General features: G+C 34.4%; 46 protein-coding genes, 2 long non-coding RNA genes and 4 other non-coding genes across 88 annotated transcripts; 22 read left to right on the forward strand and 30 right to left on the reverse strand.

Moving 5' to 3' along the window:
- Positions 1 to 8,187: 8,187 nt before the first annotated feature.
- LOC136419187 (uncharacterized) lies at positions 8,188 to 13,855 on the reverse strand. Its single transcript, XM_066405385.1, has 5 exons — positions 13,643 to 13,855; positions 9,812 to 9,906; positions 9,535 to 9,756; positions 9,242 to 9,277; positions 8,188 to 9,185 (listed from the first exon to the last, which is right to left on the reverse strand). The coding sequence occupies exons 1-5, from the start codon at positions 13,725 to 13,727 to the stop codon at positions 8,823 to 8,825; spliced, it is 801 nt and encodes a 266-aa protein (XP_066261482.1). The 5' UTR covers positions 13,728 to 13,855; the 3' UTR covers positions 8,188 to 8,822.
- A 134-nt stretch (positions 13,856 to 13,989) lies between these two features.
- Positions 13,990 to 15,325, reverse strand: LOC136419188 (uncharacterized). Of its 2 annotated transcripts, none has more exons than XM_066405388.1 (5): positions 15,219 to 15,325; positions 15,065 to 15,162; positions 14,789 to 14,992; positions 14,694 to 14,729; positions 13,990 to 14,641 (listed from the first exon to the last, which is right to left on the reverse strand). In XM_066405388.1, the coding sequence occupies exons 1-5, from the start codon at positions 15,301 to 15,303 to the stop codon at positions 14,354 to 14,356; spliced, it is 711 nt and encodes a 236-aa protein (XP_066261485.1). In that variant the 5' UTR covers positions 15,304 to 15,325; the 3' UTR covers positions 13,990 to 14,353. The 2 variants fall into 2 exon arrangements, with proteins under 2 accessions (XP_066261485.1, XP_066261484.1); XM_066405387.1 differs by having other exon boundaries at positions 14,789 to 15,004.
- Positions 15,326 to 17,437: 2,112 nt separating this feature from the next.
- LOC136419463 (glutamate receptor ionotropic, kainate 2-like) lies at positions 17,438 to 22,139 on the reverse strand. The gene is made up of 16 exons (XM_066405799.1): positions 21,778 to 22,139; positions 21,592 to 21,729; positions 21,354 to 21,541; positions 21,134 to 21,303; positions 20,940 to 21,084; positions 20,750 to 20,887; positions 20,526 to 20,687; positions 19,500 to 19,720; positions 19,199 to 19,376; positions 19,053 to 19,137; positions 18,863 to 19,004; positions 18,674 to 18,811; positions 18,191 to 18,624; positions 18,019 to 18,137; positions 17,820 to 17,963; positions 17,438 to 17,758 (listed from the first exon to the last, which is right to left on the reverse strand). The coding sequence occupies exons 1-16, from the start codon at positions 21,866 to 21,868 to the stop codon at positions 17,477 to 17,479; spliced, it is 2,775 nt and encodes a 924-aa protein (XP_066261896.1). The 5' UTR covers positions 21,869 to 22,139; the 3' UTR covers positions 17,438 to 17,476.
- A 494-nt stretch (positions 22,140 to 22,633) lies between these two features.
- LOC136419465 (glutamate receptor ionotropic, kainate 2-like) lies at positions 22,634 to 27,037 on the reverse strand. The gene is made up of 17 exons (XM_066405805.1): positions 26,837 to 27,037; positions 26,639 to 26,776; positions 26,396 to 26,589; positions 26,174 to 26,343; positions 25,978 to 26,122; positions 25,788 to 25,925; positions 25,579 to 25,737; positions 25,317 to 25,531; positions 25,087 to 25,264; positions 24,949 to 25,033; positions 24,747 to 24,888; positions 24,560 to 24,697; positions 24,345 to 24,505; positions 24,015 to 24,287; positions 23,836 to 23,954; positions 23,010 to 23,153; positions 22,634 to 22,955 (listed from the first exon to the last, which is right to left on the reverse strand). Exons 1-17 carry the CDS (start codon positions 26,919 to 26,921, stop codon positions 22,689 to 22,691), a joined length of 2,751 nt encoding a protein of 916 aa, XP_066261902.1. The 5' UTR covers positions 26,922 to 27,037; the 3' UTR covers positions 22,634 to 22,688.
- A 1,374-nt stretch (positions 27,038 to 28,411) lies between these two features.
- Positions 28,412 to 29,442, reverse strand: LOC136419375 (uncharacterized). The gene is made up of 4 exons (XM_066405658.1): positions 29,330 to 29,442; positions 29,000 to 29,261; positions 28,824 to 28,952; positions 28,412 to 28,705 (listed from the first exon to the last, which is right to left on the reverse strand). The coding sequence occupies exons 1-4, from the start codon at positions 29,440 to 29,442 to the stop codon at positions 28,412 to 28,414; spliced, it is 798 nt and encodes a 265-aa protein (XP_066261755.1).
- An 881-nt stretch (positions 29,443 to 30,323) lies between these two features.
- Positions 30,324 to 37,730, reverse strand: LOC136419464 (glutamate receptor ionotropic, kainate 3-like). 6 transcript variants are annotated; one of them, XM_066405801.1, is made up of 18 exons: positions 37,714 to 37,730; positions 33,893 to 34,038; positions 33,692 to 33,838; positions 33,444 to 33,640; positions 33,221 to 33,390; positions 33,022 to 33,166; positions 32,836 to 32,973; positions 32,631 to 32,786; positions 32,358 to 32,575; positions 32,141 to 32,306; positions 32,006 to 32,090; positions 31,814 to 31,955; positions 31,622 to 31,759; positions 31,410 to 31,570; positions 31,083 to 31,355; positions 30,912 to 31,030; positions 30,719 to 30,862; positions 30,324 to 30,660 (listed from the first exon to the last, which is right to left on the reverse strand). In XM_066405801.1, the coding sequence occupies exons 2-18, from the start codon at positions 33,972 to 33,974 to the stop codon at positions 30,376 to 30,378; spliced, it is 2,766 nt and encodes a 921-aa protein (XP_066261898.1). In that variant the 5' UTR covers positions 33,975 to 34,038; positions 37,714 to 37,730; the 3' UTR covers positions 30,324 to 30,375. The 6 variants fall into 6 exon arrangements, 4 of the variants coding, with proteins under 4 accessions (XP_066261898.1, XP_066261897.1, XP_066261899.1 ...); XM_066405800.1 differs by lacking the exon at positions 37,714 to 37,730 and adding an exon at positions 35,130 to 35,145; XR_010753113.1 differs by lacking the exons at positions 30,324 to 30,660; positions 37,714 to 37,730 and having other exon boundaries at positions 30,721 to 30,862; positions 30,912 to 31,040; positions 33,893 to 34,520.
- On the forward strand, positions 37,314 to 38,192 carry LOC136419466 (general odorant-binding protein 72-like). The gene is made up of 7 exons (XM_066405806.1): positions 37,314 to 37,449; positions 37,496 to 37,571; positions 37,625 to 37,677; positions 37,729 to 37,764; positions 37,819 to 37,933; positions 37,987 to 38,057; positions 38,113 to 38,192. Exons 1-7 carry the CDS (start codon positions 37,366 to 37,368, stop codon positions 38,128 to 38,130), a joined length of 453 nt encoding a protein of 150 aa, XP_066261903.1. The 5' UTR covers positions 37,314 to 37,365; the 3' UTR covers positions 38,131 to 38,192.
- A 7,298-nt stretch (positions 38,193 to 45,490) lies between these two features.
- On the reverse strand, positions 45,491 to 45,563 carry TRNAR-UCG (transfer RNA arginine (anticodon UCG)). The gene has a single exon. It is a non-coding gene; the product is annotated as a tRNA-Arg (tRNA).
- A 7,579-nt stretch (positions 45,564 to 53,142) lies between these two features.
- Positions 53,143 to 55,416, forward strand: LOC136418467 (uncharacterized). Of its 2 annotated transcripts, none has more exons than XM_066404536.1 (5): positions 53,143 to 53,238; positions 53,415 to 53,569; positions 53,622 to 53,813; positions 53,870 to 54,027; positions 54,080 to 55,416. In XM_066404536.1, exons 1-5 carry the CDS (start codon positions 53,198 to 53,200, stop codon positions 54,272 to 54,274), a joined length of 741 nt encoding a protein of 246 aa, XP_066260633.1. In that variant the 5' UTR covers positions 53,143 to 53,197; the 3' UTR covers positions 54,275 to 55,416. The 2 variants fall into 2 exon arrangements, with proteins under 2 accessions (XP_066260633.1, XP_066260641.1); XM_066404544.1 differs by having other exon boundaries at positions 53,873 to 54,027.
- A 13,031-nt stretch (positions 55,417 to 68,447) lies between these two features.
- On the forward strand, positions 68,448 to 68,520 carry TRNAR-UCG (transfer RNA arginine (anticodon UCG)). Its single transcript has one exon. It is a non-coding gene; the product is annotated as a tRNA-Arg (tRNA).
- A 5,898-nt stretch (positions 68,521 to 74,418) lies between these two features.
- LOC136416954 (SOX domain-containing protein dichaete-like) lies at positions 74,419 to 75,756 on the forward strand. Its single transcript, XM_066402399.1, has one exon. It carries the CDS (start codon positions 74,514 to 74,516, stop codon positions 75,228 to 75,230), a length of 717 nt encoding a protein of 238 aa, XP_066258496.1. The 5' UTR covers positions 74,419 to 74,513; the 3' UTR covers positions 75,231 to 75,756.
- A 10,387-nt stretch (positions 75,757 to 86,143) lies between these two features.
- On the forward strand, positions 86,144 to 86,821 carry LOC136419344 (uncharacterized). Its single transcript, XM_066405607.1, has 4 exons — positions 86,144 to 86,252; positions 86,304 to 86,383; positions 86,441 to 86,600; positions 86,656 to 86,821. Exons 1-4 carry the CDS (start codon positions 86,180 to 86,182, stop codon positions 86,751 to 86,753), a joined length of 411 nt encoding a protein of 136 aa, XP_066261704.1. The 5' UTR covers positions 86,144 to 86,179; the 3' UTR covers positions 86,754 to 86,821.
- A 4,570-nt stretch (positions 86,822 to 91,391) lies between these two features.
- On the forward strand, positions 91,392 to 91,463 carry TRNAE-UUC (transfer RNA glutamic acid (anticodon UUC)). The gene has a single exon. It is a non-coding gene; the product is annotated as a tRNA-Glu (tRNA).
- A 29,903-nt stretch (positions 91,464 to 121,366) lies between these two features.
- Positions 121,367 to 152,840, forward strand: LOC136419162 (transcription factor Sox-19a-like). The gene is made up of 5 exons (XM_066405341.1): positions 121,367 to 121,599; positions 128,240 to 128,481; positions 137,442 to 137,636; positions 147,119 to 147,270; positions 151,069 to 152,840. Exons 2-5 carry the CDS (start codon positions 128,253 to 128,255, stop codon positions 151,663 to 151,665), a joined length of 1,173 nt encoding a protein of 390 aa, XP_066261438.1. The 5' UTR covers positions 121,367 to 121,599; positions 128,240 to 128,252; the 3' UTR covers positions 151,666 to 152,840.
- Positions 152,841 to 177,245: 24,405 nt separating this feature from the next.
- On the reverse strand, positions 177,246 to 187,662 carry LOC136415511 (uncharacterized). The gene is made up of 2 exons (XM_066400104.1): positions 186,983 to 187,662; positions 177,246 to 178,422 (listed from the first exon to the last, which is right to left on the reverse strand). The coding sequence occupies exons 1-2, from the start codon at positions 187,204 to 187,206 to the stop codon at positions 177,900 to 177,902; spliced, it is 747 nt and encodes a 248-aa protein (XP_066256201.1). The 5' UTR covers positions 187,207 to 187,662; the 3' UTR covers positions 177,246 to 177,899.
- Positions 187,663 to 192,169: 4,507 nt separating this feature from the next.
- LOC136415521 (uncharacterized) lies at positions 192,170 to 197,281 on the forward strand. The gene is made up of 6 exons (XM_066400118.1): positions 192,170 to 192,298; positions 192,929 to 193,089; positions 193,369 to 193,508; positions 196,214 to 196,286; positions 196,397 to 196,558; positions 196,952 to 197,281. The coding sequence occupies exons 1-6, from the start codon at positions 192,278 to 192,280 to the stop codon at positions 197,004 to 197,006; spliced, it is 612 nt and encodes a 203-aa protein (XP_066256215.1). The 5' UTR covers positions 192,170 to 192,277; the 3' UTR covers positions 197,007 to 197,281.
- Positions 197,282 to 208,246: 10,965 nt separating this feature from the next.
- Positions 208,247 to 215,984, forward strand: LOC136419537 (uncharacterized). Its single transcript, XR_010753120.1, has 3 exons — positions 208,247 to 208,380; positions 208,631 to 208,795; positions 210,025 to 215,984. It is a non-coding gene; the product is annotated as an uncharacterized lncRNA (long non-coding RNA).
- A 19,816-nt stretch (positions 215,985 to 235,800) lies between these two features.
- LOC136419538 (uncharacterized) lies at positions 235,801 to 247,886 on the reverse strand. Its single transcript, XR_010753121.1, has 3 exons — positions 247,817 to 247,886; positions 239,217 to 239,347; positions 235,801 to 236,776 (listed from the first exon to the last, which is right to left on the reverse strand). It is a non-coding gene; the product is annotated as an uncharacterized lncRNA (long non-coding RNA).
- Positions 247,887 to 253,907: 6,021 nt separating this feature from the next.
- Positions 253,908 to 260,166, reverse strand: Pex1 (peroxin 1). Of its 2 annotated transcripts, XM_066405942.1 has the most exons (15): positions 259,976 to 260,163; positions 259,694 to 259,915; positions 259,103 to 259,217; positions 258,813 to 258,911; positions 257,735 to 258,574; positions 257,427 to 257,685; positions 257,206 to 257,368; positions 257,001 to 257,151; positions 256,739 to 256,926; positions 256,438 to 256,637; positions 256,321 to 256,380; positions 256,062 to 256,248; positions 255,336 to 255,500; positions 254,129 to 254,238; positions 253,908 to 254,075 (listed from the first exon to the last, which is right to left on the reverse strand). In XM_066405942.1, the coding sequence occupies exons 1-15, from the start codon at positions 260,063 to 260,065 to the stop codon at positions 254,009 to 254,011; spliced, it is 2,916 nt and encodes a 971-aa protein (XP_066262039.1). In that variant the 5' UTR covers positions 260,066 to 260,163; the 3' UTR covers positions 253,908 to 254,008. The 2 variants fall into 2 exon arrangements, with proteins under 2 accessions (XP_066262039.1, XP_066262040.1); XM_066405943.1 differs by lacking the exons at positions 253,908 to 254,075; positions 254,129 to 254,238; positions 255,336 to 255,500 and having other exon boundaries at positions 256,093 to 256,261; positions 259,976 to 260,166.
- Positions 260,167 to 260,489: 323 nt separating this feature from the next.
- On the forward strand, positions 260,490 to 266,589 carry CycB3 (cyclin B3). Of its 4 annotated transcripts, none has more exons than XM_066405342.1 (8): positions 260,490 to 260,607; positions 263,352 to 263,604; positions 263,859 to 264,160; positions 264,241 to 264,505; positions 264,561 to 264,698; positions 264,748 to 264,996; positions 265,371 to 265,545; positions 265,600 to 266,589. In XM_066405342.1, the coding sequence occupies exons 2-8, from the start codon at positions 263,395 to 263,397 to the stop codon at positions 265,758 to 265,760; spliced, it is 1,500 nt and encodes a 499-aa protein (XP_066261439.1). In that variant the 5' UTR covers positions 260,490 to 260,607; positions 263,352 to 263,394; the 3' UTR covers positions 265,761 to 266,589. The 4 variants fall into 4 exon arrangements, with proteins under 4 accessions (XP_066261439.1, XP_066261441.1, XP_066261440.1 ...); XM_066405344.1 differs by having other exon boundaries at positions 264,265 to 264,505; XM_066405343.1 differs by having other exon boundaries at positions 263,859 to 264,154.
- A 3,877-nt stretch (positions 266,590 to 270,466) lies between these two features.
- On the reverse strand, positions 270,467 to 274,716 carry Rubicon (run domain Beclin-1-interacting and cysteine-rich domain-containing protein rubicon). 3 transcript variants are annotated; one of them, XM_066405945.1, is made up of 11 exons: positions 274,585 to 274,716; positions 274,250 to 274,459; positions 273,280 to 274,201; positions 272,567 to 272,977; positions 272,347 to 272,463; positions 272,124 to 272,298; positions 271,682 to 271,861; positions 271,380 to 271,562; positions 271,127 to 271,309; positions 270,911 to 271,067; positions 270,467 to 270,857 (listed from the first exon to the last, which is right to left on the reverse strand). In XM_066405945.1, exons 2-11 carry the CDS (start codon positions 274,442 to 274,444, stop codon positions 270,648 to 270,650), a joined length of 2,733 nt encoding a protein of 910 aa, XP_066262042.1. In that variant the 5' UTR covers positions 274,445 to 274,459; positions 274,585 to 274,716; the 3' UTR covers positions 270,467 to 270,647. The 3 variants fall into 3 exon arrangements, with proteins under 3 accessions (XP_066262042.1, XP_066262041.1, XP_066262044.1); XM_066405944.1 differs by lacking the exon at positions 274,585 to 274,716 and having other exon boundaries at positions 274,250 to 274,490; XM_066405947.1 differs by lacking the exon at positions 274,585 to 274,716 and having other exon boundaries at positions 270,697 to 270,857; positions 270,916 to 271,067; positions 274,250 to 274,490.
- A 772-nt stretch (positions 274,717 to 275,488) lies between these two features.
- LOC136419535 (proteasome subunit alpha type-7-1-like) lies at positions 275,489 to 276,755 on the forward strand. Its single transcript, XM_066405955.1, has 4 exons — positions 275,489 to 275,691; positions 275,902 to 276,131; positions 276,185 to 276,414; positions 276,481 to 276,755. The coding sequence occupies exons 1-4, from the start codon at positions 275,590 to 275,592 to the stop codon at positions 276,666 to 276,668; spliced, it is 750 nt and encodes a 249-aa protein (XP_066262052.1). The 5' UTR covers positions 275,489 to 275,589; the 3' UTR covers positions 276,669 to 276,755.
- Positions 276,756 to 277,435: 680 nt separating this feature from the next.
- obst-B (obstructor-B) lies at positions 277,436 to 283,050 on the reverse strand. The gene is made up of 5 exons (XM_066405953.1): positions 282,763 to 283,050; positions 278,187 to 278,438; positions 277,934 to 278,134; positions 277,682 to 277,877; positions 277,436 to 277,628 (listed from the first exon to the last, which is right to left on the reverse strand). The coding sequence occupies exons 1-5, from the start codon at positions 282,803 to 282,805 to the stop codon at positions 277,496 to 277,498; spliced, it is 825 nt and encodes a 274-aa protein (XP_066262050.1). The 5' UTR covers positions 282,806 to 283,050; the 3' UTR covers positions 277,436 to 277,495.
- Positions 283,051 to 283,905: 855 nt separating this feature from the next.
- Positions 283,906 to 570,544, reverse strand: CadN (Cadherin-N). 5 transcript variants are annotated; one of them, XM_066405928.1, is made up of 37 exons: positions 570,296 to 570,544; positions 560,065 to 561,161; positions 559,730 to 560,011; positions 532,557 to 532,776; positions 530,969 to 531,187; positions 530,227 to 530,443; positions 528,752 to 528,845; positions 528,453 to 528,664; positions 528,183 to 528,339; positions 527,817 to 528,100; positions 527,495 to 527,767; positions 525,021 to 525,212; positions 518,124 to 518,314; positions 516,138 to 516,327; positions 515,895 to 516,077; positions 513,261 to 513,450; positions 353,243 to 353,386; positions 339,004 to 339,119; positions 336,939 to 337,103; positions 329,168 to 329,305; positions 319,931 to 320,168; positions 311,612 to 312,570; positions 311,263 to 311,389; positions 310,991 to 311,200; positions 310,624 to 310,808; positions 310,171 to 310,326; positions 309,792 to 310,028; positions 305,068 to 305,154; positions 304,599 to 304,768; positions 303,700 to 304,073; positions 303,328 to 303,640; positions 298,767 to 299,323; positions 295,234 to 295,423; positions 289,880 to 290,133; positions 288,330 to 288,533; positions 288,106 to 288,270; positions 283,906 to 286,650 (listed from the first exon to the last, which is right to left on the reverse strand). In XM_066405928.1, the coding sequence occupies exons 2-37, from the start codon at positions 561,095 to 561,097 to the stop codon at positions 286,538 to 286,540; spliced, it is 9,039 nt and encodes a 3,012-aa protein (XP_066262025.1). In that variant the 5' UTR covers positions 561,098 to 561,161; positions 570,296 to 570,544; the 3' UTR covers positions 283,906 to 286,537. The 5 variants fall into 5 exon arrangements, with proteins under 5 accessions (XP_066262025.1, XP_066262028.1, XP_066262026.1 ...); XM_066405931.1 differs by lacking the exon at positions 289,880 to 290,133 and adding an exon at positions 293,761 to 294,002; XM_066405929.1 differs by lacking the exon at positions 518,124 to 518,314 and adding an exon at positions 518,632 to 518,822.
- LOC136419531 (piggyBac transposable element-derived protein 4-like) lies at positions 550,719 to 552,786 on the reverse strand. The gene is made up of 2 exons (XM_066405949.1): positions 552,659 to 552,786; positions 550,719 to 552,605 (listed from the first exon to the last, which is right to left on the reverse strand). The coding sequence occupies exon 2, from the start codon at positions 552,600 to 552,602 to the stop codon at positions 550,719 to 550,721; it is 1,884 nt and encodes a 627-aa protein (XP_066262046.1). The 5' UTR covers positions 552,603 to 552,605; positions 552,659 to 552,786.
- Positions 570,545 to 574,950: 4,406 nt separating the features above from the next.
- Positions 574,951 to 576,364, forward strand: olf186-M (Ki-ras-induced actin-interacting protein-IP3R-interacting domain olf186-M). 2 transcript variants are annotated; one of them, XM_066405956.1, is made up of 5 exons: positions 574,951 to 575,116; positions 575,368 to 575,532; positions 575,600 to 575,765; positions 576,029 to 576,096; positions 576,174 to 576,364. In XM_066405956.1, the coding sequence occupies exons 1-5, from the start codon at positions 575,094 to 575,096 to the stop codon at positions 576,214 to 576,216; spliced, it is 465 nt and encodes a 154-aa protein (XP_066262053.1). In that variant the 5' UTR covers positions 574,951 to 575,093; the 3' UTR covers positions 576,217 to 576,364. The 2 variants fall into 2 exon arrangements, with proteins under 2 accessions (XP_066262053.1, XP_066262054.1); XM_066405957.1 differs by having other exon boundaries at positions 574,951 to 575,112.
- A 3,565-nt stretch (positions 576,365 to 579,929) lies between these two features.
- tud (tudor domain containing protein) lies at positions 579,930 to 594,390 on the forward strand. Of its 4 annotated transcripts, XM_066405934.1 has the most exons (33): positions 579,976 to 580,090; positions 580,156 to 580,495; positions 582,041 to 582,222; positions 582,285 to 582,820; positions 583,243 to 583,523; positions 583,659 to 583,852; positions 583,921 to 584,078; positions 584,533 to 584,679; positions 585,072 to 585,247; positions 585,305 to 585,391; positions 585,471 to 585,497; positions 585,552 to 585,626; positions 585,903 to 586,045; positions 586,097 to 586,253; positions 586,485 to 586,670; positions 586,896 to 586,919; positions 587,816 to 587,920; positions 587,972 to 588,149; positions 588,250 to 588,460; positions 588,515 to 588,668; positions 588,722 to 588,980; positions 589,032 to 589,195; positions 590,287 to 590,438; positions 590,509 to 590,687; positions 590,747 to 590,999; positions 591,259 to 591,469; positions 591,532 to 591,859; positions 591,975 to 592,100; positions 592,314 to 592,434; positions 592,669 to 592,848; positions 592,899 to 593,153; positions 593,206 to 593,382; positions 593,440 to 594,390. In XM_066405934.1, the coding sequence occupies exons 2-33, from the start codon at positions 580,269 to 580,271 to the stop codon at positions 594,138 to 594,140; spliced, it is 6,354 nt and encodes a 2,117-aa protein (XP_066262031.1). In that variant the 5' UTR covers positions 579,976 to 580,090; positions 580,156 to 580,268; the 3' UTR covers positions 594,141 to 594,390. The 4 variants fall into 4 exon arrangements, with proteins under 4 accessions (XP_066262030.1, XP_066262032.1, XP_066262033.1 ...); XM_066405933.1 differs by having other exon boundaries at positions 579,930 to 580,495; XM_066405935.1 differs by lacking the exon at positions 586,896 to 586,919 and having other exon boundaries at positions 579,931 to 580,495.
- A 121-nt stretch (positions 594,391 to 594,511) lies between these two features.
- On the reverse strand, positions 594,512 to 599,928 carry LOC136419530 (coilin-like). Its single transcript, XM_066405948.1, has 4 exons — positions 599,342 to 599,928; positions 596,998 to 598,693; positions 596,796 to 596,895; positions 594,512 to 594,761 (listed from the first exon to the last, which is right to left on the reverse strand). Exons 1-4 carry the CDS (start codon positions 599,578 to 599,580, stop codon positions 594,628 to 594,630), a joined length of 2,169 nt encoding a protein of 722 aa, XP_066262045.1. The 5' UTR covers positions 599,581 to 599,928; the 3' UTR covers positions 594,512 to 594,627.
- Positions 599,929 to 600,848: 920 nt separating this feature from the next.
- Positions 600,849 to 604,393, forward strand: LOC136419533 (all trans-polyprenyl-diphosphate synthase PDSS2-like). The gene is made up of 6 exons (XM_066405952.1): positions 600,849 to 601,332; positions 602,532 to 602,644; positions 603,362 to 603,511; positions 603,572 to 603,835; positions 603,884 to 604,060; positions 604,112 to 604,393. The coding sequence occupies exons 1-6, from the start codon at positions 601,055 to 601,057 to the stop codon at positions 604,348 to 604,350; spliced, it is 1,221 nt and encodes a 406-aa protein (XP_066262049.1). The 5' UTR covers positions 600,849 to 601,054; the 3' UTR covers positions 604,351 to 604,393.
- A 374-nt stretch (positions 604,394 to 604,767) lies between these two features.
- Pdss2 (Decaprenyl diphosphate synthase subunit 2) lies at positions 604,768 to 608,116 on the reverse strand. 2 transcript variants are annotated; one of them, XM_066405951.1, is made up of 7 exons: positions 607,417 to 608,116; positions 607,215 to 607,333; positions 606,513 to 606,681; positions 605,842 to 606,095; positions 605,260 to 605,400; positions 605,077 to 605,210; positions 604,768 to 605,002 (listed from the first exon to the last, which is right to left on the reverse strand). In XM_066405951.1, the coding sequence occupies exons 1-7, from the start codon at positions 607,701 to 607,703 to the stop codon at positions 604,859 to 604,861; spliced, it is 1,248 nt and encodes a 415-aa protein (XP_066262048.1). In that variant the 5' UTR covers positions 607,704 to 608,116; the 3' UTR covers positions 604,768 to 604,858. The 2 variants fall into 2 exon arrangements, with proteins under 2 accessions (XP_066262048.1, XP_066262047.1); XM_066405950.1 differs by having other exon boundaries at positions 605,842 to 606,089; positions 606,507 to 606,681.
- Positions 608,117 to 608,834: 718 nt separating this feature from the next.
- cno (adherens junction formation factor afadin) lies at positions 608,835 to 667,879 on the reverse strand. Of its 3 annotated transcripts, XM_066405940.1 has the most exons (30): positions 667,598 to 667,879; positions 659,992 to 660,117; positions 656,791 to 657,090; positions 656,573 to 656,729; positions 656,384 to 656,509; positions 656,158 to 656,286; positions 654,000 to 654,119; positions 628,928 to 629,124; positions 624,784 to 624,989; positions 624,391 to 624,468; positions 623,652 to 623,810; positions 623,376 to 623,546; positions 622,605 to 622,860; positions 621,995 to 622,150; positions 621,249 to 621,546; positions 620,900 to 621,091; positions 620,705 to 620,841; positions 620,334 to 620,655; positions 618,168 to 619,852; positions 617,807 to 617,861; positions 616,677 to 616,839; positions 616,310 to 616,441; positions 615,996 to 616,251; positions 615,587 to 615,938; positions 615,179 to 615,335; positions 614,045 to 614,724; positions 613,568 to 613,740; positions 612,957 to 613,219; positions 612,410 to 612,560; positions 608,835 to 612,245 (listed from the first exon to the last, which is right to left on the reverse strand). In XM_066405940.1, exons 2-30 carry the CDS (start codon positions 660,106 to 660,108, stop codon positions 611,922 to 611,924), a joined length of 7,512 nt encoding a protein of 2,503 aa, XP_066262037.1. In that variant the 5' UTR covers positions 660,109 to 660,117; positions 667,598 to 667,879; the 3' UTR covers positions 608,835 to 611,921. The 3 variants fall into 3 exon arrangements, with proteins under 3 accessions (XP_066262037.1, XP_066262036.1, XP_066262035.1); XM_066405939.1 differs by lacking the exons at positions 617,807 to 617,861; positions 618,168 to 619,852 and having other exon boundaries at positions 615,587 to 615,935; positions 616,677 to 616,836; positions 667,598 to 667,874; XM_066405938.1 differs by lacking the exons at positions 617,807 to 617,861; positions 618,168 to 619,852 and having other exon boundaries at positions 616,677 to 616,836; positions 667,598 to 667,874.
- On the reverse strand, positions 644,734 to 644,807 carry TRNAT-AGU (transfer RNA threonine (anticodon AGU)). The gene has a single exon. It is a non-coding gene; the product is annotated as a tRNA-Thr (tRNA).
- Positions 664,708 to 677,554, forward strand: LOC136419527 (putative leucine-rich repeat-containing protein DDB_G0290503). Its single transcript, XM_066405941.1, has 10 exons — positions 664,708 to 664,722; positions 668,246 to 668,440; positions 669,705 to 669,975; positions 670,033 to 671,293; positions 671,516 to 671,602; positions 671,665 to 672,861; positions 673,274 to 673,444; positions 673,578 to 673,751; positions 675,583 to 675,852; positions 675,939 to 677,554. Exons 2-10 carry the CDS (start codon positions 668,309 to 668,311, stop codon positions 677,257 to 677,259), a joined length of 4,884 nt encoding a protein of 1,627 aa, XP_066262038.1. The 5' UTR covers positions 664,708 to 664,722; positions 668,246 to 668,308; the 3' UTR covers positions 677,260 to 677,554.
- Positions 677,555 to 677,826: 272 nt separating this feature from the next.
- Stat92E (Signal transducer and transcription activator Stat92E) lies at positions 677,827 to 699,120 on the reverse strand. Its single transcript, XM_066402976.1, has 16 exons — positions 698,793 to 699,120; positions 696,834 to 696,975; positions 696,606 to 696,782; positions 690,754 to 690,922; positions 689,936 to 690,017; positions 689,578 to 689,694; positions 689,315 to 689,489; positions 689,046 to 689,255; positions 688,795 to 688,958; positions 687,157 to 687,329; positions 686,968 to 687,096; positions 685,346 to 685,602; positions 685,056 to 685,180; positions 684,596 to 684,751; positions 683,527 to 683,680; positions 677,827 to 681,399 (listed from the first exon to the last, which is right to left on the reverse strand). The coding sequence occupies exons 2-16, from the start codon at positions 696,965 to 696,967 to the stop codon at positions 681,258 to 681,260; spliced, it is 2,364 nt and encodes a 787-aa protein (XP_066259073.1). The 5' UTR covers positions 696,968 to 696,975; positions 698,793 to 699,120; the 3' UTR covers positions 677,827 to 681,257.
- Positions 699,121 to 700,203: 1,083 nt separating this feature from the next.
- LOC136417380 (solute carrier family 25 member 44) lies at positions 700,204 to 703,458 on the reverse strand. The gene is made up of 6 exons (XM_066403052.1): positions 703,294 to 703,458; positions 702,905 to 703,230; positions 702,126 to 702,218; positions 701,735 to 701,916; positions 701,466 to 701,652; positions 700,204 to 701,272 (listed from the first exon to the last, which is right to left on the reverse strand). Exons 2-6 carry the CDS (start codon positions 703,122 to 703,124, stop codon positions 700,953 to 700,955), a joined length of 1,002 nt encoding a protein of 333 aa, XP_066259149.1. The 5' UTR covers positions 703,125 to 703,230; positions 703,294 to 703,458; the 3' UTR covers positions 700,204 to 700,952.
- Positions 703,459 to 703,709: 251 nt separating this feature from the next.
- Rgl (Ral guanine nucleotide dissociation stimulator-like) lies at positions 703,710 to 722,326 on the forward strand. Of its 5 annotated transcripts, none has more exons than XM_066403015.1 (15): positions 703,710 to 703,896; positions 704,011 to 704,086; positions 713,303 to 713,416; positions 713,480 to 713,739; positions 713,793 to 713,948; positions 716,556 to 716,703; positions 717,561 to 717,688; positions 717,946 to 718,104; positions 718,160 to 718,296; positions 718,354 to 718,574; positions 718,634 to 718,776; positions 719,229 to 719,443; positions 719,520 to 719,620; positions 719,679 to 719,847; positions 720,343 to 722,326. In XM_066403015.1, exons 2-15 carry the CDS (start codon positions 704,066 to 704,068, stop codon positions 720,474 to 720,476), a joined length of 2,106 nt encoding a protein of 701 aa, XP_066259112.1. In that variant the 5' UTR covers positions 703,710 to 703,896; positions 704,011 to 704,065; the 3' UTR covers positions 720,477 to 722,326. The 5 variants fall into 5 exon arrangements, with proteins under 5 accessions (XP_066259112.1, XP_066259118.1, XP_066259095.1 ...); XM_066403021.1 differs by having other exon boundaries at positions 713,306 to 713,416; XM_066402998.1 differs by lacking the exons at positions 703,710 to 703,896; positions 704,011 to 704,086 and adding an exon at positions 706,087 to 706,858 and having other exon boundaries at positions 713,306 to 713,416.
- On the reverse strand, positions 721,845 to 759,424 carry trbl (tribbles). Its single transcript, XM_066403041.1, has 5 exons — positions 759,129 to 759,424; positions 757,747 to 758,240; positions 751,857 to 752,146; positions 730,181 to 730,369; positions 721,845 to 723,693 (listed from the first exon to the last, which is right to left on the reverse strand). The coding sequence occupies exons 2-5, from the start codon at positions 758,125 to 758,127 to the stop codon at positions 723,438 to 723,440; spliced, it is 1,116 nt and encodes a 371-aa protein (XP_066259138.1). The 5' UTR covers positions 758,128 to 758,240; positions 759,129 to 759,424; the 3' UTR covers positions 721,845 to 723,437.
- Positions 759,425 to 760,816: 1,392 nt separating this feature from the next.
- Positions 760,817 to 763,171, reverse strand: Spag1 (Spag1 axonemal dynein assembly factor). Its single transcript, XM_066403036.1, is given in 4 exon segments — positions 760,817 to 761,175; positions 761,234 to 761,516; positions 762,169 to 762,706; positions 762,788 to 763,171. Coding segments are annotated over 4 exon segments (1,191 nt in total). The 5' UTR covers positions 763,003 to 763,171; the 3' UTR covers positions 760,817 to 761,020.
- Positions 763,172 to 765,004: 1,833 nt separating this feature from the next.
- LOC136417308 (adenylate cyclase type 6) lies at positions 765,005 to 933,881 on the reverse strand. Of its 2 annotated transcripts, XM_066402955.1 has the most exons (27): positions 933,654 to 933,881; positions 867,411 to 867,497; positions 852,706 to 852,807; positions 838,376 to 838,466; positions 837,697 to 837,878; positions 823,779 to 823,973; positions 816,192 to 816,417; positions 808,372 to 808,463; positions 804,730 to 804,918; positions 804,050 to 804,199; positions 801,581 to 801,702; positions 795,853 to 795,945; positions 793,057 to 793,203; positions 786,454 to 786,612; positions 780,487 to 780,628; positions 778,808 to 778,902; positions 778,589 to 778,748; positions 777,758 to 777,855; positions 777,610 to 777,700; positions 777,094 to 777,210; positions 776,908 to 777,039; positions 776,273 to 776,448; positions 774,253 to 774,386; positions 774,036 to 774,145; positions 771,653 to 771,872; positions 770,358 to 770,614; positions 765,005 to 770,211 (listed from the first exon to the last, which is right to left on the reverse strand). In XM_066402955.1, the coding sequence occupies exons 2-27, from the start codon at positions 867,411 to 867,413 to the stop codon at positions 769,993 to 769,995; spliced, it is 3,702 nt and encodes a 1,233-aa protein (XP_066259052.1). In that variant the 5' UTR covers positions 867,414 to 867,497; positions 933,654 to 933,881; the 3' UTR covers positions 765,005 to 769,992. The 2 variants fall into 2 exon arrangements, with proteins under 2 accessions (XP_066259052.1, XP_066259061.1); XM_066402964.1 differs by lacking the exon at positions 867,411 to 867,497.
- On the forward strand, positions 856,991 to 860,132 carry LOC136417411 (uncharacterized). Its single transcript, XM_066403089.1, has 3 exons — positions 856,991 to 857,199; positions 858,821 to 859,050; positions 859,901 to 860,132. Exons 1-3 carry the CDS (start codon positions 857,075 to 857,077, stop codon positions 860,047 to 860,049), a joined length of 504 nt encoding a protein of 167 aa, XP_066259186.1. The 5' UTR covers positions 856,991 to 857,074; the 3' UTR covers positions 860,050 to 860,132.
- Positions 933,882 to 939,841: 5,960 nt separating the features above from the next.
- On the reverse strand, positions 939,842 to 941,258 carry LOC136419376 (uncharacterized). Its single transcript, XM_066405659.1, has 6 exons — positions 941,090 to 941,258; positions 940,929 to 941,037; positions 940,681 to 940,804; positions 940,353 to 940,601; positions 940,110 to 940,122; positions 939,842 to 940,065 (listed from the first exon to the last, which is right to left on the reverse strand). Exons 1-6 carry the CDS (start codon positions 941,256 to 941,258, stop codon positions 939,842 to 939,844), a joined length of 888 nt encoding a protein of 295 aa, XP_066261756.1.
- Positions 941,259 to 944,853: 3,595 nt separating this feature from the next.
- LOC136417389 (aquaporin AQPAn.G-like) lies at positions 944,854 to 954,355 on the reverse strand. 3 transcript variants are annotated; one of them, XM_066403063.1, is made up of 6 exons: positions 954,120 to 954,355; positions 948,888 to 949,054; positions 948,424 to 948,567; positions 946,863 to 947,075; positions 946,644 to 946,724; positions 944,854 to 946,513 (listed from the first exon to the last, which is right to left on the reverse strand). In XM_066403063.1, the coding sequence occupies exons 1-6, from the start codon at positions 954,340 to 954,342 to the stop codon at positions 946,373 to 946,375; spliced, it is 969 nt and encodes a 322-aa protein (XP_066259160.1). In that variant the 5' UTR covers positions 954,343 to 954,355; the 3' UTR covers positions 944,854 to 946,372. The 3 variants fall into 3 exon arrangements, with proteins under 3 accessions (XP_066259160.1, XP_066259169.1, XP_066259177.1); XM_066403072.1 differs by lacking the exon at positions 954,120 to 954,355 and adding an exon at positions 951,092 to 951,225 and having other exon boundaries at positions 944,855 to 946,513; XM_066403080.1 differs by lacking the exon at positions 954,120 to 954,355 and adding an exon at positions 950,812 to 951,053 and having other exon boundaries at positions 944,856 to 946,513.
- An 11,243-nt stretch (positions 954,356 to 965,598) lies between these two features.
- LOC136415881 (folliculin-interacting protein 1) lies at positions 965,599 to 976,671 on the reverse strand. 2 transcript variants are annotated; one of them, XM_066400755.1, is made up of 11 exons: positions 976,374 to 976,671; positions 973,140 to 973,314; positions 972,951 to 973,079; positions 972,715 to 972,895; positions 971,329 to 971,493; positions 969,865 to 970,048; positions 968,861 to 969,388; positions 966,948 to 968,366; positions 966,415 to 966,639; positions 966,099 to 966,237; positions 965,599 to 966,037 (listed from the first exon to the last, which is right to left on the reverse strand). In XM_066400755.1, exons 1-11 carry the CDS (start codon positions 976,442 to 976,444, stop codon positions 965,831 to 965,833), a joined length of 3,423 nt encoding a protein of 1,140 aa, XP_066256852.1. In that variant the 5' UTR covers positions 976,445 to 976,671; the 3' UTR covers positions 965,599 to 965,830. The 2 variants fall into 2 exon arrangements, with proteins under 2 accessions (XP_066256852.1, XP_066256859.1); XM_066400762.1 differs by having other exon boundaries at positions 969,865 to 970,036; positions 976,374 to 976,670.
- Positions 976,672 to 977,735: 1,064 nt separating this feature from the next.
- On the forward strand, positions 977,736 to 997,526 carry LOC136417354 (uncharacterized). 2 transcript variants are annotated; one of them, XM_066403032.1, is made up of 12 exons: positions 977,736 to 977,986; positions 978,944 to 979,071; positions 982,392 to 982,499; positions 984,789 to 985,034; positions 985,088 to 985,467; positions 985,709 to 985,771; positions 986,196 to 986,339; positions 986,501 to 986,644; positions 990,680 to 990,835; positions 992,459 to 992,665; positions 992,741 to 993,091; positions 996,780 to 997,526. In XM_066403032.1, the coding sequence occupies exons 1-12, from the start codon at positions 977,976 to 977,978 to the stop codon at positions 996,930 to 996,932; spliced, it is 2,091 nt and encodes a 696-aa protein (XP_066259129.1). In that variant the 5' UTR covers positions 977,736 to 977,975; the 3' UTR covers positions 996,933 to 997,526. The 2 variants fall into 2 exon arrangements, with proteins under 2 accessions (XP_066259129.1, XP_066259124.1); XM_066403027.1 differs by having other exon boundaries at positions 990,680 to 990,844; positions 996,780 to 997,523.
- Positions 997,527 to 997,846: 320 nt separating this feature from the next.
- On the reverse strand, positions 997,847 to 1,002,279 carry LOC136419377 (glucose dehydrogenase [FAD, quinone]-like). The gene is given in 9 exon segments (XM_066405660.1): positions 997,847 to 998,114; positions 998,268 to 998,598; positions 998,653 to 998,850; positions 998,921 to 999,089; positions 999,172 to 999,469; positions 999,744 to 999,896; positions 1,000,614 to 1,000,723; positions 1,001,793 to 1,002,008; positions 1,002,087 to 1,002,279. Coding segments are annotated over 9 exon segments (1,881 nt in total). The 3' UTR covers positions 997,847 to 997,901.
- A 2,179-nt stretch (positions 1,002,280 to 1,004,458) lies between these two features.
- LOC136419452 (2,5-diketo-D-gluconic acid reductase A-like) lies at positions 1,004,459 to 1,005,895 on the forward strand. Its single transcript, XM_066405765.1, has 6 exons — positions 1,004,459 to 1,004,619; positions 1,004,717 to 1,004,797; positions 1,004,853 to 1,004,960; positions 1,005,042 to 1,005,316; positions 1,005,368 to 1,005,532; positions 1,005,580 to 1,005,895. The coding sequence occupies exons 1-6, from the start codon at positions 1,004,574 to 1,004,576 to the stop codon at positions 1,005,754 to 1,005,756; spliced, it is 852 nt and encodes a 283-aa protein (XP_066261862.1). The 5' UTR covers positions 1,004,459 to 1,004,573; the 3' UTR covers positions 1,005,757 to 1,005,895.
- Positions 1,005,896 to 1,006,463: 568 nt separating this feature from the next.
- Positions 1,006,464 to 1,025,654, reverse strand: Efa6 (Exchange factor for Arf 6). 4 transcript variants are annotated; one of them, XM_066405762.1, is made up of 17 exons: positions 1,025,427 to 1,025,654; positions 1,017,234 to 1,017,300; positions 1,016,902 to 1,016,955; positions 1,015,680 to 1,016,011; positions 1,014,085 to 1,014,267; positions 1,013,841 to 1,014,031; positions 1,013,504 to 1,013,754; positions 1,012,584 to 1,012,843; positions 1,012,324 to 1,012,526; positions 1,012,077 to 1,012,270; positions 1,011,834 to 1,012,026; positions 1,011,616 to 1,011,776; positions 1,009,892 to 1,010,144; positions 1,009,550 to 1,009,694; positions 1,009,352 to 1,009,495; positions 1,009,057 to 1,009,289; positions 1,006,464 to 1,006,759 (listed from the first exon to the last, which is right to left on the reverse strand). In XM_066405762.1, exons 1-17 carry the CDS (start codon positions 1,025,559 to 1,025,561, stop codon positions 1,006,705 to 1,006,707), a joined length of 3,054 nt encoding a protein of 1,017 aa, XP_066261859.1. In that variant the 5' UTR covers positions 1,025,562 to 1,025,654; the 3' UTR covers positions 1,006,464 to 1,006,704. The 4 variants fall into 4 exon arrangements, with proteins under 4 accessions (XP_066261859.1, XP_066261858.1, XP_066261857.1 ...); XM_066405761.1 differs by lacking the exon at positions 1,006,464 to 1,006,759 and adding an exon at positions 1,006,781 to 1,007,261 and having other exon boundaries at positions 1,009,892 to 1,010,123; XM_066405760.1 differs by lacking the exon at positions 1,006,464 to 1,006,759 and adding an exon at positions 1,006,781 to 1,007,261.
- Positions 1,019,394 to 1,019,905, forward strand: LOC136417899 (kunitz-type serine protease inhibitor BmKTT-2-like). Its single transcript, XM_066403763.1, has 2 exons — positions 1,019,394 to 1,019,566; positions 1,019,624 to 1,019,905. The coding sequence occupies exons 1-2, from the start codon at positions 1,019,431 to 1,019,433 to the stop codon at positions 1,019,809 to 1,019,811; spliced, it is 324 nt and encodes a 107-aa protein (XP_066259860.1). The 5' UTR covers positions 1,019,394 to 1,019,430; the 3' UTR covers positions 1,019,812 to 1,019,905.
- Positions 1,025,655 to 1,026,102: 448 nt separating the features above from the next.
- On the reverse strand, positions 1,026,103 to 1,026,993 carry Cisd2 (CDGSH iron sulfur domain 2). The gene is made up of 3 exons (XM_066403170.1): positions 1,026,795 to 1,026,993; positions 1,026,344 to 1,026,555; positions 1,026,103 to 1,026,286 (listed from the first exon to the last, which is right to left on the reverse strand). The coding sequence occupies exons 1-3, from the start codon at positions 1,026,883 to 1,026,885 to the stop codon at positions 1,026,200 to 1,026,202; spliced, it is 390 nt and encodes a 129-aa protein (XP_066259267.1). The 5' UTR covers positions 1,026,886 to 1,026,993; the 3' UTR covers positions 1,026,103 to 1,026,199.
- A 1,246-nt stretch (positions 1,026,994 to 1,028,239) lies between these two features.
- LOC136419183 (FUN14 domain-containing protein 1-like) lies at positions 1,028,240 to 1,030,881 on the forward strand. The gene is made up of 2 exons (XM_066405380.1): positions 1,028,240 to 1,028,415; positions 1,030,340 to 1,030,881. The coding sequence occupies exon 2, from the start codon at positions 1,030,356 to 1,030,358 to the stop codon at positions 1,030,737 to 1,030,739; it is 384 nt and encodes a 127-aa protein (XP_066261477.1). The 5' UTR covers positions 1,028,240 to 1,028,415; positions 1,030,340 to 1,030,355; the 3' UTR covers positions 1,030,740 to 1,030,881.
- Positions 1,029,601 to 1,030,023, forward strand: LOC136419378 (FUN14 domain-containing protein 2-like). Its single transcript, XM_066405661.1, has one exon. It carries the CDS (start codon positions 1,029,601 to 1,029,603, stop codon positions 1,030,021 to 1,030,023), a length of 423 nt encoding a protein of 140 aa, XP_066261758.1.
- On the reverse strand, positions 1,030,845 to 1,047,992 carry Root (ciliary rootlet coiled-coil, rootletin). Its single transcript, XM_066405382.1, has 28 exons — positions 1,047,717 to 1,047,992; positions 1,045,439 to 1,045,516; positions 1,044,559 to 1,044,765; positions 1,043,992 to 1,044,212; positions 1,043,747 to 1,043,932; positions 1,043,503 to 1,043,692; positions 1,043,045 to 1,043,197; positions 1,042,801 to 1,042,988; positions 1,042,610 to 1,042,724; positions 1,042,067 to 1,042,322; positions 1,041,593 to 1,042,002; positions 1,041,371 to 1,041,538; positions 1,040,570 to 1,041,317; positions 1,036,903 to 1,037,066; positions 1,036,535 to 1,036,730; positions 1,036,297 to 1,036,482; positions 1,035,268 to 1,035,512; positions 1,035,007 to 1,035,222; positions 1,034,641 to 1,034,949; positions 1,034,301 to 1,034,585; positions 1,034,068 to 1,034,247; positions 1,033,804 to 1,034,016; positions 1,033,568 to 1,033,752; positions 1,033,393 to 1,033,519; positions 1,033,042 to 1,033,339; positions 1,032,805 to 1,032,980; positions 1,032,571 to 1,032,754; positions 1,030,845 to 1,032,520 (listed from the first exon to the last, which is right to left on the reverse strand). Exons 1-28 carry the CDS (start codon positions 1,047,885 to 1,047,887, stop codon positions 1,032,426 to 1,032,428), a joined length of 6,150 nt encoding a protein of 2,049 aa, XP_066261479.1. The 5' UTR covers positions 1,047,888 to 1,047,992; the 3' UTR covers positions 1,030,845 to 1,032,425.
- Between the last annotated feature and the right edge of the window lie 8,216 nt (positions 1,047,993 to 1,056,208).

Consider the following 1,056,208-nt stretch of genomic DNA (forward strand, 5'->3'; position numbering starts at 1 on the left):
CAGCCTTGTGACGTGATTTTTAATCCTATAGAAATGTTTATTAATCAGGACACCGGTCATTGTGACTGTAGTGCTCGAGATTTACGATCTCTGACCATTGGTCCATATTCCTTACTTAAGTCCTGAAATGGTATAACGCTACTCTATTCATACGTATTATAATATCTGCAAGTTGTTGTGAGCTTCAGAATATATTTTCCATTTAATTTTCCATATTAGAGGAGTATTCTAGATTTTCTAATAAATTATAGCATCACATATACTTGGAGGATTTTCCACATGTTCAGATTATTTTAGAGAGTATTAGAGATTAATTGGTTTAAGGTTTCTGGTTCAGGATGAAAGGTTCGTAGAAACACCAACAGAAAGATGAGTTGTATTTTTAATATTCCGAAGAAACATGCGGAAGGGACAAATTAAATATACAAATAATAATTAGGCTTTATTTTCATAAAGAGATTAAGCATAAAATCCAAAACAAGTATGCACTTGGTCAGTTACAACATCTAGTTTGGCAGGCATACCAATTTGTGTGAGAGCACGCATAATCGTTCCATCCTTTTATACCATTGATATATGCTACCGTAAGGCAGTTCTCACCTTCTTTAATACCACTAGCATTGTCTGGATTAGGTGAAAATATACGTGCTATAAACTATAGGCTTTCCTGTGGTAATCCAGAAGAATTTGCTTAAGTAACTTATACCTGAACATGTGACTCTTATCCATATCGCGTCGACGTAAGTCACTTTAAAGATAAAAGAGATGCTATCATTACCTTTGCTTCATTTTCCAATATTTAAATGTAAAATTAGGCTTTATATTCTGCGAAACCGGTTTTAGTGTTTATTAGTCAGAATTTTCTTTGAGCCAAAATCTTACTTCCGGGATTTGCTTTGTCAAAAGTACGTTCAAGTGCTGCTTGCTGTTCAGGTGTTTTAGGAGTGGCAATTTCCATTCCAGATTAATAGCACAAAGTTATAGCAGTTTGGAAGAGCTTCTTCTCCTGTGCTATAAAATATGTCCTTTGGCAATTATTGCTGTAATCATGGGGAGCTTTCGTTGCTAGAATAAGAACGATAAAAAATAAATACTTTATGTTACAGCTGAATAGAATTGAAAAATGAAATATGTCATTAAATATCATAGGTACTCGCTTACGGCATCTTCCTGTAAGGAGTCGTGGATGTCTTTTAAAACACTCTGATTATTATCATAAACGAGCAAATTTACAAATCATTGTTGATTTGCTTTTTCAGCGGTTTTGATTACAATAAGATACCTATATTTTGAATTGTTATCAATAACTTCACCTTTTTCGTCAATATATGGTGAAGTACTCATGATAAACTTAAAAGCTACACAAACTAGTATGAAGAAATGCAAAATTTTCAATCTGAGTTGTGAGTTGACGCACTCTTCCGGCTCTGAAAACCTGCGTTCAGTCGTTTTAAATTCTAATTAAGAATTGCCAACCAATATAATAACATGAAAAATTTCTTATAGGCCTTGTTGACTATTTTCTTTTTAGTTACTCTTCTCATTTTCTTCAAACGCACTTGCAAATCCATGCATATACATATGTATATTTTGGTTAGCGGAGGAAAAATTGCAAATTTAAAATCGTTATTCTTCAAACTTATTTCTAAGGAAGTGGCTCCACTCTTCTATGCAGGTATCAGTCCTTTCACAGAAGTATCGCAAACTCAATAATTTCTCCCTAAGTTAAATTAATTAAAATGGCATTTAGCGGCAACATCGACTACACTATAAGCAGCACAAGACCATAAACTTTCAAGTCATGCAATATAAATAGCCCTGTTTCAGAATCTTTATATTAGAATAATCTGCATTTTTAGTTAATAATAAGCAAAGTTTATTTGAACGGCCATTCAACCTTGGAAGATCGCTGCAACATCAAAGAGTCGTTCAACTGAGGGGTACCAAATGGGTTTATAATTAAAGAAATTATATTATATGTATTATTACACTTGAAGCAACATTGAACGCTATACTAGTATAATCAATATAGATTATACAGGATGTAACACGTCATCATGGAGATACGCTAGAGAGCGATAGTACTCTGAAAAATAATAAAATAATATTAATAGACCTATAACACATCATTTTCGAAATACAGGGTGGTACATTTTCAGAAGTTTTTATAATTTTGTTTTCCTTTAGAGCTATTTTTATTGCAAGAAATTTAATTAAAAGTTAAGAATTGCTTCTGATAATTGATAACTGAGTCGGATGATTTTTTTCCTTACTTTCTTTTCATTCTTAATTTGCATCGATAGATATTTTTACAAATTCTACGAAAACGATGAAAGATCTGAAAATACTAGAAAAATTCAAAAAGCTAAAGAATTGACAAAGGAATTTAAATTTGATATCAGAATTCATACAGAGTGTTCCAAAAAAATATATAAAGCATAAAACAGTACATGACCCAAAAACATAACGCCCTGTATATGGATACTGACGATTTTAACATTTTGTTGTGGAGGGTCTTGAAAAAATAGATGTATGAAACTTCAAAAATTAAACTCAAAGCATACGTATATATTGTACTCAAGGTGAAAACCCTATGAGAAAACATGTTAATCTTGCCACCTTGTTAATTATTTTGTTTAGTAATATCGCCCCCTGAAATATGTCCATGATGATATGTTACACCTTATATAGGCAGCTCGACTGAAAGACATTTCAGTAATTTTCAAGAATTATAGTTAATGACTATTAGTAAAGATAAATTAACTGACTATGCCTCCTCTCAAAGAATTTTGATATGTCAAAGTAGCTTTGAACAGAAGGGGGAAATACATTATTTATTAAAAAAGAAATAATGAGCAATTTAGCATGCTTTTCATCTCTTAGTTTACCAAATTTGTTATGCATTGGATATTATCATGGTAAAAAGGTTGGGGTAAATAAATGTAATCTGAGAGAAATTTTAGGGAGAATTCTTATAAGAGTGATCATATCATCCTCTAAAAATGTGCCATCAAAATGTTATGGGTCTAGTAATTATAAGACCTACATACTAAATCTCTGTTTTTCTTCATATACTCGTAGTTCTGAGGCGAGTTTTGACGGTGTACGGTTAGCAGAAGATACAGTATTTTGCATTTTACTAAAGTAATTTTTGATCCTCCAAAAGTTGTAAAATTGAATACACTCTAATGAATTTTAAACTGCCTCACAGATATAAAACTCGCATATATTATACAGCCTTATTCGCAACCATAGCGTCGTAGATCATGATTCTGTCAACAGGCAAGTAGTAAAGAGGGTCGTTAAGACCCGTTAATAAATCACCAACAATACCACAGGTGCTCTCGCTTAAGATAAGTTTCCTTTAATGAGTTTTAAGTGTTTTCATTTTGGAAAGAACATTTTCCACAACAGAAAAAGGTTCCGGTGTTTCTTAATATATTAAAAATTCAATAAAACCGCTCTGATAGACCGCATAAATCCCTTCAAGCAACCCTTATTTATTGGGTCAAAATAATTCAGATATTCGCGTGAAAAACGCCATATGAATAAAACATAATGTAGTGTTTGAAATAACGCTAAACTCTTTGTCTTTGAAATGAAAAGAAAAGCTGTTAACCAAGTCTGACTATTTGCCTGTTTGATCCCCAAAGCACGTCTTCAATGCTTCACGCTATCGCACACAGCAACACTCAGGAATCATCGAAATCCTCGCGTGAAGTAGCCGAGTTAGAGTGCAAAGTACACAACAATAAAAAGCGGCAACTCAATTAGATTTTCATCAGGCGATCAGTAATTACTTTTTCCGTAAACATTGGAATTGGAAAGCAATAAAATTAGAAAACAACGGAAACCCTTCAACAGTACTAACAGTTATTTAAAAGCTTAATCACGAGAGCTAATTTGTTTTAGAAAATGGCTTTTTTCCCTGCAAAGGAGATTTTTGCGCATATACGCTCCAGTTAATCGTCTCTATCTAAAATCTGGAAGAGTTCATCAAGCGACAGCGGTGGCATTATGGCGCCAAAGCTAACTGCTTGAAGACAAATATAATATGGAGCGACGATGCGCTAGTGTAATGGTTTCAGCCATTAAGGCAGCTATATAGAAGCCGAAATGCGGAAATAACAGCAAATTACTGCTGGTCGACTGGCTCAGAAAAGCCACCCGTAAAAAGATGCCTTAAATTGTTTGTTAATGGATTAGAACTGTTGTTTTCTGAGGAGAAACGCTGCAAAAAGGGAGGGTCGGTATCGATGTTGCTGATCTTATAGAAATTGTTCCAATTAAAGAAATTCGGAAATCTTTTAAAGAGGTATTCTCGAAGCTGGATAAGTAAAGTGAACCGTGCTACGAGAATAACCGATTTTAAGCGGATGACCGGAAATGACGTGGTTTTTATCGCTCTTGACGTTTTAGCGACAGCGAATAAATGTATTTGTGACGTTACAAATAAGCACTTAGTAAATCAGCAAGTCAGCTGTCAAGTGTCAGAGCTATCTCCAAGATTGCAAACGACCATTTTGGAGAAAAACCCTTCCAAGTGGGTACCTATCCATCTTCCAGGAAATCTGTGTGATAGACATTCCTGTGCAACTCTAGCATTACGAGCGGATACGCCATCGTCTTGGAATAGTTATGTATTAAAGCCAACGGGAAATTATCCGAAGCTTTCTCTAAGGTATCATTTTGAGTTTTACGTAACTACATAAACTCAAAACAATGAATTTTACAGTTACGACTTTGATCACTGACCCAGAGTAGCGAAGGTAGTCTTAATCCTTACTTCAGTTGAACGTTCAAGATGTGGGTAAAGTGACATATTGTAACAGAGAAGGTGGTAAAGAAATGCAAACGAGAACAACTGGATAAGGGGAAGTGGAAAGTGTGTGAGTGTCAAAATGAAGAAATATGTGGAGCAAAAACTCAGATTGGAAAAGTGTGTTTAAGGCTGAAAAATCTTTTGATTGATTTCTCCCCAAATTGATCAAATCCCACCATGGTTGAAACGTAAAGCAATTCAATGGCCGATCCGATAATAATAATTGACGTAATGCAGATTTGGGGCGAGATCCATTTATCACTCGAATGTCAGGGCTAGCGCCGTCGGACAAAACAGACTTTGGTAATAAATATCTCACAACATCGACTATGAGGCCTCTGGATAGAGCGACTCTGCTTTTGGACATTAGTGAATAATAGAGTTGAAACTACTAATTAAGATGCTAAAGGGACGAATTTGGGACACCACTGCAATGCAGTTAATATTGTCCCTTATTCTTGGCCCTTTCAACCTTAATGTTCATCAGGTTGGATATAAATGTCCTGGGTGTATGGAAATCTCTATCATCCATGGAGTTTCTTTTGAATCTCCTAAAGATATGCACCATTATAAACACCGCTTTTCCATTTACTTAAATATGAAAACTTTAACAACAGTGGAAATTTATTACCCTTGAAAGTTCCTGTTCGCCGGAAACTCATCCAGCTTTATGTCTGTATTATAGAGAATGTTTACGATTAAATCTGAAATTATATCTGACTCTTTTCTGGTTTCCGCAGGGTGAAATATGATTTTTTAAAGCAGTAAACTAAAAGATTTTCATCTCAAGTTACGAAAAGTTTTCTCATAGAAATGCTCCATGTCTGACGAGTTTTAGCCGATGCAGCTCATTTGATGGTTCCGGCCGGGGTATTCCTTTCTAGCTTCAAAGGCAATTTAAGCTGGATTTATACCTAAAGCCATCGATAATGCAACGCTGGTTTATAATTATTAAGTGCCTATTTTGACGCTCCTAAATAATAAATGTCGGGTTTGGTAAATAAAGGTATTATCTTTTCCATTGATTATTTGGGCTTTTTAGTTATGATCCGGATATATCGGACTAATTTATATCAACGGAGGTGGTTTATTAACAGAGGAACAAGTCAAAATTTACACCCTGCATTTTTAAGCAACAAGTTCCACTTCACCACATGTTCTTTTCAAGGACTTGTCCTTTAATCTTCAAGGACGTGTCCTATTTCATGACAATCTGTCTTGCCGGAGCTTACATTGTGCATTTCGAAGAAATTCCAAGGAACAAAGGACAATAGAAGACACCCTCCGGTCCAGAATCGAATCCGGACCGGTTTGATTAAAAACTTCGTCCGTAGTTTGAAACTTTATTGCGGGGTTGCGATTTAATTACATAGCAATGGATTTAATTTCGGGAGATTTGGTGGAGGGAGAGGATTTCTGCTGAGAAATAACTCGATCAAACATTATTCCTTTGCATGCGAAAAAATATTTAATAAGTCGTATGAACGGGCTGACAATCAAGTCATTAATGTATGTATATCTATCCGCCTAAATCAATTCTGTAGTTTTGGCTTTGACTTTTCATTATGCATCCCAATTGTTTCCCTTTGTAAGCCACAATCAGACTGAAAATTTCGAATCCGCAATTAGATTTTCGTTGGATAAAGGGGCTATTTATTGCGTTTATTAGTCGACGTTTGACGACTATTTCATTACCAGCGGTGCAATATTTTACCGTTTTATCGTTTGTGTTTGTACGTACGCTTAATTTTAATAATAAATGGAGTCATGCTTCATTATTACGCGATCATAATTTACTACCGCTTGTCCTAGGCAAAGTTCGAATGATTAATGCCGAATGCGATTGTGTAATAGTTCCAAATTAATAACGTGGATTTTCATTCGATTTTGTCGCACCAGAATTTTGGGAGGCGAACGTTTTCCTGTGTGCTCCATCAGCAAATGGAACTAGACCGAGTAGACGTTAAGTTTATTTCATACCGGCCCTAGAGCATTTTTCAACTGAAATTTCCTTTACAGATACGAAAAACTTCTCCAGAAAAGAAAATTGCTTCTTGAGTTTCCATCTTTCAAGCAACATTTGTTTCTTTTATAAAATAATAGTCCTAGATGTTTGCTGATTATTGAAAAGTTAATGACTTAATTGCTCAATCTAGCTCAAAACTAGGACAGATGAAAGATTTTTAAGAAACGATTTGTGAGGTAAAGCGTGCACCGCCACTGGTTATCACAGGAAAGAACAGGTGACAGATATGAACCGAATTCAGTTAAATTAACATCTCGCCTGAATAATAACCAAAAACGTACCAGATAACATTAATAAAACATTATAAGCGCATTTCAACTCTTAAAATTAATCATATTTCAAAAATATTTTTAAGGTTGTTCCAGAAAAACATGTCCCGCCACTGCTCCTTATATGAAGTGAAAGACACAAATATCAAATAACTTCTGGAAATTTTACATCTCAATTCTCCGAAATCCAGGGGCGTATCAAAAAGATTTAACAAGCTATTACATATCAATTTGGTACTTTGCAAAAGTAGAGTTTAAGAACGTTAAAAAAAGAGTACTCCACCACTGACTATGAAAATGATTCCAAGAAGAGTCCCTGAAAATACTATATTATTTAATTTAAATCTCTCAATATTTCTTACCCACAGAGCCTCCATGTAATATTTTCGATCTATAGACATGGAGGGTCCCAATCTTATTCTGTTCTTTTCTATGCCTCACGGGCGTAACTCAATAACATAATTTTTTTAAGAACCAGACTTACAGCAGGTCTGTAAGATATCCACACCTTCTTCTAATCGGACTATGTTTCTTGATATCAGTAAGGAGTCTGATCAATATTTATCTAGCTAAAATTGAACAATTAAGGAAAGATTTTGAAGAGGAAAAGCGCCAGAAAATGGAATAAATTCTCCCTTTTTTAACGTTTCCTGCTGATATCTCATGAAATGGATGTCGAGATTAAGAAAATTCTTTAATGAAAAGAAGTTCCCCCTGATATTGCATTAGATTACCTACAAATGGTTTATTGTCGTAGATTTTTTGAATAAAACTCCCTGTAATAGGTGTTGAGACATCACAGATCATTCAAGAATCAAATGAACCCTAATCTAATCTAGTTGGACTGTGAGCTGAGTATGAATAAACATTTGTGCATGTGTTTAAGTGGCCTTAAACGCTTGATTTAAATTTAAGTAAAATTTCTTATAGAACGCACAGACCATTTTGCATTTCAAATGCCCCTTCGAAAGCAAATTGCCTCGAACAAAAACTTGCCTATCCTGTAGCCCATAATTTTCTCTAAGTGCTCCTTCTAAAATATCGTGCAGTTTTATTGATAATAAGAGCTCTTTTTAAATTTCCATGCATATATTCTGGTGAAACTTTTGACGTATTACCCCAAAACCCCAACGGCATATTTGATATTGGGGGAAACTTTTTAACGGGTAATTTTTATTTTCATGCAAATGTTGACAAAGCAGTTACACTGTAACCTATTTCCCGTCTAAACCAGGAAAATTATACGGCCACGACTTCGGCTTAAATAAAGGAAACAACCTCTTGAAAAACGAATTATCAGTTCCCTTCCATTGTAATCGAAATTCGAACCAAAAGGAAGAATTTCGGTTTGCATTATCTAAAAATCTGGAGATTGACTTTTTCGTCGGTCGGTAAACTCAGTTCCGATTCGCAATTATCGTTTATTTGAACTTTTCGCTTCAGGAGTGGAAAAGAATTAACATGCAAATAAAGGCAAATGAAGCGTCGATCAGGATTGGAATATTTCCGAAGCAATTTCCGAAACATTTGCCTATCGAGAGGGTCGATAATGATTTGCAGTGACGCTCCACTTGTCATGGAAAAAAATTATTCCATCAATCGGATTTTTAATTATCATTTAACCAAATTTTATTATCACTTCACCTCAGAAAAAACAAAAATTTACCCTGTTGAAGAACTACAATAAGACTCACTTAACTAATAGTTACTGATCCTCGGCAGAAGCATCTGCTACATCAAATCCCGGCCCTTCTTTATCAAAAAATTCCATTCCCTTCTTAATCCTCTCTTGGAACTTATCACAGGAAACTTTGTCTTTAATTTGATCAGCAGGGCAACTCAACTGCAGTTCTCTGAAGATACAGTGCTTCAGCGCAATTCCAGAAGGGTTGCAGGATTTTAGTCCTCCCGTGTAAAATTTAGCAGGATTTTCTGTGGCATTTTTAGCTGCTGCGACGCAAGTTAAAACAATCTTGTCAACTGCCTGATCGAACCAGGATTCATTAGCGAAGGATTGCTTGAGAGATTCGGTTAATTTCTCGGGGATTAGAGAGCCGTCCTCAGTAAGCTAGAATTGTGGAATTTTAGTTTGTTGGGTTTTGTTTACTAACTGAGAAGACTTACCACTCCCTTCTTTTGTCCGATACATTGGTGGATGCACTGGAAAAAATATCAAGGGATTAGTGCGTGATTGTAATATTAGTAGTTTTATTTCTGCAGGGAAGCAAAAAGGAAAAAATCAAAGAAATCAAATGAATTTCATGCTAGAATCAGACAATATTTTGAAAAATTCGAAAGCAGCAAGAAAAGAAGAAATTCGAACTTTGACAGTTCACTGTCGCCATTTTTTGGTAGATTTTTAAATAAGAAATTAAAATATGAACGAAAACATACACCAATAATCAAACCCAACTTACGATTATGTCGCTCTTCCTCTTCTCTACTTGTTCACAGCTGAAAAGGTCGAATTTCTTATAATGATGCCCAGAATCGTGTCTATCAGGCTTCTCCATTCCAGTCACCTCCTTGTAGCAAGCTCTACATAGCTCCTTTCCCTTGTCATGGAGGGCGTCGAGAGTTAATTCTGCGCAGCACAATTTGGGACGACGATGGCGTTTCTTGCATTTCTCCTCACTTGCCTTATGAAACCTCAAAATAACTGAATCAACCCATGAAAAAATCTCAAAAACTTACTGCTGCGGCCTCTTCATCGCGTCTGATACGTGGATGTGTGGGAATCTCATCAAGTGAATCATAAACCTCTTCTAATTCGACAGAAAGAAGCTGATCTAAGATTAAAACGAAGTTACAGTTATTTGCACACGAACATCGTTACGTATTCAATGAATAATAAGCACGATTAATTAACACACACGAAATCTATTTGAGTGTTAAGAGCAGTAACCCGAAGTGCCCCTGAAAAAGCTTCTTGACATTGATGGATATTTCGTTAAGAGATGCGAATGCTGATAAAAACTCCCCGAAACGATAACGTAACCATTGTGTAAGGTGATTTGCGAGATTAGAACCAGTTTCTACTCTTTAAATATTGACAGATGATTTAATAATGGCCTTAAGTCTCTCAATTCTTTTTTAAATTACTAATTTTTTTCTCACAGAGGTATGTGGCTGACATCGAATTGTTATCTGGTGGAAGATGGATGGTATGGAGTTGAACGTCTCAACACGACCGTGAATTTGGACGCGATTTGAGAGTGGCAATACAATAGTAATTTGCATCTTGCGAAGTCGTTAATTATGTATTTGAAATAAGCTTTGATTAAGTAATATTTCTGAGAATAATGATTTAAGGAAATCGGCTACTTAAAAAGCATGAAAGTGTTTCAGTCAATTCAATTCATCAATCAATGAGTTTGTACTTTTCAGGTTCGGTGAATTAAAATTCACTGGCGAGACGACATGAAACGACTACCACAATGGCTTAACAATTTTTTTCAAATGTTCTTCGAATAATGAGAAATAAACCAATAAATATTAAGGAAGCAAGAGAAGGAAAGTTTGTGGTAATTTCTAACAGCTTTTTTAATTTGGGCAAACTAGAGTTTATGATGATATAAGCTGAATAATATAAGATAAAAAGCCAAATTCCCACGTTGAAATGAACACCAAAATGACTCCATCAATTTATATCGAGTTATTCTTTCAATAATAAAACGTACATAAAATTACTCGTAAGACGGTGCTGGATTTAAATACGATTACAATTTTAAGCATTCTTTTCATTTTTGGAACAATGGAGTTTATGTTAGTCAAAGACTAGATATACATATAAGGAATAGGCAATTAAGGTTAATATGGCTTTGCCAATTAATCGATATCGAATTGATTTTTGAATAGTCATTTAGACAAGATATTCATCACGTCTGTAAGGTAGTTTTAAGCATAGTAAGTAGTTTAAGCATAGTTAAGCATATAGTTTTAAGCAACATGTTTAATTAAATAATTTTTGGGTTTAGATTCATCAAAGTACAAAGGTGTACAGGGTATAGACTGAGCATCTGTATAACTACAAATTTGTATTCATTTCTTATAATAATAATTATATTAAAAATTAGTGTTACACCAATAAGTTTCTCTAAGGAAGTAGTTTTAAGCATCTTGAATTAAGTATTAGGTCGTATAGTATGAAATGAGTAGATTCTCGAAATGCCACATTCAACTACGAATAACTTCACTCTAAATCTATATTTGGACTTGACTTTTTTATGTGGAAAAGGCACATTCTTCCTTTTTCGATTAGAGTTTAAAGTGTTAAAAATTATTGAAAACTTTTATTTTTATAAAAATTTTTGTGCAGCCATGCAAAATAGTGAAATTCGTGTGTTACTGAAATGTGAGTTCCACCGTGGAACCACAACAGCTCAGACGGCTCGCAATATTAATGATGTGTTTGGTACTGAAGTCACTTCACAGCGAACAGTATCTCCTTGGTTCATGAAATTTCGTTCTGGCAATTTTGACCTAACAAATGAACCACGTGGACGACCTGAAACTCAAGTGGATAACGATTATCTGAAAGCCGTGGTGGAAGCGAATCCACGTCAAAGTGCAAGTGAATTATCGTTAATATTCAGTGTAACCAAAAAAACAATATTGACTCATTTAGCTGAAATTGGTAAGGTGAAAAAGCTGGACAAGTGGGTACCGCATGAGTTGAGCGACATACAGAAAGAACGACGTCTCGAAGCTTGTGTTTCTTTGTTGTGCCGGTATAATAACGATCCATTTTTGAATCGGATTGTTACTTGTGATGAGAAATGGATCCTATATGACAATACCAGACGTTCATCGCAGTGGTTGGATCAAGATGAACCACCAAAACATTGTGCGAAAAAAAATCTTCATCAAAAGAAGCTTATGGTGTCCGTTTGGTGGTCCAACGCAGGGGTCATCCATCGCAGCTTCATGAAACCTGGTGAATCGATTACGGCTGATGTCTACTGCCGACAACTGACCGAAATGATGAGGCAACTGACGGTTAAGCAGCCAAGATTAGTCAATCGAAGCACACCGCTATTGTTGCATGACAATGCTCGGCCACACACCGCACAAGTCACCTTGGCCAAGCTACAAGAGTTGGAACTGGAAACTCTTCGTCATCCACCGTATTCACCCGACTTAGCACCCACTGATTATCACTTATTTTAAAATTTGGATAACTTCTTGGTAGGGAAAACATTCAACTCTGACGAGGCTGTCAAAGCTGCCTTCCAAGAGTTTATCGACTCCCGGCCTGCAGGCTTTTACAGCAGGGGAATCAATGAACTTCCCGTTAAATAGCAGAAGTGTATTGATAATGGTGGTGCATATTTCGATTGACAATAAAAACATTTCATATGAAAAAAAAAATTATTAAAATTTCAATTCAATTCTACTCATTTCATACTAGACGACCTAATATTTTGAAGTTTAAGATAATCAAAATCCAATAATAAGTGTGAAAATTATACAAAAACGACTTAACAATGTTTTTCTTCAAAATAATAAAAATCATAGAACAATGAATTTCTAAAATTCCCAATGTCAAAACTATTTGACATGAGTTGATGAAATAAATTTTAATTTGCTGAAAAATTAACACATTTTTATTAACAATTAAAATATTAAGAAAAATACTTCAAAAAGTCTTTGAAAAGGAACATTGAAATGTAAAATAGATACATCATCCCACTTGTCATTTTTATCTTTGGGATCGAATTAAAAATATTGTTTATGATACACCATTAACGACCAAGGAAGATTGTATTGCAAGGGTGCAAATTCGTGTACAGGTGCAATGATGTATCTATTATCTACACAAAATAAAGTAGTTTATAGTTTTTTTTTCAATTTACTCAAAAAGTATTAATTTTTTATACTTGTGATGTATATCGTATTTCTTCTTTTTTTGCCAATCTAATGGTGCAAAAATAATTACAGGGTGCTATTTGAAAAAAATGAGTTTTTTGAATTTAGACATTTTAAATTTCAAAGTTCTTTTTCAAAGATATGTTGAAGTATTTTTCTTAATATTTTAATTGTTAATAAAAATGTGTTAATTCTTCAACAAATTAAAATTTACTTCATCAACTTATGTCAAATAGTTTTGTAGATAACTGGATTTTAGAAAACCTCTACAAGTGTCGAAAAAGTCATAAAAGTGAAAATAAATCAAAAACAGTCGAGAATCGGTACTTTGTTGTATTATGAAACTTATGTTTATTTTCGACAACAAACCCATTTTCATTGAAGAAATAGCCACGTTCCATTAAAAAAAATTAAGTAAGGGTCAGTTTCTGGTGTAAGGGGAGCTCGTATCAGGTTGAAAATATTTTTAACATGTCGGGTTTTCTCCATAAAACAAAAGTAGAAACTTCAAAAATACATTAAACTTGTAATTTTCCATATACAGATGGTGTCAGCTCCCAAAGGCGGACCCTGTATTAGCCATTTCCTACATCTACAGTATCTCTCAACATTTTCAAATAAAAGAAACTTATTCACAATAAAAAAAATTTAACTTACTGAAATCGTCATCTTGAAAATCGTAAGCCACAGAGCAAACGACTCCCAGCAAAAATGCAACACATATACCCACTAACTTATTCATTTCGCTGACGATGTATTATGAAGATCGAAATTAATACTGAATATAACTGAGCTTCAGTAGTGCCGTTTATATATACAGTGAAGCCATCTTCTGCAAATTACTATACTTCCTACCTACGAACCTGATGGGCAGTCTCAAACGTGCTCGGTCAAGGATAAACTTGTTTTGCTGGCTATTAGATAATAATAGAACAAGTAGATTTAGTATGAAAGACCTTAGAGATAATCGAAAACGATTTATCTTTGTTTCAAACTTTGCATCATGCCTTTAAGACCTATTTTTTCAATAAATTCGTAGAAGTTCAGTGCTAACAGCAAATTAGGTATTTCCCTCGTTTGTTTTTAATTAATGTGCAAAGAAAGGAGCTTCCCAGTAATGTTTGTTTAGCATATCTGAACAGAGACTTAACGGTATTTTATAGAAGGTAAATATTGAGATCTTGTCTCTCTGTGTTTGGTTGAATCATATTTGCAAACGAGTCGACCAAACCTAAAGAAACATAAAGGAATATTATTTTGGTCACTTTTGATCAAATTGTTATTATTCAAATACACTGAGAAACAACATTAATTATCTTCTTGGGTGTTTCGGACAGATTTCTTTCTCTATGACTCATGATGGTTTCCTCAACTCTTCAATATCTCCGCCCGCAATTTCTGGCAAGACTCTTTGTCTTTTATTTGATCTTCAGGACAGTTGAACTGGATTTGCTGAAAGAGACAATGCATGAAAAACATAGCGAAGGGATTGCACTTTTTCAATCCTTCGGTATGGAATTTCATTGGGTACTCTGAGAAGCTATTAGCTTTGGCCATACATTTTTCCACCATATTTTCCGAGATTAAAGAATTCGCAGAATACTCTTTGAAGTATGTGGTCAAGTTCTCTTTAATAGGAGTACCATCTTCATTGAGCTGAAATGTTTGCTATTTAGCTGAAAGACAGTAAACGAAAAATTATAGTTACCAGCCCTAATTGTTGCCCTTTGCATTGCTCAATACACTAAAATAAAATGTTGTTAAATTTCTGTGAATAATAATGTTTTGATCATAAAGCCATACAATCATATCGCTCTTTCTCTTCTCCACTGCTTCACAGCTAAAGAGATCAAAATATTTTGTGCCTTTGGCAGAAAATTCATGTCCTGTTACGTCTTTGTAGCATTTCTTTGATATATCTTGAACACTCTCTTTTAATGACCGCAAAAAATCTTCACCACAGCACAGCTTAGGGCCTTGATGGTGATGCTCGGGGTGGCATTTTTCCTGCTCAGATGACTTTAATAGAATTTTGGATTGTGCGGTATGTGTAGTTAAATCTCCGAATGAATTGTATACCTTAACTGCTTCTTCATCTCGTCTTGAACGACCATGATCCTTCTGAGCAATTTCTAAAGTGTCGTCGATTTCATTCCAATAGGAAGACAATAAGTTATCTAAGAGAAAGTGAATGAATAATAAAAATATGAAAAAAACATCAAAGTTCACTTACTGAATAGAGAATCGTGAAAATCATATGAATTCACTGTATATCTGGTCACCACCATCACAAAAAGGCCAGAGAGCACTAATTTCATTTTGTAGCACTTTGAATTATACTCAATGACACGTTTGGTTTAGAATTGATTTATATATGTGCAGCTATATTCAAAAATACGGGAAACAGAGAATTATTCGCTAATGGTGAACATATTTAGTTTGATGAGCACAAATTTGGTAAATCCACAAAGTACGTTACGGTCCAGCACCTGATTTGATTGCTGGCTGATTTGAACGAGTTGAAATGCTTTCAGGAATTTTAATAATTTTGCTAAGGTCATTTATTTATTAAGACAGTTTTTAACGGACCCTGAAGTCCAATTTTGTTTAAATATTTTTAAATGCCCTTGTGAATTCAAAAAATTTCATAAAAATGCATTCATTTCTTTAGAGCCTGGTAGCCCTTTTCTCCTATTTTCAATATTTTTTTTATTTTTCATGAAATTTAAATTGTTTCTGGGAGTGACTAAGGCAAATTGACCGAATTCAGCGAAGTTCCTCTACTGAAAAACGGCTCAATGCCGTTATCAATTCAAAAATATTATGATAGTTTTCAGAGTTCTATCAATTTCAGTTCTTCTTCTTATTAAAGAATTTTTGTGGGACATTTCCTAAAGGAACTTTAATCTATTTTGGGAATATGTGAAATATCTGTTTTTTCATTAAATTTATTAATATTTGACGAAATTTCAATACATCTTCCAAGTCCATAAGTGAGAATTCTGGCGTGGAATTTAATAGAAAATCCTTTCTTCTTCGATTTTTCATTTCTTTGACTGAACTGAGGTCTCTGATTTCCAGGGAAATTTTAATATTTCTATGCAGTTTATTGACTCGCCCAGATCGATTGTCATAAGGTGGGACAAGGTGGAACACCATCAAAGTCAGTAAATTCAAGTTTTATAATTAGAAACTTGTGACCGTACCCAGCAAACAAATAATTACGTAAAATAGATAGTACTCATTAGTGAAAAATAACAAGTTCCCTACTGCTAATTTTTTATTTAATTTCACCATCTCTATATTATCACAAATCCTCTCTGAAGCATACATCAAGACTTTTGGCAAACTATTTAATTAAAACATATTTTTATGGCTCTCCAGGGCTATAAAAATCTGCGAGGCGAAGAATAAAGAATATCCGGAGTGAATGATTTAATATATCCAAGTTACGGAATATGGTCTTCATAAATTGCTTTTGTTATTAAAAATTTACGAGCAGCTTTCACGACAATGGAAAACGGTCGTGAAATAGTGCCTCAAGTATGTCTGTATTCAGTATGATGCTCGTGTGTAACAAAATTAACGCTCTAGTGACCCTATTTCTCCCCAACAACCCTCGATTTAGATTATAAACAGGAGTTGGCACAAAGCCCTGTTAATAGGGAGTATTGTTTAATATTCAGTAAATATGTGGAATTATTATGGCTCAATTGTAGCTCTATACTCGGAGCATTCCACCTCATGCATATTGATACGAGGTTGCAATTTCTCATTTCGCTGCTCTACTGTAATTCCAGGCCAGGTTGGTGCACAAACCTTATCTCTATGTATATTCTTAGTGTCTGACCCAATTAGTTTTCTGAGATTATTGCTCCTGTTGTCGCTCAGGGAGCTTGCGGTAATGCCAAAGCAATCAGTGCAATCCGTTTTAGAGAAAATATAAATTTGCTTCATTCCATCGGTCCACGACCACATGAAAAAGTTTAATTTGCGGCGACTGAGAGAATCCAAAAGTAGTGTAGGTATCTATTTACTTTGACACGACTCCATGTTCGTTTGAAACTTTAAACTTTCCTAATGATTACCCTAATACTACAAACAGTATTCCTCATTTAAGTACATTTATCTCACGGATAATTCCCGGGAAAGCTAGTAAAACTGAAACCCAAGTCCCTCTCTTGAGGTCACTGCAGCATTTTCTTAATGACTTGGAGGAAGTTTGTTAATTTCCAACTCGCTCCGTCAACAAAAACTCCTCAACTTCCACGGGGATTTGCATTTTACCTAAAGAAATTCCCGCTCTATGTTAATTACTTCCTTAAATGTTTTATGACTCTGCAATCTATCGCATATAAATCGGGGTCACAGAGTGCGGCGAGGCGAGTCAGCTTTGCAACTTAAAGGAAACTTTCCAGATTTAGTTCAGATGACTTAAGTGAAACTAGGGTGTTAACTAATTTTATACTTTATTTAATCATATTTTATAAATTATCTACTGTGTTTTGATTTAGATGATCCAGATTGCGACTTTACTTGTTTCATGGACGCATCTTCTGGGCCCAAAGTAGATCCCATCCTATTCAGAATGGAAGCACTGATGTTTAAAACCGAACCAGCCCCCAATAGAATCCCTTTGTTTGACTTTGCATCATCAGGGATGACTGATTTTGAAGATGAGGACTCTGAGAGTAGTGGTTTAGCTCGTTTTTTAGTTACAGTGATATTGCAGGCGAATTTCAGCTCCACTCTAAGAGCCTCAAAATACGAAATCTTGTGTTACAAAAATCCAAAATTATCTAGTTATATATTTAAGAGATGATTGACCTCTTACATGTTCCTCTACAGAGACATTGTGGACGTTCCATAGAAATTCCAGTATAGCAATCAAAAAAGCTATTCCAATTCCTGCTATTAGTACTATAAACACCCCTCCTACATTCTCTAGAGCCAAGGCATCTGAGTTACCTGGAACAATCTGTAAAATTACCACTAAAATATTTGTTCTTTGCTTAACTATAACATAATATTACAGTTGGACAAGGATCTCCTTCTCTCTCTTCCTTCCACCACTTCTCTTTCAATTTACCTAATTCTCCTTTTTCCTGTAGTTGCAAAAGTACCCTATTAATATCGTTTCTATATCCTGAATCTGCAAATACAAAATCATCTTGATCAGCCCTAACATTAGCTATTATAGCTCACTTAAAGGCATTCCAATCCCATACGACTTGGAGTCGAGCAAATCCCCAATCCTTCGCAAGTCACACTTCCTCTCCAACTCATAATCGATCCCGGTAGACTCAATGAAAAAGGCATAAAGCTCATTTTTAGTCGACATAACTCTTTCTACTCCCTTAACATTACTGTCTTCAAACACTGATGGTTTCTCATTGATCATTGTGTTCCACATTCGCTGGTATAGAGAGTTGTTGGAGTGCTCAAAGAAACTTGCAGTGGCACCATTCCTCAGGCAACCATATTTTACTTTGGACTGAGCTGCCAATTCTTCCACAGATTTTATAGAGTCATCCTTCTTGGACATAGTCAAGAAGGCTGCTAAATTGGCAGTGTATGTTGCTGTTATGATAAGAGAGAAGAACCACCAGCTGGCTGTGGCAATTCTTGAGCACACGCCCCTATAAAAAAATTGAAACACCTGGAATTGAAAGATTATATATTACGTACTTGGGCAGAATATCACATCCTTGAGTGGTGATTGAGCCCAGAGTAAGCCATAAACAGTTCTTGAAGTCCCATATATTCTCAAGTTCTGAAGGGTTCTCATCACATGGATGAGGGTTTTCCCAGTCTTCTCCAGACATCCTATTTATAAAAACATCAAATAGGTGTAAAAGGTCTTCGTTTATTAAATACCTAACGATGATTACTAGAATGAGGGACATGAAAAGGTACAATGCACCTATGTACATCCACACAGTTGCGGATAGTGGGCCCAAGAAACCATAGAGATTGGCCTCTTGCTCTACTTGCTCTGCCTTGTGTAGTATACCAATACCTAAAGTATATTTTACACCATTAAGAAAATCATTCTTGTGCATTTTACCTAAACTCATGAAGGGAAGACTAAAGTCAATTGCTTCTTGCCTCTGAGGTGTAATTGTGTAGTCGCATATGGCCAAATCAGCTTTCTAAATACATATCGCAAAGGAAAAATTGAGTTTTAAAGACAGAAATTATTAAAAGACTTACACGCGACATGAGATCTTTCTGAAGATTTGGATACAAGTTATCTTCGGTTATTTGAAATTCATAAGTTATTCCCAGTTCTTTTGCAATTGTATCAATAAGGTCCATAGAGAAACCTTCATATCTGGCATTGCCCTCAGCATCTGGATTTTTACTGAGACGTAAGTAGGGTTCACCGATTCTAAATTTGAGGTATTTATAGGTGCGAATAAAGATTTATGAAATACTTGAATGCTTTTCGAAAAGGTCCAAGTCTTGTCAGGAAATCTTGGGAATGTATACCTTGAGCCAGTACCAAGCTTACCTTGAGGTCACGATGAACTTTTTCATTGACAATCTATCTCTCCATTCTCTTTCTCTTTCCGTGGCACTTCGGGTTCTCTCCACTTGGTTTGGTTCACTGGCATACCACAATCCTATTATGACGGGCTCTTGTATCATGGATAGCTCAACAATTTGCAGGTCAAAGTTCTCTCTTTTTCCAGCTCTTAAAGTGACCTCTCCAGTTATTCCTGTTAGGGTAACCTTGAATCAAAGATCTTCCTTACTTTTATCCTTATTTTATGTTATTGAAACTTCGAAAAAGTGTCTTTCCAAGGCTCCGCAATCTCAAGTGAGGTATCCACGGGTAACATAAGACCTATATGAGTCCATTGGATCGATAAACAGCTCATCAAAAATTTCGAATGTTTTTCGAAAAATGTCAAAGAGGGATGTTATTGAAACTGGTAATAATAAAAGAAAAGAAAAGTGATATGGGAAATATGAGAGTATGACTGTATCTGAACAGTGAAAAGGGTAGCGAAGCCCACATGATCAAGCTTATAGAGCTCGTCGAGACAAATCGAAGGTCAAAATTTAAAAAACAGTAAAAAATTGGTATCTCCCCCTCCCCTATTTTTAAGTATTTCGAAAAATTTAAATTTTTTTGAATTGTGATTTTTCATTGCAACGAATGATTTGGCCTCTCTATTAGCCCTAAAAACTTCAATTGAAAAGTAAAAATAATAAAAATTATTTTTCTAGTATTTAGAATGGCTCGCTATCTCGGGAACTGGAAGAGATAACAACATCACAGAAAATCATCTGACTGGTCGTTGTAGCAGCATGGTCTTTTGGTTCCGGTTCGATTTCGTCTTTGATATATCGAGGTTATTTAAGGTCAAGAAGCAAAAGTTTACTTAATTACGTTAGCAATCAAAATTAGGATTTAATCTTTTCAAGACTAAAAAGAACCCAAATTGTTTCCTGTGATTGCTCTACTTGCAAAACAGCATAGACAAACTACGGTGCCATTTTAAGCAGCGGTAATGAATTATTAAAAGCTTACCTCCTGCATGGCTGACACTAAGCCATATTTATCGCTATATTTTTCAGAAGCGTTACAAAATAATGGCTCGTAAACAATTTCGCCGTCAGCATGTGCTGATTTAATGGCATTAAGCGATTCTGCCAACAGAAGCATTGCGTCGTGCACAAGAGCCATTTTCACCTGAAAAACATTTCCAAAATTAACATCTTTCAGTTGCTATTTGCAGGTAGTAAGTTACTTACGGTAAGTTGGTTTGCGCTATTATCTGGATATGTCTTGCTGACGTAATCTTCCACTATTCGGGAGGAGGGGTCGAACAAACGAACTGTAGTAATATTGGTGAGGGTGTCGAGTATTGTGTAATCCAACGTATGAGCATCCTTGAGGATATTTTTCCATCAAATTTAGAAAGAAACATTTTAAAGAACTTACGAAGGAAGTTAGGAAGATGTTAGTATTGAGATCGTCCAACAACATCACGTCTTTGGCCTGCAAGAGCACATCTATAATCTTGTCAGTGCTGCAATCCAGCACGATACTGAACACTGGGGTGCTTCGAATTTCTTTAAAAATGCGCCTAAAAAGGTCTTTATTAAATTACTCAAATTGACAATAAAACTACTTACCTACTATCACCACTCTCGTCCAGTTTCTTCAAAATGATTGAATTCTTCTTGGAATCAGCTTGAAATTCCTGAAGCTTAAGCACGTCCTGCATTTTCACCAACGATTCTTCATTCTCGTAAACAACAGCAAAAGTTTTCAAATCCAAACTTTCCACTATAGCTCCGTAGGCCTGGAAATGTCTTCATGTTGATCTGGTCTGAAAGACTTGTTGAAATTTACCTGAGATAGGAGAGACGCTTCTGGATAGATGCTAAAGGAAGTTTCAAATTGTTTACTACCCCTTGGGGACCAAACGGTTTCTATGTAGGGAACTCCTAAGAAATCTGAAACTGATTTAAGGGTATCATCGGAAGTTTCAGTCCCTAAAATGGCGGTTAATCCGTTGTCTTGGCTGGCAGCTTTACATACTAAAAATGTGCCTTTAATATGAATTTGAGAGTAATTAATGGATCCTTACAAGCATTTGCTGAGGTGAAGCAATCATTTTCTGGCATTTTTAAAGTCTGGATTGTGACGTCTGATTTGGTAGAGATATGGTTGTTTAGAATTTCCAAATTTAGTTCAGCCACCTCTTCCTCATTAGATGTAACAATTCCTAATTTTTATATAATATAAATAGTTGTTTATCGTGTTTTTGACTTACCAATGTTTATCTTCGCCTCATCTTCAGCACAGAGTAACCAAGAGAGCAATAGCCAACACAAAACATGCAGGAAGATACGGCTGCAGGTCATTATAAATAGATTCTACTTGAGGTTGCTGTTTCAATGGATCATGGTGCGCACTTAATGTAATGCACTAAATCCAGACCAAATACTTGTGTTGTTTTTGTAAAGTCTCGGTTATTAAAAATGCGGCATATTTTTAAGTTTCTGACCCTGGTGCCCGGCCAATCGTTTTCTAAAGGATACGAAAATAGCCCTAGACATCCTCACTAATGAGTGCGGCCTTAATTATAGCGAGACGCACCTGAGATCCTGAATATTTGGCTTGGGAAATATGGGTTTTATTGATAGAAATTATTATGAAATATTATGCAGTTTGAAAGCACCAAATGTCTAATAGAGAAATTTGCAATTTGAGAGGTTTGCTTTTGCTTATGGATGAGAGTTGGGTAATCTTTAAGGAATTCTACGACTATTTATTATTAAAGATAATTATGTTTTTTTGATGTTTGTTCTATTATATTTATTTATTCAGGAATCGCGTCTCGTTACGGCCTACATTCTTCCTAAAAATAATTGATTTCGAGCGTCATGCTATAGTCGAACGTGGCCGTCAAAACAACGCTTTTGGAACGTCTTTCCTTATTTATGTCATTGGTCGTTACACTGAATTATATTTCACCTCGCAAATAAATAAGCCTGTATGTGGGAGATGTATCGATTATTATATCAGCTGTAATTTGCTACACCCCAATTATTTATGAGAACAAAAACAGCAGATTTCCTTCAATTACGACTTTATTATCGTGCAAACAAGTTTTCGCCCTACAGCGAAACATCTAATCACGTCTAAGTATCGCAAACTACCCCAGAACCAGCAAGCCGCTATCTACAAAGCACTATTTTTAGATCTTGTCGTGCTCTTCGATTTTGATTGCTGTTCGTCCAGATTAACTGCTGATCCAATTCTATTCAGAATTGCAGCATTAACATTCAAAACTGCACCAGCTCCTGCAACAATTCCCTTGCCGGACAAATGCTCTTCATCAAATTTGGAAGAAGACGACTCTGAGATAACTGGTTTTGGTCGTTTCCTGGTTACAAAAATATTGCACGCGAATTTAAATTCAGCTTTCAGAGCTTGAAAATATGAAATCTGAAATTTTCCATGCAATTTCTATGGAGTTCAGGGAATGTTTATATTTCATACATGTTCTTCGATGGTAATGTTGTACACGTTCCATAGAAATTGTACAATGGCAACCACGAAGGACAATCCGATACCTGCGATAAGGACTATGAAGACTCCTCCTACGTTTTCTAAGGCCAGGGCAAGGCTGTTTACGGGAATTTTCTGAAAAATAGTGGTTAATAAGTTAAAGGGGATCTGGAGATTATTTGCTCCAGGTGTCAATGTCTGAAGATACAGGATTATGAAGAATTTCAGGATTCTTAATAAAGGTATATGGAAAGGCAAAATTGGCTAAGAACCAGAAGATCAATGATGGACATACGAAAAGCATGTGAGAAATTAATGAGCAACATTGTAAATTATCTAAATATACAGGAAAAGCGCACAAAGAATAATAGTTTATAGAATTGGGAATACAGTTATATCAAAAATCTCTCTGGATTATTAGTAAATTGATGATTGGAAGTCGAGGAAAAACATTCTCCTGAGGATTGTTCAATACTATAATGATTATTTAATATTATAAGTATATTCATTTACTGAATCTGAAATCTAACCTGAACTAAAAAGGAATTTAGTACAAAGTAAATTTATAATTTTTTTAAGCAGAATATCAAAGAATATACTAAGAGACTCTGAGGATGCCTGATGATAATTACCTATAAGAAGACAATGAGGAATTGATATAGAAGAAAATTGAACCAAAACTGGAGAAAAACTATAAAGGATTCTAATCCAGATGTCTAGAAGATAATAAAGTGTTTTTATGTGAAAGTGCAATGTATACTTTTTGCAAAATATACATAACTGAATGAATTATTTCCTTCATTAGATATTTACTCACAGTTGGGCATGGCGGTCCATCTCGTTCTCGCACCCACCATTTCTCTCTTAATTCTGCCAATTTTCCTGTCTCACTAAGTCGCAGAATAGCTGAGTTTACTGAACCACGATAATCCGCATCTTAAGCACAATATTTTCTCGCCAGGTCTCAGACGACTCGAACACACTTGCTTAACTTACTTAAAGGCATTCCAATCGCATAAGTCTTGGAATCCAGTAAATCCCCAATCCGCCTCAAGTCACACTTCCTCTTCATCTCATAATCAATTCCAGTTGACTCCATAAAAAATGCATATAGGCCATTTTTAGTGGAAAGGACTCTTTCTACGCCATTCATATTGCTGTCTTCAAATAAAGAAGGCTTTTCATTTATCATTGTATTCCACATTCTTTGGTACAGAGTGTCATTGGAGTACTGAAAGAAGCTTGCTGTTGCTCCATTTTTCAGGCAACCTAATAACAGAAATTTTGTTTAATAAATTAAATTAAATTTTAGATATTCTGATTTACCATATTTCACTTTAGATTGTTGAGCCAGCTCTTCCACAGTATCAATAGTGGTCACCTTCTTACTGCTAGTGAGGAAAGCTGCCAAATTTGCAATATAGGAATTTGTTATTATAAGTGAGAAGATCCACCAGCTGGCTGTTGCAATTCTAGTATATTTCCCTCTGGAAACAGAATATAAGTCAGCGGCTATACGTAAGTTGGCAGAATCTTCTGACTTAGGTAGAATGTCGCAACCCTGAGCTGTGATAGACCCTAAAGTTAGCCAACAGCAGTTATTGAAGTCCCATATATTTTCCAGTTCGTCTGGGTTTTGATTACAGGGATGAGGATTCTCCCAATCTTCCTTGGAAAGCCTGGAAATGAATCCTAAAAAACATATCACCATTAATTTTAAAATTTTACCTGGCAATAACCACCAAAATGAAAGACATAAACAGACAAAAAGCTCCTATATAAAACCAGACAACCTTTGAAAATGGGTCCATGAAAGCGTATAAATGACTATCATCTTCCACTTCCTCTGTCTTATGAACAATTCCAATTCCTTAAAAAAGTTTTAGAGTTCAATATTGATTAATATCACTATGATTCTGTGTCATCTCACCTAAAGTCATAAACGGAAGACTGAAATCTATGACCTCCTGTCTTTGAGGGGTGACTGTGAAGTCACATATTGCTAGATCAGCCCTCTGGAACAAAAAATAATTTCGCCTACATAAATGACATTCGATAAGATTTATACTCGTTCAATTAAGTCCTTCTGCAAATTTGGATAAGCATTGTCTTGCGTTATCTGGAATTTGAAAGATATATTCAGGAGCTTTGCAATCTCCCCAATGAGATCCATAGAATATCCGTAATATCTGGCATTACCTATCAGGTCTGGATCGTCGTTTTTGTACAGATATGGAGCACCAATTCTATAGATAAACATGTAAATACGTTTAATTAAAAATTGGTAAAGCCTTAAACCTTGAGGTCACAATAAAATTGTGCTGACTCAATCTCTGCAACAACTCTGTCTCTCTTTCAGTGGCGTTTCTAGTTCGAACAACTTTGCCTGGATCGTTTGAGTTCCAGAGACCAATAGGTTTATCCCGCTTATTAATCTCAATTACATTTAGTTCAAAATAGTTTCTATGTCCATTTCGAAGGTTTATTTCTCCTGTTATCCCTGATATTGAAACCTAAAATCCAATTATCACGAGATCTTTGATTAAAACACGATTATTACCTCCTGCATGGCTGAGATTATTGCTTCTTTGCTTTGATACTTTTCTGAAGCATTGCAATATAGGGGATTGAAAGTTGTCTCATCATGGAAGTCTGATATAATGCTGTTCAGGGATTCTGCCAAGAGAAGCATGGCATCATACATAAGGGCCATTTTAATCTGCAACAATCGAAGTAGATTTAATTTTTTAAAATTCTTTTAATACTCACAGTGACTTTCTCAGGAGTAACATCTGGGTAGGCTTTCTTTATATTCTCTGTTGCTAAGGCTGAGTTAGGGTCGAATAAGCGAATTGTGGTGATGTTTGAGCGGGTCTCTAGAGAACTGTAATCAAGGATATGAGCATCCTGAAATATGTTTTGTAAAAAGCTATTTAGTACAATTTTTCAAAATACATACAAGGGAGGTTATAAAAATGTGAGTATTAACATCATCCAAAAGTTTTACTTCTTTGGCCTGCTGGAGAATTTCCAGGATTTTATCTGTGCCGCAATCTAGGACTATGTGACTAAACCCTGTTGCTCTGACTTCCTTCAGAATGTGCCTAAAAACAAGTTTAGAGTTCCAATTTCATAGTAAAAATAGAACCGGTTACCTGTTATCATTATTATCATCAATCTTCTTCAATATCAATAAATTCTTAGTCGCCTCAACATTATGTTGCTGAATTTTCAATACGTCCTGCATTTTTATAATCGATTCTTCATTTTCGTATAAAACAGCAAAAGAGTCCCAATTGAGACTCTGGATTATAACTCCAAAAGCCTGGAAAGCTAATTCCTATGAGTCATTTCTTTTGTAGTGTAGAAGTTCCAACCTGTGACAATAACGAGGCCTCAGGATAGACACTAAAAGAAGTGTCCAAACGCTCCTTTTCTCTTGCAGTCCATTCAGTGTTGATATAGGGTATTCCTAAATAATTGGAGAGAGATTTGATGGTGCCTGCAAGATCGTTTCGCTGAAGCCCAACTACAGCAATAAGACCATGGTCTTGGCTTGTGAAGTTGCAATCTACTAGAGGTTGTTAAAGTTGTTATAAGTGGCATATAAGAGTGCTTACAAATATTTGTAGAAGCTAGAAGTTCTTTTTCTTGGAGAATAATTCTGTGCAGGGAAACATTGAATGTTTCATCTAAGTTTTGGGATAAGATGTTGGTGTCGATGTAATCGATTTCTTCGCTGCTTGTTGTTATTAATCCTTTCAATTATAATTTTAGATTATTATGAATAAAACAAAGTTGTGAGAGTCTGTGCTTACCAACATTTATTGTCACTTTCGATAATCCTACACCCATTCTAAATGCAAAACTTAGTATCCATAAAAGAACTAGTTCAAAATCCATAGCGATAGAAAAACAGATTTCAAAAGTTTCTTTGCAAAACTACTTTCGGTTCATTGCAAAAACTTCTAACGAAATACTTGTAACCCTGTTCCATTAAACTTAATATATAAATCATTGCATTTCCTGGTCCTGGGCCAATAGTATTCAATGTGTGGTATATTTAAATATTTTTAAAACGTCAAGCTGTTAATGAGTATCAATCTTAATTATAACTAAATGCATGTTGGTTGGATGTTTTTAGAAAGATACGAGGGGATTTTGGTAGGTAGGATCAGAACTGAGGCAATTTTCATTAACCTAGTTAAGTATTGTATATTCAATGCTGCTGCTACTGTGCATCAGATGTACTGGCGTTCTGCTCCACTTACCTCCGTATCAGTATTAAAATCTGCAGATGTGATTGATTGATGAAATTATTTTATTAACGCTTAATTTTATTTGATTCGTATTCTTGTGTTTAATGGGGGTTTGGAACAATCGGAAGTTAATTGATTTTTGTAGTCAATTCTCCATCATAATTTCTAGATATTTTAGATCTCAGGTACTGAATCCAACATTCTTTATAGTTTGATAGTGCCCTGTAAAACTAATGTTATGTCTATTCACCATCTTCCTCCTACTGCACATCTAAATATACTTTGTCTCCAATATATTACAATTTTATGTGAAATGGAGCAATTTATTTATGCTTTCAAAATATCAAGTCCTGAGTTTATTTCTGGTATTTAAGTGGTACATATACTTTTTTGAGATGACGCTAATTACAATTTTCCATTTCGATGTGTGCAACTCTGTAGGGATACAAGTTATCTGTATCTAACCTAAAGAACGATCTAATCAAAAAAACGATACAGCTGAAGTAATAGTAAGTCGATCAAAACTCAATGACTTTACTGGTGATCCTGCAACCTCTTCAAGTTAGACTCTAAAATAGTATTAAAGCACATAAAAATATACTACGAATACGTGAAAAATAATTTGGAGCCACGTAAAAAATACTGGCTTCATGTTCAGTCCTTAACTGCAGAAATTTTTAATTGAATTGCCTTTTTCTCCGTACCTGAAGCAAATTCCAGTGCCGTCTTCTTCAGTGTAATACTTGGGGACTTATCCATTATCATACTTTATAAAATCTGTCCTTTTCTTAGCATCTCACCATATTCAGATTCTTACTATGTTCCCTTTTTTTGTAGAGGAGGAAAACTTTTATAGGTACCCGACCTGTAACCGGGCGTTCGGTTTATGTAGGATTCATCCCCCACGAGGGGCGCCACCCCTTCTAAAACCCTCCCCTCTTCACTATAATCCCCTCCCCTCCCCCCCGATTCACTGACCAGCGTTACTTTAGGGGGGGGGAGTAGCTTTAGCATCTCCCACGCCACTCTTCTTCCTCACTTGTTTTTTTTATTCTCTTTGGATACCTTACTTGTCTTGGTCTTCGTAGTATTATTATTTTTTTAAATTTAATCATCCTCCCCACCATACATTCCTCACTTTCTATCTCTTTCCTTGCAACTCTTCTCTTTTTCCACCTTATATTCCTCCACATGCGTCATCACTCTCCAAGACTTAGCATCTCTCATTATTAGCTCTACCACGCTCTCCTTCGTCACACTCATCCCTTCCAGCTTCCCCTCAGCCACTCTCCTCTCCTCGCTATGTTCCACACAGTTAAAGACCGTATGTTCCGGTGAGTCCTTGCGCCCGAAAAACCAGTATTCATTCTTTTCCTGTTTTCCTATCCTTCTCAGGTAGGTTCCAAACACTCCATGACCCGTTATCGGCTGCAACCCCCAAACTTCCTATTCATCCATCCTTCCACATCTCTAACAAATACCTTCATCCACCTTTCATACTCATTCTCCTTTTCTGCCACTTCCTAAACAACTTTTTCCTCATCACCTTTCTATATCCCCCACCTCTCTCATATACACTGTTCCTCTCCTCCAGAGCTAAGTCCATCGGTACCATTCTCGCAATGGTCAAGATTGACACCGTCCTGTAGGCATCACTATCTCGACCGACACTCGTCTATTCAGTCTCTCCAGCTTCTCTAGATGTATTCTCCTCTTACATACTTCCTCCCACACCGGCGCCACGTACAGCACTATGGAGCTGGCCACCATCGCTAATAGTCTCCTTTTACTTATTGAACATCCTTCCTTTTTGGGCATTAGTCTCATCAATACATTCAACGCCTCGTTCACCCTTAGACACACTCTCTCTACATGCTCTCCGTACCTAAGATTCCTTCCCAGTTTCACTCCCAAATATCTCACCGACTTCTTGGACATCATCCTTACCTCCTCCACATCTATTCCCACACTCATGAACTTTCTTCTTCGTTCCGAATTATCATCTCCGTTTTCCCTGCTGCTATCTTTAGACCAATTTTTTTCAACTCGTACCTCACTCTCCCCACCGTGTATTCCGTCTTTTCGTTCAGCTTCCTCCCAGTTCTTGCTCTCACAATCACTGCCCGATCATTCGTGTACGCGATCAGCTCCACGCCCTTCTCCATCTGCAGCCTAAGAATCCGGTCGTAGAATATGGTTCATAGGATGGGACCCAGCACTAGGGACACTCCGTACATAATTTGTTTTTCCTCCCCCCTTCCATCAGTAACTTCCTCTCCATCAAATGCGCCTTCGTCACGTCCATTAGGTACTCGCTTACTCTTTTCGCTTCGAGCGTGCCAACGACCCCGCCCCACGGGGCACGATGGTTCCTACCTATGATGATTGTTTTGGCTTGGGTATTTTTAGCATTAGGTCTCATTTTGCTTATGTTGAGTGCTCTTCACTTCCTCCAATTTTAGCTTCAATTATATTTCTTGTTTCCTCTTTTTTTTTGATAGTGACAAACTTAAATTAATCTGAACTTTCTCCAGTCTATCCAACCCTACGATGAATACTTTCGAAGATTTGTCAGATATATCTTAGCTTAAGAGAATGGCAACATTTTTCTTAATGCCTCATAAAATAACAAGACTATACCTAAAGTTGGTTTAAGAGTAGATAGCAGTATTGCATAGGTAAAACCATTAGAAATCTGCGAACTTAATTTGAAAGCAGAACTAGACTGAATAGACGTTGTAACGTTTCAGCGTCACGTTCGGGAATCAGAGATCCTCAATTCTAATTTCAAGTTTATGATATATCGTTACAAACACCAAACAGTTGTTGACGAGACGAATGTAAAATTGGAGAATTTTAGCGTTTTTTAACGAGGCAAACTTGACTGCAGCTATAGAAGAATTAAAGCTTTGCTATTCTGTTCCTACATAAAAATACCTATTAAAGTTAGGCTTTAAATTCTGGAAACGATAAGATACCACGAAAGTTATTTATTACTTGGCTTATTTGATTCCCAATTTTCCTTAAATAACAATAAATATTAACCCTTCCTTCGATAAGCATTTATTGGAATTCGCAAAAACACAACATAATCACAACTAATCGCTGCTATGAACTCTGAATCTGGTACCATTTGAGCTTTCAGTCCTCGTAGGACTTTTGTGACCCCCAAACCTTTCGTTTCCAGAGCCACTGTTGTAGTTTAAAAGTACTGCAGATTTAGTAAACAGATCTCTAGCTACGCTCAATTTATCCAGATTCCTATCCGACCTGGATTTCGAGAACGACGCCGATTCCGACGCCAGTGGCTTAGCTCTTTTCTTCCTCGTGTATATTTTACAAGCGAATTTCAGTTCGCATTTCAATGTTTCAAAATAGGACATCTAAAAAACTCCTGCTAAAATCCGGGTAACTTCGGCTAATAACCTTTGAGGTACTTACGTGCTCTTCTATTGAGAATTGTCTGACGTTCCACAAAAATTCAATTATGGCTATTACATAGGCCAGTCCTATGCCCACGGCCAGTACTATAAAGATTCCTCCAACGTTTGAAAGGGCTAAAGCATCCGACTGTTCCTCTTGGTTCTGTTAAGATACCAGTTAGAAGTTTGCTTTTGAGTTATTCAATTTGTACCCTATTGCAAGGAGGCCCATCTGTTTGGTTCTTCCACCAAAGTTCCTTCAACTCCATCAACTTGCCACTCTCTTGAAGCTTCAATATTGCATTATTTATCGCGAGGCGATATTCTGCATCTGCAAACACCTATTCCTCATTAAATTTCCTAGTTAAATATAACTTGCCTACTCAAGGGCATCCCAATTCCGTACGATTTAGAATCTAACAGACCCCCGATCTTCCTCAAGTTGCATTCTCTCTCCATCTGATACTCAATCCCAGTTGATTCCATGAAATAGGCATAGAGGCCATTTTTAGTGGACAAAACCCTTTCAACCCCTGAAGGGTTGTCTTTTTCAAACACCGAAGGTTTTTCATTGATTATTGTGTTCCACATCTTTTGATACAGGGAATTATTGGAAGTGGAAAAAAATAGTTCTGTAGAGCCTTTTGACATTAGACCTGAAATATATTGGAACTTTCTCGGAATATCCAGAAATTTATGGAAAAAGTTACCATATTTTACTTTGGATTGGGCAGCAAGTTCCTCTACCGAATCAATTGTAACATCCCTTTTTTGCATTGTGAGGAAGGCTGCCAGGTTCGCAGTGTAGGAGCTCATGATAATCAAAGAGAAGAACCACCATGAGGCCGATATTACTCGAGTTGGAACGCCCCTTAAAGAAAATTACATTAGATTTTGTACTTCAATGAAAATGTTATAATACTTGGGCAGAATATCGCATCCTTGAGCGGTAATCGAGCCCAAACTGAGCCAAAGGAAGTTTTTGACGTTCCAGATATTTTCTCTTTCTTTCGATTGTGGGTCCCAAGGTTTAGGATCTTCCCATTCCTGAGGTGATAACCTAAGGCAAAACAACACAGCTGAGAAGTCAGTTAGGAAAAGAGGTGAAAATCACCTTGCAACGAAGAACATTGTGATTGAACTGACTAAGCTTAAAGTCCACATGTAGTACCACACAGTCCAAGAAATTGGTCTCATGAAGGCGTACATATTGTCCACTTCTTCTTGGGTAGCTTCTTTGTGCAGGATTCCTATACCTAGAAAATTTCCTTCAAGCAGCCGTCTAAATAAGGACATTTCTGTTTACCTAAATTCATAAATGGCATGCTAAAATCTATTTTCTCCTGTCTCTGTGGGGTTATCGTAAAATCGCATATTCCCAAATCTGCTCTCTAAAACCAGCGACAATAAATCCTCTTCCATTTGCATATTTTAAACTTACCCTCTCCTGTAAATCAGTCACTAAATTAGTATAAGAGTTATCCTTCGTAATAACAAACTGAAAAGTTATTTTTGCTTCTCTGGCTACTTCCTTTATCAAATCCACAGAGTATCCCTTGTACATACCTGGAATTTTCTCGTCTTCCATTAAATAAGGAGGACCAATTCTGTAAGAAACAACTAAAATGACCAATTCCTGGATTTTTTGATGGGTTTACCTGGAAGTAACTATAAAATTGCGACTGATCATCCTGCGCTGCAGTTCAGCCTCTCTTTCGCTGATGCTTAAGGTCAAATGAATCTGGTCCGGATTTTCTGAATTCCAATTAGCTATTGAATTATGTGGAGTATCAATGTCAATGACTTGTAAGGTAAATCTATCCCTTTTGCGATTTTGGAACGAAATTGGACCTGTTAAAGTGTTACTAATTAATGCCTAAAAAATACATATTATATAGAATTGCTGAGGCTGGACCAGCAATGCTATGTACTTTTTCAAGTGAATTAATTAAACCTATACCATCCTCATATGGTTCTTGTGAATCACAACTCAACTCTTGGGCAACAAACTCAACATTTTCTTCTTTCAGTTGATTGATCGTCTCGAAAATCAGAGTCAAAGCATCAAACACAAGAGCTGTTTCCACCTAAATTACCATTTTGTACACACTCCTTCTATCCACCAAAATATCTTACTTTAATTTTCTCCGGAAGAATATCAGGAAAATATTCCGTGGCAATTTTTTGGAACGTTGGAGAATAAGGGTCTAGAAGTCTGACTGCGGTTATATTGGCCTGTGTTTTAATCTTGCTGAAATCCAGAGTATGGGCATCCTGCAAATTTCCAAGTTATTTTGGAGCTACTATTAACCTTATTCTTACCAGGGAAGTAAGAAAAATGCCAGTAGAAAAATCTGAAAGCAATCCCACACTTTCGGCTTGATCCAGAATATCCATAATCCGATCCACGTGACAATCCAAGACAATTTTGTTAGTGCTTGACACTCGAATCGCCTTTAAAATCTGCCTGAAATGCAGAAAGAATATATTTTTGGACACCTTTCAGATTGAATAATATTACCTGTTATCACCTCCGTTCAATCTCTTTATGCTGATATCATTCCTTGTAGTCCCTTCCGTGTATTCTTGCAGTTTCAGAGCTTCTTGGAGACGCAGCAATCCATCTTCATCTTCATACAGAATCATGAATCCAGAAGTCCAGTCCAAGGATTCGATGATTTTCGAGTAACCCTGAAAAAAAATGGCTTCAAAATTTCCTCTTAAAAGAGCTTTCTACTGGTTACCGTGGACAGCAGTTCTGCATCTGGATAGACATTAAATACGTTAGGAGGATATTCAGTTTTGGGTCTCCATGCAGTTATTATGTATGGAAACGCTAGATAGGAACTTACAGATTCTAATATAGGGGAGACAAATTGCGATTTTGGGGCCAAAGCTGCAACAAGTCTTTCATCTTTGATCGAATCAAAGAAATTGCAGGCTATAATATACGAAAAATGTTATTTGTAATTTCATTTGTCTCTTCATTTACCTTTGTTTTTTGTTTCAATTATGTCATGTTCAGATACTCGCTGAACAGCACCTTCAGCTTCTATCACTAATTCCACATTTTCGTGAAGATTTAACTTCAGTGTTTCCCAAAAGGTTATTTCGTCCTGATCTTCATTGAAAAATGCTCCTGCAGAAATACCAATTAGGTAACCAGACTTTATGTTTTGTTCGTTTTACTTGCCAATTCGGATATTGTCCTTTGCGAAGCTGAACTGACAATAAAATAGCCAAATGACCAAGATCGAAACGTTCCGGAAAGCCATCTCCCTTCACGACATATGCACCGTTATTTTATAGACTTCCGAAGTAATAAAAGCAACACTAAACCTACGACATAGACGTAAACCTAATAAACTGATCTAGTTATATCTCTTCGGTCTTTTTCACTATACGAAGTGTTGGTAGAGCGCCAAACTAAATGCTTAACCGTCTGTTTAAAAATAAATGTGTAGGCTGACGCGTCTCTGATTAGGTTCGACTTAGTTCAAAAATATTGAGTTTTGCCGGAAAATTTTCATAATTGGGGCTTAATTTTTGAATGGTTCAAGGTAGCAATATGTTTGAAAAAAATTTGGGCTCAAATTATTTAGACGGTTCATTACGATATCCCTCTATGATGATATTAAAACACATCTTTAACAAGCTTGTTATAGATAAACTTACCAGGAATTATGTATAATGTACCAGAAATATGACTTTTAATTTAATATGAATATTCCATTAATATGTACCTATTTAGGGTACTTACTATTATCACCTACTCCAATGAAATCAAAATTATTAAACTGGTATGTCGCCTAACTAATCTGAACTACATTAATAATAATAGATAATTGCACTAGCACAAATTACCGCTGTGCAACTAACCTGAATTAACCTAAACTACAGAGATAATTACACTAGTGCAAATTACCGTTATAGTGCTCAATTAAGTGGTTCAGCGTAGCAACTAGAAACCCGCATCGCATTGTTAAAATATCAATTTTGATAAATGAATGAAACTCTAAAAAAAGCGATTCTTTCTTAGATGCTCGTAAATACACTGATTTAGATATCATATCGACCATGGAAATGAAAGTTTTCTACTTCTAAACTTACAATTCGGTATTCCTATGAGCGAGTGATAAAATTATTTTTATTACGAGTGTGCGGTAAAGTGGCTTTACCGCATACATTTGTGAACCAAAAGTAGCACTTTACAGCATTTTATTACAATGTTTCATTGATTTATCATAGTGATCACAAAGTGTCTAATTTGTCCAGAGAAACCTTGTGACTCCGGCGATATTTCCTTGTTTAATTGACAAAATGTTCCTTATGTTAGTTTCAGCCTTTCTTTTATCGAGAGGAAAAAGTAGTACATTCAAAAGTAAAATAAGCCTGTCACCCATTATGCAGTTGAATAATATTTAGCTCACCATCAGCATACTTGCAAAAATTACAATAAAACCATGGGTGGTTCATTGTGATTTGACAACCATGGTTTATTGGTGGATGCCGGTTTACTTCTGGCACGCCTCACTGATGCCGTACTGGCGTTTCACAGCACGGCAATTTAACGACCGCCTGAAGGGCATGTTGGAAACGACCCTTTTCAAGCTTAGTGCAGCTGTACCTTTAATACATAGAATCAACTTATTTATGTTTGCTGGGTAATATGAAAGTTACCTATCTCAGAAACTAAATGAAATATTACAACTGGCTAGCTGGTAAAAGATAAGTTTGATTTTAGGTATTTTCTAGGGTGGTTGGCCCATAAATTTCTTTAAATCAAAAAATTTAAGCCCTATGTTGGTCTGGAACGCTTCACTTTTGGTCGTCTAGGTGTCTTGAGAATGCAGTTTCAGACCAGTTCATTTGAAGCCAGACCTGTGTCTATTTTGGGCCTTAAAGGAATACGAGGACTGTCTTAGGGCCTCAGGGAAATATTACCAAATTATATACGAGTTAAAAACTGGCATACTGTCTGTAAAATACTATACAGGGTGTTTCTTAATTGATGGTAAAAAATGAAATGGGTGAATCGTAAGCTTATACTTCATATAAAAGCATGCCTTAAATTGTTTCCATTTTTATTTACAGGGTGTTGAAGTTTCATTTTTTTTAATTTTCATTAATTTCTCTATTAGTTGTAAAGATAATTAACTCAAAACTGGTAATAACAGTAAATTTAGCATTAAGAATAAACTGAAATAACAATTATTTAAAATACTCAACAGGGCGTTACTTTTCTCGTGACCGCACTCAATATTTTACATCAGAATTTTTTTATGGCATTTTTAGATTTTATTTATTATGTTTTATATTTTTATTATGTTTTTGTAGGAATTTATGATTACATGTAAAAATTCCGCAGCTTACTATATTTAATTACAGCATTCTCTACCTTGCCGTTTTATCATATTCTTAGGTCAGTCAGGGCGAATATGGTTAGATATTTTTGCAAATATCTCTTAAACTATTGTTCCTAATAAAAAAAACTGAAGAGGTAAAAAAGTTAACAAAATACATAAGGGATTAAATTAATTTAATGAATAAAATCTAAAAATGCCATAAAAAAATTCTGATGGAAAATATTGAGTGCGGTCACGAGAAAAGTAACGCCCTGTGGAGTATTTTAAATAATTGTTATTCCAGTTTGTTCGTAATGCTAAATTTACTGTTATTACCAGTTTTGAGTTAATTACTTTTACAGCTAATAGAGAAAATAATGAAAAAAGAAAAAAAATGAAAGCTATTTAGGGCATGCCTTTATATGAAGTTTTTATCTTAAAATAAGCTCATGATTAACCCATTTCATTTTTTACCATCAATTAAGAAATACTCTGTATATTAAAAATAGTTAAAACTGGTTAAACAAGGATTTTATAGAACTTACAGTATAATTGCGTAACAACTTTGCTAATTCGGTACTTGATCCTATCATTGTCATATTTCATTTTTTCCCTTGCTCCTTTCAAAGAGAATCGTCGCTTTCGTATTGCTTTCACGTTTGGGTCGCAGACTGTCATGAATCAAATATATCACCACCAAAAATAATTATCATGATCGGATTATTAAAAGCACAATCAAACCGGATGAAGCTTTGATTAAGATAATAGCATTACGCGGTATATATCCATCTAGTAATCAGTTTGTAGTCTTTGTCGACCGCAAATCCATTAATTGTGTGTCACATTTCGCGTGATGGGGTTGTTTCTGTTTATAAGGAACGATTTTGTCGTTTCATGGACGTCCATTGGGAAAATCGCGTGCAGTACCCCAAATATGATTAAATAACTCATACGCGAGAAATTTTTGTTCGTTTCTTGCTTAAATTGCATGTTTGACTATTTCCTACTTTAAGTAACGTCCCACTTCCTTTTCAGGCAAATCCACTATCGAATTGTAATCACACGTCAAGGAGGTATCCCCTAATCGTTAATATGTGCTTTTAAATACCAAACAAACTCCGTTCTGTTGTGTAAATATAGCTCTGCTGCTACAATTTAGTCGAATTTTGATTAGCAAGGATTCAACAGTTCATGCAGGAAATTCTTAATTGATGATTAGCGATTAGATGGACGGCAATTAAATGCATATATCAGTTGTTTTTTTTTTAGTTACATCTTACTTTAGCCCGATTTTAATTACTTGAAGCTGTGGCTTTTGACGATGACTATCGCGTTATCGAGCATGATGAAACCTATCCTATTTTGCATATGTGCATTTTTAATGTTTGAGCCTACAGCACCAAGGGTGAGAAGTAAATTATCAATTGGATTTTTTTAATCCCTTATTGCAGATGACGGAAAAGCAGCTGGTGGCTGCAGTTAAGTTGGTAAGGAACATGTGCACTGCAAAGGAAAAGCCTAATATAGGTAAGCAATGGTGAAGTGAGAGCATTAAATTCTCCATTTTCTGCATCATTTAGCTGATATTGATAAGATGCATCAAGGAGACTGGGATGTAGGCTACAAGGCTCAGGTAAATGAAATCAAATTTTGCAAACAATTTCCTTACCGCCTTCCTTCATAGTGCTACATGTCGTGCGCCCTGAACTCCTACAAATTGGTAAAATTTCCAAAGCATAATTTGATATTGAAATTAAATTTTGTACATTTTAAGATAAATAAAGATAACCGGCTTGACCGAGAAGCAATTAACGTGCAAATAGAAACTTTGTTGCCAGAAAACTTGCGCGATTATGTGGTTGGATGCATGGACCAATGCGAAAATACAGGCAAGAAGTTAGGAATGTACACATTTTTATTTTTAGCATTTTTTGCTTTGCAGCAACAAATCTGACCGACAGATGCGTGGCAGCCTACCAATATTCCAAATGTGTCTATTTTTGCGATCCAGAGGTAAGAAACACGGTCCTCAAATACCAACTTCCTTATATAAATATTTATTTTTCAGAAATACTTCCTGCCTTAGATAATCAACTTATCAGCCCTTCAATAGAATACAAATATTCGTGAAATAAACGCAATGTGAAGTAGTTTTGTATTTCAAATATTGACCCACGTCTCGATAAGCGAATTAGCAATCCCTCGCCCTTGGAGGGACCACTGATTGTGTCACTTCTTCGCATTAAGGCAGCACGAATCAGCAGAATTCCCTTCATATTTCCAACTTGAAAACTGGCCGACGTTGGCATATTTTCGCAGAAAAACTATTTTCTAAGAATTTTTAATCAAAACAACAATCAATTTCCCCATCTAGAGTTCTGGATTTGATTTCGGTTGCGTGCAAAACCTTCCTCGCCCTTAATTCTTAAAACGAGCTTCCTTTTGCGTGTTGTTAAATAGAAAGGAGAAATTTATTATTCTTGTTTGATTGCCCAGAAAGGCGTGAAACTTTTAATTTAGCAAATTGCAGAAATCCCTCCTCAACCCCTTACTGAACTAGATTATTTGCAATTGTATCGAATTTCATTAATTCCAAAATTAGCCCCTCAAAAGAATAAATGTTTAAACCCCAATTAGATAAATGAAAAGTTTGTTGGAAGTATCGGAAAGGAGAATTGGAGTTTCAAAGTTTCAAATACCTAAGCCATTTTGTAATTTCAGTTGCAGGCAAGGGCACTTTGCATAAGTACTACAATGAATATTAAGTGGATTACTTTTATAAGTCTATCGAGCAAAATTGGAAAATCCGTGTCCCTTTTTAATGCTACTTTGCAACAGAGAAAGATTGGAAATTCCTGGTATTCGCAGACTCTCGTTTACTCTCAGTGTGTAGTTATGTTGATCAACACAGGCAGTTTCATACTATAGTGATACTGACGCTTCACACAAAAAAGCTCACAATTTAATACATTGAAAGAGTAACTGCAAACTAAAGTGACCGCCATGCTGGTATGCATTTGAGTGCGAGCGCGACCATCACTGGACTCACTCTACGAAACCGGCTCTTTCCAGGTCAGATTGAGAAAATGAGATTTTAGAAGAAAAATTATTAAATAACCTAGAAACTTAATGAGGATTATTTCTAACATTTGAATAATTTTGGAAACTGCAGTGACACCCTTAAATTCGAATTTGCTGCCGGGAAAACTAACGCCTGTGTTGGAAATGTTACTATGGCGCCTCACTTACTGAAGGTGGGTGGCGGTCAATCATTCTCCTCTCTTAAGTGCAAAATGGAAAAATGATATTTTAGGAAAATAATTGAAGAAACAACCTACGATTGATGAACATCACTTTCAGAATATGGAGAAACTGGGACGCAATTGTGACAATCTTAGATTATACTTTGCTCTAGACAAAAGTAACACCTGATTTTTAAAAGCATCGTTCCTAGAAACTCACTTCTAAGTACTGATGATGTTGATTAATTAGACTGCCTGCTAGTCCAGAACGAAAAACTGAAAGAAGATACATTGTGCGCTGAATAGACATTAAGAGACAAAATATAACACGCGATTAAGGGCTGTTTGGAGTTGTAGGTTTTTCTCTAATAGCTACAACACGCACTAATGTGCAGCCGCACATTTATTCCTCAAGGCAAAAAGCCTAGCAGCAAAACTTCCATGAAAAAAAATCAGTCGTCCATTCACTATCATGAAGACAAATACGAAACCATAAAAAGCAAACAATCCGCGTCGTGTAACATCACGTAGGCCATAAAATAACTGCAAATCCCTTCATTTGTCTTTATGAGAGAACAAAGGACTTAACTAACCTCCAAAAAAGGGCCCACACTGACCCCTACATTTGTCCCTACACTGGACGTGATCGCTGATTGGAAGCCTCTTAGAGATACGTCGTCATTTTTCGTCAACAATTTGGTGTGGATTTGTTGACTTTGCCTTCTAATGTATCAAGAGTAAAGGCACACGATGAATTTTTTAATTGATTTGTGTGGTTCTAAGATTGGGAAAATGGAAATTGCGACATTCAACTTAAAAAGGTTTATGAGATTTTTCTACTAAAGCTGGTGTTAAAGAAGAAACTCTCTTATCTGCCCTAGTCAGTTGGGGATTAATGCCATAAGGGAAGCAGTAAACTTAAGTGGTTGACTTAGAGATAATATGGGACCATATCAGTGAAGTACAGCAATCCTTATTTCTGTAAACAATAATTGATAAGGTTTTCCACATTTTCACTAGATCATTAAAATTCGTCCATTGGTGTCTTGCTATCTGCCTATGCTGCGGAATTGCTGATTGAAGACAACTGTTGGAGCTGAAATTTCTCTCCTGTTCGTTTCTAGCTTTCTTAAGGGTTTTCCCGAATTTCTCCAAAACAAGCTTCAATATTCTCTTGTGAGTTTCATTAGCTGTTGGTTAGCTGCTCAAGTTCTTTTCTATTAAAAGAGATCTTTAAAAAGTTAATTGTGTCTCGTATTTTGCGACTGATGCTGAACAGCGATTGATCTTTTTCAGATTCAGAGAGAGATATTGCTATGAATCCGAAACATCGCCGATAAAGTTAAAAAAATTACCAAGAATTTCTCTCTCTCTCTCGCTCTCGCGCTCACTCTCTCTCTCTCTCTCTATTACTACTACTAGTTTCGGCCTTAAACAAAATTATTATATTAAGGCTCAAAAGTTATCAAAATTGTTCAAGTTAGTTCAGGTATTTTCCCAAAAATTCCTATACTCTAAGAAACTTAACTACCCCTGTTTACCAATGCATTTTTAATCCACACAACTTCAAACACCGAAATATCGCTGCAGACTAATCGACTCCACTTTAAACTTTTTATATGAATAGAGGAGCATATTATCAAAATTTCCTTCCCATCTTTCTTCATCACAAAAACCTTGCATCCATATATTTTCGCAAAAACTACTATTATTTTCTACACTCCCCTAAAACGTGAAAACGTCCCTCAAGCTGTGCATGTGTATATAAAAGACCATATATTTCCAACAGCAATTCCACACATTAACCCAGTTTTGCAACGGTCACGTCCGGTGAACGCGCTCCCGAACATGTTGGGCTCAAGGGGGTAAAGAAGTATAAAATATTAGGGGCTGGCTCGTTTAAGACCAGACATAAAAGACGTACGAATAGCAAAGCTACCTAACGAAAGAAATTATTTTCGGTTCCCGAAATGCAGGCGGTAAAAGCTTGGAAAACATCCCTTAATTTCCTTAACTATGCATTTAACCCTTAGTAGCTGCAGAGTAATTATCAATAACGTGCAGGTATCAGGTGTGTAAGCAAGGCCATTATTATCCATTAGCTTTTTTATGAGGGCATAAAGTCTCCTTGACTTTTATGTACGTTACTACACAATAATTAATTTATCTAATGACTTAAAGCAGGAATTTGCAATTTATTACTTATTCCTTAAATTAATCTATAAATGAGGCATTTATATTCAACGGTGAATTATGCACAACATAAAATTATTAGTCCCTTACGAATCGACCCTTATAATCCGGGAATTAGGGCGGAATCCTTGATTTGAGTTTCGTCAACATTGGAAGGATTTGAGCTATGATTACCCTCATTTCCTAATCAGATTGCGCTTTACTTACTAGAGAATTCTTACCAGATAATTTTTAAACCCATAGGGTCTATTAAATGTTCTCTACTTTCTGGATGTTGATATTATAAATTTCGCATATTCTGCGTTTTCATCAATAATAACTTCCGAACGGTTTGTGGTACATTGAAATTCACATCTTTAGACCATCTTTTAAAGTTTGGTCTAAAAATGCCTGTTGGTGCAAATCAAAATTTCATTTAGTTTTGAAAAAATTATCAGAAAACTATTTGGACCTAACTAAAATAGTTCGGAAGTTACGATGAGTGTCACATCCTTTAGAAATCCAGCAATTTTCTAAGTTTGATTTTATTGGAAATTGTGTTCTGTGTGTCCCTGTTATTATTAGTTTCAAGTACTCATTTTGTAAACTGCAGAGAGCCCTAATGGCGCTCAATAAGCAATTTGTCAAAAAAAACACAGTGACGCATTCGGTTTCTCCAGGTTTCCAAAAAATTTCAAAATTTAGAGTGATAAACAACAACTCCCCTTTTGACTTTTTCACAATTTTTAAGTCTGTATAGGCACGGCTTAGAACTAATAATACTACTGTTTATCCTTTATATTAACGAAACTATAAATCCATTTTACATATATTCAAAGTTTTGCAGCCTCCAATTGATTGTAGTCTTTCATTACTTACTACACTCAAAAGTACACAAAATGCAAAATTTCATTATCTCGAAAAGAGTGGAAAATCAGAATATGGTATGTTACACAAAAATGTGCTTAGAAGTTCAAAGCGATTTCAAAAATGTTTAAATTCACCGACTGACTCATTTGAACTTTAGATTGCCATTGAGTCCATTTACGACTGATAGCTCTACACTCATGAAAGTTTTCATAAAACACATAAAAAATATATATAATTTTTGATATGAGTTTTTTATTTCATTATATTGAATGTTGTTTGATTAAACCACAATTCGTTTATCCTCAACACTGCTGAGCCTTTCACCGGAGAAATTTTTAATTAAATTATTTCCCGAACGCAAAATACTTCATCCTAACCTCTCTCCTGTATATGCTTAATTACTTAACGTTTTAATTGGCCACTAAATTAGCTTTCATGTCGGAAACTGCGCCTCGGGCTACACATCAAAGTTTCTTTTGGAATTTTCAAAACGAGCTGGGTTACACGTCAGGAACAGCGTGTTTTTAATGTTCATCAAGCCTTTAGTTTCTGCTAAACTGTGTTCAATGAAGAATTTAAAGAACGCAGTAATAGTGTAAAAATACCAACTAAAGAGTTGCTCTTCCAGGCTCTCAAGACAACTTACCCATTAGAATTCCTCCTTCAACTAACCACTCTGCAAGCAGTATATAAAAGAATATCTTTACACGGAAAACCTCAAAAGACACGTTAGAGCCAGATTTTACAGCTAGGAACATTGTAAAATAAATGGCCTCTGGTAAGTACAGTTAAGTCGTAACAATAATTTGACCTCTGATGCCCGGTTCTAAAGTTCCATCAGAGACGCCCAATTTTCTCGCTCTAAAGAAGCTTAGAGGCGCATCCTTGGAGAATGCTCTTTGGACATTTTTGATGGAATTTAGTCATTAATCAATGTGACGCCAAGTTGTATACGTATGACTTTCATCAATCAAGATTCATGCAGCTCTAAAGCAGGTTAACTGATTACATGAGCGTTGGACATCCATGACATGCCCAACGCTTTATCAAGATTCCAATTTATCACTGAATTTTAGAGGACTCAGTTTATGTTGTGTTGGTCTGTAAATTATGTTTTCGTTCCAAAAAGTCAGTCAGAGATTGTTGGACAAAGAATAATCCCGCAAAAAAATCGTCACTAGACCAACTTTGACCAGTACCACTTCGACAGATAATGGATTGAGCTAAAGTTTCTCATAGGGTTTGAGCACACGTAGATTTTTCTACATAAAGTGATTGATCTAGTTACAAACTTTGTTATCTTAAGGCAGTTAATTGAGTTTCTTGACAGATAGAGCCAAACTTTGAGTTTACCAGAATAGTTAATTAAGACCCTAGGGATAATATTTTTTCCCAAAATTAAAGTGTACATGGAAGCTTGATTTAGCTCAAAGTAATTTGTTTTGGCCAGTTATTCCCTTAATATACTGCAGTTTTTCAATTCGTATGAAATTTCTATCAGGTTTGAAAAGATCTTGACAGTCACTGATACATGGAATCAGTAAATATCATACTTACGTGATTGTATCAAAAATGTGGTAGAAGTTAAGGAAGGCAAGTATTTCAATCATGCAGATTAAAATCAATGCAGATTTCAATCATGTATCTCATCTTGTTTGGTCATTAAACATTAGTATGTAGCCATAGTAAATCGTGGTCTATATTTTGCAAACATACGTTACACGAGGATAGAGTTCCAGCTGAAACCTATATGGAATGAAATTGAAACTATTTTCAAAAATATCAAAATGTTTCGAAATTTTCTTTTGAAATTATCACGTAGATATTGGCCCCGATCAAAACTGGCAATTCTGCTGACTTTAGTAAATATTTATGAAATATAGACAATACATCATCTACTATGGCTTTTAGCCAAGCAGCTCCGTTAAATCTGTGTATTTGATTGAGATACTGCACAGTTTGATGTAACTCATCAATCGCAATAGAAATTTTAACGAAACAAAAAAAGTGCAACTATAATTATTACTATAGCAATGAACAAAATTAACAAATGCATGGAAAATTTATCTTAATTATTTTTTAAATTAATATTAACCTGAACTAACCAGTAACCATAATTATTGTGTAAATTACAGTTTTCTAAAGTTTGAAATTTTTGGCGTTTAAGCAAGAGTAGATACAATGAATATGAGGAAAATAATAAACTTACAAAATGGAAATTTGTAAGGAAATTTGCTTTGCGACCATTCCTCTAATTGCAGTTAATTATTACAGGTAAATACAAATTGAAATTGAATTTGGTTATAAAAAAAATTCTCCTGAAATACGCATACTTATGTACCTCCACAAAGTGACCGTGACTCTGTCCATGTTTGAATGAAACTCATTAGGAAATGCTGTCTTGTATAACTCGTGTCGCATTATCCCGCCGAAGCCCACTGTTGCATAAAGCTATGCATTATGCATTTTCTAAGTGATTACATAAATAGCTATTTACTGAGTAGTTATTTTAATAATTTATGAAGATATTCTTAATATAGAACTGTTTGTGACATCTAAACGCCTCACCATTAAGTAATCCATAGGTAGAGTAACGCATTGATAACCATATGATACAATGCCATCGTCTTTATCGATATTTACTAGTTCCTCGACACTAGATGGAGTCACAATTGAAAACTGTAGCTGCGCATTAATTAGTTCGTTGAACTTTCCCACTCAGAGATGGCGCTAGATGCAAATAATAACAAACAGTTTTTTAAGGTTTAGCATGCATTCTAGTTACTGTAAACGTGTAACGAATTTACTTCAATACGCACTTAGTGCTTTGAATATTTCGAATATGAAATCCACCTTTAGTTTGAAGTTTTGAACTAAAATAACATCCATAATGGGCACCATTTTAGAATAAGCAGAGGCACCTTTCGTAACTTTTAAGTTGTGAAAATCATTTGAGCTTAACAAAACTTGTCCTTAATAAGAAAAGTAATTAATTTTTAATTGAAAAGTGAGAATAGAAATTATTACATAACTCAAACGCGTAATGAATTTGTTAAAATAGGCTTAAAAATTCTTAAACTGTTTGGATCTAAGGAACCAAAAATTAAACAAAATTATTAATTTTAAAAAATAAAAATATAACAATATGAAAAAAAAATCTCACGACCGTGACAGGACTCGAACCTGCAATCTTCGGATCCGAAGTCCGACGCCTTATCCATTAGGCCACACGGTCTTGAAGATAAGGGTCAGCTATTGTCTAGAAACTCTACGTAACTATAAAAGAAAATTTTTAATTTTTTCTAACTATAGTTATATTTCTATAAAGATCATTTCCACATAAAACCAAAAACTCATAATATAAATTAACTGACGATTAACTGTATAGTCCATCAATTCGCAAGAAACTTTGATCATCTCATCTGGCACCATCTACATCTAGCACTGCCAACTATTTCAATTCTTTGACACATTCACATCTAAATCAATACTTTTCTTTTCATAAATGAGTAGAATTAAAAAGGTGTGGTAATGTCACTTAAAACTCTTATGACGAAATATAGTAAGGAGTGTGACAAATAATAGGGTTGTTTGCCTTTAAAATAAGCTGAAACGATTGCAGAGTATAATTTATATGGTTGTAGCTGTTGGTTTGCTGGTTGTGAGAAATTTAAAGTTTAGTATTTTGTCGAAAGATGGCGCTAGATATGTTGATGTGAGGCTACGAGAATACCTGGTATTGGAATTTTTGATTAACTGCTCAAATTACCAGAAAAATATAATAAAAACGTAGCTTCTGTAATCTCATGTCGGAGAACGCACTTTCCATTCATTTAGGTACAGAGAGTTGTATTTTCTTGTACTAGTGCTAGTAGCAAAACTACGCTCTAGTATTGAAGGGGTGCTATTTTCCCACAAAATGTTAACAGTTACTTTTCCACACTGATTAACTAGAGCCTGATTCAATAGTGTGAGGTCAACATGTGAGGTAAGAATGATATTTTTAGCGAAATTAATTGGTCAAAACATCTTATTCTCACTCCTACATATTTCTACAAATTCAAGGCCCTGAAACTGAGCTTTACATCTGTTCATCAAAGGGTTTAAGATCACAAGCTGGTAGCAAAAAAATTACCTAATTTCTTGCCGAGTGTCTTTCAGCGCTTGTTAGGAAAATAATTACACAAATTTGCTTTAATAAGTGCTGAAAAATTAAAGTTTAGGTAACTTTGTCAAGAAAATAATTTTCATAGAAACAATGGAATAAAGACCCATCATTGATTAATTTCTTTATGTCCATGGAAATTATCTTTTAGATAAAATTGACAGACAGTACATCAATAATCTGCTATTACAATACATATTTCATTGTTTCGGTAGATGTTATCCTCCTGATAAAATAAGTGCAGGCATTGATATTTCGGCACCTGATGCCACTAATTTTCTGGCAAATGTTGCATAGTAGATCCTAGTTTTTATCAAGGTTCTGCTAGTACGTGAAAATTTCATTATAATGAAATAATTATGTCCATAATTATAATAAATATTGTATTGTGATACCTCAGCAACAATCAAAATGGTGTTACCACAGAACGTGTCAATAGAACTAAACAAACCGTCACAATTCAAATACAACAATAAATTATCTTATAATTTTTAAATCTGACAATAAAAGCTTTTGATTGCTTTCTACATCCGGGATTAATAAGGCAGTTTGACAACAAAAATATGTATTCTATTTTTCAGGTAAATCACAATGTTTTTTATTTATTACCACAGAAGCTTCCTTTTCTAATATAATATTAGAGATTACATATACAGTGGTATATTTAGCTAAGGAAAATGCATGTTCAAAACATTATGTAAATTACTATGATGTAGTACATCAATTGTGTGGTACATCAATCAATTTGTAATAAAAAGTTGCTTAAATTCGACAAAAACTTATCAGAACCGGACAAAGGTTCCGTAATAAGGTTCGTTCTATTTGATAATGTGACCATTTTCAAAGGCCTTCTGACACATACCGTGCGTTAAAAAAAATCCAGTCAAGTAGGCTTTAAAGTTATTCCACGCCGAGCCCGTATGTCGTTGATACGTTTTTTTACGTAATCTCGAACATAGTCAAATAAACCTAACCTCACTTAAATGACTCCGTTTACCTTTATTATTTATTAAATTTTATTAATAATAGTTTTTTTTAAGACTCTACGGACTTCTGTGTTGATTAGTTCAAATTTTCTGAGTGTTAAAAGTGGTGCGTACATTCGAACAAATAGTCTTTATGATTATGAAATCATTCAGAATTCTATAAATGTTAATTAACTTAATTAGTTTTCGTTCATTTAATAGAATGTAATTCATTTTAATCTTTACTTTTACTAGCGGTCAAAAGAAAATAAAACAAATTAATCTAATTATTATTTATTTATTTACTCCATTTACAACAAATGCTGAAAAAATAGTTCATTATTTTCTAAACACAAATTAACTTTACGTTTCATATTATCTAAGACTCTAATGAGAGCTTGTGGAGAAACACTTTCACATTCTTGTCGAATTCTGTTTTTAAAATCACCAATTGTGTGTACCAGAGTTTTAAAAGTTGTATTTTTTAGCGTCAGGAACGGAAAAAGTGAAATGGGGTTAAATCTGGAGATCGTTGCGAATATGAACCAATTGAAATATTTTAATCTCTTTTGATAACCCGCGGACTGCAGTTCCTAAAACACTTATACCTCGAACGGATACAACTCCAGATTTCTTTTGATTAATTATTTAAATAAAATAAAAATTTAATTACTTTAAATAAAATTAAAATAATTTAATTAATGTCGTTGAATCTCAGAATTAAACGACAAGTACTAGGCGATACATCCATTTGTTGAAAAAGTGTTCTTGAAGATGTGCTGGGATTGTCATCCATTACTCGCCTTGCATTTTCAACAAGTTTTAGGGTTCATTTAGTTGATCTACCACATCTCGGTTTCTTTCAAACACTGCCCGTTTAACGAAACAATTTCACAACATAATTCAAAGTGTCGCGAAATTATGATTTCAGCACTGCAATGTAGGGAAATTTTTCACGAAACTTTTGAAGATAGGGTTGAATTTCAAAGGCCCATTCTCCGTTTATGAACTGTCTATTCTGAAAATAAGACTCACTCATAAAGCCTTTTTGTCTGAATATAAACACCATTTTTAGCACTCAGAAAACTTTAACTAACCAACATACAAGTCCGTGAAGCCTTGAAGAAGATTAGTTTTAATAAAATTCAACAAGTACTAAAGGTAAACGGTGTAGTATTTAAATAATGTTAGGTTTATTTGTTTTTGTTCGAGATAATACAGAAGAACATATCAACGACATACGGGGTCGGTATCGAATAATTCCAAAGCCTACTTGATCAACATTTTTTTAAAACACACGGTGTTTTATTTACAAAATTCTCTGTTTTTAGCGCAGTTTTGACATGTTTTTATTCTGAGTTTCAAGGAGGTAGTTTAATGTAACAACACAAAAAAATTGATTTTTTTTGTATTTTTGCGTTTTTTGAATTGTATTTTTCGATAGTTTATTGTCTTAAAATTAATACTCCACAGTTGGTTTAAGGAATTCCTTTCTTTTTGACTAATAATAATGCTTTAAAGCAAGGGCACTAAAAGCGTGCACTAGGGGTTGAAATAGGTAAATAAAGTATACGTTGAGGTTTTTCGTGCACATGTCTATTTAGATGTTCTCCTACAGTGTGATCATATAGAAAATTATTTTTCAATTTTTCGATCAAAATTATTATCAATCAGTTATCAAGTTTCTGTCGTGCATGCCATGTATGGAATGGCAAAGAAGGTGCAGAAGAGTATGATGCTTGATACGACACTCACGAGGAAAATGGTCAAGCAAATCAACATAGTAGTGCTGGAAAATGGAAGAAAATGACATTACTGAAATGTTTTAGCGATCACTGCAAAATCATAATGTAAAATATGTCTTTTACATCGATGATGGAGACGCAAAAACTTTCAAAAATCTACTCAAAATTGCTCTTCGCGGTGATGACTTTGTTGGGAAAAAAGAAAATGTGTGTTATATGTAAAAAAAGATGTATAGGAAAGAAAAAGTAGTTAAAGAATAGCTTTTGCTACTGGCAAAGACACAGAGACAGTCTGAAAATAATGATCAGAAAGCAAAGCAAACGAAAAAGGTCCAATCGAAATCTAAACTAAAAACTGCGAATTTAACCAATAAAGTAATGCAAGATTTGTCGTTGTATTACGGACTAGTGATTCGACGACATCCTGATTTAGTGGAGGACATGCGCAAAGCAATATGGGCTACTTATTATCACAACATTTCTACGGTTAAAAAGCCTCTACATCACTTTTATTCTGAAGATGAAAACTCGTGGCATAAGTGACAACAGCATAAAGCCAAGGGAACTGCGTATTCTCATCCACCTGCTTTCGATGAAGAAACTCAACAGGTTTTAATGCCAATATATCAAGATTTAAGCCAATACGATTTTTTCGAGAAATGCTTAGGTTCCAACACGGAAAAGAGTAACGAGAGCTTTAACTCTTGCGTTTGATGTTTAGCACTTAAATATATATTTTGCGGCAAGAAAATCTTAGAAATTGCCACTCGTACTGCTGCCTGTGGTACGAAAATTATGCATCTATTTTGAATATTTTTGATACAATAAGATGCGTACTTGATTTCAAAAGCTTACGTTATGTTCGGGAATTTGATGATGAGTGCGTTTACCGAACAAACCAACTAAGCTCCGATGCCTCGAAGAGTTCGCATCGCCAGAAAAGAGGCCGGAGCAGCTGAAGATGCAGAGGAGGGACTTGTACATGATTCTGGCATTGCTGATTAATAGTAAAAGTTACATTTTTTGTGAATTTTTCATTTGAAAACGTTTTTCTCAAAATGACATTTTTACACCTGGCGCAGGTGATTACTCAAAAACGGCTGAATATATTGGCTTCAAAACTTAACAAAATATTCAGCACATTTATGGCTATCGTTCATACCTCAATCATGTTAAAATTTTAATTTTAGCACATAATTTTACTTCATATAGAGCGCAAGAAAATGTACCTTTCTTTTGACTTTTGCAAAAAACACCGCCATTTTGTTAATTTACAGTGAAATTTAAAATTTTTGGTACGGACGATTGCGACAGTCAATCAGTTTAAACATCTCTTTCGATTTTCTATTTCAAATATTTAGGACCGGAATTACTTGCGCCAGCAGAACTAATATTCTTTTGATCGATGTAAAAGCAGCTTATAAATAAATAAATACATATTTTTCAATTTAAAAAAAATTTCTGTCCTAACTAATACCTTTCCAACAAAAAAAAAATTGCCAAATTATATGCAATACTTTTTGAAAAAAAATGTTGAAAACGTACTTATTTTTAGACGTGTACTCTAGAATACCGCCCTAAAAGTCTAAAGATTTATTTTGATTTTGCCTCGTTTTAAGTTATTCGAATATTGTGAAAAGGTTTGTATATAAAATTAGTACGACGATTGTGTAAATATCGATTTCCAACGGATTAGAAGAGAAATTCGAAGACCCTTGTTCTCGTTATTTCACGTCGTTTAGTAAAATATTCAATATTCAATCCTGTTTTAATATGACTCAAAGACACCTCAGAAAATGAACTGTATCCGCTCTTCAGGAAAATTTATCGTTTGTGATTGTGCGAGAACCGTGGCCAATCCGTATAGCGAAGCTGCTTTCCGCCACAGTAATTGTTTTATGCGCAACACAATAGGAACAGCTTCCATCTTTCAGCCCTCCTCCTTCATCCACCCCGCTAACCCCAAACATCTGACCAACCCTCTAGCATTCGGCAGGTGCAACAATGTGGGAAAAAGATCGTTTTCAATTACTGATGATGGGTGATTTTCTTCCCCCTTTATATTACTAGTAATTAAAGAGATATTTCCAAAGCCTTAGAAATAACACTTGAAAACTCCGGACTGAAAAGTCCTCTCGAGTCATAAGCAATTTGTCAACCCCCGGCTCATACAAACTGAAAACCACTTTGGGGACGACAAATCAAGTCATATCCACTAATTGATTGCCGGAAATAAATTAAATCTCGAGATCTCTTTTAACAAGTTTCAATTTCAGCCTGATGCGAATCTGAAGCCTTTCAGGTAATCGTGGAAAATTCGAGATCAAACAAGGTGGATTAAGGCTGTCCATACAGTGCTGAACTCGCCCTTTATTTTTTTAATTGCATGGCAGCCAATTGCAGGAATGGGAATCTTAAAAAGCTTTTTAATTAAACTGTATGATCGATATTTCACCTTTCCAGTTAAGGAGCATGTGGCTTAAAATTAGTTCTTCAAAAGCATTCCATATTGGGGCTTTAAGCGATTAATGCGCTTGCTGGTTTCCTATTAATCCTTTGGAAAAATGGGGAATTCGAAAATTAGCGGAACAATATATCCTTAGGAAACCCGTCGACCTAAACAATTGCATAGAAATGAGGGTTAATTAAGATATCTCGATAATTGAAGAGTCATCTGCAGGGCCAGGTTAGCGGTTTCATTGGCGGAGTTTTTAAGCTCAGCAAAGGCAATAAGCTGATTGGCCAGTGAGTATCACAAAAACAGGAAAAAATTGTGACAGTGTTTAACATCAAACAAACAAATCTTAAGTACGCGAATTTAACACTAACGGATATACAGGGTGTTCCAGAATTATAAGACGCTCTCTATAACGATGCAATGAAGGCGGAAAGCTCATTTGCCGTCTTGGAATTTTAAGTTTATTATTTATACATGAATTTATGTGAAAGATTCTTTCAGAAAGTGAGAAATGAACTTATTAAATCAGGTCGATTTCTGCCAAGTCTAAAGTTAAAAGGGATTCCAACAAAACAATTCTTGGAATCAGTGTCTTCAGTACCCCCTTGTCTTCCGTCTGCCGTAATTCGTCTATAGTTTTTGAATAAATGTATGATAAGAAAAATAACTAACAGAGAAGAGATTTGGAAAATTAAGTCTAACAAGGAACAATAAAGAGATATGAGAACCTTCTTTGACGTTTAAGAAACTGGTAACACAAAACCAACAAAGTCTTGATGATCACTATTGAAGCTAAACTAGATGAAGAATTAAATTAGGAAAATATGAATGAACAAAATGCAAATAGATGAGAAGCACTGGATATATCACATACGTGTGACACTATTTCAATATACAGAAAAAAGTTACGAATTGATAGTTGAAATACGTCTACCTAAGATAGAATTTTGTGAGGAATCTTTAATGAAATTTGGTATGGAGGCCCTCAACTTTTTCTCAAAATCTCAATTTTGAGAAAAACCCTTCAACTCGAATCAAACCCGAGCAATTTTAAGTTTTTTTGTTGCAGGGAAATCAACATGGAAGAACTTGATCAGTTTCCAATTTCCATTTAACTTTATATATACATTTTAACGTGGAGGTCCAGTCATCCAAAGGTCAGCGGATTTTGGACAGAACATTAAAAATTCAGAAAAAGACCAACAAATTTACCAATTCAGTTACACATTGTCCTTTAAAACTCATTGTCAATCCCGGGCAATTTTTTACATAACATCGACAATGCACCTGACATAACAATGCAAACAGGGCGCAAACGTATTTATCCCATCGAATAATACCCATTTACTGGCGCAATTATTTTGATTGTGAACAAATAATTTTTTCCTCTAAATAAAGTTAGTTGACAATGCAGACATTGTCGATAAACTACAATGCAATGTGTACTGAGCGTTAAACACAAGCGGTGCGCCTTTTATTGTGGTCAGTCTTTTTGTAGGCCTCTGTCATTCAGTATAAAGAGGTGAACATTGTGTAATGTCTTGTGGTGATTGTGATGTTAGTGTTACTTTTATGAGGTTACTATATTTTTATAACTAGTAATTTTAGAATCAGATTCTTAAACTGCATCAAGGAGACTCACGCTATTACTGTCGTCCTCGGAGAAGGTTCAAGAATTGAGTTCCTAAGTAAAACACCAACAATGTAGTATGCCCTCTTCCTTACCATCTATCACCAATCTGTAATTTTTTAGCGACGTTACTCAGAAACCAGACCACGTGAAACGCCCCATGAACGCCTTCATGGTCTGGTCCAGGCTCCGGAGAAAACAACTTGCCAGCGGAAACCCTGGATTACACAACTCGGAAATCTCGAAAAGGCTAGGAACTGAATGGAAACTTCTACCTGGTAGGTTCATACGTCTTCTCTGTGACTTTTTCATTTTATGAACTGCTTCTAGAAAACGAGAAAACACCTTTCATTGATGAAGCCAAACGACTTAGAGCTCAGCACATGCGAGATCATCCTAACTACAAATACAAGCCTAGAAGGAAGCCGAATCAGGGCAAACAAGGAGATGAACCCCACAAAAGGAAGAAAGGTTATTGCGGTCCTCTGCAAATGGCCATTAATCGCACGTTTTTTGCCACATGTATGATATTGATTCGGATAATTGTAATAATTATAATTGAGTTGATTATAATTTAGCAGCCAAACTCCCTTCAGTAATGAAATTTGGATCCATGAACATGGATATAGGGCAGCAATATGGGGCAGACGTAAATCCAGCTCCTGGCTACTCCATGGCTTATAGTCCTACAGCCCTAAATCCACCCTGTCAGTCTCAACAGCAATATATCAAATACGTAAGTAAAGTACCTATTTACCAATAAATTTCCCATATTTTATAATATGCAGGATTACTCAAATCAACTCGCCCCAGTATATAAGGAAAACGAAGGGCTCCTAACGGATTTCGGCACGAATCAACACCCTTTGCCTCCATGCGACTCGTTGCCAGGGAGTCTCCACCACAGAGCCCTTTTAAGGGCAGCCTCGTTTTATACTTACCATGATTTGGCTTCTAATGCTATACCCACTTACATGCCCTAAAACTGAATATTTCCGTTGGACTTTATGTAAAAGTTTAGTAACCAATTTATTTGTTAAGAACCTCCATAATCCATTATACATGATCGGAGAATACGTATTAACGTCACGAGCAAATAATTCGTAATTCTGCTTGAGCTTTGCCAATTCATCAAAACACCATTATACCGAGCACAATCTCGCAGAACGGGTAATGAGTTCCATCAGGGGCCGGATTTGTACGCATCAGACTCCTCAAGAAAATCTTAATATGTGCATTAATATGTCACCAGAAACGCGAAATCAATTTATTTTCACCTTTCACCGAGCAAATCGTATTATCACTCCGAGTCTTAGTGGAAATTTATCATGTAAATGAAACGTGGAATGACGTCTTGTGTGATTTACCGCACAGTGGGCTGGGAGCATGTTTTCATGGGGGTGAAATCAATTTAAGGGTTAAAACTAGAGTTGAAAAGCTGGGACTGTACGGAGAAGATATTAGTGAAAGTCTATAATTAAACGATATGTTTCATTAGTCCTGAAGGGATTGTGTCCCCAAATTCTCAATTGCCAGTGCAAAATGGATTGATCAAGAATCCTCCTCCTTCGTACAATTTTCAACTTGAAGCAATCAGGGAGATACAGGCTCTTTCAGTTTTAACCCGTATAACTTTAATAATTTAATAATAATTGAACGTCAAAAAATAATGTCGATTTCTTATATAAACCAACGTCCAATAAGGTTTCGTTTAACAGATACAGAGAGTTCACATTTAATTTAAAAAATGGAAAATATTAAATATCTTCAAAAAGAATTATATTCTTTAACGAAATTTTGGAGGTGTTAAAGACTATAATCATATGCATATGTTTTACCGGAAAAAATATTTTTTAGCTTTTCTAGTGGCGTACCTACCTCCATGTTAAAGGATATTTTTTCAGAAAAAGTGGTAAATTACTGGCTTTCCTTCATAATTATTCTTGAATTCCTCGTTTAATTGTAGAGAAATAGTCCCTCTTGAAATTTTTTCATTCGACCCACCATTTCCAAGTAAAAAAATTAAAATAATTTTAAAGCACGTCCTAAATTAATAATTATAACGTAATGGTACCAACACTTTACTGGAAATTTTAAAAGAAAAGGAAAACAATTGACCACTTTTTTTTAAAGATAAGTCTTGAATATTTTTACATCAAAAGTTATAATATTATTTCGTATGTATCAATTTATGTAGGTATCAAATTAATATTAATATACAGGATGTATCAAATTTATTCTGCCAACTGTTTACTGTAGGTTCCTTCGGTCGAAATAAGAAATAAAATTTATATAAACAAACGTTTAATTGTCCTATAGTTTCGAGATACAGGGTGTTAAAGTTTAAGAAAAAAAGTTTTTATCTTCTAACTTCTAAACGGCTTAAATTTTTTAAATCAAATATGGTACATGAATTTAGCATATCGGTAGACATGATTCAAAAAATTATCAACTTTAACCATTCATGTGTCCTTTTTAGTTATAAAAAATTGGAACGCTCGGTATATTTCGTTTAAAGTAGTTCATGATATGTGCCAATGTGTTCAGCAAATCTTTTGCCTCTTCATAATTTATGGTATTTCAAGCTGTTTAGTCATAATTTTTTTTTTTTTTTGATTAAGTACATTTTAAAAACTCAAGTAAAAAAAAGGAGTTTTTAATTTTTTCATTTCATAAGCTCTTGAGATATTTGAAACACAATTTGAATGCATGTTCAGTATATCGACTGGCGTAAAACCAAAAACTCCTAGCGTTTATAAATCAGTCAGTGGCGGAGGTTTTTTTTTCTTAAATTTTAACGCCCTGTATCTTGAAACTAAAGGGCAAACATTTGTTTATAAAAGTTTTATTTCTTATTTTATAGAACCACCACACAAGAACCTACAGTAAACAGTTGGCAGAACAATTCTGATACACCCTGTATAAGCAAATTAAATCTTAAATTAAGTTTTCAAAATATCTGCCATCCACTTCAATGCACTTTCGACTTCTTTTTATCAATAAGTTAATGGCAGCCCCTATTTGGTTGGGTTGTCTTTTCAGTGCATCACACCCTTACACAATTCGATGTCGTAATTCATCCAATTTATAAAAAATTAAAAAGTAAGTAAGAATTTCATAATGAGATATTAATTATAATTAAGATGTCCCTAAAAATTAACAATCTAACGGATTGAGGTCGGGAGAACGAGCTAGCCAAGCTCCTGGCCCTAACAGAGGAACCAACTTTTGATTTTGGTCCCTTCGATATCTACCAATCGACATAATTGATATCTAACCATTTTGACACATCACGACTAGAATAACAGAAACATCGACCATCTGTATCCAACTTTCGATCTATTGATTAAAGGGATGTCTTCCAAAAGTTCATGCAGATCTTCATTCAAAAAGTTTCGAAATAAAATAAAATAAATAAATAATAGAATTAAATCGGTGTGGTGAAAAATGTGATCTACAGATGATGCGTCCTATTAGTCCTAGTCACACATTCGAACCAAACTCATTTTGAAATGTGGATGGCCTAATCGTGTGGGGATTTTCATGTACCCAGACATGTAAATTATGATAATTTACCACAACTTTTCTGTTGAAACATGCTTCACCAGTCCACAAAACTTTCCGGAGTAATTTAAGATTTAAAGCAGTTGAGTCCAGGAACCATTCGCAGAATTGAACCCGTTTATTGTAGTCACCTGGGAGCAAGCCTTGTAAGGGTTGTAAGTGAAATTGCTTTCTGTGATAATTTTTAAGTGATGTCTAAACTTTTACGTATGATCCAAGATTTAATGTGCAGATGCTTTTCTAGTGCTCAAAACTGAGTCAGTATCGAACAGCTCTAACACTTGAGGATTTATCCTCGATTGTCTTTCAATTACAGGCCTGTCAAGTCACAGTTCTTGAAATTTTCGATGGGTTTCAATAAAAATTTCTTTGTCGAAAATTACTCATCTTGGATACCTCCTCCGATATTTTCTTATCACTGCACTACTATTTCCATTACAAAATCCATAAATTAAATGGATATCTGCATATTCCACGTTGGGAAAAACGTTTAGGCATGATTAAGAGTAGAATATTAAATTATTACTAATCAAGTGTTAATTAAAAATTTCCACTTGATGCTTAATTAGCAGCCTAACATCTTTTTTTTGACACACTCCAAATCCACTGCCATTAACTCATTGGTAAAAAGAAGTCGAAAGTACATTGAACTAGACTTTTTTTTACTTTTAAAAAAATTTGGTGAATTGTTTTTCTTTTCTTTTAAAATTTCCAGTAAAGTTTTAAAGCACATTCTAATTATTAATTTCAGACGTGCTTTAAAATTATTTTAATTTTTTTACTTGGAAATGGTGATTCGAATGAAAAAATTTCAAGGGGGACTATTTCTCTACAATTGAACAAGGAATCCAAAAATAATTATGAAGGAAAGCCAGTAGCGTACCATTTTTTCTGAAAAAATATCCTCTATCATGGAGATAGGCACGCCAGTGGAAAAGCTAACAAATATTTTTTCCCAATTAAACATATTCATCGTTTATAGCCGTCAACACCTCCAAAATTTCATTAAAGAATCTCTACCCCTTTTTGAACAAATTTAATATTTTCCATTTGTTAAATTCAATTTGAAACCCCTGTATCTGCTGAAGAAAGTCTTATTGACAGTTGGTGTATATAGCAAACTGACATTATTTTCAATACACTATTAAAGTTATACGTGTTAAGACTGAAACACGCTGTATATTTGAGGATTAAGTTGTTACTGATATGATGATCTGTTAACGATTAATTTAGTGCTGCCAAATCTTTTTCGCCCTTTCTTTTGGCACCACATGCATGATGATATATTGAGTATTGTATTAGCAATAGTAAAAAAGTGCGATGAAAATTTGTCAAATTCCTGTATTTTTGAATCCACATGTTGGTTCGAGGTTCCTACATGATGTTGTTATACTATGCATATGCAGAAAAAAATTCTGAAAGGTGGTGTCAGGTTGCTCAGTCTTTATGAATTTAAAGTATCTAAACATGTCCCAGATGAATTGCAAATCGGGGTCGTGAGAGTGTATGCAATGAAACGAAAGCAAGAAGGGGAAGTCGGAATGATTCGATTCATAAAATATTTTTGATTTCATTTGAAGAACTAAAACTTTGATAAAGACCGCACCTTCAATGGTCACTAATGATCGGCCATCAATACCTGTACCAGCAGCAAGGTGATCTGATCCAGAAAAAACATAGCTTTGAGTAACAATCAATGTGTTTGTTAACTTTTTCATCTATTCTTTTTCATCTGCAGCTCGGAGTATTTTCTTCTTAACCTATGATCCTTCTCCATGAATTTTAGTCCTCTCGATTTATGCGAACAACAGAGAATCCATCAAATTTCTTTTTCTTAGGAGCGTGCGCAAAAGTAGCTAAAAGCATTTTACTGCACGTGTACGACAAAAAAAAGTATTGTATTGTGTTTGTGCAACTTGGGTTAGAGCTGGTAGATCTCGTTGGTAGATCTCGATCTACCAGCTCTCAGATCTACCCAGAGCGTCGAAGATCTTGCATTGATTTTGATTGAGAATCTTTCACGCTTGAGTTTATATTTCAAAAGCTGAATAAGTTAATAAATGACCTGAATCTCGACAACAATAACAAATTTATCACGAAAATCGCTTTGTACTGAAAATCTCTCCCTTTATGTGATTATGCCAACACTGTGGTCTAATTTGTAAATTTTACCGAAACAAAACCGACGTTCTCCATTAGCGACATAGAAAAAAGGTTTGTTTCACAAGAATAATGACATAAATAACTTTGCGTGCTGTTAGGGCGACTTTACGGCCCAAAACTCTTCAGTTTGTTTTAATTAATTGGAAGGCTGCGTGTTGAAGGCCCATTTAATCTCATATGCAAATCGCGATGCTCAGCACGGCGAAAGGCACCTACTTTGGATGTCAATGTTTAGTATTGATTAACAGCCTGCGTCTGTTTTATGAAAATATCTCCATAATAATGATTTATAATTTTTGGAAATTTTTGAGGATTAACACACTGAGAAGTGCCAAGGGAGAGCTTGCCTTCTATGTCACGCAAATACGCCATTAAAACCCTTATCTTCAAAGTACATATTTGTCCTTTGATTAAGTACAAACATGAATTTATGGCTCGCCTTTTATGGCTTTTAATGCCTGAGCTGTAATTAACAGTTCAAACTCTATAGGATCCAATAACGTCCATTGAGGCAATAAAATAGGGCATATTTAGAGGATATTTTCTGTTCATGTTATGCACGACTTTCAGTTCAGTTAAATCTCAATTGTGGGATCAGTCACAATGTTATTGGTTAGTTTGCACTCACAATGCAGACAAAGCTATTGTATACACTGGTAAACTATGCTGTGTGTCAGCTATAATGCTGTGAAATGTCCATTTGAGACGCACACAAAACGGAGCCACTGAAACTCAAATATCAGATGCATACACTGCGGTTAAACTAGGAAACTATTAGCTATGTGCATTATATGTTGGGATACCTATGGGGCTACTGATTCAGCTGGTCAATAGCTTCCCTGAGAGTATCAATTTCGAGCAAATTGGTAACCACATACAAAGACTGGTCCTTGTACACTGACTAGAACGCTGAGTTCAATAAGAATTTATTTAAATGTATAGGGTGGATCAAAAGTGTATTTTTTAACACGAACTTAATTTTTTTAGCGAAACACACTGTATTTTGGTCGACATTTGGATTCATTCTCAATCACTAATGGTCAGACTTTTCTTCTCATTTCAGCAGGATATGCAGGATGTTAAACTTCAAATTGTTTCCTCATAGCTCCTAGAGTTTTTGAAATATTTAGTTGGAATTTGGAGAATATACGACTCATTAGAGCCTTCGTAGATGCACTTCTCAATTTGTGACTAAATATATACGGAATATTTTTAAATTTATTCAGATCCTGGTTTTCCATATCAACTTTTTGCTTGAAACTGAGGATGTGCTAGGCTGAAACCTGGGATATCCTGTATACAGAGTAGCTCTGCCCAATTTTTAAGTGCGGGTTAGTATAGTTTCTAAGATATTGCAGATATTTGTTTAGAATAAAAACGATGTAATGTAAGAAGATCTTAGACTACATATTAACAACAATGACTATTATACAAAATGTTTCTCAATGAAATTATCATTCCAATCTCATTCACGGTCCCAAGTTGTAACACTAAAATTTGCAAATTCTTTATCATATTTATTATAGTACAACATCTCCATGCTTTATTAAAATACCACCTTTTTTAAATGTTATTGAAATATCGTTTTTCTAATGAATGTACCAATGACCCAAACTAGCCTGAACTAATTTGAGAGTATCAATTTCCAGCAAATTGGGAATTGCACACAAAGACTGGTCCTTATACATCAACGGTGCAATGAAATGAAATGGGTCAGAAACAAGCCCTTTATTGTTTCTCTTTTCATTACTTTTATCGGGTAAAAAGGGACTGAAAAGCAATTCGGAGACAGCGCTGAATTTCCAATAGTAGGAGGAAACAATCCGTACTAAAAGGAAAAATAAAACGTCATTGTCGACAGTACATCGAAACTGAATAAAGTAAAAGCTTCTAGAATAAGCTTTGTTCTTTATACATCCCGTTGAATGCGACGTAAAAGTCATACAACGGCGAGCTTTTCGGTAGAAAAGCTCTATTGTAGAGCAGCGAGCTCTCTTAGGGATTCAGCGCAAGAAAGAAATGTGGCTGCTATTTTGTGAAAAGAACGTTGGCGCATTCCGATTCGAGCTTTGTCTCCTTTCTAATGGAAAATTATTTTCGACTGGTATACGTTTTGTGTGCTAGAAAGGTTGATTTTAATCACTCTCTATTCCTTGTTTCCACTTTTTGTCTCTAGGGAGGATTTTAATTAAAACTGTTTCTTTTTTTGGTAAGAAAAAATGCGATTTTCGTACCTACAACACAGCCTACATGTAAAATCATAACTGTGTATTAAACCAAACGATTTTTTTTCCTCGGCAATTGCTCTACAGTTTTCCGAGATATCGGCATACAGAGATTGAAAATACAAACATTGTATAGAAAAAAATGTATGCAATTTCCCGCTTGAGTAATTTTCAGGAAAATATTAAAATTTACGAGGAGTTATTTCTCGATCTAATGGACTGATAATGACTTTACGATCAACATAGTAGGTACCTCAATTGAAGTTCAAAAATACTGAAAATACAGTTTGAGACATTCATTTGGTAGCTCTTTTTAAATCGAAAAAGACCGCTTATTTCAGAAACTACAAACGATATTACATCCCGATCTGAGCAAATTTACAGAGGTCATAAGGAAAATTAATTTGAAATCTTCCAGGTAGAAATACCAGTGTATTGATCTAGTGCCCTGAGTATGATTAGATCAAAGTCCTGGCAACTAAGCCATGGAAACGATGAAATAAAGAAATGGTATTGAGCATTTTCGTGGTTCCAATGAAATTATGTTTCAATAGAAATATCAGTTTATTTAAGTATGAATTCAGGATTCGGGGGTGCCAATCTGACGAAAAAATATCATAGCGAGCTCCGCAACCATTGATAAATGGTATCAACTATCGTGTTTACTAATCAACATGCTTTTTGAAGATAAGTACTTACCTCTATCTCTTATGTAAGAAGAAAAGGAGACGATACGTCTGCAGAAGGAATTGAACGTTCAAGTAGAAATGGAAAGAGGGTGTTGGGCACCTCCACAACACGTGTTGCTGTGTATACATATATATAAAACGTATGTGCATTAAAGTAGATACACACACATTAAGTTGCGCCTGTCCGAAAGCATACAGAGAGGTAACGCAGGCATCCACGGGCAGAACTACCAGGAGGTATCAATTCTGCCTCTTCTGATTCCTTTCTAGGTTACACTCGCATGTGCGTGTGCGTCTTCGGATATGCACAGTTTGAAAATACTTTATACATACATATGTCTAATGAAGCTAATAAATAAAAACACACATCTCTGCGCTACCTAACATTTTGTTTCTTTTTCAATTTTTACTGGGACGTTCGATTCCTTTGCGGAGATGCGAGGAACTTTTCCTTACACTTACATTCATTCACACGAAACTTTTCATGACATCTATTATTGTAAATACTTCTTACCGTGGAATCGATTAAATCTCTACAAAGCGATTCCATATCTCAGAAACTTAAAGAGATATTACAACTCTCAATGTGTAGGTTTATATAAAGAGCCGATCTTTATCAGAGACGTATAATTTTAGCTAATTTTTTCAAGCAATCGCTCCATGGTTTTCAGTTATACGAGGATAGTCCCAGAAGTACCCGACTTAACAATTAAAGAAATTGGAAAATGTTATCTTATTTCTTAAAATAGTCTCCTTTGAGATTGACACACTTTTCCTAGCGATGTTTTACGTCTTCTATACCCTGTTTATATGATAGTGAGAAGTTTCGAATGTTTCAAAATGGCCATTAACCTCGGACTCCATCTCTTTATTGTTAGCCAATCTATTTCCACTGAGGTATTTTTTCAAGTTTCGAAATAGAAAATAATCTGAGGGAGCGAAATCTGGCGAATAGAATAGATGAGGAAAAAGATCGAAACCGTGGTGATTCATTTTGGCCATCGCAATAACGGAAATGTGGACTGATGCGTAGTCTTAATAAAACAAGACTTTCTTTTTCACCAAATGCGGTCGATTTTTTATAATTTCTTTGTTCAAACGCTGCAATAAATTTGTATAATATTCTTCGTTTAGGGAGATATTCAATAAAAAGTATCCCATGTGTATCTCAAAAACTGACGTCATCACCTTCCCTGATAATGGAACGGTTTTCGCCTTCTTTGGAACCGATCCTCCCCTTTGAGTGCATTGTTTTGACTACTCTTTCGTTTCAAGTGTGAAATGATGAATCCATGTTTCATTCATGGTTATGAATTAACGCAAAGATTCGGCTTTATTACTGTGAAACTTCGCCAAACACTCTCTTGAAATATCCTCACGGAGGTGTTTTTGTTCAATTGTGAGTAATCATGGCTTTCATCGTAGGCACAGCTTTCTCATATACAATTGTTTGGTCAAAATGTGATGTACGTTACTTTTTGAAATGCCTATCATGTCTGTTAACTCGTTCAATTTTATCCGACGGTCTTCCAGTACAGTTTTGTGAATTTTCATCATAATTTTTAGAGTGGTCACCTCATTGTGTCGACCACTATGGAGTTCGTCTTGATACCTCGTACGACCGTGTTTAAACTCTGCAACTCCAATATCTTAAAGTTGTTATGAAGGACTAGATTCGCCAAGAGTAGAATCTAACTTTTTTTTTATATTGAATGGACTAAAACCTTTCAAATGAAAGTGTTGAATCACGTATCTATGACCAATTTTTTCCATCTTCACAAAATCTCTAAAAGCGTTAATTAAAAACGACTCTAAAACAAACATAAATAAACGTAACACCGTCAAACTCTGTAATATAGGCAAATTTTTAACGAAAAAATCGCTATTTGTGTCAGGTCGAGTATTTTTGACACTGTCCTCGTATCAAGTTTTGAAGTGATGAGTTTGGAACTCGATTTTGCTTGATAAGTACGTCTCGTTCTGCTAGCAAATTCACTTCTTGCCAAATTCACATTACAAATGAAGGATTTCAATTATTATTAACGATCAATTAACATCTACGATTTCACTTCCAAGCCCGTCGTAAATTATGAAATAGGTACACAATGCAGCATTTTGCCTCATTCTTTTTATTTTCCTACAACAATAGGACCTATTCATCTCCATCCCCTGCACAAGGGTTAAGTCTTCGATTAAACTGGAGCGAGGCGTCAAATATCGGAAGGAGTGAGTCCTCCCTCTTCTATTGTTGAACCAGATCGCGCGAAGCCTTCATTTGCTCAAATTCCCATTCAGACGTTATTTTGCATGTGTTTGTTTTCTTGAGATCGTTTTGCTGCTGGTGCTTGCCGTACAGATGGTTTTAATTAACAATTTGGAAATGTGGGGCTAAACATTCAGAATTGGGATGTATGCTTTGGCGTATGAGGGGGAGATAATTATTGTTATCTGGTGTAAGCCCTAAAGTCTGCCTTATCTCGGTATTTTTAATATAACAGACGTACGCCTCTGGGATGCCAGAATTTTCAATCAATTTAAAGCGTCAAAAGAAGCTTATGCCAGACACAAGGGCAGTGGACAAAATCGGCAAATGACATTCTTGCGGCTGAATAGATATTAAAACAAGAATGAAAAGAAAATCCGGCGGGTTTAAATCGAGTGTCAATCAGGTACGGTGCGATACATAACATTGTGTCGTTTTGAAAAGGAAATTGTGCGGGACGCTTTGTGGGGACATTTTTAAATGGGGTTTATTGAGTGGAAAAGTGGTGGGGAGGACCCTTGTTCAAAAATTCAAAACGGTGTACATGTACCTAAAAAAAAACTTTCAGCCTGATGAAGGACACTCCCCTAATATATTCAGAACTCATCATACGTCTCTTCATTTTTCAGCAGTTTTCTTCTCATCGGTACTTAAAAATCGAAATAAAACCCGTCAAGTGCATCACTTAAGTGAAAGGGTGTGCCGAGAATAAAAAATATGAAAAGTACACAATTCAATCTGCATACATTTTATTAATAGAAGTGCAGAAAGTGATAAACAAACAGTTGAGGGTTGCGCCTCGAGAGACGTTCTCAGCGCTAATCCGGATGAAAGCCCTTTTGTGCCCTTCTAATGGATGCAGTGCCATCTCTGATTACGTCGTAAAATAGGGAACAATTCCCGTAAAGAAGATTGGAGGAGGATGGTTCGTTTTTACGTGAAAGTCAATGTATTTGGCTGAGATATCAATATTATTTCATTTTCCATGTGTTAAATTCCATGTGTTCAATCTTCCACAGCGAGGCCTGGAAACCCCAGTGAAACAGCAGGCTCTTTCTGCCCCCTGAAACCCACAGGAAGGCTGCCAGCTGAAACCCAGCAATGATTAGATTTCATACTTTTTCTTAATTAATTCAGCCTGCTTAAACTAATACGAACTGCACCAACATGATCCCGTCATGTCGTCATGCTCTACATACTTTTTAAAGCTTACTTGCGACGCAAGCGCAGTTATTGGGTGGTAACATGCCAGCTATGTACAAAACAAAACACACTGTTGTCCTCAATAGTTTCATTGAGCTGCATTTGAAGGAATCTCCATCAAAACCAAGACCACTTGGAACTGAAAATTTTTCCATTACGCGACTCGACAATGGAACAATCAATACACAACGGGGCTGCCGTTGTCAAATTGAAAAAGCTATTGCATTTAAAATCACAAAACTCGAAAGCGACGAAATCCATTACCAATATCTGCATTATTTTGTCAAGCTTCTTCAGCGCTTCAACTTTTAGATAATGAAGGCTCGAATAGGCGATCACAATGACGCTGGCGAGACGCCTGACAAAGCCGCATTGCTTCTGACAGTTTTCAAAAAGAATGCGATCAATGATACCGGTTCTCGCCTCTAGTTTTTTTGATGGAATATTTGATTTTTCCTGTTATCTGCAATGGGGAATTTATTGGAATGAGAGGGATTTGTAAAGCAGGTTTATAGAGCAAAGGGGCAAATATTGGTCAAGCAGCGTATACTCCATCCGGGAAATTTTGAAATTTAAGGTACTATCCACATGTCGCTTCATTTCAGAATTGATCCCAGTGTTGATAGACGAAAGTATTACCCAATCCCAATGTTCAGGAGGCTATTTGCTTTGCAGTGGATACTGTGAATTTCAGTATGTTTTACGTTAGAAGAAACTTTCCTTGATATGGAACAATTTTCCTGGAATTGTATTATACTTTTCCAGAAAATACTTTTTTGTCAAATAACACTCAGACACAACATTAAAACTAACGTGAAATTATAAAGAAAGCTGTAACTGTATATTGGGGAGTTTTCCGTTTTTTTAAAGCTTCACAACGCTTAAAACTAAACAGGGTGTTTCAGTAACAAATGTTGAGCTTTGTTACTTTTTCCTCACTAGATATGCGATTCTCACTTTTGAACAGTAAGGGGCCGAGCAGCTATGAGATTTTCGGATGCCATACTTTTCTTTCTTGAACGGCTATATTTGGAATTAATAAAGTCGAGTCATCTCTGCCGTTCTTTGTGACTTATCAACGGCATTCGACTGCGTTAGCCACGATACTCCGATACAAAAGATGGAGCAGCTGATAAGAGATTGGTTTCGAAGTTATCTTGTTGATAGGGTTCAAATAGTACAGTTCAATGGATGTCCGCCTGCGTCATTAAAGCCGAGAACTGATGTCCCGAGGGTTCCGAGTTCGGTTCTTTATTGTTCTTTTTGTAGTTCTTTCCTAGGCTTCAAATACCTGGTATATTTACTCTTTTTGCCAATGATGCGCCTATCATGTGGTTCTGACGACGATGCCACATGTTACTCGCATCGTCATTTTTCAGCTTTAAAATATAACTAATGAGGATCTCTTTGAGATTAATGAGAAGTACAGCACTAATTGCTGATATCTCAATGTCTCGAAGGCAAATGTTTTAAATTTTAAATGCATTCTTAATGTTCAAATTGGTATCAATGTGCTTTCAAATTTTCAGGAATCAAAGTTCTTGATACCATATAGATGGTTTTCATGTGAACAGGTCCTGCTAAGACCCAAGGATGGAGATACTGATATGACATTTGAAATTGAATTCGATTAATTCAAGTCAAACTAAAAAAAGATATGGGTATCTAGAAGCTATAGAATAACTCTCCATAGCTGAATGAAATTTGCTTAATTGGGGTCATCAAGTGAGATGAAAAATATAATAAACGAAGTAAATGAAAACAAAAAATACCATTGATAATGTTTATAAAGTGAAACTATTTATTAAATGTTTTCCTTTATTAAGCTTGAAATATCAAGAAGCTTCCTATAACAGCTTTCCCAATAACTCGAATGCCCCGCCCTTTTCTAATAGCTCTAATGCCCACCGGAATAGGGTGGCTCTGTATACGGCTTTTTCTTGGTGGCTATTTAGAGAGCTTCCTTAATATCCGGAAACATTAGCTGCATGATCTTTTGAGGTTGTTCTTTCCCATTAATCATAGCAAGTTTGGATATATGCTACTTTCCAGTGGCGTCGCAGCGTACACATATATTTTACTAGTAAGCCTCTCTAAATTGATAAAGAACCCCCAATATAGGCCCCTAGTGTTGCGGATACCTTGATGGTCAGTATCAGCCCGACTCTGTCTCAACTCATATGCTTACCGGTATTCAAATAATATTTTATGTTACTACACCACTGTAAGTTATAGCGACCAAGAGGAAAATTTTCCCCATTGTCAACGTCATTATTGATACTCTTGTTTGGCGTTTTCAGTATTTTCTCCTCTTTTCCTTATAATAAATGATATTTGTTGGCACGATACAGAGGGACATGTTTCTTTTAAGGGTTTTGTGTATTCTTCTTCGGCTAAACTTTTACCATAATGTGTCCTTTTGTCGTCCCGAATTGCGTTATTTATGAGATTCTATGTCTGCGCTGGAGGGCTTTTGTATATAGACGTCATATTATACCGCTCTATTGTGGCTTTGCATGAAATAATCATTTGTAATCCTGATAGCGGTATTTTTAATCTAGGAAATTACTATATGAGCCGCATTAAGGGAGTGATGAAATATAAAATTGCCAAGCTCTTGGGCATGTAAAATGGTCTAGCAGTAGTGCTCCAAAAGGACAATAACCCTCCAGGGGACCCATAGCGCCAACAAAGGAATCTTTGACACCAGTTTTGAAAGGGCCGTCGAACGGTGCCTTTAATTGATTAAAAAAGGATTACGAAACTTAAAAAAATAATTAATCATTAACCCTTAACAAAACCGGGAAAGATTTCGCCTCGACGGGACTGACAATGGGCTCTAATGACTCGAACAGGCCGCAATGATATTAGAGGATGTAAACTAACGATCCGTTTCATCGCTTATCTTATAGCAGATTGTTATCAGTAGGTACACAGTGACGGATCACAAAGGAAGAAAACAGGTATAGGATATAAAATTTATCTAGTTTAAATTGTAGCTAGGTGTTTGGTCCAGCGCAAAAGGGCGTATTTAAAGGGACGGAGATGTGACCGTGTGGCCTAATGGATAAGGCGTCGGACTTCGGATCCGAAGATTGCAGGTTCGAGTCCTGTCACGGTCGTTGGTTTTTTTCTTTTTAAATAGAACAAACTTTTTTATATTAAAGATTTTAACGCTTATGTTAAAATTGTCAGGCAGATATCATCCATTAGATATTCTCTACAAGAATTAATATTTTTATATTTGCAAATATAAATTTTCAGGTGAGACGAACCTGAATTTACTTCTGAAGAACTAAAAAAAAAATATATATATATATATATATGTATATAAATAACCTAAATCCTGCGGATTTGACTTCTACGGCAACGCCTCCAAAAATCAGAAAAAAGCACCAATTTGCTCCAATTTAGCTTCACTTATATAACCCCATTCATTCATTATCACTAAAAATTCGATTGCTCCTCCCTAAGACACGCCATCTTGTATACCTGCACGAAACGCATTAATCTAGTTGATAAGAATCATTATTCATTTAAGACATCTGTTGTCCGCCGATTCTCTTCAATAGTCAATCAAATATTTGGTATAATGGCGGCTCATTCTGGTTCCATTTATTAAAAATTATTACGAAGCTTTTTTACCACCGTCCTGATTATCGATGCCTGAGCAATGAGATGTGTTTTCTTTCATTCAGTAGAAAGGAAGCGATCGTCTTATCAAGTGTATATCTCGCTGTGGTAAATAGCTGACTACCTAATTGGATTAATTAATTAGATGAGGATGAATGTAATTTGCGAGATATGTATGAAATTTTGTGACGACATCATTGAATTAAATTTTGCAAAAATCCGAATTTTACTCTTAGACCACGACACTTCCGGAAGAGTATACTGCTTTCTTCTAATCTTCTGATTCAAACCTTGAATTTGGGACTTGAACCTGATCTTCAGGCTTAATTAACAATTGGAATCAAAATTCATTTTTCTACAAGAACACACAATTTCTTTCGAAGAATGATGTGAAAGGAAACCCAAATAGACCATTTTTATTTCCAATACTTTTATGTTTAGGCATTCTAATTGATATTTTATTCCCACGAGCCCAAATAAAACGTTTGTCGAGATCGATAAATTTGACACCTAAATTATACAGGGTGTCAAAGACAAGGGCGGTGCTGTGGGTGTCTGTTTGGTGGCCGCAGGGGGCACAATTAGTTCGATGGGAGTGCCCCCGAAAGTGGGACCGCATGTGTCCGCTTTTATCGTTGCCAACGTATCTTATAACGCCCCCTAAATTAATGGCCACGGTTTTCACACCCTTGTCAATGAGTTTGCTGTTTCAGGTTTAAAACCACTAATCATTATTATTATGTGTCAATATGTGGGTATTTTCTTGAGGCCATCCAGTTTAGTTTTGGTGGGTAGAAGTGAAAAGTTTTACAAGACAAGATGGAAATCCGCCTAACAATCGATATCCTAAAGGAATAAGGGAAGAGGAGTGAACTATTTAAATTGGTATTCAAGTATGAGGAAAATATGAAAATTTCTATAAAAAAACATAATGAGAATAGAGAAGAAGTGAAATGGGCAAAGAAATTTTTGCATTGTGCAGGCTTTCACTGGGCTCGGATGTTCGATGAATATCTTCAAGTTAAGGGAAAACCAAAGTGGTGGTACTACAATTTGATGCACCACTCTGTGCACAATCTTCGGGGGTCTGACATACATATTACCACAAACGTCTCCCAATTAGTACTTCGGAACGAGGAAATAACCAGAGACGGAACGAGGGAAACTAGAAAAAAAAACCGATAAACTATAATAGCGTTAACAATAAGTTTCTAGTCCATAAACTAATGTGTTTCAAGAGGGTCACGAAGGTAGTTTATAGTGGGTGTTTCCTTATAGTTCTTGAGTCTAGCCCAAAATATTTGTCGTGAGTTTTACCTGGTATCGTGAATAACCTCTGGTTAGTGGTTAACCTACTCCTCTATAAAAAAAAACAGTGCATTCGAGTTAGCAGTAATATGTCCAAGTTACTAACTGATTATACTGGTTGTAGAAATTTAAGATGAATGGAGTATGGGCAAAGTTATTTCATGTTACATAGCCACAGGATACTAATGTGATTATAGGTGTTCTTGAATACCCTAATCATTCAGAGCAATTTTAACCAAATTAGTATAGCTAAAGCACTAGTATTTTCTTTGCCTTAATTGAAAAGTCTGAAGTATCATGAATGATTGTTTAACCATTAATCAACTTTCAGTTCGCCCACGGTTACCAAGCATTTTTCCTTTGTTTATTTTCGGTTGTTCAGCAAGAAAATTCTCTAATTGATTATCTTTGGTTACAACTGAACAAAATTGCCTGCTATAAAACCGTAATTAACTTTTCAAATCTTAGGTTTCTTCCTCAAAACTGAACCTTTGTCCTTCAATGGCTCTGAAAGCTAGAGCCCCCCATGTATACTGTTTGTCTATGTCACAATGAGAAACTATAGCCAGTGCCCAAACAATTGTCTCTTTTACGACCGTTGTACCAACACAAACGGTTTATAAGGGACAAAAATAACCACCCTTAAGCTAATTCGCAACACTTGGTCGTTTTAGTACGTCATGGTTTAAAACTAAATATAATGGCACAGATTTTAGTGTTGAAAGCAAATAATACCTTTTCAGAGGGCCTGTGGCACTGCTTTTGGAGGAAAACCAGCCTGAATCTGACATAATAAATCAGTAGATGGCCGACCATATATTACAATTTTTTTAAATAAGCGAAAGAAGGTCTTTCCTTTTTGGAGAGGTGGCTTTTCAGCATCCAGACCGCCAAAAACGAATTAAATTCAGTTTGCGAGGCAGAAAGGAAAAGTTCCGACTTAACACAACATTTCCAACAGAAGCATGTGCCTTGGAGTGCACAAGTGTAAATTTTCATCACAATGGCGAATCGGGGAGCCTTTCAATCGAATTCTGTACACACAAATATCTGCAACATACAGCGCTTACACCGATATTGAAATCTTTTCAATTGCTTTGTAAATTCAGACCACATAAAGCGCCATTTGTGTATTTTATTTGTAGCGGTCCACGATTCTTGCCAGAGAAGGAAATGGGTTACGTTTTTGGCGGATTAGGGATTTTTGAACAGAGAAAATCCTTCTCTTATTTGATTTCAAATGGAGTCTATACAACATTCGCATTCATCTGTGAAACTGGAAATCTCAAAATTAATAAAAGAAATATGGGACACACACTCGACAAAATTGTCATACAACAAAACCGATTTCTGCTTGCTTGAACACAAGGCCTTTCTTCGTACTTTGCTAGCGAATAATAAGCTTTTCACTGCGACAAAATCCAGTGTATGTAATGAAAGCTAATAAGATAAATTACTTAAAGGACATTTTGAACCGACGCTGCTTCACCATTATGTTATGATGCCCATTATCAGATGGGGCAAAAAACCATTAGGGCACATTGTGCGGAACACAGCCGAAACGGTTGTTGTTGAGCCAACGTTTTTTGTTGCATCAGGGATTATGAGCGCTATTATCAGCTAGATTGTCTGAAAAGCTGACTGGGTTTGTAATGGGTTGTTTACGTGTGTAATTAGCGGAAATACCATAGATCTTAAGTGCCTCATGTGTCATAAGCCACTTTTAGTCTGTTTCCTGACGAGACAAATGTTTATGTTCCTATAAGAACGTATGGAAAAATTGCTTTAGTGATGTGGAGAGGATATAACTTTGCACGTATGGTAAAGTCATCTGCATGTTGAAGCAAATCACGAGATAACAGAAAAAAGGTTGTCGGTGACCGATGAAATAGAATTGTAACCGACCTCGAGAGAAAGTACTAAGGAGGCATTATCAGCCAAAATACTTTGTTCCAACCAAAAGACGCCGAGTAATATGGTTATTGTTGCTTCTTGTGTTACCCCTCTGCATAAAATCTATGATTCTATAACAATAAATTTTACGACATTCATAAAACAATAAAATAGTGAACAGTTTTTGTCATTCTACCGTTAAGGACTCGAACCTTCCTAGAAAAAAAGAAAGTTAAAGACAGGGTTTGTTGCTTTTCAAAGACTTTTAGATAACAAATAGCTGAAATGCATGAGTGAGTTGATAAATCCTATTTCAAGGTTCAAAGCAAAATTTTTTTAATTATCCTGAAATAGTAACATTTTGTGGTGGACTAAGGTACCCACGTCATGACTTAAAATAAATCAACCCCTATTTTATTTATCCAGAGATAATCGTTAGTGAGGGGGCTTTGCCAAAACCGCCTTAGCCTGCTTTATTAATACCTATATATAGGTTATTAAGGGGCTATTAGGGAGCATATTACTGAATTGGAATAAGTGGCCAGACGTCAAAGAAAGCTGGATCTCGAGTGTAGGCCGGGGGCCCTCGAGAGAAGTGGACGGTGGTTTGTCTCTGTGGGAACCCCGGGGACTTGGCTGGTTTTGTGTGAAAGCTAACTCTCTGTTAGTCGGCACTTAAGATGAGGTGTTTTTGATTTGCCATGAGTGCATGGCTCGATTTGTCGGTCTAACTTATTATGTGGACTGGATTAATATATTTGTGCTAAGAAGAATTCAAATTCCAGAAAGAAAAGTGAATTTTAGAACATTGTGTTATGATTAAGGTAGACAACTGATTTAATAATTATTATTTTATATCAACTAAATATAAAAAGCATAAGAAGAAACTTATTCCTTTAACAATCTAAAACGAACGAACACCCTTGTTCACGTCTCAGTGACAAATTTGCCGTGGTAATCAGAAGCTAGGAAAAAAAGTAGAAAAACGAAAATAAAGGGTAAACTGAAATATATGAGAGCTGAGTATTTAAAATGTGTGAATTAGTCAGAAATTCCTCCTCTCAATTGTTAAAGAATAAGAGTTTTTTTACATGACTCATATCATTATTCCAAAAGGTTGATTTGAGTTAAGTGAATGGTGTTTGATCTTTGTGGCTAATTAAATATATCTTTAATTTTTATTTTCATTCTCTGTGTTTTGCTGTAATTGTAAGTGGTATTAATTAGTGTTTAGTTTCGTTTTATATGTCCAAGGTTAACTTCTTCCTAGAGCATAGATAATCAACTGTTATTTACGCCTACTTAACAAGAAGCCACAGATCGATTTTTATTAAGTAAAATATATCCACTTTTTTTTATTTTCCATTTTTTTGATAATGCTTTCTTAGTAATTAGGCAAAAAGTTTCATAAAATTCTGTGATTTTTATTAAAAACATGTTAACACACATTAAGCTATGACATCTATTTTTAATGTAGTTTTAGTGTTTTTTAAGGTTCATCCCTCGATCTGGACACATTGAACAACATTGGGACTAGTTTCATGGTTTCGCAAAGCTTTATCCTGACGCCAAATCCCCAAAAATGTATTAATATTGAACGTGTTACCATAGTCAAGACCATGTGGAAAACCTAATATTTGAGAACGTGGCCTACAAATGCTTATTTATTTTTACAAAATATCCCAAGTAATCTTTACTATTATTTCTTTTATTTATAAATTAAATTTTTTGTTCCCCTATGGCGGAGCCCAAACAAATACACTTTAAACCTAATTGCTCCTAACAGCTTAACAATTCAGACATAGCCTGAAATGGAACTAAAAAATCGTAACAACAAAACTACAAAGAATTTATTACAGGCTCTATATTACAAAATGAACCCGAATAATGTAACATTCACAAACACATTAATTCAGAGATTATAAGAGCCACAATGGCCATATTTCATGTTTGGGTGCAAGAAAACATGAACAGGTACACGTTCTGTAAGAATATTATTACGCGTACGGCTATAACAAAACGATAAAGAGAGTGGTTAAATAATGTGCGGTTAACGGAGAGAGTCGGAGTGATTGAAAAGTGGGGAAGAATCGACCAATGGTGAAAAAAATAGGCGGGGCACGCCATTCCGTCATTCTCTTACATTTCTCTTACCGTTACGCCCCGCCTATTTGTGTACAAAATACCTTTTGCTCTACGTTAAGAGCACAGTTGTTAGTTCGATTTAGTATTAGTCGGTTCATTTCGTTACTCACGTCGAACGTTGTCAAGTGTATCTGGAATGATGTACGGTTTCCCATCGGCAAATCCCATCATGGAAGAATATGCGGCGGCGGCTCATCAACTACCACCACCTCCAACCCAGCCCAACGAACCTGTGAGTCCTGGAGGTGAGAGCCACATTAAGCGTCCAATGAACGCCTTCATGGTTTGGTCTCGCATCCAGAGAAGAAAAATATCCTTGGAGAATCCCAAAATGCACAATTCCGAGATATCAAAGCGGCTAGGAGCCGAGTGGAAGTTGCTCAGTGAAAGTGAAAAACGGCCCTTTATTGATGAGGCCAAGAGGCTAAGGGCTTTGCACATGAAGGAACATCCAGACTACAAGTACAGACCAAGGAGGAAACCTAAGACTCCAATGACCTCAGGGTTTAAACATGGAATGGGCTTTCCAAGTCTGCAACTCCCATACTTTAACCCTTTAGACAGTTTAAGTGCGCCCTATCCATATTTCAACCCATCAGCGTTTGATATCTCCAGAATGCCCCATCAACCAGAGAAAATGCCTCAACCGGCACCCTCTCTGCACTCATCACTGTACAGTTCGCTGTACCAGCAGCCTACAGCCAAGTCTTTCGCACCCATGCACGGGATGTTTTCTTCGATGGCCACGTCATTGCCTACGACATCATTGATGTACTCTGCATCATCGAGTCCAGCGTCTAGTACTGGGAGTACAGATTTGGAAATCAGAAGGCCTGTGCCTGTTATGTATTAGTGACTGTTAATAGTGCTTTAAGAGTGAATTAGTGATATGCTTTTGAATGGGGTAAGGCATATATCCATGTCTTGTTTCCTGGGGAATTGTTTTATATTTCTCGGCTATGACAATTAAATTTGGTCTCAGTGATGATGAATCTCTTATCAATTCAAAAGTGTATTATAGACTATATATTTAATTATTATTGTTATTTTTATCTATGCAATTATTGTAAATATTTTTCTTGGAGCACCTATATGAATTTCAGAATTCCTATGCCCGGTTTGGAGGTCGAAATCAATCCTTTCAAATCTAAAGTAATGTTTTGAGGTCTGGATAGTACTGAATATGTTTTTATTACGTTAGTATGTAGGTTTTTGTTCTGTGATCATTTCGACTGAACTCTTAATGTGAAAATGTAAATATAAGGTATTTGTATTTAATTTCTTGTATAGCTGACGTAGATAAAGCTGTATCGATTGTTGATATTTTGTTAAACCGAAATATTTATATTGAAAAAATGAATAAAAATTACATAATGGGAGTGTATAGCCTGCTTTACCCATCAATTGTGTATCATAACCGTCAGTATTAGAAATCACTTTTGGCAGCATTGAATATGGATAGATATGAACATGGCAAGGATATGAAGGTGACGCAGACGTGAATATGGCATGCACGTGATTAAATAATGAAATTTCAAATTCAGTTTCTGCATAAATTCACTGTAAAATTAAGTTCAGATTAATTCACATGACAAACCCCAAGGAAATAGTCGCATTTTGGGTAATTTTGGTGAATTTTACACACAGCTCGACACAGTCGGTTTATACCTGCCATGGTGAAACGAGTTCTTTGTATTGGTACGCTTTAAACTTCTATTACGAAAATGAAGCGATTTCGGCCATATACATTTATAGGAACTATTTTTCTTATTTTGACCTAAGGAGTATCCCCTTGCGCCGAATATTTTGGAGACATCCTGTATACATACGTACATTATTTCTACACGCACGTTTGAGATCTATTAATTTTTACAGAAATAAAACGGTTCTTGACTTAGAGATTTTCGTAATCGTGGTTCATCATTCGGTTGAAAAATGTATGTTCTTTTCCCCAATATTGGAAAAATATCATGTAAAGTTTCTATAAGTCTGCAATCTTATTTCCACAGAAATAAAAACTTCCACATGACTGGTTCTCTATATTATAGTTTTCGATCCAAATTTTATTTCCTCTCTGATGCTGCGATGGGAGTTTTCGTGTGTTCAAAATAATGGAAAAACTTGCAGAAATATGAAAAGCTGTTTCCTCGGAAATGATAACTAAATTAGACAAACATTTGAGTTTTACGAATTACAAAATATTTGTATAGAAACCAGTTTGGTACTTCATTTTTGTCTTGTCGTCTCTGTCATTTCTCTGGATATTTCGATGAACGGCTCTGGTAAAAAACAAAGATAATAAGATGATCCTAGATCTTGGAAAGTGGAAAAGATTTAACTTCACCTAATGCAGGCTTATAGAAGGGTCATCAAGCAGAACCTTTTGAACACATACTTACATATCGACCGATAGCTAGATTGCTCATTAAAGTCTCGTGATATTGGTAGTCAATGTTTCAGTATATTAACCGTTGCTTAACAGTAACACTAGTGGTACTTACTGTATATAATTTTTTTAATGATTTTAATTGAGAGATTTGAATTCTATTTTAATACTATAAGCTCCAAATGGGAACTAGCGGTTTTTAATATGTACAGAATGTCCCATTTTCATCTCCTCCCCAGGAGTTTCACTGATTAATGAATATACATAGGAAGAAACGTTTTCACTAACGTTGATGCTTACTTTTTTATAAAACCAACTAAGGTATAAAGGATTTGTCATGGTTGTTCTGATTTTGATCATACGATAATGTGATTTCGACAAATTGGCGGTTTTTGAAACCTTCTCCTAAGTGGATTGTCTTTTCAGGTTTCGGTATAAACAGTATCTCACAGATTCTATGAGGCAAAAAACGGATCATGTCACTTCGGTAGCGTGGTTCGTTTTTGCTGCAACATATGGTAAAATCGCAATTAACGTTAATTGAAATAACGATTAGTTTGAGGAGCTTTAAAAATTTGGATTAAACTGAATTCAACGACGGAACTGAATAGTATTTTAGAAGTTTAAAGAATGATCCATGTTTATATTCAGTTTTAACTTCAAAAGTGAACACGTTATTTCAAAAACTACTAAAAAGACTATTGTCTTGCAAGTATCAATTTCTTATTAATGTGCGTCGTTAACGTAACAAACACCTAAAGTCCATTTATGACGACTTAATGGGTAATGAACCCTGATGATGATTTGACGAAGTATTTAATGATTAAAGAGAACAAAACTTATCTACTGCTTGAAATAGCGGTACCGAGGGGGGAATTTCCATTCCCTGAACATGAAAGGTTTCCAAGAGAACTCTTTCCTCTCCTATGCAGTTGGCATTTAAAATTCACAGCTTCGGTGTTAATTGCCGATGGCAATTACATAATTAGAGGTTTATCAACATCAAAGGGGCCCATTAATTAACGTGAATTAAAGCGAGACGTGGAAAAGCGGTGGTTTGCGAGTTCCTCTGCTTTCAAACAGAACTTTGGACAGGTTTCCTTCTTTGAGGCTCGTATCACTATCATTTACCTAAAACTAATTAATTTTAGAAAAAAACTGAATAAAATTCCGCTTTTTCTAACTGTATTACAGATAAATTTCTCTGGATTATAAAAGGAGCTTATCCAATTTAAAGGTCGAACCAGGAAGTCTAGACACGGGGAACTATGCAGCTACGTCGTCGAGTTTCCCGGGAAATTGATCACATACGGAGGGAAGTATATTCTAAAGGCAACGTTATCAAGTAATGAACTCATGTTTATCGGACATTGAATCAATTGTTGTCCATTGTTGCCGTCCCAATCCCAAAGATTCGGCCCTTTGTCCGGACGGGGCACTGTAAGGGAAATGAAAATAGCTTGTTTTCCTGCTTACGATATCGGATTTTGGATCAGGAAATCACCTATATCGGCTATAGGTTACCCTTTTGAATAGGCACACAACTTCGTTAAATATTCAAACAGATTGGAAAAATTCCAGAACAAAAACCTGTTCAGGATGTTTATTGTAAATCCGGTTCTCAAATATCTGTTTATTTTTTTTAGCGATTCTCTACTAACATGCTAACAAAACTATATTCTATAAGGTCAGGCACAATAATGATTGTTAAGCCTATGTTGTTTGCGCTCGGCGATGCCGTTATTCAACCATCTAACACGTTTCGAAAACAAGATGTTAAAACAAAGGTCAAATTACATTCACAATCATAATGATCTGTTGTAGATATATTCGTACAACGTGTAGGTGTATGTACTCAGCATCAAGTCTCTAATGACGTTCATTTTATATTTGTGCCACCAATTATCAAGCCAGTGTCAAAAGGAATACCTTGTTCACGGGGTACAAGTTGTTTAGATTGAGCTTATGGATATATTAATTTTTTTCTTTTAGACCAGTCATTTATTGATTTTTTAATAAATAAATATAAAATACCATGAAGCAACATAGCAAAACTACCAAAAAAATGTGTACAATAAGTGTTTATTCTTGAGGAGAATGGATATTTCCAATTCAATTTGCCTATTATAGCTTTCAAGGGGTTAAAACCTGAAGTGCCCGAAGAAGATTAATTTGTTTGCAGTCTACTTAACTTAAGGCGCCAAGAAGGGCGGATGATGAGACTAGTAATCTTGAGTGTGAACCTGTGATTAACACATCTGTCGTAATATAATATACATGTAACAGTGAACCGACTTAAATCAATACCCTCTATTAAATCTGAACCACACGGAGCTTCCTGTGGACATTTACATTCATTTTCAGGATTATGAAAAACTGAATAAAAACATCATTGATTATCTGTATCAGACGTGAAATCATGTCACGATTGTTAAAATTGCCTAGTAAAAAAATTTCAGAGAGGCAAAAATCTTCAAATTTGTGGTGTTTCAGTTGGTACTGAAAATCTATAGTGTTTCACCACATATTTTTCAAATTTATGAAAAATTAGCAAAATAAAATATTGAGAGCTATTTTGAAACTTGAGCCTCCTGTATCTCGGTAACGAAGCATTTGCGCATCTATATTTATGTAGTTTGCTTCATGTTTTTGAATATCGAATGTGCTATAGAATTAGCCAAACATCAGTTGCATTATCCTGTGTTATTATATGAGAGATAGAAATTCAGAGAGGTATAAGATTACTGCGAGAAAATAATTGAGAACAAGTGTCCTCGATTTACTTCCCTCTGAGAATTGTCCTCAGCGATAAACCAATAATAAGACGAGAATTAAGAATTGAGAGAAAATTGTTGAAGTTAGTCAAATTTTTCAATAGACGTATTCGAAAAATGAGGCGAGCTCTTAATTTTTTTATTTAGCATTGAATAACTTGAGGTATATATTTTGAAAATTTGGTTTGAATGCAAATACTTTCGAAAAAGAGTTGCAAATTCTCAAACTTCGAGGCTGTAGTGTTGCTTCTAAATTGGGTGGCAACGACGGCAGAAAGACAAAGGTGAAAGTTTCTCTTAAGATTTTTTTCTGAGTTGAAAGTGAGTAAGCGGGAGATGACTGGGTCAAAGGAGGTATGAAGCGACATAAGAGAATGGCATAACAGTAACGTAAGAGTTTGATGCAAAAAAACTCGCAAAGACTGAGCTTGAAAGACTACGAGTCAGACGTCATGCGCCCAAAAAATTACACTTCTTCAGCACTTTTGTTAACGACATATAGACGTTATTTTTAGTGATGCATCAGGAAATATAATAGTTAAAATTTTTATTAACGTTTTAATCAGTGTCAGACATTACAGATTTTTCAAGAACCCACGCACGCTATAGAAATTTTCAAGATTTGTTTCTCATATTCCTTAGTTACGTGGAAAGCTAATTTAAATAATGGAACCAGGTGTAATTGATATATCAACATAGAATAATGATTGTAGCTTTAATTACCTGTAGATCACAAGTCATGAAAAAATTTAATTAAAGTGCTAACTGTATAATTTGATGCAATGCGGTTTAAAAATAATTTGATGCAATGCGGCTTAAAAGTAGGGGGAAGACATAAAATATGATATTTTTAAATAAGCCTTGTAGGAATATCGAATATCACAGTTAGCATAAGTTGTGTCAACGTCAATCGTATTAAAAATGGAATAATTTCCCACTTTCTTTGACGAGGGCTCATAATCGAATGTGAGGCTACATTCATATGAACATATGACGCGGTGAGTTTGCGACTTTTCGCCACTTGTACGTGAGTTAATATCACATTACTACCTGCGATCTCCAGCAATGCAGACAGCCTGACGAAAACTTCCTTGTAAATGAATTTCCAAGTAAATGAACATGATTTGCATTCCAATAATACCGGAGCACTAAACTCCACACCAGACAAAATCCCTTTGTCCGGTAAACATTTTCCTCTCGCGTTTTCACATACAATTAAAACCTGGAGTGCGCACCCTCTTATTTCAGCTTAATATGATTAAAACGTGAATGTGAATTGATTAAACTCGACGGACCGGCTCAAGTGGGGTTCAATCACCGGCTTTGTCGCTTTAATTGCTGCGCCCAAGATTCGTGGTCGATCCAGATTTATGGCCCTGGCACAGCCTCAACGACGAATTAAACGACACTTTATGTGGGTGCCCCTTAATAAAATGGAAGTTTTATGACGCCTTGTTAAAATGGTTGGTGCAGAGTACAGGCTGGATGTCTCTTACTCAATTGTTCTGATGGAAACCCATGCCCGATTCTTTTGGCGGTGACCGAAAAAGCAATGAAAGGCGTGAACAGACTTGTTCGAAACATAAATGTCATCTTATTAATTGAAACTCGAAAGCGGGATAATTAGTAGCGAGATGGTATCTAGTTCGAAGAACGATAGACAAAAGAAGCCCCATGCGGTGATGGTGATTGCTACCGTGTGTTATGGCTACCATGGGGCGCTTCATCTGAAATTGCCGGCATGATTAGGCGTTAAACCTAACACTGTGGGCGATTGTCGATTGTTACTTTTGTCCATCTGGGCAAATTAGTAACGAATTACTAAACGTTTTGTTTAGCATCGGGATGCGAGATGAAATTCTCCTCGGCAGGAGCGGAGTCATATCTAGTGGCTTTTAAAGAAACAAAAGAGCACAATAATACATCACTGATTAGCTTAGGTGCTTCTCATTACGATTTTGCACAAGAATAGGTAAAGTGATGGAATTTTTGGTTTATCATTTCAATGGCTCAAGAAGTTTTCAGAAGAGCAAAGAAAAATGGGAATAAATCTGGAGTAGTCCCATGCTGTGGAATCCTGCAAGACACGCACCCCTAAACATGACTCTCCCACTAACCTTGATTCAATCAAGTCCTAATTCACATTCCACGCTTATGAGGGTATATCCAAAAGAGAAAATTATACAATAGCATATTACTTAATGCGTGCTAATAGCCTTGAATGTAAATCAAAGTTCCAGTATTGAAATCCTTTACTTACGCTTCATTAGCCATTATTTTCACACAAACAACACAATAGCTTACCCCTTGTCTGTTGAATGGTTCAATCAGCTGTTTACAGAGCTCCCTACCAGCTACCAGGAGCAGGATGTACCCCTCGATACCCAATCTATAAATTATGTTTGGCAAACTACCAAAATAATACAGAATTTTAGATATAATTCTTATTGTGCTTTATAATCGGAAGTGTCCATTATCCGAAAGTGTGTGAAAAAAGCCCGATTCAATGGAAAATGTTATAGGGTCCATTGTCCGGGGGAATAATACAGCCACTTATATTTTGGGTGTAGTATTGTTAGGAGAAAAATGGCGTCCCTATTCGTTTATGGTAATGTAGGTAATAACGTCTTACGCCTGATTTGTTTTTAGTTCTGAGCCAAAGGAAGTATGCTTCACTGTAAACATATGTATGTAATTTTCTAAACTTGTGTAAAGAAATAACGTGCTTCAGCATAACAAATAGCGTATGAGTAATTAGCGTCTTCTGCTAATATCCATAAATTTCATCTCTATTGCTCCCATGTTAAGTATTATGTAAACGTGGGAGTTAAGCCTGATTAGCATTTATTACATGCTCATTCAATCATAAGAATTTGTTTGATGAAGTTTCGTTTAAAAACTGAATATACTTAAAATGCAAACTGTTCGCTCAACGTGTGAAATGTCGCCAGATCTGCTAAAGATGTAAGCAACGATGACGTCTTAAGATGAGACAATAAGTAACATATTTGTCCCACACTTCCATGATTTGCAGACATGTGATCAATTACGGAACGTTGATTTGCATTTTTTTAAATATTGGCACTCCTTTTTAGCGGGATATTAGATACACTTGCGAACTCACATAGCCAAAATCCAATTCACACGTCTGTTCGCGACGATGGAAGAAAGTTTAGTGGTTGCAGAAATAATGGCAGATCTACAAGATTCGTCAGCTCAGCTGCTCCAATTTTACGTTCACACACATGATGGGGAAACCCTCAATAATCCGCAATCGGAAAATCTCAACAAGCCACTCATCCGAACTAAGCTCATTACATGTCGTAATTGTTGTAAAGGATTGAAAATAAACAATCCAGCCACAGCTCGAACCTTATCACCTCCATCCATCAGTTCTGCTGTATAGAACAAATACAGGGCCCTCACAAATTATTTCGGTGTCAATACAATCGTTGCCTAATCTACGGCCGTACATTTAACTTTCATTGTTGGAGGTACACAATGAGTGTTTGGCAACGCAGCAGCACATCTGGTGTGTACCAACATTTTTCTATTAGGTCCGGACTGGGATTAGGTTGTATTGTTGGTATTTAGTTGGTTGTGTAGAAGGGACAATGCCCAGAACTTTCAATGAGGGGTATCAAATCTAATCTAGCGTCAAAACTTTTCCGTACCAGTTAGACAAAAGGAATCTTCCCCTGACGATGTTGCAATTTCATGTTGTAAACTAGGCATGTTTACAAGCTTAATGCGGTTCTGATATATTCAATTAAAAATTCACCCTTCTTTAACGGGTCAATAAATCGGCGTATTACTTAAATAGCGTATGTCCCATAGGCACTAAATCGATCTGAAAGCCGATAATGTTTCACACACTCTCGATTTAATAGAGTGAATTGCTTGTGTTTTGCCTTGGCAATTATACAATGCGTCCAAGGTGTGTGGGGATCTCGCAAACCGTAGGCGATATGCAGTCGGTTAAATTAGGATACAGTTGGACGGAAATACACAGGGCGTTTTCAAAAGTCCATTTTTTTTCCAAAGACTTCCCAGAGGAATACATCAAAAAGTGTAATTCTACCAGTGTAATACCAAATACCGTGGGTATTATGGTTGGAATGGAAGGTAGCTGATTATTTTATACGATAATTACTCATACGCCCTATGGAAGAATAATATCAAGGTACATGAGATGGACAGATGATTACTCCTGAAGTTATGCCAAGACACCTTCTTCATGAAACCAATGCAATCTTACTAAGCTGAAGGAATTTGCACAAGCACTTTCTGGCCTAAAGCGGGGTTACAATAAGAACGAAAGATTTGCATTTTGAACAAAACACGGTTTTCTTTAGCAAAATACTGAAATCTTTATCAATTTAGAATATAGACATTTGGGAATTAAGCATGAAATAACACATCCGATAAATGGCCGTCGCGATTTTGGTGGCACAAATGCACCCTTTTGACGAAATTTTGAACAATTGTTTTGTATAAATGTGACGGTATTCGTTCGATACAGCGTTCAATTTCGGATTTTAATGCTTGGATGGTCTTAATTTCGCTGGCATAAACATGAGATTTCAAAAAAGCTCAAAGAAAAAAGTCAAGAGGTGTTAGATCACATAATCGTGGAGGCCTATTCTCGTCATTATGACGGGAGATGACACGCCCAGGAAAATTAACGTGCAAGATCGTCAATGTTTAACGGACGGTATGACAAGTGGCACCGTCCTGCTGAAACCGCATATCCCTAATCTTGCAACTGAGGCACAAATCACTGGGTTATCATGTCGCGATAACGTTCGATATTTATCGTTATTACATTATCTGACTCGTTTTTAAATAACCATGATCGAACGATTTCTTCAGACCAAAATGTACATCAAACAGTGACATGACTAAGATGCATATGTTTCTCATGAATCATACCTGGACTTTTTGAGCCTCAAAGCGGCAATTTTATTTATTCACGAAGCCATCGAAGTGAAAATGAGCCTCGTCACTAAAGATTATTTTGTCCACAAAATGGACATTCATTTCTTGTTGTTCCATGATCTCATAGGTGAACTCATTTCCCTGTGTATGGTCTGTCGGCAAAAGTTGTTGACTTAGTTGGATTTTGTAAAGATGGAGATTTAAAGAGAATATGATGAAGAGGCTGTTGGAATATTCAATTTTTGTGCACGTCGATGAATCGAGATTCCTGGATTTTCGCCTATACTCCGGCGAACTGCTGTGATACTTCTTCTGAACGACCGCTACGAGATCGTTTTGTGTCACTCACATCAATAACTGAACCAGTACTTTCAAATTTATCGTTGATTCTTTTTATAGTTGATGAAGTCAGAACACTATTCCTATCAAAATTTAAACGCACTTTACGAATCCTAACAACCAAGCTTTCACCATTTTGATAGTAAGATTTAACAATAAGGACGCGTCGCTGCTCTGTATATAGGGTGTTACTTAATGATAGATCGTAATTCCAAGGGCGAATTCCTAAACTAAATTCAAATAGAAAAGTTCATATAAAGTCAGTCCTATAAAGTCTGGTTTTCAAGATACAGAGTGTCAAAAGTAAAAAAAATTTTTTTTATTAATATCTCAAAGATCCTTTTGCCGGTTTTGTTGAAATTTGGCTCTTTTGTTCATTGTAATAAGACGTTAAGATAGCACTAACTAGATGATAATTGTGAGTTCCAATGGCATTCCAGGGAGTAGTCTTACGAATAATATTCACAAAAAAAGGGTACGCCACTGATTTTTTAAAAGGTTTTGTATTTTTTCCGGACTAAGCAGCTAAAAATGCAATTTTTTTGTCACTAGTTATTATTTCGTATCTTCCTTCGTTTTCGAGGAAAAAAATAAAAACCACTTTATTGCATATTGAAAAACTATAAAAATAAAATCAAGTTAACTTTACTCGTTGCTAGGATATGTTTTGTTGTTATGAACATGATGTTTTTAACTTTTCGTGACTTTATTATTATTTTTTCCCTGGTTAAAACGTAGAGGATCTTTGAAATATTAATAAAAAACCCTTTTTTTACCTTTGACACCCTGTATCTTTAAAACCAGACTTTCTAATACACATGTTTATATGAACTTTTCTCTTTGAATTTAGTTCAGGAATGCGCCCTTACAATTACGGCCTATCATTAAGTAACACCCTGTATAGCTTCATGTTTACCAACTTTCATGTGTCTTCTTTCAACTTGGCAAGCATATTCCCTTATTAAAAAATTATAGCCAAAATGGCGCGTAATTCAAATTTTGCATTCTTATTGTAACACCCTTTAGTATTGGTTAAAAAATTTGTCTTCTTGCGAAGGAAATAAATTTGGAGAAGGAAAAAAAGAAATCATTTTCCCTGTTCAATTTTACTGTTAATTCCATGTTACATAAACTAGCTTAAGTTGAAGTACCTGCCTTAAACAAGACCAATACCGGTACTATTACCCGCGACACTCTCACGACAGTTAACGTCAAAATTAAAGAAAAATACATGTGAATTACCAAAACAACTCCAAATTCGAAATGAATTCAGAAACCCTGGGTGTGGAAGAAATCCCCTCAATAGACCAAACAAGTCAAAAAGGGGTGGGTGCGAAATTTATAGAACCCAAATCTTCCATTGTGATGATCGCATCTCTTTGGTTATTCCAGTCAATTTTTTCCGCATGCAAGATAGAATTCACGGGAAATCTCCAAGGTAGAACTTTTTAACTTCTTTGAATAAAGAAATAATAAATTATTTACGAAGGTGCCTCTATATCCTTCAACATACAAGACGTCCTGCTTATAATGTCCACAGCGTGGATGATGCACAAAGGTCTCTGCATGGTAGATGTTTCTGGAAATTCTCCAGAAAAAGATAATGTTTAAAATGTTAAATTCCAGAGAAATACTACATTAATTTTGCCATGGGTTGTAGTCACCTTGTATGGGCTATACTTCAACCATTACAAAAGTTTACTGAAGATGGTGGCTGTTTTAAGGGCTGTGAGACATTCGTCCGGTTTACCTTGGGTGGCGCTGTTCCTTACGTCCATTAGTCTAGGTATCTATCCAAAGTATTCTGGTAAACCGAGAAAGAGTAATGCTGTGTTTTTAAGGGCTGAGAGTGATTTTCATTCTGAGGACTTTGCTATTATCCGCCAATCTCTGGTACCGAAGAAAGTTGGAGAAGAAGCTTTGCAAGACCCTTACATGAGGAGGAGTTCTAGTAATTACATGTTTTAAATGGACGATTTGATTATCAATGTCAATCAATCAAATGAATAGTTTATTGGATTAAATTATAGAAAATTACATGTTATTGACTTATAACTTATTGATAGAGACCTAACCAAACCAATCTAACATAGTCTTTGAGAAATAAATAAATAAGTTCTTGAATTTGATTTTTTTTAATTTTTGAAGATGAGCAGATGCGGAAGAGCTTTCAAGTCACGACTTAATATACAGGGTGCATCATTAAAAACGCTGCATTTTAAACCGCGATCAGAATATTGCAAATTACCACGACATATCGATTTTGTTTTCGAAGAGTTAGTTGTTATTACTACAGAAGACAACTATACAACACCATATAGTTGTTATTGTTTGACCTATGACTTGTACCTTTACAAAAGGCAAATTATTAAGTTTTTTGTATGTTTTCTACCGATATCGATTCTTAGATTATTCAGGCGAGTGGTAGCATGATAAACAAGATATTTGTAATACGGAATAAATTAATAATAGGGTGTTCTTTTGTTTGAAAAACTCATTGTATAGGTTATTAACTTTTTCCTTTTTTTTCGCGTTGCTCCCTCCAGGTAAAACAATAATCACAATTGGAACCCAAATTATTAAAGAAAAACTTGGTTTGAGTCAATTTTTAAAGATAAATACCAAATGTGCAAAGGTGAGGAGACTCTTCCCGATTATTTTCCTTTGCGGAAGAGCCGCTCGTTTTAAAGCGAGCAATAAATCAGCTCATTTTTTATGAAATTCGAGTTCATTAATGAGGATGTATAGATGTATGGCTTGGAAAAAATGTAACAAAAAGTTAATTATTTTGAGCAGTTCCTTGATAGGTACAAATATTTTACCTTATACGTTATCGAAGGCACGTATTATGAAATTAGTGAGTTTTAGGTGCCCATTACATCACTCCTGTTGGTACGGTTCTTTAACTCTTAGTCAAATAGGATAGGAATAGGAAATAGGATAAGGAAACAATTTTATCCCATGTACTTTGTTCTATTTCTAAGTGATTAGTAACGAAAGAAAGTGTTGCAAATGTCGATAATCTGTATAAGAAAAAATCGATCTGGGTATCCAAATTAATTAAGAAGAATCCAAATTAGATTCAAATACTACCAGAAACGTGACTCCACTACTTATTCTAAAAACCTTTTTTAAATAAATCAATAAAGCTACCCGTTCAATAAAGTACAGCTTTGATATAAAGAAAATTCTCAGTGGTTGCTGAGATATTCGAAAAATTTTGATTTAAATCATAATAACAAGTTTAAAATTTTTATGTCAATTAAAAAAAGTTACTTTACAGAATATCGTAGTTTCACTTTTTGAAAATCGCATGTGTCGATTACTTTAAATCAAAATATCTCGAAAACAGGTGTTCATAGCGACGTTTCACCTTTTTTACGTAAAAATGATACAGTCATTGATTTTTTTGCTAAAGAATGTGATATGAGCATGCATGACAAAGTTATGACTCTTCAAAAGAGAAAAAGACACGTAGGTAGCGCCCTCTACAAATAAAAGTGAAATTAAGATAAAATTTAAGTTTCTCATGTTACAAAATCCCTAAGTACCAAGTTTCGTCCAAATTCGACACTATTTCCAAAATTATTTAGAAAAAACAAAAATTAAAATAAATTTTTAACACCCTGTAGCTTGATAAGTAAGACCTTGCAGACCCAGGCTTATATGGACTTTTTATCTTAAAAATAGTCGAGGAATCGCACTGTGAAACATTTTAAGATAAAACGTCCATATATATAACAAATTCAGTTATAAATGAACTAATTAGTTAATTAATAACTGAATTTGATATCCGACGTTTTGACTTAACACCTTTATCATCAGCTTTTTGCAACGAACCAATACGAATTTATTTTCCAAATTTGTTTTCCGTTGTTCCAAAACATCTAACCATAAGAGTTTGGTAGATTTTAAGAATTTAATGGGGCAGTTTATCTCCCAAAAGGAAGATTTGTACCCATCATTTTAGGGAAAGAATCCTTGAATTTTCCTGCAAAAATGAATGTACCTTAGCTAAAAAATTCCTGTTACCCTTTCTGAACGAACTGCCACCATTAATCCAGAGCCTGCTGTATTGTTCTCAGAGGCGAAGCCTACTTGCAGCAACTACTTAGATGTTGAATAACATTTTCCCTTTCGACCAAAGGCCCTTAATACAGTTTAGACAATGCCGAGAAGTCGAGAGCCACAGTTTCATTCAATTATTATTTCAATTACCATCGCTTTTTATACAGGGTTGGTCTAGAATCATTTTACACCAATCCTGAGAAGAATATCTTCAAGTGCATTGGTGGTGTTAGTGTATGTATCAATATCAGAAATGTTAGATGAATAGACTTGTTCTTTGAATTTTTCAATTTCAACGTACGTATAGTTCATTATAACGAGTGATCGTTTAAACGAAACCTCACAGCGAATGATGACCCATGAACGTAGCGCGTTGACTAAGCAATTAACTACTCACCATCAAGTATCTGACTAACACATGAATTGATCTCAGACATGCCTTTGATATTTCAGCTCCCACTTGAGGTCCTTTTTTTTTAATCAACACCTTTTATTCTGATGTGGAGCTCATGGAGAGAGAAATTTATGTATGTATGTGACTTGACTGTCTTTTGACTATATATATTTGAGCTTTAGTCCTGTCCTGTGCATGTCGAAAGAGGGGAGCAGAACTCATTTAAACAAAAGACCAAAGGCAACTAAAATGAAAGGGTTGTAGTTTTCTGTTCTGAAACTTTAACTTCTTTGAAAACATTGTTTTTAAACTGGGAAACAAAGCCAGTGTTTTCGCCATTGAATTTCAACTTTTATTTCGCCCCGGTGACTGACGGCTTCGAGTTTCTTATTCGATTCTTGGCGAACGTTTTTGTTTTACTTGTATAATAGCGTTAAATTGTGACTTCCATTTTCTCCGCGATCCATTATGAGATTAAATTCGAAATTCTTAGAGCTGGTATTTTTCAAATGGAACGAGTCTATTGTGGCGCAAAATATGAGCTTTCTTGCTTTATATACTAGTTTTATGGCTCTCATTTGTTTGATGATATGAACGGCCTTCGTTTGTATTTTTGGTTCTTCTCGGCAAAACTTCATTTATATAAGATGTGGACCCATGTATTTTCTTTTCCAAATAACTAAATAACGTGATTGGTTTTTAATAGAAATCATGGCAATTAATTAATATTTGCCCCTCACTCAATCCACCCCGTTAACACGCACTCTAATGCCTCTTTCAGCCAAACGACATACTCCAGAGACAATTAATATAAAGATCGTTATACAGCATGTTTGCAGCACATATCACAGTAATTATAAAATTCCGATTCAATGATTTTGTTAACGATTTATATTTCTCGAATCACTGAACGTGGAATGAGGGATTATCAAGGGGGTACTCGGATTACGTTCTTAGCCTCCCCCATCATGCTTAATGAAATTGTATTTAAATATTAGGGTGTAATTTGGGGAGAGATTTGGTTGGGGATCGTTTTACACTCCTGTGACATATGCTTTGGCGGGAGAAGTCCAAAAACTGAAGAGTCACCATTGCTTCTGAGAACTGAGTTTGAGACCACCTGGTCTTCGCAGTGGTCCATACCAACACCCCATATTTAACACGCGTTGAAAACAACCTTTTGTTTGTACCGTTGACCAGTTTTCTTTTAAACACCTTGCAACAATATATCACACAATGGCCGAAATTCAATTCCTGTCACGATGGACAATGGGCCATTTCTCGGGATAATCTATTGACAACCGAAGAAATGGAATTGCGACGTGCCGAGTGTAAGTTTTGCTCAAAGGTGCCTGGTTTAAGGTAATAGACAGTTGAAAAGTTTCTATACATATAAAATGTGCAATTGATATAAAAATGTATAACATAGGAAGCACGTTTTATTAAAAATATACGTGACAAAGAAAAATGAGCTTTTGTGCAAATACAGAGCTCCGCCAGTGCTTAAAGCTTCCGTGTTATATTAAAACGTTTGACAAAATGCAAGCTCTTGTAGGGGGAGGAGATTTCATTCATTTTCGTTCATTGTCGACGGGCACAATAAGACCAGTAGCTTGACAACGCAGCTTTTATATTAAATATTATTATCTTGAAAGCCCTTTTTGGAGAATAATTGAATTTTCAATAATGGGCTGATCTTGGTATGAGTCCAGAGAGTTCAGACTTCTATCATTTCAGCAAAGATGCTTCAAAATTGCTTTCCAAATGAACACACCAAGTAAATTTCGGTGTGAAATCATAACCTCCAAAATGGTTTATACTGTTGATACTTATACTATAAGATATTACACAATACACTCGAAACGGTTTATTCAAATGGCAAAATATTCTATAATATTTTGCTATTTTTTAAATTCTAATATATTTATAATAAAACAGCTTTCACTATTTCTGTTGCACAAGAGCATCCTTCGACACCTTTCCTGAATCAAGTAGTTTGAAGGGGGCGTCAGCCGAGTTCTATACCGAATATCAAATACTTGAAATTTAATGGACATTAAAATGTATTTTTGGGGCTACGTGTTTATATTGTGTCTTCGCAACGTTTTCGTTATATCCGATATGGTCTAGTGGCTAGGATACCTGGCTTTCACCCAGGAGGCTCGGGTTCGATTCCCGGTATCGGAAAAACTTTTTTTCTATTTCTTCGTTTTACCAAGTTTAAACAATTTCCTTCCATTTCTTAACTTTTTTAAACTTAATTATAAATATTTATATTAACGATTCTCAGTATGCTATTATTTTTTCCAGATAAAATAAGTACTTTTATCAAACCCAAAATACCGGAAACGGGGTAATTGGACTATCCGCTCTGTATCTGGCTACACAATTCCTCCTGACCACCAAAAACAGTGGGTCCATTTTGGTCCTAAAAGCACCCAACAATAAGGCGTAAAATCACGCTCGGAAGGTACAATGCCACACAGGAACCCATTGTGAAACTCGAAACAGCATGTGACAATATATTATATCAGCTATTGAAGAATTCACTATGTACAGTTTTATTCCGTTCATAGGGTACAAAAGGTTCGCTTAGATATACACGCGTTAGAGACGCCGAAAGGTTTTGTCCCTTTTGTCAGATAGTGTCGGACCCATTCTTCGGGAGGAAATACGAAAATAAAATGTCCCGATAGGTTCGGGTGCTTTTCCTAAAAATTTGCCATTGAAAAAAGTGGGCAGGTAAAAGTTGAAAACGTTTTGTTTGTGCAGTATTTAGGTAATTATATGGGCAAATATCGGACAATGGATCTGTTTCATGCAGCTGACAATTGGGCACAATGGCAACAAACGCTTTTTCTGTATTGTTGCTGACATGCGTATGGTGATTAAACCACAAGCCAATTCTCCTCGTTTTATTGAAAGTTTACGTACCCTAGTACATAAAATTTATTAGAAATCTAGTCATTAACAGCTCTCATCACCCGGACAAATAAATTAAGAACAATACCTTACACCAACACGCACATGACAAATAGCTTTTGATTTCGCTATTTCTGAATGGCATGAATACTTCAGCAATAGTCACAAGCGAGCACAATTTCTAGGCTTCGAGTTTGTAATAATTCTATGAGCTCTTTCAATCCAACACAAGCAGCCTGTCAACTTTGTGCCGTAATTGTGCCTCAGAGGAGATAAATTCGGTAACAAGACAGGCAAAGCCTTAAGACGTCGCTAGAATTATTATATGACTCGAAGAAGCCTAGAATACCGCTAAAACTTGTCTTATTTTGAATAGGAAGCTCAGACTTTACAATTATTATGTTTCATAGTTTGTGTTCTATTGTGTCACGTGTTTGAGCAAATCTTATAATTATGGCAGTTTGAATGTGACGCTTTCGGGAAATGATTGCTTTGTAAGACGTTAATTATTTCAGAGAGATAATTCTAGTGGGCATGGTTGAAGAATCGTTGTCATGTTAATAAAATGCCAATTAAGCTACTTGATAAGCATATATTTGTATAATTAAAACTGGATCATTTTAATTGAAATACCTATCACAATGTGGTTGCCTCCACCTGGATGATCGACTGAACCCCACGCATCGTTCACTTTAAACGATTCGTTCATAAAGATTTGACCAAGCCCGTCATGATATCTATTACTTTCTTCGTAATAATTGCCACACAGAAATATTGCGGCGTGCTTGGACCTGTATTATAATATCAACGAGTTTGCTTGTTGGGGGTACTACCTTTGTGCGATGAGAAAAGAAATTCCTTATGCATGTGACTTTCTTCGCAGACATTCGAGTCTTCTTTTTTTGAAATAGATTACTATCCCTCATGGTATCTGTATCTTCATGCTTTAGTTAAGCTTTTGTATAGTATTAATAGTATACAGTGTGTCCAGGATAAGGACATACTGCATGGGAATATTGGAAACTGTAAAAGATAGGAAGTGAGTTAAATTAATATACGAAGCGAATATTGCGAAACCCGAAAAATAATCAAAATTCTATCTACTGGGCGTTACTATTTTTGTACAAAATTCCCACAGACCTACCCTGTGAGCAAAGCCCTGAAATTTCTGGACGAACGCTGATACATCTAAAAGACACATCACAATAATATCATAAAATGACGAAAATTATATCTAAATTGGCTAAAGTGCTTATTAAAAATAACAAGAACCTTTTTTTAACTTTAACACCCTGTATTTCAGAAATTAACCATTTTTGGATATGTGTTTATAGAGCTTTTTTTCTTATTTTGGCCCAAAGAATATAGAAGTTCCGGTTTCCCCTTAAACCTCGAACAAACCTTCAATACTTTTTAACATATTTATGGTTCTTTTCCACATTATGAAATTGTGATAGGTAGCTCGATCGCCACCGGTTCCCCGGTGTCTATTAATACATTTTACCCCAAGTCATTGTTAATGGTATCACATTCATTATTATAATCGTCACTTGCACTCAGGCAGTAATCGGAATTCACCACATGAATAACTGGTAATATTAGAATTTTATATCAAATTAAATGGATATATGACTGGTGCTAGAAAACATTAATTGAATCATTAATAAAACATTAAAGTAAAGTTTGACTTAACAGATAAGTAACAAAACATTCGCTAATATTTCGTACAAAAATTGATAACGATATGTCAGAGGTGAAATTTCGATTTTTAAAATCAAATCCACTATCCAGAGCATTAAAAAAAATCTGTAAGTATCTCTTACACTTTCGTAGATACCCATGTAGTCCATTCTTATCTTTGACACCCTGAATAATATAAAAATTATACCGAAAAAAGCCTTCCCACATGCAAAGATTTTTCTCCTTGATCCTATTGTCCGGTTCAGATTTTGTTATGAATATGAAAAAAATGCACTTTTTTCATCCTCACTGTTGTACAAGCGTAAATGTATATTCCTACTTTTGGTCGAGACTTGCAGTTATGCTTCTATCAGCGTAAAACATACTAAAGTTGTTCCTCATCCTCATGATTTGATAAAACCCCATTCGATGACTTCTCTGGTGGTGAATCTGATTCACTTTCCTACAAACTTGAAGATCCATCAGACAGAGATGCATCCATATCCAATCATTAGACCATATTTATGATATTTTGTGATAATACGTTTTTTTAATAACTCTTCCTCTACACTTAATTCTTTGTAAATATCATGTAATTATCAACAATGTCTATCCCGCCCAAAGGATTATGCGACCTTCTTCATTGGCATCAAAAGCAATAAATAAATTTAAAACAAGTCAACCTTTAAAAAAACATCATGACAATAAAACGCAACTACGGCTGAAACACCCATAAAAATAAGACACAGTAATAAATATATTAAAAAAAAGACCCTAAAATCAGTACTAATAGAAGGGGCCGAGCAGTCTAGCCGTACAAGTTTCTCACAGAAACACCTCAGCCTGCCTGACGACCGAACCTAAACCATATCGACTACTAAGGTAAGGTCAGAATTAGCGTGACAGGGACACCGATCTATCATAACTAATGTGACATGGCAGTAAGCACGGTACTTTGTCTATTGTAATCTGCCCATTGTTGTTAGCCTGTTTTAAAATAAAAATTGGGTTTTCTCCTTCAAATGTGCCGTGTAGGTATGAATGGCGTCCATTAAAAGTTGTTCAAACGGGGTGGCTGCTAATTGTGCATTGTTGCAAAGGGAGATTTTTTACTGAGTTTTTTAATTTATATTAAAAGGGTGTCTGAATGGTCTGAATTGGAGGGCAGCGAAGTAACATTTAGTCATTTCAAGAAAGCGTTAGATGGCGGTTTCTTAGCAACTTCCGATAATTCCGATTGTATCTGATAATTTCGACTGAAAATTGAAGGTGTATTTCACCTTATACAATGCTTTAGTTAGTGAGAGAACTAGGAATCTGTCATTATGGTAAAGTTGAAAGGAAATTCGTTTGAAATTAAGATGTATACCCCCACAGTGCACCGACTGAAAGGAAACTCGAACTGAAATTGGGTCATGTAACTTTCTCCTTTGATGGTAAGACTAAGCGAAAACCTTAAACTCGAGTGGAAACTGAGAAATATATTCCACTCCTTACTATCCTAAGTTTAACAGAAAAGTCGAGTTGCTTCTGGTACAGATGATCCTTACGATTGTAAGAAAACCGGGATTATAGTTGAACCCTGTGAGACGAATCAGTCATATGGTTGAGAAGATCAGGTACAATGAGATTTATTATGTTGTATGTTCTAATTGATTGAAACTAAGATGTTTTTTCCTAAATTTTTATTTTCGACTTTTCATAGACATGGATCTTTCTCTTCTTCTGATTTAAAACAAGCTGAAGATTTATATCCTAGGATGCTCCTAAAGGCTGAATTAACACCCTTTGTACTGCATAGCTAATACATTACAACCAGCTCTGACAGACCCTAAAAAATGGCCCTAAAAGTTAAATGATTGACATCTTTCGGACCTTCTTCAACCAGAAGCAACCCATCTCCGTATATGTTTGGCGCCCATACCAAATAAGATATTCCTCCCTTTGCAATCGGAGAAATAGAAACACCGTTCACACAGACAGATAAAAGAATAAATTAATACGAGCACAAAGAATCGAAAATGTCACAAAGCATTGGCCATCCCCCATTCAAGAATTAAAGTCAAAGCAATAAATGTAGCAAAAAATAGCTCAGCTTGTCTTCCTGGAGTCGTACAGTGACTTGTCAGGACCGTCTCTCAGTCTGTCTTTTTTACTACATATATGAGGTATTTGATGGATTCCAGTCCGTCTCTGTGAACTGCCCTTTCAACTCAATAACACACAGGGTGAGATATTGTCCCAGAACACCTTCGTTAACCTTATTTATAGTGATTTTTGCCACCGAACCAGCGTGATCTCTTTCACAACAGCTGTGGGAAATGGACCACTTTTTTTTATTCTCGCTGATTGCCCAAAAAGGGGATGATCCAATAATTCGCCATTGTGCAGTGCAGGTAAACCGTATAAGGGTTAGATCTTTTCTGCTGTTATTCTGTAATTAAAAGGTTTTGAGTCGAGAGGTATACGGAAGTGGTTTGAAGAGGGGTGATGCGAATGGTCTAAGAAACGGCCATTACATTATAACAACTTTAATTAGAATTTCTATCGGAGCATAAAGGCATTCCAAACACTTCATTCATCAACCGAAAATGAATCAAACTGAGTGTGGCTTTCGAATTTTAATATTAAAAGCAACTTCAGACCTATACGAGTGGGTATCCCATACCTCAACTTATACCCGGTCAAGTGCAATCATCCACGCCAGACGTGGCGGCTCCAAGATGAACCTTATGTACTTGCAGTGTTGCCAAAGTTCCTGAGAACCATTTTCAATCTAAAGAGAATCTCATGATACCAAATTTTCCGGCTAAATTTGCGATTTTTCAGACTCACAAACAAAATGATTGAATTAAGAGTTTCCAGGTTCGATTGTGGTTTTTCAATGTTATACTCAGATTAATCAATTTGGCAATGATGTGGTGAACATGAAGGTCTTTCAAGAAGACATGGTGGAACACCTGAGAATGTCCGGGACTACCCGCTGAGGACGTTCTTTGGCTCTTGACAGGCGGAGGTAGAAATGCCTTTAAAATATCATGAATCATACGAAAGGTGACGGCTGGCATCTGAAAATAAAACAATATTTAATTTTCAGCAAAACATAATATATTTTTTAATCGTCCTTCAATCCATATTCCCTCTAATAGTGATCACTGCTCTGCCTCCATCATCAATAAAACATGACCGTTAAAAATGCAAATCAATTTAGCATGCGGTCATACCCCTTCAATTGACAAATAGCGTCTCCCATTAGACATTAAGGGGTGCAATGAAACAGGATTGTTATTGTTGTCGAAGAAATTATTCCTGTTGTCCAACAGTAGCGAAACCCCTGCATACGTTTCCAGCCTGCCTTATTTTATACTGGGAGATTAAATTAAAACTGCCCTTTGTGATGCAAACCGTGTTTTGCACCATTGTGGCAATTGTGTTTCTATTCTTTAACAATTCTTCACATTCAACCCTTTAGTCTCAAAAAACCCTAAAACTAAAATTATTTCCATATTCATATGCCAGTTCCGTCGAATTCGTGTTTTCTATTTTGGGGATAATAATGTACCAACAAGAATCCCCTTTGAAAGTTGAATATTGTGGGTCTTTGTGAGTGCAGCTTTTGGTCTAAAATGGCATTATAAATGTGGAAGTGGGCTTGAAAAATACGATTTCCTGCCTACAAAACCGCTCTCGCAAGAATGAGCAGTTGTGTAAGTATTGCCATTGTCGATTTTTCTTTTTAAATTGCGGATATAATTCTCTAAGGTTTCTTGTTATGACGCCGCCTAATCCTAGATTTGGGGGAAAAGCCACGTACATGATTCAGTTTTTGAATGGCAGACAAGTTCGAAAAGGGAAAAGAATTTAGGTAAGAATTTTTTTTTGTGTGTGTTTGTGTTTTTTTGCTGTTTTATCCTGATTATTAACGAACAATTACATTAAATTATTATATTACCTCAGCTACGGCATTCAGACTATGTTTTTCTACTAAATCCTCCAGGTTCTCAATTATTTCGTTTTCTTGCTTCTCTTATCAACGGTTTCCCTCATCCTCCCCTCAACGCTCTGACTTTGCCCAGAGGTAATAAAGATGCCAAAGTTCATCTTTCGAAATCCACCTGTACTAGGAATTCACTCTTTGACTTCATTTTTAATCTTGACATATCAAGAATAGTTAAGGAGTTTTATAGTCAAGTAGTTAAACAATCAAGTATAATGGCTTTTACATTTTTAGTTTAAAACTTACTTAACTTTCCAGAGATGTTCACTCATTAAAAAAAAATTAAGTTTATAATTAAAACTGGTTAATTTGTTAATTAAAATTTGAAAAAAAACCTATGTGGAATGAAGTTAAAGTCAGTTTACTTTAGATCTTCCAAAGCTTGCAAGATAGTATCTACCATTCCGAGTTCAAAAAGCTTCAGCTTTGTAGAACTGCATTGCTAGAAACGAGAAGTTCTTTAAATTTCGGTTATTTCAGGGGTTCAATTTAGTTCTTTGCAAAATTAATTTTTAACAAGGAAATTAAGACAGCAATATCTGGGGAAAAGCAATCAGAGAGAGATAAAGCAACCAAGACTAAATGGGCGGAATAAAATATCTGAAGATGTATTATAAATGTAAATTATGAAATTGTTTTCTGAAAAAGAAAAAGGGAACCTCAAATACTTACCGAATCTACCAACAGAGAATATCAGTCCAATAAATCAGAAAGAGCTGCTTCCGGCCCTGGCAGAGCAACCCTAAAGAAGTTCCGGGGATAGACGTAATCCCTATTTTTGCCATTTCTGGAACTAGTACGAAGGATGCTTGCGGGATTATATAATTCCAACTACCTAATATCTTTCGTTAATGGTCTCATTAGTTGCTATATGGCAACCTGCACAGCAAACTTACCTGTCGAACCGACTGACTATGTATGAAGATGGACGAAAAATTTTAATCTGTTCTCGGCCCGACCCTGTGTATTTCATTCCATATACATGAGAGTCTTGAAAATGGAAACGGAGGGTAGGGTGGGCCTAATAGCCTGCACGGACGACCTCGCTGTTGTGGTTGGACCACAACAGAGCAGCGAATTTGAAAACAAGGCCTCATAGGCCGTGTGCTGAATAGTAGAGGTACTGACAATTATGGATCTAAAAATGTTAATGAAAAAAACTGAGATGATTGTCCACTGTGGTGGAATACTAAACCTCTGAATTATAATCAAGAACAAAATGATCGAAGGTCAAGAAGGAATCAAGTGCCTTCGAATATACTTAGATAAAAATTTAAACGTGACCACGCAGGTATCCAAAATTTTAATCAAAACGAATTCGATAATGAAAAGGTTTCTCTCGATATATCTAAAAATAGGTGGTCTCATGTCCAATAAGAGGAGGCTATTAGCATGGCGGTCAAAGTACCGCCATGTTAATAATTTGACCCTAAGGGCCAAACATATTGCTAATGTTGAACATCAGGATAGTTTTCATAGCATCCAAGAATTTGAGCAATATCAAGGCCCCATTTCAACGCTTGAAAATGAGCTTACAGTTAAAGTCAGCGCATTCATAATTTAACCCTAAAGGAGTGTTAAAAATATCTCGACGTATTGGTCAGAAATTTAAGGTTTTTTTCTGCAAATTTATATTCTTCAATCTACTTTCTCGATTTAAGTTGATATATCTAATTAGTGCTGTAATGCATCTGATATATAAATGATTTTGGATTAGTTCACGTATTGTCAGATTATGTTGATAGATTACATATGACAGTAAATTGACTTTCAAAGCCACATTATCAAAAAATCGAAACTGGTTTGCTGAAGAACCGTGCATTCTACGCGTCTCCTCAAGCCGTAATCTTTCGTACCCGAAACCGTGGTCCATAAATTTATCCATTTGACTTCCTCAAGAACCATATAGTCGAGGATTAGCTCTCCGTAAATAGCGTTTCCATTGAGAAAATTAAAAGGGCCCCCATAATACAAATCATAATGTGTCCGTGTGTATATCCTTTTCTTTCTTCCAATTCAGTATTTCCACATTCATCTTGTAAAACCGTATCCAATTCAAAAAAGCGGCAGCTCACAAAGACGCTTAATGTATGTGCATAAATAATATGAATAAAATTTAAAATAGTGTCATATAGGAGAACCTGTTCTTTAGTTAAACCGACTGCTTTATGTTATACTTCATTTTTTCTGGTTTTGATGTCGATGCAGTGGCGCAGCAATGGCTTACCTTAAGAGTGTCCGAGTTAACTCCTCAAGCCTTTAAATTTCGGTACGACACTGGTAATTTCGATCTTCAAATCAACATAAGATATTAGACAGAGTATAACAGTCGCCCGACTCAAATCAGATTTGTCTTTTATGTTAAAAAATATTGTATAATGAGATTTTATTCGTCGAGCCATTGAATGAGTAATGTGGTAGTCTTGGCTTGTTTATAATACAGTAGTTGTTCAAAGAGAAGGCGTTACAGTTGACATATTATGAGGTCTAATTTAAATGTGTTGGCAACAGATTGATATTATGAGCTACTGAGTTGTTCGCATTGTTCAGTTTAATAAGTTTAACAATCGGTTTTTGGAGTGACGGTAAAATGGTTTGAAATTGTATCTGCATTTCATGAGAATACAAAGAACTTCCGAAATCCAGGAAATCGTGGCTAGAAAGTGTGTAATTGAGGTATTCCCACCTCGTTTACGTGGCTTTAATTTACCTTATTACTATTATTTCAAAAATATCAGCGCACGAGATTTGAAAAAATTCAAAAAGGACATATGTAGGTACTTTCACCTCTTTATTTTTTCTTTATAACTTTTTATAATCTTTGTGAGATAGTTGATGCACAAATTTCAGAGACATCAATACTGACAACTTGAAGAATGTGGTATTTTTAAATTTTCAACCGTCATAATTTCAAGGCACTAAATCGAAATCCCAAGTTACCTCAGTGTCAAGGTCACTAGAATCACCTTTCACTTCATAAAACACTGATGAATAAGCTAATTTGAGCCCCTTCAACTATCAATTTCAAAGATTCAAAATAATTACTTTTTCGAGATCTCATATTAATTTTACGTTTGCTCACATTTTATTTATGAGAAAAATAAAAATTGTAAGGAAACATCAAATAATCAACATTATCACTGAAGAACGCCGTTGGTCCAGCTCCATCCGACCATGTGTTCATAAGTGGGCTTGAAGAATGTAAAATGTCCACTTCGTGAAACCATTGTGACTTCTTTAGAATGTAAATTGAACGAGTCTTATCTTCAGGCAGCCACTCTCCACTAATAAACCATTGTTATGCGGTAACGAAAGTCATTGTTGCACCTTCTGTCGATGACGCAACAATCGGATTTAATTATTGTTTTATTCGCGCTACCATATTAAACTTTTTAATAGAGCTATTATATCGAATGAAAAATGGAATGCTGCTTTGTTACTGCATCCAATGCAATCCGTGCTGACCAAGACGACCACATCTGGCATTAAACTCCTCATCTTGAGAAACTTGAAAACGTTAAATTAATAATTACATGCCTATCCAGCTTAATTGACCAATTTTCGGCAAGCTAAATCTAGGTTCGGATGCTGAGTCACGTTTCATCAAGGCACAAAAAGGAGAGCATAATGTCGAGCATCCAACATTTATTATGTGGCTAAACAATTCAGAGCCTAACAATGTTGCCAGAAAAGAATGGCCAACAAAACACCGGAAACCCTTAAAATGTGTGAGAGGAGCTCGAAAAGGTGTGGTCACTTTCATACGAAACAAAATGCTACTCCGATTTATATCCTATGTATTTCTACCTGCTTTGGTAACATTCTTTTGAGACTTGCCATTGATACATGATAGAATGTTCTTTTCGAATCAGATCGTTTCTTTTTAGACGTATTTACTCCTATAACAAAATAGCCCATTCACCATTTGTCACTTCGTTGTAAGGGAAACCCATTCAAAGCTTGGATAATTTTCATTCTTTCATTGTGGGGCTCGTGATTTTCTTGGTTAAAGCAGAATAGAACGTCGTTTCTGTAATTCTGTAATAGTGTCATGCCTTTTAGAATAGAATTCTGAACTGGTGTATCGCTTTACGTAGATTGTAGTAGTCTCAGATTACAGAGGACGTAGTAGCTTCCGGCTACAGAAGCTGTATCATCTCCTGGTGTCACCGTCAGGAGATCATACGGATTACTTGTCCCAACTCAAAAGTGAGTTTGGATACATCTCGAAGTAGTTGTGGTTTGGATCTTGGCTTGCATGGAGAAAGATTTTTAGTATCTTAGGTAGAAAGAACTGGGAGCAACGTAGGAATACGACCTGTTCATTTCAAGAACATCGAAAACCGTGACGTTTCCTTTTCAGGAATCTCTTATATCCATTTATTTTATAGTAATCTGCTTGAATTTGGTTTTCTGTTATGGAGTACCACTGGTAAAAGTCACTTAAATCTCAAGGAATTCTCCAATATCTTCACTGCATTCTCTTTTATTTGTCAAGTAGTAGTATCAGAAAAGCAGCTGGCCGAAGCCCTGCCCTCAAGTCCCTTCTCGCTCTTCAATTCACACCTTTTCACCTAATATGGGATATTTCAAATTCCAGCCATTCCTCTCCCTTAATTCAAAATTTTCAATGTACCATTTTTTGATTAACTCTACTTATTTATGTTCAGTTTCCATCCTAAATATCAAATTTTGTAGCGCACCAAAACTGTAGTTTGAGGATGCTTCATTTAGTGAAAAATCGCGAACAGATATCTCCGCTACTAACCTCGTTTACGCAGATTTATAGCCCTCTCCTGACCACCTCACTTGATATACCCCCAAGCGAGTCATTTGATGTTCGTTGGTATTCTTAGCGCACCCTCTTGACCTTCCTACTCTACCATTTCGTAAATCCTACTGAAGGAGGTAATTGTATAACCGTATAATAAGCCAAATTATATTCAACTCGCTTCGTTCCAATGCCTTTCTTGCTCACCAACGGGACTAAAAAGGAAACGAAAAAATCAATAGGAAAGCTACTTTCACGCTACTCTACTTAAATCCCAGTCCTTTATGGTCCCATAATGGAGCGGCATTACCATAAATATTGAAAGGGCATTTTGCATCCCGTGGCCAAATATAAATTATTTGAATAGACAGCTTATGACCCAAACGTGCCTACAATCTATAGATCACAATAAGGAAATGTAACTAGCCTTATTTATTTGAGAATTTTTTTTATTCTTAGAGATTTATTGTTGTAGATTCTGCGGCTTAGTTAAGGTTGAAAGCTTGGGGATTTCCTTGATGTTTCAAACCATTGGTCTATCCAGCAATTAATCAACTGCATTGAGTTGATACCAGGGGATGCCATTCTAACTACCTTTTATTAAGTCGAAAACAAATCGTTTTATATTCACATTGATTGTATAATTTATAAAGATATTTACCCCATGAAGGTTGTCATAAACGCCTTTTTGATGTTTGAAAGGCAACATTAACCCCCCGCGGTCAATTTAAAACTTCAGCATTCACCCTGCTGCGCGGAATCCTTTATGATTGTTTCTGTATCCCAAATAAAAATACTCTTGATATGTGGTATTGTTTGTCAGATCTTTGCGGGAATTTATTGGGTATTAAATTATGTTTTCACACCTGCAAAAAAGAATTCGCGCAGAGGTCAGTTTAAAAGCATAAATTGGGCTCTTCGTGTACAAATCCGAATCTAAAGAGTTCTATTTAGCTTTCACTCATGCTTTATAGGAAGACAACGTTGGTACTCTGCCCAGTAAATTAAACTGAAATTTGCCAATTTACTTTTTATTTTATAGCACAAAGGACGGCTAAATAACGAGTTTCGAACACCTACATAATGTGCCACCCAAGAAGTCAATTTCCATTCCATAAAATCGTGTTGTGTTTCTCAAAAGGAATCTGCATTCATGGCTGACGTGGGCGAACAAAAAGGGTGGAGAATTGGATTCTAATCCGAAATTGTGGAAGCGTTACTAAAGTTACTAACAAGGCTTTTAAAAGGGAACTTGCGGTAGCTAATGCAAACAAGTTAGATTTTATAATCACCCTAAATACAGTCCTGTAGAGCCGGCCTCTTCGGCGACAAGCAGTCTAGAGTGGTCAACCCAAAAGCCCTTTTCTGAAGAATTTTTACCTAAGTCACAGGTGGCCGCGCACAAAATTTCCTCCCAAGAAATCCCGTAGTTTCTATATGATGCATGTAAGTTTCTATGGTTCATTCATGTTTAAGGTGTCTCATTTATTATTTCGAAACACGTTTAAGATATTGCCGACTTGATAGATTAGGCCCGGAGTGGCCGTATAATTCTGACAGAGAATGGATGTAATCGAGTGCGGTAAAAAGGACCACGTTGGAGGATTTGAATGAATTATTGTTATGTTGATAGTTCAATTGACTGTTTTTAATGAAATGCTGATGTGGATGGAAATTTGATTTAAGGTTATAGTTTTAATAAAGAAATTATAACTACATAATCTGTTTGAGGCATATCTTTGTAAAATCGTACAATTGCGCATTGCAGAATCCCTCGGTCGCGAGACGAAGTCAATTTTTGAAAATTTTTATTTACAATAGCAAAATTCCCATGAATCCTTCTAATATTTAATACTAATATATAGAATAGTTTTGTAAGGTTTGTGTAGCAATGCAAAGAAGAGTCAATATTTCAAAATCATCGAGGTAAAACAGTTTCGAAACATGGCACAAACCAATATTCCATATAAGAACATCGACCCATATTAGAGATAATGCAGGAACATGATGAGGATTCATAAAGAGGATCTTTTTCTAACTAAAACATTCATGCCTCTTCATCTTCAAAGAGAAACATTTTTTTCCTTCCTCCTTAACAAAATCTGATTAGATTAATTTAGATAAATATATACAGAGCGGTCCCCATCTAATAAGTCACACTTCACAGACACATTTTTCTACAGAAATATAACGATACAACTGCAACAACTAAAATGGTGTTGTAAATACAAAAGGGTGGTTGGCCCTTTGGAAACCACCATGCAATATGTTTGAATAATCACTTGATCAGCCTACAAACTGCCGTAGCTAGAGGATAGTTTTGAAAACTATCGAAGATTTGACACCATACTACTATTGCTGACTGGGGACCACCCATTATTTATATATTATATTGGGCAAGTATAACATAAAATATGATGACATTTTTTACAATAAAGCGCCATGAAGACTTCTATCAAAGGCCCATCATCATGTTTCAGAGACATCGGACTGAATCCATTCAGAAGAATCATGCAAGCACTGTCATGTACCCTGTTGCTCCCAAGACGCCCCAGGAAGTCCATTCTTCACTTCTGACGGTTTATAATCTTTCCTTCATTTTATTACTTTGCTCTAGGTCAGGAATATCAACACCTTCACTTTCCCTTGGATTAATTTATTTTCACGTTTGGATTTTACTTGCCATTGTGAAACGTTAGGTGCATTACCAATTATTAATGTCGACTGGTCATAGTTACAGTATAACCATTTCATCTCGTTGCAAGTTCCATCTTTGTTTTCATTTATTCAGAATATATTACATTGCCGGTAATAGCGAGTCGAAGAATGCATGACTGACTTCCAATACCCTCTCCTGACTGATGTGCCCATTAAAGTCCACAGATCAAATAGAATCTAGCACCCTCTTGGCATGGCGTCCAAAAGGAAAAATTGGATGGAATGATCTGACAAAAGTTGGCCAACTGCTGAAAATGTAATGCGGTTGATAAGTTGCTGATATTTTTCCAACTACCAATTGATTAGGTGTCGTTCCTCAAAAAGTTCAGGTACCTTAAAATAACCATTAATAATTTCATTCACATGAATTTGATGAATGAAGACCCCGAGAGCCATTAAAGGCTGCATAGATACTCCACTAAATATCAGGCAATCGCAATTCACTTCTTGTCCAATTAATTTCGCTAATCCTGCTTGACATGAATTCTGGCATTTCTTCTCTAGGAAGGAGTCAAATCAAAATTTAAGATCCTAAGAAAAACACACATACCAAAGTCAAGTAATAAAGTTCGAACCCAATAAAACGACTGGTTCTACAAGAACCACCCACTTATAAGTAATAAAAATAAAATATAACTTCCAGATGCGATACCTGCATGGCTGGTATTACGCATGAAAACTAAAGGTTATGCCCACGTAAATAGATTCTTTTCCCAGAACCCGAAAGGTTTGGTGCCAAGCTGTCTGCCCAGGTAGTTTATACGCTTATATGTCCAGCCCATTGTGCTCTTTCAATATTTAAAAAGAAACCGAGCTAGAACTAAGCCTCTGAAACATTTGGCCAAGGTATTCTGCTCTGACATAATCTGGGACTCGTTAAACATACAAAAGAATCAAAGTAGGTACGTGATTAGCTTCAATTAAGACAGTTCTTACCATCTACACTTAAGTGGATTCATTTAATAACCGTCTTTGAGTAAAGCTCTCATTAACAGATAAAAGCAAATGAATCACTGAAATCAATTCAACATTAATGCTTTAGAATAAAGAAGAGAGATATCATTGAAAATCGCGACCATATCTATGTTAAAGAATCGTTTTAGTAGCGCCTTAAAAGGCCTAATATAAAGAAAAGTCAATATCTCAGCAACGAAAGAGGAACCTGTCTATCATATTTCTCACTTTAACATGACTTCAAATTATCTGATGGGTATTTTTATTGGTTGTCCATGCAGGAAGCCGCTTCGCGAGTGGTTTTCTCTCCTCCATGCAGTTTGTTTGCCGCAAGGATGATCAATAGCTTGTTATATTTATTATCCCGACTTCAAGAGGCACGCACTGCCTTCATATTTATGCCCAATCGTAATTTTCGGATTTCCATTTGTTTATATGTTTTCAGACAGCATCTACAATGCCTTCACATGGTGTTATAAATTCTCTTCCTGTAGATTTCGCATGAGAGGCGGTACCAATTTAAGAAAACTTTCTTTAGTCCTGTAAGTGCAAGGATAGGTGAAAAAGCTTTTAAAAAGAGGTTATAATAAGACTTTGTTGGCCACCCATCTCGCCCAGAGTACTGTCAATTAAGTACTAAAAATTGTAAAGACCGTGAAATTGTACATCAAAAAACCTGTACCAACAATCTCATTCTTTTATCTTAGATAAAAACCCATGCATAAAGCCTAAATAAAGCAATTTGGTAAGGGAGAACGAACAAGACCTCTCTTGTTGTTATTAATGACAAGCACAGGAACAATTTAGATAGGAATTTTTCGTTTTAAAAGCGCTAGATAGCGATCCAATAGATGCCGCCCTGGCCAGGTGGCATCTCGAATGAAGATAGTTGACATCCGAGGCGTTTCCATCTCAAATAAAAAGCGGACAATTACATAACAATAGATCATCTACGCCTACTAACAGGGCATACTGATGTCCCTAACACGTTGAACGTGATATCGTCAATCTATCTGGCGGCCGGATCTCTCTTTAAATGCCCTCACTGAACACCTCAAGGACTTTGATGAGTTCGGAAGACAGTGGTGGAGAAATGATTGAGAAATGGGAAGATTCTGCAAGCCGTGTTTCTTAGAATTTGTTTCTTTTTATTTATCTTAAGATTATTTGTTTCAAAATTCCAGAATTGGGGAAAGTAACAACAGCAACAGTGATAACCCAATGGGAGCTTCAGCTCCTGTTTCTTATTCGTCCCAGAAAACAATCCGCCAAGATGATTCCGCCATCATGCCTCTGTAAATGTCTTTCAACTGAATTTTCAAATTTCAATTAAAGTTCCAAGAAAGCCCCTTTTTTTTAAATCCATTATACCCTACTCAAAAATTTTTATCAAGAACTATTGCTCAGCGTCTAAAACAGGGCCTACCAACGTTTTACTGCAGAGTTCAAAGGGAAGTCCTGGACGAAACGCCAAATAATTAAACTTTTCGACACATATCACCATTATTGCAAACCACCGACAAAATAGGCATGGGGCTCAATGCCTCAAAAATGATCATCTGTGTCATATTTGAGACTACCACACATTCCAGTAACTAACTAACTTCGGCATCTCTCACTCTCACTAACGAGTGTCATCTGCGAGAACACTAGCTTCTCACCTTATCTCTCACGTAGTGCTTCACCTTTATTCAAAAACATCTTCGCCCCTTTAATCTGCAATCTTCGCTTATTTCTCTCTCTCTCTCTCTCTCTCTCTCTCTCTCTTTCTCTCTCTCTCTTTCTCTCTCCATCTTTCTCATTATACAACCTTCGTTCTCACTGGGAATGGGATTTAAGGCAGGGCCTACCAACGATTCACCGGAGAGTCTGAAAGTAGGCCAGGGACATAATGTTAGCCTAACTTTTTCGGCCCACATATCATTCCAGGTACTTGGTAAAAGTTCCAATAACCAACATCGGGACCCCTTAGAGACTGCTGGGGTACTCTAGTGGAGCAATTGGGTAATTTTTCCGTCATTAGTAGAGATAACCTTTGTATCTGCTATGTACCTTTTCGATTTGTACGTTCCAGACCCTTGTTAAGATCTTATAGTTCAGGATTTGACTCCCTCAATATTCAGAATTACATGTCACCAGTCTTCTTTGTTCTTTTTGGTTCTGAGTCTCTGATTGCCTCGTGGTCTTTATCTGAATTTGTATCAGATGGGCTGGTTATGGTTATTTATGGTACATTATGGTTTTTAGCATTTTGTTAGTCAGATACGTTGAAGTTATGAGTCCCATGAGAATAAGAGTTTGGCTTCTACACTCCCTTAGAAGCAATTTCATAATTGTGACATTGTTATGATAATAATATAAGAGAGAACGGAGTATTTTAATCCAACTTACAAATGGAGGTGAATTATGTTACCATAAGTACTAGCTTATAATCGAAGGACTATTGTGAAGGAGTTCTTTTCAGCTCAAATGTATGAATTGTTGAAATTTCGTAAATGAACAAGCTCAGATGCATTTTCATCGTGGATTGTTACTAATAGTTCATATTCTCAAAATAAAAACTACGTTTTCTCTGTATTGCTTTGGAGTTTACATTCCCCTCAACTTATTCCTGTGTGGGTCCCACCTTAGTGATGGGTATCAACCAGACTAACAAAAGCATCACATTCACTTATTTCCAACATATTATCAACGTCCACACGAATTAAGCTTTTTGTTGTAACTGGTTACAAATCCAAATTATTTCGGCCCATTGACGACCAATGCACCACACCCTTACTATCACAGGCCCTAAAGGCGAATTTCCCTCATTTTCGAAGTGTTGGATGTTTGTTGGTCGGCTTAATAGTGTCTATTGAGCGTGTTTTACTTCATTGTTAACAGTTTATTGTCTACTTTTGTTCGCTTTGCAATGTGCAAGTAGTTCCTATTGTCCCCTATTTATTTTAGGTAGATTTTCAGCGCATTCATGGGCTTTTTTTGGGCAAGGATTAATGTCGATTTTAATCCGCCTTTTGTGGAACACGATGCTGGTTGGCCTCTTTGAATTTATGATTGTCGCCGATACGGACTCGACTTTGTTCGTTTTTTAGGTGCAATTTCAATGAGAGATAATTTACACTCACGTTCACAGTATATATTCCTTCGGAGGAATAATTGGATTAGCTGCATTTTTTATGACTAAAAAATGGAAATTTACTATGACCACAAGAGGATACTTCTGAAGCAACAGAGCGTGCTTTCTCTCTCCAGAGAAACAGAACTGTACTTATCCCTTTCCACCATAAAGAATTTCATTCTCCGCCCCTGTTCAGTCGTATTATACAGGGTCGTCGCGTATCACGAACTAGCGGCAGATGATGTTCGCATAGTGCTTGGCCGACTATGGAATTAATGTGCCATCACTAATTTGGGGTGCCCTCTAGCCACGACGCGGCTCGCAATATGCTGAGGAAGATTAATTGTGTTTACCCAGAAAAATCGTTATGGGTATCAATTGGTAATTTTTCAAGGGCTCTCCAGACCGGCTGGATACGTTTGTCTGCTAAATGAGTTTACTTATGGTGTTTAAGCGGTTTAATCCGGGACAGTTTAATGGTACTCGTGTAAAAAACGAAACCCTTTGGACGGTTCGGGTTTTCTAACCATAGCTTATAGACGTTCTTGATCCTTTATGGAACTGAGAAGAATATATTTGAATCCTCATTACATAACTAATTCAGTCTGCTTCACTGGGTCCAGCTTCATCACACTCTGTTTTTAATTCGACAAATTGATTATCGGCGAACTACTCAAATGACTGACACATTCCAATTTATTTCGAATGCAAGCAAATTTATCAGCAGCAGGAACAAAATCTTGATGGCAAATAAAATTTCGGAAATACAACTTGGGTATTAATGGATTAATTGAAGTGTCTAATGCATTAAGCGATCCGCCGGTCCACAATGGTCCTCCGAGTCTCGAAATAAATCATTTTCGACAAGAAAAGCGAAAGGTAAAAAATATTCCGGACAGATATCAATAGTGATTTATTGTGATAAGCAGTCGTATTTTCCAAGTTGATATATTTCAATCAATCCGACGGTTGCGGGGCCGGTCGCAAACAATGATCGGCAGAAAAAAACCACTCTCCGGTGGTCAATAATGGCTTCATTGGCCGGCATTCAGCCACTAATGCACTTCGATCTCGAGGCCGATGATGCACCTGCCAAAAAGAACCCTTTTCAATAGCGGAAAACTCGCACGTCAGGCCCTCGTCCGATGCGTTTTCGAGTGACGGATTTATTTCGGATTGTCAGATGCAAGAATTTAATTTTCTGAAAGGGCCGAGCCCAATAATGGTCACCGATCTATATTTTAGATCCCATCCAGCTATCTCGTTATTGATTCATCTTTCGGGCGTCTCAATGCACACTTGAAATTTGCGAGTTATCAGGGACATTATAACGATGCATCCGTAAAATCAATCACGGAACTTCCTCGCTCTTCATTCTGATGAAGGGCGAGGCAAATAGAATGACAATTAGAATTTCCCTTTCAGTCTTGGTTCAGGGAGTTTGCGCAGTGGCAGGCATTTAAGTCATGATAAGCAGAGTCCCAGGTAGTTTAAAATTTTAAAAGTATGTGCTTAAGTTACATTTTAAAGCTTGCAACAATTGAGTACCGTTCATTAAGTTTTATACCCCCCCCCCCCCCCCCCACAATGTATTTTTCTTCTTGTTCTGAAAATACTCTCTATGTCCATCATCTGGATTAGGGAAGATCAAATTCGGAGAATTATATACAACAATTCTGTGCGAATCATCCCTTCATAATTTATTTTCATTTCTCTTTTACTCTCCTTGTCGACAGGTAGGAGTAAGATAATAAGGCAGCTCCAAGAACTTTAAATCCGGATATTGCCAGATTAAGATACCTGCAAAACCGCTTCTCTTCTACGTTTGCATTTTCCCTAAAATCTGTACATATGTATTTCCAAATTATTTGTTTTCATGTACTATATACATGATTAGTATAAACAAACTTATCTTAACCTAAGCAAACAAATACTATTGATTTTTCAGCAATACATTCCAATAATTTTCAAATTAAAAGTAGCTTAGGGATAACGTAATAGATAAATTTGAAAGCATTCTTTAATATTGACAGGCATTTATGGAGTATAAGGCGGTTTTGGTTACATATCATTAAGCAAGTAATGTTAGGAATTCGCAGATAAACCTGCCTGTCTGATAAATTTTCCTAAAAATTACCTATATAAAGGACAAGTATGCATAACAGTCAAACATATCTGTTTAGTCGAGCATATCTTGCTGCAAAATTTTTACAATGACACCACTACCATCACCACACCAGCAGGGTCCTCGACATGACCCTCATCACCATGGACCAACGGAACTACAACCTCGTCGACAACTGCCCCATGATGGTAACATAATTTGCTCATATTTTAATGTGGAATGAACATGCGGGATTGGAAATAATATACTGAAACATTCTACGCAAAGTTATGTATATATACAGGATGGCCCACCCAGCAGATGGTATTGTAACTTTTTGGAGAACTGGAACAGATAGTAGGTGCAACAAAATTTAAAATACTATAAGTTTTTTAGTCTATCAAAGAGAATTTAATTGCTTTATTGTTAGTTATATACAGGGTGTTTAATTTTTATGTAATAACAATAATAATTTTTTTTATATTAGACATGGCATGAGTTATTTGAGGCCGGGATTATCCAGTTTCGTATCACTAATTTACAGTCGTTATTTATTGTTGCGTTTTCATCTATACACTTCTAAAAAAATTATATTTATGTGAGTATGAATGAGTAACATGAAGCTTACTACTCTCAGTAAACTCATACAAATTCAAACATACAAATCAAAACTCGTACAATATTTAAATTAGCCTTGATATTAATTACTTAGTTAAACCATAAAGCTTTTGTATTTAGATAATATTTTTTCTTGAATTTTTCTAGAAAAGGTATAAGGACTATTTTTGTGGGAACACTGTTAATTCTAACAAATTCTCACCCGCATTAAAGGCGACTTAAAAATTCTTTTCTAATCGAACACCATAATACTTCTCAAGATTGAGTTCTCAAAACCAGTATTACTAATCCCAGGCAGGATTCCTAAAATCATGGATTGTGAGGAAATTTATTGAGTGTTCTGTGAGGAAAAAATTATCATTTAGCGGTTAAGCCAGCAAACCTTCAATTTTGCAACAGTTAAATACTAAACCTCTACCATTTTTCCAGGTCCAGGGTGGCACCAACCACCTCAACCTTACTACTCACCTCATCATTAAAAAATTAGTCTTACGCATAAATTAATGGGTCATACCTACATTTTATCAGTTTTGTAGTACTTATTTTAAGTATTTTTTTAAGAATAATAAAACTATTCACTTCTTCCTAGTACCTTATGTTCTTGGTCAGTGGAAATGTGCTGGTATTCGCAATAAACAGAAACAGCCTCCAGGTGGAAACTAATTAGACTATATTAGGTCTTCAAGGGCATAGAGAAGAAATTTAAATTAGGTTGAAAATTCTCCTTGGTCCCAATCGACTAGGACTCCTGATGACATCTCTTTCACTATTTTTTTCAATGAAGGATCATTTATTATTGGTATCTTCCTGCTGAACAGACGCAAAATCGGAAATTGTGGTGATGGACGTGAGCAATTCAAAATAAATTTTAGATATTTTCCTGAAGAGAAATAGGGACCCCTTAGGCATATTGAGACAAGAGAGCTTCCTTTAATTTTTTATAAAAAATGTAGTTCTGAACAATGAATTTTACATCATTAATCTAATTTATTATTTTTCCCTTCGACATTTTTGCAACTATGGTCAGATGAATTCATCTCAATGCAGAGCATGATTGATCACGCTCTATAACTACGCATGTTGATTGTGTAAATACGTATACAGGGCATTTCAAATTCGACCTTCACCATTGGGATCTGGGATACTAAACGAGATACGAAGAAGTTTAAGTTAAGTTTGTGGTTTTGGGGTTCCATGTCAAATAACACAAAAGAAATAAAAACGAAAGCTTCAATTTTTAGTTTTTTTCGGATGTCTTTGGAAATACTCGGAAAATCAAATTTTGAAAGCAGCATTTTGTTAAGCGCTAAATTACACAATTTTGCCCTTACTTAAACTTCTTCGTAGCTCTTTTAATTTCCGACATCCCAACAATGTAAATGGAATTTGAAATGCCCTTTATATTAATATTTATACAGTGGATCAAAAAAGTATCGGCACACCCCTGATTTTGCAAATTTAACAAAAATTCTAACATTTTTTTTAAAACTAGTTTAACTATTTTCAATTACTTATTTTACAATAAAAATCAATAAGGTTTCCTTGTTGTATGACTGCAACAATTAAAAAAATATATATTCACAATTTTTATTAGGTCAAAAAAGTATTTGCACGCTTGCATAAGGTAATTGTAAAGTTGATTTACTGCAATTAATATCTTTAAATATAGGTAAAATGGATCTAAATGGCTATGATGTATTCTGAGATGACATTTTATTTAGTTTTTGTTTTATTTTGTTTTGTTTTGTTGTTACTGTTTGATTAGTTGGCCAATATGCCGAAAATTGCACAGTTATCGAATCAAATTCGTTATCAAATAATTAATGTACATTTACAGGATTGAAGTTATAGAAAAATCGGGTCTCAATTATCACTCAAGCTTACTAGTGTCAAAAAAGTGGTAAAAAAATGTCAAGAAACGAGTATGATTCTAAACGAGCTACGTTCAAGGAGACCAAAGGTAGTCAACCGCCGAGAAAAACAGCAAATCCTTCGAACGGTCCAAAAAATGCTTACTGTTTTTGCTTCCGCCATTGCCCAAGACATTGCTTCAATTTCCAGCAAAACTATTTCTGCACAAACTGTTAAAAATACGATCCACTGTTTAAATGTTTATGGCAGAACGCAAAGAAAGAAGCCTTTCATTTCTGAGGTTAACCGGTAAAAAAGATTAAACGTTGCGAAGGAGCATGTGAACAAACTGTTAGAATTTTGAAAAAATTAAATTTTTTCTGACGAAAGTAACTTCAACATTTTTGGATCAGATGGGCGAAAATTTGTGTGGAGGAAACCAAATACGGCATTCAATATCGAGAATCTTAGAGCTACAGTGATGCATGGTGGTGGGATTGTTCTTGTTTAAGGCTGTATGTCTTGCAGCGCTGTTGGGAATTTGGTTTTAATTGATGGCATTACGGATGCCCTCAAATATATTGTTATATTGCTGCCGCAATTATGCCATAATTTGCGGGCTGAAAAATAGGGTTACAAGAGTCATTTATATTCTAAGACATACATATTTATAAGACTGCGAACCCAAACATACAGCTTCCAAGACGAAGGAGTGGTTACTGTACAATGTTCGGCATCAATTAAGAACACCACCACAATCTCTGGATATGAATCCGATAGAGAATCTGTGACATTGCCTTGACCTGAAAGTTCTCAAGGACAAAATATCATCTCAAAATTATTTGAAAATAGTGCTACATGAGGAGTGGGCTAAAACTGATGTAAATGTACTCCACAATTTGGTAGAGTCTATGCTCAGGCGTCTATAAGTTGTGGTAGATGCGAAAGGACTAAATATTGATTAAATATGACGAAATATTAAAAGATATTATTATAATTCCTAAACTCCAAAAATTTTTTTCTTGCCTGTGCCAATACTTTTTTGACCTAATAAAAATTGTTAATATATATTTTTTTATTGTTGCAGTCCTACAACAAGAAAACCTTATTAATTTTTATTGTAAAATAAGTAATTGAAAATAGTTAAACTAGTTTTTTGAAAAAATAAAATATGTTAAAATTTTTGTTATATTTGAAAAATCGGGGGTGTGCAAATATTTTTTTAATCCACTGTATGTTAGGTATGTATTAATGCTAATTAAGCCCTCCGGGGAAATAGGACAAAAATAGCATCTATATAACTGAACAGTATTCTTCTAGCTTGCCTATAAAGTGATGCGCTTTGCAACCAACATTTGAAAACGTGTTATTGCAACTGCAACATTTTGACGTACTTGTAAGTATTGTAAACTTCAAATAAGCAAGTAACAACACGTCATGCACGTCATCATGTCAAAAGGACGTGTCATCGCAACGCGGTCTTGGCCCAGCGGGATTTCCCAGTGCTAATGACTATCGAAGGGCATGCACGGGAGGCGCGTCACTACCATGCTCCTCTATTTTCGTCGTTATTTACATTTACAAAGGACCTGCAACGACATAATAGGGATTTTTACAATCGGCGAAGTGTCTGCAAGTGGATTTATTTGAATAGAGCTCCGAGTTGGGGTGGACTAAATAAAAGATCGGATTCGCAATAGCCGCGAGAAATGTTTGTTGTCTTGATGATGATGTGTCGGTAAAGAGATTAGGGATGAGGACCCCTGTTTTTGATTATCCAAAGTGCTCCCTTCAAGTGTTTACGTATTAAATTTTGCAGAATATTGATTAGATGGGATTTAGGAGGAGCAAACCGAATCCGTCTGCAAGGAAGGTGAGTCCGTCTCTGAAGTTCTATAGAAGTTCAATAAAAGAGCAACTGAAATTGAAGAAGGCAAGATGGAAATCTTTTCCAGTGGAAGAATTAAGGCTACAATCCGCGACCAGTTCAAGGACATTATTTCCTACCACCAGTTTAAAATTGATGTTCCATTAAGGCCCTTTAACAATTCCTCCCTTTTCAACGTGTCTTTAATTTCATTACAGTTCATGTTGGTATAGACACTGAAAGAGCTCGTTTAAAATAATAACGAACCAAACTCTTTAAAGAAGACTGAAGCAGAACAGCTGGCAGTTCATTAGCGAAAATGGTGATATGGGCAAGTTTTTAAAGAAAAACCGGTGCTACATAGAGGATTAACTGACGTCAGAGGCGAAACTTTCTTTGGAAAATTCTATTAAATTTATAAAAAAAATCAGAATTATTTTATGTTTTTCCTGGAACTTTCCCCCTTTCTTAGGCTCTGTGCGGCAAGAGGCTGCATGTTTCAAATCTCTTCAAAATGTTAAACCATCTAAAATCAGAGGCGTAATTGCTTAAAATATGCAAATATATTTTTGCAAAGAGCAATTGGACAGGAGATCTTGGATGAGATGTTGAAGGATGAATTCACTACCACGAGTTGCAATTAGCATAAAGCTTCCCCTCCACGTTCCTTACAATGGTCCTTCATTTCTCCCGTGATAATTTCATTTAGGTAAATTTGTCTGCTAAATGTAAGACAATCGCCATTCACTGTTATCATTCACTCAAGAAAATTGGGAGAAATGTAAGTAAATTTTTGAGCGCCCCGAGAATTTTCCATTAGAATGCAAAATAGGAAAATATACACGTTAATGGGAGAAAACGTTTCTCTAACGGAACTAGGCACTTGGGAACAGGAATTTTTACTGTTACCCGCCTTATATTACTAGGTAATTTTACACCTTATTCAAGCGAAAAAATCATATTTTACATCACAAATAAGAATTTGTCATAAATAACTAACTCTCCTGTATATCTACATTTAGGGGCTCAAAACTATATTGGATATTTGCATATCCAAGCTTTATAAGGCTTTGTCGTATCAAAAAAATCATTTTCTGTAATTGATACCCCATTCTCTCCTCCTTTTGCGCTCAAACGCCCGTTTTAAATCGAAGGCATATGCTCTAGAAAGTGCATAAATGCATATAAACTAATCCTAAAGTCACATTTTCAATTGATATGTAATGCGATTCAAATGAGAGTAGAAATACATGTATATATGCGCACGCCCCTAAACTGATTCCCAAACCGGAGCGAAACGGTCCGATACACATTTCAATCGTAAATAAATCGATCAACTGTTATGGTAATTCAGATTTGTTATAGTACAAGACCGTTTATGGGAAATCGGCGTTTATAAATCATAAAAAAAACGGATGGGGTTTACACACCATGGCCCAAATGAATATAAAATTGGTCTAGGACCTTTTTTCGCACAATAGAATTTTGTTTCTCCACCCCTTAAGGGTTATGTCTTTATATCGACGTTTTCTCTTGTGCATGTGCTATTGTGCCATTCATTTTACCGAATTTATTTCATTTGTGATGTGAAAGGGGTCGTGATTTTATTTACGGCGTACGCACGATGGAACATACTTTCAGATGTGGTGCTAATGGTGGAATCGCTGTTCTTCAACGATAGAAATTGGGTGAGAATGGGATGGGCCCGTTTTGAAATTTATTACTTTCCTAATAATGATATCAATTTTTGCATAGTGTAACGGTCGAACTGTGCGTTTCTAAAGGCTTTGTTCGGAAAAAAGGCGCATATTTCATAGGCGACCATTAGATGCTTTTGTATGTTAAAATCATTCGCTCCCTACAGAACCGATTTTAAAAACTGCCCTTATAAGGGAATTAAATATTTCCCAGTTCAGCTGCAAACGAGATTAAGGAACAAATTCCGTTTGTGGATTTCTTCTTTGGCAAAACAACATTGCCCAATATGCGTGAAATCCCATTAAGCCTCCTTTTAAAAACCCTACAATAAAAATACAAATATCTGCGTATATCGATGATCGATTCAAGATATACGTCCGATATGGCACATCAAAGGCCTCTCAAGGTTTTCGGGATTAGGTCGCCATTATTGTTCAATCTGATAAGCGAATTTAAAGATCAAGGGTCCTTTTCATTGTGCGGTGGAGATTCGTAAAAAATGTCACATGTTGATTCTGCTGTTACGTTTAGTATTTCCTGATTTGGAAATGGATTAGAGAGTGACCCATGTCTCGATTGGATCTGCAGATATGTGATGGGGAACAATTGGACGCTTTGATTTCCATTCTGCCAGTTTATCGATGAAGTAGAGATACCGACGGTATGCGGCCTTTTTAAAACGACCGTTAATGTTTTTGGTTTTATGTTTGTAGGAATGTTATGTCAGGTTACAGCAGAATTCATGAAAGACCGCGAGAAAATTCTTTTGCAACATAATTTCCTTCTAACCATTCCAAGTTACTTAAAAATTGAGGAATATTCCTTCCGAGTTCCAAACCAAGAGTTATGTCCTTCAGTTCCAGGAAATTACATTTATATCTTCGTATATTATTCAGGAATATCATCAAAGCCCCTTTAGTCTCCTCGTACCTACTAACAAATTCAACTCTAATTTTTTAGAACTGAAACTGAAATTCCGACAAAATACAGGGTGTCCGATTTGTTACTGTACATACTGAAATGGGTGATAGATCCCATCATCTTAAGCAAAAAAGTTTATATGAACATAGGCCCGATTTCGATCGGTAGCGGAGTTACAGGGTTTTCTAATTTAAAAATTTCAAGTTTCTAGGCTTGCAACTCTTAAATTAGATCGACAACTCTCAATTTTTTTCTTGTTAAGTCTTGAAAATGATGGAGGTTTCGTTGAGAATTTAATAAATTAATCTTGTAAATAGTTTTTTGTTAACAAATGAATTAATTTTTTTATTATTGAGCCAAAGTTTGTACTTTTTCAGTAAATGCAAAAACAGTTGGACAAATTTAGTATCATTTATTTTGAAATATTCATATTCAAATAACACATTTCAACTTAACAAGAAAAAAAATTGAGGGTTGTCAATCTAATTTAAAAGTTGCAAGCCTAGAAACTTGGAATTTTTTATTTTAAAATTTTTAAATTTGAACACCCTGTAACTCCCTTAATGATCGAAATTGGACGTATGTTCCTATAAACTTTTTTGCTTAAAATGATGAGATCTATCACCCATTTCAGTATGTGCAGTAATGAATCAGACACCCTGTAGATATTCTGGTTTCTAGATTATTGCACATATCCTCATGAAGTTATTACTAATCTCCGTCCTCGTCTCGGGGTTACTGAGGCATCGCAACAATGTTGGCTCACTAAGACTTTCAGGTCACTAGTTACACTTATTTCCTTCTTCCTCTTCGGGTTGCCCACGTCCCAACAATTTCTTTCAGTTTCCTTACTCTTTCTTATGTACCTTCGAGAGTAACGCACTCACAGAAAAAGATTGAAATTAGAATGTCAGTGACCTTAAAAATTCTAAAAAATTGTGTTCATATCTTTCGAAGTTACTCATAACTATTTGTGATTTTTTTCTCAGTTTTTAGGATCAGCCAGAAATCTCACATGCTTCAAATGCCGGCAGATTATATTGCGTTTTTCGGAGTTATTCAAGAATTCCAATCATCCAACACCTTGCTTTTTCATTACTTTATATCTAGCTTTTTTAGACCTTGACACGCTTAATTCCCAAATGATTAATGGTTTTTCCTATTAGTTTCAACCCAATACCCTTGAACATGCGTAAAACTCTAGATTTATTCAGAGCATGGCTTTCCATAGAAAAAACGACACCAACCACCATTTACGTCTATCTATAATATGCAATATTATATTTCACTTTCATTACTATCAAATTCAAGCCATGTAATGTTAGCATTATACCATTATACCAGCAGAATTACCATCACAAAGCCCATTATGTGGGGTAATTATAAAATATGTTCCATAATATGCTAATATACGAAAGCAGCACCCTCTCATTCATTTGACGGGGATTATCGAGGTTTTATTGCTTGATTTCTTTATTCGTTTTTTAAGAGTTATATTCCTGTGGCCTATTTGGTAGGTGATTTATTTCGACCGCCGTTGTATGAATAATATGAATACATTAACCGGTATTAATGGTGAAGACGATGGGGTGTGTTGAGGATCATCCGGTCCGAAGATAATAGACGCACAATGCAGTGATAATGTTGACAAATTGATGCTAGATATGAAAAAGGAATGAAATTTATTGGCGGCACAAGATCGGGATTAAATATGCATCATTGAGTCGAGTTCAGATTAATTCCTCATTACATGGTGGGATGAAATTGATGGACGATTCAATATGTAGTAGGGTGATAATAAATGTGATGACATAATATGGAATATGACGAAGAGCGATGCATTGAATGGCAATGTGTAACTGAAATCTCAAAGAAAAGGATACTTTTACAGTGGATCTTCATGACAGTGATGAAACTGAAAGCAAGTTTTCATGGGCTACAAAACTTATCCAGACCGATCAAATTTTCTCACCAATGGAGTGGCATTGCTCTTGTCAATTTTACGCTCACGACGATGCGCCAACATTTATTTTTGTACTCCAACCTTCATTTCCTACCTAAGTCAGTTATTTGCAGAATTGTCAATTTTTAGGCACGCTTAGATTTTAGGCTCAAAGTGTGAACATATGGAAATAGAGGCAATAATGCGCATATGTGTAATTAAAATTGATGAAATGTTTAACAAACTGGTAAACTATAAAGTGGCCTTAACTCATGCGGAAAGTGGTACTTTCCTGCATTCTCGACAGCCGTTGCCCGAACAATGCGACTTAACTATTGAATTCGATATCTGCAATTGCTAGTCTCTATAGATTCCATTGTTTATCTATGGTTTGAGCCATTTTTAGGCGCGCTTACATGGTAGTGTATTTTATCGGAGATGATTCAATTTTGTGATTGTCTTTGTATAGATGAACGCTAAGATATTCCAACAGAAGATGAAGGATACTTGAAAACAGCAAATACTGCAATAAATCCACAACTCCATCTTGACGAATTCATCTCATTTATTAACTCGCATGAAAGGCATTTGTGCCACCTTCAGCACTGGCTGCTTTTTCAAATAAATAAGTGGCAATTATAATTCCCTGCTAATTCAGAAACTGCGACAAAGCCTCGAAAGCTGGCATCCTGCGAAACACAATCGATACAAGAAAAAAACCTTCAAAAGCAAATACAATACAAAAACACCTGTACAAAAGGACAAGAGACAAAAAATTAACATGACAATCGCTAGGCGGATCCGTTCTGTTCTCGGAGCATAACGTCCGGAGATAATGCATGGAGCTCCGCCCGCTGTCCTCATTGGTGCTACATGTCCGTTCTTCTAGGCGCATGCCCTCTGTGAACTCACCTTTAGCAGTAGGACAATTTACACACAGAGTGCCGCAAGTTGATGAGATTTGCACGTATTTTCGAGCCTGTTGTGCCATTGTATTCCATTTTATTGGCAATTATACTGGAAAGGGACAATTGCGGACAGTTTTGGTGGACTGTGCACGTGGCGCGTGAATTTCCGTTCGGTTTAGTGCGAAGAGTGTGCAAAAAGGCCTCAAAATTGATCTGGATCTACAGCGACAGGCCTCGGGCGGCCACTTCATTAGGTATGACAGTAAATATTGACTAGATGTAAATAAATGATGCGCTGCTGTCAATTAAGCGACGATGGGAGGAGGTTTCCCTATACTTACGCCTCTATTTGCCTTGAAATTACATACGATTTTCACTTAAGGTGGAGACGCTTCCCCCGATACTTTTAAGATATGACCGTGGTAGTTCTAGAAGTTTTATGCAATGTCAGGGAACAAATTTTGAAGTTGAGCAAAACTGCGCTTCTCATTTTTATTTATACATTTGGAACGCTTTTTCGAAAAATTGTTCCATTTGATACAGTTGTGTAGTATAGATGATGGCACAATCAAAACGTTGGGAACTGAACGAATTTTCTGAAGTTTTCCAAAAATTTCTTTCCTAGTTTTTCAATCTTCAAATCTCTTCAGTTGTTGTGCATTGCCACTGAAATCTGCTAATAGTGTTGCAAATGTCCTTCTAACCCAATGCCGCGTATAGATATTGGCACGTGAAAAGAGATTCTTCCTACGCCTTTATTAAGACATTCACAGTTAGTGTATGTCTGAAAAAATCGTTGATCACTTAGTTTCCCAATTCAATCTACTGCAACAGTATATTACCATATTATTTTCTATAGTATAATTTTGAACTACAAATGACCAATCCATATAATTCATTGCTGGTCCTTAACTGACAGCTCACCATCCGCCAAGTGACTGCTATTCCGTAATCTGAACAACCTTCAATAGTATAAAAATATGGCAATATTTCCCATATTATTACCATTTATCTTCATGAATAGATAGCAATCATCAGGAGCATCTGGTAAGATTTTACTTAGTTGATTTGCATTTAGTACTTTAAACTTTTCTGGCTTGTAACTCTCATTTTTAGAAATATAAAAAGTTTTCGTATTTTGATGTGTCCAAATTATCCTTAGAGATAAAGAATACCTTTAGCATAGAGTACTTTTTCTATAAGATTAGTGAATTGGTTGGACTGTTTAAAATAAAAATGTAGCAGGGACACAGTTTCTGAGTAATTTTAGCGTACTTCCTTCTCTTCATATAACATTTCTCCTATATCAATTTTGACTCTTTCGATAAAACTGCCCTGATGGTTCCTTCTGCAGCATCTTCAGTAGGCACCTTCAACCTTCAGTCAGCGCTTATTTAATCAATTTAATGGTGTATATTTGACATTTATTATTGATATTCTTTGAGAACCGATACTACTCATTATTTCTTTTATTCTGCCTGTGTTTAACGCTTCACACTTAAGTAGAGGTTGTGGGAGCGACGGAACTGCCTGTTATTTTCAGCTAAAACTAACTGAGAATAATATTGACCCTTTATTAGAGGCTCGGTCAAAAACTCTTGTTGGCACTTCGGTGACAAATCTGTCAACTTCTTTAAAACCTAAGCAAAAAATTATTAGAATGAAAATGAACCTGAACTAAAATGTATGTGAGGTGAATGCGTAAAATGTATAAAATACTCTAAGAATTGCTCTTATCAATCAATAAGGAATGACAATTTTTTCACACGAGCCATGTCATCGGTCCAAATGGTTAATTTAAGATAATTAATGATTTGTTAACTATCTTTTTCTATTTCGTTTCTTGCGCAGGTCATTACTCAAAATGATATTTGCTAGCGTTTAGTTCCTTTTTATGTATGCAACACTGACCTCTTGGTCAAGCATAGGTAATCAAGTGTTATAAATGTTTAATGAACAAGAACCCACACGTCGATTTAATGAAGTGAAATGATAACGTGGTTCATATCAAAAAACTGTCTTTCCTTAGCAATTAAGGCAAAGAATTTTCAAAGTGTTATTCCCCTTATGGGTCAATGTTATTCTCAGTTAGAACTGAGAATAGTGTGCAATTCTACTACACCGACTATTATTTTATATTAAAATAATAAGAATACCTACATTTTGAAGGGCAAAAAATAAAGCATCTTTTAATCCCTTACCGATTTGCTACCCTCCATGCGATTGAGTAGCAAACTCTTCATATATAGTAAACTTTTTTTAATTCACGAAAATCATTACACTATTATAACACTAATATAACAATAACTTTCTATGCTCGTGTCTTGTCTTCATGACTTTCTGGCGCTACTACAAAACAATTTGCCAGCAAGAGATTTTAAGCACGGGCTCCAGCTCGACAAGGGAGACTAACTAACCCCCTGATTACAGTTAGGTTACAGGGCCTGTAGATATACCTTTTTGATTCGTTCCGCTAGTCCCACAGGGCGCATACCCAAATATCGGCCTTGGAGGAATTACTCCAATTTAAAGGGGCTGGGTACTTTCCGGCCAATTCCGTGTAGCTGGACCCTTTTGATTGACCCTGAATTTACAATCACGCTTTTAACAGGTGCCTCCAAAATGGCCGCATTCGGACAGCTGATTCCATTTTTTTCTTCTTTCTGATTCTGTTTCACTACATTTGTTCCAAGTGCGTTCCATTTACCTCCCTTTATATAAATATATAAGTACTAGATGAATGGTAATTTGTTTTTTAACTACTTTGCCTTTTGACTACGGCTTATACAGGGTATTTCTTAATGAATTGTAAAAAATTAAATAGGTGAATCATGAGTTTATTTCAAGATAAAAATTTCTTATACAGGTATGTCCTAAATTGCTTCCATTTTGATGTACAGGTTACATTTTTTAAAAAATTTATTAATTTCTTTATTATTTTTAAAGATAATTAACTTAAAATTGATAGTAACAATCATTTTAGCATTAGGAACAAACTGAAAAAAAATTATATAATAAAACAAATGCAAATTCAACAGCTAACTATGCCTAGGTGTCCTACCTTGCCATCAGGTCCTTAGGTCAATCAGGGTGAACATAGTTAGATATTTTTGCAAATATCTCTTAAACTATTGTTTTTAGTAAAAAAAACTGAAGAGGCAAAAAAGTCAATAAGGGACCTAAGAGATTAAATGAAGTTAATGAATAAAATCTAAAAATGTCATAAAAAAGTTCTTATATAAAATATAAAGAGCGTTTACGAAAAAAGTAACGCCCTGTAGAGTATTTTAAATAATTGTTATTTCAGTTTATTCTTAACGCTAAAATGATTGTTACTATCAATTTGGAGTTAACTATCTTTACAAATAACAGAGAAATTAATGAAAATTAAAGAAAATTAAATTTTAACACTCTGTAAATCAAAATGGAAGCAATTTAAAACAGGACTTTATATGAATTTTTATCTTAAAATAAGCTCATGATTTGCCTATTTCATTTTTTACCATCCATTAAGAAACACCCTGTGTAATGACCATTCTCAATACATAGGTGGATGAAAGCTTATATACAATTATATACATTTTTTTAGCAAGATTCTAAATTCTGGTATTATGCGAATTTTAATAGCACTTGACAGATCACAATAATACATAATTTGGTATATTAATATTCGCACATATATTGTTACATACATACAGGGTGTCCGGTAAAAAACTCACCACCTCTACCCACCTTATTGACTATGAAACATTTCAGGACAATCCTTAAACTCATGATTGATATATTCAACGGAGACGAATATCGGCAATTGACTTAACTCCCTGAAAGCAAAGCTCTACACCCAAGAGCCATATTAATGGCAGGTATGTTTCCGGATACGATATTACCAAAGGTCTCCTGTAACTGACATTTCATAGCAATTATCTCTTAAATTCAATTATCAGCGAGCAAACTATGCACATTCGAATGATATTTAAAAAATATCTACAACTCATCTGAGATCATGAGAAAAGTCAGCAATGAAAATGTGTAGGTACGAAAAAAATTTTACATTCTTCGTAAAAAACAATAAAATAGTATGCCTCCTCTGACCTTCGAAATATCAGTTTATGGCTGAAATTCCACTTTTTGAATTGTCTCCTTGAAATTCCAAATTCCCAGTTTACAATCTATTTTCTAGCCAAAACCATAATTGAAAATAAAGAACATCTTATCCACAAAACGACTCAAAAAATTTGGGTGTGGAACATGAGATAAAATATTTTATGTTTGGAATTTTTAGCAACTTATGCAGAGTGAATATGATGGAAACAAAAATTATAAAAATGGAAATTTTCAAGCAAATTTGCTTTGTGGTCATTCCGTTGGCTGCAATTGATTGTTGCAGGTAGATAGAGAATGAAATTGAGCGGAAAAAATCGTAAAATAAAGCAGGTAATTGAAGAAATTAAGCAAAAAATTAGATGAGTGAGTTACCACTGTGTCAGGTCTCTTGTAGGGAAAACATGCATGGCCAAGCACTGCCGTAGAGTATGGTCGTGAACCAGGTTTCACTGAGAAACTTTCCGTGTGGACAGTACATTCCATGAAAAATGTGGAAATGTTAAGAATTCAGGGATATGAACTAGTCAAAAAATCTAAAGCTACTGTTTTATCACAGGAATGCACACCTTTTCTACTACCCTTCTCTCTACAAAAACAAAATGGATGAGTGTTTAACCTAACTACAGGAAATGAATATGGTTGGAAAAATTTATATCGAAGATAGAATTAAAAGAGCCTGAGGATTGACTGCCGAACCTGGATTACTGATATTTTCCTGATGCGGCTGGCAAATCATATGCGGCCCTATTATCCAGCTGTAAGAATTTGGATATGAATATTATTCGAGGAACTTTCGAAATGATTTACTATATTTCTTATTGTGGCCCAATCTGAACTTTTCCCGATCCCCTCTTGGACTCCTGGGCATTTTTTCTACATTTTTCCACTGGGAATTCTGGACTGATTTTCTGAACATTTCCTCCTAGCCTCATAACTTAACATAGTTCAACATGTAGCCGATTTATTTGAGAACCAAAATTTAAAGGCTTCACTGTTCACAGACCTAAACAGGGCAATACCCAGGTAAAATTGTAAGAAAAAATCGTAAGAAAATTTGCATTTAGCACCGACCTTAAAACCCACTATTCCACTGATAACGACTCGTACCTATGATTTTCAGATATTACAGTTCTAGTTGCGAACCATTGTATTATGAACAAATCTCTTTCGTAAAATTTCATGTTAAATTATCGGAACTTATAAATAAAGCTAATTCCAACAGGTATTTTTACAACATGTCTATTGTACGGTCTTGTTGAAAACATTGTCTATCTAATAAGAGCCTTTTCTAGCCACTTTCTATCTCTGGCGATTGTTTGCCCCTCATTTAAGGGCTCCTTTGGACCTTAACCTCCTACTGCGGTCGGACGTTTACAAGACCGTTGTAATTTAATGTCTCGTGTTAATTGGTTGTGGCTCTTCGAGATTGGGATTTGTGATTCTTCTGTCACCAGGGCCGTAAACGATAAAAAATTTGATTGATTTGTTTAATGCTTTTCTACTGTGGTATAGCTAGCAAAATTTGAATTTAAAATGAAGACATCTTCAGTGGACAAGTCAAGTGCGGACGTCATCATGCATCTTATAAGTGGGCACACTCTCGAAATCTCACTATAGCGTATTGATTACTCATTCGAAAAACCACTTGACTACTGCCTAATTTAAATAAGAAAAAATGTCGACAGGTAAGTAAACAAAGCTCAGAGATTTTAAACAATAGTAAAATGGTAATAGAACTCGGTGCAGAATAACCTACACGTATTAAAACGTACGAAAATAAACATAAAACGCCCGTGCAAGTGACAGGGGCTGTGTAAATACGGCTTTATGAAAAGCAAACATAAAGTCTGTCTTATTCCCGGTTGAGGCTTAAGGCCTTTGTGGTTTTGCTTATGAATATGAAAAGGCGCGAACGTATAAAGAAAACCCATCAAATTTAATTCCGGATTTGTGCCTGCCAGAATAACAACTCGCCAAAGGATACAGAAAGAATGGACGAATTAATGCTCTAATCAATGATATTCAGGGTTACCATAGAGGCATTTTATCGGTCACATAACTTCAACCATTTGTTTTTGATTCATTTAATTCACCCCCCGTCCTAGGGGGTTTTAATATTGTGGACATAGTAAGCCCCGGTTGTATATCTTAAGTTTAAATTCCACTCGGCTAAACATAAGGTTGTGACAGATTTAGTAATGTGAATGGATAATATTCTCAATAGCGTATTTCCCAGAATGGCAACATTCTTTAAAATATTCTTAGGTAAAAAGTTTATGGAAAGTTATTCTAATTAAGGTCAGGCATTCCGTGATATTTATGGATTAAAGGAGGCTTGCCGATGTCTCACTAATAAATTTAGATTAACCAGCTATTTTTTTGTTACTATTTCTTGTAAAAATGCGACATAAACATAGAGGAATTTCAATAGAGAGCACAGATAACACCTCAGGTATTCATATTTTGGTTCCTCCATGTAATTTGACTGATTCTGGAAGTGAGACTACACACGAAGCTCTAGAGATTCAAACTCAATTTGCTACTTTGGCGCAATCAACTCAATACCCCAGATCATTATCACACAAAATTTATTGTGGAAATATATACCACAAACACCCTAGCTTACAGCAGATAATTCCCACGACCGGAAATTTAATGCATCCATCCAGTTTTTACCACTTGTGAGCCACTTTTTCTTCGAACTCAGAACTTAAAATCTGAAATTCAAACTTCAGATCAGACTTAGTCTTCGGCCATAGAATTGGACCTAATTTTTTTTTTATATTTCAGGTCCGTGAGCCAGATGTGTGATGGAAGCTTCAATTCCGCCGAGGGATTCTCTAGAATGGCTTCCTTGGGTGGCACCCCCATTGGCATGCCTCAGAGCCTACAGAGCTCTCAGGGGGTCAAGAAGCCAGAAGACCATATCAAGAGGCCGATGAATGCGTTTATGGTCTGGTCCAGATTGCAGAGAAGAAAAATTGCGCAGGAAAATCCCAAGATGCACAACTCAGAGATATCTAAAAGATTGGGTAAGAATTGGAGTTGGTTTACGAATGGGTTTGGTTCAAATTGTATATGTAGTTTTGCTGATTTGTAATTACCTGATTTTGACCCCACTAAGCTTAAATTAAGGAATATACTGGAATTTGAAATGCAGTCAATGCACATTTTTAGTGGCATTTTCAAAATCGTCAGGACAACGTTAATCCAAGGGATCCGTATATATCCGTAAGATCCTTTAAGAATTCTATTTTGGCGGCTTATAGAGCTCGTCGAAAGAAATATTGTTCTGAGTATTGTTACACTGCGATATTGCCGAATTAAATATTACCGAATATTTAACTTAAAAAATATCTTGGAGAGTCACCTCTCACTTCTCTGAAAGTGAAAAGAATTTCTTTTATTCATTTGTGGTCATTAGCCTAAAAGTTATTTATTTGCAAAATAATTAACAATTAAGCTAATGTTAACACTGAGAATTTACCATGTTTCAAACAACTTTGATAAGCTGTCTGGGTTTTTTACTAGAGTTTTCTTCGATCCTTAAAAACGCGGTCACAGTAAAGTGTGAATATTTATTATGTTTTAATGTTATATTGTGGTTGTAGTGGGTGACAATGAATATCGTTGAACATATTTTCTGAATTTAGTAGGCAAAACTGCAAGAATTTACAATGTAAAAAGTACTGCTTTTGTGCTGGATTTTTGTGGTTTGTAAACAAACATATTCCATTCAACGTTTATTTATACATTCAAATGGTGCCATAAAGCAAAAACATCAGGTTCCGACAAAAGAATACATCTTTGTGGTTCCTCAGAAACGAGATACAAAAGAAAACATTCATTTAGGAACAAATAGGAGAAAGGAATAAAGAAGTGTGATTGACTACGGTATTTAATCACTAGTAGTTAATTAAAAAAACTAATATAGAGGCGCAATAAGAGATTGAATGGCTCAATATTTATGACATTTACAGTAAAAATAAATATTCAAAAACAAACTATACAAACCAAGATAGAGCCGAGTAAACAACATTATTTTTTTGTACTTTCGGTTGTGCATAGGCGTGTAACAAGTAGCTGGTCACAGCTTACATATTTCCTAACATTGTCACCAAATTATCGTAAGGGTGTTAACTACCGTACAAGAAGTACCCTGGTTTTGAGACATTATTAATGTTTAGTAAAATGTTTGACCTTTTATCCAGGTAATGAGAAGTCAAATATTTTTGTTTGCCCAAGGGCGCCACACGATAACCCTTTGTTTGTTCTTCGCCTCTTTCAGACTAGAATATGATCTATGTAGGTTACAATATCTATTCAAAGTGTTGATTCTAGCCAATTAGCAAGCCTGGGAAATAGTTCTTCACTTAAAAAAGGAATTTGTCCTTAAATCGGGGAAGAACTTGGTTAATCCGCGATAGCGTCCTATTCAGCAATATGTTTGCAGTTCAAACTGTTCTTTTGTCGAAGGACAAACAGATTCAATTTGAACAATGGCCTAAGAGATGTCTCTTTAGGAGGCTTTGTTCACTTCGCATTGTCCTCTCTGTTCGCAGAATAGACGCTTCAAGTTACATAATTTCGAAGAGATTGTCTTTTCTGATTGCTTTATCTTACTTCGGCACACAATCACTATTGTGCGGTTGTGAGGCTTCGTTAAGTACGTCGAGTAACGGGCCTTTATATTTTTGAAACATCTATCTATTTTGAGCCGTTTTGAGGCTGATTGTTACTACGAGATTGTTAAAAGTTGACGTAAATAATAAAGGACAATTTGTTGTCGAGGAGTCCATTGGCATTTAACGGGAATTTTATTGGATTTTGATCATTAAGTTTGCCAGTATACCAAGGGCCTATACAAAAAGCTCCCATCGACTTCAAACTCGATTTCTCACGATTATTGCCAATAATTAATATAAAGTTATATGAATATCACTCAAGAAATTTTACAGCAGAATAGCAAACTGAAACACTGCAATTTGATTTCCAAAAATTTGGAAAATACGAAAAATGTGATGCTTGCCAGGTTAATTCAGGTTAGGTGGACTAACCTGAACTAAACTGAAACTAAAATGAAGGTGAGTATGATTTATTTTTTACAGTGGAGTGAAAATGTATTGTCATAATGCATATTATAGTGATTTCATTAATATTACATACAGGGTGTTATTTAAGTACGTGGCCAAACTTCAAGATGCTATTCTTTGACTAATTCTAAGACGAAAAGGTTATATAAACATAGATCCGGTAATGCTTCGTTTTCAAGATACAGGATGTCAAACTTTTTTTTTATCGTTACATATTATAAAAAAAACTCCTAAATAACAAGAAAACGCAAAAAAATATAACGTTAAAACTTGGTGACTGTTTTTAATGTAGCACAAAAGAATCTTTTAAGCTAGAAATTGTTTGTATCCTTTTGTTAATGGCGTGCACAAGAGTAACACCGAAAATTAAAAAAAAATTAAAGAAGAAAAATACTTTGTTAAAATTATGTTTAAAGAAATAAATAATACATTAACATAAATAAAGCAGCCAAATTTCAATAAAATTGGCTAAAAGATTATTAACATTTTTATGAAAAGATGATTTTTTAAAGTTTGACACTCTGTATTTTGAAAACGAAGCATTTCCGGATTTATTTTTATATACTTTCCTTATAAATTTTTGTCGTAATATCACTCAAAGAATTACCCCTTGAAATTTGGCCACATACTTAAATAACATCCTATACATTCCAAGTATTTCTAGGATGAAAATATTCTCATATGTAATATATTCTAACACAATGCCATTTTGAAAATTATTTCTTTCTCCATAGTTCACATTTTTAAACATTTTTTCATCTTTTCCTTCACTTTCGATACCATTTCCTGCATTTTCATATTCACTCATTTTGCATGAAATTTCTTCATTTTTGCTTACTAAGTTTTCTAAGTTAAGTTAAGCACTATTGGTAACTTTTTTTTATTATAGATACAAAATCGATTAAATTATCAAACTTCTAGCATTTCTCTCGCTGATTAAGAGGGTGAAAACAGAAAAACAACTGAATATGGCTTTTAAGAAAAAATGAGATATAAATATATTTTTTTAATCGAACACCCTGTATATTTTTTACTCTAACATTCGCTAATCACTAACAGAACAAAAAAAGTAATCTTCAGTATTAACCTAAAATTGAAAATAACTGAATTATCAGTATATTTTTCTTTTAGTTGGCTAAACTAACCTGAACTAACCTGTGAAATAAGATTCAAGTTCTCTTTTTTTATTTTATTTAAGCAACAGGAATAATAAAACAATTTATATTAAATGTGCAAACACATCACCGTTTTGTTTAATGCATTTTAGGACATCCTTTATTACAAGGTTTGTATCTGTTAGAATTATCTGCCATCCATGGATATAATGCCTGTAATGCTATTTTGAAGCTCGGTCAAGTTCGCATATCTTATTTTATAAACATTGTCCTTGACATAACCTCAAAGTAAAAGTCTAATGGAGTCATCTCAGAAGATCTTGGGGGCCAATGTATCGGATCATTTGTTGCAATCCATCTATTTCGGAAAAATCTTTCTAATAATACTCTGACCTCGTAAAACCGATAGGGAGGAACTTCATCTTGTTGGAAATCTATTCAGTTACGCGCCTGTAAGTTGACGTAATCTGAATATGCGTCTAGCAATTCTGACTTCATATCAATGTATCTTCTTCCTGTTAAAGTGCCTTCATAGAAAATTGCCTCTTAAACCTCACCGCACATTGATAGTAAATTGTATTTGAGGATTTCTGGGATGATCAATAAATAAATTTTTCTTAGAGCAATGGTACATGTTTTTAAAATTAAATATTTCTCTATTTGAAAAATTAGCTTTATCGCTCCACAAAATGCACATTAAAAAGTTCAAATTTCGCCTACACATATCTACCATCAGGTACTTATGTTTGTACCGGTTGGTATTTAAAGGACATAAGTTAATTTTTTTTAAATTTTCCAAATTGTACATAACTTTAAACCACTGTATTTTACTAAATCTTTGATTGAATTATTTTTGTACACTTCGAAATTTGCCAAAACATTTACTTATACTTCTTCATTTATAATAAAATTGTTTTTGCATTCTAGTTACTCCTAAATTTTCTGAGCAATTTTAGGAAATACCTTCTCTCTGGTTGATTTCGTTCAAGATACATTAAGTTATGTTGTTCCAGTGGTCGGAGATCATTTTTTCAGAATACAAGATACATTTCTAATATGTCGCATTTTTTTAAATGAGTGAACGCCATTCTGTAATATTAATAACTTGACTAAAATGTAATTCTTTTAAATAATAATAATACTTTCTTTAAATCAAATTTAATGCTTTAATTTATTAGTTCGTTTTTTGACATCACATTAACTTACAATGACAAAATGACTTATAATGATGAAATGAAGTTTTTATTTTATTGTTAGACATACACAGCCAACCAGTCTAAAACAAATATCTACTGAGAATTTGATTATTTTCAATTTTAGGCGAATATTGCATATGATTTTTTTGTTGTGTTGATGATTTGCGAACGTGAGAGTGAAAAATATTCAGGGTGTTCTATTAAAAAAAAATACATTTTTCTAATTTTTTCTTAAACGCCACATTCGATTATTTTTCTGTTTTCCCCCTCTTAATCAGCGGAAAAAATACTACTAGTTTGCTAATTTAACCGACCTATAATAATAAAGAATTTACCAATGGTGCACACTTAACTTAGAACAGAAGTATACATCTGCACAACTTTTTCATGTTTTCTGAGTCTTATCCATTTCCACGCATTTTTCTTTTTTGACTAAGACTAAGACTCCTCGATAAAACCTTATACCTGTGACATTAACATGATGAGATTCATTTGAATCACAGTTCATTTTTATTTGCAGAACCGAACATGGATTTGGAAACTTGCTACTAGTGATGAGCAAAGGAATTGGTTTTGAAGTCTTGGTCTTGGTTTTGCACCAAATGGAAGACCAAGGCCCAGACTCATAATGCAAGGACGAGACTAAGGCCATCAAGACCAATCTTTCAAGATGCAAAAATTACGAGACTGATTGGAAGAACTTTTTGGATTGCAGTTTTTAGCTATTATTGCATACTTCTAACTTTAGAATTTAATAAATGAATTAAATGCTATATTAAAAGTGAACCATATATAATTTTTATTAAGTTGCGTGAGCAAATCCATCGTGTATAGATAGCATTTCTGGAAAGAAGGTAACCAAAAACAAATATGTTTTAACATATTGGAAAACAATACAATTCAATGCCACTATTGAATTATACTATTTTTTCGGAATATTTCTTGATTCCTTTATTTAACTTAGATATCTGGGGAATGCCAACTGGCATGAAACCATCAGTAACGGCTTGGCCTACCATGTAATTCTGTGTTCATTGCATTGTGGAACGTTTCTTAATACTGGAGGACAATGTCTTGTCACAATCATTGGAATTAGTTGACCAGAAGGACTGATGGAAAAATTCTGAGAAAGTCATTCGATTTGCTTGTCAATAATAGAAATATTCAAACTTCCTAGAATTTACTCCAACGGTTTAACTATAATTTATGATCGACGAAAATGCGAATAGTAAAGTACTTATCTGACAATGATATTGGCAGATAAGTACTGGAGGCACAGTAGAGTTTTAGAAAAGGACCACACCACAGGTGCACCCAGCCGAGGACATCTTCAGGGCCACCGAAAAGGGTATGCTAATCGCCTTAGTTCTGCTTCTTATTATTCTCAGGCATTCGATACGTTTAATCATGACATTCTACTGTTGGTCTCAGAAAATATTGAACTCGGGCATGATACTGTTACTTTTTTCGTCAATTATTTAAGTGGTGATAATCAAATTGTATTATATAAGCAAACTATTTCAAATCCGTTGCCAATGAAGGAGTTCCCCAGAGTTCTATTTTGGGCCTCGTCTTATTTTCTGTACAGTTATCTTCTGTATATCTCAACCCACTTTTTTTACCAATCAGTCCCTTATGGTACTGGGTATGGCTGGAGATACCCAGATATTTATCTCATTTGCACCTAGCTAATCTAAACCAACCTTCAAAGAATGCATATATTACATTTCAGTACAGGCTTCAGAACTACTCTGGAAAGTGTTGTGCTAAAGTGTTTGAGTAATTTCAATATTAGAATTAATGGAATTTCGGCGCCTTTCCTACCAAGGGAAAATACTTTGATCTCTTGGTATATTCGTTTATCTCTCCGGTTTAATAAATATGTGCTAGATTGTATTAACAGATGCTAAACTTAAGCTTTTGCATGAGACGTCGTTTTCGCTTTGAGTTGTTCCCGCAAGAAATGCAATTTAGACGATTAAATTAAAGAAAAACACATAGGAAATAAAGAGATGCCAATTTACCGTACTCCTACTGTAAAATTAGGTCGTCGCATCGTAATCGTATATGTACAGTAAAGTAACTTTTTCTATTTCCCGAAATAAAACCCAATCGCTTACACTTTTTGAACATTCCAGGAGACCGTGATATTCTACAGAACGCAACATTTTAGTGTTTCTTTTAATTAAAAAAAAATCGCAACTTGAGACATTTGAAATCAGAGGGGTACTGGACGTCTACTAAATTATAAATAATTAGCAACAACACAATAGAGTTTGGTGATTAGTTGCTTTTTTAGTTAGATTGCGACGATCTTGGTTTTCTTCTGTGTGCACACTATTAGTGGTTTCTCTAACTGAAATAATTATGAACGTGAAGAAAGTAGAAACAGAACTGGAATCTGCTGATATGTATATCATCTAAATAAATCCAAAACACTACATTTTTGGAAAATTCCTGGATACCAAAAAAATAATGTACGTTTGTAGATTTTTTACAGGGTATAGGTACTCTCTGCCTCCTGTAGTTAAATAAATTTACAATTTAAGGAAATCAAAGGCTGGATATCTGCTTGGATTTGGCTCTTCACAGAAGGAGCCAAGAGAGATAGGTCATGACTATAACTGCCCTCATCACTGGCCACCATTATCACCAGATTTAAATAAATGTCACTTTTACTCTGGAGAACTTTAAAATAATTTGTATATTTGACACCCGTTAAAACTTAAGAAGATTTAGAAAATCGCATTAATAATCATTGCAAAATTGTGAAAACGGTATTGAAATATTGAAAAGTGTAGATTTTCACTTTCAGCAAATAGTGCATTATATATAAAAGATGTTCTCTTAGTTTTCCCAACTAAAGATATCAATAAAAGAAAAATATTTTCAAAATTTGATTGTTCTATGTTAAGATGTTGCGAAAATAGAGCTTTTTGGATTTTTTTAAAAATTCAAAATGTCAGCTACCGCAGGCTTAATAAAAAATATCATATATAAACTCGACTTGTTTTGATAGCATCTACACGTGTCTGTTCATCGTGTTCTTCCTAATAAGTCCGATTATCACCCAATTCCATATGCATTGTCAAAACGAAATTAACCCGAAACAATGGAAAGAACAATATTACGAAACCATAATCCCATGATGTACATATTAGCATAGGAAGACACAATGGCGAAAACGCGCCCGTCTAAAGCACAATGCCCCTAAAAACTCCTTCTCCAAATGAAGTTGCAGACCTAATAAAATAACAATATAAATTTTAAAACGGTACAAAGGACCCCTTTAACATATCAATGGCCGCCACACATATGTATCCTGTAAACGTCATTTTTAAATAGATTTCCACCCCTAAAACGGCATTAAAGGCATATCATAACACATTGTGCTACCACTGTTTATGTAGTGGGGAGCCTCATGTTTTATTCAAAACCATATTCAGATCATCTACGGCCCCGTATATGATGGACAAGTGACAGTCTACAGCTGCCGTTTCACGCTTATATGGAATTTCGAGTGTTTTTGTATGCACTCGGTGTTTTCTTCTACGTTCAGTTGGGTTGAAATGTATTTTTTAATTTTTTTTTCCACCGTGGACGCCTGGTTGGAATAACAGAGACAGACGGTTATTTCGGAGTGTTTGTTTGGGCCCTAATGAACCATTGTGCGGCAAATTAGTTTTATCTCGGATTGTCCAGCTGATGGTGAGTAAACGGAATTCAATTTGTCTTGATTACTATTAATGGAATCGGGTTGAATTTTCTAGTTTGTTTTCGTTGAGGTTTAACTCAATTTGATTTTTATTTAATGTGAATCAGATGCATAAAAATTTCTTCCAACAAAAAATGTTCGCTGGTTCTTGACTGATTTGTTGTATGGAAAAGACGTTGCTGTAGATATAGGAAACCTAAGCGCCTATTAATCTACAGGGTGTTGCGTTTAAGAAACTTTAGTAGGGGCTTGTCCATTGAAAATCTTCAAATGTTTCAATGCGCATACCTCCAACAGATCCTTGAAAATAGCGCAAAAATCCCTAGAATAACATCTATATAAAAACTCTTTAATATCATGGGAGAAAGAGAGGGAAAGAGGTTTAGCAGGTCCTCCAGCAAATATTCGAACGTTAAATCGCTTGTATTTGCTAAGAAATCTCTCGGGAAACTCCCTGAAAATTGAACGAAATCAATTTCCAGGGGTTTTGAACTCATCAAGGGTAAACTCATCAAAATCAGTCCTCTAAAGCAAAAATTCATAATCAAAATCATGCTAATATTTTTCCCTTACTTCAAACCAAATACTAACATAATAGGGTCGTTAAGGAAAACATGGAGCACCGGCATTTCCCGGATCGATCCATTATAACTTGATATTTGCCAGTGTTTTCCCATTGGCGAGACAATGAAGCAAGCGATTGGCTGTTCCTTGGAGACGCCTTGCTGCAATTCCTATATTTCACGCCACTTTTTTGTCTCTTGCCCTTTTGTATCGCAGATACAATCTGCCCTTTATTGGAACAAACAATGATAACCATTTCACTGAGGAATTTCAATATACCGTATTAGAAAGTCGGTTTTTGATTTTCAGGTGCCGAATGGAAACTCCTGACCGAAGACGAGAAACGGCCCTTTATTGATGAAGCCAAGCGTCTTAGGGCGATGCACATGAAAGAGCATCCAGACTACAAATATCGCCCCCGTAGGAAGCCGAAAACTCTAAGAAAGGAAGGTTACCCTTATTCCATACCATATCCGTCAGTGCCAATGGACGCCCTTAGGGCAGGTAAGCCCTTATCGATCTAAGCTAGTGAAAATTTGATCACTTACGGGGCATTTCATTGGGTGGAAGTTTTATTACAATTGTTTCCTGCATGCAGTAGCCCGCCCTTTATTTGAGGGTGTAGGGTTTTTGGTGGCTCTTAAGTTTTATGCCTCGGTAGATAAAAACGCTGATAAGAGCATTGAAAGAGAGGCGGAATTTTTATGCGCTTTAATTATCTTGAGTGAAAGATGGGCGGACTTTGACACGGCAGAACATAAAACAGTGTTTTTGTTTGGAAAGCAATTTCCCATATTAAGTTTTTGTGGTTTCACCTAATTAATTATCTAAATGGGTAATAAAAATAATTATTCGCGAATAGGATTGTAATGGTTCGTTAACAGTTGTGTGAAGCACTTTGACGTATTAATTAGAGACGGACAAATGAGAACTGTTATTAGTATGTTTATGGTGTGGTCAATGTGGGTTAAAATTAAGGATTAACGTTGGCTTAGGGACTGAATCTTCTACCAATCTGGTCTTTACAAGAATACTGTGATACTCTAATAATTACTTATACGAACTTCACAGGCGACTAAAATGAATTTTATAATTGCGATAATCGAAATTTATATTTGAAGTAGATAATAATTTCCATTAAATTTCCAATTCGAAAACACTGCTCCAAAACTAATTCCAGATATAAAGCGACACAAAAACCCTTTTTATATGAGGGTCTGTTTTTAATTCAGTCCCAAAATAGGATTTTAATATTATACGTACCCGCCTTTTGAGGCATTGTTGCCTCAGTTTTCACAATGCTTATATGATATGCTGCCATATGTGTAAAAGCTATGGAAATAAAATTGAAATAATCGGTTTTAAAAGCGAAATTTATTGAAAGCCGGATTCTATTATAACGGAAATTCTCTACGAGTTTTTTGATGGATTTTCGTTATTAATTTTGAAATTTAATAATTAAAGTCCATCAAAATTTTAAATGTGTATATCAACCCTCTTGAAACGATTTCAATGAGTTCGAAATCACGTAAATGCCGAAGGGAGTTTTGAGAATTTTCAAAAAAATATTTGACATAAACTAATATCAAGATCAAGCTAATTACACTCAGTTTCACATGAAATGCACCACCCAGTAATAATAATAATTAAGTCTTGTAATTTTGGCAAAATAATGCTTCATAATAGAGTATCAAATAATCAAACTTTCAGTTAAAAGATACAACATTTGATAATGAAAAAATTAATAATAAGTGACATCGCCTCGTACGGCAATGCAAGCACGTACTCTTCGCGGTATGCTTTGCAACAAATGATCAATATCTTCCTGGGGTATTTCATTCCATGCTACCTCAAGATGATGCCGTAGGTCATCCACATTGTTTGGAGACCTCGGTAAATTTCGAAGACGACGACTCATCATATCCTAAAGATGTTCGATGGGCGATAGGTCCGGTCACCGTGCAGGCCAAGGCAGTATTTCCAATTGCGTTTCTTCCAGGTATCGTCGAGTAATGTTCGCACTATGTGGTCTTGCATTATTCTGTTGGAAAATGCCATTTGGTAAAGTTTGCATGAAAGGTACTAATACTGGCCTCAGAACATTGTCAATGTAGCGACGTGCGTTTAGGGTGCCTGGAACGAACACAAGAGAAGATCTTCGGCCAACACATATCGCACCCCAGACCATAACACTAGGTGTTAAAGCTGTGTGGCGCCTTTCAGAAAATTGCAAATTTCTTCTTTCACCTCGGTATCGTCTGACTCTTCTACGACCATCATTGATTCATAAACAAAATCGCGACTCGTCACTGAAGACGATATTGTTCCACTCATAATTCCAATCAATTCGTTCTTGACACCAGGCCAATCTGGAAGCTTGGTGTTGGACGGTTAGTGGCAGTCGTAGATTTGGGCGGTATGAATGCAGGCCAAAAGACGAAATTCTTCTGTAAACTGTTGCTATCGACACCCGACGATTTAGAGCTCCCATCCAATCTACTTCAACAGACATTGTTGTTTGAAATCGATCGCCAATGGCCATCCATCTAAGAAGTCGATCTTCACGTGCGTTGCTGCTACGGGGAGGACGTCCAGCTGGACGATGTCGCTGAACCCTCTCTTCAGACCACGAAGACCATATTCTCGCAATCGTGGTGTGGTTCCGATTCATTCTTGGGCAATCTTACGAAAAGAAAGTGCACCCTCCTTCATGCCGATAATTCGCCCTCTATCAAAATCCGAAACGTGGGAAAAATTTCGACGCTGTCTCACTGGGGGCATTTTGAGATGTCTTGTTCACAGTTCAACAACAAAATAAACTGATATTTCCATGTAAATATTATTTTATTTATTTACAATTGAATAAAAAATCTAATAGGTCGATGACACAAAAACCACCAGCATTCTTTCTTTTTTACTGAAAGTCTGATCATTTGATACTCTATTAGGAAGCATTATTTTGCCAAAATTACAAGACTTAATTATTATTATTACTGGGTGGTGCATTTCATGTGAAACTGAGTGTATTATTACGAGTGTAAACTTCTTTCATCAATCTTAATTTTGGAACTTTATAGGAATTTCTTCTAATATTGTTTCAAGTGTCACTAGGAGCAGTTATTTTGTATATTTTGCAGAGCATTTTGAAGATTCGAAATGTGAGATTGAGATTTAAATGAGGGAAAGAAATCTAAGAATTACACAGGGTTGTTCACGTTATGCTACACGGAATATTGGGACTAAAGTATTCAATATTTTGAATTTTGCGTTGTATAAAACTCAAATAGAGGTACATTCCAAAATTATTTCCTTTTTAAACGGAGGATTATAAATAAGGGAAAAATATCAAAGTTATGTTTTTTTTTAAATGAACCACCCAATATATTAGTACCGTTTTAGATTCCTTGAAAAAAATAAATGTAAGATTGATTAAGGTTTACCTATCCTAAACATTAAAGATTTTGAAATAACTGAGATGTTGTAAAAGTGTAGTGCAAATTTAAAAACGTCGCTTAAAAAGAGCTTAAATTAGAGTAAGGCGAAATTTACACCAAACCTCAGGCATGAGGCATATTTCACGCTATAATCATGAAAATTTAGATACCTTATACAGTGTGTTTCAAAAATAAGTTGAAATATGTATTTATTTTGAAAAGTATTAACTTGCTTAATTTAAATGGAACACCCTATATTTGATTATTGGAGTAACAAATAGAGATATTACTAATCGAAAACTATTATATTTTCCTATACCTAAATGTACAAGTTTTCTTCGAAAATTAAAATTTTAAAAAGTGGAAATTCATGGAAAGTGGTGGAAAGTTACATCTATGCGTTCTTGTTTCAGATAATTTTTTATTTATGATATTTTCAATACTATTTGCGTAACAAAGGATGGTATTTATGTTTTCAAAGTATTCTTACACTCGACTGAGTTTGTTGGTATATTGAGAAATCTGGGTTTGGCTAACATGAAGATTTTCGATAACAGCACCAAGTACATCAAATTCATTTGTTTAATCATTATGCTAGCCAAACCCAGATTTATCAAAATACCAACATAAACCAGTCCAGTGTATCAATAATATTTCAAAAACATAAATACCATCCTTTGTTGCGCAAATGGTATTGAAAATATCATAAATAAAAAATTATCCAAAATAAGAACGCATAGATATGACTTTTCATATTGGCACTATAGATGTAACCATGGCAACTGATACAAAAAGTAATAGGAATTTCCACTTTTTTAAAATTTTAATTTTCGAAGAAAACTTATACATTTAGGTATAGGAAAGTATAATAGATTTCGATTAGTAATATTTCTATTTGTTGCTTCAAATAATCAAATATAGGGTGTTCTTTTTAAATTAAGCAATTTAATACTCTTCAAAATAAATACATTTTTCAACTTATTTTTTAACTGTATAAGATATCTAAATTTTCATGACTATAGCATGAAATATGTCTTATGTCTGAGGTTTGACGTGAATTTCAATTTGTTTCAGTTTAAACTTTCTTTAAAACAGAATTTTTAAATTTGCACTGCATTTTTACAAAACCTCAATTATTTCAAAATCCTTAAGGTTTAGGGTATGTAAACCTTAATCAAACTTATATTTATTTTTCTCAAGGATTCTAAAGCGGTACTAATATATTGGGTGGTCCATTTAAAAAAAACGAAACTTCGATATTTCTCACTTATTTACAATATATAAAAATGTAATGTGTTATATATAAATATGTCGTGTTCGAAAACCGAGGTATGGAAGCGGAAGGCGTTCCCCTGTTCCTCTAATCAGATCCTGTATCAAAATCCTAGGGAATTTTTCCAGCCAAAGATATATTAACGTTGCTCTCCAAATTCCCTCACACTTTCATAAGATTTGCATTCTTTTGTGATTAGCTCAGCAATTTACAAGCATGACACGTCTCAACTAGGCATTTGCCTGCATTAAACCCTATCGATCTGACACCTCAATAATACCTCATTAATACAACTCGTTCATTAAAAGATCTCTCTTTTAAAAATCCATTAATATTCCCTCACAATTTTACAATTGTGGGTCCGATAAAGAGCCGGCCACATTTAACCGTCAATCAAGCATCATTTAATATTCATATTTGACATGTAAGATTGGTTACTTTAGTGATTTATAGCCCGAAAGGCAGCACAGTGAGGACAGAACATACGTGTAAACGTCGACGTAGAATGCTGAACATGTTCGGTTTTGAAATTTATGAATTATAGCCGCATTGTTTCACAGTTAATTGATGTCCGTTGGGTGCGAATGTATATAACGATTTGTCTTTGTCGTTGGTGCTTGTGCAAGCTATTACCAGGTAATAACTGCTCTCAAAACCAAGGAATTTGAAATTCAAATCCGGATGTGAACTACCAAAGCATAGGTCAGATAATTGTTTCAGACGTGCACCAGGTGTTATTATTTCAAACGTGTTCAACGCAGCTTCCTCTTTTCGCACAAGAATACGAGAGGAGGATTTCGAATGAAAAGAGGGAATACAATCCCCGTATTGTTGGTTTTCAATCAATCTGCCATTCTAGCTTGATTTTTGTCTATTTTCTTATATCTGGTTCAGGTAGTCGAATGGATTCGATCCCATTGTTTGCAATGGGAAAAGGAAGGATAAAACTGACTCGGTAGTCGGCAAATATTGTTAATTCCTCTTTTGACTTCTTTCGGAAGTTTTATTCTCTCAGCTGCGCCAATTTGAAATTCGAACTAATTTATAATGAAACGGTCGACAGAGAATATGAACAACTGTGGTTTCCTAGTGGCATAAGCGACCTTTTAAGACAGGTGAGAATGCTTGTCGCATATTTATATTTCATGCAATTTTATTGTTACCGCATTAACGATGACAGATACATAATGAAGTATTGTATGAAAATAAGGTTGTGTCACTCGTGGTGATCTCCAACAAACCATATTACCGCGTTAAGATGTCATTGGTTTTGATTATTTACGGCGACCGGAGTCATACAATTTTGTAAACTTGTTATTACGTTCTAATTAGGTAAATTAACGAAAGATGGACCATTTTTAAAAAATTTCCTCAGGCTATCAACCTTGGACATGTTATAAATTTCAGCCTTCACCTTAAGCAAACTTCTGCAGATTTCCAACATTCATTCATCACTAAACTCATTCAACTTACGAATTTGTGGAGCTCTTAAACACCATATCAATATCTGAAACTGCTTTTTTCCCAAATTTTTTCGGCCCCTCTTTTCTCTTTGTTTCCTCGGCTCAACTTTCGCTTTTGATTGCTCTCTATTTTGTTTCGATCCTCTCTTTTGACATATCTTTTTTTTTCTTTTTGTTTCAATTTGTCAGATTAAATGAGTTCAATTGAAATTCCATTATAGTTCACTTAGGAATCACTTCTGGTCATACTGATGATTGGTTATTCGGGATTTCTTTAAAAATAGTTCAGATCATATGAGGTTAGTTTGGTTCGATAGCGAAGGTGACGATAAAAATGTGAAGATATTCATGATAGTTTGGATCTGTTTGAATTACTTCAGTTCAGTTTCGGTTACTTCGGATTACCGTCGAAATTTTTATTTACTTAATTGAAAAACTTACTTGAAAACCAATTAAAACTCAGCATGGAAATCTACACAAATTTCGTTAGTGGAATCGGTTTTAGAACTTGCCCAATTATCATCGAAACGTAGTAGTAACTGTAATGTAGAAAATTCCAACGAATTCTATCCTTAATTCAAGAAAATATATCATCTTGTGGATATACGAACCTAAGTATAATCAATATGACACATCAATATTTCATTCAGGGTATCTATTTTTACTAGAGTATGACATTACCCTGTTAGAAAAGTAAAGCAAAAACAGTTGACCAAGACGAACGAGTCATATTGAATTTGTCAGGGTATTTTTTAATTTGACCGTCAACTTCAATAATGACAGAATGAGAGATATATTTGACGTAAACGATAGTGACAGTTGGCACTTTTGACATGTAAAATGAAATTAGCCGATAATTTATTGGTCAAACATTTGAACAAGTAAAATATAATTTACTGGCCGGATATTTTACAACCCTAGTTTTTCATACTTATCTACATCCATATTTACGTCTACACTCCCCATTGTCCCCCATGGTCTTCCTAGTATCGTCATAATCTTTTTGCTCCAATCCAAGTTTCTACAGACTATCTATGTCCTTTGAACTCATGATACACTTCAACACAAAAGTAATTTTTCTCGAACCTCATACGATCTAGTCTAAAGTCACGGAACCGTTAAAAAAATCACACATCCATAGAATTATTGAATGCTCCATCATCAAAATCACATGTAACTCATTTTTCCTACAGAGATGCAATACAGTTTACAGTATAGTAAGAGACACAGTCATACTTATAAGTGTTAAGGTGGGTTATAGAACAACTCAAGGAATACAAGTTGGAATATAGTACAATTAATTTTGCAAAACTACCAAATTTTTACGTAAAACTTGGCAGAGTTTTAGAAGTTTTAACGTACACAATTACATGTGTGTAGGTATGTATATTAAAAGTTAGAAATTGCCACTTTTCAGTCCATGATTGTGAAGTTGTTCAAGGAATTGAGTAAGAATTTCATTTCGATCGTGTTTTGTAGTTCATGTTCTCGAAAATAAATAATGTTACCACTTTAAAGAATAATTGCGTGAAATCAGGTCAACCGGGTACCTAAAAAAATTTGGATCAACAATTCATCGTTTGCTCGTTCTTGCCCAAACTTTCCCTGGATGTAGACTTCATCAGCGGAAAACATTATTTCGGCAACTGCACCGTTGTTGCCACTATGATACAGCTATTGTGAGCTGGTAGTAGCATTCTTGAACATATTGGACACGATAAGCTTAAAGTTGCATGTCATCCCGCAGAACTTTATGACATGTTGTAAATGAAATCTGAATTTGTTGACATAGGTGCGTAATAGACGTCGTGGGATATTTATAAATTATCTCGTGTGCAGCTTGAATGACCTCCTCAGGACGTCCACCCTCACTCTGTTACGTAAAATGCTTTCTATTTCGCGAAACAAGTTTACACTCATGATGTTATAGAGCAACTCAAAGAGTACATATACCCATACTTCAAATACAATATAGTCCTGTAGAAGTACAGGTAGCTCGGACGTACCTATATTCTAAGTTTATGAATTTATATCTCGAAAACGGCTAGAGGCGCATTCGTAACATTTAACGTTGGTTATTTAACCGCTCAAAGAGCATCCAAATCCAAAATTAGAACAGGGAACTGTTAGTCCTGGAAAAATACCAAATAATTAAATAAACCTTGATGTAAACTGCTTACACAATCAGTTGAAATAAAACATTTTTCGCCCGGTTCTGAGCGCATTTGGGCCGTTCGCAGGTACCGACAGCGCAACAGAAGTGTCACGCTCAAAAAATGAATGACTGCAAAAAATAGAAATTTGAAAATTTACCGATTACTGGTATTTTCAAATTTCTATGAAATTATGGACGTTTATTTTTATTATTGCTACTGTTACGGCCTGAAACGGAGATCGCTGTAAAAAAATCATTATGAAAGTAAATGCGCAATTGTTGAGTAAAAAAAGAAGCTTGGCTCTTGCAGGTAGCCATACACACATAAGTCTATAGGACACATAATTGCACTTATCCTAGCCCACTTTCCAGTTAATTATTATCGCAGTACTTAGATACTCTACAAAGCTGAAAATTACTATCTAAAGATATTTTTGTGGCAGTACTAATGAAAGACACTATTTTTTGAAGTACGTACCGAGATTAAAAACAAACAGAACTTGGTTCTCATATAACGATGCCGGTGTGATGTAGTTGACACGCCGAAAGGCAGTACTTGTTAATAAAATGGATATTAATATTCATCAAAAATGACATTAATTAAACACCACGACAATTGATTGATTGTTTCTTGAAGGCGGCAGGATGATTTTTCAAATATTTGCCGAACAATTCTACGTATTGAATCGCCCGTTACGTAAAGATTTTAATAACGATAAGTTCATAACCTTGTAACAGAAGCGTTTTAGAAAAATCTTTCCTTCAGCTGTTTCTATGAGAAGATCTTAGCACATGTCTTCGATATCTTTATGGTTATGTGGGATTACGTCACTGGGGCTATTAAACGACCACTAAGGCTCATTAGCGTTTCGTCAAATTAGGCAGTAAAAAACATTAGCGCCTTAGTGACACATTCTTTGTGCCTATTGACACCTAGGGCATGTATGTAACTATCCGAGGAATTTTTAAAAATGTAAAGCAACATTTTCACAATGGCCAACATATCATTTTGGCTCAGCAAGCCATAAACATAATCAGACAGGTACGTCGCAAAGCGTAAATCCTAACAAATCGCTCCGGTGTAAATCAGCCGCAAATGCGATCGACCAGATCGACACAAAAAAGAAACCGCTCCGGAATGATTCATATCAGAACCGGAGTGGTTCTTTCTCTCCTCGTAAATATCTTCAGTGTCACGGAGCGAAGAGAAGATTCGGACACACCTGGACTGGCCTCTAAGTGAAGAAGTGTGAGTTCCTGCTGGTCAGCTTTCTGGGGGATCGGACCCTGGTAACCGCAGGAATGTTGTGGCGGTTGCAGATAAACACGGTGATTAATTATTATCGATCGCGATGCCAAAGACTCTTGGTTCTTCAATCCTTAAGTTTAGATTATAAGGTTAAAAAAGAGGGGCAGGTTCCTACCATTTTCGAAGTCATCAAGAGGCAAAAGTTCCTTTCTTTACTTAAAAATCATGTATTTACTCTTAGGCGATATATTTTTGCGACGTTTGCAAAAGTGGAATTCAAATTCGGAAGCATAATACTTCTGATCCACTGTCTGAGGACATTATTTTGAATGCAATTCGAACGTCGGAATATTGATTCAGTACAAACTGTTAATTTTTGTTCCACTTTTCATATTGTTATTTTTCTTTCCAGGAATGGCATCAAGTATGGGTCAATCAATGGCGTCATACTACAACCCATCGGCAGCTTACGGATCCCTGAGTGCAGCTTCTATGGCAGCTGCAGCTGCAGCTGCCCAGCAATCGGCAGCGGCAATGACCGCTAGTCTGACATCGCCTGGACAAGTAGGAAATTTATCTATTATGAAAACTTTACAGTACAATAATTTCACTAATAGCAGTAAGACTGCTACCGATGTCTGAAGATTAGTTTCAGAACTATGTACAGGATGTTTTTCGAAGAATGTGCATTCTTTAAAAGTAGTTTTATGTATAATCTTTTATATTCAAAATTTAAAAAAACAGAATTTCAAAGCACTTTTTTATATAGATTTCAATGACGTAAGTTTATTTTTTGGGAAATTATTACTTATTAAATGCCCTGTATACCATAAGTTCATTCGATAGCTCTCTCTTTTTTCTCTTTACCTGCAATAGTTCTTGAAATATCAATAAAAAAATATTTTTGCGTTTAGAAGACGCTTTAGTAGAAATTCAAAATTTTGAACAAGAAAAGCTTTAGACACAAAAAATGCACTTTTTTTCTAAACACCCTATAGCTTTTAAACGGTGACAAATATAAAAATGTGGTTTTTGCCATTAAGTCTATTACAAAAACTGAGCCTCAGACACCGATATCAGTTTCTTCCGGTATTGCTAGAAATAGGACTTTCCTGATCTAGGCCCACCCTATACAAGTATATACTTGCAAGGTTGACGAGCGGCAATTTAAACCTTCGCATATTTATTACATAATGTTCCCTAACAAAGCCCTTGGCGGAATTAGTACATTACCACCTCTCCTGTGTGTGTTTCTTTGACTAAACTTCGAGTTTTTGAATGGAGCTTCCTCAATTCATTGTCCATTACATTTCGTTTCTCCAATGATACTCACATTTCGTGAGCATCAGTAGTGACCGCTCTATCATGAATAATACATCCATTCGAAAAACCTTTTAATAGTACATTTAATGGACACCTTAACACCTGGCCGTTTTTAATTTCGTTTTCCTTAATGACCAGCCATGACCAGTCACCGTCGTGACTCGGCATTTTGCCTAAACTAAAAACCGAAGGCAGCGTGTGCCAATTCTCACACTCGATTAGGCACAGTAAAGATTGCAAAACACCACCCTCGAAATGAGTGTGTTTTTTTGGTGAATCCCTGCGAATAGATCTTTTTGAGGCGAAAGGGTGGAGGGACATCAATTTTGGTGGCAGCCAGGCTTAAAACCGGCGGAAGGACAGGGTTAATTCTGCCCAGTCATCTTACGAAATTGCTTTAAAACTAGGGATCATGATAATGGGATCTTTTCATACTGTCTAGAAGTTTAAATCTCGTTGTCCTCCTTAATATTCATGGTTACATCTGAATAATGTTGGTAGGCTCCCTTTGTTTGGTGCTTTGTATACATGTTAAGTATGTTTCAGTCAAAACTATGAATGAAGTTATTAGATTTTGTCATTATTTGGTTATAGAAATAGAAAAGGAGCCATCAAAACTAATATTCGCTAAAAAAAGTGAAGCGCGGTTCTTCACATTTGCAAAGAAAAATGAATAGTTTTTTTTAACAGGAATTAAACGATCATGCAACGGCATAAATAGTTTTTCAGTAATTTTCACCAACGGTATCATAGGTAAAAATCAGCCTGAACGGAATTGATAGTGGTTTTAGTGAGACAATAGGAACGTTGATAATCGCACTAACGTCTTATCGGCTCCTCATGAGGGAGAAAGCACTCCGAATTCTTATAAGCGATTGGTCTGGAAGAAGCTAAGACTTGCATCAGATTGAAGTTCGCGTTCTTCAATAAGTTCGTTCTATCTGACGACAATTCGCTGAAGTCAAAATTTGCCGATATTGCTGGGTTATTCACACAACCAGACTCAGTTAACTATCTATTGCTACTTTCTGAATGAGTGAATAATAATTGAGTGGCTCTAGTGTTGTTCAAATCCGAAACACGCATCTCTAACGAAAAATAAAAAGCACAATACTGGACGAAAACAAGCAGTCCAACAAGTGGACACAATTAGCACTTCAAGCTAAAATATGCTTAAATTATTAGCCGCAAATGACATTTTTTGTTGGGCAGTTGTTTCCTTGTTTGCTCTATGCGTATGGAAAAAGTGCTAACAAGCAAATCACAATAGTGACTGTTTGTAAGATCTTTATCCTCGATTTTTAGCACCGGTGTACCTGTAACATAAAAAATGGTTTGTTTGCTAAATAACCGGCAGCAAACCTCAACGAAGTGTAAGAAACTGTATTTCTTCAACGGCAGTGATATTCTTATAGTTTTTCCTTTGGTAAGTCAATTATAATATATCAAAGGATTTAAAAAGGCAGGCACTTGAAGCCCAATAATCCCGATTGTCCACTTCACATCCGGTAAAAGTCACATTGTCGAATCGAGAATAGCAATAACCGCGCTGCCAGACACCTTTTGTCGTTAACGACATCAACCCAAACAACTTTTGAAAAATAATGCATGCAACAGGGCCATTTTTTACGGTATTAACACCCAATTTATAGGCCTTCCTATTATAACTTAGCGGTAATAAGTGAGTTGTCAAATGCACGCTGGGCATCGTTTCATATTTATATTCAAATGTTGGCTCCCCGTAATCCGACCGATAATAAATTTATTGTCACCGATCTAATTAATTTGTAATGTTGATAAATAAAGTGGATATTTTATTGTGCGCAAAACGGTTAAGAGCAGTCTGGGGAATTTGGACGCTTAATTAAAATTTTAGTTGCTTTTGGAGCAGGAACGAATTTGATTTGAACAACTCTGGAAGGAAAGGGAAAAAAGCTTTCTTTTCACCGAGAAAAATCCACCTATGAAATATAGTATATAGAGATTGCTGTGGTCAAGATTTAAGAATTCACTTGAAGTTGTGAGCACAATCACCTCTAAAACTAAAAATATATCTCAATTCGGTCTGTGCAAATATTTAAGATTCATCTAGATTGGTTATTTGAGTTATTTTTAAAACAACCATTCTGCTAGTTCCCGAGAGTTCAAATTTTTAAAATCGGCAAAAGCTAGACACCGCCGCCCTTTAGGACATTTTTAGTGTACCTGATTGATAGGAATCCTATAATCAAACCAAATATTCTAATTTAGAGAATTACCTTCATTTTAGACCATTTTAAAAATCACGAAAAGAGGAACTTTTTTCGAATCGACTCACTTTTTTTAGGCAATTTCTCCATAGGTTTCCGAGATATCGGCGCTCAAAATTTCAAGTGTGGGATAGGCTTGCTACTCCACCAATTTTAATATGGTGTAACAAGATTAAGGAGCAACGATCGTTCAATAAGCCCAAAAATTAATCTTTGAACTAGTAGAAAATCAGTGCACATTCAATGGAGTTTCTGGGACTGTCAAAATAATTTTAAAAAACGCAGAGATTGCTCTTCAGATCCTGCAAATTGAATGCCAGTTAATTAAAAGGCAGGATCAAGACGACATTCCGTGCAAGAATGCTTCTCAAAAGTGCCCAAACCAACTCTTTATTTCTTCACCCCAACGTAAACAATATCTCAGTAAGCGTCTTTAACACCCTCCATCCTAAACACACAGAAGACACATAACGTTACGCGTAACGCATGGCATTTATCTCGTCCATTAAGGCCCATTGTACAGAATGATATATCGTCAGCAAGGTGCTGCTCCTAACCCGACTACAAAGCCGTGTAACATATAACACCGGTTCTTTGTGCCGTAATGGTGGACGATGCGTGGAATTTTCTGTCACGCAGTTTCTTTTCAGCTTTCTGGCCTCGCCGGGATTTCGTGTGTCTTTCTCATAAATCAACCCTTTTTCGGAAGAAATTCCTGCTTTAGCTTATTATTATTACTGCTCGAATAATTCTGCTTGCTGTACTTAAAAATGTCTTTCAATTGTTGCAGGTGGTAAGCTCGATGGATGCCATGAAGTACTCCATGGAGGCAGACAAATATAGATCTCCTTACATGCCTCCCTCTACCTTAGCTATGTCCATGTATTCTGACCCAAAGTACATGGACAGTAACTCCAAGGCCTATCTAGAAAGAGGTTACTTAGACTCTACATCTGTCTTTACCAAAGCGTACTTCGAAACCTCAAAAATGTACATGGATGGAAAGTACAGCAGCGACAGTTCTAGAACGTATCCCGGTTTGGATATAGGCAAAATGTATGATACTGGAATGGGGGCCAATGGAGGGCTAAATCAGCAGCAGCAGCATCTTCCCAACAATAGCATTGGCTCACCCAGGAGTGAATCTCCTCCAGAGAGTAAAGTGAATAATCAGGAAAGATTAGATGCGGCCAGTTCTTCTAGTTCCACCACGACATCATCAGCAGGAGCATCCCCGGGGGCGATCCCCAGCTACTATCCAGGAAGTGCCATGCAACAAGGCAATTCAGTACCTCCAGGAATATTGCCTATGACACAGTACGCCAGTCAGTACCCATCGCAGACTCCTGGTAGTGAATTTAGAAGGCCGCTGACCGTGATCTTTTGACCAGAAAATATGTGAATGTGATTAGTGATATCGTTTAGGTGCATACTAGTGATAGGGATGGAGAGTAGACCTGTGGAGATTGTTTTTAGGGGTATGACTCTGGCATCAATGCATCAATGATGATTTTTTCTGGATTTGGTTATTTTGTTCAACGTAGAATCAAATATTAATTTCTTCGATATTTTTTTGGTTTGTAAATTTATTCCAGTGGGTATTCCGGCATGGATGTCTTACCCTATAATGATAGTAAGTACCTGGTAGATGCATAATAACGCAATTTCCTATAACCCTGAAAAATCATATGGGATTTCGCTTATTTTCGTCTATTTTTTCTTGTCGTTTCGTTCAAATTGATGGGATTTGATAATGTGATTGTTTTATTGTTGCGAGTATAAACAATGTGCCCAGTGTGTATAATTATTACCACTCCGATTTTAAAAACTTGTTAAATTTTTTTTTCATTTACCTATTGGGTTTTCTAGGCTTAAGCTATATGCTTCCTCTCCGTTTATTTCAGCGATATCATATAGACTGTGTAGATATCACTATTTAAAGTGTGTACAAAATATTATTTAATATATCCCGTACGTGACAAGTGTATCAAATAGTCTCTAAAAATAAGACTTTTGATTTGTTATTGAAGAAGAAATATATTTTTTTTGTTAAAAGCTCAAGGGTCAGCTACAACAGAATCAGTTTTTTTTTAACTTTTTTTGTGGACACAGGCTGTCGATAAAAAATTCGAAATCTGTATTGTGGTGTTTGTCCTGGTCGCAATATATAGATGACAAATTAGTCTCGTTTTTCCGACACTCTGTATAGAATCTCAACGTGTAATCTAAAGTCCCCTTTCTATTCTTAAGATTATAAAAAGTGTTAGAAACTCTATTTATTTGTAGTTATTCTGACCGGTCACTTGACTAGATTTTACTATTGTTTCTATATCCAGAGATTATAATTTTTGTTCCTATTTTTGCTAGATAGTAATGTAACATAAACAGAAAGTAATGTGAAATAAGTATACCTACCTACTTAAATCTCTTGTAAATCTTGTTATTATCATTCATTACTTAATAGTAGCCGTAGGCATATTAATGTAAACATACACATTACGTTATTGTATAGAGAAACAAAATGGTTATTAATAACAGTAATAGAGCCTCTTGTGAACTAAAGTTTCCAGATTTATTTCAGTTTTACCATTTAGCCTTTAGAAAGTCACAGGGTTATTTTTCTTTCTGTGATTACGAGTGAAATTCAAGTATGTTGGTCGTGTCTCTTTTCCAAGTAATGATGGGATTATCCGATACAATCTTTATTAATTCTATAAATCAATCTTTAATCCCCCGAAAAGTTATTCCTCTTCTGGAACACTGTGTCTATTAACACCTCCTTCATATTACTGAAATAAACACGAATCTTCTACAGCTTTAATCTTGTCTAAAGTGTCCTCAATATTCTCATTAATACCTTAAACATTAGTATCTGTAGGATCCTGGTGTTTTAGTATTTAACAAATGCATTGGTACAAATCTTAAGACTCTCAAAGTAACAATTTAAATCCCATTCAGTCATATTTATTTCGCGAAGGAAATAGATCCTTATACGAAAATTAATTTTATTATGGATTTACTACAAACCAATTGTACTTCAAAAGCAATAAGATTTATTACGAAGTTTTATAATACACCTTAGAACTGCACTATAAAACTCTTGACTTTGATTAGATCTGGAAATTTCTCTATAAGCACTGTTTCATCTAATTTTTATCGGTTTGCCATTATTAGATAGATTTCAAAGGGTAATTCCGACCTGGAATTTTTCCACGTTTAGATTATACTTTTTGTTTGGTGGGTCTCTGATGGTATTTTAAACAAACAGAAAATACAGAAAAAGCATCAAATGTGGGCAAGATGACATATCTCCCATCTGTAAAATTCTATTTTTCAATCCAGGTCTGACTGCGTTAAAGGTCTATCACAATGGTCTAGGATGGAAAATTCCGAAGTTTTTAAGTTGCTGTTTATCGCTCTAATCGAAAGATTCGAATCCTATATTTACTACCGAGTAAAGTGGTCGGAGAATCAATAAAAACATGTTTTTATCGCTATATAAAATCTGATTTTAGTCAGTGTTTTCAAGGTAATATGATCAATTTTGTTGTTTTCCCACATCAACTTTTTTCATCAACATTAAAAATAAATTCTAAAATTGCACACTTCAAGCCTTCAGTCAATCAAAAACTGGACTGATGTTTGATTTTCACGGCAATAAAAAATTTCCGATTTTTTTTAACTTTTGGTGAAATTAAAAAACGAAAATTTTTTCTGCTCTCTCAAATACTAAGTCTTATTTACATGGGAGCGAGTTTCGCAAAATTTTGGCTTATGTAACAAGTGTTATAGCATATTTGTTAACTACGTTTGTCTTATCGTTCCAGTACACAATTTTCATATTGTCGATAATCTTTCTAATGAACTAATGTCTTTCTTCTTCGCTTTTTTGTCTGTCTTCTAAATTCTAATATTCAACGAACAAATATGTTAACAAAACAAAACGTTTTCATCTGCTCCAATTTAAGCGAATGCATCAAATGTTAATAATGCTCATAAAATTTATTTAAAAATTAAAATACGACTTATTTTTAAGGGATTTATGTTAGCTTTAAGTAACTAAAGTTGCAAAATGGCTTTTCATTTCAATAGCAAAATTTGTATTTTAATAAACCCTGAATCATTAAGATGCTTGTCTTGATATTAAAATTTAATGATTTGCCTCAACTTTAGTTGATTAAAAAGGCGAAAATATAAGACATGTTTAAATTATTTATGGTGGACTTATCTAATTAAAGTTTTTCTGTATAAATTTAACATGTAATTTCTGAGGCAAATACATTCTTCCACATCACTGAAAGCCTTCTTGATCGAGTGATATTTTAATTTCAGGAAACTAGAATGTCTCTTTCAGCACCAGAAAGCTGCTCTATCGGACTGCTTGCTATATGAAGGTAATCGTCCATTTCCAAATTAGATCTTTGTTCCAAAATTTCTGCCTTAATCCGATCGAGATACAACTTGAAGAAACCATTGGCTTTTCCTCTTCTACATGTACATCTCGCTTTTTCGTAACGGATGCAAATATAATTAAAAATCATCCTCGACAAAGTCGAAAAAAACATCCTTCGTTCCATGAACTGAAAGTAGATACTCAGTGGATGTCTCTCAAGGTTCACAGTTTAGCCCGCATTTATCAGCTCTTCCATGGATTACCTTTTGCCCGTAATACCATTTTCTTCTTGTTTTCTTTGTGAATATGCATTAGGCTTTGAAAGGCGCATATTCGTCCAAAGTACTTAACGCATGAATTCAGAGTGAAGTTGTTTCCTCTTCTCTGATTCACCTAAGAGGTTTACTGCTGCTTTCTTTCCCATTCTTACTTTTAGCTTAGCTTCGAGCTGACTTCTTTTCTGAGTTCTCCTTCAAATCTGATCGAAAAGAGAATGATAAATCCACATTGTATTTACATTTCTGCTTATAAGTCATTTTAATTATAATTACAGTTCTTTCTTTTTCAACACTTACTTCATTCATTCACAAGTCCAAACTAAATCTTCTGTTTTTAATCAGATAATAGTTGGTTTCGGGTAATTACAGTGTTTGGAATAATCAGGTGTCAGAAAGGATAATGGTTGGGTGTTTTAAAGCTGCTTAGCTCTTTGAGGAATTTCTTAATGAAGATGACTTGGTCCGATTACTGGTGTGATTATCTTGTTAATGGTGATGGGCTCCCGATCTTAAAGCTACATTGTACCACCTTTTAGATCATTTTAAACACGATTTTAAAATCAACCATTCATAGTGGTTAAATAGAAACGAATTCCTCCTTCACATGACAAGTGATAACCTAATAACCCAATTATCTTGTCATCTTATCGATTTTCGAGACGACAATAGGCATCCTCCCGCCTAGTCTATTGGCAAACAGAAACTCAACGTTGTTTAGACAACCAGAAAACGACATAAGGGGCGATAATTCCATAAGAAGTTGGCTGTTGAAAAGAATCTGAGGGTGAAATCGAACGCTGATCGAAATAACGAGGAAAATTACATGGGGCAGGCTTCAAATTTCGATGTTATTGTGCAATTAAAATGCCGAAAAAAGGAGATTTTTCGACGTAGTAATGATGACTTTAAAAATATTATCACCCTTTATATTTCCGCCTCGGACAAAACAGTGTCTTAGTTTTTCGTTGTAATATGCGCCCTTGAAAAACTCTTTAGGTTTGAAAACAAGAAATTTTAGAGTATAGGTAGGACCAAACACAAGGACCTTCTATAAAATTATTTATGATCACCTATAATTCTAAGAAGAAAGCTACCCTTGGCACTAAAATTTACTGCCAAATTGAGGTTGTAAAATTTTTATTTGTCCCACAATAAAAACGTCCATTGGTGATTTTAGAGTAGTAAAATACTTCGCTGATTATGACGTTACTATGTTGGAATTGTATGGTTATAAAGCCCACGTGCTTTACGGTAATAGCCCTCAGTGCATAATAGATACTTGAAACCTGCTATTAAAAAAAAAAAACAGGAGCATTGTGGGTTCCAACTGATGCATTATTTTCTTAAGGATTTTACTAAACGATGTTAATTTTTATACTATCTGTGAAGCAAGTTCTTCATGACGCAAACATGGAACGTTTTATGAACGTAAAGAATGGATCCTGCGGTCTTATTTGGCGTATAAGGCGTTGTAAGTTGCAAATGTTAATCGGGGCGAGTTCGAGGACAGATTCTACATTTTAAAGTAACTTTCATATGAACATAGGCAGGCAAATGTTTACTTACCGAGAAGAAGGGTATGGAAGCTTGAAAATAGCTCTCAATATTTTTTATACAATTTCTGTAGAGTACATAAACGACATGCTGTGTCAGCTGGTGCCGAAAATCTTCAGGGTTGTAGTTGTTATGGAGCATAAAAATTTGAAAATATAACTAGGTACCTGATTCCAAAATTAATATCACCCTGTAGATTTTTGCCACCAATCGCGACTGCATATCGTTTATACCTTTAACTGTATTATAATCACCCCAAATTTTCAATAATCATCTGATTGACTTTACGAACCGGAGGAAAATATTGAGAGCCATTTTCAAACTTTGACACCTTATGTGTCTCTATATGTCCAAATTTGCAAATTTGGGTATCGAAAAATCAGCGGCGTTCATGATCATTTTACGCAAAAAAGTTAAGTGAAAATTGAGTGGTTCCGATTTCAGTGGTATGTAGTATATCGCTCCGCAGTGCACGTACGATACAGTGTTAGCATGAGAATAGCAAAAGTCGAATCAAACAATTCCGATTTTTTGGTACGAAAAATACCATGCACCATATATACATTATGCAATTTTTTGACTAAAAAATCGAAATGGTCCGGTTCGAGTTTTGATCTTTTCATCCTAATGCTGTATCGTACATACACTGCGGAGCCAAATATCGCTGAAATCAGAGCAAATTTGACATGTTTTCCCTGATTTTACGAAGATAAAATTGTAAGTACACATTATGAACATTTTTCCGTGACAAAAAATTTTTATATACAAATTTAGTCTTCAAGAAAACAGTAGCGTGCATGACAATTTTGCACAAAAACACTGAATAAAAACAGGCGATTCAATGACGTTTGACTGTCCGAGCAACATTTAGCCATGCCCTAGATAACCCATATTTTTTATTATTTGTCAAGCGATAGGTCATGAAAAATTAACTTGAACATAGTTTTTGTTCCATCTTCCTGTCATGTGCTTTGGTAAATAAGAGAACAGCTTACCATGTATTAAAAAAAATTAAAAGCAAATCGAATGTAGGCTGTACGAATAACAGGCATATAACGCAAGTCTTGAACGCATCCAATATCTCGGGAATTGTTTATTCGAACTTTATGAGGTTTTGCAGTTGCGCACTTGAGCATAAAGTCATGTCAGATCGAATGATATTTGTTCCACATCGAATGGCGTATCGGATCGAATCGAATGACGATTTACACTTACTGTAATTCCTGATTCTTATTTTAAATGGATTACCAGATATATAATTATATTTTCCGCATTTCTGTTGCACGTTGCAAGTATCGTGCACTCATGCATGGGCTTGGTCTTACAAAATCGAGCATTATCATATTGCTCAAGTTATGTCAAGCTGGTGAGGTTTTCGATTATGTTGATTCGACATGGTATAAGATGAAGAACTGGAGAGCATTACAAGAACTTGTAGCTTTACCTATCACTATTACTTAACTTCAATGTCGATTTTATCGAAAAATAATATTAGGGCGGAGCAATGTGCCTTTTACCCCCCGGGGGCTCTTCGAACTACTCCAGAGGCTACAATTGAACCAGACAATAGCCGAATGTGATTGGCGGTGGTCGGCGTTTAATTCAGTACGAACTGGACCCAGTGTGGGGTACATTGTCCGAAAACTTTGTCGCTACCGAACCCTCGAATTGTTTTCTCGAATCAAATAGAATCTCGACGTTAATAGACTATTAATGCGCTGCTGTGATGATTGACTGATTTTTGGGCTTTTGTTTGCGGCGATTATAAAGCTTAATCATTTCCAACAATTACTTGCAAGTTTTTTCGGTGTTGTTCACTGGTCTGATTGTTATTTTCTGCTCTGGACAATTCATTGTATAAGGCAAAATAAAATAACGAAGGAATAATGGTGTTAGAGCTTTGAAACGAACACGCTTAAGGATTATTAAATTGGAATCACTTCCCCAAATCAAATTTTGTTGATTTTGTTATGACTAATAGAAGATTATCGTACAAAAGGACTAATGCTGACGCGATAGACTTCAATACGTCTGCAGCACGATTACAGACACCATCAGTATTGTCGGCTAATAAATAGTTTTCCATAATTCCCTTCTTTTTACTAATAAATCAGTCAAGCCCATAGGGGCTAATTCCGTTTCCTTTAACCATGTCCAATTAGGGACCCACTTTTCCATCAATAAACGCTAAAACACACAAGCTATTTTAAGTCATGACGAACAAGGGACAAGGGTTTTAGCAAATACGTCTATAGATAATTACATTTCCTTATAAAAGAGGCCACGTTGTTCCTGGACAAAAACGAATGTTTATTTTCGAATTATACTAAACTGACACTTCTCGGCCACACAAAGGAAAATAAACCATTAAATATTCGATAAATCATTATCGGGTGACAGCGAAACGAATCTAAGCGAAAAGCGTTTTGAATATTAAGCGTGTGTATGTACTGGACGCGTCCCGAACATATTTTCCCATAATGATCCACCTGAGTGATAGCATTTATGACTTTATAAATGCTCAATCAATTTAGTGATGTTTTCTGTTGGCTCATTCGTTCGAGTGTTTTGTCTATAAAGCCATTTATTCCCAGCCAGCTTCATCAGAGTTAGATATTTAGGATATCGATCGTCATTCCAAGTGTCCAGCGATAGCTCCTTCCGTCGTTCCAAGTGCCCACGTACATATGCAGCAAAAGTTTAGATTAAATAAGAATAACTGAAAATATTCTCTCCAGAACAATTAAATAAACACTTCCAGCTTCGAATGGGCTGTAATAATGGGAACTACTGGGGGATTTCCATGATTAAGCCATTTTTCCTTAACATTCCCCATCGTTGCTTGACGGTAATAAATTGCCAAATTACGTGATCAAATAATTAAGCAGTAGAGCTAGATTCGAAAAACTCCGGTCGCAAGGCAAAGATTCTTCTCTTGTTACGAAGGATCGCCCAATATCACAAACTTGAGATAAGTGAGTAGTTGGCTTAAACCCTTCGATATTCAACAAAAAAACAGGTGAAATTTCATAGGAGTCACTTACCGTCACAAGGCACAACAAAGAATTCCTGACCTAACAAATATCCAATGAGAAACTTTGAAATCGGGGCTAGCACAAGTCACCGGGTTCCTACATCAGCAATTTAAACGGCTCAGAAAACCACAGGCGCAGGACAAGTAATTTTCTGAATTCGCGAAAAAATGGAGTCCAAGACTGAAGAGGCTGATGAGGGTACTAAAGAAGTAATCTTTGAATTCCATGAGATCACGAAATCACACGAGGGATTTCCTTCATCGTAAGGGTACAATTTCCAATGAAAAGTGCTGACGAAAATTTCCTGAGTCAAAGATATTGTACATCATCAATTAAATGAAACCCAGAAATCCTATAACAAAAAATCGCCCGACTTCGAGAGGAAGATGGTGATTCTCCTGGGAGAACAAAATCACACCAGGACTCTTCTGCATCAGAATGCATTAGATTTGTTTTCTTTAAATCCTAGAAAAAGCAGGACGTCTTACATATTTTCAGTGTCCCTTAATCTGTTATTATTTACTGCTTTAATCCACAGTGCACACGCCACTCGCAACTCTTTCAACCTTTTCTGACTCCCTCACCTCCTTCCTAAACACCCCCCCCTCCCCCTCCCCCTCCCCTCCCCTCGATCGACCTTTATAGCTTGAGCTTTGTTAATTTTAAAACATCAATTCATCAAATTCTTCAATATTGCATTTCGATTCCGTGCAAAGTCTACGTATTCCCCCCAAATGAGGACAAGACCTGAGGAGGACTTGAAATTTCCCCTATTAGAAACACTTTAAATAAACTTATCGCTCAATATGTTCGTTTGTTTCGGTCGTACTCATATTCTTTAAGCAAATATTTCAACAATACCGTTGTGCGACTACAAACACAGCATTGTGCCTATAAATAATGAAAGAGAATAGATAATTACTTGCCGATGAAAACCAAGAATGATTTAAGTGAACAGGAAACTTTAATTTTCCATTCGTAATTACAAGAAGTATGATTTGCAAATGCGGTCCTTATTGTTCGTCGCTAATTACACTCAAACAACAATTACACGTCAATCAGAAGAAACTGGCGTTTTGTGTTACTTCTATTCACTATAGTGAAATCGTGCATGTGTTTATGGTAAATTGCAGTTTTCAGCGTGTTGGATAATTAATTTTTAATTAGAAATGCGTATTACTTTGTTCGTAGTTGTACATTTTTAGGAAGGCGTTAAGACTCTTTGTGTGTTTAACTTTATTGGCCTCAATGCCATTACTCAAAGCGAGTAACTCGAGTTATGACAGGAAGGAAGATATTATGACATAAATATTAATAAAATGCGTATATCCACCCTATCTCGAGAGAAGTGGCGCGTGTGCCATGCATCACTCAACCCAATTATAGCACAGACGCATAGTTACGAACATATTGTTTAATTCCACACCGAAAGAGCAGAGGCGCAGGAAGAGAATTTTACACTCGAAGTCCTCTTTAACCATAATCCCCTTAGGAACCTTCTACGTGTATAGAGAGATAACCACGGTGCGGCAATCCACAAATTTCATTTTATGTAGTTTTTATATGTACTGCAGTGCACTTTATAGTGGAGAATTCGAGGTGGCGCCACTGCATCAAATTGCCACTCTCGCCGAATAACGAACAAGAGGAGACCCTAAGTACCCGCTAATAGCCCTTATCCCCATGGCTGTCTTGATTTATTGCCAACTACTTTGGAAAACAATGTTCACGGTCCCGTGACGGCCAAATAAAGAAGTAAACTGCCATTATGTAAATGGGAATAATGCCGTTAAATCTGTTATGATTTTATTTAGAATATGCTCAAAAATTATAGTATAGAGCTCCATTATTTAGGGAAAAATTGGGCGGAAAAAATGGCACTTATCCTGTTTATGCTATTTATACGGTAACGTACAATATTTGATACAGATTTGATGTTAGAAACAATCTTGTTTATATACATATTAACGTTTTTGTCAGCAACTGGCGATAAGGTTTTACTTTTAATTACTAAACTTTGTTCAGATTGCTCCACTATTTCCCGAGATAATCACGAAGCGTTTCTAATTTTTTTGACCAGGAAGATTTCTAAATGTTTGAAGGAACATTAAAAAACCATAGTTTAATAATTAAAACAAATTTCTATAAAAATCTGTAGTTTCAACATGGCCTTACGTTACATAGGTTGTTGTAAATTGTACAACGTACTATGTGCTGGAACTTTGGATGTTGGATGTTGGACGTGATTCAACAATAAGATAATGGCCTACAAACGAAAGAATAATCCACCTTACGCCAATTTTTTACTGATTTTGATCAAAAATAAGTATATGTGAAGATATTTATGTTACGCTAATAAATTTTAATGAGAGTGCACCTTAAACTGTGGCCCCCAATTTCGCAAAATTTAAATGATTCGATAAGATGGCAATGGCATATGAGGAACCAATGAATAAACGAAACCTTTTATAATTTTTTACTGATTCGTATTAAAAATAAAAACATCTAAAAATATTTGTGGCATTCCACTGATTTTGTATGAACAGATAGCTTAAACTGTGTTCTCGAATTTTTTTAAAATTGAGTAATAACGCAGTGGTGTAGTGTATTAAATTGAATAGTAACGCAGGAAGAAATAGATTAAACCACAATTTTGCCTTTTTTTCATAAGTTCTATAAAAATTAAAATATTTGTGTTCTTAAATTTTTTTGAGACAGTAGTTTAAACTGTTCCTTTGAATTTTGGAAAATCTCAGTATGATTTGTCATAAGACTTTTAACAAGAGATTCAGTGTGCACAAGACAGAAATAGATTAAACCACAATATGGACGATTTGTTCTAATTTTTAATTTTTTGAAAGAGGTAATATAAAGCGAGATTATAATTATTGCCTCAAATAGAAGTATTTTATATGCAGTTTGGTGACGCTGCAATCTGTTACTCGCAACCAGCAAGTTACATGTTTTGCTAAATATTGATTCACTATACGAGTATGTTATGTGCTTAGAATGCTGTAAATTTAATTTTTATATTTGCTCATTAAAAAAAATATCTGGTAATGATAAAGTTTATGACAAAAAGGTGAAGAATTTTAAGAAAATGGCTCCTCTATCTCCCCTACAATTCTCAATAATTTTGATCTTTTAACATCCTAGAATAAATATGCGCAATCTCATTTTGTTGGTACCGTTTCGGCAAATGACTATAGCATGCATTACTGGCAAGTGGTCATTAAAAAAACTCGCGGTAGGCGGTACACCGTAAACGTAGGGCGTTAATTAAGTACTTTTCTATTTGTCATCACACATCTGACTAACAGAAGAACTGATCCCAGATATGCCTCTGACATTTCAACGCCTACTTGAGGTTTTTTCAATGGTCACTCTTTGTTTCTCCAATAAGGACTTTTCCTAAACTGTTCTTCAAAGCTCTAAAAGTCTCCAAAGAGCTTTACACAATATTATCCCCAAGAAGGTATAATTTGTGTGAATTTAAAAAAATATTGTACGTGGATATGTTATATTTTTGATCTTGATATGCCACTGCAAAAACTGTTAAATGTATCAAAAATATGAACAAGATCTGGAACTTTAATATTATAGCTTGATGTACTGCGATGCTGATCACTTAATTAAAGCTTTGCTGGAAGTTTACAAACGTACACACATCAAAAAAAGTTTTGCACCAACAGTAATTTGTAGGAATAGAGCATTCGTAGTGGCTTTAACACTAGGGGCAGTAAATATAAGTTCGAGTACAAATTGCGTAATGAAAAGAGACGGAATTTATTAAAATACAAAAGCCATCTTTAATTTTTTTGCATTAATTTTATTCATACGGTCAATAAAGGTTTATACTCGTATTACCTCTTGTAAGTCGACAAGCTCTTAGCGGACGGGGCATACTGTCGACTAAGTCATTGAAGCGTTGCTGTTCAATATTTTCCCATTCCTCAATTGCAGCCTGTTGAAGCTTCTCAAAGTTTTGCAGCTGATGTCTATGACGTCGCACAGCCTCCTTCAGTCGATTCCAAGCATGTTCAATCGGATTAATGTCGGGCGATAATGCTGACCACTCCAATCGTTCAATCCCAACTTCTTGGATGTATTCATTGACGATTCGAGCAATATGAGGCCGAGCGTTATCGTTTTGCAAGACAAACTCGTTACCAAAATTTTGATAGAAGGGCTCAATAGTAGGTCTCAGAATAGTGTCCAGTTATAGTGCAGCCGTCATTATGTGCTGAAATGGAACGAGCTACGTGCTGTTTCCGTAGATGTTACTAGCCCAAAACATTACGGAGCCGCCCCCTTGGTGCACATGAAGAATGGTGTGTCGAAGACGTTTCAGGTTCTCTCCACAAAATTGCCGATGGTTATCAAGCATTAAACAGATTCGTACTTCGTTCGTAAAAAGTACACAGTGCCAGCGTTCCAGATCTCACATCTCAAGTGCTCTTGCCCAGGTGTATTGTGCTGTACGGTAACGTGCCGTTAAAGCCGGTCCTCGTCACAAACATCTTGCACCTAAGTGGCTATTGTGAAAGCACTTACGAATAGTCTGAGTCGATGTAACCGTTCCGGTGACCTCAAGGAAAGATTTGCGAAGAAATTGCGTTACGTTTTGGAATCGGTTTTTGAGCGCCTAAACAAAGAGGTATCGGTCTTCAACGGCTGATGTGGGACGAGAACGACCTGTGCAATGACAATCTCTCACTTCTCCAGTTAACTGATAACGGTTCCAGGTTCTTACAACACCACCGTAATTTTTGTTCACTTCACGTGCAACTTCTCTTACGGAGAGTCCTAGCTGACGTAACGTAACGATACGAGTGCGGTCGAAAGTTGAAATTGGATTCCGAGGCATTTTTACCAAATTTTCTGTTCACTGGAGGTGTGTATAACAGTGCAGGTGTGCAGGGTCAAAATGAACATTTAACCAAATTTGTTATCAACACTTTAAAATGTTTTTATTGGATGCTCATTTTTTCCAAATTAAAATTTTTTTTGCTTTTATAGACATTGTATTTGTAATCTTCAACGCAATTTTAATTTGGACATTTTCTATTACTGAAAATTGCGGTGAGGTCAAACTTTCTTTGACGTGTGCATGTCCCGAAAAGTTATTTCATAATCTTTACAAAAATATGACAAAAACGCCCTATCCAATTTATTTCTTTTCACGTTATTCCTAGGCAATTTGAATGGTATGACTTCCCCTATTTAATTACTGGACTTACCAACATTTTCAAGGATTTCATCTCGGAAAAACTTGTGCTAAGTGAGGAGTAATTTCGGAATTTACTTCCTAGATTTTATTTTTCTTTACAACCACCTTTCGGAATAATAAATTTTGTCTTTCTTCGTGGATTACGATGCCAGAGTTTTCCAGTTTTACACAACAGAACTGACTTTTTAAACCTGAAAAGTTCCACAACTGACTAATTCAAATAACTTTATCGAGGAAATATCACACTGCATGGATACAGTAGTGTATTGATCGCGTTCCATGCTCTAACAAGTTATTATTTAGTGCAGAATACATCGTTAAAACTTTTCAGACTCTGCCTTAATTGTATTGATACCAATGTTATATACCTGACTGCCTTTGTTAGGATCCGTATTGTGCAGCTCAAAACAATGTATTATTGAGCAAGGGTGGTGTGTGCCACACAATCATAATTACTAATATACAGTTAGCGACGCCAGAGTCTAATTAAAAAATTCGCTTGAAGGTCTCAATAGAGATTTCAATAGAGATTCAGAATGAAAAGTTTTAAATTCAAAATTCTCCTAAAATATATTCCAGACTCAATATTTTCCACTTCCAGCTAATCCCCCGACAGATGTAACTTTCCGAATGAATCGGGGAAAATCCCTCCTTATAAAAAGACGACGAAATCCATTTCTTGTAGCAGATCGCTTTCAGATGAGATTGACCAGTGCATAAAAGGTCCATTTGTAATGAACTCAAGCTTACAATTCGCACAAAGCCTCGATATATGGGGGCAAAAGTGACTGTGATAGGACCTTTTTGCTACCGGCTTTGTATTTTATTTTCAATTTGTCCTTTTTGTGCTTTCTTCTCTAATTAACTGTATCTACCTTTTGGGACGTCTGCCTCTGCCCAATTGGGGTTTATTGAGGTTTCAATCGATTATAGATGAGACGCAACAAAACAAATGGTTCGTGAAATTAATGGTTTATTTATTCTGGCAAATAAAATAAAACTAGAAAAACCGGACATCCTGAGTCGTTAGCATACAGTGGCTAAAGCCAAATACCCATTCTGCTGCATAGAGTCGGAATGGCGCTTTCTATGCCAAAAAGCTTTCAGCTAAAATCCTTTGTTGCCGTCTTATATTTTATCGACGTTCGACAAAAGGGAACAGAAAAGCCATTTCCATACGAATGGCCCTTTTCTGCTATGTAAATTCTTTTTTTACAAATATACAACTGTAAATATTTCCACCTTTTATAATGGTGGATACGTATTGTTCGAGGGAAAATTGTGGCCTACGTTTGCAAATGCGAAATGCTAATGTTTTGTTATTTTGAGAAGTTTTCCTTTTGAATTTAAATAGAGAAGCTGTCGTGAATGAGGAAGTTGAGTTAGCTGAAATATTCATGACACTTTATTTAAATGAATTTAACTGGATGAGTAAATAGAACTGTGGAGTTTCATGCTTCATCGAACATTCTTATTGTTAATATATAAATGCCGGATGCAGCCGGCCAAGTGTGACGTAGATTGTGGTACCTTCTGGTGAATGATCCTTTCAAGAAGCCTCAGACCGAGAGATTCAGCGTACAGACATACGCTAACGATAAGATGAATACCTGGCTGGGGTTGCCGGAGTGCTCAATCTGGATCACCAGGGAGGCCGTGGCCTTCCATAGGAGGATTGACGCCTGCAATCCGAGGAAGAAAACACTAGGCAAAACCAGTCATCGCAAGATTATTGGGCTCGTTTGACGAGACATTCCAATAGTACTCCAGAGAAGAAGAGCCCGAACTAAACCGGGAACATTCTAATAAAGGAAGAATTTACGATGGAACTTTTTCAATCGCAATTAAATAACCATTAAGTTCGGTAAATCTACTGACGGATTCCGATTGGCTACCACAGTCATCTGAAACCGAGATGTGCAGGGCTTGCTCCAAGACAGGGCGAGTTCTTTCTCTTGCGAGACTGTACAACGGTGTTTCGGGCCAAGGTTTCGTACACTAGTGATGCTCATACAAGAGGAAGTCAGTCAAACGACTCTGTGACTTACCCACGGAAAAAAGTTGAATTCAAAGCTGGTCCAGGAATACAGAGATACCCTTCAGGAAGTAGCAGATGCAAAGAGAGTCACTATAGGTTGAGTCCCGGGTCACAGGAGAGAAAGTGGAGACCAACAAGTCGATGAATTGACCACGCGGGATTCCCAACCTTGCTTGAACTGACCTGAATTATATCTAAAAGTTAACAAAAGGTAGGTCTCCCACGCGTTTAATGGGCACATGGGCATGGAAGAAAACAAAAACAAATTAGATGCAGGCAGCGGGATGTAGACAAGCAAATAATGTCTTGTCCGACTTGGACACATTAAATACAAAATGCATTAGTGATTTAGTGAGAGTCCTTACAGGTCATTATGGTCTAAACACATATTGTGCATCTTCCAGAGCCTTATTCTGTAGGGATTAGTAAAAAACTCACTGTAAGATTGAAGAATTGTGGGTTACGGCCGCCATTTTTATTCTTTTTGTCTAACGGCAACTTCAAAGCTTCTCGATTGAGTCGGAAGCTCGTGCGGTAAAGGCGAGTTGCCGAACGTTTATAGGAAATAATTTTTACCGCACAATTTTTCATTTGTTTATCAAGTGTTCCAAGTACACTGCTTCTGAGATTCGCTCAGGGTTAAATGAATTTATAGCTGCATTATTCTTAATGAACAATGCAATTTAGCTATAAAAAAATAAAGTGGTTCATTTGAAAAATGTTACTTTTGCATGCAAGATATCATGAGACCCTCGAAACGTTGCTCAAAATGCACACTTTCATTACTCTAGACATAAACCACAGAGTTTAGGCACTTTGCAACTAAAATCCTCTCAGTGAACCGTAAAATTTAAGTTTTATTTAAAAATCTGAATTTAGAATAATAAAAAAGAGGGTTCGAAAATTACGCATAACACGATCAGTTGAAATTTTTGACTGAATCGATGTGATTGAATTTGATTCAGTTTCATTGATCGGTCGAAATCATTACGAAATTACTCAAAATGCAAACTTGCACTAATTAATTGAATAATCGGCACTGCATTATATGTTTTATAACTTCAGGTGGTTAAACTGCGCATATAAATCTTCTGGGGAAACTTCTACTAAGTAGTCCTTAATTTTCCTTTCAAAGTCCTCACAACATTTGGTTGCCGTCATCTTTCCTCAGTTTGAAGATTTCAAGCAGAGTTTCAAGATCACGGAGCGTGATGCTCCTCATGATCTGTGAAATATTCGTGAATCAGCGAAGCGCGATGCTTCACAGTTCTGACCGAAACTAAACAATTTTCCGGACACTTCTAATAGAACTGCTGACTTCTCCACCAGATGGTTCTCTCATCAGATTGCAGCTGATAAATACTCGCATGCTCCTCCCAATCGCACATGCTTAAGGCGGACTTGCGGCCCACGACCGACTTAAGAAACCCGCCCGTTGGCGGCCATGGCGGAACCACGAGCGAGCGGTGGTACCCGATCATTTACCATCGTCTTTACCATTGAAGACCGCCCGCCGTTACGTTAAATCACGTGGAATCTGATTGGGGATTACCGAGGCCAACCAGCTTGAGAGTTGCGGATGCTCTTTTTATTATTATGTAGAGTCGTGACACGCAAAAACAACACTTTTTTTTCCCTCAGTTTTACAGTATTTTCCCTAAAGAGTGGAAAGCGCAATATCCGAAAGCTACTCAGCAAAATTGCCAACCAACGATGTCCCTGGGGCTCTCGTTGCGTCGCAATCGCTGCAACCCTGCAACAGAGAGAATGAAAACTCCCGCGGAAGCTCAATGTAGTCGCTGTTTTAATTTCCAGCACAATAAAAACACATGGGAAAACAGTAGACGCCATTTTAGTGATTAACTAGGGATCCTGGTCAGCTCTGAATATTGCTTTTTGTTCGGATTGTGCCCTTTGTTTCGACTGCGATTGTTTTTTGTTTTGTCGGCGAAATGCTCCCAGAATGGGGCGGCGTAGGTAGTTTAATTGGGTTTCTGGAGTTTCTAGTTTCCAGTTTCATGGTTCCATTATTGAATTACTGTATGAGAGATGTGCCCTGAAAGAAAATACCTACGTAAAAGGTAGTTAAATAAAACGTCAAAAACGTCATTAAAAGCAACGCTTTAAGGCAATATAAAGATGGAAACTGAAAAGGCACACGGCAAATGAAAACCTCACTTTGACATAAAAGCTAATTGCTACTTGAAGCAGTAAATGGGAGACGCCGGAGAGCTCTGAGTGGCCGCACTTTGTCGCAAACGTCGTCAGAGGGTTTTGAGGTCTCCTTAGTATATTTTTATACATGGATGAGTTGTTGAGAAATGCGTCTTTCGGGATCTTTGCTTCCAAACAAACCAATCGTAAAAACATCCTGAAAATCGAAACAATTCGAAGACAGCGAATGAAGGCACTACTGTAAGCCCACATGTAACGTTGTCTTCTGTAACGTAAAAAAATCTTTCTAGCGTGCCGTAAAGTAGCTTACTCAAGATTTAAATAAAAGGTAAAGACAGTAACCGTGTTACATTAATAAACTATTGACCATAGGATCCTTACAGGTACAAACCTAGAATTTTGAGAAAAAGTTACTTTTCAGACTAGACTGTTTTCCAGGCACTTCTGCAAGTTCGGTTCAGATTTATTAATTTTGTCGCTTTCAGTGCGAATGAAATGAGTGAAAAAAATTTAATGAAATAATTGCTAACCTTTCAGGACCAAGTTTGGACCAAGTTGTCGCTCTGAGCGCTTTAGAAAAAAACTAAAATAAAAAAAATATCTGATCTGGTTCCAAAAAAGTCTTGAATGAGTTCAGGATCAAAGGATTACGTTTAGTGGTAAATGTTGATATTTTTTAAACTGAATCAGCAACTTCTGAAATTGTATCAAAGCATTTTCAATCTTCAGCCAAAATTTAAAAAATTGTACAAACGCAATTTCTAACATGTTATACAATCATTGACTCCTGTAAAGCTTTTAGTATTGGAAATATTGGCAATTAGCAGTAGACATTATGTTTGTTTCCCTCGTTTACATTATACGTATATTCCAAATTGAAGAGCAAACTTTAAGAATTTTCAAAAATCATTTAAATCTCAAGAAGGTCTCCCACATCTTGACTGCATTCTCTTTAAATCATTAAATAGTAGGAGTAAAGCTAACCTGAACTAATCTTTTTTTAGAGAAGTAGAGAATCTCTTTCCAGATATACATATGGACTGAGCACTAAAAGCAGTTTTATTTGCCTATACAGTGTCAAGTTGATAACCCCTGGTGGCACCAACCCGGCATTGTACGGGCGTTACTTCAGGGAGGGGAGAGGGAGTATGGTACGCAAGTCCCCTATTCCTGTGCTTCCGTTTACCTCCGCTCCTGCTTCAATTCAAATCCGAACTTTCCTTCATAATCTTCATCTCAATTTCACTATTACGTTGAACACGCCGTCCACTCCTCTGCCAATCTAAGGATGAGATCAGCCACTTTCTTCACTATTATTTCCTCACCATATCTTTTCGATGCGAAGTTTTCACAACAGAAGGCGGTATGACGGGCATCGTCTCTTTCCTTACAGAATCAGTACTTGTCAGTCGTTTTCTTTTTTATTCTGTGCAGATATGTGTCAAAGGTACCATGGCCCGTCATTGCTTGAGGGAGGAAGTAATTGGTCTTTCCCCACCCTTGGTTACACCATGGCGTCCTTAATAAACACCCTCGTCCATCCCTCATTTCTGCTCCGTTTTTCCTGCTACTTTCCCATCGTTTCCCTTCTATGGCTTGTCCTTTCCGCTATCATCCTATCATGACACTTATCCTGCTCTATTATTTCTAGGTCTGTAGACGAACCTGAACTAACCTGTATTAATCGCAGAAATTCAACTCTTAAGAGCACGTTTCGCTCCCAATTCTTATCTCTATTCTATTCAGAATTTGAAAATTTCTCCCGAAGAAGAAAGGCAGCTGAGTTGTGTGATATTTGTGGATGTGAGAGAGGAAGAGAAATGATATGAGAAAACTTTGATTGGGACACCGCAATGAAACACTTTTAGGATATTCAAAGCCAAAAAATGTAAATACAAAATATGTTAAAAAAAAAATGGAATTGGAATAGAGGCATTACAGTATAGAAATCTTGATGAATTGCCCCTTAAATTTAAAGTGATGAATGTAATCATCTGCTGGCAAAGGTCTACCAGGAGACTTTCATGTTTCTTAACTAGACTTGAGTTGGCTTGGAAGGAAGTCAAACTTAATATTTTATAAAAATGTCTAAATTCTTGATTTGATTTTCGACTTGAGGAATCCCTATGTTTTTCACAAAAAAGGGGAAAATTCAACGCCTTCAGTGTCTGAAATTAGACACGCAGTTTTCTTTCAGAGCCATTCGATGAAGGATGCACATGTAGTGGGGAGATGGATGGATTTTTGGCCTTAATTTTATTCTCTAGAATAACTAGCATGAAATTCAATTCACTCCCTTGCCGAATAAGATTTTCGTTGCTTCTAAAACCCTCGTGGGAGCAATTCGAACTCTCCAATTAACAAAGTCTTCTCTTGTCAAATAAAGAAAACCAAATCATACCGGCTTATTATTAACCGGATTCTCATTAGAAGCGTAACGAATCAACGCGTATATCTGAAAACATACGCCCGAACCAAAAAACGAAAGTCACACTCTTCATTTGGAAACTTTAATTAAAATTCTCATAACGAAGTGGATGTACGAGGGTGCGTTCGCTTTAATTACATTGTTAAAATGACAAAAGACGCCTTAATGACACCTGAACAAATAAGTTTCGATTTATTTATTATCAGCCACAATGCAGCTTCTGACGCATTGCTATGATAATGGCCCTTACGGCCCTTTGACTGTGAAAAGAAAACATAACTTAAAAAACATTTTTTTAGCTTCCAGGTTTATATAATTTAAAAATTTATTTATATTTCTCATTTCTCAATTCACTGAATTTAAAAACCCATGAAAAAGTTAGATTTTCAGGTACTCTTAGAAAATGATTAAAATTTATTTACATCCACACCGGCCATCGCTCCTCCTATTCAGTGTTTGCTCTTCCTCCTTTGCCTTGTATAGCATTATTTTGTCTAGAGCCTCCATTTTTTCGTTCTTTATGTTTCGCCCCTATGCTAAGGTATTATAAATGTGGCTTCCATAATGATTTGATTTTAAATCTTATATTGTAAAGGCGATCAAGGAGGCTTTCTTGTAGGTGCTGGGTGCCTTTTCGTTTCACATAAGAGGATTTAAAAAAACAATTATCATACAAATTGTCTGGGAAGTATGTCTGATTTGTTTATCACATTTTTTTGTCAAAAAAGCAGTATTTGGTGAGATATATATTAATATGTTTCGACTTTTACAAAAACAAATTGTAATAAAATAGGCTACTAAAGACTATTTGCGCCATCTAGTGAATTGAATCGATGGATTTAAACCCTAACAGATTTTTTTCACTTATAAAAAACCATTATTTGAATATTAATTTAGCTTCATTCCCAAATTTAGTACTTTAACAAATAACTCGCTAAATCTAGCTGAAATATCATATTTTAAATATTGAATGTTGCGCTATCACCATCTAACAATAAAGGCTGGAACTACATTGAGTAATATTATAGATGTAATGAAACCATCTGGTGGCGCTACCTATTACTCGTCTCTGTAATGTCAAAGCTGCAGCTTTCTATTTCAGTTATTGATAAGCCAGAGCTTGGTAAAAATTTAAGGTATTAGAATACTACTGATAGATGTCGCTAGTAACATTTTAAATTGTTTTGAATGCCGAGTTTTTATAAATTTGCGCGTAACGTAACGTAACGTAAGAACCTACTCGCTGTGCAACTTTCTTACAAAATGCTTATGTAACTTGCTTAGATGTAGGTTGGGATTGAGGCGTTTCCTCAGAACTAGTTCAATGTGAACTTGCCAATTCCGAAGTGGTGTTTGTTATCTTTAATGCGATTCACAAACTTATGAACGAGTCTAAGTCTTGGCTCTATCTGAACAGATTCAGTTTCCAAGGTTGGTCCAGTTTGTCATGTGAATAATATCACACATGCGAAATTTTTTTCTGTAACCTAACTCACGTCACATGTTGATTTTTGCAAATTGTTTCAAGTTAAATAATCATATGAAATGTTCAGGCGAAAAATGTAAACAATGTATATATTATCACTATATCCGAATTTTGTTTAATATTTGTTATAAACGTTTGTATAACCAATGTAGTTAGTTTGATATTTTAAATTCAGATTTCTTTGGAGACCTATTTGCTCAACTATTGAGTTATGATTACCAGCTTATATGAGCTATTAATAGAAATTTTTCGTGTAAACAGTAATGTTGTTTGCACAAACTAAATGAAATTATCACTATTTAATTACAATATACCAAAAAACATCTACACAATGTAAGAAATTCAGAATCTCATTACACTTTGAATATAATTCAAATTCGACTCTCATTAAAAACATCCGTGTAAACAATATCAACAATTCAGTCCAGATTTTTAAGATTTTCTTACAAAGTTATAATCTGCTTTCCTTGCTTATTACATTATAGAAGCATTACTTTCAGTTGATGTAAACAATGTTGAAAATTGATAATGTCGCTTCTTGCAAACTGACTCATGACGCATATGAATGAGTAGATGTTTATATAGACAATGAAATAAAAATGCCTAATTTTACAAATATCTTTAGAAATTTGCGTGTTGCAGTAGTCTATTACGGATCGAAAATGAAGTAGTTAATGACAAATATGTGTAGATACAAACAAAGTAGGAATTTTCATATTTTTTGCAAACAATGCAGAAATTTTGTTTTTGGAAAATATTTGAAGTTTTTAGATATTTATTCCAGATAAACAATTTTGACAATAAGAAAATTGCATTATGAAAAGCATTTAGATCCAATCATTAAGATTTCTTTATAAATTTGCATGTTCTAAATACGATTATCAATTACTATTTGAATTTTATGTAAACAATGTCGAAAATTCGTGGTGGAAGCAGTTAAATCCAATCTATCTTTTATATTCTTGCTGCCTCTTATATAATCTTAGCATTTTAGTATTTTAGGTTTTCGTATGTTTCTGGACCACCCCATATCATAGGAATTTGATACTGTTAATAGCTCAGTGTTACCCGAAAATCCAGTGACACTAGATAGTTCATAAGCTGAAGCAAACCAAATTGAAAATTTCAACCATAGTAACACATAGTAATACCTAAATCAGTTTTTAATTGCGACTACCGTTCCGTTGATTTAACCCAGCAATGCTACCTTTATTAAATCCGAAACTAAGCATTCAAATTATCTTTTAATAAACCGGCAGGGTTCATAATTCCCGAGGGTACTCAATTCTTAACGTTTTTAAATTTTCGCTCGTGCACCCCTCATATTCGATCGTAGGGTTTGAAGGGTCCTCTATACGCTATATAGGCAGAAAATAGAAACAAAAGTGTTGCCACCACTTGATTTCGATTGAAAATATTTTATGCCGTTTCAATTTTGTAATTAAATGATATTCTCGTGCTTGATGCAATTTTATTGCTACTTTGCCGCAAATAATTCTGCCTGGATCTATACGTATAAGAAATTCAGGATAGACCTTAGATGAGATCACCCCTCCGGAAATTGGATTCTCTGAGAGGACTTGTGGGTACTTCTGGAAACCATCTACACCCTCCTAATCGCCTGCATTATTCTGAAAATGCCACTAAAGCGCAATGACATAAAATTCATCGCTGATCGTCACTGAAAAGGCTTATACTTAAGTCGCTTTTGTCTTAGAACGTGCAATGCTACAAATCTTGGTGAGTACCCTGTTGATACCGGCATACTCGAATTTTGTTATTTATGACGTTATTTCTTTTGAACATGCAACAAATAATGTCGGATGTTGTTATCGTTCAGCAGCTGAAAAGTTTCGCGAAAAACCACTTCACTTGCAACAAAGAAGGGCTTTCTGTTTGGACAAATAATAAAAACAAATTGAGGTGTATTTGAACGTATTGACAGAAACCGTGGGTACTGAAGTATGTCCTTTATTTCTTATTGAAACTATACAGTCAAAATCGACATGTGTAAAAATAATCCAATTTCGTGTGAAGGGAATCAGTGAATTGGCATAAAGGACGTATTCATTGCGGGATCTATCGTCGAACGCTGGTGAGGAGCTTCCATTATATCCCGAAGTGCAAACAGGGTATTTGTTTGGAAAAAATAATCGTATCATTGTATATAGGGAATAGAGGACGTTGATGAATTCGCTATTGAATATTAAACAGCTTTGAGTATAAAAATATTGATCATTGTCTCCAAACTCCGCCGAAATATAATGGAAACGTATCGACGAATCCTGAAAACAAATATTGGTCGACCTCTTATTGAGTTCAAAGAATGAATCAACAGGACCCATCCGGTCCAATAATGCCCGAGCTTGTGTCCAGAGTCAACAAGATGGTGTCTATGTCAAATACCCGCGAGTTGTTCATTTGTTCTTTCAAAATAAAGACTGTTTTCGTTGGAAATGTGTTTTGTGAGAGTTGAGGGCTTATTCTTGATGACTCTCTTTCGACTTTTCCACTTAAGACCGAGCCAAAGCCACTCGATTCGATACGCTTTGTTTCGGTAAATATCGCGCCTACACCAGCATTTTCAATCAGCAAGAAAACAAAGGCGTTCCGAGGAGTAGTTAACTCGTTTTCACACTTCTTTGAGGTCCTCACTATCGCATAGTAACTCACTAACTTACACTCAATGCTCGTAGCATCCATCTCAAGATTTACGCTGGTGCCTTACGATCGATACTCGTTTTAGTGTTTGTGTAATCTTACTGCAGATACTTGAACCTGTTTCAAGGTTGTTTAATAAATTCACTAATAATTATGTCCTCGCATACACATATTTCACTTCGTTGATATGATCATTATTGCATGGGACTCTCTATCACCGATCGTATTGTGCTTGCTCCAACCCGTAAGGAGGCTGTCTAGGAACAATTCAAGAACCATTCAGGCCTATGGGCGTTTTTAGGTCAAATCTGTAACATAAGTGTCCCAGGGTTCTGGAACTGTCCTGGCATGATTTCCTGACCGCGTGAAAAAATCGTATTTTAATCAATATCGCGGAAAGTGAATTGGCTAAACGCCTGAATGCATTTTTGATACCTCATCTACTAAACTACTAAACTAAACTCTTGTCTCACGAGCTCACTGTAACCAGCAAAAGCAGCAACTTTATATACATTGGAACCCTATGGTATGTCAAGGTTAAGTCAAAATAAGCCATGAAATTCTGGCTTTTTCGGGTTCTATGGACGTTGCTTGATCTGACTAGGTCAAGATGCCGCGGCGGAGCGAACTTTCTATGGTAAACGTATGTGTTGTGGCATTATCATATTTGGAGCCGATTCACAGGTTTCTCCAACATTAATCAGCATTGAGGCTATGTGACTCAACATTCGACCACTCAAGGATTACCTCAATGTGAGTGTCCCCTTCTCGCCCCCCAGAATACCTCTCCTGGATTCGCTACTGCTAATCTGAATTGATCAGAACAAAAATTTCAGCATATTTTGGAATCCCCGTTATAGCTGGAAAGAATAATTCGAAGATTTCTTCTGTTAAAATTTCAGTGGCAGATCAAGAATAATTTCAGTTATTTCTGAGGTTATTTGACTGGAAATAAATTTAATCCAGATTCAATCCGGTTTCAGTCGATTCTCAGTCCATTCAAGAAAACTAACAATTTAATCCTCGTTTCTGTATCTAGATTGAAAGCTTTGCATTTAAGGAACCCAAACTTGTTTCCACTATGTGGAAAGGGCAAATGGAAAGAAGGGAGTGGGGGAGGTAACTTAAAGGAATATCTTGATACGATTCGTGAAAGCCTTTGAAATAGATGATCGCATCTTGGAATTGCCCCAGTAGCATATAAGTGTGGTGGATCTGAGGTATTTTTAAGAAACTGTCTGGATAGTGTGGATTCTGGATAAGTTTAAAAGGAGCTTTTGTCGCCTTCTCTTAGAAATACTATTTCATACTTCAGACGGAATGTTTCGACTTTGAAATGCCCTTAAAACGTGAGAAAGAAAGGGGTGTGCAAAAGTCATTTCGTTAGTTAAAGTGGACTCGCCAGCCCAAGTTAATGCTCCCCGAAAATGTACAATAAGGAATGCTGATTTGAAGATTCAGAATTTGTCCGAATGGAATTGTTCAGAGGTGGCTAAAGGAACAGGATATTTCATTGGAGAATTTTTTAATTGAGACATATTCTGGCGTAGTATAGGAAAGTTTCCGGCCTGGAAGTCGTACTTCGACCTGCATATCCTTCTGTGAAATCGACATAGGAACTCTTGAGATCAGTATGATTTAATTGATCTTGGAACTGAAAAAAAAGGAATGCCAAACACGAGTTTTTAATTTTGTGGAACTTAATTTTATTAACAACGTTGCGGTACTAAAGGAAACAAGAACGTTTGTACATTACCATTTCTAAAACGAAACAAACTAACAGCTGATAATATAATAATAATTGCACTACAATTTCAACGTAATAACAATTAATTTAATGTAAATTAAAAACTGGCATATGTATATTCAAAGATTAGACCTCTAGGAATAATTAATATTTACATGTCTTTCGTACACTGACTTCATAAATACCAACTGTGAACCCTTATGAATTTTTTTTGTCACTGTTAGAGGGAAATTGTTTGTTAATTAATGGCATATTTTCCTTGAAATTTACAAACTAAAATTAAAAGTTCTTCTTTTGACAAAGGAAACCCACCTACATTGAAATACTCCCAAAAAAATCTTCTAGTTATTAAGTGGCACACGTCCTTAATCTTCAAATATGAACAAATCATCATTGTCAGTAGTTTCCTTCAAACTTTCCCATATTATCACAACTACCCCCTACTCCTAATTGCAAGGACTAGTGCTATCCCTCCCAGAATCCCCATTATATTCCACCACAGGAACTCCAGCTGCTCTGCTACTGGAACTGGTGGCCAAATTGGCAATATCACCAAACCAATGGTTCAACCGATCCGGTAGAACCGGAAGCGGTTTTCATATAACCGGCGCCGGAATTGCTTCATTCCTGAACTCCTCGTTTTTCATAATCATGCAAACCGGAGGCCTCTTCATCGATTCCGGACTCGGAGACCTTCTGGCGAAGCTCGGAGGGCACATATTACACGCCGGATTCGACCCGTTGAGATTTGGCGACGGGATATTGTTAATTGGCCAATTAATATTAGGCGGGTATAAAGGGCTATTGCTGTATAAAAGGGCCAGTTCCGCGGCGAATTTGGATTCGTCCGGATGCCGGAAGGGATGGTACAGATAGGGCAACGGCGGGAACAAAGTACGGGATAATTTTAAGTGATCAGAGTCTGGATTTAAGAGTGATGGAATGCCCGAGGCGGTGGAGATAGGGGGCATAAGGGCGCGTTGAAGGTTGTGGTTATCCAAAGTGGGAGGGAGAAGGGGGGACATGGAGAAGCCGAATTTTGTTTCCTTCTTGATGAGCGGTTTGGGTTTTCGTCGTGGGCGGTATTTGTAGTCCGGGTGTTCTTTCATGTGGAGAGCCCTGTAACAACAAAAACATTTATGTAGGTACTTAAAGATAGCTGTGATTTGAAAAGTGGCTGTATAAGAGATCCCCTATCCACCTTTCTCCACATTGTCAAATTCTACCATACATTATCGACCATTTTCTTGTAAATTGGAGGCAATTGCAGCAAATACATCAAGCATATGAGTTAGGAAGTGATTGATTTGATTGACTGGAAATGAATATTCTACAAAAATGAGCTTGTTATCTGCATATATTCCTCGAAATGTATCCTAATAAAAATTATAGGTACCGCATGGGTCTCGTTTGAATATTAAATAAATAAATTTTCACAGGCAGGTAGAAAAATTAAGGAGAATGGCTCGAACAAACAAAATTGAAGTCCTATTTGCTTTCAGAAATTTGCAGATATTTTTTGCTTCTTTTTTTCCACAATAACGATAAACCGTGTGTTCAAATATACAAAGTTTAATGTCAACAAACCTGACTTGATTTAACTTCAGGTAAATAATATAAACTATTGGACAAAAGACAAGTATCAAGCGCGAATTTTAGTATTAAATTTGATACTTTTAAGGCTGGTTTTTCAAAGTCGCGTTAAAAAACGAGTTCTGCCAATTATCAACAAACTAGCAGATGAGGTGTTTTTCAAACTAATGTTAAAGTTTAACCACCAGTGGAAGTGGGAACAGCTGTTCCACGAATCGTCTCTGCAGCTCAAGAATACTTAAACTGATAGTTATCCTTGACTGTAAACTACTTCACATGCGGTTTTTGCGGAATATTAGAAAACCGACCCTTAGAGTTCCAAACTTGACCCCAAAATGGAGAAATATTTGGTGATTTCCCAAGTGTTTTTGACTCTCCTTTGAGAATTGTTTTGCACTATGCTGTGCCCAGGAAAATTCTTGTAAAAGTCTAAATTTGAAAACTGAATTTTCAGTTTTGTTAAACTCTTTATTTCCAGAGGCGCAATTAATTTTAAGAATTGTATGAAAATTCTTTAAAATATTGAAATATTTGGTGATTTTCTGAGAGTTTTAATTAATTTTGCAACTGTGTGATGACCTTGACTTTCGCAAAGTCTCCGGTGAACGCAAAATTTGAAGCTGTATTTTCAGGTTCTTCAACTCTTTAAAGTCAGAGGCGTGCTTCCTTTGGGGAATTGTGTCAAATTGATTAAAATAAAAATATATCTTACAATTTTCCTACAATTTTTTATGTCTTTTTTAAATTTCTCTGGCACGACCCTGATTTCTGAAAATTCTATTATAAATACCAAAGTTTAAAACTACCGCAAATTTTTGGATTCTTAAACCCTTTAAAATCAGAGGCGATACAGCTTTGGACAATTCTTCAAAATTTTTCAAAAATAAAGAGTTTTTCACCCCTATTTAAGAATAGCTTGTGATGTCTCGAAACTCTCTAAAATCAAAATCTTGGACTTGAACATTCAGTGTTAAAAAATGTCGCTTAAAAATGATAGGCACAACATCCCTTTGAATTTTGTACCTAAATATTTTTAAGAATAAAAAAATATTCGATGAGTTTCTTGAAGTTTTTTTAATCACTTTTTAAGCCTTGTTTAGCACGACCCTGATATCTGAAAACTCTCCTCCCTCTAAATAGCAAATTTTGAAGCTGAATGTTCAGATTGTTAAACCGGCTCTCTTCTCAGATCTTATTCTTCTATTCATTAAGAATTATTTCGCTAACTAAACGAGGGAAAAATAAAAAGTTTTTCCAAAATATCAGTTTTTTTCGAATACTTCCGAAAATCATCTGACTTCTTCAAATTTTGGAGCGGCGCCTTCTTTAACTCGGAATGGCGCAACTTTGCCTCAATTAAACAGGCCTTTTTACGGTTATCCAGATTCTCATCGTCACGCTCCATAAACAGACACCCTGTATTTCTCGAGTCACAAAACACCACTCCCTGAAGCCCAAAATTCATCACTCTTTTAAATAGAAACCCTCCATCTCTCTCCTCAATTCGAGTGCTACGTTTCCCACAAGTATTTGGGAGAGATGCGCGTCGCAGCCATGCGATTCTCATCTCAATAAACAGAGATTTAAAATGATTCACTACAAAGCAGGTCGTCTGTTTTACAAAAGATAACAGCTCGCGCTTCAGAATGGGGCTCCGTGCATCCCATTATGGGGACTTAGGGATTAGACGGGGCATATTAATAAAGTCATAACGCTCTGTTATGGGGACGATCTAAATACTTTATGTGTGCCCCGGGGATTAGGACTGTAAACAATGCCTCTGATTTATAGTTGTGCATAATATTTTCTTTCGGTAAATAGTGGATGATTCCAGAAATTCTTTTTGGGTACCACGGATTTTTAATGCAATGAATCTCTATTAGTCGAAAGTGCAAACAGCGAAGCGAAAAGTTATTTAACAGGGAATAGCGGCGAGAAAACACAATGGTCTATCTAAGCCGACATATTCAGCTGGCGACAAAAGATAATGCTGGCATTGTAAGGACACAGTGAGCACCTCCTGTGATCCTATTCACAGTGAGAGATTGTCTAACTGGAGCTCTATCCTTTCGGTTATAATGCTCCTTTCACGCGCCACTTCCTTTTGTTTCTGCTCGCAATTCCGCACACTCTATTTACATTCAGACATTAGAAGGGAAATCGTCTCGAGTTGGTTTCCTGGATGAGCACAATAGTTGATACTGAATTGATTTTAACTTGGGTAAAAATCCGTAAATTCAGAATTATTGTCTTCTTAACTTCCATATTTGAATAAAATTCATTGACTAAAGATTTTTTCCATTTTTCTAAAACTATTATTTCCAAAAAAACTTCTGCTTCACGCTCCATTGGTGCCCAGGATTGCCACATTTTCATACTTGCCAGGAAGAATCTCAGCCACATTAAGAAGATGGATTTCTGTGCATCATCATCATTATCTTATCGGTAACTCTCAATTCACACTTCTTCGTTTTTCTCTATTTCTCTTCTCATTCTTTTATGGAAAAAAGTCCTACTTATTATTCGTCATTTAACTTCACTTTTGTGATCCTGAACGTCCACGCTCAAGCGGAAAAAATGTTTGCCTTGAATTTTCTGTGACATCAATTTCCTCTTTTAACAATCTTTGCATAATTTTTCTTCGTTTATGTGAACTTCGATCATTCTCAAGACGAACTCACAGACAAGAAAAGAGTACTGCCTACAAATAAAGAAATGGTTGTTGTAATTGACCTTATGTTTCGAAATTCTTCTGGTTAGAATTTCCTTATAGCGGGAAGTTCACTTCTTCATTAAACTGCTGTCTTCATTTTAAACCTCCAGACGAGAAAAACGACCACATCGCATAATAATTGCTGCAAGTCAATTTCTCTACTTAATCTTGTCTGATTTTCCTTTCTACTCCCTACTTCTTCACTAACAGATTCTCGTCATTCTGAAGGAACATCTCCAGATGTTTCTATTTTGAATTTGGTTTGACTTCAATTTTCTCGTATTAACAATTTTAGTCAGTACGTCTTCGATTGTCTTCTTTCATTATCCTGGATAAGTGAATAAGATCGGTTAGAAGAACTTTCTCTATGAATCTAAATTATCTTCTCCATTCTTCTCTTTATTACCATCATCCTAGTAGGTACTCTACCGTGCGTATGTGAGTATGTACAGTACTCTTCTAGGATCTTTAATACATTCTAGCTAAAAGCTAAACTAAATAAATTGGATTGCATGGAGTTATCTAGATTTCTTACATTTGACGTGGTCGTGACTGATATTTACGTGATAACAATCACCAGAAGTATTATATACAAATCCATGATCTCTTAGAGGCTAATGGAATATTTATACAGTCTTCCTGAAACCTTATAACCTGGAAACCAGGATTTTTTTATTCCTTCTCTTGGAACTTCCTAAACCGTCGATATCAATGCTCGTGTTAGGAGATTTTTAAATTAAAAAGACTGCATTCTATTTCAGCTCCTAAATCCAGAAGGATCTAATCATGTCACCTTTTCCTGTCAGGGACATCAATAGCTCGCTAGTAGAAAGAGTTTTTACTCTGGAGGGAAAAAGTATCCGGGAATCAGTTCGAAATGACTTGTACACAGAACTTATTTGAAACCTACTTGAATGTGTTCCAGACATCTTAGAATCTTCCTGAAACACATTCTTCAGTTAATTTGAATCTCATCCATGTTACTCTTCCCTGACCCGCCACGTTCAATTTTCTTCTTAAGCGGCAGGTGAGAACATCGAAAGTATACCCTCTTAGGATTAGAAATACCTGAGTCTTAGCGAACTTTATGTTTAAGTGGTTATCAAACATACTTGGCAATAAATATGGAGCAAAAAAAATTAATATTTTAAATTCTGATCTCATTTAAACCAATGTTCGCATATCCAGGCAGGAAACAATAAATATCTAACATGAAAATCTTAATAGATAAGATGAGAAAATCACGATCAAAAGGACGCAAAACCATAGGAAAAGATTGTGATATTATATAAAGAGGGAAATAATCACGTGCACATTTGAATATCGTACATTTGACTCTGAATCATCAGCCTCAAATTTCTGCGAAATCATTTTGATTCCTCTTTCATTTTTCTTACGATTAATTTTGATATTCCTCTTCGCCGTTATGTTTTGTCTTTCCTTAACATTATACTTTTTTATACATTTTCTAACTGCACCTTCTTGATGACTTATATTCAGAACCTGAATATCCAGATGATTTCGGAAGTGGCAAGGAAAACAAATTTAAAAGTAACATTTCTGCATTGTTTAGTTTTTTTTTTGCCTATTAAGTCTTCGCAGACCCGATTAAGATTGAAATTTGCTATGAATTTGAGAACTTCCACAAATGCACATCACTTTTTCGCATGATGTTCGCACACATGTTTCGCTTACTCGACCTGAAAATACCCTTATCTTCGCACTTAAAGAAACTAATCTAAATTGATACCTATTTAAGTCAAATGTTTTGTTTTCGTGAAGTACCACATATTGTTAATGCAAACCTACAACTTACAATTAATTATTCTCACTCATTACATCGAAATACCCATTGTCGTTGTCAAGTGTTTCCCATTGAAATTGATTCTTTGCCTATCTAATATGTTTAATGTGTTGTTTCTGTTTTTATTTGTGATAAAGTGTTTTTTACAATATTTTATTATATTGCATCATTTTTTAATTGAATGCCTGCCTGAGGCCTATCAAAAAGATTCATGCTACGCCAAAAATTAAGCTATCGGTTTATGATAGTTGTTATTGGAACTATTGAAATTTTCACCTAAAATACTCCATCACATTGATATGGTTATTCCATCGCATTTGTTCCCATAAGAACACTATTTGAAGAGTGATAAACCGGAGAATTAGTATATTATATCAACATAAAGAGCATATTATCTTGGGTCAATAAAAGGTGTACATAATCTGAAAACAGCGAGAAATGAGGCACATCAACGACGATTTTGTTAATAAACAAATAAGGAAACACTTTATCAGTAGTATAAATTTTTGAATTCGTATTTACCCAGGTTTCCTCGAGTAAACAAACAAACAAAGATGTATCACCTTTACAGCATGGGGCATTATTTTACTTGGAGTCTATACAATTGTAAGTTGTTTCTCAGATAAATGAAGGTACAATATGAGAGAATCTCTTCTTTGCCTGAAAACAGTAAGGGATCCGAGTTTATGGGCTGGGACACTTATATTTAAAAGTTTTGTATAAATATTAGTTAATAATTTCTTGTTTAAACTATGCTCGTATAACGACTACCTTTTTTTGGTTCAGATGCCTTTGTTCCGAATGAGAGAAAAGGGCTGTGAGTGAATCTCTCATGTGTTTGGTAGCCCATGTGAGAAATCTGTAAATCTAAAGATATTTATAAAATGATACAGCACATGAAAAAATTAGATGTGTATACGGAATGTCGTTTGAAGGTTGGAAAAATGTGAAAAATTAAGTTCAAATGATTGACGTCTATATTTTAGTTTTGGGCGTAAAAATCTGCCAAGTTTGTACATACTTATGAGTACTTGTTTGAGATAATTTCATGTATCTTCATATTTGAGAGATACATCTTTCTTTTTTATTTTATATTTTTCGGCCACGTAATTTAAATGCTCGATTTACTAGTTTAGCAAAATAATATAATTTTGACTCCCAACACAAATCATATAAGCCCGAGTCCATACCTTTTACTAATATATCTATCTATCCAGTATTTTCTGCATCTAACGAACTTTCGATTTCTTTAGGTTTATAAACACTTTTCCTGTGTCAAATTTTTGGCGCCTTCAGATGAAATTTTGATTTCTACAAAATTTTGAAGATTTCACGAACGCTTTTGGTGTTTTTGGCAAGCAATATATAATTGCTCTGTTTCATAGCTTTATAAGAAATTTTAATAATACTTATGATTGTATCTGCGTTTTTTTGTTTTGAGAGAACTTGCCAGAACTTGGACATTTTTTAATATTAAAATTTTTTCTTTTTCACCATGAGAATCTGGCTTACCTTATGGATATTTAAATAGAGATTTAAGGACTTTTGAAGATTTTAACATCTTTGATGCTTTTTACGAGCCCTATAGAATTATTTGTAAATAGAGGTTCCTGAGGAAATGTGAAATTTCCTAACCATGAGATTAAAAAGGTTGACTCCTCCAATACAATACATTTACTTGCATATTTTTAGGCATTAAATTTGAGGTATGAATATCATTGTAGTAAGTGGTATTTTCATCCACTAGCAGATCTTTAAACAGAAACTATACAACATTTTTTAAGAACTTCTGCTTAGGACAACCCAGAATAAAAAATTTTACACTACCACTGGAACATCACTAAATAACAATAAACTGAAAGCAAGTGAATGTTCTCTGTTTTTGCCTTATCATGTGCAAGAATTAGACCTACCTGAGGGTTTTTTGTGTAATTTTAATATAGAAATACCACTAAATAGCTGGACAATTCGATTTTTTTTGCACTTTTATGTCCAAAAACCAACTTTAGGATTTCTGTATAATTTTCTAGGATGTATTGAAAATTATCCATAACATTTAAATTTTTGAATGTAATCTAGAATTGGAATTAAATGCGTAATAAGGAAACTTAACATGGATATTTTTGAAACTATTCATTTTTTTAAATTATTTTAGCTACAAATTTAATTTTTCTGAAATTTTTTTTTATAGTTTAGAATTTTTTTATTTTAAGATTTTTTCCAATATTTCTAAGAATTCCTACAGGTTCTTGGCAAGGGGTTTTTGAAGCACAAATGTGTTCTAGACAATTTTTGCGTTTCACTTTTTTTGTTTGGTTTGTGTTTTTATGGTAAATAAAGTTGTGAATAATTGTGGCTTTGATATTTTTCTGATGTTTCGGAATATATTTTTTCACTGTACGACTTGTGATACATGATGCCTAAATCATCTTGGGAACTTCGGGTGTCACGTGTAGCCATCATAAAATGACTAACGAAAAAAAACAAGTTCTCTTCCCGTACCAGACTCGTCTACTCACTGTGGACAGAACTTCATCAGAAGATAATAAATTCCGCTCGTCAAATCTTCTTAATCTAAACGATCTTTTTAGCAATTTTTTACTTAATTTTGAAAATATGACAACTATTTGGAGACCTCTCAAATCTATCTTAAACTGACTTCCTAATTAATAAGTATTCTAAAAAACTATTTTAAACATCTCAAATTTCTCACTCCCAAAATCTAAGACGTTCTGAGAGATTCTGAGAGGTCTATAGGATTGAATCTGCATTATTTTGTATCCGGAACATCGATTGGCTGATATAGAATCCAAAAAATTATAGAGCTCCATAATATTTGCAATTAATTTTTGGAGCTCCTTTTGAATTCATATTTAGACGTTCTTGATGGAATTTACCTCTAATCTTGTTAGAACATCTTTTTTGTTTTTGAAATTTTTCGATTTTTTCGTACGATTCTTCTTTTCGAAAATTGAACTAACTTAATTTTTATATTTTATATATATATTTATTTACAATAAAACAACAATATCTGTGTATGAATCAACTTCCTGCATCCCAGTGGAACTCCGACGATATTCCATAAATTTTTCTGAAATCTCTTAGAATCCTCTAGGAATCATAATGCTTGATAGAAACAAAACTGAGTAATTTCCAAAGGTCTAAATATCATGAATATGGATGGGAAATAGGAGGCCCCAAGATATTACTCCTGTCATCGTACAACAACAATGGTGGTAGGAGAAACGTATAAACTATTACTAATAAATAGAAATGACTTGAGGGAATTAAATCAACAGTACATTGGCAAACCATGTTCAATATGAGGATGTTAAATGCTAAAGCACCGGTACGTTCATACTCAAAATATAACAAACATACATATAAAAGAGTTCTTCCTACATCAAATAAGAGGGAAAATATTTTTTCCTGGATCTCTTACAGATATTAATATCCGAGAATTTATACTAATCGTGCACACAAACGATTAATCATTTAATGACCGACATTCCACGATTTATTAAATTATTATCGTAATAAATTTTAAGCTAATTCAAATATAAGTCTACCTTAGCCTTTTCGCTTCATCAATAAAAGGCCGCTTTTCTCCTTCGCTGAGTAACTTCCACTCAGCACCCAACCTCTTGGATATCTCCGAGTTGTGCATCTTGGGATTCTCCTGAGCCATCTTCCGTCGCTGACCTCGTGACCACACCATAAAAGCATTCATCGGCCTCTTGATATGCTCTTGCCCACTTTGATGCAGATTATTCGGTTTCGGGGATGATGACATGTTTGTTGACTACCACTAAATGTTTTATGGCTGGATTTTATCACAATCACTTGAGATTAGCATTGAAATGCTCGGAGAAGACCCATCATCTACTAACGAAAGACATGAATTGCACCAATTTTTATCACTTAGAACGTTATCTTGGGTAGTTGATAATGCAAACTGAAGTTGTCGCACGCCGACTTTCGAAATTATTTTCCCCTCGTCGTTGTTTCGAAGGGTGGTGGGGACGGGGTGCCCCTTTGGGGCGGAGTAAACGTGCGCCGCTGAAATTATTCCCGATTTATTAGGTCCTAAAGTGGCGGTTTTACATAATGTTGTGTTTTGTACTTGAACACGATTTGATGGTGAATTACTGCGGTTGACCTTTGTCGGGGATTCTTACTTTGCGTATTGGCGCAGGCGGGGGAGTGATGACAAAGATGTTAGAATTTAATGTAGAGTAATTTTTTGTGTTCCCCCGTTTAGAAATAAACTGCCGATGGGCCAAACGAACGGGACAAACATGTTTTCGGATGATGCCTCGGGAAATAGTTTAAAAATATGAAGAGATAAAAGGTCGGTTGCCATTCAAGTTTTCAGAGAAGCGGAAATGTTCTTAGGATGATTCTGTAACGTGAAAGGCGCTTGCGATTTTTTACTCTACAGTGTGGCTTAGCTACAATAAAATAATTTTAAGAAGTAATAAAAAATTTCTTTTCCTTTTCGAAAGCTCAATCCATGAAAATTTCAATGTAATAGTTTTGAAAAATTCCTAGAGACTTTAAAGTGCGAATAACGCCTCTTATCTCCATGATAGAATTCCAATGAAAGTTCTCCTAGAAGGATTCAAAGTGCGAATTAAGTACACTATAAATGAGGGTCTGAAAACTTGAAAGGCAGATCGAATCTACTAAAAATTTTAGTGTTTGTAATTCCTGTAGAGAATAAAATGCGAGACACGCCACCAATTTCTGTATGTGTAAAATTCCAATGAAATAGGAAAAGTCAGTAGCAAGTCCCCAAAATTAATGAACGTTCAAGTAGAAATGGAAAAAGGATCGTCGCGACTCGAGGACTCGTGTTTCTACTCACTGGCTTCATCGGGGATGCGTGCATATAGAATAGATCATGCTGCGCATGTTGGAAGACGTCCGCATATGCGAGAGTAACCTGGGTAGAATGGAAGGTAAAATATCACAAGCAGGTATCAGCTCAGCCTATTGCGGAAATAGCCAAGGTATCACCAATTTCCGAAATGAGTTCTCGACATGCACGACAGTTTTTCCATAGATATCTGCTATGATTTATCTAACCAGGAATGTTCTAAAATGGAAAAGTGTATGCAGATGAACATACAAGTCAAAGTAGCAATGCGAGAACAGCTGATCTGTAAAGAAGAACTAGTGAATATCTAGAGGAAAAAACTATAGCAACTATAATATCCAGCCGTTTCTAAACATTCAGTCAAATTAGCCAATTATTACTCCCCCTAGATACTTAATTCAGCAGATTTATTATGACTGACTATGGATGTCCCACTGCATTAACATGGGCAATAACGATGGCATGATGGGCAACCTGGAGCAAGCTCTTATCGAAAAGGGTTCATCCCCTCACACTGTCGCCCCTAAACAGTCATCTGCTCAGACAATGGGCCGTGATTGGTGAGACAATTGCTGGTTTTTGCGATGTCAATTTGTTTTTGTACCCCCGACAATGCAGTAGGCCTGACAAACAGTGCCGCACGGCCGCCGACAATTTATCGCCATTCAGGTCAAACTTACGGGGGAGGAATTTTGATTCGCCCTTAAATGGCATTGACTGTTTTTGAGACTCTTTTTCCGTTTTAGTTCTGTTTTGTTTAAATCTATGAAAGGAGAATTTATTTTGATTTATTTTTTCCTGCCACCCCTGTATGATCATAAACATTTAACCGGCATTAAATTGTAAACAAATCACGCACGCTAAAGCCGCAAAACATTTAGCCACAACGATGATTATTAACAAAGAAAAAAATTCGATTGAAGACCAAATAATAGTCGATTTACAATACTCCCTTGATTGTATATGCATAATTCGATCATTACGTTTTCAGTTAACATTTTGCAGACTATTGTAAAAGTGGTATTTGTTATTTCGAGGACAAAGGGCCAACGTTGGTGAATTAACTATGGAGGTATTTTGTGTTATTTGCGCATTTTTGGTTTGCGGCCAGTGTCGTCATTTTGTGCAATACCGAACAACAATATGAGGAATTTATGGTTCTTTTATATGTATGAAATTGTAAAAATATGAGAAAACTAACATTTTAATGTTCACCTACTAGTAGCATTTGTTAAAGAGATCAGTATAGAACAACCTTTCGAATTAGCCTAATAGGCATAGACATACTGACTCTTTACCTTAGATACGCATAAACCTACATTTATTGGTTTAGCTCGATGTTTTCCCATTTGGGTCTTTTAGTTTTCCTTCATTTTCATTTTGTAGGCTCTTTCAAATTTATAAAAATAAGGATCAATATAATCCCGTATAAAATGGGCTCGAAACTGCAAGTCATCTAGATGGGTGCGGAGGAATTGAGAAATCTCTACCAAACTAACAACAAAGGAAAAAACGTTCTAAAAGATCTCCTAAAAAAGTACCACACGACCATAAATTTTAAAAGTACTCCAGACTCGTACTTTACATTCTAGGAAATCCTCTAGGTTCTTCAAATCTAATAAAATTGAAAATTGCAAGTTTCTAAAAATTCCTCAGCCTTCTAAATCGACTCAGTATTTTCCAAAAATTTTTCCCACTCAAGAAATGTCTTTTATAGAATCGAGTCCCGTCAAGGGCATAACTGTTCCTAAGACCTACAAACATTCGGAACCCGTAGAATCAGGACAAAAAATTCAAGTTCTTTTTCTAGATCTGCTCAAAACGTTTCAAAAATTAATGTAAAAATGTTCTTAAGTGTCCTAAAGAAATGCTAAAAACCCATAGAGTTTGTACGATCGCTTAGAAAGTTTTAAATACCTGAATAAATGTATAAGATAGAGTAAATTCGTTTTAAATCACCTCTAAACTGTATGTTTACTCACTAGCTAATTTATTAAGCTTTAGGAGAAAGTATGTATGCAGTATGTCTACAGATTACGTACGTCATTTCTTCATGAGGATTTCTCCTTATTTCTATTCTGTGATTGGCGTCGTGAGCAAATCCTCGAGGGAGGAATCTGAATTACCGTTGATTTATTTTTAATTTTTTAAAATTTCGTAGGGCCTGTATTTTTATAAATCGAAGCATATACATATGAATGATAAAAAAAAAACGGCATTGAGATCGTATACAAGATCATTTCTTAATGCTTCTTATTAACCCAAAATTGCACATATTTCTCCAAAGTCTCCTCTTCCAAAGTTAACCCAGGATTAGCGGTCTTCCCACGTTATAACCATCTCCGGTGGTGCAACTTGTTGCTGCACCCCTCCACCCTCATCGATTGTTTAAACCCCGCCTTGTTTGTGCCATTGGCTCAGATATCTTGTGTTCATGTCGGGATATTTGGCCAGATCTTATAAGGGTTGTTGAGTCTTAAGCGATGCTTAGCCAGGTCGTTGTTTAGGCTCTGTAGATAGAAACAGAAAAAAGTTGTCTCAGAGAAAGAGATATGATAACATACTAAGAAGAAAAGATAATTGTTTGGAGGAGAAAATTTAAAAAATATATTAAAAAGATTGCACAATTTTCTCTGCTTTAAATTTCGATAAAACTCAAGCTATGCAATTACTTATGACTATCTCAAAATAATCTCATATACTTGATATTAAACATTTTTTTCTCTGTTTTTAATTAATAAATGAAAATTTCTTAAATAGATATTGAGTGTTTTAGATATACACAAGACAGTCGAAATGATAAAATTGTCTGTCTTTAATTATTGGGAGGAGAAACATGCAATTTATGTTAAGGGTACGTCTACAAATTTATTTTAAAAAGTGACACTAACTATTAGAGAGTAAAAAAATTCGGCCATAGTAAGTTGGAATCACCTCGTAAAATTAAATATTTTATAATATTTAATTAATAAGTCTTAAAAGATTTTTTTGGCCAACATAGAAAGGGAAAAATATATTGACCTCCTTACATTCCTTAAGTCAAAGTGTAAGTAAATAAGAAAAATTGTCCTGTCACGTTACATCTTTCCTTTTCCTCCCATATAATTGAGTTTTGATTGAGCAAAAATAGAGATGGAAACGAGTCCTTCCTCTTTTGTTAATTTATCCGCTCTTTCTCTCCCTTTTCTGGATATCTCAAGTCAGAATAGACAAGGAAACAGCCCCCTTCTCCAATGTTAATTCGTCTGTACTATCTCTCCGGTTTTCTGCAAATTTTGGGTCAAAATATAGATGAAAATCCCATCTTCCAAGATATTTCAGCTTTCAGTTTTCCCTTATTTTTATCTCCTTCATTCAAGTTAGTTAATTTTTGTTTTCTTTAGCTTTTTGTGCAAATTTTAAATTAGATTATAGCGGGATAACTAACACAATATTTTCGTGGAATGCAAAATGTTGTTAAAGTTAAAGTTAGATTTCTTCTCTTCTTCATTTAGTTGAAATATACTCCCGTGGGTAGAAATAGCCATTGGGAGAAAGGGAACAGTCTTCTTCTGTGCGTTGTTTTTTTTTCATCTAATTTTTAAGTTAAAAACCGACAAAGAGAAGAAAAATATTCATCAAAATTATTTTATACTCCTTAACTTCCTTCTAAATAAAAATCGCATAAAATTTTTACCAGTACCAATAAAATAACGTTCTCCGAACGCGCCGGTTTAGCAGTATGAATTCTATGAAAAGCTTTTCGGAATTTCCATACAAAAAGTATACAAAGCCAAGTTTTCTATTGAACCTTCTCAAGGTCACAGCACAAATCTGTACATTTACTTATATCTTTTAAAAAAAGAGGGGGAGGGGATTTAGAAGAATTTATCGCATGTTTCGAAGAAGAGGTTCTCTTTCTCAGCAGCGACTGACCAGATCGGACGTTTATTGTTACCCATTTCCTAGAGTATGGTCAAATATCTTCAGAAAAAGAATCGCGAAAATGTGTTTTAAGTGTTTGATGGTAAGAAAAATTATACTGAAGTATTATGGAATTTAACGAATTTACTTAATTCCCATTTTTTCAATATTTCTTTAAACGTTAATTATATGACTGTCAAGGTGTGAATATCTGTGGCAAAAATCATAAAAAAAGTTTTTTTACGGATATTTGAGTAAAAAGGTTCTAAGTGGATATTTTTCAATTTAAGGTAAAAATTGGTTTGGGTAAGGCGTATGGCCAAAGAAATTTAAATATTCAAATATTAATCTGTTGTAGTGCTTCTTGCTAAAAGGTGCATAGATATGTGTATATGCCCATAATTTCGGTTTAAATTAATGAAAAAATTCTTCAAATTCATAGCATACTCTAAACTAATTTAATCATAAAGTTATTTTTAGAATTAAAAGCAGCAAATACCCACCTTCAACATACAAATCGCTAATATGTATAGTAACGGTCCTCTTTACAAACAACCTGAATTAGATTTATCTTGACCAATGATAGACATATAAGCACAACCTTGAAATTCCTCATTTCCGAAGCGAAGAATGAATAAGTTTTTTTTGCAATATTTGCATCTGGCTTTGCAAATAATTTTATTGTTCGCAGACGTGCACAAATAGCCGTTATGTAAATAAAAATCGTTCGTAGGTGATTTGGGTTTGGGGACACTTGATGGTTAACACTCTGTCTCAAAGCGATCCCAACGAAAGGGCACACCACAGGGCCATTGCGGCCCCAAGAGGGAAAGTGCCGCCCTGTGTTTCACAGCGTGGGCAAACGTTCTGTGAGAATGTTGCAGGTTATCCTTAGTAAGTTCAGGATTAAAAAAAATTGCTGTCTAATTATGATAGGTGAAAACTTAAAAAACATATTAAAAGAACGCAATTAAAAATTATAGTTTTTATCTCTTGTTCATTAACTGGCTAAATCATTAGTGAACGATTTGGAAAACACAGAAACTAAACAATAGCTTATACAACACCTTTCTCATCATCTCAGTTATGTAATTAAAGCATGAGGTAATTAATACTATTTTGTTGCAATTAATGCATGACTATTTCATTGATTCATTGATGATTCTGTTTCAGTGACTTAATACTGAACGCACTAGGAAGATCTAAATTTGACATCACCAAGCTCCTTGTTGACGAATCTACAGATGATGCTCCTAATTTTTTGTCCATTATTACACCCTCAACCTCTCAATCAGGAGACAGGAAAATTTCTGGTAAGTTCGAAAAAGTTGAATCAATTTTTCTTCAAAGAAATTAAAAAAAAAATCGTTAATATCTATATTTTATGTATACATAATTATTTATTTTTTGTCTTTGTTTCAATGCTTTTTTCGTTACTTAATTTTCACAATTGCTTCTTGGTTTGTTCTCTGGTTTCTCACTGACTATATTGGGCTTTTGACTAAGGTTTGGGGGACTGCTGCTCGATTCGTTTAAAACTGTCGTACTTCTTGTATGTGCTTGTGCTTCCCTCTGAGGCTTCATCCATATATGACTGATTCGAATAACGTTGCCTGAAATTTATTCTACTATATGCATTTTGCTACTCTGATCTCGTCTTCACTACATTAAAATCGCTGGATTTTTGTCGTATAGCAAATACATGCACCATGTTGAAAATACTCATCGTCCAAAATTCAACTCAATTTATCGGAATTTAGGATTAAAAATTTCTACGTTGTAACTAACAACGTACGCTCCTGAGTTCTTATAGTACGTTTTAAATTATATTTTACAGACTTTCAATTCTATCCTCAAAAATTAGTGGCGTTCCGAGCATGGAAACCATCGCATTATTTTACACATATTATTTTTTAAAGAAATCGGCATTTGAAAAATCGCACGTTAAAATTTGTAATGATACAATAATGAGGTGATAGTATGTGATTTGAATATTTTTCCTAAATCAGTGCACAAACTTTCAGTTTTGTGCTTTTAGGATCAATAACGTGATGAGCATGTAAAACCATTATAAAAAAAATAAAATCTTCAAAAATACGAATTCATTTCAAGGAACCTCAAGTAACAACCTTGATATTTTTAATTTCAGAAAATATCATAGGAATCTCACAGGACCTTAAATATCATTGAATATTTTAAACATTACAACAATACTTAAAATTTCATTTAGTAGCAAGAAAGATCAAAATATCTTTAAAAAAATCTTTGTCATACCAATAAAACGCTCATTGAAACTCTTTTTATGTTTCATAAAAACGTAAATAACTGGAAATCTTAAACAAATTTTCAAAAATGTCTCAAAACTCCCTTAAAAAATGGATAGCAATCTGTTAAAATATTTATCACAGTACTTGAAAACTCCAGGTCTTTAGAAAATTCTTCAAAAATAAAAAGACGTATCTAGAAAATTGTGTTTAAATTGAGTGAAAAAAATTCATTTGAAGTGGTTATTAAATGGATGGTACAAAATACGTAAAAAAAGTACCAAAACTCATTTTCATACCTTTTCAGGTTTCCTTTTTCAAAATTAAAAGCAGGTAAGTATTTTGGCATTTTTATTTACGTTCTAACACTTTCTGCTTGCACTAATAAATCATTTGTGATGGAATGTTCACTTTCATATCTAAATATAAATTTATTCTCTTCCTTAATATTATATTAAAACAAATACTTATTGGATTTTAGGTTCACCATAATAAACATGTAATGTACCATATGGAGATGAGTTTACAAAAAAAAAAGAAAATTTAGGATATATATACATTTTAGTACTTTTTAATTATCAATAATGTTTAAATAAGTAATAAATGTATTATAATTATTATGAAATTAATGATTTTTTATTAACACCAATCACCTCCTGGTTTTCAATTGGGGTTTGAGTGTGTTTCGACTAAAAAATTTGTAATGAATGTACTGAATTTTATGAAAAACATAATTAAACACATATGATTTGGTCGTCTATTTTTAAACAAATTGGTTGGCATTATTTATTGTTATGTGGAACGTAACTATTGAGAATGGATGATCCAGTTAGTAAAGGCACACTTCTTTTATGAGACGTCCCCCGCCTTGGAGTCGAGTGTAAGTAACAATTTTTAGAGAAAAAATGCTGTTTTTCGCGAAATGATTCGAATTCAGCGAGGATATACTGACAAACCTAACCTGTCGTACAAATATTTTTTGTCAATATATATTATCTACAAGATGGGGCATCAGGAGCACCTCGGAATATTACGTCCTTATTAATCTTTTTGATCGAAAATTGTTTTTAGAGGTCTATGTAGGAACTTATAAGGTCCAACATACCCTGACGATAATTCGTTTTCTTTAATCTTATTGAAAATTAAATAAATTCTCATATTAAGGGGAAAGCAAAAGATAAGTATAGGACACCATAGTATCAATTAAAAGGGCATTAATTAGTGTTTCTAATTAATAGATAAAAATATTTACATTCTATTTGAAATAAGAAAATTATACTAAATTTTAAGTGAGTAAAATTTGACCAACCTTTTTGCTCATTCTTTATATCAGTTTAGTAAAGAATTCATTCTAGTTTGAAGAATAGTTTGTAGTTAAGAAGTAATAGTAAAAAAATAGTAGTTAATAACTTATTTCACTTAGAAAAAAAGTGTTTTCTTGGCCTTTGCATTTTTATATTTTTTCAAATTTCTCGTGAAGTGTTCGTTTTAGACCTAATGTGTGTTATACAAACTTCTACTATTTTCTGCTTCTAATTCCAAATATGTAATAAAATATGGGGTATTCAATTAAAAAAAAAACATGTGTTTGAAGTGCATCTTTTTTGCATATCCTGTATAAATGAGAATATTTTTAAAATGTATAATACCTTTTACATACATCTTTAAAAACAATTTTCGATCAAAATGATTAATAAGGACCTAATTCTCCAAGGTGCTTTTGGTGCCAGACCCTGTATATGTTATTATTTCAGAAGACAAATTATTGGACGATGATGTTATTCCATTACATGTCCTTAGCCGACCATTGGGAGTATCCCACGAAAGGTAAATTATTTAACATTTGCAAAATTCCTATTTAATTAAATTTCATTAAAAAAATTAAGTTTTTATTAACCTCTCATGCAATATTTACTTGAAAATAAACATTTCAACAGATCTACCAGGCATTTCATCACCGACAACAGCACTTTGACCATGAACTTGAAAGTTTTCTCTTCTTCACACCCGCAAATATCTCAAATTAAACGATATAGAAGACTAGACCAATTTTCAGCAACTTTGAGAGCATTTTTATGCAACTTTAACTCTGGATACGGGTAAGTGTGGCAATCCAGTAAATACAAATCCTGGAAAACGTACATCTATTATTTTCTTATTTATTACATTTGCAGTGAATTGAAAAATTTTTATGCCTAGGGAGTAAAAATTACATTATGCAGCCCGTTTTGTGTCATTAAAAGGTCACTTTTTTGCCAATTGAAAACAGAACAATGTAAAATATCCTTGCATATGCAATTACGTTGTAACTCATATTTTTATGGTGAAATTCAATGGCTGCTGTGACGATATGCTCTACCCATTATTCAAAATCGCGCTATTTGATATTATTATTACTTCTTAGACTTTAGTAGTATCTTCCTTCTGTGTCTTCTAACTAATTCTTTTCCAGATGTTATAATACTTATCTTTGATTCCTTTTCCACCTGTAGGTATTTTCATCAATATTTTGGCTGCCAACAGAGACCACCAACCATCAGAAACTAGGCCCACCATCAAGTAATATTTTCACATTCAGGACCACCACATGTGAGTTTTAAATAGTGATATTAGTGTAAGTTCAACAGTGCAGCCATTTTTTAAAGCTTTTTGTAATAATTTTCTAGGTTGACTTAACTAGAAGAATATTGTACACTATAATCTACCTATATAATCTACCTCAAGGGAAAGTGGCTGCACCCTTAATTATCCTATTTGTGATACTAGTTCATAGGCGGTTCGTGATTTAACTGCCCAGTTGCTGCTGAGAAGGTAGCAATGTTGTGTTTGTATGGGTTCGTTAATGTATATAGGTTTTAGTATAAAAAGTGATACCAAAAAATTAAAAATAACAAAACAGGTTTGATGGTGACAAATTCAAATTGAAATCGAACTTGTTTAAAAGGTTCGCTATGGTGATAAAGGCTTGGACTTTTATGGTCTTAAAAGCCTTTTTTCTCTGAGCGACCGTGGACAAGTATCGAAATTTTCACCCTTTAAAAACGAATAATTAGGCACATTTTCATCTAAAGTTCATTCTGATAAGTTAGTATCCACAGTTAGTGGTTTGTTTGAAGTGCTGCCAATTAAGGCCTAACACCACTCTCCAACATCATCTTGACTCATAAATGGAACTTTACAACCGAAAGCGGCTAGCTTTATAAACGTCCACTGCCAAAGCAAAAAATTTAGTAGTAGCAGTGTAAAGCACAATTTTTGATGGTGAGCTATGGCTTAATTTGAAGATCTTCTATGATGCTGTTTCGTGGCTAACGGGATTAATAGTAATACATATAGAATAAGAATTCTCCTCTAGACTTGTTTCCGGTACTTTTAGTATCATTTTGGTTATTTCATTCATTTTTACATCTAGTTGTCTCATAGACCTATGCAGTATCGATTGGGGAAATCTTCCTATTTCCACCATTGGTCATTCACTTTTCTGCCAAGCTTTGCCTTTAACTAACAGCAAAAATTCCGAAAATATTTGGTTTCACTTTATCAGAGCTACGAAAAATTTGTGGTGTAAATGATCAAAGACGAAAAACGTGTAAACCATCATAGACAATTATTCATCCGTGTCAATTTAATATTAAGGGCAGAAACAATGCGCCTTCCATAGCGGGATGAAAAAGAGTGTAGTTCATTGCTAGTAGGGGTCTTAGCTTTCGGAGTAGTTCTTTCTGTTTTTCTCCTTATCATGGAGGTGCTGCGTTCTAGTGCTTCAATTTTTCTCTATTCCTAAGCACCTTCTTCATACATTTCAATAGAATTAAATCCAGAAAAAGGGTAGAAAGGCAGGTGAAAACTCAATATGCAAAAAAACAAGCTAGCCCTTTATCGTTCTTCGATAGTTTCGGATTTTACATGCGCCTGGACAATCAGCTACAGAAGGGGATTAATGTAATTTAAAGAGCGATGTAGAGAGTGGTATTGCCTATTTCGTTTCGAAGGTTGCGAACTGTTTGAGTTCTTTGATGAGGTTGTTGAGAGGTTCAAGCCTTGGCAAATCTTTAAGGGAGAATCTCTTCGTCAACGCGCATAATACAACGATGAAAACGTTTCATATTGTTCTAATAGGAAAAGTTGAACTAATTAGAGTACATGCACCTGTATGAGATATTTCGTTGTAATAGCAACTAAAATACTGCTTAATCAGCATTTTCTACCACTCTGGATTTTTTCAAGTTAAAGGAGTAAAAAATTCCTGGGTATACAAGACCTAAACCTTTCAAAATTTAATTTTCCATACATATCCTCAACTGAACTTTATTCTGATGAATTAGTATCTTTATCTGGTATTTTTGACTGAACTGTCTTTCATTGTAGACTCATTATCGCTCTGGATCGTCCAGTCTTGTATACATAGGATTTTTAGCAATGGAGCCAATTACCTTTTTAAACATCAACAATCATAGTTAAATAGTCTAGTGAAAATTTACCTGTTAAATCACTTATATAGTTCGTAATAGCTTCAGATACGTGATGATTTCGTTTTTAAATCTAATTTATGCGCACAAAATATCCTCATGAAAACCTATCAACAGTAGGTGCTCTCGCATGCTGGTTCCCTCGTCACATCAATTATTTTTACATCATTTACCATTCAAAAAATATCTTAAAAACCTCTTAGCATTAATCCTTTGCTTTGCTAAACCGCATCAATAAGAATGTATTTTTCATTTAAACCCACATTTCCCAACACAAACCTCCATAGTCTCACTTCGAAGACAATTCTTTATCTTTGGATAGCTTTGCAAAAGACATCAGCATAAAAACGAACACCATCATCTTTATTCCTTCGTTCTCGTTCATAATAGCCATTTTACTCTATAGGTCAGTATTTGGTTCTTTTTCGAACACCATCCCAACAAAGAAAGTTTCTGCCAGAAAATTTTGCTTCTTCTAGTTTCAACAATCTAAGACTTTACGAGCATGTAGATGCCAACCTTATCAAGAGCTACATTAGCGGGAAGTTGTCAGTAAAAGCGGCCTAGTGTTTCTTTCCAAAAAATACATATGTATGAAAGCAAAGATCCTTTTTGCTAGCACCCCTCTAGAGAGGATTGGCAATTGCATGTCGTTAGAGCCTGAAAAAATGTTATTGCTACCAAATTCAGACTCAACTTGCTAATTTTTCAAATTCTTGATCTTTAAGACGGACCTGGCTGTATGCTGTGTCTAGTCATAACCATAGACGTCTTAACCTCGAAAAGTAATCTATAAGACCGAAATACTATGTAGGCCATAGTGCATCATGTCAATTCAAAATGGACGGGATATTTTGTAGAATCATTTAGGTCTAAACTTTCTCCAAATACGGAAACTCTGACAAACGAGACTTAGAATCTCGCTGGGGCGTTTCTAGAGTTTCTCTGTGGCTACAAGATTGGGGCCCTTTAAACTCAAATATCGGGGCATCTAATCATAGTCGGATGTGAATGCGTCAATATTTGAGTAGTTGGTTCCCATTCTTATGGAAAAGACACCCCGGATAAGCTGTATTCACGTACCAATTCTCACGGCCCTTCTTCTATACACTTTGAAATGCACTCACACACTTCAATCGTGATCTTCGAATTACCGATTTCAATAGAATACATTCAGGACTAAGATAAACGAATATACTGTCCTAATTAATAACAAGGTTAAACCTCCTTCGTCTTCCAGCAGTTTTAATTTTTTGTGCATTGAAAATGCGCTTCTAACAAGCAAAGAGCTGTTAAAGGGGACTTTAATAGTTAAGAAATGGTCGATAGGTTTCGGTTCTTTGATTATAAGATGTTTTGCTTTCGGGACAGACCTGGAGGAGCTAAAATCAAGAAAGTTCTGTTTAACGCGAAATTGTAGTTAATTTGAGTAATCAATCCTCATAATTTTGAAATAGTGAGCCTCTCTTTGGAACCATCAATCAACTAAAGTTAATGTACGAACGGTTTCTGGGCAGTATTGTTATTGCCAAGGTATCAAGCCCTTTGAGGTAGTTTTTGTAGAGTGTAATATCTTCTGCTAGGTTCCATGATTCGATTTTTATCACCGGAAAGTTTCTTGTGATTTTATGATGAAATATCAACTTTCCTAATGATTAAATCCATGATCAATACATTTAACGCCTGAGAATCACAACATAGCAGAACTGTCTCGGTAAACCTGTTCGTTCCAATTGAGCCTCTACTGTTTGGTATATACATAAAATGGATGATTTTTGTTTTTCAGCTGCTCTTAAAAATTATAAAGTTGTGAGTTTGCTTTCCCAGGCTAAAGAGGCATCTTGGCATCTTCTGGTCAGGTTCAAGATTCGGTTTTTATTACTGGAAGGGTTCTTGGGATTTATGGTCAAGTCTAGTGAAAACTTATGAAGTCTCCTGCAATTGAAGGCATAATGGTTATTGTTGCTTGATGAACACAACATGCACCATTGGCAAATTTTCAATTTTTCTTCATACTTATTTGCCTCATTAACAACCATATTACATCTAACGCAAGCCCATTTTTAAAGAGAGTTTTTCTAAATCCACAATCAAAGACCTTCCAATTCAAACCCATATTATAAAACATCTAAAATATCCTTCTTCTATACAGGATCGGAAACTAATGATTGAACCATTCGATACTGAAGACATTTCTATCATGATTAGTAATATCATTTTGAACAGTTAGAATCTCGGTCTTAATGTTACTGCTTTAAAGATTGATATGTTTCAGCATCAATGGCGAATTATTGATGTCCCAAGTAGCCCAGCATTTCGTACCATCATGGTACTTTACTTCTGAAGGTTGGTTTCAAGTACTATCCCCGGTGCTAGATATTGTTGATCGCTAGGATGACCATTCCTTATATATTCTATAGATATTAAATTCCTTATTTTTGTAAACTTTTTTATTTTAATTTTACTTTTTTCCGTGTAAACTACGGTTTCACTGGGCTCAACGTCAAACAATGCTGCGATTATAACTTAGATAGATTTAGAGGCTCGTTCCTTGTTACTAAATAATTACATAGTAAGATAGTTTTAAGTAACAGATGTTGCAATAGAACCATTCCATCCATCTATTCATCCATACATTCATTTACATGTTTTCTCATTTGTTCACTGCGGCTGCCCACACCTGTCTGCCAAAACGAGACGAAAGCCCGCTACCAAACCAATGGGTTGCTGGGAGGGTTAATGGGTTAGGAACATGCGGGATTTAACCATGTGAGGGGCTGTACCGGTTCTAGATCTAAGGATATAGAGCACTTACATCTCTCTGCATGATTGAAACCCGCAAAACCACAGAACATCTAGTGCTTAGGATCTACTTGTATGTGGTTGTACTGGATGGCAACAACATCTCTTTCGTCTGATGCAACTGCGTAAAGGTAGATTATGTCCTGGTTTGGTGGCAGGGGTTGACATCTGTTGATCGTTTGTGTTCGCATCATTGTCCTCATTTCACTCACAACTTTCATCAACTTCATATCACTCAACTTCCTTTTGCAATATCTGTACCAACTGGGGGCCCAAAAAAATTTTAAAAAACGCTAAAAAATCCCCTTTTGTGTTACTGTTTCAGTTGCAGTTGTTTTACAGCTTTTCAACTGACAACCCTTAACAATGACTCCCTCCATTAATTATGTTGCTTATTTGCTGGACTGATTTTCCGTGGTGTACAGAGGATCATCGGCAAGATTTACTTTTCCGTGTGTTTTCTTATTGGGATAACGGCATCCAGTAAGACACTCAAGCTCATTTACATGCATCCAGAAAACGAGATACTGATTATTCACTGCATTGGATATGAAGTGTTATGCGGACTGAAATGCTCTAAATGAGGTTTGTTTGATGGCGATTCTTGGTGGCTTTATTGTTCACGATATGAGGATTGCAAGCCGTTGCGAACATCCTCACATGTGGGATGAAAATCTTGCATGTTTTCCGAGCATGGAGAACTTCCTTTTTTAACCGCTTATTTGCTTCTTTAAGGCCTAAGACAGTAACGCCGAACAGGCAATTAGTCCCTAAGTAACATCATCAATAAGATCTGAGGTTTGGGATGCAATTTTAAGGGTTTTGGCACAATGGAGGCGGGTTCTGCTTGTTCGCGACGGCCGCCGACTTCTGCCTGCCAAAACGGGGCGCCGAGCCGCTCCCAAGTCACGGGGGTGTGTGTGCGGTATGGGGTGGGAACAGGGGGAGTTTAAGCATGTGTAAGGATGTGACAGTCATAGATCTAAGCCTTGATCAATATGGTACCACTCAGGTGGTACTTTATCGCCGCTCGGGGATTGTTCCACAATGGATTTTTCCACGAGCGGTATGCCGTGGCAGCATTAACATCTGCATTTAAGATCTATTTGGTGAAACTTTTTTCGCGCAGCATCGCGAGTTAAAATATCGCTTGAGCGGTGGAACGTGAACGAGGTTCACATCTTTCTACATGTTGAAATTCAACCAAAACACAGAACATCTGGTTGCTTAGGATCTGCTTTTACACGGTTCTACTTTGATGCGATTTAACATCATTTGCGTCTTGGAAGAACTGAGCAAAAACAGGTTCGGTCCTGGATTGCTGGCAGCAGTTGGCGACTGGTGCACTGGCGAGCAGAGCCAACAGCCATTGTGACTTACAATTAGATTTGAGTACCAAACCGAACATGCATGAAAACTGCTTAAATTTATTTAAGTATGTTTTGCATAAGGGCACTGTACTTAATAGCCTAAGACCATCTGATGCTGAGGGCGATCATTTTTATAGAGACCGCTACTTTTTGTACACCTAACATATCTAACAACAGTATTTTTGCACTTTCTAACCACAACTTTAACATATCAATAGGCTTAACAAAATTTTCTAGCTGTCTTCATACACACCAAAAGTTCTCCACTTTTACATCTATGATGAGGGAACATTTTGACATCAAATTTGGTTCGGCACCGGGTTTGACCTCTCGTACACAATACCGAACATCAAACCTATTGTACCTTCACGTCCGCTGACGTCTTTGTTGGTTGGACTATTTTATTGGAAAAATGCTGAAATTTTTAGACCATTGTAGGTTTGTTAAACAGGTTTTTGAGACTTTCTTTTCCAAAAATAACAATAATGTTCGCAACTTTTCTATAAAGGTTTTTTAAGCATTGGAAATAATTAGCCTAATTCCCAGAAAAACGTCCTTCCTGTGAGTAGGTCTCAGAATTCACCTTTACAGAGACAACAGTAGTTTGAGGATTTGCCTCATAGTTCTATAACACTTTTCCATTGCCACTTTTTCCGGTTCGAATGCATGTTTAAACATTCAAAGTGACAAATTTTAGGACTTTCCAGTAATGAAACCCAGCACCATCAGCCACCAACTTGATAGACCTTTACCAGTATTTCGTAACAGCGGATTTTTCTGTACCAATATTTACATTTCTATAGGTACCAATGGATTTGCCTCATATTCAAAATTATGATAAATTGAATTAAATGACTTGTCGGCTGAGTGCAACTAAGATTTTGAACAAAACTTACTAACACAACTCAACAATCTTGGGCTGATGAACACGAAGTGGAGGGATTTTGGGGTTTTTATCCATCAAAAGTGTTGACTTTAAACGTGTTCTGAATGATGATATTTGAAAGTAATGTCTCCTGCTGATTTGGCATGATGATGGAGATAAGGACTGAAGAACACGGCATGGCAATTCTTTAGTTACTACATTCTTTGGGATTCGGGACATACACCACACAGAATTTGTGAATGATCCAAATTTGACTTCATTGATTAATGGAGAGCTTCTACTGATTGAACAGGACAGAATCGATAACACTTTCCTTGTAAGTTAATCCCCTCTGATTGATTTGCCAAGGGTTTTTATTTAGATCAACGAACTACAATGTGCTGATCAACCTAATCAACCTCGTTACCAACTCATTTTCAATAACTACAAGATAAATTAATTTTTGCTGTGCCATAACTCATGGTAGGACACAAACAGTTCCTATAGCTTGATCATTTACGGCCTATTTGACCTGTAAACATCTGTATTTTTCTATCCTACAGAAGTTTAAGGCGCTGTTAAACCAAAGATTTTGTAATTTTGTATTATATGGGTCATTATGCTTATTATGTAAATATACCTAACGGTATATACAGGGGTATTATCTAGCTGTAATGCTTATGCATAGCTGTGTATGTGTATGGAATTGTGCAATAAAAATAATGTATTTACCATCTTTAGCACAATGCATAAAGATGGTAACACACTGCCATTTTGTAATTTAACCGAACAAAATATATAAATGTGTATATACTTCCATTAAGCTTAACTATTTATATCACATCACGTTGAATTTAAATATTTAAAATGAGCAACAAAATGGCGGATTTTATTCTGAATCCATTGTGAATTCTAGTCATTGTTGTACTACTGTTGTAAAAAAATAAAAAACTCAGAAATAAAGACTAACCATTTATGCAGCTTTTAATTTGCTTTTATTTGTAACTTATAGTGAGCATGAGAAGAAAACATTGGCTTAAAAGAACTGTGGTTCTACTTTGGAGCTTTGCAAAGACACAGTAAATCCACTACAAAATTAAATAAAAATTAAGTTTCTAACATTCAAACGACGATATCTAGAGGCCTTATTTTGCTGATATCTATTTGTGCACGCTTTAACCTATATCGAATACGCTCTGAAAAAGTTGGTTTGTTTGAAAGAACTGTAGTCTTGTTTGAACTTTCTACAAAAAGGCCATATATCTATAGAAAAATTGAAAAAAAAATTTAATCCAAAAATTCTTAACTTCAAAAAGTAAGTATCTAGAAGCCTCATATTTGGTGATAAAATCCATTTACACCCGTTTTTCATCCATAATTTGATATCGCTCATTAAAAGTTATTTATGTTTAATATATTTTAGTTATTGTTATACCGTTCTTGCAAAGAAATAAAGATGGTATAAATCCTATTTTAACAGATTTTTATTCTACCTTAAGTATACCTATCTCCGCATCCAGATAATTACCATTATCCAGTTGTTTCTCTCCGTTGACGCTTATCACTATAGCTTAGTTTTTTCGTCCTCCATTCTTGAAGAAATTAAGCTAAAATTAGATTGAGTGTCGAACGGAGAATATGTTCGTTTTACAAATGAAGTAACTGGATAAAAAGATCGGATAAAAGAACTTTGGACTAAATGACTGTAGAATCACGTTCTGCAGGAACGTAACAGCGCCTGCTTCATCAGTGTCTTTCCTTTAACTATATCTGAATAACAAAATATGAATTTTTATGCACCTACAGAAATTTACTTTACAGTCACTGTATCCAAAAACATCTTTTTACCCCTACACTTGATACGCTGATATTGACTCACAATTCAGAATCAAAGGTAATTTTTTCTTAACTTCATTATTATCTGCTTTCTTTTGGGACTATTCATACTTAATTTCATTCTCTCATTACCTATGATAATTAATAGCAATCAATGTTCTAAGCACAAACCAGATGTACTCGCATATTTCCATTTTATTGTATGCATTACATTCATTATTGGCTATTTCATATTCATGGTACCTATTTCTGCGTAGATGCTTAACATTCTAAATTTTAAATTATTCCTGGTAAGAAATAAATCTTTTTCCTTCAAACAGATAGGCAAACAGCTTTCTTTCTAGAGGGAATTCATTTTTTTATCTATTTTCTGGAGACTTTAAGTTAAAACTTCAAGGGAAACAATAATCTTTTTCCAAATTATTTTATATATTCTTTTTCCCTTGCTTTGTTCTTTCTGCATTCTGAGCAAAAATGGAAAGGAGAATTGTCTCCTATTTTAATGTTAATTAACTTTTGTTTTCTCTTTAGTTTTCTGTAAATTTTGAGGTAAAATTTGGAGGGGAGAGTGCATTTTTCAATTTTTGTTAGATTTTCTTCCTCCCTTATTGTCTAGACTTTCTGACAAATTAATTAATTTTTCCGTTTTATCTTATTCTCTGAATATTTCAAGTTAAAATATAAATAAAAACTTTTAACTTGCTTTCAGCATTTCATTATTCCTGATTTTTGTTGCCTTTTTGAGTCAAAAATGTTAGAGAAACAAACTAATTCACTTAAATTAGTTCACTTTTATTTTCTTCATCTTATTATAAGTATTTTAAATATATTTTTTTTTAGTTTAAATTTTCACTCTGAATTTTTGACCCAAAAAATAAGGGAACACAGTGCTATTCTAACAAGCATCCTACTTTATCCTAAAATCATATTGATATTATTGTACAGATTTTAAGTTCTAAATACAGTAAAAAGAAGTACTAATTTTCTACGATACTTTTGCACAAGCTAATGTAAGGGATTTATTCTTCAACTCTCAAAGGATTAAAATTTTTCTTCATTCCGTTATGTTCCTCAAGAGGGAGAAAAAAAACAGTCGTCCTGTATTAACTTAATATTTTTTAACTTTTTCTTAATTCATTAACGTTTTATGTCAGAAATAGGGAGAGCAAAATAAACATTCTGCGTAATTTATATAGGGTGTCCCAAAAATAATGAGACAAAGAGCATCGGCAGATTCCTACTATCAAAATATTAAGATCCAGTGCAATTGTTGTATTCCGAAAGTTAATATTAATAAAGATGTAGGGTATTAAAATTTAAATTTTATTTTAGATTTTATTTTATACCTTTACAGTCTTTTGATCAATGGTACTGAAACTTGGTATATGAGGGTTTCGGACGTGACAAATAAGGTAGTGCTATCGGTTTTATTGTAGCTAATAGGGGGTGTCACTTGAAGCTGTCTTTGCTAATTAAAAAGGCTCTAATTTTTTTCCACGTAGCTGCTGTAGCCTTATTAATAAAAATATTATTCTGTTTAACATTTTAAATAAAAAGGTATATAAGGTTAGTAGCCTCAAAATTTGATTGTTTTTGAGATATTTGCTAGTTTAATGCCTCATAAATGTTCGTAAGTATGTATTTTTGAATGGAACCGAGAGTTGGCGAAGTAATTATCTATAATACAAAACTGGTTTTTAAATTATTTAGGTATACTGACTTATTTGTATTGCACAAACTACTAAATTTGGTTTTAGGCAATTTTTTTTTAAATTCTAATTTACAGAAAGTCATAGCGCACGTACCGTTATTACATTATGAACATATCAGCGTTATAAATACGACAAATATCGTGAAAACTGCCAAGTTTTGAGGCTACTAACAGGTATAGCTGTTTTATCTAAAATATTAAACAGAATAATATTTTTTATTAATGGGATTCCTGGAGATGCATAGAAAAAAATTAGAGCTCTTTTAACTAGCAAAGGCTGCTTCAAGTTGTGCCTCTTATTAGTTACAATAAAACCGACAATAATACCTTATTTGCCACGTCCGAAAACCTTCATATACCAAGTTTCAGTACCAAAGGTAAAAAAACTGTGAAGGTATGAAATAAAATCAAAACTAAAATTTAAACTTTAACACCCTACATCTCTATTAATATTAACTTTCGAAATACAACAATTGCACTGGATCTTAATACTTTTATGGCAGGAATCTGCCGATGCTCTTTGTCTCATTACTTTTGGGACTCCCTATATATTTAACTCTCTTGTAAATAAAGCCATATAAAATAAAATGTTTAGGAATTTTGATACAAAAACTTCACAAAACCAATTTTGCTGTTAAATCCTGTCAAGGTCACGACACAAATCTGTACATTTACATTTTTCTTTGAAATAAAATATGAGAACAGGGGTAGAACAGGGGAGGGGATTTAGAAGACTTTATCGCATGTTTCTTCGAAGAGGTTCTCTTTCTTAGCAGCAACTGACCAGATCGGACGTCTCGTTGCTATCCAGTCCTTATTCAGTACCATCTGGAAAGCAATCGCGAAGATGTGTTTTGAGTTTTTGATGGTAAGAAAAATTATATTGATCAATTATATCTGAAATATTTCAAATTAACCAAGTGAATTAGGTTTATCTTGAACGATAGTGAGCCTATTAATGCAACCATTTCTATTCCTCATACCTCGAAAAAAACTCCTTATTCCTGACTCGAAAAGTGAATAGGTGTTTTTTCTAGTATTTTCATCTTTCATTGCAAATAATTTCATTATTCACACACGTGCTCAAAGATCGTTGTGTAAATAAAAGTTACTTGCAGGTAATCTGGGTTTGGGGACAATTGATGGTTAATACTTTATCCATTGCTCCATCACAAAGTAACCTCAAAGAAAAGGTACACCACCAGACCATCGTGGCTCCCCAAAGAGAAGGTGCCGCTCTGAGTTTCATAGCTTGAGTAGACGTTGTATAAAAATGTTCCTTAGTAAGTTCAGGATTAGAAAAAACTGCTTCTTAAATGAAATAAGTGCAAACACATAATAGGTGTTAAAAACAGGCTTAATTGCTGATAATTAGAAATTATAATTTTTATTTGTTGTTCATTAACCACTAAATCATTAATAATCGATTTGGAAAACACTAAAACTAAACAATGGCAATTAACGCACGAGGCAATTAATTCTATTTTGCTGCAATTGATGCATGATTATTTCATTGATTCATGTTTTTGTTTCAATAACATGGTACTGAACACCGTTTGAAAATCTAAATTAAAAAAAAAATCCTGAAATTAGCGCCATTATGTGCATAGAATACATTATATTTTTTCTGTATGTTTCAACCGTGCGCCCATGTGCTAAATAGCCATGTTGGATTTAATTTCGATATATTCCATAAACCAGTATACAAATTTTCAATTTCATCTTTCAAAAGTAAATGACGTTCTCAACATATAAATCGTAACAGATTCAATGCTCATTATTCTCATAAAAAAGTAGATTGATCAAATGTAATGTTGGAGCTAATAGTCGCCCATGAGTTTGAAATAGTTATTCCATCAATTCCGTAAATCACTGCAAAAAAATCATATAGACCCTGTAAAACCAACAGCATTCAACACACCTATACATTTATACTTATTTCCAAGGAAACAAAAAGTTGTAAAAGAATTTCTGACTGAGACGCCCATGATGTAGCATGGGCGTACCAGTATCTGTTTAATTTTTAAATTCCTTATTAAGGAAATGTAAAAAGCATAATTTGATGATAGTTATTTGATATATTCGTCGATTTTTCTCAAAACTAAACGCAGGTGACAACTTTATCATTTTTATTTATTTTCTAGCATTTATCACGGAACGTTTACTTTAAAATCACATAAATCTCTTTTCTTCGTTAATTTTAAATCAAAACATTTATTGAATCAAACGCTTATGGTATTTTATGTTCAGCATCACATGCAAGCATTAATAATGTATCCTATAAAGGTGAATTTAGATAGGTGGGTTACATGAAAATGCACCTACCATTAATTGGCACCTCAAGGTCTCATGGCGAAATTCAATAGCTACTATTATAATGTGTTCCACCCATGGGTAAAAACCATGAAATTTAATTAGTAATTTAGTCTATATATCTTTTTTTTTGCATTCTCTCATCAATATTTTCCTAGATTTTATGGAAATTTGTCTCTAATTCATCCTTCACTCTTAGATATGCGCATCAATGTTTTGGCTACCAACCGCCTGTGTCTACAAGATACGTAAAACCCAAAATCCAACCATCAGAAACTCATGCCACCATCAAGGAATACCTTCGCGTCTGAGACCACCAAATGTGAGTTTTATACGATAATATCGATGTAATATTTACGAGTTCGTTAAAATTATTAATAATAAGTTTGTTGACCAACTTAACTGCAGAAATTAAAACATTTCTCAATTGGAGGTGACTACACCTACAATGATAACCATATCTGTGATACTAGTTCATAGGCGACTCATATTTTAACTGCTTAGTTACTGCTTGGAGAGCATCAAAGTGTTTGTGAATGTATGTGTGTAGTATGTGTGCATGTAGTGTTTTAATACCAAATTAGTCTCAAGAAATAAAAACTGACAACAAAGGCTTGATGGTGACCAATTCAATTTGGCAATCGGACTTGTTTAAAGGGTTGGCACTGATGATAAATGTTTTGACTTTTATAGTCTTCAAAGCGTTTTTCACTCTGAGCTGACCGCAAACAAGCAGTACAATTTTAACTCTTTCTTTTTTAATTAACTTTTTTATTCAGATCTAACACCACTCTCTATCATCTTGCCCCAGAAATGGGAATTTAGCATTGCAGACAACTAGATTTATATACTGCCCAAACATAGTAGTTCAGTATGAAGCACAACTTGTGCCCCAACTTGAAGTTAAATTGATTCTGAGTTATGGCTTAGTTTCTCTTTCCACATTTCCACCAACACTTCACATAAGGCAACGGAACTTCGTCTTGGAGATTCTATGATTCTGTTTCGTGACCAACGATATGAACAATAATACAGAGTAAAAACTCTCCTGTAGACTTGCTTTCGGTATCTTCAATGCTTTCATTCATTTTTGCACCCAATTACTGCAGCATTTTCCTGACTGCTATGTATTTGCAGTCAGGAAAATGCTTTTATTTTCCCCGTTGGTCAGTTGCATTTACTATCTCCCTTTGCTTTCCCTAACAGGAAAATTCTTGGAATAATTTGTTCAATTTTTTAATTTTTATGCATGTAAACGTGTAGAGTCTTCCTTGATCATAGCTTTAATTTTCTTAGTTCTTCCTCCTAGTTGATACTCCCATAATTGGCTTTTCGCTTTCTCTGGTAAATCCATTCACCTTTTGGTGTTTGGATGAAACAGACGTTTTATGAGAATATCGCACTAGTTACAGCGATATGGAGACGCTTAGTTTTCATATCAAAGTGAGGCTTCTCCAGAGGTGCGTGATCCATTGAGAGATACTTCCTTCAGGATTTATCATAGGAAATTCCCTAGCAAACTGGAAGGAAGCATCCCCAACCGGACTGGAGATTATTAGTACTAATGTGGTTGCAGAACTCGAGGGAATGCTGTGGCCAGCGGATTTTTCAACAACTTGCGGATTTCCTAAGTTTTTCCTTGCGACTAGTATAAAAATAAGGCATCTTCCATCGTGATAGAGATATCCTGCTTCCCCCAGAAAGTCATCGAAAAAACACTATAGTTCAATGTCAGTAGGATTATTAGCCCACTGAGCAGTTGTTTCAGTTTTTCTTTTGATCGGCAGGTGCTGCGTTCTGTAGTACCTCATCTCTTCTCTACCCCTAAAGCACCTTTTTGTGCACTTTTATAGAATTAAGACCAGAATAGAGTTAATAGCAGGACGAAACGACCTTCAGTTTTTCATCGTCATTCAATGGGTTCCATGGAGTGATACAGAGAGTGATGTTTTCTAATTGCTTGGGTTGGGAAGAATTGTTTGAGTTGTTGAGTGATTCAGGCCTTGGGCAAATCTTTGTGGTAGCGCTTCCTCATTAAAGTGCATAGTAGCGTGATGATATTATCTTATGTTTTGATAGCAAAAGATGGACTAAACTGACTAAATGTACTTGTATGAAAAACCGCTTTATAATTCATTTCCTTTCGCTATTTAAATAAATTTAACAAATCATCTCAGGTATACAGAAACTAATTCTCCAGACAAATCTTCAATCAAAATACATTCTGATGAGTTAGTATCTTCATCTAGTGTTTTTGCTTGAACTGCCTCTCATTTAAGGACCACTGCCTCATTCTATCATCCAGTTCCATGTACATGGAACTTCAGCATTGGAGGCAACAGACCTTGTAAACGTCCACAATCATAGCTCAATAGTGCAGTAACAACTCCGCTTGAACCTACTTATACATATAATGAGCAATAGTTTCTGTTTCATTATGATTTTGTTTCTAAGTCTGAGTTACAAGCTCATGCTCAAGATAGCCTTATAAAAACGCAACATAGTAGCTGCTTTTGCATGCTTAATTACCAAATCAAATTGATTATTTTCACATCTTTGCTTAGCACCCTATCCATCGCAGCGCAGTAATAGTCAGAGATTAGCGGGGGACCCAAAAAAAAAAAAAAAAAAAAAGTTAAAAACCTCGCGGCTTTTCTCCCATTGATCCTTTGCATTGCTGCTGCCACTAACCATGGTAATTCATCAATAACAATAACACGGCGATTTAATCTTTTTCTTTTTCCATCCCACTTTTCTCAACGCAAACCTCCATAGTTTTTATTTTGGACACAATTTCGAACCTCGTCCGGGCAGCTTTGCAAGAGATATCAACATAGAAGCGAACACCCCTATATACATCCTTCCGTGCTCTTTTGTTGCCATCCAATCCTTTAACTTAGTATTTGGTTGAGTTTCAAGGAGTGTCACTACGAAAGAATTTGGCGGTAAGATCTTACTTCTACTAGTTTTAGCGTTCTAAAGCTCTGTGTGCATATAGATGCCAAACCTATTTAGAGTTGCGTTAGCGGAGTGTTGCCAGCAATAGCGGCCTAGTATCTCTTTCAGAAAGCGCGAATGAAAGCAAACACTTTGCCTTTGTTGCTAGCAAAACTGCGCCAGCGCCTCTCTAGAGAGGGTTGGCAATTGCATGTTCGCAGAGCCTGAGCGAATGTTATTGCCAGTAAATTCAGGAACAACTTGCTCATTTTCCGAGTTCTTCGTCCTTGAAGTACACCTGAATATTTGCTTTGTTTAGCCATAGCCACAGAGGTATCTAGCTACCAAAAGCAATGTATAAGACTGCAACGCGTTAGGCCAAAACCTACGTTTGCCTTAAGACGCTTTCTTCTAGGTATCTCCCAGTATGCACAAAACTTAATAGACTTGAACTCACTTATCACTTAGCATATCTTAAATCCGTTTATCATCCACAGAGCGACGAAGAGGAGGGATTTCTCTTCTATTACGACTTAATACTGTTTCGCTTCCGCCAGTTAACAATAACCCGGTAGGATAGATATTGACAATCTACAATCTTGGATGCCTTAACAAGGACCAACTTCATACTTTTGGGTCCAATTTCGACTTTATAAAGTGCATCATTTTTGATACTGTTGAATGGGACATTTTGTAGAGCCGTTTAGCTGTAACTATTCTCCAAAGAGGGAAGTACTGAAGGATGGGGCTTGCATTCGGGGTGAATTTCTTCTCGAGTTGCTTCCTTATGACTGGTTCTATGGTTGAGCCCCGTGTCCCTCACAGGGTGGACACTAGATAAGGGGTGATCCCAGTACCAGGTCTCCCAGGCTTCTTTCTATTCATCTTCAAACGCACTCGCGAGTTTCAATACTTCTTAGGACCATTTCACTTCTTCTTACTAGATTTTAATAGAATACACTCAGGACTATGATTGGACGAATATACTTGGCCATTGAACAACAAAGTGAGACCTCTATCGTCTTCCAGCAGCTTGAGCTTTTTGTGCTTCGAAAATGCACCTCTGACAAGCAAGGGGCTGTTATAGGAGACTTTACTAGTTTATGGAATGATAGAGAGAGCCTTTGGTCCTTTGGTTATGAGAGGTTTTGTTTCCAGATCTTTGGCAGGTCTGGAGAAGCTAAAATCAAATAAGTGAAATTACAAAGCCGAATAAAGTCTGCGACTGATTGCAAAATGTTCAATGTTGCTTTGAACTGAACGCAAAGTAGATAATTGTTCTGTTGCAACATCTGTGCCTTTTTTCTAAAGTCATTTGCCTTGTTAACACTCATATTACATCTAAACCAAAACGGTTCTTCGTAAGACTTTTTCCAAACCTAAAAATCCCATTTCTTTACAGAATCAGAGCATAACATATCATATATTATTGAAGATATTTTCACCAGAATTAATAATACTTTCAATGTTATTGCCATACAGCTTGACATATCTCAGCAACAGAAGTCAGTTGCTAATGACTCGAACAGTCCAGTATTTTCTCATAATGTTTCTTTATTTCTAAAAGGTGCTTTTTAGTACTACTTCCGGTACTATATGCTGCTGGCTAAAATGATGAATGTGAGAACTTTCTAGCCTTGCATAATTATTAGGTGATGACATAACCCTTCCGCTGATTATTTTTTAGTCTTCACTATTCCACAACCAACCATAATCTGAGAATGATGCAATGTCCTTTGAAGTGCCAACCTGTTCAAAATGATGAATTTTAGAGCTTTCCAATAATTAAACCCGAAATTATAAATACGATACGGGATAAGTGCATCTGTGAATACAAAATTCATCAATTTGTTATCTACCGTTGCAGTGAAATGTAGAATATCAATCTTCGTTTTTGAGTTGAGTATCTTTTCGTTCCAAAAATCAGAATAAAATTTCATTTTTATCACTGGAAAGTTCTTATTAACTATTTAATTTATTATTTAATTGTTACTTTGAGCTTCTACCGAGTTATGGCAAACATGACGCAATTATCGGTAGAAATTTACCACCAAACTCGTTCGTTTCGATTGATTTGCAACTTCCATTAAAAGACTATAATGGCTGTCCATCAAGATTTATTAGGTGATAATATAGGTTGAAATTTGTCCAGAATTACGAACCTTTAAGACACCGAATACAACTGATGAACGTAAAGTGGAAGGATATTGGGATTTCTATCTATCAAAAGTCGCTTTTAAACGTGTTCCGAATGATGATACCTTGAAAAACTCTCATGTCTCGTGCTGATTTTGCATAATGATGAAAGTTACGGCTGAGGAACACGATAGGGTAATTCTTTACTCAATATATTCTTTGAGGTTGGGAAAATATACTGCACAGAATTTGTTACTTACAATTTTAACCCTGCTCGCTTTACTTTTTGATCGCTCACGAAGCGCTTCTGTTAATCGAGCATGATACAAATTTGTAGAATCTACGAAAGCTTCGAATGATTGAATGTGACATAAATCGACAGAATTTTCTCTGTAAACTAATTTATTCTGATTGATTTGCCGATGTTTGTTACTTCAATCAACGAACTACAATATACTGATAAACCGAATCTACCTCATTACCACTTAAACTAATGTAAAATAAGTAAAACTTAAATTCATTTCTATAACTTACTATAATTCACTGAATAACTCAAACAGTTCCTATATAACCCAAAAGCTTATTATTTATGGTTTATTTGACCTCGGTGCCTCAAATTATTTTTTTGGGGGAATTTACGCTTATTTACTTAGAAAGCGCCTCCATTCTTCTCTTCCTCAGAAGTTTCAGGCGCTATTAAGCCAAAAAATTTTTAAATTCACAATGCCTTGGTCACCATCATGCTTATTGTATAAATATACCTAATAACATTTACATGGATATAATGTACCTGCAATGCCTATTTATGTATAACTGTGTATGTGTATGGAATTGTGCAATAAAAATTATATATTTACGATCTTTAGGGCGTAAAGTCCCGTACGTAAACATGATAGAACAATGCTAAAAAAAAACACTTTCATTTTAACTTTTATTATTTACATACACCATATCGATGCATGAATTTAAATGTTTAAATTGAACAAATAGCAGATTCTGAATTTCTGAAATTCGTACTGAATCCACTGTAAGTTTCAATTATTGTTATAATATTATTGTAAAGAAATAAAACTGACGTTAACTCTATCTTAACAGATTTTTATTCTACCTTATATTTACCTACCTCCAGATCCATTTTCATTATTATCCATTTGTTTCTATATATTTGAATTTTCATTATCCAATTTCTCTATCCATCTGCTTTTACCGTAATAGCCTAGTTTTTTCTTCCTTCGTTCTGTTTTTTCGTGGCTGCTGACCTCCATGCAAGAGAAGCCAACTTCAGTGACTATAATATAGCTTTTCATAAATGCTTTACTTTCATATGGGAAAAACTTACAATCTGAATTATTACAGCACCGTCAAGAATAATTTGGCAAGTTTTAAGGATCAAAATTAGTTTTTCATTGATTGCGGAATATTCTCAGAATCATTGAAATTATTAGAGCTTATATTCCTGTTTGCAAAAGAGATTTTAATAAGTATTGATATCCACAATTTTATGTTTAAAGACTTCCACTAAGTTATTTGTGAAAGCAATATTTACAATTTATAAAATAGTTATATTGGAAAAACGAACTTGTCAGAGGCGTGTCAAGAACTCAAGACATTTTTAAAGAGTTTTTAAACCAAAGCTGCGGTCTAAATATCCTCTCTGATGGACTCCCTTATACGGGGGGCCCCGTATACCCTTATATAACCTTATACAGGGGGCCTTATACAGGACCCTTATACATTTCACCTCCCTTCTCCTATAGCAGGAAACGTGGAATTTTAATATTGTGCATACGTTACTATATCTTAGGACGTACTTTAGGAAAATATTTCTAATTATACAAGGTGCCTCAAAAAAGCGTGACGATATCGAACTAATTTTTTTTTATGGAACACTATATTTTTTAAAATATTTAAGTGATTTCTATGATTGTTTACATATTCCTAAAATTTTGTTGAAATCAGTTTAATAAAACTGGCGAAAAAAATAGCAATTGCCCCTCTGGTTTGAAAAATTAATAAAAAATAAAAATAATATCTATTTCAAGGAATTATATAAAGCTCTTATTAAGCATGGTTTAATAGTTTTATTTAAAAAGTTTCGATGATCGTTATTGTACAGGGCATCCAAAATGTAGAGTAAAATTTTTCAAATCTTAAAGTATTTTATTTTCCTTATTTTAAATAGAGCCCCCATATGTTTTAATTTAGTTCCTTGTAGAATTCAAAAATAAGCATTTTTTTAATTACATGTTTGTCCCAATTCCTAACAGGTCAAAAGTTATCTGTCGAAAACCAATCCAAGAGTAATTAAACTGAATAAAAAGTTAAGATCGCCATGAGAAAAGAATTATTCATAGAACTTATTTTACAATTATAATTATCTTAAAACTATTGCAAATCTAAAGTATGTGTTCGAAATGTCTTCCGTTCTCTTGAAGACACAAATTAAGACGATTATGGAAATATCTTGTAACTCTTCCCAATATATCTGATATAATACGTTGAAATGTATTTATAATTCTTTTCCGCATGTTTTCTAGTGTGGTTGGAGATTCCTCAGAAACCATCTCTTTAACAAAGCCCCATAAAAAAATCCATTTTGGCTAAGTTTGGTGAACGTGGCAGCCATTTAATTGAACCTCCTCTTTCAATCCAGCGATTTCGGTAGGTCGTGTGAAGATGGTCCCTGACTCGTAATGCATAATGTGCTGGGGCTCCATCGTGTTGCAGCCACATTGCATTCCCTACAGTTAATGGTAAATTTTCACATAAATTTGGCAATTGATTTTTCAAAAAATCCAAATATAAAGGTCTATTTAAGTTGCCATTAAAAAAGAAGGTCCAATAACACGTTCCCCAATATTTCCCTCCCATACGTTAATTGACCATCTATGTTGTCTATCAAATTGCCGAAAAATTCCCGGATTATGGTGGCAATAGTAATGGAAATGATGACGATTTACAAATCCATTTTTATGAAAGACGGTGTTATCAGAAAACAAAACTTTGTTACAGAACTCAACATTTGCTCTAATTTTACCGCACGCCCAGTTGCAGAATTCCATATATGCAACTGGACATGATAAGCATGAAAACGGTTTTCCTTTAAAATCTGCTGAACAGGTCTTCTACCTACATCTAAATTATTAGCGATTGCTCGTTGACTAACAAAGAGATTTTCCGTAATAGCAGTAGTACGCCCAATGCATTTTCTTCTCTTTTAACCGGTTTCTTTCTAATTGGTGGCGTATAGCTAACATTTCCTGTTTCCACAAACCTTTGTAATAAATTTTGTAGACTCTTTTTGTATGAACGTCTTCATTCCGGGTAACATTCAGCGTAAACTCGACTTACCAAATAACGGTTCTTTTCACATTCTCCTAATACGAAGATCATATCCACGAGTTCTTCTCGGTTGTGCTCCATAACAAGAAAAATTAGATTTATAATATTTAGAACTGAATTAATTAATAATATGATGCTAACAATGTTTGAAAATGTAATAAAAATAATAATAATTTGAAATTTATTCAAAGCTACCTTTGACTTATGTCATGATGTTTTACAAAGGATTACAAAGCCTTTCCATAATCATGTTAATTTGTGTTTTTAAGAGAATGGAAGATATTTCAAACACATATTTTAAATTTTTAATAGTTTTAAGATAATTGAAATTATAAAATAAGTTTTATGAATAATTTTTTTGTTATACCCACCTTAATTTTTTTATTCATTTTAATTACTATTGGATTTTAATTACTATGGTTTTTGGCGAATAATTTTTGAGGTGTAAGGATTTGCGATAGAAGTGTAACTAAAAACATGTTTGTTTTTGAATTTTACCATGAACTGGATTAAAATATATGAGAACCCCAACTTAACATTAATAAAATAAAACACTTTAAAGTTTGAAAAATTTGACGCCAACTTTTAGACACCCTATACAATATCATTGATCAAAACTTTTTTAATAAAACTACTAAACTATGCTTAATAAGCACCTTGTATAGTTTCTTTAAATAGACATTATTTCTATTTTTTATTAATTTTTCAAACCAGAGGTGCAATTGCTATTTTTTTTTGGGTTTTAAATTTTTTTCGCTGATATTATCCAACCAATTTCAACAAAATTTTAGGAATATGTAGACAATCATAGAAAACGCTTAAATGTTCAAAAAATATAGAGTGCTCCATAAAGAAAATTACTTAGGTATCATCACACTTTTTTCGGGCACCGTGTATAATTAGAAATATTTTCCGCAAGTATGTCCTATGACACAGATAAAGTATATACAGTATCAAAATTCTACTTTCAATGATAACCGGACTATAGAAAACGGGAGGTGAAATGCACCACAGAGACGAACTGAATTTTTAGTAACTAAACCAAATTTTATTTCCTCATATTTTGAAGTACATTTTTAGAAAAGTTTTTAATCAAAATCAAACGTCCCCATAATACCACATGAAAATGTGACTCTGTAGCAATCTAGAAGTAAACCCAATTTACGATGTAAACTTAGTTAAACTTGATAATTGAGTTCGTATATACGGTTGGTTTTATTATCGACTCACACGTGATAAACATTTATTTGATTAATATAATACACATCTAAAAAGTTGAAAAAGCAGATTATTAGAAGACAAAATTGGTTTCTTGATATTAATTTGGTATTTTTTTTAATTAAGTTCCTTTTGTCTAGCAAGGAGTGATAACTGAATATGATAACTTTCGCAATAGCAGATGAATTGCATTGCGTTAGTAGCATAATTCACTGTCAAATAAGATAGATTTTCTTATTAAAAAAACGCATGGAAGTGCTTAAGAAAATTCTTTCAAATTTTAAGTGAATACAAAGTTAAAAATAAAAACCCGTAAAAATGTAAAAGAAATTCATCCATAGTTTGAGTAAACTGAACAAAAATTGCATTAAGGCAAAGGAGATTGCATTTAATATGCCCTGAAAAAAGTGAGCAAGATTTAATGAAAAACGCTCTTCGCTTCTCAAAAATTGCAGCTCTTTCTTTCTCTTATTTTGTTGACTTTTGAGTTAAAGTAAACAGGTAAATAGGCTCTTTCCTTGGCTAGCGCTTTTTTAGCTTTTCGAGCGCAGCTGAAATTTGTTAAAAAAACAATTACGTTTTCTTCGAAGTATTGAATCAAATAGAAAAAAGAGAAGAAAAAATTAAACTAATTCGGGTTCCTACAGAAATTTATTTTGCAGGCTAATTTAATATTCTCCTGCAAATTTGTAATTGTTATAAATTGATATAAATATTCTTTATTTTCCTCAATAGATAGAAAGAAAACTGCCCTTTTCTGTCAAGTTATTTACCTTTATTTTTTCTCTTTTAATTGAGGTCTAAAGTGAAAAATAGAAGATAAAGATTAGCATTTACCATAATTTACCACAATTCCTCTACTTTTGTTAAAATAAAATCGTATAAAATTTCACCAAATACCAAGCAAACATTATTCATATTAGGACTGCCACCTTAAAAAAATTTTTAGAATATTCACATAAAAAGTACACAAGGCCAAGGTTGCCGTTGAACCTTATCAAGGCCACGACAGAAATCTGTACATTTACTTATTTTCTTTTAATAAAAGTAGGGGGAGAAGGTAGGATAGAGGGGATTTGGAAGAATTTATCGCATGTTTCCAAGAAAAGGTTCTCTTTCTTAGCAGCGACTGACCAGATCGGACGTTTCGTTCCCACCCATTTTTTAGAACATAGTACAGTACCATCGGAAAAATAATCGCGGAAATGTATCTGAAGTTCGTGAGGGTAAGAAAAATTGTATTAAGAGAATACCGAGCGTTAAATTTTACAAAGTTAATTCATTTTTTAATAGATATTTTAAAAATATTAGTTACATTTAAATTCTAATTATATTATTAGCATTATATACATACGTATTTGTCGTGGAAATCCTAAAAAAGCTGTTTCGGTTTTTTCCTTAAAATCGATTTTTTTGCGAAAAAAATATTAATATGCTCATTTTAACTAATGGTATCGTCAGTACCTGAAATTCTATTATTGTTTTTTGTAAAAAAAAAACAGATGCATAAGCACAGGATTTTGATTTAAATTAGTGATTATATTCTTAAGATTCCAAGTATAATTTAATGATTTTAAACGCATCTAATTACGAAAAAGTTATTGTTTTTGAAACTGAAAGCAGCAAATATTCTCCTTAAACATACAAATCGCTACCATATATAGTAATCTTACTCATTACAAACCACTTGAATTAGATTTATTTTGACACAACTTTTGATATTAGCACAACCTTCAAACTTCTCAATACCAAAGCGAAGAATGAATAAGTGTCTTTTTTAACATTTGCATCTTGTTACGCAAACGATTTTATTAATCCCAGACATTCACAAAGATCCATTGTGTAAATAAAAATTATTTGCAGATAATCTAGGTATGGGAACAATTGGTGATCAACTCTCCTTATTCCATCTCAAAGTGACTCCAATGAACGGGTGCACCACAGGGCAATTGAGGCCCCAAAAAGGAAAATGCCACGCTGTGAAAGTACCATCTTATCTTTCGCAACGAGAGCAGACGTTCTGTAAGAATATTCCAGACTATCCTTAGTAAGTTAGAGAAAATCTTGAAAGATCAGAAAAAACTAATACTTAATTATGAAAGGTGACAACTTATTATGATTAAGTAAATAACAAATTTACTTGTTCGTAATTAGAAATTTTTGGTTTAATATGTTGTTCATTAACTGATTAAATCATCAATACTCGCGTTAGAAAACACTGACAATGGCTTACATTATCCATTCCCTTGCCTTAACTGAGTAATTAATGCAGTTAATACTAATATTTTCTTGTATTGATGCCTGATTATTTCATTGATTTATGTTTCTGTATCAGCGACTTGGTACTGAACGCTATCAGGAGATCTCAATTTGACACCATCAAGCTCCTTATTGACGAATCTACAGATGATGCCCCTGACGTTATGTCCATTCTAACACTTTAGGGTGCCAGTCAATCAAAAGACCGAATAAGTTTTGGTAAGTTCGACATTTAATTGTTCTTTTTTCTGTTTAAATGAAATTACAAAAACTAATGTCAATGTCTTTAACATCTTTCCTCCTGCATTCTCTAACTAATTCTTTCCTAGATTTTATGCAGAATTTTTCCCAAATCGGTTTTTTACTTTTAGGTAATCTCATCAAAGTTTTAGCTATCAACCGCCTTCACCTGCAAAACGTAGAAAACATCAAATGAGATCATCATGAAATCCACACACCATCAGCGAATACCTTCTTTTGAAACCACAAAATGTGAGTTTTATACAGTAATATTAATATAATATAATATTCAGGAGTGCAGGCATTTGAAAAGAAATTGACTACACCCCTGATAATCATATCTGTGATATTAGTTAATAGGCGGCTCATAATTTAAGTGTGCATTTGCTGCTAAGAAAGTAGCAATGTGTTTGTGAATGTAAGTGTTTTGTTAAGATTGAAAATTTAAAAGTAGCAAAAGAGAGGCTTGATGGTACCAATTCAAGTTTAAATAGCATTTGTTCAAAAGGTTCGCTATAATGATAAATGTTTTAACTCTTATAGGTTTCAAAACCTTTATCTCGTACTACAGACAAAAATTGAAATTTTGACCCCTTAGAAACGAGTAATTAGGTACATCATCTATAGTTCATTCTAATGTGTTGATATCCATACCTGGTGATTTTACTTGAAGTGCTATCTTTCTATACCATATATTGAATGCCTATTATCATCTTGTCCCATATATGAGCCTTTAACACGGTGGACTACGCCATTCCATTGTCAAACAACAATAACGAGTAATAGTAGTAGTAGTAGTAGTAGTAGTAGTAGTAGTAGTAGTATGAAGCATAACTTTTAACTCATCTGGATTTCAAATTGATTCTGAGTTGTGGCGTAGTTTCTCTTTCTCCATTTCATCTAACACATTACATAGGGTAACTGCACTTCACTTTGGAGGCCTTTGATTTTATTGTTTTGTACCAAACGACCAAAAAATGAAAAAGAACAAAAAAGGTTTGATAATGACCAATTAAAGTTAGAAATTGACCTTAGTTATAAGATTCGCAGTGATGATAAATGTTTTGACTTTTTATAGTTTTGCAAACGTTTTTCACTCTGAACTTACTACGAGCAAGAAGTGTGATTTTACCTCTTTCTTTTTTAATTCAGGCCTAACACCAGTCTTCGTCATCATCTTGTTCCACACACTATACTTATTTCCGGTGCCTTCAAAGTCATTTTGGTAATATCATTTATTTTTACACCCAGTTCCTTGTCGGGCAGGAAAATACTTTTATTTCCCTTATTGGTCATTTCCATTGCTGCCCCGCTTGATTTTCACTAACAGAAAAAATCTGGAAATATTTTGTTTATTTTTTCAATATTTCATCAGGAAAATATCCAGACTTTTACTTTATCAAAACTTTAATTTTTTGCTGCTTCCTCACGACTGCAAGGGCGGGGCCCTTAAAACTCAAATATTAAAGAATCTAATAATGGCCTGATCTGAATGCCTCAAGATCTGAGCAATTAATTCTCACGCCTTATGAAGAGAACGCCACAAAAGGCTGTATTCAAGTCTCTTAGCCCTTCTTCTGTACATCTTCCCATTCCAATATACTCGTGCACTTTAATGCTTTATGGGATTTTCCGCTAGTACGGACGAATCTACTCGAACAATGGAGAAGAAAATTAGACCTCTATTATCTCTTGGCTTTATTGAACATTTTATGCATTGGAAACGTACCTCTTACAGATAAAGGGCTGTTATAGGAGACTTTATTAGTTTAAGACATGGTGGAGGTTCTGGTTATTTGGTTAGGAGAGGTTTTGTTGCAAGGTCTTTCGCAGGTCTAAAGGAACTGAATTCAAGAAGGCTTTGGTTAATATGAAATTGTGAACAGTTTTAGTAGTCAATTCGCATAATTTTCAAACTCTGAGCCACTAGTTGGAAATTCCAGTAGATTCAAGTTAAATATTAAGTCAATTGAAGCAGTTCTGGTACAATACGATATCTTCTAATAAGTAGGTTCCAAGATTCCATTTTTATTACTGGAAAGATCCTTGTGGTTTATGGTTTGATATGATGAAAACTAAACATTCGAATGAACGGCGTAATGATCCGTATATTCAAGGTAATCTGACAATCACAAATCCGTAGAGCTTTCCCAATAAAATCTTAGTCCAATTTTGTATTTATTACCTCAACTGAAAACTCTAAAATTAAAAACTGATGACTATGCACCATTAAATTATCAATTTTTTTCATACTTATTTGCGTCATCAACACCCGCATTACATCTATCTCTGATTTTTAATGCGACTTTTCTAAACCCGAACCAACACCTCAAAATTTTCATCCATTTCACACAATAACAGAAGAATTCTCTTTCAACAAAGGATCGAAGATCATCGTTTGAACCATTTAATACTGAAGACATTTCGATAATAATTGGTAATACCATTCTGAACAGTTAGAATCTTGGTCTCAATGTTACTACTTTAAAGATTGATATGCCACAGTATTAATGGTCAATTACTGATGTCTTAAAGAACCCAGCATTGTGTACCATCATGGTACTTTACTTCTGAAGGCTGGTTTCAAGTACTACTCCCAGAGCTAGAGGTAGTTGATGGCTAAGAGAGCCGCTTATTTTACCACATCTCAATGTAATTAGTTCTGTAGAGTTTAGTTTCCCCTTTTGTTGCTGCGTGTGATTGCGCACAACACGTCAAAACCTGTGATTGGAAATTAGGATTACATTTACTGTTGGTGTATCATAATTGCGATGTTTTACCGGTAATAGATGTGACAATAGAACTAACCATTATTTCATCTCATTTTCATAATTTATTTTACACATAACTTTTTCTTAACTTTCTTGTGACGGCCGCCAATTCCTGCCTGCCAAAACGGGGCGAAGAGCCGTCCCCAATCAAATGGGTGTGCGTGTGTGGGGTTAATGGGGTGGGCACATGGGGGATTTAAGCACGTGAGGGGCTGTGACGGTTCTAGATCTACGGATTTAGAGCATTTACATTCCTCTACATGATTAAAGCCCGCAAAAGCACAAAACATCTTGTTGCTTAGGATCTACTTTTACATGGTTCTATTGGTTTGCGATTAAACATCATTTTCGCCTGGTGCAACTATGTAATGGCAGATTCTGCCCTGGTTTGGTGGCAGGAGCTGGCGACTGTTGCAAGCCCGTTTTTATTTATTTTTCCTCATTTCATGTTCCTTCATTCTAATCACTGTCGTGCTTACATCTCACCGCCTGCACAACCTCCAACCAAATGTAGTTCCGCTTTTAACAGTATTGTCTGTGTCACTCTTCCGAGGAACAAAAATTTACAAAAAATACAAAAAAAATCCTCGTCGGCACTGTTTCAATTACAACTCTGCTCTTTGAGTAGTTTAGTGATTGAAAACTTTAAAAATGATTATTCTCATAGCTTTTCCGCTGGAGCGATTTTCCATGCTGTATAGAGGATCATTGGCAAGATTTACTTTTCCGTGTGTTTTCTTACTGGAATAACGGCATCTGGTAAGACGCTCAAATTCATTTACACGCATCCAGAAAACGAGATACTGATTATTCACTACGTTGGATATGATGTGTTATGCGGACTGAAATGCTCTAAATGCGGTTTGTTTGATGGCGATTCTTAGTGGCTTTATTGCTCACGATATAAGGATTGCAAGCCGTTACGAACATCCACACATGTGGAACGTGAGTCTTGCATGTTTTCCGATCATGAAAAACATCCTACATTGCGGGTTTGTTTTTTCGACGCACTTAGGCGGTTACGCTGAGTGAGCAGTTAGTCACTAGATCCGGTGGTTACAAGAACAATAAAATCACAAGTTTGGGATGCAATTTTAAGGGTTTTGGCACAATGGAGGCGGGTTCTGCTTGTTCGCGACGGCCGCCGATTTCTGCCTGCCAAAACGGGGCGCCGAGCCGCTCCCAAGTCACGGGGGTGTGTGTGCGGTATGGGGTGGGAACAGGGGGAGTTTAAGCATGTGTAAGGATGTGACAGTCATAGATCTAAGCCTTGATCAATATGGTACCACTCAGGTGGTACTTTATCGCCGCTCGGGGATTGTTCCACAATGGATTTTTCCACGAGCGGTATGCCGTGGCAGCATTAACATCTGCATTTAAGATCTATTTGGTGAAACTTTTTTCGCGCAGCATCGCGAGTTAAAATATCGCTTGAGCGGTGGAACGTGAACGAGGTTCACATCTTTCTACATGTTGAAATTCAACCAAAACACAGAACATCTGGTTGCTTAGGATCTGCTTTTACACGGTTCTACTTTGATGCGATTTAACATCATTTGCGTCTTGGAAGAACTGAGCAAAAACAGGTTCGGTCCTGGTTTGGTGGCAGCAGTTGGCGACTGGTGCATTGGCGAGCAGAGCCAACAGCCATTGTGACTTACAATTAGATTTGAGTACCAAACTAAATACTTCTACTAGCTGCTTAATTAGTTTAAGTATGTTGTTGTGAAGTTGTGTCTGTGCTATCGTTAAGCTCGCTTAATGTTGGGAATAATCGTTTTATTGAGACTGATACTGTTTGTGTGTCCCATATTGCACCTTTGCACAAGCACTTGAATTTGGCCGTACACGCTTTGTAAATATTCTTAGTCGTCCTCCTAGAAACCAAAAGTTTCCGGTTCTTCCATCTTTGCGTGGGAACGATTTTACCATCAGGTAGTTGGTTCAGTAGCTCGGTTGAGCTCTCGTACGTTATTTTGAACAACAAACCCATAAGACCTTCATGTTCGCTGATATTATTGTCGGTTGAACTATTTTATTGAAAAAATGCTGAGGAAATTATATTTCAAAATTTTCTAACGTTTAGGGTTTGTTAAAGTCGCTTACACAATTGACTTTTCCACAAGTACCAAATTAATTTCCAGAAAAACAGCCCTTTGTCTTAGCTTTCAACTTCGCCTTTGGCAGAAGTAATAATAGTTTGGGAATTATTCTATTCTATACTGCAGTTTGAGGTGCCGTGTGTTAAAAATGATGGATTTTAAATCGACTAACACATTATTATCTTATAAGTGTGTGGAGTTTAATTATATTTCTAACGAACACAAAATTTATCAATTGTCCTTCTGGAACCATATCGAGTTGAGGAAATAGACACAGAATTGTAATGAATCAAAGTAGAGAAATTAGACTTCAAAAAAGGAGCAAATATAGTAATAAACAGCGGCTTAACCATACGGTCGAAATGGACGATCGACAAGGGTAAAAGTTAAAAAGGACAGAACGCAACAATGTATACTAAATACTAAGAAAATGTTTGCAACATTCATTTGAACATGAATCATATGACGGATTCTTCGAATAAATAATAAAATGACGATGAAAAGTACTAGGAGGGTAAAGGTATTTTCCCTAACATGTGAAAATAGTAAGTGGCCTCATTGAGCCTATCAACCTGTCGCATGCCTTGAACAGAGACTTGTTGCGGAGATCGCTGGTGTCGATATCCAACTGATGGCTGCGTAAAATCCATTAAATTGTTCGCATTCAAGGCGTAGACATTGCCTACCATCATTCAAGTGAAGATCTTTAAAAATTCCATTTCTCCCGCCTTCTCGTCTATCGCGAATCAGTGAAACTTCTCTTTCTTCTCAGTTGAACACTTTTTGACAATTTTTCGTTTCATTCATGCTTATTGCTTGCAACAAACAGCAAACAATTAATAACTGAAAACTCTACTTACTACTCTACTCAATACTATTCAAAGCCATTACCTTGATGTTCTTATAAAGCTTGACGTTGGTCCGGCCTTCATCTCACAATTTCCTATTGAGGTCTCTTGATAAATATCGTGGAAGGGTTCTTGCAAACCACCAGCTTGTCGCTGAACAAGAACGACAAAAAACTGTTCCCTTTGCTTACTAAACCCTCAGAAGATAACAACTGCACCATCTCCGCCCTGGTGATGCTGTGGTAGGCCGAAATCATGTAACAAGGACAGTTCTCTATGGTTTATCGACACAGAGAACTGTCCACATATTAAATAACATGACTTGACCCTCGGTCTTGCGTTTGCCGTCATTGATGTAAATCATCAGTCATCACCTCTCGTAGAGCAGTCAATGCTTCAGAACTGAATGCTTTATTGGTTATTTTTACTACGTATACGTTACTCACAAACCCCTGTAGGCTAAAGAATTATGGTCCATTGCTCATAGAAATCTACAGGAAAAAACATGGCTAACAAAACACTAAAAACGTCATCGAGTTATATACAAATATTATCCTACTCAAACGACCAAATTCTAGATAGGCCTGCTCGTAGATCAGCCCGTCCCAGTGTTTGGACAGTGGATTAGCTCATTCTACATAATATAAGGAAAAGCAGGAAATCGCGTTTTTTTGTTGGCTATTACCCGAACTGCTTCAACTCGCCCCTGAATTATTTTACATGCACAAACTCGAATATCGAAACTGCCGCACGTGCAAGAATAGTTGACAACACAGACACAAACTTCGGCATTTAATCTTTTCAGTAATTGCACTTCATTGATCTATGAGTCTTCAATTGAGGCTCCATTTTTATCATTAGAAAGTTTTTCTAATTTACGATCAAACATGATCATATTAATGGATACTCACGATTGAATTCTTACAGTCACAAATAGTTGGAGCTTTATGTGTATATCTAGTCGATTTGTGACGCTAAGCTTCTACTGATTTATTGCGAACATGATGAATTTAGACGATAGGTAGAGCACTGATCAAACCGTAGTCGACTTGAAATGATTTGAGTCTTATCTGAGTATCATAAATTAGTAGAAATTTTTCAATGAATGCGCTAAAAATTAATGCAATCAAAATATCCGGATTGTCCCACAGATTTATGATCAAGTCAATGATTCTTTTGTCAGTCCATGCTTCAGTTATGTGCCTCCTAATATTTTGATGTCCAACATTATTAGAGGCCGCTTTGAGATCTATAAACCCCTGTTATCTCATTCTGAGCAAAGGTCAGCAAAGAAATGTATTTGTATAGTTGTCTTGGGAATTTCGGAAATTTTGGGATCTGCATTCATGCCCTATTTTAAGTTGCTTATATTGGGGATGCGAGAAAAAGCTAAGGGATTATTATGTCGACAAAAAGTGGACCGGGTTAAAGATATGTTCATAAATTTACCGGTCTCTTTTAGTATAGACACTAACAATTTGAACTTTTTTTTCTTAGATATTAAGTAGATTTAATAAATTCTCAAGGGAATCAAAACTTCACTGTCTGGTGCCAAAAAGAAAACTACTAAAGATTTAGCATTTATGGTCAATTTGACATCGGTGCATCAGATTCTAGTTTATAATTATGTTTTTTTTTATAATTTGTGCTTATTAAATATTTTTTTATTTTGCTTTATTACGGTCACCATCAAGTTTATTATAAGTTTTAATGGTATGTACATGATTATAATTTAGCTGTAATACATATAATAAATATATAAGTAATTTGTTGAACACTTGTTGTTTTTTGAGATAAATGTTCTACCTATACAGTATATTTCACGACACTAGCGATATAAAGGAGTGTATGCTTCCGTGCTTGTCTATTTATAGTATACAAAAAACTAAGAAAACTTAGTAGAGATCAGCCTGGGTACTGCATGGATCTTGCAATGTTGCTGACTTACTTTCTTAGGAAAAAATTAACACATATCATTGTCGATATTGCATTTGCATTTTTTTTAACTCCGAATTATATTTTCTTCACTTGCCATCGAAACTTTGGAGTTATTTTATCTTCCACGTATTGTTAGAATAACGAATAAAGATACACTCACAAACAAAAATATTACATATTTTATTTTAAGTTATTTTTTTTGTTTTCTTTAGCATTTTTAGTGTTTTTCATTGCTAGATGCTTTCCCTTCAAAGATTTTACATATAATTTAGTTTATTTTGGACAAAATAATGTTTAGAGATAGCCTTTATAGCTGAATAAGCAATGATGTCAGAAATTACAAGTATAGCGCAAAATCATCATAATGTGTTCTCTTGTTTGTTGTTATCAGATTGATATTTGCAGTGATTCATTTCCTGTTTCTGTAGTTTCGATGAGTGAGATGCAACATTTAAACAAGTTAGTTTCTGTTTAAATTGTTACTTTAGTCAATGAGGGTTGCAGACAAAAAGATATTGCCCTGAGGTTGCATATCAATCAATCGACTGTCTCGTATAGTAAAACGATACAATGAGACTGGAGAGTACAAAAGGCAGCTTGGTCAAGAACATAAAAGATGAAAGACACCAAGAAATGACTAATATTAAAGATTACAATCCTTCCGAAATCGCTCACTTTCCGCTCCGTATCTGAAAAATGAATTACTTATTAACAGACAAATCAACATAAGCGTTAAAACAATAATAAGAAAACTAAAGGAGGTTGGTTTAAATCCGAAATATCCTTTCAGAGTCCCTAGATTTATGCCACGTCACAAGATCAGACGGTCACAATTTGTAAGGGCTCATGCTAATTGGAATGAACATCGATGGGGAAAAATCCTTTTTACAAATAAAACAAAAATATAATTATGGAAATCAGATGAACGTGCTCGAATATACAAAAGGTTTGGAGAACGGTTCGAAGAATATAATTTTATACAAAACATTAACTTTGGCGGCGGTTCTATTATGCTTTGAGGAGACATTAGTTGGGATAGTCGCACGGAGCTTATTGAGGTACATTTTAAAATTAATGCTAACTGGTACATACATAACATCTTTGAAAAGCATGTTTTACCTTATGCCGGCTTTATTGGGTACGATGACTTTATACTAATGCATGACACTGTCCGCGTCCATGCCACAAGAACAGTGACCCAATACCTTGAGGATGTCGGGATTGAGATATTAGAGTGGCCACCAATAAGTCCTGATGCTAATCTCATAAAACATCTATGGAACATCCTGAAGTGACATATACAAGGACGAAATACAGCTTCTAATTGAATTGCAGAATTAAGAAGTGCTGCACAGGGGGAATGAAATCGAATTCCACTAGAAACCATCAAGGATCTTCTGCGGAGCGTGCTTAGGAGGATGCGAACTATTACTACAGCTACAGGAGGAAATACTAACTACTAAATTATTATTTTCTTGTTTTAAAATATTGTTATATTGTTGTTATTGGTATTATTTCTAATTAAATATTACAACCAAAATCAGGCTGTTTTATAAATTTTTCTACGAGTCTATTGTAAACCTTCAACATGTAATTTTTTTGACTATAATTTACACAAAACACTCCAATGTAAAGCAATTAGCAATAAAAAATACAAAAGATGCTAAAGGAAACAACAAAAAATAACAATGATGACTTAAACTAAAATATGCAATATTTTTGTCTGTGGATATATAACAAAATGAAAATGTTTACATTTATTGAGGAAAAGTCTTCATGCTCAAACAATTTTATTTAGGACAATGCTTAGAAGGGGTTGACATTTGTTTTTTATGAAATTTTGATAATTGGCCCGTTCCTATTATTGATACGGTATATCGTGTCATTCAAAATTTCAAAATGATTCGATATGTTTGTCCCTGCATCGTAAACGCCCCCCACAAGATAACCATGAAAGGAAAGAGCAAGAAATTACGATTTGTGCTAGTGTTTAGGAGAATCCTGATCAGTCCCTTAAGGAAATAGCGAACCAATTAGATGTGTGACGTACCATCACCCACAGAGTTTTGAGAAAAAACGAGTATAATTCATACAAGGTGCAAAGAATGAACGAAATTTTTCCTAAGACCTAGAAAGACGGCTGGTTTTTTTGTGGAACAATAATAGAAAGGGCGAATAACGATTAAAATTCCGTCAAAAACATCCTTTTTATAGATGAATCCGCCTTTGCATTATTAGGTCACGTTAATCCAGCCGTTACTAGTTACTGGCCAAAAGAGAATTTGCACAGAACGTACAATGCATGCACCCAATATTCTCAAAAACTTAATGTCTGGGCAAATATTTTAGGTGACCATGTAATTGGTCCAATTTTCATTAAAGATACTTTGAACAGATTGAGATACCTCGACCTACTCCATACACAAATTATCCGGGAATCCAACAATTAGGAGTTGAATTAGGAGATGTATGGTTTCAGCAAGATGGTTATCCTGCCCAAAATGTCACTCTTGTTAGAGAATGTCTTGAGGGACATTTTCGAAATAAAGTGATAAATAGATGGGGCAATATTTTGTGGCCAGCAAGATCCGCTGATTTAACTCTTGCAGATTTTTTTTATGAAGTTACGCTGAATTTACCATTTACAGATTTGAAGGTGATATGGTTAATCATTTAAATTAGTTGCGAATTGAAATTCGAAATTGCATACAAACTATTAACGCTGAAACATTTACAAACGTGCGGCGGAATTTTTATCACCGGCTAGGTTACTGTTCCGCACAAGAACGAGGCTAATTTGAGCATTTAATTTAGTTTTAGTTTTTATTTTAATTTCCATTGATTAAATTTTTATTGATTTTTTGTAAATTTTTAGAACTTTATTTTGTTCATATTTAAGAGTTGTATTTATTTCTTATTTAATTATGAAAAGAAAAATTATTTGAAATAATTTTTATAGCAAACTTTAAATAACAATCAAGCAACCAGGCAGTTTAAAAGCAAACCGATAACATTCAGAGCTAATGCAGTACGACAGTTGATCTCCATTAAGTTTACTTCGTTTTTTGTATACTATAAATGGACATAGCGAAAGCATACACCCCTTCGTATCATTAGTGTCATGAAATATACTGTATATGTATGTATGTATGTATATGAAATTATGCAATAACAATGATATATGCATACTTAGGTACCGTTTTTACGTCTCTATGTAAAGATGATATCACACCGTCATTTTATATTTTAACATTAAAAAAACTTCTATGAACTTAACGGAATAAGGAGAATATAGTCCTAATTTAAAAGATTTTTATTCCATTTGATAGTTACCCGCTCTCACTACTTATTTCAGTTATTCTTGTAGCGTAAAAAAAGCCTGAAATGTCTTCCCCTCTAAAATATATCATTATATTTCATACTTAAGTGAATCTTCGTTGTAAACGTGGTCAAACTTGACAGAATTTTAGGTATTGATAATGTGCTGTTATTGAGCGCATATTCCTGGATGCATAAGAAAGCTGAGTTGGTTCACACGTTTGATTTTTAAGGAACTTACTTGATTAATTTTGGAAAAATATTTGCATATTTTAAAAATTCATTGTCAACTGAAGTGGGTTATGAAAATTGGTATCTCTTTATTTTGCTGAAAAGTAGTATTCGAGAAGAAAAACAATTAAATGTCTGAAGAAGCATTCGATTTTAGAATAGGGAATCATAACAGACTTTCAGTTACTTTGGCTCATAACCTAATAAGATTTTATTTGAATTAATAAACCATTTGACTTGGATATTGGAAAGCTTGATTTGCGCCAATAGTTTGATGTCGAAGACTAAGACGACCATAATATCTTAAAGAGACACTTTTCGATGTCGGGTCAACTCCCGGCGACTGGGAATATCGTTTTCCGACACCTGTATATTAAATTAAAACAAATATCATTTAAGTTAAATCATTCACTCATCAGAGCCTTGTTTCCTGGTTGCTTGCATTTCATCAAAATTGAAATAAGAATGTTTCTGGAAAACAGACTTGAGTTTGAATAGAAACGATCACACGGCACACTGTCGTATATCTATAGAAAATCCAATATACCATTCGAAAGGATTTGCTTAGAAAATGCGGCCATATCTTTACACGCTTTCTCAAATCCCAAAAATACGGCCATTTGACGAAGAATCCGACATACGTGGAAATACTATGTGGATGCTCTTTTTATTCGGCAAAGACGAATTGAATAAAACCCCTTTATCGACTAAATTCCTCGGGGTTGTTCTGGAAATTGACTGCTCTAAAAATTAATTCGTTTCATTCCTAAAGGCAAATAAGTAAAGATATTGGATTTATAAGGTTAAACGAATATACTATAAATCCTCTTGGCAATATAATTCCCGTTCATCTTTCTTTTCTCGGGTTTAGCGCTATGCGGCGCTTTCAATTTCGCCAATTCTTTTTGAATGGTTTCTTTTGAAAGGAGCAAACTTGGAGGAATCTTGATAAAGAGCTTCTATAAGTGAGAATAGCACAAGAATAATATCGTAAAGTTTACAAATCCCGTTCGGAATTGTGACTTTTATGTTCACCGCAAGCCGATTTCGGAGCTTTCGCTTTTAGTCCAAGAGTTTTTTTTTTAATTTCTGCTGTTGATTGCAATGTTATTTTATTGACTTAGAGCCGGGAAGAAAGCTTGAATAGAGCGCCATTATATTTTTATTCATCAAATACAATACCGACATCGAAAGGGTTGCGAGAGCAGCGGAAATCACAGAAAAAGGTGACAAAGACGGGAGCGCTTGCAGTTCACAGAATAGAGCCATATCTGAGTGGTCTTTAAGGCCCATTCACTGGCCTCTATAGCCAGTTGCTCGTTCTTGCTATTCGGGCACAATTCATAAAATCGGACTTATTATTCGACAGTAAACGGATTGGGATCCGGTGACGACGACACAGAAGCAATCAATAACTAATCCGCAATTTCCATCACAGCAGGAAAGTAGGAGAGGTATCCGTTTACCTTCAGCCACGTTTATTAAACATAATGCGATCAACATAAACATAAAACTAAATTACAGTTCTGTATAGCCGCAATCGCGAACTCAAATATTTGAACCAGGCCGATGTAGCCTCAACAATAAACAAACAAATTAAAAACCTCATTTAGGCACGCAATACTGGTTTAAATTAAAACTTAAAATTACTTTAGCCGCGATTAAAACTGTCGATTGTGGGTGGAAAAATTGGATTAAAATCTGATTGGTCGGTGTAGTGTTCGACGAGTTTAATTTCTATTGACATAACGTTGTGGGTCTGTGAAGAGGGATTTATTGTCAGACCAGAAGGTAGAAGCCTGAAAAATAGATTGATTTAATTACGGAGGAAAATTGCAGGAGAATGAATGCAGGTTTCCTTTCCATTGATTCAATTGTTGCTGCATGAGAAATTGTTTCTAGTTAGAATAGATAGAAAAGAAGTCACGAACTTGATGTATATTTTCCCTCACTAAGCCTGGAAGTGTTCTATGTATTCCTGAAATTCCATCCTCCAATTGAAAAACTTTTTTTATTAGTTACTTGTAAAAATCCATGTCTATTACTGAGTAGAAATTCACAAGTCTTCTGTAAGAATTATTTCAATTGCATGTTATTTTCATTTTAAAAATTCCTCTGGAATTTATCCAGATTATGAAAATTTGTGTACCCTGCCTTTAGATTTTCCAGGCATATTCAATGGAATTTTCTTCGCTTATTGTCCATCTTCACTACTTTTTGAAAATTTTCTACTTAAAGTTAGTTCAGGTTATTCAATTTTTGAAAAACTATTTTTTCATTCGGGGCGAAATCAACAAACTGATCCTTGGGCAAAAGGATTGATTATTTAACTTGATGAGCTCCTTCTGATATTTTTTCTCTAATGGCATTCCAAAGTGTCCTGGAGAAAGACGACCGATAGCATATGTATATGACCTCTTTAGGAAATTTCAAATTCCGTCGGAAAGCTACCAGAATCTCCAACATATTTTAACATTTCAAAGTAAATGGAAATTTTAAGAGTCGAAAATCTCTTAAAAATAAAAGACCGATACAATTAAAAATCGATGCAATACTGCATTTATTCACTCATTCAGAGTCTATCTACTAATTGACTACAATCGTGAAAATCACGTAACAGGTGTGTGTGGTTTCATTAAACTTTCCAAATTGCACAGGTTTTCATTAATTGTAATTATTTCTAAGAAGACAAAACAATTTGATCACTATTCTTTTTTTTGGATGTTTCTTCCTCAGCCAGAATTCCTGGTACGTACGGAATTATGCGTCTTAACAAATTTCATTGAGATGACTTGTGTATTGAAAATAATTACATTTCATTGTCTAAAGGTGAAGAACTCGTCTTGGAGATTATTGACTTAAATACTGTCCAATATAATTAGAGGTCTTTGGTCATCAAGATCACTACTTAAATTTGATAATTTTACCCCTATTTCAGTAATTTTGGGTTAAGCTCTTCGGTACATCCACAGATGCTCCTACAACATTCATGTAGATATCTAATTCATACTTCATACTAAAATAACATGTGTATTTCTCCATTGCTTTGTCGCAAAATAAACGTAATGTTCAGGACTATGCAAACCAATAACTATTATCCCAGTTAATCCTGAACTTCAGGCACGGCTGCTACAACAATTACTCCTTCCATTGATTACGATTGGATATTGTTGACATGCTGTTAGAATATAATTTTCCTGGTGAATGGCTGCCTTGATGGCCGTTATAGGTAATAATTACCATTGCATGAAGTCTGTGGACTTATCTTTTTTCGTTATGGAAAATTATGCTAAAATTTCCGGCTAGTCTGGTAATAGAATAGTGTTTACAGAAAATGAGAAAGGCGTCTGTATTTTCTGCCAATTTTCACTAATTTTGATGGCGTTGTGGCACGTTTTCTATTTTTCGTCCATGATTGTAATTTCATACAGACGAGCGCTCCCGACGCTCGGCCTCAATATTGCATTATCATTATTTCCACTCGACATTTATCCAATTTCATCCTGTTGCTGAAATTCGTTTCAAACCTTGTTTACCTTCAGCCGAGTTAATGGGTTTTTCTTGTCTTTTTTGCCAGTTGCTTTAAAAACCTTCAACCACAAAAAACATGCCTTAAAATAAACAAAATTGAAAATTTAATAATTATCATCAAAAAGGTCGATATCAAAATTTAACTGACACACAATAAGAAGGAACAGAGTTGACTTTAAAAGGATTGTTTTATCGAGCAAGGCTCTTGTTTTACATACAGTTCGAGATAAAAACTCAAGAAACTGTTCCTCCAATTGGGTCTCCATCAGAAGCCTTAAAATTCCATTTTTCAGCCCTTTAGAATGGCATAAGGGTGCTTGCGTAGCCCCAACCCTAGTAGTTATCAGATAAATGCAAATCCTTACAAATGTCCCTAGTAATCATAGCACAAACACACAGCATCCGCTTCTTTGTATGCATTTTGTTCATGGTTTAATTGAAAGTACCCACACATAAGAATCAATTTCGATAAACAGATGATAGTGCACCCTTATTGTGGATATATTATATATTTGCATTGCAAGGGGGGGTGATTCTATAAAAAGGCTGCGCCCTTAATGCAAACACATTATCTGAGAAAAAAAACACATCAAATGCTGGCAAAAATAATTGTTTGGGCGGTTGCCTATTTTTAGAGAATCACCTCTGAATATGCTCAAATAGTGATTGTTTTGGAGATAAAGGCAGTAGGGGCGAAAAGATACACTTCATTTATCGGCCAAGTAGCGTGAAGTTAACAATGGAATGAGTCTTTTAAAAGGGGGCGCCGTAAAAGTGTCAAGCTAACGCAAATATTACTTGACTTTGATCAGTTTCGTAGATCTATACAGATTTATTCTGAGTTAAGCTATTGAAAAAATGTTGATATATTAAAACTACCTGACGAATCAATAACTTGGATTCTATTTCGACTTTGGAAATTAATAACAGATTCTTATGAATTGTTGTGTTAGAGATTCATTTCAAAGGCACTTTTCAAATTATTATTTGAATCCTATTCAACGAAATTGTGCCGCGAATTCCCGAGATATCGGCACTCAAACTTTGCACCGTACTTTCTCTCCGATCTATATTGATTGTAACTTACATATTATTTCTTTTAGAGCGACTTAAAAAGTCGCTAAAATACATATCAAAGTGTGTATCTCAGAAAGAGATTAAAGATTTTAAAATTTCGAAGCAAATGAAAATTCCAAGAGTCGAAAATCTGCTAAAAATAGAAATCGACACAACACTGCATTCATTCATATATTCATTCATTTAGACTGTCTGTGCACATTCAATTAAACGGGCTTTCAAAATCATTAAAATAATTACCAAAGTCAAAAGATTAACAAGACATTTGCACCTACATACATATATGCAATAAACCCTTTCTTAAAACGATATATATACTTCGTCCCTACACATGTCTTGCATAGAATCTACCCTTATATCCTTACTGATACTAAGTACGGAAAATCCCATAAGTTACAATACTAACTTTGCCTATCTAAAAACCATATATTTTCAAATTCAGTTCGGTCTCAGTCATTTAGATAACCACTCTCTAGACGCACATATGGCCACCCTTTGGTCATCTCCCGGAAATACAAGATTTGTATCTACTGTCAATACAACCATTCACCCCTCCTTATTTATTTATGCTTTCAACCAATAAGCGTATCATCTACATTTCCCTTTTTACTAGACACAAAAGGAAATTTTCATGAGACGTGATATATGGTGTAATACATTTTTTCCTATATAGGCCCTGAAAGTTTCATTAGTGTAAGAAATGATTATGAATATTCACATCTTCAATGAAAATTAATAAAGCCTTAGTATGTTATTTACAAGCGAATTGGTCCGAGGCAAATACTCCCTTTCATACACCACCCTTTCTAATAAGTCTATTCGGTACGCATGGGCGATCCGCAAAAGTGCAAATATGATTTCAATAAATCTCTTTAAAAGAGCCTTTTATGTAGCCAGTTTGTACGATTTGAGATCAAATCCGCTTTCGACTAAATTGAAATACATCGTGAACAAATTCTTTCAGAACTATTTAGATGAGATTTTGTAGAGGCTGAATGGAACCGAAATTAGGCAGAAACTAGAAACTTATTCCAAATATTTCTGTTGTAGTAGCACTACTGCCATATCATTTGTATACTCCGTAACCCGTTCGGATCAGGGAGAAAATTCGCGCCTTTGTGCCCTGATTGGGCTGGCACGTGACCTGAATTACGACTTTGTCCTCCCAGTCAATCTATGGCTTTATTCACGAAGTGCCCCATAACACTCCCCCTTTGATATCATATCTCTCATGTAAATACGATCTATTCGGGACGAATTGCCGGCATAAAGATGCCTTTGTGCCTGCTATTTTAAGGCGAAGGCTGTATGGAATTTGTTTAGCAAATTAGGTTAAGGTTCTATATCTTGTAAGGATCATTGACAGTATTGCATATTGAAACATACCATCATGGGTGGTGTAAATTGGTAAAAAAAGGTGTAATTATGGATTAAAAAACTTACTCAATTAATCGATTACGATATCAATACTCTGCGTCGCATTCTTTTCCAAGAGAATCTGATGGTTGTGAGGCACCTCTAAGCTTCTATCCTGACAAAATGGTAAGTGCAACTGTATCTTTTCCCAACAATTACTGAAAATATGATAAAAGAATATTAGTTATAAAATGTAATTAAAGATTCTCCAAAGCACTTAGATGCATACGGTATAAAGGAACCCACAAAACCAATAATAATAACTAAGCGTAATTACAAACTGAAAATCCCCATGCAACTCCACTCAATCTCGTCATTTTTGAGGGCAGGAAGCATAACAGAATTAAACGCCTCCTTCGTTTATCTAAGAGGAAATTACGTTGAAACTCGAGGTTGGGAGTTAATTACGTCTCAGTGTAACTTGAGCAATTTGTAACAATTAAAAAGTTTGTTTAGGCCAACTTTACACATGTTAATTATAAGTTGTCTTTTTGGCAGCGACGGCTCTTAATTACCGTCTAAACTCCCTATTAATCGTGATATATTTTGGAAGTTTACCGGATGAGCTTTGGGAAATTTCCTTGAAGTTAACGGTAATTTTGTGAGAGGTTGGCTCTTGATACGATGAGGGGCTTTTTAGAGCTCCAGGTTAATTCTTGTATGGTGCAAACCGAAAAAAATTATGTTTATCATGGTAGTTTATTTCCCAGGAATGTACCCAAAAATGTGTCATCTGAACTAACCTGATGGTTAAAAATTAGTTGTTTTAAAAATAAAAAAAATAAAACATTTCAAAGAAAATATTTCAAAAGGTTTAATTGATCTTTTATTTTAATTAAATTTTCGCATATTTATATAAACATTTCAATTCTGCTACATCCAACCACTTTCGATGCTTAAAAACATCAGTTAATTATAATATTGCTGCATTTGAAATAGAAAGTATTGTATTATATTTGTGTATAAGGGCCTTTAAAGCTTTGGCGCCTGACAAAACACCCCTCTGCGCGTCGGTTTTGCAATGTCGCCTGTACTTTAAAGGCCTTCTTATGCCCTTATATAATATCCTATTGCCATTTCATGAATTCTGGGCATTTTCTTTGATATATATTTAACGTACTTATTTTTAACTGTTATAACCTGAAATCTTTTAGATATCTGTCCACCCAAATTGATCTGTAATAACGAAAATTTTCTGGAAACACTGAAAAATCGAGTTTGATCAGAATTAGCTAAGAATTTAACTTGTAACGTTCAAACAATCCTATATCTTAGAGTTTCAAAACATCTTACGATCTAACACCTTAGGACCAAAAAAGCAGACCTATCCTTAGCCCAGTACCGGCCTTATGGGGGGGATTGAAGTTAGGCGACGGCCCAGGGTAGTGGACTTTCCAGGTCACTAGTTTTTCTTGAAAATAGGGGACGGTGATTAAAAATATCGCCCTGGGTCCTAAACTTGCTAAGGTCGGCCCTGTTTAAGCCTGAACGAAAATGCTTTGAAACGTCATTCGTTGTCATCTTAGCAAAGTCTTTTGTCTTTAATAAAAATTTTATAAATTCTTCAATACCTTTAAAATGTAAATCAAACAGAATTAAACTGAATATGAAGTTTTTTCATCCACAACATATTCAAAAGGAATCAGAAGTCTTGAAAAGCCTTAAGGATTACAACTAATCTTATAAAAACTTTAAAAAACTATATTATTTTATTAATGTCTTCCAAGACGTCTATAACACACTTCGACGTCGTAACAACTTTTATAAAACTGTAATATATTTATTAAACAAATTGAATTTTAGGAATATGTTGTTAATGTTTTAAAAGTTGGTTTTTGCAGAAGACTTAAAGACTTGTATAAAAAACATTGTAAGAAACAGAAATATGTTATATGAAGGTGATAATTTTGCGTTTATGATATCCGAGTATTTTTTTAAATAAAATTTGCAAATCATAAAAAGCAAGACTTGCAAGTTTCATATGCGAAAAGCACTGCAAAATGCTCCATGGTCCATTCATACATCCAAAACTTGCAAAGGATTGGATTTCTAGCAAATTGGCAAAAGCCCCATCTGTGCAGGAACAAAAGACAGCGTCGGCGTCGTTAGTGAATTTGACAGTTTAGCGACATCCTCAAAACTCAATTAACAATCAGGTCCGATTGTGTGAGACAAAAAGGAGCTCGGTCTAAAAACACAAAAGGCGTAAAAACCCTCCCCTGATAACATTATATTCGCGTATTGTGGAGCGACTGTGTCGTCACTTTATCGGCCAGATTCGTTCATTTCCGGGTGCCGAGGCGCTGCGCCACCGCTGATAACCAGATATCGCGCGTATTTCGCCACTTTATCTCGAGAAAGAATAAGAAAACGCCACAGAATGGTCCATTATGTAACGTATAGTAAATCCTATTATGCCAGAGGGCGTTATCTCGCGGGGCAAGGCCGTATACTTCATCACTATCTTGCGCACGTGCGCCGGAGACATAAATCCGAGCGCCCGCCAGAAACATGAAAGAAATTAGTACTGGCGCTTCGGGTAAGGGAAAATGTTTCATTTAGTTTTGGAGTATTACCCCAATGTATACACAGCGTGTCCCAAATTCGACTTCAACGTGGGAATCTCGAAAGCCACAGTGAAACAACATCGGTCAAATGGCTGTAAAGTTGCGCCTTTATCAGGGAACTATTTTACTATTTGAACGTTAATAAAAATCCCATTATTTACTGAAACATAAAAACAGGGAGAACATTCTTAATTCTTTAAGACCCTTGTTACGGTATAGAACATGAAAGTAGTTTTCCCAAGATACGACGTTACGATTTTTCAATGGCATCATCAATTTTTTTCTAATACGGATATGCCAATTTTTGTTGTGCGACAACGTTGCAACGTCTTGTCGCAACGTTGTATTTTTTTCTAATTTTTGAAATGATCAAAATAACAATGATACAAAGTGCCACAAAAGTCTGAATCGCTACTTCAGAAGTGTATTCTAGATTTTAATTTTAAATAAAATATCTGTCCATAGTAAAAGGAAAGACTAAGTGGTCTCTCAACTGAACAAATGCACACGCTGTACAAACCGTCAGTTGAGTCAGGATTCACAACATTTATAAAACATTCCGTTTCCTGTGGTAGGCGGAGCACTTTTATAATCATCGCACCAATCGGAAGCGTTACCCGTGCGGATTGCACAAATATCATTGTTTTGACGGCCGATTGCTTGGATCTGCTTGGACTATATGTACCAATTATCTAACTAGATCTTACCTAGTTTCAGTTAGATAACTCGTACATAGTCAGATCACAGTTAGCATCATAGACACAGTCAGTATTACTAACTTGAGCTAACCTAAACTAACAATCTAAATATGTTCAATACATTTGAGGAGGAATGTTAATTTTTTTTGTAATGTTTTTTAAGAATAACGTCTCCTTCTCAAGTGGTAGGTATTGGGTTGGTGAAATTGCACGCCCTTCACTAAGGGTTTGGACGAAAACCGTTTGTAGTTTTGCCGTTCTAAGTTTTGAACGTAGTGTGTTCCTTTCCCAAATACTGTTCTAACATTGAATATATTTTTTTTTATAAAATAAAGACACTGGCAGGTTAGCCATGAAACACCGCGAAAATAAAAAGAAGGAACGTTTATTATGAAAAGAAATAATGTAACAGACCCGAAATGGGCTTTCTTACTTTATATTTAAAATTTACGACTACAGCATTTTCCTTTTCTTTTCACCCGTCTTCCATGTCGGGTCATTGCTGGAAAGGCGTAAAAGAAAATGGCAATTTATGAAAAGTCGTTTCGCTCCTTGCGATAGCTTTGTTCGGCGATGTTTAAGACAGTGGCTAAAAGTGGAAAACTCTTTGTGCTAATTTGACTGGAGTTTGCTAAGATTCAAGTCAAAATATCCATATTTAACACGTATAGTTATCTATTTTTAATAGAATGATAAGGTGAGACTACGAAAATATGCTTAGACAAATCATTCATGAACAAAGCAAAAATTCTCCAAATTCCTACAAAATTCATAGACTCAACGATCTTCCAATCTTTACCAAAGTTAGTTGCAATTAGCGTTTAATAGCGGTTGGGAAATAAATTATGGGGGAAACCGACGAGCTATGAACCTACATTATTAACCCCGCATCTCGATTATTTTGGAAAATAATTACAGTGCCCTGAACCATCACATGAGATGGTCGTTAAGTTTTAGAAATTTGAATAAGATGTGTGCAACTGATACATGAAATGAAAGGAAATTGATTGCCTAAATTATATGAAAAATATCGATTAGTCTACAAGAATTAGATGAAATATCTTTAGAATCGTAGAGAGCTACGGAAGGGCGAGGAAGGGAGTTAATGATTGCGAAGTTTCATGAATCCTCTTTACGAAATTGGCCGATGATTTCTGTATGGGGCTAACTCGTATCAGACTTCTCTCTCACGTTATACCTGTAATGCGGGATATTAGAGTAGATAACAATGCTTGCTGTAGTCTGCAGAACATTGATATAATTGATCCCATTTATTAACTGACGACTGTTTCTTTTTTACAGTTATTTCAGTTACGAAAACTCTTACTTTATTTGCCCAAATTAAAAAATATATATATGTTATTTTCACTCTCGCTAATAGAAACAAAGAACAAATGATTAATTTTTGCCTAACTTGCCTAGTAAACACTAGTTAATCGATCAGTGAACGACATTTTTGTAAACTCTATGAATTACTGTTTTATTATTATCCTGAAAACTGCCTGAGACATCCAGCCTGGAGCTTAAAGCGCATTCAGAAATTTCCATCAGCAATGACAAATTTGTCGGTAACAATGTTACCTCACGGATCGACGCCCTTTAATCGCAGGGCGAAAACAATTTCGCCCTTCTCGTCTTGTTTCACGCCGTCTAGGTTTTGGAAATTTATGATAAAGTTGGCATGTTTTACAAGTCAATATTAAAAGGTTTTATAAGTTGTTTTTTTAGATAGATATTGATCATGAGAATGTTTGAATCAAGGGCAAGGGCAAGAATAATTAGTGAGTAGCAGCTCAGCAGTGGTCCTATCAGTACTAAATGCTTTCTTTTCCTTGAATTTGGTACGTGCTACATCTGACTCTTTCGTCTTGAATTGCAGAAAAGCTTCTTTCCTAGAATCACCAATTGTTCTAAGAAGAAAAAGCTTCTTTACCTGCTCCTCCTCTATTTTCTCCTTAATTTCAGTTAAAAGCCTCATTAAGGCTATTTCTTGTGCCATTCTCGTTCGGGGCATAGTAGTTTTTCCGTCTATTTCCCTAGTTTTCCTTACTACTTTTATACCTTAAGACTGACTTGTATTAACTTGACACTGACCTTGCAAATTTCCATTAGCTACAAAACTGTTTAAAATTTATGGAAATAAATAAAATATCGATCAGTTTTTACCTGAACTAAATAATTACCAAACGGCTCGCTTGGATTTGGTTACCAATGTTGACACAAAACATGTTTTGTACTTAAATTTAAACAAAAGAAACGTAATTTACTTCTTAAAATTCACTAAACTTTGAGGCACAAATCTAATTATACCAGAAAGCGCTAGCAAGAAAATTAGAAGAATGTATTTACAAAAAAGTTTCAAATTAGACGAAAAATACGTCACTCTGGGAATTTTTAACGAGACATTTCAGGGACTACCAAAAGTTTGTTTTACACCGTAAAAGAATAAACTCTTTCTAACAGGTATTCAATTGCCTTAATGTCAAAGTTTGAAAAAACAATTAAACTAAGTTAATTCTTAAATAATTCAACAGTTTTGTTCTAATATATTTCCGAGGCCTGAAACCGAATTCTTTCAACTGCATTAATATTTCACTTTTAGGAGAATCAGTACTATATTCTTCTAAGAATCTATATTTTTTAGGGACTAAGTTGCTTTAATTGAAAGTCGTCAGTGGCTGTTTCAACGTTTGGATAAAAACGAATAGAAGAATACCTTTAACTGGATATGTAATGGGATTTTACAAAATCGCTCCTCGACTGCTCATTTTCGAAATCATTATAGTGAAGTGTGCTTTATTGGCTCATACCGTTTGAGATTCACTGCCAGCCAAGCCTCCGTCAATTAAGTTAAAAATATTTCTTAAGAAAAACGATAAGCGTCGCGTTTTTATCCAGAGTCGTCAAAACCGCTTTGTATGTCAATGCCGGCTAATTCAAACGTTGGAAATTTAAAAGCCCTTATTCATTCCGACGGAAAATATCTCCCTTTATGAGATAAGATTTTAAAAACTTTAAAAACAAGATGAATGAGCCCTAACTAAGCCAATGAATATTAATGAATTCAATTTCGGACGATTCACTTTTGCTGGATGGGAATTCGGTAAATAGTCTTAATGAGGAATGTGTGTGTATCTAGTCCGCATTAAGGAAACTGAAATTTTTCATATACATAAAAGTGATTTTAATTGCATCACATAACTATTGAAGTCAAAGTGGCGGTTTGTTGATAGAGGGAAAATAATTAAGGTGAGACAATGCAATAATAATTATAACCGAAAGCCCCTGCCTCAAAAGCAAGTGAAGTATACTGAAATCCTTATAAATTGTTTCATTTTATGTAATGTAAATTGAGTTGTGTGTTCTTAGCAAAAAGGGAAAGGAAATTGTTTTGCTCATAGTTAGTCACATTTCTAAGGCAATATTAATTACCTGCATAATATAGAAGACTTAAATAAATATACATACGTTCAAAGAGAAGGTATCAAACTAATTTAAAATCAGGAATAAAAGTACATATCAAAGAATGCCTTGTAATTTTCCAAAATGGCATTATTTAAAGTTAAATCAAAGTTTTTATTGACTTTCTTCTCTACAGTTACTTTCCCTATAATGTGGGCTTTACAAAGGAATATTACAATTTTTTCCCTCAGCTTTTGGTATTTTTTTCGCTAAAAAGGGCTTGTTCTTACGTACCACCACCTCAACTAAGGTGCTTCTTTTCTATCGGTGCTGGTCGATGCTATTAATGCAGATAAATAATAGTGAAATGTGAATTCTTACATCACATGTATACCATTATTTTTTATCAGGGTCTCTTTACTAAAAAAGGTTGCACTCATCGAGAAAGAAATGTAATAAACATTTGTGTCTTATGATGGAGACTGAGGATAATTTGTATGTAAGTGATAAGTAAGTGCTCATTCTTGTTCAGTCTAAATATGGAAATATGATCCCACTAAAACCAGATATTGAACTAAACTGACAGCCTAATTACCACTAAAGATATATACGTGCTTAATCAAATTCATTATTTCAGAACTTCTATTATGTTTTATATCTTTTTTACTGCACCTTCTGCTTGTTGTTAAATATGATTACTTGATTCTTTCATTTGAAAATATATCGCTATTACATTTAAGTATTATTATACGTAAGAGCATGTTTATACACGTAAAAATTCCTTCTGGATAAAAGGAATGTTTATGCTTTTAAACAATTAACACATACAAGTACGGAAATCATGCTTATCATCAAGAGTTACTCTATTTCGTATGTATAAATAGAAGGCATTGAGATTCAAAACTGATCTACCTTATTAAAGTAGGTATAGTTGAATGGACTCTTGGAAACACGTGTGTCATGAGATTTCTCTACATCTCTCAATTGTTCTTTCATCTTAATGTGTATCATTAATTGACAGATCGGAAAACTCTAGCTCTACCTACATATCTTGGAAGAAAATTGATACTTATTCATTAATTTTCTTGAAAAAAAAACTAGATATCTTTCGCCATCCTGCAACAGTTTTTAAAATTAGTCACTTACAAATTGCGACATGTGAATAAACAAACTTGAGTAATTACAGAAAGGCATAATCAGATTTCTTGACATTGGTGACTTCAATGATAGTGCATTTATTTTCTAGGCCACTTTCACTTAAGGGTATAATGGGACCACTTGAATTGATTATGAAATGAGCACAGTAAATCAAACAATGTGTACTTAATTCTCGAAAATCTTGTGAATACTTAAACGTAACATGCAAATTCTAAGTACTTCAAATGTATACACGTAAATACCATACGAAAAACCGTATCATTGAATAGTTTAAATTACTTTTACTGTTCATCCACAATTGTTTTAAACTTATCTAAAGTGAGAAATGTAAATAGATAGCGATGATTGAAAAGTTGTAATGGTTGAAAGTTATTTTTCAATACATGTATTAGCGTGTTTAGATAGTAGAAACCTATGTATACTATCACCTCAACTTGTTAGCATTGTTGAAACATGGAAAAACATGATACGGAATTGGCATATCCTTCCTTAGCCTTGGTGGTATTGAATCTACTATCAAATTTAAGTTCATCAATTTGTTTTTACAATAAATAAATTCCAGTTTGAATTGTAAATTAATTAACTTGGACACTAAAACTTATCACCAGATACCAAGACCTTTAAAGTCATTTTGACTATCAGATTCTGTAAGAAATAACGGCTAAAATTGTAGTTAAGTATCTCTCAACTGATCAGTAAAACATCAAATGATGCTGTTAATAAACCTCGCATAAAAATTCAGATATCTCAAAAACTACAAGAGTTGTGAACTGAAAAAGAGAAAAATCGAAATTTACTTTACCTTTCTCTATATCGCAAGAACTAAACTTTTAGATTTAATGGGCGCGAACACAAATGAAATTTACTACGAGTTGCTACCAAATCCTTACATTGTTACAAATCTTGAATCATTGTTGATAATATTCCTATATTTATTTGTTCATTGCTCTTACCTATGTTTATCTAAATAATATAATACATCATCTATTAAATTAAACATTTTAATTACATAATAATGTAAAAGTAAACACTTCAGGTTCTCAGATCGCAGAGATTACCGTTTATTCTCCATGATATTAAAAAACCCTTTTTTCGAAGATTCAGAAAATGATTTCTAATTTATAAACAGTTACTCACCAAATTTGCCCTATTTAAAGCAAAAATTAATAAATTGGTTGCAAACAAATATTTTTACGCTTTTTTATTTTAAAGAAGATTTATTATTTATTTATTCCACATAAGCATAGAATATATGCTACAAAAAATGTACAAAAATAGTTTAAATCCAATAATAATAAATAACAAACAATAATAAACGAAAAACATAGGCCCAAAATGAACCGTACAAACGCAAATGTGTATATCATATAATCATTTATTTGAACAAATTTGAAGAAAATAATTGAAAATTAGGAATTAATACGTGGTGACACACCCCTTTGCCTCAATTACGGCCTTCAAGCGACGCGGAAAGAGCTCCACCAACTCTCTAGTCATAACCGAAGAAATGTTTTTCCATGCGTTAAAGATTATTTCTCTAAATTCTTTTAAATTGCTGCAGTTGCTGCAATTTTACACTTAATTTTTTTTTATTTACCACACATTCTCAATTGGGTTGAGATTTGACGATTGAGGTGGAGAATTTAATAACTTTGGAACATTATACATATACTAACTAAAGCTTTACGATGCCAGCAGTATGTTTGGGGTCGTTATCTTGCTGGAAATAAAAAAACTCTGAGCATGTTCAATTTGTCTGCGGATGGTCGCAAATTGGCTTTTAAAATATTGAAGTAAACGTTTTTGCCCATTGTTCCATTAATTTGATGTAGGCTACCGGTACCATTCGCTCCCGTAGCATCCCATAACATTAACGATCCAGCTTTGTGTTTCACCGTTTTCACAATATTTTACAATATCCTGCAGTTGCTTATTTGGTTTCCTGCATACGATTTGTCTTCCATCCGATCCAAATAAGTTTATTTTCATTTCGTCTGTAAAAATTATAGTATTTCAAAACTCGACAGGCTTTTTTAAATATTTTTTTGCAAAATCGAGCCGTTTCTATCTATTAATTTTTGATATAAAAGAATTCTTCCTCGCTATTCTGCCTTTAAAACCGCTTTTTCTGAGAATTCTTCTTATTGTTTCAGTTGACAAAAGTTTACTAATTTTCTGGGATACTTATTTTGTTAATTTAGGTACACTTTTCTTCGGGTTAATTTTTAGTTCTCGTACAATAAATCGTTCATTCTTTTCAGAGAGTATATTTTTTCGTCCTCTTCCAAGCTTGCCAACCATTGATAACGATATTTGTTTATTATCCATTATACTTTAGAATGTGTTCTTCCTATTAATTTACCATTTTTTCGCACAGTTTTTCCAGCAGAATAGAGCTTTAATATTAATTTGCGCGTCGCGATATCGGTTTGCACTCTTTTATTTGCTATTTCTAACACATTACTGTAATAACTCAGTCAATTGAATGATATTAGAATAAACTTATCAGTCTTGAAAGAATTTGAAAAAAAAGCTGTTTTGATAAATTTTTACATCCAAAATAAAAGTGAATACCATGTTATGTACGATTAATTTTGTGCCTACATTTTTAGTTTATTATTGTTTGTTATTTATTATTTTTGGATTGAACCTATTTTTGTACATTTTTTGTAACATATTATATGCTATACTTATTTGCAATAAATATAGGTTTTTAAAAAACAAAAAAACATGGGTAGAAGTATTTATTTATTACAAATTTATGAATTTTCACATTATGTACGGTCAATTTTGTGAGTAACTGTAGTATTGTAGCGTAAATTTTAATCCTTTTTTAAACCGGCAAGGGTTTAATAAAAGAAAACAGAGCAGATGAACGATAGTATTGAAGAATTAAAGAAATATTGGCCTGAATTTTGGGTCTCTCCAGCCACTAATTCCCATAGTCAGTAAAATATTATAACTGCGTAAATAACTGAAATGAGAAACATTACTCTGGAGGCAGATTTTCCAGAGAGAAGTTTTGCAAGAAAAATTAATTGTTTCAGAATCACCCCCACTTAATCGTCAATCTCGTCAGTTAAAATGGTAATGTAAGACCTTGAACGTCGATTGAAAATTGCAAATAATTGCCTTAGATTTGTTGGCAGAAAAATCATCCCAAATCGCTAAATTGCCACATCTACCCATATCTCAAAAAACCAAACCTGAAAAATAGAAATTTAAAAAGAAGCAGCTTCTTGCGGTGGAAATTGAGGCTTTTAAATCAATTAAAGAGTAAGTTACTTTGATGGAGTATGAAGGTCCCTCAAAACCCGAAGAGATTGATTTCAAAAAAACTAAAGTTGAAGGAAGTTGCTAGCCACTAGATGAATTGAGACACTCAGGGGATCTAAAGGTCAATATTCTGGATTTCATTACTGAATAACATGTTGCCTTAATGGATCCTGAAAGGGAGAAGAAAACTGAGCAAAGAAAGTTTCCAGACGAAGAGTCAATGAATTTGTTCAAGTTAGTGCAGCAAACGATTCACTACACATATAACTATTTGAATTGAATCCCCTAATATTATAAAATATGTGTCTTAAACTGAATTGAAACTGTTTTGTCTACAGACCAATATAGGTATTCAAAACTTTTACACAATTCTCTAGTCTAATCACGGCACGTTATAAAACGTAAACATAAAGCAAAAAATTTATGTTTTAGCAAACATACATCTGGTAAGCTTATTAACATGTCCAAATTAGGCATTTAGATTACTATTTTGGTACTTGTGCTGTAAATCAGTGGTGGTGTTAATTTGAATAATGCTTATATCCGCTATGTATTTCAAAATATCGTCGAAAAGTACAAGAAGTTGTTGAACATTGAAAATGCTACTTGTATAGACCAAATTAAGCTGTTTTTATACAATTTGGTCAATTCGACTGGATATGATATAAGTTATTAAAAAATAAATTAACATAATAATAGGAACTAACTGTTATGCCTGCAAATTGATAACTCCCATTTTAGTGACAGATGCGAGCTTTAAAATTTCAGCTGAGAATATGGAGATTAATATAGCTTAGGTGGGGAGTTTCCGAGAATGTCTGAATATTAGCAGCTCCCTAACTGAAGTTAAAGAAAAGTACTGCTTAAAATATCCCTCACAATTATTCGAGTCTTCTAGGAGAAAGTATTGCAAGCTCAAACACGAAGGTAAATATAAAGTTTCTGGAATTTCTCGCCGTTCAACAACATCTAGTTTTAGGCAGTCTATAAACTAATTATGCTACCTTTTGGATTTTGGCCTTTGAAATACCAATTTTGGGGCTGAAGAAGTATTTTACTAGTAGTAAAAAGCCAAAAACTGTTGCTGTCAAAAACGCAAGCAAATTAAACATGATGTTGTGGTTGTGATATGATTTTTTTAACAACAATTTAAAACGACAATTTTAGAGAGCTGCAGCTGTAAATGTTGATATAATCCCGCCAAAAGCATGACCAATCTAAAACTTAGTGATATACATACATGCATATACAGGGTGTCCCTAAACTACTTAGCCAAACTTCATGATACATATCACATCATATATATCAAATGCTACCAAAAATGCAAGGTAGAACATTTCGGAAAACTCAGCCCACTTTGAGGAAATGTCATTTTTTTTCATTTTTGAGACCTTGTGGTGTTTTGTAATCTAAATACTCCCGTATCTTTCTTTGCATTGCTGCTACAAAAATTTCAATAGTACAGTTGAAAAACCACCTAAATTTCCTATTTTAAACATCCGTTGTGAGTTCACCTTATTTGCACTTTGTTGACTTTTCAGAGGGCTGATCATAAACATTTTTTATTTTTATTTTTGTTAAATTTTCTACTATCCATTACTCCAAAAAATTCCCCATCTTGTACCATTTCATACTTCCTGAAAAACATCTGCAACCATGTATCTTTCTACCGTGGTACCGTTTGTTGAGTTTACCTTAACTTTAAAAGAGTGAAGGGGGTGTTAATTATTAAAAACCATTTATACAGAGAAAAACTGTATTTGCAAAAATTGAAAAATATTTTAAAGAAAACACTGTAGGTTATAAAAATTGTTCAAAATGCCCTCCTTGTTGGTGCAAACACAACCTACACCTCCGAAAAATGATCCGGATAGCGCGACCATAATGTGGATACATTTAAAGAACTTGAACAAAGGATACGTGCAGGTTGTGTCTAAATAGGTGAGAAGAAAGATCGATTGCGCCATCTGGACCATTCTGCGAAGGTGTAGGTTGTGTTTGCACCAATAAAAAGGTCATTTTGAACAATATTTATAACTTACAGTGATTTCTTTAAAATAATTTTCAATTTTTGCAAATACAGTTTTTCTTTGTGCAAATGGTTTTCAATAATTAACACCCCTCTCACTCTTTTAAAATTAATGCAAACTCAAAAAACGGTACCACGGTAGAAAGGTACATGGTTGTAAATGTTTTTCATGAAGTATGAAATGGTACAAGATGGGAAATTTTTTGGAGCAATGGATAGTAGAAAATTTAACAAAAAGAGAAATAAAAAAGGTTTACGATCAGCTCTCTGAAAAGTCAACAAAGTGCAAATAAAATGAAATCACAACGGTTGTTTAAAATATGAAATATAAGTGGCTTTTCAACTGTACTATTGAAATTTCTGTAGCGGCAATGCAAAGAAAGATACGGGAGTATTTGGATTACAAAATATCTCAAAAATTTTAAAAAAATGAAATTTCCTCAAAATGGGCTGAGTTTTCTGTAATTTTTTACCTTGCATCTTTGGTAGTATTTGATATGTATGATATGATATATATCCTGAAGTTTTGCTAAGTAGTTCAGGAATACCCTGTATAGTATATTGCTCTGCAATAGCTTTAAAAGGTTAATAAGAGGTATGTATTTTTTTAAAATTAAGAATTGTAATTTGAGTGACTCCCTAATTTTTCTTTGAAACCTCAAACAAAATTGTTTGATTTGATGTTAAGACTATTTCAGATCAAAATTTTTTTTCTATTCAGGTTGATATACAGGGTGATTCATTGGGAATGGGACATGGCGAAACCCGAGATAGGGGACACCAAAATATGACGATTGGACGCAACATGCCTTATATCAATGTTGCGCGTTTCAGAGTTACAGGGTGTTAAAAGTTAAAATTTTATTTTAAAATTCCTTAATAACTTTTTGTGTTTTCATAGCATCAACACCAAAATCGGTGTACTTAGGTTTTGTAAGATTCCAAATAAGGATTTTGATCTAATTTTTACGAAATTTCTAGAGGGCACTAGTTATAATCCACCGCTTCGGTATATTTGGTCATATTTTTTTATGAGTGCAACTAAGGTCAAATTTTATTCAATATATTGAAAGAGCGGTTATTTTTACGAAAAAAAGGTATTCTTGTTCGATATCTCTCTTCGTTTACGAGATTTTTACCTATAAGCTAATTATATTTTAGCTTTACGAAGCTGAATGAAATGAAATAAGTACAACAGAATATAATTAGGTAAAACAAAAATATATATATATATATTATATCTCTTACCTTCCTAATAAGTGTTATTACTACTAACATTTGAATGCCACTGAGGAATACCATGAGCATCTAAAATATCGTTTTCAGCGATGTAACACAATAAAGATCTAAGACGTGTTATTTATTCAATAACATAAATAGTGCATTTATTTTCTCGAAAAATGAAAACCCACTTTCGAACACTACAACTTTCAAACCGACGAGGTAAAGCCAAAATAGGCATTGTTACGATAATATTTCGTAAGCAAAGTATGTCCTTATTAAAAATCTAATTTTTAATATGAATTATTAATTACATGTAGATCAAAGAAACAAAATTTTGGTGTTAAACATATAATGGCCAACAAAAACAATAAAAAAAATTATAGTTTCACACTCACACCTATAGGTAGGTACGTAAAAAATGGAGAAATATAAAATTCATAAATTTCTTCACGCTGTTTTTAAAAACTATGCTAAGGTTACCTTGGAGCCTGCCTTAAAATCTTCTAGTTTCCCCCCTCGGAATTTTTCGTATCTACAAAACTACCATTATAAATTATCATAAAAATTATACAAAACAGCTTTTACATAATATTGTATTTCCCTCTTTCAAGTTTTGTTAAAGATGGGCGAGTTTGTTCCAGGGATTCTAGTAGTATAGACTGATTAATGTGGAATTGTTCTATGTCAGTGCTCTCCTACATAAAAAAAAATTATACATACATATTTTACATGCAATAAATGTAATAGAGATTAACATGACACTAACTTTAGATTAAATTTAACTTTAACTAATGTAATGCTTCATTACAGAGATAAACTCGCTATGAAATTAAAATACAGTAATCAATAAACTTCAAAATTCTATCTCAAAAAGCAACTACAGAAAAATGAAAGATAATTACTTACCTTACATCCCTCAAATTTCGTCATTCATTGTGTGATTACGAAAATAATTAACGAAATTTTGCTAGAATCCGACAGGTCAAGGGAATTTATATTGGGCTAGAAAACCATCATTGGCTAGTACTAAGATGGTATCATTTATTAATATTGCAAAGACATCCTTTATATTAGGAATTATAGGATCTGAATTTCTAGATTGCAAGAAAAATTAAAAACTGGCCTTTATTACAGCAAAAATTTGGTACCGCCATGGGAACCATCTTAGGAAACTTCAGATTTAACATAAATGGGTATTAAAATGGCACATTAGTTAAAATTGCAAAGATTGTCTCAAAATGAATAAAAATAATGAATATTTCATAACGTTCTGGTAATTTGATGTATCTATTTTAACATACGTACAAAAAAGTTAGGGCCGGTTAAAATGTGATAGAACCCTGTATGTAACGCCCTGTATTAGTAATAAAAAAATTAAGATAATATTTGGATTTTGGGTCATAAAAAACTCCTGAGTTCCAAATTTTGTCCGATTTTTAGATCTTTATCCAAAATTATTCAAGAAAAACCAAATAAAAAATTTAATTTCAACACCCTGTATCTCTTAAACGAAGGTGTCGCGGACCTATGTTCATAGGAACTTTTTTTACCGTTTGGTTTCATAGATTACGCTGGTGAAGTTTAGCCAAGACATTCAGTTATACCCTGTATAGTTTTTCCTCTAATTACCTTAAAACCGAGTTCAAATCCAAAAAATTGTAAAATTTTGTGAATGTAACTATATCCTCTAACAGTTAACGCACCTTCATTTTTCAGCAAAACACCAAACAAATGTAATTTTATACAAGCAGTCTAATTTTCATAGGTTTCAAATTTAATAAAATTGACTCACCTCGTCAAAAATACCCTTCATTGCAGCAACCTGAGCTGTGTAAAGGAGAGACTGCAAATCGGCACCGGAATATCCATCAGTTTTCCCAGCCACCACGTCTAAATTTATATCTTCATCAAACTTCAATTTAGCGGAGAGAATTTTCAAAATTTCTAAACGATCGTCCTAGGAAAGTATAGGAGAAAATAGTTAATTTAAGGTTGAAAACTCTATTGGGAGTACTGAAGAAATTTAAAGGAGTATAAACAAAGTCGAATTTTGTATAAAGAGAAAATCGTCTAAAAAATTTAAATATTTTGCTTCCGGCGTCTAAAAGCTCTTCTAATTAGCTTCTCTGGAACGAAAACAAACTTACACAGGTACTCAAAAATTCGTAAAATTCTTGAGACTGGATTCCATAATTGAAAACTTATGAAAAAAGAAATGTAAATTCTAGGCAAAGTTCCTCTATCCCTTGGTAGAAATTAAAAGAATCCCTTATGTAAAGCTACGAAGAATTCTTGAGAAAATTGAAAATCGACTTGAAAGTACTCATCATCTCTAAAAGTGAATAAAAAGGCCGACTTGTACGAATATTCTAAAAGTCTAAAAAATTACTCTGTAGTTGGAAGTAACAAATGATATTTCTCAAACTCCACAAAGTATCAAAATATCCCTTGGGAACTTCAAAAACTCCTAAGTAAAACCTCAATCTTACCAAAAACGGGTTTAATCTAACTAGATTACCTGCTTCGGCATAGGACATAAAAGCTGTTTATCCAATCTTCCTGGCCTTAACAGAGCCGGATCTAGGAGATCCGGTCTAGAAGTAGCGGCCAAAACACAAACACCCGTCAAAGTTTCAACACCATCTAACTGAGTTAAGAGCTGATTGACAACTCGATCAGTAACACCCGTATCGTCATGACCACGCCTGAAAAGAACTCCTGTTCCTCAATTGTTGTTAATAAGTGCACAGAGGAAAATTTTATGATGAGGCACTCACCTGGGGGCTAAGCTATCAAACTCATCGAAAAACAATATACAAGGCTTTGCTCTTTGGGCCCTAAAAAGGTATTAATGAGTCGTCTGGGAGTCAAAATAAGGTGAAAAAATTGAATACTTCTCAAAAACATCTCTGACCGCCTGTTCACTGGAACCAATGTATTTGCCAAGTAGTTCAGGTCCTTTCACGGATATCAGCCTTAAACTGCAGTGGTTAGCAGCCGCTCCTGCAAGGAGGGTTTTTCCAGAACCTGGAGGTCCATACAAAAGAATGCCCGATTGGAGTCTTAGTGGGGAGTTTCCAAAAATATTAGAATACTAAACGTAGTAAAAAGAACATATTTAGGTGTTAATCATGTAGAGAAATATAAAAAATAATTTAGATCATGTAAAAAATCACTTTACATTCGTATTGGTACCTTTACTGGCCATAGCAAACTTTCAACCAAAGTGTTTTTGACGTCATGCAATCCTCCTACATCATCAAAAGACTTGCTTCCGGCCGAATGAAACTCGACATTTTGAAGAGCCAAAGAACACAATTTTTTCAAAGCTTCCTCACAGTGTCGCTTGAACACGATTACCTTTCCATTTTTCTTGGAAGAATCTATATAATAAGAGTATCGCTGTGTATAAGATATGTATAAGCCGTAAAGTGAGGTTTTCTCTAATTATAGGTACCTTTATGAGCTTCGAAAAAAACTTTATTACAAAAATCCTTAATATCTTGCGCCACAAAACCATCAGTTTTAATGGCTAAATCATCAATGTCTAAATCATCACTAATATCTGTAGATTTAAAAAAGTGCTTTATCAACTGAATTCTGTCCTCCTAAAAACCCCAATGTAACGAAAAATCTATATCCCAATTCAAAGAATTTAACACCTTATTTAAATCCTTCAAGGAAACCACGTTTTTGAACAAATGATTTCCTCTGGATGTGTACAGGTTTTTGCTAAGACTTGAAAGCGACTTGACGCTTGCCACAATCCCAATGAAATAATTCTTCTGAATCATTGTAAATAAGGTATAAAGTGATTCACTTACTCTAGAAAAATACAATAATATACCTCTGAAAATTGATGTTATTTCAAATATCAAAATACCTGTGCATATACAACTCATTTCCAATTTCTCCCCCTTCTCTATTTTCACAAAGGATATTAAGATCATCCAGTAACAGGAAAGAAGGCTGACAGAGAACTAGATTATTAATGATATCGCCGAGGAACTTATGTAGTGACTCTAATGATTTTCCTTTCAGTGTTTTGCAACTTACTACCTTCATATTGATAAAATACGGATAAGATCTCAATTTTTTAGCAATATACCGTAGAACTGTTGTTTTTCCAGCACCAAGAGGGCCTAGAAGAACAAGTTACCAAACCATAAAATCTCCATTTTGAACATCTACCAGTAATGATAATATTTTCCTTCAGCACCATTTCATCTCTAAGTAAAACTGACAATACATATGACCAGGCATCTCTACTAATGTGTATATCCTCACAAATATTTTCAGCTTCTTCATGCTTAATTACGAAACTCTTAAATGAGAATGTGTATCCTTCACAAACACTGTATGAACAATTTCTTAAAAAATCCTGATCAATAATACAAAATGGACTAGTAGAGAGTCTGAATCGAAAATCCAGAGAGCATTTCAAGTGCTCATTTAATGTTATTGGAAAGCGAGAGTTAAGGACGAGCTTTTCACTGCAATATTTTGCAAAGTATTTCTTTAGCTCATCCACAATATTAGTTGTATCCGTCTGCCCGCTGTTCACCATAATTTTCTCCACTGGAGGTCTTGACAAGACCCTTTGCAGAACCACATGAGTTCCAATATCACATTGCAGGATATTTAGAATTTCCTCATTGACAAACATGTTGTTTTTATTAGATTTAAAAAATGTTTGATCCTTTGCCTCTGGGCAGTTTTCCAAGAGTTTAACTTTGACATAAATTGTCTTCCCTTCTTCATGTCTGTTCAGCGATTGCATACTATAAAAGTTATGATCTTCATCATTTTCTACACAATAATTTTTACAAACAAAGACGTTGAAGGGATATAAATTCGTATTTTTAAAACTGGGAAGTTCCTGTAAATGTACTAGACGATAGTAGAATATGCCTGGCTTTGAAAAATTTTTGTATGGATCAGACAAATTCTTGATAGAGGGCTTTTTGGTAAAAAATTTGTCCAAAATCCATGTTTGTTGTTGAAGGGATTTGTTGGCTAGTGCAGTATTGGCTAAAAATCAAGTATAACGTAAAAATGAAGAATAATGAATCACATATAATAAAAAAAAATGAAATAAAAGCTTGTGATTAAAGGAAATAAAAATTATAAAAAAAGTTGATAGAATAAAAAAGAATTTAAAATGTGGCTTAATATATGTAGGTAGTCTAATTTCATAAACCAATAGTTATTATCTTCTAACATATGAGTAGGATGGCAAGGTTTATAAAGAAATATTATACTCACTCACCTTCCACCATTTTATTATCTTGGCTACACTGATTTGAACGTTTAATTATAACTTCAGACAAAAAATCCAACATTCCCGGAGAAATGGGCTTTATAGTCTCTAAAAAAAGAGTTTTATCACAAATAAGGTACAAATAGAAATATACTTTTTTATATTTTACCATTTTTAAGTTTACTTTTTAATACACCAAATAAAAAAACATTACATTCAATGTACCTAAATGTTCAATTTAGAGACCATGGATAAAATTGCAAGAAAATTACTCATAAGATCAGGTAGTAGGTACATACCCACATTTACAGTGACAAACAAATTATTTCCAATCCAAATAATCAATTTCTGATCCACATTAACAACTCTTACTTGATCTAGAAGGTTAGACTGAACACTTTGGGACAATAATTCCTACAAAATAATTGTAGTTAATAGAGACTTGCCCGGAAAAAAAAGAAATAGAGATTATTAGTTGGATAAACTTGTTAACAAAATATAGATTTTCTATTCAGAAACGGAGATTTACTGTTCAGAGGTCATGGTTAATAAAACACCATTTAAAGATGGGAAATCACATCACAAATGGTATTGGTCTTTTATGAGAAGACACCCAAGGCAAAAAATTCAATTATAATTAAACTACAATTATCAGATATAATGTGATAATTAAACTCAAATTCAACTTAGATCAGAGTTTGCATACACTTGAAGGGAAACAGTTGACAAGGGTTCTACTATACTATGCGCATTACTCATTTATAAGATACCCTCAAAGGTACATTTACTGAATTAATTTATAGGCTCAAATTTAAGTAAGTATTAAATAATTGAATAGCAAATTTATTTTCTGTGATCTTTAGATATCTGTAGGTATTAAATATACCCACCAACACTTCATAGTCTGACTGAGATAGTGGCTGAATGCTTATAGAATCAACAATTGGCAGCTGCTGAATTTGAGACACATTAACATATTCTTTCTCTTTAATACCTAAGGTTTTGGCATATCTCAAGTTAATACCAATGGATTCATCATCCACCACATTCTTAACAAATGAAGCTGAGAAATAAGCTACAGAATCACCGTTATAAGCGACTTTAATTGACACCTGCAAATTGAAAAAAGTTTTAAGAAAATGAGGTGCTGGGTCAAGGGTTAAACATCTTACCCCTGTATTCAAATATTTATGACTGGGAGATAAATATATGAAACAATCTTTAAATGATACATATTTCACACACAACACTCTATCAAACATTATTTAAAACTTGAAATCACAATAGTGAGGCATTAATGACAAATAATAAAAAGTGTAAAGTACATTTTACAATTTAAAAAAAGTTTAAAAACAAATAATTTGCAATTTGAGGTTAAGTTAGGTTAGAAATTTGGAAGAAGCCAAATTCTAAATTGTATTAGTGTTAGTTACTGTCAAAGACTAAGCTAACATCTTACTGTCCTTATTCGATACATTTCATGTGAAGGAAAAGTAAATGGCCTAAGTTAAAAACTGAATGATAGAATCAAAGGCGTTACATGTCAGATGCTAGATATCACATCATGTGTTGACAGATTCCACGATATTCGACCAATCAAAAAATCGCTTCTCTTACTTTGAATCGACCAATGAAATTCTTATTTTAAATAATCAAGCAACCGTTTTCTTTATTGACGTCAGTAAACGTCAAACGACTAAGCAGATGGGCTTGACGTTTTTTGTAACGTCTTTTGATATTTTTTTATGTGAATTTTAAACTTTATACGAGAAATATTGTAATTTTGTGATTTTCTGGCCCTGTGGTAAGCATAAATTCTTTTGACAAAGCATTTCTTTCAAAAAACCTCTTTTACATTGAAATTTTCATTCATAAAACGGCTTGTTTATTAGCTAACGCCGGAGCACTGGCGCTACTTCCTGTACCGTTCGTATTCGGTTGTGTTGTTGTGTTGTATTTTTCTTGGTTTTCTGCATTAGTAGCCTTGATTAATCAACAGAGGAATTATAAGGTATGATAACTACGAACTAAATTTAATTTGTAATTAGAAATTATTTTGGGTGGCCAAAAAAACGCGGTAAAGCAAGGGTGTGTGACGTGTGACCCCGTGTCACCTAATGCCTCCATACTATGTTTTTCAGGGATTCGTATATTAATTATTGCTATTAGTTTCTTAAAGCTCAAAATACATTTGTATGAAATATCCAAATAGTTAGGGCTAATTTAAGGAATATTTCTTTCCCTTTGTCCATGTGTTTTTACAATGAATTTTTGCTATTCAATAACTACTGGATTTGCTTATTAATTTTTATTATTAGGGAAGTTCAAAGTACATTAGATTATATTTTATTAAATATTGATTCCCATTTTCCCACATAGAATATTTTAGAAAATAGTTGAAATAAGAAAGAAAGTTTCTATGAATATGAACCCAGAAATAAGTTCTAAGAGAGCTAGAGCCATTTGAAGATGACACCCCATAAATGGTTTTTCTAAATATCTTGGATACTATTTAAACTGTTTGAAAAAATCTTGGTACTGGGAAGTTCGTTTTATTATAATCGACTGTTGATACTTCAATTTTATTTTTATTTTGAGGAGTACTGCACAAAGTGGGTAAATTTTGATGTTTATGTAGAAGAGCATGATAACTCTGAAAAATGACTAAAGATTTTCAATGGTCTTTTCTTCTAAAGCTAGAAGCAAAAATTTTACTCTATCTATTTTTGGTAAATTTACATTTTTTAATTGTTATGTATGTTAGTTAGATAAATATAATTGTTACATTATTAAAACCCTATTTTGAGTAAATAAGGATGATGATAAAGGGGAAAAAGATTTTTTTAATTTCATAATTTTTTCAGTAATCACATAGTTATATTTTTTTAAAATAAATCTTAGTTGATTCAAGCATCATCGGAAAGAGGATATGTTGGAAATAGTATGCATCAAATTTACTTTTTTTACAAAAATCCTTTTTATCATAAGTATAGTTTACTAATACATTACGTGTTTTGCTGGTTATTTAATTAACAAGTTGACAAAAATTCGATGCTGATTATGCTGTCTTAAAATATCTTATGGAAACTAAGAAAAATATCTGTTGAAATGTCTTATTAAAAGTAACGTGACTACTACGTTGCGTCTAAAACATATTTCAAGCGGTATCCTGAAAAAAGATAATCTGATAATTCCATCCTTGTAAATTAAAATACACCAAGCCAAGGCTGAAAACTTACAATATTGAAGATTTTATTGTAATAGTCAACATTGTAAGTTTTTGGTCTTGGCTTATTTTAAATATTACTGACTAAAATATTTTCCTGAGGCAACGCTGGAATGATTATTACTTTGTATAAACCCTTTCAACATAATATAATTTTCTTAGTTTTTATAAGACCTTTTGAGGATAAATGAGACTAAATGATCAGCATATCAGGAACAGAAGTTTGAGATTTCCTTCTAGCAGATAATATATATACACACGTCGAAGCTCTGGTGGATGAAGCTGTATAAGATCTTAAACGAATAAATGTTGTTCCCTTTGACATATAAATAGCGTAAAAATCTCTACATTTTTTTCAATTTTATTGCTGTTGGAATAATCTTTAGGTGACCAAACATTTGATGCGTATTTGAGATGCGGTTTTACTGAAGAAATGAATAATTTTATAATGTGATATTATATTTATTTTCACATTCATGTCTTTACTGTTATGAATAGCCAAGCCTAACATTTTAAAACTATTGTTTGTAATATAGTTAAATTAATCCTTAAATTCAAAGTTGCACTGAAATCTCACACCTAAGCCCTTGACCCCAATGCACAATACCTTCTCAATTAACAATGTAATAATCTCCAGTAATAATAATTCATTTCCTCGAATAAAACAATATTTTTCAATATTTACTAACATGGTGTTGTTCTTAAACCACACTCTTGAGGATACTGTATAATTCAACCGCTCCAATAGTCCCTATTTGTTTATGAGATATTATTTCCAAATTTAAAATTATAGTGCTATGTATAGGTTGTCCAATGCCAAAGCCAATGCATGTCATAACGCTGAAATTCAGCAGTGTTGTCGGTTGCATGATTTACTGAATATTTCTTATACGAATGATAAAATAAAAAATGTTAAAACGAACAAATATACGACACATTTGACGACACCATCACATCGCGTTATCAAATAATTGTCGTTCACCTAGAGACGAATTCCTCGTTGAAAATCTTTCGTATTTTGAACTTAAGAGGGTTGGCAAAGAAATCACATGGCTTATGACGTGCATTGGTTTTAGTACTGGACAACGTATATGTAGTGTTTAAGAACACTTTTTACCCGCTAAAACCCAAAAGAATATTTTCTTAATTTCCTAACTTTGAAACCCTTTCAAACCAAATTTCTATGATATCTATGGGCAAGATAACAAGACGCATACGGAAAAATATCAAGAGGTACTTTTGGTAATTTATCCGAATACCAACTTATTCAATTCAAGATTCCAGTCAACTCATGTTAAATTCATTTTCTAATTTAATTACAGACAAAGCAGTCGAAGTAAGATAAGCTATAAATATTTCTGAATAATGGCACCGGCAAAAGCGTTAAGCAAGATAACTACTAACATTACCACAAGGAGTAAAACACAGTGCGAGAATACCAATCCTAACAAAGTAGTAGATAAACATGTGCGAGGCAAGAGAAAAGCCGATTGCTCACCTTCGAAAGATAAAGCAGTGAAAAGGTCTGCTTTAATAAATTTAACTAACAATTACAAGAAGATAATCGAGACTAGGGTGAGTAATTACTTAAGTTTCCCTTATTTATCATATACCGTGATAAAGAAATATAAATCTTATTGCATCTCGTTACTTGGGTTAACTTTGTTACCATATAAACACCTGAATTAGTACTACACATTTAAAATGTATTAACTGAATAAAAAGTTAGTTAGGCCTTGAACTGTGGTCAGAACTGTCGTGTAAATATTTACTACACCCTGTTCAATTACATTATCATTCAATAATTTATCAACTTCTTTTCTACCTAGGTAACGAAACCCTCAAAACCTATCACAGTCCAGGCCAAAATACTTCCCACAGTGAAAACGGTGCAAAAACCGAAACAAAACGAAAATCTGGCGCCTCCGCCTGCCCCAGTGGTTAACAAAATCGTGACCAGAGCAACTGTGAAAAATATCGTGCATTGTGCCACTCACACAGCTGTCAAACCTAAAGAGGCGAATAAGGAAAACACAGCACTAGTAGCAGTCACTACTAAAAAACGTCTCAGTAATGAATTCGAAAAGAGCGATGGGTCACTATATAGTACCGCATTGGAAGAGAGGTATGTGTGAGTATTCTTTTGGGGATTTCCCAAGTAGACGAGTATGACTTGCGTCGTTACTCCCTGATCCCACACATGGCTTTTAGTAACAACGATTCTACATACTTCAGTGCCAAAAGGCCCACGACTAGAGCGTTAAAGCTGCGGGCCAGTTCGTCATCAGCTATCGATGATGGCGCCAAATCCATAAGTAACTTGTCGTTTGTGGCTCTTCAGCTGCAGACCAAACTAAACTTAGGCAATCACGAAGTGCCCGAAGGAGTGATTGATTATGATAAGGAGAACTGGGATGATATCTATCAGGTGTCGCACTACGCCATGGACATTTTCAACTATTACAAGGAAAAGGAGGTAGAATATTTCAATTGATTAAATTTCTATAATTGATTTTTTTGAAACAATGCAGAAAGAATTTCCCGTTGGAGATTACATAGATAAACAAATATGCCTTTCCAAGTGGATGAGGTCACTTTTAGTCGACTGGATGGTTGAGATTCAAGAAAGTTTTGAACTTAACCATGAAACTCTGTACTTAGGAGTTAAGGTAACAGGCATTTCTTGCATGGGTCAAGTTTCTATGCTGTATTTTTCAGCTGGTCGATATGTATTTAGACCGGGTGACGGTTTCGAAAGAAACCCTACAATTGGTAGGGGCAGCTGCCATGTTCGTGGCTAGCAAATTTGACGAAAGGATTCCCCCCATGATTGACGACTTTTTATATATTTGTGACGGAGCATACACCAGCCGGGAAATGATCAAGATGGAAGCAAATCTGTTGAAAGTCGTCGGTTTCAACTTGGGAATACCTATTAGCTATAGATTTTTAAGGAGATATGCAAGGGTGAGTCTTTATTTTTACATTTTTAGTGAATTTGGTGGCGGTAGAAACGAGATAGTTTTGGTGGATTTTTGTACTTTATGAAATTTGTTTGTACACTAAGTACCACTTAATTCCTCAGAATTTTGTTTGGAAGAATATTCATATCTATACTGTGAAGACGTAAAGGTAGGAACTCGATAAAATATGTATGGAGCGAAGGAAAAGAGTTTTCCAAAGCGTCAGTCAATCTTAAGAGCATAGTCTTTTTATTTAAATTCGCATGGAATTGCATGATCTACTGATCATACTTTTAATTTTTAATTTAAAATTGAAATTATACTTGTGCATTACATTTATCCCATTTATATTTCTCAATATAAACCTATAAATTCCAGTGTTCGAAAATCACTATGAATGTCCTGACCTTAGCAAGATACATCTTAGAATTTAGCCTGATGGAGTATGAAACAGTTACAATCAGAGACTCACTGTTAGCATCTGCTTCTTTGTATTTATCCTTAAGGATGAAAGAGATCAGTGGCTGGACACCCACCTTACAGTTCTATACTGGTATGTTCTTTTCTAGAATTTCTTCGAGTCGAAGGATATTTACTTTTATTTCAGGCTATGAACTAAATGATCTGAGGAACACAGTGCTCCTCCTAAACAGAGCTATCAGCAAGCCTCCGAAATCGCAATTAATGACAGTACGAAATAAATATTCTCACAAAATATTCTTTGAAGTAGCCAAAACGCCTTTACTCAGCGATGCAAATCTCTTTTAGATTAGCTGTTGCATTCCAACCCCTTATCACCCAATCTGACTACTGAACATTTTATGTTTTTCTCTACATTTTATTTTACATCCATTATTATAATGTTGTGTAATATATGGATTTTTAAGTTTTATTAAAAAGATTAATTAACAAGTTTTGATGTCTGAAATAATGTTTTTTTGTGCTTTTCCCCCGAAACTTCATAAGGTATTCGGGGAAAATTTCGTATTTTGAAAGGAAATCACAGACATTATTTTATTGTGTATATAGTGCGTCCCAAATTAGTTCTACGTATGTGCATGGAGGTAACCATAAGAGATACAGGGCCAGTTAGATGAAAAAAGTTTTAGAGAATTTTACGAGAAAAACATATCTGGTTTAGAAATTGCTTAAAAAACTGCAGGGCAAAGTTTGACATAGTGCCTCACTCTTTTCTATTATTCTAGAAAACGATAAAACCTAAACGGATTTTTAAAACAAGTACGAGTTTCTTATAAAATTCTTCTTTAAAATATTTCCTATTTAACCGACTTTGTATTTTTATAGGGCAGATATCCCCATACTTGTAGAACCAATTTGGGACACACACATTACAATTTCTGTCTTTGGTAAGTGTGAATGACATGTATTCTTTAGGAATACGAATAAGAATCCAAAATTTTTGCAATTGAAAACCTGCAAAGAAGTGAATTGTAAGGTGTTTCCCATATGCTGGAACACCCGGAGATTACTAATGTGTCGGTTTTTTATTAGGTAATTTTTGAGCTATTTGAGGATATGATAATTAGCCCATTTATTGGTGTACTTTGTTACGTTTTAATTAATAAATAATTCTTATCCTGGATATAACAAGTTCTTATTTATTATTTATATATTCCTTACACAGGATGTCCTTGAATTTACTGTACAATACTTGACCAAAAATTCCTGAACCAAAAATAAGGTGTTCTAGGCAAACTTACCTATAGTCAGTCCCAAAAGCTTACGTACACCTTAGAAAATTAGGATTTTTGAGTATTTAAAAAAGACAGTTTAATTACCAATTTCTAACATAAAACTGTTTTATAATGATAGATAAAATATGTAAATTCAAATTTGTTTTAGTTTCATATTTGTTCATTTGTAACTTTTAAAACATAATTAGGCATAACATAATTAATCTCAAACGTCTATGTACAGTTTCGACTTTCTGCTAATAGATTACTAAAACCACGGAAAAACAAAATTTGTTTAAAAACTCAAGTATGGGAATTGTTTCCTTTGTTATTGTACAATACAATATAGCGCTATATTCGACAATATTGGTGATAAGTGTTTAAAATGCCGCGAAAAGAAATTGCTTTGTTAATTCCTAACTTAATAGTGAAACTAAGAAATTCTGGAAGATCATATATTGAGATTGCGAAAACTTTATATTTAAAACGCAGCACAGTTCAAACAATTTTTAAAAATTTTATTATAAACAGCTAATTTGCTGATAAACCTTCTTCTGGTCGCTCCAAAAAATTAAGTGATCGATATTGTAGGAAAATTTTAAAAATGTCATAAATTAAGAAGAAAAAATTATAGTGCCATCTCAATTGATTTGTAGAACACCTATGGAAGTAGAAAGTACCAAAGAAACCCATTCTTAATCAAGTTCCCAAAAAATAAACGGTAAGAAAACCTTCTGGAGGTCAATTGAGAGGTAGATTTATGTTTATATATTTATTGCAAATATTGAAAAAGTTGTCTTCATAAATCAGATATGTGCTATTAATGAAAATTACAAGTTCTGGACAATTTGGTGAAGGAAAAGTTTTGCCTGCAGCATCGCCACTTAATACTTATGATTATTGTTTATTAAATTATAATTATTATGCAACTCTCGCGAACCTAACAAATAATAAACAAAGAATATTAAAAAAAGATGTTTTATTAAAATTAAAAAAAAACTATAATAAATCGAATCTTTTATTTACCTTATTTGCGAACCATCCTATTAAAGAACAAACAGAAAAAAAATTATAATCATAAATATTAATAATAAGATTTATCTCTAATTTACAAGAGAAGAGGCATAATTTTTGTCTCTTTTGAAACTTGAAATGCCAATATATCGGGATCGCTTGGGACAATTGCCTTGAAAAATATCTCAAATCTATCCTTTCGATGCTCTCCACAATCCTATGCAATTGCTTTACAAAATGTTTTTTGATTATACAATTTAATTAGTTTCCTACAAAGGTCATATATTTAAAAAAAAACGAATTCTGAACACTTTCATGAAAGAAGAGATGTCACTATAGGATCGCAATATGATGCTTATAGCTATTGTTCATAAGAGGATAAAATTTATAAGCTCACACATATTATTCAGTCCCCGAAGTTATTGTTTTTATTAGACTAAGACAAAATGTTAAGGTTGATAGACGTTTTATCTATATTATATTAAACACAGTATGTATATTAATTATTAACATGATATATTTAATATTGTATGAAATTCTAAATTAATATTGTTCTCGAAAATGCTCAGACTCCTTTGTCAACCAAATTCTCTTTGCAATAAAAAATGTATTTTTTATTCCATCGGGGTATGTTTGCATAATGAAACTGCTACCTTGAATTTGCAACTTTTTCTTCATTTTACTAAATTTGAAAATATCTCATGTTACTCCTATCGCGTATCGTTTCCAAGACCTATCAGCTGTACCTTAACAAAAAACAGGTAATAAGTTTTTTTGTAAGTTTTCGTACCATCACTTCGTAGATGATTCACACGAAAGTTAGTGTGGCGATGAACGAGATGTTCGTAATACACGCTGCTTTAATAATAATCGGGATAATCGGGTTTTCTTTTCTTTTAAAGATTCATGAAACAGTCCCTTAGTATATCTATGACTTAGTGAAAGAAAAAAATGGATAATGTTTAACTGTCACTTATTGAATTAAAGCGAATGTTGCTGAAGTGATTCTGGTGCACGCATTTAGCGCTTAGGGGTGAGTTCTGATTGTTGTTTTTTGTGGCTTACGGTTAAGTTTTGTCAGATCAATGAGAACGACATAATTAGAATTTTAATTAAAAGTCGAAATTAATTGCAATTTAGGACCATCTTTGGACGTAGCCGAATAATAATACAGCATCTTGAGGTGCTTCAAAGATTTTAAAAAAATTTTCCAGGAATTAATCCTATTTTTTTAAGGTTGAAATCTCAAGTGTGTATGCCTTTGCTTCAAGTCGAAATTAATTCGCAACTCTGTTTTTAAGATTTTTTCCAGGAATTAATATTGGATTATTTTAAGGAATTAATGCATGAATGAATTGCAAGATATCGTAAATAATTTTTTTTGTAAAGAACCTGTATGACTGGTGCAAAAAGTTCACAAGGGATAAAAAAATTTCAAAATACAATTGGGTTGTGGCAGAAAAAAAATTAGTCATTCGCACAAGGGTAACAAAAATACAAATTTCTAATTATGATTCACTCACCATTTTTAACATTTCCACGCATAAAAAAAAATTATGTAATAATTCTTAGTTCCATAATTATATAATGAAAATCGATAAAAGCGCCTAGCAAGTATTTCGAAGAATAATATTAATTTGAAAAATTTTACGTTCTGTGCTGCAAAACGAAGCAACATTGGATATAGGTAAATTTGCGTAGAATGCCTTATTTTTGGTTAAATGTTGTATAGTTATTTCAGGGACACTCTGTATGTCGTCATTTTGTTAATATGGGTCAAACTTTCTAAATCATAAATTTGATATACAGAATGCTATCATGAAGTATCACCTGAACGTTTCAGTGAATAATAATTATGTCATAAAGCCCATTTAAAAACTGTTGAAAACGTGTCTATTATTATCTCTTTCCTGCGTTGCCTTCTTATTCTATTCTATCCTATTGCTAACACACCTAATTCAAAATTGTGTCTTGTTAAACCAAAGTCAACGTGGCACCCGTGCCATTTGCCGCGGAACGTTATATTTATTGTTTTTTGCTTATGTATCTGCGGTCATACATAAACGCCCTTTTTTGGGCACTTAAGCTGGCACCACATTTTTACTCAGATTTGTAGATGTTGTCCAGCTCACATAATAGTTTACCAATACACCACATTAGTTATATTGTACTTAGGAAGGTTGTTGGTTATACGCAAAACAATGTTTCTGAGACTGCGACTTCAGGGTGATCTCAACATGTTTATCCAGTCTACAACCACATATGTATGTATATATATTGGTGACCGCCTTGCAGAAGCACCTTAATTTGGCTTACGAGAAGGATCAAACATACTTCTGATCCTTTACGCTGGACTAACCATCAACAGTAATTTTATTTATATATTAACTATGGAATAAGCTGTATGAACCCAATTCTTTTTTAAAAGACGATAATGTCCCTTATGTTATGTCTATGAACATTCACCATTTTTTGGTAATATACTTGGAGAAATTGTAGTACCAATTATCCTCAAAAAATGGTTGCCCTGTATAGTATAACTTTCACTTCTTTTCTTTGCAAGAGCTAAAGTTCTATTCAGGGTTGGTCTTAGCAAGTCTGGAGTTCTAGGCGAAATTTTGAAATACTTCGAATTATTTTCAAAATATTAGCGAAAGTTCCTCCGATAGCTTCTTCAGGAAATCTTGATGAAAATTGAAAGGGTTACAAATGACGAGACATGTTGATAAATATTTTTTCTATTATCAAAACGTTATATTTCATTCAATAAAAATAATTAGAGGAATAAAGAACAAAGCGGCGATTAAAATTTTATATAAAATAACCTATATTTAATATAAAACCGTGAAAATAAAAAATAATATCACTTTGGTCGAACAAATATTCCTTTACCGCTTGAAGTAAACATTTTCAGAAATTATGCAAGTCCCCCGGAATTCAATTGTCGCTAGGATGTGCTTGGATCACTATTACTAACTTCATCCCTCCGCAACTTCCGTTGGCACTTTGGACATTTCATATTTTCTTCACGTTTCCAGCACTTCAAGTGGTAGCACGCAGCACAAGTCGTGCACCGAGTGACAAATTTCATTTGCCATGGAAATATAATTTCGCTTGTTTTGCACAGTTCGCAAATGTAACCTCTAGCAAAACAAAGCTGAAACATAAACTCCATGAACATTTTAGTTGTAACTACAGGGATATATTTACTTTACACTCTGAAGTATGGCGAAGACAAATATCCACCAAAAACTTAAGTTTTGTCTTTAGCTCCCCATTTTTTATATTAACTAGATCATCTATAGAGTACTCGTCGGGTTTTGAGAGAAAGTACGCCGGCAAATCTCTGTCCAGTCTTTCTTGTGCTCTAAAATTTACAATATTTGTAGGGAAACATCTAAATAAAATCTTATATTATTAGCTTACACTTCCGCAAATCGACACGTATAAATGTATTCTTTGATATAGCACAGCCCTAGGCGATATTTCCGGATAAATTCTATATTTTTAGAAAACTTTTTAATGTCTTTGTTAAGGTCGAAAATTCGGAACAAAGGATCACCGTACATTTGTTCGAGAAGTTTGAAAGAAAATGTTGAGACTGGATATCTAAAATGCAAAGTCTATTTGTGTAGTTGCACACAGTGAAGTAAATTTTCAAAACATTGTAAATACTCACCGTCCAAAGTCCCATTTATATAAAATTCGAGACGGTATCAAAGCCACTTGATTCTTATGGCACCCAGTGCAAAAATATTTTCCTAAATAATTGCAATATCGATATCTAGAGGCATATTGAGCGGCCACTGTCATCCCACACCCTGCGCATTTATAGTTCTGTTTCTCTATTAACTCCTTGCGCCTGAAATTTGTCTTCTAACCAAAAATACCATGCTTTGCGAAATAAAAAGTGAAAAATATAAGCCAATAATTAATGGTGTAACACCATTAGAAATTGTTTTAAGTTTAACATTTACTTACGATGGTGGAGGTAATAAAGTAAGAACAATTTGCGGACGTGGTGGGGCCCAATCTCTAGTGCCGCGCAAAGGAGTGGAAATGCCTTCATGGCTGTCAGGATCTACCGGAAAGCTCTTTGGGAGTGGCAGCAGAGCCTGAGGAGCTTCCTCCTCGGACACTAACCATTCCAAATCTGAAGCTCTAAAATGAGTAAACATATTTTGTCTATTAATAAAAACTTTTTTAGGAATATCTAGTACTGTTTGTAGGTGAATTATCTATTAATTACCGAATAGGGGGGTTATTCTGGAATTGAGAAGTGATAAATATGAATATCATCACGCATTGACTCAAATTTTTGATAAACACCCAGCATTTGAAAGAGAACTTTACGAGGGTTTAGATATGAGAGAATAATGGTCTAAAACAATCCCACTATACAGTAACCGATACCATCACTAACTTTGGTAGATGTTTCTCATTAAATTTGCTAATCAAAGACAAAGCCACTCCCTCGGCACTTAACACATCCGAAGGCGTAACCGCTGCTACAATTTCGGAAGAGCCATCCGGTGCGCCTCTCGGTTTCTTTAGAATGTCAGCATCGGAATAAAGAGACGCCATCGACATTGAAAGGCCTATAATAGGATCTTTAGCCATATTCTTGTGTTTGAAAAACTCAAAACCTTGATTCTCTTTAAGACTATTCGCTTCGTCAATTTCCAAATCGTCTACCTCTTCAGAGCTACTGCAATATGAGGGCGAATCTCCAGGAGTTGAATTAGGACTCACGGTTGTTGTAGCTGAAATAATGCCATGTTATTATTGAAATTACATTATTTCGAAAAGAACAGTACAAAATTTGTTTAGTTTATTTTATAATTTGTGTGCTTTTCAAGAACTTACTATCAGTCCTTCCATCACCCAACAATCCTCCATGCCAACATTTCCATCGGGTCTGCATCATCCTTCCTCTCCTCAATCGAATTCTCTGCTTTAGATCTATTGACAAATCGTGTTCTCTGTCTTCACTATCATCGCTATCCGTCATTAATTTGTCAAAATAACCCATGTCTCGGTATTGACACTTCAATTTCTCCATCGCTGATATAATAGCTTCAGACACACTGAAATGCGCGTTTTCCCTATCCAATTCAGCGTTACTACGTGCTAATTTACTGGAAGTGAGGTAAGAAACGATGCTTTGGCCTTTTATTGGTCTGGGAAAGTAGTCTTGGCCTGTGGACATTGGCTGGATACTCATGCCTCCATCTTCGATAAAACTTTTTGGTTGGTGACGGCTGTAATCCTTTTCTCCTAGATGTAATAAGTAAGTACATGCAATAATACTGTGCAGCAGCATATCTTGGATAAATTTATCTGTTTTCACATGTAATATTTGGATCTACATCTTTAGGAAATGCATGATTTGCGTTTTTAGGAACCACCTTTCCAAAACCTCATAAAAATAAATTGTTTTAACTGATTTATTTTCCTCATTATTTTTATATTATTCTCATCAAAATCAATAGTTTTGTCTGAAATGTATGTCTGGGCACCTTTTTATATTTAAATAATTTGCAATAGCATCTATGTGGGTAACTTTACTTTAAACTTACCTTGCCTGGGTAAAAAACTATATTCCACCATAGACAATGGACTTTGTGAAAAAAATCTCTTTTTCTTCTCACATTTTTTATCATATGAGGAACTTGGAGATCCATATTCATCCCTTGCTGTAACACCACTGCTCTGGCTGCTACTCAAAGGAGGAGTATATTCAATGATATTACTATTATTTATTATGATGGTTTTAATATCTATTGGCTTAGGTTTCAACTTTCCAGAAGATTTTTTGAGACTAGTCTTAGGAATTGTTTGCTTCAGCACTTTATAGTCCACTTTAAGCTGACTTGGAGAGATTTTTCTGCTGTGAATTGGGGTGTTTGGCATAGTTTTGCTCTCAAAATGAACCCTTTTTGCTGTTTTAATTGAACTGTCAATCTGCAGTGCTGGGAGACTTGACCAAGGCTTCAATTTCCCTATTACTGTATTTTTTATTTTCTGCTTTGACTTAGAACTATTATCAACAACTTCTCGTAAGGCACCAGTCATAATCTTATTAACAGAATATTTAAAGTGACTATCAGGGAGTGAAGAACTCCTACGATGTGTCTTGACAAATTCTTCAGAATTTGTATTTTTTAAAAACAAACAAGGATTTATTTCAGACAGGTAAGCTGCACGATTTTTCTCTACAGCTCTCAAACAAATTAATGTGGCTTCAGCATATTCTTTTTGGCATAAAAACGCCCATGGGTGGTAGCAGGAGTGTAAATGAGATTCATCCATTAGCAGCCATGAGAGCTTAACAAAGAGGGAATAAGATTCCAAGCTTCGAAAGAGCCAAATGTGCGATTTATCATTTTTTAAAATGGCTGGCACATGAGAACGATATTCACAGTCAAGGGCAAAATATGCATTTGAGGTATCTGGTTGTAGCCACTCGAGCCCTTTGATGAAGTTATAGAAGGTGCCCTCCTATTGAAATATTAATTAATGATTATTAAACCATTAATGAAACCTTACTTGAGATGTATGCTTGCTTCCATGTTGAAAAATTTTTTCCAGGCACAAATAAAGTCGATTTAAACCTCCATAAATAGACCACACATTCGCCACTTGAGCTACCAATAGGCCTTCAACAGTGCTTTTTAAGCCATGCAAGTATTGTTGATAAATTGCAGGATCATTGGTACTCGTAGAAGAGGAGGATTGACTCATGGTAAAACTACAAATCTATTCAACAGTTTTGCTGCAATACTTTTATTTATTTAAAGGTTTTGGTGTCAACAAAAATGCCATTAGAGTTTGTAAACGTAAACACAATATTAAAGATAAGTATGTTAAGTATTTAAATGTACCTTTGGTTTTAGTATTTTGGCTCTGAATTTTTTTCAAATTAGTACAGTGTGTGGCTTCCATATATGTAACATTGATGAGATTTTTTAGCTTCCTACTTATCCTAATAAATGTTCGAAAAAAACCAAAACATTTTTAATTTTTTATAAAATACATTTTAATTTATGGATGACATTGACAGAAAATTCTTGTGAACTTGTCAATTTGACGTACATTTAATATACCTCAATCGTTTCTATAAGAGCTCTCTTGGGGTATTTGACAGGACCTGTCAAATTGTTATAATCATAAGAGTGAAATCAATTTTAAGGATTTTTGGTCATTTTTTTTACATTATTGAAAAGTGAAAATAATGTTTTTGAACATTTCCTTGTTTTTGTGAGCTCAAGTTTTTCAGAACATAATTTTTTCTTATTCGAGATTCTTCTTTTTTTTGCTAAGAACTTAAAATACACATTAATACCTTTCCACATGTTTCCGTTTTTTAGCAGACTTTTAAACAAACTTCCGTATAGTTGACTAAAGAACACAACTTCCAATTAATTGATCCGTCAAAACATTTAAACTTAATATTGGAAACTGGAAGCTCACAAAAAAGTTTCCACTGTTACATTTTTCTCCTTCGAACTGAACTAAGGACATATTCATGAGTACGGTTTCGATATTTGAGAAAAGTACAGAAAAAGAAGTACAGGCAAAGGAATATGAATTTGTTGATTTTTAATTTCATTAGTGCTTAATAATTTGAATTAACAGGCATGGAAAATTATAGAACTCTTTATATTTCTTAAATTCTGGATTAAATCTAAAGATTTTTGCTTTTATTTACATTCTTGACGGTAGGACTGTGTGAATGTAAATTTTGGTTAGCTGTCAATAATGTTGATATTCTTCAAATGTCTATTTCCTGCAAGTCGCCCTTACGAGCAAAATAATTTTTGAGGTTAGAATTCGGCTTTTCAATTTTATCTTCGAAAAGTGTAAAGAAATTTTGTATTTTTGAAAAGATGTCTGCAAGATACGATCGTGCAATTACTGTGTTCTCTCCCGATGGACATTTACTTCAAGTGGAATACGCCCAAGAAGCCGTCCGTAAAGGATCTACCGCGGTAAGTCCCATTCTTCCGCTTACTGCTTTGCCTTAATCTATCAATTCTCCCTACATCTATATTTTCCTTTATTTCTACTTATTTTCTGTCCCCAGCAGCGGAGTTATTTCTGAATATTACATTATTTTATATCCCTTCAACCTTATTAACCATCATTTCATTTAATTTTCCAATTCCTAGATGCATTTATCAAGTGGTTAATACTTACAGGTTGGAGTTCGAGGAGCCAACACAGTTGTTCTTGGAGTAGAAAAGAAATCAGTAGCAAAGCTTCAAGAGGAGCGCACAGTTCGAAAAATATGCCTCTTAGATGACCATGTTGTAATGGCATTTGCAGGCCTGACTGCAGATGCCCGAATTCTAATTAACCGTGCTCAGATTGAGTGCCAGAGTCATAAATTGACTGTTGAAGACCCAGTAACATTAGAATATATTACAAGGTTGAACTATTTATATTTCTCATAAATAAAAAATTTAACCAAATTATGTATAGATACATAGCAAGTTTGAAACAGAAGTACACTCAAAGTAATGGCAGACGACCTTTTGGGATTTCTTGTCTTATTGGCGGCTTTGATTTTGATGGTAGTCCCCACTTGTATCAGACTGAACCTTCAGGTATTTATTATGAATGGAAAGCAAATGCTACTGGGAGATCAGCAAAAACAGTAAGGGAATTCTTGGAGAAATATTATACGGCTGATGAAGTGTCTACAGAAAGAGGTAGGAAATTTAGTAAATTATAAGCATATGACTACAAATTTTACATTTGTTTTCTTTACCTTGAAGGGACTATTAAGTTAGCTATTCGAGCCTTACTGGAAGTTGTTCAATCAGGACAAAAGAATTTAGAAATTGCAGTAATGCGTCACGGAGAGCCAATGGAGATGTTGGATGGTAACACCATTGAGCAGTATGTGACAGAGATTGAGAAGGAAAAAGAGGAAGAAGCTGAGAAGAAGAAAGCAAAGAAATGAGGGGCAGGAATTTTATGAACTTCTTATCTTACACTTGGGCTAAGTTATATATCTTTTGCATTAAAATAACTAATTTTTAACCTGATAGAGTTTGATTGAATTTAATTATTAAGTAATATAAAGTTAATTTATTCCACATAAGATGAGAGATATGCATATAAGATGAAGTTCAGTTTTTATATATCAAATTGATAGGGGTATCAAATTGAGAAATCAAAATTCCAAGTTACTTAACAATGTTTAATTTGTAGGTACTTGAAAGAAAAGTTTATTTCAAGTGAATTACATGCACAAAGTGTCCAGATTTCTTTCCTTCATGGAATGTCTCAGTTAACACAAAAAATGAATAAGAATTTTTTTACAACCCTGTGCCTAATGTGTAAGTTGCTTTATTTCCAAGCCATAGACTGAAATTAAAAAGCTGTTTGAAAAGATGATTGCTTGTACCTCAGTTGTCTTGGCATGGGAGTTGGTTCAGGTTTGGGATATGTTATATGAATATTCAATAGAACATTAAACATTCTTACATTGGTGGTTCACTTGCCTTAGTTGACTATTAGTGTCTTCTAAATCATTCAGAATAGAAGGTTACAATTAATTTATGTGTATTTCTTTAATTTGCTTTTAGAAGGTGATGAACAACCTACTAAATAGAACAAAATCTTCACTTAGCAAAAGAAAAAATGTCTGTGTCCAGGCTGGTTCAGGTTAGTACATGGAAGTATTTGTTAATTTTAAGCGATTTTTTCCCGTTTTCTTATTTTATTCAACATCTCTTTTTAACATTACATTTAAGCACCTATTAATTTAAGTACATTTATTCTTCACTATTCTTCAGCTTCCGAAGGCCTTGGCCTATTCCTCCTTTTTGAGACCTTGGTAGCTTTCGGTTTTGGTGTTGTGGGATTCTCCAACTCTTTTATTTGCTCCTCGGTAAGCCGACCTTTGTACCAGTCAGCGCTAAATCACAGTAAACTATTAAATTACGAAACCAATGAAATCAAAGAACTTACCATTCAGGTACATTTCTGGCCCAGTCACATCTCTTCACATCATCATCGAATACTTGACCTAGTTTGCATCCATTCCTTCGAGGAGTGTTACCATTAATGCAGACATAGAAGAATTGACAGTCTTCAGGATCTGCGTATCTTGGATGAGTAGCTCCGACTGACTCGTTTACTTTGGGGCATTCAAATTGAAATACCTCTGAAAAAGTAGGGTCTTACAGTACTTATTATGTCTGTACAGGTGGTAATTAATACCTTCAGAAGTGCATCCTTTCCTCTTAGCCTCGTCAGGCCATGAGCAAATTCCAGCGTTTTCATTGTATACAAGTCCATTGGGGCAAATGATCATGTTAAATTTGCCATCGACACAATAATAGAATTTATCGCAAATGTTTCTTTCTTCATGGGCAAAATAGCCATTCTTCCTGGGACAATGTTCTGTTGGTTGGGGTTGTTCTGCAGAAGGGACATTTTAAATATGGAATTATGAATTTCAAAGATCACTTACGAAGTTTAGGTCTCTGACTGCAGTCAATATTAAAAGGCAAGTCACATTTTTCATATTCGGAGCTGTAGTCATTGAAGACCATACCATCAGGACACAATTTTTCGGTAATGACACCATCTAAGCATTGATAGTACTTGTCGCATTGTTCTGCATCCGCAAAATATCCGTTGGCTTCGGGGCATTCGTCCGAAGTTAGAGAGTCATCTTCTTGTTTGGTGGGTTGTTTTCGGGAGGAAGCAGTAGTTGTTCCTCCTAGGGAAAGAATAATTGTGATTATTAAAGTTTGTTAATACCGACTGGATGGAAGCAGTTGAAAGAAGTGATTGTGACATTGTGGCAAGTAAAGTGAATCTGTAATTCAAGATACTGTAAATGCAAATTGTCCCTACTTCTCATACGATCATTTCAATATTTAAAGACTTTTTCACTTTTGCTTTTACGCGTTTATATCGTAATTTAAAATAAAATTAACTTTAACACTATACCAAACATTGAGAGTTCTCTTAAGGGATCGCTTAACAAAGTGACTGATAGACATCGGTGTTTGTTGTAGCTCTAAGGTAGAATTTTCAACCAGACCACCAGAACAGACACGTTTTGCAGATGAAAGTAATGGATTAAAAGAACCATGGCAAACATCATAAACAGGCACTTTCAGTTTAACAGACATGAATTTGCGCGAAGGGACACGACACATTTGAACTTTCTATAACTTTTTCACCATTTTTTTGTGATATGTATAAGAGTAGTAGTCATTGCAGAACCGCCACCCTAAGAATAGAGCTCTGCGACAATTTTTTGCTTAATCCAAGTATAGAAAAATTTATCACTAGTCACCATAATGAATTTCACATTTACAATTTGAGTTTGTTCGGCTTGAAACAACAAAATATTATCAAATCCCGGTGTCGGTCATGACGAATGCGTCACAGTAGATATTTGATGATTAAGTTTGGTGCTGCTGGTAAATTAACCTGCCCATTTCTGGGAACGGTAAAACGATTTTCAAATTCTGCTCAACTTAATTCTTTTTTTTCTTTTCTTTAGTGTTTATTTGTGATTTTGTACTCTGAAGTGGAGCTGAGAACGCTTGATTAGTATTGACCGATTTACACACTGTAAATACCCCTCTTCTCTACCCTTACTAAAGTCTATTTAATTTCGAGATAGACATTATCCAAAGAAATCCACGTTCACAGTCGCAGCAAAACTATAGAACATGATCGCACTTAGGCTCTCGTAAAATGTAATAAAGGATGATATGTGAGCTTATTGCTAAAATAATTTAACAAATTAAAAGTTGAAATATATGAGGAGGGCCAACAAAAAGTTACAAAAAGCAATAAATAACAATTAATTTATATGTGTGTGTAGGTACGTACGTAAGCAATGGAAATGATACTGATTGCAACTCTGCAAAACGGTTCGTGACTTGCAGGTACAGACCAATAAACGGCTGGCTACGTGGTGTATGAGCTTATTATTGTTTTGATCGTGTCTGTCTTTTAGACTATAGATGTGGGGTTCAGAACTACGTTTCCAGATTTTATAAATCTGTAAAATTTCTTATTTGAGCTGTTTACCCTCCCTTAGTTTATTTTAAAGTTTATATAGTTTAAAAGATTTCGTATATATGGGCCTTTACATAGTGCTACAAATTGGGATGCAGTATTAAATTGCTATCTTAAATATATATACAGAGTGTTTCATAAACATAGCGACAAACTTTCAGGGGATGTAGAGCTTATACGAACAAATATCTAGATCGAATAAAGTTAGGTCCGAAATCACTTCGTTTCCAAGATACAGTGTTTAATTTATTTTTTTAATATTTCAAAAATGGTTAGGTTACGAACGTGAAACTAAGGATGGTGGAATAGGTGTGCATATTCTGGAGTAGGGAGAATATTTTTACCTACATCAGTGGCGACTGTACAGCCATTCAATCGGATGTTTTTAATGAAAAAACGGTAAGTCACTGACTTTTTTAATACGAATATATTTCTTTAATATTCCATCAATTCTTAATAAAAAAAGGCGTGTTAGTGTTTTGTTGCTCAAGTAGCCGTTTTCAAGATAAAAAATAATTTCTCATTTCTGTGCCTACCAAAAAACCGAAATAAGTTTCCAAGTGCAATTTTTTCTTAATTTTTTAGGAGGAATCAATTTAATTTTCTTTTAGTAGAGGTAGAGGACATGACCACAAACATTTTTTATCTAATAAAATATGTCTGCAATTTAACGATAAAAAAATTAACAATTATTTATGGACAAACTATATTTAAACTGTCAAGAACTGGTTTCTTCATTTAAAACAAAATTAATTGGATTTCCATGACAAGGACAAAACAAAGACAAACACAGACTATGGTGCAGCATGATGAATAGATAGCATTATGATTAATAGAAATGTATCTACGTGTGTAAACGGCTCAGAATTTAACGGAACCATGCTTTGGAAGGGGAGTATTATTTTGCGATGAGGCATGTTTCACACATATTTGTTTTCATGTTCTCTACTTTTACTAAAAGAAAATTAACTTAATTTCTCTTAAAGAATTTTAAAAAATCGCACTTGGAAACCTATACTGGTTTTTTGGTAGGCACAGGAATGATAAATCATTTTTTATCTTAAAAACGGCTACTTAAGCAACAACACTAAGAGGTCTTTTTTATTAAGAATTGATGAAATATTAAAATGTATATATATATTCGTATTACAAAAGTCAGTGATGTACCATTTTTTTCATTAAAAACATCCAATTGAATAGCCGTATGGACGTCACTGCGGTAGGTGAAAATATTCTGCCTACTTTAGAACATGCAGAATTATCCCGTCATAGCGTGTCCCTAGTTTCATGTTCATATCCCAAACCGTTTTGGAAATATTAAAAAAATATAAAAAAATAGAAATTAAACACTGTATCTTGAAAACGAAGTGATTTTGGATCTAACTTTATTTGGTCTAAATATTTGTTTTTATGAGCTCTACATCCCCTGAAAGTTTATCGGTATGTTTATAAAACACCCTGTATAGTCTGTCTCAGAATAGTTATTATGAAATTGATAACCGTTCCAGGACAGATTACTTGAAAAGTAGTGTATTTTTGTTGAAGATAAGAGTTTTAATTATACAAAAATATATATATTTTTTTCCGTTCAAGCCCATCTGGTTACTTCAAAGTTACTTAGTTTTTCAGAGCCAGATTAGTTCAAGCTTTTCCTAAATTATTGGAAATATGGTGTCTCTAGAAAGACAGATTTTGGAGCCTGCAAATTCTTTACCAATATAACTTCAAGATTTCTAGGCACTACAAAAATGCTAAATTTTTGGGCCATGCAAGTGAAAGACACCAAATCTAATGTTCTGTTTGGTTCAGGCCAATTCTGGTTTCTCCAAAATTGAAGATGCTTTCTCTAAGATATTACTACTAAGACTAGGTTTATTACAGTAAAATTATACCAAAAATACCCGAATTATAACTGATGATTGAAAATTAATGATTTTATAATGGGTACCTGTTTTGGTTAAAAGTGAGAGCGGTAGCACCGAAGAAATGACCAAGGTCAAAGCCAGAGTCATAAACATTTCCTACTACGATATATGCAGCTACTAATGAACTAGAATGACTTAAGGAATTTTTTCATGTAAATTCTTTCATCAAGAATGGATCTGACACCAGTTAATGCACAGTTTGGGTTTTTAACAATCGAAGTTTACGCAAGCGAATAAGCGACTTTCTACAATCTCAACTTTCGCTAATAAACTGACAAAAAAAATACGAAAATCAATTAAATGTATTGTGTATTGTTGCTAAAAAGGCTTGAAAACTGCGAAACAGGCCTGTGAAATAAGGAAGGATATATTTCAGCATAACTTGGCATATCGGGCGAGAGGTTACGTGTTACAAACTTGCAGAATTCTATTAAGAATTACTAATTATTTATGTATATGATGAAAGTGCTAAAGGTTTACGCCTACGAAGACTCGAAACCGCGACACAGACAACGGTGGAAGAGCATTGAAAATTAGATTTTGCCAATGCATTTTGCATCCTCTGGTTCCAGGCGATTCTAGACCAAAAAGAAAATTCTGAAAATTTTGTGTGCGACGACTTGCAGCATTTGTCATGGCCATTCGGTTGGTTTGTGGGATGTTAGATAAAAAAATATGCCAACGGTGGTTCGTTTCGACGAGTAGATAAACGATTACTCCCTTTTAATCGATTAACGGTCTATTTCCGCATAAAAAGCGCACAAAGGCAGCTTAATTAACTTAGCGCTGATTAGTGATTCATCATCGCCACTCGGCAAAACGCACCAAGGTGGCATTTAAATTTTAAAAGCATTTACAAATCAATAAAAAAAATGATCTAATTACTAAACTATAATACTTGGTAATGGACCGCACTGTTCACATTAAGAAATATTCAACAATGCCTTGATAGAAAGGTGTGTAAGTATCTGAAGGTAAAGCAAAGAACTCATAAGCTGACTTGCAAGCTTTCCTTCTTGCACCTTTACCACGTAATAGCACATGCATTTTTTTAAATTACAAAAACTGTTAAAAACTCACCAACAAGAAGACAAATCCAAACAATACATCGTAACTTGTTCATGATTAAGTTGTAACTGGTGGGCAAACTAAAGTGGCGAGCTGCTATAAAGAACTTGCCATTCAAGTATGCGGTCTGACCTTCGCTGACATATGCACGAAGAAATGAAGAGTCAAAGCGATTCCTCGATTTCTGAAGCAATTTACATTCCTTTCTGGGATTTACGTAAGTGTATCTTCTTAGGAAAGTAATTGATCGTTAAGTCTTTCTATTACTGAGACTTGGCATGAAGTGTTCGCTCTGATAGTTTTCTTCAATATGGATTGTTGTATAATTAGGTGTGTAGTTTCAATGCAGACAGATCACGGTTAACATGGTATTTAACACATCATGGTCTCTTTTGTGGTAGAAGCAACTTCCGGTTTTCGAAGGCTTTCGGGTTTGGCTTTTAATGTAGGTATGAGTTTTTTGTTAAAAATTGACAAAATACCAAAGCTACCTTAAGTATGTTTATTAAAATTTAAGTAGCTTTGCCATAGTTAATGATCCATTAAAGTGATTGAATTTTGAAGCTCAAAAACGAGAATAATTCGAATTCTTGAAAATTATATAGTCAAACTGTTTAGAACATGCACTAAGAAATTGTTGATAGTCAATAAGGAAATTTAATTTTTTTTTTACCTTTTTGTGGAACATCTTAAACTGGGCCATTTAGTATTGCGCTAAAATTCACCAGCAACATTTTTCCAGATAGTCGTTATCTCCACATTGTTCTTCTTTGCTGGAGTGTCTTATAGACATATCCGAGTTGAGTCAAAAATTTCAGGAGCATACCTATGGGGTGGGTTTGTCGACATTACTACAACTTTAATTTTTCTCTTTCTTAATATTTCTTCGTGTATCACTTCCTTTTTGAGTTAAAAAAATTGCGATAAGACTTCTGCTTGATTAATAAAACAAATACTTTTTATAAAATTCATACAAAATTCTTTGACAAACGCTGCTTATCGAAAATAAGAAGAATCATCTTCTGAAATTATGGTTATCATTTTCGAACCGTTTTATATGTTCGACTTTTAGATCTTCAAATGATTTGATTGATTTTAGGGAACAAAACAAAGGATTCTTCATAATAAATAATAAAGAATAAAATACTCCCGAAATTAATTTCTATGTAATTTTATTTAAATAAAAAATTCGAAATAATTTTACATACCACAGATACGTAATATTAATTCACCTAAAGCGAATCCTTAAGAAAATTAAGAATTCGCAAACTAGATTACCACTCAAATTTTACATAATACAACCGGAATAAAATCAAGATTTTAGCGTGATTTCTATTACGCTTTAGCAAAAATTTTCACACAACCGAAAAGTTTGTTGCCTATAAAAACTCTTGATAAAAGTTTTCTACATAAGTGGCGTTAATGAATAAAATTCAAATGGGTACTTATACGAATCATAAGACGAACATTGGAATAAATACATACATAATTTGGTAAATGACAGGATGAATAAAGTGAGTGCAAACATGTATTCATTATTTTAATATTTTTAGTTTCAGCATTCAGTTTTTGTTACAATTACAAGGTAGTATTGGCACGACGCATCCATCCCTCTCGTTCTTTTTGCTCTATATACATACCTACAAAAATTAATATAATTAGTACGAAAAAATGAACAATCTTTAAAGAGATCCTTCTGAATAAGATCAGAACTTGATGCCCTTCCAATGCGATCTCTCTAAAAATTGAGGACATGCATAGCTTTTACAGATATACCAGTGTCTTTGGAGAAAAGTACATATTAGTTAACTATTCTAGAGCTTTCTCTATGGTAATAATATATTCACTTTAAACTTACGTCAAATTTATAACAATATCGCGGTAAAATTGACGTCAGTCTTTCACAAAAATGGACAGAGCAGAGTACAACAATTGGAAGTGTGAAAATAACCCGCACAATATTATTTATATAGAAACAGGTAACACTAATTAAGATTTCTCCTATTTTACTTACTATTATCTTAACTGATCGCGAATCGCTTCGTTCGTTCACACCCCCAATTAAACACGCGCGTGTGAAAAAGTTCAAAATCAATGCCCAATTTCTTCAAAGGTTACTAAGAACTAAGTTACGTACTAAACAATGAGTATTCGACTTAAGCTTAACCTAAGAACAATTTGGCAATATTTTCCAGGAACCTAATTAGTGTTCCATAGGAAGTGTTTTTTGATTTTTCGTCCACAAGTGCGGTGCACCTCATCACAGGTAGACAAGACCTTGTTTCAGATTAATTTTCATTCTTAGTAAGTTTTCATATTTTCAAACGAATTTGCCAGGTTAAACTTGAACCAAGGTATCTCGAAATTTACCAATACATACTTGAATTTTTTTAGAATTATCAAGCTATCATTATTATGGTTTTTCCGTAAAATGTATCAAGCTATTCTTTGACAGTCATTGTTTTTCAACAATTGCATTTGATGTCAAAGATAGCTTGATACTTTTGACAATGTATCAAGCGATCTTTAAGGTTTCCATGAAATGACAAATTTTTTCAAGTTAGCTTGAAGTTTCCTTCGTTATTATTAAGGCTTTTATTACGATAAATTTATCCTCGGGCTACTGTCGGATCTATCACTGTGAGGTTCTTAAGAAATTTGTCAAATTATCCTCAAGTTTCCTTTGCCATTTATGGGGGAGGTTTTTATGATTTTGAGAGATTTATATTAATGACTATCTTCTGATCTCTTTTATCTGATCGTTACCTCATCGCCTTTCATAAGATCCAGCGCCGTCGTGGACGTCATGAAGAAATTCCACTGGATTGCTGCTTAGAGGGCTAGAAAATATTCCCAATTGCATTTTCACCGGCCGTGAAAGCCTTTACAGTCTGATTAACCTAAGTATGTAATAAGTTAGATTAACACATTATTATGGCAACATACAGTGCTTATTTAAATATAAAAGTTGTGATTTCTGTTTAGATGCTTTTCTAGTCATATATACATTATTTTCGCATGCGTGTAACATACAGGGCTGATTGAAACTAAGCGCGTTCAAGTCAACAAACATTCACGGTGATTTCTCTATTAGTACTAGGATAACCTGCATTATACTATTTCCCTAGAAATTAGTGACTTTATCTAAGTGAATGAAATACTGGCTTATTGAGAGAACGATTATGTTATGGTATTTCAATGAGCTGGGAGGGTCCAAACTCTTCATATTGATCAGAATATTTGTGCCTCTGGAGGGTAGATACCTACCTGAAGGGCCTCTTGCAGTGTCAAGTCCAGAATGTCTAGTTTGAAACCATCCTAACGTCGAAATTAATAAGCTTGAAAATGCCTTAACTTGTCGGTATAAAACTAAAAAAATGGCAGTGAGAGATTGTTCAAATTAGCACTGTAAACAAGGCTTTAACAGCTGAAGAAAGTCCGGTATAAGTCCATGGACTGCAGTGCAAAAATGAGCATTACATTTTGACCACAGTAAAGAATTTAACATTATTTTGAGCATGATGTGTTTACCAAAGTATTGTCAAGGAAGATTTCCAAACAAAACAAAAATATTCGTTGTCATAAAATTCTAAACAATCGTTAAATTCTTTATGCACTCAAAATGAAGTACTCAATGATAATGAGCTAACGTAATCGGAGATTTTGTTGTCAGGAAAATACCATATTTGTGAGCGACGCTCCTATATAAAATTAAACCTAAAGTAAGTTTTCCTTAAAGGTAAGTCTTTGGTATGAATGAGGATTCTGTTTTAAGTTAAATAACTGCCTATTCTTCAAGCTCAGTCTCTTCTCCTGGTGCGGCGTACATGTCAGCCAATTTATCAAAACGAGGTCCCCACGCATCCAAATACCCGTAGTCCTGTTGTTCGTCATCTGTGCCTGGAAAGGAGGAAGAATTCGAAAATAAATTCAAAAGTATGGTTGGTCTCCCTCTAACTAAGTTGACATCATTTCTTTGAAGGTCTTCACATACCGATTATCTTATATAGCCTTAACACCAGTTATCTATACATTATCTATACATTATCAATTGGTGTCATTTAAAATAACGGACAGTGACAGCAGCTGAACTTGATATATGAACGAGGTTAGAAATCTAATAAATGTCAAATATTAATAGGTAATATGCTGAATTCTTGTGTCAATGTTGACACCTATAACATTTGTTAGATTTCTCGTCTCATTCATATCTAAATTTTAACTGCTGCCTCTTTCCATTATTTATACAGGAACAAAACAATTGATTGATGAGGAAAACATTCTATAATATGACGAGTAGTTTCCGTTTTAAGCAAGAATATCTGGGAATATCCCAATCAGAAATTACATCCACATCAGTCTGAAATTGATTTTTTAGGAAATGTTTAGGCTAATGTCCGAAAATCCTTCGGAGAAGTAGCGTCAATTATACATATCTATAAAATAAAGTTTGCGAGAATAAGAATTGTTCGCAATGTTCAAATAAGTTAATCTGATTTGAAAGAAGTTTGTGGAAATCTTGAAGAGATCTGTCCTTGAACGGACTAATTACGAACTTTCGAGAATTTTCGAGACACTTTCATCGACTTAAAATTAACTTTTCCAGGAATCTAAGGACTCTCAATAGTAATTTTCCAAAAATTGAGACGAGCATTTTTCCTGTGGTACTAGAAACATGTCGCGATATTTATCAGTTTTCTCTTTTTTGAAGATAGGAAAGTTCAGGATGGTCATGCAGTAGATATACTTGTAATTTTAGGTTTCTATTTAAAAATTATTACAAATAAATTGCAATAATGTGCCTGTTTGGATCGTTGTCATGGTCTTAGCAAGATTGCCGTTGGTAAGGATATAACTACACCTTCCTAAAAAATCCTTAAAAATATATTTCATAACTCCTCTTACACAGATATACACAACTTGTGCACTAAAACTATGTCCACCATGATATAGGAATTATTGTTAACATTGTTTCATGTGTTCATATATTAAATTCGAATTGTAATAATGAAATCAAAGTGGACACAGCCACTAAGACGTCTGCAAGTGAAGGCACATAACTGCATTCCAAATCAAAATCAACCAAAAACGATACAAAGCTGAAGCCATTGTATCTAACCACATACTTGGATTTATGCCACGTAACCGCCATCTGCCAACATTTGATAAAACGATAAATTTAAGAAACTGCTTATCACGACAATCAAAAAACTTATATGAGAAACATTGCAATTAACCACAATTCAACACAATTGTAGATAATAAAATGAAAAGGGAAAAATAACAAAACTACTACAAAATCGTACAGAAAAGAACGAGAGCAAAATTAACTTTTTAATAATGTGTCTAACTTACCAGAAGCCAAAGAGCTGAGAGATCCCGCAGTACTGCCACCACCCTCATAGGCGTAGTTCCTTAAATCATCGAAGGGTGGTGCATTGGGGTCGCAATCTGCTCGTTTCTTGTGCTCGTCAATAAAACCACCCACGTTGGGTTCCTGGCCGGGAACCATCATGGTAACTGTACAAAACCAAATGCAATTTTAAATCTGAATCCTCCCCAACGCAGACATCACTTACATCCGAGCTTATTGGGATCGAACTCTGGATGCGGTCCATTAATCGGAATTTGCAGAGGAGTGATGTCGAAGGCCGTCATGTCATCCTCGCCTCCTCCTTCGTCGTCATAGTTGATGATGTTTTCTCTGACATCGTCATCTGGACCTGGATATTTTATGTGTGCCTCTCTTCGCCGGTTATAGACCACGAAGACCAGCACCAGGACTATGGTAAGTCAATTAGTTTCGATTAAGAAAGTAATTATGACAGTAAGAAGTTTATAGTAGATTTTAGCATGCTGGTGCAAAAATGGGAAGTCGACAAGCTCTTTCGGGCCAAATTATCGAAGTTGAGTTGAGTTTAACAGCGCCGTAAAGTTCTTAATAGTAATCGCTCGTCATATCGAAGGAAGCTACGTTCTTGGTAATGTTGCCAGTACCTCGGTAATAGGACCTTCGTGCTAAAAAGTCAAAGTCCAGGTAACTTTATCAGGAGGTTAATTTAGTATTCTCTTAAATAATTTGCATAGTAACGATATGATAAGTGTGTGTACAGCATTATTGGATTTCATGCGAATTGTTTGTGCTATTGCCAGCAATAAGATCTATTGGCCTTAAAGACTTTGAGGATTTAAACTTTTACTTTAACCAACTCTAATACTTTTCAGCTGGTTGAGCTCTTCTTTTGTTACGTTTAGAAGTTGGAAACTTGAAAAAACTTCCACATTTCGATGTTATAACTAAATATATGAAGTTGTAGCTTAGCTTCAACAATGTCATGTTTCGTGGGAAAAAAACTTGATTATACAGCTTTGCTTGCATTGGTTATCCAATACATAGCGAAGATGCACGTTCTCAGTAAAACGAATTAAAGCCACTGTTTTGCTTCTTTTCAGCCACGGAAGTAAACTCATCAATCCACAACATCCGGGAACTTCCAAGTTTTAATTAGATCAACACTAAAGGCTGTCATAAGTTGATGCAAGTTTGAGTACTTTATAATTAAATTTTTAAGAAATTTGGTTCAACAGGGATAATTGCTTCAGCCTTTTTATTACGTAAACTGCTGGCCCAAGGTATCAAGCAAGTTTTAGGCCCATATTTGAAATTCTAAAAAAGGTTCACCGGATTTTCTTAAGCCAAACGATCTCAGATAGGCACTTTCCTTTAGCAATTTAACAGAGCATACGCAGGGCCTGCCTCAGCAAGTCTGGCGCTCTGGAAGAAATTCGTAATCACTGCCTGAGAGACCGCGGACCAGGAACGTCCACTGTCCTGGGCGGTCGGTCAACCTCTCCCTCCCGTGAGGCCGGTACCGTATATACGCAGCAAAATCAATACTTTCCTTAATAATTGAACAATAGAGAAATTTGAGTAAAAACATCTTCTTGCGAGTTCTACATAAAAAAATCCGGTGAATCGTTTGCAAATTTTGAAATCTAATTTTTTGGCAGGTAAATAGGTTCAACACGCTTTTTTTAAAATTTCCTAATTATTCATCTAACATGCAAAATTAAGACAATTATTAAAGTGAGGGTGAATGATCATCCAGAGACATTGTGGGGTACCTACCCATAAGCAGCAACAAACAGCCAATCACAGTCAAAATGAAATCCTTTGAGGGCATAATGGCGCCCGCCGAGGCCAGCTCGAGTTCGCAATTAAGGCCTGTGTGTTCTCGAGGACAAATGCACTCGTACCTCAAAGGAGGATCGAGGTCCACGCATATGCCTCCATTGGTGCAAGGCAACCAATGGCATTCATTAACGTTAACGCACTCGAGTTCCGAGGACCCTCGGATATGTGCTTTGTACCCTGCTCGACAACTAAAAAGGGGTAATTTCTCGGTCACTTACCTTTTTGGAGGAGGATATGGGCCTTGGGTTTAAGTTGCGATGGCACTGAGTACGCCCTTGGGTAATTTTGCAGGTATGTGTCTTATGACCGTTAAATTGACTTTTATATTTAGGAGTATTTTGTCAAAAAAAGTTTGTTTTCCTCTTATCGCTTATTGGAATTAAAAACCATCATAATTTTGTGCAGCTATTGGGATTTCTTTTGAATGACATGCTGCCATATAAATACGTTTAAATGGTAGCTGACGTTATTTTTGCTCTGAATTTCAAAGAGTTGTACAATAGTTGCACAACTGTTACCTCTATTGAATGAGGACACTACTCCATAAACTTTTTTTCAGATATTCTATAGTTTTAAAACGTTTTCCGCTAAAAATGATTTTTTAATTTTTTTTCGAGTTACGACGGATTTTTTCAGATATGCGAAATGTTACAGGGCTGTTCTATAGTGCCTTTGCTCCTAACTTTCAAACAGCTAGTCGCACCAAAATTGACCAAAAACACATTGACGTAGGACGTTCGCTATGAAAAATTTAAACTTTCGACAACCATCTTTTCTGAAACGAATTTTCTATTACTGCCATATACATATATAACTTTGAGGTATTAGCCTGTAATCCAGTGGTAGTTGATAAATAAAATTGAACATTTTAACTCGTTTTTCGAAGAAGTTGCACCAAAAATAACTAAACTTATTTTGGTATCTTGTTATTTGAGATTAAAATGTTCGAAAATACAATTTTTTTAAACGAATCTTCCCGTATACATATGATATACAGGGTGAGTCTTTTAAGTGCGTCACGTAAATATATCTGAAAATATCAGTTTTAGAAAAAAGTTTCAAATAAAGAAAGGGTTGCATGAAAAAGGAAAACTTTTGAGATTGTCACTGTTTCGATTTAAGGTCACTTTCAGGCTCTTATCAAAGTCAACTTTGGTTTTTTAAATGGAAACCACACATTTTTTTATTCAATAGATACCTTTGGAACAAATTGACGTTTTTGAAGAATTTCTCTTTCAGCGAAAAATGCGTGTATCAATAGATTCAACAGAAAAAAATAAACATAATAAATAAATATTTTATTAATTTTTTTTTGATTCACAGTCTCACTCCCTTACAGTTTCAAGTCAATATTAAAATAATAAACAGTTTAAAATGGCTGTGCGTTTTTCAAAAAACGAAAAAATTGAAATTATTTTTGCTTATGGCGAATCAAGTACAAGCTCCACTGCAACCGTGCAGCTTTATGCCGAGCGTTTCCCACAAAACGTAGTTCCATCACCGACTTTTATCAATAAAATTGTGACTCCATTTAAATCAACAGGGAGAGTTGAAAGAAAAAAGACTACGCTCAGACTTTCGTGGAAATGAAGGCAATCAAATTGGTATTTTAGCCGCCGTTGCACTTCATCCTCATGTACGTACTCCCCAGCTGGCTGAAAAGTCTGGAGTATCACAAAGCAACGTTTGCAAAATTTTGAAAAATCATAAGTTCCATCCTTATCACTTCTTTCTTCATCAAAAACTACACGGTGATGATTTAAAAAACCGAGTAACATTTTGCACTTGGGCTCAAAGAAAAATCTGAAAAAATGATGATTTTTCTCGAATGTATTGTTTTCGAACGAGTCTAGACTCACAAACCATTGATAAGTTAACAGACACAATATACATTACTGGGCTGTTGAAAATCTCTATTGGTTATGAGAGGTGGAAGCGTCCATGAACTGTAAATGTTTGGTGTGGCATTGTGGGTGAACATTTAATTGGTCCTTTTTTTATCAATGGAAATTTTAATGCTGCAAAGTATTTCGATTTTTTAACAAATGATTTGCCAATACTTTTGGAAGAAATAAATCTAAATCGACAAATAACCATGTGGTATCAACATGACTGGCGCCCAGCCCATTACACAACGGTTGTTTGGGAAAAATTGGATGAAATGTTTTCTCAAAAATAGATTGGTCGTGGCGATAATATTCACTGGCCAGCACGTTCACCAGATTAAACATCTCCTGATTTCTTTCTTTGGAAATACTTAAAAGAAATTGTTTACGCTGAAGTGCTAAGAACTGCTGAAAACATGAAAGAAAGGATAAGAGTAACTTGCCGAAATATTCTACCAGAAACGTTTTTCAATATCCAACAGCCATTTAAAATGAAAATCGCAAAATGTATTAAAGTAGAAGGACATCATTTTGAAGATTTATTTCATTGAATTGTTCAAACATTCTGTTTTTTAAAATTCTTTCTATTGAATGTATTGTTACACGCATTTTTTGTTGAAAGAGAAATTTTTCAAAAATGTCAATTGGTTCCAAAACTATCAATGGAATAAAAAACTGTTTAAAGTAAAAACATGTTAGTTTTCAACAATAAATCAGAATTTGTCAAAAAAATGTGTGATTTCCATTTGAAAAAACAAAGTTGACTTTGATTAGAGCCTGAAGGTGACTTTAAATCGAAACAGTGACAATGTCAAAAGTTTTCCTTTTTCATGCAACCCTTTCTTTATTTGAAACTTTTTTCTAAAACTGATATTTTCAGATATATTTACGTGACGCACTTAAAAAACTCACCCTGTATAATTACTGTTAAGATTGTATCACTTCGGAACATATATCTTTTCCTGTCAAATCAAGCTGAAAATTACTACTCATGTTAGGAGTCATACGCTCGAACGATCAGACCATTCAAAACTCAAATTATAGCGTTTTCCAGCAAAGAGTTTGAATTCTCAAACCTTCATGGATTCCGTGAATCAAAACCAGTGCAGGTAACACAATCAGAGACTTGGGGTCTCATAAAACGCACATGATATGCCAAGCAAAAGTAATCAAAATTTTAAACATTTGAAACCCACTGTGATGATGGATGACGCAAATTGATGCAGCAAATAATTTTGTAGCGGCGTAAATTTAGGCCCAATTTTCGCGATAGAACCACAGTTGAAGCACATCGATGGCAGATGAACTGAATATTTGATGATCGATCGAACATTTCCGAACTTAACGAGATCGTAAATTACCCGTAGGTAACTTTATAACAACGATTGGTAATGAATTTTAGACATTGAGACTTCTCGGATGCGCACTTATCTCCACGAATTCCATATTTACTTCCTGGACGACCTATTTATTTTACTGCAGCTTCTATAAACTTGTTTCTAAGTCGCGGTGGCGTTCATTCAGATTTTAATTATCTGTATTGTGTTTTCGTAAATTCTGTTTCTTACTTGGCGCAAAGTTACGGATAAACCGATTTTCGAGCAAATTCGCAAGTTACCCCACTTTGTTCAGGAATAATTACTTCTAGTTTGTAAACTTACGAGGGGGCCAACCAGCGATTAGCAACTATGGCGAAGTCTAGGCAACTACATATTCAGTTTAGGAAGTTAATAGCGACTTACCGAATACTGAGATTACGAATCAGTCATCTAGTAGTACCTATCTACCATTTATACATCCATGCATCGCGTGCAGCACACTCATGCCTTACAACAAATAATATTGCAATTTCTTCTTTAAAGTGCTAAATTATGAAGAATTCTCCATAACGTGGTCTAAATCTAGCCTAAAACATAGATTCCTGCTCACTTAAGATAATCAACAGGCACACGAGAATGGCGGCCAGAGCGCCCATTGAAAGTTTCAACGTCTGGCCTTCCTGGATAAGTTCGCAATTTTCACCCCAGAAACCATCTGGACAGTTGCACCTGTAACGCAGGTTCGGTTCCAGATTGATGCAGGTTCCCCCGTTTAGACAAGGGAGGTCTAGACACTCGTCTTTGTCGTTGCAATCTTTCGAGTCCGAAGACATGATGCGACCTTCACCACAGCTATGTCAAAGGAACATTGAGATGGTGAATTTATTGGATACAAAATCGATTCGTTTCAAGACTTATGAATCAGAGAAGGAGGTGGTCTTCAGATAATTCATTTAGTTATGACATTAGGCACTCACACCTCATCCAATTGCTATTTAGAATTACTTCTGGAATAACTTCTATAATAACCGTCGACTTAATTAGGATGTGGCTACAGTTGGTAGTTTTCCTAACCGAGTCTTAATATACATACATTGTGTAACAAATTCATGGAACGGTTATCCATATTTGGTCAAGAAACTTTCTCCGACAGAATGACGACTCGCATTATTACTAATGAACACCCTATATTATACCAGATTTTTAAATTACACACAAACCTGAAAAGTATTGAACTCTATACTCCTTCCCCCTCCCCCTCCTTTCATTGTGCTTAGAAAAAAGTGGTAAAAAATATCGGACAATATCGAAAACAACATTAATTCCTAAATATCTTTACCAATCTCAAAAATTTTCCTGAGTTTTTATTTCTGTTATCAAAATACACTCACAAATCGCCTCATATAGCAATGCGGAACTCGTCATTTCATCGGTTACAGTTTCATATCTGAAGGCATCACATTTCATAAAATATTGCCACAGTTTTGCGAGATGTTGAGGATGTATCATACGTTTGTTAGCAACAATTTGTGAGTTAACAATCACATGCAGAGTACTCTGTAATAGTATATTTTGGGCAAGTAAGTCTGTATTCTTCAAACAAAAGTGCTCCCAACTAAAAAAAATCAAGACAAATGCGCTTAAACCACAAAATAAAATGCACTAAAAATACATTTCATTAAAAATGACAACGATAAAGCTCACCAAAAATCAAACTGAACAAAAAATAATACATTCATCATGATATAGAAAATGAAATCATTCATCTGCAATATTTCAAATAAATGCAGTTGCTTGAAACCAAATCAAAAGTGCTATTTTTAAGTCCCCCACCAATTGGAAATATACGCCTGACTAATAATAATTATTTAAACCGATTTAATAATGATGAAGATTTGTCGAAATAAACTCCAAATAATAATAATAATAATAAAATACACAAACGTGTAATCATGTACATATAGAAAATAAATAAAATACTCAGTGCCCCTGCAACTAAACCAAAGGTGATCACGTATCATTGAACAGTGTGTTATTTTTGCAGGTGTATATTATGTAAAATATGAACAATGAGGGTACGTACGTGCATTCATAATCATTCCATAGATCCACACATTCAAACGGTTCTGGGCAAATGACGTTTGCGCATGGCTTGTTGGATGCGCAGCCACGGTCCAAGTTCCTTGCCATGGTGGCCTGACCCCACTGAGTACCGTTCATCGCGGGTGGAAGTGGTAGGTGTTTGCCTTCAAGTCGGATGTCATCCAAACAACCTGAAAAGAAAATTCCAGGTATGACAAACATATCTTATGGGTGTAAAAATAGAGTAGGGGTACGTGGGAATATGACCAATCCATTTGGATGACCGGCATTAATTTATACTGAAAAATAACAGCCCAAATTTTTTTCTAAATCTTTACCTCTGGGTCTGGTCGTTGTATTCTTGTTTGATTATCTTTTGCACTTCAGGGGATTGGGTATACATTTTGTCACAAGTATATTGCGTGACATGCTACTCATATCATTTTTAACTTATATGCATGCACCTTGTGTGTTGTTTAATCTAATGTCAAATAATCATGTGTAAATCACATAAAATAATGTTATAAAGGCCGGAACAGTTGAATGGAGGTACATGGTATCCGTATGATTATTGGCATCAAATTTGTACTGGCGAATAATGATAGCCAATAGATGTATCAATCCTTGATATGTCAACGAACTTTCGCTTCCATTGAAATGGGAAACAGAAAGTCACGTTGTAGAGTTACACAATGGTGTAAATGGTGCCATCTGGATGGTGCCTGCTAGAACAAGGGGTACGTGGAAACATGACTCTCTTATTTTGTTGTGTATTGAGGTCAGTTCTTTTTTCATTGAAAACTAGCGACATTTTGGAAATAAAGGAAACAGACATGTATGTAGGTAAATGTTCAGTTGCTAAAATGAAATCTGTAGGAATACAGCTTGAATTTAATGAAAACATATTTCTAAATTTCAATAGCAATAGCAATATTCTATTATCCTAATTGTTTCGTTATATTGGCCATAAAATACAAAACAGCTTAATAAACAACAAAGTTTTTTCTAGACGTAAATAATTTAATTGAAAATGCCATTCGTTAATTAACTATTGCATAAATAAACGCTAGTAAATTATTATTTACAAGATACAATATTTGATTGTGAATAATTAAAATGTTGCTCCCCAAAAAGATATTGAATTATCACTTTGGTCATGGGTTCTAGCATAGTTTATAAAGGTAGATAGAGATAAATTAGGGGTTGAATAGTAATAGTATACGTATGTAGTGTGAACTGCATCATTATAACCCGAACGTTACGTTTAAACCACGAGGCGAGCACCGCCGAGGGATTTAAGACGTGAGGGTCATAAGCATTTCACAATCGCGGCGTTTTCACCCTCATTCCACCTTCATTAATTAGTTCGTTAGGTAAGTAATGCACCATTGGCGTGGCGTTATTGATCTGGTTTAGAAGCAAGGCGAGAAAACAGCTCGCTTTAGCTATTTAATACACCCAATAATGGTGTCTTTTAAAGTGAATGGTGGAAAAAATACAATTATCATCCTTCTTGTTCAAATTCAAGAGCAACCCTGAAAAATGTAACATCCAAATCTAGTAAATCTTATACACATTTCTTAGGATTTGTAAAATGGCATCTCCAGACCACCCCGGAAGTTATCGTTGTTCTTTTGATGTAAAAACCTGTTTCATAGATATTTAATACAAAAGAACAACACGATCCGATTTAACGGCTTTTAAACATTCGGAACGTTTCAGTTAACTGGCAATTTTCCTCGCGCTCAGTCCGCCCTTTTGTGTCGCCGATACGTCCCTTGTCCTTGTCCTATTGTATTATAATCATTCGTTATGTGAATTGGGATATACCTCAAATTGCCCGGGGGCCAAATTAAATTTATACTAATTGAGCGAGTTAGAGAAGCTATTAAGTTGGATTTATAAGCTCTGCTGTTCTCCTTCGTCATTCGCTGCTGATTGCGGTTGATGAGAAAAGAGTCTCGCTTATCTCAATGAGAAGCATGTTAATAGTGGTGTACAACCACATTCAGGATAAACAACTTATGCTTGGACAATATATCTGAAACTGCCAGATGCCTGGCGAAGCTTTGTGCCTAATAAGCGCAAGTAGACGACAGTGAACTATCGGCACTAAGTGATCCAAAACGATTCCACTTAAATCCTTAATCCGGTCAGAGTTAATATGTAAACTTTAAGATAACTCGTTCCAGAGCAGATCATTAACTCTGTAGTTTAAAAAATGCAGAAAGGACTGCAATAGCATTTCGACTGTTATTCACTGACTCTGTTATCCAGGGTTTTCCACTTTCTAACTCTGCTACTTATTGTCCTTGCCCAGATCAGGGGACAAAACTTTCAACACGGCAAACTAACCCTAAGCTTTTTCTCCAAGAAATAATGCAGTTTCCTTGTTAGCTTCTTGTATGCTTATTGCGCTAAGCAAAATCCTAAAACTTTCCGCATTAACCCAAAGAACATTCATATTACTGGTTGGTAACAAGGTATGTATATTACAAATTCCCTGAGGTGAGTGACAGCCACGAATTCCATCATGCATAATGTATGAAATCCCATAGGTCATAAAAAGCGAAATTACTACGCGCATCATCCTCTAATAACTAGTCCTAAGTTTGATAAGGGTCGCATAACACTGAAAGCAATACTTCAACGCATTAATGGAACTTTTGCCCCCTGGTATGATATATTGCACAAAACGTTACGTAAGGGATACCCTTGCTCCTTAAGGTAAGGAAAAACCCTTTCGCAAAGAATGGGGCTACTAATGCTGGCGACAAATTTCCGGTTTGGCGAGGAGGAAATTTAATTTTCAGACGATTTTGTCACGACGCTTAAGGGTGAAAGGTAGAATGAGATATGTTTTTTTAAGGGGATCGTTTTTTGGATGTCGCAGAAACAGGATATCTCATTTTTGCTGGTCAACAAAAAGTTCTAAAAATAAAATGTTGTGTGACTGGAGACAGCAAAACTACGTATCAACTTGGGAAGAGGGGAATAACGCAAACAGCTGGCTGCATATTCCAAACCTATTGCGTAACATATGAGAGTTAGGGATATTGATCTAAATACGTGCTTTACTTTACGAACAATACAATTTTCAGGGCAATTTTAGCATTAATACGTAAGAAAAACACTGAGGGAATAGCCTTATTGACTATGCAGTTCTCGATGCAAAACATCCGTGGTTGTGGCATCCTGACGGAAAAATATCTCCCATGTGAAATGTCCGGTATGTTCCAACTTCCGACAGACGGGAAAACGCATTCCGGTCCATCAGAAATATGCGCAATATACTAATCGGGCTTTCTTGCCCTTATTTCCGATGATCCGGAATTGGTGTTCCTTTTTATTGGAACAGAGCTATGAGACAGATGTGCAAAACCTTTCACACCCTGAATTGCAAAATAGTCAAGTTGTACATGAGTCTTAGTGCACTTCAAGCCAGTATAGATGTGTGCAGAGCACCACATCACGGTAAATAGAAAAACATGTTCAATGAAAGCACTTGTAATACAAGCGAAACGGACCACTTACCCTTCTGATAATCGGCATACACTTCGAAGGTTCTCACCCCCGTATACTCAGCCTTTCCTCCAGCATACACCCCTTCCTGCTTGTCAACCAGCAACCATTGGTGTCCCAAATAATTAAATGTTTCGTTGTATCTCCTCCCCTCGCCACCATCAAGCTCCAAAGTTGCTGCGCTGCCGTACCGGGACACTCGCGCCACGTGCCACTGTCCATCGTCCACCGGTACCGCACTCAACCAAATGTCCTTCTCTTCTGTCCTCAGCGAGTTCAGGTTGTACCGGAAATAGAGACGAGAGTCTTTGATTTCCAGAATGGCGTACTCGCGATTGTGTTGGTCGGATACGCGGAAAAGTTCGCCGTGTACCTCGCGGGTTCTGAACCGAAGCTGGATCTGGGTGGAGAAACGGTCCGGTTCGAAGCTGAGGGCGTATTTGACGTATGATTGAGGCCGGAAGCTCGTGGGGATAGTGGAAATGGAACAAGCGGGCCCTGTCCAACCGGGGTGGCATTGGCATTTGGCTTCGTTCATGCTGCCTACGCAGGTTCCGTGTTCCCAACATCTGCAAAAAAATCCCATGCATCAAGAAAAAGACACAAGTAATGAAGGCTTGAGTCACAGAATTGTGAGAGAAATTTATGTTTCCAAAAAAATGTTATAACCTTCAAGTTACATCTATCGGGTGGGTTTAAGTTGAATGTTTTAGAAACACCCAGTATATCCACTTATAGAATATCATAAATTTTGTTTTAAAGTTTATAACGTGTGGGTTTCAGTATATATTTTCAGATGCACAGTAAACGGCAGCATTAATAACCATCTACTAAGTTCTTTTACATGTAAAAAGGTTCCAAATGCTGGTTTTTGATAACAGAATTTAATTAAAATTCTGAAAACGCAGTCACGCTCCAATAGAAGTACATAGATTTCAGTTACCATTAAAACCAATACAAAATCTGTAAACTATTTTAATATAAAGTAATTCGAAACAGGTTTTACTTCATGTTTTTAGTAAAAAAGATGAAAAGAAAATTAAATGTCAATTACAAGTTTTCGAAGTAGATACGCAAATAGGAGATTTCCCATTTGGTTAGAATTTTCTTATTAAATTCTCAAAAGGTAAATCAAATATTCATACCGAGTTGGCGTATGACTTTAATGTAAATTATTTGAAGAAATGTACAGGGAAATCTTGACTTGATGAACAAGAAGTTTGCGTTGAAAATGTCACATTTAAATGTAATTATGAGGATAAAATTATCTAAAAACGGCTAAATCTGACTAAATAAATTATCAACATTAGGTAGGATTTTATGATTTAAAAATATTAGTTAGCAAGAAATTTCAGTTAATTGTATCAAATTAGAAATGCTTAAATTTGTTGTAACTTTGCAAAAATTTTAAAATTTATAAGAGGATAAAATGTTCAAATGCTTATTGATAAAATTTAGAAAAATAGAACACATTTTGTAGTTTACAACATTTTTAAAAACGTAAAAAAATTTTCAACAACTCATGATATCTTTAAAATTTGCCAAAACATCCAGAAATCGAGAAAACCATCCAATATTAATACATTTTTTTAATTGACACAATTTTCAAAAACAGAATTAACATGCTCTATCGGTTTATTAAGCTCATTAGATTTTCACTGGTAAACTTTAATAAAAGTTATGATATTTTTACAAAGTGTCAAAATCGTCGGTAGCCATATACAAGGTGTTATGGTTTTTTTGGGTCATATACTATTTTATGCTTTGTATCTTTTTTGGAACAACCTGTATGAATTCTGAAACCAAATATAACTTCCTTCTTCAATTCTTTAGCTTTTTGGTTTCTTGCAGTATTTTGGTATTTCTCACTATTTTCGAAAAATTTGTAGAAATATCTATCGACCCGAATTAAGAAAGTGAAGGAAGAAAGGAAGAAAATCGTTCGACTTAGTTACAACTATCTGAAGTGGCTTGTAACATTTGACAAATTTCTTAAAATAAAAATAGCTCTAAGGGAAAACACAATTATAAAAAATTTTGAATATGTGCCATCCTGTATATCGAAAATGGTATTTTTGACCATAGGCCTATTAGGCTTTTTTTATTATTTATTATATATACTATTCCCCCTGAAATATCTCTATGGTGATACGTTTCACCCTGTATAATGAAATAGGGTGAGGTGGAAAATATGGAAAATAACTGCGAGTAGGTGCATATTATATGACAAAGGATACTAATTAAAATACTGTTTTAAACTGTATGGCTCAATATCAATCAAGAGATTATATACAGCATTAATAATTTAACTGATATTTCACATTGCCTTTATGCATATTGGCAGCCTATTACGTAGTTTAATGCAGCTATAGGAATCAAGCATGTTCCTATATTGATAGTCTATGTAATGGAATGGTGTCTTTTTTAACTGTAATTAGTAACTGGTGCGAATTCACTAAATACTGCTTTATTTTAAAAAAAAGGACAATAAACATTCCTGAATGTATATACACAGCTGGTGCTGTTAGTTATCAGAGTTAAAAAAGAACCCTACAGCTATTTTTCATAGACATTCAATTGATTTCTTTCTAACCGCACGTTTCTGTACTGGAAATATTTTACAAAAATGTACGATTTGACGGTAAAGAATTATTCTGTACCTAATAGGACAGTCAAAGTTTGGAGGAGAAATTTTATAAACATGATTAATGGGTGCATTTAAGTCTCCTGCAAATAATAAAAATTGCCATTTGAAAACGTCTACCGCATATGGCCGCCCCTAATTTCGGTCGTTCGTGTGCAATGCATACATCCCACAATAGGACACAGCAGCTGTTTAGTTCTACAGTGAACATTTTTAATTTTTTTTTAGCCCGTAAAATGTTTTCGATATTGGTTCTGCAGGCAATGGGTTCTCTAGGATTTCATAGAACATTTTTTATCCATTTTTATATTGCTAGAAACTTCTAGAAAGTTCCAGCAGAGAAGGTACGTCTCCTGATGTAGGCAGTTCCAGATATAACATCATCGACGTCTGATTCGCTTTAGCACAATCCAGAACCGTATAATTTGCCTCAAGCGACAATAAAACTACACTTCTTCAGATGTCTTTGTGGGTTAGTCAAACAAAGACTAGAAAACGCGACGATTTAACGTAATAATATATACTTATCCTTTCAGTTAACAAAATAGCAGTTCCATTTAATAATAATGAATGTTCCTTATCGCACGAAGTCACGTTAACATCCAAGTTAATCCCCTTCATTTCCTTGAGAGTGCTAAGAAAACAGCAAAGTTCATGGTTTGGAGAAGACGTTCGTGTTACTAACAATTCGATTTTCATTATCTTTAGAACATGAAATTTTGATTAAACGTTTTTGTAGGCGCATTTAATTCTACAACCTAATTTGTTACAGAAACACAATATTACATAAATGTATCATTTATTACCGATACCATCATCGTAAAAAATAGGGATACTAAGCGATTTGCAATGAAAAATTCAAGAACGGCGGGTTATCCTGTTTTAACTTCGGGAAGGAAAACAACGTTTGCGAGGTTTACGAGCAAGGAATGCGAAATGGGGCTTTGAAAGATAGATGGAAGACATATTTCCATATCACATAAAAACTGGATATTTTCCCGTAACAACAAATGTATCTGTCCTTACCGGATTGCAACTAATTAATATACAGAGTATCCGGAAACGCAATAGTGAAATTTTTATTATGCATTCTACGGTAAGCTTTGTACACATCTGAAGATTTCACCGAACAATGAGCGATGCGACAAACTGAATAATAAACGGAACGTGTTTGTGGTATACCTTCAAATGTATATTTAGTGAGCATTAATATTAATTTTCGGGAAAACTGATAAGTGATGGGAACACCGCAAGCCCTTTGACGAAGAAAGATAATTTGCGAACCTGTTTGCAAACGCGTTTGTGGTCCCATCCAAATTGGTGTTTCATTTGCCGTGTGGGTCGCTGTATTTTTCATTGTCCGGGGAAATGTTCAGATTTATATGTTGTCAAAATTTTGAACATGATTAGAGACCTTAACACGAACTAGGGCATTTGTTACGATCTCTTTCCCCTTAAAAGTTTATTGTCGTCTCAATGTAAGTACAAATTTTTAGTCTTTGAAACTTTTCTTCCAGGGAAATTTAGCACCAATTTGAAAATTTAAAAAGAAATTGAGACGTTCTCGGGAACTTCTGGAAATCTTCACTCAACAACAATAAGTTATTCCAAATATCGGATATTTAGAGCAACTAAAAAAATCGAGCTGGGTTGGGCATGAATCCTCAGAATTTTAAACTACCTTGAAGTAGTCAATATTAGCATTTATGAAAAGCTTTTGGTGGATAGTTGCAAAGATAATGGCGATTTTTGCAAAAGCCGGTGATATTTCTGGGGATGAGTCAATTCCGGATTTTTTTCAAAGGCAACAATCGGGTATAGAAATTTTCAATAATCATTTTGAACACCATTTGCGATTTACTGAAATGATTCATGCTAGACGTAATTGATTTACAGTCAAAAAATACGTAAAAATATAACTTTTCTTACCGAGCTGTGATGTCCGTTCGCTGACACAAATCATCAGTCTGAGGACACCCGGCTTGACTGTGCCTGGATAGCCCTGGATGCGCCAAATCGTACAACTTGGAATTGTGGAACAAATTCCTGATGCACCCGTCGAAACTTTTTCCAACAGGCATGTATTGCCAATGGTAGTGCGTAGGGTCGAATTGTTCGACGTATAATCCGCCCAATTGAAGGGGAGCATTCACATTTAGGTACTCGTTGAATGGAGGAATAGAGCCTTGAGCCTGGCAGCTACTATCGTCGAATTCTGGCGCAGTGCCATCTTCTAGTTCAGCTAAAAAGGAGGGTTTGAAATAGTTTTGAAAATAAAATTGAAGGCCTCTAATTTGCTACCTATATCTGCAGATTTACAAAAGTCAACCACCATCCTCACGTTCTCGGTATCCCAGAAGATGTCCAATCTATGCCACTCCCCGTCATCCAATGTTTTCTTGGTTTTAACTCTAAGCTCCAAGGTTCCAGACCCGAAATCTAAGAGCAACCTGGGATAGCCCCTTTCGAGTTCCAGGGCAATGTAGTCGGACACCATGACTTCGTCTTTTTCTGGTGGGACAATGGGGCCGTTGTAGAGGAGCAAACCATCACCTTTTCTGGTGGAGAATTCAAAGTGCAGATGACTTTTATCACACATATCCAGGGCTGGATACCAGGCCCAGCCATTGCCGTGGAAACTTCTTGCGGTTTGCTGACATCGAGGACCGTTGTACCTGTTTGGGATACAGATGGGTAAAGAAAAAACCGCAGGTAGATATTTGATGATAAGTAGGAAGTGGATGAATCAGCGCCCTAGGGTTACGGTTCACCACCTACTTTTTCAATGATCGCCGGATATGATTTATATTAAGTTGAATTCTCGTTTAATGTTATCCATCAGAAAAAAACCAGTCAGATATAAGTGTTTACTGAAATTTCAAAAATTTAAAGCCATGACCTGGAAGTTTGTAAAATCGGAAATATCTGGGTCTGTTCTGTCTTTTTTACCTTGCACCATTGCCCTCTTTTATGTTACTGCCTGTTAAAATTTAATTCATTCCGGAACAATCAGATTTACTACCTACTTAGTTCATAAAGCGCATTAATATGCAAACAACTTAGGAAGGAAATACGCAGTTCGCTGTATTTCCGCTCACTGTTTAACGCAAACACAAGAAATGGATAAAAGAAAATTTATGTTCAGTTAAAAAAAATTAATGTTTTTTTCTCAGTTTATCAAAATAATATTTTTTTCTTACCCTGCAGGACAAGAACAAGCCAAAGAAAACCTGGTTTCGCTACATCGTCCCCCATTATAGCAGGGTGTATTCCTGCAATTTTCTTCTTTGGAGAAATTTCTTGCCCCGCATGTGCACTCTGCCATCACGTCTACTCTCACCCCCACCAGAGCAGTCTTATTGGCATTGACCTGGAAAAACCCGTGAGGCAATTTTAGACTTTGCCAAAAAATCTTATCGAAATATCTAAGCTCCACCGAAAAAAATCCAATAACACATTTTCGTCTAACTAATCGTTTCCAACACTTTTTTGCGTTAATCTTTAATATATCAAAATTCGTCACATCCGTGACATATTAAACGGTTACCATTATCGCGATTTCGTTCACGACATATATCCAGGAGATAGCTCACAATCCATCCGGAATTGACGGGCCATTATTTAAAAAAGAACCATTACTTGATGACGACGATATGGGCGGGTACTTACCATGTAGGGCAAGGCACTTATGTCCAACGTGTTTGTGCAGGATCCCTCGCACATTTGGTTTTCGTACAGGCACTCATCGATGCCCACCTGGAAATAGAAGAAGGAAAACATCTTAAAACGGTTCCCATCACGTTAAGAATTTTCAAACATAATTATTTAGGTTTGCAAATATATATTTATAGTTGACGCGATTGTGTGTGTGTGGAACCTATTTTAATCCATCACGAAGGGAAACAAATGGAAAATAATCGAGGTGAGGAAGGATGGAAAGACCGAAGAAACATAATATGACGTTATCGTTCTAAATATATAAAGTCGATTCATCACATTATTATCAAAAATGTCACTGCGTGTTATAACGGAAGGACGATGCCAACATGTCCCGTTCTCGCAAGCAATATAAAAAGTGATTTATCACGTCGGGGCGTATTAGTTATTGTCCCTATTTTGCTACAGGGCTCGATTGAAATATGCTACTTTAAAAGTTGTTTAATAATCGTTTCTTTGAATGCTTTGTAGTGCCAAAGTAGGAGACTATTGGGGAAAATTTGTTACATGAGAAAAGAGCAACGGATCTTGGTTAAGGCTACAATAGAAGCGAAATGGGCAAAGCTGCTGATATTTTTGTTCCTTTTATTGTTTCTTTTTTAAATATCTTTTTAAGATAGAAGTGGGGTGCCATGGAAAATTCCAATAATCTCTTCGTAATAGTTATTTACGTGTAAAAGCCTGAAAGGAGGAAACTACGCCTGCGGCCGAAGTTTGAGACTCAACGCGAAGCAGAGAGCCTTTATGCGGTCAAAGGCGTAATTCTTTCTTCTCGTGCTACACACTACCTTCTACGCATAAATAATACTTTTTTATACCTTTTACGTGCAAGTAGAATAAAATTAGTATATTTACTTTTTGATTAAAAGCGGTTAAAAAATGAACAAGCGTTATTTCTACTTTACGGCTCGTTGCCAAAAGCGAAAGACATTATTACAACTTTACGGCCCGTTGCCGTCAGCGATGGGCTGTAAAAATAAAACAAAGCCCGCTTGTCGAAAACTCATGGTTTCCGCCATAGAAACTATGCTGTGAACAAACAGTATCGGTTCATTTGTGCGTAAAGTTACTATTACAGCACAGCAGCAATTTAAAGCTAACTTAATGCAGTGGTCTTTTTCAAATAGCCGTAAATGAAAAGTTTTTTTATTTAGGTATTATATTTCTTCATAAGTTATAAGATTAAAAAATATATACACCGGGAGATAGGTCGTAAGTATACGTTGTAATACCTGATTAATTTTGAATTTTACTTTTTGTCTGTTTTTCAATAATTTTGAAATTCCTCTTGATGTTCTTTTAGGATGGTACATAGTTTGTCTGATCTTCAGAAACGCCAGTTAACTCTGGGGGCACTAAACTTTTTTCAAACTGCAATAATTTACTACCACATAAAGATATTTGCATCGGGTTTTGACTATATTAAGCAGAATTTAACGCTCTTTCGAATTGTGCAAGAAAGATATACCCTTCCATTTAAGTTTTCTGAAATAACTTGAAAAATTACCATATTTTTCAAATTGCGCCCTCTAACGGTATTTGTGTCACATTAACATGAAGTGAGATAATTGTCACGTCATAGCTTGCAAAAAGACCTTTCTAACGAGGTATTACAATGTAGTTTTATGTTTAGCTAATGTCGATAAAACTGAATTTTTTGAGCTGACTTAGAAGCTTCTCTCACCCTTCAGTTTCAAAAAATTTAAAAAAACTCTTCCTGCAAAAGTTGTGACATATTGTCTCAAAAATTGATATTTAATTTTTAAAATATACATTTTCCAGATAAATTTTACTAAAAATAGTCTTTTATTGATTTGTCATGCAAAAAACGCCCCCTAACGGTATGGTTAGGAACTTGAAAATATTTTCCAGCGATTTCTCATGGCCTATTTAGCTATAATATTTTTTTCTCCAGATCCGATAATGAGTAGTTTCCCAGATAAAGCCGACGTCCTCCGTTATTTGAACACCCTGTACATATTCCGGTCTATAATCTAGGATGCCATGGCTGAGTTTGGGCCATTTTAATAATTTTGTTTTGATTTTTCAGTGATTTAACTCAAAGCATTTGTGAGAAAAGCGTAAAATACGAGAAAAGATGTGAAACTGCCATCTGTATCTGGAAATTGATGTCTTTTGGACCATGGCGCTAAAGCATTTTTTAATTACTTTGCACAGTGCTAACGCCTCTTGAAATATCTCCATGATGATATGTTACACCCTGTATATCCGGAGAAACATTATTCAAGTAGCGATTACTTGATTTTACCTGTTTGTTGTTGACTTCCTATGCTTTTTCTATAGTTCTTTTTAGATTTTAACGAAATATGTGGAATTTTGTCATTTAGTATCGTTGGTTCCAGACTTCTGGACATAGATTCTGTAGAAATTTGAGCCAAGCCTCTAAAGACTCATATTACGTTATTAATCTGCTGACTTGTCCAGAAGTCCTTCCGAAACTCCCCCGTCGAACCAGATTCAAGAGTGTTTTGCCCTGGATATAAATTGGGTGCATTACAGAATTACTTCAAACACGATATCAATTCCCGTTGCATTATACATATCCAGTGAAGTAAATCGCCCTTGAAAGCTTCACGACAACATCCCTCTGTAACATTAAAGCTCAAACGAATAAAAATATGTAGCAGCTCTCCAGGCGGCAAAAAGTATCGTCGTCGTTAAAATGCTGGCAACTTCTTTCGATTTAACTTTGTCAGCGTCGAGATGTTATGAACTGACGCAAAGAAAGCTCTTCTCTTCGTTCTTCTTTTTGGCTCCGGAGCGTAACTTTTTCGACGCTCGTCCGCTCCTTGTCGCGAATTAATGGGCGTGACAAATGACGTCATTATGTCACATTTCAGGATTCTTACATTTAAATTCTTCACTCTTGATTGTATACCGGATGTTTGTTTACAGCCTCAATTCTTTCAATTTCAATGATGCTCCAAAAACCTCTTTTTTAAGATCAGGAAGTTTTTCGGTAATAACACCTCCGCAAGGGTACTGAGACGTCGACGAAAATTTGTCCGTGGTTAATGGGTCAGAGTGAATTAGTAATGTAAGCAGTATATAGTGTTATGAAAATTTTCACATGTACAAGACATCCTGTATATCTTAGTGCATTTGCAATGCTGTGTTGTCACATCATTTGTTGAAGTTTTTCACTACTTTACATGACGTGAAATTTGCATCCACACATCCGAACTACCTTGAACTGATCCAAAGAAAGCTCTCCGTTTCGCTCCGCAGCGTAATTTTTTCTACGCTCGTTCGCTGCTTGTCACGAATTAATGGGCGTGACAAATGATGTCATTACGTCACATTTCGGGGTCGTTACATTTAAATGCTTCACTCTTTGTTGTGTACCGGATTTTTGTTTACGGACTTAACTCTTTTAATTTCGGGGAAGCTCTAAAAGCCTCTTTTTTACGATTAGAAAATTTTTCACTTCTTCAGGCATTCTGCTGGGGTTAAATGCAGTGTTGTCATATCTGCTGTAGTTTTCTTTCACTTTATATGATGTGAAATTTACACCGACATGAGCTCACCTTAGTTTATGAACATTTCATGATTAGATACTAAAAAAATTAATTTTAAGCGACATAAGCAAAACGTGAATAGCTAGCTATCACAGATGGAATGTTACAGGAGTAGGTTTTTGATTTTTTATACTTTTCGACATAATTACCAAGGACATTAACACATTTGTCGTAACAGGGAACAAGTTTTTCTATATCCTCTTCATAACAAGTTGCTGCCTGTGAACTAAGCCAATTTTGCACATCCCATTTCAATATTTTGTTTGTGTTGAATCGTTGTTTTCCCAACTACACTTTCATTCTAGCGAACAAATGAAAATCACTTGGTGCCAAGTTAGGACTGTACGGTGGATGGGCAGATACTTCCCATCCGAAATTTATAAGCAGCTCTTTAATCTGTACGCATGGGGGCATGCATTGTTATGAAGTAAAACTACTCTTCATAACACCATGCCTCTTTTTTTCTTTTGAATAACTCTTTTTAGGCATTTAAGAGTTTCACAATACAATGTTGCAGTAATTGTGGTGTAAACGAATTACTGAACGAATCGCACATCTGGCGAGAGTTTGGATTGCAGTTGCCATAATCAAAATGCCCTTAGATAAAAACTGCGATATCAAATAGTTTACTCGCTTGGGATAATTTAACAAAGAGATGAATAAATGATATCAAACAAAAACCACATTTATATGGCGACTGAGTATTCATCGCCAACTATACGGAACTTGAAAAAAAATTGCTCTTATATAAACCGAACATCAACATTTTATCTCTGATGGAAGGTAACAGTTTTGCTTACTGTTTTGTCAGACTTTGCTATCTCTGTGGGTGGTGCCTAGTTCTGACTTGGAATGTGAACACTCGATGTTGAGCAAGAAAGTTGAGATTACTTAGGTGGCAATAACAATAAGAGGTATAGACGTAAGACAGTTAGGCAAACGGATATGTTTGCCAGATAACGAAAAAACAGAAGTGACTCTGTAAGATCTCAACACATACTTAATTTATCAGAATCGAAATTAGGTGTATTAGAAATTATTTACTCTTTACCCATTGAAGCAAAAAATGAAAACTTGAAGCGAGAATTTTCTACCTTTTACAAGAGTCGTAACGAAAAATGAACGGATTTCACTTACCATAGTTATATTGATTCCCACAGCTCTTTCTATTTCCTCTCGATGCATCAGTACCATTCCATTGAGCCTCACTGGCTTGTAATAGGGAGTACCACCATGTGCCGAAAAACGAACGTCCGTCACTGGAGGGTGTTTTCTGCGCAATTGCACACTGAACACGTCTACATTTTCCCGATCAATGTTAAGTAAGTCCGCGATTTTGTCCCGGAATTTCTCTGCCATTGATTTGGGCAAATCCTGGAACAAACCCTAAGATGACGCTTGAGCCATATAGTTCAGGTAATTGGCTCAAAGTCAAAAATCTTTGGCTAGAAACAAAACGAACAACCATTGTCCGTTCAGGTTGAAATGAGAGATTTTTAAGACGGTTTGTACTTACATGTAGCTTGTAGTCCCACACTCTAATGAATTGTTCATCAGTAATACCGGCTATCCTCACCGATCCTGAATTGATGACCGCTTCGTGTGGAATTTCTTTTACGGTTACGGTTACGTTGGCAGGAACATCTGTTTGGGTATGTTTCCTATCGTAGACCTTAAAATAGGGAAAATACATGTGTAGAACGACAATTTAAGTAAAGAAAAATTAAAAATATTTCAAGCACCTGAGGTCATAACGTATGAAAACGAAATTTTTGACTTTTCAGGTTTTCCAAATTAATTTTTTTATTGCGAACTAAAAATCGAAAGAGATAAATTTGTATTCATTACTGCTTAAAACCACAAAAGTTTACGTTGTAATCTACTTGCACAAAGCTCAATTTTCCCAATATTTTCTTGGCAAAATTGAGGGATAATAAAGCAATATTACGTAAATCCAGAGGTGTCTTACTTTAAACCTCAAGTGATAAACCCCGTCTCTGGTGCCGTGCTTCATTGATATCATTCCTGTGTCCTCGTTCAACTTGAACCTGGGATGTTCCGAGTTATTCTCCCAATAGAATTTCTTATCTGGCAGGTCCCAGTCGTCCAGATCATAGACATACACCCGCCCTATTTCGGTTTCCGGGGCTTGACCTAGGACAAGGATTTATGCTTGTTTCATGATGCTGGTTTGGCCCGGATTGACTTTACGTCGAGAGATTTCACGAACGATATGATATATCGAACTGTATTTGGGTCAGATTTGAGCAAATAAGATAGTCAGGACTGTGACTGTAGAGATGAGCAGGAATTTGAATTTAAAGTTCTAGCTTTACCTTGATAATTGTAGACGAAAATGTTCTTTGAACCTGGCTGCATTTTATTGTCGTTCACATCTCCCACTACCACTGTGAGGGTACTGGTGCCGGTCATAGCAGGATTTCCATGGTCTTTAATTACAATGGGAATGTGGAATTCTTTTTGCACTTCCCGATCGAATGAGCGAAGCGAAGTTACAATGGCCATTCCGTCACCATTTGCGCCCTCTGAAAATATCACAGTAGCAACAATTTTAAATTTAGGAACTTTGGAAAGTGGAAAAACTCACTTTGATCTTGTTCAACCTTGAAACTGGCTCTGACTAGATCGCTGGCACTGGGATCAAGTCGGAACTGGAAAGGTGGTCCGTTACTTTTTGACCTGTCGTCGTCATCTGTGGCCAGAATCTCCACAACCTGACAAGCAACAAAACGACACTATTTGAATCATCCTATCTCTCGTAAATCTAAAGAGAAATACAGAGTGTCCCCATTGTTAAATTAATACCATTTTATCCAAAACCTTCGAAATCAGCATTTAAGCAAATTTTTGGTTTCTGGTCGGTTCTCAGATCATCAAACAAATTATTCTTATGTAAGACACCCAGTATTCCAAACTTTTTCGAAAGATGAATCTACCTTCTTGGGGGCAACGTGCTCCGTAATAACAGGCCTATAATCCTTTAGGAACGTGGGTGCATTATCGTTGATATCCTGGACGATTACTGTTAAAGTCGCAGTGGCTGTTTTTGGAGGAATTCCATCGTCAATAGCCAGAATTTTCACTTGATGCCTAGGGGTGTCTTCCCTATCCAGAGACCTCTGGATACTCACAGTGCCTTCTTGGTTAATAGCAAACTGCCTCTTTCTGTCCGAAGTCCTGTCAATGGTAAATGATACCTTGCTTTTTCCTCCTTGGTCCGGATCTGTAGCCTTGAAGGTCTCCAAGCTCTTTCCCACTTCAGCGTTTTCCGCCACACTGACCTCGATGTTAGGTCTTTCGAAGACTGGTTTATTGTCATTGATATCTCTTAGCTTAACAACAACCCATGAATAAGCCACGTGGTATTTGTCGTTGTCATTGTCTTCGCCCTTGTCGTTCACTTGGATGCGGAATCGGAAGCCGTTGCTTTGCAGAAGGTCTTCAAAGTCCAGAGGCTGGACGATTTTCAAGGATCCAGTTCCGTCGTTGTTTCTCACCATTGTGAATTTATCCGCCCCATAGCCGCTGTTTTCGATTACCTTATACTGGAACTTGTTAGTCTCATCTTCGTCATGTACCGTCACCGTTAAGATGGGCATTTCTGGTAACGCACTTCCATCAGTTTCGTCCACTTCCGTGAACCACTCGTCTTTGGTAAACGCGGGTGGCATGTCGTTTATGTCCTTCACTCGTATGCTAGCTGTCCCAGTTCCCTTTAACCCCCCACCATCCATCGCCACAACCTGTATAGAATAATCTGGAGTGCGTTCGCGATCTAAACAACACACAGCGGTTTTGATCACTCCCGTTTCGCTTTCGATTTCGAAGATCGGAGATCCAGTCTCTTCCTCAATCACGTTCTTCTCGATGGAATAGGTTAGCTTCGCATTTGTACCTGAAATAATATTTCAATCTTATTTCAAAACCTGACCATCCATTGAAATTACCTACTGCACGAAATCAGATAATTCGAAAAATGTATAATAAATTTGCAATTCAATATGACGGAGAAGAGGTTTCAGTTGGTCTAACAGGATATTGGAAATCGTTTTATTAGGAATTCTAAACCAATTTATCGGCGGAGTTGCATGAAAGACCGGAAAACGTATTTACACGCGGAACCCCCGAAAGAAATTAAGACCAAACGAAACTGCTGATTGAACGAATGCTGCCTTTGGGGGTTCGTTTCAATTTACTGCCCTTATCTGCCTTTTTTCGTATAGACGTTGAATGTGGAATAATAGAAAATTGAGACACCTTTGTGTAGAGGGCCATGTTGATTTTGATTACTGCATTTCAGTTTTCGTTACAAAAGAGATGGAAGGCCTCTGGCGATACTGAACAAACCAAGTATTAATTAAGCAGCGAGTTCCGGATCATCAATGAAATTTTGCATTATAACAAACAGCCGACATTTCGATCTCATATTTGGCATTCCTCAATGCCAAGCACATATACGGGAACAAATCGAACGGTTTGACCAAAAACATACAAAGAAGAGAAGAGGAAAGAGAGAGGACCAACATAACAGCGCCAATTTATACAAATGAATCACTTGTTCAAAATCAACTAAAGTGATTATATTCTCTTATTACTGAGTAAGGTCCATTGGATTTTGCAATATCTTATTTTCTTGCTGTAAATTTCTTATTTATCAAACATTTAAAAATTTCTTCACAAGTATGTTTTAGGCTTCGTCTTTCATTAAATTCTCCTTCGATATTTATATGTTCTCGTAGGTGGTAGTTTCCTTCCATGTTTGCCCCTGCACGATTAACGTCAGCATTTCATTACGTGGTCAAAATCCTGCAATTTACCCTGTTTAATAACAAAACGAATGTTGTTAAAAATTCATGATTTTGCGTCCGATTCATTATGGTAATGCTTGTTACATGAATCAACCCTGGAAATATAAAGCTTGCCACATTTCAAATGCTTTCAATCGTTTACATGAAATTTCATTTATAAATCCATCGGGCTCATTTAAAAGAACAAAGAGAATGTAGCACATGAAAACCTGCTGTTTAGGTCAAACTTTGATTAAGAGAAAAATTTATGCAGTCCGCCCTTTAGGTGTAGAGAGTTCTGACATGGTAGCAGAATGTTCTGCGGTTGGTTAGAAAGTTAAATGATATCGAATCTGGTTAAAGAAAAAACTTTGATTATTTTTCTACTACTGTGAAATCTAATAGAATTTTCGAGCACTATCAGAAGCTTTTGATTTGATTCTAGGAAGATTGAAAATCATCGCAAATTCTTCAAAAAACTGGAATAAAAACTATAGACTAGAAAACTTTTCAAATTAGAAAAATCGAAAACTACTTCTTACTCGAGAATTTAATGGAACGTTTGAGAAGCATGAAAAATTTTGATTTAGTTTTAAAAAATTTTAAAACATGACAACCATGACAAAAGCTGGCATGTAGTCTAAAATGGGAGAAAACTATCCAAAGTAGAAAGTTCAGTCGACCTGAGAGCTTAGGTTGACCGATAGAGTTCACAGAAACTCCCAGACTGTTCTAGAAAGGCGTGCAAAAACTTGAAAACCGTGAAATTGTGTTTTGTGCAATTATTTAATATTACTCTATAAATAAATGTTCTAGATTATATGACAACTGATTTGGATAATTCTAGATGATGTGAGCAAGTATACGGAATATCTAGAAATTTCAGGGTACCTATTGCCTGCTACCCCTCTATACGATTTGTTCTAGGTAGGGATGGGGATGTATGGGCATATAGGAAACAATATCAAACAAAATACAATGAGAAACGCGAAGTAGTTAAGTTACAAACAAGTTGAAAGTCCAGTTTAGAGGTCAACAAAATGATGCTTCGAAATTTATACAGTTCAGGCTAGTTTCACACATGTCCAAGAAAAGCATGCAAAACACGAAAGATACAGTGAGGAACATTTTTATGGGCGCCATATTCAATTTTCAGAGTTTTCAGTGAATTTATCTTTTCAAACTAACAGCAGTTAGTTACGTAGTTCAAATTCTTATTGATTTTGTTTGTTTAAAAAAGAAAGTTTCTGGGAAGTCTGCTGTTAAGACAATGTAAAAAAACCAGGAATGTTAAAACGACGTAAGCGTGTCTAGCTTTATATATCCTTATCTTCGGCTTACTCTACATTGCAACTCCAATTTTCTAAAGACCTCAGTAAAATCAGTGCCAAACCACATAGAAATTTCAGTGTTTCACCTCATAGAGATTTTGTTGATTCCCATTGTGGGCTCCTTTGTATTATATTTAGTTAAATTTCCAGTCTCATCAGGTAATTCACAAGTTTAGAAGTAAATTATTGAAAACGAAAAGCGCCACTTTGATACTTGAACTCATTGAAAATCGTGCTGGGGGTATAACTTATTGCATAACTGTGAGCCATGCTTTAAAGATCAAAGGACGTCAGCCCTTTAACGTCAATACTTCCAGGCTTTAGTTTAAAGCGCCACTCAAATTGGTATAAAGTTATTTTGAGGTCAGATAACCCTAAAAGACATTCTTTTGGTCCTCAATAAAACAGATAACAAAAGTAGGAGAAAAGAGGGCTTGAATATCCCAATTTCACCAAGTAAGAATTTAAATAAATTAACAGCACGAAAATCAGTAAGTGGGCGAGATATAACATCTTTGTATCACCAAATTGTGGAAGAAAAATATTGCCATTTCTGTTTTCATGCTGGATGCAGATAAGGTGATTCATAATAAAAGAAATAAAACTAATGGTCCTAGGACTAATTGGCGAGAGTTGGAAACAATGTCAACTCCTCAAATATTTCTCTATATGTCCACGAATATACAATGCGGCTCTAAATTGTCGTGGACGAGGTTGTCCAATTGAATGGCCTCCAAGATCTCCTGATTTGACACAGTGGGAAGGAGCACGGTTTGTAAGCGCTGTATGTGACGGTAATAATTGAAGGTTTCTGTTTTTTCCTTCACATGCAGGATTTTTGTTCTTGACACCTATGATAACGTTTAAATCAGAACCATCTTAGAATCCCTCGGACTCTGAAGATCATCAATTATTGTCTTTCAAACGTGACTTATCTCACGGATACTCCCTCAAACAGTAAAGCAAACCTATGCAGATTTTATCTAAAGCGCGCTTACTTTATCGAGCATCTAGTCTACATTCTCTTTTCATTCTTCGATTGAGCTTCTCTATAAATCGTAACGACCGAGTAAATTTAATCCACACATTTCCAATTCACTTTGCAAGCATCTGAAATGTTCGGAGGATTTTCAAAGCTTCTCTATTACAGCATGTTTCAATTCCATTTGCTGTAGCCGTATTACTCGTGTATAAAAACAGGAATCTACAAGTGTTTTAGAGCTGACTCGGATGAGAGTTTCATTTGCAGCTTTTTGAGTATGTTTTTAGTAGTAATCTCTTTTGCCACACGAACGTAATTGAAGAGAGAATAATATATTTTGTACTGATACAAATATGGTTCCAATTTTCATTCCTCATGAAGGGCATGCAATCTGCGTTTCCGAAATTCGGAATTTCTTATCGAATAACTCTCCCATATGTTATGATGAGACATGGCTACGTGTTTGCTGAGGATGCTATATTTGGTGCACGAGCATTAGAGACAAATTTATATTTGCACTAATCGCGGCGGAGCTAGAGGCTAGAATGAAACATGTTTCAAATAGGAACTTTTGGAACAAAGACGATGCTGAGTTTAATGCATGTTATTATTTGTTGATACAATAAACATCGAGATTGTGCCCGAAAACTAAATCAGGAGATTCCTAATAGAACCTAATTTAAATTCCGAATAGGAGCAAAGTTGGAAACTCGTGCAACTATTCGTGCCGTTCTATTTGACTAAAGGATATTAGCCATTATCTAGCTATTTGCCTGCAATAACTCATTTTAACGTCTTCCTCAGAAGGTTCCTAAACAATGGACGACGATCTGCAATGAAACCGCTCATTTTTACTGAAATAACTACGCGCTGTTTTACGCAATTTATCTCCAACATTTGCAAGCTACAAATTCTTAGTGAATTACACTTTAGCTCCAGCCACAATCTCTCCACAAATTAAAGGTAATAACTCAGAGAATAGCAGAGTGAAAACCGCTGTGAGATCTACAACCTTGGCGGGAAGATATATGGATTGTTAGGCTGGAATTGAGCGGTTTAGAATGTGGATAATGAGTCTTGACTTTGACGCCTTTTTTCAGTAAAACGTGAAGCCGGCTTTGGGAAATTTATTACGGATCGTATTTTCACTTTTTGCAAATTTAGATTTTATCTTTTCGAGGATGAAAAAACAAAGCTGCCTCGGGCAATTTTTTTCTGGTAGTAAGCCCTTTGAAAATAATGTAATAAGACGCGGAGCGACAGCAAACACCATTGTAGAGGATGTTAAGAGAGAAATAAAATACGCAATAATACTATACAAGGTGTAACATATCATCATGGAGATATTTCAGGGAGCGATAACGCTCTGCAAAATAATAAAAAATGCTAATAGACCCAAGGTCAAAAACGCACCATTTTTGATATGTAGGGTGACAAAGTTTCACATTCCTACACTTCCAATTACGGTTTAGCCTGATAGTCTCAGAACTACCTGACTTGATATACAGGGTGTAATTTAAGTGATGTCATTAATTTTAAGGGGTGATTTCTTGGTATATTTTATGAAAAAATGTTGATATAAACATGTATCCTAACTTGCATCATTTTCGAAATACAGGGTGTCAAAGTTTTATTAAAAAATCGATTTTTTTATTAATTATTCAAAAAGCTTTGCGCCGATACCCGGAAAACCTATCATAAAAATATTACTTCGATATTTTTATTTTTTCCCAAAAATTAAGCGAGTCTCAAAAAAAGTCAAAGGTCAAAAAAGTTGAATTTTCAATTGTTTAATCTGATACAAATATCAAATTCAGAAAAAACGGTGGCAAACAATAATCACACCATAAATATCAATCAGGTAACCATTTGCGACGCCATTGGAATTATTGTTTAAAATGTAATAACATCAAACATAGTCCCTTATTAATGCTAACAAACATGCCAAGTTTTATCAAAATTGGCGTAAAGCTTTTTGAATAATTAATAAAAAATCAATTTTTTAATAAAATTTTGACACCTTGTATCTCGAAAATGATGCAAGTTAGGATACATGTTTATTTGAACATTTTTTCATAAAATATACCAAGAAATCACCTCTTAAAATTAACGACATCACTTAAGTTGCACTCTGTATAAATTGCGGTTTAAAAGTTAAAAATTTGCCTATATTACAGAGACCCAACCTTAAAACGCTTATGTGTAAAGTTTGAGGGCACTCCGATGATTTGTGTTTGTTTTGGGGCCGTTTTTAGTGAACGCTTTTAGGGATTTTGTAAACATGGCAAAAATTGATCATCGATACGTGATGTAATATTTTCATTTGAAAGGTGTTAGTTCATCCAACATCAAAAGAGAGTTAGATTCTGCTTGGGTGCAATCTCATCCTTCATTAACAGCTTTAAAATATTCGGTGGCAGAGTTTAACCGCGATCGTGGGAACTGTCAAGACGGACTCCGCAATGGTCGACTCAATAAAGTGACCACTCTAGAAATGATGGAGGAAATCCACAAAACTGTACAGGAAGACCGTTGGCTAAATTTGAGCGAGTTAACAGACATGATAAGCATTTCAAAAAGTGCTGCATATCGCATTTTACCTGAACAATTGGATATGAGAAAACTGGGCGCCAGATGGGTGTCGCGATTACTCACAATTGAACAAAAACCCCACGGTAAGAATGTTTGAAGAGAGTATTTGCCAAAGTTTCTCAGCAATAAGGCCGAGTTTTTGCGTCGATTCATAATCATGGATGGAAGATGGGTCCATCATTTCACACCTGAGACGAGAATCAGTCAAAACAATGGACTCAAAAGGGAGAATCGGTTCTAAAGAAAGCGAAAACCGTTCCATTTGCAGGAAAGTGATGGCGTCAGTTTTTTTGGGATGCACGTGGGATAATTTTTATTGGCTATGTCCCTAAAGGAAAAACAACAAACGGAGAATATTATACAAACTTATTGCAGTGTTTGAGTAAAAAAATTAGGAAAAAGCGACCGTATTTGGAGAAAAATAAAGTATTGCTTCATAAAGCAATGCACCAGTCCACACTTCCGTCATCGCAATGGCTAAAATAAATCAACTATGTTTCGAACTTTTCCCTCATCCATTCTATTCAGATTTAGCTCCTTCAGATTATTACCTATTTCCAAATTTGAAAAAATGGTTTGATGGAAAGAGATTTGCCACACAAGTGAACAGATGAAGTCCGAAATTGGTGTTTATTATAAAACATTCGAAGCTTCTTATAATTATATAAACAGGAGGATAGAAGCTATAGAGCATTGCTGGGAAAAATGTGTCAATCTCAAAGGAGACTATGTTGAGAAATAATATACTTTTTTTTTCTTTAAGTGTTAGGTCGCGTTTTGAATGCTCGTTTAAAGGATGATAGTCATTACTAACTAAGACTCAGATTACCGTAACTTAACGCTATTCGGCAACAGCCTTCACATAAACCATCCTTTCCTAAAGATGTATCAATAAATGCTATTTTATAGCAATAAATTTCTGAAATCTGTTGCAGGTATCTTACTTCATAGTAATTTTCTTTGGTAGTATCTGCGATCCGCCATTAAAATTCCGAAAAATTACTCATTTCTTCAATATCCAAGATATCATGATCATCCTTATTTTTGGTCTAGGATTTTGCAAATTTATTAAGCTGATCTGCGTGAAATTTCAATTCGTTCATACAGTTTACACGTAGACCTTGTAAAGCCCATTTACACGTCGCAATTCGTGCTCAAATCGAATTAAAATCTCGCATAACTATGCATGAAAATCGAATACTTCTAAATTAATGGCCGCATTCTCATTTATTTTGATTCTATATGATTACATTCAATTGCACCTTTAGATGAAATTTATTCTGATCTGGTTAAATTTATAGCATAATTAATTCTGGTTCGTTCAAACGATTGTTATATTTAGAGGAAATATAGAACAATTCCAATCAATCAGATTTGGAGGCAATAAAGTTATCCTGATATAAATTGGTATTTTTAGACGTCTTTGAGCAAATAATATACTAATGTTTTTGCCGTGATTCGATTTGGCTCGGTCTAGACCGCTTATTTGGCACCCTAATAAAAATTCAGTAATCGCCTCGACAAATACCACAACAAATATGAGCATTTTTATTTTTACACTACCTTCTGATGGATCGTCATAGTCTACAGCAGTCATGGTCATGACCACCATTCCTGCAGTGCCGTTTTCAGTGACATTTCCAAAGTAAACGCCCTGCGGGAAGATAGGGGCGTTATCATTTATGTCTTTTAAGTTGACCTGCACATCAGCGTATCCCACTAATCCTTCTCCTCCCTCATCTTGGGCGAAGACTGTGAAGCGCCACTGGGGTCTGCCATTTGGTTGATCACGATCCAGTGGCTGAAACAAAAAAAATATTTTCGAAGACTTTTGAGAGAGTTTTCCATTAGGGAAATTTGACTTATAAAAGCTTCGTTCACAATTGACAATAACCAGAGTTCAATCGGACAGAAATGGCTTTTGATCGCCGATGTACAGTTCGGTTTTCTAATCGATTTTCGAGAGGAAGCCTCGTTTGGAGATTTATTGCTGAATAAATGCCGGACAATAGTGCTGGTACTATAAATCAAATTGCAGTGAGATTTTCAGCTTTCGGCTCAACACTTAATTTGATGTGAAATATTGGCCGAGGTTAAATTCGATTTAAACCCTTCGATGATATAACGTTGTAGTGGGACTGGGATTCGCTTACAAGAGCCCTTCACATGTTTGCTTCAGGCAGCGAATGCTTCTGTGCGCAATTCAACAATGAAAGTTTGAACTACAAGTATATTTAATTATTATATTAATAATTCATCTGTATCGTAATAAACTGTTGAAACTTGAAAATGCATAATGGAAAATTTCTAGTTCATATTTGAAATTAAACATCTTCAAAAAAAAAGAAATATCTCTGGAAAACATATTCAGATGTGTCCTGAGACTAGGGTTCGAGGGTATCTGAAAACGCATATGTTGCGTAAGAAAACTGCTACAGGGTCAAGGAAACCGTCTTTGATACCATCGTTATGGTGAAATTTCTTTGATGTTATATCATATTCTTCGGCATACTCCTGTACGAAGTATGGCCCGAGCATTTTGTAGGGAGAGTTGTCCATCCAAGAAATTTCATCGAGAAAAGTCTATTTTCTGACTTTATAACAGTTTTCTTACATAATGTATGGAACGTCAAATCCTCTTATACGATCGTCTAAATATCTTTCTTATTTTCGCAGATATTTAACTTGAAATATGAGCTACGAATTTTCATTATGTGTTCCGAAGCTTCAGAGGTTTAGTTTAACTTTACATCAATGAAGCGAAAATGTAAATGAAAGTATCTATCTTAATATCAGTAAGGTGGCTTAAAGACTTTTTGTTTGCTTTTCGCCTTCTTTATACACCAGAGGATAATATCTTATTTAGCGTTGACTTCGAATATTAGATTAGACAAAATATCAAATTCAGAGCTGGTTTTCTGGGTCGTCCTTAACTTTGCCTGAGCTTAAAAAGAGTGCTATTCTGGTGGGTCCTCTGGGTGAACGGCTTATAATTTTGATGCTACTTCTATCGTAAAAATCTCAAATTTCTCTTAAAATTTGCTGATATTTATTTTAATGCCTGTCTGGATCTTTTACGCACCTCTGGACTGTTCAGCTTACAGTCATAAAATTTAAAATAAATCTCGGTTCAAGTTCGCTTAGTTTTTGCATGTAAATACATGAAATTTTCTCCAGATAGAGAAGGATTCATAGAGACATCATAAAAATTATCTACATCAGGTTAGATCAAAAAGCAGTACGGTTCTCAGTTTTGCTATATTGATTTAAACAGGCATATACTCCTCGTCTGATTCCGCCTTTATTAGTCATAATTTTCGTTCGATACAAATATATCTTTCCATACTTTACAAAAATTTTTAATTATACATAACTCTGAAATAGATTCCACTCTATAGGTGATGGCCATGGTCAGAAACGTACCATTTTTGATATGCAGAATTAAAAAGTTTCACATTTTTTAAAGGACATTTTCAACAGTTTTTTAAATTTCGTTTTCGTTTAGATTTATTTTTATTTTAGGAAATTTGATTAAATATTATGAATTGCTACAGATAGTTAATAACTGAGTCGGACGATTTTTTTTTCGTTACTTTCTTCACATTCTCAATTCGCATCGATAAATATTTTTGCAAATTCTACGAAAACGGTGAAGTGAGGCCTGCAAGAGACCGAAAAACTAAAGAATTGAAGAAGAAATTTATATTTAATATCAGAATGCATACAGAGTGTTCTGAAGAAAAGATGCAAAGCATAAAAGAATTCGTGAAATAAGAAAACATAACACCCTGTATATAACTACCGCTGTCTTTGACACTTTGTTGTAGACGGTCTTAAACAAAATAGGTGTACTAAATTTCAAAAATTTAACTCAAGGCATACGTAAGAAAAACGGAAAATAAGAGAACAAATATGAACCTGTTTTACCACCCTGTATATCGAAAGTGGTACGTTTTTGGTTATCGGACTTTATTAAAATTATTTTTCAGAGCACTATGGCCCCCTCCAATATCTCCATGATGATATATTACACCCTGTATATCCTCAATTTGCCAGTTAAAAAATGAAATTTCGATTAAAACCAGTAAGATTATTTAAAATTTAAACTTAAAGGAAAATCTCTGTCGGGAATGTAGCTTTTAGAAGTTCAGATTTTGGTCTTAAAATTTCAGAAATCTCTAAGCTTTTTATGTAAATTAATTAAATTCTGAAGATATAGACTTTGAGTAAAGAACCGCTTATAGGGGCGCCGTACAAATTATTTACACCGGAATCCATCACAATACAGGGGGTTTCTTAATTTCTGCATATTAGTTTTAATATAGAACTTATGATTAATTTTTCAGCAATAATAATTTCTTCCACGTAGACAAAGATATCAGGGCAACACCCCAATCAGCATCTAAATATTTTAATATCAGGGGGATGTTTCAAAAGTTTTCTGTTTGCCTAACGTCTTTTTTATATATCAGAGGAAAATCTCTTATTTAGCGTTGGATATTAAATAAAACTATCTCTGCCGTGGATATCCTGAATGCATCCTCGAAATCAGGGAAATTTTGAGTATTTCCAGAAAGTGCGAAGCTAAGCTGATGTTTGCTTGTAGTCGCCCTTTTTTTCTTTGTATCTATTCCTGGCAATAACCGCATAGGTGTGTTTTTAGGCACGTGCTGCACGAGGTGTGTGCACGAGGTGTACCTGTTTTGTATGCGTGCATACCTGAGACCGCCAATAAGCAGAAACACGTGTTGCCGGGTTGCCCAACATCCTCTTTTTATTTCCCCTAGAAAGCTGGATTTATTTTGAGAGCATGCCATGAACATTCCCTTGAATGAGACACAATATTAAATGATTCAAGTCCCCTTTATGGTTTATTCTTAATTGATTTTACTAAGGGGATTACAATTTTGCTGGTCCCGCTAACTTAACAAGCCTTTTATTTAAATTTCCTGAACTTTTTTAAGTGAAATGCCACATTTAATAATTAATAATACGTCCCACGACGATAATGAATATTATATTAAACCCTTTTCAAAAGTTTCAAATTTTTCTTATTCATTTCAAAAGCTTTCAGTAGAAACTCATCAAGAACGTCTCTCTAGGGCATCTTTATTCTGCGGAGTTACCACAATGTCACCAAATTATTCAGCGAGGTAGCTAATGAAAAAGACATTAGTCGTTATTTTATGGTTTTCTTAATGAGCCAAATTTGCTCATTAATTCAAACTTTGACCCTTTTCTTCGTTCCAGTATAATTAAGATTTTTGCCGGATTATGGATTTATATACCGAAACGAAAACGCACAACAACTTTTTCATATTTCCGAGCAGCTGGAGTAAAACTAGGAAAAATCCAGAGCTTCCAAAGCAATTTTCTCATCGATTTCCTGGTTGATGTAAACAATCTGTGCCGTGAATTTTCAAATATCGCTTATTCGATATTTAGAGCAAGTACTTTCCATTCGAATGGATATTTCCATTATTTTAATGCTTGAAATTCAGCCTGAGTTTCGTTGAAACTGTACAATGTTGGGTTTAAAAAAGGGGAAAAAACTGATGCCCAATGATTTTTGGCCAATTTGAAATCCGGCCTTTAAGCTGTGCATCGGCAATCTTCCGCGATTTTTACGAAAGTATTTTTATTTCGTTCCTCTTAATTGGAATTTCAAACTGCTTAATATTCAATTAACATGGAAATTCCAGGATAACCAGGAAATACACCTTATCCAACCCAATTTCAGTAGTAATTAAGTGATAGGATATATTTGCGAATGTGTCCAATTTAAAACAGCCCCCGACAAGCGAGATTTCGTTTCCAATGATTAATCGGCGTCCTTCATTTCCCTTATCTCACGGCGGTGTGTTAAAAATGCTGATTTTATTCTGGGAAAGATTAATTGCTTTCTAAAAGTTTTCCATTTTTTGGTCTGGGACCCAAATTTGCGGCGTGAATAATGATTAGGTTAGTGATATTCGACAATTGGAGGGTTGATACGTATTATCCCTTATTTTATGGCTTGAATGTATAATCTTGTATTAGCACATCATAAAGTCTCAGCAACAGCATAAGAAAAGACTGCATTTCTTTTCGATTATTTTGTTTACTGTTCTCCTCGACATCGTAACTCATAACGGCATCGGACAAGTGATTTCCATGAAAATGTAATATATCAAGAAGGTCGCTGGTTAATGCTTAGTTTTGCTATAAACGGCAACACTTGAGTTGCTAGTTTTCTGGTTGACAGGAAGAAATATTAATAATAAAGGGACTGCAGTTTAGAGTTGCAGTTAAGAATAGTGAAAAGATAGGACTGGATCTTTTTTCTATTTCCATTTGGACGCTCCTGAGGGAAGGCCATGCTAACATCATATAATTTACTTAGGTCCCTTCGTGTTCTCCAATTTCGGTCTGGATGAAGAAAATAAAAAAGCATATACATTTGATGCTGAGAGTACAGAGAAAAGCCTTATTGAGGGTCATATGCGCATATCGCACTGCCGTGCCCCATCATGCAGTCAAAGTTCTAGGGGGCATCCCTGCATTGACTTCCTCTTGGAGGAACACTCAATCCTCCGCGCTCTTCCACAGGTAATGGAGGCGGAGAGGAGAGCGGCCAGAAGCACGATCATCCGGAAATGGCAGGATCGTTTGTAAAGCCTCGAGGACAAAGGTTAATGGACTAAAAGACTTATCCCTGACCTAAACTTATGGATCTCGTGTAAACATAGGCTCTTGAATTACTATCTAAGTTAGGGGCTCAGTGGATACGGAAGTTTCAGGAGCTACATATACCGTATAGATAAAACGGGTCCGGACTGCAGGAACTGCGGAGTCGACAACATCGAAGAGCACTGTATTTATCAATGCCCGTTATTCGAAGAATAAAGAAAAGCGCTAAAGTGTGTGAGTACGTAAACAATCTTCAACATTTCTCATGAATGATATTTTAAAAAGAAAAACGAATTGTGACCATTGCAGTAGTGTCACTTTTGCGATGGGCAAAGAAAAAGAACGAATAGAGTGTGACGCTAATCAAGAAAGACAATAAGATAACGCAATAACTTAATAAAGAAAATTGCGCGGAATACGCTACATAATAGGGGTGCAATAAACCCTTGTCCCTTGAAATACGGTGATAATTTGGATTTGAAGAATTATAAACAGCAGAATTTTAAAACTTCCAGGGACAGTTCTGGGTCGTCGAAGATCGGTTCCTTAGGTACCCCGAGGTTTTTAGTGGAAAAGCGCCTGGAGGAATCCCACAGTACTCCGTTGGCAGAACAACAGGTCGAATGTCTTTTGAACATTTTTCTCGTGAAAAAAGGGTTCCTCGAAAAATAATCGAATTCCCTTTATTCCAAGCATCCAAGTACTGAGATTCTTATGTTTCATATCCAAACGAGTGGAAATGGTCAGAATTCTTTAGAGGATTACTCAGAATTTTCCAGTTTCATGCACAAAATTTAGACTTGTAAGAAAGCTAGATGTTCTATCATTTGTATATCTTCTGAAGATAAATGAGGTTCACAAAAGAATGGCATGGCTAGAAAAAAAATCCCTCTTTCTTGAATTTAATCTTGCAATTATGGGCATGAATAATTGCTAACTCTGCATTATTGTAGAGAAACTTCACAATTGTAAAAGAAAACGTACAGCCAAAAGGCTTAATTAACAGACTTGAGATATCTAAGACAGTTTTAGTAATTGGGATTGCGAACTCCCAAAAGGATATTATAGACATTAATTAAAGAAATCTGAAAAATTCTAATTTATTAAATCTCACTTCTGTCAAATCACTAGCAGCGAACGAAAAACACCGAAATCGTTTGGTCTGCACTAGACAGTGTATCACGAACACGTCGTCCATTTTTTCCTGTTTTCATGGTTAGTTGCCTTTGTTTCATGGAGATTTATGGGTCGTTCCATGCAATGGATAAAAAGGACATTCCAAGTGGAGCTCACGATTCAACTTACGTAATTTTATGATGTTTACAAACCATGTTTCACAGCGATGCTACTGATTTATGGCTCCATTTCGAATGTTTTTGCGCTTTGTTTTTATGCAAATCTTAAGCTCGCATCCGGAGTAGTTTACCAAAAGAATTAATTGTTTGAGTAATTAAGTTGAGGTTTGTTGTGCACTCGGCTCAATCATAATTAATTTCGAATCCACAGCTAGATCAAATAATAACAAATTGTGTGAGCTTTTTGAGTGCAAAAGGGCTCTTATTTGAGCGAAACACATATTTAATTTTCTCTCTCTGTTCTTTGTCAATAGAGTGTTCGGACCAAATAAATTTCAGGGGCTCGATGTTGTCCTGAGAAATTGAAACCCGAAAGCACGTTTAACGAATTGGAACAGGGTTAGTGACAGGGTTTAAACCCCCAAAAAATAAGGGATGGGATTAGTGTTTGGTTAAATGATAAAGGATTTTTCGGGTTAGAGAATATTTTTCCATCGAATCCATAGCTGCAGAGCGAAAATAAGTATCTTAAATAGAAAATTTTATTTAACCGAAGGAATGTTTGGATGGTTCTTGAATTTTAGTCTACAGGCCTCTAATACCTCCTATAGCGTTCTTAACAATGGTGGTGGTCAGCTAAACTGCGAATTCCATTCTCCAATCGATTTTACAATCATTGTGAGACATCTGTATCGATTAGGGTTTCTTCCATCAAGGTTTTTCAGCAATCCTCGTTTTACGCATTTATTTAAATCTATCACAGAAGCTTTTTCTATCTCCAAATCCTCAGGGTAAGGCTCAAACAATATTATTTCAATGCTTGAAGCGACAGAATATGAGATCAGATCATGAATAGAACCAGACTGCTTTGTGATCTACTTTGATGTAAATGCTGCTGTCGTGAGTTATTCGGCTTAGAAGCTTTATGAATTCCAGAAATTTACATCTAAAAACTTCCAGTTTTTTTAAACGGTAGCAGGGAATTCTGAGTTGCTTTCTCTATAACTCTCTCTACATTTAAGCTCTTAAAAAATCCTACTTGTGTTAGTCGAAACTGGAGTGAGATCGTTGAAAAAGATTTAACAGAAGAGGTTTTTTAAATCAAATTAAAATAATTTATATGGTGCCACTATAAGCTTTTTCCTTCTCTCAATAAATCCAACTAAAGTGATAAAACTGGTTTTCCACTTTAAACGACGACCAAATCGTTTTCTCCTCAATTTTACGAGACACATTAAAACTTTCAATTTGGCTTTAAGTTGTTATACCTGTTCCTACTTCACTTTTCCACTTTGGCTTTTGAGGGGCACAAAGTGCTTACTCGCGAACGTGACATGGCAACAAAATAAACATCCGATGGATGACCGAAGCTGCAGCATTGAAAACCAACAAGGACAATGCTTTATGTACCATTTTTAAGTAAATAACATCGAGAGAGCTATGTATATGGAATAACAATAAATACCTAAGAAGGTTGAACGTAAAATTCATCACGTTCAGTCAACATCCGTGATACCCAATTTCGTTATTTGATGTAATAACTGTAGGAAGGAATGGAGGTAACGAGGTACCCAGGAATGTAATATCTACCCCTAAGAAGGAATGGGATTTTAAACATTCCTATTAAAAGAGTAAACACAAAGTCTATTAGAGGGTTGTTGTAGGTTCATGAGTAATGAAATATTGCTTCAATTCGCCTACTCGGAAACAAATTCCAATTAAGAGGTTGGGATCCAGACATTGGATTCGGACCAGCTTATTGCTTTTCGAAAATTAACGATCTTTCTGCCTTATAAAAAATTAAAGAGATTGCTCTTGCAGCCTTTAGGGTCACGACGATTGATCACGTTCCTAAATTTAGTGAGTTGTTATTTACAATGAAGTTTTTGAGCATTGCGTGAATTTACCCCAATCAAGGACTTCACCTTCGTCCTTTGAAGCTAGCTAGTAAACACACCTTTAAGCTTCCACGTATTATTATATAATAATGTTGTGGAAACAAATCTAGTAATGATAACTTAGATTTCCTAGAAATAGTGAGTTTGCACTTTCCTCGGGTTTTCCCAATTTCCCTTGGAAAACCACACACCTGCGCGTACTAAATAACTGGGTATAAGTGGCCAACATACTCCTCTAAAATAAATAACCTCTTTTCAGTAAAGGAGCCAGAAACAGTGTTATTTCCTCAGATTCACCTAACGGTAATTTGAAACTAGTTAGTTAGATATACATATATTTTCGCGTTTCGTCGAAAGTTTCCACGTAGTATCCTAAACTGGCCCGTCCAGTGCCAAGAGCACCGTAAGCTGCTTGAAAGTTTTAGAGCGGAAAACTCAGCTATTCTTTTGAAACTTTGCCAAACTCGCTGTTAAGCAAATAAAAGAGCCAGCTGGGAGACTTGGACTATCCTAATGTATATGTGCCTAGTGTGGCAGGTGAAAAATAAATGCACCTTGAAGATTACTTGCCTCAGTTATCGTTGGCACATTTCGGTTCATCTTTTCACTTAAAGTGCTTTAGAAAGTCGAATATCTCTTTATTTACGTCTAATAAACATTCTCTATCACGTAGAAGGAATGTTCACACCGGGAAATAAACATATACATTTTCAATCATCAGTATTTGCTAAGAAATCAAAAAGGGAAACTTTCAACAATATCACAGACTTAAAGCGATACTGACACTTATCGCTTTTATGTTATTAAGGGACTTTCAAAAAGTTCTGAAAAGTATGGAACTTTCATACCCTCAATGCAATATAATATTCTCATGCCGAAAACATACAATATGGTATTTGGGTTAACTTCTTGACCTTTACTTCTGAAAACTAACTTACCTTTAAAACAAAAATTTCACCAGTTGTCCTGTTGATGTCGAATTTGCTGTTGGCCGGATTATCTGGATCAATTCCTTGTCCAGTGAGGAAATAAACGATATTCTGTGGCCTGTCTTTATCTCCATCTGTGGCAGTAACCTGCACAATTAAGCGTATGTTATTAGGTGCGATTTTCCGCCAAATTGGAAAGAAACACAGCAGACTCTATTGTTACTTCAACCAGGAAATATGTGCAAGCTGAAAGTTGGAATTTGAGTAGGCAAAAACACACATGCAGATTGTAAAGGTTCATAAGGTTAATCATTTAATTCAAACTTATTCAGTATAATATTTACAACCGTTTCCTTTCTGTGGTTGTCTCGAAAACAAACATTGCCAGCGTAAGTTGAAAATCACAAGCTGAAAATTTATGCGGATACATACGAGTGTGCAAAGTACAATTTTCAGAAATAAATCATTGAAGAAGCGCGTTTTGCTGTCTTTTTGCAATTGCAGAAATAGCTACTTATCTAAGTAGTTAGGAAATGCAAAGTTTTACGTAACGAGTAGAGGAGATGAGTGAAATGAGGTCCTGCAATATACCACGAGTTACATAAAATAGTATTTCCTACAGAGTTTTATACACAATTTTTTCTAATTTTATCGTATGATCAATAAATCAGAAGAAATTGGGCTAAATTTGAACATATTCAATTTTTCCTTGTATATCTAGATCATTGCTGCTGCTAGTCTCATTTATTTACGGAGCTACCACCTCCCAGTAAGGTATTTGCTTTCATTACGTAACTAGTTAGAAAATTAAACCTGTCTAGTAAACAGTTTCTACTAAAAAAAACTATCTCTTTATTTATCAAAATTAGAAAAAAAACTTATATATTACGTGTAAAGTTGTCCAACTCGTTTCAAAAGTGACATTTTCAACACTAGTTGAACATTGGCCCTTTAATCCTATTTAGAAATATCGTTTTCGTCGGAATGCAAATTACTGGTTTGTAAGGAAATGTCAGCAAATAAATTAGTACTGCGTGCTTAAAAGCTAATTTCGGTGAAATACGATTTCGTAAGGAAAGATTACATTTCTCACTTTAATCGAATTGAAAGGGGTATCTGAACAATTCGATTTTCCGGAAAAGCAGCTGTATTTTAATCTTGATTTTCCAGAAATCTCAACTGAGGAGAAATTTTTTAACTCCCATTATGCCCGTGGATTATATTTGTATTTCGTTCATTTTTCAGCAACCTGAGCCTGCCCTTAATGTAATTAAAAGTTTCCAACAAAGTTGCTGAATTTTTTCACAAATTTGTAAAGCAGTTGTAGTATTTTTATCATTATTTTTGAAGAAACTTGATTGATAGAACTTGTTTCAAAATATTCTAACACAAAAACTAAATTATGCTCATGATTTCCCTGGAATTTTTACTAACATGAATTTGGTTTATATCATACAAAAAATATTTAAATTGAGATCATTTTCAATCGTGTTAACGATATTCCGGGAGTCTGATAAAAATGTATTCCCAATTTCGACTTCGCGATTTTCCAACATCCTGAGCTGATGCAAATTTAAAAAAAAATCAGCAAAGCTTTTCAATCCTTTTATAAATATACAGCAAAGTTTTAGAATTTTGATCACCATTTTTCATGAAATATAACTTGACTAACCTGAAATTGTTTAACAATTTCTCAGAAGAAAAATAGATTGTTTCTATTCATCATGTTCGGATAAACTGAAATTTTAAATTAAGGCATCTCAATTAATCTAAATTTGTACACAGACCAATTTCTGAAATGTGACAAAATTGACCTTACATTTTTTCTAAATTTTCCAGGAAACAAAATTAAACTTTTTTACAATATTCTTGGAACCCTAGCTGAATCTTTGTCACGATGTGAGAGCATTGGATAATTTTCTGAAGCCACATTTTCAGGGCCGGGTGTAAAAGAACGTCAAATTGATTCTATATTTCAGAACTATTAGCGAAAGGCAGCTCCCCACGGGGTGGGGCGCAGCGCGTGAAGAAATATTGGATTGGTGGGTTTTAACAACAAAACCCCAATATGTAAGAATCCCATGATATAATGTATAGGCCTGCGCGGATGCAGGTCTATACATCCAGTTTATTCACTCAATATCCAAATAAAGCCTTATTATTCCAATTTCATAACATTTCAGTGAAAAAAGACCAATTATTACCAATTAAATGCACAACAATGTTGAATGTGATATTTTTTAACTACATCTGTATGCGAATTGAAAACAAGCTAGTTTGTTTGAGCATAGAACAAATACTAGGTAATCTTTCCAGAGCAGTCACAATTTGATGCACACACACACACACACACAGGCATACATAACAGTGAAATTACCAGTCAAACCGAAATTCTAAAACCCGTTTAATCACGATCAGACTCAGATGCATTTTGCGTGTATGCAGCTCTACGCTGCATTTAGCTAATCTGCTATGCCATTTGTACTTTTCAGCCGACATCCACTTTAGAGTCCAGACAAATAGGTAAACGATTTAAGCCATTGTTTCCGAGTTAAATAAGTTTTCAGTTGGCATTTCGACTTTGAAATTTAACTCAACAATTATTGGGGAAGTTTTCGAACAATTGCTTTCGTCGATTACAGAAACTGGAAAAAATTACTGCCATTTTGTAGGAAGCAAAATGCCACAAAAATGTGAAGGGAAAAGCTCTTGCGAAAAGATCCGTATGGTACGTATAAAAGTTTAATGGACAACTAATTGGAAAATCTGCACTTGCTGTCGGACGTTATTAATGTTCCAACGAGGCGAAACTCGAAGTGACTAACTTTGAAAGATCCGGAATAATCCATTAATTGCCTTAAGTAGAATTTAACTTTGGAGCTAATCTGGGAGCTTTTAAATAAATTGGCTTAAAAATCCCTAATGCCTACGTTTGTGAAGTCCAATTCTCGGGAGAAATCTTCTCAGGACAATGGAAGGAAAAATTGATGCCGACTAGAGGTAGGAGTTGAAATTATTAAAATAATCATTTTTCGAGAGACAGCCAAATTAAAATATAGTAATTGCGAAGTTTCCAACCCTGAATGAAAATTAAATGGCAAGGGAAATTGGAAAGACACCCTAGGGTGCGTTTCACGAAATAATATGCATCGTTGAACTCGCTGTTAGGGTCTAGCGTGGATAAGTGTCTAACAGAGATATGAATGGTTTTGACAATGCAGCATGTCAAAGGGAAGTGAGGAGAATTTATTTTTAAAATTCATCGCCCTTTTTAGTCCTTATTTCATCCAATTAAACGAATTAAATGAAGGTCTTCCTGGAAAAAATCACCTAATTTTAAAAGATTGTATTTAATGCTTAAACTTTTTAATGCCATGCCATTAATTTTCATCTTCATTAAGTTCAATATTTCTCAGATTTTAACGTCTGAAAAGAGGGCTTACACAGAAAGAAACAGTACGAGAAAGCGAGAGAGAGAAAGAGGGAGAGAGACGGAGGGAGGGGGGCCGTGTGAAAACCCGCCATTAAACCTAATGCGGTGCCACTTTTACAATTTTAACTTGAAAATATTGTTCCAAACCCTTCAGGGTTTGGACAAATTTAATCTGCATTCATTACATAAAGTTCATCCTCCTCATGCGTCGGATGAGGCAGGAGACCTCATAATCTCTAATAATAAAAGTGGCTTCGACGACAAGATCCGACTAATAAGTTTAAAAGACCTGCTCATGAAAGTTTCATCGGCCTTCGATTCGCTGTCGAGAATTCATATTAGGGTTGTCATTTAGTTTATTGTCCCTTAAGATGTGACTGACTCGAGGCAAAGCCGAGAATGAGGAATTGGCTTGTGATTTATTCAGTATTTCTTGCCTCCAAAAAATCGGACTTGATTAATTTTTTCTTGTTTGTCGGAAGGTTTGACATATTGCTGGTTATTAGATAACGGAAGTTATCTGTTCCGAGAGGACATTTTTATGAGAGGAAACGTATGGGGTATTCAAGAATGGTGAAGATGAGAAACGGTATAAAGGTCATTAAAATTCCTAGGAAACCCCGTCAATTTGTCGGTCTTATTATTTCACTTCAAGTCGGGTTATGAATGGCAATAAGTTTTGTTGATAAGGTTTGGCGAGGGTTACTAAGAACTGAGGGGGACTTATCTAATCCAGTCATCTCAAGTCCCCCGATAAAACCTGGTTACACAAGAATTATTCAGGGATACGTGAAATTTTAGTTAAAGAATATAACTCATGTTAAAGACATTTTTGAAACTTAATATCCTAAAAAGCGGTACTATTATTCCGAGTTATGTCAAAAAACTTCTGTTGCTTGCAAAAGATTCATAAATAGAGAAATCGCAGAAATCATAGGATGATTCTCTCCATGTGCATTAATGTTTAATGAAATTGGCCCAAATTCACATTCATTAATTTAGGGTAAAAACATATTAATCGTCACTGTCGTACAGTGGAGAGAAGTAAATTAGAGAGTAAGAATTAAATGGAACACATTGTATGTCACGTTTATGGACAAAACGTACAGCATGATGCAAAGGTATGGAATAAATTCATTTAAAATTCAGCGATGTGGTTTTTGGAAAAACGCTGGTTCACGTGATTTTTTATTTTTTCTTGCGGTTTTTCTGACGGTAAAGTCATGTATACAGGGTGGCCCAAAAATGAGTTGACCATTAACTTAATTTTTTTCAAACGGAAACCCCTATTTTTTATTTAATTTTTGGATTCTACCTTGAATTCTAAGTATGTTTCATGTATCATGTCCTATACCTAAACCCAACAGTTATCGAGAATTTTCCGTCTGAACATATCAGTAACTAAGACAGCTCTCGGACCAGTTGCACTTTGAATGCATGGCATTTTTCCTTTTTTAGCGTTTTAAGGATCGTCGACTGATATAAATTATTATCGAGTACGACTTACCTGGTGCTAGTATGCGGCTAACGCTAAAAAAGGCAAAATGTCATGCATACAAAGTGCATCTGGTCCAAGAGCTGTCTTAGTTATTGATATGTTTAGACGTAAATTTCTCGATAACTGTTGGGTTTAGGTATAGAACATGGTACTATCGGCCACAAAAGTGGTCGACCATGCTAAGGTTCAAAATTGCTTGACGCGTATTCCGAGCGAAGGCGCCTTATCAGTTCACAAAAAATGATGCACAATAAAAACGATGTATCACGACAGAATTTTTTATATGCTATTTTTGCTGACGAAAAATCTTTTTTGTCAAGCGAAAACGGCAGGCTACATTTGTGGCGACCTCATAATACTCGGTACGATGAACGCTATATTGTATCGAACAGAAGGTCCGGCCGAATATGGGTTAACTTCTATGGGTGGATATCTACTGATGGTTCCGGCGAACTGGCAAGTTTTGAAACAAGGGCGAATTCTATTGAGTACGTTCGGATGCTCGACAAAGTTATGCTTCCTTCTGTTCGTACTTTGTATCCTGTGGCAGAAATGCCTGTCATCAATTATGTTGATGACAACTGTAGGATACATCACGTAAACATCGTGAAGGACTGGTATCACGAGCATCCAGACATAAATAATCTTCCCTGGCCTGCATATTCACCAGACCTAAACCCCATAGAAAATTTATGGGGCTTAATGGTTCAAAGGTGGCACAATAATAATGAACGTACTACCGAAGATTTGATGGCACATTGCAACCAAATCTGGAATGCGGTTAGAGGTTCACCCTTGTGTCAAAACCCTGTGGGTTTAATGGGCCGGAGGCTACAAGATGTCATCGACGCCAATGGGTGAGTAATCCGCTATTAGAATTGTTTATTTTTTATTTTGTCATTTATTTATATAAATTTTAAGTTTATTTTCTCTGGATCGTACTGTATTTCCGAAAAAAATGTGTCTTGAAATTTTTCCTTTTAACGTACGCATTACAAAAAACGCCGTTTATGTCATCTTTTGTCTAAAGAACTTGCGACATAGAAATCACTTGATTGTTAAGTGAGAGGTAGGAAACAGTCGGACTAGTTAATTTCTAATTCCCAGCAAAATATTATTGTTAATAAAAGTCTTGAAGTTTAGTAAGTTGTTCTACAGTGTTTTGTAAATTGTTGGTCTTGTTTATAATTGAATTTAACATGTATTTTTTTAGTTTTCATCTTAAACAATTATATAGCCATATCAACTTTTGCAATTTACAAAATTCAATGTTAATATAGTGATGTTTTCATACAATTACTAACCGAATTGATTTATTTGAAATTAGCAGCCTGAAAATATCCTTGCAAACTTGATATTAGATGTAAAATTCTAAATTTATTCGCTCGACACAACGTTTTTGTTGTGGATCATTTTTTGTGAACTGATAAGGCGCCTTCGCTCGGAATACGCGTCAAGCGATTTTGAACCTTAGCATGATCGACCACTTTTGTGGCCGATAGTACATAAAACATACTTAGAATTCGATGTAGGATCCAAAAATTAAATAAAAAATAGAGGTTTCCGTTTGAAAAAAATTAAGTTGATGGTCATAACTCATTTTTGGGCCACCCTTTATACTTGACTTTACCATCAGAAAAACCGAAAAAAAAAAAAAAGTGCACGTGTCCGAGTGTTTTTCCAACAACCACATCGCTAAATTTTAAATGAATTTATTCCATACATTTGCATCATACTGTATAAAAAGGGTACATTTGAAAACGGTGATATTGTTATCTAAGTTTGCTCTCAAGGATCTGCTCGTAAGATGTGCAGGTTAATAAGGACATATTTTAAACGTGAATATTTTGAAAACGAAATTAATTGAAACGAGAGATGCTACGTGAGACATTCATAAAATTCTATGATTAATCTAAAAATGCAATAATATACAGGGTTTTCCATTAAAAAAAAGTTAACTACGTTTGCGTTCTTCCCTGTATAAAATGTTTAACAACTTTTTTTCACATATATTATTTTTTAATTTATATATTATGATACTCATGATATTCACTTATGACAATCCCAAAATTAGATTTAATTGTGTCAAACAGTTTTTGAAATATTAAGGAACTCTCAGGCTTATTTTCCATCCTGTATATTAGCAATCGCACTTTCTAGTATATATTCAATTTCATTGCTGGTTAATGGAATTTGCTGCAGCTTCGATTTCAGTAATATTTTTTGTATAATTCTTCAAATCACTGACTATTCCTAATACCATTTCCTCGTCAACCTTTAACTTTGTCAACCCGGTTTTATAATATAAAAGATCCTGATTTGGTTTCGTTTTCAATCACCCCCAGATATATAATTTCAAAGAGCTTTAATTTTACCAATTTCTATATTGCCCCCAAAAAAGAGGTACCTTTATAAAAGCCAAAATTCGATATAACATTTCCCTGTAATGAGGAAACTTTGCTCTGCAGAGTCACCGACATTTCTTTTCGTGTAATTTAATAGCCCTAGAAAGTTCGGAGTCCGCGTTCAATACCGCTCGAGGAAAAGTCTAAGAGTTTCAGTTTAAAAATTGCCGTCAAACAATAAAATTTGGATGAGAACAAACAGGGAATGCCCCGCTTAAGAATGTCGTAAAATATAAGAGGTTGCTGGATATATTGCCGACATAAATTCTTCAAGAAATGCATGTGTCGACAGATGTCTTCAGCCACCTACCTCTTAAATTGAGCACTTCCAGGCTGTGGAGAGATATTGTATTAAAACCTTTCCTAAGGCAACAGCTGTTTTATATATCCCCGATATTAGTAAGTAGCTGAGAATAAGAGAACACATTAAATCTAAAGTCTAACCTGCATTAGTAACATGGGATACTCTCCAGGGTATTCCTCTTGAACCTCCCTATCGTAAGCACTACAGTTGAACTTAGGGGGTAGGTCGTTCACGTCCTTAATATGTATGACTACCGTGGTGTAATTTTCGTTTAGGCTATCTGAGGCTACCAGGGTTAGCTCGTACTAGGCATGCCAAAACCAAAAACAAAACAGAAAACAAAACTGGAGGACCGAGAGACAAATGAGAGGACTAATACGATCTCCCGACGTTTCGTATTCCCGGTCTCTATTGTCTAAAGGGCCACCAATAATAGATTTATAACAAAACAAATAAATATGGCGTGGGATGCGCAATAAATCCGAAATAAAATCGTAAATAATACGATACGGTTGGGAAGTTCGGCCCTGATAAAGTTTGGAAGCGACCGGCTGGAAAATATGTGATTTATGATTTGTGACCTTTGAGTTTTGAATAGATTTGAATCTGTACCTGCTCATTTGTATGCCGTTTTAACACGCGCGTATCAATAATTTAAAAGTCTTCTGGCAATAGAATGAAAAATTTATGGACATGGTTTGAATTTTTAAAAGAGCGGTAGCTTTGGGGGATTCGAGGGCAGGAAATATAACACCTTTCCACCAATTGCCTCGGTTATTTGGGAGTTATGTAGACCTAACCCAGGCAGTTATGTTAATATCAACAATTCGACTTGAATATTTATTTAGGACATTCGTTTTTGTAATTTCAGATTTTGCTGTGAAAATCCAATATCAAATTTGTCGTTACGAGAATATTAATGAACGCAGAAATAGGAATTTCTCAGGTATTTCTCCACAAGCAATCTAAATCCGAGATGTCGCAAACCTCCTTTAGTCGGTAACGAAAATTCAATTCTGAACAAAACACTCGGGAAAATTCTACTTATGCCCAACAAAGTGAACAGACATGGAAATTCGACACAAAAGATTGAAATATTTCTCTCCCTATGCAAAAATCTTACAATTGATATTCCTGTTTACTGCAAAGTTTAAAGTGTCGATTTGTGTGGGGAGAAAAATAACCCAGAACGTCCACGTCTTCCAAACTTTATCAATCGTAACTTACAACCGTCATGCAGAACATGATTTTCGTGTCGAAAAGTGGGTCACAACGGGGTGATGCCTCTGCAAAACAACGGGAAACTAGCTAAATTATGTAAATTATATTACTTCAGAGAAATTGCGTTAAATGTCCCTTTTTTCCAAATAAAAAGTACATTGCTCTGGGATATCTAACACAATAGCTTGGTTCAACATTTCAGGGAAACACGCTGCAGGAAAATTAAAATAAAAAAAAGTTCGCATGCGAGTATGGATACAAAAACGTATAAGGGAGCTATAACACAAATCATCCCTATACGATTTATTTAAAATTTCGGTCCTAAGACACTCGCCCTTAAAACAGATTTCGGCAAGTTTCGGTCATCTTCTTCAGTGATTTGGGTCCTGTAAGTAGGTCTTTCGAAGACCGGTGGATTGTCATTCACATCTTTAACGTGTATCACCACAGTGGTGTAGTTCTCCTTCAGGTTATCAGATGCTGCTAGTCTCAGCTCGTACTGTTTGCAAATGTGGAAAGTGGGTTAGTAGATTCGGTACTTGGAAGAATATTTATTTACATGTTGAATTTTATTTGAAAGTGAAATGTTTTTTACATTTTTCCAAGCATTTAATTAACTATAAACAAGTTCTGAGAACGGCAGTGACAGAAGGAACTTCGCACATTGTATGATCTCTTCAAATGAAATAGCTTAACCTCAATTCCCGTTTTCAGAATAAAGTTGCAATAATAGGACGATGTAGATGCATGCCAAGGCTTTATATCAACTCGTCTTGTACACCGTACTTTACGTTTTATTTTTCACCGAGTGCATAAATCTCATTTTACGACGTCTCTTCAGGACAAGCCTGGCATATACATACTTCTACTTTAGAGTTACCCTGCTATTTTCGTGGAAACTCTTTGTTTCCATTTACCATCCGTTTCTCTCAGAATTTGTTTAAGGTAAGAGGCGTTAGTGTTATAGTGAAAATTTCCAGTTACCCTCTTCCTGGTCTCATAATCCAATGCCCCAGCAACGTAGATCGCTCCAGTCATGTTCTTAACGGCAAAAGCTCCTCCTATGTTACCGCTTGTGATCTCGTATCGAATACGGGAAGCTGGAACAAAGACATAGTCCATTAAATAATCATTTGTTATAACGTTATCAAAATGTCTATTTTCGCATATTCATGAATCAAATTTAGTTTAAAAAGAGCATCAGTTCCTTTCAGTTACTCGATTGCAGCTCTGATTTGAAGCGAATTTCAAACAATCAGGCTGTGATAAGTAGTGACCTATCCTCCAGTTAGTTACTTAAGTAAATTAAATGTAATTCTAGAGTACATTCTCTGCTGCCGCTGTGCTCTACCACTGCATAGTTGAGCCGAGCCTTAGCACTGCATTAATTTAAAGTTTTTGTGTGGACATAAATTTTTGTTTGCTTCCTCTTTACGTCCGAAGCTTCTACGTTTTTATTCGTTGAAATGCGTCGGTCACGGCAATTAAAAGAGCGTCAGGTCCAAGTGCGGAATTACCTAAGCCAACTGTATTTTGTAACTAAAATTTTCAGGCAAAAACATAGTTCGGTTGCATTATATTTTGTTGTGGAAAAAGATCAAATAAACGTTAAGCCACTGAGACTTGGACATAGAGAAATTTAATAGTTCAATTATGCTTCAGAGCCGGTTCTGGAATTGTTGGTTTTATGTTCTAAATGCATAGAAAAATGAATTTTTTTATGTAGTACCAGGCCCGCAGAAGTTATAACTACCAAGAGATAATATTACTTAAGCTTTAAGTTAGTATGCAAATGGCATTTTTAACCCTAAATGTGCTTGCTACGCAAGATAATCTAGAGTTTATCTAAAGAGAAAATAAACCCTAATGAAATAGTAGATCTGCTAATATTATAATATTTCAGGACTATATATATTCATATAGACTTTCAGAAAACACAATATTTTATTTAACAATACAATTAGGGTGACCAATATGTTGTTAAGTTTTGTCCCAACACCAAAATTGTATATTTAGTATAGATAAATTATAATGACTCAGTAGTTCTGATATAGTTCGGTAATGTTCAATTTTATGTTGGAAAAATGTCACATAATTTACCAACGTTTCGTATTTTATTTAATTAATGTCTAAAGGTCTTGATCCTGCACTCGCCCTTTTTATGGTATTTTTCTAAATTTATGGAAATACTGGTATTATACTGGTATATTTTATGACGTAGGTCCAGTAGTCTGCAGAAGTTATGGCTAAGCCGATAAATTTTTTATGTTTCGCACTAACCCTGAACCCAAAATGTTGCCTGCAACGCGAGAAAATTCTTATTGTAGATAAACCGTAATGAACTTATTACGTCGATGTCTGGTTAAGTAATTTAATGACGTTAAAAATTGTTCCAGCAGCTGCGTTTTGCGGCAGTTTCTGACTAGTTATTTAATTACTATACAGGGTGTCCTCGAATTGCGTGGCTAAGATGATACCGCAGATTATTTAAGTAAAAATAAGTCGATTTAACTAAATTTGCCTCAGTCCAAAAGTTGATAATCACAGAGTTACAGGGTGTTAAAGTTGAAAAAATAAATCGCATTTTCTTTAATATCTTTCGATTCCTTTGCGCTAATTTCACGAAATTTCGTATCTGACGGTGTTTTAGAATGCGAAATTCAAATTTATAAACAATTTAGTTGTATTTTTTAGAGGGCACCACAAGCGACCATAGGGGACATTTAAACCTCTGCAACTTTTTTGAACCATAGTCTATGTCATTTTGGCATTCAAAAATCTTTTTTCCTTTTATACTTAGAAAAGGTATACTTTATTGAAGTCGCTAGAAGCAACGGTTTCTGAGAAAAACGCATATAAAGCTGATGATGCATGTAAATTAACTTAAAATTATTCCCGTTCAAAAAAAAAGGGTTCAAGTTTTTCGAAAACAATTATTACTAAAGATAATAATAATAGTTTTCCGATTTGGAATTCTACGAAAAGGATATTTTTCCTTGTAAACTCGTACACTTTTTGGACCGTTGCAACGGCAAAGTCCATAGATTAACAGCATATCCACCATTTCAGAATACGTGAAATTATTAGCCATAGTTATGGCTATTAATCAACAGGAAGTGAAAGAAAAAAACTGATATTTGAGGAATAAATTCAAGTGTCAAAATGTCAACTAAAAAACATAGCCAACTAAGTTATTTACTTAAAAGCTATAACGCAAATGTGCGGCGCATTAGAATTATGCGTTTTTCTCAAAAACCGTTGCTTCTAGCGACTTCAATAAAGTATACCTTTTCTAAGTATAAAAGGTAGGAAAAAAGATTTTTGAATGCCAAAATGACATACACTATGACTCAAAAAAGTTGCAGAGGTTTAAATGTGTCCTAATGGTCGCTTATGGTGCCCTTTAGAAAATACAACTAAGTGGTTAATAAATTTGAATTTCGCATTCTAAAACACCCTCAGATACGAAATTTCGTGAAATTAGCGCAAAGGAATCGAAAGATATTAAAGAAAATGCGATTTATTTCTTCAACTTTAACACCCTGTAACTCTGTGATTATCAACTTTTGGACTGAGGCAAATTTAGTTAAATCGACTTATTTTTACTTAAATAATCTGCGGCATCATTTTGGCCACGCAATTCGAGGACACCCTGTATAATGCTAGTGATATATCATTATGAACCACATTTATAAATCTCGTAACATGAAGTTGACTCATTGTACTTGTTCAGTTACATATTTGTTGGGAACGAAACAATATTTTTCGGTTAACAAATATGAATCATTCAGATAGCATGATATTAGTAATGAGCAGTTACAGTAGTGACTCATGGTTATTATCATGAAAATTGGAATCAATTTCGTATCTCAGAAACCTCAAGACATATCAAAACTGTATTTGTATAGGCTTACAGAAGGTAATGAGTTTATTAATTTGATGTATTTTTTGACACATGTTCAATAATATAGTAAAAATATAAGGTTTATTTTTAACTGGCTTAGAATCAATGACGTAGGCGAGTAGTATTCGATAAGACCACAAATTTTGAATGTGGTTCCCTAAGTCATTTAACTTGGTTTAAATCTCTCTTCATTTTGATCCCTCAAAATACGTTTCACAATTTTTACGTTAGTGTGTTCGATTTGAGCAGGTTTGTTCAGGTGCTTACCAACGGTGCCTGTAATAAATCAATGTGGATACCACCGATATTTTGATAACAATTTGGCCTTAAATGTATAAAATTTATTATTTCGCACGCTCGCAAAGTAATACTGCAAAGTAGAAACCATTTCTTATTTCTTGAAAGTACCAGATTATAAGCCTAAGCTCTTCTGAAAATACCTGCTATTATCGATGATTGCCGAATTCCCAAATAATGTTCTAAGAGGTATTAGGAAATTTAAGACGATTTAGTTTAGTCGCCGTTCTTGCCTATTACATGTATGTTTACGCCAGATTGTAACCTTAGAAGGAAATATGTAAGACAAAATAGAAACTTTTTCACTTGGTGTATTATATTGTTTTATTATAATACGTTTTAACTGTTTTTATTTCTTCGAAGCTGAAGGTAAACAAGTTCATTATCAATCTAAGATTGGAAAAATAGAATGTTTCGAGTAAAAATTAACGTCGCTTTGTCCAAACTTTCATATAAAAAACTTTCTACTTAGTTCAAATCATATTGAACTACTAACTATCCAAACGAAGTTCGAAGAACTTTTTACAATTATTGTTCATCCAATTCTTGTATTACGAAACTACTACACGACGTAATTTTTATTGGGCCATTTATTTCCTAGCTAGAACAGTAGAATGCTGAAATTTAAATCAGATTTAGAGGGTTAAACAAACTTGATTTTGAAAGTTCAAACCCCAAATTATTTGGGCTCTATTACTATGTAATTTTCCAACATGGTTCTCTAAAGTCTACATTATGGTCCAAATGTAAACAAACGTTACATAACTCTCCTCCAGCTAAATATTTGTCGAGAGCAGTTAAACTGCATGTAAAATGTAATATGGTTAGTTTCAGGCTCACAAAACTGATATCAGGGATATTGTCAAACAAAATCTCCCCCGCGTGCTTCTAAACTAGGTCGAGCTTTTACTACTGTCATATAAGAATAGTTGCGCGAACTTAGTAATAAACTATTCCGCAAATACGTCCACAATATCCTCAAAGTTTTTGGGGAATGTTTCAGATTTTCCATGTTGAAAAGTGGATTTGGAAGTAGACTATTGCATTAAACACTTAAACATGTACGGTGTTTCAGGAAATTTGATGTCGTTGTTGGATGTCTTTTATTAATCTTGAAGTTAAAGTTTTCCCATAAAATTCCTCTCCTATCGCATTTCAGACAAGTAGCTCTTCAATACCGAAAACATATTTACGAAGTAAGTTTTCCATAGATTAGGAAAAGGAAATCAACTATTTTATTGACTCATAAACGATTTATAGTGGCTGGGATGGAAGTGGTAGATATAACATAAAACTTTTATAAGCTTTTTCTGCACACTTAAGCTGAGTTTAGTAGGATTATCATCGAACTTATTGACCCAATTCGCCACTTAATAAAAATCCAATTTTGCTAAAAGCAGTAAATTATTTACGTCACTGCCAAGAAGTCCGGCTTAACTTTCAATTGCGTATAAAGAAAGAGTTTCTTCTTGGTTCAAAAATAATACCAGGAAAACAATTCTCATTGGGACCATTCATTATATTCCACGACGATCCAGGATGAATTCTGCTACCTCGGACGCCCTCGTAAATTCGGTAGCCTCAAATAAAGAATATATATTATCTTGTTCCATCTTAGAGAAATCCCAGCGCTTAGTTTTAAAATTATGAGCAGTACGTCAGCAAAGTTTTACCTCGAAGTGATCTATAGAAATTACGCTGCACTTTCAGCTGGATCAAGTTATTACTTGGCGAACTGCCACTGAGTGTCTCAAGCCTGCAACGGAATCTTTTTTATCAAATTAAACTGAAGTTAATTTGGCTGAATTTCGGACATTCAATGCCACTAATCTTCTCTTTCAGAATTACTACCCTGCAATTCCCTTTCCATGTATTGTACAGTTTTGTATTTGCAGTGATGAATTTTTCAATTCAAAGGAATTCCTATTAATTCATTTTTTAAAACCGTTTCTATAGGAAAAAATTCAATGAAGGCCACCAATAACATGCCATTGCTCTAAATTAAAAAGCGGCTCAACATGCTACCTGAAAATTAAAAATCTCGCCCGACAGAAAAACCGAACAAAAGCGACATCGAACTTTTATTACGTTTCAGTAAACCGACAATAAATTTACGTCTCGCCGTTATTAACCGAGTTTTAGATCTTAGAGATTAAGGCATAAATTTCGAAATTATGGTTAGACGGGAATAAAAAGTGGTTCTGGCAAGGGAGTGGGGGGAGGTCTCGGAGTTAATTTCTGTTTTGCCTCCGGGAAGCAATTTGGATTCGGTACACACCAATGATTAGAAAACCGGGGAAGCGAAAATAAAAACAAGATCGTTTGTTGGTTGAAAATAGATCTTGCACAAGAGAATGGGGATTATCTGTGATACTTTTCCCAAAAACAAATTTAGTCCAACAACGTTTTGGACTAATCACTAGGGAAACTTAACGTAATGACATGGGCAAAGTGATGTGCGAATAAAAGCAAATAACGATAATTATTGACTCTGTGCACTCTCATTAAAATTCAGCATGCGACGTAAATGCCCAGTAAATGGAATTTGCTCACATTACAATAAAAGGGAATTAATAAAAATGTTCGAGTTTTAGTCAGATTCGTTATATGTGCGTATTAATGTGAGCTTTTATACGAACGAACGCCATCGCGTTCAATCCAACCTTCGGCGAATTTAAAGGGATGTTGGTGAACTGATGGTTTCGAGCTTTTGTGTCTTCTTTTGTTTGAAACTCAATGAAAAGGGTCCATCTACAACATGGGGCTGACCGACGTTCGCGAATAATTTATTAGAGCCGCTCTAATGTCCCGATGTGGAGAGTAGGTTAATAGCGATTAACGACCAAACAGAATTAGATCCCATTTTTACTGCTAGCTGAGACAATTAATACGGTTTTATTGAGGATTCAGCAAGCTGTCTAGAGAATAAATTCCCTTATTTAGTAACTCATGAGAGGTCTTTTAAGCAAGGGCGGATTAAGACTTTTTATGCTCTTGGGCAATCAATACCATCTCGCCCCCTTCGGGTTTCTTCCATCAATCTTTTTTTAATTGGAAGATGCGGTCGTTAAAATAAGTCTCACACACATCCCACACATGGATAATTATTTTTGTTTACTCTTACTGAAAAGAAAAGACAAAGTTTTTTCTATTTTTTAACAATATTGGAAATGTTTCAATTTAACACGAAATATATTCGATTACCTTGGAAATTCATGAAAACTCAGGGAGATCCAGAGATCGAGACGCCCGACATCATATAAAATGGGAGACTGTACACATTTCAACGGTAAGTTATAGTCTCTCTTAATTCTAATTAAAAGCTCTGGCAAATAATTCCGCCCAAGTAATTCTGATATTTGAAGGAATTCCAACATTTCTTTGCAGTCTTTTGAGGTTCTTTTTACAGTAAAATTCAGTAGCGAACTTCATTTTCTTTTAGCACACACCGTTTAACCGTTAAAAATATTTTCGACTATTTACGATGTAAATTATTGTTTTTAATTAACAAAAATCCATATTTTTAGCAATTTCCGGTGATATACGATCATAGTAAAAACATCTCGAAAGTCGATTGACAAAGTTCATAGTTCCTTATCTGCGTTTTTACGTTCCAATTGTAATAAAAACACGTAATTTGTCGAGCAATTTACCACACCAATCTTCAGCAATTTCCACCGTTCTTCGGAGTTCCAATTTTTCCAGGAGTCCTCCCGTCTAAACTCCGTCGATTAAACTAAACTCGTCAGCAAATGAAATAAATGACCCATTTTTATAAACGATCGTTTCGAGGACAGCTCCTGCATAATTTTCCAGGCTTTATTCGATTTTTCCATCCAGGAGACGTAGCTAAGTCTTGCAGGAACATAGCGTCAAAGAGATATCTGGTTTTTATAGTGTTTGATAACGTATTACTGGCAGGAAATGGCGATTTCGAGTAGGATAGTGAAACCCACGGGCAGATCCTTTTTCTAATAATGATTCGAAAATTGGTGGGATTGTATTGAATGTGTTGGAATTACTGCAATTTAAAGTACGACTGTGATCTTTTCCCATTGCGGAAGTAGCTCTCAAAAGAAGGAAAAGTTAAGCAAAGTGATTATAGAATAATCAATTTAACTGTTTTTTGAAACTTTCTGTGCCTATCAGATAACACACTTATCTCCAAAAGATTGAATTCTCATTAAGCTTTTTAACCTATTTCCTTAATGACTCGGTCCTCTATCTGGAACATAAATTAGTATGCTACCAATTTCCTCTAAAACAACAACGATAACTGTTATGGACAGCTTGCCATTCAGCATTTATTGTGCTATCTCCCTTCATGTGGGTCAAACCTCAAATCGATTGATATAACAAACGTAATGTTATTCCTAGTATCCAGCATGTGCAGTGTCAAGGACTAGAGTTTTCAATCCTTTTAAATCCAATAACATAACTCCAGATTGCCCTAGAGGAAACTAAACTTCTTATAAACTGCGACCTCCTGCAACTCCGAATTTATACTCCGAGGTTATAAATTCTTATTAAACTGCTTTACCTATATGGGTCAACTCATAAATTTGGCTGCGTTAGTGAGTTAGGAGAGTTAAAACTCCCTGTTTCTACCACAACGAGCGTTTTACGATTTCAAATCTGAAATTTGGCCTTTAAGAACTTGATTCAGATTCATTTATCAAGATCTGGGGGATAATGTCTCAATTTGTCTAGTCTCCATCATAGATTTCCATTGCCATATTTCATTTTCCAAATTAAAGTTCACATTGAGAGTTGGTATCAATCAATCCTCGAGAGCTGTAAGGGACTTTCGAAAAAGAATTGCGGTTAATTTGAAATTGCCTGGTATTTGTCCGCACTCAAACGCCTGGAATACAAATTCTAAACGAATTTTAAAAATACCTCGCAAGAATTATTGGACGCAATTTCAGCCGAAATGCTGTTATGGAGAGAGGTTTTAAAATTGGGTCAATAAGTTTGGTCGTAACGCGAGCCTTCTTAAGAATCATTGGACGTTCTTAAGAGGCTATTTATACGATCTCTGGAATTTTCAATTTATCGAGCATAAACCTGTTATTGCATGCTTTAGGGTAGGAGTCATTAGTATTGGTTATTACTCCTAGCACTAATACACAGATACACATGATACTAATTATTAGCCCTCCTGCAACAGGAGTAATAATTGATGATATTGGTGCAAGCACACGGTTCACTAAGCTAATTAAACCGTGGATACAATACTGAAAGAACCTTTTTCCGTTTTTCCGCTTTGATTTTTGCAATTTTCCAGCTGTAACTAATGGTTTAAACGGCTAGGGAAATTTAGTTTTATTTGAACAGTAAACCTATTATTGGAGTGTTGGTTAGATTAGTTTCACTGTTTTTCGGGACCGAATTTATTGCTTTTAAAATGTTGATTGAAAGGTTTAATTCAGAGTTAATTTTAGCATCACAGTTTCCCCCGAGTGTAGGAATGAAAAGGCAGTGTTTAGTAGTTGGAATGTAATAAGCCTTAAATTCCTTATTTTTTTTATCTAACAACCTCGAGTTTTGAAGTGTCTGAGGAACAAAATTTCATGGGGCAACCGAAAGTGCTCTATATAAAAAACAGAGTGGGGTAACAAATATTTTTCTAACGCACAATGTAATGTAAATTTTGGTCCAATGCCTTCGTTTTTTCAAATCAATTTTATCTATAAATTCACATGCAGAGTGTAACAAATTCGAGTTTATGCAAGGGAATCTCGAAAACGGTAAGAGATACAAAGTCGGTTAAATGGAAGCAAAGTTGCGCATTTTAACGTTTAACAATAACCCATTTGCGACTTTTTAAAAGTCCGAATACTTTCGGAAATATCCGATAAAAACTGAAAATTTGAATTTTCGTTCTGGTTAAAAAACTCAAAAACTATTAGTCGGGAGGAGCTGATAATGAAACACAATTAGAGCAATTGTTGTTTGGATTTCTACTGAATAAAAGTTAAAAAAAAAAACACTTCCATCTAAGGAGCTTTGAATTGCGTTGCCATGTCAAGTTAACAAACTGTTTTTGATTTTATTCATATAAGTAAGTAGTTCATGATATCTCAAAAACGAATCGTCGAGTAGAAGTACCGATCACACCAGTAGAAAGCCAGACAAAAAGTGCTCTAATAATGTTTCATTGTCAGCTTTCTCAAAATAATGGTTTTCGAGTTTTTTGACAAAAACGAAAATCTAAATTTTCGGTTTTTATCAGATATTCCCGAAAGTATTTGAATTTTTTGAAAAGTCACAAATGAATTGTTGTTGAGCGTCAAAATACGTAATTTTACCTTCATTTAACCGACTTGATATCTCTTATCGTTTCCGAGATCCCCATAAATAGACTCGAATTTGTTACACCCTGTATATTGGGGTTGTTTCCTAACAATTTTTTGTGTCACCTAGCATGCCTACGACATTTTTATCCCTCAAAATTCCGTCACTTCAATCTACTCCTGTTCATATCTCTTTCGTCTAAACCTGTTTCCTAAAATGTGATTTTCCAAATCCCGCTTAGCCGCAAAATTACTGTGGCAATCCGATTTGGTCAATAAACCATATCATAACCATTCGCACAGTTCTTCCCAACATCGGTAGGCACGTAACTTCCTAATTCACTTTTACATAATCCATTTTAATTAACGTTAGTTAACGTAAACGTTTTCTTAAAACCACTTCAGCGCAATTAAGTTCACCTCGAACAAGGACTTATGCAAAGTGATGATGACGGGCGAGTTATAAGAGGCTTTATACGAATTTTAATATTTACCATAAATTACGTAATAATATATGCGGATTTGGGGATTGAGGGGAGGATTTCTGGATACGTTTCGAAATACTTGTTACCAATTTACTACAGAAATTGTTAAAGACTAATAGTCTTCGTATACAGACCATTAAGAACACTCACTTCAAGCCTTTTAAGAGAGTTATTTATTAGTTTTGGGTCAAGCAATTTAGAGAAACCACATCTTAAAAATGATTCGCGCCTTTCCGAGAACGACTCGACAACTAAAGTGCTTCACAAATAAAATAGGGAGCCCCTTCCTTTATTCCGCGTATAAAAGAAGAAAACTGGTTATTTCTTGTAGGTTAAAACTCTCTCAAAAAGCTCTTAGAAATTCTTTTTTAGCTCGCCGCTTTTCACGATCATTTGTCAAGAATGGGAAAGTGCAAAACGAATGTGGTGTAATAATAATGGCACTAATGGAAAAATCTGTGAAGCAGTTCCATTGTTGATTCATAAATTGACCCTTCGTTCTTATTCAACTCGCCTGGATGAATCAGTTAATTCAAACGTTACATCCCCGGTAAAGCTGCTAATTAACAAACTACATTCGTAATCTCCCAGTGAAAGTGACTTTGAGTCAACTTTAATACAATATTTATCCTTAATGATCTCTACGATTTCATCGATTCGACTTTGATAAAACTTCGCAATACTTCTTAGTGCGGTTTGTTAAATCGCTCGTAATAAATCATTTCGACGTGAAGATCCGCTAGCTTTAATCTTTCGAATTACTAGAGGCGGAGGTCTTTTTCAAATTACTTAAGAACGTTTTCCAAGAGAAAAGCGTAGATAAATATTAATTTAAGGCATTAGTGAAGTCAGGAAATTTCAATCAGGAACTGCCCGGGTTATGGAGAGCAAAAATGCTATTGATCAGAAAATTCTAAAGTCAAATTTAAATTGTGCAAAATAAGATAAAGCGAACTTCATGGGTGCTTTAAAATATAAGTTGCGGATTCTGAATAAGGAAATAGATGGTTTCGTAATTTTCATTTTAAAGTTTCACCGGGACCAAGTGTTTTTAATGGGGATATTAACCGGTAAAGTGTTTAAAAATCGATAGAAAGATATCGAAGAACTCAATGTTATTTGTAGATGTAAGAAAGTTACTAGATATTTGATTTTTTTAGAAAACGAAGTAAAATGCCTCAATACTAGAACGTTCCAAAAAGATTATGAATTCGAGGAATTCTAGTTTGGCAATTTCCATAATTCATTATTTGCGAGAATTCATTAATGGTCTATTCACAATGCCGGGATTCACAATTCATAAGATCTTTAAACAGAACACATCATTATTCTTTTCTAAGGGCTGCCAGAATGCAAAATTCACAAAAAAATTAAGTAGGAAGTTCATTATTCTACTCTGAGAGTTGTCATAATTCATCATTCGCGGGAAAATTACGGAGGAAGCGTGTTATTCTGTCTTGAGACATGCTGGGATTATTTAGTTGTAAGAAAATCAAAAAGAGCACTTATCTGAGAAGTTCAAAATCCAAAAGTTGCGATTTTTTCTGTAGAAATAATTAAAGTTCAGAAATTCTCGTTTTTTTTTTAGAAAATTAAGAGAAATTCCAAGGGGTCAAAGTATAAATTCTTGTAGATAGATTTTTTCCTGGGTGCGCAAGGACTACAAGAGAATTCTGCTGAAATCTGATAATGATTATTAATGAAATTTTAAAGTTTTCTTCGGAAAATGACATAAAATTTGTCTAAAATTCTTGGTTACTGAAAACTTTCAGCCCCTAAAATTCCGATTTCACGCTATTCATAGATCATAGCATCTCCCCTAGTGCTGATTTATTTTTTATCGACTCTGGTCCTAGATAAGGGCCCTTGAACAAAACTTTTCCCATAAATCTACTAAGCCGTGAATGGCACAGCAAATCAGAGAAAAGAAAACGAAACTATCGATGAGTTAAGAACATAAATAAGTCTTCTTTTGAGTCACAATTGCACACAATTCTCCCATACCATTTCCTGACTTATAAATGAAGGGGTATAAAGGTCTATCAAGGATTTTCCGGCTTTGTAAATGTTTTAGAGGAATTGCTGAAATATTGCTTACTTTTCTGAGCTGGATCTTACCCATTTCGAACCACAATAGTATCTCGGCATAGCCAGTTTATGCTTGTATTTATGCAAACAATAGGATCAAGGCGGAATCATTAGGCTCGCAATATTACAGCGAAAATCCTTGTTTTTGTGTATTTATTTCCTGAATAAGCTCAGTCAATACTAATGTGATCAATAAAAGAACGACGGCAGGGCTGTATCGAAACGTCTTCCGTTCAGCCTTCGTTTTATTTACTGCCTTGATTATCAGTCAACTAAAAGTACATGAACTTAGCTTCAAAGGAACTGCCAAGAAGTTTCCTAACAAACCTTAAATTTGAGCTTTTCCAGGCTTCACTAACATAATTCCAAATTTATCTGTAACGAACTACACGATACACTCTGTTTAAGCTGAGGTCATCTCACAAATTCGCCTTCACCTCAAAGAAATAAAAGCTCGTTTGAGCTTTTAAGCAGGCCACAGCTTTCTCGTGGATCGGTAATCTGACTCTTACCCAACTCGACGAGGCTGTCAAAAAGATTTGTAAACTGTTGAATAATGTATTCGGATCTATCGCACGCCCGAAGCCTAGGAATTTCAGTTGTCATTGTGAAAGAAATATGCTTGACTACATCGAAATATTTAGTGGACGAGATTCGGGGTAATGCAAGATGAATATTGCATAACAAGTAGACATGATTGCAATGGAGACGCTAAGAGGCCAAGTTAGCTGACTTTGCATGATCACCTGACATTGCCAGAGTTCATGCTTATGCGGTTAGAGCGGGTTAAAGTTTAAGAGCGGCTTAGGGAAAGTTTGTGTTACGATCGACTTGACGTATGCATCAGCTGTGTTGAAATTCGTTTTAGAGTTCGCAGAGTGAGGCAACAATTCAACCTCTTCAAATTCAAGTCGAGGATCTTGAGAAATGTCAGAAGTTCATTCATAAGGAAAATCGACATTTTCTTCATCATACTAAGGAAGGCTTAAAAAATTTAACTGTGAAACGGGAACAAACTCACGTCAGATACTTAATAGAGACAAAAAGTTGATTGAACTTAAAGTTTTACTATTATGGAAAAGGTTCTTACCATTATGGAGGAGCAGGGTAAATCTAAACTATAACAGTAATAAATTTTAATAGGATACTCGGTTTATTTTTGAGAATTAAACTGTTATATTGAAGGGTAAAAATTTTCCTTTTCATGGTTCCGCAGCGATCTCTATGGTTTTTTCAGATATTGATTTTCTTTTAAGAGAAAAGGCATTCGTTTTTGCTCAAACCTGTTTTCTATTGTTCACAGATGTAAAACTTCAGTTTCTTTGAATAATGAAATACGCTGTATACTTTTGGGACACGGAACCCCTCTCTTTAAGATGCCGTTTACACAGAACACTGTACATCGCACAATTTTTGTCAAATTACATATTTAAAGAAGCAAATAAGCATCTCTGCTGCCGAACAGATCAAAATAAAGTTGAGACTAAAAGTGTAGTATCACGACCTGTTGCCAAGCAGTTCATCATCTTCGCAAGGATTATACGTTAGCGCTAGAACCTCGAGTAGCCAAAGACATTCCACCATGAACAACAGGACTAAATACTCAGGAGGCTTGTGAAATGTGAGCTAAATCGATTAGTTTCTCTATCTACATTCCTCTAGCTTTTGTATGCACTACATATATTAAATATATGTGATTCCATACATTATCAGCTCATGTCAAAGATGTAATGTTCCATAACGATGCCGATTTTTGAAAACTCCATTTTTCCTGACTCCAAAATAGATTTTTAAACGATGAATTTGGCAAAACACTTTAACACTCGTATTTTATTTTCCTTGAGGTCTCACAAAAACATAAAAGCTTTCCACGTTAAATTGATTTCCTAGATTTGAGGAACATTTAGATAGAAATAATAATATTTTTATATGTTGCACCAATTATCGTTCGTAAAGGGGCACTTGATACACTGAATTATATTGAGCTTTATGGCACAATACCTGAAGGATAAAGCAATTTCCAGGGATTCTCTTTGCACCCAAGGAAACAAAGGGTGCTCGTTAATGGTCTTGAAATAGATTCGCTTGAGGGTTAAAGTTGTGGCTAAGCAAGTCATCGAATACTCTATCGCAAATATATCAAAGATACTTACACTCATCGTGATCTTTGGCGGTGACAGTAAGTACCGTGTGTTGAATATCTTCATTCTCGTCGACTTCCGCTTCATATAGGGCCTTGTCGAAATAAGGTGGATTGTCATTCTTATCTGCGATGCCAATGCGGATGAACTTGGTGACTGGAATGAAAAAAGAAAAATCACCTTTTTATACCTGCAAAAAGAATTAACGTTTTCTCGCACTTAGCGCCATAAAAATTCAACGACATTTTTTACAACTCAATAAAAACCGGTTTCTCGCGGAATTATGAAGGAAAAGCCACGAAGATAATAAATCAAAAGTGTATGTATGTGACAGGAAGAATGCGTGACGAGAATGATATATCTAAAAAACATTCCCAGTCATTTGTTATTGTTTATTCGGGGTTGAAAAATGTCGGGGAAAGATTCTCAAATTGATGGAGAGACAAGAAAAATTATGGACGCTATTATATAACGTGTTGTTCGATCCGATGTGAACTAACTGTTAAACGCTCGTGATTTGATGAATTGTGCTTAGATGGGGTAAACATTAATCGGATTGAGGTGATAATGGAAATTGGAGTGACCATTTTGATATTTTTTAACTTGAGTTGAGCAGTGTGTTAAAAGGGTCAAAAGCGTCGGGAGAGAAGGAAAGAAAGGAGGATATCAATGGAATTTGTTGAGATAAAAAAGGAGAAGAACCAAGACGAGTAAACATCAAAATATGTATAGATACGAGCATGGAATACTAAATATTCAGTAATAGGACATAGTTTTTAATAGCTACAATAACACTTTCCAAAGACATATATCCGACTCTAGACTCTCGCTGCTTCATACTGAGACAACTATTCGTTATAAACTTAACCAAATATTTGCTTGAAATTTTGAATATTTTCTAAGACGTAGCTTGTAACAGTTCAATAACAGTCACCAGTAGCAACCATAAAGCTGCAGAATTCCATATTTCAGGGTGCCTTCCGTATCTGCTGCCTCTAAGTGACTTTTCAACCACTATTTTAACATTATTGTGCCAATGGTACTGTAACCAAAAAATTTTCATTTTTTAATAGCTATTCATTAGTTGATTGTAAACTGAAACCCTTTATATCTATGTACACAATAAGACTTGATTTATGTAGCTGTAAAAATACCCTTCAAAGGAAGTGGTGAGACTTAGAAATCCCATGCATCTTAACTTTAAACTCTTAAAAAATATTCTGTGATGATTCAATGAATTTGTAAAAGCTGTAATGGAAGGCTCTAGATATAGAAACTCAAAAATCCCTTGTCATCCAATTCCAAATTCGACTTTGTCTTTTTAAATTCACACAGTGGTTCATTGTAAATATAAACCCTATATAAGTATAAAATTTTGAATATTCTATAATAAGCTGTGACTTGTAACAGCTATAGTGACATATAGCTACGATGGCAGTCTTCAAAAATCATGATGAGACTTGAAATCCCCTATATTTACAGCCATCATTTATTTGAAACTTCCTGTACCATAATAAATTTTTTAATGTTCGGTAGAGTGAATTTGTAAGAGACACAAAGGCAGACTCAAGAGACAATTATGAAATTCAAAAATCCATGTAACCCCATGTTAAACTCTTGTTATTTTATGTCTAAGTAATTGTTGTTCATTGTAAGCTTAAACCCTGTACCGGCACGAAATATTGAATATTCATGTAATAAGGCTTAACTTGTAGTAGAAACAATAACAGCTCCCAAGGCAGTAGTGAAACTCTGGAATCCTATAAGATATCTGGACTAAAACTATTATTATTACATGTCTACAGCAATATATATTTAAATCCCGAATCGACATGAAATTTTGAATATTCTGTGTATGACGCAGCATGTAATAACTAGACAAGGTCGGCAAGGACAACCGTTTAATTCAAAAATTCCCTGTATTCATGTTTCAAACTATTCGTGCTTCAGGTCCAGTATGCCTCTGTATTTTTAAACTCAAACTCTTTGTCGGCATGAAATATTGAATATTCCGTAAGATGGCCTAACTTGCAATAGCTACAATAAAGGCTTCAGAGAAAGTAGGAAAACTCAAAAATCTCATGTACCAAGACTTCAAACCCTTGATGTTTTATGTCAAATGGAACCGTTGTTTTCGCAAACTCTAAAACTGCAGGAAATTTCGAATATTCGGTAATATGACGTTACCTGAAATAGCTACAATAACAGTTTTCCGAGACAGCCGTAAAACTCTAATATCACCACTTTAAACTCCTGGAATTTCTAGTCGACCATGTAATAATTGAGCGTTTTAAATTTGAATCTTCTTTATTTTTACATCCTGTGATTCTAAATAAAACGATTACGACGCAAAGCAAGGGCTGCATAAATAGTCCATTGATATAAACGGAAAAAAATGTTTTAATTTTTCAGGGAAATCTGGTCCTGTGAATAAAGCTTCCTAAGTAAAATTTATTGCTTGAATAACTAACTGACGGTATCTATGATTATATAATACATTGAAACTTCCATAAATCCACAGGGTATACAAAGTTACTGTGGATTCTCGAGATTAAAATATGACGATTTAACCATATGTAGGGTGTTTCAAAACGTGTCGGAAAATAAAGGGTGTGATTCTTTGGCTCATTTTAAGAAAAAATATTTCTATTAACATGGGCCCGCAAACGCACCGTTTTCGAGATACAGGGTGTCAAAAAACAGGTTTTTTTTTCAGTTTTTTGACGATATTTCAGGAATCGTATAAGATACAGAAGTCACATTTTGTACATCTATTATCATTAATATTAGTTACGTTTTGAGCGCTACTTCAATTCTTTCCCCATATGTCAGAGGCGGAGATTTAAGATTGCATGAGATTTTTTTGCTCCTAATTTTTACGCTACTGGGGAAATTAGCATTTTGAGAAGTACGTTTTGTACCATCAATATTTTCTACACAAAAAAAGAACTCATGGTCAAAAGCTCTAATGCGAACCATTGTCGAAAAAAATTACATTTTGTGATGAAAAACATGTAAAAAATTAGTAACATGATCAAGAAAATTTATTTGTAATAGCGACAGATATCAAATATTTTAACTTTTCATTAACAAGTGTGTGTTTACACTTCTATAGCCAATTGGATCATGGAATACACATTTAGTGAGCAAACTGGTATGATGTTAATGTTTGATATTTGTAATGGCAATGGCCGTGAAAGTGCATGGGTATAACAGTAAGTCATTATTGAATATTCACTAGTTCAAATGCATTTTTCTCGAAAACAGTTGCTCATAGCGACATGACTAAGGTATACCTTTTTTTAAGTACAAACAATAAGCCAATACGCTATTCTATAAAAAATGAATCATCGTAACTCAGAAAAACGTAGCAAGCAATCAAATGAGTAACACAAACCGTATGCTGCGCCCTCTATGAATAATCCTAAAATCGTTATCAAATATGGATTCTCCATCTCGAAAAACCCCCGAGTAGTAAATTTCAAGACATTTTCCCGTTCGGTTTAGTAATTGTGGATAAAAATTGATTTTCAAAATTCAACTTTGACACTCCGTAGTTCTGTAACTATCAACTTTTGGATTAAGGTATATATCGTCATATTTTTTGACCATTTTAATCTCGGGAATCTACGGCAACTCTGTGTACACGGAATATTGGGACACCCTGTATTAAATCCGTTCACTTCTAATCTAGACACTAATCGATTAAACATTCATTCAATTAAATCCTCGAAAATACCTCAGAAACTACCGCAGAATCCTTAACGATGAAAAGAAATCGTTATCACACAGAACATCGGCATAGCCCGAATTTAATATCCCGATAACAGTTTACAATCCGTTTGAAAGTCCTAATGAGAAGTGACATATTGAAAACGAATTTAATTAACAAATTTCTGAAAGCAGCGTTTTGTAAGTTTAGTTATTACTGGGGTTATAAACAAATAATTAAATCTGGAAGTTTGACTGAATGTGAATGTGTGACATTGAGAGTTTGTTTGAAAGGTTTGAAAGGAATAATATGGATAAAGTAGCATATGAGCTAAAAGCTACAATGGATTAACTCTATTAAAGTTTCCATTTTCATGGAGGGTATAAAAAGAATGTGGAGTGCGGTACAGGTGAGTAGTGGCCACAATGGGGTTAATATATCAAATGTAGGTGACGTGGAGTCTATAGGGTCAAAAATAATTTTCCCAAAAGTGACACAGAAATTGTGTGTTTTTTCGTTGATTTAGTGTTGGAATAAATCCGGTATGATGATCAGTTGAAGTTAAATTGAGAGAATTGATCTGTGAAGAATGGCATAATTTTGTGAGTCGATAAATTCCGCTTCTAATGCGAAAAAAGAGAAGTATTTTTAATGCTCATTCAATATTTATTAAAACCACGTTCAGAAAAATTTCTCTTTAAAATAAAGTATTGTATCCTACCTCAAGGCCCGCTCCCTTATGTCCCACAATAAGTGTCTCAATAAAGGTCTTTTTTAGATTTCACGTAATTTCCTATGCTTGTGTGTGTATTTTTAAATAATATAGACAAATTTGCATTATTTGAGACATTTATTCTTTTTCATCATCACATGCTGCCATGATAGAGTAAGAAAAGAAAGTGATTAATTCTATAGAAATTGTATATCGCTTATCACCAAAGCCACTAATCCTATCCGAAAGCAATCACTTAGGCAAACAAACCTGGTAGCAAGTGTTCAAATAAACCCGGAATAAGCCCTAAACAATTAGGTAGAAGCTCGAAAAAATCCTCCGCTTGGTTTTTTTATTTTCAGGGAAATTACCCACGTCAAACCTGAAGTCAAAAACAGGGCCCGTGAAATACCTAAACCTACCCGCCCTTATCACATTTTTCATTCCTCCCTGCATTCTCTCTTTCTCTTATTCACTTCATATAATTTCACTCGGGCGAGGTTGAAATCAATTCGAAACTTCGTCCGGGTTTATTTATCGATCAGTGTCATTGTGATTTTGTTCCTGGATTAGGATATTTATTTTGAGAAAAATGGGTCCCCTCCGGCCGGATATTCCAGGAAGGGTGTTTTTAGAATTATACATTTAGGGCGAATTTAAGGAGAAATATTACATTCTGGAAATGAGGATGTTTCGTATCAATATCAAATATATTACGAGACTTTTCGAACTCTTTGGCATTATAAGCGGAACCACAAAATGAAATATTGGTATTTAGCCTTAGCCCCGATATGCCTGTAACTTCAATGCAGAATAAGTGTTGTTTGTAGCGTTGGGATATTATATAATTAGGCCAGCTATTGAAACCATCAGTATTATCTATCACTTTTAAGTGGTAAGATACGTCTTGCTTGACCGAAGCTGCCCCCTGGGGGAAGCCCATCTCTCCGGAAATCCCAAGTTAAATTTTGATAAATAACTCCTATTTTTTGGGAATAAATCCCTAGAAATTTTCGTTCGAGGTTATGTTTGTGGCTTTAAGAAACCAAGTGTATCCAACGAATTAATTAATCTTTAACTTCACCTCAGAAGTTACCTTAATTACATTTATGCAATATGCAATATCGCATTGCATTATTACTGATACCAGACATATCACTACAGGAATTTAATATTTAGGTCTATTATGTACCGCAGCAAATATACTCGGAGAACTAAATGCTTACACGTAATAGTTCAATATGCAATTATGTATTCGAATGCAGCTCCTGGAGGCAAGTTCCCTTTCAGGAAATTCTCATTTATCTGCATTATTCAAATAAATGTGCTCCTACTCATACATAGGTAACAAATTACTGAAATTTGTTATGAGAACTTATTACCTGCTTGAATATTTCAGCAAAGCCAAGCGAGCGATTAATTTTAGATCACATCAACAGAAAATTTCCTTGAAAACCTGCGGAGCTCCAAGCTAGAGAGGATTACTTATTTATAAAGGAGCCTTCTGATGCACCTAAGCTAACACACACAATAAGGGCCTTGGAGAGATGTGTATATAGGTAATAATGTGAGGGAATTTTTGTCTGAAAGCATGGGAAATTGTTGCTCGCAGGCAACCTTCGCGACGAGAAATATTAAAGGAATAATTGCTTTTAGAGGAGAGGAGAGAGAAGACGGTTTCGATTTAGTTTAATTGCTGCCTTTGACAAACTCATCACAATAGAAGGTACTAGAAAATAAGAGATTTAAATTTTGGTTATTAAATTACATATTTTTAGTGTTTTTGAGTTGATGTAAGTACAAAACCCTCCCTTCGAAAGCTTCCACTAAGCGCTACATGTGTAGCGAATTTCATTGGCATATCACAAAGTATTCCAAAGGTTAAACATTTTTAAATATGCCTTTCTTTTAAAAAGGATGTTTTATGAGTCTAATTTAGAATCCATTAACTCTCCGCTCGCCACTGTTTGAAATTTATTAAAGTCTCAATTTGCATTCTTACACAAGACACTAAACCCCCACCTGTAGCGATTTTCATTGGCGTGTTATAGCGTATTCAGCAAACACAATTATTTTCCAAATACTCTTTTGTACAAAAAAAAAATGATAAACTTAATTTAAAAGCTGTATACGCCACTAATCAAAAATGTAATGAAATTTCCAATGTTCGTGTTTGAGAATGCCACTGCAGTCCGCATTTGTAGGGAATTTAGGTGGTGCATCACAGTTTTTATTGCTTACACATGTTTAAAAATGGTTTTAGGGAAATACGCTTCATCAACCTACTTCGGAACCTACAAATAGACCACCCACAGCACTGTTTTATATTCGATGAATTCTCTAATGTTTATGCTTAATTAAAAAATATAAGATTTGCATTTGCAGCGGGTTTCACTGGCGTATCAGAAAATGTTTAGAAGGAACAATTTTTTTCTAATGGAATTAAATACTGTCCCGTTTGACCGATTTGTAATTTGTGTATGTGAACACGTTAGGCAATGTTTATGATAATTAAAGTATTTAATCACTTAATTACGGTTTGTAACTTGCATAGTCGTAGAAAAGGCATAGTGTCTTAGTCATCGAAAATCATTTTCTGTAAACATTCTGAGAGACCAAATTGTTCTGTCGAAGACAAAAAATGCTATTTTCGTCGCTTTTTAAATAACATAGTATTTACCTGTTGCTTTCTAATTTCAATTGATTTAAAAACAATATTTTTTCAAATTTTCAAGCCATGTAAAAATGTAAAAATATTTAAATAAATTTTCAGTTTTTCCCGAAGTTGTTTGGACCCGGTAGACATTTATTAAAGTACACTGTTCTTTCTTATATGAAACTTTCTACACACATTCAGAGATGAAACGTAGGTACTGGCAAAGTTTAATAGAAATGTGAAACTGTAGCGTGGAGGCTTCTAAATTAAATGTAAAAAACGCAAGCGCTGATTTCTCAGTAATAAATAATATAAAACATATAATGTATTGTACCTAGGGCGAAGGGGGTAAAACAGAATAAACAGCTTTAAATCCCAGTTTAAAACACTGTCGAATGCAATTATTGCCTCTATTTAGAGAATTTATTATTCAGAGTAAAATGCATTGCTTCATTTTATATGGAAAAGGTTTTTGATTAAAAACATAGAAATATTTGCAATGTCCAAACAAAGCTGGATAATTAACCATATATAACATACGTAGGGTTAATTACGAGTCAATGCCAAAAATATTTATTTCGGAACCGCGGAAGTCAATGAAATTTATAAGTTTACAATACTTTCTGAAACATGTCTCAATTAGTGCAATGATGACGCAACATTTTTTGAGCCCTGTACGTAATCGTGAAAATGTATAAAACACCCTTTTACTGTTCCAATAAAGTTAGTCCTTAGGACATTCAGAAGTCTGTAAATGGAAATACAAACCTAGCAGTGACCGCCCATATTTCACAACCAGCATCTTATTAACTTGTTTTTTATGTCTTTAACGCAATAAAAGAAACATAAAAATGTCCACGATCCTCTTACTTCGGCAGTAAAACGACCGTCGAGAGAGAATAGGGGGATGAAATCGAGATCGTCCAGATTTGGGTGTACCATATAATATAAAAAGAATATGAAAAACTACAATAAATATTCGTCACGTACGTACTTAATTTCAGTTGCTTTATTTAGGCCTTGTAGCAATGATTTATCGTTATAGGGTTCTCGCAGGAAACGACCTAGCTTTGTTTTAAGTGCCTTTAGTTCGTTATTAAGGCCGGAAGCAGCGTCTTATTAACACTTTTTGCTGATGAAATAACGCTTCAAGGGAGTCCAAACTAAGCACAGTAATTCAAGAAATTTCCTCTAAAGCAATAATCGCAGAATAGGGAGCACAAGTTCGCTTCGCAATTCCATTTCGAGTCCATTCAATGCGCCTCGCTAACTTCTCTAAATTACGATTGTGCATTTTTGTTATGCTAACACTGCGGAGGCCAAAGGGGCAAAATTCTTTGCAGTTGTTCATGATCCACCTGCTTTTGAAACGTCCAAAATGCTCAAATTGTTGGCAAATTTATTTCAATGCACGAAATAAAGTTAAGAAGCGGAAAGTTGCTTCGGAATGTACTGTTTCGAATAGAGTTTAGCCAGTTTCAGAGTTTCTAAATTGGTGACAAGCCGAAACGACGTGAAGTTTTCTGCAGCGATTTAGGTTAGGAATTAGTACAATTTAGTTGAAATATCGGTTTACGAAGTTCTGCCAGATAACAGTGAATCGTTAAAATTAGACTGAAATGCAAGGTAAACGAAATTTTAAAAATTTAATCTGTGTTATTATATGCACCTAATAAAAACAAATACAAATGAAAAAATTATCAATATTAGCTAGACTAGAATAAAAATTTGGTGGCGAATCAACAAAACATAATGCGAGTTTTTATCCCAAATTTGAAACAGCACAATTTAAATATATTCTATGAATTTAAAGTGGATTGTTTTTTTTACCAACCAAATGTTAGCCATGCTTGCGGAACAAAAGACCATCCATTGGTATCTATTAAGTAATATACAGGATGTAACATACCATTAAAGAAATTTTAGGGGGCGATAATGCTAGACAAAATAACTAAAATAATGCTAATAATCCCACGGTCAACAATGCACCATTTTCTATATACAGGGTGGGACATTTTCAACAGTTTTTATAGATTCGTTGTCGTTTAGATTTGTTTTTATTTAGAAATTCAATCAAATGTTGAGAATTGCTTCGGTTACTGGATAATGAGTTATTTTCTTCCTTACTTCCTTTACATTCTTAATTTGCATCGATGGATATTTTTACAAATTCTACGAAAACGGGGAAAGATGCAAAAATACTACAAGAGGAAAAGACTAAAGAAGAAATTTAAATTTGGTATCAGATTTCATACAGGGTGTCTCAAAAAAAAGATACAAAGTATAAAATAGTACATGATTCAATAAAACATAACATCCTGTGCCATATATGGATACCGACGATTCTGACATTTCGTTGCAGAGGATCCTAAAGAAAATAGGTGTACGAAGTTAAAAAAATTTAATTCAAGGTATGCGTGAAAAAAACGGAAAATATGAAACTTTGCCACCCTCTATGCACATCGAAAATGGCGAGCTTTTACCATGGATTTTACCAAACATTTTTCAATTATATTGCAGTGCTATCATTCCTTGAAATATCTTCATGATGTATTATCAGTTTTTGATACTGGTGTGGATATAGGATGGTGTTTATATCTATGAAAGAAATCACAGATCAGGAGAAAGAATCAGAAATGCGAGTTTATTAATACAAAAAAAAATTAAATAAAGCGAAAAACGAAGTCTATTTCAGGGAATCACAATGCTAACAAAGTATAACATGGAAAATTTCCTGGTACCAACTAATGCCTTCCAGGAGTGTATCTTAGAGGTACATCAATCCCTGGGGCCCCTCATTCATAAAATTTAAAAGAAGTACCTACAACCTATATACATACAAGAATACACAAATAGTCAACTGTAACTGCAGCTTAGTTACACAACTCTACAACAATGATATGTAAAATCCTGTATATCCACGTTCTTGGATTTTACGGTTCTTTGACAATAGATATACGATAGAAGCATCGTTCCATTTAATGCTGTGACCATTATTAAAGACAAGCTGGCATACATTCGCTCTCCTAAATTCTCGTTTTTAACGTAATTTCGATGTTTTTTAATTTTCCTTTTTAAGAGTCGAGAGGTTTCGCCAGTATAACATTTCTCACATTTGCAAGATGTTTTATATACACATAAAAAGAGGAATTTCAGGATGTTTCAGGCATTTGACATATTTATTTTTCCTGCATTTCACTTAATGGTTAAGTTTCGTTTTTCTAATAATTTTTCCTAGGTTCCAGACGCTGGCAGATTTGTCGCCGCAACGTTAACAAGGGTTTTCGTTCGAGCCCTTAATAAAGGGTGAATGTTATTTTCAGTTAGTTTTAACTGAAAATAGTGGGCAATTCCACCGCTCGTACTACTCCTACTTTTGTGTAAGCCATTATTCTTGAACAGAATGAAAGAAAAAAAGTGTAATTTATTAGAAAACGCAATATTCATGCTCAAACGCGGAATATGGGCGGCAAACTTTCTCTCGCTTCTCTCACTTTTTAACAAATGCACTAAAGAAACGTTCGCGTAATGGGAGTGTCAATTTACAGTAAAGTGAACGGGTACTTTTTGTATTCATCCTCATACTTCCATGAAATCCATCACTCATAAGAGTCATCGAAGTGATGTTATCTAGCAAATGGAAGATTGAAAAAACCATTGACCTGAACCTTTGACAGCTATGACAACTTAAGCTTGATGCCAAACCGTCCATCGGTCACTCATCAATACTGCGCGATGGATGCAAATTGTATAATAAATTGAACTATCAGTAATTGGGGTCGTTTTTCCTCGATAAATGCAAAATTATCAAAGTTACTTTGTAACGTTACCGATAATTCTTGATACATTTTTGAATCAGGTTGTTCCGAAAAATTTCAGCTTGCAATTCAAGTGTCTTAGTAAGTTCGCTTTGACTAATGTCCTGCATTTCCATAGTTATCACAAGTTTCGTGACTAAAGGAACGCTATATCTTCTTGTACTTTGTTATCTGCTTGGCGTATTACTGCAACTTGTGGTTCCCGCTCAAGAACTTATTCACCTCCTCCTCGGCCTTACCATTGATAAGTGGCATATAATGTCGTCCATATCCATCTCCAGCACATGGACCATGAAAAATAACCAGCTTCACGTTTTCACACCACATTTGAGCTGCTACGTCATTACTACATTACGCGAAAGTGTCGACTTTTGAACACGAAATATTGAGTTTGAGCTATTTTGTTCCTATTTGGTTCAAGCACATGTCTTAGATGCTTTTAAATACGTATTTTAAAAAATTGATAAAAAAGACCTGCATGATCTCAACAGTGAATGTAAAAGTGCAAAGTTCGTAAAAAATTCGAAGAGCACTCTTTAATTCCTGAGATTTGCAAGATTTGTCAGTCGTTCGAGCAAAGCTTCAAGAATGTACTCTATAAAGAGACTGATTTTAAGTGCGAATTTGCTACCGATCTGAACATTTTTATGAAGTTTTTCTTACAAATCCCCGAAATTTTGTGTTCATTAGTGTTAAGAGATTCACTGACCCATCCGTTCTAGTCACTCTAATCTGGATTTCAAATTTTGCATGCAACTAAACCTACGGAGCCCTAGCTTGAAGACGGTTTTGACTTTCTAACTTTGTTATGTCAAAAAGGTTGGATTACACTAATGTTTTCTATGTGAAAAATCGAACATAAGCCAGTGGTCAATGATAAAGAGTTCTCCAAATTTCTAACGGCTGGGGCTTCATGAAGTCCCGGAGAGGGCGCGCGTAATAAAGTGAGTTCAGTTAACCCTTAACTTAACCTTGTCCATTTAAAAACTCTAACTCTGCTTTCTGAAACCCCTCATTTACAACCCTCGTATTTGTCACCAAGCATCCACTTCTCTTATCTCAGTCTGCGATGGAGTTTTTGTGCACCTTTTAGGCATTTCGGGCGAATTTGTCCCGTGTCCAGAGTGTTCTCTCAATTTTGTCTAATCCACCTTTGTATATTTTGGAATTTACATGTCCCCACAATATGTTTCATGCGGCCATACCTCTTGCATTACGTGCCAGTAGTTTGCCGACCTGCCTGTATGTGTTTGTGGATTTGCTTTCAGCGATGCTAACCGGTCGACACACTGCACGTATAGGATTTTCGTTCATATTTTACAGCTGAACTTACAAAGTTGGTTAAGACCCAGTTTGGCAGTAGTTAAATAATCAAGAGGGAAACAGAGGTGGTCACGGTCCAAATACCTCATATCACGAGTTGTAGAATGGCGAATGTGATTCTGAATGAGAGTCCCGATGCTTTCATCCTTACGGCAGGCAAAAGGGATTTAAATAAAAGTGTTTTGCAGTTTTTTTTTTTGGGAGGAGGGGAGGCTGGAATTGAGGGACACTTTCAGTCAATCATCTTACTAAAAAATTCTATGATTCTTCCCAGTTCTCCCACAATAGAAATACTCGATCTTGATCCAATAAAGAAATGACTTTCTCAAATCCCATTTCTTACCACCATCTTGACTAATAGAGGCCAAATTATGCGCTCGCTGTACTATGGCTAACTAAACTACTTAGCAAAATCGACCGATTACTGTCGGCCAGTTTGAAGTTTACTTCGATGATTTATTTAGCAGACGGCCCCAGTTAATTTGCATGTCGACTAATTGCATCCGATCTAAAACTGATTTCACAAATAAGCAAAACTAAACACTGGCTCAATTTAAATTTCGGTTTGCAAATCTGCCTAATTACCGTTGTATCGATTAGGTAGGCCATGGATAACCAAACGTACGTGCTGTTGTGTTTTACTGCCTAATTGTAATTCAGAGTTAGAGTAAATTGTTTAATGTTCGCAAACGATGGTCCCTTATAGTCTGTAAGTACAACTTTAAAATCCTTTAACTATTGAGTCATAGACGGACAATTTTTTTGCACAAATCTCATAGCTTCAAAAGGTAATTAGATTTTTGCATTTGCCACAAGCGGCTTAAGCCTTACGAAGACCAGTCTCAACCGCAAAGCTTTGTGCTCCTTCGTAATAAAAACTAAAAACCTGACGTTTTAATGAAGTCAGAAATTAGTAGTTAGTGTACTTTGGTAAAAAGTTATTAAAGCCAACTCGTCTGACTTGCTATAAAGAGCTTAGTGCCCCTCTAAATTGGGTATATTTTACGTTGTTATAATCTAGAATGGTATCTTTTGTAAGAGAGTAATTGGGTCATATCTATCGTCCCATAAAATGAATTTGTTAAAAAATATAAAAAGACTGTCAGGGTAATGAATCATGCAATTTTGAGCAGCAATCTTCGACAATGATCTACAATAGTTGGCAAAACCAAAAATAGGACGAGTAAATGAAATCTTGATAGTGGAAAGGCATGACGATCTTCGATTTTTCAATTATTATTCCAATCTTTCCATATGCGGATCAGTAATTGAACACATCGGTTTTTCGGCCAGTTTTTGTATTTTCTTCATTTATTAAAAAGTGCCTCATTTCGTCCGTGTCTCGGTTCGAGTCTGTTTTATTGGCCAGTAAAGTTAAGACCAATATAGATAGAAATACCGGATGAGGCATGGTTGTTTTTACGTCATGTATACTGGGTACTTCAGTGTTTACGAAATTACTAGTTAGTCAATCTTGTGAACAAAGAAAGTGGATAGTGTGACTGAAATGTATTTTATCTGAACATAGCTCGAGTACATAAATTTTATGAACCAAGTGCTAGTGTTGAAGCGACATGATGGGTGGACATTTGATATTGAGCTTCAACTAGACTCTTTCTTCGCACGGTCAATAAGTTTCTCTTGGGCTTTCTGCAAAAGGACTTTTAGATTAATAACATTGACCTGCTTGAAGAAATTTAAAATGAAATAAATTTAATACATAAAATTACTGGACTGTATGGTATGACTATATATCTCTTCCCATTTCGCTTTCACATTTATTGAGGGTACGAATTAGGCTTTTGTCATGTCTCTGCAACATTCTTCATTAATGGGAACACAAAAGCTCACTTAACTATTCAAGTGTTCTGATCTTAAAGCACGGTGACAGATTTAGAGCGATGAATGAAATCGCCACATTACCAAAATTATTAATGATAAAGCATCAATGTATTCGAATACTCCTGGCCTTAATCGATCTAATTATGGAAGCTAATTTCGGAATTGTTGCTTTATTGAGCAGCCAAATTCTATAAACAAAGAAAATCACTATTTAAACTACTGAAAAGCACCACATGTAAACTTATACATATTTCAATTATAAAGTTTCACACAAAGCTAAATATTTAATTATAAAAGGGGCCTATAGCACAACACAGGCAAGTCTTTGAAACATCTCTTTAAATAAATTTTCAACCACCGAAAATCCTGCGGAATAAGATCCTCACGGGGGGATTTGAGAGAAAGAAGATTTATTATTAAGGTTAAAAACTGATACTGAAATATTAGAAACCTTTCACAAAACTGATTTTTCTTTTTACTTATTTATGTAGACTCGTTATCTTTAACTTATCCTTAACGTTACCCTAAAGTTCAAACCTTATGGAGAACCTTGAATGAATAAGCGTTGGGTTGTTGAGGATCAATGAGCTGAATGATTTAGGGTCTAAGAATCAATTGGCAGTGAAATTTGACTGAAAGTGGCTGAGCTTCATATGCACATGAAGTAAAACTTGCTTTAAACTAACAAAAAAGGCTTTCTCAATGATAAACCTTTTAATTAGCAAATGTGGCAGCCTCATTATTAATTACATGAAACCAGTGCCCTCGAGCTCTTTAACCGAGACATTAAGAGTATTGTAACGGCTCAGGACCCCTTTATACTTAAGCATTAAATTACGACGTTAATCCTGGCTCCTTGATAAAGCAGTTCTCAAACAATTAATTAACCAAAGTTTAACGATACGGAGACAATCCAAATATGTCCCATCCAAAGCAAGAACTTTGAAACCCGGTTTCCTGCAATTACAAGGCAAGATGTACACATTCGCCTTAATGAAACTAAACTTGGAAGAGTCAAATAGGGCCTCGAACTAGAAAGGGATGACAGTAAATACCTTTAATGTGAAACCCTTCGGTTTTTGTATCAATAAAATTGCGTATCAGCTCTAGGAACACATTTTCCGGCCTTCGACCTGTATCGTCGTGGGCCGAAAGGGATAATAGCTAAGGTGTTTAGGTTTTTTGCGTGGCTGAAGTTCTATGGAGTATAAGGATTGAAGGTCAACAATGAGAAGATATACAGGGTGATCCATTTTTTTGTAGCAGGACTTTAATAGTCGATATAAAAAACTTATTTTAAGAAGAAAATTTCACATCAACATAGGCCAATAAATGCTTCGTTTTAAAAATACCAGGCGTTGAAAACTTTTAAAAAATCGATTATTTTTTTATAATACTCCAACCTCTGGAGATATTCAAGTTAAATTTGGTGTACAGCGTCACATAGTATGCTGCCATATTCAATAATAATATCTCAGCCCACAAGCAACCAGTACTGGAGTTGTGGAATTTTACTGCTATAAAATTCAATAAGTTACTAATACGGTCCTGTCTAAAATCAAATTTTATTATTTATTATTGTTAGTGATTCGTATTGCATAATTAAAAGTGAAAAACAGCTACAAAAATTCGCTTAATTTAAAGTAGATGTTCAAAATATGAACAATTTTGTTGCACATATAATTCACATAGACGTCTAATGAATCGGAGAACACTAATTAAATTATGATTTCTAAATTCAGTGCACGCATCTCTAATTCGGCCAATAAGTTCTTCCCTTGTTTCCATAGGAGTTGCATATACTTGTTTTTTAAAAAATCAAAAAAAAAAGTCCAACGGTGTTAAGTTGGGAGAATTTGTTAATTTAATTTTTTTTTAATTGAATTTGTTACGCAACTGAGTCAGATACGAAAAAACGTCAAGAGACATTTTTTGTAGAGAATGAAAATTACTCATTTAGTAAAAAATTGAAATTTGATTTTAGACAGGAACGTATTAGTCATTTATTGAATTTTATGATAGTAAAACCCCACAACTGCGGCGCTAGTTGCTCGTGGGCCGTAATATTATTACTGAATATGGCAACATACAATGTAATGCTGTACACCAAAGTTGGTATAAATATGTCCAGAAGTTAGAGTATTATTATATAAAAAATAATTCAAATTTTTTTAAAAGTTTTCAATGCCCGCTATTTTTAAAATGAAGCGTTTATGGGCATATATTGATATGAAATTTTCTTCTTAAAATAAGTTTTTCTATCGATTGTTAAAGTCTTGTTACAAAAAAGTGGACCACCCTGTATAGTAGGAGAATCGATCATGAATAATTTGAATTTAGGAAGAATAACTGGCAGGAATAACTGGAGGCAAGGTGCTTTTATATCCAAAAGTTCTTCATTTTATGTTGGAAATTTTAGTAAATATAAAGACAAAAGAAAACGGTATTTCTTACAATGCTTCTTACATCAAGATAAATAAAGCAGGGAAAGGGAATATCTTTACTCTCTTATGATATCGTTTTTGAAGTTTTCTTTCCGAAAGTTTTGCGTTGATGTGAACTTCTACATTATTTAGCGAGTGGTTTCCAGACTTGCGATGTGTCATATTATTTGCTCTCTCCAGTCATTAAATATTTAAGTAAAGTTTAATCGTGGACAAAGGGACAATAGCTGTATTTGCTTAAAATTATATTTGAAGAAAACTCCTAAAACCTGGATGTTGTCACTTTTATAATATACAAAAACCAGGTTTTCTCCTGTGTCTTTTTGTTAATTTGCTATAGCTTCCTCTCAATATTACCCACAATTGCGTGACGTGTATGTGCCGTAAATCGATGTAACGCTGTCAGATCGTTTTAGGCGTAATTTATGGACTTAAAACGGGGGCAATTTTTATCACAGCCTCTTCTCTTTTGTCAGTAATGGTAAATGACAGAAATAAACGCAATAGCAATAACGTAAAGTATATTTTTATGTATGTATTCCACTTACAATTCAAGGTGACACATTTCAAAAATGGTCTTACACGTATCTTTCGTTCTACATTAATAAAGTTATTGCAAAGACCAGATTCAAGAAAGGATCTTTGTTTTTTGGTCTCAGAAAAAGCAGCTGCATACACTGCTCAAAATAATCTAGCGAACAAGGACAATTATTGGAAAATCTTCATGTTTGATACACTTGTGATAAAAAAAAATGCCAATACTTCATGTGTCTCGATCGGCCACTAGTCGATTGTGGGCATGATACCAAAGAATAGGAGGCGTGGCAGAAACACCTATTTGCCGTACACGTACTACCAGAACAGCACAAAATCATTTTCTGGTCTTTCAAGCTAGGCATATAAGAACAGTTACAGCTGGGAGCTGATTGGAAATCTACACGAGATATACGGGGTGTTGATTACGAACCAAACTACTAGAAATCGATTTCATGAATCTGGTCTACACTCTCATCGCCCAATACGGGTCCCTGTACTGCATCGAGGAAATTGCGCTGTACGTGTAGTTTGAGCTAACTAATACCAACAATGCCGTCTAGAAAAAGTGGCCTATGTGTTATTCCCAGATGAGTCTCAGTTTGGATTTCAATCTATTTGAGGTAAGTATCGAAGAATTTTTATATGAATTTATTGTGAATTGAAAAAAGTATGCTGATTTCTTAGATTCTTTCGAGCAGCGTATTTGCTACTACATCAGTGTCCAGTATCTGTCCAAATATCAAGAAATTACGGGAATAATGTTTTTTTCAAAAACGGAAGTTTCCTTCCTCTATCTGTAGCCAAATAGCTTTTGTTACAAATGCTTCTCTCCTGACATATTGCTATAAATTCCTCTCTAAATCTATCGAAACCTCTAAATTCTGAAACATCATCGGACATATTATTCCCTTGTGAGTGACTGGACGCAGGTGTGCTGTCACACAATTAAAATTAGTGCCCGTTAAACTGGCTCTAAATTGCAGCTGTACCTCCTCTCAACAAGGGAACATTTTTAAATGCGACTGTGTTAATACCGCAATAGGTGGTGAGTTTTCGAGCTCTAACTATCAACTCGTTTACCCTTGAAACTTCCCTGATGAGGACAATAAGTCAAAGTTAAAGCCGAAGTTAAACACAAACATATTTATTACTTTCAGATCTGTATCAAAGTTCTTATTTAGTTGCTGAGCAAAGACTTCTAAAAGACGAATTTATTAGATTCCCAAGTCTGGAAGAGTCAATATTAACAATTTGTTGTTTGACATGACTTTATATTTGAATTTCTCTCCTCTAATTTGTACTACAAATACGCCAACATCAAGACACGAGATGAATAACTTGAAAGTTTCCTTTCCTTCAATAATTCTTCTAATTAAATGTAAATTTAATTTGACTTTTCAAAATTGACCCTAATTACAAAGTGCTGAAGGACAGGTCGCAAGGGTCGGAAATTAATTGGAGAGTCGAAATAAATAATCATTTTAAAAGGGGCCAGGCAACTTTCATATTTGATTACAGATGGATCAACTAAAACAAGATAATTGACAGGCGAATGCAACTAATTTTTATTTGTCCCACTTAATTGAAATCAAAAGTTTCACAGAGAAATTACGTCTAAGGACCACTCACAGCAAACTTGCAAGAACCGACAATTACAGACATGCAAGGCACTCGTTTTCAGAGTAGACAGCTTCAATTACTTTTAGGGTGTTTTTAATTCTTGCTGTTTCTTTGTGAGAGATACTCTAAAGCCAGAATTGCTGCGAAACAGTTAAATGGAAGTTTTATATCTCTCCTTTGCCTCGGGACGTATAAAGTTTCATTCTTTTATTAAGGAGGGGATTCTTTGTGTTACTTTTAATAGTGGTGCCGTGCCCCAGTAATTTGATCACCAAACTAATCTCAAAAATTGAAACAAGGTTAAAATATTTTTGAGTTCGAAATACGACAATTTTGGACCCTTTGAGTCCATTGTTGGATAAATTATTCACACGTTTTTTCTTCCCAGATTTCAATCGTGTGATATTTTCATCTTAAAAGAAGCTTAGCATTCAAAGCTAGCTATGATCTCGAGCATTGAAGCGAACCCATTATTTCTTAACGACAATCAAAAAAAGAAGACAACAGTATTAAACCTGGGAAAACCTCTAAAACCGTTTTTATGAAGGACAAAATTTCAAAACTCCGTACTGCACAAAAGAATTTCTATTCAGGCCAAGTTATTATCGAGCCAGTGAATTAAGAAAACGTAGAAAGTTTCCCTGGCAGGGCGTATTAAAAGACATCTTTTTAAAAGAAAGTCACGCTTTTTAAAATGTTATTTACCAAGGCAAAACCTTAAAAGGATACAATTTATCTGATGAGATAGGGCTTACATGTCTATTAAAGAAACTTTTTCTCGGTTAAAGTAAAACACTTGAAAAGGGCGGTACTGCGGGGAATTTTACGAAATAAGTGCCTAAAAGATTTTTCTGGTCAGTTCAATGAGGGTTTGTTGTGGTGAATTAATGTATTCCTTAAAGAGGTTGGTGAATAATGACTTGACACTTCTAGACACGCAATGGAAAAGGACTCCGTCCCGAATTGATTAAAACCTCTTTCGGGACCAAATTATGTGTGTCCCTTTAATTTTGACAAAAGATCCTTGGAAATCCATAATAGGGAACAAGATCGGTGCTTCTTGCTAAAAAAAACTTACACTTTATTACATTAATAATCTGATGATAAAATTGTTTCGCTATTGAATATTTTCATTTTGGTAATTTGTGGTCAGTTTTCTTATTTCGTTTATTCTCTCGTTTCTGATATAAAAATCAAGTTATTTAGTGAATTCGTAATTTAGCCATAATTAGACAACTGGGTTTTCGAAAGCGAAAAATAAAGTTATTTCTCTAAAACGTCCCCAAAAATATCCAAACAGGTGAGGATTTTAAAGAGAAATTTCGAGTAATCACTGTTTTTTTCTAAATACATGATTAAGGGTCCTGGTTTTTGTCGAGGGTAATAATCAAGTAAGTATGAGAGGATATCAGATTTCTTCACGTCCCGATATCAGGGCTAACCACCAATCGCTAATAATTCCTTTTAGGCTACTTGGTCTACGAGATGAACCTCAGGGAGAGCCTGAATGTAATGTTCCTATGAAAAATATTGATAGTAAACATTTAGCCCTGATTTAACTGTTAGAGTATAAATTAACTTTATCTATATTTTTCAAGTTCAAAACAACATTTCCTCAAACTAGAAAAACAGTCCGGAAGTAATTTTTCGCCTCTCAGTTTAACCTAGAGTAAATACCTGTTATATTGGGGCTTAGCAAGTAATAAGGAACCATCTAAATGAAGAACACGGATACTCCTAAGCAATGTGAGCTAACAAAAAACACAATGTCACAATAACTAATATCCTTCAAGTGATAACTATGCTGATTCTCAATAAAGCAACATAATACAAGGTATATGAAGAGCTACTGTTCTATGATGATCTGGATACCTTAAAAAATGCTTAGAAGGAGATGAAAGTGTATTAGGAGTGTACTGGAATACCCTTTTGAGAACTCTCTATTCTGAAATGTTCAAATACTCAGGATTATCTGCTAAGTCATTTAGAAGGCAAGTCAAAGACTGTTCTGAATAGCACAAAAATTCAGAACTCCACTCTACTTATTTAGATGAAGATATTCATTTTGATCCGATTCGTATATTACGGTTCTTCAAAAAACTAATTCTTCTTTTCATCCAGGATCGTCATCTCCCCTCCGATACATTTCTTAAAGAAGAAAAAAACAGTAAAATTCCATTTGAAATACACGACACATAAATTTACGTCTCATCCTTTAACAGCCAAATGTGCCATGAAACGATGTAGTACTGTCAGATCGTTTTAGTGGGAATTTATTGCCTTAAAGGGGAGACGAAATCCTGATCACGATCGTCTTATATCCGTCAAGAACATGAAAAGATGGATCGGGCAATTCGTTATGCACGTCTTGTACGCGGTATTGTATCCAACATTCACGGTGACTGATGGCTAACGGTATAATTTCACGTTTTTGAAAACTAATAAATGCCTAATAAGACATTGGATCTATTGAACTTGCCAGAACTGTGGTAATATTTAATATGCAATATTCCTTCAAAAGATAGAATATTAGATTACATAAGGAGAACAGACGTAACTCTATACTTTTGCTCTTGGAGGATATCAAATAGAATGGTAATTTTAATTGTCTTCCTAGTGCGACAATGCTAATGAATGTAACTAGAGGAGACGGTATTCGAATTAAACTTACCTTGCGTGAATACCGCAGTATTTCTGACGGTACATTTGTGTGAGATATGTGAGCTCGATAATAAAGGTGGATGAAATTCGTGTGTGGTAGCAGTTTGGATATTTATTTCGAATAATGGAAAATTATTTCGCAACGTAGGGTGTCTCAAAATTAATCAAATAAACAGGTTACCACAATTACTGTTTGAGCTCAATTTACCTGTGTGCGAAGTGCCTTCGTTTTCACGTTGGCCGGTTTGAAAGGTTATTTAAAAAATGTGTTGTTCTCAAAAAATTTTGAAACATCTTGTACCATTGTGATCAAATTCGCTACACTAGTCTACAGGGTGCTACAAATTCGCAAGAATCTATACGACTTTTCTAAACCGTAAGAGATACGGGATCGGTTAAATGAAGGCAGATATGTGTAATTTAAGGGGGTAATCTAGTGTGAAGGATCGAAAAAATTATTTTTTTTTTAGTTTTTCGATAGTTTCATAGAAATTAGTCATAAAATTAATATTCCGTAGTCGGTTTAGGCGATTCCTTCCTTTCTGACTGATAATAACGCTTCAAAGCAGGGGCACTAAGAGCGCATGCTAGGGATTGGAGTTGGTAAATGGGGTATATATTGAGGTTTTTTCTGCTCATGTCTATTTGAATATTCGTCTACAGTGTGATCGTATAGAAAATCATATTTTTCAATCAATGACCAAGTTTCTGTCGTACATGCCATGTATGGCAGGACAGACAAGATACAGAAGGATATGAGAGTTGATACGAAACTCGCGAGGACAATTGTCAAACAAATCATCATGTTAGGTAGTGTTGGTAAAATGAAAGTAGATGGCATTATTAAAATTTTTCAGCGATCACAGCAAAATCACAACGCAAAGTACGCGTTTTACATCGATGATGGAGACATAAAAACTTTCAAAAATCTACACGAAACTGCTACTTATGGTGATTACTTTGCCGTGAAAAAGAGAATGCGTGTTACATGTAAAAAAGGATGCATAGGAGGGAAAAAGAAGCTAAAAAACAGCTTTCACTACTAACAAAGACAGGGTCAGAAAGCAAAGCAAACAAAAAAACTCCAATTAAAATATAAACCGAAAACTGCGACTTTAACCAATAAAGTAATGCAAGATTTGTCGTTGTATTACGGACTAGTGATTCGACGACATCCTGATTTAGTGGAGGACATGCGCAGAACAATATGGGCTACTTATTATCACAAAACTTCTACGAAAGAATACCTCCAGCATCGCCTTTATCTTGAAGGTGAAGACTCGTGGTGTAAGTGGTAACAGCATAAGACAAAAAAGCACCATATTCTCATCCACCTGCTTTCGATGAAGAAATTCAACAGGTTTTAATGCGAATATTTGAAAATTTAAGCCAACACGATCTTCGCGACAGATGCTTAGGTTCCAACATACAAAACAATAACAAGAGTTCAACTCTTGGGTTTGGCGTTTGGCTCTTAAACACGTATTTTGAGGCAAGAAAATCTTGGAAATTGCCACTCGCATTACTGTCTGTGTATTTAACGAAGGTCGCGCACCCATTTTGAATATTTTTGAAACAATGGGATGCCTAATTGATCCAGAAAGTACGACGACAAGCGGATTCACAGAGCAGACCAGCGCAGCTCCGACGCCTCGAAAAAAGCTCACATTGCCAAAAAAGAGGCCAGAGCAGCTAAAGATGACTTTTATGATGCAGAGGAGGGACTTATGCATGGTCCTGGTATTGCTAATTAGTCGTAAAAGTTAAGTTTTTTATGAGCCTTTCATTTGAAAACTTTGAACGCGTTTTTCTCAAAACGACATTTTTACACCTGGCGCAGGTGATTACTCAAAAACGGCTGAATATATCGACTTTGAAATTTAACACAATATTCACAATATTTATGGTTATCTTCCATACCTCAATCATATTAAAATTTTGATTCTAATGCATGCATAATTTTACATCATATATAGCGCAAGAAAACGTATCTTTCTTTTGACTTTTGGAAAAAATGTCGTCATTTTGTTAATTTACAATGAAATTTAAAAGTTTTGATACGGATGGTAGTGACAGTGATACAGATCAAAACTCCTTTTCGATTTTCTAATTCAAATATCTAGGAAGGCCAGAATTAACTACGCCAGCAGAACAAATATTCTTTCGATCCATGTAAAAGCAGCTTTATAAATAAATAAATACATATTTTTGAATTATAAAAACATTTTACTGTCCTAACTCATACCTTTCCATGAAAAATGTTTGTCCAATTACATGTAATACTTTTTGCAAAAAAAAAATGTTGAAAACGTGCTTATTTTTAGACGTTACCACTAAACCATCTCCTTAATGCTTTTTTCAGTGAAAAATTCAGGTGAAAGTTCAGTAAAAGTTCAAGTGAAAACTTTTGCTTTAGATTTGAAATTAACATGACTTAATTTATAAATTCAACTACCAAACTACGGGAAATCTTTAAGGAGACAAAATCAATCTATAACTCCCGTTCCTCGTACTATTCTGCTGCATTCTATTTCAGAAAACTTGTGAACAAAAAGTACAAATTTCAAAACTAAAGAAAAGGTATTTTTCAGCCTGACATGATTCAATAATAAGTCAAGCACTAAATTTATAAATTAGAACAAAAATAGTGTTCGTCGAAATCCTTTTTGATCTTAAAACCTTTCCAGAATTTGAAAGGATGAACCTGGCAGAAGTTTCTGAAGAGAATCATCGAAATTTAATACTCATTTTTGAGAAGGGTGGACTCTTGCATGACTGACTTAAAATAAAAGAAAATATTTCCCGGGAAAAATGAACTAGACAGAGGGAAAATACGTTGTATTGTTTCATAAAATAGACTCTCAAGCTTTAAGACATAAACAACTCTTGGCAAATCACATACTGTCTTATAAACATGCCTGCATTATGACTTTAAAGGGGAAAAATATGTGGTTTTCCCCGAATTTTAGGAGCATTTGGGAATAGTAAAATCAAACAGCAAACGGTAGTGAAGAAACTGCTATTGAGGGCCTCTTATACGTATAGTATATTTATGTATATAGTAAAATGTCACGCTATCTTAATGTGCTTTTGGTTACAGACACCTTCGCATACATGCATTTTCTACGACATATAAATTCTTTGTAAAGCACAAATATAGAATGATATTCGAATTTATTCCCTAGTATGTTCAGTAGATGTGGTTTTTGTGACTTTAATTATTTAAATTTGACTTGACTTGGACAAAATGAAATCCATTCAAAAAATCTAAATTTGGGAGCCATAACAGACACGTACACAATCTTTCGAATTTAACTTACATAACTGAACCTAAAAGTGGATTATTCCGGTAACGTGGATCGCATTTCATAACTGGGTTTCCGGTCCGCAATATATCAATGACCCACCAATTCTCTTTAAACTGGATACCCCCATATAAGCCTCCTCAAATTAAATATCAATTTGGATTTGTATGTAAATGAGGCATCAATTTTAGTAGCCGAACGATGCTGAGTAGATGCCACCTGAGAGCTTTTAAACCTGGAATTTCCTCATGAATAAATGACACCTTAATGAAGTTATCTAAACACCCGCGTCTATAAATAATAATTTTTGCATTCGATTTGTATTTAACTCAGCAGCCCTTCGGAGCAAATTTAGGCCCGAGCTAGTCGAGTAGACAACTTCTTAATGCCCAATTTAAGTAGCTTTGCATAAATTAGTTCTTAATCTGCTTAGCGACATAATAAGCGGAAAATCTCGTCTGAGAATTTGAAGAGGGCACCTTGCAGTTTGAGGGTGATTGATCGTCCAACTTTGACGTAATTTCAGATTGAAAAATAACAGTAATAAAAATAAAAAAGGTGGCTGTTAAAGTTTATTATATAAAACATTTGCAGCTGCAGCGGAAATTATTAAGGTCGTTATTTCCTTTAATGGAAGGTTCCTTAGATAAATAACCCAATTACTTACCTCCAGCTGAAAGTTAGCGAATTTTCTAGGGAAGTTTTAATTTTGTCCCAGCTCTAAAACTAAAAAGTTTTTAAAGGGAAAACTGCATTTGCTGGTTTTAATTATACAATCCTGTCATCACAATTAGTCATGCCAACAACGCGATTTTAAAGCTCTCTTAGGATATTCTATTTTTTTCCGTTTGTAATAATTGATGCGAAAGCAAGGATACAGGAAATGGAACAAACATTATTCATTTCCTTTGTTCCATACATCTCACGACCATCGAATTTTTCAGATATACACAAATATAAGGATTTATATTTTGTTTTTTCAAGATGTTTTATCATGAAAACTCCGAAACATGTATAGCGTTTTATGTCTGTTTTACTGGTTAATACATTCAAGATTCAGTTTAGACAGAAATGCGAGGTGAAATACGATCTCGTTTCTTTTTTATGACTACATTCAACATGGAAAATAAAAGTAGCCATGTTTTCGAAAGAATATGGGAAACGCGTGTATACTCTAACAGTAGATGTGGGGACTTTAAAATGGAGGGACTGAGAGTGAAGAATCCGGACACCATGCAGTTCTGACGTTAGACAGAAAAGGTATAAGGCAGAAGAAATTTTGACGAAACCTAGTTTAAAATAGAGCTGAAGGTGTCCCAGCAAAAGTGCTTGGAAATACTCCAAGATTGAGTCATCATCTAAGCCTAAAGATCAGTGTCTTATGGAGAGAAGATTTTAGCTAAAGGAGAAAGAGATTGGTTTGGATTCTAAGGTGTCATACCGATGTAGAATACCTCGTGATGAGGTTCTAAACTATATTGGTTTTATTCAGAATGCTCACGGACACTTCAAAATATCTTTCAACTGGAATTTATTATACTATGAATTGGACCATAACTGCGATATTTTGCAACATTTTAGCAACAAATTAAATTCCCTATTGAATTGTATAACGTTTATCGCTCACGCTCTCACAAATTTATGAACAGTAAATTATCATAATATGTCATAACAACAAAATTAACAAAACAGCGCGTTTATTCCAACATATTTCTATACAAGCACACCATTTATATTTCATACAAATTCATGCTCGTTTGTTTTATAGTCGGTTTTATGGTAGAAAATAAAATCCCCAATGAGCGTTAGCATAAATTTATTTTTGCGGTGACGGCAGTTTACTTGTTTCACTGGCTCTTTGTGATGATTATAAAACGTGATGCCGTTCTTTTTCGCTATTTATTTTTGGCTTTGTTGTGTTACATGTAAAGAAGTCTGTGTTTATAGGGCAAGAATACATTGTTGTTCCTCTAAAAATAGTATAAAATGAAGAGAGGAAATAGAGACAAAAAGAACTGGGGAAGTGAAGTTGTACATTGCTGCACAATCAATAGGTGCCACAAGGTACAAGGCAAAAGTTTCGAAATTTCTTGGATTTGTTTCTACATTGATTGCTGTAGTTTCTTTTTAAAACATATAAACTCTTGAAAAATTAGTTAGAAGGCAACTCCAAGTTTCGCTTTTATCAAAACTGTTGCTGCGGATAGAAATAAGGGAAGTTCACCGGCGAAAGGGCCAATTCAAACACTTAACATAATTTACCGAATTCTAGAAAAACCCCGACGATAAATTAGAATTATTCCTGATAATTACGGGATGCCCAACTTTGCTCTAGTATATTCGCTTAATTAACCTCGGAATTAACCTCACCTTCAATATGTGGCAACGGCATTAATTTCATATTGGGGTAAGCGGCGCAATTATTAATGGTCATTTTAACTCGAAGTTCCGGTGAGCAGACCTCACTTATTGGGGGTTAAATTTAGCAGGACTTTTTGGAAAATGAATATCATGTCGTATCCATTGTAATTAGAAAATATGGAATAAATTATGAAATAAAATTCGGCGCACAAAGAATGATGTGGCACACGTTCAGCAATGATTTGAAACAAACATGTTAACTTTTTTAATTTTTATTTTATTAACTGTGCTGATTTTCGGCTTATTGAACATGCATAATTCCCCTAATGAAGCCGGAAACATCAATTGAAATCCTTGACTCATCTAAATATAGTTTGAGGCACCTTTATTTAAGGTTTCTAAATCGTCAAAATCAAAGGCATCAAAGGGTCTCCGTATCTCAGTAACTAAAAGAGACATTACAACTCAATCTATGCAAACTTATGCAGCTCGAAACCATCAATATGCGTAATTTTCATAGACAATTTCCCCGTGAGTAGCCGAAATAAATGCATTCATCTTTTGCAAATTGGCAAAAAATGTGTTGAGAGGCCCTCGCAACAAGGAACGATTTCACGCCACCCCCGAACCGCCCCAAAGTAGGTAGCTGCCGGATACACAGAGATAAATCTTTGTAGATCTTTTTCCTATTATACAGAGTGTCCTTGAAACAATGATAAAAATGAGTATTGGGTGCCAGAGCTCAAAAATAGAAGGCGATTCAGCTAAATTTGCCTTCAAGGCAAAGTATGCACTTTTTGTAATATCTTGGCAATTCAACTCTTTCGATAAATCTCGCTTGGCGAATCAACTCCGGTAGCGATCTTCATTTCCGACGCTTTACTGTAAGTCGTGAACTTGAGCTAGCATGACGACAAATTCAAAAAATCGTGTTCTCAATCACACCACTCACAGGGCCACCATTCAGACACCTCGTTAATCTTACAGTCAAAGCACATCACATAGGCCTCATTGATGTGAAGCACAAAACTCCCTCTTTTAGGATTCAACCTTCCCAAACATAAAACTAGTGTTTTTTTTTGGAATAAGTAGGATCGAAACGAGTCTTATATTTAATCCCGGGTAAAAACTCATCATCGGGTGCTTAATGCCAATCGAGATCAGTGAATTGAGATATCGAATGAAATTTGTCAACAAATACGATAAGGATCTTATTCACTGAATTCATGATAGCGAAAATTCGTTCTGGTCGAAATCGGATTAGTTTTTATGAAAACTTTTCCAAGTATTGTTGTGCAAATATGACAGTTATTTCTCATTATATGAAGACAGTCGAATGTTAATGAAGATAAGGATCGATGACTTAGAAAGCAGACGATTCTGGATCTCATCAATACGACTAAATCAAGTAGCGGCATATTGGAAAACAGATTTAGAAAAGATAACTTTTATAAATAGAAAAAAATGCCACTAAATTTTGAACGCATCAAAACATAAATATTGCAAGAAATTCAACTAAGATCTCATTTCCGAGTTGAAAATTCCTAAAATTGGCACTCTGGAGAAATACCTCAGGGAGGAAAGTTATAACTTTGCGGAACAATGCAGATTTTCAGAGGTAAGATTTTTTATTTCACAGATTAAAGGTATCACAAAAACACATACAATTTTAATATCAGTAATGGCGTATAAATGCGTGTTATTTTATACCACGGAAAAACAGTTTACCGTAATAGAAAATTACTTTTGATTAAAATTTCGTAACAATGCACAACTGATAATTAGTTCATATATAATTAGAGAATTTCTATTCATTCGAATAGAACGAGGTTAATTTCAGGAAAATGCCGTTAAAATAAACTTTGTGTAGACAAAATACGAATTTGCTTTATTTGGAAATTGTTATCACTTTGTATGCATTATCACAAGATAAAGTTTTTGATTATTTAGATTTCTTTTATAATCAATTTCCCGGAAAGACTTTTCAACAAAACAATCAACAAACACAATTAAGAATCGTTAAAATAACGCGACTAATTCCACTTAAAAATAAAAATTGGCTGAAAATGTGGATATCGATCCATGGCAAAAAAGCGTCTGCTGTATCTTTTTCATTTTGAGTGATATGAAAAACCTGATTGAAACTAAGAAAACAGATTTTTATTTTTCATAAAAAGATGTCCTGTTTTTACCTTTCGGCAATGAGAGTTAAAATTAATCAGAAAAAACGAAAATCGGACTATTCGGTTTATCATGGATACTTGCTAATAGCCGGAACTAAATAAATTTCAGAACTATACAACATTTGCTTTGGGTTAACTTTCTTCTAATTTAATCCACCCCGCATCTTTTTTGCGAGATGTTAATACTGAACCTTACTCTCTTGGACACACTGTATTTGATACAAATATAATTAGAATTGAAATATGTGTTCGTGGTTGATAAGCACAAGATCGTAAATAGCTCAATTCACCTCATACTAAAAGACTAAAGCTTCTTATACTATTGTTTAACAGTAGGGAAGTTCTCTGCTTCGCAACAGTTTGTTTTATAAAATGGCGACGGTCCAATGAATACTCGCTTTGTTTTATCAGCGCTCAGTAAATCATCTGTGTAAACTTTGGTCCTCTCTGACATTTAACGCCATTATATCGGTGGTTGATATACACCAGGCAGTTGCATTATAAGACAACATTGTCGACGCTGAATGCTTTTATTACTATCTGCCCATTACTGCTCTCAGTCGGTACTGAGAGTCTTAAACATAAAAGAATCCTGTGTTAGTTTTGACTTTTGCAAAAACAGCTCCAGACGCCTCCTCGAAAATACCTTCGCTTGAATAAGTAATACGAGATAAGCGCTTTCCCAGATTTCCAGGACAGACGGAAATCTGGATATCTCGTATTCAGTTGGCAAGAGCTTGTTTTCCTTCAGGGAGTTGCTGATGTTCAACCTTGTTTAAGATTTGTTTCCGGACGTGTGAAATACGAACGGTCATATCAAGATTCAGGAAACATTAACAAAAATTAAAACCCACACAAAGAGAAACGATATTTCACATTAGCCAGAAAGTTTGTTTATTGCCCAAAGCCTCCATTCAACATTTACACATTTATCCGAAAGGTAATCCTAAAATCTCACATTCTAACTCTAAACAAACAATTACCCCCTTTTGGAAATTATAAAACGACTTCCATTAATATTAAATAACGCGACGAATTTAGAGGGACTTGATGGTAATCTTAAACGCAGGGTTATATTTCATATGGTTTAATATAATGCCTCACCGGGATTGTTTCAATGTATGGAAAGAAATATGAGGGCGATTATTTCTCAAACTATAACAGGGTTTCATGTGCGTGATGGTGGCATTGCGAGAACAGTTTTATTTTCCGAATTACTGAACGAAATAAAAGTGATAACAAGGGTTTGTTGGTAGGGGGTGATTAAAAAGCAGCCCTGGAAAGTGAAAGTTCTGAAACAACTTAATTGTTCTCTATTCTCGAAACAATACACAGTTGTCTCAGTTCTGAAGCATATACGCGAAAACCTTCGGCTGGCTCAACTTTAGTTTCAGAAGGGACCATATTGTTTTATAATTGCTACTTCGCATATTACAAACCGTGAGCAGGGCTATTGTCAATTTAAACATCTGGTGCCAAACGCAAGTTTAAATAGCGTTCGCTTGGTCATGTAAATCGTCTCTATGTTTCGATTTTTAAAAGCAGGTGAACAAATCGGTGGTAAACAGTGAGAAAATCTTTCTTTCCAGACGCTGCAGATTCCGTTATTGCTGGTTTCCAATCTCAGAATTCTTGTAAATTCAATTAAGAGTCGACATGCAGACAGTTCCAGATTAGATATACGATGTTCCTAGCCCTACCAACAAAATTTCTACGGAGGTATTCGAATGTTGTTGGATCGCGACTGAATTTAGCGTTAATATAGAAAATTGAACAAAGAGGATAGAACGCTCTGAGATCGTAGGGGATGAAAGAGGTTTTACTTTGTAATTAAGGAAAATTGTGAAGGGTGTTCACTAAGACAAAGACGAGGATAAAAAGAAGAAAAAAAATTTCCGATTGAGTAGAATTTGCACACATCTCTCCGTTTTAAAATTAAACTGGCGTAGTCCTAATTTCTCATACGAGTATAAGGACCGTAACATGAAAAAAAACTGAAAAAAAAACTACTGTGAGAAAAGTTTGAGGTTCACCTCGGCTTGTCTTTAAATGCTGAAATATCGTTATCCCAATAACTTTGGAAAGAATTTAATTCTCATAGAAATGATGAAATAAGAGAATATCGTCTCCTTATTTGTTACCTTTCATGGAAGTTATCTGACAGTTAAAAATTCGAATAAATCAATCTGTTAGCCCTAAGGGAGATTGGTGCAAACGATCCTCAATTTACTTAACGCTAGAAATTTCTGAAAATAGTTTCAGTGAACATCCGATTCAGTTCTGAAATAAAAATCAAACATGAATCATTAATGTCTTTCATGTTTACTTTTCTCAGTCCTGAAACCGCACTTTAAGGATCGCCGTAGATTACAGACTTTTGGTCAGCCAGGACAGTTTAGTCGGTTGCTTAATTCGTCTAAAGATGTAGGTGTATGGAGCCGAGAGTTGTTAACCAAAAATTGAAAAACACAATCATGCAAAAATCTTCTGAAGATGGTCTTTAGCTCGGCTGGACCAAAAAAGTTTTGATACTGCTTTATATAAAATTTAAAAGTCACAGATAAACATGGGCAAAAGCTAGTCTTCTGGTGGTCTTTTCAACAAGGAATAAAAAAAGATATAAAGGATTTAAGATTTTTCGAGAAATTCTTAGTTTCTTATAAATATATTCTATAGTTCGCTCTGTTACTCTTGAAGCTTCACTTGACTCCACCGCACTAGGGGAGCGTTCTGTTAGTGAAGCTTAAGAGCTAGAAGATGGAAAACACATTAACTTGTTTATTAGACCTTGCAGAATTTTTCATATTTTTTTTGGGGCACATTACCTTCTATGTTTGTTTATCATTTATTCAGTTCATCTTTCTCAATATTACTTTTTTGGGCTATAAGTAAAAGAGCCTTTAATTTCCTATTGTTTTTTTTTTAATAAAATTTGTCTAAGAAGCCATGAAGAAGTTAGAAAATAAAAAGAACAATAACTTAACTATTGGACTTCCATAGAAATGTCAATTTCATTATCTCGAGAGCCTAGATTTTATGATAAAAGTTCAATTAAAATTTTTATGATCGGAATTTAGTCAATTTGAGAATTTAGGAAGTTACTAAAGGCCGTTTACGTGGCCCTCATTAAAGGCGCCTCTATTTTCTTTGTCCTTTGTGTTTATTCCATTAATTTTACCATTTTCAGGCATCATAACAAAAAGGGTAAATTTAATCCTAAATTATCCTTTTTAAAACAACGAAATAATAAAAATTTTGATCCCTTAACAAAGACATATTATTCTAGTATAATGAAAATAATAAACTACCTTTTAGGAAAGAAGTTGGCTGTCCCTTATGATTCATTAGATTTTTTATTGTTCACGTTAGTCTTAAATTGTCTCATAAAACTTATGCAAAAAATGAGATTAAAATAAACCCGATTGAATTCTTCCAGAAGCTGATGAATAAAGAAAATTTAAGCTACTGAATATTTACCTATATATGAGCTGTTAGTCAATACCCAGAATACTTTGAAAGGGTCAACCATCACCCAAAACAATTCCAAGAAGGTATCACATTGCATATCACACGTATCACTGTGGTCCTCACTACCACCTCTATGTCACGGACTTAATTACCATAAATTAGGAATATTCTGAATATATTTATCGAATATAATAACAAAAAAATAACAGGTCTGTAACAGAACTTTTATTATATTATATTTTTATTTAAAATTTGATTATTTGAAATAAATATTTTGATGTCTAATAGTAATAATAGTGGCGATAGGGCAATACTCAACCAAATTCTAATAATTTCCTCCCTACTTTAAACTTTAAGCTTTTTGAAAACACAACGATGTTTTCGCGAAATGTGTTTAAGCGGCTCTTCGTCACGAAGGTTAGAGCTGAGCAAACGTGTTAGGTACACTGACAAATTAGAGCCCTGTCGGCCAGAACTAGAGCGCAGGATGGCGTTGCCACGTTAGGCGCAATATCTTCGAACGTTTTTTTTTTCATAGATCAAAATAGAAAAAATAACGGACGCCGTCTATTTTTAATATATAAAAAGTCCTATATATTTTCTGAACATTATAAATTAAATGTTTGTCCTTCGAAGTAATGTTTCCCTCAAAAAAATAAATCGTTCTCGGCTCGGTGCTTTAGCATGCAAATTCTGAAGCGATGATAGTTTATTTAATAGTGTTTTAAAAATTCATTTTTTTAAGTATGAACTTGAATTATATGTTTTCACTGTAAGCGAAAAGCCCTAATTCTAAATTATACCCTTTTTTTAACGTTTATAACTCTGACTGAAATTTCAATTGAATTCAAGTCCTGTTTTCAAACCGATGGAATATTGTACACTGTAGGTTACACAGCCTGAAAGAAGATGAATGAATGGGGAGAACATACTTGATACAGCGGCAATACAAAAACAGGAGACATCCATTAACTTGATAGATCGATGACACAAACTGCTTTTGGGTATGGTTAAGCCTGAAAGAATTGCTACTTAAATTGTCAAAGCTACTTATAAAATATTTGTTGTTTTTGTGGGAATTGTTTAGTACATTTAATATAAAAAAAATTCTGTTCTTCCTATCAATATTATCAATGATCACTTAGTTAGAGAACTAACAGACATTCACACAAGTGTTACAAATTAGACCTGAGGGTCTTTAATGTACTGTTCTGTGGATATTGGATCTATTTTAGTTCAACATCAACTGACATATCTAACAGAAATGGTGTTATTTTCGGCTTAAGGATTGTTACTCTGAATGAGAATGGAATATTGTATATAAGTATCTATGAAGATAATGGCTTTTATACGTACCAATAAGTAGGATTACTAAGAGCAACAGCATCATCAGCGAACATCGGTCTTACCTGAAAGAAAATGAGAAAAAGATTAAATTTAACTGGCACAGAGGCTATTAATTTTGTATTTATAATGGTCGACAATTTAAGAAAGTATTAAACATTACAATACTTTCTTCCATTATGTCTTGTAATTGATTGTGTCGATTTGCACACCCCTCTTAGGCATAATGTTTCGAAATAAAATTAAAGGGTTGTCGTTTTAATATAGAAATTTCCTGTTGATGGTTTCGGCCCTAAATTGTTTTTATGAATGAAATTCAATCTTGATGATGGCTGCAGCACTGAAATCACCAAAAAAGCCATGACAACTTTCTGGGCAGTTTACATTTTAAGGCCGCAATAGTACTTTGCATATCTAGTGGAAAAAGTAACATTCTCAGGCGGCGATGTAGTGGCTGGAGACCGAGAATATGATTTTTTGTTTAATCTTCGGAATAGTGACAACGGAATGGAATATGATCTTTCTGAAATCACTGAAAAACTGACTGAATTTTCTGTAATTCCAGTCATGAAACCGGGCGACAATGTCTCTTTTATATCAATTACGTTGTGTCCTGAAATGCTCCATACTCTACGAAAAACGGCAATGCCGGCAAAAAATAATATCAATATGACCCCATTTAAATATTAAAGGTATACTCATAAATTTTTAGAACGACGCCATTTATAACAACCATAATATTGAGAATACAGAACAAACACTGAAACGACCCTTGATTTATTTGCCAACGTTTTTATTTATTGATTTTAATAACAATTTACCAAACGTTTATTTTTGAATTTAAATATAGCGCCGAATATTAAATTCCACAATTTATAGGAATTTTTAAATATTTTTCCCGCTACATTACCCCCTATGTTTGCTCATCTGACATTCACTTCAACCCCTAGTTGAAATGTTATTCTTCCGGGTGGAGTGTCGCGTTGAATCCTTGAATTTGCATGTCCTTTTTTTTTATCAGAAAAAGAGAATTAAAATACGATAATTTTCTGATGAATCAGGAATTGCATGAGTCACCATATGCCATTAAGACATCACAGAATTACTCAGGTAAATGTGACCGTGAACGTGACCGTGAACGAAAATCGACAACCTTGTGATGTGTTTTTATACATTTTTTTCAAAATATTCGTTACAAATCTGTTTTAAAGGTTTCAGAATTAATTCATCCCTACAGCTTATAAGCCATACTTTACTGAAACTTTCCAGTCCATGCATCTCTCAACTTTATCCACTTCGCAAAGTATACGGAGACCGAAATGTGGCCTACATATGAGGTTAAACTTTCAAGCTGGATGGAGATGTTGAGGCTTGAACAGATCCCTTCATATATTTAATTTTGTTACTCAGTTGAGTTTAGTACCCACGTAAATTGCAGTAATGTTTCCGCCATAATGGAATGAAATTTGACAAACGTACAAACGCCGACACTTACATGGATAACATAATTTGCTATGGCATTCCACTGGTGCGATAATTTTATTGAAATGGAGGCATTAGCGACACGAATTTCCGTCCATAATAATAGCGAGCGAAGATAGTTAGTTCAGTTGGTAATTGCGTAAATTAGGAAATATTGGTTTCAATATAGGAACTGTGCAATCTAGAATGGCTGTTTTCATAATAAGGCGAAAACGGAGAAAATTCGTAGCACTAGTGGAAGTCGTTGAGTGATTCCTCGCTTCCTAAAACATCGGAGGGAAATGTATTACACAAATTTACCCCACACTGTCGTAATATAGAATCATAAAGGCGATAACATCGGATACTTGCTACCTACGCAAAAAGCGCCCCGATAAACCTAAAAATTGTGACACCCCCTTGATTTAAGTAACGGCGGACGAGAATAATGTTCTTTCAGTTTAATAAAGCGCGAGCGGCAGCTTTTTTTATTAGAACATTTTTGAGAAAAGTTATGACATCATTTGAAGTTATTGCCTCATAAAAGAATTAATTGACCTTCGCGGAACTCTACAAAAATGAAAAAACATGGTTGACAGCCACGTGATTCTTTTACGAGGAGGTTTTTCATTCTTTATCGCACACTGTAGGGGTTAGCTATTCATAACATGTTTGAATATTCTCCTCAAGGCTCTGAACGTGAGTGAACTAGTAATTATCAGAATAATTAACCCAGTAGAACTAATTAGCGTAATCATACTGTTTACAATATATTGCTCCAGTTATTAATGGATCAATATGGAGGGCGTGATCATCATTTTGCAAACCTATAAATTAATTTTTAGTATAGTGGTCAATGGCCTTCTTCAGCAGACTTAACAGTTGTGCAACTGAATAGCACGTTTCCCGTCACATACAAATAATTGGGAGCGAACGTTAGTTTTGCTTTGTCTTTTTAGCTTCCTAAAAAAGGCTGAATTTTTTGCAATTTGTTGCTCCACTTCAAGAATAATAGGGAAGTTCCCCATTGTGATTCCATAAAAAACCAGTGGAGTGGTTATCATTTAACGAAAGTTGCAATTTTTTATAAAGCTCGATTATTGGTGGATATCTCTGCATTTTCGAGGCATTGGGAATTGCATTAGTGCGCCTCTAGTTTTTACGAAATTTAATCCAAATCGAAGATTTTGGTGTAGGTGCATGTTCAGGTCAACAAATCTCTTATTCTGTGTCCAGTCCCGTGATTTTTAAACTGCATCTGTATTGCTCAGGTTTTCTGAAAACTTCAAATTTAGTAATCACTTAAGCAAAATCAAGGAGAATAGGAAATTCTCATACGTTAATTCGTCAGTGAAATAGTCTGTATATAAATATTGTTATAATGTTTTTAATGTCCGACTTCTGTTGATTTATGCACGTTGTCGTAGAGGTACCTCATGGTTTGATTCTATGAAGAAATCAGTGGCATAGTTTGCCTCTAAGCTTCGTTAAAAATTTTTCCAAATAAAACTGTTTTTGATATCTAACTTTGTGATCTTGAAACTTCGCCAGTACAACTATTTTTTTGGAAATTTAGTTGTCCGTATCAGACAGTAGCAGAATCTTTGAAATTTGTATTCAAATGTAAAGGACTCTGAAGACACCTTTTTGAAGATCATAATATTAATAAGTATTTACAGTTGTGTGATTCGAATGTGTACTTTACCGTTCCCTTAGTACGTCTCTGACTGTTCAAAGATGTCTTGAGTATTTAGGGCGATGAACCGAAATAACGAAAAAAGTTAACTGTTTAAGTTTTATATCAATATTTCTTGATTTAACGATCGTAATGGCAGATCTACCACATTGGAAAAACTTTAGGAATAATTGAAGAATTTTATAGCATTGACATTAATCAATATGAAGCCAAAGAACTTTGTCCATGTTTCATTGAACAGCATTTCTCTCAAAACATTTTCAGAAGATGAAAGTTTCTGAAAAATTCTTAAAATTCCCGGAATAAGGCCAACCTCCATACCGTTAGCGTCTAACGCGATCTTGGGACGTACTAATACCTTTGGAATAGCTATAAAAACCGCTGCACATAAGTAAAATGGTAACTTGGTAAAATCTTATAAAGAACCATTGCAGCTTTTACGGTACATTCTTTCTACTATTCTCATATTATTCTATCTCAATTACTGGCATTTGGGGCAAGTTCTAGCATGACATATACCCATGAAGAGAGGAATCAATACGAATTTGGATTTCGTTAAAATGAAAACAAGTTGTAAAATAATGTTAAATTTAAATTAGCTGGTCGCAAATACGAGGGATTGTATTTATCTATAATTATAATCTCCCACCATCTATTTATCAGCCTAACACTTCGCAATCAGATAGTGTCGTGCCAACATATCCTAAAGCAAATAAATTTACTAATTCATATATGTAGTTAAAAATTAATCTCATAATAAGAATGTCTCGATATAAAAGTCTCGACATTATTTAATATAAAGTCATAGAAATATACGTTTCTTGACTTAGAATAGTGCATCATATATGAAACTAAAACCAGACTGTAATAACGAGAATTTATTTCCGACACATCTGTAGAATTTGATAATTTAGATCCCAAGCTCGAATCCACCAGAGATTGGCTAACCATTTAAAGAAAATTCTAGTTCACATTATGGAGAATTTAACAAAGCCGTTGGCTTATTTTTTTTTCTGCAACAATATCACTGAAAAATAGGATTTAGAAGAAAGAGTTACTGAAAAATAGAAAGTTGCTTTTATGCCTTTGAAGAAACTTAACTGGCAGCACAAATTCCGCAGAAAACATAAACAAGAACTCATCTAAAGTTCTTTCGGAGCATTTCCTGAATTTCCGAACTTACTACAAACGTCAATGTAAAAAGTATAAATAATTCAAATAGGTCTAATTTCGACTCGGACAAAGTTTGTATCGTCCCTGAAATGAAATTCGCGTTTTTCCGCTTAAATCGCGAAATTAAACTTGAGAACGAGGATCATTTTTTATTATTTTCTTCGTTTATGTCGCCTACGGTATTATTCCCTTTTCGAGTTTAAAAAGACTAATCTGGATAATTTTTAAATTATTATTCTCGAGGTTGAAAGTTTTCCTTTGTAAATCGAATTTAACCCTTTTAGAATTGAAAGAATCTTTTTCTTATCAGTAAGAAACACTCTTATCAACGGTCAGGCAAAACAATAAAATGGCTAATATGCCTTGAGGCTTTGAGGGATAAGCCCAATGCAGGCAAAAAATTCAGAATTGAACCATGAGAGTTTTGCAAAAGAGTAGATGAAATATTCTGGAGCTGAATTTATTTGAAGGGAATACACAAAGGATGGAATATGAATAAACACCAATAATTACACACTTTGAATTTAGGCATATTCATGAACCAACGAGTCAGGAAATGGTAAAAAAAGTTTACCCTCCATTATCTTGTTCGGAGTTAGAGTTGGGATAACGTTTCAGTAAATTTCCAATCATTGAAACTCATAGAGATCCTTCTTTTTGTCACCTCAAATCCTGGATCAACCTCTAAAACTAAAGCTAATTAATAGCTGACCCATTATCAAGAGAATATAATCTAGAACCCAATTACGTCCTCACAATACTGCCTATCTAATGAATGTTATCGCTTGTACTGGGTGTTAAATTTTCCGCTGTCATCCGGCGACTAGTAAATTCAATTAAACGTGTCTTAACAATGGCTTTCTTGTTTGGCACGGAGTAATAAAGATGATCGAACTGAAGCCTAAGATATTGATTACAATGACTTTTTCTTTATTCCTCACTGATGAAGTGTTTAATATACCCAACTGTAATTCATATAGCAGATAAAAACACGGTAATATCCGCATTTATTAAAACGGTTTGTAGGACGACATATTCAACTATAAAAAGCTTGATTTGTTCCATACTGAATATTTAATAAACAAATAAAATAACATGCAAATTTAAATCCATCAGTGATAAATGAATATGACAATTGCATATCCGAGGTGCGTTTGCAATAAATTAACTTTCATCTCTTCTATATTGATATTTTACACTAATTAATGTTGATAATAACATGTTGAAATAACAAAAGATTAATTTAATTAGTTTCGGTTTTTAATGCAATATATTATTGTGTCAATACCTGGATGAGTCCATAAGCTACAGATTTTGAGCAAAATGTTCATAATTCGTTTACTTGATGGAAAGACTTCCTCCTTTCTCAAAATTGATCATGAGAATTGTATGGTAAAAAGGTGGATTGTATCACAATATGATCCAAAACAGTTCGTAATCTCACCATTTAATACCCATATTCGGATGCTCAAGAGTATGACTTGGACCCTGGAACTTCCTCAGTAAGACCAATATATATATATATATATATACTGCACCAAGAAAGCTGTCACAAGGAATTTGCGTAATTGCAGCAAGAAAACACATGGGAACACTATTACTCACACTATTACAGGAAATGTCGAGTTTAGCTAGGAGTTTTGAATTTATCCATCAAGAGGAACGTGGGATCATGACTTATATGTAGGTTTCAAGGGCAGTTAAAATTACATGAATTAAGCGTAGATCCCCAGTTAAGACAGAACTTGAACAATGATAATTCAACTATCACGACGGGGATTCTAGAATTATTGCATTGACTAAAAATATATGCGAATACAATTTATCCACATTAAAAAGAAAGTCGAGTCGAATGTGGATTCTCAGTTACCCAGGGATTCCAATTTTATAGTAGGAACATGAGGAGAATGTACTCCTAAATAGGATTGGAATTCAAGATTCTTTTATTTATCAGTTAGAAATTACGCGGAAACAGGAGTTGTATGTGCCTGTGTTCAGATATTAAAAAGAATAACAAGTGGCGCACTGGGCTCTCTGAAGGCACGTACGAATACGAGTAATCCAAATCAATTTAGTCATCAACCAATTCTAAGCTCATCACACCCAATTCATCGAGCAAAAATATAAGTCTTAAACCGAATTCCAGTTATAATGAACGTTAATGCTATGGCTCGTGGAAACACGACATATCTACACTAAAAAGAGAATCGACTTTAGCGGTGAAAGTTCAAAATCAACTATTACAGGTATGGGATATCCTGTGATCCTTTTCTCTACTCCGATCATGAGAATTTAAAACTAGATCGCGAATTTGATTGGTACATAAGAACGTAAAAAATGACTCAGACCAATCAATCAACAATTGGGTTTATGCCTCCATAAACAATTTATGGAGTTAAAATGTAAGGAAACACCGAATATCTATTATAATGGATGCCTAATTTATGAAGTAAAGGAAGGATTAAAGATACTCAGCGAGAGTTTCTTAACTATCTGTTAGAATTTAAAAAAATACACAAAACATATACATATTAAACAGTTACTTAAACATTTACATTGCAAATATGTCAATATGGTCGTTTGTGCGCACAAAGCTGTAGTAAATAAACTATTTACATATTGATCAACGGATGTTATTTAACTTTCAATATAAACTCATGACACTATTTGAGCTTGGTCGGTTTATTTTCCATTAAATTTTAATGTTGGTTTAAAAAATGCTTCTATTACTGTACAATAGTAAATAGTGTCGCCTGGCATTTATGCCATAAAACATACATCTTCATAAACACAGGCAGAAAGCGCTAAGTGTCAATATATCCCCGAAGGGTAGAAATAGTTCCTTGGACCCTTCAATCCTATGGTCCACAACGATGTAAGTGAAATATATCAAATAAAGTGAGAACGACATATATCTAACAGCCTCGAAATAACCGTGTGGAATTTTGAAAATATTCATCTCTTCGGGACGATATTCAAAACCCTCACAACAGGAAATGCCAAATTTGTTTTCCCACCAAATTGGAATCTCCAAGCTTCCACAGTGCACCTGCACACAAGGTGTATTGTCCTTCCGAAGTTTTCCACGCATTTATCCGAAAATGCAAACTAAAACCATCCGCACGGATAAGCCAATAGTAACATTGTTTCAGATGAAAGGGATAAACCTCCCCTGCGGGCATTATAGTCTCAACATAAGTACAATAGCGAATTGGCTCTTAGGCGGTAACGTAACTTCAAAGGGTCCACTTTGTTTACGAGGCCCTGCTTATCGATAGGGTTTAATATTAAACGACGCATCAGCCGCAGGACCTGTAATTTGGAGACGGGTTAAGTCCATCCAAAGCAGGAAACTCAAATCTAATCTCGATGCTGAGGAAGTTTCGAAATGACGCAGGAAGCATCGGAAATGTTGTAATCATTAAATAAATGAGAGTAATGGGAGTTTTATGTTCAAATTGCCAGGAATTTTGCTTGTTCAATGGCACTCGAGGTGTATCTCGTGGAATGTTTTCTTCAAGATTGCTTTGCAATCCACTTGACTTAATTAATTTCAGTACAACTCGGTTGCAAAGAGACTTTGAAAAATTGAACAAGTCCGTAATAAAATTTCAGACATCAAATACCGAGATTGCAGTAAGTATGATCACGAGCGCATCCTCAATGGACATATACGACGATTGGTTAAACTATTTTATTGCACAATATTTCTGGCAATATTATCTCCAACATTTTTGATAAGATACATTATAGTGGTTCTCGTTCTAGTTTCACGTATTCGCCACATGAATTAATCAAATAAATTAATGCAAATTGCCTTCGAGCTAACAATATATGCGGACTGTTAAATTGAGCATAAGCAAAAGCTTATAGATATGCAAAAGCATATCTGTTGTTGACGGGTAGCTTTATTTTCACAAGGATTCAAAATAGAGAAACAATTTGGGGTGGACAATTTAATTTAATACATGTCATCTCGTGAGGTCATCTCTCCGAAGGCACAGATACTTGGGACGGACTTGGGTTTTTAAAAGAAAAGGAAAGCAAACTAGTTGTAAATACATAATTAAGACAAGAGATATATTTTTCAACGATGATAAAAGAAACATTTCTAGAATTCTCGGGAAATATGCCGGAACCCGACATACCCGCGTTCAGTAGATATTCGAGTCTAATATAAAGTTTGAGTTAAACTTTCAAAATGGTACCAAGGTTACCGATATTGTAATAGGACATAGTTTTTATGAGAGTGAGCGTAGATTCTTCTCATTGTCCTTAAAAAGGTAGAAAATTACGTGGAAACGGGAATTCACCGCGTTTAAAAAGAATGTTCTCTGGTGGTTCAAAGCAGCGAATTGGACTGTCAAGAACATGAGAACCTGTCTGGTCTAGATAAATAAATCCATAGAATTGAGCGCTCAAATGATGCATCGTATTGCGACATCTGTATCAATAAATTCAAAAATGTAACAATGAAATTGAGGCCATCTTCTCTCCGAGGATACATCACGATATGTCATGAGCTAGTTGGGTATTAAATAAGAAGAGAACATCCACATCTAAAGGCCTATTTTCAAATTTATTTAGGATAGCCGATCTTTAACGCAAAAATGACAAGAAAAAATGTTCTAGAATTGCCGGAAAACAAACATGTGAGAATACGTCATTCTCACATTAAAATGAAATCCGAAGCCAGCGTGAGGTTCAAAACAAATTTCCTACATGAATCAGAGGTCTCGTGGCTTATAGTAAAAATGTGCCTAATATCTGAATATATTCCTAATAAGGCAAAAATTCAAAATTTTTAAAAGCAATAAAGAGCAAACAAAATAGGTTGCGTGACACCACTACTTGTCTATAATTAAAATAATTAAAAATAATTTTTTAAAGAGGTTTAAAATCGCAAATTTGACTATTGAAATGTACGTGGGAACATAAGTACGAGGGTCTTAAAATTATCGCCGAGAAATCCGAAAACTGGAAAAATGAAATTCAGATCTAGATCTCTATAGCCACCACATACCTGGGATCATGTCTTATTTACGTTTTAAGGCTTTAAGAGGAAAACGTTTCCCGTTTAAATAAATTTCCCAACCCCATTTAATTTCAATTTTAATAATCAGTAGAAAATCGATGTCTCTTGTTGTTTCCTTCGGCGAATTTCCATGAATTCCTCGCTTTGATGTCATTAAATATTCAATGATTTCCCAATAGTACCTTCACGCCACGTGGCTATTAGCTGTGGTCGCAATATGAGCAATGTCCTGATTGGCACAACTGTAACCAACGTAAATGTAATTTATGACTCCAGGGCCAGAGAGAATGCGTAATTTTCCAATTAGGACAACCTCAACCTTTGATGTAAACTACGCAGACGGATGAAATGATTCTCTGACTAAGCAATTTCCAGGGAAATTTCCCGATTTAGTGTGAATTCAGCAGAGATATACGAAGAATTAATTTTTGTGGTTCTGAGATGCATAAAACGGATTAATAGAAATATTTAATCTAATGTGACATAATAAAGGAAAAGCTGCATTAAGAACATAACGGGAAAGAGATGTGGCACTCCAACTTTAAGTCAAATTGGGGGCGAACAGATAAAAGCAATTATTTCCTGACATTTCCGTGGGAACTGCAAGTTTAATTTCAAGTCAAAATGTGAGATAACGAACCATTAGGGCAATTATTTTAACACAATTCCTGTCTTGACGATGTAGAAACTTGAGATGGAGAAATTCAAATGAGACATTGAGGTACAGTTTCTTACTCTAGTAACATGATTAGGACAATTTAAAATCAGTTTTGAAAATATTTATGAAGTAAACGTCTATCGAAATCAGGAAGACCTGTGGTTGGATTGAGATGTAGAATTTTATTACATGACAATGCGAAATTTGCACATTAATGAGCATAATTATCTTGTAGAATTAATGAAAATGGCACGATTAAGATTGAATTATCAACGTTGAACTCAAAGTTTCTCTTTTAACGATAAGATATAATTGTTGTGCCTTTAGAACAAACCGATTTAAGTTGAAACTTTTCAATTAATGCATTTGGACATTTACTTTTTTTGCAGGACAATTCGTGAAAGTAAAAATAAAATAAATATAAATTAAACAAATATATTATATATAATGTTTATAATTATTATACCAGATGTCCTATTTAAAGCTGTTATTGAAGATTACTCAAAAATGGTACGTTGTATGAAAAAAAGTTTCAAATAAAAGTTGTCTAGTAAAGGGGGGAGACATATCATAAAGATAGTGACTTTTAGCCAAAACGTCATTTTAAGGCCATTTCAAGGGCAACCTTTTTTTTCAAATAGCAACCCTGTATTTTTTTACAAATCCTATTATATTATTAGAAGTTTTGCTACAGAGTTATCCTTGATTTTTGTCCAATTTTCGAAATAGTCGAAATTATTGCATTTTTTTTTCTAGAAAACTTTTGCAATGCATATTTTGTTTAAAACTCTACTATTCTGCTATCTAATAAAAAATATATATGTCGGAATAACTCGAGAAGTATTCTCCATTTTTTGTATTTTGTATATTGCTTCTTTTTATTAACAGAAAAAGAAAGGTAGAAGAGACAGACAAACCAGTTCACTATTCCACGACCGCTCTTCTTCCCATCAATCTATTAACTGCCCGTTCTTTGTCCCTGTTGTCTTAACTTTCCCAGTTCTGGTGAGTCCTTCAGAACCGTGGGAAAAGTACCTGCTAGTCCCTATTACAAAGGAACCAATAGTTTAGTGTCACCCAAATAATTAGCACACATGGCCACTTAAGAGCGCCGTGGCAATAGTGACCTCGTTCGACAGTGCTTTGTCTTCAGATGGCCCTGTCAGCCTGCTCTTCATCTTATTGTCTATCCTATTGTTACTTTTACACATCTTAAAAACTAATAAATCTCCGACATATATATTCATGACCAAATATTTTCTTAAATTTCCTCTTGTTAAAGTCTACCTTGTAACAAAGTCGACAAGAAATCGATATTCTTTTTTCGACAATTAATCTAATTGTTTTCTGTGAAATTATTCAAAAATTATGCTTATTTATTTGCTTCCATAAGTTTCTCAAATCAGGATAAATTTTGTTTTCAATTTAATTTTTTTCATAGAAACATTTTTTTTTTTATTAGATAGAAGAAATGTTATGAGTTTTAAACAAAATATGCGTTGCAAAATTTTTCTAGCAAAAAAAATGAAAAAATTTCAACTATCTCAAAAATTGACAAAAATCAAGGATAAATCTGTAGCAAAACGTCTAATAAAAAAATTGTTTAAATAAAAGATATTCATTTTTTGAAGGTCTACAAGGATTTGTAAAAAAAAACGAGATTGCCATTTGAAAAAAAATTACACTTGAAATTACTTTAAAATGACGGTTTGGCTGAAAGTCACTATCTTTATAACATGTCCCCCTCTTTACTGGACAACTATTATTTGAAACTTTTTTCATACAAGGTACGCTTTTGAGTAATCTTCAATCACAGCTTTAAATGGGACACCTTATATAAATAATTTTTGTAAGTTAAATCTTTCTGATTAAATGCTTATAGAGGATGCTAACTTAAGATTTGTGAAATGTAGGGAAATGAAGTTCCAAAAAGCAACGCTCTCACCATATGCATTAGGACCAACTGCAGAGAAATTGACCAAACTTTAGGGATTCCATGCAGAACAGCAGGCTACAATTTTTATTCAGATTAGTACAGGACAAAGACCGCTTTTCGTTTTAGATCGATGAGGAAAAGTAATTTTTGAATTCTGAGCTTCCGGTTTGTAGAACATCTTCCGTTGAACTAATCAATGACTGATAGCCGCAGGATTACGTTCTTCAAATGTACATATAGACGTATCTGCATCTCATGTCGAATTTCCCAGGAGAAATGCAATTCTACACAAGTTTCGTTACTAATTTGGGACAGAACAACCGCATTTTCCGAGCACAGTCCGCTGAAATATGCTACAAGATAGTGACCAGAGGCATTTGTGGTTGCGGTCGGATTATTTTGATAGATTACCCGGGAGATGTCCGGGAATAATGAAGGCAATTTACTGCGGATTTGGCTCAGCCTTGCATGTGTGCAGCATTAAATTTCAATTACATGTACAACTTGATACTGGTAAACTGGTTCTTAAAGAAAACACGCTACTAAAAAAAAATAAATTCGGTGTATTTCGCTTGAACCGTGGAATTTCCATAATATGATATTCGTGAAGGCTGGATACGGCTTTAGTAAATAGCAAAATTTTCCAGGCGCTGCATACAGTCAAAACTCCTGATAAGGTGCAAATAAAGAGGTATTGAAGCGTTCGAGACGGGGAATCGAGAACGGTGAGGATTTCTCCTTGAATACTTTATGGATAACGAAGGAAATAGCTTTGATATAAAAAGAAATAAAAATGAAAATTGATTCTTTTTGTTAAATGCATGTAAGTTGAATAAAATCTGTAGGGAAAGTGCAGTAGAGAATATCGCATATCGAACAGAATGCGCCCTCTAAACAATTATTGAGCAACTTCACTCTAGTTTAGCCACTTGGTGCAGTTTGCTGCTTCAGGAAAATCGATTTCCCAGCAGAGGTTGCTCTTTTGGGCACAAGACAGCGCCTTTTTCCAAGCGAACTTGACACTGTCCAATAGGGAATTTATCGATTTCCAGCTGGAGCGCCCTCTCGAGTAGGGAAAGCCATTTAACGGAAATTTAAAATAATGTGTAGATCGGCCTGTAGAGGTCTCCGCGGGACCTTTTTTTGGTTTTATTTTTCAATTCAAATTTGATTGGCAGCACCGCTGGCAATTTGAACTTCAAGTGATTGCGATGCAATTGAGTCGCATTTGAGTAAGTGGAAACACACGTATTTAAACATTAGCGCCGTCTCACGTTGCGGTCGCATTGCAGTTGCGTTGGGTTACCACTTACTGTTGGTTTGCTCGGATTAGACCAGCTTAGAACACGGTCGACTCCACAGAGGAACTGCTGAAATCTCATTACTTGCCATCAAGAACGAGAGGCAGAAGAAAGACAAGATACAAGTTTTGTGGTCCGGGAACTTTAAGATGCATTTGTATAGCTATAGTTATTTTCTATAGCGATCAAGGAAAACAATTAATAATTTTGAAAATGTATACAAGCTGTGCTTTCAGAAAATGCCTTAACCTTTTCAGACCCGAAGTGTCATGGGTGTTACGTGTGGTTAAAATTTATTTATACGCAGTGGAACGTGTTTTGGACTGCTTGTGCCCCTTCAGATACGGCAGAACTTACTGCTGTAATTTTTACCCATGCTTGCTCAGAGCTCCGAAGTTAGATTCATTAGGTGTTTTGTTTCTCTTTACGTAGCGTGCGGCAAGAGCCTCAAGTCACGTACAGCCTCGTAAAGGGCTTTAAAATCAAAAAGTAGCAAATAATCAACTTTTTATTATCGTTTTACGTAATGAGTGTTGACCTGGCACTGGAAAAGGCATAGCACCTTCTGGTTTTGTCGAAAAAAATTAAATTTTGTCTGATTACAACGTTCATGAAACAGAAAAAAATCCTCTTCTTCAGAACTTTTGATGCCTTGAAGGAACTCCAAGGTATCGTCGGTAATACGGATCTTGACAATTCAGATATCGACCAACTTTCTGGAGTTAGTGACGCAGACGATGATATTTTTTAATCAAAATAACGAGGGTGAGCTCCAGATAAGAGCAAAGATTCTTCATCCGATGATAATTAGTGCATTTTACAAATTCAAAATGTATGAAACCAAAAAAGAAATAAACCAAATGATCAAAGATGCTACATGTATCATTGTCAAAGAGCTGGCTGTAATAGCAACGTACAATGCTAACATGGATGAAGTAGACCTCTTAAATAGGGTGATTGGGAAATATCCAATGCTTGCAAGAATCAACAAGTGGACCATTCGTTTATTTTTTGTTTTTTATATTGTAGCTGATGTTAACTGGCTGGAATATCCCGAACAAGCTATCTCGAGAGATATTGCCAAACAAGATATTATGGGCTATCTACATTTCAAATTATAGCTGGCTAAATCGCTGGTTTTTCTGGGAAAAATCGGTTTATCCCTAAATCATCAATATATCTAAATCAGATAACTTGGCAGATGTTACTGCTAAAGTTCCGGAATAGAAAAATCGGCAAATATTGAGTTAACGACATTTTCGATTCAACAGAAGGTCAACTTCAGACACGTAGAGTATTGTATTCATGTGTCAAGAGTTATGTGGGAGCACGACCTATCAAACTAGACTAGGATCAATTAGAAAAAATAGGTGAAAAATAGCTCTGCTCTGGGATAAGTGAGTCACAAAGAGATAATCAATTGTTACTGACAAGATCGACTCATGAGATTCCACTATCACCCGTTAAAGTTGAGAGACCGAGGAAGAGCACGATACAGATTTCGTGATTCGGAAACATTGGTTTCTTGGTCCGAGAAAGGAATTTTTTACATGAACCAGGGTCATAAATTGAATGGTAGACGTGTGTGTGGGATCACGTTAAGTCAGTAAAAGAAATGTAGATACCTAAGCTGCCTAATTGATTTGAATAGTTTTCAGGTACGTAAGAGCACCACTTATTGCCTCGAAGAATATCAAAATTCAAAATAGTTTGATATGCACTTATCTGTGCGTGAAACAAAAAAGAAAATCAGCTTTTGTGTGAACTTATTGAAATACAAGAAAGTTAGATACTGGAGAGGTAGCAATTCTTAAAGAAATCTTACAAAATATTTTTCTTTTCATTTCAAACTCTGCTATATTATAGTTGAATGAAAAAGTAGATATAGAAATGCTAACCGGCATTATTAAACATTATTCAAGGGGATTCATAAATTACATATCTAGCGTTCTGAAGTTAGACCAATACGGTTTTAATGGTTATTACTATAACAAGCTATTTTTTTTATCGTATTCACTCAATTCTGCCTGAACGATTCGAAATGACTGAAGTCAGTGGCTGAAAATCGGAAATTCCAGTATAGAAAAATGAGGAAGTTGGTGAAAACACATTTCTGTTCTAAACGACGATGAAGTACGAGTTTTTCAGAGTCAGGACGGACATCTCAAAAACTGGACCAGTGACGTACAGTTTATTGCCTCTACTTTAACCGTAGGCCAAGGAACTTCCTTCTTTTCACATATTTTTTCCGCTTTAAGCAAAAAGATTATATCGCCTAATTTCAAAAATTGCCCTGTTCTACGACAACGCAAATAAACACCATCTTAAATCATAAAGATAAGGCTCATTAACAAAACACTCTAAACAGTTGTATCTTATATCAGCTCTCTTGTTCATTTTTCCTTGTCTTCAATATTAATTCCAGGGCTGGCGCGCTGATGATTCATTCTTTATGGACGAAATTAATTTCGTTGAGACTAGATTAGATATAAACTGTTAGATCTTGTTTGCGCATCAATAATGGCTCATGGCCCATGTTCATGGTTAGGGTTGGATTGGTAGATATACATATGTCGCAATTGTGTTATGTTGGTCATGTATCTGGAATGATGCAGTCTCGTTTATCCATGGAATAAAATTAAAACGGGGTAAACTGCTTAATTTTTTTTATCTGACGGGCCGTAGGTTACGTCTCAAAACATTTATTCAGAAGATATGAAATTTCCGGGCTTTTTTTGTTACATGCAGTGACATTATCTGTGAGAGTGATCGAGGCTGCACAGCTTCACGTATTAGCATTCAGTGAGGAATTCGTTCTAATCTGAATGCAAAAAATTCCCATCACGTACACAACTTTCCCGAATAACCTATTCTCCACTTGTTCGTTTGCGTTTGACACGTGGAATTTTTTATTGCACTTTGATGATTACGCTGGATTGTCGGAGGTTGAAAATATGGAAGAGATGATTGCAATTTAAAGTTGGACTTAAGCCAAGAACGTATGGACAATTACGTGTAATAACAAATGTGTGACAATGATAGGCCTCAGAAGGCCGGTGAGCTCGAAAGATCTGGATCGCAAAAAACCTTTTTGGTGTAGCGCCCGAAAGACTAAAAGGCCTGTATGTCTCTCGGACTCTATTAAGCTCCGCTTTATATCCAGTCATAGTGCAGCTAAATTGATAAGACCATTCCACTTTCAAGTACATTAACCGGAGAATGGTCTTTCACTTACTCGGAGACAGGTTCAAAATCAGATTTATGTCAGGCTCGTATTTTAAAACAAACTTGGGAATGGGTGCGAAGACGTTGATTAGTAGACTTGACAATTCCGTTCATATTGAGAAACATCTTTTAGAGTTCCTCTTCTCACTCGCAGGAAGAACATGATGCAGTTTTGCCGAGGTCAGGAATAGTTTTTCATCTCCAAAATAATCAGGGAAAGGAATTTTACAATTAACACATTTTGGAAACATTTCAGTTCTTAAAAGCAAATAGAAGAGAATTTGTCAGAAACCTCGTAATGTTCTCGTATTATGATGGGAAATTAGGAGCCAACGCAAACTAACCTGAAATATGGCAATTGGCCGCTCCTAACATTTAAATAAGATTTATGTCAGACTCGTATTTAGAAGCATACTTTAACATGGATGGGTACAGAACATTGAGTATATAAGAAGAGAATTTCATGAATTAAATCTATGAAGTATGCAGCTGCGAGATAGAGAAATACAGTATTCCACAAATGAAATGTAAGCGATGGAATTTTAGTTCGAATTCAAAATGAAATATCCCTTGTATTACAGATTTTTATTTCCGCGCTTGGTGGAAATTTTGATTAGGCATATTCCTAATAATACCGGGTATTGAATAAAATTTTACCAATTTTTCAAAATTACCACATTTTTCTTAGAAAAAATTTGTCTTCACGTTTCGCAAATGTTCGTGTGTTCGACACCTTTAGGCAATTTTTCGTGATTTTTTTATTTTAATAAATAGAATATATTCACGGATATACTTTTTCTACAGTCGATATAGAACCTCTGTAGACCCAAATTTTTCCTGCACAAGAATTGCTGGAAACGATCGCGAATGGGGTGAATTGGAACATTTTAATAAATAAATCTTTTACTCTTTTATCAGAGGTGCACCACACAAGCGGGTGTTGATCAATTAATTGACCACCTGCGGTGTTGATTTGATAGGCACCGAAACAATTTGGTTCATGCTGGAATTATTGTTAAACATTTTCTATTCGTTAGAGTTGGAGTATTTTAAATTCTTCGACAGTTCCTGTCATGTCATGTTAAATGGTTCAGTTCAAACCATGAAAACATTTTCCTTAAGTTTGATCTTCTTCTCTCTAATATTCGCTGCTCCACCTGACATAGAGCTAAATTATTAAACCCTGCCAAATGTAGCAGAAGCATAACTTTTTGGTAAATTTAATTATAGTTTATAGAGTCTTGTCATTAAGCTCTAATTCCCTGAAAAATATGGTCCCTGTACATGTATTAGTACTTCAATAATTTTATTCTTAGTTTTGTTTGTCATGTAGGCAAAGAATTGGCGATCAAAGTTCGAGTTACCCTCAGATTTGTTGTCAACCCTGTGTAACTAACACGGGTAATTGATTTGTGTTGTGAATAAAAATTAGTTGTTTCACAGAACGAAGTTTCCATTCACCCAAGCATGCTCCTAACATGTGAAAACATATTCGGAATTGCTGATACTTTCCATGTCAAATGTTTCATCTTTGAAGAATTCGTATCAATTCGCACATCGACCTACAAGATATTACAAAATATTGCGCAAAGAATTCTAGGGAATTCCATTCTTATATATCAAAAAATATTCAAGAAATTTTCTATACTTATACTGGCGAAAATGATTCGTTGTTGCATTACAGGGTGTTAAAATTTATATTATGTTCATAGGAATTTTTTTCGTATTTTTGAAATCTAACACATGATAATACACGTAAATATGTCTTTGTCGAACTCATTATGTTTGGAAAAAAATTTCAGGACTTAATTTTTAGCATTAGAATAGTTACTTCTCTCCAATTCGAATTCTAATTCACCAATACAACGAAAAATTCAGTTTTAGTAATCACCCTTTATGAATTATTTAGTGTTTGAAGAATTTTTCTCGCTTCAGCCGCCAGGCGACACACATATCATGTTTTTCTTGTTACCAATGGTTTCTATAAATTTTTCGGCATCGAATAAAAAACCTTAATTTCAGGATTATACGAGAACCCATTTACCATGATGAAATTACCAAAATAAATTCATTTTTTATTATTTTGTGCTGCGTCGTGAGTCTAGCACAAACTGATTATATCAAAATCTGGAAGATCAAAAAATTATCCTATTATCCCATTGGTCTATCTTAATTCATTCACATAAGATTTTACAAATATAAAGACTACACGTCTTGATTTTATATGGTCTAACTTTCGAATTCTTATTCCAGAGAGACAATTTTAATGTCTTTTATTAGCTCATAATAACGCAGGACGTTAAACTTTGGTTTGTTCTTGAGATATTCAAGCAGAATGAAAAAACATGCTAAAATATATGAGAAAATCTCATTTCTAAATACTAATTTTGTGGAATTTATGGAAATGTTTCCACGTGTGAAAAAAATTCTTTGCTGTTGGAGACATTTACAATAATCCAAAAATCGATTGTAATTTTGCAATATTTGTGTGGAATTTTTAATTTGCCATAAAATTTAGCAACAGTTTATAAAATACTAATGGCAATTTGACCCTCCTGCATGCGATATCGAAAATCAACCAAACATATTTCAAGATATGCAGTAGTGCAATTGACTTCAAATTTCATTATAGAATCCGAATCCCGATGAAACAACTTCAACAAATTTTACACACATTTTGCTAGGCCCTGGATTAGTTCACCTTCAATTTGAAACTTTGAGATTAGCTTTGTCCTAAAATTTCACGGTTTCCATTTCAATTGAGGAATATTGCATTTCAGTTTGTTACAGCATTGCTACATTTGTGACCGGATAAATTATCCGATACTTGTGCTACAACTACTACTATTGAACAGTTGAAATATCAAGTTAGAAACATTAATGCAACTCACTTACATACTTGGTTGGTTCTCACCAAACTTTTGATGATTTTCTTGAATTTTCTATTCATACTGAGAACCAGCTTAGAGTTCCTTACCTGAAACAAAATAAAATGCATTAAGACCTGATTAATGATCTTTTTACGTATACTTGAAAAACCTTCAGCATTTTTCCTTAACATCAAACATTTTTTTGGCATACAATAGTTCAATAACACCCGAAAAAAGAAGCAACATCATCCTCGAAAATTACCCCTTGTCCATGCATAAGTAAAAACCACTTTCCAAAGATCAAGTTGGGAGGTCCAGGCGACCGCAAATAATGACTCAGATCTATTATCCCGAGCTCGTGTCCCATTCAGCTTAGGTAAGAAGCCACTTACTTTGGCCGAATCCTGAATAAGGGAAATTAGGAAAAAGACCTTTTAAGTGGACGTACTCCCAGAGTCCAGGGAATAACGAAAGCGTAGAAAGATGTATAGAGTAGGATTTTTTCTTAATAACAAAAATTAGGTGTAATAAATGGAGATGCCCTAAATAATTTAGGAATTAATTTATCAATCTCTTATCAGGTTTAAATTGAAATACTATGTGCAAGGAGGAAACTTAATTAATATCTTACGGAAATTACAATATCCCCCCTTATGTACAAACTTTCTGACGTTTTGATAGTTACTTGCATAGAAGTTCTCGAACAACAAAGGGTCTTTTCATAATACAAATTAAGTGAAGAAGGGGCACAAACTTTAAATAACTGGATTTTCGTCGTAACAAGCTGGAGACGTTCCAACTTATTTACAGGTCAACTTATTAAATACACTAAAAAGTTTTCTTGTAAAAAGGTCAAACTTTATTGCATTAAGATGGTAACCAAGTAACAGGTATCCATGCAAATAAGCCGCATTTTTTTTTTTTTTTAAACTTTCACCGTAAACTTGGAAATAGCATGAATTAAGGTCTTCTAGCAACTAGAAGTATAGAAAATCAAACTTACATTTCTCCAAGAAATACAAGCTGAATAGGGAGCCAAATTGCGTAATAAATTACTAAATGGCAACATTTAAAGTTTATCTCGTGGAAAACTGAAATCATGTTAGTCGACGACATTTTTCAATTTTATATGAACTTCGTCTGTTAAAGAAAAAGCAATCACGTACCTACAAGGCAGGAGCGAGGAAATAAGGAAATGTCGTTTTTCTTCAGTAGGTAGGTTAGATGGCAAACGACGTAACTGCCCTCGAGATAAAATATTTATCTCCCAGGTAAGCCGGGAGTAAGGTATACAAAGTTTTTATTTGAAGTTTAAAATGAGGGCGGAGCAAACCCACGCCAGATGTGCCTCGTTTCCACGTTGAAGAATTTCCGCAATGAAAGTTCCAATTTAATTAAACTGTCAATTATTCCACGTACTTCGGATGCATGTATTTTGTCCCCGGAAGTTTGCAGTGCAAGGCAGAATAACGGATGCAAAGGCACTATACTAACATAAGCCGCGTTCGAAGGATGTGTACATTGGAAAGCGACATGACAATTTAAATTTTGCCACTGATTTTAATTAGAATATTGGTTGCAATAATACAGCATAAAGCTCTTTTAAACGAGATTTTGAGCTGTCCAAATCTTTTCCTGGTTGGCTGCTTGTAATTTTTGCCCTAAAGCACGCTTAAGGATTCTCGCACAGTTAATAAAGATAAAAAAAGCTAACAAAGATGTAAAATTTTCGCCTGAAAGCGAGGCCTGGAAAGTTGAATTTATTGGTAAATTCAAACCACTTTTAAAAGTGCACAACTCTCTAATAAACTCATAATTCTTTCGAATTTGAAGAGAGAAAAAGTGCTAATTTATCAAGTAACTCAAGTAGCATACAGAAAAAACCTCGAATATGCTTGGGGAGTATAAACCAAGGCGCAAATGAAGTGCAAATACCTAGATCAAGGACTGCAAGCATAGTTTTTCTCACTGTCATTGGATAAATGTCCACTCCACTAATAGAATGGGATTAGTCATGAAATATCATGAATTCAAACTGCCATAAATATGTAGACTTATGTTTCTATTGGGATATTTCTTGATTTAAGCAGATCGTTTAATTCAGGAAGGCTCTGACCGCATGAATTCGACTTGCTAAGTATTATACTTAGCTCGAAAGATTCTCATTCGCATGATATATCTAAAAAACCATAACTCTGGTATAAGTATCTTTACATTGACCACCACTGGACTCAGTAAGCTAAAAAGATCGAAGATCAGATCAAGCTGCTGTTTCTGGCAGAACAATTCGTTGGGAAATATTATAAGGAGAAAAAAAATGGATGACTTAGACTGATCCGAACCGATTTAATCTCAAGACAGCGGGTTTATTGATCCTCCGGTTTTTTTTTATTGATCCTTGCAGTTTCCAAAATATAATTGACCTATTTTGTTAAGGTTACACCAAGCTCGGCTAGGCCGCGAGTTTTTCCTGCGGCGCAATTTCGTTAGCGCCATAAAGTCAGCAAACTTCAAAGAAAATATTACGGCTTTCGAGTATTTTGTCAATTACTTTTAATTCACAAAGGAAAAAGGATGTTTTTACAACTGAAGAAATTATATAATGGACGATAATAACTCCTAGGGCGATAATGTTAATTAATTAATAGGGTTAATATTCCCTTCGGGTTCTTATATGTATATGTTTCTGTTTGAACTAAGGGCGTACCCAAAATATACGCTGATTTGTTTATTTTCCTTTAAAAATTATTTTTAATGCGATAAAAACATTTCGGACAGAATTTTAAAATTTACTAAGACGCCGCACCCACACAATTTAACGACATAGTGACCGACTGATGACTTGTTAGATGCAAACAACATTTTTATTCAGGCTCAAGTTCTGCTAGTTTATGCAAATACACTTTCATTCAATTACCTGGGTGAAAAGTGAGTTTGTGGAGAAATTTGAAAATAATGTTAAAACCTTAAATAAGTGGCCAGACAAAACTCGCTAACTAAAATGGGGAATTTGGAAAGTTCAGGGAAAACACTAGAAGAGGCATTGTGGAACTAACTTGCATGTATACCTTAATGGAAATTAAATATAGTTAAGCACGAAATCATCTGATAAATATGCACATACGCGTAGTTGTTTTTACGTTAATGATCCTAACGGTCGCCGTTGGTTAATAAGGATTTATCTTGTCAATATCGAGGTATGTTAAATAGAATTTGGATTTTGAGGGAGCATTGAGAAGTTTATTGTAAAGATGGTTGAGCAACCACAAGTATCTGAAAGAGAAACTCAAAACATCACTTTTGATATGATGTAGAACCTCGAAAACAAAAAGGTACAAAACCGAAAGCCACAAACAAGAATCGATCGCTTTCTAAGATAAAGGTTATACCGATAATTCGATGATAAACAGAGATGCCAGGAATTACAACATATATGCATGAGTTAAACCACCACTCAAATATTGGAAAGTTGAAAGTCTAGAATATTCAAAAAAACCGTGAAAAAAGGTTTGTTGAAATGTAATTTCTCTCGAACCCTTTGACAGCTGGATGAAACAGAGCATACTCTTATTAAACGTTACAAACAATTTTATGGACGTTTTTTGCTAAAATTATATAAAAAATCTGAATGTCATCTGTTCAGTGTAACCTAAACTCCTCGTATGGGGAGCATGCTCGAGCATGTGTATGCACAATAAAATTTAATTTTCAAACACAAATATTGCTAAATCTTCTAATTAAAATATTGGAATTTTGCAAATAACATTTAGGTACCTCTATTTTCAGCTTATGTCAACATGTGATATGTATAGAATTTGTATTGCATTTTAAACTAGAATTAATTGAATTACTTGAAGCGGAAAAAACGCTGTTTTTAAGTATTTACTGAAATATTCCAGATCGTAGAAATTGAAGAATAAAATAGATATTAGTGGTTATTAAAAAAGTTAGAATAAAATGCAAAATCGTACAGATGTTAAATGAAACTATTAATATAAAATTTCTGAAGAGGCATAAATGTTCTCATCTATTCGAGATTAGCAAAAAACAATTATTAATAGAAACTGAGTGCCTTCACTGAGTTTCTATTCCCTTGGAAATGAAGTGAACACCCTTTGAAGTGAAGTGAACACGTTGAGAGCGAAAAGTTCTAATCTTATCTTGTTTTTATTTATTTTAAATTCGTAAATAGCGTTTTTGACTAGATGAGTTATAGTCAATGCTAGAAGCCAAAATTTATCGGAAACCATGTAAATCCTAATATTCCCATTCGACGTGATCCTAAAGAATGAAGTGTTACGCTGTCACATAAATCGAAAGTAACTACTCTTCCCGTTTCGTTTCCCATATCAGACTAACGATCCCTAAACAAACCTCCATTGCCACACTGCGTTATATTGGAGAAAAGTTCTGAGAAGAACCTGAATATGCAAATGTTTATATCTTACAAGAGACACTATTAAAATGTAAATATCATTACCATGCAAAGCGTAGTCTTGTACGACCGGAATCGTAAATTACACGGCAAATTTTCACCTTTCGTGACTTCTTTAAAACAGAACTAAATCTAAGAGGAGCTTTTACGTTACCGGAAGAGAAAATGTTTTTCTTTTACTTTTAATAGGTTTTCTTCCTTTTGGACACGGGTAGCTCTTAAAGTCTTGGAATAGAAGCAGCTCTGCCCGAGCTAAATGTAATGCATAGTCCACATCGAGTTTTCTCGAAAATATCAGGAAGGGCATTAAAAGGGTGTTTTACGTTGCTATTGACACTGCCATTTCTATTTAAGGTAAAAGAAGTTCGTTTTGTTAAGAAAAAAAAATTAAACAATCTCATTTTCAAGCATAATTCTTTAACATGACAATGGGGTAACATACGTACCCTAAAACTTCGTTTCATCATCTAATTAATGCCGAAGTGTAGCTCGGCTTCGGTTTAATCTCTGTGTAAACCCATTCTCCAGAGTATGCTGGTTCTAAGACTTAGCACAAAACTGTTAGATTACTCAAAGTAAATTATTTAAGGAAAACAATAATTAACTGAGCAGATGGTAGTTTACTCCTGGAATTCGATTGCTTGATTAGAGGCTCTGTGTACCTACATGTACTAAGTTAATTGCTTCTACGAAACTCTATCTAAAATAATATATTACATTCGCAAACTAAATGTCGGATGTTGTCCCGTATAGAAATTTCGGATATAACTCCGGAATTGGTCATTATTAAACTATTTCTCATAAGAAAATTCTGACATATTTCGTTATATTTTTAACAACTATTATTATACTTTGTCATATGTATCATGACTCCATTTGTATAGAACATGAATATGAATATTCTAGAACATCCGTTTTATGATTACCCATACAACTGCGTCTGGTTTAGATTACACTAAGCAAAAGAATAATAAGATTGAAATGATGAAAAGCTTTAATCGGGGCCGCAAGAAAAACTTCTTGAAAGAAAGAAAGTTCCCCTACAGGTAAAATTCCCTATAGAAATTCTAATGGAATAACTAATTTGAACGGAGAACAAAATGTACTGTTTAATTTGTAGTTTGGGACATTCTACGGTTAAAAGATATTAGAAACACGATATTTTTATACGTTAAGGTTTATAATAAACCTCTGAAAGTTCCAGTTTTACCTATAAAATTTCAGAACTCTAGGGAAAAAGATGTAAATAAGATCTAAGATTAGAAAAACTACTTGACGAAATTTTGAGAGAATTTTGTCATAGTCGATATCCCAAGTTTCGTCAATGGATCGTCGAGTCTAGTGGAAATTTATAAATTAAAGGATCTATATTCTGGAGGGCAGAAAGGATGAAAGCGGTTGAAATGTTACCGGAATTATTTTATTTTAATATATTTATACATATACTCTATATATTATTTTATATACATTTAAATGCAAATTATTGGAAAATGTGCGTGCTAAATTAACCATTAAAAGTTTTTGGCATAGGATTATGTATTTAGTAAAAAGAACCATGAAAATGCGACGCGTTGTGAAGGGACTTTAAAAGTAAATAACGCGATTTAAATCGAAACAAAGCGATTCCCCACTATACACCAATGAGTTTTGCATAGTATGTTAACAATGATACAATGTGGAAATTTTGGATGGAACAGTCCATATAATTAAGATACAGAACATATGCGACCGAAATCCTCAGACATATTGATTTTTATTTTTTCTTACAGTTTTTTTTCATGGTAAATTCATGTATACAGGATCGTCCAAAAATCACGTAAGACCACCAACTTTGCTTTTCAAATGGAAGTACCTATTTTTTATTTCATTTTTGAATTCTACGCAAAATTCTAAATGTGTTTCATGTACCACGTCCTATACCTAAATGCAACAGGTATCGAGAAATTTACGATTGAACATTGTTGACGTTGTTTATTTACCGTGTGTTCTAAAAAATGTCTGATCAAGTGGGCCATGGAATTATTTGAGCGCTAATTCGCATGTCTTTTTTTTATTGTTTATTTTTGTTCAGTTTTTGTTTATGCCAAGTTTGATTTATTGCAAAATTTGCAGCATTTTGATTATTTCATTTGACAGGAAAACAGAGAATCGAAATTCTGATTATGAAAAGATGTGGAGATAGACAACGTACACATTAAGAAATATGTGTTTTATTTAACAATAAATATCCAGATGATGGTCCTTTAGTGCACTCCACAGTTTCTAAATTTTAAATAAGTTTTCTGAACTGGGATATGTTAGAGACAATTTACAGCATCGGTCTAAAGTACTCGAAGAAGTGCAATTAAATGTTTTATTGCAGCTACAAGAAAATCCGCACAATACCTCGCGAGCAGTGGCTGTTAATAATGACATCGGCCACACTTCTCTTCTGAAATATTTGAAAACTTATGAATGACATCAATACAAATTACCACGAGTTGGTTGGTCCACGAGTTAAATGCAGATAATCCTGATCGTAGAGTTGAATTTTGTGTTAATATGATGAAGAGACGCAATACTGATGCTACTTTTGTAAACCCTATTATATTTTCTGATGAAGCAACCTTTACACTTAACGGTACAATCAATATACAAAATTGTCCCTATTGGGCGCCCCAGAATCTTCATTGGATGATGGACGCCCACACTCAATTTCTAAAAAAGGTAAATGTTTGGCCGGAATAGTTGGCAACAGAATTTTAGGACCCTATTTCATTGACGGAACATTAACGGGTGAAAAGTATTCAGAACTGCTCATAGATCTTGTTGCTGCTCTTGTTGAGCTATATCCAAATAGGAATCATCCTGACGTTCCCAGTGATACTTTATGGTTTCAACATGATGGAACACTCCCTCTTTACCACGTTGATGTTAGGGCTTATTTAAGTAGCATTTTTCCTGAACGCTGGATTAGGAGATGAAGGGTAATTGAATGACTGGCACGATCACCTGACTTCACGCCTTTAAATTATTTTCCATGGGGTTACCTTAAGAGTAAGGTATACTTTAACCAACCGGTAACTATCGGAGCTTTAAAAGAAAGAATTCGTAATGAAATAAGAACAATTACCCAGCAATGCTTTAAAATCTCAAACATCCAATTTAAACATTTCATTTAATTGTTGCTTGTTGTTTTATTTTATATTAAATCGGTCCTTTTCAGAACCAAAGAAATTTAAAAAAAAACAAAAGTTTTTAGTTTTTGATATGTTCAATCGTAAATTTTTCGAGACCTGTTACATGTAGGTATAGGACATGGTACATGAAACACATTTAGAATTTCGCGTAGAATTCAAAAATGAAATAAAAAATAGGTGTTTCCATTCGAAAAAACAAAGTTGGTGGTCGTACCTGATTTTTGGACTACCCTGTATACATTAATTGATCATAAAAAAAAACGCAAGGAAAAATAAAAATCGACGTGTCCGAGGATTTCGGCCGCATATGTTTGGCATCTTAGTTATATGAACTGTTCCATCCAAAACTTCCACACTGTATAAAATGCATATGAAGATTTAAAATATAAATATATGAAGGTTGGAAGCGTAATGTCGGAAATTCAAATGAGCTCAGATATAAACCAAAAACGAGCTATTGTAGTTTTGATGAATTTTATCATTGCTAAAACACTCAAGATTTTTTTATAGATCTCTGGACATATGGAAATTCAGTAAAATAGTCATGCGAATTTGAAAGTCACATCTAGATTAAGGGCTCAGATATACTATATGTAGTATCTGGTTTGATACTACTGTATATGTTTAGGCCAAGGCCTCTTAGAGTCTGCCTAACAGTAGTGACTACCTCAATAGATACCCACGGAGTAATCCACTTATGCTGGTTGGGTTTTTCGAAGGACCAGACGGTCTACCATCATTTAGAGGAAGTAGGTTTTATGGGTTTTCCAGTTCACAAAAAACACTGTTGCACAATTAATCATTTAATACACCACTATTTTGTATAAATTCACAATCGCGGATACAATCGAAGGCACCGTGTACGCGATATCTGAGGATTAGGTTGAGGATACGCGAAATTGTTAGAGCTGTTTTGCTTTAGTGTACGCGTATAGAGTTTGGAGTGATTGAGCAGCGACCAATAGACCCTGAGTTATGAGAGTAACTACTAAGTAACGAGAGAGAGAAAGAGAGATAGAGAGATTGAGAAACTTTTCTCAATCGGGAGTCCAATTGCACTCTTAGAGGTCTTTTTTCGTACTACTGATCTCGCCCTGGAGGAGTCTGCCAACTTCCCCACTTCTTAGGGCTGCAAGAACTGGTGGGAGAGATGCTACTTTTAACCTATTCTGAATTATATCAATGCCGCCACCCTCTAATTTGGGTGTCGCATCGTGCAATATTTACGCCGGGGAATTCCTGATGGTTTATTGGAGGTCGGTGTGGTTTCAATTCTGGACTACAACCCCGAGCCGCAAAGAACCAGATGGGCGGAACGCATAGCTCCCATCTTAATTCGGCACGTAACGGTGGCTCGAGGATGTCTATTTTATTGGGGCGCAACAACGATTGGAGGCCCAACGGTTTTCAACCGTTTTATGTTGGGAAATTCCAACAGTATATATAGGATGATGTTTATATCTTTTAATGTAATCACAGGTCAGAAAAAGGATTATAAATGTACGTTTATTAATACAAAGTGAACAAAGCGGAAGACAGAGTAACTTACGAATTTGCGAGCGCGGGTGCGAGTCTTGAGTTGCCAACGACCAACCGAACCCAGAAGAAAAGAGAGCTTATACATGCCCTGCAAATCCTTAAATATTAAAACCCATGATGATAAATCATGGGCGTACCCTGATTAGGATACCATCGGCACTACCCGCCGCATTAAACCGTGGCGTCTTAGCAGGGAATTGGAACTGCAACTATAAGACCGACAAAGTCTATTACAGGAATTCCAATGCCGACCAAGTTTATTGTGGGGATTTCCAATGTCGACCCGGCATAGTATAGGAAATTTCCTTGCTCCAACTAATGCCTACCAGAGTCGTACCTCAGGGGTATATCAATCTTAAAAATATAATCTACTATCTAACATCTATCAAACTTAAAAGTAACACATATCTATAAGAATAAACCAACACTCAACTGTAATCCTACATATATTTATTTTCAAAAACTCTCTTGGTCAATCTATAGAATCCGAACAATTTCATAAACTTCATATTTAGGTCTATTTTTTTCCTCCATATCACTCACGTTTCTAGAGAATTCTACAAAATTAGTATTTAGAAATTAAGTTTCCTCATAAATTCCAGCATGTTTTTTTCATTCTCCTTGAAAGTATGAAGAACAAGCCAAAGTTTCACGTCCTACGTTATTATAAGCTAATAAAAAATCGATAATATTGTCTCTCTGAAATGAGAATTCGAAGGTTAAAGAACAGATAAAAGTAGGATGTATAGTTTTATATATTTTTAAAATCTTTAGTGAATGAATTAAGATAGACCAATGGGATGGTATGGTAATTTTTTTAACTTCCAGATTTTTATACAAATATAAGCAATTTGTGCATATGAAACGTCCGAAGCGTAGAGACGAATATATAAATAAGGCAAATTAAAGAGAAAAACAAGAAGTTCGGTTTCCATATTTCGAAAATATTTTTTTCAGAAAAAGAATGAAAATTAGAAGATTTGAAATCAACCAAGTTAAAGAGGAAAACAAATTTATAGATTTTAAATCGATTTCATCGAGAAAAAGGAATCCTCACGTATAAAATCACTTGGGGGAGACTGGCAAAACTTTTGAATGAATTCCTGGAAAACTTCCATCGAAGCATGTAATCAAAGAAATTACTCCTACACTGTGCATACGATATAGAATTAAAACCTACTTTTTATATAGGACAAAGTATGGACATAAATTTTCCCTCCTTTCAGAAGTTCCAAAATTCTTATTGCCGAAATCCACGGCGAATTAATTTCCAGTATCTTGAAAAGTTTGTATTTTTACGACTCGCATTACCCAGAAACTCGGACAAAAGAAAAATTTATTACTAGTGTGGGAATTGCTTCGGTGAGTATAAAAGCATTCTTTGGTATTGTGTGTCTCTGATGGTGAAGCACTTACTGTTGGGTAAAGTTTATTTATTAGAAAAAAAATAGAAAACTTTACTTGACCACACAATTCACTTTTGACTAAAATCAGCTCCGATAAGAAAAACAACAAGACTGCAGAGTAATCCCGGCAAGCAAAGAACAAGCAAACACAAGTGTTCATTCTTTCCTTAAAACTCCCATCACCGTTTTCCGAAAGAATAAAAGTAAAGTATGTTGAATTTACGTCTGTTACCAGATAAGAGTGTTTTGCTCCCAGTTTACATTTCGCTGAGATTCAACCGCAAAGTTAAACTATTTAAAACCCACAAAGAAAACATTTTCCTTTGCTACTCTACAAAGCAAAGCTCAGTTGTGTAAACTCAAACTTAGAAAGTCACGTAACATAAAAATTTGCAGACGCAATTAGCGAAGTTTTTTCCTCCAAACGCCCAGGGTAACAATGCGTCTCGAGCTGCATTTCATATTAATGTTTGTTCAGTTCCTTGGGACACTTTGTTGGCCCATTTCAAAAGAATTTGTTTCCAAACTGCCGGCAAAAGCTGCTCCCGCATATTTTGTTGCTTTAATTAAGCCAAGCCAGAATGAAATGGATTAGAAATAACCAAACTTTGGTGAGTGTAAATGGATATTATGTCGTATAAAACTCTGGTAAACTTCCTGGAAAATTAAAACAGATGGGGCTCACAAAAAATGCTGTTTGAAAGGGCACTGACATGGCAATGACTCTGGCAAATAACATCCACATTTCGAACGAATGCCAATACCCGACAATGTAAGACTTTTGCATTGAAAACCAGCTGTTATTCTCAATTTCTTTGACAGCTTGAATCCGTGTTCTTTCCGATTTCGACGTATAACAAATATTACTATTCGTTCGTTCTAGCTACTGCTTGTGTTTGCTTTAATAGAATGCGATCTCTAAGCTTGCTTATGTTTGAGCCTGCAAGGTGAAGTGAAGAATTGAAATAAGGAATCCTCAAATATCTCCCCTACTGAAATCAGGAGCTGCCTTTTACTTCAGTGAACATGACAAAGGCAGTAAAAAATTTTCCCTGCATGTTTTTATGAAATATGAGCTGTCTTGTAAATTGCCTCGTAAAGTGAAAAAAATATTATAATAACGGGTGATCATTAAAAAAAACGTCGCAGCAGGCGGTGAACCGTAGATGTAGGATGGAGCTATTTTTTATTTAGCATGACACATCTGCTTCACGACACATGATAAGTAAATTTATCCAGGACGTACCTCTGATATTTCAACCCCAATTTCGAATTTTTTAATGATCGCCATTTATAAGTGTGTAAGAAGGCCCTTCGAGCATGCGTATCTTAGAAAATGTGACACATTGCAAAGTGTTTGTAAGGGGGGGCTTTACAGGCTCCTATGCACGAATTTAATTCAACATTTTTTGTTACAAGTGTGGCAATATTATTACGTTACAACTTCTAGGCTTTAAGGCTTTAAGAAGTGTTATGAATTTGTCAAAGTATTTAGATATCCCGGAATTGATATATAGGGTGTCCATTTAACAGCCCCTTGGATTTCTATGAGTTTATTTGTGATTTCATAAAAAAAACAATTACGGCGATATATATGAGGCTAATGAAGGTATGTTTTAAAATACACAACAAGCATACAAGGTGCCTCAAAAAAGCGGGGCGTCATAAAGTGTCATTTTTTTAAATTGGACCACCCGCATGTTTTTCACGTATTAGACTCCTCTTTTAAACCTATGTTAGTTTCTAGATTTTTTTACCCTCGGATGCAGTGACTCGAAACTATGACGTTTTAAAGGAAACTTTAGACATTTGCAGTGCCTCATAAAAAAATTAATTTCGCAGTTACATTAAGTTAGATTTCAATAATTTCAAGATGGATTCTCACGTAAGATCCCTTTAGCAGGTACTAATACTCATTTAGCCAAAAACGTATAGGTGATGTCCACAATAACAACTTAAATTTTCACCTTTTGGACTTCAATTTTCTTGATATTTTCAAATAGGATGGTGTGTTTTTTATGACGTAATACGAAACATACTACATAAATCATACTAATAAGTTCTTGCTGCGTATACCTCATCTCGATGGCCAGTTTAAAAATAAACAGATTTCGAAGAAGCAAAAAGACCGTAAATGAGCTGTCAAAACTTAAAACAAAAGACATCGAAACAATGGCAACGCATGCTAAACACTCAGACACTTAACCATGAATGCAGGTTTTCCTGGAATAATTAATAATTCCATTAACACTTAAGATAAATATGACGTTATTTTATATCAAAATAAATGTTCTTTCGTACTAGGTCATAAAAAACACACCACCCTATTTAAAAAAATCAAGAAAATTGAAGCCGATAAGGTGAAAATTAAAGTTGTTATTGTGGACATCCTCTATACGTTTTTGGCTAAATGAGTATTAGTACCTGCTAAAGGGATCTTACATGAGAATCCATCTTGAAATGATCAAAATCTAACTTAATGTAACTACGATATTAATTTTTTTATGAGGCACTGGAAATGTCTAAAGTTTCTTTTAAAACATCATAGCTCTGAGTCACTGTATCCGAGGGTAAAAAAAATCTAGAAACTAACACAGGTTTAAGAAAGGAGTTATCACATGAAAAAAATGCGGGTGGTCCCATTTTTAAAAATGATACTTTATGACGCCCCGCTTTTTTAGGACACCCTGTGTTAAATACTTGGGGTATTTAAGAATTGAAACAACATAGCTGCCTTCAGTACCAGCCACAACTTATCGGTTCAAAAACTCAAAGTATATTGATTTTCATAATCATATTTCACGAGGCTTATAAATAATGAAATTGATGTGAATCCCAACGTAACTGCTGATGCAGCATCGGGATACACTAACATACTTAATTATAAAAAAAAGAAAAATACTAAACACCCTGTATACTTGTCGTTAATTTTAAAATATATCTTCATTAGCTTCATATATATCGCAATAATTGATTTTTTATGAAATCACAAATAAAGTCATAGGAGTCAAGGACCTATTAAATAGACACCCTGTATATGTATATAGCGTATTCCCGGATAGATAAAATGACTCTTGCAAAAGGAAACAAAATTTTTATTTTATTTTTTGCTTAGTTAAACACTAATTTCTTACATAATTTTACTTTTAGAAGATTAAATTTGTCGTGGAAATTTTCAAAAAATCTATCCTCTTGTAAAGTGTCTTTTCTGTGTCAAAGACGATGTAATGTTGTTAAGAAAAGTTGTTTAAAATCGGGATCTAAGTCCATACACAAAATTTGAAAGTCCTCGGCCAACTTTGATTTCTCACATTTGGTTGCATTTCTCAAATCAAAGAATTTTATTTTTACCAATTATTTATTGACGAACTTCCTTTAAATATACGACAGTCGCATTTTTTGGAAAATGACGGTTGTCCTGCAAATTCTACACAAATGATCACTGATTGGCTAAATAATCAATTTGGTGGAAGACGATTTAGGAGAATGAGCCAGACATCTAGGTCACCCAGATCCCCAGATCTTACGATAATGAATTTTTTCGTTTAGATAAGAATGGAACAAATAGTTTATGAAGAACACATTCCAAATGATACAAAAATATTAAAAAACAGGATAACACAGATAGTTCGACTAATTTCTAGAGAACGAGTACAGGCAGCTTTTAAAGAATTCCGACACCGGATTGAAAAACGTGCAAATTTAGGAATAGATTTAGTGGAGCTTTAAGTTTAATATGAGATTATATATTTTTTAATTTATCTAATGATAATAGTTTATCGTTTTAATAAAACAAAAATTGGTATAAACAAAATTCGTTAATTTGGGAAATACCACAAAATGTGAGAAATCAAAGCTGGCCGAAGACTTTCAAATTTGGTGTATGGGCTTAGGTCCCGATTCTAAACAACTTTTCTTAATAACATTATGTCGTATTTGACACAGAAAAGACACTTTACTCTACAGGAAAATAGATTTTTTTTAATTTCCAAAATATATTTGATTTTCTAAAAGTATAATTATGTTAGAAATAAGTTTTTAACCAAACAGGGTTGAACCTCAAAAAATGAAAATTTAAATCGAATATTTTTTACCTTTTACAAGAGTGGGTTCACCTATCCGAGGACATACGATATAACATTGCGTTCCTAGCAACCATACAGGTATATTTTATACTTGCTACAGCGTCGGTTATGATGCATTCGTAAATACAAATTATAATAAGAATTAAAGTAAAATTACACCAAAAACGTCATATTTAAAGTGAAAAATTGAATTTTGAACAGATTTCAGTTCTTATAAATCTTTTTTAACGATAAATTTTTCTCAGTTTCAGTTCATATATATATATCTCTTCTGGTTCACTCCAATTCAGTCAAGAAGGCAGAACGCTGTGCACACGTAGTGCAAGAAATTTCTGAGGGGAAATAGACCGCGCAAAGCCTAATATGTGTTGACAACTACATTGAAAGTTTCTTCTAGCATTAGCGTCGGTGCAAAGTCACTTAAATCCCGTGATATATTTTATAAAATGGAAGGCCGGTTTTTCCAGTCGAAGTAAAGAAAAATCTATCAGTAATGGAAACTACACGCGAACAGGGGCTTTTAAGTGAATACAGACCAACAAAGCTGGTAAGACTACAAAAGAGAAATCGCAAGAATAAAATCGTATGTAGGTAATGCATGCACTTCTATCTAAACTGGTTATTTGCTTATGTAAAATGCAGCGTCTTGAATGCATTCGTAGGCAAGTCATAGAGACAATTTGCGCAAATGGAGGACGAGCCCCGACAATATCCTTTGCAAATTCAATTTTGCATCCCCGTTTTTATCTGAATCTGCTTTTTTCACCGGGACGTGAAACTTACACCAAGTACATGGCCATGCCTGAAACTGTAAAAATGGGCATGTTGTATAATCAAAAAGCTCAAACCATGAACACAGTGGGATGAAAATAATAGAAAATGACCACATGTACGCGGATGAACAATCATCTAGTATTACACTTCTATGTAACAAATATAGTCCCATTTGAACGCAAATTTAAACAAAAAGGCACAAATAACGAATCCGGTTTTCTATCATTTTGTCTATTAATGTTTGTCTAAACTAGATTTACGCATGCATGTTTATTAGTTCCAGTACCAGTGTAATCATTGATGTCAAAGAGTCCAACTGCTTTAAACATATTTATTGGTACGGATTATTGGCATCAGTTCACTAGAACTATATGTATATGTAAACCACGTTTAGACAGGATTTGCACATGTATGAATCTCTAGACAGGCTGGCAGGTTTAAGCATACATGATGCAGCCAATGCCAGTGCAATTACCGGAGTCAAAAACTTGAAGCAATTCAAACAACAATTCAGAACTTTAAAACACTTCTTCGAATTTTCAAATTTCGGATTAGAGGGAAATGATGTTCCAAGATCCTGGTTGCTAGCCTTTGCTTCAATCACTTGCTTTTGAGTTTCATCCTCAATCTCTGGGAAAGTCTTCTATTTTATGATGGGTTAAAAATTCACTAGTAAACTATGACCATTTTATTAAAAACTTGTGATCATGAACGCGAATCTGGTGTACTCTCATATTTTCTATTAATAAATTTGAATATCATTGTAAATACCGTAAATCTTCCTGACATAATGATTCATCTTGATCATTCACCTTGAGTGAATAATAGTTCTACTGATGTAAATTTCATGTCCAGTAACAGAAGATATCCAATTACTCTTAAATAATGTTCTCAAACCCCGAACCGACTCATCCCAATGATTTTCAGTTTATTACTTAACCCCAAAAGTTATATTGTAACCCTAAATACTGTAATCATTTAGGAACCTGCATTCATAAGCGTTTTATTATCTAGTCGAGGACGCATCTGTTTGTTATTACCTCCACCCTAATCCAACATTCAAGTTGTCCACGGGACGGGGCGTTTATTCCCCGAAAATTAATGTAAAGTAAGACCCTTGAAGCGTAGTTTTATGACTAATAACCTCCCTGAATAATAGTTATGTAAATTCGGTAATTTAGGGAAAACGTTTGCTGCTTGGTGCAACTCACCGATCCTGGCAGCATTCCAAACAGACCCTTGCGAAAGTACCTGGCCGATGTAAAAACGTGGTTTAACTTGTCAAAAAGTTGTGACACGGTCCCCGCCATAAAGCGGAGGTTTTTTTTTATTTTCGGTAATATGGGAAATTCGCCTTTTGGGAAGAATTATGTTGATTTATGCTTTTTGCTAGATACGGTTTAACCACGGAAATGGTAGTGCCTTTTAACACAGGGACATCGGTATCCAAGCAATAGAACAGCGATAAAAATAATACACGTGGATTTTAAATTGGCTTTATAGCCTCTCACAAAGCCAAGCTAAATGTTTAAAAACATCAGGGATGACACTATAGGAAAATAATAATTTCACTTCAAGCGACTCGGATGAAACTATGCTATTATACAGGGTGGAACATTTAACTGGAATAAATTCAATATTTCGTTTCACATTGGTTTTCTAAAGAAATTAAAAAATACGGGTCTCATTTTTTAGGTTTGACACTTCCTTAGAACATCGAATTGCAATTTACACCTTATTACCCCTAACTTTTTTTTCTAAACGTAAAGATATGTATTGTGATAGCTCATTAAAAACGGCATAAAAAAGGAATTAAATCTACTTTTGGCAATTTTGTTTAAATTTTTATATTTCGCGATTTTAGAAGTATTAACAATAATTGTTGCTATCATTTAGTTATGTGTTTACGCAGAAACTATCAAAGTGGTAAAAAAATGTTTTTATCGATAAGGCTGTTTACTTATTTGCTTATATATTCTAATGGTCAGTTCATCTCAAACTTGATCGGAATTGTAACCTACTGTTGTGTTTTCAAGTATTTAAAATCATTTCTATAGATTATTTAACTGAATCACTCAAAATAAAAATTTTAATAATGATAGAGTATGCCGATAGACCACGTAGTCAAACATAATTAGTAGTTTTGTTTAAAAAAAATCCACCCTGATTTTTCAAGGTGCTGAATTTCGTAAGGCACCATAAACAAAATCGAAAAACGTTTGTGAATTGGGCTACGTAAGGGAAATACCTAGACAAAGACAACCTAAAGTAATAGATGAAGGCAAACAACCAAAGTTTATTCAACAAAACCTGAAAATTAAGAGGAACTGAGGCAAAGACAAATTTATGAAATCCGACAAATAATTCCAAAAGTACTACGTAATATAAAAAATGATTTTTTTTTAAGTTGGGGGTAGTTTCTATCCTTAAATAGGGGGTAAAATTCAATTCGATGCCATAAGAAAATATCAAACCTAAAAAAGTAGGATCGTTATTTTCTTATTTTTTTTTTAGAAAACCAATGCAAAACAAGATATCGAATTTATTTCAGTTAAATGTGCCACCCTGTATAAAGGCTTCTTTTATGCATCCGTCCGATTGGATTTCTCGTCACACCATCGTATCGTCAGATGACAAATGCACGAGAAAGAGGCTTTTAACTTCATATGCAAGCGTCATTCGACGATGCCAAGATTTGACGGGCAGTCTAATTGGTTACAGACGGCATGACGCCGAATCTTTGCTTTTTAACTTATGCCCCTTGACGTATATTTGTAAGATAAATCTTTGTCTAATATACAGGGTGAATCTTAAGGAGAGGTTTTCCTTTTAATCCGAGACAGATCTCAAAAGCGAAATCTTTATGTAACATTTTTTCGAGAACTAAAAAACAACCGAAATACGTGCGTATGAAAATTTTAACAACTTACAAAACCTTTAATTATTATTCGCGCCTTGGACTGGCTACAAAAGGTTTTCGAAATTATCGCCATTGGTTTCATTTACACAAATTCTCACTCGTCTTATTCACGACTTTGTAGATCTTATTAGAAGAGATCTTTTTCCTCGAATTATTTCTGCGGCGTTTTCTATCCGTTCACGCAACTCTGCCACTGTGTTAATTTCAGTCGTAAACATCAACCTTTTTATATAACTTTACAGATAAATGTCATATGGATTTAGGTCTAGTGATCTCCCGGGCCATTTTATTGGTTCATTGCGACCTATCCACCTGTTAAAAAATTCGTTATTTAAAAAGTTCCGTATTTCTTTTTACTATTTTTCACACGCGCCTATTTCGGTTGTTTTATATGTTAAAAAAAATTTTCCATAAATATTTTGCTTAGTTTTTTGAGGTCCATGTCGTATTAAAACGAAAACCCCTTCTTAAGATGCACCCTGTATAGCTTGTTATATTTTTACAGATTATTTCCTGCTATTGAAATTCGGAACATCGTATCGTTGGATGATGGATGCATGGGAATGAACCTCTAGGCAGCTTAAGCCCTCGTCCAATTCAGGTCACGCCCTAAAAACTAAATCCCTTTTCACAAACATCAAACACCTCCAGGAGTAACTAATGACTTTAAAGAATAAAAACAACGACAAGGTCGATTGATTAGTTCAGGTTACTTTATCAGACCTACTTCTCTAGAACTTTCTAGATGTCTCTATCTATAGATTACTCAATTATTCTATCCCATTCCCTTTATAATCTCTCTCTCTCTCTCTCTCTCTAACATTCTCTTTTTCAATTCTTCGGGAAATCTCTTCCTTGAGTCTGTGTCCATTGTTATACTCTTTTTGCTATGTTTGTCATGAAAGTTATAAGGGAAGTTGTTCACTCAAAAGATCCTAGAAGCTGAAAGTTTGCCTCAATTATCACTGCAGCAGGGAAATTCTTTGATTCACGAAGTGGAAGAGCCAAAAATACTCATGACTTAGAGCAAAGTGGAATCCATTCAGCAGCACTAAGCTGGATTTATAGCACAGTTAACGTAAGCAGGAAGACATAACGTTAAGATATAAGAAAAATAAACACATCGATTTTTTTTTAGTATTTACACTTCACAGTAAAGCTAAATCTACACTTGCTGAATTCGATGAATTCTAACTATTCGCTATAGGAGACCTCCCGAAGAGTGGATCCGGCTTCAGACAAGGCATCTGCTAGTTCTGATATAAATATAATATTCAATGTAGAATTTTAACGATACATATAACGGTCCGTAAATTTAAAATCCAGCTTAGGGTCCTCAACATCTTTGGTTACTGTAGTAAACTTGTAGAATATCCGACATAAACATGCCTTAGGGAATTATTATATTATCTCCCTAGTAGTAAGATGATGCTGTTTGAATAGCTAGTTTTTTGGATGCCTTCTAGGAAGACTATACATTGTATATATATCAATATACAAAACTCAAATCCGCCGACTTTTATTTTTAGATACACGTTCTTTAAAGTAAACACCTATTTTTTTATTATTTTTTCGAACATCATTATATTTACATAAAATTTAGTGAATTATCATAAAGGCGACAGGTCAGAGTACTTACCCCGAAAAAACACCACATGAATTTTAAGCGAGTTTATTCCAACCTTATTAAACTCTCTATATCTATTTAACGTTAATCTCGGGTTATTTTTACTCACTTAATTCCTCTATCCCGAATGTTGATTAATGAATTCTTAATTAAAACTATAATGTCATATTGTTCCTGTTTCGGAAAATCTGAATAGTGAAGCAGATGCTAAGAGGCTTAGAATTCCGAATGCTTTCTAAGGCTGATTAATCCACCCGTTTATACAACTCACTTTCCCAAATAAGACTACGAAGTTAGTTGCAAAGACGGAGACTTGTAGTTCCGGAATTCCTTTGCATTGAATGAATGCCTTAGTAATTTGTTTTAGTATGAATTTGTCCGGAGAATTTTAAAATGCTGAAGTGATTTTCTGTTTCAGTAGTTGCGCCAACTCTTTTGTTTTTCTTTGGTCTGAATTTCGAGGTGAAACCTTCGTAATTAAGTACTCGTCAGAATGGAGGGGTATCCGACAACGGTGATCTGAAATCACGTTAAAGAGTGGGACACTAATGTCGGGACAAAAGGACGCAACTTTCCCACATTCGGCCAGCAAAGTCTTTCAACTCTATTATCCCCATTCTGTTCAATCTCTATCCATTGGTAATTCATCACCCGGCCTGTCCGGTGAGATTAAATTTGTAATTTATCACCCCTGTGCGGATCATTTTAGGCCGGGTTTTTCTAACACCTGCGTGTATGTTCTATAGTTGATCATATATCAGATTTCCTCGCCGAGGAAATAAATGAATCTGGGGCTTATGTTTTAAAAATAAAAGACTCCTTGACATAGTTATTGTCCCTCTTTTGATTTATGATTTATATTTTATTCCATTAAAACGCTTGTTGAGAGCGAATTAATTTTCTTAGGCGTAATGTTTTCATTTTATTGTAATTTGTCACGGCAAAAGATAGATCCAACTAAGTTACGTCCAGACACAATTTCTACGTCTCCGGAAGAGAATTAACCCTTGTCACTGGGTAATGATAGGGCCTAATTATCGGATGCTTCTAGGATGTCACCTTTTAGGAAGCCAAAATTTACTCAGAAATGACAAGGCACCCGCCTTGTGGGAAATTACTGGCAATTTTAGACACTTTTGGGAAGTTAAAGGGACACTAAAGCCGTTCTTTTTTGCTAATGCGGTTTGAAATGGTTTAAAAACGTCGTATTTTTACGTTAACTACTGACATCTCATACGACTGTTCTAAACCATTTCTAGAAGTCAAGAGATGTGTTTGACCCAGTAGAAAACTATCAACTTAATACGTCGTTTTCAGAACTCCACATTTTCGCAGAATGAAATAATGACGTTGCCGTTCAAATACAGTTCGAAAACTGAGATCAATACGGTTGTCAACAAAAAACAGCTTAAATCTTGTATATTTTCTGTTCGTATTAGTATGATAGATGAGGGATATAGGGTTCAAAATCATTATCTATATAGGACACAGTTTAAGGCCTTACTCTTCTGCTCTTGATAGATGGACACATGATATAGGTAATATTTTTCAACCTTTCAATAAACTATGGAAATGTCTAAGAATAGTATTTAGAGATTATGCTAGATATGCGATTACCTTTCTTAGGATTAATGAGATAACAACAATAATCAGTCTGCATTATACTATATTATGATCCTCATAGAAACCGTCTACCTGCTAAATTTGTCTTTCGTATCCCAATTTGGTTCACAAGAAGGCGAATAATTCTGGGTATAGAAACGGTATCAGATTCCCTGCAATTAGGGAAGGAGTATTATCGCAGGTTATATCCTCAGACCTTCAAGTTATATCGGATTAAATTTGCATAGAAGCAATGCCAAAACGATAACTGAGTCTAAATAATCTGACTTGATTGCGTCTTTAAATTGATGAAACTTACTGATGTATTCTATAGAATTCTAGGCTTAGTTACTGATGTTTTGAAAGTTCTCAAAGCTCTTCAAGACTTCACGGGTTATGTTAAGTCATGTGTTGATGAACGCATGAAACTCCAGTCTACGTGTACCATATGTCGTAGAGGGTTCCTTTTTCATTATGTTATGGTTTATGGCTAGGCAGAGAATTCCAAAACTTAGATCAATATCTGATTAACTTTAGATACGCCGATTCTAAATTAAAGATATCTTATACATTTTTAAAGATCTCCAAAACTTGATAGAGAATACAGAATTTCTCCTGAACTTTCATGAATTCTTCTACGTTTAGAGAACCACAAAAACCTCCTGAAATCGTTGATATGCAATATTTAAAATCTTTATAACCGCAAGCATCGACTTTCTAAATGTTTTAATTTAATAAACACCCATACTCTTAACCCTTTTCAATTACTTCTCTTTTCAATGGATGGCTTTGCTGGTTCCAACTTTATCAGCTATTTCCTTGTTAAACTTCCACAGCAATTATCGTTCCCATAACGGCTTAATATAGTAAAACCATTAGAAGAACATTTTTAATCAGGTCCAAAGAAGGAACAAAAACCTTAATTTCGTTTTCCCATTAAGGATAGGGGCGGCTCCGCCCAATCAGTATTAAATAATTTTTTGCCCCTATACTGCTGAATTTAAAAGCGTGTGCTGCGGCGTTCGAAATAATAAATTCATGGAGAGTAAAAGAGCGTAAAAGAAAATTGAGATTAATAACAGCGGAGTCCCGGGATAGTTGGGTAATTAGTGCATGGGATGCATCCAGCGTGAATTCAGCCTAAATACCTACTCGGGCTGCGTTTTACTTTAATAACACCAGACAAGGCAGAACAGAGTGTAAAATTTGCGACGCGATAAAATATTCACGACGTGCGCCAAGATTATCACCCTAAGTACCTCTTAAATGCTCTAGCATGAATTACACAATTCTATTGTAACTAGATTTATGCATTTGCAGCCAGGGCCTGGACGGAGTGGCATTTCAGGTCTCCAGAAGCGTGGAACTCCGTCTCTTAACGTGAATGAAGATTACGAACCGTGACGAGCCACCATCCTCAAAAGTAAAACATTTTAGGAGGCGTTCCACTTAGGATTCTAGCCCTTTTTGAGGAGATCAAAAACATTTCCAGTTCACCTTTCCTGTGTCCATCGGAATAATCTCAATTTCCCCTGGATTGCATTTCCACTTGAAAATTTTTGGGAAATAAACGGATGTTGTCACTCAATAGCTTCAAATTGAAAAACCTTTCTATTTAGGAATTATAAGCCACAATAAGCCGAAAACAGTTTTTCACGTGTTAACGCGACCATTCCGAAAAATTGTTTAGTTCGCCGAACACGAAATGGGTCCCTTAAATTCGATCTGACAGTCGCAATCAGTAGTTATCGTTCGGATTCGAGCCATTTTGGCGATGTGCCGCTGTTTCGGTCCTTCCAATTAACACTCCAAAACGAGAGGGACGAGCATTAGTTTCGGATTTGGTGTGACACTAAAATTGAATTTGTCAGGAAAAAAGACCGCGTCTTCAATCAGGGATTAACGTGGTACACCTTTGACTTTCAGAACTAAGTACGTCATGCAATCCAAACACACTGAACGCAGCTACCTCTTCTACTATGAAACTGAATGGATATCACGATTTGGAAGATTGTGCATGTTTTTTTTTTAAACACGATAACGTGCCATATATATATATTGTGAAAGTTTGATGTGGTGCGGCAAGAGGTAATTTACCGTACCGGGTAATTCTGGAAAGTGCTTGTCCGCAAATTTGTTTATAATTTTTCGATTACAAATGCTTTTCGTTGCGAAATTTTCAATTCTTGAACAAATATCCATCAAATTCACTGCATTAAATTTCCATTACAACCATGTATAATAAGTTAATATTAGTATTCAAAATTGCGGCAACTATCAACGTTAAACCATAATTTCAAACTTATCTCCTTCAATCTGCAAACATTTTGAGCAATAACATTTTGGTTGTTTTGCTATTAGCATTTTTGTAGTTTCTTGGAAAATTTACTAGGTTCTAGAAATGATGTATTAACAGATCTTCTTGTCCTTGTATATTTCAGTAAGGTTTAACTAGAATAAAACTAGCGTAAAATTAGGATCATTAAGACATGTTTGTATGTTATATTTTGATAAAAAAGTGTATACAAGAAGGTATACTCATTAAAAATGTAACAGTACAAAACAGCTTCTTTTATAATGTATTTAGTTGCTGCTAACTTGCACAGTCAGGACATGTGTACCTGGCAACAAACTTTTTTTTTGTTAAGCAACAACTATTCTTTACGTTATAACCTGAACTTATTTTAATCGCTCAAATAATAAAAAAACGTATTTATACAATTGATATATGTATACAGGACGTCCGGCAAGTTACTACAATAATTTTAAGGGATGATAGATTCAGTGATTTCGAGTCGATTTTAACCAAATATATCCACATACCAAGTGTTATAGTTTTTGTGATAATTGAGTTTTTAATATTTTTTAATTTAACTGTGCTTTCTTACGATTATTGAAAAGTAGAAGAATAAGAAACCTTTTAATCACAAAATTGTAGTAAACTTTTTTTATTATGTATGGATGGATTGTTTAAGTTATTTAAGTGAAAAAATCTAAAATGGCTTTGTTACTTACTTAGAATTTCATAAACATGATCTTCATAAACATGAACATAATAAAAAAAGTTGAATGTAGAGAATAGAATAATAAATTATCTTTTATTTTGAAAATGAATTCCTCATCTAAAATCTCCCTTATGACAACTCGAAAACCAAACTAAGGTGGTTATGACTAAAGAATTAGCCATAGAACTTATTTTATAATTTAAATTATCATACGACTATTACAAATCTAAAATATGTATTCGAAATATCTTCCGTTCTCTTAAAGGCACAAATTAAGATGATTATGGAAAGTCCATATAACTCTTCACAACATATCGGGTGTGATGCGTTGAAATGCATTTATAATCTTTTCCTGAATATTTTTTGACGTAATTGGAAGTTCCTCATAAACCATTTCGTTAACAAAGCCCAATTAAGAAAAAAATCAATTTAATTTTAGTTAAATCTAGTAAATGTGGCGGCCATTTAATTGGACCTCCTCTTCCAATCCATCGATTTCGGTAGGTCATCTGAGGAGATGGTTCCTGACTTGTAATGCATAATGTAGTGGGGCTCCATTGTGTTGCAGCCACATTGCATTCCTCACAGTTAATGGTTAATTTTCACATAAACTTGGCAATTGACTTTCCGAAAAACCCAAATAAAAAGGTCCATTTAAGTTTCCATTAAAAAAGTGTGATCCAATAACCTATTCCCCAATAATTCTCCTCCTCAGACGTTAATTGACCATCTATGCTGTCTATCAATTTGCCGAAAAATTCTCGGATTATAGTCACAATAGTAATGGAAATTATGCCGACTCACGAATCCATTTTTATGAAAGACGGCTTCATCACAAAACAAAATTTTATCGAAGAAATTAACATTTGCTCTAATTTTACCGCACGCCAAGTTGCAGAATTCGATACGTCGTTCAAATCCTCTCCACAGAGTTTTTGAGGCAATTGGACATGATAAGCATGAAAACGGTTTTCCTTTAAAATCCGCTGAACAGAGCTTCTGCCTACATCTAAATCATTAGCAATTGCTCATTGACTAACACAGGGATTTTCCGTAACGGCTAATAATACGGTCAATGCATTTTCTTCTGTTTTAACCGGTTTGTTTATAATTGGCGGCGTGTAGCTAACATTTCCTGTTTCCACAAAATTTTGTAATAAATTTTGCAGCCTCCTTTTGTTTGGATGTCTTCGTTCTGGATGACGCTGAGCATAAACTCGACATGTCAAAAAACAGTTCCTTTCGCATTCTCCTAATACGAAGATCATGTCCACGAGCTCTTCTCGGTTAGAGTTCATGACAAAAAAATTAGATTTATAATATTTCGAACTTAACTAATTAACAATATGATGCTAACAATGGTTGACAATGTGATAAAAACAAAAATAATCTGAAATTTGTTCAAAGCCACCTTCGACTTTTCTATGTCTTGTACAAGGTTACAAGGCCTTTCCATAATGATCTTAATTTGTGTCTTTAAGAGAACGGACGACACTTCGAACACACACTTTACATTTGTAATACTTGTAAGATAATTGTAATTATAAAATAAATTCTATTAATAATTCTTTTGTCATAGCCACCTTAATTTTTTATTCAGTTTAATTACTATTTGAATGTTTTTCGATGATTAACTGTCGACGTGTTAGGTACTGCAATAGACATGTAATTAAAAAAATGTTTCTTTTTGAATTCTGCATTGAACTATATTAAAACATACGGGGGTCCCAATTTAAAATAAAAAAAACGAAACATCTTAAAGTTTGAAAAATTTGACGCTAAGTTTTTAGACATCCTGTATAATATCGATCATCGAAACTTTTTTAATAAAGCTATTAAACCATGCTTAATAAACATCTTGAGTAGTTTCATTAAATAGACATATCTATTTTTTATTAATTTTTCAAACTAGAGGAGCAAATGCAATTTTTTTTGGTTTTTAATTTTTTTCGCCGGTATTATCTAACCGATTTCAACAAAATTTTAGAAATATGTAAATAATCATAGAAAGCATTTATATGTGAAAAAAATATAGGGTGTTCCATTAAAAAAATAGTTCGGTATCGTCATACTTTTTTGGGACACTCTGTATAATTAGGAATATTTTCCTGGAACATGTCCTAAGACACAGGTAAAGTAAAAAAAATACTAAAATCCTATTTTCAATGATAACCGAACTATGGAAAACGGGATGTGAAATGCGCTACCCTGTATATACACACACATACATACATAGAATTTCAAATAGCACATTAAGTTTTTCCTAAACTGAATAGTACTTAATACTTCCCTTAAAATGAAGTATTGATGAAAAACACAATTATAGTGAAATTAATGATGTTAAGAAAATATCAGTGTGTAAAAAACGGTTAAATTTCTTGATAGAAGCAGTAAATTTGTCGTCGTTCACGGAAGTTTGCGAAGATAAACCGCAGCCTGTCTGTAAGAAAAGTTTGACGTACGGGTATTATTTTAGCGCTGCCCATTGTTGGGTAAAGCTTTGGTAACTATTATAAAGTAGATCACTCTGTATTGAAAATACTGAGGCTGAAGTTATTTCTAGTTAAACCGGAAATAATATGGGACTGGGATAAATGTCAGGCAATTACAAATTACGCAGATATTACATCCAAACAAACCTAATTGTCATTTTAAAATTTTTGAAAAATTTTAGGGGGTGAATCACTTTCCAGAAACACTTCCAGGACCGTCTCTACCGGACAGACGCCTGAAGAAAAAAGATTGTCAAAATTATATTCGGCAGAAAGTTCCGGGGTTAAATCAAAATAATTCACAGTAAAACGACATTGAAAAACTGGCAATTATTTTCAATGGGTATTCTTGTGTATTTTGTCTTGCTGTTTTTCTTAAACATTGTATACATCACAATATGTTATTTGAGTAATCTTTTAAACATTACGTCCACCAACAATGACAGCATTGCATAGCTGATAGTGGAGTAAGTAATTATGAAAAAAAATTGTAATTTTTCCGAAGCTACCAGCGAGCATTTGCAAAACGATGTACCACAGGCCCATTAAATCCTATGTCAACGAGCTCTTTTGCCACGACATGAAAATAAACTCATGCAAATTTTAGACCATAAGCTTTAATGTAAAATTATCGGTTATTTGGACGCACCTCCGACTATAAGATATGCCTCGGAATTTCATGCAGTGGAATTAACTTTTTCGTGCCAGAGAATTTATAGCTCCATCAGACCCTTTTAAACCTCTCGTACATTCCTGGAAATCCGTGGAAAAGCTATAATTCTCCAGTCATTACAGCGTGACATATAAATTTGCAAAAGGCAATTTGAAAATTTTCTTAAATTATGGGCTCCGTATCATTTGACGATATGATCATATTATTGTCATCATCAGTCTCCGAAAAAACATATTGCAATGTCCAGAATCGACTTCCATCTCACATTGCGGAGAAGTCATTGTGGAAAAAACATAACATAACTAACATTAATAATGATCTCGAATTTCTCACTATCCGTTTGGAGTTTTGAACAGGGTTGTAAAGGATTTGGATGTGATATTCTCTCGGACGAGACGCGGGCCACAACAGTAATTAATTACTAGCTCAAGCCTGCTATTGTATTAAAGGATCAAAATTCTGGTCACAATTCCCTGAAATACAACACTGCAATCAAGCAGCAGTTTACTGACCTTATAACAACACTAGAAGATAATACGCAGTAAAATAATTGTTCGATTCCCTTACCAATTTATTTACAAATAATTAACAACCATTGTTTAAAGTGCTTCTAAGCTGACTCATTGTTCAAATTTTATAATACATAAACACCTCGTTAACAACGTTCAATTAATATTTTATTTTTGTAATTACGAAATAGAAAATGCTCATTTGTTTATTTTATTTTAATAGAATAGCTCTCAACATATCAGCCGAGTGTTTTGAATTAATGATTCCAATTGGATACTGTTAGTAAAATTAAACTTTCGAAGAAGATAAATAGGACACAGTTAGAATGCGTTAAAGCAATAGTAAATAATTCTTTGTAAACAAGTAAAGTCCATTAGACTTATGCTGTTCATACATTACAAGTGTAGTATCACTTATTGCTGAGTAAACCTTACATATCCAGATTTACGCAAATTATGTAATTATAAAATGCTATAGAATATTGAAAACTATTTTAAACATTTACTGAACAACTAACTTACAAGGTTTCTCATAAAATATAAAGACAGGACAAATATCAACCGCGATTAGCCATAATACGTAGCGTTTCTTTCGCTTGATATCAACTTCAACACAAGAGCCAATAACCCTCATCAAAAAAAAAAAAAACCTCTGGAGTGCCACTCAGCTGCAAAATTGTCTTTAAAAATCGGATTATTCAGACATGAAGTCGTCATTAGTTCTACTCCATTAATTCATAATAACACACCTCCTCGCATGGGGGATGCTTTAGAGAAATGAAGCCGATGTCGTTCAACGAACTTTGAAATTTTCCTTTAGATATAAGGAGACGTTATTAAGAAATGGGTGAGTCTAAGACTACTACAGGTATGAGAGTTGAGCGACTATAATAAGCGATATTAAATTGTTTAATAGTCTAATAGTGACACACTAATGGATCATTCGTTGTCGGGTTGTAATTGTGTTTATTTATTGAGTCAATAAATGTTATTTACGTTGAGAGCAAGTATTATACTGAATTATTCAAATTTCGAAAACGCAACAATTGATTTCAGTACCCCAGTGAAAGATTTGAGGGCTTACTTGCATTTACCTCTAAGTGAATGTTTATTTACCGAATGTTGCGTGTTTTACTCTGGTGATTAACAACCAGCATAAAGCACTGGAGGATGCAAAAGACATTTTTTGAAGGTCCATATCGACGGTGGTAACAGTTCGGTAGAGAATTTTAGGACATCCCACGCTGACATCGCTTAACCTAATTACGATGAGACTACGGCCAAGGAAATATGCAAAATTCGATTTGAAGCAGCTGCGAATGCCCATTACTCTTCCGTGTAGTGGAAATCAACATAATTAGTGACAGCATTCCGTGGAGAAGCTGCAGAATTCTTCCAATCATTGGTAGAAGCGAAACAAAATAAGAATGCCTCCCTGGTATACGCTTTGCAGCCGTACAGAACGAGATATCTGCGATTAATTATTGGTCAGTTCGTCTAGGTACACATGAAAAAAATTTTTGGAACTATATACAAATCTACTTCAGGAAATTTATAGAGAGGTTTGCCCATATCGTAGAATCACTGCAGAAACTAATGAATGGGTCAGACATTCACAAAGCTTAAGACAGTCCCCTGTTTCAGCTTAATCCTGGCTTACTTTACAGGGAAGGAGCTCTTCATCTTGGATTCAAATTACTATGGTCTAGGTGCAGTACTCTCTCAAAGGCAGAATGAGGATCAGAAAGTCATCCAATACCAAAGTAAGGTATTGAATAAAGGAAAAAGCTTACTAGTTAGAACTGTCCATAGATGACTGAAATGTCTATTACAAATATAAAACTCCAGAGGCTAAATAGGTACATGGATAAAACACCTACAGCAGAATAATTTCAAAATTTGGCACAAACCAGGAAAATGTCACAGAGATGCTGAAGATTGGTATAGTAGACCGTATTTAGAAGAGTACCGAAAGAATATAACAACGTGAAGGATTTTTTTGTATCAAGAGAACTTTTATGATACATAAGAAATTCAAAACTAACAAACCAAACACCTAACAATCGGACCCATACTTATTGCGAAAATTAAAGACAAGAGGCCCGTGGCAAGAGAGTGCTGATTCCTCCAACCTGTAGGTTGTTCTGAATTGAACGGTCCCAACTTAAAGGCGTTCTGGGCTTTATGAAATTTTCTTAAAGTGGAAACGGGATTACTGAAGAGAACAAAGAAAATAGGAGAGCCCAAATAACAGTTAGTCAATTGATTGTCCCTGAGAGAAAGAAATCAGATAGATATAAAAATTTATCTCATAGACAGCAGTATATATGCCTTTTATATCAATAGGGAGAAATGGAGATTGTTACACGGAATGATGGGTTATGGCACATGTTTGGCATGAAAAGAGGGAAGTTAAATACCAAATGATCAACAAATATCTACCTCAGGGTAACATTTGAGAGAGTTAATTAAAAAGTCAGGAATAGTAAACCCACATCGAGCACGCTCTATTTACTGAAAACCAAAAGCCCTTACTCCCTTAACCCTTTAATACCGAGAACTCATTTACATACAAAAGAATTACGCAATGAACGCACACGTTACCTGACATAGCAGATTAATTACATCACGCAACTTGTACATTGGCTCAGGCTAAAAGACATTTTCACGTATTAATCAAGGATCCTGTAATCAACGCATTATCGTCGACGGTGTACGATTGAAGGGATCAAAACTCTGCTGTGGATTACGGAGGTTTATTCGAAGTAGATATGTGGGGATTTAAAACTTGTTTGAAGGTTTACAAGAGAACTAGAAGGGGTAAACTCGATACCAAATATACACTACACAAAACAATTCTCTGTGATCCTGGAAATTTCACCAGCAAATTCACCTATAGAAACAACTGTCTCACAATTTAATACACTCACTTTCACATGAAATGCACCACCCAGTAATAATAATAATTAAGTCTTGTAATTTTGGCACAATAATGCTTCATAATAGAGTATCAAATGATCAGACTTTCAGTTAAAAGACACAACATTTGATAATGAAAAAATTAATAATAAGTGACATCGCCTCGTACGGCAATGCAAGCACGTACTCTTCGCGGTATGCTTTGCAACAAATGATCAATATCTTCCTGGGGTATTTCATTCCATGCTACCTCAAGATGATGTCGTAGGTCATCCACATTGTTTGGAGGCCTCGGTAAATTTCGAAGACGGCGACTCATCATATCCCAAAGATGTTCGATGGGCGATAGATCCGGTGACCGTGCAGGCCAAGGCAGTATTTCCAATTGTGCTTCTTCCAGGTATTGTCGAGTAATGTTCGCACTATGTGGTCTTGCATTATCCTGTTGGAAAATGCCATTTGGTAAAGTTTGCATAAAAGGTACTAATACTGGCTTCAGAACATTGTCAATGTAGCGACGTGCGTTTAGGGTGCCTGGAACGAACACAAGAGAAGATCTTCGGCCAACACATATCGCACCCCAGACCATAACACTAGGTGTTAAAGCTGTGTGGCGCCTTTCAGAAAATTGCAAATTTCTTCTTTCACCTCGGTATCGTCTGACTCTTCTACGACCATCATTGATCCATAAACAAAATCGCGACTCGTCACTGAAGACGATATTGTTCCACTCATGATTCCAATCAATTCGTTCTTGACACCAGGCCAATCTGGAAGCTTGGTGTTGGGCGGTTAGTGGCAGTCGTAGATTTGGGCGGTATGAATGCAGGCCAAAAGACGAAATTCTTCTGTAAACTGTTGCCATCGACACCCGACGATTTAGAGCTCCCATCCAATCTACTGCTACAGACGTTGTTTGAAATCGATCACCAATGGCCATCCGTCTAAGAAGTCGATCTTCACGTGCGTTGCTGCTACGGGGAGGACGTCCAGCTGGACGATGTCGCTGAACCCTCTCTTCAGACCACGAAGACCATATTCTCGCAATCGTGGTGTGGTTCCGATTCATTCTTGGGCAATCTTACGAAAAGAAAGTGCACCCTCCTTCATGCCGATAATTCGCCCTCTATCAAAATCCGAAACGTGGGAAAAATTTCGACGCTGTCTCACTGGGGACATTTTGAGATGTCTTGTTCACAGTTCAACAACAAAATAAACTGATATTTCCATGTAAATATTATTTTATTTATTTACAATTGAATAAAAAATCTAATAGGTCGATGACACAAAAACCACCAGCATTCTTTCTTTTTTACTGAAAGTCTGATCATTTGATACTCTATTATAAAGCATTATTTTGCCAAAATTACAAGACTTAATTATTATTATTACTGGGTGGTGCATTTCATGTGAAAGTGAGTGTATTTAATTTCCAAAGTATTTGCTCCCAATGTGGAGTTGAAACCACTGAAATTCTCTCTTGTCTTTGTACCGTTCCTAGACTAATATTCTTGAATAGTATGAAGTCTCATGAGATACACCAAAAACCTTTACAATTATATTATAGGGATTAATTAATGTTGTGCAACACTCAGTTGAGCACATTATTTATTAATTCAGTTTGCGGTGGATACATAATTAATTAGTCCCTTATTAATCCTGCCCCAAAAGTTAATGAAATACATTTAATAACATTAGTTGTTTGACCATTGTCAACTCAATATGATACCATTCAATTTACATAATATTACAGGTCATACGGGATTACACAAATATTTCATTAAAATAATAATTAATTCGTTGATAATGGTCGATATCCAACGAAATGGGCCCCTATCATAATTAATAACTGTTAGACACTTGGGACAAAGAGTTTTAACCAAATATCAGATGTTGCAATGCACACTGTCAATATAACTAAATGCGAGTGGTAGCGAAAACTCATTGAAAGTTCAAAATGGAAACTAATTATTAAACAAATTATACAATATGTATGAATGCAGATTCATCATATCTTTCATAATAATCAGCATTTCAATGTTACCCTAACAATGTGTTGGTTTAAATCATGTCACATTCTGGCTTATTTAGAGGAGTGATATAGCAGAGTACATTTTAGATCGCAAAATTAATAACAGCAACGAGTGCGCCAAAATTCCTGTGTAAGATAAAATCAGATGTGTGAGACCATTTTCAACAAAAAATTTAATCATATGGAGGTGCAAGAAGACGTCGTTAAGGCAGGTAATAAGAGTTGCTGGGAAATTGCACGTTATTTGCAGCACAATATCGAGTAACATCCAGCCAGTGATGCATTAACAACAAGACACATTTAATAAGGTCGTTGATAGTGGTTCAGGTTAAGCTTTCAATATTTTTCAGTTGTAATTTAGTAAATGAGGAATCGTAATTAATTCATACCTCCAGCCATATATTGCAAATAGAAAAGAGCACTAATAGGCTTTACAGTGCTCCATAATCCGCTAATCTATAAACCCACAGGTCCAGTATTTTCAAAATGAGCACATTTATTCCTGTTCAGAGTGGCTTAGCGCGTCGATACCTTTGAAGCTTTTTGACCATTTACCAACCATAAATTAGCACATATCGCAATAGCTGAAATTCTGAAAGTTCACCGGTATTAAGCCTCATTAGTTGGAATAAAGTTTAACATAAATTTTCCAGCGAGTCCAGTTTTCAACATTGTTTACTTATATTTGCATCCGGTTTTATTACTCCAATAACTAACATTTTATTTCTAGAATGAATTTAAATTCCCCCCATCTCTAATGGGTGTTTTAAATATTTGTATGAAATATGCGTTTTATGTGGCCCCGTAAAACATTTCGCAAAACGGTGATAAACTGTGTCATCTGGCAGAGTAATTAGACATAACTTTCCCGGACGAAATTGCAAATTTGCTAGTTGCGTATGTGTATTATGAGCCTGCACTGGGAATAGTTTTGAAATTGTCTATTACATAAAAGGCTAAAATTAAGCAATAAACACCATTTTGAATAGAAATAAAATTAAAAGACAAATGTGAGTATTTATTAGAAGCATTTTCAGCCCGTAGATAGCAATAAATCACAGAAATTACAAAAGTTGCTGATTACTTTTACCAACTGTGGTTGGCTTAGCTTTCGGGCAATGTATGACCGTATTTTATAGGTTCTGGTATTGTCATCGGCACTGCGTTATAAAACAAATTCCGGTATTTTGATATGTTGATATATTAGAGTTTTGGGTTTAATTACCAGTCAGTTATACGTATATTCAGATATTAATTTCACGGAAAAAAATTATCGCCTTTGGGGAAGGTTGGATTTTTCGACGTGATTTACATAGCATAATACACATTCTCGTTAAAATTGGAAACGGCGCTTTTTACAAAGCAATGCCAATGAAACTGATGCGTAAAAGCAACAAAAACAATTGTTTTCCAAATCATTAGAGCCCCCGGTACTAGCAAATATACGGCCTTGTTAAAAAACACATAAATACAAACTGAGTTTGAGCCATGAAGCGATGAATTTTTTATTTGGAAAAGCGAAAAGTTTAAAAGGCATTTGTTCGTTTAATGCGTTCGATTGTTTAGTTCTCTCATACATTATGAAAAAATTGTGGAATATGTGTTTTTGGGGAATAAAGGACCAACGCAAGTACATTAATTTCAATACTTATGAAGTTTTTTGAGTTAGCCATTGTTTTATGCAAAATGAAAAATAATAAACGAAGATAATAGCCGAGAACAAAAAAACTCCAACATGCACAAGTGTTGGAATATCCTAACACACCTACACACGTTACAAAAAACGCAGCCCAATGACTCCTCTGGGCAAAAGGATTATTGCTATAATACACTATTGTCTTTGTCATTTAGAAAAAATATGTCCTTATTGCTAACTTAGCGTTTTTTATTTTCCACACTAAAGCGGTATGAAGAGGTGTATGTTTATTCTCTGAATTTCATTAGCACGCCTCTCCACTATTTTCGAACTTAACAATTATTTCTTAAATTTTTGGGATTAATAGTTATATTAAGGATCCTGGTGAATGATTAATTTCCTTCATTTGGCCAATAATGAAGACCAGAACATGTCATAATGGAAAATTTTTTAATTCTTTTATGGTTAGAATACAGATTTTGCCTTGATTTCAATGTTCCATATTCAAGGTTTGAAGGATCTGTCCAAAATGGTTTGGACGTTGTATTTGTATTTAAGAATGCAATGAAATTGAATAATTAATTTTCAGTGATAACTAAAAAATAATACTATCAATAAACATGAATGGTGGTTTGCTCTACTATGGTGATAACACCCTGCGTTACATTATACATACAAACAAGCTATCCGTCGACAGTTAAAACAAAAATACAAGTAACTTGTACTGAAATACAACCTGATGAGTACAACATCTGATTTACACTAAACCCACCACAGATCCTTAGAAAATGTTTTTCAATAATGTCAGCAAAAAGCACTGCTAATAAATAATTTGGTTTTTATCAAAATAAATAAATATTTGCAATCTTTTTTCAAGTATCGCTGCTAAAAGCTTTAATTAAAGTGCATTTTATAAGCCAAGCGCCAAACTAGAAAGAAGCCCTCCATAAATGACTAAACGCCCTCAAGTGTTCTAGTTAAATAGCATAATATAATTTCTATTTCCAAGCCCTATAAGTTTCCATTCGAGGGAATTCCGGTGATCTTTTCACCTACATACATATAGGGTTGGACGTAAAAAACCCATTTAGGTGGGATTTTTCAAAGCTTTTCACAAAGATAAAAGAGGCTGGCTTTTCAGATAACACCGGGGGGTGTGTTAAAGGTCCTTTTTCGGCCGAGGGAATTAGAATTTGATACCGGATAGTTCAATGGTCACTTTGAGCCTCGATATACGAGCGTAGTATATCAAAAACAGCTGCAAGCAAAGTTTTGCCTTTATAGCGAAACGTGTAAATAACAGTATTTCCCGTAAATGAAGTTCAGTGATTCTTAAAGAAAACAGACGAGGAAAATCTATGGGTGTATGCAACGTAAACACTGAATATTTATGAATATTCTATAATCTAATCATATTTTAGTTTGCATCAGCGCCCGCGCATACTACGGTATATTCTAATAATATGATATGTCTTCGGAGCTGTGTGTGGAACACGTATGGAAAGTGCAGCGGATATGTGAGCTTAGTTTTATCTATTCGTGGAAAATATTCTTTAAAGGAAAAGGTTTTTAAAATAGAACCGTAGATAATGGAGTTATCGGAACGAGGCTGTTGGTATTTTCTCAGTTTTACTGGGATTTTAAAAGCCATGTTTTAAGGGCTTACAGCTATTGAAACAAATTTTATCTTACGATAATTATGTATAGCCTGAGAGTTATGTAGAAGTATAGCCCTAAGCACATATATGAGAACAATGGAAGGGCAAAAAATTGGGAAAATTAGAATATCCTGGGAATTCTGCTGGGGTTTCTCGAAAATGTCCAAGGCAAAGCCACAAGAATCGACAGTAAAGGAAGAGCGAAACTGGATATGTAAGACTCCAAAGGCATTGGTGTTTTAGGAAAATATTACACTGACGACAAAATAGACTTCTACCTGGCGTAATATCCTTTTCTGATGTTGGGCATTGATAAAGTGATGACTACGTAATCTGCCGTTTTACCTCATGACTAGGACAAAGGATTTGAACCCAACTAACATGAACTAATCCTCAATGTTTGCCATCCTCCATACACGTAATTCAAACAACATATTTACGACAAACACCAAATCAGCGTACAATATGCATAAGCGACCAGGCGAACGAATTAACTTATTCCTGATTAGGATATTGATTTTCAATATGAAGTCCTATTATAGTGTGAATAGAATGTTTTCTTTCATAAAGGTTTTTGTTTTGAAAACTAGGCCAAATTGTACATTCAAACAAAACAAAAATATAATAACTAGAACTTAGCTGCTTAGACTTCTGCAATTTCAGTTTCCAATAGTAATCCAAAACTTCTCTTCTGGACTTAATTGTTATCGAAAAATAGGGACCATTAACAGATGGACCCATAAATCATAGGAGAACCATCCTATTCATTGTTTGGTGCATATGCTACCTCCATATTGATTTATCGCTAGTTTCAAATTCCGTACTCGGCCAACTAAATTACGCTTGGAATATAGCAAATATTGCTTCTATATTTAACTTACCTACATGATTTCACACGTGTGCTTACTCTTGGTTTTCGTTTCATATTACAATGATAATTAACCATAACGCATACGTTACATTAAACTGTGTTTAATTGGAAAATTATATTCTCAGCACTTTCCGCAAAAGTGAAATTTAATAACAAACCTTACCCTTTTCAAATCTTTGGAAGAAACAGTTCAGTGGCAATGGTTGCTTACCTGAAAACAAAATAGAAATTATTAGTTCAGAATATCAGGAACAGGACTCTAAATCAATGAAATTACCCCTCGGTTCAGAATTACGACTCAACATTGGTTATCAACCATTTCCAAAACAAATTTGTAAACACCCATAACATTTACTAGCCCGTTGCAACTATTCCTATCTCCCAATACACCAATACTGGCAGAGTGTAAGTAAACTAATTAAAATCTGACAGGCAATTTATCTAAACGAAATTTACTGGAAGTTTGCACCGCTGAAACTTTGGTGGACGAATGTTGTACGGTCAAAATAAGAAAATTCGGCTGGCTTATCTAACTTGAAATAATTTGAAACTTAAATTACAAGGGCAGAATCCCAAATAGGTAGAATTGGAAATGTAAATTTGGATTGGTTGAGTCTGGAAGAAGCTGGGCTTAAGTTCGGTTTGTCTTTTTGGTGAAAAGGGTTTTGTTAATTTTCTGATTCTACATCAAGTCCAGTTAAAGTTCGAGTTCTCTCCTAATGCAAGAATTACCACTTGTGCATGTGGAAGTTAATTTATCATTAGGGTAATATATTAGCTTTCGACAATGAATTTAAATAAAAGCAAATTTTATTCCAGCTTGCCGAGGTAATAGTGGAAAGATATATTGAAAGTAAATGTGTTTAAGGGGTTTATAAGAAAGTACTTTTATTTTCAATAAAAGAAGCAAATAATTTCAATACTTTGCCAAGGTTTCGAGAAAAAAAACGGCTTGTGTGGCCAGGTTTCCAGTTAGCATGAAAAAATGGGAAATGGCAAATATCCAAGTATTTTTATTACTCCCTGAAGCATGATAAAAAAAAACCTTATTTCCAGATTTTCCATTATTCGATTATGTAAATACAAAATAAGTTTAAGAAGACAGCTTGACATTGTAAGTATTATTTTTCTGATTTTTCTTATTAGAATCAAATCATATCGTGTAGAATTTCACTCCACAAAATCGATTCGTCATTCTTAACTAAACGCGAAACATCCTCCGACAATTTCACGGCTCGAAACAATACAGTGGAATTCATCCAAGTAAAGACTCTAAATGAAGTTTTTTATACTGCTCTTATCAATCGTCGACATACACAAAAAGACCGCCATACATCACTTTTATTTTTTTTCTCATTCCATCTCTTTCATAAGAAAACAGTTTACAGTTCAGCGAATGGAGAACCCATTTATTACGGATACACGAAAAAATATTTATATTCCTATGTCGAGGCACAATATATTAAAAGTTAGCTCCAAAAAAAGAGACAGTGAAGACACAAATGAAACATAGCGGATGGTAAGTAAATAAAATTGTAAATAGAGGAAATCCAACGAGAACTTGGACAGGAGGGGACTGGACAATTATCCTTTTTCAAGAATTGCCAAGAAATTGGAATATTGAAAAGGGAAAATATTTAATGAACAACGGAAAAATTAGGATAAACTGAACTGAAAATAATTTGTTAAAGGATTATTCTAATAAACCGCTAATTTGTCTAACTTAGCCCATAAGGAAGATCGACACAGAATACTATAGACCAAATTGTGAGATAGTGGACCTCAGATAATGTTTTCACTTCACATCTACCATAGTGAAAATGGAAATGATAAAAATAACTCCTAATTTAGAGAATTCTTATAGACTCTTGGTTATCCTGTAAAAGAATCAGAGCTCATAGACGTTAATCGGTAGATCGTTATAGAAGAAAAATCTGTTTTCTTTCAAGGTTCCCCGAATTCATATAAGACTTGCCATAAAACATAACAAAAGAAAAACTAAATAAAACTAAGCCCCTGTTAAGGGACTACAAATGCCTATAAATTTGAAAACTTATTTCTTGATCATTCTAAATAATAAACCAATAAACCTCCTTTTGTAAGCCAAATTAATTAATTCTTCAAAATGGGAATTTCATTTCAACATGGAAAATTTTATTATTGAAAACTAGAATGGTGATTGAAATGATGTTTTGACCTAATGGTAATTTCTAGGGATCGAAAATGTAGCTCTAGCACCATTCCACGAGATTGAACTGTTATGAGTTTTTTAAAGTTTGAAATATTCGAAAATTGCCGTTCTTCGCAAGAGATAGTCTCCGAATGTAACTTTCAAAATAGAAAAATAGAACTTACTAGTTTGCTTTCGATACCTGCTGGCGGACACCTTTGCAGACCGTTAATTATGATATTTTTGAGAGCTAGTTTCAATGATTCTAGACATGCTGATATTCCCACTGGACGTAGAAAACTTCGTTATTCCATCTGAATACCAAACAGTTCTTATTCTCGAGATGCTTAGAAGTGTATTCATTTATTACTGAACCAAGGCAAAATATTATACCTTAGAGAGTTGGACTAACGAGAATGTCCCGCTGCTGGGAATAGATTTTCAACTCTGGCAAGCAGAAGCTTCAGCTGCAATACCACAATGATTGAATCAACGTTGTTCAATTGTTATGTGTTCAACGCTGTTCAATATTGTATCCGTCTGATATGTGCTATCAGTAGAAATATGGGAACTATCACCAAATTTAAACGTTTCTCTAAATAACTTTAGCGGAAATTTATTGAAATGGGTCTATTACGTTTAGAAGACTCCCATCCCTTATCGCCCTGAAGAGCAGTGCAGTTCTTATTATCGCAATCCAATCCCCTAGGGTTATTTCCGTTGTTCACTAAACCTGTCTCTCAAATTAATGATTCACAATTAGTTCAATAGTTCTAGTTACATCACACCTGACAACTTACGTCAGTCTGCGCGCTAGCAAAATGAAGAATGACTGGAATAACTCAATTAGTCCAGAGAACCAAATATCATTCCTTCAAATTCAAAACTAAAGATCTAATATGAATGGAATGTGTTGCCTATTTTGCGAATTTCTATAATATTCTTTGATATAGAGTATACAATTAGTTAGTTACAAACACATACAATAGCACTTGCAAATCCTTCTTTAAAGAGCTTATAAAAAACTGTCAGTTCTTCGTATAAAACACAATGAATACTCACCGACAAGAAGCCTGAGTAGGGATGCGACAAGTTGCACATTATAGTCAGAAAAAGCCATAGGAATCGCCATTACTGCCAAATGATCACCGATTGATATATGCGGATCGATTGTCGTCCGGTGCAAAGTTTTCGGTTAACGATGGAACCATTTTAAAGTTTTTGAAGAATGCTTAAACTGAAAAACTGTTCATCATTACTGATTCTAGTTCTTTGTCTCTAAGAAGGAACTAGCTGGGTCTATGGAATTTGCAAAGCGATGGAGTAATCCAAACCCACATTGACTAATAATACAGTAGTATAGAGATGTGTAGGATTAAATTCCAATTATTTGCCTGTAGGCAGATACATCTAGATGCATTAAATGAAGGCTGTTATATTAGGTTAATTATTTTATATTTGTAGTCATATTATGTTCCTTGCTTTACTCTAGGTATTACATTAGAAAATAAAAAAATACTTGTTCTGGATTATACATATAAGGTAATTGAGAAAAGGAGGATCAAACATATAGAATACATCAAATTATGCTAGAAACCTTATTAAAAGTTTTTTCTAGAAATCATTTTTTTATCCTCTTCAATATATAGGGTATTAGCTAAAATTTTACTTTTTCGACTTGGATACTTTGGTCGCATGTGTTAACCATAAACCAATAATCCATCATACTATGATCGATGTTTTTACATTTTTTAAGCCATCATGAGACTTTTTTATTTTAAAAAATCCGTCAGACTCTATAAAAGTTACACCATATTCTGAAATACCCGAGAAAATAAAGAGGAAACAAAATTATATTAACAGCGTTACGTATTAGCTTCAAAAATCTAATAATCCTGTACTAAAATTAAATCTAGCAGCTTTTGTCTTATTTAACCAATTGAGGATTTCATTGGACTCTAGTGTGGAATCGTCCGCACAGTATACTTTCTTAATGAAAAACTTCATTTAATGTTTATTTTTTTTATCTAACCGATATGGCGTGCAAAAAGGATTTCTCTAATTTGACATCTTAATCGTACAAAAATACAAATTCAAAAACCTAAAACAAATGATTGATAAAGGTCCATTGTCTTTGTTGGCAATTTAGTTCTAACTTGTCTCGTAAGACTTTGTATCCAGGTTATTTCAATTTCATCGGTTTTTTGATAAATCCTACAACTCAGTTGTTCTTTAGTGTGAACTTGTCAGTCTTGGCCATATACTTTGCGACTCAGTAAAGCCCGCAAATTCTCGATGGGTACTGCCAAAAGTACGTTTGTTGATTTGATGTTTTGGATACCTTTATAGTACTTTGTACTGTTCTAACCAATTCCTTGCGATTTTAGTGCAATGACAATACTTTATTTGTCGCTAACTAGTAGACTTCAGCAATCAGCATTAGCTGGTCATAAAATTGTCTTTCGGCCGAATTTGACTTCTTGTCACACCAAAGAACAACTGCATCATAAGGTCTTCCAAAACAATAATAAAATTGAAATTTTCTTCGTCCAAATTCTAATGACAATTTAGAACTATCCTGCGAGCCATTGAAACCAATTAACTCATATCATTATTTAATATTGACTTTGAAATCAGTTTTAAAATCAACTTACTCTCAAGATATGTAGCGTGCGTTGAACTTTATCTCAAAACGTTTGTTGCAGACGTTATGTATTTTTTTAACATTTTATAAAAAAATGTATTATTTATTTTTATATGCTTTTTCACAGCATGACAGTTTTATTCAGGTTCATTTTCACTTAATCAAGTTAATCGACGAGGGTAGTTGTTATTATTTCTATACTGAGTTCCGTTAAATATACCGTATTTTAAGGGAGAATTTTTTATATTCTGAATGTACTTAAATGGTTTAATTAAAACCTCAGTTTATGGAATTGAAGATATAAAACTTTATTGAAGGCAATTTTTAATGCATGGTTTTTACTCTAGGTTTTAGTTGATATTTCTGAATTATTCTTTACGATGAGGAACACAAGTTGCAGAAAATAAATAAAACATAAAAGTTCGGTCAGTATACTATGTTAGATTAAGCGTGTCCGATGACAAAGCTGTATCCATTAACATGATCGCTGTGGGGTAGAAAATTATAAGTTATGTGTCCGCTCTGCCGTGGCGTGACTGAAAATCTATGTTTAAGCGAATTCGCAAGAACCGACAAAGGTGTTCTTTTGAGCCTTGAATAAGAAAGCTCTAATAGGGAATATCTTATAGATCTTCGCACCACGACTACAATAAAAGTACTATAGAAGTTATTGTGGTTCTGGTATTACTATCCCCGGCACTGATTCATACGTTTAATCTAAATTGCAAGAGAGACAAATTACTGTGGTTTAAAATTCAAAAGTATTCAATCAATATCAAAAAAGTATTCATAAAATTTAGTCGCAGATCAATGCGCAAGTTTCGCTTTACACCGCTTCAATTTCGAATTATATTTCGGTTATCTACTGACAAATGTAGAAGTTAAAACAGACGCGAATTTTACGGTTTAAATTTTCACTGGAAATTTTTCATTTTGGGTTCGTGGCGAATATTTAGCGTCAATTTCCTGTGGGAATCTTTAATTGGGTTTCTTTTCAACTGTGTCTAATGATATGCCAGCAAATAAAATCAGGTACAAAAACTCTTAAATCTCATGCATATCTATCTACGCAACACCTTAACCTTTAAACTCAACCCCAGCGCATAGAAAACCGACCCTAATGCGCCCACAGTGGTGGAGAATTTTAAGAGAAGAATTAGGTCGCCCAAAGCCATTATTCTCCGAGGAGCAAAGACAGTGTCCCACTTTTGCGCCGTTAATTAAAAGACGTCTTGGCGCCTGGACGTAAAAAAGCAGATAGAAGCCCGAAACTAGTTTGCATAAATATTTGAACGGGACACGAGACTGTCAAGAATGCCTCTTCCGTATAACGAATTAGGTTAAAGATAAGTAGCCACCAAAGTTTGGCTGGATTAAATCGCGGCGCTTCCTGCGAATTGAGCTGTTTCTATTTATTTTAAAGCCCTCTAAATCTTGGATAATGGCCGAGAGGTTTTTCAACAAAGGCTCGATAAATTTTTTCTGAATATAGCCGCACAATAGGGGCTTTGTCGATATGCAGATCTCGGCTTCCCCTTGATTATGGAGGTGCAGCTCTCAGGATTAAGGCACATCACAATAGATAATTCGTCAGCGTTTAGTAAGCAGAATTACAGTCGCATTACCAGTGTCACTATTGCTTATGATGCAAGCAAGTTATATTAATGGTTGAACAGCAGTTAGGTCTGAGTTTGGCGAGAGAGAATGGATGGGGAAATGGCGTATTGTGGTCTTTAGAGTGGCACATATAATTTTCCCTTGTGCTTCGCATATTCTATAGTTAAATATCGAACGTAGGGAGTATTGGCATACGAACAAAAGAACAAAGCCTGAGTCGTGTGGACTCGAGTTAAACGACCATAAACTTCTTACGAAACACGACAGGCACGAAGGCTTCAAACTTGAAACTAATATCTAAATTGCTGTAAACAAGGCCTCTTCCAATATTCGATAATGTAATACCGCCACAGGTCATTGCAGGTTACTATAATAACTCCTGTGCAATCAACAAATTTATCGAAAAATTTAGTTTTTACTAAGTGATTAATAGCATGAAATTTTTTTAATTTACCGACTTCCCATTAATCACAAACATGTATTAGGTGTACAACTTTGCTTCCGCCGTTTTTTTTCCGAATTTCGCGATTTTATTGTAAAAAACTAATTATACCTTTAGGATCCAAAGTATTGTCCATCGCTGGCCACTACTTTCTCCCATCTTTCGGGCAGCATACGAATCCCGTGTTGAAAAAATTGGACATCTTTTGAAGCGATCCACGATTCTATCCAATTTCTTACTTCTTCATAAGACCGGAAGTGTTGGTCAGCTAGCCCATGTGCCATGGATCGAAACAAGTGATAATCAGAAGGAGCTAGGTCAGGAGAATATGGCGGGTGGGGTAGGACTTCCCATTTCAATGTTTCCAAGTATTTCTTGACCACTTGCGCAACATGGGGTCGAGCATTATCGTGCTGCAAAATCACTTTATCATGTCTCTCGTTGTATTGCAGCCGTTTCTTTTTCAATGCTCGGCTCAAACGCATTAATTGGGTTCGATAAAGAGCACCTGTGATTGTTTCAGTTGGTTGTAACAGCTCATAATATATTACGCCGAGTTGATCCCACCAAATACAGAGCATGATTTTGGAACCATGAATAGACGGTTTGGCCGTCGACGTGGAAGCATGGCCGGGATATCCCCAAGTCTTTTTGCGTTTGGGATTATCGTAATGAACCCATTTCTCGTCCCCAGTCACAATACGATGCAGAAATCCCTTCCGTCTTTGCCTTGCAAGCAACTGTTCACAAGCGAACAGACGCCTGTCAATATCTCTTGGTTTCAACTCGTACGGCACCCAATATCCTTGCTTCTGAATCATTCCCATGTCTTTGAGGCGTTTTGAGATTGTTTGTTGAGTCACTCCCAATGATTGTGCCAATTCTTGTTGACTTTGACACGAGTCTTCGTCAAGTAATGCTTCCAAGTTCGCATCTTGGAAAACCTTCTTTCTTCCACCGCTATGTTGGTCTTCGACGTGAAAATCACCGTTCTTGAAGCGCTGAAACCACTCACGACATGTCCTTTCACTAATAGTGGCTTCCCCATAAGTATCTGAGAGCATTCGATGAGCCTCAGCAGCAGATTTCTTCATATTGAAGCAGAAAAGTAAAACCTCCCGCAAATGACGAGAATTTGGCTCGTACACTGACATTTTCAATTGCGAATAACTTTATGATGAAGACACAAATAGACTAATATTTTTATGAGGTTATGTTAACAGGTGCCCAAGGCTCCTGCATGCCCACATGGGGTTATTTATTTCGATCATTACTTACCGCTACATACATCTATTCAAAAACGGCGGAAGCAAAGTTGTACACCTAATATTTTAAAGGATTAAACCCAGCAGCAATGAAATGAAATAAATTTCGTAAATTCAAAGCCAAATTATTATTACTATTTGTTATTCTAAATTAATATTGATTGTAAAATATTGTAATAATATGTGAAATTGAGGCTAGTATTAACGGGCAGGTTACTGAAATATATTTCATTAAATATAAGTTAAGGGAAATCACAATCTGATTGAATTTAACTTTTGATATGAAGCCTACCAAGGGCTCACTGGCTTGTGCAATTTTTTACAGAAGAACAATCTATGATGCTCTATTTCTTAGCTTCTGAAAGGATTAAAATATCGATTTTCTAGAAGGAATTAAGTACCTAATTATCTTAAACAACACAAAGCCCAGCATTTTCCTCAAAAGATTAAACAAACTTTGAAGTTTTTATCTCGCATTTAAATAATAAGACTACCTTAATTCTCAAGGAAAATCTTTCTACCAGCGCCGGTTCAAAGACTCGCTAAAATAACAAACTTTTCCATCCTTAACATTTCTCTTATCCGAGAGGCCGGAGTTTAAAACTTATTAACATACATGAATAAGAAACAAATATCAGCATTAAATATATTCCTAATTCTGCTTATTTACCTACGTTTCCTAGAAAACTAAAGTAATTCAAGTTTCCTGTCAGTATCTGTTTACTATCTGTAAATTTACTGCGTGAAGTTTTTGTTGGATAAAGAAAGGAGCGAAAGCTGGGTCTTCTTTATCTTTCCCTGTTGGGCAAATTTTTTCTCACTCCCCTTTGGTGGATTTAAGATAAATTTCTTTTTAGTGTTTGGGGTTCTTGATGTTTTACACTCTATGTATATGTTCAAATGTTATATAACTTTTATTTACACCAAGTCATTCGACTTAAATGAAAAACTTCATCTAAAAAATTTAGAAAGTTTCCGGAAACATTTAAAAAATAGCTCTATAAAAGATAGATATTAAAACGTAGCTGTAAGTCACATCTTCTTTAGTTTGATAAATAACTAACTTATTGGAACATTAATACCTTTTTCGGCAATTTCGAAATGGTCTAGATACCCCAAATAGCATAGGGGCCTACACAACAATCATGCAATTTAACGAAAAGAAACATTTTGAAAATTTAAAAAAAAGTGGGGAAGAACTACTTATTGCCATTTTTGAAACTCTATAACCTACGCATGGAGGTTACAATTATATGCAAAAGATTTTAATTGTTTTCAACTTCACTGTGTATAAAAATGATTTAAAACCACTTAACTATGATATCTCTGAATAGTCAGGCGTTCCGATGATGTTAAACTATTGCATCAGGCATAAAACCCGCAAGCAAAGTTCATTTCCCTAGACTGTAATTGATAATTGGTCTGAATGATTATGACTACTTTAGTTGAGTTCGGGTTCAATCACGAAATTAATTGCATCTAGGGATGTGTATATATATCGTGACTGATATGGATCATCGAGCTGGAAATTTCAAGCGTCCCATGGCACTCGAATCTCGCATTATTTGGCCTGTGTCACATGACAAATCTGAATATAGTTGAAGCAATCTATATCGCAATTGTTTTGTTTCAATACAGTGACAATTTAAAGTCAGTCGCATCATCTGAGGGGAGCCCACAATTGTTCGAGGTAATGGAGATTGAGAACTGAAAGGGAAAAGTTGCTGAAATATTTAATTCGTTGGTTTTATCTAAGAAATTTTAAGGAACCTGATTTCCAAGCGGAGAGATGGGAACAGGTGCAGATATAAGTATTCGCAATGAAAGCTGAAGCGATACACATTCTGGAAGTTGTCCGATCCGAGAAATGTAATATAGAAGTAGAGCCAATATAGTCAATTATGAATGAGTCAGAGTTAATTCCACATTCCTTGAAACTAAATTTCTAATGACTATGAGCCTATCCCTAAATCTGAAGGTTTGAAGAAGTAGTATTAACAAATTTCTTAATTTTTATTATTATTTTGAATTTTCCCTCTTATCCTACTACTTCGGCAAGATTTGATGCAGCTGTTTGGCTTAGTAAACGGACATAAAAGCGGCCATTTCACTTTTTATTCACAGTTTGCTATAGCTGATATCATGCCTTAAAAGCCAGAAACCGGTAAGCGATTATTTGACCCAGATGCAGTGCACCCTCTCTGTCGAACACTTCCTTTTATTACTGCAATTCGATCCAGATCCCTCGACAGAACCGCAACACGTTCTACATATTACATAAACCTATTTATGCCTACCCCAAAGATTACACAAAACTTTCGCGTAGAGGCCTAATTAACAACCAACTTTCTCTTTCGGCTTACTTCCGCAAATTCCTCAATATCTTTGAAAACTAATTAACGACCGATTTTTAACCCGGATTGGAATCTTACAATTTCCCTCGCCAGTGACACAAATAACTTCGAAATTTGCACCTTGAAAACGAAATATCCGTCCACGAAGTCCTTATCGTGCCGGAGCAGAATAACAGGACACACCGTCTATTCACTTAAGCAGATCAAGTCAATGGCGGTGCCTCGGTCTGCCGGTATTTAATATCGGATTGAATCCCTAGATTGGACCGATTCATACATAATTCAACGGACCCGTTTCAGTTTTCATCTTATTTGCCTAGTGCTGAAGCGCAATTTCCCAGTAATTATTGCCAGGGTCGGTTTTTTGGGTTTGAATAATGAACCCAGATTCGATTCGGGTAGCACCCTACGTTTCATTACACCAGAAAATAGTTCCTGTGACTGCATGTCTGTCCTAACTTAATCTGGTTTCCGGTAAGTTCAATTAAATATTAAAGAGATAAAACGTTTTATCGTAGGTATGCTAATGCCTACGGCTCCGTTATTACTCAGAAGATTTTTGACACTAACACATGTCACTACATTTGGCGTGCGAAAAAATTATTCTGCTATGAATAAGCAGTAATGTAGCTTTCAAAATTTTTGCGCACAATTTTTACGTGCGCAAAACAAAATGGCTTATGTCGCTATCAAAAATCTTTAGGGACATTGTCAAGCCGTAGCCACTGACAAGTGTTTGGTAAAAGTTTTTATCTCACGTGTGTAAAATGCTTTACCGCACGGTTATTATTCAATCAAAATTTGTAATGCAACTTACAAATCACAACAAAGTTAATACACATGCACGTGTAGGAATAACATTACACCTAAAACGTGTGAAAGTGTCTTTACCGCTCTCTATTCCTCACCGACGGCTTGCGAGAAAGTATTTCTTTCCGCACTTTTTAGGTAGATAACTCTTACTACAGCACGCGAAAAAGTAAATACTACGACCACGCACGCTCCTAGAAAATAGTGCATTAAATTACGAGAAGAGTAAGAAACATATTACGCGCCAGCCAAAAGGTTGCCATCGAGTCGCAAGCAAGGTCAGTAACATGCCTTGCTTTTAAGTAGTGTATAATGATTTTTCTACGGTGTACAAAGCTCGATAACATCAACAAAACTCTATAGACTCTTTGATCGTAAACTTATGTAATAATTATACCAATCGCCAAAGATGAAGTTTGTTTTGTTTGCCTTACGAAATCTTGATGAAATCTTATGCCAATATATGAGCTTTTTGCTACTCAGTACTGTGAATTAATATTATTAAACACGCTTTACAGCTTCATTATACATATTTACTAATATTAATGGCTGATTTTCCGGAATAGGTTATCTTTGCGTTATTTGCAATTTACTAGCAAAGAAATAACAAGAAATTATTTGCTCAACGTATGTCATGTCATGCGATCAGTTAAGTATTTCAAGTCTTAAGATATGTCATTACTGGATTGATAATTTTAGTTGAAATCTGTTACTAGAGATAGAGAGATAACGTCATAAACAGCTGCTAACTAGATGGATTAACACGGTTCGTTTAATTGCCTACGGAGTGCAACGATGTTTAAAATCTGATTTGTCCCCAATTTGGAAACAGTTTCCAGGAGTTCACGATGTTTATTCGAGTTTAATAAATACTTAGAAGAGATGTAAATATACTCCAAAAACAGAGTTTTTTTCGCTTAAATTAAGTTGGTGTACCCGTTCTTGAAGTACGACAAACAAATGGCCACATCATCTCCCCTATTCCCGACTACTAATCCAGGAAAACGTCTTACTCTTGTCGAGGGGTAAAAACGCTCAGCCTCCGGCGCTTGAAATATTTTATTTCCTGCCGCAGAACTCAAAGAGGAAACTCTTAAACTCACATGGGGCATTAAAGACCGTTTAAAATGAAATGCAGACTTTTTTTCGTTAACCTCGACAAAGTTCAGATTAAATGTAAATATACTGAAAATGGAATTGAGATTTAACAGATAAGGATTTTTGCATTTTTGGGTGACGCCGCATGGTAAACATGTTGAAGTGGGTTTTCATGCAAACAACTTATGGATGAGCTTAAGAATGGGAAATTCACTATATTTGCAGTACGACATGGTGCGAGGCATGCACTTAACATGAAGGTAAAATTATTAAGTACATTTATATCACGTAGTGTATACTAATTGGAAAACTCGTGACCTCCATCGCTCTGATGGCGATTGCTTATTTGACAAATATTAAATCTAGGCTTTGCAAATACAGAAAACTATTTTAATATTGTGCCCTAAAAAGATTAAAACTTGCTTAAAAAGGCTGAAAATAATTTTCTACATTGCAACAATTCCAGCGGCGAAAATGATACTTCTCTTTCCCTTGAAGGATTCTTCTTCCTAATTGAAAAATGATTTGATTCTAAGGGGTTGTTATATTAAAATTTACCCTTATTTGCCTCTTTACTCAGCTCAGCGATATGCTAAACAGTAATATCTATACCACTGAAACAAGCAACGATATACAATAATTTAAACAGTCAACGCTTGGAATTTATTCAAAATAAATGAGTTTATGTTACAAAGGCTTTTCACATCGATGCCGCTGTTTGACAATGCTCGATTCAGACTAAATAAATGGTTTTATTAAAACTTTATATGGCGGGATATCGGATAAAAAATTGTCGTCCCAATGTGCTCGATACGAATGAATCTAACGAAGCTCGAGAATTTGGTTTAATAAAGTACATTAATGGAAGCCAAATCAATATTTGAGAAATTTACGCATACAACGAGAATGTTTCATGAAGATTCTGTATTTAACAAAGTCAAATACAATAACAAACTGCGAAATTCAGAAGTCGAAATACCATAAGTGACGAACTATTAAAGCCACGGGCAAGGCCTATTTACATATTTGCTAAGCTACAGCAAAGTCCACATTATCTCTCTGTGACAAGTAACAAGTAACAGAGAATTTTATAGTAAAAAAAAGGTTTTCGTACTTAAACAATAACTTTCGTGAAAGATTCAAATAGACCAAAATATTTTCAACTTGACAGCAGAATTTTTACAAAAGCAGTTCTAACAGAATCACCTATCTGTTAATTATAGATCTATGGATAATTGTGCCTAAAGATGTTTTCAATAGAATTTATCTTACTGCAATCAAAATTATTGATCGAAAAAATTTCATTCTATATATTTTAGCAATACCCTTCCCCACCAGCCAATTTCCATTTGCGCTCACATAGATTTTATTCAATATAGAACATATTATAAAAAATATAAGATTTAATATTTGACGATTATGATTAAATATCCGGCATTTGACTCTGGATAACTCAAAGAGTTTTACAAGATACTGTTAGTGTTGTCAGGGAATTAAAGTTTTTTAAATCGCTAGTGATAAAATGTTATTTAGAGAGTTGCTATACATTGAACTACTAATACAGGGTGAGTCAGAAAGAATGGACTAACACCAAGCTGGAGATACTAGTGACCAAAATATTATGATTGAACTCAACATGGCTTATACCAATGTCGCTGATTTAAGACATATAGTGTGTTCCAAGTTTAAATTTTATTCTGAAATTTCTCAATAATTAAGAATGTTTTTATAGTATAAATCTGAAAATTGGTAATTTTATGTTTCTTAGTGTGAGAATTACGAATTTTAAGATTATTTTGACGTTGCTCCTAGACGGCACTAGTTTTACCGTATTATTTAAATAATTTAAGACATATTTTTTTATCTGTTGAGCCATGCTTAAAACAAGTTGAGAATTTAAAAGAACGCTGAATTCTACAAAGAAAATGCACTTCTGTTTAGGTTGTCTAAATTTATCCATTTTTAAGTTATTTGCATTTAAAAGGTTCAACGTATTTTGCTATGATTTTTTGATTCTTAAAAAACGAAAAGGTATTTAGAAGCAATTAAAGCAACAATAAATAACAATAAGAATTATTGGTAATAGTGATAATGACAAGCTTCAAATCAAATGTTGGAAGTGCCTACCACCTATCTCAATATATTTTAAAATACACTTTCTTAAATGTGTCTAAATGTTAACCAAAATTTCCCTATTATTTTTAAATATATTCGTGGTTTCTTGTATTCTCTGTTACAGTTCCTGAAGGAAATCTCAAAAAGGAATAAAAATGAAAAAAAATCATAGCAAAATACATTGAACCTTTTAAATGCAAAAAAACTTAAAAACCGATAGATTTAAATAACCTAAACAAGAGTATATTTTCTCTGTAGAATTGAGCGTTCTTTCAAATTCTCTAATTGTTTTAAGCATGGCTCAACAGATAAAAAAATATGTCTTAAATTATTTAAATAATACGGTAAAACTATTGCCGTCTAGGAGCAACGTAAAAATAACCTTAAAATTTGTAATGCTCACTTCGAAAACATAAAACTACTAGTTTTCAGATTTATACTATAAAAACTTTCTTAATTATTGATAAATTTCAAAATAAAATTTAAATTTTGAACACACTATCTTTTAAACCAGCGACTCTGGTGAAAGTCATTGTATTATATTATATAGAGCCAAAATATTGAACTCAATCACAATATTCGGGTGATTAGTATATCCAGTTTAGTGTTGGCCTAACCTTTCTGACTCCCCCTATATATTAAATTTTAACAAAATTTAGATTATTTACAGAATAGAGCCTTATATCTGCCAAGCCCTCAAGAATGCCTTGGAAAACCTTCAAGATGATGTAAACATCATCACTGAATCTCAATAACGCAGAAAATATTTCATGTTTTACATTTCCATGAATTAATTAATATTACTAGGAATATCCATTTTCTATTCATTTCCATTAAATCATTAAAGGCAACTTGATGAGTTATCCTCTGGAATTCCATTAAAATGAAAGCTCAAACAAATGTTATGCCTAATCAATTTGCATTACATAGGGAAAAACCTGCAAACTAGCTTCTGCTATAGAATCACATGGCTTATAGAAGTCATTATGATGAATTTATATAATTTCCATTTTTTTTCATATTTCTACTTTCGAAACACTTCTTCTTACACATGAAAAATTATTTAGTTAAATTAATTATTTATCATACGGGAAAGACATGAATATATATAAAATTACTAGAAGCCATGATCAGTTACCGTATAATATTTTTCGATTATCGTGCAGAATTTTCCATATCAAACATCGCTAATTTAACATTGTTTTTATGGGCCTACACTATTGAAAAAAATAATAAATAATGCAAAATTTTAGGAAGTACTATTTTGTCAATTTCCAAGCAGTCTTGCCAGAAACTGAGAAATATAAATCGTCACATAACACTCATGAAAAAAATGCGCTTATAAGAAATTAAAAGTCCCAACCCGTCAATAATACCTACAATTACCATTTCTTAGGACGCAAAAGGCAATAAGGAACTATTTACTTCTATTTGAAATCCTAACACCCTTTTCCTACCTTGCAAACAAATTAAGTCTCATTTCGGCGTTAGGTTAATCAATTCAGCAATAAAACCTCATCCGCTCTGAATTTCCCGTATGGTTCAACAACCTGTAAGATTTAACCAAAAAAATTTGCAGAAAGACTGCGTAAAAGCCTTAAGGACGACACAAAGGAGTTTCATTTAGCATTTTATTACCCCGAAAATCTGGGGGTTAGCAAGATATTCCTAAAATTCTCTTATATAGTACGCTTTTCTCATTACGGGGCTTAAAACCTCGTCAAGCCCGGCTGAGGAGATGACATTGTCGTTAGAAATTGAGTTTAGCCCCAAAATATAAGTTTTAATTTCTGCGGCGGGAAAAAAATGGCAACCGGAAGGTCGCGGTCCGCAATTTAATTTAAAGCCTGTTGTATCAGGTAAAAGTTGGGACTCAATCTCTCTTACAAACCGTCAACTTATTTATTTTGAAAATTAGGTTTTATGAAGGAAGAAGTCATTAATAATGAGTTAATTCACCCAAGACAACACTATCTCACCAATAAATAACCCTCCTTATCGTCCCGCTGTCAAATTTGAATCACTTAAATTGGGTCCTAAATTTGACCAAACCCCACATTAAACCTCTGCAGAGATATCTAATATGACCGATGACGACAATTCATCCTAGAGTGATGTTGATAGGACCAACCTCCCAATTTCAATAAGTGATTAGCGTTGATTTGCAGCCGGTGTACAGAATTCTGGCTTTTGCCCTTAAGGCATATTTCCTGCTAGAGTTATTGCGCGTGTAAAATTCGTAAATTTTTAATAACACGTTCCCGTGCACATGACAAATTTGGGTGTTTAAATAAACAGAAGTCCCGAATGGTTTGCCTCGTTTAGCTGTTAAAATTACTTATTCATTCTTGTAAAAAGATTCGTGCCGTCGTCTCAAGACTCTCAAGAGGTGTGCAATTTTTATAACAAGAATATGTCACACGACAGAAGGGCGGTTTTAATCAAGCAGAATCTCTTCTTCGCTGTCGCTTTTCTGCATGATTACGCATTCAACATTTCCTATATGAATTCCTGCAGTTTTCTTTATTCTGTTTTATGAAGGAAACATTAATTATCATTAAAGTTTGTATTTTATAGCCAACTTGCCGAAACTTTGCCCAAACTCGCTGATATGAAAAACAGCCGCGTTATCGATGGGACCAGAAAACTCCTTCAAAAACTTGGAGATAATCGGATAAGAATAGTTCCAGGAAGTTGATTTATTCGGGCCATTTGGCAAGTTTCTGCAGACGAATATTGGCGCAGTTTTCAACAGATTTGTTACCCGGCGTTTATAGCTCCCAAGATCTATGAGTTTTATGGTGATTGCGATCTCCCTTTTCTTTGTGTAAACAACCATCCTATTGTTTCAGTCATAGGGAAGATTTGTGGGCTTCGGGTTTAACCCAGAGTACAGCTTTGGTTTAAAATCGCTATTTGTTTTGTGTATTGTTCTGATATTATACGACCATTATATCTGAAGGATGCAATATTTTCTGAGACCAATCATAGATAGTGGAGTTGCAACAAATAGTTCGATCGGATCGTAATTTTACTTCCGAGCATTAACATTATCATGTATCCACATCCAGGGATTTCCTAAGAAATAAGCTATATTGGAAGAGCCAATTCAACGAACCATTATAAAAAGATTACCTGGTCTAAATAAGCTTTCCTAAAATACCTTACTCTTCAGCAGTATCGAAAAATACATTTTGGGCAGGGCCCTAAATCTCTTTTATGGATGGCAAGGTCACGAACCTCATTACGAAGATCATTCGGCCATATTTCATAATTTCGCTGCATTACACTTTAAGTTTATTGTTTTCCTGCCTGCAGAATATAAATAAGGGGATTTGGGATAAGGTTTTTCTCGACGCTTCGTTGCGGGTAAAATGTCTATTAAGAAATTATGAGGTCGGAGAAGGTTATCGTAGGGTTCAGGCACGGAAACGAAATCTTTTAAATTTAAGTCCCCATAGAATTTTGGTATTTCTGATACCATAAAAAAACTAATTATGCCGGCACAAACCTTTATATATTTTGTATGGCAGAATGAAGATAGTTATTTCGCCTTATAAACAATAGCGAAGCCCATAAATGAATGACTAGAGACAAAGAAGTAAAACAGCTCTGCCATGTCAGGCATATTCTTGCTTTTGCTTGCTTCAAAAGCTACTTAAAATTATTTTCTTAGTTGAAAACTTTGAACTAAAACATTTTCCCAATGGTGCTCAAGTAGGAAGGAAACTTGGGCTGGAACAGAAACATGTTCATCCACCGACGCTCAGATTGAAAGAGGATTCGAGTGGAAACTAAAACACATTTTTCGCTTCACGCTCAAGATGAAGTGAAGTTCGGATTGAAAATGAGACGTACTTTCTTCCAGACGTTCAGGTTAAAAACAAACTCATGCGGAAACTGAGATGTGTTCCTCCACGAGAGCCAGATTGTAAGACCTCAGGTTGCAGCAAAACTCGGGTTGGAACATGCATTGTTGAAAGGAAAGGCGGTATAAAAACAGACGAATTTTATTCACTTACGATGTTATGTGTCAAAGTAACTCCCAACTTATTGACCAGAAAAAGTTAAGAAGTATTTCGCCAATATGTTAAGCATTCAAGTTACATTGAAATAAAACTGAGAAGAAAAAGAAAGAAAAGAAAATGTTAAGGTTGAAAACAAAGTGAGGTTGAACTTAGGCCTTTTCTCCACGATCGCTAGGTTGAATGAAAACTCACGTTAAAAGGAAACTCTTGTTGAAACTGAGATGCATTTACACGTTAATCGTATTAACAGTTTGCACATTCTACCTACTTCTGCGTGAACTACTTCTATTTAAATATATTGATTCACATAAACGAACATGCTGAAAGGAAGTTCGAGATTAAAACTGAGTTATAATGACCGCAAATTGAAAGAAATCTCAGATTGAAACTGAGACGTATTTGCTATAACATTTTCTAGTTGGAAATAAACTACTCAAATTGAAACTGAAACGTGTTTTCCACGTGATGTTATTGAAATTGAAACATATTCTCACGATGATCCCTTTAACGAATTTCAGTTGATTCTCCGGCATCCTTTCCGCGAATTTCTTAACTTCAAAGCAAACTCGGGTCGAAAGGAAACTCGGGTTAAAATGAAACTTGTGTTCAAACAAACATCATATGAACTCAAGAACTTTACACATTAAAAAAATAAATGCTTTAACTAAATATTAATGTATCGTATTGAGAATTCATAAGTTCTTATGTCTGCAACATGATATATTGCATTAAACCGAGAGAGTGAACTTTTTCATTCTAGATTTTGTTCACATTTCGATTTAGCAAATATGGTACCAAAATAAAGCTTCTTCAAGTTGGATCAAATTTAGTTTTATTTCATGCCGTTTTTAGTCTACTTGAAGTTGCTAAATTCTAATATTGAGTAAATACTCGTACAGTACATTTAAACTTATAAGAAATTTGAAAAAATACTACTTGACCTTGAACTGAGCTAACTTGAACTTCAAACTCGGAAGTATTCACAAATGGTACTACAGTTCAATGTTATTCAATGGATTGAAACAAAGACGTAATCCCCTCGAATGTTCAACATGAAAGGACACGTTTCTCCGTATTTGATTTATCTATGATGCCCAAGTTCAAAGGAATTTTGTGTTCAAGCTTAAAAATTTTTGATCTACCATGTTAAGGTTGAAAGCTTACTCGAATTGAAACTGAGTCGGATCTTCCGCTCAATTAGATCAGAAACTAGCTTTCTTACCCATCCATCAAGAGTTGCAGAAAATACTGTTATGCCTCTCCTTTATAGTAACTCCTTAAAAATCTTTATTATAAAGCATAAGTATGTTAAGTAACAACGTTTTGATTGGAGATCAAAAGCATTTTTTTTAAAGCGATTTAATACTAAATCCATAACATAACTAAAAGCTCATACAAAAAATTACTTTGCTATTCATAACAGTGCCTACGTGCATTACCATAATGAAGCGGAAAATAAACAAAAACCTCTGAATTTAACGTCACAACATAGTATGTACCTCTGGTATGGCAATATGTAAGCAAAATCTTTATTGTTTCAAAGTCTTTTAGAATTCGCCCTCCCAGGTGTGAAAAATACTAAAAAGCTAAGAAAAAAATAATTATAAATTCAACATGACCGACGGACGTAATCTCATACAGAAGTAGGAAGATCCCTGCGTTAAATTCTCTTTTCCAAGTTTCCGCACCGGAACTCTTATGTTTTAGCCGTAAAACAAAACGCTTATCCCGTTTAAAAGTTATCAATCAACATTACACGTCGACAGGGCCAAACTTTAAGGGAAAAATAAAAATAAAAAAAGCGCGCAACAAAAACGAATTAATAATTACGTAAAGAAGATAAAGCATCCCTCAACATTCCGTGATTAATAGAGGCTGACCATTTTTCATTGGTCGAAAACAATTTAAAAGGCTTCTTGGGTATTAATTACCTTTTTACTTAGCGGTTTTGTATTCTGCAAATTTCGAGCGATCCCCTGTTAATTAGCCATGGAAAAAATCCAGAATTGCCAATTTGCGAGGTTGACAACCTTCACTGTATTGATTCAGTCTCACATAGACCTATCGAAATAGTTTCCAAATGCCTGTCCAAAATTTGTTTACATATTAAGCCTATGTATAAGGTTAACCAGTGTTCGCGAGACGTTTCCTGCTACAACGACGCCACTGGTTTTATCCGAGGGTTTAGAAAGTTTTAGTGCTTTATTTATCGCGCTTGAGAGGATCAAAATCACTAACATCACAGCAATTTCATCAGGCCTCGTTCTATGTCTGATAATCCAACTTTATTTTCAGTGAAATGGATGTTTCACATTATGAAATATTCGAAAAGTCGTTGTCAGGCTTGTATAGGTTAATAAAAATACAGACCAATATATGATTTGGAAAAGTAAAAACTACGGGAGCACTAACAAATTTGCAATTTCGCTTTCTGATGAAAAGTTTCCTAATGCCCTAAAAATCGATTTACGCCAACGACTTTAAAGCAATTTTGAATTCAACAATCTTTTCTCTACCTCTGTAAATTGAATCTTCCGAGTTTAAAATGAGGCCCTCTGTTCAAACTAGAAAGAAATTCTATCTATAACATTTTTTTTTAATTTCTTTCCTCAGTTTGTCCATATAATCAACCCATTAAAGGTCAATTTCCTGTCACTCTGCTCATAACGACCACTTTTGGCAAAAAACCATCGCAATATTATACAGCAAGCCCATATAAAATATATGCCCGGACCCGCATAAAATTTATTACGACCCCTATAGATTTAAATGGAAAGAGGTAGAACGGGGCTATTTTTTATATCAGTTACCCACTTTTGTCCGGATCAAGATATATATTTTAATCTGCGAGCAAACTGCTCGGGCCGAGAGGTATCTCTCAATTGGTCCTCGGCCTATCCATCAGAAAGTTTTCCGGGAGTAACAGATTTCATTTTGTCCAGAACTGACTATTAGCGAAACCGCCTCATAAACCCATACGAAATTCCTTGGACATCGAGATTCCTCTGTGTAATAATTTACCTTATATTATCTGATAAGAAAATAAGATACTTGAATCAAGTCCAACGACTATCTGGGGAATTTTTCAGTCCATTTGGTATCGTTCTTTGCCAAGGCAAAACGGGAAACTTGCAAGGGGGCTTTTACAGGTAAATTTATGAAAGCCGACTCGGATAACGAAATACGATCGTTTTCAGTTTAATTATTTAGAGTGGAACATCCTGAAGGTTTACTGATTTCATTTCTGAGTCGTTACGTTGAAATCGGGAACGGTTTTTACAGCATCACGAGAAGTTTTTATGGGGCATAAATTCTTAATGGTATTAACGATAGACCCTTTTGTCTCATAATTGTTCTCTGTCTTATTAAAGTAATTGATGTATTGGCTTAAAAGCGCGTTTTTGCAGCTAGGAAGGAGATAAATTTGTCTAAGCAATTGATAAGTGTCCTACATCCTTCCAATTTTGATTTTATTTTCTAGCAGAAGAAACTCACGCTAAACCACTGCAAAAATAATGGTATTCAGGAGATCCAAGCTGTAAAAGTCAAAATTTAACAGATTTTATATGAGATTTTAAGCAAATATAAAATTTTTTTTTATATTTATATTTCATGGTTCCTTTATTTTATGAGATAATATATGTTGAATTGTCTGAAAAATCCAATTTTAAAACATTTTTAAACAACTAAAAAGCTCCCTTGAAGCAAACAAAGAATTAATTCTAACGAACAAAACATCTCTGCTACACCAATGAATTTCACTGTGACTCATCTTTTAAATACGACGTAATTGATTAAATTTATGATTTAATATGTGATAAAATAGTAGCATATGAGAGTCTCATATGAAGACAATCCAGCCCTAAAATACCATTCAAGAAAGATATAATAGCACTACTACGCCAATGAACTTCAGTGTGGAAAATCCTTGAAATATGATCTGTAATTGATTAAATTTTTTAACGCAACATGTAAACAAAGAGTGTTGGGAGTATGAAGGTTTCATTTGAAGGCAACTCAAAGAACCTTTAAAAGATTATCCAAGAAAAACCTTTTGTTTTCTAACGAGCAAAATATCCCTGTCCCTGAATTTCAGTGTGGATTATCTCTTAAATATTACAAGCACATAATTGATTAACAATCACAAAATTTGAATTTGGAATTGATCACGAAGGATTTTTTAGATTATAATTTATGTAACAAACTAACATTATTTTTGAATAAAGATCTTAGTATTTATCTTTGACCATCTAATTTAGGGACATCCGGTATAATATTTAACTCTTTATATGGAATATTTCAAGTTTAAATTGCAAAGCGAGATGTTCTCATCGTTTGATCAAACTACAAGTCTTCTACATTTCTCCGGGCAATTCTAAAGTATCACCATATGAAGTAGAAATGTTACGTTTCTCCAGTTTTAAATTAATTCTTCGTCATTTCGAAACTCGTACTAAACTATCATAAAACTGCATGAAAAAGCCAACATAAAGTTCCAATTTTAACCCTCGTCATTTAATATTGGAAAAGTCAATGAGTTTTCAAGGGCTAGCGCTTTCATTAGATAGAAAATAAACATTGAAAAAAAAATTACCTATTTTCTCGATGTTGGCAACAAGGGCTTTCATTCACTATTTACTGTTGCTTGCAATGGAACATTTTTCTCAAATATTACTTAAATATATCAAGATCCGTTATCACATGACTCCTTTAAGTTCGAATGTAGAATTAATTTCAATGCACGCCTATGAAAATGCACATTTTCCAATTAGTTTGAAGGGTAATGCAGTAAAGCACGAAAAAACAGCATTGAAGATCGTTTCCGGTGAGCTATTTTTCCCCTGGCGTAATATATAACCATTGATTGGAAAAAAATGTACTACTCACATTAAGATAAACTGTGAACATCTAAATGAAATATTTTTTTAGCAAGTAATAATAACACCGTATTTTCCCAGTCTAATAGTCTCGCTCTTTACACGTCGCGAAATGAATTTTCCCGTACTTGCTTGACTTTCCGGGATGAGAAAATGCTATTTTCCGGACTCCTAATGAAATATACTATTTCCATCCTTGGCAAATTTCACGATCCTCTCATGCAATGTAGATTACGAGGAAAATACGAGAAGAAGGAGATTTTCATGTCCAATACCTAAAAATCTGTGCTTATACAATATCATCATACAGCCTTTTGTCGTATTCTACTTGATGATACTACTGAAAAAAAAAATTGTCTATTTTCTGTTTAACATTAGGAACCTTATTCAATAAAATCCCACTCATGTTCGTACCATTGCGGTCGTGTAAACAACGAAACATGCAGCTGTTAGCATGAATTATATTTCATGTTTGATGACGCTATTGTCTTGGAATATCCATATTTGAATTTCATTAATTCGAATATTCAGTTGAAATTGCCTGCGAATTCACTGATAAATGTGACCACAGACGCCAGGTTTGTATTCTAACAAAATCCAAGTAAAAACCTGCATACAGAAGTGCACCAAGAGAGTTTGAAACTGAATACATGTAAAGTGACATACAAACTAAAACTTTATAAATAGACATGTGCATGGAATAAATGGTGGTGCAAGTCATATAAAGGTAGAAGAAATAAAGAAAATTCTTAAATCAAAAACAAGTAAATTAAATGTGAAAATTCACATAATGGCCTAAATGTGTGAAAATTGGTTCAGCTGAATCACAACTGGTACTTAAACCGTACCATAAATAAAGGGTAGCTGTTAGTTTAGTACCAGTTTTTCAACATCGAATTAGCGAACGAACTAGTTGTTAACTGGCAGATATTGGCAATGAAGTGTTTTTCAAACAGAAAGAGAAATTTAGCCAACAGTTGACCTGAGGACAGCTATCTGTAACGCCTCCTCAATTGACACAGACACTTTAACTGATGGTTTTTCTCTGCGGTAAGTCACTTCAGTTCCAGTTCCAACAGGATATTAAAGAACTGAATTTAATACATATTATTGTGTTTAACCGAGTTCGTTTGCCTTAATCGTTCTCAAAATCAACATTTTCCTGTGTACAACTCCGCAATCAACTGATCTGTAAACTATTTTTTGTTGAGCTTAAAAACAAACTATAGCATTTTGCGATCATCCTGCACGTGCACTAATATCCGAATAATCCAATGCTCGTATTGCAAACTGAAACCCACATTCCTCTCAAATCTAACAATATCCAGTGAATTTTCCTATTTTTCGCATTCGTGATAGATAAACGGAAATGTTCGGACATAAAACATGCCCAGAAGAACAAACTCACATGCGCCACGCATTTTTAACGCGTTTCGAATTTTTAAAATTTGGATCGTTAATTTGAGTAACTACAAGAATTTCTCAAATAAAGATTTATACCTGCTGGGTAGAAAGCTGCATCCAATATACTTGGTTTATTGTCCTGATTAAAAATCCAGCCACGGAAAGGAACAAAACCGGTAGAAAGTTTCCGTGGAAATATGTTGCTGATTTTCTGTTATTTTCTAGCTTATATTGTGCGAAGCTGTTTCGATTTTCCTCTTTCCTATTGTTGGCCGCACCGGAACAAATGCTACAAAGCCCAGAAAATTAATCAAATTAGCCGAATAGGCGAGATTTATTCGTTTGCGTACTTTCAGGAGGATTCTTTTTTAACAATAAATCTTCTGGAATATGTCTTTTGTTACTTTGTATGACGTTTATCCATCGTCGATGCTGAATATAAACGAGCGGAAAGGAAAATATTGAATGAATGCCAAAAGCTTTGTTGAGCAGAGAATTCTACTGCGAGCACGGGCGAATTGTGTTAAACATTTAAAGTTTACCTTCCATTATAAAATTTGTCCATAAAATATTAAATTTCTCTTAACCGTTAAAGCATTACACCGTAAAACAATAATTGAATTAAAACACATTGAGAGCTCTGCGGCGGTGCGCAGCTCAATTCAATTTTTATGCATAAATAATAAAATTTAACATTTTTGTTGTTTTAATTCAATTTCGAACGAATATTACCGTATAAAGAAACAAAGGAACAGGATACAATAGAGAAATAAAAGATCGAATATTTACGCGCTTCGCCAAATTTAATTTCGTCGTCCAAGAAATAGGAACGATGTATAGAATTGGAAACATTTGAACATTGTTAAACCGTGTTCTTGAGAAATTGGAAAGTGTTTTATTCAATATTTGGACGGGGAATTTAATTTGAGGGTACGCAATATTTAGATATCATTTAAACCCGCAATTTCGAAGATTTTTGGTGTAAGCAGAGTTCCTGCAAGTCGAAATTACACTAAAATTTTCTAAAGCATTCCTCTGCGCTGGTCGATAAAAACAAATTTTCTTTTAAAGATTTGATACCGTTGCGAAAATAAGCCTTTAAACATCATGAGGTTTGAAAACTAATGCACTTAAATTCTGTACTCATACCTACTCAATATAAGTTTAATCCTAACCGTTCTTGGCGTGAACCAAGTACGGAAAATATGTTTTAAACCACGAATCAAACACGAATACTTCTGACAATTCTTTTTCAAGTTTCATCACGAAATGGTCTTTTGATTCTTATACCCTTTTTTTCATCCTACTACTGAGGTTCTCTGCCTCTCTTAATGGTCCTCGAAAGCACGGTTGTCAGGTACTCAAAGTCAACTTTCAAACCAGAATTGCCAATCCTAAAAGCGTCGCATGTGCTATATTAGCTTAAAGTCCAGTTCACACGGTAGGTACCAAGTTCAGTAAGTTCGATTTGGTAAACAATGGTTTAACAAACTTTAGGAACGCTGTTATTTTCTTATAGAGTTATTAAATTACGAAGAACAATTGCAACATATTTCACTTAGAAATATATGTAGCCACATACATCAATCTACACAAATTATATAAAAAACAAAATAAGCAAAATTGAGGCAACGCTGCGCAATTAAGTATGATAGACTCACGGAAAAAATCAATACAATTGTATCTCCTTCATGCATAATATTATCATCATAAGCTTTTCTTTGTCTTACTCAATGGTGTTTTCATGAAATGAGCTAATATGCAAATATAATTTAGTGTATCTTGCGTTTCAGTAATTTGATAGTGTTTTTTCTAGTACCAACTTTCCAAGAAATGGTCCTTCTCTAACATGGTAATTATTTTGACGTGTAAGCACCCGTATATTCTTCTATTGCAAGAAAAACACTTCAGTTATATCAGGGCTCATAAACTCCATTATCAATCCCAATATTAACTGCTCATTTAACAACGTTTACTTTATTTCATGGCCGTCGCTTAATCTCGTCCATTCATCATTTCTGGAATTAAACTCATGCATTGTATTATATTGTTTGAATCTGAGCAATTAGCTGGAGTCCCGCTGATTTCAATTGGTATTCCGCCAATATTCGTCAAATTTTAACCAGCAATCGGAATCTAAATTGAGAATAGGAATAACCCAAAATTTGTTTTTTTTTAATGGTAATTTGCTCATTATCAAATACATGTGGTATCCAATTTAATAACCTATCGAAACATCCCCACAGGGACATTGGTAGATTTGAACCGAAAGCCATACAAAACCAAATGTAAATTTTAATTACTTCGGAAGTTGGTTTATTGTCAAAACCGATTTGTTTCGGAGAGTTAAGGAGTCAAAATTTCGCTGACCGAACTAAAATGAACAGCTGGAAAGGGATTTTACTATTAAATTTAATTAAAAGTTGGGACTGGCAGCTTTTCCCAAATTTCTATGCAAATTAATTATGCCCTATCACCCACACCTGAAGATCCATAAATTTTGGTACGGTTTTGGGGACGATTTGTTGTGAGAACGTCTATTAGCTGATGAGAAGTAACTTTTAATTACGCGAACTTAATTTACAAAAAGCGATTGTTTTCAATGAAATTTGATATATCTGAAATGATAACCTTAGTTAATTTCCATACCGTACAAGTGCGTTAAATCCAAAGAATAACAAACTTATCTAGTTACTTGCCTGAGGATGATGTTTGCGTTTCAGTAAGGCCAAAACCAAAGTTTCGCGGCTGTTTACTTGCGCTTGTCAAGAATTTCGAATGTTAGACAAGTAACCTATATTTAACGTTATTGTAAAGGGTTTACGGGATAAATTAAATTTATTTCGGCACGCTGCTGCGAAGAATTCCTTCCAAGAAATATTTCCCAATTTAAATAAGCCAAATTTGAAAGAAAGAATGGAGAGCCTAAATTAAATATCAAGACGCATATTGTTTTAATGTTTTATGATTTTTCTCCGGCAGCTGAGACTAGAAATTTGCCCCAATTTTTATAATAAATTGAACAATTATGATGTCTGCCATGAAGGGTCTTATTTCGTTATTATAGAAATATTATATTACACAGTTGTTCCAAACCAGGAACCGCTAATTGAATCGAAAGTAAGGAAACATAAATCGCGTTTAACATGGCAGTTGAAAGCGACATAGAGCTCTAGCACGATATAAAATGAAAATTTCCTGTCTCTACTCGTGAAAAATTGTATATTTTTCTGTTCGGTTCGTTGCATGCAGAAAACCCTCAGCTATACACAACTGCCATATGTTAGACGTTTCGTATTATTTATAGGTCTTCAGTTTCGAAATGATGACCCATTTTTACACCAATACACTAATCTATCTAGGAAGTAATTGAAAGAAAAAATCTAGAAAATCCTAGAATTCCTTTGTCCCAATAACCACATTCTTAAGTGGATCTTCTGCTTTCTGTGGCTTATACTATCGCCTCATAGACGGAATTAATTGGATTAGGGGTTGCGGGCAATCTAATGAAACTTAAACTGAAATAATCTTAATTGGTTTTGTTGCTTAGAAAAACACATTCCCCATAATAGCAATCTCTGAGATTAGAAAATGATCAACAGCTCGGACATAAATCTCCCAACGTCAATCGGTTTGATTATTTTCCTTTAGGCTCTAGTTTTCGGTTAACCACAACAAATAATAGAACAAGTGATTGAGTCGGTAGACAAAGGCCTTTTGATACTCAACGAAATATATCAGAGTTGAAACGTTTTCTATAAATTAGACTTTGTAGGAGATGAAGTTTGGGTTGCAACAGTTATTTTGCGATTTATATAGCTTAGTTCTAACTCAAGTTATTACTTTTAAAGAGCCCCCTCAGAAGTATATTTTGAAGGATTTGTCAGACAATTTTCCGTACAATTAATTTTATTTTGCGGGAAAATTTCTTATATCATCGTCAGCAGGTAGCTTGTTTTTATGTATGTAAATCTATTTTAGTCGTAGTGCTGAATTTCCGATAGAAAAAATACATTCCTTATAAGGAAAAAGTAAAAAAAACCTTAGGAATTTGGAATTATTAAAAATACCAAATATCTTCAAACTTAGCCGCCGGTCAATGCAATGAAAACAAAGTTTTCGACGTTTTAATAGTTAGTTATCTAATTGCGGAAAGTGTTACTTTACTGCTTGCTGATTGCAGTTGGTTAATTTCACACAAATAATAAGGCACTTTCTCACGTGTTAGGTACAATATTTTTTCTACAAACGCATGCATATTAGCGTTATTTTCTTCTGCAATTTCAATTAAGTATTAGCATGCGATAAAATCTTTATATGAACACGTGCAGTAGAAAATTTAACCGCATACATATCAATATCAAATACCCACAAAAAAATTTGACACTGAGACATGATACTTTGGTTTGCGTGAGATAAACATTTTAACAGCATACACGTGGTAAAATCCTACTTGTGACCCAGAAATGTGTATCTTAAAACTACTTTTCCGTATTATAGTTTTACTCTTTTCAGATCATCGACAAAGCTAAAAATTACTCTAACTTTCTTAGTTTCAGAGGACTCAATTTTGTCGAAGTTTTCACAATGTAATCTTGTTCAGAAGGTTGACTTAGTGTTTGTAGCGGTTACTTCATAGCTGCTTATGGCCTGGGATGTTGATTTTTTCTCATGTACAACACACTTACATTTATTAAATAGAACAAACAAATACTTCTAAAATTTTTGAAGTCAGAAATATAAACTGTTTAATTTTTCGCCGTTTTAACCATGGTTCTTTTCCTGAAGCGGTAACCTGATACTTGTAAATGTTACTTGAGGGAAGATCAGTAACCGAAACAAATAATTTTCCCTCATATAAAACACATTTAAATCTATTAAATGGAACACGCAGATGTCTCAAATTTTCTCGGTTTCAGATATATCAATTGTTAAATTCTATTGCGGTTAATTGACAGGAATTGAAACTCTATTGCTGCATCCTTAAGCAATTAAATCGGTAAGTCTCGATGAGATATATACAAAAGCACCTCCTACGAACTCTGCAGATGTGGAAAGCTAGAAGCCATTAAACCTTAAGATCAAAATTAACAAAATAAAAATAAAAACAATCATAATATTAATGTTTTTTAACAAATTTTTTCTCCTAATTTACAATATTGCTCTAACCGATGTTGTTACAGAAATCAACATGCAAGGCAACTTCAATAGAGATGTTTCTTAAATTAAGAAACATCTCTATAGGTGTAAGATAAATTCGTCACCTTCGAGTGATGTTTCTGTGTACTGTTATATAATGCATGACAATAAGATGGAAATGATAATATAATTGGAGAAAAGAAAATGATTCACATATTTTTTCAGACCTCATATTGTGACTGTGCGTCTTTTCAATACGCATATTTTAATCTTAAGGTTTAATGGTGGCTAATCGAAGATCTGACGTAGGATGTCCATTGTTGTATGGGTTTCAACGAGACTTGCTGCTTTAGTGCTCTGATGATGAAATAATAACATTGCGAAACGTCGGCAGTAACTGAAAAACAACATAATAATAAATATTTTTTAAATATTTGAATGTGAAATTTGCCATATTTCAAAAATTGTTCAATATCTTGTACAAGAAATTGTACAATCTAAAACTAACTTAACGAGTTTTCTAAATTTGCCGATTTTAAAGATATCAGATTGTCCATGCTTGACCACTATTCACTATACAGATTACAACCACTTCAAAATTTAATTAAGTTCCAAGGACTCGTAAACTGTACTAATTTTTGAGTGGTTTTTAAGTGACCTATTTGTTCTTCAAATTAAAAAAAATATGAAAATGCTAATAAAAAATCCTCTTCTTCCAAATTCACTGAGTATCTCATTCTTCTCAATACAGTGATTGTAAAACCGGAAGTAATTCCAGGGACTAAAACAGCCATCATCAAGTTAAAATTTTGATTCATAAAAACTGTAAAAAAAATCCTCGAATTTCTTTTATAATAGAATTTACAGACATGTGACGTAATCACCCGTACTCTTGCAAATACCACCCACCCTGACCCAAAACCCCCTTCAAAGCTAATCCATACAGATCACCAGAACTATAGTCACAAAACCACAAAACTCAGTACCAAATGAGCAATCTTTGCCGCGAAAACGAGACGCGTAAAGCCGCGTTTACATCGGAGAACCACGCAAACGTCGAGATATCCAACGCAAACTGCCAGACAACGTTTGGATTCTGTTTAGAAGACTGAATCGGAGTGTTTCCCGACCGGCCCCGAATGCAGGAGGAGGACCGATTTGAGTGAATAGGACGAAGGAATGTTGAGGACCTCACACTCGTCTGAATAGGAAGGTCTCGAAACGTGATTTGACCCCTTTTAGGGGTTTCTTTTGATGCTTTGGGGAAAGATAAATATCTTGTTTTCGCTTTTTTGGGGCTATTGTTGCAGTTCTTTCTGGTGTCTCTGGCGAGTTTTTTCCATTCAATGGAATTTGTAGCAATTAATGCATCATTACCTTGACTGATGAAGGTTGGGAATTTTTAAACAATTTTATCAAAATAATAAGAAGCCACTTCATAACGCCTCAGGCTCTTAAAATGCTCTCTGAAGATTTTTCCGCGCTTAACACTATTTCTTAGTCTTGAGAGCGAATGTCCCGAGTGTACGTTTTTAAAGGTTAGAAGTTCGCTTTCCAACTTCGTTCAGTTCACATTAGTGAGTTTAATAAAAGAATTATGAGACTTACGGATAAATTGAAGCGGCTCGAAGTCAGCACTTACCTGGAAATAAAAATATTGTTAATGTAAATTCATGCCATCAAAAATAATAAAATTTCAATGTGCCTTAGATTTAAAAAGGGACTTTTCGCTACCACGTTGAGTACATATTGTAGGATAAACAGATAAAATTGGAATTTGCCGGATTACAGGAAAAGCAAATAAATGAAGTTAATTTTAATGGAAAGAAAAACGTTTTTTTACAGTTTGTGATACGGTACATTTGATATGGAAAATTTTAAATAAAAAATCAAATCTTCATTTTGTAAATCATGAAATTTATTTATGTACAGTGACGGAAGTCTTTTTTCGAATGTTGGTCTACGCGTTATCAGGTTTTGTTTGACAATTCCATAAGTAATGTATTGTGCTATAAAATCTTATAGAATATCCCCAATTAAGTTGTTTTCCAATTCCATCTCGTATCGACATTGCAATGAAACTTCAAAAACGAGCGAAACCTTTGCAACAGTAAACCGAAGTGCCTTTGTTATTCTGGCAAAACTAACCCAAAACTCGGTTAGGAACTGGAATTATAGTTTTAAAGTGATTGGGGATCGAAAGTGTGTCTTTTGAACAACTTAAGCCGATTAGAGCCGTTCGAAATTTCGGCCATTTCACTGCGAATGTGCCCGGTTTGTGCGATTAGTTTTCGGATTGGGTCAATTTGAATAAACGGAATTTGATAGCGATTAGTTGTGATGTTGTTTGAAGGGTTGCCTTTCGCCATCAAGATAAAGTTGTTTTTGGTTTGACGTTTCATGAACGAAATTGAATATAAGAATTGTATATTGTGTAGATGACTAGTTCCAGGTAAATCGAATATAATTTAGGGTAGCTGTGTTTATTTGTACGCAATCTGTTAGCCTCGGAGTTGAACTTGTTAATAGCAGGAAATAGCCTTGAAGTCATCCACAATCAATTCAATTAAACGATCAACCTGAAACTGAAATGCGTTGATTTCAAATGGAACGCTCGAAATGACAAGAACAGAAACATTCAATCACCAGAAATACAGTGAAAATTTTCCAAGTAAAAATAGAAGATTAAGAAAAAGTTAAAGCTATCATTTATGTTGACAAAGGCTTTAAAGAATTCTGTTTTCGTCCTCCATACAAATTTAATCGAGGTAAGTCCATTCTTATTTCCAAATTCATTTAAATGACAAATTTTATCTTCTAATCTTCCTCTCTGATTTGGTTTTCACGGAAGATGTTGATTCTCGTGAGAGAATGACATGTAGAATCGCAGTTGACTGTTGGTGTGCTCTAGTAGATAGGTGTTACATTTAAGTTTGATAGAGGTTAGATAGTGGGTATTATCTTTAAGACTGATATATCTCTGAGGTACGACCCTAGTAGGCATTAGCTGGAGCATGGGAATTTCCCATACTATGCCTGGTCGACATTGGAAATCCCCGCAATAAACTTGGTCGGCATTGGAATGCCTGTAATAGATTTCGTTGGCCCTATAGTTGCAGTTCCAATTCCCAGCTAAGACGCCACGGTTTAATGCGGTGGGTAGTGCAGATGGCACCCTAATCAGGGTACGCCCATGATTTATCATCATGGATTTTAATATTTAAGGATTTGCAGAGCATGTATAAGCTCTCTTTTCTTCTTAGTTCGGTTGGTCGTTGGCAACTCAGGAGTCGCATCCGCGCTCGCAAATTCGTAAGTTACTCTGTCTTCCGCTTTGTTCACTTTGTATTAATAAACTGTCAAATCAAACTGGATGCTACAGATGTGAGATTTTTTTATCAACAAATTATTTTTTTAAGGATTTTTAGTAGCTTTCTACAACAAATCCGAAACATTCTTAAATTTTTTCAATTCCAGGAAGCCTTTTTTAAGTTTGTACAACATTTTAATCCATAAAAAACGATAGTTTTTTATTAATGTCTTCAAAGATCTGTAAGACACTTCAATTTTATAGTAGCTTCTATAAAACTGTGACCCTAGGTTATTCAAATTCGTTGTTCCCCATTGGGATTTCGAAAACCGTAATAGATACGACGTCGGTTGAATTGGCGCAAACTTGCAGATTTTTATGCTTTTAAAGCTTAGAAAATTCCTACTGGTTCTGGAAATATTCGGAAAACCTGATATTTGCTTGAAGAGTTTTTATTTAGTCCTGAGCAGATTTCAAGGTGTTTCCTAAAATAAATGTCACTTTTTCATGAGAAGATTTCCTCACTAGATGATGCCATCAGATTTTTAATGTGACTTTTCAAATTTTCAGGACCATCATGAGCTTCATATTTCTCTAAACGAATCTTATATTTTTATTAGTTTCTCAAAGCTCTTGATGATTTCAATTTCACCTTGTATGGCACTAGAATTTTAATAGAAAGTGCCATTTTTTAAATTAAACTTGCTTTAGAAATAAAATCAAATAATATCGCCAAAAAATATATACACATATATCAATATAGAAAATTCAGCCCGACACGTAACTTTAATCTAATCAGATAAAAGCAACATCGAGAGAACCCGAAGATGCCGAGATTCAGCCGTTCGCTATGCTGCTTTTGGTCAAAAATACGAAGGCGATTTATGCGCATAATTCGTCAATAGGGCAAGAGCCGCGTTAAGAGGACTTGACACTATAATATATTGAGGAGCCCTCGTAAAGCCACATACATTAGGCAAACGCAAGCGAACAAACAGAATTGAACTTATGCATTTAGTCGTACTATTAAAAGCACGTTAAGCAACGCATACGCTTGGTTTCGACCGTGTTCGGCCGCATAGCGATATATCGAGAAAATTCGTTCGATTGGGGTTCACATGCGGTTAGCAATGTATATGTATCTTACGAGGGGCGTTTATTGCCTGTGAAACTCGAATTTGACATCTCAATTACTTCTATAAAGGTCATGAATATCTTTCAAATCGCGGATATAACCATTATAAAAACGTTATAAATGAAAAAATCTGTTGGTTTTACCACTGTATGCATAAATAGTGTAGAAAGGCATGCAAAAGAATACGTTCGATTTTATTCGTTCGCCTAGTCTGTATGCGGCTGGCTAATTTTGCTGGTTTCAGACAGTTCTGGCGGTTAAGCGTAGTTAATTTAAGAAACACAAAAGTTGCAGAAAAGAAGCCCATTTCTCGCAATTTCTTCAAAAACGATCACCGTAGATAACGATAGAAAAAGAATTATAAACTCCCTTAATCCCAGATTTACGAACTTCTTTAAATGAACCCGACGACCGTAGTGTAAAAACACCCTCGTCCTGAAACTCGATTGATTTCTAAAAAGGCTCGTTATAAATAACACATCAATCCAAAACCAATTAGAGGGAAGTCCTTAAGCTTTTAGTAATGTGGCTAATAAAGACAGAATTTTTCGGCGCTGTAATAATTATTCCTTACGATTCTTCCAATCCATTTACTTACAAAAAAAGAAATCCGCGACCGAAATGGATTTTATTTTAGAAACCTCGTCTTAAATTAGAAAAGGGCCCTCTTACTTCCGAATTGAATTATAATCCGATTTCTCAGAGTGCAACTTAAATTTATTCATTAGAAAAGTTTAGGGTACCTCCGAATTGCTCTTGTTTTGCTCATCTCTGACCAAGACCGTCACTATCAGATTAAATTCCTGTTTAGAGCCATTTTTTCTGCGAAACCATCGTCCAAAGTTCAAGTTTTAATGACCGATCGTCGTTCAATCCCCTCAGAAATTCTTCACGCTATATTAGCCCATGTTTACACTTAGTACACCGAATGAGTCCGCCCTCGAGCTGTACTGTTTAATAATCTATCAAGTTTGAAGCGTGGACGTGAAGAGCATGAGGACTTATGTATTAAAAAGCCATCAATATGTTCTCTGACGTTAAAGCTATGGGAGAGATCGTGTGTGCGAGAGAAGTAGCTAATATAAAGCTAGCGAAGCCAGTTTTTTCCGAATCATTTCAGCGCAGCAAGCTGATCGAAGAACGCTTTTAAGTTTATACTGGCAAATAAGCGGCACTGCTATCAAACCTAAACATATGGAAAGTTATGGATTGGGGATCTAAAAAGACGTGCCTGTTTTTGTATTATATGAAATTTACTTTTCTTTACTCTTAGTTCTTAGACAGATCCAGGACGCGAATTTTTAAATTAAACCTTTAATTTTAAACATAAACGTTTCTTCGATAAACTATTCAAAAGTTAATAATGGAAAAATATTCTCTAGCTCTACCTTCTCCAATCTGAATTTAACTTACACTAGACTGGTGCTGTTTGTTTAAGAATTAAGAAGGCAAATTTAGGCCGTGACCATAAATTTTAATTTAGCAGTTATCGTCCGTAATTTAAATTCCCAAAGGCGCTACTTGAATGTTTTACTTTCAAATTGGTGGCTCGGATTAAAGATTTAATCTACGGATCTTTATAAAGAAATGTGGGATCATAAACAAAATAATTACTATCTCTGATTGACATAAAATATTTGTTCGCTTTTTAACGCCCGCGCATCAATATTAATTGACAACAAATTTACAAATGTCCATATAAATTTAAAAAGTAATTTGGCGTATTAAATTGATAAATAAACATAAATATATCAGCAGCTAAACTAGATTCATTCATTTTATTAATATTTAACCTATGATATGGTGGTGATATTTTTAATATTGAACAAATTATGCGCATAAATTGGGTAGCGGTAATTTAATTTCCAAATTGAAATTTACCTTTGTTTAGTGGTCATTATTAATTGTGATTGAATTATTTTAATGAAAAGTCATTAAAAACTCAAATTTTAAAGTTGAAAAGGAAATTTAGAATTACATTTTTCTAGCATTATGCAAGTTTACATAAAGCCTTACGTAATGACTTTAAATTCTAAACGTCTAAACACTGAAAACTATTTTTTTATGCCTCTTAAAGTCAACCCCTGAGGAGAATCAACGGAAGATTGTTGGCTTGAGGAACTTGACCGACAAAAACTGTATGCAGATAAACTGTGTATGCTGGGTAAGGGAGGAACCTTTATGGCGCTGTGATGTACAGGGTGGTCCTTAATTAATGGGACACAGAGCATAGGCGGATTCCTTGTGTACAAATAATTTGCTTTAGATAAATTTATGTTATAACAAAAGTTAATAATAATCAAGGTACAGGGTGTAAAATTTGAAAAAATAAATCACATTTTCTTCAATAACTTTCGACTACATCAAGCTAATATTATGAAATTTTGTATTCGGGGGTTTCTTAAGACGAGAAATTCAAATGTATGAACGATTTAGTTGTATCTTCCAAAGAACGCCATCAGCGACTATTAAGACACCTTTAAACAGCTGCAACTTTTTTGCATCACGCTATATGTCACTTTCGAGTAGAAATATCTATTTCTCTACCTTTTCTACTGAGAAAAGGAATATCTTATACAAATCGCTAGAAGTAACGGTTTCCGAGAAAAACGAATTTAAATCTGACCATGCATACAAACTATTAAAACAAAAAGCCGGAGTCATTAAATAAAGCATCAATAAAAAATACAAAAGTTAAATTGTATTATATATTAAATTTATAAATGGTGGACACTTTGAACAATTTTTATATTTTCATTTCTTTGCATTCATGTTTCTTTTAATTAAGTTTTCTTGTAAGACTACTGCGAATTATTAAAAGTCTTATCAAAAGTACCTTTTTTGTGGTAAATAAGTTGTTTAATCTAAAATCTTACACCTAGATTACTCAAATGCATTTATCTCATAAACGGCTCCTCCTAGCAACATCAACAAGATATACCTTTTTTACTTAGAAACGATGACCAAATACATTACTGCGTTCGAAAATTATTTATACCAGGAGGCAAAAAAATGTCAATCAATTAAATACATACTGTGGGCCGTAAGTGGTGCCCTCTACCAGATAAGTGAAATTTGTCAGCAGATATGAATTTGGCGTGTTGAAAAATTCCCCTACACTAACTTTCACGTTTTTATGTTATACAGTATGGAAAATATGATCAAAAAATAATTTGTAATTTTCAACTTTGATGCCCTCTAACACTGTTATTATCAACTTTTAGATTAAAGTAAATATGACTAAATCACCTTGTTTTGATCTGAAGAATCTGTAGTAGAGCGTTGTAAAGACCATTTACAGAGACCCTGTATATTAATACATAACTAAAACTTTTAAAAAATATATGCAACAGAGAAATCCAGCAGGAAAATCGGGAGAAAATCGAGACTGAACAATATGGACAATAACGTGATTTTTTCAAAATTTTAAAAAGGACAATAATGTCATCATTACATATGTAGTTCAAGATAAAATTTGTTTCGAAATGACACACCAAAAATTGTCAAGTAAAACAATTTCAAATTATGTACTCTGTCCAAAATTTGAAATCGCCTCGGGTCATGTTACAACTTTGAACCTTTTTTCACTACATTTCTATTATATTTCTGTTCAAGTGGGTACGAGCTGATTAAATTGCCAAAAATTTTTACTCAGAACCGACCAAGTTTGTTGAAAACAATTAACGAAGTTATCCATTCAGATTGACCCGGGTTGCTTCCCGAAAATTCCTGATGAAGTTATCCGGGACTTGGATAGAACTACCTCTAACTAACCCTTTAAGCGTTCCAAAATTTACTCTGTTTCTGCTTTGAATGAAAGAATGAACTTCGTCTTTTTCAACTTAAAGGACTTACAATGCCTTCTGTATTACGATGCCTATTATTACTCCAATAGAAAACGGTAAAATTAGCTTCTGTAATGAGTCACAAAGACCGCAACCCCATGTCATAAAAACCGAAATTTCTCCACGTTACCCCAAACAAAAGTCAAACAATCTATGGGCAAAACTAACAGGGGTACACACCAAAACCTTTCGCTGTCGAAAGTTGTGCGACCCAAACATAACGTTTGCTTGCATAAACATGAGAATGGGGCGGCAAATAATTGTGGGGTTGCACAGAGCGATGAAATTTTGCTTGAAAGGGACAGATTTATGGCGTGAAAGGAAACGTGTCAGCTGCAATATAGTTCCGAGACTAAATAGTGGGAGGAATTGGAGCTTGTTAGACGCTCGTTATCGATTCAGAGGGTCGAAGAACCAACATAGTTCTTCATGTATACAGTTATTCTTCAAAACTTCTAAAACAACTAAAATAGAACCCCCCTTTAATTTCCCTTCCTTTTGTAAGTTCTGAAAACATCTGGTCGTCAACAAAAACCCGGAAACAACTTTATAAAATCATTCCCGAAATGTCGATGCCATCCCTCCGCTGTTTTGTTTTTCAAAAGATTTATGAGTGGAGGCCGCCAGGGTCTTTGAGCACATATAAATTTGTTTTAGACACAACAAGGTGTGGACGGGCCCCAAAGTGCCAGAATTTTTCATAAAAATAAGATGTAAGATGCAAAAGCCCGCTAGGGATGATAGACGGACTTGGGTTGATGTGTTTTGTTCACGGTGTTTCTCGAAAAAAAAAACGTCCTGTTTTCTTTCAAATGTACGAAAAGGTACAAGGGGAAGCAAAATGCCCTATCAAACAAAGGCATTTTTAGAGGTGTATCCTAACCTAAACAAAGCCTAAATGGCTAAGGGACTACGAGTAGATCCTTGCTTAAAACTCGAAAGGGCAAAAACTGCTCCCTGAAGAGTCATTTTCGAGTAACAGCGTTGATTTAATCGAACTTCGGGGTTTTCTATATAAAGAGATAAAGATCGGACGCCGAGATTTATTGACAATTATCTGCCAGAGTCTGGGTTAGTAGTATTGTGTGCGGCTGACAATTGTGTTTAATAGCCGGGACCCGTTTACTTAAGGCTCTTAGTCGGTTTGTTTAGGATAATGTCCTTGTTTTATGCGAATTTTTGATCGTAAACGAGGGGTGCCTAATGGTTTTAAAACAAAGGACTAATTTGCTACCGGAATCGCGAACCCTCCAAGTTTCGTTAAATAAACAGCTTAGAAGGCGTGCTGGAAAGTTAAAGGCCTGTATTTTTCCATGTTACTCTATTCTTCGAATAAGGAGCTAACAACGCATGTATTCCAATATGATGATGTTAAGGAATAATGGAAAATTGTTAGGCAGCAGTCTTCAAATATCTGACTTATCAATAAACTTGCAGATTCCATTATTATATAATTAACCCTCTCTTCTTCACTTCGCCTTCGTAGATATTTGTTGAGTAAGTCCTTATTCGGCTTGTTCAGTATCAGGCCTGGAAGTAAATATTCGTTCCCATTTTTGTATTACTTATTTAACATCTTCAGTACTTGCAATTATTTTGAATTCCATCGTAGGGCCCTTGTTTCCTCAATTTCCTTTAACTAGCTTTGTTTACATTCGATTAGATAGTTATCATGTAATTTTCTCCATTTCCTCCGTTTCTAGTATTGCCATGCACCGATACTCCTCGTATTAAGTTGTGATATGTTATCCTTTTATTTACGACCACATGGGATTTTTACCGCTTTATTAATTGATTTAAATAAATTTGTTTCTTTATTATGTTTTCCTGTTATTGGTACTCTATTATTGGTCATATTGTAACATGTCAATTTTAGCGGTTCTGCGCTAATCTTCCTCTTTATTTTGTTCTTCTTCATCAAGTCACTCAAGATTCATCTGCTCTATATTTAGTGGCATTATCAGATAGAAGAAAATATTTTAGTTGGGTCCGATCATGTTAGCTGAATCGAGTTAGCGTACTAGTCGTTTCGTTGTTAAATTTTATCCCAGACATGCAAACCTTAACCTTCCGGATTCTTCACGGATCCTCAAGTTTTTCATGTTCTATCGGTTCAACTTTATAAGCTGAACGGACCTTTTCTTTAATTTTAAACCGGATCCTTAAAATTTTGGTACGCCCTTTTCTTTACCTTACCTCATCTTTGGCCATGCCTTGATTATCCCTTTTGTGTGATTCGAAACCAGCTCAATAAATCCCCTTTTTTGGGTAAGCTTCCTTATATTTCTTGCCACCATTTTTGATTTGGAAACATGTCACGTTCTCCAATCTATAGTTGGCATTTTCAGAAAAAAAAACACCGAGAGGTCAGTAAGGATCAGCCTGTAAGTTTCCAGATCAACAAGAAAAAAACTCTAAAAAGATGTGATATGGTTTTTGACGATAATTAAATTTGATGATTTTAGATTTTGAAGTTGCATAACAAAATTATATACGGATTTGATTACTCACTGAAACTTTGACAACATTCTTAATATTTAATACGCTTTCTCAGTTGCCTCAGTCACGGTAGAATAAATATTTTTTCAATTATTTTCCCGAGATCAGGTGGATTAATACAAAAAGACAAAAATGCATATATACACAGAGCAAAATACAGTTCATTCAACAGCGCTTCCGACAAATTTTAACTTAACTAAAGCTGTATTTATAAACTCTATTAGTCGTGCTTCTCGTAATTTGTTGTTCGAAAAAAAAAATTACTACTGTTCGAAAAATATGAAACTTTAATTTTCCAATTTGTTGTCAGTTTCGCTCACATAAGGAACATGCCACTTTCCCAACCAGGGGCGTATTCACAGTTACATTCGGGCGAATGTCAGGCATATGCCGAAAACATCTCCCGAAACAATTTGAACACCTCAACCTATTCGCCGAATGCACTCATCATACGCCCGACAACGACTGTTAACACCACCTTAAGAGCTTAAATATTTTTAGTAACCTCTTTTAAAGTGAATTTTAGAACATTCTAAATTGATACTTACCTATTTTTTTCAATATGTATACATACTAGTATCAATTGCTCAATTACTAACCGAACTTGAACTAATCTAATCTATCCTAAGTTCTATATCATCATATATTCATCAAAGCATTCACTCATTTTTTGGTCCTTCAAATAGTGTGCAGCGTTGTTTAGGAATGAAAGAAGTTTGAAAGGCCCAATTGTTAGGGAACTTCGGGTTTCTAAATGTTATTTATACAGACATTTCACGAAGATCTTAATCATTTCACACGAACATGTGTGAAGGATTTTTCTAACCTTCAGACCATGATTTGAAATATAACAAAATCGAAAAGTTACTGTGAGATTTGCAAACAAGTTACTTATGAGAATCATTAAGTGTGTTTGCTCTGGTATAAATGTGCATAATTGCACTAAAAGTAACAGAGCTAAGTATTTAGAACAATAGGCGGCATTTTACGGAATTCTACTAAGGCAATAATGCATTTGAATAGATACTGCAATTTTCGATTATTGGAAGTACTAGAAATACTCTGCATAAAAGTGAGAAAATATGAAATTACTGGAGGTAAATTTGAAGGTGGAAAGCTCGCGGATTCTGTTTTTTCTTTCCGGTCTTCTCGTGCTTGCCAAATTTGACAGATTGGTAAAATTTCCTCCATAATCACAACATACTTCCTAATGACTAGTTGATACCCACATTACACTAACAGCCAAATAATTATTTTGCCCTAGCATAGTTGTGTAATTACGAACACCACTCGAGCAAAACTCAATAAATTCCATGGATTCAGCAGCCAAACTCCACCATTCGACCCCATATATATGTAATTTGCTTGACGAATTTATGGGCTAATTTGTGTTTGTTCCAAAACGCTCTCAAACTCAACTTAATTAGCTACAATTACATTGTATTAATGGAAAGCGATAAAACGCAAATGATTTTGGCGAGCCAAAATGGAAAAAAAGTGTTTTATCATTTTAAAGACTACTGCGCGGATGGTTGACGCAGATGCTTCGAATTACTCTGGAGGATAAAAGTTCCGTCTTAATTAGGAAAAAGTTCCAAATCTTCGAGGCAAAACATATTTAGGTTACAAAGCTTTAAAAGTTTGCTTATTAGAGTTAAGCTCAAAGCGCCGGAACAAGATGGAATTATGCAATTGCTGCACTGAGAGGCGGCTTAAGCTTAGCGCTTGCAGAAAAACGCATTTCTGTTTCTTTCTGAAATTACTTTAAGCAAGGATTAGACCATCGGTGCCGATTCTCCACAGATAGCACCAATTTTAACGGGATATCACAAAAAGCCGCCCTCCATTCAATGTTAAAATTTATCGGAAATCCGACAACAATACCTGCCCGGACGGGCATTGCTGAAAGCAATGAACAAAGACGAAATATAGCCACCATCATGCAAGTTAAAATTGTAAGCCGCAAAGGAGATTATAGATGAATTATGACTACATATGAAACTCAAATATCGCACTAACAATTAGGGTTTAATGTCAGACGTTTACGGCACAACTGCGGTGAGCCAAAGCCGGATAAACTCGAGGACAACTGGTTTGAGGGCCGAAAGATATAACTTTTATTGAGAAGTTTGGTCAGTGTAGAATTGTCAGGTGTCCTGTGATGAATGTTAATTTATGCGCCTTTAAAGGGTGAAGCTGGGCTGGAAAACGAAACCCGGTAGGAGAGCTGTAGCCCATGAAGATTCGCATTTAAAGCGTTAGCAGGTCGAAACAGTCTGGTAAACGAAAGAAATCTCAACACAACCTGCCTCCGGAAAGTTTGACATGTGAAACTTCGAGCGGAGTAACTGTAAAACAACTGCGGAGTTGAAAGTTATTAAAAAGTTTCAGCAAACGTCGAACGAAATTCCCGAACTCCCGAAACAAATTCGGTCCGTGAAGTTATTAGGAAGGCGACGGCTCGGCAGGAATCCTACGGTGTCAACGATGGTATTTGGGAATTGCGCGAAATATTCTCCGAATATATTTGAGGGTTGATTTTATTGAGGAACGGGATGTTTGCGGCGGACGTGAAGAGAGATAAAGAAGGAACACGGATTGCTTATGCAGATTGAGGAACACGAACGCAGAAGGGTAGCAAAGATTGTATTCTAAGCATCAATTAATTAAAAGGCAAAACACCTAATCTACAGATCCGGCTAGGGGTTATAGCTTAAAGTTATCCCTGGATACATCATGACTTAACTCTGATAGAAAATTCAGAGCTTAATGGATGAAAAATTATCGTGTTATTCTTTATGCTCTCAGTCTCCTATACAGGGATTCCCCGAGCTTTGAATTATTAAATGAAAAACATCGTATCATTCATTCATTTAACAATAGAAATACATTATTCTTAATGTCTCAACTGCCTCTCAACTATTCAATAACTGTATAAATACGTAGGTCAAAAATACGTACGTATACTTTAAACCCTTGTCTTTCATATCAGTTGAAGAAGTAAGGGACAGTTGTACACAAGAGTGCTTGTTATTCACTTCGATCGATTAACCCGGATCTTCTACAAACTTGAAACACCTCGTTTGGGAACCAACTCCTGAAATTGAAGTTTTAGGAACCTCCATTTAACGGCGATATCAAAATTTTCAAACGAGATAGCAAAGTGTCCTTGTATGTCAAAAACTAAATTAAATAGCCCAATTGCGTTTATTACGTAAACGCTTGTTGATGCAATAAATTTCAGATTTTAAAAGTAATTACACTTTGAAACTTCGAGATATCGACTATCAAAAATTTAAATTAAATAGGTTAATTTGGCTTAGTCAAAGTTTCCCATTTAAGCTCAAATAGACTAAACCAGCGATCCGTTAAGACAACATTTTCAAGAACTAATTCGCGCCGCTCCTCGACCGCGTGTGTAAAACGGTCTTTATAATATTTACTAGGAAACTTTCAATTTTGGTATGCCTAAATACATGATACTGAAACAGGTAAATTCATTCTATTCAATTCGACTCTTCTTAAGGCCCAGTAGTGTCGATTAGTTGTAATATTGATGCACTTGTAATAGAAAATATCATACAATATTCGGGTATAAGGGTCTTTAAAGCCCTTGTGCCTTACGAAACACTCCGCTGCGGGTCATGTTGTGCAATGTGTCGCGCGTGCTATAAAGGCTTTCTTATGCACTTATATTATATATTATTATTATTTGCCCTGAGCAGCACACGCGACCAATTTCGTTATAAAATTATGTACGGTCTTGTAGCTTGGGATTAAATTATTTCTGTTCGTTCTGAATGCTTTTCAAATAGTTAAGCTCGGCATCTCAAACATCATTAGCATGGCAGGATAATAAAAATGTCTCATCATCTGCAACTGATTTCGAAAATATATTAGCTATAGCTGAAAATATCCTGTCTAAAAGGGAAACAGATCATGAAGTTGAAGTTGCTGAAAACTAAATTAGAAAACTATTATAATAATGATTGATTCGCAAGTTACCATATATTTCTATATTAGGTTTTTGCTCTGAAATAAAATATTAATCCAAGAGACTAGTGGTGTAAGTATTCAGCACACGACCACTGAAGAGTTAAGAGAGATGGAGGATATGGGGTTGAACATTCGTCCGTGCGTCACAAAACCCTACAGGGACGTAGTCAGGAAAAGAGCCCTAGAGAGCGAGCATGCTAACGATGTGGTATGCGACATCCAAATGCCCATCCAACGGACACAAATGTAAAGAATGCGGTAAATTTAATCATTTTACAACATTACGCAGATTTACGAGTAGAATTATAAGTCATCAGAGGAGGGATCAGGTCAGTCAGTCGGAAAGGAAGATAAATTTTTAAGCCTTTTACAAATAGGTGAGTTAGAAATAAATTATGGTAAAAAAATATATCTTATTGTAATTTTTTACCCAATGATTCAACATATTTTTAATTTAAATTAGATACAGGCGCACAACTAAGTATTTCAACTGCATGATGTTTAAAGAATCTGAACATCCCATGCAGTCAATTTACAAATAACAAGTGTGATATGAATAATAATATTATTGAACAATATAAATATATCTTTAGTGATATAGGTTTCATTTCAGGCAAACATATTATCAAAATAGAAAAATCATTAAGTCCAAAAATATACTCATCTAGAAAAATTTCGTTTGCATTACATCATAAGATAAGAGATAAATTAACAGAAATTGAAAGAAACATATAGTTGAAAAAACAAACCAACCAACAAACAAGATGAACACTTTTGTTGTCGTAAAAAAACAAAAATGACATTAGAATACTGTGTATTGGTCCAAAACAACTCAATTAGCGATCAAGGGGTAGAATGTTCATATCCTAACATTAAGCAAAATTATATTGAAGTTGTCAGGGATTAAATATTTCCGCATATTGGATTGTATTGGATTCTAGATGACACAGTTGGATAACGAAAGTAGTGGATTAAAAACATTTAGAACAATATTTTTTAAACATTGTTTAGGCGCCTTGGACTCTAAATACTTAATACATTTCTGGATAAAAAATACACAATAATTAAATCTGATCATAAGCCACTCATATCAATATTTAAGCAACCTTAGGCTAATCCACCACATAGGTTTCAAAGTATGCATTTGAAAATCCAGTCGTATTCTATTAACCTCGTCTTTAAGACTGAAAAAGGCCTAAAATAACTGTCAAGGGCACGTACTAAGGAGAGGTCATATAGTTTTCCAGAAGTTGATTATTAAATTTGTTTAGTGCCTCCTTAGCGCATCTTCAATTTCAAAGATAACTTAAAAAATATGAAAACTTGAAAATATATTTTCGCCTTTAATAGGAATAATCAATTCGAATATGAGCTGCAATATAAGAGATTCTTAATTGGGATCGCCAAGCAATCAGAGACTTCATATTTACAACATGCACACCTTCATACATATTTGATTTGCAGGAGAACCGATTCTGTACATGTAACATTTGACGAATTTATATGATTAAATTACGTTTGCTGCTCGCGGGTTTATTTCACCTCCAACTTTATCAATGACTTTAATCTCACGTGAGCACCACCATACGTATTATGCATAGTTAAAACGGAAATTTGTTCAGTGAGCGGTAAATGGAGCATGGAATGGTGCAGAATTTGGCTAATGGCTTCATACGAGTAGGTATTGATACGTTGCACTAATTGTTCGCTATAGTTCGATATATTTAGAGTTCAGGCAGGAATTAATCCCTCAAAGTTACCCCGACTTCAGCGGGAGAATATTTAATGCAAGTTTTCAAATCTATCTAGCCCTGAGCAAATTCTGTCAAAAGCAGAAATTTGAAAACTTTGTTTTACTCCCAGCCACTCCAATACAAGACTCAGTTTTTAGGTGACACAGTTAAAACTTTCGGAAGTTGGGAACTAAAATTGGAGTTTCGGAAGGCTAACAGTTCAGTTCACCTCATGCTAAATACAATGTAATAAATGGATCGCCTTCGAGAGTTTTAGAGCGAATCCCGTAGAGAATTATCCTCCTTCGTGGGTTAACAAAAGGACTTTGTCGAGTTCCAAAAGAGCAGGGAAGTTTTCTTCAAAAAGCCATCCTTAAGTATTGACATATTTATGATACAGGAAACACGCATCATGTTGCAGAACTTTTGAACACACAATTTCCGATATGGATGACAAAATGATTACTAGCATGCAGGGAAGTTATAAACTCTAGAGCTCCTTTAAAACTTGCCAGGTGTATTTGCAATTTTTGTTAACTTTGTTCAGCTTTTTGAATCTCCGTGCTCACCCGGATCAACTTTGATGGGAAAGATTTTGACAGGGAATCTAATTTAAGCTTTTGCTTTATATCGCTCTCTTCAGCATTAAAACAAAAATCCCATTTCTATTCCGCGGTGTATGCAACTTGTAAATCAAGTTTTAAAAACGCAGAGGAAAAATAGTGCGCAGTTACATACGTCCCAAGTCCCGATGGCAACATATTTTTATTATATTTTATTACCAACTCCTGGCGCACTCACCCTGTTTTAATTTTCTTCCTGGCATTTCCGCAATTTACTGCTGTCAAGCTGCAAAACGTTGCAAAGGAAAGGAAATTATTATTGCAAAGTGATGGGAAGCAGCATTGGCGTCAGCCGATTATCACGGCGCTTTAGTCCCTTATCAACTAGAGACACTCTATTAATACTTACTTAATTGTGTTAATGCAAACAAGTCTGATTTAGGTCAATGACCAATCAACTCGATTCAGATAAGGCTTCATTAATTAGTTTGAAACTAGAGGCAAATTTTTCGACCTGTATTCACGACAGTTAGCAAATTTTTAATGAGGGCTGGTTTACAGGAAATGACAAGAGATTGAAAAAGTTGTAACTAAGACGCTCCTATTAAAGTTTTAATTTTCATCTCGAGGGCAGGCACTTTACCGGAGTTTACTCAAGCTGCTCTCAAGGGGAAGAAGTTGCATTTAAATTGATAGCCAAAATAGACTCTTCCATGCCACAAAGGTACAGCTCGGGTAATGTTAGGATATTAACCCTTTTCTTCTTTAAGCTTTTGGTGGCGATTTCGAAAATTCTTAACTTTGGCCATAATCTGCCAGTATATGACTCACAAGTATCTTCAATCCTTTCTGTCCTAGTAAATTAACGTTGAAATAAAGTTTTAATTTCAATTTTGAGACTTTGCATAAACTTATTTAAACTTACTTCAAGTAGCTGCCCGAAATAATAAATAACTTTCCGGGCAACGAAGTTATTAAGTACCAAAATTTTAAGAATTAAGCCTACCTACTTTCATAGTAATCACAAGCACTCGTCAGGCATATTCACTTTTTCTTAGGAAACACCTCTCCTCCTCCTCCAAAGGGCGTAAAATTCCCCTTAAATTTCCCTAATGACGTACAAAATAGACAATTTAGAGGAAACGCGGCATGATACAAGCAGTTCGTGTTCTCGTTTTAACCTGGCTCGTCTTATATCTTTATTAACAACTACTGGGAATGAGGCAGGTAAGGAAGAAATTGAAATAATTAACGGTGGAAACCCGGTTTGGTTGCTTGTGAAAGTTGAACTTCGGATTTTATATTAAGGGGCTTGTGAGAGATGAGATTCTAATATCCTTCATATTAAATACGAGATTGCATATAAACTTTAAGAAGACTACTTGATTTTCTTTTATAAGAGCAAATGAGACTCATAAGAATATAACCACGTAATTCAGGATACTAGAGACTAAATCGTTGTAAATATAATCTGGGAAATCGAACAGCTGGTAACTAATAGAAAAAGAAAAATTATCCCGTACAGGTATTTCAAAAAGATCTGAAAGAAAAAAAAATCAACTTCGTGCTATTGGTAAAACCCAGGCGTCTGGATGCAAATTCAATTAATTGTTACCTTCACATCGATACCTCGATTTAAATTTATGAATTATCTCCCTTTAGAGGGCTCAAAAATGTTCCTGATTCCTGATTTAATAATAGATATTCCGATAACTATTTTAAATTTCCTGAGAGTTTCTGATATAAACTTTAAATGAGTATTCGTGAAATGTAACACAAAGAGAAGTATTCAATACGTCTCACTGATAAAGCCCTGAAGGATGGTATGAGTTGGCTTAGAAGATAAAAAGCGAGAAAATAAAATCTGAACGCGACAGAGAAATTGGCTCACAATATCAAAAACTGGAAAATATAACGGAAAACTATCATTTTACACAAAACAGAAAGAAGTCAATTCGAAACTTATTGGTAACGAATGAAATCAGGCCTAGAGGAGGTGGAATGATGATAGAGTATATAATTTTAAAAAATGTCGATTTTGGTAACCGATGATCGATGAGAACTAACTGATTTTTAAAGTTGTTATGAAACATTTCAGTAATTATCTCGGATGAGCTCAGGGCTGGCTCCAAGTTTTAGTTAGAAACATAAGTCGTCCATTTACTTTACAAAACACATTTCCAAGATGATTTGAGAGTTCATGGGACCACAATTAAAAATAATACATATAATTTATAATGTTTTAGGAATTGAACAAAAGATAAGATTTCAGAATGCTCTCAGAGAGATAATTCGGAAAATTTACCTCAGTTTTTTCAATTTAACACACAGAGAAAACCGAAATTTCCAGGTTATCGACCCAATTTCGAAGAAATCTTCAAATGACGGTATGTCGAAAATACTTGTGTTTGGAACTATCCTGAAAAAATGATGTGATAAGACAATGAGTTTCCAGAAGATTTAAGCCCTTTAAACTATTTTCAAATATAAATATACTCAATTTACTCATTGTACCTCCGTACCTGTTACTCCGTAGTTTATTTGATAAATATCTTACAACTATAAGAAGGTACAGAGGCAAATTTGGGACTTAAGCCCATAGTGAAAAAGAATTTGTCAACCCCACATGCACAGTTCAGTCTCCTATGCTCGGAAATAATATATTCAAGACAAACCATAATGGAAATTCGATTCCTGTCAACAACAATGACAATCCAAGAGCAGTTGAACCAATAAAGAAGGAGATTTTCCCATCTCGTGTTAAAAGAAAATTTTCTGTTTCAGAGGAAGCACGACAAGATTTTGCCTGTCTTATAAATTCATATTAGAAGTTTTTGAGATCCAAGAAACTGAAGTTTTGAATACTTAAATAGATAGTATCGGACTTGCAGCTTTTCCACTCACTGAATTTAAAAGCAGTTTTAATAATTTAAAATGACCTAAATTTCACCTTTCCGGCCTTCACCTACCAACCTGAAGCTCGTATTTCTTATAAATTGCAGAATCATAATTTAATTTGCTCCTTAAAGTTATTAAACAATTTGACGTACCGTAAGATGCAGGAGCTTTTAATTTATTAGAGTTGGAGAACTTAGCTCGCCTTATAAATTTTGGCACCGCATTGTTCCTGTCTAGGTCGCTTGACGATGAAATAATGTCCCTATTACGGCATTACACGGTTCATTCGTGCTGTTAATCCCTGTCTTCAAAGGCTTAGTTTTATTTTCGTAAATCTTACCACAAACGTGAACTACATATATCCTCTGAACAATACCCTATCAATACAGTCAGGAAGATTGATAAATCGCGGAAGTCATTGAACTATAAGATACTAAATGGCAAGCTCGAAGTAGAAGAGACCTTTCACACTAATGCTTATCCTATGCCTTTTGTTCGTGGTTTTTGCCAGCCTTTGTGGACTCAGTCTATTATGATAGAATCGCATTTTCTTCGGGAAAGTTATTTCGGCAATGGGAAAATCGTACAATCGTTTAGTTGTCGAATAATCGAGGGCAGTTTTACTATCAGAGTGTGTGTGTGTGTGTGTGTGTGTGTGTGTGTGGTTCATCTTACTATGTTGGCCAGTTTACGGGATAGGCTAACTCTGGCCAAAGCTTAAACTGATACAACAAATTAAAACAAATCGGTAGCATTTAGCGAAATTAGTTTTGTTGTTATGACCGAAGTTTGTCTGATACGAATTAAATTTAACAAGCCGGAAACTATTTCTAATAGACGTGATTTGGGACAAATCCGAAAGTTTTTGCTGGAAAGTTGTCCCATGTTCAACTTTTCGAAAATCGCATTGTTTAAGGTTCTAAATGGAATTAAATTTTATTAGGAACATTTTACATATGTAACTGAAACATTCTCTCCCTTTTATTCAGCAGGCATTTAAAATGCAAATGTCATGATTTTCAGCAAGCAAAGGTCTAATTTCGTATTTTGCGTTGTCCCTATAGCATTACTCAGGGAGAAATGCTTGTTGCTTTTTTAAGAGTGCTTGTTATTTTTAGCTCCGTTAGCCATGTAATTCTGACTAAATGTTATTATTATCGTATCTAGGAGGGTATTAACAAAGTTCTAAGGAACTTCGCAGAGGGGGAAGAGGTTATAAATTCGAGCTCTCGCTACAAATTGCAGCACAAGGCTCATAAGAATCTGCAATTACAGAATAGAATAGCGTTTTGAGAATTTCCAGCAAGCACTTTGGTCTATAAAATAAACGTTTTTGATTGAGACTGTATACTGTATCCCTAATTCGTCATACCGTGTTCTCTGAGAAATCTTCTCGTCTTTGTGTAAATTCAGCTGGTAAAAATCAACTCAACAGATTAAAACTGCTGTTTGAATTCGAACCTCAAAGCTTCTCAAACATAAAACATCCAATATTAATCGAAAATTCGTCAGGAATGTTGGAAATTTAATTTCGGTTCAACTGGTTTTTGCTTTCCGGAAGTAATGAGCTCAACGTTGCTCATTTACGTTCTAATTTCACTAATTCCCGTTTTAATTATATTCCGCCCGCCAATCAAGTCGGTTTCAATTCGTTCCCTATTTGTCTTTGAAATCAGATATTTTGTTTCCATAATACCGTCTTAGATCCTCCGAAGAGTATCCTAAATAAAGCTCGGAAATCTGCAGACTTCGAAACCAATGAAATAGGTAAAATGTTCCGCTCATTTCGAACTTTTCCGATAAAAATTCCACTTAACTTTTCAATAAGAGGTTAAATAATATGAGTCGGGAAATTTAATAACGACTCTTCCTCGAAAGTTTTCACATAAATATAAGTTCTAGTTCGGGCGAACTTAAAGAATGAATTCTGCCGGTTTCGAGTGTACAAATTTATCTTTGTTACCACCAAACGGTGAATCAATTACTCCAGATAAAGAAAAATTGGTTCCCGAAAGACGCGGACGTGTGGAATTGAACACGCTTATTTGTGTTTTGACGTAATAAATGAACAGACGCATTATGACTCGAATGCCTGTATTTATTGCAAACTCCAGGGAATTTATCAACCTGGAAAATATTACAACATTCTGGTTTACCCGATTATTTGCCATTTAAAGCTACATTCACGCTTTATACAGAGTCACTTAAACTTGAGTGAGGAATGGAAGAACTGTCTGAACTAAATATAAATTCTGGCATGATATTAACAGGTATTAACAGAATTAACCTCGTCATAACTTCGAAAACTGTTAATCCGTCTATAATGAAAATCATCACAATAATGCCAATTGATGAGAAATAATGCTGAAAGATGTGGGTACTGAACTAAAATGAAGAGGAACGCGAGAAGGGTAGAACGAGAGATATGGAAGCTGATACTAAAATTCTTTCAAAATAAGCAACAAATTTTCACATCATTCTGACTACTACTCATGTTGTTACTACCAATACGGTCGATCGTCTACCAACCATTCGCAGTCTAATGCCAGGTTCCCACGACCAGTCATACCATAGTTCATAGTAGTTGTCTGGCCCTACTATGAACATAAGTTAAACGTTAGACGATTCAAGTTCGGAAAAATCTTATAACACATTTAACTCAACCTAACCTAAATTTAAAAAACCAATTGAATAAAAATTCGAATTCACGGGATCAGGCAGTTTAATTTTTTCCTTTGATGAATAAAATAAGACTCTGAAAGTGGCGGCTGATTGTCCACTAAAGGTTCTATTGAGTTTAATGAAATTTAAAAAAGCATTAATCAGCACTGTAAAGATGTGGTGATGGATTTGCCACCGAAATATTGATAAGGGTTTTCATTCGACCTCTTACGATGAACGTTATTCTCAGTTCGTTTTAACTGAGAACACGGGGTAATTCCACCGCCCCAACAACTCCTACTTGTGCGTGAGGCGTTATTCGGAAATGAAATGAAAGAAAAAATGAACTATCCGCCTCAAACATATAGAATATACAGATTGCGGCGACGATTAGTGTCTATATCTATATGTATATATTGTGACGTTTAATGTTTATGAACGCGCATCCGGTACAATCTGTGGTGCAACTGCGACGAGAACTCAATTTAGACGTCTGTCATTGATGTCATTGAGTTATTATACATCTAAATTTTAGTTGGGAAATTAGTATTTTTGTTTATTTTCGATATAAAAATAAACGATCTTGTCTACCCGCAAATTTTTAATAGCGCAACTCAAAATTTATTGCATTATTTGGCGAGCAATAACACACCTTCAAAATTTTTGGATTTACTAAATTCAGTTCCCGTCGCCGCTACATCACAGATCGTACCGGATGCGCGAAATGGATGCGCGTTCACAGACATTAAACGTCACAATATATATATAGATATAGACACTAACCGTCGCCGCAATCTGTATGTACAACCGATATCTTGTTGAAATTTGAACCATTTGGATACAGTTTTCGTGATTTGACACATTTTGCAAAATTCTCATTTACAGGAAAAAAGGACTCTTACACATAAGGTAAGTGAGAAAAAATCAGCGATCTCTGACGCTTTCTATTTATAATGAAAATTCCCCTTTCGATAGCAAGTGAGAAAAAATGAAAATATATGACGAGTAGCTGAAGCGAACACAGGACCCATTAAAGCAGTATCATTTAACATCTCGCTCGTTCGATTCAATTCGACGATGGTTTTGCTGTAGCATGTTAATATAAATTGTAAGTCTTAACATAAATTTAATTTCGATCGAATTCCTACAGATGTCCCCATTGGAATAAAAGTGTCAATAAAAATCCCGGACAAAATGGTATCACAAGCCTCCGCATGACTGGAGAGCTCCATTATTCCAGGCACAAAACCGAGAATACACATCGAGGACTTTATGCAGTGTAATTACACATTTTATAGAACGTTCGAATTGAGTATTCGCAAAACGTAAAATCGTTCCTTGCGCCATCTGTCTGACGGGGCGCATTCGGAGATCAATCGACGGTGAATTTCGCCTGCGGGAAGTAATTTTTCTTAATGTCCTCTTTGGGAAAACCTGACGCTGACTGGTGCCGCCGTTGTTATTGGACGGGTTACGAAAGGTGCGGTTAACGGCGATGTTCAATCTTGCGTGGCTTTGCTTTTGTTGTGTGATCAACAGCCATTCGTGGATAAAGAGAGAACTATTATTCACGGCTTTTATTCAGTGGTTTAAATAAAACGCCCCAATATCTACATTTGAGCAAGAAGACTCGTTTATCCTAGAAATGGAAACCAGAGAAACAAACAGACCAATGTGGCTAAACTTTCGAAATTCATCGCAAAATCGTAGAGGAGAATCCTGTTTGACATGTAATGATAAAGGACCATGATTGATTTGAACACCCACCTGGCAACTATGGCATCCAACTGTGGTAAAACTGCTGATTTTCTTGGTACCAAAGAAGGTACTCTAGTTAGACCGGTTACTGGTACCTATAATATGCTCAACATTGAGATGCCCTCCAACTAAACCATTTGCCACTCTTGTGGAACGTAATGATACGGTCAAATATGTTATATACGTTTGTGGTGGATTGTTCATTATTTCTTTTATTATTGAGAATAGCGCGTCACACACCCGTAGAGATTGGTGAAGCAGTGGAATTGCACATTGTTCGCAATTAAAACTAACCGGGAATAACATTTACCCTTTACTAAAAAATCGGACGAACACCCTTGTGCAGGTTTCGGTGACGAATCTGTCGTCATCATCAAGTGAGTATCTAAAATGTGTGAAACACTATGAAATTCCTTTTCTCAATCGTTGAGAAATGACAGTTTTTTCACACGAATCACATAATATCATCATTCCAAAAGGTTGATTTGATGTAAACTATTGAAAAATATCTAATTTAATAAATCGAGCGATCCGAACCTCCAAAAGCTGTCTACTTCTCGCCAATCCGTAAGTTATAAGTTTCTATCATCAACATCATTGGTAAAGTTTCCAAAGATAAAACACTGAAAAAGACTAGGCTGCTCTGTCTTCAAACTCCTAGAGTATTGATATTAATGGGTCGGCAATATAAAATTCAAAACCCATTTGCCTTTCAAGTTTTTATAACATTTAGATTTATACGTCTTTTTACTTTGTATTATAAAAAAAGCTGTAAAAGTGCCATGAGTTTTAGGAAGCCACATGTTTTACGGCCAGTGGATAATGGTTTAAGTTTTTAAACACTATTCCTAGGTAACGTAGAAAACCGAAATTAAAATGATATTATAAAGTTCCAGGCAATTTTTATTTTGTATTAGACCTGACCTGGTAGCTGCGATATAGCAAAATGGTTGCAATGAAATTTGGGGGAAATAATCGTTAACTTTAAAGTATAATGGAGTAAACTTTTAATTACTGCACCTGCCATGTGATGATGTTTCAACTTTCAGAAGTGAAGCTCGCTCATGTAGATTACCTTCATATGGGCAGAAATATAATAATTATTGGTTCATATGGGAAGTTTATTTTCAATATATAATGCAAAACTTTTTGACATTTTCCTCAAAGTTAGAAACCAAAACGTAATATGCCCAAGTTTCACAATATGTCCCCAGGAAGTGTGGTGTCATAATATAAACTATACACCAAAGCCCTGGGTCATTTAGTTTTACGAGGGGGCTCGCTTGTTTTCAAAACAATAAAACGTTTTACCTGTAGTTTACAATGAAATTTTCATTGTTATAGTTTCGTGTTATTTCAAATTACCAGGTTTTCCGCTGGAGGAAAGATGTTCGTGAATTATGATTATGTAAGCGAATGCTGTTCTACATAATATTTGTAAAGACTTCTATAACAATGGAACATTAGTAATTTCTATCTCTGATTTTCCAGTATTCAAGAAACACCTAAAACACTGCAACAGAAAAAAAATCGTAGAAAAGGTGTATATGTACATGAACTGAAATCACATTGCATCAAAATGTCTAAAGTCGAATATTTTGGAAAAACCTTGCATCCAGTATCACATACAATGGTAAATACACACATGGATATACTAGTTTTAGATTTATGTGACAATTTATTCTAAAAATAGTTTTAGTTATTAGGAAAGTTGGCTCAGTTAATTTCAAAAACGGCAAATAAATTATCTAAAAATTAACTATCTAGAATCTTTCTCTATTACATAAAGGCAGTCGAGTTTACTCGCCTCATTAATTACCACTATCGTTATTAATAGTACGTACTCTCAAACGGCAAATCGAATTGTTTTATTGGTTTACGAACCAACAGCCACGAAAGGCGAAACAAATTTCCTCCGTATATCACGACTGGAAGCAAAAAAGGAATTCCTCTCCATTCCAGCCATATCCGAAGGAATTCCGTTATAGACAAAATGAAATTTGGAATAGAGGATATTAGAGGAACGGGAGGCGCTATAGTATTGTGAAAACTAGCTAGATTTCAGGTTTAATCTCGCAGCTTTCCAGAATCGAGGGCAATAAGATCCGGGATTTAATAAAAGATATTTGAATAATATGTTTGATTCGATTCAGTTGTGCCTCAGTTTCAGGGAAAGTTATCCGAGAATATTTTTCAGTGGGACCAGCAATGTGTGGACCACACAAACCATTTGAAATTCCAGCTTTGCCTTCTGGAAAACGTAACAAAAACCGAGACGAACGCACATGTGTCTTTAATAATAGAAACACTGCATATGCATGAAGCCGACCCCTGTTTACCAATCTCCATATTCATATTTTTCGAAGCTTTCTGTTATCAGTGATGCAATCTGTCCATCTCGTCCATATAAACAAAGGAGAAATTCGAAATTACCGCTGTCACAGCACAGAAAAATTGATGGTTTTGTTTCAGTTGCAATGTTAGTAGAGGAGTTCCTGCTCTAGATAGTGTTAACTAGCCAAATCGAGTTTCCGTTTGTTTGCCACCGCAAGATGTAAATAGATTTAGGGGTCTCCGAAAGTAAATTAATTAAGTCCTTATTTGCTGGTTATGTTACACATATCCTACATGATTCAAACTACAAACGTAATACAAAATGAACATATGACATGTGTACATTCTTCTACATGAAGAATTCTGGTAAACTAATTATCTCAGTAGCGAGAATGAACTTTTCATGGAAAGATTCAAATCTATATTCAGTGTTAAGCAAACAACATATAGCAGTGATTTTCAGAGTATCAAAAGAGTCAGAATCTTCTGATAACTTTGCCAGCAAGATAAAGTTTTGCTCTAATGTCGTCATTTCTATGGAAATTATCTTGTTAGCAAAGTTACTAGGAGTTTGAAAAACAAGGCCTTAAAGATTTTAAACCTTTTTGAGTCAACAACTTCATACAGGCCAGAACAGTTTGCAACGAAGAACACAACGAACTTGACACCGAATGAAACACTAATTTCGACGGAGTAACAACCCGTAGGATTTGCAAATGTGCATCTCACCCCTTTCAAATGAATGTATTATTCGGCGTTCAGTTCGTTGCATTGTTCGTTGTGCGGCCAAATGTTGAGGCCTGTGCAAAACTTAAGAGGATGTCTTTTGGTCTTAATCATGCTCCAGCCATTTGAAATCGTCTGGTTGGCCAGGTGGGTAGGGTTGACCTAGAGTAGTTGTCTTCATTATACCTAAGTACGTTACGTTTCGAGAAATATGTCTAGGTTCTACGAAAAGTATTAGAAAGAATTAAATCAGTAAGATGAAGAACAGTACAAGTTCACGTTTATTTTTAAGAAAAAATTGAAAAGTACATGACATATCAAAACATATTTTTAGTTCAAAAGAGGTAAAAAATAAACTATATAATAATTTATGTGAAAAACCTCAGACAACAAAAAGCATAAAAAATAAGATAAACATTATTTTTTATTTCCCCAAAAATCATGATTTTTGACTTGTACTGTTCTTAATCTCACCGATTAAATTCAACGATCAGGTTTGATACTAAACCGTCACAAGTGAGATGGTTTGCAAACTAAAGCTCAAATATTTGGATTGTTGGTAATGAGACCACAATCAGAATACTACCACCCAAGAATGTTCCAGAGGGTGTCGTGGTATAGACGTTTATTTCCGAACCTTTCCACTATTGTTGCTCTACTAGTTAATCTCATCTGTAAAAATGTCAAGCGTTTCTGCAGTTTAGAATGTGAGTCTACTTTTTCTAGCTTCAAGGAACATTTTAAAGCGCCACTGTTGTCGTGTCGCGACTGTTCTGTCGCAGGTGCAAAATGACGAGAAATAGGTCATATTTTACCTAAGCCGAACGAAAGAAAATTAACAACAGAGAAGGAGAGTTTGACAGTTTAAGTGCTAAAATACAATTAAAGTTTTCCTCTTTTTCTAACGATACGAGTTGCGGTCTCCTTTTCTGCTTACACTTTTGGACTTTTTAAAATTTTCATAAAGAAAAATATTTAAGTTTCCTGGTCTCCTCAGATTTGCGATTTTCAAGTCACGCCCTTTTGGCATATAAATATCGGAATGCTTCGAGTTGTTCCATTTTTCGAAAAGAAAAATATTCTAATGTCCAATTTTATTTAAGGTTGGCGATTTTCAATTACATTACATATTTTGGATGTGAATTTTAGGCGTGATCATAATCATAATCAATCATTCACATGCCTACATAATTTGGCTAAACAATGATATTGAAAATTTACATTTTTTCTAAATTTTTACAAAGAAAGTTATTGAAGTTTCCTACTTGTTCCATAATTACAGTTCTCAAAGATATATGGCTCTTCTTGCATAGAAATTTCAGACGTTTTAAAAAAGCACATATATTTGATCAGTCACATTCGTGCACAATTTGGTACAATAAGATTACCCATTTTCACTTTTTTCAATATTTACACAGAAATATATTCAACTTTGCCCAGATTTGCGTTTTACGAATCACACTGCCTTTCTTGCATACAAATCTCAGGTATGATTCTAAAGCACAGTCAATAAGTCACGTGCCCCTACAATTTTGGTAAAGAATGGTATTGAAAACATTCACTGTTTCAAACATTTATTTCACAAAGAAAAATAATTAATATTTTGGGTGCGATTCTAAAGTATAGCTCATTAGTCGCAGACGGGCATGATTTTACTGAAAAAAGATATTCGAATTTATCTGTATTTCTAAATCTGCTGCGTTCGCATCACACTTTCGGACATAATTTTAAAGCACATTCAATCAGTCTTGTGCCTCCTGCCAAAGAAAAATATTCAAGTTTTCCACTTTTTGCAAAAGAACTTTCATCAAATATATTGAATATTTTTACTTTTTCCAATATTCGCAAAGAAAGATATTCAAATCACATCGCCCTATAATGAGTTTTTCTTCCCCAGCAGCTTCTGATATATGTATATCTACTCGTATATACTTTGAAGTACCCTCGTTAACTCTTCGGGATAGCAACATTAGAAACCTTTTCCTTAGGTTCAAATTATGAGTACTGAGTCTCTGTCAGAGACGGTTAAGTGTGGTGAGAGTTTATTTATCGTTTTCAAGTAAATTTGTCAAGATAAAATTTTTGATTACGTTCTCAACCTCGCTTATTTTCATCCAAGGAATCTGGCTATATTAATTCTCAAACATCAGCTAGTAGATCCTCGTTGCATTTCCCTAGGCAACAAGAAAAGTCAGATAAGGCTTACGTATCCACCGGAAAATTTAATTAAATATTTAAATGCAAGATCTCGAAATGTGCATGAAAATTTAAATTAAAATATTTAACGTAAAATAAACCGTCCGCAAGTCGACATCGTCTTCAGGAAACGATGCTTCGCTTTCCTCTTTAATAAAACTCTGAACCCAAGTCGGGTCACAAAATGTCGGGGGCGGCTTCTTGGACCCGCTTAAAAGCTGTTTGCCATTTGGGGGGCGGCTTTCACTAAGAAGGTGTGCAATAACGCCATTCAAGATTTTATGCGATGGACGTTTTCAACTTGCATCAGCTCAAATTTCCGTTACTGCAAAAATGGATCGGAGATTCTATTTGCATTTTTTTGACTTCATTTACCACAATGGGAAATACCTTTGCACCAACCAGGAATACAAATCGGTGATCCACTGCAAGCGAAGCGATACATGTACCACCGGACATTGAAATCACAAAATCCATTCCTACCTCTACCTGAATGCTTATAAATCAGCTAAAATGGTTTAGAATGTGACCATTGCAGGGCAATGAATAAAACGGTTCAGAATTGCTTGGATATAAATCAGAAAATTGATTTACAGCCTGCATGCAAACCGGACCTCACATTTTTGGGAATTACGCTGGAGGAATCTCCATTTATACATAGTAATAGATGGACAGACATATCGGAGAATGAAATAATAATAATATGAGAGGGCATTTGCGTTTTCTCATAGATTCCAAGATTAAAATTCATCATTCGTTAGATTATCCAGGAGGTTGTGATATACGAGGGCTTATGAAATTAGATCTCCTAGAGCAGCAGTGGAAATACACAAATACACAAATCAGACGAGTTCATTAAACTACAAGGTAGGTTAATTAAACTGCATATGTTAACCACTATTAAAGGGAGGTATTTATGACACCCTACTAGTGAAGAAAAAACTATATTTTAATTTCCCACAACATTCCAAGTCGTATTACTTCCAGAGCCAAAAATTAATCAAAATACCAATTCATCAATGAAAACTATGCTATTCCACTCACATCAACAATTATTTTTAATAAAACCTTACTCAGAAAGTCCCATATGTGGTGTTTTTGTAAAGGAATTGAATATGCATGAGCCAGTTTCCATTTAAAAACTTCGCATATCTGTTTAAAAAAAGAATTGGTGTTATCAGCAATCCGATAATCCCTGAGCTTTAAGCTCTTCCTATTCAAACTTACGACATTTTTCTATCCACAAAAAGCACTTGACGAAATTAAAATTGCAAAAGGCACTCCCGATCTGACCCAATTTAATTACGAAATAGAACTAATTATCTCAGACTTGATAGTCAGCTGAAAACCGATTTTATTTCAAGTGAATGCAATTACTTTTAAATTTCCCTGCGTTTTTACGACACTGGAATTACATTGACTGAATGGAAATAGTTTCCGACTTTCCATAGAAGTTCAATCCGATTTCCGTGCTGATTTATTGCAAAATTGTTTCCAAGTATTTTATGGTTGTTTGGATATGGCCACAATATAAACAGGTGGCCATCAGTTATGGCTTTGCGAGTTCCGATCAGGCTGTGCCTGATGTTTCGATTTACTGTTCCGGTTTAAGAGCACGTAAGTTGGATTGCTAAAATTTTATGTTCGGTAATCATACATCCAAAGCAGAATAATCCAGTTTTATATATTTTGTGCTTACAATGTGGGCCTCAAAGATGACAAAGCATTTGACTGCAAATCAGTCCGTAAAAATAAGAACAAACTAAAGATGGTTAAATTTCTAGATAAATAAACAACAAAGATAGCATACAAAAGTGTAGAAGAAGAAAGTGATATTACAGTCACTTCTTCTGAAAACGGATACATCTTTTATCCGTTTATTCCGTATATTCGGTTTGACCCACATTTCCCAACCAAATCTAATTTTTTACCTCATTTCTTCAATTATCTGCTTTATGTTGTGGCTGTTGATGCGTAGTTTCACTCTCTATCATTCTAAGATAATAAATTGAAACTAGCGAAATAGCCGAAAAGCAGATTTATAATTATTCACAATGTTGAATTTACACTTTACATTTCAATTTACAATTTTCTCAATTTGATGAAATTCGTAAGATTTCATTTTTGCAATCTTTTTTTTATTTTCTACAAAATTATTTTCAATTTTTTAAGCGTTTATGTTCTTCACTTTGGGAGTAATTTTTCGATTCTCGTCAAAGGCTTTTTCTAGAATGACCAGTTCCATTTGAATTTACTACAAGGTTTAATGTGATTCCTGACAGTGTATACGAATATCCAAAGAATACAAATTTCGGGAGAAGTATTCTAACAATTCAAAATATTTCAACATTTGGAATGTAATAAAATATTTTAACTCTTTTTATAGCGAGCTGTTTTTAAGGTTTTTCAAGTTTAATTTTTGAGACACTTCGTTTCAATTTTTGAAAGTCTTGCTACCATAGATACTCTCCTATCTTGCTCAGATATTCGAAAATACTTGCCTATCGATTTAAAAATACATTTAGATTTTCGGATTTTCTAAGAACTCTGATAAAGGTCTCAGTTGCTTAGCTGTCTGTTAAAGAAATTTATTCCATTTACGAAGGAAGCTAAGTACATGGAAATAACTCGGGACACAACAAATATCTAGAACGCATGCATTTAAAGAACAATCCTTTTGGGCTTTGGCAAACAATACTCAGCTCAATAATGGGATAAAACCCAAAATGCTGCACTCATGTGGTACTTAGCAGTTTTCTTTCAGCTTGTCACAGTGGCAGTGAATTAAGATTTCCACATGAATAAATATTTCCACCTGGCATCCATAAACCGCATATAGAGAAGAATAGAATATTTCGAAACTCCAAAAGAAAGTATAAATCAATCGTCGTAAATCGCCGGAAGCTGTAGCGGTTTAAGAACGACTTCCACAAGCGCGAACTTCCACTCCACAAGCTGAATTTCTTGTCAAGCCTAAAAGCTGCTCTGTATTTGGCAAAGCTGTGTCGAAAATGGCGATATATGTCATAAAGTTTGAGGGTTAAGTGGGTCGCATTTTGAAATCTGCGGTTCGACTGCTCAAGTAGTTTGGAAGTACCCCCGATAACCAGAGAAATAAAATGACAAGGAAGGAACTAATGAATAAAATACCTTCGTAACGATTCCGTGAGCTGCAACTTTATGGTAATATCAGAATCTTGAGAATGGCCTACCTATTTTAAATTTTAATTGGATTCTCGGAAAGATGGATCCTATCAGGGTAAATAAAAGATCTCTTACACGGCAACTTATTACTACTGAAATCTGAGCAGAAATTGCATGATTACTTTACTTAGCAAAAGAATCGGTTCGGATTTAAAATGCAAGAATTGCTCTTTGTTATTCCTGCACGAAAATCTTGCTTTATTATGTATTGAGTAGGTAGTTCTTAGAAATGTATTTTAGTATAAGACGAAGGTAGCACTTTTCAATGTTATTACGCTCCTTTTTCCATTCAACCTAAAATTGAGTTTAGCTTTATGGAACAAAGCATACACTACAAATCCCATTTATCCGGGATCTTTCCCTCGGACCCTAAGGCTGTTACAGATAGACTCCCGTAAGAATGTACTTTGCTTTATTGGGAAATAAATAGCGGATACTTTTTCTGCGTAGTTCTAGTATTATAAATAATTAATTTCATAACCAAAAAACTGCTCCAATTAACTTACCCACTCCGCGGTATTGGTTTCTAGACGGCGTTCCCTCGTCAAAGAAAATTATGAATAAATTTAAACGAAATAACCGGAGCCTTCAAAGGGGCTTTTTAATGAATAATATTTATTTTGCAATGGAAATGCTAATGGTTTCTTCATCGGAATTTATTTTTATTTACGGATTTATATGAGTGTTAGCAGTTAAAAAATGTTTATTCCTTATTTATCACTAGCACGACCACATTTGCCTTTAGCTATCGAAACCCACAGAGGATTAAATATGCCGGAAGCTACTGTCGTTATTTTTCTCGGCACCAAATTCATCAAAATGTATAACGCAACGTTGACGAGCATTTCCCAGCTTTGCCAATTTTTCCGAGAATAAAAACATATCTTGCTAATGAATTTTTACAGCGAAAAATCATTAGCCGCTATGGTGACAGATTATTGGAACAAGTTTTCCTTTGAACTTTCCGATGATATGAACATTCCCCCTTTTTCGGCGGTTTTAGTATTCCCCAATAATTATAAGCTTTAGTAGTTTCGTTATAACAACCAAGGACTTTATAGAGCTTTGAAATTACTGTATGCATGTGACTAAATTATAGTGATGTCGAATTAAATGAGTGGTTTTTAATTGGGACGCTAAAACTATTACTGTCTTAAAGGAAATCACTAAAAGCATGTGTGGATTAGTTACTGCACCTTCAATAGATCACTGATCAAACACTAAATGATCCAGAAGGTCAAGTCTCAATATCAATATTTAAGACTTGCGACCTGGATAATTGATGGCAATTCAGTTGCAAAGTTGAATTAAATCCTACAACAAAACCTTCCCCAACTAGTGATTTATTTGAGGAAGGATTGCATGGAAAGAACTATTGTTGCGTTGTCGTTCAAAGCTTTGCAAGTAAGGTGGTTAAATGCCCCCGGAAATAACATTCAACTTATTCAATTGGACGCGACGCCACTTAATTCAAGTATAGGTCGTAGGTACGAAAATAGTCCTAGAAGTACCCAACTTGACATATAGACGGTCATTTAAAAGTTAAAAATTTGCCTACATTACAAAGATCTAACTTTAAAAAGCTTATGTCTAATGTTTGAGACTGCTCCGTTGATTCGTGTTTATTTTGAGGCCGTTTTTAGTGAACGCTTTTAGTGATTTTGTAAACGTGGAAAAAATTGGTCATCGATACGTGATTTAATACTTTCATTTAAAAGGTCTTAATCCGTTCAATATCAAAGCAGAGTTAGATTGTAAAATAGTGAGTGACAAAATGTCAACGTGATCTTATGAGTTGCCAAGATGAACCCCGCAGTGGTCGACCCAATGAGGTGACCACTCCAAAAATTGCAATAAAAATTCACAAAACTGTATTGGAATATCATCGGCTAAAATTGCATGAGTTAGCAAACATGAAAAGCATTTCAAAAAATACTGTACATCACATTTTGACCGAACAATTGGATATGAGAAAGATGTACGCAAGATAGATGTCGCGATTACTTACAGTTGAACAAAAACACCGCCGTGAGGATATTTCAAGAGAGTATTTGCCAAAGTTTCTAAACAATAAAGCCAAGTTTTTACATCGATTCATAACCATGAATGAAACATGGGTCCATCATATCATATCTGAGACAAAAAAGCAGTCAAAACAACGGACTCAAAGGAGAGAATCGGTTTCAAAGAAGGAGATAACTGTTCCACTGCAGGAAAGGTGATGACGTCAGTTTTTTGGGATATCATGGGATAATTTTTATTGACTATCTCCTCAAACGAAAAACAAAAAAAAAGAATATAATACAAATCTGTTGCAGCGTTTTAAAGCAAAAATTAAGAAAAAGAGACCGCATTTTGCGAAAAAGAAAGTCTTCTTTCCTCACCAGTCCACAGTTGTCATCATAATGGTCAAAATCAATCAACTTAGTTTCGAATTTTTTCCTCATTTACCCCATTCGCCAGATTTAGTCCCCTGAGATTATTTTCTATTTCCGAACTTGAAAAAACGGTTCGATGGAAAGAAATTTGCCAGCAATGAAGAGGTTGAGCACGAGGTTGATACCTATTTTGAAACATTCGAATCTTCTTACTGTAAACAGGGTATAGAAGCCATAGGACATCGTGGTAAAAGTGTGTCAATCTGAAAGGAGACTATGTAGAGAAATAATGTAATGTTTTCAATTTTTTTTTTAGTGTTAGGTCGGGTACTTCTAGGGCTATCTTTGTATGTATATGGATGTGCTTTAAGAAACTCTTTAAAGGATTCAGTCGTTCGCGATAACTATCTTGCGACGATTCTACACCTCCCCCCCCCCCCCTTCCATTCCTATTTTTTAAGCAATAAAACTGAATAGAATATGAATCTGACGTACTGCACGGTTGTGATGTAGGTTGTAGAAATGTATAATAGATGTGCTCTTAGAAGCTCTCTTAGGGATTCATTCGAAATTACTGTGTAAGGGAGTGAACCTACCCCCATTGTGAAAGGCAATAAAACTGAATAGAACATGAATCTGACGTATCACTTTGTTGTTACTTGACATATAGGAATGCCAGGACATCCCCTAAGACACCCTATCAGTACCGTACTTGGAAAAATTTCGAGAGGGCTAATTTATGCCCTTATGGGGAGTTAAAACATTAAATATTGCATCAACCGGACGTTGTGCACTACCTTGGTGCGACTAAATTTGTGCTAGGACACATCCTGAGGCTCCCAGTATACTAAGTGCCATACCTGAAATAACTTCGTAGCGGTATGAATCTATAGTCCCATTTGAAAAAATGAAACGTAGAATATTAGATGAATCCAACATTGCAAGCTACCTCTAGTGCTTAAGTTCGTGCCAGGACACGTCCTATTACTGTTAGACCTGAAATAACTTGTTGAGAGGAATGAAAGCTACCTCTATATCAGGAAAATAAAACGTGAAATTTCTCATGAATGTCACGCTATGCATTACTCTGGTAAGTGTTAAATTTGTTCCAGAAAATGTCCTATCTAAAACGCACATCATACCTGAAATGACTTAGTTCGAAAATGAAAATACCCCCATATCCAAAAACAAATCGTAAAATGACGCATGAACGATGACAAAGTGCCTTAGGGGAATCCTGACATAAATTTAAGCTTTGCTAGAAGACTGCTCAACATGGGATTCATACGATACTCCATCTTTTTTCTCCATATGGAAAAGGAGGGGTAGATTCATCCCTTCGACGAAGTTATCTCATGGCTCTAACAGGGTGTGGAGGAGCACTGGCACAAACTGGTGCCCTATTAGCAAAATGCACAACGTCGGACTCGTCTGATATTCAACCCTTTATTTTTCCTCAGGGGCGTAGATTCGCCCCTTAAGAAGTTGTTTCGCATGAATACCTAGGAAGATTTTTTAAGGCGCATGAATGAATTCCTACAGTCTAAAACTCTTCTTTCTGGTTGTCTTCAGTTCTATTGATTTATATGTCGAGGGTGCATTTACCATCTTAGTACAAAAACAACTTGGTAGTTATATGATATGGAAAGAAACACCTTTTTTGGCCCTACTTATTTCTGCATTGTGCTACCTTGGTTCCCTCTACGCCCACAGCTTTAACTTTTAGGTAACAGAAAGACTTTGATCGATTTATGAAAGGTGATGGATGTTCCGATAAAAAAAAGTTGAAATTTGATAAGACGATGTAGGAGCGTTTTGGGCCACAAGTCAAGTCAAGCATTAAACCTGCTGTTATTACCACACAAAGGCTGGGCACAATGAGTCTTTATAGAGGCATTTCTCATTTTCAGAATATTCTTAATCATATTGTCAACAAGACATTGAAAATAATAAAGAAATCCGGTAGCTTTAGGTTCTTTTCTCACAGAAGGCACAAAATAAAAAATGTACGAGGTCTGACAATAAAATTCCCGGAATGAACTCGTAAACACTTTATTTGCATCTATACAAACTAATTTCTATGATCGCCTTCAAAGTACTCCCCTTGGGCAGCGATACACTTTGTTAAACGTTGCTGCCACTGTTCAAAACATTTTTGGTACTCGTCTTCCGGAATGCTCTTCAGTATTCTGGCCACATGCCTTTGGATGTCAGACACATCAGAAAATCGGCGTCCTTTTATTGCGTTTTTCATTTTTGGGAAAAGCCAGAAGTCGGAAGGCGCCAAATCTGGCGAATAAGGCGGATGGTCCAACTTTGTGATTTGTTTCTTAGTCAAAAAGGAGCGAATGGTTAGGGCACCATGTGCTGGAGCGTTGTCATGATGAAGAAGCCAATTGTTTGGCCAAAGTTCGGGGCGTTTTTTACGAATAGCATTGCGTAATCTTGTCAGCACCTCTAAGTAACAATTTTGATTTACTGTTTGCCCTTGTTTAATAAACTGAAAGTAAACAATACCCTTGTGATAAAAAAAAAACAAATCAGCATGGTTTTGATTCGTGATCGTGACATTCGCGCTTTTTTCGGTCCTGGAGATCTTTTTGTTTTCCATTGCATGCTCTGTCGTTTTGTTTCTGGGTCGTACTGGAAGCACCAAGTTTCATCTCCAGTGATCACTTTGTTAAAAACTTCCAAATGGGAAAAAAGTTCGGATGAAATGTCAAATCGCCGCTGCTTTTGTTCGTCAGACAAAATTCTTGGAATCATCTTCGCTGACACTTTTCTCATTTCTAAATCTTCGGTCAAAATCTTTCTTACTGTTTCCCTGTCTAAATTTAATTCCTCTGCAATAACCCGTGTACTCAGTCGTCTATCAGATCTCACTAGTTGTTGTACCTTTTCCATATTTTCACACGTTCGATGAGATTTCGGACGCCCGTACCTTCCATCATCTTTCACTTTTTCCCGTCCTTCTTTGAATCTCTTATGCCATTCAAACACTGCAGACTTCTTCATAGCAGCTTTGCCATATGCTACTCTTAGCATTTCTAAAGTCTCAGTTGCACTTTTGCCTAATTTAACACAGAATTTGATATTAACGCATTGTTCGAACATTTTTGCGACCGACAGAAAAAATGGTTTTGTGCAACTAATGCTATAGTTTGACAGCTAATAACTTGATTTTGTTTTCATTAATCAGACCAATAGTAGAGACATATAAGTTCATGGCAAGTGCGATAGTTCGACTTAAATTAGTTTATGTAAGAGGCGATGATGCTTTTCCGGGAATTTTATTGTCAGACCTCGTATACCAAAGGACATCAGATTGAAAAGAAAATATCTTTCCATCGAAGGTAGTTTTCATTATAGTAAGTGACTTGGCATACCACAAGTTAAGTGGATATCCCTTAAAATTTCACATTGAATTATTATCCAAATGTTAATGGAATACACTTCCATATCAATTGGATCGACATTTTCATAATTATTATTGAAACTTTGGGCATGGACAGAAGCTTTGATTGTGCATAATTTCCAAGTCAGAGTTAACTATATACCCTTTTAGTAAATTTCACTTTGAATTATTGTCGGAATCTTAGTGGACAAAACACTTTCACACCCAATAGATCAACGTTTTCATAGCTATTATTAAAATTTTAGGCACAGTTAGAAGCTTTGATTGTTAATAATTTCTGTTCACAACCAGCGTCTAATGAAATGGGAGCTCCTAATCGCGATTATCATTCAAAGATTTGTGACGTGCTTCAAATATTATTATTAATCTCTGTAACAGTTGGAAGTTTCCTCACGTTATTCTGTTACGAAATGGCCAAAAAGACCTAATTCCCTTATGCCAGCTAAAATTATACATGACAGTAAACAAGCTAAACAAGCTACATATAAAATATGCATAGTTTCGTGATTTTTCACGCGAGATGGTTTTCACAATTCGCTTTATCTTGGGACGTATACGAGCATTTCCAGGCGAGCGTTTTCATGAAATATATGTATATTCCCTACACCGGCTCACAGATCTATCGCACCCGTTTTCAGCTACATTTACTTATTCAATTGAAGAAATTGACGTTACTCAGTTTCACTTCAGATTGAATAACACACGGGACTTACCTGAATTGGGTTCGTTGTCACTATTCGGTCTGGCAGAGGGTGCTCCATCCCTGGCTTCCACCTCCAAGGCATACGCCCCTTGCTTCTCACGATCAAAGACTACTTTAGTGAAAACTTCTCCGGTTTCTTTGTTAATTTCGAAGAAATCCTTCCCTTCGTTCCTTGGCGAATCCACAATGTAGTAGTAAACCTAAGAGAAATATGAAGATTTTTAGTTTAGCTAAAAGCAGCAAAACATACCTCAATTTGGGTTCAAGGAGCAGCTAAATCTAATTTCAAACTTATTAACCCAAAGCACTACTTCATCCTATAAAATTTTAATTTCAAAACTTATTCTGCAGGTAAGAGCATTAAAGTGTTATTATCTCCTGCTATACAAGCCTGCTGAAATTTTAAAATAATTATCTCCATCCAAGACTGAGATCTTAAACATGTAGAACACATTAAAATTTATTAATACTTAGTGTTTTCGGTGTACTTAAGGTGGAGTAGTTTCTCGAATATTTTAGGAAGTATTACAAGGGATGTGTGTAAGTGGAATTTTAAATTGTATATACAGCCACCTTGCAAAATCTCCAGTGGAAAATAGTGATAATACTAGGTGAAACGTAGGTGTGCCCTTATTTCTATTTTACAGGCTTTAAAAAGTACATTTTTGTTGTCCAAGAAGTTCAGATCTAATAAAGTTCTTTCCGGCGAAGAAGTGCAGGCTCTGAAATTAAATTTAACCCGGAGAAATTAACACGGATTTCCCTCTAAGACGAAAAACACGGGAAACTACTTAATTTTCAATCAGCTCGTGGTAAATTCCCGGGCAAGAAATATTGATTTTGACAAATGATGTTCCTGGTTTTAAAAAAGGAGCAGCTACGAGTATATTTTCAGTTTCGAGCAGCGATCAATCTCCACATTTTTTAAATCCTTCTAAGTAATAGAATCTAGGAAAAACTATTAAGTGCCCATCAGGTTGTTAATTTTTTTATTTAAAAATTTGAATTTGGTTCAGATGAATCAGTGCGTAGTACCCCTGAAGTTCAATATTGACTTAAATTTAAAGTTTCCATTTAATGCCAAAACAAATTGCCATAAATTATTTAAATTCGATAAATTAGGCTATTTAGGCACAAAATGCAACAATTTATATACCAATAAGTAAATTTAAATTACAATTTGAAATGAAGTAATGGCATACCCCTTCGCCACATCCTTAAAATAAAATTGCCCCAATCTTAAAATAAATCTCTACGTACAAAAACCTATAAATTAAAATCTCCAAATGAGCATTATTATTGCTCAAAGAATAAAATAATCAGTGTTTCTCTCTAAATTTCGTTAAAGTTTCTCCTCTCATCACATTTCAGACGATCTACGATTTTCAAGCTCCTAAATATCATTCGGCTAAGTTTCATGTCATGTCCCCAAACAAAAAAATGTTTTCAACAGATTCGAGTATTATTTCGCAAGCTACGAAGCCACTTACGGCGACCTACGCCAATCCCTTACGGTATTGAAAGAGGGATTTAGAGAAAAACTGTGCCGAAAAAGAAAAAAAATTATTGTTAGTGGAATTTAGTATCAGACATGATAAATTATATTTCTACAAATATAGGTATTGAAATCTTCTTTGTTTACATAATAAAATCTTTTAACCCCAACAGTGCTAATGGGTGTGATAGAATGTGTATTTTCTCACTCTTCCTTCTAAGGATTACCATCCAAGGAGTATATCTCTGACCTATTTGCCATCAATTAGAAAAGCAATTTATAGTTGTTTCTTCCACATTTAGCGCTTTATATATAACTGCCCCGGACAGTTTTTATGTCCTCTTTTCAACATATATACGTGTATTAGGTGATTATATCTTGCAAGGTTTTGGATAGACCCAGATTCTATTCACATTCTAGATCCTATTTTTCACATGCGGTCCTAATAAGTTGAATCAGGAATGGTACCCGGACGTTTAATATACACGCCCCATAGAATGTTTTCCCTGTAGGGATGGATAACGATAATAATAATAACCTAAAATATATTGTTATTTCTCGCATATTTAGTGATTTAAAACTATTCTGGACTCTTCACTACCATTAGACCCTATGAACACATATCCATGAAAGACTATCAAGAATTACATTAAAACGAATAAATTTAAATAACTTGGCTCTAAATAATACCCTCATAATTCTGTATTAAATTTATTCCATACGCAAAACTTCTGAGCTTCTTGATTGGTAGCCATACCTTTGGGTCGTTAATCAATTTCTGAAGCAAAACATGAAATTTCACTTAAATTTACGGACAAAACAAAATTCGGCAATTTTTTGCCCTCGGCCAAACATCATTGAATCTCGATTTAAAACATCCCCCCCCCCCCCATTCCCTTTATATTGCGTTTCAGCTATTTAGTGCCTTACGCTTCCAAGGCGCCCTGTCATGAATTTTAAAGAATACAAAACCCACGGGAGTTTATTTAAATGAAAACTCGATTAATAAGATCTCTCCTGTGCCAGAGGCGCAAATCAAATTTTTAATGCGGTACACGTGTTTTATTAATATAAATATTACGATTGCTGAATAAAGTTTTGCGGCAATAAGCTTCGGGAATACTAATGATTTTTTCTTTAACGATTTACCTGGTTGTTAGGGAAGGTTCCATCCCGGTCTATCGCGTTGACCTGGGTTACTTTCGTGCCAATTGGCTCTCCCTCTAGTACAGTTTCTTGTTCCCTTTCAGTGAATAGAGGAATTTCATCATTAACATCTTCAAGTTGAATGTACACTATTGCTTCGGAGGCAAGTTGTTGAACACCATTGTTCTGCAAATAACACGAAAATATGCATGAGGTTTTTATTCTGCAATCCTCTACGTAACATACCTCAACTCGGATTGTCAAATTGTACTCCTTAATTTGCTCATAATCTAATGGATGGTTGACTTTGATATCTGCCCAAGTGAAACCATTGTCAGGTCTTTGCTGAAGGTAGAACGTGTGCAATTTGTTGGTCTGCGCAGTAGAACCGGGCATCAAACGATAAAACACAGTGGGGTTATTCTCTATCCCAGAACTAGAGGGAAATAACATCTTTATAGGATGAGACTCTTGATACAGGAGCAGTAGTACTTTTGCAAAAATTCAAAAATGTTAGAGTAACAAAAGTAAAACTGCCTATGAAAAAAACAGCGCCCTCAAAAATGTCGCTCTGTTAACGATCAAAATATAGCGCCTCAAAAATCATGGCCGACAAAAATCTATAGCCACATGCAAAAATTTCTGTTACAGTAAAAACGCCGATAAATATTTACTTTTCTAAAACAAAATTGGGGCATTTTTACTGTAAAAATACATGCAAAAATGTATAAATCTAACTAAGGACACTGGCATTCCCTTTGTTACGAGATTTTCGAAATAAAAGTATTTGCACTGAACTGTAATCACTCTAACATGGCTACTTTTAAGGATAAGAACATGCACGAAGGTCTGGTCTTTCGTTAATTTCGGAATGCCAATTACCTCATTTGAAAAATCAGATGCACCCTCAACGGGTACCTAGTTTAATATTTTCAAAAACCGATCCATTTTGTATGTTTTTAAAAATGTAGTTGTTTGAAAAATCAGGATAGGGATAGAGAGTAAGAGTTTGGCTCAGGAAAAGTGAATCATCATTTAACTCTGAATGCTGCCATTTGAGTGCCTCTTTCAACCATCTTTTAGAAAGCACAGGTGAGTTAATATTGCGGTGAAGTGCATTTAGAGCGGCATCCATTTTTTCGCACTGATACATTTCGCACAGATTCCAGATTTTCAATTAGAACTACAACGGAAATCCATACTTTAAAAATTTAAAGAATGCATATGGACTTCCATTCTAAATAAAAAATAAAATACACGACAAAAATAACTGAGAATCTTCAGTCTATTGATTTTCGGAACTCGTGCTCGATCCGAATTTCTGTTTTTTGGAATTTTAACTTAAAATTTTCTGTAAATAAAGCGTGCAAATTACGACTCCATCCACAACGCGGCGCTGCGTGCTGCCGCGGTGGTTAACACTGACACCATTTTATTGATCTCTTGTAGGTGGGGAGAGCTGAACAAAATGAAAACTGCAGTTTGACTTTTAATTGATTTCGAAGGCAGATAAACTGACGAGATAAAACTGCAGTTTGCATTTTGAAACGGAAAGGAAAACTTTTGCTTTAAGGCTGGAAAATCATCATAAAAGATCGAAAAATGATTTATAACTATTATAATTTATTGAAATGGAAAAATTTTGTTTTTGAAAGGAACATGTTTCTCGACTTTGTCGCAATAAATTTAAAGGAGTCTCAGTTTTCAGTAAAAGAGTTGAGTTATGCACAAAGTCATATACCAACAAGGCAATCAATGGGCGAATTCGAGCCCTCGAACCTCCTCGAAGTAGTAACTTTCAGTTGTATATGTATAGATCCACATATCCACAAAGTAATCATTGCGCGTATTCAGGACCTCGAAACGGCTACCCGGCGCAAATAGTGAACCTGACAATAGAGGAACCTGTGAGAGTGAGGCATAAGCATTGTCGCTTCGAGGGCCTGATTCCCCCAATGAAAAAAGGCTTTTCGTCGATTATATTAAAGTTTTCGTTACGGAATCCATAATCTTGAAATACTTAATATCGACTCGGTTTAAAGTAAACTATCTGGCTACATCAGTTCAATTCTGTTTCTACCTCAAAACACCAATGAAAGACAACCCTCAACTAAGCAATGTCTTAGGATTGCACTTTATTATTGACAATTATACTTGGGTTGAATTCCCCTATGCAGCAAAAGTTTTCCTTCATCTACCACATGTCCATCTGGCTCTCCATTAAGGACAGACCTGGCTTTAACGGACACCACCTTGGCGCCGACCGGGAAGTTTTCCCGGATGTAGATGGGCCCGTAGACCACGTGATCCCAAACGGGTGGATTGTTGGCCCGATCGACCACGTCGATCTGAACCTCCACAGATCGGGAGAGGGGCGGGAACCCTTTGTCCTTCGCAGTGGCCTCGAGACGGTACGACTCGCGCTGATGAGTAATGAAAGAGAGCAGAGCCGGACTTGGCGTTAGTTGCGAGGAATTAAGGGCGACAGGTGGTAAAATTAAAATATATTTTTGAGAGCGATCTTCTATCACCCATTGGCGACTACTTAAAAAGAAAATGGATCGTTTGTTCTATGAATGCCAGGTTAATTGATGGTAACCCAATATTCAATCACGCTACCTGGCTGCTCGGCCATTTTGGCATTAGAACGCACTTTATAAAGTGAGTACACTCACCCCATAAAGCACGTTCTAAGCTCGAGGAGGAACAACCCCGACACCCGGCTGGACGTCATACAAACCTGGCCTTGACTGACGTGACCACAGTACCCACTGTGACATTTTCTTTAATGTGGATGGGGCTTAAGGTGTCTCTGTCCCAGAGTGGCGGCTTGTTGTTGCGGTCGACCACGTCAAGCTCGATGTCGACGTCGGCGTAAGTGGGTGGTTTTCCCCGATCGTATGCGCGCACGCGCAATCTGTACCTGTCTCTCTGCGAGAGTGAAATAGACAAACGGCACGGTCATGATCAGGTGAGGGATACAACCAAATATAATTACGTTGTTTTTGGTAATAACGTAAATTGAAATGACATTAATATGTCCCGACCTTTGGGATTGCTGATTTATGACAAATTTATACATCGAAAAAGTGCCCACCAACTGCGCCAAAACGGCTCTCTGCGTCAATCTGATACCTTAAACTTTCGCAATAAAATAAAAACATTGAAAAAATCGGTCATTCTGCCGCACCCGGTGCTCATTTTTTGAACGTCTAAATTCGTAATTGAGTCCTCATAAACGTAAAAGTTTCCACATAACTCCATTGGTGAAAGGTTTCGATATTTATAACGTTTAAAAAAAAATAACAGTTACATAGTAATTTTTACACTTATGAATGTCGTAGTCGACATTTACTACCAATGAAATTGCATCACAACTGTCATTTTAACGCTGACCAATGAAGACCTACCATCATTGGACATTACTACTCTCAAAGGTAGAGACACATTAAAGATGAAATGAATATAAATAATAGAAATAAATTCGGTAATAATTAGTTAACAAATTAGTAATCTAAACTCAATCACACAACTAAACTTAAACATAAATGGATATGATGAGGCCGACATACTTTTCATCTTGGTGAATTGACTGTGTTTTGGTTTAAACCGTTAAATAAAACATATGAGTTATTCAATAATAATTTACATTTCTTCATATAACAACTAGTTGGGGAAATATACATGTAAAGAGTCCATTTCAAAATTTATAACCCCTACCTTCTTATTGTACAAAATTTCAGGGAAATTCTGAAATAAGTACGTCAATAATAATTCCAAGGGGTAAAAAAAATTACATTAAATTTAACACTCCGGTGACAACAAACAGCTCACATTTCGCTGTTCTAAAATTTAGGTTTTAAATAAATTGATTGCAGATAATCTATAAGTAAGAATTATCTTTTATGAAACAACATAATATTGTACGTATATAACTATGTTTGCAAGACGAAATATTTAAATCCCTGATGAATGCTCATTTCATTTAAATTAGAAAATCAACAAGGAAAAATATAGATACACAAAACCCTTATAATTTTTTCCTGAATGACATACCCAAATTCTATCAAAAGCAATCGTTTGGACAAGTATATTAGAAAATATTTTTGTAGAACCAATATTTCTATATGAAAATTGAAATGGAGGAGATGTTTAAGTGGTCAATTTAAGTTATTTAAACATTCTAGAAGAAGCAGTGGGTCCTCTGGTCACAGTTTGTGTGATCACAGTTGTTGAATGTAGGAATAACTGTTTGCACCCCCTAGCCTCCATAGGCCACTACGCGATTGACTAAAGGAAAAAGAAGGCCCATAGAGTTTCCAATGGGATTCCTAACTTTTAATTCAATAATTTTTTTGTCTTGAAAAGTATCGAAACTCGGCCAACTATAAAATACTTACTTTAATACTTTAAATATTTTAATCAATTAGGTAGTTCAAGTTATTACATGTTGTACGTACAAACTTCAAGATACCTCTAACATTACATGACTCAACCAGATTTTCACTAATAACTGCATAAAACACATTTATTTTTTATCAACTCTCGATATCAGAGAGAACAGAAAAAGAGAAAACTGTGAAATGATTGCTAGGAAAAATTCAAATAGCTTTATCAAATATTATATGAGGAAATTATACCATTTTTATAAATATGGTTCTGCACCTAGGACTTTTCCCCCCGGATAGATAAATCTAATATAATTATTTTTTGCCCTTGAAAATATTATTTAAATGTTTCAGGATTATCCTGCAATGTTTTACAATAAAGAAATATTAAGGATTTGAAATGAATGCTCTGCTGAAGAATTTTATAGCAGCACAATATTCTTGTACATACTCCATAAGTTAGCTGCCTGACATTGTTTAAGTTGTGTAAATTTGGATTTCCATGGTTTCAAAATTATACACGAAATACTTGAATAACAATGCCTTTAGAATGCTGTTATAGCGTCATTCTGCAAGAGTGCGTTAATTCATCTAAATAATTGTCTTGAAACTATGAATGTTTACAAATGTTTGCGTAATAAATACAGCCCCAAAACATTAGAGGTCCCCTTAGAGTAAAATTTGATTTTACTTATTGGAATGAAGCAGCTCCTATTGATTAAGTCAGAGAAATGAAAACTCTGTGTGACAAAATTATCACAAATTGCGTCACATTATCATGAGCACTTTACCTGCTGGGATGATCAACAAAACTTCAATTATTATTATGTCTCATATCCACTTGAGCTTTCTGCATGTTGATTGGCTTGCTAACTAACCTTATCCGAAGTGAAGCACCCTGAGAGTCATCTACAACATACTCAAATCTGCATCAAATTTCTTAAACTAATGTAGTTTTACAAATAAACCAAAACATAAAGTGCAATATTTTTTCATTTTAAATAACTCATTTTAACTAAGCTCAGATGAAACAAAATAAATAAATCAAACCCGATAATATGAGAGATTAGGTAGATCGTTATTCACCGATTCACCAAAACACAGTCTTTATTGAACATTGATGATTCTTTCACCATAACTAAGCATGATACCAATACGTATCTAGCCCTCTTGGTTCTTACAAGAATTACTTACTGGGTAACATCCCTGTATTCCATTGGTCGGTGGTATATTTTAAGTGAACAACGAAAAATGTGCAGTTAAATCAAGAAATAAAGAAATAATATAATATTGTAAGGCTATGTCCTCAACGCCGGTCACTAGAATTCATTCGAAACAGGCAACTATATAGATAGATTGAGATATGAATTTCCTTGTCGCCTCCCGGTTTATCAGGATAAAATAATGTTCCAGAAATTAAGAATGCACAGACTTAACATCCTCAATTGCTTTCAAAGATATTTGGATTGACTTTACACCACAAGACTTAAAAATACATGTATTTCTTAACAAATGGTATTCCAAAGAAATTCAATATATTTGCGTGTGGTAATTTTTTTAAAGTGAAATAAGACATTTCAGTTCATACAACTTAAAACACTTATTTGAGCCAAATCGGTGGTTTTTTCATTAAAATTTTTATCGCCATTACTTCACCCCAAATAGAAGGGTGGTCCCTTTGAAAATTTTGATGAATTGGGATGCTTTTTTCCTGGCGATTCAATCCTACTTGTCTACAGAAAAAATAAACACATTTTTTCATTTATTATTTTTAGTATATGTAAAATATAGTCCCATTTTTTCCTCTATTATTTTTTCTTAATTTAATTTCAATTTTAAGAACAGCCGCAATAAAAGATAGAAATCTAAAAAAATTGGATACCTACATATCATTCTAGAGGTAGGCTACCTCCAATATTAACCTCCACAATTCTTGCAAACATAATAGAAGAAATGAAGCAAAGAATGAGATTTAGTTGTGAAATGTGGGTCAATGCCAACATAATGCTCAAATTCACTCTTTATCTATCTGTTATGATCAATTGCAACCAATAAAATGGACACAAAATAGATTCTCTTCCAAGTATTTTTGTTTCATTGAACATGGTGTACGTAAAATCGTACTAAATAAATCAAGAGTTTGGAGGGAAAAGGGTTAATTCTCAACTAACTTGCCTGTGACGTTGATCTTTTGAATATTATTTCTAATGTTTATTACTTTCTGATCATAATAATTTTCTTCACAGAACCTATGACAATTTCATGTTTAATTTAAGGATAATTTTCTTGGTGACAAAATCTGTATTAATTCACTATTTGCTATTTTTTTCTCGGAGAGATCAAGCAGTTTTCATAAACTCCAGATTGAAGAATTCACTTTTTCCACCTCAAGAAAACCATCCACAAAGGATTTTTAATGTGTTCAGAAGTTAATGTTGTATAATACATAAAAAGTTTATGTGTTTGTCTTACAGAGTAAAGTCTGGAATTGAGAATTGATATGATTTAGAATTTTTGGAGGGAAATATTGGCTGCTGCCAGTATTGTTATGTGAATTAGGATGCCTGTTTATGTCTGAAAGTAAATAAAAAGTATACGACTTTGAACTGAATTGATGGCAATTTAAATGCATATCAAAAACTCCCAACAATGCATCAAAAATTACAAAACGATGGGTGGCAAAATTATGAAAATTATGGGAAGAAAAGTGGCGGTTATAATTAAAAATCGTAGATTTCTCAAACGTCTGAAATATGCTATTTTAATATACCTAGAGATGTTGTTCTGTTTCGATGATCCATTGAGGACTGTTTCTGAATCTAAGGACACGGCGTAAATGTACATAGAATAATATAACCAAAACAACCAAATTAGTAAGCAGGCAAACCGCATGCAAAGACAGGAGAAACAAAAACTTGAGGGTAAGTCGGGAGCAAGGACGTGCATCAAAAAGTTTTCCACGTTAAACGACTATCAAAAACCGGTTAGACGTTTAATTTTCGTTCTTTCTCGATTCAATGCAGTTTTAATCGCCGCCCCATACACAATTCAAAAATGTCACAATGTTAAAGGAAGCACCGTGGACAGAGAAATAACTCTCTAATTTGAAGTCCAATGACAAAAAACAAAGTTATTTCAAGTACAAGTGACAGCTCCCTTTAAGACAGAAGGAGTACACCAATGCGAGGTGTTCAAAAATCGTTCCTCCCACTGTCCAAGCTTGTCTTAAATATAAAAATACAAGTCCAGTCGTAGCACCTGTAAAAATCTCTCTCAAAAATCACAAAAATCACACAGTCAAAAACGGGGTACCTGGGCCATTCATATGATTTTAATCTTACAGCTCAAAGTCAAAAAATTTGCTACTTAATTGAAAAATAGTAATTATTTTGAAAATGCCTGAGTTGCAAGATTAAAAGCTCGTTTCATATTGGCCAGGCGAATTTCAAAAAATCACAGTGGCGGCCAAAAATTGTAGGTAGTACCTGGCAATACAAAACAAAAATGGACAGCGCTCCTTGCTACGCCAAAAAAATATAGAATGGGGTAAGTTAGTTGGATTTTGGAAGGAAATGGCTCAAATAAAATAAAATTTTTTTAAAAACATCAAATATTTTTGGATACTTTTCCTCCTTCCAATATCCCACCCGACGAAAAATCAAAAAACAAAAGAGGTATAGAGAAAAAATCCATCAGAAAGTCTCTAATACGTTGTAACTGTATGCAAGGTGTGCCGTACAAACGAACTGATTGAATAAAAGTTCAAAAAGAGAACGGTGCAATTGGCCAGAAACCCCCGATGGGGATGATCTGGGTAATTTGGCAACTTAAAGATAAGGTGCGCTGTAAAATTATTAACTAAAAAGCTTCTAAAGAACATTCCATGTTGGACCATATTCATAGTTCCAATTTGTTTCATATTTCAAAAGTCAAACAACATTTCAGTACACCGCCAACCACCTAAAATGATTGGACAAACTTCTAAATTTTCCTCATTTGAAATTTCTTTTCTAGATGAAAGGTAACCAAGACAGTTTACGAATTTTTTGCGGAGGTGTGTTGTTGCTTAAACTTTTCTGTACCAATCATGAAACAAAACTCTGAAATGGAATGAACTTTAAATTGGTATGTCCACTCGTACCTATCAGTTTCCGGACATTGTCATGTATTTTAGGCCCCCTACAGATTTTTTCCTGAAACTCGCACTCACACACCCACTCACTCTGTAATATAATTAACTTCTCGTTAGTTATTTTAGGACATAAGAACGTTAATAACGTTACTACAAAGCTAGGACTGACCACAGCAGATGTCAATGCTAAAACTGCAAAAAACTGTTAGTTATCATAATATTATTATAAACAATTATTCAAATTTTTAATGACAAAACTGCTGAAAATGTATTATAGAAATGTAGTAGGAATAGTTTTGCGTCGATTGCAACAGTTTATGGAGAGAATTTTGAAATATTTCTACTAGAAAAATATTTTTTCCGCCTTTAAATCATCAAAAAGGAACATGAGTCTCTCTGGTTTAAATACAAAATAATGGGATATAGCTGAATTGCCGTTTCCTAAAATTTTTCTTTACTTCATATTCAGCTACATTTAAAAGCTTAATATCTTTAAATTATTAAATGCCTAAACAGATTTATCAATTTTAATGCATTCAATAATTTAGAACCTTTTAAGCTTTGTAATAATTATAAATGGGATCATTGTAGGATGCTCATAATACTTACGTCCAAAGGCTTCCTGAGGACAATCCAGCCGCTCTCCGGCTGGATTTCAAAGTAATCCAAGTCGGCTGGATTCGAGCCAGCATTCAGAGTATAGACAATAGCTCCATTGTTGTCAGCGTCTTCGTCTGATGCTGAGACTCGGAGGATGTTGGTTCCTATGCTGGCGTCTTGTTTCACATTTTCGACATATTTCTAAAAAACATGAAATGGGTGCATATTTTGTCCTACACATTTAGGGAGTAACATATCTAAGGAGCGAATAAGAACTTTTAACTTAGATAATAATTTGGAACTATGCATTAATCGTTGAAATTTAAAAAAATCTTAAACATTTAGAAAAATCGGTCTACGTCTGTGGTTTTCTTGGTACTTCTTCCCGGAATACAACTATTTTTTTAAATATTTTATCCAGATTACATACAGGAAGTCGAAAGTGTCATCCTCTATATTATAATAATCGTCATTGATTAGTCATAATGGAGTAAATCTAAATGAGTCTTCTGGAGTCAAAATTCGGAAGGTATATCTCAACTGCCGGAGTTCTAGGCAAAATTTGAAAACATAAGAGAAGCTTTGAATCTTTTGTAAATTTAACTAAACAGTAATATTTGTATATAAAACATATGTTGGTAAAATTTAATCGACTAGGTTGAGAGTAGAATAGAGGATCGCCCTGTATTAACAGGAGTCAGTAGTTGGATGTGAATACCATGATGATTTTTTATTAAAAAATATCAATTTTAACAGGCAACTAGTACCTATGCACTGTACAAAACTGTTCGTAATTTGAACGATGGCTTCTAAATTTTACAGAATTATACCACGCATGAATTTGGCGATTTTCACAATCATAAGACTTGGCTACGTAAAAACAAAAGAGTTGATGTTAATCTAGAATCTCATTCCAAAATTTTATTAATATTGGATGGTCTATTACAAGGATATAACGTTCCTGAATAAACAGTGAACTCTCCTGCTAGGCACCTTTTTCAATGGATTATTATTAACTCTATAAAGGGACATGGAATCGATGCCCGCTGGGGCTGCTTCCAAATTCGAACGAGAATGTTAAGTATGCGCGTGGTATCAAAATGAGCGTTATTGCAGCATCAATACTGGTAAATTACATTTTTTAATTCCACGTTATCCAAATACAAAATCCATTTCAAATTACAGAATTAAGCTCCTGCTGACCAAAATTCCATTAATCTTTTAATTAATATTTTTTAATTATTTCGATGCTTGCTCAGGAACCTTAATCAATCTAACATTAAGTAATATAGTATTGCTAAGTAACCTGAATTAACCCAAATTCGGATGTGTTAGCCAATTCTACATTAACATAAGTCGAACTCCAATTTAAAATATTTTAGCCATTATCGGATAACTTCGCATTATTTTGGATTAATTTTGCATTAACCCGAATGCGCATTGATTTGGCGATATTGCATCAACTTGAATCGACTCGATTGCCATTTAGTTTTTTACGAACCTAGCAATGTTGATATTGGCAAGTTTAATGATATCGACTTTTCCGTATTTTGACATCATACAAACACGGAATTAATTCCCATTCGATGGAATGGATTAGACTCTTGATTGACACATATCGACTGAGATATTTATGAGAAATGGATCTGAATGCTGCAATTTTTATTGGATGGAAAGCATTTTTCCTGATATTCGGAAAAAAACATTTACGTATAAAACGTCTTACTCATACGGTTTAAAGAAGTTCAAGAATGAAGGAGGTGGAGCATCCAGTATATTAGCTCACATCAATTTCGTTCACCACCAGGTGGTTAAAAAAGATATCTGATGTTGAATTGCAGGAAAGACCTGTAACAGGCACCGTCCCTTAAAGCACAAAGAACGCAAAAAATAGGAACTTAAACCTGCAGAAGGCATCAACTAAAACTCAAAGGATCTTGTAAGAGTAAGACTAACAACAGATTTGTGTCACCACTTCTAGATAAACTTTTATCTGTCGACTATAAGCACCAAATTATCCTCACTGGAATAGTATATTTTTCATCATTTAATATATATTTAAAACAAAACAAATGCAGACATAAACCATTATTTCCAATACTAAACAAATTTCTGCTAGAAGAAAATCTCTGATTTCAGAAACCGAATATAAAAGCACTTTGTGTCTGCACTCTCAAGACGGTTTTTCATGGGATATTCAATTACTGTTCAAACCGAAGAAATACACAGTCTAAAGGTATAAAACAATAAGCACTTTCGCATTTACATAGAGACCGTATATTTCATGCTAAATGGCGTAGATATAAGAGATATTTAATGCCAGTTAGTAATATTACGCTTTTATACGTGCTAGCAACGCGCCAGAGAAATAAAAAGATCTTTATTCACGATAAGCTGCAGTAGTTTCAGACACATTTAGCAGTCATGGCCCAAGTTTAGAATTTTTTTTTGTAGCTTTTGCAATGAATTTTAGCCTTATTCACCTGTCTGTCAAATAAGGGCGGATTGTCATTCACATCGGTGATTTCCACAGTGAAGGAGCACACGCCCTCCAGACTCGGCTCCCCTTGATCTGTAGCCTTGACAGTAACCGATACAAATTTGCCATCATCTCCTTCTCTATCGAAAACTTTGTTTGTTGAAACTTCTCCAGTTTCCTCGTTTACGGTGAACTTGGTGCCCTTCTGGTTAGGCTGCTGCACTATGGAGTACTTTACTTGACCATTTACGCCTTTATCCTCGTCAGTTGCGTGAACCTAAATATTCAATGAAATACAATTTTGAATACAATTTTACCACACTAACCTTAATTACGGGAGAACCATTCGGAGCCCCTTCTTCAACTTTAGGATAGTAAGTTCCGCAATCCTTGAAGATGGGTTTGTTGTCGTTTACGTCCGTGATAAAGACAACAACAACCGCAGTGCTGGTGTGAATGGTTAAGTCGCCATTAGCGCAACAAGCTCCGTCATCCATCGCTGTTACATTTAACTCATACTTATCACGGTCTAAGGAAATGGGCTTAGAGTGCAGACGTATAACTCCTGTTATTTCTTCGATGACGAATTGGCCTGAAGTTGTTCCACCACCTAAGAGAAAATTTATTGGAATTCTCTTATAAAAATCACTTTAAATTTAAGCAAGATTTCTCATAAATATATAAAAGCTTACCCACAAAACCAAATCGAACATTATCACCGTCCTTGTCAGAAGCCACCACAGTGGTTACCAGAGTATTCGGACCTGCGTTTTCATCTACGTTGGGAGTGTAGACTTGTTGAGAAAACTTCGGTTCTTCATCGTTCTTGTTTTTCGTATAAACTCGGACCTGTGATCCATACATTAAAAATTAATTTTAAGAAACGGGAAAGATGGAAATTGGGTATTAAAGAGTTTTGTCTTCATGCATCCAGTTTAATTTTTCTTCAATTATGGTCTTACCGTAGCAGTTCCAGTTTTCGGTGGTTCTCCTTTATCCTTAGCAGTCACAACAAACTCGTAGTAAGCATTATTGTTGTCAGCGTCAAGTTGCTTATTATTGCTGATAATACCGCTTGGATCGACGCTGAAATGATCATCTGACACCAAGTACTCGATTTCCGCATTGGTGCCTGAGTCGGAGTCCATGGCTTTTACTTTCAGGATAGATGTGCCTAAACAAAGCAGAAAAGAAAATTCAACGATTAACATATAGCTAAGAAGAAATTTTAAGGTTTGATAATAAAGAAGTTAAGGCTTACCAGGAGGAATATCTTCGTCAACGTTATGAGCTTGATAGTCAGGGAGTTCAAATTTCGGGGCATTGTCGTTCACGTCAGTCACCCTAATGGTGAGCTGCAAATGATGATTTAATGTAAGAATTTCCTCAATAGTTTCAAACATTAAAATTAAGATACAAAATATGTATTTATCCTATCAAAATGTCAAGTAAATGTTAATCGATTAAAAAATTTAAAGAATTAATACACTTTAACTGTACTTATCTATGTCGAATTCCTAGCTACTCATTCGTCCTATCCTTAGTTACTTATCGAACTGAAAGGAATTATCATGAATTTAGGTGGAGACATAATTTTAAAAATATCTACCATATCCCTTGTTTAAGTCAGTATTACTTTTGTTTTTAGACGAATTAATACTTCTTAGACCTATTTATCGACCAAGCCAGAGTCGTCACTAATACGGAATCCTTAATTACCTATCGATTCGAAAGGAGTTGCCCTCAATTTTGATAGAGATATTGTTAGAAGAGCCATATCTATAAGTTGATATTTAGCTTTCAATAGAATCTAATACTCTGCTTATCGATTCCGAAAGAGTTGTCCCCAATGTCTAAATTCAAACTAATTAATATTGCCAAAACCATGAGAGAGAGTTGAGAATGACAATGAAAATTTACTTACAGGAAATTATTAGAAGAAGAAACAACGATATTAATAGACATCATAGGAAGGTGTAAGGATTGAGGAGATAAATGAAGCGCTCGAGGGAACAAGGTATACAGTCGACATTTTGGCAAAAAAAAGCGGTAAATGTTTTTTTAATACGTAAATACTGAGTTTATTACAGAATAGAGAATTTTATACAAGGTACTTAAAAAAAGACGCGGCAATATTTAAGGAGAGGATTTCTCAAGTCATTTTATGAAAAAAAGTTCCTATAAACATAGTTCCGGAAATGTATTGTTTCCAAGATACAGGATGATAAATTTTTCTTTAAATAACGATTTTTAAAAACTAATTAAAATATCTTTTTATCAATTTTTTTGAAATTTAGTAACGGTGTTATATCTTTAAATGATGACTAACCATTTTTTAATATGTGTATCATTCAGTTTGTGTACCTCGTTTAATTAAGACCTCTTACAAATTTTAGCCACCACCATGTATTAAGAATTCTTATATTTCAAGAAGGTAAACAATAAAACGTGAGAAATGGGGGCTATAAATATAGATCTATCATACTCAACACTTTGTTAGCGTAGTTTTACGGGGGTGAATACAGATAGAAACAGCGATGTGTCGCTTCTGAAATATACTTCAGATTTATCGCTGAAAACAAGAAAATAACAAGCTCGCGAAAAACTTATACATCTTATAAACTTCTTTAGAAAGCATACATACTTTCTTCCAATTTATCTGTTCAATTTAAAATATAATCGAATATAGAGATAAAGTTAAGATGCTGAAAGCGCCTGTTTCATGTGTAGCCTTACCTCAACTGTGGTTGAAAATCCTCCAGAATCCTCTGTAGCAGTAACTATCAATGAATAAACGTGAGGTTGTCTGAGGTCTTCAAAATCCAGTTCTTTGGCCAGCTTAACAATCCCTGACGTAGGACCAATGTTGAAGGTACCAGCACCTTGTCCTGCAGCCTTTAACGTATACCGAATTTCACGATCCGCGAACGATTTTGCTTTTACTGAAATAATACTGAAAAAAACACATATGAATTTTTTATCACATTTTTAGCTATTTATTAAGCTCAATTGCTTTAATGCAGCCTTGATTATGAACTCTAGTTAAAGGTTTCCCAAACAATTAGGCTCTACAGCACTGCAACTCCCATTAAGCTGTGCCGAAAGGGGTTGTTAATGATTTTAGTTGCTGAATGCAAAAAATGGTTCAAAGTTCTAAATATAGGCCCAGATGCTCAAAAGCATAACTTAAAATGCACGAACGGACAGGTGTGTTCTTGACGTTTTAATTATCCGCTCAAGCTAAATGGATTCATTAGTTGTGAAAACGTTCAGATTTTTTTTGAATCAGAAATACACAAGGAAAGTTGATGAAACGTAGTTAGTCGTAAATTCTGTTTGAAAAAGGCAAAATAAAGTTATTAGTCAACAGAAGTACAAGCAATTTGTTGGTTCTAACAACATATTATGAGCCAACAAAACTAATACTCCGGACACCAAAAGAAGAGTAACACTCTTTTAGAACTCTCAATAGACTCACTCTGAATCTTTCTTCTGATTTTCAGGAATTTCAGCCTCATAACTTTGCATGTAGAACTGCGGAGCTCTTTTACCACCAACTATGGACAGACGTTCCTCAGGAGTACTTTGGTAGCGTCGGTCGTCCAATCTGCCATTTTGATCTTCGGCTTTTACATACAAGACATACTCCATATCCAATTGAAACAAGTCCGTGCCTCGGGTGCGGACAACTCCAGATCTAAAAGACATTTGGTTAAGTATCTTCAAAGAATGTAGAACTTTTCTGAGTTGCGTGCATTAACAAACACATATTACTATGGATATGACTGATTACTGATCCTGAAAATATCCACACCTGAAGACGATAGCCAAAAACATTCTCAAATGAAGATTTGAAATATTCGTAAAAATCATGAAAATTTATCATTATGGTGTTGTGCGAGGTTACCAAATTCTGGAGGGTTCCTGAAAATTTCTTACGATTCGTTCAAGTGTTCTTGAAACATCATCAATCAAAATTTGAAAAATAGCCATGAAGAAGGTAGGGTTCCCCCCGCCATCTCTCTTTGGTGATTTTTTGAAATTTTTGAAACCCTTGAAAAACTGCATTAGGATACCTAAATTGAGGTTCTTGGAAATGTAGCTTAAGGTGGCTTCTCGCGAAAATAGGTATATCAAAATAAAAATTGATACATGTACATATTATCTCTGAAACATGACAACCAAGTCTGGACAGGCCTGCAAAGCAAAATAAAGTAAAAGCTTATAGTAAATATTGAAAATATTTTCTTACGAGCGTGCGGTAGAGTGACTTTACCGTACGCATTTGCGAGCTGAAAAAAGTGTCATGTGTCAATATCAGAGTATTTTCTGGTTCTATGACATTGACAAACGTAAAAAAAAACTTTTTACCGCACGTGTACATGTAAAGATTTTACCGCATGTTAATATTATTAATTATATAATAGTTATATGTATAATAAGAAGGCAACAAAGTTAACACATGTGTCCTCGTAGGAGCAAATATTCTACCTAAAACGTGCGGAAATATCTTTGCCGCTCTTAACTATTACAGTAAAAAAATAATTTTCACTCGCCGTTGGTATATGTAAACAAAGTCTTAGACCTTTTAAACAGCTTTATTGTAAATCATGGCTTTGCTTGCTTTGGCGGAAGCCCATCCCTTTACTGCAGTTTCACCCTTTTGAGATCAGCAGCAGGGCTTTAGTTTCCGTCAAAGCAATCAAATATATGGCAATCACACACAGAGTTTGAATGCCATGTGAATAAACTGAATAATCACGTCTCATATCTCCAAAACTAAAAGAAATATCAAAACCTCGTTTGAATTGCCTTACAGAGTTTATGAAGAATTCTTGATTCTCTTTTCCTTCAAATATTCACTGCTACATTTTCAGTAGAATAAACACATATTTGATAAGACTCAACCATCCCCTATGTTTATCTTTAAAAAGCCAAATCGAAAGTTCAAGATGTACCTCCTTCCAGTTTATCCAGCTTCTATATAGCAAATCGTAGGAAATTAATTTTCAGCTCTCGTGGTGTAACACAAATACTTTAACACGAGACCGATAAATCTCTCTTACCTTTCGTCGACCTCAAATCGTCCTCCCGTTCGGTCTCTGACAATAAAATAGTGGATATTGTGATCCGTGTCCGGATCTCTGGCCTGCAGGGTGAACACGGGAGTGTTAGGGGGCGCATTCAATTGTACCACCGCCTGCATAGGCAGGGGCCTGTTGATAAAGTAGGGCGGCTCATCGTTAACATCCCGGACGTGGATTATAACCCTCTGATTGTCAGTATCTGGAAATTGATCATTGTTGCAAAAAAACCTGCTAAAGTGGATTTCTGGTTTAAAAGCAAAAGTCTCAACAAATTCTGATTGGCGCTGGAACTTATTTAAAACCCTAAAACAGACAACTGGGATTTCCGGGCCTTTATACCAGAGCTTTATTTTGTAAGGGTCAAAAGGTGGGCTCGAATTAGTTAAATAGGGACTGAAATCGTAACAAAGGCTATAGGGAATAAAAAGGTTTTAAAAATACACCACGTGGCAAGATCCAAATTATGAGGTGCTTTATTTTGATTGGGGGGTGCCAGGTAGGAAGGGCTTTTATTTAGGGGTAAAGTTATATATCGATATTTGACATCAAATTTGCAAAAGGTTAGCCATTAGGAACATTTTATTTTATTTTATTTTGGCGGTTCAACGAAGCAAGACAAGAACGTAAATAACGTATTTTGCTATAAAACCATAAAATACTTACATTTTAGTCCTGCAAGAAACAGCAGCAATAAAAAATAAGAAAAATCCACATTAGTTTCAATATATTTTCTTCTTTAGAGTATTGAAATCTCAAAAAAATAAAGCGAAAATAAATTTACTTTTAGAACATAAGCTTAGAAAAACATTTTTCTTTAAAAAAGTTTGTTTCCGCATAACACTCACATACCCCATTGATCGCAAATTTTCCCCCAATTGTTGGCATATCAAACTTTAAAAAGCAAAGGAAGAAAGCCTCATCCCTTCATCAAACTCTAATAAATTCCCCAAACTTGGCCTAAAGTTCCGATATCTGGCTCCACAGAGCTGATGAAACGAAAACATACGTACAATTCTGTTTACCAAGTCCTTCCACGTAAAATTTGTCTGAAAACTTTAGAAGTTAATTTCGGCAGGTCTCTTCGGTTTATAAGTTTTTCAGGGACTTCTGCGAGGAACGATTTTCTTTTATTTGTCATGAGATTAAAGTTCTGGGTAGCACCACTGCGCTTTTCCTTCGGAATATGGGAAAGTTTATATCTCAAACGGCTTACATGCTACACAAGCCCGCATTTTTATTATGGAGTGGACGAAGATAAGGGTGGAATTTCCATTATGGGTCAATATAGCTAAGGCAGGATTTTTTAGTTGTTTCGTTTCGTTTCGTGTGCAGAGTTATTGATTACAAATTCATAAAGGGTCAAGTGGAATAAACGAAAAAATAGTCATCGCAAACAACATAACTCATCCAGATATAATATTTCTGAAAGAATGTCTATGATACATATTGTACATAACATCTACAGGGTAATATAATTTTTCTGAGGTCGTAACCCCCCCTTATCGACACAAGTTTTATGTAGTAAGTCGTTGAACCTGAAATCGAAGAAATTCCATTAGCCTCAATAATTCACACAGATTCACTCTCAAGTACAGAAACACATTATATCAAGAATAGTATGCTAAAGAGAATATAGACCATTACCAGTTTCGTGCTTTTTGGTGCTCATTAGACAGCCGTAGGCAAACAGCCTCATGTAAGACATCTTTGGAAGGAAAAAACTAAAATAACTACCGTAAAAGCTAATACCTTCTACCAGTATTGAATTACACTATGTTTCTCCATAACTTATTGAAAATATTATCATTTAATCATAACCCCCAGTCTGTACCCTAGTGACGAAGCCTTTTCGGACATTATAATAAGAACATTTAAGACTGTTTAACTGAATATGCACTAATTTCAGAATATCCTGTATAGCAATATTACGTCACGTTGGTTGTTAAATTTAAGGAGAACTGGTGCAAACGGCGATAAATGACAAATTTCTTTAAAAGCAGTGTATTGCATATGAGAAGCATTAAGGTCCGTTCACACACATCTCAAACTTATCTTTAGAGTGAAGATATGCAAACCAGTATAAGATACACAATCAAGTTTAAAGTTCAAATTTAATTTAAAATTGTATTACTGAGAAACTGCAAATATTGACAACAATTGGTTAAAAAGTTTATCAACATTTAAATCTAATTAATACCAAAAAAATTTAAAAAGAATAATGCGATAAAGGGAAAAAATAATGACACATATCAAAGACAAATTAAGTGGATAAAGTATCATTATTACGCGTTCCCCAAATCAAGAAATTAATGCGCCTTTCCTCAATTGCTTTTTAGTAGCGAAATAATGCCGAAAATGTAAATGAGACAGACCGACGACAATAGAGGGCTGACAGAGTTATCTGGATGACAAATGATATAAACTCCGTTAATTTGGTGAATACATAAGTGTGAAACCCGTTTTAGGCCGAAATTTACCCCTCAAGATGCAAATGAAATCGAACCATTAGCATATTATTTTAGGGTAGATAGAGCATTTTACCCTACTTATCATTTTCACTCCTTAGGAATCCTTGTCTGGCACTGGAACCAAACTGGCAAAAATTGATAAATTAAAAGTAGGTACGAAGATGATGGGCAAAGAAACTTTCGCGGAATTTTTAAAAGCTCTCCGTGTATAAGCTGCAGATAAGTGTCATTTTCTACTTTCTTAGCTATAAAAGTTTTGTCGTTTAAAGTAATATTCTGAACACAGGCGTTAGGAATTACCATCATTTGTTAAACCTGAAAATGGAGGACATTATCGACATTTCCTATTTATTTTGAGTGCACTCATTAAATATAATCGACCTTCTGTTTTCTTGTTTGTTGAATTAAGCGATAAGGCAGTAAATCTTGGAGAAAACTGCAAATGACAGAGCGGAGGGTTCAAATTGCAAACCTGACACTACTCAATCTTAGAGTAAAGAGCTTTAACCGATTTCTAGTTAATCCAGTTAAATAAAGACGACGTTAAAGTAACAACCTTGCATCTTTGTATGATCAATGCCCGTTTTCTGTCCCAATAGCCTGTAAATATACATACCTACTGAAATATATGCATATACGGATCTTAAAACCCACCATCTTGTACATTTGAAGATTAACTTCCCGACATCTACATGAAATTATGTTAAATGTCTGACAGTTCTGAAGAGAAGTTTGGAGAACTTAATGGAGTTTTCCATGCTTACTTGGAACGTAAATTATGAGTTTTCTAAATTTAATCTACTAAGTAAGTTCTTCGATACTTTTAAGTGATATGTACAAATGGATAGATGATGGAATAAGTGTTTTTATGGGCAGAAAATAAAAAGACTTATTAGTGATAACTAGTAATTTAAGAGTATGATAGGTGATGGTCCCTTCCAGAGGTGTTTCCTTTGAATGAACTTGAAATGCAATAAAATTCAAATTACTTAAACTATGTTTAGCGTTTTGCAATGAAATGAAGTATATAGGCATCAAAAACCTATTTTTTGTATAATGTTAAATAGATCTCATTAACTTACTGAATTAGTTCAATTATTGTATCAGAATATTCATTTACTAGGCGCCTTTCAATAATTTATAGTAAATTTACGAGCTTGTAAAGGCCTAGTGGAGTAAATAACGAGCAGGCATATTGAACCTATAAATTTTAAAATATTCTAGAAAGAGCACTATAATGGCTTTACAGAAATAAGCTACGTAAATGCCTCGTTTTTCCTCGGATACTCCATTAAAGCCGGACTCTCCTTGTTTCGTTATTGCGCTGTCACGCCGCATTACCAAAGGAAAGACTGGAAAAATAATGGTGTAAAACCCTTTACTTAGCCAATCTATGTACGTGTCAATTTTCATTCTCGTTATATCAGACCAATTTAATAACTAAACTTGGGAACAGTACTTGTCATGATTATATAAGAACTCACATCCAACCGACAACTCTGTAGGAAGGATCCAGTCCAACTAGCTAAGACAGGCTAATGTAATTTTTTTTTCTTCACATAAAATTTAATACAAAATGCTGATTTTTTTAGAACTAGAAAGTTATTTCACGTTATCGTTCAACCGAGCTCTCTAGCTAATGTTTAAGACCAACCGGTGTTCATACATAACGACTTGCGACCAACCGGCAACTCGGTAAACAGCGGCCTAGTCCAAGGTATCACGCTATATGATGTCAGTTTTCATTCTCTTCATATACTACCCCGTCATGTACAATGTCAATGTAAAGCTTTTAACTGGCTACAGCTGAAATACCAGGATATATCAACACTAAAACATTAGCTCTACAGTTTGGCGTCCAGTTGCCATTTCTCTCCAATCTCAAAAAACATTAGAGCTTCTCTTTAAGAATCATTTCCTGGGTAGCTTTTTCCTACCCATAGAGGAATCCAAAGTGGTCTTATGATGGAAAAACAACCAAAAAATAGAAGTTGAATCTGCCAGGTGAGCTATAATGGATATTGAAGCACGATAGATCTGCTAAGTCGCGGTGCAAACAATTTCAGGCCCGCTCACGATAAATCATATCTAGTCTACGCTTCCAATTACACTAAATCACCTTCAAACATTGAAAATGGAAATCCGGAACACTTCCTATGACAGAAAGATAAAGAATTTCATTATCAAACTCAGAAATTGAAAAAATTATTTCTTAATTTTTCAAGTCTCCCTTATCTGAAGTTTTAAAAGTTAAAGAAGGGAATTTGATTGTCTCAGCAGGTCGGGCGCGCTAAGCAAACGTAATTGGAAAATTAAAGTTGGAGGACGAAGGAATTATTGATTCCCTTCGGACAGACGTTGAAAAAGGGCGATAAAATCGGCTTGAAAAGGTTTCGCTGACATTTCATTCTTTTGTGCTTTTTCTCAATCACGATTGCAGTAGAAATTAGGGTGAGAAGGTCTTTTGTCCGGAAAATTTTATTTCAATTAATATTCCAATAAAAGAAAGTTTTAAATTAGCGCGATTTGAAAACTTGTGTAGGTACTCTAAAATTCCCTGATTCAACAAATCGCATCGAATTTATTCATGAAACGAACGAGGGGGCAAATTTTTAGCTAAAAGAGTCCCCATGTTAAAAAAAAGAAATTTGAACAGCCAAACAAGTTCGACGCGCATTTAAATTGAATCTGATGTTCGACAAGCATTTGGTCTATTTTCCAGTGATTTGGAAAAGTGGTGTTTGTACGTTCAAACTGATGGAACTTTTGTATAGACGACATTTGCGTAAGTGGTTTTCTTTTGGAGGCTTACATGCGGAATGGCAAAAGGAAACGTTAAAAGCTAATGTAATTTTCCCTTATATTACACGAAAGTTAAGCAGAGGAAATTTAATGCCCTAATTAATCAGATATCAAAGCTTGAAGGCAACATTTGTGGACGGTCAGCTTATTGGGTTATTTTAGTCCCAATTTTGGTCAGTTTGATGGAAACCTCCCGTTTATGTGTAGCAATAGAGTTAGTGACGGCAGTTAAACAGGATTATTTATTGGATACCTGTTAGAATAAGAAAGACATTCAATTAGTAAGGAGCTTATAACCACGCAAAGGTGATCAAAAATTCCGTGCATTGTCGGCACTTTTAAAGGAAAACTGAACAGAAAAAGATATCTATCAAGATTGTAGGGCAAAGATAATAGGCTCTCCATGCAGATGGTTTGCAAATCGGACTTCCTTCTTGAGTTAGCATATTTCTTTGAAACTTCAACAGGCTGCTTCCTTCATAAGGCAATCTCTATCTGGAATCTGCGCAATTTCGTTTTCTAACTACACATGAGACAAGCACGATCGATAAATAAAAGAGAAGAAAAGATGGTAAAGGCATCAAAATACAGATCTAAAGAGTTCTAAATTTGATCTATCTGAATCCACTTGTTTACCTTGACCCACACTTCTACGCCCCTGGACTGGAAACTCTGAAGTTTACGAAAATATCCTGGATCGATCAATAAATAAATAAAACCTCAAAATCCCGCAGAGTTTGAGTTTAATAGCCCTGCAGGCAGTCGACCGTTCGAACCAACAAAAGATTCGGACACGCTGTTCCAGGAAAATTGTTCTCCAACTGAATAACATTCCGCTTGCTGAAAATTTCTCTAACGCAATTTCGAAAGGGATTAGGGCGGCTGAAGGATTTCTCAAGTTTATTCGTGTATATAGGGCAGATTTGGAATTTTTCCAGGAACGGGATGCAGTGAAAAGCACTAGATTTGACCCGAAATCTGTCGACGAAACCAGCACATTTATCTAGCTTCCAAAGAAATGCATCTCTCTCCAGAGTTAACCCTAATTAATTTTTATTTGTCTGGGATCCGGCTGCCAGTTTATTCCCCTTTTAACACTTATTAGGAGTAATTAAAGAAGTAATGAAAAATTGAGAATGGCTGGAGATTAGCTCCTATAGTGTATTGACAAAGCCTCTCGTTTAAATAGTGATGAAAAATGCCCTAGTGCTGGAAAGTACATAAACGAATTTAAAAAACTCCTAGCAAAGGGCTTTGCAACGTTCCAGAATAATCTAATATCTACCTGACCTGGATAAATTGCGCCACGGGGCAACTGCAATAATTCAAGGCGTGGTCGGATAATAAATTATTATTAAACGGCATTAATTATCAGTTAGTGTGTTCCGTAAAATTCAGGGTACACTCGGACATTAATTACCTTCCTAACAAAGGCAGAGCTGGTAAAATGGAGGGAAAGTTTTGGTTTGCGTCCAATTTGTAAAACATAGTGAAACTGTTATCAATTGTAACCCTGCAAATGTTCATTTGTATTTTAATTAGTGTGACATAGTACAAAGCAGGATTATGTAGTGATCAATTTCTGAACCAATTTAATGTATTTTTGCAGTAATACTAAAACATATATTTTCCACAAGTCGGGAAACACAAGAAACTAGATTATTGTTAAAGGTGCTTGCCACGACATGCCATATTTATAAGTAAATGTATAAATTCCAATTCAAAAAACTTTTAATCCGATTTCATGGACTTAGGCTGAATAAACAAGAGCGACTGAAAACAGATAAAAATCCAGTGCCAACTATTCGAAAGCTTAATTTCACCGGTAAATTTCCACAAATCAGGAACAACAAGGAACTTCAGTTGAATTTTTGTGAGAGTTTGCGTTGAATAGCCGGTACGTGGACACACGCTTGATTTGTATGAATGAAGACAAAAATCATAGGGGGAATCATCATTTCTTTCACTGTCACAAGTTACTGTAAAGTGCAGATTAGAAGTCGGGAAAGTTCGATTAAAAAATTGCGAGCTTGAATTAAATGGCTGGGGGGTACCTGGTAACACGCCTCACTTGTTTGAACGATGACAAAAATCACAAGCAAAATCGGAAGAACCCAATGAAAAGTCCTGTTTTCATCTATTTCTTATCTTGGAGTTAATTTCATTTTGAAAGTGGCACTAGTGACGACATTTCTGCAATATATACATACTGATTAATATCAAACAGTTTTGATTCTCTGTGTCTCGTTTGTGTAGAGATTTAAATCTGCTTTTCTTTCTGCCTTATTTTGCTAGCGTATCATTTTACAGCCTTTTCTTCTTCTGCACTGTCATCTCCTATACAATTTCAAAGTCTAAACTAACTATGTCACTTCTCAAAAGATCCCCTAAAATGACAGAAAAATAGTACATTTATATGACAATTATTTTTCCTTGTAAGTTCACCGACCTCCTCATTTATTGACGTTAATATCTTATACGTCCATTGCAAGAGAATACTGGCATGAGTTGACCAGTATTACTGACACACATAATAATCAATTATCCACCCTCCAGTTATTAAATTTACCACTAAAGAGGTCTATGTAGGAACATATTAAAATTTATGATTCTGCAGAAACACGGTGTAGCAGCTGCATAATCGCTTTCTGGAAACAGGCAAAAAAAATAAAACATCCCCTAAATATGAAAAATACCGAACCGTAAGGGACTGAAAATCCTTCCAATGTATTTGAAAAATGTTTTGTCGTAGACGGGCAAAAACCTCGCCGTTCGTGTAGACGAAAATTTCCATCAACTCAAACATAGCTTTAAACTTCCCCTTTTACTACAATAGTCGTGATAAAGGGAAGTAAATGTGTGGACTTTTCTTTTCAATAGATAAGCAAAGCGTGATGTTGTGTTACCCCTACAGCCTAGAAATGTACTTTCTTAAAATGTAAATTAAAGGGGATGACAAAGGTTATTCGAGATCAACAAATGTTCAGTGAAATTGACTCTAATCAGAAACGCAACCCCAACTTGATTCCTTAACACAGGCTTGGTTAAACGCTTCCTCTGCTAAGCAGATAATTAAAATTTATGACGTTAATTTATTAAAGTGCACAGGTTCAACTGGGACCGGTCCTAATTGCATTTGCCGGTAGCAGCCATTTTCCCAGGGACAATAGGAATTAACACGGCATGCACTCGGTGTCTGATGATGCGTTTTCTGCCCTCACTTTACAAACTTAGACATAAAATAACAAATAGTTGTAATATTTGAACTGTCAAAGGATGTATATTGTACAACCAGGATATATACAGGGTGTAACATATTAGCATGGAAATATTTGAAAGAATGATAGTAATCTGCAAAATAATTTTAAAAATGCTAATAGAACCATGATCAAAAACGCACCATTTTCGATATACAGGGTGGCAAAGTTTTACATTTTTTTTCTTATTTTGCGGTTTTTCCATGTATAAATTGAGTTCAATTTTTGAAATTTGAAATTTTAAAAATCAAATTTTGTACAACTATTCTCCTTAAGATCTTTATATTACTTCAGATCGTTGATAATTGATGATTTTTTATTCCTTAGTACCTTTATATCCTTAATTTGCATCGATAGACATTTTTGCAAATTCTACGAAAATAATGAAAGATGCGAAAATAGTACAAAAAACCAAAAAGCTAAAAAATTGAAGAAGGAATTTAAATTTGGTATCAGCATTCGTACAAGGTGTTCCAAAAAAAAATACAAAGCACAAAATAGTAAATGTCCAAAAATAAGTAATATCGTGTATATGCATACCGACGATTCTGACATTTTGTTGCAGAGAATCTTAAAAAAAATAAGTGTAAGCAATTTTAAAAATTTAACTCAAGGCATACGTGAGAAAAACGCAAAATATGAGAAAAAATGTATAACTTTCCTACCCTGTATGTCAAAAATGGTATGTTTTGTTACAATAGCTTCATTAGCACTTTTTTATTGTTTTTCAAAACACCATCGCTCTCTCAAATATCTCCATGATAATATGTTACACCGGTTATAATAAAAGCGGATCCAAATTATAATGTACTGTGACGGGGGTAAAAGTAACTTTTTACTTTTTAACTTAACGGGTTTCTTGATTTCATTCAATATCCGGAGATTACACTCAATTGAGATCAGATAGTACGTAAAAATCTGTTTTTTCATATCATGGCTCTACAAAGAACGTTTTTACTTTTTTTAAGCTACATTTCTCTATACATAGGTGTTCTCTATATTTCAGTGCTTATCATTCTAACCCAGACACCTAACTCAAGGAATTATTCACTTTCTAAATTAATCAAGATCCGGTTATAAACCTTCACAGAAACTCTCAGCTCTCTCCAAATATATTTCCCCCATACAGACAAAATTTCTGAGGTTCCACCCATGCAGCTGACTCAAGAAATAAATGAAAGTAATTTTCTATAAAAGGGGGAATATAAGACGGAGTGTTGTTGTTCTCATCCAAGCAGGAAATGTCTGAGATAGAGCAATTCTCTAGAAACACAATTTCGTTAAATGTAGATATAACTAAGATGTGAAAAGAGTTGGATACCTTAAATTTCATTCATTATAAAATTAATTTCCTCAAGTATCAGCAAAATCAATAAATCTTCACTTGCTGGGAGTTTAGCCATGTTATCGCATGTCCAAGAACTTCCCTCTCCCTCGACAGATAATTTATGATTCATCCTTATTGCAATATCAATCAATACAACTAGTAAAAGGGCAATATTCCCGGCAATATATTAGCAATATTCCCCAGAGGAAATGGGCCGGGGTGTATGTTTCGAATCTTCGGAGAGCCAACTTAAAGCTATAGCTTCTATCAAGTTTTGCAATATTGATGAGCTTTGAGACGTGCCAAGAAAAACTAGCAGTTTTATGGAATGCATTTATAAGAAAAATTGATCAGATAGCAAAATATTTGGTTTACTCATATACAGTATATAAATGAGCAGACAAGTCCGAATTTGGAAGCTGCGATCGATTTCCAATATCTCACCGTTTGTCACGTTGTAAGCACCTGGTTAGAAGAATTGTCCCATTGTATGCATAGCGCACAATGCATATGGCATTGTGTACTTTCGTACTTTATGTTGCAAGTCATGGTATGTGACATTGATGAGTCCCAATCTGATGGGAAACTCTAAGGGCTATATAAGAATAGTGCATGTTCAAAAGCTGCTTCACTATAGATAATGAGATAAATTAATATTTCCTGTGTTACTCAATATTTTTTTAATTGCCAATAATATACAATAATTATAAAGAACTTGTATGACATGGCAGTTAATAACGAGTGAAGGTCGTGAGAAAATTAACAAATTTAGTAAAAAATAATAATTAGGTAAATACGTCGGAAGGAAGTCATAGTTTGGTGCCTTTAAAGGAAAATAACACTTTCTTTTAGAAGCAGAGCCGCAATATATATGATGCAAAGCGTATCAGCCATAAAGTAATAACTTCAATCTTCCACGCCTTTTCTTTCCTCATTTTGTGCCGAAACTAAAACGATATCCAATAAAACGGGGATTTAATATGCCGAAGATGTTGTTTTATTCATCGAAGCGATTCCTCTGCCACCACGCAAATACCAAATTTATTTCCCAAAAAATTGCAGTGCTGTTTGGAAGATGATACAGGCATATTAATTTTAAACTATTCTTTGAAACTGATTCACTGTGATGGTATTCCGGAACCAATGAGAAGCATTCTTCAGTGCCATGTAATATCATACATCAGCCCATAATAAGACTATAAGCACGTGTTATACAATATTACTACAAGGCAAAAAGATAATAACACGTTAAGTAGAGGTACCCAAGTATTCATGGCTCTAGTTTTAAAGAGATACTTGGTTTTGGATTACCCTTCTGCCGTAATGCATGCTATTAGACTTATTCGCCAGAGGGAAATCGATATGGTGAGATACGTGTAAATTACAATCCATCTAGGAAGCCAAACGGGAAATTTTAAAGTTGGAAACCGTTGTTAGTGTTCCTTCACGGTTATATATCAATTTACATTTAGACGATGTGTTTTAGCTACTGCTATGTATGTGAACTATCAATAGGTTGGCGAGTAGTATGCGGTTGGTATCCTCAATTGGTACGCCTTGTCTTAATTTTACCCAATAAATGGAACGAGGACAAAACTTACCAATTTCAAGTACCCGATGCCTGCCAATCTCTAGTCTAAATCACATGAGAATGCTCCTTCAAAACCATAAATTTACAAGATAATTTGGCAAGTAGAAAAACTGTAATGAGTAGTACTTGCAAAAGAGCGAAGAAAGGCTACATTTTACATTGAATGCTCTATGGAATTTTCCATTAACTATGCCTTTCCAGATAATTCGGTCATCTAGCTCTGAAGTCAAGTTTGGCATCCCTATACCTCCTCAAAATATGGAATTTTACAGATATCACTTAAACAGAACTACAATCATTTTACACTATCTTATTGAAGGGATTTAGGTTTGTTACAGTGCAATTACATATTTTGATTCGGAGAATATCCATAGTCAACAGATCAGTTGCAAACTGAAAATCTCAAATTAGCAACTCTTTGGTAATATTTATTTCCTCGATAATATAACCAATTCATTTTTCCATTTTTAAATAACCGTGCATGAATGCTGGAGAAAGTCTTCATCTGCTCACTGCAGAATACCACCAATTCCACTGTCATCAGAAAAAATTCTACCTCAGAGAATACATTTATGAGCCCTTACGTCAAAAACCAAAAACCCAAGACCCTTAAAAATACTTGGAGGACACTATCAGCGACCCTAATGGATCGACACCCTAACGGACCATAACCCAAATTAACTTCACTAAAGAAGCTTCAACTTCGAATGATCATGTTGCGGATGAGATTTTTGTGAATCCAGTAAAAAATTCAGAGATAATTTTTGATAAAAAGAGGAAAGTGAATAATGCTAGAGAATCCTCAAAGGAAAAGTATATGAGATAGTTGTAAATTGAATTAAATTGCCTCTTTAAAAATTCTTAATCTGCAAATCAAGTTGAAAAACAACTCGGGGTATTACATACTACAGAGTTTGAAAAATGCCTAAAAAGAATGTCATCCCTCATGTTCATCGTTTAATTCATGCTAAATTGATTACTAAGAGTACACCCTTACTCCCTAATTACAAACATTTTCACACCATTCACACAAAATTCTAAAACGAAAGTAAATTTGCTCGTTGAAAATTATTATTAAGTGCTTCTACCAGATATGTGTTTATTCCATGAGATGCATCTACTATCAAACCTATCCTGATCTACCCTCATCTGGCCAAGAATAATTTAATTGCATTCTAGGCTTTATGGTAGATTGTTTGTAAACTAATTTCATACATATTTGGTTGTTTGTTGGATAAATAATGAACCCTAATGGGCAAAAGCCCCATTAGTATGATTTTGTACAGTCAGCCATATCTGGAGGGAATTTAACTTCAGGTTTAGTGCAATGCGATAAGGTAAATAAAATTGTGTGAGTTTAACAATTAGCGTTTCATTATATTAGACGCATGCTAAAAAAATACAGCCCAAGAGATTTAAAGCTAAGGAAATTGATGTACGATCAGATCCTTTTTTAGGGAGATCCTGCAGAAAATTGTTTTTCTTCGAAGGGTATAAAAAAAAATTGCTTCCCATGGGATTGGATCAATAAGTTTTACCTCGTTTCCCTCTGTTTAAAACGTAGAAAAAAATATATGAACATGAAAATTTGTTGATTTTGGATTTACAAGGCACCTTACACCACTCTAATAAACATAGGTTCATAAATATGTTTTATCGGGTTGAGGCTGATTATTATTTTTCTTTTTTAGTTTGGGAATAACACCACACATAAGTAAAGGTTTCTGTAACACTGAAATTATACCCTACTGTCAATTAAAACGAACTGAGAAAAAAACGGAAAATTCGCCAAAAAATGGAACGATGAATCCCTACTAAGGTGCCACTATTAAAGAAGCGTCAAGTCGAAGAAGGTCCATATATTTTATTTAGTTACCTATGTTTAAACAAGGGGTCAACTTCGAACATAAAAAGAAAATACACGCTAGCAAATACAACTCCGACTAATCACCAATACAGATAATAAAGTTTTAAACAAAATAAGTTAAATTAAATACAATAATTAAACACTTATCTCAAATAAAATGATAACATGACTCATATTAAAAAACCTTTATTAAAAGGTGAATGACATTTTCAGTCAGTTTTAACTGAGAACAGTGTGCAATTCCACCGTTCTAACAACCCCAACTTGTTTCTAAGACATTACACCCACTCAACATAAAAGAAAAAAAGATCCATAAAAATCTTTGGCATGACGAGAATAATGCTGTGCTAGTGTAAAATTACATGACACTCTAACTCGTTTATGTAAAGCCTTTTGTGCTGAGGCCACGTCTGTAAAACACACTCACACTTCCCATATTATTCATACTATGCCCAAGCTTTAAACTTATTTTAAAATACGAACATTCAGCTCCTGTTCCTTCTCAAGAAGTCATTGAGATGACGGATCGTCCAGAGAATGTTATTGTACATGTTTCGAATTATCGCCTGGCTTACATAATGTAATTGAGTATGAAGTCATAAATTTCCTCAGTACTAAGTTGAAACACCAGAAAACTATATCCATTATTCATTTCTCGAGAAGCAACATCCAGATAACCCAGATTGACAAATGGCTTATGAAGAAAATTAAACGGCCTATCAAAAAACAAGGCAAGTGATAAATGTTCCTCATTTCTGTCGCTTTCGAAGCATTTTGAGTGTATGTTTCTAGGCAAATCACAGACGTCTCCTGATAGAGATCATAAAATAATGACTGAAATCAAATAACGGTCATCACGAAATGAACGTGAATACCCCATAGGGCCCACTAAAACTAATACGGACATTGCATGTCCATTTTCAAATCAGGAAACCAATCTTCCTCGCTTCACATTATATTATACAAAACGGGAATAGAAACAAATACCGGCTATGCACGAGTGCATTTTAAACACAGTGAAAGAGTCAGACATAGATTTGTGCTACTTGGGCACAACAGATCAATGGGTCCCCTCATCTCGAAATGTTCACCTCATTTTATCTCCTGAATATGCACCACTGACTGCATTGTCATTAAACCACTTGGCCTTAAGCCGTTAAGCTACTGTTCGGGTTTGATTTGAACTAAATTTACGATACGAATTTCTATATAAAATTATTCCAGCTAGAAACCGAGACTTTTTAAGGTCATAAATCGAAGCCAAACGGCATTGGTCCTGGTCCCTTTAATTTCGGTAACAATAGCGACGTGCACGAGACTGTGGGGTGAGTGCACCCCATTTACACCCCTATACAGCAAAAAGGGCTTTCTACTCGTGCGATGATTAAGGGAGTTTTGCCAGAGAAAAATCGCCGATAGAATCAAATAAAGACTCTGGATTATTAGTTTTTCAGTGGTGTAATAAAATTCCGGCTTTTGTTAAATTAACATCGAATTGAGTTAAAAAAAGGGAAAAAGACCAAAAAGTATTTCCAGCAATATAAATACAATTTCCACAATTGTTAGGGAAAGTTCCTTCAGATCAAAGCCACCAGATAATTTCACCCACAAGAGTGAAAATATGGGTAACATGTCGGTATTTGTATTACAAAAGAAACGTCGACAGTGACTAGTCAAAATTACCTCGACAAGGCGCAAAAAGATAAGACAAAATGTCTCGATTCATCAAGAAAAGTTTGTTTGAGAAAGACCTCACAGCAACAAAATGCGACTTACAAATTACTCACTTCGTATCAGCAGCACGTCAGTGCTGCACCAATGCAGCTTCATATCTTAACACATCTCGCAAATTGACCTTTTAATCTGGATTGATTTATCTTTGTAATGATGGGCCTGCCGACGCATTAATGGAAGTGCTCAACCTTAGCTTTAAGCCGACTTAAATACCAAATACTGAGTTTGCAAAATACCCCATGAACAGTGAGGAGACACAATGGGCCTGCAACTAGCTTTGATTTTGAAGACCTTTAACGAACTTTGCCTTGTAACATTTGGCGTTAACTGTTTGGTAACTAATTGCTATCGATTTTCCGCTTGAGAGATTGGTGTAAATCAAAACATAAACAAAGCGTAAATCTCAAATAATGCTTTAGCTGAAACTGATTTTATCGTCCGGTGATTTGCAGTTTGCGTACCTAAATTAACCCGAAATATCCCGTTTTTTGAGGTCAAAGAACTGTGGTGTGTGGTTAAATTAAAACTCAAATCCCAATATAATCAAATTCTGCCCCAGTGGCGGATGTAGAGGTAAATGGGACTCAATGTAAAGTAAATTTATTTGGCGCATTATCTTCCTGTTGAACTAGGTGTCCGCCACTGCTGACAGTGCGAATCCAATAAGTCTGTACCAAAAGAGAGGAATACCAATGCTGGACCGCCAGAAAGAGTAACAAACCTGGCGCATTACACCGGAACTTTTCACTTATTTTGGTTGAGCTTATACAGAGCTAAGGAACAGTTGCGCAACTATTATACAACAGTTTTAAAATGTGCAATTCGGAGCAGAAATGACGTCAGCTCTTATTTGAAAGGTGTCATGTTATTCAGCATAACTCTCAACCCTTGCATAACTGTTGACTCTGCCAAAGAAAGCTAATAATGGCAACATCATTACGGTATCACATTCTCTTAAGATCCCGCAAAAAAGCATCCTTAATTTTATCCCTGAAAATTAAAATATCGGCTTTGGCTGGCAACCCTGCTTCCTCCGAAGTCATAATAAAATGATGACGTGCGTCGATTTTTGCATTTTCATAAAAATAAGTAACATATTTAGAGCGTTTTTTTTATTTATTGATCATATGGGAATTTTGATATTCCTTACGATCTGGTTTGACCCTAAACTGCCTGGAAATATCCACTTTTTGAAAACCACTGGCGTAGTGGGTTTCTCAAAACTTTCACAATTTTATGTGATAAAAAACTCGAATTTATTAGTAAATTTGTTGTGTAGTTGTTTGTTGTGTGCACTTCCTTAGCACGACCCAATTTGTCCATATCAATGGCACTAAATTAGGATCAACGAGTTATTAGTTGTCAATGAAAATCAGTGGTTTCCTGCGTTCTCCAGCGCTTCTATGGTTTTGAATGTTAAATGAGTTTTCCCAGGTGTTACCTTCTTCTATATCACCCGAATTATGAACTTTCAATATTCATGGATATCAACGGCGTATTTCATTCTCTCGTTCTCAACGTATGTATCTACGAATTTCCAAAAAAGTAAGTAACAAACGACGTTTTCCTTTTCGAATTGTTTAATCGTTTCACTGGTATCCAATGACTGGGTCAACAAAGTCAGCAGTTATGCAGCAATTACTTGAGAGTTTTACTAAATTAAAACGTATGTTCTGGAAATTATATAGAATTTTATATGTATAGTCAGTAGAGGATGTGCGGAAACTGCCTGCAAACTATAATGGCCGCCACTGTTCTTTGTCTATTTCTACATTTTGTGATGGAATTAATATGTTAGCAATGAAATTCCTTCTAAATATGTAATTCTGGGACGTAACGTGTGCCGGAACATTTAAGGTAAATAGCTTATGTTAATATAACCATTGGCACCTTAAAACTAATGCAACTAATAAAATAAATAAATCATTTGCCTTAATATCAACTTATCTTTATAGGCGATAGTCCGTATATCGCAAAAAAACGGCACATCTCGGCAACGTTGCCCTACTACGACACTCTACGCTCGAAAATCAAAGAACGTCCAGACTTCGTGAGTAAGCCCCGCGTCTTCCCGGCTTTATTGATTTTTCCGGCGAATTGTAACCAACCACGCCTGTGTCCGCCACCCCCTCTACCCCACCACCTCGACAACGTCACGGGCACAAGGGCCTCGTCAAAAGGAGACTAAGTTAGAGCGAGAGGGATTGTTAAGTGGGGGTGGACGATGTTGTCGGCTTGTCCTGAATTTCTCTAAATCTCACTACCAATTTGCTTCGCTCCCTCAATTATTTAAGAACGACTGACGTTTAATAACCCGATGGTTCATGCTCTGATTAAATGTTTTTTCACGATAATTTTTTCGATAAATCATAAACTGCATTTGCATATTGATGTATCGTGTTTCTCAATGCGCTTTATTCCCACGGTTACACAATCATCATTAAAACGTTAGCAGGGTCGATCGCAAAAAGGCCCATAAACTTATCATCATAACGATCTCTTTGTGGTTAGTGCCATTAGTGTTCGCATTCTCCGCATTACGGTTCCATCGATCTTCGTTTTCGACTTTTGTGCTGTTGCTTCCTTCGCTCGGTTGGATAGTTTAATATGGAAAAAACGGATATTTGGCTAGGAAACTAGCCGTTTTTGTTGTTTTGTTTTAGGACAAACCTTCTAAAATGGAAAAGTTTGTTTTCTGTTTTGAAATTTACCCTCCAAAACATGTTTTGGAAAGTGTTTTAAAATCCATGTCAATTTATAAGTTTGAAGTTCCGTTCCCAAGCAATTTTAGGGATATGTTTCTCACTATGTTCTTGACGTGACCCAGTTAAGTGCGTCCATTTCCCAATTATGTTTTTTTATTTGCGAAACTTGTATTTTCTTTTCGAGCATGAATTTCTTTGGGAATTTTCCCTTAACCCTAGAATACTAATGTGATTTTATCACACGTTAATACTAATGTGTCGTAAATTTTACGACTTTTCCTAGAAATACGAAAAACTCATAAAAAAAAATTTTTTTTAATTGAAACAAAAGTTAACCTATACTCTTTGGTCCCTAAGGAATATAATTTCATGTTTGGTGTTTAATCACTTTTAATCCTGTAAGCATTCCGTGCAAGATTTCCCGCGGTGTTCGCCGCACATAGCATGTTTGCAATGAGTGCAGTAAATGGTCGTCATTCGCCTTAACCTGCTGGGACAATAGTAACATAAGGTACGTTTGCCTTCTACTTGAGTGGCGTTGTCAAATCTTTTTTCGATTTTGAGGATTTCTTGAATAGTTTGTCGAAGTTTGCGGCGTAAAGTTGTACCACTTAGTCGATGTTCCATCCAAGGCCTGGCAAGCTGGTGAGCTAGGTGAATCATAAATTGATATCGACGAAGGGGTTTTTCACCATTTTTCAAATTGTTACAACAATATAATACATACGAATTGACACAGGTTGTGTTTACCATTCCGTAAAAAATGCATAGTGGCCACCGTCTAGTTTTCCTGCTACAAGACATGTTTGAACACATTTGATCAAATGTGTCCACACCGGACTTTGTCTCATTATAATTCAAGATTATTATTGGTTTATTATTTATTTCCGAAATTTCTGCCCCTTCGTGCATAGTGGAAAGCAGTAATACTAGCTTATTTTTTTTAGGCATATACGACAATAAAGTTTTACTTTTGTCAAAACAAAACATTGAGGATTGAGGCTTTCTTTTTGCAAGTTCAAGCATTTCGGGTGGGATTTCTTTTTTATTTTTTCTAATTGTTCCAATGATGGTAAGTTTATATGGATCACTCAATAGTTCATCTGCTATCCCAACGGAGGTAAACCAATTGTCCATTGTGATATTTCGGTTTGTTCCATGTACAGATTTAGTCAACTCTTTTATGTAATAGTTAGATAATGGTAACCCTCCTGTGTGCGTGGATTTTCCCAAATAAGGACTGGCATCGATCATATATTTCGAGGAAGAGTCGCAGAGCATAACAATTTTAATTCCATATTTTGAAGGTTTATTTGGAATATACATCCTAAACGGACATCTGCCTCGAAACCTCAAGAGTTGTTCGTCAATCGTCAAATATGATGAAGGAGTATATGATGTTCGGCACGTTTCGATGAATGTATTCCAGATTTCACGAATATGAGCAAATGCGTCGTTCTTTAACCTTTCCGTTCTTGTCTTCTTGCTGTCAAATCGTAGGCAATTTACCAGGAAAATAAACCTCTCACAACTCATGCATCCTTTATAAAAAGAGCCAGAGATTGTGCTATCAAACATTTGTTTGGCATTCAAATGGTTATCCTTCTTGACGGCAGTCATTACTAGAATACCAAACAATGCCAATAGTTCCATTTTAGATAGTATAGATATGGTAGGCGTATTAGAAGTATACTTTTCTGCCTGTTTGGCAATTTCTTCGTTGGTGTGAACAACAATTCTATTCAAAATATCCTCCGAAAAAAAAAGCAGGAAATAATCAACAATTTCTGAACACACTTCACCACCAACTTTACTTCCTGATATGAAATGGACTATATTTCTTCTTGCTGTCCTTTTTGATAGTTGCGGCAATTTTGTGGACCATTTGTGTCCATTTTTTCCTTTTAGTCTTATTGATTTTGGTTTTATTATATTCCTTTTTCGTTTTAACGAAGCCGCTATAATAGATAACGGAATATTTTCTTCAGATGATGTACTACTCTCTCCGTATATTGGATTGTCCAAAGGTTGATTAGCAATAACTAAATTAGTCCCGTTTACATTATCTCTCTCATTGTTTACTTCTTCCCCAAAGTCACTAATGTTACTGTCAGTTGATTTACTTTCAACCTCCAAACGATCTTCTTCTTCCCACTCATTATCAATTTCATCACCAGACTCTAAATATGAATCATTTTGGAAATCGCCATTCATAATTCTTTGAATTTCATTTTGCAGTTCTTTGTCACTCAAAGGCCTATTGTTGGATGCCATTTTCTATAAAAAAACTGCGTTAGTGCAAAAAAGAGACATGAAAAACCAAGCTTTACCGATTATACTAATTTTTGTCTTTTCGTAAATATTTTACGCAAATACTAATCACTCGTAAATTTTACGACGATCACACTATTAGACGCATGAAACAATTAGCCAGCAAGATACCGTTTCATCGACGTTTAGCTTCGCAATAATCAGGAAGGTACTGATAAGTAGGCGGCACAGGATCAAACGGAACCTTACGAATTCGGACTAAGAAACCCGAGCGTCGTAAAATTTACGATACATTAGTATTCTAGGGTTAACCTTGAAAGTACTATATGGAAAGGACAAAAAGGAGCCTTTCTAGTAAATGACGACATAGACACACTTAATCTCCAAATCTCGCATATTTCCTAAGCTTCATAAAATATGTACAATTACTCCATTTCTAAATTATATAATTTGCTAAATTAAGATTCAGGCTTAATTCTGGTTACGAAAATCTGTTCTCCACAAGATATTATTAATAATTTAGCTCAAACTCTTTTCAGAAGTTTCGTTTTCCTTCAACTTATCACATAATCTTCTTCACTCCTCATTTTCATTAATGCACAAAACACCATTACAAATTATTAAGTACCTATCCGTGTTTCCATAACTACCAAAAGGGGCTTAGTCATTATTATCCTTTAATAAAGCCCAACCATTAATAAACAACTACACCCTTTTCCTCGTGCCTGTTCCTAAAAATTTCGATAAACAAAAGGACTTGCCTCTTAACAATGAGAAAAACTCCGACCGAAAGCGATGAAAGATATTTGTCGCCGGGATAATCTCTTGAAAGCATTTCAAGAGTGCATGTTCTAATGAGAGCACCGTTGTCTGTTTTTCAGTTTCAAATTTTTTTTTCTTGGAATTTATTTTCAGCTCTGAATTAGTAATTCATTAGGTAATAATTGCATTAAGAATTGAGGGGACTTGAAAGCTTACACAAGAATCATAAACAAAAAGCTGCCGCAGACGCACAGAACGCAGCTGTATAGCCTCTCCTTCTCCGGATACAACGGACCGTAACTTTAATTGTGGGCTTTATAAATAGAAAAATAAACTGGAATGCAATGCACCCACTAGACGACACAAGCTGGGTCTTTAATTGCCTTCAATGAAGAATGAGAACAGTGGGCTTTCATAATCTTTAACATGGAAGGTGATCTGATCGGATATTCAAAAAAATATCTGTTTTTTCCCACTCAAATCGTGAAACTTTTCTTTGGGCTAGACGACCCCTAATCAGCCTTCCAGAACGATTGAAAATTGCCATGGCAACTGACACCTAAGGGCCCTTGTCAAGTTAAATGCAGTTACTGGCGGCGAGAAAGTTCCTTTTCATCCGGTTTTTGCCTGACAAACTCGAGAAAATGGGGTTCGAATGTCGAAGGTTTAGTGTCGATATACAAAAAACTTTTAGAGGATATAAAATATTGAGCTCTTTTCTTTGTGCCACACCTAGAGAAAATAATCCACATATACCTAAACAAACAAGAATGCGAGATGCAGGAGAAGCAGACACTATTCCACGCTTGGGCGATTTTCTTCAAGCCCGATAATTGGGCTTTTCTCCCACTCAATTTGCATATTTTGCCGCAGGCTGGCCCAGGAAATTGCCGAGGAAATTCTCCGATATTTTCCTGAAATTTATTCGAGGAGCTTGTGTCACGGATGTGTTTTCCACTTGATTAGATAAGAGTTTGCTTTTAAGCTACAGTTAATAGATTTTTAGTCACAAATAACTGATTTGCCGACCCTGAGTCTGCATATTCATTCAGTGTTTATTTGTGTAGGCAGAGACTAATTTAATTGAGTCAGAAGCACTTCAAAAGATAGTTTCAATTCAATAAAATAAACCGATTTAACGTTTGAATGCGACATAGAAATATTTTGATAGTGATTTATAGTTTTGCCTGTGAGTACTGGAGGAAATAGAATTTCTTCAAAAAATTACTTCAAATTCCGGTGTAATTTTTCCTACATAAATAAGCACCTGTAACAGTCCTGCCTAGACGTGATGGTCGTGAGATTGTCGGTTTTTCAATTGGGGCTATTATAGTTAATCAGTTTGATACGCTTGAACGTTTGCGGCCAGCAGATACGAACCATAAAACAATGATGACAGAAAATGAAGAACGATGTGCAATGAAACAGGTTTGAATAATAACAGAGGAAAAAATTCTTCACATCTTTTATATTAATTTATTAATATTTTTCTTAAGTAATATGATATTAAGCCAAAGAAGCACAACATTGCAGGCCAGTTTAGGTTTGGTTCATACACTGGAGCAAGAACTGTGGAGGCTGCTTTAATTTACAAAAATTACATTACAACTTAATTTTTACGGTAACTTTCAAAGCTGTAATTGCACTTCTAATATCCGACAACGAGAAGTGTTGAATCATCTGAGTAAATGAGGAGTTTTATACGTATAAAACGACGCGAGAATCATAATAACCATAATTATACTACGATACCCTAATGAAGACCACCATAATAATTACCGAAGATTAAAAGCAAACTGAACAATTCTCTTATATAAATCATGCAAATTGTAGGTATAACAGACCAGAGACAGGATAGAGAAAAGAAATATATCTATAAAATTAATGGTTAAATTCCAATATGAAACAATTCCTTTAGAAGAATATAATAGTCAAGGTTTTCACCTTAGTCTCTTTAAATGGAGGAGGATGTCTATGAAGATCATACACAATGGAGGTGTCAATTTATCAATCCACTTTTCCAATATTCAAAAAAAGAAAACATCAGACATGATAACTTTCACATCCCTATACGGAAAATTTCTGGTATGTTCAATTAGTTAAAAAAATCTGTGAGATCAAGTGTTAAAAAAGATATAACGGAAAAATTAGATTAGTTTAAACTACTTAAAAATATGCGAAAAAGGACAAGTCTTTCTGAATTCTGAGAAACAAAAAAATTGAGAGTTTAAGAAGTAATTTTGCAATAACTTAACTGACTTAATTGACTTGAACCATTTCCTGACATTTTCAATGCCTTTGATCTGAAGAGACTTTTTTCACACATTTCAAAGTAACTTGAAACGACCTGGTTTTCTGGTGATACTAAGTTCCCTAAATTAAACAGCTTTTTTCTTTTTTTTAGCATTAAGCTCAACCAACCTAATCTGTTTTCATAGATATTTTACACATCTGTTCTGACCATATTTTAGATCACATGTTTTGAAGTGACATGAGATAACATGATTTCTCTCCGCAGATTTTGAGGCAATCAATATCTACCTGACTTATTAGACTTTTACCCTAGATATCTTTACGTAACGAAACAGACCCGACATTCTTCAATTTGTGAAGACAAAAAAATCAAATGCTATCTTCCCAGAAAATTGGGTTAAGAATTAATGTTATTTACAATTCCTAAGATTCTTTAATAGTCCCAATTGTCCCGAATGAGAAATCTTTACTAATTAGAATTACCCAAAATGACAAACTATCAGACTTCTGACTAACCCAAACTGACCTAATTCAGTTTAGCGATTTTAAGCCAACTTAGAGCTGCCGTTAACGAAAAGTTTTCAGGGATTTACTCGAGGAATTTACTGTTTCTCGATTAAAACGAATTAAATCGAATTAGATTTTCTCAAGATTGACCTGAATTTTCAGGATTTTTGGCTAACCGTAACTGACTTCAACGAGAAGTTTGAAATCTTTGTTCTACAATGAGAAGCCAGATTAGGAAACCATACCATGGATGATAGCGTAGATTAGTAATGTAGCTTCGAAATTAGCCATGAGGCTACAACTAAAAGTAAAGAATCATCTGGAAGTGATCTGTAAGGAAATTTATTCCTTAAATCTTTAAATCTTCCAAAATTAAGTAAGTAATTTATTTCTAAACATTCTTATAAGGACAAGCTTGTAAGTTATAAGTTTAGTAAAAACTATGTGCCAGTAGAATGTTATATAGCTTACACCCAACGGGATCACTGAACCTGTCTAAAACACAATGTAGGTTTATGGAAAGAAAACAAAACATGCATATTATGCAAACATGTAATTAACCACTTTCTTGGCCTCCATGGTCATTACATCCCTTACAAAATTACCAATACATTAATGTACAATTTACCCCTTAGGATAAATTTTTAACGGGGTCCTAGCCTTGAATTGTAATTTTTTTCTTTACAAAATACTGTACGATAATCCATCAAATCTGCTATTTACATTTATTCAGATTTGAAAAATGCTCAACGATGTATCTTCGTGTCATTCAAAGATAAATGATCCGAAATCTCTGCGTAAAATGAACCGACAAGTCTTATATTCAAACATTAATGTTACTTAATTGCACGCCTGTGTTTTTCAATAATTGTGATGACTGAATGAATGGAATTGCGCAACACTTGTAACGAATTTCCGTTTAGATTTTGTAAACAATAAATGATTGGAGGTTTCAATACTACAAGCATAGAGAGAAGAATGCAATTAAAAACTGCTCATTCTGGAATAACATGAAAGAAACGAATTTTGGAGAAACATAACTGTGCTTGGAAAACCTCAAATAACAAAATCAATGTTATATTACATATCTGTTATAAACAAGAGATCACATCAGTGCAATAAAACTACTCAGTAAATCTATGTAGCTTTCCTCTCGATATTGGATTTTCGAATAGTTTTCAATTTATTTCTGGGTTAGAAATCGAATAAAAAAGTTTGCTATTGAACTTAACTCCGATCTATATCTTCCTATAATTTGAAACTTCCGATTCGAAACGGAAAATTCCAACTAAGTATTTTTTAATTTGAAAACTTGAACGATAAAAATTAACTAGCAAATGATGAAATAATTGGATCAGTAGCGGGACTTCTTTTAGATTTCAACAATGACAGGGGATTTTTCCAAGTCAAGAATTTTGCCAGATTAAATCTGAATATATAAATAATACATCAAATCCATTCCAAAAGGTTTATGTCCCGGGACAAATTATTAAGTAGCCCCATATTTTAAAAAGGGTCTTTCGCATGTTGACAAAACGAAAGAGGTCACGCACTTACCTAATCCATCTTCCCAGGTATAAATAGAGCGACTCTATTTTATCGCTCTGCTTTCAACCAGGTTCAGTTTATATTTGCTTGTTCATTTTGTGGCTGACGGTTAGGGGATGTTAAATGGTTCAAGGAGGTCAATGAGTTGTCACATTTTTTGAATAATTCGAGGTTGTGGGCGTTTTTTGGGAACATAGTTTTAACCCTAAGGTCTAATGCAAAAAAGACAAATGTTGCTATGTCACCAGAAGAATATTTGCATGAAGAGGTTAGAACAACGGCATGTGCCAAATACTTGGTTTCCATCGTAATTATCTGCATGTGAAATTTAAAAGTACACTGATCGATCTACTAGCCCTTAAGAAGGAGGAACGAGTAAGGCATCATGTGTCTGTGAAAATTAACAAACTGGTCTCATATTGTGTGTACTCTTAAATAATATAAACTCCAACAATATTAAATTGGTACAACTAAAACCGTGACGCTATATAAAATGTCAACCAATACATATCCTTTTAACGTCATTTCCCGAAAATATATTACTCTCTAGATTCAAAAATCTGCTCCCTACCAGGATCGAATTCCTCAAAAAAATTTGCCGAAAATAAGAAAGTTGAAAATGCACAGCAGCGGATTTCTGATGGCCAACACGACCCCAGAGAGCTTTTTGGAACTCGACCATTGTGAAGAGCTGTGGGTCCGTAGTGAATCCTAAAAATGTTAATTCAGATGTAAGGACATTATCCATGTCACACGTTTTAAAAATCATCCTTTTCCATTTAACAAAAGCGGACTAAAGCACATTGTAAACTTTTTTGTGAAATAATTCAACAATACGAAAGGTCAAGTCTCGACAATTGAAAACCAAACTACGAACTAGTAAACACATCAATTTCTGCGAACGAGGCACAGCGTCTGTAAAGCCATATATTTTAAAAAGATCTTAGAGATTATGGGGATAAGGTTGTAGATCTGTAATCCCCAAGTTTGTCCGGATCACCACTCTTAAAAATAGAGAGAATGATAGCTTTGTTGCACTTTGAAGACTAAAATAAAATTTACTCCCAGGGGAGTAAGAAAATTACTGCCTGTAACGTAATCCTTCATTCATGTAACCAAATAACAGGTCAATAACACGAAAACTTTTGCATATTTCTTTCCATAAACTATTTCTATGTTCATTTAGACGAATTACAAGTGATACTATGAATATTACTGTTGATGTTTGAATAATTTTTAAAGGAAAATAAATATTCATTTGATCTGATACAATTTTAACTACTGATTCGCATGTCATAGAAGAAATCGAAAAAAGTGAATAGTTGGAAACTGAACAAGTTTCCGGAAGTTCTCCATAAATTTGTTTAGCTGTGCTCTTTCACACATATGTACCTCTCATATTCAAATATCATGCCATTTTCCCACATAGAACAAATGACAAAAACTGAATTAGTGAGCATACTAATTTCATTTCGTAGTTGAATAATGAACTCAATTAATCAATCATCTCTTGGAAAGCATTCTAGGGCTCTCTCCATTTAAATTTACGACACATAAATTTTCCACATTGCAATGGACACCGAATCCCCATTCTATTTGTTTGCATCCCAGTCAGGAAGATATTTCAGTCTACCTGTAGATTAAGTTTTTATCAAACATAATACGCACAGAAATTTTGTCCTAAAGAATCAGTGCCAAATTGCGCAAGTTTGGAATACACGAGCTTCATATTAAAGCATCAAACACAACGCAATAATGTTGGAAAATTTCATTTCTGCCCTAAAATTTAAATAATAATTTAATCAAAAAGCTGTTAAAAGTTACGACAGATAACTTCGTTTTATGTGTATTTAAACTAACAAACATGAACTGATGGATTTTCAAACAATTCGTTTGTGTTAAATTTTATATTCATCTATCGTCAAATAAACCGCGATTATAAATATTTATTAGTTGCTACTAATGGTTAAATCTCTTTTTTCGAACAAACTTTATGTAAAACCCCTATTCTTTGCGAATGTTATGCGACAAACACCAATGTAGTGAAAATTACAACTTACCCCCTTTCTCTGCATTAGTGATGGTGACCCAAAAATCGATAGTCTTCTCGGGTCCCAACTCTTCATAGTCCCATTTCTTCCTCACTTTCACAGACCCATTGGGCTCCACCACCACCCAGCTATTATCGTCCCTTATTTTGAAGGTCTCCTTTTCAGTCTCTTTTTCTAATTGAAACACCACTTTCCCTTCAGTGTCACCATCGGTTTCAGTAAATTCAATTCTCTTTGTTGGTCTTACTGCTCTGGTCACCCTTCGTTTCTCTCGATGAAGTATGTGTTCACCTAGAGAAAATAACGATGACAAAACCTTAATATGTGTTAAAGCAAACCCATACCTTCGCCGAGACTCTGCAAGTCTAAACCAGAAGACTCCTCCAAAGGCTTAAAGTGAAAGATCACTTGAGCAGGTCTGGGGGAAGTCCTACTGGGCATCCGTATATCATGAGCCTCAACCACTAACTCTAATTCCATCTCCTCTATTGGTTCCAATGCGAGCAGAAGATCTCCTGTTTGAGGCACAATCACCAGAAAGCTGGTTGGAGTTACTAGTCTGTAGGCAACTTTATCACCATCTGCATCTGTCGCTTCAACTTTTCCTATAGGGGAAAACCTCTTCCAATTCATAGTGACGTTATCTCCTTCCAACGAGCTATCACCAACAATAAATCTATAGACTTTCTGAGTAAATACTGGGCTATTGTCATTTTCATCTAGAACCTCAACCACAATATTTGTGACTGCCTTATTTATGCCACTAGTATCACTAGCTTGTATAGTCAGCACGTATCTAGGTACTTCCTCTCTATCCAGAACTTGAGCTGTCACAAGATACACACCCCCTGAGTTGTCTATAGTTACATTCGGCATATTCTCCCCAGTGATGCTGTTCCTGAGCATAAAAGCCTGGTCAAGGTTGCCAGCAATAACACTATATGTCACTGGAAAGTTGTGGCTAGCCAAAGCTTGAATCAGTGATAGCCCAGCCACTCTAGTCCCTGTAGGTTGATTTTCAGCAACTCTCCCCACAATCTCTTCACTATCATCTTTAAATTGAAGCATATTCCTCCTGTCTAGAACACATAGCTGGACCAAATGCTTCTTGGTGGTGTTTCCATCATTCTCCAGCACTAGTAAATCGACTGGCCGATCTACCAGAGGACTAACATCGCTGACGGTCATTATAGATCCATCTTGGAGCATGGTAAAGAATTCGCTAAAGCTAGAATTGACTAGAGTGTAGTGTTCGTTGAACTTTTTAACACTGTAGCCCGGATGGGCATCGTGTGGAATGACTGACACTGTATCGGGTTTCGCTAACGTTAAGATGGCAAAGGCTATTGCAATAGCCAATGCTTCGGTGGCCTTCATCCTGGCCTTTGAGTTTTTGTAATGTTTCAGCTGGTTGTGGGATGGAACATTTGGATGTAGTGACCTGAAAAAAAACATTAATCTATTTTAGGCAAAGAGCAAACTAGATCAAAGCGAATAGTTCTTGACACTCACACACGTTATTTTCCATGTCGACAATTAAATCGCATTCTCCAACAAGTTATTTTAGTAAAATTAAAACGTTTGGTAATAAAAATAGGACTCGAAGAATCTACGTGGGTTAAAATTGAAGGTATTTTTATTGTAGGTAACAACACACAGATCTTGAATGGCCATTCTTGTCCACGATAATTTACGTCTTAAGCACTTAACGTGTTTTATTTATCGGTTATCCGAGGTTACGAGGCAAGAGCTGTTGTTTATATTATGTATGTTTTATTAGGAAGTTTAGCTCGTGAAATTGAATGATATTAGTTGATTATGCTGGTAACTGTTTTATACATTTTTGTTTGTTACAAATCCATCCTTTTTTAGTACCTTACGGATGTCATTGGGTGTATGTTACAGTTACAACACTACTCTCACGCTAATTTGAAACTTATGTGATTTTTTAAATAACAAATTTTCTAACAAGAGAATAACTCGCAATGAACTAATAAGATGGCCCACGACATCACCAGACCTAAATCCATATAACTTTTATTCATGTGGTTATATGAAAAGTTTGGTGTTTACGACTGAAATTAATACAGTAGCAGAATTACATGAATGGATAGAAAATGCCGCAAAAATAATTCGAGAAAAAAGATCTCTTCTAACGGTATTTACAGAATCGAGGATAAAGTAACCGACAATTTATGTAAATGAGACCAATGACAACAATTTCAAACACCTTTTGTAGCTAGTTCTGGAGTGAATAATAATAATTAAAGGTTTTGTTTATTAAAAGTTTCATACCCGCATATTTCAGTTGTTTTTGAGATTTCAAAAAATAATGTTATATGAAGATTTTGCTTAGTTTTTTGAAGTCTATGATATGTTAAAAGGAAAACTCCTACTTAAGATTAACTCTGTATAATCCGTGAACCCAGTTATATTAAGAGAGTCTTTGGAACTTAAGAATTGGCGAAAATGTATAATAATCGTAGAAACTTCACGAAAAAAGGAATCGACCATATATTTCAAAAAATAAAAAGGATATTACAACCCAACCAGTACAGACTAATAAAGCTCGTTGAGACAATTAATATGATTTACTTTTTAAGGCAATTGCTCTGCGGCTTCTCAAGAAATTGGCAATCATAAATTTGAAAAGTGGTACAAAGTACGTACTCTCCATCAAAATTTTCTGGAAAGTTTTTAAATATTTCAGGTGTAATTTTCGATATAGTCGACTGAGATGTGGATCTTATATTGAATTAATATGTTATACTTTAATTAAATTCTTAGAAACTTGAAAATGCAGTTAGAGGCATCTTAATTTCAAAGCACTTTGAAAATCACTAAAATGGGTATTACCATTGCCCCTGTCTCAGAAGCTTTGATATTAAAATTCGGTATATGCAGGCCTATTATATAGATAATCGGTACGATTAATTTGTGGTACATTTTTAAGGCAGTTTCTCTTCGGATTCCCGAGATGTCGACGCTCAACGCTAGAAAAGTGGCAAAATTTCGTCGCCTCGAATACTTGTGTGTTGTTTACGATCGAATATACGATATATCCTACTTCGATAGTTGACGGACCCCACTTAAAGGCGATTTTGGCATCTTAGAATTTGAATTTAAAAGAATTTCATTTTCAACTTGATTTTGCGGGTGTGTACCAAAATTCAAAATAGCAAAAATAGGTACATACTAAGATGAAGCCCTAAATATTACATTAAATCCCTCAAAACATTTAACATCCTGTTTCCTCAGTTCCCGGGATGTTTCAAATTCACCTGCTGAATATCAAACTAAATCGTTGGATGAACTCATAGATCCAAAGACTACTATTAAATAACTAAACACTCCATGTGCAAACAAATGGCTAAAACCTTTAAAAAAAGGAAAATTTACATATACAAAAGTTTAGTGAGTGAAAATTTAAGAATTGACTAAGTAACTACTTTTTAAGACTCCAAGGTAGTTCACAGGTATGTAATATTTATTTTCCACCTAAAGTTGTCAGGAATTTAATCTAATTACCCTAATGTGAACTAGAATTTACTATAAAATCCTAGGGAAAATCTTACTTTCATTGGTTTATATGTAATAGTAGAACTTGTATCCAATTATTGTACCGCTAAAAGCGACATTTCAGAACAGTTTTTCCCGAGAAAATTTCAAGAGTCAATGGAGAGGAAAAATAAGGATCAAGTTTAACGTTGACCGGAAACAGAAACCCACAAATCGTTACCATCTCTAAAATAATTCATTTTCAGGCAAGAAAAAGGCTAATAAACTAGAACATAAGGCCGGAAAGTTAGGGACTAAGAATAGCTGACGTCTCACATGTTTTCTGCACGTGCAGTACACAGTTAATGCATCAATTCACGAAAGGCCATTTTAAAACACTTAAAAAGAAGTCAACGTATAGTGTAACAACTTTTTAATCTCTCTTTTATCTTATGGCCAAATGGACTTCAGACATCATTCACTGAGAGACCAAAAAAGAAGAGATATTTTCGTATAGATAAAGATAGATTAGGTTTTAGGATGAAGAGATTAAGTAAACGAAAAATTTATTTTGTGTAACAAATAGTTTAAGTTAGTAGCGTTTTCACAAAAGCAGGTACAATAAATATGAAGTAAGTTATGGCATTACACAATGGAAATTTGAAAGGAAATCTTACTTATGGCCATTTCGCTGATTGCAATTGGGTATTATAGGTAGATAGAGAACAGAAATGACTATAAATAATCACAAAATAAGACAGACAATTGAAAGACTTAAACATAAAAATTTATTTGAGTTTGAAATATAAGTCTAAGTCAACATATAGGAAGAGATACTTCAGTTTGTGACATGTGTTTAACAATGCGGTGCATAATAGCACAATTTCATTACTATTGTTAAAAAATCATAAACCAGGTACACATTTTATAACCAAGACATTAAGCCAATGTTTCCCAATTGTTGTAATACAAGATATATTGTTCTTCATTTTCCTTAAAGACAATATGAGACACTCTTCCAAACGAAAATACCAAAGTTGACAAATAAAAGAAACAATTTCGAATACTTCCAGCTGCTACATTAGCATATTCGGCGCTACTCGTTTGATTTGTAGCTCTCTTTGGCCTTTCGCCTTCTTACTACGTCCCATAAATCAATCCATAGTAGCTGCAGAGCTAAGATTCTATTTGTGCTGCTTTGCATGGCCTGAATAACAATACATTCGGAAAACTTCGCAATCAAACACATCATGGAAACCTTCTTCTTCTTCCACGTCTTCTTCAAGAAGAACACTGAAGCCTTAAACGAAACTCTAAATCTTAAATTCAATTCAAATACATCGTGCAGGATATGCATTAGGGGTTATAAACTGTGTCCTTCTACACATTCTGGGAATTGCCTGATTTGCTTTTATTATCCAGCGGTTAAATTTAGATGCAACTAAACCCACTGCCTGGATCTTATTAGAGCTAATAACGTCTAGGGAGCATAGTTAAGAAACCCGTTTACATGCCTCAACGGTTCTATATCTCATGGATTGCAGCTGTAGATAAGTAAAAATTGTTAGTGTAACGTGACATTGGTACAGCCTTAAAAACGTATAAAGTTATTCGTAGCTTGCCAAAAGCTATTAGGTAAAAATGTCTTAAATTTAATTTCTTTTTGGAGATTTTTAGGTATCATTTTACCGTCAAACTCACAAGATGAAATGTCATGCACGAGCCGCAAGCGAGGGCGGCAAATACTCGAGTGTGTTACGAAACTTTTTACTTATTAACCATTGTATCTTACGCTTTGCTCCCACAACTTATGCTTGAAACAGCACCCAAACTTTTACTTAACTTATTACATCAAACTGAGCATCTTACTATCACATCCATTAGTTCTCTTATCAATAAAAGTATTACATATACAGGATGTTTCAGAATAGTATGTCATAAATTTAAGGGGTGATTCTATGAGTGATTTTGAGAAAAAAAGTTTATATGAACCTAGGTCCGTTTTCGCTTTCTGTCTGAAATACAGGATCTTAAAGTTTGCTATATTTTTTGTTTTTTTTTTAATAAGGCCGAACCTGCATTAAATATTTTTATCAAACTTGGTGGGCGTAAGTTAGGTGTAGAAACACTTCTTTTAAGAGACAAACAAATTTTTAAATTTCAACAGTGGCGTTCCCAAGGCCATGGCCCTGATTATTTTTTGTGAAAAATCTGTTACGCCGCTGCTTTTTCAAAAAACAAAAATCGTTTTCTTAATTCTAGTTCGTTTTGTTAAAAAAAATGGTCTCTTGAATTTTTTTATAACATCGAGCGTTTTCAAACAACTAACAGATTAGTTAACATTGTATGTTATAATAACGATCAAATTAGTTATGATAATACTTAATTTGTAGCAATTTATAACGACTATTCAGACAAAAAAAAATTAAATAAATTGCTGAAAATGTCCTCCGACTGCAATGACCCATGTCTCAGTCCTTTTCTCATATTATCGCGCACTCTTTGAAAAATTCCCGGAGTATTTCTAATAGTGTTACAAGAAGCTATTATGCGATTTTTTCCATGGCTTTGGGAGCGCCACTGTTTAAATTTAAAAATTCCTTTTTCTCTCAAAAGATATGTTTCTACACCTAACTTACGCCCACAAAGTTTGATAAAAATATTAAATGTAGGTCCGGACTTGGAAAAAAATAAAATAAAAAATATAACAAAGTTTAACACCCTGTATTTCAGACAGAAAGCGAAAACGGACCTAGGTTCATATAAACTTTTTTTCTCAAAATCACTCATAGAATCACCCCTTAAATTTATGACATACTATTCTGAAACACCCTGTATATCAAGAGGCTATTTTTTTCTTAGCTCTTTTCCTTAACTCAAGTCATCAAATACTAGAATACATAACTCGTACCATTTTCAAGATATTGTTAGTAGTGCTGAGGGTATTCGAGTAAACGTGTCCAATTTATTGTATACAGGGCTACCTTCATAAAGAAGAATCGGAACTAAATATATTATCTCCATTTGTGGTACATTTGAGTTTGATGAGTATTTATATTCTAAGAATTTTGCGTGGGTCAAATGATTGTTCTCATTTCGGCAGTCCACTAACTATTCAAATTCAAAATTACGTCCCTTACATTCAGAGATCAACAACTTGAGATATTCAAAAAAAGAGTAGGTATAATAATATACAGGGTAGAAAGACTATATTTTTATACCTCCTTTTTAGGCCAAAAAGCCGTTCATATTATTATGGGGTCTTTTGGTCTTGTATATTATCAAGTATATCCCCAGTATATATCCAATCAATCTCTGATAACAATATCTCTGTAATCTAATAAACCTTCAAAAATTCTCGAAAACCACAAAAAAAACTAGATAAACATCACTCACGAAAATTGCTTCATTATTCTAAAAATGGCGGGAAACGCAAAGAAAATCATCAAAAATTTCCACAAATATCAAACTAAAATCCTATTATGTCACTCAAAAATCTCTCTAAAATTCTTTTAAAAAATCAAAAGTTTATTAGAACTTGAGCACACTTATAGGCTATAAGAACACAATACCTTATTGAACCCCACCTTTAGGAACCACTCAACCTTCTCATTAACATAATTTCATGTGAAAGGGATCACGCCGGTACCGGCACCCTACCATCCTTCGGAATTTTATACGCCCATTAACGTTTTATTCAAGACAAGACCGTGTGTTGACAGATTTGTGTTTTTCTTTATACCTGTCGTTCCAAATGCCTTTGAAGAACCACATTATGAGGCTTTATCTTGTTAAACATCGAGATACAAAATGATTTATTGTGGCCAGTAGGCAAAGGGAAGTGATGAAGTCTGACGGTCAGTATTGGTTCTGATGGCGATCTTTTGATTATGAAGAATGGTTCCATTATAGATTGTGATCTAAGAGATGATATGCCCATAGTGGAGGTTAGTTTATCAGCTCCGCTTGAATAAATCTCCATTTAATTATATTAATAGGTTTTTTATTCGACCTATTTGGTCTAGATTAATTTCATGATGTAATATGCTAGAGATATACGTTTAGGAAATATTCTGAAAACATGTCTTTCTTCTACGTATTGATTTTTAATAGGGTGCACGTATGCGTCGCAGCAGCACCCTGACAACGTGTTCCGGCATTCGATAGACGCGTGTCAAGGGGTGATACCCACCTTTTTTTGTTCAGCATTATTAACATTCCAATTTATATTAATTAAAAAGATAAATTAATATGTTGAAATTCAACAAAATTTTTAAAAAATTCAAATTTATAATTGAAAGATAAGTATTAGAAACTCCTAGATATTGAAACACCCATCAGACCATCCAGTTCGGAATGAATTGGACAAAAAGCATAAATTCCTAAGGCTGAAGACTCATCAATTTAAAGCAGAGATCTGGAGGGATCCAAAAAACTTACTAAATGCCTATTCATATACCCTACGGCCACTAAACATTTGTTTATCTTAATATAGATATTTATCATAAAAAGGTCACAGCTAAACGCTCGAATAAGTTCTGGATAACACGACTATCCCTACCTCTTATCTCACACACCCACTGGAAATGGTCCATTATTAATAGGTTTATCCGTCAGTATATTCCAATTGCAATTTTTAAAAACCAATAGGTCCATTTCAAACTTCCTGAACAATAAACCAAGAGATTTCTGAAAGAATAAAAATGTAAGATAGAAATTTGTGTTTTAATTGTGAAAGAAACCAGTAACGAATTATAGAAAATTTATTATGAAATTTCAATACTGAAGATGGAGAAAATACATCTTGAAGCCAAGAGGTCAAACCTGGGATTCCCAATTTTGCCGATCATGTGTATTATGTTTTACATCATGAAGCCACGAATTAGAACTACAGGTGCTCTTTTAAAAGCAGAGTCTTATCAAATTTTAGTGTTCTTTAAGCACTATAAGACGACATAACCAATATCTTAGAAAATAGTTCACTGACCCTTTTAATTAAACCACGTTCCAACATGTTGGATAGTATGATCTGAGTATCTTCATAGTTTGAACAAATAAAGATTAATAAATAGATAAACAACTCCCATGAATAATATGAAATCTAAGTTAAAGACAATTCTTGGCGCACATGTGCTCACATAGGCTGCCAGCTCTTTCTGCTCTCCAAAATCTCTGCTTTTCTCCTAATGTCACAAGATCTCTTTAGTACCCAAAGGAGGATTTTTCAAAATCTTTTTACCTTTTGAGCTTATTCATGAGCTTATTTAATTCTTTTTGTTTCTAAAACTGCGCTTTAGAGCCATTTGCCTTTTACATCTTTCTCAAACTCTCTTTTCATTATCTCCTTGCACAGGTGTTTATTAGAATGGTAGTTGTCGTTTATAACCCGCATTTATAGTGTGGTGGTTAGTGTCAACTTGCCTCTTATTGAATATTTCCATTTTCCTCCTTTCTTAGGTGGCATAATTTTTTTTGTTTTTCAAGTTCCTTGCCTCTACTCATTTTCTTTTTTTTCTCAACCTCGGCTGTTTTCTGTGTAGAGCAATGGATTTGCTTTGCATAGAAACCAATCATATCCCTAGATCAGCCACTAGACCTGTTTTAAATATATTTAGAACAACGTTAGTTCCATGGAACATCTGTGCCTTAAAAGCCTATAAACGAAAACTGCTGCGACAATAATTGTTGACAGTTTCAACCAGAACATCTTGAACATTCTCTAATACAAGATTTTTGTCAACTCCATGTCAGTTTCTGTTGACACCTTTTTCATAGTGTTGATTGAGTATATGTTAACATATCTCACAAAATGCTGTAACAGTAGATTTTACATCTAGGTGGAAACTGTTTCTTTTCTGTCGAAATCGTAAATTAAGACGCTTTCGCACGTGTTAGATACAATATTTTTGCTAAGTGCGTGTATTTTATTAACTTAATATATTCTTCTGTAAGGTTAAGTTTTAGCGCTTCTTTATTGCTCATAAGGAAAAACTTACCGCACGCTCGTATATTAGTTAATGATACTTTACTGCACACTATTTGCAATTGTCCAGGAATGGATGAAAGAAAAAACATACACCAATTTAAGGTAAAAGAGGCCTATCCATTGCTATCTAAAACCGCTTCAGATGTATTCCAATGAATAAATGAAGCAATCATCACATATACCATATCCCTATGCTCTTACATTATTTGTATTTTTGTCTAATAACAAAATAGCACAATTACTTATCCAAAAACAAAATCCCTCTGCGAATTTGCATGTCTTTCATCCCTCTTCAGGAATTATCGGCTGAGTTATGGACATCTCGGACAGAAGATTTATCATGATCTATCAACGATCTCCATTAAAAAGATAACTTAGGAACAACCATTTAATCAATGACTGATGAGTTAACGACACAATTCCATGTTCAGATTATCATAATTTAATGTAGGTCTCATTAAGGATCTTCTGCTGCAGCATAATGTAATTATTTGAATAGGTGAAATGGTACAATAATACACATAGGTAATAAATATGACGGGTCATTACACTATATTGTAAACAATAATAAGAAGCGAACGTTAAATTTAGATTTTGTTTTGAAAGGACTTACCGTGAAGGGATCAAAAGGTCCATTAATTGCGAGTTTTTTTCCTCATTTGAGAGCAAATCACCCTCTGCAAAGCGAAAAATGAAAAAATTAAACGTAAAAATGTAACAAGCCCGAGCCGAAGCACCCTTATAATATTCGATAGGATGTCAAGCATGAAGTTTCCCCTAGAAACGCGCAATCGCAAAATCCGACTTCCTGGCCATTACTTCATTTGACAGCAGGAAACGTTTGGGGCACTACAACCACAAATCTTTACAAAACCAGTTGAAAACTCCAGTCATCTTCAGAAAAAAAACTTATCTTTCGAAAAAATTCAAAAATTCTCTCCTTTCATTGGACACTATTGAGCGCGAATCTCTAGTTGATATAGCATCATTTAAATCATTCGTATCAATCCGCATAACATAATAAAACTCCCAACACTTTCCATAGAAAGCTAGTCAAAAACCGCATTTCTACCTCTTTAACTGCCAATTACCTCTAAAATCCGACACAAAAAGGTGCGCGAGGCGCTCCTGGCTCCAATGGAAGAACTCTCACTTAAACCCACTACCAACACCAATTACATCCCTAACTGCTACTAAACAAATCCACACAGGTTCACTTGCCGTCCATCTTGAGCCCGGAAATAATCCAAAAACCCCCGGAAACGCGTATATCGCCGCAATTCACCCGCTTTAGCTGTCAGACCAATCAGAGAAGTTGGCAACACGCCCGACCTGCTTTAGGACCGCGTCACATCGATACTACACCAGACGGAGTCGGAATGGGAATCTCGCGCAATCGGGATGGACGATATGCGACGTTGCCCGATTTCTGGGAGGAATTTCGGGAGCGACCGGGATCGACCTGCGAAGCAGTCAACCTGAGGAGGTGGGTGATCCTTGATTAAGATTTGTGATGTCGCGTGGACTTCAGGGGGAAACGCTATAGATAAATTTGTCGGGTTTTATTGAATGGGACTTCGAGGTTGGGCTCGAGTTGATCTTGGTGTGACTAAAGTGAAAAAAAAATTAGTTTGGTATACGAATTGTAGAACTCATCGTTAATCTTGAAGCACCTAAAAACTTTTTTACTCGTAGAACTTCACGTGCTTAAACTAGCGCCCCACCTCTGATATCTTCGTTTGATATACAGTAGGTCAAAAAAGTATTCGTACCCTTATTAAGTTACTTTACTTATCTATGTATCTTTAATGGTTTTGCGAAATTGAAAAAATACGAAAAGGAGGTATAAAGTAGATTTAATAAAGAACTGTTTAAAGCAAAATAAAAGTTAACAAAACATCGAGACGTATTAATTTACTAAAGTCTAGTAAAATGTGCTAGAGCAATTCAATATCAAAATTAATCAATGGGTCAAAGAACCAAAAAATTAAATATGGAAATCAAGAAACTTATTATGCGTCATTATCAACAAAGTAAATTGGCAAGAAAATAACTAAAACGATTAATAAACCGACAAGTACTGCGTCATACATATTAAACAAATTTAAAAGTACAGGCCTAATTGAAAACACGTTCACGGCGCCCTGTTAAAATAACAAAGCGAGATAAAAATTTCATTATCAAACAATTTTTTTTTTAATTGATGTGAGTGTACCCTCCTTCGCTACTGAATTGGAATCTGCTACTGAAATCATCCAGAAATTATTAGAGTTCATCTAAGAAAAAGTAATATCCATGATAGAAAACTGAGCCCTTAGAATTTTTGTAAAAAGTAATTTTTTCAGATGAAAATAAATTCAACCTTTTTTGCTCTGACGGAGCAAATTTTGTGTGGAGAAAACTAGTGGAAAACATGAATCCACGAAATTTGCAACCAACAGTAAAACTTGGAGGTGGAAACGTCTTAGCATGGGGTTGTATGATTACAAATGGAGTGGGTAATCTTCGTTTTACCAAAGGAACCATGGTTTATGTATAGAAACATATTAACACAAAATTTACATTAAAATGTTACAAAACTTGGATTGACTGAAGATTATTACTTCCCACATGACTCCAAACTAATGCGCAAATGGTTGTTGTAGAATGTTTCTCTCCAATTAAAAACACCTCCACAACCTCCGGATCTGAATCCTATTAAACACTTTTGGGAATATCTTGATAGACAAGTTCGGATTCATAAATTTTAAAACAACATTCAGCTACAAGTGGTGTTAAAGGAAGAATGGAAAAAAAATTCTCCAGAAATTACCAATAACTTAATCAACTTCATGGCTTGTCGTTTATAAACAGTTATCAGGTCTAAAGGATACCCTACAAAAAATATCGAAATCCTATTTTTCTATTTTATTAATTAAAAACAATTAAAGTCAACTATATGTACGAATACTTTTTTGGTTGAAATGTAATATTTTAAATTATTATTTATTCTTGAATTGCAATAAATATTATTGAATTTCATGTTGCTTAAAGAATTCTTAATTAAACCTAGTTTATACTGCTTTTTTTAAGTTTTCGATTTCGCAAAATTATTAAAGATACATTGATAAGTACAGCAACCTAACAGGTGTACGAACACTTTTTTGACTTACTGTATTTCCGTCTTGTAATATTACGATCCAGTCTCAAAATCTGCTAATTTGTTCGCTATTGTTTTGGTCTGGACTACCATTTGCACCATCAATGCGATTGCAGTTAAAATAGTTGTTGACAATATCCCTCTTATTTATGCAGCTGTTTTAAAGCGTATGAGAGCTTAATCTTCCTCTCTTTGAGCCTCAGTAGACTCTGTAAAGGAACTCTTCTAAGGATTGGTTACATCGAATGTTATGAAGCATAATTTGTTTTCAGGGAAGTTAACGTGTCAGTAGCTATGTTGTTTTGTAAACCTTTTTTCCAACTTGACTATAAGTTCTAATAGGTACCATCCCGTTAAATTTAGAATTTTTCAGGGACTTCTACCCACTAATGACGAAGGGTGAAATACATCCAAAGTCAAAGGACGGTGTAGAAAGTGAATTATCCCCAATAGCCAGAGGGTTCTTGTGGCATGGTCTGGAATGGTTGACGCTCCAGATCTGAACATGTTGCCTCAATTTACTCACTCCCACCTGAAAATATAACTAGGCTGAAGGTATGCGCACGATGCATTATGACAATTCTTAGGTATTCTACTGAAGTATATAATTAGGTACTAAGAAATAATTTTTCTAAACTTTCAAGGACTGGTCTCTGATAGTCAGGTACCATGTCATTAAGCATTTTTTTCACTTTGTTTTCTGGTGGGTGGGATCTCTTGACGATCGAAAATCGAGTTCGTTCAGTTGTATAATTATATGTATAAAACATCAACCTCACCCCCAAAATTGCCTAGTAATTGGCTTCGGAGTTATTTAAAAGGTATTATTAGTAATTGATTTTATGGGTGTTTACATTGTCTTGTAACTTGTAGCTTGCCCAACACTTAAAGAGCATGGATAATTACAGGGGTTATCATCAACACATTTCACGGCATTATTGTTTTACCAAGAAAAGCCCAAGCATCAGATTGTTTCACATGAGAGTCATTTTTTAATCAATACTGTTCATACGGACATATCGACCAAACTAAATTCTCCTGAGCCTCCCTGTTATGTGTCTATACGCGAAGCGCCTCATTCCCCTTGCCGATGTAATATTCTTAATGAAGTTTTGTTATAAGTTTTTCCCATTTTTGTCATAAAACTTTAAAGTAAATTTATTCCTACAAATCCATCGCTTGATTTAGAAGTTGCTTTGTCCCGAGTTAATCCTCATTAAAATGTCAAATAAGGAAGACTGTCCTAAGAAAAGACAAACTCAGCAAGGAAGATCCTCAGTAGCATGCTCGCTTAAAAATAAGGTGAATTGTCGTTACCACCATAAGTAAGTTTACTATTACTCCAAAGCTCCTATCTCTAGGTACATGACTTGGTAAAACATACATCTAGTACTATAGATTCAGTATCAGATAATCTTGAGGAATTCATCAAATTTAAAAAGCTAGAAATGGGAGACGAATTCAAGAATGAGCAGGCAAAGGGTACAGTAAGTGAAATGACCCAAACTTGCGGTCTTGAAAAAAACATTGAAGAGGCTACTAAGCATTACGAGAGGACGGCTAGTGACACTCATGATTCTATGCATCTAAAATTGCCTTAGTAAGTGAGATAGAAATTGATCTGAGTTAATTTAATTTGTAGTTCCATAGTGTGTCGCCAAAGACTGCTTAAAACTGGTAAGCAGCAAAGGGCCCAGTTCATTAAAGAACTTAAAGCACATGAGCTTTTAAGAGCAAGAGCACTGGATGGGGTACGAATTCACAGGTAAACACCCGAAAACGATAAGAAAACTGTTCATTGATAGAAAATATTCCAAAATTGTAGGGAATTTTGCGATCCTATTTTCAGCCCAGTGAACCCAAAGGAGTTGATAGTTTTAACCAAAAAGCAAAAAGAGAAAATAGAACAGTTCTTACTGAGAACGTAAACGACCGATTTTCTTCTAACTTTAAAAAAGCAATAGAATCTTAAGAATTAAACTGCTTTTATTGCAGCTACATATATTATCAGTTTAATCGAACCTTATATGTGTGTGCATTAGCATACACAATTTATTCAATTTTGAGACTTAACTCTCATTCATACCCAAAGTGGCTTGTGCCTTCAGACGAAATAGATTTTAATGTAAATAGATCTCTAAAAGCCTCTGTGAAATGATATAACATATATTTATTATAGAATTAAAATTATGATACACAATGAAATGATTACGATTATTCAAAATTTCTGTTGATTTATTTAATCCGCGGTAAATCTGATCAAGTAATAAATCGGCTTAAGTACAAGTTTTAAAATTATTTAGAAGAATAAATACTAGTAGGGGTTATTGGAGCGGTAGAGTTGCATGTTAATTATTGCTTAAATTGAACATTAATTAAAACATAAATTTAAATTATAAATTGAAAAGCATAAATGGAACCAAGGATTCAATTATAAGAATATCATAGAAATTGTGAGGGAAGATCCAGTTAAAAATAATAAGTGTGGAAGGGATAAATGTGTCGTACGCACCTAGAACGTATTGTGTAGTTTGTGAACGTGACCGCTATCAAATCAAACACAACGTTGTCAAGCGCCATGTGATTGTCACTGTCACATACATAATTATGAGATTTGTTTCCCTTTTTTGTTATTATTGTTTTTATCAAATTATTCTAAATTAAAAATGTCCTATTTTTGATATTTACCTTTTCCTACGAGCTATTGTAATCTTATAAAATAGCTGAACACAGTAAATTACAAAAGCGACATGGAAAAATCACCTAAAAGTTGGTAAGTATGAAAATATAGTACAATTTATGTTAACGCAATGAACAAAAAATTTTGGCTAAGTGTAAGTGTTTTAAGCCTCAGGTTCAAATGTTGGAGAAAAAGTAGAAAAAAGATTTACCTATTTAAAAGTAAATTAGACACCTATTGTCATCTTGGTTGAAAACAAAAATATTAAGTCGCTGAATCTATCATTGTATCAATGTTGTCCAAGTAGACATTTGTGTGTTATAAGCCAACTTTGCATTTTCTAGTACTATGGCGGAACTTAAAAAAAAAAACTCGACGATCACTCAACAATGGCTAGAGAACTTGCAAAACCTTCAAAACCACCAAATGAATCATCTGCAGAATACTTCCTACTCAAACATGTATGCTCCACAACAATCATTAATGAGCAGACAAAGGCAACTATTAAGGTAGAATAACATATCTTTGAAACACATTAGAATTGCCATACTAAGAATATCTTCATATGTTATGCAGAGATAGTTCTGTCCAATCAGATGACAGCCACTGCAGTAGTGTTGAGTCAGTGTTAGAACTCAGGAAGCCAGATCCTGAGGAAGTATTGCTAAGTTTAGGGTTTGGGCCTAGGCGAAATTCACATAACATAGGGAGAATTCCTGCTAGATTTTTACAGCCATCCAGAGTAAGTAATACACTTAGTTTTATTCTAGTTAGAATATTTATGATATCTTAGATGAATAAGGAATTGTCCCACAGATTTTTTCAAATAAATTTGTAATCTACTGAGTAATTATTTGATGAATTTGCAATATAATTGATAATGATGTTGTTTTACAAATGAATCAATTTAGGTCATGGTATAATAATAGTAATTTGTAGCAAGGTTATCCAAATAAATTAAAACCTGGAATAAAATACAAAAAAATAACTTATTTTATATTTCAGTTAATACCCCAAATTGACATTAATGAGTTCCTTGAGAGATATGCTCAGAATTCTGCTGATTTACCACAGTAAGTATACCTAATTTTCAGCAAAGAGAAAATTATTTTTGTAATGAATTCTTTAAATGATTTGTTGTAAATTTCAGATCCATTCCGAATTCTCCAGTCCATCTAAAACAAAAGAATTAAATAATACTTATTTTAGATAATGTTTTAGTAATTAATTTGCATGGGTTTTTTCCTTTCTAAGGCAAATTTTTTTTATGGACTTTTAATATTGGATATCCTATTTGAGTCGAAAGTTCCTAATGCATTTGGTGCATTCTTGCCAACTTTATACTTATAGTAAAAAGTGATTAGACCTTCCTACTGAAATGCTCCAGAATAATAATTAATGATAATTTTTTATTATATTAACATATGTTATATACATTCCACCATTCCGACAAGAAATAATATCGAAACATTTCAGTTTATCTTATAAATCCATTTAATTATAGAAAGAAATACTACATACGCATGTGTTTCAGGATCACACTTCTACATTCCTTTAGACAATTAAACAATTTATAAATTTTATCAAGTTAATTAAAAATTATCAGGGTGCTTATATATGGTGTCTCAAAATTATTGAGTGCTGAAATTCTAGTTGAGTTAAATAACTGGTAAATGATGAATGACCATTCCAAATCACTAATTTTGGGACACCTTGTATTAAACTGTAGTGGACCAAAGATATACATTGAAGTTTCAAATTTTAAACAACATATCTATATTTACATTATGTCAATTATTACTATTATTATAAGTGCTGTTTTGTAGAATGTCTATAATCGACATTTTAAAAATAAGAAATTTTGATCTTGTAACTAATACATTAAATAATATAACTTATGTAAAATATTTTAAATTGGTAGTGTAGCTGCAGAAGGTGCTTGATTATATGTAGATCATTTTAATAGGCAGCTGAGTACACTACATAATTTCCCCAGATTTCGATACTGTGTAACCGCTAGCGCGTATCTTCATAACAATTGTTAGCAAGAAACAAACATTTCAGCACCTATTACTCAAAGTCAAAGTTCTGTGATACAATGGAAAACTGTTAAGCCTAATTGGTAGCCACGTGTCGAAATCTCTATACACCTCTATTTCTAACTAAAATTTCTCTATTGGTGTCTCTACCTTTAAACAAGATTCGTAGGAAATTTTAAACAAAAAGTGATTCTGCTATTTCATTAGATATATCTCTATTGATATTAAGCTTTTTGGTTGAGCATTAAATTTAATTAAGGTATTTTCAGTGAGTAATCAATATGAGACTTCAGACAATCATGTAATAAGTAGATAAAAACAAAAGATAAAGCATGACATTCCAGTTTTTTAATATTAATTCGTAGTAAATCGTATACTCCAAAGAAGTGAGACTAGAACATTCGTTCCAACAAAGAAGTGAGACTATTTTGGACCATCAAATAATTTAAATTTCCAATTTTATGTAAATGTACACCTATTTATTCATATTCCTATGTACTTTTTTATATGTGTTATTTATTGAATTTATGTAAGTTCGAGATTTAGTAATATCTGTTAAATGATTTATTTAAAAATATATATATACAGTAGTGGAAAAATGTAGAGCAACTTTTGAAAAATTAATATAATTAGAGTTGTAATAGTTATAAATATTTAGGTATAAGTTCAATATGAAGCCAGTGTATGTCGAAATACTGCTACAAAAAAAATCTTTATTTTAATTTATTTGTGGAATTTTATATTAACAATAGTATTTTTTGGTGGAAAAAAGTAGAGCAACTTATCAACTCTAGCAAATATTTGCCTTAAAATTTATTTCATCTGTGGTATATCGTTGGTCAAAATGCCTCGAGGCAAACATTTATCAGTGGAAATAAAAGAACGTGTTGTTAATTTGTATAAAAGTGGCCAAAAGCAAGCAAATATTGCAAAAAGATTTAATTGAAACAAATCCATTGTTTGTCGAATTATCTGACAATATCGAGTGTCCGGGAATATTGATGTAAAAAAGAAGTGTGGCAGACTCAGAAAAACCAATCGTTATCAAGATAAACAACTTTTAAAAATTGCGAAGAATGAACCATTTCTGGGATCGAACAAAATTAAGGGCCGTATTTCTGATGAGCTCGGTGTTGAAGTAACATCTAGAACAGTAAGAAACAGGTTACTTGAAAGTAATTTATTTGGAAGAAGACCAGCCAAAAAACCTCTTTTATCCAAAAGATATAGACGCGCTCGACTTAATTTTGCGCGACAACATTATCATTAGACAGAACAGGACTGGAAAAAAGTAATCTGAAGTGACGAATCAAAGTCTTGCTTATTTAATAGTGATGGTATCACCTACGTGAGGCATCCTAAAAATGAAAGACTCAATTCAAAATACACCTGTCCCACAGTGAAGCACGGAGGTGGGTCGGTAATGGTATGGGGTTGTTTTTCCGGCTATGGTGTTGGCCCCCTTTATAAAATAGATGGTCATATGAATAGATTTGAATATAAGGAAATCTTAGAGAATCAAATGGTGCCATATGCGGACGATGTTATGCCCTTAAGACACATTTTCCAACAGGATAACGATCCAAAACACACGTCCAAATATGTGAAAGAATGGTTCAGGAGAAAAGGAATACGCGTTTTAGAATGGCCTTCCCAATCTCCTGATCTAAATCCTATTGAGAACCTTTGGAAAATCTTAGATCGGAAAATTAGAGATAGGACCTATAGGAATCAAGACGAACCGTTCACTGCTTTAAAACACACATGGACAAGTATGGATCCAGTCGTCCTAACCAAATTAGTAAGGTCTATGGCAAAAAGATGCGATACTGTAATTAAAAATAGTGGATATTTTCTAAAATATTAACATTTTTTAATGTAAATTGTTGTTTTGATAAATTTTAAGGCAAATATTTGCTATAAGTTGATAAGTTGCTCTACTTTTTTCCACCAAAAAATACTATTGTTAATATAAAATTCCACAAAAAAATAAAAATAAAGATTTTTTTTGTAGAAGTATTTGGACATACACTGGCTTCATATTGAACCTATACCTAAATATTTATAACTATTACAACTCCAATTATATTAATTTTTCAAAAGTTACTCTACATTTTTCCACTACTGTATATATACACGTTAACATCTATTTAAATGAAAAATAAACTATTAAGTATATACATATAATATATAATAGTGATTCAATCAAATACTGATATGCCTTTTATTATGAACACCAAACAATGTTCCATTTCCTTATATGTACAAATTGTTAATGCGTCTGTTTCTAGCCAAGTAAAGTTGACCATAAATGTTGTAAAATAAGTTCCCCCACTGACCAAGTTGGAAGCAAGTAACCTTTTGTAATGTTAATATAGGTCAACTGACTAAGTTTATTTGGAAATTTTTGGATATAAGATCATATACAGGATATCCTCAAATTTGTATCAATTATAATTTTAGTTCTATACAAGATATAATATATTATCATGAAGATATTTCAGAGAACATTAGTGCTCTGCAAAATCTTTTTAAAAAATGCTAATAAACCCATCGTCAAAAAAACACGATTTTTAATATACAGGCAAATTTTTACATTATTTCATATTTTGCGTTTTTCAAAACGCACAAAAAAATTAAACTTCTACCTTGTAGATCAAATATGCTATATTTTTGACCATGGATCTATAATCGTTTTTTATTACTTTACAGAGTACTACAGCCCTTTGAAGTATCTCCATAATGACCTGTTACACCTCATATATTATATAAAAGTAATTTTTTAATTTGGCGCAGCTCCATTCAAAGGGCATCAAATCTGGTGTACAGAGAGTCAGTCGAGTTGCTTGGCGTATGAGATCCAATTGAAATACCTTTAAAAAACAACTGCGATGCACATGCGCGGTTAGTGTGATCTCTCTTTTAATTTTAATTTCAATTTAGAAGTGAAACAAAGACATGATATGGTCTGAAAGATTGTAATTGTATAGATCACAAATCACGGGATATTTATTATTTATTTATTCATGTATGTATGGGAATTTGCCTATCGGAAGATAAAGAAAATGCTAAATTTTTATTACCATATTTTAGATAAATACCTACCTGCCATTTATCTCCTTATCAATGGCCTGTTGAGTAAATGTTCATGCCGGTAAATGAACTGCAAAATTTGCTAATTTAATCTGTTACGTTGTAATTGTATCATGAATCCAACTGCTCAGTCCGTGAGTCTCTTCATAACTTACGTGGATAAGGAGGGTCCTTTCTTGAAAGTGTGGGGGCAAGCAGAAAAAAATAATTCAATTTATGTGGAACAGTTTCTGCTCGGTGCCTCTTCGCAATTCGATCAAGGCATCGGTAAAGTACCGTTCGAATCTTTACAAGTTGGTGCTCTAGTTTGTGCCAAGTATAAAGATAAGAAATATTACAGGTATGGAGTTAGATTTGTACTATTGCAGGAACTAGATTATATGGGCAATTCTGTGTATATTGTATAGTTTGGGACACAGCAGCCAAATTGTCATGAGGCTACATCACCTTGAATTTTATACATAGACGGATTTAACAACTGTATTTTGTTACATTTACTATTATGCTATACTACATCACCTTATTTTCCACCTTTCATCAACTTGGTCAAACTAATTGCTAAACTATACTATTCTTGGTCTAATAGGCTTGGTCACTGATATGTGATCTTATATGACTGATTCGATAATTGATTAATATCGTAAAAGCAAGCCAAATTGAATGTCAGTGATCAAGGTTGTAAATGTGAAATTATTGAACTCTTTGAGAAGTTACCTCAAGTTAGAAGTGAAATTTAAATTTTTGTTAAAAGCATCATGTTCTTTTATTTCTATTAAGATTTCTATTGAGGCTATTTTTGCTAAACTTAAAGTGGCACTCACAGAGAAGCAACATTTATAGCTTTTACTATTAGGAAACCTAGTGCCAGCTAATGCAAAGTTTTGACTCTGTTGGGTTTTCATTGAAAATAGACCAATTTTACCTTTTTGATATTAGCACTCATAATGATACTATTGCATGGTGTCATTGTTCAATAAGATCAGTCTTAAATAACATAGAATCATGTTTGAGTTTTAAAGAGATTTCAAACATGAAATGAAGGGTTATTTATATTTTGGTATTAGGCAGGCAGCAAATTGTTAAATCTAATCACAAGCATATAAATTGGCCTGTGTTGGAGGTCTTAGTGTAGGATGAATTTTATTCTCAATTAGTTCAAACCAAGAATAATATGCAATTACTCCTCTCCACCAACCTCTACTTGTGTGTGAGGTATTACTCTCAAATAGAGTAAAAGAAAATATTAACAATCCTCTTCAAACATATAGAACATATTTACAATTTAAGTGAACTTTGAAAAATAAACAGATTCTTCATCTTCTTTACCATTAGCTTTAATTAATTGAAGCTACATTCTAAAATACTTTCTAGAAGAAATCAAACATGAAGTATTTTCATTGCACATTTAACTGGAATCACATCATGAAGTGGTGTGAAATAATTCATCACAGATACTTAAGATGAAATAGTCACTGGTGATAACTGCCAATCTTTAATTGAATCCATTGCCATGCAATTGTAAATCAGTCTTTTCCATAAAAATATGTTAAACCTTCAGTCAATATAAAGTATCTACTACTTGTAACTTTAATAAATGTTGCCCAATATGTTCATAGATCTCATTTTCCTAGTTCTCTTAAATGAACTAAACTGAACTAGAATAAAGGTAACAATTAAACATAATTTTAAGTTTATTTGTGGCATACAACAAACAACAAACAGGTTATTGCAATTTACCTGCTCTACAAGGATTTCTTATTTTTTATGTTTAAATTTTTTCTGATATTCTAAATAATAGAAACAGTTTCCCACAAATTAAAAGAAATATTCTTGTAAGCTAAAATAAGACATTGGGAATAATTATGCTTATCATTTTTCCTTCAAGGTCAAAAATAACCAGCATAGACTACCTGAACCAAGTTTTTGTGGAAGTAAGCTTTATAGATTATGGAAACCGAGATGTAGTCCCAGCTGAAACCATTAGAAGCTTGCAAAACTTTCCTACAGCCTTTGTTTCTATACCACCATTGGCCACCTCTTTTATTTTAGCAGAAGCTCATTGTCCAGGTATGTATATACCTTATTTTACTTTTTATAATAATAATTGAATTAATTCCTTTCTGATTTAGGCGGTGGAGAATGGAAGGAGCAGATATTTGATGTTATAGCAAAAGAACTTCGATATAGAGAAGCTCAATGCCATTTAATAACCCAGGCCACTCACTACTATTTAATAAGCCTATATATTGATGGCACAGATGTGGGTTCCCTCTTGATCAATCGGGGATTATTGCAACCAATACATCTGAATGCTCAACAAGCCGTATTGCTCAGTATGAGTTTAGAAAGGCGACCTCAACCGACTCCCGCTCAGATGGTGGTCTCTCCGACTCCGGAAATCCACACATTTAAAGCTTGCACTTTAGAACCCATGCAGCAATATGCTGTTTACGTTTCATTTGTCAATGAAGGCCCTACACATTTTTCTGTGCAGCTTCAGCAGTCGGAGGACATGTTAGCTAAATTGATGAAAGATATCAATGAAATCAATTTGAAATTGCTGGACGATGTGCCGCTGCCGGGCACAATTTGTTTGGCAAGATGTCAAGAAGATCAAAATGTGTGTCGTGCTGTAGTAACAAATGAAGTAGACAATCTATTTAAGGTATAATATTTATTATTTTTTGACTGATGGTGAATTAGAGTCAAATTATGTGTGCTGATAAGTTTTTTGGGATCATATAGTTCTCGGGGAAACAAAGGAACAAACCAAGTCTTTATTTCCACCTCAAAAGCAGCTTTATTCTGCCAATTAAACTTGCTAACTTTTCAATAAATTGGTCATTGAACGGTTTTTCTGACAACTCTCAAGATAGAAATAATTAATTTTTCGATTTATTTGTTACGTTCGAGCCTATATTTTATTTTCTTTTTAGGGAAACTGCTTTTTTGCTGAAATTTGGGAATTTATTTTAATTCAGTGCTCATCTTTATAATGTATTGTGTTCTATCTCATGTTTTATAACCCACAAGATGCACTTAGTGTTTGGATTTTCTGTTCCTTCAATATTTCCTTCTTTCTTCTAGATTTTTTACGTAGACTTTGGAAACTATGAAACCTTACCCCTAGAGTGTTTGTATCAAATTCCTTTTAAATACGTACTCCCTAAAGTAATGGCCATCAGAGTAGCCTTGAACGGCGTAGAAAAATCTACGGTTACCATGGAGATGCTCCTTGCTTTTAAAAAGTTTGTTGATAATAGGCTTCTGTATATGAAAGTGTTGTCTTCAGCAAAGAAAATTACCATACCAAAATGTGAACTGTGGGATCCTGCAACAAAGACCAATGCTTTGGACGTGATTAATAGGTGAGTGTGAGTGAGTGTTTTGATGTTATTTTAGAGTATTGCTGAAGATAAATCAAAAGTTTTTTTTTGGAAAATTGAAAGTTTGAATTTACTTAACAATTTCATTTTTTTAATTAATTTTGTTGATATATTTAGAGCCGCCCAGTACGCATATCCAGAACCACTAATCCTAAATAGAGGACTCACATTGCCAGTCAAAATAAGCTATGTATTTAGCTGTAACCGATTTTACGTTCAACTGTTAAGTAAAGAGGCAGAACTTGAAAAGTTAATGGCGGAGCTTCAAGTATCTTGCCAATCTAGCGATCCTGTTTATGAAATCAAGCTTGGTATGAATTGATGATTGAAGTTTTCTGAGATATTTTTGATTATTTAAATATTTGTGTTCTGGTTGCAGGCCTTCCATGTTGCGCTCTTTTTGAAGAAGATCAATTCTGGTATCGAAGCGAAATTGTGGAAGTAGTAGATAAGAATAATGTTAGAGTTCGGTATATAGATTATGGAAATGAGGAAGTAGTTCCGGTGACAAATTTAAAAACGGTAGAGGGAGAATTGGTACGTGAATTAGCTGTTGATTTATGCTGAAAATTTTATTAAATATTTACAATAATATGTTTTCACTAAATTATTAACTGATTGAACAAATCTGTGTAACTTTTTATACTCTGTGGGTCAAGTTATACAGTGTAAGGCCCATTTGTACAGTTATGGTTCAAAAGTCAGTTTGGCTAAACCAAAACTGGTACTTGAATCATTCATATGAATATCATTGCTGTTCTTATGGAGTGATTTAAGTATCAGTTCTGATCCATTTAAATGTAATTTTATACCATGGTTGTAGAAGTAGATCTAATAATTAATAAACTTTAGTTATTAGTATCCTTGGAGACCTGCATTAACATTGGTCAAGATGTTTGTGTTACTAACTAGTTTTCTTTTAATCATAAAGTATTTAAATATTTCGTCAACAGTCTTTTTCAAAGTCATCAAAAGTTAAAACGTATTTTAGCTCACCGTTCTTCGACCCCAAGCCATTGAATGTTGTCTAAATGGTTATCAAAATATGGGTGCAGACGAAACTAGAGACGCTCTGTTGGAAGAGCTGATTTTGGAGCAAAATTTTACCATGAGGGTCAACGAAATGATCGGGAAGAAAGTGAGAAATGTTTCGTTAACCAAATGAGATTTATGAACTCTACTAACTTTGTGATTTCCATTATTGCCATGTTACTGTTATTTTTGCTGTTCCCACATTGATGATTTATAATGATATGTTGTGCCTGTTAGTGATTGTTGGTCTTTAATTGTTGATATGTTCGTTTGTGAAATGCGTAACAGACCGACCAATAATGGCAACAGCGAATAATGCAATGGCGGCAGTTAGTAAATTGACGCAAGCGATTCCGTATATTTATTTTCCGAACGGGAATCACGAACAACGAATTACGAGCAATACGAATAACAGAGTTTATAAATCTAGCTAGAAAATTTTAGTAGAAGTATATGAGGATTCAGAATTGGATTCTTATCTTAAACGTAATTTCTCAGGCTCTCGTTGAATTGATTGACTGCAGTAACTACAATATTGCTTCAGTATTGCTGGATAAAGTAGCTGCATCCAAGAGCCAGGTGAGTCCGATGTTGGTGCAGGCAGGTAATACATTGGAGCACCGAAAGAGCAGCGATTCGAGTGATAATTATCGAGGGCAAAAGAAACCGGCAAGGTTAGAAATACAATTATTTGTGTTTGAGCGCATCAGTTGATTATTTTATCTATGTAGAGACTGGGGTAGGAACGAAAGAAGTGATAACCGAAATAACGATAAGGCAAATGATGCACCACGGCGAAATGAAAACCGAGATGCGAGGTAAGAAATTCTCCGAATGCCTTAAATTTTTGATAAGCATGTAAACAAGCCTAAATATTAATATTATTGTTTTCTTAAGCGGGTCAAACATATCTTGGCGTATAAGGTATTATTCTTTACTCCTTTCAAATGTTAAAAAATAATTTATACTTTTTTTAAGGCAAAACGATCCTAATCAGAACGAGGGATCAGCCAATGATGGTGCATCATGGAGACAAAATAACAAAGGATTTAAGTAAGCTTTAAAAAATTGTCCCGCAATGTTGCATAAATATTCCTTTCATCAAAATAAGAGAAAAAGTTGATTAATCATGTACATATCTGATAAATTACTCCAAGAGTTGTAGACAACAGATTGAGATCCATTCTCAAATTTTAATCTGCGTCTTAGAAACGAGATATTTGTGTACTATTGTTTATATTAATTTTTCGTTTTTTTTTGGAGCAAGGAATTTCTGCCCTTGAATTTTTTCACATAATTTTTAAGATTCGCATTCGTTTAAATTTGCAGTCGACAAGACCGAAACAGTAGGGACTGGGGCGATCGAAACCAGCAAGGCGATAAGTCGAATATAATTGAAAGATTTAATAAAAATAGGGATAGAGGTGAACGGGGAGGAGACAATAGAAACAGTAACCGGAACAATCAAGATAGTACGTCAATTGCAGACCTCATTGATTAGTTTTGTTGATTTCTCTTTTAAGATGAATTTCAGAAGTCGTCAATTTGGAATAACAGTCCGGTAAATGAAAGTGCCTCGCCCGCGTCCGACGAGGGATGGGCAGATTCTGCTTCTCCGGGACAGAACAGTTTTGATGGTGGGCGCAAGTCCAGGGATGATAAGTTCGGAGGGTGGAAAAAGTGAGTGTTTTATTCATACTTTGGCCATTACAATAATTCACTTTTAATATATATTTCCCAATGATTACGAAGTAAAAGGTTCGAGATATTTGTTGAGTTCCGCCTTTTAGAAGACGTGAATTCCGAATGTCATATGAGAACAACTGACGATGAGGGTTAATTTTTCACTTTATGTATTTACGTTTATACAGTTTCAATGATATTTACATTAAATATTTTTTTCTTGCTCAGGTATGACAATCGTAGCGATAGACAAGATCGGGGTGAGCGAGGTGGTTGGAAAAGTCGAGACGGTGACAAGACCGGATGGTCCAACAAAGACAACAATAGAGGAGGATGGGACAAGAAAGACGACGCCAAAGGCGGGTGGAACAAAGACGGGTTTAACCGAGACGGTTTTAGAAAGGATTTCAGAAAGTAAGTAGTGCAAATATTTAAATATAAAAGATTTGATCCAACAGGATAGGAAAATAATTTCGGGTCGTTAAAAACAGTGAAAAATATATGGAAACCAATCGGTATTCTACGTATATTTCTGACTATTTCTGAAGACCCGGAATTGATTTACTTCTCTGTCGGAGCAGGCCTTTAGCTGAAATAATTTCCTTAAAATTTTATGTCAACAGTAATAACCCTTTTCAGACCGTGCCCACCTAGGCATAACAGGTAAATAAATGGTAAAACTTTCAACGCGGTGTAAGTAATTTAAAAACAAACACGTTCGTTGATGATGCATTTGTGACTACTATTTATGTTTCGTTGTTGTAATTATACAAAAATGCTCTTTGCACACATTTTTGAGAAAAGGTCTTATGGGAGCTTGTATTTTCGTGTTTCTAAGACATATTTGATATCTAATCTTTTATTGCAGTACCTAGTTGATTTATCGATGAGACTTGGCATTAAATTTGCTTTATGTTGGGAAGCTTTTATTTATTGGAAATGGAGGTGATCCTCAGTGAGCTTTAAAACTTTATTTTGCATCTGTATTTCGACTTTCGTTTTTCCTAAATGCACCACGCAAGTTCCGAAACAATTTCTCCACTACATAAATCACCTAAATGTCCTCTCTGTATAAAATACATTCACAGAATATAATGAATTTTATATGGGAATGCTTAGGCCACGATACGAGAATGTTTGTTATGAAATTATGGTGATAAGTGAATTGGTAGTGCCAATTTTTAATTTTTGTTGCTTATAAGCAAGTATTGTAGGACAATTCAATTCAGAAAGAAGGGGTTCAGTATGAATTCATTTATATGTATATCTGTCTGACTTAGTTCTCATTAGTTTCTTCATAGTATATATTTGAATTGTAGATTATATGAAGTAAATATTCTCTAAAATTCAGGCTGCTGATATCGGAAACTGGCTCAGTTCCGAGATGGAAAAAGTGAGAAAATAATTAATTTCACACTTTCTCTTTCGATACAGAGCTAATTATAAGATTGATTATATTCACTTGTAGTTCATTGTATAATTCGGTGTGCTTTATGTGCGCTTCGTAATTAAACCCATCCAGTATATTAATACGCCACCGTAGATTTATGTGTTTTTAGAGACGGAAGTGAATTGAGTTCAAGTGGTTCAGAAAAAAGCTTCCGCAAAGGTCCCAGAACTAGTTCTAGAAATGATCATGGTGCCGGAAGGGGTTTTCAAAATAAGTAAATATTACCAAATAATTTATAGTAGATCCTGTAATATTTTTTCTATAGGGGAGGTAATTCATTTGATACTAACTCGTGGAATGTAAGTAGTGTTAGTGTGCCCCTCGATGCAGCTTCAAACTCTGCCTCTTTCACGAAACAAAATATAGTAGGTACCGATGCTGCTGTAGTGATTAGTTGGTTCCATAATCCGGCACATTTTTATTGTCAGCTGCAAAGTGTTCAGGTAAGATTCCATTGAAAAAGTAATATTTTTGGATCGTGCTTTAGCGTTTGTTTATCAACAAATTTTCTATTTTAAGTCATTATTTTACTCTGACTTTTAGCCGGAGTTTAAAACATTAATGGAAGAAATACAGCAATTTTACAAGGATAGAATACCGGAATCCTGTGCTGTAGGGGCACCAGTAGTAGGCCTTTTCCCCGAGGATAACGTTTTATATAGGGCGCAAATTTTAGAAGCTGTGGGCGATCAATACAAAGTATTTTACGTGGACTTCGGAAATGTTTCTACTATTACCAAAGTCTGGCCGATTGGTATAAAATAAATTTTGTGATGACGTTAAAAAGTAAAACAAAAAATAATTGCAGACAAGAAATTTATGCAAATGCCCGCTCAAGGTTTAAGCTGTGGATTGGCCGGAGTGGCTCCTAGCGGTGAAAGTTGGCCCGATCCATCAACTTTTTCCCAATATTTTGGAAAAGAGTTTTACATGGCTCGATTTTTAGATAGAGACGAAAATCGGTCAGTTCATCATACCTTATATTTTCTTTAGTAAATAATTAGTGGTTTTTCAGAACTTATATTCAATTATGGGACAATCAGGACGAGGTTTTGCAACTTCTCAAACAAGCCAACCTTATAAAAGTTCCAGCTAATGCTCAACCAGAATTAGGTGTCCAAGTTCCTCTGCTACTTAATCAACAGTTCCGCGTGGTACTTAAAAGCGTAAACAACTTAAATGATATCATAGTTGCTCTGGAATGTGGCTTGGCGCTGAGTTGTAAAGCACATAACATTGAGAGGGCTAGCGAATCATTTGAGGACCTCTTGAAGGTTCTTATTGGTCATTTTTTTGTTTTTTAATTCTAATGGTTTCATTTGAAGGCTTATGTGGAACAAATTTTGATCGTGTACGTCGATAACGTAATAGATGATACCGTGTTAGACGTAACTTTCTACGATAATGAAGGCAATAAAGTTGTGATATTGACACCTGATGAGGGAGCGTTGGATAATGTGGATCCTCTTTGCCCTCCGTTAGTGATCAGGTGAGCAAAAATTTCATTTTCAAATGCTGGTCTTAATTTTAGAAAAAGTTCAATTATAGCTATTGTAACGTATAGGGTGTTTACCATCCCAACCTTTTTGTCGTGCGGTTCCAAAGTTTGCAATGTAAATCATACGCATTTGTTCCTCAAGTACATACACAAGTAGAGGTAAAATATAGATTCCGGCATTTTCAAAAAGAAGTCGTTTAAATCGCAGTGAGGGCTCTAAAAATCTCAGAAAAGTTCTGGAAATGCTAAGAAGTTGCTGAAACCCTGCCAAAATCTATGGGAGGGTATTTTCATTTCTAGTTTTCGACGAACGGAATGAAGTTCAAACTGAAATAGAACGAATCCTTACTGCTAAATTAGCATTAAAAACATGCTTTCGAAAAGTAATAGTGAAGTGACTAACGGTGTTGCGCAATTACGGGTTCCGGAACAGGTTACCCGAGATAAAAATTATATCATATGATGAATAAATTAAATATTTATGTGGATTGTGAATGGGAACGTCACCGAGCAAAATCTTATTTATATATATTATATATATTATATATATTATATATATATTATAAACAACGAGCAAATGTTTTAGAGATGCTGGAGCATAATTTTGATAGATATGAGAAAAAGATCAGAACAACCCAAGTTTATGTTGATGAAACTCAAGTCGGGGTCTGAGTTCTTTAAGACTGTAGAACAGGGTTGTACTTAATTAGGAAATAATTTTGTAAGCGGTATAATTTACTGTTGAAGCTTGATAAACTTCTCGTTTCGGGTATCAATAACAAACGGTTCTATGCGAATGGGAAATGCAAACTTTGCTTGCTTTCATTTGAAAAATATTATTGATTTCAATTATCTCGATATGCAATCGATCAGATTACAAGCTGGTTAACTGGAAAGGTTATAGTTCACATGGTTTTAAGTAACCATCATATCTTCTTATTTATCAAGTTCTATTAATCGATGTTAACATATCATTGATATGAAATATTGGTTTAAGAAAAACAATTTTTTCGCTATAGTTACTTATAGAAATTACAGTCGCTAACATCTAGATTAAACTTGACTTACTTTACCTATTTCAGTTCTGTGCTTTTTGGTTACGTTTCTCATGCAACTGAGACGTCTGTTTTTATCCAGCCGGACGCTCAAGCAGACCCAATCACTGATTTATTACATAAGCTATTTGAGGCTTATGAAAACGTTACTGAGGAAAGTAACATAATTCCGGAAGAAGGTTTGTGCATCAAAGAGAAGTGGGTTAAAATTTAGTATTACATCAAGGGTTTTTTTTTTAAATAAAATAGACTTTGTGTATGCCGTCCACGGATCCGATGGTAATTGGTACCGAGGGAGGGTCGACAGTTTCAATGATGATAATGCTACAGTTTTTTACGTTGATTATGGAAACTACGAGAGCGTGCCTTTTAGCTCCCTGAGAGAACTAAAAAGCGAGTTCAACATCCCTAGCATAATGTGTGTGCAGGTATGTTTTAGTTTAAATTTGATTGAAAGATATTTTCTGGATGTAAATACCATAAACAGGTCACTGTAACTTCGGGAGCAGCTTCCTCATTCTTAGATAAATATGTAGTCGCTTCTATCTGTTATGGAGATAGCAGTTGGGAAGGCGCATTGGAGGAATGGGTTCAACCAGAGAAAATTAAGGAACAGGTTCCATTGACTGAAGAAACCACACAAGAACAGGTCGTTGAAGTGGAAGTTACCCACGAGCCTTCGACTGTAATTAGGCAACAAATTGCAGAGGAGCAACCACCGGCCCCAAGAGAAACTTTAGGTAAACGAATTTAATTAATTTTAGTTCGAGTTCAGAAAGACTCGGATAACAAGGCAAGTTAAAAAATAATAGGAACAATGTTTTGTTGCAAAATTTATAACCGGTCTTAGAATTGGAATGCCCCACTAAACTTATATGATTGTGAAACCTCAGAGTTTTCTAAGAAATTAAAATATATACTATATTGTAAAAATTTGAGTTGTATCAAGGAGGGTTCGAAATCTTTTTTCGTTTTGGTTATAATTTGTGCCTCTTTCAGTTGCAGAAATAGCTCAACCCGGTATTCCCATCTTTGTCAGCCATATTGATAGCCCGACGGAATTTTATATACAATTTACTGAGGCCAAAGCAGCGTTAGAAGAATTGCAACAGCAACTGCAGGATATGGCAGGAAAAATGCCTATAGTGGAGAATATTTCAGTCGGAGTTTTATGTGCTGCACCTTACAGCCTTGATCACTTGTGGTACCGGTCGGTGCTTATTTTTCAAACCTAATTTCCATGAAAACAAAGTATTTTTTCTTCCTTTTTAGAGCTGAAGTATTGGATGCCGACGAAGACATAACCACAGTCCGCTTCATCGATTACGGCAACACCGATGTGATTAGCAACAAGACGACAGAAGTTAAGACATTGCCCGCAAATTTATTAAGTCTCGCGGTGTATGCCTCCAGGTGCAGCTTGAAACTCAAAGCGATAGATGAAGATTGGAGTGAACAGGCTCTGGAAGTATTCGAGGAATTTACGAAATGTGATAATGTTACCGCACAATTTATCACTCAAGATGAAAAAACCAATATCGTAGAGGTATACGCGAATGGTGCTAATGTAAAGGATATGTTGATAGCTCAAAATCTGGCGGTAAGTTATGATCAAGAACGCATTTTTTTAAGCATCAGGCTAGTTTGCGTTGTATTCAACTAAACTAACCTAAAGTAGTAATCAGAAACTCGACTTATTTAAATCATTTTTTCAGACTCCGTGCGAAATTGGTGCCGAGAGTAGCGTCGCGAAATGTTTCGTCAGCCACTTAAATTCCCCTTCAGAGTTTTGGGTTCAAATGGAGAACTGCGTGAATGAGTTGGAATTTATCGCAGAGCAGGTGAATACAAAATTTAGCATAATTAGTCACATAACATAAATTTATGGGTAAAAAAGCGTATAAAACAAAGGTCTTTAAATGGTAAGAGGATGAAAAACTACAAAGGACAAACTATTAAGTAATTTGTGAACAATCTTTTGTTAGATATTTAATTTTACTAGTCTTAGATTTGATTTTAATAGTTTCACTTCCTAATACGAGTTTCTTCTATAGCTGTCCGGTGCAGAACAATTTCCTGAATTGGAAGATTTAACACCTGGTACACTATGCGCAGCATTATTTCCAGACGATGACATGTGGTATCGTGCCCGGATTCTATCGAATACAGTTGCAGGTAAAAGTCATTTGAGTAAAAATACTATAAGTTTTAAGACACTTTTACCTTGCAATTCACTTGACAAGACTTATTGTGAGTAGACAAAGCAACCTCATTAATATAATTAAAAAAATACATTAATATCTCGTCCTCCGTGCGTATCCCTCTCGTTGCAATCTTGAATAGCTGACTGCGGATAATTTGCATCTTAATCATCAAATTATTTATACCAACGTCCATTGTTTCAAATAGGCATTGAACTTCTTTTCATCGATTATGGCAACCCAAGCGTCAGTAGCAGTCTTCGACAGCTACCAGAAAACTTAGTAGTGACCCCTCCTTTGGCCCAGAAATGTAGTCTTCAAAGGCCAGAAACGATACCGTACTGGACCAAACAGGCTCAAGATAAATTTGCAGAAATTGCTGCAGACGGTACATTTTCTCCAAGTTCAAATATGACGATTTTTGAGATACATTTTTAGGTGCAACTACATTCGAATTAAATAAAGTTACTGCAGGAGAAACGGCTATGGTAGAGTTATTGCTCAACGGCGAAAACATAGTTCCAAAAATTTTACCTGTAACCGAGGACGGGTTCATTAGGAATTTCGAATCTCTATCAAAATTCTGCGTTGAAAAGGGACGAGAAATGTTACCGGAATTACACTTGGAACCCATGCCTAACATGGTTTGGGATGACGAGTCTAGCAAGACCTTCCTAGAATTGTATCCTAATAGTAAGACAAAATAATTGAAAATCTCTATTCTTATTAATATTGTTTATTACAGATACTTTATTCCAAGTAGAATTTATAAGTGATAATGGTGTTCGCCTTTATAAGCAGGGCGTGGATATCCGCATAAATTTAGGAGGCGTTAAAACCGTACGTAACTTATCGAATACTGAATCTGAAAAGACTGATGACCTGTTCGTGAGTGAGGATCAAGTAATTGACTACAAAACCAGTAAGTGGCTATTTAATGTCACTAAACACTACTGATAATTATAATATTCTCTTTCAGGTGGTGATAGTTTTGAAAACCAACATTCCAAGCAGACAGATAAAGAAATAATTGAATCAACATCAAGGCAAGAAATTTATGCAGCCCCAGATACTGAAGAGCAAGATTCCGGACGTTCTTCCGAGGTTCAGAAGGTTGCGGATAATACTAATAGTTTAGATGAAGATTCGGGTGTTAATTCAGAACAGGAGGTAATTAAGACAAGTAATGTAGAAAAAACAGGCTCTCAGCAAAGTGAAGAATGTGAAGACACCAATTGTAACGCTGAGAAAGAGGAAGGTAGTGTCAAAGAATTAAATGGACTACAAACGGAGGATTTGAAAGTGGAAGTTATAAAAAGTGAGAGTGAAACCAAAATTCAGGCGGTTTCGTCTGAACATCAAGAAATAAAAACGTTAAAGAAGGAAGTTGTTAAGCAGAATAAAGAAACATCTGGTGACTCAATGTCAATTAAAGTTGTGCAAAAGGCAATAAAAAGTAGATCGTCCAGTATAGAGAGACCTCGCAGCCGTCACGATGAACAAATCATCCCCGGTTACATATCACGTCCTCAAAGCCCTCTAACAGAAAACATGACTGAAGAAAACAAACCCGCAAGCAGACCTTCCAGTTCTCAAGGTCGTCGTATAAGCCACGATGACAAAATTTTGCCTGCAGTTTTATCTCGGCCACAGACTCCTGTACCAGAACAGGAGGGTTAAATGCGTTATTACCATGATTCACTTTCTTTTTTTTTTTAATTAAAGCTCGTTTTTACTAATCATGTTGATTCGTACCGACACTTAAGTGTTTGTGGATTAAGTGTGTGTTCTAGCACGTTTATTTTCCGAGAATCTCGTATTTTTCTTTAACAGTTTTCTTGTTTACGTGAGTTATAACTATGTATCGATGCATTATGTGTTATTTTTTTCTTGAATATATTAAGTTTATAAAAGTAATAGTGTTTCAATTTAGTGTGACGCTATTAAGGGGGTGCTTATTGAATCTCCTGCTTTATGTAATGTTTCCAAGTTTTTTCTTTAAATGGTTCTATGCCTATTTTAAAGGCAATATAACACACAATATTGCAACGTTCAATTTTAAGACTCAACATTATTTTCCTTTAATTGCTAATAATGGTAAATATAACGAAATCACAAAAGTAAATAAGAAATTAATAGAGGACAATAAATGATAGTAACGAATACTTTATGGAAATAACAACTTCGGTTCAACAACATTCTCCCACCGCAACTCTTTACACCCTGGTTCTACATCCATTGCTTTTACGTCGAGATCTATGAAGAATTTTCCAGTGGGATTAGCAAATTCCTGCATACCACCTGAAAACACGAAAATTATAAATCCGTTTTTATTTAAAAAAATAACATAATTCGATTCATGTGACATGACTGTAAAGATACATCAGATGTTCAGGAATTTAAATAAATGTACATACAGAGTGATATTTTAAAAACTTGTAATGGCTATATCTTAGAAATGAAAAGATTTGAAAAATGTCTCGAAATTTCTATAATAAAGAGAGAGAACCAAAATTATATATGCATGTACGTGCTAACCTACCCACGTATGCCCTCTAACTACCAGCCACCTCAACTTTGTAATTTTAAATGGCAACACCCAATTGTAATACCTCATTTTAAAACTTTAAAAATGATTTACGATCGTATTAACTAACATTACATTTGTTCAAGGAGTTATCGAATCATAAAATAAAAAAGGAATAGAATGTTTGCATTTACCTTTTAGTTAATTAAGTGTTCAAAACGATTTCCGTTATTTTCCAGACAATAACAGACCGTTTTCAAATTTCTGACGAATGTTAACTAAAGTTTCCCTTGATATAAACCGGCATGCTTGAAAAATTATTTCTCGTTGTTCCTTAATTAAGTCAAGCTAAGTTTTAAAGACCCCAGATTTTAGATGTCCCCATAAAAAAAAACCAAGTGACGTTAGGTCTGGAAACCGTGGTGGCCACTCGATTGCGCCTCTTCTACCAATTCATCTATTTAAATAATGGTCATCTAACCATTGCCTAACTGAAGCCAAATAGTGAGGAAGTACACTGTTGTGGTGAAAATGTAGCAAATCTTCATCTAAAGACATTTCCTTGTATGTCAATCTGGTTTTCTAATATTCATGAATATTCACGAATAATCAAAGGTTCAATGGCATTTTCAAGCATATCAGCATAAACCACACCATTTAAGTTTCTCTCTAAATAACGGACCAATAATAACATCCCCCAATATGCCAATCCAAACATTAGGCTTTTCAGGGTACTGGGTATGACCTCTAAATACGTGTGGGTTCTGCTCAGTCCAATAACGACAATTTTGCTTATTAACATACCCATTTAAATAAAAAGAAGATTCATCACTAAAACAAATGTTTTTCATAAGTCAGGGTTCAGTAAAAATTCTCTGAGTCATTAATTCACAAAATTCAATTCTCCTGTCCGGGTGATTGTTACAAAGTTCTTGAACGATTTGGATTTTATAAGGATGAAATATGTTCAATTTTAATGTCCTCCTAATTGTTTTGCGTTAAAGTCCCGCTGCTCTCGAGCCATAAATAAGTATTATTTCTATACGTTCAGCAATATTGTTCACCATTGTGGAAGAAATAAAATGAAATGAACACCTTAATGACACTGATGCTCAGTTTTAAAGATTATTAAACGATATTAGTCAAAATCTTCTTCATTGATTTCAGTATTAAAATGAAATGAAATTAATGGACGTCTAAAAGCATAATTCCGGATAAAAAAAAGTTTACTAATTTTGCTGACCACTATGACTATAATATAAAAAATGTAAACAGTTCTAAATTGTTCAAAACCTCTGAATAAACGATAATTATTTGAAATATTAGTCTGCGCTTCAATACGATTCTGAAAATCTATATTCTATTCCTTTTTTTATTTAATAATTCGATAACTGCTTGAACAAATGTGATGTTAGTTAATAGGATCGTAAAGCATGTTAAAAGAGCTTTAAAATGAGCCCTTACGAATAGGGGATTGCCATTTAAAATTACAAAGTGGGGGGTGGTTGGGGGTTAGAGAGTAGACGTGGGTAGGTTAGTAAGTACATAATTTTGGTTCCCCCTACTTATTATAGGAACGGTTTCGGGGAATTATTCAAATATTTTTTCATTTCTAAGATATAGCTATTGCAAGTTTTTAAAATGTCACCCTGTATATGTATGTTACCTGCTTTATTCTACTAAGATTACAAATTCACCAGCTTTATTGTACAAGGATTATAATGAGTCAGTTTATGGCTACAAAACAATATCATAATGAGCTCTTTATAATCGAATCGGATATGAAATATTTAGTAAACTTGACTTACTTAGTATCTTAAAAGACACAACTTCGGACGCGTAGTTTGCTACTTTCCCAATAATAAGGCTGGACAATTGAGGGGTATAGTTCTCTGAGATTTTGAGAATCTGTAAACAGCTAGTTATGAATTATCGAAACTTTACGCAACATAATAAAATATTGCAATATGTAATTTTGCTTGCATCAAAACTGAAGTATTAAAATATTACCTTAAAAGCTATTATATCCCCAACCTTAGGTTCCAATCTGTCTTTCATAGATGGAGAATTCTCGATATTTTCCACAGTAAATATCGGTTTATCTTCCATTAAAACGTCTTTTTCATTAGCAATTGGCATTGCTTCAACTTGGGGGGCAATAGAAGATTTCTCATTCTCAGTAGGAACATTATATTTCTCACTCTCAGTAGAAACACTACTTTTCTCATCAATCTTCAATGCTTCAACACTTCCCTCTTCATCCTGATTTATTGCTCGCCCTTGGTCATCAAACCTTATATGAACCCTATGAGTATTCGGTGTAATTTCAGGTATAGAAATTTCATGTTTAGTAGGTATAAATAAGGGCTCGACTTTGCTTTTAGATTTCCTAACGCGTTTCCTCAATCGCTTTCTTTTCTTCACATGTTCTATTGATGAAACATCGCTTTCCTGAGACAAAACTGAAGATATATCCCTTAATTCCTCTAGGAAAGAACCTATACCAAATCCTGTGCTTGGTTTTCTAATTTTACTATCTTTTGCAGGTTTTAGGATGTCATTAGTGGGGTTTGATTCTTGTGAAGCAGTGCTGATGTTGTGAGTGACTGAATCATATGAACAATCCAGACATATTTCAGAAATACGAGTCCCATTTAAATTATTCAAATCGTTCAAATTATTTTCTTCAGTTCCGTCCAATACGCCACTTATCGGTTCTGGATTTTTAAAGCTACATGTCTCATTCTGTTTTACAGATCCTATCACCACAGGCATATTAAAACTACCACTTGATGGTAATGAGATCACATCATCTTCTACGAAGGTCCCTTGTGACAGGTCAGTTGCTGATAACTGTGGATTGGCATCATGTTTGAGCATTTGTAAAACTTTGTCTAATCGCTTCTTTGGCTCAGAAGAATTTAAATTCGTCTTCTCACCACTAAAGGCTGGATTAGTACATGAAGTATTTGCAGCTTTTTGATTTAAATAAATTTGGGTGTAATTTGATGCTTCTTCTTTGTGATTCTCAGGAGATACTTCTACCTTTCCTGACGGAATGACTTTTTCAAATTCAGAGATCATAATCTTAACATAGTTTTCTTTTGGAAAATCCTCCGAGCACTCTGACAGCCGTTTAGACGAATGATCACTTGGCACAACTTTGTCATTTCCTGCAACACCTGGTTTGGTAAGATATTCAACTTTAACAATATTCACTCGTTTCTTTGATATATGTTCATCAGTTATTCTTTGTGGAGGGATATATTTGGTATATTGTTGGACTGCATTGTCTGCCTGTCTTGAAAGTCTCACCGCTGTCTCTGGTAATGTTGAACCAACTTCACTAATGTGAGTTTTATTAGGTTTCAGGGGAGTCAATGCTTCCTGGTTTACAATCTCCTGACCTTCTTGATTTTGTTTGTTTTCTAAAACTGAATCTACAACAGTTTTCGGAGTAGACACTGGTACAGAAATTTCTGTTTTTGATAGGTCTTCTTTTGAAGGAGTGTTATTATTAGAAAGATTGGTACCAAGGGCTTGGCCATCAGTTTTGTGTTTTTTGTAATCTATGTTTTCTTTGTCTGTTGAATTAGGTGGTTCTTCTAATTGTCTTTTTGTTGGCGTGTTTGGAACGATATTCTCTGGTGTAGAGATATTATTAAAGAGCTCATATGCAGCCTCAATTTGATTCAGAGGATGAACACTGAAGATAGAAAGTAAATATTAGTTAACAAAGATGAAATGTTTAATAATATTTTGCAACACTATACACTGAAAATCCGACAGTATTGTGGTACTCCTTAAAGCAATTGTAATTCTAAGTAGTAGTTGTAGTATTGCAATTGTTTAGTATTTCAGGTCTGATTAGGCCAGTACAAACTACCTATATATTTTCTATATATTCTATATATTTTCAAAATAGACATGATCAGAACAATAATAAAGCGACCAACTGCTGAAATCGTTTTACAGAGTTGCAATCAGTTTCATTTTGCTTTCTTTCATATGTACCTACATACATATTATCAGATATTACCTTTTGGAAAGGCACAATATTAACTTATTTAAATACAGCTTTATGTGATCATGCCAGCTTATCAACATAGGTTAATGGTATGTCAATAATTTGCTGACATTCTTACCTTCAATTTTGATTAAATGTCTTTTCTCTATATACAAAGAATATGCCTTCATTCTCTAAAAAATCATAATTAAACCTAACTTAAACATTAACCCATAAAAGGCATACTGCATAGATCAACTGAAAATCTGTCCCAAGGTGCCAAAATTATGTAGATCAATCAAATTCATTTATTGGGACATGAAATGACAAGAGTATTTACTTACGTACCACACGATCTTCTGGCTATGAAGAATCCTCACATCCTCTGCAGCAGGTAAATAGTGTTGTGCAATAGTTAAATAAAAATCCTTTATTTTAAAGAGATTTTCAATGTGCTGTTTTACATCGTGTATTGTTTTAAAAGTGTCTTTAATCAAAATTATTGTAAATTTACGGTAATCTTTGTAATATTTACTTAGATCTAAAGTTACAGTGAAAATATTAGCAAAATTTGAATTTGAAGACATTGCTCCGAATGTTGTCCCCACGTGTGATAATAAGCACTTATATTTTTTTATCAACCAGCGATCATTACTTTAGGAATTTAATACCAAAACATTTATTATGTTACCTATATGCACAACACGAGAAAAAAAACAGGATAAAAAAGGCAGAGCGTAGTAGAAACTACAGCATTAATAACATTATGAAGGGCTCTGAGACTTAACTCTGGGGCGACCAATGTCATAGGACGGAGGACGCAAGGAGGGTAGAAATTTATAGGTTAGCTAAGGCCCCTATAAATTTCTTTTTGATTACTGCGCATCGAATGGGACGTATCCATTATGACATGCCGCACGTCTTTTGTTTACATTCTCTTAACCTTAATTCGTTTTCGAATCCTTTTGAAAAAAAACTCGGTTTTCGGAAAGAGAATAATAAAGTAATTTGAAGAATATTGCAGGAAATGGCTTTGACCCATAGCTTTGTCGTTTCTGGCGTCCGAGTGTAGAAACAGCAACTAACCAATTCGGCTGTTTAGTTCTGGAACCTGTGGACGCGATATCGAAGATAGAAAAGACAAACACACGTAAACTATTTTAAATCTAATGATTCAAACGAAACATGAATATCGCAAATATTAACTAAAAGCCATCCTCAGAAATTAAGTTTCATACCTTATGTAGAAAATAGAGCGTTTTCGATACATGTTTATATGAAATATTTGATGAATTTTAGAGCTTAGAATGATATGTGAGTAAAGTTGGGTCTCTGAGAATATTTATTTACATTTATTTTAATCTGTGGCAACGTTAAAGAACAAGATCTGACAAACCAAGTCTAATGATCTTGGTACTGTGTTTTGGATTGGCGATAATATCCACCTATTAGTTTTTAACTTATCTATTCTACCCTAAATAAAAATAATAAATATCCTTTGAATCACTGTATTTATTTCTAAAGTAAAAAATAATCACTTTTCATAGTTGGAATAAATCAATAATTTGTTTTTATTGATTTTGAACCTGAGGCTTGTCGCTCCCTACTTCGATTTACATTTAACTAACCATCTCAAGGAACCAGCCTAGGTCACGTGCACGTGACATCCTCAGGAAAACTAGTTTAATATCGATTATTTCTTACTTTGCTCATCTCTCAGCAAACAACAAGGACAGACCTATTTTTTCAATGATTTTGGCATTGTGTCAAATAGTTATATCCCGTATCTGACATCTTTTTGTTTACTTTTTTTGTGTCACTTTTCTTATATAATATTATTTAATATTGAATTGTTTCCTTAACACTTTATTTTAATTACAATATAGGGTATACTAAAAAATTAAGAATTGCCAGCCAAACGAACGCTTATTGATATCCTGTTATTTTGAATATTTTATTAGAAAAAAATTGCCCTCTTCTCGTCAGGATTCAAAATATTCAAATAGTTCAAAATATAACCAAAACAACTCAATATATTAATACCAATATACATATGTAAGTATGTGTACACAGTTATTCAGTCAATTCAATAAGACCCTTCCTAAAACTTTCCAAAATTCTGTGACTTCTTTCCTATATCCTGTATCAAAAAAGTATGTTGCCACACAATCCAAAGAAGAAATAATCTGCAGAAAAGCTGTAAGTGAGGCTGAAAAAATAGTGGGATATCCAACTTCATTTTTAAGTCTGCGCTGGTTGCTAAATGATGAAGTCGCAAGTATCGCACATCACATTAAAAGTCTCATTGGAACAAACCATCCATTTTTAGCCACAGCTCGGTAAGTGATATATGTAAGGTTCAGTGTTAAAAGAAAGTGCTCATTGTCAAAATAAAAGGAAATTAATTGATAAAGTAAAATAGTATAATGAATAGAATAATGAAGTATCAAAAAATTTCTGGTCGAATGTTGTGAAAAGATATGTAATAATGATTTGTGTATTGTAACTTGATTCATACATTGAATGTGAAATGTACAAGTATATGTATATAATTGATCTGTCAGCAAGCCTAGTCTCTTACGCCCTCTTTGCCAGTGAAATGGTCATCTTCACAACTGATGATTTATTGAAAAGAACAGTGGTGGATCTGTGGTTGCATAAGATGAAACAGAACATTAGTTTGCTTCAAGTCAGCTATTACTAAACATATCAAGATCTTTAATATAAATTTTGATATAATGTAATAATAATGATATAATAATGTAATCTTAATATAATATAAATCAAGGTTCATGAGAGACCTCTTAGGCGTAAAGCTGTTGTTGGTTCCTCAGATTGTCTATCCTACCAGACACTATCTAGCAGTGTATTTGCTATTCAAATTACTATCAGATACCTGCCAGTATATGTCTTTGCTACTAGTTTCTAAGTCCAAGTTTTTCAAACTCCTGGTAACTTAGGTAATAAGATAATTTCTATAGAAATGTCAAAATTAAAGCAGATGAAATTTCCTTGGAAACCATTCATTTCCGATTTCAGAGCAAAAGTTCTGGATAAATTTCTACATTTCTATTGAAATTGTCTTACTGACAAAGTTATCAGAATAATGAAAAAGTGGATGAGGCTTAATTTTGGCAACTGCCAATAGTTTAAACTACCTCAATCATTTATTATATATTTTGTTAGTTGCCTATATATCTTCAAACTGAGTTTTGAACATTTTGCTCTTATTTTTATCAAGTAATGGAGCAAGTTTAACTTGGGATTTGTATGAAATTTGTTGTCTTATGGATGTTATATATTTATGCCTCTGGGGTCTTACAGGAAGGTACCTATTAAAAGAAACTAATCTAATACGCTCTTGCGGAACATCTTGATTCCATATTAATATTTTAAAATGTGTAACACAATTAGGTTGTTCCAGAAATACCTAATTTCACCTTGTTACATTGAAAAAATAACTGATAAAAACACATTAATTACAATTTAATGCTCACGGTCCACATTGAATTTAGTTACTTTAAAACTTCAATTACAGAGATTTAATTCTTGGTGACCGCACACCCACATGGGGCTTAATAGTCTTATTAATCTCTAAAGCTGGTGAAATTGGAAAAGGATTCACAGATGTAGATAAAGATATTACAGCAGGTATTAAATTGTGGATCAATCAATAAGTCATCACATTCTATCTCACTTTAATATCAGATTATTAAACCTAGAGTGTAAAACTTTCCTAGTGAACGACACCAAAATGATATGATTCTATAAACTGAAAAGTGATGTGAAAGGTGAAATGTGTGATGAATTAATTTGTTTGTTTCAAGAAATTAAATGAAATTATACAGGGTATCCCTGTATAATTTATAATTTTCTTATTTACCGAGATACATATATGAAACTACATATTTTCAGGAAGTTAAAAAAATCTTTAATTAATGGAGTCATAGCCAACTATAGTTACTATTAAAAAAATGCAATTTTGGTCTGTAACTCGAGAAGAAATTAAGCTAGAAAAAAATCGAGTACGCCACCGGATTGCACATAAAAAAACGCACTAAAGATGTTTTTACCAAAATTTTAAATATTCACAAACAAAAACGTTATGGGATTTTAAAGAAAACGGCATAAAACGAAAAACACCCTGTATCTCCCAAACGAGTCGAGATATCAAAATGCTGTTTAGACCATTGAATTTGTCTCAAAAATCGGGCTATTCGGGAAGTACCTGAAACCCTCCAATTACATCGAAAATAGGACACTCTGTACAGTCATTTTAGGGACACCGTGTATAATTTCATAATCATATACTCTTATTGTGTCTGAGTGAGTTTGGCTTCTTTTACACCATTAAGTCAATCCTTCTAGGTATTTTACACACGCAGAGAGTATTAGCTGAAGTATCAGAAATGGTTAGAACAAGCAATATTCTTCACAATAGTGTTTTAAATATTTACACTAAAGACCTTCAACAATATTCAAATTTGAATTTCGGAAACACCCTTAGTTTATTGACAGGCAAGTTTTCCATTTATAGTTATTAAGCATTTTTCCATCAATTTCACTATCCCGCTTCAGGAGACTACCTGTTGAGCAGTAGTTTTCGTGAAATGTCCATGCTCAGAAATCAAGAGGTAAACGAGCTGATCTCGATGTCTTTGAGAGATATAGTTGAAGCCGAGTTTATTGAACCCAGAGATAAACAGAATAGACCAATGCCTGCTAAGCCTTTAGTAGAATTCGGAGAAATTGAAATCCCAATTAACTTTGACACTGGACCTTTTAGAGTGAACGAAGTTTTAGGAAATGCTAAAGCAGAGTGGACTTTAAGACATTTTTTAGGTAAGAGAAGGATGGCTGGTTTATCACCATTATATTAAGATCTTATAGGTAACGCAAGTCTGTTGGCAAAATCTTGTCAAGCGACGTTAAAATTAGCCAATCATGATGAGGAGTATCAAAAATATGGCAATTTATTTGGAAGAAATATGGCATTGGCATTGCAAGCACATTATGATATAAGAATATTTGAAGAAGACCAAAAAGGGCCGTTCAGTTTGATATCAGGTTAGTTCAGGAGCGTATATTATAAGATTACATTTCGTTACATCATTTTAGCTCCTTTAATGTTTCATCTACAACATGATCCAGATTTTTACTCGGAAATCCTGAAAGGAGCGGAAGACATTTATGAATGCGACTTTGATATGATACACCAAACTGTGAGACACGGACCGGGAATTGCCAAAACGGTGCAATTAAAAGAAGAATATGTAAGTAAAAGTTTTCAAGCCCTTCAGGGGTTCAAGGATAGTGACGCTAGAAAAGCACTAGAAAATATAGTTAAAGTTTTATAGTTCCTTTTCCCAAGTGATATGATAATGTTTATGTGAGTACCTGATTCGGATAATGTTAATTTATAAATATAATACCAAAGAGATTTTGTCGTTATTTCTATTTCCTTTATTTTTTCCTTGAATTGTTATTTGAAATTTCTTGATGCAAAACACGCGTATCATAATAGACAGAATCAAAAAAAGGGTGAGTATCTGAAATATTCAACTTTTGGATATAATTTATCAAAATCTATTAATTGTAGTGCAATAATTCCTAGGAGTTTTTTAGAGAGAAAAAGAGAATATATTTATCCAACACCTACAAATATATGACATAAAAATATATATAAATCTTAAAATATATGCTTAAAAGTGGAAAAATGCAAGTATACAAACATGATGTATTTTTAAAATACATAACAAACATATGCATTAGTGGTATACACTGAGTGCACCTATGTCTGGAATACCCAAGAAATACTTGTTTTTATCACAGTAAATAAGAGCAGATTTTTTGTTGCAAATTTTTTTATGATTCCTGAACGGCAGCAATTATGTTGGCTAATGCAGTTCTTGCATCAGAGGCGGGCAGTTCATTGAGTACTTTAAGAGCTGCTTGGGAATGTTCTTTTTGCAAGTGTTTAGTTAATTCCAACCCAGGACCTTCCAAAACCTAAAATAGTTTAAGTATTAAAATACTTTAAGGACTAATAAATTTAATAATAGAATGTGATAGTGCGAATTTACCTCATTTCGCAGCAAATCATAGTCCACGTCGTCAACAGTTTCTAACCCTTTCTCTATATGTTTATACAGTTCAGGTTTGTGTTGAAGTGTGAACATAAGAGGGGCGCACACCAGACTAAATGGACCTCCCGACCCTAAAGATGTATATAGTACACATAATGTTAAGTAAGTACAAGCACTAACCTGGCTGGAAAGGTTCCCGATCTAAACAAGCTTGCCAGGCAAGAGCTAAATGCTTGCCGAAAAGATATCCTTTTTCTTGAAGTTCTTCAGAATGGCCTGCAAGTTTCAAGGTCCCTTGACATGATTTTCCAAGAAGGGAACCTAACAAGATATATAGTAAACTAAAAGGTACAAGGTATACAGTAGTATGAAGTAAGTATACATTATAATAGTATATTTTGTACAGTCTATAGTTTATCTTCAAAACAGAGGCACTCAAAACAATAATAAACGCCTCATCCACCACGTGGCTAACCACTGATTGACCTACACCTGCACGTGACAATCGTTTTACAGAGTTGCAATAAATTTTATTTTCGTTGCTTTTGTACGTACTTACATACATGTTGTTAATTGTTATTTATTGTTGTTTGTGATTTGCTGATATTCTCATATATTTTAACTTTCAATTTATTAAACAAAGCGTAAGTGTAATCCAGTCCAATAATTTTTTGGTCACGGTACGACCGCGTTTGTTTTGATCGTGTCTATCTTTAAAATAAATAAGATTTTACATAAATATATCACATATTCAAAACTTACCAGCATTCAAGACGTGTCTCAGAGTCCACTCCGCTTGTGCATTTCCTAAGGCTTCACTAACAACCAAAGGTTCCAAGTTGTTCTCTGTAAACTGTTTGTACTCTATTTGATTCGATTTTGGCTTAGCAGGTAATGGATTGTTCTGTTTGTCTCTGGGGCCGACAAACTCTGCTTCTGCTAAATCTCTCACTGCGGAACTCATCAATTCTACCAAATCTTGATTTCTGAGATTGGCCAGCTCAATACAACTATTGAGAGAGTATAAGGAAACATTTTTTAAAATACGAAAGTTGTGCCAATTTGAACAATTTGAAGGTAAAAGAAATTATGTATAACTAAGAGCTAAATTATTGAATTGCCAATTTCTTTATCAAGGGCAGAAATTTCATGGAAATGGAGCAACAACCTAATGGTTGTAGTTTCTATTTGCCAATTAACAAGAAATTTAACTCTCCGCTGAACTTAATAGAGCTGAATGAATTCCTTAAAAATCATAATCCTAATAATACTTTATAGGATGATAACTTCCAAGGAAACCATGCCAATTCACGGCATATTTTGCACTCTTTCCATGTAACTCAGCAGCCAGATAAGTTTAGCATTACTTTCAACATTCAATCGCAGTTTGAGGCTTGTAAGCTCCGTCTCTTTTCATTACATCATACCTGTTACTCAACAAATAGTCGCCACTCAATAGAGCAATTTTGTTCCCAAAAATCATATCGCCGCTGGCATCAACATCATTAGGTGGTTGTAAATTCACCAGTCCTTTATGAACCAGATGGCTTGTTCGTATCATTTCAGTTACTTCAGCCAGGGCCCTCTGGTTGTGTAGAACCCCTTAACATCAGATAATCATAGAAGACTCTTTATTATTTTATCTACAAGGTGGCCCAAATTGGGTACGGTTTAAGGTTTTCTCAAAATCTATAGAAGGTTCAAGATAACTAATATTTCTACTTTCCCTTTTCCTATGACTTCAAGTGTCTTAAAAGTGTGAGGAGGAAAATTAATAATTGCAGGTGCAGACACATCTTCATGATGTTCACAAAAGCACTATATATATATATACTATAACAACCCTCTAAGTGGTCAGCGATGGTACTGAGATTGCTTAGATGTTCTTAGAAATACACCATTTTTTAGAAGTATGTATTGAGAAAACCTCTGCAACCCTGAATCATATTGAATTTGGACTACTCTGTACACGAATTTTCTCAACAAAGATTGTCCCAATCCTGTACATTTTTCCACTTATTCAATTGTGGCTTAACTTCAGCTGGTATTACGTCTAAATATATTTTTAGAGGCATCAAATGCCTATGTGGCTCAATCTTAAAATATGATTAACTTCAATTATTTGAATTTCTCACCTGCAGCCTTATCTTGTTCCATATCTGGAATATCAGCGGAGTGACCTGCAGCTTTAGATATCAACAAGACAATGAGACCCCATGCTTGCATGTTGTTTTTACCATTGTATAAAAGGCCCCTGCAATGGTATAACATTTATGATGATCATCAATGAATAGTGTAACAAGTTTAACTACCTTAACACCTAGAAGTATAACTTACTTTGTTGTTTTCAGCAATGGATGATTTGAACCCACCAACTTTCTCAGATGCAGGGCAACATTGGCAATTTCATCACTCAGTAACCATCGTAGACTTAAAAAAGATGTTGGATACCCAACAATTTTTTCTGCTTCACTCACAGCTCTATTCCAGTCAGGTTTCTTCTCCTGGGTAAGTTTGGTACGCTGGATTTCTGAAGACATGCATTTTGACCCATACAAAATTTTAATGGGTGGGCCCCTTAGGTGTCTAATCAAGTTGCTCACAAATAATTTTGATAAAGACATTGAGAATTAGTGTAACACCAAAAAGTTTGATAAAATTCTACTGAGGACGGCCATAGGACTAATGGAAAGCAGTTACTGGTGAAGGTGAAAGTTGACCTCATTATTTGCATTTTAATTTGTATTGCTTAAATATGTATGTTTGGTTTAAAATTGGGAGGTAGTACCTAGTACCAAATTTACAGTTCCCGAATTAGGAAATGTTTGTTTTTGACCTTCAAGAAGCGGGTTGAGGATTGAATTAATAATCTTCATTCTATCCCATGTGTTAATACTAACGCAAGATACATAACACTCTACTGGAGAAAGGTTTTTTAATAGAGGTAGTTAATAGATGTATGTGAAAGATGGTAATTACAATTAATTTGATAACATGGGTTTACAACTGCTTTAAAATTTTAAAAGAAATTGTTTTGTTTACATCTGAACCTTTTAAAAGTCCAGTTCAAATTTCATTGATATTAAAATAGTACACAACTCAACTCCGACTGCTTCTCTCTTTGTCATAGAAAAGGAAATATTCTTTTTTCACGGAGACGGAGAATGACGCATATGTCAATTATTTTATTTTATAAATTTGGTGTGCCATCTATTGTTGAGTAGCCGAAGGGGAGGGAAAGTTGCAGCAGTCTTCTCCTCTTGAGTAAACCTACTTTTTGAGCTCTCACCTAGATAAGACTAACACCTGTTTCTTCTTGTTCATTCATGCATATCTTGGAAATTTTGGGCCAAAAAATTGAAGTTGCCCGATTCAAGTTTTGACTGCAGCATATTAAAGTTGTATCGTACAGCTATTGTAGAACTCAATCTGACTGAAATCAGAACACACAATTTTCCCTATTTTTTTTTACAAAATTGTCACGTTCGTGCATATCGAAAACCGAATTTGGCGATCAAAATTTTCACGTGTAAAATTTTTTGAGAAAAATTGCACACATGAAAAAAATTGTAAAGATGCTGCACAAATATCCTTTCTTTTTCTATCAAACTTTTGGTTTAGCTTGTAACGGACATTTATTTAAAGTAAACCTATGTTAGTTTCCTTGTTAATGCATAATTCCATAATTAAAACTTTTAACAATCAATTTTTCACTTATTATTAAATAATATTTTCAACTAAAATAAATCAAACAGTTTTAAATTCTTAAACTTTAATTGAAAGAAATAGACATTACATAATTTAACAGATCATAATTTTGTTTTATATTGGTAGCAATTCTCCTAAAAGATAAACATAGATTCAGTACTTCACTATACCCTTAGCATTAATATACATTCTTCATATGTTTATGTACAGAAATCTACTAAATATTGACATAAATACAGAGAGATGTATTGCTTATATTAAAAGAAAAATGTGAAAATTAATATTTAATTTAATTAATATGAACTTTATATATTTTTACAAAGAAAAAATACACGGACATCAGTATATAGAATTCGATAAAAGATCACTAAACTCGATTCATTTTAAAGTAAACAGAAAAATTTAACTTGAAATTTGATAACCACAATTATTGGGGAGGAGGCAATCCAAACACTGCATATCATCAATCAGTTTAAACTAAGTGCAACCATGGAAATTGATCATTTATTAGTTTTCAAACAGATCAGACGAATTACAAGCAGTTTTACGATCCCCAAAATTAAATAAGTTTCACCAAAAACTCTTATTAATTGTGTGTGTGTGTGTGTATGTGTGTGTGCGCCCTATAAGCTCTTACAAGCTATAAACAATTGGTCCTTAAGTGCAAACAGTATTGCTTATCAATAGATTAAAAATGGAGTATTTAAAGGTCAAATTCTCCTTATTTTTACGTTTGAATTAACTTATGTGATATTTTTTATGAAATCGCAAAAATGCATCTTCTGAAACAATCTGTTATCATAATTTTATGTATAATATAGTATATTTTTAAATATATTATCAAGCCTTTGAACATCTACAATTTACACTTTTAATAAAGTAGTTTGAATCACTATCTAAGCCACTACGTTCGGTATTAAAGCGGCGACAAATTGTATTGATTTTAATCGTCAAAATAGTCTCTAGGCACCTAGTAAAGAATGATGTACTAGTAGAGTTATATCAATTATTCAGTCAGCAGAAAAGTCGAAAAAAGAAACCTACACGAAGTAATGTATGCTTAAGACCAATTCAATTAGACCGCTTGAAATTACCCCTACATATTGTTAAGAGGTGAATTCATTAAGATAGAGAATCCTCGATATACCATTGCAACCATATATCTATTCTCTCTAAGTTCTAGTAAATATTTCGGTTCGCCTTGGCGTTAGTTTCTTCTTTACTGCCAGTGAGCAATACATTAAATAGTATCCTTTCTGGATTCGAAGAAAGTAAACTGCTCACCAAAATAGTCGGAACGATAAATTTTTTCGACCTCTTTGGGAGCTCGTATTTTGAATATTTTTGTCGAGAATGTGTTTTGAAGAAGTATCCGAAACACGATCTCTCAAAACTGACGGAGAAATGTGTTGTTTTGACTTTTTGATTAAGAAGTTTTCATTTTTCGTCAATATTGAAAGAACAAACAAATGCACAAGGAAAACCAATCGCTAGATATCAAAATATGGTCACAAGTATGGACGGGTAGGGTAAGAAGATATGATCAAAATCGTGTAACTCTATGACTAATTTTTGGTCCGACTACAGCGCTTTTTTTGAATTATATTTATACCCTTACACTTAAAACTACTTTAAATGTGCATCAGCTGCTCAAAAACCTTTAGGTCCCTCGAAGATAAAACATCACAAGAAGTCATTTGTTACGCACAATATCATTTGTTTAAGAAAAATAATGGCACATGCCCATACGCGTGTTTGAAGTCAAACACCCATATCAGAAAGGGATTAGCATGTAGGCCCCATTTATCTGAAAACATGGTTGTTTCACTTTAAGAAGAAAATATTGGTGTTTTCATCTGTTGCATTATAAAACTATTTGAGACCTTATTTATTATTAATCAAAGCACATGGATATTATTATGTCTTTTAGTTACATGGTGAACGTTTGGTATTTGTATGGGATTAAATATCACATGTTTATAGAAAGCTGTCTCGATCCAGTTTAGTAGGAATGTTGAGTCTACGCAGGCACATAACTTACAATAGAACTATTTTTATTCAGAAAAATATGTGAACACGCATTTCTTGGAAGATGGTTGTTCTCTAAAAGTGATGCGGGCGTTCGCCCTTTGTTAACACATGAAAGAATTGAGTGTTGGTGAGCATTGCTAATAACGACTAAATCACAATAAAAATCAATGAGAAGCGGCATTAACGTTCAAGTTACACTGTTTGTTGCCAGCTCACAAGAGAAGCTCTATTTTTGTCATAAGGCTCCGCTTGTGGACTATCGACATGGAAAACATGCAGTGTGTTTCCAGTGAGTGACTTAGGAACTGGAAAAAATTGTTTGAAAGCTACCAAAGCTATGACGACACGCAGTCAATGGAAATTCTTTCGATGAAATATCAGAAAAAGCTTAATGCGAAAATACTTCTCTAAGTACGAAAACAACTCTCTTAAGATCAGAGTAGATACTGCCGTATGCTTTATGTACTTTTGGGTACATTTTGTCCTACATTATACGAAACCTAGACCAATAAGTGATCTGCTTTCGTCTTAGATTTACTTAGAACATCTGGAATGTTGCTTGCCCGATTGGCAATGGTTTTCTTGTCAAAACGCGACGTCAATTTTTGGAAAAAAAGAAACAAATGCTAAGTGCGACGTTATTCTTTAGCAAATTCATGTAAAAAAATCCAAATTTTTGACGTTGGTGGATCAGGAATTGTCCAGCGTACTCCAGATAGTCAACCCCCTCCAGAAAAAGATACAAAATAATTTCTCAACTCTCTTTCACAAGTACTTTAGTGCCTGCTCTTTTTTTCTTTTTTGGTGATGGATAAATCCAAGATCACTCAATAACTTGGTTAATCTCAGGGAATACGCTTAGTTCAAAAGCTCTTCTACATTATTTGATTGACCTTGACACCCGGTAAGAAGATATTAGCTACCAAAAACCCGCAAATCTCCTGCTTCACAACACCTCCCCTATGTATAAATCATGCTTCTCGCATTATTATAAAAAACGTCAATAAATACTAAAAATAACACAAAAAATATATGTCTCTGCTTACAACTTGGTCCCAAGTGAAACAAAATGCGCGATTTCTCGCAGACTATTTCTCAAAATCCTAATGCACCATTCCCGAACTCGGCGAGCCGAGATTGTCAATGTCGCGCTGCGCCCGGCTGATTTTGCTCTTGTCTTTGGGTGTCTCCTGCTCCCCTGAATCCATTGCAAACATTTTCATTTTCTCCTTGAAACTGAGCTTTTCGGGAACGGGCGTGGCCTCGTTTTGGGTCTTTTTTTGTTGTTCGGCAAGGCGCCGCGCTCTGGGGTCTCGATATACCTCTTGGGCGCCTATGACTCCCGGGGTGGCTGTCGCCATGCTTTGACTAACCTCGGTGGGTGAGGTGGGGGATGCCAACATAGATTCGGCTTGGCGAATAAAACTCTGAAAAAGATTAAATACTTTAGGATCAAATGCAAATAAAACACTGGATGGAGGGCATACTTTTGATAAAGTTTTAATTTTAAATGGGATATTATAACACTGTATAGGCGTTATTTACATGCAATGATATCTAAAACTTGACGTAACTAATTCAGACTACATACATTCGGATCCTCCCTGACGGTTTCTTTCACTGGTAAAGAGTTGGGAATTTGAGGTGGCGATTGGATGTTGTTATGGTTCGACACAGGCTCGAATGAGACGCGTTTTCCAGCGTCTTTAGCTCTCATGGACATGACAGCAAAACTAGATCCCCTGTTGACAGATATTACATATATTTTTTCTTTTATTAAATTATTATCTCTAGATTTAGCAAAAAGAAGTTTAGTTTGAATAACGAGTGCTAGTAGGTTTAAGTAGTAGAGAAAATTGTCGTCAAAAATATTAAGTATTACATTAACCAAAAGCATATATTGTTTACGTGAAGTCTTCAATTTATTCTTAAAACAAGATATTACTTATTTCGATTTCGTACATACTCTATTTTAGAAAATTCCGTTGATTACAATGCTTTAGTTAAAGAGAAGAAAGGTTTACAACGCGATGGATTACAAATTCATAAGAAATGACTTTTTTATTATTATGAAAATAACTAAATATTAACTTTTCTCGCCGAATTCACAGAATGCTATCTATAGCTTTTTTTTGTACCTTTCTGGTGGTGGTGGGGCCGAATATTCCACAGGCGACAGTGGCCTCTGTGTTGGCAAATGTACCTCTCGGGACTCCCGGGAAACGTTAGTAATAGAGGGCGGGGGAAGTTGACATGTCCCGATAACTCCCGACTTTAAAATAGATGTAGGTGGCTGTTGCGTTGGCTCCTGTCTACTGGAGACTGTAGTAGACGGCACTGTACTTACCACAGTTTGACTGGAAACTGGTTGGGGTTGTGGCATGTGTGGGATGGGAGACTCCTTAAAAAGAGTTATGGCGTTACAGACTTTACGCATTCTTAATTACATTAGTAAGCATCAATTTATAGATCTCCTCACCACAAAAGAGATTGATTGACATTTCAATATCTCAATAAAATGACTATTTGTTGACTATAGGTAGCAGACAATATATCTGCCTGCCGCGAAAATGAATAAATATTATATGAACATTATTAAATCAATGTTTGCTATTGGATAGAGCAGGGGGAAGGAGGAGGAAATGTAAATGGGCAAGAGAGTCGAATAAATTTTGGCGATACAGTCCCTGTAGTAGGTCCCAATAAATAACATATACGTAACTCATTCAGAACTTACAAATAATCTTACTTTTTCTGTCTCGTCATCGTCCTCCCCGGCTGCTTCCTGCGCTCTTCTCTGAAACTCCCGCTCCAACTGCAATACCCTGAGTTGTTCTTCTTGTTGAGGAGATCTGTACGAGAGCGTCATCAATTCCCGTATTTGCTGTTCTTGCCATTGTCTCGCGGCTTCCCTTCTAGCTTCTGTGGAAATATAAATTAATATTGGAGAGGTTTTGGGACATTCTCTCAAAATGTCCCCTTCAAAATAAATCAATGAATGCTTAAGTTATACTTAACATTCCCGAAATTCATATTCCTCACCCAGTAATAGACATTTTTTGCTTAAGTTTAATTCATTTGCGAATCAAAATTACGTTCATTTAAAGAATATTTAGAAGTCTGACAATGTCACATTGTTATACTGCTAATAAGACATTACTCTAATTTTAGACACACATCAACTAAAAATTCATCAGAAACCAGCAAAACAACAAAAATTATTCACCTTGTTGTCTCTCCTGTTCCTCTCTTGCCCACGGATCCCTAGGCGGTTTACTGGTGGAAGGGGGACTAGTCGGATACAAAGCCATTTTTGGGGGATCTTGATTAGACGCTGTATAAGTAGCCATGGGATCTGTCGTCGGAGGAGGTTGTCCATACAAGGGATGCGTACTAGTAGGAGGAGGCGCTGGAGGAGATTCCTCTTTCTTCACCGGTTTCTGAAGATTGTTTTGAGACCTGTAAGTAGGCGATGTCGGGCCTTGACTCTGATAATAGTTATTTCCCGGATAATTCTGATTGTAGCCACTGTTTTGGTAAGTTGGATTAATCGACAAGTTCTGCATGGACTGGGCCATTTGGGTATTATAGTAGTGTTGCTGCTGTTGTTGTTGCGCTTGGTAATATGAATTAGGCGGGATCTGACTTAGTAGGCGGTTTTGGGATTGTTGTTGCTGTTGAAGCTGCTGTCGTCTTCTAACCTCCTCGCCCATTTCAGCCAACTTTGCCTGACCGCGGAGTAGTCTCTCTTCATTGGTTAATCTATGCTGATGGTCTTGAATCGACCTTAGCGGTTGATTGATGTCGTGGCTTCGAATGTTACCGCTACTCGCGTAACGTAACATTTCTCCTTGATGGTGATGTTTCAGCATGTCATCACTCTTTGAGTTTCTCATTTCTTGATGCCTGTGAATTTTTACGTTGGTTGAAATAATGAAACACTTATTTGAGAATAGAAATAGATTTGATATTTACACTGGATGGCCGTTTTTCGATTTAAAAATAGAGGTTGATTATTTGAATAATTATATGGTTGATTAATTTTGAATGTAATACAATAAAATTATAATTTGATATTGGAAAATTGAACCAGTTCCCAAAAGTATTCGGAAAAAATCGAGTTTTTATAAAATCACTTTTTTCCTGTTTTTCTTTGATGAGATATTTATTCTATTACAGATTTCATAATAGTGGTCAAATTTAAACTCGAAAATTGGTCCTCTGTTGGATTTCAGGTGCTTGCGCCGCGAAACATGAACAATTCAGTAAACTGCTAATTGGTAAAGTTGTATAATATAGAATATAACTAAACAAAGCAATGAACGTTTCAAATCCCACTTGAAATTATAAATCTCTTCACCTGTTCAGATCATCGCTTCCTCTATTGTTCTGTATTTGAGCTTCAGATATTCTGATATTGTTGGTGCTTGGGTACCTCAACATTTCCTCTGGTCGAGCACTGTGAGATTGTCTTAAAACATCTTCACGTAACATTCCAGTGTTTGGAGTGGCATATCCTGAAATCAAATAATGATTAAAAATAAGTTTTAAATATCAAAAATAGTCAAAATTTGGTGGTTTATTTTGCCTAACCTTGTATAGAATTAATTATAGATTTAAACATTATTACAATACATAATTATCTATTAAAATTAAATATTATATCAAGTTTTGTTATAAATAACAAAATTTCTTGTCTCTCTAGCTAAACTACAATACAATATCAGTCACAACACAGGCAATTGTAGAACATTGGCGCCTTACATACCTCTTTGCTCAATTCTAGATTCCATCCTCTCATCATACTTTTGTCCATTGCTTAAATTTCCATTATTCAATGACGGGTTATAAGCCATATTATGCGAAGTTCCAATCGGAGAATAATTATTTTGTGGGTTATTCATTGCAGGATAATTGTTGGACTGACTGTAATTCGGGGTGCTACTGAGCGTTGGAGAAGGATAGGGCTGATTTGAATTATCAGTACAATAATTCTTCTTATGGGAACAATTTAAATCAGTAGTCCGACTGAGCTGCTCATCGGGAGATCCTGGATAGTTTTGCTGTGCAGCAAGTTGTCTAGCGTAAATTTGAGGTTGCTGTTGTTGGGCCGTTGGCTGCTTTAACACAAAAAACACCATAAACTACAATGTTTTAGATTTTTAAAGTGTTTTTACCCCATAATACTGTTGCTGCATAAGCTCTCCTCCAACATTCGGATAACTACCGGAAATACGATTATTATCCTCCTGATGGAGCCGCTGCATCGATGGCGGACTTTTCAAGTTTGGGATAGATTGGTGCAAATTAGGCCGAGCGAAGTTGGGTTGTGGTTGGTTGGTGGGGTAATAGGCCGATGAGGGCCGTTGAGAGTTTGGAGGAGAAGCGATTGAAGATTGCAGGGAGTTTTGAGATGAGCGAAGGGCGGAAGTCCTGAAATGACGCAGATTTAATTAATAATCGATTAATTGGGGACAGCGTCTAAATTTACCTGTCACCCAACTGTTGGGGGCTAGGCACTTTATTTCGATACACACTAAGGTTCTGATAAAATCCACCATCTTGTTGATTCAAATTGTGGGTGGATCGACTCTTAAGGCCTGAAGGACCGTTTTGGTTTCCACTACAAAACAAAAAAGTGCTGGAAATAAGTATCATATCGCGTGGTATATCTTTAAAAAATAATCAAATTAAGGAAAAAACGGGAACCAACTACATTTGAAGATAACTATGAAACAAAGACTTTAGTGTTTGTCCACAGTTATTCATCTTTTTGCCTTTAGAAAAAAACGTGACATATAACACAGCAGCAAAAGAATACATATTTTCCTACTATAACTTCAGGTAGAAGTACTTACCCATCATTTAGGAAATTATTTGGTTGACTTCCGACAGCTCTAGGCGGATCTTGAGATGAGGAATGAATTTGATGCAGAGCAGGAACGGATTTGGAAGAGGGAATGGTGCGTTCTGAGTCGACTCGAGAAGGCAGATCTCGTTCAGACATCCGTCTGGGACCTGCTTATAAAAAAAGAGTCATTATTTACGGTCAACAGGTATTTTAGATTTGAGCAAATTCTATGGCGAGACTTTTTTTGTTGGGTACTGTTTTCTTGACTTGCCAGTGTAAAGTTTAATATTCTTTAATCAAAAAAGAAAATTGAAAATGAAAGTTTTCTTTTCATAGCGGACTTTCAAAAACTCAAACTTTTAAAATACATTGACTGGCAAATTGCCCAACAGAAAGCACCATCAGCAAACATAACAATAAGGTAAAGTAACGTCAAAATTATGATGGCTTCAAAAATGCTCAAATCTTTTATTTCAAGTAAGCTAAGGTCCAAATAAGACAGAGGATGTGCTTGGAAATATATTAAGGCAACAAAGAATATATTTGAGGGTTTTATAATGATTTCAATGTCATGTATTTTAAAATACTCTCTAATAAATTATTTATAGCCTTTAGCAAAATATATAAAACATTGGTCTTTTTTGAATAAAATGCAATAATAATAACTTTAAAAGAAGCTGCTTGAAATATAGCAAAATTGAATGCTACACGAAAACAAAACGAAGATAATCAGTCTCTAATAATATTCCTGTTCAAGTTTGGTAATAAGTAGTATCGGATTGAATTTGTTTATTTACTTAAAAATTTCAGAATAAAATTTTGTACTGGAAAACTGATAAATGTACATGTATTCAACGAATTGTTCAGGCTACCCCTCTTGATCAGGAATCATTAAAAACCCTTAAAAAGGTTTGTTTCCCCAAGTGTCAACACTTTTTACATAAGGCATTCATTGTAAATGGTATTTAAACCAATTTTAAAAACACACTACACAATTACGACGACAAACTGATACCCAACATTGAGCAAAATAACTCTTGAGGAACAGTAAACCACCAATTGAAACTTTTTATATATAAAAAAATCGGTAACATAAAAGTGCGGAAGACAGTATCGTAAGCTTACGATGAACAATACAAGCAGAGCCAGGTATGAGGGAAAAACCAGCTGCTAACCTAGCAGAAGCTTTCTGCTGTTGGCCACCAATACAAATGCCTTCGCGATGTCTTATCTGGAACGGATCTTCGACATTTTGCGTAACAGTTTGGCACGTTACGCAATAAACTGAAGTTTCCGGCACAGTGTTCTGTCTAAAGAGAGATTTCAGAGGTATTTTTTGGTGGGGTCGAACTCCGAACGAGTGCTGTTTGGCAAGTTTTTGTGGGGACATATTGCAAAAATTGTCCTGAAACTTCTCATCTTCATCTGCGAAACATACCTTCACTTCTCTGATTGGTTTAGTATTTGAATCAGGAAATTGAGGCTCCTGATCGCAAACCGATTCCACGATATTTTCTTCGCTAATGCAGGCGCAACTCTTGGTTTTTCTGGCCCTTTTTGGGGAGTCCGAAGAATTTTTTAAAATTGGACAATTTTTCTTGGCGTTCTTGCAGCATTTCTTTACTTGTTTTCTAGGTTTTATATCCGAGCAGCTTTTCCAAGTTTTAGGAACGCATTTCTTCCTTAGCACTATGATTTTTGGGCTTTTAGGTCTTTGGCCGTTCTCGTTATTCTTCAGTCTTTGTCCAGTTCTCAAGCTAGGCTTTCTGGTGACTACGTAGGATTCAGGAAATTTTTTTGGTTTACGCATTTGCGTTAATCTCTCTAAACTGTCGCACCGAATTAAATCACTATTCATCGTCTTATTGGTTTCTATGATCTCACTATAGCGCCTAGAGTCGAATTGGTTTTTAGGTCTTTCTTCATTCATTTTTAAATTCACAATATTGTTGAGATTATCAGTGTCGACGTTTTCCTTCAGCGATTCGCTGGATGCGGTATCTTTTTTGTCCAGCCTCTCAAGGCTGTTTTTCAAAATTCCTTTGAGTTTTGCAGAGTTATTTTTTACTGATATATCTTGGATCGACGAAAAATTGGTCCCGTTTACTGGAGTAAAATCTACGTTGAATATGCAGTTTCTATATTGACATTTGTGTAAGAAATCGTCGTTTAATATTGTAGAAGATATTTTCGATTCTGAACTGAATTTTCCTAAAACTATTTGTGGTTCTTTTATTTGGTCCTGATAACGTGTTTTTGGGGACAAATTTGGCTCTGACCAAAATCTCCCTGCAAGTTTCTTCAACACCCCGATATCAACCTCTTCATTGCCGATACTATCAATATTTTCAGTGCTTCTTGCCCTGTGTAGATTAATATTAAATTCGCTTTTCGACTCCGAACCGTTCAAACTCCAATCATGCAACAGCTTCAAAATCTCCAGTCTCTCGTATTCTGTCAGCTTATTATTCAAATTTTCTTCACTCACGCTCTTGCTCCGGCTACTAATAAAGTGCTTGGTTTTATTGAGAGCCGGTTCGCTGGTGGCTTTATTATCCCTTTCCAGATCTTTCGCATGTCGGATTTCAAAAGGACTTTTCCAATGTTTAAGTGGGGTGTCCGGGTCGATTTGGCTAAGATCTAAATTCGACTCGTAAATGCAACTGTTTATCGATGAAGTAGAGCTTGAAAGATCTATTAAAGATGTAGATGTGGCTTTTTGCCGGGAAAGCTTTTTGGCCCCAATACTAAGAAACTTATCGGTATCTTTAACACTCCTAATATCTACGAAACTATCGTTGATTTCTATAGAAAAGCTCTTGTTTTGAGCAAACTCTTGCGCTTTGCTTTTTGGCTTTACATAATCCTCGACCTTTTGCAGCTTCATGTTACAACCAGTTTCGTCGTACGTGAGAGTTACGTTTTTTGGAGATGGGTCACTAAAATCAGTTACTTGAAGGTTGAATACAGGCTCGTCGGTTTGAATTTCAATTCTGGGAATTATGAATTTACGCTTTTCAGTTTTGAATAGGCTATCGTCTGAGTTGAAAAATACGTTGTTTTTAGGTTTGTCAACTGGTGGTGTATAAAGATTGCCCGGATTCGAATATAAGGACTCGTTTGAGCCCATAGGGCTTCTGTGGTTGTAATAGTAATATTGATCATAAAAATTGGAATCCAAGGCTGCATGAAAAGAAAAGAATTCTAGCGTTAGCGTTAAATACATGAAATTTTGGAAATTAAAGAGTTAGAATAAAAGTCAAAGCATGAAACTTTTAAACATTTTTGTTAGAAAGGTGTCGCCCTTTGTCGATTTAATGTTTTCACATCGTTTTTCAGAAATATGGAAAAAATTAAAATAATGATTTTTTTTAAAAACTACTCCAACTTTTTTATTTCCAAATATTTTATGAATATGTATACCCATTAATAAAGCAATTTTAATATCGAATCTTTCCATATGTTTAGATGTTGCATTCTCTAAATAAACGATTAATGCTCATCGTGGCCATTACTACAGAACTAGCAGTACTTAATGTAATTTTAAAGTATACTTTCCCCATAACTTGAGCACCCAATAGTACTTAATCCAGGTGCACACTTTTACTATATTTAACATAACCATGAGTCTGTCATTTTATATCAATAAAATTGAAACACTCACCTCTCTGAGGTGTCGGACTAGGTTGTTGAAGCAATGTTGCTAAACCATGATATACAGCCCCACCTTTGGCTACTTCCAGAGTGACAACACTACCAGTTCTAACCAAAAATTCCGCGGCTTTTTCCTGAGTTATCCCCAGCAGAGACTGACCATCCACGGAAAGAAGCTGATCTCCAGCGGCTAGTCGACCGTCTCTATCAGCTGCGCCACCTGGCACTACGGATTTAATGTAGATTCCCAAACGCTCCTGTCCTGCGCCTTTAGCTGCCACTATGGAAAGACCCATGCCACCGCCTGCTTTGTGCAAACGTATTACCTGAACCTAAAAAAAATACTATGAACTTATGTTGGCTCCAAATTATGATATCAACCTCTGGTTGGGTTGAACTCAAAGCACTAGGTGGCCTTGGTACATTCATATATACCGTCCAAAAGCCAGAACTCGTTGGTTGGGCTGCCAATCTGCACAATCCTGCCGCTTGTAGAGGATGTAGGAAGTCTGCAAGACCTTGAAGAGAAGATAGTTTGTTTAATTAAGGCCATATACCGATTCAGCAAGAACTCACCTGGAGGGACTCCTTGGACAACATCACAGCTAAATCCGTCGTCCGGCAAAAGAAGTTGCAATGGAGGAGCGGGATCTTCGTATAAAGTCACTTCTCTGCCTTCTGCACGAGCTAGTTCATCAGCTACACTTTCAGCCGCTTTGGCCGCCTGCTCAAGAAGAGACGGAGAAGCGATTTTTTCGCCAGGTTCAGCTAAAGAACAACGTATTATAGTCTCGATTGTATCTGGCTAATAGCCGATTTTAAGCACTAATATAACACTCACTTTTGTTTATGATTGGAATTTTTAGCGCTTTTTTAAATTTTACGCTATTTCTCGCAGAAAATAAAATCTTGCAGTCAATCTTACCTTTGTATTGCATAAGCAAAGCTCCCAACTGCATTGAGTTGAGCTTGAAGCAGGCGGAACTCAAATTGGCCAAATCTTCGGGAGTGTGTTTAATGGCTTGTAATAGATGAGCGCATTGGACGATTTTGGCCAGATGACATTCAGCTGCCAGTTCCAGACCTTGTGACTCCGCCCACGCTTGGAGGTTACGCAGTCGATTGGCCAATTTGTTGCCAAAATTTCGAGTGCAAAGGTTGCTATTTGAGATCGCGTTTGTTAGCGCTTTTGCAGATATCCAATGGAAGAGTTGAGAGAAAAGCTGAAAAAATGATACATACATACGTTCCGCATAAAAAAGATCAATGAATCGAAATAGCTGAGAATTAAATATTATTGAATAATATCTACGTTAATTATTGTTGTCATTAATGGAATTGGAGATTTAAGCAAAGAGTGATATTTTAATATTAAATTTAATTTTTACATCTAATAAAAACAATATCCCTATTATTTTCAATGGTTACCATAAATAATTCAATATGTTCCCCGTTTATTACAGATTTTTGGGAGGAATAATGGGGGCCACTTTATACTTAATTTCTCCTTATTTTTGATTTATTTAATAAAGCAACATATAATAATTTTCTAGCCGCCATCACCACGGCTTATACTACAGATAAATATTCTTGAAAGACATCTGACATGGATCTGTTAATGTACAGCAAAAACAACAAAACGGGCAAGGAATGTAACTAATTTCTTCTTACCTGTATAGTCAATGCGGCATTTACCCTACATTTTCGCAGCAGGTTCATCGCCCCACTCAAAATATTTATGACCTCTCTTGGATGATCGTCTCCGGTTACCGACATTAAATAGGCCATGCCCGCGTTGAGTTCGTCTGTCAGGCAAGCGACCAAGTTCTATGAAAAAATAACAATTTTTATTGCTTTATTATTAAAAGTCTCTAGGGAAATAGATATAAAAGGATGGATAGTTTTGTTAAATAAAAACTTTAGGGAAAGAAAGAAAGAATCCCCAAAAACGGAATGAATGTCACTTTATTCTTTCTTTCCTGAAGATGGCTACCATTGTCTCCTTGTTTAAGGAGGGTAAAAGAGATTTCGAATCTCTAGAGCGTTGATAATTGATACCTACCTAATATGTAACAAAATTCACTTTTCCGTTATTATTTCTTTCCTTTGCATACTGTAATATAAAGGGTAGTCTGATACCAATGATTAGAATGATACCAATAATGCAATGATTTTGGTCGATCTTGACTAAATAGGTTATTCGCATTTAAGGTTTTTCCAATTCAATCCAACAAAATTAACTATAATAGTCTTCCTTTTTATCTTTATGAGATTACCTTACCTTGAAAGCTAGCTGAACAGCGTCGGCCAGCGTATCCTGTGCTTGCAAAGAAAATGCGCTAATGTGCCTGTCATTTTTTAGAAAATGAAGCAATTCGCTGGCATTGGCCAACCAAAAGGCTTGCGACGTGCTCTCCGTGCTTCTATCCTGCACTGTGTGCCGGATTAACATGGCGGCATGCTGAAGCAGTAAAGTCAATTTGTGGGCACGTTCCGTTGGGGTCAGTTCCGGCCTGTAATGGGTCGACGCTCGATACCTGAAACAATAAGAAAAATTGCACCTACGTTTACACATAGTCAACACACAATTTAGTCTAGGAAAAATCTAGAAAATATGTATATAAGTGTGACCAAAGAAATGGAGAAATTATTTATAAAAACTACCTTTCGCCAAATGAGAAAGAATATATGTATATATAAATGGACATTTGATAAATCAAAAGGTAGATAATGCCTCGATTCCCCAATTCATTCGATTCACTCTTGATAATGATGGAATGGAATAGAATGAAATTGGATAATGAAGGATTTTTTTCATTGTTGACCTTTAATGTCCAATATCATGTTTTAAAAGCAAATTAATGGATCTTCATTTTGATTAAAAACAACTTCCTCTATTTAAATCCCTGGCGAAAATATTGAAAGATAAAGTTTGAATATGTTGAAAAATGTCACAATTCATCAGCTAACTTAGCAATAAGTATTATTCTGAGGTGCAGTAGTCAATTAAAACCATCACCGAAATTAAGAAATAATAGTAATAACAAATTACCTGGCACATAAGTAGAGCGTATATGCTGGGGCCAGCCTAAATGTAGGTGTTGTAACATCCAAATGCGTAATAACTCTAGCCAAAAACTGCTCTTGAGGATCTTCGGGAAATTCCAGAACAGCCGGTAAAATCGGGTCTTGGCCTCGTGGATATCTGTCCATACCGCTTAACCTAAGAAAAATTTGCTATAAAGAATTCTTCCAATCCAAATTTCCTTGAAAACACTTTAATCCATTAAAAAAAAACCTCAACCATTTTTTAAAACTAAAACAGTACCTATTTTCCGACCTGCTATCAGACCCTAAAGACCTATTATCCTCTCGAGCTCCGCTATGTGTGGACACAGTCTCGACATTTCCGTCAATATCGAAAGTGGTTTCTATATTTTCTCTAGAACCTGACGCTTGTGTCGGACTTAGAGCTCTAGGTGATCGGCTAAATGAAAGTAAAAGTAAAATAAAACGAACAAATAAAAACAAAGAAAAACGGTGCTACAAAAAACATACCTAAAATTCAACTTAAATTAAAACAAAGGCCAAGAATAAATTAAAATAATGACTTTGAGTGGCTGATGTAAAAGTGTTGTTCAGTCTTTTTTGCAATCGTTCAATTTCTGGAGAAAACACTAAACTCGAGGGAGAAACTTGAAGCTCATGTTATTGCTGAAACTTTTGTCGATACTCTCCGAGTACCCATCCAGAGAAGCTTTTAACGTCAGTGCTTGGATTTGATTTAAATACTTAATAGAAATCACTGCGGGTTCCCAAGTTAAATTATATTGATTTTCTCGCAGCAACAACAATTCTGATATGCGACAACATAACATTACCATAAAAAATGCGTTTCTGAGTACACTAAATTCGCTCCTCCATGCATTTTGCACAACTCTCTCTACACAGTTTAATTAAACTCCCTGCAACTTCTGAATAATTCACAAACAAATTTTACACTCTCCCAAATTAGTAAAAAGAAATTTTAACATTCATGATATTAATTAATGAAATTGTTTCCTTACCTTTCATATATGCGAGCCTGGTTGTCTAGGTTTCCAAGCGGATGCCGCGTTCTATCCTCCTGAGTAGGATCGACAAATCTACAAATTGGAACCTAAGTGTTATTAATCGTTTTAATAACTAAAATTTTAATTAGTTTTTTTGTATATTACGGGCAATCTTCGGCAATTTATCAGGTATCTTTTAATAAATACCAGAAACTATTTTATGATGATACAATAAACATAACATTAAAAGGTAAAAGAAGATTTAACACATATAAATAAATTCAGTATGACCAAAATAAGATAACAGACACTTTTTCATTTTATTAATATTCTTGTAATTATGCAACTTTTTTGCGGCTCTTTACATCTGTCTCTTTGACCAAACATCAATGGTATCTTGACACCTACTTGTACGTATTGCTGTTTCCGAACTTAACCAGACACCCATTAGTCAAAATGGTCGTTTGATGGATTCTTTGACCGTTGACATAAGTGTGAGCATCGGCGTGACAAGACGTCAGAGAGGTGATTCCGTCAGAGTTGGTGATGACGCAGTGACGTGGTTGAATGTGCGGACCGTAGAGCTGGAGGGCTATACCGTTGGCAGATCCAACCTGAAAGAAACTTCTAGTATTAACAATTTTTGTTGAATATTAGGAATTTATGGATTGTGATTTCATCAAATTTTATATGTGATTGTAGCTATTTCGATTTAGCCAAACAATTAAAATTTCTTTAAGAGCAAATTGTGAATCTCCTGGTAACTTTCAGCAGTAACATAATTTTCATAGAAATGCAAAAAAAACACAAGAAGCCCATTCCTACATAAACTCTTCAGTGCCCAAATCTGTATGTAATAACAAAAAACAGATTTACATCGTTTGTTTGATTTATTATATATTATTGTAAAGAAACGCGAAAAGCACATTATACATATTTTTGTTGTTTTTGGGCAATTTGGAAAAAAAAGGATGATTACAAGTCCCGCCAGGAATTAAAAAAGTTTATTCTGAAAATTTAAACCAAATAAAATACGTCTTTCACTAAAAATGAAATAACGCGAAATAAAACTGTTATAACGAAAAAATATTGTCATATAAAATATAAATAAATAAAAGTTTACAAGACATTCAACTAAACCAAATTTCACAGGTGTGATATAATGCACACAGCATAACTTTTGATCTAATAATAATGATAGATGGAAATATGAGTTCACGCATGCACACCAATCCCAACAATATATGTTCCCCACAAGTATTGACATGCAAGAGCGGTTGAAATATGCTCAAATTACAGAACAGTGGTTGAAACAACAGCAAGACTTGTCGGGCATTAAAGGGTTAAATCTACCCGTATTACTTCAGGTCAAAGTTCAACTTTGAACCTTTAAAACACGTTCATCTCGAAAGGTATTGTTTTACAGTTCATTGCAAGGGTTATCTAACAATTAACGGCCTATTAGCGCTCGTTAATTATTAATAAGCGGCTTCATGAAATCCATTAAGTATACAAGATTAACAATTTCTGATAAACTGTTACTAAGTGTACGGTTTCTTTTCACGCAATTTCTCTTTTCATTACCACTTGACAACCAGTAAAGTTTATGTCGACTTGTCGCCGCGAACTGCCATTTTATGGGCATGAAGTTTCAGCATACTGTGACGATATTATCAGAATTTTTAACACTACCCAAAGAAGTGGTAAAATAAATGGGATTTGAAACACAGTTCGCGAAAATTTTAAATTGAACTATGTAAAATTTAATCTTGATTTATTGCAAATATGTCGATATCAATGTCGTGGTAACTCTATCAAGAAGATAATTTTCACTGAAATGGAGGAGATATCGGGAATTAGAGGTAAATTATTAAATTCCCGTTAGATTCAACATAAGGTTAGTTTCCATAGGAGTTACGAACCTGACCGATACTAATTCTCTCTCCTGTTTCCATGGTAATTGTCTTGTAGTTAAAGTTGACAGCATATTATTCACACCGTAATTTTACAATTAATGGTCTTTTTTGAAGCAGTATTATCAATACCCTTTCATAAAGTGATCCCCAGAAAAACTTGATAAAAGTAACAACAAAAGGGCATAATCCACTCCTTTGAGGCATTCACTAATATAACTGTCACAAAAGTACGAAATTAATTATAACTCCGAGGATGGTGCGGATGTTTACCAGTAGTAGCACTGCAAATGCAGATAAATTTGTTTCGGTGTTGAAAGCGAGGCTCGGTGTTATTTGTCCTGTTTCTTGTATTTGATGTGAAGCACCGTTGTTAGATCTCCCGGGATTGCATTCGTGTGAAATGCATACCGCGTTTTATTCTTCTCCGAAAGTAAATACATATGATGGTCTGAACAACATGGAATAAATTCCGCAAAACTCCAGGTATGTGCTGGATTTGTGAGGCGTGTTTAAAAGGATTTTGCATTCTAGTTCTACCAATTATTTCAGTTTTCTTCTCATTTCATGCAGGAAAAGTTTAATTTCCTTCCTTCTTTAATTGGGACGAAACACGTGCGGCCGTTACTCAGCTTTTTCTTTCACCTTTCTGATCTTTTAAGGAAATTTCTTAAAAACGTAGACGCACTCAGCATTAAATTCCTAGTTAATTAATTTATTTTGCATACTTCTTTGGATTGTATACTAATTTAATTAATGTATCTGGTAATTACTATTCTAAAACTGAGGTACAACATACCTGATCATTTTTAGTAAATACAACTAATTACCTTAGTAACTGTTTTTTTTTAAATTAAAATCTGCTACTTAGTGATTGTTCAAATTATACTTTTAACAATAAAATGCACAATATCGATTACAGAGCGGAGTAAAACAGACTCGACTGTTGCCGGCACTATTAACTGAATGATTCCTTTCAAATTTAATTATAAAAATCAATTTAGATAAAACGCAGAGCTAAAAGCACCAAGGGCAATCTAACAGTGGCATATTGTTTTTAACATCAACTCCCTAGGGAAAGCAATGAGTGTTCTGCTTCAACACGTCACTCAAACCTGCTGATAAGAACTCCATAACGCTTGAAACTGAAACTGCACATCGAGTCCAATAAGATGGAAACCACGGTCTTTTGTTCTGAATAACTGGAAATCATTATCGTGATAATCTACATACTTGCCGTAAACCATTTTCGCCCTGCAGTCACGCAGAACGCTAATTGTGACCTATTGTTTCCGCAAATAATGGGAAACAATGTGTTAGACGAACAATATCTCAAATACAGAAAGCTGGCAGCGTCTAATCTACTGTAATCTGTTACAAAATTAACGTCCAAATGAACAGTATGGAAAAGCGTTAAATTCTCGTTGGGATTATTCCTGTATGGGGGAAATGTGAATGATGCAGAGCGGCATGAGGGGTGGGAATTGCATTATTAAAATGGTGGTTACTAGGCGAAGGACATTACTTTTCGCTTTAGACATTATTACGGTAAAGTAATTAAATAACTTTTTTGAGTGACTAAAGGATTTTAGAAATTGTCTCTAGCTTTTTGGCCTTCGATACGACATTACTGCTGATCTTTTATTGGAAAAATGTTCTACTCATTTTTGTATTTTAGTTGCAGGAATGTTAAAGAAAGAGTCACCCATTACATTATCTAACATTTTTGTTACGATTAGATATGACATTGGCTATAGGATACATAAGAAGGAAGCTTGAGATAAATTTTTATATTAAATTCTCAGTGTACACTTCAGTACAAGTGGTACCACAAAAAAGTTTCAGATGGTAAAACAAGAATTGATGATAGATAGATTTATTCGGGACAGATATATGTCGCCAATATTTAACAACATTAAGGAAAATTCTCCTTTAGTTAGTATATGTTCACTAATTACCTTAAAATGTTGGACAATGCAGTATTCTAAATAATAATGCAAGTGAATGACTTTAAAAAAGCGTTTTCGTGTATTTCAATTTGGCAACAGCAAAGTAGAAATAAGTGGGGCGGGTCACGCTTGTCTTATATTTTCCGCATTTCTCCTGAAGTTTTCATTCAGGCTAAATTACCGCAGCAGCAAATTACCACGAATTGCACGAAAAGAATGTTCAAGGTAAATATTTCCGACGCATTTACCCTTATATTACTACCTACATTGAAACCCAACTAAAGACGAAGGAAATATATCCTTGAGATAGGAAAAATTAAAAAAATAAAGTTCATACATTACGCTAATTAGGTTTATGGAAAACCACATTTGAATCGAAATATCGATTAGATTTTTAGTACCTAACAATGAAAACAAGATCCTTCATATTTATCGCAATAATATCGAAAATAATGGTAATATCCGGGCAATGAATATTTCACTGCCACAGGTGATGGTCTGTAATATAAAAGATAATAGCAGCCCGTTCGATACTATTAAAACCCAATACACAATAATATTTTAACGCCAAACTGTAAAAGGTTTCAAAAAGCTCCTGCAATTTTTTTGTACTGCTTAATGCCCTTTTCCTTTGTTCGTTAAATATGATCAGAGAGGGTGAAAAGGGCTTTTATGAGTGCTTAAACTCACCTCCATAACGTCATTCACCAGCCTGACTGTCTTGTTAGTGTCCGCTGGATGAGGCGCTTGTCCATCTGGACCCAGTTCCAAGAGGAAGGGGGCCGCATCCGCCCTTTGGTCTCCCCTTACACCTCCAAGCGGTTTTTTCTTGCGTTTGCGTGGAGCACAGTCCGCAGGGCGCCGTCGTACATGGAACATTATGGAGCCTAAAACAAAACTTAATTATATTTTTTTTTTCAATAAAATCAATGGCATTATTGATGGGAAAATCTGACCTATTTTCCTTGTGAATTTTTTCATTTTTTTAAGCAGCGCGCTTTACAAGGTACAACTACTCGGCGAAAAACATTTTGGCAACTGGAAATGTGAGAAAACGCGGCAGGGTTCAAGTTTATTAACATATTTCACTAAAAATAGACCACATTGCGATGTTTCTCCGAAGTGAGGAATGAGCGGTTCTTTGTATGTAACCTGTTTAGGCTGAAAGGTTTAAAAATGAAACGCCAGGAGTGCTCTATGTGAAAAGGAGTGTGAATCTTAAACGGAGAAATTTGGCTTAGAAATATAGGTATGAACGACAGGAAGAGCTACAAAAATATAAAACAAAATTATGAATAATATTAAGCCAAAATCGACCTATCGCCTCTTACATTATAAGTAGTTTTTCTTAATTATAATAGAATATTTTTGTTTTAAAATACTGACCCAACTTTGGTTATGTGTCCTTTAGATTAAACCTTTTCGATTCGCCATTTATGTACTACGCAGATCAATTCGCTTAAATGAAGAAAAAAACAAACAGTTCCATCAGTACGTTAAAGCTATTCGATAAAAAAGACATTTGTAATATTAGTGGGCGTAACACTAAGAGGTCGAGCTGCATTTGAGGTCTTTACATAGACAGCAACTATATTTATAGTTTATGTGTCCTCGCTTTAATTTAACTAATTACATAGATGAAAAATATTGCACTACCCAAACATCAAATTAATCCTGGAAAATACACAGAAACCGAAACGTTCTTCCTAATATTGCAATGCAAATTTTACTTCATAAATATGTAAATTCTATGCCAAATTCGATCATTCCGACGATATGAAGCGTCGCGTTTGCCAAACGCGTAATGCATGTAGAATTTTCCTCGTAATACTGAGGAAAACAGCTCTTTTGTTTTCCTTTCAGGGTATAATTTAAGACTAATTCGCAGGTACCACTAAAATGTTCATCTTTCTATGTAGTATATGCTTTAACAAAGGTTGATTCGCACTAAAAACATAAAGAAAAACCATTTCAGGAACGATACATGAAAAAAATTCTGTGAATAGAACCTCATGCCGTGTGTGCAGTTGACACATCCATGATTGTCAATTGATTTATGGACTAGCAGGTCCGTTCGGCTCCCTCTTTGCATAGAATACATGGAACAGTAGGAAATGCAGATTTTCCGGTATGGTTTCATTAACGACCGCGGTGCATTTCACAAAAGGCCTGATGACAGTATTAGCGAATACGAAATTAAAAAGACAAAGACGAATTCTTCTATTTTCATATGGATGCACTTTGCTAGATCGAGTAAACAATTTAAATTTTGATGAATGAATGCGAGCATGTAAATATATGGACATGACGTGATGTCTCTTTCAAATTGAAATGGATAGATGGTTTTTCTGTATTTTTATTTGATCTGCAATTTGATTCCATTAATAGGCCCAATTTTTAAAATTTCGGCCTTATTGCATAGATTATTGTCCATAACCTATTGTTTTGGAGGTTTTTTGTGAAATAAGGCTAAACATTCTAAAACAATATAATGTCTCCACATAACTGCTTCTGGGACAAGAATTTTCGTGAAAGATTTTTCCGATAATGAGTCTAAACATTTTGCCTAAATCAGGGTAAGAAATCCATTCACAAAATTATTACACACACACGAACACAAATAATTTATAAATATCCAGAGAGAATTCTCCCTAAAGCTATTTCCATTGCAAAAAAATCGTTTTATAGCTATACCTCCTATATTCACTTGCACGACTTCAAGCCCAGTTTATTAATAGAATTTGTTGACTTGTGCCAAGTTTACATTGGTGCAACGAATCTGGTTCTCGGAAGAAAGCGTGGGTTCGAAACCCACGCCTAACACCAACCGGTTCCTAAGGGAATAGAGCATTAGACTCTCATATCTTAACGGGTTATGCCGTCCTTTGATTTTCGAAAGTCTTGTGTCCTTCATCTACACTGGTTTGATCGGAATTCTATTCTGCGTACCCCGCACCTTTCCTCAATCGGGTTTCCGAGGCTTGTACCACTTAGTCATAAATTCCGTGAATCCTTGCTATATATGTATAAACTGGATGAAAATACACAGAATTATTTTTGCTTATTAAAATCTCCCAGAAATATCTCAAGGCGTTTTCCTTTCGGAAATATCACCCAAAGAGCGAGCAACCATGCTTAGTCATAAATTCCAATAATTTTACAGTTTTATCAGTGCATATAAAAAAATCGAGAACGTTTTCCTTAGATTACATTTTCTGGTTGCTCATCAGAAAGTTACCGTTGATTTTTCCAAGACAGTCGTTTAAAAAGTAAACAAAAAAAGTGAATGAGAGAAAAAAAATTGGAGCAATAAAGAGATGGGATTATTACGTATTAAAGTGGTCACAAACACTCTTATTATAAGGATTGTCGGAGAGTCATCACAAGAAATATGGAAGGAGAGGAATATCCCTAAAAATAAACTAAGTTCTCGTCATCCCAAGTAGATGAAACTGAAGTCGCTTGGACAAACATTCAATAAGATTAGAACAGTCACGCTCGAATTCACACAAATCAGCTAAATAGGAACAGTACTATTTTACCCTCCAATTTGCTTTAAACTGGAAGAGAAACCCGCATTAAATCAACACGCCTAGCACATAATTAGCTCGTTTTTACCAAACATGATTGCACTTCTGGTAGAAGTTTCCCCGCTCTTTTTACATCTTATTTCATTCCTAACATTGTATGCAAATGGTGGATATCCAGGTCAGACATCTAATTGCGGTTTCATTGTTTCAAATTGCAAGTTTAATTTCGGACGTCTCTCGCGCTTAGTTTAATTGCCAGGTTAATTCTGTTATAATGGGGCGATTACCATTGCAATGATATATCGAATCCGGTGCTTATTTTCGAGTTCAAAAAACTGATCAAATAAAAAGTACATCTTTTTTTCATTTTTGAACATGCTGAATGAATTTTCGATTCGATTAAAACCTTAACTCAACTGTACACCGCATAACAATTTTCTATTAAGCCGCCTCTACACCGAGCTATGTTGAATATAAATTTTTAATCAAACCAGTGAGGTTCATCCAATCCTGTTCTGAAGTAGGTACATATTGGATCATGCATAGTTTCCAATTTTCTTTACCCCGCCATTTAATGTTGGTATAACGATCAGAATAGCTTTTACGAGTTTACGGAAAATTGGATCGAGAATTTATTAGGCACTGATAAAGATTTTATTATCAGGATTGTGGATTGAAAACAATGGGTCTGAAAACGCCGAAAGATCATTTCCCGACTTTTTGAGGAATTTATCGCATATAATTTGATAGTATTAAAATCTTTTCAAGAAGTGCAAATTCCCTAAAGGCTCCCATTAACAGCTGCTTGTCAAATCAAATTGTCGGACGAAATCTTTAAGTGCTACAGCACTCAGCCATTGCAAATTTATGACTATACATCAGGAATGTTTTCAATACCCAATTTTCGCAATTTCAAAAAAAAACTTCAATACATTTCTATCTCAAAAACAAATTCAATTTTCCTTTGTGACGTTGCTTTCCTCACAAGATATACTTGCAAGTCCCATAAGATCGAAGGATATTTAATTTATTTATACCAAAAGCTGGTAAACACCGCAATTTGTCAATATGATTTAGGCAGCATTCTTAATTTATTCATGATGAGAACGTGGCACGTTCCCCCAATTGGACCCCTGTGGATCGAATTTACCAAAAAAAGCTAATTCCCATCGCTCAAGCTGTCCACGAGATGGATTTGCTCTTCGAAAAGGTATTCAAATTCATTTTTATTTATTAGACTCGTTCTCGAAACGGGTATACTTTCAGAAGTCGAGGTTGATAGGACGCATCAGGGTGTAAAGTGATTTTGATAGAAAGTGAGCAAACGAAAAGGATTAGTACATTTAAAGAGGGCGTTATGCCAGAATGGCTTCAGATTCAGACACAATGGGATAAAATGCGTAAAAATACACACAAACGGGATTTTTTTTACATCTTCACAAAGGAGTTTTAAATGATATGTTAACTTACCAATGGTATAACATTGTTTTTGAACGTGATAATGTTGACACTTCCAATCCTGACAAATAACCATTTTACTAATCAAACAAAACTATAACACAATGGTTGAAACCGAACTTCACTCCCCTGTGGTAAACGACAAACTAAATAATGAAGACACTTGATCCTTTCGGTACTCGAACCGATTCTTTTAAGGATAGATTTATATGTTTCAAGATAAGTTACAGCAACTTATAGATAAGTGCACTTTTAAGAGTCTAAAGAACATAGAACAGATCTCTCCCAATGTCAAGAATGTTAAGCAATAAAAACAATGTTTTTTTCTACGCCCACAGTTAATTGTTATAAATATGAAAACTCTTGACAGAAATATAATAGAGATAATAGCTAATAATGGCTGGCATTAAAATGCCTCAGAAGCTTAAATTAGAAAGGGTCGAAATCCTAACAGGGTTTTGGTTGGAATGTTTCTGGTGTAGACAGAACACTTACGATCCCAGTGAATTATCTACTTCCGGTAGTTAAGATTATGGACAGTCAAAGGTATTTATAAAGCATAGAAAAATGAACAACCACAAAACTCCATTTAGATCTCAATTTATCGCCTGTTCAAGAAAAGAATATTTGCAACAAAAGATAGATTCGGAAAAGATATTTCGACATTTGTAGGCATCATTTCAAAGAATTTAATTTTCTGAAGTCAGAATGCGATTCATGCTACGACCGAGGGATAACAATGAATATGCAAAATGCGAGTTTCTCGCTTTGCGAAAGTCGATCTTCCGGGCGATCACATTTTCCCCCTTTCGTGCATTTCATAATCAAATATTTACGTAAATTTGTAATTTTCCGGGAAAAGAAATTGTTTATTTTGGTTAATTGAGAATTAATATTGGGAATTACTTTTAGGTATTTTTAGTGAGATTTACAATGTATTTCAATTTAATAAGCCATTGCAATGAAAGCCAATTATTAGAAACGCACGTGCAAGACCTCAACCCTATACTAAACAAAGAGTACTGTGATTAAAATTCTAATTTTGAAATGTAAATAGAGCAATACATTTCCGGTGTACAAATATAGCAAACCGCTATTCAGCATCCTACATTTGTATACAAAATGTTATTCGTTTAATTTTACTGTGGTTGATGATTATTTTGGTAATGGCAGACTTCACATACTGGAGAATTCCAGAAAAAAAAATCTTTTTTTGTGTAACTTTCAGAAAGGAAACGGAGCACTTCAAGGAGGGATCTTCAGATTAGGTGTTCATTCATCTTTAAAATTTTAAATATTCCATGTAAGTGTTGTGTTAGCACTTCATCGCTCGTTTACCTAAAATATATCGCAATAGCGCATTTTTATTTCGAGATATATGAAGAATAATTAAGTATATAATGCAGCTAAATACATAGAATATATAAAAAATTACACATATCATCCCGGCATCAATATCTAGAACATTTCATTAAATTGTCGTGATAAATAAATAAATACAGAAAAGTGAAAAAATAGTGTTAAATTAAATATTTAATTACGGCAGATTTTAGCTATCACGAAAGTTTGAATTGTCTCACTGTAAATGCCAGAGGGTGTTTCAATTTACAACGCAAATACTCTCACGGAGAATCCTCGTAATCGCAAAAATAATAAGGCGTAACGCAATTCCATTGGTAAAAAATGTCTATTTTACAGTGGTGACATTTTCAACATTAATGGAATAGCGTGATTCCACTTAAGGTTCAGCTGTATTGTCATTTTTTGACTTTAATTTACATTTAAACTATTTTCTCGACGACATCCACGTGCGTCTTCCTGACAAACAATAGGACAAACCCAAAAACACAAAGTTAAATCACCGTAAGACAATGACGCCCACGACTACTGAACACGACATGACTTCAATCTTTTTCTGAGCCATCAATTAGGTGGAGTAATGGGTTCGTGTTTTAAATAGACTTCGTCTTTAAATGCACATTATTGTACAAGAAAGTAGCTAATAATTTGGTTAATACATGTATGTCGTAAAATGTTTAACCTAAACTAGGAAATAAATGATTTAAAACATCGCAGACGTCGTTAGTAGTATTAAAAGAAACATAAGTAATGTTTTGTTATGAAGTTTTAAATGTGTTTACACATTTCATGGGTTTGATGAGAGTCGCATTAGGTACCACATATGGCACTGTTTTTAAGCAGTAATACTAGGTGATTTATGGTAGACAGAATAGTTGATATAGGAATGGTTTATGCAGGAACATGAGAACACAATAGTATGATTAAATTAATTCTCTTAAACAATTTATTATTTTTCAAGGAATAAAGGAAATGAAGGGTAGGAGGGAGAGACTATATATATATAATAAAATATATAAAAAATCAAAAGACTTGCAAACTCTCTAACAAAAATGCGAAATTTTATGAAAACTTGGCATTCTCTTAGAATTTGTAAATGTGACGTGTTATCTACGCAGTATATTCTATGACAAATTTTCGTAAGTGTTTACTTAGTTTACCTACTTAATGTTGATTTTACTTAGTTCCAGTCGAAAACGTCTTTAATTTCATTATTTGTCTTGTGACGCCGTCTAAAATGTCCAAGTAAATGTAATTTGACTCGCTTGTCTCGGTAAATTACCGGAGAGATACCTTTATTATCGCATCTCCCTTTATTAGTATTTTTGTTGTGTATGTTAAGACAGGATAAGAGCACACATTTAGAGCTTTTCCTCTCATTACATAAGCGCCAAGCTTCACGCTTTAACACGCTTAACATGAGAAAATCTTAAAGGCCGTCACTATCTGCCGACACATCTAAAAGTTATAAAGTAAGAAAAATAACATTGCATGAAATTTCACTTCAAACTGAAATTAAGATGATTTGTAATAATGTGAAAGATGGTATGCAGTATAAGTTTTTATGGTTAGTTTAGGAATCCCGGAAGTTACAAAGTACTTTAAACGGAAAAAAATTGCAAGTTTCGTTTCTTAAAAGTTTTTTTTCATTAATGGATAAAAAAACCTTATATCCAAATTGCTTATAAAAAAAACTGGATGCACACGGGTAACAGCTTAAGTCAAGCCCTTCATTTGTCTTTAACTATCAGCACAAACACAAAAAATTTGACGATATCTGATCAGCAGAGTCTCTTAAATTGGACTTTCCAAACTTCAAGTCTTTCCTCACTTAAATGACAGTGAACTTTTGTTCGTTTCCGAGGTCCCTTCATCAATCATAAAAAAAATCAGAAACAAGAAAGATATAGAAATATAATTAGCGATATAGAAATATAAAATTATATCACAACGCAGTGCTAAATACATATTTTTTATTTCTCTCTTTCAGAAATGTATTCAATAATATATATATTACGCAAAGATTAAAGTTATAAGTAAATGGAAACTAATCCAATTAAAATACCTACCTAACACCACCTCATAATCGCCATTCCTCACTCTCTTCAGCGATCTAAAGCTCATCATCTTGATATTCCGACCAGTTCCCGACAAAACTGGAATTTCTTCTATATTTTCATCTTTCTATTATTTAGATTATCCCCGTTTTCCGAAAGCAGAATGATTGCTGCGATTTAAAATCTCCGTATAAGCACTTCGATCAGGAACGTTGTGTTGTACAATATTAACACTGCGAGTAATGTCTCTGCGTAAAAGCCTATGAAATGTTTCAGTTTGGCTTTTAGTGCCGCTTTGTCAGGGCGATATTTACCAGATGAAGGTGGCATGATGATGGTATTGTTCACTGTATGCAAAGAAAATAGTAATTATGAATGGAAAAACATGTATCGACTGGGAAGGGGCTTAATTACTGTGCGCTTGGAAGCAACAATATTGTCACGATATGGAAAGGAGTGCCTATTAGGGATCAATGTGCGAGTCACTTAGTTAATGACGGGCTCAGATTATGGATTTTGTAGAACTAAATTGAAATCAAGCTATAATAACCAGAAAAGCAACTCTTGGATACCCAGTGGACAAAAGTACAATGTTCCTGGATTTGAGAATCTTTCATGCTCAATGTATGCTTTTTTTTAAAGAAGTGTAGCACATTTTTCCTTTAGGCAACAATAAAACTCTTACAACTCTAAATACTTCGATCCAAAAATTCCAAGAAACTCATTAAATTTGGATATTGGATTTGGAGTGCGCTATTCTGGTCTCACACTGAACATGTTTCGATCTGAAATATTTATTTGTTTGGATCTGGGACTATGTCAGCTTTCCATTGCGTGTTACAATACTTGAACTAAAAAAGGTATACATTACGCATTTGTATTTATTTAATTCATTTCCAAAATATACCAATTTGAGGAATGTTTCTCGCAAATATTTAGCACACAATAATAACATAAATATAAGTGGGGCCTATTTGACGGGAAGATTAAGAAAGTGAACTAGCATGTGACTTTCAAGTTTTCAAATTTTTCGTTAGAACGAAATTACCGTTAAAAACTTAAATCGACGTTACTGTGCATAATTCGCGGAAGTACGACTCACAAATTTAAAACGCGTTACTCTCGCGCCGAATTCCGAGTACGGGCCCATTCCGGATCGGCTCCGGTTTCCGCTCAATTGACGACAGATTATCCGGCAATCGCGCCAAACGCCGCCGCGTGGAACTAACGACTGCAACCCATCAACTTGATAACAACCCTTAATGTTACATTTTGAAAACAGGCGCCACCGGCACACTTTCTACATGGAGGGGGATGGCGAACACTGCCAATGGCGCTCTTGTAACAAACCATTAATGACTATGTGTGGAACATGTACGGCCACTAGATGGGGCTACAGACATTGTGTGAAACAGGGGGAAATATAAGTGTTGTTACCCTGTATGATCCTTACGCACCCCATGGGGGGCTACTTTCAGGCATAGACATGGTCGGAACCAAAATTGTTAAGTTTCGAAAAAATGTACAAAAAGTTGAAAATGGAGTACAATTTAAAGCTCGATCAATTTCAGCGGTTTCCGGGAAAAAGCTAAAAACTTAAATTAAAACCTATAATCCACAATTAGTAAAAGTGACTTTAGATCATTAAATACCTTTAATTTCTTAACGAAAGTTGGGCGCTAAGTCCAAAGAAGATAGAAGACATTTTCCATTACTCCATTTAGTTTTCGCGGGACTGAACTGTCTGCGGTATTGGTTTCGATCCCGTATGTACAATTACACCTAGGCCTCGACCTCTGTGTTTTATATTAAGATCGAGACATATAATCGATCATGAAAAAAGTGAAATTCAAACTATGAATTTGTTATCATCAAAAAAAGTGAAGAATAGTTTCTGCTATTTAAAATTGTATAAATAAATTATATAATATGTGGTAGTGAGGTGGGACAATACAACAAAAAGGGCTTATGCAACAGTATCGAAACCAATAAAATATCGAAGTTGTTTCGAAGTAGAAATTGTAGTGTTCGTATCAAACGCTGCGATTTTCTAACTTAACAAGGATAATTCATAATTATAAACGTAATTTATTTTACCGCATTGTTATGAACAAAAATTAATCTTTACTGCCAGAAATTATAATAATAATATTAATGTGGATAATCCAGCTCTCAATTAAAACTGGCCTAAAATTGGCTCTATGCAAAGCAACATTGGCACAATTTGGCATATTTCACTTTAATAAAATCTTAAAAACTTTTCGTATCTATACCAATTTCCGCGTCCACCCTAGACGTAAAACTTTAAAGAAGATAAATTCTGAATACCTTTAACACAGAGATATAAAAATTGCAACCCAACAATAGTATTATCCAAGGAAACTTGCAAGTAAAAACTTATTTCAAGCTTGATATAATCACTCATCCGAACGAGACTTTGAACATTAAACAGATTTCAGCTTTTCAGCCAATTTTAGGAATTTATTTTGTTTGGCTGGGCTACTTAAGAGGTTGTGTACGCATCTTACTTACAGCACATCAGTTTTGTATGTATTGTTTCACAATTTCATACAACTAAAATTACTGTCAGCGCATATTTCAAACAGTATTAATAATGTTGCGATAAACAGTTTCAAGAATCTAATTTCCCCTGTGCCTAACTAGAACAAATTGAAATGTGCTGAAATAAACGATATCTACTTCAATTTAAAATTTACATCGTACGCTCCGAGTGATCCTTAGAGTCTGGAAAATCATAAATTTGACCATCGCGTCAGTTCTTTCGTTCTAACAATATTGGAAGAAAAGACGAATGATTTAGAAAAGACGTATATTCTTAGTGGTGTTTACATGACACTTAGGTTTCTAGGATGTTTGTTTGCCTTAATAAAGGCCTAATATTGCCTTTCCCCACCCTGAAATGTTTTCTAGCATTTCAATATTTTGTTGACATTACACTCGTGACTCTTGACGAAATGGCGAATAAAATCTTATATAAACGAATAAAATCAACATTTCCCCGAAAAGTGGTGATAAAACCGAATAAAATCCAGTCAAACACGACGATTCATATCTCTACAACAATGACAGTTTAAAAACTTTTATGTTTTATAACCTCTTAACCATTCCTAAGCGAAGTGTATCTTCGCTGTCAAATAAAGTAGCTCTGAAAATGGCACGTTTTATGGTGAAAACGAAATGGAGCCTCTAAACTATATTACCGGAAAAATCCGCCTTCAAGCACAACGTGTCTCTTCCCCGTGAAATATTGCGCGAACGGGTCCATAAATACCCCGTCAGAAAGCTTGCCGTGTATTGAGCTTGGCTCTAAATTCTAAGAGGGTTTAATAAACAATTTTCTTGCGCCGATACATTTGGTATTTTATCCATGTTTGCGCTGCGGGAGCTAGTAAATCTTACGACCACATTTTCTGGATCCAGTGGGATCAAACTGGAAATGTATACGCGAAACCCAGCATAATCGAGTTTTACGGATATGGGCCTGCAAAGGGAAAACAGTTTACTGGACCGAGTTTTCGTTTGCGGCCTGGGATTTTCATAGAGAAAGGGAATGGGGCTAGATGGAATATAAAACAAATTGAGAGGAAAGATATCAAAAAGATATTTTTTTGAAGAGGACGATAAAGGAGGAACGACATAAAAATTTATTGTTATAGACGACTACAAGGATCTTAACACTATTTTCAATGCTTTTAAGGGTATTAAAATCGTAAAAGGTCAAGAAAAAGGCTGAATTTTATTAAAATGGACTGTTAGATACTTGAAAATGACTATCCACTAACAGCATTGAATGGACTAAAAAGTAGGAATCCTCGAGAAATTTGTTGTAAGGTTTTAAATATGTATGACGTAGCCTAATTCAATAAAACCACCTATATATAACGTATTTGAAAAATAAACATATTGTGGCTTTTGGCCAACTAATTTCTCAGCCGCCTATTATGTCATCACGTAATCTTAAAATCAGCCAAGTCCTCAAAATTAAACTATTCTTCCTTCAAATTTTTGTCTTTCCTGAAAATAAATTTGTTCCACAAACTCTAAACTCGGCAAACATGGCAATTTCCCCTCAATTTTCCATTAAAAGCCGTCGGCTCAGAAATGAATAGTCCCTTAAGGCATATTAATTACAATCGTCCACCTGTATACTAAAAGGAAATATGCTCTTTTAATTTGGGTGATTACTCTCAGTTATTACGCATAAAACAGGAGACAATCTGGATTAAATCTGGACCAAAAGCGATATAATCTCATTTAATGATAGGGACCGCGATTTACAATCTGCAGGCATTAAAATGTTAGAGTTTATCGGATCGAATGGCACTTCGGGTAAAGTTTACGGATCAAACGGAATTGATTTTTGAGCCAATTCGTCCGGCTTTTGACGTCAATTGGGACCAATTAGTCGACGAACGATTGTTTGTATTGAAGTGGTCGGATATTGAGTTTTCACCCTTCTCTCCTCATTTCAGTATTATTTTTGCTACCGAATTGCATTAGTATTTATAGCTGTTATGTTTTTAACGAGATGAAAGAGCTTAACGACCGATGCAATGAGGAAACTAAAAAAAAAATGTAATTAACAGCATCCAGGCAGTAAGCGAGCTGTTAATCGACAGATCGTTTTTCACAGATTAGTAATGAAATCACACTTGGGTAAACACAGATGTTGGACATGTTCGCGTGCAGCCATGCATTGACACCGTTTACACGGCATATTTTGTTGCAGACCACTTTTTCTCCACATTCTTCGGAGTAATATTTCATTAAAATTACACTAATTCACTGAATAAAAAAATCTATCTTTTCCTTAACCTCTCACCAGCTTATACGAGCGACATTTATACATTTCACGATCATTAATAAATTTCTTTAATAAACGTCGCTAAAGGACTCTCGCTAAACCATCTCTGATTACTTCCTAGAGATATTTTTAATTTTCCACTACAATAAAACCGGATATAAAATACACTCGAATCCGTTAAAAGATTGTGAATTGAACAGAGCTATTGTGTACAATACATCAGAAATAACGAGAACTGGAGTTCAAGCTCTTATGCATACATACATTTTGTGAACTTTCACATTTTCTTCGTATGTAGAAATAAACCGTCGCAGATATATTTTAGGTTGTTTATATCTCGTTAGCCTACATTTCCCCACGTAAAACAGTCTGCCAAGGGCTTATTATATTTGATCCCTAATAAGGCACTTCAAGAGACACACGCGCCGGAGGAAAACATCCGCGAATAGGGAAGTGAGGAAATTCGCTTCGGAAATTTCCCACGACCTCTGGCATTTTATTTTTACAGTTACCGAGAGAGATATATCTTGTCTCTGTAAACTTGTTAAGCACAAACCGACTTCTTTTACTTTTTATTGTTCTAACGAAAGAAATTCGAAATTCAGAAGAAAATTGGATTAAAATACCGAACAAAATTGGCAGAGAAACAAAAAGTGGAAATTAATTCCCTAAGCAAAAGCATAACTAATAAATAACCGGTTAATTCTATAATAATTTCATTATTAGGGTTTTTATTACTAGCCAAGGGCCAAGACATGTAGGTATAATAGAATGTCAGAAGAAGAAAAGTAGAGTGCATACACGCAACTAGAAGGAAAGGAAAGGACTCTAAATAGGACAAAAAAAAGGTCGACAATGAGGGAAACACACGTGATTTTTTGCCTAATGGAGGTTTAATGTCACACGCGGCAATACGCATACATTATTACTTTATACGTAATAACCGAGCTTCAACGCAGATGCTCCTATAACTGTATTTACTTACATGGGTTCATATTAAATCTAAAACTGCTTTTAAAAAATCACTAGAAGTTTACTCAGAACACCTTGGATTTCTATGCTAAAAATAAGTAATCTGACCTGTACAAACAAGAGGTTTTAGCTCAGAATATTCGTAACCTCAAATGGAGAAAACTGAATTAAATTTACTGCATTTGTTTTGATTCGGACGGTTGAATCTCTAGAATTCTGCACGAAAACTTCAACTTTAGAGAAAACTTCAGTAATGGATAAGTTTTAAAGCTTAAGCTCTGCTTCAGTGGTATCAAATCTCTATAATTATGCAAACATTCTTCAACTTTACTGCCAAAAGCAAGAACGTACGATAGGTCGTATAAATTAGTACGATTTACTCATAACAATCTTAACCGACACGGAGAAATATTTTTTTAATCAATTGAATTTTTCCATTTTTCTTTGAAATGTACAAGCAAGACAGTTTTAGCTCAGAACATCTTCAAACTTAAGCGGAGAAAGCTCAATTTTATTTCCGGAATTATTTTGGCAGCTTATAGTCTTGCTTCTTCACCTTTAAATTTATTTTAAATTGTGCAAAACGCAAGTTTTAGCTGAAAGTGTCTTTAAACTCAAGCGAAGAAAAAGTACATTGCCTTTACTGGAGTTGCTTCGAAATTAAGCTGTTAAGTTTTAACTAAAATTAGAATTCTACACAGATACTACTAGATTTTTTGCTAAAAATCTTCAAAACTGTATAAAGATGCAAGAGCCTAATTTAGAATATTGTTAACTTAAAAAGCAGAAATTTAAACCTTTTGCACGGCTTCAACTTGCTTCTGAAACCGTAACTTCGCTGCTTTTGAAATGCCAAAATTTTAATGAGAAAACCGTTCAAGTCGCTACTAAAAACAAGTACTCCAAGTTGAGTAAGTAGTCAACTTTTGGTGGAGAATATTGGTAACTTAAGCAGATTCAAATAAATTTAGGGGATGAGTTTGGAGCTGCGAAATCGCCATAATTCTGTTCCGAAAACCTTTAATATCTATACTGATAGCAAGTATTCAACCTGAACTAACTTGATATCTCTAAAAAACACATCCTAATTACATTAATCACTCTTTCCTAGACCATCATACATTGAAATCAAATCCAGAATGACCTAAAAATTACCCCGATCCTGTTAAACAATTCTAACATAAGCTGACTAAACTATTACATCAGGTGATGGAAACAATTCCAGAGTTAAAAGCTTTGGACGATTTCACTGAAACAATTTTCGTCTAAAGCTCGGGATGGTATAAAAATTTGATGCAAATTAGCGAAGAATACAAATTAAATATAAACTATAAAGATGCGAACTTTGTAAAGTTATAAATATATTTAACATCGAGTTGGCGAGAGGCGTCATCGCGTATTTTTCACCTTGGAAGGTTTTCTCATTAAATCTTGCTTATCGAAAATTCTCGCAGCTATAGAACCAAAGTAGGTCGTTGACATTTACAGAACATCCCGCAACCATTTCCACAATTAACGTGAAATTTCAGCACCTGATAACCTAATTGTTCCAAAAAGTGCTCTCACTGGAAATTCGGTTTAATTAATTTCGACCCGCAGTAATTAAATACTTCCCAAATCTTTTTCAACGACCGTTGCGCTCTGCGAGTAATGTTAACTCAGTTCCTCATATTTACATACAACAGTTAACTGACGCTATTGAAACAGTTTTCGGAATAAATTTAATACAGCACCTTCGCCATTCTGCCAAGAAGTATTTTTTGCGCTAGCAATTTAAACATAATTTCTGAATTTTTAATGGCACTTCCTTGAAAAAAAATTAGTGAAAAACTAATATGGATTTATCAGTTTTCCAGAAAGATATTAACAAAGGTTGATGGCCTAGCAACGGTAAAGTGGCACTACTTCGAACCAAGTTAACTGAGCTTGGTTTTCATGTCTGAAAACACGCTGCTGTAACAGCTCTAATTAAAGTTGTCTTAAGAGTTACAGCGCATGATAATGGGATTACGAGTGACGGGCGGCATTTTAACAAACTTTGGTTTTGGGAGCGTAATTCAATTAGGGCTCCGGTTTACTTAGCGGCGATAAAAGTTTCCAATGGATGATGGCACAATTGGGGTTTAAAGGATGTTGGAGCGGATGAGTTTAATATAGAGAGATAGAGACTCGTTACGACTTGGCCGTTGCGAGTCGTTGCTTTTTTAATGGCGTGGAAGTGGGTTAAGAGAGTCGTTGACATAGTTGCAGGGATATTCATGGAGAAGCTGGAAAGGTGGACAAAAAAAACATCCAAGGCCCCGGCGAGATTCGAACTCACGATCTCCTGTTTACTAGACAGGCGCTTTAACCAACTAAGCCACGGCGCCGATGTTTTCAAACTCACACAGCTCAAGCTGGTTCAAAATGCTGAAGTATTAGATAACTTTATCAGAATAAGTAGAGATTTATGAAACATTATTTTGAAGGCAATATGATTAATGTGGTAATAATAGCATGTATTTTAGAAGTACTCTATTTTTGATATTTAATTCCACGTAGAAAATGACATTCTAAGGACCAATAACATATAACGTTAACTGAACGCACACCTATCAAAATTACATAAATAACTAAATCGATACCAAAACAAACCTGCGCTAACTTCCAGAACACCTTTCTAATAAATTATATCCAACAGCTAAAACACGCTCTCTTTTGATTGGCAGATTTATAGACAGTGCTAAATATACGAGTTATCTCTATTACGGGGTTAATAATTAACGACTGATTCGGTCAGGGTGAAATGGGCCAAAAAGGTAATGTGATATCGATTGTGTACATGGCTTTTTAAAGGTCTGCTTAATTGTCTGCTAAAGTTTCTGCTCTCAAGTAAAACTTGAGTTCGTAACAACTGCAATTATTTAAGTCTCGCTTTTCTGGCAAAATTTCTAGAAAAACTTCTTTCATGTCTTAAATATAAAATAGGGCTATTCCAGATGATGGGTATCAAAGATTATCAAAGTTTCAATCGAACTTATAAAGTAATCGATATATGAGTTACCACCTGAACGTTAAATTTCATGTAATTTCTGTTTAGTAGATGAGCATCACACTAGACTCAAGGGCGCTATGTCAGACATTTCAGTAAATTAAGAGAATTGGGGGAAGTTCTCTAAATCCCAACTCACTTAAGATTTCAACAAATAAATCAGATCGGTAGGTAAACTTGAAATAGAATTTATAATTATTATTTAACATGATAACTCCTAAAGAATATAATGCGGTTTTGAGTACTTTATTCCATTCTGCCCTAAGGGGCGTTTTTAAAATTATATAAATTCTATTTTCCAATTAATTGATTTTCTAAAGGTTTCCAAAACTGTCGCGGCTTAAAGGAAATTTGGTCATGAAAAACTGTTTCAGATTAATCCCGAATAGATGTTTTTTGCCAACATAACAAATCGAATTTTAGCTTTGATATTAAAATCAAATTACTGTCTCAAACAAAACAATTTCAGCAAAAAATTCTCTAACATCTAATAAAATTGATCAATCACGATATAGTTCAGAGGTTTGATCTGACAATTTTCTTGGTTCAGTTGAGATATCGAAAATCTGAGCCTAAAAAGAAGTTGCCTACAATCGAAATTGTCGAATAAAATCGGTCAAACCTCTAAAGGACAGTCACTGATGCCTTTATTACAAAGTCAAGAGCCATTAAATTTGTTGGAGTGCAGATACTGGGACTCTTGAAATGTTAGAAAACTACACAAGATATAGAAGGGTTAAATCATTTGAAATGCTGATAAGCCTTAAAAATATTGTCTTAATGAGCTACTTATCCTTTTTTACGATTACTGATTCTAAGAATATGAACTCTAATTGTATACCTGGAGGAGACCTGTGTATTTTAGAAAGATACTTTGCCTAATCAATGTTCCGGTATAAGCTCGAAGGATTAAAACTGATCAATAAATACATTTTTTAGGTCCTATATAAATACATTCAATTATTTGCAAAATTATTGTCAGTTGGACCATGAAACTAGGTAGAAAGCACTCAAGGCAACTATTTGGACGTTGGCAGACTCCATGGCAGACAAGATAGGTTTTACTTTTGTGATCATTTTCAAGACCGCGGTTCAAACTTAGTGAAAATAAACAAATAAAAACTATTAACTAGACACCCTATATAGAAAGAAAACATATTTAACCATCTAAATTTGACCTAAATATTTAAAAAGTAAGTAACCCATATGAATTTCAAGCAATCTTTCAAAATGGAGACAAAACCTTTTGACAGTCGTACTCTATTGAACCCTACAATGTGTCAACACTTACAATTGGTTAGTCTTTCAAATAAACCTCACACTTTTTCACCCGTAAACTTTCTCAGGCAACCGCATACTTTCACTAAAAATCGATAATCTATTACAACTACATAAAACCGATAAATCTCCCTCAGGCAGCAAAACAAAACTCATCCTTCGTCGCTCCATACACATTCAATTAATCCGTTCTTAAGCGATAAGCAAAATGAAATCCTCCCTCGCGCTTACCCAAATCACATTCTAGAACACATGATCCGCCACAATGGATATGAAGCCACTTCCTGTCGCATTAGGACAAAAACGGGAACATCGACTAAATGATTTTGTGCCAGAAACTTCGGGGAGTCTCCTATCTGGGGATTAAGTGATCGCGAGGGTGACTCAAGCTGATGTCAGCCTATGCTCTAAGACTTAAAAAAGACTATTGCGGGAATTAGTTTCGGGTATTACAGACTGAAATGAAAGGCAAATTAGTGAAGTAGTATACTGATCCAGGTTTGGATTAAGTAGAACATTTTTTGATGTGTCAAAGAGCCTTTTTGTGGAACATATTTTCCTAATTGGGGAGAATCGGAGAGAACAGTGGCACATTTAAAATGTTTGAAACTACCAGGTATAGTAATATAGAGAATTTGAGTTTAACCCTGAGTACTATTCAAGTCCAAAAATTTTAACAACTATTTTAAAAACAGCACACAATAAAACTAAACATCATGGCTGACGAATGAAATTACTTCCTTGAAGAGGATAAAAAAGTATCCCAAGAAAGTGCTAATGGTTTTTGAAAATATTATGTAGTAAAGCCGTAAAAAATAAATAAGAACGGATTTTTAAATTTGTTTGAAAATGTGCAATTTTGCTCACATTTAACCAATTTATTATTTCTTATGGTGACAAAGGTATCAATGCTAAAATCATAAAATTTGTACCACACGAATTGATAAACAGAAATTGATATATTAGTCTTCTCTCGATTATTTTCTTAACATTAGTTAATAAGCCTCCACTGATAGGATAGCTGTTCACTTATTTTGGAGAATAGAAAAGATGTGTCAAAGATATACAAAATATAAATTTCAGACGAACTACACGGATTTTAATATAACCATACTACGACTGAAAAAGTAATACTCTCTGACCTCTACCGTTACTGCCTTGTCCTTCAAAGAGTGAAAGATAAGCAAAAATCTAGGCGAAGGACGGGGACAGACTAGAAGCACCATTTATTTTGATGAAACGCACATCTTGGGATGCACTTAAAAAAGTATTTGGGTTTTATTGAAAGTTGCAGTAAAACTCCTTCGATCGCATTATTTCAATAGACGCGAAATTGAATTTTCATGTCTCGAGTGGTAGCGTTTCTAGGCGAAATGTCAAGCGTGGGTGTTAAATGTTAGAAGGTATTAAATTAGAGACGTTTGCACACAATAAACGTCAATTTTATGTCAGTGCTGTTAATTTTACTAATGGGCTATAGCACCGTTTATTCTAAGGGAGACTTAAGGAGGACGTCATGTGATTGAACCAAAAACCATTAAATCCTATGGGTCCAATCACTATTTACTTATTCAAGTAGCATCCTCGTGCTGCTTCAATGAATTCTGCCAATAACTTTCTCGATATAAAAACGTATTAACACATGCTCGTTTACCGAAACTATTTTTAAAACTTCTCAAAAGCACCTTCTTTACCGTTTCCAAAAGGTTATCTAAAAGTTTCCATCATCTTTCTTCACGTTCCAATTCCGGGACATCATTAGCTGGAAGAAAACTTTAAAGGAGCGACGTAAAGCTTACTTCCGTTTATATGTTCCGAGTATCAAACGGCAGCATTTTGCCCTTCCTTCCATTGAAATCGATAATCAATTATGCGACAGATGCCAAATAATTGGCGACATTTTAAGTTTATTACATTTGATCTATTACGAAACCTCGATGGACTCGGCTATTATCAATAATTCAAACTCATTATTATTTGATCGATCAGACCTTACATTCTTCCATATATAAAACCTGGCAATCTCGCTCTTCGAGAGGGTTAGAAAAACCTTTATCGTCGTTTTCTCGACATATAGATGTTTTTTTTTACTCTTAAACTTAAAATATGAAAATGAAAAATAAAAAAAAAACAATTTCAAATTCTCCTAGAAACAATGAGAATTTCTAAGGAATTCTGCAGTTCCCATGCTAATGCATCTATTGTTTTGACTAATCAAGAGTTTATTTACTCAGTTGACATTGCAATTGAAGAGACAAAGGAACATGCATTGAATGAGGATTGAATATGGATTAGCGGAAACGAAATAATAGGTGCGTTTATGCTGGTTCGACGGGATTATAGGGCAAGGACATTAAGTACCCTAAGATACGACACATGTATAATTGAAATCGATCGATGGGTTAAACATCAGGCATTCCATTGTGGTTAGGGCTTAACACATAAAAAGTCAAACTTAGGTAATTTGTATTTCATGTCACCCGGCTTCAGAAAACATTTGCTTTACTCAATGGAAATACGGAAACGAGGTACAACGGCGATCAATTCAATCCTTGGCCCTACTTGCAGCCTTTACTGCATTATTTATTCATGACAAAGGTATGTTTAATTTTTAAGTTGCTTTCTAATAATAGAAGATCTACAGTTATATAATAAAAAAAATGCCGTTTCAGTAATGGCAGACCGCGTGTCGCAGTTCTCACGCGATTTACTGATAGGTTTAATGGTTGATTATTAAATAGTCCCTAAGTAATTAATTTCGTATTAAAATGAAATTTTTGACGCAACAAAAGTGTTAAAAATAAACAGAAATATAAACAGACACTTTCCTTGGTAATGGAGACAATAGAGGACATTAAGAGAGTGTGGTACGTACGAACTGCATAATCATTTGTTGGTACCACACAGCTGTGAGTCTCTCGTGACTGGTTTGAAAAAAGCAACAGCATAAATCAGCATGTCGGTCGTTTTAAAGGTCTCTAGAAAACCCGTTTTGGTTTTATCTTTTAGATCCGATTGGGTGTCCGTGGTACCATTTTGTGTAATATGTTTTCAGTTTCTGAGAGCTGAAAGTTAGTTACAACGTCCATTTACAACTCGAATATTAGATGAACTATGTGAGACATTGCTAAGACTAGTTAAGTGTGATCAAAGTCGTATGAGAGAATTATCAAATCTAACCGAAACTTTTGTGCATTAACTGATGCTATAGCAATACAAAGCAAAATTTGACATTACATCTCCATCGGATTAGGTCAGGTTAAGAGTGAAATCATTTATATTTTAACCCTTGTTAGTTAACAATCTTAAGCTTAATGTCCAATCTGAAATCGAACGTTGAATCTGCTTTTAATTTTAAAAAACTTGTCTTTTCAGGCTGTAGAAAGAAAACGAAAATTCCGGTGCTACCAAAAATTATTCTGATCATTAAGAGGCAGTTTTACATCTCACCCATTCAATTTCTCCAGTCTTGCCATATATTTTTCTATTATTAGTAAATCAAGGTTGACGGAGGTGACTGAAAAATAACTGAAATGTATACGTACGTCTGATGCCCCAGTCCATCATTTTAACTTTCACATACTCCTCACTCTCTCGTTAATTCAGGTCATCGCGCCAACCCCTATACCAACTAAATTAGTCTTTAAGGCCCATAATGACAAAACCGCCTTCCTTTCTGCCCGGCATTTCTTTCGTGGGCTTCAAACAAAGAACTCGCCCGAAATAATTTGCGTGGCAAACTTTACATTTTCGAAACTGGTTTAAAAGACCTAACTTTGCGCGGCGGGTTTCGAGATGATGTTTGATTCCTGCTGTACGTAACGGCCACAGCAGGAACTGATGATGATACCGCGATTCTTCGTCGTGCGACGTGAACTCGGAAACTTGCATGCGGTGAAGCATGCGCTGCCCGCCCCGTTGGCCGCCGGTTTCTTCTCTAATCGCCGATGAGGAAAGACAAAGAAGAAGGAGGATGGCTTAGGTCAGTCATCTTTGTAGTGAGAGTAATAATTCGGAAGATAGCTGCACTCACCGCTTTAATTACTATAACAATAACCCAGTTAAAGCGAATATCCTCCACTTCTTCAAAACGGGACAACTTCGTAACTTGAACGTTGATTAATGACAATTAGAAAGTGACAATTGTTGTCTAAAAAGATGTAACGTGTAATGAAGAAAAGTAGCTTTTCCGAAAGAAAAAATACATACATTTCGCGCTTGACTCCAAAGCATATTCCATTGGACACAATTCTTTTTTTTTTCTTCAAAAAAAGATATATACAAAATTCTTACTTTTCCCTAATATACTTCATCTTAAATTACAATTTATCCACATTCTTTCAATATATAGTTGGCTTTCCATCGCATTATCTTTATGCAGAAGCCAGCATAATTCCATGTTACATTCCATTGGATGCATTTCGGCTCAATTCTTTTGAACATAGATATTAAATTTTTCCATATTTTTTCAATACTGTTTACATTTCGGATCGCAGTTTTTCTAAATATTTTGTGCCCTCATTAGTGTTGCCCTTTTGTAAAATCATTTGAAGTATGATTTCAAAGCATTTATGGCACAATTTTTATTACATATGTAAACATATTTGTTTCCCTTTCCCAAAGATGGAAAAACGTTAAGAACTTCAAGCCTAAAATCGTTTTTCACAAATTTCAAATCTATATGTTAAAATGACCCCAATTTTTCGTTATAATCAGGACGAGAAATGATCAACGAAACGTAAAAATCGACTTTATCCCAAAACGTAATTGAGCAAACGATGCTCTTTTGCCCCTAAAAACTCCAATTTAATGAGGGCTAATTCGAACGGTTCAACAAAATCAGAACCCCGTTTGATACCGTAGACAGAGAATATTTCGTCTGACTTGCCTTATTAACCAAGCCAAATGAAATTTGCTTTTGAACTCTGAACGGGCGAATGGATTGAATTAATTTCTGCAAAAAGCTCAAATATAAATTTCCTTTAATGCTGAGACATAATGAAAATCTAAGAAATAGGCCTTCGATGAAAGTACGATAAATGTGTAACTGAATAAGGGCAAGTTTATATTTCATTAATTCAACTTTCATCTCTGCCTCAACCAATAAATTCATGTCCACGCATTCATCTCTCAATACCTATACTACTAATTAACCCTCCACTCAATAAATAATAATAATTGGTTTTTATGAATTGGTCTGGAACAAATTCACGTACTATAGCTACAATATTAAACTTTAATGAAAAGGCATACCAGGAGTAAATATAGACATAAAATACCTCACGCGTATTAATTATTACCAATTAATAATAATCATGTTCAATATTCAAAAACATCCTACAACATGTTACTGAAACTCGTTAACATTTAGGTTTCAGCCATCATAATGATAAATGATTTACGTAAAATTAGTTTTAAAGAGTAGAACAAAGTCAAGGTGCGAGGAGTGCTATACGGGGTTAGAAGGTGGTATATTTTTGCGAAAAACGAGCGATTCCAGAAGAATCAAATATCAGTGGATATCGAGGCACTGACGTGGAATAATTAATAGAATTATTTGAAGGGATTTTCATTAATTTACTGAACTGGAAATGTAATCAATATAAATTGCATTAATTAATTAATAATTAGAGATAGATTTACAGGGATTATTATACGAATTTTATTATACAATGAATATTTGGTACCTATTATTTGGTTCATTCTGAAATTTATGGAATAGCTCTGAAATAATCTGGAAATATGCCAAAAAATATACAGATAAAAATTAAAGTATACATAATTTAATCCAATCTAGCTCTATTGTATGCTCATTTATCATTCGTTTTAATGAAGTAAAAAAATAGAGAGTACAATACCTTTACTAACCTATTCTCTATTTCTATTTTTCCAATAAAGATCGGGTTATTCAACGGAAATATAATCGCCCTTCTTAAATGAATTCCCTACATACATGTATTAGATTGTCAGTTGAAAGAACCTATTAAAATACCACATCTACCTTGCTTGAGAATTTGCAAAACTTTAAATCTAAAAGTAGTTTTACAATGTTTTTGAAACATTTCTCAAATATTTTGAGTACTGAACCTTCCAAATCTTATACTTCAATAGCAATTCATAAAAAAAGTTGCAAATTCTAGCACTTCCTATTGTTGTCTCCCCATATACTTCTTGCCCTATGGCGCCCTGCAATATTGTAAGCAATAATTGAAATCAATGCTACTTCTTTATAATATTTTCTAATACCAAAAGCTTTGTTTGAATTTTGGAACGTACTCGCTTGCTTTCCACATTAATCAGATTTATATTTATCTAATTTAGTTCTATGCAACATCCACAGAGGGTAGAAATGTAAAAAAAACGTTATAGACTACTTAGTAATATAGTGGTTTATTTTGACTTACGCCCTCTGCATTTGTGTGGAACGAATTTAAACGTGAATAACATAATCAATACTAGACAGGGATCTACTTTAGATGGAAATCAATTATTAATTAATTTGAGTATTAAAATATCCCATCACTCGGTTATTATTTATCTTAGTATTTATGTTACAGGCATTACGATTCTAAAAAAATTATGCCCATTTTGAGTTAGAAAATATTTTTTGTATAGTCTAATAGTAGAGTGATACTACCATCTTAGTTAAAATTCAATTATATTTATGATGGTTAAAATCATGTACATGTAGAACAGAGGTGAAACTTTAGTATCCTTAGGTGGGTACATAACCCACCTAAGGATACTGATCATTTTTTCTTTATTTTTCTCATATACATATTTTACGCATCTATACGTATAATATATTTTCTACAATGATGAGTTTGTAATCAGTTATTTTGAGAATATTGGCACCCGGATAACTTTTTAAAGGTAAATATACGAAAATAAAATTAAAATAATAATTAAAATCTAGCAATCATAAAGATGTACGATCAGAATTTTTTAACGCCCGTTTTTAATTCTTTCCATTCAAGATGTCATACCGATAAAAATGTAAGACTTGCATCCACCAAATCATTACAATAGGTGATGAAGAATAACTTCACGGAAACATGTCCCCAATTGAATTCAAAATATGGTGATAAAGATACAAATATCTTATAATTTTCATAGAACTGAGCCAGACGATGACAATAAAGTAAGATGAAAGAATTCTGGCCTGTGCTTTCTGGTCACCGCTAGCAAACAATGCCATCACAATATCTATTCCCAATTTTTACTTTAGCAAAAATATCCAGAGATAACTAACCTGTGTTTGGCGCTGTCATGAGTATACTGAGTGGACACTCGTCATCGTCAAGTACGTATTCTGTATCCGGAATTCCTGGTTGCTGCGTCACTTGCACTAGACAAAACTGCGATGGATCTCCTACAAGCAAAAATGATGATGTGGGACATTTCAAAATAATAACAATATATAATATATATTTAATATATTCAAAACGGCGCGTTTAATTGGAAATTTCACAACTTATTATGGTAACTATTAAAACGATTAAAACAACATATAACTGAGATGAACGGATTACTAAAAAAGTTTTTAATGGTTAGAATGATCTTTACAAGTTTTTCATATTTTTAATATACAAGGTGAAGTTGGTAAACGCAAAATCGAAATAGTTTTTTATTCTTAAACCACCCTCGATTTCCATGCAAATGGAGGAATGGTACAAGTCTTCCGATTTAGTAGGAGCTTTAAGTCCCTACTAACTGAACTTGTCAGAATTTCAATATTTTTAGGGTTAATGTGGCAAACACTTAATTCTGCTACCAAAATATTTATTTATTTTTGTAAGACTCGAAGGATTTCATGGCATAACGAGACCGAAGGTTAAATCATGCGTTGATAGAGAAGTCTGAAACCAAATAGTACGGAGTATATGCATTTCGGTACTCACCATCGTTTAATATGATGGGATGACGTCTCCAGATTCAGACAAACAATTAAGATAGGAGGGCGGCAATATTAAGTGAAACACACACTACAATCCGCAAAATAAGAAGAGACAAATAGATATCAATGTATAGCAAAAAAACTATATAATCATAAACTATTAAAATCACTCTAGAAAATTCGATTATAAATGGCCTTTCCGCTGCATTCCACTTAAAGAGGGCATTAATGAAACTCAGAGACTTAAATAATCGAATTCCTACTTTGTGTGTGTTGTGTACAATTCCTTCGAATTAGTAAAGCTAAACATGCAGATTCCGCGTGCGAATGAACGAATATTGGGCAATGGACAATAATGGCAAGAAACAAAAAGGAACTCGTACCAGAGGACACTTTCTGCAGTTACGGATTAAACAGACGTTATGCTGATATTCGTTGATACTTAAAAATGTAAGATGACAATTAATTATCTCATTATATGGGGACCTTTTTTATTGATACATATACAAATGGACGAAGTTGGGCAGAATTTATTGCCATTTCTAGATCCAATTAATATATTATCAAAGTACTATAATCAATATGATTATTTTCCAACGTCAAGTCTAACCTGGCAATCGTTTATTTATTATGTTCAATCAAATGGACGTCAAGTGAGATGCAATGTATCACATCATGATCAATCCTTATTTCCTAGACTATATATACATATTATACTTAAAATATAAAGTAATGCTAAGTATCTACCACAATATTTAATAAGTAATTCCCAAATTATTCCAATTTTTTATTTCATGAAAATCTCGAAAAATTAGATCTTTGTCTCATCACTGCTATTTGTCAAGAACTAAAAAACTTGTAGTTTGGCCGTTTCATTTCTCATGTCAACCTATAGTCGAATCGAAATCCACATTTTTACATCATTCCAATGCGGGATCGCTGGATTCGCATCTCAAGATTCGACCATCTGGATACGATTCTTATCGAGCGTTCGTAATTTACCTGCAAGATGTTTTTCCGGGCAACGAGAACATTGATAATCTGACATTGCGGTTATTGTTGAATCATAGCTAAATGAACTTGAAAAATTTGAGGGTATCTCCAAAATTACGGCGACCTTAGAAATGTAAACAATAGTTGAACGAACATTTGGCATCGGAATTACCAAAAGGACAGCGATTGCAAGGAATGTTAACAGCCCTATGAAACATTTAAATATGGCTTCGAGCGAACGCCCTGCATGCAATTAATGTCCAATTATGAATCTTCCACACCATACTGTATATTGCAGAACAACAATAGCTGCAACATAAAAATAAATTTTAGTATTTGTGATACGAAAAAACAAAGAACAAAAAGATCTGGGAAATATTGTACATAGAAAATGATCTACTGGACATGAAGAGCCGTTGTACATTAGAACTATTTTTCTTAAAACTATGGCAGCAATCACCTTTCCAAAAACTTGTCAAAGTACTTTTAAATCAGTTTGTACATTGCAGTCTTTACGTACCTCTTGTTAAACCATATTTATCCAACATCTCCCGCACTACCGCACCCGCACAATCTCTTATAGATAACAATAACGTCTTATAAGGTACATCTTTGCACAGAGCCTCTCCGTAAATTTTCAGTGTGCCACCTAAAACAGAATGCCCAATAAAACAAGAGAAAACCAAAAAATATAATCAATTTTAGTTTTAAGTTTATTTAAACCAATATTGTGTAGCAATACGTACCAGTATCTGGGCCTCCATCTTTTGATCTGAACTGTTGGAGTTTCTTCTCTAACTTTTGTTGGCGCCTCCGCCTCATCACAGCCTCAGGGTTTGATATTGACCGAGTGAATGACGTCTCCGGAAGTTCTATTTAAAACACATTTATATGACAATAATCTAGCAAAAACAAATAATAAATTTTTTACTCACCATGATATAATTTTTCCGTTACATTATCACCATTAACATCTAGATTCTCACTCTTCATGCGCGACAGTTTCTCCTGTTTCTTCAGTTGCTTTTTTTCCCTTTTCGATAATTTCCTTCGAAAACTCGCGTTTGAATCTAAAGAACCCATTGAACTAACCTAAAACGAACGAGAGATCTTGTTATTCTAGTATTATATATAACGAAAACTAAAAACCTACCGTTTTATCATCAACGTTCTTCAATAAAAACCTCCCTTCTCGGTCATCTATATGCCAATTCAGCTGTACCAGCAATGGTTTTTCATCTCCAGACATTTTTCTTTCAGCACACCCTTCATGTAACTCGAAAAGAGCGTAGCTGGGCACGCTGAGCATTCGCATATCGGGCCGGAACTTCTCCACCAGAGTACCGATAACATCTTCCACGGTGGCATCGCTGGCTACTCGGATACACTTTGTAGCTACTTTTTGTCCAGAATCTTGGAAATAGAATCGCATCACACCATGAAATTCCAAGTCCTAGAAAAAATTGTTGTTAGTTAAATCATAATTTCATCATTTTGACTGAATGGTTGGAGAGTATATGGGAATATGAATCATAAGTATCAAAAGGGTTTAATTTTGACATTTACAATAAATTTTCACCTATGGGGATCAAAAATGACTAACATCACTGACAGTCATCGAAAAGGGATGTACATACTTTGCAGACCAATAGAAAGACAATAGAAATCGCTATTAAGCTACAATTAATCAGTAACGCATTAACTACATATTACGGTATGAATCTTAAACTATGTTTACCGTCATTTTGCATAATTGTAAATCAATCTTTTAATCTAAACAACGGTTTGTAATAAGCGGATACTGCAATCTGTACGATATGGTGAATGCTAAAGAGATGGAACGTACAATCTGCTATAAAGAAAAACAGGAAATTCAGCTCTGGCTTAGAAATTCAATATTGTTACAGCGATTTGATTACAATTTGATTAAAAGTTTCAGTTTTTTTAAAAATTATTTTGTCATTCAAAATCTAAATTTTACATTTTATTCCATGTACTTCGTTTATTCATATCATATAAATCACTTACGCCTACAGATTTTGAACTCGTTCTTATTATGTAATTATTATTTAAAACTTCAAATATTGCAGATACTTAAGTACTGGTTCCTATAATTTTTCCTTCCAATTACATCAACAGAAAAATTCTGAGAAGCATATTGCCTCTGAGATCAACATAAAAAGTAAAATGTATTCAGTGATAAATACATACATTTAAGTACCATCGCGGAAAAAATAATAAAATCATATAAGGAGATACTTACTAATTAATTGAGTATGTTCACAATATAGTAACAATAGTAAGTTTCTAATTTGGGATACCTACCGCTTTTACTTTATGAATAATGACTAGGCCAATGTCGGATATTAATTATGTTTACAAGACAATATAACTGTAAATTAGTGTATGGTTCTGACATTTAAATTAAATCGCATTATGTATAACTCTGTTGGTTTTAAGATATACTTTTTTATTCTCAATAAAGCAAACTTCGCAGTTGTTAAATTTTCATTTTGCGCTTTGGTGGAGGTAAAATTAAATTATACACACTTGGTCCCACCACAATTACTTCTCGGATAGTTCAACTTAAATAATTTTAATACTTCTTAAAACTGGCCTATAATAAGAATTATTAGGCCAACACCTATAAGTCCTTAATGACAACATAATTCTCTTGGCATTGGTCCGCTGGCATGGATGCAACAATAAAATTAATTAACAGAGTTATAATCATTGTTCCTCATGGCCTGAATCCAGCTTATTCTCAACTTCAGGACCCAGCAATTACTCGATGGTTAATTTTAAAGTTCAACCATCTTGTCATCAAGTCGGCTTCTCTTTTCTATGTTAGAATAAGACGATTGAAATTGAAAAAGAGCCGGCCATTATACCTCACACACACGTTTCGCCGGTCGTTGCTCTTTACCTTGTAAGTCTGCGCTAATGCCCCGGCTTTAGCCAGGTTGAACAATTCGGTCTTTCGCTAACCTACTGACTAACCTACTTCTGTGACATCTCACTCAAATATTATATATAGCAAGCCTTTATAAGGCCTTAAAATGTTTTCCTGTTTGTATACGTTTCAAATACAAAAAGAAAATCGATCCGCGGGAAACCTTAAATGGGGTATCAAGGTTATCTTGTAAACTGTGTGTTTTAAACTAGATTAATGCGTTTATTTATTAGCACCTATGAGTCTGTGACGAACATACATTTTTTCTGACTGATATTTGCATTCTTTTAAAATAATTGTTCTTCCATTAGAGTGGTAACGATAGCCATAAAAATCACGTATATCAAAAAGTAGCTTTGCTAAAGAATTCAATGAGCCTTGACAAGCTATACATTTTCTAATAAAAAAACTTTCCCTAATAATAAGTAAACACTAATAATTTCAAATGCCATAAAGCAATGGAGATCTAAATTTCCTTTTCACCTGAATACAGTATAAACATGAAACAGTTTCTAATCAACTAAGCATGTACATCGATGTCCGTACATCAATTTATACATTCAATGTTTATTGTCGGTTTGGGATATACCAAAATAAAATACCGTTTAACGTAACTTTTAAGTTTTTAGAGGAAAGCAATAGCACTTTCTTCTCGTTTTTCTCCGAGGGCGACACTTTCTCGCAAAGTGTATTTAAATAATAAAACTTTCGGAAGATGTTTACATTTTATCAATTTCAACAGACAACACGAATCTTGTAACTTATTAAAGAACTCACTGACATCTAGATGTTTCTGATCTAGAATCAAATGACTCTAAGTTACGTCTATAAACAGGCCAAATGGCGAACAACAACTATTATGGTATTCTTATTATGTTATCGTCAATAATTAACTCTTCAATCATAATGAATAAATTTCATCATGGAAATCATAATTGAATTTGTATGTAGTTTAATCTGCTTAAAAGCAAAAGTACGCCAAAAGCAATAAAATAAGTTGAAAAATAGACTTTTACATTATTTCTTTGTATACCCAAAATCAAGCATTGTCCGCAAGTTCGGGTCTGCATGTTACGCTTTAGAACCTGATTCTATAAATGGGAATATAGACGCCATAGATTGGTAATAAGGCGTTTTTATTCCTAAATTTCAAACTTGTTCATGATTTACGATCTGCACCAAAAACGCATTTTATGATTTTGTCTTTCTCTTATTACGGTTCAGTTCACCTGCATAATGCCATGGGGCTAAACTTGCAAAGGGTCAGTGGTGCGTATTTCCACCTGACTGAAATGACGGTTTACAAATGATATTAGGAACTCAAACACTCCCAACTTTTAAAATGAAAAAAAAGGAATGTCATATACTTATACTAATATTCATCAGCATTGAAAAATTTACCTCATTTGGTTCTGAGAGCTCAAAAAGATCAAGACGATTAGCATTCCATTGGTTGATGACATTTCGCAGGGCCTCTCTCTCGAGGGCCCTGCGATCATTCGATGTGCCGCCGATCATCTAGAGACCCTGTAACAAAAGTGCCCAATTAAAATTGCAACTAACATGATAAGGAAAATTATTTAAATAATCCAGGGACGGTTGATAAAGAACAATGAAACCTGTTACTAGTTTTAAAATAGACCAAATATACCAAATGTCGATGATTGACCGTGGGAAACTTATTCTAGTGTGACGAGGGCAGACATTTTTTCTTTCTTCGTAATACTTCATACGTTATAATAGAAACATTTGTTGTATAAGTAACTAAATGATCTCAGGCACATTTTTTGCATTTTACTCTATTAACCAATAATCTTTTGACATGTGGCTGACCACCAATGGTGACCCAATTCAACTATAATCCTTAATAATCTAACTGTCACTTCAGAGTGTTAGTCTAAGAGTATTCAGTTCTCCATTCATTGTTATAGTTTACAGGCTACAAACGGTACTTTCCTATTTAATCATTGGAACCAATGGTGCTGTCACACTACAATGCATGAGAAAAAAATCGGGGAATTTACGAATTTGCAAGACAACTACAGAACTAACAATAATTATTTGTTTGCCATCGAATCAGTTAATACTTGGGTTCAAGGCAACTTTTAAAGGAATTAAAATTTAAAAGAAAAGAATTTATTACTTTTGTTACCCTTAATAGCAGGGCAATGTAATTAACTTTTTCATTTTCAATTAATTAATTTTTTTATATCGGTACATACGCTTAAAGTCCAGTAGATAAAATACCACCAACACTGAACCACACTAATTAAAAACATTATATATTCTGGGCCTATTACTAATTTCTTCATCACAGCGAACAAATTTGGCTAATAGGTAGTTAGGAAAAAATACTATCCGGCGGTACCTGTAATTAGTGAAAGTTCCGCTCCACCGTTCCGGTGTTTCCGTACCATTTTTTCCGGTTCGATGGCAGAATTGTGAGGTATCAATCAAAAGGCAACACCTACACATTAGCAATCGTGAACGTAGTAAAATTCGCATTTTCACGCTAAACGATCACCAATTACTTAAGTTCAATAGTTGGCGTTTTACCCAGTATTTGAACTGTTGTTTGGAGGCGTATTTTGCAGTATATTTGCATGTTAAACAAGTCAAATTAGAGGGTGATTATTATGTGAAAGTTTATTTTGTGCATATACCAGCTTATATGATATGACACCAGGAAATAGTTTTGCACTACAGAATGTTTACTTATGAAGTTTAAGTAAGTATCTAATAACTGTGGTTTTGTTACCTAAGAAGTGCGGAGGAAATCGATGCTGAGAATTTATATACAAATCACCACTTCTTTAAAATACCAGGTCATCATATGTAATTCTAAGACTTATATAATAAATGTTACAATAATGTATACTTCCCCACAGGATGAGGATGAGGAACAGGAATCCAAAATTACAAAATCAATTAAAAAAGTACCCCTGGATATCGGAAACTCGAAGATCTATTACAACCTGGGTTCCGTAAACTTATGAATGTCGTCACGATGAATAACTTTAAATATTCTTTAAGTTCTTGATAGCCCAAGGTTTGCAGAAGGATTGAGAGCCAAAAAATGGAAAAGATTAAAAAGCAAAAAAACTAAAAAAATATTAGTATGTAAATATTTCATGCATGTTAACGTAGAGATTCTCAATTCATAGGGAATTCTATCTTTTGACGAAAGCAATAAACTGCTCAAAAAGCATATTATCTAAAAGTTTTATCTAAGAAAATTAACAGAAACGATAGTTCCAAGACTAAAAGCTACAGTCAAACCACAAAAAAAGCAATATAATAATAATAAATAATAATAATAAAATATGTATAATAACGAATCAACATTTTTTGGAGTGGATAAAAAACTCTAGAGATAACATTCAAATTGTCGATTTTACTATTCGATTTCTTCTCAAAACACTGGATTTCAACGAAGATAGAAGAGAAACAGGTAAGAATTTAAAAAAATACACCTCGAATTCCGGCGATTTCTTAGAATAATTAGTTAAAGCTTCGAACAAATTCATTCTCGGTACCTGTCTCATTGTATCTTTGGTCAGTCAAAGAAGTACAACACCCTATTGAAGTCCTAGTCTAAGGAACCTCCCTAATGTTATTAAGATATTTATCGAAATTTACTAAGCATCGTCTAAAATCAACATCTATTTATTATTTCTGATTTAAACACGAAGCAAAACAGGGCTTTGAGCACTACAAATCTTTTTACGTTTCGACTTTTGACATTGAAACAGAAATAGCTAAAGCTCTAACACCTCACTCGTCGTTTAAGTACACCTAACAACCTAAAACTTAAGTCCTTCAAGAACCGCAAAATGGCCTCCCAAATGGCTGCGCAGATAATTAACTTCAACACTAATTGTGGGTATAAATGGCTTTTTTGGCCAATTAACACCAGCTGTCGCGTTGAGTAATTTTACCTATTTTAAATGGTTTTTAACTAAAAGTAAACATTTCGTATACAACCAGCTTTCAACTTAGATGAAGTGCAAAATACATTACACTTTCATTCTAGTTATTTTGACTTAAGTGTTATGTTAACAAAGATAACATCGAGCTTAACATGTTCTTTGGTTCTTACTTGGGTAAATAAATCAAAACACTCCGGAAATTCTTTTACACACTCTTGATGGCTTTAATGGAATAACAGGAACTGTTGAAATACTGCTTTAAGAACTACAAAATAAACACATAATTTTTTAAACATCCATTATCGAGGTCACTTCTCTAGATCTATTTATTAATCACTACTTTAATCTCGGCTGTAATAGTTACCTACCGGTTTGTTCAAGAGTACCCACCATGATGGTTTAATACTTAATATTTAACTGCGATACTATAATACCAGTGTTTTTAATATTCCCCTACAATCCAATGCGTACAACTTATCTATGCACATTCCTCCATAGCTAAACACCTGTTCAAGGTATGTGCTGAGGAGGTCAGCCAGTGAGCCAACGACTACAATAACAATTAATGCAGTGATCTTCTATAAATAACGAACAGATAAATGTTAATAACCCTACTGATGTCGAAACTAGAAGATGAAAATTTCTGAAGGGAATTCTTCATAGGTAATAAATAATGTGGGTGAGGTCTCATTTCTGTTTTAAGTTAAATATTTGTTTTGGTACAATATTTGCTTTTAAGAATTACACTTCAACGTTGAAGTTAAATGAAGTGCTTGTTTGTGCATAAATCTAGGATATGTTGGGTGTTGATGCTATTCAATCCAATTTTCCTCTATTATTGGCTGGTTGTACACACAGCCGAATACATCGATCAAACTTTTCATTGTATCCAGTGCACCGCATCGACATTAAAAATCTCTGAAACCTGAGCTTTGCTGCTGAAGGAAGAATTCAAACAATGAACGAATTGATCAGGGTCTCTGAAACGAGAAACCGTCGCGTCGGCAGTCACTAACATGAGATACGCAATCCGCAGTAATCGAAATAGTATTTGGACAGACTATAACCAAATGGTGTCACATATCGGACAAGAAAAGGCAACAGAAATAAAATACACTTCTACTGTTGGGACTCAAAAATCCCTGTGCAATTTACCTTGAACTGGGTTGAAACCACTTAAAAAGCTGTCTAAGTTCAAGTGGATAGGAATTTCAAAAGTGTCATAAACTACCTTTTTAACACACGACTTTTCAAGGAATTTAAAGAGGGAGGTGAAAACACGCCCATGTATGGGCATTAACCCACACTGCAAATTGATGCAGAGGAATGTAAAAGATGTTTCCTCTTAAAAAAATTGCTTCACATTATGGCCCATTTTTAGGTCATTCATCAAGGCGTATGTAGACCCCTAATTTTGAACTACATGAAATTTCTACAACAAATATGACATCCCATATCAAACCTGCATTAACCAGAATGCACGAACGTAAACGCAAGTGACGACACATGAATGATAACAATTGCTCGAGTTCATTAACTTAATTATTAACGATGAACTTAATTTTAAATATTATACCTAAGTGATTTTCTGAATTTTCCGCAGAAGTACTGGTATGTATCATTAATACCAATTAAGCTCAAACGAAAAAAAAATGTACGAAATACGCATTGCTTCGAAATGAAGAAACTTCCTGCAGTTGACACAGATACGACTGCGAAATGTACCTGGCAGTCACGAGAGAGTAGTTCTCCTAATAATTAATTCCCATTCCAAATGAGAGAAGGGCTATGATGTGTTCAGAGATTATTATAGCTTTAATATGGGCTTTAATAAATAAAGAATAAACGAACGTAAACTAGATTATTAATGGTGAGATGTGGTTGAAATTGAGAAGTTGCCCTTGAATAATAATAATGAAAATTATTTAAATTTAATCAGAAAATTACATAAGAACAAATGAATGTACAGTTTTATTACATATTCTAATCAATTAGCGTTTTAATTACATTACATTCAGGCGTGCACCTTAAATCATTTCTTTGGCTGTTCCAAAAGTTCTTTATTCAAATTAGGAACTCTATATTGAAAACTCAAAGTTCCACTAGGCTACGTGGCAAGTTAGCACCAACTGGCACAAGCCATTGGATTTTCAGTATAGGGATTTGATGGAGGATTAGATATTCTACTGTGAACGTTGAATAGGTAATTATTTCTCTACATTGAAGCGCGATTTAGCCCAAATTCGAACTGCATGTTGTGCATGACTGTGCATTACATGCATTTTGTTTCATTTATTTGGAATTTTCGGGGGTAAAAATTAAAGTGTAATTAAGAATATCAGAATATCCTCAAACCCGAGAATGGAGCATAATTTATTTGCAAATTCAAAATAGTATACCTAATTGAATATTTCTCTTTTAACCGAGCTTTTAACATACATTAAAATGGGAAATGATAATCCATCAAGCACGTTAGATCACGAAAGTCGACTTAGATATAATCAACGATTATCTCTCACTTCTAACCGAGCTTCTAGCTACGTCCAACCAAAGAATAATCAACCACCATGCAATTATTGATTTCTTAACTTCCTTTCGTGCTCCAAGTATGTTATCTAGTAATTTTTGTATATTTAACCTCCTACTTAGAACATTCAGAAATAAATATTCAGCGACATATCACGCAAATACTTACCATTTATCTAGTATTGTAATCTGGTTTTCTAAATAAAGCAAAATTAAAACCTCTTTTACGTAATTTTCTGTTTGGACAATCGGAAGAATTTCAAAAAGGTACTGAAAACCCAAATTATTGCATCAATGTTCAAAAAAGACCTTCGAAGTATAACGCATCCTTTACTTATCAGCTTGGTATGGGAGTGTCTTTGGCTCCCATCGAAGAATTGGAATGTACTCGAGCTTAAACGCTGTTGCGGTGGACTTTATATGACTCAACAAATGAGTAATGGAACGCAAATGTCATAAAAACTCCGTTAACTGCTTAAGTAAGTCCATTGGCAAAGATGCCAGTGAAATTGAAATTAATAAGCTAATAAATAGGGTCGTTCAACATGCAGATTACCCAATTTATTAAATTAATTACACATAAAATTCTAAGAAGTCAGATGCATTATTATTGGTTCTACTTTTCTGACCCTACCAAATATCAAAGGTTTTATGTTAATCGAAACCCTGGTGAAAATTTGTTTGTAAAGGATTATTTGCTAAAGATGTCTTAAAAATATGCAATAAGCAATACCCTGTATAAAAATATACAAAGGGATTTATAATTAGATCCTCCAGTACTTAAATAGATAAATTGTAAAGTAAGAACAGAAGTAATTATCAAATACTTAAAATGTGCTTTATTATTTATTGTTCATATTAACTAATTAATAAAACTATCATTTAGTGAGTGGAAGTGGGTGTCCCCAAAAACTTTTTTCTCTTTTTGTGGTAAAAGTGGAAGTTGTGGTGCTCAAGCTATTTGCACTTGGAATTGCATTCTTTCCTCGAGGCAAAGTAGAGTAAGGTGTCTATTTGTGGTCTCTTATGTTAAACCTCCACGTTAAACAACAGTTTAACATAGGAAATTCTTAGTCAGTAGTTTTTGAAAAACCTCGAAGGCACACAATATTCTTTTTGTTTTATTTGATCAATTATGGCTCATATGAAAAAATCGGTGTTTTTTCAGAAATGGACATTGTCTCAAAAAAATGACAAGAATAAAACTGTAAAATTGAATAATAACCTTAACCATAAATTAAATTTCAATTCAAGAAATTCATAAAATATTAAGGATGTCAATAAAATAAATACAATGTCAAAATTTGGTTTTTCTATGTTAAGGCATTGTTGAAATACAGTTTTTGAAAATTTTGAAGGCATTTTCTTAGAACAATATATCAGCACACATAGAAATAAGAAAAATTTTTTTTTTAAATCGACTTGATTTAAGGTCTTCTACACATATCAGTTCTATGCCTATTCCATTGTGAATCACCCTTTTTTTATTATTTTTTATTATTTATCTTATTTTAGAACCCTGGTCATGATCAATGTTATTTTAATGTTAAGTTACCTTATTATGTCATCCTAAATAAAACTAGTACTTAATGAAAGGCTTTCAATTCTGAATACACCTGTAAAATTTCATTAATTTGAAAAAGAATTTGAAAAATTTATGTGAATTTATTGGAGTTTAGGTAAAAAGATTGCTATTATATAGTGAAATATAAGAAATTTATGGAATTTTTAGCAAAAGCTTAAGAATTAGGTGAATTTTTCTTAAAAATGCAATTTCGGTGTACACATATTTGTAGGTGATTTTCCTCTCAGGTAGATCCCTGATGAAAATTTCTTGAATTATTTATAATTCCTCGAGATATCTTGAAATATCTTGAGTGTGTACTCCAGAATGCTTCACAGCAAAGTCAGTGAAAGTGAAGATTCCATCTTTACTGCTTTGCAAACAAGAAACAACACTCTACTCGACAGAATAGAATCCAGAATAGAATATAATTGAATTATTCCTCAGTGTAGTCAGCAGGTTGACAAGCACTTAAATACTTAATCAATTTAAACCACAAAGATGACCCAAGAGATGACTAACCCCTGAAAACTTTAATTTGGAAACAAGTTTAATCTGATGCTAGTGGGTACAATCCCAATAAAACCATTAATAATAGCAATAGCCATTCAATCCAGGTACTCCTTTTATGCTCACAGTGCCAACAAGCAAAATATAAAACGACAAAACCGTGTTTTGAAGTGCGTGAATGAATTTTAAATTAAAACCAATCAATGCTTCTTGACCTGTACGTGTATGGTCATTTAAAAGCCCGCGTGTACCCAAGAGGTACCAGCGGTACCATACCACAAGGCATTTTGTGTGCTGTGTGAACATGGCTTTTACCTGTAATCGGGTTCTGTCATAGGATAGTTAGTTCTAAAGTCATATAAAGTACCGTTTTTTAAACAATTTACGGCATATTTCTTAATAAAACGCATCACTTTATAACACACTGACTTTACCGAGAAAACGTGAAAAAAGAAAAGATGGAAGTTGTAAAATTTACCTGTTGTTTTTCCACGGATGAAGCGATGTTTTTGCTCTTAATCCATTTATTTACCAACAAATCTCACTTATAACGACTTAAAATGAGAAATTTCGGATCACTTATGACATTGTTCATACTCCGAGTAACATTTCTGAAAGTTTAGTACACTTTATAAAAGTTTTTCCGGTATTTTCGCGTGGAAATGCGCGTAAATATTCGAATTTCCCAAGGTGTGACTTGCACGACTCCACTATTCGCGTCCTCGAAACAGTTGAAACAGTCGAAGCACGAACGAAACACGAAAAATTAAAGGTACGGAATGGAAATTTGACAGCTGCGCTGGATTTTGCGCATTGGTCAATGGCGTAACCCATTTAATTCAATGTAGTTTTTATTTCGACTTTCTACTTGAACGTTATTTACAGGTATGTTATGTTTAATTTCTACTCGATTTAATTGCGTCATTTTCTCAATGTATTTTACGAGTTATATGGTTACTTTAAACTTGCATACTAACAAATAGCTGCAATCGGAAAAATATTAATATTTAAGTGAAAAAATTTTTGCACGTCTATGTTCACTGCTTCCCTCCACAAGCTGTTGCCACAGATTTTTGAGGTTATGATGTCAGTTCATTTTCGTTTTATTTGTATGTGTTTCTTTTAGTTTGAGTAGTTTTTGAGGCTTCCTCAAAAGTAAACTTACTCCAATTAGTTCTATAAAAATAAGATGGATGAGACCCCTTGCAATAATCTATACGACGATAAATTAATGGCTTATATTTACGACGATTTAGACGATAGCGATATTTTTGCCTTCAAACCTTCATTTCAAGGCTCTGACGGATCTAAAAATGCACAGGTAAGCCTCAAAATGTTTTATTTCTATATAGATTTTTATCGTTAGTTTAATAGTACATGAGTATACAAGCCCCACTGGTTAAATATGATATCCTCCAAAAGTTGTTTTTTAAGAGACATATTTAGTACCATTGTGTTTATTAATCTGTAGTTACTAGCACTGTCAAGTTATTTATTCTGCAATTAGACTGGATTTAATCTGATATAAATGTGTCTGGAAGGAAGTTCAGATGTAGGAGTTAGGTTGTGGTTATGCTTCTGTGCATAACCATATTATCATTTGCTTCAGTCTCTTATGTGAAGTCTCTAAAACTGGTTGTATATCTACAAGTCATATAACTTGTGGTCTTACTTGTGGTACTTAGGTTTTTAAAGCTATTCTATACTGCAAAAACTCACATTCCGCTCAAGCAAAGCTCAAAAGCTAATACATTGAGAACTAAGTCTACACTGAGGTCATACTATAGTCCTGTGCATTCAAGTGGGCATTGCACTCATTTGACTGTGAGGGTGAGTGGTGCTTGGCTCTTAATATGAAATGGATATAATATCCCTAATAACAAACAGACAATGCACATATACTACTTTTGAAGGTCCTGCCATTTGAAAAAAAGCCACCTCCATTATTTTGTTTTCCTAATAAGAGAGTGCTTAAGACAGATGTTATACAGGAGTCAGTCTTGGGTACTGGGAAAACTGTTTTCTTTAATATATATTAATGATTATACCTTTGGTCATTAAAAAGTAAAGATGGATGTCCTGTGCGAATGGCTATAATGAGAGTGAACAAGGAGCAAGAGACACTGGCAAGGTCCTAAATGAATTAATATGATTATGTGCTGCAATTTTTCTCCTCTTTAATATCTGTAAATGTATTTTCAGAAAAACTAATGCAGTTCTTTTAATAATTTATCTTATTTTACATGTAAGTTCCATATATCTCTGTATGGGTTAGTTGTCAACATTCAATAGACTGTATCTATGATCTGAGTCAGATATTTTAGTTGAAATTTACCCATTTTAATTCATGGCCCTTCAGTCAAAAGATGTTTGAAAAGTGTAATAATAGGTATAAAATTATCACAAGTCTTCTACTACTACCCTTCATCTTTTCATTTTAGATTACCTATCTACTAACTTGAAAAGAAGTAATTATACCAATTGTTCACCAATATGGTGGGTAATTAGATTAATCACTCCTTTTCGAACCTATATGTATACATATATCTAGAAATTTCAGATTTACTAGGTTTTATCAATTCTAGGATAATATTATACTTAACACTGCACCCCCTTCAACAACTAGTGACTCCTCATCAATAATAGCAGAAAATGAGGCATTGAAACTAAAAGTTCAACAGTTGGAAAGTGAAAAAGGTCTTTTGGAGTTAAGGATATCTGAAGTATACCGAACTGCTAAAGCCGAGCTGGAAAGAAAGGATAAACGATTACTTGAATTAAATGATGAGATTAATAATATGGTACTCAGAAGAAAACGTGTTAATAGTCAGCCTTACAAGCAGCCAAATGATAATAGTGAGTGCAAATACTAGCATTTTTGTTGTATTAAAATTTTGAACAATTTCATTATAGCCAGAAATAATCTGTTTCAACAAAGCCTGCCAAAAGATAATTGTCAAGAGAACCAAAGAGATGTAAAACAAAAGTTTGAAGCTTCAGAACCATTCACCCATCATGACAGTAATGTACAAATGGAAAATAATGACGTTTTACTTATCTCAGATGAGGATATAGCTTTTGTTCAAACTGTTCATGAGTTAAAAACTAGTTTTTCTAATAAACCAGAAACATCAAAAATGAAATCAAAGTCTGAATTGCGCCGTTCTCCAAGAAAATCTGCAGGGACTCCGAAAACTACTAAAAATGAGTTAAAATTATGTGTAAACCAGGAGCATGAGGAGAAGAATTTGAGAGATTCTAATGACTTAAGACTCAAACTTAATAAAAAAATTAACGAAGATTGTTTTATCAAAAGTGAGGATGTCTTCGCAGAAGAAAATGATCAATATGTACATACAGAAAACAATAAAAGTAATCTAAAATTTAAAGGACAAAAAATATCGCCTTCTATAAGCAATTCTGAACAAGATAAAAACCATAGATGTTCAGAAAGAATAAAGAATATTGACAAAAGCAAAAGTAAGTTTTTAAATCCTCATCAAGAGCATAAGGAAAGTTGTATAAAATCAGAATCAGTGTCTAAAAGTTCAGACAGTCAGAACTTAATTTCCGATATAAATAATTTCGTCAGCAGCAGGGATGTTAAATCTAAAGAAAATATTTCTGGGTCTGGACGATCTAGAAGCAAAGTACATGAGCGAAATGGCCCACGAACTCCATCCAGTTCACCCCCATTGTCCTTGTCTAGAAATAAAACTAGTAAAAGAACAAATCGTAGATCTCTATCAAAGAGCCCCGAAAGACACCGTAGAACCTGTAAAACATTTAGATCAATATCACCTTTAAGAACCCGCAGAGATGGAAAAAGTGTAAATGAACAGCTAACAAGAGATGAGGGAAGATTTGAATTAAGGTCGCGTTCTAGAGGTGATATTGGCTTTCGGACCAAGGATAGAGATAGAAGGAGAAGTCCTAGTTTGTTACATTTTTGGAAAAGCGTAGAGGATACAAAACGTTCAGAAAAAATATTAGATCAAAGGGATAGGTATGGAAATATTATTGCTCCAACTTACGGAGAGTGGAAGAAACTGAGTAAGTCGCAGAAAGAGATCGAAGTCAGTAAAGAAGAAAAGAGAGAGTCAAGGAAAAAGGATAAAACATCACTGAGGAGAGGCCAAATAGATTATGGCGATGTTGATATGGAAATTAGAAGGTAAGTTTGTAGAGGGATTCAATAAAATTCAACAAAGGTTTATGCAAGATACTCAAACAAACTATACAGTAAAAATGTAAAATAAAATACAGGGGACTTATTTGAATAAATTAAGTTTCTGAGACTTGAACTCAAGTTAGATTGTATGCTGGTCCAAATTAAGATTTTCTTATTCATTAGTGATTTATAATACACTTTTATATTGCTACTGTCTTATTTTAGAGATGTACCAAACAGAAAAGAATGTGACATTAAATCCATTCAATCTTTCAAAGGCATAAATAAATTATACAAAACAGAATTGAAAAGGTGAGATAAGCATTTTTCTAGTAATTAGATAATTAAAATGCATTGAAAACTATTATTTTTAGAATCTCAAACGACAAGCAAGAAATATTACAATCTATCGAGTCGTCTCCAACTTCCGATAATTCTGTGGGGGCTGACACTACATTCAGCGATTTTGAAAGTTATATGTCAGATATTGAATCTAATTTAGATGTAAAATCAAAGCCTAGTGACCCGGATAAGATAAAAGAGAGTAATTTAGATCAATGTAAGACTATATTTGAATTTGAACAAAGGAAGACTGCAAGTCAGAAGGACGCAATTGTAACAAACCAGTCAGTTACAATAAAATGTAGAACAGAAATAATTGATAATGCTGCAAAACCAAATATTGAACAACTTTTAGATCAAAAATTTTCAAAAAATTTCAACACAAAAGAAGAAGTTAAACAACCTGTTGATGACATCAAACCACTAGAAGATAAAATTAAAAACAAAATAGATATTGACCGTTACAAACAGCAATGTAGTACAAGAAATATTACTAAAAGCATTAAAGTGTCAGATGAGACGAGAGAAAAGGATGCTGAAACTCAACTATTGAATAAAAGAAGTGATAAAACCCAAAACGAAAACTTTGTAGAAATACATATGAATCAAAACAGTATAGTTGTCAATAACGAACTAAGCACTGTTTTAAATGAAAATAAGAAAACATCGAATGATAATTCTGAAGGAGAAAAGAAGGGTCAGAAGACTACAGTTGTAAATCAAGAATTAAACAAGATTTCAAATAATGACGAAATACATAATGATAATTATGAAGGAGAAAACAAGAACCAAAATACTACTGCTATAAGTGACGAACCAAACAAAATTTCAAATAATGACAAAACACAGAATGATAATTCTGAAAGAATAAATAGGGATCCAGAAACTACAGTTATAGATGACGAAATAAACAAGATTGCTCTAAATAATAGTAAAACACAAAATTATGATTCTGAATTAGTAACCAAGGTCCAAATGGCTAAAGTTGCAAAAAAAGATGAAGTAAATATTATTTCAAATAATGGCGAAACACAGGATGATGATGATTCTGAATTAGTAAAAAACAATAAGAATAATGCAGTACTTATAAATGACAATAGTTTTCTTCATGACCTAAGCATGTCTGATGATGAAGATGAAAACACTTTTGAAAAAATGGAGCCGATAAAAGATGATAAAGTTGAGATGAAAATTAGTATCCTTGATGTTGTGGTTATTCCAGCAGATAAGTAAGTGTCAATAATAAATTTGGGTTTTGGTTATTTTGCTTTTATATTGGGTTAACGTGTCCAGATTTCTTTTGATTTTAAGATATACAGAGTGTATAAATGCTAATTATACTTTAAATATAATCGTCCCTGAACATAAAGTTTATGTTAGTATAATTTTTTTTAAATAAATGGTCGACAGCTTGTCTTTGATAAGCATTTATTTGTATAGACAGGGTAAGTGAAAATTTCACTTTTTGGCGAACTATTCTGATTCGTTATTTTATAATCTTATTTCAGGCAACTTACTCGAAGTGCAACTTTAGGTCTATTTTTTTTCAATACCATTAATATGTACAGAGTTGGTGATATTTGATGTTTAAGTGGAATTATGACTTTGAATTCTTGTATGTTCCTCACCTCTTTTTTATAGTTCATTGTCACGGGCTCCTAATACTAGAAGAGATACTATATCCAACGTTTTAGAAGCTGGTACAGAAAGTCGCTCTAGAAAAAACTCGAGCAATTTTGAATGTATAGAACAAATTCAAGAAGCAATACAAACTAATATACTACGAACTGAGCATTCTACATCAATGGTTAGGTATGGATTTATTGTAGAGTTTTTACTTTTGTAATTTAAATAACGGATATACTTAGAATTACTTCATAATTAAAAATTTCCTATTTTTTATAAATTTTGTGGATCTAATGACCTAAAGTCTAAATTTTTCCAGTTTAAGTGGACTAGACACGGAAGAGTTGCAGAAATGTCTGGAGGACGGTATTCCCGAGTCTCCAGTTTTTCCCCAAATTAGTCGTGACAACGTCATAGATTCAAAGCCACTGAAAAGACCATTTCACGAAAAGATTATTCGTTTATTCGGGAATGATTCTTCAACGAATTTAGAGTAAGTTTTTGCAACTTTTGTTTATCTTTTTAGGCGATAAAGGATTATTTTAGCGGTTTTGGTTAAACATTGGGTAATATGTGTTAAGAATTTTGAAAACGAGAAACAGATGAAAACTTTCTTATTTAGATTTGTTTTTAGTATCCATAAGGTGACCTGAATTCGAGGCTCAACATAGGACTCGTGAAACTGGGAAGAATTAGCTTAATTTTTGTATAAAAAGCAAATTTACTAGATTTAAATGAAACCATGGGTTTAGATTTACTTGAAATTTTACATGGGTTAAATAGTATTATTTACAAGAAAATGTATTGTCAGTGGCGAGGGAGTGCCACATCTCAGATATTATAGGTATGAAAAGGATAAGATCCAGCAAGTAACAATTCCTAGGTGGCACGGTGTCCTGCTTCCTTTACTACAAATTATTGCACCGTTTGCTCTTGTTAAGAGCATCGCCCTGTGCATAGACTTTAATAGATTTTCTATGTCGATTGTTGTTTGGTATGGCTAGGTCAGGGCGACATGTCTAAGTGTCTTATTTACAAGTATTATATATGGCCTATTGTAAACTATCGTATGGTTTGTGAGAATTGTACGATCCCAGTACAGCCTATGGCTTTAGCTCTCCAAAATAGGCTCCGGTACTTACTCACAGTAGGGAATGTTGCCCGCTTGAAGGAGTTCCAGCTTATCAGCAAGTTCCCGATGCAATATCTTGGCTTTGGAGTCGTGTCGCTCCTTATACTCCGTCCCCGCAAACGCCTGACAGTCGTCTGGTAATGTTTTTAATGGTTTTAAATGCATTTATCGTTCGTCACCGTGGCGCCCCTAATGACATGCTTACGGGTTGGCACAACCTTGTCTTGTTTTGCCATCAACTGTCCCTCGGTTTCAGGGAAGAGTCGTCCCGAGATCTGCCAATAATTTGATGCTTTAGTGTCCACTTGTTCTCGACTAACCTCATTTGAACGTCTTTTATTCAAAGGCTTTCCTTTCCAGATCTGAACCTTCTCAGCACTGTTGGGATGTCTGGGCCGAGTGTTCCGTTCCCCCAATATAAGTAGTGACTCGTCGTTCGCCTGACACACCTGTTGATTATTTGTTGGTCTAAAAGTTTTTTGAGATCTGTCAGTTCCTTTCCTCCCATTGATCGAGGCAGAGTAAGTCTCTCAATTGTACTTTTCGAATGGTGTTTTCGTGCTCTCGTCACAGAGATTCTCATTTTCTGCTCCAAATTTGTTGATGTCAGTAATTGAGCACTGTTCTAACCTAAACGAGTAGGTAAGCGTTAAATATGCATAGGTGTTAAGTGCATGAAACAAATTTTTGCTGATGAGGCTAAATTGTAACAACACCCTCTTGAGGAATTTTGAAGTTAACTCGCTCCTGATAGTTTTGTGATCAATATGCTGAGACTATTTCATCCCTAGATACCTGTATGTATCTCCCTTGCGGTATTATCTCTATATTATGTTCATCACGAGTGGCGTGGTTCGAGTCTTCTTTGATCTTTTCCCGTACTATTCCAATGGTGCGACATTTGTTCAAGCCGAATTGCAGCCTGATATTTTCCAAGAACCTCTCGACGATGTTAAGCATCTGACCGAGTTGTTTCGTGACAGCCATAAACTTTAAATCATCCATATACAATAGGTGACTCACTATTATAGCCTCCATATTATTATTTTTTACAGCAAACCCGTATCCAATAGAGTTTAGTCCAGAGGACCGGAGGTTCATTGATCTTTTATTTCATTTTTATTAATTATTATTATTATTATTGTTGTTATTAAACGTCGTATATGCGTAGATTTCTATCATCTGTCAACAGGAACATAGAAAAATTCCACGAAATGCAAGCTGGAAAATTGGAAACAAATCCAGCTGAATTGCCAACGATTCGGAAAACTGGGGCAACTCAAGAAACAAAAAAAGTGGGGCCGAACAAACCGAAGATAAGAAAAAGTGGATGCCAAACAGCCGATACAGTCTTGCCCGAAATTTTAAACAAAAGTTATTTGGAAACATCTATGGAAGAGGATTCAAAAAGTTTTGATCGAGAAGATATGAATTATTCAATTATCCGCAATAATCTGCATTAGTGAGTATTCTTATGTTGATGAAAAGTTAAGATTTTTTTCTATCAGTTTTGAAAGAGACTTTCACTTTTTTTTTTCATTTTTTCAGCACTCCTGTTTTCTCGAGTCCAACTGCTTGTATAAAATTAGAACACGAAGTGCCGACTAAGAAAGAACAATCTGTCAATAAATGCGTAGAAACTACAATCCCTGAAACAAAGATTAAGCGTAAGAGAATCTGCAAACAGCCGAAAGCGAAAATTAAAGTGAAAATGCCATTTAACGAACAGAATAAAAAGGATAAACGCATTGAAAAATGTAAAACTAAAAGAGCGAAATGCATTGGAGATAGTGAAAAAACTACTCCATCAAAGAGCAGGCCTAAAGTTTCTAAGAAGAAACAACAAACTAAAGTTAAAGAAATATCCCAGGTTAACACCGATACTAATTTTGGAGGTATTACACACAGATACGACCAAGTGATTCATGAAGAAGTGCAAAAAATGATCTCGAAAAAACACCAAGAACAAAAAGTAACTTCCGAGTTTGAAACACCTCCGACACCATCTGTTAAAGTTAAACGAAAAAATAAAAACATTACTAAAACAGTGGAACATAATCTCAAAGAAGAGCAAAAACCTGATGCTGCTGAAGAAAGAAAAACGCAAACAAGGCGAATAACTCCAGTGAAAATTGGTGAAGTTGACACTTCTATAACTGGTAACCTTATGGAAGGAGGGACAAAGAAAAGAAAAATAAACACCTCATTTAAAGACGAACGACCAGGGAAGGTGCAGAAAATGTCTGTTGAATTTGGGATATCGAGCCAATCACCTTTGCCGCATATCGAAGGGATGTTGAAACTGTTTGAAAGGAAAACTTCAGCAACCCACGTCTACACTGACTGTCATTTAGGAAGTACCAAGACGACGTCATTCCAAAGAAAATTATCAGATTTAGCTGAAACAAATGCCGTGGACGCATCTAATGACAATACAGTAAATCAAATTAATTTGGACTCCAAAGATGTATCGTTGCTGGGGACACTGGAGAAAGTAATATTGGACAATATGACTGAATACTTAGGCGACAAGAGTCTGCATTCGTTTGGCAGTGAGGACAAAACTCGAGGCATCAAGACCACTCATAACGAACCACAAAATGATAATGAATACGTCGACAAGCTGGATTTTTCTAATATGCTGGAAAAGAACCTGAATACGTCCACACCGATGAAAAGTCTAAAACAAAATAATGAAGTAGACATCCCTCATGTGTCGACGAATCATCAAGGGAAACAAATCGAGTCTGGCAGTACTTCAATTGCTATAAACGATGTGTCGATCCAGACAAACGGTTATAAAAGCTATTTGGCCACACCAATGAAAAGAGATCGCCGAAAACGAGTGAGAGTTGTACAATTAATATAGAAAACGTAGGAAGATTTTCTGTACTCGCAGCTATAAAATATTTTATTTTATCTGGAGAATCTGTGATAATAAGATTTAAGTTTGTTAGTGACGAATTTAATTGGTATGTTTTTCATTTAATACCAACAGTGTTTTAAGGTAAACAAGTGTTCATACATATATTGATTTTGATATATTGAGTTTTTCTTAATTTAATTAGTATTCAAGTTAGTTTTTTAGTTTTATGTTGTTTTAAATAAAGTGTAAGGTGTTCTTTTATAGTTTCTGGTAATTTGGTCATTATTTTGCGAAATCTCGCAAATCATAAGAAGTAAGGTCGCTTAAATGCAGCAGAATTACGTTTTTTTAGTTTAGGTTAATATCTAGTTTTTACATATTATAAATACGAATTAGATACTTGTAAAAATATACGATAAAATGTAAATTTGTCAATTTTTATGCTAAAAGGTTTTAATTCTGATCGTGGGGACGTACATATAGAACATATCCGTGCACTGATATTCTATTAGTTGAGCTTCTCATAACGCTCTATACACAAGCGTTAATAACTAAGTAAAACTAACTCAATAACTGTGAACATTAAACTTTATTTACTTCCAAAATGGTGTGCAAATCTAACAATAGGTATACGTACAACATGCCGGCAGAAGCCTAAACAGGATTGTCTAAGATGATAGTGTAAAAGGATGGTACTTTACCTTAAAAATGAAATCTTAATAATTATAATAAAATTGAGTATGTCGTTAGATAGACTTAGCGGTCATCTAAACAAGATACGACTGAAAGCGATATCAACATTGACCACTGCACATGCAAACCACTTTATATAATAAAAATATTGCGTTAACATTGTAAATGCTTAAAATATTTCTATTTTTATAAAGATTAGACTACACGAAACTGAGCATAAATTAGTCTTACTCCCATTTGTACCAATTTTGTCATCCCAATTTTCTTTGGGTCTTTAATTTCATTATAACACGTATAAATCACAAAAGCATCCGCAGGTGAATGTATTAAAGTGTTTTCGTCCCGCTTGCATCGTTCGTTAAAAAAAGCTGTATGCATTTTTAAAAGTAAAAATAATTGGGTAGTTTAAATTAAATGCACAGTTGGTTTCACAAAGAAGTGATACAAATAGGCGTCAAACTCGATCGTGATAATATTTTATAAAATTGGGTGAGAATAGAGCAATTTCATTTAAATTATCAGTGTTTTGTGTCGGGTTGTAAGAGAAAAGTCTCACTATACTACGTTTTATGGCTCTACTCAGTTTGATGTAATTCTCCCTTTATAATAAGCACCATTTATAAGTAAACACAACAAATAAACAAAAGCTACTATTATTTACAAAAGAGGTTAAAACATTGCACTAACTTATGAATTATACTAAAAATGACTTTAAAGGTCTAATCTTACCAAATAATATATTTGTACTTAATGTTTTTGCAGTAAAATCTTTCGATACAATTGACAAAAATTAGGTGCAACATTTTGCTTGAACAAACATCCAATTCATTAAATTTAGATTTTAATGCAAAAAACGACACCTAAGAGTGCCCCACGGAAATAATAATGTGACAAATCGTAACTTGTAAAAAGAAATAATTGCAAACGTTTAAAAATAATATGGCCACATTTCAACATTAACATTTATTGCGTTAGAGGTGTAAGAAATATCCAAAAGTTAAGCTCCTTAAGTAGGTATACTACTAATTAAATTTTTAATATGGTAAATATCTTAAAAATATGTTTCTTTAATTTTAAGAAAACGATTCTTCTCACTCAACACACCAGCCTTATTTTTAATAACACCTCAGATGATTTTCATCGTAAGTTGTAATATAAAATTACAATGAAAACTTAAAAAGGGCCTTTAACGCTACTGCGTGCAATAGCATCACTTTTATTATCAAGCAAATATCACTGTCCACGCTCGACAGGACTAATTTGAGAGGCACAAAAACAGCCATCATTATCGCAATTATTTTCACTAGCACGTTACCCAATAAAATTCTTATGTATCTTTACATTTGAAAATACGTATCTCATTTAATAACTCTATCTCTAGGAATAATAGTTATTTAACGAACAAGTATATTAATCACGGCGATTAATAATAGAGGCAATTTAGTAGTAAAGATTGGTTTAGTAATATACGTGTTCGTTAAAAAATTTTCCGTCGACTGCATTGCGAAAAAAAACAATCAAATTATAAACATTCAGCTTTAAGAATTAAAAAATCACTAAACCAAGAATAATAAAAAATTTAATTACGCCAATAAGGGCAATACCATCTATAACTGTAACCCGCACTCAGAAGCTTCACTCCAACTCGAGTCTGATTTTGTAAGTAAAATTATGGAGTAAACAGGAGTTTTTTCGACATCTTCATCAATTTTGTTTTTATATATGTCAACTGCTATGAACAGGTATCTTTGTACCAAATTATGGGAAAAAAAATAGTATATCCTTTCAACAAAAAATGTTCTCAATATGGAGAATTTCATTATCTTTACAAAGACTTAGGAAAATATACAAACCATTCGTCATCGTTATTTACGCTTGCGTCGGTTCATGGTCAATTCTTACTTCCCAGACTATATTTATATAACCGTCTTTGTATATTGATGTCAGGGATTATACTTTTCCATTTGGATTCAGCCAAGTCACATCAGTTGAAATTTATTAGTTATATGAGTTTTAAGCGTGCGATTCAATTTGTATTTGAGAATAGGCGAGTGTAAGCCCTCTCGGGTAAAGGTCACTAAGATTTTGAATATATTCAAAGAACGTGTTAATGCGCAGTCGACCGAAAAATATTTTTCGACATTTCTTACACCGTGAACACTAAAAATCTAAACAGAAACAGAACACATTGAGAACATTATATTCACTCGTTTACAAGTGACAATAACGAAACGCAATTTTATACATCCTTATTAAACCAACTTAAACACCTGTAAATTATTTTTTAGTTTTTAATTGAAACCAAAAAATTCATTCTTCGAATTAAAAATTTTTGTTATTTCAACATTCATGGCACTCAAAGAGAAGTACTTTATCTTTCTCTGAAATAGTGAAAGAGTATGTGATTTAACTATTGCAATATTTCAAAATAATTTACGGGTGAGACCGATTGCATGAGAATTTGTTGATTGAACGGTTTTTGTTACTACAGAAACCATTCAATCAAGAAACAATTTGACCAATTGGAAAACGTAGTACCTTCTTCACCACTACTTTGAAGCAATATCAACATTTGAGGCAAAAAGTAAAATAAAATCTTAAAAGCGCAGCCATATGGAGCTTGTATCGACAATATCTCTAAGGTTTTTAGTAAAAATCAAAGTTCTCTTCACCACATTCTGTAAGATACCTTCATAATATGGTGAAAAGAATCAGAACTCATAATATTTAAAATCAGTTTCCAATTTTGTAAAATATGTACAGGGGGACCATAAGTGTATAATCCCAAGACAGCAAAAACGAAATTCTTTCCTTAGTAACGTCAAGAAGTCACTTAAGAAAAAAATAGTTTAGCATTGATTAGTAGATTATTAACTTCAAATCAAACAGAAACATATTTTTGAGCTTATTTTGTTTCAATCAAATTAGAAATCCCAATTTCGATGCGATTTAAATTAAATCAGGAAAAGGCAACATCGTACTTAGCATTTATTTCAAGGATGGATGGCTGACTTTGATAGGTATTTTGTAACAGCTAGATTAGGCAATGTCGCCGAGTTGTTCAAAAAACTATGAACCTGCAAAAAAATGTGGTTCTCGGTAGGAAAGGTTCTAGGTTTTCGCTTGTTTTTTTCCTTGTAAATTATCCTCTCAAAAACTACAATAGAGTGTGCCCCTCTCAATACAGCAATCTACAGTATGTTTAATAACAAATTTGTGATAAAAAATATTGAGATTGTTGTGTGATTTCGTGACATTTGAGTATGAACCGCGAAAAGGTGGCCTCAAATATCTACCTTAAAGTCGAATTATTTGTTGTTGTAACTGAGTGCCACAATTTCATTGAGGTCGATGCCTGCGTAACTCGATTCGTCTAAGTTATCAAAGCAGTCCATATTCATAGAAAGTCCCCCGGGACCGGTGGTCATGGTGGCGGTTGAGCCCGCGTAGCTGCAAACAGAACATAACCAGACTTAAATTGACAGATTTGAATGCGGTCATGACTGCAAAACAGATTATAACCATGAAAAGTGGGGTGAAAAATTACAATACATTTGCCAAGTGCTAAATGCACCTGATCTTTCAAAGCCAACCTACACTATTCTGGACAGTTACAGTTAAATCAATCACATATTCATTAAATTTTAAAAAACTATATTGACACTGGTGATAGGGGGCAATATTATGTCTCAAGGTAAAAATATTAGATTGTTCTGCAGTTTTATGTGCCTTCAGTCCGGTACACCCTTAGCCCAAGAAACTCTTATTACATGTAGAGGTTACTTTACCTCTAAAGATGAAACATAAGTGTTAATAAAAGTATTCCGAATTCACCAAGTTGACAGTAAATTAAAAAATAACTAAAGAAAAAAAAATAAAGACAGGTCCGGCAAATGTGTCTGGTTATGTCTGTGTTGCAGCATGCTCGTTTTCATTATGAAAAATTATGTATGTATTTTTAAAGGCACGAAGATAGTAAACTTTAAATGCAATTGTTTATTTGAGGGATTGGTCTTTAAAAAATAGGCACATATCATCAGCGTTTCTTAAACGATCAATTCAATTAAGTACGGATAATCAAACTCGCCTCTGGTAAAAAAAAAATCGCACCATAATGAGAGCACTCCCGCTCCTACAGTAAGCACAAATATTAATCAAAAGAACGAATACTAATTAAATGGATTATTCTACAACACTAAATCAAATCTAAAACACCTATACTATAACTTCTAAAACTTCAAAAATTCATAAACAGTATAAAAATATAAAACGATCACTAGTAAGTTTTTTTATAAAGTCGATTCTGAATTGAAAATTGGTAGTGACAAATTTCACTTTTCAATTAACAATAATATGAAGAATTTTAATGTAAACTTGAAATACATTTTAATAATACATTGTATCACTAACATCATAAGGCATACGTGTTTTTGAAGAAGACAGGATGTGCTTGTTCTTAAAGATCAAGAACACTCTGAAAACTAAACAGATAGACCACAATTAATTTAATAATAAATGAAAATTGCATAAAATGAATTAAATTAAAAACATTATGAGTGAAATTAGGTATACGATGCGATGATTAGTAGGACTAACCTCATTTTTCAGCCACACAAACAATAAAAAATCTTATTTAAAAAAGGGCAATCATTCAATTTAAACATTAATTTATAGAATTACACATTTATACATAATTATCAGTTATTTTTGGAGAAAAATGTCTAGCTTTATTTAACTTATTTTTTAAATTACCCAGTTAGATCTGGTTTTGAATTGAATGAATGAATATTTCAATAGCTAATACTATTTAACAACTTTATGCAACATTTTTGATGTCTATGACTGGATATATCGACTTAATTATAATTAGTCTTGTCAAATACAAAATAGTCCTAACTAGAACAAGCTGTTATATGTAAGTCATGCGACGTGTAGTTCGATCTAGTTATATTTGCATGTGTTACTTCTACAAATTCTAGAAAATTTAAGTTCTCACCAGATATTTAAAGTTCCCAGTGACCAACCAAATAAGTAGAAGCGCTTTATACACATAACTTTCAAGTACCCAAATCATGTAATACGTGAATTTTGATATATACAGGAAGAAAATCAACACATACATACACAGACATCATACAACTTTTTTGGAGTTATGGAAGCGAAAGGCTGAGGATATAGTCTACGTACTTTGCAACTCATAAATCACATTTATGGATTGTTCTTAATTTCACTTTGTAACCTATTGTATTAAAATGTAAATTATTGGAATAACGACTTTTTGCAAGAAATCTTAGTTTAGCTAACGAAAAATTAACTGAATTAAGATGATTGTGCAAGCAATTGGTTCGGAATTTCACTCTACCCTGGAAAAATAGACAAAACTAAACCTAACCTACTAAACCTAGAGCATAGAAGCAAAAGCAAAAAAGCAGTTGTTTTCGGCGTAATACTACTACACACATAGACGGAATAATTCCAGTTCAAATTTAAAAAGGATAATATCCCAACTTTTTATTACTTGTTGGAAAAAAAATGAAAAAATGCTTATATTCGTAAAGTGGTCAAGAACGAACATACCTGCTGGCTACTGACGGTGTATCTCTCAACGGGTCGGGACTCATGTAGGAGCTGTGATTAGGTGTTGCATTATAGTTGGTCGTCGTGTTGTTGAAACCGGGCACGAAATTTACCAATAGAGGTCTCACGTAACCGTTGATAGGTTGTTGTTGATCTAAAATAGATATGTAGATACATATAGAATATTAGATACTCATCTGTTTCCTTATTTTGTTAATAAAACTGCGTATAAAGTAGTCCTTTTTCATTGGGTTTACAGAGAAAATGGTGATAGACAGAAAAAAATAAGACAGATGTTAAATGCTTGATATTTGAGTTTACTCTATTGGACATACTTCTTAGATAGTACTGCCCAATAATACCTCATTTCAACTAATGCATTTGCCTTGGAAATAATCCTATAGCAGGAGTTTCACGTTTTAGAAATGCATATGCCGCAATATGTCGACGACCAATTATTGAAAGTTAAATTTGTTTTGATTCTGACATTTCAAACGTTTTCCGTATGTATGTATTTGTCTTACGGAGTAAATAGATTAAATTTTTATATTTATAAGACGCTATTCAGTCGAAGCAAGACTACTTCGAATAAGATATGATATGGGTCACATGAGTACAAATTTTCATAAATGACGTTCAAAAGTAGGACAGAACAAAAGCAAAGTGGATACAGTCAATGTAGTATTCAAAAAAGCCAAGAATATTTTGCCCCACCCGGACACATCCAAAAGATCATGACGGCTAAGAAGACGCCGGCAATACATCAAGAATCTAGTGAGTTCTCCTAAGTCATAGAGGGTTAAATATACTATGTTTGCATTTGCAAAGAATTAAGGATCGACAACTTTCTAAATGTTACAGTAGTGGAGAAAAATCTTTATACCACTTTCTAAGACTGTGACTGTTCTTAAGATTAGTACTTGATATGCGCTAAAATTTACCTGCAGAACTTTGCTACAAATCGAAATATTGACAAAAAAGTAGTTTTTCTCCCACTTAAAGTATTGTATTGTGTTTTAATTATTCAGACATCTTTATCGAGCGCAAACTGTATCATTACGGTACTTACCTTGATAAGGCGTATAATATTTATTGAAAACGGCATCCTTCGGTGTGTCCGGATACAAAGTAATCAGATGATTCAAATCAGAAATTCTGTCGGCCAGAGATCTCACTGTAAAATCCTTGGCGGTAAATGGTTGTAGGCTGAACACTTCTTGAGAATCTAAATAATGGACAGAAATAATAATTTACCTAACAAGTGCGAAAAGTAATAATTTACAGTACGTTGATTGCAATTTAACAACACAATTCTTTTTACGTAAAATATGTTTATTACCAGGGTCGATGTGTCAATTTTATTATCTTCAATAAATTTTGTCAAGCACTAACGTGGTGGCGTTTTACCCCATGCATGTAAAAAAAACTGCTTTTAGATGGCAAGTGTGTGAGATAAAGCTATTTTACAGCACGTTCGTACAAAAAATTAATTGTGAGACTAAAAAAAAGAAAATGATGCCATTTAGTACCTGAAATCCAGGCGATGGTGATTCCTCCGAGTTCACTGTCCGAAAATCTTAAAAGAAAAGTACCAGCTGGACATGTTGAAAGCATCTCTTCTGCTTGTTTCTTCTTCACAAATCCCATAATAGTACTGCACAAGATAGTTTTGGAATTTTAAAACGCTTGAAGAACAAATATCAAACCGAGTCCATATATTAAAGAAACTTTAGGTAATGGAACTTTCTATACTATTTTATTCTATTCAATATTTTGAGGATGGTTAAGAGAATAAAATACCTAATAATAATTAACTTACGCATCAAACCAAGGTCCTCTGAGATGCTCTCTGGTTAGCTTCATTATAGCAAAGAACCATTCCCAAAAAGTGAAGTTACGTTCTGAAAGTGGTTCCTTACAGAATTGAGCCCAACTAAGCATCGAATTTGTAGCCTCATTGTAATTTCCTCGAAAAGCTTTTTCAGCCAGGAAGCGTAAATTGTCTTCAGTAAGTCCCCTTCCGGTGGCGTGTTTCATTTTCAAAGATAAAGTTTCTTTCATTTTTGACCATGGCACCTTGTTAAATGTAAAAATACTGGTTAACCCCAAATTGATTACATTTTAAATGGGAAACCCCAAATAAGTGAATTTGAGAAAACTACAAGAGCCGTTTGATAAGTCAGTGATTTTTTGAATGAAAGATATTTTTTTCGGCTAAAAACATTTTATTTCTCAACATAGCCTCCTTTTAACTCGATACATTTAGTCCAGCGTTTTTCCAATTTTTTTATCTCTTCCGAATAATAGGTTTTATCAAGGTCCTCAAAATAGGTGCTTATTGCAGTGACCTTTTCATTCGACTCAAATCTCTTACCGCCCAGCCATTTTTCCAGATTTGAAAACAGGAAATAGTCGCAGAAGGCCAAATCTGGAGAATATGTTGGGTGGAGTAGCAGTTTGTAGCCTAATTTATGGATTTTTGCCATGGCGACTATACACGTGTGCACCCGTGCATTGTCTTGATGGAATAGCACTTTTTTTACCAAATGCGGTCGTTTTTGATTCAATTCGATATCGAATCAGTGCAAAAGCTTCGAATAATATTCACCAGTGATTGTTTTACTTTTTTTAAACGATGTGAGTGATACCGCGTACATCCCAAAAACCGTGGCCATCACCTTCTTGATCGATAGACCTATCTTGGCCTTCTTTGGTTCAACTGGAAAAACCCACGGTTTCAATTGTTCCTTGGTCTTTAGTGTGTTATGATGGATCCACGTTTCGTCAACGGTTACAAAGCGGTGCAAAAACTCGGTCGAATTGCAGTTGAACGTCGCTAAACACTCTTTTGAAATGGTCACACGGGAGTGCTTATGGTCGAGTGTGAGCAATCTCGGTACCCATCGCGAGAATAGCTTTTTCATATTTAAATATTCATGTAAAATGTGATGTACCCGCTCAGTTGAAATGCCTACAGCCTCAGCCACCTCACGTACTTTCATTTTCCAATCATCCAATATCGTTCCATGGATTTTATCGACAATTCCTGGCATGAGGACCTCTTTTGGACGACCTGAACGTTCTGCATCACTTATGCTAGTACGGCCACAACGAAACTCAGTAAACCACTTCTCAACCATTGAAATTGATAGTGCGAAGTCTCCATAGTATTTATCAAGCCTTTCCTTAATTTCGGTGATGGTTTTTTTACGTAAAAAATAATGCTTGATCAGCACACGAAATTCATTTTTTTCCATTTTTGTCGAAATTTACGAGATCGTCTGCTATTAATGGCTGTTAAACATAAACTAAATGACGTAGCTTGCTCAAAACTTAATAATAGTCTACTAACAGATGACAGTTGACGAGAGTAGTATTGCATTTTAAAGTTATTACGCGAGAAATTCAAAAAGTCACTGACTTATCAAATGGCCCTCATACCTTATCTGGAACTTGGAACGGGCATCGGCCAGGCTCACTGAAAGCATTATCCCAAGTTACTGTAGCCCAAGCATGGGGTTCTTGATTTCCATGCACGATTACAACAACTGGCAGACTCAAAGTCCAAACCTTAAATATTATTAATTAAAAATATAAATAAATAAATAAACCCAATGAAATTTTAAGTACCTGAAACATGAGTTCGCCGCCGCCAACACTGAACTGCGACTGGAAAAAAAGTGAAAACTTCTCGTCCATGACGCTTTCGGTGCCCTTTTTCTCAGCCCTTTTGATTTTTTTCAATTGCATGTTTCGAAAACTAACAGACAACTGCCTGGTTGTCTGTTGATACTCCATTGTACCTAAAAATTCCAAACGTACGGACATAATAATGATTATTTTGTGAGAAAATATTAGTGCACCATTAATATTTCTACCATTACCATTAAAGTATTCAAAAAAACCAACTCAAAAATAAGAAAATATACTAGGTTGTTCGGAAAGTAATTTCGTTTTTTTATGTGAAAATGAATGACAGTTTTCGTATAATAAACAAATGCTTTATTAAATTATATATTGGCCGTTCTGGTCCAACACCTTTTGCCATCTTTCTGGTAGTAGCATAATTCCACGCTCATAAAATTTTTTGTCTTTGCTGGCAAAAAACTGATCGAGGTGGTTTTTGACCTCATCATTTGAGATGAAAGTTTTACCGTCTAAAAAATTTTGGAGTGACCGGAACAAATAATAATCCGATGGTGCCAGGTCTGGAGAATATGGTGGGTGTGGCATTGTGTCCCATTCAAGCTGTAAAAGCTTTTGGCGAGTGACCAAACTTGTGTGAGGTCTCGCGTTGTCTTGGTGAAACACTACACCTTTTCTGTTGATTAGTTCGGGTCTTTTCTGTTGAAGTGCATCCTTCAGTTTGTCCAGCTGCTGGCAGTAGACTTCCGAATTAATCGTTGTGTTATCCGGTAAAAGCTAAAAAAAAACGATTCCTTTAAAATCCCACCAAACAGACAGCATCACCTTTTTTTGGTGAATATCGGCTTTGGAAATGGTTTGAGTCGATTCATCTTTTTTGCTCCATGACCTCTTGCGTTTGACGTTGTTGTATACAACCCATTTTTCGTCCCCAGTAATGATGCGCTTCAAAAACGGATCATTTTTGTCACGTTTGAGAAGCGAATCGCAGACGTCAATGCGGCGACACAGATTTCTCTCTGTGAGAACATGGGGAACCCATATATCGAGCTTCGAGGATAATCCCAGACCTTTCAAGTGGTCATAAACTGTTGAATTCGATAAATTTAACTTCAATCCGATCTCACGTGTTGTTATTCGACGGTTCGCATCAACTAATGCCTTTATGGCGTCTTTATCAGCTTCAACCGGCCTTCCCGAACGTGGTGCATCTTCGACATCAAAATTGCCAGATCGAAATTTAGAGAACCAGTTCTGACACTGGCGTACTGTCAACACACCTTCTCCATACACATCGGTCAATTTCTTTCTGGCTTGAACAGCATTTTTACCCTTTCTGTAGTAAAACAGTAGGATATGTCGAAAATGCTGCTTATCGCTCTCCATATTTAAAAGGGCACCAACCAAAAACTACTGCGTAGAATTAATTGAAATGTTTCACACACAAGCCTTGTTATATGAGCTCTCAAAGCATATAAAAATTATATGGCTTAAGTGTGAGGTTAAGTGCAAAAAAATACCATTAAATCCTCTGTCGGGAAAAAACGAAATTACTTTCCGAACAACCTAATAGTTCTACTTTAATTCGTATTTTATTATTTATTCAGTAAAATCTTTACTCACCCGTATTGTTGAGAATCTCGCCAGAACTTTCGCCTTTCAGCAATTTATCGTTTTTAAGTAGCATATTTGCCTGGGATTCAGATATTATTGTGACTTTGACTTGAGGAGGAGTCATGTGAACATTAAGTTTGCCTCCTACTAATAGTCGAATCGTAGCTGTAAATCTGGAAAGAAAATTATAAATAACACATTCAAGAGAAGCATATTTGCAATAGAAAGGTAGAATAAATCTATTATTAATTTTACTTTACCTGGTGTTAGTTTTCATTACTTGCGGCGGTTGTTTTTCTATTATAAATGTTGAAGTGACCAAAGATGAAAGCAATTGGGTGATGTCAGTTAAAATACTTGAAAGAGCATCAACGACTCCTGGAGGATCTAACGCCAACTTCTGCTTCAGCCGTTCCACTTCTTTGATCTGCTGTCGATTGTGCCAAATGATTTCAGCCAAACTTTCGCACCTTTTAAAACATGAAATTATTAAATAAATAAAGCATAGTGAAGAAAAAATATTCCATACCAATCCTGAATTTGGTCTAAGTTGCTGGTAAATGGAACTCCATTTCCGGACAATTGTTGGTCGCGTTTCCACCTAATCAACTCATCATCAATGATTTGGCTCTGCAATTGAGCCAAATGCTGGTACGTCTGTCGTAATTTTTCCATTATTCTAATTCGCAATTCCATCAGTTGGGCTACCTGTTATTTTATTTTAACGTTAACGATTGAAGACTTTGGATTCTTTGTGAGATTTAACACAAAAATAATACACCAATATATAACTCACCCTGCGATTTAAGTCTTGTTCCAACAATTCCTTTTTGCTAATCATTTGCAGCGTCTGTTGGTCTGGTCCAGTGCACGCTGGACCTCCTTGATTTTTCAGTTGTTGCAAGTGTGCTAAACACCCATAAATCATTATATTTGTAACACCATAAATTTTAAATAAACATTTTTTTCGAAATTTGACAAAGCAACTATATTGCTGGCCAAAAACCAACTTGCATGGAATTAAAGTAGCAAATTTAGGATATATTCTTTAGAAAGAGTAAATATTATTTATTGTGCAGTATTCTAGAATTTGGTCACCGAAACTCTTATCTTCCTATATCTGAACTGACCTAAATATTGCAGTACTTACCGTTAACTTTTGTGCATTCATGGTACTGCAAAGCAAACGCCTCTTGTTCCTGTTCCAATTTCCTCGTGTCTTCCGCTGTTGACTGAAAAAATCAAACAATGTGAAAATTTTAAAAATAGTATTTATTTATAATCCATCTTACAAAATACTTTTTAATTTCAATATTTGATAATAAAACACATACAGGGTTCGACTTTCAGGCTTGATACGCAACTAAAACATATTCACAGATATTAAGAAAAAAAAGGAAAAATCTCAAAGAATTTAACCATCCAATAATTACTATAAAAATGTTTATTTGACAAATGCAGAAGCAGTTTTCTTGACCAAAAACCACATAATGAAAGCATTTATTTCTTAACACAGTTAGCAAATAAATGGGACTAGTAGCTTTGATTGCGGTAGTTCTAGTTAGATGACAGCTTTAATATGTTCAAATGTATGCCATTTTTTAACGATTTCTTTGTCATACAGCAGAATTAGAAAGAACCATGCCTGAAACTCATTAAGAAATGGTATTTTGTGTAACTAGTGTCATGTTGTGTTTTTAGTAACAAATATTAATAATAAATTATAATTATTAATGTCAGAAAATACCGACAGTGTTTACGATTACAGAGTAATTGCTTATTAAACGTTTCTGCAATCAGATGAAGTGATTTTGCCGCACAGTCCAAGGAAAATGTTATTTGTTTATTAAAGGCGTGAAACTAGTGATATCGCTTCAAATTTACCAACTTATTACTCATCAAAGCGAAACTGATAAAAATATCAAATATTTCAATACAAACATTTCCGAAAATACAAAATAAACTTACGGTGGTTCTACGCCTGAGGTCTTCCAGTTTATGCAACACCTCCGCGGCCGAGTCCGAAATCGTGAGGGCGGGGCCCATTCCCATGAAGTCCGCACCGGCATCTTGAAGATATTTCATTTCGGCCGCTAAACACTGTCGAATGAAATTGAATAGTTGCATGGGGTTTTGGCTGGAAGCAAAAAAAGTTGTTTAGAGATAAGATTTGATGTTTATACAGGGAAAGTTTGCACGGTTCGGTTTGATTAAAAAATAATGAGTAATTTTTGCGTAATTGTTGCAATTGAATGGAAGTTCTCAGTAAGAAGGCGACATATGAGAGAGGCCAAAATTAATTTCCCTTACTTCGTTCATTTTATACAGGGTGTCCCACGAATATGGACCTCTATCAGTATCTTGAAAACTATAACCAGGAAAAAGTTTAAATTTGGATATCTTACTAAAGTGACGGTGATTTATTGATTAAAAATATTTTCATGAAAATACCATTTCCGGTTATACCGAAAGTGAATATCAACTCGCTTATTTTAAATGGAACATCTTGCATATTATATCAAATTTCGATTCTACGAAACATTATGAACGTTTTTCATGTATAACGTTTTGTATCTAAATTTTATTGTTTTCGAGATATTTAGAATTTTCCAAAAAAATTACATTTGCAGCCATTAATGCATTTTCTACTAATTGCCAAATGGTTAAGTATTTTGCAATGAAATTTTGCGCTGTTGTACAAAATTTTTTACTGCCCTTAAACCAATGAATTAAATCATGCTTTTTTATACAGCGTGTTCAAAAAGATAGCCCAAAGTTGTCATTCAAAAATTGTACAAAACCCTCATTTTTTAAATAGGAGCCCCCTATTTTTTCAACGAATACATATTTAACACCAAAAATAAGTACTTCTTTCAATTCAATTGTTTATACCTAAACCTAACCATTTTCATTTTATTCCATGGATTATTGATTATTGATCCCTTATTGATAAGAGATCTAAATTTTCAAATGCAGTTCTAACTCTTTTCATGTAGTCTTCCATAGTTGTTAATGGAGTATTATAAATGCTATTTTTAATTGCTCCCCAAATGAAATAATCGAGAACTGAGAGGTCGGGTGAAAAATATTTAAATATTTTGATAAATTTTGAACAAACTTACATTGAAAATTTGTCATTAGTAGAACATCAATGATTATTTTACTAACATGATGCAGCATCGCCTCATACTGGTTATTTGGTTAGTAACTTTTTATAAGAGGTGTTTTATGATGAATAATGGATCTCACTTGTGGCCACCCTGATCACCGGACCTCTCATTTCTCGATTATTTCATTTGGGGAGCAATTAAAAATAGTATTTATAATACTCCATTAACAAGTGTGGAATACTACATGGAAAAAGTTAGAACTGCATTTGATAAGATCAATCCATGGAAAATTAATCCTAAGATATAAAGAGTGTTTAGCAATTCAAGGACGCAACTTTGAACATTTATTGAAGTAACTGTTCTCTAATATTGATAGTTAATACTTTGTTTTAATATTATTCCTTAAAATTATCTGGTATTAAACTTTTTAAACTCTTATTTTCATCATCAACAATAGGCTTGTCTCTTTTGTAAGATGTTTTGACAGATACGCTAGTTTTAAAATGATCTATTATGTGTTTGAGAACTTTTTGTATTGACTTCATTTTTTCTGTATATCGAATACCAAATGTACATGTTCTTATGGTGAATGTTGTTACATTCACCATAAGTAATAAATATATCGAGATAATCTTCGTTTGTATAATTTACGGGTGCCATCATATTTACATTTTGGCGAGCGGGGCGAACTTGGTAATTCTTGATAGCATTTAAAACAAACCAGTTGACTACTGAACATTGAATTGAAAGAAGTACTTATTTTTGGTGTTGAACATGTATTCGTTGAAAAAATAGGGGGTTTCTATTTAAAAAATGAGAGTCTTATACAATTTTTGAATGACAACTTTGGGCTATCTTTTTGAACACCCTGTATAAAAAAGCATGATTTAACTCACTGGTCCAAGGGCAGTAAAGCATTTTGTACAACAGCGCAAAATTTCATTGCAAAATACTTAGCCATTTGGCAATTAGTAGAAAATGTATTAATGGCTGCAACTGTCATTTTTTGGAAAATTCTAAATATCTCGAAAACCGTAAAATTTAGATATAGAACGTTATACATGAAAAACGTTCATAATATTCCGCAGAATCGAAATTTGATATAATGTGCAACATGTTCTACTTAAAATAAGCGAGTTGATATTCACTTTCGGTATAACCGGAAGTAATATTTTCAAGAAAATATTTTTAATCAATAGATCACCGTCACTTTAGTAAGATATCCAAATTTAAACTTTTTCCTAATCATAGTTTTCAAGATACTGATAGAGGTCCATATTCGTAGAATATCCTGTATAAAAAAATATATTTCATACCTACTAACTCTTAACACGTTAACCGCCCACTGTACATTTGAATTTTTAGTCGATGGGGCCCAAAACGAAACTTTGTCTTAAAATCATTTTTTGATTACATTACTGTCATATTGTATATTTGACTTTTATTATAAAAATGCCAAAAATCAGTAAAAACACACTTTGAAAATGAAACCCAACGTTTGGGATCCGGAGGCGATTTGACAGAAAAAGTGAAACTCATGGTTTGGGCTTCGTGGCGGTTAACATGTTAAAGAATTTATCCAATCCTTAAATTTGGCAGAAATAAAATTAAACTTTCTTGTGATTTTAAACTCAAATCAGAAACTATATTTTATACTCCTATTTTTTTTTATATAAGTCTTCTACACCCTCTATTTATATAAGTATTCTACACCCTCTTATAAACCTAAAAAGCGTCGTAGTGCGAAAAAATAATATTCTATAACAATAAACAGATATTTTATGAATCATAGATTGATAGGAGGTACTATACATATGTATGTAAACATGTAAATAAACACGAATAATAATATAAAGAAATTGCACATTTGCGATATTAAAATAAACAAATTGTTAGACTTATGTCTGAAGATGAACTAGTTGTGTCATTATTATTAGAATTGATAACCAAATCAAAACATAAACATTAATCAAACTTATAGTGTAGATAAAATTTTAAAAATGGTATTAGGTGTACAACTTTGCTTCCGCCGTTTTTTTTCCGAATTTCGCGATTTTATTGTAAAAAACTAATTATACCTTTAGGATCCAAAGTATTGTCCATCGCTGGCCACTACTTTCTCCCATCTTTCGGGCAGCATACGAATCCCGTGTTGAAAAAATTGGACATCTTTTGAAGCGATCCACGATTCTATCCAATTTCTTACTTCTTCATAAGACCGGAAGTGTTGGTCAGCTAGCCCATGTGCCATGGATCGAAACAAGTGATAATCAGAAGGAGCTAGGTCAGGAGAATATGGCGGGTGGGGTAGGACTTCCCATTTCAATGTTTCCAAGTATTTCTTGACCACTTGCGCAACATGGGGTCGAGCATTATCGTGCTGCAAAATCACTTTATCATGTCTCTCGTTGTATTGCAGCCGTTTCTTTTTCAATGCTCGGCTCAAACGCATTAATTGGGTTCGATAAAGAGCACCTGTGATTGTTTCAGTTGGTTGTAACAGCTCATAATATATTACGCCGAGTTGATCCCACCAAATACAGAGCATGATTTTGGAACCATGAATAGACGGTTTGGCCGTCGACGTGGAAGCATGGCCGGGATATCCCCAAGTCTTTTTGCGTTTGGGATTATCGTAATGAACCCATTTCTCGTCCCCAGTCACAATACGATGCAGAAATCCCTTCCGTCTTTGCCTTGCAAGCAACTGTTCACAAGCGAACAGACGCCTGTCAATATCTCTTGGTTTCAACTCGTACGGCACCCAATATCCTTGCTTCTGAATCATTCCCATGTCTTTGAGGCGTTTTGAGATTGTTTGTTGAGTCACTCCCAATGATTGTGCCAATTCTTGTTGACTTTGACACGAGTCTTCGTCAAGTAATGCTTCCAAGTTCGCATCTTGGAAAACCTTCTTTCTTCCACCGCTATGTTGGTCTTCGACGTGAAAATCACCGTTCTTGAAGCGCTGAAACCACTCACGACATGTCCTTTCACTAATAGTGGCTTCCCCATAAGTATCTGAGAGCATTCGATGAGCCTCAGCAGCAGATTTCTTCATATTGAAGCAGAAAAGTAAAACCTCCCGCAAATGACGAGAATTTGGCTCGTACACTGACATTTTCAATTGCGAATAACTTTATGATGAAGACACAAATAGACTAATATTTTTATGAGGTTATGTTAACAGGTGCCCAAGGCTCCTGCATGCCCACATGGGGTTATTTATTTCGATCATTACTTACCGCTACATACATCTATTCAAAAACGGCGGAAGCAAAGTTGTACTAATACACCTGCATTACCACTTTACTGTTAAATATAACTATTTCACTAATACATTAAAGAATTACTGAAAGAAAAAAATACTACTACCTACTAATCCAACCTGAACTAATTTTTAAGGATCTAAAGGAATTTTAAAAATTAGTTAAATACGAAACGATTTACACAAAATCTTTAATGTATTATAATAGTCTACTGATTAAACGAATAGTACCACAGAATATGCATTAAAATATATTTTACATCCCTTCAACAAATGCAATTGTTCAACCTGCAAAGAGATCATAAATAACTTGAAAACCCATATTGATTCGCAGAAGATAGGAACTAATCTAGTTATGTGTATTTTAGTACGTTAACTTTACAATACACCTAGTCATAATGTTATTTATTTAATGATTAGATATAGATATCCAAATTTTATATATGAATTTAAACAGGAAACTTATCTCGCATTTATGGGATTATTAAATTCCATGCTTCGATAGTTAAAAATTGATAAAGGATGAAAAATTATTATTGACAGTTTTACCTTCATGAGAACACAGTTTCATCAACTTATTATTTACTCAAAATGAACAGAAATGAATTAATTTCCTAAACAATCATTGACAAACCACTTTCTGCATCTGTCTAATGAGTACTATAACTTCTTTGTGGACATAAAAAACAATACTGATGGAAATAACCATACTGAAGCTTAAAAAAACAAACTAAGGAAACTCCACAATGTGCTCCTGCAAGCAAATTTCCTTTTGTCGAGTCCTTTTCTACAACTTACCTACTAATTGATACCACTCAACACTGGGTAATTTCTTGCTTTTCATACCCGTCTTAAATCGAACCACTTAGCTAAAATTTAACATCCTGTTACCTAATATTTTTAAACTTTATAATTTGTAAACAATGTGGTATACGGCCTAACTGTTTTTGCTGCTCTTTGAAAAGCGTAACCGCAACAAAATTATAAACAATTTTTTATGGACATAACATCTTTGAGTAATAACAAGTCTTCGCAGAATTGGGGTCAAAGAACACAAGTTTTTTTCTATGAATTTGAGAAAATCTGCAACTGTGTATTTACTAAGTGATTTGGGAAATACTTTTTATTTTGAAATATAAAATTATTATTTCTTAACTTTGCTCTATTTAAAATCTGAATTGTTTGAAACAACATTCCAATATTCAGTCTCAGTTTTTCCAATTAGTCATTGGAATTTTAAGGTCGAGAGATAATATAGTTAATGTATTTTTAGCATACCGGCGGATTTACGGAAGCACTATTCTAAGGTAGGTATTTGTGAAAAATATGCCAAAGATTTATCCAGAACTATGATCAATAAACAATGTTTAGGTCAGAGAAATACTTGAACAGTTTCAGAAGCAGCAAACTAATTAGAAATTTAGCTTTGCAGAAAATCTTACCTATAACGTTGCCTGAACATCTTAGCGGCCTCGGCTAATTTCAGTTTAGTGAGGAAGTACTCAGACACCTCACTGGAACCTTCCGCTTTGTTCTCAATTTCCTGGATTAATTGATTGACCAAGTTCCCCACGTAAGTCTCGTAGGTTGCATTTTCAGGCATAAGTTCGATGTCCGACCTAGTTAATTAGTATTTATAAAACAATTAGAAAAAAAAAAATGTTTCGTACCAAAATTTCTCTTCGATGAATTGTGCCAGATAGTGCCTGACTTCAATTGGAAAATGATCGCCATAAATGCCTCGAATTTGTTGGAGATGGATGCTGTCCGCTGGCAGCTGCTGCGCTTTTGCCCACAAAGACATTGTAAAACCTGATTATTAAAAAGAAAAATTATAACTTTGAAAATAATACTTTACCATTTTCCTTTTACACTCATTTTCACATGAAATGCACCACCCAGTAATAATAATAATTAAGTCTTGTAATTTTGACAAAATAATGCTAAGTGTGAGAAGATGTGCAAAGACAAACGAAACACATTGAACATGTTAAAATGTATGCAAATTTCTCGAGACTCGTTCCTCGCGCAACAAAATTAGAAACAAATCATGTGAGGCTCGTATCATATTGCGGGGCCTTCTTTTTTCTCGTCCCGTAAAATCTCACACGTTACACAAAAAAATGCAATTTTTAACTGGTTGCATAAATACTTATTGTTTACAATAAAATAAATATGCTGTTTCCGCTTTTGTTATTAAGAATTATAGAAGCCGGTACATAACTCTTGCAACAGACAAATATTCAACAAGATTCGCATTTAAAAACTCACAAGAGATACTTTACCTAAATAAAAAACATGCCAAATATTGCTTTCCTAATTTGCAGTTTTTGGCAATTTTCTTCTAAAAATTCGCATAATCGCTGTAAAAACATTAGTGCGATGCAATGGAACTCTCGAAATCTCTGTGACCATTCGGAAATTGAACATCCAAAATGCCATAAATTTAGGTGTCTGGGAGTGACCAACATTATACATTAAATAACTGCACAACGTTCAAGAAATTATATAACACTGACAATAAGGAGCTAAAATGAGATATAAAATTAGCTCTTTCTTGAGGTTTAAAATATAGGTATAGAATTTAAAGAAGAACCTAAAATTTCAAAGTTCTAGACTTTTGCAAAAATTGAGGAACCTAATGAAAAATTATACACAACTGCTACTAAAACGATAATAATTCAATTTAAAAATTGCCAAAAATTGTGAGTTCAATTGAAAACTATTCAGGTTATCAAACTGTATAATGAAATAGTCAGAAACTTCTTTATACAAAATGACTAAGATAAGGAACAGATGCTTAGGAATCTCTGAAACCATAACTTACATGGTAGTTCCAGAAATTTTAAAAAAATGTGTGTTCCAATCTTATTTTTATTTATTTTGAAGTCATTTTGAAGAAAATCACAAAATAGAATGCTTTTTAGGACTTTATAGGAAGTAAATAAACTTCTCATTACAAAGATTGATACAGTAAAGCTTTTTATCATCTTTGAGGGTTTAAATCTCAAAACTATCTTAGCCAAAATTCATAAATTAAAAACATTTTGAACAGCCAGTTCTCATATCGTCACAGTTGAAGATTGACATTTTAATGTGAGGTTAGAACTGAAGAAAAACGCTGTGAAATTGCTTAGACCCAAAATGTAAATCTTTGAATAAGCAAGTATGATAAAGATGTAAACAGAAAAGTTCCGAATCACTAACAAAGCACCTTGCAATACCCTAGGTACACAAATAAATTAGAATGGCTTCGACAAATGGCACTCCATCTAAGCAGCTATAGTACCTTTTGAGGGCCCAATTACGTCCAAAGAGACACTTTTACTACTCATAACTTTGACCTAATAAATGAGAGATATGCCCCTTGGACCACTTAGGTTCGGATTAAGCAAATTCTCATTTGCCTTCATAAAAGTGGGAACCAATGACATCCACCTCATATTGAGTGGTTTAAAGAGGACCTACTTTACATGGTGGAAAATATCAAGTACCTATATTGCAATAAGGTTTTTCCGAAACTCCTAAACGCCGCTTTGTATAGCAATGATTGTTTAAGCTGTTTCAGCGGGGAACCAACTCATGTTTGGGGTTAAATTATTAAGTCTAAGTAGTACATTTTCACTTACCCAATAAGGGGGTTGCGGCAATTTCAAGATAGGGAGGAAGCAAATTCAACAGATTAGCTGAACATCAGTCAAGGTCGCCGCAGCTCGTTGCCGAGGACGAGTGAAATATTTGTTTGCGATTCTAGTTCGTAGATAGACAATACGATGTTTAAAGGAAAAAAAGCATAGTGGATTTCCTAAAAACTAATGTAAACGACTTCTTCCCGGTCTTGTCGGACAACGACACAAGTTTGTATAAATAACAGAAATTTTAAATCACATTTTACTAGCGGCGCACAATTCTTGCTGTCCGACAGCCATGTTGTTTTTGAATGTTTTTTCTTCTACTACGTTATTGAATGGCGGTCTATCATTTATGTCACTAATGACATTGAAAGTTACGTCGGAGTCGTAGCTTGACAATCACGTAATTGCGATAGGGCTGTGGTATGTATCGATTATTTCAGAGAAGTAACCAACATAGACATAATGGTACCACAACGCAAAGGAAAGCATCTCAGGAGAGAATATGTATATGAAAAATGGGCAGGAATAATTTCCATTTCCAAAGAAAAAACCACGATTGGTAACACAATACGAAACCAAAATGGTCTATACAAAATTAATGGAAGGAGGGAGAGTAGCGTTCACCGTAACTTGAAAGTGTGTCCTCACAAATTGAATGTAGAAAGGCACGAAGCTATCATAAAGGCTCTCTCGATTATATGAAAGGTGAAAAGAAATACAAAACCAAATAACCCAAAGAGACAGTAGATATTCTAAAAATACAACAGATGTGGAAAGCACTGGATCAACTAGCAAAAGACGAAGGGAGTAGATAGTAATTACTTGCAGTCCTCTTCGATTCTGACAATATATCTCTCAGGGTCAGTTTCAGAGTTGAAGTTTTAATTGGATAGGCACTTTGGGGAATTTCACAGTACCTGACCGCCAGAACACCAGACCGGGTGTCTTCAAGATTTTTCGCGTAACAAAAAGAGCCCCTAAGAATCGTAAACAAGGATAAGAATATACCAGACTAGCATTAGCTCCGTCGGCCAGCCTATAATACCACTCTGGTGTCAACGCTTTTGGTTGGCACCTCAAATTAATATGGTCTTTCGTCGTTTTATTCATAACGATAAAATGTACAAATTTGGGCTACCAAATGCATATCACTTACCGTTAGAAATGGCCTCAGGAATTGTGATTCTTTTGAAACATGTGCGAGAGGGAATTTCGTCTAATGAAATTCTCACATATTCTTATTGAATTAGGTCCCTGATAGACTATCACAGCTAAAATAACGTAGTGGTGTTATTTCTAGTAGTCAGTAATAAAGAATTAATTGCAGAGCAAGGATAAAATATGTTTATTACTGTAGAATGCCTGAGGCGATGAGGTGCACTTCTGACGCCTGAATAAAATAGCATTTTTCTTGATGCCACTCAATTTTATTCATCTAAGCGTATTGTCACTAACACAATAATGTGTCACAAAATCATATAAATTATGAACATTTTCTCAAAATAACAAGTCAACATTGGCTTAAATTGATTTAAAAGATCAACAACTATAGCTAAAGAACATAACACATATTATATTAGATTTGTTGTGCACTTCTCTAGAACTAATAGCTTCCGAAGTGTTAAATTAATATAAATAATACAAGTAAATATATATAAAAAGTACATAAAAATATTATTCAATTATTGATTGATACAAAATGTGTGATTAGATGTACTTAGAAGCACATTTAATTCAAAAACCAAGAGTTTTTCCCACAATAGTAACACTCACTTTTTAGGTAGTATTATTAAGATAATTCAATGAGAAATAAACTGAATTATCAGTAAATCATTTAAAGGGTTTCAGGTACATACAGAACAATTGTATTTAACTTATTAAATTAGTGGTACTTTCTCTAAATTGATGTGAACTTAAACGTGAAATGATTTATCTAACTTGGCCTATTATATATCATGATAAAAGGCTTTTCTTTGATTAAATAATTTTATGTATATTCCCCATATTGCTCGAAACTATCACACAATATCTCTCTATCAAATACAAATTTCTTTGGGTTACTTCAAGATCCATCAGACACTCTCCTAAATCGCACATATACTTCACTAGCCAACAATTATTTTTCTGTGAAACTAAACATGAAATAAATCTATATCACCACCGAACATACTCTCTGTATTCCTCATTGACTGACACCCGTTTAATTGTCTCATATCCTAGAATTATGCTAAAGCTAAAAGTGGCAGACTGCACTAATCTGGCGCTCAGCCCTTTGGAGAACATACGCAGCCCTTCTTCCCGCCACAGGTCCCGGAATACAAGCCTCATGGACTCTACTCTTTGGACCTGTAATCTAGCCCTTACAATATCTAAGGGATTTGTAATAACGGTAGTGGTAAAGCCTCCTAGAGTTCCAGCTAAAGTTTGTATCAGCAAATGAGATACGTACGAAGGAATTATTTTCAAAAGTTCATCTGAAATATTAAATGACTATTGGGAATATTTCTTTACAGAAACTGCTTGAAACGTATAAAAGATGATAAAAAATTTAATTCTTTTCGATACATCATGATTTGAACTGAATGTCATTGTGCGATAATATCATGTATCAATGAGTATGTTAATTATATTTTGTTGTATAATCGGCAAAGACCTTACTCTGCATACCTTGGTAAAAATGGTAGAAACCCCACCACAGAGCGGAATTAGGTACATACGCCGCTAAACTCGCCCAATACCCTCGATAAAACCCGCGAATTCCATCCATTTGAAATATCCTTCTCGTTAACTCTGCCGTCATGGCTAATTTACTCCTATCCGGGCTATTATTTATTCCTAAAGGATTAAATGCTATCTGAAAAAGGGGTATAAATTCGTTGGAATTTTTGAGAAATGGGAATATATCAATTGATAACAAAATATCTTGTGATACTAACATTTTCTTTACCCACAGTTCCTATCATCATAAGATGTTGACTTAAAACGTCAAATGGTACAATAATTGTCTGTCCCACCAATGATGCACAACCGCCTGCTACTAGAGCTCTAAGTCGGGAGTCTACATTTTTTTGAGCTAACAGGTGTCTTACGCCTTCGTACGTAGATATATAAAATACACCTGCAAATAATGTTATTTTTTGGTTACCTATATTATATATTATTTAGAATTACTTGCTTTAAATGTTGACCTTAACATCTGAGTATAATATAAATAGGTATTTAACTTTGGAAAATCTAACTGGCATAATTCAAATAGTAAGAATAACCTTTTAAAACACTGCTATGTTGTGCAATACACCCACTTCATTATATAATTAAAATACCTACCGCTGACAATTTGTACTGATGAAATCCAAAAACCTTTATAAAGGCCAGAAACCCCTTCATATTTGTAGATTTTTCCATAAGCATCAAACATTCCTGGAAGACAACATTGATTAAACAATTTGAGCTCTTAAATTGTAATTTGAAAAAATATAAAAATATACTTATATGTACTGTATCTATTATTCATTTTAGGATCATATCATTAATGTGATGTCAACTGTAGTTGCAAGCAAATTTCCATAGAACCATTGAAACAGAGCCCGGATGTTATTGAGGTTTTTCAATAACAATAGAACTTTAACTGAAGTTAACCTACCTATAAGAATTTGATTTATGAAATATAATGTTAAAAATTTCATTCATCACCAGCTCTACAGTAAAAAACAAATATCTCATTATCGGGTAACAATTATAACTAGAGTAATAGGTACACACATATTTTAAAAAAACAGGGTTCAGAAAAAAATTACTTTTAAATATGAAACCTGCCAGTTTTTTAAGTTTTCTTCATTGTAACTGCAAGTAACCACAAGCATCTGAAGAAAAACAGTGCCTAAAACCTGAACATCAAAACAAACATAGGGTGAAGGTGAGGTTATTGCCGCCAAAATGGGGGGGTAGTTACAAGTTACAAGTAAAGGTTTCTAGAGGAATCTATCATTGATCTCTAAGTAGAATTATCTACTGTAATGGTGCCATTTTGTATAAGGTGTAGCTAGATACATTAATAAGATAAATTATACTTTATTATAAGAATATGAAAATAAATCTGAATTTACCTGAATATATATCATTGTGTTTCTGTACTTGTAAACGGGTTTTAATTAATGTTAGGGGGTACAAGGCGCATCGAACACTGAAGGAACTCAACATGGATAATGGAAAAAATTTGTTTTTATCCATCATATGCCATTCGATAGTCTTTATGTAGTCTTTGTGCTCTTCAACATCTACAGGTATGAAATCCATGTCCACTTTTGGAATTTGATACAGAAACATTTAAAATTTGATTTTGCGGGTCACCTTATCATCATAAAATATGATGGTTATGTTTGAAGAATTAGAAGGATCAACATTTTAGATATGTATGAATAACCTAATAGTCCTAAAATAGAAAATTATTAATAAAGAAGTTGGTTGATTCTTTTTATACATTATTTTAATATACCCTTTCTCACGGATTATGTCCATTGCACTATGAACTTGTAAATTTTTCTTTTGAGAGTCAGATGATTTTGAACAATTCTTGGATTGTGAATTTTGACCCTGAACGTGAATGACGAAGAAGTGTGAAGAGTGGCTTGTGACGGTGACAGTGACAGTTACAAGCGATGTGCGGTGTTGTGAAACTTTAGTACTTTTAACTTAACTGCCTTGAAGAAACTCGGTCTATTAACAAGGTAGAATACAAGCAGCCGCAAGTTCAAGCCAAAACTCCCTCTTAAATCCTCAAAACCAATCGTAAAGGATAATTTTCAAGTTTCTCCGCTCTGTTCATTGCTGGACAGTATATTTACTGACGTTAATGACGGGTCACCTATATTAAGAAGACAGAAGAGAAGTGGCAACATAGCAACAGCAACAGGTGAAAAGTGAAAGCTGGAGATGGAGATGGGATGAAATTAAATTTTGTGTAATTTTTTTATAATTTGTAAATTTTCTATGAATTTAATGTTGAATCCCATTCCCGGATCTTATTGTGCCGTCGTAGTTTAGAAGCGTTGTTGTACTCGTTTTGCTTATGTGATTGTCTCCAACCTAATTCAGCAAAGTAATGGCTTTTCTTCATTCCCATAAGTGTTGTAAATAATTATTTTGCTAAAACTATAGACGTATATTTCAATGTATCTTTGTGATTTAGAAAGCAAAATTTTCTCATTTTAAGCCGAACTTAGCAGCAGACCTATGGGACCATTCTAAACCAAAATGCCGAGAAAAAAATGAATGATGCGGATAGCTTGGTCAGTACAAGATTTGTCTTCTTGGTGGGCGGATTACTGGTGGTGGGTTAATGGGGTTCTGGTAAAGGGTATGCTAGCTTTTGTGAGATTCACAAGAGATACTTGTAATACTTGTAGGAGATTGTTAAAACAATAGTATAGAACAGATTAAAGGAAAAATATCGAATCACTTTTAGGGTACAAAATAACAATTAAAAGGTATAACAATTTAACATAGAAGTTTATGTGAAAACTCTTCAAATCTGACAGTGATTTTGATAGCGTTGGTAAACCTATCAAGGGGATGATGCTATAAGAAGACGTGAGAGTGATAAAAACAGTCAATGTCCCTAATAGAAATTTTTGATAAATTAGTATTGCAATGTTTTTTTTTAATTTTTTTAAATCATTTCAACAAAGAAATTATTGGATCCTTTAATTTTTCAGAAGAAAATTAGCAAATATGGATATCATAATACATTTACTCATATTAGTTTAAGTCATATGAGAGAATTTGAACACACCTTTCTTGCTTATTGCAAGTTTATCATCTAAATAAATGATATGTACTTAGTAAATTATTATATTAAAGTTTTAAGCAAGGATCAAACAAGGAACTTACCATAGTGTATCAAATTGCTCCTGTTACAAACTTCATATCTACTACTTCCTTATATGAAGTACAACTTATTAATGTGCTTTTAATTTTAAGTGTAAGCTGATTGCCATAGAAATGTTGAAATGGAACCTGAGTATAAGTCAGATTCTCAGTTTCTATGGAAATTAGCTTAATAGGAAAGTTAATAACACATTCATAATTTGGCCCTAATAGTACAAGTGTCCATAAGCCAAATTATTAATGTGTTGTTATAGGCTTTGTTTCAATATTTATATGATAATTAGCTTGCAGGTAAAATTCACAGCACATTAATGTTTTGTCACTAATGCAGTATAGTACATTGACTGGCACTAAAAATGGAGCATCATAAGTGGCAACAACGTTTACATTTTTTGTCTCATTTTTAAATTTCTTTTTATAGATGACACCAAAATTTGTTTAGATTAATAACATTCACCCAAACACAATGGTGTTCTATTAATCTAATTTTTTTATATATTATTATATTCTTAGAATCGTTTTTTAAGCGATTAATAAACAACAATTTTTATTAGACTACAAGACTTATTTCCTGTGAGAAGTAGTTTAAGTTTGGAATTTTTAGCATTTGTGCAGACGCAGGTGCAATGTAATAAAATAGAGATTTGCAGGCAAATCTGTTGTGCGGCTATTCCATTGATTGCAATTGATTATTAAAGATAAATAAAGAACAAATTTGAGCGCAAATAGTCACAAAATGAAGCAGATAATTGAAGAAACGAAGTCAAAAATCAGATTTGGCCAATGCGGTCAATTCCAATATATGGAATAAAAGGATAAAAAACTACCTGTTTTTGGACAGAATGACGGTAAAATCAAGATGCTATAGAAAAATAAGTATAGAAAAGATGGACAAAAATAAATAAAAAGGAAGTAAAATTTACAAAATGAAAATTTGCAAGCAAATTTACTTTGCGACTATTCCAACGATTGGGATAAAAGAGAGAACAGAAAAGAATTTGAGGACTAACATAAAACTATGCAGCTTGCCTCAATGAGAAAAGAGTTTACAAACATTTTTTATCAGGCGCTATACACAGACAGTGAAGTGATAAAAAAAACTAGGAACCAAACTACTACCAAATCTTTTTTGTTTAATTTTTTCAATTGTCTAGTTTATTTTGTGACTGTTTACGTTCAATTTCGTTTTCTATTTGTAATAATCACTTGCAATCAACGGAATAACTACTTACTTGTACCTGCTCCTATGTAAATACTAAAAATTCCAAACTTAAATAGTAACAATAATTATTATATATGGATATGAAGAAGTTGCATACATATTGATTTCTGACTTTGGAGGGACGACAAAGCACAATAGATAAAAACGTGATCATCATGTAATTTAACCGCGAAAGGAAATGAGTGGTACCAGTCGCCAGAAAAATTTATCTATTTAAACATTTATCCAATTGTTTTGTATTCGAAGAATACAATGCAATATTCCATTCCGTAGGCGTCGTCAGCGTTTGTCAACAATAATTCTAGATTAGTTAGATAGTATAATGTTGATATGACCAAAAATTACATTCAAAATTTGAAAATGACTTTCTGTCGTTGGCTGACCATCTCCTAAACCGCAATTTGACCAGTACCACGGCAGTAGGCGGCAATAGTCTTGTGCATATCGTACATACACGGGCGAGTATCTCGTCTGATTTATTCCGGTTTAGACCTCGAAGCAGGCACCGTCAGCGAAGTTTTAGTCTTAAAATATACTATCACAACGTGTAGCCCATGTAAAGGGATCAATCGATAACTATGTGGATGACCCTAAGGGAAGGTTTTCCGTGAGTCAGTTTTCCGCGTCGCTTACAACCCCTGTGTCGGTTTCCGAGAGAGAGTATAGAGCGCTTGTCTGGGATGTGTTTAATTTTTTTGTGAATAACTGTGTGTGAAAATTTGATATGCTTTTGCCGACAACAAATTCGAACTGTCCTATAGGGTTCCAAAGTGAAATCTATCATGAGGTAGTAGAAAAAACTAAGTTTTTGACTCTGAAATGCGGTAGGAAGCAGAATAAGGGTGCCTTGAATAGTCATAGTAGAAGTAAAAGTGCTGATAGGAATAAATTTAAGTTTTGTGCCTGCACCGGTCCCCGGAAAAATAAGAAATCGGCCAAGTGGTATGTAAAGGTATGTGTGAATATTTGAATTTATTAAAAACTGGTATGAATACTGTTTAAGAAAGATTTTTACCTTAATTTTAATTACGCTAGTATTAATTAATTATGTGCATCATTTCTATTTTGAGTGAGAGTCGGACGGATAATTTCATACATACATGTAGGATCGCGTCCCTTGTAGATACGTGTTACTGTTAACTTGGATACATGATAGATAGTAGGAATTGACTTTAAGATTGTCATACCCCTGGGGTACGACCCTGGTGGGCATTAGTTGGGGCATGGGAATTTCCCATGCCATGTCTTGTCGGTGTTGGAAATCCCCGCAGTAAACCAGGTCGGCAATGGAACCGCCTGTAATATACTTTGTTGGCATTTGAATTGCCCTTGATAGATTTCGTTGGCCCTATAGTGGCAGTTCCAATTCCCAGCTGAGACGTAACGGTTTGATGCGGCGAATGGTGCAGATGGCACCCTAGCCATGGTTTATCACGATGGGTTTTAGTATTTAAGATTTTGCAGGGCATGTACAAGCCCTCGTTTCTTCTGGGTTCGGTTGTCGTTAGTAACTCAGAAGTCGCGTCCGCGCTCGCTAAACTCACAAGTTACTTTATATTCTTTTTTGTTCACTTTACATTAATAAACGCATACTTATAGTCCTTTCCTATCTGTGATTTCATTATAAGATATAAACACCATCCTATATCTACAGTAGTATCAAAATCCGATACTACATACATTATCGATGCCATTGATATTAAACCTTGCACATTACCCTATTTAATGTAGACTAGTAATTTCCTCTAATGTGCGCAATCATATTGATTCATTTATTAATAAAAGATATATGTTATCAAGGATGAAACCATTAGGCCATGGTTACGGCTACTAATTATTTGCTGAGGACCTTATTTTCTATAAACAAATAAATTGAAATTAGTGCTCCAAGTTCCAAAACTGTTCAAAACAGAGTATAGGTTCTTAGACAATTTTACCTGTAGGAAAAATATTCAACACCCTTATAGGCGACCCTTTATTGTCGTTTCTTTTATATTTGAAGGGAGGGACTCCTAGTACTATGAATAGACATTGTTTAGACGTTGATAATCTACGCAACTCTCTGGATTTTCTATAGCAAGTCTATAGAAAATCGAGAGAATACAACGTTAATTGGGGGAGGCTATAACAGCGTACCTACAGCTGGCTTAATGTTAGGAAAAACTGTCACACAGCATCAGTTTCTAGCAAACATCAATTCTATATTTATAAACTTTTGTGTGGGTTGGAAACACTAAATAATCCACGACCTATCTTAATATTTACATAACAGTTCCATCCTGTCGGTGTTCGTAAAGATTCCAACCTGTACTTGAGTATATGATTGGCCCAAATCCAAAAATTTTGGTCCGGAATATTTTAACTCTGAGGATAAGACAACATGTGCAAACTCTTACAATCAATGTTTTCCTTCCTTTGAATATTTTTCTTCGTTCTATGCGATTATGAGGTATGAATAGATTCTTTGTTTCTCGTTCTCTCGAGGTTGCAACCGTTGGGAGTTTAAAGAAAAATACACAGGAGCTGCAATAAACTGGAAGTTAATGCAAACATTCGGATTTCGTTTAGTGTTACAAGTAATAAAAACGTTTTACAGTTTTAAGAACACAGATGTTTTAACTCAACCACGAGGCGTTTGTGGGAGTTTTGCCACTTTGTAATGCGGATTAAATCAACTTTTACATTCCTGTGCTTTAGTAAAAATTATTATCACTAAACGTCCATTTCTAGGCATGTCACAGACACACGTGTGTTCTTAAACCTGATTGATACTCTCGAGCCATAAACATAATGTACCTACATCAAGTTTAAAATGTTTTTAATTTCTCCTTGAGCCTGCTGGCCATGACAAGATTGGCGTTGAAGATGAGTGAAACATTCTAAATCTAATTACACTACTTTTCTTTTTTTTTGTTGTTTTTTTATGAGTCTGATGAACTAATTCCTTTCCGTGGTTTTCCTAGTGCGCATTCGAAATTTTGGAGATATTTGACTCTGTTTTAGACCATAGAAAATATTTTTAAGTGATTCGTCCGCAGCGTTAGCATTAAGTTTACCAAGTCGCAGTAACTGGTAGATAATTTTAAACTTTAGAGAACCAGTATGAAAACCACATATTTTGCTGGAGGATGGATAAGTTGGGTTTTTGGTGAATAATTCTTACATTATTTGTTGCCCGAACTCAAAAGGACGCAAAATATCACTTTTTGGTGCGAGGTGGACAAGTGCCCTTTGGGGTATTTGTCTCCTCGCATGTTCATCTGGACTTTTTGTAATGTTTTTTTACCTAGAATACCTGGTTGAAACCTTTTAAACCTGCTAATTTGGGAACATTCTGTATTAAGATTGCTGCCTGCAGGACTACCCAGCTTCTTCGTCTATTTTTTCTATGTTAAAACAAAGCTGTAAGACTACCTAGGTGCATACTTTTCGTTGCACCACTATTGTATATCTGCCTTATGCGAAAGCAATATGATGCGTATTTTCTGATTCATTAACTACAATTTCCCATTGCGATGATCAACTATATGTGAAATTCGAGTACAAAACGCCCATTTCCGCCTCTAGGAAATCGGTGGCAGCATCGTAAGTTTTAACCTTGGCAATACAAATTATGCGTTTTCCTGTTAAAACAATTATTTCACGTGTTTGTTGTGCATTTTTATGTAACATTGCAATTAACCATGTTATAGAAATTTCTCCTTCCACTACATTAAGCTCCGTCTGTTCTGAAAATTATTAGCTGCTAGAAAATTGCCCAAAAGGGTTTTCCCTCAAATTCCTCTGTAACTTTAATTGAATCGTTTGGACTGTGGTAATAAATTTCAAATGGCCCTGTGGCTTTGGGCAGAGAGGATCTGGCTAAGACCATGTCTGGCTGTTCGTTATACGAGTATAGAGCTAGAAATTCCCAAAAAAGTTCGTGTAAAATCTACGAGTTTTTGGTATACGTAACGGGGTTGCATGTTTTTTTTTTAATCCATTAAGGGCAGTAGGTTTTATTACAAGAAATACAAAATTATCAGAAAATTCAACCGAAAAATCATCGATATGCACTTAATCATCCTCACTATGAGCCATTCGACTCCTTCACAAATCTACGTGACCGTTAATGAAACTACATTTTGGAAATTTACCCACGTTAATTTATAAATATGCAACGTTAATCGCTGAATGTTTCATTATTTTTTAAAAGTGGAAGAAACTTACTATTTATTGGGTTTTATCTGCAAGCACAAAATACCCAAGAGATAAGGAACTTTTTTTTTTAACACTTCTTATCTTCCTACTTTTCAAAGTCAAAATTACCTTTACAAAAAATTACAATAGATTTTATGGTTATCAGGAATTAACGTTCTCGCTACAATTCTACACTCCATTACAGAATTTTATCTTTCCTACCTGTTAGGTAGTCTATTAGTGTTTTTGGATTTTCCTCTTGTTACGTAGTTTTATAGTGTGTACTCTTATTTTTCTGTTCCTTTTTTCTTTCGAATTTCTTACACCTGAATTGTAAACTAACATAACATTATTAATGTTCAACCTACGAATTTAGGTCGATATTTGAAAAAGCACTTTTATGTTCATATAGTCCATGCTCCATAATTAGTATCGGTTGACCCAGATGTGTCACCTTGTTTGGTCGTTCCAACTAATCGTATTGTGCTAAAGTTTATGTGAATTTCCGTTGTCTGGCATACAGGGTGTTTCATAAACATACCGACAAATTTTCAGGGGATGTAGAGTTCATAAGAACAAATATTTACATCGAATAAAGTTAGGTTCGAAATCGCTTTGTTTCCAAGATACAGGGTGTTTAATTAAATTTTTTTAAATGTTTGTTTAATATTTCAAAGACGATTTGGGATACAGACATGAATTTTGGGACGCGCTATGGTAGGGTAAATGTGCATGTTCTGAAGTAGGTAGAATATTTCCATCTACACCAGTGGCATCCGTGTGGCCATTTACTGGGATGTTTTTAATGAAAAAATAGTACGCCACTGACTTTTTTAATGCCAATATATTTTCTTTAATATTCCATCAATTCTTAATACAAAATGACTTCTTAGTGTTTTGTTGCCCAAGTAGCCTTTTTTAAGATAAAAAATAATTTCTCACTCCTTTGCCTACCAAAAAACCAGTATAGGTTTCCAAATGTGATTTTAATAAAATCTTTAGGAGAAATTAATTTAATTTTCTTTTAGTAGAGGTGCAAGACATGAAGATAAATACGAGTGAAACATGCGTCGTCGCAAAATAATACTCTTCTTTCAACGTGTGGTTCCGTTAAATTCTGAGCCATTTACACATGTAGAAACGTTTCTATGCATCATAATGCTGCACCATAGTCAAGTCACTTGTTTTTTCATTGTTATGGAAATCCAATGTAATTTTGTTATAAATAAATAAAGCAGCTCTTGACAGTTTAAATATCAGTTTGTCCATAAATAACCGTTGATTTTTGTATCGTTAATTTGCAGACGTATGTATTTTATTAGACAGAAAATGTTTGTCTTCATCCACTCTACCTTTATCAAAAGAAAATTAAATTAATTTCTTCTAAATAATTTTAAAAAAAGTGGCGCTTGTAAACCAATACCGCTTTTTTTGGTAGGTACATGAATGAGACTTTTTTTTATTAAGAACTAATGGAATATTTAAAAAAAGCCAGTGGCGTACCATTTAAAAAAATTAAAAATATCTCATTGAATGACCATACGGACGCTACTGATGTAGGTAGAAATATTCAGCCAGTTACACATGCATATTTATTCCGCCATAGCGTGTCTCTAGTTTCATGTACGTATCTCAAACCGTTTTTGAAGTATATTAAAAAATATTAAAAAAAAGGAATTAAACACTGTATCTTGGAAATGAAGAGATTTCGGATCTAGCTTTTTTCGATCTAAATATTTGTTTTTATGAGCCCTATATCTCCTAAAAGTTTGTTGGTATGCTTATGAAACATCTTGTATATTGGAAAAGTGCTAAACAATACATAATTTGTTCTGATTTAGTTCCCACCTGGGCATTACTCATTTTCAAGAAAATTAATAAAATTCCATTGTGAGTCTCGAATTGAACCTATTAGTCACTACAGGTAGCTTACGCTATATTGTTTGTCCATTGATTATTTTTGCAGTAACGTGCAGAAAAGTTTAATAATATTTGTCAATATCAGCTATCACCTTCTATAAATAATTTTGAATAACTATCGTTGAAATAGGTGCTAAACCATTGTGAATACCAATACGGCGTAAGTGAATGCAATGCCATAAAGACCTTAAAATGCGTGAAACTGATTCGATTCTATTTATGTTATTCTTAGAACTGGATTGTAATCAATATTATTTTCACTCCTGTTATATTTCTTTGAACTTTTGAGTTTATGTTCCATCGAATACTGTTTCGTTGGACATCAAGACAACAAATGCTAATTTAATTATTCGGATATATGACGGTTTTAAATGATAATGATAAAAGAGATTCTGTTGTCACGCTTAACAAAGTTTAAACAATAGTTCCTCGACATGACTATATTGTCAAAGACGGTCATTTTCAGTAATGTCGGTCTTTACCTCCTGGGAGTTGGAGGAAGTGTATGAGTCATAGGTACCATCTATCTATGCTTTATAATTACATCTTGCAACTTTTTTGTTTAAATTAAAGATCCATGCGGCTTTCAGGGGCTTTTTGATGTCTGTTTTACATCGTGTAAAACGGGGTTTATTAATAAATGCAAAAGTGGAGATATAAGCAGGCTTTATTTTATTTATTTATTATAATAAATATTTTTGCTTTGTCTTCTTCAAGATACATATTCAATACGGTCACACTGCAAAATACTCGATCTTCCCAAGTCAATTATTGTTATTTTCTTTTATTCTCAATTAACCATTGTGTTCAATTGAGGTAATTATTACAAGTTCTAAATAAAATAATTGCTTAATAGTAGGTTTCCTGGGTCAACCATAAGCAAGGAGAGTCCTATACTCCAAAGAAGAAATTTTAATTTGTTCCATCACTTTTCTCTGGACGATCATCATTTAATTCATTGTCAATATCCCCTCTTCCAGGCACTACTTGTTATCTATTGATAAGGATAAACATGTAGGTGCCTGATAAGACAATTACGAATTGGTAGTAATTAGAGTGATAGGTTGTGGGAAGGAATGTTGACAAAATGATTCATTGCGGTACGGTGTTTAATAGATCAGTTAAATATGACTTGAAAACAATGAGCAGTGCTGTTGAGCCTATTAGGGTCTCCTTTGTCTGCTTTTGCGATGAAATTGTAAGTTCCCAATGGACTTTACTATGTGCTTGCTGCTATTTGCATAAGTCTTTCTGGGTTTCTTCAGTAAGCTCTCTTCTATCTTTTTCTATCTTTCAGCAGCCTACATGGCGGCTTTGGGGAGAAGAAAAGGCAGACGGCGCTCTCTATACGGTTTACCTCAAGAAGGTGCGATATCATCGGCCTACACGCAGCCTTTCTTCGTCGCATTCGGTAAATATTCTCGCATATTAATTATTATAATTGCTGTAAATATTCAACGTCCTTATATTACAGGACTCAGATGACGAAATATCTCACCTAGAGTGGGAAACAGTCAGAGTCAGGTTTGTGAAAGCAGGTACGCTGAAGAAGTTGGTCGAAGCGCTGTCCACCGACGATGGAGAACTGGAAACCACCTACATCAACGTGTTCTTAGCAACTTATAGAAGTTTTTCTACCCCTAAAGAAGTGCTTACGCTATTGCTGCGTAGATACGAGGAATTGAGCGAATCTCATCACAATGACAGACCTGAACAACATGAACAACACAAGAAGTACGGTTTTGTGTTCTCACAGTGATAAGTGATATAATGATGGTTGGGTTTAGGACTCTTATCTCTGCGTTGCACGTATGGCTTGATAGTTACCCTGAAGATTTCAAGGAACCTCCGGATTTTATTGCCCTTCGGCTGCTGCTCAATTTTTCTGAAGACTTTTTGCCAAATACTGAATTGGATGCTAAAGTTCGACATAGGCTGGACAGGTAAGGAAAACTTTACGTTGATGTACAGTCTTGGTCGCATAAATAGCACATTTTGTATTTTTTTTTCTTTAGTTAAATTTATTTCATTTTATAACGTTATGTTAAAATTATGAAATAAATTTTCATTTTTTCAATGATAATAAGATTAAGTTACATAAACACAAATAATGAGATAACATTTATTTTATTTTTTCTTAAGATAATCACTTCATCCCAATTAAATAAAGTGTGCTATTTACGGGACCAGAACTGTACGTCTTCCCATTATCCATGAATGGAAAGTTTCGAGGGATGGTCGGCAATATCCCGATTTTGAATGTCTGTGGAAGTGTTTTTCGTAGTTTCAACTATAAGATGGACCCCTTTAGGAAAAATAATTTTTAGCCCTCTTATGAAGGAACTTAAGAAAAAACTGAATTGTTCAATTTTATTTCTTAAAATCCTAGAATTGAAAATTGTTTCCTTTTATTACAGTAGGTAGAATTTTAGCAATGACCTAGCATTGCCTCACGTTACAGTTAATTAGAGTTTTATATCATTTTTCTGGAATGTGTGGGCTTCCAAGAAATACTGGTTATAAAAACTAGCTCAGCAAATTTAATAATAAATATAGATTTATTGTTGAGTCTCTTTCTATCCTTTAACTTGCTTTTCAAAGCTTTTTTAGATTTTTAACACTTAAAGAGAACATAAATATAATCATACGGTTATAAAAATAATGCGATATCTACATTAAACTTATAAAAAAGTATTATAAATGTCCACATACAATGACTTTTTAATGCTTTACAGATGCGAGTTTGATTAAATTGTCATTCATATAAATATATTTTTTTTGAGTCTTTATAAGTTACAAATCTGGATTAATAAAGATTAAAAAACCAAAATCCGTGATGATTATGTATGGTTAAAATTTCATTGATAAGGTTCCATTGTGCAAGATCCACCTAACGATGATTACCCCATTAACAAAATTTTAAATTTTAACAACATTATTAACACATTTGAATTTTAAATGTCGCTGCTTCATTGAGAAATTTGGCGTTTTTTAAAGGCTTGTAGTAGTGGAAATTCGTATTTCTTAGTAAAATCTAATGAGAATATATACTTGTAGTTCGTAAATAATTCTCTCCACCATGCAGTTTTGATGAACTCTCGTATCGTTAAGCTATTTGTGGCTTTTCGTACTTCTTGGGAGTTGTTGCATTGGCATCTGCAGAGGGAGATTTTGAGCATTGATGTGCTAAAATGATTATATTCACTGATGTCTACTTTTGATGATGGGAACGAATATCATTCCCGTACGTCGGTGCGTTCTTTCCTTAATCCTGCGTCTCTTCATATCTCATATAGGGTGGCCCAACAAACACTTTGCACATCAATGATTTTCAGTACTTAAAATGAAAATATGTAAAATGATGTAAAATGTTCGGACCTGTTGATTTTTGATTCGATGGGGACTTTTTTTTTATCGTATTTTCAACCCTTCAACTTTAACCCCCGAAGAGGGATGACAGTTATCCCCAAAATTTTTAATACTAAGAGGAATCAAATGATACCTCATTTTAAAGGTAGTTGTATCTCGATTATAATCTCCAAGTTTGAAGCTACTACCATTATCCTCGTTGATGTGACAGCTTGTCAAAGTCTATGGGGAAAAACGCTTTTAGTGAATAAATGAATTTGTCACAATGAGAGCTATAGACTTCAGAATGAGGGTAGGAAGACCTTTAAAAGTGAGTTATTACTGAATCGTTTTGACGGAAGTGAGTTTTACCTCTCAAATTAAAAAGAGTATGTCTTTATTTGTATTTTTTTCTTAAAAAGGGTGAGTAAATTAAAAAATTCACATTACTTTTCTGATCAATTTATTTATTGCTAGAAATGACCTCCCTACAATAAAATAAATTTTGTTCAAAGCGTGGTCTTACGTTACCTAACATTTCGGGTATAATTTAGTGGCATTCATGAATAATACAATTAGGGGTAAAACTCATCTCCATCAGTCTCACTTTTAAAGGTCTTCCTATCCTCATTCTGAAGTCTGCAGTTTTTATTGTGACAAATTCCTCGTAGACTTTGACAAGCTGTCATATCAACGGGGATAATGGGTAAGTTACACTACTTTTTAAATACGGTAAGTTACAACTACTTTTACATTAGGTATCACTTGACACCCCTTCCTATTAAAAATTTTGGGGGTAACTGTTATCCCTGTTCAGCGATTGAAGCTAAAGTTGAAAGTACAATAAAAAAATTATCTCCCCCAATCAAAAATTGACAGGTTCCAACATGTCTACACATTTTCATTTTAACGACTGAAAAACGAGATGTAAAACTGGGCTATCCTGTACACGTATTGGTTTTTTTCATTTTTAATGTCGTTTTTCGATCCCTATAAGGTAATTAAACTGACAGAAAAAAGCTGTAGGGTTAAAACTACGTATATGCCAGATTAAATTCACGATTTTGTAGCGGAATTATTGCGAATTTACACAAAAAGGGTTTTAGGTTATTTTTGGGTTATACATAATAAGTAGCCTTTCTAGTATGTAGTGTGAAAATGTACGTATTTCTTGATTTGATCTAAAAAAGGGATTATTGTAGGTATTCAAGAGAGGCACACGTGGATCCACTCCTAGCTCCTCCTCCAGCGTTTGCCATGCGGTCCATTACATCGTCGGGATGGAGGAATTACAAGTTACCAGACGTTCCAGTCAGGCATTTCGCCGAACAACTCACCAGAATGGATGTGGTACGTATCAGGTTTGGATTATTGCATATTATTCTTAAATATATCCAAAAAACGAGCTTTATCAGCGAAACGATTGGAAGGATTTTCAGCCGTCTCAATTAAGAAACAATAGATAATTTAACGAGAAAAATGCACTGACTCTAATTGTTAATCCGTAAATTTGCTCATCAGTGAAAAGAATCCTTGACAAACTTAGTTCAAGCACAATAGAAAATTGTTTTACTTTATCTTCGAAATGCATACAAATCAATTAATCGCATTGTATCTCATGCTGATTTTGTTTTATGTCTGTTTTATGCTATTAATAATTTGTGAAGTAATTATTGTAGAACCAATCCAGCAATTAACCATTTAACCTGTCAGCGATCCACCTGATGTTTCTGTTCATCTGACTAGTAATTTTAAGTTTAAAGGCAGGTCACAGGGGTAATACTCAATTGTTTGGCAATGACATAATTTTTATCAATCAATTTGTTTATAAACTTGAACTCTACTAAACTATCTCAAGTCTAGTGTGACCGATGATTTATTATGTGAATTTACACGTATTCTAATCTTATCTGCAAGCTTGAATTCACTAGAAAGCCTACTAAATCGTTTCGTATGTAACAGAAGTATTATATTATCCGACCTAAATTCGATAAAACCACATTTTGTTGACACAATGCGCTACAAGGAGACTGTAATCTGATAAAATTCCTTAAAATATTTAATTTGGATAACATTTCAATAACAACCCAATTGTTCATGTTTACTTTTGCATTTTCTTTAACAATAAACTTGCAAAGAAACATTAGAGACTATGCATTTAATTTTGTCATGGTCATGTTTGATATTTACGTACTATGTCTTTCCAGGATTTATTTAAAAAACTAGTCCCACATCAATGTTTGGGCGCAGTATGGTCTCGAAGAGATCGAAGTCGTTCGCATGAAGCTGCCACAGTTTTAGCTACAGTTAACCAATTTAATGCGGTGTCATTTAGGTAAGGTTTATCGTATTGAATTGCTATATAGCGAATATAGCTAAGAAACTATGATATTATAACGTCGCATCATCGATGTGAAGACAGAATTTAACAGAGTTCCTAATCGAATTTATTTAAGTAGAGAAATCTTGAATAATGCACTTAAAAGAGTTAATTAAGGATCTGGTCGAAATTTTTGTATAGCTGCATGACCCATTGTGTATATTAAACATAATTAAAAATTCATCCTTTTACGTAGATTTTCTTATTTTCAGGGTAATTTCTTCGATATTAGTTGAACCAACTCTCAGAGCGCAGGATAGAGCGGCTTTGGTTAGCTGCTGGATCGACATAGCGCAGGAACTGAGACTTATCAAGAATTTTAGTAGTTTAAAAGCCATTATTAGTGGTCTGCAAAGTAATCCCATCTATAGGTAAATCAAGTTTTATATCATCAGCTCATCGCGTTTTTCATATTCAAACTTGTAGGCTTCAGAAAACATGGCAAACAATATCCAAAGAGAAAATTGAGCTGTTCGACGAGTTGGCTCGAATTTTTAGCGAAGATAATAATCAGTGGACTCAGAGAGAATTGTTAATGAAAGAGGGCACTGCAAAATTTGCGGGTATGTTTCCTACATAAGACATTTAAGTTTTTATATAAAAATTATATTTTTCCTTAGACACAGTAGGGGAAAACGACAAACAACTACAAAAGATCTTCCAAAGGCAAAACCATCACACTGCGAATATTTCCTTTGGAACTATACCATATTTGGGAACCTTTTTAACTGATCTCACCATGATAGATACGGCGATACAGGACACCATTGGAGACGGTTTGATTAATTTTGATAAGAGGCGGAAGGAGTTTGAGGTGTTGGCGCAGATTAAGCTTTTGCAAGTGAGATTGTTCAATCGTACTTAAGCTTCTCTTTGGTAATCGATTATTTGTGTGCATAGGGTGCCGCAAACGCGTATCATTTCGTCGAAGATCCAGCGTTCGATCGGTGGTTTGACTCCATTTTGGTATTGGATGATCGCGAAGCCTATCAACTTAGTTGTCAGATAGAACCCGCAACCAATGGACAGAACAGGAGAGATCGGTAGGTGTTAGTTCTTTTCTCATCTTCCAGATCTGAACTCCATTTCGATGAGTTCAAAGGATCTTTAAAAAAACTTGATAAAAAGTAAGCGTTTATAAGTAAAATTGTCCTGATTAATCTTAAAACGTTTGACTGACATGGCAAAAAATAAAAACGTGTTTAAATAATTTCCGAAGATACACTTTACAGGAAGTTTTTAGAGAGCGTGCAGTAAACAAATCTGGTTTACTACATAAATAATCTTTCTATGCACTTTTGATTCGATTTTAGAACACCAACCATCTATCTTAATTATGACGTTTAACATTTTTCAGTGCATTATTGTCTTGGCTAAACTGAATAATAACACTGGATTATGGTTTTTGCTGGTATCAAATATTCAATACTAGAGTGTCTGCAAATCTCACCTGTGCACCAGGCTTAACAGCTGAATAAATCTTTTGATTTTCTAGGACTAACAAGAAATCAACACCTGGACACCAAAAGAACGATTCCATTACAAGCACGAGCAGTAGTAACAGTTCTCAATTTTACTGTGACATGGAGAGCGTTTCAGGGTCGCCTCACAATAGTATAGATCGAAAAATGAGTCCTAGTCAGATGTCGAATTCTAGCAGCAATTCATCTTTACGGAGTTTGGATGTTAGTTTGAACAGTTCTCATTCAGGTAATCTATTTTTATATCAGGAAAATGCTCATGATTTTAGTTTATTGTGTGCAAATTTAAGTAACCAATGTTATAGGTAGTGCAACAAATCGCGCGCTTCAAGTGCCTTTGTCCAATAATTCGGGAACTCTAAGCAATACTTCTCAGAAAAGTAGTCCTGATTTTTATATAATAAAAGTAAGTAGTCAAAGGCTTAAATCGAGGATTTTGATATTTTGAATGAATATTTCTTTAGGTAACTTACGAAACCGATAACCCGGAAACGGAGGGAATAGTTTTGTACAAGAGCATCATGTTGAGCAATAACGAAAGGACACCTCAGGTCATCCGCAACGCCATGTACAAATTAGGTTTAGAAGGGAGTCCTGACCAATATACACTTGCACAAGTGCTTCCCGAAAAAGGTAGGTCGCGATTTGTTTATTGTTTGTTTGGGTCAAACACAATCGAAACATAACTATTGAACTATATCGAGTGTAGCAGGTAGTAACCTTTTTACGATATACATATAATCATGAAAATTTCAAGGGATATAAATACAATACTGGTGATAAATTTGCTAATTTATGTGGAAATCCGTATATATTTCTGGTTTATTTAATGCTTCTTTTTATCATTTTTTAAATTTAGCCTCCCCTATACTTTGGGAGTTGTCGAACAATTTAATAAACGATGTTGGGATTATGTAGAAATATAGAATTGCAATAAAATATGCATGCTCTTGCCTAGTTTAACATTCGTCTAGTCTGATTCTTATGTTTAGTCTAGTTATTAGCGCGTTCGTTACTTACTAAACGTTTACTAGTGTCTGTCAATAGGTTGCGTTTTTATACACTTAATTAGGTAAATATGCTTGAAAACTTTTGCTGCTTAAATAAAAAACTGGATTTTTGTTTCAGATATGATCCTTCCTCCCAACGCTAACGTGTATTACGCAGTCAATACCGCACACAACCTCAATTTTATACTTCGTCCAAAGAAAATCGACATAAATTCTATTAATAAAGGACTAAAGGCAAAGTCCAAGTCATAACAGTTACTGAAATGGGACACTTTTGTATAAAAGTTTTAATTTCAAGTATTGTAATTCAAAAAAAAAAGGTAAGGAAAACGTTTCAAATTCATTTAGAAAATTTTTCACGTTTTAATATTTAATATTTATTTTTCTGCTAAGAATTTTTTTAATAGGCATAATGCCTTTCCTAATTTTCTCATAGAATAATTTTTGTGACAAAATCCTGCCTTAAACTGGATCCATAGATTTTGGCTATCGCTTCCCATCGCTCCTGTAACGGATATTAATTCTTTAACAACATTCTCAAATGTGTCCCATTATATTAAAATGCATTGTTTAAAAGAAACATTAACTGTGATAAATCAAGCTCTACTCGGTTATCATCACATACTATAAGTAAATTTTAATTTATTGTATATCTTTGATATTTTTGTAATTTTTTGTAACGTATTAGGATTTTTTGTATTTAAAAGGAAATTTTTATTTATTAGTGGAATTACTGCTTTAATTAACATACAATAGGTTTTTACGAAAGCCATGCCAAAAATATAGAATTAAAAAAATTTATTTTATATTGAAAACTTAAGGATTTAAATAAAATTCAATCAATTTTAGTTAAATAATTGCTGTATCTAATTATAAAATACTCAGTATGTCTCTCACCCACTTACTTTTATTATCACTTGTCACCATCGACCATCAAGTTTGTCTTAATAACATGAATTTATGTAAATAGTTCCATAGATCTGATTAACTTAATATTATTTCTTTGATAGCTATTGTACTTAAGTTCTTATAATGCCACTATATTCTGTAATATCGACCATCAAACTTTTATGCTTTACATACTCAATACAAAAACAATTTCATATTAGCGATGAAATAATGTGTTGCTAGGAGTTTTGTAAAATTACTGTTTAATTCACATTTTATGTTCTAACTGGATCAATGGTTACCGAGACAAACTGTCTAAAAACACTACTGAATTATTAGAGAATGCCAAGAAGCAATACCAAAAAGTGAACTAGATAAACATTAATAATTTAACAGTCACAGTACTGGTTCATTGATGAACTCGGATCAGTGTTACGTGCCATACGATTGCAGCTAAAGCATTTTTTGTATTCCCGCTCAAATTGAATACTATCAATCGTATGAACTACATATTGCAATTGAACATTTAAGCTCCTCTAACCTAATTCTAATACGCTTCAAGAAGATAAGATTCATTAACGTTTTTGAGTATAAAGCATCAAAGTTTGACTAATATCCTTATGTCCATACCACCAACCATGTGTATTATTTTTCTAATAAAATAGATTTTCACTCATATAAGCCGTTTCTTACAAATTGCATTCCGAGACTGAAATGAAACAAACCAATAAATATTTTTAAATAAATAGTGTTTATTGCAAACAGTTTAGGCAAATTTTACCAACGAATTCTAACAATCATTACCATTAAGCTTTATGTACAATTTTATAGTAAACATGTTACACTTATTTATTATTGTATTATGTAATAATAATGTTCTTAACGAGTTTTATATACATCAGTTCAAAGAATTTAATGTAATAATTATGAATTATAGTAATTTGATAATTTTTTATACACAAGGAGTGTCGCTGTGGCCTAATATAGTTCAATAATAATACAAAGTAGGATAGAGATCACTTAACGAATAGTAAATATTATTGAGATTTTTTACAGTAAATAAAACTAGTTTTTGGCACATAGTGGTGGAAGAATTCATTTTTTAGATATAATAACGTTAGTTTCAGAAGCAAATTAATTAGCGACACTATATGATTAAGAAAGGTCTGGATTTTAACATAAAAAGACAATAAATAAAGACAATTTACATCAGTCTTTTCCACAGTGATGCTTCCTTGTTGTAACGGAATTTTTTCTGATAAAAACGCAACAATAAAAAGTCGTATTAATTTACAATGACCCTCAAAACAAAATTAAATAAGATAAGTACAATTTTTTTTATCAAACTGAAGCAGTCATAGTGCTCTCCATTCAATAAAGGAAATGAAAAAAGTTTACACACAAATTACTGTAGTAGAAACAAAGTAGTTTTTGAATTTTCATTTCTTAATAATTCAAAATAACAATTTTTCAAGAGAAAATAGATTAATCTGTATTTTGATAAACTACTTTGGCTACTTGGTACTTGATAGAAGTTCAAGACGAGTCAACGGCCTGCCGTTGGCCCATTGCAAACCAATGTCCAAGTCTATAGTCCGAGTTTACATAATCTGTAACCAAACAGTTATAAAGGAAAACTACTACTACCTGGTATAAACCCTTTTAAGACGACCTAATATGGCTTAGAAATAAATTTAGATACTAACGCTTAAAACCTACAACACAGCACAAGACTTTGCACGTACATTCCTAGAGAAGTTGCCGATTCTCTGTCAAAAATATGTGACAAATTGCACTGAATTTTTCGAGAAGATGCACACCACTACCATGCCTGAATTGCTTTTTTTGACAAAGCAGGGGCAACGAAAATGGGAATTTCACTTGTGAAAATGGGAACTTCACTTGTGCCAAACCTTTTTGCTAACAATGAGACAGCATGCTGCATTTTGCATAGAAAATAAAACTAAAATTGAGACGGACCATACCAAAATTAGTTCATGGCTGCGTTTTATGTATTACAACATAGAGAAAAGATAATTCGAAGCGAGCAAAAAGATGAGGCAATATTCACAAAAATGAGGAACCTTTCCTTTATGGACCAGCAAGAAGTTTTTAAAAATGAATGTTGTAAATATAATGGTGAAGGAATGCCTAGAAATCAGAGTGCCATGCATAAAGTCCAAAGAATGAGGGAAAATACTTAAAACATCCGTTTGAAAACTTCCTACTGCTTATAAAAAAAATCTTCCCAAACAAATAAATAATAAATAAAACTGACTCGAACCACTCCAAAATTCCCAACCACTCAGTTCATTTGAAGATAATCTAGTTGTCATACATGCTGCACTCTGGAACCATCTGATCACATGACCTGGATACCCACTCCCTCTCTTCTTTCGCTAACCAAGGATGATACAGGATGTCTTCTGAAGAAATTCGTTCCGATGGTTCTTTTCGGAGTAGAGATCTGATCAAGCACCGAGCTTTTGGGGAGACACATTCCGGTATTATGTAGCAACAACTGGAAATTCGAGCGAAGAGGCTCGCGTGAACCGTGGTTCCGGCATCGTTGAAAGGGTATCTGAAACAATGTAAAAATATATTAATTCAAAGTTATAATTTCTCGTAAGTTATCGAACAGCAATGTCACTTCTATTTGTTTTCAATTCGACTCTCCATTTAGTAGCGCACAAAATACAGAAGGCTCATTTAGAGACAGGTGATGCCAGCACTCTTCTTTAACATGGAAGTAGTATTCAATGGGATAAAGACCGACAACCTTTGCGATGCTCTTACTGCGCGGATGCCCCACCCCAGCTCGTGGGATGGTTCAAATCGACGCTTCCGGACTATAAAGTCACGACATATCTGAGAAATAACAAGAAGGAAACCAGGGTCAAGAGAGGCTGTCCACAGGATAGCTACTTCAGCTACTTATCATCGCCACTGTAGCGTTTCCGTGCTGACGATAGGCTGATGATCGTACCGCGCAAGTTCGTCGGCAGTACCTGCGACCGAATGCTAATTGCTTATAGGACAATGAACCAATGGTGTTCTGAGACGAGATTGTCTGTCAATCTTGACAACACCGAGATCGTCGTTCACAGCAGAAGAACGACGAACACATTCATGAACTCGTATTACTGAAGCTAGAGGTTAAATACTTAGAAGTGGCCATCCACAGTAAACTAACCGGGAAAAGCCACGTAGAAAAAAAGGGCGATAAGACAATAGCACTAACATGGTAACTACACAGGGCAGTGGGAAAGACATGAGTCCTAAGACCTCAAGTGCTACACTGGGTTTTCATTACGATAATTAGATCGACGGTCTCCTACGGATCAGTGGTTTAGAGGCCAGAGATGATGAATAAGATCTGCTATACGGTAATGTTGGCAAGCCTGCAAAGAGTGGTCTGTCTGGTAATCATTAGTGCACTCAGGACCACACAGGGAGCGGCTGTTAATGTTTTGGTGAGGTTGCCGGAGCTTCTAATCTGGAGGTTATGACTTCTCATAGGAAGACTGAGGTCTCGAATCAGTCGAGGCCGTCAAGAGATGAAACCGGTCATTCAAATCAAAAAAAAAACGGAGCTTGGGATTTACATTTATTCCGACAGTCAAACGGCATTACGAGCTGACTGCAGAAGAAGGATGAGTTCAAAACTCATCCAGGAATGTATTTTTTTAATCAATCAATGATCTGAGCGATGAATATCTGTTAAGACATGTGAGTGAACTGCAATTTTGAAATGAACCTACTATCAAAACAGCTGTTCCACCCTCAATGAAAACAAGATTTTCTAAACCCATCTGAGCCTACTCTACCATGAAACCCCAATATGATATTTTCACACAAACATACCAAGTTTAAAGGGAAACTAAAATAACAGACCATTGCGGCCGACAGGAAACATATGGTAGACGATGGGACCTTTAAAGGTATAGGTACCGCAATGCACCAAGAAAAACCCTCACCCTTTTGTATCCTCTAATAGGATATAAGAACATGTGCATGCTTGGGGCGACTTATTTCTTGGTTCACCTGTGTTGGTATTTAATTATCAGAATTTTAATGGGCAGTCATATGGTAAGACCGTTACGCATCGGAGAGCTTTCAGATATTCTAGGTGGTTTTTGATTTGAAAGATTTTGTTTGATAAAAATCGTTTCTCCCAAAGAAAAAAATGTTGGTTGTTCTGCAGTATAAAAATGATATTTAATTATAATCATCATAATATGTTTCCTTTTGTGAATTTAGTGGAATCTCAAATTACACACTCAGCTTTACAGAATTTCGACAATGAGTGGGTTAGAAACCACCTACTCGGTAATAATTTGAAAATATTTTTAAATAACGCTGATGCAGCAAAATTACCTGGGCTTTGTTAGTTTGAACGAGAAATTCCACTTTTTTTATCAAGTGGCACTTAATCCTATTTTTGATTGCTGTGGAAACAATGGTGAATGATTATATTCGCAATGAGAACAGTTTTGAGCCACGTAGCAAAATAATTACCATTAGGTTCTGTAGTATCAGTTTCTTCACTGTTGCTTTAGCTGGAGATAAGTGATATATGAATAATTAGTCTTCACGAGTTTTAACTGATCAACCGGACCGACCATTAATTTTCTGAATTTCGAACTGCAGAATTTCTGGTTAACTCAAATTGACTTTAAGTTATAGTAATGTTACTAACTGGGAATGCCAAGGAGAAAACGTTCAATAAGTTTCTTTTAAACCGAATTTACTATATAAATGCTAGTTTCCATTTTTGATTAACTGAAAGGTGGCCAATTAAAAAATGATCATTTGTAGAATATTTCATCAATTATAACTGACCTTAAATCGGAGTTTCTACACTTTTTTGCTGTGTTGAAAGGACTTAAACGAGAGCTAATTGCAGAGTTAAGTATTTTTATCCAACCGGAATCGACCTTAAACGATTTGTCTTTTCTGAAAGGAAACAAGTCAATCTACACCATAACTGATATATTGAATTTTGGTAACTGATAATGACTACCACGCATATGGGTAGTCATAGGTTTTAAGGCATTTTACCGTAACTAATGAATCAATTAACCTTCACGGTAAGGCTACAGCTGGGAAAATTACAATACCATAAAGCGGAGATCACAGTGAATGGGTTCCTGTAAAAGTACACCTCAGATGCAAGAGTTTAACACAATAGACCGAAATTGCCCTTGAGAAAATCCTGCTGAAATTACTCGTAAAGAACGTGGTGTTGTTATTCATGTTTGTATGTTTATGCACTAAAGATTCTAGCAAAACCCGGTTATTCCACATCATAGTATGGAGATTCACAGGAACGCTCCTACCAAGTTCTGTGAATCTTTTCGCCATTCGTTGTTGTTAGACCTCGGTTTATAGACATGGCACACGTATGTCTCATAGTAATAACATATGAATATATTAGCTTATAGTGTCCTTTCAAGATTTATATCCTGTTGATTGATTCATTAAAAACCACTTTGAAATGCGTGTGCGACCGATTATGGGTAGTCATAAATGTAAATGAAAAAAAATCGCTTTATAAACTAAACCTCCTTGAATGCACCTTGTTGTTATTTACAACCCCCTATAAATACTGTATTGTCAAAGATCAACCCTGAAAAAAGTGCACCCCTTCTAAACAATAATTCGAAAGAGCTCAAGTGCACCTGTTCCTTTATATGCGAAGAGATGGCCACTGTCCGATTAGGAACAGTAAAAAAAAGACCCTCTTGAAATTTCGATAAACCCTTGAAAAGTCAACCACCTGCTTACCCCTAGCATCAAGCCTTAAGTACCTGCTTTTAGGAGTTGTGGGCTATTGTATCAATGTTTTCACGTTTACGTGGAATTAACTGAAGGGTTGATTAGACTCTAAAGTTACTATTTGAGGATAAGATAAACAAGACAACCTGTAATAGAGTTTTCTAGATGGATAAAAGGTGAAGAAATATACTCTAACAAGATGGCAACAATCCCTATTTTCTTCATGTTTTTCTTTTACACTAAGGTTAGTATATCCTACAGATACATTTACGGAAGTTTTTACTGATTCCCCTGAAGTATTGCTGAGTATTTCTGGCGACTAACAGAGATTTTCGATATTTTAGGACAGTCATATCTGCTATTTTTGAGAGCTCTTGGGGATTTCTAATGTAATTTTATATTTCCATTTCTTCCACAAGTGGTTTCTCCTCAAAAATGCCTTTAAACTGCTACTAAGCATTTCTAGTGGTCAAGTGAGGTTCTCGACATTTTAAGGCAGTAAATAGTTTTGGGAATTTCAGGAACTCATATTGATATATGTCTGGACATAATTTCCCGATGATTTTTTCAACGCTAAGAATACGAGGTTTCACAGTCCAAGGTATGAATTCATTTTACAGCAATGAAATAACATGGTAAGCCTGTCATGGATATACAATGCTTTTTCAATCTAGAAAGGTCTAGGAGTGATAGACTCAGAGTTTGAACAGAATTTCAGATATTGTGATACACCAGAGAATATCTTCGGAATGTGCAAATCATCTTTTAAGTCGTTAAGCAGCAAATACTTTGTTGATCTATTTATGGTAAGAGGAGGTGACTCTATTTAAGGTTCTCTTGTCAATTGTGCCCAAAGATGGTAAACACATTGAGCAGTGTATTATACAGAATACCAAGACGTAAACCCCGTCCAATCAAGATTATTGCACGGCACACATTAATTTCGTTTCGGGACCACCTGCCCCTCATACATGACGGTAGCCGGTGGCGTAGCATGAGGGCTGTATTAAATAGTTTTCTTCTTTTTTCTTTTTTTAGTTTTTGGCTTTCTTTATCTTGACGTCGGCAGGTGCTCCTAAATATCTACTTGATGCCTGCCTGCATCAGGTTTCGCTTCTTTTTTTTTTTGTTTTTGGTCTTCAATCACGCATTTGTAAGTCAAACGATTACGTGCGGATAAAAGCTCCCCAAGAAGTTCCTAAAAGCGCTACTCGCGAAAAGAAAAGTGTTATTGAGGCAAATACTCGTGTTAGGTAATTAGGACTTCGAAAAATATCCTATCCCAACAATATTTACGTTTCATGTAAACATGTTTTTTAAAGCTCGAGTTCCTGTTGTAATGATGTAAGTTCAAGGCTGCCAGTGATGCTAATCGTCTGTGATTGTTTACATTATAAATATACCTGTCGTCTAGTGCTAAGAAATGATAAGGTATTCTTGGAAATGCAAATTGGTGAATTGAAATAATGACGGAGGATTATTTGAGTGTAAACACATCTAATACGTATTAGGAAAAATGGAACCCAGCAATCTGTGGAATTTTCATTTCTGAAAATTGCTGCATTGTACCGGATGCAGGAAGTAAGCTCTCTAATGAGCAGATTATTTTGCGGTGACGTATATAGTAGATAAGTGACTCGCCCAACTAGCCTAACATTTTAAAAACAAAAAATATAAAATGATATTCTAAATCAGCATTTAGTCACTCGTTCTGTTGGCGCCGTTTGAAGAAATTCTGCGTCTCAACAGTTTCCGAGATACCCATAATAAGATAAGTATTTCTGGTACTGTGTATTACTATTCATCTCCAACCATTTCGGAATTACTAATTAAATTGTCGACTTCAGGTTGATTTGAAAAAGTACGTTTGTACAACAGTTTTTTTTTGTCCAATTTTAGTTCAATTTGTGACCAATTCATTTAGTACCTAACATAAATGACCTAAGTTACGTCAACTCTAAACCGGCCTGATTGAAGTTTTTTCAGTAACAGCAACCCGAATTGGTCCAAGTAGCCTCGACTGACCTGTGCAATCTCAACTAAAATAAATTAATCGCAACACAAAAACTAGCGGCCATTTAACGCGAATTTTCACTGTGGTAAATTGGAGTTATAATAACATATTTGCGAAGCTCTTCTGACTGGATTTCTGACCATGATGATTCGGCAAAAGATATAAGACTTTGATGTTCATAGGTCAAAATACGACGAATCACCTATCGTATTTCTACTCACATCTTGCACTGTCATAACGTTGTATGTTCATTAATTTTAATGATTTTGTCAGGCATGTGCCAGGTTTTGAGAGCGTGCAAAGGGGTGTCCTAAATACAGCTAAGCGGTTTTAATAAATCACCTCGTATGTTTAATGGTGCAACTTAGTAATTTTCGTCAAATGCCATCACTAGCAAAATCCAAGACCTAAGACATTACCGAGCTAATTTCTTATAATAATTACCTATGTACAGGGTTCGCGTTTGGGAGCTGATACAATCCGTATAAGGAAAGTTACAAGTTTAATATATTTTTGTTTTGTAGAAAAACCTGACATTGTAAAAATATTTTCAACCTGATATGACTTCCGGTTAAATCGGAAACTGACTCTTACTTCATTTTTTAAAATGGAACATAGAATTTTTTTTAATGAAAATAGGGTTTATGTTCAAAAAAACAGGAGTTTTATAATATAACGTAGTATCGATTCTCAACTTTTTTTTATTTATCTTCATTTTTACGACTTTTTCGACACTTGTATAGCTTCATTAATAAATAATAAAACATAATTACCTACAAAATTATTTAACATAAATTGATGAAACAAATTTTAGATTACTGAAAAATTAACACATTTTTATAAACAATTAAAGAATTAGGAAAAATATTTGAAAAAGTTTTTGAAACAAATTATTGAAATTTAAAATTTTTAAATTCAAAAAAGACATTTTTTTCAAATAGAGTTTTCAATTATTTTTGCGGTATTATTAGAGCGGTAGAAAGAATGAACGAAGACGATATACAACATAAGAATCAAAAATTTATATTTTTTAAGTAAATCGAAAAAACTATAAACTACTTTATACTGCGTAGGTAATGGATACATTAGCGTACTTTTATACGACCAAGTTGCTAAATATTTATTTTGATTGCTTGTTTTGTTTTTTTATAATGTCAGATTTTTTCCACAGGACAAAAGACAAAGTGCAAAAATACATTAAACTTGTAATCTTCTATATATGGATTGTGTCAGCTCCCAAAGGCGAACCCTGTATATTACTTAAGGTGACACTCACCTTCCAACTAGCATCGTATACAAAATCACCCCCAATGACCACATATCGGCTGCTTTACCCGAATACTGTCCGGCTTTCAGGATTTCAGGACTAACGTAAGCAGGACAACCCCTTTTGTCCTGCAGCCAATCGGACTCTGGTTGCTCTAACATCACCGCGTCTTCGAAAGACTCGAGTTTAAGGTTAGTTCTGAAAAGAAAAAAAGACTTGTTAGAAGTGTTTTTGCTGTTATTTAGAAATTCGACTAAAATATGCCGTAAAAGCGTCACATCACACACTCGTCTGCGGTGCACAAACATCGTAGCCACAACAACAAATTGTGGTTTGATATTTACATAAACAGACATTGCATAGCTTGTAAGGACAAAACATAACTAGACATCATTTGCTTATCAATTAACCATCTTTTATTGTGTCATTAGGTAATGCTGCAGCATTGACGAAACGAAATTTCGTAGTCCAATTATCGAATATAATAGCACTGTTGTTGCGACAAAATGATCTCCACATCCTCAATTGCTCAATGCTGATTTTGGATTCAATCGCATACACGAGCAATATTCGGATAAATCATGAGGATATTCATTGTTTGAACAGTTCTGGTTTTATGAGGTGCGTCAGCTAACTACTTAAAATGCATGCTAAACGGATGGCCTGATGTAAAATCCGAAAAAGGACCGTGCGGTAAAGTTTCACTTTCCGCATTTCTTACAAACACGCGAGTGAGTAATGTTGAAACGCAGTAGTGTTATAATACTACAGGAATTGATTTTGTTAGCAGGTTCATTGTACTTGGGTGCAGATACGTTGCGTCATGCCGAATGAATAATAATATGAAATAACTATTTAGAAGCACTTCATGTATTTACATCGTATTCAAAACGAAGCTTCTAAACTGGTGGCTTCCCCAAGTGAGTCGATTAGTGAACGCTTTGTAATCGTAAACAAAGCGTACGTGTCTGGAGTCAAACAGCCACCGCAATGCTTCTAAAATTGCGCAATTTTTCTCAACGCTTAAAATTATTTATCATGGGGTTGAGAATAAAGAATGTGCTCACTCAGCATTTGCAATTGTAACTATTGTAAGATCACAATTATCGAGTCAGAAAAAATTCTGCTGACAAGTCATTACTAATTTATCTTTTCCTGTATTCATTGGAAATAGACTGTATTGAAAATTTGCCTAAAATGACTAATAATTCTTGGTGGGGAAGTATGACAGACGTGAGTAAGTGTTATCGTATCCTAGTTACGGAGCTTAGTACACAGTGTTAATAAGGAGCTTTCAAGAGCTTGCACAACATTAGATGACATGGTATGTAATTCAACTCATTTAGGCAGACAGGTACCAAGTTCTGATAAGAGAAATTACAATTCTGTTGTTTCTAGCAAAGATTAACGTGTCACTTTAACCAATAAATAAAAGCCAGTCATACGCTCGTATGTTCAGATTGATTGAATTGTTCCGACAGGAATACCTACAGTAATAACTAATTTGTTGTATTATGGTTTCCATTGATTTAGGTTTCATAATTTACTACCGTCTGAGCGTATGCAACAAGTGTTTTTCCTTATTCATATTTTCAAGGCCGCACTTTATATAAAATTCATTTGTGAAACTACGTAAATTTACATGAGCCATGCTCCAGCTCTGGTCATGATGCAAAATTTTAAATTAAAGTAATATAAAAAGCGGATGACTGGCCCTCAGATCTGGTGGCCTTGGTGGCCCTTTCAATCATGAAAGAGCGTTACAAAATTTGTTTCTTGGGAAATTATTAACGACCAATTGTGGAGAAGTATAGAATTTGCGGAAGGCTAATTGGATCAGCTATTTCGCTACGACGTAGGAAATCGACAATATTATGGGCAAAAATTATTTGAAATTGTCGACTTCAAAATGTATTTTTGCAAATACCAACACAAATAAACGTGGCCACTTTTGGTTTCAAAACCGCACACAACCTTAAATTAATGATTACATAAAAATAACATAAATTTCGTGAAGTATATTAAGAAAGTAGTAAAAAAAACTGGAAGAACTGGTTACATCGCTGCACGTCTGTGTGTATAACAAAGACTTTTTGGTTACCGTTTCAACTTGAAATATATTGACCCCGAAAGTGATGAGTAATATAAATCTCGGGGGCTGAGACTAGTGGTGAACATGGAATCACCAGATTTTGATGAATGAATGAGTTGCCTTTAGGTGGTTCCCATGAAAATGCTTTTTGAGATCTCTCGAATAATTCTGTTATCTTTTTTCTTGCGATTTACTTTTAGTGTTCTTTGAAACAATATGACTCGTTTAACAAAGACTAATCACTTTATCTGTCTATAATAGTTATTATGATTACGGCGAAAATACCAAATATAGTAAGGGCATAGAAAACATAAGGATTTATTCTACATTATTAAATTCTACTGCTTTGAACAATTGTAAAATCGTTGCAGTAAGTGGAAAGATTCAAGTAGAATACTCAATACCAGCATATTTTCAACTCACGATACTTCTAGAGCCTTGTATACCTATAAATCACCATACTTCTCCTGGTTTCTGGTCTAGGATGGGCGCAGAATGTAAGCCTGAACAGCTATGTGCCTGTTGCTAACAGACCGGTCAATGATTTTGCGACCGATTAGGTCTTTCAACCATGAACTGGCTTAAACACGTTAAATTGATTACTTGTAATTCTTAAAAACAAATTCGTAAACTGTTATTTCCTGTGATATCATGTTTGTTTCTAATGCATTTCCACAAAACTACAATTAAAAGCTGTTCTAGGAATGACTCTTGGACTGAATAATAATTTATCCAGAAATGAGACAAACAGCGCACAACAAAAGAGATAAGTTTGGATCTCGCTCTTCTTAAATGTATTGCACTGAAATGAATTAGGATTGAAGGCGATTTTGTAATATTTAGGTGCCTACGTAGTGAGATAACAATGTTTCTCAACACACATTTTCATTCCAGTGGCGCGATTGCAAAACCCTAATACTCTTGACATGTGGATTCTTCTTATCACTCTCCTGTTTCGCAACAATTTCGAAAGCTTCGACCTTGGAACGATAGCATTTACACCTCGTTAAACAGCTCTCACAGCTTTATCTCAGCCTATTTATGATGTGAGCAAATGATTCTGGTTACATCAGAGAAGAAAAATCGAAGAAGAGCGAAGCTGAAAAGCGATGGCTTCATGAAGGTTTACAAAGCAGGCCGACATTCCACTTAAATTGGCCTAATTTTTTTCAACGGAAGGCTGACATGTATTAGTGCCCCTGTCACGTGATTTTGTTATCAGAAATGCGTCATACGCAGGCGCAATATAAGACATAAAAGGTCATTTGTTCCGATTTGACCGTCCTGAATTAGTGTCTTATTTACCAAAAAAGCGGAACAGAACTGTAAAAAAACGATACTATCTATACCAATCATTTTAGACTATTGGGCCTATCTACGTAATTCCAATTTAACCTGAGTTAATCTTAACCCTCAAAAATCAATCCCCTGGGGCATGTTTAGGATGTCTAAAATAGACCCCACAGTGCACCGTATTCGAGATAATTTTGGTAGACGTTCAGTAAAGTTTTGAAAGTGGTAACACCCTAAGGTCAGTTCGGATTAGTTGGGACTAACAGAAGCGTAATTTTGTTGAGTGTATCGAATGATGAACGATAATCTTGAAGATCCTAAGGTGAGTTCGCGTTGATTTCGATTAAAAAAACAGCACCGCACAACAGCAGACTTTAATAAATAAAAAAAAAAACTGATTTCACTAGAACACATGAGACTCTGTAGTGGTTATTCCCCATTTCAAAGTGCAATGCTTGAGATTAATTTATCTACGTCCCAATGTATACCGAACCGAACAAATAATTTGACGAAACTGGGTAATTACAAAAGAAGAAAGGAAATTTGGTCGCCAAGTAACCCCCTCGATTAAATTGCGTTGAGGTAGCCAGAACGTTCCCACATAAGCAAAAAAAGTTCCCAATCATTCCCAAATTAAAGGTACCGTGAGAAATAAATTATTGCGAAAATTTCCCTTTTCGCTTTTATGAGTTTTAGGTGTCATAATGATTGTCTATCGATAAATTCCTAATATTTACAAATAGTAAATATTTAAACCTACTAGAATTCTTCCAGAAACTGAGAAGATTCCCTTCAATATTCGTTGTAAAAATCAGTACTTTAAGTGATTGCAGCTAATATGAATAATACTATACGTGTAACTGCAACTTATTTCTGGTCTCTGAGAGAACGCGGCACTTGCAACACCCAACAAGATTTGCCAATCTCAAGTAGGTGCCAGATTTTAATGATATTTTCAATGACCGGGTCGTATTTAGAATTCAGTTTTGAAACACGACCATTATGTTTGTTAAAGGTACTCGACGTAAACGCTTTGCAATAGCAACCAAATTGGTATGTTGCTGATTATAAACGCAATATCTCGCTCATTATTATTGTAAAAAGTTGCAGTTTCAAACGATACGAGTTACACAAAGGGAATAAATTAAAGGTAGTTTATATAAATATTTTTTATTAGGGAAATTTCTAGAAATTTAATTACTTACTCACTAATTAGGCAGCAAAGTATCTCATACCCCAGAAGACCGATTTTTCAAAATTTCCAATGAATAAAATATTTATTGGCTTGTTGTAAACAAGAATTAATAAGTTACTGTTTGAAGTAGCTTACATGTTACCACATAAAATAAATACATGGCGCAATAAACGCTGCTAGTAAGGTTTCAGTGAAATCCACTAAAATTGGGTGTAAAAATTACTCACGTTAAATATGTGCTTAAAGGTTTGACATAAACAATTACATAAAAGCTCGCCTGTGGATAAATCTTTGTACTTCATGTCGAAATGTGCCTGCGCCTAAGTTGTAGATGCGCTTCAAATCCGAGAAGTATTGATTTCAATTCTGACCTTCTATAAGTAGTTTACTAAGCGGCTAGATAACTGCGTATTAAGCGCTCTCCATCACGCCAATTAAACATTCAATAACAGTCAGTCACATCTATTCAAAGCCGCCAGAAGCCAACCAGTAAATATTCCACTGACTACCTCTGCGTCTGCCGCGTGTGCAAAATTCGCTGTCATCTTCTTCTCAAGGTCTATGAGGTGTCCTGGGGCACACCGCTCGGTAAGCACCAATCGCGGAAGTCTTCGGCGAAAACCTTGGCCGCCGCACAGACCAGGTCTAGCCCCAGTCGATGACTTCGCTGGTATGGTATGGCATGATCTGGGGCACTTCCGCGTATCTATGCGCCATTATAATACTCGTGCTACGACCTAGACGGTTTCGGTCTTCAATAGATGTTGAAGATTTTGACGATTTTCGTCAAAATAAGAGGAGTTAGGAAGGAAGGTTTGAAGAGTAAAGGAATACCTCTCGAAGAAAAATGAGCTAATGAGAGATGCTTTGATTATTTGTTATATTCTTTTTACTTATGACGATCCCTCATTAAGTCTATTTTTTTGTAGAAGGGTCTACACAAACCTGTGTGCTGGTGCAATCCCAGTAGTCACGATCCATTCACGCAAAGAAAAGCAACATAAACATTGATTGAATGCCATTAAGACAAGATCACTTGAGATGATTAAGACTACAGATAACAACATGTGAATGAACAGGCAATCATCACTGCGGTAGGAATCCATAACGAAATCGATTCTTTTTATATTTTTGGTCTGAAGACCCGAGATCAAGAGAAAGCTGTTAATAATCTTATTGTATAACTTGGGAAATTTTCTTTGACGATGAAAACTAGGTTGTTGAAAAGTTGCAAAGGCCCTGAAGGGATTTTTTTACCTGAAAGATCAAAACAAAAACATGTACCTCCTCCGCCACTAACATGCAACCTCTGCGATGCTTATCACGCTTCAAACCAAAACAGGCCAATGGCCAAAACAGAAAAAGAACCAAATTGCTGGTCTTTCGGCTGCATTACAGTCGAGTGAGTATCATGTGACCAGGTCGCGTGGCAGATGGTCCGAACACTTGGCCAATCCGAGCAAAAAAACAAAACCCAAAGGCAGAAAAAAGGTCTCGCATTGTTGGTACCTTTACACGAAGAATGAGAAGGTATATAAAGGTGGCAGATGTGCAGGTAATGGTTGCGTGTAGGAGAGAAACAGGTATATCAAAGGAAACTTATTTTTCGTATTTTGTTAGTTTTTGGAAGAAATTGTGAAACCTTCGCCAAAAAGCGGTTTTAAATAGTTTTTCGTAGGCGCTACACTGCAGACCAGGTAAACAATAAAAAAAGAGCCCGAGGCCAAATCGGACAAAGACACCTAAATATGTGAAGTTGGTGCAGGGAATAGAATGCGTTTAGGCAGGTAAAAATATGTCTCATACACTCTGCAAGCAGATGGTAAGCCAAACTTTACAGACATTGGCACACCAGAGGAACATTTCATCCAGCATGATTACAACAAAAAAGCTATTTCAAAACTATAACTGTGCTTTCCGATTAACAGTATGCAAGAACCGGGCTTGGCCAAGACGTTCGTTTGTTTAAAGTTGCACCATATCGTTTTTGAATAATCGTCATTGACGCAAGAATACGGCTTTCTTCGGCCTGGACGATGACCGAGGACTGATGGTGATAGTATTGCTGAATTTAGTGCGCCAACCAGCACACCGATGGACGATTAGATGCCAGCAATTTGTCGAAAATTCTTTGATGGTTAATGTGCTTCTTAAATTTCGTAAATGTACGAAAATCGAGGTCGGATGGTGACAATATTACTCATTCTAGTTCGCTAGAGCACCCCAATAAGTGATTTGTCGAAAATTCTTTGATGGTTTAATGTGCTAAGGGCTGCGAAACTCGCAATGTTGACCTTGTGTGATGTCTTTTTATTTTTTTGGGTTATGCACATTAATACGTACCAACAGTTATCTTCAATTTCATAAATGTACGATGATCGAGGTCTGATGCTGATAATATTGCTGAATCTAATTCGCTAAACAGCACACTAGCGACCGATTTGCTAAGAATTCTTAGATGGTTCAACGTGTGATGCCCTTTTCTCTTTTTGGGTTATGCACATTAATACGTACCAACAGTTATCTTGAATTTCGTAAGTGTTTCCGTTAGTAGATATTAACCGCGCTTGACCCCCGTGCGAATTCAAAATTTCTTCATGACACCTCATTAAAGGAGGTCACATAGTTTGTTCGTGTTTATATGCAAAGATCCTGCTTTTGATTTAGTGGCTGTCTAGTGCTTATCGGCTTTTGCCACTAATAATTTTATTTATTTAAGAATTTTTATTTGCTCAGTACGAAATTACTAAAATCAATTAACATATTGCATTAAGTTTCTAGATAGCAATTTACACATACCAATTAATTAGTGTGTCCCGATGAACTGTTCGCATTACTTTCAAGCTTTGTGTCGAAATTCAAAGAAATAGAGCAACACTAAATTTTTGCTCTCTGTGACATTTACGTTAGAGATATCGCTGGAATGAATTTGGTATTTACAAATAATAGCATTTCTTCATTATTATCACATAAATATACAAATGGGTCTATAAATTTTACGTTTTTTATGTGATAATAACAGCGTTTAAAAGTTTGAGAGATGACAGTGAAAAGTAGTGAGAATTATAGTTCATTTAAATTTTAAAGGAGGGGAAACAGCTTTTTGTGAGAATAGGGAAACTCTACATTCACGATGGTTTGGTATGGAAAAAACATTAAATGATAAGGCAACGGGAAATAATATGAGTCTTTATAAAAGTGAGTGAATGTGTAGGAAGAAAACGTTAAACTTCTACCAAATTTTTTATCAATTTATTTACTCTGGTATTAGCTGCAGGAGGAAGAATTTGAAAAGTATATGTTTAAAGCGAAGTTCTATAATTTTCAAGGAATTATCTTTTCAGTAAAGTTACCTAGACTTTGATGTTCAGCACTTAGCGCCAAATTGGTATTATGCTGTTTCTTAACTTTAACAAGAAGTTAATTTGCCTCGAAAGAAAGAATCTGGCTGATAATCAGACTCTATTTCGACATTCTTTGTGGTAATTCGCTTGCAACTAAAGTTGACGGTAAATTAATAATTTGGCCCTTAGCAAGTTAATTAGCACGACTTTTTCTTCGAAAATGCACCTACTTAATATCAAATTTTGACTTCCAATTGAACTATAAATTTCCATTCTAATCAGTGATGTAAAAACAAACTTTACTATCAATATTAGCGAAATTAACAAGTGAAAAAATCAGTTATATTATAGTAAACTACATTTTATGATACATGCAATCAAAACCCATATGTAGTTCGAGGATATTTTAATTAAGTTAATATTAGTTTAAAGTAAATGACAATAACGTTAAGATAATCTAAATATGTTGATTTTAATAGTAGACTTTTTAACCCGTTAGTAACATAAATTGGTAGAAGTGCATAGTTTTGAATTCGAGAGAAGAAAAATGCACAATTAGTAGAATAAACAATAATTGTTATTCTATAATCTGCATGTCTTTACAAGGTCATGAAGAAACTTTAAATTTATTCTCAACTTCTTCAGATAGTCTGCGACAGATCCTGACAAGTTCAGATAAAGGTGAAACTCCTCTGAACTGGTCTGCTCAAAACTACATATCAACTAGGCGACATACTTCTAAACACCCATCATTCTCTTGATAATGACGCTAATTAAAATTAAAATACTTCCTAAATCTCCCCTAATGTATTCCGAGTATTTACATAAAATATTCTGCCATCTTCAAGGATTATAGTGCTGGTCAAGTGTCGAGTGACCAGGCTTTGTCTTGCAAGAACTGCTGCTGATGACCAGACTTTGTACTGCTGTTCTCATAGGGAATGACATAAATACTTAATGTTTTCATTAGATATGTGGTTAAATGCCTTTGTTTTATTATCTAGAAGACAAAGGCCATATCTCCATGGGGTTAAGCGGGTATTTCCGGTTGAAGCTGTTTGATTTTTCAAGTTCACATAATTACACATTGACGTAACCACGTGAATCTTCACAAAAACTATACGTGAGGTCACGTATGAATTTTTATCACAACAAGGTTCGTTGTAACCTAGATAAACCGCATCGCGAATTTACCATCGCTCTTGTAGAGTCAACGAACTTTCACATTTCTTGATGGTTGGTACCCTGACACCGAGTTCACTATCACTGGATATGGATCTTTAAACATGTGTATTTTTGTAAAATTCCAGCAAAAGTTAACATTTTGATGCCTTTTACTGATTCTTTTCCCGGAATGCAACTTGATAGTTACCTCTCTGAAGCGTGGCTCATAAGCTCGACTTCCCGTTTTGCATAAACAGAAACATTCTGTTGGTTTTGGTTTCGATCCAATGAAAATACCACATGAACAGAAAGAAAGACATTATTTTACGTAGAAAGACAAAATAACAGAAATAAATCAAGCGAGTCCGTGACCGTGAGATCGTTTCGCAATGTCGAGATTCTTGGGGGCCGATTAATTTAGACGACTCGTTCTCGAATCAGGAAGTGTTTTTATCGTTTCCATTGTTCAGGGCTGTTGAATAATAGGCTCGGCTACTTTAGGGATTTTGGAGATGCTCACTGATTCAAAATGATTCAAATACCCATACTGCTCCAGTTTATCGAATCTAGAGAACGGGGAATGAGGAAATTAGTCATTAGATCTCATAATTGGAGCATACTAAATCCTAAATTGCTTTTTAATTCGAGGACTGGATTTTCTAATCTAAAGATCGATTCAAGTTAATTTGTGGGTAAGCCTACCAAGGGAATTTTTATAAGAATTAAGGTTTGTTTTTTACTTAGATGGTCGGGGACCCCACATGAAAACTCCCTGAAGCTTTAAAATGGCGAAAGGTTTACACTTTTTATGACGACAAGCAGGATTTACTCCAAGTCTGGAAAGTTCACGTTCTAAATATTTTAGGAAGAGGCTTAACATTGAAGCAATAAAAGTAAGGATTTTGAAAATGATGTGCCAAACTGAATTTTTCATTTTCGATTTTGATGGGATTTCTCGAAAGTTGCTCTAATTTTGAAAAAAATCATGAAATATTTAACATCCAGAACCTTTTGATATCTGAAAAATAGAGAAGAAAATAGTACACGAGGTTCTAAAATCCATCAGAAAAGTCTAAATATTTAAAGTACCTACTTTCAATAAGTTTCTATTCCAGAATTGGCTTCTCAAAAGACCTCCATCATTTTGAACGAAAGGCACTTTCACGAGATGAATTATCGAATGCACTAAGACTCAATGTTAACTTACAAATTATAGCACTCCAAGTGGGTGAAATTAAGATTTAGGGAAAGCTGAAATTGTTTTCCACTTTTTACAAAAGGGCCACAACCAAATTCCCTGATTTTTGGCCACTCACAAAATTCATAGCTGTATAGTGCAATTGCAGGATTTTCATTTCTGAACAAATGATATTCAACTATGATGGTCAAACTATTAAAAGCAAAATAACCGAAAAGAGGGCTATACTCATTTGAAAGATCATCATAATCCTTAGAAACATACGTTACTCATTAACCTGGCGGCAACATATCTCTATTTCAAGCATCCTCTTAATCGATTACACCTGCAGAGATTTTTGCAAAATCCAGGCCTCTAAAATTACGAAACACATTCGAGTCTGGAAAGGCAGTTAATACTTATTTCAAAATCGGACGTATTAATAAATATGAAATACTAGAACGCACTGATCCACCGTTATCAAAATATAAAGCAACCTACACTAAGTTCGTTAATTAAGCAGCCCAACGTGTGACACATGAATAACTACTGAATAGGGCGGATATGCGTGGCGAAACCTATGTTATAAAGCAGCCCAAATATCCCATAAACCAATTCTCTATTGTTGATATTGAATCATTGGCTGGCCTATCTGGTTCTATGTACATCTGCTATAAATCGCTGATTTCTGTAACAGAGTTGGGTGACATTTTTGGGTCTAGGCACCAGGTAAAATGGTGACCTTTTATACTAACATGCTGATCGGCCAGATTTGGCAGATCGTTTCCACATAATCTAAGAACTTCTTCACCGCCTATGTTTAGTATTATAAAACAGTATTGTATAATTTTTGATGGGTTATCTCTTTCTTCACCGGCTTTGCAATGCGTAATTTGCGCCATTGCATTCTGCAGTGAACGTGCAATTCCTAGGAAATTCTCTTGCTGATTTTACAACAATATTTTTGCAAAACGGCCGATTGCAATTTTCTTATGAGGTATTATTAAAGCAATATGTTGCATTAGGTTATTTTAATGAGTCAGTGATTTCTGATAATATTTGTTGTAAAACCAAACTTGTTTTGTTTCAGGAAAAAAATTATTAACATTACAGCAAGTGTCGTGGAATATGGAATTTTTGGAGCGAAGTGAAATGTATTGTAGAATAGTGGTTAGTTCAGTAACCCACAAAGGGTCCTATGTAAAGTTGGCACCATTAATAAACACATAACAAAACGTTTTCCTTCGAGCGTTTAGGGTGGTTTACGTTGGTTGCCCAGCCTACTCTAGAATGTTATCCTAAGCTTCACGGTAATAACGTTTTTGATTAAACAGCAAAAGAATGTGAATTTAACCCAACGCAATGACCGCAATTAGTCAAAAATAAACGTTTTTTCAGAATTACTTCTTTTCTACAACAATTAAATTTACTTTGAAATCTGAAGGGGGACAACAATCAGCCATTTCAAACACTTCAAACATGTACATTTTGATACTTTCACGTTTAGTGGCATTTCACTAGTTGCTTTTTGCACAAACCGCTTAATCTTATTACCAAATTGGCTCGATATTTTTTTAATCCTAATTGCATAAGCATTACACTAATATTTTTGTCTCTGTGGTGTTAAATAATGGCAAAAATTTGCTAATAGTTTGAAATTCATATTACTTCCGCCATCGCCATTTAAAACAGTCTTTTTCTCAAAAGCCGAGGCTTATTGTAGATCTAATTTGTAGCAGGGGCACCTAGCCTAATCCTCGCCTAATGGACTAATTGAATAAAACCGCAATTGTGAAAATAACGGTTTGAGAAAGTGATAGGTGAACGTTAGATCGTTGCGGACAAAAATGGTGAGGTGCAATGAACGATGGCGGAAAGAAAGTGCAAAAAATGCATTTGCAGAATATTACGGAAAAGTGGAGAAATTTTACCATAATTATTGCCTGCACCATTATGTGGCGCAAACGCGGAGATATTATTTAATACCTTGCGGAATAAGCGAGAAATAAAAGACCGTTGATGTTATAGAAGGGAATATTATGAAGATCTTAGCATAAAAGGAATTTACAAGATAAAAGCTCTCCCTCTAAAGGTTTTTTTTGTTAAAGCCAACTCTCTACTCTATTTCTACGCCTATGGGTTTCTTTGAAAAAAAAATGCAAAACTTGCAGCAATCAGCGGCCGCAAAATATAGAATAATTTGACCGATATTTCAATAGCATTATGCACCGCTCTTCCGTAATAGTGCAATGTACTTGGCGCGTGTTCCGTCTTTCTCCAACGTGCAACATTCACGCTGGCTGCTGCAATAATAATTATAATTACTGCATTAGAGAGAGAGTCTGCGTGAATCTCATAATTCTACACATAACCCTGAAGTAGGAAGTCCAATGAATCCTAATAGCAAAGGTCTGAGGAATTATGGAAAACTTTAAAATTTTATTTGAGTTCTCAGTTTGTCTCTCAATTATTCCAAATTAGAGATTCAAAAGAAAACATCGTTAGGAATTGCGGTATGTGCAAAAAGCAAAGTAATGTGACAACCCTGGAACATTCATTTGCCAATACATCACTCAGTAATTACCATAGGGATAGCTCAATAACATACATAAGCTGAGTTGCCAAGCTTCATCTAATAGTTGAGTTATGGGGATTTTATAGCATATTTTTTATTTGATTTATTGCTTCATGTGTATTAGAACTAATGAGGTATTCGAAAAAGTCACTATGTCAAACGGCAGGATATTTCTGAAGTATTTGAAAAAAATATTAAGCTATGTCCTTAGGTTACATAAGATATTCCATAATCTACATAATCTTATGCATAAGCACAAGCTATAATTCCAAACCATCTTAAATAGCTTTACCTAGGGCCAAATTATTAATGAGCTTGTAACTCTATCAAGAGGAAAAGCTTACGTGCAAAATATGACACTAATGCGACACGATTTCCGCATGTCTCAGGGGTGCTCCACTAACGTTTATCATATTTGTTACAAAACAATTTGATACTGACTAATCTGAAACTGTGAAAATTTGCATTTCAGTCCTGGTTCATCTGGCTGCATTATTGCACCAGACTCTCCAAGGCGATTCAAACTTGAATTAATGAAAACCACACGTCCCTTCATCAAAGTCACCTGAATTTCATGGCTTAAAAGAGGACAATGTCAGTTTCCTTGAAATAAATCGTCCTTAGACGAAAAAATCGCCAATACCGTACCGAAATTTGCTTCCTTTCGGAACTACACATCGGCGCCAGTTCTCTCCTTCTCGCACCGCCGCTATCGCCCATGCTTGCGTCTCCGTTTAAAGCGCAGAAGCATGTGAATGAGTAATTGCTTTCATAGAACCTTGCGGGAACCTTAACCCACTTGCGGACTTAAGTTGCATTTTGTTACTCTTGGCCTTGTTTTTTTTATACGAGCCTACGTCTTTATTAAGGTTATGAGGCGGTTGATTTTTTAAATACAAAGAGTGGCTCAAGAGATGATATTTAATCCTTGCTTTAACATGCTCTAGATGTCGTAAACAATCGGAATTGGGTTTACTAGTTGGATAAAAATGTCGTGTATTTGATTTGGCTCATACCATTGCAACACAACTAGTAATATCTGTTACAAAACCGTAAATACATAATTCAATCAAAAAATGCAATAAAGACGTGTAGTTAATACACCACACCTGCATGCCCTAGTTAAACTGAGATTAATTAACTGTACCTTAACTATTTTAACATCAAAACACTGAAAAGTCATATTTCAACCTGTAGTAGTCGAACAAACAATCCTTTGAGCAATGCCACCGTTCTGCTATATGTGCATACATCTATCAAGCTTTAAAAATAATTTTCTGCAATGTAAGATTACAGTAATGTGCTTTATTTAAAGGTGTAGAATGGTGTCATAGACATTATTAGCAATTTTAATAAAACGATTAGAATCGGCTCAAGGAGAAGGCTTGAGACGTGGAGGTCTTAAATGGATCTGAACTTTAAAAGTATCGCATACACTGGCATTATCGTAGGCATCGAAGATTACTACCATAGGTTAAATGGATGGAAAAACAATATTAAAAAAAGAAACAAGTTGAACATGATAAATTCAATGGTAGAAAAGGTTCTTCTTAGTAGAGGAGGAAAATGAAAATATCGCTAGTTTTAAAATGGAAAAAATTAAAGATTTGATCACATTGGCAACTGAAGCAGACCTTGCAACATTTTCCCATTAAGAGTGAAGCCATTAATTTGTCAAAAAATCCCGATAAGCAATCCTCTTTGTCCTAAATGTATTCAGAACAAATTTCGCCTATGTGAAAATGTAGGTTCGGTCGCCGAAGGCAACAGTGGCGTTTGTGCAACGGCCTAAAACAACGAGCGACGAGATTTAAACAATTTGTGCAACACTTGATGCAACAACGTCTCTTTCGACACTTACACCGTTCGTTCGACGGAACAGCTATTTCTAGTGGGTTGACGTGTGTGTGCATGTTTGCTTTATAATCGGTTTCGAAAATTTATTGCCTACAGGGAGTAACACCGGTTCGAAATTGCGAATATCTTTCTCATGGTTGGACGGGCCGGCCTAAAAATGTTTGCAAATTGATGCGGAAATTGACCTATTGCCAAGCGCCATCAACGTACCTTTGGAGTCTCTGAAGAAACCGGGGAAATTTGAGGATGACACCGTTATTTCTTAAGATTTTTCAAATATCAACCAATAGCAACCGTTTGAGCATTGATAACTGAGAAGGGGTGAAAAAAAATGTTGAACTTTTTAGGTAGAAGCCTCAATGTTTTGAAAGAAAACTTATAGGAATCGATTATAATCAAATCGTGACTAAATATGACTTCGTTTAAAACATATATGTGGTAGGAAATTAAAACCTCCAAAGAAAGAAAAATTGCAAGGAGATAAATCGGGAGGGCACGAAGGACAAGAAACTATTCACCACTGGCGGTCCATTTATAATGATAACGAGTCCAAATTTAGTAAAACAACTCAAGAACCTGGTATTCTAGATTGTTAATTTGTCTCCATAAAACTCTCATTCCCATATGCCATTTTAACATGGTATAATAAGACCTTTCATGTATTCCAATCACTGGTGGCTTTAGTTGGATTTTTCTACAATTAGCTTTTTACTTTAATTCTTGATTTTTCACTACTAATGATCCAGTTCAGGTATTTTCACCTTTTTTAGTTGATTTTGATCCAAAACATATCTTTTTATTTTTAAATTTGTTATTATACAATTGTTATGTAAGATATTCACAATTTGGCTCTCTACATTGACGTTTTTGTCTAATTGTAAGACTTCTTCGATCTCACGGCATTATTTCCTGGATCAGGCGTCGCGTTGCTTTTACAATATATTTCATGGTCATCGAGATTTCATGTTGGAAGTTAAATGAGACCTTACATAATAATCGACGATTTCTTCAGATATCTGCAACTTTAAATACATAGCTCAACGTTCCAGATACTGGACCTTTTCGAGCAGTAACTTTTTTGCGAGTTAAAATTTTGATTATAGAGTTATCATGACCCACACTAGAGAACCCTACATCTTAATTACTCGAACTCATCATTTATAATCAAAGAAGTTTCACAACTTGAACGTTGAAACGCATGAAGCAATAACATGTCACTCCTTGCAGGACACCGAATTCATCACAGGAAATTGTGTGTACAATATTTATAAACAACCATTTAAATTATTGTTGTTACTTATAAAAATATACCAGATACGACGTTGATTCTCCCACGTATCTCTAGTACACATGCACTTTTTCCACGGCATTGACAAAGTCCTAACAATCCCCCCGGATGATAAAATTACTCTTATCATTTCAAAAAATCCAAAATGCCGCAATAACTTAATACTCCTCTGCCGCTTGTTTCATGTATATAATATTCGTTTCGAAATATCACGTGCCGTTTAATAAACAGAGATATGTTCGTATATATAAATTACGAGTGTGTGTGTGTGTAAGACGATCCGTATCATGACACTATCTGGTTGTCTCTGTCATACTCACTTTAATTGAGAAAGTTTACCAATAGGTTTGAGTTGAGCGATGGTGAATTTTTCGATTATAATTAATCGTTTAAATTTAGATTTTTATGTGGGATTTGTGCCGCCAATAATGTGTCTGTGGAGCTTCCGTCTGTTAAAGTATACCCTCAATAGTCAACTCAAAAGAACAATTCGAACAATGAGGGCGCGTGCCTGCTAAAACAGGATCCGATGAATAGTCGATTTGGTTCAAGGGGGATATCTTATTTCTGTAAGTGGATGGCCTAAAAAAAACTTTTGTTCTTAAGATGGGAAGTCGGGAAGGTATCCTGTGTTTTGTAATGCCAGTCAAGTTTTTATAATTGATTCATGATGAGATCCCGTGCTATTGGTTTGTGTACATTTTAATTTTTGACCCTAACAAACCAGGATATATTTTGCATAGAGGAAGCCATATTCAGACCGCACTTCTGGCACGAACCTCGAATGCGAATGGCATATTACGCACATCCGCTCCCCAGTGTTTTATCGTACACTTAACAGAAATTTGTAATCCAGCGCCGTGTTTTCTACATAGGTTTATTTATCTTTCCTAACAGTTTAACAGGTACCTGCGTCAGCGTTGGATTTTATGTACATCCGTGAATTTTTGGCAACCTTTGTCTGCTAAAAATATTACAAATGAGTAGAGAGTGAAATAAGGGAAAGTGACCAGTATGATGACGGTCAACATTTCGAATTCTAAAATTTTGCTTATAGGTCATTTTCTAACTTATTTTCTTCGTCGTTTTTATATTTTAAACTTTATCAAATGTCATCAGTCTTCAGATTGAGTTGCGATTTTATAAGGGTGAATTTATACTGGTCAATTTGATACACTTTCCTACTCACGCTTTTACCGAAACGAATTAATAACGAGATCTGTAATTTACACGCAACTATACTGAAATATAATTTTCATTTAACCGGAAAGCTATTTTGGCTATAACATCCCGTTTTTTATACTATCCTAATAAGGTAGCAGTCACGGAGGAGTATAAACAAAATGGAGGAACTCACTGGGAAAGATATGGTACATGTGAAATGAGATGAAAGAAGTTGTATTTAAACGACAGTGGAAAAGTTCCAGATTTCCACTTCTAAGGTTTCGATTGAAAAACTTGGATCTTGAGGCTTATGTACATAATATCGTCCAGTTTTATTTGTAACTGGACTTTCTTGGACAAATGACGTAGGTCGTTCGAAGTAAACGTTTTTTTCCATTACTAACGTTAAACCATTATTGGGCGTGTTGAATGACTGTGAAGTACGTTTTCTAGCCTTTTTTCTAAAAAACAGTTGAACAACGGGATAATAATGACACGCTTATGTATCATTATTTATCTAGCAAGCTAATCGACCACAATGGCTCACCTTGTTGTTTTATTTATGGTTGCCATGGAAATGAATGTTAAGTGAAATGTTACCGTTGATGTCCATAATTTAAGACGTGTTGTCATCAGACAATACAATCAATAATCACACCTATAATCAATAAATATCAAAGATTAGATAGTACTTTACCTATTCAAAAGCTTGGAAAGTTTAAATTTAAGACAGAGTTATTTGGCCTCTCATCGAAATTTTACATAGCGAGACTATAAATTACATAGGCACACATATAGATAGGAGCAAACATTGAACGATCATTTACATCCACATCAAAACTCTTCCTTATTTAGATACTTCACTGTATAGACCTTCAAACGGCAATCCTCTCTCAGGATAAAGAAGGCATTGAATCATGACCAGAAGACTATTTGAACTGTGAAGAGCATGAATAATACCGGTAAAGTAACCAAAGACAAATTTCCTTGTCAAATAGCTCTTGAGCTTGCACAAGCTTAAATAAATACTTCTAGATAAGATTAAAGACGTAAATATTTTGTTCCGCACAGGTATTTTAATGTGCTAAATCCAGACCAAAGTCCAATCAAATTCCTCTATATTCTCAATTATCTCTATTTATTTATGTTTTCATTGATCGAGACTGCAGTTTCGAGTCTGATGGGATCAAGTACCAGAATACTTTGTCACTGAATGGGTGGTGGAAACGCGAAAGCCAGGAACGGAATCTAGGACTTATCAACAAGGAGAAAAAACATAAGTGTATATCTTTTCAATGTAGAGAAATAAGAAATGAAGAGCCTAAAGTTGTAAGAGTAGATGTAGGTGAAAGTGTAGGCGAACTTAAAGAGGAGCCGTTAACTGCAAACTCTTCCTCTTGAAAGGTTATTGTTGGGACGTACAGCTGTATTTTAAAGATGATATCGAGATAGCACAATTTGGGTTCAAATGTTTAGACTACAGAATTTATGTAGCAGCTGCAAGAGATAAAGATCCTGTGATACTGAAAAGGAAATTAACAAATTGATTTTTGAGCTTTTTGAGCGTTTATTGTTTTTTTTTGGAGCCAATGATCTGTTGGTCTGAAGAAATCATAAAAATTAAATTTTACATGTTTTGGATTGAAATTATTTTCTAGTCATGATAATCATATGATAGTTTAACGTTTAGCTTTTAGGAAAATTGTAAAACTCACTAGCTCTTGGTGTCTTCCTGTTTTACATTGACATTACATCAGTTAAGTTAATCAAATTTAAGAAGTTTATTCACCTCTAGATTTATTTTATCATGACCAAGAGGAAGAAAAAGGTAAAAAAATATGATTATTTTCAATCATTTTTTTCATCTTGCACTCCATTCCTCTTGATCTGAAATTTGGGCGTCATGATTTGGCTTTACACTTTCCAGAATTTGCCCCACAAAGGGGGAAAAATGCTCTTTTCGCAATGTTTGTGCAATGTTCCACTACTTTCGATAAAAGTGTTTCAACCTTCTATTGTGGTTTTCAACTATCATTTGAGGCGGTAAAAATTTTATTAAGTCCCACTTCATACATTGAAACATCATCAGAAATATATTCCGATTCAATTAATAATAAAAATAAAGTGGACAGATGATTTTTAGGTTGAGAAAGGTTCGAACAAAGGTCGAATTGCCTGTTAAACAAAGTTCTTATCGTTTTCGTGGTCAAAAGATAACCAAGTTCACAAGCTCAGCACACAGTCTTGGATTATCCTTTTATAAAGAAATGTTTTTACTAGGAGTGTCTATATAAACCAAGACAGCTATTTAAAATTCAAATATATTGCCCGGGTTTCGTTATTGAAGTAAAACCCTACCCACACGTTTCATGATTGGGAAGTAACGAAAAATTGAGCAACGAAATATCTCGGTATATGTAAGTGAGTGTTTATTTGGCTTCAGCATGGCGGTTCACTTGAAACCTATTGCCTCATAGTTTCACCTCTAGAACTTATAAGATGAACATATTATTAGACCTCTTAGTGAACGGTAAACTCCATGGAATGTGCTTAATTACTCCTTGCTGTAAACACATAATATGACGGCTCAAAGTATTACAAAATAATATTGACGCATAAACCCAACAAATTGGTTCACGGTAAGAATACATAGATTGGAAACAAAGGGCAAATTACACCAATTAATGAGCGGTGAATATATAATTGTGTTACATATATCGGAAAGGTCTAGAGGTCAATGTAAAATAATACAAGCTTGCAAATTGCTGATTGATTTAGTTGCTTCGAGAAACACATAACAATATCTCATTGTCTACTACCTTTTAGTAGTTTAGATTTAATTTATGCTGCAATAACTCTCTACGTCTATAGATCACTTGATGAAGAGCTCGATTTTTAATGCTTAATTAATGGTAATTTTTCACAGCATTAACAACTTCATTTGACCTTGCCACTAGCCAATGATAAGCAAATATCCTTAGATTTAGCTGATTATGTCGATGGTCACACTGAAGCACGTGTTCACCATGATCAGACACCACATAAATCTATAATTGGCTCAAATCAATATTTTACCACATAAGTACGAACTACAATGACAACGGTGGGTTGCCAAATCCTATTTGGTAACTTTAAATAACAATTACGGTGTTCCTTTCAGGTGGATTGGCAACCAAGTTGGTAATGTTAAGAGGATTGTGTTGTTGGAAATGTAGAAACGTGGTGTAAGATGTATTTTGTAAAGATCTTAATGAGTCTTATGGATTTTATTGCAAAGGCAGGAAAGCCTCATACGATTTGTTCACAGAGCGTTGGTCAAACAAATTAAAGTACGTTTTATTGGAGCTCGAAGCTATTTATTTACCCTTGCCAATATTGACATACGCAATTACTCAAGATGAAATAGTGCAACGAAATTGAAATGCTGAATTAATAATAAAATGCTGACCTTTCGACCGGTCGCGCAATCGAGAAAATCAATGGGACCTACAAGAAACGAGCCTCGTTGCTCAATCGAGTAATGAGCGAAAAGAAAAGGGGTCCCTGTAACATTGAAAACCGCGCCCTTTTTCGTGCCTTTCAATGGCATTCAAGCTAAATGTATCGTTTACTTGGTGGATAATTGAAAAATTCTTTCAAAATTACCGTAAACTTCAGATTTAGATAACTATAGAGCATAAAATCGTTTTGCAATGAAAATGTGACCGGATCTATTCAATAAATTTGGTCAGGTCCGCTACTAAGGTAGGTGACAGAGATTGGCAGCTTCCGCTCCAAACTTTAAAATTCCTTTTGCACAGCTGGGATTTCGATTTTGTTTTGGCCACTTCCGGTTAAAGTTAAGCTTTAAAGTTCACAGTACCTTCCTGGGCACATAAAAGAGATTGCATGTCAAGAATAAATCGTAACACTGTGCAAAGTTTTCATGTCGATCTTCCTTTTAAGTTAATTCATAAATGCGGACAGGTTCGGTAGATACATAAAAAAGAGAAGGACCGTAATTGAAGAAAATAGTAAATGCCAATTATGATTATTATTTGTTTAGTACTTTTCCAAGTAACGTAAAGAATTTGTAAATAAAAAATTACTTCGGTACTGATTTTTTAAAGTTTTGTGACAACTGAATGTGTTCAATTCTCCAATACGTTATGCACTGTTCATTCCACTGTTAATTCTTACACGTTCATTCATAAAATCAGATATTGGCAAATGTGCTTATAAAAAGTTATTGGTATAGTGAGAAAAATATAGAACTGACTGTACTGAAAAATTGCTGAGTGTGAGTTGTGAAAAATAAGGCAAAAAAACGACTTTTAGATTTGATGTTTAAAATTTTCCATGATAAGCCAATGTGTTTTAGGTAACTTGACCCTTGTTAAAATTTCTTTACAATTCCAGAGAATGGAAAAATAGCGAAAATTAACTTCCACCGCCTCATTATCTTCTGAGTAATTCTTTTGGAATTACTACTTCTTAAGAAATACTTACAACTGAATTTACTCTCATCTCAAAACCCTCAGTATAAAAAATACTTACTGCTCAGGATTCGCAAAAACGAACTTTCTCAGCTTCAAATCTCTCAGTACGATTCCGTTCTGATGACAAAGCTGTACCGTCTCAACGATCTGCTTAAAGAGCCTGCGCGCTTCAGTTTCGCGCAGGCGCTTTCGCTGCCGCACGTACGAATGGAGATCGCCGTGCGAGTTCGGAAATACGAGGTAGAGATAGCGCTGTCCGACGACCACTTCGTGCAGCGATTGGACGAGCGGATGAGAGTCCAACCGATAATGCGCGGAGATTAACGAATGATTATCCCTTGACACAATCTGAAAAAATAAAATAAAAAAAGCTATGTTAGTATTCAAAATTGTTCTAGAACAGTAGATAATTTGGATTTGAGATAATAGATTTTTACCTATAGATAGTAACACTGAAATATTTTTAGACATACGAATCTTCAAAAACTGAAGGAAATATGTCAATTAGTTAAGAGGTTTATTTATTCGAGGCTTACTGACTTGCAATGAATTCATATTTGTTGTGCTATAACGTTTCAGTACAGATCTAAGAAAATTAATTACAACTTCTGATATAGTACGACGATCAAAAAAACTTAATCTTGGTCTGAACGACTTACGGAAAGGTCTCTTAGGGCCAACTTCGCTAAATTATGAATGTGCTGGTAATTTTAACATCGAGTTAGTTTTCGTTGAAACCAAGAACCTGACGAAGTGCCAGCTCATATTTGAATATTTCTATGGTAATTCAATTGTAAATCAAATTTACAGCACATTAATAATTTGGCCTCTTTAGGTCAGATTTTTCAAACTCTTGATAACTTTGGTAGTAAGAATATTTCCGTGTAATTGAGAAATTTACCAATATTCTGGCTTTGATTTTGTTGTTTCTATAACCTGAACCAACGGCAATTTGCTAAGAAATGGTCTATTCGAAATTTCAACTAATCAAAGTTAACTTTATTAGTTTTTACCGAAGCCATTTCATTATTTTTTTAGCTGAGGATCGTCAAGGGCTTGTTATGAAGAGACAGGAAGAGAACAGAAGAAAGGTCATTGTTTATTACTAAGTTTTTTTTCATTGTATCAATAAGTATTTATAATTTAGACCTGTTGATTTTTCATATTCTGACATGCACCACACATCCATACTTGTACTCGTTCAAATACCTATAAAATGACCTCGAGGTCGCTTAAACCCTTTACACAAGACATTTCAACTTTTCTCCATTTAGCAGTTGACAACCTGCAAATCTAGTAGCAAGGCAATATTATTAATATCAGCACTGTCACTGATACCTACATAATAATTAGATACCAATTTTAAAACACTATATGCTGAGCTGGTCATTAGGAAATCGATTCGTATGTTGTATTTTTTGCAACCTGTTTGTGAAAGACTTATTTCGAAACCAAAAAGGATTGGTCTTATAGCTCTCGTTATAATCATTTTGTAATCACTATTGAGCGTACCATTTAAGGTGAATTAATAAATGGCGATTGTTAGCTAAGTTTCGATGCGTACATGATAGGAGATGATGTCATGAATTCTTACTTGGAGCATGTCTAACTTTACCCCTACAAGTCAATAACACATTTTCATTGGCATTTAATCTGAAATAAAACACATACATAATTACATACTGGGTATACCTACCCACCAATTACAATATAACTGTTTAACAAATAATTCTTTTGTATTTAACTCTGCAAAAACGCCATTACCTTGACAATTGCACGTTGTTACATCACACTTAAACGTTGGGCAACTTCGTTTTAATAGAAATAAAATATCAATTTATAATATTTCTATGTCAGGGGCTAAGTAATACCTGCGCTGCGCTGACTACTAATGGTTCGTAATCTTCCCGAGATGAAAAGCACCAAAGCAGCTGGTGGGACTTTTTCGCAACTGAGGAAGTATTCAAGGTGACAATGTGGTGGTTCAGGAATATATGCAGTTGCCCTTCTACGAATTATCGTAGAATGTATGCTGAATAATTGAGAATTATCAAGGTAGAATGATCGTGTCTTTGAATTGATTTTGTAATCTTGCATCGCATTTATACGCCCACAATTATGCCAATAAATCGAAGAAGAACGTAGCGGATTGGATTTACTGTTAACTAATTGCTGTATTGATGACGACTTTCCTTGTTCTGCCAGACTTTTTTAATTTCAAGACTACTTATATCGGATAAAACGCTTGGTGCAACAGATTAACCTTGGTATTTTTAGATCGACCAGAGCGAGTAAATAAATTTGGCCAACCCACAAAAAATATATTTCGCAATCGCTACACATTGAAATTAATCTTAACCTTGGGCCAAGGTTCCAATGTTCAATGTTTCAGCTTCATTATAATGAGTGCTTATGCGAGTCGCACCTAATGAGACTGCAAAATGGGGTGACAGTTTTAGTACTATACTTGGCTGATAAAATAATACGAAAAATTGAGAAACTAAAACAATATATGCTCCATTCTAAGTATATTATATTATTTATTATAAATTTGGCACTAAGGAGGAATCCAAACTATAAGCCAAATACCGATGCAGGACCAGACTATTCCATCAACCCCCCTGCAAAAAATAGTTATACGTATCTATTTCTCAATTATTATTGTTTTTATAATTTATATACCTTGATATTATTAGGGTGGTTCCAGTTGTATTAGCCCTATTGAGACACGTACCTCAGCGCCTACATCTTATCATTTGATCACAAAAAAATAGGGAGAAAACCGAGGGAGAAACTAAGGTGAAATAAGAGAGAAAAGTATAAAACTAGAAACAGGCACAGAGAAGGTTTTATAAAAGATTATTTAAGTATATAGGAGAATAGGGGGAAAATCTCAACTTTCTCTACTCGTTGATCAAGCTAGTCTTAAGTGAGAATTCAGAAACGTCACACAATGTTCGCTCTTGCTAACTGGAAACTAAATTCCCTCTCACTTGTTAAAAGACATTTATGAGCTTCGCTGAATAATACGTTTTTGAATTAGACTTATGATTCAGATTAGGATGCGCCAAGAGATGAGTGAATATTCAGGGATGCTTCCTGAATTCGCATCTAGAATAGAATATTGTCATGTATTTACCTTGCAAAAATAGACTCCCATCGACCAGTTTTTAGTCCATTCTTCTGTCGACTCACTGTCTAACTTGATCTCGAAATTGAGGGTTACATGAAGGGCAACTAAGAACCAATATTAATGGAACAGGTTAGGTAAGGTGTAAGGTGGCAAAAGCGAGGGTAAATGCTAAAATATGAGTTAAAACCTGTGATCACAATAAAAGCTGGAGGGTGGTTAGATTGAGAACCAGACACAAGTATGCAAATTGGATAGGAAACTGGAGACGGCTTTAGGGAGAAAAATCCTATGATAAATAGGGTCAATGCTTATGTCGTGAGAAAAAATTGTAAGTCGTAAAAAATTGTAAATGTAAGTTTATGAAAAGTGCTGGACTGAGCATTTAGCAAGTTAGTGTATTAATTTAGACATCAGAGAGACGGTTTATAGGGCTCATTGAAATTTCAATAATTAAAAATTAAGATAATGCTGAAGTAAGAATCATAAAAAACAAACATTTCATTCCTTTGCCAATATTTGAACAAGTACCTTTTGAGAATATTTTCTATCTATTTCCTACTATCACTACCAAGGGTTGTCCAAAAGTCCCAGTATAAGCATTCTAAATTCGTAATTCCAAAAGAAACCGATTTTAATTAGAACGTCATGTAATTCATCATGTGAAATAACTATTACACACACAAGTCTAGAATCTGAAGGTTTCCAGAAAAAAAAAGAAGAATGGGATTTTTACTATCAAGATTTTGGAAGTATTGAACATTTCACAGAAACTTATTTGTTAGAATGCTCTATAGGAACGAGTGTAAAACGGACTTTTAAGTGAATCCCATAACTTAAATTTAGATTAATCATTGACTGAAATGTATGGTCAGTCAACTTTGACATTTGAGATTTTTCAAAATAAAAAAGAAAATGAAATTTTATCAGACTGTGAAGGTTTTCGTCGACTGGCCAACATATAATTGAAAGTATTTTCCGGGCATAGCGAAATAAAACGTGTTCCGATAGAATTGTTTCATGTTGACGTTTCGCCTACAACTCCAGTAGATATTAGAGATTTGTTGAAAAAAGAATATTCCTGATAAATTCGTTATGAAGGCAATCTAAAAATTCAGAACCCAAGTAAGAACTTTAAGAAACATATATGGACTGCTTTAGGTACATTGAAAGATTCCAGAAGGGAAAAGGGGTTTTTGAACCTGACGGTGTGGAAAGCTCGAAAGATCTTAAAGCAGACGACGACTTGAACTATAAGTGGTTTGAAATTGTAGCTACATAAAGTTTAATTGAATCTCTGGAAGTGTCCATAAGACTTAAGCAAGGACTTACTCACAAAAGCTAAATGATATTCTGAAGAAAGATTTTAATTTTCTAAATTTGGAGATTCAAAGAGCTCAAATCAAATTAAATTGTGAGAATGTTTGGTAATATGGATTTATATGATTCTCACTACACACTAAAATTAGTATCCGTAGTTCTTTGTAGCATCTTTTTCCGAAATTAACTAAAACTTGAGATTGAAAGTTGCTGCTTGGGTTTCCAGAAAAGAGAATTAAATTTTTATATTCAATGTTATATATTGTAGTAACGATATATTAATTGAGTTATCATATATTAATTTGTTGTTGATTTGCATGTTTCTATTTAATAGAATTAAATAAGAATATAAAAAATATTGTTGCACTGTCTGTCTAGCAGTTTTCCAATTAAAATTTTCTACGTGCTTCGACATTAAATTGAATATTTATTCATCACTTAGATATTTCTCCTTAAAGAATATGGAATGCATTATTTACTTAAGTGAAAAAGTTGACCCAATCCTTCAAATTTTCCAAAAGATGATCCAATTTTTTAACCCCAAAGTTTTTGGACCTTAATCCATTGGAATGGAATTCGAGATAGAATCTCAATGTGGTCAATTATGAAATACCGCAAAAATGCCATTGCATCAACTAATCGTTGAACTTAGAGTTCAAACATGTGGATGCGATATCTTCGATGAGCATGTATCACAGTAGCTCAATGAGTAAACGTAGTCATCACCATTTATGAAATATTGTGAAATCGTATGTGAAATATCCAGGGATATATCCCTAATAAAATTAAACAAAAATACTTATAAGGATCTAACAACCAATAGTAACAATAGGAAATGACGTTGGTGCTGACGAAATCGCATGATGTTTTATAGAATGATATATCAGCCAGAAAATTGTGGTGAGCGTGTCACAATAATTGACCTTGGACAGTATTGGAGGATAACGTAAGTATGCAAATTCCTCGGCAAATTCTCAATGGAAAATTGCTGAGAAGGTTAATCGTTTTGGCGATTAACGCAAATCGCATTGAAAAGAATGAAACCCTTGTTGGAGTAAAGAGACCTAAGACATTACACAGTTAATTGCTAATAATTGATAGCTTTAAGATAAAATATGGTATCCACTTATCGGAAGTTTGAACAAATTTAACCCAGAATTTAGGGCAAAACTATCGCAAATCCTCATAAATTTCAAATTATGCTCGCTATCATGTATCACATTAGAAAATTGACAAATCAACTGAGAGAAAACATTCCAGCGACAAATGTCGCTGTCACAATAATTATCTCCATTGGACCATCTGTTCTGAGCGGATCTGTCGAGGAGTGTTTGTCCTGCTCTAAAGCAGGAAAAACGTTTTTCACCTCCAGGACAAAAACTTCTGTATATATTAAGTAAATGCAAGGCTGAAAGTGTAAGAAAACGAGAAAAAACATGATGTAATGTCCATCTGAATGTTACTATCCTAAAAAATAACACCTCCACAAAAATCTTACCTTGCAAACTAACTCCTGTTTATTCTTCACGTCAACACACCTATACAACGAACTCCCAATCACTTGTTCGAACAACTGATATTTGTCAGTGAATAAAGCATTATCCAGGTCATTATCACAGTTTTGCCCAGGTATCACAATTTCATGTTGTTGAGTTCCCTTGCTGATGGCCTTAACTCGTGGATCACAGCTGTTAGCTAGTCGAATTTTGCGTATCACAGCATCGGCTATGGACGAAGACACAATATCCCGACTCGTAACCGGGATACGGTTATCACGAGGGTTATCACTATGCCTCAGTTTGTCAGTATCATGCATCATGGCTGATATCAGGGCTGATACTGCGCCGTTTTGGATAGTAGACATTTTGTTGCCTCGCATGGGTGACAAGATTATTGTCTTGCTTGATTTGGGTCTTGAAGACTTGCTTCAAGAGGTGTGTGTTTGAGGTCGATGTTGTTGCTTGATAAGAAGATTGAAGTGTCAGGAATGATCTGTTAAAAACATTAGATGTAAGTGTAAAAAGTAAGGTGAAATGCGCTTATAAAGAAAACATGATACGATGTAAGAAGGAAATTTGAAAATTTTAAAAAGTGAAATTTGCCAACATATTTTTTACTAAGGAATAACTAACTAACAAATTAATAAGATAAATGCATTTTTTGTGTCCCTTGAATTTCAAATTTAGTCATTATCCGTAGTAGGATATCACTTTCATATGGTATCTAAGGTACATGTCATACTTTATTTACATTTTTATGAAAAAATTTATAAATGCATTTTTTGAATGGACATTAAACATTCGCAAAATATTTGCAAAGTCGCATTTATGAGTACTTTCAATTTTCTTCAAAACAAATAATATATTAAATTAGTTATTTAGATTTCTCGTTTCTTCACGAATTATTTCGTGTGTCGCAATCACGCTATTCTATGCGAAACGTCGAATTCATCCGAGATTCGAGGGCGCAGTCCTGCGACTATATGAGAAATCCTGAATTCGTCCGGGATTCGAGGGGGCAAAGCATTTTCCCCATCATTTTGTAATAGAGTTTGCGTTAAAATTTTTAACTTAGGACGCCAAATTTGAAGGTTCTGTCTAATCGTATGTAACCATGACAACTGGATGATTGTTTACTTGTTATTGAAATAATGACTATTTTTTGATGAAACTAAATAATTTTGGAACAAAACCCACAATATATTAAAAAAAAATTAAAAATTCTCTTTAAAGAAGCCTGAGCGAAAATTTGCCTTGAACAATGGAACACCCAAAAAAACTAAACGAAAAAACCTTGCGTAAAAATTGCGACACGTATATGTTATTGGAAAAGGTCAAAAAGAACCATTATTGTGACATTGCGTATGGTATACACACTCACCTTGAATTTGATTTTGACTGGTCAGGCAGAGAACTGTGGAATTAATCCGAAATATGGCTCGCAGAGGAAGGGCAATTATAACTGGAACCACTAGAACCGAGTGAAAAGCCCGAAAACGTCATTCAAAGTCCCGATTTTTAAGTCTTCAACACGAAACAAACGAATAACAAAGCACAGCCATGAATTCAACGATGAGAACGAGCGAACGTGCACACTCTACCGCCGGCATGGTCCGTCTGAAAAATCGACGAAAATCCAAACGTCGCGTCGTGGCGCCATTACTCGGAATGCTCGGCACTGTTGCCGCCTTGTCAGGTAAGTCGATTAAAAACGTAAAAGAAATGGGCGGGCCTCGTGCGATGTTGTCGCACTTCGAGAATGTTCGGAAATCATAAGTCCTTAACCGATACTAAAACCAAATTTTACTGCTGTCAATCCAGGTTACTCAGGGCAGTGTTAACAGCTCCAATTATATTGCGACTGCTAAATAGGTAAATCCTGACTAATCATATTTTTTGGGCTACGGAAAAAAATCATGCAAACAAAATCGTTATAATCCATTCTAGTCAAAAAAGTGGCGTATGGTTGAAATGTAGCTTCCCGACTCTGCAACTGTTATTAGTTGTTTAATGGACATTTGCAATTTTGCTATTAGCCAATGGTCACGTGCCTTTGTTTACATAATGCGCATCTCGAATCTGAAAGCACTATAGCTACTTTACATCGAGCAAGATACTTCAAGTTCCTCCATTTTGTTCTTTTACAGTTACGGTTACGTTACCTCTTAAAAAATTTGAAATTTTACTTATAGTTTATATGTAAAATTGGCACTATTTTTAGCTGTAGAATACGTGATTAAGGCCCCCTTAACCACATACACCATGTAATATAAAATAGATGTGCAGCAGATCTCTTACTGGCGTATCTGGCCTCCTGGAATAGGTAAGTATTAAACGTTAGTAATATCTAGGAATAGGGCGGGATACCAATATTTAATAACATCATTCGAAGACGGAACCCATCTTAAACATTTTTACTGTAAACCCTATATAATTTCATAGATACAAGTTAAAAACCTAGTAACTTTTCCTGATTCTGATGACTTCTTTGAAAATGTTGCGCTAGGTCAACAAGTAGGCAATTTCTTCCTCGGTGATTGAACTTTGGAGAAAGCAGATAACATGTTTGCCTATACTAAAACCGCACACCATTCTCCGGTGTTCTCTGCAAATCAACTTATTAGCAGTTCTGCACATTGCAAAATTGGAACGGTATGACCATTAGAAATTTACCGGTTTACATATTTTATCTCTACTTCTGATTATATTGCCTTTGTGTACAGCTACTACACAAGGCACTTTAAGTAGCTATACCTATTCCTTTAGGATCAAATCACCGTTGGGAATATTTTCTCTTCCGATTAGCTGAAGTTGTGAAATTTTCTCGAATAATCATTATGCAGTACTTTGATACCATATGCGTGTATAGTTGAACCAGGTAACATAATACAAAGGTACGCTGCATCTGTCTTTCGGGATGCCAGTGCAGCTTGGCCCTTCAGCCACCCACCTTCATCCCTCAACATACCATCAGAAAACAAGTTCGAACCACGCACAAAGAAACTTATACAGGGACAGATGTGTGCCCTATTTTTTATCTGGTTGGGTTTTTGTTGCCGGTGCATGAAAAGGGCAGATTGTCGTTGCAGATGCTGAGGATTAAAGTTCTTTTTCATATATCAATATTTTGACTTATTCATGTTTGCTTGATGCATCAAGTTATCAACTTGTAAATAATATTATTTTGTTAATATATAATTGATTACGTTTATTTTGCAAACTGATTATCGAACATTAAGTCTATGGGAAATTACAGTAAACTCCAAAATACAACTACTGAATTTCAACAATCTTCATCCTTGTGTTTTTCATTAGGTTTCGGCAATACTTTCGTACACGTTCCGCTAGTTCTTGTGCCACATTATTATTGGGATCTTTCTCTATGACCAAATCTACGCAATCCAATGCTTCCTCATATTTCTTTAAACCTGCAATGAAGAAAATTACTTATCCAGTTGACCTAACAGTATCTTTGAGTTTATATACCTTCTAGAGCTTGAGCTTTCCGTAACAAGGCGTTCAAATCTTTATTGTCAATTATCAATACACAATCGCAATCGCCGATAGCCTCCTCAAATTTATTTAATTTTAGAAATGTTAAAGCTCTGTTGCTTAGATTGACAACTGAAGGTTTACATAAAATGCTTTGAGTGAAGCATTTGAGTGCGAACTCGTAGTCTCCGGTCGTGAAAAACTCTCTGCCTTTTTCCAATTCCCTGTTTGAAGTGTATGATGCTTCTACTTCAGTGGAATATTGATTAAAAAATACCTAGAAAGCATTTTTTTAATGGTACCAATCTAAGAATTTATAGTACATAACTAAATAAGTCTATACACAACTTCATTCCTATCTGTGATTTGGTTTCTTAAGTTAAGAGAAAGCAGATAGGGAGAGATGAAGGAGTAACTCCTCCCCAATAAGAATAGGTTCTTTTGGCTTGGATATTCTCTGAAAAGAAGCCTAATAAGGTTTATGAAGGAAAGAAGTGATGTAGGAATTCGTCAAATATAATTTAAAGGAAGCCACGTCCTAATTATGGCCAAAAAGAAAGAAGGATAGTATTTGATGCTTTTTCTTTCGCTTTTAAGAGGATTCGTCTTTTTATAACTAACGTGATTAGTTGCTATTCAAAATTAATATTTGAGGCATTGTCTCAAGAAAGGTTTTACTTATTCTATACAGGGCGTCCCAAAGTCTAATACTTCTCCTTCTTGAATTCAAGGGGAGGAATATAAAGTGTGTTGTATTATAAACTAAGAACTCCTTTAGTTTCGTCCTTTTGCAACTAACTTGATTAAGTACCAGACAAAAAAATTATATGAATTTATCGGGACGCGGGACAAATAGTCTAAATGAAATTCTGAAGAAATTAATGAAAAAGACTGGAAGAATTTGGAACCATAAAGTGGACTTTCCTTACCGATTTTTTTAGTTTCTTCATGTTAGTATTATTTAGATCTCTTAAGGTAGCGTGTAATTGCTTGCTCGTTCCTGCATAAACGAAATTTTCAGCTTCTAGTTTCAGTTTCTCTGCAGCCTTCTGAGCTTCCTTCGCCTCTCGCTTCATCCTCTCCTCGCCCAACTCCTGCTTCAATAATTCTGTATCAGGATCATATTGATCCCAAGCTCGATAATCCGTAGACGAAATTCGTTTTTCGTTTTTGACGAGGTTTAAGTGTTCCGGTTGAGGATCGTATTGACGAATGTTTACCTCACATCTAAGTAGATAATTAATTAAAATAAAATTTAAAAAAAAAATCGTTTATTACCGAATTTTTTCTGCTTTTTTTTGATCTAGCTCCTTACTGTCTCTGGAAACATCTGAAACCCACTTTTGTAGATCGTCGGAAATTTGCTGGATTTCATCTTCTTTCAATTCTTTTTTATTCAGAAATCTAGAAGTTTGCCTCAAAAATCTGCTGTTTGGTTTTAGTCTTCGAAGTTTGTCTTCAGTAGCCCTGAAATGCCAAATAAGTATTAAACAGCCACAAAAACATTAATGTTCCTGTTGTTTGAGACATAGAAAACGGTTTACATACCTAAGCAAATCAGGGTAAAACCCTTCCTGTCCCGAAATTAAAACTTCTATAATCTTTTCTAGCTCATTCGGGTTCTTTGCCCGGGACACATACTTGAAATCGAAATGTTGGATTGGAATTTTATATTTGTTTAATAAAGACTCTCCACCTCCAAAGTTTCTAATCCCGCAGGAGCCGTTTTCGTAACTTTGCGATAAATCATCTAAATTTGACATGCTGAGGAGTGGTTTTAAGGATATCGAGAGAATGGCAAGAAAGGAATGAAAAACGACATTGATTTAATAACAGGATTGATGCTATGGAAACGTACCTACTCGTTTGTTTCTGGCATCACTTGGCATGCGATGGATCTATTGTTATTAAAAAGGTTTAAATTTTTGATATTATGAAACTCGGCTTTATGAAATTATCGTAGTTAAAGATTTCTGAAATTGCGGTCGCATACATCACATATTTGAAGTCATTTCCTTCCATCTTTGCTACGAGTACTACGAAACTCGCTACAACTCTAATTTCTCTCATAGACCAATTAATTTGGACATACCTATTTTTTTCTGATAACTTGTTTTGAATATTTAATGCTGGAGCTCAGCAACCAAAGGTATTTGTAATTCGAATTTAATCTCTAAAAATTTCCATGAATAACATTTTCTCTTAATTGCTTTAAGAGTTAATGTAAACAATAAATAGGCAGCAAATAATTTGCAATGGCGTTACTAATGGTGGTACAGACAAACAAACAAGAGACAAACATATTTGTCAATATTTTATCTTACAATATTTGCGTTAATGTGAATTCTCTTATGTAATAAAAATCAAAAATACTATATTAGAGGGTCTAATTATTATATATTTGCTGTCTAATTGCAGCTCAAACACGATCAAAGTTTTATTACTTTGGTATTTTCTGTATTTACATAGGTAAAAAAATTCATAAATGGCTAGATGCCTGGGTATCAACACTATTTCTGGGTAGTAAATGTATTTTAGCGAATTCATGTAGATACATGATACTGAAGCATGAAGTAGTAAAAGGGCGCCTAAGCGTAAAGTACCTGAATGGAGAAATTGATCAAAGAATAATGAGCGAGATTATGACATAATAAGTTTATCATATAAAAGTTGTGATATTTGCTTTTATTAACGATGGAACAGCTTTGGTTAATTATATGCAAATTATGAAATAATTGTTAATTATAAGAAAAATCTGAGGCAATATCCAATACAGTTGCAAAATTCACTCCAAAAGTGTAGTCTGCACACGCTCCTATACCATTCATTCATCGAAATGGCTAATTAGCATGGCAGATAGAGTTCATCTTTAGGTCTTTTTCATCGTATTTCTCAATACGCACATAGTAACCAAATACTCGTAAAATAACACAATTATTTATAGAAGTGTAACAGAATTTAACACTGCTAATGGTTTACTTTATCACCTACATGAAGGCTGAAGCGGTTGCTACAAAGTCCGAAAAGGAGTTACTCATATTACAAAAAAAAAACTTTCAAATACCAAGTTAGTTCAAGTTAGCAAACATTAATCCGGTAATTAACTAAGAAAATCCTCAATTTTGAGAAGTTTAGGAACCAACCATTCAGAATTGAAGATTTCCTTTCTTAAGTTGCCCCTAAGATTTATTTTGACTCCCATTTACTAACAGACATCCTACTGGTCATTGCTAGTAGGAATCTTTGGAGGAAGGGCGAATAGTTAGGAATAGCGACCAGCACTATGTAGTCTGTCCTTTTTTCTGAGTGATTACTAGACTTCTTCAATAACTGCTTTAAAGTTTTTTAAGTGGTTTGGTTAAATTGAAAGTATTGTTAAGTTCAAATCAAGGAGCTGAGGATTGAATAAAAAATTCCTCAATTATGATTAGTAATTATAGTTTAATCTTCAGATATCGTATATTCGAATTTATTATTAAGAGTTATCTACTCGGCTTGCGTTTCGCCGTAAAGCGTCTTAGGAGTAGAGGAATATTTGGGGGTTGTGATCAATACTATACAGAGAGTGTTTTTTCGTTGCATCATAGTCATTTAATTAATTCTTTATGCAAACAATAAAATTGCATATTATACTTGATAGAATTTCCTGTCTATTACTTCTTGAAGTTTTGGTGAGTGCACATATTCTAATGATAACATCTGGTGATAGCAATATTCTCTCTCTCTCATAGGTTAGGTCAAAATCCCCGAAATTATAAACGAGTAAACCCAAATTATTTGTAACTTTTATTATAAAACTGTCTATAAATAAAAATAAACTGTAAGAACACTGATGGATGATGAAGTATCTATATTTACAAGAGTATTACCAAATGACAAGTGAACAACGGCTCGTACAAACCTTTGCTTCTAAATTTGTCCCTTTACTTTTTTTTATATCTATAATAAAAAAATAACATCAATTTATTTTTGATTATTATAACTATTAGTTAAAGGGAGGAATTCTGGACAGAACTTTTGCCATTAACTTGTGAAAATAAGAAGTATATAAATTTAAACTAAAACTGTACATTTTTTACAATAATTTATAAATAAAATTTCTTAACAAAACATGCATTTCTAGATAAATTAAAACATTACATAATACAAAACAAAGAGAAGAATAACAAAATAAAGTTGTATTATTTACACAAAAATGTATACAGGGTGGTCCTCCGGGAAGTCCCTTGATCGATTGCGGGAAAACTATAATTTCGAAAAATCTGAAAACCGGGGGATATACCTAAGTCGTGGAGGGGCATACGTTAAAAATATTTTCAAGATGGCGACACTTCCGGTTATACTGGAAGTAGATGTGGACTCGCTTATTTTAAATGGAACGTTCTATATTTTATTGCATTTTTAGATTCTATGATGAATTCTAAGCATCTTTTATATGAAACATTTTACGCTTATTCTTAATTGTTCTGGAAATATTTACATTTAAAGATGAAATTTGACAGTTGTAGTCATTTATTCATTTGATGATATTATGAAAAAAGAAAGTCGTATCGTTGCAATTTTTTGAGGTATTGCTAATAAGGCACTATTTTAGCCTTGTATACAGTAAAACTTACGAAATAATATACAGGATGTTCATAAATTATTCTTAAAACTGATAATTAGAAATTATTAAAAACTCATGTTTTTTTTAACAGGAACCCCCATTTTTCTTAACGCCATCGTGTTAAGCTCGAAAAATAACTGTCACTTTGTGTTTTAATGCGTGGACCTAAAATCAATCGTTTCAGTTGTATTAAAAAAAAACTTACTTCATACTCTAATACTTGGATAGATTTCATACCAGAAGCGTTGTAGGTCATGGAAAATCAATGGTTGATGGTAAAGTTTCTATGGAAACATTTATTAACTTTTGACAGTTTTGTTGATTAAATTATTAATCATGGAAAGGCTGAATTTGTCATACGAAAATGATTTAAATCTATTTATTATTTATGGAGAAAGTGATAAAGCAATTTCGCGAAAGTGTAACGCACTTGGGACTTGCTATCCACAAAAACCAAATCTGCATTGTAAAACCGTTCAACGAATAATGGAAAATTTTAAAATTTGCGCGCCTGTTAAGAAGAAAGTGCAAAGAGTTAAACCCGTTATTGACAATGAACATATTAAGATAGCAATTTTGGGATACTTTGCAGCATACCCAACTACACTCACTTTCACATGAAATGCACCACCCAGTAATAATAATAATTAAGTCTTGTAATTTTGGCAAAATAATGCTTCATAATAGAGTATCAAATGATCAGACTTTCAGTAAAAAAGAAAGAATGCTAGTGGTTTTTTTGTCATCGACCTATTGGATTTTTTATTCAATTGTAAATAAATAAAATAATATTTACATGGAAATATCAGTTTATTTTGTTGTTGAACTGTGAACAAGACATCTCAAAATGCCCCCAGTGAGACAGCGTCGAAATTTTTCCCACGTTTCGGATTTTGATAGAGGGCGAATTATCGGCATGAAGGAGGGTGGACTTTCTTTTCGTGAAATTGCCCGAAGAATGAATCGGAACCACATCACGATTGCGAGAATATGGTCTTCGTGGTCTGAAGAAAGGGTTCAGCGACATCGTCCAGCTAGACGTCCTCCCCGTAGCAGCAACGCACATGAAGATCGACTTCTTAGACGTATGGCCATTGGTGATCGATTTCAAACAATAATGTCTGTTGCAGTAGATTGGATTGGAGCTCTAAATCTTCGGTTGTCGATGGCAACAGTTTACAGAAGAATTTCGTCTTTTGGCCTGCATTCATACCGCCCAAATCTACGACTGCCACTAACCGCCCAACACCAAGCTTCCAGATTGGCCTGGTGTCAAGAACGAATTGATTGGAATCATGAGTGGAACAATATCGTCTTCAGTGACGAGTCGCGATTTTGTTTATGAATCAATGATGGTCTTAGAAGAGTCAGGCGATACCGAGGTGAAAGAAGAAATTTGCAATTTTCTGAAAGGCGCCACACAGCTTTAACACCTAGTGTTATGGTCTGGGGTGCGATATGTGTTGGCCGAAGATCTTTTCTTGTGTTCGTTCCAGGCACCCTAAACGCACGTCGCTACATTGACAATGTTCTGAGGCCAGTACCTTTCATGCAAACTTTACCTAATGGTATTTTCCAACAGGATAATGCAAGACCACATAGTGCGAACATTGCTCGAAGATACCTGGAAGAAGCACAATTGGAAATACTGCCTTGGCCTGCACGGTCACCGGACCTATCGCCCATCGAACATCTTTGGGATATGATGAGTCGCCGTCTTCGAAATTTACCGAGGCCTCCAAACAATGTGGATGACCTACGACATCATCTTGAGGTAGCATGGAATGAAATACCCCAGGAAGATATTCATCATTTGTTGCAAAGCATACCGCGAAGAGTACGTGCTTGCATAGCTGTACGAGGCGATGTCACTCATTATTAATTTTTTCATTATCAAATGTTGTATCTTTTAACTAAAAGTCTGATCATTTGATACTCTATTATGAAGCATTATTTTGCCAAAATTACAAGACTTAATTATTATTATTACTGGGTGGTGCATTTCATGTGAAAGTGAGTGTATTTCGACAAGACAAGTAGCTCTAGAATTAGAACTGTCCAAAACCTTTGTTTTGCGAATTTTACGAAAACATGAATTCTACCTTTATGCATATTCAGTTGCACAATATCTGAAAGAAGCCAATTTTTCAAAAAAGAGATTTCTGTGAATTTATTTTAATTATATCACATGAAAACGAGTCATTTTTGGATAACATTATTTGGATGGATGAAGCAAAATTTTCACAAAATTGACTATTTAATTGCTATAATTCCATTATTGGAACGACACCAATGATCATCCTTTTAGAGAAGAACGTTTTTAAGAAAGATGGAAGGTTCAACATTTATTGTGTCATGAGGAATAACGGTGTTGTTGTACTAGATATATATGAAGAAAATTGAAATGGTGATAATTAAATCAAAACTCAAGTTATACTTTATTCATCGACAGTATTTATTTATTTATAGGTGATTGTTATTTGAAAATTTTGCAGAATTTCGAAATAAATTATTTAGACAATCTTTCACTAAACGATCACAGACAAATATTTTATCAGCATGATGGAGCTCCCCCTCATAATAGTCATCTGGTTAACGATTTTCTGCAAAACCTTTTTGCTGACCGTTGGATTGCCACCAATGGACCACATCTTTGGCTACCACGACTGCCTGATCTATTTGTGCTAGGTTTTTTTTTATATGGGATACTATAAAAAAATTGAGTCTATGGCACTGCAGTGACTACCAAAGAAGACTGCAAGTAGCGAGGTAGAAAATCGTTTGCTATATTGAATTTACTTTCAATGAAAAGAGCAACACATGAAGGATTGTTAGGAAGATGCAAAAAATTTCTTGAGGTAGGAGTTCGCTAATTCGAATATTTAAGAAATTAATTTTATGAATAGATGATATTAGTTATTTTAGTTTTAATAAAACGCATTCCTTACTAACTTTAGAGCGTGAAGTAAGTTTTATTTTAATAAAACCGAAATGATTGTTTTTAGGTATAGGCATTAGAACACAAAGTGAAAGTTATTTTTCAAGCTTAACACGATGGTATTAAGAAAAATAGGAGTTCATATTAAAAAAATATGAATTTATTGATTTTTTATTGTTAATTTTAAGAATGATTTATGAACACTGTATATTATTTCGCAAGTTTTACTGCATACGTGGCTAAACTAGTCATGGATAAAACTAATACTTTATTAGCAATGCTTCAAAAAATTGTAGCGATACGACTTTCTCTTTTCATAATATCACCAAACAAATCAATGACTGCAATTGTTAAATTTCATCTTTAAATGTAAATATCTCTAGAGCAGTTAAGAATAAGTCTAAAACGTTTGATATAAAATATGTTTAGAATTCATCGTAGAATCCAAAAATGCAATAAAATATAGAACGTTCTATTTAAAATAAGCTAGTCGATATCTACTTCAAGTATAGCCGGAAGTGTCACCATCTTAAAAATATTTTTAACGTGTGCCCTCAACTTCTTAGGTATATCCACCGATTTTCAGATTTTTCCAAATTGTGGTTTTCCTGCAACCGATCGAGGGACTTCCCGAAGGATCACCATGTATAATACAAAAATAGTAGGTACTGTAATAATACAATTAACTTTGTACTACCATCACAAATCACAACCTTACAGAAACATGGGTCTTCGGGACTTTATTAGGCTACATAAAAATAGTGATATATTGTTAAGCCGTTGTTTCTTGTTACATGAACATGGAGGTATGACATATGAAATTATGTCTGTTACGTTTTAGTTCGTCATAATGTTAACCTTCTTTAACTATCTCTTAGCAGTCTGAAGTTAGCGAAACGACCTTTATTGAACGCTCTGAAATAACTTTGACCATATGGAATGACCTGGGCAGAAAATGTCAATGTGCATCTGGTCATGCCCCAGTATACATACCATGTTTAGTAATTAGTGTCTTTAGATATTCAAAATTAAAAAAAAAAAGTACATTTAGACTATCATACCTCCATATAAGTTTTTAAAAGTTGATTTAATGGATTTGATTGGTTTTTTCCTTTAAAACTATGCACATAATTTAGTTTCTCTTGACACTTAGGTGCTTAGAGAAACCAATCAAACCTGGGAGAAGTTATAATGACCAACAAAAAGCTTTTAAATTCTCTCTGAAATTGTGTCTAACATCGAACTATTGTTAGATTGGGAGACAGCCAAAGGGTTTACAGTTATGTTAGTAGGGGGTTGAGATAGTTGTTTACATTTGCCCTCTAGAAAGTATGTTTCCATGGAACCTTTGCCTTTCACGTCGATGGTACCTCGACATGTAAGCGTGTAGCCTTTTGTGCTTAAAATCTGATATACTTCTTTGGTAACCTGAAAATGACCACAAATAGCCGTAAATTATTACCAATACATTTTACCTCTTGGAAGATAATTTTCACGGAAACCAATTATTTTATCGTTTTTATGGAATCTTTTGATAAAGTGAGGTGGATATTTCGGTTCTTAGGGCACCTTACCTGTATTTTATCAAATATTCCAGTGCTGTCCATTCGTGACGCGACATTTACAGCGTTGCCCCAAATATCATACTGTGGTTTTCTGGCTCCAATCACTCCCGCCACCACTGGTCCCACATTGATTCCGATCCGAATTCGAAAATTGTTGAAAGAATGCTCGTTCACCTCTTGGAGTTGCTCTTTCAACCGAAGGGCATAATCCGCCATTGCTGTCACGTGTCGAAAACCTTGCATATCGCAAGTATTTTGTGTGAGACCTAAAATTCAGTTATAGAATCCGTAAAAGATATCAATTATCATTATTACCCTATTAAGTAGTTAATTTCAGTTCAGACAAATAACGAGAACAAAAAATAAGAGACGCAACAAAAATCATTAATACACTTTAAAATATGCAATATAGATTAAGAAAAATAGCACAATACAGAAATATCTAATATCAGAATAAATAATTCATAAAACGTGAGTCGATAAATCAAATACCGTTCTTTTCACTGGTGGCGGCTTAATTTTGAATCCAGTGTAAGCTAATTATATACGGTATTAAAGCTCTTAGCATAGCATAGCATATTAGCATAACAGATCAACACGTAGTTGAAAGAACTATTTTCACATTTAGCTGCACATTCCTCAGTTCAGGGGAACAAATGAAGTTGTCATTATGCACTTTGCATTAATCTTATTATCATTAAGGAACTAAAAAACCACCACAACTTATGTAGCAGGTTTGTGTGTTATTATCACCTTCACTAGTACAAGAAAATAATTGAGGTCTTTTCCATCAAGCACTTATCATTCTCCATTTGACTCATCAGTATGATTCTGAAGTTTTAAAAAATCTCGGAAGATGTAAATCCACACACTGTCAAAAGTTTTGGACCCTCTGTATAAACAAGGTTTATAGTTTATTTATTTGGTTATATTTTATAATGGACAAAAATTTGTTATTTTGCAAACAAAAAATAATAATAAACATGAAGATAAAGATGTTGTTGGGCATTAGAATTTTTGTTTGCAAATATGGTCAATACGTAGTTGTTTAATAATTAGGGGGTCTAAGACTTTTGACGGTGTGTATATATTTATTAAGGCCATCAAAATTCGTGCAGCAAATTTGGGTTTTCTCTAATTTCTGAGAAAACTTGACATATTCCATCGTGCCCTTTAAATTAATCTCCCTTCTGATTTAAAAATGCTTGATGTAAATCTTACTTTTAATAAAAACCGTATCTGCTTCAAAACTTGCAGCAAGTTTGTGAAAAGTGATTTTTTCTTCTGTTTTAACTAGAACTCACCTGATGCCGCCATATACGTCGCTCCAGTGCTTTTAATTTTCTCAATGTATTTGAATTGATCTTCAGAGAGCATTTCATCGAAATCAGCAATTATTTCGTTGAGCAGTCTTAAACATTCAACGCCTTCGTTGTTTCCCTCCAGTTCCACGTAAAACTCGGAGAAATTTGGAATTGAAGCAAACATGATGCAAACGAAATCGCATTGCTCATGATAGAGTTCCTAAAATGGTTCATTTTAGCTGGACTAATTATGAGAGAAAGATTCGAAATCTTAATAAATGTTTGCATTGGTAAATTGAAAATAAATAAACAAAAGATATTTTTTCTACGAGAAATAATTTAAGTTTGGAATTTTTAGGATTTACACATACATAAATAGGTACAATAAATATGAAGTAAATCATTTCACTGGTTATAATTAATAATGACAGATCGATAGAGAATGAACATTAAGCATAAAATTAAATTTGGTTCTGAAATATAAGTCAAAGTCAACATGTAGAATAACTTGATAAAGAACTTATCCATTCAGTGGAACGATTGCAAGGCGGATTTGCTTACCAATTTTTTCAAGATTTTATTTCTTAATCTTCGTTGCAGCTAATTCTGTGTAAACGCTAAAAGAAACTTCTAATCTAAAACTGCTGTTACACATGAAATTCTAACATTTGTTTCCTTATATGAAACCTGACAAAAAGGGCTAATTGTTCAGTGTAAAATTGAAATCTGGGATTATTACACCTTTTTGGAGGCTCTAAGCTCTTTCTCTCTCATAATGGGTTTATTACATTTATTCATTGGAAGAATACGAAAGCTCAGCTTATAAAAAGCTATTTTATTGCTTTCATCAGGGGAAACGATAGAACAATAAGACGCCTCGTACAGATAATTTAGCGATTATACCAGACAAAAAGTGTAAATTATAGACGCATTTGTGACAGGCGTAATACAATAAAACATGTATCGAAATGCCTAAAGCGGTGTTTTGAACGAAAAAAGGGAGAAGTGAAATTAGTTTTAATAAAACATTATTTTATAGGCCTCTGGGTATTCTTTTTTCATCTCATTTCGTATCGTCTATGCAGATTTCAGATCCCACGTTACGAGATTTTAAATTAGGGAAAAAAATGTATACCTACCAATCAATTTTTTTAATTTCTGGGCATTAGTGTTTGAATGGGCAATCATACTACATTTGGACGGGGATAAAGGAATTATGTTAGAACTACTGCTGGAGGCACTGAACAGTACAAACATTTTAATTTTGGCGCATTTAGTACCAAAACAGAACCATGAGATTATTGTAATCAAAAATTTAAGATATTATAATTGGGTATGCATAGATTAATGACAGAAAAAAGATGACTTAAGGTGAGACCACATGTTTTTAAGATTTTGATAAGATATTTTAAACCGCTGAAAGTAACCGAAAGGGATAATGTGTATTAAATCTTTTCTTCGTCAAAAACTCATCAAATACTCAAAAACATATTTGCAGAACAAATTAACTTTGCCGGTTGTTTCAGACACCAAATGGAAACTTATGAGAGAATAAATAAATACATTACGGTATTTAGCAGGAAATTATGATTTTACCAGTATAGTTTAAATGAACGCTTGCGTGATCAAATGACTTTTAGATTCAATAATCACGAATGGGAGGAACAAAATATCCAAAAATATTCGACAAACTCAAACATTCTTGAAGACTTTAACGATTCAGCGTGTCTTTTGGACAATAGAGCGGAAGTAAATAATCCGGGGGTGGACAGTAATGGTGTATATTGCGTAGGTGAAAAGAACGATGGTGATTAGCATCACGAACAAAAGGAGAAAGTGCGTGACGAGCCCCAACACCAACTGCTTGTATAGCGAAAATATCAAAGACAGAAAAAAAACGCACAGCCTTGAAATATAAGTGTAGTGATTGCGGCCGAAGTAAAACATTAGATGGCTCCTTTCTGAGAAAATCTTACTCAAAAAAGCCAAACCATCTCTCTTTAACATAGTTACAGGTCTCATATTTCCGATTATTGAGTTCAATTAGTTGATTGGCAACTCATATTTTATTGCGACCAACAAATTAATTATCCCAACTCTTGAGCATGTAAAAGCATTGTTAATGTACTTTGCTTTATTATCGCTTTTAACGAATTTATTAATTTAAATTCAATGTAATGACAACACTATTTTAGAATTTAGTTGAGTTGATAGTTGAATAATTTTAGTAATTAATGGAAAATTGCGTTTAGGAGCATAAAATTTGAATATATGCAAAAACCCATCCATATGTAATACGAGTAAACTGAAATTTATCATGGAAAAATCTTCTGGGGACATTAATTACTGCTGGATGGAAAGGAAATCATAACAAATTACTTACATCATTATTTTTGTCCGTATTCAGGAAATGTTCAGCCACATGGACTGGTAAAATATTGGCTAATAATTTTCGGTTGTATGCCTCCAGGTGTTCCATATCTTCTTTCTCCTCTGTAACGAGTTGTAGTATATCAACGTAAAAGGTTATATTAAATGCCTTTTACTGAGGCATGGTGGTTATGATAATTTTTACAAAAATGTTTACAATTTGCTATTACCTGTTGCTTGCAACTTCCAAACGAAATCCAACCTGTAAGTCGCCTCTGTCTGTTGCCCATGGAGAATTAGGGCTATAACAAATCCAGCCAGAATTACAATGTTCATGTAGTGTTGAGTGAGCGTGTCATCCGCACTGAAATATTAAAATAAGTTTTAATGGAGTTTAATTTATAAATTGTTTTCAATAAAATTGATTAGCAATCAATTATGTCATAATATTGAGTATTAAAATTTAATGAAACTTTAAATAATGTTTAGTATGTAATATTTCTGAATATCTTATTAACTGCTGGGTACATTAAATTTTTCCGTTATAGAGGCCAAAGAAGATTTAAAGTAACATTCTAGTTCTTTTCTTTTTCCAAAAAAATTTAAAGAGTCTGGCTGGAGATTGAATGGTGATCAAGAATATTGCTGAGTTTTCTTAGGCACCACTAGCTATAATGTCAAGTCGTAGTAATATACTTATAAAGAGACGGATTTATTATTTATTTGGACTAGAGCTTACTGAAACTGGAAATCTAAATTTTGCTTCTATAATGGTCAAACATTGCAGATAAATGGATCTAATCTTAAATCCCAGGATGCCATCGATAATGGATATACCTTTAGGACGATGGCAAAAAAAGGGGAGAAAAGGACACCCTACCCCATCTTATTTTGGCAATGATTTAAGAATACATTCATTTTACATGCCCTATTTCCCTTAAAAGTGTTACTAGATTTCAAGATTTCAGCCTAAAATCGAGTTTGATGCCGACGTAAAATATTTATTTCAAGTTGAGTGTTTCACGAAAACAGGTAATAAAATAAAGTGCGAGTTTGAAGCCTGCTTAAAAGCATTAGTAATAGAAATATATCATATAAAACAATTGGTTATATTTAGCTCTGAAGCGTAAGAGGGGACACACAATCTGACATTGAAGGTATGGCTTGGTGTTTTACTTATTGGCTTCATCAGTCATCTGTGGGTACAGGTGCAGATACAACATGTTGCGCATTTCAAAAGACATACGTACAAATGGATACGGCCTGAATACGAAGGAAGGAAAAAAAGAGAGGATCACAAGCAGGCATCGTTTTAGCCTATTCTGGACGCTACTAAAGTTTCCTCAATTTCTAGAATAAGTTCAAGGCATTCACGGCAGCTTCGTCACGGATACTTACTGGAATGCAACCAGCCAGAAATGTTCAACAATAGAAAAAATTGTGCGAATGAACATGAAACAGTAAAAGTTACTGGTAAGTCCGCAAAAGCACTAGAGCGTTCCGGTGGAAATGGAGACAGAATGTTCGGCAACTCTGCGACAGCTGTTTCCATTTATTAGGTCCATCAGGCATGTAATTAAAAGATATATTACAGCCTTGCTGATAGCCTTCGTCGAGACAATCAATTTGAACAAGCAATTGCTGAAAGGATTTCCGAGATAGACACGCACAAATTAATACTTGCCCGACCTTTTCCCAACAGTATTGTTTCATTTGTAGATTAATTTCCGCATCGTATTATAAACCATCTGGACACTAACTACTAGTTCAATATTGATTTCAAATCAGCCATCCAGTGGAATAAATCCGATATATCATCCCGGAACTGCATATAACACAATACTTGATTAGGCATTCCTCGAGCGGAACTAACCGTCAGATCGTCTGCCAATGGCTCAATCCTCGAATGGCAAATACAAAAAGAAAACAATCTTTGCTTTAGTTAACCCTTTCTGTCCTGGGAATAGCGAAGGGAAATATAATTTAGTTGCGTCACGTACACTTCCTATATCAAACACAAGACAGGAATATATTGTTTGAGTTAGAAACAAAGGAACCGAGACATTTGAAAACTTCTGGGTAGCTCAGAAATGCGGCGTGAAATATCATAAAACACAATGAAGGATTTAAAATGTGACATTGTACTTGCTAATTTATCATGTCTTCGTGATACAGTAGCAATAACAAATTTCGGGAAAGTTTTAGTATAAGTGCCCTATTTCGGTAAACTTCTAAATAATTATAACTTACTTGTATTTGTATGTACAGGACGTCTTATAAATTAGATCCACTTCTTTTGTATACTGCATATAGACAGCCAAAAACCCAGCCATTGCACCCAGCAAAATGATTGTCTTCACAAGGGAAATCATTATCTGGTAGACTGCGCATGCTATCATTGAAATTAGGACTAAGAGGAGAAGATTCTGAAATATGCAGTAAGCGTACAAATTAGAATTAAAATTAAAACAAAAACTATATATGTCCTTAAAATTAATACTCCGGAGAGAGTCACCCTTGATAAGCGGCACTGAAGATCATAAAAAGATTCGTTTATAGGAGTATAAAACTGCAAAATATATTCCCAAATGCGGGTTCTTCATTTAAATGTAAAATACGCCGCTGATTGGGAAAGGGACTAAAAAGTGGGAAAATTAATTCAAGCATTCCTGGAAGAAAAAAAGTCAATTGCGGAGAACATTTTTGCTTTGAGATAACTTTCGCTTTGAAAGGCAAACAAGGGTTGATGCTAAATTATTTAACGGGGAAACCGAAAGGAAAAACACTGAAATTTAACGGCGTTTCCACGATTTAGCCAAGTAATGATAGCTATCATTATCTGAATAATACCGGAAATTAGTTTTAGTTAAATGACAAATACTTACGTCAACCAGAGTATAAGGTTTGCAGTCTTTATTGTAGTCCTCAGTCAAAATTCCTGGATCCCCTAAAAAGTTTGTACAGTTTTTTTCAAATAAGGTTGTGTTCAGACACTGGATATCATCTGGCAAAACTAGCTGAAAAGTAATAACATTACTGTCTGGAATCTTAGCTTTAGGGAGCTGGCTTACGCTTCGTAACATTACAAGGAAGTAAATGCAGACGCACATGAAAACGCAAAAAATTTGAGCGATGTTTCGGTTTTTGTGGATTTGTCTGGAGACTGCGAAAACTTTCTTCTGGAAATGCTAAAAAAGAATATTTGATATTTTACAATTTTAATAAACTTTAAAATTAAAGAATAGGGCAATAGAGAAAAGTTTACCAACGAAGTCTTTAAATATTTTATGTTGTCAACACAAAGTTCCTCCTCCAACTCTCAACGGATGTTTATTTTTTCAAATGAAACCACAGAATCAAAAAATACGCAAGGAAGTCCATTTTAAAATGAAAGTTCTGTATGTTACTTTTTATGTTAATTGTGCGAGTTTCTTTCAAGATTAATTTTTTATAAACTAAATGATACACCTTCTATGCAATGAAAAAGTTGTCAGAAAATTATAATATGGCTCTAAAGGCTGTCTGTTAATATATTCGGATAATGAATATCTATAGTAAACTAGAAATACGTTGATAAAAAAACTTACCCTAATATTAACGTTGTCCATATAAACAACAACAGGAAGAAGGATAAGTAATAATACTACAGGAACTGAACACAGCAGAGCAGTCTCGTTGCTGAAACGATGTACAAAGATAAATGACTGTTTAATATACCATAAAATGCAGACTCACCTTTTAAATATTGCTATCTGCACTAGAACTATAGCAGCAAAACAGAAAGTAGAGCAAACGAAATAGAGGGTTAACATTCGATCCCGTTCTAAAGCATACTGGAAAAAAGTAATTTTTTATCGTACTGCAAACTTTTTCTTGGTTAGTTTTATGGATTTGGCTAAAATTACTTTTGAAGTGAGGCAAAGAACCAATGATGACATTTTATTCCCAACTTAAGAGAAACTTTATGTTTTGGCAGTTGACCATATCACAATTTTTAGATTTAATCATGACCTATAAAACTGGCCTTCGTTAAGTCTTAATCTTAATAAATGATTAAAATATACCTGCAGGAACGCATAATGTAGATTGATGTAAAATATTTTCTGTTTGTGATCTGAATGTTTCAATGTTTAGAGTGATTAACCTGTAATATAAGTCTGAAATAAACAGTTAAATACTTGAAAATATAAAATTATTAAGATATTCACATACATATAAAAACAGATTTATTCGGTATATTAGACTGCACATCTGGCAGTAAATGGTTGTTCCAATCGAAGAAAAATCGTTTCAAAAAGAGCCTTAAGTTCATTTAACTTTTTATATAAGTGGAAGTTTCAGAGCTCTACTTCAATAATCTATTCAAAACTTTTCGAAATTGTTATAGAAAAGTTGCTCGATTTTATTATTAGAATAACTTTGTGAAAGTTACCGCCATAAGCGTTTAAGAATTATTTATTTACTTGAGTTTCTCGTTTTCTGGAGATTTTAAAACAACAGATCTTTTAATTAAACGAGAAAATTTCAATTTTGCATTGTGTACGGTTAGTTGCAATAGTCGCTCACCTTTCTTTCCTTATTGGGATCCCTAAAATTAAGCAATAAAGTCCTGCAATGTTCAGTCCTAAGCCTGTCAATGCTTCTGGCGTCTATAGCTTTCATCAGATACTCATTTACTTCGTCTTCCGGATTCTTATCTCTGGATTCTCCAGGTTCGCTAAAGGGTCTAAAATAAGCAACAAATAAGTTCAAATATTTGTATAACTTGGTTTTGTAAATGATTACTTAGTGGAATGTCCAGGTTGAGTACCGTGACCCATTATTCTCATTTCTTTGGCAACGTTACCATTCATGGAATGACTTTGATATGGAGTACTACCCTATAAAGAAAGTTTGAGAAACTAATAAAACTTATTTTGTTACAGATACAGTTATTATGTACTTGCGAAAGGGGGTAAATCTTTGACTTTTTTCATGTCTCAAACTTTATATAAACATAGGTCAGAAAACATTTCGTTATCGGTCTATGGGGTGTCCAAATCTCAAACATTTTTCAGCTTTTTTGTTATAGACCCTGTAGTTTTTGAGATATTTAGCTAAAGTTTATGTTGTAGGATTTACATCATTGGGCATGTACAATGGTTTGGATGATCTATAAGGTGATATTTTTTCAGGGGTCATACCCCCGTTTCTTCCTCTAATTATTTTTTACGATGCACCGCTGATCGTTTCTAAAATACAACAGGACTTTTTTATTTTGTTTAGATACTTTTTGGCATCATACAGCTTTTTCGTATCTGCATCAGTCACAAAAAAAAAACGATTTTCTGTAATTCGCCAGATGGAATTAAAAATTTATTATGGGTAAGCAATTATTTATTATAGGTAATCTTCTTATTTTCAAAAATTTAGAGAGTTTATTTGGAACTCCCTGTTAAAAATTAAAACTGAGATAATCCCAAATAATAATCTAAATAATAATAATAATAATGTTAACAAGGAAACTACGTTACAGCATCTATTGAAAGGGACTTCCTCAAACCCTTACACAAACGCCCGCCCTGTTTCTCATTGATGCCCGTATTCTTTCGAACACTCTTGGAGCATTTCTTACGATTTCAAATGTATCTAATATTCGATTTCGTAACTCATCAAGAGTAACCACTTTTTACTTTTTTAACTTGAACATCCTGCAGATAGGTAACGAGACGTTTGCAGACTTATGTTTGTATGAACTTTTAGTCATGAAATAAGCTAAAGAATTACCCCCTTCGATATGTACATGACATTTAAGAACACCCTGTATATCATATCTATCATCATACACCACTTAGTCTTTCTGTCGTTGTGACAAAAACATTTACCTTTACACGTAAATAATAATTTATAAAATGCAAAAAGAAAAAAATACATTTAGAAATATTTTAAGAGTAGTTAAAGAGGAGTTGTCGGTTTGGTAAGCTAAGGAGGTTTTAGAATGCTCCGGTTGTGATGATTTCTGGTGTGCCTTAATTCTTACTGAGTATTTTTAAAATTTTGTGCTTAGCGTGGGCATTAAGTGACTACAATCTATAATCCTCAGAGTTATCATGCAACTTCAGCTACAGTACTAATGAAATCCTTATCTCCTTATCTCACCAAATTATAAAGTTACTCAGATAAATCCTCGTACCTCATTTGCCCAAAGTAAGTAAATATGGGAACGAACTCTGTAGTTATTTGCATACAATTTGTCCGGAATATTTTAGTTTGGAGTTAATTTAATTACTGAGATGAATGGGTCTGGAAACTTTGACGTATATATCCAATAAGATTAAGTTTAGAAATAGAAGCAGATTTTTTGACGGGAAAAATGAGAGAAGACAATTCCTGGATAATGGCTTTTAGAACCATAATCCAGCAAAGAGCATGTGATAATTACGTTATCTCGACGTTTATTTCCGGAATAATGATGCTATAATTACCCCTCGATAGGTTGGTGCTACAATCAGGAACGTGTCGATGTTGTGGTCTTTAAGGTAAGCGTTTCGCTCGTCTCCGTGTCCCGGTTCCACCTCATAATCGTTCCCCAAACACTTGAGAGTCTCTTCGGTGATGTGAACACGCCTGTAACAATATTATGCGGTTATGCTATTATAGGATTAGGTGAGAAGGGCGAAAATAAATAAAATTTTATAGTCTTTCAATATGTTAAATAAATGGGCTAATTAATGAAAAAATGGGAGAGAAGGAGTTTGCAAAGGGACCTTCTTTCATTAGCTTCAGTGAGTATGGCAGGAGAAACTTTTTTAAACTGAATGAAACTTTGAACAAGTTTTGTTCAAACTGCGATTGAGGTATCACTGCAACGTCTCTACAGATATCTAACTCTATATTTTCTAAAAGGTCACAGCGAACCTGCTAGACGAATAAATTATGTAATTTCAATCTCTTCGGAATTATTTTGTCCAGAAATTAGCTGATCTAAATAGAGGTTCACTTTGTGTTTTTGGATATTATCAATAAACAACAATTTCGTAGAATTTTCCAATGAACAGAGTCTTAAAGGGAATTTCTACTTGAAAATCTGCCAAGTCATTATCCTTGTCTTTCTTTGATACAGAACTGAAGGATCTAATCTAAATACAACATTCTATATTTCTGAATTTTGTATCACTATAAAAAAATACCGTAAGATAATTCCAGTATATACAGTATGTACATAATGTAGAGAATAAATTCATTTTTTCGGTTTGGAATTAAAATATTGAAAAATCCTTGGATACGTCCACTTTAGTTTAAAGTTCCACATATTTTAGTTGAATAATATTAGCTGTGATGTCATTACTATTTCAGATATGACTTCAGTGTTCATTTTTTTAATGATTTTTTAATAATTTTATATAAAAGAATACAATTTTTACGCACAGAACATACATTTTTTTACTATATTACATAAATTTTTTTGATAATTCCTAAAAAACATATTTTTCTTTAGGGTAATTATCGATAGAAGACAGATATCTATGAAACGCATCTGAGTAGTCATTTATTGATTTATTTACTAATTTTCATGGGAAAGGTATTTTTAGTCATTGAATACATTCCAATAATGTGTAAGTTTTAATATTTGTTAGTTATGGTTTAACTTCTCCAAGGTTTAATTTTGAATAATTTTTTTATTAAAATGCATTTATCTATACCACAAAGAATTGAAATTCTTATAATGATTAGCTATAATGATGGAGTGTGGATATAACAGGACATACATATGTATCTTATTTAACCAGAAATATCCGTATAGGCTAGACCCGGATAAAACATACATACATATGTATATTTTTAAGAATTGATCAAAAAATTTGTTATATAACATAGTAAAAAAGTTTATGTCCTATATGTAAAAAAGTGCGGCTTTTTACACAAAATTATCAAAAAAAATTAACACCGACTTTATATCTGGAATTATGATAACGTCACATTATCCAACCAAAATATGTGGAGTTTTAAATTAAAATCGACGTGTCCAAGCATTTTTCATTATTTAAATTCCAAACCGAAAAAATGAATTTATTCCATATTTTATGTACATACTGTATAATAATATATCTATATATGTATACGTGTGGAGACAATTTGGACGTTTCAGAGACTTAAGGAGGACTTCGTATATGAAAATCTGCAATTCTCTTCATCTTTCTCGCATCTAAAATTGGAGAAGAATTCTGAAGGTTAATTCTTTAGCAACGACTGTATTAATTCGTAGGTAACTGTTTTAGGGTTAAGGGTTTAGGGTTCCAGAACACTGCAATATTGGATAATATTTCTTACATCACAGTCCTATCGTTTTGCTACTCCAGAAGTTCATAGAGGATTTTCTGTAGGAAAATTTAGTAGATATGTAGGTAGGTAGGTATCTAACCAAAAGGAGAATTGGTTAAAATTTTAAATTTCAGTCCTGCCTGATATAAAGCGATTTGGTATAGTCTTAAATTGAAATTCCTAACTCGTAACTCGTTATTATTAGATGGAGAATGGTAATAGGCAATTTCAAAAGCATTTTCAAAATACCTCATGCCTTTTTAGTTGCATTTATGAGCAAGAATATATCAATGGGTAACACATTTCCTTGAAGCATCACGGTTCTTGACCATTGAAATTTGTATAGTCAAAGCTGTGCATAGGAAATGTGGTGAGGATAAATTCCTGAGGGAGACACAAATATGCTAATTTCATCACTTAGGCAAATCGCAGCTTCATCAAAGCTGATTGCTTTAAGTTAGCAACAGCAGCTTATGTTATAGCATATTTATGTAGGCCGGTTACTTTGGCTATTAGGGCAAATTGCTTCATTTGCTATGCATGCATAGAAGAGCCACTCGATTAATTGCGGCTTATACACTCTTTTACACAGTTAAAAATAATGTCGATGAATTACTCGGTATTGCAATGGACAAACTGAACTCACTTTCTAACTAAAACGAAAATACGAAATTGGTATTGCATGTTTAATGTAAAACATTTAATCGCTCACCACGTGAAGTAAAGGAAAAAGCAGTAGAAAAGTGGATGCATGCAAGTCCAGTATTAAGTATCAAGATTCAGAAAACGTTAAGTTTAAGCGACCCTTAATGCTAAGTTGGGGTAGTTTTAATGTTAAGGTTGATTTATGCATAAAATACGACCTACATATTTTCTTTTAACTTAAGGCCCAACCTGTGATTTAAATAAAAAATTTGGTTTCTCTTTCGACAAACCAAATATACCTCTTGTAATTTTATTGCTGTACTTTCACCTATATACGTTTTCATTCTGTATATTTACGTCCAAACCTTTCCAAGACATAAAACATCATTCCTCAAGGGCCTATTGTTCCCTGTCAGGCTAGGCTAGGAAGCAGAGTAAGAACAGAGCTGTTTTACCTACTTATGTCAGGAAAAGGCTTTCAAAGACGTAACATATGAACCACTTGTGGAACATATTCAACGATCCATGTTTTCTTTGTTGTAGAGGACAAAATCCATTTGCACTCTGTGACACGTCAGATGGTTTTAGCTTTTCTCAAGGGTCCCTGTAAATTTTAGGCAGCTAAATGTTTAATAAAAAAATGGTAATGGTCGAATATTTTAGTTTTTCTCTGAAGTTTGTTCCTGTATTGCAAAATATGCATGTATTGTCGAGATTCTTCATTTGATCTGTTAGTTAACAGGGCTAGGAATAACTAATTCATGCCTTCAACTTTGGATTGTTCCTATCCGTCACTGGAGTCTCCCTCTGTTCCTGCAATAGTTTCACTATAACCTACAAACAATTCTTCAGATCTTGGTGCACGACTTTCTACTGTGAAATTATACTGGGGTATAGGCTACAATATTTTAAGTAAAATCTTTGATTTTTAGTAAAAACTTTTATAGATTTCAATCCCATATAGACCGTATCTCCGATTGGAAGTAGGGAGTCTTGGAGTTCTGAAACTTGTTTTTCTATCTAACTTGGCCATAAGCAAAATTACTGTTTGGATACACAGAGCGGTGGATTAGATGTACTATTGTCACCATTCGCTGTGGGTTTCATAAGTTACCACTATTTTCATGCCAAATTTCCATTTTAGATGTTTTCAGATATGTTTTTAAGAATTTAGGGTTCTCTGGTACGCATTACAGAGGACTCTGGATCACATTCATTCATAGTTCTACTAGAAGATATTCTTTTTATGAAAATCATTATTTTATAGATAAATTTCGTTTAAATCTCTACGTAGAAGGTGCGCCCAAAAAGTATTGGACCACCCTTATTTTTTTTAAATGAATAAAATGAATTTTTAAGAAACATACACACAACAATAATTCATAGAATTTTGGTCATTAACGTTTTTATAGCGGTAGAATGAAAAATTCCTGTCCAAATATACATATAAGACTACATAAATTTTTGGTCAAAATATCTTCACAATTTTATAGTTTTTCGTTTTCTTTGTATGATGTTAAATATTTGATCTTTCAAATTTTCCATTAGTCCTTGGAAAATTTTGGAGGGAATGCCATACCACTTTTCAACAATTTTTTTCTTCAAGTTCTCAATATTGGTAAACTGGCGCTGTTCTTGATCGTAGATTTTCTAAGCTAAATATTCCCATAAATTTTTCATTGGGTTTAAATCTGGACTCTTTGCTGGTCACTCTATAATATCCATGTTATGGTCGGAAAGCTATTGTTTTGTTACCTGAGCTCTGCGAATTGGAACATTATCATGCTGAAAAACGTCATTAAGCCTTGCCAAAGTCGCCAACGGACAGAAGATTATCTTTGAAGAGAAATACATAATTGTGGACGTTCATATTACTCGATAGAAAAACAGTATTGGTCGAATCATTGAAAGAAAATCTTGGCCAGGACATAACCGAGTCTCCACCGTGTTGGCGCTGAAATAAGTTTTTCTCTTCTTAAATCGTGCCAGTAGTAAGCCCAACCATCTGGTTTATCAACATTAAACTTTTTTTTATTTGAAAAAAAGACATCTTTCCTTAAAAACCTTCTTTCATATCTCTTAGGCAGTTTCTTTGGGTGCCAGGTTTTTTTTACTTTTGGTAGTTTTACAACCTCTGTTAATAAAATTGTAAACCAATGTTTTTAAGCGGCCTACTTTTACAGCAATTTTCCTTTTTGACCATTTAAAGTCGTGTAAAATTTTTATTTGTCTATTTTCTTCAGGAGTTAACAAATTTCCACTCGCAAAATTATGAAATTGAACTTATGAAATTGAAAACGGTACGGAATTAGAAAAACAAGGACTAAACAAGTATTCACAAAGGAAATGATTAAAGAGAAAAACAAGTCGTTTTATATTATTGGACGAACATATAAACGATTAATTTTTTGTTTATTTTCTTCTGTATCCATAAGCAAAATTGAATAAATAAACAGTATGGGATATAATTTCAACAAATTTATGTTGTAAGCAAAAGAGTATTTAATTTATATCCTTGTTTCAATTTAAAGTATTTAAAATTTTATGGGTGGTTCTATAATTTCTGGGCGCACTTTACGATAAATTATGCATGTTATGTTTCAGTTTCAAATTTGAATTAGATACATTATACATATAGAATTTTCAAGATAGAATAGGCAGCAAATATCCATCTCCTTTTCCTGGAAATAACCAAAATATTTCATCTCTCTCGGCCCAACATTGCAACTACTTCCAGATAAACTTAAAAGACAAAAGTGGAATTTTATGTTTTTGCTGTTGGTGCATGTCTGGCAAGTTTTCGAATACAGTTTATATTTGCTTTTATTTCACGTAGAACTAGGTCGGATTCCTTTGTATTTTTCCAAGTCCCTTTAAAGACGCGCGATGAAGTCTTGAAATTCAAATACGGATTCGTTATTTAAGTTTCTGATATATGTATGTATGAAGAGGCGCCGAATGGAAGACGTTTTCGTAATTTACATTGTTGTTTTGTCAGTCCTCAGTCGAAAATATTTCTAAAGGAATATTGATTTGATACCAGGAATCATGATGTGTGTCTTTGTGTTGGGAAACATTTCCCTAACGAGTGACACAAACTGAATTTGTAAATCAAGAGGTTATTTAATGAGATCCTTGAAACATTCACGGTTAAAGTACCGTCAGTATAATAATTATCTCAACTAGAAAATTCTCGGCTAGATTACGGTTTTGAAGGGAACGGATGTGACTAATTACTTTAAGGGCTTTTACTTACGGTATTATTAAAGGGAGTGAAAATTGATTAAAAGGATTTCTGCATTTGATGTTATTAGAACATGTGAAACCTTCGTAGATGCAAGACTAAATTTAATGAGATTCCTTTTGGAAAACCGAGGGATTTTCTAGGTAATCAGTATTCCTTTCACGTTAAAATTGAGTTTTAAATTAAAACTAGTTACGTGTGAAATGATTACTCGTGCAGTTTTATATACAGGAAAACTTACCCAGGAATTCCTCCGCTCTCCATGTAATTCGCCAATGTGACGTCATTAGACCACACATCAAATTGCCACTTTCGCAACCCCAGTACTCCACAATGGACTCTTCCAGTGTGTATTCCAACCCTCATATTGACGTTTACGTTCATCACACCACGAACTAATCTGGAAAATAAAAAAAGGACATATGATAAGGTATATTATTTATACGAGAGAGAGTCAAATGAAAACCTTAAAAACTATGTTAAAGTTAAGTTATTGGAACAACGTCAAAAACGAATATGTAATTTTTCAATGTAGTCCTCATTGCGTTCAATATATCTCCTTCATCGTTTTGGAAATGTTTCAATACCTGCAGTAAAAAATCTTTTGATAGTGTGCACAACCACTCATGCACCGTCTGAATTACTTCATCGTTAGTTTGAAATTTCTTCTCACTTCAAAGCCTTCTTAAAGTGATCAAATACATGATAATCGCTGAGAACGAGGTCAGGCGAATATGGAGGGTGTGGCAGACATTCATACTTCAAATCTTGGACGATTGCAACCATTGTCTGGACAGTATGTAGTCGTGCATTACCATGTTGCAAAGGACGCCATTACTCAGAGATCCTCGCCTTTTGGTTCTGATAGAAGGGTGACACGGTTCTTCAGAAGTTCTGAGGATGTAGCACTAGTAACTGTACCTCTATAAGGCATGTAGTTTTCTAAAATTACCCCCTTTAGTATCTTAAAACAGAGCCAACATAAGTTTTCCTGCTGAGAGCTGGGTGCGAAAAATTTTCAGCTTTGATGGAGAAGCATGACGCCATTCTTCACGTGCTTGTTTGATTTCAGGTTGATGATAGTGCACCCAAGACTCATCTCCACTAGAAATCCTTGTCAGAAAGGTACTTCCTTCTGTTTTATACCGACGCAAGAGTTGTTCACAAGCATTAACATGTCGTTGTTTCAATTCTGGGGTCAATTTAACACTTTGCTGATACTTTATGGAATTGTAGAATGTTGTTCACAATGTGTTGTACGGAACCGTGGCGCATGTTTAAAATTTCACTGATTTCGTTAAAAATAATACGACGATTTTCTTTCACACTTCAAGTGCTAAAATTGACTCAGGCGTGGCACCATGATTTGCTGGATCAAGTTGGGGAGAATCAGCTACGGAAATAACCCCGTTTTTGAATTTGTTACTCTATTCATATCACACTTGCTGGAGCGACTGAGATGAATTTCCATACTGCAATTTCATTCTATGGTGAATATCAATGGGTTTCACTCCTTCACTTCGCAAAAAATGAATAACAGAATGCTGTTTCTCTCTACTGCAAGCTCCAGTGAAGTTGCCATTTTTGAACTGTCACTTTGTAAACAACTTCATTTGTTTCTACGTCACGATTTTTGCTAAGCCTTCTACGTCTCAAAAATAACATTTCTACCAATTTATAGAATTCTGGGCGTGATTTTTTCTTGGGCGCTTTTACGGTTTTCATTCGATACTGTCTCGTATTATGAATAGTAATTTTTGTAGCGGTTCAACGAGCTTAGTAGTTTAATATTTCTATGCAACATATATTAGATTTGACCAATAATTAATGGTACAGCTTTACTTAATATCAAACTTATTTGAACGTTTGGATGCTCGAAAATCCTCAATAGCGTAAGTTCAGATATGTTTCATCAACTTCCTCAATCCAGAATTTCTCCCAAAGATTTGAAAGAATGACTTGACTATTTTGGTTCAGAATCTTCAGGTTAGCTCAAGTTCAGTAGAGTCCGTCAAGCCATGTCAAACCTCCTTTACTCTTTTTACTCCATCTTATTTCAGCTTTTGATTTACCTAGTAATTCCAAGGATATCTCACAAACCAACAAGGTACAATCCAAGAAATATCAACAGCCATCATGATAAACACTATGATGGACAATACGGGAACATAGTGCATTCTTCTTTTCTGTCGTCCCGGCACATTGTACGTATCCTTATAACAATTTCTAGTGGACTTTATATTATAAAGTCTTAAATTAGACGTTCAAATGGAAAACTTCTTAAAAACTGAATTATAGTTGTTATGATATTCTTTCATTTAAAACTCGATTTTTTCAAACGTAACAACCTGTTTACAAACGGCAGATCATGCGGTGTTCTCATCAACGTATTTATTCTTATGCTTAATTGGAGTTACAGAGCCTCAAAGGAGACATTTTTTGCTATGCATCTTTGAAATCTTGAAGCCTCCTCAAATCTAAACCGTGCTTCTGAAACCTTGGGGTAAACTGATGTAACCCCAAGTTATTTATCCTGCGGTTTTGGAGCAGCAGTTTCGCAAACCGCAGGGAACTTGAAGCAACCCGAATTTGGAATTAAACATTCTTTCAAATTATATAACTCAAACTCGAGTTAACCTGGTTTAATTTGAGTTAAAATCGCCTTATTTCAAACTGATCAGTTTTAGAGACATGGAATACATAAATTGAGTTCGAAATTAGAGTAATTAATTCTTTGTTCAAAATATAAAACTTTGACACTCTCAAAGAACCTGAAGCGATCTAACTTAAAAATGCATTTTTTAAAACTTCAGCTTAGTTTAGTTTTTATTGAATAATTTCTTCATTTCTGAGTTTGAGCTCGAAGTTTCTGCAAGAAGATTTCTATTAAATTGACATTGCTAATTTATTAGAGTTAGCTAAAAGTTCGTGCTTCTTTTTATTAATATTTTTAAAGTAAATTTTATTAAAACAAGACATTATTAAATTTCAAAGTAAAAGCTATTTGATTCTATTGTCTATAGGCATTTATAGGCGAGTTACTTGATTTCATGTTGGTATTATTCCTTATAACTAAAATTTAAAAACTCACAATTGCTTCGACTTGGTCTAAATTATCGAAGCTGCGATTGCGCAAGAAGTGTGCCATTGAGCGAAAAAGATAATAGTCTGAATAATAGATGGTGCAAGGTCGGGAATTTATGCTGGGTGTGGTAGAAGTTCAATCACGTCAAGTTGTTTGATCTTTTTCTTGGTTTGTTTGGCTGTGTGTGGTTTGACGTTGTTTCCCTGCAGAATTACTCGCTTTCAATTTGTCAATGCTAGATATTTCCGACTCAACTCTGCGTACATTCGGCAGAGTTGAGCACTATAAAGGTCTGCGTCAATGGTACGATTGTTTGGAATAAGCCCAAAGTGGATTACATCTTCAAAATTTCACCAGACGCATAATAAAAATTTTCTGGAGAAACGGTCTCGTTTAGGTACCAGTTCCGCCATTTGTCCAGGATTCATTCACCAATTTTGCTTGTCTACGTAATTGAACTAAATCCACTTCTCATCGCAAGTCATAATTCGGCACATAAAACAGTCATCACACGTATTTTCCAGCAATTTTCGGAATGTGTCTACACGATTTTGAACTTGATCTTCCATCATGCGTAACTTCTTAACAGCGCCTGTTGACCTTTCCAATAGCGTTAAGACGACAAACAACTGATGTTCGTGGAATATTGAGTTCAGCCAACAACTTGCGAGTACTTGTAGATGGATTGATTTCAACGGCTTTACGGATGGCTTCAGTATTCATTGTCATAAAACGACTCGAACGTGGCACACCTCTGAGATCTGTGTGTTCTTCATTGAATTTTTTTAACTAGTTTTGTGCTGTTCGAACTGAGAACACCTCTTTTCCTTCCATTTGGCATATTTTCTTTATCGCTTCACTAGCTTTAAAGTCCTGTTTAAGTAGTGGCGCAAAAGTGCTCGAATTTCAAATTTTTTCACGATTTTACTATAATAAACCAAATTAAATGATTAATAAATTAATTATAACTAATAAGTAAATATAAAAGAGCTTTTCAAAAGCTACAAAATAATATATAACACTTGCGCATAAAATAGTTTTGCTGACTTCAAGAAACTGAAATAACGCAAAAAATGCATGAAGTTTTGGTTCACCCCGATAGAAAATTCACGTTTATTTCAAAAATTTTCACTCTATGCTCCATTCCATAAAGTGCAAGTAGTTTGTAGTCAAGTTTCAGTACATCGCCATAAAACTACTTGCCTTGATTTCAATACGTCAGTCATGCCTTGATTTCACATCAGGTAAAGTCAAGCAACTTGAAAATGAAGTCAAGTCTTGAATTTCTAGTTTTGAATATCAGCTCCCCTGTCTACATATGTATAATGATGTTACGGTCCCTTCAACAATAACATCCAAACTTACATTAGGTTTACATTAGGTTTAAAGTTAACTTAAATCGGCTTAATTTGCCATCATATACCATCAGCTACCAGGAAAAGTAAGCTAACATAATTATAACTTTACATAAACTTCAGTCGCCCTAAACTCGAAATTGGCGTTTAAAGTTGAAAACTTCGCTTTAAGCTTTTGTGAGAGGAGGCACAGATTCTCTCCAACGTTCGGTTTGTTCAGTTTCGAAATGAAATAACATCATATCAATCTTTCTTTAATTAAGGTTATAAAGCTCTCGAGTTGCTTCCATTTCCTATTATTTCCTTTACGAAACAGGCAACAAAGCAGAAAATTCCCCGTTTCGAATGCTCAACTCTCTGGAGACGACGACAAGGATTCATTTCGGTTTAGGCATAAAATTGGAAAGGTTTAAATGAATATTAACTATAGAGTAGCTGTAACTAGGACTTTGTCTTTATGATTTTGAGCGTTGAACACTATAGAGCCACAAGCAAGAGAACGTTTGCCTTAACTCATTAAACAAAAGCAATTAAGGTTCCAGGCAAAATTTTCATACTCGTTCTTGGGACGAAGATCAATTATTAAGCAAATATGCAATCTCCTTCATAATGCTCCTTCACACTAAATCTTCGTTCGAGCCGAACGAAGCAAACTTCCCAAAATCAATCTTCGCCATAATTAATTTTTAATATCCTCAAGCGTTTTAGGGCCTCTTCCCCTTTTCAGAAGGTTATTTTCGTTCGAATAACAAAACTCTGGATTCTATTTGAAGAAGTTTTATTCCCCAGAAAGAACGCTTAGTTATCTCCTAACCCTCAGATTCTTGTCCCTCAGGTAATCCGTTACGGTCATATATGGGCCAGAAATAATATTGATGGGGACATAACTTTTCTTTCCGGCAGACCATTCTAGCGCTGATAGATGTAACTTTCTATTGAGGTTTAGTGAATGCGCAACTTCGGTTATAGATTACAGATTAGATGGGATAAGACTAAAAGGTTTCTAATGTTTTAATTTTCCAGAAGGTTCCTTTGGGTTTAAAAAACCATTAGGGCATTTTCCCTGTCTTTTGTTAGTTAAAACGTTACACTTTTTATGTATCCGCCTTTCAAGTTTTACCTTCATCTCGTTCAATTAATTGGAGGCTTGAAATAATTCTCTCATAATTCATCCCCGAGGTAATACTTATATAAACGAAGGAAAAATGAGTTGTCAAGACTGTTAATGATATTAAGAAATTCTGCTACTTAAGTCTCCATAATCCTTTCTGACATGTTGAGAATTTATTAATTTCTTTCAAACTTACCGGCATTAAATTTCTGACGTTTTGTTTGCTTCTAATTTTGAATTATGTGAGCTGCTAATTATAAACGAACCTTCACAAATTTGTTCGAAAATGCGGCAAATGCAGCTTCGATTGATTTGGTTCGTTACGCAGCGCTGATTTATAGGCGATGAGCTGCAATTGAGTTATATTTCCTCATAATTTTGAAAAATTGGTAACAAGTTTTTGGAGCTTTTTGAAGAGCTAGGCAATAGTACATTCGATGTTAAGTAGGAAAAATACATTCTTTTCACTTCTGCATGAAATTTTTTTACGTTATTTTGAGGTTTTTTTAAGACTTGAAATTTTTTTAAGACTACTTTCGACGCGAAATATAAACGATACTTTTTCGACGTCTTCGTTACTATCTAGTAAAAAAATATTATTCCTTTCGCTTAATAGCCTTCCGATTTGGTTACCGAAGCTTCTATGACTATCAGCTCTAAATTTAAGAACAATTATCGATTCGTTACCTTTTGCGAGTACTGGACTCGGTATTTTCTTAAATATTGATAGATTGAGTTAAGATCTTTTTCTAGCATAGAGTACATAGAGCACTTGCTGCAGCTCAAGACTAGCCTTCCAGATTGATTGCCCACTGAATTAAAATTTTCGAATCGAATCGAAATACCGGAGTACACCAGTATTGCTTAAATAGCCAGTGCTTCCTTAAATTTGTTCAAATTTAGTGCACATATAGAATTTTATGTAACTAAAAATGTAAGTATGTTGCACATTGTCTCCCTCCAAGTTAAAGTGTGGGCGGTCACCAAAAATCACGAGAAAATAAGATGTGTATGACAGAGCCGTCAGAGGCTAAACATTTCCAAGAAATTTAGTTCAAGAGATCGAACTACATCTTCATAACATGCAATCTTATGCAATTTCAATCTAGTTAAATAGACGCGGTTCTTTAAGTAAAAAATGTTGCGTGCAGTTAACCGTACGTGGTTCCTAGGATTACTTTAGTCGTGTTCAGTACATTAGACATAGAAGTCAATGTGTTAGATGCACGTTGGATCCTTTTCTTGAATCTCTTAATGGTTTCATATTTTATGAGAAACCATTTCCATACTTACGCGATTGCATCGATCATGTCCAGACCCATCTCAACTGTGCACTGAGCGTGATCAGGTCTCGGTTCCGGCAATCCTGACACGCAGTAATAGCAGTCCCCCAAGAGCTTAATTCGCAGACAGTGATGTTCAGCTGCTAGTTTATCAAATCTAAAATTATGAAAAAACGCTCTATAAAACACGAAATGGATAGCCTTCATTATGCAAAATTATGTAACTAATACACCTCACACTGCAAAACAAGCAAGAAAATAAAAACTTTTATATAGTATATATACATATGTGGTAAATTTAAACCAATCATATTGTGACATTAGTATACGAAACTACATGAGCTTAAAAAAGAATAAATAGCCATGTAAACCGCTTTAAGTTTTTTTTAATGAAATCCATATTAAAATTCAAGTTAATTGACGAATAATTTTACATGTTAATGGAGGAAACTCGTAAAATGGAAATTATGTAAACGAAAATTGAAGAAGAAAGTATCCTCTTTGAATGTTAGAATAGCTGAAACTGTCATAGGAATTACCATAGCTAATTTCACAATATTTTCTGAATTTGATAATTTTATTTTTGTGCCGGTATTAATTCTGTAATGTTATCTTCAAAGACTCCTCAATTTAAAATTTTGTATGTACCTATAAAACAATATGATCTTCTTTCTTCTTAAGTATGTTAATTAGCTGAATTTTCTCTCGTCAATTAAGTTTCCAGAAAATGTTACTCAGAACAAAAGTACATGTTATAACTTATTACGGTTTAGCTATACAGGGTGTTAGTGAAATAACTTTCGTAAATTTAACCAGTGATTAAGAACATTGTTTTGAACAAAAAAGTTCCTTACAACAGGGGTCGTAAATACAACCATTTCCCTGGAAAATCAAAAAAACATTTTCTGAGAATTGACAACGTCGCCTCGTATTTATTTCATTTTCACACCCACCTAAGTAGCCGCATGAAGTGGGTTTGCTTTTTACACGTTTTTTTTGGGTCTGATAGATTTTACAGTACATAATTAATAAAATGCACTAAATTCATGGAATTTAAAAATTGTATGATTCTTATTTTATTATTTTGAAAAGACATTTACCTTGAAATTATTGTTATCATCTTTAATTAGCTTAACATAACACGTTACACATTTTACACCACTCACATCACATTCAAAAACACAAATTTATGATTGTTTTTGGTACATTAAATGTTCGAAATGTTGACCATTTGAGTCCATGCATGCTCTACTCCGGGTACTCCTTGTTGAACTCTTTTGAACAAGGTTTAAAATATGTTCTTCAGCTTCAGAACCAACTTCTCTCTGTCGACCTCGTGTTCTTGATATAAAGAAACAACACTCCCTGTATTCAGAATATTTTGGGAAACTCGCACAAATGTTTGTCGAGCTGAAAGTTTTCTTTTATGGATAAGTGTAATGGAACTCGCGAAACAAAACTCGGGAATACTTTGGTAGATTTTTTATTCCACTAGTTATGATACACACAACCCTTAATCATTTACAAAACTAAAGATCTTGGGAAACATCTCGGGAAGTAGTGAAAATTCATAGGCGTAGCCTAAGGGTACATTACATAAGGATTACCGTAAATGCGCCTAACTTCTTCAGAATTTTGTAACGCCTCTACATAGATTAAAAGCATATCATGATACTCGCGTACAGAATACATTGTCACTTAGGTACTGTTAATAAGTCGGAATAAAATCACTTAAAGCTCGCCCAAATTAACTTTACGGATAATCTGTTACGTGTACCGACAGAAGATGCATTCAACGAGACCGAAATCACACTAAAATATTAAAAGTATGGAAGGACATACAGTTCATGACACATTTGAAAAATAAGGGTGGTTTTTGTCTTGTCCCTTCTTGATGGTCACTAATGACCTCCACATGTCCATGGCGCAAGGCATCTTTGCCCAGGATCATATATCACATAAAATGGGATAAAGTGCAGATGGTTACATAACTCATGTACTATTGAGGTACTAAGTAAATCTGTTTACTGCGCATTCCAATGCCTTATCACTTTACCCGCAACGTGGGTGAGCGACCCTCATAAGGGCCATAAAAAACAACCATAACGAAAATAAACTTCTCTTCCTGGGTAACGTTCAGTGCGGCGTTGCCACTTACGTTTTTTTTTACCGCTTAAGTTATTAATTAAGTTTTCAATTGCTTTTAGCAATGTTATTGTTGAATAATTTAAATTTTTTTTGTTACATGTCAAACAACCAAAATGTGTCAAGTACATTTTTCCACATTTTATTCAAATTTTAAACCTTATCATAGCTTTTCGGTTACTAACTTTGACATTTTTTTTTTTTTAAACTATTAGGTTTTCGACCCCTCTTCTTGTAAGGAACTTTTTTGTTCAAAATGATGTTCTTAATCACTGGTTAAATTTACGAAAGTTATTTCACTAACACCCTGTATATTGAAATGAAAAATGTGTCGGTAGCAGAGTCTAAAGTATTTCTGACATTATTTTTTCTAGCCAAAACGTTATTCAAAAAGCAAATAGTTAACCAAGTTTCTTAGAGGACATCGCATTCACTCAGAAAAAGAAATATTTCTAGCAACATGTATGATTGCAGCTCTTCGTCTGCCCTCAAAGTTTCAAGCACGCCTCAAGAGCCTATTACTTAAAGCTCTCATTTCCTGAGAATCCAATAATCTAATTGCATCTTAGTACCTTGAAATCAGAATGAAACGGAATAATAATAGAAAGACGAGCAACTTTAACCTTTTTTAAAAATAAAAATCCCATAAAATGAAACTTACCGGGCAAACAGTTCGTTGAGAATCCGAACGAGTTCTTCCGCAGTGCACTGATCAGACAGGGTCGTGAACCCGCATATATCGGCGAACAGGATGCTGCAACAGGAAGGAAAATTTAATGGGACATATGATTTACGGTTGCCTTATAAATGCTGAACAAATTGGGATTATTTCATTTCAGTAATGGAAATTATTGCTAAAGGAAAAATAAAGGTTTAGGACATGATTTATTGCAGTCAGGTAAATATAAAGTCTGTGTTTGAGATCTGGATAAAAAGCAGATTTAACACACCGTGAATGGAAAAATTACATGGATGGAAACGTTTGTAGAGTGTCCTCATTCGTTCAGGGCGTTGAAGCCATTAATAACTTGAAGGAAGCGTTAATAATTGCAGTTTTAGATAGAAATTTTGAGTATTTTTAAACTCACTCTTGTACTCATATTGTATCAAATAATCTAAAGTACGATAAACAATTTTTGTTTATCTGACTGGGCAAAAATATTGACTTATGAGAATAAAATTTAAAAACTCGCAACCTTCATCAGCTTATATAAGGATGCCATCCAATGGTTGTTTTATGCACATACATACAATGTGTCAATTTGTAGTTTCCGGTACTAATTAAGGCATAATTTACTAACAAGTCTTGAATTACTTATATTATTTAGGTACAAGTAATGGAAAAGTATTTAGGTGGCAAACACTTTTCTAAAAATATACAGGGAATTGCAAATTCGATCCTCACCATTAGGATCTCGGAAACTAGAAAAGATGCGAAGAAGTTTTAATGGCAAAATTGTCTAATTTATGGCTTGGCCAAATACCGTTTTCAAAATTTGAATTTTTGGAGTACTTCCGATGGTGATTGTGAAAATTAAAAATTAAGGATTTCGTTTTTATTTTTTTAGCGTTGTTTAACGGGGAAGCCCAAAACCACAACACATTTTAATTCCCACTTTTTCCCAGTTATACGATGACCTTTTCAGATTTGTCATCCAACGTTTCGTCTTTCGACTACCATCATTAATTTTGTTTTTTCTTATGGGCGCCACAATGGATTTTTCGACACAAAAATAGTGAGATGACAAATTTAAAAACGTCATCGTGTAGCTGAGAAAAAGTGGCAATAAAAATGTGCTTGTGATTTTGGGCTTCTTTGTCAAATAACGCTAAAAAAACTAAAAAGAAATCACTGATTTTTAGTTTTTTTTTCGGATATCTTGGGAAATACTCGGAAAATTCAAATTTTGAAAATGGCATTTGGTTAAGTGTTAAATTGCATAATTCTCTCCTCATTTAAACTTTTTCGTATCTTTTTTAGTTTCAGAGATCTTAATGGTGAGGTTCGAATTTGAAATGTATAATGTATATGGGTAATTACAAAAATCAGAGACAAACATGTAATACTAACAATTTCAACTGGGCAGAGCATTGGTCCCACAATTTTCAGATAAATTTTGGTATACGACGAACTAAAACACTATAGTTATCTTTAAGGAATTTGTGTATCCTTACGATTCAGACAATTCAAATACCTCATGTCTCAATCAATAAACTCAAGAAAAATCACTTTGCACGTAAAATTGTAGCTGAGACATTTGTTGTAAACTTTCTCATATTTGATGACAAAAGTAATAATTTTCCCAAATGTCATATTTCCATCTATTTTAACAATATGGAAAATGAACGAGGTCAAGAACCTTTGCATATCAGCTAACACAGCGTTGGAGCAGGGAAGCTGATTTAATGGGACACTTGATTTATGACTTCTCTGTTAGTACTAACCAGATACTATTTATCTTACCATAAAGTTTTTTCATTAAAAAATATAAAGTATAGGAAAAAAGCTTTTACCTTGACGTTGAAAAATATATTTGGGATGAAGGGTTCAATTGAAATTTGCCGAAAGACGACAGTCCTGGATAACGCCGAGTGAAGAATGTGATCGGAATTAATTTTTTTTAGGATTTTAGGATTAAGAGGAATTTTAAATGGAATCAAACAATGAATGGATGGTAATTAAATTATTAATGGTTCAGACTTTGGACACTCTGGAAACATATTTGAGAAAAGTTACGCAACTCAAAACTTTCAATAATTGGTCTTAGATATTTTCGCTTCAGATTTGGGTATGATACCTCATTTGACTTCATGTTGCCATTATTATAATAGGATGTATTCTATGAAAGGGCAATAAAAGCTAGTGCTTCATGTATTTGGGATATACCAGTACGGAAATTGTTTGGACAAACGCCTAGAATAAACAACACCACTAAAATTTAATAAGTAAACATACTGAGGGTTCTCAAAGCCTTTAAGTCTTGTCTTCTAATACACGAGTAGCAGTGGGTACACATTTTTTATTTTATGATATGTTCGTTACTAAAGGTTCATACATATAGTGTGTTCATTTAAAAAGTTACCATTCCAATAAGTGCAGAACGAAAAGAGACACTGAAATGCGGTTTGTGGGAATCTCAAAAGCTGCAAGTGGATATATTTTTGGCAGCAGCAGTGTTAATATTACGCACACCCCTTCATCTCTAGTTACTCCATCTTCAGTATCTTAAATGGCACCCCAACTTGATATGTACCTCATATTAAAGGGCATTTAAAATACATTAATTTGAGGTAAATAATTTTAAAATTAATATAGGTATTTTCGAGAAATTACAAAAAAAAACAATTTTTTAACAGAATAAACAAATTTATTATTAAATTTATTAAATAAACAAAAAGAGTTAGATTTGAATATTACTGTTTAGTTACTGACGAATTATTTACTACTATTATTAAAGTTTTAGTTTATTAAAAATGGGTTATTCCAGAGAAGAAAGAGTCAAAATTGTATTAATTTATGATGCGAATAATAACTCTCCTAGGCAAAGTGGGGCGGTATTCAGTGAGAAACATCCTAACAAGTATGTTTCGCATGTTTATGTCATTCAACTATTGGAAAAACTTGGAACGACTGGATTTGTAATGAACGTAAAATGAAGTAGTTACAGGGTGTTAGTGAAACTGCTTTGACCGAAGGACTAGGACAATTTGCAACCGAGCCTACTACATCACTGAAGAAAGTGTCCCATGAAACCGGGATTTCATTACATTCAATGTATAAAATAACAAAAAATCATAAACTGGTGGTTGATTGGCAGGGGAGGTGCAATAGAATGGCCGACAAGATCTCCTGACTCAACGCCGCTTAATTTTTTCCATTAGAGGTGCCTTAAATTTGTAGTTTACAAAACGATTTCTTGGGATATTAATGATTAAAAAAAACTGAATAACTGCAGGATGTTGAAAAATTACAAGAGAAACTTTCAGAAAAGTTTGAAAACAGGTCGAATGTATCCTGTATATCTTTGTTTAGAAAATAATGGGAAAGTATTTGAATGTTTAATACATTAATTTTTAAGTTGGTAATTTTTTTAAGAATATTTACGATTTTTGCCTAAAAGACATTAAGTTTGATATTAAAAAATTGAATTAGAAAGATGCAATTAGTTATTCACAAATTTATCGAAAACCACTATATCAATTTTAGAATTATTTATATCAAAATATTGCATTTTAAATGCCCTTTAACATGAAGTATATATTGAGGTAGGGTGCCATTTAAAATTTTGAAGTTGGAGTGGCTGGGGGTAAAGGGGTGCACGTAACATTAACACTACTGCTGCCAAAAATGTTGCCCCTTGAAATATTTGAGATCCCCACAAACTACGTTTCAGTATTTTTTTCATTTTGTACTTATTGGGGTGGTAAGTTTTTAATAAATACATTGTACCGAGTGATCATTTAAATTTCATATTTACCTAGCTGTGGAATTTTACACAAGAGAAATAAAAGATAAAAAGTAGGTTGTAGCTTGATTATATGCCGCAAAATGACGTTAAAATTAATTTTTGATAAAGGGGCCGAGTGAAGTTATGCTGCTTTATTTACTTTTAATTTTGAAGATTTCAATTAAACATTCAGGCTATTTTTTAACAATACAAGTTTAATTGTTTGAAAAATTGACAATAATTGCTGAAAATGTTGTCCATTCACAAATTTAGGTCCTTTTTGAGAATTCTGTGACAGGTACCATAAGATAAGTCGATCTGCTGTGACAATCTTCTCAAGGAAGTATTTGAGTTTTCATGCATTATCTATCTTACATTTTCTACAGTGTCTGGAATGCGTTTTTTTGGTCTTCTGCTGCTTGATTTTTTTTTGAATGCTGCCAGTTTTACGAAATAAATTTCCAACATACTTGAGTGTATTTACGAAGTTCAGTTCATCTGTTACAATTTCAGAGAATTTTTCACGAAAATCTCGAAAACAGAGTTGCATTTCATAAATCGATTCTCCATTAATTTGATGTCCATTACAAAAATAGGCTTCAAACATAAATGTTTTCTATTCGTCCGTGAACACCATTTTGCGGTAGGTACAGGAAACCGAATTTAAACAAACGACACTGTGATCTTAAAAAAGACCAATTTTTTATAAAACGAATAAAACTAACAAAATAACAGAGAAAAGAAAACGAAAAAATGCAAAGGCCGAATGGTAAATAATGAAAATGATAAATAATGTCTGGCTAAATATCTCCGAAAGAAGCGTTTCGGCATGAAAAATTAGCAAATGATGTAGGTTATTTAAATAACGAAATATACCCAAACGATAATCGACATACATTCTTTTCTTCAACAAATTCACTCTGTATAAGCATTGAAATAGTCCTTCTAGGTAGGATTAACTTTGAAGGTCATTGTTCTGGGGGAAGAAGGGAAAAATTTTCTTCATGAAAAGTAATATTGAATGCATGGAATACCAAGAATTCATCGGCATAGCTGGTTTTATTAACGTGTAGGAAATTTGCCATTGTTTAGCATATTTTGGTATAGTCCTGATAATTTATTACAATTTATAGAAAGAAACAGTTAAGCCATGAAGTATCTAGAATTAATTGGCGTAGTTGCATTAAGCTACGTTTGGCAAAGAATGAAGCATGGTGTCTGCTATTAGCATGTAAACATGTTTGAAGTTTTTAAATATGGAAGCTATTTTTTCGTGAAAATTGCTGTTGTTTCGTTATTTGCATACATATTTTTTAGATTTTGGTATGAAGCCAATTTTTAGTCGAAATTGCTGTTGACTGTCCTGAAAATGTAAAAATGGAGTTAAAGAAGTTTTTACTTTAGAAAAAATATTGAACATTTAAAATGTCCAGAATTCATTGGCATAGGGTAGGTACCAAGTTGCATGGATTGTGAGGAGGAGAGTACATTGTCCCAATTTCTAAAGAGACAAGCTCTATTACATTTTTCCAATTGAGGTTTCCATTTAAAAACCTTATTCTTCCCCGAACTATCCATTTATAGAATGAAACTGAAGATGATATTATCACGAAAACTCCCAAAAAGAAAACCTATTACTCACTGAAAAACTATAACGCGCCTGGAAACGTTCACCTCTCAACGAAAAAGACCCCGAGCTTAAATCCTAAACTTTGCTATTTCAGTTATTTACACGGACGGAGATAAAATTAAGCTGAAGGCGGAGTTGTACTTCCATTTATCTTTGTCTTAATAAACATTTTATTCCATTATTTGTTGACCGTTGGTCTGCTGGGGATTTTGTCGAGGATTTAGAACATAATTTAGACTCTGAGGCAGCCAGAAACGCTTAAGAGTCCAGGACCGCTTTATTAACATACTTTGCAGGTTTTAGAAACTCACCTAACATTTTCATGCCTTTGAATGTATATTTTATGGAACTGCTCCTCTTTTGGCTGACCCGCAATGTCCGCCTTCATTTCCATTGCAACGTGTCGAGGAAGGACTGAGAGCAGCAATCTTTCCTGGAATTAATGAAGTATTTCAGTGATTTCACAGTGATGAAACTCAGTGTGATTTCAGCAGATAATCCTGAATATACGGTCCAGCTTTTGCCCAAAACAATAGACTCGAAGCTAACAAGAGTTTGCGGTTTTTGCAGTTGTACCAATATGAATACGTATTCATCGACTTAACCACACGATAGTCCTATTGGTTTTAGTTTGATTTGCGCTTTATCTATTGAACCTGAAATCGCTGCTAACTTTCCTAATATGAAATGAAACCGCGGTTTGGGCAACTGGCTATTTGCATCCTGAAAAGTTTGCACAGAAAATCACGCGTAAAAATTTTAGTGTTTAGTTATTTGCAGCTTTCGGATTAAGCCATAGGTTTCTGGGCCAGTAAACACAAAAGCTATTGAGACAGCCTTGGAATGAAACGATAAGCCTAATCCAGTATTGACTTAATCCCAAAATAACATGCCGTTATGTGATCGGACATAATCAAATCGGGACGTTTTGCTCCACAAAGTTCTATTATTAGCCTTGCAAAGTTGTAGTTTATTTACTAGCGAAACCCAGCTTAGACTGAATATGTAGATTGAATCTTTCAGATGAACGGAGCTGCGGCAAAGCTTTGTTTTGCAGTTCCCATTCTGGCCGCCTCATAGATGGATAATCAACGGCTGATTGGAAAATTGTAATTGTTACATGCGAGTGGTAGATGGCCGAATTGTACTGTTTGAAACGAATATCTGCTAAATTGAATCTCACGGTGAGCTCAGTTGCCGGGGGTTTAACATTGAAAAACAGCGAAAAGAAAGCAATGTTCTCAATTTTGCCATATTTGTTTTAATTTGAATTTCCTATAGTTGTTTTAGTTAGGCGATTTCGATCCTGTCTTCGCGAAGCGTGGCGCATAGAGAATACCAGTTAAACAAGAATAGCTTTGCCTGCTACACAGCAAAATGTTGACAGTGAAAATATTCTTCAATAAGTTCGCAATTTAGGAAGTCCTAGGAGTAGGAGTGGGAAAGAATCTGGATCAATAACTAAATTGCGGTCAAAATTGCGGGTAGAGAATACCCCAAAGATGATAAGAAAGATAGTAAGTTGATACTTCAGAACTTTCAAGAACAGGAAATGGGAGAGCAAGGAATTTGTATGAGATTCCGAGTAAGATAACATATAAAAGTGCCAAAAATGTATGAAAGACCTGAATGTGGTGAAGCCAATTGATTCACTTGATCCTTGTGGGATTACAAATTTATTTCCATCGAATTATCGTTTATGAGTTTTAGGAGAGTTTTGAGGACACTTAAACAAATATATTCATTACGAAATTTCTCAGGTCGTTACTTCCAATTTTGCCCTTCGAAACTATCTATTTAGTTTTGCAAATTTATGTCCGAAAGTGGTTGACAATTTTTAGAATATCAATCGAGCTGTGAGAATATATTTTCTCTAAAATTGGTATTTAAAGGCTTTTGACCCTCGAAAATTCATGTGCCCCATTCATGTCCGGGAGAGCATTGGTCAGTGAAGAAAAGCTTTGATTTTGAGCTAAGTTGGAATAACTTACATTTAATTTAGGTTTTCCTCTTCAACCAATTTTTTAAACTACTCATGTATATACTCGTGTGGTTAAAGACTTAGATAGAAAATATGAACTCGTTTGTTCTCTTTGCATGTCTCAAATTTAGGCTCATCACCAAACACGTAATATGCCAATTTTCCTCAATCGCTGTGCGTTTCGAAAGCACTGAGCTCATTGAAAAATTTTTCACATGTGCTTTAAAACTGCTCTCATATTTCCTTCTTCCCGAAGAGTCAAATCCCCAATTCAAACTTCATGGGAATAATAATATGCGCGCTTTTTTAAACTTCCTGAGGGAGATTTGCTTATAATAGAAAAACTTTTAAAATTGTTTGCTTACCGTAAAGCTATTTTCGTGCTAATTCATTCGAGAAAAATGGCATACCAAACACCTGCACCTTGAATAATAAGATGTCGAGTGGCTGCGTAAAATTCGCGGATAAACCCCATTATGGAAAATTGAATTTTTTGGATTAGAAAACCTTGTTTATCTTCAGCTTTTAATATTGTGTACTTTGCTTATTGTGTGAGATTGAGCTCTGGAGTGATGTTAAAATATGATAGTTTTGTTACACAGTGTAGAGCACAATTAGCAACTTTTCAATTAATATTTTAAACTGGAAAATGAACTTTCCTAATTAGCTAAAAACTCTAGGCTGGACTGTGGTTGTTTTACGAGCCCTACTGTTTTATAATGAACTACTCAAGCATAACGCCCCGAAACAAAAAGAAATTATGGAAATGTTTTAATGCGGAAAATAATATAAAACCAACCTGTTGTTGGTTCTCCCTTTGTATTTTTAATCGGGCTTCGATGCATTGTCTCGTTTCTAAAAAAGCTTTTCTTTGGGCCACTTCCCTCGGATAATGGGTACACACTCCTGCCAGGTTGGAGCAGAGAAGAATTATGAAATTGCTGATTATCTGAAAGAAAAAAAAAATTAACGTCTCTGGGGCTTTGAATTGTAAGCACTGTTTACGAGCATAATTGTTTACGGTAAAGAAATCTCTGGAAATTCTACTGCTGAAAAGTATCTGTTTATTATTTGAAGAAGTAGAGCTATACTGAAACTCAACATGGAAAAGAAGAATAGTGTTTACAGAAAAAGGTTCTTCGCCACCAAAATTGACTTACACCACTGAACTTTTTCGTGATACTGGTTATTTATTGTATTAACAAAAATTAGAAATTTGATTAGAGATCAAAAATATGAAGAAAAATTCAATTTATTCCCATGTACACGGAAGCAGAACTTTCGATGGCACACGAAGCCACGAGAAGACCAATCCAGTTTGCATCGAGAGAGTTTCCACTTTTCTTGCTATTTCCATTGGTATCCTGAGAAGTCCCTCTTCTTTGATATCAACGACTAGTCACCCATTGGCCACTATAGCCATTGGTAGAGACCAAAGCTTCCACATTGTGTTGTCAGATGTAACGTCTTTTTACTTACATGTGAAAAATCTCTGAAATTTGCCACATAAACTAGCAGTATCAGCTCTATAACTGCCAGTATTGTTCCTGATAAAACTGCATCTTTCAGTCGATTTGGCATCAGCGCATAAGTCAGATATGTAGAGATAACTGCAAAGGCTGTACCGATCAATGGTCTGCCTGTCCCAAAGAAAAATGATATACAGATCTGAAAATGAAAAGAAGTAACAGCAAAGCTTTACCAAGACATTCTTGCTCATTAAATTTGAACTAAGAAAGTATAAAAACTCTAAATACAGGGTCCGGCAACAGGATTGAACGGTTTTCAAAAGCTGGCCATGGGAAAACAAATGAAGTCACGTTTGTCAAAGTGCGATTTCTTGGTTCTGTCAATTTGACAGTTAAGTGTGTTATGGTTAATTGGGAAATAAACCAACGCGTTTTTGCCGTAAAGTGTTTTATTACTACACGATCTGTAGTACAATCACAAAGGTGCATCCGCAATTAATTTTATGTGCCACGCCGCCGACGCATTCCAACAAAAAACTCAATTTTAAGGTAGGTAAGACGTTTTGAAGAAATAAGCAACGCCATATCAAAGTTTCTTGGTGGTATTCGTAAAATTCGTATTTCAGAAAATATAAAGGACCAGGCAATCAGTTCAGCGAAGTCCATTTTGTTCTGCCGCTAGGCACGCGATTGCGTTGAATATTTCGGATCGAAGTTTAAGAAGCATTTTTCATGAAGACTTATATTATCACCAAATTTCAAATATAGATTGTTCATAAGTTGATTGATAAAGAAGCTCGTTTACGTTTCAGCAGACAAATGTTAGAAATGTTAAGTAACGATCGAAATGTCCTTAATGGGCTTATTATGTCGGACGAAGCTCGTTTTCATCTAACTGGATACGTTAACAAACAGAATTTTTGGTTATTGGGCACATAACAATCCAAGGGAGCGGCATGTACCACCTCTTCACAACCAAAAATTGACCATATGGTATGAAGTATCCGCTTTTGGCATAATCTGACCATACTTTTTTGGGAAAAACAACTTCATCGTTACTGTCAATTTTGACCGATATGTTATGATGTTGGGCAGATATATGAATTTAGAACTCCAAGAAGAAAGCAAAATATTGTATGATTTTGACAAGATGGTACCACCTCTCATACCAGTAGGCGAAGTTTAATCATTTTACGGCAAATGTTTCCACGTCAGTTCATTTCACGTTTTGGCGACATTCCATGGCCCTCAAGATCTCCAGATCTAACAGCAACAGATAATTTTCTTTGGAATTATTTAAATGCAAAAGTGTATACTACTCGACCTCAGACAATGCAAGACTGAAAAGATTGGACTAGGGAAGCGGTAAACGGAATTGTCTAAAACTTACTTCAGAACGTGTTAGAAATTTTAGGAAGAGACTGCAAAGGTATGTTAATGAACGTGGAAGACATCTTAAGGATATAATTTACAAACATTAAGAAGTTACCGACAATAAAGTCCATGTTTCAGTCCCGGTTGTTTGAAACGTTATATTTCTCTTCCCGCAGCAAGCTTTTGAAAGTAGTTTAACCTGTAACCGGACCCTGTATAAGAGCGAATCAAGACTTGATATCGGTTGTAAAGGGAGCGTTTTAAATAGAAATAAGCTCATTGTTATGGTACACGAACTTTGCAATTTTCCGCCCAACTTTAATCTCCGAGTTGTTTTAAGCACGTGTATCAACTTGTAATTCCAACTTTGAAATTCTAAATTTAGATTCAGAGACCGCGGAGAATTAATATTGTTCTGGGGCGGCAGAATTTTTGAAATGCATGTTATAGAATAACAGACGTGGATATTGGTATAACCGCTAGACTTGTATTTATGTTTTACACTTTCATTCTCGCCCAGTGAAATTTGTAACACGTATCTATAACTACTCGATAAAAATACCAATTAGAAGCAGAACAAAACTTTTCAATTCAGTATTTTGCCATGCCAGAAGCGATAAAATTTGTTCCCAATTTTACTGTGCAGATGAACATTTGTTTGTTACGAGGACAAATATTACGCTAAATTTGTAGTTTGGTTTCCACTTTGATATGGGAATTATCTCTCCGCAATGTCTACACATTGGACAGTCCCTCATATCCTGAGATTACTTCATATCGTAACGACATCATAATGATGTAAATCACGTAAACGTGACGTAAACCTTCAACATTAGGACATTAATAAGCCGTCAACGTATGTGGTTTTAACGTTTGAGGATTTTCGAGAATTTCTATGATAAAGATGAGTGTAAATAAAAAGAAACAATTTTCGTTCCGTTTCTCTTTACGTTTAAAATTAATCACGCGTAATGAGGTATGTAATCAATTACAAAATTTCCGGGCTTTAACTGAGTAAAATAAGTACAAGGTAGGCCAAATTCGAGGCGTATCATTGGAATCACGGAAATTATAGAAGATGTGAGGTCGCATAATTGGGGCAAAATTGCATAATTTAGTGCCCAAGAAAATGTCACTTCGAACTTGAAAAAATTCCGAATACTTCCGAAGATATCTAGAAAAAATTAAAATGTTGATAAATCATTTTTATTTTTTTCCGACCCGAGATTGTTTAGCATATTAATTTGCATTTATTTACCAAAAATTAAAACTTTTGAATTATTATCATTTCATTTTAAATCATTTAGTTAGATCCGTAATATAAATCATTCTTAATACCATTTTTTAAGTTTTTTATCTTTGCAAATATTGCTGTGAATATAATTGAGCATTTCTATTGCAAGCGTAATAGATTTTTATTATATCGCGCTTTTCAAGTGATCAGATCATTTTATTTTTCTTTAATAAAAATTAATATTAATTTTATAATTTATTGAACAGATTTGATAGAACGACAATTTGATAATTGCTTACTTATATAAAAAAAAATAGGATTAGCTCAGTTCATAGTCACCTGCTTGTGCAAGTATGACAGTTTCCTTAATACTCATAGGTCCTATCTATTTATTATACTTTATAAAAAATTATGTATGTTATTTATTTCATATATTTACATTGATTGATTGTTGATGAATGAATTGATTAATTTATTACGCGAATAAAGGAAACTGCGACGAAGACAAATTTATGCTAAAAATGATATGTAGGAGCGTGATACAGATATGTATTTTTTAATAGGGTATTTTTATCATATCTACTACTTTTTTAGTGGTTGTTATACGTCATTGTTCTTGAAAGGGCAAAAGATACTAAAAGACGAGATAAAAAATTAAATTGCTGATGGTGGTGCAAAGACGAAATATCGGACGGATGGGACGAATTTTGCAACACCATGTTGTAGGGACGAAAAAGTGACAATAATGAAGTGACATTTGTTTAAAAATATCTCTTCAAAAAAAGTCAGGAAAAAATAAAAATGATGTAGCCAAATTTTGGTTTTTTTTGGATATCTCCGGAAATATTCGTTTTTTTTCCGAATTCGAAGTGGCATTTTTCTAGATACTAAATTATGCAACTTTGTTCAAATTCGCAGCGGTTTCGTATCTTTTACAGTTTTGGAGATCCCAATTATACAGTTCGAATTTGGACCGCCCTGTATACTTTAGTTCCTCAACTACTATCCAATACTGATCGTCAGATACTACCTTCTACAACTTACCTGTAATGTTACAAACGTTAACAAAATAAAGTACGAGATGATGATTAAATAAACCTCATTCATTGTAGGCTTCGACACCACTGTGAGTAAAACTGAAACAAAGAAACGAGTTTATCTTGAGTTGTAATAAATAAAAATGCAAAAAAAAAATGAAATACAATATGTCGATGGCATCTGAATATCGACTGAACAATATTAACGAGAACCGGATTTTTTAATTCCACTGCATATTTCTGAACAACAATTGGAAAAACTTAATCAGTCAAACTTACAATTCAAGTTCGAATCAAAACTTCTTCGCAAATTTATATAGGGTATCCCAAAAGTAATGGAATAAATAGCAACGGCAGATTCCTGCCATCAAAATATTAAGATCTAGTGCAAATGTTGTATTCCGAAAGTTAATATTAACAAAAATATAAGGTGTTAAAGTTTAAATTTTAGTTTTGATTTTGATTTTATTTCATATCTTTGCAGTCTTTTTACCTATGGTACTGAAATTTTGTATATGGGGGTGTGGGTTCGTATTACGGAAGTGGGAAACAAGTTAGTGATGTCGGTTTTATTGTAGCTAATGGGGGGCACCACTTGAAACCTTCCTGGCTAGTTAAAAAGGCTCTAATTTTTCCTACACAACTCCAGTAGTCCTATTAATAAAAAAATATTATTCTGTTTAATATTTTAGATAAAAAAAGGTATACTTGTGTGGGTTTTTCTTTTATTCGGTTGTCTAGGGTTTATGTATAATTGGGATAGGGTACAATACGAAGCTTAAATGGTAACTTAATTAGTAAAAACTCGCGTCACTTAGTTCGTCGTTCACTCCGGATATCAAAGAGAGTGATTCTCCTTGTCACAAATCTTAAATATTAAACCTGGGGGTAATAAACCAGTGTCGTACCTCGAGTAGAGGCCAGCGACCGTTACAACATCTGGCTGCTGCGAGCCAGCACCACGAACCATCCTTTGTTTGAGCCCTTAGCAACCATCCTCCGGCCCTTCTTCCTTGGTTCAAACAAAGAGATGTTCGCTTTTTGGGTTTTTTCCGTGACACAGATTCTAGGAGGTTACTGGGAGAACCCAGCAACAGCCGAGAATCACTCGAACTCAGGTACGATACGCATGGGCGTAACATCGAGGTACCTCACTTTTTAATCCCCCTCGGTTCCTCAACCCTAATTTAACTAATACTATCTAACAAATATTCGGACTTTCCCGTTGGTGTCTCGATTTGGTCAGACAGTAATAATTACATTTAGAAGAGTTAGAGCGATCTGACGAGCGGATCCTACATTCGGCCATTCTGACTAGCAATCCGCCTCGGATTCGCTATCATTATCGACCCATGGCTTCATGTATTCGGCACAGGTAGAGGTGCGTCCTGGTCCTTCGTGGGTGCCCACCTTAATGACCTCGTATCGCTCATTGGGCAGAACCTCGATGACCTCATAAGGACCAAGAAATTTCTTACACAGTTTCAGCCCGCCCCCGAACTGCGTTCTTTTTATGGCCACTAAATCCCTCCGTTTATACTTTGTCGCTTTCTTCCGCCTTAAATTATATTGCCTCCTGTTTTCTTCTTGCGCCTTCAAAATTTGCTTTTTGCTATCTTCACGTAGTCTTTCCCTTTTTGCGTCGAAATTCTTGATTATCTCCTTTTCCAGCATTTCCTTAATGCGAATCTCCTCATTATGCCTCATCCGGACACCAAACAATACCTCGAACGGTGTAGCATCGATACTCCTTTGCAGTGTGGAATTCAAAGCAGTTTGCACCTTATCTACTTTGTCATACCACCTACTAGGATTTTCCATGCTCAGTTTCGTAAGGACAGGGATAATCGTGCGATTAACCCGTTCCACTTGACCGTTCCCTCGAGGTACTCCGGTGGTGACAGTGACGTGTTGGATCCCCTCATGTTCACAATAATCGCTGAATTCCTTCGACGTGAACGCAGTACCTTTGTCTGTAATTATTCTTGACGGATTTCCAAAATTTTTCTGTTGCGTTCTTAATTTGTCGATGGTTTCCCGCGACGTCGTCGACTTGGTAGTGTACAGCCAAACGAATTTCGAGAAGTCATCTACTACGGCCAATATATGCTGGTAATTTTTATTTGTTGAAGGCAGAGGTCCTAAATGGTCAATATGGTAAGTGTATAGCGGTCCTTCGTCCTTGGCTATCGGGCGCAGCATTCCCTCTTTCTTTCCTTCTTTTCTGTTTCCCAGAATGCAGGCCACACAATTCTTAATAACAGTATGAATCTTTTCTTTCAACTTCGGTATATGGAATTCTCTTTTGACGATTTCCTCCACTTTTGCAATGCCAAAATGGCCTATTTCGTGCGTTTTCTTTATGACCTCGGACTGCATCGACTTCGGTACGACTATTAATTCCAACCCATTGTCGTATTTGTACAAAATACCGTTCTTTACTAAATAGCCTTGGTAATCTTCAGTGCTGGCAATTTTCTTGACAGCCTGGACGAACTCATCTCCTTCTTGCGCCGCTTTTAATCGCCGCAGAGTCCCTTCTTCGTCATTAATTTCAGTTAGAGTCATTACGGCTGGATATCGACTCAGAGCGTCCACATGGGCCATTCGACGGCCACTTCGGTGCTCTATAACGTATGAATATTCTTCCAACAGTAATGCCCATCGTGCTACTCTCGTAGTCAAGTCTTTCTTATCCATAGTCTTCTGGAAAGCGGAACAATCCGTGACTATCTTGAAATTACTGCCTAAGAGGTAGACTCTAAATTTCTTGACAGCTTGTATCACAGCCAGAACCTCCAGTTCGTAGCTGTGGTATCGTTCTTCAGCTGGTGTCGTTTTCTTACTCATATAATATACAGGGTGGAATTTATTGTCGTCGTTGGATTTCTGCATCAAGCAAGCGCCGTAACCATACTTACTTGCATCAGTATGTAATTGGGTTTCACCATCTTGCCTGTAAATATACAGGACTGGTTCACTAGTTAGTAATTCCTTCAACGTCTCATATGCCCGTCTTTGTTCATCGCCTAACACAAATTCCTTGTTGTTCCTCAACAGATCGCTTAAAGGTTTTGCGATTATGGCATATGAAGCGACGAATTTTCGGAAATACCCCGTCAAACCGAGAAAGGATTGGATCTGCTTGGGCGTTTTTGGTTCCGGAAATCTTCTGATCGCCAATGCCTTTTCCTCAGAGGGCTGTACTTTACCATCCTCGATGATATAGCCTAGGAATTCTACTCGTCTTCTTAAGAATTGGCATTTACTCTTCTTTATTTCCAGCCCATAGTCTCTCGCTACTTGTAAGACCATCGCCAGACGCTCTACCCCTTCCTCGAGAGTGCTACTCAAAATTATTACATCGTCCATATAATACAACACAAAGTTCATAGAGGTTAACTCCCGAAAAATATGGCATATAAACCTCTGAAAAACTGCTGGGCTGTTACATAGGCCAAAAGGACATTTTAGGAATTCGAACTGTCCGTTATGAGTGACGAACGAGGTATATTTTCGACTGTCTTCGTCTACAGGAACGTGGAAAAATCCATTTCGCAGATCTATCGTGCTGAAGTATTTGGCTCCTTGCAACCTATCTAGCACGTCCTCAATCAATGGTAACGGAAAACGGTCCTTGACTATTTTCCTATTGATTCTGCGATAGTCGCAACAAAGTCTCATACTGCCATCTCGTTTCTTTACCAACACTATCGGACTTGCGAAATCAGAATAACTGGGTCTTATGATTTCTTCATCTAACCACTCCTGTACTTGTCTTTCTACCTCTACTCTCTCAACGGGTGAGAGTCTCCTTGGGTTCTGATATACTGGCTCTTCATCCCTCAGGACAATCTTCATCCTAATGTCGACATCCTTTACTTTCTCCGGCGAGTAATTTTCTATCAAGTCCTTAACTTTGTTTTTGCACTCTACATTCGGTATATGGTCAATTTGCGGGTTCTCTTGATCCAGACCGTCGGCAATCTTCATCTCCATCAAGAAATTTTCCTCCCTCCTCTTGTGTATGACCACGCCTCCTTCTGTGAAACTTACATCCGCCCATTTTAATAGGTCATTACCCACAATGGCCTTAAAGTTTGAGGCATTTGTTGGTATCACGTGGAACGTTAACAATATGTCTTCGTCGTTGATCCTTGCTTCCTTTTGGAAAAATCCTTTGGTCCTCACTCCATTGGAACCTATTCCTTTTATAATTATCTCATTCCCCGTTAAAGGGATATGTCCTAGATAGTCATCGTAAGCATCGCTCCTTATCGCACTTATGTCGCTACCCGTATCTAACAGTGCGGTCAGTTGTACATTGTCGATTTGTACCTTAACGGCATTATTCGGTACGACTTCCATAAGGCGAACATTGGCACACGGGCTATTTTTACCTGCGTCGTTTGTCCTCGTTGGGCATTTGGTTGATATATGTCCAAAACTATTACAATTATAACATTTGACCCCTTTGGCTCTGTCTGGGCACGCGTTGGATTTATGTCCTTTGAGCCCGCAATTGAAACAATTGGTAGTTCTCCCCTTTCTATCGTGCTCTTCCTTCTTGATTTCCTTTTTCTCATACTTCTTCTCTGAGCTGAACGTCGGCCTTTTTGTTCTGATCTGCTCATACAATCTGACCTTATCCTTAAACTCAGCGAAGTTTTTCGCTCCATAAAGCACACATTTGCTTGATGGATCATCCTGTATCCCGTCAATAATGTATTGTATCACGACCTCGGCCTCTAACGTCGCTCGGCTTCCGATCTCACGCATGACCAATACATATTCCTGTACTGTCTCAGCAGGACTTTTCTTTCGAGACATTAGCAACTTATGAATCTGAGCACTGCTGACCTTCACTTCAAACTCAGCGGTAAGTCTTTTCTTAAGAGTAGTCCAGGATTTAATACCCTTTTCTGATTGCACATATAGTTTCGCTAAACCCGTCAACGACTTTTTCGCGAATATTAATTTCTGTAAGTCGTTCCATCGTGTGACCTCTGCTATTTCCTCAAAATCTCGGATCCACTTTTCTATCGGGTAATCATCCTTGCCATCAAATGGTCTAATGCTGTCTTCTACGTCACGAAAGGTTAACGCAAAAGGATTATTTTTTCTCGTCTTCGTTTTGGTACGGGCTTGTGGCTGAGCTAAATTTCCCTCGTCAATTTCGTCCTCCTGTCCGGATTCGTCGCTACTTTCCTGACCTCCGGCATCCTCATCTTCGGTCTCCCCGTCTTCTTGTCCCTCAGTAATATCGTCGTTGACTGACAAGTCATTCAGGAAAGAGCATACCCGATTCGCGATGTCCTCGTGTTGTCCCGAATAGTCCAAGTTTAGAATGTGACAGATCGCCATCAAATCGCTTAAGTTCAACTGATCTTCGGTCTCTGTTAATTTGGTCTGATATTCCCTTGATTCCTTGTCCAGGTTAAAACCAGGGAATTTCCTCACATTTTTTCTAGTTTGCCGACCTTGACCTTCTTTGCCGTAAACAGCAACATGCAGCGCTTGAACCGCCCTCAGTTTAGAATTTGTGATATTTTGCGCAATTTTTTCAATATCCCCCAAAGTAGTCATAATTGGGTATGGAATTGATACTAGGCCAATATTCCAAGAAAATAAAAAATGAGATACGATGCGTTTTGCTGTTTACGTAGAATCGACTTGAAAAGACCAGTCAATAGAAGAAATCGAGACACAATCGGGATTACAAAGCAATAAATCTACTAATACAGTAAAATTAGACTAACTTCTGTATCCTACCTTAACTGCTTTTATCTGTCGGTTGCGTACACCTTTTCCGCACTCCACTTCACTTCGCGGAATTAATCACTATTATCACCCTAATCTCGCACTGTTTCGTCGTTATCGCCGTCGTCGTCGTTACCCGTCTGGTATTAGTGATTTCGTCGTTATCACCGTCGTCGTTGCTCTCAATCCTGAAGTGCAGAGCTTGGTCGTCCTAACTCGTTTCCCAAATTTCGGCTGAGTCTTCTAAACTATTACCCCAAATCTCGTAAAAGTCTCCAAAATCGTTACCCCAAATCTCGGGCGAGCCCCCAAAGTTGTGGGTTTTTCTTTTATTCGGTTGTCTAGGGTTTATGTATAATTGGGATAGGGTACAATACGAAGCTTAAATGGTAACTTAATTAGTAAAAACTCGCGTCACTTAGTTCGTCGTTCACTCCGGATATCAAAGAGCGATTCTCCTTGTCACAAATCTTAAATATTAAACCTGGGGGTAATAAACCAGTGTCGTACCTCGAGTAGAGGCCAGCGACCGTTACAACATCTGGCTGCTGCGAGCCAGCACCACGAACCATCCTTTGTTTGAGCCCTTAGCAACCATCCTCCGGCCCTTCTTCCTTGGTTCAAACAAAGAGATGTTCGCTTTTTGGGTTTTTTCCGTGACACAGATTCTAGGAGGTTACTGGGAGAACCCAGCAACAGCCGAGAATCACTCGAACTCAGGTACGATACGCATGGGCGTAACATCGAGGTACCTCACTTTTTAATCCCCCTCGGTTCCTCAACCCTAATTTAACTAATACTATCTAACAAATATTCGGACTTTCCCGTTGGTGTCTCGATTTGGTCAGACAGTAATAATTACATTTAGAAGAGTTAGAGCGATCTGACGAGCGGATCCTACACTTGTTAATAGTCTCAAAACTTGACCTTTTTCGAAATATTTGTCATTTTAATAACGCTCACATATTTAAAATGTAATAACGGTGCGTGCGCTATGACTTTCCGTATATTAAAATTTAGAAAAAAATTGTTCACAACCAACTTTAGTAGTTAGTATAGTATAAATAAGTCAGTATATCTAGATAATTTAAAAATCAGTTTTGTATTTGCTAGCTCTGGGTTCTATTCACGAATACATACATACGAACATTCATGAGGCATTAAACCAGCAAATATCTCGAAAAGGTCAAATTTTGAGGCTACTAACAGGTATACTTTTTTATTTAAAATATTAAGCAAATTAATATTTTCTATTAATAGGGCTACTAGAAGTGTGTAGAAAAAAATTAGAGTTCGTTAAACTAGCCAAGACGGTTTCAAGTGGCGCCCTCTATTAGCTGTAATAAAACCGAAAGCACTACCTTATTTGTCACGTCCGAAAACCCCCGTATACCAAATTTCGGTGCAATAAATCAAAAAACTGTGAAGATATGAAATAAAATCAAAAATAAAATTTAAACTTTAATATTCTGTATTTTTGTTAATATTATCTTTCGGCATACAAAAATTGCGCCGGATCTTAATATTTTCATGGCAGAAATCTGCCGTTGCCTTTTGTCCCATTACTTTTGCGACAACCTGTATTTTCTCGGTCTTTATGATATAATATATACGAAACTTCGCAGAAAAAAAACTCATTACTTAGAGCCCAACCGCTTTAACGCAATCTAAAATAATCTCTAAGATATTCTAAAAACATACATTGTCATGCAATGAGACACTTAATTCTCGTTTAAATTCTCTGGGGAATAATATACGAAACCGTTGCCGATGTTCCAAAGCTGAAAACTCGAATCACTTTAGAGTCGCCTCGAGATTATCCTATTGTCTTCTAAATCCCTTTTATGCCTTTTGTCGGTATTTGGATCAGCTCTACAATTGAAAATTTTGATGGCAGTTGAGATGAGGATTGACTGTTTCGTCTGTTATTAATTTAAATGATTGATGTTTTGATTGGATGGATGTTGTATAGCTTCTTTCCCCAAAAGTCGGTTTCACAAGCGAATAAATTATAATGGAAAAAATTTTCGTTGAGGATTTATAAATTACAAATAAAGATTTACTTACCACCATAAACAGCGATACAGCAAGCCGAAGTACACATAAGTACGACTAAATAATCTAAGCGAGTTGAGTCTTTGAAAAAGGAGTGGGAGTCTTCATCTCGTGGCAGGATAAAGTCTACTGCTCCCAGTAATAAAAACGCTATACAAAGCAACAGCAGCAGCGATATCAGGTTTGTCATATTGCTTTGATTCATTTTAAGAAAATATCTTTGGTACAACATTTCTACCTGGAAAGAAAGAAAATCTTTAAAATAGAGTATTACATCAGAGGCAATGTTGTATCCATCCAATTTTCAGAGTGTAACCAATATATTCCTAAGATTTTACGCCTTCCTAAAATATATTTGAAAATAATCACATGCTAAATTCAAAAAATGAATTTATTCTATGTATTTTAAGCAGGCAAGAAGACTGACGAGGTCCTCAAGATAAATGATGAGATGAATGCTTGAGATGGTTTCGAAAAGGGAAATAAAATACTTAGAGAAACGTGGACTTCCACAGATTAATTTATAGATTGAAGTCTATTTTATTCAAAAACTTCTATCTAAAGCTCTCAATCAGTCCGTGCCCTACAAAGTCTTACAAAACTAAGAGAATTGGCGAAGGAAATTTCATGAAGTTTTTAAGCTTTTAACAGATATGAAGTTATTTTAAAATATAACCCATGTTCCTTATAAGAAACAACTATTATTGGCCTCGGAATTTTATTACTTCACATGGCTTTCATTCACCCAATTAAGTACCAGCAAGATGTTGACTTTATTGGGATATTAATGCAGTTAATAAAGGAGAAAATATACCATAATGCAACATCAAATTCCTGTATCATTTCACTGCAAACATCTAAACACACAACATCCAAATACAAAATTTTTTTCTTTCCCTTATTTCTTTATTTGGAAACAAGCCCGTGACTTATTTGTTTTATTTATATCTGCCATTTCTGATTTTAATCTAATTTATCGGATTTGAAACACATCTATTGTTTAAATTGTTTCGATAAATTTTCGTGTATGAATGCGAAGTAGAGCGTTTACTTAATATAAAAACGATATTTATTTCCAAAATCCGCCGTCATCTGATAGATTTGAAACATTGCCTGCAGTTATCTCAATCTGTAAAGCGATTAAGGACGCAAATTTTGCAAGTATGGTAATGTTGCTGCGGAATTTAATGTTAGAGAGAGTATACCATCCGGAACTAGTTTAGGCACATTATTTATGCTAAATATTAAATCGACTTCGAGTTACAGAGCCCGGAGCAATTAATATCTTAGTAAAACTTCCGGGACCTCAAATAGGATTTCTATAACAAAGTTTTGGTTTAAACTGGATAATATCAAACAGGAGTTGCTTTCAGGCGATAACTTTCAGGATTTAGGACAAATTGGGACTTACGCCTTCTTTATAAACTTAAGACCACAGGTCTCGGTATTAGTTTTGCAACTTCAGTGTTACGTTAGCGTTTTGTCATTATACAGGGTATTATTCAAGTATGTGGCTAAGGGGTGATTCTTTGAGTGATTCTAAGGCGAAACGTTTATTTACGCACAGGGCCGGTAACGTTTCGTTTTCAAGATGCAAGGTGTCAACCTTTTATTTAAAAATCGTTATATAAAAAAAATTCTAAATAATAAGAAGGCGCAAATTAGTATGACGTTGAAACTTAGTGACAGTTTTTAATGTACTACGAAGAAATCTTTTAAGCTAGAAATCGTTTGTCTCCTTTTGCTAATGATGTGCACAGGGGTAATGCTAGAAATTTAAGAAGAATTGAACAAGGAAAATGCTTTGTTAAAATTACACTTACTCAAATGATCGCGATCTTTTAAAATAAAAAAAATGTAATAGTAAGTGACACGAAACTTACAATAGTAGCTGAAAATGTCCTCCTTCAACTTCAATGCAAGCATTAGCTCGTTTTAACATCGATTGCCGAACACGTTGAAATATTCCCGACGTATATCTTATCTGATTACATGAATCCCGTGCCCGTTAGATGAATTCTTCTTTAGTGTTAACCGGAGTTTTATAAACGACGCAGTTTATATCCCCCAAAGGAAAAAATCCAATAGATTTAAATCTGATGATCTGGGTGGCCATGACTGCTTAATGCGAAAAAAAAAAGTTAAAAAAGAGTCAGAGACCAATAAACTACAATAATAATCATAAATAATACTGTCAAATTTTAGCAAAATCAGCTAAAGGGTTATTAAAATAAAAAAAAAAGTTTTTTGAAAAAAGTTCGATACCCTGAACCTTTAAAACAAAGCATTACCGGACCTATGTTATGTTTTATATAAACGTTTCGTCATAGAATAACTCGAAGAATCGCACTTTGAAGTTTAGCCACGTACTCGAATGACACCTTGCATTGATATGTGTTTAAGACATTTCATTCAAGAGTAGATAACTTGGTAATACCGTAATTAATCGTTTTACGCACACGTAATTAGTTATTTGAATTTAGACTAACTGTAATTACATTTTACAATTTAAGCCTGTTATTGTTACTACACAAGTTACCAAACCATCCACGTAATTATCTAAGCATTAGTAGTTACATGGTCCTTGCTTTTGATTATATCTACAGGGAATATATCGCAGCTAATTTACCCTCAATGATGTAGGGGATGCTATAAGGGATCAGGAACTGGAGTGAAGTAAAATACATACAACCCTCAAGGGATTAAAATGTTCAATTCGGAGGAAATCAAAATAAATAGAGGAATAATGTGCTCCAAGCAAACATTTTAAGCAATCTTTTGGCAATGTTCTGATTATAAATGTAACTTAGGAAAACTCATCGTCACATTCTGAAATTTTCTGGAATTGTAGAATTTTGCCAGGAAATCCTTTAGTAAACAAAATCTTTAGAAATTTACAAATCGAAAATACATTTCAAAAAGAGTCACAAACAGATGCATTTAGACATTTAGTTATGTTTAAACACGTTGAATCTTAAAAATATTTAGGAAATTTGTTAACACATTTCACGGTGAGTGAAATCCACAACCTATTCCTATTCATAAAAAGTATGCGAATCTCTCCACAATACTGAAAAACATGTATCCTGGGCGTCCCTCTGAACTTAAATAAACATTCCGGAGGAGAATGAACTGATGCATCGCAAGTTTTCACATAATTTTACTCTTGATTTTACATTTTAAAGAGTAATTTCGTTAAATCGTTTCTATCAAAGTTAAAGTTTGACACCATTTGTTATGAAGTTAAATAGAGAATACGCCAAAATGTAATTCCTGAACACACAACGAATAAAGATTTTCTAAAGGAAGTTTTAGAATCCGTACTTTTAAAGTATTTTTACTCCTAACTGATTCTGTTTAGAGTTTTTCGCAAGACACCGTCGCAAATTAGTGATTGTGACAGATTTGATCACAAATTCTTTTGAATCAGATAATAGAAAATACATACATCCACGGTGAAAACCTTGCAAGTTTGGCTTGAATTGAAACTTTCTTCAGGGAGTTGCAGCACCTCAAGTTTTCTAGCATATATTTAATTTACATGATTCAACCATTATCATAACATTCACACAACAAAAATGTTCAAGAACAATTTTTTTTTGCCTAATGAAAAGTACCTCAAAATGATCATCATATAAATTTTATTTAAATTGACTCTCTAGAAGGACGTGCAGTATCTTAAATTTTATATGTATATCTCTACTTTTCAACTTTCTTATATTTTAGGTAATTTACAAGATGTTGTAATTGCTCCTATTTAACCAAAGGTTCTTTCTTATATATTACTTCATAATTTCATAGGAAATACCTCGAAATGTAAATCCTGAAAATTTGACTTAAATAAAAGCTCTCCAGCGGGAGATGAAGCACCTTGTTCAAATTTTACTAAACTCACTTTAAATATTTATTTAAGTAGTCTTCACTTTCGATTTTTTCAGGTTTTAATCATTTTCAGGAAATAGTTATCGTCATTATAAATTTTTTTTACATCACCTGGAAAAAATATCTCAAAGTATAAATTGTGCAAATTGATCCAAATATAAAGTATCTTTGCAGCGAGCTGCGGCAAATAAAATTTTCACATATTGCTATTCCTGAATTTGCTTCTTGTTAAAGTAATTGGCCAGAAATTGTTAACATTATTGTGCAAATCTGAACAGAAGTTCTTTTACATCACCTAATAATGAACACCTGAAATGGTATTATAATTTCTGCAAAATTCAACTTCACTATAGAGTTAGAAGAGGCTGGAGCACGTCAAATGTTTGAATATTTTTATTTTTTAATCTCTAACTTTTAGTAATTTTAAAAAATTGTTACCATATCTCTGAAAATTTGATCAAAGGTTTTCTTACATCGATTAATACAGATTACCTGTAAGAATAACAACTCCCCTAGTACAAAATTACACCAAGTACAGTTGCATCGATATATACCGTGTGACTCTAATGCTTTTTCGAATTCGAAAGCAGCATTAAATGAGACAAAAAGTATTATCTTTTAACGTTTATGTTTTTTATAGTTTCTTATGTCACCAACAGCGCAAAATGGCAGATTTAAAAAAATTAAAACTTGAATCAAGTGACACCTCAAATGAAAGTTCTTTCATAACTAAACTTAATTGTGCATTGCAATACAAAATCTATCGATTAGTGTTTGAAAAAACAGGTATAAATTTGATAAAAATGCAATACAAACTCAGTTAAATAGTACGTAAACAATGAAAAACATGTTTGTTGATAGGAAATTGGTTTGTTTTTCACAACAAGTCTTTGATTATTTTTATTTATGAATTCATTTTTTTTTTAACAAAGACTTGTTTGTGAGCACAAAATGAAAAACACACTAATTTCCTATCAACAAACATGTTTTTTCATTGTTTACGTACTATTTAATTAAATTTGAATAGCATTTTTTACCAAATTTATAACTGTTTTTTTGAAAAACTAATAGATACATTTTGAATCACAATACACCATTGAGTGTAGTTTTAAAATACTTTTAATTTGAAGTGTTACTAGACCTATGTTTCAGTTTAAAAAAAGTCAGTTATTTTGTGCTACATGTGACGTAACCAACATTTAAAAAAATAGCCAAACGTCAAAAGATAGTATTTTGTGCTGTATTGAATTCTGCTTTTGAATTTAAAAGAAATAAAAATTTGTTAAAAAGTTAAAGAGGGGGGGCAATTTAGAGCCGCACAATATACCTTGATGTAGGAATAATTAACCACCACAATTAGGAACACAACAGCAAATTAAAATTTGTTGAAACAAACATCCCCACACGACGGCATCGAATACAATGCCACAAATGCAATATTTGCCATTGCATTCCGTGCTACTAATGTGGATGTTTATTTTAAGAAATTTTAACCCGTTGTGATCCTAATTCCAATTGTTAACTGTTCGTACATGACGCTATACAGGGTTATTTACTCAACCCGTTCATAAAAGTTTACTAGAATCTAAAAGTGATACAAATTTGAAAATTAGGAATTAAGTTAATTTCAATGTGTAATGTTTTTTAAAAGTATTTTCAAGTTCCTGTCACTTCCGGTTTAACCCGAAATAGCTGTCAAATTGCTTATTTCAAATGGAACCCCGAGGATATTATTTTATTTTTAGATTCTATGTAATATTTGAGATACATTTTCTGTATAATATCCCATACTTAGGTCTTATCGTTTTCGAGATATTTGACCTTGAACTAAAAACGCGCCTCCGTAATGACCAATTTTAAAATTGCATATCTTCGTAGTTATTAAAAGCATTATTTTCATATTTTACAGAATATCAATATATAGTCTTAAGTTTACACTTTTGCTATTTATATGGCTTAGTATTAAATAGGATGTTAAAAATTTAGCTCCTAATATTTGTATTTTTGAAGTTGCAGAAGTCTGTATTTTGTTTTAAATGGGACACCATATAACTTTAAGCAGCAGAGAATGTAATTCTCTGTTGAACTATATTAAGTTTACCTATACCTATTCCAAACCATTTTCGAGATAATTAAGTTTTACGTGAAACTAGTAGTATAAATTCATTTAGCTAAATTAAAAAAAATTAAATGTAAAAACGTACAATGCAAATAATAACTGTCATTTCTTTTCCATGGCCAACTACGTGAAGAATAAAAATTTACCAAAATGAATATGTAATACTAGTTTCACGTAAAACTTAATTATGTCAAAAATGGTTTGGAATGGGTATATGTAATTCTAATACAGTTCGATAGAGAATTACATTTTCTACTTGATACTGCTTAAAGTTACACGGGGTCCCTTTAAAAAAAAACAGACTTCTGCAACTTCAAAAATACAAATATTAGGAGCTAAATTTTGAACATTCTATTTAATACTTAGCCATATAAATAGCAAAAATATAAACTTAAGACTGTATATTAATATTCTGTAAAATATGAAAATAATGCTTTTAATAACTACGAAGATATGCAATTTTAAAATTGGTCATTACGGAGGCGCGTTTTTAATTCAAGGTCAAATATCTCGAAAACGATAAGACCTAAGTATAGGATATTATACAGAAAATGTGTCTCAAATATTGCATTGAATCTAAAAATAAAATAATATACTGGAAGTCCCATTTGCAATAAGCAAGTTGACAGCTATTTTCGGTTAAAACGGAAGTGACAGGAAGTTGAAAATATTTTTTAAAAACAGTACACGTTAAAGTTAACTTAACTCCAAATTTTCAAATTTGTATCACTTTTAAATCCGAGTAAACTTTTAATAAACGAGTTGAGTGAATAACACTGTATACGTCCATGCAAGCGTACTTAGAGGTGTGCGTGTTATTGGACTTGAAACGACAAAAATACATTTGTCTTGAGGAGGTAATAAGGCTACAAAACGTTGGCAATTTCACACAATTCACTTCGTTGTTTTGTTGATCCAATTATCGGATTATACCGAACCAAGGCTTATAAATTTCGAGGGATGGTTAAATAACACAATCAAATATTTAAGCTGAAAACTCCTCAATTTCATACTTTTTACATTATCGTGCAATGCCTCAGCCTTCCTAAAATGGGAAGCGCAATTTCTCAGTTCCTAATAGCGGCATTTCGATTTCGAATGACGTCAATATTACGCACATGGGCAGCTTCGTGTGGATAATAGAACAAAGTTTGTGCAACTTTGACGTCAGTCGAGAGCTGTAAATTCCTACAGAAGTCGGAATTTCAAAGATTCAGCTTCTAGTCTAAAATGTTGAACCCTGAAATATATCACCACCGAAAGCTCAATCGCTCTTTTAAACTACCTTAGTATTAAACTTAATATTAAAGGCCCACAGATTTTCTGCTCCATGTGGCAACGTTGTTTACTCAAACAGGTGCTCATTTCCATGAAAATAATAGATTTGTGCTGCGTTGCAGTTTTCTGGATAATCGCGGAAGTAGAATATTCCCAGACACTGATGAGTGTTGATATATTTTCTCTAATTTTATAAATATTACACAATCAACGGTCTCTGTGGGATTAATTCAGCTAATTCTCGAGGGATCGACAGTATCTGCTGAGAACTGATAACAGAGGTATGTCATACGATTCTCATGCAAACTTTTATCACTTACTTGTTCATTTTTAAACTGATGAGTACTACAAAGCTTCCTTAATAGCCGGAGGAGTTTCCGAAAGAAGCCGGGCATCTCTTTCTTGGATGCCGACGAGACCAGAAGCTCGGCCTCGACCTCCCTATTCTCTGGATCGGGAGAATTTGGCCCGGAGCCATTCTCCCTATTCGGTGGTGATCTTGTTATGCTGCCAACCTAAAATAAAACATAATGGATGATCAAATTTTGACAATCTATTTGTTCGCTTATAATATCTTTCTATAAAGGAAAAACTAAGGCTGTGCGGTTAAGCGAATTTGCTTAGCGGTTCGCTCACTGGATTCACACAAATGAAGTAATATTAAATTAATAGCGTTGTTTTTAATACTTTATTTCTCTGCATAGCGAGTGACATTAGGATAGGCAGAGAAACATATCGGAGAAACCGATATTTCTTTCAACATCTTGGCAATTCATTGATTTGGAAAACTCGCAGAGAATCAATCAATTATTTGCCGCAAGGTAAAATATTTGCATGACGGTAAAAAGAGGTTTACAATGCAGTTATGTTTCTGGAAAATTTAACAACCTGCTGATAACAGGATAAACGCATTGTAAAGCAACGCACCTCCCCGCGCCTCTCGACGTTCACCTCGCCAGGAATTGAACATTGTCGTTGATTAACATGGTGAAGAAGTTCGCATCGTCGTTTAACATAGTTCCATTGTCTAGCTTCTTACGAACAGAAAGGTAGTAAAAATGTTGTTTGATTTGGATAGTGATAGTGACTCGCCAAATAGCTTGATATGGTGGTTATGGGCGACAAAGTGAAGTCAAAGGTGGAATGTGCATTCAGTAAATCAACAGTGTACTAAACTTAGCGAATTCTTTCATTTATATCAGCAACTTAAAAGATATCCTAATTGATATTATAAGTAGTTAAGAATTACACAGTTTATGTTGAATTACATCTTGCAGCTTACTGAACCAAGATTCGAAGGACGACAATATGCCAACTTATATGTACAAGCAGCCTATTAGCACGGAAGAAAAATTAGTAGTAACATTCAGGTAGCAAGAAAAAATCTCTAATTAAAAAGAATACCTCTACGAAACTTTAAGAATACCTTTAAAAAACTTATTGTGAGATTTCAAGGAATAATGATTTTTTCCTATATAGGTATATTTGTGTCACAATAATAACATTAATAAACTAGATTGTAAAACTAAAATAGATACAAAATAAAACTTCTACGGTGCTAAATATTTATTAGTCAAAGTTTAGTTTTCTTTTAAGTGAGAATATCATAATTGAAGATTTTGCTCCAGCAAGGGGGTATCTAATTCTATAAAAAAAGATCACAATTTTTTTTGTCAATTTTAACAAATATGATTTTTTTAAATCCAGATACCTCTTTTTTGTCATCAACAGGGAAAAAACACTCGGTATGCTTGTTTAAAATTTATTGTTTTTCATAACCAAAGTATATTTTCGAAATGTATTTAATGTAAATTGGAAAAAGCACAAAAAACATCGAAAACGGATTAAAAAAGAATATCATTCGGAATTATCTGTAACATTGTTTCTTTCTCTGTTCATTTTATCTGGCACTAGAAATGTGTAGTGGGCAATATCTGCCTTGGGAATATATTTCTTAGCTAATTATATTACATTTGCATAATTTGCCTTTTTGAGTGAAAGAGGACCAGGATACAAAATATTTTTTTGGAATACTGAACATTTTGTAAGTTTTTGTTATACATCAAAATCGTTGAAAACAATGAAATTGCATGATGAACTACACCTTATGATTGTTTTGTGGTGAGAATATTCAAAAATTTTGTACTGGGAAATTTTAATTTTTTCTTTTTCTTTAGAGAAAACATTTTTCTTGAAAAATGGATTTAATGCTTTAACAAAATTAAATATCACATCACGGGTAACATGGATCACAAAGAAGTTTTTTCTACTACTATTTTCGTAATGCTTAATATATTCGGATGGTGAAAAAATCTTTCTATTTTCCGCCTATTTTTCTGGACAACTCCAAAACACCTACCGCACGATAGAAAACTGTGATTGGGTTCTGGGAACCTATGCACAATTTTCTCAAACTGCCAACTTCTGACCAATGTATACAAATATTGGATTACAGAATCATTTTTATTTTGATCGCCGCAATTATCTGAAAACAGGTACAACATTTTAGTATTTCTAGATAAGATATTATTGAAATAATGATATAAGAAACTCACTCACACATTCTCATCTGGAGTTTTTTTACCAGTTACTTCATCATACATATAAAAATGTGCTCTATTGTGCTTTGATGAATGACTACAAAAATTCTACGTTTATGCTTGGCGGAAGTAAAACCTGTCGCCTACATGGACTTTTGGTAAGGAGACATTTTGTAGACGATCAAAGCATAACGTCTCAATCATAGTATCAATTTTAGCTAATTCTGTTTTTTCTGCAAGATCTTTAAAAAAATGTGTCAACTTTTCTTTTATGAAGTGTTTATTCCCCTGTGTGTCGTCGAATTTCATCTTCCAAAAGATTATTTCCCTCTTTTAATTGGGTATTTATTCGATCACATATTTGATAAGAATTCAAACGAAGTAAAAAAATATTGTCGCGTAGGGCGCCACAGATGTATTTGTTGTAAATATATTTCTGCTGCACCAAATAGAAACTAGGCATATGTGTTTAAGCGTCGCACTGACGTCAACTGTGTTGAGGTAGGCATCTCTTTGTTACATAAACGATACAAAACAGTTGTTTAGTCAATATGCCACACCTATCACATTTAGTCCTAAAATATCAACAAATATCAGAGAATAATGCAGATATCTCTTTGTTGCAGCAAGGAGTTCTATTACTTGAGGAATATGGGCTGTTGATTGAACGCAATGTGCACTGTACTCTTGCCATATGGAGAGGGGGAGGGGGGGAGGGGGGAGGGGGAGGGGGAGGGGGAGGGGGGGATTGAGAGAACCAATTACGGAGCAAGGCTCAAGCATCTAGCCAAAGGAAAACAAAATATTTTATTCCTCAAATTATGAAAATGTGAGGGCGAGGTGCGATGCTTTACGATATTTTTATCTTAATGGTGCGCAGTGACCGGTGAGGTGCTTGAAACTTATTCCGTGATTGATTTTCGCAACCCCCCGCTTCCTTGATACAGCAATAGTGAAGATTGCGTTTAATTAGCGGTACCTTATATTCCGCAAGTAATTATTATATTTTCATTTCAAAGAAAACTAAATTTGATTAATAAATATTTAGCACCGTAGAAGTTTTATTTTATACCTATTTTAATTCTAGTATCTTCTAGTTTAATAATATTATTATTGTGACACTACTGTACCTATGTATAAGCAATGCATTTTGCATTGAAATGTTGCAATGAGTTTTTTTTAAAGTGAGGGGATTTTTTTAAACTAGAGTATATTTCTTGTTATCTGAGTATTACTACTAATTTTTTTCTGCGTTAATGGCTTGCTTATATAATATTGTCATCTTTTGAATCTTGGTTCAATAAGCTGCACAGTGTGATTAAACATAGACTGGGTAATTCTTAAGTATTTATAATATCAATCAATATATCCTTTAAGTTGTTGATATAAATGAAAGAATTCATCAAGTCTAGTACGCTGTTGATTTAGTGGACATGCATTCTCCCTTCGATCTCCTATTGCGGTCAGGCGCCACTATATCAAGCTATTTGGCAAGTCACTATCACAATTTGAATCAAATAACATTTTTACTATCTCTTTGTTTGTAAAAAGTTACGCCAATGAACTATGATAATCAGCGATGCGAACTTCTTCACTGTTAATCAGCGGCAATGTTCAATTCCTGGCGAGGTGGATGTCGAGATGCGCGGGAAGGTGCGATGCTTCACAATGTGTTTACCCTAAAGCCGCCTTGACACGGGTAGTGAACTACGATCGTGAACTATGCTTTCGTGGGGTACGTCTAGTGTGAATAGTACATTCGTGAAAAAAGAATCAGAACGAATTGATACGAAAGATGCCATGATCGTGAATTCGAGTATCAAATGTGTTAAATATGTTTTGCCTGACTCAGTCATGGAGCAATAATCAACCTGAGTGGGTCACGAATGAGTAATTCCGAAACTTTAAAATTTTCGGAGTATTATAGAAATGAACCTTCGTTGTGAGACCCCTACAAATCAAGGACATAAAAAAGGGAAGCTCATATTGCAGCAGTCAATGGAATCGCAAAAGTATTAAATTTGCCAAATTTCACATCTGTTCATGCAAATATAAATTTAATAATTTACGGAGCTCGTACGCCCAACAGCTAAAAGAAATATATAAATATATAAGTGGAAGCGCAAAAAGTGGTGTTTCTACTGAAGATATATATGTGCCTGTATAATATATATAATGAGACAAAAAACGAGATGAAAACTAGATGACCATAAGGTAACACAGATGCTCCCAAGATGAAATACATGGTCACATATGTAACTTATGTTCATGACTGGCTAAATTCATGACCCGTATAAACGGTTTACAATTTGTTGATTATTTTCTTATTTCACGAATGGTAATTTGATACTTTCGTGCCCCACGAAAGTGTGGTTCTCGATCGCGGTTTTCTACCCGTGTAAACGCGACTGTAGACATAAATTGTTCAAATCCTCAAGTAGCTCAAGTAAAATACAAGAATACAACATAACTGGAAGAAACTCAAGTAATTGGAATGTGATGAAGTCGATATAGGAATGGTATAAATTAATCATGGTTAAATATCTTAGAGTCGACTTTTCCAACAAATGGCGTTACAAGAAACATCTGACCGAGTTTAAGCAACATACATTCTCTGAGGAACGCCCGGGTTTAATAATTCAATGCATATACGCAAAGTTTTTGAACTGGGGTAAAAGTGTGCTTTGATTCCGGGAGAACTCAATTAAAGAAAGAAGTTGGAGCGGTGGCTGAAACAAAGAATTGAGAAATAATGCTTTGAAATGTGATAAAGTCGGCGAAAGTTGATTTTAAAAGCAACTAACTACTGGTAGTGAGAGCGTTCAGAAATAACAAGCCTGGAGATTGATTCCAACTTGACTGTTCAACTGTTCAAATGGAAAAGTTTTCTACAGCGTGCTTCAGGAAGAAAGAGCTATAAGTTGAGGGTGGTTAGACCATCTAAAATATAGTTAAATGCAGCCAGAATGAGGGTTCTGGCCTGACTCTTCTTCGAGATATAGAGACACCATCTAATTGTATATTAAATAGGGCAACTTTGATGAAATCCTCAAAAAGGTAGCTGGAAAATTCATTACGTGAGCTACCATTGAGTAATACCAAGAAATATGGAGTTTCAGATTTTCCTATTCTTTAGGCGGCTACGTTCGGTTCGAATTAGCACATTTACCAACAGGAACTATGCTATCTTATAGGAAATTTAATGCGGATTTTAAAAATGTAGTTATATTTGTGTTTTGAATAGTACGAAGTGGAGAAATAGCGGTTTTAAATAAGAACGTCGATTTTTCAACGAAATTTACTAAAATGTTTAGATCTCGAAGAGAGGCTAAAGTCCTTATTCTGACTACATTTAACTACATTTTAGATGGTCTATCCATGCTTAACCTATGGCCCTTTCTTCCTGAAACATCCTGTGTATACCTCGAGGAGAGTATTCTAGGTTTTAAACAGCAAACTTTAAGCTAAAGGATGACCGGAACCATAACGGTGCTGATTTAGAGTCAAGATTCAATTAGAACCTAACCGTCGTGTATACGAATACACATAAGAAATTTATTAAGGTCACATTGCTGTTATGGAGACAACAATTCAGTTCTTCACGCTGTAAAAATTTACGACGGTTTTACGAGGGTTGGTGAGCCAAGCTTGAGCCATAATTCAACAATTTGGCCTTAGCCAAAACTGCATAGAGCGATTAAAGAGATTTAAAACGATTTTTATAATTACACTTTTAATGGCCTAGATAGCGGGCTTTTGAAACATTTTAATCGACCTGAAATACTTTAATATCCTACAATTTTGTATAGAATGTTTTGGCATCCAAAACCTATAACATTCCTTGGATTTATGGATTATCTTGAAACATTAGTATTTCGATATACGATAATCTATGTATTAGGTCGTGTAGTATGAAATGAGTAGAATTGAATTGAAACTTTGGTCATTTTTTTTTTCATATGAAATGTTTTTATTGTCAATCGAAATATGCACCACCATTATCAATACACTTCTGCCATTTAACGGGAAGTTCATTGATTCCCCTGCTGTAAAAGCCTGCAGGCCGGGAGTCGATAAACTCTTGGAAGGCAGCTTTGACAGCCTCGTCGGAGTTGAATGTTTTCCCTACCAAGAAGTTATCCAAATTTTGAAAGAAGTGGTAATCAGTGGGTGCTAAGTCGGGTGAATACGGTGGATGACGAAGAGTTTCCAATTCCAACTCCTGTAGCTTGGCCAAGGTGACTTGTGCGGTGTGTGGCCGAGCGTTGTCGTGCAACAATAGCGGTGCGTTTCGATTGACTAATCTTGGCTGCTTAACCGTCAGTTGCCTCATCATTTCGGTCAGTTGTTGGCAGTAGACATCAGCCGTAATCGATTCACCAGGTTTCATGAAGCTGTGATGGATGACACCTGCGTTGGATCACCAAACGGACACCATAAGCTTCTTTTGATGAAGATTTTTTTTCGCACAATGTTTTGGTGGTTCATCTTGATCCAACCACTGCGATGAACGTCTGGTATTGTCATATAGGATCCATTTCTCATCACAAGTAACAATCCGATTCAAAAATGGATCGTTATTATACCGGCACAACAAAGAACAACAAAGAACAAGCTTCGAGACGTCGTTCTTTCTGTATGTCGCTCAACTCATGCGGTACCCACTTGTCCAGCTTTTTCACCTTACCAATTTCAGCCAAATGAGTCAATATTGGTTTTTTGGTTACACTGAATATTAACGATAATTCGCTTGCACTTTGACGTGGATTCGCTTCCACCACGGCTTTCAGATAATCGTTATCCACTTGAGTTTCAGGTCGTCCACGTGGTTCATTTGTTAGGTCAAAATTGCCAGAACGAAATTTCATGAACCAACGAGATACTGTTTGCTGTGAAGTGACTTCAGTACCAAACACATCATTAATATTGCGAGCCGTCTGAGCTGTTGTGGTTCCACGGTGGAACTCATATTTCATTAACACACGAATTTCACTATTTTGCATGGCTGCACAAAAATGTTTATAAAAATAAAAGTTTTCAATAATTCTTAACACTTTAAACTCTGATCGAAAGAGGAAGAATGTGCCTTTTCCGCATAAAAAAGTCAAGTTCAAATATAGATTTAGAGTGAAGTTATTCGCAGTTGAATGTGGCATTTCGAGAATCTAGTCATTTCATACTACACGACCTAATACCATGTATCAGCAGTAATTCACATTTCGGAAAGCAAATTTAATTGCTATAATTTGGAATTGTGCCTTGGAGGCGTCCCGAGGAGCAAATATTCAAGCTATATTACTCAACATAATCAGAAGACGTTGAAAATCATTTTTTAAATATATTTTTGGAATAATTTTCAACGGGGAAAGATCATTAAAAGAGATGTGTCAATAACATAGTTAGTCTAACTGGATATGAACCAAGGGGCAAAGAGTTAGTTCAAGATAGAAACAAAGAGATATTTTTTTTTTTACCTTAAAAGAGTTGCATTTTTAATTTCCTGTTATCCACAGAGTTAGGACGAATATCATCTGTGAGTATCTATGTGGGCAATACATTGAAGCACAATCAGGGAAGGGTCAAAATTAGATATCTGAGAGTTTCCAGATGGCTTGAAAATTGAATCGATGGAGCTGCGAGCTCAGTATGAACAGGCACAAAGATTTGGCACTTTCTCAACAAAGAAAACAGCTTAAACGTATTTGAACTATCCCCTTCGTACATTCAAAAGAACTAATTTTGTAGTTCTTTTAATTGAAAGTCTCATAAATTTCACGGAGTTTTATACTTGCAGACATTAATTAATGGAAATAATTATCACAATGAAAGGTTCCAATAATTAATAACCGTTCCTTTTTACCTTTAACGACGATAAATGTGCGTTCTTTAAAATTGAAGTTATTAGCGACTATGCAGACAAAAAGCTGGTTTTCAGTCCCAGTAAAATTAATAGTGAAGTCAGTCCAAACTCGACCGAAAGTTACTCGTTCTGAATTGAATTAACGGGATCTACCGATGCATTTTTGAGTTTCGTGAGTTACCCACATTACATGAACAAGCCTTAAAGCCCATGAATAAATTGTGAAATTTCGAAGTAATTAGGAGTAGCTCCCTAATTTAAAGTTAAGCTATGATTTATTTATGCGTGCGAGTAACTTGAATGAAAAATTTCAGATATCTGGGAGATCCTTAGAGGATTTTTAAGTTTTTAAGATTGACGAAACGTCCCGTTTAATATTGGATTATTCGGAAAGTCACCGCCGATTTTTAGCGAATTTTGAAAATTAAAAGTGGTATAATAATAATCTGGTTTACTTGGTAATATATGAATAATTATGTTGAATAACAGTCTGTCATTTTTGGGTAGTTTCATTATTCTATTTTCATAGAAGGCCCCTGTCTTACCATTAAAAAACTATTCCAGGTGCTGTTTGCAGTCTTCAAAAGAATTGAATGTTTTTTCATTCGACGAATTTTGTAAAGAGTGGAATAGATGGTAGTTAGAAGGTGCCAAATCAGGACTGTATGGTGGGTTCAATAACACATTCCAACCAAACTCCAATAACTTTTGACGGGTTACTAAAAGCACATGTGGTTTAGCTTTATCCTGGCGAAAAACCACTCCTTTAAGATTAACGGGAGCGTAGCTGTTCAATGGCATGCTTTAAGTTGTCCAGCTGAGTACAATATCTGTCAGAATGATTGTTTGATTATTCGGCAACAGTGCATAATAAATTATCTTTCCATTTCCACTAGCAACAAAGCATAACTTTCTTCCAATGAATTTGAGAATTTGTGAATTGGTCTTTGGGGTGGTTGAGGACGGTGCAGAGGAATGACCCCACTAGCATTTTCGCTTTACATTATTATACATAATCCATTTTTCATCCTCCGTTATGATACTTTTTAAAAAGGGGTCGTTTTCATTGCATTTCAGCAACAAATCGCACATCGAAGACGGTCTATCAAATTGCGTTCGCTTGATTCGTGAGGTACCTAAACATCTAGGCGACTAACGAAATTAAACTGCATCAAATCATCGTGAACAGTGGAAATTCGATATTTTGAGTCTCTGTGCTATGTCACGAGTGGTACCACACGGGTCCTCTGTGATTAGTATTTTGATTTGGTCGTCGTCAACCGAGGATGATCCATCGGAGCGCTGTCGGTCTTCAAAGTTAAGTTTACCCCTCTAAATTTCACAAATCATTCACGAACCGTTCGTTCACTTACACCATTGTGGCAATAAACTGCATATAACTGTGTGGCTTGAACAGCATTCTTGCTTTTGAGGTAATAGTAAAGTATTAAATGTCGAAAATGTACTTTTTGGTTCTCCATTTTCTCACCAATCTCCATTAAATGCAAATAAACTAAAGTTTATGCAAAATATACTTATACTTAGCGAATAAAGTCTACTTTCAAAAAATATACAGGGTGTTTCTTAATAGATAATAAAACATGAAATGGGTGAATGATGAGTTTATTTTAAAATAAAAGCTTTGTATAAAGACATGTCGTAAATTGCTTCTATTTTGGTTTACAACGGGTTGAAGTTTCACTTTTTTAAAAATTTTCATTAATTTTTCTGTTATTTGTAAAGATAATAATTTTAGCATTACGAACAAAGTGAAATAGCAATTATTTAAAATACTCTATAGAGCATTACTTTTTTCGTGGTCGCTCTCAATATTTTACATCAGAACTTTTTTATGACGTTTTTAGATTTTATTCATTAATTTTTAATCCTTTGTGTCTTTTATTAACTTTTTTGTCTCTTCATTTTTTTTTACTAGGGACAACAATTTAAGACATATTTGCAAAGATATCTAACCATGTTCGCCCTGATTGACCTAAGGACATGATGAAATGGCAAGGTAGTGAATGCAGCAAAGCTGTGGAATTTGCACTTGTTTTATTGTACAAAAAATGTTTTATTGTTTTTTTTCAGTTTGTTCGTAATGCTAAAATTATTGTTACTGCCAAATTTATGGCAATTACCTTTACAAATAAGAGAAAAATAAATGAAAATCGACAAAAAAAGAAACTTCAACACCTTGTAAATCAAAATTAAAGCAATTTAGGACATGCTTTTATATGAAGTTTTCATCTTAAAATAAAGTCATGACTCACCCATTTCATTTTTTACCATCTGTTTAAAAACACCCTGTGTAATTTCAAATAATGATAATTATGAATTATTAGGTTAATTAGCTCAAAGTGCTAATCATTGACATGTCTCGGAAATCGGCGGCTACTTTCCGAATAACCCATTACATAAATCACACTGCATGACATCGATAACAGATAATATGTGCGATATAAACGCATTCGTTGTGTTCAAAGTATCAATTAGATTTTATTACAGTTTTCCTAATTAAACTACCTGTGTCCACTGATGTTAATTAAGCTCGTCACCTTTGACTTTGAATTATCAACGGTTAATTTTAGAACTTTGAATAACTGACGGAATATCAAAAGCGAAATAGTTTTTTCACCGGCTAAAAAACTTCCTGACCGAATCTAATAATCGGGCTTATTGTTTAAAAGCGGCGGAAAGCGAAACCCTGATAAATTGTACATTCCGCCTCGTGGTTTCCATTTGCCATTACTGAGTATTACGACTTTTGGGGCATGAAACAAACATCATCATGACAAAAACAAAAAGAGCAAGACGAACTTTTTTCCATGCTATGGCACCAATATGGTAATATTGTTCTGCATATTGTGTTCCACGAAATAAGTTTTGTTCTAGAGTCGTTCGAACCAAAATGCGGAATTTCAGATGGAATTTTATTATGAAGAATACACCAGTGGGAAAGGAATGCTTTGAGATATCTAATCAACGTTAAATTGAGGAATAAAAAGCCGAAAATAAACGTAAAAGATGCATTCAAACTGCAATGGGAGATTGGCAACATTTTGGCAAAGGCATTAGAATTCAAGATTTTTAGATGGCAAACTTAAACAATTCTTGATAAATCAAATTACTAAGGTACTAAAAAGTAAAGACTAATTTATTTCACTCCCCATTTACACAGGCAATTCGTGCAAGCACGCAATATTACCATAAAAAATCTTCTTCGGCGTCGCCTAACAAATCAACACTTGTGAAAATAAAGAAGTAATAATTCAACCTGATTTAGTACCCTTCTGCCAAGATGCAGATAATAAGACATTAATGAAGCATAATGATCCCTTCATTGAGATCATACAAGTTATGGTTAAAAGTTCGAGGATTCTTCAATCAGAAAATTAACTCATTATAAGCTAAAATTATATAAGCGGAATCATGGTTTAGTATAAAAAATTAGATGTTTAGTGATGGTCCAGTTACTGAATTTTTCGTTCTTGGTTTTCCCAAGTAGAGTTTCTGGGCAATTCCGGATCCATCTACGCCAATCAAGTTCATGTTACGAATGGAGTATCTATAGGAGTATTTGTTAAAAAATATTTGGTTGATTACTGATGCTTCGGGGACGGTTTTTAATCTTTGGCTAACAGATTTCATCTTTGACTAAACAGATTTACTTGAACAGTATACAGGGACGCCCCTGAAATGGCTGTACAACACTTGACCCAAAATTTCTTAACCAAAAATAAGGCGTTGTAGAAATACTTATGTACCTGTACTCAATATTGCTTCGTTTTACTGTTACCCGCCCCCAAAGTTGCCAAATGAATATCGTTTTTTCTAAATAGTTGCTAAAGGCTTTTTTCGATTTTCACTAATTTTCGATCTAAGAGTTACTAAGCGGGATTATCTAAATACGTGGAAATATTAAGAATTACTTATGGTTCATAAATAAAAGTTTATATTTTCGTTACCCTCTACTATAAGAATTACTTTAATTTTTTCTCTTCCACCAGCTGACTTTATTTTTGAAACTTTTTTGTCTTTTGTAAAATTTTCATTAGGCAAATAGATTTTCTACAAAAAAATTATTTACAATACCTTGCAATTCATCATTGTTGTGAAAACAACGTCAAAAAAAGCCCGACGCGATGCCCAAAGTACAGATTAATTTTTGAAACGAATTTATTTATGTATTCAGGAAAACGGTCAACATTTGAAGTTATTTCGTGTTTTCGTTCCGACTAAACAACAGTGATGAATTGAAAGGTATCGAAAATAATTTGTTTTCTAGAGAAACTGCATGTCTGGAGAAAATTTTACAAGAGGTAAAAAAGTTTCAAAATAAAGTTAATTAATGGAAGAGAAAAAGTTAAAATCATTCGTACGGGAGTAACAAAAGTACAAAAAAATTTATGAATCACGCGTTATTCTTCTTTATATTTCCACGCATTAAAAGAAGATTCCGCTTACGTTAAATCACGCCAAAGTGCAAATTAGTTACAAAATTCGTGAAAGCCGATAATAACGTTTAGTAGTTATTAAAAAAAAAGATATTAAATTGAGAACTTTGGCGTCCAGTACCAGCAAAATCTAGCAACATTGAATATTGGAAGTTTGCCTAGAACGTCTTAATTTTTATTAAGGCATTTTGAGTCAAGCGTTGTACAGTCATTTTAGGGACACCCTGTATAAGTGAAGGAAAATAATACCTATGCAGCAACCAATTGAATATTTTTCCAAAAAAAAATTTGTTTGGAAAAATATTTAGTTAGTGATTGTTCTAGTGAAGATATCAAATTTATTATTTTTTGTCGTCCTAAGCAAAGCTCTGTAGCAATGGTGGATATTTAAGTTTACCAAGTTGTTATTATACGAAAATTACAATGATGGGGCAACGATGTTTACACCACAAATAGACGATCTAGAGGACAAATTGTGGGAAAATATTCAACTGTGTAGTGATGTTCTAGTGGTTGCGTCATTTCATCAATTTCTATTCGAGTTCCAATCCCACTAGCAGTATTCATTTGCAAAAAATTATGGATATGTAACAAATCTCAATTTTTTTTTTTCAAATTACCACCTATCAGTTGCGTTAAATATTCCAGCAATTTATTTCAACAGTTTTATCAAAGTATATCCTCGATTTAAGTATTTAAGGAACAGTCCGAGACACGCGATTTTCGCATAAAATTATCCGATCAACAACCCGGAAGGGGCTGTAAAAGATGGAGTTGTCCTACTTGGAATGCAGGTTTCGTCCGAATCGTTCCAGATTTTATGAAATTGAATTCCCCTCAAATTGCCGATTTTATTTTCAGATAATTTGGAGGAAATGTGCCGAAAACCCAGAAAAATGATCTTTTTCTCCTTGCAGAAATCTTAAGGCGTACATACAGATGAGGAAGAGTATACGTCAAGGAAGAATCCCTAAATCCTCAAACATAAAAAATATTGTAATTCAAAGCTTTTTCTAAAACAGAAACTAGCTGAAACCCATATTGTAAAGTGAAACTTGAACTTTAAGGGGAAATATCGGGTAGAGTATTGACGAGCCCCTTTAGAAGTTTGGTAAACAAAAAAATAATTAACTTTCTGGAATATTGCGTGATCATTTCGGACTGGGCTTATATCTCAAAAGTAATTACATTGTTTCAAGTTGGGCTTTGTCTTATTTCCCTGGAGGAACTTTTTCATTACCGTTTGACAGTGGATTTACTCCTACAGCAAACATTTCTGGATTATATAGAAAGTTGTTTCTGTCATGTTTAATGCCCTGGATAAAGACGGATTATTCACCGAGGAATACAAACATGTTTATGTGATTTTGCTTATACTCACAGCTATAAGACTGGACGATAAGCTGCCTTTATCTTTGGAACCAAAGTGCTCGATAACCTGCCAGTTGCTTTTCCTAATACCCTCCCCACCAACACCTCCAGTTCCACCACCTCCTCCTCCACCTCCGGAAAAAGGACTGGTTGTAGCCGTGGAAGTGGGCGTTGAAATTGTTGTGTCTGTACCTGGAAAAAATGAAGTGAAAATGTTCACTTCACAGTTTCCCGTAGGGAATAATTGGTAAACCGAGTAATTGCCGCAAGCTGCATGCCTTCATGCTATATTAAATTCCCTTATATGGGAAGCTTAACCTCAACAGTACACTTTGTGGCTAAACTTGCAAACAGGATTAGGTTTGTTCTAGTTCCGGAAGTCGGGTTTGCATGCTTTAGTTCTGCAACTAATCAGACAAGTGTTAAGATGGATAATTGTTACATAAGTGTTAAAAATGCATGGATTCGTTTTCATTTCTGAAAATTATTGAAAGAAAGAACAAAATACAGATATGATAGATATAGCCAATAATATATCGACAGTATTCCGGTATATAGAACGTAAATCAGGATTAATTTTTTCGCTTTTTGGTCTTTTTTTAGAGCCACTGTTAAATGTCTGTTCCGGTTAAAACTTAATCTTCATTAGTTCTCTTTATAGGAGTCATCGATATTGCTTTTTTACTTACAGCTTTCGTTTGAAGATCCTTTAAACAATTTCGGAGGCTGCCTTAAACTTGTCCATCGCCTTCCAGTGCCTCTCTTTACTGTGGACGTGTCCTGAAAAAAAAAACGACTTAAATTTATAGAGGGTGATTCGTTAACAATGGAACAACCGAAAGTTGGAGATACTATAGGTGAAATGGTGACGATTAGAAAAAATGTGTTTTACCCGAAAGTTGATAATTTCGAATAAATACAGTGTTGAAAATTTTAATTTTCATTTATTTTTTTGCCAAATTTAGAAAATATTTAGGTTAGAGACCTGAAAATTTGTAAAGTTGTTTCGCTTAAATCGCTTAAACTTGAAAAAAAACGTGGTTGCACGGAGAATAGAAGTAATTTGAAAATAATGTGCCACTCAGCTCTGGTTACTTAAAGTTTTTGAAGATGTGGCTCTAGGTGCTAGAGGGATGCAGAAATTACTTTGAAACCAAGATGATATTTGGTAACCCCTCAAGTTAAAATTGAGATATGAGTATTTTAGCGTTTTTCCTACAATTGGACGAAATCGAAGATTTCATCGGATGTAAATTATAGTTGGGACACCCTGTATGTACATAACAGCTAGACAGAAATACTGAATATCTATACAAATATATCAAAAAGACCCGTATAAGTTATAAGAAGAGAAAAGGAGAGAACTTAACTTTCTTGGCGTATCATCACTATCTAAACGAATCTCACGTCTTCGACGATAATTTTTTTGACTATGTCGCATATTGAGGATTATGAAATCAACAGAGAGATTCGATGCGAAATGTAGCTAGTCTTCACACAGTTAAAGTAATAGCTGTAATATTAGCCTAACCTAAAATGACCTAAAGGTACTTGAATAACTTCTGTGAATGCCCCAAGTAAAGCAGTCTGAAAGGCTATTCTTGGAGTATCCAAGCAATTCCTAAAGGGAAATGGTCTTAATTGAAATTGAGAGGTTCCCAAAGTAGCTCTGTTTATTTACAAACAGAACCTAACTCTCAAAACAGTATTTCCGCTTACTATTAACTATTATTACTATGTATTATGCGGACAAATTGGCTAATTTCCCGAACCTCCAACTCTGAATACGTATGTGCCAAAAGTAAACTTAAATTGCAGATGGCCATATCGAAGTTGCGAAACTAATTCGAAACTGGATTGAATATTCAGCGGTGGTAGAATAGGCGAATATAGGGAAAATGTATGATTAATTAACTTAACTTGTTCAGTCGAAAAGGCAAATCGTTGGTAATTATTTACCAGCAATCAGCTTGTAGCTGCTGTAGCAGCTGAGCGGACTTTTCATCAATCATTGGGACGATTTATTAATTTATTGTATTCAATTCGCACTTCAAATCACTGAAAAGGTCATAAAAGCTACATGCACATAACGAAAAAATCTAACAAAAGCTTTTTCCTGCCGGGGATATTTTCAATTTTTCCTTTCCATGTTAATTGATTATACGGCTCTAAATTGTACGGTTAAAAAAAATAAAAAAGAACAAATACATAAATAACAATAACCAAAGACTGTTTGTGAGCACAAAATCGAAAACAAACCAATTTCCTATCAATAAAAGAGTGTATTCATTGTTTACGTACTATTTAACTGAGTTTGTGTTGCATTTTTTACCAAATTTATAGCTGCTTTTTCCAAAAACTAATCGATAAATTTTGATTCGCAATACATCATTGTATGTAGCTTCGAAAAACCTTTAATTTGAGGTGTCACTTGATTCATATTTCAATTTAAAAAAACAGCCATTTTGAACTACCGGCGACGTGAGCAATATTTAAAAAAATAAACAAATGTCAAAAGATAATATTTGTTGTCATATTAGGGGTACAGATAAGTTTTGAGGGATTTACGACAGATGGCATAACTAACACTAAATCACATCAAACCATCTTGTTTGTTTTTGTTGGCCATATTCTTGTTAAAGCGTCATCACTTCCCTGTAAAAATCAGTATGTGTCATTGAACTGAAGTGTAAACAATATACTTTCAAAGATACAAAGAAACTCTCGAAACTTATTTGTGCACCTAATATTTAATGCTGCTTTTGAATTAAAAAAAAAAAAAATTTGTTAAAAAGTAACACGGTGGAGAGGGGGACAATTTAGCGCCGCACGGTATATTGATATAATCGAGCATCAATTTTGTGACCTGAATCCTCCATAAGGACGTATGGTGTGAGAGATCAGTAACATTGTAAAAGAGAGTTAATTTCGTAACCGTACGTTAGATGGCTGTATGCGTCGAGTTACACGTATCAATTTTGACCATCTACCGCCTTCGGATGTCTCAGTCTAGTACGAACACTGAAAGGGGTAGTACACGTCTATCGGTGCGCCACAACATACGCGATATAGATTAGTTAATAATTATTATAAACTTTAATGATAATTTTTTTATGGATTTTAAAGAAATAAGTTACGAAAAAACTCAAGCACGTTTAGAAAGATTTGCAACAGAATTTCTGACAGATAATGAAGAAAATTAATTTTTTTACGACGATTATAGAGATGGAAATGAGGACTATGGTGAAACAAGAGGTAAAAATTAAGAAAGCGAACAAGAACCAGATAATTTAGATTTAGCGGCGGGAACATCGGCCGAGACTGAAACATAAAGCAAAATAACAAGCCTTTCAAGGATTGCAGTAAAAGTAATAAAAGCTTATTAATTCATACAAGGAAAGATCAATCAGCCTTGTGGAATAAACACTGTCCATAAGCTAATTTACGTTATTATACCGTACGTTAAAAAAAATTCCGCTCATGTTGGCTTTGAAACTATTTGACCCCGAGCCCGTATGTCTTTGATATGTTCTACGTAATTTCGGACATAGATAAATAAACCTAACCTAACTTTTAATTTTAATTTTTACTAGCGGTCAAGAAAAAATGAAACAAATAAATCTAATTAATATTTATTTACTTACTCCATTTAGAGTTTATTTTTAAGAATTAAGTGACAAGTGCTAGGCGATACACCCACTTGTTGAGAAAGTGTTCTTAAAGATTTGCTGGGATTGTCATCTACTACTCGCCTCACATTTTCAACAAGTTCCGGGCTTCGTTTAGTTGGTCTCGCACTTCCCGATTTCCTTTGAACACTGCCAGTTTCACGAAACAATTTTACAACATAATGCAAAGTGTGGCGAAATTGCGATTCCAGCACTGAAATGTGGGAAAATTTTTCACGGAACTCTTGAAGGCAGAGTTGAATTTCAAAGGCCCGTTCTCCGTTTATGAACTGTCCATTCCGAAAATAAGATTCAACCATAAAGGCTTTTTGTGTGAATGTAAACATTACTTTTAGCACTTAGAAAACTTTAACTAATCGAGACACAAGTCCATGGAGCCTTGAAAAAGACTAGTTTTAATAAAATCCAACAAATAATAAAGGTAAACGGAGTCACTTAAGTGAAATTAGGTTTATTTGTTTATGTTCAAATAAACCCTGGATATTTTTTTTATTTCGATTTTTTCCGGATATCTTCGGAAGTAGTCGAAATTTTTTGATTTTCAAAAAGCGTTTTATTGAGCTTTAAATTGCACAACTTTGCTCTAATTTAATCGACTTTGTATCTCTCAAATAATGGAGATGCCCATGCTGCGGCTCGAAAATCAGACACCCTGTATAAGACCAACTGATGTCTTAGAAATAGAAGTACATATAGGCTTATTATATAATATCTAGCTGGGGTTAAGAAAATGAATAGGCTTAATTGCCTTGAGATGTTTAGTACTGCTGGAGATTCCCCAAAACATTTTCGTTTGGCGATGTCTCAACAACGCTCTTTTTCACTTTGAGGCATCTGAGATTTGATAACAGTGAAACAGGGAATGCCAGAAGAACCACAAATTAATTAACACCAGTTCGTGACATCTTTAAAATAATTAATAAAGCCTGCAAAACAAATTTCAATCTATCTCAAACAACAACCATAGATGAAATGCTGGTGGCATTTCGAGGGAGATGTTTATTTAGGCAATATACACATATACCTTCAAAACCTGTTACGTATGGTACCAAAATCTATGCATTAGCAGATGCAAAAATGTTCCACACTGCTAATATAGAAGTTAACGTTGACAAACAACCAAAACATTCTCCTTTTGTCATCAGTAATTCTTCTAGTGGTGTAATAACCAGGCTGGTTCAACCAATTACTGAAAGTTGTAGGAACCTAATAACGGACAACTAGTTTACCAATATTGAACTTTGTTAGAAATTACTAAAAGAACACAAGTTAACGTGCTTGGGAACAATTCGCAAACATAAGAAGCAATTACCAATAAGGTTTTTAGAAGGCCGCGATATAAATATACCCTCAGGTATGTTTGCATTTAGAGAAAATTGAACCTTGGTATCGCATGTTTCAAAACTTAAGAAAAATTTTTGCTAATATCTTTTATGCACGATGACGATGAAATTCATTAACTCACGGAAAAACCGAAATTATTATAATAGGCTACAACTAATCAAAGAAGTTGATATAGTTTATCAGTTATCTTCAAAGTATGACGCAGTTCGTAACACAAATAACTCAGTAATTGCGAAAAAACAGTATTACACTTGAAAAAAATCATTTGAAGATAAAAAGCAATTTATCCAAAAACGTTTTATTGCAGAAAACAAATTCTAAACTAAAAAAATAATGACAAAAAATGTAAATTTGTCTGAAAATTAAATGTAAGGTAAATGAAAATTAAAGAAAAATAAGTTTTTTTGAATTTAATAATTAGTATTGCGTCCTTTAGTAATAATACAAGAACGAATTCGATGAGGCATGCTCACTATTAAATTATTAATCCCTTCTTAGACCACATTTCTCCATTTTTCTAAAACTGCTTGTATTAATTGTTCGGCGTGGCCAGGGGTATTTTGACGTGCTCTAATTCTTCTTTTAATCTTATCCAGAATTGCTTAACCTTATCTCACAAGTACTCTATTGGATTAAGATCCGGTGAACAAGAAGGCCAATATAAGACTGTCACATTTTCCAGTTCAAAAAAATTTCGACTAACTCTGCTGATATATGGAGGTGCATTATCTTGTATGAATAAAAAAGAATAACCAAAAACACCTCTCCAGAACCTTACTACGGGATGCAGCACTATGCAGATCCATATACCTTGGACCTATTAGTGTTTGTCTAATGGGAATTAAAGGAGTTTTTTCACCAATCATAATGCCACCTCAAAACATTACAATTCCTCTTTTGTATTTGGAAATAAATCGAGCGGCTCGAAACCTAGCCTGTCTCCCATTATGTCTTAAAGCACGAATTCGCTGGTTATTTGATTGTAGGCCAATTCTGGTTTCATCCGAAAACAAGACACTTAGCCAGTCTTTAATTGTCCAATTTTGGTGCTTTAAACACCAATTTAAACGGTCAACTTTATTTTGCGCTAATAGGGCTGAAACTCTTAGGTATCTTGTGCTGAAAACGCTTCGAAATCTTTCCTGACAGTTTCCCTGAAATGCTAACGCCTGTAGCTTGCAAAAGCTGCTTTTGAAGCTCGGGGTGGAATGTTATGAGATTTCTCTCACTATTTGAGCTAAAAAACGGTCCTGACTTTCTCTAGTGACTTTTCTACGACTTCTTGGTCTATTTTTTAGGGCTCCCAACTCCAGAAATCTTGAATAAGTTTTTAAAACAACCCCTTGTGTAACTCCTAGCGTTCGCGCAATTTCCCTTTGGGACATGCCCTGTTCTGAATAAGCAATAATTCTCTCCGTCTGAACGTCTTATAACCCCACATGAGGCATTTTTAATAAAATTTGTGGAAAGAAAAAACTTATAACTTCACTAAGGCTACATCAGAACACTAAAATCGACAGTAAAGGAAAAAATTTAATTATGTTTTTATGAATTCAACTGTTCATAGTGGATATATTCGATTTTTATTCTCGTTGGTTATATTTTTGCAAAATTTTTTTTTCCGTAAATACTGGGTGATTCCATCTATGTTTGATTAGGTATATTTTATGCTTTTTTAAATGTTATCCGAATTAACTCGTATGTAATTTACAAATTTAACGAAAGTGCAGGCAAAGCTCAACTCAGAAGAACATTTTTGACGTAAGTTTCTGTCAGTTTAACTCGAAACCACATGATAATGAGACAAGCTGACAAGCATATACCTCGTCTAATCAGAGAGAGAATTAAACAAATTTTTTAATTTCTGGATGAGAAATCTAGAAGAGATGAAGCACAGGTATTTGAACGTTGCCAAGTACGCAGTTTCAAACAAAACAGAAAAACAAAATATTTTTGTCAAGATGTAATAAATTCCTTTGTCTAGAACATTCAACCGTTATTTGTAGTAATTACTCTGAGGAAATGCTGTGAATATACTGGGTGTATTTTTAAAAACTTGCCCCCAGACTTTCAGAAGTGGAAACTAAAGTTAAAAATGCTGAAACATGTAGACCTTAAAATGGAGGAGGAAAATGAAGAATTAAAAAAGTTCTTATCCCCAATTGACAATATCGCAGGGGTAGCAACCCCTTCGTTTTTTTAAATAGGACACATGGATCAAATGACTCATCATTTTAAAAGTTTTCCAATTCTCTAAACAACCGTGCTAACATGTTAGTATTTTTATTCAAAGTTTTTAATAATTTTTAATTTTTCAAGAGATGTTCGAAATGCATTTCATTATTTTTCATGCAATGATACAAACGGTTTTCAAACTCTCGTCGCACTTCTTCAAACATCGGCTGTGGAATGTCACGACGCTTCTACTATTCTTTGACGTAATATTTAAAGACTATGTACAGGAGTCGTGTAAACCATACTTTTAAGATATCCCCAAAGGAAGAAATTGAGAGGTGCAAGATCGGGAGATCTAACTGGTCACCTGATTGTACCTCTTCCGCGAATTCATCTTCCAGGAAAGTTATTGTCAAGAAACTGTCGAACCAGTAAAACATAATGCGGAGGGGCACTCTCCTGTTGAAAATGTAATAAATCCTCATCCAATATTGGGTGTCCATTATCGTCTAACTGGTCTTTCCGAGCATCAGTAATTAGGGGATTGAATAAATCCTGAAGAAAATCGAAGAACTGTTGTCTGTTTAATTTGCCATCAAGGAATATTGGTCTGATAATTGCATTCCCAAGAATTCCTGTTCAAACATTAAGCTTCTATGGCCATTGAGTATGTTTTTCCAGAAACTGATGGGATTTGTATCATTCCAATAACAATAGTTATGTTAGTTAACTTCCCCATTCAAAAAAGAACTCTCATCATTGAAGCAAATATTCTTGACTAAATAAGGAGTTTCATTAATACGATGGTACATTTCTTCACAAAATTGAATTCTTCTATCACGACCATTTTCTGTAAGCGGCTGGTGAATTTGAAACTTGTGCATCTTCAACACCTTACATACTGAGCTGTTAAACAACCCAGATACTGAAGAAGGGTTTCATAAAAAGCTGGTAGATTCTGCAGCAAACAACCTTAATACTTCAATTTTGGTGTCATCGTGCAACATCCAGTTATTTGTTCACTTCACATTAGACACTGATCCAATGTTTGTGAATTTATCAACCAAATTCTTAACATGCTGGTGACTTAAATGCTTACCAGAGTTATTCTGATTGAAAATCCTGGCCGTTGCTCTGGCACACCGGTGTTGCGCTCCATACAAAAAAAATATTTCAATCCTTTCTTCTCAAGAATAAACCGTTTTTGCACTAACAATAACTGCACCTCTTTGATCATTTCTCAATAACGGTATTTTGCTGGAATTGACACTGTTTCCAATAATAAAATCGTACGATAAATAATAATAAGAAAGTCATGGAAAAATGATCTCCTAAGTTGGCACAGAGCGGGCTTTCTTGTTCGTTTTTCTTTTGATAATTCTACGAAATGACCTATTTTTTCAATTAATTTAAACAAAAATACCAACATTTTGGCACGGTTGTTTAGAGAGTTAGAAGACCTTTAAAATGATGTGTTACTCGACTTATGTTCTCTATTAAAAAAAAAAAGAAAGGATTGCCACCCCTGCGGTATTGTCGATTGGGAGTAAAAACTTTTTTTATTCTTCGTCTTCCCCCTGCATTCTAAGGTCTACGTGTCTCAGCATTTTTAATTTTAGTTTACATTTCTAGAAATCTGGGGGCAAGTTTTTAAAAATACACCCTTTATAAAGAACATTACTTAGTTAGACAGTTGGATTTTGTAATAATTCTTCCAAAGAAATGCTGTGAATGTAGAGATATTTTTTTCTTATATTTACTATTTAGTTAACTAGGCGGACCGTTTTATTATCATAATTTTTTTTTTTGGTTTTTCATGTCGAGGAGAAATATATTATTTTTTTATTTAATTTATTTTCCTTTATTTTTTTGTTCCGGCTTGTTTTATCCTTTTATTGCTATATTGGTGTACGAGATTAACATCACCAGTTATGTTACAATAGTCCTCTTCATTTGTGGGGGGGGTAGCAAGTCCCATTTAATTAAAACTAAACGAAATGGAACACAGAAAAGTATTGGCTACTTGAGAGTATTTTAAAATAATTTCTCCAAGCTTAAAATAAATTCGAAACCGCTGGGTATTGAACTTTGAAAATGCACTCCGAGTATTTCCAGGACAAATATTTTCCAAAGTTGTAAAGTTGCAGTCATCAATATTGGACTTTCAAATTTACTTGATGGAATAAAACTTACCGGGAGCTCCATATTGACAATCACGGATGTGCACTCGGATCATATCAATCAATCATCCTGGAAAATTTCAATATTGCACCATAATTTCAGTTGAAATTTTTAGTTTATCTTACACCTACAAATCTAATACAGGAGTTTATCAGGCAAAATAGACTGCAGGGGTGGTCTCAAGGGTATAAGATTGCAATTATGGAACTTTCCAGAAAACCCAAAAGTTATCTTAAAATTTCATCTTTATCAGCAGATTGCAATCAAAAAGCTGTTTCAAGCACATTATTACAGATTCTGTTTTTCGGAAATAAAGGATTTATCAAGTTTTTTCTCAAAACTGCATTGGTTTGGTTTCCCCAAATTTCTTAAAAATCTGAGCAGTTAGAGCATCTATGTTTTCACTATTGCTTTGCTACCATAAATGTCTAGTTCTTTCTCATTGTGGACATATGCTAACAATCTTTTGAGGTGTTTTATGGATCAAAGAGTGTGGAAATGTAGATTTAAGTTCTGCCAAACCTATGATCTTTGACTGTTGTTCACTTCACTTATAACCCCTGGAAGAAAAAATTGCAGGTTTAGGAACTATAACGTATAGTTTGTGCTTTTTTCTTGAAATACACTCGCTCTCAGAAATCTTGTGCGCTCTATTTATACTGATTTTTGCAAAGTTTTGTAAAACGTTTTAAAACCCCAGTGAAAAGTATTAATTTAGTGCTGACAAGAAATGTGATAGTATGATTTATCGAAAATAACTAACAGGTATAAACCACAAACCAAAATTGCAATGCAAAAATTTCAAAAATTAAAAGTTAAATTGTGTTAAAAAACAAAACATTGACAATACGACAACAACAATGAATATTCAATGTTTGAACCTTCACTCCTTATTAATGCGATATGCGTATAGACATTCCTATAATCAAATTAATTATTGTTTCTAGACGAATATTCGTCCCTTCTTCTGTAGCAGCAACAACCTGTGTATTTCGCGGTGAGTTATGGTTAAAAATGGCTCATGGGACGAAATATCATACGTGTTCTATGGAGTTCGTGTCAGGTGATATCGCCGGCCATTCTAATCTCGTGATATGGCGATTTTCCACTGTTTCTTGAACAGCTCTGGAGAGATGTGGTCCGGCATTGTCGTCCATAAAGATGAATCCATCCTCTAATTCATTACATATAGTGATAAGATTAAGTGATGAAGGTAGTATGCACTTGTCACTGACTTAGGTATGTGGATTAATAGAGTTCTTATATTGTATATTTTACAGGTGTAAATAAGTTGCTTTTTTATTAATACTGCTATTGTGCATGTATTAATTTTTTGCTTGTAGTAACAGGGAGGGTGCAAGCATTTTGAAAGCGAGTGTATTATATTGATATCAAAACCCGACTTTGAAACCAAAGTACATGTAAAACAGCAAACACAATCCCAACTCATTGTCCCTAATTCAATCGTTCAAATTTGACACAGGTGCTTGTAATTTGAAACGAGCGACTTTTTCAAAATTGTATAGAAGCGAAAATTGAACCGTTCGTGAAATTACTGTTGCGCAAATAGGACAAGAAGCATTTATATCTATTTTTAGACATTTGATTCACTGCGATTACCTACCCTTTATGCAAGCTAAAAATACCTATTTACAAGAGGAAATGCCAGTAATATTTCACTTCGAGCTCATTACCTCAAACATCAAGCTCTAAGCTCATGTCAATTATTAAATCCAAAATATCTGAAGCACCATGTATGCATAATCATTATTATTGAGGCAATTTAACCTTAATATATCTTACGATAATTGGTAACTGTTTCGACAAGAAGGGAACTCCAAAGTTCGTTAATTAAAGTTTGATATTTAAACCCTTGATAAACTCTCAAATTATCCTCTGAAGCAGCTTGAATTATAAGCTTGTGTTACATATGGATTTGTAAACGAAGCTCAAAAATGTGAGCTTTAATCCAAGCCTCAAAATAACCGGATTAATAAAACCGTCCTCTTTAGAGGTAGTTTGACTAATGGCGCTGTAAATGAAATAGTATGGGCTAAATTGAGCCTACGTGCGGGTCTTTTGAGACCTAAAAGATACAGAAACATGACGAGTATGAGAAAATTATACCAAATGATTTAATGATGAGCTCGATGTTTCTTGGAAATGATTTTAAGTTTTTCCGTTTTCTTGAGTTATTTTCAAAAAACTAAGAACTTCTGTCTTCGAAAAAGTACTATAAAGTCTTGAATTTAAAATATTTTTGAAATAGGTAAAAGCAGTGTTAGTGCAATCTGCAAGCACATGTGGATAGCTCGCGAAAAGTTGCCATGACGATATTCTTATAGATTTCAAAAATATTTTAATTTTGGGGATTTACAGTACTTTTTCGAAAACAGAAGTTTTTTGAAAATAATTCAAAAACGGAAAAACTTAAAATTGCGTTCAAAACAACATCGCATTGGCCTCTAATTTCTCTCCAACCTTTTTTCTATTTAACTGTTTGTTCAGATCTTATAGTTCTCAAGATACCCACACATGTAAACCAAATTTGGCCACACAGCACAGCCGAAAAATATCTTTAAAAGTAAATATTCTATACCCACTTAGAGTCTGAAAAAAAGCCTGGTCTGCCTTATGTACATAGTGCGGCCCTTATCAGCATAAAATCAGACAAAGTGATTAGGGAATTCTGTATTCCCAAACACGTTTTGCCATTCGGCAAAGTACGAAAATACCTAGAAGAGCTTCTTGCGAAACGTATATGCATATTTGCTTAAGGTTACATTATTACCGGCATTGTTGCCGTGATTTTGCAGAGTTTCCAGTATAAATCAATGAAGACTTCACCGCAGAGAATATGCAGAGACATTTACATAGAGGAAAAATTCAATGGCTCTATTTGGTGGAGCCAATTGGTCTGTGACGTCAACGAGACGATATCCACGACGATCCAAGTTTTTCAATTTAGACTTTCGTGGAGGCGATTTATGTTCTCGAAGATCGAAAGAAAAGTAGAACACGGATTTTCAGATATTCATCGATATTCACTGAACACCTAGAAGAATAATTTGGACTTCTCCATGTTCAGGATAATTGAATAATATCCTATAATAATTTTGGATTTCAACTTTAAATTTTGACGAAAAGTAAATCAAAAAGGATACTTTAACCAAAAAAGATTTGATAATTTACTTCCTCTTTACATCAATCTTTCAAATCGAAAGAATTCAACACCTCTCTTACCGCTGAAGCCACCCGTTGAACGTAATTATTTTGAATGACTTTTACATAGCAAAATAAAAAGGAACTTCAATTTCGCAAGTAAATATTTCGTAATTATTTACTTGCCAAAAGCAAACTCTTCTTACATATTGTGCTTTAGCAACGTGTTGAGACACGTTTTTTTTGACCAACTTTCGCAATTTACTTCAGTCTGCAGCACCCTCTACCTTGTAATCTGAGATCAGCTTTTCCCGTTGAAAGGAAATTTACAGTTGCAAAACTTTCTAGGCTATAATCCTTTTTTAATTCCACTGAGACATTTTATTTCATTAAATCCTAAATGGTTGCCTATCTCGAGTCATAACGGCATAAATAAAAGGAAACCTTGCTGGGTTTAGAAAGTGTCTCTAAGAGAACTCTTCCTTATATGAAGCTAATCCAGAGGAGTATAATGGAAACCGGAAAAGTCCCCGTGATGGAAATAGATGGATACAGGGTGTTCAAAAGATATACCGACAATCTTTAAGGAATAGTGGGACACACCAATATAAACTTTGTTTCTTAAATAAACATATACCCGCAAATGAACCGTGCAGAAAAAAGCAATATAGTTTTGGTCATTATAATAACTTTCTGTTTGTGTTTGACGTGGTTTTGTTGATAAATAAATGATGGCTTACAGTAATTGTTCAAAATGGTGACCATTTATTTCAACACAAAAATTGCGCCGTCGGTTCATTGACTCGCGGACCCTATCGAATATTTTGGGAATAGCTGCTAGATGTGTGCAACTGGCCATTATTCTTGTTAAGAGATCTTCCTCATTGCAAATAGGCGTTTCGTAGCCCAGAGATTTCAGATAACTCTAAAAGAAAAAATCCAGGGAGTTGAGATCAGGAGAACGCGCGGGCCAGGCTACAGAACTTCCTCTGTCAATTAGTGCAATCGCTAAGTTTCTTCAAATGAGAAATTAACTTCCATTTTTAATATAAATTTTAATTTAAAAATCAACAAAATGAATGTTACTATGTCAAGTGAATAATCATAATGTACAAATAATACCTACTACGATCTGAAAATTGGCATCTGTGGAATGTCTAATTGTGATAAAGAAATGTTTGTATTTCCTAACAACGAATGTAGTTGAAAGAAAAAATGTTCACAGACAAACCGTGGTGTCCAACTAAATTAAGAATTAATTTGATTATTTCACATAACTTAAAATCTTTTATTTGCTTTACAGCTCTAATGGCACTTTTGCGGGCATAGGTTTATTAAAGAAAAAAAATTGTATTGATGTCTCCCATCACCTTTTAAAGTTTTTCGATATGTTTTTGGAACTCTTTGTATGGGATCTATATCTGGGATATTTACATTTCTGTCAGATTTGCATGTTTTAATCAATAACTGTCGTTTTCATCGTCATTATAAAAGCAGCTGCTTGTATTAAACAAACTTCATCAACCCGTCTTCATTTCAAAAGCAAACAAGGTACACACAGCTGTATGCGACAGGCTTTCCCGTAGATTACATTACTTCCAGATTTCTCCACTGGATAAGGTACACCTTTCAAATTAAAGCAGGGAGGATGTTTTCGAAGTTGACAGGGTGTTTTCTTGTTATGGTCCAATAATTTGCAGAGAATTTGGATTATCAGGTTTTTTCTCTTTGCCTATAATCAAGCAGAACTTTCGGGAATAATGAGCAATTGAACTGAAATCTTGCCAATTAGTGAGGCAAACTTGGACATTTTTAATAAAGGCACGCGGCTCCAATTTTTCGTTCGTTCGTCCGTAAATAAAAGACCAATTAAGCTCGTTATTTTTAATTAACTCGATCGGAATTTCCACGCTCGTATTTTTCCTGACACTTAACTTTTACTCCAAAGATCCAAAGATCCCTTGTCTGGTTGTTTAAGAAATTTTATTTACTTGCCATCGATTCAGCCCTTTTTCGACAGGTGGAAAAATTTGATCACTTTTGTAAATATTCATCAGGGTGAATCTTTGGATAATAATTAAAAATGAACGGTCTCAAGAGAAGACAGTTTCATTCGATAATATAATATTCCGCGAAAAGTCGTTCCTTAGTCATGATTCAACGAATAATGACCCTGAAAAATTTAAGATGAGGCAGCATTTTACTTGTTTCGGTGAAAGAGTTTTCCCGAAGTTTTTTTTTAATATTATTACTCCCGAGATTGTTTTCACTTTTATCGCACTCAAATGAAAAGTTTAAAAAACTTTGAAATTTCGTTTTGGGCTTTAGCTAAGTTTGCCAAAGTTAGTAAAATTCTTGTCAAACCACAAAATTTTAAATGCCATAGATTCAATAGAATTCTAAATATGCCAGTTTTTCTTCATTTCAAAAGTATTCTGGCGACATGTGAAGAACAAATAATATCTTACCGTGTCCCTTCTTCGGTCCCTAAGGCTGAGTCTCTTTTTCCAATCTCGTTTTGGGGTCGAGTCTGCACTCGGAGGACTCAGCATGGGCGTAGATTGCATATTCTAAAACAAAGAAATTCATTTCAGTAATAATTTAACTGATCTTAAATATGAAAATTTGATGGAAATACCATTTTGCTAAAAATTTGATAATCGTTTCGAACGACTTTAAATGCCGTAGTGATTCGTGCAAAGGTCTTGCTCTGTTTCCACTAGTGTTTCATAAACCAGAGACTTTACATGTTCCCATAGAAAGAAATCTACAGAGGTTAGATCGGGTCACCTAGGGGGCCAGAGAACTGGACCACCTCTGCCGATCCAAATACTGACGGACTTGAATAGAAAAGTGTACAGGCGCACCATCATGTTGCAGCTATATTTGCTATCGAATGTTTAATGAGACGTTTTGTAAAAAACAACTGTAAGTAGGCCCTGTTAAATGATTGCTCGGCAGGCATGGTCCAACCAAATGGTCATCAACAATACCGGCCCACACGTTAATAAGCCGAGGTTGCTGATGATTTCCGACAAATATCGCGTGTGGATTTTCTTCGGCCCAAACCTGGCCATTCCTATTGTTGAATATGCCCTCTCGTGTGAAACTGGCTTCATCCGGCCATCAAACAAAACGTAAAAAATTGGGTTGCTCGACAGTCTGATGAAGCAGCCACTAATAAAATAGAACTCTTGGCTGATAATCGACTAGAGTTAAATCTTTTTGTAAATGGTATGAATGAAGTTGTTGCTCATGTGACACCCGCCAAACGGGAACGTGAGCTGCACCCATGCCCTATGCAACTTGACGAGTGCTAGTCGAAAGTTCATCTGCAACTCGGTGAAGAACCTCTTTCTCTAAATGGACCGTTCTTCCTGTTCTTTCTGCACCAATATCGTGCATGTTAAGTTTCAAAGTGCTAGTCTCGATGAATTGCAATAAATTTTTTGTATTCAGGATAATGCCTTGCGGGATGGCGTTCTTGATAAAACCCTGCAGCAGCTTTTACATTGCAATTTGTTGCTCGATATGCCAGATGCATATCTGTCAGCTCTTGATTGGCGTAGCTCTCCATAAAGACCGATTGCTTTGCGAACGTTTTAAAATTTGCAAAATTAACGAATGAATGTTTCAAACTAACGATCAAGAATTTCTGTTATCAGCCTTGGCTAAAATAAACATTTAGCGATAAGTAATTAACAGGTACATTCAAGTTCAAAGACGACATTTTGAACAATTTCTGTGGTGTTATTTGTTACAAACAAATTAAAATAGAATGCACTAAAACTCGATGAAACACATTTTTGTACATAATTTTCTCAAAGCAATGCAAGGCCGTAGCGCCTTAGGAAGACATTTGCGGATACGGGTTCTTATACTCAGATGTCTTCTATTGTTGCACTGACCAATTCTTAGAAGTTTGATCCCATAGTTCTGAAACATCCTGTGTAATATACTTTTTTAAGGAATCTTAATAGTTCGCAAGTTTGCGGGCGATTGTGGTCACATAATTACAGAGATGAAAAGGCAAAAACGTTTGAGAATAACATAAGTATCCAAAGTTGTCGATATAAAACTAATAAAAATAACAAAGTCTTAGCTTACGAACTACAAAGTTAAGGTAAGTTTATAAATACTCCCTTCTATAATTCCTTGTTTGTTGTGCTTCTCTCTCGAGCAGAAAGTTATTTATTCAAACACGTTTCTTGTAACCCAAAGATATAACAGTTCAGCGATTATTTTGCACTTAGCGAGCTCCCTTTAAATATAAGACGCAAAGACAAAGAGGACCTCTATCAAGTTTCAAAGGGTGCAGTCTCTCGCTTAATGTTCATATGAAGCTAAGTTAAAGGGAAGTAAATTTACTACGATTATTACTCGGTAAAAACTTTTTATCGAACATTTTGATTAATTTAATATCTTTTAAAAAGAACTATTTATACATACAATTGTTATTAAAACTCATACATTATTAATAGCACTTGCAACGACGAAATAAAACACAATGAAATCTAATTTGTCATATAATAAAACGTTATTTTGATCTGTTATTTGTTCCATAACTGGAGTACATAATTTAAAACAAATATCGCTGGTAAATTGTTAAAAAATTGCAACGAAAGCTGAATAAATCTACGCCGCATTTTTAATGCTCCTATTCCCGAGTTCTTGCTACAGATAATTTAAAGCTTCAAAACTAGATAAACTTTCTATATTTGTTTCCCCTGTATTTAGTTAAAATTGGGTGTGAAATAAAAATCCGACCAGGTTGAGTATTTGAATTAACCCTTCTCTAATTTCACTGCAAGTTCATTTGTTTTTTTATTATTATTTGCCCAACCGGAGTGATTTCTAATTTGTCGAAATTACATTTTTTTTTTAATTTTGCTTTGAGCCGCTAACCAGAAAAATTGTCTCCAAAATGAAAACCTGAATTAAGCCCTAACAGGGTTGCCCTTTCACTGTCTGCTTATCAAAAATTTACTTAATGTACCTTTACTTTCTCCCTGCTCATAAAACCCCATCTTTCTGGCTTTTGGAGCGGTAAACCATGTTTTAGCGCGCCCTTTGGGGACTCGTTTAAAGGTAATTTGGCTTTTGTAAACTGGCGTTCTTTAACGTCACGTTTTTCAAGGTGAACGGTGGAAACTGACCCTTTAATACGTTGACTAATTCGAAACATTCAGAGATTTAAAAGTTTATTCCGCCGAATGAAACACTCTGCAAACCACGTTACATATATACAGGTTATGCAAAATCTCCTCAAAATTTCGTCTAGCTCTTACGAATTTCTTTACTTGAACTCAACTAAGAGGATTTTCATAAGTTATTGGAATTATGTTACAGAAACCATTGGATGAATTAAGAAACATTAAAAGTGGTTCTTCGGACTCTAAATATTTTGGAGGACTTCTTTGATATCTTTTTTCCATCCTCTCTTCATTTTCAATTCGTTCGTTCCTCATCTTCATTGTATATTATTATTTTTACACTTTGATTTTAAGCCCTGCATATTCTACTTCATTTTTAACAAAGCATAAAGCATTTTAGATGTTGTGCATCTCAAATGCCAAATTTGGGCCATTAGAGAATTTCGATCAGGTAATCAAAGAAAACCACTGCGTCACTCACTCCTATAACTGATAAACCTAAGAAACTGATTTTACCTTCTATCCATGAAGAAACTTCTCTCTGATTCGAAAAGCTCTCTGTGTTTATTATTTAAAAGCGGATATATTTCATAGAAACCCACAATGAGAACATTCAGGCATCGTTGGAATGTAAAAACACAGGGTGGCCAAACGAACGACACTCCTTCCTATTAAAAATTTTGGGGGTAACTGTCACCCCCGTTCAGGGGTTGAAGTTGAAGGGTTGAGAATGTAATAAACAATTGGCTCCCTCGAATTACAAATCGACGGGCCGAGCGTTTTTACACATTTTCATTTTAATTATTGAAAATCCAGGTGCAAAATTTCCACCGGACCACCCTGTAGGTACATTATGCTTGAATAATGCATTATGTCTTGTTTGGTAGTCGGACAAAGCGGCATTCGTTAATGTTTAAGGAGTTGCTAAATAGCTTTGCGAGCCTCTGGAACAATGGAATAATCCCAGGCAATTTTGTTTAAATGTGGGACGTTTTCCATTTTATATTTGAATTTATGCAAACGACTTTTGGGAGTTGACGACTTCCAAGCAAGAGAAAAATGGATAAAGCATTTATTTACTAGACCTTCATTGCAAGTGTTCGTAAAACGTCTCTAAATGTCCTTTTATTGTGCGGTCACTTAAAAGCCCATAGACACTCAAACAACGGACAAAGGGATTCTTGGCATTGTATACGGACAAAGCGGGGATAATTGTGTCTAGTGCATGGAGTTTTGGGCTCTGATAAAGTTTAACATACATGGGCTCGTAAAAACCTTAATTAAGTTTTAATGATGAATGGCTTTGTTCACCCACATGGTATGACCTTTTTACGTCCACTTTGCTGAATATTTGTACGTTTTTGCATAAGGACACTAACATTTGCAAAGGGAATTAATTAATTTTATCTGCAAGAGAAAAAATGCATTTTCACATAGGAGATAAAAATGTTACATCTTATAAAAGACAAGTATTAGCAACTGCTGCGAATGGGATTTAACAGTATTTCCCCTTGGCTGGGAAAGACTTATCAGGCTAAAAAGTACCGCCTTTACTGATTAATCTCTCACTTCTTCGGATATATAAACTCTCGATTCGGCCTGGTCAGGACATTACCTCTAGTGTTTGCGAAGAAGCTTCGGTTTACTGACTTTTTAGTGTCATAAATCATTTCAACTCAGAGAAATGAAGTTAGTCGCTTTTAGTTTTGTTATAGCATTTGCTATTGTTAGTGTTCAGTCACATCCTGTAGGTGAATATGACAGTGACGAAGACGTAATGCACTTGGTGCCCTTACGAAGGGAAAAGAGGTATGTTAATCCTATTTTCTCACAGCACACGACACTTGGTGTGTACGTAGCAAATATAGCAATTAATGGGAAAGACTATTAACCGTTTAATTCTGTTAATCATGCGATAATTGCTTAACGCTAAATTAATAAAATGTGTATACATACCAATGCCAAAAATAACTTTAAAATTCTGTGACTCAATATGTTGCCTCATTGTTTGCCAGGAAGAGACAACAATAATAGTTGTTTCATATTTGGCTTTATTGTGATTTAAAGCTGCAGCACCATTATATCCATCTTGACAAAGAACTAAAGTCTGTTTTGCAATAAATTCATGGCTTAAACTCCACATATTGAGAGAATAGAGGGATTTTCGTACTAACAGTGATATACTAGGGATTTATTTACACTCAGAGCTTTGTTTGTCATATACATTTTAAAACGGATATTTGTATGCACACTCACGCATAATGTATACTAATAATTCTAATATCGGCTATCTAACTATGAAAGTCACCTTTAGCAGCGGAAAAAGGTGATGGAACGCTGCGGTTTTAATTATATTTCCATTAAGGATCCGATTCTTCAAATTTCAAGGGGACTGCTCCAGACTCGGGGGATGTTAAAATTAAAAAAAAATCATGTTATTTATCGATATCAACTCGCCAAAGAATGCTGACTTAATCTTGATACGGAGTGCGCCACAAATCTACAGGGTTAGCCACGCAATTCATTCATTAGAAAAATTTTGACTTCGCCTTTGACAAGTAAAATATTTCCAAAGCGGTGGCACTTCCGGTTACACCGGAAGTAGCTACCGATTTTGTTATTTTAAATGGAACTCCCTAATTATTCTGTCATTTTCGGATTTCTCGTTAAATTTTGAGCCTGGTTTATGTAAAGTGTCTTATGTCTAAAATAAACCTTTTCCGAGTTATGCCGAAAAAGCTGAAAATTTTCAGACCTGCAATGTCCCACGGAAATAGGTATTACGCGCTAACCACTGCAAATTTCGGAATCGATGCTCTGGAGTTCCAAGAGTACCTAATACGCTACGATTTGACGTGTTTCAATTTGACAAAAAGTTTTCCACAACTCCCGAAACATGTTTCCGAAGTTAACTCAATAACTTGCTTGTTTCAAATAGGACACCGTGTATCTTAAAGTATTTTCAGCTCTAGAATTTAATTCTGTATCAAATGTTATTAAGGTTCCCTGGACCGATTCTAGACAGGTCCTCTTTGGGCCTCAGAACGCCAAATCCAAAATTCCGATGTCCGTGGAGATCTTACAGTTGTCAAAATTTTCAAACCTTGCGGTATAACTCAGAAACGATAAATTTTAGACGTAAGATAGTTTACATAAACTGACTTTAAAATTCAATGAGAAATCCAAAAATAATAAAAAAATTAGAGGATTCCATTTAAAATAACAAAGGTGGTAGGAACTTCCGGTATAACCGGAAGTGCTGCCGTTTTGAAAATATTTTACTTAGAATTAAAATGGTTGATCTAGCCTGAAACCAAATTTCACTGGACTACGATAGTGGGAAGTCAAAAATGTTTCTAATGAGCGGGTTACGTAGCTAACCCTGTGTAGTCGAGTAGAAACAACCATTACAATATTTCTTCTATTTTAGACAACAAAAGACAGATTTTCACCTCAAATCACCTGGAATTGCAACTTTGAGCCACCAAGGAACTATATTAAATAATAACAACCACAGATTAGATGGAATGGGTTATGCTACGAAAGATTTTTCCAGACATGGTGGTTTGAGGCCTGACACCTATGGCGGCAGTCTGGATTACTTGCACAAGCCCAGTGGTGCTGGATTAGGGGTCAGTGCTGATCATTTTCGAGGATCAGGTAAATATTGACTTCAGAATGAAAGTTGTAGTAAATACTCTTTATGAAAAATTTCTATTAAAACTACCTAAAGGAATAGTATCTTGCCTTTTCAACTTCTTTAATTAAATTTTTAGGCCAATACACCTCTTTGGTATTGTTCTTAACGAAACATGATCGAAACTATAGTCTTGTCAGTACAAGTCCAATCATTTTGGTTTCTCAGTTAAACTGATGCAATAGTTATGATACATGGTGGTGATAAAATCACCTATTTTGAAAACACCACACAAGAACCAGCAGGACTCTTGTGTTGTGAAATTATGATTCTTGAAATACGATATAGACCATCTTAATTAAATTGAACCTCACAGATACTTCAATATCTCAACGAAAGTTTACTTAATCAAATAATTCCGGACTTCTCGGTTTTTAGAATATCATCTTTTGAAGGGAACTTCAAGAATAAAATCAAGTTTTCTTATTAAATATAAAAGGAAAATTATTATGTCAGATTAAATATTTGATGTCATACGAAGAAATTGAGGTAAATTATCATGAAATTTCGACAGTTAAAAACCCGTTTTACAATTGATTAAGTTCATTAATTTTATAGGAGGCAATATTTTTAAAGAGGTTTTATATGGGTTTAAGTTGCATATGTTCTGAATGGTCTGGTTATAAAACTAAAAGATGTTCGAAATATATTTTATTATATCTAATAAAACCTCTTTATAAAAGTGATTGCTACATCTAGGATTCCAACTTCGACGAACGCGATATTTCCTATGTTAATCGTCTCAGATATCTCTTGTCTTTCGCTAATTTTAGTAGCTTTCAGTATTACATATTTTCACCTTCTTTCCTTCAGGTACCAGTGTTGGAGCTTCGGGTACTTGGAATTTTATTCAAAGACCAAATGCTAATTTTGGAATTACTGGACAATACCAAAGACACTTCGGACCAGGTGGTGGCAAGCCAGATTACGGAATATTTTTAGGCGGAAAAGCGAACTTCTAAAATCTATCTAGATGAATGCAAAGTTTCACACCTAATTTAATTTAGTTCAAGCGCTAAACCTTACAATCTAATATGTCTTTGATTCTTTCAAAATTTTGTTTCTATATACTTTATTTGCCCTTAAATGGAAATCGTACTTTTAAGGTTTATATTTATATATTTTTATTTTTTAACTCAATTATTTCTAATGAGAGGACCTTCCCGTTACTCGCATTAAAAGTGCCATATTGATTTATTCAAAATTTGAAAAAATATTGACCTACCAGTGTTAATACTTTAACCACGGATAAGTAATCAACTTTGTGATGGCTTCGTCGTCAGTATTCATGTACAATATAATCTAAAATAAAAAAATCCATTTTTTCTAGTTTCATAGATATTTTTTAAGCAATTTTAATTTTTCTTTTCGTTTGTATATACAGGGTGGGCCAACGAAAACGAAACGGTCCATGTTTAGGGTTCTTAATGTGGTTTAAAAAAAAATCGCTCGAACACGTCAATTGATTTGTCGAGGGGGAAACCTTTTAGACTTATTTTTAAACCCCTATCTTTAACCCCTTGAGCAGGGTGCTATTCACCCCTAAAATCTTAAATGGAAAGTGGGGTTGAGTGACACCTTGTTTGAAAGGTCTTTCAGTTCTCTTTTCAATGATATCTACTTTTTGACATGAGATATCATTTTGACATTTTAAATTAGAAATTTTTCCGTTTTATTTACAAAGACGCTTGCAATTAAAATCAGTTTAATAAATGTTCAAACTGCTGTCCATTAACTTCCATGCAGTGATACAAGTTCTCTTCAAATCGATTTCTCACATTATTGAGCATTTCTGGTGTTATAAGATGACGCTCGTTAATAATTCGTTGCCGTAAATCTTGTAGGGAAGTTGGTTGGGTAGCATAAATCTTAGATTTTAAGTGTTCCCACAAAAAGAAATCTAACGGAGATAAATCTGGAGATCTTGGTGGCCATTCAATAGCACCCCTTCTGCCAATCCACCTTCCTGGAAATGCTAGGTCTAAGTACACTCGCACCTGCTGTGCATAATGCGGAGGAACGCCGTCCTGTTGGAACATTATTCGGTTTGGTAAATAACGCTCATCATTCTCCATTATTTGAATAATGGTAGGTTTAATTGCATTTTGCAACAGATCCAAATACATTTCTCCATTTAGGGTGCCGGGTAGGAAAAAGGGTCCAACGAGATGGTCTCCGAAAATACCAGCCCACACGTTCAATTTTTCAGGATGTTGCGTGTGTGTCTCGTGAAAAATTCTTGGGTTTACATCACTCCAGTAACGACAGTTGTAACGGTTTACAGTTCCATTGACAAAAAAAGAGCACTCGTCGGAAAAGCAAATGTTAAATAGTAAATGTGGATCTTGATTTGCTCGGTGGCTAATAACCTCACAGAATTGCAGTCGCCTGTTGAAGTCATCCTCGTTCAGCTCTTGCACCAATTGAATTTTATAAGGATGCCATTTATGTTTTTTTAAGTATTTTTCGTACGCTAGTTCGCGGAACACCTGATACATCACTCAACTTCCTCGTACTTAAAGTTTGATCTTGAGTCATGTGACCTATAACAGTTACTTCCACTGCTTCATTGACTACTGGATTTACAATATCACGCTTTTTGTTAAGTACCGAACCAGTTTGGTAAATGTTTGCACTAGTTCGAGGACATACTTTCGATTGACATGTTTGTATGGATGCCATTGGTTAAAAATCTCAGCTGATCCGTACCCAGACTCATTATTTGAATATAATATTGCAATAATTTCAACTCTTTCAGCTGTAGTGTAAACCATTTTTGCACAATCACGAAAACACAGTACAAACCACTGCCTTACTATCCTCTAATGTAGTACTACCCAATTCTACCATTGTAAATTTTTTTGTTGTTTATTTACATTTTAAATTTAGAGATAAGACGAACATTCTACTTTTTATAAAAATGTATTGCTTTGCAAATGTTCCGCCAATTCAGTCTATTGCCTTAAGGTGACAATTTTCAGTTTGTCTCAATGTAATTTTAAAAGCGTTTAAGTTTCAACGGAGTAGACATTATGCAATTCATGGCTATCAGTTGGGTAGTTTTAATATTTAATTAAGTAATACTAAAGTCTAAGTATTAAATGATTTTTCTGATTTTGCAAGCGTCTTTGTAAATAAAACGGAAAAATTTCTAATTTAAAATATCAAAATGATATCTCATGTTAAAAAGTAGGCATCATTGAAAAGAGAATTGAAAGACCTTTCAAACAAGGTGTCACTCAACCCCACTTTCCATTTAAGATTTTAGGGGTGAATAGCACCCTGCTCAAGGGGTTAAAGATAGGGGTTTAAAAATAAGTCTAAAAGGTTTCCCCCTCGACAAATCAATTGACGTGTTCGAGCGATTTTTTTTTTAAACCACATTAAGAACCCTAAACATGGACCGTTTCGTTTTCGTTGGTCCACCCTGTATGTATTTTTTTTTGCATGAGGGGAACCGCATACTTCGCACGAATTTACTTCTGGAAAACACACTTTGACCCAGAGATAGCTCTTAACCCACAACATGTCAAAACCAGAATTCCTCTGAAGTAAGAATTGTAGACATTTACCCACGAAAATAAGCACCCTATGGCTTGCTCATGTCCATGGTAGTTGATATGTGCTTTATTGTGCCTGTTTGTATATTGGGAATGCTTTTAGTAATTTTTTGGACATAATGATAATGAAACGTCTTTATTTAGAACAATACATTTTTTCAAATCGAATTTCTTCACTAACTTCAAACTTCTGCCACGTAAACGTGATCTGTCGTGGGTCGTAATGCACTATTAAGAATGTCTACTTACTTTACTGAAATTGAGAAAATTTATTACTATGCTATTATTTTATTTAATTTTTTAAATTTAGTTTAATTTTATTATTATTTATTATTATACATAAAGGATTCGCCAAATGTGGTGCAGGAAAGTAAACGTCAACTTGACAGAGACGCTCTTTGGTTTCTCTATCAACTATACGTGATTTTGGTAGTTGAATGTTCGTCATTTATCGTTACGAAGTTGTGTACGATCGAACAACGAATGAAAGTTATTTAAAAGCACCATAAAAATAGTGCAAAAATGAAAAAATACGTATCGCGCTATACTTGATTTTCTCGGTGGGCTCAACCGTCCAAGTCAGAGGACAATCGGTCATTTAGTGTACAAATTTGAGTCAACTGGTTCGGTTAGTGATCTGGCAAAGGTTGGCAGACGAAAAAGCGTTTATACACTAGAAAATATCACTGTTGTGAAAGAAAGTGTCAAGGAGGATCGAAAATTGAGTGTAATTCGTCGCAAGAATTGGGAATTTCATCCACCAGTTTACGCCGTATTATGCATAAAGACTTGAGTTTACGTGCACACAAGATTTAATTAATACAAGAACTCAAGCCAGCAGATCATTTTACCCGTCGTATTTTCTCGGATTGGCTCATTGAACATCGTGCAATTCATGCCACTTTTTCATTGAAAATCATTTTTAGCGGTGAAGCGTATTTTACACTAAATGGTACGATAAATAAGCAAAATTGTCGCATTTGGCCCAAAGAGAATCTTAGAGAATATCGAGAATAACCGATGAATCCTCCAAAAGTAATTGTTTGGTGTGAATCGTGGTCGAAAGGAATCATTGGTCCTTATTTCTTTGAAAGTGATGATAGAAATGCGATTACGGTGAATTTTGACTGATACCGTGCCGAGATAAGTGATTATTTTTTTCCAAAAATTAATTGTATCGACATAAAGGACTTTTACTTTCAACAAGACGGAGCGACACGCCACACAACGTGTGCAAACATTAAGTTGTTGCAGTCGAAATTTGATGAACGCGTAATTTCGCGAAATAAAAATGTGTCTTGGCCTGCTCGTTCATGCGATTTGAAATCTCTCGACTTTTTTTTGTGGGAAATTTTGAGAAGTAAAGTGTACATCAGTCATTCAGCTACCATTCAAGACCTTAAAAAAACATTATTGTAGAGATAAATGTAATTAAAGCGACCATGTTGGAAACTATCATCGAAAATTTCGACCATTGTATTAACGTCTGTAAAATAAATCGTAGTAAATATTTGAGTGATATTATTTTTCATACATAATTAGCATAGATCGATGTTCAAAATAAAACAATAAATTGTATTAAATCGACATTCTTTGTATTTTTAATTTGCTTTTACTTTCTTTCGTCTATTTTGGCGAATTCTATTATTATTAAGAAAATCTGACATTATAAGAATCTATGTTCTTAAAGTATCTGCGGAAATCCCGAAGCTTCTATTTTGTAAGAAGTTAGAAGATTTCTATGTTCTATGAAAATATTAAATTAATCAATGCATTTCAAGTACTGATAGAGAACGAATTGATTGATTAAGAACGCTGTTGATTAGCCAGTTTAGCAGATCTTTTGATTATAATTTGTGAAAGTTTTTATAAGATTTAGATTTTGCGAACTAATTAAATGTAGAAAACGATGGGAAAATAAAGAAGTTGCACATCACAACTTAGAGCATTAATTATTGATTTGAGTTCTTTTGGTATGTATGAAAATATCGCAACAAGATTAAACTGCTCTAAAATAATGATTTTCCACACCGATAAGTATTTTAAGGAACTACACAAAACCTAGCACGCAAAAAGAAATCTCCAAAAATCAAATACTGGAATAGATAGATAGAATGTAAGACTTTTTTGTCGAAATCGTATGATAACGACGGTTGATACCCAGAAAGAGATTTTTCCAAAAAATTGTGAAAATAAAAATTCAGTGCTACCCGTTGAAACAATTAGATATCGTCTGAATGAAGTCAATTTACATGGACGAGTTGCACGAAAAAACCTATGATTAAAAAAAAAACGCTCGGCTAGAATACAGTTTGCTAAGGACCACAAGACATGGCCTTCTCCCGGTGGATATACGTTCTTTGGTCCGATGAAACAAAAATCAATCGGATAGGGTCAGATGGGAGGCAGTATGTGTGGAGTTCTCCAAACCAGGAATACAATTTTAAGTACACCACAATCATGGTGAAACACGGAGGTAGATCGTTTCAAGTTTGATGTTGTTTTTTCTGATCAGGGGCAGGTCCTATTCACAAAATTGAGAGGATTATGAATCAGGTCCAATATAAGAATATTATGGACACTGTAATGCTACAGTATAACGAAGGAAACTTGCCTGTAATTTGGAAATTTCAGCAAGATAACTATCTCAAGCATACGACAGCAGTTCGACCATAATCCTGTGTCTCCGCTAAAATGGCCTTCCTGTAGTCTGGATATTAATCCGATTGAAAATTTGCTGAATGATATTAAGAAGGTTTCGAAACAACAAAACAATAAAAATATTCCAGATTTATTCGACTCTGTTAAGCAAGTGTGGTACTCAATTCTAAGAAACTCTATCTAAGAAATATTGTCAGGCACTAATTCAGTCTATGCCAAATCATTGTTTGGAAATAGAGAAAAATAAAGGCTACCAGACTCGTTACCAGTTATTTTGAGTTTTGTTTGTTTATTTTTTAATCTTGTTATTTGTTTAAATACATCGTTCTTAATTATATGTCCGAGGAGTTTGTTAACTTTTTATGAGTATTTCTTTTTATTTTTTATTGTTGCAATTTTCTTAAAATTTGCATTGCTAACTTCTCTTATGACCTAATAAAAGCCATTAAAAAACTGTTGTGATTTTTTATAATTTACTTCCAAGGAATTATATTTTTAATACGTCGTTCTTAATCATATGGCCGCCGGTGTAGGTACTTCACAGCACTCTGTTTAATTCACGATGCAGTAATAATTTTTCTCAGCTAATTGCTTGAAGGTAAAATTGATTTAACTCCCCAAGACAGGATCGTTTTATGCAATCTGATACAATAAAGAGTGACGCTGTCTCGGGCATAACGACCCCTGTTGATTTATGGCCAATATATTATTAATCTCGCAGTCAAGTGGAGCAATATTACACAATCAATCTCGACGTGCTACATATTCATGGCCTCAATTTATTTTTTACGACAATTTTCCTCTTCCAATATCCGTCGACCAAAGAATCCATTACGACAGTTTCCGATCGGTTCTGGTCAGTTTACATTGAATATTCCAGGCGTATCTCTCTCCTCCAGATTGTACGTACACTTTTCTAGGAATAAGGCTCTAGTTTTGTATTGAGGGTGAAGGTACAATAAAGAATTTAATATACAAGATACTCTGGGATCAATATTGAGATATTGCGATATTAAAGTCGGTTGCCAGTTTTTGGATGCTGGAAGATGCAATCATAGCGATTGATAGAATTTTTGAAATTAAGTTTTCGTTGAAAGGAACAATTTTTACGTCCTCTTTGTTGCCAATTCACGTGTCGCAGTGCCAAAAATAAAAATTCCTTCTAAAAGAACATTGAGTTCACTAGATCGTTCATCGTGAAATGCTAATACTTCAATTAGTAAAACAGATGATGAAACGTTTCCGGAAGCGAAATCAGCGCCAAAATTTGTTCCTTCGGTTGTGACCGTTACAAATTTCGCAGTTTACTCCAAAAACAACGTAATTCGTAAATTATTAAATCTGCATGGGTTTAAATAATATTCATATTATTTGTTTTAGAGTTCATATTCGGAAATCCTTTTCGGTCCATAGCAGTGAGCTAAATTTAGGTTTTGACCCTGTACCTTTCCCTTTAGGTTCGGCCTTTTCTAAGTATCAGCGATGGAAATAATTTATGCCTTTGTGAAGATAATTAAGCCCTTGAAAACCTTCTGTCATTTTGAACCATTAATTTGGAACAAGTTTCCAGGTTAAGGGAAATTTCTTGAAATTGCTAGTTTAATGTAGGAGTTGAATAATTTAGGTATGGTTAGGCTGTTTCTATTATGAAACAAATCGCACATTTCAACATAACAGATGGGATACAGAAGACTGAAAATCAATGATAAATGGAGTAACGTATTTCAAATCCTTCTCATGTCTATTCATATCAAATGCCAGCTGATTTCATCTTAGAATAGGAATAGGAATAATGGGGAAAAGACCAACCCCTTGAGTAAAAAGGGAACTCAAGTGATAATGGGAAGTAAGCCATTTAGCTCGAAAATGAAAACAAGACAAGAATAAAAAGTAGTTTCCCTTGAAACGCAATATCTACAGAAGTTTAAGACCACATAAGTTTTTAATAAAAATTAAACCTCGTTCTTCGTGAACTTTTAGGCAGAATTTCAAAATCAGTCTCCATCATTACGTTACTCAAACTTGATGAAAAAGTTTTAAAGCATTTTCGAGATTGAACCCAACCTAAACTAAGTGCGTGAAGACAAATTGATTTATCTTACCATTATATTGTTTGTAATTTGGTGCAAAGTCCTAAATTCTCGTTCATAAAATCGTTGTTCAACGAAGTCATGCCATGATAATATTATCTGCAAAACAAAGAAAAATATAATTACTCACTTGAAGTAAGACTTGTTAAATTTTGGACTATAGTATATAGCAGGTCAAAAAAGAATTCGTACACCTGTTAGGCTGCTGTATTTCTCTATGTATCTATAATAGCTTTGCGAAATCAAAAAATTACAAAAATAAGTTATAAGCTAGGTTTAATAAAGAATTTTTTAAAGCAAAATTAAAGTCAGCAATATTTATTACAATTAAAAAATAAGCAATAATTGAAAAACTTCAATCAAAGAAAAATTTGTACACATAGTTGATTTCAATTATTTTTAATTAATAAAATAGAAAAATAAGGTTTCAATATTTTGTAGATAATCCTTTAGTCTCGATAACTGCTTATAAACGATGAGGTAGGGAGTTGATTAAGTTATTGGTAATTTCTGGAGAGATTTTTTGCTATTCTTCTTTTAACACCGCGTGTTTTGCCGAGTTTTGTTTTCGAGCTCATGTTTCTGAACTTGTCTCTCGAGATGTTTCCACTAGTGTTCAATGGGGTTCAGATCCGGAAATAATGGATGTGTTTTTAACTGGTGGGGAACATTGTATAACAACCATTTGCGCATTAGTTTGAAGCAACGCTTGGGGCCATTATCTTGTGGGAAGTAATAATCTTCAGCCAGTCCAAGTTTTGTAGTGCTTTGATGTAAATTTTGTGTTAATACGTTCCTATACATAAGCTTATCCATGGTTCCTCCGATAAAGTGAAAATTACCTACTTGCAGCCATGCAACTTCAGACTAAGACGTTTTAATTTCCTTGTTTTAGTGTTGGTTACAGATTTCGTGGATTCATGCCTTTCTCTCAGTTTTCCCATACAAAATTTGCTCCGTCGGAGTGAAAAAGGTTAAATATACGTTCGTCTGAAAAAAAAACTTTTTGCCAAAATTCTAAGGGCTTGTGAAATCTTGAGAACTCCATTCTTAATTTTCGATTGCTAATCTATGGCTTCTTTCCAGTTTTTTTCGCATGAAAATCACTTTTTTTGGATAAACTTTATTAGTTTTTGGACAAATGTGTTGTCTAGTGCAGATTCCAATTCAGCAACCAACGAGGGGACACTTCTACGAGTTTTTTTTAAATTTATTTGACAGTGAAACTTTCATTTCGCTTGATTATTTTGGAAGATAGCTTTAAACGTGTTTTATTTACTTATTATTTATTAATTAGGTTTGTACTTAAAATTTTTTTAAATATGTATGAGACAGTACTACAGTACAGTCGGTTTATCAATCGTTTTAGCTATTTTTCTCACCAATTTACCTTGTTGATGACGCATAATAAGTTTCTTGATTTCCATGCTCAATTGTTTTTTCTTTGGACCCATTGATTAATTTTAATATTGAATTGCTCTAGAATACTTTACTACACTTCACTAAACTGACACTTTTCGATATTTTGTTGGCTCTTATTTTGCTTTAAAAGTTCTTTATTAAATTTATTTTATAACTGCCTTTTGTATGTTTTCGATGTAGCAAAGCTGTTAAAGTTGCATAAATAAGTACAGCCACCTAATAGGTGTACGAATACTTTTTTGGCTTACTATATACTGTTTTAAACATTTGCTTTGAAAGCTTACTAACCTTAATTAATTTTGATAAATTAACACCGAAATAATGAGTTCGAATTAAATATCATTAAAGCGTGTAGGTGTTTGGTAATAGCTCTATTCAACCGATTCCTAATAACACAAATACATCTACAAGGATTGATTATACTCGCTTTACTGTTGAGTCATTCAATCCAATTTATCGGAACACCAAAATTAAAGAAGTAGATTTCATTCACTTTCATGTTTCAAGACAAACAATTCAATTAATTCAACCTTCGTAGATGTATAACATCCATTTACTTTTGACGAAAATCGCCTGACATTTGCAAATTGGTCGTAATTGAAAAAAATTCAATTCGCAGACAAAATTTAATTTAAAATTCAATTAGAAGTATCATTTTCTCTTGCCTACAGGTACGTCCCAGGGAACAAATGCTTTAATGTAATTTAACCACATTTCTTTCGAGTTATCTTAACGGGAATTGCTTCTGATGGAATTTTAAGAGCGATTCGAACGAGAATATTGGAAATATCCATCACTGTTTGGCTATTTCCCAAGTTCCTTCTTTAGGCATCTAATCCGCACAAAAGCAAAAACTAAGTTCGCACGATGTTTTAGCTAGAGACAAGTCAATTAATATTTCTTCATTGTTATGAGCTGCTTCACTGTGTTTTTGCCCAATGCAACCTTAGGTAAAAATCTTTATTGTCCTTCGGACCAACAAAAAAAAAACAAGGCTTTTAGGATGTAATGAGGATAAGACCCTTCGAGGGTCTATTAAATTATACATAAAAGAGGCTTTAGTAACGAAATTACAATTCCGCATAATGAATACCCAGTCGATTTTGAATTATGTAGCGAATGAGGGGATGAAGTGTTTATGCATGTTATTAATTTTATTAATTATAAGACGATGAAAGAATGCTGTTTTCACGCTCCTATCAAGCTCCGTCAAGAGAGGAGATATCTGCTAGACGTGAAACTAGAGCTGTTTGGCAAAAGTTAATGTTGCGAGTTCTCATTTGTGATAATTCCCTTAGAATAGACAAATAACATTTCTTCGCAAAGTCACTGCCCAATGTTAAGAGTTTTAGATCTGCTTTAGTAATGGTCAAAAGATGATGTAGAAAGAAACGCTTGATGTTACTCCTAAATCAACTATAGTTTCACGTGACAAACCGGATTATACTTCTTGTGTTACTTTTTAAAAAAATGTTTTCTATAAATTTTGTATGGGAAGGTCGACTAACCCAGAGATCGAACGTCAATATTTACATATAAACACAAATCGCCTGTTTGCGTATTTATTTCGGGAAACCAATTTATCGCCGGTTTCCTCAAAGGAAAGCGAAAAAAATGTCTCTTGAGTCCCCGATCAAACACGAAATCTACATTAAGACTTGTCGATTTAAACATGAGACAAACTGGTTCCATTCAAATAATATTTCCTCTTAATCCTTACATGTGTACTTACTTGAGATATACAGTGTGTCCGGGCTAAGGATTTACCGCTCTTGTAAAATCTTTATTTTTTGGCCGATTTTGACTTTTTTTGGTTAATTAGATAATCAAAATGGGCAATTGTCTAGAGAGTACGATGTCTCTTCGCCCCATAGTCATGGCCAACTGCGTCAATTTTTATGGGATCAAATTTCAAAAAGTACTATTAGAGCTTTTTTAGGATAAAAATGAGGACAGATTCTCAGATAAAATAACCTAAAACCCCCCTGTACTGATTTTCATTTTTCTGTTATGTAGGGTGTTCGAGAAAATCAATAAAACATGTTGTAAAAAAGTGATAAGAAACCTTTTAAACCAAAATTTCTTCGTGCACTTGAGGCTGGAAATCAAAATCTAAGAATGGAGTTCTGTTTATGGCTGCAGGCTTTTACCAAGAAAATTTTAATTTTTGAAAAAACATCTTATACAGCGAAAGTACATTTATGACAAACGGTGAGGTGTAGACACAAGATAAAGAACGAGGAGTGACCATAACCCGAATTGACTAATCGAATGTAAACGGCAATACTCCTCAAGAATAAATGTTTTCTGTGGTAATGCAGATCAAAAGATTATTAGGTCATATTTTTTCAACAGTTTAAATGCTTGTTTTCTAAGATTTCTGTAAAATGAGTTCAGTGACGCCATTGACGAGCCTCTTCTTGATACACAGTTTACATTTTCAACATGATGGAGTGCCCATTCATAATGTGGTTAATGTGAGAAATTGGTTAAATTATTTTTTTTTTTTAACGTTGAAGAGCAGTGCTCTTCTCGTTGTTGCTTTTTAGGAGGAATCCGTTCTCTGTTTTGATGATGACGTCTTTATGGTTTTTGTGGTGTGGTTTCCATATAACTGCCATTCGCACTCTTTATGCTTAAGTGGTTGAAGTTAGTAGAAATGTGTGGTGAAAGTGCGGTGCTGTTGATCTCATAATCCTGTTGGCCTCTTGTTGAGTGATATTGGGCATATCTGCTTGCATTTACTTTGATAAATTCTCCATTAGGTTGACTATTGCTTTTTTTGCTGGGATCATTGCTGGCGTTGGAGTGCCGCATGGTGACGCCATAGACCTCCCTCTTTTTTTGGACTTTAGCTTTTTGAAGCCTTGAGACGAGTCGCATTCTGAGTCTCGGGATGTATCCTGATCCTGGGCCCTCAAGCCGTAAGCTACGGCGCTCTATCGCCCACTTCAATATTATTGGAGAATTGTAAATATTCTGAATAGTCTATTTTAGTTAGATATGAAGAATAAAAAAAAGGTGTTTTGCGCTAGTATTTATTCTTTCGCACACAACTTACTTCTAATACTTATATTTAATCCAAAAAAACTGTTTTGTTCCAAGTAAAATTTGTTATTCTAGATTAAATTAAATTTAACATTAATTTATTGTAACAAGGTTAGTTTTTTGTATTTAAACAATACAAAGTTCTTTAATACTAATAATACATTTTTTCTGGATCAACCGTCAATCAGTTTTATTGTTAAAATAATTTTTCGCCAATTTTAAAACTTATTTACATAAAAAACATGTTTTATTGATTTTCTCGAATACTCTGTATAGCAGAAAAATGAAAATCGATACGGGTAGATTTTAGGTCATTCTATTTAAAAATCTGTCTTCATTTTTATCCTAAAAAATCCCTAATAGTACTTTTTAAAATTTGATCCCATAAAAATGCACGCAGTTGGTTATGATGAAGAGTTAGATACTTACGCACTAGACAAATGTGCATTTTCTAACTAATAACTAATTAACAAAAATAAAGCATCAAAATCGGCCAAGAAATAAAGATTTTGCAAGGGAGGTAAATCCTTAACCCGGACACATTGTTGGAAAGCTTTATGGAGAAGGAACGCCACAAAAGCGATGGTTCATTAGAACAACATAAAACAGACATTTATAATACAATATCCGCCAAAATAAACAATACCAAAACAAAGGGTGCCGTGGAGTTGCTTATGTAATGTGCATTTGTCATTTGAATTAACTGTCATTGTTGTCACGTCAAGTTGACATATTAGTAGTACGTTACAGTTAAATTTGATTTAAAAATGGTTCCAATAACGGAAGAAAAAATGTTTTTGGTAGAGCGTTATTTCCGCTCATACGGAAATGGTCGCAATGATGGTTCAAGCTTATAAAAAATGTCAATGAAATATCGATGAAAGTTTAATAAAGCAGTCTCCAGTAAAAGTGTGATATTAGCTGTCATTGAAAAATTTCATCGCGCTAATAGTGTATTGTGTCAACATAAAGGTTCTTCAGGTTGTCGCAAAACGGTGTGCACTAACGAAAACGAAGGACTTGTTTTTGACCAAATTGTGCAATCATCTTAATAAAGCCTAATAAAACTGCATATAAACTCAACATGACTGAAGCGTCTATACGTCTAACATTCAAATCAATTGGTGGTTATCCATATCCCATTCAAGTTGGACAACGATTAAACGCTGCGGACAAACGTGTAAGATATTTGTTGTGGTCATATGTTAAGCTTAATTTACGAAGATTCGGAATTCTTGAAAAACATATGGTTTTTAGACGAGAGTCACGTTCACTCTAGCGGTTATATTAATCGACAAATAACTAAATTCCTTGGATTTGAACGTCCTGATGTTATTTTAGAAAAACCACTCCACATTCTTCGAGATACCATTTGGTGCGCGACATCTGGTCATGGTATGATTGATCCTTATTTCATTGAAGACGATAATCAGAATCCACTTACTGTCAACTAAGACCGTTACAAAGAGAAAATTATTGTACCTTTTGTGAGAGATATAAAGAATTTTTGCCGTGCACGAAATCTACAGGTGCGCATACAAAGGTTTCAATAAGACGGTGCAACGAGCCATACAACTGTGTGCACCCTAGACTTACTCCGTCAACAGTTTGATAATAGAATGATTTCCTAGAGAACAGACTTCTAATATACTTCTCATTCACCTGATCTGACGCCACTTGAACCATACATTTGTGGAATAATAAAAAACAAAATATTTTGTTCAGAAAATCCATCGGCGAATATTGCAGAACTACGAGAAGAAATTAAAAAAATTCTTCAACAGTTACACCAACCATTTTTTATAAATATATTTGGTGACTTAAAAAGTCGATATAAAACTTGTTTGCGTCGAAATGGTGAACATTTTGAACATTTAAATTCTAGAGATAAAGAAATGAATATAATTTTTATTTTCGGCAGTGTTTATTTTGACGAATGTGGTATATATTACATAAAGGACCAAAAATCTGCATAAATTTGTTAAAAATTGAAGGAAATATTTTTTATGAAACTGCTGGAATATGTTAAAAGTTGTTTTGAGTAGTGCATTTTTTGACGCAAAAAACATATTTACAGGGTTACCCATGCAGTAGAAGAATGTGTTTTTCATTTTTTCTTATAGAACCCCATGTATATTATGATGTTTTTCAGTTTTTTGAGAAATTCTGAAAATATTTCATGTATCGTATCTATGTCTAAAGTAAACGATTTTCGAAAAAAATACAAAAAAAAAGAAACAACTAGATAACTATTAATACTTAAAAAATAACAATATAAACTACTATAATTTAATGTATTAAATGTTCGAACTGTACCTCGTTAATTTCGTACTAGTGCGCGAACCGAAATTCAAATTCTTCAAAAACTCTTTTTATCATTTAAGGAGGTATTTGTTGAGCTTCTTGAGTAATTTAATTTTTAACTCTTTTATATTGTATATTGTCTTTTATATTTCAATAATTGTCGAATTTAGATATGGGTATGTTACATGAAATATTTTCAGAATTTCTTAAAGAACTAAAAAACGTCATGATATACATGGGGTTCCATAAGAAAAAAAATGAAAAAGCACATTCTTCTACTGCATGGGTAACCCTATAAACATGTTCGTCACGTCAAAAATGCACAATTAAAAACAACATTTGACACGTTCCAGTATTTTCATGAAAAATATTTCCTTCAATTTTTAACAAATTTATGCGGAACTTTTGGTCCTCTATGTATACATATATATATATATAGTATAAACAATTTTTATTTCCTCCGAAAAAGTTTATCGAACAAACCGGTGTTTCTGCCCACGATACAAATTCTTAGCTTTAGGTGACTAAACATTATTATAAGCAAACTTATAAGCTACATCTGGATGTGTTTCAACAAGATAATCGACGGAAAGGAGAAGCGGGATTGTCTTGTCTGTCTTGTTAAGTAAAGCGGTTTCAGTATAGTCGAGTTGTGGGGATTGTTATTCCACTTCTTTTGCAGTTGTAGTAGTCTTTTGGATATTTTTGTATTCGCATAGTAATCCGTTGGGTACATTGTGTAATGGGTTTTCGGGGTGGTTTATTTTTATAAATTAGTCTTAGCGCAATCTGTTCTGCTGTTTGTATATGTCTATCGTTTAGTTTTTTCTGTTGCATTTGCCCTTAACATGTGTTGGTTGTCTAACAGTGGTCTGCAATACATTTTTGTTGTAATTTTAGAGCCGATCCTTTTGTCCTTATATGTTAATGTTCAGAAATGTTTTCTCCTTTTGGTGATTTTCAATCTGATGTTTCATATATGTTTAGTAAATTTTAATTTTTTGCCAATTGTTATTTCCAGGTACTTCACGTCATTTTTTGATTCCGTTGTGTGTCCGTCTACTATTGTTGTAGGTGAGTCGGCATTAATTTAGTAGTTTGAAAATGGCAGTTAGTTTTTAGTGGTATTTGGAGTTAACCCCCATTTATAAAACCATGTCATTATTTGTAATATTAAACAAGCCTTTTCGCAATATCCTCGTTGATTACCGAGGGCTTACTAACATGCAAGTTGGTAATGACAAAAATACTTTTAACCCCGAAATGATTAATTCCACTGAAGTTTGCCCTTATGGATTAATGGAAATAACTTTGATGACCTTTAAGAAAACTTATTAAAGAGCCTATTCAAGCACTCACTCATGAAATAATAGTAACAACGTTAACGTGTGTCCAGAACTAATGGCCTGAAAGACCTGCACCGAAATGGTCAGTAAAAATGACTGTTTTTTCCACCCCTCATTACATTTTAGTCATATAAATTATATTAAATCGCAAGCACAAAAAATAATGGGCGTTCCCACCTCCGTTATCGTCCTCAGGCGGTCGGCACAAGTTAAGTTCGACTATTATTTCGGGGAAAACTAATTTAAAGTTTGGTGTGGAGGATCTTTAAGGTATTTTAAGCACTGAAGTTGGAAACGTAAATTAATTAGTACATTAGATTTTATTAGGCCGACCACAGAGCCCCTGCAAAAATAATAAAAAAAGTTTTCCATGCAGGGCAAGAGACTCGGTAAGGAATATGAGCTCTGCAACGCTAATTTCTGGCTTCTATATGCAACCAAATGAGGCTTATAGAATAAATTTGACCCAGTTCCTTCCCACTATATTTGTCATTTTGTATACTCTGTTTTATTAGTAGATTCCGTTAGCAACATCAACCCAAACTGGATTACGTGTTAGTGGTTTCTTATGAGGGGCAAACTGCGTACTAACTAAATTTCACTGAATTATTGTCCTAGTTTTGGTATGTCTATCATATTTCTCCGAGGGTGGCAGATTTAATATATCGCTTTCATGTGGGCTTCGCCTCATTTAAACAAATCATATTTAGAAGGTGCTGGATTTAAACGTGTAGACATGGATCACAATCGAGAATTGAATCTGTCGGTTCTACATTAAAATTTGATTTTGTTAGGAACCCTCAAACTAGCTCAAAATTATCTTTCATCGAGATGCCTAACACTGACTTGTAACGAACTGCTGGTACCGTAATTTAAATCTGTGGAGTACGGTGTAGCTCAGTAAGGTACACAACCCCGTGAAAGATTGCAAAAGATCACAACTGCTTGCTGAGCTTCAAATTTAGACTTTTCGCGCGCTGTTAAATTTTTGCGCGCTGAGGCTTAGCCTTTTTGTGCCTAAATAATTGCGCGACAAAAACTCGAAAGTGCGGGGCAAATTTAAGGCTAAACGTAACGTAACACACATTTTTGAACATAGATGAGCGCCCTTGCAATTAAAAATCGTAACGATTAAAAAGTTGCAATTCGGTTTATTTGTCCTACGACTCGATTGTCGCAAGTTAAAATGAAAAATTCATACTACTATAGATCTGCACGTATTTGCCGTTTTTAATCACCGGAACAATATAGGAACACTCGAAGTTAGTTTTGGATGTTACCGATAGTGAACATTTAATACTAACGGTAAAAACAGGCCAGCATTTTGTAATAAAAAAATTAAAGGAGTATGGCGGTCGAAATTTTAAAGAAAAACTGTGGGGTGAAGTTTGTGATGATCTGTTTTCAAATCGAGATGAATTATCTTCAGTAGAAAAGTAATAAAGAGGTAAGTTATTATCATCTATATTTAGAATTTGTTTAAAATTCATTTTTAGTAATTAATTATCATTTTACAAAAGATTATATCATACACTCAGAAGCATAACTCTAGCACCACCTATAATTTTTTAATTTTTGAACTCACGTATTTAATTTTTTTTTTAATTTCTTGAAATAAAATATTCTTTCAAAATAAGCGTTTTAGCTAAAGTCATTACAATTATTGATTACTTAACTGATTTTAAAACAAAATTTTGATAGTGCATAACAATAGTACTGCTATGTAAAATTAAGAATTAATATCTTCTTAATAGTGAGTTTGACCACCATTTTCGCGAACGAATTCAAATATTCTTGAAAACATGCTGTTTACAAGATTTGTCAGTATTTTTGGCTCCAAATTGTTCCAGGTGCGTTCATTAGCCTCTCTTAAATCATCAATGGCATCATATTGCTTATTGTTGGCATAAACTCGACGCTCTAAAATGTCTTATGGATTTTCTATGGGGTTTATATCTGGAAAATACTCTGGCCAGTTCAACAATTGAACCTGTTGTTCTTCAAACGATGTCATGGACTCTACTGGCATGTATATGGGAATTTTCTTGTTGGTATAGGTAATGGTTGCTGTAGTTCTCATGCAAATATTACATTAAAAGCTTCTCCAAGACACCTATATAATCTCGACTTTTTACTCGAGTGCACAGAAAGGCTAGGCGAAGAATATTTGTTGTGTGCTACCTCTAAAATCGTGAGTTTTGAAGTGACGAGGCTCTTTTCTAAAATCGCACCAGTATGAATTGAATCCGTCTGGACCATCAACTTTAAATTTTTTTCCATTAGGAAAAATAACCTAAAAGTTTAAAGTAACATTCAGATGACTCTAATAAATTTGAGTGAATAATGAATGTACATTTTGCCAGTTACGGTTCATGTTATCTCGACCAAACATCGCTCGCTCTTCTTTATGACGAAGTAAAACCCTAGGACCTGCGTTTAACTTTCGACGAACAATGTTTCCGTCGGTGGCAAGAATTCTTCTGATGGTCCATCGAGAAACGTGGCCTTGGCATTCTGTTGCAATTTCACGACAGCTTTTTAGGCTATTGCTGGACGCGGCGATGATTCTTCGTGTTAATCTTGGCAATACTTCCTTTTTTGGTTTCCCTTTCTTATTAATGCCATATTGTTTTGGATCTTAGAGGAAGTTGATAACCACTTTGTACGATCTGCCAATTCTTCTTGCAATAGCTCATACACCCACACCTTCTTCATAAAAAGCCAAAATTTTGTCTTGTTCGACGTAAGATAAGATCCACGAGGCATCGGGAATTGTTCAACAATAATGACAGATATAAGTTTAAGGGCAACAATCGTTGACTTGAGAAACAAGACAATATATGAAAACTGACTTGATTCACTATAAAGAAGTTATTAATTTTGAATTTTACATAATGGTGCTATTGTTATGCACTATCAAAAAAATTGAATTTTGTTTTAAAATTAGTTAAGTATTTAATGGTTGTAAAAAAATTTTGCCAAAATATTTTATTTTGAAGGAACCTTTCATTTTAAGAAGTAACAAAAAAAATTGAAAATTATAGGTGGTGCTATAGTTATGCTCCTGCATGTATATAGGGTGTCTCAAAAGTAAACCACTATGTTAACCATTAATTCTATGTCGAAAAATAACCTTAGTTTTCTATATAGACTATGGTCCAAAGATGTTTCATTGCAGAAATACAGGGTGTTGAAATAGAATTTAAAAGACCCAAAAACTCAATTGTTTTCAAAATCGTTATAGATTTTGTAATAAACTTTGGGTGGTGCCGATAGAAACATAAGCCGAATATTTTGCAGCGCAAAAAAATTCAGTACTACCAGTGGCGCGCGTAGTGCAACGCTGGTAGTACTGAATATTTTTGAAGAAAAAAAAACTGTTGTTATGCATCGCATTACACAGTCAAGAAAATATTTTTATAACGAATTATTTTACAAGCTAGAAAACTTAAAATCAATGTTAAAATAAACATTTATTTTTAAATAATTAATAAAGCTAACAAGTCTACAAAAATTGCTCAAAATGGACTCCTCTATTTCTTCTGATGCAGGCTGTTAATTAAACACCAGTCGATACGAAAAATAGTTTATTATATTGAAGTTCTGACTATAACGAGCGGCTAAAATAGATTAAACTAAACTAATATATCTTACAATTAAGAAAATCAATCGGCAATGCTGATCCTGACATTTGTCGTCCAAAGAAATTAGTTCTAAGCAGAACCAACAAAGAATAACAAAAAATAAATCAAGCTGATAACGATTAAATATGTGCTGGAATGAAGGCTCAAATATCCTTCTAATTCCAATTTAACACAGGTTTCTGAACACCTAATTATTGAGTCAATCAAATTGTTGTAACGAAACATTTTTGGACCATAGTCTATATAGCACACTAGGGTTATTTTTCGACTTAGAATTCATGGTTAACGTATGGTGGTTTACTTTGGGACACCCTGTATACCTACTTAATTTTTTTTATGTCTCAATTATGATTTTTGAAAATATAATTTAGACATAAAATATATATATAATAAATTATGTTTTCCTTTAACGACAGAACACTATCAAAAGTTCTAAAAGGCATATCTAATATACACAAAAGGAAGGATATACATAAAAGGAACAAAAAAGAAAATTTGTCACAAGGAATTTACTTGTGCAGTTTTCCTCCATCTAGTGTTTTGGTAATTTATACGAGGCCTGATTGGTCTCAGCAGTTCATTAAAACTATTTACGCTCATAGGATAAAACTGGAAGAATTTTTGAGGATATTCTATTATCTCGTGATGAAATGTGTGAAACTGTCCTTTTAGCAATCTGCTGCTCACAATTGGATGAACCCAATAGCGTTTTTGCTTTTTTCCGATAGTGGAGAGCAAGAGCGATTACAGCATCTATCTCTTTGAATTCCATTTTGCTATTGTGGTGCGACTAAAAAATAGCTATCGTAGGTTCACGAATGCGATTTTTTCTTCGCACAACAGTAGCAAAATGGAATTCGAAGAGATAGACACTGTAATCGCTCTTGCCCTCCACTATCGGAAAAAAGCAAAAACGCTCTTGGGTTCATCCAATTATGAGCAGCAGATTGCTATAAGGGCATTGTCACACACTCCATCAAGACTTAATAAAATGTCCACAAAAATTTTCCCAGCTTTATCGTATGAGTGCAAATAGTTTTAATGAACTGATGGGACCATTGGGGCGTACATTCAAAACTAAATTCGGTTATTCCGACATTATTATTTTTCTTTAGTTGAAATTCAAATCTAAACTTGCTTTAGCTACGAAAGCACTAAAAGATATTAAAGCTGCGACTGAAAAACAGTAAATGCGTGCAGGTCCATGGTAGTATGAATTTTTCATTTTAACTTGCGACAATTGAGTCGCAGAAAAAACAGAGCGAGTTGCAACTTTTTAATCTTTGCGATTTTTTAATCGTAACGATTAAAAACTCACAAGTGCGCGCATCTATAGGGTGTCGCATTTAAAATGAAGACACCCTCATATTTTTGCTATTTGAAGGAATGCAGATTTGAATTTTTCCTCAGTCATACAGGTTGATGAACCACATTTTTTAAGGTACTCACCTGACGTCTGGACTGTAAACTCAGTTTACTACAAATTCACAAACAGGGTTAATTCTCGATATTTTGCCTCGCGTTAGAGATATCAAAAAAAATTATTAGAAAAAGTTGTTCAGGACATTATTTTAAGTCCATATAACGAGTTTCATAACAAAATTCGTTTTTTTTTAAATTTTTTCAACGTTTTGGTCTTATACAAAATTATTATAAGTTTATTTTTTAATTTAATAATAACATTGCCATGGAAAATAAGAATCTGACACAAGTGTTAAATGGCGATCAGATTAAACTTTGAGTTTATTACGTTAGGTTCTAGTTAGTATCCATAGAATCAAAATGCCATCGACTTTAACAGAAAAAAATCGAAATAATCCGTTTGTTTGATTATCATGCTCGTAGTAGCAGAGAAATCGCTAAGGAGTTTAATTTGAGACATTCCCAATGTGCTCCCATTACTCACGGAAAAACAACCGCTGTAAATGCTCTTTTCAATGAAACTGGCAGTGTTATTAAAATTCATAGGAACGGTCAACTTCGTCGAATATACCCACGTCCTAAGGATAACGATATATTGACGGCAAATGGAGCAAATCCATGCATGAGCTTTCAAGATTTATCATCTCGACTGAATATTATCAAGGATAAAATAAGAAGATATTTCATTCGTCACAAAATCAAATCCTATAAAGCGAAGTTCTTAAATACATTGAAAGAAGATGATGATAATAAAACATTAGACTATTGTTCTTAGGCTCAAGGTAATTTTTTAAATGATGGATATTTTCTTCAAGAGATTATGTTTACTGATGAAGCTACATTCGCCACTAATGGATGATAGCGTCTCAAAACTAGATACTAGGCCACAGATAATCCTCACTGGGTTATAAATTGCAAAGACGAATATTCCCAGAAAGTCAATGTCTGATGTGGGATTTTAGGAGATCGAATAACACGTCCTTCTTGTTTTTAATCAATCATTAACTGCTGATCATTTAGTAAACTTCTTTGATGGAAAATTTTGGGATGCAATTGAAAACCTTCCCCTTAATATATATGCAAGAAGATATGTATTTACAGCTTAATGGTGCATCCATTCACAATTCAAGGATTGTTCGTCAATTGTTAAACCAAAAGTTTCCCATGCTCTGGATAGGAAGAAGCAGCCCGTTTGAACTCTGGCCTCCGAGGTCTCCCGATATTACACCCCTCGAGTTTTATTTGTGAGGAATGGTAAAAAATAAAGTTTATAAAACAAGGCCCAGAAATCGAAACGAACTTTGTGCCAGAATAAGACAAGCTTGTCAAAATATAAGTTTCTCGGAACTTAGACGAGTCGTTAAACAAAATCGTAAAATAATCGAAAAATGTATTCGAATAGATGAAGGACTCATTGAGAAAAATCACATTTAAAAGTTAATAATTTATAATATCGAAATAATGTTGTAACTTTTTTCTAAATTTAATTAATAACCAAAAATTGTTTTTCGATAAGAATAAAGTAATTATTCCTTTGCAACTGCTATTTATTTGACTTAAATATTTGAATACATAAAATTGCCCACGTGTCAAATTCTTACTTTTCATGGCACCGTTATTATTAAATTAAAACTTGTAATAATTTTGTATAAGACCAAAACTATGAAAAAAGTAAAAAAGCGAATTTTGTCATGAAACTCCGTATATAGAGTTAAAATAATATTCTGAACAACTTTTTCTTAACAATTTTTTTCAATATTTCGAACGCGAAGCAAACTGTCGTGAATTAACCCTGTTTGTGAATTTGTAGTAGTCTTAGTTTACAGCTCAGATGTCAGATGAGTATTTTAAAAAATATAACTCATCACCCTGTATGATGTCAGAAGATACAAGGTTTCAGGAATAACACCACACAGATGTTTAAGGGTGATTATAATTTCGATATACAAAAAGGGGGACACAAGTTAAATAAGTGAAAGAAAGACTAAACCAACGGTCCTAAGTCTATGAACTTTAAAAAACTACTACGGCTTCTCTTCAAAGCCTGGTCCTAGCGGTGTTCCCGATAATATGTACTGAGTCATCATGGTGATATCGAAAATGCGTTACTGCTGTTGTCTATCACCAAAGATGTTGATAATCCAACATATGACTCTGGAAAAACTCGAATCTGTGCTCCTTCATGTAGTAAAAATGTAGGAGTGTTTCCATCTTAATTGCGACACACAGTGTGTTCAAAGAAGCGTTTCGTTTTCGTGACTAAGTAACCGCGCGACATAAAGTCGCAAGTGCGCGCGATACATTCGATATACACTTTATTGCGTTTGCTATCAATATCTAAAGTATTGCACATGGCGCATCGAAATTTAATATAATAGGATAAGTAATGCTAAGTTTACATTGCGTGAACTTGACATAAAATAATATTTTCGCCAGCGAGACAGTAAAAGCCAGAGATAAGGGGAAACTAATTACGGGCTAGCACAGTGTATTTAGTACTCGCAAAGCAAACATAGAATTGTATTTAAAACATTCAAATATCATGGATAATCAGAATCAAAAATCCTTGAACTGAACTTCTGAAACTAGGCTGATTGGCTTGTTTTGAGTATAGGCACCTTATCAAATTTCTGTGTTATTCATTCTGTCCATGTCTACATCGCGTTACTCAAATAGTTATTTTTAATTTCATGAATGAGGCGCGTAAAATCTGCAAAATGTGCAATAACCAACACGTGGAAACTTATTTTGAATTCGGGTATTTACAATGTATGTACGGACCGTGCACCGTTGATTACTGAAAATTTGGTCGGTTTATTTTAGGCGAAGCAAAATCAATTTCTCTAATTTATTTAGTACCAGTCATTGAATCAATTATTCCGTGCGATTAAACTTGTCGATAATGGCCATTTTTAGCCGGCGTTGGATGCTAAAAGATGAAGAGGAAAATTAGATAAGTTCGAAGTTCGAGTAATAACGAGTACATACGGGAATACTTTTATTTCGTTCAATACGATCAATCCACTTCGATAGCTTGAAAGCTTTAATGAGAGAAAATTTGTTGATGTTTTCCACATTTTCGGGTTGTTAACGTTGAGTTCAAGGCAGTTTAACAGTGCTTTCTTACCAAGAAAGAGTGACGTGTATTGTTAGTTTTTCTCGTACGCGTCCCTTAGACACCTACAGACGTATCATAAAAATGTATAAATAAACCAAGCAGACAAAATCTAACTTTCCAAAAAAAAGTTTTAAATCGAATTGCTGAAGATATATGGTTTTTCCGAATTTAGGGGCCTCTCAGGTGAAGTTTTGCCCGAGTTACCTATTTTGGCGAATAAACTTTCCTTCAAGGCCCCATCGATTCCCGCAGGTAAGTGACGCTTATAAAAAACTCGATTTCTGTCACTTCAGATATTTTTTTCGCATTCCCTTTTCGGAGCGATATTACGAGCCTTTCGAGCTGTCTCAAGGTGGGCATGGGCATAATATCCGGGCCTTTTATCTTGGCTTTTATAGAGCGGCGCTTTTAAGACTCACAAGGCCCGGAAAATAAAGAAACAAATCTCTATTTTTGGATATAGTCGATGCAAGTCAAAGCGAACAAAATGTCCTTTGACTAAGGGACAACGAAGTTACCTCCCAAATTTCCTAGCAATAGACGTTATTTGCCAATGCAAGAAACAAACAACTGGTAGTGGGCAAATTCTAGTAGGACAACAGCAGCCAGCATCAAATTGATCTAAATATAATTATATCAGATTCTTCATAAGATGATAACAAAACTAAACAAATAGGAAAATCTTTTTTCGTGCACCTGCAGGACGCACAAGAGATTGCTTTAGGAGAATTCAAAGTACAGGAGAACGTGATTTTCCAATATTTTTCTTCATTGAATAAATAAAAGGTAATCCGGGATAACTTCTCTGTACTGAATTTCCCCGGAAACCGCCCCAATCACATTTTCCCCTATTTGCTTGTTAAACATAAACCATGTCATAAAATTCTCCCTTATTTCCTAGTTCAACACCCTTCATTTAAATTTTAAATTTATTACGTTTAAGCCATTCGTTCACCAAACTTTTTCTATTTAACGAGTAAATAATGAAGAATTTGAATTGTAATCAAGAGCAAATAGGAATCTCTCAAAGAGGCTCCAATAATAAATTAAGAATATGAAGTTGAAAATTTAATAATTTATAAAATTGTCAAAAGATTTATTTGTTTTGTCTAATTTCTTTTAAACTCATCCAAATGTAAAAATATTCAGTGCCTAATACTTTAATGTTTATTATAGGGTTCCCGTGTTAGACTATGCACTTTAGAAGGCAAATAAAAACTTTTTATCAAAGTAAAAAATCTTTTATTTGACTAATATATAGCTAATTCTATGGGATTTATTATTAATTCAGATAACTATTCAATTTTTTAAAATCAAGTCCTCTAAATGCCTTTCACCAATTTCAATGCAATTTTGAATTCTAAGTTCAAAATTTGGTTAAGGTGTCTCCCTTTGACGCCACTAAACTTAATAATTTTAATCTAGTTAGCATCAAATCAGCCCCTTATTACTAGAAACAACGTTACCGAATTTTAAAAAAATCGATCACAAGATATTTAAATTATTTTTCAAAAACCGTTATTTAAAAACAAATTAACACCCTGTGTCTTGGAAACGATACATGTCCGGGCCTATGTTTATAGGATTTTTTTTTTAGTAAAATAACCTGAGAAATCACCCCCTTAAATATTGCTATGTCTTTTTTAAACACCCTGTATATTAGTCTAATAAAAGATTTTTTTATTTTGATTAGAAAGTTTTTATTTGACTTTTAAAGTGCATGGTCTAATATTGGGAACTCCGTATTATAAAATTTGTTCATGGGAAGTTTGAAAACACATCAGAGTTTTGATGGGAGTATGGATTCCTTTAGGGGAGAAAAAAAATGGGGAAAAGTTACGTTGATGATTCCAACAGTTTTCATCTCGATATTCTGTGATAAGTAGGTGAAATGTACCGCTTCACATATTAAAAATTGACAAAATTTTATACAAAACGTTCAAGGACGTTTAAAAAGTTTACAATTTACATCCACCGAATCTATTGCTATTTTCAGAAATAAGTTTCGTGTAACTTTTCAGTGTGAATTTGTCTATTTTTATAAATCCTTATTTAGCATTTTAGGATGTTCCCTGTGAATAATCCTCACCTTTCCAGGTTCTCAAAATTAAATCCTTAAAAAGTCCTGAATTGTTTAATGACAGGCGATACAGATAAAACATTAAAACTTCGCCCCCGCACCCAAAAGTAACCTTTCCTCTTCGTTCAAATTAGATGGGATTAGTTTAGCGTAAATTCCAGCTAGGAAAAAGAATTTCCGCCTAAAAGTTAATAACACCTATGTAAAATTCCTTCTGAAAACTGTCATGTATGGCTTAAATTAATGTAGGTAGGATGAAACTACTGGGAGCGATTATGGAAATCAGGTTTCGGTTTTCAGTCATTGGGAAAAATTGATTACGGTGGCAGTTTTCCTCACTGGACGTGGATGGGTATATTAATGTGAAATTTACATTTTAATACATAAATATCATTACGTAAATTTTAATAATCAGACGAAATATGAATAGTATTTCTGCCTTCCCAGTATCTGTCCAACATGTTAATGTTGTCTACAATCCCTGGTGACCTTCATATCGTATTCCAGACAATGCCAGCTGTCCATTCTGTCGGTTCCAAATTAGCTACTACAGATAGAGGAAATTGCAACTCTTGAATGACATCCAACGAAGATTCGAAATCCAGAAAACGAATTGACAAAATAAGTTGAAGACTACAAAACATTTCTCAATAAGTCTCTGGTCTGATACGTACGAGATTGCTCATTATTGCGTCAAAGTGCAATATCTTAGTAAATATGAGTTTTAGAAGGAAATGTTTCATTCAAAGGTTTTCATCATTTGCGATGCGTATTTTAAAATTATTTTCAAATGTACAGGGTCTGTCATAACAGAGTGGCACGATCAAATTATATTTTTTTAACGGGACCCCCCTATTTTTTGGTCATTTTCGGATTTATCGTAAAATTTTAAGGTCAGTTTATGTAAAGGGTCTTATGTCAAAAGTTTACCGTTTTCGAGTTATTTAGGAAAATTTAAAAATTTTGACAGCTGCAAAGTTTCACAGAAATCAGTGCTGTTCCCTAACCGTTGCGAATTTCGGAATCGGCCTTACGGGGCTCCAAGAGGATCTAATAAGCTACGTTTTGACGTTTTTTTAATAAAAAAAATAATTTTCCATAAACCCTGAAATAGGCCTTCGAAGTTGCATGACTTCAAACCTCAGTAACTTGCTTATTTTAAATGGAATGCCCCAAATTTTCTCTACGGCATCGTCTTCAGAATCCAGAAGTGCGTAAAATTACGGGAAATTATTTTATGTTTATGCAAATGAGATATTCATAACACATTCTCAAATTGCCTTCCATTTGGACCAGAACGCAGTTGCAGACTTGCCAGTAAAAACCTGTTTCCTTATTAATTGAAAAAATAATATTCACGAAAATATCATTAGAATTAACGGGTGATTTCGAAAATAAAATAATAACAGTCATCGATAGTCATGAAAAATGTTAAAATGACACTGGACGTCATCGGTGCGACTTTTAAACATTTAAAAGCCAAAAAGAGGCAATTTGCAGAAATTTAGAAACGGCAGAGTTTAGATGTTATTAACAAAAGTTGTAGATTTTACATTCTGAACACGATGCTATCGAGAAAATTAGAACAGTCTGTTTGAAATAAGCAAGTTATTGAGGTTTGAGGTCACGCATCTTTGGAGGCCTATTTCGGGGGCTATAGAAAACTTTTTTGTATTAAAGTACGTCAAAACGTGGTTTATTAGATCCTCTGGGAGCCTTATAAGATCGATTCCCAAATTCGCAGTGGTTAGGGCACAGCACCGATTTTCGCGAGATCTTACAGTTATCAATATTTTAGAATTTTCCCGAGAAACTAAGAAACGGTAAATTTTTGACATATGGAAGATCCTTTGTATGAACTGACCTTAACATTTTATGGTAAATTCCAAAATGGTAAAAAAATTGAGGGGGTTCCGTTAAAAAAAAAACAATTTATTGCGACCATACTTTTATGAGGGATCCTATAAATTTGAAAATAATTTCAAAATACGCACCTCTTAATTAGCAAAAACTTCAATATAAAACATTTCCTTCTAAAGCTCATATTTATTGTAATATCGCACTTTGACGCAGTAATGAGCAACCTTGGATATGGCGACTTTGGAGACTTACCTTGGAGACTTACTGAGTGATGTGTTACATTAACTATTGTAATATAGTTGAAGAGAAACTTGAAAAAACATAAGATTAATTTCCAAAATTAAGGTACAAGAAGCCACCAAACGATCAACGCCGTGACTAAATATAGTAAATAACAATAATTATCACAGTGATCATTTCATGATTGAACTGGAGTGACTCCAATTCTGGACATAATAAGTGCTGTGAGAGCAATGACTCTTTAGGGACCAGGGAGAGAAGCGACTTAAATAGAAAATAAGGACGCTCTTGAACAAGGCACAAGAACCATGCAGTAATGTAACAAAGTGGGATAGCTCGCTTTGCAAAACATTGCAAAAAACAGATAAAATAAAAAATTCGTAAAAAGAAATTCGGTAGATTAAGAAAATGTCACGATAGTCATGGATTCTGTACTGTACCGTAAAAAAATACAAGAGGTTTTGAAGAAATGCAATTATAAACTAATATCTAAAAACACCCCCAAAAGAGTTGAAAGGCAAATCCACAAGCTTTAAAAAAACATCAGCCCATTCTAGAAGGTAGCAGAAGTAATCTCACTCTACCCCATAGGGAACCCCCTTTTCTCTTTTTTATAATTCATAAAGCTCAAGTCTGCTACAATTTATAGAGGCGCTTCAAAAAGTTCCCGAAGCAAGTTTTTTCTTTCTGTAAAATGGTCGTTAAAATATCAAATTAATCCCAATTGAAAAGCTACAAAACGGATATTTCCCCAAGGAATATGCATTGTTCGAAGCGTGATTTTCCAATCTGAAAGTGCCATGCTTCTGTAAAACTATTTATCACTCATTTGAAAAGCAACAAACTTTCAAATCAGCTTTAGTCACAATCAATTTGATGCATATGCTTCTAGCTATTCAATTCTTTTGTGATTTCGTTCATGTTCATCCCGTAAATAAGCCCCGACGGGGCATTTGTATTCCATTGAAACATTTTCAGTTTTTTTACGTCCATGTTTAGAAATGTTTTATAATGAACCGCGCTAACAACAAAATCCCATTAACACGAGCTTTGAGTTTTACTGCATGTGTTGTTTCAGATTTCTACAGATCCGAAACTAAAATTGATCATTTTTCATCGAATGCAACCAATTGGGGTAAAGTAAAGTATGGTGGAACCATCAAGTGCAGCTATCGTTTGCCCTCCATCAATAATCTAAAATATTGTCTTTATTGGACGTCATTTCCATAAAGTTCTTCGCTGCACTGGAGTCAGTTGCTTGGTTTAGCTACAGGCTTTATAAGACATTTCTGCCTTCGTTCCATTCCCTATAAGGAACTCAATTAAGGGTACGTATTTGGATCCCCTGACGTGACCTCAAATAATTCACAATCAAAGTTCTGTTTCGTTAAACGTTTGCTTTTCCTGGTTAAATACACTTTATGGCAAAGGCAACCGCTTTATTATGTTTAAGTCAAACAAGCGATACTTCAGCAAACTTCGAATACAAATGTATAAATTTGACATTTAATTACTTCCTCTCAGTCGTTCTGGTTTATCGACAATTTCTTTCGGAGGTAGGTATTTGAATTAAGCCTGAAATAATTATTTGTTTAACAAGGCAAAAAGTAACATATTTGCTGCAGCAGCGTTCTTCATAGACCAGCCTGAGGCAGTAAATTCGCAGTTTCGCCGAGTAAAACATGTAATATTTCGCCGATTGGACATTAAAGGTTTGCTTGATTTTTTTAGTGCTTTTATACTTGTTTTCTCTCTGAAAATTTTAGATTTAGGTTACCTTAACTTCTGTCTTCCCATAAGAATGGCAAAACGTATGCCGACTTAAATATTAACCCCTCGTTTCGCGGGTGGATAAATTTGTACACGTTTCCACGGGAGTGATCTAACAGATGTTAGTCCCGATATGATTGTCATCTTTGCGACAAGACCCATTTAACCATAATTAGGTTCGACCAAAGGTCTAAGTTCTATTTAACTTTTGCCTTTGATACTGTATGTTATTAGCCGTACGATTTCCCTTTAACATAAATAGTTTTAAGCCTTTTAATCAGACACACTTAATACTCGTCTTTTCGTTAGTTAAGTTGTCACTAGTTACCTTCGTATAAAGTAATTTTGAATAAAGAAATTTTTAAAAGAAAGTTCGTAAGTCAAGTTACATCACTCGAGTGAGGCCTGTCAGGATCATTTCAATATACAGGGTGTTTCAGGTTTTAATCAGGAAAATTATGAGAAAACTTTATATAAACTTGTACGTTTTAAAGCATCGTTACCGACATACAGGTTGTTAAAGTTTCAAATGAAAAAAAAATTATTTCGCAGCTGCTTAAATTTTTGAGATATCAATTTGGAATCTTGTAGGTACACTGCTATTTAAAATTTGCACGATTTAATTTGACACGTCGCTGTAGAAATTTACAGGATGCTCCTTATTCGCGGGTCAAGCTTCGTTTTACTATACCAAACTTTTTTGTGGGGCGCCACTGATTTTCAGTTGCCTATGTTTTAAATTCTTTGTTCAATATAGAAACTTTTTTGTCTCTTGGATGTTTTTCGTATCTGTCACTGTAATATATTGTAATAATTGTTATTTTGTTTTATTAATTATATCGAGAAAATTCAATTCGAATGAATACGCAGATATTCATTTTATCTATGGATACGCGAATGGAAACGCAAAGTTGATATGAACTTTTCTTACAATTTTTCCGAATTCTATCGCCTGTTAAACTTTCCCGATTAAAACCTGTATGATATGTTTCGTTAAAATTTTGAAATGTAAAAAAACTAATACAAACATATTATTTTTACCATTTTTAAGCTTGTCTTAATTAAATTTGAGAAAGGAATGTTTTTATCTGGTTCCAGGTTCAGTGTTCAGGAAAAATGTCATTTAAATAAGCCCTAATATCAACGTGATAATGAGAGGGTGCTATTTTGTATTAAATCGGTCCTTTTCAGGATCAAAGAAATTTTAAAAGAAAAAAAAATTTTAGTTTCTGATATGTTCAATCGTAAGTTTCTCGAGACCTGTTGCGTTTGGGTATAGGACATGGTACATGAAACACACTTAGAATTTTGCGTAGAATTCAAAAATGAAATAAAAAATAGGTGTTTCCATTAAAAAAAAGACAAAGTTGGTGGTCGTACCTGATTTTTGGACTACTTTGTATACATGAATTTACCATAAAAAAAAACCGCGAGAAAAAATAAAAATCGACGTGTCCGAGGATTTTGGCCGCATATGACCTTGAATCGAAACAATAATAATACCAAAAGTTTTCCCCTTTCATACAATCCCTTTAATATTTGAAACTTTTTCTGAAAGTGATAACTTCAGAGATATTTACGTGACACACTTAAAAAACTCACTCTGTATGTTCCAGACTGCTTAGAATAACCTAAAACTTAAGAACTTTACGTAGCTTTATTCAGATTTATGCCGACGATAGAATTTTCTCTGAATTTCAAAAGATATCTAGGAATAGAAATATCTGGTATTAACTGAATATCCACATACAGCCTCAGTGAGCTCTATCAGTCTGCCCTGGGCAGTTTTATCCCTTTCTCTCTATTCCTGAAATATGAATTAACTTTAATACTGATTTTTTCGATTTTGAGAGTGCCTCGAAATTAAAATTTTGAAAATTGCATTTTTTAGCTCAAAATAATTTTAAAGCAACTTGGAATTTACAAAAAATTTCCATACACTTCTTGTAATGCAAGCAAATTGCGGAAATTCCTATGGATTGTCCAGAATTTCCAAGGATAGAAGCGTCTGATATTATAATTGGAAGTTTTAAGGTCTTTCTAGAATTCTCTAGAAAATTCTAGAATGTTTAAGATTCCTGAATATTATCCAAACTTCTCGACATTTTTATATAAATTATGCGGGATGTTCTAGATTCGGCGGGTAAAGTACTGAAGTATAAAAATTTTCCCATTTTGTTAGGCCTCTAAGTAGTTCTTTATGGATTATCCACTATGAAATTTTTTTTAACACTTTAATGGTTTTCTACGAACTGGAAGTTTCAGAATTTTCATTACATTTCTGCACATTAAAGGAATTTGCAAAATTTCTTGCAATTAAGAAGGGAAAGAACAGTAAAAGTTCCACTTTACTTCCTACGCAATAAAAGTAACGCTTTACTTTTTATTTTGCCGCTTTTTTGTCAATCATCGAAGATTATGCATCTAATCCACCAAGAAGGGATAAGTTTAGTGCAGGAACACACACAGCACTTTATAAACTGCATGCATGTATATCAAAAGCTTTATGGTAAAAGTTCGCTAACTTCCCCACACAAAGTGAAACTTCGCGTATTTTCAAGCCTTCTGGGGCAAGTTTCCAATTCCCAACTTGAATTACCCACGTCTCAGTTATTCATAACACCAAAGTCATCACAAAAGCAATATGTTATACAAGCTTTAGTTATGTTATCAATTTGCAGTGGCTAATGACGCAAAGAGGGATATGATAACAGAGCTCGTGTTATGAAACGAAGAGTCGCCAGGCAGAGAAGGTTTCAAAGGGGCGCAATTTTGTTAAGATTCTCTCGGGGTCATAGATGGTTTTCTCCCTTTAAAGTCATTGTTGGTTTTAGTTAGCTGAAGGGTCTCCGAGAAAGGTTTAAGTGGTGGATAATGGAGTTAGGTAGAGTTTGAAGAGGGGCATATTTGAGCGTAGCAGATGATCAGAGTTTCATAGGCGTAATTGATGATTTCAATGTGTCGAGATTATATTGACCAATTTCCATTTAGTTGATGAGGTACCTTTCACTCTGTTTCGTCGTAATAGTTCAGTTTCTATCGACATATAAATGAACTCATTCGCTTTTACACCCGACACACTCACGTGTAGGCACTACACCTTCCATTTTTACCTACTTTAATTTAGTGCCGGACGCTTTATTAAATTACTTCTCTTGCTGGCTATTAAAAATAAACAGTCCATAAATTAATAATTTTTCACCATTTTGCCAAGCTGAAATAAAAATCAGCTTTGCAGAATTTAAATATAGGTACTGGCTAAAAGAGGCAATTTCCACTACGTTTTATGGGCTAAATAACCTTATTACATCAATGGTAGTTCGTAAATTTAAATTTTGATAAATGTAGAATGTTTGCACATGATATTGCACTATTGTAAAGAGTCAGTCCGCCGCGTTATTTATCAGGGTTAGTCTGGTTTAAACCACTCCCGTTTGAATCATGATTAAGTTTTGAAATATTTCAAGTTTGCTAAAATACGTACTTTGATTTATATAGCCCCTTTTCGAATTCCTGATATTTCCTTTTGCTTTAGGATCCGCACTTGCATGTATCAACTTCTATACAGGGCGATTAAAAACCCGAGGCGAAAAATTAAGGAACGTGTACAGTTTGACATTCTGATTAAAAACGCAAAATAAAATTTTTGCTGACAAGTCTTTGGCTTCGAATTATTACACTTCAAAGTTTCTGCATTTTATCATTTTTTATTATTAATCATAATTTAATAATAATTAACATTTTTTATTATTAATGATTAAACAATAGAAATAATTAAATAATTATAACAGGTGCTCAAAAATATCACCATTAGCACAGATACTAACTTGGCAACACGAAATAAGCGAATCGTATGCTGATTGCATATTTCGTCTATTTTGAATTTACTAGACTGCATCCATTATTATTTGCATTAATTCCTCATGGCTATCAATTTCTACTGCATAAACCAATTGTTTTAAATGCCCCTATACAAAGTAATCCAAAGGATTCAAGTCGGGTGATCTCGCAAGCCATAGCACTTAGACTACGCCGGCTAATCCATCTCCCATTAAAAGTTTCATTTAGTCAAATGGTAACATTACATTCAATATGCAGTGGTGCCTCGTCATGCTGATCCACATACCAAAGCGTCTCTTTAATGAAATTTTTATTTTGTTCATGCTGTTGACGAAGCCACTGACAAAACGCGAGTAGTTGTGCATTATCTCCTGGTTGCAAATGATGTACTTTTTATTTATGAAATGGATGTAAAACTTCTCGGTTTAAGATTCTCCACACAAAACTCTGTAATACATTAACATGGATAGCAATCCACCTAGTATTTGTTTCCGGATTTTCAAGCAAACGATCTATCACTTTTTCTTCCGTTTCTTCACGATCCGGATAGAATCATTAGCATCAATAAAATAATTACCAATCCCAAACTCTCATAGTCTTTGAAAGGCATCTGAAAATACCCGACAAGACGATTTTTGCCTATCTATTGTACTCTTTACAAGTTTCTAATGCGTTACCGTTGGAAAAGCCATACGCAAAAATAATATCTGGGTATTTTTCGTTAGAAAACTGCATATTTCACAAAACGAACAAAAAAAAAGGAAAGAATCTTTGAAAAGCTCAGAAATAATTTCCTTTGTCAGTTATAACATTCTTGTTATTTGTTATGGCTTGCTATTATTTATTAAAATAATAAAAAAATGATAACGTGCAGAAACTTTGAAGTGTAATAACTCAGAAACAGAGGCGTGCAAGCAAAAATTTTATTACGCATTTTTTAACTAGAATATCAAACTGTACACATTCCTTAATTTTTCGCCTCGAGTTTTAAATCACTCTATACTTCGGAACGAAATCTAGAAATAAAGAGGAACGAAGTAGAGGAACAACTGAAGGAATGATCATTTACACATAAGAAATATCATTTTATAGTTTTTCCCATTTTTCTAAGGATTCTTGAAAATTTCCTTTGCCAATGCGGTTTACGAAGATTTGTACCTCAAAGTACACAGTATAAATCCAGGAAATATGAACTATTTGCAAAAATTGATAGTTACATTTAAGAGACACAGCAGGAAGCGATCGTTTTCAGAAAAATGTTTCTTTTGCAATTTTTACATAAATCAATAATCGGAGAGTCGAATACGGAGGGCAATATTATTCAGAAATGTAGCTTTAATCTTCTCCGTAATGTTAGGGAATAACAAGTGAATTTAAAAGAGTACGAGACTGAAGTGGAAAGGTAAGTAAAGTAGTGATAAATATTCAAGTAAAAAAACGACTTTAACATTGAATTTTTTACAGAATTCACAACCATCCAAAATTGTATATCCAAACTTCTGCATATGTTATCATAGGAATCAACAGTTAACTTCATGAATAAACAATACCAGCAGTAGGTGTGATTTCCGGAACAGAACAACTTGAACTAGAGGGGCGGCAGTAGTAGTGTTAACCTACAAGACAAATAAGTTTCACTTAACAGTTTTCAACAAAATTCCAAACATCCTTTGGATATATGCTACGACAATGATTTCTATGCAGAGTTGTAGCTTCAACATTCTCTGCATGTGATTGTAGGCATCAACAATGAAACCCATAAATAAACAGCATCCTATAGGGGGCATAGTAGAGAGAACATTTTCCAGGAAAATAATTAAATTTCTTCTTCGAATTATTGCGCATTTCCCAATCTTCCTGGCAAATATGCTGTACAGATGATATTTGTGCAGAATTGCAGGAATAAACAATTGAATTCAGGAATAAATATGGCTACACTAGAGGAGCAAATGCAATAGTAGTAATTTTCAGAAGTTTTCTTTTGGAACTTATGCAAAATTAGTAATCATCTTACGAATTGAAGATCTAATTTTCTACATAATCATATGATAAGTTCATGCATAAACAGGGCTGTAGGTACTAGAGATCCTAAGGGATGCAGCAGCAAATTTACAAGAAAATAAGAAAAAACATCTAAAGTTTGGGGTAAAAAGATAACCCATGTTATATTTTCTAATTGTTCTATTGTATATTTACTGCGTATCGATATTTTTCAACAAATATTATAATAACAATTTTTTTACTAAAATTTGATTAATTTGATCTTTTTTGAACTTTTTTTAATAAAAATTGCATTTCGGCAGGTCAAAAAGATAATACTTTTGTAGAAAAATTTTATTAACCCTTAAAAAATGCTAACAAAAAAATAAAAAAATAATTTTAGTATCCTGTATATGTTCTTCTCTTTTTCAATGCAGTCGACATCCGATCTGGTAGAGAGTCGTGGAGGCAACGAATATATTCTCGTGATAATTTATCCCACTCTTCCTGGAGAGCTTCTTTCAATTCTTCTGTCGGCAACCTTTATAAACAGCCCCGGCAAGTTACCCCCAGATATTTTCAATAATGTTCAAATCCGGAGACCCCACTGGCCATTGCAAAACTTCATAATTTTTGCTTTTAAAAAAATTCCTTTACGATTTTCGCGGCATGTACAGGGGCATCGTCTTATTGGAAAACAAAATTTTGATTTGGTAGTGCTTCTGAATACTTTTTTAGTTAAGTGTCTATTAATTCTAGATAATGCCTGCTATTCATTTTGCCAGAAATAAAAACTATATTCGTTTTCTTGTTATATTTTATGCCTCTCTATTTCATATCACACTTCTTCCACCAAGTTGCCTTTTCGAAAATACTTCTTTTCGTAGGTCGTGATAATAGTATACCCTATCATCAGAATCGTCGAGGTTGAATTTTTTTTCATCTGAAAATAACATTTTCCTCCATTCCTCTTTCCAGTGAGTATAGTTACAAGTAAACTGTTTTCGACGTTGCTTATGACTATTACTAAGCGGTGGAATCTGTTTCATTTTTCTTCTCTTGATATGTGTGGCACCATTAATAACCCTCCTTACATTTTTTATAGTGGTTTAGACTCCAGCCTTTTGTGCAATTTCCCGAGCTGTTAAACTTGAATTTGAAGCAATTCTCAAAATTATGCGTTTTTGCCTGCTGGTTAGGACTGACGACCTACCTGGCAATTTTTCCCTTTCTATAGCCCTCCAGATTCTTATGAAAGTTAAAAATAACTTTTCTACTTCTTCCTGTATTTTTGGAAATTTCAGATGTGAATAGCTGACGATGTTTCATTCTTAAAATGATAACATGTTCGGAAGGTCGTAAACAACTTACACGATCCATTGGAGGTGTTCAGTTTCACAGTAGTAACAAAATCGAATTCACTTATTTATTTACACCACTGAATATTGGCAACATTTATTTACAAACAACAAGTGTGCTATTTTTTTGTCTCAAATACAAATCCAATTTTAAACATCAATTCTTCAAAACAAAAATAATTACAACACTTAAATCAATAAAATACTTTTGCCTTTTTGGTAAAGAAAAGTATATAGAAGGTGCGCCTACTAAAACGAAACAGAGCTGCTTTCTAGGTTGATGAAGAAGTTATGCAAAAATCCTCGGACACGCCAATTTTAATATGGAGGAGAAAGGTTTTTTAATAGAAATTGACGGCGATTTCATTCATCCCCTAGACAAGGGAAGAATCTCTCCCAAAATTTTGAATGTCAAGGGGAGTCGAGTAATTAATTAAATTAAAGGTTCTTTTGAAGAGGTTTATGGCGATATCGAAATTTTTTACTTTGAAACAACCGTTAACGAGTAAATCGTTTATTCCTGTATAAACACTACTATGATACATAAAGTAGAGAAATATCTAAATTGATTGTTCAAAATGCTGTCCGTTAACTTCTTGGCAGTTAAAGAAGTTTGCTTCGAAACGCTGTCGCTCCTCCTGGAGTATTTCGAAGCTTATTTTGCGGAATTTATTGACAGTGCGTTCTTGCAATACTTCCAAGGTACCTGGACGAGTGACATAAATTTTGGACTTGAGATGATCTCAAAAAAAAACTAAAGAGTTCAAATCTGGGGACTTTGCGGGCCATTCAATTGCACTAGTCCAACGACCAGGGAAATTTTAATTCAAAAATCGCTGAACCGCTAATGAATAGTGTGGTGGCGCACCATCTTGTTCGAATTTTAAAAGATTATTTGAATAATTCTAATCATTTTCCATAAGATTTACTAACTGAAAATAAGCCAAGTCTTCCAGTAACTGTAGATACGTTTCAACAATGAAATTTTCAAGAATAAAATATGGTTCGATAATATGATCCTCGAAAATAGCCCAAACATTTAGTTTTTGACTGTGTTGGGAATGCGCTTAATGGAAGATGCTTGGGTTAACGCCTAACCAATATCTTCAGTTGAGACGATTAACAATACCATTGAAAGCAAAACTTGCTTCATCCGAAAAAAATAGATATTGAAAATGAAATTTTAATTTTCAGTTGCTCTTTGGCTCATGAGTTCGCGAAACTGTAAGCGGCGGTCAAAATCGTCGTCGTTTAGTTCTTGTACAAGTTCAATTTTGTAGGGGTGAAATTTGTGTGCTTTTAAGGTTCTCCGATTGCTGGTTGCACTTACCCCAGTGGGAATCGACAATTTTTTGGTACTAGTTGTTGGTTCGAAAACTGTGTGCCCCAAAACCTCCATCTCCATCGCTTCATTTCTAACCGGGCGTATATGTTTTTTTTTTTTAATTACAACCGAACCACTTTTTCTAAACTTCGCTACTAATTCCAACACATACTTTCGGCTCACACGCTTGTCTCCATGACGATGGTTAGCTAAGACATTAACTGCTTAGTTTCCACATTTTCCATTTAGGAAAAACAATTCAATTATCTCAACCCTCTCTGCAATCGAATAAATCATTTTAATGGTAAATTGGCACGCCAAACTAACAAATAAAATATCTCTTCGAAATACTTACAGGTAAAAACGTGTCGATAGTGATTTGATACCAGTATTGTAGCAAAAAACATTAAACTGTTGTTGTTGTTTCAAGCTCAAAGTTTCCACTCCTCCAGGTACCTTGGGAGTATGCGAGAACGTATTGTCAATGAATGCCGCCAAATAAGCCCCGAAATGCCCCAGAAGGTGCGACAGTGTTTCGAAGCAAACTTGTTTCACTGCCAGAAAATTAACGAGCAGCATTGTAAACGATTAATTTAGATGTTTTTGCGCTTTATGTATCATAGTAGTGTTTATACAAGAATAAACAATTTACTCGCCAACGGTTGTTTCCAAGTAAAAAAAAATTTGGTGTTATCATAAAGTCCTTCAAAAAACCTTTAATTTGATATGTCACTCGACCCTCCTTGCCATTTAAAATTTTGGGGTCGGTTCTCCCCCTGTCTAAGGGGTGAAGGAAATCACCGTCGTTTTCTAATAAAAAACCTCCGCCTCCATGTTAAAAATGATGGGTGTGAAAATTTTTACATAACTTCTTCATCGACCGAGAAAACAGCTGTGTTTTGTTTTAGATGACGCACCCTGTATGCAAATAATTATCAACAAACAATGTAAATACAGGGTGGGACACCAGAAGAGCCTCGGAGGATTATGTTTTTATTAATGATTTTGATCGAAAATTGGTTTTAGAGGTTTATATAGGATTTTACAAGGTACATTTTAAAAATATTCTCATTTATACAGGGTATACAAAAAAAGATACACTTCAAACATATGTTTTTTTTTATGAAACACTCTGTATTTTATTACATATTTGGAATTAAAAGAAAGTAACAGTAGAAATTTGTCTACCATACATTAGGTCTAAAACAAACATTTCTTGAGAAATTTTAGAAAATATAAAAATGCAAGGGTCAAGAAAACATTTTTTTTTCTAAGTGAAATGAGTTACTCGAGAACCAACCAATCCAAGGCATACTCTGGCGATAATTTGTTTTCTTTAATGTTATTATTGAAAATTAAATAAAATCTCATATTAAGGAAAAACAGTAAAAGATAGATATAGGACACCACAGTATGAATTGAAAGGACATTAATTAATACATAAAAATATGTACATTCTATTTGAAATAAGAAAGTTATACTAAATTATAAGTGAATAAAATTTGACCACCCTTTTTGCTTACCCTGTATATCAATTTAGTAAAGAATTTATTCTAGTTTAAAGAATAGTTTGTTTTTAAGACGTAATAGTGAAAAAATAGCAGTCAGATAACTCACTTCACTTAGAAAAGAAATATTTTCTTGACCCTTGTCTTTTTATATTTTTTAAAATTTCTCGAGAAATGTTTGTTTTAGACCTAATGTGTGTTATACAAACTTCTACTATTATCTTCTTCTAATTCCAAATACGTAATAAAATAATGGGTGTTCCATTAAAAAAAACATATGTTTAAAATGTCTTTTTTTTTATTCTACATTTTTTTGGATCTACATATACCTCTAAAAACAATTTTCTATCAAAATCATTAATAAGACGTAATCTTCCAAGGCGCTCGTGGTGTCCCACTCTATAAACTAGCAATTAAAAACAGTACCATGGGCTATCTTTTTGTCCCGGACCTGAAGACTTATATCGTGGTTATCACCACAATTCTACACATTCCTTAGAACCATACAACTGAGAAATAAAAAGTTCCGCAAAATAGGAGCAAATAAAATAGAGATTGTGTGAGAAAACAAATCTCCTGTTACAACTTTTGAACAATTCCTTTAATCTTTCGAATTACACTTCGCCAATAATGTTTATTCAGAAATATACCTACAGCCTTCTAACCAAAATGAATAATGATTATTTACAGGAAACGCAGCTAATGAGTTACTAGAACACGATAGTTAAATCGAGATGTAAATAATGTAACAGGGAAACCCGAGGATTTGAAATTTAGATGTTTCTGTTCTCGATGTGTATTCAAGAATTTATCATTCGAGAAACATCATAATACGCGTAGAACGAGAGGAATTCTACGATCCTCGAGCCAAATTAGGCGTTGAATGAATCAATGTGACGAATTCTATGAACTACAAGTAATATTACATTTGAAGGAAATTTCAAGACCCCGGAATCTCTGGTAATGAAATTATTGCTAGAAGATCTGTCCTAAAACTCAATAGAGGCAAATATGTGCTCATTATAACTTAAAACAACTGTAGTGTCTTAGGCTAGTTGGATCTTTAATACGGCAGTTGCTTAGAACACGGTGTCACCATGAACTTTAAACTTTGCCTATATTAATATTAAAAATATTTAACAAACAGATCACCATGTCGTCCAATGCAGTGATAGGTTAACATTCCATCGAGGCCATCAGCTTTATCATCTGGAGTGATGCCCCAAAAATAGCTTCGTACGAACATTGAGGAGCTAATACACCATTGCTAAAAAGACGTTGCTTTCTATGGACGTAGAAATATGAAGCACCCTGTACATTCAAATTTATCCTTGGCAAATTTTCACTTCGCATTTCTTAATTTTTTTTTAATAACATGCTGTAAATGGTGTGTGACTATCGGTGAATCACATCTAAACGAGGCGTGTTTGTTGAAATTTCATATCGCTGGACTGTGTTGATTTTACTGTGATTCCCAGAGAATTTTCTACTTGCCGGATTCGAAAATCGAGCGTCAACTTGGTCCAATACTTTTAGGTATGACCAATAGTTCAACAGAATAGCAGAGATGAGTAAGATATCTCCGACAAATAAATTAATAAAAATAAAAATTTAACTCAAGTCTTCTATACGCCTAAGCGGAAACTTGAACTCTGGGAACTACAAGAAACTCTGAAATTAAACTCGCTCAAGTTATGAGTGGAAAATGTCATACTTTTGGTTTTACCTTTATTTGAAAGTGATCTGTTAATTCCAATAACTCTTCGCATTAGATATAATTAACCTCATATCATCAGAGAAATTGATATTATATACATATACAGTGTGTTTATTTAAAAACTTACCATCTAAATAGATTTAGAATGGAAAGATGTACCAAAACACAGTTTGATAGGATCTCAAAGATTCAAAGGGGGAATATTTTCGGCAGTAACAGTGTTAATATTACACACACCCCTTCACCCCCAGCCGCCCAATTTCAGAATCTTAAACGGCGCCCTACCTCGATGTGTACCTCATATCAAAGGGAATTTAAAATGCATTATTTTGATGTAATTAATTCTAACATTCATGAAGTTGTTTTCAAAAAATTTGTAAATAACTAATTGCAAGCTTATAATGCAATTTTTTAATATCAAACTCAATGTCTTTTCGACACAAACAGGAAACATAAAAAAAAAATAGAAACTCAAATATTTCCCCATTATTTTCCAAACAATAGTATAATTTTCTTTCTACCTATTCTCGGACTCTTCTGAAAGTTTCTTTTGTAATCTTTCGGCTTCTGCAGTTATTCGATTTTTTACGTCGTTAATATCGCGGCGAATCGTTTAGTAAACTATAGATCAACACTCAAAATAAATAATCAAACGGCATTAAATCAGGAGATTTTGCCGGCCATTCTATTGTATCTCTCCTGACAATCCACTCCCAGTTTATGACTTTTCCTTATTTTGTGCACTGAACCTAATGACATTCCGGTTTCGTGGAACACTTTCCTCAATGATATAGTTGGCTTGACTGTAAGGTTTCCCAATACTTCGATTTTGAAGAGCTTCATCTGTAACTACTTCGTTTTATGTTAATTACAAATCCAGTCAGTCTAAATTTTTCCAATAGCTGAATGACATAAACATGCGAAACGTATTTGCCAGGATATCTCTTATTGAATATTGCCGCAATTTGCTTTGGGGATTCATTATTCGCGCCATAAATTAACACAATTTCGAATTTTTCTTCTATGGAATAAATGATTTTTGGCAACAAACACTTTAATAATAGTAGTAAATTATTTGTCAGTCACTAAATACTAATGTTCAAATCCAGCTGGGTTCCGGCATGCTACTTTATTCTGTTAAAGAATTGTTCTTTTTTTGGAATTTCTCGAAAACAACTTTTTCGATGTTGGCATTATATATACAGGGTGTCCCAGATAAGGATGAACAGCATGGGGATCTCGGAAACGGTAATAGATACAAAATGGTTTAAATTGGGAAAAAGTTAGGCAATTTAAAGCAAATTAATAATCTGTTTTTATATCGACGAAATTCCGAATGGTTACGAAGATATCCGGAAAAAAACGAATTTGGCGGTTTTCGTTTTTTGCAAATAACTCTTATACGGTTATAGTTAGAGGAATAAAAGTTTTACATTATTAAAGCACTTTTTTGAGAACTGTTTAGCAGTGTTGCCAGTTTTCTTGTTACATCCTTACTTTCGGAGAAAAATGAGTAAACTTTTGATTTTCATATGGGCGTGATATCAATTATTTATATTTTCAAAATCGTCATAAAATTCCCTTTTCAGCCATGCATTACATTTAATATTTTTCTCAGAAACTCTATGAGTTATAGCCATTAAAGCATTTTTTGATAAGTAGGCCATGATTTTGACTTATAGTAATGGTGCACATTAAATAAATGAATGCTGTGGAAACGTCAACATTTGATTCGATCCAAGTTTAGCCGCATTGTTGTTATTAAATACATAATTTGAAACAATTATTTTTTTAATTTTAGGGTGATACCAGTAATATATTTATACTTTTAAATAATGTTGACGTTTCCACAGCATTCATTTATTTAATGTGCACCATTACTATAAGTCAAAATCATGGCCTACTTATCAAAAAATGCTTTAATGGCTATAACTCATAGAGTTTCTGAGAAAAATATTAAATGCAATGCATGGCTGAAAAGGGAATTTTATGACGATTTTGAAAATATAAATAATTGATATCACGCCCATATGAAAATCAAAAGTTTACTCATTTTTCTCCGAAAGTAAGGATGTAACAAGAAAACTGGCAACACTGCTAAACAGTTCTCAAAAAAGTGCTTTAATAATGTAAAACTTTTATTCCTCTAACTATAACCGTATAAGAGTTATTTGCAAAAAACGAAAACCGCCAAATTCGTTTTTTTCCGGATATCTTCGTAACCATTCGGAATTTCGTCGATATAAAAACAGATTATTAATTTGCTTTAAATTGCCTAACTTTTTCCCAATTTAAACCATTTTGTATCTATTACCGTTTCCAAGATCCCCATGCTGTTCATCCTTATCTGGGACACCCTGTATATTATATATATATATATATATAAATGTTCTTTAATATGAGGTACAGATAGAGGTAGGGTCCCATTTAAGATTTCGAAATGGGGATGGTTGTGAAGAGATGTGCGTAATATTAACACTGTTGCTGCCAAAAATGTTCCCCTTTACGACCTTTGGGATTGCCACAAACCGCATTTCAGCATCCTTCGTTCTAAATTTATTGGTATGGTAAGATTTTAAACGAAAACACTGTACAGAATGTTTCACAATTGCACGGCACTATTTGAACTATGTAGTCTCGGGTACAAAATAAGAGAAAAAGTTAACATAAACGTGTATTCGATTTCGATCGGTAGCGAAGTTACAGAGTGAGACCAAATATCGAGAGAGATAAAATTTAGGTAATAGACTGAAGATTTTAAGAAATATATTAACATACACCAGTGGTGCACGAGCACATTTTTCTAAGGGATTTTATGTACCAAGTCCGCAAAAAATACACTATCCTATCTAGTAGTTGCAGGCAATCTACACTCGTATTAAGCAACAGCTCTTACCTAGTACGTATATAAAATTTGACATATTAAATATATAAAAGCTCTATCTGCAACAGATGAAGCACAATAAAATAAAAACCCAATTTTTTACTAACTTTTAACGACCCGTAACTCCGCTCCCGATCGAAACCGCACACATGCTTATGTGAAATTTTTTCTTTATTTTGTACCAGAGGACACATAGCTCAAATAGTGCAGTGCAATTCCGAAACACCCCGTATAGTGATAAGAGCGGTCCTCCTGACCTGAACTAACCTGACCATTCATAATTACTCCCTGGAATATTTCATGTAGCAAACATCGGGGGAGTTTTTATTCCAGTATTTTGAGCAGTAAATCCTTCCAAAGGAGAATTCGCACCTCGGTAATTTGCATGGAACTCCCCATGATGCACCATTTAATTCTGTAAACAGTGATCGTTGAAAAGCAATTATCTAAACAAAGGTGAAGGTCGATTTCGGAAACCAGACTCGTCTTTCATAAAAATGTTCCCCTCCAATACATTAATGCATGAACATATCCTTGGTACATATATTTAACCGTTTGATGTTAATTTTCATTCGTTTGCAGTTTATAAAGCGGCATCCGCACAAGTTTCTGGGGATAGGAAAAGTATTTCAATGCCAAAATGAGCCCGCATGATGGCGATTTGAATAAATAAATTTCTGTGAAATTGTTCATCTAATTTCGGATCGTTTCGCAATGAAAACAAACAATCGAGGTTAACGTTTTATACTCCGTGTCCAGTCCTCGTCAATTAGAACATATTCTCAGAAATATCAATTATCGCATTCTATTCCATCATCTCTGTAAATTATAAGTAGTTATGAATATCCTGTGCATTTGAGGTTGCTGTAAGGTTTAACATTCGATACTACCGTATTAATTCCATTTCTTGCGTGATGTATGAGTCTACATCTCGAACTTAACGAGTGCATGGCAGCAAATGTACGTATATACATATTGCATACACATGTCGAGCCATGTTACCTAAAATTAGTCGAATCATAATGGAAATACGTCTAAGCAAAGATCATATTGAAATGCTCTCTAATAAATTATTCGTTCGTTCTTAGGTGTTTTATGATTTATGATTTGAGGAGTAGAATTTCTCCACGTTTTACGCGTCAATTGGGAAGTCTCGGAATTAGAGATTCGTGTTCAAGTAATGGAGGTAGTCGTTTTAATTGATATACCTGGTAAGGCTTATCAAATATTTTATAGTGTGACTACTGAATTGGACGCAATTACGGTAATTATCGCTGGGCGGTTAAAAACACAGGTTGTCTAATGGTAATTGATAGGTTCGCGTACTAAACTAACACGTTATTCTACAGAGTGTTAAATAGACATGCACACGCTTTGAGAGCAAAAACTTCGCGTTAGCACAGGCCCGCAACGGCCGGATCTTTCACATAAACAGTACTGCCCGTTAAGATAGTCTAGATGCCCTTTGATCCAAATAGAAAACCTAACTGAATGGGCAGAGAAGTACATAAGTTATAACCCTCTAATGCCAATCAGCATAAAGCATTTCTGCTTGTTTGGGCATTTGACGTATTTTTCCATAATCCAATGGTATCTGTTTATCGCATTTTGTGCCGAAATGCTTAATTCGGCATTGGAAAAACGCCAAAAAATTTTGTTTTTTGCATTTTTCAATATGGCGCAGCCTACATAGTGACACATTTTGTATACGCTGGGATTTGCCATAAAAATGCCCATCGTTAGAAGAGAAAACTGGACCCGTAGCCCATTCTAAAAAAGAGTTATTCCATTTTGAAATGTTAAAAATGGTTCTTAGGTTAGAATTAGCAGGAAAAAAAATCGAAAAAATGTGGCGAATGCGCAAGAATTTTCTATATATGTGTGGTTCTTTCAGAGTTTCCGAAAAACCAGTTTTCAAGTTAAAAGTTATAATTGTGAAGATGGCGGTTTAAGGATTTTTTGGTCTAGCAGGTAGGAGTAAAGGGATTTTGCACAACTGATTGGCATTAGTGGGTTATAACTTATGTACTTATATTCAGTTAGGTTTTCAATTTAGATCAAAGGACGTTTTGACTATTTTAATGGAAGGTACTCTTTATTATGACTTCTTCAATCTCGGTTGATTGGACGTGGTAGGCCTTCCTGGGATGTTTGTTGCCTCTTGGAAACGGTCAGTGTCACGATCTTACGCGAATATTAATAGAAATTTAGGCGTTTCGTCAACTTTCCTAGTATGTACAATTTTGCCAGAACGTCACGTTATTGTTCGAAAATACAAGGGCTCACTTAACAGCCCCTTGCAATCCTATGAGTTTATTTGTGCTTTTATAAAAAATCAACCATGCGGATGTACTGGGTATCCTTAAAATGCAAACTATAAGGTTTGGTAGGAGACATTAAAGTACATTTTTTCATAAATAAACATATGCCCACAAATGCGACAGAAAAAAACAATATGGTTTTGGTCAATATAACCTATTTTATTTTTGTTCGTGTTAAGCGTTGTTTTATTGATAAATAAACGATGGCTTACAGTAATTGTGCAAACTATTGAGCATTTGCTTCAATAGAAAGATTCCGGTTCATTGACTCGCGGACCCTATGGAATATTCTGGGAATAGCTTTTAGATGTGTGCAAGCAGCCATTATTCTTGCTAAAAGATCTTTCTCATTACGAATAGGTACTTCGTAGAACAAAGATTTGAAATAACCCTAAAGGAAAAAATCCAGTGTGTTCAGATCAGGGGAATGCGCAGGTCGGGCTATAGGACTTCCTCTGCCAATCGGTGCGTCTCGGTAAGTTCTTCAAATGAGAAATTAATTTCAATTTTTAATATAAATTTTAGTTTAAAAATCAACAAAATAAATGTTTCTATGCCAGCTGAATAATTATAATATACAAATAATACCTACTACGGTCCTAAAATTGGCGTCTTTGGAATGTCTAATTGTGATAAAAAAATGTTTGTGTTCCCCAACAAACGTGGTTGAAACAAAAAAGCCCAATCAAATCATCACTAAATTTAGTCATTTGATAAATATTTTATTTGCGCTTCAGCCCTAATGGCACTTTTGCAGCCATATCTTTATTAAAGAAAAAAGTTTGTGTTGATGTCCCCCGCCACCCCTTAAAATTTACCGGTATATCTTTGGAACACCCCGTATATGAGACTAATGAAGGTGAATTTTAAAATCAGTGACGACTCAACAGGGTTCCCCAAGAACGCAGGGCACCATAAACTAGCATTCACGGTTTCAATTTACGGTTTTCTGTTCCTTTAAAATCTATTTGCTTTAAAACTGGCCATCGAAATCAAAATTTGCTCAACAAAAACTTATTAGTATGGTTTATGTAATTGATTCATGTGATGGAAATTGTTTATTAGAACCTCGGGTTTACACATAACAATTTCCTAATATAGAATACCCTGATGTAAGAAACCTAGAAAATCTGAAAGAGTGTTTTTAGGGGACAGGAAGAGAGTGTTAGGAGAAGAAAAACAACTGGACATCACTTTATCAATAGTAAAAAACCCAAGCATCAGCGTAAGAGGAGTTATTCAAGAACAGCAAAGAAAAAAATCATCAGCTGCAAAATGTTTAAAAGCCAATAATTGCCGTCCATAACATCGAAACCATGGCAATAAATGCTAAACACTGAGATACTTACCCATTAATGTTCGTTTTACTGAAATAATTCTATTTTAATTAATAATTCTATTTACATTGTTATTAACATTTAAGATAAACATGACGTTATTTTATACCAAAATGAAAAAAACAAAATTTTCTTCCATCGTACGCCATAAAAAATACATCATCCTATTTGAAAAAATCAAGAAAATTGAAGTTGCAAAGGTGAAAGTTGTTGTTGTGAACACCCTATATGTATTTTTGGCTAAATAAGTATTCGTATCTGCTAAGGTAATCTTACATGAGAATCCCTCCTAAAATGATCAAAATATAACTTAAGCTAACTGCGATATCAATTTTTATGAGGCACTGTAAATGTGTAAAATGTCTTTTAAAACGTTACAGCTTTAAGTCACTGCATCCCGCGGTAAAAATAGTCTCGCAACTAAAACAAGCTCAACAGAGGATTCTATCACGTGAAAAAATGCAAATGGTCCCGTTAAAAAAAATACACCTTATGACGCTCTCCCTTTTCGGAGCACTCTGTAGGGTTGTCATCAATTTTAAAATTCACCTTCATTCATCTTATACAGTCTGCCGCAGATAAGGTTGAACAGGATGGGGATCTCGGAAACGGTAGTAGATACAAAATGGTTTAAATCAGGAAAAAGTTATGCAATTTAAAGCAAATTAATGATCTGTTTTTATACCGACTAAATTCCGAATGGTTGGGGGAAGATATCCGGAAAAAACGAATTTGGCCGTTTTCGTTTTTTGCAAATGGCTTTTAAAAGATTTTAATTAGAGGAATAAAAGTTTTACATTATTAAGACACTTTTTTGGAGAACTTCTTGGCAGTATTGCCAGTTTTTTCGTTAAATCCTTCCTTTTGGAAATAAATTGTTAAATTCTTGATTTTTACATAGACACGATATCGAATATTTACATTTTTAAAATCGTCATAAAATTCCCTTTTCAACCAGTTGATACTTTTTTCAGAAACTCTTTGAGTTATAGCCATGAAAATATTTTTTAATAAGTCGGCTTATTATGATTTATCACACACTAAATAAATAAATGCTATAGAAAAATGTTTTAAAAATTGTTTTAAAGTCAAAAACGTTTTAAAGTAGTAAGACCTTAAATTTGCTTGGCGTGTGCATAATTATGGCTCAAAATTACTTCTTCAATGAAGAGAAATTTGATATATTGTCATGCTACATATTATGTCACAGAAGTTATATAGATGCTAAATATATGTATTTAAATCAGTTCCCAGAAAGAAAGCAGCCCGGAAAATCCGTTTTTAAAAGACTGGTGTCTAATTTGAAGGAATATGGTTTGTTTAAGCAACTTGTAAATGCTCGCTAAAAGAATTTCACGGAAAATGCACAATATGCTGTTTTCCTTCTAAAAAAATTCGGACGGATGAAAGCATGGTAAACAACTATGGAATTTTTAACCGACACAATACTCATTATTGGTTACAACAGAATCCACGGTTAAAAAAATCATTAAGACACCAACATCGTTTTGGGTATAACATGTGGTGTAGAATATTTGGAAATAAAATTTTCGGAGCAGTTTTCTATTACAACTCTCACTTTAGACCGGTGTCTCAACATAATGTAACATGATATTGAAGATGCGTTTGATAATTTACCATTAGCGGAAATTCGTAACTGGTGGTTTCAGCAAGATAGGACTCCAGTACATAATACGAGGATCGTGGGAGAATATTTTACTGGGCAGTTTTCAAGGAAATTTGTTGAAACTCAGAATGACATTTCATGGCCAGTGCGATCTCCGGATATAACTCCATTGGATTTTTTCTTTTGGAGTTACATAACACACAAGTGTATACTCAACGTTTTGAAAACGAGGAACAATTGCAAGTATATGTAAGAGAGGCATTCAACATGATTACCCCAAAAATGCTAAACAATGTTTTAGATTCGACGGTGAAAAGAGCATATCTATGCTTGGAAAATAATGGTGGTTTATTTGAACATTTGTTATAATTTTAAGCTTCCATTCAATCCAAATTTAGCTGTATTGTTGTTATTAAATGCATAATTTAAAATAATTTTTTTTAATGTTATGCTGATTCCGGGGAACACGCATAAATAAATTTAATTATACACTCTTTAAACAAATTTAAAGTTTTATAACTTTAAAACATTTCTGACGTTTCCATAGCATTTATTTATTTAATATGTGATAAATCAAAATCATAGCTGACTTATCAAAAAATGCTTTCATGGCTACAATTCATAAAATCTCTGAGTAAAATACCAACTGGTTGAAAAGGGAATTTTACGACGATTTTAAAAATGTAAATATTCGATACGGTGCCTATATGAAAATAAAAAATTTGACAATTTATTTCCGAAAGGAAGGATTTAAGGAAAAAACTGGCAACACTGCCAAAGAAGTTCTAAAAAAAGTGTCTTAATAATGTAAAATTTTCATTCCTCTAATTGTAATCTTATAAAGCTATTTGCAAAAAACGAAACCAGCCAAATTCGTTTTTCCCAGATATCTTCGTAATTATTCTGAATTTATCCAGTATAAAAACAGATAATTAATTTGCTTTAAATTGCGCAACTTTTTCCTAATTTAAATCATTTTGTATCTATTACCGTTTCCGAGATCCCCTGCTGTTCATCCTTATCTGGGACAGACTGTATACATCAGTATAATTGTTTTTTTTTATGAAATTACAAATAAACTCATAGAAGTCCGAAGGGCATTCTGTAAAATCAAAAAACGAAAAACAAACTTTTTGAAAATAGAATTATCTCGAGAAGTCCGCCGTTGCGGATTACTGCTAACACGAACTTTTAATGTTAAATTCTTCAAAGATATACTTCATAAATTTTGTGTGCCCGTTTAATTACATCCTGTATATTATCTGAAAACATTTTCAAAACGACGCGGGCATGAGTGATCTAAATATAACCACAACGAAAGGGAATCAGTACCAGCTGTAGTATCTGTGCGATAATTAATGGAATAAAGAATAATTAATACACCCACCTAACCAAGTTAACAATGTAAGCCGTGTAAGCATGAATTTATTATCATGTTTGCATATGAACATATTATCCAAACAACACAACTAAATTTAAGTACGTACCTTGCATTTGTATATGTATGTATAGTTAAGAAATATGTATCGCAATTTTATGAACTTTTCCATTATAGCTTCTTACATAGGGTTGTAAAAATTCCTTAAAAATTAGCATTTTTTTAAGTACATCTCAGATAAACTACAACATCCAGCTAAGAGAGAATTTATTGGAATCCAGGAGAGTAATTATCTGCTTGTGAAAAGAAGAAATTTCATTACAATTCCAACTAACTTAATTGATTACCACTCAGAAGCCTCCCGATCGATTGATTAAACAAGGATAAGTCCGGTAATTACTCCAGCTATTTTTATCATTTGATTTGCATATTTAATAAATGATTTCGATACCAAAATAGGAAACGTAGATCTTACAAAAGGGTTTAGTGTTAGACTATTTCCAATCAAAGCATATTCCTTCGATTTGTAATATTTGAAGAGTGGCGGATTATTCCGTATACAGGATAACCCAAATATACCGACAAACTATAAGAGGTGATGGGACACACATCAATACAAACTTTTTTTCTGAATTATTTAATATATACATATGCTGGCAAATCAGCCGTTTGAGCAGAAAAAAGGTAATATGGCTTTGATCATTATAATCAATTTTTGTTCGTGTTAAACATTGTTTTATTAATAAATAAACAATGGCTTACAGTAATTGTTCAAAATGTTGACCATTTGCTCAAATACAAAGGTTGCACCGTCGGTGCATTAACTGCGGACTTTATGGAATATTCCAGGAATAGCTTCTAGATATGTATAATTGACCATTATTTTTGCTAAGAAATCTTTCTCATTACGAATAGGCTTTTCGTAGACCACAGATTTGAGATAACTCCAAAGAAAAAAAATCGAGGATGTTGAGATCGGGAAAACGCGCGGGCTAGGTTACAGGACTTCCTTTGCCAATCAGTGCGTATCGGTAAGTTCTTGAAATGAGAAATTAACTTTCACTTTCAATACAAATTTTAGTTTAAAAATCAACAAAATAAATGTTGCTATGTCAACTGAGTAATCATAATGTACAAATAGCACCTACTATGATCTTAAAATTGGCATCTTTGGAATGTCTAATTGTGATAAAAAATGTTTGTGTTCCCTAACAAAAAACGTAGTTGAAACAACAAATGTCCAACCAAATTACACTAAATTTATTTATTTGATAAATAATTTATTTATTCTTGAATCCTAACGGCGTTTTTGCGAGCACATCTTTATTAAAGAAAAAAATTTGTATTGATGTCCCCCACCACTCCTTAAAATGTGTCGGTGTATTTTGAGACACCTTGTGTTTGAAATTGCGTCAACTTTGTTCGAAATCCATGGTCACATTTAAATTCACTCTATTCCTAGAAACTTTTGTAAAGTGGAAATTTAAATTTACTTTCTCTTTTATGTAGCAGTCTCACATTTTCCAATTTCACAAATAGAAGCAAGATGACTTTTACCTGGTTACAAAAAATCCTAAATCTGCCAAACTAACGTCGTATCCCTAGCACAAATACCTTTACACTGCTGGGCCCCTTCGGCAATCATTTGGAAAACTTTATCTAGAAAAACGTGCACATCTTGTTTGCACAAGAAAATTGCCCCGTGTTGCAGAGGCAAACAGAATTTAATTTTGAACTTTTTATCGATTCGTTGCCATTTCCCTTGGGATCTCGTTATTTATTTCATCCGATAATTCGATATTTATTGTCACCGAGCATGAATTTATAGTGAAGCTTTAGAAATGAGGAGAATAATAACACTTTTCTGATGTGGGGCGTTCTAACAGTAGATCTAGATGAAGAGATTTGGATCTATCAGCGAAACCTTGTATACATTTTTAGTATAATAGTTGGATCTCAGACGAAGAAAGCTTCTCTCTTGGCGTTTGTTGATGGGTTCTGGGCATTTTCTCACTGCTTTCGTCTTCTTTTGGATCGATTTTCACTTCATTCGAAGAAATTATATGACCCACGTACTGAATTTCTTTTTAGAAGAACTTATACTGCTTTGGACTTAACTTTAGACTGGCTTCTTTGACCTTATTGGAGATCTCTTCAATGTGTTTCAAGTGCTCCTCAAACAATTTTCCTAAGATGATGGTATCATCGACATTCATCAGGCACGTCTTTCAGTTTAGGCCTCTTAGTAAATGGTTTTTTGAAGAAAACGAATAGGGAGTATCGGTGACTTCTGACCGTAATGTCGACATGATTCAAGAGTTTTCCCTGCCAACATTCAACGAGATGGATGTGGGAAATATATGGTTCCAGCAAGATGGTGACACGACACACACAACACGTTTGTCAATGACTGTTTTCCGGCAACGCTTCCTATGGGGCCTCATCCCCTTAAAGGGCAATCTGAATTGGGCCAGAACGATCACCTGATTTAGCTTCTTCCGATTATTTTTTATATGGTTATTTAAAATTGCTTATTTACAACGATTGTTCTAGGATCCAGGTTCACCTGAAGAATAACATTCGTCAAGCTGTCATCAACATATCTGTCAATATGTTGGAAAGAGTGGAACGAAACTTTCGAGTTCGATTAACTTAAATTAAATACTTGATTAATTTAAATGTTATTTTTGATGCAGTTAAAAGAATTAAATATATCGGGTGGAATAGTTAAATGGAATAAATTCAATATGTTCATATTTTGACATGTACGAAAAAAATACCGAAACACGTCAATTTTAGATTCTAAAATTACATCCTGTGACCTAAAAATTTTATATCTAAATTTAATCCCCTTTGCATGACAGTCGCAACCCCCAAATTTTTAAATTGGAGGCATAGGTTTATGATACCTCAATTGAAAGATCTTTTCATTCCCTATTCAAAACTGCTATGGTTTTAATCTTTATTGCAAAGAATAATAGAAAAAAATTAATTCACGTAATTGACGACATTCTCTACAATAAGTTTAAAATTTAATAACTAATACTATTTGGATATTGAAAATATAATAAAGTAACTTTTAAACATCAACCTCAATTTTTTATGAGATATATAAAATGCATGCCCCAAACCTTTTGACAGTATCCTAATCGTAAATAAAAATGTCTTCTAACATTAATCAACATCTGAGACGTAACCGATGTAACTACAAGCGTTATTCTTCTTTTTAAATCAGGTAGGTCGAGTAGTTTAATTTTGCATATACTCTTCACATATCCCCATAAGAAGAACTCTAATGGAGTAAGATCAGGTGATCGTGTTGGCCATTCTAGCAAGCCTCGCTTCCCCACCCACCTATTTGGACAAGTTAAGGAGGTACATTGAAATTGATCTGTTTTGTTATTTTATTACATTATTAATAATGAAATAATATTAGTTAATAAGTTTTTAGTTTGTTGTAGAGAATTCCGTCAATTACATGATTTTTTTCCTATTATTCTTTCAAATAAAGTTTAAAACCATAGCAATTTTAAATAGAGAATGAAAATATCTTTCAAATCAGGTATCACACACAAATGAGTATCACACACCCATACTTCTAATTTAAAAATTTGGGGGTTACAATTGTCACGCAAAGGTGGTTGAATTTAAAGATGAAATATTTACGTTGCAGGATGTAATTTCAGAATCTAAAATTGACGTGTTTCGGTACTTTTTCCACATACATATGTCGAAGTATGCAGATATTGAATTTATTTCATTTGGCTGTTTCACCCTGTATATCTGCATTATTATTTTTTAGTTGAATTTTTAAATAAGCAAGTTGCTTGCCCCCACCTTATGCTATATCCATAAAAGTACGAACTTATGCGTTATGAAGCTAGATAGAATTACTTTAAATTGCTAAAGACAATTTTCAGTAGGGAAATTAATTTTCTCTTTGCCTGCTGAGTCTACCTCTAATATCCACTCATTAGAACCAAGGTAGAAAACCATTTTGCATTGGCAAAAGTGTCGATTGTGTAGTCAGTTCTTGGCAGAGGATTACTATCCTTTTCGGTGACATCAGTTAGTTTCCAACAAAGTTCTATGGAAACTTCTGTTCCCTGCTTATCATAAGTAACTGTCTTAGTGAACATCGTCGCGCAATTTGGTTCATAGCCAACATGGAAAATATGAGACAAAGTTTCGATTTAAAATTAAACAATTCGTGCTACATGACTGCCTGCAGAAATTTACTGCGTAAACTGTTATCGGAATGAAGATTAGGTGTCTGATGAAAAATTAAACAACCTTTAAGCTCTATGGGAACAGGAATGTAACGAAACCAATGAAATTACAGGCGAATGAAAAATCTGTAAAAAAATCCATACTTTGACGCTTTTTCAAATGGAGACAGTCATGCATTAGTTTAATACTGAGCACACAATGGAACTAATCCAAGCTATGGCTTAGGAACAGGGTTATTTATCTGATGACGGAGCATCAGGACGAACAATCAACTCTGCAAGGGATTTGTAATGGTTACCTGCATTATGTTGATGACGCAGGCCTTAATGAAATTCTATGTCAACAAGGTAACAAAGATAAACCGACGCGGGTTCAGGACATTGAAGTGTGTGATAATTTTCATATAACATCTATCAGTTTATTTCAAACACGTTTCAGGACAATAGAAACGATTTACTTATTTTATTTAAAATTTAAATCCAAGTCTAGGACTCAGCAAACGAATAGTCATAGCCTGTAAGGTAGCTACTCGGATACAGTCATCGCCAATATTTTATTATCAGAACAGTGTCAATAAAACAGTCAAGATAATGTATCGGTAAATATTTAGCAAATCCGTATAATAATGTTTCATGGATAACCTATTAAGGTATTCAAGTATTCAATATCGAGACCTTAAAATCTACCAGTTTACTCGATTGGTTACGAAACGTTGTTGGTAGATTTAAATAACTCACGAGAAATTTTCTTTTTAAAAATGTTCTTAGCTGCGTTTTATACAGTATGTCCGGAAATAACGTTGAGAATATTTTAGGAGGTAATTCTAGAGATTAAAGTAATAAAAAAAGTTCTTATAAACATACCTCAAAAATTGCTTCTTAAAGGAACTAGGGGAACTCTGAAGATGGATTTTTCGCGATATTTTCAAAATTGTTCACGCGAAAATGATAAAATTCGGTATATTGTAATAAGTTAGATTTCGAAAACTTTTTTCTGTTAGTAATTACGAATTTTAGTCAGGGGCGTCACATACAGGGGGGCGCCTACATAAATGTCGCCGTAATATTTTTGTTTATGACATTTCATAATTTTCGAAATGAAATTACTAAATCTCAAATGTTTTTAAATAAAAAAGTTCTCTTATTTCACCTCGTTGGGATAAACCGTTTTCCAGAAAAATGGGTTTTTATGGACCGAAGTACCATTACATGGACGTTGAAATGCATCTTAAAAACCATAGTAGGCATCCTTGTAATAGAAATATTTTTCATTAGCCAGCAATAATAAAACCAATATTATTAAGGATTATTCACTTATTCATAACAAATATTGAAAATAGCCACCGTTTATCTCAATGCATCCTCTAATGTTTTTCTTCATAGGTTTCGATGTCCATGTAATCGTGCAACGGTTTATAAAAACTAATTTTTCTGGGAAATGGTCTATCCTAACGAGATGAAATAAGAGGACTTTTTTACTTTAAGAAATGTCATAAACAAAAAAGTTCCGGCACCATTTGCGTAGAAAACCCTCTGTATGTGAAGCTCTACATTAAAATGTGCAATAATGAACACACGATACGTTGTCCTACTCTATATTATTTCAGTGTACCGAATTTTACAATTTTAGTGCAAACCGTTTGGAAAATATTACGGAAAAACCATCTCCAGAGCTTTCCGTTTAAGAGGTTCTAGCCCCTTTAAGAAGCAATTTTTGGGGTATGTTTATAAGAACTTTTTTTATTATTTTAATCTCTAAAATCACTTCCCAAAATATTCAATGTTATTTCCGGACAAACTATAGAGAAATTGTTTATTTGGAAATATCGGGTAGATTGCATTGAATCAGTACTTTACATCAAACACATACTCTTGTCATAGGTAAGTATGATTGGCTACCCCTGTAGGTATATTTTGGATCACTGATGTCGTTTTTGGGAAGATTTTTCAGGTTAGATTGAGTGTATTCTCTCATACTCTAAATCTAACCTGATTTCCCAATTTTAATAAATATAATAAATACAAAAGATAAAATCCATGGTGATATCCTATACCCATTCCATAGTGGCTAAACACAGGGTTTCCCATATTAGATTATGCACTTTAAAAGGCAAATCAAAACTTCCTAATTAAACTAAAATAAAAAAATCTTCTATTAGACTACTATACAGCTAATTCTGTGGGATTTCTTATTAATTTAGATAACTATTCAATTTTAAAAAATCATGTCCTCTTAATGCTCTCCACCAACTTCAATGCAATTTCGAATTCTAAGTTCAAAATTTTGCATTACCCGGCGAAGCAAATTTCAATTCAAATTCATTAATTTTGTTAAAATTCAAATTAATTATCAAAACGAATAATTCTGGAACAGTTATTTTTTCAATATTTATCCCTGCTTGTTCGTCATTGATGTGAAAATTCTTAGAAAATGTTTACCAAAAAAATTCACAATCCAAAAGTCATTGTTTGGTGTGATGTAGCACAATTCTGGAGCAAAAAGAGCGAATTCGAAATGAAACTGCAAGAACAGATTGAGATTTACTTCACCCAGTGATGCAAAATTTTGAACTTACAATTCAAAATTGAATTGAAGCTGATGGAAGGCATTTAGAAGACTTGACTTTTAAAAATTGAATAATTATCTAAATTAATAATAAATCTCATAAAATCAGCTATATGTATATTAGTTCAATAAAAGATTTTTTTACTTTGATTAGAAAGTCTTTTTTTACTTTTAAAGTGCATAGTCTAATATGGAGAACTCTGTATAAGCTTCTCATGTAGTTAATATTTAAAAATGATTAATAAAAAATATGATCATCTTTCTCCTATTCCCTTTTCCTAATTATCATAATTAAGATTATTAATTCATTCTTTATTTTCCACCTGATTTGAACTTAAGTTTTGCCGAAATTCGAAAGCTTTCTAAAGATCAAAGTTATTATCAGCACATTTATTTGAATTATCCCTATAACTTTCTTTGAGAACCTAGTAAAATATTAATGGTTATAATAAAGGATAATTAGATAGACTTTAGAGATGAGCTTCTCTTACTAATTTCCATTTTTGCGCAAGTGATGAGGTCCAAGAAATTGTATAAGGTTCGTCATTAGTTCTTACCATCGTTGGTACTTACTTCGCGTGAAAGACGTGGAGCGTACCCTGATCAAATTAATGCATCTATGTTAGAATGGGAATTATAAAGAGATCTGTGAATCTGAAGTTAGTACATAAATAGCTCCTGTATTTTTTACCGCGAAGCATTATAAAAATATAAGAGATAAAAAATTACATTTGCGAACGTTCTAATAGAGTGGTTGAAGGGAAGGGAAGCAGAATTCTCTTGTAAGGTAAAGCGAGTTCAGAATGGTCCATTTGTGACGATTCTCTTTCCATCTTGCCGCAATTTGTTACAGTCATTCTATTAATCTTGTCCTGTGTGTGCATTCATATAGTCAATGGTTACGTGGCTTATCTTTGTAATCAGTCTTGGTGCAATTTATTCTGATGTTTGTATGTATAATTTTTTTTTCATTTCATTTGCCTTCAGTGCGTGGATTCAAATATTTTGGTTTCAGTTTCTACACTGTTTCTTTCATCCCGTTTAATCACTTCTATTTTCATATTTTGAATGGGTTTAGAAAATTTGTGTTTTTTTTTCGATTATTTCTCCCAAGTATTTTACGTCTTTAGTTATGTGGCAGTTTGCTTTTAATAATTCTGCTTTAATTTGGTAATTTGAAAGTAGAAGTAATTTTTGAAGGCATTTGGCGTTGATGTCTAAATTTAAAGAACCATGTCGTTGTGTTGTCCGTTAGTGTCAGAAGTTTTTATACTGATTTCTCAGTTGTTTTGATATTCCAATAAAAACAGTACCATCAGTGTATTGCAATATGTATGCTATTTTGGTTATGTATTATTTATCCGTTAAATCACGGTTGTACATATACAACGCATTTCAAATTAGGTCCTTATCACTGAGATCTCGGAAACTAGAGGAGATACGAAGAAATTTAAATGGCGCAAAATTGCGTAATTTAGAGCTTGACCAAATGCCGTTTTCAAAATTTGAATTTTCCGAGTACTTCCGAAGGTATCCCAAAAAAATTAAAAATTGGAAATTTAGTTTTTATTTTTTTAACGTTATTTGACAAGGAAGCCCAAAATTCTAGGTACATTTTCATTCCCACTTTTTCTCAGCTACATGATGAGGTTTTCAAATTTGCCATCCGATATTTTGTCTTTCGCCTACCAACATCAACTTTATTTTTTCTTATGGGATCCACATTGGATTTTTCGACACAAAAATAGTCGGATGGAAAATCTGAAAACATCATCGTGTCGCTAAGAAAAAATGGCAAGGAAAATGTGCTTGTGGTTTTAGGCTTCCTTGTCAAATAACGGTAAAAAAATAAAAACTAAATTTCCAATTTTTAGTTTTTTTGGAATATCTTCGGAAGTAATTGGAAAATCAAATTTTGAAATCGGCATTTGGTCAGACCTTAAATTACGCAATTTTGTCCTCATTTAAACTTCTTCGTATGTCCATAAATTTCCGGAATCCCAATGGTAAGTGTCGAATTTGAAACGCCCTGGATATTATGGCAGGATATATTACAAAGGAAGGATGAGAAGCGTGATCTCTGAGAGAGCCCTAGTTCAAGAGAAAAGGGACAAATGAAGAATGTCGTCAATTCGTTCTAGTTGTCTATTTTCAAAAAGATTTTTGATTATATAAAGTAGATATTTTGGAATTTGAAATTCTGATTTAGTTTTATTTGGTGTTTTTCATTTAAAAAAAAACTCTTTTTTGTTAACGTTGTTTACCTTTATTTTTGCACATAATTTCGAAATAAAAATGTTTTATTATAATAATTATTATTTATATGATTTAGCATACTTTTGTCTAATTCCTTTCAAGAATTCATTCACGTAGCTGTAGATCCATGCAAAAGACGACTAAAGAAGACATGTCTAGTAAATAAATACGTTTGTGGATAATTTTATTCTCAAATTTAAATTTAGTAATATTTATCATTAACACACTGTCGTCGAAAAACACTTCATTTTGAAACTTCACTGTACCACTTAACTTTTCTCCTCTCTCATAATCCATCCTCTCCACATTGGCACCCTCTGAGCGTAGCCCATTCCCGATTCTCTTGGAAATATCTGTTTACTTAGCCACGTTTTCAGCCATATACTGCCACAACCTCTTTACCAATGTGTGCTAGAGCGAAATAATGCCCCGAGGATATTTTGAGATTCTCCTAACAATTCTAAATGCGGCGCTTTACTCATTCATGCATGGGTTGCCAGGATCGATACAATATGGGTATTAAGTGTTGGAAAGTGCAAAATCTCCGGTAAAAACCTTTTATCCGGCAACTTATTTCGGATAGAGCCCCTGCGATTTTGCATTATTTAACACGGTTCAAATGCGACAAATGGAGATCCACTTTTCGCAGTTCTTTGCTTGGGTGCTGCTTGAAGAGTGGAAATTTTGCGTACCACAACTAATTAAAAGTAGAATGGAAGCCGGGTTGAAAGCATGCAACCAGCGACAATTAATATGGCGAGTTGTAGAAAAGCAAGTAATAAGCCGCTAAGAAGTTCCATTTACCTTTACGAATATGCTTCCTAATGAAAAGACTTGAAAATTCGCAAAAGACGCCCATTTCCATTTCCTCTTATTTATGAGACTGACATCAAGTGGCATATTTCAGTTTTATATACAGCGAGATATTTCACTCGCAGAGTGGGCAGGCGAGCCGTACAAATTTCATCCAGGAAAAGTTTTTTTAGGTCATATTTTTAATACTTTTAAATGAAATATTGAAAGTGAGCAAAGGGATAAGTCTGCAGTTGGTAGTGGAAGTGGAAAATTTCAGAGTGGAAGGAAATTGGTAATTATAGGTGAAAACAGTCGAGATAGCAGCAAACATTAAATGCGAGTTATTTTTTCTATGCCTTTGCTACGTACATTTTGAGTGATAACAGATGTCATAGCATTCGCATTTGCAAACTATTTATTTAAGGAATTTGCAAACATCTGATTTATTAGCGCCGAAGGTGCCTATTATGAGATAGGGTTAGTGAGAATGCTGAAAAATACATAAAGCCAATAAAAACAGGGTCGCATAGAATACAACTTTCAAGGAAGAACTAGCAGTTACTATGAAAAAGTCAAATTGAAGATACCTGTTAAAATTTGAAAAAAAAAATACTGGACCTTTTAGAACTGTAATATGCCAACAATTTAACGTACAAGGGGGCTCTGAGCATAGTGCCATAAATTCAACCACGTATTTTAAGTCCAAAATATGACGAAAATTTCATATAAATATATATTGAACGGCGTGAGGTTTTGGATATACAGGGTGTGACAGATTGGTTCCTGAGGATATTTTTTTATTAACACTTTCGAAACGTTTCAGGATAAATGAATGAAATTTTGTACTTTATTATAACTTTTTGTACTCTTTTTGCGTTTCTATGAAGAAATGTACATATTTTTCCAGGGGTGGGTAATACAAGGGGGTAGTGCTTAAAAATGATCTAAACTTACTTTTACTTTATTGACGATTTTTTGAAGAAATATTAGTCTTGAAGACTATTACATAAAAATGGCACTGTTGTTGAAAGTCGAAATCTCTAATAGATTTCGAGGAAATTGAAATTTAACAAATTGGTGGATAATACGTTTTAGAAGTATTAAATAATTATCAGATTTAAAAACCAACCACTATCCCTTTATATAACCCGCCCCTGGAAAAATGTGTAAATTTCTTCATAGACATTAAAAAAGAGCACAAAAAATTATAATAAAGTACAATATTTCACTAATTTATTTCGAAAAATTTCGAAAATATTAATAAAAAACCATCCTTGGGAGCCAACCTGTCACATCCTGTACATCAAAAACGAAATGCCTTTCGATATACATATATTTATATGAAGTTTTCGTCACACTTTGAGATGTAAAATACATAGTTGAATTTATGGCACTATGTTCAGAAACACCATGTATATTAAGTATAAGGATTCTATATAATCTAAAAAACCATCCTATAAGAAACGTAAAAGCAGCGGCATTCTGAACCTACTTGGGAATTAAGGAACAAAAATAAATAGGTACTAAACTAATTATTATTAAAAATGGCTGGGTTTATAAACTTTGCAAAAAGACGTGCATTTTAATTCAATAAAGCAGCTAGGTACAGAATCCTACTATTAAGTAAGAGTAAATAATTTTGAAAAATTCCTGGGTTCTAAAATATTTATACGCCAGTAACAAACAAAATATTGAGCAATGAAAGCAGACCTACATTAATTTCGCATTATACTGAGCCTGAACTACCCTTAGGTCTGCCATTGAGACTCATGGAGAACGGAGCGAGCTCTAGATAAAGTAAAATAAAAGGGAACGAGATATATAAAATATACATAAAAATAACAGAATCTCAACCTTTTTAAATGAAATATTAACTATAACAGAGGAGTATCTTTGAATTTTCATAAACCTGACCAAGGCCGGTACACTTATTTCGTATTAACCTTTCAAAAGGTCTCGTATTAGAAGAGATATATATGTAGGATCGCGCCCCTTGTAGATAGGTGTTACTGTTAAACGGGATACATATTAGATAGTAGGAATTAACTGTAAGATTGTTATACCCCTGGGGTACGACTCTGGTGGGCATTAGTTGGGGCATGGGAACTTCCCATGCCATGCCTTGTCGGTATTGGAAATCCCCGCAATAAACCGGGTCGGCATTGGAACTGCTTGTAATATACTTTGTCGGCATTTGAATTGCCCTTGATAAGTTTCGTTGGTCCTATAGTGGCAGTTCCAATTCCCAGCTTAAGATGTAACGGTTTAATGCGGCGGGTGGTATAGACGGCACCCTAGCCAGGGTACGCCCATGGTTTATCGCCATGGGTTTTAGTATTTAAGATTTTGCAGGGCATATACAAGCTCTCTTTTCTTCTGGGTTCGGTTGTCGTTGGTAACTCAGAAGTCGCGTCCGCGCTCGCTAAACTCACAAGTTACTTTATACTCTTTTTTGTTCACTTTACATTAATAAACGCATACTTATAGTCCTTTCCTATCTGTGATTTTATTATAAGATATAAACACCATCCTATATCTACAGTAGTATCAAAACCCGATACTACATATATGCAAATTTCGGGCAACATTCGGAATGCAAATTTAAACAGTCTCTTGAAAACTGATACAAGTATCTAATAATAAGCTTATAACAGTGCATTAAGACAAGAGTTTGTGCAAAACACCTTGAGGAGTTTCTTATGTACTTATACCTTGCTCAAGTCCTTGCTAAGGCTGGTAATGGCTATAAACACCAAATAAAAATAACTGATAAGAAAGTTAGCCATTTGATTTCTACAGATGTCCCCGCACGTAATTTCATTACCGCTGAACTAATTGCTTTTTTATTACTCTATAATGGTAAATAATATGCTGACGTAATTGCCTTTATTTAGGAGACACATCAATTTTAATGGTATGTGGCAACAATGTCTCAAAAACCTGTCGTTGACTGAATTTCTCAAAAGATTTAAACTTGGTTTGTGACTGTAATTTCCCAAAATACCATATGCACAAATAGACTAAAAAAATGGCTAAATGTACACACATACATTACAATTACATACATACCTATATAAAATGGATATTTGCGAGGGTTTGATCGAGCTAACATATTAAGGCAAGGAGATGCATACCTCAAGTGCCTTAAAATTGTTTTTTTTTTAATGGGACACCCTGTATTTTTTTGAAAATGAATTTTGCTTTATAATAAAAAATACAGGGTGTTCTATTAAAAAAATCGAGTTTTAGACACTTGAAATGTAAACAATTTGGATTTTTTTCACACCTTGCATAAAATTTCTCGATAATCAAAAATATACTCTGGTAGAACCAATCTTTGTTTTAAACTGGGCAAGTATTCAAACCAATCAATGAATACTTTGTGAATTTATTGAAAATTCTCAGAAGTTTATTTTTCCCTCAATCTTTACTTTAAATTGAATTAATTCAAAAATTGCGAAAAATTCGTCATATTTTGTAATAACTAAAAATACTTATAATTAGAAGCACAATTTGTATTCGTAACAAAATATAAGGTATGTCATTAAAAAAATATTTTTTTGTCACGTCACGATTTTCTGGACCACACTGTATGTTCGAAAATATGAAAAAAATTTATTTTTTAAAACTGAATAACTTTCATATTAAACTCTCTGTTCTAAATCTTACAGTTTTTGAAATAGTATAGTATGCCATTTTATGTGAACCATCCTGTACATATTTCGCAAACAATAGACTGAGATTTTATTTCTATGCATGGGGATAAAGCCTAAAGATTTTGATATGAAATTTGTATCGAAATACATAATTTCAATGAAGCTTTAAATATGCTTTTAATTGTATCAATATTTGCGTCAGTATTGCAAATTTTGAATTCATAATATGTAACGTGAATGAGTGAATAAATGAATAAATTTTAGAAGGAGGCGGTGAACGTTTTAATTCGGATATATTGGATTAACAAGCCACATTTCGCTGGCATTTACGAAACAATGATATTGACTAGGTGATTTCGAGACCAGCACATCGACATATGGCTAGATGCCTCATCATCTTTCAATCTTCCCCCGCATTTCTCTGAAATAATGTAAGATTGTCTAATATTACCACATATCTCTGATAGGTAAAGGAACCTCGGTTTAGTGCTGGTAGTGAGCTACTTATATGTACATACATATTTGTTTCTTAAGCTCCTGCTGGGACAATTTCCCAAGTCTCATGCAACAAAGCTTTGTCCATTGTTTTCCTTGCCAGGAGTCCTAAAGCTCTCTATACTGAAAATGGTTAAAAATGAGTCAGTGCTTGCTTTATCCGAGCGATCTGCTCCTCATAAATTCTTATTGTTGTTGTGAAAGGGGTTTTTTAAAATAACTTTCTATAACAATTTTGAGCACTCCACCTCAATGCCACTTCTCAAGAGAGAATGGCCCTGTGAAATTTATATACAGGGTGTCTGGTGACTCGATGGCCATAGACTAAGGGTGAGTTCCTTAAGGAATTTCGAGTCGAAAATGTCTAAATATCTTATACCTGGAAACGCTTCGTTTCTAAGATACAGAGTGTTCAATTACTTTTTTTTTTTAATATATTTTTTAATATTTCAAAAACGGTTTTAGATATGTGCACGAAATTTAGGATGCGCTATGGCAGGTTTAATGTGCATATTTTGAAGGAATCAGAATACAAATAACAAAAAAAATTAAAAGAAAAAATAAAATATAAAATAAAAATACGGATATAAACCGAAGTTACGTAATGTTGTCCAGACTCTGCATCGATTGACACCAACAAGATTAGATAGTCTTCTTACGCTAGTAGAAGGATCGTTCTCGACAATATTAAGAATAGCTTCTTGTTCTGCAAGATTTTGCTGCATAGGACATTCGGCCCTGGCTTTAGGAAAAATCCCTGTTTCGATTAATTGCCGATGTACAGTATTGAACACACTTCGATGTGGTATTCTTCGATTAGGGAATCTGTCCTGATATTCTCGTACAGCTGCTCCTGCATTGCATTTGCATGCATTGCTATTGAAATAACGACAAATAAACTGGATATGTGCATATTCTGTGTTTGTAAATGTAGCCATATCAAATTCAAATTAAAGAAATACAAGTAAATACAGATGAAGCAACAAGCGCCAAATTAAACTGAATGATAAATTGTAATATTAAAACAATTGTTATGCATGTTACATAACCGTTGCAATGGTTATTTTCCAAAACCGTCATATGCCAAAGCAATGGTTATTCAAGACAATAAACGTCCAAACAATTCCCCTCCTTATGGCCATATGAACGCTAACGATATAAGTGGGAATATTCTGAATCCTCCAAAACATGCTCATTAATCCTATCATAGCGCGTTTTAAATTTCATGCACATGTCTAAAACAGTTTTCGAAATGTTAAAGAATATATATTTTTTTAAATAAGTAATCGAACACTCTGTATCTTGACAACGAAGCGTTTTCGCACATAAGTTATTTAGACATTTTCGATTCGAAATTCCTTAAGGAACTCACTCTTAGCCTAAGGCCGTCGAGTCACCAGACACCCTGTACATGTTTATATAGCATCGACTAAGGCCAACTGTTCCTGTTTCCATGTCCATGATTCAGGCTCACCATCAATGCTTTATTCCTACCATATTTTTGAAACTTTAAGGTTTTAAAATAATTGACAGAAACTTGAAGAATCGGTATGTCCTTTTTCCTTCATCATAGGTGACCATACTTCACTTTTCCAATATTACTATTACCAATAAAATTTAGGAGCGCCTCACTTCTATCATATATAATATAGTTGATGTATCGACTGAAAGTCAAAAGTCTCCATCTTCCAGTTTTCTGAGTTTCAGCTGAAGTAGAACCATTAAATTTGAGAAATGGTTAAGGAGCAAAAGTTGCACTTCCTTTTTCATGTGTTTCAAAACTCAGAAACATTTTTGAAGTACTTAAATCACTGAGTGTATTATAGATAGCTATATCCGATTTGTAATTAATTAAATGAACTTATTGATTGATTTATCATAGTCCCCCCCCAAATTGGTTAACATCATTGAATTCGATACCGTCGATATCAAATAGGTCAGCAGTGTGTGCTTTTAGTTCGAATCACTTGTTTTCACTTCTGCGGTCCAGTCAATTAATGTGCGCATAATCATATGCAAATTTAGTACTGTTAATAACAATTATTATAATTTTTAGCCTAATTAAACCCCATTAATAATGAAAAGAACGTGCAGTATTGCTACATAAAATTAAAACTAATATAGGGGAGTCCATTGTCATTCTTTTGGCAGGGTGTAGACATGCAGGAAATTTATAAACAATTACTTTTGGGGGGCTAAGAAATCAGCAAACAAAAAAAAGTCATTTAAAAATCCTTGTAAACGTCCCGACATGGCAATGGGATACTTAAAATGTTTAGTCAAGTGGGCTTTATTGGAAATTCTCAAATTTAACTGCCGAAACGCTTTAAATTAAAAGTAAACATTGTTTTATGTTATCTTTTTAGCTTGCTGTACAAAAGATTCCCAGCTTGAGACGGGTAATTTGGCAGGAGGAAAAGCAGGAAAAAGCAGCAGGATTTTGGCTGCGTAAAGTACCAATTTAACCAATTTGAAGAACGAACTTCGATGAAAAATTCCCGTATCTATAAATCAGAAGTTAACATAATTCAATCCAATTGCATTAGGACTAAAACAACGCACTTTGATTACTTTGGAACCCTGTTTTCAAAGAGAATTTTCATAGCAATTTATTTATCAAAATTTTTGCATCTGATGTGTAGTAATTAATTAATAGTAATATTATCAAAAGATCAGTCAGCTCGCATCAAATCTTAAAGGAAATCCCATTATGAAATATCATTATTGCACCGTTATTAGAACCCGAATGAGATAAAGCCATGGTGTCGATAAGCTATTTAAAGTAACAAGACAAAAAATCCGGTTTTAAATTCAGAATTATTACCAGAAAGAAAATGAAAACTTCAAGCTTTCATCTTAATGTTTTCGAGAACTTATATAAGAAAAGTGATAAATGCTGTGTTAGAGCAAGTTGTAGAGTACGAAAGAGGCAACTCCTTTAAAATCTTGTTTGAAACGCTCCTTTTTGTGTGGCACATTTCGTCATTGAAGTGGTTTTTTATCGCGTTACCTACAAGAAAATGTACGAAGTTAAGCTGCATTCTTTCCATTAATTTTGCAAACACCTTTTTACTAAATTAGACGAAATTTACTTTCGAATTGAATTAATGTTTACGTTTTCAACATACAGAAACTGCTATGTAATGCTAAAACCGATTAGCGAAGTTGATAATGATTTAAATCGACTGAACTTGCAATACCTACAAAATTATCTCATTTGTCTATGAATGCCTATAAAAAAAATATATATTGAAACATATTGCCTTGCTAAAGACTTCAAATGCATACAGAACCGGTTGCACTATACTTGTAAAAACGTACCCAATACAACTAATACATTCTAAAAGTTATGATATATTGCGCTGTGGTATGGGTTCCATATATGACTAACAAAAACGGCAATTTTTAATTTACAACTGGTTGTAAATGAAATTGACTTTAGGTACAATATACGTGGATATGCTATTTATTTTTGACCACGGAAAATTTATAGAGCATTCACTGAAATTTTAGTTCAAACAGGAAATTTAAGCAAATGCTATAAATTAATTTTAGATTTGAAAGTCATAAACTTTTCAAACTCACTGATCCCCCGCTAGGCTTAAAACCCATATTCTGACATAATCGCACATTTTTGTATGTTATCCGTCTATAGCTCACCTACTCCCTGGGGAAACGTCAGGTTATACTAATATACAGGGCGTCTCAGACTTTCGTATACAGATACAGGGTGTTATTTAAGTACATGACCAAACTTCAAGGGGTTATTCTAAGGTGAAAAGTTTATATAAACGTAGGTCCGGAAATGCTTCGTTTTCAAGATACATTAAGCAACTAAAAATACAACTTTTCTCCTCTTAAATTTCTTCACATCAATCATTCATTCAAATCATTTAGTTGCTAAATATAAAAGTTGTAAAAAAGTAAGTGGCGCGCAAACAACATTAATAACCATAAATAACACTGTCATATTTCAACAAAATTCACTAAAGGATTAAGATTTTTACGAAAAAACGATTTCTTAAAAAATATTTGACACCCGGTATCTTGAAAACGAAGCATTGCCGGACCTATATTTACATAAACTTTTCGTCTTAGAATCACCCAAAGAATTATCCCTTGAAGTTTGGTCACGTACTAAAATAACCCCCTGTATTTTGCAAAATAAGACCTCAAATTTTCCCAAAAGGATCACTATAAATTTGTCAAATCCAGAGTTGGAAGTAACGAAGAAATTCACATAGAAAAATGAAAAACTTTAGTGATAATGGGTGTTGTTCAATAACAGAAATTTTCTCTTCAAAGATTTACTAATAAACTTACCGACTCACTACAGTTTATTTTAACAAAGTAAATGTTATGCATGTGTCTTTGGATCGTTCAATATTAGAGTACCAATTAATGCTAACAATTAGATACCATCTAATCCTTATCTCAGACAACTTGCTCAATGAAAAAAAATTATTTTATTATATGTTCATAGACTTCCACGTGATTGTGGTTAAAATTAGCGAAGATACTGATTACATTATTTATATTTTATGTATTTTTCGAATTGCTGCTTTATCCATATCTCAGATATAACAATTCGTTTCCAAAGCCGCTTAACTTTTGTTCAATAAATGATTTTAAAAAACCTTAAAAAGAAAAACGGCTGAGAAGAAATATGGAAGGTCTCTACACATTCACATTTCAAATTTACTTAGCATTTTATTAAGCATTTTTTTCTATATTTGTCATTTGTCTGCACCTTGGTATGGCCCTGATATTTGATGCATAGGGCTGCAAAATTTTCCACATATGGAAAAACATCTACTTTATAATGAAAACGTCCATATAAACAATTTATTATGATTATATGTCAGAAAATTCATTTAGGTGTAATTGCAAACATCATTGTTCTGAATCCCTTTGCATAACTTAACATATATTATATAAGGGTCCAAGAACAAGAGGAGTCACACGTAATGTTATTTCCTTATTGTATTAAATTTAAGCAGAGGATAACTGATTTTGGTCCCGGTTTTGGCCCGATTGTGGAGTCGGCCCGACTTCACAAGCGCGAAGCCCGACCCGATTCATTCGGGTCATAATAAAACAGACAAATGATGGGGTTTGCTCTAATATCTCAAGTTGGGGCCAAGTGAAACCGCAGGTAGCTATGCTTTTTAGTAGTAAAGGTGAAAATTAAATGCTCTCTTTGAATCTGCAATGTGTCGATAGTTTTTTAAATCGTGTTTTATTATGTCCTTTGCATTAAAAGTTAAAAGCTCCGTTTTGTATATGAAAATATCAAGTTTTACGGAAATCGCCAATTCGTAATGACTGTGGCAGCCACAAAACTAAATATTGCTACTGAAAACTCATGTTTTAATGATCAAAATTGTTTTTCAAAGAACAGAAGATGGTTCAAAACACTTTATTAGTATAATAGTGCCAATTACGAATGTTAATTTCTATTGTAAAGATACGTGTATTCTCTTATTTTGATATATGGTATTTTCACATTTTGACTTAAAAACACTTTTCAACATTTATATTACAAGACATGATTTTGAACTTTTTAGACACAATACATCAGTATTTGTAGCCATAAATTAGCCATTCATTTCCTTGTTCATTTTATTATGAGGAAAATTAAGTCGTAAAAAAACAAAAAAATCTAGCCTGTAGAGGCGTTTAAAATATAAAGTAATTTTTAATTTAATAATAATAAGTAATTTAAAATATAAAAAAATAAATATAATAATATATGAAATAAGGAAGTATTTATTTTATTTATTAACCAATGAAATATCCTCAAAAAGTTACTCTAATAATATTTTACTTTTTACTTTTTTATGATTTGTGGCTTTCTTAATATTTGTTTCAGAAATACACTGTCGCTCATATGTAGAGCAATTAATTGAAAATTTTAAATAAGTATGTTTCCAAAGAAATTTTTTTTTAGAATTACTAAAATATATTTCTTGTTTATCTAAATAGTGTAAAGGGACAAATATATTTTCAGTAGATATTATTTATGCCCATTTTTTAGACTATTTTGTTTTTCTTAGAATTTATATGTAAAACAACCAATTTGTTTATTTGTATTATTGTATGATATCGATTTTGCTACTCGCAGTATTGACTAAAAATATTTCAAGATGCCAAGAGGCGTTCGTTTATCACACCAGTTAAAAGAAAAAGTCTTAGAAAAATTTGAACGTAGAGAAAAGCAGTATAAAATTGCAAGAGATTTAAATTTAAATAAATTAATAATATTAAGAATGATTTCTAATTTTGAGAATAGTGGAACTTTAGATGAACTTCCGAAGAGGGGCCGAAAACGGAAAACTGATAAAGTGATGGACAGAAGAATTAAAATGTTATTCGTCTAGGATTCATTCAAGAGTGCAACTCACATACAACAAGAGTTACGTGTTTCAGTGTCAGTGAGTACTATAAAACGAAGATTAAGAAGTGCTGGTTTATATTGGAGAAAATCCGCAAAGAAGCCTTTCATCTCAAAGAAAAATAGAAAAGCTCCATTGCGTTTTGCGAAAGAGCATGTAAACTGGTCGTATGAAAAATGGAAAACTGTCTCTTTCTCAGATGAAAGTTGATTTAAACTGTTCAGATCAGACAAAATTTGTTTGGTCAGAAGACCAATTAATGACCGGTTTAATCCGAAATATACTAAATCGACGGTTAAACGTGGAGGTGGCGGTTTGATAGTTTGAGGGGTGCTTCAAAGAGTTTGGCATGGGTCCATTAGTAAAAATTGATGCTATTATAGATCGATAAGTGTATAAAAATATTCTGGAAAATTATATGTTACCCTGTGCAAAAGAAAATATGAACCTTCGATGGACGTTCCAATACGACAATGACCTGAAGTATACCTCCAAAATAATTAAAAAATAGTTAACCGTATATAACGTTGATATGATTTAGCCGACTGAAAGCCCCGATCTAAGCCCCATAAAGATAGTCTCTTTGAGATAAAACTGACAAAAAATTCATGAGAAAAGAATAACAAATACAGTGGATTTATTTAAAAAAGTTTAAAATAGTTGAAACTTAATATCTGAAGATTAGATTGAAAAATTATTAAACTCTATGACCAACAGATGTTGAGAAGTAATTAAAAATAAGAGATATGCTACTAGATACTAAATAAAAGATTGAATTCTAAGGGAAAATAGAAAAAACGTTTTAGTTGCTCTACTTTTGACCCATATGTTTTATTTACAGGTTAAAAACATTTAGCAAATAAATTTTAACATTAATATATTTATTTTTAATTTTAATTAATAATTAATGTAATAGATTATATCAAATTCATGTTGTTGTAGAGAAAAAGTCAAATTTAAAAAGTTGTTCTACATATGAGCGATAATGTATGTGTAGAATAACTTTCCGAATTTTCAAATAAATTTAAAATCTCTATTGCATTGTGCAAATTTGTCTTAAATAAAATGAATCTATATCTCTCATAATTTCTGAGATTCCCACAAAGATCTCTAAATTTGCTACAGCTTGTATATAAAAAAAAACGAAACTCCTCAATTTTATCGTTATATCGTTAATTTTAGTTTTTATAAGGACATTCTGCAATATAAAAATATTATATCCGACACATTCCATCTTCTGACGACAGGCACTGATCGAGAATTTTTAAATTGGTGGGAAATACGAAGAGCTTATGATATTACCTTATTTCTAAGATCTTTTCATTCTCAACTGTCAACAATTCACTTATTCTCTTCGCATAAAACTTTTGGAACTGTAGAATTTTTGAATACTATTAAAAAATGAATGATATGTACAATATTGAATGGAGAACTCACAAGCCCACACTTCTAACTTACAAATTTAATAGTGGGACCAGAAGAGAATTGCAACGAGAACCATAGATGGGGATGATATTCGTACCCCGCACGATGAGCAGGATATCATTTTGAAATCTAAGTTTGACTTGTTTCTAATTTTTGCATAACTACACAATATAATTGAAATTCTGAATTTGATTCATTTGGCTGGAACACACTGTACGGATATTCAGAAATGCTTATTTAATATTGAATGAAATACTGCAATTCAATGAAGGGATATCATTGATAATGAGTCATTATTTATTGTACTCTTATAATTAATAGGTAGTTGTTTTTCATTTTTGCCTATATTGAAAGGCCAATGTCATGTAATTTTAAGAGGACCAAAACAAATCCGTGGGAAATAGATTTGAAAAATATTTGCTGAGAAGTTTTTTAATTAATATTAATCATCTTAAAACACGATTCGTTGTATTTCACTACGTTTAGTTGCTTTCATAGGCGACCACATTTCAAACTCGGCTTTGTTTACTTAAAAACAGGTCAACTAGTAACGATTGCAAGTACCTACATGCTATAATGGTTCGGTGTGTCAACATCGATTTAGAATATCCGCTTGGTAATTTCCAAGATGCTCCCCACGGTGTTACATTAAGTTCTTGGATGTCGAAAAGTTGGCGAATTCATAATTGCATTCGAAAGACTAAAACAATAATCTTGCCTACTAAAGAGGCTTCCATCAGAAGACGCTAGAGCGAAGAAAAGTAATTTAAAGTTTAAAACACCGTTCCCTCCGCGGTAATTCTATTTAGCTGTCCTTTGTACGAAGTTAAAAAGCAATTACACATTTCCTGCAAAACGATCATTAACATCGAACCTAACAACAGCAACAAAACGGCTATTATTAACCAACCTTAGCTCATTAAAGTTTAGTTGTTCAATTGTCCCTTAATCGCCGCCAATCATAATGGTATTTATTTTTACGGGCACTTTTCGGAAAAAATTCAACTTTGCGTCCTGCCGGCGACGGAAGCCGGCAAAGCACTTTTGATGCGCCGCGAAGCGTTTCCAGCTACTGCTTTGATATCGCGACGCCAACTGGGAAGAATCGACGACGAGGAGCGAAACAATCGCGAAACGGTAGGAACCTACAGGTGGCTAAGTAAGTCATTGGATCTGGTGCGCCTACGCAACAGTGTTTTTGTTATATGGTACAGTATTGTTTATTTATTTGTTGCGATTAAACTATCCCCCGTTAGTGAATCGAAATGCTCGGTTCCAGGAGGCGGCGAAAAACGGTCATTATTTCTTTCCATCCTGTCACGGTGCAGAAAGCCCCAGTTGTGTCCAATGTTAATGACTAAAACTAGAACACGCAGCATCACGGAATTGATAAACATATACAGGGTGAGCTAAAAGAATGGGTCAACATTAAACTGGAGTAGTATACACCGAAATATTGTGATTGAGCTTATACCAATGTCGCTGGTTTAAGAGATACGTGTTTTAAGTTTAAATTTTATTCTGAAATTTCTCAATAATTAAGAAAGTTTTGATAGTACAAATCTGAAAATTGGTACTTTTATGTTTTTGATGGGAGAATTACGAATTTTAAGAATATTTTGACGTTGCTCCTAGAGGACCAACCAATTTCACCGTATCACTTAAGTAATTTAAAAAATATTTTTTTATCCGTTGAATCGTGTTTAAAAGAAGCCAAGAATTTAAAAGAACGCTTAATTCTAAAGAGAAAATATACTCTTGTTTAGGTCGTCTAAATCTATAGGTTTTTTAGTTATTTGTATTTAAAAAGTTCAATGTATTTTGCTATGATTTTTTTTATTCTTAAAAGATGGAAAGGAACGCATAAGTAATCAAAGCAACAATAAATAACAATAACAATTATTGGTAATAGTGCTAATGACAAGGTTCAAATCAAATGTTGGAAACATCCACCGCCTACCTAAATACATTTAAAAATACACTTCTTAAATGTCTCTGAATGTTAAACAAAATTTCTTTATTATTTTTAAATGTATTCATGGTTTCTTGTATTCTCTGCCGCAACTCCTGAAGAGAATGAAAATGAAAAAAAAATTATACCACAATACCTCGAACCTTTTAAATGCAAATAACTTAAAAACCGATAGATTTAGACGGCCCAAAGAAAAGTATATTTTCTTTGTAGAATTGAGTGTTCTTTTAAATTATCGACTTGTTTTAAGCATCGCTTAACAGATAAAAAACGATGTTTTAAATTACTTAAATGATTCTCAAATAAATAGATTAGTATTCGGCAAAAAAATCAAGAGACCTTTTGTGTTGTAAATTGTTAGGAGAGTCCAAAAAGAAGAAAAACGTTAAAAAATCCAATGGCGTTCTACATTTTATGACGAAAACATCGACTAACTCATCCCTAACTACACCACTGGTGGCAGATAAAAACTGATTTTATACCAAAAATACTGCTCCTTACCTACGTACAATAACTACAAAATTTTAAGAATCTAGCATTAACTGTTCCACATCTATTTTGAATAATATACTTTTTTTTTTATTTATAAATTAAAAAAAAAAATACTTTTTTTTAATTTCAATACTGTGTGTATCGGATTCTAAGAGTTTCCAACCACATGTTTATAAGACACTTTTTTCTTTAAATACTAAAAAATGTAACTTGAAGTTACGGACCGTACTTAGAAAACACCCTGTATATGGAGTGTTTCATCCGGAAGCTAATTTGATTTCATGTAACTTATTCGTTAGACCTACGTAGACTATAGTCGGCTCACAGTTTACAGAATTTTCTATTCTCCAAATTCAAGAATTCGACTCCCGGTTCCTGTTCAGACTCCCTAAATTCAGGGATACGTGATATTGAAAAAACCCCATCGCATTAATAAAAAATGCACTTTTTAGAACTTTTTGTTATATTTTCGGAGTAATCCAATACATAGTATATAGTATGTTGTAGATACCTAGGTGCCAACAACCAAAGCCGTTTTTCCCCTTGTTTTATTTTTTTGTTAAGGTCCTTTCGATAAACGAAATCACGAAAACAACAATTTGGTTTACGCAAGCGGACTATATTAATTTTCACTTATTTTAATAATGACAAAAACGTTGGTCTAAGCATGAAGCTGAGAGTTGCTTAGCTGGGCAGATTACGAATTATGGTTACGGTCATATGACTAGAGCGAGCACTAGTCAAAGAGCGCAAAACTACTTCGCTCATCCCTTAAGTACTAAACCTGAGGAGCTCGAATCAGGGGCGCGCCACTATACGGAGCTCTTAAGGGCACGCCACTATAACGAGCAGTTAGGGGTGCGCCACTATAAGGAGCCCTTAGGGGTGTGCCACTATAAGAATTCCTTAGAGGCTATGGCCATGCCTGATGTCATGAATCACAGTCATCGGGTGAACACCTATACAAGTTGCTTTTATTGGAGTATTGCAGATCTGCCGAATTGCAGATCGCGGCAAAAGCACAATTTAGAAAGCTTCTTTTGATAAGTAGCGTATTTCCTAGCTATAAAGAGCCCTTCGATATGGTCTGATGGGCACGGTTGTCTGGCACTCAAATGGAGTCCTCTAAATAAGTACCGATATACATGGGCGTAACTTAAGGGATGAAAATACGAATAAATTAACCAAGCAAAATACACCAAAAAGCAATAACCTAAAGTCCTTACCAGTTTTATTTCTCTTATACTGTTCAAATAATTTTGAACTATTTTCATGTATTTCGTTTCCTAACTATTTTTGACATATTTATATTTGAAGCAGTTGTCGGAGTTTTTTTCTGCTCTTTCAATGCCCATAAATTCCAAGTAAATTTGATAAAAGTGTGATTTCTTTGGAAAAACCGGTCTATCGCCCGTCGCGTAAAATCGGTTTTAACCAGTTCGATCTCCAGTTTTTAAAAACCTTTATCTCAGGTTCTACAAATCATACTTTATGAGGTTTAACCGCTGTGAGGAAAGAAAAATGAATTTCATAATTAAAATGCGTAAACAATACCTGTGCCTGACTTACAGGGCGGAAATCCTGAGAGCTACCCTCGAGCCGCAAAGTGGTCGTGGGGCAGGTTGGTTGTAAATTTATAGGCATCATTAATTTTTAAAACCCATCAGAAAATCAGACCGTTAAGCTATACTGTAGCTACCTATGACTGTAGTAAAGCAGGGGGAAATCTGTACAAAAAAATTCGCAAAAAAAGACATTTTTTTCAATCTCACTCAATTAGCATAATTTATTTTCTGGAAACCTTCAATCCTACTGAATAAATTCAACAAATAAAGACATCAAAGAACTGTTCAAAAGGGGTCAATGTACCATTTTAATTTAAAAAATCGGCTGGTACTCAAATTTAAAAGTTAATAGACCTCATAAACAGAAATTCAATGTGTGTGCTGAACGGTTATTATCATGAATGAAATAAAGTTTAAAATATCGTACTACTACAGATAATTATGGTGTCCAGATTGTGTAAAAGTGATTATAGCTAGTAAAACTTTGATATACAAGTTATGTTCTGTGAACTGTTCATATAACATTAATAATATCATATATTTAATATAATATAATCATATCCCTTTAACCATGCGGCGCAAGTTTAGATTTTTTTTTATTGTATATATATATATATATATATGTGTGTGTGTTCGGAATCGCTTCATTTGCCAAATATAGGGTGTTGAAATATAAAAAAAATATCTTTTTTACCATTATTTTAATAATGCTTAAAAATATCAGAGTTCATCTAGAAATTTTATGGGTCTGTCCACGGGGTTAATTTTTAAGAATTTTACATGAGAATAGTAACAACTAGAAGATTTTTTCAATTTTCAAAATTGTCTCAAATAGTGCAACTAAAAATACAACTTTTCTGTCCTTAATATTTTGTCGTAACTGATTTTCTTTCAAATTCGGATATCCCAGAAAGTATGCCCCACCAAAGTAACGTACGCATCTACTGCTGTAGAACATTTATCTAACCAGGATTACCGCACGTGTCATTTCATATAATTATCATGCACCTATGGCGTGCGACCGGGTTTAACCTAAATTAATTATATAATTATTTTATTTATATGATTAATTATTTATTATGAATATTCATAATCTTCGAGATCAATAGTACTATAGCAATTTCACGAACGATACAGTGTAATTAAATTGAAAAGATTTATCTTCAAGCGCAAATTGTCTAAGTTTGGAACTCTTGGACTCCACTATCTAAAAATTGGGACGTTTTTTATCGATTTATTCCATGTGTCGATTGTGATTCACATTTCAAAACCAAATTTCATTTTTATATATAATATCTTCAATTATCTGCTTTATTTTGTGAGTATTTGCACTCAATCTCACTCCCTATCTCTCCGTAACAATCAACTTCCATTAATGGAATTATCGCAAAGCAAATTTGCTAGCAAATTGCAATTTTATAATTTTATTACTTATTTCGTACCTCCTTCTGCGTAAGCACGAAAAATTACCAACTCCCATATGTAACTCAAGGTTCTCATCAGGATCTCTAGAGAATTGTCTTTGCTGACAAAATAATAATCAGTAGTAGTAGATAGTTTGTTGACGACAAAGTATCTCTTAATAATAAATCGAAATGAGAATTGATTGCATACGATGCAATCAATTCTCATTTATTATCGACGTGCACGCAAAGATATAATGATTCGACTATAGAATCGATCCTTGATGGGGATGGATTAGCCGTTAAAGCGCGAGGTGCATCTACCCTGATGAATAAAAGCAACTCCTTGAAATGTTTGGGTAGATTGTATACAGAATATTCATTTCAAAATTTACTACGTCCACATTTTTCCTTCGTGTAAAACTTTTCAAAAAAATCCAGAAACACGTATCAATATTTCCACGGCCGGCGAACAATTCCATTATACTTAGCCCGAAAGCTATATTTATAAAAACGTTATATCGAAATTATAGTCTTCCTACCATATTTAATAGAGTCTATTTTTAGTAACACTTCTTAGTAATTTTTTTTTATTCCACCATCGGTGGGCGAATAATATCGATTTAGATGTTTCTATGTAATCATATCACCGCTTTTAGCTCTAATTTATTTTTGATGATATTTGAGGGTGAAATTGGAAAATACTCAATTTTAAAATTGACATTGGATCGTGATGAATACTATCACTTTCACGAAAAGCTTCCAAATTTGAAAACGATGGCGTACCCAGGTAATGGGTGATTGGGGATGGTGTATGTTCAGTAACGAATGCGAACCGAGTCAGTTTTCAATTCGAGATATTACGATAAAAACATACTATTCGGTTGAGATCGAAAACCTGGAGAACAGGATCTGAGGTTTTCGATAAGGATGCACGAGCTCAAATTTCAGGGCAATTTGTAGCATATTATACGATTGCATCAATTCGAAAATCTCTATCGATATCAGAATAGCTACGAAATCAATCGATAAAATTATGAAATAGGAGAAATTCCATCATTATAAAATGTAGATACTCAATGAATCATGTGAATTTTGGTAGGATCAAAGAATCCAATTTTGTGAATGGCTACATTTTAAAGGTAAACCGAAATGCTTGAAATATTTGTTTCGATGATGAAGGCACAATTTATTCAAAAGGAAAGCTAAAAATGCAAAATTAGTGTAGCTGCTGTACTATACCGGTGTAGTGCTGGAAAACCCAAATTTTTTTTAAAGGGATGCACTAATCCCCACGAAAAAATAAACGATTGGACAAGCGTCTTAGAAAATAATTCTACATACAGTATAGACCAAAATACTTGGAACTTTTTCAAAGTTCGCATAAATTGAAAATTTGATGAATATCATTGTTAAGGTTCCGTCAACAAACGGAATCACGAAAACAACAATTTGGTTTACAAAAGTGGACTAATGACAAAAATGTTGGTCTAAGTATGAAGAGGAAGTTTGCTTAGTTGGCCGGATTACGAACTATGTTTACGATCATATGTCTAGAGCCAGCACTGATCAAAAAGAGCAAAACTACTTCACTCATCCCTTAAGTACTAAACTTGAGGAGCGCATTACTACAAAGAGCCCTTATGGGCTATAGCCGTGCTTGATGTCATAAATCGCGGCCATCGGGTGAATACCCATACAAGTCGCTTTTATTGGAGTATTGCAGACCCGTCGAATTGCAGACCGCGGCAATAGTCCAATTTAGAAAGCTTTTTTTGACAAGTAGCATATTTCCCAGCCATAAAGAGCCTTTCGATATGGCTTGATGGGTATGGTTGTCTGGCACCCAGATGGAATCCCCTAAATAAGTATCGATATACATGGGCGTAACTTAAGGAATAAAAGTACGAACAATTTAACTAAGCATACTACACCAAAAACAATAGCCTAAAATCCTTAACAATCAACGAGTTTTTTATTGTAGTTTTACTCTTAAAGATACACTTTATCCATATCAAATAAAAAAATGCTCCTTACAAAACTTTATGGTATGGCAAAAAGTTCAATAATAACTGAACAAAATTGTTGGAATCTAATTAATTTTAATTTAATAGAAATTCTCATTATTAAAAATAGGAACTAAAAAAGCTTTAGTATTTGATGTAATACGCCTTTGCCTTGACCCATTCTGCTATTCTCCTAGCCATTGATTCTACTAATTCTTTAATTAGTTGCCGATTGACTTGATGCCAGACTTGCGTGAACTTTTCAAACAGTTTATTCCCACTTCTAATGAGCTTCCCTGTCATACAATCTACAAGGTGCCATAAATTTTCGATTGGCTTTAAATCCGGACTTTGGGCAGCCCACTTCATGCCACACACTTGTTTTTGTTCTAACCACTCTTTCATTAGTTTTACAGAATGCTTGAGATCATTATCGTGTTGGAAAATAAATTTGACGATGAGTGGGGCCCATGCCTTATCAAGAAAAGCATCTTCATACTAATATATTTCCTCCACCATGCTTAACGGTAGGTTTAATATATTTTTTATTTAGTTTTTGGCCCTTTAGACGCCTTACGTGGACTATGCCGTCACTGGAAATAAGGTTGTATTTGGATTCATCACTAAAAAAAACTGTTTTCTGATCTTGCACTGTCCAGTGAATATGATCGAATGCAAATTGTAACCGTGCTTTGATATTCTTTCGTAATAGTGGCTTTTTTACTGGACACTAAGATCTTAAACAACCTTCTAACTGCCTTCTTCTGATAGCTCTCGATTATATTTCTAAATGTCCATCTATCTGTACTTTTTGCAAGATCTTTGATGATGGTAGAAACGATCACTGTTGACAATGCTGAAAATTTTTGCATCCATTCGTCTGGTAGTCTTTTTAAGTCTGTCGGTACTTTTTCCCGGTATAACATGACCCAATACTTTAAACTGTTTATTAACACACGATACTGTATTTTTTGGAATATTTACTGTGATGGAAATACCTTTTTGCAATATTCCTCGTTTATAAAACTGAATAATTCTGCTTCTAAAGTCGAGTGAATATGATTTGCATTTTGCCATTGTTGAAAAATAGGTAGTAGTATACGTATCAAGAAGTTAAAACGCAATGGCCAAGAAAATAATAAATTAATGCAAAAAACTATTTTTAAATTATAACAAAAACAAATTCCAAACATTTTGTTCAACACGAAAGGATAGTTTTTTTTTCTATATAAGAATGCAAACAACAAAATGTTAATACTATATTTTTACCGAACGATAATAGGGCATTTTTGCGTGAATGGGTTTGTTTATATTCAAATTATTTTTTATTTTTTATTAGGGCTATCTAGATAAAGACAGTATTTTAAGTTCCAGGTATTTTGGCCAATATTGCATAAGATCGTTGTACTTAGATAAAAATTCAACAACGCTAGCGGATTTCCCTCGTCGTGCCGATAGAAAGCACTAACATTTCGCTGTTATAACCAACGATTTTCTTTCCTATGGCACTTTTTGGGACAAAACTGTCCTCTGGTGCTCAATGTCTAAGTAAGTTCCTCCCTACAATATCGCGAAAAATTCACACTCATATAAACATCGTAGAATGTATCACATACGCAAATGAATGAAAATAAAACGCATATTTCAATGATTCAAATAAATCGCTGCTTTTTGGAATTTTAAGTAGAACAGGCTCGTATTGTCAGACACGAGGTTCGACAATATTTTTATGTCGAGTTCACTGATTCCGAAAATAATTACCTGAGCTATATTTATTTTTATCTAGCATTGTCTTATTTCCAAGTAGAGTCAGAGATGATTTACACACCATCATTATTCAATGTGGGGAATGAATACTAAATTAGTATAATCCTGTTGTAACAATCATTCGGTTTATGTTGTGTGTAAGTAACTAAATCGCAGCATAATATATCAGTGATTTATGTTGTGATTGCGAGTTACAGTCCGTATAAAGGAGCATCAGGTTTCAGTTTCAAGCATACAGTACTGGTAAAGGGTATACAGGATTTCATGCAATTAGAGTAAACCTGAATTTCTTACTGTCACTTGAGCTTGATTAGCTTTAGTCATTGATCCATGACCTGTTTCCAACGTTATGAGCAAATTGCATACCACATGCGGCTGAGATATTGTCAAGTCACGGTCCAATTGACTCAACTGTGGAACAATTGTATAAGCCAAATTACGACGACTAAAAATACAAAAATCTGAAACGTGAGATTGTTTTTTTCAGGAAAATTTTCAAAAAACGTCCTGGTGCTCTAGCGGCCGGGTAGTGGGGGATTCACCGAAGCGCCTACGTACTGAAAACCATCTCTGTGGAATATATCAGGAGAATCTAAAACTCTCTATGGTTCGTCCTGCTAGTTGTTGCATCCTTACATCCGACTGATATCCCTATGTTTCGCTGTTAATTCTTTTCCTTACATTACAAAGTCCTACTTGGTGGAAAATTTGTTATTCCTTCCTTGTTTTTTCAGTGCCGCTCCTTCATGGAAATCCGTTGTTTATCTTGTACAGCAGATTCTGTCCTTTCTTTCTCTTTTACCATTGCAGAAACGGCGTTACTGCAGTGGTCCCATTTTATCTTGCTCTTTAGCATCCCGTCGATCGGGGACTCTAAAGTTAAGATTTTCGTACACGAGACTAGCCCTTCCCTTTGTTCTTGAAAAAACGTTTTTGGGATTCTGGATGTGTGAGGTGTTTAAAGTTTCCGTGACCCTTGAATGTCAGTATTATGTAATAACTTAAGCAATTTGTGTCGGCACCAAGGCCAGAGTTCCAAATCAAGGATTAATGGCTGAGTCCACTGACTCTTATCCTCCAGATTCATCCGACGTTCTTGCAATTTCCAAATGGCCGTTTATCTTACTTCTCTCCTGATTTGATCCGTTATCCGCGGAAGTCGACTTATTCACTCTTTTCCTCAATGAGTAAGTCAAGAGGGGGAATGCCTGCCAGTACTTGCACGATTTATCAGGGCCTTTCTTTGCCCTTTCCCCATCATTTGGGCGTATTTCTTTATTTTCCGCATCCATCCCCATATTAAGGCGCGATACAGTAGTGCTGATTGCCTCACTCTCTAGAACAATAATCTTTTTTGCATGGATGGTTTCTACATCGCAAACATGATCCCCTGCAGCTATCCCTATTTCTTGCTAGCTTTGCTGTACATACTTTCCAACATACTTTAAATTGAATGTCGAATGTAGAATGTAAACAACATATACATGTATGTGAGTACAAACGTACGTTATTTTTGCGCTTTTTAAAGTATGTAACTACAGATAAATATATTTTTTACGTGCTGTTAAGAGGGAAGAGTCGGGCTATAAAAATCCCTAAATCTTAAATGAATATGTATTGTCGTTTTCGAGATATGAACATTTAAATTTAATTACACAATATAGCTGTAGTCAAACTTTTATATTCGTGAAATGAATGCTAATTTTCAGCTGAGGTTTTTAACAAGCAAGAGGGAAAATTTGAGCCTCTTAATGTTGAACGTGACTGTAGTGAAACCGTTTTATCTGCTGAACGAATGGAAATAAACCGCTCTTTTAAAATGTGGCCAATAGAAGATTTCAGGCTCTAAAACAGAATCTCTCTCCATAAAATGATTTTTTTTGCTTTAAATATTTCTACGAACCCTTAGTTTTGCGAAATTAAAACAAATAATGAAGTGCGCGTTTACGTGGTCATTAAAAAAATGAACTTTATTGAAAAAACCGAGCTTGTGAAAACCCTAAATTTAACATGAATATGCCCTTAAATTTCGAATGTTGAAGATATGAATACTTCAATTTTCAAACCTTTAAATACAACTTTAATTCGCTGAACATGATTGTGGTCTAATCATTATGCCTATATAAGGAATATAAATGTCCAACTGCATTTTTATGATGTCAAGTGAGAAAACATTATATGGAATTTACATGATCAGAAGTCACACTCTAAATGCTTCGAATATAAAATAAATACTGGTGCATATTTTCAAGAAACTGAATTTCTCAATTTCAAGGCTTTAAATGTGAATATAAATGTTTACGAGTGACGTGATTTGGTTCCATTATTTAGATATTCAAGAGAACCAAGGAAACCGTGATTTCTGGTCTTATTACGGTATTTTTTATTTTTAGGATGTTTCACAAGACAATACACCTTTTTGCAGCATTACAACTAACTCGGAAAAGTAGTGTTCTCCACAAATCCCTTATCGCTTAAGCGTCGTCTACAAGTAAGGAATAATACTGATTCTTACTTCCTAGCACTTTTTCTATATTTATACTTATGTTATTTGTCAGAGTATCACTTATCAACAATATGATAAAGAAACTCCAAAGGGGAAATTACGAGTTATTGAAAACAAAAAAGGAAGAACTATTGAGGGGTCACCTAATACTCGAAGAAGAACTAATCTGAAATAATAAATTCAATTTTGACTCAATTTCCGGAAGAGGGTAGTTTCTAAGAAATGTACAATTCGATTTAGGTATCTTGGTTAAGTCTGCAACTCTGCTCGATTCCTAGATCCATCGATTAAATATAAAAGAACACCTCTTGTCTGGCGTAACACATTCTCTAGAAGGAAGAAAACATAAAATATCTTTAAAAAGTAAAAATTAATTTATTACATTTTAACAATAAATATTTCAATAAAACCTGATATTTATAAAATGAGAAAAATAAAAAAATAAAAAGAAAAATAATTTACAGAACAAGATTCAACAACACAAATTTTATAGTTTAATACAGTTATACAGTTCCTTTTTATTTACTTAAGGACTAACAGTCCATTACCGTCTTAAGTGAATAATATAACATAATGAACCGTAGTTTTTGGTAATTACAAGATTTAGGACAAATAAAATTTTCTCACAGTTCAAAAAAATCCGAAAAATCTAGAGTGATAAGGAACATGAAAGATAAAATATTTTCAAGAAACGCATGTATTCGTTAACAGGAAATGGTGAATTAATACAGAATTTGGTCCTCAATGTACAATTGTGGTATAAGTAAAACATACCCGGCATTATCGAGCATTATACAGAGAGATCATTTAAATTTCATATTTAGTGAGCTGTGGATTTTGTTGAAGAAAAAAACGTATGTCGATTATCGTTTGTGTATATTTCGTTACTTAAGTAACCTACATCATTTGCTAATTTTTCATGCCGAAACATTTCTTCCGGAGACATTTAGCTAATCATTATTTATTATTTTCATTAGTTACCATTCAGCCTTTGCATTTTTTCGTTTTTCTTTCTCTGTTATTTTGTTAATTTTATCCGTTTTATAAAAAATTGGTCTTTTTTAAGATCACAGTGTCGTTTGTTTAAATTCGGTTTCCTGTACGTACCGCAAAATGGTGTTCGCGGACGAGCAGAAAACATTTCTGATTGAAGCATATTTTCGTAATAGACATCAAATTAATGGCGAATCGATTTATGAAGTCCAATCCTGTTTTCGAGAATTTCGTAAAAAATTCTCTGAAGTTGTAACAGATGAATTGAACTTCGCAACTACACTGAAGTATGTTGTGAATTTATTTCGTAAAACTGGCAGCATTCAGAGAAAGTCAGGCAACAGAAGACCAAAAAAAAAACGAACTCCGGGACATTGCAAAAAATGTAAGACAGATAATGCATGAAAACCCAAATACTTCCTTGAGAAGATTATCACAGCAGATCGACTTATCTTATGGTACCTATCACAGAATTCTCAAAAATAACCTAAATTGTTAATGGACAACATTTTCAGCAATTATTGTGAATTCTTCGAACAATTAAACTTGCCTTGTTAAAAAATAGCCTGAATGTTTAATTGAAATCTTCAAAATTAAAAGTAAATAAAGCAGCATAACTTCACTCGGCCCCTTTATCAAAAATTAATTTTAACGTCATTTTGCGGCATATGATCAAGCTACGATCTACTTTTTATCTTCTATTTCTCTTGTGTAAAATTCCACAGCTAGCTAGATACAAAATTTAAACCATCACCATATATGAAACATTATTCGACTCAAGCCAATGATCTTCTTGGATCTGATTGCCCAACCATAGCTTAATTGGTCCTGACATAGCTTTTAAAAATTATAATTTCGTAAATTTTAATAATAACTCAGATATATCTGCACAATCAAGTCTCTCTTCGTTCTTAATTGTGAAATATTACGGTTTCTGATCAATCATATGATTAACTTCCTCTAGTTCAGTTTCCTCTTCTTCTTTCTTTTCCTCTTCATGGAAAAAAAGGAACACATAGATGCCACATCCCAGAACGGCACCTACAGTTGGTCCAATCCAGTAGATCTAAAAATGTGTTATAGTGAGAAAAGATATTTCAATCGAAAAAATTGGAAAATAACATCTTTTGAAAGAAAAAACTGGCTCTAGTAATATATTCCGACTTACAAATTAAGTAATCAGAAGTGTTACCTACCCATTGATAAGCATAATCTCCTTCTAAGACAGCTGGCGCGAATGATCGTACAGTGTTCATACTGGCGCCTGTAATGGGTCCCTGAAAAATTCGTTAAAAAATGTCCAAACCGTATATACAAATATTTCAAATACCAATATTTATTGGATCATTATTAAACAATACATTCCTCGAGCCAATTGCCGCATGCAATAAGATACTTTAGTGATTACTACTTACTGCGACCATTGAAATTGCAGCTATAATGAATCCAAATCTGGAAGGAACGGAGTCCTGCTTTTCAGCGTTTCTTCTGTCCCATATCGCACAGCAGACTAAAATTAGTACGCAAGTAATAAGAGATTCTATGGCCAAAGCTTGCATAGGTGTGACTTTTGGATGGGGTTTTGTAGCGCAGAAACCTGGTACCACCCATTCTTGAGGCATTAAAATCTGAAAATATTTATATTTGTAAATTTGTATAAAATAGAAGAATATTTTTCCCTATTAAAATTGATAACAGAACTTCAAATTCAATACATTAACATAGAGTTCCATATCATCGTATGCACTTTGTTCCTTGTCGTAAATTCACAAAAATTAGTGTCATTATCCGAAAACCTCATTATTTCAGATGATAAAATTGCCAGGTTTTCAAATTAGTATATGCTTTGCTTCAGTTCATCCCCGTTTTGTATGTGTAAACTGCAGTTATGAAATTTCAAAATACATGTGATCATTTTCGAGTTCAACAGTAAATTTTAGAGAGTTGCCTAATATGAAATGCGCACTACGAGTTGTCGAAGACGACATCTTGAGGCTGAAGAGTATTGTGATGCCAGACCATATTAACACTACCAGAAATTTAGGCTTAGCTACTAAAGGAGAAATTATACCTCTACCTTGACCTTTATAAGCAATGAGAAAAGACTCAAACAACTCCCCTTCATCATCAGAACTGATAATAAAAAAAGGTCACAAACAATCCATGGATCTACGAGTCTGGATTAGACCGATTATCTTATTTCTATTGGTCTACCAAACACTTCTGATCTGCTAGAAATGTAGGGAGTTTACTGAAAAACAATTTCTAACGTCTTCATAGTATCCCAGTATTGAGAAAGTTCTATTTAGAATGATCCTTGCAAAGTAAAAGGTTCTGTGGATCCCCAACTAATCGTTATGGACTAAAGAACGATAACTTCGACCACTATAATTTGCTGAGAAGTCCAGAACTAACTAATAAGCTAACAAAAATTTATTTCAAAGTAATGTATTTATTTTTTTTTAATTGACATGAAAATGTTGTATATTTTGGTATTTACCGTTATTACTTTCGTAAAATACGCCATTTGACAAAATGGCATTTTTCTGGAAAACGGTTCGGTTTACGTACATCAGCTAATAGTACCTTTTTCTTCTCAGGTACGCCAGAAATCTAATAAACCAAATAACGGTAAAAAAGCCAAGTCTTTAAAAGTTTAGGGACAAAAGAAGGTAGCCTCGCCTCCGCGTCCCTGAAGAGTTAGAAAGAAGCGTTAGATCCTATCTTATTAACCTTAGTATGATACAGTAATGCCCCAAAATTAATTAAATTTCATCAACCAGAAGAAAAGTTATTTAGGAAATACCATTTTCGCTATTAAATTTTGAAAAACTTATTTCCGTGAAGGTAAATTTTTGAAAAACTATTTATAAGCAAAGTACAATCTTTTGATAAGAACTTTTCATTTCCAGAATATTGCCCACATTTTTTAAAACACCCTGTATAGCGCTATAGAATAAAAAGGAATTTACCTACCTTTAAAAGAGCAAACCCAAGAGTGGCTCCTAAAAATTGGGCCATGATGTATACTAAGGCCATCAATGGAGACAACCGTTTTAATATTACAGTGCTGATAGTTACAGCTGGATTGAGATGAGCTCCTGAAATGTGCCCAAATATCTGAAAATGTATACATTTTAATCCAATAATTGTGAACATGGACTTCAGTCATCATGCAGTGAGTACAGCATATATGCACATATACGTTGGTTTTCCCGTTTTAAAATTAAATTATCAATAATTTATTTCTCTTTTCCAGAAAACATATGCAAAAATTACACCGTTTACACTGTTCTCTGCATAATGATGCAAACTAAGAATATAATGCAAGCAACCTAAGAAGTAATTATGTTGACTGGTTTTTTGCGTCTCTGTCCTATGCAATCTGAAGTCCAAATTACTTTTTCCTCTTAAACAAATACCATTTTTTAAAACTTTACCTGTATAATGATTAAAATGACTAAACCGAATGATAATGATGACATGTGGTGAACTGCTGGAGGATTATCGGCCTGTGGTGCACATCCCATACATCCGAGGAACATGAGAAGTGAAGTTCCAAGGAGCTCTGACATGAAGTTTGTGAAGTAATATTTCTTTGAGTCACCTTAAATGAAATGTAGCATAAATTTTAAAATTCGGAACATAGAGAAACCATTAAATTGAGATTTGCAGATAAGATTTGTTAACTTAAAAAATACAGGGTTTTCCTTAATGGCATGCTAATATTTCAGGGTGTGATTCCATTTATTATTATGAAGCAAAGGTCATATGGAAATATGTTCGCAACGGTCCAAATTTTTAGCGAGAGGGTGTTGAAAATTTTCTTTTTAAATTGTTATTTTTAAATTTCTCCGAAGATACTTTAGATCTTACTTTCAATTTTGGTGTGTGTTAACAGGACATAAAACCTCGTATTTTAGTAAGAAAAGTAATTCTATTGCTCAACCAGTGGCGTCCCTGCGTACATGTCTTCCGATGTCATTTAGAAAAAAAATGGTACGCCACTGATATTTTTTTGTGGGAATACTTTTTATGATTAAGTTGGTCAATTCTACATGAAAAAGGTCTTTTACGCTTTTCTCGTTAGATGAGCCGTTCTTGATTAAAACAATAAAAATCAACTTAATTAATTTATTTATTTTCAATACCTAATTTTTATTTTAAGTTTCTAATGTTTGCCATTTTTGGTACCAAAAACGGTGCCTTTCCAAGACTTCACGATCACAACTGAGGTATCCACAACCAATATAAAACCCATAGGTCATTGGACCGATAAACTGCACAAAAAAAATTTCGATTTATTTTCTAAAAATGTCAGGGGGGGGGGGGGGGGGACTCACGTTTTGCTACTTTTCAAATTTTGAACCGCGATAACTCAGCCAGACGTGGAACAATTGCCTTAAAAAAATAGCTCAAATTAACCGTCTCAAACAGCTCTATAAGATGCCGCAAACCACTTACCGATATTTTGTAAAGTTTCCGAAATACAGCATCAGTTTCACTCTCAATTTTTGTCATTTTTTTGTTGCGGAAAATGGCTGTTCGAAAAAAGTGTCTTTTCAAGGGTTTAAGGGTAGTTATAGTTTAAGAGTATATTATAAGTTATCATTTTATATTAAATGTTATATATTTTATTATTTGTTATAAGAGACCTTTTTCATGTAGAACTAACCAGCTCAACCAGAAAAATATTCCCATTAAGAAATGTCAGTGGCGTACCATTTTTTTCGTAAATAATATCGGAAAACATGTATGTAAAATCGCCACTGATTGAGCAAGAGAATTACTTTTCTTATTAAAATATGGGGTTTTACGTCTTATTAACATACATCAAAATTGAAAGTCATATCTAAGATACTTCCTGAGAAGTTTCAAAATAATGATTTGAAAAAAAAAATTTTAACGCTCTATAGCTAAAAATTTGAGCCGTTGCGGACATATGTACATTTAAACTTTTCTTGATAAGATGACCTGAGGAATCACACTCTAAAATATTAGTACGACATTAAGGAACGCCCTGCATCGATGAGCCCTCCCCTTCAGATCAGAACCCTTCAGAGTTCCTCGCAGAAGAAAAAAGAAGAAAATCATGGGTTTTTAAATCATCCATTAATTAATTGGTTCTTTTGTTTGCTTTTGCGAATTTCTCAAGACTTGTTGAAGTGCAAATACATAAAAAAATTACTTTAAAGTTATTAACAAGTTCTCAGAATTTAGTTCATCGACCTTTGTTACCTAAGATGGAAAGCTTAGAACTACTATTATAGCTTTGACTGGTCGTTCACTTAAGAGCAAATAAACATCGACGACTATGCCAAAAATAGTGAGTTAGACACCTACAAAAATAACTCATCAACTTACCCCCTCCAAATCCCATTTTGAATGTTATATAGATCACCAAACACCACGTTTATTATGTCGGAAAGATAGAACTAAAATGACCAGTCAGTTATCAGAACCATTTTGAAAATTTCTGTCGCACTTCAAGAAGATAAGAAATCGAATATTTTGATTTCTGAAGTGCTCATTAGTAAACAGTTTTATCTTAACTTTTGTTCCAAGTATACGCAAATACTTACATCACTACATCATATTGAAACTCGTAGATGTTTTTCTTCTTGTATTAACAGTTATATCTTACCTTTGCAAATAAAAATAACCATTGTACTATTTTATGAATTATGGACCAATAATTCATATGATATCACTGGCTTGATGATGGCCTTGTTCATCATAAGTCGAGATGTACAAGTAAGAATTATCATAACGAGAACGTAAACGTTGATCCGCGGGTTAAAAGTCACTATTACAAAAAAACATTAAAATATGGACTAAAATTATTGGATCAAGTTTTATCATAATTTTATAGATAACACATAATTCCTTTAATCCATTATGCTTAGTATCGCAAATATATTATTCTTAGGAATCTAGAGAAATGTAAATGAAATTCCCAATTTTCCAATGACGGCGCATTAAAAGATGTTGCAATATCATTCTTAACGTTTATAAGCAAATTTTTATGAATTTCGAATTTTATAAATCCTAAATTGCAGTAGCAGAATAAGCAACGCAAAACTCTCGCGTGAGGCTTCTGCGGATATCGGTCGGATGCAACGCGGGCTACACTTAACAGCAGCCGCGCCGTGGAAACCTAGCATGGATATTGCTTCTGATTCATGGATAATGTTAGCAAAATCCGGTCAAATAGAGATCAATTTTCAGTCATGCTTGATGGTCCTTTTTGTAGGGAATATCATTTTCAGTTTGCTTTTAAAATGGAGTCCCCTTACACTACCGGTCTGATGTGTATGTATTGTTTCACTTCTTTTCCATCCTTCTTTATAATTACTTCTGTATCATTCCTCTCTTCTGTTTGTGTGCCAATGTGATTGTGTAAATACAGAATTTTGACCTTTGAGTTCATCATGTATTGTGTTCAAGTATACCTAGCCCAATGCTGGAAATATTATTAGTACGTACGCTGATACATCAAAATATTTTTTAAGTGAAACTTATTAAGGAAATTTGTATAGAAAAATAATTACTGATTCTGGCTACTAAAGTCGTAAATTTTGTTTTCATATTGTCGAATTATTTATCTGATCAGTTAACATCGCAATTCAAATTTAAAATTTTGAAATTTCTACTCATTTCATAACAGATGTTATCGAATTTCAAATCATTAATTTTCTAAGCTGTTTTTACAGCTGTCTAAACAGTATTATACAGGGTGTTTTAAAAAAGAGTTCAGGTATGAAGGGTGTGATTTTTTGGCCCATTCTAAAAAAAAAAAACTCCTATTAGTATAGGTCCGCAAACGCACCATTTTCAAGATACAGGGCGTAAAAAAAAAGAATGTCGGTATTGCTGTCTTTGTTGTTGTTGTTATTGCTTTCTGTTAATGGAAATGTAATGTTGCAAATGTTATTTAGTAACCGGTAACAACTGGTCAACAACTGATATATTTAAGGTCAATTAATAATATGGATGAACCACAGCAGCAAATAGAAAATGAGTGCCAAACAATTAGACAAAACCCAAGGTTGTTCGAAAGAATAACAGCTTCTTTTCGGCGAAGATGTAAATTCTGTGCACAAATGGCAGGTGGACATGTAGAAGATCTTCTTTAAGTAAGGAAGAAGTTAAAACTGTTTTTGATCATTTTTTTTTTACAATCTTTTTTTAAACACCCTGTATACTAAAAATCTTTTCAGAACTTCTTTAAATATATTTTATCCACTTTTTCTCGGTTTCAGAGTTTACGGCAGTTTCGAAAAATTTCTTAAAATATCTTCAGTATTGATCTGTACAACTGTCTGTCAGGTTTTTCTCTTTAGAACATTTACTTAAAATGACTTTTAAATTTAGTTGCAGCTTGTGTCCGGAGTTTATTATCTTGTAACAATATATATACAGAATAACAATTAGAAAACTTACAATAGCTACATATGGGGAACAAAAAAGAAGATATAAAAAATTCCTCAAATGAATTTTTATAATATTGAAGGAGGAACAAAAATAATATAATAAACCGATCCGTTCTTACTTACCCCCTCATCCCCAGACATCCCAATTAATGATGTTAAATGGCCCCCCAAGTCCCATTTAATGTATTCATTATTTATTTAATAAGATCTGAAAATCGTTAATATTAGTGTATTGATAACAATCTTAAAACTTTTAAACATTTTAAAGTCCTTTTTACTTCTAAATATATTTTCTGTGATCTTTATTATTAACTGAACAAACAAATAATTAAAAAATACGATGTTTTTTTTTATACGTTTCGTTTCCTAAACTCTAAAACTAAACCTGTAAAAACCGAAGGATAAAAGTATAAACAACGCAATTTTTTAATTTTTTGTTTCTTCAGTTAATAATAAAGACCGCAGAAAAAAGTTATCTAGAAATAAAAAAGGTTTTAAAATATTTAAGAGTTTCAATATTGTTGTCAGGACACTAATATGAGTGATTTTCAGCATTTATTAAATTAATAATGAAGAAATTAAATGGGAATACATTTTAATTAGATTTTCTTTAATCAAACGAAAGTTACTTGATCAAATGCAGATTTGTATCGTATAATCGAAAAGCATTTTTTGAGAGCTTCAAGATAAATATCACAAATAGAATGTTGTTTAACATTATTTAGTTTGACCCGTCGAGGATGAGGAGTAAGTAAGAACGGATTGGTTAATACACCTTTTTAGTTCTCCCTTGATATTGTAAAAATTAGCTCGAGGATTTTTTAATATTTTTTTTTGTTCTCCAGATATAGCGATTGTAAGTTTTCAAATTGCTATTTTGTATATTTTTTCTCTTGTTTAAACGATCTCCCAGCCACAATGAAAACGAATCGCCACTATTACAGACTCAACAGGTTTCAAAGAAGTAATCTATGACCACTTCTTGCTCTTAATACAAGAGCACTTGAAAATCTGCTCTTGAGGCCCTTCGTGCAATATTGATTGATCCATTTGAAGCCCTTGAAATAGTTTCTCTCTCACTTTTCGTTGGTCCACATCTATAAACAGAATTCCGAAAACGTGATTCACTTTTAAGGGTAGTTCGCGTTACATCTATTAACACTAACTTATACGTATAATAATATTTACTGTATCCATTTTAAAAAGTTTTAAACTCATAAGTTCAAGTTCAAGACACACCTTCTCTATACCAAATTTCCTTCTTGACGTCATCCTGACAATCTTTCTTCAAATCCTGATCAAGACCATCTTTTGTCCCTGGCTGCTTTTTCGTCTTAAACGTGGCTTTTCTTAAACTCTTCCTCAATTCTTGAAAGGCTTTAACTTGGAGGAGAATCTCACTGGGAGGAATTTTACTATCAACAGGGTTGTCATCTTCCGGACGTTCGGCTACCGTGGACATTTAAGACCACTATCTAGAAAATTAAATAAGTTCAGATTAAGGGAAAGTTACATCCCTTAACAGGCAAACGGAATAGGTACATGTCTGTACTACTGAAAACATATTGAGTAACTTATTATCGCATTAAGGACTTAAATTGCGTGAAAATTAAGCAATTCAATTTCTTAGTATAGTTCGGGATTGCTTTTTGGTAAATATATTAACGCGTGAATCATTTGATTCCTGGAATCAAAGGGTTAAAACATAGCTAACTTTATACAGGGTGAGTTTTCTTCGATGATCAGTGAAGAGATCTTAGAAACTACCAGAGTTATAAGTCGGTTAAATGGGGAAAGAATTGCTGCTTTAAGGGACCAATTTAAAGCCACCTTTTGTTTTTTGTAAAAGTCCACGGCTTATTAGATATTTAGCAAAACTCAAATTTTGTCGATTTCTTTTAATCGATCTAGCTGTATAATTATTGGTTCTAAAAAAATTATGTGAATTTGAATATTGTAGATAATTTTGCTCTGAAAAAGAAAGGCTAATCAACTTTTTTCTCACAGCTATCATTTTTGAGATATAGCATAAACTTACTTTTGTTAATGGAAAACATAATAAGTAATGACTTATTTAAAAAGGCGTTTTTTCAAGCTTTAAAATGATACCAATAAGTAGACAATTAATTCTCAAAATAGCAGACTTACAGCCTTTTTTTAACCCGACATTGCAATTTTAAGACACTTGGCCATGACATCATTCATATTGATTTATGATTTGTTTGACACTGACAGCTCATATCGTTTAAGTCAGTTATAAATTTAAGTTTTTTAATTTCTTTGATAAGAATTTTTCAAATCGAGGAATTGTTTAGTGTGCTTAAGTTCAAAAACTTAAATGATGCGAGTTGTCAGTGTTAAACAAATAATAAATCAACATGAATGATGACAACTATGTGAAAAAAATGCCTTTTTAAATAAATTATAACCTAGTATGTTTTCTATTAAAAAAATAAGTTTATGCCATATCTTAAAAATGATAAAAATGAGAAAAAATGTAGGTAGCCTATCTTTTTCAGGGCAAAATTATCTACAATATTCGTATATAATTTCTCTAGAACCAATAATTACACGGCTAAATCGATTAAAAGAAATCGACAAAACTTTGTTTTTACTAAATACGTAATGTGCCATACGCTTTTTCAAAAAATAAAAAGTGGCTTTAAATTGATCTCTTCAAGGTGCAATTCTTTCCCCATTTTTACTTGGACTTCGTAGCTCTGCGAGTTTCCAAGATTCCTTCATTAATTATCAAAAAAAAAAAATCACCCTGTATATCAGGAGCATGATTTTCCTGGAAACGATGAAATAATAAAGAAGGTGGCTGAAAATTCCATATAGAGTTGCTAGTACGTCGGTCTGTTAGACTTTAAGGGAGGAAATCGATGTATTGATATTCGTAAATTTTCGGGATTCATGTACTGACTTAAGTAGGAAAGACGGAAAATGTCCAAAATTATTAAAAATACTTTTAAATGTTTATTTTTAGGTTAAATAACAAGCACGATAGCAAATACTGTTTTTAAAGAAAAAATGTTAACAACCTAACTATCAATTTTGTTTGTAGGTGTTAAATTTGTCCGTGCGGTTTGTAAATTAATCATCCATTACCGCTGTGTAATGTAATTATCGACAGATTCGTTATGGATTTTCAAATTTAAGGATTTTAACTAACTGTAGTAGTAATTAATTTAGGTTTTGTTGCATAAAGCTTTTACCTAATAATTATTATATAATAGAAGTATTTGGATCAAGTAGTTATTGTGATGCGGTAAAAACATCATAAGATATCCTTGTAATAATGTAATGAAAAATAACAACAGTGCAGATTCTTACTTAACTAATTTACCTCTGTTGATTTTTTAACCACCTTTAATCAACTAACTAGGTATAATACTATTCTACTAAGAAGTACTTCCACTTACTAGCTATACTTACTTAGGAGAATTAAAAAATATCATTTGTACGTTAAATCTTCAACCTACCACGAGCCGAAAGAAGCGTTACACCCTTGACCGAACAAACGTAAAGTTCTTGCAACCCTTTACTCGCAAATTGCTATTTCGGTCCCATCTACAATAATAAAATTGATGGCATAGCTGTAGTTCCTTGGCACGCCCTGTAGCTTCTAAAATTGCTCCCTTTCGAAGCTTATCAAAAATCCTATTAAATATGTTCTGGTATACACAAACGGACTCAGGTATCTTACAAGTTCAACTGTCGTTTTTTTAACTAAGAAATCTGATAAAACACCCCATCAGTTCAACCCCAAACCCCTTCAAACCTTCGATTTTAACGGCAAATAACTAACTCATTCACTTTAATATTCAAACTGAACTCGAAGCTCACATTACACAAATTTCACAAACAGTAAGTCGAACAATGTGAACTATAAATTCACTTATAAAATCACAGTTTAATGTGGAAAATTTGATTGTCGATAACAAGAATAATGGCTAATCAATTCTTTGTACCGCGTTGTAAAACCTTAAAGCGACTTGTAATCTGTAATGGTATAGAAATATTAACAAAGATCAAAATGGATGATTGTTCAATGGAGGAGGGTGGTAGTATGGGTGAAAGTTTCTTCGCTCTTTTGACCATTGTCCGGTATTCATGTACGTGAATGCATAATAGAAATTAGTGAAATTGCGAGGATAAGTTTAAGTTTATTTTAAGAATTGAAACTGCTTCCATTTTTGCCTATAGATGCGCAAACAAAGTTGTTTTATTATGAGTAAACAGTGCGAATAACGCAATGTCGGTGCAACATCTTATTATGCAAACTTTTGTCTAGAGAAGCTTGAGATAGTAATTTTTGGTCAGTTAACAAATAGAAACGTTGGCTCCAAGTGCTAATTACCTGTAATACAAATTCTGTTTCTCCTTTTTATAAGATACATACAGGGTAACCAAACGAAGGCTTTGCACCTCGATTTTCAATATTTAAAATGAAAATGTGTAAAAACGCTCGTCTATTTTTGATTCGGGGGGCCAATTTTTTATTGTACAAAGCGCTTTTTTTATGGTACCCAAAGTTTCTTTTGAATAATTTGGATCAAAATCATATTCTTAAAATTTTGATTTTATTAAAAGTTAATTTGGACCTTTACAATCTGTTTGGTCAAATTTTGAAAATGATATCTGACAAATGGTCACTTCCTGCAGCTAAACATAAATCGGCCCTTTTTTCAGCGTTTGATATCATTTTCTGAAGAGTTTCCGGTGCAATTCCGGTAATTTCGTTCCGAATATTGGTCTTACGTTCTTCGAGAGATTCCGGTTTGTTGCCATACACCCTGCTTTTCAAATATCCCTACAAGAAAAAGTCAGGCGAAGACAAATCGGGTTACCGTGCGGGCCAGTCAAAATCCCCATTTTTGGAAATCAATCGATTGGGGAACATTCCTTTCAAAAAAACAATTGTTTGACAAGCCGTATGGCATGTTCCGCCCTCTTGTTGGAACCAGTAATTCTGCATGCCATTGTTATCCAGTGCAGGCGCCAAAAAGTTGCGTAGCATTGCCCTATATCGCTCCCCATTGACCGTTGCTACCGCGCCATTTTCTACTTCAAAAAAGTACGGACCAATGATTCTTTCCGAACATATACCGCACCAGATAGTAACTTTTAGGGAATGTAAAGGGTGGATTTTTGAGTACCCCAATAAAGAACATTTTATGTATTAACACTTCCACAAAGCGAAAAATGAGCTTCGTCAGTCATGATCACATGGCTCCATAAATCAAGTTCTCCAGCATAGATGTTTTGCATGTTTCTGGCATATTGCACGCGATGTGGCTTATCAGATGGCAATAGTTGTTGTGCCATTTGCATCTTGTATGGAAAGAGATGCGGGTCAAACTTTAAAATCGTCCATAATGTCAACGGATGCGTATCAAATTGGTGAGCGCATCAACGATGCAACGTTTCTGGATTTTGCTCAACACCGGCCCTTGCGGCATCAATAATCTCATTACTTCGACGTCGGCGAGTTTTATTCTTAGGCTTTGATGTTGCTAAAAAACTACTATCATTAAATTTAGTCACTAAACGTCGAATTGTCTTCGATGTTGGCACTTTTCGACCACGGTATTTACTTCTATGGGCATGTTGTGTCAACTTAACTGAAGATTGATTTTGAAAATAAAACTTAACAATTTCAGTTATTTCCTTTGGCGTGTAATACTCCATGACAAAAATTGTACTGGATTGATGTGCACTGTCACATATCTATCTGATAGCTGAATGTCATTTTATTCCAATTTAACATTGGGTACCACAAAAAAAACACCTTGTATTTTCAACTTCAATCTCTCAAGAGGGATGACAGTTACTCCCAATATTTTTATTGAAAAGAGGTGTCGACCTCATTTTAAAGGTAGCTGTACCCTAATTATAACCTCCAAGTTTGAAATCACTGCTATTATCCCTATTAATATGACAACTTGTCAAAGTCTGTGAAGAACTGATCATAATAAGAGCTGTAAACTTCAAAATGAGAGTAGGAAGACCTTGAAAAGTGAGATATCGCTGAATCATTTTGACAGAGGTGAGTTTTACCCCTCGAATTTAAAAGGGTGCGTTTCTTTATATGTATTTTTTTTCTTAAAAAATGTGAATAAATAAAAAAAAAGTGTTCACATTACTTTTCTGATCAATTTATTAAATGCTGGAAATGACCACCATTTACCTCTTTGCAATAAAATAAATTTTGTTCAAAGCATTGTCTTACTTTACGTAACATTTCGGGTGCAATTTGGTAGCATTCATGAATTATATTGTACTATTAGCGGTAAAACTCATCTTCGTCAACACGATTCAGTGATATCTCAATTTAAAGATCTTCCTACCCTCATTTTGAAGTCAGCAACTTTTATTGTTATAAATTGATTATTATCTAAAAGCTTTTTCCCCATAGACTTTGACAAGCTATCATATCAACGGAGATAATGGCAAGGACTTCAAACTAGGAGGTAATGGTTAGGGTAGAACTACCTTTAAAATTAAGTATCACTCGATACCCCTCCCCATTAAAAATTTTGGGGCTAACTGTCATCCTTGATCATGAGTTGAAGTCGAAGGATTGAAACTACAAAAATTGTAACGTTTGGATCAAAAGTCGACCGGTCCAAGTGTTTTTAGACATTTTCATTCTAAATATGAAAATCGAAGTGCAAAGTTTTCGCTGACCCACCCTGTATTGTTCCCTTTGATAGATTATGACTTATTTCTTAAAAAATAATCCTGTACACGTTAAAGTTAAGGACGATTGATATAATCCGTGACCAGACCGTAACCTGATGGTCACGGTCTAGTCACGTTGAGGTCAAACATTGTAACATTTATTTTGTATCATTTGACCGTGACTTGACCGTGCACTCTAATGCGATTAAACAATGCAAAATAAATTTTACGATATTTGGGCTAGGTTTATGAAACAATGACCAGACCGATAATATGAATCGCCATTTACCTCTATTTTGAAAGTAAAATTTGATTTTGAGAAAATTTAAATTCGATTATCTTATGCTTTATGAATGTATCATTTTGTCGAAGTGAAATTAACTACACTTAAATACAGAAAAACATCGATTCCTAATGAATTTAAGAGAATTTTACAAAGGGAGCAGCAAAAGCTGTATGCGAAGTTTTATTTTTAGAAGTTAGATGTATAAATTCGACGAAACATTTAAACTTGTAAACAAGAACTTTTTCGCAGATTTAATTTGAAAATTCTATTTCAAAAAATTCAAATAAAGATATGTTGTGCTTAATGACCGCAAGACATAATATAACGTTTCTACACGTAGGCGCCGGTTTACGTGATGAAGAAAGGTCATAAAAGGAATATATTAGGACTGTCGAAAGTGAGACATTCAGACTACTATTTTCCCAAACTTACCTTGGGCTAACAATTTGGAAAACTGAAATCAGGCGATACTTTATTAATATTTTAAATGGTTTAAAATACCTCAGGTAATGGGTGAATTTTAGAACTAAAACAACTCAATATTTAGACACTAAGTAGGTAATTATATCTAAATACCCATTTAAACAAAATTTTTAACATTATCAGTTTTTCGTGTATTGCATCCTGCTATTCTGTAAGTAACAAATTGATATGCATATTGGAAAAACTGTTAAGTGAAAATGAATTATTGCTTTCTAAAGGCACACAAATATAATTATGGTTTTTACTGCGATTTCACAAAAGAAAAATTACTATTGTATTATCAACTCATCAATTAAAATGTCAATGAGAAGTACTCTGAGGGGAAGAATGCACCTCAAAACGACCTCTCCTAGGCAATTTTGCTATACACACCTCCCGACACGTAAAGAGTCTATAAAAATGATGGGGAACTCCGATTTATGCCTGATCATGAGATTTTGCATGGAATCCAGTCAGCGTTAAAGGTTCCGAGAAAGGCCGAAATTCCCCACTTTCCCCTCTAACCACCTTTTGGAGGATATGAAGTGCATACTCCTCTCCAAGATGAGACACTTCCTGTACCTCTCGCTTTCTTCATTATTCACATTTATTCAATGGTATTGAGAGAAATTGAACATAAAAATCATTGAACCTCGACGTTATAAAAATAATCAAATAAAAAAAGGAATTTATGTTATCACGATATAGAATTGTTCATCTAATAATAAGTTAAAGTCTAGAGCAAAATTATTGATGTAAATACTTCGATTCGAATATGCGTAACATCAGAAAATATACCTAGGTCATGGATTCCAGAATTTTTATTTAGAAACTGTGCAATTTTTATACATTTGCAGCATCAAAATTAACGAATAATGTTTAAAAAGGATGAACAGCACAATACGATAAGGGTGTACTAATTTCTAGAGTGTCCATTAAGTTCTGTCCCAGGGAACGAAAAAGCTGTCTACAGTGTAAGTTTAAATTGTTTCGACATAATATTGAATTAAAATCAAGAAGAAAACTATCTACATGGACTAAAAGTTTTGCATTGCACCAACATCCCTGGATCAGAAATGTCTAATGTTATATGAACCATAATGTTACACAAACCTATAAAACTGTAATTTGATATTAAGTTGCACTTAAATTCTAACAATATCAAACTCAAGACAATAATAAACCGAAAAAAGTATTTTTTTAAATCGCCCAATTTTCTTGACAATGGCGGATGAAAATTTTCATTGATGAAATACAATATTTCATCGGTAAATTACCGGACAATTTTGGTCAATTTTAAACAATAACTAAAATATATTTCTTGTTTACATATTTGTCAATTTTCAAAGATGTCAAGTTAGTTATTATATTCAAAAACTTTTTTGTCAAATAATTCTTCCGTAATTTATTACTCGAGCAACAGTGATCCCCCTTAAAATTCTTAAGTGAAATTACAGGTGGCGCTATCTCTTGAGCGGTATTAAGTCGAAACAGAAATCAAATTAAATCATCAGAGTAGTGCAAGCGCCATCTTTCGGAATGCGCTCCTTATTAAACCTCCCGGATTCCAATTTAAATTATTATGTTGAAAGTATTTTTTTTATTTAATGGTTTTTAAATAACATTTTCTATGCTACTTTTCTACAGAATCAATAAATTAATTTTTAAGAGATCAATAATTGATTGATGACTAACGCCGGTTTTCAAAACTCGAATTATTTCTAGATCATTATTATATATCATATTATTGTATATCATTATTATTGTAAAGCTACAAAAACTGAAAGCGAATTATAAAATCTGAGAAAAATTTGATCGCTTAAAAATAAACATATTTGGAAATGTATAGGTGAAATTGGAAGAAAGATTTGAATTTAAAAAAAACTAGTCCTTTAATTTCTCTCAGATAGAAGACTCATGATTTCTAAAATAAAAAAACATGAAAAATGATCTGAACGAAAATGTATTCGGAAGATTATAGAGAAAATGTTTTATGTTTATTGACAAAACGAGACTAAGTCCAACATCAAGAATTGCGGGATTCGAAATCAATAGTAATTAATGAAATGCGAGTGAGTTGAAAAATCAATACAATTCCAGATTTAGGTACTAAGTTTTGGAACTATAAATATAAAGGGAAAATTTTAATTTGAAACGTTTCGGTTTAGTTTATATAGTTAATTCACTAATAATTATGGAATTTCCCATAAACTATAATTATTATACTTAAAACGAGAAAACTCTTTGGAGTTCATTTTACTGGCAAAAAAGATTGAATCATATCCAAAAATTGCACATTTTCTTTCACTGTTATCTATATTTAACTATTGATCTACTCATTTCCTTTACTTATTAAATTAATGTAAAAAACTTAAATGCATAAGCACTTAAATATGTAGGTGTTTAATTTTTGAAAAGTTCGTAATATAGTTATATAAATCATAAAATTTGGTTTCTTACCTTAGTTTTTACTCTTGATATTAAAATAATGAAATTTTCAAAAAACCTAGTAATGCATTTCACTATTAAAAAATATTACTGATATTATTACACACAAACCGAGTTCATAGCACAAAACAAACAGTATAGTATCCACACGTCATATTAAGTACATTTAACTTGGTTTAATGATTATACAAAAATCGTTTCAAAAGTAACCACTTCCTTTCACTAAATTATCGTTAATGTAATATATTGTCAGCTGTAGGTTATGGCATTCAATTGTAAAATTGACTAAGTATTCCAAGCGCATCATGCATTAATATTTTTATTATGTATTATTATTTGATACGCAAACGCCCCCCTAGACATTAGATATCTAGAAATTGAAGGCTATGCTATAATGAGGTAGATTTATTATTACATGTATTTTGATTTTTGGGTTTATTTACTTCGAGTAATAATAAAGTATTTGTCTAATAAAGTGGTTTTCCGTTCCAGTGGAGTTTTAAATAAATAAAGTATTATAAGCACCTTCCTATACTACCGATCTTTATGATTACTGTTGATTTTTGCAAAGAAACATCATAATATTGATAAATTATCATATTGAACAATATTTAATAACATTATATAGAAAATACATGTTTAATGTGGTAAAAGTTTTTTTTTTTAATTTAACTTTTGGAAAGTCGTGTTAAAAATGAACTTGTGTTTACTTATTACATAGGGTGTTATTTAAGTACGTGACCAAACATCAAGGGATGATTCTTGAAGTGATTCTAAGACGAAAAGTTTATATAAACATAAATTCGATAATGTTTTGTTTTCAAGATACAGCGTGTCAAATCTTTTTTAAAAATTGTTACATATTAAAAAAAGCTTCTAAATAACAAGAAAACACTAATTAATATGACGTTGAAGCTTGGTGACAGTTTTTAATGTAATGCAAAGGAATCTTTTAAGCTAGAAATTATGTCTTTGTACTAGTAGCGTACACAGGGAAAACGCCGGAAAGTTAAGAAAAATTAAACAAGGAAAACGCTTTATTAAAACTACTCTTAAACAAATGGTACGCAATTTTTTTGTAGTAAAGAAACATTTAATAATAGGTAAATGCTAAATTTCATCAAAATTGGCTAAAAGATTATTAAGATTTTAACGAAAAAACTATTAAAAAAAAGTTTGATACCCTATATCTTAAAAACGAAGCATTACCCAATTTATCTTTATACCAACTTTTTGTCTTAAAATCATTCAAATAATCACCCCTTGAAGTTTCACCACTTAAATAACACCCTGTATAATCCCATAAAAGCGTCCATATGGTTTTAATCCTAATAATATTTCAGATTTATTTAAAAAACTATAAATGCCTAAAATAAAAAATTCTTTCTATCCATGCGTGTAGGTACTATAATACATGTGCATACCTGATGAATGTTAATATCAACAACTTATAACCTGGATGTCTTAGAGCTTACCATTCTTTAAGTAACCAAATATGAAATGATTGAGTAATTTTCAGTTGTTTGGTTTCATTTACATTGGGATATTAGAACACATATTTTTAGATTCTGGAAAATCAATTCTCACCACCTTAACATGGAGCCATCTAGAGACCCCTGAACAAACATATTTTCATACCTATGTATATTGATTTACGTTCTCCGAGAAAAGTAAATTTTTCCCCTACTACCAAACAAATATTGAATTTTCGTCCCTCATTTACGGTAAGAAAATATTTTATTTAAGCCGGAGAACAAACGTTGTAAGATCTTAGACCATTTAAGTTTAGCCAAAATTTCAGCAGTTTAGCATTTTTATGTTCTAAATGAAAATTCGTTAAAATTTACCTTTCGTATACTAATCCTCAATAATTCATTCATTCGACGACTCGACCATCAATAGAACTAATGAATGGAACTCTATAACTGGATGATATTACATAAATTTCTGTCGATAGACATTATTAGTCCTATACAGGCAACGACGAGTCAATATTAGCTCTCACTATATTATACTGATTAAGATTATAGACAGATCGCGAAATTATGACCGTATTTTATCAATTTGTATTCGTGCTCTCTCAAATAAAATCAATCATTGAAATGATACAAACATAGATACAAAGCGACTCAGAAAAGTGCGCTTTTAAATAATGTTATGAAATGAAAATTATGTAGGTACAAGGGTTGTCAAAATGTGAGAAAGAAACGTACTCACACCGTAATTTTTTGAAAGTCATAATTTATGTCTTTTTCCAACCGAATATACATTTTATGGAAATTGATATTTTTTACTATAGACAACTACTAATCGAAATGACGTTCTCAGAGTTTTTAACACCGTGGAACTCATTTTATTTAGAACACCCTGTATTTTAGTAATTGTGGGTGTATCTCAAGAGTTGAACATTAAAAAGATTTGTTGCTTTATTCAAAATTCTCAAAATATAAGGTAACCAACCTAATATATTCTTTACTACTCAAACAAATTGCCTACACTGATAACTTATTGCTCGAAAACTCTCTATAGTCTCATCTAAAAGAAAAAAATCCACGCGTCGCGACAATTTCTAATATTTTGATCATATTTCAAAATAAGTGGAAAGTTTTCAGCGGTACATCCTATATACATTTCACCCAATATTACAACAGCCTTTTTTATTCTGACTAAACCAGGTTGATTGAATCCCCAATGTTAGTCAATCAATCTGATTGAAAATGAGCTGATAGAAATCAACTCGATCCAGATCATTAATATCGAAAAGGCTTATTGATCTCAGCTTCATGCCAAAATATCTGAATTAATGGTTTCGGAATGCGGGAACAATAATAAAACTTTGGTATTTTAAAATTTTTATTACCAACATGTACAAAAATAAAAACGAATATTAAAATGGCAAATAAATAACATACACTCAACAACAACCAAATTCTGTATCATTTAAATAAAATCCCTTACAATAAAAAACGAACAAAGAACTACTAATCCATATAACCACGATGAAGCAAATGCAAAAGCAGCAAACAACAACATGAACCTTTAAAGGAACGTTCATCTTTAAATTTAATTACTGGAAACTTAATCCATATTTACGGGTAACTTCAGGTGTGTGCGTAGAAGCGACCGCCATCAAAAGAGGCACGTCGTTGACTTCAATACTAAGCCTTGATGTGAGCAATTCTATGCTACAAAATTCACAGGCTAACAACAATTCCGCGAGGGCTTTTGAACGAACACATAGTTCTTGCAGTCTTTGTTCTATGTGTAATATACACTACAAATAAAAAAAATAAAAATCACTTTACTTCAACTGAAATTGAAATAAGTAAACTTACATATTTAGGTGCAATCCGCAACTTCCACATCTCAAGAAGAGACTCCAACATATTCGCAACAAGTTGAGACATACCAACTCTCACGCCATTGGTACCTTTGTCTATGACATAGGTATGACTAGATATAACTTGAACTTCCCTAAAATTAATAATTAAAATGTTGGTTAAAACGGTTTTGGGCATTCGTTTTAAAATATTTTATCAAGAAGATAATATTTTGGAAACAATGAATTAAGCACTGCGATTTTTCCTGGAAATTGTTCTCTAGATGGATTTGCCAGAGATACTAAGAGAAGCTTAATTATACACTAATTACCATGTATCTGTATTAGCTACGATAGCTAAAGCCTCATCTATGGGACTGTCCAATAAAGAATGTTGAGTGCTCATGGCAAGATTGCTCTTTAGTTTCGAGTCCCATTTGTTTTTTGGGTGTGTGGTTCCTTGCAAAACCATGTCGGGCATGTATGTGTCCACTAGGCCTTTCATTACTGTTGTTGTATAGGGCATTGTCTGGTGGTGGTTATCACTGATTATAGACCTGTAAAAATATGTATTTCATAAATGATTCAGTTATAGAATTGAAATGAAGCCTGGTGCATGGAAGTAATATATACATTTGCCATTACTATAAATTTAGCGACGAAAGCTTGACTTAAAAGTGATAGAGATGATGGTCATTTCGGTAAGCAAACATTGCATGCATAATTCAAGTCAGTAAGGCCAATAATCTAGAAGTGGATGTTTGATGAATTGTCATTGTTTTTAGAGATTTCTTTTCTCATTCATTTCGAACAAAAATAAATCCAGACACCAATTATAATAATTCAAGACGAAACTATAACTTACTTTGGCATTGGAATATTAATAATCTTCATGTCCATCAAAGCCCCATTCGTTCCAAATGAAAAACTCGACTCCCCATGTCCACTGGTCCCCATATCTGGCGAAAACTCCAACTCGGAAGCATTGGACGGAGTCTGAAGTGCCTCAACTTCCTCACTATCACTCTCATACTCCGACAAATCTAACTTGATATTCTGTTGAACGGTGGCAAACTTATCGAAAACCTTCTCCCCCAATGACAAACCCTCTAACTCGATGTTTTTACTCTTCATGTAGTTTTTTACCACTTGAGGATACTGTTGAAGATTGAATTTAACCCGGGAATGTTGGTATTTTGGAGTCAGAATTTTGCGAATTTCCGGAGGTTCACTTTGGGCTCTTAGCTTGAGCGAAGGAGGAGCTTTGATTGATGTTTCTGGTGGTTTGATTTTATCGCTACAAAGCTCTTCGCAAGATGAAGATGGATGCAGTCGACAGTTGCTGTGTTCTGTTGGTTTATTTTCAATGTGAGTTTTATTAACGGTTAAATTAACTGACGAGGGTCTTTTCACTGCTGAAATTTTCCTTTTTGCACCAGACGAAATGCTGGTGTTGGATGAATTCTGCAATTGATCTTCCTTCTTTAATCCTATTAATTTTTCATTTTCACCCAAAACAAAAATAACGTTTCTTTGATCCTCAGATTCACAAATATCCTTTTCTAACTCAGTCTTGTTCTCTTGGATTGATTTTACTTGCCCCGTATTCATTTCATCCTTGCCATTAGGGCAAAATTTAATAAAGTTTCCCTCCTCAGATATGTCATTTAATGCTTCTAAAGTCGAGGAATGTCGAAGAAAAGGCTCCTCTTCTCCGTTTAAGACGCTTTCTTTGTCACTTGAAAGAAGACCTGATAGTGCAACTGTTGATTTTGTTTTCATTAAACTTTTAGCAGGCTTAAGCATTTCTGCAGCACTGCCATTTACTCCCCAATTTTCCTTGATATTGACAATTTTCGGAACTCCATCAACAGAAGGGGAAAACCCACTTTTCAACAGCTCTTTCAAATGATCTTCATATCTCTTAAAATTCTCTTTTGGAAGGCAATTATCTTTTATGCAAATAATCTCAGCCACCTTATTTTCTTCCTCCACTGAACATCTGCGCACATCTTTTCGCTCAATATGGGCAAATCGTATAAAATATGTAAGAGAAGCCAAAAGTTTGGAAATAAGATCGTTCTTATTGGAGCCAGTTATCACAGTCTGGGCAGTTTTTAAGGGGTAACCTACAGCCCCATAGAGGTCAGCCAGTTGGCTCCATAAAGCGTTGTAGGGTTGATAGTTCAAGAAATCTTGATAGCTCGTCACGTGTGAGGAATAAACAGTGGCTACCCACCCTAGGTGGTGTGTTAGGATTGCAGTTAGTAACGTACTAATAAAACTGAAATAAAAAAGATATATTATAAAGTATAATTTTAGTACTAAAAGTATAATAATTTATTTTAGAAACCTTAATTTGTATTTGAGAAATATCACTTTAAATCATAGAATAAAACATTACACCTATAAAAAAACAATACAGAAATTTGATTATGGCTTTCCGCTTAACCAAAACTTCGAATTAAAAAATATTAATTATAAATAAAAAAGTCAGTTTAAGTTTTTCAGAATTCGTCAGAAACTAGAAGTGAAAAATGTATTTGACGATAGTGTTAAAATTTACTTCAAAAGAAAAAAAGGACCATATGAAAATATTTTTAATAATACATTTTTAATAAATAAAAAAGGCAGATTTAAATCTTCCTCTTTTTCAGAAAATTGCGATTTTTCTAACTAATCCAAAAACTACTAATGCTGTGTAAGTAATGACGAATAATAAGTTCTTTAAATTATTGAAAGCATATCACTCTTGAAACCCAATTAAAAAGCACTTACAAATTAGTATGCTTGGCATCAAATCCTTCCAATAGCTCACAAAACTGCCTTAGAAACTCCTCCGCCACAAAATCTCCCTCAAGATGCTGGTCTACCTTCTCCGTTCTTTCCCTACCACTTTTCAAAAATCTACTGAAATTAAAACTAAACAAATCTGACCCATGCCTCGTCTGCAAACCGTTAGAGTACGTGTCCGAACGACTATATTTATTATCACTATTGGAACCATTCAAAAACTTATACCGCAACGTCCGTCGCATTGTTTGGCCCCGATTATTGCAATCCATTATAAATGCGTTAATACTAGCGTTATTATCACAGGTAAATGAGAGGCTCTGCCAGAGATTAGTCCCTCTCTGTTGGGTGTTTAAGAAGCTCATTAGCCAAGTGGAAGCGTTATGTGTTAATTCAACCATGAGGGAAATGAAGGCAGTGCGGCGCTGGTAGGCTATTTCGATCGATCGACGAGTGCGGCAGATTAGAGCTTCTAGGAGGACTATGTGTTCCATGAGGACTTGGGTAAGAAACCTGAAGGTATAAAAAAATACTTAAATATTAAATTATAGCTTAGATTTAAAAGAATATATATTAATCAACTATTTACTATCCACATATTAAACGAATCTCAATAACTTTGAAATCTTAATTTTTCTTTCACATATATTGAAAATATATGCTAAATATATCAAAATCAATTTACAAAGGTAATAAGATCCACTCAATAATAAATAAATAGTATGATATGTTAATCAAAGATAAGGCGTCTCAAAAATATGGAAAACCAATTATCTAACGAATCACTGGGACAATTTCGCTGAAATGTAAGAATCACATGAAAGAGAATTTTGCATCAGCTTAAAGTAACGGAGGGCCCGATATTGCACTTTTGACAAATCATTCAAAAGCTTTTACCTTTGATTCTTACATCTGATCGAAATTCTCCCAACAGTTGCGACACGAACCATGACTGCCGTAAGATGTTTACCTCAAAATAAAACACTTACGTTTCGTTTTCTTGGGAAATTTCAATTACGAAACTCAGCCCGAGTTTCACTCCTTTGTGTCCCTTTTTATGCAAAACATCTGAAGAATTGGGTAGAGATATGGAACTATTGTGTAGTGATCGAGTAGTATTACGAAGAAGTCTCTTTAGGATGCCGCTTGATGAAAATGACACTGTTGAGAATTCTAAAAGGCAATAAAAAAGAATAACGGTGGTAGATGAATAAATCAAAATGGAAAATAAGGTATATACATATAGGATTTCCAATGAAAAGAGACCACTATGAATAACTATATACCGCTTCAGATGAAAGTAAGTATTGACAAAATGGTAAACGTTACTATTTCCACACTGCGTACCATACAAGATGTCCCAGTGCGGGCTGCATCAAACGATTATAAAAAAACCATAATTAGAAAAATTCTGAAAATTTAGCCAATTATAAGAGTCGATGGCTGCATACAATTACAATATATTACAATACAAGTTGGGAAATATTCATTATTATCGAAAAATTGTGTTTAACCGTGATTTCTCAACAAAATTTAATAATGTATTTGAAAATTATTCATGTATTGTATTTCATTCTAGGTAAAGGATATCAAATGAAGTACCTTCGTAGGACATTATATTATTCTGTATAGTCTTGTACAAAAGTATGGCCTGAGATTTTTTTAATTGTGCGTTATTTAAATTTCACATGGGCTTTTTGCCGACCTTGTAGCAGTCTTCTTATGCAACACATGAGACTTTAAATACCCTTGTACCATAGTCCCAAAATGCACCTATTTGAATGTGTCTTGAGCATTCAAATATCTTCGTTATTTTAGGATATTTAATTTAAAGTAAATATACATCAGCTATAAACGTTCATTATGGGTTTCGATGCCCCCTCAGTTTAGTTTCCAAAATCGTAATGGGCATCGATTTAACTCATCATATAACATATCTACTTTCATCGAAGGGTTCCCATTATGCGCATCAATTCACACAATTCGTGGAATATACGTATTTTCCAAATAAATAGTCCAACCTAAATTTAGACTAAACTATATCGCTTATTGTTTACGCAAATGCAGGTTAAAAGTAAAAATATTTTTTTAGTAAGTGTGGGTAGGTTAAATCCCATAATGAATGTGAACATTTATATACGATGTTACGTTGCACTAACATACGACCCAATAAAACGTGTAGAAATAAATGAACGAATTTATTTGAATAAGTTTTCTAAGAGTGCAATGAAGCGCACAATCAGTCACGCCCACAACTTGCAGGAATGATTCACAAATCACGCACCTAAGCATTTTGCCAGAAATATGGGCTTTTCAGGTAGACTTTTACTACCAATGTCATAATAATTATTGAGAAAAATTTATTGTCAACAATAAATAGTGACCCACTGAAATTCTACCTGCAATCTGCAAAGTTCTCCTGTTACTGTTAAAACTCTTCAAGGAAACCTTACCTTTCGAAGAAAATAAGGACTCCCATGTAGGGAAATTCAACGAACCAGTGCTTGCACCGAAAAATGACTGACCAGCACAACCAGAGTCTACGACTAAGCTGTTTTTGGATAAAGAAGTTCCAACGCCGGGTACATCAAGAGGACTGCTCTGCAATCTGCGACACACTGCAAAAAAATTATTATATACCAAGTTCCTAAATATACCCGCAAAAAGACCTTTCAAGTTTTAAACATTATAGATTATGGGTAAGATAAAGGATCATTGAAGAAAACCACAAAAATATATATAAAATTCTGGACAGAATTATCACACCACTAAAAATACGACAGGTTTGACGCTAATTAGTTTCTAAACTTATTGTCTGATTTTAGTTTTTTTTTCTAATTGTAGTTCTATTCTTTATGAGTCACATCATATAAGATTAAGTGTATCGTAGTGCTTAATTGCCGTCAAGTTTGGTATGTTGTCAGATGATACCTAACTATTGCCAGATTAAATGCATTGTGGAAATCGATAAAATGCTATGTCAATTTGTCACTGTTGAGTCGTTGCAACCCGTCGCATGTTATCCTACAACAGTTTGGAGGACTGTAGCTTCTCGCCCTATTATATTTTCCAAGATGTAAAAGCTTGGGTTTGTATGTTTTTTAACCACTATTTTAAGAAAGTATTCTGAGTTGAACAAATTTATTTACCTTTGGACATTTTAAGAATTGGATATTCCTAACTAATTAGCCACTTTTCATATTTATTACTACACAGGTGTTCGAATATTCTATAATTCGTTCAGGAAAACGCAATATGCTGGGAGCCAGAAGAAGATCAATAAAACTTTTAATGTGTCTTGTTACTGTTTTCAGTGTGTCTTAATACAAGTTACAAACGGTCAAAAGTTTTGTTGCTAATAGAAAATATTTGGGCAACAAGTATTATTTTTAGTGACCCCCTACAAACTTTAAAATGCAATTTTTCAAAGTCATCTACTGCATTTACAATTTAAAGTATGCACCAGAAACAAAGTTTGCCTAATTATTGTCGTGTGCCAAAATGCGGACGTGCTCCTACAATGCTTGTCAGCATGGCAGTCGGCCAAGCAATTCATGTGAGTTTGAGATTTATTTGAAAAAATGCAGTAGAATAATATGATTAATCTAACATTTATGTAACACAAAATGACACTTTATGATATTTCGAGTTTAATACGTTGTTTCCATGAATAACGCAATTTTGAACTTATCCGAATAGTAAATATGTACCGTAAGTCTTACAACGATCGCCAGGTTTAAGAGTCTAATAATAAGTTAAAATAACATATTGACATTTTGATACCTAATAGAATATAGATAAAATATGAAAATTGCATTCGAATTTATCTATGAACTTACCTAGGACAGTATCTGAAGCGGTACTGCGATCAGATAATCGGTCACTAATGGACAATGCACTATTGGCTCCTGAATCGTCCAATTTAATGGAATGCTCGAAGCTGCTATGGGAGGATAAATGAGACTGATTACTGGAGGCAGAGGAAGATTTTGTTATTCGACCATGAGGACTGGGAAATACCTTAATTAAATAAGAATTATAATCGTATTTCAGTTTTTCAAATGAGTTGCAATACTTGAGTAAACATCATCCTACAGGGTGAGCTGAGGCTGTGAATTTTCAAGTATGCACCCCTAAAACTCATCGCAACAGACCCAAATATCATTTCGGAAAGTTGGTGGTAATCACTGTTTTGTTTTGATATCTGAGTAAAGGAAAAATGTATCTAGAAAGATGGAAAATGCATTGCCATGATACCGCTTACCACCAAATATCCAAAGCCATCATATATTTCAACAAACTTTTCATCCGCCTCCGTTTTCTCCAAAGGAACTTTCTTAGTGGCATCGGAATCAAATAGCAGTTTCCGACCCCTAAAATCACACTCTCTGAAGAGCACCAGTCGTACTTTCTCTTTGCTGATAGTGGGCACTTTAAAACTGAAAGCAATTATTAAATGTGAATAATTTTATTAACTTATTATGCAAAAAATATTAAAGTCAACTTAGTAAATTAGAGGCTACAAATTTTCGTTAAAGACAAAATAAATAAATTACTAACATTAAGGTAGTCAGATGATCACGACCAAATTATATACTAATTAACTTTCAAAAGCGCGTGACTCAGAAATAACAAAACGTGAGCACTTGATACCTTTAATAATTTGATAATCAAACTATTTGTTCATTACAAACACATATATAAACTGTAAAATTGTTGTTTAATACGTCAGAAAACAGTTATTTCTGGACTTAAATATTTGAGAATTTGTTAGAGATTTATATAAACGAACTTGAACTCTTAATTGCAAAATGACATAAAGTATATATTATAATATTCGTTCTTTTTAAAAGATGTTGAGGAGAGAGGATGATGCCATTCTCCCTTACAACATTTACAAACTTCAAGAATTAATGCTGTTCCCACAAATTTCGAAAAATAATCGAGGAAATACTTAACAATAAACTGTGAAATTCCTCACGTTTCATTAAGAGTCAAAAACGAATAAAAATGACAAAAATAGGATCTTAAAAACTGTGAACTAAATGACTTGATGAGCCGTTCTATTTCTCGTATTACCTTTTTTTCAACTTCTTTTCACAGCACTCAAGCATAGATGTAAACGTGATTCTTAATAAATTGTAAGAAACATATTTTCATAAATAAAAATTCAAAACCGCACACTTAGCTCGGTGATACTTATGCAAGTCCAATACTGCTCCAGATTTCCCCTTCTTTCTCAATAAACCAAAAAAGTGGCATACTAATGCGCGTTATCCACACCTCTAAGATAATAAATGTTTACTTGTTATCATGAAAGCACATCACATGACTGCAATCAATTCAGTGAAGTAATATTGTGTTTTAATCTATACTTGAAAATGTATAAATATTGGAATTGGAATGAAGCGATTGTTTCGAAATTGATGTAATGGCTACTGCATGCATGTACATTATGTCAAATAATGCTCTTGATTTGGCTTTAAAAAAATGCACATAATATTGTCAGTTTGACTTTGTTAAATGTATTAATTCATTTTTATTTATTGTCTTTAAAACCTCTTTTGGTACATGATACAGAAACATAAAACAGTAGTAACTTAACAATTCGACTACAGTTAAACCAAAATAGAGATAATTTAAAAAATGGAATTATAAATTGTGTTTTGATTTTAGAATAATTAATTAGCAAGCGGCAAAACATCAAGTGATTTATATTCTGCAACTAAAACTCGAATTCCAGTTTCTTTGAAGAAAACGTTAATTTGAATGAATACCAAGGCGGCGGCATAGAAACCATTATGGCCCCTATGTGTTAAGACTGAGAGATCGGGTTTTCTCGCTGTTTGTGATAAAAAGATAAATTATTTTCTCGATATTCATAACTATTTCTGTACAACCATGGTGTCGCTTTTTCTGTCAGCAAATTTAACAACTACAAACCGTTTTGGAAGCAATTTTACGACTTTAAGCCCATCTTAAATAGTATAATTTTCTGAAAAAATATCAATTTCTATGCTTTCTCATAAACCTTTTGGATTAGTACACAAATTTTGATCTTTTTTTACATTTTGCGACATTATTAAATCAAACATTAGAGCAATAATTATTTACGTATAGACTTGTGCTCCTAAAGCAAAGATCAGCGGTGATATGCGCCATAATTTTTACTCCCATACCGAAACACTAGAAGCAGTCGCTCATTGAAACCATTTTTTTAGATTTGCAAATTTTCATAAATTCATAAAAATCGGCCACAATCCATACAAACTATCTCTTGTATTCACTGAAATATCTCATGATGACAACAAAATCTGTATACTCTTTACTCTACTGCGATTTTTAATTCACCTTCCTCTCCATTTATAAAATACAATTGTACCTGTAACTGAAGTATTTTGGTATGTACTTCCCAATCATAAATATATTGTCTCAGATATTGCAATTTTTGATAGTTGTAATAGTAAGATGATTGTAATAACAATAACCAATTAAACCAGAATGTAGTAATTATATTTAACTTATTTGATTGATAATCAAAGAAATATAAATACTTATTTTGTTGAATCGTTTTATTCTTATTTACCTACTTTCTTTACTTGTTATGTAAATAATTATTACCTAACAAGTGCGGAAAGCGATACTTTCCCGCACGCTGATTGCAGTTGCTCGAATCATGCAGTGTTCAGGTAAATTATGCTATGACATGGGATGTAAATACATAAAAGGTGTTAAAGAAATTTTTAATTATAATGACTTTAAATGAAAGTTAGTAAAGTTCAGCCTTAAATTTGACTTGAACTATGACATATTTCACTTGTGAATAATGAATGTAGTTAGAACATGCTTATAAGTCATGTTTGCAAACATTTTCACAGCATTCTTAAGCTAAAACTTTTTGGTAGGTACTTGAAAACGCCGTCTAACTTCGAATTTGTCTATGATGCAGCTAAAAAGTTATAAAGTTACTCTCTATTTACATCTGGTAACTACCCTTAAGTAGGTTTGTGATTAAGAATCTTTCCATAGAGGATATTAATAGGCAACTGACCACCGTTAATCTTATTTTTCATCTTATTAATTCTGATCTGTTTCAAATATAATATCTACATAACAAATTTGTTGTTGAATTTCTTTCTAAAACCAGTAGTAAATGGTATATTAGTAGGAATCAGTAAAATCAAAAGTTGACAACTCTTAAGGCTCTTTGAACTTTTGCCATACTCTATACTATATCTCTGTTTAAACTTTATGGGTAACTAAAATACTGTTACAATGTTATTACTGACACACAAGTACTACTAAACAAAACTCGAATGCAAGAATTTATTAAATTGCCGTTCTGATGTTATTTGCAAAGTAACTGTTAAAATGAAATGCATCAGGCAGGACCAAGGTGCAACAACATCATTCAAGGATTACAGGAAGCCCAGCTGCTTCCTCCTACTATTACAACCTCCACTAAAACTGGCTACTATAATTGAACTGTAACACTTACTTGGTGCTATCATCTTTGGAATTTTGTTGTGCATTTCTACACCCAGAAAATAATTTATTGAGAAGAGCCATAACATGGAGCTCACACTATTCACATACATGTATAGCTGGCTGAATCAGCAAGAGTAAGGTCTTGCTAGTTCACTGCCTGAGTGAAAACATAAATAACAATCACGTGCGTTGCCGAGTCATATGATAGAATATCGCCTTTCTCTCTCTCAAGATCATTTGGGTCAGTCTCCCTCTAACTTGGCTTGAGAATGCAAAATGTGAAAATTAAAATTATCCTAATTAGATTGAAACTTTTTCTTCATTTCTTGATTTTGATGAGTAGTAGAACCCGTGTCATATATTTTGGACGTGCAAATATCATGCCAATATGGAGCAAACTGGGTGTGTTTGACTCTGATTGCCTATTCGCCTAGGAGTTTGGTAGTGGCGGAGGTAAAAGGCAAATGATAGTTAAATTTAGACTTGCTGTGGTGGTATTGGTGCTATTACAAGATTATAGACAAAAGGCCCTTATTTCCTTCCATATTCCTTGATTTATCGTCAAAACATTAGCATAATAAAACTGAATAATTGAAAGTAGAAACTCAAAACACAATACAGAAACTGTATTATTTTTAACAATTAAATCAAAAACAGTAACATATGATTTTGAATTATGTCATTCCGTCATTACTCGAATAGAACGTCATTAGTACGCCATTTTCTGAAAAATTTCTTAGTGACGGAACACCTGTCTATCTCTCTCCCCCATATGGAAAGAACAATCCAAAGCCGAGAAGGCAATGAGAATATTGGTTGAATTTCCATTTAAACATGCATATTTGACATTTAACAGTTGTTCGGACAATTTTTTCTTTGTTTTTGAGGTTAAGTTGTAAAATGGTTTAAAACATGATTTAGGGGCGAAAGATATGAATTTTGTACTTTTAAAATAATATATTATTAGAAATGGAAACTCCTTTCAAACTAACCCTAATTGGATAATGTAGCTGATATGAAATCAGTGTCGCATACCAGCATTATATGTTTCCGAACAGTTCGGAGTGTGGCCAGCTGATGCGATGTTGCCAAGGCAATTATAAAAACAATTATATATAATTCAAAAACGAATTTCTTATGATTAGATTATGGTAACATTGTTATTATCTTTTAAGACCATAATAAAATTGTATATTTCATTGTAGCTAGATAACTAGTGGTGCCTGTCGGGTTTCCCGTGGTAATATCAGGGAGTTATTTTAATTCTGTTAGCTAGGCACTCTTGCCCATTCTAAGGCGCAGGCTTGGCTGACATTCCTTTACAATGGACTCGTTTGTTAATACAATATATTAATGTATAACAAGCTCGTTTTTGCACTAAATTGCATAGCTTTTACATTGTAAATACTTAGTAATAACAAATAGGCGGCTTGACAATGCCGCACATCAGCTGGCTTATTCGGCAGTTTTCGGAAACGTAAGACGCCGAAGCCGGATTGCAGATTCACACCAGTGGTAATGTACAGTAGGGCTTAAGACACATTTCGATTATTCATTTTTTGATACCATCGTCCAGTCTATAAGTAAAAGTTGGAATCACACCAATGAAGAAATGTCTGAGATGTAAGTATAGTGCTTTTCAGATTGTATAATTTAAGTGATAAGATCAATGTCTGAAGAAATTACATTATTTGAAGTACAACTATTTATGTGAGATAACCTGGAAAATGCCTAGAATACAGTCCTTCATAGGAAAATTTGATACACACGGACATTCCCAATATTTGCTATAATAAAATCAAGTATTTGGTTTCAGTATATCTTTAACTAACTACCACCGTATTGTTGTTAGTTTCTTTGTGGTTATGTTAAAACTAGAGATTTTAGATGATAAACAATGGAATATATGTTTAATCTAATACTGAAACCTTAAGTCTAACTTAAAACTAAGGTATACAACTGAACTTTATTGAGTCTTAATTGAGGGACTGTTGCATTGTTTGTCCAAAATCATATTCTTCATTAATTTTGTATATATCGAGAGATTTCATCTGATTCTATGACTGGATAGAGATTAATCTTTTTGAAAAACACCAATATACACACATAGGAGCAAAACTTGGATTAAATTTAAAATTTCAATTCAATCCTCTTTCAAGTGTATTGGACTGAACCAAACCGAATGGAATCTAAACCTAAACAATATGCACATCATTCCCTTTGAATCCAGATTGGAATTACAAATGACAAACTGTGAATTTATCTGTCAAAATTAAATAATTTTTGGAGTAGAAATGTAATTTGTAATTTATTAAATATTTTTTATGTTGAATTATTGTGCAAGATATAAATTTTGGTTATATGTACATATTATATTTCCCCCAGTCAGTTATAGTGATGTAGAGGTGCATATATACTAGGTTCTTTTTCAAAATTCTAAAAACTCATGTGTGATGGTAGTATCCATAGACTATACAGTTTTGATGTTGATTTTTAATTTTATTTGTTTTTAATTAATAATTATTATTAATAATAAAGATACACAATACAAAAATATTTTGACAAATTTTTATTGTCTAGAAATGAGGAATTGTTAAATGATGATGTGGACGATGTTTCTGACATTGGTCAAGCTGAAGAAGATGCTCTTCTTCAAGATGATGAAGATATACTAAAGCTTGATGAGATTTCAGAGGAACTAGCTGAAGGTAGGATCCATTTTAATAGTTTATTATAAAACTTTAAGTTTCAAAGGCACTGAGAGGTCTCAAATGTGTGGATCATAAGCATTTTACAATTGTGATGATAAACCAGATTTAACTAGATTTTATATTAAGTTGTAATGAACTTACCAAAATTAAGCAGAAATTAAATCCAAAACAAAAAAATTGATCTTGAATCATATCATTGGTAAAGTTTCATTTCATATTCATTTCTATTGCAACCATAACAAAACAACAATGATGGCTACATTGTAGCCAATGACCCTGCCAGGTAAATAATAGGGAGCTATATATATAGGTTGTTTCAAAAGTATGGACCACTATGTTATATATATATATATATATATATACAGTAGTGGAAAAATGTAGAGCAACTTTTGAAAAATTAATATAATTAGAGTTGTAATAGTTATAAATATTTAGGTATAGGTTCAATATGAAGTCAGTGTATGTCCAAATACTTCTACAAAAAAAATCTTTATTTTTATTTTTTTTCTGGAATTTTATATTAACAATAGTATTTTTTGGTGGAAAAAAGTAGAGCAACTTATCAACTTATAGCAAATATTTGCCTTAAAATTTATCGAAACAACAATTTACATTAAAAAATGTTATTATTTTAAAAAATATCCATTATTTTTAATTACAGCATCGTATCTTTTTGCCATAGACCTTACTAATTTGGTCAAGATGACTGGATCCATGCTTGTCCATGCGTCTTTTAAAGCAGTGAACGGTTCGTCTTGATTCCTATAGATCCTATCTCTAATTTTCCGATCTAAGATTTTCCAGAGGTTCTCAATAGGATTTAGATCGGGGGATTGGGAAGGCCATTCCAAAACGCGTATTCCTTCTCTCCTGAACCATTCTTTCACATATTTGGACTTGTGTTTTGGATCGTTATCCTGTTGGAAAATGTGTCTTAAGGGCATAACATCGTCCGCATATGGCACCATTTGATTCTCTAAGATTTCCTTATATTCAAATCTATTCATATGACCATCTATTTTATAAAAGGGGCCAATACCATAGCCGGAAAAACAACCCCATACCATTACCGACCCACCTCCGTGCTTCACTGTGGGACAGGTGTATTTTGGATTGAGTCTTTCATTTTTAGGACTCCTCACGTAGGTGATACCATCACTATTAAATAAGCAAAACTTTGATTCGTCACTCCAGATTACTTTTTTTCCAGTTCTGTTCTGTCCAATGACAATGTTGTCGCGCAAAATTAAGTCGGGCGCGTCTATATCTTTTGGATAAAAGAGGTTTTTTGGCTGGTCTTCTTCCAAATAAATTACCTTCAAGTAACCTGTTTCTTACTGTTCTAGATGTTACTTCAACACCGAGCTCATCAGAAATACGGCCCTTAATTTTGTTCGATCCTAAAAATGGTTCATTCTTCGCAATTTTTAAAAGTTATTTATCTTGATAACGATTGGTTTTTCTGGGTCTGCCACACTTCTTTTTTACATCAATATTCCCGGACACTCGATATTGTCGGATAATTCGACAAGCAATGGATTTGTTTCAATTAAATCTTTTTGCAATATTTGCTTGCTTTTGGCCACTTTTATACAAATTAACAACACGTTCTTTTATTTCCACTGATAAATGTTTGCCTCGAGGCATTTTGACCAACGATATACCACGGATGAAATAAATTTTAAGGCAAATATTTGCTAGAGTTGATAAGTTGCTCTACTTTTTTCCACCAAAAAATACTATTGTTAATATAAAATTCCACAAAAAAATAAAAATAAAGATTTTTTTTGTAGAAGTATTTGGACATACACTGGCTTCATATTGAACCTATACCTAAATATTTATAACTATTACAACTCTAATTATATTAATTTTTCAAAAGTTGCTTTACATTTTTCTACTACTGTATACAGGGTGAGTTTTTTAAGTGTGTCACGTAAATATCTCTGAAGTTATGAGTTTTAGAAAAAAAGTTTCAAATAAAAAAGGGATTATATGAAAGGGGGAAACTTTTGGCATCATCACTGTTTCGATTCAAGGTCACCTTCAGGCTCTAATCAAGGTCAACTTTGTTTTTTCAAATGGAAACCCCACATTTTTTTGACAGATTCTGATTTGTTGTTCAAAACAAACATGTTTTTACTTGAAACATTTTTTTATTCATTTGATAGTTTTGGCACAAATTGACATTTTTAAAGAATTTTGTTCTAACGAAAATGCTTGTATTGATACATTCAAGAGAAGAAATTAAAAAAAAACATAATTTTTAAACAATTCAATCAAATAAGTGTTCAAAATTATGTCCTACTTCAATGCATTTAGCGATCCTCATTTTGAATGACTGTTGGACATTCCAATATGTTTCTGGTGGAATGTCACGGCAAGCTACTCTTATTCTTTTTTTCATGTTTTCAGCAGTTGTTGGCACTTGAGCGTAAACAATTTCTTTTAAAAATTATGTTTTTTTTAAATTTCTTCTCTTGGATGTATCGATACAAGCATTTTCGTTAGAACAAAATTCTTTGAAAATGTCAATTTGTGCCAAAACTATCAAATGAATAAAAAAATGTTTCAAGTAAAAACATGTTTATTTTGAACAACAAATCAGAATCTGTCAAAAAAATGTGGGGTTTCAATTTGAAAAAACAAAGTTGACCTTGATTAGAGCCTGAAGATGACCTTGAATCGTAACAGTGATGATGCCAAAAGTTTCCCCCTTTCATATAATCCCTTTTTTATTTGAAACTTTTTTTCCTAAAACTCATAACTTCAGAGATATTTACGTGACACACTTAAAAAACTCACCCTGTATATATTACTCTCTAGTCTAGCTCAAAAATTGGACAAAAATCAAGGATAACTCTGTAGCAAAACGTTTAATAAAAAAATTGTTCAAATAAAAGATATTCATTTTTTTAAGGTCTACAAGGATCTGTAAAAAAAATATGGAATTGCCATTTGAGAAAAAGTTGCCCTTGAAATTACCTTAAAATGACGTTTTGGCTAAAAGTCTCTATCTTCATGATATTTTCCCCTCTTTACCAGACAACTTTTATTTAAAACTTTTTCATATAACGTACCGCTTTTAAGTAATCTTCAATCGCAGCTTTAAATGGAACACCCTGTATATACATTATATGTCATTATAAACCTGTTATTATATATTCAACTGTTTAAAAAAAAGGCGAGAAAACATAGTTCACAGTCATTCAACCTACTCAATCATAGTATCTTAAAACTAGTAGTGGCAAAAATAGATTATTGTTTCTAGCTTGTATTCAATAAGTTTGTTTTACGTTTTAATGTATCTATTTCAGACCAAAAATCTTTTGTGGATCAACCTTTTGATTCGGAAGAAAAAGAAACTTCAAGGCAAGATAAATTTGCCACAGAAAGACAAGTAATTACAGCACCTGATTCTACCGGTAAGCCATTTCCTTGATTTTTTGACATGTAAATAGAAGTGAAATAATTTTTTTTATCCATTCATTTATCCAATGCTAAAATTGATTATATTTATTAACAAATCTTACAAAATTAAAGATTTATTTTACATTCTCTTTAGTAATGATGGGGTATTGTAACATATAGATTTTGATCCGAATATTTATAACTATTGTGAAAATTTGCAATCCCTTACCGAGTAAAACAAGCGTCATCTTCAGTTCTTGAGATCTTGCGGTAACTGTTATTGAACTTTTTGAAAATAATATGGATGCAGCAAATTATGTCGTATATATTTCGATGGACTGGAAACTGTGGTATATTATTAGGTGTACAACTTTGCTTCCGCCGTTTTTGAATAGATGTATGTAGCGGTAAGTAATGATCGAAATAAATAACCCCATGTGGGCATGCAGGAGCCTTGGGCACCTGTTAACATAACCTCATAAAAATATTAGTCTATTTGTGTCTTCATCATAAAGTTATTCGCAATTGAAAATGTCAGTGTACGAGCCAAATTCTCGTCATTTGCGGGAGGTTTTACTTTTCTGCTTCAATATGAAGAAATCTGCTGCTGAGGCTCATCGAATGCTCTCAGATACTTATGGGGAAGCCACTATTAGTGAAAGGACATGTCGTGAGTGGTTTCAGCGCTTCAAGAACGGTGATTTTCACGTCGAAGACCAACATAGCGGTGGAAGAAAGAAGGTTTTCCAAGATGCGAACTTGGAAGCATTACTTGACGAAGACTCGTGTCAAAGTCAACAAGAATTGGCACAATCATTGGGAGTGACTCAACAAACAATCTCAAAACGCCTCAAAGACATGGGAATGATTCAGAAGCAAGGATATTGGGTGCCGTACGAGTTGAAACCAAGAGATATTGACAGGCGTCTGTTCGCTTGTGAACAGTTGCTTGCAAGGCAAAGACGGAAGGGATTTCTGCATCGTATTGTGACTGGGGACGAGAAATGGGTTCATTACGATAATCCCAAACGCAAAAAGACTTGGGGATATCCCGGCCATGCTTCCACGTCGACGGCCAAACCGTCTATTCATGGTTCCAAAATCATGCTCTGTATTTGGTGGGATCAACTCGGCGTAATATATTATGAGCTGTTACAACCAACTGAAACAATCACAGGTGCTCTTTATCGAACCCAATTAATGCGTTTGAGCCGAGCATTGAAAAAGAAACGGCTGCAATACAACGAGAGACATGATAAAGTGATTTTGCAGCACGATAATGCTCGACCCCATGTTGCGCAAGTGGTCAAGAAATACTTGGAAACATTGAAATGGGAAGTCCTACCCCACCCGCCATATTCTCCTGACCTAGCTCCTTCTGATTATCACTTGTTTCGATCCATGGCACATGGGCTAGCTGACCAACACTTCCGGTCTTATGAAGAAGTAAGAAATTGGATAGAATCGTGGATCGCTTCAAAAGATGTCCAATTTTTTCAACACGGGATTCGTATGCTGCCCGAAAGATGGGAGAAAGTAGTGGCCAGCGATGGACAATACTTTGGATCCTAAAGGTATAATTAGTTTTTTACAATAAAATCGCGAAATTCGGAAAAAAAACGGCGGAAGCAAAGTTGTACACCTAATAAATTGCCGGGATTTTCGTCAGGTACCGGTTTAAGGTTGATTTTTAATATGTACTGTGTAAAACGCGTTTTTTATTTCTTGCATTCACGTCATAATGCGACCTTCAGCGTTACTGCAGCGAAGAGAACTCGTTTCTCAAGATCTTCGTTCAATATTATCAAATGTTTGATCATTTGGAATAATACGATTAGCAAACCTTCTTTTGTGTTCCTGAACACTTCTGAGACAAATACCCTCACGGAACCTCAATACTAACAAATAGGAAGACAAAAGAGAACATAATGTACAAGAAATTTTGTCAAACACATGTACAAACTGCTAGACCTTAATTGTAAATTAAATGAGAGATAAAAAATCATAACATTTTAAGGGTAAGCCATCCCTTTTTCAGCTGTCAGTTACTTCAAGTTTCTATTAACTAAAGGTATCAATAATAAAAATACCTTTTGAATTTATAGAATAATCAGTTTTGAAAATTCGATTGTTCTATGTTAGAACATTACTGAAACAGATTTTTTCAAATTTTCTTAGACACTTTAAATTTCATATAAAAAATCGACTTGTTTCTAGGCCATCTACACGCACATATTCTGTATCCTTTATATTGCGTAATCATGCTGTATAGTTTATCTACTACAAAAATTCATTACTTCTAGGGGAGGAAAAGCATACTAATTATCTAAATAGAAATCCAAAGTTAAAATTCAAAGGTAATAACGCGAGAGGCAGAGGGGGAATTAGAGGAAGAGGAATCCTAAGAGGCAGAGGCGCCTTTCACCGACAACCCCAATTAAGAAGGTCAAATGTGAACTGGCCTTCTGAACATTTTAATCATGCTCCTGAGTTTACTAGCGGCCAGCCAATAAGAAATAAGAAAGTCTTGATTAATCCCAGATTCCAGGGTATGGTTCAATTTAATAATAATGATAGTAATAATGGTTCTTCCAACATCTAGCTCGTCTTGCTTGGGACTCCCCCCAAAACTTCCAAAGCCAACCGAATTCGTGGATGCCTCCTGGTAATCCTGAACAATTCATAGAATCACCTCCTCATATGCATCCAATGCAGCCTCCCCCTCAATTCCAACCACAGATGCGACGGTTCCATGGTCCATCCCCGATGCAGGAAATCCAAGGGCTGCCCCAAATGCCACCTCCTATGCAGAGACCACCACATATGCAAATGATGCATCAAGGGATGCAAAGTTCAGAATTTCCACCGGGACAGATGCATCAATTCATGCCTCAACAACACCGAGAACCGCACCTCAACTTTACTTCCCAAAATAATATGGGAACCAATATACAGCAGCCACCGCCACAGCTTCAAATGCCGGTAAGTGTCATCATTATGTCATTTAGTGGCTGTGTTTTAGATTAGATAATGATGTAAAATTTTGTAAACATTGAAATTTTGTAAATATTTGGAAATTTTAGTTCATTTGAGTACAAGTATTGTTTTGTTAATTTAAAATTTTAAAAATTACATTAAAATATTTCAGTAATTTGCAAAATATTTTATATTCATTTATAATTAATTATAAATGATGAATATAATTAATTATTTCTTTTGCTAGCCTCCGAATTTACCACCTGCATCAGGACCGTACTGGAATTGGCATAATCAAACTTTGCCTCAGGTACGTGGCCATTCCTTGCACTCTTTATTAACATTTAATTGAGTTAATTTCCAGATTAACTAGATAATGTAATTTTTACAGTTAACAAAATTCGATATTTTTATTTCGTATTCTTGGAACCGTTATGTAACATCCATATTCTTCTTGTAACAAATTTAAATTTAAAGTCTAGGAGACTTAAATTGACGATTTTCAATATAAAATGGCCAATTTAAGCCAGACAGATAATGTGCAATTTTATTTTAATATATCATTCATTAAAGTATTCTGTGTTATTGCATAAAAACATACAATTGTAAGATATGAAAGAAAACAAAGGTGTATTGTATTGTAAAGTATAGCATATCTTGTCTTAAATGCGAAGGTTAACTGCCGATCTACTAAGATATATGTCATGTGAATAACTGTTACATGTTTTGTTTAGGGCCCATATACCCAAATGCAAAATGCGTACGTAGAAAACTTTGATCAGCGAGTTCAGCGTGAAGTTGACACGCAGATGCAGTACAATCAACAGCAAACATACCGTACATCGATAACTAGGGATAGCTTTGCACCAAAAATAAAGGTACGAGTATAACATGAAAAGTTCAGTATTGACAACCCGTTCAGCAAAAAGGTTTGATTGACGAAGATCTCTTATTTTCTTTTAAATGCAAAGGTCGATTTATTTAATAAAAAAATATGTAAGATATATATTATGTCAATAAATATTAGATATTTCTTTAGGCCCCGTATAACCAGGTTCAAAACGCCTACATAGAAAATTTTGATCAACGAGTTCAGTGTGAACCAGATACGCAGTTACAGTACAATCAGCAGCAAACTTACCAAACAACAGTAACTAGGGAAAATTTTGCCTTCAAAAGAAAGGTAATCATATAATAAGAAGAGTATACTGGGAAAATGGATGAAAGCCAGAACAACAAAGAACATATTTAATTAAATAATAAAAACTGAGCTTCAAGTACTTATTTGAACAGGAGATTAGGTTCAGAAACAGGTGCAGGGTATATGAAGTAAGTACGAGGGTGAATCAAATATGGACGAGGCTTTGCTTATACAAAGTTTTTTATTTATAGTAACAAAAAAAGCTGCATGTATCATTTTTCTATGTAAGTCCCCCTTTATTAATGCACTTTTCCCACCGTGTTGAAAGTTTTGTGATGCTTTTATTGTAGAAAAAAGAGGGTCCTGTCAGCAGCCAATTGCACACTTACACTTCTACTGCTGCATCATCGTCAAATTGGTGGTCTCCCAGCGTCTCTTTGAGTGGTCACAAAAGGTGAAAATCGCAGAGCGAAAGGTCAGGGCTATATGGAGGGTGTTTAAGAGTTTCCTAACCCAATTCCTCCAATTTGTTGCGAGTGAGCATTGCAGTATGATGGTCGAACGTTATCCTGAAGCACAATGACTTTTCGTATCGGCATTGCACGTCTTTTCCCGCGATAACAAAGTCTAACCTTACTCAGAAGGTCACAGTAGTACGCTGCATTGATAATGCGACGATCGTGCAAAAAGTCTATGTGTAAAACACCATACCGATCAAAAAACACGGTCGCAAGCACTTTTCCAGTTGAATGCCGGGACTTGGCTTTCATTGGGGCTATCTCTTTTCTTCGCCACTCCATACTAGCTTGCTTCGACTCGGATGTGTAGTGGTGGACCCAAGTTCCATCACAGGTGATAATGTGATTTAAAAATGAGTCACCTTCTTGTGTAAGTCGTGCTGATAGCCGCTTACAAATCTGCAAGCGTGCCAACTTCTGTTCGGCGGTCTAAAGACAAGGGACCCACCTAGTACACGCTTTACGAAACCCTAGCTGGTTTGTGATAATGGCTTGAATACCCTCATAACTTAATCCTACCCCGGAACAAATTTCGGTAACCGTTAAATGTCAGTCTCCTTCCACGAATTGACGAATGGCACGAATGTTGTCCTCCGTGATGCTCGTCCAAAGACGACGATTGTGAGTTTCATTCTCAACTTTTTTACGGCCTTGGTTGAACTCCTTATGCCAGGCAAACACATGAGGTCTTAACAGTGTTTCATTACCGAACTGTGCTGTCAGCCTACGCAAGATTTCGGCCGGCTTGATGCCTTCTCAAGTAAGAAATTTAATTATTATATGCTGGGCAATGGAGGACGGTACTTCTTTTTCTGACATTGCACAACAGACTACTAAAGCGATCGGCGAAGTTCGGAAAACCAATCCCCTTTTTCCTGACATTCCTCCGCAATGTTACCTGAAGCCGCCCCGCCGCACCTTGACTGTGAAACGCTCAGAACGAAAAATCTCGTTTATATTTGGTCCACCCTCGTAATAAAATGACAAAACAATTTGTAAGCAAATTAACTATTACTAATTAAAGAATTTACGCAAAAAAAAATTAAATTTTGCTTTAAAATGTGAACCAGACTCAACATATTGGTATACAGGGTGAGTTTTTTAAGTGAGTCACGTAAATATCTCTGAGGTTAAGAGTTTTAGAAAAAAAAGTTTCAAATAAAAAAGGGATTATATGAAAGGGGGAAACTTTTGGCATCATCACTGTTTCGATTCAAGGTCACCTTCAGGCTCTAACCAAGGTCAACTTTGTTTTTTCAAATGGAAACCCCACATTTTTTTGACAGATTCTGATTTGTTGTTCAAAACAAACATGTTTTTACTTGAAACATTTTTTTATTCATTTGATAGTTTTGGCACAAATTGACATTTTTAAAGAATTTTGTTCTAACGAAAATGCTTGTATTGATACATTCAAGAGAAGAAATTAAAAAAAAACATAATTTTTAAACAATTCAATCAAATAAGTGTTCAAAATTATGTCCTTCTACTTCAATGCATTTAGCGATCCTCATTTTGAATGACTGTTGGACATTCCAATATGTTTCTGGTGGAATGTCACGGCAAGCTACTCTTATTCTTTCTTTCATGTTTTCAGCAGTTGCTGGCACTTCAGCGTAGACAATTTCTTTTAAGTACCCCCAAAGAAAGAGATCTGGAGAAGTCTGGTGAACGTGCTGGCCAGTTAACATAACTACCACGACCAATCCACTTTTGAGGAAACATTTCATCCAATTTTTCCCGAACAACTGTTGCATAATGAGCTGGGCACCCATTATGTTGATACCACTTGGTCATTCGTCGATTTAGATTTACTTCTTCCAGAAGTATTGGCAAGTCATGTGCTAAAAAATCGAAATACTTTGCAGCATTAAGATTTCCATCGATAAAAAAAGAGCCAATTAAATGTTCTCCTACAATGCCACACCAAACATTTACAGTCCATGGACGCTGGTTTTCCACCTCTCGCAACCAATAGGGATTTTCAACAGCCCAGTAATGTATGTTGTGTCTGTTAACTTGCCCATGGTTTGTGAATCCAGACTCGTCCGAAAACAACACATTCGAGAAAAAATCATCATTTTGTCTGATTTTTTTTTGAGCCCAAGTACAAAAGGTAACTCGGTTTTGAAAATCGTCACCATGTAGTTCTTAATGAAGAGAGAAGTGGTAAAGATGAAACTTATGATTTTTTAAAATTTTACAAACACTACTTTGTGAAATACCAGACTCTTCAGCCAGCTGGCGAGTACTTACATGAGGATCAAGTGTAATGGCAGCTAAAATATCAATTTGATTGTCTTCATTTTCAACGACAGTCTTTGAGCGTGCTCTTTTTTGTGTTTCGACACTTCCTGTTGCTCGAAATAAATTCACAATTTTATTGACAAAAGTCCGTGACGGAAGTATGTTTTGTGGGAAACGCTCGGCATAACGCTGCACCGTTGCAGTAGGACTTCTACCTGATTCGCCATAAGCAAAAATAATTTCAATTTTTTCGTCTTTTGAAAATTGCACTGCCATTTTACAATATTTATTATTCTAAAACTGAATTAAAACTGTAAGCGAGTAGGACTGTGGGTTCTACTTATTTACAAATTGATAAAACATCTACTTATTACGTTTTTTTATTCTTTCTTTATTCGACCAGAAACATAATGGAATATCCAACAGTCATTCAAAATGAGGATCGCTAAATGCATTGAAGTAGGACATCATTTTGAACACTTATTTGATTGAATTGTTTAAAAATTATGTTTTTTTTTTAATTTCTTCTCTTGAATGTATCGATACAGGCATTTTCGTTAAAACAAAATTCTTTAAAAATGTCAATTTGTGCCAAAACTATCAAATGAATAAAAAAATGTTTCAAGTAAAAACATATTTGTTTTGAACACCAAATCAGAATCTGTCAAAAAAATGTGGGATTTCCATTTGAAAAAACAAAGTTGACCTTGATTAGAGCCTGAAGATGACCTTGAATCGAAACAGTGATGATGCCAAAAGTTTTCCCCTTTCATATAATCCCTTTTTTATATGAAACTTTTTTTTCTAAAACTCATAACTTCAGAGATATTTACGTGACACACTTAAAAAACTCACCCTGTATAATGGACAAATTATAGAGTGGACGAAAAACGATCCCATTTTGGGACAAAATGAATGCAAAGTCACGTTTTACAGATGCGTAATTGATCTTGCTTTCTCAGTGCTCTTTAACTAAATTTGAATAATAAACTCTTAAATTTTGTTTGCTTTTATTTATCCTTCAGAACTAGCAAAATTCTCATAGAAAACAGATTAGAAAAGATAGGACAGAAATGAATATGAAAGAAAAATGATTTTTTTTGATTTACTTAAATCTAGGAATAATGCCTGATAGGTGATTCTTTATAAATTTTTTTCTTATTAGGATAAATAGTGTTTCATAATTAAGACTTCAACGTAATTGTTTGATCTATTTCTCTCTTAATATTTATTTGAAAACATATTATTTTGGTTATATTCAGTTGAAATGGATTGAAACAATCTTCTAATAATCACTGAAACCTGTTTCTAGATCACACCTGGAAATTGTTTCCAAACCGAAAAACGTTTTATACAGGAACGTTTGGGTCCTGTCCAGGAATCCTCTATCCATATGAATAACGTCACAATTACACCTGATAATCGGTCCGAGCGTCCACTACAGGTTACCGTGGCTAATGTAACAGAGGTGAAAATTGTAAGTACATAATATTTAGGTTTCAGAACAAAAAATTAGATTTTTTTATTATACAGGGTATTTCAAATTCGACCCTCACCATTGGGATCTCGAAAACTAAAAGAGATACGAAGAAGATTAAATGGGGGCAAACTTGCGTAATCTGGTGCTTGATCGAATACCATTTTCAAAATTTTAATTTTCCGAGTACTTCCGAAGATATCCGAGAAAAACTAAAAATTGGAGAATCCATTTTGATTTTTTTTGCGTTATTTGACAAGGAAGATTAAATCCATAAGCCCATTTTCATTGCCACTTTTTCTTAGCTACACGATGACATATTCAGATTTGCCATCCGATGTTTCGTCTTTCGGCTACCATTATCAACTTTATTTTTTCTTATGAGCGCCATATTGAATTTGTCGAGAGAAAAATAGTGCGTTTCATTCTGCTTTCATTGATATAAAACTTCTTATAATTTACTTTTCTAAAAGCCGAAACATTTAAATAAAAATAATTATTACATAGTTGGCCTTGACTCCATCGAAAGACTTTCTTTTGTTCGCGATATATGACAGAACTCCTCCAACGAGATTAGAGCGTGTGCAGATCTCTAATGAAAATGAGCTTCAGAAATGAAGAGAAACGAGATATGTTAAGACTTTATTACAAATTTGATAGGAACAGTACGAAAACAGCTCAAATGTATTTTGAGTTATATCCGGAAAGACAACAGCCACATAAAACATTTAAAACTTTGGATCAATATTTAGCTGAGTTTGGTACCTTTGAAAATCTTCTTCCATTCTGCTTTCATACTTCATTTTAGGTTTTTGGTCAGTTTGGTGAGTTTGATGCTTTTGAAATGTTCATCCAAAATTTTAAATAATGTTCTATGCTGCTGTTGTCTTCCCGAATGTAACTCAAAATACATTTGAACTGTTTTCGTACTGTTCCTATCAAATTTGTAATAAAGTCTTAACATATCTCGTTTCTCTTCATTTCTGAAGCTCATTTTCATGGGAAATCTGCACGCGCTCTAATCTCGTTGGAGGAGTTCTGTCATATATCGCGAACAAAAGAAAGTCTTTCGATGGAGTCAAGGCTAACTATGTAATATTTCTTTTTATTTAAATATTTCGGATTTTAAAAAAGTAAATTATAAAAAGTTTTATATCAATGAAATCAGAATGAAACGCACTATTTTCTGTCGAAAAATCCAATATGGCACCCATAAGAAAAAACAAAGTTGATAATGGTAGCCGAAAGACGAAACGTCGGATGGCAAATCTAAATATGTCATCGTGTAGCTGAAAAAAAGTGGCAATGAAAATGTGTTTATGGATTTTCCAATTTTTAGTTTTTCTCGGATACCTTCAGAAGTACTCGGAAAATTCAAATTTTGAAAATGGTATTCGATCAAACGCTAGATTCCGCAAGTTTGCCTCCATTTAATCTTATTCGTATCTCTTCTATTTTCCGAGATCCCAATGGTGAGGGTCGAATTTGTATATTATAATATAAATTATAAATTTAGATTTTTGTGAGAATAACATAGTTTATCTTTAGTTAACATCTACCAAGGAAGATTTGGAAGTTTTGGAATTGTAGTTGATTTTGCATTATCTGAATCAGGAAGAAGACGAGGAGACCATAGATCTGAGACGCAAGATCGAGGAGCAAAGACGGCAACGAGAAGAAGTGTTCAAGTGGAAAGAAGCGAGGAGACTTAAGCGACTGAAGCGACAAAATTCTCTGAATCCAACTCAGCCTCAACAGCAGGAACATCAAACCATTAGTGCAGTAGTTCAGCGTCCCTTACAAGGGAACATCAAAAATCGAGTAAATAACATGAATTTTAAATGTATTACAGTGTTTTCGTTTCCAAGTTTTATCAAACTTTATCTGTTATTTTAGCAAGTGCATCAACAAAACCGCCATCAACAACAGCACACCTTAAACACCTCTCGTACCCCAGTCCTGCAGCCGATAAAACAAATCGACGATCAGCAGTTTCCATTAAAGAATCGAACTTTAGTCACCGCTAAAATTAGTAACCGAGTCATCCCTCTGGCACAAACTACGGTTCAAGCAGACCCGGACATTCAGCTGGACAAAGAGCACCTGTCTAACTTTTTGGCAGAACGAAAGGTGCTTTTAAAGGACGACAATTTGCTTCAGACGCGCAGGGTAACGATAAGAAATATCGCAACGAGTACGGAGGAGAAAAAATTGTTTCAGATTTGTAAGGGTATCGGGGAAATTCAGGTAAGGGCGAGGTTTCGTCGAGGTCATCATTTCTATACGTAGACGATGGAATTTTGAATACTTTAACATTATTCGGTCGATTCTTTGAATGGCTTGAATTTTCTCAGTTGCATTGTACCTCTCATAAACACATAATAGGTACCGGATTGAAAGTGAAGATACAGACTCGGCGTTATTAGTCCTTTTTTCTATTCGTGAAAACTGTAGCCTTGTGGTAAAATTACCACTACTTTATATTTGGTTTTAAATTAAAAATGTGTGAATACCTTACTTCCTTTACTTCACTTTTGAAAAAAAATCAGTATTAAAGCAAATACAAAATGAAACCCTATGTCTATTATAGACTGAGTATAAGTAATATCAGTTTTAAACTTGTGAAGTTGCGTTAAAGGTTTGCCGTTCTTACTAACATTTATTTACGGGATAAGATTTAAAAAAATAATTCTATAAGAGTAGGTTGCGGGTCGAAAAAATACTTGTAATTTGATACTGCCAAACGTATTTTTTATAACGTCCACTCCTTGTCAATTTGTGATTTAATTATTTTAAGAAGGAAAAAATGCAGGACGTCCTCTTTTTACCTGTGTGAACAAATAAGTATTTACCTACCTATTTTCTTACGCAACGTATAGGGCTACAAATATACCCTTATGTGATGTTTCAAAATTGCACCTATCTGAGTGTGTTTCAAGCATTTAAATATCTTTCTTACTTTTCGGAGGTATTTAACTTTAAATATAAACTACAAATTTTCATTATGCATTTCGAAGTTCCATCATGTTAGTTTATCTGTTATTTTTTTCATGTTTTTGAGTTTCAGCAAGAGTGCAATTCAATTAACTTGATTGAATCATGAATAATAATTGCACTATTGTTAAAATATGAATAAGAATAATTTGTTCCCAATTTTTTTAGACATGAATTTCATTCATATTCTACGGATTTGAATAGATAAATGTGGTTATTTTGGTCACATTATAGCGGAGGCTCTAGAAATTCGGCCTTAACTGTAAAATCTAATAAGATTGTGACGATGTATATTTTTTACCTGAAGTGCCTATAATAGACTTATGATAATTACTAAATATGTGATACTTACTCAGGATTTTTTTTTGGTTCAAGACTAAACCTATTAGGGACCTCTCGGAATACGGAACATAAATAGAGAATAATGATTTATTCGGTTGTGTCTAACTAAATATTTATATATGTTCAGTCTTCTTATATTTTATTTTTGATAGTTTATTTAAAAGTTATCGTAACTGAAATATGCCAAAAATTAGTGAAGTAGCATAATAACAGTTTAAATTAAACAACATATATATTGGTCATAACAGCACTTTAAAGTGACATATTTGAAGTTTTCGCCGTTTCAGATACTTGTCAAGGCTCATACATGGTGGCCCACATTCAACGCAAGAACTCTTGTAGATACAAAATTAAGAAAACTGTCAGATGGTAAAAACCAAGCTATTAGATTGATCACAGTTAATATAAGTATGAATATAAATGTCATTTAGTTCTGTGTCAAACCACGTGGGAATTACGGTTTAGATTATAATATGCTACATAAAATATGTTTAAAATTTGCAAGTAGAGAAAAATATACTCGGATACCGGATCGGATTTGTGTCTCAAATGAAATGATTTTACAGAATACGTCAATAAATATTCAAATTGAAACATACTGTTTTCGCAAATGTGTTCGCTGGTTTGTATGAAACGAGCCTTCACACTGACAAAAAAGTTGTCGCCCTCTTAGTTTTGCAGATACAGGGTATTTTCAATAACTTTGCATTTTGACACTATCTCTGTATTTCATTTATCCAACAAGATAGTGAGAAAGTAAAAAACGGATTCTGAAGGTTTTATTGTAGAGTCCAGTGCCGTAGTTCGTTTCTTTTGTGCTACATTTTCCAACACAATATAATAATATTTCCAAGGCTATATCTGCAATTATAATGCTAATGAATCCTGCGTTGAGATCGGGCCACTCTGTATTCAACTCTAATTTTGCGCTTAAGATTAATATTTTTGCGTTTTGTACATACAAAAACCTTTTTGTCTTTATAGAAAATGAGTGCCAAAAAATAACGATAATAATCTGTTCTATAAGATTACTTACTATTCCAAATATACAGGGCGTTCTGATGTGTGTAAATGTCAATAACGGATGGTAGGAAGTGTCATTTCACTTAGAAAAAGTTGGTATATTAAATACGCATGTGTTTGACAACAGGTTAGTTACAGAGATATCATGTGTCATAACTGCAGATTTAAAAAAAATTTTACCTTACAGCTTCTTCAGTTTTTTTTTTTATTTACATCAAAGCGGGTTTTGAATGAGCATTTAATTGTGTATATTTGCGTTAATTTAAGCGGTCTTGTATATCTTATGACAAAAGGGACCTAGGGGGTTTTAAACAAATACAGGAAGGAATATTAGAAACCCCCTTAAATCTAAAACTGAGATTTATTTACAATTTAAAAATTAGAAAATGTAGGTCTGTCGGAACCATTTATGCACTATCGGCATAGTTATTTTTCAGTAAAATGAAATGTTCTGTGGAAGTGTGTATGTGGAGTGATTGTTTTTTAACATTTATATATGCTTTTGTAATTAATTAGCTGACACAGTTTAAAAGTTTTGGACTAGCTAATTCATTATGGAACGCCTTGTATAATTTAGTTTTGCATAAACTCATTACAATATGAAATATCAGTCTGCATAGACATTTTAAAATTATGCCTAAACCTAATAGTAAGGCTTTCGTTATTTTATTAACATTTTAAGTTTGGTTAAAAATTACTTGGATTTTATTAGTTATCATGTTATTTTGTTTTATTTTCAGTGATTACCCTAAGTGTAATATGTGTCACGTTGGCTTTAGTGCGTATCGAGTAATTTGTTTTAATAATTTTTATATTTTTCTAATTGCAGTATTAATTAAGTATTAATTAGTGTTAAGTTATTTACACATTCTTTGGTTATATGGAAAAGATCTGAGTTGTTATATTTTACTTAAATAACTAGTTTATATCGAACGCAGAGTCTAGAAGCAAACCAAGAATATTTGAGCTTTTGTGCATAATCTTTATGTTGGAATAACGATTGGAAAATTAACACAACATCTAATTATTTTCTTAGAAACGCATTCTTTCTTTTATTTCAAAAGTATATGAAAAATTAGTTCTCCTTAGAAATATATAGGATCATAAAGATTTGGTAAAAATGTTAAGGAAATCTACGATCACAACCGACTAATTTCTTTCATTTCTTGCTAGTTACACATCATGTAGATAATTCATTTCCCTCTTCTTGTCTTGGACATACTGCTCTCTATGTGAAGACAATATTTCACGAGGTCCTGAATATGTGCCTTATCGCTTTCCTTCCCTCGTTCGATACTTTATGGGCATGTTAAGCTCTAATTTTTTCTGAAACTTGAAGCCGTGAGAATTAATCTTTACTGAAAAGCAATGTCCAACATGAAAGTGTCTACCTCTTAGCCTGTTGAATTCTTCCTGGATGGTGAATTAATTATCTCTCAAGAAGTAGATATGTCAGATTATTTATTAGTTCAAATATCATTGGTTCTGACTCTACTATAAATGTTCTCAAATACTATTAAATTAGTCGTAAAAAATTGCTCTTAAAGTTTAAACATACTGTACTATTGTATTTCAGAAGCTACACAGGGATAAAAACGAACGTCACGCAACTATAACTTTCAAAAGCGTCTCTTCGGCGCATGCATTTTTTAAGAAATATCAACGATACATGCTTGACTTGTCTATGATTGAGGTATCTCTGACTGCAGAGTCAGATGATAAGGAATGAGATCTTCGAACTGTTAGAACGTGTTGTGCCGTGTTTTGTGACCATCTTAGATCTTAAGAAAAAACTTTTGTTTTTGTTTCCTCATTTTTAAATATATTTGAAAGTGAAACTGTAAAGATACTTTCTAATTAGATAGTAGGTAGGTAAGAATGATGTTATGGTGACTAAGTTGCTTGCCTTGCTGACTTGAATTACATTAGTTTTTATTTTGGTCGTTAACGATTTACTCCTACTGTTTGGCTTTATTCACACGTCAGCTTTACTATATGCATACACACAACTATAGGTTCTAAATTTAAAATGTTTAAATTCATTAGAAATATCTATTTAATTTTGTAAAACTGAATATGTGACAATTTTGTTTGGATAATCATATAATTTGTCATAATAGAACTTATTAGCCGTCAGGGTTATTATTTTGTGTGTGTGTTTTTTTAACATTATATGTAAAAGTCAGAATGGCGAATGCTCTTAAATCCTACATACTGCACTTTTTTACTCAATAAATTTTAATTTGTTAGTAACTTTATGGTTTTCTGTATTTCTGTAGGGCTCCGCCGGCTACTGAACCTGAGATAGGGGGAAACTTCTGAAAAGGGCCAGTGAAATCACGGGCTCTAGGAAGAATTGTATGGAGCCTTTTTGCCTCTTTGCAATTTCTCGACACGTTTGTAACTTTGCAGTGCCTTTTCGGGCCTTGTACTTAACAGTGGTTTCATTGCAAAGCACTATGGGAGACTTTAAGAAATGATATTATATTCTTTTTAAAACTTTTTTTATACATACTTTAAAGTACCGGTGTTCGATAAATCATTGTGGACATGTAATTATAGGGAAACACGAACAATGTTTCCAAATTTTGACTGGAAATTGGCCAATCGCAAACAAGTTTGTAAGAATAATTTTTATTATTTTTTAAATTTCATTATTATACACAGGGCAATGCAATAGCTCAGCTCCCTATGTTATCTAACTCAATTGTCCATAATCTTCTTTGATAAAGTGAGATACACATTCACCTATCATGTACGACGACCCGTGAGGATGTCCACTAAGAGGTTCTGGAAAAACACTTGTATCTGCAACTCTAAGATGTCCAATTCCATGAACCTGCAACCTTGGATTAACTACAGATTTAGTGGCATCAGTTCCTATTGAGTTTGTGGCCACCCCATGGCATCCCTAAAATTATGGTCGATTTATACATACAAAGTGACGCATGTTCAAACTTTTTGAACAGGCATACATATTTTTCAGATCTGGAAAATGATGGAAAACTCAATCCTAAGTTGAAGGATTGGAAATACTTTTTTTAATTGACGTGGAACCACTCACCGAAGTTCCCCAATATTTTACAGAGCATACCAGCCATTCTCTAGAAAACTTCTCTTGGGTGCAGTCAGGTACATCAAATATATCCACTGTAGCTTGGAAATTTCGGAAAGCTGATGTATTATTTAGAGATAACATTATAGTTAGGGTCTCAACCATATTGTCCACATCTTCTTGTTCGTAATACAAGTTGGGATTTATTAACGGTGGGTCTTTGGGGTCGTTTGATTGTAATTTGATAGTGACACGTGAAATAGGATGAAAAAGCGAGAGTGTTATTCCAACATCTGTTATAGAATCTCCATCAATTTGAGCAGTGTATTGGTCGTTGAAGCTACAGACAATGGGCAAATTTTAAAAAATCGTTGGACTATTGGGCAATTCTTACTTCCAAACTCGTTGTATAGGCAGACTAGAGCCAGCAGGGGTAGTAAATATCATTTCCAGATTTGGCCTGGCATAAGTGTCGTTCTGGCCAAAATCTGACCATGCCACTATTTCACCAACGTTTGTTAGTGGCCTCAAGTTCCTGACATATCTTTCGACTTCTTCTACCATTGTGTAATTGTATTACTCCTGATTTGTTCTAAATAGAATAAAAATGTGTCATTCAATAAAAGAAATTTCTACGTATGATTTCTGCTTCAATATTCTACCGCTCTGGCGTATGAACAAACCTAATAATCATTCCGTTGTAGGAAGGATGATCTTGCAAATTATCACCAACGGGTAAATCGGCCAATACTGATATTTCTAATGCCTCCAAGTCAGCACTAGGTCCAATGCCCGAATGGAGGAGCAATGGCGCTGAGTTCCATGGTCCAGCTCAAAATTAAAAGTTAATGAAGTCCGTCTTCGTTTACATTTTTACTTTATACGATCGATATGCACATTTTAATGCTCTTACCCGAAACAATTACTTCATATCTTGCATTGGCGACGTATTTAGAACCATTTTTTACAAATTCCACTCCAGTGGCGTTTAATGATGTGTTGGAGACTACCACTTTCGTTACAAAACTGTTCAAACTAATTTCTAAGTTTGTTCTGTTGAGGAATGGTTTTAAGAAAGCGGTTGCAGCACTCACTCGTTCATTTGGTTTGTAAGCTATCGGTATCCGACTTACTCCATTAGTAGAATTTGGTCCGTTAAAGTCTTTGTAAGCATAATTTAACTCATGATAAACCTCAAGTAATGTTTGTGTCTAAAAAAAAAGCAGAACAAATTTGTTATACATAGCTAAGTGACCGTTTGCATCGAAGACTTATATTTAAGTATACTCAATATTAAGAAACCCTTAAATAAAAAAATAACACGGGGATTTTTGCTTTATTTTATATTTTATATATTAAGCTTTTTGTATACGTCCTTTAAATTCGCTCTGTGCAAGCGGCCGTTAATGTTCCAAATTAATTTTTTTTCAGTTTTCTAAGGTAGGAAAGTGTTTAGATGTTGGAAAATTTTATGATAATACTTACCAATTCGGGAGTATCTTCATCGATGCTGATTGTTAAATAACCGTCTTTCCCGTGAAAATCTTCAGCTTTTGATTCATAGGTTGCATTTTCTGACTTCATATAGTAAGGTAAGACTTCCTCGAATGACCACCCAGTAGCATTATAAATATCAACCTGTAAGATTTCCTTATGAAAAATAGCTATGGCACCTGTTCCAGTAGGCTAGTAATAGTACATAAACTTTATTATCGTATCTCGTCCAGTTCGCGAGATAAAGATGTATTTGGAAATTTTTTGGCAGTATTTCATCAAAAAGTCTGATGGGTTCGTATACAGGGTATCCCAAAATTTTACCGATCAATTTTAAGAGGTGGTGGGAGACATCAATACAAACTTTTTCTTAAATAAGCGCATGCCTACAAATGAGCCATTTTGAGCAGAAAAAAAGGCAATATAGTTTTGGTCATTATAATCAGTTTTTGTTTGTGTTAAACGTTGTTTTATTGATAAATAAATGATGGTTTACAGTAATTGTTCAAAATATTGACGATTTGCTTCAACACAAAAATTGCACCGACCCTATGGAATATTCCGGAAATAGCCTCTAGATGTGTGCAACTGGCTATTATTCTTGCTAGGAAATTTTCCTCATTACGAATAACCGTTTTGTAGATCAGAGATTTGAGATGAAGGAAAAAACCAGGGGGTTGAGATCAAAAGAATGCGCGGACCAGGCTACAGAACCTTCTCTTTCAATCCATCGGTGCATATCGGTAAGGTCTTCAAATGAGAAATTAACGTTTTTTTTTGTTTTGCGAGAAACTGTTTATTAAAGACAATAGTTTGTATTAATGTCCCCCACCACTCCTTAAAGTTTGGTGGTATACTTACCCATCGTTGAAAATCTCCTTCGTGGCCCCTCAAATAAAAAGCTCCATTAATGGTTGAGCCTCCTCCGATCACTTTTCCACCACGCTCAGGGCATCTATGGCCTTCACTACCTAAAGGAAGCAATGGAAATATTTTTTAGTCGTAATAAAAGGCATTATAAAAATAAAGACTAATATGTATTGGTCAGAAACATGTTAAATTCTCCCTAAGCAATAATTTATTTAACTTTGAATCGATAGCCATTTTAGAAGTCAAAAGACTTTTCGAAAAATTTCCAAAATACGTCAAAACAGTTTTTGAATGAGACCAATTTTTATATAAAATTAAATTCCCAAACTTTACCCTTATGCGCGTCACAGTTACCCTCTCAAAAATTTTAAATTGCACGAGTGGTCATGTCACACCTCATATTCAAGGTTTTTCGAAACTACATTGAATGATGTATTGCAATTTAAAATTTATCGAATAGTTGTTGAGAAAAGCAGCTATAAATTTCGTAAAAAATGCAATACAAACTCAATTAAATAGTGCGTAAACAATGAAAAAACTTATTTGTTGCTAGGAAATTGGTTTGTTTCCGATTTTGTACTCTTTTTGGTTAAAAAATAATAAAAAAAGATAATAAATAAGTAAATAAAATTATCGTAATGTTTAACTAATTTTGTATTACCTGTTTTACGAAATTTAGAGCTGCTTTTCTCAAAAACTAATCGATAAATTTGGAATTGCAATACATCATTAAATGTAATTTCGAAAAATCTTGAATTTGAGGTGTCACATGACTCCTTGTGCCATTTAAAATTTTTAGAGGGTTGCTGTGGCGCATGCAACGATAAAGTTTGGAGGTTGAATTTTATATACAAATTTGTCCTCAAAAACTGTTTTGACGTATTTTGGGAATTTTCCGAAAAGTCCTTATTTTCCAAGATTAAGTGGGGATTTAGTTTTCGTTAAAAAACCCTATGTAGTCTCATTAGATTCAACAAATGTTTATCAATGAATAAAAATTTTGAAGATGTAACATTTTAACGTGATTCATTTTATATAAGACGCAAAAAAAGTCGATAAATAACAAAAAATAGGAAGATGCTTTGTATAATGAATCATTTTAAACTACGAGAAATATAATTACAAATTTCCTAATTAAAATTGAAAAATATTAAAACATTAAAAACTAACCCCAGCAGCTGTTACTTTGAGGAGTTGTCATATGACCCCATTCCTGCTCCGACACAGCCTGGTAAGCATACATTGATATGAGTTTGTCGAAATCGTTGTCATCTGATCCTGCTTCTAAAAGTAGTACTTTCCAATCTATAATTTCAGACAATCGATTTGCCACTACAGATCCAGCTGGACCCGAACCGACAATTATGAAATCATAAGTACCATAATCTAAAAATTAAGAAAAAACAGAATATTATTTTTTGGAGGTTTAACAATACTCGGGTGTTTAGGACCAATTTTCCTCACCTACAGTATTATTACTGGAAGTTTCTAATAGATCTGCATAGTCGGGTGGATAAACGTAGCTTAGAGATTGGTTAATCTTCTCCTCTAAATATAAAGTTAGTTCCGGAATATCTTCTTCACTGCCCAATAAAAATACAGTTGGAATACTTAAAAGAGCTATCAAGAGCACAAAACTGATTTTTAAGTTTTTCATGTTCAAGCTTCAATAATTAGATACATATAGCGGCTCATTGAGTCTAACACGTTTTAAATGTTCTCTTTTAAATGTATTGACATTCTACAAAATATGGAGATTATGTCTTTAATAACTGCGGAGATATGCAATTTTAAAATTGGTCATTATAGAGGCACGTTTTTAATTCAAGGTCAAATATCTCAAAAACGGTAAGAATTAAGTATAGAACATTATTCAGAAAATGTACCTAAAATATTATGTAGAATCTAAAAATAAAATAATATACTGGGGGTTCCATTTGAAATAAGCAAGTTACAGCTATTTCCAGTTAAACCGGAAGTGACAGCAAGTTGAAAATATTTTTAAAAAATAGTATATGTCGAACTTAACTCCAAATTTTCAAATTCGTATCACTTTTAGATCCTAGTAAACTTCTAATGAACGGTTTGGGTGAATAACCCTGTATAATACTTGTAAAGAGTCTCTTCTGACTTTTTGTACGAAATGTCCACACTAATTATTTAATGTTGCTTCAGGGAAGAAATGGGCAACATGCCAACCCCACCAACAAGTAGCAGTAATGAATCAAGTGACTAACTAAAAAATTCCATTGTTTATTCCGCAATAAAATTATTTTGTGATATATTTTAAGGAGTTTATTTACAAACGATTATGATTATAAAAGAAAATGCACCACATACGTATAAGAAAAGGTAGACGTTATAGCAAGCAGTGCCACTTAAGTACTGACTCACAAGTAATTAACTCGGTGGGAAAGACCATAAACGTCATCATCCAACTCATCATATGTTGTGCAAAGTAACTTTTTTGGGGAAATTAAAAAAAATTTTGATATAAATTTCTTTAATTTTTTAGGTTTTTGATGCCTTTGCTTAAAAGTTTTCCCAGTGGTTTGGGTGAGATGAAAAGATTACCGCGGTGGGTTTTTGGCGGTGATTGGGGACTAGGTGCCAAATGGGTTATTTTGGGGTGTGGGGTATAACAGCCCACCTAGTAGTCACGTTATACGGGATGTTTCAAAATAAGCGTGTAAACTGCTTACTGTAGGTTCCTTTGAACGAAACAAGAAATAAAGTTCATACGAACATAGGTCCGTTTTTGCTATCTGTCTGAAATACAGGGTGATAAAAAATGATTTTTTTTAGTTTTTTCCTAACAAGTCCGTTCCAGCATTAAATATTTTTATGAAAATTGGAGAACGTAAAATAGGTGTAAAGACATATTCTTTAAAAGGAAAAAAATATTTTTTATTTCATCGGTGGCTTCCCCATTGATGTGATTTTGAATATTTTAAACGATAAATACGGTACGCCGGTTAAAAAAAGGTAAACGTAATTTTCTGAATGCTTCATATTTCTATGAAAAAAAAGTGTCTTGAATATTTTCCATAACATGAACCGTTTTCATGGAAAAAATAAAACGCAATAACCTGCAACTCGGGAATCGCATAATTCATTCGCTTAATACAACAAAAAATATTTCAAACGGCGCGCATTAATATGCGAAAAAGGGCCGATGTATGCCTTTTTGCAGGTGGTGCATTTTCAACATCTTATTTAATTGTAGTTTTATAAGTAATGTACTGCACTTAATTTAAGTTTGTAGTTTTAACATTAGTTAGCAAATAATTTTTTTTCATGAAAATGGTTCACCTTATGAAAAATATTCAAGAGACCTTTTTTTCACAGATATATTGCTCTTTAAAGTAACTGGGACGTGCATTATTTGCCCTCTCCCTGATAGCGGTTAAATGCCGGCGCCATGCGGAAATCTTTGATAAGATCACGCAGTGAAAGGCAGAACCAATTTTTTAGGACAATTATTAAATTGGATTTTTGAATAAGTATCCGGTTATTCACGAAGATCCTACTTTTCTTTCGCTTTCCAATGGAAAAAATTAGTGAGTAGCCTATTGAATGGATAAATAATTGTTTACATGAGATTTTTATTAAGATTGTCTTCGAATTTGTTGACATAATTATTTCGAATTTTGCCCCACTGTTTTTGAAGACTTTTCATAACAGCGAACGTCTAGAACCGATTGAGTAAATCTCGTCTTTTGTTAAAAGCGCCTATTCAACTCTCAACTGACTTCTTGACAGATGACGCAACCATCAAATTAGTTGATAAAAAACTATAATAATAATAATAAACACATTTACGTTTTTTATTTCATTTTAATTAATTAATTGATGATTAATGAATTGCTTTAATGTTATGTAACGTTCTTCGCTTTTAGCAGCAGTTTCTAAGAATTAAAATGAAATAATCGTTTTTTATTACACCTAAATATGAACTTCAAAATGCACAGTGGAGACCTTATCCCCCTTATGGGATGTGAGTACACCTTTAAATAAATAACTTTTTTAAAGGCATTATTCATTTCCTGAAATGAGATTTACGTTAACATCTTAAATTTCTATATCTCATTTAGTTGGTACTTATATGGTTGATGGTTATGAGCAAACACGAGATGTTCTGGACCATGCTCTAAAAATTGGCTACAGGTTGTTTGGTAAACATTTACATTACAAGCTTTATTTAGAGCAATCTGCAGTTCTGCATTCTAGATACAGCTAAAATGTATCAAAATGAAATTGACATTGGAAGGGCACTGAAGGTGCTTTTACCTCAGCATAACTTGCAGAGAAAAGATGTATTTATTACCACAAAATTATGTAAGTTTTTTTAAGAGTAAACAGTCCACTTTCAACATTTTAGATTACTTTTTATATGTTTATCGCTACTATTTTGTTTAGTACCAAGTGATCATGGAGAGAAAGCCTACAATGCCATAAAAGAATCATTGAAAAAGCTCAGCTGCGAATACATAGACTTATATTTAATTCATTGGCCTGGTGCTTATGGGGCTGGCTCATTGAAAGTAGCAAAACTTCGAGCTGAAAGTTGGAAACAGATGGTTAAAGCCCAGAAAGAAGGTCTTGTGCGAAACATTGGAGTAAGCAATTACAATGTCAGACATTTGAAAGAGCTGTTTGACAATTCTGAAGGAGTTTTACCTGCTATTAACCAAGTAAAAACTAGCAGAAACTGAGAATTATCACCATAATTTTTGGCTTTATAGATTGAATGGCACCTCTATTACCATCCATATGATGTATTGGAGTTTTGCAAAGAAAATGGGATTTTAGTTCAAGCTTACATGCCTTTAGGGTCAGGCAATCACAGCCTGCTCAGTGATCCTCAAGTGAAGAACATAGCTGAACAACTAAATAAAACTAATGCCCAGGTATTATAGAGTTTTTGATTAATAAAAAACTAACTGTTTTGTTTCAGATAATTTTAAAATGGTCATTACAACAAGGAGTGGCAGTAATTCCAAAAGCAGCTAATAAAAAACACATGGAGGAGAATTTTCAGCTTGATTTCACCTTACCAGATGATGCTGTTAACACTTTAAGCAACTTGAAGAAACGGGTAAAATACGATTGGGACCCCGATTCCATTCCGTAAATTTTCAACAAAAACCACAGAAATTTGCATTTTGTATAACATATATTTTATGACTCATGGAAAATAAAACATTTCTTTAAAATAAAAAATATATATATTGTAAGCTACATATTTACAATAAATAATTGTATCATATAAATTAGCGAAAGCCTTAGTAGAAGTAATGGTGGAATATACGTATACAATAAAAGTCATGCAGAAAGGCAGAAACAATACCATGGGAAGTATAGTCGTATGGGTCTTTGGCAAATAGTAAACTTGCAATGTTTAACAGTTTAGGCTAACAACACGAAAGCGGTAAAGCTAAACGAACAAAACCACACTTGGTGCCAATTCTTTTCTAGATTCAAGGTACTCTTATTACGAATACAACTCCTTGTGTATGTCATGAGAATTGCACAAGTACACGCAGCTTCGATTTCTCTTCGAGTTCACTCCGTGGTCGATTTCCTATGCAAGGAAGTGAGATATAAATAAAATAAACGATTATGGATGATTAGTTCATCTTGTGGCATTTTTATGTGAAAGTAAAGCTGCCACGCAATGAAAGAGTATTATTTTGGTTTATGCATATAAATAGAATTAATCTTAAGTAAACCCATTGTAATACTGATTAGTGATTATTAGCAGGAATAAAGAGCTGTGAATCTGGAAAAATAAAAAAAGATAAGTCATCATCATGCAGTCAGTTCTAGTGATGTTAGTTAATTCCATGCGCAACATAAAAAGAAAAATACATTATCTTATTACCTACAAAACTCAAATACTACTAAGTACTTTAGGTAATATACTTACTGTTTTATTGATGATTTTGGATCTCAAAAACCGTTGAAAATTGAACTCGGAATGCGTAATAAGAGAATGTATTTCTACGTTACGATTTTGCGAGAAAGAGAAGCGATGAATATCATTGTCGATAATTAAGAACTAAACGAACCTTGATGGGCATTAGATAGAGCTTTCGGCATGGCAGAAAGTAATGTGCACAAAAGTAATACTACACCTACAACAATAAAAGAATGCCTTGTAATTAAAATTTTTATTTATACTTTTAACAAATAATATCATATTTGATTTCCAAAAGAAAATTACTTTCTCGTGGGTAAATCACCACTTTGAATGAACGATGATGATTTAACACCCCATTTTCTACAATACAATCTAGTGTAGTAATGATCGTTTAAGTATCTAGTTTCTCAATATATTACATCTCTGTTCGTACACTTATTACGGTTAATTATTATATTTTAAAGGTTTACGATATAGTTTCTATATAAAACACTAATTTGACGTGTGGTACATTGTTGTCAAATGTCAAGGCAACCAATAATAGATGTCTCTTTATCCACACTATGGTTAGGTAGACGGCTTGATGATAGCAAGACAAAAGAAACCAAATACAGATTAGGAGCTTAACAACTTAGTAACAAAGATGCGATCCTACGTCCATATAGTTTACCAAGTGAACATTGTTTTGCGGCTTCTTTTTGGAAGACGGGGAACGCCTAGAACACAGTAATAGTATGGTAGAACCAAATCGCAAGGTTATGAAATCCCCCACCGGAGTTTATCGTGCAAATTCAGTATTGAATATTTCTTTGGTGTTATTGTGTAATTGATTTATTGTCGCAGCACCCCTACAAAGCTTTCCCAGCCATTTCTACAATATTCTCTCAGGGAGTAAAGATCACTTAAAATCCCTGATTACAGACACTTAAGAGCAAAATTATTAGTGTGATACCACTTATTTGGCCTTAATGAAGATTTAAGTAAGCTCCTAATCTGTGCAATTCAACCAAAAATAATCCCTGACTTATTTGTGATTAATTAATTAATTTGACGTCTTATCAAGTCTGCTCAATGGGTTTCAAAACTTGTGAAGAAGCAACTCGATTATGCATTCAGATGGTATAAATACTCCTATATCTGAAATTGTAATTTTATAATAAAAATAAATATCTACACCCTACATTACTTAAATTTCTCATAAGATATACTTTATTTCTCCCCGTGTAATTCGCCAATGGCACAACGACAATATTTTACGTTAAAAACTGTGCCTGTGATTGAAGAATCACAATTACAGTTTCGTTATTAGCTACTTAATGTTCACAGCCCCTATAACTATCCGAGATGACTTCTCCTCTCGTCGATAACGTCGTGTTTGTTTGGTGTATCCAAAACCTGACGATACTTATAAACAACAGAAGCATATACATTGTTTCCGCTATTGTCAGAAATCATTTTTTTCAAGTATTTTTGATCAAATTCGTCGATTAAAGATAACGGTCTAGAATTGCTTAATGTAGCAAACATTTGTCGACATGGCGGAAGGCCGCTATATATTATAAGTACTTTTATGACGTCACTTCCTTCTATTTCACCGCGATGAATTAGTACCTAATTTGTCAAAAAGAGTCGACAAAGCTGTAAAACAGAATGCTACGTTCACTTTTTTTTAGATCGCTGGTTAAAGACAATTTCAACGGCAACATCGCGACATAATTTGTCAAACTGGCATGGCCGGTGTAGGTGGCTGACTCTTAAATGTAAGAGAGACAACTGTTGAAAACTTTCAGCGCTATGTTGCCAGACCTCAATTAAATTTTGCAAAACATTACAATAAATTACAAGCTCTAAAGTAATGAGCTTTAACAAAGAAATGTTTCCACTATGGCCAGAAAGCATTTATTGAGTATTTTTAATCGAACTTGTCGTTTAATGACAACATTGCGGCATTCATTTGTTGACCGCCATAGATTGCTGACACGTGCGAGAGAGGTCATCAAATATGGCAGTTGAAAAATTTCCTGCATCATGTTGCCAGACTTTAATTAATTTTTGCGAAACATCACAATAAAACACAAGTCTAAACAAACAAATACGTGTAAAAACAGATCAAGTGGTGCAAATAAAGTAAAACTAAGTAAAAAACAATAAATAAAGTAAATATAAATTAGGAATATCATTAGGTAAAAGTGTTGTGTTATTAAAAAGAGCATCTAAATCGTCTAGAATCACTGGAGCAGTGACTTTTTCGTGTATAGTAAAAATCTAATACTTCTGGCAAATGCAATAATAATCAAGTATAACATACAGCGGACACTAAGCAGGTTTAACTCCTCTGCTACACTAGACTTGCCAATACTGAAACACCATCCACCCTGTATACGTCCAAAAGGACACTCGACCAAACCAAATCAAGCTCACACCCAAAACCCCCCGGCACCACACCCAAACACCAAACTACGTCAATCTATCTCTCCGCTCCCACTGTAGATGGCCTGTCTGTAGCTGTACCTGTTTGTAACTGGTGACGATCTACGTTCCGGAATGGGGGGTGGCACTAAGCCGCCCCCATTGCCCTCCACCACCAACACGTGACTTTGTTGAGGGGAGGTTACCGATTCGTCCACCTCCCCGATGCTGTTTTGGGCCAATCGTACTGCGGGGGCGGTTTCGATTATCGGGGGGTTGATGGGAGCGGGGGCTCGTGATCGCAGCATGTAAGCGTAGGTACGGTACCGTTTAATCTAAAACAAATAACAAAATAGTAAGTAAAATTTATGTTATAAGGCGAGGAAGAGAAGTATACCTCAAATACCAGATAAGCTTCTTTTTCCTTGTAGTTTTGAACTACTAGAGATTTGGCGCCTTTATCGGGCGGGTTCTTTCTGTGATCCTCCAACGTGGTTTCCAGTCTCACTACTCTCTCCTCGTGATCTTCCAGTTGTTCGCGCTGGAATTACACTAAATTCATTTTATATCTTAAAGCGACATATATAACTTTTACCAAATTTAGTTTTGTATGGCTGCAGGGCAAGAGCGGCCTTTGAAACTTCTTCTGGGACCCCACTGCAGCCTCGAGTGGGGGGGCCGAGAAACTAGCGGCAACAAAGTTAACAGTATCTATCCACGATTGCAATTCCTTGGAGTCACTGTGAAATTCAAAATCTTGAAATTTCATCAAAATAGTAACATGACGGAGTGACATATGAGTACGAAAGAAAAACGATCAAAAAATATGGTCGCTGCAAATTCACTAGTGAAGTGTTGGCACATTTTTTAATATTGCCAACGTTTCGTCCTACCCAATGTATTAACCTATCGTTAGGGTACTATTTTTTCAACTAACCTTGTCTGAAAAAGATACTCCGCTTGATCAGCTGTCTGGAGTCGAAACACATACTGCTTCTTGGTATAATCTTGCGCCTTGGTAGCTAGAGCATGGTGTATTCTGATGGCATTGTGCAAATTGTCGCCGCCCATTTGGTTCTTACGAAATCCGTTCTCATCTTTATGCAGATACAGGACCATGTCTCTGAGTGTGCAGTAGAACATCTTCCAGCTGCGCTTGTGGAACGGCGCTAGAAAAACGCAGCAGAGGCCTTCGAAACAGCGCTATTGTATTGCTACATGCTTTGCAAGGTCTAGAATGCTATTCTACGGGTGTGTCCCTGTAGAGTTAGTGGATGTTGCCTTGAAATAGTTGCCAAAACTAGGAAAGTTTGTTCAGTTTGGTAAAATCATCCACAAAGATGCTTATAAAAGAATTACTGAGGTAGAAATATGCCAAAAATGACCGAATTTAATAAGATTTTCCTTGCTTGAATTGAGAAAGAAGAGTAAAATTAGATACAAGATGGCGAAAATATGATAATGTTGGAAATTGCAAGAGATAAGGTATTTCGGGAATTTTGTTTTAAATACTTTTTAGATGTTATCATCGATTTTTAAAAGATACGCATGTATTTACGTCTATGGAATGATAAGTTGAAAGGTAAAATGGGACAAGATTCAGCTACGTCATTGGAATTCGAAGAATATTGGCCCAGAAAGCACAAAAGAAATTAATTTGTTTTTAATTTAACCAATACTATTTTTTTAAATGAAATATATTTGGTTTTAAAGGGTGATAGAACCAACATACTTAGGGAAATTGTTGGTAACAAGATTCAGCCTTGTTACTGCAATCCGAAGACAGTGTCGTAGATTTTTTAAAATTTCATTATAGAAGAATTTAATTTTTAATTTTAAAACATATGAAATCTTGAACGAAACATATATCTAAGCTTACAGAAAGGTTACAGCAAATTTGGAGATAAAAAATTTAGAGGAATTTGCAACGCTATTGGAACTTATAATCCGAGTCGCAGATTTTTTCACCAAGTTCAAAGTATATGAATTTCATTGAAAATGTATTAATTCTTTAAAGAAAAATTATTACTTCTATCAAATTACCCACTGGGAAGTAAATAAATACCTAAGTACCCGAAAAAATGTTTAAGAACAAGAGTCAACTACGTTACTGAACTTCAGCTAACAGTGGCGCAGATTTTTTTAATAAAAATTAAAATAAATAGTTTTTAATTACTTTCATAGTTGTGGCAAATGAGCGAAATATTAGTTGCCAGTGCTTCTACGCATGACAATGTTTGTGAAGGTTAATTTATATGGTAAACGCAAAAAAATTTGCAGGCACATTACAGAATATTGGTATTTATAACTGAAATAATTCCGCTAATACGTCTTTTTGTTAATAAGCTGTTTCACTATTTTAAGTAGGTTATTTTGCCCACTATCCATCACCAGAAAATACAGCATACACGAAGAAAAATTACTCCCAGCATATTTTCTATACGTTTTTAATTTCTAAGGATGACCATTAATTATATAAACGTATAAATTACCCATAATTGCAGGCAACCTAACATATACCAAGTTACTGAAGAAATTAAAACACCAATATGGGCCAGATTTACCCAGGATACTTTCTGAATTTTCAACGAGAACAAGTACTTAATTTATTGGAAGCTACTGGGAGGTCTTATATTAATTTGCAATTTAAAACATACTCACTTCTTTTGGCATTGGCTTCGTAGCAACACTTCCGCATCACATAACCCTTTTTGTACTCCACTGCATTCGATGAGTTTGGCACATCCAGGAAGGGGTTTCCTAACAAATTCACTTCATTATTCCTCAAATGCGACTGCCCCACATCCCCGTCGTCATTGTCCCTGTAAGATCAAACACTAAACATTTTGAACAACTTTCCTATTATAGTAACTAATTACAGAGCCCACTCTAAAGGATGGCCTTTGATAGCGTGATACAAATGCTTCAATATGTCCTTGGAGAAGTTCTCGCCCTCATTCAGATCATTGAGGTTTTCGATGAAATCGGCACAATTCATTTTCCGGCCCACGTTTTGAGTGTGCAGGTCGGTATTTAGAAGCATGATTGCGCACGTAAGTGTATGCACCGCATCTGAAATTTTTGGTTTTCAATTGTGCAGTGGAAATATCGCTGCAGCTGACCTTGTGAGTTAAACGATCCAGGATTGCAGTCCAAATATCTTTTAGAGAAATGCACTAACACTCTTTCACGCTCCTGCGTTTCGCCGGTCAAGGAGAATTGTTTAAGGAACTTTCTTAAAGCTATATCTAAGGTATCTTTCTCGAAGTTAAAGTATTTTAAGTATTCTTCTGCCACAGCCCTACTGAAGTCATTGCTGGAAGAGAATTTTATTAAAAAAAGATTTTTGGGATGTAAGTGAATTGTTACTTTTTACTGAGATGCCTCGACACGTCGGATTTTTTAAACCCGTCCAAACCGTACAATCTCTTCGCTAACCTAATGGCCGAAGGCATATCAACTGCCTTCGGCGAGTAATGGAAACTATGCAAACTGTCCACATCGCTTTCGTCCTCCGAGGATTGAGGCGACGACCTCTTGTCATCCTCCCTGCCTTCCTCCTCATTCACCTCCTAAATTGTTAAAATATAATTTGACCTGAAAAGAATGTCTAGAAAAATGTTTAGTACCGAAATAACTTGATCCAAAACACTGTCTCCATTGTCTAGACCTCTTTTGTCATGGGGACCACGCACCTGGATCACGATCTTGTGATCGCTTGGCGCAGCCCCCTCATTAGGAATTCTAGAATTGGCACGTCTTTTACCCGGTTCTGGACCGAGCAGCGTGCTGTCGCTATCGCTATGATCGCTGATCTCCATGACGTAGTCACGAATGCCCACGCTGTCATCGTCGTCGTGGTAGTCCGGACTGGAAATGTTGGAAATAGCTGAAAAAATAAGAATTACTAGGTTATTATCTAACTTTCATGTCTCGTAAACATTCTTTTTGTTTGAGTACCTACTTGAGAAATTGAGAAAGGAATGAAAAATATTGTCCTTTCTAGTAAACATATTATTACTGCATAAAATAGATTAACAAGAGAGCCTTATAATCAGTAACAATCAAGTCAAAATAACGCGTGCAGAAGCACACATGAATGCACTATTAATAATGCTGAAATGTGTCCAGTCAGGGCGATAAGTAATAGTTATCTCTCGTGGCATTCAAATAGAAGAAATGTGAATGAAACAAGAAATATTGACTAATGCATTTTTCTATAATTATCGTAATTAACCGTATCATCGTTCAGTGCCCAACTAGCCGTATATTTCTATAACTTTGATATTTGGCGACAAAATAGTATATTATGTAACAAGTATGAAATAGAAGTATTACGTACAACCGAACAGTGTGTAGGGTTTTAAGAGTTACTATTCCATATGAAAATACATATCCAAAATACCCTATAGCCGGAAGCAATTCTTAAAGTGCATGTTAAGAAACAGAAGCAACTTATGCTACATGTTTATGAAATACTCCGTATATTAGCTCCATTCACTTTAAACTACAAGGGTCTTCTTTAAAAAAATCTTGATGATCTACTTACCTTCCGAAACACTGAAATCAAGCGTTTGCTGTTGCTGCAGACCAGTGGTCACTGTATAGGGAGCGCGACGGGAACCCGACTGGCTCGACATCACAGAGGAAGACACAGATGTGGGAGAATTTGGGGAACCCGTGTGCAGAGGACTACTTGAGGCTGACGTGTTGCTGTTATGCGACGAGCTGCTGCCATTGGACAACGTATGGCCCAATTTGTGCAATTCAGAAATTGGGGCATTATACGTCCATACGATCCTGCAAAAATTTATTCTCCTCAGAGGTTTCTCAATAGAAAATTTTGACAGTCTTGTTAATTTTAATGTGAATGCTTTTTTATTTACCTATCGCTATCACTATTAGCCGAATCAGGCCGAGTATCTAGAAGCGTATTTAAAGAGCTGGCGACATCTTCGTCCGCCTCTGAATTGGCTGTGCTCACGGCACCGCCCAAATTATTCTGGATCTGAAGCTGATCCTCGCTCCGGCTGGTTCGAACGAAACTGTTAGCCGGATAAGCATCTTGAGGTGAATGCTGCAATTACCATGAATTTAAGTCTTGAATTTGAGTTTGAAGTGGTAGCTTACTTGTACCGGAGGATGGTCCTTTCGAGCGCCCCCTACGGGAGAAGTGTGCGCCGAGTTAGGCCCCGATGAACGACCCCCTCGGCTCAGGTCCGTCTCGTTGGGGCTATTTGGCACTGAGTTATGTTCTTTGGGCTGATGCCGCAAATGGTGAGCGTGGCTGTTATGGTACCTTGAATGGTCCGCCTTAAAACAAAACGAAAATTCTTGAAATTTTTTTAAATGAATATAAATTTTCTAATAAACCACGCACTTTGACTCACCTTCAAACCCTTCAAATAGTGGCAAGTCAGCATATTATTATTGGAAGCATAAAACGCATTTTACATTGGTGTAAAAAAACCTAAATTCAACATGAACCTATTCGAAAAGCGCGAGAGTTACAAGATAATTTATAAACAAATGCGCAATGAGTAATTTACTATTATCCATAATAAATAAATACAACAAGCCTATCATTTTTACTATCTACAGTTATCAGAAAGGTAACAATTGTGTTAATACTACGTACGTCAAAGATTAAAATATTAATTGGATAACGATTTTTTTACTTAAAAAAACGACCTTGATTGCCATGTTAATATCGCATAATTTTTCAACGTTGTATCACCACTTCTTGAACTTTCCTTTGAGTTGTGAACTAATTTTAGGGGACCAGGTGCTTCAGTTAGGTCGAGGGGATTTGAAATTATAATATTATTCTTCTATTTGCATTAAAAACCTCCTTCATGACGAGTATAAGTAACGAGAATTTGTGCATTCGTCCCGGATTTGAATTTCTAATTTTGTCGGATGGATTGTGTCCTGAGAGTGTAGAAGTTCTGTTTGCAGTTGAGGTAAAAATTACCCATGTAATCATGAAAGATTTCCGAAATGTGTTAAGATATTTAAAGAGCTAGTTTCAAGAAGTAGAGTATTGGATATTCTTGGTTAAAAATTGGGTCCATTAATTAACAAATTTATTAAATGTTATCTCATGCCAGAAAAGGACACGTTAAGTCCAAAGAATAACACAAATAATTACTTTATTAAACCAATTAAATACTTTGATCAAATTCATCCAAAGTGAATCTGTTGAGATTTAAAAAAAACTTAACTGTATTTAAAACAAATTTTAGGAAAAGAAAGAGAGAAAGCAGTCCACAAACTGCTCTGTAAGATGGAAAGAGCCGCCTGTATATTGTTATTTATGAGATATGAGTCCTTTTCTACACGTTTTCTACTTTGGACCCATAAAAAATGTATATGGGATCCATATTTTCTCATTAAACAATTGCGCATTCGCCCATTTTTGATGAAATGGGTAATATCCGTTAAATATCTTCTAAATAAATGAACGAAACATAAAATTGTAACTAAAAACGATTTAAAAATATGCACATTCACTATATTATCAAGAAATTTTCCCAGATACATAGACTTTCTCTACTGTGTTCGACAATAATTATTATACTGTTTTGAATTTTTGGTTACGTAATAATTATAATATACAAAAGATTATCAAGCAACCGATATACATTAACTTGAGAAAATTCCTTCACCATAATGTCAACAAATAAAAAGGCAAATCTTGACGTATTTTCCCCAATAATTCTTACCTTCTTTTGTTGCTTGGGAATTATGCTAGTAGTCTGTGGCATCCTGGAAATATTGAGTATGTGTTCACCAGTCATCATGTAGGCCTCAAACTTGGGTGCGCCCATTTTGGGGAGCTGTGGTTCCCCTTGAAGACGTTCGTGTTCCAACAAAAGGGGCTCGTGTTCCGGCGGCAGTCGGCCATTTGTGGCGGCCAAATGCCGCCCATGGTGTGTCCGGTGCACGGCCGGCTCTGGCCGCCCTTTGTTGGCTAGGGGGGACCGTTCTCGGGGCCCTTGGTCTGGCCCTGTTGTCGATTGAAGGTGTTTGCGGACCGTAGATTTAATCTTCGGATCTAGAGATGATTTTGAATTATCTTATTATAGTGCTTGGTTAGTATTATGCAGAAAAAGTGTCCCTTTAGAAACGTAGGGAAAATTTTCTGGCAAAAAGACTGTAAAATTGCTTTTAAGCAGGTATCACTTTTTGAAAAGAACTTGACTGTTTGGCCTAGTGGTCGTTAAACGACTCTCGGAGGATGGAAACAAAATCGATTTCCTGTTTTATCAGAGGCTCCCGGCTTAACGACAACAATTCCTTTGCTTCTTGCCAAGGGCGTTTTAATTAATTATTTATGGTTCGAAAAACGAAAATTATAGTTAAGTTACTTAAGTGTTTTCAGTAGGTCTGTTACTTCGCCTCCAAAACAGGAGAGAACCGGCTACATTTTAACAAACGCTGGCACATTTCCAGACCTCAGGCCATTACTTTTAATTAACACTTCAAAGTAAATCCCTGCAGAAAATATTATAAACAATAACAGCACTATTGCGTCAATCGATTCTCTTTGCGTTATTACGATAAATCAGCTCCTACCTGTAGGTATTGACCCAAATCGCTTTAATAATATAATATACTGATGACTGATCAGTTTGCTATCAATCAATAGCGAGGTATTGAAGTAGGTTCACGTGAACGAAAGCTGACTATTAATTTTAACCACGTTCAAGAAATGTCTCCCAAAATGTACGGAATTCTCTGAAATTCGAAAAGAAGAAAGCTGAAGCTTAAAGCTAACACAAGGTTATACCTGGGGTTAATGCATGAACAACAGAGATTAAAACTTTAAGCAGATGGATACGCGGGATTTTAACCCCAAATATTATCTCACTTTGACCGTGATTCCATAACTCACATTAAGCATATGGAACCAGGCTGAAACATGGTGATGGTATAGTGGCTTACCGCGTTTAATTTTTAGTGTAACTGGGTCTGAAGATAATCGCAGGCATTTTAGAACTGAAAAGCAAAAATGTGTGTATTATTAAACATTATGTGATGCATTTGTGAGTGACAGCTGATTAATTACATAACTTGCCACAAAAACAGTTAGGCAGATGCTGCATTGCGTAATGAGAAAACTTCCAGCTAAATATTTTTGCGGACTTTAGGGAAAGCTGCTGTAAGTGGATTGAATTCGTTTCTCAATGACGAATGAATAGAGGAAAAAAGAGAAACGTTAAAACAATCATAGAAGCATGGATTTAAATTGAAATCCTAGATTGGCATTGACTTACCCTCCCTCGTGCTGTACTTAATTACGTCTGTTTCGTTTACTTTTAATATCACATCTCCGACTTGGACCTAAAACCAGAAAAACAAATCGTTCATTATGGCAAAATTTCATAAACTACATTACTCAGGCACCCTTTAACTAGTTTAATTGAGGAAACAAAAGGGCTTTGAAATTAACGTTTGATTGGCAGCGAAATTGTGCTGTGTGAATTTTCCTTTAACTCCCGACTTCATTTAGTAATTTATTTTTCCGCCAGAAAGTCGCCCGGGGATTAAAACTCCACTCTGCGCATAATATAGCAACTGGGCCTAATGGAATTTCCGGGATGGTGACTATTTTCCAGGCAAAATGCAAAATTGTGCATGAAATATAAATCGGCTTGGGACATTGTCACTTTAAACGTATACGAGTGCGAAAAGCCAAGGTTTTGTGGACTCCTAAAATGCCGCTTAATCATCGTGACCTTTTATTAAAAAAGAACAAAAAAAAAAATAGAATCTACGAAATGTTTACTGTTACTTCCATAACATTCTACATTATTTGTAGTATATTTATTTCTAGTTAATTAAGTTTGTTAATTAAGACCTGCACAGCTATGAATAGCTGTAGAAATTTTCGCGTACATTCGCATCTAAAACTTTATTAATTGATTCAAATTCCGTATCCGCTTTAAGTTTTAAAGCTCACAATTAAATCAGCTGAAATAACTTCTTGATAAATCCCCTGAGACTCAAATTCAACACGTGCAATTACGAGTTCACATCGATCCGCTGCAAATAATTGAGAGAACGGCTAATATTCTTTAATTCTCAGATACAATAATAGGGCGCTTGAAACTGCCCCTAAATCCCATTTCGGCGCCCTTAAGTCTTTGTCTTTAACCATGAAATTACCCGTATTCTGTAACTTGGAAGCTTCCATCACTGATACTTTACCGATTAAAAATTTACAAAACTTATGACTGATTGCAGAAAAGTATGTAACAACTAGGATTGCAGTCGTATAAATCAATCAATACGAAAAAGGCGATGATAGCTCCTTTAGGCAATTTATATTTATAAATCAATCAACATTCAAAGGACACATTGGCGTTTATTGCAAATCACTATGTTATGTTTATTTCACTGGTAACATGTGTATTTTGCCATATTGTGTTAAGCAATACGTTCCATTTCCACTTTAAAATATTCCATTATCCGTTTTTGTCTTTTTTGAAACTTTTTTGAACCGTCAGTAGTAGAAACTATACGAGTTTTGTGTATAAATTGTCAATGATTTGCATGATGCCAGTACCATAATTACGTTGTTTTTACAATTATAATTAACTATTAACTAATTAGAATATTTTACTTTATGATAAAATACTTACAAACAATGACATAACTACTTTAAAATATATAAAACTCTAATTAAACTTTTTTGGAGTGGTATTGTGTATATCGAGTTGATTATGCAAGACTATCAAAGGGAAGAGGATCTAATACTACGACGGCAAAATCGAAGTCAGGTGGTGAACTTCGGCTTCAATAAAATTACATTAATGAGTACTAAAGTTTCTTCAATAAGTGTATTTTAATAAATGTCCTTTATTGATGGTTCGAAGAAGTCAACATGATGAATATTAAACGAATATTTGTTAAAAGGGCTTAATGCATGATTAAGTAAAAACGCCCCTTCCCCGTAGTATCCGTCACTAACAGTGCTGTCTCGCACTGTCGGAGGAAATGTCAATTATTTAGGACTATGATGTTTTTAGAATGTTAAATCATTATTTAAATAAATATGATGATATTATCTGATTTTATTACTTTTTTTAATTTTTGCAATAGTGGTTCACGGTGACGTTCGCTTGTATCGAATTACAATTTCAATTATCACCTTTTCGATTTTCAGAAGAGAGAACATTTTTGTTTTTAAAGATTCAGAATCTCAGTGTATTGGTATAATAGGAAAGTATTACTGTCTTTTTTTGTTGAATGGCAATGAAGTAGGATAGAGAAAATCCTAAAAAGACGTCCTTCTAAAATGAGTGTTATTCAAGTTTTCAATTTTGCTTTATATTATTATTTACATCAAACATGCTTATATTTCGCCTGAAATCAAAATATTTTGATTAATGAGGTTATCAAATCCCTGTCTCACGCTGATAAGTTTCTTGTATTTAACCCAGAGAAATATTTACTTGAGTATCTTTCAATATGAATATCTTCACTGTTTTAATTCTCTTCTTATCCCTCTTTTGCTGGGTGGAATCCAAAGTAATCCAAGAAGTCCCTGATCTGACACGCCGAATTCACGGATCCTACGGATCTTTTCGAGATTTTGCCGTGACAGGTAAGTGTTTCTGACTCTAAATCAGTCCCTTATTTCTATCTCGCCTACGTTTTCCAGATTGTGATAGACCGCATGAAAGCGAATGGATGCGATGTTCCAATAACGAGACTCCAGCTTTCGCCTATCACTGGAACAACAAGCTTAAAGGTTGTGAAAGAGTCCTCTATAAAGGCTGTGGAGCCTCGAGAAATAATTTTGTGACGGAGAGAGACTGCAATAAGCAGGCCAAGATTGTTTGTTCTTAGAAATGAACTATGCCAATAAAAACACAATAAATTATAACAATAACAAACTGTGTTAGTTTAGTTTTAAAATAAAAGTTATTTCTTGCTTTTAAAACTGTGTTAATATAATATTTATGCACGTTGAAGAGATCAATAGGAGCTTGGCAATTTTGCTGGGGTTACTGCCAAATTTAGTACATACATGGGCGACGTTGTGTCTGATACGAATAGTTTAATATCGAGCTTTAATTTGTGTACACTCAAGGATATTGCCATCAGGTTTCGCTTGATTTTAATCTGTCCCATCTTGCCGCTACTGCAGGGTTAACTGTCTCCTATTGTGGAACACAACACAATTAACAATGAACCTGTCTATGTAACAGATTCCATTAGGAGCTTATTACACGAATTATTGTGTATGGCAATCGAGGAGTAAAATAGCACAAGAAAGACCTGCACCATGTGATCAAAAGAAGTTGTATAAACTATTTTTTCAACTGCAAAATTTCATTCACCATAATGTCAATAATTTCCACAATAATGATCTTAATAATGTCTTTTATTGTTTTTGGAATTCAAAAGGTTCATTTTAGATCTCATGTCTCACACATAACTGAGATAAGTACTGTATAAATCCTGAAAATAGGTCTTTGCTAAATTGTCAACAATGCAAATAAAATTTCTCAAATCAACAATGATAATTTAACTTTATTTCAACCAAACAGACACCTACCACAAAAATATGCAATAATTGTTAAGCACTAAATCCTCATAAATCAATGGGTCGTTCCAGAGAAATTCGTCTCAAAACGAGTAAAATAAACTGTCAATCAATCGCGTTGAAAACCGCCTTAAAACAAACGAACGTATTTAAAGGGAATTTGGCAGTTTCGTCACATAACCGCAGTCGGACTGAATACTCGGGCACCACAATTTTCCTGCAACGGTTTGCCGGCAGGCAATCGAACAGACTGCGATGCGAGAAAGTCGAAAACTGCGAAACGCTGCAGGAGGACACCGTCAATGTACGCTGTACAGAGGTCGGGACATGAGGGTTTCAAATTCAAACCATTCATCATAATATGCATACCTCCTTCTTCGACCTAAAAGCACTGCATATAGAAGATTTGTCACAGAAGAGAATATTTTATGCTGATTCTGATAGTTGCTACTCCGAGTCTCTCGACGTACTTGATTTATGTTGGGGAGGTGCATTAAGTGCCAATTTTCAATCCCTTAAAGGTTATTGTTCTGCATTATGATGAACGACCCATTTTTGGATTTCCTTTTCTACATACATATATATGTCGAGACAATTTATTAACGTTAGGAGAATTTAATTATGGTTAACTTTATACATCCAGGCACAGAAATGGGACTTCATATCTTCCAATAAAACTCTAATGTTATCACAGAAAAGGAAGTTTCCCAGATTTAGAGGGTTATTTGTTTTCCATTCTCACATTTGTGATAATGTCTCAGTCTAATTTTCCCAGTTGTAATAGGGCATTTTTTGCCAATTTGTTATTTGGCCAGAAACAATGTACATTTTATCGTCGATAATAAATAATCCTTGTTTGTTTTGAGTTCATTCAGTTCCTAGCACAATATGAAGAGACGTAAATAATATTTGTTAAGCTCGCCAAATGTATTCAGTGTATGCAAATCTTGCGTTTTCAAATAGGCTGCTACATACGTGTGTTCCGACAATGGGAAAGTTTTAGGTAAAATTGGGTCGGATTTAACCGGGAAAAGAACACAAAAGATTTCACAGCTTTAGTCTTAAAAGCTGTCTGTTTCCGTTAAATATTAATCCATTAGTGAGATTACTTAATATTGACATCATTTACCAATTTAACAAGAATTAAATTGAAGCTAGTCCTGACTCATAATACAAAACCATTCTTTCATCATTGCATCAAGAACTAATGGAATAATTGATGCGAACCTACGCAAATTTTTAAATTTATATAATAATATACATATTAATATTAAACGGTGGCGGAACATCGTATCCAACAATCACCCCAAAAACTTATCATTCGGACATTTCAATTGCCATGTTTTAAAACCTTATCGCTTCTATTAACATCCGGTTAATGCCGGCAGTGAGGTAATAGTAATTGTTGCCATTATTGCCTCATGAATGAATTACTGTTTACACTCACAACAACGGTCCGCGTCGGACCGATAAACTTATCAGTAAATTAACACGCTGGGCTTTACATAGTAACCCATACAATACACCCCGCGATAAGTGAGTCCAACTTCAAACACTTCCGGTGGTGGCTTGTAAAGTTTGAGTCTCAACTTCAATTACGTCAAAAACACCCTGAGCTTGTTATTCATCAAAACCGGTTTAGTGGGTCACGAGGAGCTTTTCCTGGGAATCTTGGGGATTTATATGGGGTTACTCGAGTTTGAGATTAGAAGTTACAGTTATTGATTATCCGCCTTAGGTGGTTAGAGAGTGGGAAATGATGTTAAATTGCATGTCTTAGAACATGCAATTTGAAAAATCAAGAAAATCACACAATTTATTCGATACAACGTATCATTTAGAATGCAAAGGCGAATTGATTTCCTCTTAAGATTCCTCAACTCTGACATTTACAGGAGTATTGAGACTTGAGGGTTGTTGTTATTCGTAATGGGAAAACGGAGGGTGGGATTTGAAGCTGATGGAAAAAGCAAATCACGACTTCCCACTTACAATTATACAAATGTAGAATTGACAATTTTCAGGGCTGTTCAATACTAAAAATATTTATGGATCCTAGATGCAATTAATTCAACCTCTAACCGAAACTGCTCGGATCGTTCAGGTACTCGATCAGATTTTATATCTTGATTCATTACCGACCTAGATATGAATTTTGTGCCTGGGAACTTTGCGCAAACAAATATCAACTATGAAATTACACACAAAATGAAGGAAATTCATACTTCCATAATTCAACTCCCCCTCAATTTCGCCATAAATCGGGGGTAAAACTTCGCAAGTTGCTAGTAAAATTTTGATGAGACATCCATCCATTTCAGACTTCTGGTAAAAATGAAATCCTCCATTTAATTAGACTTTCGTCACATTGAAGTAAAAAATCTGAGGAGAAAGTGGATAAAAATCTGAGAGGAAAGAAGATATTTCCTAAAGCTCTCCGATAAAAGTAGTGCCTGTAAGGCACCAACGGTCCTCTAACGTAATTAACCCATTTTTAGGTCGGTCGTAAAATACGATTTTGGTTTTAATACTTCAGGACATACCGATGCTAATGATTGATACGCAAATACATTTTCGGTTTCAATAGCATTGCACGTTTCTGCTCAATTTGTTGCGGTTAATTTTGATAATCAATCACTCTTTGAAGCCCTAGACAAATACGCCATTTTAACCCGGTTACAGGGCGGATATGGAAATCTCTCACATTGTTCACCTTTTCGAGTCACTTCAGTAAAACCAGAAGTATTATGAAAGTTATACATTTTTTGTTGATTCATAAATAGGCTGGTTTATAGTAACAACTATTGGTTATGGTTTAATTGCCCAATTGAAGCTTGTTTCATCGTTCAAATCTATGGAAGATAATAGTTTAAAGATTTTTGATCTAATGGTGATTAAAAACAGGAACAATATAACCCTAGTTGCGTACCTACCGGCAGGGTAAAATTTTAATACTGACTATAATGTGAATGCTATTTTTATCCTGGAGAACCAATTTCAGGGTCAGGTGACTGAGAAATGCAATTTCATAGCTTTTTCAATAATCACATTCCCTTTCACAGCAAAATAATAAGGGCCTTTGTGGGCTCATCAACACGGGTCACGACATCTAGATAAATGTTCCCATTTTACTAACTTCAACGTTGCTGGACGAATGAATGCAGGCAAAATGTTTTTTTTTTGACATTCCAACTCTGAATTTGGACGCCTGCTCATTCCAGACCTCACCGCATAATTTAAACAATGCAGCTAAATTCATTGCCTGACAAGGGCTCTTAACCTACCCCCAACTTTGCATTAACAACACTGCGGTCAAGCCCAAAAACTCTAATACTAGTTCTTCGAAAATTGCTTATTGTAACTTCGTTTGGGGGGAAACAATTTATTGACCTAACGGGGCTCTATCATTACTGGGCGAAAATGAAATAGGGGGATATATAGGCCAAAAAGCAATTGGAACACTCAGCAGAACATCGGATAATTGGGTGTATTGCGGAAACCAAACTTCAAATCGATATGCTGTGCCACTGTCCTCCTTGAAAATATTCGTCTTTGAGGGCTGAAAAGTGTGAAAAGGTCGATATGCTACAATGAAAATGTTCCTTGTTCATTTTAATCATTTTAAAAGGACCTGGAAAGTGCTAAAATTACATTTCATGTCCACTACAAATATCTAAATTAAGAATAGACATAGGCACCTCCCTGATGTCATTATCTCCTGTGTAGACGCCTAACATTAATTACTTTACAATTGTAAACAGAGAGAATATTTAACATGCCACAATATAGGAGTAGAGAAATATAGTTAACTAACAGGATAAGGCTATTTTGCAGTATGTAGACGTAGAGAAGGTCATGTAACAGTCTAATTTCAATAAGCTACATACTAATCTAATGATAGGGATATTAACACCAGAATAGCTTGCAGTAGTGAGGAATGGCACTGTTCTTTTGATTTAAATTTCCACTTATCATGGCTTTTCATTGAGTGAGTAAACTGCCAAAATATGACACATTGCCATGTTTTCAGGTTTCTTTTTGGGCAATACTCATATGCACATAATATTGGAAAAAAATAATTTTAAAATAAAATTGCTTTAATCATTTAATTGTTTTATTTCTGTACTTGGTTGCAAACTCCCTTGCTAGACATCCTTATCTTAAACATACTATGTATGCTGACTGGGACGTTTTACTCAACAAGTTCTGAATAGCATGATCTTGCTTGACATTACTCGTCATGACTTTCATCTTCTTGAAAATGACCTGCAAATAGTTGGAAACCTGGACCTTCAAAGTGTTCTTGTCATTTGCAAATTTTGCATATTATCCAAGAAGGACGTTTGTGAGTATTCTATTGAACAGAGACACCGTTATAATACTGGTTGACCAAGAAAGTGGTATAATTTAAATTAGGTACTTCATTAAACTGCATTCCAATGTCAATCCACGTTGCTGCAGCTGTCTAAACGTTTTCGTAATTTCGAGTGGTCAAACGGCGAGTTTGATGACTAATTTCAAGTTTAAATGACACTGTGCTCTTTGGCTTCTGGACATGCCTGCATTGGTGATAATGCATAGTAATTAAATAGACATTAGAGGTAGTGTTTCCATAAGCGTAATGTAATGAACACATTACAACAAATTGGTTTATTTACGTTATAAAAAACAGTTCAAGAACAATATGTTGCAGTTAGCTGTTTGGATGTCAAGGTGAAAAGGCTCATTTTACATTGATTCGTGGGAACTAGAGGTTTTCCTTGATGGTATTTTTGGGATTTTGATAGAAATGCCGTTTGAAACGGGGAAATTTCCTTGAAATTATCCAAAAATCAAACGAATGTTTATCCAGCTGTCGGAGCGGACGGGCAAATGCGGACTGGATTTTTCATCAAAACAAAATCGAATCACTCACCTCTCCGCTCTCGGCCGCCGGGGAGTCGTCCAGAATATTATAAATTATGGGTGGAAGTCCCGGTTTTTGTAGCAACGAAAACCCTAATCCCGCATTTTCATTGCGATTTAACACTACCAACAACTCTTCAGCCATTATCGGATACCATTGATTTTGGTATTTTTAACACTTTCTGCACAACACTCGCACTCTACCATATCTCTACATAACCTCGTTCACTAATAAGTAAAACAATGCTTTGGCGCATGGGGGCAGCACTGACCGGAGGAAGGATTGTTTTTTGAGAACCGACATACGTTATAACCATTAGATGGAAGAACTGTGGGAATTGAACAAGGATAGCTATAAGATGTAGCTTTAAGTAAATTGCTTATTTCAGAAGGGTGGGGCAGCGGGAATTTTAAAAACTTCTAATTTAAATAAATTACATCATTAGGTAAAGTAATTAAAGGAAAATTAATTTTTGTTAATAATTTTAGGGTTGAAAGCACAGTTCATGCGTTTGTAGTTTATTCGGGAAATTAGGCTACTGTAAAATTTCAAACATCCTTTAAAGGAAAACTAATGGTGTACATTTAAGCGAACCAACCAACAAGATCGTTTTTATTTCAAATAATTTTATGTACAACTTCCAGCCATAATTTACACAAATATCTAAGAGTTTGTTTGACTTACTAACTATAAAAAACTAATAAAGAAAAATAAAACATTACACCTTCCATTTAGATCTTAGTTACTGCCTACTGAAATTCAAGCTCTAAAATCACAGATTTTTACTTTACTTTCTTCACAATGATCGGCCCCAAATTATCCCCAGTCTCCTTATTGTGGTTCCCATGAGACCCATCACAATATGGCCACTAAAAGATGAATAAAAATGAAAAAATAATGATTGAAAAATGTGTAATAAATGTTACATTTTTGCTCTTCCAACACCTGCAGAAAACTGCCTTGTCAGTGATATCTTCTACATCAATTGTATCCACAACTTTAGGATTAGTGAGTTGGATGGCATGGTTGCATCTACCAATTGGTGCTTTTTGGGCCTTTGGACAAAAAGCCAAATAGAAGGTATACCCTACACCTGCAGCTAGGGCAGTTGGAGGAACTAGCGATAGCCAGTCTCGGACTAAAAATTAATGCAAAACGTTCATATCTACATATTCCAAAGTTTAAAACACAACACAGCCTACCTAAATTAATATGTTTAAATTTTTATCTAATAAATTAAATGTTATGTAAATTTATAAATTGAGCAGTCACACCACTGGGATTTGTGCGAGATTAGAAATTTGATAGTTGATGTGAATGAACTTGCACTATTTATTTCTGGAAACTCAAAACTGGACAAAAATGAAATATACTTACATCCTAACCTAAACCAGCCACCAAAGGAATCTGGAATTGGAAGACCGCTTAGATATTCGGGAATGGTGACTTTCACTAAATGACCAAGCATTTTTGCAATGCTTACTTTAAATGGCTTAGTAACAATTAAGAAAAATTGAAATTTTTGAAATTTGAACAATGAACTCCACTGCACCAAATTTCGGAACTTCTAAAATAGTAAAAATCTCGAAGTAAATGTCAACTTTGACGTCATACGCAGCGCCATCTTTGGGACAATTCTTTACACGCAGATGAATTGGGTTCCTATTCAATGCAGAAATAACTATGGTGAAATATACTATAGTAGAAAAAAATTTACCAAATGAAATGACTATCGAAAAAAATTTAACGGAATGTCAGTACGTTAGAAAGAAGTTAGAATAACGTTTCGTATCATAGAATGTTAATGAAGACAAGAAAAGAAAAAAGTCCACAGAGTGGGCAGTAGCGGAACTGTAGTAACTTCGAATGACATTATTACAGAATTCTTGAAATTCTGGAAAAGAAACTGCGCATGTGCTCACCCTTGTTGCTAAGTTTTATCGTTTCACGTCAAAGTTAAATTGCTTGTCTGGATGCATCCGCTGAGATTGTATCTGTCCTTAACACATATAATTATTCTCATCCTAAATTTACAACCTGTTAATAGGTAGCAACACATATAAGGTAACTAATTAAAAAATTAAAAGCCTTATATTCGTAAGTATATGTCGAGAAAGAAATAACTTAAGCGTTTCTCTATTCTAGTATATTTTTCTAGTTTATAGACATTTAACGTTTTACAGCCTGCAAGTCCCGATTTTCCTAAAATTACCACTTTAGAGGCACCTCAAAATAATGTTCAGTTTGTAATTTCGAAAATTGAATTTTGTTTTCCATTTTTTCCCGACTCCTGGGCAAGAGATAAATAAAAACTATAGCCTCTTCTTAGAGACAGAAATTCAGAACAAGAAATTCGATATTCCCGGAAAGAACGACCGTTGACATGTCACGAAGTTTGGGAATTGAAAAGGGCCATTACTTTAGAAAAAGTAACATCCCGTAAATTTAGGTAAATAATTTCAGAAATATATGTCGACTCCAACGTACAATGTGCACTGTAAATTGTACATCTGCTTTGTAAATATACCTCACATTGGGAGGTTTTGCACAATCCATTAGTACGTTGAACGTCACTGCTTTGGGCCCCCTCTTGTTAATGGTTTACATTTGGTGCTTTGTTGGGTATAACCTCTTTTTATAGGAAAAATTTGATCATATTTAGGTCTTTCATTGTGTGAAAATTCGTTTGTGTAAGAATTTTTCCTACTCTGACCTGACTTTAAGCAAAAAGATTTAGCGACAAGGGCAGACACACGTGCAGTTTATTTTCGGAAATTCTAACATATTTTTTGACACTATATAACTCAAATGTCATGTCAATGTTGTTTCCAATTTGTTTTTAAGAAAGCTTGTCAAAAGTTCAATTTTCTTATTTTCTATGACCAATTTCTATTATTAGTACGTGATTTCAATAAATTTTCTACTGTTTTGCTAATTTTATTACTACAAAAACCATTATTAATATATCTACAACCTTCAGTGGTTCAGCAATAAATAGGTAAGTGCCTAGAAGATCGCGTAAATTGATTTAAAGCGGTACAACACCCTCGAATAATTTTACTCCTTAATACAGACTATTCAGCTTAACTATTCGTGCTTCTCCATCCTAACCAACCTTTAAGTATAAAGTTGAACTAATTGTAATATGTTTTTGGTTAGGAGGCTCACAGTATATTGCCATATCAGACTGCACAACAACTGTGTGTAATTTGCAACTTAAAAGATGTTTATATTGAAATTTTAATTCTTAATTTATCATATGACTAGTCACTGGTGTTCTCATGTGATCAAGAGTTATTTTTTAACTCTTGTAAGTCAACCGGGAGCAACCAAGGGAAATCAGGAGGGCTCAACATAATTAAGTCCTCAAGGACTAATTAGTTATAATGATGCCTCCTTCCAAGTGCTTAAACTTCTCATACATTCGTCCATTAAAAACCATAAGTTTTCATACCTTTCATTTCATAATATGAATACCCATGCAACCAGTATATACATATGTAAGTTGCAAATATTTAGATATACCTACATATGATACTTATTTTCTTATTCCTATGCAATTAATACAGATACATTTAGATAAGGTGGACTTATAAAACTTAATTGAATGGACCCAAATTTGCATGTTAGTGATGTGTGGGACAAATAAATAAATTCAATAATTCTTTTATTTTGAATTGTATTATTACCAATTAAATCTAATTACATTAAAGTTCTGCATAACAAGTTCATGCAGAAAGTCTCTTAACCAGTTTTAACAAAAACTTGTGTTTCATTAATTGGGGGGTTTGCAATTAACTGGGCAAAGATGCAAATTATATTCATCTTGAAATGTAACTTCATTTAAAACATTATTTGGAAACCCTCCAAATATGATCAATATTTGTAGATGAATTGATATTAATAAAGGAACATTATGACCCAACCAAAAATTTATTTAGCATTAAGAAAGGGGTTGGAAGGGTCTATCCTAAATTGTGGAAGAAAGGCATTATATTTAAGATATATTGATCCACCTATGAAAATTACAAGATATTTCTATAGAAGAACAGTTTTAATTACTCTGAAATAACGCGTTTTTTAAAATTTAGTGTGTATTGTGCTGTGACTTGTGCCTTACAAAAGCCAGACCTCTAGCTGACTTTTGTGCTCTATTCTAGATACCATTACATTAAATCAAATAATGGCGGCAAATGCAGCTAAAGACGCAGCGAACGCGGCAAAAGATGCAGCTGATGATGCCAGAGGGGCAGTTTCGAGGTTCTTCCATAACCTTACAGGTTCAGACACCACTAAGCAAATTTTAGTTGGAGCTGGCGCAGGCTTCGCCACAGGATTCCTATCAGTAAAAGCAGGTAAAACAGTTGCCGTCTCTGTAGGGGGAGGCATCATCCTGCTGCAACTAGCCAGTGATCAAGGTATCATTAAAGTAAATTACAATAAAGTTAACAGGAAGATCGATAAAATTGCCGACAAAGTAGAACAAGCGATAACTGGTCGCAGCCCTTCTTGGACAGACAAAGTTGTCAATTTTACTAAAAGAAATACTCCCTTTACTGTAGGATTCATTGGGGGGCTCCTTATTGGTGTGGGGGTGTCTGCTTAAGGAGATTTGCCAAAGAATACTCACACAAGTGTAAAAATGTAGCTGTATGTAACCATCTTAATCATCATCATAATACTTTACTTAAGTATTATGTAGGATCGGTTTGAGCTTTAAAATGAGCTTTATGTTGGATGAGACAGTTTCATTGTTTTCTCATTGTGTATTAGAATTTATAAGTATTGTAAACTTTATTTCTAATTTATTACTCATTAAAACTGAGCAATTACAACCAGCAGTGTTTTATTTAAAAATTAGTTTTTAACGATTTTTACCAGGTAGCAATAGATACATAGGTATAGTGATTGTGTTATTCTAGTCACAGCTCCAGAGCCATGGCTGAAGTGGCGGACAGAGCCAAGAACTTCATTTCCAGATTTGTGGGAGACATTGACAAAAACGACGCTACCAAGCAAATACTGATTGGCGCTGGTTCTGGATGGTTTTCTGGATATCTAGCCATGCGAGTAGCGAAGACCACAGCCTTTGCTGTGGGAGGAGGCATTATTTTGCTGCAAGTGGCCACCGATTCCGGTTTCATTAAAGTTAACTGGAAGAAGGTTAACAAGAATTTGGAAAAGATAGCCGAAACGGTGGAGGATGGATTGAGTATTAGTCACAATAAGACGTGGTCTGAGAAAGCTGTGGACTTCTTGAAGAACAATACTCCGTTTACATCAGGGTTCATTGGAGGGTTTTTGATTGGAATGGCGACATGAATGTGGTATTAAGCGACATAGTGTAATGGTACACGGGCAGTTACTGTTGATTTTTGTGGACAACATGTTAATAATTTGACCTTTAATAAAATAAAACAACAAATGTATTTAGCAGTGACACAATATATTAAAGCTCATTCTAGGAGTATTATTATCAATTGGACGGATAATACAGTATTTGAGTTAAGTACACTTACGCCTATATTCCTATTACATTACAGTAATGTGCTATGAAAGAATTTACAAGTTGAGCCAAAGTCAAACCGCCACACGTAAATCATGCATAGCGAATTTGATTTTAAGTAAGAAAGTTCTAATAAAAATGCATCCGCAAATACTTGCTAAGAGCGCTATAGCCCTTCAACCATGATTGCCGGAAATTGATTTTTGCTTTTTATTTCTAAAACCTTTTAAGATAAATGTATGAGTTTAGGTGCAACAATTAAATTGAATCAAGTTGTTGTTCTCTTAGCAAGCATTTACGGATAGATTTTTATTAGAGCTTTCTTGCTTAAAAATCAAATTCCTTATGCATGATTAACGTATGGCAGTTTAATTCTGATTCACCTTGTATAATAATTAGAAATACCACCAGCAACTGACACTTTCAATTTGTACTGCTAATGCAGGCTTTTCATATAAAGCAATACAAAATTGTAAACGTTTTTCCTACAAAATTGTACAAAAATACAAAGAAAATTATGGTAAGATATGCTGAAATGATTTTTTAATTAAGAGGAGCAATTCAAGTTTTCGCGCGTAAATTTTTAGTCAGACTCCTACACCAGGTGGTTAATAAGAGACCCGAGTCGTTAGAACATTAGTCTATCGCACTCATATTAATTTCTAAGTACACGGAAATAGCGCTCTCACTACTCGGAGCGTGAAATCGGATTGACATTTAAGATTCCGCCATTTTATATTACCGTCTGTTGTATGTTTCAAATTTCGAATACTTTTTCAACGTTTATTTTGGTTTTTAAAGTCGCATTTTCGCGTTATTTTACATGCAAAATTCCATATTTTATATTCTGTTATATATTCGTGTCTCAATATAAGTCAAAAAGCTTTTTCAGTGCCAGAAGGATTCAGAGCTGCATAACTCCAGAAAATGAAAATGGGATGTTAATTAAATAGTAACGCTGGTAAGTTTACAGTAATGTTTCTGTGCCGTTTTCATCTGTTATATATTATGCAATTTTTATAAAAATTAACCAAACTTCTATTATTATCAATTATAAATTAAAGAATGCCAAACCTTGTCCTATATGAGAGTATCGAGCCCTTAAATTTTTATAGACGCGACCTAAAAAAAGCAATGAGAGCTCATAGGGATAGAGTTAGCAAGCTCTAAACGAGAAAGGCTAACCCCTGCTGATTTAAAAACAATATTATCGAAAAGATTTAACTCAATCTTTGGTAAAAAACTTGAGAAGTACAAAACGCTAAGATTCAGTTATTTAGTACTTACGTGCCAATTCTATGTGTATTATTAAGTACTTCAGGTTGATAAATACATTAACACGAATTTTAACGCCGGTAATAAATAAAGTAACACTGTCCCTACAGTTAAATTAACTATTTTAGTCCTCCTAATCTGGCAAAAATCATTAGACTTAAAAACTAATATTGCCTATAGTGTAAACGACCGCAAGAAATCACAAAAATGTTGTCTATGAAAGAAACTTACTTAGGTTGGGGTGTCATTGAACGTCGATACGACAATGATGAGGGCAGCCCTAAAGCTGGAGGTAGACTAGAGGTGGAGGACAACGTGTTATCTGAAAAAATTACCTTACAGTTTGATTGAAAACATAGGAATTTTAAATACCTAATTTTCTGGCTTCATGCTCCAAAAGCAAAGCATCCACTGAAGGGTCTTGCGACACGGTCCTTAAAGAGTCCCCTAATGCTTGGCGTAGCTGCTGCATTTCCCTTCCTGCTTTCGTGCTGCGCAAAACATATTGCTGCCGACGCTTTATTTCTTCGTTTAATTGATCACGAAGCAGTTTTATCTATTACGCATTGAGTCATTCACGTAGTCTCAAGAAAATTGTTCCCCTACCTGACTTTCCAGGCGAGAAATTTGCTGCCGATGGCTTTGCTCCCTCGCTTCCAATAATCGCTCGGCTTGCAGCTGAGCTGCTCTATATCGCTCTATTTCAGCCCTATCAAATTTGGCATCTAAACTCGGTCTCTGAGTTCTGAGCCTTGCCAGTTCAGCATCTTTTTCCGCCAGTTCTACAGCGACACCACTTAATGTACATATCTACTTTCTATGTGAGTTTGTTAATTTACTTACCGGCCTCTAATCTCGATATTCTCACTCGTAACTCTCTATTTTCCTGATCATATCTTTCCAGCTCTGTTACTGAAGCATCCAGCTCGTATTTTTCAGGGCCGGAACGCTCATATTTGTCCAGAGGTGCGTATTTTTCAGTCTTTTCGTATGTTTTCTCAGATCGATCATATGCAGGCTTTTCTACTCCCTCGTAATTAGATTTTTCCGGTCGCAAGTACGCTTTAGTTTTTAATAAAGTTCCTGATGGCTTCGAGGCGAGACGTTCCAAATTCCGATTTTCCCCTTCGAGTTGTCTCAGCTGAGACATTTTTTAGTTTTAATTCAAGAAACTGTCTTAATAGCAAATAATACCTTATTATTCATAGAATCAACTTTGGCCCTCAAATCATTCCTCTCTTTCTGCACTGAATGTAACTGCATGCGCAGCTCTTCTTCTTGGTGGGCTCCTGCAGGGGTGTCTGCAGGCCACTGGGCTAACCTATAAGTACGGTTTGTGATTTAATTAACAGTTAAAATCACGCGTTACCTAAGTTGAGATTCTAGGGCAGATTTTTGGACTTCATTATTAGCTAATTCGTTATTCAGTCTTGTTACTTGGTCTTGCAGGATTTGGTTATTGCGTCGCATTTCTGCTAGATTGTTTTGAGTTGTTTCCAGTCTTTCGTTTAAAATCCTACGCTCGTTTTCGCAGTTGGACAGTGCTTTCTGCATCTAGATATTCCGAGTTAAAGCGTATTAAAATTAAAAGAGCACAATTCTTACTTGTTTAAGTCTTTCGGATTCCGAGTGCTGAGACGAGGCTGATTCGTACAAATTTCTTTGCAATCTTTGCAGTTCTGACTTCAATTCGCTCTCGCCATTTGAGGCTTTTTCTAAGGAACAATTTAGCTGATCGATGGTGGATTTTAAGGAGACACATCGCTCTTCTAGGCTTGCCATTGATCTGCTTTGAACGTCGCATTTTTCCTGTAGTTTCTAGAAAAGAAATTATATATTACTAAAACTCTTAAAACTATTTTTTATTACCTGTATAGCATTATCCTTCTCTTGCAACATCATCTGCAGCCTCTGCAAATCCCCTTCCGCAGACATTCTTTGCAGTTCTAACTTTGTAGACCGACTTTCAGTTCTGGCTAACTCTTCTTGCAAGTTTCGTTTATCTGCATCTGCTCTATTTAGCGCTACTTTTAATTTCTCAATCTTGTCCTATAACACAACTGTTTTGCAACTTAACTGTCTTTGGAAATATAACAACATACCTCGTATTGATGCTTCTGGTCGCTCTCCCCACTTAAGCACAGCTCTAGCGACACTACTTTCTCCCTCATTTGCTTCGCTTCCTCGGTCTTTTTAAGCAGAGCCTCGTTTTGAGATTTCAGTTCCATGTTTTTCTGTCCTAAAACAGCCTCCAAAGTTCCTTTTTCTTCTTGCAGTGTCCTCAAGGTTTGCATTATCTTGGTCAACTTATGGTCACCTTTAGACTGCGTGTCTTGAGCCTCTTGCAGTTGCCTTTTGACTGTGGTCACTTGGGTTTTGTAATCATCCTAAATAAAAAATAAATAACCCCAATGTGCTTAGTTAATGTTTAATCCTAGATACCCTTTCTCGTTCAATTTGTGCAACTTGTTGCATTAAATTTCTAACTCCTTTCCTAACAGCTTCAGGATCAACATCAATGGCACCCCCGTCTTTCTCTTCATGAGCAGCTCTGGCAGGACTCCATCTTCTACTAGGGCTCAACAATCTGTAGGGCATAGAAACCGAGCCGTCCATTTGAATTCCGCCTATTCTTCTAAGGGTTGAAACAACACTAAAGAGTTTTTGTTCAATATCTCTTTTTGACGATTCCAATTGGGCTAGCTGAGTCTCGAGGGCTCGAACTTTGCCCTCAGCTCCTCCCAATTTCGCCTGGATTTAATTTGATTATTTGTGTGTATACAGGTATTTGTGGTCAATCTATTTTACCTTTAACTCTTGTATTTGCTGCGTGGCATCAACCAAGCACACTTCTAAATTATGCTTCTGATCCTCCAGCCTTTTTTCCTTTACTCTACTGTCCTCTAAGTGGATTAAAAGGTCCTGTTCCCGGGCGTGCCACTGCTCTTCCAACTGACCAGTGTGACTGCGTGTTCTATTGAGCTCCTGCCTGGTTTGTTCCAAGTTTCTTTCCAACTCTGACATCTACAGACTTCTATAGAATCTTCAATCAAATGTTTATTATCCTACCTGTTTTCTCAACTGATGCACCTCCTGGTGCGACCTCTCCCGTTCCTCTACCTCGTTAAGTAGTTTCGCTTGCAATTCTTTCTCCTCCTGCTGCTGCTGCACTTTGGCACTTTGAGATCTTTGCAGTTCCTCCTGGAAACTCTGCACTTGATGCTCAGTCTGTAGTTGGTCCTTCTCTAAATCCCGAATTTGGTTCTGCAGACGTGCACGGTCATGTTCAAGGGATGATTTCGTTTCTTCCAAATCTAAGGAGTTTCAATGTGCTCGATGTAGCTACCGAATAAATACTAGCTCAAACTTATTTGCTGTAATATTTCATGAGTTTCCATGTTCCGAGAATTATGTAATGTTTATTTTTTTACGCCGCCAGTGCACCGCATATGCACGTCATTAACACACAAGAGTTTATTTAATTTGGGGAGTAGCGGAAATAAATTTTTGGAAGGTTTCTCAAAATTTGGGCGTTATTATTCGAGAACAAAATAATAACAATATACGAATAAAGCTAATTTTAATATTAAATTTTGGCTTCCTCATTGTTGCAACTTGACCGAAAAGTCGATTATAATAGGCAAACTACACATGATGACCAAAAGCAGCCTTCAAAGACACGTGATCAAACGAGAGAAACTACCCCAAATTTACTGTCCTGCACATACATGCTCTACGCCGTTTTTCTGATGGGGAAAACTAGACAAAGCACATGTTAAACTGGCCCTCCACGGTATCTGTGTACACTTTAATTCAGAAAAAATGTGAGGTCAAGAGGATTAAGTCGGAGAGAGAGCAGATGTGTTCACATTGAAGGGAATAGGGGGCTGAATTTCTCTGAGAAGAATTGGAATCTAGAGCATGAATAATTAAGGCAAGTGGTATTTGATAAGTTTACCAAAGATTTTGACCGTTTTGACGAAGTTTGGGACTACTCAAGTCTAGTAGAGACAGATCTGTCAGTGGTATGATGTTTAAATTTTTTTAATCTGGAACTTAAGTTAGTATTTAATAAAATTTTTTCAACAAGGTACTTACTGACAAGTTTTTGATAAGCATCTTCCAACTGCCTGTTTAGCTCCCTTTTTTCGCTCTCGGTCCTCTTCACGTGATCCCTCAATTCCTTGTTGCTGTTGTGATACTTTTCCTTCTCGAAATTGCTGTCTGTCAATAGTCTGCGCACATCGGTCAAGTCCTTCCTCAAACATTCCGAATTATTCTCGGCTGAAATTGAATTTTTTTAAACTTAAAATCATGAAAACTTAACATTACTGACCCTCTTTCAATTTCCTGGTGGTTTCATGTAGCAAATTACTCACGCTCTCACTCTTGTCTTCACATAAATGAAGTTGGACTCTCAAGTTTTCCACCTCGTTCTGGGCATTGTCCCTCTCGATGCGTATTTCTTCAATTTTCTGCTGAAGAACAATTTTCTCCTCCTCGTTCCTTGTCTTGTTCTCTTCCAATCTAACCTAAAGTTCAATGTTAATATTTTTGCATCCACAGATGATCTTCGAGAGTTTTATTGAAGCGAAACTCACCCTGTGTCTGTGTCCAAAATAATAAACAAAAACTACACACAACCAATGATAAACAAACGCCATACCGACAACTTGAATGGTGATCATGACTAAGAAAAATCACCTTAAACTTGTTCAGTTCATCTTTGAGCTGATTGATCACGACCCGGTCCTGGTCGAATCGACTGTTCGCCTCTCTTTTCAACCTTTCCAGGGCCTCCCTCTCTTCTTCCAGATCTCTTCGGGTCGTTTCGAACTTGTCGTTGAGGGCTTTTTGGTCGTGGTGAGCTGCAGCAATAATTAAACATTCTTTTTCTTCCAAATAAACATTGACTTTATCGGTTTCTATCTGATATATCATTTTTATAATTATTTCCACTTCACGTAAATACTAAAGGTAAAAAGAGTATCATCCACACTAAGCAATTAAGAAATCATTACTACATGACTCTACTTATCTCGGCAATTATTATTTTTAAGTAATGATTACAGGAAATTTAGCAAAATTCGCATTAAAAACCGATATTTGGGCCATCTTAAGCGCTTTTCGTAGTCATACTCCAAATATTGATAAACAAAATATGTATTACATCACTTTTGGTGGCAACATGTTTATAAATAAGTATCAATTGCACTATTGTATGTTTAAGCTGAAGTGTTATCCAGATTGTGTTCGATCTTAATGTATTTTAAATTTATTATAAATACTAAGATTAAAGGAAATCGTGTAGACCTAGGTGAGTAATAATGTAAAAGGTATGCTTACTAAATAACCAATTTTCTGATTTATACAAATATATACAGAGAAGTAAACAGTGACACCATCGAAGTACATATACGAATTTAAAAAGCAAATTTTACATATTTTGTATACACCATACACGTGCTTTAATGAGGTCATTCCACACAATGTTAAGCATTGCAGTAAATACCGTACGTCAATCAATGTTTTTGAAATATTTATTTATCAATTTTTATTTTTATTTCTATAGACGTTTTAATTTGAAAAAAAAACTATTTGTAAAATCTCTAAAAATCTGTGTTATGAAGATTTTTATGAAATGTTAGAAACTTTAATTCTCACATAATTTATCAGAATATTTTATTTCTATGTATTAAATACCAATTTTAGAAAACAGAGTTTTTGATACTTGATTAGAGAGAAGTTACTAAAACTTGCATGGAAAAATGATGTAAGAATCCAGAATTGTAAAAGGGTGAAAGGTAGGTATAGGGACATGTATACCAGAAATATATACAATGATTGGTAGTGTTGAAATATCAGAAAATATTCAGACTATTAATTTTAAAATAGTAAATTTTTCGATAATTGAATAGAGAAGTAACTAACATTTAAACTTCAACCAATTTTCATAGAAATATTCAGGTTTAAGATATCAAATCTATAAAATGACGAGATATAAATTTAGGATATGCATATCGTAGGTGTGTTAATTGTACGTTAATTTGTTAAATGTAAATGTCAAATAATGTAAAGAGTATTCATTTTAAAAATATCGTCGAATTCGATGCTTAAATAAAAAGTCACTAAAATTGGAGTATCTTGCAGAATCTTCAAGGCTTCAGAACAACGTTTAGTGTGTTTTTGAAGTTGTTTTGCTAAGTCGAAATTGTGTCGTTCAGGCTAATTCAAGTTAGAAATGATTTAGAGTGATCCACATAATCTTAACATTGGTTAAAGTCAAGAGCAGAGGTAACGAGTTGATTTACAAGGATTTTACTAATAAGTTTCTTTGCTCCAAAACGCCCATAATTATGCAAACTTTGCTGCATGACAATTTCGAATGTTCTGTACTGCGTCATGGAAAAGCAAGGCCAATCGCTTGACGGCCATCCAGCAGGAGAGGTGCGCTATTGGTCAGAAACGCAGTTTGACAGTTACGACGATTAAGAAGTTAGATGATTAATCAACTTCCCTGATCATAAAAGACAAAATCACATTAGGTATAAATAGATATAAAAATATGAGGAGGTTCTTCGGTGAAAAATCTTAAAACAAAAATTCAGACGTATGTGAAGTAAGTTTTTTTTAACAAAGTATTACAAGTAAATTTACCTTAGAGAATTGGTTAATCAAAGAACTTATGAAAAGAAGAAAATTGTAAGTGAAAATTATACATGTGCAAAATATAATATTTACTTTATAAAAAAACTGAGATTAGCGGTAATCAACCATGACCGTATTGGAAGCGTAACTATGCCGCAATAACCTTTCAGAAAACCTTTCTGGAGGTCTTCTTTCGTTCTCTTAACAATTACTATTAAAATTTCAAAGTCATGTGTTTTTTAGTTCTATGAATACTTTGTTACGATAATTTAAAGTGTCTAGTACTGACCTAAATCAAAACGGCTCTAGATGAATTGACTCCGGGACACAAAGCACAGAAGCACTTGAACTACTGCATGAATGATGGGTGATAATGTATTGTGCAACACACGAAATCGAATTCACTGAACGTAATCATAATTCCTAACGGGTAAATAAATAGGCAGCTTGAACAATAACAATAAGTCTAGGATCACCATTCAGAAATCCGTGAAAAAACAAAAAAACATGTCCGTTGAAGTCGATTTGAAAGTAACGGTATTAGCGCGCGCTTAGATCAGCACAAATCACAGATGATGGTGGTCATGGAGCAATAAACCAATTTTTTTCTGCGCAGTTTTGAGGGACAGTTTCCACGCAGTCGAAACAATACAAATAAGAACGAAAACCGACGCGGGATCATTAAAAATGTTTTATTTCGCCCGAATAAATTTAGAAGCAACTCATTTGCCTAATATCAAACGATGATATCACAGGCTTTTATTCTATTTTAATAAATGAAATCACTGGACAAACTTGCTTTCTGAAATTTCTTTTATTGTTGCGGTCGAGATGAAGAAGACCGCACCGTTGAAAAAATTACTACCTTTGGTTTTAATAGGGTCTGAGACGCGCCTACCGTCATCATTCTCCTTTCAAATGAGCCGGTTTTTAAATTGCCAAACCAAATTGGCAAGAAACTATTACGGTTATTATCCTAACTCGAAACTACGCACTATCATGCAACAGGTTTTATTTTGGGTGATTACCTCATTCAGAACTTTTAGCTGTTCAGTGGTATCAGGACAAGTATAAATTATTTCAATAACGGAACAAACGTGAAAGTGGGATCCTTGTCGAGTGATTTGCGAAATTTAATTAACATATTTTCTATCGGAAACATTTGTTCAGTTATAGGGTAGCATTTCTTGAATGAGGCATATTTTTATTTAAAAAAAGAGTAAAATAAGCTAAAAATAACTTCCAACTCTCAAAGCAAACTTTACAGAAAAATTACTATGCAAGGTGCTTTTAAAAATTATACGGTTAACACTCGCACTCCTTCGTTTGAATGAGAATTTCAGGACTACAAATCCATTAAATATGTATGTTTTGTCTACCACTACAAGCAAATTGAATTTTTTTGAGAACTATTGAACCATTGAGCTCTCGTTCATCTTAGAATCGAAAAGTGGCGCTGGTTTGTTTTATTTATCGCAAAACAATCCGCTTAAATGTTCATTCGCTAGAATGTCAAGAAATACTTGCTTTGAATTCAATTAATTAAATTAATGACTGTTTTTGTTGATTTCTGTTAATGATTGTTGACTGTTTCCTGTATTTTCTAATATGAACCTCCCACTGTGTTGTATTCGAATAAGACAAATTTAATGTATTTTCGATCTCTAAACCAGAAAAGTTTTCAGATATTTCAATTGGAAAAATCGAATTTTTTCCAACTTACCTATTAACAGCGCTTGCTGCTTGTCATTCTCCGCTCTCAGCATCAATTCTTCGTGCTGTTGACAAAGATTGTCGATATGGACCTGCAACGTTTCAACTCTGTCAGTTAACTGTTGAATTTCCGCGTTCTTCTCATTCCCCAATTGTTGCATCGAATGCTGCATCCGTTTTTCCAGTGAAACGCGAATTTTGTCCCGTTCTTCAGTCAGCTTCTTCACATTTTCCTCGTTTTGCAAGTGCAGTTTTTCTACTGTTTGTTTGAACTCGACCTCTTTGTTGCCCGCCTGATGGGCCATGCTGGTTTTAACATCTGAGCATCGTTTTTCTGAGCGTTCCAAGTCTTTTGTTAACTTAGACACGTGAGATTTCAGCTGTTCCTGCTTGACCAGCAAATCTTGCGCCTCCTTTTCCAGCTGCATTTTCTTTTCTTCTGAAGCTTCCAGATTGGTTTGAGTGTCGAAGAGTACAGCCTCAAGAGCTTCTTTTTCTGACCGAACTGCCGCTAATAGTTCTTGCAGTCTTTGAACGTCTTTGTCTAAGCCATCGATGGTGCATTGCTTTTCTTCGCACTCCTTAACAAGTTCCTCCAAGTTGCGATTTATCCTCGAGTTGGTTTCTCCTGCTTGCTCTAGTTTCTGCCTGCAGCGCATTACCTCCTCATTCAATGCATCTCTTTTTCTTCCCATTACTGTCAGTTGATTGCTTAGATCGTTTCTTTCTCGGATTGCTTGGTTTAATTCCATCTCAATCTATGAAAAAAAAACACTCAGTAAACAAGCAACACATTTTTATGTTTCAATACCTTTCCCTTTTCTATATCCAGAAATTTACACTTCTCAGATAAAGACACTTTTTCAGACTCCAAGTCCAATTTTTGCTGCTCTGCTTGCAGAAGTTCTTTACGCAAAGATTGAATATCATTTTGATGGTCATTACACTGCATTTGGATGGCCTGTTTCTCTTCTTCCACCTATACAATTGGTTAATAAAATACTACTCAAGTACAATATAACTTATTTCTTACTCGCTTCAAATCATCTTGCAGCTTCTTCTTGTCCAGCTCAAGGTTGGTGACTATAGTTTCTTTTTTCACCAGTGAATCCTGCACATTCGAGCTCTCTCCAAATAGTTTTTCCAGTTGCACTTCATAGTCCAGTTTGATTTTTTCCAGGCTTGAAATTACATTGTCTGCCTCTGATTTTTGTTGTTCCAGCATGTCGTGCGACAAGGACATATTGTGGAGTTCTTCACGAACTGTTAGTAATTCCTCTCTTATGCGGCTGCAACGGTCTTCTTCCCCCCTTAAACTGATCTCCCTCAAATCAGCGTCCTGATTGAGCCTGTCAACCTCTCCTTGCAGGAATATTTTCTCTTGGTAGGCTGCATCTAAGTCTTTTTGTAGTTTTGTGTTGGCTTTGATCAACTTGTCGTAGTCTGTAAATTATGAATGTAATTTGAGCGTCATGAAATGAACTGACGGTACTAAGTTACTACTTGCCTTGATTAACAGAATCCAACATGGAACCTAGATCAATGCGGTTGCGGTCCAGTTGATTCTTGTCCGATTTCAATGAATCCATGGTTTTCATCAAGTTGTCCCGTTCCTGGACAAGTTGCGAGCATTGCGCTCTGGAAACGTCCAATTGGGATACCAATTCCTGGGCTCGTTTTTCCAAGGCGACTACATTGCTCTCAGAATTCTCATACTGTTTCCGAACTAACAATAGTTGCTCCTTATTTGACTGGAGTTTGACCTGGTAACCACAAGAGAAAACACTGTTAATGGGTAATGGAACGATTGTAAGGCACACTTAATAATAAATCAATCTAATTACTCTCAAATGGCAACAAAAATGTAGCTCTACCCTCACCGTTTTTTCTTTCTACTCCCATTAAATATATATCCCTTATACAGAACTAATTTTATTAGTCTATTATTTTAATGGGCGTTTCAAGTACCACAATAGCGAACTCAATGCGTGTATTTCTAAACGTGCAATGTGCATGAACAGACCGAAGAACTACAGTTTCTACAGTTTACCTGTAGTTCATGAATGAACGATTGATACTTATGAAGGGCTGCTTGCACAGCAGAAATAGTACTCTCAGCAAAAGCTGCTGGGGCAGCCATTGCCCTACCAGACCTCCTTGGCGATCTAAACATTAGGTTCACTCTCCATCACTCTTATTTCTATAACAATAAACTTTAAGTAAAAAAAAACTTCAACTTACTTTTGAGGTATGGGTGTCGAAGCACTAAGATGCAAATGAGTCGCCTGTAGAATCTCTGGATCCTTGGTTTCAGCATCCTGGATCAACGCCTGAGCAATATCTCTAAGAGCTCCTTCTAGAATGTCAACTTCGTCTTGCATTTTGGTAAATTGTGACAAGTTTTGGTCGGATTCGACGCATCTTTCTTCCTGAAATTTACAGTTAAATTGGTGAGAATTGACTAACATATGAACTAAAAGCTTACAAGCATTTGAATATCGTTCAAAAGCTGCTGAATGCGGTCGTCTTTTAATTGCAAATCAGTCTCGTATTTCAGTTTTTCTGCTTTGAAGATGTCCATTTCCGCTTCAATCTTCGCATAATCTGGGGTTTCTTTTGAAGTTAATTTAGCTTTGGCCTGGAAATACAATCATGTTACGTATCAGTATCGACAAGGAAGTTTTTTGGCACCCTGTATTTGAGAAATGAACCAATTCGGCCATATGTTTATGGAAAGTTTTTAAATTTGCGCCGTATATTTAGGAAATTTTTGATATATTGGCGAAGGTATTTTCATCTTTTATTTACACAGTTCTTAACATTTTTGAATTCATATGAAACATATCTCATACCCTTAATTAAATTCTGAAGGCCCACAAACTCAACATATGGGTTTCTTTTTGAGATTTGGAATATAATTTCTATGGATTTTTTTTTACTTACACCAATAAGAGTTTCAGTGAACACATTCGTATCCATTCTTGAGCATGCCATAAGCATCTCTCTCCCCATTTCCGAGATGTCGGCTTTCAACTTATTCATGTCTCTTTCGGCATTTGATTGTACGTCCATGAAGTGTCGCTTCACGGATACTACGTCTCTCCATAGGTTAAGCAACCTGTTATGCTCGGTACTAAAAACATTACTATTCATCACGGATTCAAAATCAGATGAGACATTTGATTACCTGTAATAGTCGTTAAAAGCTTGTTCCTCATCTTTCCATTCATCCTCCTTCAGCATCATTTCCTCCCTCAAAGACTCGAAATCGTTTGTTAGCTTCTGTAGATCGGCAGTGAGCGCTTCATTTGTATTATGAGACTCTTCTAATTGATCTCTTAATACTTTATTGAATTGCATCAGTTTCTCAGACCTTCGAAGACATTAATAAACTATATTGATATTCTACATATTATGATAAAAAAAACATACTTTTTGCGTTCTTCTAACAGTCTTTGAAGGGCAGTGTCCAAGTCGGTTATCCGTTCCTCTCGAACCTCCCTCAAGTGTTGTTGGGCCTGTTCTAGGGCAGTACTTGATGGGGTGGATAGGGTTGGAGGCAAGGAGGGGTAGGATTTAAGCGAGGTTGGTTGTTCGGAGTATTCCGACATTTGCGCCTCTAAATCTGCGCATCTTTGTTTATATTGCAATACCTTTAAAGGACAAAAAATGTGATGTAATTCCGGACAGCAAATGTAACAATGTTGATTCTAGCGCTTGGAATTAGTCAAAATATTTAAATATTTATCTTTATTATTAGAATTTGATAAAAGCGGCATTCACGTGCCTATGCGGAAGTATTTGTCAATGTTGCTCTTTTAAAACCATGCACAAATTGCCTCATTTCACGGACTGATTCTGTGCCCTGGTTACCAAGCGGATTCGTTGATTTAGGGATTCAAGCACATTCCTGGCTATTTTTAGTCTAGAGACTCAACTTGGAGATAAATCTTTAAGTTGAATATAATAATCCGAATTGAATAAGTAAAGGGTACTAACCTTGGCCTGTAAACGACTAACCAGAGCAGCCTGATTCTGCTGGGCCTGCCTGTAAGTTTCAAGGCGTCTTCGGTAAAGTGCAGCTTCGTCTTGAAGTCTCTGTCTCAAGTCTTGTTGATGACGTGTGAGGTCTTCGTCGCTGCTGCCGCCGCCGCCGTCACCACGCAAACGACCGCTCTCCGCTCGGCTTCCACTGGCCGTACTGGACTAATAAAAATATAAGAACAATAATATTACTTTCAAAATCGTTCAAAAAAAATTAAAGGGACAATCATTTTTCTTGATAATCTGGCGAAAGCAAACCTTGCGTTTTAAGAGAGCTTCTATCTTTATTCACTTTTAATATTTACAATCTGGCGGAGTTAAATTCTTGAAAGTTGATTTTAAAAACTTCGTGTTCAAAAATTTCAAATTAAAGAAGAACTGATTTTTTAATAATTAATAAAAAGCTTACCGTTTTAGTTTTAAAAAACTTTTTTATTCAGAGGACTGAAAACAAAGAATCAACTGATTTTCCTTGGCGATCTGGCGAAGATACTTGTTTTTATTTTAAGGTATGTCTGAAACCGAATTTGAATATTGTCGATATGGTAAAATTTAATTTTTAAATTTTAAATGTTCCATTCATTTAATACAAATTTTAATCTTGATAATTTGGCAACTTAAATTCTTGAAATTTTTGTTATAAAAACTTTTTGTCTAAATTTACTACAATTACTATCTAATGGAAATGCAATGAGTACTTACCCTACAAGAATTAACACGAGTGTTAAAATTTAATTATTCTGCCATAAATTAATCCACTACCTTGACCTCATTGACTGAGTACCTTACTTAAGGCATTTATGGACGTAATAAAGTTAACTGAAGAAACACTTACATCTGTCCTGGACTTTGGCCTATAGATAGGCGGCCTCTTCCTCTCCATTTTAGCTTGCTCGCCCTTTTTTATTGACGGCTGGAAAATTTGTAAATTGAACTTTGACCAATAGGCTTTAATTAATAAATAATGTCGTGAGATAAAAGTAATTGTTGCAATAGATAGAATGAATAAGAAGTTCGTGATTCCGAGAATCTCAACTTTGGACTCTCTTTGCCTTGATTCTTGGAAGCCTTGATTTGTTGAAAGAGACAGAGGCGTAGGGAGGCTGGTTGTTAGCAAATTAGGTATAAAATTGATTTCAGTAGAGAATTCAATGCAAAGAGAGTTTTTCTTTGGTTGTTTGTTATGGGTTTGAAATCAGAGAAAATGTTTTGGGGGTAATCAAATGAGTTAATATGGGTAGTTAATTTTAATTAAAGCCGCTTATGGACTGATAATGGTGACAAACGTTCGGACTAGTAACAATATAATTCTAAGAAATAATGTGGACTTTGAGTTAATCGTTTAAAATCTTGCGACAAATATACTTTGAAACCGATTGTTTACCAGAAGATTGTATTGAAGACAATACAGAAATATTTGGGAATTTTCCTCTATTAATTTCATCATTTCTCAGAAATTGAGGATTGTCACAAGAAATCATATCATGGACTTTGTCTAGACGCGATCAAAATTTCAATGAAAATGGAATCTGTTAAAAGGTAATCAGTCAAGAGAAATAATGCGTGGGCCAGCATAAATTCCCAATTTCATAATATTGTAAATAATTAAAGGGGTAATTCTATTCAAAAGTCTATTAAGAATGTTAAAATAATTACCTACTTAATTACTTACACACTTGCTAGTTAGGCAAAACGTATTTTTTTAATTAATGTTCTTGTGTTTAATCTGTGCATATTTTGTTTTTCTCATTTTTAGTTTGTTGCCTTGGTAGCGCGGTCATTTAGAGTTTTATGTAATTTAATGATTGGTCCAAATTGGCAAATAAATGCAACTTAAATTGACCTTTAGCAAAATGATTAGAGTCACTTTTTTTCTCTGTAATTATTAATAGATAAGTAACTATAATGTTATTGTTTGTTAGGAGAAGATTGAATTTGTAAAGCTTATGAAGATGAACTAAAGAAAGATTTATGTGAAATAGCAACTTATTGTGAATAATAATGATTAAAATTTGTAATTTTTGGGTTGTTTGATACCCCAAAATAACCCTGAAAGGGGTTAAATGTGCCCTTATAAATGTTTAAATTGGACCCAAAAAATAATCGCATTAGTAATTTTTATTAGCAATTATGAGGATTCTTCTATAACCTTCATTAGATCAAATCCAGACCGATAATTTTGGGGTTAAATACCTCTGGAAAAATAAATGAAGCAATAGTTGTTTTTGCTAAAGTCATGGTATGATCTACGTATATGCGATGAAATATTGAGGCAGTTTTACACACAGTAATTACCAAATTTAGATTTCAGATAACTGATTTAAAATGCCAAATTAGCGGTTAATTTATATCTGTTTTTTTTTCTACCAAAATCGTTTCATTTAACCGTGGCGAAATTTAAAAGAAATTTAGATAAATTACAGCCTTCCTTTGAGTATTCCAAAATCCTTGGGCCGGAACACGCAAAGCCCTGTATGCCAGGCACCTGGTGGTTGCCACTGCTATAACTTTTGTTCCCCAGGGGTGATTATCATAATACGGTTTTCGATTAAATAAAACTTTTCGATCAAGACGTGTCACGTTGCATCAAGACGAATATTAATTAAACAGGATTTTTTCAGCGTGGAAGTCAAGAACTCTCACTATTTTTGTAGTACGAGAGCAGATAAACGTAATAAATAACGTTAATGAGTGTGCACGCGTTGTAGTGTGGGTGAGGAATCACCAGTAACCCAGACGGGCAAAGTTCTCCAAAGAACCACGAGCAATGCATCACGTCTGTACAGAAAATATAATGGAATTGAGATCAGTCTTGTTTGGGTATCTTATTGTTGTTTATCCGAACTCTGTGACATATACATATAATGTGGGCGGTAGAGTTGAAGGTTTATTGCGTATTGAGAATATTGACGTATAACTGCGTTTTTTGGTGAACTATGTGGGCCTAAATATTGAGATGTCCCAACAAGAAACTGTGAACGCAAAACCCAATTCACCACTGCATTTCTCAGGAAAAATACCTGAAAATGAGTATCATATGATAGGGACTATTCCCAAAATCAAAGAATTTGCCTAAATCCTCCAACCAGATACATAATTTGGAAAGCACTTACTCTAAGCATCTTGTTGCCATAAACGAAAACGTCCTGAACGGGAGGGGGCGGTCGCGGCGGCGGCACAATGCGGTTGGCGACGCCGACGTCGATTCGCGACGGAATGAGCGTCGCTTCCGGAAAGTACACGGGACGCCGCGATCCAGGCGGAAGATGGCGCAACGAGCGCATCCCTTTGGGCCGGAATTTCGTGCGATTAATGGGCAAGGGGGTACGTCATGTGATTACTAGGTGACCCACTTATATCCAGACCAATCGAGCTCTTGAATAGTCCGAAAGAGTTAAAAGAAACCGCAAATTCTACAATGGATCGACGTAAACTATCACCAACTTCTCCTTTAACATTTTCCATTCAACCACAAAATTCCAAAGGCTAATGACCTTTCTACGAACTTTCCATATTTAATGCACTCAATAATATTCCAGGATCGATACTTCACTTATGCCCAAAATTCATTGTACAGTATCCACCTCACCTGTGGAAGAACAAAAAAATTCGAACGACTTTTAAAGTATATTTAAAACATACTCCTGGAAAGCTCTTCAATAACCCATTAACAACCGAATTCCGAAAGCATACTGAAATCCCAACCTCGTTTTCACACCATCATGCATTATCCAGTATTCTTCCAGTAACAAAAGGAACTAATCAAGAGGATGACACTACTATACTATAATATCGATTGCACTTCATCGAATAAGCTGCCACATTAAAATGAAATTACATAATGATTGCTGAGTTATTTATAAGTGGATTTTCCTTCAAAAATATAAGAATGAATGGCGAGTAAAATAATCTTCATCGTCATGTGCCTATTGCCGTACAGAGCTTTATAAAAAAATATGAACTCATACAACATCCAAGTACAAAAGCTTTTAGTTTGGTGCTTCTATAATGCCTTCAATGAAGATGAAAAACGAAATAATTAAATTTTCAAAAAAAAATTCTAAGTTTACTTGGCAAATCATAATACAAAAAATATGTTTTGTTTCCTAATAATAAGGTAATAAAACGCATATTACAAAGATTATTTTGAAGTGATAAATTTATGTAATAAAATTGATGTTTTTTGAGGATAATGAGTCAAAAAGTCACAATAATGAGTGCAATGTTATGAAATTCAAATCTTTGTTTAACTAACATGTTTTTGGTAATTACCTATTTTTAAATATTCCGAAGCACGGATTTTGATATGCAATTGAGTTCAAAGTCAGGACCGGTCAGTGATTTATTGGATGGAAGCTTATTTGGACGACTTTAGTGATTTATAGCCGGCGTCAACGTTTTTTTGGTATAAAGTGAGATTCTAATTAGTAACAAATTTAAGTCCAAATTATCTGCTCGAAGCATTCGTTTTTACCACTTTTAAATTGAAAGAAATTAATTCATCATAAAACGAGAAATGACAGGAGGGAATCTAGAAAATTTGAGATTGAAAGAGAATTTGAGTTGGCTTATTGTTTCAAACAAACCCGTAATAAATATCGTGCGATCCCGAGACGCAATTATCTTCCAGTTTATATCCACAAAGACTGGAATACTTGCAAGCTCAAATAGGACTTCGTATCTGCTTAAATAATAATTTGGACTTTTCAGAAGCTAACAGACATAGAAACTGAACTTTCATTCTTCAGTATACTACACACCTGAGGAAAATTGTTGTCTAAAATGCGTTTGTTTCAATAAACTACCCATTTTTTTGCCAAAAGTGGCTCTGAAACACCTGATGGTTGATAACAATTTAATCGTTCAAGCATTCTTGAATATCTGTTGTTTCTAAGGTCTCTGGGTCAAGCTACGAAAGAAGGAAAATTTACTGTTTTGGATGAAAACTTTTTCGGAATATATGTAATTTTTATAGCGATCTAGAGTTATTTCCTAACATAGATTACATAATTAAGGCTTGTGCATTAAAATATGAAACACCCTGTACATGACTGGAATAAAGTTAAATTGTAACGATTAGTGCATAATTAGGTCAGTCGCAATTAAGGCAGAAACTCTTCGCTTATCTGAAATATAATAAACAGTAAGTAATGATCCTCGGAAATGTGTCCGATATACCCGTAGGGCTTTTGTTAATTGCTAATATAAATCCTAATATTTATATATGTTAATATAAAACAAAAAAATTCATAAATTTAATAATTTGGTGATCTAGTATCTGTTTAGTTGCTTGCCAAAAACTTTAAAAATTACAATATAATATTCAACAATTGATTACTTTCACAACTCTATTAATCTTGGTTTAAACTGACGATTTTTCCCATTTACAGTACGTTTTAGACAAAATTCTATCGAATCTTTCTGAGTTCTCATTGGTACTTAAAGAAATTTCTCAATTATTACCCTAAATTAGATATGTCAGATACAGTTAGCCAGAGGGTCAAAGTTCTATCCACACCTCCAAAGTCGTGGCCCCGGGATATCTTCGATCTTGAACATCAGACAATTGACCTGGAAGAAGCGATTAGAGGTCACTAACGCGGAAGGCAAGATGAGTGAATGTACGAATTGTCCTGGGGGTGTCCAACTTTGCTCGGCTGATGCGAGCTTGCTCTGCTAAAGAAAAGTAGCAGGTTTCATCAGGGCCCAAGATCTTCGGACCTTCATCAAAGAAGTGGAAAAAGAATGGAAGTGAAAAGAAAAAAGGTAGAAGGTGGAATCCACATTGTGACGAACGACTGTAATTTTTTCGAGAATACCGTAACTGAGCAAACGTAGATCTAACCCTAGGGAACTAGGCAGTACTGAGAGTGTGTTCAGCATATCGATCCGTATTGAAAAGAGCGACATAGATTATAGCAGCAATTATACCGATCAACGTTCTCATAGAAGAGAAGAAGAGAAATCTATAGGAGGGGAAGGAACGAAAGAAAGGATGCAAGAGAGCCAGCCATAGCGTCTACGCTTATTTATCTCTTGCTACGAGATGTCCAGGCGATAGGAAATTTTAAACAATACGCACCTCCTCGACAATCTCTTATCACTGCCCAGGACTACGGAATACTACCAGCGACCCAATGAACCATGCATCATTTTTAATTTACATAGGTGTCGTTTTCGTGTTCCCCATTACCGTATGTGGAGTGGAATTAAAGTTAGGAGTTAGTTTATTTTCTTTTTTTATGTTTTTCACATATACCTTATCTCCCACTACGATATTGCTGTCTTCTGCTGTCCTTTTTCTACCGCTATATTCTTTTCCCACGTTCTTCTTTAATGTGTTACTATCCTTTACTTCTTGATCAATCATTCTGGCTTTTGCGTTGATAACAGTTGGTATTTTGTCTCGAAATTGCCTCTTGAAGAATAGTCCTGCTGGTGTCTTACCCGTGAAATAGCATTATACATTATCATACAATCTAACAAATTTTCTTTCCAATTTGATCATTGCGAATGACTCATTTTCAGCCGTTTTACTAGATCTCTGTTTTGCCTCTCTGCTTTCCTGTTTTATTGGAGCCAATAAGGAATTGTATTGTATAGCTGTATTCCAGAGCTTTTACAGTGTTTTTTTATTTCGTCACAATTAATTGTCTACCATTATCAGCGGTCATTGACGCGGGATATCCTAATCGTGAAAAGATTTCCTGAAGTATTTTTATGGTATTTGTTGCCGTGATTGATGTCATAATGTGTACTTCTTTATAACGACTAAAGTAATCAATAATTACAAATAAATAATGATCACTTGGTAGCGGTCCTAGGAAATTGACCGCGACATCGGATCAGGCTTTCGCCGGTAATTCTCTTCGTTTCACGGAGTCTGGGGGATTTGGTCTTACAACTATCGTACATCCCTTGCAGCAACGATCTAGTTTTTCAGTGTCTAAATCAATCTTTGGTCACTGGATTTTAGTTTGAAATCTATTTTTTATGGCAACAATGCCTGGGTGCCCTTTATATGCTGCTTCTAGCCCTAAGTTGATAAGGAATTACTATTTTACTTACCGTAGTAAAATACCATCAAAAAACTTAGTTCTGACGCAAATGCTTGGAAAGGTTTCATAGCGTCTTTATACCTATTAATTCACAGTACCTTCATATGCCAAAATGCTTTTTAATATCTTTTGGTAATACTTCGGACGCACACGACATACTAAACATAAAGCACTTATATTTAAAGAGACCTCCTTTGCTAATAAAAGTAATTATATATCTGCAATTTTTGCTTAATTCAATTTAATTAAATGCATCCTTAATATCCAGTTTTGAAAAGATCTTTGCATTGCGCAAATTTGTAATTGATTCATAGCTGACAGTGAATGATTTTCTCGCATTAGTGCTATGTTCGCTTTTCTTATCACATATCCTGACGTCTCCATTCGGTTTCAAAATTGACACAATGGGTAAAACCCATCTGGATGGACCATCCGTTGGTTCGATAATATCTAATAAGTTTTTAATTTGCTGATTAACTTTATGTTCTAAAGAAATTGGAATTTTCTAATACGGTTGAACCACCGGATTTACTGACTCGTCAATAGGAATGGTTACTAAAATGTCTATAAATTTTGGAAACGCAGATATAGCATTAATGCTGTTTAAAGCTTCAGCTCCGACTCGTCGAATACCTAATTCTTTCGCCGTATCTTTACCTAACAAATTCTTCGTTCCATTTTTTTTTATAAAGAAAGTAGCAACGGTTTCCATTTTGTTTGCAACACCAATTTGGGCATTAAAACAGCCCAAAACATCTAAAGGCTACTGCCGTAAGCCATCAATATTTTATTTGATTAAACACGTTTACGTTCGAATTTTTTAAGTAGTCCCACGCCTCGTTTTTAATTATATTACATTTACTTCCCGAATCGATTATCGTATCTAAAAAAATTTCTCCTGCCTTACAATTGATATTGGAATCGTCATCAATGTGAAAAATATAATTTACTTGACTCTCATAGGGATCTTATGGCTTCCGTCCTGGCCTTTTTAGTTTTTTCCCTTCATCTTTGAACTCCCATTTTGGTTATTTGAACTTGCTTGGCTTACATTGTTTTGAAATATGTCCTCTGTATCCACATCTTTTACACACTTAATTTTTTGATGGACAGTTAAAGGCGAGATGGTTTAAGGTGCCACACCTAAAGCATCAACTTCTCTCCTTCATTGATGTGAAGTTATTGCCTCACTGATATATTGTATATTTTCTTTACTTCCTGTGATGTTAATGTTTTGCTTTGGAACTCCTATATTTGTCTCGAAACTGTTTCAAGTGCGTCAGCTTCTTGAATAATTGAATCTAATTTGATATCGTCGCTAATCGAAAGAATTTTTTCTTAACTTGTTTGAGTTGCACTTCTCAACGATTTGGTTCATTAAATTTTCTTCCTCGTTAGTCAATTCACATTTTTGGAACTTATATATAATATAATAAGCAAAGGTAAGGTCAGCAATTCTGTAGGAGAAATCCTAAGTGAAAAGGAAAAAGATGAAGGAATCACAAGAACGTTAGAGCGTTAGAGAGAGTTAAGGACAGTAGAAACATCCGCCACTGCTTGAAGTAATGCTAAACAGCAGTTGTAGGTGGAAGGATGTCGAAAAAGAGAGGTTTTCCAAAAGAATTATTTCCACAAAATCTGGTCGCTCAGATCACCAGACTGGATATCTATGAAAGTTTCCCCTCACTAAAATAAATGTTAGCCAAAGTACATCATAACGTTCGCTTAGACGTCATGATAAATTTCATTGTAGGATACAATGTGTATTCCATAGGATAATGTTAAATTTCTTATTCTGTTTACGGGATCAAATTTAAAAAAATGTCTTACCCATTGTGTTAATCGCAATTTGCACCCCTAAAATTAATGAGTTTTTAGGCATGTTTTGACGAATTTTACTCTAAGATCTTATCGAATTATTTGCCGACTTGAATGAAAGATCTCCATGGGCAAGTCCACCTCTTCAAAAACTGCATTCAAAGGCTACGTGACAAGGTATCATGTTTATTTTTTGTTGACCCATCGCGTTTTTCGCATAAACAATCCGCCTCTGAGATAAAACATCCAGAGCGAATTAAAGCTTGTTAATTAACGGAATTTCTTTATCGGCGCCATGTTTTTATTTTTGATGCATTTATCCATCGAATTCCGATAGGACCACGTGCTAATCAATTGCTCCTAATTGTTGAAACCACATCTTTCACTCTGCAACTATTTATGTTTTGTCTAGATTTTTAAAGCATCAATATAAATATATCTTGAGGGCTAAAGTCCAAGTTCATATGCGTTCCCATACGCCTACATGAAGTTATCTTGCAAAAAAACTCAACTGTTTATGCTTTTTAGGGATACTAAGGCTTTCGATATTCAATTATCAGAAATGTTCTCAAGTTCGGCCACCCCGAAGAGTGAAATATGGCAGTTTATAATATTATGAGGGTTGTGACTGGCACGGTCATCCCTTGGCCCGGATCGGGGATGTGCCATATATCGAACCAAGATTTATCCTGCGATAAACTGCAGCGCTTATGTTAACTTTCCATGATCCCTGCTTTTGTTTATAGAGCCACACACATACAGTTCCTACCGTTTCTTCGTGAGAAATTTAAATTGCTCTATCCGAATCGGTATTAAGGAAATAGCTGGAAACACGCACTCTGCAATCAGGTTAAATAAGAATAAATCGGAAGAAAATTGTGTTTCCTGTTTGACCCATCACTGTTTAAGGAAAACATCAGGTTGTGATGTCGTCATAACTGTTATGTATTTATTGAACTTTTTCCGTGTGTAAAGGAAAAATTGGTAGGATTCAATAATGCCCCTTGAGTAAACATGACAAATCGGAATATTGGAAGATTTGGAATAGGCGTCATTAGCAAAAGAAAAAATAAACTACCTCTATTTCCTTGACACGACATCACGCAATCGGTTTTGGCGATGTCTCGACCGCGGTTTTTCACAATAATTTTCCATAAATACGTTTTTCCTTCTGTGTATGAGGGTCATAATTTACCTTTAACCCGCCTCAAAGGAAATGTATTAAAATAAGATTTTAAGAACAAAATAAAATGAAAATAATAAAAGTCCATATTATTTCTTTCCAAGTTTTCCTAATCTGAGTTTCTTCTAAAGTTCTTTTAACCCAAATTACAATTAGTTGACCTAGTTTTCATTTTTCTGCAGTTTTAATTAACCTCAGTTTCCAGTGTACTTATCCTAAAGTGTCTTTAATCCGAATTTGCTTGAGTCTCTTTCGTCTTTAACTAAATCGCTTCAATTAGGGTTGTTTGGATTATGTAACGCAATTCAAACCTTTCAACGGTTTATTAGTAAGGTTTGGGAGAGGAACATTTTTGAACACCTAGAAATACTCTTTGAATAGTTTAAACAATTTTGAGTCCTTCAAAATGCGTCTGGTGTCAATCAAATGTGAAATTCGAGCATTTTTCCTATGTGATACAGTTAATCAAACTTCTATGGAAGATTCCTATCCAAGGCAACTCAAGCTCCAGACCACCTTAATGTATTGTTAAAAAGTAAGATAAAGGGGAAGGCCCCTGTTAGTGGATATCCAAAGAAGCAATTATATTTATATTTGCATATATGTTTGACGTCTGCTTAGAATGTTTAGCAGAAGCTATTTTATTGGCACATCCTGTATCGAATGCAACAATGGCAATTGCAACAATTTATTAATGGAAACTGGCAGTCTCTTTTTCAGTCCTCATATTCACCGTAAGTCCCTAAGGTCAGTTTAAATCTAAGTATCGCTTGTGTTCGAACCTCTTCATCTTATTTACGTCACGCTTAAACGTTAATCTTTATTTAAATTAAATGTTATTATTAATTAAATACCAAATCGATGTTTTTAGTATGATGCATCGCAGCGAGAAATTAAACCCAGTAATTCAGTAGTACTTCTGCCTAAATGCTAAATAAATATTTAAAACTTAAATATTATGCATATTGTTAAGAGTACCATGAAATGACAACTTATCTTTGAAAAGTGAGAGTAACAATCTTTGTGCCAAAGCCCATGTATTACAACGCAAAACTGAAATCGCTGGAGTGCCCAAGCCCTGCTATCGTTCTTTTTTCACAATTTTGAAGTGAATTTTTCCTCTAACTTTCCCTCTCTGTTAATGGACGATTCTCTACTGTGCGAGGAATACAGAGTGGAGTCCCCCAGGGCTCTATCCAGAGAAAAAATTGTCTTATTTGTTATTTATATAAATGACCAATGCGCAAAATCATGAGAAGTATAACTTGCATGCAGATGATACCAAAATTCCAACCTACTCTTACCAGTTGAAGAGGTTCCCACGATAGCAAAGGCAACAAACGATAACTGGAAATCAAGATTTTACTCGCCACTTACGACCATTATAGGCTAAAGAAGGCAGCACTTGCTAAGTTCTATACACTTAAGAACAACAGCATATCATCCAAAATAGCATTGGTGTTATGAAAATATTTCTTAGACCGATACACTACCTACTGTCCTTTGCTGTGTGGAAAGGTGATGTTAAAGCAACAGCAGTTTGAAT

Source organism: Euwallacea similis, chromosome 2 (assembly GCF_039881205.1).
Source record: "Euwallacea similis isolate ESF13 chromosome 2, ESF131.1, whole genome shotgun sequence".
NCBI classification, from domain to species: Eukaryota; Metazoa; Arthropoda; class Insecta; order Coleoptera; family Curculionidae; genus Euwallacea; species Euwallacea similis.

What these genes read in the sequence shown, in the direction of transcription:
- LOC136417899 (XM_066403763.1), top strand. Translation starts at nt 1,019,431, where the DNA reads ATGAATATCTTCACTGTTTTAATTCTCTTCTTATCCCTCTTTTGCTGG. An exon ending in TCGAGATTTTGCCGTGACAG is followed by an intron (nt 1,019,567 to 1,019,623) that starts GTAAGTGTTTCT and finishes TACGTTTTCCAG; the next exon opens with ATTGTGATAGACCGCATGAA.
- LOC136419183 (XM_066405380.1), top strand. Translation starts at nt 1,030,356, where the DNA reads ATGGCTGAAGTGGCGGACAGAGCCAAGAACTTCATTTCCAGATTTGTG.
- LOC136417308 (XM_066402955.1), bottom strand. An exon ending in AAAGGGAGAACCAACAACAG is followed by an intron (nt 801,703 to 804,049) that starts GTTGGTTTTATA and finishes CATTAATTCCAG; the next exon opens with GAAAGATTGCTGCTCTCAGT. An exon ending in CAACCTGGACATTCCACTAA is followed by an intron (nt 778,749 to 778,807) that starts GTAATCATTTAC and finishes TGCTTATTTTAG; the next exon opens with ACCCTTTAGCGAACCTGGAG.
- LOC136417389 (XM_066403063.1), bottom strand. Translation starts at nt 954,342, where the DNA reads ATGTCCACGGTAGCCGAACGTCCGGAAGATGACAACCCTGTTGATAGT. An exon ending in GGAAATTTGGTATAGAGAAG is followed by an intron (nt 949,055 to 954,119) that starts GTGTGTCTTGAA and finishes ATTTCATTTAAG; the next exon opens with GTGACTCAAAGAAATATTAC. An exon ending in GAGATTATGCTTATCAATGG is followed by an intron (nt 946,514 to 946,643) that starts GTAGGTAACACT and finishes ACACATTTTTAG; the next exon opens with ATCTACTGGATTGGACCAAC.
- LOC136419162 (XM_066405341.1), top strand. Translation starts at nt 128,253, where the DNA reads ATGTGTGATGGAAGCTTCAATTCCGCCGAGGGATTCTCTAGAATGGCT. An exon ending in AGAGATATCTAAAAGATTGG is followed by an intron (nt 128,482 to 137,441) that starts GTAAGAATTGGA and finishes TTTGATTTTCAG; the next exon opens with GTGCCGAATGGAAACTCCTG. An exon ending in GTCTGACATCGCCTGGACAA is followed by an intron (nt 147,271 to 151,068) that starts GTAGGAAATTTA and finishes CAATTGTTGCAG; the next exon opens with GTGGTAAGCTCGATGGATGC.
- LOC136419464 (XM_066405801.1), bottom strand. Translation starts at nt 33,974, where the DNA reads ATGGCTTTCCGGAACGTTTCGATCTTGGTCATTTGGCTATTTTATTGT. An exon ending in AATTTTATAGTTACTTCCAG is followed by an intron (nt 32,307 to 32,357) that starts GTAAACCCATCA and finishes TGTTTCTTACAG; the next exon opens with AATTGGTCCTCCTTATTTAA. An exon ending in CCAATCCAAAGTAAAATATG is followed by an intron (nt 31,356 to 31,409) that starts GTAACTTTTTCC and finishes AATATATTTCAG; the next exon opens with GTCTAATGTCAAAAGGCTCT.
- Rgl (XM_066402989.1), top strand. Translation starts at nt 706,631, where the DNA reads ATGCTTTTGCCGACAACAAATTCGAACTGTCCTATAGGGTTCCAAAGT. An exon ending in TTTGAACAGTTCTCATTCAG is followed by an intron (nt 719,444 to 719,519) that starts GTAATCTATTTT and finishes CCAATGTTATAG; the next exon opens with GTAGTGCAACAAATCGCGCG. An exon ending in CTGATTTTTATATAATAAAA is followed by an intron (nt 719,621 to 719,678) that starts GTAAGTAGTCAA and finishes ATATTTCTTTAG; the next exon opens with GTAACTTACGAAACCGATAA.
- CadN (XM_066405928.1), bottom strand. Translation starts at nt 561,097, where the DNA reads ATGAAGGCCACCGAAGCATTGGCTATTGCAATAGCCTTTGCCATCTTA. An exon ending in TGTTCGATTTGGTTTTGTGG is followed by an intron (nt 528,101 to 528,182) that starts GTAAGCTTTTAT and finishes ATTTTCTCTTAG; the next exon opens with GTGGTGGAACAACTTCAGGC. An exon ending in CGCCAAAGATCACGATGAGT is followed by an intron (nt 339,120 to 353,242) that starts GTAAGTATCTTT and finishes TCTTTGTTCCAG; the next exon opens with CTTCCCGTATTCGATACGAG.
- LOC136419465 (XM_066405805.1), bottom strand. Translation starts at nt 26,921, where the DNA reads ATGGATTTTGAACTAGTTCTTTTATGGATACTAAGTTTTGCATTTAGA. An exon ending in TCTAGCTTCTACAAATATTT is followed by an intron (nt 26,590 to 26,638) that starts GTAAGCACTCTT and finishes AACCTCTAGTAG; the next exon opens with ATTGCAACTTCACAAGCCAA. An exon ending in GGTTGCGACATTCTACCTAA is followed by an intron (nt 24,506 to 24,559) that starts GTCAGAAGATTC and finishes TTCTGTTTCCAG; the next exon opens with AGGGAAATATACTAGAATTG.
- LOC136416954 (XM_066402399.1), top strand. Translation starts at nt 74,514, where the DNA reads ATGATGTACGGTTTCCCATCGGCAAATCCCATCATGGAAGAATATGCG.
- LOC136415881 (XM_066400755.1), bottom strand. Translation starts at nt 976,444, where the DNA reads ATGGCTCTTCTCAATAAATTATTTTCTGGGTGTAGAAATGCACAACAA. An exon ending in CGCTTCAGATACTGTCCTAG is followed by an intron (nt 971,494 to 972,714) that starts GTAAGTTCATAG and finishes ATTTTTTTGCAG; the next exon opens with TGTGTCGCAGATTGCAGAGC. An exon ending in GTCCTTATTTTCTTCGAAAG is followed by an intron (nt 970,049 to 971,328) that starts GTAAGGTTTCCT and finishes ATTGCCTTTTAG; the next exon opens with AATTCTCAACAGTGTCATTT.
- olf186-M (XM_066405956.1), top strand. Translation starts at nt 575,094, where the DNA reads ATGGAAAAATCACCTAAAAGTTG. An exon ending in GAAAAATCACCTAAAAGTTG is followed by an intron (nt 575,117 to 575,367) that starts GTAAGTATGAAA and finishes TGCATTTTCTAG; the next exon opens with TACTATGGCGGAACTTAAAA. An exon ending in AATTCTGCTGATTTACCACA is followed by an intron (nt 576,097 to 576,173) that starts GTAAGTATACCT and finishes TGTAAATTTCAG; the next exon opens with ATCCATTCCGAATTCTCCAG.
- LOC136419533 (XM_066405952.1), top strand. Translation starts at nt 601,055, where the DNA reads ATGTGTACACAGTTATTCAGTCAATTCAATAAGACCCTTCCTAAAACT. An exon ending in AGATAAAGATATTACAGCAG is followed by an intron (nt 602,645 to 603,361) that starts GTATTAAATTGT and finishes CAATCCTTCTAG; the next exon opens with GTATTTTACACACGCAGAGA. An exon ending in GCCGTTCAGTTTGATATCAG is followed by an intron (nt 604,061 to 604,111) that starts GTTAGTTCAGGA and finishes ACATCATTTTAG; the next exon opens with CTCCTTTAATGTTTCATCTA.
- LOC136419530 (XM_066405948.1), bottom strand. Translation starts at nt 599,580, where the DNA reads ATGTCTTCAAATTCAAATTTTGCTAATATTTTCACTGTAACTTTAGAT. An exon ending in GGGATATAATAGCTTTTAAG is followed by an intron (nt 596,896 to 596,997) that starts GTAATATTTTAA and finishes AGCTGTTTACAG; the next exon opens with ATTCTCAAAATCTCAGAGAA. An exon ending in TGTGTCTTTTAAGATACTAA is followed by an intron (nt 594,762 to 596,795) that starts GTAAGTCAAGTT and finishes TCGTGTTTTCAG; the next exon opens with GTGGTATGCAGGAATTTGCT.
- LOC136419378 (XM_066405661.1), top strand. Translation starts at nt 1,029,601, where the DNA reads ATGGCGGCAAATGCAGCTAAAGACGCAGCGAACGCGGCAAAAGATGCA.
- Cisd2 (XM_066403170.1), bottom strand. Translation starts at nt 1,026,885, where the DNA reads ATGCTTGGTCATTTAGTGAAAGTCACCATTCCCGAATATCTAAGCGGT. An exon ending in TGGCTGGTTTAGGTTAGGAT is followed by an intron (nt 1,026,556 to 1,026,794) that starts GTAAGTATATTT and finishes ATTAATTTTTAG; the next exon opens with TCCGAGACTGGCTATCGCTA. An exon ending in GGTGTTGGAAGAGCAAAAAT is followed by an intron (nt 1,026,287 to 1,026,343) that starts GTAACATTTATT and finishes TTCATCTTTTAG; the next exon opens with TGGCCATATTGTGATGGGTC.
- LOC136419463 (XM_066405799.1), bottom strand. Translation starts at nt 21,868, where the DNA reads ATGACCTGCAGCCGTATCTTCCTGCATGTTTTGTGTTGGCTATTGCTC. An exon ending in TGAGGCGAAGATAAACATTG is followed by an intron (nt 21,730 to 21,777) that starts GTAAGTCAAAAA and finishes TATAAAAATTAG; the next exon opens with GAATTGTTACATCTAATGAG. An exon ending in GGATGTGATATTCTGCCCAA is followed by an intron (nt 18,625 to 18,673) that starts GTACGTAATATA and finishes ATTTTTTTATAG; the next exon opens with GGGCGTGTGCTCAAGAATTG.
- LOC136419466 (XM_066405806.1), top strand. Translation starts at nt 37,366, where the DNA reads ATGACTATCGCGTTATCGAGCATGATGAAACCTATCCTATTTTGCATA. An exon ending in TTGAGCCTACAGCACCAAGG is followed by an intron (nt 37,450 to 37,495) that starts GTGAGAAGTAAA and finishes CCCTTATTGCAG; the next exon opens with ATGACGGAAAAGCAGCTGGT. An exon ending in CCCTGAACTCCTACAAATTG is followed by an intron (nt 37,765 to 37,818) that starts GTAAAATTTCCA and finishes GTACATTTTAAG; the next exon opens with ATAAATAAAGATAACCGGCT.
- LOC136417380 (XM_066403052.1), bottom strand. Translation starts at nt 703,124, where the DNA reads ATGTTTCTGTATCAAATTCCAAAAGTGGACATGGATTTCATACCTGTA. An exon ending in ACACAATGATATATATTCAG is followed by an intron (nt 702,219 to 702,904) that starts GTAAATTCAGAT and finishes GTTGTCTTCCAG; the next exon opens with GAATGTTTGATGCTTATGGA. An exon ending in TTTCTACCATTTTTACCAAG is followed by an intron (nt 701,273 to 701,465) that starts GTATGCAGAGTA and finishes TTAATATTTCAG; the next exon opens with ATGAACTTTTGAAAATAATT.
- LOC136419527 (XM_066405941.1), top strand. Translation starts at nt 668,309, where the DNA reads ATGGATGAGACCCCTTGCAATAATCTATACGACGATAAATTAATGGCT. An exon ending in CAAGCAGCCAAATGATAATA is followed by an intron (nt 669,976 to 670,032) that starts GTGAGTGCAAAT and finishes ATTTCATTATAG; the next exon opens with CCAGAAATAATCTGTTTCAA. An exon ending in GATTCTTCAACGAATTTAGA is followed by an intron (nt 673,752 to 675,582) that starts GTAAGTTTTTGC and finishes ATCTGTCAACAG; the next exon opens with GAACATAGAAAAATTCCACG.
- Pex1 (XM_066405942.1), bottom strand. Translation starts at nt 260,065, where the DNA reads ATGTTTGATAGAGTGTTGTGTGTGAAATATGTATCATTTAAAGATTGT. An exon ending in ATAAATATTTGAATACAGGG is followed by an intron (nt 259,916 to 259,975) that starts GTAAGATGTTTA and finishes TTCAATTTGCAG; the next exon opens with GTGTCAATTAAAGTCGCTTA. An exon ending in TTTTTTCGAAGCTCATAAAG is followed by an intron (nt 256,927 to 257,000) that starts GTACCTATAATT and finishes CTTATTATATAG; the next exon opens with ATTCTTCCAAGAAAAATGGA.
- LOC136417354 (XM_066403027.1), top strand. An exon ending in TTCAGAGGAACTAGCTGAAG is followed by an intron (nt 979,072 to 982,391) that starts GTAGGATCCATT and finishes TATCTATTTCAG; the next exon opens with ACCAAAAATCTTTTGTGGAT. An exon ending in GCTTTGCACCAAAAATAAAG is followed by an intron (nt 986,340 to 986,500) that starts GTACGAGTATAA and finishes ATATTTCTTTAG; the next exon opens with GCCCCGTATAACCAGGTTCA.
- LOC136419535 (XM_066405955.1), top strand. Translation starts at nt 275,590, where the DNA reads ATGTCTGCAAGATACGATCGTGCAATTACTGTGTTCTCTCCCGATGGA. An exon ending in TCCGTAAAGGATCTACCGCG is followed by an intron (nt 275,692 to 275,901) that starts GTAAGTCCCATT and finishes TAATACTTACAG; the next exon opens with GTTGGAGTTCGAGGAGCCAA. An exon ending in TGAAGTGTCTACAGAAAGAG is followed by an intron (nt 276,415 to 276,480) that starts GTAGGAAATTTA and finishes TTTACCTTGAAG; the next exon opens with GGACTATTAAGTTAGCTATT.
- LOC136415521 (XM_066400118.1), top strand. Translation starts at nt 192,278, where the DNA reads ATGTGTTTTAAGTGTTTGATG. An exon ending in TGTGTTTTAAGTGTTTGATG is followed by an intron (nt 192,299 to 192,928) that starts GTAAGAAAAATT and finishes AATCGTTCGTAG; the next exon opens with GTGATTTGGGTTTGGGGACA. An exon ending in TTGGGAGTATCCCACGAAAG is followed by an intron (nt 196,287 to 196,396) that starts GTAAATTATTTA and finishes ACATTTCAACAG; the next exon opens with ATCTACCAGGCATTTCATCA.
- LOC136419376 (XM_066405659.1), bottom strand. Translation starts at nt 941,258, where the DNA reads ATGGCAAAATGCAAATCATATTCACTCGACTTTAGAAGCAGAATTATT. An exon ending in CAGAAGAAGGCAGTTAGAAG is followed by an intron (nt 940,805 to 940,928) that starts GTTGTTTAAGAT and finishes AGTTTTTTTTAG; the next exon opens with TGATGAATCCAAATACAACC. An exon ending in ATGGTGGAGGAAATATATTA is followed by an intron (nt 940,602 to 940,680) that starts GTATGAAGATGC and finishes AATGATCTCAAG; the next exon opens with CATTCTGTAAAACTAATGAA.
- trbl (XM_066403041.1), bottom strand. Translation starts at nt 758,127, where the DNA reads ATGCGAGGCAACAAAATGTCTACTATCCAAAACGGCGCAGTATCAGCC. An exon ending in GTTTTTGCGAATCCTGAGCA is followed by an intron (nt 730,370 to 751,856) that starts GTAAGTATTTTT and finishes TTTTCTTTTCAG; the next exon opens with AACTAACCTTAAACTCGAGT. An exon ending in TATACGATGCTAGTTGGAAG is followed by an intron (nt 723,694 to 730,180) that starts GTGAGTGTCACC and finishes ACATTGTTTCAG; the next exon opens with ATACCCTTTCAACGATGCCG.
- Rubicon (XM_066405945.1), bottom strand. Translation starts at nt 274,444, where the DNA reads ATGAGTCAATCCTCCTCTTCTACGAGTACCAATGATCCTGCAATTTAT. An exon ending in GGGTGATGGAAGGACTGATA is followed by an intron (nt 272,464 to 272,566) that starts GTAAGTTCTTGA and finishes GCATTATTTCAG; the next exon opens with CTACAACAACCGTGAGTCCT. An exon ending in GCCATACTTCAGAGTGTAAA is followed by an intron (nt 270,858 to 270,910) that starts GTAAATATATCC and finishes TTTATGTTTCAG; the next exon opens with CTTTGTTTTGCTAGAGGTTA.
- Efa6 (XM_066405760.1), bottom strand. Translation starts at nt 1,025,561, where the DNA reads ATGGCTGAAGAGTTGTTGGTAGTGTTAAATCGCAATGAAAATGCGGGA. An exon ending in CGAAGCCAATGCCAAAAGAA is followed by an intron (nt 1,010,145 to 1,011,615) that starts GTGAGTATGTTT and finishes GCTGTTTCGAAG; the next exon opens with GCCTCTGCTGCGTTTTTCTA. An exon ending in TCGTCACCAGTTACAAACAG is followed by an intron (nt 1,007,262 to 1,009,056) that starts GTACAGCTACAG and finishes ACTGTGTTCTAG; the next exon opens with GCGTTCCCCGTCTTCCAAAA.
- LOC136418467 (XM_066404536.1), top strand. Translation starts at nt 53,198, where the DNA reads ATGTCTTGTGGTGATTGTGATGTTAGTGTTACTTTTATGAG. An exon ending in TGAATGGAAACTTCTACCTG is followed by an intron (nt 53,570 to 53,621) that starts GTAGGTTCATAC and finishes AACTGCTTCTAG; the next exon opens with AAAACGAGAAAACACCTTTC. An exon ending in AACAGCAATATATCAAATAC is followed by an intron (nt 54,028 to 54,079) that starts GTAAGTAAAGTA and finishes TATAATATGCAG; the next exon opens with GATTACTCAAATCAACTCGC.
- cno (XM_066405940.1), bottom strand. Translation starts at nt 660,108, where the DNA reads ATGATCGGCGGCACATCGAATGATCGCAGGGCCCTCGAGAGAGAGGCC. An exon ending in AAGAAAATATCGTGGAATCG is followed by an intron (nt 617,862 to 618,167) that starts GTTTGCGATCAG and finishes GGTGGCCAACAG; the next exon opens with CAGAAAGCTTCTGCTAGGTT. An exon ending in CCTCATACCTGGCTCTGCTT is followed by an intron (nt 616,840 to 617,806) that starts GTATTGTTCATC and finishes TTTTTTTATAAG; the next exon opens with CAGGTCCCAGACGGATGTCT.
- Root (XM_066405382.1), bottom strand. Translation starts at nt 1,047,887, where the DNA reads ATGCGCTCGTTGCGCCATCTTCCGCCTGGATCGCGGCGTCCCGTGTAC. An exon ending in GCTTTTAACGACTATTACAG is followed by an intron (nt 1,043,693 to 1,043,746) that starts GTAATCAAATGT and finishes TAATGTTTTTAG; the next exon opens with TACCGAGCATAACAGGTTGC. An exon ending in AATCCGAAAGACTTAAACAA is followed by an intron (nt 1,033,753 to 1,033,803) that starts GTAAGAATTGTG and finishes CGGAATATCTAG; the next exon opens with ATGCAGAAAGCACTGTCCAA.
- LOC136415511 (XM_066400104.1), bottom strand. Translation starts at nt 187,206, where the DNA reads ATGTCATCATCCCCGAAACCGAATAATCTGCATCAAAGTGGGCAAGAG. An exon ending in GATGAAGCGAAAAGGCTAAG is followed by an intron (nt 178,423 to 186,982) that starts GTAGACTTATAT and finishes TTGTTGTTACAG; the next exon opens with GGCTCTCCACATGAAAGAAC.
- LOC136419375 (XM_066405658.1), bottom strand. Translation starts at nt 29,442, where the DNA reads ATGGAGAAGGGCGTGGAGCTGATCGCGTACACGAATGATCGGGCAGTG. An exon ending in TGGCGCCGGTGTGGGAGGAA is followed by an intron (nt 28,953 to 28,999) that starts GTATGTAAGAGG and finishes GAGACTGAATAG; the next exon opens with ACGAGTGTCGGTCGAGATAG. An exon ending in GAGGTGGGGGATATAGAAAG is followed by an intron (nt 28,706 to 28,823) that starts GTGATGAGGAAA and finishes TGGGGGTTGCAG; the next exon opens with CCGATAACGGGTCATGGAGT.
- LOC136419452 (XM_066405765.1), top strand. Translation starts at nt 1,004,574, where the DNA reads ATGAACTTCAAAATGCACAGTGGAGACCTTATCCCCCTTATGGGAT. An exon ending in CCTTATCCCCCTTATGGGAT is followed by an intron (nt 1,004,620 to 1,004,716) that starts GTGAGTACACCT and finishes TATCTCATTTAG; the next exon opens with TTGGTACTTATATGGTTGAT. An exon ending in AATTGGCTACAGGTTGTTTG is followed by an intron (nt 1,004,798 to 1,004,852) that starts GTAAACATTTAC and finishes TCTGCATTCTAG; the next exon opens with ATACAGCTAAAATGTATCAA.
- Stat92E (XM_066402976.1), bottom strand. Translation starts at nt 696,967, where the DNA reads ATGTCTTTGTGGGCAAAAGCGCAGCAGCTGCCAGCGGACAGCATCCAT. An exon ending in CGAGATTCTCAACAATACGG is followed by an intron (nt 687,330 to 688,794) that starts GTGAGTAAAGAT and finishes TGGAATTTTTAG; the next exon opens with GTACAATGGAGTATCAACAG. An exon ending in CACCATCGCCTGGATTTCAG is followed by an intron (nt 684,752 to 685,055) that starts GTACTAAATGGC and finishes TCCATTATTTAG; the next exon opens with ATTCTCAAGAAGTGTTCAGC.
- obst-B (XM_066405953.1), bottom strand. Translation starts at nt 282,805, where the DNA reads ATGAACAAGTTACGATGTATTGTTTGGATTTGTCTTCTTGTTG. An exon ending in TTGGATTTGTCTTCTTGTTG is followed by an intron (nt 278,439 to 282,762) that starts GTGAGTTTTTAA and finishes TTCTTTCCCTAG; the next exon opens with GAGGAACAACTACTGCTTCC. An exon ending in CAGTCAGAGACCTAAACTTC is followed by an intron (nt 278,135 to 278,186) that starts GTAAGTGATCTT and finishes TCCCTTCTGCAG; the next exon opens with AACAACCCCAACCAACAGAA.
- tud (XM_066405933.1), top strand. Translation starts at nt 580,269, where the DNA reads ATGAATCCAACTGCTCAGTCCGTGAGTCTCTTCATAACTTACGTGGAT. An exon ending in AATGAAAACCGAGATGCGAG is followed by an intron (nt 585,392 to 585,470) that starts GTAAGAAATTCT and finishes TGTTTTCTTAAG; the next exon opens with CGGGTCAAACATATCTTGGC. An exon ending in TAACCGGAACAATCAAGATA is followed by an intron (nt 586,046 to 586,096) that starts GTACGTCAATTG and finishes TTCTCTTTTAAG; the next exon opens with ATGAATTTCAGAAGTCGTCA.
- CycB3 (XM_066405342.1), top strand. Translation starts at nt 263,395, where the DNA reads ATGGCACCGGCAAAAGCGTTAAGCAAGATAACTACTAACATTACCACA. An exon ending in CTCTGTACTTAGGAGTTAAG is followed by an intron (nt 264,699 to 264,747) that starts GTAACAGGCATT and finishes TGTATTTTTCAG; the next exon opens with CTGGTCGATATGTATTTAGA. An exon ending in CACCTTACAGTTCTATACTG is followed by an intron (nt 265,546 to 265,599) that starts GTATGTTCTTTT and finishes CTTTTATTTCAG; the next exon opens with GCTATGAACTAAATGATCTG.
- LOC136419531 (XM_066405949.1), bottom strand. Translation starts at nt 552,602, where the DNA reads ATGGCATCCAACAATAGGCCTTTGAGTGACAAAGAACTGCAAAATGAA.
- LOC136417411 (XM_066403089.1), top strand. Translation starts at nt 857,075, where the DNA reads ATGAAGTTAGTCGCTTTTAGTTTTGTTATAGCATTTGCTATTGTTAGT. An exon ending in CCCTTACGAAGGGAAAAGAG is followed by an intron (nt 857,200 to 858,820) that starts GTATGTTAATCC and finishes CTTCTATTTTAG; the next exon opens with ACAACAAAAGACAGATTTTC. An exon ending in TGATCATTTTCGAGGATCAG is followed by an intron (nt 859,051 to 859,900) that starts GTAAATATTGAC and finishes TCTTTCCTTCAG; the next exon opens with GTACCAGTGTTGGAGCTTCG.
- LOC136419188 (XM_066405387.1), bottom strand. Translation starts at nt 15,303, where the DNA reads ATGAAATTAGTGCTCTCTGGCCTTTTTGTGATGGTGGTGACCAGATAT. An exon ending in TTTTCACGATTCTCTATTCA is followed by an intron (nt 15,163 to 15,218) that starts GTAAGTGAACTT and finishes ACTTTCTCTTAG; the next exon opens with ATAACTTATTGTCTTCCTAT. An exon ending in AAGGGCAACAATTAGGGCTG is followed by an intron (nt 14,642 to 14,693) that starts GTAACTATAATT and finishes CAAACATTTCAG; the next exon opens with CTCAATGAAGATGGTACTCC.
- LOC136419344 (XM_066405607.1), top strand. Translation starts at nt 86,180, where the DNA reads ATGATCGCATCTCTTTGGTTATTCCAGTCAATTTTTTCCGCATGCAAG. An exon ending in ATTCACGGGAAATCTCCAAG is followed by an intron (nt 86,253 to 86,303) that starts GTAGAACTTTTT and finishes TTATTTACGAAG; the next exon opens with GTGCCTCTATATCCTTCAAC. An exon ending in TGCACAAAGGTCTCTGCATG is followed by an intron (nt 86,384 to 86,440) that starts GTAGATGTTTCT and finishes GTTAAATTCCAG; the next exon opens with AGAAATACTACATTAATTTT.
- Pdss2 (XM_066405951.1), bottom strand. Translation starts at nt 607,703, where the DNA reads ATGTCTTTATCAAAATTATTTGTGAGCAACTTGATTAGACACCTAAGG. An exon ending in CCATTGCTGAAAACAACAAA is followed by an intron (nt 607,334 to 607,416) that starts GTAAGTTATACT and finishes ATACCATTGCAG; the next exon opens with GGGCCTTTTATACAATGGTA. An exon ending in TCGGGAACCTTTCCAGCCAG is followed by an intron (nt 605,211 to 605,259) that starts GTTAGTGCTTGT and finishes ATACATCTTTAG; the next exon opens with GGTCGGGAGGTCCATTTAGT.
- LOC136419187 (XM_066405385.1), bottom strand. Translation starts at nt 13,727, where the DNA reads ATGAATAAGTTAGTGGGTATATGTGTTGCATTTTTGCTGGGAGTCGTT. An exon ending in AGAGGAAGAGCGACATAATC is followed by an intron (nt 9,278 to 9,534) that starts GTAAGTTGGGTT and finishes TATTTTTTCCAG; the next exon opens with TGCATCCACCAATGTATCGG. An exon ending in TCGGACAAAAGAAGGGAGTG is followed by an intron (nt 9,186 to 9,241) that starts GTAAGTCTTCTC and finishes CCACAATTCTAG; the next exon opens with CTTACTGAGGACGGCTCTCT.